Source organism: Rhinoraja longicauda, chromosome 18 (assembly GCF_053455715.1).
Source record: "Rhinoraja longicauda isolate Sanriku21f chromosome 18, sRhiLon1.1, whole genome shotgun sequence".
In the NCBI taxonomy this organism is placed as follows: domain Eukaryota; kingdom Metazoa; phylum Chordata; class Chondrichthyes; order Rajiformes; family Arhynchobatidae; genus Rhinoraja; species Rhinoraja longicauda.
The window spans coordinates 30,042,318-31,094,232 of NC_135970.1; the positions used below are offsets into that span (position 1 = coordinate 30,042,318).

At 43.0% G+C, this 1,051,915-nt stretch overlaps 2 protein-coding genes across 12 annotated transcripts; one reads left to right on the forward strand and one right to left on the reverse strand.

Moving 5' to 3' along the window:
- Nucleotides 1-402,646: 402,646 nt before the first annotated feature.
- Nucleotides 402,647-793,833, forward strand: LOC144602371 (synaptotagmin-7-like). Of its 5 annotated transcripts, none has more exons than XM_078415424.1 (13): nt 402,647-402,822; nt 600,923-601,026; nt 679,334-679,413; nt 696,954-697,085; nt 697,564-697,767; nt 710,396-710,758; nt 722,594-722,716; nt 748,004-748,139; nt 769,676-769,940; nt 776,972-777,141; nt 780,792-780,906; nt 782,652-782,851; nt 783,691-793,833. In XM_078415424.1, exons 1-13 carry the CDS (start codon nt 402,801-402,803, stop codon nt 783,793-783,795), a joined length of 2,019 nt encoding a protein of 672 aa, XP_078271550.1. In that variant the 5' UTR covers nt 402,647-402,800; the 3' UTR covers nt 783,796-793,833. The 5 variants fall into 5 exon arrangements, with proteins under 5 accessions (XP_078271550.1, XP_078271549.1, XP_078271553.1 ...); XM_078415423.1 differs by lacking the exon at nt 402,647-402,822 and adding an exon at nt 529,546-529,662; XM_078415427.1 differs by lacking the exons at nt 402,647-402,822; nt 710,396-710,758; nt 722,594-722,716 and adding an exon at nt 529,546-529,662.
- A 13,669-nt stretch (nt 793,834-807,502) lies between these two features.
- Nucleotides 807,503-974,952, reverse strand: dagla (diacylglycerol lipase, alpha). 7 transcript variants are annotated; one of them, XM_078415433.1, is made up of 23 exons: nt 974,774-974,952; nt 919,077-919,169; nt 916,983-917,038; nt 906,899-907,034; nt 875,780-875,915; nt 873,464-873,675; nt 871,019-871,120; nt 864,748-864,886; nt 862,683-862,770; nt 854,318-854,452; nt 851,736-851,813; nt 847,142-847,266; nt 845,381-845,540; nt 841,964-842,047; nt 841,368-841,445; nt 840,887-840,967; nt 838,546-838,688; nt 835,752-835,820; nt 834,781-834,853; nt 831,514-831,707; nt 830,117-830,246; nt 824,715-824,869; nt 807,503-815,393 (listed from the first exon to the last, which is right to left on the reverse strand). In XM_078415433.1, the coding sequence occupies exons 5-23, from the start codon at nt 875,872-875,874 to the stop codon at nt 814,430-814,432; spliced, it is 3,105 nt and encodes a 1,034-aa protein (XP_078271559.1). In that variant the 5' UTR covers nt 875,875-875,915; nt 906,899-907,034; nt 916,983-917,038; nt 919,077-919,169; nt 974,774-974,952; the 3' UTR covers nt 807,503-814,429. The 7 variants fall into 7 exon arrangements, with proteins under 7 accessions (XP_078271559.1, XP_078271558.1, XP_078271560.1 ...); XM_078415432.1 differs by lacking the exon at nt 916,983-917,038; XM_078415434.1 differs by lacking the exons at nt 916,983-917,038; nt 919,077-919,169.
- Between the last annotated feature and the right edge of the window lie 76,963 nt (nt 974,953-1,051,915).

The following is a 1,051,915-nucleotide window of genomic DNA, read 5'->3' on the forward strand; positions in this document are numbered from 1 at the left end:
CTGGAAAACATAATCCTGCCAGTTATGCTGGCTGGCGACAAACCAACATTGGAACAGGAGGTAGACGCAAAATGCTGGAGTAACTCAGCGGGACAGGCAGCATCTCGGGAGAGAAATGAATGGGTGACATTTCGGGTCGAGACCCTTCTTCAGACTGGAACAGGAGCTCATGTTCGACGGACTATTCCCCCCAAAACAGAGTAAAGAGTTAAGGATGCTTGATTGTCGCATGGCCCAAAATGGAACAATGAAACCCTGACTTGCAGCAGCACAACACTTATCTAAAGATAATACTCGTTAAATTGTGGCGGCGTAGTGGCACAGCGGTAGAGTTGCTGCCTCACTGCACCAGAGACCCTGGTTCGATCCTGGCCACGGCTGCTGCCTGCACGGAATCCTGTGACCGCGTGGATTTCCCCCGGTGATCCGGTTTCCTCCCACATTCCAAGGACGTGCGGGTTTGTAAGTTAATTGGCCTCTGTAAATCTCCCATTGTGTGCAGGGAGTGGATACAAAAGTAGGAGAACGTAGCACCAGTGTGAACGGGTGATCAATGGTCAGCATGGACTCTGTGGGCCAAAGGGCCTGTTTCCAAGCTGTCTCTCTGAACTAAACAAAACTAAATATCGCGTACGAAGAAACTGCAGATGCTGGTTTAAACTGAAGATAGACACAAAAAAAAGTAGAAGGGTCTCAACCCAAAATAACACCTATCCCTTTTGCCCAGAGATGCTGCCTGACCCGCTGAGTTTTCCCAGCTTTTTGTGTCTGTCTTTGGCTTGAACTGAATATCAAATGTCTCCATTCACCAAGAGTGAAATTCCAAATTGATTTGTTATTTCATCCAAGTCATTCTGTAATGGGAATGGAATCAGATCAGAATGGAATCAGATCTCACCCCTTTTTCTAAAAAACCATGCTTACGAACAGTGAGGTTAATGCCTGCTCTCTCTGGAATCCTTTCCCGCAGCTTCACGCAGTGTGTGTCTATCACAGAGAAATGTCACTTGAAACAGCACGTTCCTTATCTTTTCATCAGACTTGACAAATAAAGGTAGCATGTGTGAACTGAACAGGAAAGAGCCCACCTGTTTCCAATCAGCGGCGTGTGTCTGAAATCTGAAGGGTTTTTTTTGTTACCATAACACAGCACTGCCCTTTTATCTTAATCTCCACATCATTTTCAGATCCCTGGCTGCAAACATACCTACAGCTCTAACACATTCTGCCCACCATTTGTACAACGTGCGACGTGTGTGTTTGTTGTGTTCTGCTCAAGAGGGATATGCAGCCCGGGACACTGCTTGTGCTGTTGTTGAGTCGCGGATCCGTGCAAGAGCGGTCCCGGCGGCCGACGAGAACAGAGACCCGGTGGCCCCACCGTGAACACGTGCGGCGGCAGGGCTGGTCAGACACGAGGGGCCCGGCAGGCCGCTGCCTGCAGGGGCCAGCTCAGAACTCCCGGAGAGCGGAGGAGGAGGGGGGGGGCCGACCGGGGTATCGCCTCCAGCGTCTTCAAGGTCGGCTGAAGGAGGCGCCTCTGGGACACAGAGGCGGTCGGGCGAGGAGAGGGACATCGAGTCGTGGGTCTGCAGCAGCCTGGGGCTTACCTGGATCGGGGATGCTCCAGTACTTCCAGAATGTGGGAACGCTTAAGGACTTTGGAGTTTTTCTTTTCCTTTGTAAACAGCACCAATGTATGGTGACTGTGCCTTTGTTGGTTGTACAAAAGAATTTCCCTGTGGTTTGCATATGTGACAAGGAACCATTGAGTTGCACAAGATGAAAAGGTTTGTAATTTCCCTTACAAGTTGCAACAGTGTGCCAGATAGAGAGTCATAAAAAGCCAAACAACATGGAAACAAGACCCTTCAGCCCAACTTACCCATGCCGGCCAACATGCCCCATCTAACTAGTCCCGCATGCCTGCATTTGGCACATATCCCTCTATACCCATCCTATCCATGTACTTGTCCAAATGTTTCTTAAACATTGCAATAATACTTGCCTCAACTGCCTCCTCCAGCAGTTTGTTGCATACACCCAACACTCTTTGTGTAAAAAAAGTTCCCCTTCAAGGTTCCTATTATATCTTTCCCCCCTCACACTAAACCTCTGTCCTCTGGTTTGCAATTCCCCTACTCTAGGCAAAAGACCCTGTGCATTTACCCAATCTATTCCTCTCATGATTTTGTACACCTGTATTCCTTGGAGCGCAGAAGGAAGAGAGGTTATCTCATAGAGTCCTGGCCTCCTCAACCTCCCCCTTTAGCTCAGGCCCTCGAGTCCTGGCAACATCCTGGTAAATCTTCTCTGCATCCTTTTCAGCTTGGTCTGTTAGTCTTGATGGCGTTGGCTATTTTGATTGTTTCCAGAACTAGACTGATCCAGACTAATGGAGAATCTCCCATCACACTGCTCATGTTTCCTTTAGATGGAGAAAATATCCTGTGGAGTCAGGAGATGAGAGCCTTGCTCAAGAATTACAAGCTGTGCTCTACCTTTTGTGACAAGTCTCGTTATGTTTCTGGACTATGTTGTTGAAGATGATGGATTTGATGATGGTAGTGCTACCAAATGCCAAGGGAAAGTGTTTGCAGCTCTTGCAGATGCTCATTGCCCAGCAATTGTGCGAATGTTATATCAGTGTCTCTAATATTGGAGAAGAGGATAGCTGGCAGGTTTAACTGACGAAGCGCTTTGTTAAGCAAAAGAACAAAATAAATATTTTCTACTCTCTGTGGCTACGTCTGGCCAGGCAATGAGTTGGGCCAGTTCAATAGTCGCTCTGTTACAAGATATACACGATAAAATTCTTAAAGGGGTTCATACCTAAGGTGGCAGGGTGGCGCAGCTTTAGAGTTGCTACCTCACAGCGCCAGAGACCCGGGTTCGATCCTGACTACGGGGTCTGCACGCTCTCCCTGTGACCACATGGGTTGTCTCCGGGATTCTCCGGGGTTTCTCCCACATTCCAAAGACGTACAGGTTTGTAGGTCAATTGGCTTGGAAATTTGTAAAATTGTCACTAGTGTGTGTAGGATAGTGTTAATGTGCGGAGATTGCTGGTCGGTGCAGACTGGATGGGCCAAAGGGCCTGTTTCTGCGCTGTATCTCTAAACTAAGTTGAAACTAAACTAAGATTTCATAAATCAGCTGAGGGAGTTTGGCGGATAGGAATAAACATGCAATTTTATTTACATCCTGTACATCGGCGAGACTAAACGTAGACTCAGTGGACTGTTTCACTGAACACTTAACGCTCGTTCTGCCTTAGGCTTACGGGATCTCCCGGCTGCCAACCTTTTCAACTCCCCTTCCCATTCCCATACTGACCTTTCTGTTTGTACAGACAGCACTCGTAGTCAGGACTGAACCCGGGTCTCTGGCGCTGCAAGGCAGCAAATCTAACATTGTGCCACCGTGCTGAAGTTTAGAGATACTGCGTGGAAAAATGTCCTTCGGTACACAAGCAAAGGAAGTCACGAGCAACACACAAAGTGTTAGAGGGATTCATCGGGTCAGGCAGCATCTGTGGAGGGGGTGGACAGCCAATCTTTTGGATTTGGACCCTTCTTCAGACAAGAAAGACCCTACTTGTTTTGTTTTCTTTGATTGAACGATGCAGCATGAAAACAGGCCCTTCGACCCACCAAGTCCGCATTGCCCATCGATTGCTCATTCGCACAAGTTCTATGTTAACCCACTTTTGCATCCGCTTCCTACACATTCCTACACAATTTACACAAGCCGATTAACCTACAAACTCGCACATCTTTGGGATGTGGGAGGAAACCGGAACACCCGGAGAAAACCCACGTGGTCCCAGGGAGAATGTACAAACTGCACACAGCACCTGAGGGTAGGATCAATCCCGGGTCTCTTGTGCTGTGAGGCAGCGGCTCCACCAGTACGCCACTGTGCTGCTCCTGTTTCTGTAACATTTTCTGTGGGTTAATACAGAACTTGTATTAAATAATGAATTTGAGTATTAATAGTTGCAGATGATTCTACAAAATAAAATGCAGGCTCAAAATTAACACAAGGGCTTGCTGTCTGTGTAAAGCAGTTCACAAGACCCTGATATAAACACCATGTTTATTAAAGCTGATGAACCTGGTTCTATATAAAGTCTGCACAGTGATGTGACTAGCCTCTCAATGCGAAACAGAAGCGCAAAGCATTTCTTGTTTAATTACAAAATCAATTAATTAAATGCTTTGTAATGCGATTATTTCAACAGTTTATGCTTACCTTAATGAGAATCAAGGTCTAGATATAATTAAGGGAGAAATTACAGGATTTTGAAATATCTCTTTAATATACGGTTAATTTAAAGCCTAAATGATATGCTAATGTTGCAGATAAAGCAGTATCTCAGGACGAGTGCATCGAATGTGGCGGTGAATTCCTTTGTCGGTATCTGCCTTCAATTGTAACAATAAATTGGAAAGTCAAAACTATTCTCACAGAGTTAACACAATCTTTTACCCATGATAAACTAGAATCAAAACAAAAGAACATCAGTTGGAATGGCACGGTGGCACAACAGTAGAGTTCCTGCCTTACCCAGTCCAGAGACAGAGAACTGGTTCAATCCTGACTAAGGAGGCTGTCTGTACGGAGTTTGTACGTTCTCCCTGTGACTGCGTGGGTTTTCTCCGGGTAGTCCAGTTTCCTCCCACACTTCAAAGATGTTCAGGTTTGTAGGTTAATTGGCTTTGGTAAAAATCGTAAAATTGTCCCTCGTGTCCAGGATAGTGTTAGTGTACAGGGTGATCGATGGTTGGCGAAGTGCCTGTTTCCATGCTGTGTCTCTCAAGTCTAAAGTTTAAGGTGAGGGGCAAGATTTAATACAAGCCCGTATTTCACTAGGAGGGTGCTGGGTGTAAGGAAAGAGCTGCCAGAAGAGGTAGTTGAGAATAAAGACAATCCAATGCATATTCACTGCGTGGCTGTTGAAACTGGTGGCACCAGCGTGATTTTAGTGTACAAAATGAAGAGGGGAAATTATAGGGTGAATACACAGTGTCTTTCACTCAGGGAAGGGGAGACTTTGTCTTCTGGTTCTTGATTCCCCTACGCTGGGTAAAAGACTGTCTGCATCTACTCTTTGTATTCCCCTCATGATCTTATATCCATAGACCTTTATAAGATCACCCCTCATCCTCCTGTGCTCCAAGGATTAAAGTCTATAAACTGTCCATGGAACCGGTGCACTACAAAGCTGAGAAATGTAATTTGCGCTCTGCACTATTGGACAGCACAGTGGTGCAGCGCTAGAGTTGCTGCCTTACAGCGCCAGAGACCTGGGTTCGATCCTGGCTACGGGTGCTGCCTGTATGGAGTTTGTACATTCTCCCTTTGACCGCATGGGTTTTCTCTGGGTGCTCTGGTTTCCTCTCACTCTCAGACGTGCAGGTTTGTGGGTTAATTGGCTTTGTTCAAATTGTAAATTATCCCTAGTGTGTAAGATATTGCCAGTGTACGGTTGGTGTACCATCGATGGTTGGCGCGGGCGGACCCAGTGGGCCAAAGGGCCCGTTTCCGCACTCTATTTCAAAAGTCTAAAGTATCTTCCGTTTTGCTCTACTCTTTCGAGTTTTTCTTGATTGTACTGATTGTACAGTGTTTCTGATTTTGTTGGGTAGCATGCAAAACAAATGGCTTCACTCTGTCTCATTTCACATGAAAATAGTAAACCTAAACCTAAATCTAAACCTTGCATTTTAACAAAGAGGGAATTAACATCAAAAAAGAAATATGAATGTCTTTGCAGTATCCAAACCAACATTGTATTGTATTTCTGTTATTCAGACAATCCTTTGCTGCAATTTAATGAAGACCCTCTTCCCTTAATTAACTTGAATTGATTTATGTGGGATAATTACTTCAATGTACAATATCAAACATGACCAAACCCAATTAATTATATACAATTATGCTGCCACACGAATAATTATTTTGCAAAGACTTGATGTATTGTGAAATATGACAGTACTGATTTGAGAATCTTTCCTGTTCCCATTGTAAAAATGCACGCCATCGGTTTTGTTTCATCCCCTTCACAAAATGACAGCTATTTAAACTTTAATTTAGTTTAGAGATAGCTTCGAGGTACGGCATGGAAACAGGCCCTTGGGCCCACTAAGTTCTGTTCACACTTGTTCACATCACCTGCTCACACTTGTTCTATGTCGCCCCACTTTCTCATCCACTCCCGACACACCAGGACCTCTTGCACACACTAGGACAAATGTTACATAAACCCGCACGTCTTTGGGATGTGGGAGGAAACAGGTGCACCCAGAGAAAATCCCATCTGGTCACGGGGAGAACGTACAAACTCTGTACGGACAGCACCCGTAGTCAGGATCGAACCAGGCTCTCCGGCGCTGTTAGGCAGCAACTCTACCGTTTTGAGGAGCTGGATTCTCCACAGACTACAATGAAACAAGAAGAAGTTCTGTAATTTGAATCCATTATTTTAGATTTAGAGATACAGCGCGGAAACAGGCCCTTCGGCCCACCGAGTCCGCGCCGCCCAGCGATCCCCGCACATTAACACTATCCTACACACACTAGGGACAATTTTTACATTTACCCAGTCAATTAACCTACATACCTGTACGTCTTTGGAGTGTGGGAGGAAACCGAAGATCTCGGAGAAAACCCACGCAGGTCACGGGGAGAACGTACAAACTCCGTACAGACGGTGCCCTTAGTCAGGATCGGACCTGGCAAAGTGAATTATAGTGAGACCACACACAAACTTGAAGAACAACACCTTCTAAATTCTGCTTCAGTAGCTAACGACCCAGCAGTACGAGTGGAATTCTCCACTTTAAGGTAACACCCACACCCTTTATTCTCCACCACTCCCTGTCTTGTGGTAGGCTCCTATTTCTGTGCAAACTCCACACAGACAGCACCCAAGATCACAATCAAACCCGGGCCTCTGGCGCTGTGAGGCAGTGGCTCTACCAGCTGCACCACAGTGCATGTGAATGAATTATTTGGGGTCTTACCTTCTGTCCAGTATATTAAGCCTACTATTTTATTACTGTAATTTAAAGTAATCTGCTATTGGGTCAATAGTTCAAACTTCTGAATAAAAGTTCAGTAACCTATTCATTATCAAGCCTCACCCATGCCGTGCAAAGAACTAGGAATGATGTTCTTATTTTGAACTTGTTTTATGGCTTTTTCTGATCCAGGATTTAATGAAAAGGATTAATCTTATTTGCCATTAGCAAACTGCTCAAACAGAAGGAGTTTCTGTGCATCAATATCATTAATGCATTGTCATTTACTGACCATTATGGAAATGTCTTTGAAGTAAAATTAATTTCGATATTTACCAAAGTTTCCGTGATAAAGACCCATCAAATTCAGTTTGCACTTTAAAATTAAATTAGAGTCCAAAGAATAGTGTGGTGCTTATAGTGGTGGAGTATTGTTTTGGTCTGGAACTAGTTTATTATTATCAAGGTACAGTGAAAAGCTTTTTTGTTGCGTGTTAACCGGTCTGCACAAAGACTACACATGATTACAATCAGGTCGACCACAGTGTATAGATACAGAATAAAGGGAATGATGACGTTTAGTGAAAGATAAATAAAGTCCAGTAAAATCTGATTAAAGATAGTCCGAGGGTCTCCAGTGACGTAGAGGCATTGGTGTGCCTTCTTCGTTGCTGCATCAGTGCCATTGATCCTCCACAGATCTATTTGCCTTATCTTGTTTGTCCTTCAAAAATGTCAACTGATTGCCTCCATTATCAGTCTGTTTACGCACATCTATGTCACATCTATGTCACTGGAGACCCTCGGACTATCTTGGCCCTTGTTTTTAGATCTCATTGAAGCAGCCAGTACCTATTAAATAATCGGACTCCAACGCTTATCTGGGCTCCTGGGGATATTCACTGAACTGTGAATCCTTGCTCTATAACTGAAGGCAATAATAGCTTTTAAAATTAAATTGGAAATGTACTTAAGGGTAGCTCTGCGTAAACAGACTGATAATGGAGGCAATCAGTTGACATTTTTGAAGGACAAACAAGATAAGGCGAATGGATCTGTGGAAGTTCAATTGCACTGATGCAGCAACGAAGAAGGCACACCAATGCCTCTACCTCCTGAGGACACTGAGGAAATTTGGCATCTCTCCAATGACTCTTACAAGCTTCTACAGATGCACCATAGAAATTATACTGTCGAGTGGCATTGCAACTTGGTTTGGGAACAGCTCCACCCAAGACTGCAATAAATTGTAGAGAGTTGGAGATACGGCCAAGTCCATCACACAGATCAGACTTGATTGTTTTGGTCTGGAACTAGTTTATTAATATTAAGGTACAGTGAAAAGCACACTTGACTCTTGACTTGACTCCATTTACACTCTGCAGTACCCCGGAAAAGCAGCCAACATAATCAAAGACTTGTCTCAAGTCTGTCAAGTCTCCCCTCAACCTCCGAAGTTCCAGGGAAAAGAATCCAAGTCTGTCCAATCTCTCCGTGTAGCTGAAACCCTATAATCCAGGAAGCATCCTGGTAAACCGCCTCTGTGCCCTCTCCAAAGCCTCCAGATCCTTCCTGTAATGGGGCAACCAGAACTGCTCGCAATACTCCAAATGCAGCCTAACCATAGTCCTACAGAGCTGCTTCATGACTACCTGACTCTTATATTCAATGTCCCTTGCTATAGAGGCCAGCATACCATAAGCTGTCTTTACCACCCTATCTATTTGTGCTGCCACCCTCAGTGAGCTATGAATTTGGACTCCAAGATCCCTCTGCACATCTATGCTGTTAAGGGTCTTGCCGTTAACTGTATACTCTTCCAATGCATCCAACCTCCCAAAGTGCAACACCTCACACTTGCTCAGGTTAAATTCCATCTGCCATTTCTCTGCCCATTTCTGCAGCTGATCTATATCCCTCTGTATCTTCTGACAGCCTTCCTCACTGTCTGCAACTCCTTCAATTTTGGTGTCGTCACCAAACCTACTGACCAACCCATCTACATTTACGTCCAGATCATTTATATATATATATATATATATATATATATATTGTTAAATCGCTCCGTGGTTTAAAAAAAATGCAGTCAAGTCAATGAGAAGCTTCTGTCAAGTGAAACACTGAAAGCATTTATGAGCTAGCAATTTTTCTACCAGTGACATGACACTTCAAAAGTAAGCAAAAGTGACAGGAGGTAAATATCTTCACCTCAAAGAGGAAAAGAGAAAAATCAAGATGCTGACAGTGAACTATTTCATAGAAAGCAAGAAATCCTTCCACTAAAAAAAGACACAAAGTGCTGGAGTAACTCAGCAAGACAGGCAGCATTTCTGGAGAACATGGACATTTCGGGTCAGGACACTGATTCTTCTTCGGGTCTGACCAGAAATGTCACCATGTTCTCCAGAGATGCTGCCTGACCCGCTGAGTTACCCTCCAGCGCTTTGAGTCTTTTTTCTGCAAATCAGCCCAGTAAATCTGCAGTTCCTTATGTCTAACTCTTTCCACTTGCTTGTCTGGCACACACATCATTACCCCTTGCTCCCATCACTCACTGGCCCACACTAACTCTCTGTGCTTTATGCCTTTCTGCCTACCTGCAAAATAATTTCATGGACGATCGACTCTCAAATGAAAGTTTCCAATTATTGATTCTTCTCTCTTTAGTTTAGTTTGGAGATGCAGTGCGGAAACTGGCCTTTCAGCCCACCATGTCCATGCCGAGCAGTGACCCCCGTTGACTAGTGGAGGCAACTCTACCACTGCGCCACTGTTGTGCCCCTCTGCACTGTGTACTGACCCTTAGCATGCAGCATATTTAAACTGAACAGTCATATTCTGAAGTCCATTTAAATAAAAGTAGTTACCGAGTCCTTGGTTCACAATTTATCAGAAAAATGATTCACTTGTAATTCATTATTAATGCCCTCCGACTATCTAAAGCTTCAACTCCTTGTTTGAAGGGTCATTACAATTGAAATAGCGTTCTCCACAGTTTGCACTGAATGCCTTTCATCACTTTTGGACATCTCAATGCATGTTAGAGTCTATGAAATGATCTCAGTGTGATTCCTGCCACTATATAAAACTACTGCTCGTAGAGTCTTAGAGTTATGTTGATACACAACATGGAAACAAGCCCTTTGGCCCATCTTGTCAGTGTTATGAATGTTGGCTGGTGGATGAGACCCATTTGCCTGCATTTGGCCTCTCAACTCGCCCTTTCCTTGTACCTGTCCAAATGTCTTTTAATATCACATTTGTATCCATTTCTATAGACAATAGACAATAGACAATAGGTGCAGGAGTAGGCCATTCGTCCCTTCGAGGCAGCACCACCATTCAATGTGATCATGGCTGATCATTCTCAATCAGTACCCCGTTCTTGCCTTCTCCCCATACCCCCTGACTCTGCTATCTTTAAGAGCTCTATCTAGCTCTCTCTTGAAAGCATCCAGAGAATTGGCCTCCACCGCTTTCTGAGGCAGAGAATTCCACAGATTTACAACTTATATTTTCCCCCGTTGGTCTATTCCAGATACAGACTACTCCTCTGAGTGAAGAAGTTGCTCCTGAGATTCTTCTTAAATGTCTCCCCTCTCACCTCTAAGCCTGTGCCCTTTATTTTTAGTATTCTCTACTCTGGGTAAAAGATTGCGAGCATTCACTTCATCAATAACCTTCCTGATCTTGTACACCTCAGCCTCCTACCCTCCAAAGAAATAGGTCCTAGCTTGCCCAACCTCTCCCTGTAGCACGCCTGCAGGTGCAGCTAACACTCTGGTAAATCTCTACTGCACCCTTTCCAACTTAATGTCATCCTTCCGGTAGCTAGGCGACCAGGACTGCACAATCGTACTGCAAGTGTGGGCTTGCCAACGACTTGTGCAGCAGCTGCATCATGATGTCCCAAATTTTGTACTCAATACTGAAGAAGTGTCTTGACCTGAAACATCACCTGTCTATGTTCTCCAGAGATGCTGCCTGGCCCGCTGACTTACCCCAGCACTTTGTGTTAGTTTGTGTATTAACCCGCATCTGCAGCTCCTTGTTTCTACACATTACCAGTTGTCAGGTATGTAACCTTTAGATGACATGCTGTGCCTTTCCTAGACAATAGGTGCAGGAGGAGGCCATTTGGCCCTTCGAGCCAGCACTGCCATTCAATGTGATCATGGCTGATCATTCTCAATCAGTACCCCGTTCCTGCCTTCTCCCCATGCCCCCTGACTCCGCTATCCTTGAGCTCTATCTAGCTCTCTCTTGAATGTATTCGGAGAATTGGCCTCCACTGCCTTCTGAGGCAGAGAATTCCACATATTCACAACTCTCTGACTGAAAAGGTTTTTCCTCATCTCAGTTCTAAATGGCCTACCCCTTATTCTTAAACCATGCCCCCTTGTTCTGGACTCCCCCAACATTGGGAACATGTTTCCTGCCTCTAACGTGTCCAACCCCTTAATAATCTTATACGTTTCGACATAATCTTATATATTTCCTGTTGGAAATATACTGATTTTGTGGCTTAAAATCTCATGCTAACTAATCCAATTTAGCCCAGGTAAGTGATGACGTGACATCAGAAATTAGGAGGTTTAAGATCCTCAATTGATAGTTTATGTGATAGGAGCAGAATTGGGCCATTCAGCCCATCAAGTCTACTCCACCATTCAATTATGACTGCTCTATTTTCCCCCTCAACCTCATTCTCCCACACCGGGTCCTCCCCTGTTCCCGGTGGAGCAGCCTCTGGCTCCGTTCGACGCAGGCCCCTGCCCCGGGGCTCCGCCGCCTCCCATGCGCATTCGGCCGACTCCGTTCCCGCCCAGCCTCCAGATGGATGCAAACAGAAACTGGTGTGCAACAGGAGACCAGCTGATCTGCCCAGTGCAACATTGGTAGGGTTTCCATAAGCTCAGATGATAAGATTTCGCAGAAACTTGACTAACAGTAGAACAAGTCTTGATTACAAAGCGGAGCCCAGAAAGACTTAATTAGGTAACAAACAGAATAAAGACGATTATCCACAAGTCCAACTGGAGGCATCACAAAATGCTTCAGTCTTGATGTTTCGGGTCGAGATCCTTCTTCAGACTGAAGAAGGGTCTCAACCCGAAACGTCACCCATTCCTTCTCTCCTGAGATGCTGCCTGACCCGCTGAGTTACTCCAGCATTTTGTGATTCCTTCGATTTGAACCAGCATCTGCAGTTATTTTCCTACACAAGTCCAACTGAGTTGACAGTAGGTCCAACCTTCAGTTACAATGATGGGTGCACGCTATAATATAATCAATGGCGTTCCTGGAACTTGGGTGTCGTCACTGCTGCTTTCCACGTCTCTACTCTTAGGCTTTGTCTGAGGTTTCCAATCACCACATTAGCACTATCCACATCATTACTTACTAGTTATTAGCCCTCACTATTCTTTCCCCTACAACAGTTGGAGATTTCACTGCCATAGAAGTACAGTACATTCAGCACTTTGAGACAACTGCAGTGCTCTGCAGTAATTAGTACCACAGATTTACATGATAAATTGTATGATAAATGGACGGACCTGAATGAGAATAATGCTTTAGCAAATTAACGTCAATCCTACAGGTAATGTAGAAAACTGTGATGCAATGGATCTTTTGCAGTGAGGTTTAGGTTTAGGCTTATTACTGTCACGTCTACCAAGGTACAGTGAATAGTTTTGTTTAGCATGCTTCCCAATCTCATCAGATATACTATACATAAGTACAATCAAGCCAAACTCAAGTACAATAGATAGAGCAAAAGAGAGGACACAGAGTGCAGAATATAGTTCACAGCATTGTAGAGCATCAGTTCCACAGATAAAGTCCAATGTCCGCAATGGGGTAGAAGTGAATTGCAGTACCCTAACTTAAGGAAGGACCGTTCAGAAGCCTGATAACAGAGGGGGAGAAGCTGTTCCTGAGTCTGGTGATGTGCACTTTCAAGCATCTGTACCTTCTGCCAGACAGTTCCGGGGAGAAGAAGGAATGGCCAAGGTCAAACAAGACTTTAGGAAGGAACTGCAGATGCTGGTTTAAACCGTAGATAGACACAAAAAGCTGGAGTAACTCAGCGGGACAGGCAGCATCTTTGGAGAGAAGTAATGGGTGACGTTTCAGGTCGAGACCCTTCTTCAGGCTGACAGAAGGGTCTCGACCCGAAGATGAGTTACTCCAGCGTTTTGTGTCTGTATGCAGTTCCTTCCTAAAATCAAAGTTCTTCAGTCTGACTGAAGAAGGGTCTCGACCCGAAACGTCACCCATTCCTTCGCTCCAGCATCTCGCCGGATGCTGCCTGTCCCACTGAGTCACTTCAGCTTTTTGTGTTTACCTTTGATTATGTCGGTTGCTTTTCCGAGGTGGCGTGGAGCGTAGATGGAGTCAATGATGGGAAGTCTGGTCTGTGCGATGGACTGGGCTACATCTACAACTCTCTGCAATTCCTTGCGATCTTGTTTGTAAACCAAGCTGTGATGCAACCCGACAGTATGCTTTCTATCATGCGTCTGAAGAGGGTTGAGAGTCTTTGGTGGCATGCTGAATTTCCTCAGTCTCCTAAGGAAGTAGAGGCGTAGGTGTGCCTTCTCAGCTGGTGCATCAATGTGGTTGGTCCATGACAGACCTTTGGTAATAGTAACGCCAAACTCCACACTGTCACCACCCAAGGTCAGGATTGGACCTGGGTCTTTGGCGCGGTGAAGCAACAGAACCTGGTTGAATGTTGTGCTGCTGCCTCACAGTGTTAGAGTCCTGGGTTTGATCCTGCGTGTGGAGTTGACGTGTTCGCCCTGCGACCACATGGGTTACCTTCGGGTGCTCCGGTTTCCTCCCACATCCCAAGGACGTGTGGGTTTGTAGGTTAATTGACCCTCTGTAAACTGTAAACTGCCCCTCGTGTGTAGAGTGGGTGTGAAAGTGAGAATCAGTGTGATCGGGTGATCCAAGGTCTGCATAGACTCGGTGTTTCCATGACGTATCTATAAATTAAAATAATTTAAACTAAAGCAAAGGAACTTAGACTTCATGACTGTGAGGAGTCATTGTCATGGTAAGGAAGATTAGAAGTTCAATGAACATATTTAATGCTTTATTTTCCATTCCTTATAATATATACCAGAGTTATTCTAAAATTTGTGCATTGCTTATCAAATGAGTTATTAAGGTTGCTAATAATCTTAATCATCTTTAGGGCGGCATAGTGGTGCAGCGGTAGAGTTGCTATCCTACAGCGCCAGAGACTCGAGTTCAATCCTGACCACGAGTGCTGTCTGTGTGGAATTTGTACGTTCTCGCTATGACCGCATGGGATCTTTCCGGGTGCTCCGGTTTTCTCCCACGCTTCAAAGACGTTCAGGCTTCTAGATTTTCTGGAGGAAGGAACTACAGATGCTGTGGTAAACCAAAAATACACACAAAATGCAGGAGTAACTCAGTGGGACGGGCAGCACTGCTGGACAGAAGGAATGGGTGATGTTTCAGGTTGTGGCCCCCAGTCTGAAGAAGGATCTCGACCTGAAACGTCACCCATTCTTTCTACCCAGAAATGCTGCCTGTCCCGCTGAGTTACTCCATCATTTTGTGTCTATCTCGTGTTTCTAGATTAATTGGCTTCGGTAAACATTGTCACCTAGTGTGTAGGATGGTGCTAGTGTACGGGGCAATTGCTGGCCGGCTCTGACCCAGTGGGACAAAGGGTCTGTTTCCGCCCTGTCTCTGTAAATCCTAAAACCTAAAGTAAAGTCGAACGTTAGTCTGCACTAATGGCAAAGTGCTCTCCAGAGATACTGAGGAAGAAGAGCTAATTATTTCACTGAAGACAAATGAGTTGTTAATAAACCATCTCGCACTACCCAAAACCTGCATCAAATCCACTCAGCACAAAGCAGAAAATGCTGACAGACAGAATCTGTGGAAAAATAAAGAGTTATCATTTCAGTCCAAAACCATTGGACGACAATGGTTTAGGGCGGCACGGTGGCGCAGCGGTAGAGTTGCTGCCTTACAGCCAATGCAGCGCCAGAGACTCAGGTTCGATCCTGACTACGGGCGCCGTCTGTATGGAGTTTGTACGTTCTCCCCGTGACCTGCGTGGGTTTGCTCCGAGATCTTCGGTTTCCTCCCACAATCCAAAGACGTACAGGTATGTAGGTTAATTGACTGGGTAAATGTAAAAATTGTCCCTAGTGTGTGTAGGATAGTGTTAATGTGCGGGGATCGCTGGGCGGCGCGGACTCGGTGGGCCGAAGGTCCTGTTTCCGCACTGTATCTCTAAAAAAAAACTCAATGTCACTTGGTTTCTTTTTGCACAGATGCTGCTTTACCTGCTGAATATTTCCAGAAGTTTCTGGTTTTAATTCTGTTTTCCAGCATCTTCAGTATTTTGACAATTTTCTATCAGCATGACCTTTTGGTCATATCAATTCCAATAAACAGATTGGTTGTGCACAGCTCCTAGTCTAGCTTGCACGCCCATTTAGAGTCATAGAGTCATACAGCACGGAAACAGGCCCTTCGGCCCTACTTGCCATTGGTGACCAAGATGCCCCAGCTACACTCGTCCTATTTGCTCGTATTTGGCCCATTTCACCCTATCTGTGTATCTGTCCAAGTGTCTTTTAAATGCTGTTATAATAACATCCACAACTCTCACCTCTGGCAGCTCGTTCTATATACCTACCACCCTCTGTGGGAAAAAGGTGTGCCTCAGCTTCCAATTAATATTTTTTCTGCTCTCATCCCTCTAAAAATCCTTGAGTTCTTGATTCCCCAAATCTGGGTAAAAGACTCTGCATTCGGCCGATCAATTCCTCTCATGATTTTATATACCTCTATAGGATCACCCCTCAATCTCCTGCACTCCAAGGAATAACGTCCCAGCCTACACAACCTCTCCCTGTAGCTCAGCTCAGGCCCTCAAGTCCTGGCAACATCCTCATAAATCTTCTCTGCACCCTTTCCAGCTTGCCAACATCTATCCTCGAACATGGTGCCCAGAACTGAACACAATATTCTAAATGTGGCCTCAGCAACGAATGATATAGTTCTGAATGTCAGAGATGATGTAGTATTTAAAAAAGAAAAAGGTTCTACCTTTTACCCAGTCGTAAAGAAACAAACAGAAGCTTCATATTAATAGGTTTGTGACTGGCAGTTTAATTTCAGTTTCCCCGCCACCACCCTCGAACAAGCAAGGAGCTCGAACAATTAAGATAATAAATATCAGGCTGGTGCCTTATCTTCAAGCTAGCCTGATTAAACTTTACATGTAACATGTGGTATTCTCTTATATCAACAGTCAGTAAAAAGATGAAGATAAATTTGTTTGCTCTTCAGTAATTAAACCAGATAACAAGAAATGAACTTTACTTTAATACGAGATTACAGATAATCAAAACCTTCATTGTCTGACACTAAAATGGAGAGTTGAGCGGCAGAAAGTAGGTCATTTTGGCATCTGGACCTCCATCCTCCATGGACTGTGCCTATTCTAGTCAATTCAACACTGTAGCATTTCAGGGACATTGAGGAAGAAGACATCAAGTGACTGTATTTTTATCATTTAGGTCGAAAATATGTGAGGCTGAGCTAAATGCCAACTTTGAGTCCGAAATGAAACTGTTACTCAGGGGCAGCACAGTGGCTCAATGGTAGAGATGCTGCCTTAGAGCGCCAGAGACCCAGGTTCGTGCCTGACTACAGGTGCGGTCTATATAGGGTTTGTACATTTTCCCTTTGACTGCGTGGGTTTTCCCTGGGTGCTCTGGTTTCCTCCCGTATTCCAAAGATGTGCACGTTTGTAGGTTAATTGTGAACTGTAAATTGTCCCTGGTGTGTAGGATAGTGCGAATACCACTCTACCACTGTGCCACTCATGAGTTTCTGAGTTTCATTTAGGGGTGACCGCTGGTCTGCGCAGTTTCGGTGGGCCAAAGGCCAAGTTTCCACACTGTATCTCTAAAGTCTAAAGCCCACTGAGGGAAAAATTAACCATTCAAACTCCCAGCCCTGTAGCACGTCACTAAAGTAAACCAGTATCGGCTTAAAAAACACAGAGTGCTGGAGTAACTCAGTGTGTTTGACAGCATCTCTGGAGGACATGGATTGGTGATGCTTCAGGTCTGGGGCTTTCTTCAAAAGTCACTTATCCGTGTCCTCCAGAGATGCTTACGTTACCCACTGAGGTACTTCAGCGCCTTTTGTTTTTATTTCTATACAAACTAACATCTGCAGTTCTGTTTCTCCAGTATCTGCTTCTCCAGATGGGTTAGGTGTGAAAACATCAGGAGTTGGCAATGTGCACCCGCCAACATTCTTTATCTCAAACAAAACCACAACACAAATGATCTGGGCATTCATATCTTTGCTCTTCGTGTTTAGGTTTAGATTTAGGTTGAGCTTCCTTATTGTTATGTGTATCGAGGTGCAGAGAAATGGAAGCACAGTGGGTGGGTTGCTGCCATACAAACGCCAAAGCCCCAAGTTCGATCCTGATTATGGGGGCTATCTGTGTAGAGTTTCCACATTCTCTATGACCACATGGGTTTTCCCCGAGTGCACTGGTTTCCTCCCACACTCCAAAGTCGTGCATGTTTGTAAGTTAATTGGTTTCTGTGAATTGGAAATTGTCCCTAGTGTGTATAGGATAGAACTAGTGTACGGATGATCACTGGACTGCATGGACTCGGTGGGCCGAAGGGCCTGTTTTCCTGCTGTATCTCTAAAGTCTAAAGTCTTAAAGTCTAAAAGCTCTGTGTTGCATGCTATCCAAACAGATCAGATATACCATAAGTCAACACGATTAAGTCAAACTTAAGTACAACAGGTAGAGCGAAGGGGAAGATACAGAGTGCAGAAAACTATTCTCAGCATTGTAGCGCATCAGTTCCAGAGACAAAGTCTAATGTCTACAGTGGGGTAGAGGTGAATCGTTCAGTAACCTAGCCTATGGATGGACTGTTCCGACACATGAAAACAGAGGGGAGGAAGCAGTTGCTGAGTCTGGTGTCTTTTATACCGTAGAATATCTGCCAATTTTGCCGACAAAGTCCGCAAGCATCAAAAGAAATTAATGGTCAAAAGCATTTGAGCCATTTTGATTAAAAATAATTTTATTACGATTATTATTGCTTAAGCCATCTGCACCTGAGCAGTCCCACCATTTGCTTCACAAGTACACCAAGCTAAACCAACGTCTTATACTCTTCATCACAGGCGAGTAGATTTCCTGAGCATTCCCATGAAACCAGCAGTTCTGAAACCACAATCTTTCACCGTGATTTCTACTTATCTTCATATCAATCAATGTCATTCACAGCAAAGCCACGGCAAGCTCCTTCTCATACTTACGCATTCCCCACTTTGTAGAGGAGAGCGTTTTCCAATTATGCATTTGATTATGTTTAGTTTCAAGTCTTACAGTTCAAAGCTAATGGTTGGTTAAACAATCTCATACATTTTATCCCAGACATTGTTCTCTGCATTCTTGAAAATTTGCGTAATGTCTCGAATTATGCACACATTTGTGGCAATCTAAAATATATACAATTATTCCTGCATGGTGAATCAAATACATCTTCTGCAAAACAGTAACAGTTTCTAAGATTGGTGCTTATCTGTAAAAAAACAGTAATATGCAAAGAAATTGTCACTTTGAACTTGATGAAAACTAGACATAATGGCCTTTTATCCCTAATGTGATCTGTAATAACTCTTCGATCATCTAGGTTGCTATTCAAGCAGCTAGCTTTCAGTTTAGTTTATTGTCATGTGTACTGAGGTACAGCAAAAAGCTTTTGTGTTGCGTGCTGTTCAGTCAGTGGAAGATTACACGTGATTACAACTAAGCCGTTCACGTTGTACAGATACAGGATAAAGGGAATCAAGTTGATGCAAAATAAAGTCCAGTAAAATCCAATTAAAGATAGGCCGAGGGTCTCCAATGAGTATAAGATAAACAGAAGACGTGAAAAAAAAGTGCTGGATGAGATCTATGGGTTAAGCAGCGTGTGGAGGGAATGGACAGCCAATGTTTCAGGTCAGGACCCTTGTTCAGTCTGATGGCAGATGGGTTTCCTATCCCCACTCTCCTTATCTGCGGGAATTGGCTCCATGCCTTCAAGTTGAAGCTATTGGCTCGCTTAGGTTTCCACAGTTGAACCGTGACTTTCAATCCAATTAACCTTCCAATAATATTCCTTTATCAATGGTAATTTTGTTCAGTTCTTCCTCCAATTCGTTCTCACTTCGTTTTCTGTGTCTTCTTCCAAGAAGACCGATGCAATATATTTGTTGGCCCATTTCCAATATAACTTCTGTCTCCGTCTGTAACTGGAACACATTAACACTTTCCTTTCTCCTATCTATCGACATTTCTACAAACCAATCTCACTGGATTACACCTTTCTTCATTTTTTTGATTCTTGGTAGAAATTTGAACTGTTCCGAATGCTCAACTTTACTGCTTGATTTGGCAACATTACAAGGCTTTTGATGGTGCCCTAGTCAGCCCACTCTCTGCCTGCCAGTCCCACAAGTGGATCAGCAATCACACATTACAATCGCTCCGCTCCTTTAAAGCTTTATCTCATCAGCAGATCTTGCGTTAAAAGTTATTCCCTTTATCCTTCGGCCCTTTGACCCACCAAGTCCACGCCAACCATCGATCACCCGCTCACACCAGTTTACGTTATCCCACTTTTGCATCCACTCCATACACACTGGGGGCAATTTTACAGAAGTCCTGTTCACCTACAAACCCACACGCCTTTGGGAGATGAGAGGAAACCAGAGCATCCTGGAGGAAACACACGCAATCACAGGGAGAAAGTGCAAACTCCACACAGACAACACCAGATATCAGAATCGATATTGTGTCTCTGGTGCTGTGAGGCAGCAACTCTACCAGATGCACCAGAATTAAGGGCGCACCCGAGTGGGGCACAGGGGATGTGAGGGGTGAGAGAAGAGGATGGGGTGGGTTGTTACCTAAAGTTGGAGAATTCAATAGTCCAGTACTTACTTACCTGGGACAAATACTGAGTGCGGGTCACATGGCCTCAAATTAGACAGGAGTGTCGAGGCAGCAACTGTGTTCATGTGGCATTATGTGCTCCTGAAATGCCCTCAAAGGTCTTTGACAGAAAGCCAAGATAAGGTTTACAAAAAAAGACACAAAGCGCTGGAGTAACTCAACAGGTCAGGCAACTTCTCTGCGGTTTGGGATCATGAACCTTCTCAGATTGACGCTGCAGAACAGGAGAGTAACGGAAATGAATAAATTCAATCAATCAACCCTAATACTATCGTTAAATTAACCTGAATCACATCCTCCTAATTGGCTCAATTTTTAGCACATGGCCATAACTATTTAAACAGTTTATTTTAGCTTAGTTTAGTTTGGACTGAGGTACAGTGAAAAGCTTGTGTGCTTCACATTTTGAGTTAGTTTCCCCCAATCACCTTTTGGCACAGCCCTTCTCAGATTTGAAACCCTTAATCCATTAAAGAAGAAACGTTCACTTCTAAATTTCCCTCAGTTCATCATCTAGGGGGCGTGGCTGTGTTCTGCAGCTGCGGCTCACTGGCAGTCTCTCTGTCTTTTTTTTGTTTTTTGTCTATTGTCATCGTTTAATGTACGTTTTGTTCTATTTTTAACTCTGTGTATGTGGGGGGGGGGGTGGTGGGGGGGTGGGGGAAACCTTTTTTCTAATCTCCTCCTCAACGGAGATGCGACCTTTACCGTGTCGTATCTCCGTTCGCGCTATGGCCTAACATCGTGGAGTCGGCGGCCTCCAGCTGGGATCGACCTTGAAGACTCCGGTCGCAGGGCCTGGACTTACCATCTCGGAGGCTTCGGCCGTGGGCCCTGCAGACCGCAACATCGGGAGCTCGCAGGTCCCTGGCTGGCGACCGGTTTTTGGGAGCTCCAGCCGTAGCAACTTCGACCGCCCCGAAGCGCGAGGTACGATCGACCCGCTCGCAGGCCCTTCATCGCCCTGCGTGGCTCGGCCGCAGCACTTTCCATCGCCCGGTGGGGGCTCAGGACCTTCATCGGCCTGCTCGGCTCGGCTCGGCCCTGGGACTTTCCATCGCCCGGTGGGGGCTCAGGACCTTCATCGGCCTGCTCGGCTTGGCCCTGGGACTTTCCATCGCCCGGTGGGGGCTTCAAAAAGTTGGGAGCCTCGATCACCTCGTGGCACCATGGGAGAAGAATGAGGAGGAGATAAGACTTTTCTTTGCCTTCCATCACAGTGAGGGTGTGCCTAGAGCAATCACTGTGATGGCTGTTTGTGTAAAAATTGTATCTGTGTGTCCTGTGCTTTTTGTTGTCTACTGCCGGACCCTGACGTGAGAGGACGCTGGCGCTGTTTATTCGCCGCTTCTCCGTTAGGATAGTTTGTCTGTTTGTTTTTATGTTATGATTGTTTTTGTAAAGCGCTTTGAGCTTCTGGTAAGGCGCTATATAAAATAAATGCTTATTATTATTATATTATAATACTGACAGCACAAAATGCAAGCCCAGGAAATGTTGACCAGAGTGGATGGAAGACTAATTTCATGCATCATTACAAAGGTCCAAAGCCTCTACCTCCCCACTAACTTGTTCATTATTTTCATTTTGCTGTCACGTTAAATGCATCTGAAGACTTTCACCTGCCGCTTTGATATAGAACCTTCATTATTGTCTGGAGAAGGGTCCCGACCCGAAACATCACCTATCCATGTCCTTCAGAGATGCTGCCTGAGCTGCTGGGTTCCTCCAGCAGTGTGTGGTCTATGGAAAATGTTAGCATCTGCAGTTCCTTGCATTTCCATTGTACTATTCTACTGCAAAACATCCTCAAAGTGTAGAAACAACGACCTGCGGATACCGGTTTACAAAAAAAAAGAGACAAAATGCTGGAGTAACTCAGTGGGTTTCTGCACCTCTTTGTGTCTCCTCATTGTATGTCTACTTTGAAGAAGTTCTCATTAGGTCTGAGGAAGGGTCCCAACTCGCAACATCACCTAGACATATCCACAGTTGTTGCTTGACCCGTTAGATTTGGTTCAGTTTAGAGCAGTGCTTCTTGAACTGGTGAATGGTTCACCCAAGGGTGAATGAAATTATTTTGGGGGGAATGAAACTGGAGGGGGTCAATGACTCAAGGGTGAATGACACTGAAATAGTTTAAGAAAGCACTGGTTTAGAGATACAGCACAGAAACAGGACCTTCGGCCTACTGAGTCCATGCAAGGCAACGATTACCCCGTACACTAGGGGCAATTTATGGAGGCCAATTAACTTACAGGCCGACACATCTTTGGAATGTGGGAAGAAATCGGAGCACCCGGAGAAAACATACACGCTCGCAGGGAAAACATACAAACTCCGTCTTTCGAAGGATGAGAGGAGATCTTATCGAAACGTATAAGATTATTAAGGGATTGGACACGTTAGAGGCAGGAAACATGTTCCCAATGTTGGGGGAGTCCAGAACAAGGGGCCACAGTTTAAGAATAAGGGGTAGGCCATTTAGAACTGAGATGAGGAAAAACTTTTTCACAGAGAGTTGTGAATCTGTGGAATTCTCTGCCTCAGAAGGCAGTGGAGGCCAATTCTCTGAATGCATTCAAGAGAGAGCTGGATAGAGCTCTTAAGGATAGCGGAGTCAGGGGGTATGGGGAGAAGGCAGGAACGGGGTACTGATTGAGAATGATCAGCCATGATCACATTGAATGGCGGTGCTGGCTCGAAGGGCCGAATGGCCTCCTCCTGCACCTATTGTCTATTGTCCGTACAGTCAGGATCGAACCCGGGTCTCTGGCGCCGTAAGGCAGCAACTCTACTTTTGCGCCACTGTGCTGCCCTGAGTGCTGGAGTTACTCCAGCACTTTATATTCTGGGCAAGATCCCAGCATCTGCAGTTGCTCACACTGTCAGTATTGCCTGGGGGAGTCAGATGATAGCTGAGCGAAGGAATAGTCTGGGAAAGTGTATGTTGAAGTAGCAGAGAAAGTGCATCTTCTAACTGGTATTAGCAAAGAGTAACAATTTTGTCTGCCAGAGTTATAATTATGTAAGATATCAAACGTAACCAACGTAGGGACAAACATTTATTTCATCAACGAACCGTAGGTCCTGGCAAATTTGGTGTTGGCTCTCCACTGGTTAATACATTTTACATCTATTCTCTGGGACTCCAAAATTAATTGTGGTTTAAGTGAGCAGAGTAATGGCAGATGGAGTTTAATTGAGGTGACATGATGCAGTTTTGGAGTTCAAATGAGAGCAGAATCTTATGAAGTATTGAGGAACAGAAGTATTGGGATACAGGTCCAAGGATTACTAGAAGTGGCACGCAGGTAGATCTGGTGGTGTAGAAGGAATACATAAACCAGCTTCCATTGAGTACGGCATAGAATATAGGAGCAGGGAGACTATGATACGGCTTTATAAAACGTTGGTTAGGACTGTCTGTATGGTGAGTGCACTTCTAATCACTGCACCATTGGGAGTATGTAGTTCAGAGGACAGGGTGCAGAAGAGGTTCATCAGGACTTGGCCTGGGCTGGAATGCTTCTGTTATGAACGGAGATTGGATGGGCTGGGTTCAGTTTCCTTGTGCAGGTGAAAGTTGAGGGGAGACCTCAGAGAGGTGTACAACATTATGAAGGGGCATAGACAAAGTAGGTGTCACAGAGTCACACAGCACGGAACCTATCCCTTCAGCTCAACTCATCCATTCTGACCAACTGAGCTATCTAACTATCTGTAGGAAAACAAACTGCAGATGCTGGTTTAAATCGAAGGTAGATACAAAATGCTGGAGTAACTCAGCGGGTCAGGCAGCATCTCGGGAGAGAAGGAATGGGTGACGTTTCAGGTTGAGACCCTTCTTCAGACTGATCTATTTTGGGTCGAGACCCTTCTTCAGTCTGAAGAAGGGTCTCGACCCGAAACGTCACCCATTCCTTCTCTCCCGAGATGCTGCCTGACCCGCTGAGTTACTCCAGCATTTTGTATCTAACCATCTAAGCTATCCCATTTGCCTTTGTTTTGTCCAAATATCTATAAACCCTTTCTATCCATGTACCTGTCCAAATGTACCTGTCCAAGTGTACTTGGAAAACTTCCAAGTGTACTTAGAAATAAGGAATGTTTCCTCATAGGGAGTGTCATATACTAGAGGGCAAATGTTTAGAGGAGAAGCGATTTTTGAGGAAGAATTATTTCACCCACAGGGTATTTGCATTCGTACAACATACATCCTGAGGTGCTGGAGTTCAGAACAAGTATCCAATAAATATCTTACTGTACAATATTAATAAGTATCCGGGCTGCAGAGTGGCACATCAGAAGAGTTGATGCCTTACATCGCCAGAGACCCAGCTCGATCCCGACTATGGGTGCTGCCTGTACGGAGTTCATATACGTTCTCCCTGTGACTGCATGGGCTTTCTCCAGGTGCTCCGGTTTCCTTCCATATTCCAAAGACGCGCAGGTTTGTAGGTTAATTGTCTTTGGTAAAATTCCAAATAGTCTCTGATGTGTAAGAGCGTGCTAGTTTACAGGGTGATCACTGGTTGGCACAGACCCGTTGGGCCAAGGGGCCTGTTTCCACACTGCATATCTAGGGTCTATGCTTGCGTTGGCTAGATCCAGAAGATTTATTATAAATCTCTTATATTTTGTAATAAGAGATATGAACTAAAAAATTGGGCTCGACAAGATATTTCTTCGTAGGCGATTCAAAATAAGAGTGTTGCACAAATGCATTTTGCTTTTATAAACATTCCTATTGCAAAGACTGTGAGGACCCATCACTTTTATTGCTTTCCTTGATTTTAGTAGCATGTCCCCTGCTGACTACAGCTATGACAGTTGATTTGGTGACTGAAAGAGGTTACTGTAATGACACTGTAATGACACTGTTCTGCTGCGTACATTAGGTTATGGAGGCAAGGTAATAGGCCATTCTATTGATGCAACCACTCACACAAATGCAGGCTTTTGATTGTAAGAGTTTGACAACAATGATAATGTGGACTCAATGTCAGCCAAGTGCACTTTTATTGTGTTTCTGCACGTTTCAACTGCTGGGTTTATTAAACGCTCTGCTGGACGTTGCCATTCTAAAAATGTTGATTCCGATATCATTTTATCTGCCGTGGCAAGAGCAGCACAGTGACGCAGCTGGTAGAGCCGCTGCCTCACAGCGCCCGAGACCTCGGTTCGACCCTGACCTCCCCTGCTGTCTCTGTGGAGTTTGCGCGTTCTCCCTGTGGGTTTCCTCCAGGTGCTCACGTTTCCTCCACATACCAAAGACGTGCGGGTTTGTAGGTTAATTGGCCCTCTGTAAAGTGCCCCCAGGGTGTAGGGAGTGGATGGGAAAGCAGGATAGCAATAGAACTAGCGTGAACGGGTGAGCGATGGTCAGCGTGGGCTCGGTGGGCCGAAGGGCCTCTATCCCTGCCATATCTATAAAATAATGGGTCCTGATCTGAAACATTGCGTGTCCATTCCCAACACAGGTGCTGCCTGACATACTGAGTTCCTCCAGCACTTTGTGTTTCACTCAAGATTCCTGCATCTGCAGTTCCTTGTGTATACAATCTAACATTTACATATAACATTTCCCACCAAATCAATAGACTTAACATAAATATTTTAACAGAAATTCTCCCTCTGGTAAATTGAATATGACTTTGGGAGAGTGGCTGGAGTTTATCCCTAGCTACTTCCCCAGGCTCTAGAAACATAGAAAACAGGTGCAAGAGGAGGCCATTCGGCCCTTCGAGCCAGCACCGCCGCTCATTGTGATCATGGCTGATCATCCACAATCAGTAACCTGTGCCTGCCTTCTCCCCATATCCCTTGATTCCACTAGCCCCCAGAGCTCTATCCAACTCTCTCTTAAATTCATCCAGTGACTTGGCCTCCACTGCCCTCCGTGGCAGAGAATTTCACAAATTCACAACTTTCTGGGTGAAAAAGTTCCTTCTCACCTCAGTTTTAAATGGCCTCCCCTTTATTCTAAGACTGTGGCCCCTGGCTCTGGACTCCCCCAACATTGGGAACATTTTTCCTGCATCTAGCTTGTCCAGTCCTTTTATAATTTTATTTGTCTCTATAAGATCCCCTCTCATCCTTCTAAACTCCAGTGAATAATCAGTCGAAACAAGGAACTGCAGATGCTGCTTCATACACAAAAGGATACAAAGCGTTGGAGTAACTCAGGTCAGGCAGCATCTCTGGAGTTCATAGGTAGGTGACGTGTCGAGGCCTCTTCAGACCCGGCGTGAAACGTCACCTGTCCATATTCTCCAGCGATGCTGCCTGACCCACTGAGTTCCTCCAACACGGTGTCCTTTCTGGTTTTAAATCATTTCCCTTGGGGCACCCGTTTAAAGGAGGTTTGTGAGTGCTAACATTTGAACTCAGCCTGGAATAAATAATGTTGCGGTTTCCACAGGGGACTCAGCTGTAAACTCGCAAATAATGCGCTCTTACAGCTGCAGCATTAAATAAGCTCTCTGGAGGTGAGAGAGAGTGACTGAGATTAATGTCTTAACCAGATGCACAGCTCAGCGTTCAAACCTCAGGGATTGAAACTATCAAACACTGCCTGAAACTCGTCAGAATAATCTCAATGTGTGAAAATAAATTATTGCAAAAATCTCATGCCACTTTAATATTTGAATGTGAAGGCATCTATTTTTGTCCCTTTGCTAATTTTAGTGGGAAATCAGGACTGAATATGAAATGGTCTTCCCTAGCTTTTGTATAATCAACCACATTATTCTCCTCTACATCATCCCCACAGTCATTACATATAGAGTCGTGCATCTACATTTGAGATGTGCATCTACATTTTGACTGGAAAAATAAATGGAGAAAGAAAATCGTACCAAATGCTTGCATTTAAGCTTTTATACTCAATGAGAGTCAAGAGTTGATTCAGAGGATCCTTGAAATATAACAAAAAGGGAATGGGAAGGGATGCAGATTCTGTAATTCTGCCACATTCAGCAGCCATAGTATGGCGGCACAGTGGCACAGCCGGTTGAGCTGCTGCGTCACAGCGCCAGTGACCCGGGTTCGATCCTGACTACGTGCGGGTTTGTAGGTTAACTGGCCTCTGTAATATTACCCCAAATGTGTAAGGAGTGGATGCGAAAGTGGAATAACATAGAACCAGCGTGAACGGATGATCAATTGTCAGCATGGACTCAGTAGGCTGAAGGGCCTGTTACCATGTTTTATCTCGAAACCAAACTAAACCTGTCCTTGTTCTGCAGCATCACCTTAGATTATTCACCCTCTGGTCCAGGGTCAAACCTACCACTCTCGCAACGAGTGAGCTCTGAAATCAGTTTACAATTTGATTTATCACCAGCCGTGTGGAATAATAATAATACCCAAAAACATGCACAGTTAAGGCACAAATTGAAAGCTAGTGCTGCAGAGTACATTTACTGCTTGACTGGTGTGATGGAATTTGGGAGGAATTTATGACAATATGCATTGGATTAGATTAGTTTAGGACTAGTCTAATTGGGGGGTTAATGGGCCAAGGGCCTGTTTCCACGATGCACGACTCTATATGTAATGACTGTGGGGATGATGTAGAGGGGAATAATATGGTTGATTATACAAAACTGCAGAACCAGAAGAGGAATAATCCCCGTTTATCTGAAATCCACTTATGGTGTTAATATGAAGCACCATGTCTAGCATGGTCATTGTGGGCCGAAGGGCCTGACAAATGCTACTGCTCAACATTCCATTTTCAATCAATCTTGGAATATTGAATCAGTCAAAAATATTGAATAACATGAAACGGTCATAATGGTGATATCAACATAAACCCACAACAAACCCATATGGTCAAAGACCCACACCGCCCTGGCCACACTCTCATCTTCCCAAAACCATTTATTGTCCTTAACAAGATCCCTTTGTTACAAATTCACGGTTTACAAAATACTGCGTTAATCAAAACTGCTGTTCATGCAGTTTGCAAATATCCACCATCAGATTACAACGTTGTCAACCACATCCATGACACGCTCGAGCTCCTGCAGTGACCAGCGTTCATGGAAGGAAGACCTCCAAAGTCCCCATGGACACTGCGTGCTCCCTCTCCAGGGTCAGGCAGGCTCGGACATGGTTTCGGAAGAGGGGCAAGCAGTCGACCCAGGTAGAACCCTTGACTGCCCGCTGGCTAGATCGATGAATGCCTGACCACTACCATCAGGAAGAAACTACAGGAGCTTGGAAACAGAGACCATGTCCCTCTATTCCCTGCATGTCCATACACCAATTTAAAAGCCTTTTAAACACTACAATCGTATCTGCCTCCACCACTACCCCCAGCGACCTATTCCAGGCACCCACCACTCTCTGTGTAAAACACTTGAACCGTGCATCTCCTTTAAACTTTCCATCTCTCACTGTAAAACTACCCCCTTTCTCCTCTACATCATCCCTGCAGTTCGCCCGCCCCGGATCGGACTTATCATCGGCGGAGCCGGCCGTCTTCGGAGGCTGCGGGAGCGGCTGCGACTCGCCTTAGGCTCGGGCCGCTGCGGACCGTCCGGCGCGGCCTGCAACCACAACAACCTGGCCGCGGGAGAAGACGGCAGGAGAAGGGAAAGACATTGTGGCCTTCCATCACAGTGAGGAGAGGACTGGAGGAGACTCACTGTGATGGATGTTTCTTTGATGGATGTTTCTTTTTTGTGTGTGTTTTTGGGGTTGTGTAATTTTAATGCCTATTTAATGCTTTTATTGTTGGACTGTGGGTGACTGAATTTCGTCCAATATTGGATGACAAATAAAGCTATCTTGAATCTTGAATCTTGAATTACATATAGAGACGTACATCATGAGTCTTTGACATTTCTAGCAAAGAGGTTCTGACTGTCTATCCATGCCACAAACTGACTTGCCCCTTGCTGAATGACGACGATGGGCCTAATATTCATTGGGCAGGAAAGTATTTATTCTGAAAACACCTAAAGTTGACATGCTGTTGCCAACTGCTAGAGGTGTTGAAAGAAAAATAAAATTAAAAATATATGGTTATAGTATCCAGGACCAACACACTACACATTTCCAAAAGCAGAAACTGAATATATATTAGGCTTTAAATAGTCAATTACACATTACATTGATAGAAATTCTTCACTTCTTTAAAGTGCAAAAATTGTCCGCCTTACGTCAGTTCCAAAAAGCCATCTATAAAGATGTACAAAATCACATTGTTCTATTCACCTGTTGTAACTTTGATGGAAGATCAGTGGATTAATTGGTGAACTATATACAAGCTTTAACCAATTCTCCTTGAGTTTTGGTATTGAGCCGCAATAAACTCCCTCAGAGATTCCTGATAACATTGATTGATTGATTGATTGATTGATTGATTGATTGATTGATTGATTGATTGATTGATTGATTGATTGATTGACTGATTGAAAATGCAATGTGGAAACAGACCCTTTTGCCCACCAAGCCCAGGCCAACCATCGATCACCTTTACACACTAGTTCAATGTTATCCCACTTTCTCATCCACCTCCTACACGCTACAGGGCAATTTACACAAGCCAATTAACCCACAAATCTGCACGTCTTTGTGATGTGGGGGGAAGCCAGAGCACCCAGAGGAAACCACGTAGGCACTGGTAGAACGTGCAAACTCTATACAGACAGCATCCGAGGTTAGGATTGAACCCTGGTCTCTGGCCCTGTGAGGCAGCGGCTCTACCAGCTGTGCCACCGTGCCACCCATTACATTGGAATGATATCCAGTAGAAAGTGCATCTGAAGGCTGGTTTGTGCAATAGGTTGGTTTTCGCTTCAGACTTAAACCTTAATTTATCCTGCATTCTGGACAAGAAAATGAAACTTGGTTCCATGTGAATTAGGAAGTCTCAAGACAGACAGCTGAAAGTAGTCTATAATTTGGCACTAATTCACGAGAGAATGTCAGCCTTACTGCGAGAGCTTACCAAGATGATTGGTGTGGGCAATGGAAATATCACACTTGAGCAGTAAGGAATGACCTTCTGAGAATGGGATTGATAAATCTGAATTGTAGGTGGAATTTAATTAGCGTCTATCCTGTGTCTGCTGAATTCTGTCTGTCTGCTTCCAGGTTTGAATGCATCTGTCATTTTTTATTTTCTGGTCTTTGTTCTGATATGCAGGTATAATCTTGTCTTGTCATTTCTAGCTCTCGATCTCATATCTAGGCTTTCTCTTTTGTGGAGGTTTTAATATATACGGAGCGCAAGATTCTGTCACTTGTGCTGCCTGTGAACAGACTTTTCTTGGTCTTTTAATGATTTTTTTCAGTGTATCATGAGATCTGTGTTTGGCTGGTTTGATATCTCTGTCTGACTGTCGTGATATGCCTTTTTGTTTGTTGTGCACATCACGTTTGGTTTAGCTTAGAGATACAACATTGAAACAGGCTCTTCAGCCTGTCGAGTCCACACCGACCATCGATCACCTGTTAGCACCAGTTCTATGTTATTCCACATTCTCAACTACTCCCTACACACGAGGGGCAATTTGCAGAAGCCAGTTAACCTACCAACCCGCACGTCTTTGGGACATGGGAGGAAACCGATGCATCCAGACGAAACAAGCGATCACTTGTACACTCGTTCCATTCTACACAGTAGGGACAATTACACAGTAGGGACCTCTTAAGGATAGCGGAGTCAGGGGGTATGGGGAGAAGGCAGGAACGGGGTACTGATTGAGAATGATCAGCCATGATCACATTGAATGGCGGTGCTGGCTCGAAGGGCCGAATGGCCTCCTCCTGCACCTATTGTCTATTGTCTATTGTCTATTTACACAAGTCAATTAAACTACAAACCCACATGTCTGCAATGTGGGAGGAAACCGGAGCATCAGGTGGAAATCCTCACAGTCACAAGGAGAACATGCAAACTCCACTCAGACTGGATCAAACCCGGGTCTCTACCAGGTATACCTCTGTGCCACCCTTTGTACTAAATGTGATTCATGCACAAGTCATCCTGATTTATCTGAATAACAAAATTTACTATTTCATTTCGAAAATATTTTCTGACCACTACAGTCCTATTCCTTCTTGAGATGAACTGTATTTATCCCCATTATTCTCCACGTACCTTCTTCTCCACACCACGTACAGATCTTTGCAGATTCTTTGGATCCTCTTCAGATCATTTCTTGTTTTTTACTTACTGCTAGATCACCAGCAAACTGGCGGCGGCAAAGTTACAAAAGATCACTGAACATTTCTATCAACTGGCTGCACGTGGCAACACCAACCCCCTCCACCCCCTCCCACAACCCATCGGGTCCCCCCATTGTTCTCGACGCACCCCCCTGCCCGAACCCCCCATTGTTCTCGACGCCTCCCGCTGCCCGAACCCCCATTGTTCTTGATGCCCCCCCCCCGCTGGAACCCCCCTTTGTTCGCGACGGCCCCCCCTACTGGAACTCCCCATTGTTCGTGACACCCTTCGCTGCCCGAACCCCCCATTGTTCTCGACGCCCCCACTGCCCGAACCCCCCTTTGTTCGCGACGGTCCCCCCTACTGGAACCCCCATTGTTCTCGACGGCCCCCCCATGCCGGAACCCCCCCATTGTTCTCGACACCCCCCCTGCCCGAACCCCCCCATTGTTCTCAATGCCCCCCGCCCGAACCCCCCATTGTTCTCGACGCCCCCCCCTGCCCGAACCCCACATTGTTCTTGATGCCCCCCACGCTAGAACCCCCCATTGTTCTCGACGCCCCCTCATTCCGGAAACCCCCCATTGTTATCGACCCCCCCATCCCACTGCAACCCCCCATTGTTCTCGAGGGCCCCCCTACTGGAACCCCCCATTGTTCTCGACGCACCCCCCATGTCGGAAACCCCCCATTGTTCTCGTCCCCCCCATCCCACTGGAACCCCTCATTGTTCTCGACGGTCCACCTCACCCACAATACTCTTGACATCCACTTCGCTCTCGGTGGGGCGGGTCCCATTGACATTGGTGGCTCGGAGCCAAGTTCGGAGTCCGCGATGGGCGCGCCGGGCCTACCGGCGGGTCCTCCGTCATCGGTCTGCACGTGGCGATCCTCAGTCTCTTACCACAGTGAGCGGGTCATCTACCGTCGGGCTACGGAAGGGTGCCAGGCCTGGTTCAGCAACTCGAAAGCCCAGAGATTACGGTGAGTGGTGAACACTGCCCGGTCTATCGCAGGGACTGATCTCCCCACCATCCAAAGATGTACAGGTTTGTAGGTTAATTGGCTTTTGTCCCAAGTGTGTAAGATAGTACTAGTGCACGGGGTGATCGCTGGTCAGCGTGGACTCGGTGGGTCGAAGGGCCTGTTTCCACGCTGTATCTCTAAACTCTAAAGTCTAAAGTCAATGCTGGGAGAACAGAGACACAAGGAGCTACTGATGTCATAGGAACAGAAGACCATAAAACATAGGAGCAGAATTAGGTCATTCAGCCCATCGAGCCTACTCCGCCATTCGATCATGGCTGATCTATTGTTCCCTCTCAACCCCATTCTCATGCCTTCTCTCCTTAACCTTTGAATCCCTTACAAATCAAAATGCGGGAATCTTGAGCTAAACTCAAAATGTTGGAGAAACTCAACGGAGGGAGTGTACATACTACATTATGGGCCGGGACACTTCTTCAGACTGATCGGGTCTGAAGAAGGGTCTGGGGTCGAAACGTCACCTGCCCATTTCCCTCCACAGATGCTGCCTGGTCCACTGAATTCCACCAGCACTCTGTACTTTGCTTGTATCATAGATCTGGACTCTGTAACACAGAGACAGGTTCAAAGAGTGTGGAAATGAAAGAAGCACAAGAGCAAATTTTAATGATGTACGCAAGATGGAAAAGGGACTGGTGGGTGGTTCTAAGGAGTTCTCTGGTGGAAGGTCAACATGGGTGTAATCAATTAATGGCCTCCTGAACAGAGAACATTGAACAGTACAGTACAGGACAGGCACTTTGGTCCACAATGTTTGTACTGAACATGATGCATAGCTCAATTGATTTCAACTGCCTGCACATGATCCATTTCCCTCCATTCCCTGCAAATCCATGTGCCAATCTAAAAGTTTCTTAAATGCCTCTGTCGTAGCTGTCTCCACCACCACCCCTGGCAAAGCATTCCATGCCCCCACCACCCTCTGTGTAAAGAAAATTGACCCGCATATCTCTATTATATCTTCCCCCTCTCACCTAAAAGCAACGCCCTCCAGTGTTGGACATTTCTACACTGGGGAAAAAGGTTCTGAATGTCTATCTTATCTGTGCCTCTCATCATTTTATATATTTCTGTCACATCTTCCCTCAACCTCCGACATTCCAGAGAAAACAATTCAAGTCTATCCAATTTCTCCCTGTAACTGAAACCAGGCAGAATTCTGGTAAACCTCTTCTGCACCCTCTCCAAAGCCTCAACACCATCCCTGTAATGGGGTGACCAGAACTGCACATAATATTCCAAATGCGGCCTAATGAAAGTCCTATAGAGCTGCATTAAGACATCCTGTCTGTTACATACAATGCCCCCAAACATATCATATGCTTTCTTTACTGCCCTAGCTCCTTGCACTGCCACCTTTAGTGACCTGTACAGTAACAATTTATGATACCAAGTTTGCAGATTTTTGATAATTAAAATATTTTATATAATACAGTGAGCAATGAAAGGAAATATTGTGTCCATTAAACTAAATCTGCATTGTCTGGGAGCATGTAATAGGTAACTTCTCTGACTTCTCTAACTTCAAGTAATCCTTTCTTTCCCTCTCTCTCCATCCCTCCCCCATCCTAGTTCTCCAACCAGTCTGACTGTCCTCCTGATTACATTTTATCTTTGTATGCTTCGTTGACATCTTCCCCTAACTAACAATGATCTATTCTACATTTTCTTTGATATTCGTCCCCTTTGATGTCTCGTGTCTACACCTTAACCTTCCATATCTCTGTGTCTCCCTCTCTCCTGACTCTCGGTCTGAAGAGTCTCGACCCAAAACATCACCCATTCCTTCTCTCCGGAGATGCTGCCTGTCCTGCTGAGTTACTCCAGCATTTTGTGTCTATCTTCGGTGTAAACCAGCATCTGAAGTTCCTTCCTACACATAGGTAAGCATGTATTCTACAGGAGCTAGTACTCCCCCTGCTAACTTCTTTTATTCTTTATCGTTATTGTGCGCCACTTTTCAAAACTATCTTTTAACTAAGCTTTTGATCGCTTGTCCTAATATCTGCTTATGTTTTGTGTCAAATTTTGTTTGATCAAGTTTTCTATGAAGTATTTTAAGATATTTTCCTGCATGACTGAGTATTGCAGAACATCAAATGAATCGGGAGAAATGGCTTCCCTCTTAACTGGCTGTTCTGTATGTCATCTTCACTCGCATTGTGGATCATAAGTAAATGTCAAGAAATTCAGTCTAAAATTCTCGTTTTGCTAGAAAAGTTCATATTGTAACAACATTAAGAGTTAAGTCAAGAGCCAATAGTACTTAACAATCATACGTACTGTGAAAGGAAAAATGAGATTCTTACTTGTAACAGCTTAGCAGGTCCATAAATATGTATACACAGATAATATGTAATGTAGAAACAAGGAACTACCAATGCTGGTTAACCAAGGAAAGACACAAAGTGCTGGAGTAACTCAGTGGGCCAGGCAGAGTGGGAGGAAACCGAAGCACCCGGAGGAAACACACGTGGTCACAGGAAAAAGTTACAAACTCCGTGTAGACAGCACCCGTAGTCAGGATTGAACCTGGGTCTCTGGCGCTGTCGGGCAGCAACTCTACTGCTGCGCCACTGTGCTGCTCTCGGCTTTGGTCGCTGTCATTTAAAAGCCGCGATGTGCTCTGTGTTTGCTTTGTGCTTTTGACTGCTTTATTGGTCATTTGGGCTTGTCTGATGGTTTTTGCTTCAGAAGAGCATCTCCATGCTTTGAGACAACGCTTCCGTTATCTAAACTGACACGTCAGATGCCTCACCAATTGAGAAAGCCATGAATTCACCGTGCCTATCCATGAGTGTCTAAGCAATAGTATTTTGTGACTCCTGCATACACTCCAATGAGCTGCACCAAATGAAAGAGACGTTTTGTGGAAATGAGGTCAGTGATCGCAATGCGCAGAAGTTGGTTGATCCAAATTTCTTAACAGTCTCACAAAAATTAATCCTGTAGCCTTGGCGATAAATAGTGAATGTACAACTGCAAATCCTACATCTGCTAAAGCAATCTGTAGCTGGAACTGCCAGGTGGTTACTAAAGAGTTGTGGTTCCAACTCAATTAATTACATTCAGAAAGATTGCAAGAAGATCAAATATTAAATTAAGAGGCAACTCCAAATGTAGTTTTGATGGCTCTGTTATTAATTTGCTTCCACAGTAGTGGCACATATTTTTATTGAAAACTTTGCTGAAGGCACATGTTGCAAATCACTGGTTTGTTGTGCTGTGATTCTGGTCCAATTAATATGCTTGGCAAAATTGTTTTCATAAATTAATAAGCTATTGGAGCAGAATTAGGTCATTTGGCCCATCAAGTCTATTCTGCTATTCAATCATGGCTGATCTATCTTCCCTTCTCAACTCAATTCTCCTGGCTTCTCCCCATAACCCCTGACAACCGTACAAATCAAGAATCTGCCAATATCCGCCTTTAAAATATCCATTGGCAGCCTCCACAGCCGTCTGTGGCAATGAATTCCACTGATTCACCCCCTCTGACTAAAGAAATTCCTCCCCATCTCCTTTCTAAAGGTTTGTCCTTTTATTCTGAGGCTACGGCCTCTGGTCCTAGACTCTCCTACTAGTGGAAACATCCTCTCCACATGCACTCTATCGAGCACTTTCACTATTCGGTAAGTTTCAATGAGGTTCCCCCTCATCCTTCTAAACTCCAGTGAGTACAGGCCCAGTGCCATCAAATGCCCATCATATGTCAATCCAATCACTAAGAAATTATTAGCAGGGAGAAAACGGTTTGTCCTATTAAAGTGGGGGCGATACTGTGGCACAACAGTAGCGTTGCTACCTCACAGCGCCAGAGACCCGGGTTCGATCCAACTAACATGAATTATGTGACTGGACAAAACGGATTGAGAAAAAAAAATTACATTTGAAATATATGTTAGAGTTTTTTTTATAATGGTTGTAATAAGTAGATTAAATAAAATGGAACGTAGATTTAGTGAATTATTTAGACCATTATTAGGCAACTGAACCATTCTATCACCAACTGAGAGCGGTGATACAGATGATACAGAAGCTTGAAAGAGTGCACCACCAGACTCAGGAACAGCTTCTTTCCCTCTGTTATCAGGCTTTTGAATGATCCTTCCATAAGTTAGGGTGCTGTCCAAATCACCTCTAACCCATTGCGGACATTGGACTTTGTCTATGGAACTGGTGCGCTACAATGCTGAGAACTATATTCTGCACTCTGTATCTTCCCCTTTGCTCTACCTATTGTACTTGAGTTTGACTAGTTTGTATTTATGTACAGTATTGTCAGATCGGTTTGATTATGTATCGTTCGATCAGCCGAGAAGGTTGTTGGCTGCAACCTTCCCCCCCATTGACGAATTGTACACTGCAAGGGCCAGGAAGAGAGCGGGCAAGATCATCTCTGACCCCTCTCACCCTGGCCACAAACTCTTTGAAGCACTTCCCTCTGGAAGGCAACTCCGGACTGTCAAAGCTGCCACAGCCAGACATAAAAACAGCTTTTTTCCAACGAGCAGTAGCTCTACTTAACAACCAAAAGTCCGTAGCCTCCTTTTGCTCTGGTATTTTATTTCATTCTTCACGTGTTTAAATTGTAATGTTTTGTTTTTAATTGTCTACTGTACATCGTGCTGTTACTGGCGAGCAAAGCACCAAGGCAAATTCCTTGTATGTATACATACTTGGCCAATAAAATGTATTCAATTCAATTCAATTCAATTCAATTCAATTCAGTAACATGAAAACAAAGTGTTTAACAGTACCTAGGTACACATGACAATAATAAACCTGAACGTAACTCTAAACCTAGGAACATTTTGAAGTGCTTTCTATCCAAGAGGAGCTGGATGCAAAACTGCAATAACATAGTACTGGTGTACGGGTCCAGCACTGACTCGGTGGGCCGAAGGGCCTGTTTCCATGCTGAATCACATATCTATAAGCAAAATAAAGTGGTCCAATTAAATATTTTGTTTCTTATTTAGTTTAGACTAAACAAAATTAGATAATTATTCACTTGTAGTTTAGTTTAGTTTAGATACACAGCGTGGGAAAAGCCCTTCGGCCCATCGAGTCGGTGGTGACCAGTGATGTCCCGCACACTAGTTCCATCCTGCACACTAAAGTCAATTTACAGAAGCTGAGCATGATGCTAAATTGAACAAATCTCCCCTTCCTGCACTTGATCCATATTCCTCTATTCCCTGCATATCCATGTGCTTATATAAAAATCCTCTTAAACACCACCATCGTATCTGCCTCCACCACCACCCCAGGCAGTGTGTTCAAGGCACCCACCACTCTTAATATCCAAAAGACAGCACATCTCTTACATTTTTCTCTGATCACCTTAATGTCTTTGACATTTCCACCCTGGAAAAGCAGTTATGCCCGAGTTATCAATGTATGAAAGGTGATGAAGAAGGACTGTTACATATCTGCTTCAGTGATTCTAAATGATTGGACACATAGGAATGAAATATGTACTACTAGAGCAACAAATATATTGATTAAAGTAGCACAGTCGGGAGTGAAATAGCTCACGGACTGAGAATGAATGATAGAAAAAGAGCTAAATATAGATTGACAGTAAAAAAAAAAATCAATGGAGTGCGAAGTGTTTCTACTGCAGGTGTAAACTTTAATTTAAAAGTGTAATGCAGCCTGAATCTGCATGTGACATAACAAGTATCTTGGGTGGCACAGTGGCGTAATGCTGGAGATGCAGCGTGACTGTGCCAGAGACCCAGGTTCGATCCTGATAACGGGTGGTGTCTGTGCGGAGTTTGTACGTTCTCCCTGCGCGTTTTCTCCAGGTGCTCCGGTTTCCCCCCCCCCGCACTCCAAAGACATGCAGGTTTGTAGGTTAATTGGCTTGGATCGGTTGTAAAATTGTCCCTAGTTCGGTGTCCTGGGTGATTGCTGGTCGGCGTGGACTCGGTGGGCTGAAGGACCTGTTTCCGCACTGTATCTCTGAAGACTAAAGTCCAAGGTCTATAGATTTTCATATAATGTTCTTTTGAAAATCATATTTAAATGAAGCAGCAACAAAAAAGCTTTTCACTGAACCTTGGTACACGTGACAATAAACTAAACTAAACTAAACTAAACTGAACCTGCAAGAGGCAGCAGTTAATTGTAGGCAGCAGGTTACCAGTGCCTTGGTACTGCTAAAATTCCACTGTACTACTTGAACATTTTAAATCAGCTTAAATTCTCTTGATGATTAGCCTTTCATAAGTAAGATGTATGAGCCGCGGTCAGATGAAACCATGCCGATGTGACATGCTCGCTTGCAACAGTTAATCAATGGAAAACATCAAATACTAGCTGCATGTGGTGGCCAATTAAAACATAAAGCCACGAGCATTGGAATCATTACTTGCCTGCTCACTCTGCTGGGGATTGACAAGTTTAGACAATTGAATCTCCTCCCTGCAATCCATTCACCAACTATCATGAGGGGGATATACAGGTCCACCAACCTGATTTTCTGGCATCTGATGGTCCGGTGCCTCCTTTAATCCAGACAAAGTTACTGGAGCGCATTTGAAGTCCCGTCGAAAATGTGGCACCCTGGCCGGGTGAGGCGGCCAATCTCAACCTCACCATGATCCCTGCGGCCGATCGGTGGGTCTAATTTGCCCCCTGTGACCACCGCTCTGGAGCTCCAGCCAGGCCGGAGCTGGCAGATCTGTTTCCATAGCCGACTTCCGAGGTCGATTGTGTAGACCGGTATCTCGCTCGGCCTCTCGTCAGCCTTGGCAGACCTTACCAGTACCATTGGACTCCTCTCAGAGGCCCTGACCAAATGGGACTAGCTTAGATGGGGCATCTTGGTCAGCATGGACATGTTGGGCTGAAGGGCCTGCTTCCATGGCTCCATGACTCTATGACACAAACTGAATTGACCTCCAAGTAATACCTGGCGGTGAGTGATTCTGGCCTCCGATACATCCTCATTGTCCATCAGCTCATCGTCGTGGCTGTGCCTACAATGAAATAATTATGAAATTCCTCTCTGAATTTCTCCATTTACTTCAAATACTGCAGAACCTACTTTTCCAGCTAAGCATTTTGCAACATGTTAATAATGGATTAAGTCAAACATTGTTTGATAAAATGTTCTCAGGTTGAAAATGTCCAACATTAGAGGGCATAACTATAAGGTGAGAGGAGGAACGTTTAATAGAGATGTGCTGGGCTAGATTCGTTACACAGATGGTGGTGGGGGCTTGGAACGCATTGCCCATGGTGGTGGTGCAGGCAGATACAATATTGATGTTTAAGAGGCTTTTAGATAGGCAAGTGGAGGTGCAGGGAATAGAGGGATATGGATCATGTACAGGCAGATGAGATCAGTTTAACGGCATCATGTTCGGCACAAACAATGTGACCCAAAGGTTCGTTCTTGTGCTGTACTGTTCTATGTTCTATGTTCTTTGTTCTTTGTTCACTCTTTTCTCCCTTTTTCTTTCCCTCCTCTTTTATAACTGACATGAGGAAAGAAAATTCTTCACCTCAGGGAGCAGTGAATCTTTGGAATTCTCATCCAGAGGCAGCGAAGACTTTGTTGTTAACCGCAATCAAAACAGAGATTGCTAAACATCTGGGTATTAAAGAAATGGAGGAATAGGGTGATTGGAATGAAATATGGTTTCGAGATTTTTGGAACGTTAAAAGGATTATTTAAATGCATAGTTGTTATTTTGTGATAAAATCGGCAAAAGAGCATGTTTTTCTTAATGCTGCAGTAGAGAGATGTGTGGGCATAGGCTGTAGATAATAGCAAAGTGCAGTACAACGTAACCTACAAATCTACATTTTATCAATAGTTTATGTAGATGAATATCGATTGAAAATACATAAACCCTAGTGTTGGAAAATAGACCTGTTTCTTTTGGCTATAGACTTTAGAAATACAGCGTGGCAATAGACCCATCAGCCCACCAAAGTCCGTGCCGACCAGCGATCACCCTGTGCACTAGCGCTATCCTACACACTAGGGACAATTTACAATTTACAGAAGCCAATTGACACTCAAAAACCTCTGGGATGCCTTTGGGATGTGGGAGGAAACCAGACAAAAAAACCCACGCGCTCACAGGGAGAAAGTACAAACTCCATCCAGACAGCACCGGTGGTCAGGATCGAACCCGGGTCTCTGGCTCTCTACGGCAGCAACTCCACCACTGTGGCACCATGCCGCCCCAAGTCTTCTCGTGCACTTTGGAGAGTAACAAGGGCAACAGAGTTTGAATCACTTTGGTGTTTGTTTTCCACAAAACTCCTTCCAAGGACCCTGCTGTCTCCATCACCGATACAAACAGAAAGAAAAATATATAATTTGCACTTGTACTTGAGACCTTGATGTGTAAATTAATGCAATCTCTTCGCAAAACTAAACAGTTGAATTGTCATGGAAACAGACAAAGAGTTTAGCTCTGAACATATTGCTAACTGCTGCGATAATCAAAGTCACTGATGTCAAACCTTTCCTCTTTGTGGTTGACTAGCTAGATATGAATTAACATCAATGAATAATTCACAATAGAATTGTTGGGTAGTAACCCACTTATTTTAATTATTCTCTGCAGTGGGCGGCACAATAGCGCGGCGGTAGAGTTGTTGTCATTCAGCGCCAGAGACCTGGGTTCGACCCTGACGAAGGATGCTGTCTGAATGGAGTTTGTACTTTCTCCCCGTAACCACGTGGGTTTTCCCCGAATGCTCCGGTTTCGTCCAACACTCCAAAGGTGTACCAGTTTCTAGGTTAATTGGTTCTCTTCACACAGAGAGTGGTGAGTCTGTGGAATTCTCTGCCACAGAAGGTAGTTGAGGCCAGTTCATTGGCTATATTTGAGAGGGAGTTAAATGTGGCCCTTTTTGCTAAAGGCATCAGGGGGTATGGAGAGAAGGCAGGTACAGGTTACTGAGCTGGATGATCAGCCATGATCATATTGAATGGCGGTGCAGGCTCGAAGGGCCGAATGGCCTACTCCTGCACCTATTTTCTATGTTTCTATGTTTCTATGGTAAAATTGTAAATTGTCCCTAATGTGTAGGATAGTGCAAGTGTACCGGATGACTGCTGGTTGCAGCAGACTTGGTGGGCCAAAGGACCTATTTCTAAACTGTATTTCTAAAGTTTACAGTCTAAAGAACCAAGTCTATTTTCCAACAATAGGGTTTATGTATTTTCAATCGATATTCATCTACATAGACTATTGATAAAATGCAAAGATGTATATATTTCACAAAATGCTGGAGTAACTCAGCAGGTCAGGCAGCATCTCAGGAGAGAAGGAATGGGTGGCCTTTCGGGTCGAGACCCTTCTTCAGACTGACAGAAGAAGGGTCTCGACCCGAAACGTCACCCATTCCTTCTCTCCTGAGATGCTGCCTGACCTGCTGAGTTACTCCAGCATTTTGTGGAATAAATACCTTTGATTTGTACCAGCATCTGCTGTTATTTTCTTGCACTAAATGTAAAGATGTAGGTTATCTTGCACTGCAATTAGCTATTGTCTGAAGTCTAAAGTTTATCCTCTCCAGTACGTAACTATAGGGCTAATTAGATCATATTGAGTTCATATCATATCATATATATATACAGCCGGAAACAGGCCTTTTCGGCCCTCCAAGTCCGTGCCGCCCAGCGATCCCCGTACATTAACACTATCCTACACCCACTAGGGACAATTTTTACATTTTACCCAGCCAATTAACCTACATACCTGTACGTCTTTGGAGTGTGGGAGGAAACCGAAGATCTCGGAGAAAACCCACGCAGGTCACGGGGAGAACGTACAAACTCCTTACAGTGCAGCACCCGTAGTCAGGATCGAACCTGAGTCTCCGGCGCTGCATTCGCTGTAAAGCAGCAACTCTACCGCTGCGCTACCGTACAATTTGCTTTGCACTGGGCCAACAGGAGGCAATGGTCCGCCACCATCCATGTGTTGGGATCCAATACCTTCTTCAGCCCATTTTCCTAAATCCAAAATAATAAATAATTTCCTGGAATCACTTCTATACAAATTATGGAACCAATTGTGTAGACTGATGTTCAGGATGCACATTCACAACGTTCTGCATATATTGCATGCATTTCTGGTCGCCACATTACAGGAAGGATGTGAAGGATTTTGCAAAGAGTGCAGAGGATGTTTACCAGTACATCACCTGGATGAGTTTGTATTAGCCACAAGGAGAGGTTGACTCCAACAGTCTTTAAAGGTGAAGCAGAGGTTTAGGCACCTCCTCCAACTTCATCCAGTGCTCTCGGTGTGGGGTCCTTTGTATCCTCGAGACCAAGCGCAGACTGGGCAATCGTTTCGCTGAACCCAGTTCACTTTGGCCTACATGATCTCCCGGTTGCCAAACATTTTAATTCCCCTTCCCATTCCCACACTGACCTTTCTGGCCTGGGCCCCCTCCACTGTCAGAATCAGGCCACGTGCAAATTGAAGGAACAACACCTCATATTTTGCTTGGGCATCTTACAAACTAGCGGTATGAACGTTGATTTCTCTAAATTCCAGTAATCCCTGTATTCCCTCACTCCCCCCTCTCCCACACTCTAGTCATCCTACAAGTTCCACAGTTCCCTCCATGATCACCTCTTCCCCAGCCACCAATGGGCCATTATGGGCTCCACTCTTCCTTGGTCATCTGTGCCAGCCCTGCTTTGTTCTGTCTTTTCCTACCTCCAGTCCCCCCCCCCCCCCTACCTTCAGTCTGAAGAAGTGTTCAGACCCGAAACATAACCTATTCCTTTTTCTCCAAACTTGGTGCCTGACCTGCTGTGTTACCACAGTCTTAAGTGTCCTCACTTTGTGTCTTTGGGTTGTTTTCTCTGGAATGCTGGAGATTGAGGGGAGACTTGTTAGAAATATATAAAATTATGAGGGGCATAGATACCCTTTTTTCCATGGTAGCAATATCGAATACGAGAGGACACAGCGTTAAGGTTAGAGGGGAAAAGTTAGAAGTGTATAAAATGATGAGAAGCGTGGATAAGGTTGACTGTTAGACTCTTTTTTCGAGGATGGAAAACTTCAAATACTAGAGGGCATAGATTTACAGTGAGAGGGGAAAGTTTAGAGAGGTGCAGGGCATCTTTTTTACACAGAGTGTGGTGGGTGCCTGGAACACGTTGCCAGATGTGGTGGTGGAGGCAGATACGATAGTGCCATTTAAGATACTTTTGAATAGGCACGTGGATATGCAGGGAATGGATGGATATGGATTATGTGCAGGCAGATAAGGGATGGTCTTGGCATTATATTCAGCACAGACATTGTGGGTTGAAGGGGTCTGTTCCTGAGATGTACTGTTCTTTGTCCTGTCAGTTCGAGTAATGTATGAGGATGCATGGTCACGATGTTCAGAAAATATGTGACTTAAGACTTTAGACTTTAGAGATACATCTTCAGCCCACCAAGTCCGTGCCGACCAGCGATCGCCCTATACACCAGCATTATTCCACATTCTAGGGACAATTTTACCAAAGCCAATTAACCTACAAACATGTATGTCTTTGGAGTGTTGAAGGAAACTGGAACACCTGGAGAAAACCCATGTGGTCACAGGGAGAATGTATTAACTTTGTACAGGCAGCACCCGTATTCAGGATCGAACCCTGGTCTCTGGCGCTGTGAGGCAGCAACTTTACCGCTGCGCCACTATGCTTGAATTAATTTAAAATACAGTTCAACACTCAACCAATACCCACTCACAGCAACAGTGAAGAAACTTCTACAGCTCAACAGGAACATGCAATTCCAGCAGTGACCAGGAACATTTCCTTACAGTTAACAAGTGCCAAGAAGAAGAAGCAATCGCACTTATTTACCCAAAGGAAGAGAACAGGGTTCATTCCCTTCTATTTATCAGAAATTTAGAGAAGTTCTCCTCATTTACCAGATGTCAGGTTTCATTTGAAATCAGATGGTACATTGCCCCACTAGATTATTTGCTCAAATTCTGGAACAGAATTGAAATCTTCAAATTGTTACCTCAAAGGTACAAGCGCAATGCACAATCAGGAGAAGACACCGCAAAAGAGTCTGAAGAAGGTTCTCGACCCGAAATTTTGCCCATTCCGATTCTCCAGAGAAGCTGCCCGACCTGCTGAGTTACTCTGGCATTTTGTGTCCATCCTCCACAAAAGAGTACATTTATTTCCCCCTAATCTTCACCTACTATTAAGTAGTTTCTTGTTCTTACACAATTCCAACAAAACCTGTACATATTTCCTATGATGCCAGTCTGACATCTTTATAATGTTGCCAAATGTAACTTTATGTTATAATGCACAGTTTTAAAAGACTGATGGCATGCAACAAAAAGCATTTCACTGTCCCTCGGTACATGGGACAATAAATTAAACTAACTAACTAATTAACTAACTAACATGGGTACTGTTAGGGCTGTAAAATTAAATTAGTTTGGAGATATCACATGGAAACAGGCACCTTTGACCCACCGAGTCCATACCGACCATCGATCACCTGTTCTATGTTCCCTATCTTCTCATCCACTCCCTATACACTAGTGGGCAAGTTTACAGAGCCCCGTTAACTTAAAAACCTGCACACCTTCGGGATGTGGGAAGAAACCAGAGCACCCGGAGGAAACCCGCTTGGTCACAGGGAGCTGTTCCTAAACGTTGCTGTGTACTGAGGTACAGTGAAAAGCTCTTCGTAGTGTGCTATACAATGAGCAAAAAAAACTATACATAATTACAATCAAGCCATCCATTGTGTACAGGTACAGGCTACTGTTGTTATAAAGATTAAAGGGAGTGGAATGATTGTAATGAATGATAGCATTCATTACCGGCCCGCAAAGAGTTGCCTAGCTTACATCCATTTAACGTTTGTAGGTTAAAGCGGAAGTGGCGGCGCCTAACGGCTGCGGCTCGCTAGCAGTCTGTTCGTCTTTTTTCCTTTTTTTTTGGTTGTGTGTCGGTGTTGGGATGGTTTTTGTATTTTTTTGGTTGTGTATGTGTGGGGGGTGTGGGTGGGGGGGTGGTGGCGGGGGTGGGGGAAACTTTTCTCTTTTAGGTCTCTTCCTCACGGCGCGTGGTGCGGCTCGGCTGCGGGGCCTAACATCGCCCGGTGCGGCTCGGCCGCTGGACTTTACATTGCCCGGTGCGGCTTGGCCGCTGGACTTAACAGTGCCTGGTGCGGCTCGGCTGCGGGACTTTTCATCGCCCGGTGCGGCTTGGCCGCGGGACTTTACATCGCTGGTGCGGCTCGGCCGCTGGACTTAACAGTGCCCGGTGCAGCTCGGCTGCGGGGCCTAACATCGCCCGGTGCGGCTCGGCCGCGGGACTTTACATCGCCCGGTGCAGCTCGGCCGCGGGACTTTTCATCGCTGGTGCGGCTCGGCCGCGGGACTTAACATCGCTGGTGCGGCTCGGCCGCGGGACTTTTCATCGCTGGTGCGGCTCGGCCGCGGGACTTAACATCGCCCGGTGCGGCTCGGCCACGGGACTTAGCTGCGCAAGGCTCGGTCGCAGGGCCTTCCATCGCCCGGATCGGCCGCGAGACGTTTCAGCGCCCGGTGCGACTCGGCCGCGGGGACTTCCATCCCCTTGCGGGGACTGTGCGGGTCGGTCGGGGACGAGCTGTCTGTCCGTGGGCGTGGGGAAGAGAGTGGAAGTTTTGTTGCCTCCATCACAGTGAGGGGGTGTTTGGAGTCACTGTGATGGACGTTTGTGTTGGGGTTATGTGTCTTGTGTTCTTTTTTGTATGACTGCTATGTAGTTTCGTTCGGTACCTTGGTACCGAATTACAAATAAACCTCTGATACTGTTATACTGTTATTTGCAACTCTTTCCCCATATGTAAGTCAAAAGTGTCAAGAATCAAGATGTTTAACTGTCATATGGAGAGACAACAGAACTATTAAATTCTTACTCGCAGCAGCAGAACAGGTCTGTAAACACAATACACACAGATAATTTTAATAATAAATAAAAATTCAATAAATCCATAACCACAATATAAGTGAAAAACGGCCAAAGTACTTAGTGCAACTGAAGACAGTCCTTAGATTTTATAATTGAGGTTAGTGATGTGATGTGGTCTGAAGAAGGGTCTCGACCCGAAATGTCACCCATTTCGTCGATCCAGAGATGCTGCTTGTCCCGCTGAGTTACTCCAGCATTTTGTGTCCATCTGTAGTGTTCAAGAGCCTGATGGTTGTTGGGAAGAAGCTGTTCCTGAACCTGGAGGTCATGGCTTTCAGACTCCTGTTCCTTCTTCGTGATGGTAGGAGTGAAGTGAGAGTGTGGCCAGGGTGGTGTGGGTCTTCGATGATACTATCAGGCTTTTTGAAGCAGCGCTTCCCAATGATTCCTTTGAGATAGGGGAGGTCAATACAGGTGATGGACCGGGCAGTGTCTACCACTCTCTGTGATCTCCTTCATTTCAGGACGTTTGAGTAGACTAACCTGACCGTGATGCTGCAATGAAATTCGTACTTGCAGCAGATTAACGGCCCCATAAACAATACACGTAGATAATATATAATAAACACAAAATTAGCATTTCAATTGATTAATAACCTTTGGGCAGCACAGTTGTGCAGCAGTAGAGCTGCTGCCTTACACACCAGAGACGCAATTTTAATTACTGTCTGCAGGTGCTATCTGTACGAAGTTTGTACGTTCTCCTTGTGAACACATGGGTTTTCTCCGGGTCCTCCATTTTCCTCCTATGTTCTAAAGACGTACAGGTTTGTAGGTTAATTGGTTTCTGTAAGTTGTCCCTAGAGTGTAAGATAGAACTAGTGATTGTTGGTCGGCATGGACTCGAAGGGCCAGAGGGCCTGTTTCCAAGCTGTATCTCTAAACTAAACTGAAGTAAAACCGAATAGCAATATCTTTTATTTTGTACTCTGGTCCAACCATATTTTACACAATTTGTGACTGATATTTAGTTGTAAAATTGTCATATCAAATCAATTCGATTTCTGTGCATTCATTTTACTTTACTTCATTGTTCAATTTACTTCATTGTTTTTGGATTAGAAGGAAAGGATTAAAAAATTGCACTTTTTATTTTGGTGTTTTTTCATCCCACGGCAGAGAAAGGGATTCAATGCTCATTAATGGAAATGGGGTACGAGAAAATTTCCCAGTTTCATGAGCAACGGAGTTTTTAAAAATGCATTATTTGCACCCAGAGGAAACCCACACTGTTGTCACAGGGAGAACCTACAGATTCTGCACAGACTATCCCCGGGGGACAAGATCAAAGCCGGGTCTCTGGCTGTGAGGCAGTGGCTCTACCAGCTGTGCCACTGTGACACCTTGTCCATCGTGAAACCAATGCTTGCAGAGAAGAGGGAAAAGGTGGTGGCATGAGCTCATAGTGTCGGATGAGGAAGCAGGGAGGTGACATTTTAAGCAGCGTTATTCACATTCTGACTTGCAGTATAAATGTTGCCTGAAAGTAGGACATCAATATCTAAACCAGAAATGCGAATCATGAAATAGAGAGGGATTTCACTCAGCACTGGGATTTATCTGGAGATTATAGTCCGGGCCGGGACCAGGTCTTATGCGACAATCGTACAGTGATAAAAGGAGATTTTCTCCATCAGACTTGGGTTTATTTCGTTTTTAGGCTAGGAACTGCATATCTGAGGGTACAGGCAGCATGTTCAAAAAAGGAGAGTGCAAGAAAGCTGAGAAACGTGAGATGAAAAATAGATTAATAAGATAGAGTCACAGACGTACAGCATGGAAATAGGCCCTCTAACCCAACTTGCCCATGCGGACCAAGATACCCCATCTTCTGGACTTTATCTTGCACTAAACGTTATTCCCATTATCGTGTATCCGTACACTGTGGATGGCACAATTATAATAATGTGTTGTCTTTCCGCTGACTGGTTAGCACGCCAGAAAAGATTCTCACTGTACCTCGGACTGCACACGTGACAATAAACTAAACTCGTGTCTCCAAATTAATCCAGGCATCCTGACCAGTAGTTAACATCACTAAAGTACGGACTGTAAGATTTTCATCATCTTCTTCCTGTTGTCAGGATTTTTGTGCAATTGGCGACTGTGCTTCCTTCGAAGACCAATGATGACAATACTTCAGGATGTCCTTAGGCCAAGAAAGGTGCTATACTAATGCAGATCGTTATCGCTTTATTGATATCACCTATATTGACATGTTTTCCTTTAATGGCAAGAATGAAAAGATTCGCCAAGCGAAATGTTAACTGTTCCTCTTCCCACCGTTAAAATCTGACCTGCCGGGTATTTCTAACATTTTCAGTTATTATTTCCTTCTTTAATTCCCCGCACAATGTTCTTCCAATCACCCACTCTCAGTTCCAAATACCAAATACCAAATTTACGTTCCATAGCGTTGCATAAATGGGGAAAAAAAAAATCTTCTCAGTCGCTTAAATACTAACAAACATATCTGTCGGCTTCTTCTCTCCTCCACCTCCCCGTTACATTTCCGTGTTTTCTCTTTTTTTTTTACATCGGAAGTTTGATTTTTTTTTACCAGAATGTTTGCTGCCGAGATTAGAGGCTTTCAACCACAGGGAGAGGTTGAACACACATGGATTGTTTTCTCTGGGATGTCGGAGCTGAGGGGAGACTTTGTGGAAGTATATAAAATGATGAGAGGCATAGAGAGGGTATACAATCTGAACCTCCCTCCTTGGGTGGAAATGTCCAACACTAGAGGGCGTAGTTACAAGGTGAGAGGGGGAAAGTTCAATTGAGAAATGCAGGGCAAGTTTCTTTACACAGAGTGGTGGGGGCCTGGAATGCATGGCCAGGTGCAGTGGTGGAGGCAAATACGATAGTGATGTTCAAGAGGTCTTTAGATCGGTACATGGAAGTAAATGGGAATGGGGAGATATGGATCATGTACAGCAGATGAGATCAGTTCAACTTGGAATCATGTTCGGCACAAACATTGTGGGCTGAAGGGCCCATTCCTGTGCTGTTCTGTTCAATGTTTTATGTTCGAAGTGTAATCATGTTGAATGAAGAATCAAGGATCGTCCACTAATGATTGCCTAACACCAGAGGAAATCGGGTTGTTGGCGGTAATGACAGTAATTAACTCCAAAAAACGTGAAATACTTTGAGAAAATTCATTGATTCACAGAGGCATTGTGTACCTAATGCGTTTCATTTTTCATTAAATACCCTGTTACGCAAAAGCTAGCCTTGGGTCAGAGCAGTTACAATGCTGCAGAGTATTAAATCAATAATCAACAGTATTTCTTGTTAACTCCTTGCCCATTTAATATATTGATTTTGGACTTATGTAGATTTATGATGTATAAAATATTGATCACCATGACTCATTTTTATGTTCTTTTCCAACACATAATACATTTTCAGTCAGATGAATAAGCTTATGAAGCAAACAAACTGGCAACAAATGACGCTGTTTTTAACCTTTGATACATGATTTGATTCTACCTTTTGCTCATAAACTTTACCTAGTGGAGTTCTAACCTTTCAGAATCAGGTTTCCAAACTAACTGGCAATTATATGTTATAAAGGTAACCCGTATTATAGTTAATCCAATTCATTTGACCCATTCCCCAGTCAATAGGCTTGATATGCAGCTCAACCCGAAAGGTCGATTATCCATGTTCTCCAGAGCTACTGCCTGACCCAGCACTTTGTGTCCTTCTGTGTAAACCAGCATCTGCAGTTCCTTGTACCTACAGCAGACGTTGGCACTTCGTCTCACTGCGTTTAGTCTTGTTTGACATTGTGGGTGCATTTTTGAGGGGCAAAGTTTAAAGGAGATGCGTGGGACGAGTTTTCTTTACACAGTGAGTGTTTAATGCCTGGAACACACTGCCAGGGATGGTGGTGGATGCAGAAACAACAGTAGTGTTTGAGACTTTTGGATAGGCACATGGATATGCAGGGAATGGAGGGATATGGATCACGTGCAGGCAGAGATTAGTTTAAATTAAACATCGTGTTCGATATAGACACTGTGGTCTGAAGGCCTGTTTCTGTGCTGTTTGTTCTATGTTCTATATTCATTGTCGATCAACTCGGCGGCGCGGTGGTGCAGCGGTAGAGTTGCTGACTTACAGCGCTTGCAGCGCCAGAGACCCGGGTACAATCTCGACTACGGGTGCTGTCAGTACAGAGTTTGTACATTTTCCCCGTGACCTGCGTGGGTTTTCTCCGAGAGCTTCGGTTTCCTCCCACACTCCAAAGACGTACAGGTATATAGGTAAACTGGCTTGGTAAATGTTTTTGATAAATATTTTTATTAAGCATAAGTACATATTAATAAATTATTATATCTTATACATTTCTATACTTTTTTTTTTTTCAAAGAGGAAAAGATAGAGAAAAATAAAATAAAAATAAGAAGTCCAAATTGGAGAAATGAATGGAGTATTAAAAAAGTTATCCATCATTGGAGATATATCGATGATTTACAATTCATAATTCTTCCTCCATTCCATTATTCAGGCCGCGGTCAGGTCCTCGCATGGCTTGGTAAATGTAAACATTGGACTTATGTAGATTTATGATGTATAAAATATTGTCACCATGGCTCATTTTTATGTTCTTTAGTCCCTAGTGGGTGTAGGATAGTGTTAATATGCGGAGATCGCTGGTCGGCGTGGACCCAGTGGGCCGAAGGGCCTGTTTCCGCGCTGTATCTCTAAACTAAACTAAACTAAACTTACCAGCTAGGTGAGGCCACAGTTCTACAGTGGAAGACAATATGTTTAATAACAGAGTCAGCATGTTAAATCTTCAATATAAAATATGTGATGCCTCCATATACCGTGAACATCATAACAGAACAGTCCAGCACAGGGACAGGCCCTTTGGCCCACAATGGCCGTACCGACACATGATGCCAAGTTAAAATAATCCCTCTCCCTGCAAGTGATCCACATCCCTCCATTCCCTGCATATCCATACGTCTATCTAAAAAGCTTCTTAAATGCCCTCCAAAATAAAATGAAATTCAATTAAATATACTTTTAAGTGAAGAGCAATGTTAGTTTCTCAGTCGGAGTTGGTGCTTGTGCAAGCAAATTGCTTTGCTACATTTCTCATTGATACTGAAGGAAGTATCCAAAGAGGCAATTGATGAATTTGTGCAGGGCGGCGCGGTGGCGCAGCGGTAGAGTTGCTGCCTTACAGCACTTGCAGCGCCAGAGACCCGGGTTCGATCCCGACTACGGGTGCTGTCTGTATGGAGTTTGTACGTTCTCCCCGTGACTTGCGTGGGATTTTCTCCGAGATCTTCGGTTTCCTCCCACACTCCAAAGACGTACAGGTATGTAGGTAAATTAGCTTGGTAAATGTAAACATTGTCCCTAGTGTGTGTAGGATAGTGTTATTATGCGGGGACCCATTTCCACGCTGTAACTAAACTAAAACTAAATAAGGTCTTACTTAGTATGATGGATGGGTCTGTGTCAACCTGACAGGTTTCACTAGGAGCAATACATGTGTCTGCGTCCAAACTAATTGTGCCACCTTAGATGAGGCATGAATCTATGCCAACAGTACATATTCTGCTCTATATTTCTGACTCTTCTCCATTTTTTTTATTATCAAGGAAACTATCTGACCTTAAACTGCCAAGTTTTGCTTCCAGTTAAAGGTTGGCATTGTTCACTATAAATGTGACACCACAGGCCATGGACTCACCAATGCCTGTAATGGAAGTCGACACAAGGAACTGCAGATGCTGGAACTTTGAGCAAAACACCAAGAGCTGGGGAATTCAGCAAGTCAGGCAGCATCTGTGGAGGGAATGGACGGGTGACGTTTCAGTTGGAAGTAAGACCATTGACACCTTTTTTCTTTAAATCTTGATTTGCTGTGTACAAATTTGCTTATATAAAGCAAATGAAAATGCAAACTTTAGTCGTTAGATATAATAATAATAATAATAATGCATTACATTTATATAGCGCTTTTCAAACACTCAAAGACGCTTTACAGGGATTTCTAGAACATAGAGAATTGAATAAATAGATAAATAAGTAAACGTACAGAAAAAGGAGACAGAAGGTGAGGTGACCTTCAGTGGTTGAAGGCAGTGCTGAACAGGTGAGACTTCAGTGATGTTTTGAATGTGGTGAGTGAGGAGGAGTCTCTGACGGTTTGGGGTAGTGAGTTCCAGAGGGTGGGAGCAGTGATGGAGAAAGCCCTGTCCCCCCAGGATCTGAGTTTGGTCCGGATGGGGGGGGACAGGAGATTGGCAGCAGCAGAGCGGAGGGTGCAGGTGGGAGTGTGCCTGTGGAGGAGGTCAGTCAGGTAGGATGGGGCCAGGTTATGGAGGGCTTTGTAGGTCATGAGGAGGATTTTGTACTGGATTCTCTGGGGGATGGGGAGCCAGTGGTACCAGCGTGGTACCAGGTCCTTACAGGCCCTTCAGCCCACCGAGTCCGCGCCGACCAGTGTTGAGCACCCCGTACACGAGCACTATCCTACACACTAGGGACAATTTTTACAACTCACCAAAGCCGATTAACCTACAAACCTGTATGTCTTTGGAGCGTGGGAGGAAACCGGAGTACCCGGAGAAAACCCACGCGGTCACAGGGAGAACGTACAAACTCCATCCTGACAGCACCTGTAGTCAGGATTGAACCCGAGGCTCTGGCGCTGTAAGGCAGCAACTCTACTGCTGCGCCACTGTGCTGCCCTGCATGAATTTCCATTGTTGAGTTTTAACAGTGTGTAAAAAAATGCCAGATTTTTTCTAATTGATCATGTGCGATTTAATTTCATTTCCATTCGATCAGAGTTGGATAATTCAAACCCTATTCATGTATGTTCTCTGAAACAATTCCTCATCCTCAGCATGACAGGTATATTTTATTTTGCTTTACTCAGAACTTTCTATTTGTACCTTTGATAGAACACGAATGGAAATCTCATGTTGTTTGGTATCCACACCTTTTGAAAAAGTGACAATTTTATAATCCATTTATTTATTTGAAAATTACAATGCGGACTCATCCAAATGACAATTTCCTTTCTCATTTGAAAGCTTCTGTGATTCCCATAATTATACTGAAAGCAATGGATTTGTAAACAGCAAAGGACATTCCCCCCCCCCCCCCCCCCCTCCCACACACACAACTAAATAGTGTGGGGGGTGACAAATAGGATAGATAAGGATTGAGTTGAAGGGAAAGAGAGTATAGGAAAAGGTAAGAAAGACCCCAGAATTAATGGGACACAAAGCTCACGAAGGGATAGGAGAGTATGGCCAAGCGCAATAGGAATCGATGTGAAAGGTGAGGTGAGTAATGAATTAAAATTATTATATATGAATGCGCGAAGTATAAGAAGTAAAGTGGATGAGTTTGAGGCTCAGTTAGAGATTGGTAGATAACTTCCGTTAGAGATTAGAGATTGTGGAGATTACAGAGATGGGGCTGCAGGAGGATCGGGACTGGGAACTGAATATTCAGGGTTATACATCCAAGAGAAAGGACAGGCAGGTGGGCAGAGGAGGTGGGGTAGCTCTGTTGGTGAGGGATGAAATTCAGTCCCTTGCGAGGGGTGACATAGGGACTGACGATGTAGAGTCACTGTGGATAGAATTGAGGAATTGTAAAGGTAAGAAGACACTAATGGTAGTTATCTACAGGTCCCCAAACAGTAGCCTGGATATAGGGTGTAAGTTGCAGCAGGAGCTAAAACTGGCATGTAACAAAGGTAATGCCACTGTGGTTATGGGGATTTCAATATGCAGGTAGACTGGGAAAAACAGGTTGGTTCTGGACCCCAAGAAAGGGAGTTTGTGGAGTGCCTCCGAGATGGATTCTTAAAGCAGTTTGACCTGGAGCCTACCAGAGAGAAGGCAATTCTGGATTCAGTGTTGTCCAATTAATCAGATTTAATAAGGGAACTCAAGGTAAAGGAACCACTTGGAGGTAGAGGCCATAATATGATTAGTTTTAATCTGCAATTTGAGAGGGAGAAGGTTAAATCAGAAGTGTCAGTATTGCAGTTGAACAAAGGGGACTATGAAGGCATGAGATAGGAGCTGGCAAAGGTCGACTGGAAAAAGATCCTAGCAGGAATGACGGTGGAACAGCAATGGCAGGAATTCCTGGGCATAATCCAGAAGATGCAGGATCATTTCATTCCAAAGAAGAACTGTGGCTGACAATGGAAGTTAGGGATGGAATACAGCTAAAAGTAAAGATGTATAACATAGCAAAGAGTAGCGGGAAGCCAGAGGATTGGGTAACTTTCATAGGAGAACAGAAGGTAACAAAAAGGACAATACGGGCTGAAAAGATGAAGTACGAGGGTAAGCTGGCCAAGAATATAAAGAAGAATAGTAAAAGCTTCTTTAGGTATGTTAAGAGAAAAAGATTAGTAAAGACAAATGTAGGTCCCTTGAAGGCAGAAACGGGTGAAATTATCATTGGTAACAAGGAAATGGCAGAAGAGTTGAACAGGCACTTCGGATCTGTCTTCACTAAGGAAGACACAAACACTCTCCCAGATGTACTAGAGGACAGAGGATCTAGGGAGACAGAGGAACTGAAATAAATTTGCATTAAGCGAGAAATAGTATTGGGTAGACTGATGGGACTGAAGGCTGATAAATCCCCAGGGCCCGATGGTCTGCATCCCAGGGTACTCAGGGAGGTGGCTCTGGAAATCATGGATGCATTGATGATCATTTCCCAATGTTCTATAGATTCAGGAACAGTTCCTGTGGATTGGAGGGTAGCTAATGTTATCCCACTTTTCAAGAAAGGAGCAAGAGAAAACGGGGAATTATAGACCAGTTAGCCTGACATCGGTGGTGGGGAAGATGCTGGAGTCAATTATTAAAGAGATAATAACGGCGCATTTGGATAGCAGTAAAAGGATTGATCCAAGTCAGCACGGATTTATGAAAGGGAAATCATGCTTGACTAATCTTCGGGAATTTTTTGAGGATGTGACAAGTAAAATGGACGAAGGAGAGCCAGTGGATGTAGTGCATCTAGACTTTCAGAAAGCCTTTGGTAAGGTCCCACATGGGAGATTGGTGAGCAAAATTAGAGCACATGGTATTGGGGGGTAGGGTATTGACATGGATAGAGAATTGGTTGGCAGGCAGGAAGCAAAGAGTAGGAATGAACGGGTCCTTTTCAGAATGGCAGGCAGTGGAGAGTGGAGTGCCGCAAGGCTCGGTGCTGGAGCCGCAACTATTTACAATGATTTGGATTATTTTGTTGGCGCTGATTTTCAAACAGTGTTCTGGTAGCTTGAGTCTCCTCAGACAGCAGAAATAGTTTCGATCGACTCGAACAATTCCCTCTCATGTCCTGAAAACTTCAATTAAATCACTCTTTAATCATCTGACAGTTTAGGTATGATAAAATCACTCAGGAACTATGACAAACTTTGAAGAAGGGTCCCAACCCAGAACATCACCAATCTGTTTTCCAGAAATGTTTCCTGACCTACTGAGTTACTCCAGCACTTTGTGTTCTTTTTTGTAAACCAGCATCCAGTTCCTTGTTTCTACATTTTGACTGCTGCACTGCGAAATTTTGTTTAGTTTAGAGATACAGCATGAAAACAGGCCCTTCAGCCCATCGAGTCCATGCCAACCATCAATCCACCACATACTAGTTCTATCCTACACACTACGGACAATTTACAGAAGCCAATTTACCTAGAAACCAGCACGTCTTTTGAGTGTGCAAGGATTCTTGATCAGTACAGGTGTCAGAGGTTATGGGGAGAAGGCAGGAGAACGGGGTGAGGAGGGAGAGATAGATCAGCCATGATTTTAATGGCGTAGTAGACTTGATGGGGCAAATGGCCTAATTCTACTCCTATCCCTTATGATCTTATGGCCTTATGAAACTGGAGCACCTGGAGAAAACACACATGGTCACAGGGAAAACGTTCAAACTCTGTACAGACAGCGCCCGTAGTCAGGATTGAACCCGTGTCTTTGGCGCAGTAAGGCATCAGCTCTACCTCTGTGCCACAGTGCCCCCTCAAGGTGTGCCTAATTTGAAGAAGTTCTCCTCTCGCTGATGAAAGTTCTGCAAGACCCTATTATTTGTTCGGTCTGCAGAAGTTTCCTGGCACAAAATGTCACCTATCCATGTTCTCCATAGATGCTGCCTGACCCTCTGAGTTACTCCTGCACTTTGTGTCTATTTTTTCTATAAACTCACGTGGTTTCAGTTAATGAATAAAGACGGTTTATTTTTTGTTAATTCAACCCATGTGTCTGCGCATTAAGCATGGACAAGTAGGACATTGCTTATCCAAATTTCTTTGCAAATCCAATAAGACAGCGCCTGATAGCAACAGCAAATACATACATTTGATTTAAGTGTCAAGGTCATTGCAGAATTTCACTGGCGTATGTATTCAGCGGCAGATGATTTAACCTGCTCAATCTTCACTGCTGCTGCTGCATTGGAGTTTGGAGGATGTATAAGATCATACATCTTTTTTTTCACACAGAGAGTGGTGAATCTGTGGAATTCTCTGCCACAGAAGGTAGTTGAGGCTATATTTAAGAGGGAGTTAGATGTGGCCCTTGTGGCTAAAGGGATCAGGGGGTATGGAGAGAAGGCAGGTACGGGATACTGAGTTGGATGATCAGCCATGATCATATTGAATGGCGGTGCAGGCTCGAAGGGCCGAATGGCCTACTCCTGCACCTATTTTCTATGTTTCTATGTTTCTATGTGATCTAATGATCATAGGATCATAAGTGATAGTAGTAGAATTTCGGTCCATCAAGTCTACTCCGCCATTCAACCATAGCTGATCTATCTCTCCCTCCTAACCCCATTCTCCTGCCTTAGTTTAGTTTAGTTTAGTTTAGTTTAGTTTAGTTTAGTTTAGTTTAGTTTAGTTTAGTTTAGTTTAGTTTAGAGATAGTGTGGAAACAGGCCCTTCAGCCCACCGGGTCCCTGCCAACCAGCGATCCCCGCACATTAACACTATCCTACACCCACTGGGGACAATTTTTTTTACATTTACCAAGCCAATTAACCTACAAACCTGTATGTCTTTGGAGTGTGGGAGGAAACCGAAGATCTCAAAGAAAACCCATAAAGACAGAACCCGTAGTCGGGATCGAACCTGGGTCTCCGGCGCTGCATTCACTGTAAGGCAGCAACTCTACCGCTGCACCACCATGACCGCCCTTCTCCCCATACTAATCAACAATCTATCTATCTCTGCCTTAAATATATTCACTGACTTGGCCTCCACAGGCATCTGTGGCATAGAATTCCACAGATTCACCACCCTCTGACGAAAGAAATTCCCCCTCAGCTCCTTCCTAAAAGAACGTCCTTTAATTCTGAGGCAATGACCTCTAGTCCTAGACTCTCCCACTTGTGCAAACATCCTCTCCACATCCATTCTATCCAAGCCTTGAAGTTGGAGAGCATCAGTACTGGCCAACACTGGCCACATGATCTCTATTGCATGGTACCAACAACAGTCAACATGGCTGCCAAACTCTGGAGACACAGGAGACACAGGCACTGGAATATTGAGCAGAAAGCAAAGAGTTGGGGGAGCTCAATGGGTCAGGCACTATCTTAGCTTTTTTATTATGGAGATGCAGTGTGGAAATAGGCCCATTTGGCCCACTGAGTCCGTGCTGACTAATGATCACCAGTACACTAGTTCTATCCTACACTCGAGGAACAACTTACCGAAGCCAATTAACTGACAAACCTGCACATCTTTGGAATTTTACTCTAGTTTACTTTACAGATACTGCTGGAAATTAGCCCTTCGGCCCACCGAGTTCGTGCCGACCAGCGATCACCCCATGAACTGGTACTGTACCACACACTTGGGACCATTTACAATTTTTAATGAAGCCAATTAACCTACAAACCCGCACGTCTTTGGAGTGTTGGAGGAAAACGCAGCATCCAGGCAAAACCCACGCAGTCACGGGGAGAACGTGCACACGTAGTCAGGATCAAACCCGGCTCTCTGGCACTGTAAGGCAGCAACTCTACTGCTGCGCCACTGTGCCGCCCCGTATTTCTATATTTGTGGAGGGAAATGGATAGACGACGTTTCTTCAGCAAGAAGGTTTCTGACCCAAAATGTCGTATCTTCCTTTTCTCTACACAACCTTCCCGACCTGCTACGTTACTCCAGCATTTTGTGTTTTGGCTGTAAGTCTCTTTTGTGAGGAGTGAGAGTGAACTGTACTGAGGGAATGGCAGCTGACAGATTATCTGACTCCATCAGCCAGAGGAATAACAACTGAAGGATAAACCACACCGTTGTTCTGAACAAAACCTCCTGATTTTTAACGTCAAAATCAAACTAAACTAAACTAAACCCAACCCAACTAAACTATCTCTTGAAAACTGTCTAATCACTATCAATAAGCCAAACTCTCTTTCCTATTACCACAATCCCCTCGTTTGATGTTATTTAATCCACTGTCACAAAAGCAATTCAAGCACTCACAGAGCCTTTGAACTGAATGGATGTCATTTAACGGGTCAGAGATTTTGCTGACACTATCTTTAGAAGACGGGTGACCAAGTATGACTGCCACAAAGTGACGGCCAGGGAATGCACAAAAGGGTGGAGAAAAAAAAGCTTTTTACCAACATAACATAACTTCTGCCAGACTTTTCCTCTGCAACATTGCTGGTTTAGTTTAGTTTAGTTTAGTTTAGTTTAGTTTACAGATATGGCACAGAAGCAGGCCCTTCGGCCCACTGAGTCTGCGCCGACCAGCGATCACCAGCGAAGCCAATTCACCTACAAACCTGCACGTCATTGGAATGTGGGAAGAATCCGGAGCACCCGAAGGAAAACCCATGCGGTCACAGGGAGAACGTACAAACTCCGTACTGACAGCACCCGTGGTCAGAATCCAATCAGGATCTGTGGTGTTGCGAGGCAGTAAGTCTACCACTGCACCGCCGTAGCGCCCCTGATGTTCTCCAGGGGTAGTGCAGGAAATAAAATAGGTGGAAATCTCTCTCTAAACTGGACAGCCTTGAAAGTTCCTGGTTTCCTTATTATGCATGTGTGCAGGATCGGCCCTGAGATGGTGTTGCAACCCATGTGAGTCAGACGTAGTCCCTGGTATCTGCCTCATTCTACTGTAGATATCTTGGTTGGACATCTGGGTGATGACCAAGAGCCCGCATGTAGACTATCATCTCCAGGGAGATGAGAACCTGTGAGGTCCCACCTGTGAGTTGAAGATTTAGGAAACTCAAAATACTTTAGTGAGAACTCCCAGGACAATCTGAAGGTTCCACGGCACTTTGCCAAAGATGGACACAAAATGATGGAGTCACTCAGCAGGTCAGGCAGCATCTCTGGAGAACATGGGTGGGCTTTGGGTCTGAACCCTTCTTCATACTGATTGTAGGGGGGTGGAAATAGAAGCAAGGATCAGTCAACTTTTGGCTGGGGATGGTGTGATCTCAAGAGGGATACATCGTTGTGAACTGTGGAGCTGGTTAACCTACATTTAGTGGATGAAGGGGGGCAAGGGGGGAGAGGAGGGGAGTGTAAATAGAAGTTACCTAAAATGAGCAATTGCAATGTTCATGCCATTGGGTTGTAAGCTACCCAAGGGAAATATGAGGTGCAGTTCCTCCTATTTGCATGCAGCCTTACTCTGGCAATGGAAGAGGCTGACCTATCCATGTTCTCCAGAGATGCTGCCTGACCCACTGACCCACTTTGTGTCTATCTTTGGATAAGATGTATCTGGGGATAGTGGATCGTCACAGCAGCATCTGCTGTCAGAGTTTGATTGAGAGATTTGCCAGCACAGGAATCCACCCTTTCATATTGGAAGCCCGAAGATGACACGGGAAATAGTGGCCATACCCTTCCCGAAACCCACAGAACATTTCCTCCTTCCTCCCGGGATGGCATTCTCCCCTCACCGAAAAACCCAGGCCCCACCAAAAGTAGGCACTCACCCAGAAAGTAGAACAGATGTGAGCGAGGCTGAAACGCCTCAGTTTCACACTCATTCTCCCCAGCACACTCAAGGCAAAGTCCAATAATGACACTGAACGGGAATAGTCCAGAGCCCCAAGCTCCTCGGTGTAAATAACACCGCCAATTTGTCCTTGTCCAACTACATTGACCCAGAACCAGGGGACACAGTCTAAGAATAAAGGGGAGGCCATCTAAAACTGAAGTGAAAATAAACGTTTTCACCCAGAGAGTTGTGAATTTGTGGAATTCTCTGCCAGAGAAGGCAGTGGAGGGGCCAATTCACTGGATGAATTTGTTAGATAGAGTTCTAGGGGCTCGTGGGATCAAGGGATATGGGGAGAAGGCAGGCGCCGGTTACTGATTGTAGATGAACAGCCATGACCACAATGAATGGCAGTGCTGGCTCGAAGGACGAAATGGCCACCTTCTGCACCTATTTTCTATGTTTCTATGTTTCTAAAAATTTGCCACTCAGTTTCCCACTAAATCTTTCCCCTCTCACCTTAAACCTGTGTGGTCTGGTTTTTTTTAATTGCCCTGCCCTGGGTACCCCATTACAGGAAGGATGAGGAGGCTTTGGAAAGGGTGCAGAGGAGGTTTACCAGAATGATGCCAGAATGATGCCTCTATTAGCTACAGGGAGAGGTTGGACAGACTTAGATTGTTTTCTCAGGACTGCCAGACATTGAGGGGAGTCCTGATAGAAGGAAATGAAATTATGAGAGACATAGAATGGGTAGAGAGTCCGAATCTTCTTCCCAGGATGGAAAAATCAAATGTTAGAGGGCAGAGCTTTTAGGTGAGAGGGGCAAGCGATCTGTGCGGCAAGTTTTTTTACGCAGAGGCTGGTGAGTGCCTGGAATGCTCTGCCAGGGGAGGTGGTTGCAATAGATATGTAAGTGGCATTCAAAAAACTATTGGATAGGCATATGAATATGCAGGGGATGGAGGGATATGAGTTATGTGCAGGTGGACAAGTGATAGTCTCGGCATCATGTTCAGCGCAGACATTTAAATCTATACTTTTGTCTTATTCTATCAGCTAGTATTTATTTTAACACGCGTGTGTTTGCTTTTGTGCTGTACTGTTCTATGTTCTGTGTAGGACCCATGTGATAAGGTTCAAAAGTTCATAAGTTATAATAATAATAATAATAATAATAATGCATTTTATTTATATAGCGCTTTTCATGTACTCAAAGACGCTTTACAGAGATTTAGAGAACATAGGGAAATGAATAAATAGATAAATAAGTAAATAAGTAAACGAACAGAGAAAGGAGACAGAAGGTGAGGTGACCTTCAGTGGTTGAAGGCAGTACTGAACAGGTGAGACTTCAGCGATGTTTTGAATGTGGTGAGTGTGGAGGAGTCTCTAACGGTTTGGGGTAGTGAGTTCCATAGGGTGGGAGCAGCGATGGAGAAAGCCCTGTCTCCCCAGGATCTGAGTTTGGTCCGGATGTGGGGGGATAGGAGATTGGCAGCAGCAGAGCGGAGGGTGCAGGTGGGAGTGTGCCTGTGGAGGAGGTCGGTCAGGTAGGATGGGGCCAGGTTATGGAGGGCTTTGTAGGTTATGAGGAGGATTTTGTACTGGATTCTCTGGGGGATGGGGAGCCAGTGGAGTTTGTAAAGGACGGGGGTGATATGGTCACGGATCGGGGTGTGGGTGAGTAGACGGGCAGCGGAGTTTTGAATGTATTGAAGTTTACTGATGATTTTTGAGGGTGCGCCATAGAGGAAGCTGTTGCAGTAGTCCAGACGGGAGGTGATGAAGGCGTGGATGAGGGTTTCTGCAGCTGTGGAGGAGAGGGATGGACGGAGACGGGCAATGTTTTTGAGGTGGAAGAAGGCTGTCTTTGTGATGTGTTTATAGGAGTAAAATTAGGCAATTCGGCCCATCAAGACTACTCCGCCATTCAATCATGCCTGATCTATCTTTCCCTCTCAACCCCATTCTCCTGCCTTCGCCCCACAACCCCTGGCACCCGAACTAATCAAGAATCTGTCAATCTCTAATTTTAAAAATATCCATTGACTTGGCCTTCTGCGGCAATGAATTCTACAGATTCACTATCCTCTGACGAAAGAAATTCCTCCACATTGGACTACTTTTTGAATAGAGAACGGAAGAAACAATGTGAAGGGCTTTTAGAGGCGGTATGATCAGAAGAATCAGATTCATCTTCCTGAATACACCGGCAGAATTAAATGGGAAACCTATCCAACCATTCAAAGGACGAAAGCAAGCTCAGAAAGATTTTGCAGTACGTCAGTACAGTGTAAGGCTTCTGAAGGTTTTAAATAAAGAAAGGCACAATCTGCTCAGTGTCATCCAGTGCATCAGACAATGCACTTTTCAGAGAGAGACTGTGTGTTGGAAGACACCGTTAAATCACAGAGGTTGGTCATGTCCAGAAATGTAAACGGCAGATGGGGAACACGGCAGGGGAAGCATGACACCTCTTTGTCATCTTGCTCAGTGACCTTCAGGCAAGTGCAAGGTACTCTCTTCACATCATTGCTGAAGGAAGAGAGAGCAAACACACGCGTGTTAAAACAAATACCATGAGACAGCTGATAGAACAAGACAAAAGTATCAGTTTAAGGTGAGAGAGGGTGAAGATTTAACGGGAACCTGAGGGGTAACTTCTATACCCAAAGGGTGGTGGGTGTATGGAAAAAGGTAGTAGAGGTAGGTACTATCGCAACGTTTAAGAAACATTTAGACGGTGTGTGGATAGGGTAGATTTAGAGGGATATGGGCCAAACGCAAGCAAGTGGGACTAGTGTAGATGGGGCCTGGGCAAGTTGAGTGGGAAGGCCTGCTTCCATGCTGTATGACCCCATGACTATGATTCCATGACTTTACAGTCCACGAATGAACCTCCTGAAATTAATTAAAATTAGACCTTTAATTTTAAAGGGGTATTGGATCATGAGAGAAAGGGTGCACTCTGATTTTTAACAAATTATAAAAAAGATAATTAAATTAGTGAATTACTGAAAGACACAGCATGAAAACAGGCCCTTCGGCCCACCAAATCCACCATCGATCACCCATTCACACTGGCTCAATGCTAACCCACTTTCATATCAGTATTGATGTTGTTTTGAAAAGCATCATGTAGTTATGGGAGGCACAGTGATGCAGCTGGTAGAGCTGCTACCTCGCACCGCCAGAGTCCCAGGTTCGATCCTGACCATAGGTGCTGTCTGTGCGGAGTTAACATGTTCTCCCTGCGACCGCCGGCGTTTCCTCAGGGTGCTCCAGCTTCCTCTCACGTCCCAAAGACGTGCAGGTTTGTAGGTTAATTGGCCTCTGTAAATTGCCGCAGGTGTGTAGGGAGTGGATGAGAAAGTGGGATAGCATAGAGCTTGTGTGAATGTGCGATCGATGGCTGGTGGGGGCTTGATGGGCCAAAGGGCCTGTTTTCATATTGTATCCGTCAATCAAGTATGGTCCCAACTGCTCTCACCATAAACAAAATGTTTCCATTTTCTTGCACAAAGGAGGATTTTGTAGAAAGATAATCTTTTGATGCATTTGATGCAAGCTCTGAAGTCATTTTATTATTATTTTGCTATTTCTGGGAGCTTACAATGAACAAATAGGATGCCTTGCTTTCTGCATGGTAACAGTGCAAACTCATCAAGGACCTGGTTCTGACTGCAAACTGTTTTAGATTTGTGGAGTCCTCAAGCAGAGAAACAGGCCCTTCAGCCCACCAGCTCCGTCTAGCACCCATTTAAATCACTCATTCACACAACCAATTTTATTCTCCTCACGGAGAGACACAAGAAAGTGCAAGTGCAGGAATCTTGAGCAAAACACAAAGTGCTGGAGGAACTCAGTGTGTCAGGCAACATCTGTGGAGGTAACGGACAGGTCACATCTCGGGTCAGCACCCTTTTTCAGACTGATGAAGCAGGGGAGAGGAAAGCTGGAAAAGGAGATGGGGGGGAGTGGGACAAAGCCTGGCAAGTGATAGGTGGATACAGGTGAGGAAGGTGATTGCAGATGGGTGGAGTAGACAAAGGCTGGAGGAGAAAAGGAGACAAAAGGGTATCAGATAAGGAAAGACGAGGAGGATGGAAATGTAAGGCCAGAGGGAGGGATATGGGTGAAGGGGGACAGGGTGGGGGAGGAAAAAGGGGGAAAATAAATTGTTGTCGGGAATTCTCAGAGTTATAAGGAAGGTGAGTAGGTTACAGTTTGGTTAACCCTGAAGCTCACATGCTGGGGAGCATGATGGGAAAATGGCCAAGATAGAATGTAGTTAAAATAGCTAACGCTGAAACATTCTACTGAGATGCAGGCTTCCTTATCGGTAGGGCGGAGGATAGTCCTTCGCAGTTCTAGCTAGGTTCTTATCTGTTGCAATCTTGCATTGCAGCTGCTCTTGGTTACTATGTTTAGCAGGCAAGTCTCCCAAAGGTTAACAAATTACCTCTTTTAAGAGGGAACTCCATTTTGCGAGGAGTATCTGGACATTTGTGGTATCTACATCTCAGATATGTGGGGGGGGGAGATTTCTAAACAACAAGAAATCCTACAGTTACTGTAGGATTTTTAAGTAGTTTCAGTTTGCTCACACTGCTTTCTGATGTACATTGTTTAGGCCTTTTATTAAACCAACTTGTTCAATAGACTCACCACTGATCGATGAGCTGGTTTATTTTGTGTCTGTGCCTGTCTGAGTAAAATCAGATATGGGGAAAGTACAACATTTCCTCCTACAGACTCACACTGGGGGTTCTTGATTAGTGAGGGCATTAAAGGTCTTTGGCAGAAGGCAGGAGAGTGGGTTTGAGAGGGAAAAATAATCAAATGTTCAAATGGTAGAGCAGACTCGATGGCCTCGTTCTGCTCGTATGCCTTATGGCCTTACGATCTTTTAACATCTATTTAACCCCTCGACCAAGTAACCTAGCAACTCAGGATGAGGGAGTGTTAGAGGAAACTGGAGCACTGCGGAAAACCCACACGTGGTCGCAGGGAGAACATGCAAACTCCACACAGACAGCACTGAAGGTCAGGAATGAGGTCGGGTCTCTGGAGGTGAGGCAGCTTTATAAATGACTGATTTATTTATTAGTGACAACGTGGGCCTATTCAATATAATTGCTCACAGCTTCGAATTTCATCATTACCACTCAGTTTCAATATTGGAATAGTGAATAGCTTGATCCATTGACATTTTCAAGTCAGTATTTTCATAAGAAGGCTAGCTTTGCTCTGTGAAGTGGTAAATGATACAGGTGATATTTCTTGCAAAAAAAACTTGACTGACTCATCCGATACTGATGATGTAATAAATCATTCCAAAATAAAAACGCACGGTGGAGAAAATCTAAATAATCTAAATCATTAACAGTGCAAGTATAATTAGTCTTTTGTGCAGGGCAGTTTATTTTTGGTAAACATTGTGCGGCCATCATTATCGCTGGAAAGAATTTTCTACCACAGCAATGCCATCTGCCAAGCGACAAGGTTAGTCTGAAGTACAGATACTTGTCAAGTTATTTTCTTGGCTTCAAAAGAATTATGAAAGACAAATCTAATTAGAGCAAAACGCAAAGTGCTGGAGTAACTCAGCAGGTCGGGCAGAATCTGTGGAGGGAATGGATAGGTGACGTTTAGGGTTGGGACCCTTCTTCAGATTCTAGAAAGATAGCGATCTTCCTCAATCTGAAGAAGGGTTCAGAGTTGAAACTGCCTATTCATTACTTATGTTAGACCCAGTGGTGTTAGCAGCTGAGAACCTCCTTTTCACTTTGCACGAAACACATAATTTCAGGTAACCCTTGCGTTCCCGCACTTTCCATCCCTCCCCCACCCTAGTCATCCTACTGGTTTATCTGTCATCCTGCTTAGTTTCACTGTTCGCATCCCCTTGTCATCACCTTTTCCATAGTTAACAATGGACCATTGTGGGCTTCACCGTTTCTTGGTCATCAGTGCTGCTTAGATTTGATCTTTTATTACCTTTCATTCATTTGGTCTTTGCACCTTTTCATACCTCCTGTTTCCCACTCCCTTGACTCTCAGTCTGAAGAAGGGGTCTCGACCTGAAACGTCACCTGTTCCTTTTTTCCCCAGAGATGTTGCCTGACCCGCTGAGTTATTCCAGCATTTTGGGTCGAATACCAATGCCAAGCTTTGTCTTGCCCCCATCTCTCTTTTCCAGCTTTCTTACCCCGACTTCATCTGTCTGAAGAAGGATCCAGAACTGAAAAATCGCCTATACATTCCCTCCACAGAGGCTGGCTGACTTGCTGAGTTACTCCAGCACTTTGTGTTGTACTCAAGATTCTAGCATCTGAAGTTCCTTGTGTCTCCAATATAATGAGAGCACTAAAAATGTAGACCCAAGGAACTGCAAATGCTTGTTTACAAGAACAAGACACAAAATGCTGGAGTAGCGCAGCGGGTCAGGCAGCATCTCTGGAGGTCATGGATATGTGACGGTTTCGATCGGGACCTTTCTTCAGACTGATTCGAGCACTTGTGTGGAAAGGAACTGCAGTTGCTGGTTTATACTGAAGATGGACACAAAGTGCTGGAGTAACTCAACGGGTCAGGCAGCATCTCTGGACAAAATGGATGGGTGATGTTTCGGGTCTGGACCCTTCTTCAGACTGTGTTTCGGGTCGGGACCTTTCTTTGCACTGTACTCAGACTTCGGACTTCGGAAACAGGTGGGATGAGATGTGGGAGGAAACCAGAGCTACAGGAGAAAACCCACGCGGTCACAGGGAAAACGGGCAATCTCCACACAGACAGCACCCAAAGTCAGGATCAAATGCAAATCTCTGGCCCTGTGAGGCAGCTGTTCTACCAGCTCCATCACTATGCCGCCCAAATGTGGTCTTTAGCCTTGCCACTTGTGAACCTGGAAGATACCGACGGTGAAGAAGAAACCACCCCAAGTACTCCCTCCTGGAAAATCATGAAACAGGACTCAATGAAGGGATAGGCAACTACAAAAACACTATGGGAGACACAAGGAACTGCAGATGCTTTGATCTTGTGCAGAACACAAAGAAAGACACACACAAAGTGCTGGTGCAATGCAGCGGGTCAGGCATCATCTCTCAAGGTCATGGATAGGTGACGCTTTGGCTCGGGACTTCTGAAGAAGGGTTGCCGCAACACTTTGTACTTTGTTTTTTTGTAAACCAGCATCTGCAGTTCCTTGTGTCCTGAGAGAAGACAAAGTGCTGGAGTAACTCAGCGGGTGAGGCAGCATCTCCGGAGGACATGGATGAGCGATGTTTCGACTCGGCGCCTTTCTTCAGGAATATTATTAATGCGGTAGTGCGCCACACAGAAATAATATGTATATTTTAACCCGTGGACGTATTTCACTTGGCAATGCCTTTGCCTTGTTTTGATGTATTATGACAATATTAGCAGAGTGGTTCTCCTGAGCTTGTGCCAGGTATAATGGTTATTAGAAAATTGGCTGGATCGTCGCAACCGCTGGTACAGGGACCGATGCAATTGGCTTTACAATTTAAGCATTTCCAGCTGTAATTGACAGCATACAGATCACTGAGAGGAATACTTGGAGATGTCCCATCCAAATAATTATGATTAAAATTCAGAAGCCCATCATTTCCATTCAGACTGTCTAAGCAACGGACAATAACCAACATATCAAACATGATTAATGGACTCATTTTGCTCATCCGCATTAAATGAGGACATTTGTTCATTGTCTATACTCCAACAGGGATCTATTGGAAGAAACATGTTATCCTGCAGATCCAGTTAATAGCAGTTTGATGTATTAAGCTGCAATAGGTGTTAATCATATGCATTTGCTCATGCTTACTTTGCAACAACATAATTGCTAAGACAATGGAGAGGGTTGGTGGTGTTCAAGGTTGTGGAAGAACAGCAGATCTTGAAGGAAACAAATCAATTGTTTCAAATAAAACACAAGGTGCCGGAGTAACTGAGCAGGTAAGGCAGCATCTCTGGAAGAAATGGAGAGGTGATCAAGTTAGAACCTTCTACAGAGATGCTGTCTGACCCACTGAGTTATTCCAGCACCTTGTGCTTTACTCAAATTGAATTTACATGTATTCAAGAGAGAGTTAGATCTAGCTCTCAGGGCTAATGGAATCAGGGGATATGGGGAGAAAGCAGGAACAGGGTACTGATTTTGGATGATCAGCCATGATCATATTGAATGGCTGTGCTGGCTCAAAGGGCCGAATGGCCTACTCCTGCACCTATTTTCTATGTTCTCTTTCCTATTTTCACAGTTTAAGAATAAGGGGTAGGCCATTTAGAACTGAGATGAGGAAAAACCTTTTCAGTCAGAGAGTTGTGAATCTGTGGAATTCTCTGCCTCAGAAGGCAGTGGAGGCCAATTCTCTGAATGCATTCAAGAGAGAGCTAGATAGAGCTCTTAAGGATGGCAGAGTCAGGGAGTATGGGGAGATGGCAGGAACGGGGTACTGATTGAGAATGATCAGCCATGATCACATTGAATGGCGGTGCTGGCTCGAAGGGCTGAATGGCCTCCTCCTGCACCTATTGTCTATTGTCTATTGTTTCTATGTTTCCATTCAAGATACCAGAACTGGCCACGCTCTCATTTCACTCCTGCCAATGGGAAGAAGGTACAGGAGATCCAGGTTCAGGAGCAGCTTGTTCCCTACAACCATCAGGCTATTAAGGTCATTACCTTATGACCCACGCTACAACCTCCAAATAGGCTTTGAACTAGATGGATATGGTGCATTACTTTTGTACTATTATTATCTTTCCATTTGTTTTTTTATATATGTACTGAGCGTTCTTTTTTGGTCATTATGTGTTTTACAGAGTACTATGTTTACACATCTGCTGTGCTGGTTCAACTAAGAATGAATCCGAAGAAGGGTCTCGACCCAAAACGTCACCCATTCCTTCCCTCCAGAGATGCTGCCTGTCCCGCTGAGTTACTCCAGCATTTCGTGTCTACCTTCGATTTAAACCAGCATCTGCAGTTCCTTCCTACGCCTAAGGATATAATTGTTCCGTTTCAGGGGCATGTGACAATAAAACACTCTTCACTCTTGACCCTTGACTTAACCGAGTGTGATGTATGCCATTTCATGTGTGGAGACCCAACAATAAAATTTAGGCTGAGTATGAACTGCAGTGACAGAGGTGCCTTTTTTCAGCTGAAATATTAAAACAAAGCATTACCTGTCCTAAGCACCAAAGCTCCAAAGTCTCAAAATGCCAATACAGGTGGTGGTGTACCTGTCGAAATGTTTCTCAAACACTGCGATAGTTAATGATGTCCGAAGAAGGGTCTTGACATGTCACCTATTCCTTCTCTCCAGACATGCTGCCTTTCTCGCTGAGTTACTCCAGCATTTTGTGTTTATCTTCAGTGTAAACCAGCATCTGCAGCTCCTTCCTACATCTTCAGTCTACTGAGTCCACACTGCCCATTGATCACCCATTCACACGAGTTCTAGGGTATCCCATTTACTCAACCACACCCTGCACACTGGGGGGCTTGAGCTGAAGCCTGAGGTTGGGCAGGCTAGGACTTTATTCCTTGGAGTACAGGGGGCTGAGGGAGGTACTTAACAAAATTTGAAAGACAGTTACATGGGCAGGAAACATTTGGAGGGATATGGGCTAAACGCGGGCAATGGGACTAGCTCAGATGCGGCATCTTGGTCGACATGGATGAGTTGGGCCAAAGAGCCATTTTTCCATGTTGTATGACACCATGACTCTGCAATTTTTCCCATGGACTTTCTCATTGAATTCTTCCTGAAAATAAGAGAGTGTGCTGTGAGTGCTGACATCAAACAGAATGTATTAGGAAACCAAACAGACCTGTATTAGGAAACCAGCAAAACTAAATGAACCATAAACTCCAGCCGCTGATGATAGAAAAAAAAGCAGTGTTTTTGCAACATTCATAATGGAAATTTCTAAATATATTAGATTATTCGGCTGCATATAGATAGCTTTGTAACTGAAAAAGGAATCCAAAATATATCAACATAATTAGTCCAATACACCAGATGTAGTTTTGCTCTTGAAGCTTCTTTGCACAAAGGAATGGCTTGCTAGTTCTACTTTCTCCCAGGATCCTTCCACTGATTTGCTGCTCCATGTCCATCCTGCCTGAGGAGACTGAGGACATTTTGCATGTCCCCAGCGACTCTTATAAACCTCTGCAGATGTTTAGTTCAATTTAGTCAGAGATTCAGCGCGGAAACAGGCCCTTTCGGCCCACCGGGTCCGCACCGTCCAGCAATCCCCGCACGGTAACACTATCCTACACCGACTAGGGACAATATTTACATTTACCAAACCAATTAACCTACCTACCTGTACGTCTTTGGAATGTGGGAAGAAACCGAAGATCTCAGAGAAAACCAACGCAGGTCACGGGGAGAACGTACAAACTCCGTACAGACAGCACCCGTGGTTGGGATCGAACCTGGGTCTCCGGCGCTACATTCACTGTAAGGCAGCAACTCTACCGCTGCGCCACCGTGCCGCAGAGCTAATGCACCATAGATAGCATATTGTCGGGTTGCACCTAGCTCGGTTTGGGAATGGCTCTGCCCAAGACTGTGAGAAATTGCAGAGAGTTTGTAGATGTAGGCCAGCCCACCACACAGACCAGAATTCCCACCATTTACACCATCTACACTCCACGCTGCCTCGGAAAAGCAGCCAACATAATCTAAGATTTGTCCAAACCTTCTTCTTCCTGCTTCCTATCGACTGGCAGACAGTACATTATCTTGGAGGCAAGCACCACTAGACTCAGGAATAGCTTAGCTTCTTCCCCTCTGTTATCAGGCTTCTGAACGGTCCTTCCATAAGCTAGGGTACTGTCCAATTCAACTCTACCTCATTGCGATCATCGGACTTTGTCCTGGAACTGAAGCACTGCAGCACAGATCCAGTGCTGCCACAAGGATGTACCTACTCCGTACATGTGAAAATGAAGTATCATTAAATCGGTAGTTTTAGTTTTTCGAGATACAGTGCGGAAATAGGCACTTTGGCCCACCGAGTCCATACTGACCAGCGATCCTCACACACTAACACTATCCTCTTCACCCGTGAGACAATTTACAATTACACCAAGCCAAGTAGCCTGGAGTGTTGGAGGAAACCGGAGCTCCCAGAGAAAACCTACACAGGTCAAGGGGAGAACGTACAAACTCCATCGTCAGGATGGAACCGGGGTCTCTGGCGCTGTGAGGCATCAACTCTACCGCTGCACCACTGTGCCGGCCGATTGTATTTATGTATGGTATATCTGATATGTATAGGTAACATGCAAAATAAAGCTTTTCACTACACCTTGGTGCATTTGGCATGAATTAACCTAACCTAAACCTGTCCAGTTTTTAGTTCCTGCAAAATGGACAAATGTTGTGACAATCACATGGCTCCTGACAGATGCATTCCTGGGTGTATCTTCAAGGACATGAAGAACATCTTAATAACTCTGCCTGGCCATCTGTTCAAGTGGTGTGTGACCACAGTCAACACCCGCACAGAAAGCCTAACCGGATCACAGGAAGCAGCAGATGTCAAAAATGTTTTCAAGGAAATGCTAACAATTCTGCACTGAGATAAGCTAAATAGCACGAGAGGTCTTCTTTACATTACAGTTGCATAAATGCACAATCAATCCATGAGCCTTGTGGTCAGTGGAGGTCAGCACTATCTACGTGAGCACATTGCAAACCATCCCAAACTCAACACATTATGGCATTTTGTTTGTATTATTACTTTGTAGTATAAATTTGTTCCAATTGCATTAATGACATGTTTTAAAGAGCAATAGGTAGACATTTTAGACCATTCTAAATTTTAGTTTAGTTTAGTGAAATTTAGTTTCATTACGTTTCGAGATACAGCGTGGAAACAAGCCCTTCCCCACCACGTCCATGCCGACCAACGATCACCCCGTAAACTAGTTCTATACTACACACTCGGGACAATTTACAGAAGACAATTAACCTACAAACCTGTACCAACTTGGAATGTGGGAGGAAACCAAAGCGCCCGGAGAAAACCCATGCGGTCACATGGAGAATGGACAAACCCCTATACAGACAGCACCCATCGTCAGGATCGAACCTGGGTCTCTGGCATTATGAGGAAGCAACTCTGCCGCTGTGCCACCCTGCCACCCACAAATTCTTCCCAACAACAATCATGCTGTTGAACATTACAACAATCAACTAAACTCCGAACTATGAACTAAACGGTTGCATTTGGTACTTTGAGCTTTTGCTTTATTTTACACTAATATTGGATTAATTTTTTTAAAATTGAACTTCTTTTTGGTTTGTTTAATTATGTTGTCTATTGAGTACTGTGTTTACAGGTCTGCAATGACACATATGACAATTAAACACTGTTCACACTTCACTCGAAGAAATTTTCCCCTTGAATTTCGGAATTAACATTAGAGTGACGTTTCTGCAACGAAAATATTTTTGCTTCTTGAATTAATTGTGAGAGATCTGAAAGGCGCATACTTATTCTTAGATTATTGATGGCAACGTCAGTATGTTGGAATCTGAACCACATTCAGCATTGTCTAGTTATGCTAGGCCTATCGAGATACAAGGAACTGCAGATGTGGGTTTACAAAAAAAGAGATAAAGAGCTGGAGTAACTCAGCAGGTCAGGCAGCATCTCTGGAGAACATTGATAGGTGACGTTTCACAAAGTGCTGGAGTAACTCAGCGGGTCAGGCAGCATCTCTGGAGAACATTGATAGGTGACGTTTCACAGTGCTGGAGTAACTCAGTGGGTCAGGCAGCATCTCTGGAGAACATTGATAGGTGACGTTTCACAGAGTGCTGGAGTAACTCAGCAGGTCAGGCAGCATCTCTGGAGAACATGGATAGGTGACGTTTCGGGTCAGGACCCTGGTTCAGACTTCCAAGAAAGGGAATTGTAAAAGGGTTTTCCAAAATTCAGTTAATAACCTAAAGCAGGTGGCTAATACAGGTAAGATGATTGTTAATACACATGATTGTGCAACTCTGAATGAACAGTAAGATATGAATTATGAGCTGAAGTCGGCCAAACAGTCCCTTAAACCTGCTCATGTTCAATAAGATTTAGAATTACTTTAGAATTTACTTTAGACTTTAGACTTTAGAGATACACCACAGAAATAAGCCCTTCGGCCCATCGAGTCCGTGCCGACCTAGCACACTAGTGGTATCCTGTGGGGCCTGTTTCCGCGCTGTATCTCTAAACTAAAAAACTAAATTAATAAAGCCGAAATGTAAAGAGCAGCACAATTCTTTACACACCATGACTTGTTACTAACTGCCAGATCTTTGATGATATGCTCTGCTCCTTCAGAAAACATTACCACAGGGCCTTGATTTCTATTTCACCACACAAATCTACCTGGAATACTGTTTCATCAAGAGCTTCAATTTTCTCTATGCCCTGTCCTACTTTACTTCACCCTTCTCTGGAACTAACTTGCCCAGTAGATATCTGCCCTATTTCTGAGATTGCAATGATTTCAAAGAAAAGAAAACAAAAAGAAATATCTGCCTTTAAGATGTTTGATTTGTTCGATGTACGCATCTGAATAGTGTCAGAGAATCTTACAGAACGAAAACAGGCCCTTCGGTCCAACTTGTGCATACCAACCAATATACCCCATCTAAGCAACTAGAGTCATAAGGGCAAAGAGTCGTGGGGGGATACGTTGGCACAGCGGTAGAGTTGCTGTCTTACACTGCCAGTGACCCGAGTTCAATTCTGACTATGGATGCTGTTTGTACAGAGTTTGTACGTTATACCCCGTGACCGCGTGGGTTTTCTCCAGGTGCTCTGGTTTCCTACCATCTTTACCGAAGCCAATTAACTTACAAACCTGTACTTCTTTAAAGTTCAGATTTGTAAGTTAATTGGCTTCGGTAAAGATTGTAAAATGTCTCCAGTGTATAGGATTCTGCTTGTGTATGAGGTGATTGTTGTTTCTGCATGGACTCAGTGGCCCTATGGGCCTGTTTCCATGCTGTATCTCTAAACAAAAGTAAACTAAACTGAAAAGGTCAATACATCCACTAGCAGTGAAATTAAACACAGCTTGTGCAGAATGTAATGCACAATAGCGGCACGGTAGCGCAGCGGTAGAGTTGCTGCTTTACAGCGAATGCAGCGCCGGAGACTCAGGTTCGATCCTGACTACGGGTGCTGCACTGTAAGGAGTTTGTACGTTCTCCCCGTGACCTGCGTGGGTTTTCTCCGAGATCTTCGGTTTCCTCCCACACTCCAAAGACGTACAGGTATGTAGGTTAATTGGCTGGGTAAAATGTAAAAATTGTCCCTAGTGGGTGTAGGATAGTGTTAATGTGTGGGGATCGCTGGGCGGCACGGACTTGGTGGGCCGAAAAGGCCTGTTTCCGGCTGTATATATATGATATGATATGATATGATATGATATGATAAGACACAAAGTGCTGGAGTAACTCAGCGGGTCCGGCAGCATCTCTGGAGAACATGGATAGGTGATGTTTCGGCTCGGAACCTTTCTCTGGTCTGAACAAATGTCCAAACCCGAAAACGTCACCGATCCTTGTTTTCCAGAGATGCTGGGTACCCTGCTGAGTTACTCCAACACTTTGTGTTTTGTTTTGTAAAGTGCAGTTCTTCGTCTCCAGATGTAATACACAATTTGGAAATGAAGTCCTTCCTTAAAAGATTGAAAAACAAAGAGCCTCTTTAATAATCCAGGCAGTCAACCTGTTTAATTTCCATGGGTTCTGACAAACTCTACGCTGTCACTGAATGCCAAATAAAACATACATATGCATGTGCTTGCATATAAGGGCAATGATAGATGTTTACAAGGTCTGGGTATTAACACCATCAGAATTTCTGCAGTGAACTTGTTGCATCTAGATTAATACAAGAAGAATAGCTTCTGAATGAAAGAATACAAGATCCGTTTGTAGGAGTTGGACCAAAACATTGAATATTATTATGTCTTATCTTGTTATTTTTAATATATTCAGGAATGCAGGATTTGATGGCAAGGCTAGCTCTGAATGTCACTCCCTAATTATCCATGATAACATATTGATGAGCTGTCCTCATGAACTGTATCGTCCTTAATGTGAAGATGGTACCGTAGCGATGTTGCATCAGGAACCCCAGAAAGTGACACATTGGCAATGAAGGATTGGCTGTGTATTCCCAGGCATGCACAGTGTGTGACATGAAGGGAGATGTAGATATCAACCTGTTCCAACTGGCCCTTATGGTGACCTTGATCAGTTGTAACACAGAATGGGTGGCATGGTAGCACAGCAGTAGAGTTGCTGCCTTACAGCGCCACAGACCCGGGTTCAATCCTGATTAGGGATGCTGTCTATATGAAGTTTGTACGTTCTCCCCGTGACCGCGTAGGTTTTCTATGGGTGCACCGATTTCCTCCCACATTCCAAAGACCGACAGGGTTTGTAGGCTAATTGACTTCTGCAAATTGTAAATTGTCCCTCGTGTTTAGGACACTGCTAGTGTACGGGGTGATTGCTGGTCGGCTCAGACTCAGTGGGCCGAAGGTCCTGGTTCCACGCTGAATCTCTAAAGTCTAAAGACTAAAGTAAAATAGAGGACACTTACTCGAGTCGCAGTGTGGATGAAATGAATGTTCAGGTTTGTAAATGCTGCATTGCATATAGAAGTTGTAATGTGATGTTATCGTTGTACAAGGCATTGGTGAGGCCGCATTTTGGATTACTGCGTTTAGTTTGGTCACTCTGCTATCGACAGGATGTTGAAACAAAGAACTGCAGATATTGCTTACAAAAGGACACAAAGTGCTGGAGTAACTCAGTGAGTCAGGCAGCATCTCTGGAGAACATAGATAGGTGACATTTCGGGTCAGTTTGAAGAAGGGCTCAATTTGAAGAAGGGTCCCGACCCGAAACGTGACCTGTCCATGTTCTCCAGGGTTGCTGCCAGACCCATAGAAAGGATTTTGTTAAGCTGGAAAGAGTGCAGGGAAGATTTGCGTGCATGTTGCCAGGACTCGAGGGCCTGAGCTGCAGGGAGAGGTTGGGCAGAGGAGCACTTTACTCCTTGGAGCGCCGGAGGCTGAGGGGTGATCAGAGAGCGGTGTATAAGATCATGAGGGGGAATGAATAGTCTTTTAGCCAGGGTATCACAAAAAGCTGGAGTACCCAGGGCAGGGCAATCAAAAACCAGACCACACAGGTTTAAGGTGAGAGGGGAAAGATTTAGTGGGAAACTGAGTGGCAAATTTTTAGAAAGATAGATACATAGAAAATAGGTGCAGGAGGAGGCCATTTGGCCCTTCGAGCTAGCACCGCCATTCATTGTGATCATGGCTGATCATCTACAATCAGTAACCCGTGCCTGCCTTCTCCCCATACCCCTTGAATCCACTAGCCCCTAGAGCTCTATCTAACTCTCTTTTAAATTCATCCAGTGAATTAGCCTCCACTGCCTTCTGTGGCAGAGAATTCCACAAATTCGCAACTCTCTGGGTGAAAAGGTTTCTTCTCACCTCAGTTTTAAATGGCCTCCCCTTTTTTCTTAGACTGTGGCCCCTGGTTCTGGACTCCCCCAACATTGGGAACATTTTTTCCTACATCAAGCTTGTCTAGTCTTTTTATAATTTTATAAGATCCCCTCTCATCCTTCTAAACTCCAGTGAAGGAGGGTGGTGGGTATATGGACCGAGCTGCCAGAAGAGGAGGTTGAGGGCAGGTACTGTACAGTATTCAAAAGACACTTGGACAGTTACATGGATAGGAAAGTATCAAAGGGGCATGGGCCAAATGCAGGCAGATGGGACCGCAGGGCTCTGCCAGATGGGCCACTGTGCTGCCCACAGTAGCACATGCTCACAATGTGGATAGCCACTGCACTGATGTTGCAGCTTACTACATTGCTGTGAAGAACGAGCCGCGGAAAGCGGAGAAAAATGTCTTCTTCGATCTCTACCAATTCATCTCAAATTCTGAAAGGATTGGACAGGATAGATGCAGGCAAAATGTTCCCAATGTTGGGGGGAGTCCAGAACCAGGGGTCACAGTTTTCAGAATAAGGGGTAGGCCATTTAGGACTTGTGGTCCAAAAGCTGCTTAAGCTGTTTAAGGGCCTGAGCCCTGTCTAATTTAATTAACAAGCTTCTTTCTTAAACTTTTGGAAAATTGAATTCATACACTTTTTTAAAACTTTAGTAATCTTTTTGTAATATTAATTAAAAGTAAAAAATATATCTGGTTTGAAACATTCTAGATGAACTGTTTTAATGGTCATTTCTATGTATGTATGTTTTTAGGATAGTATTCAACAATAAATACTTATTTTTTAGAATTTTAGAAATACAATGCAGTCTGCACTGCCCAACGGATCCGTCCACTAGCATTATCCTACACGACAATTTACAATTTTACCGAAGCAAATTAACCTGTGAACCTGCATGTCTTTGGAGCGTGGGAGGAAACCGGAGCACCCAGAGAAAACCCACACAGTCACAGGGAGAACGTGCAAACTCTGTGCAGACGGCACCTGTAGTCAGGATTGAACCTGGGGTGTAAGGTTGCGACTCTACCGCTGTGCCTCTGTGCCACCCCTGAAAGACATAAGCAGCACCTACCAAATGTTTAACCCATAAGCTAAAAGGACAAAACCAGCGGGAAAATGAGAAACCATTATCTCCAAGCTCCGTGCAAATCACGTACCATCCCAACATGCCCTCCCAGTTTACGTATCTGTTGTGCTGCTGAAAGTAAGAATTTCATTGATCCATTTCAGGATATATGACAACACAACACTCTTGACTCTAGACTCTCGATTCTGTTGAAACCCCTCATTATTGAAGAAGACAGCTCGTCATTGCGTTCTCAAGTACAGTTAGGGTGAGAAAGGACAAAGACTTTGCCAGCGATGGCCATTTCCTGAGAATGAATAAAGCTGTATTACATGAAGGATGTGGAGGCTTTGGAAAGGCTGCAGAGGAGATTTACCAGAATGATGCTTGGATTAGGAGGTATTAGCTACAGGGAGATGATGGACAGGCTTGGATTGTCTTCTCTGGAACTCGGTAGTTGCAGGAACACCTGATAGAAGTGTGTAAAATTATGAGAGGCATAGATAGGGCAGACAGTCAGGATCTTTTTCCCAGGATGGTAAAATCAAACACCGGAGGGCATAACTTTAAAGTGGGAGAGGCAAAGTTGAAAGGAGATGAGCGTTTTTTTACACAGGAGGACTGGTGAATGCCTGGAACATGCTGCCGGGGTTGATGGTTGAAGCAGACACAACTGGAGCATTTAAAAGACGTTTGGAAAGATGGATGGATATGCAGGGAATGGGGGGGATATGGGTTATGTGCAAGTAGATAAGGGATGACTTTGGCATCATGTTCGACACAGATATTGAGGGCCGAAGGGCCTGTTCTTGGGCCGCACTGTTCTGCGTTCTATGTTCTATGCTCAAGACCTACATCTTCCAGTGACAATAATATGTGTAATTGTATTTATCTCAAGCCATAAATTGTACTTTTACTTTATAAAGGAAGTATACTAACACCATGACGTTTTCTCCTTGACTGTGGTCAATACCAGGGTGGTGAACCTGTGGAATTCGCCACAGAAGGTTGTGGTCAAGTCAATGGTTATTTTTTAGGGGGAGATTGACAGATTCTTAACACAGGTGTCTGGGGTTGAGGGGGAGAAGGCAGGAGCATGGCGTTGAGAGGGTAAGATGGAGAAGCCATGAATGCCCGGCGGAGTAGACTTGATGGGCCGAATGGACTAATTCTGCTCAATGACCTTATGAACTTATGAATACCCATTAGTTTTCCAAAGATAATAACACAAAGAAAGGTAAACAAAAGCATGATAAATCCTTTCCATTCGGTAATTCCAAGATTAAAATTAATATTAAACATAGCACGGTAGCGCAGCGGTAGAGTTGCTGCTTTACAGCGAATGCAGCGCCGGAGACACAGGTTCGATCCTGACTACGGGTGCTGCACTGTAAGGAGTTTGTACGTTCTCCCCGTGACCTGCGTGGGTTTTCTCCGAGATCTTCGGTTTCCTCCCACACTCCAAAGACGTACAGGTATGTAGGTTAATTGGCTGGGTAAATGTAAAAATTGTCCCTAGTGGGTGTAGGATAGTGTTAATGTACGGGGATCACTGGGCGGCACGGACTTGGAGGGCCGAAAAGGCCTGTTTCCGGCTGTAGATATATGATATGATATGATGATGATGATAGTTTTGCTAATAGCAAGTGTAACTGCCCATGGGCATTTTTCTAGAAACTTTCCTGCAACAATTGACTTCTCTTGTTGGACTGCTTCTGACTAGCTGGTTTAAAAGTACGGCACAATCTCTTATAGCCCGCTCATGACACATCGTTGATAATAAGCAGTGTGATAAAACATTACACATGCTTTCTGCACCCTAGACAATTCCTTTATCATTTTCTTGCTCTTTAGAAAAGCCTACACTTGAGAACGTTATCACCGCACACAAAATATCAATGGTTGTTTAAACGAGCTGATCTAGCAATATGCGGCAAAATCAGGGCCAAAGTGTTTGCTGCAACAGATATCTGAATGCTTCTGGGATCTACAAATGCATCAGCGAGACCAAGTGCAGACTGGGCAATCATTTTGCTGAACACCTAAGCTCAGAGCGCCTTGGCTTATGCGATCTCCCAGTTACCAAACACTTTAACTCCCCTTCCCATTCCCACACTGATCTTTCTGTCCTGGACCTCCTCCACTGTCAGAGTGAGGTCACACCCAAATTGGAGGAACAGCACCTCATATTTTGCGTGGGCTGCTTACAACCCAGCGGTATGAATATTGATTTCTCTAATTACAAGTGGCCCTTGCATTCCCCCACTCTTTGACCCTCCCACACCCTAGTCGTCTTGTTTCACTGTTTGTATCGTTTCATTAACACCTCTTCCACAGTCAACAATGGACCATTGTGGCCTCCACCTTCCCTGAGTCATCAGTACCAGCTCTGATTTGTTCTGCAACTTTTCATGCCTCTAGTTTCCCTCTCACCTGACTCTCAGTTTGAAGAAGAAGGGTCTTGACCCAAAACGTCACCTATGCATGTTCTCCAGAGATGCTGCCTGACCCGTTGAGTTACTCCAGCACTTTGTGTACATCTGGGATCTTGAAATGGTGCTTTCCAAACATCAGCGCTGAAAAAACAGTGTCAGGAAAGAAGGTTCACGTGTGCAAGCAGGCTCAAGTTTGAGGATTTTCTAAAGGATTACTTCATCCAAACGGCCGCACAGGGCCGATCTCAGTAAGATGGCCCTCTCAAGCAGAAATAATCTTGAGAAAATCAATGACTTTCATACCAATGAGATGGAAGTCTCAGATAAACTAACAACGGCTCAGAAGATAATTATCCCAACCAATGCATTTTATTTTTGAATGCTGAGAAGGACATTGGGGAGATTTCTGAGAAGCTGTCACAATGAGGCGATCAATGAAATGTCGGGAATTATCAGTAGGCTAGAAGCTGGCACATGCAGTACGCCCTTTCAAAAACAATGACAAAGCAATTGCAAGAAAAAAAAATTAAACTCATGTTTTGCATTGGGTTTAGGATTAGTTTTAGTATTGCCATGTGCACTGAGGTACGGTGAAAAGCTTTTTTTCGCATCCTATCGAATCATTTCAGATAATATTATACATAAATACAATCAAGCCAAACTCAAGTACAATAGGCAGAGCAAAGGGGAAGATACAGAGTGCAGAATATAGTTCTCAGCATTGCAGCGCACCAGTTCCATAGACAAAGTCCAATGTCCGCAATGGGGTAGAGGTGAATTGAACAGTAGCCCAGCTTATGGAAAGACCGTTCAGAAGCCTGATAACAGGGGGGAAGAAGCTGTTCCTGGCTCTGTTTTTCAAGGAAAAATATTTCTAATATCTATTATTTATGATGTTGAAATTATAAGTAAGTGAGCCTTTAGCTTTCCCACATAAAGTGGTGAAATCGAATAGCAGGAGTGGATTTGAGTTTTATCAATGGTGTGGTTAACTGTAGTTACTTTTTGTGATATTTGAATAATATCACTGAACTTGGTAGGATGGCACAGCATTACAGCTGGTAGAGCCACTGCCTCGCAACGCTGGAGACCCGGGTTTCATCCTGACCTCAGGTGCTGTCTCTGTGGAGCTGGCACGTTCTCCCTGTGACCAGGTGCATTTCGTCTGAGAGCTCCGGATTCTTCCACATCCCCTGGACGTGTGGGTTTGTAGGTTAATTGGCCTCTGTAAATTGCCCCTCGTGTGTGCGGAGTGGATGGGAAAGAGAGATAACGTAGAACTAATGTGAACGGGTGATGGATGGTTGATCAGGCCTCTGTGGGCTGAAGGGCCTGTTTCTATGCTGTATCTGTCTCAGCACAAAATGCTGGAGTCACTCAGCGGGGTCAGGCAGCATGTCTGGAGAAAAGGAATCGGTGATGTTTTGGGTCAAGGCCCTTCTTCAGACTGAGAGTCGGGGAGAGGCAAACTAGAAGTATGAAAAGGTACTGAACAAATTAGACCAGAGCCGGCACTGAAAACCCAGGACAGGTGGAGCCCACAATGGTTCTCTCTCAAATCTATATTTTAAATGGCTAGCAAAAGCCAGCATGGATTCAGAAGGGCATATTCATTCTTGACGAACCTCCTCATCACTGTGTGATTCAGACCATGTGACCATAAATGTCACAGGAGGTAACTACCACTTCTGGGAGAAGGAAGCTATATTCAAGTCTTCCAATGTTTAGCACTCTTGTCTGCAAGGCCGCTGATCACAGTGATTAAGAAACAATGCATCATAAAAGATAATTTTGTCTCAAGACTGAATTGAATTCTTCTTTTGTTGTTGCTTGATGATTCACTCAAAGGGCTATGGAAGTCCCGGTCAACAGGGTACATGCCAAGAGGGAGGTCCAGGATGTCAAGGGGATCACTAAACCAACCCAGCCCACCAAAAGGTCAGGAGAGGAGATGGCGCTAGTTGTTTCCTCTCTTTAGTTTAGTCTAGTTTAGAGATACAACGTGAAATCAGACCCTTTTGCCCACTGAGTCCAGTGATCACTCACACACCAGTTCTATCCTTCTATCCTTTTGCTTGGGCAGCTTGCAGCCCAGCGGCATGAACATTGACTTCTCCAACTTTAGATAGTTCCTCTGTCCCTCTCTTCCCCCTCCCCCTTCCCAGTTCTCCCTCTATCTTCCTGTCTCCACCTGTATCCTTCCTTTGTCCCGCCCCCTCCCCTGACATCAGTCTGAAGAAGGGTCTCGACCTGAAACGTCACCCATTCCTTCTCTCCTGAGATGCTGCCTGACCTGCTGAGTTACTCCAGCATTTTGTGAATAAATACCTTCGAGTTCTATCCTAGGTGACACACTAGGGACAATTTACAGAAGCCAATTAACCTACGAACCCGCACGTCTTTGGAACGTGGGAGGAAACCGGATCACCTGGAGAAAACCCATGCGGTCACAGGGAAAACGTCCAAACTACTTACAGACAGCACCCGCAGTCAGGATTGAACCCGGGTCTTTGATGCTGTAAGGCGGTAACTCTACCGCTGGTGCCACAGTGCCCCCCATGGTACGGGATAGTGGCTGGTGCTAATTCTCACAATGTAGAGGACATTACAGTGACCAAAGCTGGAGTAACTCAGCGGGTCAGGCAGCATCTGAAGAGGACATTACAGTGGTAGGAAGCTGAAAGCAAAGCTGCGTCCAATTTCTCCCTGAAATGTGTATAACCACAGACCAATCTCTCTGCCTTCCAAATCCTGCACCTTCACTGCAGATATCTTGCTTTAGTGAGAACAGGGGCATTGACCTGAAATGTCAATTCTTCCTTTCCCCACAGACGCTGCCCGACCTACTGTGTGATTCTGAGCTTTCAGATTTCCAGCAACTCCAATTTCTTTGGTTTGCCAAAACAAATTGCTTAGTTTAGTTTAGAGATACAGCGTGGAAACAGGCCCTTCTCATCGACAAAGACCGCAAAATAATTTACACAGCACTTGGAAATAGTAGGATTATGTTTGGGTCAAGTCATTTGGTAGTTTTCAAAGATCATAAGATCAGAAGACAAAGGAGCAGAATTAGGCCATTTGGCCCATCGAGTCTGATCCGCCATTCGATTAATTGGTACATGTGACAATAAAAGACCTTTGAAACCTTTGAAACCTTTGATCATGACTAATCTATCTTTCCCTCCCCATTCTCCTGCCTTCTCCCTGTAAACTTTTGACAACCTTACCAATCAAGAATCTGTCAATCTCCACTTTAAAAATACCCAATGACTTAGCTTCCACTGCCACCATCTTACAATAGGTACCAGTCTATCTCTAACCTGGTAAGTGGGTCTTTTTTTTTAACAATGTGGGAACATTTTGACTAAAGAGTCAAATTGAATAAAGGAAACAGATTTATGATGGATTTTTTCATCCTTCCTTTCACAGATTCTGAATTGAGTTGAATTAAGTTGAAAGATGCAGCGTGGAAAGAGGTTCTTCAGCCCATCGAGTGCAGTCCGACTGTCGATCATCCCTTCACACTGCCTCTATGTTATCCCAGTTCTCATCCATGCCCTCCCTATATGTGATGGAACAATTTATCGAGGCAAATCAACCTACAAAACCTACACATCCTTGGGATGTGAAAGGAAACCCACCTGGTCACAGGGAGAACTCCACACAGACAGCACCCTAGGTCAGGATCGAAGTCAGGTCTGTGCCGCCATGAGGCAGTGGAACTATCAGCTGTGCTACTGTGCTGCAAATTGTGCAACATTCAGAGAAAATAATATTTGATTTGAAATCACAGGATTAAATTAATAACTGTCATTTACTGAACTTTGATTATTTTGTTGTTGCTACTGAGCTATTTAAGCAATGAACTTGTTGAACTATAAATTGACTTTGCGAATTAAAGAAAATTGAAATAGACAGATGAAATATCTAACCTTGTACCGAGGATTCTCTTAGTTGAATGTTTGCCACTGAATCTGTGCCAAACGTCGAGTATTAATATTGATTGCAGAAAGCAGTGATTCTCTCTCTCACTAGAATAGGATTACAGAGAACAGGTGAAATGAGTCCTGCCAACGTTTGGAGAAAAGATCAATCATATCCGTAATTAATTTTGAAAACTTTGCACAGCATTTTCTGAAGAAAATTCATAAACTGACTTTATTAATGCTAAAGAAGTGTAAGTATTTAAGTGCTTGGGTGTTAAATATTTGATTGAGAAGAATTTCAAAGTCTTGGGGATTTCATGTACAAACTAAGATGTGCAACATTTTTAGACACAAGGAACTGCTGATGTTGAAGCCTTGTATGGAACCTGTGGTGTTTATTGCCAGAAATGACTGTGGAGGCTTAGTCATTGGGTATTTTGAAAGTGGAGAATGACAGGTTCTTGATTAGTAAGGGTGTTAAAGGTTATGGGGAAAAGGCAGGAGAATTAGGCTGAGAGGGCATGATAGACCAACCATTGAATGGCGGAATAAACTCGATGGGCCAAATGGCCTCATTCTGCTCCTGTGACTAATGAACTTATGAACTTAGAACACAAATTGCTGGAGTAACTCAGCAGGTCAGGCAGCATCTCTGGAGAACATGGATAGGTGATGTTTCGGGTCACATGGGAATGAATAGGCAATATTTCAAATCGGGGTCGTTCTTCAGATTCAGACTAGAGTGCACAGGTTTAAGGTGAAAGGGTACAGATGGATTTAAAAGGGACAAGGTGCATCCTTTACACATGAAAGGCGCTGCGTATATGGAATGAGCTGCCAGACAAAGTGGGGCAGACAGGTACAACTGTGACATTTAAAGGGAATTTCAACAGGTACCTGGATGGGAAAGATTTGAAGGGATGTTGGCCATATGCAGGCAAATGTGACTAACTCAATTATGCTACATAATTACATGAACAAGTTGGGCCAGAGAGCTTGACTATGTGCTATGTACCTCTGTGGCTTTCTGCCCTTTCCATAAAGCAACAAGGAGGTGCAAGTAATGTATCAAGATTTAAATTTCATGAAAACCTGCTATGAGCTTAGTTTAAAAACATCCCTCCTAAGTCTTCGTGTTCCAGTGAAAGGTCTTGAAATATCTTCTAGATGTGAACTCCAAAAAGGGTCTATTCCTATCCCCAGATTTGATTGCATTTATTTCCTGAAATCTGCACAGAATTCAATTTGGAAACAAAGTCAAGATCAAATGGTTCAACTTCCAAACTTGTTTCATCTCCAGCAGAGAGAAGGGTCTCATCTCCAGCAGTCCTAGTTTCAAACTTGTTTCATCTCCAGCAGATTGAAGAAGGGTCTCGACCCGAAACGTCACCCATTCCTTCTCTCCTGAGATGCTGCCTGACCTGCTGAGTTACTCCAGCATTTTGTGAAATAATCATCTCCAGCAGAGATCATTTCATGAACGTTTTAAATGTTACATCAAAGTATCTCTTGGTTCTGCAAACGTCTGCGTTGGTTCCTGTTTTCCACTTACATGAGCTTGGCGGGGGAGGCCATGAACAAAAGCAAGTTTATTTTGTTACAATCTGAATTCCTTCCGGATCGCAGTTTCAGTTCCATTATTGACTCAGCTGTTTCTGTTCAAATTTAGATGCCAAATGTGTTTGGAAAGAGCTCAAATGTGTTCCTAATGTGCTCTTCATCAAGAGTTCTGCAGGTGAATGTCTTGTAGCACTGTGGTTCTACACAATAAATTGTTGAAATTGTTGTGCCAGTGGTAGAGTTGCAGCCTGACAGCGGCAGAGACCCAGGTTCGATCGTGACTACGGTTGCTGTCTGTACGGAGTTTGTACGTTCTCCCTGTGACTGCATCGGTTTTCTCCGGGTGTTCTGGTTTCCTCCCACATTCCAAAGATGTGCAGGTCTGTAGGTTAATTGGCTTCTGTAAATTGTAAATTGTCCCTAGTGTGTAGGATAGTGCTAGTGTAGAGGGATTGCTGGTCGGTGGGGACTAGGAGCCGAAGGGCCTATTTCAGCCATGGTCATATTGAATGGCGGTGCAGGCTCGAAGGGCCGAAAGGCCTCCTCCTGCACCTATTTTCTATGTTTCTACACTGTATCACTAAAGTCGGAACTGGGCAGTGAATACTTTGAATAGCCCCGCAAAAATTGCTTCTCGAGAACAATTTAACTACTTCGAGCTTTATTACTGACATATTTGAAACTAAGTTATATGCGGGAACAAGACTAAAACAAGATTACGTTTAATCAGATGTTTGATATGTGTGAAGAAGGGTCTCCACCTAAATCGTCACCTGTCCATGTTCCCCAGAGATGCTGCCTGACGCGCTGAGTTACTCCAGCACTCTGTGAAACGTCACCTGTCCATGTTCTCCAGAGATGTTGCCTGACCTGCTGAGTTACTCCAGCACTTTGTGTCCTTTTTTTTCTCTTTGGTAGTGCATTCTGTAGTTATGCTTAGTGTTTCACTTCAATGCACTAACAGTCCCAAGAAACTATCATCTCCTTTTACCTCAGTGCTCTCAGGAAAGGTCAGGAAAGGTGAGCATGCCTGCAAAGAAGCTGTTACATGGCTTGCTTCATCAACTTTGTCAAAGATTGTTTTGCTAACCAATGACTTGAGGTTATTTTTCAAAACCAGGCCAGTAAAGCTTCTTGCAATTGCTTTCATGATGACTATCAGCGTATGCACAGTGTGAAGCTCAGCCCAACTCCTCTCTCTCAATGCACCAGACTATGGCTTTATGATCCTACCCTTACTCCAATGACAACACATGGAAAATAGTTTCAATTCCTTTTTATCTGCCCTGGAAACATTCTGCCCCTACCTTCAAATCCGATTGAATGAAACTTTTAACGTGGAGTCTTTCTGGTTTTTGTCTTTGGTTTCAGGTATAGTCTCTGGAAAATTCTTATTGACCACATCAAAATAGGTGGGCCACATTTTCACTTCCAATGTCAATGCTTATACACAGTATGCATGGACAGAAGAAAATCCACAACAGGATTCTAATTTGAATTCTGAATCAATGAGCATTGATTGATTGATTGAGTGATTGATTGAAAGAAACAGTATGGAAACAGGCCCTTCGGCCCATCGAGTCCACAATGGCCATCGATCACCCCGTTTGCACTAGTTCTATGTTACCTTATAAGGCAGTGGTGAAATGAGGACAGTTAATTTCTTGAAATCAGAAAACTTTCTTCTTCTATGGTCATGGCCTTCAGCAAATTATCCTGGTTACACAAGCAATGACCCAGTTGAGGAATCTTGAGCAATAACTTGTCTCCGTGGAATATCCTCGTGTATCAGATGAGCCCATTGTGTGCGCATTGATGGTCAGGTACAATTGACTTTCTTGACGTGAGGGCTAATGTCCAAGAACAATCCCTCCATGTCAGTCAGGGCCCTTTCACCAGCCTCTTGCTGGTTTCATTTTATTTGCTTCCTTCTCCCCTTAGCACATTGGATAACACAGGACTGGAAATAACCCTGCGATGTCAGCTTGACTGCTGTGGAACATCTTGCCATATATTTTCAACAACATGTCAGGATGTGAATCTGAATAGTTAATGCTAAAAGCTTTCTGTCATTTCAGCTTGAGTTGTACCAGCCACCCCTTGGCAAGTAAAAATTAATGTTTATTTTATAGGCACAAATAACTGCAAGTGATGGTTAACAAAAAAAGGACACAAAGTGTAGTTGGGGCGGCATGGAGGCTCAGCGGTAGTTGATGCCTTACAGCGGCAGGGACCCAGGTTCGATGCTGACTATGGGTGCTGTCTGTACGGAGTCTGTACGTTCTCCCCGTTGCATGCGTGGGTTTTCTTTGGGGGTTCCTGTTTCCCCCCCTCACTTCAAAGACGTACAGGTTTGTAGGCTAATTGGCTTGGTAAAATCACCCCTCGTGCATGTAAGATGGGACTGTTTCCACACTGTATCTCTAAACTAAACTAAACTAAACTAAAAACTCAGTACAGATGCTCCCCAACTTATGATGCTTCGACTTGCGACATTTCAACTTTACGATAGTGCAAAGGCTGGGCAACGGCAGCGAGCCGCAGCTCGCTTCCAGCCACGTGATCAGGTGCATTAAATGCATTTCGAGTTACAATATTTTCGGTTTGTGATGGGTTTCTCGGAACGGAACCCCCATCGTAAGTTGAGGAGCACCTGTAATTGAAATGGCAGGGAGCATCTCTGGAGAACATGGATTGGCAATGTTTTGGGTCAGGACCTTTCTTCAGACTGATCATAGCAGGGGGGAGAAAGCTGGAAGAGGTGTGGGTGTGCGACTGAAGGCCCTGTTCCTCGGCTGTACTCTTCTATGTTCTAGGTTCCTGGCTCTGTCATGGGAAGAGGTTGTTCGGTGGCAGTGGGAAAAAAAAAATCAAGAATATGCTGAAAGTTTCTGTAAATAAATGCAACAATCCCACTGACTCCTGGGCATCTTTGTTCGATGACCAGGCAAAGTGGAGAAGGAGAATTGAGGATAGTTTTGGGAATCTCTGGGTGCAATGAGGCCCATAGGTTTCGCAAGGTTCAAACCATCTCAAGGACAGCCCACCCACCTACCTGATCAGCTACAGGTCCACCACCGCTTGTGGGGGGCCGAGATGCCGGCCTGCAAAGTTGCCTTTGGAAGTCGCCTATGTCAACTGATCTGCCGCAGAAGTGTCGATGAGGGAGCGAATTCGACCCGCCGATCTGCCGTAGAAGTCCCGATGAGGTCAAGATCAGCTGCCTCACCCGGCCCAGGTGCCACATTTTCAGGGAAACCTCCGGGGGGAGGGGGGGGGATGGGTGTTGGGGGTCTGAGGACTTCAAGAGTGCTCTCGTAATTATGTCCAGATTGAAGGAGGTGCCAGACCACCAGTAGGCGGAAAATCAGTGGTGGACTGATGGGGCTCCTCCTATTCACGTATAAAGCCCTAAATGGACACTCCCCCCCCCTACATCAAAAATCTTCTAACCCCCCTCTCTAACTCCAGGTCCCTCAGGTCGGCCGACTTGGGGCTACTCACTATCCCGCGGTCTAGGCTTAAGCTCAGGGGTGACCGCGCTTTTGCGGTTACAGCTCCTAGACTGTGGAACAGCATCCCTCTCCCCATCAGAACTGCCCCCTCCATCGACTCCTTTAAGTCCAGGCTCAAAACCTATTTCTACTCCCTAGCGTTTGAGGCTCATTGAGGAGGCGCTGTGAACTGTTTGCGTGCTACTGTATGTTTCATTTTTTTTCCCATTGGAACCTAATCAGATGTACAGCACTTTGGTCAACGTGGGTTGTTTTTAAATGTGCTATACAAATAAAATTGACTTGACTTGACTTGACTTCTGCCCCATCTGTGGAGGAACTTGTGATTCCTTGACTGGCCCCGCTACTGACTTCAGAAACCAGTCTCTGGAACTGATGCGCTACAATGCTGAGAATTATATTTTGCACTCCATATCTACCCCTTTGGTCTACCTATTGTACTTGAGTTTGAACTAATTCTATTGATGTGCAGTATATCTGATTTGGTTTGGATAGCATGCAAAACAAAGCTTCTCACTGTGCCTTGGTGCACATTCCAATAATAAACCTGAACCTAAACCATATTATCCTCGATGCCAAAGATTAAGAAAACTTCCATTATGGTCTAATATCAATAAAACTTCAGCAGAATAGATTTTTGTTGCGATAGAGTTTTCAGTCAATAATATCATGCTGAATCTGTTACAGTAACCATCTCAAGTTACTATTGAGCAATTTGCGTGTTAATGCACCAGTTGTTAATTGTCACTCGACTTTCGACTTTAGAGCTTAGAGATATAGCGCAGAAAAGAGGGTATTTGGCCAACCGTGTCCACACCAAACAGCGATCACCAATTGTAAATTGTCCCTAGTGTATAGGATAATACCAATTTTGACAAAGCCAATTAACCTACAAACCTCTACGTCTTTGTAGTGTGGGGGGAAACCAGAGCACCTGGAGAAAACCCATGTCGTCACAGGGAGAGCCTACAAACTCTGTACAGTCAACACCGAGAGTCAGGATCGAACCGGGGTCTCTGGCGCTGGAAGGCAGCAACTCTACCACTGCGTCACTGTGCCACCCCTAAATCTTATCTTAATGTTTGTCAGTTTGCTACTGTTACTGCATGAAACAATGATACCATTGGGTGATACAGTGGAGCAGCAGGTAGAGCAGGTCAGAGACCCTGGTTCGATCCTGACCTCGGGAAGTGTATGTGTGGAGTTTGTACGTTCTCCCTGTGACGGCGTGGATTTCCTCCAGTTGCTTCAGTTTCCTCCCACATCGCAAAGATGGGTTGATTGGGTTTTCTAAATAGCCCCTAGTGTGTAGGGAGTGATAGTGTGAATGGGTGATCGATGGTCGGCGTGGACTCGGTGGGCTGAAGGGCCAATTTCCATGCTGTATCTTTAAACTAAACTAAATCCCAATCCCTTAGTCATGTTGGTGTTAGCTTATTATTGTCAGATGTACCGAGATATAATGCAAAACTTGGTTTCGCATACTGAACTCGCACACAAAGAGAATCTACTTTCAGTTCCCGTTCCAAATTGCTTTTGTTGCTCTACTAAACCTTCCTTCTGAATGCTGTTCAAATGTGACCTTTCTTTTGGCAAAAGGAAAATCAGTTTTTGTTATCCGGATTAGCTGAATGTTGCTGCACAGTTACGTATTAATATTCTTTTACAAACCTGAAAGGAAACTCACATTCTCATCACCAATCTGTAATGTCTTTATCATTCACTGATGCACAGTTCATGCCTTCATCAGTTATATTAGCAGAATTAGGCCATTTGGCCCATCTACTCTGCCATTCAATCAACCCTTCTCCTGCCTTCTCACCATAACCCTTGACACATGTACTATTCAAGAACCTATCAATCTCCACCTTAAAAATATTAATTGACACGGCCTCTACCGCTGCCTGTGGCAATGAATTCCACAGATTCACCACCCTCTGACTAAAGAAATTCCTCCTCATTTCCTTTCTAAAGTAATGTCGGAGTATGTAGGGTACGTAGGGTTATAATGTGTAAGGGTAGAGATATACAAACTATCTGCATACAAACTACCTGTATGTGCATGTTGAGATCTCTAATCCATGGTGCCAACTTAAAGTTCTTCAGAGTCAATGGTACCTGATTATTGCAGGGAGGTTACTCAGAAACAGTTTTTTTACCTACAACTACTGTTCAAGTCAAAGACAACTCTTTTTGTGCTTGTCAATTTTCAAAGTAACTTTTAAGGGCGGCACGGTGGCACACAGGGTGGCATGGTGGCACAGCAGTAGAGTTGCTGCCTTACAGCACTTGCAGCACCGGAGACCCAGGTTCGATCCCGACCAAGGGTGCTGTCAGTACGGAGTATGTACATTCTCCCCACGACTACGTAGGTTTTCTCCGAGACCTTTGGTTTCCTTCCAAACTCCAGGTTTGTAGGTTAATTGGCTTGGTATAAGTGTAAATTGTCCCCAGTGTGGTTAGTGTGGATAGGATAGTGTTAAAGTGAGGGGATCGCTGGTTGGTGCGGATTAAGGGCTTGTTTCCGTGCTGTATCTCTAAACTAAACTAGACAGTGACATCCGAGATGTCCTCATTCTTTAGGGAACGGGTTTCTCCACCGCACTGCCCAGTTTTACCTTCTCCCCAAAATCCACAAAGACCCATTGTTTCTGCCTGCTCCTGTCCCACGGAAATGATTTCCACGGACCTCAACTCTATCCTATCCCCTCCCCGGTCCAATCTCTCCCGACCTATGTCCAAGATACCTCACATGCGCTTTGTCTCTTTAATGACTTCCGCCTTCCGAGCCCCCACTCCCTCATCTTTACTATGGACGTTCAGTCACTCCACACCTCCATCCCCCACCAGGAAGGCCTTAAAGCCCTCCGTTTGTTCCTCAACCGCAGAACCATCCAATTTCCCTCTGTGAACACTCTCCTCTGCCGAGCGGAGCTGGTCCTCACCCTCAACAACTTCTCTCTTTGACTCCTCCCATTTCCTCCAAATCAAAGGGATAGCTCTGGGCATCCGCATGACCCCAGCTATGCCTGCCTCTTTGAAGGGTACATTGAACAATCCCTGTTCCAGACGTACACTAGCCCTATCCACGAACTCTATCTCCGTTACATTGATGACTGCATCGGTGCTACCTCCTGCACCCATGCAGAACTCATGGACATCATCAACTTCACCACCAATTTTCATCCTGCACTCAAATTTACTGGGACCATCTCTGACACCTCCCTCCCCTTTCTTGATCTCACAGTTTCCATCACAGGAACTAGATTAATGACTGACTCCCACAACTATCTCGACTACACTTCTTCCTATCCTGCTGCCTGCAAAGACTCTATCCCCTACTCCCAATTCCTCCATCTACGCCGCATCTGCGCCCAAGATGAGGTGCTCCATACTAGGACATCCGGGACTCATTCTTTAGGGAACGGTGTTTCCTCTCTCCCATCATAGATGAGGCCCTCACTCTTGTCTCCTCGGTACCTCACAGCTCCACCGTTGCTCCCACTCCCCTTAATCGCAACAGAGACAGAGTCCCCCTAGTCCTTGCCTTCCACCCCATCAGCCATCCATACAACACATAATCCTCCAAATTTCTGCCACATTTTCCCATCTCCACCCCTTTTTGCCTTTCGCAGAGACCGTTCCCGCCACAACTCCTTGGTTAACTCATCCCTTCCCACCCAAACCACACCCTCCCACCCCCCTAGGTACCTTGCCCTGCAACCGCAGAAGATGCAACACCTGTCGCTATGCCCCTTCCCTCAACTCTGTCCAGGGACCCCGACAGTCCTTTCAGGTTAGGCAGAGGTTCACTTGCACCTCCTCCAACCTCATCTACTGTATCCGTTGTTCAAGATGTGGACTTTATACATCGGCGAGACCAAACGTAGACTGGACAGTAGTTTCGCGGAACACCTTCGCTCAGTCCACCTGAACCAACCTGATCTCAAGGTTGCTGGACACTTTAATTCTCCCTCCCTTTCTGCCCTCGGTCTCCTCCATTGTCAGTGCGAGGCTAAACGCCAATTGGAGGAACAGCATCTCATATTTCGCTTGGTAAAACTTACAGCCCAGTGGTATGAATATTGATTTCTCTCACTTCAGGTAGCCCCAGGATTCCCTCTCTCTCTTTATCCCTCCCCCACCCAAGTTGCACTAGCTTCTCATTTTCACCCTACAAACAGCTCACAATGGCCTGTTTCCTTTATCATCGTTACTTTTTTACATATCTTCCATTCGTTGTTCTTTACCTCGCCACATCACCGTCTATATCTCTTTAGGGTTTCCCTTATCCCTAACCAGTCTGAAGAAGGGTCTCGACTCGAAACGTCACCCATTCCTTCTCTCCTGAGATGCTGCCTGTCTCGCTGAGTTACTCCAGCTTTTTGTATCCAGCTTTGATTTAAACCAGCATCTGCAGTTCCTTCTTACACACAGACAGTGACAGTGTTGAATTGTTGTAAAGCGGGCACATCACATGTCAACAACAGAAGAACATGTTCTATTGAAGATGGATGTCCAGACATTAGTGATATCAAACAGCAAGCAGCATGACAGTGAATAAAATTCTGCACCCGTTCCAAGTCACAAAACAACCTTAGAATGTAATCCTTCTCACCTGAATCCACTTCAACTAATATAAAAAACAAAGAAAAGGTTGCGCAGCGGTAGAGTTGCTGCCTTACAGCGAATGCAGCACCTGAGACCCAGGTTCGATTCCGACTACGGGTGCTGTCTGTACAGAGTTTGTACATTCTCCCCGTGACCTGCGTGGGTTTTCTCCGAGATCTTCAGTTTCCTCCCACACTCCAAAGACGTACAGGTTTGTAGGTTAATTGGCTTGGTAAATATAAAAATTGTCCTTGGTGGGTATAGGATAGTGTTAATGTGCGGGGATCACTGGTTGGCGCGGACCCAGTGGGCCGAAAGGCCCTGTTTCCGTGCTGTATCTCTAAACTAAACTAAACTAAACTAAACTGCATAAATACCTTCGATTTGTACCAGCATCTGCAGTTATTTTCTTAAACTAAGCTGCAGATAGACATAAAAAGCTGGAGTAACTCAGCGGGACAGGCAGCATCTCTGGAGAGAAGGAATGGGTAACGTTTCGGGTTAAGACCCTTCTTTAGACTCCGACGAGAGTTCTGAAACATCCTCTCTCACTGCTCCCCCTTTGTGCTCTGTTCAAACGAACTGCAGATGCTGGTTAATACCAAAGATAGGCACAAAGTGCTGGAGTAACTCAATGGGTCAGACAGCATCTCTGGGGAAAAAGAATGGGTGTTGGTTCAATCGTGGCTGATCTCTCAACCCCCTTCTCCTGCCATCTCCCCATTACGCCTGACACCCATACTAATCAAGAATCTATCAATCTCCATTGACTTGGCCTGCACAGCCACCTGTGGCGATGATTTCCACAGATTCATCACCCTCTGAGTAGACAAATTGCTCATCTCCTTTCTAAAGGTGTTATGTGTCCCGACCTATGCTGAACACTTGGAGACACCATCTTATCGCTACATAAATGCAACCCAAATCTCGCTGCATAAGCTTCATGTCCCTTCATTCTTACCAGCAGGTAAATTTTAACACTCAAGGGAACAACAAATAACCGGAGGAGTATCTCTGCCATATGTCAAAGAAGAATAATGAGGTTTCTTGATGTGCTGGACATCATCTTTTCCTCAGTCATTACCAGCTAAAATAGATTAATTGGTTCAATTAATCATCCCATCACGATAACTGGGATCCTGCTACTATCTTTGGCTATGCTACAGCAGAAATTACACTCTGAAATAATTGCCTGTGAAATGCTTTGAGAAATCTTTGAGGCATGATGAAATGATAATTAGCAGTAAACATTTGTTTAATCAAAGACATGACGTTGGACTGTGCAACTCCCGAGTTGAGGATAGCAGAATAGTTAATGAAAAGTTGTTTGGTTAATGACGCCATATTTCATTAAAGATCATGGTGCAATGATTGGCAGGCGTTCTTTTCTGTAGGGTGGCATGGTGGCACAACGGCAGAGTTGCTGCCTTACAGTGCTTGCAGCACCGGAGATCCGGGTTCGATCCCGACTACGGAGTTTGTACGTTCTCCCCGTGACCGCGTTGATTTTCTCCAAGATCTTCGGTTTCCACCCACACTCCAAAGACGTTAAAGTTTTGTAGGTTAATTGGCTTGGCATAAATGGTCCCTCGTGTATGTAGGATAGCGTTAATGTGCGGGGATTGCTGGTCAGTGCGGACTCGGAGGGCTGAAGGGCCTGTTTCTGTGCTGTATCTCCAAACTAAACTAAATTAAATTAAACTAAACTAAACTAAACTAAAAAAGGTAGTTCTGCTGTAATGTGTGTTTCCATAACTCAAATTGGATATGAGTGATGCATTAAGGAACACCATTTGCATTACACAGGCTAAATAGGTTATAACTTAATTTTGACCAGGAACTAGACAAACACTTAAAATTTTAGAGTTTAAAGTTCAGTTTATTGTTATCACATGTACCGAGGTGCAGTGTTTTTTGTAGCATTTTATCCAGTGAGCAAAATACTATACATGATTACAATCAAGTCATCCACAGTGCACAGATACAGGATAAAGGGAGTAATGTTTAGTGCAAGATAAAGTCCAGTAAAGGACTTCAGTCTGAAGAAGGGTCTTGACCCGAAACGTCACCCATTCCTTCTCTCCGGAGATGCTGCCTGACCCGCTGAGTTGCTCCAGCATTTTGGACTTTACTGGACCTTCCAAGTCCAGTAAAGTCCGATTAAAGATAGTCCGAGGGTCTCCAATGAAGTAGATGGTAGGTCAGGACCACTCCATAGTTGACGATAAGATGGTTCAGTTGCCTGATAACAGCTGGGAAGAAACTGTCCCTAAATCTGGAGGTGTACATTTTCACACTTCTAGAAATCTTGCCTGATGAGAGAGGGGAGAATTTGACAAGCATAAAAAAGCCACCATTGATTAAAACAGTATAGGGGGGGGGGGGGGGGGGGGGGGGGGGGGGGGACTTTTTCCATGTAACTTCCCCACAATAATCGGATGCTGTCATCTCTTAAGAACATTGCTGCTACTTTAAATAGGGGTGGCCATTGAAAATGACAAGCGATCACATCTATGATTATTTGTGCAACGATACTTTATCAAACAATGTGGCATAAGTATTTTTACACTGCAGTAACAAAGGTAAACATTGCTATTGAAAATAATTTAATTTATGAAAATGCTGCTGGAAATATAAATTTGTTATTGCAAGTCTGACGTTCTCTATCCCTCAACCCCCTTTCCCCCAGTGGCTCAATTGTGGTTTTTAAGTGATTCTCTATAACACGAGGTTTCTTCGGGGTGTAACTGTTGTGGATCTTACACGGTGATGATCAGCATATCTGTAATAATCTCTCTTTTTATAATCGCCTGTACTGGCAGACCAACCCATGGTAAACACATCCTTTTACAAATTAGTACATTTAGTTTGTGATGAAATCTTACGATGCCAATTGTACCGGTACTCCCCTAAAAGTTCCAAAGGCCCTGGCTGGTTGTATTTTCAACATTCCCATCTCAGCACTCGGTACTGCAATAAGGTTTCAGATCCATCTTGCGTTATAACCCATATGGGACGGCTCAGCGGTAGAGTTGCTGCCTCACAGCGCCAGAGACCAGGGTTCTATCCTGACCTCGGTTGCTCTCTGTATGGAGTTTGTACGTTCTCCCTGTGACCACGTGGGTTTTCTCCGGGTGCTCCAGTCTCCTCCCACATTCCAGAGATGTGCAGGTAGGTAGGTTAATTGTCTTCTGTAAATTGCCCCTATTGTGTAGGATAGAACTAGTGCGCGAGTGTTGGTGGTTGGCGTGGACTCGGTGGGCTGAAGGGCCTGTTTCCACGCTGTATCTCTACACTAAATAGACAATAGACAATAGACAATAGACAATAGACAATAGACAATAGACAATAGGTGCAGGAGTAGGCCATTCAGCCCTTCGAGCCAGCACCGCCATTCAATGCGATCATGGCTGATCACTCTCAATCAGTACCCCGTTCCTGCCTTCTCCCCATACCCCCTCACTCCACTATCCTTAAGAGCTCTATCCAGCTCTCTCTTGAAAGCATCCAACAAACTGGCCTCCACTGCCTTCTGAGGCAGAGAATTCCACACCTTCACCACTCTCTAACTGAAAAAGTTCTTCCTCATCTCCGTTCTAAATGGCCTACCCCTTATTCTTAAACTGTGGCCCCTTGTTCTGGACTCCCCCAACATTGGGAACATGTTTCCTGCCTCTAATGTGTCCAATCCCCTAATTATCTTATATGTTTCAATAAGATCCCCCCTCATCCTTCTAAATTCCAGTGTATACAAGCCCAATCGCTCCAGCCTTTCAACATACGGTGGGTGTGCTTGCATCTGACTTTATCACAATTAGCCAGGACAGAAATGGAAATGTATTATTTAATGCATGCACACATGAATAACTACAATTTCTTACCTGTTTTGCATTAGTTAATTACAACTGGTAGACAAATGGATGTTGAAAAGTGAGCTTCAATCAATAGGGAAGAAACTGAACAATGACAATGCTGTCATATTTAATAGGCAAGTACAGACAGAAAATCTTCAGGGCTGGCGGGGTGAGGAGGATGTATTGTAGAATGTCAGCATTGATAACTGGATGCATCATAATCATTTCTTAACTTTATGTTAAGATCAAAACCAACATCAGAAATAATGACTCAAGATCAAAGTCAATCGAAATAAAAGTATGTTAGGTTTTTTTAAAACTTTGAATCAATAGCTAACCACTGCAATTCATTGATTAAAATACATTAATGTACAGGATCATTCGACATACTTTATTATACTGTGGTTCTGCTTTCCAGAAAGTTTTTAAGTTTAAAGGTACAGAATAGAAATGGTGCTTCAGACCCTTGATCACCCATTCATTCACAGTAGTTTCTATGTTATCCCATTTTCTCATCCACTCCCTGCACACGAGGGGCAATGTAACAGAGGCCAATTAATCTGCAAAGGTGCACTTCTTTGGGACGTGGGATGAATTCAGGGCACCCGGAGGAAACCCACGCAGTTACAGGGAGAATGTGCAAACTCCACACACAGACAGCACTCGAGGTCAGGATCAAACCCAGGTCTCTGGCGCTGTGAGGCAGCAGCTCTACCCACTGCACCACTCTGCCGTCCCAAGTGATTTTACTTTTTATATTTATATTTGCTTCTCTTTACGTACAGAGACTTGAACAGCAGGTTAATCATACATCACCTTTGTAGATCAAATCATTAAATGGCAATGTGAATGGGTGTTGCCATTGTTCCAGTCGTGTTGGGTGGGTGTTGGGTGTTGCCATTGTTCCAGACGAGTTTGATTAATGCAGCCGTAATCATGCTTAGTTTAGTTTAGTTTAGTTTGGAGATACAGTGCAGAAACAGGCCCTTTGGGCCCACCGAGTCTGCACCTATTCAATCACACTTTCCTCCGCCCTAGAGACGATTTTACGAATTTTAACCTACAAACTTGTACGTCTTTGGGATGTGGGAGGAAACCGGAGCTCCGGGAGTAAACCTATATGGTCACAGGGAGAACATACAAACTCCGTACAGACAGCACTCGTAGACAGGATCAAACCCGGGTCTCTGGCACTGTAAGGCATCAATCTCCGTTGCTGCACCACTGTGCTGTTATTTCTCTCGTCCAATTTTGTGGCATCTGGTTTTGCTCCAACTTCCCTTGTTCATTATGAAACTCGGTGTACTAGATTTTCTGAGAACTTGCTGTTTCCAATAACTCCTAAAGTTGGAATAAATAAACTTTCTTAGACTTCAGGTTCAATGCTTCAACTCCCTCTTCCTGGTGAAATTGTAAACTTTTCCAATAGTCCTTGGATTACATAAAAAACACATTACATAGTGATTTCCTGAACTGATTTTCAATGTAGATTCCTGAAAACAATAATTTGTTTTTCGCAGAGCATAATGCCGCAGTAAGCGTAAATTGCCTGGGTTCTTTTAACAGAGAAATGGCCCAGACAGTTCAACAGTTGCAGAGGATTCTAACGCATGCTAAATGCTAATAGAGCTATTAAAAGAGATAATGAAAAACATTATCTCCAAAAGATTATCCAAATGCAGAATAGGTTTAGCAGGTGGAGAGAATTAGAAAACAGCTTGCAAAGATTGAGACAATAGATAATAGACAATAGGTGCAGGAGTAGGCCATTCGGCCCTTCAAGCCAGCACCACCATTCAATGTGATCATGGCTGATCATTCTCAATCAGTACCCCGTTCCTGCCTTCTCCCCATACCCCCTGACTCTACTATCCTTACGAGCTCTATCTAGCTCTCTCTTGAATGCATTCAGAGAATTGGCCTCCACTGCCTTCTGAGGCAGAGAATTCCACAGATTCACAACTCTCTGACTGAAAAAGTTTTTCCTAATCTCCGTTCTAAATGGCCTACCCCTTACTCTTAAACTGTGGCCCCTGGTTCTGAGACGACTGGATTTAGTGCAGAGAAGACGTACGAGGATGTTACCACGACTTGACAGTTACAGGGAGAGGTTGGGCAGGCTGGGACTGTGTTCCTTAGAGCGCAGGAGGCTGAGGGGTGAACTTATAGAGGTGTATATAATTATGAAGGAAATAGATAGGATCAATGCACAGAATCTCTTACCCAAAGTAGGGGAATCAAAAGCAAGAGGGCCTATGTTTAAGATGAGAGAGGCATGATTTAATATGAAACCTTTTCACTCAGAGGGTGGTAGGTACATGGAACAAGCTGTCAAAGGTGGTAGTTGAGGCAGATGCTATACCAATTTTTAAAAAGGAAAGGTTTAGAGGGACATGGACCAAATAAGGACAAGCTTAAATGGGGCATCTTGGTTGAGTTAGGCTGAAGGGCCTGATTCCCAGATGAATGATTCTATGATGACAATTTAAAATTCTGTTCCATATATTTGTATTGAGAAGTTGGTTTAATGAGGGGAGTAGAATGTTTTAGAGAAAATGTAGAGCCCGGAAAGCTGAACATAGACGGAGTAAAGGGAATAGTTAGAAACAATAACAATCTTAAATTTAACGGAGACACAAGAAACTGCAGATGCTAGTTTACAAAAAAAGACACAAATGCTGAAGTAACTTTACGGGCCAGGCAACATCTCCGGAGAAAATGAATAGGTAATGCTTCAGGTTGAGACCCTTCTTCAGACTGATTGTAGAGGGGGGGAGAGCAAGCAAAGAGAGATGGGGACAGGGGCAAAGCCTGGCAAATGATAGGTGGATACCGATGGGGGGAGTTTGTTTGGCAGGTGGTTAGACAAAGGCTAGAGATGAAAAAATAAAAGGCTATGAGATTATAGGAAAGGTTTCGAAGGCTATGGGCCAAATGCGGGCAAATAGGACTAGCTTAAGATCAGCAGGGTCAGCTTGGTCAGCATGGACAATTTGGTCCAACGGGCCTGTTTCTGTGCAGTGTGATTCTATAAGGGGATGACAGAAGAATAGGCATGAAATGTTAAGCCCGAGGAAGGGATAGAATTAGAAGAGGACGGTGGGAGGTGGAGGTGGAGGGGAGAGGGGGATGATTGTGGAAGAAACAGAAATCTGTCCATGCGAAGCAAAGGGCGGGGGGGGGGGGGGGGGGGGGGGGGTGGGGGGAAGGACCGGATGTTTCGTGGTTAGTTACTTATAATTTGAGAATACAACGTGCCTACCACATTTTAGTTTAAATGTAATAGAGTTGGAGACAGGGAGGGAGTGGAGGTTAACAGTGTTGTAAGCCAAACTTGAATGAGACTAGTATGGGACAGAATAAAACATTATTCAGAACATTTCCCTGCAAAATTCAATGGATTATGTAGAGTTTTTGATAGAGTTGATGGAAGGTTTAAATAATAGAACATAGAGCTTGGTTTCCTTAACATAACAAACCTCAGAGCCAAATAGTATGAGTAAATTTATTTAATCTCAATCAGCTGTCTTCTTAAGCGTACTATTTCCAAGATTAAAAGCTGTTATTCCAAACACAGAGTGGGGGTCTTGCCAATCCCACCTCTGCAGGAATCACAAAATGATAAGGTTGGAGGATGTTTATCAGCGTTACTCTTTTGCAAGCCAACAATGGCCCGTTTCCTATATCACCGTTACTTTTTTTTGCGTAGCTAACAATGGCCTGTGTCTTTTATCACTGTTACTTTTCATTCATTGCACTATATCTCTGCATCATCGTCTATATCTCTCGTTTCCCTTTCCCGTGACTTTCAGTCTGAAGAAGGGTCTCGACCCGAAACGTCACCCATTCCTCTCCAGAGGTGCTGCCTGTCCGTGTTGATTTGCTCCAGCTTTTTGTGTCTCTCCACCTCTGCAGAAGGTCACTTCCTGACATAGGAGCAATGCACCAGCCACGGAAATAACTGTTGATAGGGGATGTTGAGAGGCATGTATCTGTCAAAACAGCCAACGTCCCACTTGCAGGAAAATCATTTCCAGGCGACACCAAGTGAAGCATCATTATTGCTTTTCTTTGCTGAATGCAAAACCTTTTTACAGATAAATTGAGTGTTATTGAGAGCCTCTATAATTCACATATTGGAGATCTTCAGCCATTCCAGAAAAATGAAAGAACAATCTTCACAACAAAATCACAGTCACATTAAAGGCACATTCACGGACAAGTGTCGCACAATCCTGACACTGAATCTAAAAATTCTTCCACATCTGGTATTTCATTTCCTATTGATCTAATGCCCAAATTATATCAATCAAAAAACAAGCAAGTATAATCATTATCCATCTCAGCTGCCATCAGACATGGTTAATTGTTAACTATAATGACCCCAGTCTTACAGTTTTGTAGCTATTTTCACCATAAGAGTGCTGCGTTCCATTTGCTTTCCTAATTAAAACAAATTGCCCAGTTTAGTGAATGAGTTCACAATTCCACTGCACATCACTAAGGAGGGTATCAACAGTATTTTTGTCATGCAGCATATTGGTAGCAGTGTAGAAAGGAACTGCAGATGCTTGTGTATATCGAAGATAGACACAAAGAGCTATCTGGTGACATCAGGCAGCATCTCTGTGACATCAGGCAGCATCTCTGTGACATCAGGCAGCATCTCTGGATTCAAAGTCTGAAGAAGGACCCTGACCCTTCTCAGGATCAAATGCGGGTCTCTGGCTCTGTAAGGCATCAACTCTACCCCTGCGCCACTGTGCCGCCCAACTGTTGCATTGTAGCGCATCAGCTCCAGAGACAAAGTCCAATGTCCACAATGAGGTAGAGGTGAATCAGTCAGTACCCCAGTTTATGAAAGGACCATTCAGAAGCCTGATAACAGAAGCTGTTTCTGAGTCTGGTGGTGGGCGATATGAGTTACAAAGTAAGATAGCCACTGCTCTCCTCCCTGAACCTGGCCCACCCTTATCCTAATAGTCTCTGTAAAACATCAACAAATTTACTTGGAGAAACAAGGAGCTACAGAAACTGAAAAAAAAACAGTGAGCAAACACAAAGTGCTGGGGAAATTCAATAGGTCAGGCAACATCTGTGGAGGAAATGGACAGATTACATTTTGGATCGGAACCCTTCTTCACTTGCTTGGCTCACAGTACCATGACCAGATGTTTCCTCTTTGCACGAATGTTAATACCTGCCCTGCACGTTCATTTTTTTTGGCATCTATTTCCATTTTTCATTGAACATATGTAAGTGCTTGTTAACCCTCAAAAACTGGGATGATATAGTATGAGTCGGGGCTGCACAGTGGCACAGTGGTAGAGTTGCTGCCTTACAGCTTCAGAGACCCGGGTTCTACTTAACCTCCACAGCCACGTGACAATGAATTCTACAGATTCACCACCCGGTGGCTAATGAAATTCCTCCTCATCTCCGTTCTAAAGATGCGTCCTTTTATTCTGAGGCTGTGTCCACATCCATTCTATCTAGGCCTTTCATTATTTGGTCGGTTTCAATAAGATCTAAACTCCAACAAGCAGAGGCCCAGAGCCATCAAACGCTCCTCATACGTTAACCCAATCATCTCCAGTCACAGTTACTGATAATTATGAGTATAACAGGAGTAAATAATATGGTTGAACTGCGGGAGAACGGTACTGACCTGAAGACCATTCCCTCCTCAGATGCTGCCTGACCCGCTGATTTCCTCCAGCACTTTGCTTTTCACTCAAGATTCCAGCATCTGCAGTTCCTTGTATCTTGGATCTGCAGTCTCTTACATTTACAAAGAGCAAGTGTTTGACCTGCAACTTTCAATATTGCATTAAATGCTTTGTGGTTTTGAAGCCAGCCTAATGTTCTTGGACTGACTTCAAAGCTAAGGTAATTTAATTCAGCCAGGCAGATAAGGTTAGCGTTCTACTGTGAATGTAGATTGCATATCTTTAACAAGAACCTGCACCATTGATTAAAGTCTTCTTGTTGTTTTGAGTTATAGTACAACAGTTCCAGTAAAAGAAAAGTTTAATTTGGTTGCATGGAGGTAAATGTTTAACTTGATTAAATGTCCATTAATCTGATGGCGTGTGTCATCCTCTCATTCAAAAACTTGGCTGATCTTCACACTCCATTAAAGTCAGGCAGGTTCTGTAATGAGTTGGTGACCCAAGATTAATGTCCATGTGGCTGTGTCGAATAATTATCCCAGTGTCTTTACAGGTGAGCAACTAAAATAGCAAACACCTGAAAAAATATCGCACAAAACACGCCCAGTTTGTTACTTGAACCGAGAGAAACCCAGGATACCTCCGGCAATGATTAGATGATGGGATCCAGGCATTTTTGCCAAAGCCAGCATTTGGTGCCCACTGCAAAACACAGTGTTGGAGGGACTCCAGTGCAGTGGTGCAGAGGGGAGAGCTGCTGCCTCACAGCGCAAAGACCCGGGTTCAATCCTGACCTTGGGTGCCTTCTGTACGGAGTTCGTACATCCTCCCTGTGGCATTTTCAACCTCTCATTACTGAGATCTGAGGTCCCCACCCTGCTTTAAGAGGTTGTGCCTCAATGACTATCGACCAGTGGCACTAACGTTCGTGGTGATGAAGTGCCTTGAGAGGTTGGTTATGGTGCACATCAACTCCTACCTCATCAAGAACCTCGGCCCACTGCAGTTCACCTACCATCACAACGTCTATTCCCTAGCGTTTGAGGCCCCCTGAGGGGGCGCTGTAAACTGTTTATGTATGTGTTGTTAGGTTTGTGAGCTATTGTATGTTCTTTTTTAGTACCTGCACTGATGTACAGCACTTTGGTCAACGTGGGTTGTGTTTAAATGTGCTATACAAATAAAATTGACTTGACTTGACAACAGGTCAATGGAGGATGCTATCTCACTGGCTCCACTCCACTCTGGACCATATACACAGAATATAATACACACAGTACATTTTTTTCTCTCTCGTTTATTATATTGCTTACAGTGTACTATGTTTACATATTCTGTTGTGCTGCAGCAAATAAGAATTTCATTGTTCTATCTGGGACATATGACAATAAAACACTCTTGACTCTTGACCATGTGGGTTTTCTCCGGACGCTCCGGTTTCCTCCCACATTCCAATGACCGTGCAGGTTTGTAGGTTAATTGGCTTCTCTAAACTTTTCCTCGCATGAAGGATAGAACAAGTGTAAGGGGGATTGCTGGTCGGTGCGCGCGGTGGGCAGAAGGGTCTGTTTCCATGCTGTGTCTCTACACTAAACTAAAAATAAACTCAATGGGCCAAAGGCAGCATCTGTGGAGGGAATTGGTCCACTGTGAAATCTCTTCAGAGTTCAGAATGTGGAAACAAGAAACTGCAGATGCTGATTTACACAAACAAAAAGAAACAATATGCTGGAGTAACTCAGCGCATCAGTCAGCATCCCTGGAGAACATGGATGGAAGGCCCGCGGGGCCTTCCATCGCCCGGTGCGGCTCGGCCGCTGGACTTTACACCGCTGGTGCAGCTCGGCCGCGGGACCTAACATCGCCCGGTGCGGCTAAGCCGCGGGACTTTACACCGCTGGTGCGGCTCGGCCGCGGGACCTAACATCGTCCGGCGCGACCGCGGGATGGTTCAGCGCCAGGCGCGGCTCGGCCACGGGGCCTTACATCGCCCGGCGCGGCTCGGCCACGGGAACTAACATCGCCCGGTGCGGCTCGGCCGCTGGACTTAACAGTGCCCGGTGCGGCTCGGCCGCGGGGCCTTCCATCGCCCGGTGCGGCTCGGCCGCGGGACTTAGCAGCGCACGGTACGGCCGCGGGGCCTTCCATCGCCCGGCTCGGTCACGGGATGTTTCAGCACCCGGTACGGCTCGGCCGCGGGGCCTTCAATCGCCCGGCTCGGCCGCGGGACGTTTCAGCGCCCGGTGCGGCTAGGCCGCGGGGACTTCCATCCCCTTGCGGGGACTGTGTGGGTCGGTCGGGGACGAGCTGTCTGTCCGTGGGCGTGGGGAAGAGAGTGGAAGTTTTGTTGCCTCCATCACAGTGAGGGGGTGTTTGGAGTCACTGTGATGGACGTTTGTGTTGGGGTCATGTGTCTTGTGTTCTTTTTTTTTTGTTGTGTATGACTGCAATGTAAATTTCGTTCGGTACCTCGGTACCGAATGACAAATAAAGCTCTGTATTCTGTGTATTCATACTGCTCCCCCCTCTGTGATTCCTGCCCATTCCTGACTGGATTTCAGAAGGCAGCCATGAACTAATTTCATGAACTTCTACAGTTATTGTCATAGGATGAGAGAGACCTACAGGAATGAATCTGGACCTTTGGCCCACTCTATCCAAGTTGTGGGTCAAATGCCTTCCTATACTGATGCAGTTTTCAAGGATAGGAATGGTTTAGAAGGATATGGCCCAAGTGCGGACAAGTGGAAATCTTGGTTGGCATGGGCAAGTTGGGTCAAAGGCCCTTTTCCCCTGCTGTTTGACTCTAATGCTCAACGGCTTGGTCCATAGCCTGTGAGGTGAAGGTACACTCACAGTGCTGTCGTATGGGGAGTTTCAGTATTCACGACCAGCAATAAAATAAAGCAAAATATTTCCAAGTATTGGAAACAGTAGTACAGCTTGGTTTAGTTTAGAGATACAGCATGGAAGCTGTCCCTTTGGCCCACCAAGTCCACACCGACCATTGATCACCCCCGTTCACACCACCAGCTCACAAGTTCATAGGTTAGAGGAGCAGAATTAGGCAATTCAGCCCACTGAGTTTACTCCACCATTCAATCGTGGCTAATCTCAATCCCATTCTCCTGCCTTCTCCCTGTAGCCCCTGACACACGTACTAATCTGGAATCTGTCAATATCCGCCTTAATCCATTGGTTTGGTGTCCGCAGATTCTCCACCCTCTGACGAAAGAAATTCCTCATCTCCTTTCTAAAGGTACGTCATTTTATTCTGAGGCTATCTGGCCCGAGACTCTCCCACTAGCGGAAACATCCTCTCCACAATCACTTTATATTATCTATGTTCCTTTGTTATCCCACCTTCTCATCCACTCCCCACACATTAGGGACAATTTACTGATTGATCTGCAAACCTGCACGACTTTGTGATGCGGGAGGAACGGAGCACCCGGAGGAATCCCACGCGGTCACAGGGAGAGCTTGCAAACTCTGTACCAACAGCACCCAAGGTCAGGATCATCATCATCATCATCATATATATATACAGCCGGAAACAGGCCTTTTCGGCCCTCCAAGTCCGTGCCGCCCAGTGATCCCCGTACATTAACACTATCCTGCACCCACTAGGGACAATTTTTACATTTACCCAGCCAATTAACCTACATACCTGTACGTCTTTGGAGTGTGGGAGGAAACCGAAGATCTCGGAGAAAACCCACGCAGGTCACGGGGAGAACGTACAAACTCCTTACAGTGCAGCACCCGTAGTCAGGATCGAACCTGTGTCTCCGGCGCTGCATTCGCTGTAAAGCAGCAACTCTACCGCTGCGCTACCGTGTTATCTATGTTCCTTTGTTATCCCACCTTCTCATCCACTCTCCGCACATTAGGGACAATTTACTGATTGATCTGCAAACCTGCACGTCTTTGGGATGCGGGAGGAACGGAGCACCCGGAGGAATCCCACGCGGTCACAGGGAGAGCTTGCAAACTCTGTACCAACAGCACCCAAGGTCAGGATCGAACCCGGGTCTCTGGCGCTGTGAGATACGCTCTACTGTAGGGTCTCTACTGTGCCCAGCTGGTCGAGCGACTGCACCACAGCGCCGGAGACCCAGGTTCGATCCAGCATTCGTAGCTTTGCCGCTGCATATTCAATTTTTATGCCGCTATTTTGATATCTGCAAGTGTTCGTCTTCAAAAAAACCTAGATCTATCAAAAGAATATTTTACTCTTTCCAAAAGCCACTAATGATAAAAGACAATAAAGACTGTTAATTTTTTTTTTTTAAAGATTCATTTGTGACATGATAACTGGCATAAGTTAATTAAAATATCAATATTAATTTAAATGAAGTACAATATATGAAATATTTAGCTTCACTTTCCTTTTTAAGAATGTCAGCAATTAAATGACGTCAAATGAAAGGGCTCAGTGGATGCCAGATATAGCTGGTGTGAAGATGATGGATAAAATGAATCTGGTCTTTCAGCTCATATGTTGAAAGACTGGAGCGACTAGGTTTTGTATACACTGGAATTTAGAAGGATGAGAGGGGATCTTATCGAAACGTATAAGATTATTAAGGGGTTGGACACGTTAGAGGCAGGAAACATGTTCCCAATGTTGGGGGAGTCCAGAACCAGGGGCCACAGTTTAAGAATAAGGGGTAGGCCATTTAGAACAGAGATGAGGAAAAACTTTTTCAGTCAGAGAGTTGTGAATCTGTGGAATTCTCTGCCTCAGAGGGCAGTGGAGGCCAATTCTCTGAATACATTCAAGAGAGAGCTAGATAGAGCTCTTAAGGATAGCGGAGTCAGGGGGTATGGGGAGAAAGCAGGAACGGGGTACTGATTGGGAATGATCAGCCATGATCACATTGAGTGGCGGTGCTGGCTCGAAGGGCCGAATGTCCTACTCCTGCACCTATTGTCATATTGTCTATTGTCTATTGTCCCTGGTTTTCAGGGGTAGAATGTGGTCAGATGCCTTATTCACCGAGGCTGGCTGAATGTCACCACCAACCAACCTCCTACCCATCAAAGCCACTTGATGTTGCCAGGACTCAAGAGCCTGAACTGCAGGGAGAAGTTGGGCAGGCTAGAACTTTATTCCTTGGGGAGCAGGAGGCTGCAGGGTGATCTGAAAGAGGTGCATTAAGTAATGAAGGGGAATAGATAGATAGAAAGGGTGCATGCACAGAGTCTTTTTCCCAGGGTAGAGAAATCAAGAACGAGTGGGCATGGGTTTAAGGTGAGATTTAATGGGAAACCCTAGGGACATCTCTTTTGCATAGGAGATGGTAGCTATATGGAACATGCTGTCAGGGGGAAATAGGTGAGGCAGGCCTCCACTGCCTTCAGTGGCAGAGAATTCCACAGAGCCTCCCACCACCACCGGGAGCAAGTTGACATTTGGCACTTTGGATTTTAACAATACGTCCTGTGCATTTGAAAACATTGTATTAAAGACACCAAGTTACTCAGTGGGCCAGGCAGTATCTCTGGAGAACATGGAGAGGTGATGTTTTGGGTCGGGGATCCCTGAATTATTTCTGGTTCCTTGTTCCTACATCATTTAAATGTTATTATACTACCTGCCTCGTCTATTTCCCCCCGACAGCATGTTCCATATAGCTACCATCTCCTATGTAAAAGAGATGTCCTGGCAGCATCAAGTGGCATTGATGGGAGGAGGTTGGTTGGTGGTGACCTCCAGCCGGCTTCAGTGAATAAGGCATCTGACCACATTCTTGAATTCCACAGATTCACAACTTTCTGGGTGAAAATGTTTTTCCACATCTCAGACCTAAATGGCCTACCCCGTATTCTTAAACTGTGACCCCTGGTTCTGGACTCCCCCAACAGCGGGGACATTTTCCTGCATCTAGCCTGTCCCAATCCCTTAAGAATTTTAGATGTTTCGATAAGATCCTCTCTCATCCTTCTAAATTCCAGTGAATATAAGCCCAGTCGATCCATTTTTTTTAATCATATGTCAGTCCCACCATCCCGGGACTTAACCTGGTGAACCAACACTGCACTTCCTCAATAACAACAATGTCCTTCCTCAAATTAGGAGACTCGAGTTGAGACAGTGGCACAGCTGGTAGAGTTGCTGGCTCACAGCACCAGAGACCCAGGTTCGATCCTGACCATGGTTGTAGTCAGTGTGGAGTTTGCACGTTCTCCCTGTGACCGTGTGGGTTTACTCCGTGCGTTCCTGTTTCCTCCCGCATCCCAAAGACATTTCAAAACTTTGTGTCTCATTCAGTCCGAAAAAGGGTCCCGACCCGAAAAGTCACCTATCTATGTCCTCCAGAGATGCTGCCTGAGCACTTGGGTTACTCCAGAACCTTGTGTCTTTTTATGCAAGGCAGGACTGCCAACACCTCCTGTTTTGTAATGTTGTTTATTACAAACAAAATAATTGAAGGTAAAAAGAGCAAGAAACCAGCTTCGGCTCCTGTCACGAGGGACAAATAATTTCACATCTCTAGTCTCTGCTGGCAATGTGAATGGGACTTGGGCAATCTTTGATCTGTTTACCATTGACTTTTATCATATCATCATATCATATATATACAGCCGGAAACAGGCCTTTTCGGCCCACCAAGTCCGTGCCGGCCAGCGATCCCCATACATTAACACTATCCTACACCCACTAGGGACAATTTTTAAAATTTATTTATTATTATTATTATTTTTTTTAACATTTACCCAGCCAATTAACCTACATACCTGTACGTCTTTGGAGTGTGGGAGGAAACCGAAGATCTCGGAGAAAACCCACGCAGGTCACGGGGAGAACGTACAAACTCCTTACAGTGCAGCACCCGTAGTCAGGATCGAACCTGAGTCTCCGGCGCTGCATTCGCTGTAAAGCAGCAACTCTACCGCTGCGCTACCGTGCCAGCATCTGCAATATTGACTGTACTCTACAAAGGCACCGTAAAAAAACACTCCTTTTGGAATAATATATCGATACTGCCTCGAGCTGCTGCACCAATGGACTCTGAATAATGCAGGAGGTGTCATACCTCTGAGAATATTCCTTAAACACCACATCCTTCAAATGTTTTTATTCCCAATCGAATTTTGGAGGTATTGAAAGCTTGCAAACGAAAACACAATGAAGGTTTCCCTCGGTCTTCACTTGAGGCAATTGATCAGCTCAATAGCAATATCAAGCGGCTGTTGTGCAGAAGATACTAAAGTGATCTCAGTGTCTGCCAACCGCAGTGACAAATCAGCAGTCCTTTGTTGAACTCCAAATTGACTGTAATGTCCCTTCCAGTCAGAAAGCTGAAAACAATGCTGACTTCCGTTGGGAAGGAGCAATGAGATTGTCAACATGGCCCGACATTAAAAGCACGGCCCACTTTGGTTGATATTTCTCCTCAGGACTCTGTGAGGAATTTTACTCTCTATTAGAAACATAGAAACATAGAAAATAGGTGCAGGAGGAGGACATTCGGCCTTTTGAGCCAGCACCGCCATTCATTATGATCATATTCTACTGTGGATGGGATCAAATAGTTCATGTTCATAAGTTCTAGGAGCAGAATTAGGCCATTCTACTATTCAATCATGGCTAATCTATCTTTCCCTCTCAACCCCATTCTCCTGCCTTCTCTCCTTAACCCCTGCCACCCTCACTAATCAGGAATGTGTCAGCTTATATTCTGACACATATACACACAGTGATGGCTGTTTGTGTTAAAATTGTAATTGTGTGTCTTGTGTTCTTTATTGTCTACTGCCGGACCCTGACGTGAGAGGACGCTGGCGCTATTTGTTCGCCGCTTCTCCGTCAGGATAGTTTGTCTGTTTGTTTTTATGTCTTGACTGTTCTTGTAAAGTGTCTTTGAGCATTTGGAAAAGCGCTATATAAAATAAATATTTATTATTATTATTATTATATTCCTTCCTCTGCCTTCACATTTCTCACCTTTTCAATCATCACCTCTTTATCTTACACTTTGCCTTTTCATCTCTGGCCTTTGTCCAACAATCAGTGAATAAAAAATCCACCACCACCTGTATCCACCTATCACTCGTCAGACTTTGTCCCGCTTCCCCACCTCTCTTCCAGCTTCCCCCCCCCCCCCCACCCAACCGAACTGCAATCAGTCTGAAGAATGGTCCCGATCTGAATTGTCACCTATCCACATTCTCCAGAGGTGCTGCTTGGCCTGTTGAGTTACTCCAGCACTATATGCATTGTTTTTGTAAACCAGCATCTGCCGGTCCCTGTGTCGGATTATGTAGGGGGGGTGGGGGTGGGGGGGACTAGCAGTCAACTGAACACTGACTCCACATTCTCAAATTAAATCAATCAATTTTGACTGCTTGTGTTACATTTCAAAGTTACACAATGGCCCTGATGAAAAATCAGATAATGCGGTCTTTGGATTCAAAGGAGCAGACAATAAACGGACATTGTAGATGCAAAGAACTGCAGATGCTGGAGTCTCGTGCAGTGCTGGAGTAACTCAAGGGGTCAGGCAGCATCTCTGGAGGACATGGATATGGATAGGCGATGTTTCGGGTCGAGGCCCTATAGTTTGGTTTAGTGCTGTACTGTTGTATGTTCCATGTTCTATGATAGATATCATATCAGTGAGTTTGCAAGGCATTTCTGCCCTTCACCAAGTTGATCTGCAGTAGAATGGTAGACATGATATGGTGACACAAGGAACTGCAGATGCTGGAATATTGAACTAAACACAAAGTGCTGGAGGAACTGAGTGGAAACGGGCCCTTTGACCCAACTTGCCCGTGCCGACCAATATGGCCCATCTACACTAGTCCCACCTGCCCATATTTGCCCCATATCCCTTTTCATGTTTCAGGGTGAGACCCTTCTTCATTATATGGTGCTGGCCCCAGGAGAATTGGTGGCAAAATGGGAAATGAAATATCTTCATTTCGTGGTCACCATTCACCGCCCACACCACAGCCAGTATGCAATATGTTGTCCGCTAATGTTTGTTAATTCTCTCTCTGGGTCAATCTCAGCTGTGTAAGGTTGGTTGTGTTTTTTTTTAGTTTTTAGAGATACAGCGTGGAAACAGGCCCTTTTGGCCCACCGGGCCCGCGCCGACCAGTGATCCCCGCACATTATCCTATACCCACTAGGGACAATTTTCACATTTACCCAGCCAATTTACCTACAAACCTGTACGTCTTTGGAGTGTGGGAGGAAACCGAAGATCTCAGAGAAAACCCACGCAGGTCACGGGGAGAACGCACAAACTCCGTACAGACAGCGCCCGTAGTCGGGATCGAACCCGGTCTCCGGCGCTGCATTCGCTATAAGACAGCAACTCTACCGCTGCACCACCATCATCAACCATTCAGAACGCTGTTGAACCATTCCATCCTTGATGTGGCCATTATGATAAAGGGCTGTGTTCTCAGCTGCCTGCCTCCATTTCTATTGAAGCCAAGACACGATCAATCTGAGGAGTCTGCTTTAAAGCAAACCGTTTGGAAACGGCAACTGATATGACAGCTGCTTTAATCAAGTTGGACACTGGCGTTTAAATCCCATCTGAATCACGGCTAAGCTTTGCTTTCATTGATATGGCCAGCGTTTCAAGATGCACTAAACCATATTCCTCGAGTACAATTTGGATCCAAGTTAAAACGCGATTAAAAATACCTCATTAACATCTCCCAGGCAGGTTAATTGCAGCAGTAAGTATCCACCCACCAGTAATTAGGAAATCTCCATCTTCAACACGTTGGATTGCCTCTAGCATCTGAACACATCTTCGTTAAACCCAACGTCACCTCCTTAGAAAACACCCTGCACTGCCATGCTAAACATCTGGATATTTTGAGGAAAAACTTTTTCAGTCAAAGAGTTGTGAATCTGTGGAATTCTCTGCCTCAGAAGGCAGTGGGGGCCAATTCTCTGAATGCATTCAAGAGAGAGCTAGATAGAGCTCTTAAGGATAGCGGAGTCAGGGGGTATGGGGAGAAGGCAGGAACGGGGTACTGATTGAGAATGATCAGCATGATCACATTGAATGGCGGTGCTGGCTCGAAGGGCCGAATGGCCTACTCCTGCACCTATTCTCTATTGTCTATAAACCAATTCTAATTTGCCTGCGTTTGTAAGTTAAAATTCTCCTACCGTCGTGATTGCCATGTTTAAATTAAAGTGCAGATCAGTTTTTAATGTCTTTAGTCAGGAATCCTTATTATACAGTTAAATTATTCGGTTTTCTCACATTCTTGTTGCAGTTTCAAATGTCATTAAATTCACCCCATGTCCTTGGCAGTGTTGCGAGTTTTATCAAACTGCACAGGATCAGTACTGCACATGCATAGCTTGGGTGGCACAGTGGCGCAGCTGGTGGAGCTGCTGCCTCACAGTGCCAGAGATCCCTGGTTCAATCCTGACCTCTGGTGCTGTCTGTGCGGTGTTTGCATGTTCTCCCTGTGACCACGTGGGTTTCCTTAGGGTGCTCCGGTTTCCAGTCACAAGACGTGTGGGTTTGTAGGTTAGTCGGCCCTCTGTAAATTGCAACCCTCCCCCCCACAATGTGTAGGGAGTGGACAAGAAAGTAGGGACAGCATAGAACTTGCGTGAACGTGTGATCGATGGTCAGCGTGGACTCGGTGGGCAGAAGGGCCTGTTTCCATGCTGTATCTTCCAATCAATACAATTAAAAGGCTGAATCTCTGCCCTCCTGACCTGCTGCCCGGAGTTTTCTGAAAACAATGTTCTGGATTCCCCTTATGTTTTTAAGTATCCTATATAGTTCGATGAACTGCTCAGTGACAACAAGAATGGGCTGCAGTGGATGCAATGATCATTAGGGCCTCTAGCCAAATCAATTATAAATTTGTTATGAAGACAGTGTAGCGACCATAGAAAATGGTCCAGGTCGTCGAACCCTCGGATTGGCCAGCGAGGTCACGTGGGAACGCGACCATGGGGATTGGTCCAGGGAGCGACATCGCTGATTGGCCAGCGATGTCATGTGCGCGTTTGGCGCCCGATTTAGTAGTTCGGCGAAGTCTTCAAGGAAGACAGTAAGTTTGTAATGGTTGTCCTTTACCTTGTTGTTTAACTCTGTATTCGAATATTGCGGCTGCAATAAACTTCTTCTACAACCAACAAGTTTCGGACTCGCCATATTGGTGACCCCGACGTGATCTGGACGATCACCGACTGAGCAGGAACCCGACGCCTCGTTGACGATGACTGAGCCGGGCACACCGGAGTCAAGCGCCGGAAGCGTTCATCTTCCGTTGTTTTGGACGCACGCACCGCAAGCTTGGTTTATCCACACCGAGGCTCAATTTCATATAAAGAAGGTGTCGGACGAATCCACGAAGTACTACTACCTCGTCAGCGCTCTATCGCCTTACACAACCAAGCGCGTGATGCGGTTCATCGTGGATCCACCTGCGGAAAACAAGTACGAGGCCATGAAGAAAGTATTACTGCGAACCTTCGGGTTTAATAAGCATGGTGGTGCGGCAAAACTTCTGCACCTACCAGATCTTGGAGACCAACTGCCTTCCGTCCTCATGGCCGAAATGATGATGCTAGCCGGTGAGCATACGGATTGCCCTATGTTCGAACAGGCATTCCGCGAGAAACTTCCCGAGGATGTCCGACTGCTGCTCACGGATTGTTCTTTTAAGGACCCCGAAGCATATGCAGCGAAAGCGGACGCGCTCATAGCGGCAAACAACAAGGCAAGTGGTTCAATCAACAAAGTCTCGACATCAGTGACCACGCCACAGCGACGGCAAGATGGCGCCACGTCTCCCGCCAATTCTCCGAAAGCCCGCCAAAAAGATCCGCACAAGCGCGGCTGGTGCTATTATCACCTACGATGGGGTAACGAATCCCGCAACTGCCGTTTGCCTTGTACCTTCGCGGGAAATGCCTCGGCCGATCGTACATAGGGGCAGTTACGATTGGCCAGAACCGGCGCCTCTATGTCCATGATCGATTCACGGACACAGAATTTTTGGTAGACACGGGAGCCATCGTCAGCATAGTGCCGCCGAACGACCTCGAAACCAGATCGGGTAAGACAGGTCCCACCCTCATCGCGGTTAATGGCAGCCCAATTCGCACTTTCGGTACACGGAAGATGTCCCTTGTGTTAGGCCTCCGCACGTACGAATGGCCATTCATCATAGCCGACGTCAAACAAGCGATCCTGGGCGCAGATTTTCTCTGGGCTTTTTCACTGGTTCCTGATGTCCGCGGTAACGACCTCCGACCCTCCGCCGAAGATGAGCACGTCGCTCCGACAATCGCCTCCTCGCCCAGCCCTACTGTCCAGGCCGTCGTCGCGGCCCCCGACTCGTATGCTGCGATTCTGGCAGAGTTTCCGGAGCTGCTCGTCCAACGTTTTGACACGCCTTCGGCTAAGCACGGTGTGGTCCATCACATCCGCACCGAAGGCCCTCCCGTTTTCGCTCGGGCCAGGAGACTACCGCCAGACAAACTGGTGGTGGCAAGGGCGGAGTTCAGGAAAATGGAGGAAATGGGAATTGTCCGTCAGTCTGACAGCCCGTGGGCCTCGCCGTTACACATGGTCTCCAAGGCATCTGGGGGGTGGAGACCATGTGGCGATTATCGGCGTCTCAATGCTGTCACCACGGCTGATCGCTACCCCATACCGCACCTACAGGATTTTTCATCTGGGCTGGAAGGAGCGGTGGTGTTTTCCAAAATCGATTTGGTGCGAGGATACCATCAGATTCCGGTGCGACCGGAGGACATACAGAAAACTGCAACAATTACTCCGTTCGGGTTGTTTGAATGGTTGCGTATGCCTTTCGGTTTAAAGAACGCGGCACAGGCTTTCCAGCGGCTGATGGACCGCGTGGGCCGGGGATAACCGTTTGTGTTTATTTATTTAGACGACATCCTGGTCGCCAGCCCCTCCGTGCAGGAACACCAGGCCCATTTGCGGACCGTGTTCCAGCTGCTCCAAGACCACGGGCTCATAATCCAACCCTCCAAATGTCAATTCGGCCTTCCTGCTCTTGATTTTCTAGGGCACAGAATTACCCCTGCCGGCGCCACCCCTTTGCCCGAAAAGGTGGAGGCTATCCGGGCATTTCCTAGGCCCACCACAGTAAAAGGGCTACAGGAGTTCGTAGGCATGGTTAATTTCTACCATAGGTTCGTTCCGGCAGCTGCGCGAGTCATGCGCCCACTCTTCCAATGCCTTGCAGGGAATCCGGTAGAGTTGTTGTGGTCCCCGACCGCTGAGTCGGCTTTTACAGCAGCTAAGGCAGCCTTGGCAGACGCCACCATGTTGGTCCATCCGAGCCCCTCCGCCCCCACGGCCCTGACGGTTGACGCCTCTGACGTGGCGGTGGGCGGGGTTCTGGAGCAGCAGGTCGGTGGCCGTTGGCAGCCTTTAGCGTTTTTCAGCCGGCAACTAAATTCGGCCGAGCTGAAGTATAGCGCATTTGACCGAGAGCTTCTGGCTCTCTATTTAGCTGTTCGTCATTTCAGGTACTTCCTCGAGGGCCGACCATTTGTGGCATTTACGGACCACAAGCCATTAACATTTGCTTTTTTGAAATTGTCTGACCCATGGTCGGCCCGCCAGCAGCGGCATCTGACTGCTATCTCCGAATTTACCACCGATGTCCGTCATGTCGCGGGTAAGCTTAATGCCGTTGCTGACGCCCTGTCTAGACCTGCTTTTCCCCCTATTTCGGCGGTGGACTGCGAGGTGGATCCCCAGGAGCTTGCGGAGGCACAGCTCCTAGCGGATACCGTTTCGACTTACCGGTCCACCACTTCGGGATTGAAGTTGGCCCAGGTAGCTTGTGGTTCGGAGGGCACGAAAGTCTGGTGCGATGTTTCTCTTCCCCGTCCCAGGCCAGTAGTACCGCCCTCCCTTCAGCGCCGGGTTTTCGATGCCATTCATGGGCTGGCGCACCCGTCTATCCGCTCCACCTCTGCCTTAGTAGCAGCGAGGTTTGTCTGGCATGGCCTGCGGAAACAGGTAGCGGGGTGGGCACGTTTCTGCGTGCCCTGTCAGACCGCTAAAGTCCAGCGCCACGTCCAGCCCCCCGTACAGGATTTCGAGGTCCCGGCTGTTCGTTTTTTCCACATCCACGTGGATTTGGTCGGGCCTTTACCTTCCTCCCGGGGCTACACCCACCTCCTCACGGTGGTGGATCGGTTCACCCGGTGGCCAGAGGCTTTCCCATTGTTTGATATTTCGTCCGCGTCTTGTGCTAGGGCTTTGGCCCTTCATTGGGTAGCTCGTTTCGGGGTCCCGGCAGTTATTACCACTGACAGAGGGCCACAGTTCACTTCGTCCCTCTGGGCCGCGCTGGCAGAACTGTACGGGTCCAAGTTACAACCCACGACTGCTTATCACCCCCAGGCAAATGGACTCGTAGAAAGGTTCCACCGCCAACTTAAGGCGTCCCTCAGTGCAAGGCTTGAAGGCCCGGACTGAGTAGACCAACTCCCTTGGGTTCTTTTGGGCATCCGGACTGCTCCTAAGCTAGATCTCGGTGCGTCGTCCGCAGAGCTAGTATATGGCTCGACACTTCGAGTACCCGGAGATCTGTTTCCTGACCCTTCAGACCAGCTGCCTACCGTCCCATCAGTGTTAGCATCTCTCCGGGAACGGGTGGGCTCCCTGGCTCCAGTTCCGACTTCACGTCATGGGTGTCCCATGGTACATGAACCGTCTTCCCTGAAGGACTGTGAGTTTGTTTTTTTGCGTAAAGATGCCCATCGCGCCCCGTTGCAGAGGGTCTATCAAGGGCCGTTCCGGGTTTTGCGTAAGGGAACGGCTACCTTCACCTTAGACATGTGCGGCAAGAGTGAGCTCGTCTCGGTGTCCCGGCTCAAACCTGCCCATTTGGATCCGGATCAACCAGTCCTGGTCAGTCAAACCCCTAGGAGAGGCCGACCTCCGTTAGTTCCGCTCAGTCCAGGACCCCCCGTTCCGACAGTTCCTCCAGGACCCCCCGTTCCGGCAGTTCCTCCTGGACCCCCCGTTCCGGTAGTTCCTCCAGAACCTCCCGTCCCGGCTGTTCCGCCAAGTCCGGAACCTCCGGCTCCTGTGGTTCAGGCTGTCCCTCTCCGTACCCGTTATGGTCGCGAAATCCGGCTCCCTGTTAGGTTCCGCACCTCGGGTTCTGGGGGGGGGTCATGTAGCGACCATAGAAAATGGTCCAGGTCGTCGAACCCTCGGATTGGCCAGCGAGGTCACGTGGGAACGCGACCATGGGGATTGGTCCAGGGAGCGACATCGCTGATTGGCCAGCGATGTCATGTGTGCGTTTGGCACCCGATTTAGTAGTTCGGCGAAGTCTACAAGGAAGACAGTAAGTTTGTAATGGTTGTCCTTTACCTTGTTGTTTAACTCTGTATTCGAATATTGCGGCTGCAATAAACTTCTTCTACAACCAACAAGTTTCGGACTCGCCATAACAGAATCCAATCGCTAGTTGTTGTCGATTAATGGTCCATCTCACGCACTGAAAAGCTTAAACCAAATGCCTTGCTGACTTGAAGTGAAATATTTCTGGGCTCTTATCATAACGACGCTCTGTTTTATTGTTCCAGGTTCCAGCTTCTGCAGTCTATTTTGTCGTCAGAACTATGCATAGATTCAGAGCATATTTTTTTGGGAAGTCGCAGAACACAATCAGCAAGTGTTGCAAATTGTGTAGATATGAAACATGAAATATCGAACAGTACAGCACAGCAACAGGCCCTTCAGCCCACATGTCCATGCCAAACATGGTCCATATCCCTCCACTCCATGCATATCCATGTGCCTATCGAAAGCCTCTTAAACGCCACTATTGTACCTGCTTTCACCACCACCCCCGGCAGCTCATTCACCGTTCTCCGTATCAAAAACTTGGCCCACACACCTCCTTTAAACTCTGACACCTTAAAGCCATGCCCTCTAGTCTTTGACATTTTGAAACTCAAAAGGAAAACAGCTTAGAATAGATGGGGTGAATGCACAGAGTCTTTTACCCAGGGTAGGGGAATCGAAAACCCTAGAGGACATAGGTTTAAGGTGAGAATGGGCAAGATTTAATAGGAACCTAAGGGGAAACCTCAGGGTGTTTGGAAAGAGCTGCTGGAGGAGGTAGTTGAGGCAGGTACGATAACAGCTTTTTAAAGGACACTTGGACAGATACATGGATAGGAAAGGTTTAGAGCCAAACCTGGGCCAATTGCAGGGAAATGGGATGAGTTTAGATGGGGCATTTTGGTCGGCATGGACAAGTTGGCTGAAGGGCCTGTTTTTGTACGATTGTATGTCTCTAACAGCTAATAAACAAGAAAATGAAACAAAATGCTTCAAACATGAAAAGGATTTATGAATTGTCACTATTAAAGTTAAACAGTGGGGTGGGGGGGGGGGGGGGGGGGAGCTGAATGAAGTAACAGGCATAAAACCAATACAGCAGAAACTCAGCCTAGGCAAGGACTTGATCATTTTTAAAAAGGCACATGATGTAGACATAATGGTTACAAGGATTGGGAGCTCTCTTGATGGTCTCAAGCACTACAGTAAATCACAGGATAATGACTGGAAACTAGTTTAGTTTAATTTAGTTTAGTTTAGTTTAGTTTAATTTAGTTTTAGTTTAGTGCAGTGCAGTGCAGTTAAATCACTCTCACATTATGAGGCTGCAGTGACTCAATGATAGTCACAAAATGGAAAACAATGACATTTGGTTCACTTTGAACAGATGCACAATATTAGTTTTAGTCTGGCACGAGTGAACAATCTATCCCAAGGGTTATCCCAATTATCCCAAGTGTCTGAAGAAAGGTCCTAACCCAAAACGTCATCTATCCCTGTTCTCCAGGGAATGAACCTGACCCGCTGAGTTACACCAGCACTTTAGTTTAGTTTAGTTTAGTTTAGTTTAGTTTAGTTTAGTTTAGTTTAGTTTAGTTTAGTTTAGTTTAGTTTAGTTTAGTTTAGTTTAGTTTAGTTTAGTTTAGTTTAGTTTAGTTTAGTTTAGTTTAGTTTAGTTTAGTTTAGTTTAGTTTAGAAATACAGCGTGGAAACAGGCTCTTCAGCCCACCGGGCCCGTGCCGACCACTGATTACCCAAACACTAGTTCTTTCCGACACACTGGGGCCAATTTACAGAAACCAATTTACAGGAACCAATTAGAATGTGGGAGGAAACCGCAGTACCCGGAGAAAATCCATGCAGTCACAGGGAGAACGTGCAAACTCCATACAGTCAGGTCAGGATCGAACCTGGTCAGGATGGAACCCGGGACTCTGGTGCTGTGAGGCAGCAACTCTACCGCCGCGCCACAGTGCTGCCCTATGTGTCTAACCCTATTGCCATATCTACAAGGAGTTGGATGAAGTTTTCTGCTGACCATTGCCATCATTGTCACGATGATGGAAACTAGTTGCAGCTAATCATGGCAGCTAAAGATGGCACAAATTGCGCATTGGGCTTAGAGTGGAGATTTATAGCTCATCGGGTTGCAAATTGTTGATTAGTGTCACTGGAAATTCTGATGCTATTTCTGTTGGAATTAGAAGGCTCCGTGCCCATCAGTAATTCATCAGTAGCTTTAAACATCGGTCTTGAGGAGATACTGCGCGGAAACAGGCCCTTCGGCCCAGTGAGTCCACACCGACAAGTTACCACCCCGTACACTTGCACTATCCAGCACACCAGGGACAATTTACAATATTACCGAGACCAATTAAACGACAAACCTGCACGTCATTGGAATGTGGGAGGAAACCGGAGCACCCGGAGATAGCCCAAGCGGTCCCAGGGAGAACTTGCAAACTCCATACAGATAGCAGCCGAGGTCAAGATTGAACCCGGGTCTCTGACACTGTGAGGCAGCAACTCCACCATTGTGTCACTGTGCCGCCCCCAGATGTCTAACGTTATTGCCATATCTACATGGAGTTGCATGAACATTTCTGCTGACCATTGCCATCATTGGATTTATCACGATAACAACTGGAAACTAGTTGCAGCTAATCACGCAACAGATGGCACAAATTATGCATTTGGGCTTAGAGTGGAGAATTACAGTTCATTGGGTTGCAAATAGTTGATTAGTGTCACTGGAAATTCTGATGCTATTTACGTTGGAATTAGAAGGTTCTGTACCCATTAATTCATCAGTAGCTTTAGACATTAGACTTTAGAGATACAACGCGGAAACAGGCCCTTCGGCCCAGTGAGTCCACGCCGAACAGTTACACTTGCACTATCCAGCACACTAGGGACAATTTACACTTTTACCGAGATCGATTAATCTAAAAATCTGTATATCTTTGGAGTATGGGAGGAAAACGGAGAAAACCCACGTGGTCACAGAGAGAATGTATAAACTCCATAAAGACAGCACCCATAGTCAGGATCGAACCTGGGTCTGGCTCTGTGAGGCAGCAACTCTACCACTGGGCTACTGACATTGGGTGTTTTAAAAGTGGAGATTGATCAGTTCTTGATTAGTAAAGGTGTCAAAGGTTACGGGGAGAAGACAGGAGAATGGGGTTGAGAGGGAAAAACAACTCAGCCACGATAGAATGGCAGAGTAGACCCAACGGGCCGAATGGCCTAATTCTGCTCCTATGTCTCATGATCTTTTTCACTGACGAGTACCCAGAAACTGTAGAATTAATTCCAAAATATAAAGATTGTGAAAAAAATATCCCGAACTCCTGAAACATAGCCAGTTATCTCATAGTAAACCAAGAAGGACTAGCAATCAAAGGAATATTTATCCAAGCATGGTGTAAGGAATCAAGGGATTTGGAGACAATTGTTTGGCACAAGTTGAAAGCTGAGAAGAATCTGAGGAAGCTGTTCACACAAACACAACTGGATGCATTTGGAACTTGACCATCTGCACACTTCTCTAAACCCCTGTCTATTTTGCCAGATATATTTACAAGTCAACACATATTTAACAATGACAGTACAGTCCCAACAGTACAGTCCCTAGGTTTGTCCCAACAGCCTTTTGAATTTGGTAAATATCAGAACTGTCTTTGGACTTTAGACTTTAGATACAGTGCAGAAACAGGCACTTTGGCCCACCGAGTCTGAGTCGACCAGCGATAACCCCATACATTACCACTATCCTACGCCACTTGGGACAATTTACAGAAGCCAATTAATCTACGCACCTGTACATCATTAGAGCGTGGGAGGAAAGTGGAGCAACAGGAGAAAACTCACGCGGTCACAGAGATTAATGTACAAGCTCTGTACAGACAGCGCACATAGTCAGGATCGAACCGGGGTCTCTGGCGCTGTAAGGCAGCAACTCCACCACTGTGCTACCATGCCGCCACTGTCACCAGAATAAAACTAATTCATCAACCATTGAGAATGCCGATAACCCCAGACGTTCCTGATCAAAACCTTTGTGTCGTGCTAATAGTTGAACATCAAGCATTGTAAATGTTACTCGCACAGGAGAAGAAACAGCGTGTCATTTCTCTTTCATGAATTAACAATAACCAGGCAAAGATCAGGGAGGGATTCATCAATCAAATTGTCATCGATGTGATCTTTATGTTATAGGATGCAGAGATTTCAGGGCAAATGTGGACAGCTTGCAAGAAGACACAAAAGGACACCAAGTGCTGGAGTAACTCAGCGGGCCAGGAAACATCTTTGGAGAACATGGATAGATGATGTCGACTTGCAAGAACCCATGCACAGCGTTGATTCTTTCTGCACATGGGAACACCCTTCCGTGTATTTGGATCATTTGGAGTGTTGCGTGCAGTCCCGGTCGCCCCATTACAGGAAGGATATGGAAGTTTTAGAAAGGGTGCAGAGGAGGTTTACCAGAATGATGAGAACTGCAGATGGTTTCTTACAACAACCAAAAATACACAAAGTGCTGGAGTAACTCAGTGGGAAAGGGAGTACCTCTGAAGAACAGGCAAAGGCGACATTACAGGTCGGGCCTTCTTGATGGCCGGAATAAGGGTACTGGCTTCAAGGTTGGACAAACGTGGATTGTTTTCTCTGGAAAGCCGGAGGTTGCGGAGAGATCTGATAGGTATATAAAGTTATGAGAGGCCTAGATAGGCATAGATAAGATCAGAACCCTTTCCCTAGAATGGAAATATCAAATATTCAAGAACACAGCCTTAAGGTGAGATGGCAACGTTGATAGGGGGTGTGCAAAGCTAGTGTTTTACACAGAGGGTGGTGGGTGCCTGGAGCGTGCTGCAAGGGGTGGTGGTGGAGGCAGATACGATAGAGGTGTTTAAGAGACATTAGGATAGGCACATGGATATGCAGGGAATGGAGGGATATGGATTACGTGCAAGCAGATGAGAGTAGGTCTTGGCATCTTGTTCGGCACAGACATTGTGGGCCGAAGGGCCAGTTCTTGTGCTGTAACATATAACAACATATAACATATAACAACTACAGCATGGAAACAGGCCTGTCCGGCCCTACCAGTCCACGCCGACCATTCTCCCTGACCTAGTCTCATCTACCTGCACTCAGACCATAACCCTCCAATCCCCTCCTATCCATATACCTATCCAATTTACTCTTAAATAATAAAATTGAGCCTGCCTCCACCACTTCCACCGGAAGCCCATTCCATACAGCCACAACCCTCTGAGTAAAGAAGTTCCCCCTCATGTTACCCCTAAACCTTTGTCCCTCAATTCTGAAGCTATGTCCCCTTGTTGGAATCTTCCCCACTCTCAAAAGGAAAAGCCGACCCACGTCAACTCTGTCCGTCCCTCTCAAAATTTTAAAAACCTCTATCAAGTCCCCCCTCAACCTTCTACGCTCCAAAGAATAAAGACCCAACCTGTTCAACCTCTCTCTGTAGCCTAAGTGCTGAAACCCGGGCAACATTCTAGTAAATCTCCTCTGTACCCTCTCCATTTTGTCGACATCCTTCCTATAATTTGGCGACCAGAACTGCACACCATACTCCAGATTCGGCCTCACCAATGCCCTGTACAATTTCAACATTACATCCCAACTTCTATACTCGATGCTCTGATTTATAAAGGCTGTACTGTTCTTTGTTCTATGTTAACATTTGTGCTGGATTATTGAGTGTACCTGGTATTTCCCACCAATGTCGAAAGCAGAACATATTCAAGGCAGCAGTAGGGTAAAATGGTTAATGCATCAATAATGGCATTGTCATGGCAACTGATTGCTCAGTCATGGGTAAGGATATTCGTCTGTCGACGATTCAAAACGAGTACTCACAAAGAGGACAGTGAACTTGAAAACGTATCCATGTGAAGTATTGAAGAGTTAAAGGCCAGGTGAAGTGTTTACTGAATCACCATAGCAGCATATTGAAATCCCAATGTTGTAGCTGTTTACACTGATCTACCAAGATTGATGGCATTCTGACTCAGAAAACTGAACCCAGACTTAGCAGAATCTTCAAAATTACACTCAGGCATCCTACCTATAAGATTTGCAGGATTATTTAAAAAGTACATGAACAGTTACAGATTAAGATATGCGACATTGATTACCAGATTTCTCCTCGAATCTTCAACGTGCACGCCACCAGACTCAGGAACAGCTTCTTCCCGTCTGTTATCAAGCTTCCGAAAAGTCCTTCCATAAGCTGGGGTGCTGTCCGATTCACCTCTACCCCATTGAACCCTGTCTAAGGAACAGATGCACTACAATGCTGAGAACTATATTCTACACTCTGTATCTTCCCCTTTGCTCTACCTGTTGGACTTGAATGTATTCAAGTTTGACTTGAATGCATTTTGCTCAGCATTATCTGATCAGTTTGGATAGTTTAGTTTAGTTTAGTTATCGTCCCATATACCGAGTTACAGTGAAAAGCTTTTTGTTGCGTGCTAACCAGTCAGCGGAAAGACTAAACATCATTACAATTGAGCCACAGTGTACAGATACAGGATGAAAGGGAATAATCCGATAAAGGGGATAGCATGCAAAACAAAGTTTTTCTCTGTACCTCGCTCGGTACACCTCATGACAACCTAAACCTATTCCTCATCCGCAGATCTGAGACCACATTCCACAACAGGTCATATTAAACTCTGTTGACGTTACTAATAGAGTCATAGAATCATACAGTAAAGATACCTTCGGCCCTTCAGCCCAACTAGTCCACGCTGACCATCTATACTAGTCCCTCTTGCCTGCATTTAGCCCATATCCCTCTAGACATATACTGTCCATGTACCTGTCCAAATACTTCTTAAATGTTATGATAGTTCCTGCCGCAACTATCTCCTTTTGTAGCCCGTTCCATATACCCACAATTCTTTGTGCAAAAAAGTTGCCTCTTAGGTTCCTATGAAATCTTTCCCCACTTAACCTCTGGTTCTTGAATCCCCCCACTCTTGGTAAAGGACTGTGCATTTACTCTAGCTATTCCTCTAATGATCTTACACACCTCTATAAGATCATGCATCAGCCTCCAGTGCTGCAAGGAATAAAGTCCTAGACTGCCCAACCTCTTCTTGTAGCTCAGGCCCTCGAGTCCTGGCAACATCCTCTACATCCTCTCCATCTTGACAATATTTGAAGATGGCACTAACCATAGTTGGATTTTGTTAAGTAAAATTCTTAAGGGGAGAGTGAAAGAGAAGGGACTTTACCTCAGGGGAAGGAAAGAAACATTTTAAGTATCGCTAGGGAGATTTATGTTAATACCAATTGGCACTGACATTTGGAAACAGGATGCTAAAGTGTTAGTTGGAGTATACCTCTTAAACGGCGTATCTTCTGAAAATGGGCAATAGAACTGAAGGTGCTCGGGTAAATCATTTAATTCCTGCAAGACATTTACAAGGGATTATTGAAGGGTTGTGTAATCATGAGTGTGTTCCAGAAGTTGATTCTGTACAGATTATGGAAAAAAAATAACACACAGCTCTACTGAATTTGAGCCATGAACCCTTTCTCATATCAAGCGGGGGCAATAACCAAATGCACAAGTTCCTCCGAGGAGATCAAAGACCTGAAGAGATACTACATTTGCAAGTAATGTGAATATTTATTTTTGAAATGCGGAAAGCAATGTATGTAAATGAGCGATGTTTATGTATGATGTAAGCAGATATGTGTACAGTAGTTACACAGAAATGGAAAATAAAACAAGATGCTTATGTTTTTCTGTTCTCTCTCTCTTATATTCATTATATTCCTGGCATGACATACAGTTAAAGAATAATCCACAAAGCATTTCAAGAACGGCCGATCACTTGTCCCAAACCTAATTAAGTGAAGTCTTTCCCAACATAACAATTCCCTCTTGCATCAAAATTCATACCACGGCTCCGTGAATCAAAACCCTTGCTACTCTCTATTCTGTCAGCCATGTAATCAACTTTCTAATCGCTTTGACCCTTGTAGCAACCCGAATGTAACTTAACGAACAATTCCCGACACAATACCTCAGGGGTTCTGTACTTGAGCTGAGGTCCAGCTCTTCAAATCTTGCAGTGGAACCTTCTTCTCAGTCAGTTTCGTCGAAGCTGTTGATTCTTAGATTGGCAGCAGTTCTCTCGACCAGGCCCTGTTTCTTCACCAAACGCACAGAGGTGCCTTTAACCCGTGGCATTCAGAAGCCATCACTCTCTTTGGAATTTCACATCACACGCTGCACATGTGTTCTTTCTTCACCGTGCTCTCCACCCCCATTTCCATGTACTCCCATTTCTCCCACCTCTTCTACCCACCCCCAGTCCATCTCCTTTCCTCGCCTTTGTACACTCAATACTGACTTTAGACCTCAGAAATACAGCACAGAAACGGGCCCTTCGGCTCACCGAGGTCACGCCGACCAGCGATCACCCCATACATTAGCACTATCTTACACACTGGGTGGGGACAATTTACAATTTTACTGAAGCCAATTAACCTGCAAACCTGTAGGACGGAACTGCAAAGGCTGGTTTAAATTAAAACTAGAAACAAAATGTTGGAGTAACTCAGCGGGACAGGCAGCATCTCTGGAGAGAAGGATTGGGTGACGTTTCGAGTCGAGACTCTTCTTCAGACCGATCTGAATTCTGGTCTAGTCCCGAAACGTCACCCATTCTCTCCAGAGATGCTGCCTGTCCCGCTGAGTTACTCCTGCACTTTGTCTTTATTTTCAACCTACAAACCTGTACATCTTTGGAACGTGGGAAGAAACCGGAGCACCCGGAGAAAACCCACGTGGTCACAGGGAGAACGTACAAACTCCATTCAGACAGCACCCTTGGTCAGGATCGAACCCGCGTCTCTGACGCTGTAAGATAGCAGCTCTACTGCTGCGGTACTGTGGTGCACCTTCTCCTATCTCCGAGTCCTCCATTTCCCTTCTATCTCCCCTCTTTCTCTTCCCCCTGTCCCCTCCCACCTATATCCCCCCTTCCGGCTTTACCTTTCACTTTTTCCCTTTACACTTCCAGCCTTTGTCAACTACTCTACTCTACTCTACTCTACCCATCTGCCATTCACCCCTCCCCTCACATATATCCACCATCTGTCACTTGCCAGGTTTCGTCCCACCCCCACCTCTCTTTTCCAAACAGTCACCTCCAAACAGTCTGAAGAGAGGTCCGGCGGCAAGGCCACAAGCATCATGAAGGACTAGTCTCCCAGGCCACTCCTTCTTCTCCCCTCTCTCAATGGGCAAGAGGTACAGAAGCTTGCAAACGCATACCTGCAGATTGCATTCCCTTCCGATCGTCCCCCCCCCGTCCCCCCCCCTGCAGACCCTGGCCCACCGGGTCTTCCTTCATCTGACCACCAGGTCTCTTGGGGCATGTTCTGGCTTTGCAGCGCATCCCGGGACCCTTCAAGGACAACTTCCAGATTTTGCACCTCTCTCCTTTCTCGCCAGATCCTCTCCCTCGACCCACTGACCCTCAGAGAAGTGGGCCACAGGAAATGGGCTAAAGAAAGTTCCCGACCCGAAACGTCGTTTGTCCATTTCCTTCCACAGACGCTGCCTGGCCCGCTGAGTTCTTCCAGCACTTTGTTTCTCAGTTGGATAATTGGCGAGCGGGTGGGTTTTACCAGCAGGGGGCGCCGTAAGAGGCGCCTCGCCAACAGCCTGTCTCGTCCCTTTCTTCTTTTGTTGTTTTTAGTTTGTTTTACTTGTATGTTTTAGTGCATCTTTAGTTTGTATTATGTGGGGGGTGAGGTTGGGGGAAACCTTCTCTATCTCTTCCCGTGACGGAGGTGCGACTTTTTCTGTGTCGTATCTCCATCTCCACTACACCTTGACATCGTGGAGCTGGCGGTCCCTTTGTTAGGGATCGACCTCGAGAGCTCCAACCGCAGGAGCTTCGACCGCCCCAATCGCGGGAGCCGTGATCGCCCCGTCACGGGGGCTTCGATCGCCGACTGCAGGAGCTTCGATCGCCCTGACTTCGGATGCTCTGATTGCCCCGACCACGGGAGAAAAGGAGGAAGAAGGTATACGTTTTGCATTCCATTACAGTGGGGAATGTGAGGTCGCCGAAAAACAAGATGGACGTGCTGCCTGCGCTGGTGGGGACACGGAGGGAGTGCCGTGAGTGCAGTGATCTCGGTGTTTGCGGGGACATGGCGCCATGAGGACATCCCGGAGTCTGGTGCGAGTGTGGACGGCTTTCTGACTGTTCGGGCAGACAGGGACTGCAGACAGAGTGACAGCGGTCGGTACAACTCTAGTCACATCACGGTGAAGGAGCGTGTGTGTGTGGCCCAGACATTGAACTGATGGCTGTGGGTCTCTGCTTATGCTGTGTGCCCCAGGGATTCTCACACGCCGCTGTGGTGGCTGTTTATGTTTAATCTTTATGTAGTTTTGTATCTTGTTGCTTTTTTGTTTGACCGTATGGTAAATCAAATTTCACTGTACCTCGATACACATGACAATACAGGACCATTGAACCATTGATAATTGGACCACTTGGCTGTGTGACTTTCAGCGCAATATCCTTGGCAGGTTATCGCAGTTGCGTCGTTAGGGACAGCAGAATAAAAATAAACTTGAAGAAATAATCATTTTAATAGATTAAAAAATAAATGAAGAAATCAGATGTCTTACATAAATCAAGAAGTCATTATCTGAATCAATACAAGCATTTTTCTTTCCAATTGCTCTCAAAGGATCTGAAATATGACAGGCATACAATTTTGCAACGGCTTTAAAGTTAAATTTAAATCTGATATTACAAAACCTGATACATATTTCCATGGCAATTTCACTCAGCAACCCTCTAGGGTAGTGCATGTGCTATTAAATTGTCATTTATCCCACCACTGAATTACATCTTTCTCATAATTTCACTCAATGTACAAGTTTCAACTTTTCTTCAAATCAATAGAAGCTTCTGAAATTGTTGCGGGCATACGGATGACTAAATATAAGCATGGAACAGGCGCAGTGGAATGAGACCCCGGAGGTTTAAAACTACGAGAGAGGCTGTGATATTGATCGGTATATTGGTGATGACCATGATTCAATCACCTCACCCTGCAACAGCATCTTTCCGATCATGAATATGAATTTGAATGTGAATAGAAGAGTACTGCACAGGAACAGGCCCTTCGGCCTACAATGCCCATGCTGAACATGATGTCAAGATAAACTAATCTCATTTGCCTGCACGTGATCCATATCCCTCAGTTCCCTGCATGTCCATGTCCCTATCTAACATGGCCACTATCAAATCTGCTTCCACCACCACCTCTGGCAGCACATTCTAGGCACTCACCACCCTCAATGTAAAAATATTACCTCCGCACATCCCCTTTAAACTTTGCCCCCCCCCCCACCCCCCCTTAAAGGTATGCCCTCAAGTCTTTGACATTTCTCATAATTTTACATTTTACTTTGCAGGATTTTAATCTAAATTTTCTTGTAAATGCCAGTTTTTTTCTCTAGATCAATGCTTCAATGGTCCTTTATTTCACATGTGTAAGTGCACAGTGCAATTCTTTTTGAATACATTACACATGCGGGTGCTGCCATGTCTTCAGTTCAGTTCAGTTCAGTTTAATTTATTGTCACATGTACCGAGGTACAGTGAAAAGCTTTCGTCGCGTGCTAACCAGTCAACGGAAAGACAATACATGATTACAATCGATCCATTTACAGTGTATAGATACATGATAAGAGAATAACATTTAGTGCAAGGTCAAGCCAGCAAAGTCCGATTAAAGATAGTCCGAGTGTTATCAAAGAGGTAGGTATTAGTTCAGCACTGCTCTCTGGTTGTGGCAGGATGATTCAGTTGTCTGATAACAGCTGGGAAGAAACTGTCCCTGAATCTGGAGGTGTGCGTTTATACACTTCAAAACCTTTTGCCTGATGGGAGTGAGAAGATGGAGTGGTCAGGGTGCGACTCGTCCTTGATTATGCTGCTGGCCTTGCCGAGGCAGCGAGAGGCAGAAAAGGAGTCAATAGAAGGGAGGTTGTGTGATGGTCTGGGCGTCCACAATTCGCTGAAATTTCTTGCGGTCCTGGATGAAGCAGTTCCCAAACAGGTTGTGATGCATCCTGGGAAACTTGACACCATCTCCAAAGTCCAAAGTCCATTTCTGGACCACCCGCGCGCTCGGTCTATATTAACGGTTCCTGATCCAGGTAAGCCCCAGGCTCCTGCAGGGCCTCCCTCCGTCGCATTCAATGGGATCGGCCCTTGAACCTTGCCCGGCCATCTTTTACATTGGTTCACCCTCTTACCGGCCCTTACGCCTCGCGTCCGAAGTCTCCGGCGGCTCCTCCCTCCTCGGGTGTCCTGTGTTCGGGGGACGAGCAGGGCCAGGGCCCGGCGACTTCCGTCAGGCCGCAGTCCACACAGCCTTCGGGCCCTCCAGGCGGGTTCCCAGTTCAGTGGCCCCGGCACCTCGAGAAGGCTTCTGCCGGGCTGCATACTCCAACTCTGTCGGTTTGCTATAACTTACCTTCTGAAAACACTAGAAACAGTCTCCCACAAGTTGCCCTACATATCGAGAGTACTGGGGCCTGGCTGAAACGGCAGCCTCTGAATGGGGTGAGTGGGGAAAGAGAGGCTAACTCTTTGTTTCAAAGGATGAAATGTTGATTTATGGCCTATTTTAGTCTAAATCTATCATTCTACATACAGCTAAGATAAGGTTTTGGAATCAACACTGCAGACCATAACACGCTAGCCATGGACTTAATGAAAACTGTGCATAGCAAATTACAGTAAGTAAATAATTCACCATTTCATCAGCACGGGGCAAAGTGCAATCTGATGTCCTCCCCCCCCCCCCCCCCCCTCCCCATTATCCCTTCATAGCAGTCCTTCCATCTACATTCAAGGTCAACACATCCAATTCCTACCCCCGACTAATAGTCAAGAGACATACAGCATGGAAACAGGCCCTTTGGTCCAAGGTGCCCATGCCGACCAAGATGTCCCATATACACTGGTCTCACCTACCCGCATTTGGCCCATATCCCTCTAAACCTTTCTTATCCATTTACCTGTCCACATGTCTTTTAAATATTGTTATAGTACTTACCTCAATTACCTCTTCTGGCAGCTCGTCCCATTTGTCCATCACCCTCTGTGGGAAGAAGTTGCTCCTCAGGTTCCTATTAAATCTTTCCACTCCCACCTTAAACCTATGTCCTCCCGTTCTTGATTCCTCTATTCTGGATGGAGGGAGAAATGGGTGCGCATTCATCTGGGGTACAGGAAAGAAATGGGGGGGGTGGATAGAGAGGTCTCTTTATTGGCACGAGTACAGATATACAGTGCAATGCTTGTTCTCCATTCAATCATACTATACTTGAGAACATTAGATCCTCATCTGGAACAGCACGCAGAGAATCGCCACATTACCGACCTCTATTCCATTGACTCCATCTACGCTTCACACTGCCGCGACAAGGCCACTAGCATAATGAAGGACCCAGTCACCCAGGTCGCTCCTTCCTCTCCCCTCTCTCAGCGGGCAAGAGGTACAGAAGCTTGCACACGCATACCTGCAGATTCAGGGATAGTTTCCCTTCCCAGCTGCTGTTGTCGGGCAATTGAACCATTCTCTCAGCAGCAGGAGTGTGGTCCTAGGTTTGTAGGTTAATTGGCCCTCTTTAAATTGCCCTCAGTGTGTAGTGAGTGGTGCGAAAGTAGGATTACTTAGAACTTGTGTGAACATGTGGTCAATGGTTGGCATGGTGGGTTGAAGGGCCTGTTTCCATGCTGTGTCTTTCAATAAATTCAATCAAAAAAGAAAGACACGATCCAATTATTAAAAAACAATACAAGTGATGTGCATTAAAGTTAATGTTTTCTGTAGAACAACAGAATAATATTCCCCCACTGTTCCACTGTTTTTGTACAAGTCATATAATAATTCGCAATTGTGCAGTTTATCATCGTTATTATCAGCTCATAAAGAAATGGAACAATGATTGTGCCTAAAAGAATCATAACTGTGTTATTACCCTCACAGCCTCGAGAAAATGGAACTCAATTGCAGTCGAGACACCAACTCGTTTATATTGGGATAATATAAAAGCGATGATCTAGGTATTTTAAACAAGTACTCTAACTTGACCAAGGAAATATAGATACTGTAACCTTTGTAAAATAAACACTCAACGTTCTGTGAACTATGTTCTGTGTTAACATTCAGAATGAATGTCGAACTCGATGTTTGTCAGCAACTTGCTAGTTTGTGAACAGAGAACATAGAAAGGTAGAGCACAGGAACAGACCCTTCGGTCCACCGCACCTGTGCTGAACATAACGCCAAGATAATGTAAGAAAATAACTGCAGATGCTGGTACACATCGAAGGTATTTATTCACAAAATGCTGGAGTAACTCAGCAGGTCACGCAGCATCTCAGGAGAGAAGGAATGGGCCAATAATGCCAAGATAAACTAACTTCATCTGCCTACATATATATAACTCATAACCCTCCATTCTCTACATATCCATGTGCCGATCTAAAATCCCCTTAAATACCACAATTGTACCAGTTTTATCCGCTGACTGATTAGTCCGCAACAAAGCTTTTCACTGTGCCTACCGAGGCACGTAACAATAAACAAAACTAAACTGTTGTATCAGCCTCCACCATCGCAATTGGCAGTGAGTTCCAGGCCCCCACCACTCTATGTGTAAAACATTTTCCCCGCACATCCCCTTTTCATTTTGCCCCTTTCATCTAAAGCTATGCTCTCTAGTCTTTGACATCTCCATCCTTGGAAAAAGGTTCCGACTGTCCACTCTATCTCTACCTCATAATTTTATATACTTGTATTAAATCTCATCTCAACTTCCAGCGATCTAGAGAAAACAATCCAAGTTTGTCTAACCTCCTTTGTAGCTGATACCCCCTATTCCTGGCAGCGTTCTGGTAAACCTCTTCTGCACCCTCTCCAAAGCCTTCACATCCTTCCTGTAATGAGGTGATCAGAAATGCACGCAATACTCCAAATGTAGCCCCAACTAAAGTCTTGTAGAGCTGTGTTATATTCTTGACTCTTACACTAAATGCCACAAATTTCCCTGCAGATGCACATAAACTCCTGACTGAGTTTATAGCAATAAGGAAGTGCAGATGCTAGTTTACAAAAAAGACACAAAGTAACTCAGCAGGTCAGGCAGCATCTCTGGAGAACATGGATAGGTGACGTTTCACAGAGTGCTGGAGTAACTCAGCGGGTCAAGCAGCATCTCTGGAGAACATGGATAGGTGACGTTTCACAGAGTGCTGGAGTAACTCACCGGGTCAGGCAGCATCTCTGGGGAACATGGATAGGTGACGTTTCACAGAGTGCTGGAGTAACTCAGTGGGTCAGGCAGCATGTCTAGAGAACATGGATAGGTGACAATTCTGGCCACTTCCCATAAGACTGAATATAAGGCCGGGCGGTGGGGGGAGGAATAGGGAAGAAAGCTGGAAGACAGGAGAGGCAGGTAATAGGTGAACATAGGCGAAGGGGTATTTTCATAGGCAGATGGATGGACAATAGTTTGTTTATTAATCATTAGGTTGAATATGTTAAGATGGATTTGTCCAACTATCTGCCTATCAAACCCCACCTCCCTCACCTATGTTCACGCTTTGTCCTGCCTCTCCTATCTTCCAGCTTTGTTCCCCCCGCCACTTCACAATCAGTTTGAAAAGGGTCCCGACCCGAAACATCACCTATCCTTGTTCTCCAGAGATGCTGCCCGACACACTAAGGCACTCTGTGTCTTTTCTTTAGACTTTAGATTTTAGAGATGCAACGTGGAAACAGGCCCTTCGGCCCACCGAGTCCACGCCAACCAGCGATCACCCCGTACACTAACCCTATCCTGCACACTAGGGACAATCTACAATTTTAATGAAGCCAATTAGCCGACAAACCTGTACGTCATTGGAGTGTGGGAGGAAACCGGAACGCCCGGAGAAAACCCACAGGGTCACGGGAAGAACGTACAAACGCTGTATAGACAACACCAGTAGTCAGGACCGAACTTGGGTCTCTGATGCTGTAAGGCAGTGACTCTACCACTGCACCACTGTGCCGCCCTAGATCTCCTGACTGAGTATTGGCAGATTGACACAGGAAAGCTCTCCACGACACTTGGCACCAGGGCATTCTTGGTCGTGGAGGAATGTTGTGGTGAGGGGGAGGATCATTCATTGGGGCTGGGAAATTGGATGGGGCGGATCACCACTTACTTGTGCTGGTGTTAGCAAGGAAGTCCTCCTTCCCCCACCACAAAAGTCTCTTTTCAAAAGGTTACGTATAAAAAATATCCCTGCAGCACCAACCAAAGTGAGTGCAATTTAATTAACATAATTAATCTCAATTAACCATCATCAAAAGATTGGACGAAAGATTGGAAATCACTCCATTGTATAATAGGATATAGCAGAACAAAATGTCAATGATCAATTAGTTTTCATTCCACAATTTTTAAGCCATTATTTTAGAAACAACTTCACTTAGCAGATTGCAGGGATATTTGTCATGAGGAAGTATAAATATTTATATGGAAAATACATAAAGAATCTTAATTTTTGGCAGATTGCTTAATATAAATCTGGGTATTTTAGTTTTAAGTTTTAGGCTTAAAGATACAGTATGGAAACATGCCCTTTGGCTCACTGAGTGCCTGCTGATTATCGATCACCCGTTCACACTAGTTTTAAGTTATCCCACATTGTCATTCATTCCCAACATATTAGGGACAATTTTACTGAGGGCCAATTCATCGACCAACCTGCATAACTTTGGGATGTGGGAGGAAACCGGAGTACCTGGGGGTAACCCACACAGTCAGAGGGAGAACGTGCAAACTCCACATAGAGAGCACTTATGGTCAGGATTGAAATCAGGTCTGTGGTGCTGTGAGGCAGCGATTAACTCAATTAAAAGTGTTGGAAGAACTTAGTGGGTCAGGCAGCATCTGTGGAGGGAATGGACCGATGAGGTTTTCAGGTCAGGACCGTCCGAAATTCTGAATAAGGGTTCTGACCCGAAATGTCATCTGTCCATTCTCTCCACAGATGCTGCCTGACCCATTGAGTTCCTCCAGCACTTTCTTTTCGGCTCAAGATTTCACAGTTCCACAAAGAGTGGAGAGATATAGAATAATCAACCCAGAACTTTAGACCTCAGAGATACAGCGTGGAGTCCACACCGTCCAGCAGTCACCCCGTACACCAGCACTATCCTACACCCTAGGACAATTTACAATTTACAGAAGCCAATTAACCTACAAACCCGCACGACTTTGGAATGTGGGAGGAAAACGGAGCACCCAGAGAAAACCCATGCGGTCACTAGGAGAACATACAAAACTCTGCACAGACAGCACCCGTAATCAGGATCCAACCTGGGTCTCGGGCGCTGTAAGGCATCAACTCTACTGCTGCGCCACTGTGCCGCCTGAAGTTGCCAATAAAGCCCAAATAATGTTAGCAAAGCTTAAATTATGATATTGGTTCTTGCTTTCTGTAAACAAGCCTTAAGCAATGCTGGAAGATCTCGGCAATTCTTAAGAATAAATTATTTTTGTTAAATCTCTTCTCCAACCAGACAATTCTTTAACTAGGAACAGCCACCTACACAGTGTTAGCAAAAGCCAGATAATGTTAACGCATGGAGTAGAATGTTTACAAACCTTGACTAATAATGTGGAAAAGCCCTGGATAATGTTTAGAAGTCCTTAACCAAATGAAACCTTGTTAAAATAAGCATTAGTCATCTATTTAATTAAATTAATTAAGTGGACAAGAGGGGCAATAAACATCTGATTGAAGTTGTTACATTACCTGTAGTGTGAATTCAATCTCCTTCTGTAAGGCAAACATATTCAGTTCTATCTCAGTTCTAGCACCCCTTACTTCAATCAGTCTGAAGAAGGCACTCGACCCAAAACATCATCTGTCCATGTTCTCCAGAGATGCTGCCTGACCAGCTGAGATACTCTAGTACTTTATGTCTATCTTTGGTATAAACCAGCATCTGCAGTTCTTTTTTATTACCATCTCAGTTCAACTTCCTTCATCCCACACATCTTAATATAATTAGTCTCTGCAACTAACATTATGTTTTTCAAGATTCTGAGGTCTAAATATCAGGTTCTTGTGAAATTTAGTTTCATTCCATTGTTTTCCAACAGCTGCCAAGCTGTTTTCTTGAATCTCGCATTGAGTCATAGAATCATAAAACACAGGAACAAGTCCTTTGGCCAACATGTCCATGCCTTTTAAACCACCATTCACCTTACATCATTCCACCCTGTGTTCTCGATGTTCTCAATGACTCCTTTATTATCTTGGATACCAAGGTACACTGAAATTCTTTATTTGCACACAGATCAGAAAAATAATTGCCATACATAGGTTCAATCCCTGGTTCAGTACATAATGCCCACTGAGTCTGTATGCAAGAGGAGCCAGGCTTTGATGCCATTTCACAGCCCCAGTCTGTGGCCATAAAGGCCTGTTGCAGCCATCAGCTCATTCAGATCACCAGCGAGCCGTCCCCTTCCCCTCTGCGAGCTGTCAGCCTGAGCTGTCAGCCTGAGCTGTCACCCCCCCGGGGGGTGCCTCCCGCATCCGACCTTGAGGACACGGAGGTTAAGACCCCCTGCTTCTTCCTATCATCCTTGACTAGCGTCCGCTGCCGTCACCAGCTCCCTCCCCCCTCCTCTCTGGTTCCTGGTCTTCAGGGACAAGCAGGTACTGCGGCAGGCGAGCCAGCCCTGTCAACAGTGTATGTTCGTGGCTCACCGAAACCTTCTGCCTATCAACACATGACTCAATCAGTTCTCCCTCTGCACTCATTTATCTTCTCTGTGACGTAGTGAGTTTCACAGTCTCGACAGTTGTGAACTGCTAGGGCAGAGTAGTGACATAGCTGGTAAAGCCGCTGCCTCACAGCGCCAGAGACCCGGACTTGATCCTGACCTCAGGTGCTGTCCGTGTGGAGTTTGCACGTTCTCCCTGTGAGTTTCCGCCGGGTGTTCCATTTTCCTCCCACATCCCAAAGATGTGCGGGTTTGTAGGTGATTTAGCCCTTTGTAAATTGTCCCCTGGTGTATTGGGAGTGGATGAGAAAGTGGGATAATGTAGAATTGGTGTGAACGGGAGATCGCTGGCCGGCATGGACTCAGTGGGCCGAAAGGCCTGTTTCTATGCTGTATCATTCAGTTCAATTCAATTCCTTCCAGAATTCATGGAGGGGATGTGAGGAAGTTCATCATAAATCTGCTTCCATTATCCCAATTGATTCTGGACTTTAGTCAATATGCTGCCACAGGATTAAAAAATACTCACTCACTTCAGTTCGAGATAGATTGCTACCTACTGTAAGATGATCCTTGAAAACTACCAAGTGTCTTGGCCCAAACACAACGTCACTATTTCCAAATGGTGTGCAAATTATCTTGCGGTCTTTGTTAATGAGGAGGGTGACTGCATAATTTCCACTCTTCACTGAATTCCTTCCTGATTCCAGTATAATTAGGATAGATTCTAAGACAACAGGATCCTGAACGAAACCATTCATCTTGGGTTTTCATTCAAAAATAAAAGCTGGTAATGATGTCATTTATGGAAAGTCAATGACATTTGAAAAAAAAAGCTTTTGATATCATTAGCTGCTTGCTCCAAGGCCTTTCCGATCTATTACAGCCGTTTCTGTTTCCAAAACGTCCACCTGATCTTCCACTAACTTGGCCACTGGCCTGGAGTTACGGATTTATATTTTTATTTGTATAATAAGCTAGTGGTATAAAGTCAACAAAATGGACAATTGCTCAGGCAGTCCATAAATAGCACAAGAATTCTATTCCCTGCCTTTTCTCTTAAGGTCACAGAGGATGAGGGGGATCTCATTGAAGCTTACCGAATAGTGAAAGGCCTGGATGGAGTGGATAGGCCGGAAAGGATGGTTCCACAGGTGGGAGAGTCTAGGACCAGAGTCCATAGCATCAGAAGTAAAGGTTGTACCTTTAGAAAGGAGATGAGGAATATCTTTAGTCAGAGGGTGGTGAATCTGTGGAATTCATTGCCACAGACAGCTGTGGAGGCCAAAACATTGAGTATTTTTAAGGCAGAGATTGACAGATGCTTGATTGGTAAGGGTGTCAAGGGTGATGGGGAGAAGGTAGGGGAATGAGGTTGCCAGCCATGATTGAATGATGGAGTAGACTCCATGGACTGAATGGACAAATTCTGCTCCTATGACGTTTCGAGTTAAACAGCGTGGAAATAAATGTGTGACGTGAAGTGTGGAAATTTGCATGTGGCTTCACTCTGGTTGGATCTCCTGTTTTAACCTTTTTAACTCTCCTTCCCATTCCCATTCTGACCTTACAGTCCTGGGCCATCTCCATTGCCAGAGTGAGGCCACAGGCAAAATGCAGGAACAGTACCCCATATTCTGCTTGTGTAGCACACAATCCAAGAGTAGGAACACTGAATTCTCCAATTTGAAGTAACCCATTCCCTCCCCCTCCACATTCTGGGAGTGCACCCATTTCTCACACTAACCCGCTTATCTGCCCCCCCCTCATCCATGTCATTTTCCACCCATATTCCTTCCTCTGGCTTTACATTTCACTCATCTTTGCTCCTCATCAGAGATGCTGCCTGACCCGTTGAGTTACTCCAGTACTTTGTGTTTATCGTTGGTATCAATACAGCATCTACTGTTGTTTGTTTCTACATCTTGAGGAAGGATATTCTTGCTATGGAGGGCGTGCAGCGTAGGTTCACTAGGTTAATTCCCGGAATGGCGGGACTGTCGTATGTTGAAAGGCTGGAGCGATTAGGCTTGTATACACTGGAATTTAGAAGGATGAGGGGGGATCTTATTGAAACATACAAGATAATTAGGGGATCGGACACATTAGAGGCAGGAAACATGTTCCCAATGTTGGGGGAGTCCAGAACAAGGGGCCACAGTTTAAGAATAAGGGGTAGGACATTTAGAACGGAGATGAGGAAGAACTTTTTCAGTCAGAGTGGTGAAGGTGTGGAATTCTCTGCCTCAGAAGGCAGTGGAGGCCAGTTCGTTGGATGCTTTCAAGAGAGAGCTGGATAGAGCTCTTAAGGATAGTGGAGTGAGGGGGTATGGGGAGAAGGCAGGAACGGGGTACTGATTGAGAGTGATCAGCCATGATCGCATTGAATGGCGGTGCTGCCTCGAAGGGCTGAATGGCCTACTCCTGCACCTATTGTCTATTGTCTATTGTCTATTGTCTATTGTCTAACCTACAAACCTGTATGTCTTTGGAGTGTGGGGAGGAAACCAGAGCACCCTGAGAAAATTCCATGCTTTTTCCCAAAAATCTAAAACAACCTGAGGCAGCTGATGTGAGGGTCGTGGCTCTGTATCCTGACACAACTGCGTTGGTCACCAACGGCTCAGTATTCGCACAACCCACGGACACCACCCTGGTCGTATCAGTTGAAGATGACAGTGTCCTCACCAAAATCTCACATCAGCCCAGACCACCTTGCAAACTAACCTCCCTTCCATTGATTCCATCTGCACTTCACACCGCCACCAACATAAGCAAGGCCACCAGCATAATCAAGCACCAATCTCACCCCACACACTCCCTCTTCACCCATCTCCTATCAAGCAAGAGGCACAGAAGTGTGACCGCGCAGAGCTCCAGATTTAGGGACATTTCCTTCCCAGCTGTTATCCAGCAACTGAACCATCCAATCCCCAACTGCAGAGCGACCCTGACCTGCCCCCTACCTCTTTGGTGACCCTCAGACTATCTTTAATCGGACGTGACTAGAATTTATCATGCACTAAATGTTATTCCCTTTATCCTCTCTATCTGTACGTTATGAACAGCTTGATTGTAGTCATGTAAGGTCTTTCCGCTGACTGGATAGCACGCAACTAAAAGCTTTCACTGTACATCAGTACAAGTGACAATAAACTAAACTAATCTAAACTAATCTAAAACTATTCCTTTTCTCCAGAGATGCTGCCTGACCTGCTGAGTTACTCCTGCATTTTGTGTCTATCTTCAGTGTCTTGGACAGATATAGCACTCCTTCCAGTATGCCAGAGCGTGAGATCGCTCATGAGCTATCTTACAGAGGACTCCAGGGAAGTCTTTTTATGGAAGAGCTCAGAGAAGGTTGATGGGAATGATCAATGATAAATGCTCCATTCGTTCTGTTGCCAGGATGTAAGTGCATATGGTCAAAGGGCATCGGGTGGAAAGAGAGATCTCTGTTAAGCTTGAAATCACTTATTCTCCAGAGTGGAGAGAACAAAGTGCAAGACACTCACAACACTGTAAAAATAACTCGCGCCGCACACCTTCCATAAATTGTTGTCCCTCTCACTTTATTTTAGTTTGCTTTGCGTTAGAGATACAGGCCCTTCAGCCCACCAAGACCGTGCTGACTAGCAATCCCCGTGCACTAAAACTATCCTACTCACTAGGGACAAATTACGATTTTGCTGAAGCCACTTAACCTACAAATCTGCCCGTCTTTGGTGTGTGGGAGGAAGCCGGAGCACCCGGAGAAAACCCTCGCGGTCACTGCTAGGATGCACACTCTCCGCACAGTCAACACCCGTAGTCAGGATTAAACCCGGGTCTTTGGCGCTGCAAGGCAGCAACTCTACTGCTGCGCCACTGTGCTGCCCCTTAAAGCTGTTTAGTTTAGTTAGATTAGTTTAGTTTAGTTTAGTTTAATTTATTTTTGTCATGTGCATGGAGGTACAGTGAAAAACATTTGTCTGTTTTTTATATAGTGAAAGAAGACCATACATGAGTATAATCAAGCTGTCCACTGTGCACAGGTGAAGACAAAAGGGTGCAACATATAGGGCAATATAAAGTCCGATAAAGTTTGATTAAAGATGGTTCAAATGTTTTGAATAATGTAGATGGGAGTTCAGGACCACACTACAGCTGGTGACAGGATGGTTCAGTAGCCTGATAACAGCTGGGAAGAAGCTGCCCCTGAATCTGAAGGTGTGTGTTTTCAAACCTCTGTCCCTCTTGCCTGATGGGAGAGGGGAGAAGAGGGAGTGAACAGAGTGAGACTGGTCCTTGATTACGCTGGTGGCCTTGCCGAGGCAGCGTGGTGTCGATGGAGTCAATGGGAGGAGCTGGTTTACGAGATGGTCTGGGTAGGTCCACAACTCTGCAATCCTTGCGGCTTTGGATGGAGCTGCTCCCAAACCAGGCTCTGGTTTTGACATTGCCATTTCCACCCTGGGATAAAAGATTCTGAGTGGTACGGTGAAGACTGAGAGAAACCTCCTGAGAAGATTGGGGAGATTAGGCATGTCACCAAATAGTCTATCAAACCTTTATAGATGTACAGTGGAGAGCACATTGACGAGTTGCATCAGGGCAACGCCCAAGAACAAAGGAGGATGCAGAAAGTAGGGGATGTTTTCTGCTTCATCACGGGCATTGTCCTCCCCACCAACAAAGGAATCGACAGGAAACACTGCATCAAAAAGGCTGTTAATATCGGCGGCACGGTGGCGCAGCGGTAGAGTTGCTGCCTTACAGCGAATGCAGCACCGGAGACTCAGGTTCGATCCTGACTACGGGCGCCGTCTGTACGGAGTTTGTATGTTCTCTGTACGGAGTTTGTACGTTCTCCCCGTGACCTGCGTGGGTTTTCTCCGAGATCTTCGGTTTCCTCCCACACTCCAAAGACGTACAGGTATGTAGGTTAATTGACTGGGTAAATGTAAAAATTGTCCCTAGTGTGTGTAGGATAGTGTTAATGTGCGGGGATCGCTGGGTGGCGCGGACTTGGTGGGCCGAAGGGCCTGTTTCCGCGCTGTATCTCTAAAAATATCACACCACCTTGGCCCCAATCTCATTTCCCTGCTACCATTGGGAGTCAGATACAAGAGTCTGGGAACCGGGACCTCCAGGTTAAAGAGGAGCTTCTTCCCATTAACCCATTACCATCAGGGCCTACAGCAACACTGCACAACACAAGCCTACCTCAGCAACAAACTACCATGGACTTTGTTTTATTTGCACTATGGGGCGGCATGACAGAGTAGCGGCAGGGTTGCTGCCTTACAGCGCCAAAGACCCTGACTAAGGGCACTGTTTGTACAGAGTTAATTGGCTTCGGTAAGAATTGTAAATTGCCCCTAAGTTTAGGATAGCGCTAGTGTATGGGGATCACTGGCCGGCATGGACTCGGTGGGCCGAAGGGCCTGTTTCTGCGCTGTATCTCCTAACTACATACTTCAGTTTGGACTATTATGGTCTGGTATCATAGTATAGCTGTTAATTTATCGTGTTATTGATTATTGTATATTTAGCTGTTTTGTTTTTGCATTAATGTGCCTGTAAAGCTGCAGCAAATAAGAATGTAATTGTTCTGGTGCATAAGACAATTGAAACACTCTTCACTCTTGTCTCTTGGTTGGGGTGCTAGCTGGCAGCCTGTTTATCATCCCTGATCTGGCTGGGGAAAAAGATGTAAACAGCAGACCAGGAATGAAAACAGAGGGCAGAGGGGAAAATGTGGGCCAGTGAGGTACAAAATACTGCAGATGCTAGAGGGGATAGGGGTGTGTTCCTTGAAATTGAAGAATTCTATGTTCAAATCGGCAAGACCAAACATAGCCTGGGAGATTGTTTCGCTGGACACCTTCGCTCAGTCCGCCTGGGCCTAGGCGATCTCCAGGTTGCCACACACTTTAACTACCCTTCCCATTCCCATACTGACCTTTCTGGCCTGGGCCTCCTCCATTGTCAGAGTGAGGCCACACGCAACCTAGAGCACCTCATATTTCACATGGGCAGCGGTATGATTATTGATTTCTCTACCTTCGTATAACCCTTGCATCCCCTCTGTCTCCATCTCTCTCCCACCGTCGTCATTGTACTAGTCTCACTGTCACCCTGGTGAGTTTCATTGTCTGTGTAACTCGTTAACACTTAATCCACAGCCAGCAAAGGACCATTTCCTTGATCATTGTTCCTTTTTTGCATATCTTACATTCATTTGGTCAATATCTCTCGATATCACTGCCTATATCTCTCTTTCCCTGACTCTCAGTCTGAAAAAGGTTCTCGACCCGAAGCATCACCTGTTCCTTTACTCCAGGGATGCTGCCTGACCTGTTGAGTTACTCCAGATGTTTGCGTCCGTCTTCAATTTCCGTATCATTGGGTACTGACATGGATAGAAAATTGGTTGACAGACAGAAAGCAAAGAGTGGGGATAAATGGGGCCCTTTCGGAATGGCAGGCAGTGACCAGTGGGGTACCGCAAGGTTCGGTGCTGGGACCCCAGCTATTTACGATATACATTAATGACTTAGACGAAGGGATTAAAAGCACCATTAGCAAATTTGCAGATGATACTAAGCTGGGGGGCAGTGTGAATTGTGAGGAAGATGCAATAAGGCTGCAGGGTGACTTGGACAGGTTGTGTGAGTGGGCGGATACATGGCAGATGCAGTTTAATGTAGATAAGTGTGAGGTTATTCACTTTGGAAGTAAGAATAGAAAGGCAGATTATTATCTGAATGGTGTCAAGTTAGGAGGAGGGGGAGTTCAACGAGATCTGGGTGTCCTAGTGCATCAGTCAATGAAAGGAAGCATGCAGGTACAGCAGGCAGTGAAGAAAGCCAATGGAATGTTGGCCTTCATAACAAGAGGAGTTGAGTATAGGAGCAAAGAGGTCCTTCTACAGTTGTACCGGGCCCTGGTGAGACCGCACCTGGAGTACTGTGTGCAGTTTTGGTCTCCAAATTTGAGGAAGGATATTCTTGCTATGGAGGGCGTGCAGCGTAGGTTCACTAGGTTAATTCCCGGAATGGCGGGACTGTCGTATGTTGAAAGGCTGGAGCGATTGGGCTTGTATACACTGGAATTTAGAAGGATGAGGGGGGATCTTATTGAAACATATAAGATAATTAGGGGATTGGACACATTAGAGGCAGGAAACATGTTCCCAATGTTGGGGGAGTCCAGAACAAGGGGCCACAGTTTAAGAATAAGGGGTAGGCCATTTAGAACGGAGATGAGGAAGAACTTTTTCAGTCAGAGAGTGGTGAAGGTGTGGAATTCTCTGCCTCAGAAGGCAGTGGAGGCCAGTTCGTTGGATGCTTTCAAGAGAGAGCTGGATAGAGCTCTTAAGGATAGCGGAGTGAGGGGGTATGGGGAGAAGGCAGGAACGGGGTACTGATTGAGAGTGATCAGCCATGATCGCATTGAATGGCGGTGCTGGCTCGAAGGGCTGAATGGCCTATTCCTGCACCTATTGTCTATTGTCTATTGTCTATTGTCTATTGTCTATTGTAACCTACCTAATCATAAGTAGTCCCCTCCTCCTTCCCAGATCTCCCTCTATCTTCCTGTCTCCACCTATATCCTTCCTTTGTCCCGCCCCCCTGACATCAGTCTGAAGAAGGGTCTCGACCCGAAACGTCACCCATTCCTTCTCTCCCGAGATGCTGCCTGACCTGCTGAGTTATTCCAGCATTTTGTGAATAAATCTAATCATAAGTAGTCATCTTCCACCCTAATATGGACCTACAGTAACAGTAGTATTCCGTTTCTTGATAGACCTCTGCATGGGACCAGAACTGATCAGGGCTTCAGCCCACAAATGAAACAGCAACCTGAAGTAAATTTACTTGAAGCAATGACAGATTTTAACTGTGCAACGACACTTTACAAGCCATTCTCTTCAATGGTATGCAGGAGATTATATACACATATTTCATCCATTAAATGGTCAGTTAATTCCTCCCAAACCTTAAAAAATATTTATTAAAAAAATACGGCAAGTATAAATAGAAAGTTTTCATTATCAAATAAACACACTGCTTTCACAGTAAAAGTTAAAATACCCTCCTACATGTGTTTAAGATTTGATTGAAACAAATCAACGATGAAATTTCTCCCCAGTAACTACTAGCATTTTATTAAGCAGAGCAAAATCATTTAGTCCTTGCAAACTTGTCAGTGTAGTCCTGTGCTTTTCAGTGTAGTGCATAGAAATGTGCATTCTATTGCATAAATAAAGGGCATTACATAGAATATAGAACATTGAAACAGTGCAACACAGGAACAGCCCCCTTCGGCCCACAATGCCTGTGCTGAACAAATGCCTAGACCAATTCTTATCTGCCTGTACTTGAAAGAGTTGCTGCCTTACAGTTCCGGAGACCCGGGTTCAATCCTGACTACAGGTGCTGACTGCACGGAGTTTGCACGTTCTCCCTGTGACCGCGTGGGTTTTGTCCGGGTGCTCCGGTTTCCTCCCACATTCCAAAGACGTGCAGGTTTGTAGGTTAATTGGCTTCCGTAAATTGTCCCGAGTGTGTTGGACAGAACTAATGCGAATGGGTGATTGATGGACTCGGTGGGCCGAAGGGCCTGTTTCCACACTGTATCTCCCAACTAAACTAAACTAAGCATTAGAATATTAATTAACATTGAAAAATTAACTAACCACCTGCTTTAATATCGCAGAAAAATAACAAAATGGTAGATTACTGCATAGGATAAAAATAGATAAAGAAGATAAACGAAAAAGGTTGGCAGCTCTCACGATAAAACACTCACCAGATCCAGATGGAATGCATTCAAGGTTGCTGCGAAAAGGAAAGGTGGAAATTGAGAAAGTGTTAGCAATAAACCGCCTTCAAAATGGGAGTGTTGCCAGAGGATTACAGGGCTGCAAATCTTACAATAACAGGGAACAGTGTAAATACTGGTCAGCTTAATGTTAATGGGGGAATGTATTAAGGGGGGGGGGGTGTCACGGTAACGCAGCAGTAGAGTTGCTGCCTCACAGTGCCAGAGACCCGAGTTTGATCCTGACTACGGGTGCTGTCTGTACGGAATTTGTACATTCTCCCTGTGGCCTGCGTGGGTTTTGTCAGGGTGCACAGGTTTCCTCATAAAATGTGTGAGGTAAGAGTAGAAGAGGGGGGAATTGTGCAGCCAGAGGATGGAATATAGGTGGAAGGGGAGGGGGAGGGGGAAGGGTTGCCTGGTCCACTGAGTTACTCCAGCACTTTGTATCTTGTTTTGTACACCAGCTCTGCAGTTCCTTGTATCTCCTTTGTACTGTTTCCACACACTTGAACAGGTAGATACAAAATGCTGGATTAACTCCGCAGGTCAGGTAGCACCTCTGGAGAAAAAGAGTAGGTGGCGTTTCGGGTCAGAACCCTTCTTCAGACTGATTATAGGTAGGGGAGGAAGAAAGCTGTAAGAGAGGAGGGGCAGGACAAAGCCCGCCAGATAATATGCTGAATGTAATAAAAAGGAACTGCAGATACCGGTTTATGCCAAAGAAAGACGCAAAGTGCTGGAGTAACTCCGCAGGTCAGGTAGCACCTCTGGAGAACAAGAATGTGAGGTTTCAGGTCAGAACCCTTCTTCATACAGGTACATGTGTTCATAAGTTTATAACTGTTAGGAGCAGAATTAGGCCATTTGGCCCATCAAGTCTACTCCACCATTCATTCATGGGTGATCTATCTCTCTCTCCTAACCCCATTCTCTTGTTTTCTCCCCCTAACCCCTGACACCCGTGCTATTCAAATGTGTAGGAATGGTTTAGAAGCATATGGGCCAAATGTGTAGGAATGGTTCAGAAGCATATGGGCCAACTGCCAGCAAATGGAACTAGATCTGATGGGGCATCTTGGTTGGCATGGATGAGCTGGGCTGGAGGGCGTGTTTCCATGCTGCATGACTCTATGACTTTATGACTCTAAATATTGAAATTAAGCAAGCGCGAGAAGAACAGAAACAGATGAAAATAGGCAGGCAGATGGCAAATTAAATTTATGAAGAGAGTACGAACTAACCTTTAAATTGAGTTCAGAAACGGAGCTATCCAGCTATTTCCTATTGCAATAAGGCTATTGGCTTTGCCATAAGATGCATTTGCACTGCGTTAAGTATTAATATTAATATTAATATGGAAAAACGTATCATGTGGTAGACTTTCCATGAATAGATCGATGTACTAAAGTCCAGCTGAATTTGGAGCACATTATGATATCCCATTTTTTTCAACTCTCAACGTTTACCAAATGTTTGAGAAGCAATGGAGGACATTGCCATTTCCACCTTCGATTTGAATTATTTATTTTCCATTATCCACAGTTCCAATTACATACCTTCAAATCCCTCTCTGTGGTTTATTTTCAGGTGAATCATACCCTGACTGGCTCCAAGGAGAGTTGATGTTCTGAATTGAGCCGGTCGATTCGAAATCTCATAACAATGCAAAATAGTATCACCTGGTGCGGATATTTAATTGCATGTTGGCATCGTAATTGTAGCTATTTCTCCTTCCCGTCATAGGAAAGATTAGATGAAATTGTTTTATTGATATTACAATCAATATCCAGGAGTATGATAAGTGGGTTGATGTGTCATGTGTGATATAACTTTCCATTTTGCGTTTCCACATGAAATGACAAGGACATTGCAAGGACTAACTGTGGAGACACAAGGAACTGGAGATGCTGGTTTGCAAAACAAGACACAAAGCCCTGGAGTAATTCAGCAGTTCAGGCAGCATCTCTGGAGAACATGGATAGGCGACGTTTCAGGTCGGGACCCTCCTTCAGACTGATTGCAGTAGAAGTAATTTTCAAGAGAGAATTAGATCTAGCTCTTAGGGCTAAAGGAATCAAGGGATATGGGGAAAAAGCAGGAACGGGGTACTGATTTTGGATGATCAACCATGATCATATTGAATGGCGGTGCTGCTCGAAGGGCTGAATGGCCTACTCCTGCACCTATTTTTCTATGTTTTCTATGTTTCTGTGGCGCCCAAGCCAGGCGACTCTCTGTTTGCCGGTCCCAGAAGTGGATCGGCAATCACTCATTACAATCGCTCCACTCCTTTAAACCTCTCCTCCAACAGCAACATTTCTTACTTTAACTATGATATTCCCTTTATCATGTATCTGTACACTGTGGACGACTCGATTGAAATTGTGTGTAATCTTTCCGCAGACTGGTCAGCACACAACAAACAGCTTTTCACTGTACCTCGGTACAGGTGACAATAAACTAAACTAAACTGGACAAGGGGGCAGAAAGCAGGAAGAGAGGTGGGGGTGGAAAAAAGCCTGGCACGTGATAGGTTGTCAAGTCAAGTCAAGTCAAGTCAAGTCAATTTTATTTGTAAAGCACATTTAAAAACAACCCACGTTGACCAAAGTGCTGCACATCTGATTAGGAAAAAAAAGAAACATACAGTGGCAGGCAGCCAAACACAACGGCGCGGCCATCTTGAACAAAATGTTTAACTAAAACAGAATGGTGTCCCTCGGCCGCGCCGCACAGGGCGATGGAAGGCCCCGCGGCCGTTGTGGTGGGGAATGGTTTGGATTAGCAGTTGTTTGGACAAAGGCCAGAAATTAAAAGTCAAAAAGTGTGAGATAAGGAGATTAGATTAGAAGGGGCATGAAATGTAACGTCAAAGGAAGGAACATAGGTGGAAGGGGACGAAGGGGTGGGGGTAGTGGAAGGGGAAAAATGCATGTGCATCCATTTGGAGAACAGAATGGGATAAAGGTGGGATAGGTGTTTGTAGTTACCCAAACTGGAGAATTCCATGTTCATACTGTTGGTATGTAACTTATCCGAGCGGAATATGAGGTGCTGTTTCTCCAGTTTGTGTGTGACCAATTCATAGATTTACAAATTTTAGCCATTTTACATTTTTTAATTATTAGATTATTTGAAATATATCTTTTGTTGCACCCTTAAAAAGCAATTTCTGGACACGACTAATGAGAACATGATACAAAGTTTGTCCAAACGCTTCGCCAGTACATAAACCATGTTCGCATTCCAAAACAGTATGGGAGAGGTGTTATGCTCTCAGAGATTCTTTGTTTCAATTAGGCATGGTGACACTGTGGTAGAGTTGCTGCCTTACAGCGCCAGAGACGGAGACGGAGGGGGAGGGGAAGGGGGAGGGGGAGGGGGAGGGGGAGGGGGAGGGGGAGGGGGAGGGGGAGGGGAGGGGGAGGGGGAAGGGGAGGGGGAGGGGGAGGGGGAGGGGGAGGGGGAGGGGGAGGGGGAGGGGGAGGGGGAGGGGGAGGGGGAGGGGGAGGGGGAGGGGGAGGGGGAGGGGGAGGGGGAGGGGGAGGGGGAAGGGGAGGGGGAGGGGGAGGGGGAGGGGAGGGAGAGGGGCAGAGGGGGGGAGAGGGGGGGAGAGGGGGGGAGAACGAGAGGGAGAGGGAAGAGGTGGAGTGGGAGAGGTTGCCCCCCCCCGTTTGAATATCTGAAGGGGCTGCTCCTCAAGTTTTGGTTGCATTTTAGTCCCATGATCCTGGTGTTTGGCCACAGGGCAGGGAGTGGGGAGGGGGGTGATCGGGAGGGTGGGATCACATGTCCCAGCTACACTCGTCCCATCTGCCTGCACTTGGTCCATATCCCTCCAAACCTGTCCTATCCATGTACCTGTCTAACTGCTTCTTAAACGTTGGGATAGTCCCAGCCTCAACTACTTCATCTGGCAGCTTGTACCATACACCCACCACCCTTTGTGTGAAAAAGTTACCCCTCGGAATCCTATTAAGTCTTTTCCCCTTCACCTTAAACCTATGTCCTCTGGTTCTCAAATCCCCTACTCTGGGCAAGAGACTGTGCATCTACCTGATCTATTCCTCTCATGATTTTATACACCTCTATAAGATCACCCCTCATCCTCCTGCGCTCCAAGGAATAGAAACCCAGCCTACTCAACCTCCCCATAGCTCAGATCCTCTAGTCCTGGCAACATCCTCGTAAATCTTCTCAACCCTTTCCAGCTTGACAATATGGCGGGACTGTCATATGTTGAAAGACTGGAGCGGCTAGGCTTGTATACACTGGAATTTAGAAGGATGAGAGGGAATCTTATCGAAACATATAAGATTATTAAGAGGTTGGACACGTTAGAAGCAAGAAACATGTTCCCAATGTTGGGGGAGTCCAGAACCGGGGGCCACAGTTTAATAATAAGGGATAGGCCATTTAGAACGGAGATGTGGAAAAGCTTTTTCAGTCAGAGAGTTGTAAATCTGTGGAATTCACTGCCTCAGACGGCAGTGAAGGCCAATTCTCTGAATGCATTCAAGAGGGAGCTAGATAGAGCTTTTAAGGATAGCGGAGTCAGGGGGTATGGGGAGAAGGCAGGAACGGGGTACTGATTGAGAATGATCGGCCATGATCACATTGAATGGTGGTGCTGGCCCAAAGGGCCGAATGGCCTCCTCCTGCACCTATTGTCTATTGTCTAATATCTTTCCTAAAACATGGTTGGCGGAGTGGATGGAGGAGGAGTTACACACATATATATATATATATATATAGATAAAATCCATAAAATGTCCAACGAATTAAGGAAATTTCGGTCAATGACATTAAGCTTGTTTACCTCAACTACCCTTCTTGGTCTCTCCAAAAAAAAATTAGTTGTCAGGACAGCCATTTAACAAACCCATGCTGAATGTCTTTGTTTTACCTCTGCCTTAATGAATGATGATTTAAATTAGCCCTCAGAAATGTATCCAGTAAAATGTTCACTACGAACATGAGGCCTGTAATTACTACATCAATCCCTTTATACTTTGTTCGTAGTTTCTGGGAGCAGATTTAGGCCATTCGGCCCATCAAGTCTACTCTGCCATTCAATCATGGCTGATCTATCTTTACCTCTCAACCTCATTCTCCTGCCTTCTCCCCACAACCCATGACACCCGTACTAATTCTTGAACAGGAGGAACCACACCTGGTTGCTTGTCTTTTATTGAGTGAAAGATACAGCTTGGAAACATGTCTTTAGACTTTAGATCTTAGGTATACAGCAAGGAAACAGGCCCTTCGGTCCATCAAGTCCACGCTGACCAGTGATCACCCCGTACACCAGCATTATCCTACACACTAGGGACAATTTACACTTTTACAGAAGCCAATTAACCTACAAACCTGCACATCTTTGGATGTGGGAGGAAACCGGAGCACCCGGAGAAAACCCACGTGGTCACTGGGAGAACGTACAAACTCCGTACGGACAGCACCAGTACTCAGGACTGAACCCTGGGACTCTGACACTGTAAGGCAGCAGCTCTACCGCTGCACCACAGTGCTGCCCCCACAGGTCCTTCACCCCACGCGAGTCCACGCCAGCAATCAATCACCCGTCCACACTAGTTCAATGCTATCCTACATTCTCATCCACTCTCTTCCCACTAAGGCCAATTTATAGGGGTCAATTATTCTACAAACCCACATGTCTTTGGAATGTGGGAGGAAACCGGAGCAGTCACAGGGAGAACGAGCAAACTCCACACACAGACAGCACCCGAGAACAGGATCGACCCCAGGTTTCTGACGCTGTGAGGCAGCGGGTCTACCCGTTGTGTCACTGTGCCCGCTCCGTGCTTCACAGTGTAGCAGCCATTTCATCAAGCTTATCATTTAGCCTCCTTCTGTGGCCTGCCACAGCTGAGATCCCAACTACAAATCCGTGCGGTCTTACTATGGCCTCTGGCCCAAAGAAATAACGAATTGCTGCCGTTTCCTCCTACGCTTCAAAACGTACAGGTTTGTAGGTTAATTGGCTTTGATGAAATTGTAAGTGCTGGAGTTCGGACAGCACCGTGGCGCAGCGGTAGCGTTGTTGCTCACAGTGCCAGAGTTCGATCCTGATTACAGGTCCTGTCTGTACAGAGTTTGTACATTCTCGCTGTGACCGTGTGGGTTTTCTCCAATTTGCTCTGGTTTTCTCCCACACTCCAAAGACATACAGGTTTGTAGGTTAATTGGCATTGGTTAAAAAAAAAATTGTGACTTGTCCCTAGAGTGTAGGATAGTGCCAGTGTACGGGGTGATCGCCGGTGGGCGCGGACTCGGTGGGCCGAAGATCTTGTTTCCGCGCTATTTCTCTCAAGTCCAAAGCTTTCAGGTCTAAAGTAAAGTAGGTCAAATGTGCTACCAACCTGAACTTCTCTCTGGGACCAGCTTGTCATCGGCACAATGAGCTCCAGTTTCTTCATGCTGCACGATGTAGCAGGCTTTTCATCAAGCTTATCATTTTGCCTTCTTCTGTAGCCTGCTCCAACTGACATCCCAACCACAGATCCATGTAGTCACCGCGACCTCCAGCACAAAAAAAAAAGACTCAAAGTGCTGGAGTAACTCAGCAAGTCTGGAGAATGTGGTAGGTAATGTTTTGGATTGGGACCCTTCCCTGCTATCTCGCCACACACCAAAATATGCGACTTCTCATCAAAAATGTTGTGCTAATTACAATTCTAAATCACGCACAGAGTCCCCTTGTCTGAGTTAATTGCTGCCTGTAAAATTGATTGATGGAGTATATTCACCAGCATGCTCTTCCTGTTCTCACATTCCATGGCCACTGGCCACTTCTTCAGTACCTGAAGCTAAAGTGGCAGAAGCATGAGATTGTGCTTTGACTGAGAGAGTTCAATGGTTTAATGTTTCTTTGTAGTCATGCTTACACTGCACAGTGAAACTCTTGCACCCATCACCATTGAGACCAAGAACAAATGCTGTGTGGTGTGTCTCTTTGACAGATCTTGCGTTTTTTCCTGAAAATAATCCACATTCCAGCTCTGTCATTGCTCCACTGATCACCTGCACACACATCCTCACAGTCTACGTCTTAAATGGTATCTGTCCGTTGAGGAAGTATTGCAGAAACAAAGAATAGCAGGTGCTGGTTAATACACAAAAGGACAGAAAGTGCTGGAGTAACTCAACGGGTCAGGCAGCATCTCTGGAGAACATGGATAGGTGACGTTTCGGGTTGAGACCCTTCTTCAGACACTTTCTCAATCTGAAGAAGGGTCCCAACCCGAAATGTCACCTATCCATGTTCTCCAGAGATGCTGCCTGACCTGCTGAGTTACTCCAGCATTTTGTGAATAAATACCTTCGATTTGTACCAGCATCTGCAGTTATCTTCTTATACTGCTGAGGAACTGATGTATATTGAGGCACACTCTCCTGTGTGATTCAGCATGATGTACAGAGCATAAGCACGACTGACCATAAATGTAGCTAAAGTCTGCTCACTGCCAATAATAACGGTTCAAAGCTATTTTGATAAACGATCACAGGATCAACTGTATTCACATGAATCTCTGAGGGTTTCAATCAAGTTTGTTAAGCAGACTCTTTCTAACTTTTGACTGCTGGCCACAATTTAAATTGGTGATTTTGTCTGAACAGGTTTGTCAGACATTATGTTCCAATTGTGGCAGGTTATTCAATTTATTACAAGATGCCAGGGAAATGATTTATGTTAATCTCACACTTTCCCTCTCAATAGTTTTTATTTCTGTAGGCTGTGTTTTGCATCTCAACGTCGTGGCCCGGCCTTTTTATGAAAAATATTCTTCAGCAGACTTATTTTTTCCCAGATGCCAACTTTAAGCAGCTGTTCTTGCTGGAAACCCCTGAGTAAATTCATTGTCAAAAGCACTCATCTCGTTTTAAAATCAGCACAATTTCCTCATTGCAAAACCTGTGAAATTTCCCTGAGCCACATATTTTCCATATCACCCATGCTCAGAATTTGTCTAACATGTAGACTGTTGCAAGGTGAACATGGCTTATTATCAAGATCAAAATATATTTTTAACACGAGTTACTCAGTGGACTAAACATTTCACTAGTAGTACCTTCACAAAAAATGACTTCAATGGCCAAAGGAGTATCTGGAGATAGATAGTAAATGCTGCCACAAGGAACTGCAGATGCTGGAATCTTGCGTGGAACTCAAAGTGCTAGAGTAATTCAACAGGTCAGGCAGCATCTCTGGGGGGGATGGAAGGGCGAGGTTCAGGCTGTGACCCTTCAACAGACTGATTGTTGTGGGGGAGGGGGAAAGCTCTGGGGCGGGACGGTGGCGCAACAGTAGAGTTGCTACCTCACAGCGCCAGATATCCAGGCTCGATCCTGACTACGGGTATTGGCTGTACGGTTTTGATACTGTCTGTATGGTTCTTCTCGTGACCGCGTGGGTTTTCTCCGGGTGCTCCGGTTTCCTACCACACTCCAAAGACATGCAGGATTGTAGGTTAATTGGCTGTGGTATGATTGTACATCGTCCCTAGGATTAGGTGTAGGTTAGTGTACGGGGATATCACTGGTTGGAGTGGACTCAATGGGCTGAAGGACCTGTTTCAACACTGTATCTCGAAAGTAAAGTAAAAAATAAAATAAAAGGTGCAAACGGGACAATATCTGGATAGTGAGTGACAGGTGGATACGGCCGAGGCTTTTCTTGTTCTGGTTGGCAGATGAGTGGACAAAGGCTAGAGTTGAAAAGGAGAAAAAAGGGAGACAAGGAACCATAGGGGTATCAGATAACAAGAGAAGAGGAGTGAATGAGAAGTGAAATGTAATAATTGCTGGACTTACCACTTATGTCCCCCACCTGTGAACTAATAAATTCAAAATGTTTTTAATTTAACTGTAGCTAAAGGAGCTGATTATTTATTTTGATATATAAATAAGTAGTAATTGCGAATATACTGAACACTCTTCATTTATGTGGTTAGTCTGCTGTTGGTTTGTAGCCTGAAGCTTGGCTTGATGTGCACATCGAACATAGAACAGCACAGCGTACAAACATTCCCTTTGGCCCATAATATCTGTGCCAAAGATAAATAATCTCTGCCTGCACGTGCTCCATTGCCTCCATATCCTGCACATCCATGTGTGCCTATCAAAAAGCCACTTAAATGTCATTATTGTATCTGCCTCCATCATCATCCCTGGCAGTACGTTCCTGGTACCCACTACCCTCTGTGTAAAAAAACTTGCCCCGTACATCTCCTTTCAACTTTGCCCCTCTCACCTTAAAACTATGCCCTCTTTGACATTTCCACCGTGTACAAAGATTCTACCCTATTTATGCCTCGCATCATTTTATACTTCCCTCATGAGCCCTCTCAACCTCAAGCATTCCGTTAAAAAGCAATCCAAATTTGCCTAACTTCTTCTTATAGCTAATACACTCTAATCCAGGCAGCACTCCGGTAAACCTCTTCTGCACCCTCTCCAAAGCCTCCACACTCTTTACTGTAAAGGAGCGACCCAAACTGGAAGGAATACTCCAAATGCAGACTAGCCAAACTCTTATAAAGCTGCATCATGGCTTCGTGACTCTTAAACTCAATGCCCCAACCAAAGAAGGAAAGTATACCATATGCCTTCTTTACCAAGAAGGCACTTAATCAAGGACTAGTCACACTTTGTTTTCTCCCCTCTCCCATCAGGCAAAAGGTATAAAAGTGTTGAAACGCACACCTCCAGATTGAGGGATAGTTGCTTCCCAGCTGTTATCAGGCAACTGAACTATCTAGAGATCACCAACTAGAGATCGGTCCTGAGCTACCATCTACCTCATTCGAGACCCTTGGACTATCTTTGATCGGAATTTACTAGGCTTTATCTTGCACTAAACGTTATTCACGTTATTCTCTTTATCATGTATCTGCACTCCATGGATGGCACAATTGCAATCATGTATTGTCTATCCACCGCTGGACTTAACATCGCCCGGTGTGGCCGCGGGACGTTTCGGTGCCCGGGGCGGCTCGGCCGCTGGACTTAACATCGCCCGGTGTGGCCGCGGGACGTTTCAGTGCCCGGTGCGGCTCGGCCGCTGGACTTAACATCGCCCGGTGTGGCCGCGGGACGTTTCGGTGCCCGGGGCGGCTCGGCCGGGGGGCCTTCCATCCCCTTGCGGGGGCTGTGCATGTCGTTTGCCTCGGTTGGGGTCGAGCTGCCTGTCCGTGGGTGCGGGGGGAAGAGAGGGGAAGTTTTGTTGCCTCCATCACAGTGAGGGGGTGTTTGGAGTCACTGTGATGGATGTTTGTGTTGGGGTCGGGTGTCCTGTGTTCTTTTCTTTTTTGCTGTATTTTGTGTGACTGCTGAAATTTCGCTCGGTGTTGTGCCGAGTGACAATAAAGTGTTGTTATGTTATGTTATGTTATGGTTAGAACACAACAAAAACCTTTCACTGTAAGTTTCCCTGAGGTTTCTCTTCTTATTCCTCGAGCTTTGCTGAATTTATTAAGATGCAGCACAGAAAAAAGCCACTATCTGATTCACAGGGGGCCACAAGATTAATTTACAAATGCGGTCAGTGACATTGAACCTAAATGAAAACACCAAAAAGATATTAACTGTGCTATTGTACAGGAGATTACAGCCATACTCTGAAACTTTCCATTACACCGTTTCCAACCTCTCCCTTGCCCTGCTATCCAAGGTGTTTGAGAAAAGGCAAATTTAATTAATGAAACACTTCACAGGGAACCAGAGAGGAAAAAAAGTGCACAATGAAAAATCCGTCTGTGTAGCACAGTAACTGATAAGTTAAATAATTATCTCTGATACACCATTATTATGGGGTTTTTTAACTGGATGTTCCACCCTTTATCATTCCCCATTTCATATCCAGATAGTCTTAACATCCATTAAGCTGTAAGAGGAAAGGTTGTATCCTGCATAAGAAGATATTAGGTGTAATTCATTTTGCAGCTGACATATAAAACAGCTTGGCATGACGTCTGACTCTGACTACACACTGGGTCACTGTCACACAACTGACCAACCCTTCTTTATTTTCAACGAGCCTATCTTGATATCTGGAAGACATGAACATAGAACATAGAAGAGTACAGCACATGAACAGGTCCCTCCGCCCACAATGCCTGTGCTGAACATAATAGCAAGATAAATTGATCTCATCTGCCTGCACCTGATCCATTTCCCTCCATTCCCTGCTCATCCATGGAATAGAAATGCCTTCTATGTCTACTTCTTTAGAGTTTATACTTTAGACTTTAGAGATAAAGTGAGAAAACAGGCCCTTTGGCCCACCGAATCCGCGCCGACCAGCAATCCACCTGTACACTAGCACGAAGATGGAGGCTTATTGTAGATGCCAGTCACTAGTCTGTCTCCTGTGATGGAGATGGTGAGGTCCAGTAACGGGAAGAAGGGTCTCGACCCGAAACGTCGCCCATTCCTTCTCTCCTGAGATGCTGCCTGACCTGCTGAGTTACTCCAGCATTCTGTGAATGTACACTAGCACGATGTACACAGTAAGGACCATTTCAGACCTATTAACCTACAAACCTGCATGTCTTTCGAGTGTGGGTAGAAACCAGAGCACCTGGAGAAAACCCACATGGTCACAGGAAGAACGTACAAACTCCATACAGACAGCACCCATAGTTAGGATCAAACCCGGGTCTCTGGCGCTGTAAGGCAGCAACTCTGCCGCTGCGCCACTGTGCATTTTCATATTCATCAATTCCATGGATATGCAGGGAATGGAGGGATATGGATCACATGCAGGCAGAGGGGATCAGTTGATCACATCTGCCTGCGCCACTATTGTATCTGCCTGCACCAGCATTCCTGGTAGTGCGTTCCAGGCACCTACCACCGGCTGTGTAAAGAATCTTGTTCTGTACATCTCCTTGAAACTTTGTCCCTCTCACCTTAAACCTATACCCTCTATCTTTGACATTTCAACTCTGGGAAAAAGGTTCTAATGGAGGGACTAATATTTTCGAGTGCATTCAGACATGTCAGCAAGTGGGTCTATTTGGAACCTTTTAGAATGAGATTGATTAACAATGGTTCACATTTAGTGAAGGTCACATAAGATGCCAAAGACAAGAATGAAAATAGTTTTTGTCATGAATCTAATCTAATAATCATTGAGGCATTCCAAAACAGCCACCTTTGAGTATCTCAACTGTTAGTAATATTTTCAATTATGTTTAATCATCTCATGGCTGAAATGAGAGATTATCGCATCATTACATATCAAAATGTTTTGATGCATGTTGAAACGCCCACATCTAAAAAAATGTACACTTTGACTAAACAAAATCTAGCTCTTTGAAATAGTGATGGGATATGGTGTTGCGAACAACTTTGTACCCTCAGAATGCATGGATCAGATGTTTTTTAACAGGAGTTTTGGACATTTGGTTTGGCTGCCACCTGTAAAATGATGAGATTTTGGTTGGTTTTCACCCTAACTGGTTGAGTATTAATCCGGTTTAGTTCAGTTTAGTTTGGAGATACAGTGTGGAAACGGGCCCTTCAGCCCACCGCATTTGGAATGTGTTAACAAGCTTTCACTGAGAGTGTTAGTTTAGTTTAGTTTAGAGATACAGCGCAGAAACAGGCCCTTCGGCTCACTCTGGCAAAGGAGGGAGCCCAGGACAGAAATATCAGTGGGGCAATGGGAAGGGGAGTTAAAGTGGTTGAAAAGCAGGAAATCCAGTAGATATTCATTAAATTCCATTGATGTTCCAAATGGACAAATGGAGAAAACACTGCTAATCCCGAATCTCCAGTCAATTCTGAAGAAGGATCCTGAACTGAAACGTCACCTTTCCATGTTCTCCGGCAATGCTGCCTGAGTCACTGAGTTACTCCAGCACTTTATGTCTCTTACTTAAGCAATGACATTTCAGGCTTTTCAGCAACATCCATAATGAGAGCAAAGATAGCAACTCATTACCAAGTGAGAGGTGAACAAAGAATGTAATTTTGCACAGACTAGATTCAGCTTTTGCTCTTGTTATTTGAATTGAATTGAACTAAAAGATACAGCATAAAACAGGGGGAGGGAGGATCGGGGAGTTGAGGGGGATGGAGTGGGGGGAGGGGAAGGGGAAGGGGGAAGGGGGAAGGGGGAAGGGGAAGGGGGAGGGGAAGGGGATGGGGAAGGGGGGAGGGGGAGAGTGAGGGGGAGGGGGGAGAGGGGAGAGGGGAGGGGGAAGGAAAGGGTGCTGCACCAATGCAGGAGAGGTTTGGGCCCAACGGGTTCACTTGGCCTAATTTACACTGAAAGTCATTACCGAGCTGTAATTCTTATACGTATGCAATTCCTTGGAGGCCACAACATAAAATATTTAGTGAACAACATCAGTAATAATTATAGAATTAAGGAGCAATGAAATCACTTTCACGTTGTATGTTATTATTAGGGATCTGTAATTTAGTTTAAGTATGTTCAGTCCACAATTAGTTTTAGTATTTTCATGTTTTAAAGATACATTATGGAAACGGGCCCTTTGGCCTACCGAGCCCACGCCGACCATCGATCACCCATTTACATCAGTTTCTATTGTTATCCCACTTACTCATCCACTCCCTGATTGGGCCATTCAGCCCATCAAGTCTACTCCACCATTCAATGTTGGCTGATCTATCTTTCCCTCGCAATGCCATTTTCCTTCCTTCTCCCCATAACCCCTGACACCTGTACTAATCAAGAATCTATCAATCCACGCCTTAACAATATCCATTGACTTGGCCTCCACAGCCTTCTGTGGAAATGAATTCCACAGATGCACCACCCTCTGACGAAAAAGAAATTCCTCATCATTTCCTTTCTAAAGGTACGTCCATTTATTCTGAGGCTATGGCTTCTGGCTCAATTAACCTATCAACCTGCACATTCTTTGGGATAGGGGAGGATACTGGAACACTCGGAAGAAACCCAAGTGGTCCCAGGGGAGAACATGCAAACTCCACACGGACAGCACCTGAAGTCAGGATCGAACCTTGGGCTCTGGCGTTGTGAGGCAGCATCTTGCCAGCTGCACCACAGTGCCATCCTAATTATTCCAGAATGCCAGGTATAATTAAGATGAGATATTTTCATATTATTTCTCAGCCTCTGTTGCAGCCCAGCGATTTCTATCCCTCATGAAATAGACCGACACATCCAATAAATCAGACCTTCTTCTTTGGGAATATGATAAGCAAACTCAAGCAGCTGTGGAACAACAATGAGGAGCCAGCCTGTGCCGAGAACATCATCGCAAAGAGATTTCCTCTTCCCTTGAATTATCACATTGTCAAAATCACATACACCTTCCCATGTTTCTGATATGCCTATTTATAGGAACCCTATAATGCAAAGCAATAACAATAGTTCACAAGGAGGTAATATGCTCAACAGCCCAAGTGTTAGTTCATCATTAACTAACATCCCATGTGTTGCACTTCATTCAGTTTCTGCTCACAGCGGCACAGTGGTGCAGTGGTCGAGCTGCTGCCTCACAGCGCCAGAGACGCGCGTTTGATCCTGGCCATGGGTGCAGTCTGTACGGAGTTGTACGTTCTCCCTGTGGCCACGTGGGTTTTCCCCGGGTGCTCCGATCTCATCCCACATCTCAAAGACATGCAGGTTTGTAGGTTAATTGGCTTCTGCAAATTGTTCCCTAGTGTACGGGTGATCACTGGTCAGCGTGGACTTGATGGGCCAAAGGGCCTGTTTCCGACACTGTATCTCCAAACTAAACTAAACATCTGCCATGTTGAAAACGTCTTTAATTTTGCACTCTGCACAGTCCCCCTTTGCTCTACCTATTGTACTTGAATTTGACTTAATTTCATTTATGTACCTCGTTATCTGACACTATACAGTACATATCGTGTATGGTCGCAACGGCAGCTCCTTCCAACACAATTCCTAGATACAGCAAATTGAATGAATGAATGAATGAATGAATGAATGAATGAAATGTTTATTGTCACATGGGGCAAGTCACAGTGAAATTCTTTCCCTCCATACCTTGCCAAGGTTTGCAATAGTCACCAATGAAGGTTGCTTACAGTTACAAACTCAACCCCCCCCCACCCCCCAGTTCCCCCTTTTCTCTTCCACCCCGCCCCCCTCCCTCACGCCGCCCCCCACGCTGGGTCCCCATTGTCCATTCTTCTTCACAGCAGGCCCCGCACACCGTGTCCCCATTGCTCTTCCCCCTCCCTCACAACGCCCCCCCCCCCCACGCCGTGTCCCCATTGCTCTTCCCCCTCCCTCACAGCGGTCCCCACACACCGTGACCCCATTGCTCTTCCCCCTCCCTCACAAAGCCCCCCCCCATGCCGTGTCCCCATTGCTCTTCCCCCTCCTTCACAGTGGCCCACCCATGCCGTCCCCATTGCTCTTCCCCCTCCCTTACAGTAGCCCCCCATGCCGTGTCCCCATTGCTCTTCCCCCTCCCTCACAAAGCCCACCCCCCCCCCCCCCCTTACACCGGTGGTCCTCCTTCGTTCCTTCCCTCGGGAGCGACGTCCTTACTTGACATGTCCGTCTTTGCCCGTCGGTCGGCGACATCATCGGCCGCCGCACCGACCTCTCCACTACCGCTGCCGGGTCCTCTCCTCTCCTGAGGTCACCCAGCCGCGGCCCCTGCCAGCCCGACCCGGGCTCCGATGACCCAGGCTCCCACCCGCAAAGCGATGCCCCTCCGAACCACGAGGCCCCAGCCGAGCTCCAACCTGGGCTCCAACCTGGGCTTATTGCATATATATATATATATATATATATATATGTATATATCCTATGTATAACTGGATTCAAGCACATGTATTCATATATATATATATATATATATATATGAATACATGTGCTTGAATCCAGTTATACATAGGATCATGACTGATGTATTAATTTACCGCTGTAAACATTCTTGGCATGAATAAGTTGCCTGTTATTTGTTTTTGTTTTAAATGGGGGTAATAGTGTGATATAACTATAATTGTGAATCGCAGATGAGCTGTCAAATGCGAGCATTACGTTAAGATCAGTGGAGATTACCTTGAAAGACTGTGTCACATGGTTAACAGAGCAACATTTTATGTGTCTTGCTTCAGTTCACTTGAGTATTGACTGCCACAATAATTCTTCCTAGATGCTTTCAAGCACAGCGACTTATGTAATACTCCCTGGTACAAGAAAAATCCAATATCTCACACCTACTATTGTGTTTCCATATTTCTCCGAATTTTTCGGCTTATTAATATGTCGGTTCCTCTGTATGAGTTAGCAGCGTGTGTTTTATTCACCGTATTGTTTTTATTTCAGGAGGCCAATGTTGTAAGATGTCAGTACAGATTGTCTCTGGTTGAGTCTGTGCTTGTCGGGGTCCCTGTGTGTATGTCAATATTTAAAGAGATATCCTGGAGGGCAGCCAATATTGGAAAGAGCTCCTCAAATGTTTGTGCAAGAAGGAACTGCAGATGCTGGCTGTTTTACAGGGTCCCAAGAGTATATCAATGTTCGCAAGCAATGCTTGGGAGTGAATCAATGTTTACTTGGGGTAGGAAATTGCAAAGCTCGGTTGTAGCTTACAAGCCAATGGCTTGAACATTGAGATGCGAGTATCTGCGGATGCTGGTTTACAAAAATAAATTGCTGCATTTGGTTGGGGGCTGCTTCCTTAACTGAGGAGTCACAAATGGTGTTGAACACTGTAATCATCAGCAATCATCCCTGCTTCTGACCTTGCAGTGGAAGGAAGGTCATTGATGAAACAGCTGAAAATGGTTGAGACGAGGACACTACCATAAGATGGTAGAGATCGCAGAGATGTCCTGTGACTGAGATGATTGACCTACAACCGCCACAGTCACCTCCCTTGGAAGATAGACACAAAATGCTGGAGTAACACAGCAGGTCAGGCAGCATCTCTGGAGAAAAGGATAAGGTGACGTTTTGGGTTAAGAACCTTCTTCAGACTGAGAGCCAGGGGAGAGGGGAAACGAGAGGTATGAAAAGGTTCAGAACACATCAGATGACCAAGGAAAGGAGGAGTCCATAATGGCCCATTGTTGGCTGTGGAAGAGGTGATAAGGAAGGGATATATGGATGCGAACAGTGAAGCTAGCAGGACGATGAGGGTGAGGGAGGGGTGGACAAAAGGGAATGCAAGCGTTAGTTGAAATTGGAGAAATGAATATTCATATAGCTGGGTTGCCAGTTGGTGCTGGGTCTGAGACTGCCAGAAGAGATTCTCATTGATTCTCATTGATCCCTGTTTAGCCAGGGCCCCGTGATGCCACACTCCATCAGATGCTGCCATGTTGACAAGGCCAGTTACTCTTGCTACAACTCTGGAGCTCAGCTCTTTTGTCCATGTTTGGACCAAGGCTGTGAAGAGGTCAGGAGATAAGCCACCTTGAGGCCACTCATTCAATCTGCTCAGGCGACAGTGAGCAGATTATTGCTGAAGTAAAAACAGCACCATCCACTATCCTTTCCATCACTTTCTTTGCTGATGATCGAGGGTAGAGTAATACCCTATTGGCCAGGTAGGATTAGTCCAACGTCTTGTGGACAGGGTAGATAGACCTTGCCAACTTTCCACATTGTCGGGGAAATGCCACTGTGGCCTGTACTGGAACAGCTTGGCCATTGATGTGCCAAGTTATGGAGCGCATGTCTTCAGTGTTATTGCTGGTATGATGTCAGATTTCACACGATTTGCTGTTGTCATTTGTTTCCTTATTTTTCTTCCTCAAATATCAGTATTCTTTATTATTCAGTGTTCCCTTGCATTTCATCCTTACAGAAATGCATTGACACATGACCTCACAACTTGCTTTTTTAACATCCAATAGCAATTTCATTTTAAACACTGCTAGAAACAAGGAACTGCAGATGCTGGATTACACAAAAGGACACAAAGTCCTGGAGTAACTCAGTGGGTCAGACAGTATCTCTGGAGCACATGGCTTGGTGACATTTCGGGTCAGGACCCTTCTTCGGATGTTTTGGGCCAGGACCCTTCCATTAGTTTAGTTTCGAGATACAGCGCGGAAACAGGCCCTTCGGCCCACCGACTCCGCACCAACCAGCGATGCCCGCACGCTAACACTATCCCACACACACTATGGACAATTTACATTTATACCCAAGCCAATTAACCTACAAACCTGTACGTCTTTGGAGTGTGGGAGGAATCCGAGGATCTCAGAGAAAACCCACTTCTTGTCGGGACGCCACCTATCCGTGTTCTCCAGAGATGCTGCCTGACCCGCTGGGCTACTCCAGCACTTTGTGTCCATATTAAACACTGTTCATTATATTTCTATTAGCAGTTTGACTTTCAAGGAGCAATCCCACTGTGAGATCTCAGACACGTAGCAGTGACCCAGAGAGAACTGGTCTTTTAATTAACATTGAGGGTGACTTCAACCACATGATTAGGACATACTTTGTTGTCTAAAGTCTGCATCAATTGCAGCCTTATATAAGCAGTGAAATCTTGCGCAAGTGACATTAAACACATATCGCCTGTTTGATAACGCTTGCCATGGGTATGCACATAGACCTTAGCTGGATATCAGAACCGAACTGAAAATACCCAATTAAGTTTCAGAGCTTGATAAAATTCTCTCCTGCAATGTGACAGAATTACTGAGTCGAAATCTGCTCTTTATAAGGAAATTGAATCAATTCACGTTATTAAGTATAAGACAGCAGCAAAAAATGTCTGTGTTTGATACAAATAGTTTGGAATTGGCTGTTTCGTTCAAATAGGTTACAAGGCTGACTACCGAGGGTTTATAAAAACATCACACTGGTGCAGGTAGGAATAAATTTAAAACAGTTGTAAAGAACTTTCACAACATAAAAGACGATATGTTTACAGATCTATAACAACTGGTTTAGAGGTACAGTGTGGAATCAGACCCTTCTGCCCACCAAGTCCAGGCTGACCTTTTCACACCAGCTCTATGCTATCCCACTTTCTCATCCACTCCCGACAGACGAGGGGCAATTTACAGAGGCCGACGTTGTGGGTTAATTGGTCTCTGTAAATTCCCCTGAGCGTGTCGGGAGTGCTTGAGAAAGTGAGATAACATAGAATTAATGTTTAGTTTAGTTTATTGTCACGTGTACTGTGAAAAGCTTTTGTTGTGCGCTAACCAGTCTGTATTAGCTTCAGCCTCTGCTAATGAAGGTCTCGTGTGTCGGTCTACTTGCATGAGCTAATTTAATTGGAATTAAATGTTACTGTTCACATATTCTGCTGGTCTTTAAGATGCACTAACTTCAGACAGTTTGTATGGCAGTGACAAGCTCTCTGGACTTCAGCAATCGCTGCATTGGTGATAAATTAATCAGCAATTTCAAAATGAATTCCAGCGACTAATACATCAATGCCTAGAAATGGATTGCCCGCACTCTTTTTTTTTCAGCATTATACAATTGGAAATCAATGAATGTACGATACTATACGAGACAATACGATAGAACTTTATTTATCCCAGGAGGGAAATTGATCTGCCAACAGTCATAAAAACACATGAAACATGAAATTAAAGTGACAAGTGGAAAGAATTGGGGATGTGCAAAAATTAGGGGGGGTGGGGAGTCAGTCTACCCCTCGACAGAAACATAGAAACATAGAAAATAGGTGCAGGAGACCATTCGGCCCTTCGAGCCAGCACTGCTATTCATTGCGATCATGGCTGATCATCCACAGTCATTAATCTGTGCCCAACTTCTCCCCATATCCCTTGATTCCACTAGCCCCCAGAGCTCTATGTAACTCTCTCTTAAATTCATCCAGTGATTTGGCCTCCACTGCCCTCTGTGGCAGAGAATTCCACAAATTCGCAACTCTCTGTTTCACAACACCTCAGTTTTATATGGCCTCCCCTTTATTCTAAGACTGTGGCCCCTGGTTCTGGACTCCCCCAACATTGGGAACATTTTTCCTGCATCTGGCTTGTCCAGTCCTTTTATAATTTTATATGTCTCTATAAGAGCCCCTCTCATCCTTCTAAACTCCAGTGAATACAAGCCTAGTCTTTTCAATCTTTCCTCATATGACAGTCCCGCCATCCCAGGGATCAATCTCGTGAACCTATGCTGCACTGCCTTCATTACAAGGATGTCCTTCCTCAAATTAGGAGACCAAAACTGTTCACAATACTCCAGATGTGGTCTTACCAGGGCCCTATACAACTGCAGAAGAACCTCTTTACTCCTATACTGAAATCCTCTCGTTATGAAGGCCAACATGCCATTAGCTTTCTTCACTGCCTGCTGTACCTGCACACCAACTTTAAGTGACTGGTGTACAAGGACACCCAGATGTCGCTGCACTGCCCCTCTACCTAATCTGACACCATTGAGATAATAATCTGCCTCCTTGTTTTTGCCGCCAAAGTGGATAACCTCACATTTATCTAGAAGGGGGAGGAGTTGTACAGTTTGATAGCCACAGGGAAGAAGGATCTCCTGTGGTGTTCTGTCCTGTATCTTGGTGGAGGTATCTTAGTAATGTGAAGTAAATCAGATAAATGCAACTATTTCCAGGTTAAGTATTGCCATCATTGACATTGACTGAGCATATCCTACTATGTGGTACCTGTAGCGGTTAATTAGTTTGTTATTTGGAATTGGGTTTGCACCAGATCGTGTAGCATCTTCTTGCTTTACCTCATATTCCTTCTGGCCTTGTGTCCCATGAGCTTGAAATTCTCACTAGGCCAAGCAATTGACCTTTGTGTTATATTGAATATATTGAGCATTCAGAAAAAAAAAGTCTGAAGAAAGGTCCCGACCCGAAATGTTGCCTGTCCATCCCATCCAGAGATGCTGCCTAACCCACGGAGTTGCTCCAGCACTTTATCTTTTAGACTATTTACCAGATTTGTTGGTTTAAAGTGATTTACAACGCAAGCATTTGTTTGGAATTGTGGAATGTACAGCAAAGCCAACACACATCAATGATCAACATTCTGGTCAGTCGTGGTTGTACAGGCAGAGAGGCAGAGTCCATCTCCCCACCAAAGACCAGGCTCCCCACCACTGACTCCATCTACACTTCACGCTGTCTCGGAGAAGCAGCCAATATAGTCAAAGACGTCCCTAATGGGTCATTCCTTCTTCTCCCCGCTCCCATTGGGCAGAAGGTACAGAAGCTTTATAGTGCACACCACCAAACCCAGGAACTCTTTATTCCCCTCTGTTATCAGTCTACTGAACGGTCCTTCCACAAGTTAGGGTACTGTCTGATTCACCTCTACCCCATTGCGGACATTGGACTTTGTGGAACTGTTGCATTACGATGCTGAAAACTGTATTCTGCACTCTTTATCATCCCTTTTGCTCTACTCAATGCACTTGAGTTTGAATTAATTGCATTTACGCCTGGTATTATCTGATCTGTTTGGATAACATGTAATAGAAAGCTACTCACTGTACCTCGCCACACATGACAATAATAAATATAAACCTAACACTAAAGCACAATATCACACAATAGTTTCACAGTTAGCAGGCCAGTTTTACAAGTAAGGCTGGAGGTTGTAGCAACTTGCAGGCTGCTTGAAGTCAAGCTGTTACTCTGACACTGAATAGCTGCGGGAAGTCCATTAATTATCCTGGGTGTTTAATTCTTTCAATATATCTCAAAGAATTTAAGTTCTCCAAATACTAGGTGCTTGTTTGGCACAACCAAACAAGAGATCTGATTGCTTCATAACTCGTGCTGCGGTGTTCCATGCTCAAGTTTACATCACTCCCCCCGCTGTGGCACGGTGGCGCAGCGGTGGAGTTGCTGCCTTACAGCGTCAGAGACCCGAGTTCGACCCTGACCACGGGTGCTGTCTGTACGGAGTTTGCACGTTCATCCTGTGACCTGCGGGTTTCTCCAGCTGCTCCGGTTTTCTCCTACACTCCAAACTCCTGCAGCTTTGTAAGATAATTTGCTTCAGAAAATTGTAAATTGTCCCTAGTGTGTAGGATAGCGCTAGTGTACGGAGTGATCGCTGGTCGGCGCGGACTCGGTGGGCCAAGGGGCCTGAATCCACACAGTATCACTGTAAAGTCCCTCTGGTATTTAATTTGCCCTAATATGTCAATACTATAAAAGGTTACCTGCCAATTGTTCATCCTTAAATAGTAACATTTTTCATTGAACGATAAATATTTCTTTAATTACCAATTCAATACCAAATTCAGAGTCTGCAGATAGTTAAACTAATCTCACACTCCTTCTGGACAAAAGCTAACTTGATTGAATTGATTGATTGAAAGATAGGGCATGAAAAAGCCCCTTTGGCCCACCGAGTCCATTCCAAACAATCAATCACCTCTTCACACTGGTATCACAAAATGCTGGAGTAACTCAGCGGGTCAGGCAGCATCTCAGGAGAGAAGGAATGGGTGACGTTTCGGGCCGAGACCCTTCTTCAGTCTGAAGAAGGGTCCCCACCTGAAACATCACCCATTCCTTCTCTCCTGAGATGCTGCCTGACCCGCTGAGTTACTCCAGCATTTTGTGATACCTTCGATTTATACCAGCATCTGCAGTTATTTTCCTACACCTCTTCACACTGGTTCTTTATTATCCCACTTTCTCATCCACCTCCGACACACAAGAGGCACTTTACAGAAACCATTCAACCTACAAACCCGCACCTCTTTGGGATGTGGAAAGAAACTGGAGCACCCGGAAGAAGCCGACTTGGTCACAGGGAGAACGTGCAAACGAGATCAGGATCGAACCCAAGTCCGTGGTGCTGTAAGGCAGCAGCTCCACACACTGCGCCACTGTGCCGCCCATCCAATTCCTCACCCAATATCACATCGATTTGCGTACAGTTGACAGAATTGTCTCACTTACGCAATTATCTCAATAAATTAATGTCAAGTGTTGGGTATAAGCTCACTCAGATTGTTTCTAGGCAGCAAAGCTGTGTTCAGTATTGATTTTTCTTTTGGAGGATATGTTGGTGGTCAATAATTAGACATAATTATACGTCCCCTAGTTGTATGTCCCCTTTTCCTAACTTGACACCATTCAGATAATAATCTGCCTTCTTATTCTTACCACCAAAGTGGATAACCTCACACTTATCCACATTAAACTGCATCTGCCATGCATCCGCCCACTCACACAACCTGTCCAAGTCACCCTGCAACCTCATAGCATCTTCCTCACAGCTCACACTACCACCCAGCTTTGTATCATCTGCAAATTTGCGAATGGTACTTTTAATCCCTTCATCCAAGTCATTAATGTATATTGTAAATAGCTGCAGTCCTAGCACCGAGCCTTGCGGTACCCCACTAGTCACTGCCTACCATTCTGAAAGGGACCCATTTATCCCCACTCTTTGCTTTCTGTCTGTCAACCAATTTTCTATCCATGTCAGTACCCTACCCCCAATACCATGTGCTCGTTCATTAGAAGTGAGGCCGACTTGCTCTGAATTAATAAAGTGCGTTCATTCATTAACACTAGAGAAAGGGTTGGCAAGGGTGCAAGTACTGAAATCCACTTTGTGTTAATAATGCCAACTTATTCACCAAGACCTGCTAAAATGTGTTGTGTGATTTGTTTCCACCTTTTGAGATCATCAATCTTACTCGTAAAATTTCACAACGTTGACAGCTCCAACAGTGCCTGAAGGACCACTTTTATCCCTGTGATTTAAACCTCTCACCGAAAAAGAGATCATTATCTCTTCGTTTAAAAAAAAATGTAAGTGGAGTGGAGACAAAATCATAGATTGGCAGTGCCCCTTGAAGGAGTTAACTTATAATAGACTATTCTAAGCAATTAAATGGAGACACAAGGATCTGCAGAATTCTGGATTCCTTTGTGTAAACCAGCACGTGCAGTTCCTACATTTTCTACATTTTCACATTTGAGCAGGTTTTATGAAAAGTGAAAAACACCTTTGGACGGGGATAGACCTGTGAATGGGACAGCTTTAAGCTCAGTTGGATGAAATTCTGAAATGTGAATCAATGTTCTATATCTCTCTCTGATTTTTATTCTACTGACCATGCAGTTATGTGAGCGAAGGAGGAGACCTTTGAAGAATTATTATTAATTATTACCATTAATTATCTAACATTAGATGGAATGTGACATGGTGCATAACACACATGTTATGTTATCACGCTAATTACGAGCCTATGTTTGGGGATCTTCAGCATGCATCTGTAAACATTATACTTTTTCACCTGTGTCTCACGTTAGAAATTAATGGTGTAATAAGGTAGGACATCAATTCCCACAACAATTATCAATACTTCTGATTAATACCTTCTGTGACTAACACCATCACTTGTCATTTGAACAACTTAGAACGTAGAGCAGTACAGTGCAGGAACAGGCCCTTCAACCCACAATGTCCATGCTGAACATGTTGCCAAGGTAAACTAATTTCCTCTGCCTACTCGTGATCTGTATTCTGCCATTCCTTCCATTCATTGAGCTAATCTAAATGCCATTATCGTATTTGCCTCCACCATGCAAATGTGCGCTTCACATTCCACGCACCCACAACTCTCTGCCTATTAAACCTATCCAGCAAATTTCCCATTAAATTTTACCCCTCTCACTTTAAAGCTGTGACGTCTAATTCGTTGACATTTTTATAATAGACTAAACCAAGTAGACCCGTTGGGCCCAAACCTCTCCTGCATTGGTGCAGCACCCTCTCCTTCCCCACTCCCCCATCCTCTCTCCCCCCAACCCCCCTCCCCCTTCCCTCCCCCTCCCTCCCCCCCTCCCTCACGTTCTCTCCCACCCTCCTCCCCCTCCCTCCTCCTCTCCCCCCTCCTCTCCCCCCTCCCCCACCCTCCTCCCCTCCTTCTCCCCCTCCCTCCACCCCCTCCCTCTCCCCTTACCCTCCCCCTTCCCCTCCCCCCACTCCATCCCCCTCAACCCATCCTTATCCTCCCCCTACCTCCCCCCTACCTCCCCCCTTCCTCCCCCCCTCCCCCCTCCCTCCCTAGGAGATAGATTTAAACTTTAAAATGCAAATAACTTAAAAAATATAACACCGATTTCAATGAAACTTCTTCCATTAGCACTAAAGGGATGACGGTGAGTAAGGTGGGCCGAAAATTGTTGCGCTATCATGTACCGTTTTGGCTGTAGTTCAGGAACAAACAAACGAGAGTTTTAGTATATAGATATTACCAAAAACAACTTCAAGATATGTTAATACCTCTGGACGATATTACATCTATCCCAATATTTAAGAAACAGATGCTGGTTTACACCAAAGTTCGACACAAAATGCTGGAGTAACTCAGCGGGTCTGGCAGCATCTCTGGAGAGAAGGAATGGATGACGTTTCTGGTCGAGACCCTTCATCAGTATGCTGGTCGGCATGGGCAGTTTGGGCCGAAGGGTCTGTTTCCATGCTTAATGGCTCTCTATGACTATGATATTCACTTACTTAATGGGAAACAAAACTCTGCTTCATTGAAGCAGCTCCTCGGGACAGATCAGGTTGATGCAGTCAAACCATTACACGGTCGACAGCACAAAGATGTGAGAAAATTGCTGATGACAAAAAAAACATTGATTCACATTTCAGAATTATGTCAACTGGGATGAAAGCTGGTCCTTTCACAGACTACCTGCATCTAAAGATATTTTCCACATTTAAACAGGTTTGGAAGAAAACCTCGTTACATTTTGAATCACAACCAAACTAATTTAGCTACCACTGAGTCCGTGCCAACCAGCAATCATCCGGTACACTAACACTCTCCGATACACTTGAGGCAATTTTACAATTTTTACCGAAGCCAATTAACCTACAAACCTGCAGGTCTTTGGAGTGTAGGAGGAAAGCAGAGCACCCAGTGGAAACCTACATGGTCACGTTGGAGAATGTACAAATTCAGTACAGATGGCACCCATAATCAAGATCGAATCTGGGTCTCTGGCACTGTGAGGCAGCAACTGTACTGTTGCACCACTGTGCCACCCAGAACAATGGTACATTTTTGCTATTTACCAGCTTTGGTAGTTTATAACCCTATACAAGCAATGAATTCTCCAGGTTTAGGTAACACCACCCCTCTCTTTCCTCAGTCCCACCCTGGTGTGGTCCCATTTCTCCCACTATCTGCCCTCTTTCATTCTCATTCCATCCTCTTCCACCTATATCCCTCCCTCTGCCTTCACGTTTCACTCCTCTTCTCTCTTTCTCTGATAACCTTTTATTTCCTTTTCATCTCTAACCTTAATCCACCCATCTGCCAATCTAACCCACCTCCCCTCACCTGCTTCCACCTTTCACTTGCCAGGCTTTGTCCAGTCCTCATCTCTTTTCCTGCTTTCTCCCCCACCAAATATAATTAGTCTGAATAAAGGTCCTATCCTTATCTGCTCTTCCACCACCCTCCCTCCCCCCCTCACCCCACCATGTGCCCCAACTGGACTTGCACCTATTTCTTCCCTGCCCGAACCACATTCCTTCCTCTAGCTTCACAATTTGCAACTCTTTGATTATTTTCTCGCACAATTTCTGTCTTTTCATCCCTGGCCTTTGTCCAACCAATTATTAACACCCCCCCCCAACTGTATCCATCTATTCCCTGGCAGGCTTTGTCCTGCCCCTCCTCTCTTCCAGCTACCCCACCTCCACAATCTTAGTCTGAAGAAGGTTCCGACCCAAAATGTCACCTATCCATGTTCTCCAGAGATGCTGCCTGACCCGCTGAGTTACTCCAGCACTTTGTGTCTCTTACCGAGGCAACTAAATGTCTGGCTTTCCTGCCGCGTCCATAATAAGAGCAAAGATAGCAAGTCATTACTAAGTGGGAGGTAAATAAAGAATATAATTTTGCAGAGATTAGATTCAGCGTTTGCCATTCTTATTTGAATTGAATGGAACTAAAAGATACAGCATAGAAATAGGCCCACCAAGTCCATGCTGACCATCGATCACCTGTCCGTTCACACTGGTTTTATGTTATCCCACTTTTCTCATCCACTTTGCTACACACTAGGGGCAATTTACAGAGGCCAATTAACCCACAAACCCACATGTCTTTGGGATGCAGGAGGAAACTCGGACACCCATCGGAAACCCACACAGGGAGAGAGTGCAAACTCCACACAGACAGTGCCCGGGATCAGGTTGGAACCCGGGTCTCTGATGTTGCGAGGCAGCAAGTGTACCAGCTGTGCCACTGTGTCACCCTAATATTTGAAATATTAATGGTTCAATAAATATTTTACATCGAATGAAATGTATATCTTGCACCTGGCCATGCTCTCCGGTTCACTCCTGCCATCGGGAAGAAAGCACAGCAGTCAGAAAGCACTGACCTCCAGGTTGACGAACAGCTTAATTCCAACAACCATCAGGCACTACAAACACCAACTAAACCACAAACTAGGAACTATCTTGGTTGCACTAGGGACTCCGAGCCTTTTGCAATAACAATGATTTTTCTAAATGTTATTGCATTGTTTGTGTATTGTGTTATCTATGAGTACTGTGTTTACAGGCCTGTTATGCTGCAGCAAATAATAATCCCGCTGCTACATTTTCAGTACATATGACAAGTAAACACTCCTGACTTTTAAATAATTCTCCAAAAATTTACAAACGTTACTATTTTTGCAATAGAGGTAATATCTCACTTTTAATGTGAGGGTGAACACTCATCTGAGGTGTTGATTAAAATAGACTGCCAGAAATAATTTTTGAGAATGATTCTAAGACGCAGTCCACCACTGATTGTCCGGCACCCTTGGATCCAGAGCTTCTCTGGATTTTCCATTTTGCCGAACCAAGGGAGGTCACGGCCTTCGAGAGGAGCCTACTATACACTGGAATTTAGAAGGATGAGAGGAGATCTTATCGAAACGTATAAGATTATTAAGGGGTTGGACGCGTTAGAGGCAGGAAACATGTTCCCAATGTTGGGGGACTCCAGAACAAGGGGCCACAGTTTAAGAATAAGGGGTACGCCATTTAGAACTGAGATGAGGAAAAACTTTTTCAGTCAGAGAGTTGTGAATCTGTGGAATTCTCTGCCTCAGAAGGCAGTGGGGGCCAATTCTCTGAATGCATTCAAGAGAGAGGTGGATAGAGCTCTTAAGGATAGCGGAGACAGGGGGTATGGGGAGAAGGCAGGAACGGGGTACTGATTGAGAATGATCAGCCATGATCACATTGAATGGTGGTGCTGGCTCGAAGGGCCGAATGGCATTCTCCTGCACCTATTGTCTATTGTCTATTTGTCTATTGCCTACAGTCCGCCTACTCTGCCGGGAGACCGAGATACCGGCACGCAAAGTCGGCATCGGAAGTCGACAAAGGGACCTGATCTGCTGGCTCCGGCTGTGCCGGAGTTCCAGACCCTTGGCTGCTGGGGGGCAAATTCGACCCGAAGACCTGATGAGGTTGAGATTGGCCGTCTCACCCGGCCTGGGCACCACGTTTTTGGGGGGACTCCTAGGGGAGGGGGGGATTTCAAGTGCACTCTTGTAATTTTGTCCGGATTAAAGGAGGTACCGGACCACCAGTTGCCGGAAGATCGGTGGTGGACCTGTTCTATAGTGCACAAGACACAGATCGCTGGAGCATTCTAAGCACAATGAGCTCATAAGAAGTAGAGATAACTCTTTCCGGCTGCAAAATGAATGCTGCCTTCACTACCTTAGTATCAATTATCCTCTGACACCACAAGGGTGGATGAAACCATTCACTGGCAACCTCTTTCTAAAATTATCCTCATTAATTTGTCCAACTTTTATGTGAATTCAAAGAAAGGGCAATTAAATAGCATGTAGCAAGAATGATAAGTACCTTATTAAACTTAAATACAAAATAGCGATTCGAGATCATTACTTATCAAACTAACCCACTGAAAGTACAGCTGTTCACTCAGTAAAATAATATTAAAATTAGTCTTGAGTTAAAGGGATTAGAAGTTACGGCAGCACAGTGGCCCAGCGGTAGAATTGCTACCTGTAACAATTGCTGTAGAGGTTGGGCAAGATAGGAATTGATTCCTTGGAGCGCGGGAGGCTAAGGGATGATCTTTTTGAGGATGGAAACAGGCCCATCAGCCCAACTGGCCCACACTCAACAACATGTCTCATCTACACTGGTCCAACCTGCCTGTGTTTGGCCCATGTCCCTCTAAATACATCCTATCCATGTACCTGTCTATATATTTCTTAAATGTTGCGATAGTAAAGGTGTATAAGATTATGAGGGGAACAGATAACATGAATGCACAGTCTTTTATTTAGGGTAAGGGTAAGGAGATAGGTTTAACACAGCAGGACAGGCAGCATCTCTGGAGAGAAGGAATGGGTGACATTTTGGGTCGAGATCTTTCTTCACCACATCACCCATTCCTTCTCTCCAGAGATGCTGCCTGTCCCACTGTGTTACTCCAGGTTTTTGTGTCTATCTTCGGTTTAAACCAGCATCTGCAGTTCCTTCCTACACGGATATAGGGTTTAAGTTGAGTGGGGGAGAATTTAATAGGAACCTGAGGGGCAACTTTTTCACTCAGAGGGTGGTGGGTATATGGAATGAGCTGCCAGAGGAGGTAATTAAGGCAGATATTATAACAGCATTAAAAGGACACTGGACAGGTACATGGATAGGAAAGGTTTGGTGGGATATGGGACAAATGTGGGCAAATGGGACGAGCTTGGATGGGACACCTTGTTCAGATTGGATGAGTTGGGCCAAAGGGTCTGTTTCCTTGCTATACGACATCTCTGAAGTCTGGTGCATTTTAAATATGAAGGACATGTTGATTGCCATGTCATTAAATAACCAGGCAAAGTGTTAAAGTCTGAAGAAGGGTCTCGACCTGAAACATCACCCATCCTTTTTCTCCAGAGATTCTGCCTGAGTTACTCCAGCACTGTGTCTATCTTCATTAAACAAGCAGTTTGTTGAGCAGCTTCCTGGTGTAGTAAGTGTGCGATACAAATGTTTCCCACCACCAGTAAACCCAACGTTAGATCTCAGCCTTGCCGCAGGCTACCAAGGATTGCTTTACGATCTGTGAAAACGTGGACTGCGCGATCATCCTTGCTACTGACATAGTGAAGGGAAGGTTGCTGATGCTGAAGATAGTTGGGCCATCCACGAGGATAATTCTGCAAGCATGGTGGCACAGCGGTGGAGTTGCTGCCTTCCCACCCAGAGACCCGGGTTCGATCCTGACCTCGGGTTTCCTCCCACACTTCAAAGATATGCAGATTTGTCAGCTAATTGGCTTTGGTAAAATTGTGACTTGTCCCTAGTGTGTGGAGTATGGGGATCGCTGGTGGGGGCAGCCACGGTGGGCCGAAGGGCCTGTTCCCACACTGCATCTCTAAACATCTAAACTAAACTAAGTTGAACTAAATTAAATTAAATTAAACTAAACTAAACTAATATCTTTGGGTTGTGTTTGGCCTCCAATCAGAACTACGTTTTCTTTGGATTAAGACTTCAGCAAAACAGTTATGTTTTAAACAACCAAAATTGGAACAAAGACTATAATCTAATTGTGTAAAGAGTTAGTTTAGTTTAGGGACCCAGCATGCAAAAGGGCCCTAAGCCCATAGACTCCACACTGACCATCCATCACCCGTTCTCACTAGTTCCATGTTATCCCAATTTCGTATTCCTGCACATTAGAAGCAATTTACAGAGGCCAATAAACCTACTTTTTGATGTGGGAGGAAACCGGAGCACCTGGAAAAAAAACCACGCGGTTCCAGGAAAAACATTCAAACTCCACACAGACAGCACCCGAGGTCGGGATCGAACCGGGGTCCCTGGTGCTGTGAGGCAGCAGCTCCACCTGCTGTGCCACCGTGGTGCCCCTAATACTTACTCAATTATTTTAAAGTGCTGCAGGAATGCATATATTAATGCCATTGCTCAGCTGTTTCCAGAGACTATTAAACAGTTATTAAAATCAGTAAAATCTTGCATGAGGCAAGACAACAACTAAATTGTGCAATGACCTACACCGATAACCCAAAGTGTAGTTGTGTTGTGATTAATAATGAAAAAGTTAAATAAGTACACTGGGAGTTAATATACAAACAAAAATAAAACAGAAAGCAATATGCACAAATGGGTTTGCATGATTCTACTGTTCTGACAATATAGATGGAATAACATTTCCAGATATACAAATATTTACCAGCAGAAAGCAGAGAGCTAATACAGCCATTTGTCTCAAAAAGCAATTTAATCTTACACAATGCATTTACTCCAGGAGGACCATTTATATTACTAATTGTGTATTGAGACCAATGTCTAAGAGCGAAACTCATCTGCTTACGTTGCTATCAATGCACTGATTAAATATAGAACAAAGAATGCAGAATGGATGCAATGCTAAGGCTTTATAACGCACTGATCAGACCACATTTGTGAGCAGTTTATGGCCAGATATCTCAGGAAGGATGTGCAGGGGTTAGAAACATAGTAAACGTAGAAAAATAGGTGCAGGAGTAGGCCATTCGGCCCTTCCAGCCAGTACTGCCATTCAATATAATCACCCCATACCCCATGATACTTTTAGTCCTAAGAGCTAAATCCAACTCTCTCATGAAAACATCTCTCATGAATTGTCTTCCACTGCCTCCTGAATTCCACATATTCACAGCTCTCTGGGTGAAGACGTTTTTCCTCATCTCAGTTCTAAATGGCCCGCCCCTTATTCTTAAACTGTGACACCTGGTTCTGGTGTTGGAGTGGGCCCAGAGGCGATTTACGAGAATGATCCCAGGAATGATTGGGTTAACATGTGATGAGCGTTTGACAATACTGGGCCTGTACTCGCTGGAGTTTAGATGGAAGAGGGTGGACCTCATTGAAACTTACCGAATAGTGAAAGGCCTGGGATAGAGTGGATGTCCAGAGGATGTTTCCACTAGTGGGAGTCTAAGATCAGAGGCACGAGCCTCAGTATAAAAGGAGGTGCCTTTTGAAAGATGAGGAATTTCTTTAGTGAGAGGGTGGTGAGTCTATGGAATTCATTGCCACAGACGTCTGTGGAGGCCAAGTCATTGGGTATTTTTAAGGGGGAGATTGACAGATTCTTGATTAATAAGGGTACCAGGGGTTAAATGGAGAAAGGGGTTGGGAGGGAAAGATAGATCAGCCATGATTGAATGGCAGAGTAGACTCGCTGAGCTGAATGGTCTAATTCTCATCCTATAACTTATGAATTTATGAACTTATGAACAGTACAACACAGGAACAGGCCCTTCAGCCCACATTGTTTGTGCCAAACATGATAGCAAGTTGCAAATGCAAAACTGCAGTTGTAAAATTTTAAATATATCATAAGTTTGCAACAAAATTTATTAACATGCAATCAAGATTATGTATGAAGGCAATGAAAAATGTATAGGAGTAATGTCGAACAATATCCAGAACAAATGTTTCTGCTAAAAAGCCACTGGCACCAAACATTACATATTTTTTCTTTCTATTGATACTGCCTGACTTTCTGAGTGTTTCTAGCATTTTCAGTATATATTTTAGATTTCCAGTATGTACAGTATTTTCTAAAATTTTTAATTTCAGTTGTGTTTTCTCCAATGATTCTATAACCATTTTTGATGTAAACTTATATGTACAGGAGGGAAATAGTCCCTTCATCCCATCTTCTCCTTGCTGGCCCAGTTGATGTTTTGGGCTAGTCCCATTTGCCTGCATCTACCTTTGGAAGGGAGGTGAGGAGGAATTTATTTAGACAGAGGGTGGCGCATCTGCGGAATTCATTGTCACAGACGGCTGTGGAGGCCAAGGCATTGGGTATTTTTAAAGTGGAGATTGATAGGATCTTGATTAGTAAGGGTATCAATGGTTATGGGGAGAATACAGAAGAATGGGGTTGAGATGGAAAAATAGATCAGCCGTGATTAAATGGCAGAGTAGACAATAGACAATAGACAATAGACAATAGACAATAGGTGCAGGAGTAGGCCATTCAGCCCTTCGAGCCATTCAATGCGATCATGGCTGATCACTCTCAATCAATACCCCGTTCCTGCCTTCTCCCCATACCCCCTCACTCCGCTATCCTTAAGAGCTCTATCCAGCTCTCTCTTGAAAGCATCCAACGAACTGGCCTCCACTGCCTTCTGAGGCAGAGAATTCCACACCTTCACCACTCTCTGACTGAAAAAGTTCTTCCTCATCTCCGTTCTAAATGGCCTACCCCTTTTGCATGCATCTAGACTCGACGGGGCGAATGACCTAATCTTGGTCCTATGTCTTCTATGCCTTATACTCTCATGATCTGATAGATTCTTCCTATCCATATCTCAAGCAGGGACAGCCACCAGATGGTCCTTGACAGAGACAGACTCAGGCACATGGCATGATGGACTATCTTGGTCTGCATGGATGAGTTGGGCCAAAGGGCCTGTTTTTTGTGCTGCATGACTCAATGATGCCTTGTGCATTTTACAATAAGATAGTATAAAAATATTTAAAATACATTTGGATAGGTACATGGATGGTAAAGGTTTAGAGGGCTATGGGTCAAATACGGGCAGCTGGGACTAGTGTGGAAGGGGCATTTTAGTCCGTATTGGCAAGTTGGGGCGAAGGGACTATTTCCATGCTCTTTGACTCTATGGCCCTGTGACTCTATGACTGTGAGTGACTTTTCATTATCACAGACGACGATGACAGGACGTACAGAGAACAGACCAGGGACTTTGTGGACTGGTGCCAGCGGAACCGCCTCCGGGGAAACGCGGGGAAAACCAGGGAGATGGTGGTGGATTTCCGCAGGTGCAGCCACGTTTCCCCGACACCGGTGAACATCCAGGGAATGGACATCGGGAGAGTGGAGAGTGGACTCTTATAAGTACCTGGGTGTTTACCTTAACAATAAACTTGACTGGAATGAAAATACCAATGCACTGTACAAAAAGGGCCAGAGCAGACTTTACCTGCTGAGGAGACTCGGGTCCTTTGGAGTGCAGGGGGCGCTCCTAAGGACCCTCTACTTTAAGCCTTGCCATGATGTCCTCACCTTTCTCCACATCATTATGAAACTCATAGGGACGTGCCATTAAACCTGATCTTCAAACCACAAGAACTTCATCCTTTCCCCATTATGACATAATTCAAAGCACACAGTGTACAGTCAGGAGAAACATTCTGGACACTAACCTTTAATGATTCACGTCAAAGATTGCCCCTAATGTCCACGCCGCAAGATTTAACAAAGCTCTCATCTTTTTCCACTTCTATCAATTACATCCAGTTTGGTATCAATAGTCGTAACTTGCCCTGGCTTCCTAGATGTGGCTTGATCTTTAGAAATGCTGGAGTGTTTCATGTCATATCATATCATATCATATATATACAGCCGGAAACAGGCCTTTTCGGCCCTCCAAGTCCGTGCCGCCCAGTGATCCCCGTACATTAACACTATCCTACACCCACTAGGGACAATTTTTACATTTACCCAGCCAATTAACCTACATACGAAGCCATCTTGAAAGATGCATAGAATAAATTAGAAGACACAAAGTGCTGGAGTAACTCAGCGGCTCAGGCAGCATCTCGGGAGAAATAGGTGGCGTTTCAGGTCGGGATCCTTCTTCAGTGTGATTGTACGAGGGAGAGTGGGGGAAAATACTGGAAGCAAAGAAAAAACAGGACCAGTTTAACAATTGGATATAGGAATGAACTGCAGATGCTGGTTTACACCGAGGATAGCCACAAAATGCTGGAGTAACTCAACGGATCAGGCAGCATCTCTAGAGAAAAGGAATGGGTGACATTTTGGGTTGACACCCTTCTTCAGACTGAGAGTGATGGGAAAGGGAAACTGGAGGTATGAAAATGTAATGAACAAATCAGAGCTGGGCAAAGATGGAGCCTACTATGGTCCGTTGTTGGCTGTGGAAGAGGTGATAACAAAGGGATATATGGATGCAAACAGTGGTCAATCCATAACAATAGGATGTTGCACTAATATATTTCCAGACTCATACCTTCTCTCCAGAGATGCAGCCTGTCCTGCTGAGTTACTCCAGCATTTTGTGTCTATCCACAATAGAATCATTCTTGTAATTTTTGTCATGTCTTTCCTCAATTTTTCAATTAAATTGATTGAAAGCCAACACCTTTAAAACGTGTTGAAGTGACGTCCAGGAGACATATTGGAAAGTGGGTAATTCCGTGCAGAATAAGGGCTCACGGTGTGCAGGGAACATTCCACAGTGGGCTCCTCAGCCAGAGACGCAGAATGTCAAACAGTGAACACACCGAGAGCCATTCTCTGGAGCCTCGTCAAATACCCGCCTACGATGCTCATTACAGGTCAGGCTGATCTATACTTACATCAGCGGTGCTGGTTTCGGTTGTCAAGTAATTAATAATTTGGTGGATTTCTTTCTGGCTGTTTTAATGCATCATCGTGGTGGAATTGTTGACCTGTTTTACACAGTGTCAGAGGGGGAAGCGTGCTGTTATTGGCCCAGATCGCTGCTGCAAGCTTTTCTCGTCCCTAATATTATTGTTAAGAGTCTGAGCTACAATCCTCTTCAACTGCGGTTCGGTGTAGCAGGGAATTTGACAGGCAGCTTTAGGCATCTTAAAAGAAAACAAAGCAACAGTAACAATGAAGTCCCATTAGTAGTGTTCCCTTTTATATGTCACTTCCACAGCCTATAGTTTCCCCCCCGCCGCATGTCTCTCAACTCCAGCAAGGCAAATGAATGAAATTAATAGGCAGCTGCTGGCATTTCAGAAACACCAGGCTGTTGTTACGAGAAGTCTGGCAGTGCTTCCATAACCTTGTAATAATGTTAATCTGTCCAAGCCACAAGCTAGTTCAGGAAATGTACCGAATGCTTTCATTTGTACACAGTGTGATTCATGATGTACAGGACTGGCCTTGGTACATAGGTGAATAAGTTTAAGCAATAGTTTGGTGTAGTTTAGTTTATTGATACAATGCAGAAACAGGCCCTTCGACCCACTGAGTCCGTGCTGACCAACGATCGGCACACGACAATTTACAATTTTACCAAAACCAATTAATCTCCAAACTTGTACGGCTTTGGAGTGTGGGAGGAAACCGGAGCACCCGGAGAGAACCCACGCAGGTCACAGGGAGAACGTACAAACACCGTACAGACAGCACCCGTAGTCAGAATCAAACCCGTGTCTCTGGTGCAGTGAGACAGCAACTCGACCAGCTGCTGGGGGGTTAAGGGGGATAGAGTGGGGGGGGAGGGAAGGGGAAGGGGAAGGGGAGGGGGAAGGGGAGGGGGTTGGAGGGGGGAGGGGGAGGGGGAGGGGGAGGGGTGGAGGGAGAGAGGAGGAGGTAGCAAAGGGGGAGGAGGGGAGTGGGGAGAGAGGAGGGGGAAGGGGGAGGAGGGGAATGGGGGAAGGAGAGGGTGCTGCACCAATGCAGGAGAGGTTTGGGCCCAACGGGTCCACTTGGTCTAGTATCTCGCTAAACCTCTCTTGTCCATGTACCTGTCCAAATATCTCAAACATTATGATAGTACCTGCCTCAACAACCTCCTCTGGCAGCTTTGCCTATTTAATGATCATTGGCTAAGAGATTCAATTATGTGCTGTTTGTTTTTTTTAAGCACTATAAAATTATATTATAGCAAAATGTAAAGTGTGCATGGCTGGGCTTTTAATGGGCAATCTGGTTTGGCAGCTTTAGGAGTGGAAATTACACACACAGGGGATGAGGCCAACTTCATGCAACAAACTAGGGACATGTCCACTGTGAAAATGATCCAGGTATCTGTAATTTATCATCGGTCCGAACCATGCACTGGGAATCTGCCGTGGAATAGCAGGAACATAATCTGCCGCTGCATTCCCCAGAGGAATCATCAATCACAGGCAACACCTCTGGACATTTCAGACCATCCTGCGGGCAAACCCATTCATTTCCACAGCGCTGCTCCCACAGGACCTCATGCACAGCCAAGTCCAGAATAATAGTCAATGATATGACCCCCCCCCCCCCCCACTATCATGGAGGGTGGATGAAGATGGAACTCAATGGATCAATAGTTCTTTATCATCACAGTTCAGTAAAATAACTGCCACACATAAGTACAATCCCAGGTTAAGTATATAATGCAAAGAAACAGCCCACTGAGTCCATATCCAAGAGTCGCCAGGCTTTGACGCCATTTTCAAATCCCAGGTGTGGCGGCACGGTGGTGCAGCGGTAGAGTTGCTGCCTTACAGCGCCAGAGACCAGGATTCGATCCTGACTACAGGGTGCTTGCTGTCTGTACAAAGTGACCACATGGATTTCCTCCGGGTGCTCTGGTTTCCTCCCACACTCCAAAGACGTACAGGTTTGCAAGTTAATTGGCATCTGTAAATTGTCCCTAGTGTATAGGATAGAATAAGTGTAGGTGTTGATCGCTGGTCAGTGTGAACTTGGTGGGCTGAAGAGCTTGTTTCCACGCTGTATCTTCTAAACTTGGGGATCTTATCGAAACATATAAGATTATTAAAGGGTTGGACACTGTAAAAGGATGTCCCTCGTACGCAGAGTCTTTTGCTGAATAGGTTTATTAATTGCACTACACACATTATGCCCTAGCTGTCCGTGGTCATCACTGGAACTAGAGAGCGAGCTGGAGGTGGGGAAGCTACAATTATACAAGAGACCATGGGGAGTGGTTAGTAGTGGTGAGGTCACTATGTTAAAGGAACATGCACTGATCTACATCCTTCCTCTTGGAAACAAGAGCGACCACGGCTCATACGCTAGACTTAAACTATAAGCAGGGAGCAGATAGAATGCAGCACAACACAGACTACTCGTACCCACCGTACCGGACAGGCGGCTTGACCAGTCGCCCAGAGCGGGTGCGCAACCCCCCATCCCCTTCGGTCGAAGGAAGAGCAGGGACGGGTGCGGGTACCGAGGCAGGGGAACCAGGGGAAGGAGGAGAACGGGGCGGCGATACCCGCAAACGCGCAGGCGAAGGAGGGGAAGTGGGCTGGGGCGAGCCGGGCACAGACAGCCGAGACGGCGAAGGTTGGGGCATGCGAGGATGGACGGGAGCAGGAGGCACATCAGGCACCGGGGACTGGACGGGAGGTGAATACGGGACCGCGGGAGGCGGTGCAGGCTCGTTGACCAGCATCAGGTGCTGGCGGGTACGACGGTACACGGTGCCCTCGTAATTAACCAGGTACGACCGTGGAGAGTCAGCATTGCCGACGACCACGGCCAGCCGGTGGTGACCCGAGGCGGACTCCATCCGGACAACCTGGCCAGCGAACAGAGGGGGAAGGGGACGGGACGATTTGTCAAAGGAGCGCTTCTGAATGACTTGCTTTTCGATGATGCGCTCCTTGACAGCGGCAGGGCTGCGAGCCGTTGGTTTCAGGGATTGCTGGGAGACGGGGATGGGGGGTCTAGTGGTGCGGGACATGAGGCGCTGGGCAGGGGAACCGAGCGCGGGGTCCCGGGAGATGTTGCGGAGGTTGAGGAGGGCAAGGTACAAGTCAGAACTGGCAAGCCGACAACGTTCCATCAGTTCCTTCGCGCTGCGGACAGCGCGCTCTGCAAGTCCATTGCTTTGCGGGTACTCGGGGCTGCTGGTGATGTGGCGAAAGTTCCACAGGGTGGCGAAAGCGGCAAACTCCGCGCTGGTAAACTGGCTGCCGTTGTCGGACTGGAGAGATACCGGGGAACCAAAGGTAGAGAAGTGGCGGCGAAGCTTCCCGATGACGGCAGCAGACGTGAGGGACGGCAGCAGGTCCACCTCGAACCAGCTGGAGTAGGAGTCCACCAGGACCAGGTAGTGTTTGCCACGCCACTCGAAAATGTCGGCGGCAACAGCCATCCACGGCAACTCGGGAGCCGGCTGCTGCAGGAGAGGCTGGCGCTGCTGATGAGGTAGTAGGCGGTTGCAGGCAGCGCAGGCGGAGACCCTGTCCCAGATGTCCTGAACCATGCCAGGCCAGTAAAATTGTGCTTGGGCCTGGGATAAAGTGGCCTCCACCCCGGGGTGTCCGTTGTGGGCAGTCTGAAAGTAGTGATCTCGCAGCGCGGCCGGCACCACGACCTTGTGACCCTTCACCACCACGCCCGCGTGCAGCACCAGTTCATCCCGAACCAGGAAGTAGGGCACGGCACCAGCCGGCAGGGAAGACCGTCGGTCAGGCCAGCCACGGCGGATGACGCTCTCAAGCTGTTGCAGGGCAGGATCAGCGGCAGTGTGTGTGACCAGGGACTGCATCTGCCAAGATGGAACGATGTTGACGTTCAACACCATCAGGTCAGCCGATTCGTACGGATGGCGGGAAATGGAAGGTAGTGGGGCACGGGACAAAGTGTCTGCCACGAACATCTCCTTGCCCTTGCGGTACACGATATCGAAGGTAAAGCGCTGAAGCTGCAGCATCATTCGCTGCAAACGGGACGAGGCTGCGTGGATGGGCTTGTTTAAAATAGAGACCAGCGGTTGGTGGTCAGTTTCGATGGTGAAGGTGTTGCCCAGAACGTAGTCTTTGAATTTGGAGCACGCGAATACCACGGCAAGGAGCTCCTTTTCAATCTGGGCGTAGCGCTGCTCAGCAGGGGTCATTGTGCGAGAGGCATAGGAGACGGGCAGCTGCCGGTCGTCATAGAGCTGCAGGCAGGCAGCACCAAGGCCGAACCGAGATGCATCGCAGGTGAGGACGATTGGCCTGTTCAGGTCGAAAAACTGCAAAGTGGGGGTCCGTGCGAGTCTGGACTTCAGGGCCTCGAAGGTCGACTGGTGGTGCGGGAGCCAGACCCAGGCATAGTCCTTCTTGGCCAGCTCCCTCAGGGGGGCACTCAGTTCGCTGAGGTCGGGTATGAACTTGCCTAAGTAGTTGACCATGCCCAGAAAGCGCTGCAGGCCGGGCACGTCAGTGGGAGCGGGCATTTCGGTGATCGCCGCCGTCTTCTCGGGGTCTGGCTTCAGGCCCCCCGCCGTGAAAACATGGCCAACGTAGGTGACTTCCTCAACGCAGAATCGACACTTCCGTTGATTAAGTTTGAGATTGATCTCACGAGCCCTGTCCAGGACTTGGCGGAGGTGTCGGTCGTGCTCAGCGACGTCCCTCCCGTACACCAGGATGTCATCCACAATGATGGCGCACGGCAACCCGGCAAACAGCTGCTCCATTGTACGCTGGAAAACCTCGCTTGCTGAGTTGATCCCAAAAGGCATGTGGAGGAAACGGAACCTGCCAAAAGGTGTGCTGAAGGTGGTCAGGAAGGAGGAACGTGCATCCAAAGGGATCTGCCAAAAGGAGCTCTTGGCATCTAGGACCGAGAAAACTGTGGCTGGACCGACCTGTGCCGCGACGTCCTCCACCGTCCGCATGGGGTAGTGCGGGCGTTTGATAGCCAGGTTCAGGTCTTTTGGGTTGATGCAGATCCTGATCTCGCTCGCATCTTTCTTGGCAGCGACCACCATGGTGGAGACCCACTGGGTGGGGGCACTCACCTCCTTGAGGATGCCCATGTCCACCATGCCACGTAGTGTGGACTCCACGCGGCCCTTCATGGCAAAAGACACACGGTGGGCCGGTCTAACCACCGGGTTGACCCCCGGGTCAACAACGATCTTGTAGGCACAGGGCAGCTTCCCCAGGACGTCATCAAATCGGTCGGGATACTCGATCAGGGGGTCCATGGGGGCCTGCACCAGGTGGATGTCGCGGTGGAATGAAACCAAGCCAAAGTCCTGGCATGCACGGGCGCCCAGCAGGGTGACGTTGTCAGATGCTAGCAGGAGGAACGTGAGGGGCCGAGAGGTCTCCAGAACAGTACAGATAACCGTTGCCTTCCCCACGGCAACCAGAACACCTCCCCCATAGGCATGAAGGCGGGAGTCGTCAGGAGTAACCCTCTCCCCCGAGCTTATCTGCTCGAAGAGGCCAACAGACCTAACATTTGCAAAAGCACCAGTATCGACCTTCGCAGGGAAGGAGTGTCCATTGACAGTAACATGCACGGAAGGATCCGTTATCAACGCAGGTGCACCCAAAAGCGAAAACACTGTATCTGGATCGGGGAGTTCCTCGTGTTGGTACTGGGAACCGGTTGCGCTATCACTGTTCGCAAGGTTGTTTAGACTCCTTCTAGGAGCAGGGACAGGTCTCCCACGAGAACGACAAGCTGCAGAAAAGTGGTTCAGTTTCCCGCAGGAATTACAAGTTTTGCCCTGCGCTGGGCAAACGTTAAACTGGTGTGACGAGAAGTTGCAGTTTGGGCATCGGCGAGGGGTGACCGTAGTGGGCGCGGAGGGGGCGACCCTGGCCGGCGGGGCATTTAGCCGCCGGCGGCCGGTGAAATTTATGTCATGGGACGCCGGCCGAGACACTGAGGCAACAGCAGAGGCCATGCGTGCGGCATGTACGGCGTCCTTTAGCGACAGGTCAGGCTTCATCAGGAGCTCGTCACGCAGCTTGGAGTTTAGGAGACCGTTGACCAGGACGTCCCTGATCATCTCGTCGGGTGTGATCGTTGCAAGGCGGCACCGCCGAGCCATATGCCTCAAAGAAGCAATGAAGGCGTCAACGTGCTCCCCTGGAGTCTGACGACGCGTGAAAAAGTTAAAACGCTCAATAATGTTATTGGTGGGTATATCACACAGGGCAGTGAACTTGGCCATGAGACATGCCGGGTCGCTGCGGTCCTCCGGAGGGACGAAATCGAACGAAGCATAGCGTTCCATTGCCTCCGGACCAGCCAGGTTGAGGAGCAGGTGAGCCTGTACCGCAGGATTTGCATCAGGATGGGCAATCGCGATATAGTGTTCGTAGTCCCGCTGGAAGACAGTCCAGCGGTGCACTATGTCCCCATCAAAAACGAGCGTGTCCGGACGACGACACGAGTGAGCCATGGCAAAGTGGAAGGAGGGGACACAACTGGGAGGAACAAATAATAAAATAAAACCGATCAACAGGAGACGCAAGTCTACCGCTCTGACACCATGTAAAAGGATGTCCCTCGTACGCAGAGTCTTTTGCTGAATAGGTTTATTAATTGCACTACACACATTATGCCCTAGCTGTCCGTGGTCATCACTGGAACTAGAGAGCGAGCTGGAGGTGGGGAAGCTACAATTATACAAGAGACCATGGGGAGTGGTTAGTAGTGGTGAGGTCACTATGTTAAAGGAACATGCACTGATCTACAGACACGTTAGAGGCAGGAAACATGTTCCCAATGTTGGGGGACTCCAGAACAAGGGGCCACAGTTTAAGAATAAGGGGTAGGCCATTTAGAACGGAGATGAGGAAAAACCTTTTCACTCAGAGAGTTGTGAATCTGTGGAATTCTCTGCCTCAGAAGGCAGTGGAGGCCAATTCTCTGAATGCATTCAAGAGAGAGCTAGATAGAGCTCTTAAGGATAGCGGAGTCAGGGGGTATGGGGAGAAGGCAGGAACGGGGTACTGATTGAGAATGATCAGCCGTGATCACATTGAATGGTGGTGCTGGCTCGAAGGGCCAAATGGCCTACTCCTGCACCTATTGTCTATTGTCTATAAACTAAACTCAGCAGGTCAACAATCATTACTACTGCAATCTGTCTGAGGAAGGGTCCCGACCCGAAACGTCGCCGATCCATGTTCCCCACAGATGCTGCCTAACCCGCTGAGTTACTCCAGCACTTTGTGTCTCTTTTCAAGAAGTTATGTATCTGGAGGCAAAAGTGTTGAAGTGTTTAACTGGTGACAGATGTGTCATTATCTTTGGGGAGAGTTTGGAGAGTTCTGAGTTGCAGAAGGTTCATGGTGTCCTGCCATACAATTTCTTAGATGCTACTGTGCAAGTAATTAGGAAAGTGAATAGAACACTATACTTACTGCTTGGCGCATTGAAAATAAAAGTAGGCTGTTGCGTTTCAGTTACAGAAGGCAGTGGTGAGACCACCTTTGGAGAACTGTGTACACTGCTGCACTACTTATTTAAGGAAAGATCTTAATGTGTGGAAAGCAGTTCAGAGAAGGTTTACTGCACTAATCCCTGGAACAGTTGATCTGCCCAAGAAAGAAAGATTGGATAATGAAGAAAGACCAGGGTTTTTTCTGTTAAAGTTTCAAAATGTTTGAGTTGACTTTAGTTTAGTTTAGTTCAGAGATACCGCGTGGAAACAGGCCCACCGAGTCCACGCCGACCAGCAATCACCTATCCGAGTTCTATCCGAGACTGTAGGGATAAGTTACAATTTCCAGAAGCCAATTGACCTACAAGCCTGTATATCTTTGGATTGGGGGAGGAAACCGGAGCACCTGGAGAAAACCCAAGCAGTCACAGGGAGAACATACAAACTCGTTACTGACAGCACCCGTGGTCAGAATCTACTCTGGGTCTCCAGCGCTGTAAAGCAGCAACTCTACCGTTGTGCCATTGTGCTGGTTGTTTAAAGCACATGCAATCCTTCGGCTACTTGACAGGGTAGATCTGGAAAGGACATTTCCTCTTGTGGGAAAATCGCAAAGTTAAGAGCAATTATTTAAAAATAAGGGATCACTTATTTAAGCAGAGATGAAGTGCGACCTCCCCTCTTAGATGGTTATAGTGTTTGGGGAACTTTCTTCCTCAGAGGCCAGTGGATGATGAGTCTTGAAATGTGCAGGAAGGAACTGCAGATGCTGGTACATACTGAAGATGAACACAGAATGCTGGAGTGGTTCAGCAGGTCAGGCAGCATCTCTGAGAACATGTATAAGTTACGTTTTGGGTCAGAACCCTTCTTCAGACTTATCTATCTGAATCTATAAATATTTTTTAGGTCCATTGATTCTTGATAGGCGAAGGAGTAGAAGGTTCCTGAAGCAAATTCACTTTTCAATTACTTGTAGCGACCATAGAGAATGGTCCAGGTCGTCGAACCCTCGGATTGGCCAGCGAGGTCACGTGGGAACGCGACCATGGGGATTGGTCCAGGAAACGACATCGCTGATTGGCCAGCGATGTCAGGTGCGCGTTTGGCGCCCGATTTAGCCAGTTCGGCGAAGTCTTCAAGGAAGACAGTAAGTTTATATTGGTTGTCCTGTAACTTGTTGTTTTGACTCTGTATTCGTGTATTGCGGCTGCAATAAACTTCGTCTACAACTAGCAAGTTTCGGACTCGCCATATTGGTGACCCCGAACGTGATCTGGACGATCACCAACTGAGCAGGAACCCGACGCCTCGTTGACGATGACCGAGCAGGGCACACCGGAGTCAAGCGCGGCAGACGTTCATCTTCCGTTATTTTGGACGTACGCACCGCAAGCTTGGTTTATCCACGCCGAGGCCCAATTCCACATAAAGAAGGTGTCGGACGATTCCACGAAGTACTTCTACCTCGTCAGCGCTCTATCGCCGGACACAACCAAGCGCGTGATGCGGTTTATCATAAATTCACCTGCGGAAGACAAGTATGTAACCATGAAGAAGGCATTACTGCGAACCTTCGGGTTAAATAAGCATGGTGGTGCGGCAAAACTTCTGCACCTACCGGAGCTTGGAGACCAACTGCCTTCCGTCCGCATGGCCGAAATGATGGTGCTAGCCGGTGAGCATACGGATTGCCCGATGTTTGAACAGGCATTCCGCGAGAAACTTCCCGAGGATGTCCGACTGCTGCTTACGGATTGTTCTTTTAAGGACCCCGAAGCATATGCAGCGAAAGCGGACGCGCTCATAGCGGGAAAAAACAAGGCAAGTGATTCAATCAACAAAGTCTCGACATCGGTGACCACGCCACAGCGACGGCAAGATGGCGCCACGTCTCCCGCCAATTCTCCGAAAGCCCGCCAAAAAGATCCGCACAAGCGCGGCTGGTGCTATTATCACCTACGATGGGGTAACGAATCCCGCAACTGTCGTTTGCCTTGTACCTTCGCGGGAAATGCCTCGGCCGATCGTACATAGGGGCAGTTACGATTGGCCAGAACCGGCGCCTCTATGTCCATGATCGATTCACGGACACAGAATTTTTGGTAGACACGGGAGCCATCGTCAGCATAGTGCCGCCGACCGACCTCGAAACCAGATCGGGTAAGACAGGTCCCACCCTCATCGCGGTTAATGGCAGCCCAATTCGCACTTTCGGTACACGGAAGATGTCCCTTGTGTTAGGCCTCCGCACGTACGAATGGCCATTCATCATAGCCGACGTCAAACAAGCGATCCTGGGCGCAGATTTTCTCTGGGCTTTTTCACTGGTTCCTGATGTCCGCGGTAACGACCTCCGAACCGCTGCTGAAGACGAGCACGTCGCTCCGGCAATCGCCTCCTCGCCCAGCCCTACTGTCCAGGCCGTCGTCGCGGCCCCCGACTCGTATGCTGCGATTCTGGCAGAGTTCCCAGAGCTGCTCGTCCAACGTTTTGACACACCTTCAGCTAAGCACGGTGTGGTCCATCACATCCGCACCGAAGGCCCTCCCGTTTTCGCTCGGGCCAGGAGACTACCGCCAGACAAACTGATGGTGGCACGGGCGGAGTTCAGGAAGATGGAGGAAATGGGAATTGTTCGTCAGTCTGACAGCCCGTGGGCCTCGCCGTTACACATGGTCTCCAAGGCATCTGGGGGGTGGAGGCCATGTGGCGATTATCGGCGTCTCAATGCTGTCACCACGGCTGATCGCTACCCCATACCGCACCTACAGGACTTTTCATCTGGACTGGAAGGAGCGGTGGTGTTTTCCAAAATCCATTTGGTGCGAGGATACCATCAGATTCCGGTGCGACCGGAGGACATACAAAAAACTGCAACTATTACTCCGTTCGGGTTGTTTGAATGGTTGCGTATGCCTTTCGGTTTAAAGAACGCGGCACAGGCTTTCCAGCGACTGATGGACCGCTTGGGTAGGGGTTTACCCTTTGTGTTTATTTATTTAGACGACATCCTGGTAGCCAGCCCCTCAGTGCAAGAACACCAGGCCCATTTGCGGACCGTGTTCCAGCGGCTCCAAGACCACGGGCTCATTATTCAACCCTCCAAATGTCAATTCGGCCTGCCTGCTCTCGATTTTCTAGGACACAGAATTACCCCTGCCGGCGCTGTCCCTTTGCCAGAGAAGGTGGAGGCTATCCGGGCTTTCCCCAGGCCCACCACAGTAAAAGGGCTGCAGGAGTTCGTAGGCATGGTTAATTTCTACCATAGATTCGTTCCGGCAGCGGCGCGAGTCCTGCGCCCGCTTTTCCAATGCCTTGCAGGTAATCCGGTAGAGTTGTTGTGGTCCCCGACCGCAGAGTCGGCTTTTACGGCAGCCTTGGCAGACGCCACCATGTTGGTCCATCCGAGCCCCTCCACCCCCACGGCCCTGACGGTTGACGCCTCTGACGTGGCGGTGGGTGGGGTTCTGGAGCAGCAGGTTGGTGGCCGTTGGCAGCCTTTAGCGTTTTTCAGCCGGCAACAAAATTCGGCCGAGCTGAAATATAGCGCATTTGACCGAGAGCTTCTAGCTCTCCATTTAGCTGTCCGTCATTTCAGGTATTTCCTCGAGGGCCGCCCATTTGTGGCATTTACGGACCACAAGCCATTAACATTTGCTTTTTTGAAATTGTCTGACCCATGGTCGGCCCGCCAGCAGCGGCACCTGACTGATATCTCCGAATTTACCACAGATGTCCGTCATATCGCGGGTAAGCTGAATGCCGTTGCTGACGCCCTGTCTAGACCTGCTTTTCCCCCTATTTCGGCGGTGGACTGCGAGGTGGATCCCCAGGAGCTCGCGGAGGCACAGCTCCTGGCAGATACCGTTTCGACGTACCAGTCCACCACTTCGGGATTGAAGTTGGCCCAGGTAGCTTGTGGGTCGGAGGGCACGAAAGTCTGGTGCGATGTTTCTCTTCCTCGCCCCAGGCCGGTAGTACCGCCCTCCCTTCAGCGCCGGGTTTTCGATGCCATTCATGGGCTGGCGCACCCGTCCATCCGCTCCACCTCTGCCTTAGTGGCAGCGAGGTTTGTCTGGCATGGCCTGCGGAAACAGGTAGCGGGGTGGGCACGTTCCTGCGTGCCCTGTCAGACCGCTAAGGTCCAGCGCCACGTCCAGCCCCCCGTACAGGATTTCGAAGTCCCGGCTTTTCGTTTTTTCCACATCCACGTGGATTTGGTCGGGCCTTTGCCTTCCTCCCGGGGCTACACCCACCTCCTCACGGTGGTAGATCGGTTCACCCGGTGGCCAGAGGCTTTCCCATTGTTTGATATCTCGTCAGCGTCTTGTGCTAGGACTTTGGCCCTTCATTGGGTAGCTCGTTTCGGGGTCCCGGCAGTTATTACAACTGACAGAGGACCACAGTTCACTTCGTCCCTCTGGGCCGCGCTGGCGGAACTGTACGGGTCCAAATTACAACCCACAACTGCATATCACCCCCAGGCAAATGGACTCGTAGAAAGGTTCCACCGCCAACTTAAGGCGTCCCTCAGTGCAAGGCTTGAAGGCCCGGACTGGGTAGACCAACTCCCTTGGGTTCTTTTGGGCATCCGGACGGCTCCTAAGCCAGATCTCGGTGCGTCGTCCGCAGAGCTGGTATATGGCTCGACCCTTCGAGTACCTGGAGATCTGTTTCCGGACACTTCAGCCCTGCTCCCTACAGTCCCATCAGCGTTAGCAGCTCTCCGGGAACGGGTGGGCTCCCTGGCTCCAGTGCCGACTTCACGTCATGGGTGTCCCATGGTACATGAACCGTCTTCCCTGAAGGACTGTGAGTTTGTTTTTTTGCGTAAAGATGCCCATCGCGCCCCGTTGCAGAGGGTCTATCAAGGGCCGTTCCGGGTTTTACGTAAGGGAACGGCTACTTTCACCTTAGACATGGGCGGCAAGAGTGAACTCGTCTCGGTGTCCCGGCTCAAACCTGCCCATTTGGACCCGGATCAACCAGTCCTGGTCGGTCAAACCCCTAGAAGAGGCCGACCTCCGTTAGTTCCGCCCAGTCCACAAACCCCCGTTCCGACAGTTCCTCCGGGACCCCCAGTTTCGGCAGTTCCCCTAGGACCCCCCGTTTCGGCAGTTCCTCCAGGACCCCCCGTTCCGGTAGTTCCTCCAGAACCTCCCGTTCCGGCTGTTCCACCAAGTCCGGAACCTCCGGCTCCTGTGGTTCAGGCTGTCCCTCTCCGTACTCGTTATGGTCGCGAAATCCGGCTCCCTGCTAGGTTCCGCACCTCGGGTTCTGGGGGGGGTCATGTAGCGACCATAGAGAATGGTCCAGGTCGTCGAACCCTCGGATTGGCCAGCGAGGTCACGTGGGAACGCGACCATGGGGATTGGTCCAGGAAACGACATCGCTGATTGGCCAGCGATGTCAGGTGCGCGTTTGGCGCCCGATTTAGCCAGTTCGGCGAAGTCTTCAAGGAAGACAGTAAGTTTGTATTGGTTGTCCTGTAACTTGTTGTTTTGACTCTGTATTCGTGTATTGCGGCTGCAATAAACTTCGTCTACAACTAGCAAGTTTCGGACTCGCCATATACTCATCATTTACTGTTGAAAACAAACAGGTTACCAATCTCCACCAGCAGCTGCGTCAACAGAAACTAACCTTGACGAGGCCTTTAATCATCAGGTGGCAGGAGTATGTGGGAGGGTGCAGGGGCCTTCTCATTAACCCTTGCTGTCCAATCTGCAACAAAGGCACAGGAGTTTCAAAAGAAACCCGATGCAGCTTGCTTATTTACTTTTAATGACACGAAAGGAGTCCATCTAACCCAATGAGCTCAGAGCTTCTATCAGACCAATCCACCCGTACCGTCCCATACCGACCCATACCGTCCCGTACCGTTCCGTACCGTCCCGTACCGTCCCGCACCGTCCCGCCCAGTCCCGCACAGTCCCGCCCAGTCCTGTGCGATCTACTGAATCCCACGACAGAAAGCAAAGAACAAACGACACTTAGCCAGGCACCTTGTGTCACGTTTATTCCAGAAGCCCCTTTTTACTTACATTCTCACCAATTAGTTTTAGTTTTAGGAAGTCCCCTCAAAAATGTAGAGCCTGGGCCGGATGAGGCGGCCGATCTCGACCTCATCGGGATTTCCGCGGCCGACCGGTGGGTCAATTTTGCCGCCCAACACGGAAACAGGCCCTTCAGCCCAACTCATCCACGCCGACCAGGATGCCCCATTTAAGCTAGTCCCATCTTTCCGCGTTGGGCCCATATCCCTGGAGATTTTCCCTATGCATCTAAAATGGAGACACATGGAACTGCAGATGCTGGAATGTACAGCAAAACACAAAGTAGCTGGAGGAATTCAGCAAGTCAGGCAGCATGTGCGGAGGGAATGGATAGGTGTTTCAGGTGGAGCCTTTATTCATGTCCAAATGTCTCGTTGGAGTTGTTTTGCTGAGTTGGGTACCCAAACATACCTGCCGAGTGAACGACAAGCCACCCATGGCATCCACACCTGATTATTTTGTCTTTCCCTAATTCTCACTTGCTTCCTTCATTGAAGTCATCCAATTCCAGAAACAAACTAAACACCCCAGCACAAAATTTTAAATGAAAGCAGACCATATTACGGGTCGAGGAGGTGCTGGATCAAGGCAAATAAATGTCCCGGGCCTGATCAGATATACCTGAGGACACTGTGGGAAGCTAGAGAAGAAATTGCAGATGCCCTGGAGATGTACTGGAGAGGATGCTTTCTATCCCGATACGGCCTCTGTCTATCTATTTGGATAGACAGAGGCTGTATTGGGATAGTCAGCATGGTTTTGTACATGGGAGATTGTTTCTGATGAATCCGAACACGGATTGGTGACGTTTCTGGTCGGGACTCTTCTTCAGACTGAATTTGCGTTTTCCCAGATTATTTTATGGTTAGTTCCTTGCTTGTCGACAACTAGTCTTGCACGGTGAGCAAGAGATGCGTGTCTCACACATAGAAGAGTTGTGTGTATTGTTTAACTATGTTGTGCACACTGAATAACTGCTGGTCTCTGTGCACTCTCTGTGTAAAGAACCTGCTCCACACATCTCCACCAAACTTTCCCCCTCTCACCTAGCTCTGCCCTCGAGTGTTGGACATTTCCACCCTGGGAAAAAGGTTCTGACTGTCTACCCTATCAACAGAGCTTTATTTGTCATTCGGTACCAAGGTACCGAACGAAACTACATTGCAGTCACACACAAAAAAGAACACAAGACACATGACCCCAACACAAACGTCCATCACAGTGACTCCAAACACCCCCTCACTGTGATGGAGGCAACAAAACTTCCACTCTCTTCCCCACGCCCACGGACAGACAGCTCGTCCCCGACCGACCCGCACAGTCCCCGCAAGGGGATGGAAGTCCCCGCGGCCGAGTCGCACCGGGCGCTGAGACGTCTCGCGGCCGAACTGGGCGGTGGAAGGCCCCGCGACCGAGCCGTGCGCAGCTAAGTCCCGCGGCCGAGCCGCACCGGGCGATGGAAGGCCCCGCGGCCAAGCCGCACCGGGCGATGTTAATCCAGCGGCCAAGCCGCACCGGGCACTGTTAAGTCCAGCGGCCGAGCCGCACCAGCGATGAAAAGTCCCGCGGCCGAGCCGCGCCAGGCGATGTTAGGACCCGCGGCCCGGACACTGTTAAGTCCAGCAGCCGAGCCACACCGGGCGATGGAAGGCCCCGCGGCCAAGTCGCGCCGGGCACTGTTAAGTCCAGCGGCCGAGCCACGCCGGGCGATGTTAAGTCCAGCGGCCGAGCCGCACCGGGCGATGGAAGGCCCCGCGGCCGAGCCGCACCCCGCGCCATGAGGAAGAGACCTAAAAGAGAAAGGTTTCCCCCACTCCCCCCACACACCACCACCCCCCCCCCACACCACCACCCCCCACACATACACAACCAAAAAAAAACAAAAACCATCCCAACACCGACACACAACAAAAAAAAAAGGAAAAAAGACGAAAAGACTGCTAGCGAGCCGCAGCCGTTAGGCGCCGCCACTTCAAAAATTATCTACGCCTCTCATAATTTTTACATACTTCTATCAAGGCCCCCCTCAATCTCAGATGTTCCGAGAAAACAATCTAAGTCTGTCCAACTTCTCCCTGTAGCTGGAACCATCTGATCCAGGCAGCATTCTGGTAAACCTGCGTCCTCTGCAAAGCCTCCACATCTTTCCTATAATTGGGCGACCAGTTATATACCAGCATGCAATACTCCAGATATGGCCCAACCTAAGTCCTATAGAGCTGTATCATGAAATTTGAGATCTTGTGTAATGTCACTCCATCGAACACTTCATTCATGCGATAAACCTGGCCTGCAATTTCCGGTGAGGATCCAATTGTGAAATTTCACATGTTGTCTTTGTCAAGGTCAATTTTTGAATTCCTGTTGAATTAAACAGATTATGATGGATTGTAATAAAGCAGCCTAATTAAAACATAACAAGGAAATATGTTCTGCGCTTGTCATAACCCTGATGGTACCAATCATGTTCTGATTCACTGAAATTACATGGAAAACAGATTCTGGATTTAATCAAATATCGCATTACATGATTTTATAACTGAATTAATGGTTCAATGGTGCGTTATTGTCACGTGTGCACTGCATAGTGACATTCTTTTTGCATAGATCAGACATCCACGTGCACCATATGTTGGCACCATTTAAAAACGTCCTTAGTCCAGTCCATGTGCTCAATGTACTTGTGTCACCTTCCTTAAGTTTTTCGTTTTAGATTAGTTTAGAGATACAGTACAGAAACAGACCCTTTGGCTCACCGAGTCTGCGTTCACCAGCCATCACCCCGTACGCTAACACTATCCTACATATCAGGAACATTTTACAATCTTTATCAAAGCCAATTAACCCACTTTTGAGTGTAGGAAGAAACCGGAACATTCGAAGAAAACCCATGCGGTCACGGGGAGAAAGTACAAACTCCGTACAGACAGCAGTTGTGGTCGGGATCGAACCCAGGTCTCTGGCGCTGTAAGGCAGCAGCTCTACCACTGAGCCACCAGTTAATACCTGTTTTACAGCATATTTGTAGAAATTTTGGAACTGTTCCTGTTTGGGATTTCCTTTATTTTAAACCTTTACCTTCCTAAGCTAAATGAAGATTACAGGTTACAACTCATATAACCTGCCATGCACAGTCCTGCCACTCCACTCAGTAACAGGGAGAACGTGCAAACTCCACACAAATAGAACCCAAGGTCAGGATTGAACCCATATCAGTTTAGTTTAGTGTAGAGGTACAGGCCCTTTTGCCCACCGAGTCCACACCGACCAGCAATCCCTGTGCCTTAGCGCTATCCTACACACAAGGGACAATTTACAATTTTTACCAAAGCTAAATTAACCTACAAACCTGAGTGTTTAAAACCGGAGCACCTGGAAAAAACCCACATGGTCATAGGAAGAACGTACAAACTCCGTACAGGCAGCACCCGTAAGGATCAAACCCGGGTCTCTGGCGCTGTACGGCAGCAACTCTACCACTGTGCCACTGTGCCATCCTTCACTGTGGCTGTGAGGCAGTGTTTGTGATCAATTATTTTCTACGGTATAAAATAAGACTATACATGCCAAAGCCTGTTTTCTAAGTAAATAAATAGTGTGTCTTAAATTTAAACCTTCGAGGTTCTTCAGAAGATTTAATCCACCCAGTAATTATTGCAATTTGAATGAAAACCCCTACAAAGTTCATCTTTGCAAAATTAAATGGGGAGAAAAATATTATTAAATATAGAATGAGCATATTCAGGAATTGTTGGCAGCTTTAACTCACTGCTCGACATGCAATTTGCCACAGGCAGGCTTCTAATTAAATAATAATACGACACCTTCATTAAAAAAGGTATTCTATTATGAATGCAAATTATTTGCAATCTTGCGCTGACATTTAGCAAGGTAAACAACACAATTGAAGTATGCAGAATTGTGTAGTGGCAGTTTACAATATTAAATCTATAATTTTTCATCCTGCTTGTGGTAAAAGTTGATCTGTCGCTTAGCTCAGATATACAGCATGGAACAGTCCATTTGGCCCTTCGAATCCCTGACGACCATCGATCAACTGTTTACACTAGTTCTACGTAATCCCACTTTCGCATCCACTCCCTACACACTAGGGATAATTTATAGAGAGCCAATTAACCTACAAACCTGCGCGTCTTTGGGATGTGGGAGGGAGCAGAGTGCCCATACGGTCACAGAGAGATTGTGCAAACTTCACACGGACAGCACCCGAGGTCAGGATCGAACCTATGTTTCTGGTGCTGTCAGGCAGCAGCTCTACCAGCTGAGCCACTGTGCCGTCCAAAGATATATGTATTGAAAATCACCGTGTTGATATATTAGATATTGTTTCCCTTGCAAAATAGTGGTAGTTCAAGATAATCACATTCAATGAATCAATCAATAAAAATCAGGTTAAATCAGAGGTATTTATTCACAAAATGCTGGAGTAACTCAGCAGGTCAGGCAGCATCTCAGGAGAGAAGGAATGGGTGACGTTTCGGGTCGAGACCCTTCTTCAGACTGATGTCAGGGGGGTGGGACAAAGGAAGGATATAGGTGGAGACAGGAAGATAGAGGAAGATCTGGGAAGGAGGAGGGGAAGAGAGGGACAGAAGAACTATCTAAAGTTGGAAAAGTCGATGTTCGAAATCAGAAGTTAATTCTAAGTCATTGTATTAAAGTCAGTTCGATATATTTTTCAGAACAGAGCTACATTTATATTCAGTTTTAGTTTTAGTTATTAGTTTTAAAGATACAGGGTGAAAACAGGCCCTTTGCCCAATGAGTCCATGTCGATCGATGATCACCTATGCACTAGTTCCATCCTACAAACTAGGGATTATTTACAGAAGCCAATTAACCCAGAAACCTGTGCGACTTTGGAATGTGGGAGGAAACCGGTACCTGGAGAAAATGACACGGTTTCAGGGAGAACCCACAAACTCCGTACAGATGGCACCCGTAGTCAGGATCAAACCCGGGTCTCTGGCATTGTAAGGCAGCAACTCTATAAAGTGCTACAGTGTGCCACATCCAGTTTCTTTGCGTTTTGCGGGGAATCACCCATCTTATCCACCCAGTGCTCCAAGAGATGACATTGAATGCTTGTCTTAACCATTGGGAATAGATGCTGCCACGGTTCATTCTATAATAATTAATTGTCAATTATCTGACGATTAACTTAAAAGAAGACTTTCTTTCCTCTCTGCTGCTCATATTCTTACATTAGCTAAGCAAGTGGGTGGCAGCGAGAGGAAACCGGAGCACAAGGAGAAAACCCACGGGGTCACAGGGAGAACGTGCAAGGTCCATAGAGACAGCACCCATAGTCAGGATCGAACCCGGGTCTCTGGCTCTGTAAGGCAGCAAATCTACCGCTGCGCCACTAAATGGAGTGAAGGTGTCTTTGAATGTGCAAAACCTGATAGATATTTAAGATAGAGTACTAGTAACATTTCTGATCTTATTCCACTTTGTGCCCAAAGCCAGCATCACATTGCATTTGTATTATTCTCCAAGTGCAAATTTACAGCAAATTGCAGAGTAGAAATTTTTTAAAACAGAGTTTTTGATAAGAATTGTATTATGTGTCCCATTAAAAATGCATCTTTAGTGTACCCTTGCCTTGTCATTCCCCAGTCTTAAACAATAGTCAGAGAGTCTCCAGTGAGGTAGATAGTAGCTCAGGACCACTCTCAACAACTAGATAACAGTCCTGACCTACTATCTACCTCATTGGAGACTGTCAGACTATCTTTAATCGGACTTTACTGGACTTCATCTTGCACTAAACATTATACTCTTTACCTTGTGTTTGTACACTGTGGATGGCTGGAATGTAATTATGTATAGTCTTTCCGCTGACTGGTTAGCATGCAACAAAACGTTTTTACTGTACCTCGGTACACGTGAGAATAAACTAAACTAAACTAAACTAAACTAAACTAAATTAAATTAAACTAATTGGTAGTCTGACATACTTCTGTCTTTTAGACCATAAGACCATAAAGGGTCTTATGGTCTTTATGGAGACCATAAAGACTCCATATGTTTTTATGGCCCACTTAGGCGATTTTTTAAGCGACTGCCAGTGACTGTAATAGTTGTAGCAGTTGTAACAATGTCTACGACAAGCTACAACAACCTACCACCTAATGGACGTCAAGATACGACAAGCTACCGACAACCGGCGACCCAATCGTCCCGGGTAGGATGTCCACCTACGACCGCACCTACGACAACCTATGACCACACAGGCGGACGACCGAAGTCAACCTATGTCCACCCGCGACAAGCTACGACAAGCTACGACCGTGTCGGCGACAACTGAAGACAACTGAAGACAATTCACGTCATTTTGGCCTCTGGTTTTGACGCCAGTACCTGTCGCCGGTTGACGTAAGTTGAGGTAGGTAGTCGCCAATGGAATTCACCAAAGTCAGCACCGGCGACAACCTACATCACCTGGCGACAACCTACGACCGCACCTACGTCAGGAGACGTCAAGCTACGCTCATTGGCGTCAAACCCACTGTCGCCGAAAACTCTTCAACATTCTGAAAATCCAGCGGCGACCCGAAAGATGCTATGACTCTCTGGAGACGACTCACGACCATACAGGCGACACCCTGGCAACCATGTGGCGACAGCCTAGCCGCCTGTAGTCGTCTAAAAAATCACCTGTGGGACAGGGGTTTTAGGCATAGGAGCAGGATTACACCATTCGGCTCATTGAGTCTACTCTGCCATTTGATCATGGCTGATCTATTTTTTACTCTCAACCCCATTCTCCTGCCTTCTCCCCATAACCTTTGAGAATCTGTGAATCTCAGCATTAAAAATACCCAATGCCTTGGCCTTCACAGCCATTATGACAATAATTTGTGGGTTCTGCCAAATTCACTGTTCACATTTGTGCGAGTATTTTTGTCTTTAAAAAAATTGAAAACCCAATAATTCAATTTGAAAAGCTATTTTCCCACCACGATTCACTGTACATCCACAGCCTTTGACAAAGCATTTTCTTTCTGTGGAAAATAAGCTGGTTTCACAAAATGTGGATCTCAAGGCAACTGTAATAGGGAAAATAAATCTTTTGACCTTGGTGGCGGTTGGGTTACATAAAGACTTAGAGAAATTGTATTGTGTTACCTACAGACTGGTTTTACTGTACACGTTGTTATTGGAAGTTTAACATACAATGGCAAACACCAGATTCAAACTTGCACATATGTGGGATAAAGTTTCAAAAACACAACATCAGAGTGAATTCCAACATCAGGAACTTGCATAGAAAGGAGATCTTTTGCAACACGTAACACAGTAAACCCTCGTTTTCATTGACCTCTTTATAACGGTTATAGCGGACGGACCCACCCACCTCCACTGCCAGGCTGGGCTGTTGATGTCACCCCCGCCCTCACTGCCTCCCCTGGCCCTTCCAGATGAGACCTACGGCCTACACCGCCGGCACGAGGACACAGCGGTAGAGCTACAGCTTCACAGTGGTGGAGACCTGGGTTCAAAACCTGACCTCGAGGGTGTCTGCACGGAGCTTGCACGTTCTCCCTGTGACCGTGACAGAAGGGTCCCGGCATGAGCCGCGGAGCTGAAGGACTCCGATAACAAAGAGAGACCCAGCGGGCCGCACCGCCGAGAACAAAGAGAGACCCAGCAGGCTGCACCACCGAGAACAAAGAGGGACCCAGCGGGCCGCACCGCCGAGAACAAAGAGAGACCCGGCGGGCCGCACCACTGAGAACAAAGAGAGACCCAGCGGGCCACACCACTGAGAACAAAGAGAGACCCAGCGGGCCGCACCACCGAGAACAAAGAGGGACCCGGCGGGCCGCACCACCGAGAACAAAGAGGGACCCAGCGGGCCGCACCACCGAGAACAAAGAGAGACCCAGCGGGCCGCACCACTGAGAACAAAGAGAGACCCAGCGGGCCGCACCATTGAGAACAAAGAGAGACCCAGCGGGTCGCACCACCGAGAACAAAGAGGGACCCAGCGGGCCGCACCACCGAGAACAAAGAGAGACACAGCGGGCCGCACCACCGAGAACAAAGAGAGACCCAGCGGGCCACACCGCCGAGAACAAAGAGGGACCCAGCGGGCCACACCGCCGAGAACAAAGAGAGACCCAGCGGGCCACACCACCGAGAACAAAGAGGGACCCAGCGGGCCGCACCACTGAGAACAAAGAGAGACCCAGCAGGCCGCACCACCGAGAACAAAGAGAGACCCAGCGGGCCGCACCACCGAGAACAAAGAGGGACCCGGCGGGCCACACCACTGAGAACAAAGAGAGACCCTGCAGGCCGCACCACCGAGAACAAAGAGAGACCCAGCGGGCCGCACCACCGAGAACAAAGAGGGACCCGGTATGCCGCACCACTGAGAACAAAGAGAGACCCAGCGGGCCGCACCACTGAGAACAAAGAGAGACCCAGCGGGCCGCACCACCGAGAACAAAGAGGGACCCGGTATGCCGCACCACTGAGAACAAAGAGAGACCCAGCGGGCCGCACCACCGAGAACAAAGAGGGACCCAGCGGGCCGCACCACCGAGAACAAAGAGAGACCCAGCGGGCCGCACCACTGAGAACAAAGAGAGACCCAGCGGGCCGTACCACTGAGAACAAAGAGGGACCCAGCGGGCCGCACCACCGATAACAAAGAGAACCGCTGGGAGCAACCCGGCTCTTTTACCTTCATTTACGCCCCATGAGTTACGCACGTGCAGAAGTTTCAAAATCACAGTCAAAGATCAATGGGCCTGTTCCCACCCTCTGTCCCTAAACTAATCTAAACAAGTGTCCAACATTGCCTGTGCAGATCCCACGCTGTGGAAACAGATGCTGCAAGCTCACTCCACCATGGATTTCCCAAACAAAAACACTTCCCTCTCATGACTATTAACCTTCCCCCACCTCCCACCCCCACAGCCCACTTACATTGTGATTTAGACATAGCCCCTTGGGCATGTGACTGATTCCCAAATGCCTTTCCCCTCCTGGACCATCTTAAGCTCAACTTTCACCACCCCACTTCTCGTTAGGCTGACTCTTGTCAACTGCATCCCTTCACACTATCTTTACCCTGACGTTTGCCAGCCAAAAAATGATATTAGCTGCCCTTTTTGTGGCAACATCCCCTACATAGCCCTTTGGTGGTGGAGAAGTTTAGACTTTAGGCAGCGATCTTTACCATGTGTCTCTAATGTGCAAGAGAGTATTCATCAACAATCACGACAATCTTCTCAGGAAGTGGAGGAAGAGTTTTAATAATAGATTTAAACTTTTTTCCCAAGAATGAAGTTAATCAGTCAGAGATCGGCCATTCCCTGCATTCTTTTTCCCTCCTTTCTTAAATACAGTAAATTTTGAATTAATCTTTTAATTTTAGACTTGAGAGATACAGCTTGGAAACAGGCCCTTCGGCCCACCGAGCTGACCAGCGATACCTATACACTAGCACTTTCCTACATACTAGGGACAATTTACAATTTACAGAAGCCAATTAACCTACAGACCTGTACGTCTTTGGAGTGTGGGAGGAATATGAGAGGAAACCGGAGCACCCGAAGCAAACTCACGCGGTCACAGGAGGAACATACACACTCCATTACAGACAGCACCCGTAGTCAGGATCAAACCCAGGTCTCTGGTGCTATGAGGCAGCAACTCTACCGCTCTGCCACTGTGTCATGCGCAGTTCTACTTTAACTTCCTGTTGGCCAGCCAATCTTCTGTCCATGCCAATATGTTACATCCGACTTCACAAAATTATCTTCAGTAACTATCATGAATTCTGCACCTAATCAAATGTATATTTGGATCTAATCTCAGTATATCTACCGGTTCCACTTTATCCTTGGCATGCATTACTTTTGTCAAAGAATTCCATAGAATGAATAAGAAAATATTACGCAAGGAAATAAGACCTTGCCTACCAACTCTGGAGAAATGTCTCGACCTAAATCGTCATCTACCCATGTTCTCCAGAGATGCTGCCTGACTTACTGAGTTACTCCAGCACTTTCATGTCCTTTTTCTTATGTCTGCTAACCTGCAGACCCCACTTTTCCTGGGATCCTGATGCTTATCCCCACAATCCACATCTGGAAACACATTTTACTTAGTTTCCTGCATTTTGGAATAGGTACAACAGAAGCCAGTGAGTTTGTTGATGCAGCCCAGGCCATCACGCAAACCAGCATCCCTTCCATTGACTCCACCTACTCTTCACGCTGCCAGCATAATCAATGACCAGTCTCACCCCGGACACTCCCTCTTTTCCCCTCTCCCATCAGGCAAAATGTACAGAAGTAAGAAAACACACATCTCCAGATTTAGGGACAGTTTCTTCCCAGCTGTTATCAGGCAACTTAACCGTCCTATCACCAACTAGTGAGCGATCCTGACCTACCATCTAGCACGTTGGAGGTCCTCGAACAATCTTTAATCAGAACTTACTGGACTTTATCTGGCATTAAACGTTATTCCCTTTATTCTGTATCTGTATATTGTGGACGACTTGATTGTAATCATGTATAGTCTTTCTGCTGACAGGATAGCACAGAACGAAAAAACTGTTCACTGTACCTAGGTACATGTGACAATAAACGAAACTAAACACAGAGTATACAAGACCTATTCTACGGTGCCTTATAGTTCGTGTGCTACAGTCTTACAGCAGGATCGTATATACAAAACATCATTCAGTCCATTGCACATCAACATATGTGATACCTTTGATTTGTACCAGCATCTGCAGTTATTTTCCTACACAACTTGCCACTCCACTGCGATCCTAGATGCTGCCTGACCTGCTGAGTTACTCCAGCATTTTGTGATACCTTCGATTTGTGCCAGCATCTGCAGTTATTTTCCTACTCCAGGAACCACATCATTTCTGACCAACAACTTTCAAGATGCCACGAAAGCTTGGACAGGAGAGAGAAAAATACCAAAACTAACAATCTGTGACAGCAGAAATGAAATGACTGAAGAAGAGATAAACTCATTATTGAGAAAGAAAGCCGAACCACAAGATGCAACGATCCTTGAACTTGCACTATAAAAAATGTTTGAAAACACATACCTCCAGATTCAGGGACAGTTTCTTCCCAGCTGTTATCAGGCAACTGAACGGTCATGTCGTTAGCTCGAGTGCAGTCCTGCCCTCCCATCTACCTCATTGGAGACCTTTGAACTATTTTTAATCGGATTTTATCTTGCACCAAATGTTGTAGCCTTTACCCTTTATTTGTGCATTGCAGATGGCTTGATTATAATTATGTATAGTCTTTTCTTTGACTGGATAGCACGCAAACAGTTTTTCACCTTACCTCGGTACACGTGACAATAATAAACGAAACTAAACAAAACTAAACAAGCAACTGCAGATGCTGGTTTACAATAAAAAGCACAAAGTGCTAGAGAAACTCAACGGTCAATGTTGTCCAGAGAGGCTGCCTGACCCATGTGTTACTCCATCACTTTGTGTCATCGAACTTTCACTGTCTTCCACTGAAAGTGGTGAGGGAGGCTAAAAGTGGGAGTATGATGGGGAATTACAGGGACATGTAGTGGAGGTTTTTACATTTCTTCCCAGCTTTCATCAGGCAACTGAATCATCCTCTCACCAACTAGAGAGTGGTCCTGAGTTACCTTCTAGCTCATTGGAAACCCTCAGGCAATTTTTAATTGGACTTTACGGGACATTTTCTTGCACTAAACATTCTTCCCTTTATCCTGCATCTGTACACTGTGGACAGATTGATTATAATCACGAATAGTCTTTTCACTGACTGGATAGCACGAAACAAAGACTTTTACAATAGACAATAGACAATAGACAATAGATGCAGGAGTCGGCCATTCAGCCCTTCGAGCCAGCACCGCCATTCAATGCGATCATGGCTGATCACTCTCAATCAGTACCCCGTTCCTGCCTTCTCCCCATACCCCCTCACTCCGCTATCCTTAAGAGCTCTATCCAGCTCTCTCTTGAAAGCATCCAACGAACTGGCCTCCACTGCCTTCTGAGGCAGAGAATTCCACACCTTCACCACTCTCTGACTGAAAAAGTTCTTCCTCATCTCTGTTCTAAATGGCCTACCCCTTATTCTTAAACTTTTCACTGTACCTCAGTACATATGACAATAATAATAAACTTAACTAACTTCAACTCAACAAAACCTAAAATAAACTAAACGAAAACTAAAGCTAAACTAAAGCTAAACTAAAAAAAACTAAACAAAACTAAAACTAAATTAAACTTAAGCTACACTAAAGTACACTAAAGATAGACACAAAATGCTGTAGTAACTCAACGGGAAGGCAGCATCTCTGGATAGAGGTTTCGGGTCGAGACCCTTCTTCGGACTCGTAAACTGAACTAAAGTAAACTAAAGCTAAACTAAATTAATGCTGGGGGCTAACAAAAAGTATTCTGCAAAGTGATCCCCCCGGTCTCCCAATATCCAGGAGGATGCATTGAGTTCAGTGCAAATTGTGGCCTGTACACTTGAACTTCATCTTTGGGTTTGAAAGTGTTATTGAGACTGACATTCAAGGGCTGGTCAAAAGTCACGGAAATATTGCCAAATCTGATGTCCTTTGGCTGAAATGATAAATTGAGTTACTTTCAGCTCCAATGATTCCTTTCGTTGTTAAATTTCCCAAGGCACAATTTAAAGAATAGGCAGCTATCTCTTTGGCTTGGTCAATATTTCTGCCTCAACCAGCATTATAAAAAATAAGGACATTGAATTCTCCAATTACAGGTAACTAACTTACAAACAATCTCCCCTCCCCACTGCCCCCTTTTCCGTATTCCCCACCTAGATGCACGCAAATTTCTTCAACAATCCCATTCCCCCTTCCCCTTTTCATCCTCTTTCATTTATATTCTTTCCTCCGACTTCACGTTTCAAGCCTCTTATCTCCTTATCTCACTACCTTTTGTCTTTTCATCTCTGTCCTTTGTTCAACCAACTGTCATACCAACATCAACCAACCTCCCCCTTACCTGCATCCACTTCTCTTCCCTGTGACACACCTGGACTCGTATCCATTTCTCCTCTCCCCCCTCCTTCCACCTGCTATCCTTCCTCTGGCTTCTTAATTCGTACCTCTTCTATCCCTATCTCACAGCTTTTATCTTTTCATCTCTGGCCTTTGTCCAATCATCTGCCTATAAACCTCTCCCACCCCCCTTACCCGTTTCCACCTATCACTTGCCAGGCTTTGTCCCTCCCCTCAACTATTTTCCAGCTTACTTCTCCCTACTACAACCAATCTTAAGAAGGGTCCCAACCCGAAAAGTCAACCCTGTCCATGTTCTCCAGAGATGCTGCTGCCTGACCCGATGACTTATTCCAGCACTTTGTTGTCTTTTTTTGTAAACCAGCATCTGCGGTTTCTTGACTCTCCACTTATCACCTGCCAGGCGTTGTCCCACCCCACCTCTGTTCCAGCATTCTCTCAACCCCCTCACTGCAATCAGTCTGAGGAACGGTCCCGACCTGAAACGTCACCTATCCATGTTCTCCAGGGATGCTGCCTGACCCGCTGAGTTACTCCAGCACTTACAGACTTTTAAAAATCAAAACAAAAGTCCCTCGCTTCTCTGGTGTCTGTTTCTGTGCCAAATGGCTGCTTTGGTTACCAAGAGACAGATCATTACATGACATCGAATGTGAACTATTGTGATTTGCTTTTGTAAGATAAGGTGCTGCACAAATATAACTTGTCCTTTCCTTTTAATGAGTTAACCTTGGGAAGGAATTGACTGGGTGCTTCAGAATTTTGCAAATAGATATTACATAAGATATTGAAAATTAACTGTGCGGTAGCCAACTGTGGACATCTCATTTCTCAGCTGAGATACAGGCTGACAGAGGACGTGAATGGGTGGGGGAGTTCTTCAATTGCACAATTTGTATCCAAGGTTCAAACTTTAGTTTTGGTTTACTTTAGCGATACAGCATGTAGGCCCACCGGCCTACCGCTTTCACGCCAAACCATACACTAACAGTTTCCTACACACCAGGGACAATTTACAATTTTACCAAAGCCACTTCACCTACAACCCTGTACGTCTTTGGAGTGTGGGCGGAAACCAGAGCCCCCCAAGAAAACCCACGTGGTCACAGGGGGAACGTACAAGCTCTGTGCAGACAGCACCCGTAGTCAGGATCTAACCTGGGTCTCTGGCTTTTTTAGGCAGCGGCTCTACCCCTGTGCCACTATGCCGCCCTACCGATAGACTGATAGAAGAAGACACAAAGTGCTGGAGTAAAGTACAGGTACCATCACAACATTTTAGAAATATTTAGACAAGAACATGGATAAGATATATTTAGAGGGATATGGGCCAAATGTGGGCAAATGGGACTAGTGTAGTTGGGGCATGTTGGCCGTCGTGGTCCAGTTGGTCTGATGGGCCTGTTTCCACGCTGTATGACGCTATGACTCTATAACTCAGCAGGTCAGGCAGCATCTCTGGAGAACATGGATAGGTGATATTTCAAGTCTGGACCCTTCTTCAGTCTGAAGCCCGAAATCTGAAGAAAGATCCCGAACCGAAACATCTCCTGTCCATGTCCTTCAGAGATGTTGCCTGGCTCGTTGAGTTACTCCAGCACTTTGTGTCTTCATTTGTGAACAAACATATCCAGTTCCTTGTTTCTACATTTCAAGTGAATGAACTTTCAGTGAGGGATTGTGCCCACTAAGATTGAAGGTTGTTCAATTCGAGGATCAAATTGCATTTGTGTACATTCCACATATTACCTCCAGGCCATGGTTTTGTGTGCCCGTACCATCAGTTCTCAAAGGGGCCTGAGGAAGCCTGGTTTTTTTCCTCTCCTTTCTCTGAGATGTCAGGTCAACCAGCTCAGACTTGGTTCTTCGAGAGTCAAGAAAGAGTCAAGGGTGTTTAATTGTCATATGTAGTTAAAATTAACAATGAAATTCTTACTTGCAGTGGCACAACGAGTCTGTAAACGCAGTACTCATAGATAACATAATGAACAAACGAAAGTTCAATAAATTAATATAAAGCATTATCAGCGCAAAACAAAACTAAGGCCTAAAGTCCCTAATGCAACCAAGTCAGCTTGTAGTTTGTACTTTAGTTGATGTTTGTAGTGTTTAAGGAAGAAGTTGTTCCTGAACCTGGACATTACAGTTTTCAGGGTCCTGTACCTTCTTCCCGATGGCAGTGGTGAAACGAGAGCGTGGCCAAGTTGGTGTGGGTTCTTGATGCTGGCTGCCTTTCTAGAGGCAGCACCTCCTATCAATCCTCTTGATGGTGTTGAGGTCAGATTGATCCCTGGGATGGCGGAACTGTCATATGAGGAAAGATTGGAAAGACTAGGCTTGTATTCACTGGAGTTTAGAAGGATGAGAGGGGATCTTATAGAGACATATAAAATTATAAAAGGACTGGACAAGCTAGATGCAGGAAAAATGTTCCCAATGTTGGGGGAGTCCAGAACCAGGGTCCACAGTCTTAGAATAAAGGGGAGGCCATTTAAAACTGAGGTGAGAAGGAAACTTTTTCACTCGGAGTTGTAAATTTGTGGAATTCTCTGCCACAGAGGGCAGTGGAGGCCAAATCACTGGATGAATTTAAGAGAGAGTTAGATAGAGTTCTGGGGGCTAGTGGAATCAAGGGATATGGGGAGAAGTTGGGCACAGTTTACTGATTGTGGATGCTCAGCCATGATCACGATGAATGGCGGTGCTGGCTCGAAGGGCCGAATGGCTTCCTCGTGCACCTATGTTTCTATGTTTCTAGTACCTTTGATGGACTGGACAGTGCCCACCTTTTTTAATCTGAATCCAGCTCAATATTGCTTGGTGGGAACAGGTTATGTGAGCAATTTTTCAAACTGATGGTTAAACTCTTTCCAGTTACAAAACAGATAGGCAGTATGAAGCTAATTGCTTGCACTTGCACCCCTGACTTGACGTTGTACCTGCCGGGAACACAAATAGGCAATCCTACTCGATTGGTAACATTTGCGAACAGCTTGGAGATTGTGTTATCTAGGAAGCTCGAAGCTTATGGGTGTGCTTCCAGAATAATAGTTTTCCTCAATACTTTCAGGATTCTGAAGAAGGGTCTCGACCCGAAACGTCACCCATTCCTTCTCTCCTGAGATGGTGCCTGACCTGCTGAGTTACTCCAGCATTTTGTGAATAAATACCTTCGATTTGTACCAGCATCTGCAGTTATTTTCTTACAGTACAATATGGAAATTAAACACAATTGCTTGTGAGTTTTTTGATGTGACAGAGAATTATATAAATGCGTGGTGGTGATCTGATATCAAGAACACTTACCATTTTACATTTATCCAGCAATTCACAATCTCTTGACTCAATGCATAAATACAACATTTTAATCTTAACCTTAAGCTTTTGGAATTTTTCCTCCTTGCACATATTTAAAAATGTTCTCTTATCTTTTTGATATTCTGAAAACCTGAAATCTATAAATGCGGCCAGTATTACCAGCTGAATCTTCAATTTCTTCACTTAATTTAATCTATCCACGTGGCTGAACTATCTTCAAAATAAGTTTGGCACTTCACAAACAAAAGTACTGACTGATTAACGTTGACTCAAAATGTTTCAAAGGTGAAAGTTGAATGCCTGAAGTTCAAAGTGAAACGCAAGATTCTCCTTGTGACTGCGTGGGTTTCCTCCGGGTGCTCCGGTTTCTGCCCACATCCCAAAGACGTAAGGGTTTGTTGGTTAATTGGCCCTCTGTAAATTGGTCCGTCCATGGCTATCCCTGTAACTTTCATCCAATTCTCATTTAGGTAATTTTCCATCTAGTTTCGATCATTAAATAACATAAATATACTGCCTTGTTGTCATGATGGAAAGAGTGCAAAGAAGATTGATGAGGATGTTGCCAGGACTTGAGGGCCTGGGCTAAGAGAGAGGTTGGACAAGCTAGGACTATTCTTTGGAGCACAGGAGGATGAGGAGTGATCTTATAAGGGGTGTATAAAATAGGGAAATAGGTTGAATGCACAAAGTCTTTTACTCAAGGTAAGGGAATCAAGAACCGTAGAACATAGATTTAAAGAGAGAAGGGAAAGATTTAATGGGAATCTGAGGGCCAACGTTTCACATAGGGAGGTGATTATATGGAATGAGGTGCTGGAGGAGGTAGTAGAGGCAGGTAATATAACAATATTGCAGCGTAGGTTCACCAGGTTAATTCCCGGGATGGCGGGACTGACATATGATGAAAAAATGGGTCGACTGGGCTTGTATTCACTGGAATTTAGAAGGATGAGGGGATCTGATAGAAACATGTAAAATCCTGAAAGGATTGGATAGGCTAGATGCAGGAAAAAAAGCAGATCCGGCTGGCGCCATCAATGGCAGCCTTGCCAACAGCCTGTCTCATCCCTTTCTTCTTTTATTGTTTTTAGTCTGTTTTGTTTGTATGTTTTAGTGTGTCTTTAATTTTGTATTATGTGTGGGGTGGGGGGGAGGGGGGGGAGGGGGTTGGTGGAAACTTTTTTTAATCTCTTCCCTCGATGGAGATGTGACTTTTGCCATCAGCAGTAGCAGCAGCAATCAGCAGTAGCAGCAGCAATCAGCAGTAGTAGCAGCAGCAGCAGCAATCAGCAGTAGCAGCAAGCAGCAGTAGCAGCAGTAGCAAGCAGCAGCAAGCAGCAGTAGCAGTAGCAGCAGCAAGCTGTGGCAAGCTGTGGCAAGCTGTGTTGCTTGGGAAGTAGTGTGTGGGGATTGTGTGGGGATTGTGTGGGGATAGTAAGGAGTAAGACCTGTGTGATCTCCCGGACTAGTTTCGATCGCCTAGCTTGGGGTCGGAGAGGAATTTCCCGGATTTTTTCCCAAATTGGCCTGGGTTTTTTATCCGGTTTTTCGCCTCTCCCAGGAGATCACTCAGTTCTTTTGGGTGGGCGGTTGGAGCGGTTGGAGTAGCGGCCGGGCGGTAGGTTTAGTAACTGAGCGCGGGGCTTTGTTTGGAGAGTATGACTGCCAGGGCAGTTTTTTGTTCTGGGTGTCAGATGTGGGGAATCTGGGAGTCTGATAGTCTTCCAGACATCCACATCTGCGCCAGGTGTGACGAGATGGGGCTCCTAAGGGACCGTATTAGGAACCTGGAGCGGCAGATTGATGACCTCCGTCTGATCAGGGAGAGTGAGGAGGTTATAGATAGGAGTTACAGGGAGGTGGTCACTCCTAGACCACGGGAGGTAGACAAGTGGGTCACTGTTAGGGGGGGCAAGGAACAGAGGCAGGGACTAGGGAGTACCCCGGTGGCTGTACCCCTTGGAAATAAGTACTCCTGTTTAAGTACTGTTGGGGGGGACAGCCTACCTGGGGGCAACGACGGTGCCCGGGCCTCTGGCAAGGAGTCCGGCCCTGTTGCTCAAAAGGGTAGGGAAAGGAAGAGGAGAGCAGTAGTAATAGGGGACTCTATAGTGAGGGGGTCAGATAGGCGTTTCTGTGGACGCAGTCGGGAGACCCGGATGGTGGTTTGCCTCCCTGGTGCCGGTGTCCGGGATGTGTCTGAGCGTGTCCAGGATATCCTGAAAGGGGAGGGAGAGGAGCCAGAGGTCGTGGTACATATAGGTACCAACAATATAGGTAGGATAAGGGAAGAAGTCCTGAAAAGAGAATTCAGGGGGCTAGGAAGAGAGTTAAAAAAAAGGACTTCCAAAGTAATAATCTCAGGCTTACTGCCTGTGCCACGCGATAGTGAGAATAGGAATGGAGTGAGGTGGAGGATAAATACGTGGCTGAGGAACTGGTGCAGGGAGCAGGGTTTCAAGTTTCTGGATCATTGGGACCTCTTCTGGGGGAAGTATGACCTGTACAAAAAGGATGGGTTGCATCTGAACCCGAGGGGAACCAATATCCTGGCGGGGAGATTTGCTAAAATAACTGCGGAGACTTTAAACTAGTACGGTTGGGGGGAGGGACTCAAACACAGATAGCTAATAGGCAGTGTGTGAGGCAGGAGGCAGAAAAGGGAAACACTCAGACCCAATATGTAGGAGAGAAAGAAGGGAAAAGAAATAAACTGAGAATAAGAAATGATGGGTCCCTTAAATGTGTATATTTTAATGCTAGGAGCATTGTAAGAAAGGTGGATGAGCTTAGAGCCTGGATTGACATCTGGAAGTATGATGTTGTGGCGATCAGTGAAACATGGTTGCAGGAGGGTTGCGATTGGCAATTAAATATTCCAGGATTTCATTGTTTCAGATGTGATAGAATCGGAGGGGCAAGAGGTGGGGGTGTTGCATTGCTTGTCAGGGAGGATATCACAGCAGTGCTTTGGCAGGACAGACTAGAAGGCTCGATTAAGGAGGCTGTTTGGGTGGAACTCAGAAATGAGAAAGGTTTAGCAACACTTATAGGGGTGTATTATAGACCGCCAAATAGGGAACGAGAATTGGAAGAGCAAATATGTAAGGAGATAGCAGATATTAGTAGTAAGCACAGAGTGGTGATTGTGGGTGATTTCAATTTTCCGTATATAGACTGGGAATCACATTCTGTTAAAGGGCTGGATGGTTTGGAGTTTGTAAAATGTGTGCAGGATAGTTTTTTGCAGCAATACGTAGAGGTGCCTACCAGAGAAGGGGCAGTGTTGGACCTCCTGTTAGGAAATGAGATGGGTCAGGTGACGGAGGTATGTGTTGAGGAGCACTTTGGGTCTAGTGATCATAATGCCATTAGTTTCAATATCATTATGGAGAAGGTCAAATCTGGACCAAGGGTTGAGATTTTGGATTGGAGAAAGGCTAATTTTGAGGAGATGAGAAAGGATTTAAAAGGAGTGAAATGGAAATTGTTGTTTTATGAAAAGGATATAATAGAGAAATGGAGGATATTTAAAGGTGAAATTTTGAGAGTACAGAGTCTTTATGTCCCTGTTCGGTGGAAAGGAAAGAATAATAATTTGAAAGAGCCGTGGTTTTCCAGGGAAATTGGACACTTGGTTCGGAAAAAGAGGGAGATATACAATAAATATAAGCGGCAGGGAGTAAATGAGGTTCTTGAGGAATATAAAGAATGTAAAAGGAATCTTAAAAAGGAAATTAGAAAAGCGAAAAAAAGATATGAGGCTGCTTTGGCAAGTAATGTAAAAGTAAACCCCAAGGGGTTCTACAGATATGTCAATAGCAAAAGGATAGTGAGGGATAAAATTGGTCCATTAGAGAGTCAGAGTGGACAGCTATGTGCTGAGCCGGAAGAAATGGGGGAGATATTAAACAATTTCTTTTCTTCGGTATTTACCGAGGAGAAGGATATTGAATTATGTGAGGTAAGCGAAACAAGTAGAGTAGTGATGGAAATTAGGATGATTAAAGAAGAGGAGGTACGGACACTTTTGAAGAATATAAAAGTGGATAAGTCTCCAGGTCCTGATAGGATATTCCCTAGGACATTGAGGGAAGTTAGTGCAGAAATAGCAGGGGCTATGACGGAAATATTTCAAACGTCATTAGAAACAGGGATGGTGCCGGAAGATTGGCGCATTGCGCATGTTGTGCCTTTGTTTAAAAAAGGTTCTAAAAGTAAACCTAGCAATTATAGACCTATTAGTTTGACGTCTGTGGTGGGAAAATTAATGGAAAAGATACTTAGGGACAATATATATAATTATTTGGATAATCAAGGCCTGATTAGAAACAGTCAACATGGATTTGTGCCTGGAAGGTCATGTTTGACTAATCTTCTTGAATTTTTTGAAGAGGTTACCAGGGAAATTGATAAGGGCAAGGCTGTGGATGTTGTCTATATGGACTTCAGTAAGGCATTTGACAAGGTTCCACATGGAAGGTTGATTAAGAAGGTTAAATCGTTGGGTATTAATAGTGAGGTTGCAAGATGGATTCAACAATGGCTGAATGGGAGATACCAGAGGGTAACGGTTGACAATTGTATGTCAGGTTGGAGGCCAGTGTCTAGTGGAGTGCCCCAAGGATCTGTGTTGGGTCCACTGTTGTTTGTCATTTACATTAATGATCTGGATGATGGTGTGGCAAATTGGATTAGTAAATATGCAGATGATACTAAGATAGATGGAGTAGTTGATAGTGAGGTAGATTTTCAAAGTCTACAGAGAGACTTGGGCCTTTTGGAAGGGTGGGCTGAAAGATGGCAGATGGAGTTTAATGCTGATAAGTGTGAGGTGCTGCATTTTGGTAGGACAAATCAAAATAGGACGTACAGGGTAAATGGTAGGGAATTGAGGAATGCAGTGGAACAGAGGGATCTGGGAATAACTGTGCATTGTTCCCTGAAGGTGGAATCTCATGTGGATAGGGTGGTGAAGAAGGCGTTTGGTATGCTTGCCTTTATAAATCAGAGCATCGAGTATAGAAGTTGGGATGTAATGTTGAAATTGTACAGGGCATTGGTGAGGCCGAATCTGGAGTATGGTATGCAGTTCTGGTCGCCAAATTATAGGAAGGATGTCGACAAAATGGAGAGGGTACAGAGGAGATTTACTAGAATGTTGCCTGGGTTTCAGCACTTAGGCTACAGAGAGAGGTTGAACAGGTTGGGTCTTTATTCTTTGGAGCGTAGAAGGTTGAGGGGGGACTTGATGGAGGTTTTTAAAATTATGAGAGGGACGGACAGAGTTGACGTGGGTAGGCTTTTCCCTTTGAGAGTGGGGAAGATTCCAACAAGGGGACATAGCTTCAGAATTGAGGGACAAAGGTTTAGGGGTAACATGAGGGGGAACTTCTTTACTCAGAGGGTTGTGGCTGTATGGAATGGGCTTCCGGTGGAAGTGGTGGAGGCTGGCTCGATTTTATTATTTAAGAGTAAATTGGATAGGTATATGGATAGGAGGGGATTGGAGGGTTATGGTCTGAGTGCAGGTAGATGAGACTAGGTCAGGGAGAATGGTCGGCGTGGACTGGTAGGGCCGGACAGGCCTGTTTCCATGCTGTAGTTGTTATATGTTATATGTTATATCGTATCTCCATCCGCACTGCGGCCTAACATCGTGGAGCTTGCGGTCCCTTTATTAGGGATCGACTTCGGGAGCTCCAACCGCAGGAGCTTCGACCGCTCCGATTGCGGGAGCCTCGATCGCCCCGGTGCAGGGGCTTCGATCGCTGACAGCGGGAGCTTCGATCGCCCAACTGCGGATAGATCGATCGCCCCGATTGCAGGAGAAAAGGAGGAAGAAGGTAAAAGTTATTCCCTTTCCATCACAGTGGGGAATGTGAGGTCGCCGAAAAACAAGATGGACGTGCCGGCTGCGCTGGTGGGGACTCGGAGGGAGTGCCGTGAGTGCAGTGATCTCGGTGTTTGCAGGGACATCGTGCCATAAGAACATTCTGGAGTCTGGTGCGAGTGTGGACGGCTTTCCGACTGTTCGGGCGGACAGGGACTGCAGAGAGAGTGACAGCGGTCGGTACAACTCTGGTCACATCACGTTGAAGGAGCGTGTGTGTGTGGCCCAGACGTTGAACTGATGGCTGTAGGCCTCCACTTATGCTGTGACCCCTAGGGATTCTCACACGCTGCTGTGGTGGCTGTTTATGTTTAATCTTTATGTAGTTTTGTATCTTGTTCCTTTTTTCGTATGACTGTATGGTAAATCAAATTTCACTGTACCTCGGTACACGTGACAATAAAGGACCATTGAATCATTGAACCATTGAAATGTTCCCGATATAGGGGGAGTCCAGAACCAGGGGCCACAGTTTAAGAATAAGGGGTAGGCTATTTAGGACTGAGATGAGGAAAAACTTTTTCACTCAGAGAGTTGTGTATCTGTGGAATTCTCTGCCACAGAAGGCAATGGAGGCCAATTCACTGGATGTTTTCAAGAGAGAGTTAGATTTAGCTTTTTGGGCTAAAGGAATCAAGGGATATGGGGAAAAAACAGGAACGGGGTACTGATTTTAGATGATCAGTCATGATCATATTGAATGGTGGTGCTGGCTCGAAGGGCCGAATGGTCTACTCTTGCACCTATTTTTCTAAGTTTCTAATATTTTATAGGCATTTTGGCAGGTACATGGATAGGAAAGGTTTAGAGGGATATGGGCCAAACACTAGCAGGTGGGACTAGTGTTGATGGGGCATTTTGGACGTTGGGCTGAAGTGCCTGTTTCCATGCTACATGACTCTACATGCAGCCTTGTACAAAAGTAAAATACATTCAGATACTGGAAATGAAAATGTGGGACTCCATAAAGCAGAAAAATTGAGAGCTTTAAATAATGGTCAATTCAAGATAGGCGTAACTGTAGAGAGAGGGTTAACCTTAAAATTGATGATATTTGATCAGAACTGCACACTCAATCAACACCTGTCAATGACTGGTATGTGTGTGTGTGTGTTGCTTGCCGATTTGCAGTTCATGGCAAAATTCTAATGTGATTTTGGGCACCAAGGACCAATAGAAGGTACTCTCTCCAGTCCAATTTTCAACTTTGGACTGTTGTGAAAGAAATCATCTGAAATTATCCTATATACTTATCTTAACTGTTATTTCCCATCTCTCTGTGCACTCATGATGACTCACAAAACTCCAAAGCACCCTAAAACTCCACAGGCAAGGGTACTGTCTAATTCACCCCGTTGTGGACATTGGACTTTGTCTCTGGAACTGATGCACTGCAATGCTGAGAACTATATTCTGCACTCTGTATCTTCCCCTTTGCTCTACCTACTGTACTTGAGTTTGACTTGATTGTATCTATGTATGGTATCTGTGACCGTCAGTGGCATCATGTCTGAAGAACATGCAAAACAAATCTTTTGACTGTACCTTGGTACACGTGACAATAATAAACCTAAACCTAAACTTAATCAATCAGTTAACAAGAGGCTTTTATTACAAATTCACAGTTTACAAATTACTGCATTGATCAAAACTGCTACTCATGCAGTTTGCAAACATCGACCATCAGAGTACAACGTTGTCAGCCGTAGCCACGACCCTCTCGAGCCTCCATGGCGACCAAACTTGGTCAAGGCTGACTGAGTTTTAAAAAAAAGCCAGAATAGTATTTATGTAAAATCTTATCTTCCAGGATCAGATCAATGTAGTTCACATTTCATGTACAATGTTGTACTGGAAACCAGAGGAGCCATTGCACGGAGAAACAAAACCAAAAACGATGATTGAGTGGTTGTTTTGTTTTTTAATTTGAAATGCTCTTTGAGGCAAGAATAGCGGTCAAGACAGCAGCAAAACCATGCACTTGCTTTTAAGTAGTGCCTTGGGAATTTAGCTTTCTAAGGGATTACTGGAGCCATGTAATATTTAAACCAAAGTACAATAGATTCGTTTTAGTTTCTTTAGTTTTTCGTTTTAGAGATACAACGTGGAAACAAGGCCTTCGGCCTACCGAGTCAGCGGCAAACAACGATCACCCATTTACGCTAGTTCTATCCTAGGCACTCGGTGCAATTTACAGAGGCCAATTAATCTACACACCCGCACGTCTGGGATGTGGGAGGAAATCGGAGCACCCGCAAGAAACCCACGCGCTCACAGGGAGAACATACAAACTCCACACAGACAGCACCCAAGGTCAGGAACGAACCAAGGTCTCTATTGCTGTGAGGCAGCGGCTCTACTACTGTGGCACTGTGATGCCCTGCTAATACAGCACTGCCTGAGAACAGTGTCGGAATGCTTGTCTCAATGACAGGCTTCAAGAATCAAGAGTGTTTGATGTTAAAACAGAACAAATGAAATTCTTCTATGTAGGAAGGAACTGCAGATGCTGGTCAATACTGAAGAGAGATACAAAATGCTGGAGTAACTCAGCGGGTCAGGCAGCAGTCTGAAGAAGGGGTCTGACCCGAAACGTCAACTATTCTTTTTCTCCAGAGATGCTGCCTGACCCGTTGAGTTACTCCAGCACTTTGTGTCTTAACAATGAAATTCTTACTTGCTGCAGCGTAACTGGTCTGCAAACACAGTACTCATAGATAACATAATAACCAACAACAGTTCAATAAATTAAAAAGGCTCAACATTAGTACAGAAATATCCCGTGACCGCGTGGGTTTTCTCTGGGTGCTCCGGTTTCCTCCCAAACTCCAAATACATACAGGTTTGTAGGCCTATTGGCATGGTAAATTTATAAATTGTCCATAGTGTGTGTTGACTAGTGTTTGTGTGCAGGGACCGCAGGTCGGCGCGGACTCAGTGGGCCGAAAGGCCTGTTTCCGCGCTTTATTTTTCATTGTTAGTTTTTTTAGTTTCAGAGATACAGCACGGAAACAGGCCCTTCGGCCCACCGAGTCCACACCGACCAGCGATCCCCGGACATTAACACTATCCTACACACACTAGGGACAGTTTACACTTATACCAAGCCAATTAACCTACAAACCTGTACGTCTTTGGAGTGTGGGAGGAAACCGAAGATCTCGGAGAAAGCTCACGCAGGTCACGGGGAGAACTCCTTATCGACAGCACCCGTAGTCGGGATCGAACCCAGGTCTCCGGCGCTGCAAGCGCTTTAAGGCAGCAACTCTACCGCTGCACCACCCTGCCCCCCTTATCTCTAAACTAACCTAAACTAAAATTCAGTTTATCATTTGAGATGGAATTTACTATACCTTTCCAAAATATATGTTTTTTTTGAAACTCCAACAAATTAGAACTAGTGCTGGTGAACATTTGCATTACCGGGTAATTTAAACAAATGTACATCCCTTTATATAATCCACAAGGTCAACATGCAATGTCAACACAGGTTATTTTTCTTTCTGCATACAAATGGTAGATACACAGGCAAACATCAATGATTTTCCCAAAGACCCAAGTCATATAACTGAACATAAATTCAGACAAGAAAATCTCTATGTTGTTTGAAGCTCCCACAGCAATTCAATATTCTTTTCACGCTATATAAAAAATCTTTTCATTTTAAGGAAACATATGAAGGAAATTGATAAATATTTTGTTACCTTCATGACATGAAAATAAGCAGTTATCGCGTAGTGCACTTGTGTGAATTATTAGACCATACCCTGCTTGTGCAGTGTAGTCTGATTTGCTAAACATGCGAAAGATGATTTTAAAATGTCTCACAGCAAGGGCAAATCTGTGGGCAAACCTTGTGAAGTGATGTGGCAGGAGTCACTAATATTCCTTATTGGCTCATTAGAAGCCCGAAAAGTTGTGCGGTCATAAGTTCATAACTGATAGGAGCAGAATCAGGCCATTCAGCCCATCAAGTCTACCCCGCCATTCAATTATGGCTGATCTATCTCTCCCTCCAAATCCCATTCTCCTGCCATCTCCCTATAACCCCTGACACCCGTATTAATCAAGAATATATACACAGATCAGCCAAAACATTATGACCTGATGAGCCAAAACATTATGACCACCTGCCTAATATGCTGTTGGTCCTCCGTGTGCAGCCCCATATACAGCAGGGTGCGATGCACTGTGTATTGTGACACATTCCTCCTGTGACCATCATCAGTTTCTGTGACTTGTGCCACAGTAGACCATCTGTCAGTTCGGACCAGACAGGATAGCCTTCGTTGCCCTCACGCATCGATGAGCCTTGGGAGCCCAACACCCTGTCGCCGGTTTGTGGTTTGTCCCTCCTCAGACCACTGTCGATAGGTACTCACCACTGCTGACCGGGAGCACCCCACAAGCCTTGCCGTTTCAGAGATGCTCTGACTCAGTCATCTGGCCATAACAATTTGGCCCTTGTGAAAGTCGCTCAGGTCTTTACTCCTGCCTATTTCTCCTGCTTCCAACACATCAACTTCAAGAACTGACTGTTCACTTGCTGCCTAATATATCCCACCCCTTGACAGGTCCCATTGTAACAAGATAATCAATGTCATTCACTTTGCCTGTCAGTGGTCATAATGTTTTGGCTGATCGGTGTCTATCTCTGCTTTACAAATATCCATTGACTTGGCCTCCACAGCCTTCTATGGCAAAGAATTCCACAGATTCACCACCTCCTGACTAAAGAGATTCCTCCTCATCTCCTTCCTAAAGGAACATACTTTAATTCTGAGGCTATGACTTCTAGTCCTAGACTCTCCCAATAGTGGAAACATCCTCTCCACATCCACTCTATCCAAGCCTTTCACTATTCGGTACGTTTCAATTAGGCCCTCCCTTATCCTTCAGTGAGTAGTCATTCTGGAATGACTCCAGTCATTGAATGTGCAGTGATTGGTGCAGGGCGGCACAGCGACGTGGCGGTAGAGTTGCTGCCTCACAGCGCCAGACAGCTGAGTATGATCCTCACCTGACTGTATGGAGTTTGCACATTCTCCCTGTGACCACGTGGGTTTTCTCCGGGTGCTCTGGTTTCCTCCCACACTCCAAAGACATACAGGTTTGTAGCTTAATTGGCTTCAGTAAAAATTGTAAATTGCCCCCAGTGTGTTGGCTAGTGCTAGTATATGGGGGTGCTCGCTGGCTGGTGTGGATATGGTGTGCTGAAGGGCTTGTTTCCACTCTGTATCTCTAAAGGCTAAAGATTGAAAAATTGTAAATTATTACCAGATGTCTTTTTCCCAGACTTTTCCTGAGGGTGGAATTGTAAAAGTCTACAGGCCCTGGCTTTAAGGTGAGAGGGGCAGAGGTTAAAGGAGATGTGTGTGGCATGTTTTTTACACAGAGGGTGGTGGGTGCTTGGAACACACTGCCAGGGGTGTCAGTGGAGGCAGACACTCACCATCGATTTTAATCATTTGACTGAGGAGCCTAAATGTCATAATTCCAAGTTTCAACATAATGCAAAAAAACTGCATCGGAGTGTCAAAAGGGAAGAGAAATTCAAGTCGATGTAGACATCATTAAGGAATAAATAGATAAGAACATCCTTATGCAGCATAAAGTATGTCACAGTGGGTGCCTGGAACACGCTGCCAGGGGTGGTGGTGGAGGCAGGTGTAATAGTGGCGTTTAAAATAATAGGGCGGCACGGTAGCGCAGCGGTAGAGTTGCTGCTTTACAGCGAATGCAGCGCCGGAGACTCAGGTTCGATCCTGACTACGGGTGCTGCACTGTAAGGAGTTTGTACGTTCTCCCCGTGACCTGCGTGGGTTTTCTCCGAGATCTTCGGTTTCCTCCCACACTCCAAAGACGTACAGGTATGTAGGTTAATTGGCTGGGTAAATGTAAAAATTGTCCCTAGTGGGTGTAGGATAGTGTTAATGTGCGGGGATCGCTGGGCGGCACGGACTTGGTGGGCCGTAAAGGCCTGTTTCCGGCTGTATATATATGATATGATATGATGATAAAAGGCTTTTACATAGATAGGTACATAGTGCAGGGAATGTAGGCCAATGGATCACTGGCAGGCAGGGAAGATTAGTTTATCTTGGCTGACTGTTTGTTTTGGACATTGTGGGCCGAAGAGCCTATTCCTGTGCTGTTCTGTGTTCTAAGTACTAATGTAGATTTGAGAGGGGAAAAATTGAATAGGTTAAATCCCCCCCTTTCCCCTTCTCCCCATCCCCTTCCACCTTTATACCTCCCTCGGGCTTTACATTTCTCTCTTCTTCTCTCCTTTTCTGACACGCTTTTGTCTCCTTTTCATCTCTGGCCTTTGTCCAACTACCTGCCAATCAAGCCCCCTCACCTGTATCCACCTATCACTTGCCACGCTTTGTTGTTCCTCCCCATCTCTGCCCCCACCCCACCCCACCTCTCTTCCAACTTCTGCAACCACCCCCACAATAGACAATTGACAATAGACAATAGGTGTAGGAGGAGGCCATTCGGCCCTTCGAGCCAGCACCGCCATTCAATGTGATCATGGCTGATCATTCTCAATCAGTACCCCGTTCCTGCCTTCTCCCCATACCCCCTGACTCCACTATCCTTAAGAGCTCTATCCAGCTCTCTCTTGAATGCATTCAGAGAATTGGCCTCCACTGCCTTCTGAGGCAGAGAATTCCACAGATTCACAACTCTATGACTGAAAAAGTTTTTCCTCATCTCAGTTCTAAATGGTCTACCCCTTATTCTTAAACTGTGGCCCCTGGTTCTGGACTCCCCCAACATTGGGAACATGTTTCCTGCCTCTAACGTGTCCAACCCCTTAATAATCTTATATGTTTCGATAAGATCTCCTCTCATCCTTCTAAATTCCAGTGTATACAAGCCTAGTCGCTCCAGTCTTTCAACATATGATAGTCCCGTCATTCCGGGAATTAACCTAGTAAACCTACGCTGCACGCCCTCAATAGCAACAATCAGTCTGAAGAAGCCGGACCCAAAATATCACCTATCCATATTCTCCAGAGATAGTCTGAAGAAGGGTCTCGACACGAAACGTCATCCATTCCTTCTCTCCAAAGATGCTGCCTGTCCCGCTGAGTTACTCCAGCTTTTTGTGCCTATCCTCCAGAGATGCTGCCTGGCCTGCTGAGTTACTCCAGCACTTTGAGTTTTTCCTCTCTATGTAATGTCCCAGAATATATAAGGTTGTGTTCTGTTACTGTACGTGTGTCATTTAATACCTTGTCAATCCGCCACCTTTCTGCCTTACATCAAGAGGTGATTTTTGTCAGAAGCTATTTGCAATAAAAAGCATCTAGCAATTTTTACTACCTCCACTCACAGAGAATTGCCTAGGGTCACAAGGGATCGCTGTAAATACCCAAACCATTGAATTAAACCTGATTGTGAGATTTTAATCATGGCTGCACATAGGACGAAGCTTTTGTTGCTGAGAAAGGGAATTTATCTTGTGCTCTGGACAATGTTTATCCTTTTATCAGCAAAACAGATCATCTTGTCATTATCATCGTTCTGTTGTGTGGGCTGTGATTCCTTTATTCCCACAATGACTAACCTTCATGAAATACTTCACTGACAGTAAGGTCCTTTGAGACTTTGTGAGGTGCAGAAAAGTGTATATAAATGTGAGACTTTTTTCATCATTTTTTTCTTTAAACGTACTGCAAATATTAGGTTCTGTGGCCATTCTGTGGCACAAATGTGGAGCAAACTCCTTGTGAGAAACCTCCATCATAGATGGAATTGTCAAACATCAAGCACAGCTATTTTGGTGTAAAAAATGTAATTTATTTTTCTGACTTTCACTCTGAAGGTAAACAGCACCCTATGGGATTTCTTTCTCCTCTCAGACTCAAATGAAACAAACTGTTATGGTATTCAAGAGTACACATACTAACTATGACATTATGAGGGGTGGCACAGTGATGCAGTTCAATCCTGACTTCCGGTGCTGTCTGTGTGGAGTTGGCACGTTCTCCCTATGACTGCATGGGTTTTCTTCCGGTTTCCTTCTACATCACAAAGTCGTTGCGGGTTTGTAGGTTAATCTGGTATCTGTAAATTGTGTGTAGGTAGTGGATGGGAAAGTAGGATAACATTGAACTGGTGTGAACGAGTGATCGATCGGCCGAAAGGCTTCTTTCCATGCTGTATCTTTCAACCAATTCACACTGCATTCCAAGGGACCTCAAACCAACACACCAGAAAAAGACACAAAGTGCTGGAGTAACTCAACGGGTCAGGCAGCATCTCTGGAGAACATGGATAGGTGATGTTTCGTGACAGGACCTAATCCACTGAGTTACATCAGCCCCTTGTGTCTTTTTTTTTCATAAACCAGCATCTGCATTTCCTTATGTCTACCAACACACCAGCAACTAGTGCGTGTATCGTTTCAATCAATCAATCCATAAAGTCACTCAGGAAATAGTTTTTAATGTGAGGATTTTACCTTTGAACATCAACCAATAATTACCAAAGGACATTAGCACGGAAGGCATAGCTCTAATCATTGTTTGTCAACTAATCTCAGTTGGCAAGAGATTTAATTCTGTCGGAACAATGAGCACTTAACCCCCATGCCCAGTATTTAAGCACTTAATCTAGGTTATTAGCAAAGTCCAGTAAGTAAGGGCAAAAACATAATTTTATGTTTAGGTTAGTTTAGAGATACAATGTGGAAACAGACCCTTTGGCCCATCGAATTGGTGCCGACCAGCAATCAGCCATACACTAGTTCCGCCCTGCACAACAAGGACAATTTACAGAAGCCAATTAACCTACAAACCTGCACATCCTTTGAATGTGGGAGTAAACCAGAGCACCAGGGGAAAACCCATGCAGGCACAGGGAGAACGTACAAACTCCGCACAGACAGCACCTGTCTGAAGAAGTGACTCGACCTGAAAAGTCGCCCATTCCTTCTCTCCATAGATGCTGCCTGTTTTATTAGAGCATTTTGGGTCTACCTTAGATGAAATATCTAACCCTGTACTGAGGATTCTGTTAGTTAAATATTCCCCACTGAATCTGTGCCAAACGTTGAATATTAAAATTGATTGCAGAAAGCAGCGATCTTCTCTCTGACTAGAATCGAATTACATGGAACAGGTGAAATGAGTCTTGACAACTTTTGGAAAAAAGATCAATCACATCAGTAATTAATTTGGTAGCTTTGCACAACATTTTCTGCGGTCACGGGGAGAACATGCAAACTCCACACAGACAGCACCTGAGGTCGGGATCGAACCCGGGTCTCTGGTCCTGTTTGCTGGCGCAGTGGCGTAGTGGTAAAGTTGCTGCCTTCGAGAGCCAGAGACCCAGGTTCGATCCTGACCATGGATGCTGTCTGTGCAGAGTTTGTACATTTTACCTGTGACAGTGTGGGTTTTCTCTCCAGTTTTCTCTCACACTCCAAAGACATACAGGTTTGTCGGTTAATTGGCTGTGGTAAAATTGCACATTGTCCCTAGTGTGTAGAATAGTGCAAGTGTACGGGGTGGTCCCTTGTCAGCGTGGACTTGCTGGAGCGAAGGGCCTGTTTCCATGCTGTATCTCTAAAGTCTAAAGTCTCAAGTCAGTCTTGGCTGCTGCAGCCATCAGTGGCAATGAATTCCAAAGATTCACCACTCTCTTACTAAGATGTAGCAACAAGGGTCTGTAGAAGGGTCCTGACCCGAAACGTCGCCTATCCATGCTCCCCAGAGATGCCCCCTGACTTGTTGGGTCACTCCAGCACTCTATGTTCTTTATGCTAAACCAGCATCTGCAGTTCCATGTTTCTATAAAAGGATGGACTCTTTTCACAAAATCATGTTCCTGTCAGGTATTTCGCCCATCAGAGAAATTTATCAGGAATTCTGAAGACACTCTAAAAGGTGATTCAAGGGATGAAGCTCCCTGCTAGGAAGAGTGTTAATAACAAACAGGATTCACTGTCAAGTGCAGTATTTTCACCTTTATGGACAAATGCTAACTATAGACCTCCGCCATGAAGTTTAATATCGGATTCTCCACCAGTGAATAATACAGCCAAAGTAAATGTCACACTTATAAATTCTTTAACGTGTTCTAAAGAGTCCAATTATTACAAATCTGTAAGTAAATTTGATCTTATGCTGTTCCAATCACCTGCTATCGCCATCTGTAACCGCTTCAAGTAAATCCATAAAATTCATGAGAAATTATTTAGTTCCACAAAAGCCGTTATATTTTTGACTGAAATATATATCAAAAGCAGGCGGGAATGACTGAGGGCTTAAAAATGTAAAATGGCAATGTCTTGTTGTCTGTGATTGTCCCTAATCTGACAATTCGCAATTTGGAGTGAACACGCATGCAAAATATGCAGGATGCAATAGAAGAAGTGACCTGAAAGATCCATGATTTAACAGTGAAATATTTGGGTAATTATTCCACATCGTTGGCATGATAACAGAATCTTTCCCTGGTTACAATATCACTTTTTAGGTTAGAGATGCTGCACAAAAACAGGCCCTTCAGCCCACCGAGTCCGCACCGACCAGTGATCTCCGTACACTAGCACTATCCTGCACACTTTAGGGAGAATTTTACAATCTTACCAAACCAATTAGCATACAAACCTGCACGTCTTTGGAGTGTGGGAGAAAACCGGAGCTCCCGGGGAAAGCCCACACGGGTCACAGGAAGAATGTCCAAACTCCGTACAGACAGCACCCAGAGTCAGGATCGAACCCGGGTCTCAGGCACTGTAAGGCAGCAGATCTTCCACTGCGTTGCCATGCCGCCCATTGGAGAGTTCAACAGAAAATGTTCTCTTGATTTTTTTCTTTTACATTCTCTTGCCATTTCCATTGTGTTTGTTCTGACAGTGCCTGCTACATCTCCTGGTTGCTAACAATTTTAATTTCCCTTCCCATTCCCTTACTACCCCGAGCCTCTTTCATTGTCAGAGTGAGGCCACATACAAACTGGAGGAATGGTGCCTCATATTCTGCTTGCGATCCAACAGTATGAACATTGAATTCTCCAAGTTTAGGTAACTAACCAACCACAACCACTTTCCCTCTTTCTCCATCACCTTCCACCTATATCCCTTCCTCTGTCATCCCATTTCACGCCTCTTCTCTCCGTATCCCACTGCCTTTTGTCTTCTTTCCATCTTCTTTCCATCACCTATCACTCGCCAGGCATTGTTCTACCTCTACCAGCTTTCGGCCCCCTGTTACAATCAGTCTGAAGAAGGGTCCCGACTTAAAATGTCACAGATGCTACTTGACCTGCTGAGTTACTCCAGCTCTTTGTGTTTTACTTGAGATTCCATCATCTGCCAATCCTTGTTGCTCCAAGTAATGACAATGTTGATGTTGATAAAACCACATTTGGAAATCTATTCATCTATAGGGGAGAAAAATACAGTCCAAGTCAGGGAAAGGAGAATCAAAAACAAGAGGACATATGTTTAAGGCGATAGGGGCAAGATTTAGTAGGAACCTGAAGGGCAGTTTATTTTTCACAGAGGGTGGTGGGTGTATGGAATGAGCTGCCAGAGGAGGCAGGAGCCAGAGGCAGGCACTAGAACAACATTTAAAAGACCCTTGGGCAGGTACATGGATAGGAATGGGTTTAAAGAGATCTGGATCAAACACAGGCAGGTGCGATTAGCTTAGATGGGGTATCTTGGTCAGATGAACATGTTGGGCCGAAGGGACAGTTTCCACGATGTATGACTCTATGACTCTACTTCCTCTGGCGGAATGTTCCATATGTCCACCACCGTCTGTGTGAAAAAAGATGTCCCTCGGGTTCCTATTAAATTTTTCCTCCCTCATCCTAACTTTATGCCCTCTAGTTCTTGACTTTCCCCACACACTTTCCCCTCAGAGTCTCGGGGGAGTCGCTCTCCTGACCTTTGCTTTCCCAGGAACAATTTATTCAATGACGAAGGTTTTGAAGATCATCTGTGACAAAAATCTGTCTTCCTTTGCAGTCACATCTTCAGACAGACCTTTTCCTGAACTCTGCAGCCCAAGGTGAAAGTCATTGCCGACTGATAGTTCTGCATTATTCCAGATGCATCGGCTGATATATATCATAATTCACAGTTTGCAGCTCATCTTCTGCATTGCGAACATCGTTTTATCTTCATCTTGTCTGGAGACCCATCAGTCATTGCAAATACAGGAGTATTTGAGGCTTCCGACCTTCTCAAAGAATCAAGTGGATGGGGACTGCATTTAGATCAGGCTCCGTGTGAAATCTACGAATCATTGCTAATGTTAGAATTCACTGAACATCCAGTGGCTGGGTAACTTGGAGATGAGATTCCTTATGGTAGAACATAAAGTACTGGAGTAAGTCAATGGGTCAGGCAGCATCTCTGGGTCCCGACCCGAAACGTCACCTATTCATGTCCTCCAGAGATGCTGCCTGACCCACTGAGTTACTCCAGTACTTTGTATTCTATGCAAGATTCCATCATCTGCAAACCCAGGAAGCTCAGGTACTCAACCTTCTTATGGTTCCCATTATACACCAGCTACTGTTTAGAATGGAGTTCTACTTTGACTGTGAAGGTATTGCTCTCCTCCTATGACCCTTCCCCCTTGTCCAAGTTTCTGTTGTGTAGTCAATAAGGTTGACATTCCACTAATTTGAGTTCATTTTTATTAGTTTAGAGATGCAGCGCGGAAACAGGCCCTTCGGTCCACCGAGTCCGCACCGACCAGCGATCCCCGCACATTAACACTATGCTACTACTGGGGACACATACACCAAGCCAATTAAGCTACACACCTGTAACGTCTTTGGAGTGTGGGAGGAAACTGAAGATCTCGGAGAAAACCCACGCCGTCACGGGGAGAACCTACAAACTCCGCACAGAAAGCACCCATAGTCGGGATTGAACCCTGGTCTCAGGAGCTGCAAGCGCTGTAAGGCAACAATACCGCTGCACCACCGTGCCGCCCGAAGGTGTGCACTTGCATACGCTCCACAGAGAACCATGCATCATCATCATTTGATGCATGATCCATCGTGTGGCTGAGGTGATGTATAAGGTTTCTCCCCCATTCCCTACACTTTAGAGGGACATTTACAGGGCCAATTATGCTACAAACCTGTACGTCTTTTGGGATGAGCCCGACCCAAAACATCACCTATCCATGTTCTCCAGAGATGCTGTCTGACTCACTGAGTTACTTATGAAATGATGTGGAAGGAAACTGGAGGAAAGCTATGCGGTCTCAGGGAGAATGTGCATACTCTGCACAGACAGCAGCAGAGATCAGGATCAAACCTGGGTCTCTGGCACTGTGAGGCAGCAGCTCTACCAGCTGTGCTACTGGACGTCCCAAGAGAGCAACATAGTGGTCCAGAATTATGGCCAAAAACTACAAAGATAATAGGATCATCGAAGGACACAAAGTGCTGCAGTAAATCAGCAGGTTAGTCAGCATAACGTCAGGGTCAAACGGTATAGAAACAGGCCCTTCGGCCCAGCTTGCCCACACCGACCAACATGTCCCATCATTACTAGTCCCACCTGCCTGGTTTTGGCCCATACCCCTCTAAACCTATCCTATCCATGCACCTGTTGAAATGTTTCTTGAACGTTACGATTCTGGCAGCTCGTTCCATACACCCAGGTTCCCAATGAATCGGTCCACCCTTATCTTAAACCGATGTCCTCTGGTTCTCGATTCCCCTACACTGGGCAAAAGATTCTGCTTTTCGCAATGTATTCCTCTCATGATTTTGTACACCTCTATAAGATCACCCCTCATCCTTCTGCGTTCCAAGGAATAAAGCCCTAACCTGCTCAACCTCTCCCTATAGCTCAATCCCTCAAGTCCTGGCAAAATCCTGGTAAATCTTCTCTGAACCCTTTCAAGCTAACAACATATCCCCTATAATTGTTGACCAAAACTGAACACAATACTCTAAAAGTGGCCACGATAACGTCTTACCCAACTGTAACATGACCTCCCAACTTCTACACTCTAAGTCAGAGAACATGGATAGGTGACGTTTTGGATCAAGATCCTTATGACAATAGACAATAGACAATAGACACAATCCTTCTTCAGACAGAGATCATCTTTGCTTACCAGAGCAATGGTAACACTACAGCATTCTAATAACTGGCTGGGAGTATTTGCCCCTTGCGTTTCACCTAATGAAATGACCGATTTGTTTGACTCCCTGTCCAGGCACTTTGGAAGAATACTATCGCATATCAATCAGTGACATTTGTTTTCTGCAGCGGTGTAGAAAGCTTTGTCAATGCAATGCTAATGGTTCCATATTCCAAAAGCAATCATATACCTTATCCTGCAATATCAAAATCAAATTCTGCTTCCTCACCCTTGATTTCATTCTCTTATATCGCACCACTTTCAATCCTGATCATTCCGACTGCTGCATTCTCGGCCTCAATCTTACCTTATGTACTAATAAGAGTAAAAATAATTTTTAAACAATATTTTTTAATGACCGAAGAATTTCTGCAATCCGAAGAAGGGCCTAGCTTGAAACATCGCTATCCATGTTCTCCAGAGATGCTGCCTGACCTGCTGAGTTACACCTGCACTCTGTGAAACATAACTATCCATGTCCTCCAGAGATGCTGCCTGACCTGCTGAGTTACTCCAGCACTCTGTGAAACATCACTATCCATGTTCTCCAGAGATGCTGCCTGACCTGCTGAGTTACACCTGCACTCTATGAAACATAACTATCCATGTCCTCCAGAGATGCTGCCTGACCTGCTGAGTTACTCCAGCACTCTGTGAAACATCACTATCCATGTTCTCCAGAGATGCTGCCTGACCTGCTGAGTTACTCCTGCACTTTGTATTCTACATAAGACTCCAGCATCTGTCACTATACCTTTCAGCATCTTGAGACATTCCACCAAATGTATTTTACCAAATTGAAGTTTTAGAACATCTTCTTGATTTACTTAAGACTTTAGAGATACAGCACGGAAACAGGCCCTTTGGCCCACTGAGTCCACCATGACCAGCGATCTCCCCGTACACTAGCACTATCCTACACGCAAGGGACAATTCACAATTTCCAGAAACCAATGAACCTACAAGCGCTACTGCTGCGCCACCATGCTGCCCCTAATGTAGGTGCCGCCCTACGATGTAGAATCTTTAGAACAATAAAGGGCGGCACGCTGATACAGTGGTACAGTAGCTGCCATACAGCGTCAGAGACCCGGGTTCGATCCTGACTACACGTATTGTTGGTACAGAGTTTGTACATTCCCCCTGTGACCGCGTGGGTTTTCTCTGAATACTTCAGTTTCCTCCCAATCTCTGAAGCCGTGCAGGTTTGTAGATTAATTGGCTTCGGTAAAGATTGTAAATTATTTTCCCTAGTGCGTAGGATAGTGCTAGTGTACGGGGTGATCGCTATTCGGCTGGGACCCTGTTCCCGCACTGCATCTTTAAAGTAAATTAAACTAAACTGCTGGGAAAACTCTTGCGGCCAGTCTACAATCTGAATATTTCAGCAGATGTCTTCAAACCCATATCGGAACAGAGTTTGGGCTCTGTAGGTGTAAACAGACTGAAATCCCTGGTGACTATGCCTCGTTAGTCCTTCACTTCCATTTGTGTAGTTAGCAGCCTCCTTTGATATGAATCATTATGGAAATTGAATCAGATGAATTATGAATATATGGCTCAGTGTCGTTTCACTACTACTTGAAAAATATAGATTCCATAACCACTGAATGCTAAGAATAGGCCGAATATTCCACTAAAACCAGAGAGGTATATGTGTTAATTTTGTAACATGTTGATCATGGTCTTCAGTTTGATTGTTAGAGTGTATTAAACTTCAAACACTTTCTTGATTAGAAAGTGTGTCAAAGGTTACGGGGAGAAGACAAAAAAATGGGGTTGAGAGGGAAAGATAGATCAGCCACGATTGAATGGTGGAGTAGACTTGATGGGCCGAATGGCCTAATTCTGCTTCTCACCATTGACTCTAACTACACTCCATGTTGCCTTGGGAAAGCAGCCAACATAATCCTGCCCCAGTCATTCCTTCTCCTTGCTGCCATCGAGCAAAATAGACAATAGACAATAGGTGCAGGAGGAGGCCATTCGGCCCTTCGAGCCAGCACCGCCATTCAATGTGATCATGGGTGATCATTCTCAATCAGTACCCCGTTCCTGCCTTCTCCCCATACCCCCTGACTCCGCTATCCTTAAGAGCTCTATCTAGCTCTCTCTTGAACGCACAGAAGCTTGAAAGTGCACATCACCAGATTCAGGAACAGCTTCTTCCCCTCTGCTTTCAGGCTTATGAACTGGCGTACTACCATAAGCTAGTGTACCGTCTGCTTCACCTCTACCCCAATGCGGACATTGGACTTTGTCTCTGGAATTGATGCACTACAAATCTAAGAACTATATTCTACACTCTGTATCTTCCCCTTTTACTCTACCTGCTGTACGTGAGTTTGACTTGATTGTATTTATGTTTGGTATTATTGTGCCCACAATGCTGCAAAGCCCATGAGGAGTCTAGTGGCTGAAGCAAAGAAAAAGGACAGATCTCCACATTATCTGGTCTGCTGGAATAGCATGCAAAACACTGTATCTCGGTACATGACACATTTCACTGTATCTCGGTATATGTGACAATAACAAACTTTAAACTACATGTAAAATCGTTCTTTCATGCCACATGGAATGAGGTGCCAGTGATACTCACCATTCTTAGCCACCGGATAGATCACTAATGTTGAAAGGACTTTAATAATCTAATAATTAATTGGCAACATAATGGTGCAACGGTAGAGCTGCTGCCTCCCAGAGCCGGGCACCCGATGTTCAAATCTTGTCTTCAGGTACTGTCTGTGTGGAGTTTATACATTCTCCCCGTGACCATGTGGGTTTTCTCCGGGTGCTCTGGTTTTTTCCCACGTTGAAAAGACGTACAGGTTTGTAGGTTAATTGGCTTCTGTAAATCGCCCCCAGGTGTGCAGGATAGAACTAGTGGGGTGGTGCTTGGTCAGCACAGACTCGATGGGCTGAAGGGTCTGTTTCCAGGTTGCTACTCTAAACTAAAATGAGTTAGGCAAGGTCATCTAGCTGGCCACTTCCTATTTTTTTCCTTGACTTACACAATCATAGATAGCATGACGAAATAATGCACCAATAAATGAGGCACAGATGCCTGTGACGTTCGAAGAAACAGCTATTAAATTAGTTTCACACTCCTCTCTCTCCCCACACGAGAACGTTTTACCCACCAGGAAGGTGATGAAGGCAGGTAGTCACATTGGATTTTAGAAGTAATTAGATGATCACGGAGTGTCAGAGAAGGCTACGAGCTAAGCCTGGAAAATGGCATCAATGCAGACTACACTCGATGGCGGGGATGGACGCAATGAGCTGTATGACTCCATGACTCTGCTTATCAAATTCCCTTTACAAAATGAATTGAGCTGGTTTCCACTAATCCTTCGCACTCTATAGTAGAAACTTCAGGTCAGAACAATGTAGTTGCTGAATTTTTGTTTCTAGATCACCTCAGGTTCTTTTGCCATTTAGACAATAGAGAATAGACAATAGGCCATTCGGTCCTTCGAGCCAGCACCACCATTCAATGTGATCATGGCTGATTATTCTCAATCAGTACCACGTTCCTGCCTTCTCTCCATACCCCCTGACTCCGCTATCCTTAAGAGCTCTATCTAGCTCTCTCTTGAATGCATTCAGAGAATTGGCCTCCACTGCCTTTTGAGGCAGTGAATTCCACAGATTTACAACTCTCTGACTGAAAAGGTTTTTCCTTATCTCTGTTCTAAATGGCCTTCCCCTTATTCTTAAACTGTGGCCCCTGGTTCTGGACTCCCCCAACATTGGGAACATGTTTCCTGCCTCTAACGTGTCCAACCCCTTAATAATCTTATATGTTTCGATAAGATCCCCTCTCATTTACCTGTGTGTTCAAGTTAACAACGTTTCTGCCATGGAAAGTGTTTTTAAAGCTATTAAAAATACTTCCCAATTTTCAGTGGCACCAAAGAACAGTGTGAAAGTGGGATAACATAGAACCAGCGTGAACGGGTGATCGATGGTCAGCATGGGTGACCCAGCCTGTTTCCATGCTGTATCTTTGAACTAAACAATACTTGGATGGGTACGTGGATAAGAAATGCTGAGAGGAATAGAAAGATATGGGACAAATGCGGGCAGGTGGGACCAGTGTAGATGGAGCATCTTGGTCGGCATGGGAAAGCTGGGCCGAAGGGCCTGTTTTTGTGCCGTGTGACTCCATGACTCTAAACTAAAACTAACCATTTTTCAGGGTTTTTCCATCGGTTAAAAAACATGGATGTTCATTTTGCAATATTTAGCACATAACAATATTAAGTGATATATTTAATTTTCAGCATATTCCATTATTATACAATATTCTCTGCTCTGCAAACAAAGCAGTTGAACATTTTTGAATGATTGAAATCTTTCATCCTTGCTAACATTTTAATGAACCTACTCTGCATCCAAGCAAAGACCTTGAACTCTTTCTTACACCGTGAAACACAGAAATGGACACCAAACTCTAGCAGGTCCTAATCAGTATTATAAAGACATCTCAAGTCAGTCTGAAGAAGGGTGCCGATCTGAAACGTCATCCATCCATGCCCTCCAGAGATGCTGCCAGACCCACTGAGTTCCTCTCGCACTATGTGTTTTACTCAAGGCTTCCTTACTCTATTACACTCATCCCCTGATTTCAGATACCTCAATCTGTCTTCCACCAACAAAGATTGGTGCACATACAGTTACGTTTCTCTCTCTTTCGCGCTGAACCCAATATGAAATCGTACCATTTAGTTTGAATTGGCTATTTACATTTTCCTATTAGAATTAATTACTTTTATTACTCTTTCAGATGACATCTGCCAAGCCTCTTCCCTTTCATCTTCACTGCTCCTCAGTGAATTAGGTCGTTTATGAGATCTGTATCATCTGCGAGTGAAATTATTTTCCGTTATGATCGTACAACAAAGTTCCAAATTTCAGTTTGGTATAGAGATACAGTGCGGAAACTGGCCCTATGACTCACTGAGTCTGCGATGACCATCGGTCCCCATACACAAGGGACAAGTCACAAATTTTACCAAAGCCAATTAACCTATAAACGTGTACGTCTTGGGAGTGTGGCAAGAAACCAGAGCACCCAGAGAAAACCCACGCCATCACAGGGAGAACATGTAAACTCCGTACAAGACAGCACCCATAGTCAGGATCGAACCCGGATCTCTGGCGCTGTAAGGCACAACTCTACTGCTGCGCCACTCTGCCAACCTTACACAAACCAGGTCTGATTTACTTGGTGGGTGAGAAGCCGACTTTTGTTTTACGCTGTGCTTTATGATCTAGTGTGCAAGCTAACCTTTCGTGTGGTACATGGTTCACATTTCTGTCAGGAGAGGGATCTGAGAGGAAAGAAGAAGCACGAGTCCACAAACATAGGGGTTATGCTTTGGGCAAGAGTTGGCTGAGATATGAGAATATACTGCTTGGGTAAAAGGGAAGGGATTTTTATAAATGGCGAGAGTCTATCAAATATTCAAATAAATAAATTTGGGCCGGCACAGTGCTGCTGCCGTAGAGATGCTGCCTTACAGCGCCAGAGACCCGGGTTCGATCCTGACCTCGGGTTCTGCCTGTGTGGATTTTGCACATTCTCCCTGTGACAGTGTGGGTTTTCTCTGGGCGCTCTGGTTTTACTCCCATATTCCAAAGACGTGCAGGTTTGAAGGTTAATTGCCTTCTGCAAATTGCCCCTCTGTGTAGGATCGTGGTTGCATTTGGGTGGTCACTGGTGGGCATAGACATGGTGGGCCGAAGGGCCTGTTTTCTCGCTGTATCTCTAAACTAAACTAAACTATCAAATATTGATGATCAGGGGCATCTGGGATCTATTTTATAGAAAAAAACACTGAAAGCTACTGTAAGCAATTAAGAAAGCAGATGTTGTGTTGCAAGGGATTTGAGTGCATGTGTAAATTGTACTGGGCTTGGACAAGATCTCATTTGGAATGCTGTGTGAAGATTTAGTCTCCGTAGCTAAGGACGGATGTGCTTGGAACAGAATTTTATGATTCATTTCTCAATAGTTTTTTTCCTAAAAGGTAATACTGAATAATGCAATTTTGGAAGTTGGGAGAAATCACACTGTTATTGTGGAGAGGGAGAAATCAATGGGTAGCAAGAAGGAACGGTAGATGCTGGTTTACAAAACTAAGGTCACAAAATGCTGGAATAGCAATTCAGGCAGCAACCCAGTTGCAAAGGGATCCACAGACATCACATTCCTGAGCTGAGTTTAGTTTATTGTCACGTGCATTGAGGTGCAGTGAAAAGCTTTTGTTGTATGCTTACCAGCCAGCGGAAAGACAATGCATCATTACAATCGAGCCACCCACAGTGTATAGATGCAGGATAAAGGGAATGGCATGGATAACATTTCTGTCGGGGTAGAGACTTTAAAGCGTGGAGTGATTGTAATGCCTGATTGCAGATCCACTTCTGTGACCAGCACACAAAGAGTCATCTGGGCTGGGCACCATCTTGGATTCACATCTGCACACCTTGGTAACAGCTTGGTACCAGGTTTGGAGGGGGTGGTTGTGCTAGCTGGTTCTGGATGGGCTGATATTTGATGGAGGTGGATAAATTGGTTGATCTCAACATTACAGAGACCCACAGAAATCAGGTAATAATAACAAACCACCACGTACAGGAGAGTACAGCACAAGAACAGGTTTAATGAGTTAGACATGGTGAGTTGCAACCCATTCCAAGAATACATTCTGCTAAACATGTGTACCAAGCATATCACTCACCATTCTTTATCAATGCTAAATTGCTTAATGCACGTGAAACCTCACCTTGAAATGTCCTTTCACTTACAGTCTTACCTATAATTGCCCAATAAAACTGTTTCACATGGAATCTAGAATTTAGACTTTAGAGATACAGGCCCTTGATCCCACCGAGTCTGCACCGACCAGCGATTACCCTATACACTAGCAGATTCCTACGCACTAGGGACAATTCACAATTTTTATACGTAAGCCAATTGACCTATAGGCCTATATAACTTTGGAGTGTGGGAGGAAACCAGAGAACCCGTAGAAAATCCACACGGTCACAGGAAGAACGTGCAAACTCCGTACAGACAGTACCGATAGTTAGGATCAAACCCAGGTCTCTGGCGCTGTAAGGCAGCAACTCCACCGCTGCACCACAGTGATGCAAACCCGAGTCTCTGGCGCTGTAAGGCAGCAACTCTTGCGCTGCACCAGAGTGCTGCCCAATTGCTCACTGTATCATTCTGTTATATCCCAATTGAGAGCTGCTTGCACCCACTTGTATTTCATTACATTTCGTGAGAACAAGTCTGGCTAAATTCAAATGCTTTTATACTTCACAGCAACAGATTGGTTCTATTTCATTTAGAATGAGCTATGAATTTAAAAGAGAGCTAGATAGCTCTAGGGGCTGGCAGACTCAAGGGATATGGGGAGAAGGCCGGCACAGGTTGTGGATGATTGGCCATGATCACAATGAATGGCGGTAATGGTTCGAAGGGCCAAATGGCCTCCTCCTTCACCCATTTTCTATATTTCTATGTTTCTATGACATTGGAATTTTTACGAAACTAATTGAGAATAATTAGACAAATTTGTATTGCCTTCGCGTCCCATAGTACTGCTCCATTTAGTGCATCTATTTATTATTCCTTTATGTGATTTTAATAGATTCAAGTTGTGTATGATTTGGTGACTCCCCCTTTTCCCCTCTTCCATCAGGCAAGAGCTACAGAAGTTTGAAAACATATACCTCCAGATTCAGGACAGTTTCTTTTCGGACGTTGTCAGACAACTCTCATCAGCTCGAGTGTGGTCCGAACCTCTCATCTACCTCATTGAAGACCTTTAGATTAGTTTAGTTTATTGTCACGTGAACCGAGGTACAGTGAAAAGCTTTTGTTGCGTGCTAACCAGTCAGCGAAAAAGAGCATAGTTAAAGTAAGTAATGTTGCTGTAGGAGTTGAGGTTTAAAAAAGTGGAGTGATTGCTGATCCACTTCTGGGAGCAGCACGCAGGGAGTTGCCTGGCTTGGGCGCCATCTTGTCTCCTTTGAACTATCTTTAATCAGACTTTATCGGTCTTCAATGTTATTTTCGTGTTCTTGTTCTATGCCTGTATGAAACTTTGCGAGTCTTCAAGGTACAACAGAAGTCTTTATTGCAGTAACTCAATGCTGGCAGCAAGACAACTAAAATGGCTGCAACCCCACAATCTGACTACACACTCCACACTGTGTACAGCCAAGATAACTATGTACAAAACATCTCCCTTTGTCCTGTGCAGCGCCACCTGCTGCACGGGAGGAGCAAAGGATCCTCCCACCCCACACAGTCCATCAAACATCACAGTTATAGCTGTGGCTTAATGTTCTACCCTCTATCCTGTGCCTGAGCATTGCGGATTGCTTGATTGTAATCGTGTATAGTCTTTTCTTTGACTGGATAGCACACAAACAAAATGTTTTCACTGTACCTCAGTACATGTGACAATAACAAACTAAACTGAACTGAAGCTTAACTGAACTAAATATGAATTGTTTCCAGTCCCAATATGAGCATCTGGCTAATGTTAAGTCTAATAGGTTCTGTCTCTTTGCACAAAGCATTTTTTTGACAAACGGGAATGCATAAAGTGAATACTTAAATACATAAATAAAGGAACTAGATCAAGTAGACAAGGCCAGGGTCGATTAAGGAAGTTAGTTAAAAATCAAATGTCTTGGGATTGAAGTTACACTCTGGAAACTTAGTCACATAAATCTACAATATAGTCATTTATATATTGTGCATTTAGTGAGCTCCATTTGTAATAAACCAGTGATCAAATGGCATTGAGCAAATTAAGAACTGAACAAATATGAGTGGCACGGTGGCACAGCGGTAGAGTTACTGCCTTACTGCGCCAGAGAGCAACGTTCGATCCTGACTACGGGTGCTGTCTGTACAGAGTTTGTACGTTCTCCCTGTGACCAGATGGGTTTTCCCCGGGTGCTCCAGTTTCCTCCCACACTCCAAAGAAGTAACGGTTTGGAGGTTAATTGGTTTCTGGAAATGTAAATTATCCCTAGTGTGTAGGATAGTGCTATCATAAGGGATGATCACTGGCCATCGTGGACTTGGTAGGCTGAAGGGCCTGTTTCCACACTGTATCTCTAAAGTCTAATTACAAAATTGGAGAATAGACTGAGCACACAGCCTTGAAGTGCTCCTGTTATCAAGAAGATCATACCGATTGTGGTCTGTTGATGGGGAAATCTGGGATTCAATCGCATTGGGATCAAGCAATGATCCAGTTCCTTGAGTTTGATGGTGGGTTTAGAGAGGATGTTGGTGTTGAACGCTGAGCTGTGGTCAATGAACAACAACCTGACGTATTTGTCCTTATTGTCCGAGTGGTCCAGTGCAGAGTGGAGAGCCAGCGAGATCGCATCCCCTGTTGATCTACTGCCGTGGTAGGAGAATTTTATTGGATGTGAGTCCTCACCAAGGCAATAGACAATAGACAATAGACAATAGGTGCAGGAGTTGATATGCATCACAACCAAAGCAATTTAATTTAATATTGTGTGGAAGCAGGTCCTTTGACCCATTGAGTCTGCACCGACCAAAAATCACTTGGTACACTAATTCTATCCTACACACTAGGGATAATTTACGGAAGCCAATTAACCTACAACCTGTAAATTATCTTATTGAAACATATAACATTATTAAGGGATTGGACACGTTAGAGGCAGGAAATATGTTCCCAAATGTTGGGGGAGTCCAGAACCAGGGGGCACAGTTTAGGAATAAGGGATAGGCCATTTAGGAGATGAGGGAAAAACTTTTTCAGTCAGAGAGTTGTAAATCTGTGGAATTCTCTGCCTCAGAAGGCAGTGGAGGCCAATTATTTGGATGCTTTCAAGAGAGAGCTAGCTCTTAAGGATAGCGGAGTCAGGGGGTATGGAGAGAAGGCAGGAACGGGGTACTGATTGTGAATGATCAGCCATGATCACATTGAATGGTGGTGCTGGCTCGTAGGGTCGAATGGCCTACTCCTACACCTATTGGCTATTGTCTATTGTCTATTATAAATTGTCCCTAATGTGTAGGATAGTGCTAGTGCACGGGATGATCACTGGTTAGCATGGACTCGGTGGGCCGAAGGGCCCATTTCCGCAACAAAACTCTAACCTAAACTAAAACTTATACCAAGCCGGCTATTGAAATGCTTAACCTTGCTTCCAGTCTGCATTGAAGAAGGTATAAAGGATATTTCTTGTGTTACCCGCAGACAACATTCCCCTCCACAATAAAGCAGGCCAACCTGTGGAATTGAGGAGATGGATCACGTGGTACTGGGACCATGTTGTCAGCCTGCGTGATTTAAACATCATCATAATGAATCATGCAGAATGGAGAGCCTGCAGTGGTGTTCCCTTTATTAAAATCATTGCATCATTTGCAAATACTTTTTGACAGGCTCAGCCTTACAGCAGGAAATAAAGGTAGACTTTTCTACTTCACATTAAATATCTACATATTTAGTCTGAATAAAATGTACTGAATTTTACTAAATTCTACTTATCTTTTGTGCTCTAGCTTAGTTTAGAGATACAGCATGGAAACAGGCCCTTTATTTGCAGCTCAGTGCAACAATAATGTCCCTCTTGAATGTGTTTGATCGAAACTCCTGCTTTGGTACTCAACAATTTATCTTTAGCATCAGGGCTCCGATGTTAATAGAAAATATAAAGGTTTGTTTTATATATAATACTTTGTTGCAAAAGGAAAAAAAACTTGAATAAAGTGAATTTAAGAATACACTGCACGTTTTATTATGTGAATTGAACTTTATGAAGTTCCATCAGCTCCCCTCCCTGCGGTACCAGGACGCAGTTATTGAGTCGGGGGCACTTTACATCCAAAGTAATTCACTACAAACACAGGCCAACAAGCAGCATTAATTTCATTAGATTTCTACTGTGTTCCCAGCGGGAAATCAATACGGAATGATGACTTCAAAATGGCCATTTATTGAAGATTTTTTTTTTGTGGAGTGGTAAAATGAAAACTCGAAAGATTGTGAATGCTGGAATCTATAGCAAAAAAACAAACTGCTGGAGGGAACAAAAGACACAAAGTGCTAGAGCAACTCAGCAGGTCAGGCGGCATCTCCGAAGAAATTGGATAGGTGACGTTTTGGCCGAGACCCTTCTTCACACTTTTTTGATTTGAGGAGATAGCAGGGGTTAGGTTTAGGTTTAGTCTCATTATTGTCACGTGTACCAAGGAACAGTGCATTCTATCCAAACCAATCAGGTGTACTATACATAGATACAATCAGTTCAAATTAAAGATAATAGAGGAAAAAGAGGATCACCTATACCTATACTGGTGTAGTATGCAAAGGAGCCATTTTAGTAGGCAAAACTCGCCGTTCGCTATGCCTCTCGCAGTGTAATCAGTGTTTTGGGGGAACAGTATGTGTGATGATACCATATATCTCATCTATCAATTCACAGATTTTATAAAATGTTTCTGCAAGTTTCTGCCTACTAAAATGGCGTCATGACTTACTACGGTTTTTAGGGTCGAGTGGTCTATCTTGTTCCTCTAGTATCTTTGGTTCAAATACAGGTACAACAGATAGAGCAATGGGAAAGACACAGTGCAGAATATAGTTCTCCGCATTATAGCACATTGTCGTGTAATGTCACCTATACATCTTCTCAACCAATGCTGCCTGACCCGCTGAATAACTCCGGCACTTTATGTCTTTTTTTTTGTAAACCAACATCTGTAGTTCCTTGCTTCTACATTTAATCTGCTGGAGGAACTCAGCATGTCAGCAGTACCTGTGGAGATAGATGGATGTTTGGTGTATCTCTCTCTCTCTCTCTCTCTCACTGCTCCCCCTCTGTTTCCCCAGATGAAGAATTCACACCCATACTTTTCAGGTCAACTGGCTTGCAGTCAATCTTACTTCTGGAATCTAATTAAGTGAGGAACAAATTTGTCCAGAAAACCGGTCAGCAAAGTGGCGCAATGTTGGAGTTGCTGCCTTGGGGAGGAGAGGGAGTGACCGGGGTGAGACGCGTCTTTGATTACGCTGGTGGCATTGCCGAGGCAGCGTGAAATGTAGATGGAGTCAACGCAAGGGAGGTCGGTTTACATGATGGTCTCAGATGCGTCCACAATTCTCTGTAATTTCTTGCGGTCTTGGATGGAGATGTTCACAAACTATGCTGCGATGCATCCCAATAAAATGCTTTCTACGGTGTCATTTACTCCTAGAGTGGTACAGCATGGAAACAGGCCCTTCGGCCCAACTCATCCATACAAACCAAGAAGCCTCTTCTAAGCTAGTCCTATTTGCCTGCATTTGGTCCATATCCCTCTAAACCTTTCCTACCTCATCTTAGGAAGTTCGGCATGTCCACAAGAATGCTTGCCAACTTCCACAGATACGTCGTAAAAAACATTTCTACGCATCCTGTACCCGTACACTGCGGAAGGCTCAATAATAATCATGTATAGTCTTTCCGCTGACAGGATAGCTTACAATAAAAAGCTATTCACCGTACTTTGGCAGACATGACAATAAACTAAATTAAACTAGACTACCTATCCGTGTGTCTTTTAACTTAATTTACTTAAACCCTAATCCTTAAGTTCTAGGCAACTACACTTTAATGATTTTATCCAAAATATTTTAAACTTGTTTAACTCGAAATACTCGAGAGGGGAGGGATATGGACCTCCCCTTTTCCCAGCACCCCTCTTTCCCCCACCACCAAGTCATGGGCCAAAGACAGGCAGGTGGGACTGGTGCAGAAGGGACATGTTAGCCGGCGTGGACAAGATGGACCAAAGGGCCTGTTTCCACAGTATGACTCTATGACTCTATGACTTAATTTGATCCTGTCAGATTTTCTAGATCTGCAGTCAGTCTCATTTAAAATAGATATATCGACTTGGATTTTCTTTGGATGCAACAGCAGAAGTCACCAGGGAGAACATCAAACAAAGATAATGAGTTGAGTCCCAAGTTTCACTCCCTGGAATGTGTATCGGAAGAAAACTACCATGAATAAAAATAAAGACTGGAGGGATAATTGTAACATGGGATTTACAGTGGGCGGAAGATGAAAGCTGTGAAAAGTGCAAAGAATTGTATGGGGTAGCTAGCCATAACTTGTCTTGTTCTGTACTTAATTTGAGAATGTTAATATATTTGAATACACAAGGAACCGCAGATGATGTTGTACAAAAAATGACACAAAATGCTAAAGTAACTCAGCGGGTCAGGCAACATCTGTGTGAGTATGGACAGGTGACGTTTTGCGTCTTTAGTTTAGCTTAGAGCCACAGCATGGAAACAGACCCTTCGGCCCATCGAGTCCATTCCGATCCTCGATCGCTCGTTCACACTAGTTCTATGTCATCCCACTTTAGCACCCACTCCCTGCTCAGCAGCGACAATTTACAGGAGCCAAATTAACTGACAAACCTGCATGTCTTTGGAATATGGGAGGAAATCGGAGCGCCCGGAGAAAACCAACGTGGTCACAGGGAGAACGTGCAAACTCCATACAGACTGCATCTGTAGTCAGGATCGGTCTCTGGTGCTGTGAAGTCACCCAATTCTTTTTCTTTTCCCAAAATCTTGATATGGGTTACAGCCTTTATTAATTAAACTCTGATTTTTCTTTAAAGTATTAAGGCACTCACTAAATCCAATCATTGGTGTGCTGTAAAATGTTGTACTCATTGAATTGGATCCATTACTTTGGCATGCATAACCTCCCAACTAAAAATCTAAAGACCCAAATCATCTCTGGCTGACAGTAATTACTGGATAACTAATTCCAGCTAGTCACCTAATTGATTTTGCAACTGCATTGGACATGCTTAACACCAATCTGAGCAGATGTTCCCTTCAGTTGGAGTGGTTAGAGAGAGACTCATGATTTCAGCTGCTACTTCATTCTTTAAAGTGAGTGGGAGGAAATAATAGAGACAGTGGAAGAAAGTCAAGGTCCAAGATGTCTGTCTGGTTGGATGCTATGAGCTGCTGATGTAAACATTAATTATTGAGGAGCACCACATATGGACAGGTCTCTCAAACAACTTTGACTAGTGATGGGACAATGGTGCAGCTGGTAGAGCTGCTGCCTCACAGCGCCAGAGACCCATTCATATTCGATCCTGAGCTCGGGTGCTGTCTGTGTGGGCGTTTGCACATTCTCCCTGTGACCTCGTGGGTTTCCTCTGGGTGCTCTGGTTTCCTTTCACATCCCAAAGATGTGTGGGTCTGTAGGTTAATTTGGCCTCTGTAAAATTGCCCCTAGTGTTATTTTTTTAATTTTATTTTCATATTTCATATACAGCGCAGAAACAGGCCTTTTTGGCCCACCAAGTCCGCACCGCCCAGCAATCCCCGCACATTAACACTATCCTACACACACTAGGGACAATTTTTTTACATTTACCCAGTCAATTAACCTACATACCTGTACGTCTTTGGAGTGTGGGAGGAAACCGAAGATCTCGGAGAAAACCGACGCAGGTCACGGGGAGAACGTACAAACTCCTTACAGTACAGCACCCGTAGTCAGGATCGAACCTGAGTCTCCGGCGCTGCATTCGCTGTAAGGCAGCAACTCTACCGCTGCGCCACCGTGCCGCCCTGTTGGGAGTAGATGAGAAAGTGGGATAACATAGAACTGCTGTGAACGAGCGATCGATGGTCGGCGTGGACTCAGTGAGTAGCTCAGGAACAACACAAAGTGCTCCAGCCACATGTGCTTCCTCCCCATTTTATTGCTCCCGTGGTCCCAGCTACGCTTGCCTGATTGTCTTTCAAAGTCTTTCTCCCTTTGTCGTGAACAGCAGCTTCAATGACTCCCCACTGCCTCTCTCCAGTCCAGTGTGATGGGGTTATCCTGTTCATCCCTGCCACTGACCACAGGGCAGTCTCCTCCCTTCACCTCCCATGTGGCAGGTTTACGTAACGTGATTCTATTCGAAGCTCAGCGATGAATATGTCAAATGCATATTTAGACTTTAGAGGTACAGTGTGCAAGCAGGCCCCTCAGCCCACCGGGTCCGTGACAACCAACAATCACCTGGACACTGCACCATAGAGAGCATCCTAACGCATGGCATCCCTGTGTGGTACCTCAGCTGCACGGAGGCAGAGAGGAAAGCTCTTCAGCGGGTAGTCCATAGAGCTCAGAGGACCATCGGAACACAGCTACCAGACTTGGAGGGCATCTACAACACACGATGCCTCAGAAAAGCCACCAGCATCCACAAAGACTCTTCACGCCCCTGCAACAGTCTGTTCGAACTCCTTCCATCGGGCAGACGATACAAGGCCTTCTACGCCTGCACCTCCAGACTCAGGAACAGCTTCATCCCCAGGGCCATAGCTGCTATGAACCGGTCCTGCTGAGCCGGATGGTCACATCGCACAGTGATCCGGCACAGATCTACTTGCACTTTATTCTGTCTTAAAACTGTTACAATTTGTTTCGTTGGGTTGCTGTTGTTTAAATTAATTAAATTATTGCATCGTATGGGAGGCGCATTCCCAATCTCGTTGTACCCCTGTACAATAACAATAAAGATATATTGTATTGTATTGTATTGTATTGTAATATCCTACACACTGGCGACAATTTACAGAAGCCAATTAACCTGCAAACCTGTACATCTTTGGAGCGTGGGAGGAAACCTGTGCACCTGGAGAAAACCATGTGGTCATATAGGGAACATGCAAACTCCGTACAGACAGCACCATAGTCAGGCTCGAACCCAGGTCACTGGCGCTGTAAGGCAGCAACTCTACCACAGCCCCACCGGTCCAGTTTTATTTCATGACACGTCGGGGGTATTCAATCCTAGGGAAAGAAGCACAAATAGACAGAGAGTAAGAGATGCAGACTGATATTTTAACTGCACGAATCAAACATTTAATAAAATAATATAAATAGCTGAGAAGAAACAAATAAGAAGTTTTTGCTTTAAAATGTACAACTATATTAAAAAAAAGACACAAAGTGCTGGAGGAATTCAGTGAGTCAGGCAGCATCCCTTGAGAACATGGATAGGTGACGTTACGGGTTGGGACCCTGCTTCAGACTATATTAATCCTGCTTGAGGTTGCACACAGAGTTGAGATGCTGCACTCATAGAATATAGAACAAGGAACAGGCCCTTTGGCCTACAATGTTTGTGCTGAACATGATGCCAAGTTAAACTATCACCTCTGCCTGCATGTGATCCATATCCCCTCATTCCCTGCATATCCACGTGCCTATCTAGAAGCCTATTAAATGTCATGATCGTATCTGCCTCCACCATCACCCCCGGAAGTACATTCCAGGCAACTACCACCCTCTGTGTAAAAAACACTTGCCCCACACATCTGCTTTGAACTTTGCCCCTCTCACTTAAAGTTATGCCCTCTGGTCCTTGACATTTTGACTCCAGGAATAAAGGTTCCGACTGTCTACCCTAACTATGTCTCTCATCATTTTATAGACCTATCAAGAGAAAATAATCCTAGTTTGTCCAACCTTCCCTTACAGCTAATACATTCCAATCCAGGCAACATCATAAGTGATCATAAGATCATAAGTGATAGGTGTAGAATTAGGCCATTCGGCCCATCAAGTCTACTCCGCCATTCAATCATGGCTGATCTATCTCTCCCTCCTAACCCCATTCTCCTGCCTTCTCCCCATACACTCTGACACCCGTACTAATCAAGAATCTATTTATCTCTGCTTTAAATATATCCATTGACTTTGCCTCCACAGCCTTCTGTGGCAAATAATTCCAATTCTAATAAACCTCTTCTACATGCTCTCCAAAGCTTCCACAACCTTCCGGTAATGGGGCGACCAGAACTCCAATGGGGCGACCAGCTTGCAGTCTTGGGTTGAGACCGGTCGGGAGCTCCAAGCTGCACGAGGTTCGACTGGTCCCGACCCGGGGTAGATCGCTGGCGCGGGGGGAGCTGAGATCCACTCCCCCCGATGCAGGAGCTTGATCGCCCCAACGAGGAAGGCCTGCCGCCGGCCACGGGAGTCAAGATCGTCCCGTCAACGGGAGGTCAGAGGCCCCCGACCGTGGGAGAACAAAGAAGGGGGAGATTGTGGAGGAGTCACTGTGGTGGATGTTCATGTTAAAATGTACTTTGTGTGTCCTATTGCTTTTTATTGTTTTGACTGCATGGCAAATGAAGTTCCTCGTATGTTGCTACAAATATACTTGGCTAATAAAGTATTATTGTGATTGTGATTGTGCTTGTGATTGCATACAACACTCTGAATACTCATCACAAAGATATTGAGTACAGTTATTGATTGGGTTATTATAGAATCCTAGATTTACAGAGGCACACAGATTGAAAAATGGCCCTTCACCCCAACGTGTCCATGCTGACTAAGGTGGCCCATCTAAGCTAGTCCCATTTGCCCGCATTTTCCCATTTTCCCGCATTTGGTCCATATCCCTCGAAACCTAATCAATTAATTAATCATATTATATCATATTATATTTCAGCTCTTTGCACATTGTGGTTCAGATATTCGTTCCAGCTAACAATCTATACTGACGCTTCTAGTTACATTTGTTTTGAGTGGATTCGATGAGACTTGTACTTCAGAAATGCCTCCCAGTGTTCTGTCTACTCAATGTATTTCTTTTTCTGCTCTGCCGGTGGTATCACTGAATTTTTCATGGGCCTACATAGGTAACTGGAAAAAGCAACTGGGTTCAGTCAATAATGTCCATGCTAGGAGCAAAGGCACAGACGCGTCCCTTTTGAAATCTATCTGATTTGATCTGCACTATACACGTGCCTCAAGTTAATGGTATGGGTCTAAAAAATAAAACTACAAGTCCCAAAGTCTCACAGAAGATGAAATCCAAAATTTAGCTTCCAGCAAATGGACAGGTTGCCACACCAGGAGTAGATGTGTTGGAATCCCACTAAGCCAGCTAATGAATGTTGCCATGGAAACCCAGCACTGAGGCAATATGTTAGTGAGGCTGTGCAGGAGAGCTTTCTTTAAAATGTCCCTTTTTTTAAAAAGACCACTTGATATACAACAATATCAAATGGTATCGATATCACCTGACTTCAAGTCACTATCTGACTGATGTCACTCAAATATCTACTCACTGATATCACTAGATATCACTAGATATCAGTCGAAGGTATTTATTCACAAAATGCTGGAGTAACTCAGCAGGTCAGGCAGCATCACAGGAGAGAAGGAATGGGTGACGTTTCAGGTCGAGACCCTTCTTCAGACTGAAGAAGGGTCTCGACACGAGATGCTGCCTGAGATGCTGCCTGACCTGCTGAGTTACTCCAGCATTTTGTGAATAAATACCTTCGATTTGTACCAGCATCTGCAGTTATGTTCTTACACTAGATATCAGGCAGTAAGATCACTGATATTAGACTTTAGACTTTAGAGATGAAGCATGGAAACAGGCCCTTCGGCCCACCAAGTCAGTGCCAACAAGCGATCATCCCGTACACTAGCACTATCCTACACACCAGGGACAATGTACAATTATACAGAAACCAATTAACCTACAAACCTGTACCCTGTACGTCTTTGGAGTGTGGGAGAAAACTGGAACACCCGGAGAAAACTCATGTGGTCCACACGAGGAGCTCCATACAGACAGCTCCTGTAGTCAGGATCGAGCCTGGGGCTCTGGTGCTGTAAAGCAGCAACTCTACCGCAGAGCCACTGTATCTTCACAACTTAATGTCAACAAGAAACACTCCTTACAACGTGAACCACATCTAAGAGATTCCAGCTTTGCGAAGTTACTGTACATTATACTGGAGGCAAAACGTGTAGAAGTTTTGGGAAAACAGGTGAATATTCAGTAACACTGGATTCCACCAGAGAGCGCCTCCAAAAAAATTGAAAGGCATGATAGCCATTTCAGTTCAGAAGAAATTGTAAATCTTTGACGTAAGAGGGGCAGAGTATAAAGAAGATGTGCAAGGCAAGTTTTTGTTTACACAGAGAATGTTGGGTGCCTGGAACATGCTGCCAGGGTTGGTGATGGAGGCAGATACAAAATGGCATTGAAGAGGCTTTTAGATAGACACATGGATATGCAGGGCGTGGAGGGATATGGATTATGCAGGAAGATAAGAATTGGCGTCGTGATCGGCATAGACATTTTTAGTTTCGTTTAGGTAGGAGGCAGAGAATAGAAACAGGCCCTCTGGCCCACCGAGTCCATGCCGACCATCAAACACGCGTTCACACACCAGATCTACGTTATCCCACTTTCTTATATACTCCCTGCACAACAGGCGGGCAATTTACAGAGGGCAATTAACCGCAAACCCGCATGCCTTGGGGATATGGGAGGAAACCGGAGGCCCCCAGAGGAAACCCACACAGTCACAGGGAGAACGTGTAAACTCTGCACCCGAGGTCAGGCTCGAACCCGGCTCTCTGGTGCTGTGAGGCAGCGGCTCTACCAGCTGCACCACCGTGCCAACTTGTGTTTCGAAACAGACGGTATCATTTTATAGTTACAGTGAGGTGGTCACTCCTAAGGTGCAGGTAGAAAGTCGATAGGTTGTAGCAGGAACGCGAAGGAGTCCAGCCAAAAACTAATCGGACACGAGTTGCGTGCACTAGACGTGTTTATTCTCTCCAGTACAGCTCCCTACTACTCCCCCAGTCACGGGCGTTGCCCGGCCTTAAATACCAACTCAGGTACCGCCCCCGTCCCACACCAAGATGCCTCCCTCTAGAGCCGATGGTTCGTTGTGCCCTTGGGTTGCCACCAGGTGTCACCACAAGGTGATCACCAGAAAAGGGTGTAGGCAGAGAGTGTAGGAATGCCCTGCAGTCTTTCCACTCCAAAACAAATATACCCTTTTATGTACTGTTGGTGGGGGATAACTGTTCAGGGAAGAGCAGCAGCAACAGTCAGGTCTCTGGCACCAGGCCTGGCTCTGAGGCACAGCAGGGAAAAGTGAAGGTGTTTTAAGCCGTTTATCATTTCATTGTCGTTTGATGTCAACAAGACACAGTGAGCTGAGGCAGCACTATGACGTACAGATAATGTGCCATGGAGGGCTAAGAGATTGTGCAATAAATGAACAACGAAAATGGAAAATATAAGCAAGGAAAACAGGACTCTCTCTCTTCCCAAATACTGGCATGGGAATGGTACAAACTAGTCTGATTTGGCCACACACTTGATAACTTCTCTGATGAAGCTTTTTGTCCAAGAAACATAAATATGATGAACACAAAGTTGCAGCTCTTTCGGACTTTGGTCGGGCCGCATCTGGAATATTCCATGCAGCTCTGGTCACCCCATTGCAGGAAGGATGTGGAGGCTTTGGAAAGGGTGCAAAGGAGGTTGACCAGAATGCTGCCTGGATTAGAGGGTTTCAGCTACAGGGAGAGGCTGGACAGTCTTGCATTGTTTTCTCTAGAACGTCGGAGGTTGAGGGGAGACTTAAAAGAAGTATATAAAATTATGAGAAGCATAGATAGGGTAGACAAACTGAACCTTTTTTGTTCCAGGGTGTAAATATCCAACACTAGAGGGCCAGAGCTATGAGATGAGAGGGGGGAAAGTTTAAAGATGTGCAGGGGCAAGTTTTGTACACAGAGGGTGGTGGGGTCCTGGAATGCATTGCCAGGGGTGGTGGTGGAGGCAGATACGATAGTGGTGTTTAAGAGGCTTTGAGATATGCACATGGATATACAGGGAATGGAGAGATATGGGACATGTACAGGCAGATGTGATTCGTGTAATTTGTCATCATGTTCGGCACAAACATTGTGGGCCGACGAGCCCGTTCCTGAGCTGTCCTGTTCTATGTTCTATACATTTAATCATTATCTTATTTGCCATGTTTTAAAACACTATCACAATAAATGTCTCCTTGACTGACCAATCATTTTTTTGCCTTTAAATCACCGAGATCACATATTTGATGTCACAATGCCTGATAAACTCCACCAGGATTGTAATGAAACTATTACATTTGGAATCTAGAAAGGAAAGAAATTGGCCTGACTCCTGTATTTGGCTGCCAGTACCACCTCGTTAAAGTCAAAATGTGTGCCTGTTACATAAGAACAGAATGAAGCTCTGCTTGGAAAACCAAGCTACCTCCACTGTCAAGCATCACACGTTAATGATAGCTACATTGAAAAGGTAATAGTGTTTATTAGCCGTAATGATAGCTCAGACAGATAGTTAAGGAAACAATATCTTCAGGAGAGTTGTGATGGGGAATCAGGGACTGTCGAGGCTGTTAAGTATTTTCAATCTGTCTTAACAGCAGAAGGCAGAAAAACCATTTCAGATATAACAGGAAATCAAGGGACTAAAAAAAGGGAACTCAAAAGTAACTCAAAAGTCTGACCCGAAACGTCACCTATTCCTTTTCTCCAGAGATGCTGCTTGACATGCTGAGTTACTCCAGCATTTTGTGTCTATCTTCAAAATTAAGTTAAGATCGGCAAAGAAAAAAAGTAACAGAGAAATAAAGTGGCTTACAAGCTTTCATATCTCTGGACATGTTGATGCTGGTTAATACACAAAATAGGACACAAAATGCTGCAGTAACCCAGCAGCTCAGACAGCATCTCTGATAGGTGGTGTTTCGGGTTGAGACCCTTCTTCAGACTGATTGTGGGAGAGGAGAAGAAAGCTAGAAGAGAGTGGTGGCAGGACAATTCGCGGACGCAGTTGAAGGGGGAGGTTGATGGGTACAAAGTTGGACTTCATGGCTGTAGTTGGTCATGGAAATAGCAGATGCATTGCATCTGATCCACCAAAATTCACTTGTCTGAGGAACAGCATCAGTGAATTGTAAAACAGAAAATATATCACTCTATCCAAGAGAATGGAGTATAAACAGAAAACTAATGCCCAGTTGTTGGATATGTGCTAAAGTCCAATATTAACTATGTTATAAGAAGAAACTTCAAAAGTTTAAGTGGATTTTACAGTTTCGATTTAGATTATTGATCATCTTTGTTTTGTTTGCTATGCCTTCATATATGATAATCCAATACATAAATACAATCAAGTCAAATTCAAGTAGCATAGGTAGAGCAAAGGGGAAGATAAAGAGTGCAGAAGATAGTTCTCAGCATTGTAGCGCACCAGATCCAGAGACAAAGTCCAATGTCCGCGATAGGGTAGAGGTGAATCGGACAGTATCCTAGCTTATAAAAGGACAGTTCAGATGCCTGTTAACAGAGGGGAAGAAGCTGTTCCTGAGTCTTATGGTGCGCGTTTTTAAACCTCTGTACCTTCTGCCCAAGGGGAATGAGTGGATAGTTTAGTTTAAAGATACAGTATGGAAACAGGCCCTACAGTCCACTGAGTGCATGCTGACCAAAGATCACCCGGACACTAGCTCGATGTTATCCCCCTTTCGCATCCCACACACGAAGAGCGATTTACAGAAGCCAATTAACCTACAAACCTGAACGTCTTTGGGATGTGGGAGAAACCAGGGGCACCCGGAGAAAAAACACATGGCCACAGGGAGAACGTACAAACTCCACACAGACAGCACCCGCAATCAGGTTCTAACCCAGGTGTCTGACACTGTAAGGCAGCGACTCGACCGCTGTGCCACTGTGCCACCCACTATGTTGCATTTTAAGCTTCAAAAAGGTCTTTCAAAGGGGCCACATAAAGAATTGTTATACAGGATAAGAGCTAACATGGTTGGATGAAATATCCTGTGATGAACAGAAAACTGGCTAAAGAAAAGAAAGTGAAGGGTAGAAATAACCAATGAACGTTGGCGACAAATATGGGGCATCACCAGGATTAGTGCTTGAGACTCAGGTAGCTATAAACTGCAATAATGATTTAGATTAAAGATTAGTGATATCAATAGTGCCTTTATGGTTCAATGGTGCTTTTATTGTCACATATGCAAAATGCAAATTATTTTCTTAGAAACAGTCCAGTGGAGTCTTGCCATACCTAAGCTCATCCACAATTAGCAAATTGTACAGAACACAGTCTACTGATCCCACATGCGAGAGGCACCATGCTTTGGCACAATTTTCAAAGACCAGTCCACGCTCTAGGTATTATGAGTGGGGCCCGATCTAGGCGAGCTCCAGGCTGCTGCGGGCCTCCAGCTGTGACCTTCCCTTGGATGTGTATCATATCCAACTATGTTGAAGATGCAGACCTGGATGGGAAGCAACTTCCAAATGGCAGCTTGCTATTATTTTGCAAATGATGGAGGATTACACTGAGGATTGGACAGACTAATTAGTAGGATTGAACGTGTCCTGCTTTTCGTGAACAGAACGTACAGATCTGGGCACATTTCCACGTTGTCCGCCAGAAACCAGGCTGTAAATGTACTGCATTAGCTTGGCTAGACACACAATTACTTCTGGAGTGCAGGCCTTCAGATCAACATTTGGGATGTTGTTTGGTCCAATAGTTTATCTCATATTCAATAGTCCAAGCTATCTTTCTTGCCATCACATGGAAGATAGAATTGGCTAAAGTCCAACTTCTCTAATGGTGAGGATCTTAGGAGAAAGTAAAATGGTTCAGCAAACTATCCAGCCTTTTATCCTTCTGGGTAATCACTAAAATGCCATAAATAAGGAAGAGGTAAGGTAGACGGTCAGAATGTAGGAACAAAGAACCACAGATGGTGGTTTGTACTGAAGAATGGTCCCGACCCAAAAAATCACCTATCCTTTTTCTCCTGAGATACTGCCTGACCCGCTGTGTTACTCTAGCACATTGTGTCTATCTTACGTAGACAGTCAGAACCTGGTTACCAGGGTGGAAATGTCAAATACTAGAGGGCATGGCTTTAAGTTGAGAGGGGCAAAATGTAAAAATGTGCGGGGCAAGTATTTTACGCAGAGGGTGGTGGGTGCTTTGGACCGCACGGCTGGGTGGTGGTGGGGGAAGCAGAAAGGACAGGGACTTTTAATAGAGCTTTGGATAGGCACATCGATATGCAGTGAATAAAGGGATATGGATTATGTGCAGGCAGATAAGAATTGTTCTTAGCATCAAGTTCGGCACAGACATTGTGGGCCGAAGAGCCTGTTCCTATGCTGTATTGATCTATGTTCTATGTTCTACAAGGCCACTCTACAATATTCTTATTGTGTGCAGGTACAAGATATTCCTGCCCTGCCCCCTCCAGCAAGACAATCTGGATGTCTTTGTTCCAGGTTAGTTTACTTTGGATGTGCAGGAGGCAACTGCAGATGCTGGTTTACACCAAAAATAGACACAAAATGCTGGAGTAACTCAGCGGGACAGGCAGCATCTCTGGACACAAGGAATGGGTGATATTTCGGGTCGAGACCCTAGTTTACTTTCGAGATACAGCATGGATACAGCTTTAGTCAGAGGGGGAGAATCTGTGGAATTCATTGTCACAGAAGGCTGTGGAGGATGTCATGGATATTTTTAAGGTGGAGATTGGCAGATTCTTGGTTAGTACAGGCGGCAGAGGTTATGGGGAGAAGGCAGGAGAATGGAGTTGATAGATCAGCCATGATTGAGTGGCGGAGTAGACCTAATGGGCTGAATGGCCTAATTCTAGAACTTATGAACATGAAACAGACCCTTCAGCCCATCGGATCCATCCTGACTATCGACTGCTAAGCCTTCTAGTTCTGTAATTTCCCAACGAGAGGGAACATCCTCTCAATGCTTACCCTGCCACGACCCTTTACAGTCTTAATTCATAAAATTCCAGAAAGATTCATAAAATATGCTTCAGTGTGCTTTTTAGCTGCTTGCGATGATTACGGTGCATAAATTTATTATGACACTGTTGACCGAGGTCATGTCAAACCACCAGTCACTCCTGTGGAGTCTAATTTCCATGAAGATGCAGTATCGTTCCAGTTTCCAAGGAGACACTTCACTGTAACTGTGGGCATTTTGGCTGACAACCATGAAGATATGGTGGATAACCAAGATAGCACCCAAGATACGTTTGTGCATCGTTTACATGCATCCACCAACACATTATGTTTGCATGCACCCTCAACACCCTACAACCACTAAATGGGCTGTCAATGGATGAAACCCTTCCTGTGAAGATGTTCATTGCATTGTCAAATGGGCATGACCAGTAACAGAGGTGACACTGTTGATCAGTCGTGTACAGTTCTGTTCGCCGCATTGTCAGAAGGATTTGGAGTCTTTGAAGGTGGTGCAGAAGAGGTTTAATAGTATACTGCCTGGATTAGTGGCTCTAATGGCAACTTCAGTCTTTTCCAGTAAACTATTTTCTAATTGCCATTACTATACAGGGAGTGGGAGTGATCGATCTTGACGCAAACCCCAATGGAGAGATCTTCAAGACTTTTTTTTTTTCCAGCTTAATTCGTTGTTTATTGAAGTAGTTGTACAATCAAAGAGATGAACATACCAGGCTGTACTTATTTCGCATTCAAGTCATAGCTGGCTGCTCTGTTCCCCCCGTCTGCTTACAGCTCTCGTTGTAGGTCTGGTAAGAACTGTATCCTCTCCTTCCCTGTGTCTAATTTCTCCCCGTCCTTGTATACACAGATATACCCCCTTGTACTAGCTCCTCCCAGTCCATTATGCCCATATACGTATTCATCTAACGACAGCCCCCAAGTGTCCAAAATAATACGGCAAGATATATCTAGACAAAATAATATAATATGCTAACAGCAGCTAGTCCAAACACAAGTGGCTCCTACAGTGGGTCTTATGTACAAGTAGAAATTGGACAGACTTGGATTGTTTTCTCTGGAGTGCTGGAGGTTGAAGGGAGACCAGATAGAAATATATAATGGTGTGAGAGGCATAGATAGGGTAGACAGGCAGAACCTTTTATCCTTGGATGGAAATGTCAAAGACTAGAGGGCATGGCTTTAAAGTGAGAGGGGCAAAGTTTAAAGGCAGAGGAGATTAGTTGATCTCGGTATCATGATCGTCACAGACACTGAGGGCCGAACGGCCCATTGTTGTGCCAGGTTCTATGTTGGCATTTTTCACCTTGCAGTCTCCTGCCAATGATATTAGAGTCCAACAGTCTTGGTGTGATGAAGAGTGAAGATGAAAAAGTGTTTCATGCTCTTCTCTGGAGCCCACTGACCAATATAAGGAATGTTCTTAGATGCAACTTGATGTAGAATGTGGGCTACATTTTGAGAATGGTGCTCCCATTCATAAAATCTAGCTGTGGAAAGTAAGATCCCATTGAAGGTGGACACCAGATCTAGAGCAGTTATGTTGTGTAACTGTGCTACAACCACTACAGCCTCCAGAAACATTGTCCATGGTTCGGATGGAGCCAGCAGTGCCCGGCCAGAAATCATGGATGCCTACATACTTGTTGTTCCTCCTTAAATAAGTACAGCAAAGTAAAGAACTTATGCCATCTCGGATCAATGGTCAATGGTTCTTTATTACCACATGTACAAACGTACGGTGAAATTCTTTGTTTTGCATACAGTTTAGTAAGCACAATCCCCGATTATTACAAAGTGCGTAGAAATAAATGTGTGAAAGAGTCGCCAGGTTTTGGTGCTATTTTCAAAGTGGGTCAGGACTCTTCTTCATTATGCGGTGAAATATAAAAAAACAGTTGAAACTTCGAGAATCACCAGAAGTTAATCACATCAGGAGGTTATATTATCGGATAAGGAGGTGCTGGTGCCTAATATTAACGGAAACAAAGAGTAAAAAAACAGAACTGGTAAAACAGATGGCTGTGAGTGTGAGATCTCATGTTCTTTTGAGCTTCCAGAGAGGAGAGAAAGGTTAAATTGATCAAACACAAGGCAAATACTGTGGTTGTCAGAAATTCAAAATGAAAAAAGAAATGCTGAAAATAATAATGATTGATCGCGAAGATTTGACATTTCCATTTGGCGGTTATTGCCAAGTACTGGTGTGGCATGCAGTTAGTTTGCCATTGATCATTCAAAGTGTCTTGCCTGTATTCTCCATGTGAGTCTTGTGCCGAATTGGGTCCCTGTCTGAACTTCAATGATGAAAGCGAGGTCCTAACAGTGTGTACAAAGACTTCTCTTTGTTGCCATCTGCTGCAACTTTCTTCTTCCTCTCTTTCTCTTCCGGGTGCCATCACTATGGAGCATGACGCAGACCCAGAAAAAGACATGGACAGGTGGCGTTTCTGACGTGACTAGAGTCTAAAGAACAGTCCTGAACCAAAATATGACCTCTCCAAAGATAGGAACAAAATGCTGGAGTAACTCAGCGGAACAGGCAGAATCACTGGAATCAAAGGAATGGGTGGCATTTCGGGTCGAGACCCTTCTTCAGACTGAGGTCTGGCTGAAGAAGGGTCTCGACCCGAAACATCATCCATTCCTTCTATCCAGAGATGCTGCCTGTCCCGCTGAGTTATTCCAGCATTTGGTGTCTATCTTCGGTGTAAACCAGCATCTGCAGTTCCTCCCTACACATATTAGCTCTCCATGTCTTTTTTTGATAACCAGCATCTACAGTTCCTTGTTCCACCATGAAGAAGACCCAAGTGATCCAAGCAACAAAATTGCTAGAGAACGCTGATGACATTCTCCATTATACTCCCAGTAATACACTGGCCTCTTGTGTAAAAATCAGCCTGAAGAAGACAGCTTAGTCTAGTTTAGTTTAATTCAGCAATACAGCGTGAAAACAGGCCCTTTGGTCCACCGTATCCGTGCTGACCAGCAATCACCCATACACTAGTTCTAGATAGACTCCAGGTGGTGGACTAACTCAGTGCCCAGTGATGCTGCCTGACCCGCTGAGTTACTCCAGCACTTTGTGTCTTTTTTTTGTAAACGAGCATCTGCAATTCCGTGTATCTCCATTTTACTGCTGCATTGCAAAATCTTCTCAAGGCATTGTCTACTTTGAAGACATTCTCCTCCTCTCTCTTCAACCAGTCCGAAGAATGATCTCGACCCGAAACGTCACCAATCCATGTTCTCCAAAGATGCTGCTTGACCTGCTGTGTTACTCCAGCACTTTGTGTCTTTTTTTGTGAACCATCATGTAGTTTAGTTTAGTTTAGTTTAGTTTAGTGTAGTTTAGTTTAGTTTAGTTTAGTTTGGTTTGGTTTGGTTTGGTTTGGTTTGGTTTGGTTTGGTTTGGTTTGGTTTGATTTGGTTTGGTTTGGTTTGGTTTGGTTTGGTTTGGTTTGGTTTGGTTTGGTTTGGTTTGGTTTGGTTTGGTTTGGTTTGGTTTGGTTTAGTTCAGTTTAGTTTATTGTCATGTGTACTTCAGTGCAATGAAAAGCTTTTGTGTTGCATGCTTTCCAGTCAGCGGAAAGACTGTACATGATTACAATCAAGCCGTCCACAGTGTACAGATACAGGATAAAGAGAGCGTTGTTTAATGCAAGCTAAAGTCCAGAAAGGTCCAATTAGAGATAGTCAGAGGGTCTCCAATGAGGTAGATGTTTGCTTGGGTTCACTCTCTAGTAGGTTCAGTGGTCTGATAACAGCTGGGAAAAACAGGAAAGAAATCTGCAGTTCATTGTATCTCCATTTTACTGCCTCACTGCGAAATCTCCTCAAGGTATGTTTATTTTGAAGAAGTTCTCCTCCTTTCTCTGTCCAGTCTGAAGAAGGCTCCCGACCCTGAAATGTCACCTATCCGTGTTCTGCTGCTTGAGTTACTCCAGCACTTTGTGTCCCTTTTTTCTGGAAAAGTAATAGCCAGATTCACAGAGAATGATACTCCCCTGAGGGAAGTCGACTTCTGTGCCATGAAAGAGCAAAGTAAATCTCGTCTGAAGATCCGAAGAGTGTAATAGCCTGTTGTTATTCTGAAGCTGTCTTTAATTATTAGTTTCAAACCTGAGACCGAGGGATGAGGAAAGTGCAAAGAGAAATCAAGCATGTTTTTTCAGGCTGCGCAGTCAGACTGGGATTTTAGCCAAGAAAATTCATATGGAGCTCGTTATATAATCGTTCTTAATAAGAAGTCAATATTGTGTGCAAGGCGATGTGAAACTGTCACCTATCTGAACTTAGCCTGGTAGAATTGAATAGATTATTTAATTTACATGCTCACACGCTTTATCCCCCCCGACCACAATCAGCCTGAAGAAATGTCACATTTCTCTTCCCACTATGGATGCTGCCTGATCTGCTGAGTTTCTTCAGCAATTCAATGATTCAATGATCAATGGTACTTTATTGTCACGTAGTACAGTGAATTTCCCTTTGTACATACAGTTCAGTAAATGCTTACTATAGGTAGGCACAATCATACCTCAGTATAAGAGAGTAAGATTGGTAAATTACACTAAGACAGTACACAAGAGTTGCCATGTTTCTGTACCCTTCAAGTTTCAAAGTTGTTAAAAATGTCGTCTTAACTTAGCTGTAAAGGTCCGTTGCCTTGGCGACGGTACTGGATCTGAGTTCACTTTCATCAGGTTACCATTAGGTTGTAAGGTCAGAGAAGGTTTTATCATTTAGCGTTATTGACGCCTTCATCAGTCAGAGTATTGAGGAGAGAAGTTGGAAGATGTTGCAGTTATATAAGACTCTGGTGAGAGTCTACATTTAGAGTATTGTGTTCAGTTTTGGGCACCATGTTATAGGAAAGATGTTGTCAAGCTGGAAAGGGTGCAGAGAAGATTTACGAGTAAGCTACCAGGTATTGAGGGCCTAAGCTATCGGGAGAGCTAGTATTCATTCAACCTTCACATAGACTGGACAAAACAAACTTCTGTGTATAGTTATTGGATGTTGTGGAACTGTTACTACAATACTGCAAACTATATTCTACACTCTGTATCTTTCCCTTCGCTCTACCTATTGTACTTGAGTTTGGCTTGATTGTATAATCTAATTTATTTGTTTAGCATGCAGGACAAAGCTTTTCACTATCTGTCTGTACACATGACAATAATAAACCTAAACCTAAGATAGTAAATAATTGTGAACCAAGCACTGATTCCTTTCCAGTGTGAAAATGACCCATATTTTCTGATTCCATATCTTCCTTGTGGTAACTTGTATTCAATCCATTTCAAAACATTTCTCCCTATACAATGAGCTCCTATTAGTGTGGCAATTAGTGTGGCGATGCAATGATTTTGTGCACTGGCCTTGTTGAATGTTCTTCTAGGAAATCCAAACTCTGGGAAATCTATCAACTCTGCATGATATGTAGAGTCATCGAATTATACAGCATGGAAACACGTCCTTCGGCCCAACTGGCCCACACCAGCCAACATGTCCCAAGTACACTAGTCCCTCCTGTCAGCGTTTGGCCTATATCCCTCTAAACCTGTCCTGCCTCAATTACCTCCTCAGGCAGCTCGTTCCATTCTTTGTGTGAAAATGTTACCCCTCAGGTTTCCATTAAATCTCTTCCCCCCTCACCTTAAACTTATGTCTTCTTGTTCTCGATTCCACTACTCTGGGCAAAAGACTGTGCATTTAGACAATATATTCCTCTCTCATCTTGTATATCTCTAAGATCACTCATCATCTACACTCCAAGGAATAGAGACCTAGTCTGCTCATCCTCTCCCTGTAGCTCAGGCCCTTGTGTCCTGGCAATGTCCTTGCAAATCTTCTCTGCACTCTTCTGAAGAAGGGTCTCAACCCGAAACATAACCCATTCCTTCTCTCCAGAAAAGCTGCCTGTCCCACTGAGTTGCTCCCGACTCGGGAGAATTGAGTCTAAACGTACTTTTTTTAAATAATTGCGTATCGTGGGTTTAAGTTTTAACACACAATGTATGTAATCAGTAAGTCAGTCACTGTCCAAGCATATTTTCATGCCACCATTTTATATTCAGTGCACATTGTATAGAAACAATAGAAGATATGTTTCTATCTTCGATTTAAACCAGCATCTGCAGTTCCTTCCTACACATTTTCTCAGCACCCTTTCCAGCCTGACAACATCTTTCCTATAACATGGTGACCAAAACTGACCACAATACTCGAAATGTGGCCTCAACAATGTCTTGTACAACTGTAAGTACCCACCCAACTTCTATACTCGTGTTCTATAGTGGAAGTGTTTCTGTTATCAAGCAACATCATTGGTGTCCCGCGAAAAGAGCCATGCGGCCGTATTTGACAAGAGAAAGACAATGTCTTTACTAATGGTTGACCCGGAGACAAAGGAGACATTAGACAATCCTCCAGTAGTAAAAAAAACTATAGGAAAGGTCTTATCTAGTAGAGCAAAGTGAAAACCTTGAAGGGATATTTAATCTGCCACTGTCGGAGATTTGAGAGGTACAATTTGTCACCAGAGACAAGAGGAAATAGTTGGTGTATATGTTGTCAGGTCAAAGACATTGGTAAAGAGATGTAATCCTAGAATTTGGGGCAGCACAGTGGCACAGTTGCTACCTCACAGCGCCAGAGACCAGGGTTCGATCCTGACCACAGGTGCTGTCTGTGTGGTGTAGGCACTGTCTCCACGTGACCACGTGGATTTCCTCCAGGTGCTCCGGTTTCCTCCCACACACCAAAGTCATGCAGGTTTGTAATCAATTAGCCTTCTGTAAATTGTTTTTAGTATGTACGGAGTGGATGCGAATGTCAGATAACATAGAACTAGTGTGAACAGGTGATCGATGGTCGGTGGTCATGGACTCGATGTGCCAAAGGGCCTGTTTCCATGCAGTATCTTTCAATTAATTAGTCACAATTTAGGGGCATCATCTAGGGTTGCCAACTGTCTCGTATTGGCCGGGACATCCCATATTAGCCGGGACATCCCGTATTTTGGGCTAAATTGATTTATCCCATACGGTATTGATTTGTCCCTTGTCCCGTAAATGTAGGGTTGCCAACTTCCTCACTCCCAAATAAGGGTTAACGGGTAACGTCATTGCCCCGTGCCCTACGTGACCTCACCCAACCAGCAGCCACGTGCTCCCGCTCCATCAATGGCGGCCACCCGGGCCGGGAAGCAGGTTGCTAAGCAACATCCGTTAGGCGGCGCCCGGGCCTCCGGACCTAGACTGTCTGGAGTTAAAATGTCGGAAACCTAGAGTGTCGAGACCTAAACTGTCGGGACATAGAGCGTCGGGGCCTACAGTGTATTACGGTGTTAGGCCCGGGTGGCCCTGTAGGCCCGGACGCTGTAGGCCCCGACACTGTAGGCCCCGGGCGGTCGCCATTGGTGGAGCGAGAGCACGTGGCCGCTGGCTGGGTGAGGTCACATGGGGCGTGGGGCGTGGGGCGGTGACGTCACCTTGTCCCTTATTTCGGAGTGAGGAAGTTTGCAACCCTAGTATCATCTCAGCATAAAGGGCTGGCTATTAGCAACCAGGACAAAGTTTAGTTTAGTTTATTGTCATCACATGTCCGAGGTGATAGTGAAAAGCTTTTTGTTTTGCGTGCTATCCAATCATAGCATGATTACAATCAAGCCGTCCACAATGTACAGATACAGGATAAAGGGAATAACATTTAGTGCCACATAAAGTTCAGTAAAGTCCGATTAAAGGTAGACCGAGGGTCTCCAATGAGGTAGATGTTAGCTCAGGACTGCTTTTTAGTTGGTGAGAGGATGGTTCAGTTACCTGACAACAACTGGGAAGAAACTGTCCCTGAATCTGGAGGTATGTGTTTTCACACATCTGTAACTCTTGCTTGTTGGGAGATGGGAGAAGAGGGAGTGACCAGGGTGAGACTGGCCCTTGATTATGCAGGTGGCCTTGCCGAGGCAGCGTGAAGTGTCGATGGAGAAGGAAAATGCAGATGCAAAAGGAGAAGGAATAAATCATCAGAATTTTGTACCTTGGATCATCATTGTGCATGGTTATCTTACGTGCACACAACGCTAATATCAGAAGATTTCTGGGCTTCAAGGAATTCAGAAGGTATTAGGATAGGGCAGTGAAATGGACACAGTATATGATCACCATTGCACTGAGCAGCAGAGCAAGATTGAGTAGCAGCACCTTTAGAGTTATAGAGTCTTACAGCTTCCCATCTACACCAGTTCCACCTGCATGCGTTTGGCCCATATCCCTCTAAACCTGTCCTATCCATGAACCTGTTTAAATGTTTCTTAAACTTTGCTATAATACCTCAACTTCCTCCTCTGGCAGCTTATACCATACACTTACCACTCAGTATGAAAAAATTACCCCTCGGGTGCCTATTAAATATTTCCCCCCTCACATTAAACCTATGCTTCTCGATTTCCCTACTCTGGGCAAGAGATTCTGTATGCCTACCCGATCTATTCCTCTCATGATTTTGTACACCTCTATAAGATCACCCCTCATCCTCCTGCGCTCCAAGGAATAGAGTCCAATCCTTTATAAGGGAAGGCAGCAATCCTTTAAGATGGTTCCAATTTGTGATATTACAGCTTTCCACAGTTGATAAAGTCAGGACAAACTCCTTTGCAAATTCTCTGAATTTGGGAAGAGGCCACGGTTTCACTGATGATGATGTGTAATCTTTCTCTGGGCAAATCTTTCAGAAATCTCCCCCTTGGCACTTGAAGATAACTGACACCGTACAGACTACCAACACTTTCACACCCAGTGCTGAAAAGCATTTAAAAACGCTACCAGGGAGGTTCTGTCACCCATATTACCTCAAACAAACACTCAGCTATCAAAATGTGTTGGAAGGAACTACAGATGCTGGTTTAAACCGAAGAGAGACCCAAAAATGCTGGAGTAACTCAGCGGGTCTGGCAGCATCTTTGGAGAAAAGGAATAGGTGACGTTTTGGGTCATGACCCTCCTTCAGACTCTTTCGAGTCGAGCTTCGGTGTAAACCAGCATCTGCAGTTCCTTCCTACACATTTGGACTACATCGCTGCGAAATCCTCTCAAGGCATGCCTACTCTAAATCAACTATCAATTTCATTTTTGTAGTTACCAATTGTCTGAGGATAAAAGAGCCGGGACATCTATAATCACCCCAGTGAATTGTTAGTAATTTTAAGTGGATGTGGCAGGAGGAAAGACAGATAGAAGAAGGAAGTTATTTTACAAAATAACACAAGCATAATTACTTGGTATATACCAGATGGCCCTTCCATCAACTGTTCTAAAAATGCATTCATGAACTTTTAATAGAAATCGGTGCTGAGGAAAACCTTGTCACACCTTTGAAGGGTATCTTCATTCTGAATAGTTGCTAGTACATTTTGCTGATAATTATTCCTGTTTGCACCTTGTACCCAGACATCCAGCATCTGCTCTTTGACAATACCTACTCAGAGCCTCATGTCGGCACCTTCATTCAGCCCGATTATTAATAGCAATGCAGGATTTGCACTCTTTGATCTACACACTGAGGTAATGGACGCAAAAGCTAGCAGTTTTGGAAGGAGCCATGCTTGCCCAGGGGAATGACGAAGAGGGTTTGGAGGAGTCAGTCGGGGAGAGGATCAGAAAAGGTGAGTTGGGAAGTCAATGGGCAGCTGGTAGGGTCAGTTGGGTGGACAAAAGGCGCAGTGAGGAGTGGAGTGAGTAGTAGGACGATAAGACCATAAGACATAGGAGCAGAATTAGGCCATTTGGCCCAGCGAGCCTGCTCCGCCATTCGACAATGGCTGATCTATCTGTCCCTCTCAACCCCATTCTCCTGCCTTCTCCCTGTAATCTTTGGCACCCTTGGGAAAGTGAGAGGAATCACTCAAAATAGCAGAAGGGATGCACTTGGCAGTAGTAACAAGGAACTGTAGATACCGGTTAATACGCAAAAGGACAAAGTGGTGGATAACTCAGCAGGGTGAGGCAGCATCTTTGGAGAACATGGATAGGTGACGATTGGTGAATTGGCAGAACACACAAATCCAGTGTAAATGGAGTGCACCACCTCACAAACAGCCCACTCATCAATGGCATTGGGAAATGATATTCCTGCCCCATTCCCCAATGCCAACTGATATTCCTGCCCACTCCCCAAGCCATCTAATATTCCTGCCAATTCCCCAATGCCATCTCATACTCCTGCCCACTCACAAATGCCAGCTGATATTCCTTCCCCATTTCCCAATGCCAGCTGATATTCCTTCCCCATTTCCCAATGCCAGCTGATATTCCTGTCCATTCCCCAATGAGGTCTGATGTTCCTGTTCCATACCGGCCCCTCAGAACCAACAGAACTGGAGTAGAACCAATATGTAGTAACAAGGAAAGAGAAGAGAACTTCTTCAAAGTAGGCATACGTTGAAGAAATCTGGCAGTGGAGCAATCAAAATGTAATGACTGCCTCCCCCAGAAACAGTCGGAAGGGTCCAGATCCAAAACGTCACCTATCCAAGTTCTCCAGAGATGCTGCCTGACCCACTGAGTTACTTCAGCACTTTGTGTCTTTCCGGGGAGTCAAAGCAAGTTATCTCAAATGCTTAAGAGAAGAATTGTATGCAGAATATGCATGGATAGCTTTGCAGAAAGACCAAATAGTGCACTTCCAGTATACTATACATCCAATCACATTTAGCAATAGGACTTTTCAATGGATTCTAACACAAAGCGAACAAAAAAAAAAACATTGTCACAGGGACAGAATTTCCAAATCACTGTAGTGTCGTCGCTCACCTGGATATCGTAGTGTTCTTCGAGCCACTTTAGTTTACGACCGCCGAACCCTCCTGTTGATCCGACCCTCCGTCGCCGACTTCTTCAGTCCAGGTCCCGGACAAAGTTTCTTCCAGCGATCGCTCCTCGATGAACTCCCGGTAGATGTGCGGGCCCAGCCTTATATCCACCGCCGCACGCACCGCGCTAGGAGGCGGGGTAAACGCGCGGGAACTTTCGAAAATTTAAAAAACCTCGCCCGCGCTCATCCAACAGCGGCCTACCTCGCCCAGCGCTGCGAAGTCGGACCTGGTCGACCTTACAGCTCCATCCACCGGCGCTCCCTCGAGCTCAGGTATGCCGCTCTTCGACCGATCATCCCGGTCCCTGGACTGCCGGCCCGTGGGCTCCCAGCAAGGCCATCTGTGAAGCGCAGCGGCGTGGTCTCCCTGAACCTCCGCCCGCTGGCGTGGGAGCCGCTACCGGACCGAAGCTCACCTGTTGTCCCTACTGTCCCTACTAAAGTGTCCCTGATCAACGTAAGATCCCTCCAAAACAAGACTTTCATCCTCAACGAATTCTTCATCACCCGTGGATTGGACTTCCTACTGCTCACAGAATCCTGGCTTAACCCTGGTGAGCTTGCTCCACTCGTGGAACTCTGTCCTGATAACTGTCACTTCTTCACCTCGCCTAGGCTCTCCGGACGCGGTGGGGGCTTAGCCACTGTGTTTAAGAAACATTTCAACTGCCGCCTCCTGAACGCTGATCATTTCTCCAGTTTCGAGGTGCAACTAATTAAAGTAGGCCTAGCCTACCCCCTCTTAATTGTTCTTGTGTATCGCCCACCAAAAATGCATAAGGACTTCATCACCCAATTTGCTGATCTGATTTCTAGCATTTTGCCCAAATTTGACCGGATCATGATTCTTGGTGACTTTAATATTCATGTTTGCTGTCCCACTAAGCCTCTTGTGAGTGAATTTATGCACCTGGTTGAGTCCTTCAATCTGACTCTTCACACCACGGGACCCACTCACAAGTTAGGCCATACTCTCGACCTAGTGTTATCGTCCGGATTCCCAATCAACAACATTGAAACTACTGAAGCCTGTCTATCGGACCACAGCGCTATCATTTTTGACGCATCGCTGCCTTTATCTCCCGCAAAATCTCATCTCCCTGTTCGCTACTCCCGCGACATAAATTCATTGACTGCCAGTAAATTCTCCGAGGCTCTCACAGCTGCCCCCAACATCTGCACTATTGAGGCCTCTCCCCCCCATCTCAGCACTGAGGATCTCGCCTCTTTATTTAATATCACTTGCTCTTCCATCCTGGATTCTATCGCTCCCCTTAAAATGAAAAAGCCTAAGCCCAAAGGTCGGCCGTGGCTCAATGACACCACCAAAGCCCTAAGAAGGGAGTGCAGAAAATCAGAAAGGAGATGGAAATGTGACAAGCTTCAAATTTCCTTCGAAATTCTGAGAAACAATCTTCTCAAATACCAGGAAGCAGTAAAGTCTGCTAGAGCACAATACTTCTCCGACCTTATTTCCAAAAACTCTCATAACTCCAAGGTCCTATTTAGAACAATTACCTCTGTCATATGTCCCGCCCCCAGTACCAGCTTAGTTGGGTCCCCTGCTAAGTGCGAAGAATTCGCTAAATTTTTCACCAACAAAGTTGAGAATATTAGAATGAACATTTCCCCTCCCACCCGTGACCTAGCTGTCTCACTAGTCTGTTCATCTAAATTGGACTGCTTCCAACCCGTCACTCTATCCTCCCTTGCAAAGCTTATCTCCGCTATGAAACCTGCAACCTGCCCCCTTGATCCTGCCCCCACTGCCCTTCTGAAGGATGTCATTGCAATAGCTGGTCCCAGCATCCTCTCTATTATCAACAGTTCTCTGGCCACTGGCACTGTTCCAACCAGTTTCAAGCACGCGGTGGTCCAGCCCCTACTGAAAAAACCTAACCTAGACCCCACCTTGCCTAGCAACTACAGACCCATTTCCAAACTGCCATTCCTGTCAAAAGTCCTTGAAAAGGCAATCCTTAACCAATTAGTGCCCTACCTGCACCAAAACACCATCCTGGAAAGTTTCCAGTCAGGTTTCAGAGCCCACCACAGCACAGAGTCTGCCTTGTTGAAGGTACACAACGACCTGCTTCTCGCCATCGACACCGGCGACTGTGCAATCCTGCTCCTTCTCGACCTCAGCGCAGCATTCGATACAGTGGACCACACCATCCTTATTGACCGTCTCCGGTACGCGGTTGGCATTGATGGCACTGCCCTGAGCTGGTTCGCTTCGTACCTCAAAGATAGGAGTTTCGCCATCAACATAGGCAGTTATTCCTCTGCTCCAGCTAGCCTCTCCTGCGGAGTTCCACAAGGCTCAATCCTAGGCCCCATTCTCTTTTCTCTATACATGCTCCCCCTTGGCCAAATCATTCAAAGGCACGGCATTTCTTTCCACTGCTATGCCGATGACACTCAGCTTTACCTCCCCCTGAAACCCAACAACCAGTCAAATTTAAACAGCCTCTCACACTGCCTTGAGGACATAAAATGTTGGATGGCACAGAACTTCCTCCAATTAAATGAGAGCAAGTCTGAGGTCATCCTATTCGGCCCCCCCGACTCCATCAAATTGATAACAGGCAGTCTTGGAAGCCTATCCTGCCTAGTCAAACCGCATGTCAAAAACCTCGGCATGATATTTGACTCTGCATTAAAATTTGATAAGCAAGTCAACGCTGTGGTAAAAGCCAGCTTCTTCCAACTTCGAACCATAGCTAAAATCAAACCTTTCCTCAAATTCGACGACACAGAAAAAATCATTCACGCTTTCATTTCCTCCCGCCTAGACTACTGCAACTCCCTATACACTGGGATCAGCCAATCTTCCCTGTCCCGCCTGCAACTGGTCCAAAACGCCGCAGCGAGACTCCTGACGGGTACCCGTAAAAGGGACCACATCACCCCGATTCTGGCCTCTCTCCACTGGCTCCCTGTACGGTACAGAATCAACTTCAAGCTCCTCCTATTCACGTATAAAGCCATAAATGGACACTCCCCCCCCTACATCAAAAATCTTCTAACCCCCCTCTCTAACTCCAGGTCCCTCAGATCGGCCGACTTGGGGCTATTCACTATCCCACGGTCTAGGCTTAAACTCAGGGGTGACCACGCTTTTGCGGTTGCAGCTCCTAGACTGTGGAACAGCATCCCTCTCCCGATCAGAACTGCCCCCTCCATCGACTCCTTTAAGTCCAGGCTCAAAACATATTTCTACTCCCTAGCGTTTGAGGCTCATTGAGGAGGCGCTGTGAACTGTTTGCGTGCTACTGTATGTTTTCATTTTTTTTTTCTATTGGAACCTAATCAAATGTACAGCACTTTGGTCAACGTGGGTTGTTTTTAAATGTGCTATACAAATAAAATTGACTTGACTTGACTTGACTGTGTCCTTCAGTTGTTCTTTTCCCTTTGTATCTACTCCGAACAACACTTGCTTTAGACTTCAGAGATACAGTGTGGAAACAGGCTCTTTGGCCCACTGAGTCCACGCCGTCCAGTAATCACCCCGTACACAAGCATTATCCTACACAAGAGGGAGAATTTACAATTCACAGAGGCCAATTAACCAACAAACCTGTACGTCTTTGGAGTGTGGGAGGAGACAGGAGCGCCCAGAGGAAACCTATGCGGTCACAGGGAGAACACGCAAACTCCGTACATACAACAGGGTCGAACCCGAGCCTCCGGCACTGCGAGGAAGCAATTCTACTGCTGCACCACAGTGCCGCCCACTTGCGATCCCTGCAAGCTCGAGAAAGACTACTGCCAGCTTTGTGATTCGAGTCAGCCCACAAGGTGTCACGACTCAGTTTCATTTGAATACACAGAGTAAGAATTAATCGGCATGTAACATATATATATATAGAATATCATCCTCAATCCGTGTGCGGAATTCAGTGTTGCAGTGCTAATTGTTTAGGTGCCGGAGCGGCTGTTGTTCAATTCCCCGCTGTTTATTTTGGCTTTTGTTTACAGAGGTGCCTGAGCTGTTCTCCAGTGAGTTCCGGCAGCTCTGCATCCCTGGTGGAATTGGATTCCCAGAAGAGTTACGATTATTTTGAGTTTTGTAATATTCAGCTATTGCTATTGGATACGTGTTCCACACGCAATGATAGCTGTGCTACATTAAATTGACTTAATTTATGCCCCAAGAGTGCTCTAGCCTATCAAATTAAAATAGGCAATGGACAATATCTGAGCCTTTCATTATTTTAAAGAACTCTTCACATCCAAAGCCACATTTTGGTTTGTGATTTATTCTCCTTCTCTCCATATAATGATTCCTCCCACCTACTTTTCCATACGAGTGCTTATTACGAGTATCTAGTTATTGCACAGAACTTGTTGGCCATGAGTTTTATTTCACTATTTGTCCTCATGCTTTTATCTGAATATCAATACAGAGATCAATATTCATTCAAGTGGAGTTTCGGTGCAAAGGGAATACTACAGAGACCTGGATGTATGAATCACTGAGTCAGAGTTGTACAGCATAGAAATAAAACACAACATATTTGGCCCAAACATCCATGCCAGTCCTTTTGCCCATCCTCACTAATCCCATTTGGCAACCTGAGGCCCATAGCTTTGCCAAAAAACAAAGAATTGGGGGAACTCGGTGGGTCAGTCAGCATCCATGGAGGGAAACGGGCAGATGAACCTCAAATCCTCTTTAATACTCTCTCCTCCCCACTTAATGTTATGCCCTCAGGTTTTTGATACGCTTAGACAGGGGAAAAAAAATATCTAAATATCCACCCTATCTATGCCAGGATGTTCGGCATGGACAAGTTGGACTGAATGGCCTGTTTCCATGACTCAATGACTCTATGATTCTCTGTGTATAAAATTGTGTCAAGGAGTTATGCAGAATGGAAACAGGCCCTTCCAATTTGTCCTTGCCGAACAATTTGTCCATGCCAAACAACTTGCCTCCATTTGGCCCATATCTCTCAATACAATACAATACAATACAATATATCTTTATTGTCATTGTACAGGGGTACAACGAGATTGGGAATGCGCCTCCCATACGATGCAATAAATCGATTAGCTAATCAGTATTAATTTAAACAACCCAATGAAACAAATTAGAACAGTTTTAAAACAGAATAAAGTGCAAGTAGGTCTGTGCCGGTTCACTGTGCGATGTGACCATCCGGCTCAGCAGGACCGGTTCATAGCAGCTATGGCCCTGGGGATGAAGCTGTTCCTGAGTCTGGAGGTGCGGGCGTAGAAGGCCTTGTATCGTCTGCCCGATGGTAGAAGTTCGAACAGACTGTTGCAGGGGTGTGAAGAGTCTTTGTGGATGCTGGTGGCTTTTCTGAGGCATCGTGTGTTGTAGATGCCCTCCAAGGCTGGTAGCTGTATTCCGATGGTCCTCTGAGCTCTATGGACTACCCGCTGAAGAGCTTTCCTCTCTGCCTCCGTGCAGCTGAGATACCACACAGGGATGCCATGCGTTAGGATGCTCTCTATGGTGCAGCGGTAGAAGGTCGTCAGCAGCTGTTCGGGTAGACCAGACTTTTTCAGTGTTCTTAGGTAGAACAGTCGTTGCTGTGCCTTCTTGACCAGCGCAGCAGTGTTATTGGACCATGTTAGGTCCTCCGAAATGTGAGTGCCCAGAAACTTGAAGCTGGACACTCTCTCCACACTGACCCCATTGATAAAGATCGGGGCATAATCCCCGTTGTGTGACCTACGGAAGTTGATGATCAGCTCCTTGGTCTTGGTGGTATTTAGGGACAGGTTGTTATCAGAGCACCAATCCGCCAGATTCTTCACCTCCGCTCTGTAGTTTCATCACCGTTGGTGATCAGCCCGATCACTGTTGTGTCGTCTGCAAACTTGATAATGGTGTTGGTGTCGAATGCAGGAACACAGTCATGTGTGAATAGGGAGTAGAGCAGAGGGCTCAGAACACAGCCCTGTGGTGTGCCGGTACTGAGGGTGATAGTGGAGGACAGGTGCGGGCCCATTCTCACTGCCTGCTGTCACTCCAGCAAGAAGTCCAGGATCCAGTCGCATAACGACGAGCTGAGGCCTAGCTGGTGGAGTTTGATGATGAGCTTGGTGGGGATGACCGTGTTGAAGGCAGAGCTATAGTCAATGAATAGCATCCTCACGTATGTGCCCTGTCTCTCCAGGTGAGTCAGGACAGTGTGAAGAGCCAGAGAGATGGCGTCCTCTGTGGATCTATTTGCCCTGTATGCAAATTGATGCGGGTCCAGTGAGTCAGGGATGCTGGATTTGATGTGTGAGAGGACCAGCCTTTCAAAGCACTTCATGACTATCGGAGTTAGGGCAACCGGACGGTAGTCGTTCTGGTTGGTGATCTTTGCTTTTCTCGGCACCAGCACTATGGTAGCCAACTTCAGGCACTTGGGGACCATAGCCAGAGATAACGACAGGTTAAAGATCCTGGTGAATACCTCAGCCAACTGTTCAGCACAGTTCCTAAGTACCCTTCCTTGAACTCCATCCGGGCCTGCAGCCTTGCGTGGGTTGACCCTTTGCAGAGCGCGTTGTGTGCTCAGTTGCAAGACCAGTCCCTCCGCCTCGGCTGGGGTTCTTCCACTCATGGTGGTGTTGCCAGTTTCGAAGCGGGCAAAGAAGGTGTTTAGCACGTTGGTTAGTGTGACATCACTGTGGGGGCAGGCTCTTGTAGCCAGTGATGTCCCTGCCACCCTGCCACATGCTTCTGGTGTCCGTGGTATTGAAGTGGTCTTCCACCCGTTGCCTGTGGGTGTCTTTGGCCCTTTTTATACCTTTGTTCAGGTTTGACCTAGCAACACTGTACGCTGAAGTGTCACCAGATTTAAAGGCATTGTTGCGTGCCCTCAACCGATTCTGTACCTCCTTATTCATCCAGGGTTTCCGGTTTGGGAACATCTTTGTTTCCTTGTCCACTGTGACATTCTCCACACAGCAGTTGATGTAGGAGAGCACAGTAGATGTGTACTCCTCCAAGTCTACCTCAGAACCGTAGGTGGCCTGTTGTGCAAACAGGTCCCAGTCGGTGCGATCAAAGCAGTCCTGGAGTTGTAGGGTGGCATCCTCGGGCCATATTTTGACCGTCTTAATTGTAGGTTTGGTCTTGCGGATGAGGGGTTTGTATGCGGGCAGTAGAAACAGTGAGAGGTGATCGGATTGTCCCAAGGGTGGGCACGGGAGAGCTCTGTAGGCGCCCTTTACGTTGGTGTACACTTTATCCAGCGTGTTTGAGTCCCTGGTAGGGCACTGCACATGCTGGTGGGATTTGCGGAGCGCAGCTCGTAGGTCGACCTGATTAAAGTCCCCGGCAACAATGAAGGCACCGTCGGGGTGGGCATCCTGCTGCTTGCTGATGGCCGAATGCAGCGGTGCTAGCACTAGGTTAGCATTAGCCTGTGGGGGAATGTATGCGGCCATGATGATGACCACAGTAAACTCCCGAGGCAGATAAAACGGCCTACATTTAAGCAGTAGGTACTCTCAAAATCTTTCCTATCCATGTACCTGTCTAAATGCCTTTTAAATATTATAATTGTACTTGTCTCTATCACATCCTCCAGTGACTCATTCCACACACCCATGTGTCAAAACGTTGCCCTTCAGTTCCTCTTTTAATCTTTTCTTTCTCACCTTAAATCTATGCCCTCTAGTTTTTGACCACTCTATCCTGGGGGGGAAAGTCTGTGACCATTCACCTTCTCTGTGTCCCTCATGATTCTATATACCTCTGTAGGGTCACCCCTCAGCATTCTATGCTCCAGGAAAAAAAAACCTCAGCCCATCTTCATAGCTCAAGCCCTCCATTCCTGCTGTCATCCTCGTGAATCTATTCTGTACTCCATCCATTTTAATGACATCCTTCCTATAACTGGGCAACCAGAATTGCACTCAAGACTCCAAGTGTGGCCTCACCAATGTCTTGTACATTTGTAATGTGACGTTCCAACTCTTGTACATAGTGCCTGACTGAAGAAGGAAAGAGTGCCAAAACCTTCAACACCCCCCTGTCTGCCTGTGTCATCACTTTCATTAAATTATGTCCTTATACCCCTCGGTCTCCCGCTTCTCCAGTTCCTTACCATTTTCTGTGCGTCCATTCTGGTTTAACTTACCTCATTTCAAGACTTTAACTTGAGGACCAACCTTACCCCCTTACCATAACTACCTTGAAACCTAGAGAATCGATTGACTGAATTGATTGAAAGATACAACATGGATACAGCATGGATAAAGCAAGCCCTTCAGCCCACTGAATCCATGGTGACCATCGATCACCGGTTCACACTAGTTCTAAGCTATTCCACTTTCACACACCCTACACACCAGAGTCAATTTACAAAGGCCAATTAACTTACAAAACAGCAGGTCTTAGGAATGTCGGAGGAAACAGGAGGACCTGGAAAAAACCCAGGCGGTCACAGGAAAGGTGTGCAGACTCGACACAGACAGTACTCGAGGTAAGGGTTTCTGGTGCTGTGAGGCAGTGGCTCTGCCAGCTTTACCATTGAGCGCAGCTGGTAGAGCTTCTTCTCTACCAGCGCCAGAGACACAGATTTGGGAATTATGGCCACTATTCCCACAGTGCTTCCCCACTGACACTTGTAAACTCCTGTCCAGTTTCATGTCTTAAGATAGGATCTTGTAATGCCCCTCTCTCATAGTTCTCTATGCATATTGTCCCAAATGACTTTCTTGGATGCATTTAATAAATTCTGCTCTATATGAGTACTTTGCACCAAAACAAACATAGTTGATATCAGGGAAGTTAATACCCTCCACTATTACAGCATAACCCTATTTCCCTCACACCCTTCTGCAATGTACTTGCAATCTGATCCAAACATTTTCACTAATTATTGGGAAGCTTAAAGTGTAATCCTGCCAAGAATCGCCCTTCCTTATTCCTAAATTGTACACATTTGGGTTCCCAAACCAAATGCTTTTTTAAAATTTATAGTCCGAGGCTAAGCTGTTTGCTAGATTTCACAGGCTGGCAGGCAGGAAGGTTTTCCAGAAAATGTTACCTTTTTTTAAAATCCTAATAGAAGGTTACCACTTGCCCTGTTAAAACATTACTAAACAGCTACTCTTATTCTGGGAAATGGCATCTGCAAGCCTTCTGCTTCTGTTGCTAAATCTGGTTCCATGAAGCAAGCAGCAGTTTATAGATTTTTATTTTCATGGGTTTATGAGCCATCACTTGAATGGGCAGGCAGCATTTAGCAGTGGAAATCCTACCAGCTTACGTGAAGATACTGCTTGTTTCAGAGTTGATCGGGGTAAAGATTGCAGAGAACCGAGCACGTAGTTTGTGGGTACAGCATTTTAGGTTGGATGGGAATCAAAGAGAAATTGCAGATGATATTAAATGAAAAGAAGGGGCTGATAAAAAATGAAGATAGACACGGAGTGCTGGATAGCTCTGCGGCTCACCTGTTCTTAGCTTGGAGGAGCAGTACCCTCCACTCCTCTACTGACAGAAAGAGAAACAATTATAATAGGGATCAAGCAAGTGGCACAGAATAAAACAAAAATAACTTGCAGCTACCTTCATGGAAGAAGGCACAACTTCAAGCTCTTCCTATTCAAATACAAAGCCCTAAACAGGCTTGCCCCCCCCCCCCATATCAAAAATCTTCTAACCCACCACTCTATCTCCAGGTCCCTCAGGTCGGCCGACTTGGGGCTACTGACTATCCCGCGGTCTAGGCTTAAGCTCAGGGGTGACCACGCTTTTGCGGTTGCAGCCCCTAGACTGTGGAACAGCATCCCTCTCCCCATCAGAACTGCCCCCTCCATCGACTCCTTTAAGTCCAGGCTCAAAAACTATTTCTACTCCCTAGCCTTTGAGGCCCTCTGAGGGGGCGCTGTGAACTGTTTATGTATGTGCTGTTATGTTCGTTCTTAGTACCCGAACTGATGTACAGCACTTTGGTCAACGTGGGTTGTTTTTAAATGTGCTATACAAAAAAAATTGACGTGACTTGACTTGACTTGATTATAGCTGCCAGACACATGACAGAACCAAAGGTCAAATGAGAATAAGGAAGTAAAGGAAATAAGTATGAGTCAAAAATAATGAGAATTTGACGAGCTGAGGACAATTAATCTGATCAGGAAGTAGTGACTTTTTATTGTGCTCATTTGTTAGTCAAATGGGCGAATAGTTTTTTTAAATAACAGGAAACATGAGGGTTCAAGATAACTCTGGGGAAAGACGAGAATGAATGGCTACAGAGCACGGCGGTACAGTGGCGCAGCGGTAGAGTTGGTGCCTTACAGCACCAGAGACCCGGTTTCGATTCTGACTACGGGCGCTGTCGGTATGGAGTTTGCACGTTCTCCCCGTGACCTGCGTGGGTTTTCTCCGGGAGCTCCAGTTTCTTCCCACACTCCAAAGACGTACAAGTTTGTGGGCTAATTGGATTGGTAAATTTGTAAGTTGTCCCTAGTGTGTGGGATAGTGTTCGTGCGCAAGGATTGCTGGTCGGCGCTGCCTCAATGCGCCGAAGGGCCTGCTTCCATGCTGTATCTCCAAACCAGACTAAACTAAAAAGTAGACATTTACCAATGATGAATGAGTTAAAAAAATGTAAAATCCACAAGCAACCATCTCTCAGAAACAAACCTAAGAGAATAAATGCCCTCGGATAAACGGACTTGTTTGAGAAAATTACCACTGCTTTACGAGATGCTCTTTGTCTATGCTCCCATCTGAGCCGTAATTAATAGGGCAACTGGGCCCGAACGTCATGGCCAGATTCAGGGTACACAAGATTCCCTCCAACACAGAGTGTTTATTAAACGATGGAAAATTTGATAGTGCTGATGTTTAAGGGGACCTGATGTACTTGTACACAAGTCACTGAAGGTGAACATGCACATATAGTTTTGATTAGGAGGATAATTGCTAAATTAGCATTTACAATGGGAAGACACAAAGTGCTGGAGTCGCTCAGCAAGACTGGCAGCATCTTTGGAGCACATGGATAGGTGACGTTTCGAGTCAGGATCCTTCTTCAGCCCAAGATGTTCCGGTCTTCAGGTCCTCATTGCTGTTACTCCAGCACTTTTTTTTTGTTAACCAGCATCTGCAGTTCACTGTTTTTGCAATGAGAGGATTTGATTGGTTGTATGCATCCCTGGTGAGACCTGGAATATTGTGGAAACGAGGAACTGCAGACAGTTTAAGACACAAAATGCGAAAGGAAAGAACGGGGAGGAGGGATGGGGGTTTATGTCCCTAAAGAAGTAAGTAATTGCTTAAGAAGGATGAGAGGGGATCTTATCGAAACATATAAGATTATTAAGGGGTTGGACACGTTAGAGGCAGGAAACATGTTCCCAATGTTGGGGGAGTCCAGAACCAGGGGCCACAGTTTAAGAATAAGGGGTAGGCCATTTAGAACGGAGATGAGGAAAAACTTTTTCAGTCAGAGAGTTGTGAATCTGTGGAATTCTCTGCCTTAGAAGGCAGTGGAGGCCAATTCTCTGAATGCATTCAAGAGAGAGCTGGATAGAGCTCTTAAGGATAGCGGAGTCAGGGGGTATGGGGAGAAGGCAGGAATGGGGTACTGATTGAGAATGATCAGCCTTGATCACATTGAATGGCGGTGCTGGCTCGAAAGGCCGAATGGCCTCCTCCTGCACCTATTGTCTATTGTCTAGAAAGAGTGCAGCAAAGATTCACTCTTTGGTTCCATGAATATTGGCTTTGCCATCTGAGGAGAGAGTGAGTAGTCAGGGACTATGTTCTCCAAATATTTGAAGAATAAGAGAAGATCTTGTCAAAACTAACACAATTACTAAATGACCTGATTGACTATTAGTTAGGAGATGTTTCTGCTCACTGATGAATCTAGGACATGGAGAAATGTAGAGACAAAGAACTGCAGGTGCTGGTTTATACCAAAGAAAGACACAAAGTTCTGGAGTACCACAGCGGGTCAGGTAGCATCTCTGGAGAAAAAGGATGGGTGAATTTTCAACTTGGGACATCGTCTGAAGAAGGGTCCCAACCCGAAACGTCACCTTTTTCGCCAGTGATGCTGCCTGACAAGCTGAGTTACTCCAGCACTTTGTGTCTATCTTAGGACAAGGGGACACAGTTTGAGAAAAAGGGCATCAGAAGGAACTGCAGACGCTAATTTACACCAAAAATGCTGGAGTAACTCAGTGGGTCAGGCAGCATCTCTGGAGAAAAGGAATAGGTTTTGTGTCGGGTTGAGACCCTTCTTCAGACTGAGCAGGCTTGAGAAAAAGGCTCGGGTATTTAGGACTGAGATGAGGAAATATTTCTTCACTCAGAATACACTGGAATTTAGAAGGATGAAAGGGGATGTTATTGAAACATATAAGATTATTAAGGGATTGGACACGCTGGAGGCAGGAAATATGTTCCCAATGTTGGGGGAGTGGTTGGGGGAGAAAGCGAATGGTATGTTGGCATTCATAGCAAGAGGATTTGAGTTTAGGAGCAGGGAGGTTCTACTGCAGTTGTACAGGGCTTTGGTGAGACCGCACCTGGAGTATTGTGTGCAGTTTTGGTCTATTAATCTGAGGAAAGACGTTCTTGCCTTAGAGGGAGTACAGAGAAGGTTCACCAGATTGATCCCTGGGATGGCGGGACTTTCATATGAAGAAAGACTGGATAGACTAGGCTTGTACTCGCTGGAATTTAGAAGACTGAGGGGGGATCTTATAGAAACATATAAAATTCTTAAGGGGTTGGAGAGGCTAGATGCGGGAAGATTGTTCCCGATGTTGGGGGAGTCCAGAACCAGGGGTCACAGCTTAAGGATAAGGGGGAAGTCTTTTAGGACCGAGATGAGAAAACATTTCTTCACACAGAGAGTGGTGAGTCTGTGGAATTCTCTGCCACAGAAGGTAGTTGAGGCCAGTTCATTGGCTATATTTAAGAGGGAGTTAGATGTGGACCTTGTGGCTAAAGGGATCAGGGGGTATGGAGAGAAGGCAGGTACAGGCCACTGAGCTGGATGATCAGCCATGATCACATTGAATGGCGGTGCAGGCTCGAAGGGCCGAATGGCCTACTCCTGCACCTATTTTCTATGTTTCTATGTTTCTATGTTTCTATGTTTCTATGTTTCTATGTAAGTCCAGAACCAGGAGCCACAGTTTAAGAATAAGGGGTAGGTCATTTAAAACGGAGATGAGGTAAAACCTTTTCACCCAGAGAGTTGTAAATCTGTGGAATTCTCTCCCTCAGAAGGCAGTGGAGGCCAATTCTCTGGATGCTTTCAAAAGAGAGTTAGATAGAGCTCTTAAGGATAGCGGAGTCACGGGGTATGGGGAGAGGGCAGGAACGGGGTACTGATTGTGTATGTTCAGCCATGATCACATTGAATGGCGGTGCTGGCTCACAGGGCCGAATGGCCTACTCCTGCACCTATTGTCTATTGTCTATTGTCTATTGTCAGAAGTTGGAATACCCGTTAACATGTCTGTGGATGTTTTGAACTTTGTGGCATGTTAATGTACAGTTTGGTGGTCATTGTTTACAATAGTAATAATAATAATAATAATGCATTACATTTATATAGCGCTTTTCAAACACTCAAAGACGCTTTACAGGGATTACTAGAACATAGAGAAGAAAATAAATAGATAAATAAGTAAACGAACAGAAAAAGGAGACAGAAGGTGAGGTGACGGTCAGTGGTTGAAGGCAGTGCTGAACAGGTGAGACTTCAGTGATGTTTTGAATGTGGTGAGTGAGGAGGAGTCTCTGACGGTTTGGGGTAGTGAGTTCCATAGGGTGGGAGCAGCGATGGAGAAAGCCCTGTCCCCCCAGGATCTGAGTTTGGTCCGGATGGGGGGGGACAGGAGGTTGGCAGCAGCAGAGCAGAGGGTGGAGGTGGGAGTGCATCTGTGGAGGAGGTCAGTCAGGTAGGATGGGGCCAGGTTATGGAGGGCTTTGTAGGTCATGAGGAGGATTTTGTACTGGATTCTCTGGGGGATGGGGAGCCAGTGGAGCTTGTAAAGGACAGGGGTGATATGGTCACGGATTGGGGAGTGTGTGAGTAGACGGGCAGTGGAGTTTTGAATGTATTGAAGTTTACTGATGATTTTTGAGGGTGAGCCATAGAGGAGGCACATCTGTCCTCTCATTCATTTCCACATTGATGTAAAGGTTCCATCATCTGCCCTTAAGACATAAGCCAGAGCTTTGCTGAATATGTCTGCAGAGCACTGTTTAAATATCCTCATGAAGGAATGAACAGGAGGGAGTGTGTGCTTCTCCCATTGTGCCGGGATCATCAAGTGTTTGTTTCATCAAGATGTTTGCTTCACACATGGCTCTAGCTCGCACAGCTATGCCAGAGGCAAGAGAAGCTAACATATCACTTTCTTCGATGTTCCAAGTCACAAGCCAGCTAGTTCATGTCTTGGATTATCACAAAAATACTCCCACGTATTTGAAGGATGTATTCCAATTCTGACCCGCATAAATATTTCAAGCCTTCTTATTTTTCACACCACAAACCCAAACAAAACACAGGCCGTTAATCTACAAGGCTTCACCGAGCTGATGAACATAACAACGACCTGATATGAACGGAAATAACTGCAGGAGATTTGTAAATTGAGCTGTATGAATTGCAATGTGAGGAAACAAACAACAGAAATATGGTTCAATGGTTCTTTATTGTCACATGTGCAAATATGCACAGTGAAATTATTTTCTGACTTATAGTCCAGTAGAGTATTGCCATACCTAAGCAGAATCCCCGATTAACAAAGTGTAGAGAAATGGTCCACTGTGTCCGCATGCAAGAGGAAACCAGGATTTGGCGCCATTTTCAAAGTCCAGTCTACGCTCTAGGTCGAAGGAGCCTGATCCAGGCGAGCCCAGGCTGCTGCAGGGCCTCTAGCCATCACCTTCCTAAAGTATCAAAGTTTTGGGGGAGAATTGCACTTCTGAAGAACTTTAATATCAAAAATGATGTCCTTAGATTCATTTAAGCACTGTTATTGTTTGCAGTATACAATTCATCTTGCCCTAATAACAGATTAGACAATAGACAATAGACAATAGGTGCAGGAGTAGGCCATTCAGCCCTTCGAGCCAGCACCGCCATTCAATGCGATCATGGCTGATCACTATCAATCAGTACCCCGTTCCTGCCTTCTCCCCATACCCCCTCACTCCGCTATCCTTAAGAGCTCTATCCAGCTCTCTCTTGAAAGCATCCAACGAACTGGCCTCCACTGCCTTCTGAGGCAGAGAATTCCACACCTTCACCACCCTCTGACTGACCCTCTTGCTTTAACATTAAATTCTCCCATTTTAGATAACTAACCTACAAACAAACATCCCTCTACATTGTCCCCCCTCCCCCCCTCTCTTGTCACTGTGCCCCACCTGGACTTGCAACTATTTCTCCTCTTCTCCCTCCTCTTTCCCCCTTTCCCCTGCATTTCTACTTCTGGTTTCGCAATTCACACCTCTTCTATCCTTATCTCACAACTTTTGCCTTTTCAACTCAAGCCTTTGTCCAAACATCTGCCTCTCAACCCTTCCCTTCACCTGCATCCACCTATCACTCGCCAGGGTTTGTTCTGACCCTCCTTTCTCCACCACCCACCACCCCCTCCCACCACAATTAGTCTGAAGAAGGGTCATGATCTGCAATGTCACCTATCCATGTTCTCCAGAGATGCTGCCTAACTCCATCTCTATTGGTGGCATGGTGGCGCAGCGGTAGAATTGTTGCCTTACTGTGTCAGAGACCCGTATTCGATCCTGACCATGGGTGCTGTCTGTTTGGAGTTTGTACATTCTCCCCGTGACTGTGTGGGTTTTCTCCAGGTGCTCCAGTTTCCTCCCACACTCCAAAGAGGTAAAGGTTTGTAAGTGAATTGGCTTTGGTAAAGTGGTGAATTGTCCCCAGTGTGTGTAGGATAGTGTTGGTGTGCAGGGATCGCTGGTCGGTGTGGACCTGGTGGGCCGAAGGACCTGTTTCTGGGCTGTATCTCTAAACTAAACTAAATCTCCTCTAAATCTCATTGCTAATTATAGTCCCCTTTTAATGCTATTTACTGGAAACACATTTGGCACAGCATATGTACTGATGGTGCAGATCTGTTCTGTAGGTTTTGAATGGTGGAACAGCTTTGAGAGGTTAAAGGGCTTCCTTCGGTTTCTTGGTTTCAACGATTCCAACAACTCACATCTGAAAAGACAGCGTTGCTATCTTTTTCTCAAACACAATGTAACTCTATTGGGAGTGTATGTTAATTCAAAAAGAAATGCCATCTCTGTTTAGTAATATGTTCAACAAATGTGGAGGTCCAAGGGTAGAACATTAACAACGATGATCAAAACTGAACAATTGGCATTGTTACAGAATCAAGGGAATGAGATCCATCTTTGCAGCACATGAGAACGTTTGGAACATAGAACAGTACAGCACAGGAACAGGCCCTTCAGCCCACAATGTCCATGCTGAACATTGTTCCAAGTTAAATTAATCTCCTTTGCCTGCACGCAAGCCATATCCCTCCATTCCCTGCATATCCATGTGCCTTCTCAAAGCTTTTTAAACACCACTGTCACCACATCTGCCTTCATCACCACACCGAGCCATGTGTTCCAGGCACTCGCGGAACTTTGAACATTGCCCCCTCACCTTAAAGCTCTACCCTCGAGTTTACTTCCGCAGACATATGTTTGGAGTTTTAAATTTTTTTAAATTATTTTGATTTACACAAATCACCGTGATTTATTACTTATAACTCGTTTGTTTTTTAACTAATATGATTCCCTTACTTCCAATTTCCTGGGCTTGTCACAGGGAGAACGTGCAAACTCCAAAAGGCTAGCACCTGAGGTCAGGATCAAACTCGGATCGCTGGCATTGTGAAGCAGCAGCTGTTTGTTTAGTCTGGTTTAGTCTAGTTAAGAGATACAGGCCGGAAACAGGCCCTTTGGCCCAGCGAGTCCGCACCGACCAGCGATCCCCGCACGTTAACACTATCCTGCACGAGGAACAATTCTAACATTCATACCAAGCCAATTAACCTACAAACCTGTACGTCTTTGGAGTGTGGGAGGAAACCGAATTTCTCGGAGAAAACCCATGTGGTCACGGAGAGAACGTACAAACTCCGTACAGACAAGCACCGTAGCCAGGATCGAGCCCGGGTTTCTGGCGCTGGACGACATCAGCTCTACCGCCGCGCCACCGTTTGTATTTGTGTTTGTATTTTGACAATAAAGATACACTATCAAAACATCACCTTCAGAAGCAAATGTAATAAAATACAGTTGATTAAATCCATACAAAATAAATAATGATATTGTAGCGACCATAGAGAATGGTCCAGGTCGTCGAACCCTCAGATTGGCCAGCAAGGTCACGTGTGAACGCGACCATGGGGATTGGTCCAGGGAGCGACATCGCTGATTGGCCAGCGTGGTCATGTGCGCTTTTGGCGCCCGAAATGTTGAGTTCGGCGAAGTCTTCGAAGAAGACAGTAAGTTTTTGATGGTTGTCCTTTACCTTGTTGTTTAACTCTGTATTCGAATATTGCGGCAGCAATAAACTTCTTCTACAACCAACAAGTTTTCGGACTCGCCATAATATTATCGATGGACAAACTAAAACTTTGAAGGAAATGGCCAGTAAAGATAAAAGAAAGGAACCATCTATCACCAACTAGGCAGCAGTCCTGAGCTACTATCTACCTCATTGGACGATCTGAGAACAGACTTTACTGGACTATCTTGCACTAAACGTTAATCCCTTTATCATGTATCTGTACACTGTGGATGATCAATTGTATTCATGTATAAACTTTCCGCTGACATGTTGGCACACAACAAAAGCATTTCACTGTACCTCAGTACACATGACAATAAGCTAAACTAAATTAAAATAAAATAAATATTAAACCTATAAGCCCCAGACAAATGTATAGATGACTAGAATTCTTTATATCAATCACTAAGCATTAGATATACCCAAAAGAGTGTGGACAGTGTAAAATGATTGTTATTTTAAAAATTCCAATCAATTTTCCAGCAATTGTCCCATTGTTTTGCAAACAGAATATATGCCAGGAGCTAGCACTAACATTCTTCACCTTGAAATGAAAATGGAAAGACAAAAGACACATTGATGATGAAATCTTGACACATAATGTATTTGCCATGATATTTTAATCACCTCACTTACACCTTTTTGCCCACTGCATGAAATAAATTGTCTTGCAATATCCAATTTGATCACTTTAAGACTGATCAATAAAATCCAGAGCTGGAGTGGAAATAATTAGGCACAAGATATGAGTATGCTCCAAATCAAGACACATACACAAATTGAAGCACACACCATCTCCAATTCTTCTCAGACTTCATCTTAAATTATAAATCTCGGAAAAAACATCTTTTAACGCCAGCAAAAGAAATTACTACTAATACTGTAATCATCTTTATGACAAATCTATTAATTATTCTTCAATAAATGACTCCCTTTGAGCCAATCAATAATTGCTGCTGTTTTAACTCTAAATTAATTTGCCCCATTTGGCTATTTCATTCAGTCACCACACTACACTCAATGGTCTCAAAAATTTCATTTCTAACCTATTGCTTTGAACTCCACGTTGAACTATCTGCTAGTTTTTATTTTTTCTCTGAATCCCAAAGGCTTTTGTTTACTTAATTTATCATCCTTCCTTCAATTCTCTTCTTCTTTTGTGTCCATCATTCAAATGTTACATCACTGTCATCGTCCGTCCTGAAAAGGGTGCAAGCTTCCGGCAACAATCAGTGGGAGCCTCACTCGTACAGTAGATGATGGTGGTAGCAGAATTAGCTCAGGACACTTCCAGTTTCCAGCCCCGCGACATGGACGCTTCTGCTATGGGGCCTCCTTCAATACTAATAGATGATCACGTTCCTCATTATCTTGCTATCTCCCCAGTCCGAAGAAGGGTCTCGACCCAAAATGTCACCTATTCCTTTTCTCCAGAGATGCTGCCTGACCCGCTGAGTTACTCCAGCATTTTGTGTCTATCTTCCACAATATCTTGCTTTTCCTTTGATTATTTATTCACGGAGCATGCACGCCACAGGAAAATCCAGCGTTTATTGTCCAGTTCGAATACCTTTACGACTTAAGAGTGTTATTGGTCTCCTGCCATTTTAATGGGCAGTTTAGAGTCGATCAGATTGTTCTGTATCTGGAGTAATATGCGGTTCACACCAATAGGTCATCTTGCTATAGGAAGGAAGTCATTAAGCTGGAAAGAGAGCAGTGATGATTTACGATGACTTTGCCAGGACTTGAGGGCCTGAGCCATCGGGAGAGATTGGGCAAACTGGGACTGAGGCTGAGGGGTGAACGGGCAGCATCACTGAGCAACATGGATAGGTGATGTTTTGGGGTAGGATTCATAGATGGATTCACTAGCCGGACTTTGTACAACCCCTCCACTTCCAGCTTTCTCCCTTCCCTCAACACAATCAGTCTGAAGAAGGGTCCCGACCCAAAACATCGCCGATTCATATTTGTCAGAGATGCTGCCTGACCCGCTGAGTTACCCCATCACTTTGCAGACTGAGACATTGAAGACCGCATTAATGTATGATTCCTTTGTCAAAATTGTAGACTCTTTCTCCAAGGACTTTAATAGAGCTCCAAAAGATCCATGTGCAGAGACAAGACTTACTGGAAAGTCAATGAAAAGTTCAGGAAGGTTCATGTAGATCATTTGTCATCTGTGCACCGTTTCCCGAGAAGCATGAATTGATGACAAATTGAGTTAAAATTCACAACGTGTGCTCGAGAGAGAGTGTCCCTTGAGAATTCTGCCGAGTAGGTAGCGAGACAGTGCTTGCGAGAGAGATTATTGAATCCTGAAATGAACAATAAGTCAGAATTCAGAGTGGGGACAAGAGGAATATGTCACACTGCAAATGCTAACATTCCTGAGAATGAGAAAACATTTAGTGCAAACTAAAATTTTTATACCTATATATGTCAGAATGTGCAACTTTTCTTTTAAGTTACAGGGAAGCACTGTGGTAAAAGACGTTGTAAAAGGTTCAGTATAAAGAAACAGTGCAGAAACAGGCCCTTCGGCCCACCGAGTCTGCACCTACCAGTGATTTCCATTACACTGACCCGCACTACACCCCCGTTTTCCCCGTGACCTGTGTAGGTTTTCTCCGGATGCTCCGGTTTCCTCCCACACACCAAAGACATACAGGTTTATAGGTTAATTGGCTTTGGTAAAACTGTAAATTGTCCCTAGTGTGTGCAGGTTAGTGTTAGTGTGCCCACCGAGTCCACGCGAACCACAATCATTCATACGCTAGCACTATCCTACACACAAGGGACAATTTACAGAAACCAATTAACCTACAAACATGAACTTTCTTGGAATATGGGAGGAAACCAGAGCACCCGGTGAAAACTCAAGCAGTCAAATGGAGAACGTGCAAACTCCGTGCAGACAGCACCTGTAGTCAGGTTCGAATCCGGGTCTCTGGCGCTGTGAGGCAGCAACTCTACCGCTGTGCCACTGTGGACTGCTGACTGTGCACCAAACTTTGTATAATGTATTTAGTAAACAGTTGTTCGAACAAATTGTCTGGCTTCTTCTTTGGCCTCTGGAGATCAGCCCTTTTGGCTAACTTTGTACAAGACCTTATCTGTAAGAAGGTTTAGAGCAGAGCGATACTGGCCAGAGCCAGCAAGACTATCAGCAAGCAGCTTTGTGGTGAGCTGGTGCTACATAACAGCACTGCTTGCAGACACTTTCAATAACCGCTGGCAACTGAACGCACCCTGACTAGATAGTTATTAGCTGAAGTTGCATGAAGTGCTTAGCCTAAGGTAACGTCTTGGACTCTGATTAGACAACAGGTGATGTCCCAAAGGACTGAGCATGATTAATCTTCTACCATCACCTATCTGCCTCTTTGTGACTTGGTTACTTTCCCACTTTCCACTCTAGATGATGAAATTCTAATGGTCACTTCCAGGGTCATCATCTTCCAATTACCAGTAGACTCGTTCCTTTTAGTTCAACAAAGGTAGGCCTCCAGTCTCTTAATTGACCCTGAAGCAGCTTCACAACCGATTTTAGCATTCACTTTCCTTAACTCCAGCCCTTGCGACAAATCTTCTAAGACTTTGTTGAGCTCTGCATCTGCATGCATTTCTCTATTTGCCCTTTCTTTATGCCCCTTGTAAATAGTTCAGCATTATGATCTGCAATGCGTGGAGCCCTCTGACATCAGATAAATTAGCCGATGAGAAACATGGTTTTATAACATTTTTAATAACCTCATGATTTCTAGAACCACTTTTGGGTCAATTAGGTATTATGTGATTGCCAGAAACAAGGAACTGCAGATGTTGGTTTATACAAAAGGACACAAAGTGCTGGAGTAACATGGATAGTCTGAAGAAGGGTCTTATCCTGAAACATTACCTATCTATGTTTTCCAGAGATGCTGTCTGACCCGCTGAGTTACCCCAGCACTTTATGTCCTTTTATAATTGCTTTTGCACTGAATGGAAACATTTCGGTTCACAGATACAGCATGAAGCCACACTGACTATCGATGTTATCCCACTTTCTCATCCACTCCTTATGCCCTAAGCGGCAATTTACAGAGAGTCAATTAACCTACGAACCTGCACGTCCTTAGAATGTGGCAGGAAACCAGAAAACCCTTAGGAAACCCACATGATCACAGGGAGAATATGCAAGCTCCACACACACACAGAGCACCCGAGATCAGGATCAAACCTGGGTCTCTGGCGCCGTGAGGCAGCAGCTCTACCTGTTGAGCCACCGTGCCGCTCTAAGTTGGAGTGCTTGCTGGAGGCTATTCTACCTGGATCTTAATATCTATATGTTCAGCTGTGGTCCAAGTTAGTTGATCAAGAAGGCTCCAAGAAATTGTTTGTAACCTAATAAACAAATCTCTTCTGGCACCTGCCTTTTAATAGATGCTACATTGTCCCATAACGGTGGAAACATCGTGGGGAGAAGGCAGGAGAATGGGGTTGAGAGCGAAAGATAGATCAGCCACGATTGAATGGCAGAGTAGACTCAATTGGCCCAATGGCCTAATTCAGCTCCAGTGACTTATAAACTTATGAACATTGTGATATGAGGCACACAATAAATAAAGTTTATTCCAAGAGAGTTTGCTATTTTAAGTTCAGATAGTTTAATTGCTTAATTAAGTATTGGCAGCGGCATCTCAGAGTTTAATTTAATCCATATAGTTTTGAAAATGTAAATTAACTTGATTTGCGTTTCCACTAAATAACAGTCAGCGTTTTTAAATTGTTTTGTATCAATAGTCTGTGGATAGTTTTTGGAATTTGATTTTAAGTGAATGCTGGTGTATTACTTTAATTATCTCATGGTGAGTTAGGGAATGTTTATTGTGAAATACAAGGTATTTTATCAGGATTAGTGAGTAAATATGTTTATAATAACGTGCATTGGTCATATTTTCAAAAGCATAATTTTCTGATTGTGTGGATCCTTACAGGCAAATTATATCCTGGGTGACTATTAAATGTTTATTTAACCATCTGTTTACTGTGATCAGCAGTCGGAGATGATGGCAGAAATGTTCCTGATCATTTAAAACAAAACTGCAAATGTTTTATTTGTCAGATGTTGTCAAGCTGGAAAGGGTGCAGAGAAGATTTACGAGGATGTTGCCAGGACTTGAGGGTCTGGGCTATCGGGAGAGGTTGAGCAGGTTAGGACTCTATTCCTTGGCGTGCAGGAGGGTGGGTGATCTTATAGAGGTGTACAAAATCATGAGAGGAATAGATGGGGTGACTTGCACAGAGTAGGGGAACCAAGAACCAGACGGCATACGTTTAAGGTGAGGGGGGAAAGATTTAATGGGAATCTGAGGGGTAACTTTTTCACACAAATGGTGGTAGGTGCATGGAGCGAGTTTCCATAGGAGGTAGTTGAGGCAGGGACTATCACAATGGCGGGACTGTCGTATGTTGAAAGGCTGGAGCAATTAGGCTTGTATACACTGGAATTTAGAAGGATGAGGGGGGATCTTATTGAAACATATAAGATAATTAGGGGATTGGACACATTCGAGGCAGGAAACATGTTCCCAATGTTGGGGGAGTCCAGAACAAGGGGCCACAGTTTAAGAATAAGGGGTAGGCCATTTAGAACGGAGATGAGGAAGAACTTTTTCAGTCAGAGAGTGGTGAAGGTGTGGAATTCTCTGCCTCAGAAGGCAGTGGAGGCCAGTTCGTTGGATGCTTTCAAGAGAGAGCTGGATAGAGCTCTTAAGGATAGCGGAGTGAGGGGGTATGGGGAGAAGGCAGGAACGGGGTAATGATTGAGAGTGATCAGCCATGATCGCATTGAATGGCGGTGCTGGCTCGAAGGGCTGAATGGCCTACTCCTGCACCTATTGTCTATTGTCTATTGTCTAAACATTTAGACTGGTATGTGGATTGGCCAGGTTTAGAGGGATATGGGCCAAACGCAGGCAGGTGGGACTAGTGTCTATGACTATGACTCTGTGACTCTATGTGGTAAATCTAAAATGAAAAAATAGAAAAATACTGGAAATAGGTCAGGCCAATTCTGTGGGAAGAGAAACATCGAGTTAATGTTTCACATTGAAGATTCTTCATCAGATCTAGGAAGAAGACAAAAGAGGCTAGACACAAAATGCTGGAGTAACTCAGCGGGACAAGCAGCATCTTTCGATAGAAGGAATGGGTGATGTTTTGGGTTGAGACCCTTCTTCAGACAAAAAGAAGCGGTTGAGCTGTAGAAAGGGTGGGGAAAGGGATTGTCTCAATAGGGTGACCATGGAGACAGGTGAAAGTCAGGTTATTTGGTTATTGAGGGAATGGAAGCAGTTTGAGTGTGAGAACAAGGCAGCACAGTGGCGCAGCAAGTAGAGCTGCTCCCTCACAGTGCCAGAGACCCGGGTTCGATCCCGACCTCGGGTGCTGTCTGTGTGTGGGGTTTGCATCTTCTTCCTGGGACCGTGCGGGTTTGTAGGTTGATTGACCACTGTAAATTGCCCTGAGTGTGTAGGGGAGTGGATGAGAAACCGACCCAGTGTGCAAAAGGACTCAACGAGTTAGGCAGCATCTCTGAAAAACATGCATAGGTGTCGTTTTGGGGCGGTACCCTTCTTTGCACATAGACGTAATATGAACAGGTGATCGATGGTCGGCGTGGACTCCACGGTCTGAAGGGCCTGTTCCCACGCTGTGCCTCAAACTAAACGAAACATGTAACAGGACACCATTGTCAAGATTTTAGGATGAATGCCTTATGGATAAAATTTGGGAAGAATTATGTGCATTTTACCCTACGGTGCAAAAGGATTGTGTGGTAAGCATTCAGTGTGATCTAAAGCAACATGAGGGAGAGTGATAGATGGTGACATGCAAACCTTGGCTGGCCATTTAACATAGGCAGAGTGAAGTCTCTGAGCTTTTTGTTTCATTTATGGCAACTTCTGGTAGGCAGATGAAGCATATGTTATATCAGCCCTGTCTCCTGCCTGAGTTTTGCTTGGTTTATTGTTACACATGGGACCCTTGGGAGCTGGGCCTGACCAGCCCTCCATTTGCTACATTTGCTCTCACAGTGCAGATATATCTAATGCTAACAAGAATATCTATTATTTGTACAAATCCATTTACTTCATCAACGTTTACTGCCATTTATTGGCAAAAAGAATGACTTTATGCCAACGTGAGACATCTTTTTCATTAATGTGCAGGGTCATTTAAATTAAATGTCTGACAACCACATTTTTTTCTCCACCATTCCTGAGGGTAGTTTGGGACACAAAGTGGGGGAGTAACTCTGTGGGCCAGGCAGCAACTCTGGAGAACATGGAAAGGTGATTTGTACGGGTCAGGACCACCTGGCTTGTCTGTAGAAGGGTCCCCAACCCACAACTTCACCTCTCCGTGTTCTCCAGGGATGGATGCCTGACCTGCTAAGTTAATCTAGCACTTTATGTCTTTTTTTTGTTGTAAACCAGCATCTGCAGTTCATTTTTCCTACTAATCTGAAGAGGTTGAGGATATATCACAGTCCGAAGAAGGGTCCCAACCAGAAATGTTGTCTGGCCGTTTCCCTCCATAGATGTTACCTGACCCACTGAGTTCCTTCAGCACTTTGTGTTTTGCTTAAGATTTCAGCAACTGCTATTCCATCATTTTACGGTGATAGTCATACAACACCGAAAAAGTCCTTTGGGCCCAACCAGTCCATGTTGACCAAGATGCTACATCTAAGGTAGTCCCATTTGCCCCACTTTGGTCCCTCCAAACTTTTCCTATCCATTTACCTGTCCAAGTGACTCTTAAATGCTGTTATTGTACTTGCTTCAGCTACCTCCTTTGACAACCCGTTCCATACACCTACCATCATCTGAGTGAAAAGGCCGCCCAACAGGTTTCCATTAAATCTCACATTAAACACAGGTTCTCCTGTTTTTTTCCCCCTACCCAGGATAAAAGACTCGGTGCATTCACTGTATGTATTCCCCTCATTTGCTATTTTTAGATTTCCAGCATCTGCATATTTTTGATTTAAAGTTTTCATTTTTCTCTGAATGCCAACATCAATGTGCATAATAATTTGACCACAACGGCATCTTCTCTCCAGTTCATTTGAAAAGACATCTTTTCAGCCTGTGTTTGACAAGAGATGTGTTGAACAGTTTAATGTTTAGTTTAGTTAATTGACATTCGTACCGAGGTACAGTGAAAAGCTTTTGTTGCGTGCTAATCAGTCAGCGGAAAGACTATACATAATTACAATCGAGCCAGTTGTTGATAGAATGGTTCAGCTGCCTGATAATTGCTGGGAAGAAACTGTCCCTGAATCTGAAAGTGTGCGTTTTCACACTTCTGTTCTTCTTGCCTGATTGGAGAGGGGAGATGAGGGAGTGACGGGGTAGGACTGGTCCTTGATTATGCTGGTGGCCTTGCCGAGGCAGCATGAGGTGTAAATGGAGTCAATGGAAGGGAGGTTGGTTTACGTGATGGCCTGGGCTGCGTCCACAATTCTCTGCAATTTCTGGCTCTTCCCAAACCAGGCTGTGATGCATCCTGATAAAGTTAGATAGAGCTCTAGGGGCTAGTGGAATCAAGGGATATGGGGAGAAGGCAGGCACAGGTTACTGATTGTGGAGGATCAGCCATGATCACAATGAATGGCGGCGCTGCCTCGAAGGGCCAAATGCCTCCTCCTGCACCTAGTTTCTATGTTTCTATGTTTCCAAAATGCTTTCTACGCATCTACACTAATGTGATTCCACATCTTGTGAATTAATAAAAGACAACGAACAAGACCTGACCTTCCAAATTTTCAATAAAGTGACGAAGGAGGTTAATGAGTAAGATAGAGCTTCTTTGAGATATTTATGTTAAGTGCAAATATATCACTTTTATTTTCCTTGTTCTTATCCTGCAGGTTCTTCTATCCGTTTTTTTAAACGAATGCACTATTTTCAAGAAATCTGATTTGTGTCTTCTGTAGCCACCAATTGAACCTGGGTTCCTGGCACTTTAAGGCAGCAACTCTACTGTTGTGCACTATGCCACCCTTATCTGATGTACCAATTGCACCCAACCCAGTCCGAATTGATTTACCACCTTTTGACCAATCTGTAGGTGAAATACATATCCTTCTCCCTCCCTTTGATCTTAGCAGGCATTCACACCACCACAGATGCCTCTCCATGAGATATGGCTTCCTTGGCTATATTTTATTTACTGTTCTGCCATTCAGAAGCAAGGCTCCCTCTAAGATTCATAAAGTCATTTAGTATTTAAGGCACGTCATTATATTATAGATTTGTTGCCAGGGCTCATGTCATTCAAGTCTCCAATCTATATGCTTAATAAATCCTGACAACATAATAGTTACACCGTGAGCTTCAAATACAACTGCCAGAGGTCAAATTTATTTCAAAGCATGTTTGCTACAATTTACTTTACATGTGAATGAGGATGACAACAGGATATTGCAATAGTACTCTTTATACCAGCAACATTACTCATTGTGATCAGAAATCAAGTACATAATTTTTCTGTGGAAAGGTAGCAGAACGAACATTTCTTCCCCCACACTCATAAATTTCCATTGGCAGACAATAATTTTCCATTTTGGATATTGCAGTGGTCTCCAGGAGTCACTGACTCAAAACGTCAGCCAATATCATCTTGGACCTGCACCACCCTGGCCACGCTCTCATTTTACTCCTGCCATCGGGAAGAAGATACAGGAGTCTGAAAACTGTGACCAACAGGCTCAAGAATGGCTTCTACCCAACAACAATCAGGCTCTTGAACATTACATAACACTAACTAACCTCAACCATGAACATGGTCGCACTAAGGACTTTGGGTTTTGTGCACTAGTTTATCACTAACTTCTTGTTTGTTAGATTTTATCTTTGAGTATTGCGTATACAGGTCAGATAGGCTGCTGCAAGAGAGAATGTCATTGTATCATTGCTGGTACAAATGACAATGAAACATTCTTGACTCTTGAAGATAGACACAAAATGCTGGAGTAATTCAGCGGGATAGGCAGCATCTCTGGAGAGAAGGAATGGGTGATGCTTCCTTCTCTCCAGAGACACTGCCTGTCCCACTGAGTTACTCCAGCATTTTGTGTCTACCTTCGATTTAAACCAGCATTTGCAGTTCTTTCCTACACTTCTTGACTCTTGCCCCGTGTGACTTCCCAGGGAGAAGAATGGAAATAAGTTATCTTCCGGTACTTTTGTAAGCGCAGAGTGAATTGTGGCAAATTACGCATCTAGTGCCTGCTGCCAATGCCAACCACGCTTGCAGTCTCCTCTTTTAGGTGCAGCATGATAAGGAGATGTTTTACATTCAAATCAACATCAGCTGGCAACAGGTCAGCACTGTGGTGCAGCAGGAGTGTTGTTGCCTCACATCGCCAGAGACCCGGGTTCGATCCTGACCATGGGTGCTGTCTGTACGGAGTTTGTACATTCTCTCTGAAACCTCATGGGTTTCCTCCGGGTGCTCCGGTTTCCACCCACGTTCCATAGACATGTGGGTTTGTACATTGATTGGCTTTGGTAAAAATTGTAATTTGTCCCTAGTGTGTAGGATAACGCTAGTGAATGGGGGTGATCATTGTTCAGCGTGGACTCGATGGGCCGATGGACCTGTTTCCATGCTGTTTCTCTTAAGTCTAAAGTCGCAAGCTGGTCTGGAAAGAGATGTTTTCTATTACCTTGCGTTCAGGGACAAAATGGCATGAAAAAATTATTGTTTGATTGAAAGATCCATCAGCCCTGGCCCACCGAGTCAATGTCAACCATTGATCACCTGTTCACACTAGTTCTATGTTACACTTTCTCATCCACTCCCTACACTCTAGGGGGCGATTTACAGAAGCTAATTAGCCTGCAAACCTGCTCATCTTTGGGATGTGGGTGGAAACTGGAGCACCCTGAGGAAACACAAGCAGTTACAGGGAGAACATAGAAACATAGAAAAATAGGTGCAGGAGTAGGCCATTCGGCCCTTCAAGCCAGCACCGCCATTCAATATGATCATAGCTGATCATCTAAAATCAGTACCCAGTTCCTGTTTTTTCCCCATATCCCTTGATTCCTTTAGCCCTAAGAGCTCTATCTAACTCTCTCTTGAAAACATCCAGCGAATTGGCCTCCACTGCCTTCTGTGGCAGAGAATTCCACAGATTCACAACTCTCCTAAATGGCCTACCCCTTATTCTTAAACAGTGACCCCTGGTTCTGGATTTGGAACGTGCAAACTCCACACAGATAGCACTTATGGTGAGGATCATACCTGGGTCTCTGATGCTGTGAGGCAGCAGCTCTACCAGCTGTGCCACTGATCCAACCCAAATATGATCTGTAACACAGTTCCATCATTATAGATTGTGTTTTAAATTAATTGAAAAATTGGACAACACTCTTACAAAGGAGACAGGCAGATATTGACAACAAAAGTGGAGGTATCATGTTGTTAAATATATACATACATTTTCTTTGATCTGCAGTATTCATAGAATTGAAAGGATCTGTTTTTATTCACTGGATATGAAAGCAGTAAAGTTGAAGACTAATAATAATCTGTGTTTAGTATGAAATTGGCTCCAAGTTAGAATGACATGTTACAATAAGGAAGGCCAGTGTGGTGTGACATGAAATGGCTCCAGGGAAAATTACCCTATTTGTTCTTCTCCCCAAGAGGTATGTAATAAGTGGGAAATGGCAGCCAAGCTTAATTCCTGGTTAACGTGTGGTGAACAGATGCAAACAAAGACTGTGTTTATAAAGGAACCTGGAAAAATATGGCTATCTAGTCAAATCTTGAACCATTTTAATGAAAACACAAGGAACTACAGATGCTGGCTTACTTCAAAGTCTGAAGAAGGATCCTGACCAAAAAACGTCACCTATCCACATTGTCCACTGATGCTGCCTGACCCACTGTTGGTCCAGTACTTCACCTCTTTTTTCACCTTCTTAATTACCTTACTTTGCATGCCACTAAGTGTTGGGTGTCAGCTTGGTTTAATTCTACTGCTCAATCGTGGCAAATGCTCACAATTGTTTCAATAGACAACAGACAATAGGTGCAGGAGTAGGTCATTCGGCCCTTCGAGCCAGCACCGCCATTCAATGTGATCATGGCTGATCATTCTCAATCAGTACCCCGTTCCTGCCTTCACCCCGTACCCCCTGACTCCGCTATCCTTAAGAGCTCTATCTAGCTGTCTCTTGAATGCATTCAGAGAATTGGCCTCCACTGTCTTCTGAGGCAGAGAATTCCACAGATTCGCAACTCTCTGACTGAAAAAGTTTTTCCTCATCTCCATTCTAAATGGTCTACCCAGGGCAGTCTTAACGCATGGGCCTGATGGGCACTTGCCCGGGGGCCCACGAGCATAGGGGCCCCATGCTGATCTGTGCATGTTAAGTGACTTGCAATAAATAAATACTACTTTAAAAATGTAGGTTCAATAAGTGCTTTTTTCGCAACATTTTCGGTCACTAAGTGCTTCTCACAGCGATCTGTAAGTGCTTTTCGCAACAATGTAGCACCCTAAGTCCATCGCTAAGTGCTTTTCGGTAAGTGCTTTTCGCCGGCACGACAGGGGGGGGGCTGGTAGGGAAAGGGGGGTGGGGGAGAGTAACGGTAGGGGCCTCAGTACATTGCTTTGCCCGGGGGCCCATAATGCTGTAAAAACGGCCCTGGGTCTACCCCTTATTCTTAAACTGTGGCCCTGGTCCTGTTTTATGGCATCTCATTCCTTGCTTTTTTCTACCAAGCACCCCATCAAACAAAAACGTGCAAATGAAAGTCAAGGCCTGGTGACATGTTCCAAAGGCTTCACAAATCAAATCATTGTAAGTCTATCTTTTAACAGAATGCATGATCACTTGCTAGCAAGAAGATTTATTGCTTGCCAAATTTGGCTTCAAGCTGTTGCAAGATAAAAGTTCTTTGTTCTTTTATCTTACGATATCATCAATGTTTCTGAGCTAGCAGGACAAGACAGTCCAAGGCCTGCTGGATTTCCCAGTTGCCAAACATTTCAACTCCCCTTTCCATTCCCATACTGGCCTTTCTGGCCTGGGCCTCCTCCATTGTCAGAGTGTGGCACCACACAAATTAGAGGAACAACACCTACTATTTCTCCAAATTTAAGTAACTTCTACTTCCACTACCTAATGACCTATTTTTGCGCTGTATCTCTAAACTAAACTAAACTCTTCCATTGTAACTCACATGTAACCACGATTAGAGACCTTGAGCTATTGGTATGCCGGGGTCAAGGAAAGAGCATTCACGTTGCGGCCCTGTGCCACCAATCTTTCCACCACCATGCACAAGAAGCACAAGAAGCACAATTGTACGCAGATGCCGAGAAGTGTGTTCAGCTCTGGCTGATCAATATCTAATTTTGTGATGTGGACACGATAAGAAGATTGGTACGCCTTCCAACCCTTACTCCACACACTACTTGGATGAGATGTTTGATAATGCTATGAGATGTCCATCTTGGCCAGTTTGGTTGCATCAGAATAGGATGAGAGTTTGGCCATGTTCTCAGCAACAGTAAAATGAAGTGGATTTTTTATCACTGCTCACAGGCAAAATTTGTCAAAGCCAATTTTATATCATTTATCTGTGTCTATCTTCCAGCTGTAAGCTCAATTTATTTTGAAGTGTGATATATGAAGCAGATATATCATATTTAAACAGAGATTCCTCTTGTTAATTTCAATAGTGAATGTTCAATTACTCAAATACCAAAGGTGTTTTATTATTTAGATATTGCCATGAGCAGCGACATGCCAGCAATTTTTTAAAAAGTGTGCATCATCTTTTCAGACATTGAGGCCCTGAATTTTCTTGGATGTTTTGTTGCTGTGATACTTATGCCTTGTTGGACAGTTTTTCCAGAAAATCCAGAAGTTGAAAAGGATACGTAAACTTAATTCTCAGGGAGAACATACAAACTTCGTACAGACGGCACCTGTAGTCAGGATTGAAGCCCGGGTCTCTGGTGCTGTGAGGCAGCAACTACTGCTATGCCACTGAGCTACCCTGGTTAAACTAAATTAAATTAAACTAAACTACGCTATCTACATTCTGTATTATTTGCTATCCTTCAGCAGATCAGCACAAGTGGAAGTATTAGTCACAGTAGAGTGCGTGTAGGAAGTTCTGTGGGTGAGGGGAAATTAATGCATCATCACCAGCTGCCTATCCACTGAGACATAACTCTTAGCAAAGGCTTGTGTGAACCAAATGGAGGGACTAATCAGGTTGGCTTTATCTGTTCAAACTTTGATACTCGATATAGATATACCTCTGACACAATGCTACAGGATGAGTTATAGATGCAGTGTCTTTGTGGAGACCAATTTCTGCCCTTATACTGTAGTCACTCGCATGGGGACCTGCGAGACGACCAATGTTAAAAATGATCCGTCATTTTAAAAGAAAACATCAATGAGGTGTCGCAAGTCATCTGTAGCAGCAGAATTGTGCAGCACAATACCCGACCACGTGGCCCGACATTGCTCACTCCTCTGCCACCAGCAAGCTATGTGACCAAGGCCAGTTTAATAAGAGTACACTGCCCGGGTACTGGCCTCCCCACCATGGAAAGGATTTACAGGAGGTGCTGCCTCAGAAAGGCAGCCAGCATCATCAGAGACCCTCACCACCTTGGCCATTTTACTCCTGCCATCAAGAAGAAGTTACAGGAATCTGAAAACGGGTAATATGCAGGTTCAGGAACAGCTTCTTCCCAACAACCATCAGGCTCTTGAGAACACCTCAACCACCAACTAAACTCCAAACGGCGTTTGTGTACTCTTATCCCATCCCCGAGTCCATTTTCATTTTAGTTCCCCTCTTTCCCCTGACCTTTCCACTCATATACCTCCCTCTGGCTTTACATTTCATACCTCTCCTCTCCCTGACAACCTCTTGTTTCCTTTCCATCTCTAGCCTTTGTCACTCCACCATTTGCCAATCAACCCCCCTCACTGTATCCACTTCTCACTTGCCTGGTCTTTGTCCAACCCCCACCTCTCTTTTCCAGCTCCCCCCCCCCCCTTACTCCACCCAATCAGTCTGAGGTAGGGTCCCGACCCGAACGTCGTCTATTCATTCCCTCCCTAGAAGCTGCCTGACCTGCTGAGTTCCTCCAGCACTCTGTGTTTTGCTCAAGATTCCAGCATCTGCAGTTTCTTGAGTCTCTATAGGCAAAGGATGTTGTTCAATGTTCATATCTCAAGAATGAAGAATATAAAAGAAAAACACAATTTGAGTTCCAGGGTGAGCTTTCAGAATCAAAATATTCGAAAAATTAGACCAACAAAGAAACTTGGAATACAATCATTCACAAGTCTATAAAAAGATGAACTTTGGAAAGTAGCCAATGGGTCAATTTTGAATTAATCATGAAAAGAAATCATTTAAAAATCAAGCAGGTTATCTAAATGGCCTTCTGCATTTTTAATGTGTTATTTTGGAAAGTGCAGTTACAATGAAATGTGGTCAAAGTGCCTTAAATGTGTAAACAGGCAAAGATATAAATTTTTAGAGTGATGCCCTAATTTTTTATTTCTTAAAGCAAACAGGTAGCTTCCCCTTAAATCATTACTTCAATTGAATTTGTCTAATATTTCCACTCATGTCTTGGGTTTTAGATAATACATAATGACCGGAGTGCATATATTTTCAGAAGTTAATTTGCCAGAGTAACACACCTCCTATGTTTCTGTTCAGCCCATGTCTTCAGTGAATTGGGGAATGAATATTTTAGTTTTATTGATACACGAGGAACGGCAGACGCTGGAATCTTGCAAGGAACACAAAGTGCTGCCGTAACTCAGCGGATCTCTATTTCAGTTTTATTTTTGCCTCTCTCTTGGAGTTTACGAATTACTTTGCCTTTCTGTCTTCCTTCCTTGTTTCAAAAATCACATACAAGTAGTTAATCCAGGTCAACTGAAACTCAACAGGAGTGAAAAGGGTGAAGGCAGCCGGACACTAAAATTTGGACACAAAGTGCTGGAGTAACTCAGCGGGTCAGGCAGCATCCCTGGAGAACATGGATAGGCGTAGTTTCGGGTCAGAACCCTTCTTCAGACCAGAAATGTCGCCTATCCATGTTCTCCAGGGATGCTGCCTGATCCACTGAGTTACTCCAGCACTTTGGGTCCTTTTGTGTAACCCAGCATTTGCAATTCCTTGGTTCTACGTTTTGACTGTTCCACCAGCAATTGGGTTATTTGCTCCATAATTACAGTAGAACTCCAGCATTTTGTGTCTATCTTTGATGTAAACCAGCATCTGCCAACCCTTATTATTACCTTCCTAGAACGTGTTCTCCAGTGAAGAGCATTTATAGCACGTCTGCTTTTAATGTTCCATGAAGATATTTAGATGTCAGGCCTTCCTGTTTTATCACTGTATTGCATGTGGTGATAACATTCAAATCTCGGCACTGTGTCGAAAAATCTAGGACACAGACGCAACAATGCTCAAGGAACAACCATGAATATTTCATGCTGGTTGGTGCATGATTTAAATGAGAACGTGAAGGAAATCCATCCCCTCGACATTTGGAATCCACAAGAATATTAAGAAATGTAGTCGGTATCCAGTTAGATCATTCATGTTCATCTATGTAACTCATTCATGTCACTGCCTTTGCTGTTTTCCTTGATTACCTTTGAATCTTAACTTCTATTGATCTCTTTTGAGAATTATTAACCATGATCATCTGCACCACTCTGTTTGAGACAATTCTTAAGATTTGCAACTCTTTGGCTGATAAAATGTCTCTTAAATCTCAGTCTTCAATGGCTAGCTGTCATCCTTAGTCTCCAATCCTCGGGTCCGAGACGCACTGAGCAAAAAAAATCATTCGTTCAACACCTCCGTATTAAATGGTTTCGCAATTTTATATCTTTCAATAAAATTGTCCACCTTGTCCGAAATGGAGGCCTACTTAATCTGATTGGGCAAAGCTCCCGTCAAAGGGCTAAATCCTAAGATTTATCTTTTCTTTCAGAAGAGTATGTACCTTCCTTAATTATGGACTTCAAACCTGTACTCGATATTCTATCTGCAGTCCCAGCAAGTTCTTAACAAATTGCAGAGACTTAACTTCTGCACTCGTATTCAATAATTCTGCTATAATAAAAATTGATAAAGAAAAACCAGCAGGTTTTAGACATGGTATTCAAGAGAGGCAAAGAACAGAAATAAGCTCGGTCCTGACCCATCTACCCCATCGGAGACCCTCGAACTATCTTTAATCGGACTTTACTGAATTTTATCTTGCACTAAATGGTATTCTCTTAATCCTGTAACTGTACTCTGTGGACAGCTGGATTGTAATCATATATAATAGTCTTTCCGCTGACTGGATAGCGCGCAACAAAAAGCTTTTCACTTTTCACTTCACTGCACCTCGGTATACATGACAATAAACTAAATTAAACCAAGCTCCTTGGTGCAGAGTCCACACAAACCATCAAGCACCCATTTTTACACTAATTTACTTTATTCTCCCCACATTCCAATCAACTCCCCCACACCCGTAGATTCTACCACTCAGTACACGCTTGGGACAATTTACAGAGGATAATTAATATACCAACCTGCACCTCTTTGGGATATGGGAGAAAATCAGAGCAACCAGGATGAGACCCATGTGGTCACAAGGAGTGAATGCAAGTTCCACATGGACACCCACAGTATTGAGTGCATCTGGCCTTCTGATTCAATATGATCACTATCACACTGAGTCTAAGTCTCATAGAATCACAAAGTTCTAGAGCTGTTCAGCATGGAAGCAAGCCCTTTATGCCGACCAAGTTGGCAAACTGTGTTAGTCCCACATGCCTGCAGAAACAAGGAACTGCGGATGCTGGTTTATACTAAAGATAGACACAAAGTGCTGGAGTAACTCAGGGGTTCAGGCAGCATCTCTGGAGAAAAAAGATGCGTGACGTTTCAGGTTGGGACCCTTCTTCAGACTGCAGATAGAATCATAGAGTCATACGGCGTGGAAATAGGCCTTTTGGCCCAACTTGCCCACACTGATCAACATGTCCCATCTACACCAGTCCCATCTGCCCATGTCCCTCCAAACCTGTCCTCTCCAAGTACCTGTCTAAATGTTATGCCGGCATGTATTTGGCTGCATACATCTGCATTTGGCTTATTGTCCTCTAAACAGCTCCTGTCCATATACCTGTCGAAATGTCTTTTAAAAATCATAATTGTATCCACTTCTGTAGCTTCCACTGGCAATTTATTCCAGATGGACTAACCTCTGAGTGAAAAGGTTGGCGCTGAGGTCCCTCTTAAATGCCTATCCTCTCACCTTAAGCCTCTGCCCTCTGGTTTTAGATTCCTCTACCCTGGAGAAAGGATGTGAACGTTTAGGTTATCCACGCCTCTCATGATCTTCTAAGCCTCCAATTCCAAACTGTGCATGTCCTGCCCAGCTTACAAAAGCCCGACATGCACAGTCTGTACATATGACCACGCATTCGGGAGATAGTTGGGATGGATTTTCTAGCCGCTACAGGCATCTTCTGCCATGTTGGTTCCCGGCGAGCTATGTGGGTTATGAATAATCCTCAGGATTGATCCCTGGGATTGATCCAGATTGATCCCTGGGATGGCGGGACTTTCATATGAGGAAAGACTGGATAGACTGGGCTTGTACTCGCTGGAATTTAGAAGACTGAGGGGGGATCTTATAGAAACATATAAAATTCTTAAGGGGTTGGAGAGGCTAGATGCGGGAAGATTGTTCCCGATGTTGGGGGAGTCCAGAACCAGGGGTCACAGCTTAAGGATAAGGGGGAAGTCTTTTAGGACCGAGATGAGAAAACATTTCTTCACACAGAGAGTGGTGAGTCTGTGGAATTCTCTGCCACAGAAGGTAGTTGAGGCCAGTTCATTGGCTATATTTAAGAGGGAGTTAGATGTGGCCCTTTTTGCTAAAGGGATCAGGGGGTATGGCGAGAAGGCAGGTACAGGCTACTGAGCTGGATGATCAGCCATGATCATATTGAATGGCGGTGCAGGCTCGAAGGGCCGAATGGCCTACTCCTGCACCTATTTTCTATGTTTCTATGTTTCTATGAACTGTTATAACCTGGGGAGGACTTGTCATCTTAATTTTGGTCTGGTGTGGAAACATATTGAATATGTTTTAATAGGGTGGCACAGTGGCGTAGTTGGCAGAGCTGCTGCCTCACAATGCCAAAGACCCGGGTTTGATCCTGAGCTTTGGTGCTGCCTGTGTGGACTTTACATATTCTCCCTATAACCATGTGATTTCCCCCGGGTTCTCCGATTCATTGGTTCAATGGTTCAATGATTCAATGGTCCTTTATTGTCATGTGTACCGAGGTACACTGAAATTTGATTTACCATACAGTCATACCAAAAGAGCAACAAGTTCCAAAACTACATAAAGATTAAACATAGCCACCACAGCGGCGTGTGAGAATCCCTGGGGCACACAGCATAAGCAGAGACCCACAGCCATCAGTTCAATGTCTGGGCCACACACACACGCTCCTTCACCGTGATGTGACCACCAGAGTTGTACCGACCGCTGTCACTCTCTCTGCAGTCCCTGTCCGCCCGAACAGTCAGAAAGCCGTCCACACTCGCACCAGACTCCAGGGGTAGGCCATTTAGAACTGAGATGAGGAAAAACCTTTTCAGTCAGAGAGTTGTGAATCTGTGGAATTCTCTGCCTCAGAAGGCAGTGGAGGCCAATTCTCTGAATATGTTCAAGAGAGAGCTAGATAGAGCTCTTAAGGATAGCGGAGTCAGGGGGTATGGGGAGTAGGCAGGAACGGGGTACTGATTGAGAATGATCAGCCATGATCACATTGAATGGCGGTGCTGGCTCGAAGGGCCGAATGGCCTCCTCCTGCACCTATTGTCTATTTTCTATTGTCCTCATGGCGCCATGTCCCCGCAAACACCGAGATCACTGCACTCACGGCACTCCCTCCGAGTCCTCACCAGTGCAGGCAGCATGTCCATTGTGTTTATCGGCGACCTCACATTCCCCACTGTGATGGAAGGCAAAACATATACCTTCTTCCTCCTTTTCTCCCGCGGTCGGGGAGATTGAAACATCCGCAATCGGGGCGATCGAAGCTCCCGCTGTCAGAGATCGAAGCCCCTGCGACGGGGCGATCGAGGCTCCCGCGATCGGGGCAGTTGAAGCTCCTGTGGTTGGAGCTCCTGAAGTCGATCCCTAACAAAGGGACTGCCAGCTCCACGATGTTAGGCCACAGTGTGGACGGAGATACGATACGGAAAAAGTTGCTTCTCTGTCGAGGGAAGAGATAAAAAAGGTTTCCCCCACATCCTAAAGATGTGTGGGTTTTGTAGGTTAATTGTCCTCTGTAAAATTGCCCCTCATATGCGGGGCGTGGATGAGGGGGTGGGATAACATAGACCTAATGTGAACGGGTGATCGATGGTCGGCCTGGACTTGGTGGGCCAAAGGGCTTGATTCCTTGCTGTTTCTTTCAATCAATACGAATGTTTTTTGAGATTAAACACTAAATGGGTTTCTGGTAAGAACAACTAAAGAGAACGTAGTGTTAAAGTGCTAAATAATGTTCAACAATGAAGCCACAAAGCAGTTTTCATATACAGTAGATGTCAGTAGAATTCCAGAAATCTCTCAGTTCTTTTATAATTGAGATGGTAGCTCTACTGTATGCAAAAAGGTGGTTAAATGGTCTTATGAGGGATAAAAAATATACGCCGGGATCAGTTCCTAGTTTTACATTTATTTTTTGTATCGAAAAAAGCAATTTCAAAGTAAGTTATTCAAAAAAATGTTTTCCAGTAGGTATTATTGTCTTATTTCAATGGTCAACAGAAGGGGAGAGACATACAGTGCATTCAGAAAGTATTCAGACCCCTTCACTTTTTCCTCATTTTGTTACGTTACAGCCTTATTTAAAAATGGATTAAATTATTTTTTTCATCATCAATCTACACACAATACCCCAGAATGAAGAAGCAAAAACGCGTGTTTAGAAATTTTTGCAAAGTAATTAAAAAGAAATAACTGAAATATCACATTTACATAAGTATTCAGACCCTTCGCTATGACACTAAAAAATTGAGCGTAGATTCATCCTGTTTCCATTGATTATCCTTGAGATGTTACTACAACTTGATTGGAGTCCACCAGTGGTAAATTAAATTATTGGACATGATTTTGAAAGGCACACACCTGTCTATATAAGGTCCCACAGTTGACAGTGCATGTCAGAGCAAAAACCAAGCCATGAAGACGAAGATATTGTCCGTAGACCTCCGAGACAGGATTGTGTCAAGACACAGATCTGGGGAAGGGTATAAAACAATTTCTGCAACATTGCAGGTCCCGAAGAGCACAGTGGCCTCCATCATTCTTAAATGGAAGAACCTTGGAACCACCAGGACTCTTCATCGAGCTGGCCGCCCGGCCAAACTGAGCAATCGGGGGAGAAGGGCCTTGGTCAGGGAGGTGACCAAGAACCCAATGGTCACTATGACAGAGCTCCAGAGTTCCTCTGTGAAGATGGGAGCACCTTCCAGAAGGACAACTATATCTGCAGCACTCTATGGTATAGTGGCCAGATGGAAGCCACTCCTCAGTAAAAGGCACATGTCACCCTGCTTAGAGTTTGCCAAAAGGTACCTGGCCAGTGAAGCATGGTGGTGGCAGCATCATGCTGTGGGGATGTTTTTCAGCGGCAGGAACGGGGAGACTAGTCAGGATCGAGGGAAAGAAGAATGGAGCAAAGTACAGAGAGATCCTTGATGAAAACCTGCACCAGAGCGTTCTGGACCTCAGACTGGGGTGGAGTTCACCTTCCAACAGGACAACGACCCTAAGCCAAGGCAACACAGGAGTGGCTTTGTGACAAGTCTGTGAATGTCCTTGAGTGGCCCAGCCAGAGCCCGGACTTGAACCCAATCGAACATCCCTGGAGGGACCTGAAAATAGCTGTGCATCGATGCTCCCCATCCAACCTGACAGAGCGTGAGAGGATCTGCAGAGAAAAATGGGAGAAATTACCCAAATGCAGGTGTGCAAAGCTTGTAGCATCATACCCAAGAAGACTTGAGGCTGTAATCACTGCCAAAGTTGCCTCAACAAAGTGCTGAGTAAAGGGTCTGAATACTTATGTAAATGTGATATTTCAGTTATTTCTTTTTAATTACTTTGCAAAAATTTCTAAACACCTGTTTTCACTTTTTTATTATGGGGTATTGTGTGTAGATTGATGATAAAAAAAAGTGAATTTGATCCATTTAAAAATAAGGCTGTAACATAACAAAATGTGGAAAATGTGAAGGGGTCTGAATACTTTTTGAATGCACTGCAGCTGTTTCAATCTCTATATCTTTCCCGTATTCATACAGGATAAATGTTGGGAAGCAGCCAACCAGGATGCATCATCCATGGTCAGCCATGACCGAGGGGGGCCTAAGAAAGACAGGATAAATTCTAATCCTCCCTCTAACTCTTCACACCTCAGGTCAACCATTTCAAAGACTTTTGATGTCTTTCCTCATCAGTGTACTGTCTGGTAATAACTTTTTTTTCATTTCTAGGCATGTTGCAATGTAATACAATGCAACAAAAACATTCTCTCGACTTCTTTTCACCACTTTATGGTGTGATGCAATCAGCTTCCCTTTTCATATCATATCATATCATATATATACAGCCGGAAACAGGCCTTTTCGGCCCACCAAGTCCGTGCCGCCCAGCGATCCCCGTACATTAACACTATCCTACACCCACTAGGGACAATTTTTTACATTTACCCAGCCAATTAACCTACAAACCTGTACGTCTTTGGAGTGTGGGAGGAAACCGAAGATCTCGGAGAAAACCCACGCAGGTCACGGGGAGAACGTACAAACTCCTTACAGTACAGCACCCGTAGTCAGGATCGAACCTGAGTCTCCGGCGCTGCATTCGCTGTAAAGCAGCAACTCTACCGCTGCGCTGACCTATTGAGGTAGAATAACATGTGAATGTTCTTAACTGCACAAACAAGCTCCAGGTTAAATATAAATTCTTCCTTCCATTGTCTCTGTTATATTAACTATTTACTTGCCTGCAACTTCAGTGGTACACGTGACCTTATTTGTTCCATTAAGCACTATCGCGCAGTTCACTGTTTTATAAATCATTTCCATGCGTTATCGCAATTAGGAAGGAACCTATCCAACTTTTCCATTTCAAGCACGGAACATGATTAACTCATACACATGCACACTTAGCTTATTGGCAAGGGCAAGTGAAAATCAAATCAAAACTGTTGAGGTTGGATATCTGAACTAAAAAAATCACAAAATACTGGAGACACTCACCAGGTCAAGTAGCATCTGTGCAAAGAAAGAAAGAATTAATATTTCAGATCGGAGACGCTTCATCGCAACATTCATTGACCCATCTTCATCATGAGAAAAGGTCTCAGATCTGAAACACTTACGCTGTTTCTCTTTCCACAGATGGTGTGGTGCCTGATCTGCATTTTTAATATTTTCCATGCGTATCTCTATTAAATTAATGGTTAGAAAATGTTTAAACTATTTTTTTTTAAAGGTTCCCAGTGCTACATTATATTCGGATTTTATCTATTTAGGCAAAGTATAATTATTGCTATCATCAGAGGAATAACAATTTTCAAGGTGTAACTTGTACTGATGATAAATTTCATAAATGCTATGAGTTCTCCACTATGCATGTGCGACCTTCGAGATACAGCGCGGAAACAGGCCTTTCAGCCCAGCGAGTCCGCGCCGACCAGCAATCACTCCTTACACTAACATTATGCTACACACTAGGGACAATTTACAACTTAACTGAAGCAGATTAACCTGCAAACGTGTACGTCTTTGGGATGTAGGAGGAAACCAGAGCACCCGGAGAAAACCCATGCAGTTGCATGGAGAACATACAAACTCCGTACAGACAGCACCCGTAGTCAGGATCGAACCCGGGTCTCTGGCACTGAATGCCAGCAACTCTACTGCTGTCTCACTATGCCGCCCTTTGGTATGCCGTAACTCTAGGTAGCAGAGTTAGTTTAATTCAGAATACAGCCTGGAAACTGGTCCTTCAACCCACTGAATCCAAGCCGATCATCGATCACCCATTTACACTAGTTTGTTGCTATCCATTTTCTCATCCACTCCTTGCACACTCGGGACAATTTTACAGAGGGCAATTAACCTACAAACCCGTACCTCTTTGGAATGTGAGGAGAGATCAGAGTAACTGGAAGAAATCCACACGGTCACAGGAAGAGCGTGCAAATTCCACACAGACCGCACTCGAGGTCAGAATCGAACCCTGGTCTCTGACTCTGCGAGGAAGCGGCTCGACCAGCTGCGCCACTGTGCTGCCCTGGGCTGAACATCTAGGTTTTCCTTTCAGTTATCAAGAACATAAGGGCAGCACAGTGGCACGGCTGGTAGAGCTGCTGTCTCACAGCACCAGAGACCCGGGTTCGATCCAGAGCACGGGTGCTGTCTGCGTGGAGTTTTCACGTTCTCCCCCGTGATTGCATGGGCTTTCTCCTGGTGCTCCGTTTTCCTCTCACATCTCAAAGACGTGCAGGTTTGTAGGTCAATTGGCCTCTGTAAATGAAATTGTCCCTGGTGTATATGGAGTGGATGCAAGTGTGTGATAACATAGAACTAGTGTGAATGGGCAATCATTAGTCGGCATGGACACGGTGGGCTGGGCTTCCACGCTAGATCTCTACAACTACAAAGTAAACATTCACTTTGCAACTAAGAAAACCAAGCTATAATGATTCACTGGGTACTTAGACTGCCAATAAAAACACTAATGGACTCACAAAGGTGCAATTCAGTGAGTGTGTATAATATTGTGAAAAATCTAATGATGCAAGAGATCATTTGCAGAAATATATATATTTAGTTGTTACTAAGGAAACAAAAATAGCAGCTGAAATCTCTACATAGATAATTGGCATGAAGAAGTTTTAATATCAGCCAATCATCAACAACCACAACAAAAATGTGTCCAAGATTTTACTTACAGTTAAGGGTGATGCAAGTGTGGAATAATCAGTAGAAATTGAAGAGAATGAGCCATTTCCCTGCATTACTAATGTATCGCTTTGTAGTATTACTCATAGTGAAACGTTTTGTGTTTGGGTAACGAAAGTAGCCATTTACAAAGAGCCATCCTTCTAAGACTCAAATGGGATTACATTTAGATTTTAGACTGGTTCTGGAGGAAATAGTTTCCAATACAATTTTTATGCTGATCTTTATAAAGTGGCATAGGATCAGCAGCACACACTTTGAGCTGAGCCCAATCATCGTTACTTAGTTTGACACCTCATCCAAAGGAAAGAACCTCCTTTGGCTCTCTGATGCTGCAAAACGGGCTTGAAGCAGTCACCGATATCATGTTTTGTAGACAATGTTGGTATGAGTGAAATGAAGAAGTTAGAGATGAGGCAATGAACATTGAGAATAAAATAGAAATGGTTCAATGGTTCCATTATTATCATGCGCTCTAAGGTACAGTGAGATTCCTGTAGAAACAAAAAACTGTAGATGCTGGTTTGGCCAAAGATAGACACAAAGTGCTGGAGTAACTCATTGGGTCAGGTAGCATCCATAAAGAACATGGATAGGTGACGTTTTGGGTCGGGACCCTTCTTCAGACTAATTGTGGGGGGGGGGGGGGAGAAAGCTGGAAGAGAGGAGGGCCAGGACAAAGCCTGAGTGGTGATAGGTTGAGTTGATGCAGGTGAGAGAGGGGAGTTGGGAGGGTGCAGGTGGGGGGGTTGATATGTGGTGGACAAAGGCCAGAGATGAAAAGACAGAAGGTGTGAGACAAAACGATTGAAGAGTTGCGAATTGTGAAGTTAGAGGAAAGAATGTAGGTGGAGGTGGATCGTGAGGGGAGAAACAGGGTGCAAGTCCAGGTGGGCCGCAGAGGATGGGGGGGGGGGGGGTAAGGGGGATGGAGAGGAAGAAGAGGGGGAGATTTGTGTAGTTAAAAAATAAAATTATGTTCTGTCTAAATTGCTCACTTAATCAACATAATCACCAACAACTTATGAGGTAATGAGTCATAGAGTCATAGAGTGATACAGCGTGGAAACAGGCCCTTCAGCCCAACTTGCCCACATGTCCCAGCTACACTAGTCCCACTTGCCCACATTTGGCCCTTAAACCTCCAAACCTGTCCTATCCATGTACCTGTCTAAATATTTCTTAAACGTTGGGATAGTCCCAGCCTCAACTACCTCCTCTGGCAGCTTGTTCCATACCCCCACCATCCTTTGTGTGAAAAAGCTACCCCTCAAGATTCCTATTAAATCTTTTCCCCTTGTTTTCGGTTTGTGCACGAACAAATAGACAGGAGGCACAAGGAACTGCAGATGCTGGAATTCCCCTTCTCTCCCCTATTTGTTTTCCACCCACATCCCTCCCTCTGGCTTACATTTCACTCCTCCTCTCTTTATCTGACAGCCCGTGATCTCCTTTTCAGGTCTAGCCTTTGTCACTTGTCCTGTCTGCCAATCAACCCCCCTCACCTGTATCCACCTATCACTTGCCTTGCTTCATCCTGCCCCCAGCTCTCTTTTCCAGCGATCCCCCCCTCTTCCACAATCCGTCTGAAGAAGGGTCCTGACCCGAAACGTCGCCTGTCGATTCCCTCCATTGATGCTGTCTGACCTGCTGAGTTCCTCCGGCACTTTATGTGTTGCTCAATGCGCAAATAGAATCTGTGTTAGCCAAATTAACAGCAGGACCATGTTTCAATGTGTATACTGTTGTCTGAGCAGTACTTTGAGTGTGGTGAGTTATATAATGGTTTCCCTTTTCCAAATAATGTCATGAAATCTTTATCATTCACCTGTTCCACCAGAGCAGGCAGATATGGTCTAATACAACACATCAATTTATGATGTGACGGCGCCTAACGGCTGCGGCTCGCTGGCAGTCTGTTTGTCCTTTGTCCTTTTTTTGTTTGTGTGTTGGTGTTGGGGTGTTTTGTTTTTGGTTGTGTATGTGTGGGGAGGGGGGGTGTATGTGGGTGGGGGAAATCTTTCTTTTTTTAGGTCTCTTCCTCGAGGCGAGACTTGGCCGCGGAGCTTTCCATCGCCCGGCACGGCTCGGCCACGGGACTGAACAGTGCCCGGTGCGGCTCGGCTGCGGGGCCTACCATCGCCCGGTGCGGCTCGACCGCGGGGCCTTCCATCGCCCGGTGCGGCTCGGCCACGGGGCCTTCCATCGCCTGGTGCGGCGCAGCCGCGAGACTGAACAGTGCCTAGTGCGGCTCGGCCGCGGGGCCTTCCATCGCCCGGTGCGGCGCGGCCACGGGACTGAACAGCGCCCGGTGCGGCTCGGCCGCGGGACCTTCCATCGCCTGGTGCGGCGCGGCCATGGGACTGAACAGCGCCCGGCGCGGCCGCGGGACTTTTCAGCGCCCGGTGCGGCTCGGCCGCGTGGACTTTCCATCTCCTTGCGGGGGCTGTGCGTGTCGGTCGCCTCGGTAGGGGTCGAGTTGTCTGTACGTGGGAGGGGCATGGGGGAAGAGAGAGGGGAAGTTTTTGGCCTCCATCACAGTGAGGGGGTGTTTGGAGTCACTGTGATGGATGTTTGTGTTGGGGTTGTGTCGTGTTTTTTGTACTGCTGGCTGAGTAATCTCGTTCGGAACGAATGACAAATAAAGCTATTTTGGATTTTGGATTTTTTTGGAATGGCAAAGACCTCTGAAAATGCAGTGCTCCCTTGGTACTGCATTAGAATACCAGCCTTAGATTAAACCCATCAACTTGTGATCTGTATCCGATTGCTGTCATCTAGGAAGTAACCTACATAGATATCTGTGTTGATAAAATTTTAATAACGCTGTTTATTACAGCAAGGCAATGGTTTAAGAATGACAATGGAAAGAAGCAGCGGAGGGTCAAAAACTATATTTAAATTGAACAAAATAATGCCTTACATGAAACATGAAACTGTGAACTGGGCAGTACTCAACATACAAAATGAGACAGAAAAGGCCAGTGCTTGAAATATACAGCCTGGGTTGGTATTTTGAAAAGTTCTGTGTTTCAACCTAACACCACTTTCCTGCACTTGTCCACAGTGGCCCTGGTGTTCTCAGCCGCCGAGTACTGTGCCCCGGTCTGGTGCTGTAGCCCTCACGCTAAGAATCTGGATGCTGCCCTCAACAGCGCCCTACGGACTGTCTTTAGATGCCTACGAGCTACTGGGCCCGTCCTTGCCGGCATCGCCCCGGCCAACATCAGGCGAGAAGCAGCCACGCTGGTCCTTTCTCGAAAGGCACAGACCAGTGATTTCCACCTTCTCCATCAGATCGTCACGGAGACACCACGACACGCGCGCCTCAAGTCACGGCGCCCCTTTGCCGTGCAAGCCCACGAGCTGCTCTGTACAACACTGGCTGACACTTCCAAGGCCACCAGGGTCAAGACGAGATGGAGAGACCAGTGGAAGTCAGCGGAACCATCTAGGCTGCACCGCTTCATCGGTGAACCCATGGACGTCCCTGGCCAGGACCTGCCCCGAAAGCAGTGGATAACCCTCAATCGCTTGAGGACAGGCGTGGGATGCTATGGAGTAGCGATGAAGAGGTGGGGTTTCGTGGACAGTGCCTCCTGCGAGTGTGGACCCAACACAGACAGTGGAGCCTGACCCACTGAGTTCCTCCAGCACTTTATCTTTGTCTTTTCCGAGGCAGTGTGATGTGTAGATGGGGTCATTGGCTGCTCAGTGTGATGGACTGGACTGCATCTACAACTCTGCAATTTCTTGTGGTCTGGGGCAGAGCTATTCCCAAGCCAGTCTTTATGGCTGCCCTCCATATGGAACCCAAGGTTTCGAGTACAGTATGATTTAAAAAAAGGAATGTAAAAATGTACACAAAATTCTTGGATGATAATGCAAAACAGGATGATCATAGTTTGGAGGCCACAGAGACTTGGACAACAGTTGAAAGAAGCCCAGGGTACAACAGGTTGGTATGGATGAATGCAATATATATAGTGAGGTCAGACCTTCAATCAGAACATTGAACATAAAACATGGTACAGCTGAGGAACAGGTCCTTCGGTCCACAATATCTGTGCTGTACATGGCCAACCATGAACTAATCTCCTCTACCTGCACCAATGATCCCATACACTTCTGTAAGATCACCCCTCAGCTTCCCGCACTCCAAAGAATGAAGTCCTATCCTGCCCAGCCTCTCCCAGGAGCTCAGCCCCTCAAGTCCTGACAACATACTCATAAATCTTCTCTGCACGCTTTCCGGCTTAACACCATCCTTCCTGTAGCAGGGCGACCAAAACTGTACACAATATTCTAAATGCGGCCTTGTCAATGTCTTGGAGGTCCCTGATCAAATTGAGTGACCCTCAATTTTGAGTAAATTGAATTTTGCAACCTCTGTATTCACTTCACTTGCCAATTGCTGAACTTATAATGAAAGTAGTTAGAGTCATAGAGTCATAGATTAATACAGGCCCTTCGACCCAGTTCGCCCACACCGGCCAACAGTGTCCCAGCTATCCTAGTCCCACTTGCCTGTGCTTAGTCCATAACCCTCCAAACCTGTCCTATCCATGTACCTGTCCAACTGTTTCTTAACCGATGGGATAGTCCCAGCCTCAACTACCTCCTCTGGCAGCTTGTTCCATACACCCACCACCCTCAGTGTGAAAAAGTTACCCCTCGGATTCCTATTAAATCTTTTCCCCTTCACCTTGAACCTATGTCCTCTGATCTTCGATTCTCCTACTCTGGGTAAAAGACTCAGTGCATCTACCCGATCTATTCCACTCATGATTTTGTACACCTCTATAAGATCTCCCCTCGTCCTCCTCCATTCCATGTAATAGAGACCCAGCCTACTTAACCTCTTCCTATAGCTCACACCCTCTAGTCCTGGCAACATCCTCGTAAAAAATCATTGTATTTAAAATGTTTCGGATTGATCTGAATGAGAAGCAAATTCTTCCATCTGAGTTGCATAATCCTCCATGATCTGGTAATCCTTCATGAAGCTGTAGGAGCCTCCTAGCACTCATGTATTTAAAATATATATTTTTCATTTGAGAAGAATCCTTCTTGGGAAGATTTACTGTTTTTTGGTACCAATTTTACTCACAAATCCTGCGATTTATCTTGCACTCCAAATATCCTTAAGTGTACCGGTAATAGATGCAGTTGGTCCCAACTAATAGAGTCAGCGGCCTTGAGGAATTATCTCAGACAATATAAAATTGGATATAGTACACAAATGAAATGAATAATTAGAGAGTCATGAATGGCAATAGATGCCATTCTATTCTTGCAGTCTGGGCTATTCAGGTCCCAGTCCTGCACCTTTACTCCATAAAGGGCTGAGAGACAGAACCTATGGCATAGCATGAAAATGTCAAAGACTAGAGGTCATGGCTTTAAGGTGAAAGCTTATCCTATCTTTTTAAAATTAATAAATGGTATTATCTTCTCCTTATTCAGCCAGAGCCTTTAAAATACAAACAAGTGGGCAGTACAATGGCACAGTGTTAGAGTTGCTGCCTTATTGCATCAGTGACCCGGGTTCGATTCTGACCATGGGTGCTGTCTGGACGATGTTTGTAGGTTCTCCCTGTGATCACATGAGTTTTCTCCAGGTGCTCCGGTTTCCTCCCACACTCCAAAGACGTACAGGTTTGTAGGTTAATTGACTTTGATAAAAAATTGTAAATTGCCCCTACTGTGTAGGATAGTGCGAGTGAACGGGGTGATCATTGATCGGCACAGATTCTGTGGGCCGAAGGACCTGTTTCCGCACTATATCTCTAAAGTCTAAAGTGTAAAGTGAACAAAAAATATCCTGAACACTCCTCTGGAATCTTGGACACTGTTCGTAACTCCCTGGTCATTGAATCATAATCTAGAGGAAATAGTTTGCCTTCATCACCTTGAAAACTTGTGTCAGGTCACCTTTTAAACTCCTCTGTGCCTTTGATCAAACACAATGACGGATGTAATTCAGCACCGATACTGAGTAAACACAAGCACCACACAGCTACATTTTGTGCAGGCGACCAACTGCGTTATGACAGGGAGTGCGGGATGTTCCTAGAAAAGGGTTCAAAATAAATGTTTGAATGCAAAGCTGCATCATCGGGGCATGAATCAATAAATTCGAGTTGGGAGGAAACTGAAACAACCTGCGGAAATCCACATGGTCAATGGGGGTACGTGCAAACTCCACACAGACAGCACCCATGGACAGAACTGAAACCAGGTCTCTGGTGCTGTGAGGCAATAGCTCTACAAACTACAAAAACAAAGAACTGCCATTGTTTGTTAATACATAAATGGACACAATGTGCTGGAGTAACTCAGCGGGTCAGGCAGCATCCCTGGAGAACATGGATAGGTGATGGTTCAGATTGGGGCCCTTCTTCGAAGTTGAAACGTCACCTATGCATGTTTCCAGGGATGCTGCCTGACCCACTGAGTTACTCCAGCACTTTGTGGGTTTTTTTGGTAAACCTTCATCTGTGGCCCTCTGTGTTGACAGTTTGTGTTTGTTTATTTACTTTTTATTCCGTATCTCAAATGTTTGGTCAGGATTGAACTAAGGTCTCCGGCACTGTGAGGCAGCAGTTCTAACGCTGCACCACTGATATCCTAACTGGAAGTTCAGTCCACAAACAATAATATAGTTGCTGCATGTAGCATATTTCAGAATAGAACACCTTTGTGTGTTCCCCTCTTCGAAAATGTTAGCTAAGTCTACATCCCAATCTTCTCCTTTGTGATACTACTTTCTCCTTTGTCACACTACTTTCTAAGAGCAATAGTTCCTCAAGTGTATGTGTCTGGAAGCAACTAAACTAATACAAAACCCTTAAAATCCTCCTTGATCTGGTATAACACTCCCGAAAGAACTAAACAAATACTTTTCTCCAGACCAAAACTCTGGAGAAGTTGGTCAACAACCTGTAAATAATTAAAAACCCTTTAAATAGCCTTGGAGTTAAGTCTTTTTTTGCCACTGGAGTTCTTCATTGTATTGTTGGGGTCTACTTTGGCATTATTGATGTTGAATAAACATTGTTCAATTATTCATCCAGTCTATCTTTCTGCAAACTCTGGTGAATGTCAGTTGGCCTGGGAGAATGCCCTTCACAACATGGTCTCCAGCACAATTCACACCACAAATGTGCCTTTGCTTTTGACCCAACTAATTCAGCACCACCATTGCACAAGCATGAGCAAATGCTATACTTATATATTTTTAATGTTTGAGAATTCATTTTAGCATTGCATGTAGCCTCATAGTTATAAGGTGCGAGGGGGGAAAAGGTTAATAGAGATGAACACAGAGTGTAGTGGCAGCCTAGAATACATTTCCAGCGGCAGTGGTGGAGGTAGACACAATAGTGGCATTGAAGAGGCTTTTAGATAAGTACATCTATGTGCCCTATTTCTGAAAAGTTCGTTCCAAATCGATAGGTACATTGAAGTGCAGGGAATAGAGGGATATGAAGAAGGGTCTCGACCCGAAACGTCACCCATTCCTTCTCTCCGGAGATGCTGCCTGTCCCGCTTAGTTAGTCCAGCATTTTGTGTTTACCTTCGATTTAAACCAGCATCTGCAGTTCTTTCCTACACAGAGGGATATGGATCATGTATAGGCAGATGAGATTAGTTTAATGGCAACATGTTTGGCACAAATATTATGGGCCACAGTACTGCACTGATTTTAGTTTTTATTTTTAGTTTGAGTTTTAGAGATATAGTGTGGAAACAAGCCCTTCAGCACACCAAGTCCACGCCAACCATTGATCACCTGTACACGAGTTCTATGTTATCCCAGTTTCACGTCCTACAATTTTCAGAGGCCAATTAATCCACAAACCCGCATGTCTTTCGAATGTTGGAGGAAACCGGAGCACCCGGATAAAACCCACACAGTCACAGGGAGAACGTACAAACACCACACGGACATCACCCGCAGTCATTATCGAACCAGGGTCGCTGGTGCTGTAAGGCAGCAGCTCTACCGTTGCACCATTGTGCCGCACAATGGTTCCAGGTTCTATGTTTATTATTCTCTTTTCATTTCTTCCATTAGTTTCACAACTCCTTCCAATTCGTCACTAAATCTTTTCTTGAACATTTGTCATTAGACTTCTTTCTCTGTTTGACATGGAGCCACTATGCACAGAAGTACTTTACCTTCCTCTGCATTAGACAACGCTGAGTGGAATTAAATTATGCCTTTCTTGAATGCCTTCCATAGTTCCATTAATGCCTTAATCCACCATGGTATTTTCCAATTCATCTGTGCCAGGTTCATTCCTAAATCACTGAAATTAGCTCTTCGGCCATTAAGCATTCTCACTTTTGATGGAGTAGCATTGAATAGGTCAGCTAGCTATTAATTTATTTTGTTGGATATCCATTTTCATCAACTGAAGGATCACTTGTTCGACTGTCTGGTGTGGAAAGATAAATTTGGGTTCTCATTCGGTTTCTATTCCCAAGAGACTAATCTATGATTGCTTCTCTTCATAAACCCTTCAAAATCGATGCTAATGTTATAGCCATGTTTTTCTTGATTGTGCTTGGCTTATGTCTCAAGCTTTAAGCTTCACAAAATTCATTAATTGAATTTAAGTGCATTGTTTGTCTGATTCCACATTTGACTCCATCTGCACTTCTTGCTGCCTCGGGAAAGCAGTCAACATAATTAAAGATCTTACCCACCCCGGTCATTCCTTCTTCTCCCTGCTCTCATTAGGCAGGAGACACTGAAGATTGAAAGCATGCACCACCAGATTCAGGAACAGCTTCTGCTCTTCTGTTATCCATGCTTATGGTCCTTCCATAAGCTAGGGTACAATTCCGATTCTCCAACCTACGTCATTGCAGACATTGGACTTTGTCTCTGGGGCTTTTGCACAACAATTCTGCATTCTGTATCTTCCCATTTGCTCCACCTATTGTACTTGAGTATGGCTTGATTGTATCGAAGTATAGAATTATCTGATTTGATTGGATGGCATGCAAAACAAAGCTTTTCACAATACCTTGGTACACATGACAATAGTAAACCTGAACCTTATTACATGGAGTCAAGGAGAAGATACAAAAGGATGCGAAAAAATAATTTGAGAACACTTAATTGGAGAATAATAATTGGAGGTTCCTTTTATATGGACAGGACCAGTTTGGAGGGATATGGACCAAACGCAGGCAGGTGGGACTAATATAATAATAATAATAATAATATTGTAGTGGGTCTGGACGCAGCAGGAATCAGGCAAGACGCCAGGTAAGGATTAACAATAACTTTAATGCAGCATCAGAACATCCACTCTCTTCAGTCTCCCGCACGAGTAACTCTAGCCCCTGCAGGTAAACCCCGTAGCCCCAGACCCCTTACGGCCCTGTCCACTCAGTGCCGAGGGGGATGACCCAGGGAGCGGCCTAATCCCCCCTGCCCACTCAGTGCCGAGGGGAACGACCCAGGGAGTGGCCTAACCCCCGGGCACCGCCACAATATATTCCTTTATTCGTCCCACACCGGGGAAATTTACAAAGAGAAAACCGCTCACCAGTGAGCAGGAGCTGCTGCAACGGCCGCCGCACAGGGAGGCGCCATCTTGGACTAGTGTAGCTGGGACATGTTGGCCGCTGTGGGCAAGTTGGACCGAAGGGCCTGTTTCCACACTGTATCACTCTATGACTCTATAACACAGTTAAGGTTATGGAGATGTGGTCGTAGAAATCTTCAGTGAGGCAAAATCACCTGGTTATTTGTATAAGACCTTTGGATGTTAATTTTTCAAGTCATTTTTCATTATCATCTTTCAAAAACAATGCTCCAGTCTCAATTAAGATGAAATTGAAAATGGAAAGAGAGAACAAATCAACCTAGTGGAATTATGTTCTCTGGACATATCCATTTTCATTCTAAAAGGATACAATAGTAATAATCAGTCAAGCATTGATATCAATCTCTCTTACAGTTTGTTTATTGGTCTCATGGAGTAACGTCTAAATAATGCAATTGTTGTTTTTTAATCATTATTCAGTCATCTCAAAATTGGATCATGACACACTGGTTTTTTACCACTGCTCAAATGAGTCTTGTTGTTTTTAGGCATGAAATGAAAAAACATGGTCATTGCATAAGAAACATAATATTCAAATGAGCAATGCCAATCATTTATATATATACATATGTGCATATAGGATGCATGTTTATTAATGACCACATTTCAATGTTCATCTGGAGCGTTTACTGGCAATATTTGTCATGTTATAGACAAATTTATTGGGCACTCAGGTCAAAACCAAATTATTACTTATCTGCATGAGCACTTTTATGAGAAATGCATATAACAAAATATGATATCGCAACAGGAGTAGGCCATTTATCAAGAGAATGGATGATCTTCAAAACCATATTCCCTCTCCATCCCCAGCATTGCCCAAATATCCAAAGGTCTATTGATCTCCATTTTGAATGCAATTAGCGAGAGTGTCTAATTTCCATTGCAGCAGGGGTGAGTAAGCAAAAGCTGTTACTTTTGTCATCAAGTTGTAATCTTAGGTGAGAGTGAGAGAACAAAGGAAAAAAACTTTCTCTGTTCTAAATGGCCTACCCCTTATTCTTAAACTGTGGCCCCTGGTTCTGGACTCCCCCAACATTGGGAACATGTTTCCTGCCTCTAACATGTCCAACCCCTTAATAATCTTATACGTTTCAATAAGATCCCCTCTCATCCTTCTAAATTCCAGTGTATACAAACCTAGTCGCTCCAGTCTTTCAATAATACAAAGGAACTGCAAATGCAGGGTGCTGAATCTCTGGAATTCATTGCCACACATAGCTGCGGAGGCCAAGTCATGGTGTATTTTTAAAGCACAAATTGACAGATTCTTGTCAGAGGTTACAGGGAGAAAGCAGGAGAATGGGGTTGAGGGGGGAAGACAGATCAGCCATGATTGAATGGCAGAGTAAAAGATGGGCCAAATGGCCTAAATCTGCTCTTATAACTTATGAACATAAATGTATACCAAAGATAGACACAAAATGCTGAAGTAACTCAGCGGGTCAGGAAGCATCTCTGGGGAAAGTGAACAGGACCCTTCCCAAAACATCACATATCCATTTTCTCCAGAGATGCTCCTTGGCCCGTTGAGTTACTCTGGCATGTTGTGTCTATTCTTGGAATAGAGGTTGTTGTCATGTGAAGCGCTGGATAGAAGTAGAGAAATGTTTCGCTCTTCAAGGGATATTTGGAAAAGGAAAAAAAACAATGTAGAGAGAGCCTTGCAAGGCAGACAGTGTGGTTAGCTTTGAGCTTCTGCAGAAAGCCAGCTTGGAAGTGAAAAGTTGATTTCATCAGCTTTCTTCTGAGCCGTGAAGACTCACCTGGCTTGAGGTTTGTTTCATCAATAACGTATTTTGGCTAAACTACACTCTTCACAGAAGTCTGCTTTTCCTTCTAAATGAGGGGAACTAATATGACAAATACTGATTCAATTACTGTTAAAAAAAACCAGAATTATTTCCAGCAGCTAGTTACTAGTCTACCATGAAAAGGACTCATCAAAGAGCAATTAGTGATTAATACTTTTCATTGATCTGATTGAACGGTAATAACTTCTGAACATTTTCTAATCTTGTCACTGAACAATGCTTCCATTCTTGATCATTTTAAAATGCTAATGTTTATTTTGTTAACATCTAGACTTAGCACAAAAAAAAATTTATTATGATATAAAGAAAATTAACAATAAATGGCTTGAGGTTTGTTGTGAAAGGATGGATGGTTTTTGTAATTATCTTGTTGGCAATATTGGACTAGCTTCATTTATTTAGCAATTAATGGGAATGATTATTTATCCTTTATTTGAAGTTCTTCAAATGCCATCAAGGTAACAAAGGCCATAATTTTATACTTGGACATAATTAAGATGAAATATCATTGATGCAAGATACAAAACAATATCACCATCCATTAAGAAGGTAATCCCTGAACTACCAGGATGAAATTGAGATCATTTTTAAATAGGGTAGATGCTCTTTTTAAATGAACCCCTAGAATGAAAAGAAAATCATCCAAAAAAAATGGAATATCATAGTACGTAGACCGTGAGCTACTTAGGTATACTATTTTAAATTCAACGCCCTGTCATGTTTTGATGAAGAATGTGGTATGCATTCTCTGCAAAATAATTCGGGAGACAGAAAGAATGTTTGCAGAACATGAAATGACAAAGCAAGAACCCTAACTCAAAGTAGAAAAAGGCAGATTCGAGATATGTGTCAGCATATTCCTCATGCTAGAAGTCACCAATGTGTGGCACAGACTTTCGAAAGAGTAGAAACAACCAGGCAGTGAAATAGGAATGGAAATGAATGTTCTTTCCAAATAAAAGGCTCGACTGTATCAAAACTTTCAAACAACCATAGACGGTGGAGTAAATCGAAAAAATTCACTCAATGACCGTTAGATATAAATATTTAATAGTCTAGTGGTATGTAGCTGCATTATCTTTTTTTAATGCAGCAAATAATAAGAATAAAATGAATAACAATATACATATTAATATATTATGATATTATTGTATATAATTTAGACTTTAGACTCTACATTACTATAGACTCTTCAGAACTAACCAACAACCCCCCCCCCCCCCCCCCCCCCACCTCCACCACCACCTTCCCCCTCCCCCTTTTTTCCCCGCTACTCCCAGTCCCCTTCTACCTATATTCCATCCTCTGGCTTCTCATTTTGCACTTATCCTTATCTCCTTATCTCACGCCTTTTGTCTTTTCATCTCTAGCCTTTGGCCAACCATCTGCCAATCAAAAGCCCCTCTTAACTGTATCCACCTATCACTTGCTACACAACTGAATCTGGTGTTATGTAACATGTCAGGTATTATCTGATGTGTTTGGACATCATACAGAATAAAGTTTTTCACCGTACCTCGGCACAAAGTGACAATAATAAGCCTAAACCTAAGCCTTTGCAGCACAGTGGCGCAGCGGTAGAGTTGCTACCTTACAGCGCCAGAGACCCAGATTTAGCAAGTAATAAGGAAGGAATAGGAATACTTTATTGTCACATGTGAGTAGGCATAGTGAGATTTTTTTTGTTTAATTTAGTTTAGAGATACAGCGCGGAAACAGGCCCTTCGGTCCACAGGGGCCAAGCCGACCAGCGATCCCCGCACATCCTTCACCCAAGAGGGACAATTTGTACATTTACACCAAGCCAATTAACCAACAAACCTGTACGTCTTTGGAGTGTGGGAGGAAACCGAAGATCTATGAGAAAATCCACGCAGGTCACGGGGAGAATGTACAAACTCCGTACAGACAGATCCCATAGTCGGGATCGAACCCGGGTCTCCGGCCCTGCATTCGCTGTAATGCACCAACTCTACCGCCACCGTAACCGACCAAGATTCTTTGCTTGCATACACAATGTATACAAATAGCAGCCACCTACGGCGCTGAGAGTTACAAAGCACGTCGGCTCCCCCTTTTGTTCCCTCCCCTCCCTCCCCAGCGGTCCCCCCATGCTAGGTCCTCCATTGTTCTTCCGCTCCCCCCCTCACAGTGGTCCCCCACACTCTCATCGAACATCGACCGCGGGTCGACCCGTGAGGCACCACTGCCGAGGACCCATCGTCGCGAGGCTTCACCACTGACGCCGCCGAGGCCTCACCACTGTCGACGCCCCACTTCACACCTCCGTGGTGCCGACCCGGGCCCCAGCCGCGGGCTCCGTCGGCCGCTTCACCCGACCCGGGCTTCTACCCCCTGAAAAACAAACTTCCGTGCTCCTTCCATGCCCTGGTATTTTCACTGTTGTTATTTTTTCCCATTGTAAAATGCCTTCAACACATTGAGTTATTGTACATCATAATGTGCATTCACTGGTAGCCTGAATAGATTTTGAACTGAAGCCAAACATGAGTTGAACGTCAACAATGCCAGGCAAATCACTGTTTTTTACCGACACATCAAAAGCTGTTTCCTAACATTACAATGATCCTTTTTAAGGAATGTCATACGAATGCATCTATGTGTTCCCTGTTTTACACATTTTTTTTAAGAAACAGCAGCAATCAATCCATGTTTTTGGTTCCGACATAGAATTCGAGCAGTCATTTCGAATGTTTCAGAAGCTTTCCCTTTATAATTAATGGGGGACTTATTTATTTATCCGTGTCATCACACAACTGTTTGCCAATAGCGAGCAAATTCTAGTGCCACGTTGTTGGCCTCTGCATGATCCTTTACAGTGCATGTGTCATGCAGCACGTCACAGCTCAGGAGATGTTCCATAGTCTGGGAGCCTCGTCCACACTCGCAGTCTGCCGCATCTTCAGTATATCCCCACTTCAGCACGTTCAATTTGCTCCTCCCCATGCCTGTCGCAGTCTGTTGAGACTGCGCCAGGTTATCCACGGTTGGTCGGAACCTAGTGGGAGTTTCTCAGAGGGATCAATTGCCATGCGAATGTCTTCCGGAGATTTCTCTAGCCTCTCTTCCCAGAGTTTGAGCCTTCTGGACGATGCACTGCAGTCCAGGGGATTGGCAGAAGAGAGGAACCTTCTGCGTGATTTCAAACGCTGAGGTAGCAAAAGGTGGTCATGTAGGGGGTGTCTTTCATCCTCTGATTGTCTGAGGCGTTCTTTTTGACTGGCTACAGCTCTTCTGATTTCAGGAGGTGCAATGCCAGAGAATAGGTAGATGTTGTCAGTCTTGGTAGGTTTCATGCATCCATTAATGCAGGGCAATAGCAGGGGCATTCTCGTCGTGGTCCCTGTCAGATTCTACAATTATCTGCGAATCCTGTTACCACACCATACACTGTATAACATCGCTACCAACTACTATTAATGGAGGAGTAATTATCGTATGGCTGTTCGGAAGATTGTTTCATGTTTTACGGAGAAACAGTTCCCCATAAAGTTCCATGCAAGCCAACCATATCTTGTCATGTTGCTATGAAATTCTTCATCATCGTCACTTTATCATTGAACAACAATTTCCCTTGGTATTAGAAACAAGCAACTGTCCGAGTTGCATATTACAAGGTGTCGGAAACAAAAACATGGATTGATTTCAGCTGCTTCTTAAAAACAGATCGGTAAAACAGGAAAGAAATAGATTATTGGATCCTATAAGCCTTCACTTCTTTGAGCAGGCTGTCATTTGGGTCCTTGCTAAAACAGACCATGCATCAAACATACAACAGTCATTGGAGAGACCAGGAACTACAGATGCTGGAACCGGTCTGAAGAAGGGTCCCGACCCAAAACGTCCCCTATCCATGTTCTCCAGAGATGCTGCCTGATCCGCTGAGTTACCCCAACACTATGTGCCTTCTTTGTAAACCAGAATTTACAGCACTTGTGACTACATCACAGCTTTGGGCAGCACAGTGGCACAGCTGCCTTACACATCCAGAGACCCAGGTTTGATCCTGACCTTTGGTGCTGTCTGCACAGAGTTTGTACCTTCACCCGATGACTGTGTGGGTTTACTTTGGGCGCTCTGGTTTCCTCCCACATTCCATAGATGTACACGTTTCTAGGTTAATTTATTTCGGTAAAAATATTGTAAATTATCCTGATTGTTTAAGTGTGGAGTCAGTTGGCCGAAGGGCCTGTTTCCACGCAGTAACTTTAAAGTGAAACTAAAGATTTTAGATTAGTTTAGTTTTGAGATACAGAGCAGAAACCGGCCCTTCGGTCCACCCAGATCCCACATATTAACACTATCCTACACACACACACGGGATAATTTTTACATTTACCAAGCCAATTTAACTACATACCTGTACGTCAATAGTCAATAGTCAATAGTCAATTTATTTGTCACATACACATAAATGTGCAGTGAAATGAAAAATTACCCGCAGTTCAACAATAAGACCAATAAGAATAGTCTTTGGAGTTTGGGAGGAAACCGAAGATCTCGGTGAAAATCCACGCAGGTCACAAGGAGAACGTACAAACTCCGTGGAGATAGCACCCATAGTCGGGATAGAACCTGGGTCTCCGGCGCTGCAAGCGCTGTAAGGCAGCATCTCTACCACTGCACCACTGTGCTGCCGTGCCTTACCTAAAGTAAAATAAAACTTTGTGTGGCAGCCGCACTGCCCAAGACTGCAAAGCATTCTGTGAGATATGGTGAACATATAGCATGTGAGTAATAATGGCACGAAATACAAATTCAATATTCTGTTTGAATATTGCTTTACTCATTCTTAAGGAACCCAGTGAAAAACATTTCTACTGTATTTTGGGAAAAACATTTGTCCTTGGACGAATTAAGTTTTCTATACAAAATACCATGGATTATGTACCTCCGTCATATTCCCATTAGGATTGGCTCCAATATTCAATTGATTTATTATAAGTATTTCACATTGTTAAATTTGACGGTTTTAGACATGCTCATGATTTCGTTGCCCCCAAACAAATCATAGTTTATTTCTCTCAATCGAAATTTAGTCTTTAGATTTTAGAGATATAGTGTGGAAATAGGCCTTTCGGCCCACTGAATCGACACCGATCAGTGATCATCCTGCATACTAATACTATCCTGCACACTGCACACTAGGTAATTTACAATTTTACCAAGTCAATTAGCCTATAAAACTGTGCATCTTTGGAATGGGAGAGGAAACCAGAGACCCCGTGAAAACCCACGCAGTCCCGGCGAGAATGTACAAACTCTGTACAGACAGCACCCTTAGTCAGGATCGAACCCTGGTCTCTGGCGCTGTAAGCCAATATATCTACTGCTACACCACTGAGGCGCCCCTTAATTTCTGCGCTTTTCTACGATTAAATCTTTGTATCCTTCTTGTAGGATATGTAACACAAAAGCTGCGTATAAAAAAGCAAGTCGGTTCAAGCCTTAATGGTGATCCAAGAATAGGAATAGGGTATAGGATAGTGTTAGTGTGCGGGGATCACTGGGCGGTGCGGACTTGGTGGGCCAAAAGGCCTGTTTCAGCACTGTATCTGAAATATGAAAAAAATATATATATATATATGAAAAAGAAACTTTATTTTATTAAACTTTATTTTATTAAACTTAAGTTAAACTTTCTTGCAGACTTGAGATCTAAGTCAAAATATCAATTCATTTTTCTATGTTTACTCCATAGACACCAACTGATCTTTGTGTGCCTTTCCATGTTTCATTTGCTTAGAGATATATCGTGGAAACAGGCTCTGGCCCATCGAGTCCACCGATCTTTGATCACCCATTCACACTAGTTCCATGTTATCTCACTCTCTCATCTGACTCCCCACACAAAAGGGAGGGGGAGGAGGGAGGATGAGGGGTTGAGGTGGATGGAGTGGGGGGAGGAGAAGGGGGAGGGGAGGGGGGTAGGGGAGGGGGAATGGGGAGGGGAGGGGGAGGGGAGGGGGAGGGGGGAGGGGAGGGGGAGGGGGGGAGAGGGGAGGGGGACAGGGGATAGGAGAGGGTGCTGCACCAATGCAGGAGAGGTTTGGGCCCAATGGGTCCACTTGGTCTAGTATCCCTCTAAACTTTTCCAATCATTCCTTCTCTCACTGCTCCCGTCCGGCAGAAGGTACAGAAGCTTGAAAGCATGCACAACCAGACTCAGGAACAGCTTCCTCCCCTCAGTTATCAGGATGCTGAAGAGAACTTTAATACATTATGGTACTGTCCGATTCACCAGTGGACCGAAGTTCGAGGTGAGAAGGGAAAGACTTAATAGGAACTTGAGGGGCGATATTCACACTCAGAGGGTTGGTGGTGGGTATAAGGAATGATCTACCGGAGGAGGTAGCTAAGCCAGGTACAAAAACAACATAAAAAAGAAATTTGGACAGGTACAGGGATCAGAAAGGTTTAGAGGGATATGGACCTAATGCAGGCAAAAGGATCTAGATTAGATGGTGCATTTTGGTCGGCATGGACAAGGAGTGCTGAAGGGCCAGTTTCGGTGCTGTATGACTCCCTGACTCTTTATCCTCTAGCCCATTGTGAAGACATAAAAAAGGCTACTTAATGGTTTATTGGCTCATTACAGGAGATTATAAGGAGATAACTCTCCCAACTCTCAAGTGGAAGTTCCAGGACAGAAAAGTGACTTTAGACTTTAGAGATACAGCGTGCAAACAGCCCTTTGGCCCCCCTAGACACGCCGACCAGCGATCACCCCGTACACTAGCACCATCCTACACACTAGGAACAATTCACAATTTCACCAAAGCCAATTAACCTTCAAACCTGTACAACTTTGGAGTGCGGGAGGACACCGAAGAAAACCCATGCGCTCACAGGGAGAATGTACAAACTTTATACAGACATCCCCCGTAGTCTGGATCGAACCCGGGTCCCTGGTGCTGTAAGGCGGCAATTCTGCTGCTAGGCCACTGTGCCGCCCCACAGTGACTTGTGGACATGCTTGGAGATTGCCAATTGAGGGAGAAATAAGTGTGCAAGGTCCTGCGCTGGATTCAATGTCACAAAAGAAATAATGGCTTCCATCAATAACTGAGGGCAGCACAGTGGTACAGCTGGTAAAACTTCAGCCTCGCAGCGCCAGAGACCCGGCTTCGATCCTGACCTCAGGTGGTATCTACGTGAAGTTTGCATGTTCTCCCTGACACCACACGAGTTTTTTTCCAGGTGCTCTGGTTTCCTCCCACATTCCAAAGACGTGTGGGTTTGTAGGTGAATTGCCCTCTAGTGGGTAGGCAATGGTTGCGAAAGTGGGATAATACATTAGTTTAAATGGGTGGTGTGGACCTGGTGGGCCGAGGAGCCTGTTTCCATGCTGTATTGCTAAATTAAACTAAATTGAACTATAATCACATATATTTATATATAACATACACAAGGAACTGCAGATTCAGAAATTTTGCAAAACACACAAAGTGCTGAAGGAACTCAATGGGTCAGGCAGCATCCATGGAGGCAAGGGACAGCTGATATTTCGGGTTGGGACAATTCTTCAGGCCATAAGTGTTCTAGAACACATCCAACCTGAGTCAGGTATATTAAGTTTAGTGGACTTTCCGTGATAACCAAATGTATTACCTCAGCCATTTAAAGTTCACTCTGGATTATTATAACTTCTAATAAACTCAACCAAACACACATATATTACTTTCAATCTTTGAGCTTTTTGCGTCTAAGATTATGAAGGTGGAGGCACTGATCGTAGAAGGTTCACCTTTCACCCTTTACTATTCTACCATTCAGGTTCCCACACTTCCTCATGTACAGATACATGGATGGAAGCTGGAGGGTCATGGGGATGAAGGGACCAGAGTGTAGAGTGGGTCAGCCTTATCTTCTCCAAAAGTCCTGAGTCATTAGTGGTAGAAACATCTCAGCAGTTAGAGCTCGAATCAGCACGGTCCGTTTGTGCATTTAATGGTATCCTACATCTGTGGGTGGATTGTCACAGCCAGATGTACTGCACCAATACACTCTGACCGGTCTCAGCTTCATGGAAGTCCATATCATTGCCAGCATTAGCAAATGGTTTGTCAGGCCCTTGCATAATGCAGTTACGCACCACTGACTGTGAGATCTTGTAAATATTTCATTGAGACATGCAAGGTTCTGAGAGGAATTGGCAGGCTGCCAAAAGGCTCCTTTCTCCAGCTGAATATCCAGGGTTCAGTAAACAGCCCTAGGATTTGGAATTGACCAGTGAGGACTGAAGGTGGAGACATCTTTGGACTTCTCTACTGCAGAGGGCTACAGATTCTTGTTCATTGAGTTTATTCAAGGTTTGGAGAGCATGCTTGGAGAGTATGGGAATAATGACAAAGAATGGAGGAAGGAACTGCAGATGCTGGTTTACACTGAAGATAGTCACAAAATACTAGAGCAACTCAGCAAGTCAGGCAACATCTCTGGAGAGAAGGAGTAGGTGACTTTTTTGGGACGAGACCCTTTTCCAGACTCTAAAAGGTGATTTTTCGGGTCGAGACCCTTCATCAGACCGATGAAGGAACTTGACTTAAAACTCCACGTGTTCCTATCCCATCCCAATGACGAGGGTTTGTAGCTTAATTACTATTGTAGAGAATTCTGTATTTAACCTGTACCCTGAGCCTAGCTTTCACGTGGGGGCACAGTTGCCCTCTTAATTATGGCTCAGTCAGGAACAGAAAGTCATAGAGTGATACAATGTGGAAACAGGCCCTTCGGCCCAACTTACCCACACCGGCCAACATGTCCCAGCTACACTAGTCCCTGCGCATGGTCCATATCCCCTCCAAACCTGTCCTATCCATGTACCTGTCTAACTGTTCCTTAAACGTTGGGATAGTCACAGCCTCAACTACCCTTTGTGTGAAAAAGTCAGATTCCTATTGAATCTTTTCCCCTTCACCTTGATCGTATGTCCTCTGGTCCTCGATTCCCCTACTCTGGGCAAGAGACTCTTTGTGACTACCAGATCTATCCTTCTCATGATTTTATACACCTCTATAAGATCCCCCCCTCTCATCCTCCTGCGCTCCAAGGAATACGGCATTTTATATTCCCATGATGCAATGCTTACATGTGGATCTTACATCTTTCCAACAATTCGCCATTGATCAACTTTTAATCTCCTGTTGCTTGTCATTGGAAAGCAAGTCCTCCATTTACCTGACAAATGGCTGCAATAAAAGGCACACCTCCTGCACCCATTTCACCATGGACCACATTCAGCCTTCTGTCTCCTGTCATTTGGAAGCCTATCCGTTTACCTAATAAATGGGTGCAATTAAAAACAACTTATATTCTCCATTATATAAGCTCTTGGGTTAAAGATATTACAAACTAATGAAGGGTCTGAAGAAGGGTCTAGCCTATGCTGTATCTTTTAATCAAACTATTAATCAATCAAAAAAGGTCAGTTGATGGCAACTTTCCAAATGCTAATCTTCCCTGGCGATAGACCAGCCATCCACTCCACCTTTCCAAATCCACACACTTACAGAAGTTAAAATACTTTCTAGACATTCAACAAGTGTTGTAATAGAGATTGGCAGACCCATAACTACATCTCTAAAAACCAATTAATTAAGTTTTAATCTACCAGGATAAAGGAGCAAAAATAAAGCTTGATTAATGGATTAATCACAGACTGAACTTTCTGATTTTGAGTTTTTGTGCAAATTCTCTTTTGGTCTTGTATGAATTGATGAAAAGTTTGCATGGATCATTTTATGAAATTTCTACAAAAAAAGACTGAAGCAGTTTTGATTGTTCTATCAATCAAACTAATAATATCCTATTCCAACACTTAGCATTAAAAAAAACCTGAAGTCTGAAGAAGGATCCTAACCTAATACCTCCTCTATCTACTCACTCCACTGATGATGTCTAACCCATGGATTGTCTGAAGAAGGGTCTCGACCCAAAGTGTCACCTACTCCTTTTCTCCAGAGATGCTGCCTGACCCGTTGAGTTACTCCAGCTTTTCGTGTCTATCTTAGATTTACTTCATGTTTTTCACTACATTTGTTGTTCCTTGCATCTCCAAAAGTCTTATTTCAGAGATTCTAAGAAGGAATCGGGACCTTCAGCCCACCAAGACCACGCCAACAGTCAATCACCTATGTTATCCCACTATCCTATCCCTACACAGTAGGGGCAATTTACAGAGGACAATTAATCTACAAATGCATACCTCACTGGAGATGTGGGAGGAAACCAAAGCACCCAAAGGAAACCCACACGGTCACAGGGAGATTGTACAAACTCCACACAGACTGCACCTGAGGTCAGAATCGAACCCGTGTCCCTGGCGCTGTGAGGCAGGAGCTCTACTGGCTATTCCATTGTGCTGACCTGTTGATACTATTGCAATGTTCTTCAAATCTATGAAACTTAAAAATAAATTTCCATGTCAGCACAAGCAGTTTCAATAACAAATGCCCATCAAGCATCTCAAACTATTCTTTGACTCTCTGTTCTAACTGGAACTGTTCCTTCATTTACCATTTTGGAGGAATTTCTATTGCATGAATGAAAATAATTTAGTTGGCTGAGTCATATCATGCTAACCATCTGCTCTTTGAAGGAAAATCAAACTTTATCTTCCGCTGTGTTCACTGTTTGGGGTTTATGAACTGGCTGAGATACCACATTATCCTGTGGAGTTCACTATTCTTATGCATCCACGCCTCAGCAGATTTGCATGGGAGGAGATGGAGGACACAAACTTTAAGCCTTTCATCAAGTCCATGACAGTCTTAAATGGAGTTAACCAGGTTACACCCACTTCTGTAAGTAATTATTCATCAGGTGCTCATTATGGTACTTTTTAAAAATGAAATGAAAGTCTCTCTCTATCATTTTCACAGGCAGTGAGTTCCAGATCACAGCTAATTTTTGGCTGAAGAAAACTTTCCTCAATTCTCTTCCAATCATTTTATCAATTAGCTTATTCTATATTTCCTAGTTAGAGTCATAGAGACAAACAAAATGGAAATAGGCTCTTTGGCCCAACTTGCCCACACCGACCAAGATGTCCTCCTGTATACATTTGGCCCGCCTGCCTACTTTTCATATCCATGTACCTGTCCAAATGCCTTTCAAATGTTGTTATAGTACGCCTCAACTACACCTCTGGCAATAAACCCACCACCATCTGTGTGAAAATGTCCCACTTCAGGTACCCATTAAATCTTTCTCCTCTCACCTTATGAGGCAACCTATGCCCACTGGTTTTAGATTCCCCTACTCATGGTAAAAGACTGTGCATTTACCCTATCTAGTCCTCTCATGGTTTTATATACCTCTCTAAGATCACCCCTCAGCCTCCTGTGCTCCAAGGAATAAAATACTAGCCTACTCAACCTCTCACTATTGCTCAGCCCTGGCAATATCTTCGTAAAGCAGGAACGGGGTACTGATTTTGGATGATCAGCCATGATTATATTGAATGGTGGTGCTGGCTCGAAGGGCTGAGTAGCCTAATCCTGCATCTATTTTCTATGTTTCTATGTAAATCTTCTCTGCACTCTTTCCAGCTTAACAACATCCTTCCTATAGCAAGGCGACCAAAACCGAACACAATATTCCAAATCGGGCCTCTTGTACAACTGGCCTCTTGTACAACAATAGGGCCTCTTGTAAAACTGGCCTCCTTGCCTAAATTCTCATCTAGTGCTTTCAAGGGCACGGTGACAGAATTGTTTGTGCTGATCTGGGGTGGCACAGTGGCGCAGTGGCGCAGTGGTAGAGTTGCTGCCTTATAGCTACAGAGACCCAAGTTTAATCCTGACTACAGGTGCTGCCTGTCCAGAGTTTGCACGTTTTTCCCTTACTTATCAAACTAACCCACTGAAAGTACAGCTGGTCACACAGTAAAATCATATTAAAATTAGTCTTGAGTTAAAGGGATTAGAAGTTAGGGCAGCACAGTGGCCCAGCAGTAGAGTTGCTGCCTTACAGCGCCAGAGTCCTGGGTTTGATCTTGACTACGGGTGCCGTCTGTACAGAGTTTGTACGTTCTCCCTGTGACCATGTGGGTTTTCTCCGGGTGCTCCGGTTTCCTCCCACACTTGCAAAGACATACAGGTTTGTAGGTTAAGTTGCTTCTGTAAATTGTCCCTAGTGTGTACGATAGCGCTAGTGTACACGGTGATCGCTGGTCAGCACTGACTTGGTGGGCATAAGGGCATGTTTCTGCGCTGTGTCTCTAAAGTCTAGAGTTTAATGTGGCGTAGAACGTATATTCTTAGCATAACCTTCCTGCTCTTACATTCGATGCTGTAGCCAATAAAGACACCTTTCTTGTATAATTTCTAGATATTTTATATGTCATATTGCAATATCCATGCATTAAAGGATCATAGGAATAGACCGGGCGGCACGGTGGCGCAGCGGTCGAGTTGCTGCCTTACAGCGAATGCAGCGCCGGAGACTCAGGTTCGATCCTGACTACGGGTGCTGTACTGTACGGAGTTTGTACGTTCTCCCCGTGACCTGCGTGGGTTTTCTCCGAGATCTTCGGTTTCCTCCCACACTCCAAAGACGTACAGGTATGTAGGTTAATTGACTGGGTAAAATGTAAAAAATTGTCCCTAGTGTGTGTAGGATAGTGTTAATGTGCGGGGATCGCTGGGCGGTGCGAACTTGGTGGGCCGAAAAGGCCTGTTTCCGCGCTGTATCTGAAATATGAAAAATAAAATTAAAATAATATGAAAAGATTCCTCACAGTTTCAAAGACAGAGGAAGATTCTCATTGAGCAAAGGCTTCTGTTGAATTTGCATTCCTCATTTTCTGAAGTGTTTAAGATTTTGCTGAGTGTTAAAACAGCATTTTTTGGCAAGCAGGAATGACATAATGATTAGTTAGATATTGTAATATTCATTGTAGCATTAAGACAGTGAATACAAAAAACTCTGATCCAATTAACAAAAGTCACCTAGAGTTAGGGAAAAGAAATTATGTTTACAGCCAAGGTATGCTTCCTCTAATCTACTGTAAGTCTTTCACCTACTTTGATTCCACAAATGTCTACCTGTTGGCTGATTTTTTAGAGCAATTTCCATTATTTTGTTCTCTTGCTACTCATATATCTTGATACCTGGATTTTTCCCTGCTTGTTGTCTTGCTACAGAACCTTTCATCTCCTGTCTCTTCTGTGAAGATGGTCTCGTTCAATAGCTGCCATCAGCAATGGGCTGGCATCAATCTCTCCTGCTCCTTTCTAAGATTCATATACTGCATGATAAATGCAGAGTTATCTTCAGTTCACCTCTTTGTATTCTCCAAAACAGTAATCCTTTTGCTAATCACAAAGTGCTGGAGTAACTTAGCGGGTCAGGCAGCATCCCTGGGGAACATGGATCGATAACGTTTCGGGTCAGGAACCTTCTGCAGACTGGCCGCTTCTATCTCCTAATTGCCCAGCTCCACGCTGCCCCCTTCTATCTCCTATCTGATCTCATCACCTCCGGCGATCTCTCCTCCACAGCCTCCAACCTTATCGTTCCCCGGCCCCACACTGCCCGCTTGTAACTCCTCAGACTGAAGAAGACTCCCGACCCAAAGCGTCACCTATTCATGTTTTCCAGGGATGCAGACTGACACGGAGATGCAGACTGTGCGTGCCCCTTTGTTATAAACCAGTGTCTGTAGTTCCTTATTTTTACCACGTGCGAACCCACCCAGCCAGGGCTTCTGCTGGTAATACATTCACTCATACTTGCCACTATTTCCTCCTGGAAGTGATCGATGATCCATGCGTGCAGATCTGAACGTCAGCTTGGCTTCTGAGATTGGTGCAGAGATCCGTCGGTTGCCAAAAAAGTTGAGATTGAGTTGAGTGTAGCTTATTGTCACGTGTACCAAGGTACAGTAAAATGGTTTTGTTGCGTGCTAACCAGTCAGCAGAAAGACTATACATGATTGTGTTTGAGCCTTCCAGAGTGTACAGATACAGGATAAAGGACACAGCGTGAATAAAGTTTAGTGCAAGATAAAGTCCGGTAAAGTCTGATTAAAGATAGTCTGAGCATATTCAACCAGGTAGATACTGTAGTAGTTCAGGACTGCTCTCTAGTTGTTGGGATAGTTTGGTTGCCTGATAACAGCCGGGAAGAAACTGTCCCTGAATCTGGAAGCGTTTTCACACTTCTATGAGAGGGGAGAATAGGGAGTGGCCGGGGTGCGACTCATTCTTGATTATGCTGGCGGCCTTGCCGAGGCAGCATGAGGTGTATGTGGCGTCAGTGGAAGGAAGGTTGGTTTGTGTGATGATCTGGGCTGTGTCCACAATTCTCTGCAATTTCTTGTGGTCTTGGGTGGTGCGATTCCCAAACCAAGTTGTGATGCATCCCGATAAAAAGTTTGTGAAACAGAGAATCTGTCAGCATGCAGCTAGCCCTTGAAAATAGCTAAGAAATTAAAACCTGGCAATGAACCAGATAGTTGTCCCTGTTCTGTCAGATGCTCTCAGATGCTCTCAGATGTTAGTAATGTGGAGCAATGATCTGGTAACCCAGCCCAAAGACCAAGAAGAGTCAAGTGCAAAAATCCATGGGGGTCTGAAGGTTAAATCCAGGGAATTCATGTCGGTAATAGATCTGCTTGAAAAAATTCGAGTGAGTTCAGCTTTGATCAGTTTAGAGTTACAGTTTAGAGTTACAGGCCCTTCAGCCCACCGAGTCCGTGCCGACCACTGCTCACCCGTTCACATGGATTCTCTGTTATCCTACTTTCTCATCCACTCCCTACACACTAGGGGCAATTTGCAGAGGCCAATTAACCTGCAAACATGCATGTCTTTAGGACGTTGGAGCACTCGGGAAAAACCCACAGTCACAGGGAAAAAAGTGTAAACACTGTATATATATATATATATATATACATTGAACCTTTTTTTCTCGTTTATTATATTGTTTATAGAGTACTATGTTTACATATTTTGTTGTGCTGCTACATGTAAGAATTTCATTGTTCTGTCTGGAACATATGACAATAAAACACTCTTGACTCTTGACTATAATTTCACTGGCCGAGAGGTGAGAATTGTAATAAAACACAATCAACAAGGCACAATCACCAAACTCTTCCCCATGCTACCGCTTTGCCACTATTGCATATTTTAGAGACACAAGGAACTGCAGATGCTGGAATAACTCAGCGGGTCGGGCAGCATCTGTGGAGGGAATTGATAGGCGATCTTGCAGGTTGAGACGGTCTTCCTCGGATGAATTGGTGTACATTATCTATCTTCTCTTTTGCCATTTCCTCCCCCCACCAACCTCCCCCATCAATTGGTCTGAAGAAGGGTCCCGACCCGAAACATCACTTGTCCATGTTCACCGGAGATGCTGGCTGACCCGCTGAGTTACTCCAGCACTTTTTGTGTTCTTTTCGTAAACCTACATCCGCAGTTCCTTATTTCTACATTTTGTCTGGTATATTTTACCCACTGGTGCATATAACACATGGCAAATGGATCGCAGCACTTGTGCCAAAGGTTTGTTTTGCTGTTACATCTTTTGATAGAGAATATTTAATTACAAAAATAAGTTCTTGATGCACACCATCCTGATTTAGAAATATATCACCACTCCTGCATTTCTGGCCGGTTAGGACGTTGGACCTGCAAAGTTAGCAGAAGGGTGGGAGAACCTTCAACACAATGAACAGAAAATACTGAAAACATTCAGCGGTTCAGGCTTTTTCTGCGGTAAGAGAAACGTCATGGACCAACCACATTGATGTACCAGCCAACAGGTCACAACCATGCCTCTACTTCCTAAAGAGAGTGACAAAAGATTGCAACACTTGCAACATGCAGAACAAGAAGTTCTGCATGAACACCTGCGTTCGGTCCACATTAACCAAACTGATCTCCCGGTGGCCGAGCACTTCAACTCCCCCTCCCATTCCCAGTCTGACATTTCTGTCATGGGCCTCCTCCAGTGCCATAGTGAGGCCCACCAGAAATTGGAGGAACAGCACCTCATATTTCGCCTGGGCAGTTTGCAGCCCAGCGGTATGAACATCGACTTCTCCAACTTTAGATAGTTCCTCTGTCCCTCCCTTCCCCTCCTCCTTCCCAGATCTACCTCTATCTTCCTGTCTCCACCTATATCCTTCCTTTGTCCCGCCCCCCTGACATCAGTCTGAAGGAGGGTCTCGACCCGAAATGTCACCCATTCCTTCTCTCCCGAGATGCTGCCTGACCTGCTGAGTTACTCCAGCATTTTGTGAATAAATCGATTTGTACCAGCATCTGCAGTTATTTTCTTATACAAGAAGTTAAGTCTGGCAGCTTGTGTTTATTCTCCGCTTCCAAAGGAAGAAAAAGAAAAAAAAGGATACAAAGACAAACAAACTGACCCAATATAACAGATACACAACTCATGGAGACAGAGAAATCACATACTGCAGGATGGATAATGAGTCCAGGCTGAATCTTCTGCAGCCGTGTCTAGTCTGAAGATAAGGTGGTGGTCCTCAAGCTTGCTTTGGGTCTCATTGTAATAGTGCAGGAAGCCCCACCAATAGTTGGAGCGGGGGTAGAGTGGAGAATCAAAGTGCAGGAAGCAGGAAGGTGAGAGTTGCCACAGAGTCCCGATACAGATGCTCCACAAAATGGTCATTGACGGCCGAGTTGGGCCGAAGGGCCTGTTTCCCTGTTGTATAATTCAATAGCTCTACAACTCATCTGTGTTTGCGTTTTGCCTTTGAAGAGGGGAGGGCATCGTGAACAGCAAATGCAGTTCACTGGGTTGGAAAAAGTGCAAATGAATCCTTGCTTCCCTTAGCAAGACTCTTGTGGTGCAAAAAGAAGAGGTGAACGGGCAAGTGTTGCAAGGGGAAGTGGTTGGCGGGAAAGGAAGAATGGATCAGGGAGGCGCCGAAGGAAGGTTCCCGGCAAAAATGCCGAATGGGGGGGAGGAAAGGGGGGAGGAATGTGTCCTGTGATGGAATCTCCTGCAAGCTGGTGGAGAATGATCTGATGAACGCAGAAGCTGGTGGGATGGAAGGTGGGGGTCAGTGGAAGTTAGGGAAGTTAGATTTGTCCTGAAGGAAAGCAGGGGAGAGCATAATGAAATGAATCACCTATCCATTGAGATATGATCACCTATGCATTCGCTTCAGTCGCTTCATTACATAATGCAATTACAACTCAGTAGAGAATCCTGGGCTCAAAGGTAGATAAATGGAAGGAAAAATATGTTGAGCAGGGATTATGTGGTATATTACACGTCATCATTCCTGCATCCATATTTTATATATTGTCACTCCTATTATACCCTTTTGTCTCCTTTATGTCTGTGGCATTTATCCACCCATCTACCCCCTCTTCCCCTCACCTGTATCCACCTATCACTTGTCAGGCTTTGCTCCACTACCACCTCTTTTCCAGCTTTCACACCCATACTATAATCACCCCTACTATAATCAGTCTAAAGAAGGCTCATAGAAACATAGAAACATAGAAAATAGGTGCAGGAGTAGGCCATTCGGCCCTCCCGACCAGAAACATTACCTATCCATGTCCTCCACCGATGCAGCCTGACCCACCAAGTTAACCCAACACTTGTTGAGTTATTATTTTGTAAAATGGCATCTGCAGTTTTTTGTCTCTCTTTTTTAACTTTGTTTTACACTTTTAAAGATACAGTGTGGAAACAGGCCCTTCGGACCACGCAGTCAGGATCGAATTCGGGTCTCTGGCGCTGCAATACCCACCGCTGCGCCACCGTGCCGCCTCCTTATCACTCTCTTGCCTGCTTACCACTTGTACTTTCTTTTATTCCTTGGATGGCTCCCTGCGGCTGATTCCTGGCAGATTATTTCCATTTTTCTCTTTAGTTTGATGCTTTCCTCCATCATTAAATCAATGAGTGGGTGTAAAATGCCGTGCTTAACGACACAAAGAGCAAGATCTCAATTTCATGCAAAAATATTTACATTTCTTCAAAACCTAATGAAAGGCAGGCAAATTAATTTAGCTCATCACATGATCATTATAACATTAAAAAGAGCATTTATATAATATTTCTTATAACTTCATGATGCCCAAAGCCTGTTGCAGTAAGAGAATCACCTATGATTCCCAACTCCCCCAACATCGGGAACATTTTTCCTGCATCTAGCCTGTCCAATCCTTTAAGAACTTTATGTGTTTCTATAAGATCCCCTTTCATCCTTCGAAATTCCAGTGAATACAAGCCCAGTCGACCCATTCTTTCATCATGTGTCAGTCCCGCCATCCTGGGAATTAACCTGGTGAACCTACGCTGCACTCCCTCAATAGCAATAATGTCCTTCCGCAAATCAGGAGACCAAAATTGCACACAATACTCCAGATGGGGTCTCACTAGGGCCCTGTACAACTGCAGTAGGACCACCCTGCTATACGCACAAGTATGGTACAACGATAATCTTGCTTGCAGCAGCATCACCGATACATAGATTCAGACAAACACACAAGATGTAAATTGGGCATAAATCCTGCCTAATATCCTGCAGGACGGTAAAAGTAAAACAGACAAAAGGAAACTAGACATTCCTGCAAAATACAAAAAAAAACATATTCAAGAGGTACTCCAAGAGGTAGCCCATGGTGTTCCACTGTCGAGGTAGAATTAGGGTTGTGCCAGCTGCTTCAAGAAGCTGACAGACGTAGGAAAGCAGGGAGTGTGTAGGGAGGAACTGCAGATCCTAGTTTATACCAAAGATAGACACAAAGTGCTGAAGTAACTCAGCGGGTCAGGCAGCAACTCTGGAGAAAAAGAATAGGTGATATTTTGGGTCGGAAGTTGCGGATTCAACCCAGCCCATCATGGGCATAGCCCTCACCTCCACTGAAAGCATCTACATGGGGAGTTCTGCCTAAAGAAAACAGCATCTTTCATCAAGGATCCCCACCATCTGGGCCATGCCCTTTCATATTGCTACCTTCCAGTCGTGGGAAAGCAGACACAAAATGCTGGAGTAACTCAGCAGGTTAGGCAGCATCGCGGGAGAAAAGGAATAGGTGATGTTTGGCTACCTTCCATCATCAAGCTCAGAAGCATGAAGTCTCACAACCACCAGTTGAAATAGAAATCACTCATTCCTGCTCTCCAGAGATGCTGCCAGATCCCTGATCCAGCATTTTGTGTCTATCTTCAATATAAACCAGGATCTGCAGTTCCTTCTGACACTCTCCCTGCAACGTCTTGCATTCCCGTGGTCGGAATTTCCATCCCAGGCCACAATGGGCAACTAGTTAGGATGCTTTCTAGATTTAATTTATGGAATATTCAGCGACATACCGAATCTCTTTAAAGTTCTCACTTCCACACCTTCTCTGTAATCATATCCCTGTGCTGAGCCCAGGACAGGTCATCTGAATTGTTAATACCCAGGAATTTGAAGCTGCTAAACCTCTCCAACGCCAACCCACCAATGAAAACTGTCATTCTTCAGTCTGAAAAAGGTGTTCCAACCCATAAAGTCACCTGTTCCTTTTCTTCAGAGATGCTGCCTGACCCACTGAGTTACTCCAGCATTTTGTGTCCATCTTCATTGCGTGGTTTCCCAACTTACACTTCCTAAAGTTACCAATGGCTTCCTTGGTCTTATTGACGTTGAGCACGAGATTGTTAGACGTGGCCCCGCTCAACCAGGAGTTCTAACTCGCTCATGTGCGCTGACTCTTCACCACTCATGATTCAGCCAGCAACAGCAGTATCATTGGGGAATGTATGGATGGCATTGGAGCTGTGTTGAGCCACACAGTCATGGGTGCAAAGAGAGTAGAGCAGGGGGCGAAGCATGCAGTGTTGAGTGTTCCCTCTACGATTGGCACGAAAGGAAAAGTGGGCTTGTTATTTAACCATATTATGTCTATTTATAGAGCATTGATGTTCACTGTTCTGACAGCAGGCAGAATTCAATCATTTAGTATTAGTTTAGTTTAGTTTGGTTTAGAGATACACTGTGGAAACTGGCCCTTCAGCCCACCGGATCCACGCAGACCAGCAATCACCCCATACACCAGTTCTATCTTACACGACAGGGTCAATTTACAGAAGCCAATTAACCTACAAACCTGCACGTCTTTAGAATGTTGGAGGAAACAGGAGCACCCGGGGAAAACCCACGCGGTCACAGGGAGAACGTACAAACTGCGTACACAGCACTGATAGTCAGGATCAAAACTGGGTCACTGGCGCTGTAAATCAGCAACTCTACCGCTGGGCGACTGTGTGGCAGTCCAATGAAAGTAATCACCCCTATTAGGGAAATATCTGGAGGGATCTTAATAACCGTGTCCGTAGTTTATATGCTCCTGTACAGAGTTTGTATGGGGTGGTGGTGGAGGCAGTTATGATAGCGGCGAATAAGAAGCTTTAGATAGGCTCATGGATGTGCAAGAGAATGCTGGGATGTGGATCATGTGCAGGCAGACGAGATTAAGTTATCTTCGCATTATGTTCGGCGTGGATATTGTGGGCCTGAAGGACAGTTCCACCGCTGTACTGCTCTGTTATATGTTGCAGTGAAAGTGACCCTTCCTTGCTGGGACTTGGCCAGTGATTTATTTGGCACGAACAGTGGACATGTAAGTGACAGTCAAGATTTTGGAAATAATTCAGATATCAGATCGACAGATATATAGACAATAGGTGCAGGAGTAGGCCAATCGGCCCTTCGAGCCAGCACCGCCATTCAATGTGATTATGGCTGATCATCTAAAATCAGTACCCCGTTCCTGTCTTCTCTCCATACCCCTTAATTCCGCTAGCCCTAAGAGCTCTATCTAACTCTCTTTTGAATGCATCCAGTGAATCGGCCTCCACTGCCTTCTGAGGCAGAGAATTCCACAAATTCACAACTCTCTGAGCGAAAAAGTTTCTCCTCATCTCCGTTCTAAATGGCCTACCCCTTATTCTTAAACTGTGGCCCCTGGTTCTGGACTCTCCCAACATCGGGAACATGTTTCCTGCATCTAGCGTGTCCAATCCCTTAATAATTTTATATGTTTCTATAAGATCCCCTCTCATCCTTCTAAATTCCAGTGAACTCTGGCCCAGTCGCTCCATTCTTTCATCAGCAGTAGACTACTCTCACTGCCCTCGTTCCTCGTAGTGGACTTCCCTATTCACCATAGTTCCTTATAGTGGGCTGCTCTCATGGCTCTTGTTCTTTGTGGTGGGCTGCTCTCAACATCTTTGTTCCTAGTGGTGTGAGAAACCCTTGCTACTCGGATTGGGCTGCCTTCATTGCCCTTGTTCCCAGTGGTGGGATGCTCTCAATACACTTGTTCCCAGTGGTAGACTACCCTCACTGCCCGTGTTCCTCATGGTGGACTTCCCTCTTCACGCTAGTTCCTTGTGGTGGGGTGCTCTCAACACCCTAGTTCCAGGTGGTGGGCTGCTCTCAGGTGGGGGGGGGGGGGTGTGGTGGTGGGCTGCTCTCAGGTGTCCAGGATGCTCCACAGTTTGAGGACTCCCCTCCAAGACCACCTCCCATGAATCCAACTCCGCCCTTAGGACGGAGCCAGCCTTCCTGATGAGTTTTTTGATCTTATTGGCGTCCACAGCCTTCACCCTGCTGCCCCAGCACACGACAGCGAAGAAGATGGCACTGGCTACCACCGATTGGTAGAAAAACATCTGCAGCATCTTACTGCAGACATTGAAGGAGGGGAGTCTTCCCAAAAAGTATAGCCGGCTCTGTCCCTTCTTGTGCAGGGCCTCAGCGTTCCTGGACCAGTCTAGTTTATTGTCCAGCTACACTGGTATTCGTACTCCCTGGTAAACTGTACGTCCACACCATTGATGGAGACAGGGGACAGAGGTGTTCCTCTCCTCCTAAACTCCACCACCATCTCCTTAGTCTTGTCTGTGTTGAGCTGCAGGTGATTCAGTCCACACCACTCAACAAAGTCATTGAATACACCTCTGTATTCAGCTGCCCTCTTCTCACTGATGCAGCTCACAGTTGCAGAGTCATCCGAAAATTTGTAAGCAGCATCAAAATATGACGACTGAGCATTTGTGGGCTCTGCAAAAGAATTTCACTCTGCTGTGCATAGGTGACAATAACGAGCCATTGGAATGCCTTTTGACAATCCAAATTCAGCCTTGACACCACTCTCTGGATCAGGAGTCACGTGGATCAGTAGCAGGGTTACTTTTTCATTTCATTAAGTCTGAACTGAGATGTAAAATAGGCTTGAGACAAGCTCTCATCATTTTATAATATTGAATAAGATCAAGACCTACCATAATATTTCTAAACTGGCAGCTTTACTGAGAAATAATTTAATTCTGCATCCAATCTCTGTCACACCAGACCAAAGGGTGTAGCAAAGATACTGACATTAGGCTATCAAAATATTAATGCATTCCAGTTCACAGAACCAAGATTCTTCACATTTTCATAAGGTTTCAGTTTATTTTGCATATAACATATCAATGTAAAATGCTAATCTATATTAATCAGAACCAAAGAATCAAACGTTGAAAACTGATCTGAAACACTAATTTAGACAGTTTAAACAGTAAGGTATGTGTCAGTGTGGAACATATATAGAACCTATGGAGTGCAAGCAAACATAACGGAAAAAATGTTCATTGGTTTCCAGCTGTTTTCTCTGCCAGATTGTGAGGATTGTGAGTTTTGTGGATTAATTACAATAATTTTTAATTTTACAGTTAATAGTCTCCATATGCTAAATCTGTATATGAAAACTGTTAAGGAAATGTAAGTAAGGAATTATATACAGTTTGTAGCATTTTTAAAATCACATGGATTGGAAAGATTTAAAGGGATATGGGCTATGTGCAGGCACATTTGACTGGCGTAGCTGAGGCATCTTGGTCAATAGACAATAGACAATAGACAATAGGTGCAGGAGGAGGCCATTCGGCCCTTCGAGCCAGCACCGCCATTCAATGTGATCATGGCTGATCATTCTCAATCAGTACCCCGTTCCTGCCTTCTCCTCATACCCCCTGACTCCGCTATCCTTAAGAGCTCTATCTAGTTCTCTCTTGAATGCATTCAGAGAATTGGCCTCCACTGCCTTCTGAGGCAGAGAATTCCACAGATTCACAACTCTCTGACTGAAAAAGTTTTTCCTCATCTCAGTTCTAAATGGCCTACCCCTTATTCTTAAACTGTGGCCCCTTGTTCTGGACTCCCCCAACATTGGGAACATGTTTCCTGCCTCTAACGTGTCCAACCCCTTAATAATCTTATACGTTTCGATAAGATCTCCTCTCATCCGTCTAAATTCCAGTGTATACAAGCCTAGTCGCTCCAGTCTTTCAACATATGATAGTCCCGCCATTCCGGGAATTAACCTAGTAAACCTACGCTGCACGCCCTCAATAGCCAGCATGGATGAGTTGGGCCCAAGGCCTTGTTTCCATGCTGTATGCCTCTATGGCTCTATATTGCAATGTCATAGAGTTATACAATGTGGAAACAGACCTTTCGGCTCAACTTGTCCATGTCAACCAAGTGGCCGAGCTGAGCTAGTTCCACTTGTCTGCATCTTTAGAATTTAGACTTTAGAGATACAGCGCGGAAACAGCCCCATTGGCCCACCGCGTTGACCAGTGATCACCCCGTACACTAGCACTATCCAAAGCACTAGGGACAATTTACAATTTTACCGAAGCCAATTCACCTACAAACCCGCACGTCTTTGGAGTGTAGGAGGAAACTAGAGTACTTGGAGAAAACCCACTCGGTCATAGGGAAAACATACAAACTCCATAAAGACTCCATATGGTCATTTTACAAGTTATAGGAGCAGAATTAGGCCATTCAGCCCACCAAGTTATCTCCGCCATTCAATCATGGGTTGATCTATCTTTCCCTCTCAACCCCATTCTCCTGCCTTCTCCCTCGTAAGTCCTGACACCCGTACTGATCAAAGGATTGAACCCGGGTCTCTGGCACTGAATGAATGAATGAATGAATGAATGAATGAATGAATGAATGAATGAATGTTTATTGGCCAAGTATGTGCATATACAAGGAATGTGCCTTGGTGCTCTGCTCACAAATGACAACACACATACAGTTAACAATTAAGAATAAAGCATAAACACATCAAAACAATAAGGATACAACATTACGGTCTAAACATGTGGGTGAAAGTAAACCAGAGCAAAAAAGAAACTACAGACTTTGGTTATTGAGTAGAACTACCACTCGTGGAAAAAAGCTATTTTTATGTCTGGCTGTGGCTGCTTTGGCAGTCTGGAGTCGTCTTCCAGAGGGAAGTGCTTCAAAGAGTTTGTGGCCAGGGTGAGAGGGGTCAGAGATGATCTTGCCCGCTCACTTCCTGGCCCTGCAAGGCAGCAACTCTACTGGTGCGCCACTGTGTCTCATCCGGCCCATATCTCTCCAATCCTTCCTTTTCCATTCACCTGTCTTTTAAACGACGTAGTTGTACCCACCTCAACTACGTTACCCGGCAACTCATTTGGTTTGTCTATGCTTCTTTGGTGCTGTGTGGCTCCTTCAGTATCTTACTGAGGTGGATGTGTAAAATATGCAATATATATTTTAACATTGGATAAATAATCAGGTTCAGCTTGGTTTGGACATTAAAATGTTTATTTTAATAATTTTTTAATGAATCCATCATTTTCATTGTGGGTTCCATTGCAAGAGAAAGGCTTTTCATGGAACTGTAAAGTGCTGTTACACTGCTTCACAAATTAATTTCATAATTAGGAAAGTTAAAGCATATGAGACCTATGAGTAGAAACAAGTTGGGAGTTCACATGAAAATCTACCTATCCATTACTTACTGGGCAGCATGGTGGCGCAGAGGTAGGATTGCTACCTTACAGTGCCAGAGACCTGGGTTCGATCCGAACTACAGGTGTTGCCTGTATGGAGTTGATACGTTCTCCCCGTGATCTGCGTGGCTTTTCTCTGGGAGCTCAGGTTTTCTCCCTCACTCCAAAACGTATCACTGAGATATGCTAGTCTGTGTAAATCAAATGCAATAAAAACAAATTGAAAAAATTTGGCATGTTTATTTGTCAAGAGCAGAGTCAAGAATATTTTATTGCTATATGAAGCCAAACTGAACAATGAAATGCTTACTTGCAACTTCACAACGGTTTTTTCAAACACAATACTCAATAGATAATACGAAAAACAAACGAAAAAAATTCAATAAATAAATAGACAATAGACAATAGGTGCAGGAGGAGGCCATTCGGCCCTTCGAGCCAGCACCGCCATTCAATGTGATCATGGCTGATCATTCTCAATCAGTACCCCGTTCCTGCCTTCTCCCCATACCCCCTGACTCCGCTATCCTTAAGAGCTCTATAGCTCTTAAGCTATAAGCCTAAAAAACCTCATATAGTACAAAAAAACTAAACCAAGCCCAAAGCTCCTAGTGCAACCAAGGAATTTTGTAGTTCAGAGTTTTGTTGCAGTTCATAGTGTTCACTAGCCAGATGGTTGTTTGGAAAAAGCTGTTCCCGAACCTAGACGTTACACTTTTTTAAAATAAATGATGAACATGGACAATATGTGGTTAAAGAAGTAACAATCAATAGATCTAACAAAGTCTGGTGACTGACAGCCATTTTTTTACTATGCCACTGTGCAGGCAAATCTACATGATAGGGTGCATAATGTTAACCCAAAGTTTGCTTGAGCACCAGGTAGCAACATTCACCTCACATACAGGTGCTCAAATACCACTTCCTGCTTCTGTTTCTTACAGTGCCCTCCATAATGTTTGGGACAAAGACCCATCATTTATTTATTTGCCTCTGTACTCCACAATTTGAGATTTATAATAGAAAAAATCACATGTGGTTAAAGTGCACATTGTCAGATTTTATTAAAGGGTATTTTTATACATTTTGGTTTCACCATGTAGAAATTACAGCAGTGTTTATACATAGTTCCCCATTTCAGGGCACCATAATGTTTGGGACACAGCAATGCCATGTAAATGAAAGTAGTCATGTTTAGTATTTTGTTGCATATCCTTTGCATGCAATGACTGCTTGAAGTCTGCGATTCGTGGACATCACCAGTTGCTGGGTGTCTTCTCTGGTGATGCTCTGCCAGGCCTGTATTGCAGCCATCTTTAGCTTATGCTTGTTTTGGGGGCTGGTCCCCTTCAGTTTTCTCTTCAGCATATAAATGGCATGCTCAATTGGGTTCAGATCGGGTGATTGACTTGGCCACTCAAGAATTGACCATGTTTTAGCTTTGAAAAATTCCTTTCTGCTTTGGTTTCCTCCCACATTCCAAAGACGTGCAGGCTTGTCGGTCAATTGGCTTCGGTAAAATTGTGTTTTAATGTCTAGAATTAAAGTGGTGAATGTTGGTCAGCACAGACTCGGTGGCCTGCTTCCACCCTGTATCTCCAAACTAAAAACTAAGCTAAATATTGGCAGTGTGAGACAACTGCAATTGCATTTTAAGGTATTCATTACATTTCACAAGTGTATCTTTTGTGCACTTGGGTACTTTTGGGGTTTACATCAAATTAGTTAATTGGTTGTGACACGAATCATTGCTTTTGATGTCAATTTTAAATAACCCAAAGTTATTTAAAGATGTTTGCATTAATTCAGATGTTTGCAGTCTGAAGGAGGGTCCTGACCTGCATTGTCACCTGTCCATATTCTACATTGATGATGCCTGACCCACTGGGTTACAGCAGCACTTTGTGTCCTTTTGTTTTGAATTAATTCTTTGCTTGTTTATCTGACTAAACAAAATTATCAGGAAACCCTTTAGAACCCTTCACCACTAGTTCATATCTTAATTCATCTCCAAACATTTCCTCATCCTAATGTTGTGGTGGCCAATGATCACGTATGTATGGTGAATAACACAGACAAGGCAAAGGATGTAAGCTATTGGTGTGTGTGTGTGCATGTGAGAGTGTTTGTGAGAGTGTGTGTGAGTGTGTATATGTATGTGTGCACATGTGTGTCTGTCTCTGTGTATGTCAGTGTGTGTGTGTGTGTGTGTGCGTGTGTGTGGTGTGTGTGTGTGTGTGGTGTGTGTGTGGTGTGCGTGTGTGCGTGTGTATCTATGTGTGTGTAGGTGTATGTGCGTGTTTCTGTGTGTGTGTGTGTGTGTGTGTGAGAGTGTGTGTGTGTATGTCTATATGCGTATGTAAGTGTGTGTGTATGTGTATGTGCGTGTGTGTCTCTCTCTCTCTATGTGTGTCGTGTGTGCACACCTCTGTGTGCGTATGTCAGCGTGTGTGTCTGTGTTTGTGTATGTCTGTGTCTGTATGTGTGTGAGTGCACGCGCGCACTTCTAGGTCTAAAGATTTATGTCAATCTTTTTTTAAACACACTTTTTAATAGATTCTGTTCTGCTTAGAACTGCTGTTTGAGTCATTCAACTATTCAACTGGTGTGCATCGTGGAATGAGCCCACCTAATAGCTTTGGTAACTAAAAAGAACTTGCCCATTTATCATCCGTTGGACAAATTCCAATAAATGCTTTGTAGTGCGGCCTAGGCAGCTCGCAGGCAGAGCCGTCAGTTGCAGGGCTGTGTCTGCAGTGACATTTCAGGATTTTGCAAGCACAAACCAGATTTCAAACCAATGTAAATCTATGAAGCAATTTTGACAGAGAACTTAGGGTTTTCCCCTCGGTCAGCTTGTGGATCGATGTATCCGTGTTTGACGATGATTACTTGTATCATAGAAACATAGAAAAATAGATGCAGGAGTAGGTCATTCGGCCCTTCGAGCCAGCACCGTCATTCAATATGATCATGGCTGATCATCTAAAATCAGTACCCCGTTCCTGCTTTTTCCCTATATCCCTTAATTCCTTTAGCCTTAAGAGCTAAATCTAACTTTCTTGAAAACATCCAGTGAATTGGCCTCCACTGCCTTCTGTGGCAGAGAATTCCACAGATTCACAACTCTCTGGGTGAAAAAAAAATTCCTCATCTCAGTCCTAAATGGCCTACCACTTATTCTTAAACTGTGACCCCTGCTTCTGGACTCCCCCTGTTAAAGTTCGTTTCTTAAAACAGACACCAACATAAACGGTTAAAGGTAAACTAAGCAAAGCTTTAATTATCGTCAGACGGGAGTGGGGGGCCAGTGCTAAGGGTGTATGACCACACTCAGCACTCCCCTTGTTTCCACTCAAAGATACAGCATTTTCACAGCATTTTTATACAGAATTTGCAGCAAGAATTTTTAACACAACATTTCCTTCAAATCAATCACATTGTATTAGAACACAATATACTTGTCACCCCAAAGTCATAAACTATTTTACACAATAAGTCATTAGTCGAAGGTAAGAACCCTTATCATACCACAGAAGGTCCTGTTTTCACACTCCCACAAATAGTCAACAGTTAACCACATCCTAATCTTAACGAGAGCATTGTCCATCGTCTTTCCCGGACATCTTTCCCAGGGATAACAGGATGTACCACTCTATAGGCTTTAAGAATTGCATAGTCTTATCCTGCCTGGTGCAACTTTGCAAACATCAACTATTCAGGACCCAAAGTTCAGGCTCATCCTGTTCATTCATTCTACCATTTTATTATTTCTGTGGTTTCCAGGGATTGTAAGTTTCAGCTACCAGACGTATCCTTATGAGCAATTAGCGTTCCTTCACTTACAACAATATAGAAGCTTCACAAGCATACAAACAGGTTTGCAGACAATGGCCAAACATCCCATCATGCAAAGTAAATAGCCATTAACTCTTTCACCCCAACATCGGGAACATTTTTCCTGCATCTTGTCTGTCCAATCTTTTAAGAATTTTATATCTTTCTGTAAGTTCCCCTCTCATCCTAAATTCCAGCGAATACAAGCCCAGTCGACCCATTCTTTCATCATATGTCAGTCCCGCCATCTCAGGAATTAACCTGGTGAACCTACGCTGCAATCCCTCAACAGCAATAATGTCCTTCCTCAAATTAGGAGACCAAAATTGCACAATATTCTCAGTGCGGTCTCACCAGGGCCCTGTACAACTGCAGTAGGACCTCCCTGCTCCTAAACTCAAATCCTCTCCCAACATGCCATTAGCTCTCTTCATTACCTGCTGTACCTGCATGCTTACTTTCAGTGACTGATGTACAAGCACACCCAGGTCTCGTTGCACCTCCCCTTCTCCTAATCTGACACCTACTACAGATAGTAATTGTTGCCACCAAAGTGGATAACCTCACATTTATCCACATTATACTGCATCTGCCATGCTTCTGCCCACTCACCCAACCTATCCAAATCACCCTGCAGTCTCATAGTATCCACCTCGCAGCTCACACTGCCACCCAGCTTTGTGTCATCCGCAAACTTAGAGATATTACATTTAATTCCCTCGTCTAAATCGTTACTATATATTGTAAACTGGGGTCCCAGCGCCGAGCCTTGCAGCACCCCACTAGTCACTGCCTGCTATTCTGAAAAGGACCCGTTAATTCCTACTCTTTGCTTCCTGTCTGCCAACCAGTTCACTATCCATGTCAATACCCTACCCCCAATACCATGTGCTCTAATTTTGCACACTAATCTCTTGTGTAGGACCTTGTCAAAGGCTTTTTGAAAGTCTAGATACACCACATCCACTGGCTCTCTCTTATCCATTCTATTTGTTACATCCTCAAAAAATTCCAAAAGTTTAGTCAAGCATGATTTCCCCTTCATAAATCCATGCTGACTTTGTCACTGCTTTCCAAATGTGCTGCTATAACATCTTTAATAATTGACTCCAGCATCTTTCCCACTACCGATGTAAAGCTAACTGATCTATAATTCCCTGTTTTCTCTCTCCCTCCTTTCTTAAAAAGTGGAGTTACATTGGCTACCCTCCAGTCCACAGGAACTGATCCAGAGTCAAGAGAACATTGGAAAATGATCACCAATGCATTCACGATTTTTAGGGCTACCTCCTTGAGTACTCTGGGATGCAGCCCATCAGGCCCTGGGGATTTATCTGCCTTCAGTCCCAACAATTTACCTAACACCATTTTCTGACTGATGCGGATTCCCTTCAGTTCCTCCCTCCCACTGGATCCTTGGTTCCCTGGTATTTCCGGGAGATTGTTTGTCATCCACAGCAGATGATGGGAAAGACAGAGGAAATTAATAACAGCAGTGTTTTTGTTTTGGGAGCAGGCAGAAGATTGCACAAATTCTACTGAAATTACTTTGATTTTTCAAATTGATTAATTGTTTTGCCATGTGCCTATTTGCAAATGTAAGCCTTCCACGAATCAGCATAAGCAAACAATATTTCATGGCACATTACATTTTCTTCACATTCAAAAATATTGATAGCTTGATTCAAGAGTGATGAACTATTGTAGCTTTCATGATGGAGATGAAAATAAGTTTTCTATCAAAAATTTAACTTATTAATGTGTAAAATGTTATGTAGTAATCACTGTAAAAGGTTTGGGTTTAGGTTTATCACTGTCGCGTGCACCATGGTACAGCAAAAAGCTTTGTTTTGCATGCGATCCTAACAGATTAGATATTCAATACATAAATGCAATCGTCAAGCTCAAGCACAATAGGTAGAGCAAAGCAGAAGATACTGAGTGCAGAATATAGTTCGTAGCATTGCAGTGCACCAGTTCCAGAGACAACGTCCAATGTCCACCATGGACAGTACACTAGCTTATGGAAGGACCATTGAGAAGGCTTATAACAGAGTGGAAGAAGCAGTTCCTGAGTCTGGTGGTGTGCAGTTTCAAACTTCTGTATCTTCAGCTGGAGCAGATGGAATGACCGGTGTGGGACAAGTCTGATTATGTTGGCTGCTTTTCCAAGTTACTAATTTCTAAACTCAATCATTTTTAAACATATTGAAAAGATGGGATGGAAGTACTGACTTTAATGTAAATCCACCAAAGGTGTTCAATAAAATTTAAAGTGGGCATTTTTGTACCACCGGTCTATGTATGGTGCAGGTGCACCTATATAGTTGTTGTTGGAATTGAAGTTCCAACAAATAGATGCTGAGATGCTTAAACAATATACTTAATATAATAAAATTCTTCAATTTTAAGTAACCTCTAATTAATTCCCTTCGCCTCCCTACCCCCCCCCCCCCCCCCCCCCCCACCCTTTTCTCCCCCTACACGCCCCCCTCTCTTCTCCCCTTTCCTTCCCTGGGCCCCCACATGAACTCCCACCTATTTCTCCCACCACCACCATCACCCCCCCCCCCGCCCCTCTCCTCCCCCATACCCTGCTACTTCCCTCCCCCTGACTTCACTGCAACTTCTCAAACCTGTCTCACACCTATTGTTCTTATTTCAGGCCTTTTCGGAACCCTTATTTCGGGACCCTTCTTCAGTCTAAAGAAGGGTCCTGACCCAAAACGTCATCTATCCTTTTTCTCCAGAGATGCTGCCTGATCCACTGAGATGCTCCAGCATTTTGTGTCTTAGAATCGCTTATGAGTTCAGAGCTCAGTTATTAAATTCTAGGGTCATAAATAAACCAGACCAACTCAGGAGGCTTATTTTCTTTGGTATACTAGAGGGTCCCTAGGTATTTTATTTAACCACGTGCAACATTTCATGGTCACCAGTACTGATACAATTTTGCTGTTCTTGTCAACTTAATTGAGTGCATTTAAATTCCCCATATGACACATGGGAATAAAAGCCATTCTCTGGATCATTAGTTCCGGCTTTGGGATTACTTGGCCTGTACCATAACCATAACACTACCCTTCCCTGAAGACAAATATAGCTTGCTGCACATAGGAAGAAATGTTAAAGGTGATATGTGATGTTGAAATAAGTAATGGTAAAAGCATCTAAGGTGCTCAATAGGTTAATTCTAAACATGACAAACCACTGCAGAACAGAGATCAACACGGACTATCACTGAACTGCATAGCCAAAAGAGTAGTGTACCACATCATTATGAAAAAAGGTCTGAAGAAGGGTCTCGACCCGAATCGTCACCTGTTTCTTTTCTCCAGAGATGCTGCCTGACCTGCTGAGTTACTCTAGTACTTTATTTCCTTTTGCACAAAATAAAAACTGATTTAGAATAGGCGTGAATTGAAGAAACAAATTTCTGCCTTATTCCTCTCCAGTCCTCCAAAGAAGTCATTGTTCTTTTTACTCCAGCATTTTGTGTCTATCTTCAGTTTAGACCAGTATTTACAGTTCCTTCCTATTATGACAAGATGTCTCGTTCACATCAGATCGCACCTTAAATACTGCTTCAAATTCTTATCATCAAGAAACGTGCATGAGGAAGCCAGTACACTGATCACCAGTTCCAAGAAAATGATATATGAGAAAAGACTAGAGAAATTTAAACTTGGAAGGCTGGTGATAATTAGATGATCTTTTAGAAGTAGATAAGTTTAATGTGAATATACTAAGTGTCGTTGCTAAATATAATTCCAAATCAATCTCAGGATTTCGAACTAGTGAACTTCATTTCATAACGGAAAAGTACTCTTTTTGGATGCAAATAAGGTGGTAATAGATGAATGAATCATTATCAAGGGTAATGAATTCGTCTTTTAAAGCTGATTTTAATTTCCTTGCTTAGATTTTTAATAAATAAAGAGTAAAAGAATGTACTTTCGGGAAGTTAACAGCTGTTCACAGTGGAGAGCCAAGATTAGATGGGATTAGATCATTATAATGCCTTGTCACCAACAGAAAGTAGTAAAGGTTAGAGAAATGTTGGGGAGTATAAGTGAAGATTGATGTCAGAAATTTTGAGAATTATAAGGAAGCTGAGTAGTTTGTAATGCCTTACACACAATGGGGAAGTATGATGGGGGGAAATGGCCAACATAGAAAACATAAGGATCTTAATGAGGCAATGAATAGATTTACCATGTGTTTAAGTTCCACAGCACAGCTAGTTTAGTTAAACTAAACACTGAAGGTTGTAAACGGAGAGTAATAAAACTGAGCAGGGGGTACGCACATTTATATTGCCTATCTGTTATACAAATGGGAGAGTGGTTTTGTAAGTAACAGGGTGTATAAGGTTAAATATAACTCTGGGGAAATACAAAGATGAAAGGTTACAGAGACATTGATCAATGATGACTTAGTTCAAAATTTAGGATCCATAAGTAACCATTGTGTCATCTATATATTAAAACTCTCGTTTGTTTGTTTGTTTGTTCCTGAACTACAGCCAAAACGGTACACGATAGCGTGACAATTTTAGGCCCACCTTACACACCATTGGTGATACTGGAGGAAGTTTCATTGAAATCTGTGTTATATATTTGAAGTTATTCACATTTTAAATTTTAAATCTATCACCTGGGGAGGGAGGGGGGAAGAGGGAGGGAGGGAGGGAGGGAAGGTGTGGGGGAGGATAAAGGGTTCAGGGGAGGGAGTGGGGGGAGGGGAGAGGGGAGGGGAAGGGACGAGGGGGGAGGGGAGGGGGTGAGAGGGGGAGGAGAGGGGGGGAGTGGATGGGGAGGGGATGGGGAGGGGGATACAGGGAGGGGGATGGGGGGAGAGGGATGGGGGAGAGGGGAGAGGGGAGGAGAGGGTGCTGCACCAATGCAGGAGAGGTTTCGGCCCAACGTGTCCACTTGCTCTAGTGAGAATATGAAATGCTGTGGGTGCTGTGAATCTTTCAAGCACCTAGGGTTTCTCTCAGAATGTTTTCTCACTGTTAAGGCCTTCAACAAACCAACTTGTTCGAGAAACTCACTACTGATCTACAAGATGTTTTATTTTGTGTCTGTTCCGATCTGAGCTGGGCTCCAAGTAAACGCAGATGCAGGATACAGGTATAACACAAAATTACCTCCTACTGCCTTCCGGACTGCAAAAATAGAAGTTTTTCTAGATTTAGTCAAATTCCTTTTGGGAGCACAACAGCAGTCCCATAAACAGTTCTGTTCAGCACACCATAGGAAGGTCTTGATAGGGATGCAGAATAGATTTGCCAGAATGATACCTGGACTCTAAAGGTTACACAAACTGGATGTAAATTCCCTAAAATTTTAGCCAATTGAATTTGACAATTCCTCTCCTTGTTCAGGTTATTTGATAACTTAACAATATTCAGAGATCAAGTGTAATTAATAAACAGTTTTGCTATGAACATCATAAACTGGATACTTTGTGATATGTACAATCAAATGGTGGGCAATTGGGAGTTTCATTCCATGTTAGTATTTATAAATTTTCAACACAGGGAGAACTATATTGGATGTTTGGAGGAGTGGGAGATGATTGATGAGTGATTGCAAATCTTCGCCAAATGGCAATTGATGGCAGATTGATTGTTGATTTTAAATCTGAAATCATTAAAATTTTGGGAACTGAGTTGAGGTTTATTTGCTGAAGACAGGTAGATAGAAATCAGATCAGCCACAATCTCTTTGAATGACTGACTAGCTGCCTCAAGAGGGAGAACAACTGCTTTGAGTTCCTGGTTGTTTAAAAGCAGACACGTTCCAAGTCTGTTACTTTAATATTTTCCAAAATGGATACATTATTTTCCAAAATGTATATCCCGTTAACTTTATATATTCTATGATGCATTGTTCTGAACACTAATAATGCCTATTTGAATTGAATCTTTGAGCAAATTACATATAATGAATACATTATAATGTAGATTATTTTATTAGCTTGCTACAAAAGGACATTAGTGGATATTACATTTCATCAATGTGTATTGATAACTTAACTGGAAAATAGACAAGCCATTGCAATGAACATGACCTGAAATAAACAAACAGGGAAGTCTAGCAAATTATACGCTAAATTATCAGATCTCTTCAAGACACTTTCAGAAGAAGTTACTTTTGAAACGTAGGGGAGCTATTGTTTTATAGCAAAACAGTGGGATTATTTCTATGGAGGAAACATCATACAGAATGCAATGAGATGATTAGCCAGTTAATCCCGGTCAACCGTATCGGTTGAGGAAGAAATGCTGGAACAGTAAATGTAAGCTCAAATCAATGGAAAATGGAACGGAGTTTACAATATTTTCATTGACAATAGGTACAGAGATAATCCGCTTTGAGAAGACACGCAGGCAGAGGTTCCATTACAGTATTTTAATCCTCCAAATACTCTCTCAGGCACAAACAACTGTGCCTTAAATAAAACATCCACTTGGGCCGTTCATTACTAGGAACCACATGCGAAGCACTGTCTTGCTGCTGGGCAAAGAACTGGCACTAAAATGTGACCTCAAGTAACTTGGTGTGGAGAGGTAACCTATAAGCCATGGCAGTGGTTAAACATAGTCATGGAGTTGCATAGCACGGAAACAGTCTCTTTGGCTCAACTTGCCCATGCCAACCAAGATGCCCCATCTACCTGCCTCATACCTGGCCCATATCCCTCAAAACCTATCCTATCCATGTACCTGTCCAAATGTCTCTTAAATGTTATGATAGTATCTACCTCAACTACCTCCTCTGGCAGCTCGTTCCATATATCCACCAGCTTCTGTGTGAAAAAGTTGCCCTTTAGTTTCCTATTAAATCTTTCTCCACTCACCTTAAACTTATGTTCTTTGGTTCTTGATTTCCTGAGTCTTGGTAAAAGACTGTGTATTCACCCTTTGTACCCTCAGTTAGGTCCTTCAAAGAGCTGTTTGATAATGACCAGATAATCTATTTTGGAAATGTTGTTTGTAGTATAGATTTTGCTTGGAGGCACAGGGAATGCATACACGTTCTTCTTCAAAATATTTTCCGAGCATCTCCTATTTCCACCATGGAGATTAAATATGGACTTGATTTTATTGGATCATTGTGGGTGCCTGGAATTTGCTGCCAGGGGTGGTGGTGAAGGCAGTTACAGGTAGTATCTCTGGAGAGAAGGAAGGGGTGATGTTTCGGGTCGAGACCCTTCTTCAGACCCGACCCGAAATGTCACCCATTCTTTCTCTCCAGAGATACTGCCTGTCCCACTGAGTTACTCCAGCATTTTGTGTCTACCTTCGATTTAAATCAGCATCTGCAGTTCTTTCCTAAACCGTAAACAGGAATAGGTCATACACCCACTTGAGTCTGTTCCGCATTCAAACATCATGGGTGATCTGTACCCCATCTCAAATCCTGCTTGCTCCCCATATATCTCAATTGCTTAAGCATTCAAAGTTCTAACAACCTCTGTTGCGAATATACTGAAAGATGGTACCTCCAACAGTGAGATATTCTCTCAAAATGCCACTGGATTCTCAACTTAAACTTTTCAGCTGAATTCTCTGGAGTGCTATTTGGACCTACAAAACCAGAATCTTATCAATGGAATCTATTGGCTTTCAACTCATTGCTGATTTTTATAGACCAGAAAGCACCAGTTGATTTCAAACTTGTAATGGTAAAAGTCAAGGCATACAATTGGCTTTATCTGTATGTGGAAACAGGACTGCAGATGCTGATTTACACAAAGTGCTGGGGTAACTCAGCGGGTCAGGAAGCATCTCTGCGGAAGATGGATAGATTAGGCAGCTCAGTATCCCTGGTTTAGAAGTCCTGATTTGGGAATCCATGTTGCAATATACTTGTATGTGTGCATGTACACACAAAATATTAATGGAATGTTTGATTTAGGAAAAATGGAATAGAAGATCTTGGAGGAGGAATAATGTTGTTCAGTGAAATCATAAAAGAAAAACAAATGGCAGAGAAGACATAACGGGCCAAATGGCCGAATTCTGCTCCTATCGTTTGTGAACATGAAAATAAGATTGATTGCCACAAAAATATCAAAATATTTGAAATCCAGGTAGCATTTTCTTGACACTTTGGAAATGACTGGTTAAAACTAATCCCCCACTCTCCAGATTCCACATGGTCAGATATCCAAACGATTAAAATATTGGAGGTTATGTTCTGTATTAAAACATTTATAATAAACATACTTGCAATCAATAAAACAAAGAAGGAGGCAACTATGAAAAAAAACAATCACATTTTATTCTCCTTTCGCAGACACGTAAATGTCATTGAAATACTGGTCTTAGTTAAATTAAAGATATTCATTATGAACATATCATTATAGCCAGCAATATATGTTTAAAATATGCATAAAGTTTTATGGAAAGTTAGACCAAAAATTAAACATGAAATTAAGCAATCAGTAAAGCATATGGTGAATTGACATTTCTTCATCTATATCATTATTGCTTCCCATTACTGTATAATGAGCTGGAATCTGAGTAGAACAGGAGATGTAATCATTCACTCTTCATTAACTATTAATGTGCACATATCGGACTAGTACTAGATTATTTAACATAAACTGAGCTCATAGAGCAAAGTTGGAGAATAAGTTCAAAACCCATTAACATCATGCATGGTGCAATGATCCCTTATTCTTCCTGGAACAGTGGATACATAAATGTAACTCCCACATAACATAAATGTTATTAGGCAACTCTTCTTGTGTCCTTGAGGACATTGGACTTTGTCTATGGGACCCAAGCTCTGCAACGTGTGGAACCATACTATGCACTCTGTATCTTCCCCTTTGCTCTGTCTGTTGTATTTGAGTTTGACTTGATTGTACTTATGTTTGGTATATCTGGTCTGTTTGGATGGCATGCAAAACAGAGCTTTCTACTGTACCTCGGTACGTGACAATAATAAGCCTAAACCTAAAGCTAAATCGAAAAATAAACTACTCCTCCCTTTGTAGGTAATGATTAAACTATACGATATTTGGTGGAATATCAAAGACATTCCCCCTAGAATTCATCCATTTTTGGACGATCCTGGACAATTAAGAGAGTGGAATATCACGCAGGAACACCAAAAGCAACAATAACTTACACTTAAGGACACAAATTGCTGGAGTAACTCAGCAGCACCGGGTCAGGCAGCATCTCTGAAGAAAATGGATAGGTGACGTTTTGGGTTGGGACCTTTCTTCAGCCTGATTAAAGTGGTGGGGGGGCGAGGGAGGGAAGAAAGCTGGAAGAGAAGTGGGGGTGAGACAAAACCTGGCAAGTGATGGGTGGATACAGGTGAGAGGGATTTTTGATAGGCAGATAAATGGACAAAGGCCAGGGATTAAAAGACAGAAGGTGTGAGGTTAAGAGTGTTTACTTGTCATATGTACTGAAACAGATTATATTCAGTAATAAAATTCTTACTTGCAGCAGCACAACAAGCCTGTAAACACAGTACTCAATAGATAACGTAATAAGCAAACAGAAACAGGTCCAACAGATAAAAAATCCAATATTTGAAGATTAGAAAAGAAGAGGTGAAATGTGAGGCCAGAGGAAGGAATATAGGTGGAAGAGGTCAAGGGGGAAGAGGGAAGGTAGAAACAGGTGGGGCACAGGGAAGAGAGGGACTGGAGAGTGTGGGAGAGACTTACACTTACAATTACTTACACTTGCAATAACTTACACATGGAGTACTTGCAACCTCCATGTACTGCGGCAGTACATTGGCGGCACGGTGGCGCAGCGGTAGAGTTGCTGCCTTACAGCGAATGCAGCGCCGGAGACTCAGGTTCGATCCTGACTGACGCAGGTTCGATCCTGACTACGGGCGCCGTCTGTACGGAGCTTGTACGTTCTCCCCGTGACCTGCGTGGGTTTTCTCCGAGATCTTAGGTTTCCTCCCACACTCCAAAGTAGGTTAATTGGCTGGGCAAATGTTTTTTAAAAATTGTCCCTAGTGTGTGTTGGATAGTGTTAATGTGCGGGGATCATTGGGCGGCGCGGACCCGGTGGGCCGAAGGGCCTGTTTCTGCGCTGTATCTCTAAATCTAAATCTAAACCTGCTAGTTAGGTTTAAGAGGTTTTTGGGTAGACACATGGATATGCAGGGAAAGGAGGATTCAAGAACAGTTTCTTTCCCTGGGCAATAAGAACAGTGAACGGAAGCACATGATTCGGCTACTATCATTTTCAAAAAAGAAACTTTCTTTTAAGAATTTTTAAGTGTTTAACCCACTCATTATTTATTAGGATTTTAAATCGGTTTTTATATGATACTGGCATTTGTTGTGTTGGTTCGTATGTCTGTGCAATTGTCTCTGCACTGTCGCACTGTTATCAGTTGTAGCATTTCTAATTTCGTTGTACCTTGTGTACAATGACAATAAAGGCATATTATTATTATTATTATTGTTATTATAGATCATGTGCAGGCAGAGGAGATTTGTTTATCTTGGTGTCATATTGGACACAAATGTTGTGGGCCAAAGGGGATTTTCCTGTGCTGTATTTTTCTATGTTCTGTTCTATTTTCTATGCTAAAATAGGAAGACTTCAGTAACTCTAAAGTAAATTATAGGACGGCAAGAGGTTCCATGAAGACCGACTGTTGAATCCCCACCACAGGACAAACATAGCAAGGGATAAGGTTTGCTCAAAGGAACTAGATGAAACCAAAGACAGACACAAAGTAATGGAGTAACTCAGCGGGCCTTGCAACATCTCTGGAGAAAAGGAGGAATAGACGACGTTTTGGGTCGAGACCCTTCTTCAGTGGAGAGGGAAGCTAGAGGTATGAAAAGGTACAGGTTTAGGGAAAGGTACCTTTTCATACCTATGGTTCCCCACTCCCCCGACTCTCAGTCTAAAGAAGGGTCTTGACCCGAAACATCACCTATTCCTTTTATCCAGAGATGCTGCCTGATCCGCTGAGAAACTCCAGCATTTTGTGTCTATCTTTGGTGTAAACCAGCATCTGCGGCTCCTTCCTACACACTTAGATGAATCCAGTCCAACTTGGTAATGGGGGAGGAGGTGATACTTTCCTGCTGGATCTAGTTCCTTGGTTTCATTTAGCTGGCAAGGCTTTTGAAGGACAGGCAACACAACCTACAATGCTTAAATATGAAAGGCTGTAAAAATTTGTCATGTTTAGTTTTGCTGGCTTATTTAAGTAATTGAGGTTTTGTTTCCAGAGCAGAAGTTGCCAATGGGAATAGTGGCTTAATTGACACTGCCGCCAAGAATGATTTCAAATTAAACTTTACCTGCTACTCATAAACGAGGCACGTCAGAGCTCCTCAAACCAGCATGCCGTGTGGGAATTCCAGGACACCTTCCATGCCCTGATCAATCACCAATGTAGAAAGAACCAACAGGTGGAGGAGCTTCAGGGGCTGTGGAGCTGGAGATGGTGATATGGCAGTTAACCTGAGGCTGGGTGTCTCGTGCGTACTGTGTTTCATGAGGTGGTTCAGTTCATAACTCAATTGACTGCAGGCACCGAGGAACTGGGTGAGTGCCAAAGTGACAACAATGAGAGGCAGGAAATTCAGAGGATATCTGAGAGTATCCGAATACTGAACCGGACAGGATATGGACCAAACGCAGACAAATAGGACTAGCTTAGGTAGGGTATCTTGGTCGGCATGGGTAAATTGAGCCGAAGGACCTGTCTCTGCTCTCCATGACGCAATGACTCCGTGACCAAATTCAAGAAGCTTTAATAGAAAACCAACATACTGTATGCAGTTCCTTGTTTCTACAGAAACCGAATGTTCTTTGATTCAATAACAAAATTTGTAAGAAGATCATGAAGGCTCCAAAAACTAGCTACCAGTCCAGATATGTGCCTGTTGTTCAAAGGAGAGAAAAGCAGTTACAAATACGTTAAGAGTGTATATCTGATGTTATGTGTACTTTGTTGTTTAAAGTGTAAAAGGGATACAGATAAAAATTAGTTGCTTTTCAGAAAAAGAGTGGAGCAGTGCTGCATTTTAAATGCACGGACATGTTGTACTCTGCCGATGTGTGTATGTGCGTTGAGCATATCATGATCCTGTTGAACAAGAGAGCGATGTGTTGTGCCTGATTTGTAACAGAGACACTGACTGGGACGCTCAGTTCGTAGCAGGAGCTTGACGACCTGGTATTTGCTTATTGATATTGCTTAATTGCAAATAAACCATAACAGTCATAGAATCATAGTCATACCACTTGGAAACAACCCCTTCAGCCCAGCTTGCCTATGCTGACCAACATGTCCCACCACTCACCACATCTTCCCATCTCCACCCCTTTCAACTTTCCGTAGAGACCGTTCCCTCCGCAACTCCCTGGTTAACTCAGCCCTTCCCACCCAAACCACCCCCTCCCCAGGTACTTTCCCCTGCAGCTGCAGGAGATGCAACACCTGTCCCTATACTTCCTCCCTCGACTCCGTCCAAGGACCCCGACAGTTCTTTCAGGTGAGGCAGAGGTTCAATTGTACCTCCTCCAACCTCATCTACTGTATCTGCTGTTCTAGGAGTGGAGTTCCATGTATCAGTCTTCTGGAGACCAAGCACATACTGGGTGATCGTTTCGCTGAACACCTCCACTCAGTCCGCCTGGACCTACGCAATCACTCAGTTGCTAAACACTTTAACTCCCCCCATTCCCATACTGACCCTTCTGACCTGGGCCTCCCTCGTTCACTACCAGAAGCCAAGCGCAAATTGGAGGAGCAGCATCTCATATTTCGCTTGGGCAGCTTACAACCCAGCGGTATGAAAATTAATTTCTCCAACTTCACGTCACCCTTGCTTTCCCTCTCTCTCCATCCCTCGCCCACCCTAGTTCTCCTACTATCTTCCTGATTACACTGCCTTCCTGATTAGTTTTGTTTATATGCCTCGTTGTCACCTTCCCCACATCCAACAATGAACCATTGTACATTTCCTTGATCACCTTCTGCTTTGATCTGTTCTTTTCACACCTAATATGTTCTTTGTACCCTTCCATATCTAGTTTCCCACTCCCCTGATTCTTAGTCTGAAGAAGGGGCTTGAACCGAAATATCAACCATTCCTTCTCTCCAGCGATGCTGCCTGTCCCGCTGAGTTACTCAAGCGTTTTGTGTCTATCTTCGGCAACTGCAGTTTCTTCCCACACCTGACCGCACTTGACCAATATCCTTCTAAATCTATCCTATCCATGTACCTGTCTAAATATCTCTTAAATGTTGTGATAGTGCCTGCCTCAACTACCTCCTCTGGCAGCTCGTTCATTAGACCCACCACCCTTTGGTTCCTACTAAATCTTCCCCCCCCCCCCTCACCTTAAACCTATGTTCTCTGGTTCCCCATTTCCCCTACTCAGGGAAAAAGACTGTCCAATCTATTGTCCTATCTGAAGAAGGGTCTCGACCCGAAACGTCGCCCATTCCTTCTCTCCTGAGATGCTGCCTGACCTGCTGAATTACTCCAGCATTTTGTGAATAAATACCTTCGATTTGTACCAGCACCTGCAGTTATTTTCTTATACTGTCCAATCTATTTCTCTCATGATATTGTAAACCTATAATTGTCCTCTGCTTTCTCCTTGCAAGATATCAAGGTAGACTACGTGCCCTTCATAATGTTTGGGACAAAGACTCCCATTTATTTATTTGCCTCTGTACTCCACAATTTGAGATTTGTCATAGAAAAAATCACATGGGGTTTAAGTGCACTTTGTCAGATTTTATTAAAGGCCATTTTTACACATTTTGGTTTCACCGTGTAGAAATTACAGCTGTGTTTATACATAGTCCCCCCATTTCAGGGCACCACAATGTTTGGGAGTCATGGCTTCACAGGTGTTTGTAATTGCTCAGGTGTGTTTAAATGCCTCCTTAATGCAGGTATAAGAGAGCTCTCAGCATCTAGTCTTTCCTCCAGTCTTTCCATCACCTTTGGAAACTTTTATTGCTGTTTATCAACATGAGGACCAAAGTTGTGCCAGTGAAAGTCAAAGAAGTCATTATGAGACTGAGAAACAACAATAAAACTGTTAGAGACATCAGCCAAACCCTAGGCTTACCAAAATCAACTGTTTGGAACATCATTAAGAAGAAAGAGCACTGGTGAGCTTACTAATCACAAAGGGACTGGCAGACCAAGGAAGACCTCCACAGCTGATGACAGAAGAATTCTCTCTACAATAAAGAAAAATCCCCAAACACCTGTCCGACAGATCAGAAACACTCTTCAAGAATCAGGTGTGGATTTGTCAATGACCACTGACCGCAGAAGACTTCATGGACAGAAATACAGAGGCTACACTGCAAGATGCAAACCACCGGTTAGCCGCAGAAATAGGATGGCCGGGTTAGTTTGCCAAGAAGTACTTAAAAGTGCAACCACATTTCTGAAAAAAGGTCTTGTGGACAGATGAGACGAAGATTAACTTATATCAGAGTGATGGCAAGAGCAAAGTATGGAGGAGAGAAGGAACTACCAAGATCCAAAGCATACCACCTCATCTGTGAAACACGGTGGTGGGGGTGTTATGGCCTGGGCATGTATGGCTGCTGAAGGTATTGGCTCACTTATCATCAACTGCTGATGGTAGTAGCATAATGAATTCTGAAGTGTATAGACACATCCTATCAAGTTCAAACAAATGCCTCAAAACTCATTGGTCGGCGGTTCATTCTACAGCAAGGCAATGATCCCAAACATACTGCTAAAGCAACAAAGGAGTTTTTCAAAGCTAAAAATTGGTCAATCCTTGAGTGTCCAAGTCAATCATCCGATCTGAACCTGTGAGCATGCCTTTTATATACTGAAGAGAAAACTGAAGGGGACTAGCCCCCAAAACAAGCATAAGCTAAAGATGGCTGCAATACAGGCCTGGCAGAGCGTCACCAGAGAAGACACCCAGCAACTGGTGATGTCCATGAATCGCAGACTTCAAACAGTCATTGCATTCAAAGGATATGCAACAAAATACTAAAATTAACTACTTTTATTTACATGACATTGCTGTGTCCCAAACATTATGGTGCCCTGAAATGGGGGGACTATGTATAAACACTGCTGTAATTTCCTCATCAAGCATCACATTCTTTGCATCCATTACATTGAAACTGTTGTGTTACTCAGGTAAAATACCTTCCATTATCTCAATAGGGTATTGGTTCCTCTTCAACGTTCCATTAAAAAAACAGGACAATTTCTCAGGTAGACTCTTGGTTTTCTCAACACACATGAGCTAGATACCCATGGGTCAGCCTTGTCTACTGGAGTTATTGTCTACTGGCAGTCAGTTTCTCTAACTCAGCTTTTTGTCAATGATGACTGACGACTCTTGCATTTCGACTCGATGGGCTGTTTCTATGCATTCAGAACTTAATCAGGGATTGTCCTTATGTATGGCAATAATCTTACCGATCTGTGCACAAAAAAAAATGAATTTCACTGTACCTCGGTACAGGTGATAATAAAATAACCATTATTTCTCTTTGAGAAACATAAACATTCAGCTTACTGGACTTATTGCCATCTAATTTCTTACATTCAAGTCTGGATAGTGTTTTTCTATTTCCCCAATTCCAGAACAAAATACCTCCAGAAACGTTTTAGGTTGCATAGCTGAAATGATTTCTTGTGTTAAAGCAAGCTTTTTCATCCTGGCATGGCTTTATCAGTCCCATCTGCTCTGCTGTGCTACTTCCAAGAAAAGGTGTGATATCCTTCTGGTCTACTACAGTTAAATCCATATCATGATGTTTCTTTTAGTTTATCATCTTCAGAGAGAATTGACAAGTGTCTTTCAGTATAACTGATTTGCATCTGCAAGCCATGACCTGTCACTTGCACCTTCAGTGATGACATGCTTCAGAAGAACATTACATGCTACTCCAGAGGTGATTTAGATTTTGGTTTTGGTTTTAGAGATAGAGTGCGGAAACAAGCCCTTCAGCTCACCGAGTCCGCACTGACAAACGATCATCCCGTACACTAGCACCATCCTACACTCCAGGGACAATTTACAATCTTTACCAAAGTCAATTAACCTACAAACCTGGATGTCTTTGGAGTGTGGGAAGAAACCATAGTACCCGGAGAAAACCCACGCGGTCACGGGGAGAACGTACAAACTCTGCACAGACAGCACCTGTAGTCACGATCGGACCCGGGTCTCTGGTGTTTTAAGGCAACAACTCTACTCCTGCGCCACCGTGCCGCACCTAATGCAATTTGTAGTGTCACTGGTGGCATTAATGCATTAATGTTGATGTTCCATTTCTATAAAGAATGGCTTTTTTTCCCTCGTCTCTCATATTTTTTTTTGCAATGGGTTGTGAACTTTTCGAGGTTCGCATTATAGGAAAAAGGTGAAATTTATAAAGAAAGCCTCATAATCTTTCCAGTTACCACACTTTTATTTTACTGGCACATTTTTACAGTGTTCTTGTTTATAGCATCAATCACCTGAACATTGTAAATGTTATCAGGAAGCACTAGTTGCATGCACTGACTGCAGAAGTGCACAGAATACTGATGCAATGTGTACACCATGGCCAAGCCTACAGTACGATCTTTAACAATGGACCAAGTTCTATGTCCTCTGGCATTAAAATGACTGGACTTGACAGAATAATGTTGCACTATGTACACTATGTTGAGCCTTGGTTTCCGATAACTCCCCAGCTTCTTTACCTTACCTGCATTTTTTTAGTATTATCCCTGTCTTAGGCTGATTCTCTCACCCTGCCTGGACTCTCAGATTCCATAAATTAATTCAATCTCTGGGTCCTGCAAATCTGTTATTATCTGTTCATCACTTCCAGAAAAGAACTGATTGGTTGTGTAATTGTGTTGTGATTTTGCAAAGCATCTCTGGAATTTGAGAAATTTATTGTACAGTACACGGTAGCGCAGCGGTAGAGTTGCTGCTTTACAGCGACTGCAGCGCCGGAGACTCGGGTTCGATCCTGACTACGGGTGCTGCACTGTAAGGAGTTTGTACGTTCTCCCCGTGACCTGCGTGGGTTTTCTCCGAGATCTTCGGTTTCCTCCCACACTCCAAAGATGTACAGGTATGTAGGTTAATTGGCTGGGTAGATGTAAAAATTGTCCCTAGTGGGTGTAGGATAGTGTTAATGTGCGGGGATCACTGGGCGGCACGGACTTGGAGGGCCGAAAAGGCCTGTTTCCGGCTGTATATATATATATATATATATGATGATATATATATATATATATATATATGAATGCTCTGCCCTTGAGGATGAAGGCATACTAAGGTATGAAAGAAAGGCACAGAGTGCTGGAGTAATTCAGCGGGTCAGGCAGCATCTCTGGAGAACATGGATTGGTGACTTTTCAAGTCGGGACCCTTCTTCGGACTCGTTGAAAAGTAGGAAAGCAGCAGAACTCCCGTTGGAGAGAGGAGGAGAACTTCTTAAAAGTGGGCATATCTTGAGGAGATTTTGCAGTGGAGCAGTCAAAATGGTGATGCAAGGAACTGCAGATGCTGGTTTACAAAAAAAAACCACTAAGTGCTGGAGCAACTCAGTGCGTCAGGCAGTATCACAGGGGAACACAGATAGGTGACGTTTTGGGTCGGGACCTTTCTTCATGCTATGGTATCTTTACTTTCAACTGTTCCGGTTTACTTTGCATAGCCAACTGCAAAATCTTCACTCCATTGTCTCCATTCTCAAGACAGATTACTTGCCTGAAAATCTGGTGTCTTAGGTGTCTTTATTTCTTCTGTGATTTACTATCTCACATGAACAACACAGCTCTCTGTCTCCCAGTGCATGCCAACATGTCATCTTAATTTTCAAGTGTGATGTCTAAACTTCACCCACACTTCTGACACCATATATCAGAATCACTTTATAAGATACTGGAGGGTAGGCAGTAGATTAAACAAAGTTGGATCAAAGCTAACATCCTTCAAAGAATACACACCAGAGACCACAGTGGTGCAACTGGTAGAGGTTCTGCCTCACAGCGCCAGAGACCCGGGTTCGATGCAGACCTCTGGTGCTGTCTGTGTGGAGTATGCATGTTCTCCCTTCGGCCACATGGGTTTTCTCCTGGTGCTCCAGTTTCCTCCCACATAAGTTCATTAGTAGATCAGGGGATCAGGCAGCATCTCTGGAAAACATGGATAGGTGACGTTTTGGGACCGTCCTTCCGACTATCCCCTTAAGACGTGCGGGTCTGTAGGGTAATTGGCTTTCCGTAAATTGCCCCTATATGGAGTGTATGAGAAAGTGGAATAACATAGAACTAGTATGAACAGGTGATTGTTGGTCGGCATAGACTTGGTGGACCTAGTGGGCCATTTCCGTGCTGTATTTCTAAATCTAAATTAAACTGAAACCAAGCACACATGTTACAGCAGCTACTGGGAAAATGCAGATGATACCCACATGGTGTTGCTGCTCTGGTGTACGATCATCACACTGTAGCTGGAAGTCTGGTCTCTGACAATCTGTGGCAGCTCTTTAGGAATACCACCATGCCATCAGGCAGCAGCTGGATCTCCTCATCCAGGAGTAAGATGACACCCGGGATGCAACTCACAGTTCTCCAGGAGGGAGGAGGTGTTGAAATGCTAGACAGACTGTCAAACAGGGGGAATGCAACTTAGGCACTTAGATGTTGGTCGCACTGTAGACAGTAACGAGTGAATGATTAAAAAAACACTCAAAGCACAAGAATGGACATTGTACGTGTTAGAAACATACTTCTACAAATAACATATGATGGAGGGGTTCTCGGGAATCTATGTAGTGGATGACAAATAAAGTCAATTCAGCGGACAACAAATGAAATTTTAACTTGATTCTGATGCAATCGTAATAAAAGCCATCAAGTGTAAGCTGGTGAAGTCGAAACTAATGATTCATATTTTATTGATATAGGGTAGGACTACACTGAAATCTGCTGCTTGTGAACCCAAGGAATCAAGAGGTATTTAATGTGGATTATGTCATTGTAGACAAAAGAGGTGTCACACCTCCACTTGTAAATAGTAGATTGTAATTGATAGCCTGATAAATTAACACCTTGACTAGATCATGAATGTTGATTTAACGCATGCTATAATTTCAGCCACATGATTTTCAGCTGAAAATGCAAATATTTTTCTTGGACCAGGATATATAGAATATAAATACCATCTTGACTTAAATGAGAAGAAATAAGTGAAGTACAGCCACATGGGCACATCTATTGCTAACAATTAATTCATCCCAAAATGTTCTAGTTATCATTAATTACAAAAACCCAACAAGGAAATCAGAAGTAGCTTATGGCAAAACATGTAACCATGGCGCAAAAGAACATCGCATACAATATTTTGTAAATATTTGTAAGTGGATCAACTGTGCCAAAAATGAATCCTGAAGACAATACATTCCGAAGAAGTATCCCTACCCAAAATGTCACCTATTCAAGTTCTCCACAGATGCTGCCTAACCTGTTGAGTTACTCCAGCGCTCTGTGTTAGCAACTGCAGTTTTTTTATTGCTCCACTGTGAAATCTCCACAAGGTATGCCTACTTTGAAGAGGTTCTCCTCCTCTCTCTGGCAATAGTTCTGTAAGACCATCTCTCACTGCTCCCCCTCCCCTTCTCCATGGAGGTTTAAGAAGGGTCCTGACCCAATACGTCACCTATCCATGTTCTCCAGAGATGGCGCCTGACCAGCTGAGTTATTCCAGCACGTTGAGAATTTTTTGGAAATCAGAATCTGCAGTTCCTTGTTTCTATAATCAAGGGTGATGTGTGAGGCAACAGGTTTCTCCACATGCAGTAATGATTATAGTAGGCCGAGCACACCAACGTTCTCCAGGTTCACTGGATATGTTGCTGGGCAAGAAGTATTTGCAAGGATGCAGCCATTTATAAATGCTATGAACCATAGGCAGGGTCTTTATAATGAGATGTTAAAAATTTGATTGGACACTTTAATTCAGTCTTCAGATTTTTGTGATTTACATAATGGATACATGCATCCAGAGACCAAAGGAAATGTTCAGCCAATGTGTGATCAGACCAAAGGTCATTGATAAAGTGGTGTAATTTCAAAACATTTTAGAGTGGGTGCCGTAGCATTGGATGGTGTACGGACTGAATTCAGATGGAGCTCTTTGAAACAGTGGACTTAACACTTCACAAGTGTATAGAATGGTGTCCACCATGGAAACTACATTGAAAAATGTAACGTGTAGGAAGGAACAGCAGATGCTGGTTTACCCCAATGATAGACACAAAAGTGCTGGAGTAACTCCGGCAGCATCTCTGGAGAAAAGGGTTAGGCTGTGGTCGATTAGGTCAAGACTCTTCTTCAGACTGAGGGTCAGAGGATAGGGAAACTAGAGATAGGAAAAGTACAAAGAACAAATGAATGAAAGGTAGGCAAAAGGACAAATCAAAGCCAGCAACGATAATCAAGGAAAGGCGGAGAACACAATGGTCCATTGTTGGTTGTGGAGAAAGCGATAATGGGTGGATACGAACAGTGAAACTAAGCAGGACGATAGTAAAAGCAGTAGAATGCCTACAATGGGGGAGTGATAGAGAGAGAGGGAATGCAAGTGTTACTTGAAGTTAGAGAAATCATTATTCATACCACTGGGTTATAAGCTGCCCAAGCGAAATATGTGTGCTGTTCCTCCAATTTGTGTGAGACCTCGTTCTGACAATGGGGGAGGCAAGACAGATCAGTGTAAGATCTGTTTCTGAAATACAGGCTTTAGATACATGGACAGTTTTGGTCCCACCAACAAAAGGCTAAGAAATAATTCAAATGGGACACAAAGTGCTGGAGCAACTCAGCAGGTCAGGCAGCATCTCCAGAGAACGTGGATAGGTGACATTTTGGGTCCGGACCCTTCTTAGTATTTTTTTTAGATTTAGAGATACAGCGCGGAAACAGGCCCTTCGGCCCATCGGGTCCATGCCACCCAGCGATCCCTGCACATTAACACTATCCTACGCACACTAGGGACAATTTTTACATTTGCCCAGCCAATTAACCTACATACCTGTACATCTTTGGAGTGTGGGAGGAAACCGAAGATCTCGGAGAAAACCTACGCAGGTCACGGGGAGAACGTACAAACTCCGTACAGACGGCGCCCGTAGTCAGGATCGAATCTGAGTCTCCGGCGCTGCATACGCTGTAAGGCAGCAACTCTACCGCTGCGCCACCGTGCATTCTGCCTGGTCTGAAGAAGGGTCCTGACCCGAAACATCACCTATCTAGGTTCTCCAAAGATACTGACTTATCTGCCCCAGCACCGAGAAACATAGAAACATAGAAAATAGGTGCAGGAGTAGGCCATTCGGCCCTTCGAGCCTGCACCGCCATTCAATATGATCATGGCTGATCATCCAGCTCAGTAGCCTGTACCTGCCTTCTCTCCATACCGCCTGATCCCTTTAGCAAAAAGGGCCACATCTAATTCCCTCTTAAATATAGCCAATGAACTGGCCTCAACTACCTTCTGTGGCAGAGAATTCCACAGACTCACCACTCTCTGTGTGAAGAAATGTTTTCTCATCTCGGTCCTAAAAGACTTCCCCCTTATCCTTAAGCTGTGACCCCTGGTTCTGGACTCCCCCAACATCGGGAACAATCTTCCCGCATCTAGCCTCTCCAACCCCTTAAGAATTTTATATGTTTCTATAAGATCCCCCCTCAGTCTTCTAAATTCCAGCGAGTACAAGCCCAGTCTATCCAGTCTTTCCTCATATGCAAGTCCCGCCATCCCAGGGATTAATCTGGTGAACCTTCTCTGTACTCCCTCTAAGGCAAGAACGTCTTTCCTCAGGTTCGGAGACCAAAACTGCACACAATACTCCAGGTGCGGTCTCACCAAGGCCCTGTATAACTGCAGCAGAACCTCCCTGCTCCTAAACTCAAATCCTCTTGCTATGAATGCCAACATACCATTCGCTTTCTTCATTGCCTGCTGCACCTGCATGCTTGCTTTCAATGACTGGTGCACCATGACACCCAGGCCACGTTGCATCTCCCCTTCTCCCAATCGGTCACCATTCAGGTAATACTCTGCTTTCCTGTTCTTGCCGCCAAAGTGGATAACCTCACATTTATCCACATTATATGGCATCTGCCATGCATTTGCCCACTCACCTAATCTATCCAAGTCACTCTGCAGCCTCCTAGCATCCTCCTCGCAGCTAACACTGCCACCCAGCTTCGTGTCATCCGCAAACTTAGAGATGTTGCATTCAATTCCCTCGCCCAAATCATTAATATAAACTGTAAATAATTGGGGTCCCAGCACTGAGCCTTGCGGTACCCCACTAGTCACTGCCTGCCATTCCGAAAAGGACCCGTTTATTCCTACTCTTTGCTTCCTGTCCGCCAACCAATTTTCTATCCACCTCAAAACTGAACCCTCAATACCGTGTGCTTTAAGTTTGTACACCAATCTCCTATGTGGGACCTTGTCGAAGGCCTTGTGAACTTTTGTGTGAACCAGCATCTGCAGTTCCTTGTTTCTACAAAGGATTCAATGAGATCATTTACTCAGAACTAAAGATGCTAGTTTCTCATTTCTTCTGAAAGTGAAAGACAGCATTTCTAACAATATCACATCAAAAACTAAACTGAACCAGTCACAGAATGCAGTGGCTGCAAAATAAGAAACTGGGTGCTCAGCAATATCTCACCTCTTGAGAACTCAAGCATTCCTACCATCTACAGGCCATGAGATGTGATGGAATACTCCACACTACACTTGAGTTCACTTCCAAACTTAAGAAGCTCGACAAATTCCAGACAAAAGCAGCCTTCTTGACTGGCAACCCATCCATCATCCTCCCTTGTGATTACAGTCAATATGGTCGACAGAATGGACTGGGTTTACCCTCCATGAACAGAGGCATAAAGTTATATAGCATTGAATCAGCCCTTCGGCCCAACTTGCCCCTACCATCAAGATGCCCCATTTACGCTAGATCCACATTCCTGCATTTGGCCCCTTATCCCTCTCAACCTATCCTATCCATGTACCTGCCCGAATGACTTTTAAATGTTGTGATAGACCCTTCAGTTATAGTTTTAGAGATACAGCTTGGAAACAGGCCCTTTAGCCCACCGAGTCCACCCTAACCATTGATCACCTATCCAAACTAGTTCTGTTATCCCACTTTCTCATCCACTCCCTACACACTAGGGGCATTTCACAGAATCCAATCAACCTACAAACCCACAAGTTTTTGAGATGTGGGAGGAAACCCAAGCACTCAGAAGAAATCCACATGGTCACCGAGAGAACATCCAAACTCCACACAGACAGCACCCAAGGTCAGGATCGAACCTTGGCCTTTTGCACTGCCAGGCAGTAGCTCTATCAGCTGTGCTACCTGTTTCGAATGCAACATGATGGAGAAACTAAGAAATTGGAACAGAGTCCTTTCAGAAGGCCAGGTGGGATGAAGTGCAGTCATGGAGTCATACAGCACAGAAATAGGCCCATCTGCCCAACTTGTCCATGGCCACCAAGATGCCGCATCTAAGCAAGTCCAATTTTCCCACATTTTGGCCATATCCCTCTAAATCTTCCTATCCATGTACTGTCCAAGTGTCTTTTAAATGCTGATATAGTACCTGCTCAACTATCTCCTCTGGCAGCTCGTTCTATATACCCACCACCCTCTGTGTGAAAAGGTTGCCCCTCAAGTCCCCTATTAAATCTTGCCCCTCTCACCTTAAACCTATGTCCCCTAGTTCTTAGTTCCCCAACTCTGGGTAAAAGACTGTGCATTTCCTCTGATAGCATCTCCCAGTCTTCAATCCCTTCCTCAAAGAAGGACGTTGGCCACAGGTATGGGGGAATACCACCACCTGCAGGCTCCCGACCATGTCACACACTTGTCCTGACGTGGAAATATATGACCATCCCTTCATCAGCAATGGAACCCTAGCCATTAATTGTGGAGTCTTTATCCAGCTGCACCATATGGTCCCTTCACACTGTAGTTGGAAAAGATGGCTCATAAAATGCTGTCCTAGTCAGTGATGTTCACCATATCCAAAGGAATAAATTAAAAAATTAAGAGAGACACAAGGAACTGCAAATGCTCATTTACAAAAGAATGCGTCTGAAGAAGGGTTCACAAGTTCATTAGTTACAGGAGTAGAATTATTCCATCCAGCCTATCAAGTCCTCTCTGTCATTCAATCATGGCTGATCTATCTATTGGATTCCAACCCAAAAAGTCACTTATCCATGTCCTCCACAGATACTGCCTGACCCATTGAATTACTCCAGCACTTTGTGTTTTACACATAACAAACTCAGTATAATTATGAAGTGCCAAGTTACCTGCTTGGATATCAGGTCTAGGTTTGAGCAGATAATTTCTTGATTCAAAGGTAAAAATGTCACTCTTTTACCAGTACAGGAGTGATTTAAAAAAAACTTAAGGAGGTAGACTTGTGACTCATTTTACATTGTGTTGATGGAGGCAAAAGTTTCAAGTGTTCTTGAGCGTGGCACAGTGGCGTAGTGATAGAGCTGCTGCCTTACCATGCCAGAGACCCGGGTTCGATCCTGACTAAGGATGCTGTCTGTATCGAGTTTGGACGTTCCCCCTGTGACCGCAAGGATTTTCTCCGTGTGCTCCGGTTTCCTCCCACACTCCAAAAACGTACTAAGTTTGTAGGTTAATTGGCTATTACTATTGAAATACTAATTTGTCCCTAGTGTGCGAGTAGGATAGTGTTAGTGATCACTGGTCGGTGCGGACTTGGTGGGCTGAAGTGCCTGTTTCCGCGCTGTATCTCTAAAGACTAAAGTCTAAAGATCCTTACATGATTTTTCAGAAAGTGAAATTGTTTCACTCTTGAATTGTACACCGTAGAATGTCTCTGAAATCTTCATAAGCCATCAGAAGTACACCAAAAGCCAATACAAAATGGATCAAAGGAATTGAAGATCGCCATGTACGCTCCAGATGGATGTGTTGGCAATTTGAAGAAAACAACTGTCTGCCAGGGGTTGGGAAAATGTCAATAAACTCCGAGTTTTTTTTGCTTTCTATCTTCAGTAAATAAAAAATGTTTTTTGTTGTTGTTGTGTATAACAGATGGCAGATTCCACAGCAGTAACTCCACCGAGCAACAGTGGAGAAGTGAGAAACTGAATTTATATAATCCCTAGATTTTGTTATTGGGTTGTCAATTACAAAAAAAAACAGTTTATCATTTTCCATTAAAAATAGTTCAATCTTGTATTAAACCAACATATCTCAGTATCACACTTGTTCTCTCGTGAAGATACTGGGAACAGTCACTAATTTTATTCATGTACAGGCATACACGGCCAGCTGGCATCCTTACACTTCAAACAACCTCCTTCGGAAGCTTCAAATACCATTGCAAAAACCAAAACAGTTGGAAACAATCTTTAAGTGGTGCCAATGCCTATCTGTATCCTCCACAGATGCTGCCTGACCTGCTGGGTTCTTCCAGGACTTTGTGGGGGGTTTTCAAGATTCTGGCATCTGCACTTCCTTACGTTTCCATTAAAGTTAATTCTGCCCCATAGACTTATATTACATCTAACCCCATTGCTCTGCACAGTCCAACTTAATCTCTGCAACATAAAATTGATGAAAAATAGCATTGAAAATAACATTGAAAGTGTATTAATCTGTGACTGGTTTCTTTTTAAATTATAGCCATGTACAGATTCAGATTCAGAATCTGTCCTCTCCCTGACCAACAGGCCCAGCATCCCTGCGATGCTCAAGTAGAAACGTCGCCAGTGGCTTGGACATGTTCACAGGCTGGAAGATGGACGTATCCCCAATGCAAGAGGAAGACTAAAGCTTTGCTACAAGGATACGATTAAAAGAGATATGACAAATTTTTAACATTTGCACTGACAACTTGGAAGTGGTTGCTGAGGACCGGGGAGGTGGAGAAAGTACTTCCAGGCAGGTATGAAGCACCAGGACAGGATGTAGTTCAAGACCCTGGTGGTCAGGCACGGACACTACACAATGGTCAATGGCAACAGCAACACACTCCCCAATCAAGCGGCCAGAAACAACCTGTGGAAGCTGTGGGAGGCTCTGCCTATCAAGGACAGGCCTAGACAACTGCAGCAGGAGATGCAACGTCATCTCTCGCAGATGGACGGATGCCAACGACGGTCACTACAGCCATGTAAGATTTCTCGCAGTTTTGAATTAGTACAAATAATGTTCAGCTAGCATAGATCCAAACTCCAAAGCCTTCATGTGAAAACAACAGATTTACTTATGGAAGCCTTGTATTTACTGTTATTCCTCTACCTTCTGTGTAATGGATGGATTTTTTTTTTTTAGCTACCTGAAAGTGAGAATGTCAAGCATAATATTTCACCACATAACTACAGTTCTTTGAACTGTCCTAAAATAAACTGAATTGAGTTCAACCTCCATTCTAACATTGAAAAACACTGACTAGACACTCACAATAAATTCTTAAGCTTAAATGTATTCTATATACTTAAACTCTCGTTTGTTTGTTTGTTTGTTCCTGAACTACAGCCAAAACGGTATATGATAGCGCGACAATTTTAGGCCCACCTTACTCACCGTTGTCCTTTTAGTGCTACTGGAAGAGGTTTCATTGAAATTGGTGTTATATTTTTTAAGTTATTCTCATTTTAACGTTTAAATATATCTCCTAGGAAGGGAGGGGGGGGAGGGGGGGTGAAGGGAGGGGGTGGAGGGGGAGAGGGGAGGAGGGGGGTGGGTGGGGGAGGGGGGGGGAGGGGGAGTGGGGTGGGGAGAGGAGATGGTGCTGCACCAATGCAGGAGAGGTTTGGGCCCAACGGGTCCACTTGGTCTGGTGTTCTATTATTTACCAAGTCCACAAACTAAATGAATAGAATTGAGGGTTAAAAGAAAGTCTACAATTTATTCCAGAAACTTCACAATCTAACTATTTGCTTTCATTTCTCCCTTCCCTTCCTTCATTACTAGATCTGATTTGAGAGAATGAAAAGGCTCTAGAGCACCAAGTTTCGGTCGGAAGACATTTCAGAAATATAATCAAAATAACAAAAATGTTAGGTTATCGACACAAAAGGAGAACTAAAAATAACCTCTTAAAGAGGTTTATAAAATATCTTATAGAGGTTTATAAAATATCTTATAGAGGTATATAAAATCACGAGAAGAATAGATTGGGTAGACGCAGAGTCTCTTGCCCAGGCTGGGGGAATCAAGAACCAGAGGACATAGGTTTAAGGGAAGGGGGAAAAAATTAATAGAAATTTGAGGGGTAAAGGGCCTGTCCCACTTAGGCGATCTTTTAGGCGACTGCCAGTGACTGTCGTAGTGGTAGCAGGTCGCCGAGAAACCGGAGACTGGACCCCCCCACTACGACAATGCCTACGACAAGCTACAACAACCTACCACCTAGTCGATGTCAAGCTACGGCAAGCTATCGACAACCGGCGACCCAATCGACCCAAGCTACAACAAGGTTATGACGCCGGTACCTGTCGCTGGTTGACGTAGGTTGACGTAGGTAGTTGCCAATGGAATTCACCGAAGTCAGCACCGGGGACAACCTACGTCACCTGGCCACAAGCTGGCGAGAACCTACGACAGCACCTACGTCAGGAGACGTTAAGCAACGATCAACGTCAAACCAACAGTCGCCGAAATTTTTTTAACATTTCAAAATCCAGTGGCGACCAGAAAAACGCTATGACTCTTTGGAGATTGCTCACGACCATGCAGGCGACACCCCGGCGACCGTGTGGCAACAGCCTAGTTGCCTTTAGTCGCCTAAAGGTTGCCTCTAGTCAGGGCCAAAGGTCCTGTTTCTACACTATATGACTCTATTGATTTTTCTTAGCCCCCCCTCGGTCATGGCTGACCATGGGTGATGCATCATAGTTGGCTGCTTGCTCCACACCTCGGCTAAAGCAGCGTCACTTGTGGCTGAAGAGACCAATGCGGGACTGACAGTCTCTGTCGCAAAGGTCACATTTGTGTGTGGACTCTGGTCTGATGAAGTTGCTGCGCTCCTTACTGCGTGCCCGCTTTTCTGCCGCTGCGTTCATCAGTTTCTCTTACCCCGTTTTGAGATGTTGGTTCAGGGTACCTCTCCACCTTGTACGGTCAGCTGCAAGGCTCTCCCAGGACTCCACATCGATGTCGAGCACCTTCAAATCTCTCTTGTAGACATCCTTGTAACGCAGCTGGGGGCGGCCGACGGTTCTCCTCCCAGATGTTAGCTCTCCATAGAGGATGTCTTTTGGAATATGGCCATCCTCCATGCGGTGGACACTCTATTGATTATTGTATATTTAAATTATCGTGTACCAGGTTAATGGGCCAGTCAAGGTGCATAGAACATTGAACAGCGCAGTGTGTAGGAAAGAACTGCAGATGCTGGTTTATACCAAAGATAGAAACAAAAAGCTGGAGTAACTTAGTGGGTCAGGAGAAGGTGACGTTTCGGGTCAGAACCCTTCTTCAGACTCCAGTTCCGGCCCGAAAAGTCACCACGGTGGCGCAGTGGTAGAGTTGCTGCCTTACAGCGAATGCAGCGCCGGAGACTCAGGTTCGATCCTGACTACGGGCGCCGTTTGTATGGAGTTTGTACGTTCTCCCCGTGACCTGCGTGGGTTTTCTCCGAGATCTTCGGTTTCCTCCCACACTCCAAAGACGTACAGGTATGTAGGTTAATTGACTGGGTAAATGTAAAAAATTGTCCCTAGTGTGTGTAGGATAGTGTTAATGTGCGGGGATCGCTGGGCGGCGCTGACTCGGTGGGCCGAAGGGCCTGTTTCCGCGCTGTATCTCTAAATCTAAAAAAAATCTAAAATCTATTTCTTTTCTTCAGAGATTGTGCCTGGCCTGCTGAGTTACTCCAGCTTTTACTGTTTATCTTGGTTATATAACCGTACAGCACAGGAACAGTGTTCAACGCACGGTCCATGCAGAATGTGACTTCAAGTTAAACTAATCTCCTCTGCCTACACATGATCCATATCCCTCTATTCCCTGCAACAAGTAATCGTTTTATTTTTCCATTCCTGGTACATATGACAATTAAACACTCTTGACTCTTGTATCGGGTAGGTAGCAAAAACTAAAACAAGAAAGCCAAAACGAGAATAGATTAGCTACTAAGATAAATGGGAATTTAAAGCGTGATACATGCACGTAAATAATAAAAAAGTAATGCTTTGAGAAAGAGGACTTAAGGATAAAAAAATCCTTAAAGATTTTGAGGGCAATGTTAAGTTACTAAATGTGTACTTTGTGTCTGTTCACCAGGTAAGAGGGTGCTCCAACACCGAAAGGAGGAGACAGCTGAGTCATTACATATATTAATAGTTAATAGCAGAGCGGTCTTGGAAATGTTGGCTGGACTTCAAGTAGGTAAATCACCAGTATTGACGTTATGTATGTTAGGATTTTCAAAGAAGCACAGTGGGAAATTGCAGTGGCACTAACCATAATCTGTCAGTGTTCTTGGGTATACCAGTAGACTGGAGAGTGGCAAATGTTACCACCTCATTCAAAAAAGGGAGTAGAGATAAGCCCAGCAATTTCAGGCTAGTCAATTTATCGTCAGGGGACACGAGAGGTGCAAGCAACCATAGAAATAGTGTGAGGGACACATCACAAGGCACCAGCTGAATGTCAATTTGAATTGATATTCATTTTACTTTGTCGGCAGTGTCTGCATTTGACTGTTCACTTTGCTTTTCCGGTATTGTAAAAAATATGATAAATACGTCTGCAGTAACTTATTAAAAGATGATCTTTGATACAATTACATTGGAGAAATTATGGTTGCATTTATTGTCACATGTGCAAAGTGCAAATGCACAGTGAAGTTCATTTCTTACTAAACAGTCCAGTAGAGTTTGTCGGGTATTGCCATACCCAAGTACATCCACGATTAGTATGTGTTCAGAAATAGTCTACTGATCCTGCCTGCAAGAGGCGCCATACTATTGCACCATTTTCCAAGTCCAGTCCACGCTCCAGTTGTTACGTGCGGTGCCCGTTCCAGGAAAGCCCCAGGCTGCTGCAGGCCCCCCAGCTCTGCCTTCCTTAGACGTGAAGATTGTCCAGCGAACCCACGTCCCTTATTATTCTCAAAGAATGTGTGAATTACCAAGGCTTCACTAACAGCAACATGGTGAGTTAATCTACCTTTGTAATGCTGAGTCAAAGAATATATTTAACCAAGATAATGGGGAAACCATCCTCAACCTTCTGCAAAATACTGTCATGAACCAAATTGTGATATCGCCAAGAGAGACAGACAGTCGAATCCACTGAGAAATAAATTGCATTAACGCTGTGCATAATCGCTGTGACAAATTTACAAGTTGATGGCCAGAATTCTAGTGAGCTTACAGCATAAATAGGAAATTACCAAGAGCAAAGTGAGAAGAGGGATAGCAATTTCAAATGACTCATTTTCAGGTACATAAATCATGGCACTGCCTTTGTCAAACCTGAAATAGGAGGCATGTGGATCAACTCAGTCTCCAAAACTTCACTTTAATAAATGCTACAAGATTCTGGCACAAACAACATGATATAACTGACAAGTCATCTTTCTTCACTTCCAATTTTTGGTAAGTTCACGAAAGAATAACAAAACTTAGGTTGACACAAGGAACTGCAGATGCTGGAATCTTGTGCAAACACAAAATGTTGGAGTAATTTAGTGAGTCAAGCAGCATCATGAAGGAATGAATTGGCAACTTTTGGGATCGGGACCCTTCTTCAGACTGAAAACTTATGATGGTTGGTGAGGGAAGGTGGGGAAAGGATAACGGCATGCCGATGCTTCCTTCAGCATTTTTGCAAAATTAATGGAAAAGATACTTAGGGACAATATATATAATCACATGGATAAACAGGGCCTGATTAGAAACAGTCAACATGGATTTGTGCCTGGAAGGTCATGTTTGACTAATCTTCTTGAATTTTTTGAAGAGGTTACCAGGGAAATTGATGAGGGCAAGGCTGTGGATGTTGTCTATATGGACTTTAGTAAGGCATTTGACAAGGTTCCACATGGAAGGTTGATTAAGAAGGTTAAATCGTTGGGTATTAATAGTGAGGTTGCAAGATGGATTCAACAATGGCTGAATGGGAGATACTAGAGGGTAATGGTTGACAACTGTATGTCAGGTTGGAGGCCAGTGTCTAGTGGAGTACCCCAAGGATCTGTGTTGGGTCCACTGTTGTTTGTCATTTACATTAATGATCTGGATGATGGTGTGGCAAATTGGATTAGTAAGTATGCAGATGATACTAAGATAGGTGGTGTAGTTAATAATGAAGTAGATTTTCAAAGTCTACAGAGAGACTTGGGCCTTTTGGAAGGGTGGGCTGAAAGATGGCAGATGGAGTTTAATGCTGATAAGTGTGAGGTGCTGCATTTTGGTAGGACAAATCAAAATAGGACGTACAGGGTAAATGGTAGGGAATTGAGGAATGCAGTGGAACAGAAGGATCTGGGAATAACTGTGCATTGTTCCCTGAAGGTGGAATCTCATGTGGATAGGGTGGTGAAGAAGGCGTTTGGTATGCTTGCCTTTATAAATCAGAGCATCGAATATAGAAGTTGGGATGTAATGTTAAAATTGTACAGGGCATTGGTGAAGCCGAATCTGGAGTATGGTGTGCAGTTCTGGTCGCCAAATTATAGGAAGGATGTCGACAAAATGGAGAGGGTACAGAGGAGATTTACTAGAATGTTGCCTGGGTTTCAGCACTTAAGCTACAGAGAGAGGTTGAACAGGTTGGGTCTTTATTCTTTGGAGCGTAGAAGGTTGAGGGGGGACTTGATAGAGGTTTTCAAAATTTTAAGAGGGACGGACAGAGTTGATGTGGGTAGGCTTTTCCCTTTGAGAGTGGGGAAGATTCCAACAAGGGGACATAACTTCAGAATTAAGGGACAAAAGTTTAGGGGTAACATGAGGGGTAACTTCTTTACTCAGAGGGTGGTGGCTGTGTGGAATGAGCTTCCGGCGGAAGTGGTGGAGGCAGGCTCGATTTTATTATTTAAGAGTAAATTGGATAGGCATATGGATAAGAGGGGATTAGAGGGTTATGGTCTGAGAGCAGGTAGATGAGACTAGGTCAGAGAAAGTGGTCGGCGTGGACTGGTAGGGCCGAACGGGCCTGTTTCCATGCTGTAATTGTTATATGGTTATATGGTTATATGGTTAAAATTGGGGTGGGAATACAAAATATAGAAAAGTTTATGGACAATTAAATTACAACAAACAGCAACGATTCAGCAGAAGAAGGGTCAATGGTTGATCTATTGATCCAGTTGATCGTAAAGTTTGAAATAACTGACTTTCAAGTATTAGACAATAGACAATAGGTGCAAGAGTAGGCCATTCAGCCCTTCGAGCCAGCACCGCCATTCAATGCGATCATGGCTGATCACTCTCAATCAGTACCCCGTTCCTGCCTTCTCCCCATACCCCCTCACTCCGCTATCCTTAAAAGCTCTATCCAGCTCTCTCTTGAAAGCATCCAACGAACTGGCCTCCACTGCCTTCTGAGGCAGAGAATTCCACACCTTCACCACTCTCTGACTGAAAAAGTTCTTCCTCATCTCCGTTCTAAATGGCCTACCCCTTATTCTTAAACTGTGGCCCCTTGTTCTGGACTCCCCCAACATTGGGAACATGTTTCCTGCCTCTAATGTGTCCAATCCCCTAATTATCTTATATGTTTCAATAAGATCCCCCCTCATCCTTCTAAATTCCAGTGTATACAAGCCCAATCGCTCCAGCCTTTCAACATACGACAGTCCCGCCATTCCGGGAATTAACCTAGTGAACCTACGCTGCACGCCCTCCATAGCAAGAATATCCTTCCTCAAATTTGGAGACCAAAACTGCACACAGTACTCCAGGTGCGGTCTCACCAGGGCCCGGTACAACTGTAGAAGGAACTCATAGATTTGATTCATGCATATGTAGTAAGGATGCTCACTCCTGGTCGACACAAGAAACTGCAGATGTTGGAATCTTGAGTAAAACATAAAGTGCTGGAGTAACTCAGCAGGTCCGACAGCATATGTGGAGCAATGGACAGGCAACGTTTCTAAAGAATCTGAAGAAGGGGCCTGGCCAGAAACGTTGCCTATCAATTCCTTCCACAGATGCTGCCTAATCCGCTAAGTTACTCCAGTACTGTGCTCACAACCTTGTAGTTTTGTAATAGCAAATTCTCTCTCTGATTGGAAAAATCTGCGGCAATCATTTTCAAGACTTGCTTACTTTTCCAGGTGACAACATGATAATGCGATTTATAATAAATCAATTTGAACTTTAATGTGTAATTAACAGGTTTCAGCACAGTTCAATATCAGGCTTTCTAAATGGAATTGAGTGGATACGAGAGAACCTTTTGTAATGTTATTACTTTACCACCAATTGAGCACTTTAAAAAAAAATGTAATCAGTTGAAATAAACCAAAAGAGCAAAGAATGTGCAAAATACCACAGCCTTACTAACAATAACATAATTGTAGTAGCCAATCTACATTTGTAATGCCGAGTTGAAGACTATATTTGGCCAAGATAATGGGGAATATTTCCCCAATCCTCCTCAAAATACTGTCATGAAATGTTTACAACATCTGAGAAGCTTGATGTGACCTTGATCTAACATCTCATTTCAAAGACATCACAATACCCTCAGTACTGCACTCTATATGAGTTAACATTATTCTCAATCCCAACTACAATTGGTCTGGTATTATTCAAATATACCTTGGCAAAGGTAGTTTACGAGTTGATTCACTGCTTACAAACCACATTAACCCTTACTATTCACATACAAAAATACACAGCAAACGATAGGAACGTATTGGTATACAGCAGACCCATTTGAACAAATTGATCGGTGTGAATCAAGTTACTTATGTGACTTCTTTGTTAAGGTGGTTTCACTGAAGTGTTAAATTTAACAGCAATCAAATAACCAAAAATAATAGAAGACATAAAGTGTTGGAGTAACAACTTTAAGGGCGGCACGATGGCGTAGCAGTAGAGCTACAGCCTTACGGCGCCAGAGACCCAGGTTCAATCCTGACTATGGGTGCTTGTCTGTACAGAATTTGTACATTCTCCTCGTGACCGGGTGGGTTTTCTCCGAGATCTTCGGTTTCCTGCCTCACTCCAAAGATGTACAGGTTTGTAGGTTAATTGGCTTGGTATAAATATATATTTTTAATTGTCCCTAGTGTGTGTGGGGTAGTGTGCGGGAATCGCTGATTGGTGCGGACTCGGTGGGCCGAAGGGCCTGTGTCCGCGCTGTATCTCTAAACTAAACTAAACTCAGTCAGTCAGGCAGCATCTTTGGAGAACATGGATAGGTGACCTTTTCGGGTTGGGACCCTGAACCATCCAAAACCGAAAGCATCCTTTTTTTTGTTTAGTTTTAGTTTAGTTCATTGCCACGTGTACCGAGATACAGTGAAAAGCTTTTGTTACGTGCTAATCAGCCAGCGGAAAGACAATACATAATTACAGGTATCACAAAATGCTGGAGTAACTCAGCAGGTCAGGCAGCATCTCGTAGAGAAGGAATGGGTGACGTTTCGGGTCGAGACCCTTCTTCACTTTGTGCCTTCGATTTGTACCAGCATCTGCAGTTATTTTCCTATACATGATTACAGAAATGATTACGTAAAAGTGGCATTTTAGAGGCACGTGGATATGCAGGTAATGGAGGGACATGAATCACTTGCTGGCAGAGGAGATTAGTTTAACTTGACATCATGTTCAGCATGGACACTGTGGGCCAAAGGGCCTGTTCACGTGCCGTACCGTTCTAAGCCTTTCATCCCAGCAGCATTAAGCATATTGCAATGGGAATGGTTAAGCTGCTAAATTATATGTCTCAATCAGTGTTTAGAAAATTACTTCTACAAATAAAAGTGGAATCCGTGATTCCATTTCTGGTAATGAGTCAGACGATCCTCTTTGAATTGATCTTGTGTGCACAAAGTGGAAAATGAGGCACCCGAAGCAGTAGACATCCCCACTCTAATCATCCTCATTATGCATATAAATCACGCTGCTGCTGTCTTTATAGCCATGATTTTTTCAGTCTGCACCATTGCAGCATGAATGAACATGATATATTTAGATGTTAGCAACGACCATGCATGGCATAATTTCCTGGCATTTCTCGAGACTAGATTGGCATTTTCAAAGTTACTTTTATTCATTTCTGGTCTGCAGACATCATAGGCAAGGGCAACAGTGTGACATCCCCCATTGCCCTTCAGAAGTTGGTGGGGAGGCACTTTCTTGAATCACTTCAATTCTTCTCGTGATAGTACAGTTGTAGGGTTCCTCGGTATGAATATGGGAGCATGTGGTAGTCACTTCCATTGTCGTCGGTGGAGAAAGGTGCTCCAGGCGGGTGTGAAGCACCACAACAGCATATGGTTCAAGACCTTGGAGGCCAGGCACCAACACCACAAAATGGTCAACGGCAACACACTCCCCAATCCAACGGCCAAAGCCAACTTCACCTGCAGAAGCCGTGGGAGAGTCTGCCTGTCAAGGACAGGCTTAGTCAGCCACAGCAGGAAATGCAACCACAGATGAAACATTCCCCTCTCCAAGCCGGACAACATCAAAGTTGCACCATCATCTCTCACAGATGGACGGATGCATCCATGAGTTGCATCCTTAACTGGGAATTTAATTTTTAGAGATACATTAATAATGAAGAGGGCAAGTATGTTTACCCTTCATGCTGGTACACTTATCATCCATCACGGCTGTGGTCTTCAGAACTCTATTAGCTCAGTCAAAGGCGATGCTACAATGCTTCTATTGACGATGATGACATCATAAGGTTTCATGCGAGTCAGAATCAATGATGGTAAGTCCTAAGGTGATTGTATCAGTATTTCTGGATATATCCAGTTATTCTGATGGGGAGACACAAAGTGCTGGAGCAACTCAGCGGGTCAGCCAGCATCTCTGGAGAAAAGGAAAAGGTGATGCTTTAGGTTGGAACCCTTCTTCAGACTATTCTGATGGAGAGGTCTGGCATCTTGCCTCTATGCTGAGAGTTCAACTCTATCTGTGCAATTGAGACTAGTCTGAGGAACTGCTCTCCAAATTTAAACACCAGTCCTGGACATTCATAAGAGGGACTTTGCAAAATTGAGACGCATGGAACTGCAGATGCTGGTTTACAAAAAAAGACACAAAGTGCCCAGAGTAACTCAGCGGGTCAGGCAGCATCTCTGGAGAGCATGGATAGATGACATTTTGAATCGGGTCCCTTCCACAGACGGCAAGGTCGTTCCCAACCCAAACGTCATCTATCCATGTTATCCAGAGATGCTGCTTGACCTGCTGAGTTACTCCAGCACTTTGTGTCTTACTCTTCATGATAGACTTTGTGTCGTACTCTTCATGATAGACTAGGCTTGGCATTATTTTGTGCGTATGTCAATGCTGGTAATCATTCGGGTGTTTTTCTTGTAATATTTTGGTGGAATGGTTTTTATACAACTGAGTAGGCCATTTCACACAGTAATTGAGAATCAACCACATTGCTGTGAATCTGGATAGATTAAATCCAGATTTAATGAATTTAAACAACTCGATTGTTGTTCAATAAATTAAACTAGATAAGGCAGCATATTTCCTTCCCTGAAGAACTTCAGTGAATCAGACAGGTTTTAATCATTCTGAAGAAAGGTCCTGTCCAGAAACATTGTCTGTCCACTCTCTTCACAGAGTCTGCCTGACCTGCTGAGTTCTTCCAACATACACAAGGAATAGTACCTGCTACAATTTTGAGCAATATGCCACAAAGTGCTGGACTAACTCAAAGCGTCAGGCAGCATCTCTGGAGAACATGGAGACAGCAGGCTGGAGGAATTGGCTTTGGCCTGCCAATTCCCCCCCAATCATTTCTAACATATTTCATTGTGAACCATTACTTCCAAAGCCTCAAAAAAACAAAGGTCTTGAGCCTGGAAGAGTAATTTTTGTTTTTCTTTCTCCATACATATTGTCTGATCTCCTGAAAATCCTCTAGCATTCTTCTTTTTCAATTACAGAAATAATTATGCATTCTACTTTCAAACTTATGTAATTGCTTATGTAATTAAAGGTTGCGTCTAAGGAACCCATGCAACTGAAAAAGTAAATCCCATCGGTGGACCACTGTCATTGATTTATATTTGAGAGAAGTCTTCGTCAAATTCAATAACAAAAATGGCTGTTGTGCAGTGTTCCATGATAGATTGGCTAGAATTCGAAAATAAATCAATTTTCTAATTAAAAAAGCTGCAAAGTGCTGGAGTAACTCAGCAGGTCAGACAGCATCTCTGAAGAAGATGAATAGGTGATGTTTCGGGTCAGGCTGAAGAAGGGTCCCAACCCGAAACGTCACCTATCCATCTTCTCCACAGATGCTGCTTGACCTATTGAGTTACTCCTATTGGGTTACTTTGCATCTTTTTCTATTTACTTGCATCTGCAGTTACTTGTATCTCCATTTTCTCATTCTGTGTTTCTTTAACGTTTGCCCTCACAATTGTTTCTTCCATCCCAAATGACATTCGTAAACTCTGCATGTTGCTTTTGTGCATAATGACATGAAGCCTTGTACTTATTTTCCAACTCATTCCCTTCCTTATTTAATCTCTTTCATTTGTTGTGTCGAAGTACACTTATGCTTCAGAACTAACTTCTGACTGATGCAAATAAGTTTCTGATTTGATGGCTTATTATGTTTCCTTTTTTATCAATGAAAATATTTCTTAATGATATAAAGACGTGTTCAACATGTAACATCTAATGAAATTCAATCATTATTTATTTATACTATTCATTCTACATTATGTGTATTAATGATAGGCATACTGAACATCACAACTTCATGACTTCACCACTGTAAGTCGCTACAAAAATATTTCAATTCAAACTTCCATTTCGTAATCATTGGATAACACTTCCAAAAGAGATGGTTGATAATAACCATCGCTATTCCCAAACGTTTCAAGCCAAGATGAGTACAAAAGGCATTAGGCAGCAAACTAGTGGATTAGTACCATTAAAAATGATGCGAATACACATCGCTATGCAATATGTCAGTACTTGCCAGCTACACATCTCACGTTAAAAATGCAAGTAAATGTTTATTGTTATAATCCCATCTAGGCAATTCTGACCCACAATTTGGATCTGAACGAGAAAGTAAACGATGAGAAATTGTATCAGTAAATTTGCCTAAATATTCAGAGAAAGATAAGAGTTTTGATGGATTTTTTTAACACCGGTTGATCTTTCATGACATGGCGTACTGTGGAGAGGTGGCTGTTTGAGAGCACGTGTAGGTTAACAATAAATCATTACTAAAGCCTGCAAAATTATTGTACCCCAAGCCCAAGTGTAATTAAGTCCCACAATCTGTCTTTCTTTTTATATATTTCCATTAGACATTGCCATATTCATATGTTAAATATTAATCACCATGTAAAATTGATATTCTATAATTATATCTTCCTGACAGTTCTGTTACTGTAGTGTCTCCACAATGAGAAGTGTGCAATTACAAGTTCACATCCAGAGATCCCTGTACGCGACAAAGATACGAATATCTTCAATGGAAATGAAATTCACGCAAACACAATATGTATTATGGTAAAAAATAGACACAAATTGCTGGAGCAATTCAGTGGGTCAGGGCGCTTCTCAGGAGAACTTGGATAGGCGACGTTTCAGGTCAGGACCCATCTTCAGAATTGGACTCATGGTCATTCAGATCAATCTGATGATGGGGTCGACCCAAAACATTGCTCGTCTGAAGAAGGGTCCCTATCGAAAATGTCATCCATCTTCTCCAGAGCTGCTTTCTGGCCTGCTCAGTTGCTCTCGCACTTTGTGTCTTTTTTTGTAAAACAGCATCTGCAGTTCCCTATATCTCCATAACAAAGCGATGGGGTGATCCATTGTGAAATCATCTGAGATTCTTTGTCTTTCTTTGCAAACCATAGTTTGCAGTTCCTGGTGTCTATTTGTCTAGTCGGTTTTATTAAAATCTGACAATGTGCACTTTAAGCACATGTGATTTTTGTTCTATTACAAATCTCAAATTGTGGAGTACAGAGGCAAATAAACAAAATGATGGGTCTTTGTCCCAAACATTATGGAGGGCACTGTATGTAAATGAACCACTTGTACATGAATTTGTAAGAAGGAACTGCAGATGCTGGTTTAAACCGAAGATAGACACAAAAAGCTGGAGTGACTCAGTGGGACAGGCAGCATCTCTGGAGAGAAGCGACCCTTCTTCAGACTGGTTAAGGATAAGGGAAACGAGAGATATAGATGGTGATGTGGAGAGATAAAGAACAATGAATGAAAGATATGCAAAAATGTAACGATGATAAAGGAAACAGGCCATTGTAAGCTGTTTATAGGGTTAAAATGAGAAGCTAGTGTGACCTGGGTGGGGGAGGGATAGAGAGAGAGAGAGAGAGAGAGAGAGAGAGAGAGAGAGAGAATGCTGGGGCTACCTGAAGTGAGAGAGATCAATATTCACACCACTGGGCCATAAGCTGCCCAAGTGAAATATGAGATGCTGTACCTCCAATTTGCGTTTAGCCTCACTCTGCCACTCTAGTTCTGTGTTATCCCATTTTCTCATCTACTCCCCACCCCACTAAGGACAATTTATAGAGGCCCATTAACCCATAAATCCGCACAACTTTGGAACGTGGGAGGAAACCAGAGCACCCAGAAGAAACCTTCACGGTCACAGGAAGAATGTGCAAACTCCACACAGACAGCACCTGAGGTCAGGATCAAACGCATGTCTCTGGGGCGATGAGGCAGCAGCTCTACCTGCTTTAATCAGTTAAATAAGTTCACACCGAAGATCTAAAACTCCAGGTGGCTCCTGGAAACTATTGTAAATAGCGTGGACCATCTCCATAAGATTGGCTCAGAAACTCTCACTTCTTTCTTAATTAGTGACATAATCCAATTAAGAACAAATTAAGAGGAAGGAGTGGGAAAGATGAGGGGATGGGAGGAGGAAATAGGGGAAGAACAAAAGTAGATAGAAAAAGAACAGAGTGGAGAAAGAGATGGAGAGAGAGTAAACAGAGAAGAGATTAAGAGGCACGATCACTGGAAGGGTGATTGAGGAGAAGAAGGAATTGAAGGGCAGAGTAAGAGAGGAATAGGAAGAATTTAAAATGAGGGATATGGGCCAAACGCAGGAAATGCAACTAGCTTGATGGGGCATCTTAGTCGGCATGGATAAGTTAGGCCAAAGGGCCTGTTTCTGTGCTGTATGACTCTATGACTCAATCTAACCAATGGTTCGGATTACTATCTCAACATCAATCACGGAATTCAGAGACCTCTTTAAAAACAATGGAATTATTAATACCTTCCTAATATTTGACTCTTAAAATGGTTAGGAATATTAGTTTAGGGTGTATATTTGACTGACTCAAGATCGAAATATATCTGATTGTTAGCGACAGAGCTTTGTTGCAAAATGTTCAAAGAGACATCGTACAAGGTCGATTCTGATTCATTCTTAAAACATATTTAAAACTCATACATAAATAACAGCCATTTCAGAAAATGGTAGGAGAGGGACTAGGATATTGCCTCCAGCATCTTCGAAATTGGCTGCAGGAGGCGCCCCTGGACACAGAGGTGGTCAGGTGAGGAGAGGGGCATTGAGTTTGTGGGCTGAGCCGGTCGAGGGTGACTGAGGTCGCCCTGCAGCAGCCTGGGGCTTACCTGGATCGGGAGCCACTCCAGTACATCGAGAGTGTGGACCGGACTTTGGACTTCAAACTCTTTCTTTTTTAAATGGCACCAATCTATGGCGACTTGTGCGTGTGTGAGCTATGCAAAAAGAATTTAACTGCGCAGTGCACACGTGACAAAAAAGAAAGTCCCCAGAAAAACAACTCTATGAATTGCAGGTTAATGGTACCAAATAATTGCTGTGTTTAAACAGTGCCAAAGTGCCACAGGCTTTCCCCAAGCAATTATCCGAATGGTACAAATAACTATTGCCCAAATCCATCTCGAACATGAGATCTCCTGTCCTTATTAATCCTTAGTACTCTGCAGGTGAAAACTGACAAAACACAGATATGTCACCATCACAGACCCTGTTGACTGGAACTGTTGGAGCATGAAACTCAGGAAATGTCATTGTAATTTTTTTTTCAAAACACGTTCATTGGTCCCCAGGCTCCACTGCACAGAATGACAGTTCAAGAGTGGTTGAAAATGTTGTGCGGCAACAATAAAAATAACCACCTGCCTGGGCTGAACAGCATCACATTATTGTCACCTGTCCGATTACTCACTTTTCAGACATTCCTTAAATAGCACGGCGAGGAAGATGAGATGCTAAATTTGTTGTTTCATGATTATTTGCATTCCATGAAAATCCCATAATGTTCATCAAATATGAATGGCACTTACTACGTTAGAAAACCTGTTGTGAGAGATCTGGAGTACCTCAGTCTGAACATAGACACAGACACAGGCACACACACAAATACACACAGACACACAAATATATGCACACACACACACACACACAAATGCAAACACAGACACACCGTGCACACTTATACAAACACAAACACACAAACATACGCACACTCAAACATAGACTCATACATACACACACACATACACACACAAACAAACAATATGCAGCCATTAAAGGCTGATAATGTCAACCATGTCTCAGTGATAGCTCTTCCACGACTGAGTCTGAAGGTTGCAGGTTCAAGTTTAAGTAAAAGAACTTGAGCAAATTATTAAGCCTGACATGAACAGCATTAAAGGAGTTATGCACTGCAGGGGTGCTGCCTTTTGGACGAGATGTTAAATCAAGATCCTGTATATCCTTTCAATTGTATACAGAAAATCTCATACAAACAAAACATAAATGGTTTTCCTGTCATGCTGGACAATATTTATAAATGAATCAAGACTTAAAATAGATTATAGAATTACAGAAAGCTTTGAGTATAAAAACAGGACTTTTTGTCTATCAAATCAACATAATGTCAGAGTGGAAAAGACACAAAATGCTGGAGTAACCCAGCGGGTCAGGCAGCATCTCTTGAGAACATAGATAGGTGATGTTTTAGGTCGGGACCCTTCCTCACACATGACTCGCTGAGTTACTCCAGCACTTTGTATCTTTTTTTTGTAAATCAGCATTTGCAGTTCCTTGTGTCTCTATGTATGATAAATCATGTTATTCTCACTCCCCACCCTCCCCCAGAGTACTGCAATTTATTTTTTTCTTTCTAGTATTATTCCAGTTCTATTGAACATCGTAATTGAATCTACCCCACCAGTCTTCATGATCAAGCAAAATATTTCATTTATTGCTCTTTTCTCAGTGCTTGTTGTGACTGCCATGATTCCTACATTGTGACACAGTCCAAACACTCTTCGTGGCTTCAAAGTGCTCAGGAACACGCTGAAGTTGTGAACTGTCCTTTTTTAATAAGTCCTTTCTTTGTAGGCATTGTCAAGCTTAAAAAAAGAAAGCGTAACTTTCAATTTAAGTTAGGCTTATAAAAAACCTTATTGACGTTTCACAGATGCTTCAAGGATTTAAAAAAATTAGATTTGAAGGAAAGGAAAGTTTTAGAGGGATATATGGGCGAAACATGGATAGGTAATTCTAGTTTAGTTTAGTTTAGTTTATTATGGTCACATTTAGCAAGGTACAGCAAAAAACTTTTGTTTGTGTGCTATCCAGTCAAAGAATTGATACAATCAAGTCATCCTCTGTGCACAGATAAAGAGTATGACATTTAGTGCAAGATAAAGTCTGATAAAGTCCGATAGTCTGATTAAAAATAGTTCAAAGGTCTCCAATGAGGTAGATGAGTGGTCAGATCTGCACTCTAGCTGATGAGAGAGAGGACTGTTCAGTTGCCTGATAAAAGCTGGGAAGAAACCGTCCCTGAATCTGAAGTCTCGGTGGGGCAGAAGATAGGTGCAAAATGCTGGAGTAATTCAGCTAGTCAGGCAGCATCTCTGGAGAAAATGAATAGGTGACATTTCGGGTCAAAACCCTTCTTCAGACTGAGAGTCAGGGGAGAGGGAAACTAGAGGTATGGAAAGGTACAGAACCCCAGATGGAGCATCTTTGTTGGCCTCCGCAAGTTGGGCCAAAGGGCCTGTTTCCATGCTGAATGACTCTATGATTGTCTTCTCAACTTTTCTTGCTCCCCGGGTGCAATCAGTCCTCTCATTCCTCATCCTAGGTGTTATTGTTCATGTGGCCAGACTAAAGCCAATTTTTAGTGGTTGTGTAGAGGCAGAAGGTTAATTCAGCCATAAATCTCACTCAGAGAGGGCCACATAGCTGATGTGGAAATAGAAATATTATGATGGTTTGGCAGAGAGTCCTCCACAAATCTTCAGAGCAGGGCTTGTTCCCCAAGCAAATGGAAGTTCTTTTGACCCATCTCGCAAGCAGAATTATATTCAAACATACCAATAAGGATGATCAAGCATAAGGTACTACAATTACAGTTTGGATTATTCACACCTAGAATTTATAGTAAAACATAACGACGTACCTAAATCTTATTAAAATCGTATGTCTGTGTACACCGTCAGACTTTTTTTCGCAGGTTGGAAATGTTGGAAATGTTGGAAATGTCAGAGAATGATCAGCCATGATCGCATTGAATAATAATAATAATAATAAGCATTTATTTTATATAGCGCCTTATCGGGTGCTCAAAGCGCTTTACAAAAACAATCAACAGAAAAACAAACAGACAAACTATCCTAACGGAAAAGCGGCGAATAAACAACGCCAGCGTCCTCTCACGTCAGGGTCCGGCAGACAACAAAAAGCACAGGACACACAGATACAATTTTTACACAAACAGCCATCACAGCGATTGCTCCAGGCATACCCTCACTGTGATGGAAGGCAAAGTCTTATCTCCTCCTCATTCTTCTCCCGTGGTGCCACGAGGTGATCGAGGCTCCCAACTTTTTGAAGCCCCCACCGGGCGATGGAAAGTCCCAGGGCCGAGCCGAGCAGGCCGATGAAAGTCCTGAGCCCCCACCGGGCGATGGAAAGTCCCAGGGCCGAGCCGAGCAGGCCGATGAAAGTCCTGAGCCCCCACCGGGCGATGGAAAGTGCTGCGGCCGAGCCACGCAGGGTGATGAAGGGCCTGCGAGCGGGTCGATCGTACCTCGCGCTTCGGGGCGGTCGAAGCTGCTACGGCTGGAGCTCCCAAAAACCGGTCGCCAGCCAGGGACCTGCGAACTCCCGATGTTGCGGTCTGCAGGGCCCACGGCCGAAGCCTCCGAGATGGTAAGTCCAGGCCCTGCGACCGGAGTCTTCAAGGTCGATCCCAGCTGGAGGCCGCCGACTCCACGATGTTAGGCCGTAGCGCGAACGGAGACACGACACGGTAAAGGTCGCATCTCCGTTGAGGAAGAGATTAGAAAAAAGGTTTCCCCCAACCCCCCCACCACCCCCCCCCACATACACAGAGTTAAAAATAGAACAAAACGTACATTAAACGATGACAATAGACAAAAAACAAAAAAAAGACAGAGAGACTGCCGGTGAGCCGCAGCTGCAGAACACAGCCACGCCACCGTAACAATGGTGGTGCTGGCTCGAAGGGCCGAATGGCCTACTCCTGCACCTATTGTCTATTGTCACAGCATAGAGGGCATAGCTTTACGATGGGAGGGGAAGTGTACCGCCAGGGATGGTGGTGGAGGCAGATATGATAGCGGAGATGAAGTGGCTTTTAGATAGCTTCATGGATATGCAGGGAAAGGGAGGGGATATGAATCACGTGCAGCCAGATAGGAGTTGTTTATCTTGGCATCATGTTTGGCACAGACTTTGTGGGCTGAAAGGCCAATGCTCCTCTACTATACTTTTCCATGTTTGGATGTGCTATTATAGCTATATGTTTATCTGACAGACCTTAATAATTTTTGCATTAGTAATTTCAACGCACATATTTATTACATGCACATTCTAATAATGAAATATGGAAATTAAGCTCTCAAAAACTACTTTAAATGCTTTACTATTCTTTTTTGATGTATTTTTCTACAATTAAAATTTCTCATACAACACAAGTCTTTTTCAAATGATGTATTTCAAATAGCATGATTCTGTTTGTTAACTCAGTCATCATTCATGGCTACATTGGATTTTACATGAAACCTTGTTAGAAATTCTATGGCTGAACTTATATTGGTGTCCAAAGCCGTGTTTTTACAATTAAATTTATATTGTGTCCCCGAACTTAGTCAGTTACCTTATTTCTAAGCATCTGGTCTTGTCATACCACTAAAATATTATTTTCCAGTTTCTGGTCATCTCTGATGAAAAAAAATAATTATGTGAGGAAAAGAAAATTTGTGTTCAATTCGAACTTATACTGTTACTATAACAACATTTAAAATACATTTGGAAAGGTATATGGATAGGAAAAGTTTAGAGGCCAAACGCAGGCAGTTGGGACTAGAATAGATGGGGCATTTTTGTCGGCATGGGCAAGTTGGGCCGAAGGGCCTGTTTCCATGCTCTATGATTCTGCAAACTTTTTATTTTGCCATTTCCGAACAGGGGGTAAGTGTGTGTCACTTCGTTTGAACAAGTAAACTGTATGGTTATCGATGGAAGAAAAGGGAATTGAAAATACATGAGTTCAGAGACATTATAAACTTTTAGAATATATTGTTCTTTATGACTGTGAAATTTATCCTTGAATATGCGCTGTAGTCACTTTAGTGCTCTGCACTCTGGCTCCGAAAATCATGCCATTTGGCAGAAGAGACCAAATGTATTGTCATAGCTGTATAATGCATTTATCTAATGACCGGGAATGAATTTAAAGGCTACAAGGTTAAACTCTTGAAGCTGGAGTTGTCCTCCATTTACCAAGGAGTGCTATAAGAGACTAGTGCAATGTTATGTTAGATGGTATTTAGAAAGGATAGAGGGAAGCTGACCCCTCTATTGGACAGTAGAAACAAGGAACTGCAGATGCCAGTTTACAAAGGGACACAAAGTGTTGGAGTAGCTCAATGGGTCAGGCAGCGTCTCTGGAGTTTAGTTTAGAGATATAGTATAGAAACAGACCCTCTGGCCAACTATGCCACCGTCGAGCACCTGTTCACACTAGTTCTGTGTCATCCTACTTTCTCATCCACTTCCTATACACTAGGGGCAATTTAACCTACAATCCCATATGTCTTTGGGATATGGGAGGAAATTGAACACCCAGAGGAAACACAAGCAGTCACAAATAGAACGTTCAAATTCTGCACAGAGTGCCCGAGCTCAGGATCGAACCTGAGTCTCTGGCGTTGTGAGGCAGCGGCTCTACTAGCTGCAACACTGTACAGAACATGGAGTATATCTGGGCAACCCTCTCTATTGGATGGTTGATGGGCCAAGGGATGCAGATTGAAAACTCTGAGTAAAGGAACTAGTTAGGATATAAACAAAATCATTTTTTTTAACGTTGAGATCGGTTATATCTCACTGCCTCTAAAAATGATGGAATCAGAACCTATCAGGGCTTTCAAAAACAATTTGGCACTTGAGAGGAAATAATCTGTAGGTTTATGGGAAAAAGTGGGAGATTGGGATTGAAGAGCTCATTGTTCTAGGGATCATCGTAGAGCAGATTGGCTGAATGTTCTCTTCCAGTGCTTCAGTAATTTCATGACTCTATGAGTTGGTAATATCACGCATCAGCACCGGAGATAATGCAAATACACAAAGACCAAAGGACAGGAATGAAAACATTTAACTTTGTGTTCTCTTCAGCCTGCGTTGAGCTAAAGTGAACAAAACACAAAGTGCTGAAGTAACTCAGCGGGTCAGGCCGCTTCTGTGGAGAGAATGGATAGGCGACATTTTGGGTCGGGACCCTTCTTCACATTTGAAAAAAAGAGTCCTGACCAGAAGCGACATTTGGACAGCAAAATGGATAGAAAAGATTTAGAGAGACATGGGCAAAATGGGAATAAATGGGACAAGCTTAGATGCGGCATCTTGGTCGGCATGAACCGAAGGGCCTGTTTCCGTGTTGTTTGACTCTATGACTCTATCAGCTTAAGTTCCGAAAATGAGCATTTAGCTGACTGGTGACAATTTACTCAGAAATCTGAATAATGGGCCAAACGGGGGCAGATGGCACTAGTGTAGATTGGGCACCTTGGTTGGCAAGGGCAAAGATGGGCCAAAGAGCCTGTTTCCTCTATATAACTCCAATGTACAACACAAAGCTTTGAACAATGGGGGAATGGTACAATGCTTAAAAAAGGAGAAATATACATATATATCTGAAATTTTTTACATTTTAAAAGTAGTTTAGGATTGAACCCAGAGACTCGCGGTGGTAGAGCAGGTAAGAAAATCACTGGTGGCAGAAATTATAGTTAAATTATAGTTAATAAGAGCCTAATCACCACACACAAACAATATTTCATGTTTATGAAGCTTTAGTCATAGAGCACACAAACAGGCTCTTTGTCTCAATTCATTCATGCTGACCAAGATGCTCTATCTAAGCTAGTTCCATTTGCCTGCATTGGACCCATTTCACTCCATGACACACTATTCAACCTGAGGAACACCTTCAGCAAGACTAGTTCCATCAAGATGCAGGACAGAACACCACAGGAGATCCTTCTTCCCTGTGGTTATCAAACTTTACAACTCCTCCCCCTTCTGTCGTGTCATGGCTAGACTGAGACTGACCCCCCCCCCCCCCCCCCCCCCCCCCCCCCACCTCCCCAAGCCTTTCCACTCATCACTTTAATTTCATGTTTCATGTATTTTGTGTTTTTATGACTGTTGGCAGATCAATTTGCCTCCTGGGATAAATGAAGTTCTATCATATCGTATTGTATAGTAAACCTTTCCCATGCATGACCAAATGTCTTTCAAATGTGGTTAGACATTAGACTTTAGAGACACAGCATGGAAACAGGCCCTTTGCCCACTGCGTCCGCACTGACCAGTGATCATCCCATACACCAGCACTTTCCCGATTAATCTACAAACCTGTATATCTTTGGTGTGTGGGAGGAAACCGAAGCACCTGGAGAAAAGGTCACAGGAAGAATGTACAAACTGTCAGGATCTAACACGGGTCTCTGGCACTATAAGGCAACAAATCTATCGCAACGCCACTATGCGCTCTAAATTGGAGCTACGGCAACCATTTTCTCTGGCAGCTCATTCCATACACCGCACAGGTTGCTAATACACCTTTCCACTTTCTTCTTAAACCTATGCCCTCTCGTTCTTGATTCCCCAATCTTTGGAAAAGACTCTGCACTTACCCCATCCATTCCCCTTATGACTTTATACATGTCTATGAGATCACCCCTCAGCCTCCAAGCCTACGCAACCTCTCCCTACAATTCAGGCCCTCATGTTCTGGCTACATCCTTGTAAATCTTTGTTTCTGCACCCTTTGAGAGCGGTATGGTGGTACAGCGGTAGAGTTGCTCCCATACAGTGCTTGCAGCGCCGGAGACCCGGGTTCGAACCCGACTACGGGTGCTGTCTATACGGAGTTTGTAAGTTCTCCCCGTGACCGCGTGGGTTTTCTCCAAGATCTTCAGTTTCCTCCCACACTCCAAAGACGCACGGGTATGTAGGTTAATTGGCTTGGTGTATGTGTAAATTGTCCCTAGTGTTTGTAGGATAGTGTTAATGTGCGGGGATCACTGGTCGGTGTAGACCGGAGGGACTGTTTGCGCACTGTATCTTTAAACTGAACTAATCTAAACTAAACTTTCCAGATTAATGGCCTCTTTCATATAACAGTGTGACCAAAACTGAGCACAATACTCCAAGTGCGGCCTCACCAATGTGTGTACAAATGGAACATAATGTACCAACTTCTGCACACAATTCCCTTAATGATGAAAGCCACCATGTCTAAAGCCTGCTTCACCACCCTATCCAGCTGTGACCCTATATACATTGAGTACAAGGAGATTTATGTACACGAATAAAGATGTCATACTGCCTTGGTGGGACCACACCCAGAATATTGCACACAGTTTTGGTTTCCTTATGTTTAAAGGATAGATATCATCGAGGAAGTGCGGGGAAAAAAAATATTACATTGGCTGCTGGGGTGGCTTGTTTGCCACATGGAAAGAGATTTAGATCAGGCCTACATTCTCCAGAGTTCTTCCTGAAAGGACAAGGAAGCAGACCTTTGAATATTTCTTAAAACAGAAGGATCCAGATAAGTGATCAACAAAGTAGTCAAAGTTCGCCTCCAGTAGAGAAAGTAGAGTTAAGTTTACAATCAGATTAGCCGTAATATTTTCACACTAAAACTCTGATAACCTAGCATGCTCAAGACTTTCCTGGAGTCAGACAGGCAGATTTTCCAAACTTTTGGATGTCACTCCTATTGACATCCCAAAACACTTTAAAATATGTTACACAGTATTATGGTGCCTGAGGAAGGGCCTCGACCCGAAACGTCACCCATTCCTTCTCTCCTGAGATGCTGCCTGACCTGCTGAGTTACTCCAGCATTTTGTGAATAAATACCTTCGATTTGAACCAGCATCTGCAGTTATTTTCTTACAATATTATGATTAATTCTCCAGTGAACAATGACTTTTATGGCTGCACAGGAATCAAGGCTCTGTTGAGTCTTGGGGAAAATCACAAGAACTGGAATCCCTGTGATTTTCCCAGGAGGTCAAACACTGGGTAAATTTTGGGAGGGTAGCGAGGACCAGTGAATTTTGTGGATGGAGAGGCCAAAGGTTCCTCATTAACTTCAGGATAATCCTAGAACCAGGATTCCAGTTTTGGGTGATCACCAGGACCAGGTCCCTGGTGAGTTCAGGGAAGGGACTTGGGCCCCAGTGAGTTTTGTGGGAGCATGATACCAAACCCTATTGAGTTTGGGGGAAAGACTAGTAACATCAGCTGGTGATCCATTTCTGAACGATTGGTCTTTCTTCATGGTGAGATATCAGATGATTGGAGTTTTACTGAGAATTACCAGAGCATATCCTGCTTCTGAGCTTCTAATTCGTGGAACTGCTTTCAAAATCTCTACAGCATTTGACACTGAACACAAGGTGGATGCGCCTAGATTTAAACAGCACAGAAGCAGGGGCACAGTGTCCTATTGGGGCCAAGCTGGTTAGGGCCGAGATAAGGAGACATTTCTTCTCTTGTGGTGAACCTTTGAAGGGCAGAGATTCAGTTGCCCAGTTCATTCACAGAGGTCAGGATTTCAGGATATTAGTAATGAATGGAAATGGAAATAGTGCAGGGAAATGGGATTCAGCGGAAGATCAGGCATTAATGCCAGCATAATGGTGCAGCTTGTAGAGCCGCTGCCTCACAGTGTCATAGACCCTGGTTCAATCCTATCCTCAGTTGCTGCCTGTGTAGAGTTTACACGTTCTCCCTGTGACCGTGGGAGTTTTCTCCAGGCACCAGTTTCCTCCCATATCCTGAAGATATGCAGGTTTGTAGGTCAATTGGCTTCTATGGAATTGCCCCTAGTGCGTCAGGATTGGATGAGAAAATGGGATAAAATAGAACTGGTGTGAACCAGTGATTGATGGTCGGTGTGGGACTCGGTGGGCTGAAGGGCCTGTTTCCATGCTATATCTTTCAATCTTGATGAACTGCAATGCAGGCTAGAAGGGCCAAATAACTTTCTCCTAACTCTCTTGGAGCTACAGTCATACAGTGTGGAAACAGGCCCTTTGGCCCAACTTGCCCATGCTAACCAACATGCCCCATCCACACACCCTGTGTAAAAAAGTTACCGCTCAGGTTTCCATTAAATCTTTCGCCCCTCACCTTCAACCTATGTCCTCTAGTTCTTGATTACCCTCCACTGATCAAAGGACTGTGTGCCTACCTAATCTATTCCTGTCATGATTTTGTGCACCTCAAAACGATCACCCCTCATCCTCCTGCGCTACAAGGAATAAAGCCCTAGCTTGTTCAACCTTTCCCTATACCTCAGTCCCTCAAGTAGTGGCAACATCCTGGTAAATCTCCTCTGAACCCTTTCAAGTTTGAAAACATCATTCCAAAACTGTATGACCAAAACGGAACACAATACTCTAAATATGGCCTCACCAATAGACGGTAGCATGATATAACTGTAGCATGACCTCCCAACTTCTATACTCAATAGACACAAAAAGCTGGAGTAACTCAGCGGGTCAGACAGCATCTCTGGAGAAAAAGGAATAGGTGGGAATACTCTGACTGATGAAGGCCAACAAGCTGAAAGCCTTTTTTGACCACCCTAGCCACCTGCAACACAATAGACAATAGACAACCTGCACTCCTAGATCCATCTGATCTGATCTGTTCTGCTCAGCTCTGATCTGCTCTGATCTGATCTACTCTGATCTGATCTGATCTGATCTGATCTGCTCTGCTTTGATCTGATTTGATCTACTCTGATCTGATCTGTTCTGCTCTGATCTGACCTGATCTGCTCTGATCTGCTCTGCTCTGATCTGCTCTGATCTGATCTGCTCTGATCTGATCTGCTCTGGTCTTGTCTGCTCTGCTCTGCTCTGATCTGATCTGTTCTGCTGTGATCTGATCTGTTCTGATCTGCTCTACTCTGATCTGATCTGATCTGCTCTGATCTACTCTGATCTGCTCTGATCTGATCTGATCTGATCTGATCTACTCTGATCTGATCTGCTCTGTTCAGTTCTGTTCTGCAACTCCCCCAGATCCCGACCATTCACTGGTCCTACCCATGTGAGACTAGGTCCTACCCATGTGAGACCTCCCAAAAATGCAACACCTCCGATCATGTCCATCGACCAAATTAATTCTCAGCCCCCTTCTCTTTCCCTCCCCAATACCCGCTTTACACATATATTGGCATATGTTTGGTCTTGGAAAGACACGTGGAGTGAATCAAAAGCAGAACGTGAGAGGAATCCTTACAAACGCGCCCTCGAGAGGCGGGCACTCGCACACTTGCCTGGGATCGGGAGCCGGAGTCAGTGTGAGTGTCGGCGGACGCTCCACCGAGCACCTCCCTCCCTCCCTCCCTCCCTCTCTCACCATCTCACCCTCCCTCCCTCTCTCACCCACCCACCAGCCAGCCAGCCAGCCAGCAAGCTCCCGCCCGCCGCGTCTCCACAAAAATGCAACACTCTGCTTACTGACTCCCAGACAGAACTGGGAAAGGAAAACAATATATATATATATATATATAACATCCACGGACACTTACTCCTCTCAGCGAAATAAAAATGTTCACGGACACTTCGAAAGGTAAGAGAGAGAGAGAGAAAGAGAGAAAGAGGAGGAAATGTGCTGAAGCTTTGCTTTGTATTTTGGTGAACAACGAGACTGGGGTTTTTGTGTGTTCTTCGTTATGATTTTGCAGTTATCTCCTGGCTCAGTCAACCTGTCGTTCTCCGAAGTCTGCCTGGTCCTCCGCGCTTGCAGAGATGATATTCTGTTGGGTGTTGTTTTTTTGTCCAGGCTCTGGGGAAGAATCTCCCCGCTGCGTGCGCTCCAATTGAGGAAGTTTAATGATTGAAAAATAAAGACAAAAACCTAGCTCGGAGCGTGTCTGAACGGGTGCGGTCTGGGCATCTATCTGTCTATCTAGGCTAGGACAGAGACAGTTAGTGTTTGGCGATGCCGATGGAGAGGAGAGAGGAGGGGAGGGCTGAGAGGGGTTAATACAATGCCTGGGCTTGTTCTATGTTGCTCGGTGTGTGTGTCTGTCTGTGGACTTTTGAGTGTTTGCACATTGGTGTCAAGTGCCCCTTGTTGCTCTTGGGCTTGTTCGGCGTGGATGTGTGGGGCATTTCGCAGTGTAATCTTTGAGGCTGTTTTTCAATTATGTGTGTGTGTACATTTCTTGATGGTTATATCCTTTACAGGTTGGGTGGGTTTTTTGTTGTTGTTGTTTTGGTTTGTTTTTGCAAGCGTCTTTAGAATTTATAAATCGACACTCAACACCCCCCTAACCGGCTCCGTGCCCTCCACATACACAGTTTCAGGTGGAAGGTCGGGCAATATTTTCCCCTGTTACTTCGGGGTTGTGACCTACCAGCGTGGGTTCAGGTTTGATCATGTTTTTGACTTGGTCTGCGGTGGAGCAGTGCAGAGAAGTTCATGTTTTTGAGAGAGTTCCCGCTATCAACAATGATTATTATTTTTGGTTTTGTGCAGTAAAAGATGTATGGGGATCTGTATTAGCCGGAGCCAGGGAGTGTGGTCTTTAACACTGAGACACATCTAATTCGTGTAGCTATTCCGAGGTGACTCTTTTAATATAAAGGCTGCTTGTAAATTAGAAAACGGATCCTAGCAAAGATAGTGGGCGAACATATGTATTCTTGAGGTGTAGAGAGCAAGGTAAGACTGTGTACCACAGCCTCGGGCGTGTTGCCACGGGGGTAGAATCGAAAATGCCTCCAATACAATGAATACTCTCTAATGAAACATCTCTCGGCAATGCCATTAAGTTAGCATTAACAATAAACAATGCAACGTTTCTCTCAGACACTGGTTGTGTTTAGCACAGCGTTTGTTATTTTAGCAGTTTTAAGTGGGTTGATAAGACTGTCAAGATGGATTAGTGGAATCAGTCGGTAGGAGCGGGGCGCATACACGCGTGTCTCTGAGAGTGATCTACAAACCGCGCCTCTCTCTCTCTCATCCAACGTGTGCTTCCGGCAGCTCTCTGTCCGGCAGGTTGGCTGCCTTCAATTTCAACCGTAGCAAGGATTTCAGAGGGATAGGATAGGAGCCCTAGGCAGTGCGGTGCTCCATTTCAAGCGACAGCTCCCACACCCCTTGTTGCTTCGAGCCTGGATTAAAACTTGTTGATTATTATTATTATTTTTTTAACTAATTGTGCTTTTGAGAGGTGACTTAAGGTCTTGAGTCCTCGGGCACCTGTTTCTTTGTTTGATCACCTGTTCAGTCCCCGAATCCCTCGTCGTGTGCCAGGAGCCGCTTGTGTGTGTGTGTGTATAATGAGTCCGATAGAGAATGAATCTGTTCTCCATGTTCTGTGTGCGTGTGCTTCTCCCACGAGGGGCCAATGGCAGGGATTGAGTTTACAATCTACCCTTTCAAAGTAGTGATCGCCATTTGAGTTTTAAGTTGAAATGACAAACAGAAAACACGGAGAGGTCTCCTTTAGGCTCGTTTAGATTTCTATTCGGCACACGTCTTTCAAGGGCAGAGAACAGGTAGCCAGAGGGTTTGTACACTTTACTGCCGTAGATTAGCATTCAGCCCTGTTTGACAGGCGATGAGGGTTTAAAAAAAACCAACACACACGGTTGTCAACCGGTTGACATTCCCCTTTTGCAGGGAATGAGTAGTGACGAGAGACTGGCTTAACATTGCATGCGTTGACCTTCAACCGTGAAGGCTAATTCGCCAACAAGCGCAATTTCAATACACAATACTGAACCAATTATTTATATATATATATATATTATACCGAGGCACACGCGGAGACAAGTCTGCCGTAATATTGCCAGCTGAAAGGTACAGGGGACGCCTGCCTGCCTCGGACTGGAGATGGGTGGATGGATGGATGGAGGGAATGGGGAAATTAATACTTTCCAGCAAGAGCTAAACCAAAGACTATTCGCTGTAAATACACATCGCTTTCTTTGAGCGTTTCAGACAAGTTAAAATAACGACTTTTACGGAGGACTGGAGACGAATGAGGCCACGTTTGTCTCTTCAATTCACATCTATTCTAAATCAGTTTGGATGTTTTTTTGTGCAAAAGGACACGAAGGCGGAGATGCTGCCTGACCCGTTAAGACCCGACCTAACAACATCTCTGGAGAACATGGATAGGTGACGTTTCAGGTCGAGACCCTTAGATTTTTGTTTTGTTTGTGTGACCTTGTGTCCAACACTGAGTCTATTACCTGCCCAAAGGTAGCATGGAACGATGGCTGGAAGAGAGGAGGAGGAGGGAGGAGGGAGGGGGGAGGGGGGGGGGGGGAGTGAATACTTTCTGGTGAGAGCTTAGAGTCCCGACCCTGTTCTTCGCTTATCCACGTCCTCCAGAGATGCTGCCTGGCCCGCTGAGTTACTCCGGCACTTTGTGTTATCTTTTTGTTGTTGTTGCTTGAGCCTGTCCAAGTTGTTTCCTTAACACCTTGCCCAGGTGGCCCAATTGTCCACGTACGTTATTTTTTTCGCGAAAGAAAAGAGAGTTTCCTGATTCCACCTGATGTGTGAATGTCACTCCTGACCCGCCACCTGTCGAATCAGGGCAAGAATGCCAGGTATTTTCTCTGCGGGCTGTTTTGCCCTTGGCTTTGATTTGTAATTCAACGTCACCTGTTTGCGAGTTGACTGCATTTTGGCGGCGTCTGTATCTTGGAGAATGCACTCGCAGGGGCGTTCACGCTCACCTGTCCGCCCTTGGTTCAATTATAACCCAGTTTTGTCATAAATAGAATGGAAGCGGGCAGTTGCACCTCCGTGTTGACACGGAAAGCGAATGATATCGAACGCGATTTCGATGCAACAAAAGACTTGCGTGTGATGTTCACGACCAAGTCGTTTAACCGCACCGGCTATAATTGACCTTAATTGTCTTCCCTCCCTTCCAATAAAAGCCAGGGGCAACAACACACGTTGATTTTGGCAGTAAACACTTTAAAAATAAAATGCGTCCGTCAATCATTTATTGGAAGTGATTTTTTTTAATAAAAGGTTGAGGGTAGTCGAGAAGAAAAATGTGGACTGTCTAAATTTAGATTTATGCTACACGCGAGTCTTAATTGTTGTGTTTTGCGTCGAACAATACATCGTGGGAAAGGCCCTTCGGCCCACAATGTCTGCACGTTCTGCACTTCCCTAAGATTCCGCGTGCATACCTAAAATAGCCCCAAACAGCCAACGATCTCAGACTGCCTGTCAATGCAGTGAGATCTTGTGACAGGACGAAGTCAACATGTGGCATAAAAGGACACAAAGTGTTGGAGTAACTTTGCGGGTCCGGCAGCATCTGCGGAGAACATGGACAGGTGACGTTTGGGTCGAGACCTTTCACTTCAGTAAACATTTGACATTGTATGGACTGCTGGACTTTGTTGACCCGACAAAGTGGGTAACATCGCAATGGAATAAATTGGCATTATTGGTCATAGTTTACGTTCACCTGTTCTATTTCAGATAATGCATAATACTAATTACTGTTCCATTACACAAACGAGAAAAGCCCCAACCCATTTGGGGGTCCGTGTTGATCTTGTTTCTCGCTGAGAAAAGTATTTTCCAACTTTTTTTTAATCCTGTAGCCACAATGGAAGCATTTGCACGGATATCTGAACAGAGTAAAGTCTATGATGACCCTATAATCTTGCTGTCTGCACACTGTGATCTGTGAGAGGGGAAATGATAGCATGTCTTAGATCAACAGAGCAACAAGTCTGTAAAGGAATTCTTGATAGTAATTTCAGTCCATTATCGCCCACCCCTTGGTGTTCTAGTTTTGGAAAGTTTCACATCCTTGACAGTGATGGTTTGTAAACAACCATTAGAAGTCAAATGTGAGTGATCTGGACAAACTGGTGTATTTGCTCTCCAATTTTATACCAATGCTTCGAGTTATAATTAAAATGCAAATTCTACATGATCAGTGTTGTCGATAGTCGGCACACTCGGTCAGTCCTTCAGCACAGAAACATCCCCGTCAGCCCAATTTTCCCATGCTAACTAAAGTGTCCCATGTACACCAGTCCCACCTGCCCACGTTTGGCCCATACCCCTTTCAAACCTTGCCTATCCATGTACCTGTCCGAATAATGTGGCATTTATTTACCTTTTGAATTTTAGTTTCATCTTTCGGATCTAATTTGCACTTTAATGTTAGCATAGTGCGAAACTGCCTTGAAATAATATAAAACTAACAGAATACATTCAGTCACTTTTTTTAACAAGTTGCTCTGTGATCAAGTGTTTACTATTAGATAACTCCTTTCTACACCTTAACTCGTTGTGAAGTTGATGTCTTGGAACTTAAGAGTCTAAACATTTGTGTAGGAAGGAATTGCAGATGCTGGTTTAAACCGAAGATAGACACAAAAAGCTGGAGTAACTCAGCAGGTCAGGCAGCATCTCTGGAGAAAAAGAATAGGTGACGTTTCGAGACCCTTTAGACCCGTTTGTTGTTTGCGTTTGTTGTCCTATCTAAACAAATAGGGTGTTGGGAATAACGTGGCATTATTTTGTCCGGTCCAAATATTTACCCCTCATTTATCTTTTTAATTTAGTTTAATCTTTAGCATCTAATTTGCACTATAACGTTAGCATACTGTAAAACTACTTTGGAATAATGTAAAACTGACAGAATACATACACTCTAATTTGCACTTGTCTTTGTAAAACTCCACTTGTCTTTGCTATCCACTGTACTCTATACAAATACATCAATGTAGAGGCATGGCAATTTTAGTGGACTTTGGTTGTGAATGAGGCTTGTCTATTTCAAGTGCAAGATTTGATCAGTGAGGAAACCATGCAGTACTGTTGTGCTACCACTAGATGCCGCGAATGGGCTGTTCCATTTTACACGCTGGAGCCACCTAGTGATTATAAACACACATTGCAAATCCCAAAATAAATATGGAACTTGTGGGCATAATTTATTTTAAGACATGGTGCATGTCTGATGAGTTATTTTTCAATCTCCACTTCCAATTGTCACCATTGTAGGTCCTTTACAGGGAGCCGCAGCTTGGTTTGGGAACAACCTTGCCCAAGACCTCAAAAAATTACAGAGTTGTGGATGTAGCCCAGTCCATCACACAGGCCAGACCTCTCACCATGGACTCCATCTACATTTCACACCACCTTGGAAAAGCAACCAACATAATCAAAGACTTGTCCCATCCTTCCCCCTCTTCCCCACTCCTGTCGGGCAGAAGACACAGAAGCTTGAAAGTGTGCACCATCAGACTTGGGAACAGTTTCTTCCCCTCTGTTATCAGGCCTCTGAACGATCCTTCCATAAGCTGGGGTACTGTCTGATTCTGCTGTACGTTATTTGTCTCTGGAACTGTTGCGCTATAATGCTGAGAACTATATTCTGCACTCTATCTTTGCCCTTGCTCTACCTATTGTACTTGCGTTTGGCTTGATTGTATTTATGCATAGTATTATCTGATTGGATGGCATGCAAAATAAAGCTTTTCACTGTACCTCTGTCTTCGTGACAATAATAAACCTGCATGAGCGATCAAACATTCTTTCACCTCCTGAAAAGGCGAAGAGTTGTTAGTTAGACACAAGACGATAGGTGAGCCCATCAAAGCTACATTCCATAATCCAGTTGATCTTCCTGTGGGTGCACAATAAAAACATGCCATTTCTCAAGAACACATGTTTCAGCAACATTGTGTCTTCATCTCGTTGCTGTGTTGGAAAGATGAATGCTACTTCCCATGGCCGGGGTATCTAAACCAAATGTCGGAGTCATCTAATACAATGTAAGGCATTTACGAATAAGATAAGATGAAAGTTCTTCACTCAGGTGATTATCCTTTTGGAATTCTTTAGCTCAAGATTTTGAAGACCATGTTGCTGAATATTTAAGAAAGTGAGCAAAACAAAGAATGTTGGAGTAACTCTGTGGGTCAGGCAGCGTCCGTGGAGAGCATATATAGGCGGTGTTTCCGAACGCCACTTTTCTTAAACTTCTTCAGAATCTGAAGAGTCTCGACCTGAAACGTCACCTATTCATTTCCTCCACAAATACTGTCTGACCCACTGAGTTTCTCCAGGACTTTGTGCTTTGCTCAAGATTCCAGCATCTGCTGTTCCTTGTGTCACCATACTTAAGAAAGCGATTGCTTTCTAGATATGAAAGGATTTTATAGACATCCCACTCCTCAAATGGGGTATGGGGAGAGAGAGTGCCAATACGTTACAGAGATGAAGGATGTCATGATGGCTTTGAATGGCAGTACTGGTTTTGAAGGGCTGCGTGGCCTCATCTTCCAAAATATCAAACTTGCCATGGAGGTTTTATCACTAAAAGCTGATGACAAAGCATCAATGGATACATCTTGGGGTGCAAAATGTTCAAAGAAAGCACATGAGATAGTGGATTTTTGTGGAAAATGAAATCTTGTTGCATGATACATAATAGGTTGAAGAACTGCACTGGATGGACCTTTTGAGGAGTGGGATGTTGGGAGTGAAATAAATCTGAGCTACAAACATCTAGATTTGATTCATTAAATGATGCAGCATAGAAACAGTCTCTTCGGCCCACTGAGTCCATACCAACCATTGATCGCCCTTTGACATTAGTTCTATATTATCCCACTTTTGCATTCACTCCCTTTACATCAGGGGCAATTTACAGAGGCCGATTAATCTACAAACTGAGGATGTGGGCAAAAACCCACACAGTCAGAGGGAGAGTGTGCAAACTCCACACAGAACAGCACTTGAGGACAGGATTGAAGCTGGGTCTCTGGCATCGTGAGGCAGTTCTACCAGTTGTGCCACGGTGCTGCCCAATATTGAGACTCGTTTTCTGGTACCTTTGGTTTTAATGCATTAGTTCAAAGGGGTGTTCTGAGATCAAGTGGGAACCAATTCATGAAAAGCAGTAGCGGTTGTCATTATCTGAGGAAAATAAATGAAAGCTTCTTTGGAATGTGACCTCCAGTGTGAGGAAAAAACGCTGTAAACATTCGGATGCTATTTCTATCATTTTCTAGTTTTGATTTTAGATATCCATGTTTTTTTTCGCTTTTCCATTCATCTCTTGAATGTTGTTGTGAAAACAATTAAAACAAGATTGAGATACAATATCTTCAAGCAGTAGTGGGAAATTACGTTTTTCACACATGGTTGGCAGCCACTAATTGCCACAGTTTGAAAGATGTGGATATTGAAAGCAACAATAAAAATTTGATTGGTTTCAGAAAAACATATTTTTATCAGAAATAACCACAGCAGATATAACACACATGATGTATATGCTTTGGTTGTGGTGGGTTCCGTGCAAGACCTTGAGGTATTGGATGTTTCACATTCAGTAACGAGCAAAAGCAAATCGCAAAATAAGTATGTCTGTTAAAGTCTAACAAGGCTTTGTTGGGAAAGGCCCACAGTTCAATGAAAGGAGCTTAAAGGGCCTGTCCCACTTTAGGCAATTTTAAGGCGACTGTCGGCAACTAGGCTGTCGCCGGCAGTTCGCCGGGTGTCGCGGGCATGATCATGAGGAGTCTTCCAAGAATCGTAGTGGATCTCAGCGCGTCGCTGAGAAATCAACCGGAGTGAAATTTCTCGGCAACAGCTGGCTTGTCGCCAGTTATTGTTGCTTATGGCGGGCGCTGTCGCCTGCTGTCCCCAGGTTTGACAGGTTCTCTTAGATGCATTTAGAAGCACATAATATTAAAATAAGTAAAGTCATTTCAAAATACCATAAAATGCTTGTGTTTAACCAACTTATTTACCATCAGGACATTTGACAGGTAGATTGGAGGCGACAGTTTGACGGTCAGGTAAGCGTGGGAATTTTGCGATGTTTATGGCCATCAGCCATTACATTTAAAGTGGGCTCCCAGCCCAGATATGCAACCCAGAAACCAGATATGGATCACCCGTACATTTTCAAAGAATGCCCACACACCTTTCGCAAAAATCCACTTAACGATTTAAAATATATATTTTTTTAAATCAGCTATTAGTAAACTGGAAGTAAATCCAGTTTATGCCTTGTTACAGTGAAGCTTGGTTTTTAAGTAACCCATACAAGATGTTATAGTTCAAAACTCTCAAGGACTTACCGACTTGACAGTGATTTCAGCGAAAATGAGGATGCCGGAGAAGCATTGACAGCGTGGGAATTTTGCGATGTTTCCGAAGATGCTGTAATCTCGACCTGACTTGGCATTGTCGTGGTCATTGTCGTCGGGTAAAAGAAAATTTTGGCGATTGGCTACAACTTTGATAGTCGCCGGCAGTCGCCTAAAAAATTGCCTGTGGGACAGGCCCTAACATCTCAGCTGTTTAAATAAAGAAAAGCATAGGTCTCCATGTCTTCCAGAGGTAATGCTTTAGTAGATGAGAAATGAAGTGTTTTTAATAACATGATAATGATTGGTACTCTGATATCAATAAAATATTTAGCTACGTTCTTTGTTTTAAGGCAAGTGACTGTACCAAAAAAGAGGTTCTCCCTCTACCAAGGACTACTGGATCATCCAGTTGCTAAGGGCTTTAACTCCTCTTCCCATTCCCACACTGACCTTCCTGTCCTGGGACCCCTCCATTGTCAGGGTGAGGTCACACGCAAACTGGAGGAACAACGCCACCTATTGTAAATGTTGAATTCCCCAATTTTAAGCATCTACTGACCTTTTCCTCACCCCTATGCCCCTTATGTACTGATACCTATTTCTCCCCTCTTCCCTCCCACCCACTTTCCTTTTTCTTGCTTCACATATGTTACTTTTCAATCTTTTTGTCTCACACTTTCTGGCTTTTCATCTCTAGCCTTTGTCCCATCATCTGCCTATCAAACACCCCCCCCCCCCCCACCTCTATCCACCAATCACTTGCCAAGCTTTCTCCTGCACCCACCCCCCTCCCCCCACCCCCCCCCCCCCCCCCCACCCCCCACCCTCTCTTCCAGCTCTCTTTTTTTGAACCTGTATTGGTCATTATTCCATCTCTTCAAACTGATGGTGTAAAATGCTTCATAACCATGACATTATTAACATCTTACAATGTTTGATAAAATAGCAAACTGCATTTGGTTCTCTAAGAGATAAAGGTGCATTGTGCAGTAAATAAATTCTCTGTCGTACTGCCCCTCCGAGGTGAGGAATTCAGATTCTTCATGGTTCACTGATCAGAAGACAGACAGCAACAGTACGGGCAATCCCCATTCACAGGTGATTTGAATCCCCAGATTTTTTCAGTGTTTTAAAAGGTCAGTGTCCCCATGAACTATGTTAGCTTCATTAATTCAGGCAATGACACACCTGTGGTGATTTCCTATGTATTCTATTTAATTTCTGGCTTTGTGAATTTCCACAGAGTATTAGAGATTTCTGAAAGATGTCTACATGCAAATGAAATGCGGCACAGTGGCACAGCAGTAGAGTTGCTGCCTCACAACGCCAGACACCCGGGTTTGATCCTTTCTACGGGTGCTGTCTGTCCGGAGTTTGTACCTTCAGCTTGTGACCATGTGGGTTTTCTCCGGGTGTTCCAGCTTCCTCCCACTTCCCAAAAATGTGCAGGTTTTTGGGTTAACTAGCTTCGGTTAAATTGTTCCCAGTGTGTAGGATAGTGCTTGTGTATGGGGTTGATCATTGATCGGTGTGAACACGATGGGCCAAAGGGCCTGTTTCCACGCTGTATGTATAAAGTCTAAAGAAAAGTGTGAGAGTTGGCTTTGGTGAACTTTATTTATGTTTAAGGGATGCTTTCATTGCTTGTCATCTGAACAATGGAAATGTACTTTTGTGGAACTATTCACATTGAGATGGTATTTGTAAGTCTAAGCTGCTCTGCAAGTAAACTTTGAAAACAAAACCGGCACCATCCCACAGGTAGGCTAGCCTTTGTTTATCTTCAGGGATAGAGCATAGAAGCAGGCCCTTTGGCCCACTGAGTCTGTGCCATCCATCCACCAATCACCTATTCACACTAGTTTTGTTCTCCCACTTTCATATCCACTCTCTGCACAATAGGGGCCTACAGAGGCCAATTAACTTGCAATCCCACATGTCTTTGAGATGTGCGAGGAAACCAGAGCACCGGAAGTGAGGATTGAACCCGGGTCTCTGGTGTTGTGAGGCAGTGGCTTTACCAGCAGCACCACTGGGATAAGCATTGTTGGGTTTCCCTGCGGACCTGTGTCGATTTTAAGGTGGTGCTAAGGGTTGTCACTCAAGATCTGCAAGGCAAAGGTCTCCATCTCCACTATTAGACAGGCACATGGATGTGGATCACGTGCAGGCAGAGGAGATTAGTTTTCCCTTGGCATTATGTTCAGCACTGACATTGTGGGCTAAAGGTAGATCAAAGTGCTGAAGTAACTCAACAGGTCAGGCAGCCTCTCCGGAGATCATGGATAGGTGATGTTTCATCTTTTTCTCCAGAGACCTGACCTGCCAAGTTGCACCAGCATTTTGTGCCTACCTTCAGTATGAACCAGCATCTGCACATTTTGTGGGCTGAAGGGCATCTTTCTGTGCTGTGCTGTGTTCTATTAGCTGTGACCATTCCAATTGGCACTTAAAAGGGTACGCTACAATCCAATCGAAAGCTGCCCACCTGCCGATTGATTATAGAATGTTTACTGCAAAGTCCCTGGGATTCTCGCAGGATGTCAGAGGACCTGAACAGGCCGATGAAGAAGAGCACCAATAGGAAATGTGTTATTTGTGCAAGGGGCCATGGAAAATAACACACCAGAGGAGTCTATGGTTACCTGCTGCCTGGTGGGAGCCCTGGAACTTCAGCGGCTACTCTGGTGGGCCAAAGGAAACGTATAAGATGATTAGGGGATTGGACACATTAGAGGCAGGAAACATGTTCCCAATGTTGGGGGAGTCCAGAACAAGGGGCCACAGTTTAAGAATAAGGGGTAGGCCATTTAGAACGGAGATGAGGAAGAACTTTTTCAGTCAGAGAGTGGTGAAGGTGTGGAATTCTCTGCCTCAGAAGGCAGTGGAGGCCAGTTCGTTGGATGCTTTGAAGAGAGAGCTGGATAGAGCTCTTAAGGATAGCGGAGTGAGGGGGTATGGGGAGAAGGCAGGAACGGGGTACTGATTGAGAGTGATCAGCCATGATCGCATTGAATGGCGGTGCTGGCTCGAAGGGCTGAATGGCCTACTCCTGCACCTATTGTCTATTGTCTATCAATGAAGTTCAGTCTAGATAGTTTAATTTGGAGATACAGTGTGGAAACAGCCCCTTTAGCCCAGAGAGTCCTTGCTGACCGATAATCGCCTGTACTCTAGTTCTATATTATACCAGTTTCACACCCTACATAATAGTCCAGCGACAGACACCATTTGCTGTCCGTCACAAAACAAAGTCCTAATAATTTGACTGTTTCTATTTTCTGTTGCTCTGTTGCTTTGATTCAACCATCTCCTCTCTCAGCTTAAACGCTTTACAGGCTCTTCCATTTCCTTTATGGTTTTTTTAATATAAAGTGCCACTCTCTTTTTAATGAGCCTACAAATCAATCACATAAATCAATTATGTCTTGCAGAGGAGATATTCATGTAACATCCTCTCCTTTCTTTCCTGATTCTCCCCCACCCCCTCTCCCATGTGCACACATTTATCCCACCATCTCCCAATTCCCAGTCACCCTGCTTCTTTCTTCTAATTTGCATGCTGATCTACCATCCCCAGTCTCCCAATTCAATCCCCCCCTCCCCCTCCACCTACAGTACATCATTCCATCTGGCTTTACATTTCACTCCTTTTCTCCTTCCTGACCTGACCCCCTTTAGTCCCCATTTTCATCTCTAGCCTTTGTCACTTACTCCATCCAACTTTCAGTGAAACCTCTCACCTGTATCTACCTGTCTCTTCTGAGGGAAGGAACTGCAGATGCTGGTTTCTACTGCAGATGGACACAAAACACTGGAGTAATTCAAGGGATCAGGCAGCATCTCTGGAGAAAAAGGATGGGTGACATTTCGGGGCGGGACTTGAAGAAGGGTCCCAACCCGAAACATCGCCCGTCCTTTTTCTCCAGAGATGCTGTCTGACCGCTGAGTTACTCCAGCACTTTGTGCCCTTTTTGTTTGTAAACCAGCATCTGCAGCTCCTCGTTCTACATTGTGCAAGGACAGTGTTGATTTGACTCCCCTGGTTATGCAGTCCCTTCTAGTCCACCTATCCACTCATCACTTGCCAGCCTTTGTCCCACCCGCACATTTTTTTTACAGTTTTCTCTCTCCGACTGCAATTAGTTTGAAGAAGGGTCCCAAAAACTAAATGTTCCCTGTCCATTCCCCCCACAGATCCTGTTGTTACTCCAGCACTGTGTTTATGTGATTTGCTAACTTGATTCCAAGTCCCATTCACAAATCACCTGTGTATTTCAACATGCATTTACTCAAAATGGAAATTTAAAACAATTGTATTAAAACATCATCCTCTGCTCTTTGCATTTCTACAATCTCAGATCTCACAGATGGGGAGACACAAGGAACTGCAGATGCTGGTTTACAAAAAAGGCACAATGTGCTGGAGTAACTCAGCTGGTCAGGCAGCATCTCTGGAGAACATGGATAGGTAGTGTTTTAGGTTTTCTGATTGTATAAGGAGAGAGAAACCTGAAGGTGAGGTAGGGTGGGGCAAAGCTCATCTCTCTTCTGAAGAAAGGTTCCGACCTGAAACGTCACCTATCCATGTTCTCCAGAGATGCTGCCTGACCCGCTGTGTTACTCCAGCACTTTACACTCTTTTTATCCAGGATCTCTAGTTTGGATTGTGGGACTGTAAATTTGAAAACAATTCTGACTTCCATGAACATCGCCATGGAATTAGCCCACCATTGTTGCCACATCTTCAGCTACTTGTGGCCCTCTGAAATTCTAGATTAGTTTAGTTTAAGAGATACAGTGTGGAAACGGGGCCTTCGGCCTCTCGAGTCCGCACCGACCAGCGAACCCCACACATTAACACTATCCCACACACACGAGGGACAATTTACACATGCACCAAGCCAATTAACCTACATACCTGTATGTCTTTGGAGTGTGGGAGGAAACCGAAGATTTCGGAGAAAACCCACGCGGTCAAGGGAAGAATGTTCGAACTCTGTACAGACAGCACACATAATGGGAATCAAACTGGAGTCTCTGGCGCTGCAAGCGCTGTAAGACAGCAACTCCACCGCTGTGCCACCATGAACGCTTGCTAACGTTTTTTAACTGTACCTCCCCCATTGTAAAAAACTGCCTCTTTTGTCAGCATGTTAGTCGTCAGCACCCGTCTATCTACTAATTTTCTTGTGTTACTTTCAGTTAATGCTGTTAAGTACTTGAAGATTTTACGCATTTTGGGCACAATAGAAATGCATGAGAACAGCGGATTTTTGGCAACCACCTGGAAGTCAATTTCAAAATTCCAGTGTCTATTGGAAACAATGTGTTCCTCTTGATCATGAACTAATCAGTAACGTGAAGCGCTGGACCATTTATGTTATGGGATAAAATAACAGGAATGGGATTAAGAAGAGATTTATCATGCTAATATATTGGCTTGGAAGGTGTGAGTCAAATGAGTTTGGGATATGCAATGCTGGGGTTTTGCTCTTGTTCTGGGTTGCAATCTGCCCCGAGAGAGTAGGCTGCAAGATTATGACTTGAGCAATACCGTATGGAATACTGAGCTATCTTTAACTTAGTTTTAGTTTAGAGATACAGCACAGAAACAGGCCCTTTGGCCCACCGTGTCTGCACCGACCAGCAAACATTAACACTATCCTACATGGTAGGGACAATTTATACAATTTTAGCAAGCCAATTAACCTCCAAACCAGTACGTCTTTCATACGATCATAAGTAATAGGAGTAGATTTGAGCTATTCAGCCCATCAAGTCTACTCTGCCATTCAATCACAGCTGATCGATCTCTCCCTCCTAACCCTGTTCTCCTGCCTTCTCCCCATAACCTCTGACACCCGTACAAATCATGGATCTTTGGAGTGCGGGAGGAAACTGGAGCACCCGGAGAATGTAGAAACTACGGACAGACAGCACCCGTAGTCAGGATCGAACCTGGGACTCTGTCGCTGTAAGGCAGCAACTCTACTGCTGCACCACTGTGCCACTCGACCATGCCTTTCTCTGGTCAGTCACTGCAGGAGAGGTTCCTGGAAGAATAGTGTCGCACCTCAGCAATGCAAAATAATGACCTAACCACATGATGTCATCAATAGACAAATAATGACATATGCTGTCTTTGAGGGGCATACAGTAATTGTTTAACTGTAAATGTCACACTTGGTACCAAATTACTGGATACTCAACTAAGTCTATGCCATTATTGGAAAATGTATTACAGGTTTCTGAGCCTCATTATAATTTTTTATTTAATTGAAGTTTTCTGAACACCATGGCTGAATTTATTTTTGTTCCTGTTCTGAATAAAGTACCAAAATGAGGTTGGTCAAGAAAAATAATTTATGGAGAGATTTTGTAACAAAAAAAAATTCTCCTTGTGAGCATATGGGTTTCCTCTGGGTGCTTCAGTTTCATCCTATGTCCTAATGATCTGGTGGTTTTGTCGGGTAATTGGTCTCTGTAATCTGCCTCTGGTGGATAAGAAAGTGGGATAAGATGGAACTCATATGAACGGGTGATTGACTCAGTGGTCCATGCTGTATCTCTAATTCAAACTAAACTAAAAAGTAACCAATAACCAGTTTGAAATAATCAAGGGTAGTTGGGGGACCTCTGAAACCTACCGAATGGTGAAAGAGACTAGTGGGAGAGTCCAGGACTAGGGGCCATGACCTCAGAATAAAAGGACGTACCTTTTAGAGATGAGATGAGGAGGAATTTCTTTCACCAGCGGGTGGTGAATCTGTGCAATTCTTTGCCACAGGCAGCTGTGGAGGCCAAGTCATTGTTTTTTTTTTAAAGTGGAGATTGACTGCGGGTACTGTCCGTAGGGAGTTTGCCAGTTCTTCCTGTGACCACATGGGTACAGGGGTACAGGTTTTTTAGGTTAATTGGCTTCTGTAAATTGTAAATTCTCCTTAGTGTAGGATAGTCTATAGTATTCAGAGTGATCGCTGTTCGGCATGGTTTCAGTGGGTCGAAGGGCCTGTTTCCATGCTGTATCAATAAAGTCTAAAGTTTAATTTCAATGATATGTTGTGCTAATTTACTTCCTATCAAACTTTCTGTTGGTGTAAATTAATAATTACAAGTTACAAATATGGAATCTCATAGCCTTTGGTTTTAATTGGTGGAGATTTCAAAATATTAATGTTCCTGCCTTCTCTCTCAATTTAACCAGAGGTCATACTACCTTTTTAATTTGATACTTTTTCTGTACCTAATTTGGCATTTAATTTTCCATTCTAGGTTGTATATTTTAGTGTTAAAACGTGCGGCAACAATTTCAGAAACCCTTAATTTGTAAGGTTAGATATTTAGTAGTAACCTTTGGTGTACTGTTTCAAAATTGTATCCAAAAAGAATTCTCCTAAAATAGAAACTAATTAAAACCTGTTAGAAACACCTGCTAGAGTCCTGGAGTTCATAAACCAAATAAATTACTCTGTGAGAAAGCAAGAATGTATTTATACAAAAGGAGGTACAAGGGACTGCTGGCTTACAAAAAAAAAGACACTATGTGTTGGAGTAACTCAGCGAGTCAGACAGCATCCCTGGAAAACATGGATAGGTGACATTTAGGGTCGGGACCCTTCTTCAGACTGTAATGTATTACAGAATGTATTTGTACATTGCATTTTAAAATGCTTTAAAATTCTTTAGAATAAAATGTTGGAGCAGGTTTGATGTGTAATTAAGTTTGGAACATGTGAATCCCAATTTGCACAAAGCATAAACAACAGCGAATGGTATGTTGGCATTCATAGCAAGAGGATTTGAGTTTAGGAGCAGGGAGGTTCTGCTGCAGTTGTACAGGGCCTTGGTGAGACCGCACCTGGAGTATTGTGTGCAGTTTTGGTCTCCTAACCTGAGGAAAGACGTTCTTGCCTTAGAGGGAGTACAGAGAAGGTTCACCAGATTAATCCCTGGGATGGCGGGACTTGCATATGAGGAAAGACTGGATAGACTGGGCTTGTACTCGCTGGAATTTAGAAGACTGAGGGGGGATCTTATAGAAACATATAAAATTCTTAAGGGGTTGGAGAGGCTAGATGCGGGAAGATTGTTCCCGATGTTGGGGGAGTCCAGAACCAGGGGTCACAGCTTAAGGATAAGGGGGAAGTCTTTTAGGACCGAGATGAGAAAACATTTCTTCACACAGAGAGTGGTGAGTCTGTGGAATTCTCTGCCACAGAAGGTAGTTGAGGCCAGTTCATTGGTTATATTTAAGAGGGAGTTAGATGTGGCCCTTTTTGCTAAAGGGATCAGGGGGTATGGAGAGAAGGCAGGTACAGGCTACTGAGCTGGATGATCAGCCATGATCATATTGAATGGCGGTGCAGGCTCGAAGGGCCGAATGGCCTACTCCTGCACCTATTTTCTATGTTTCTATGTTTCTAATTGGAGAAATTTAGTTTTCCATGATCTTGGTTGAAGGATAAGCATCAGCTAAGATAAGGGACCTCAATATCCATCTAAAGGCAAGTTGGAATCTCAGTCTACTATCTGTTCTGAGAGATGGTGCCATCAATATTGTACGACAAAGTCAGCTGGGATTATGTGCTTTTACTTGGAGGGCAGACTGAGAATACACAGCATTCTGATTCTGTACCCTTGAGAGAGAGAGAGCCTGCATTACCAGAATGTGCCAACATCCAACCTTCCTGTACAACACAGCCCAAACCTGGCACTGGACAGAAATGAACAAATGCCAAACAAGCCACATGCCGTGAAATATGGTTTTACATTGTTTTATTGTCAGTTTGGACAAAATTTTGCAATGAAGCAAAATTAAAGTTGCCTTTGATCCTGTGATATATGTAATATAGAAAATGACTTTACTTCATTCAAGGGAAATTCAGATGACCTTCAGAAAAATCAGTTTTACTGTGTTCTAATATGAATGTACCTGCCTTTATTGAGTTCAAACGATAGGTACCTTACCTTTTATTCTGTTAAATATCAGTGAATGGTGTAACAGCTCTGAATAACTTCAATAAATTATTCATATAAATATCCTTTCAGCATGTGATACCTGCAAGCTTCCAAGAGAATAATGTTTGGCATTTTATCTTTTGCCGTTTTTTTTTAAAGATAGCTTCATGACAGTGGTATAAGTGGTGTGGAGCACATTGGAACAGATGTCAGATTTAATTAGCTGGAGCTTTGGGGCATAATTATTTTAGAAAATGAATGCAGTTCTTAAATTCATCCATGTAATTTTTTTCCATTTAAAAATCGTATGGATTTTAAAAATTCCTACTGTATCTCTGGTAAATTAAAACATTATTGGCTGCTGTGATGCTTTTGAATTATCTTTACTGGTTCATTATTTAATGCCTTTTAAGCAACACCTAAATATGGCAGTAACTTTTATTTGAAGTAACTAAAACCGCATTATACCACCCATAGCCTTGACTGTTCTAAGTTTACTTGTTTCTTGGTTGATAGAAATGTGCATTATCTGATTAAGGTCAACGATATGGTGGCTTGGCATTATAGATAGATGTTTTTGTCCTTCTTTGTTGTTTTTAAAATCTCACTATTTGTGACTTAAGTATGTCTTTTTCTTTTGGATGGGATAGACTTTAGACCTGAGAGATACAGCACGGAAACAGGCCCTTCAGCCCACCAAGTCCATGCCGACTAGTGCTCTCCATACACTAGCACTATCCTACACAAGAGGGACAACTTTGGTGGTAAGAATAGGAAGGCAGATTATTATCTGAATGGTGTCAAGTTAGGAAAAGGGGACGTACAACGAGATCTGGGTGTCCTAGTGCATCAGTCACTGAAAGGAAGCATGCAGGTCCAGCAGGCAGTGAAGAAAGCCAATGGAATGTTGGCCTTCATAACAAGAGGAGTTGAGTATAGGAGCAAAGAGGTCCTTCTGCAGTTGTACAGGGCCCTAGTGAGACCGCACCTGGAGTACTGTGTGCAGTTTTGGTCTCCAAATTTGAGGGAGGGTATTCTTGCTATTGAGGGCGTGCAGCGTAGGTTTACTAGGTTAATTCCCGGAATGGCGGGACTGTCATATGTTGAAAGACTGGAGCAACTAGGCTTGTATACACTGGAATTTAGACGGACGAGAGGGGATCTTATCGAAACATATAAGATTATTAAGGGGTTGGACACGTTAGAGGCAGGAAACATGTTCCCAATGTTGGGGGAGTCCAGAACCAGGGGCCACAGTTTAAGAATAAGGGGTAGGCCATTTAGAACGGAGATGAGGAAAAACATTCAGTCAGACAGTTGTAAATCTGTGGAATTCTCTGCCTCAGAAGGCAGTGGAGGCCAATTCTCTGAATGCATTCAAGAAAGAGCTAGATAGAGCTCTTAAGCATAGTGGAGTCAAGGGGTATGGGGAGTAGGCAGGAATGGGTTACTGATTGAGAATGATCAGCCATGATCACATTGAATGGTGGTGCTGGGTCAAAGGGCTGAATGGCCTACTCCTGCACCTATTGTCTATTGACAATTTACAATTTTTACCAAAGCCAGTTAACCTACAAACCTGTACATCTTTAGAGTGTGGGAGGAAACCGGAGCACTCGGAGAAAACCCATGCGGTCACAGGGAGAACGTAATTCAGTGATATCAGAAACCCTCTCTCTAGTTTGTGCATCTTGAGGGGCCCATTTCCATCATGAAAGTGGTCACCAAATCAGAACTCAAGACTGTCGGTGTTCTATATTTGGGCAGTTTGCCATTTTCGGGACCTTGTTTAGTTCCCCTTGGCTACGGATTGGTACATCTCATCCCAGCCCTTCCTTTGTGGCAATGTCTGGTTGATTTGTGCCCCACATTCACGTTCTCCTTTAACCAGTGAAATAAAATGCATTGGCCTTTTCAAGCAAGGGTTGAAGTTGATTCTGAGTTATCCACATTGCTCAGTTTACACAAGATTACAGCTTGCTGTTCATGCAAAGCTTTATATGTTTTCATATATCTAATTTTCCAAAGTACAACAGGTAAGAAACATAATCTACACTAAGAACATACAAGGTTATAAAAGGCCAAGTATTTTTTTACCGCTTCAGTACTGGAAAATATACAATGAGAAAACTACATTTGATTGCTTGTGACTTCCACAAGCCAACAGATGAGTATCCTGAGTGGGGTTTTTTGATTTTTCCCCCATTTTGCCTTCCTTCCTCCACTAAAAGTCGGTTAACCAGTTCCACAGTTCACACCAGTGTTTCCCTGTTGGGATCACACTGAGCCAAGCCAGCAATTGGCCCATCGGGGAAACTCCCTGCCTGAGGCAATGTGTTGCTGGCTGTTATTTGTCCTGGCCTTTTCCTGCTTCCACCCCCACTACAATCAGTCTGAAGAAGGGTCCTGACCCAAAACGACACTTATACATTTTCTCCAGAGATGCTGCTCGACTCAGTGAATTACTCCAGCATTTTGTGTCTACCTCTGTTTGATTTGGTTGATCTGAAGGTGGTGTTTACAAAACAGGTGGCGAATCTGCCTGAATTTATGCGTGCATCAAATCCCTTTTCAAAAATAGCAAATGAGGTATCCTAAAGTGTCTCAGCTAGTTAGTAATCCCAAATTAAATACACTTTCTAAACACCATGGCTTGGGTGTGAATGATATCGACGTCAGTCCAACTAATGGATTAGCATGTGAGTTGATGTGACCTTTGAATAAAATCTTTAAATTTGTTCACACCCGTGCAGCAACGCTGCAGCATCTAGTGCAGGAAGGAACTGCAGATGCTGGTTTAAACCAAAGATAGACACAAACTGGAATAACTTTAGCGGGTCAGGCAGCATCTCTGGAGAAAAGGAACAGGTGATATTTTGGGTTGAGATCTTCAGACTGAGAGTCAGGGGAATGTGAAACAAGAGATTTAAAACGTGGTCGGAGAGCAGGTGGATTCACAGAGGGGGTGCAGCGAGAGGGTGTTGCAGAACTCTCGTCAGAGAGAGGAGGAGAATTTCTTCGAAGTAGGTATGCTTTGAGGAAATTTTACAGTGAAGCAGACAAAATGTGTAGGACGGAACTGCCGATGCTGGTTTAAACTGAAGATAGACACAAAAAGCCGGAATAATTCAGCAGGTCAGGCAGCTTCTCTGGAGAAAAGGAATAGATGCCATTTCAGGTCGAGACCCTTCTTCAGAAGAAGTCTGAAGGGTCTTGACCTAAAACATCACCTACTGTTTTTCTCCAGAGATGCTGCATAACCTGCTAAGTTACTCCAGCTTGTGTTTAACTGCAGCATCTCGGTGTTTCTGCTTGGTTTTAGTCACCTCGCCTCACAGGCATCTTATCTCCTGCTTTTATTTTCTGCCCCAAGCTTTTAATTCTTTTCATCCACATATATTTTGGACCTGCCTTGTCAGGAAGGGTTCTGTCTTCTTGGATATTTTTTTTGCATCTTTCAACAGAGGATGAATGTGTGAATCTTGTGGCCCTGTGGGTCCGGCAGCATCTCTGGAGAAAAAGGATAGGTGCCGTTTAGGGTTGTGTACAGTTGGTCTCCTAATCTGAGGAAAGACATTCTAGCCTTAGAGGGAGTACAGAGAAGGTTCACCAGATTGATCTCCGGGATGGCAGGACTTTCATATGAAGAAAGACTGGATAGACTGGGCTTGTACTCGCTGGAATTTAGAAGACTGAGGGGGGATCTTATTGAAACATATAAAAATTTTAAGGGGTTGGAGAGGCTAGATGCGGAAAGATTGTTCCCGATGTTGGGGAAGTCCAGAACCAGGGGTCACAGCTTAAGGATAAGGGGGAAGTCTTTTAGGACCGAGATGAGAAAACATTTCTTCACACAGAGAGTGGTGAGCCTGTGGAATTCTCTGCCACAGAAGGTAGTTGAGGCCAGTTCATTGGCTATATTTAAGAGGGAGTTAGATGTGGCCCTTGTGGCTAAAGGGATCAGGGGGTATGGAGAGAAGGCAGGTACAGGTTACTGAGCTGGATGATCAGCCATGATCATATTGAATGGTGGTGCAGGCTCGAAGGGCCGAATGGCCTACTCCTGCACCTATTTTCTATGTTTCTATGACCCTTCTTCAGAGTTGCTACCAGACCCGCTGAGTTACTCCAGCACTTTGCATCTTATCTTTGGTATAATCCAGCGTCTGCAGTTCTTTGTTTCTAAATCTTGTGGCTCTGTTGCTTTGGGATTGGCTGTTTGAAGTTATGCAAGGGCAATGTCTGAAGAAGGGTCCCGAGACCCTGTAAATGTTCGCCAGAGATGCTGCCTGATCCACTGAGTTACTCCAGCACTTTGTGCCCTTTTCGTTTGTAAGCCAGCATCTGCAGTCCCTCGTTCTACATTGTGCAAGGACAATAGTGATTTGGCTCTTCTGGTTACGCAGTTATTTACTGCCCCCTTGTTGGTGCTTCCCAATTGCAAAGTTGAAATGAGCAATTTGAACATGAAACTTGTTTGCATTATCCTGCAGCACATTGTATTGGTGCTGTAATGTTACAAATCTGCACTCCAGTTCTCCAAGATGCACAGGTCCAAGTTTGCGTTCTATTTTAAAGCACTCTTTATCAAAATATTTTTATTTAATGGTCTATTCAGCTGTGCAGCCAAGTGATCAGGGTGATTAAGACAAAACTGTGACTGTAGGAAGTGTGAAATTGAAATAAATAAATGCTTGAAATGTTCAGAAATGGAGAGGGCAGCACCAAGGTTGTTGGGAACTTTGAACTAGCAGTTATGACGTTCAACAGTTTACAAGGATGTGCTGAGCCAATAGAGGACAAAATCGTGAGGAGATGAGAGGCAAAGAGGGAGTGAAACACATTGGTAATTATGTGACAAAAGGAATGATGGTGCAAGGTGTAGGAGGTGATCATAGAACAAGGCATAGGAGGATATCATAGAACAAAGCATAGGAGGTGATCATAGAACAAGTAAATAATGGGTCTTGGAGGAGCTATAAATTGTAGCAGCATACCCCTTAGGATTTTTTTTAAAAAGGCGACGTGTTGCTTATGGAATGCTATTAGATTGAGTTATATGCTCTCAATATATGACCATTACTCACCATGTATTAAGGTAGGCGTTACCAAAACCAAGTATTAATGAATGGATTGTATCCCATATCCTATTTATATATTAGAAAGGGAAAGGTTTGTGCTTAATGTTTAATTTTTTTTAATTTAAAAAGCTGTCATCTGACCTTGTTGCAAACCTGTAGTGGGAACTCGAGCAAACTGAAACACTCAATAAGCCATGAAAGACCAGTGGGGATAGTGGGAGTGCAAGGCAAGCAATTAATGGTTCTGTTCAATGATCTTTCATCAGAGGTGGAAGATTGCACTGATGTAATTAACGTGCATTGTCAATAATTGCCTTCCTCGCATGAGGTTATATTGTTTTGGGGGCTTAGGGGCTTTTTTTTCCCCCATTGACATGCATCATTTTGAATGATCTCTGTAAGGGATTGTGTTTTAAAAAATAATAATAAATCAGATGCTTGAAATCGGAAATAAAACAGAATACCGAAACACTTGGCAGTTTGGGCAGCACCTTGGGAAAGAAAAACAGAGTTAATATTTCAGTTTAGTTTAGCGATGCAGCATGGAAAACAGACCCTTCGGCCCACCGAGCCCATGCCTACTATCAATCACCTGTTCACACTAGTTCTATGTTATCCCACTTTCGCATCCACTCCCTAAACAAGAGAGGCAATTTTACTGATGCCAATGAAGTTACAAACCCGCACATCTTTGGGAGGTGGGAGGAAATCTGTGCACTCGGAGCAAACTGATGGAGTCACAGGGAGAACGTGCAAGCTCCACACAGACAGCACCTGAGGTCAGGTTTGAGCCTTGGTCTCTGGCGCAGTGAGGCAGCAGCTCTACCCGCTGCACCACTGCAGCATCCCTCAAAGACCTTTCTTCAGAACAGGAAAATGGAGAAAACAAACCAGTTTAAAATGCAGCAGATATGTGGGAGGGATGGATCGCATGTAGATAATATATCCAATGGGGTGAAGGCAACGTTGCTCTGGTGACAAGTTGTGCTGAAGCGATCAAGTTGAGCTGAAGCGATCAGCTTGCGAGGTTAATGAGAATGATTAGCAAGACAGAATATTAAGAGAAGGAAGATAAAGTGCTGAAGTAACCTCTGGAGATGCTGCCTGACCCGTTGAGTTACTCCTGCACTTTGTGTCTATCTTTGGTATAAACCAGCATCTGCCATTCTTTGTTTCTACATAAAGTGACACTTTCCAATTATATATTCGTCCTTGGGGATGTGTGAGCTCTCTGACATCAAGTACAATCTCCCATGTCTTCCTGAATACTCTGTCCACGGAGGCCAGGGTCAAGGTCACCCTTGGCTTCCTAACATCACGTTCAGTTCAGAGTTCCACTGCTTTATCTATCGCCCATCTCCTTGTTTCGCCTGATCTCTGCAGCATTAGGAACATCAATTAAACTCGCATGCTCAAGGGGAGAGAACTTCAATGACTTTTCTTTCAGCCTACATGTGTAGGCAGAGTATCCAGACGGAATTACCATGCTGTAACATTAGTCATTTCAGAGCAGAGACTGCCCTCAACCTCTTGCCAGGAGTTGCTGGCTAAAGATGTGGAGGGTCTCCATGCTCCCCATGTACAAGAAACATGTCTTCTCCAGGCACTTAATAGATTGACAGATACCGTATGGAAGTAGGTCCATCGGCCCACCGAGTCCACACTGACCAACACCTGTCCGCACTAAAGATATACACTGAATGCCGCAGCAACTCAGTGGGTCATGCAGCACGCTGCCAGAGATGCTGCCTGACACGCTGGGTTGCTCCAACACTTTGCATCTATCTTTGGTATGAACCAACATCTGGAGTTCTTTGTTTCTACCTGTTCACACTAGTTCTATGTCATGGAGGGCGTGCAGCGTAGGTTCACTAGGTTAATTCCCGGAATGACGGGACTGTCGTATGTTGAAAGGCTGGAGCGATTGGGCTTGTATACACTGGAATTTAGAAGGATGAGGGGGGATCTTATTGAAACATATAAGATAATTAGGGACACATTAGAGGCAGGAAACATGTTCCCAATGTTGGGGGAGTCCAGAACAAGGGGCCACAGTTTAAGAATAAGGGGTAGGCCATTTAGAACGGAGATGAGGAAGAACTTTTTCAGTCAGAGAGTGGTGAACGTGTGGAATTCTCTGCCTCAGAAGGCAGTGGAGGCCAGTTCGTTGGATGCTTTCAAGAGAGAGCTGGATAGAGCTCTTAAGGATAGCGGAGTGAGGGGGTATGGGGAGAAGGCAGGAACGGGGTACTGATTGAGAGTGATCAGCCATGATCGCATTGAATGGCGGTGCTGGCTCGAAGGGCTGAATGGCCTACTCCTGCACCTATTGTCTATTGTCTATTATCCCATTTTGCATCTACTCCCTACACATTGGGAGGCAATTTCCAGAGGCTAATTAACCTACAAACCCGCACGCCTTCGGGTTGTGTGAGGAAACCAAAGCACCCCGAGAAAATCCACGTGGCTACGGGGCAAATGTGCAAACTCAGCAGAGGCAGCGGCCGCTGTGCCAATGTGCCGCTGTGCCACTGTGCTGCTGTGCCGCTGTGCCACTGTGCCACTGTGCTGCTGTGATTTAGTATGGCATCCATCTGCATTGTTTATGAAGCTAACAGTTTCAAGTTCTCTATTTTCATTTGGCTTTTACAAAGAATGTTAACGTTACGCCCACCCACTGTCTTAATAGTCGAGTTATGCTAACATCTCAATACTGTGGTGGAGATAAAGACTGTCCTGTTATTATGAAAGAGTAGGAGAGGCCACAATTGGTGCTGGAATCATGAGAAAACTTTACATTTTGGATGTGATCAAGATCCATCGGAAAATTAAGAATGTAACTCTGAGGAATGAGGTGGCTAATCTATTATGGACTTCCATCTTGGTTAGGATGGCACAGTCGTGCAGCGGTAGAGTTGATGCCGCGCAGTGCCGGAGGCTCGGGTTCGATCCTGAGTACAGCTGCTGTCAGTACAGAGTTTGCACATTCACACTGTGACCGCATGGGTTTTCTCCATTGCTCCGATTTCCTTCCACATTGCAGAATCATGCAGGTTTGTTGATTAATTGTCCTCTGAAAATTGTCTCTAGTGTGCAGGCTAGAACTAGTGTTCGGGGGGCCTGATCCCATCTGTACCTCTCAACAAAGGTAAGATTGGAGGCAGTAATGGTTTGATTGGGAGCACAAGAATCTCCAAATATTCTTACAAGCTGTATTTTGTGCATTTTTAGCAACTGCGGTGCGTATTGATTTCTTGCAGTATAGGAAATAAAATCTCTTGAAGGTCAAAGGAATAAGGTGAGCTTGGAATTACCATAGCTGAGAAGGATCGGGTGCACGTTTGATTTGTTCATACATTATTCCTCTTTCCCCTGTTGTGACAGGGATGAGGAAGCACTGATTTTAAATGGATTTGTGCTTCTATTGACACCCAGACCACGAATTGACAAATGGACGTTTGAAAAATGCCTGGCCATTGCAATCCACAGTATTTTAACATGGTGCTTGAAATATAGACATAATACGATGATCTGTTATAAAAGGAAATGTTGGGTTGATGTGACCCTTCATCAGAATGTAATTTGATATTTGTTTTCAAAATCAATATGCGCTCAATTCATGCATTCTGCCCGCCTTTGGAGCTAGACTGGGATTGACGTGAAAGTGAGTTTCACTGATTAATGTAAGAAAATAACTGCAGATGCTGATACAAATCGAAGGTATTTATTCACAAAATGCTGGAGTAACTCAGCAGGTCAGGCAGCATCTCGGGAGAGAAGGAATGGGTGACATTTCGGGTCGAGGCCCTTCTTCAGACTGACATCAGGGGGGCGGGACAAAGGAAGGATATAGGTGGAGATAGGAAGATAGAGGGAGAACTGGGAAGAGGGAGGGGAGGAGAGGGACAGAGGAACTATCTAAAGTTGAAAGTTCACTGATTAATGTATCGCTACTTAAAATGTTAGGGCTTCAGTTCCCTTTTATTATGTGCCTGGAACTAACAAGTCAGATCTGGCAAATTTACATTGAAGTTTACATTGAAATGTACAACCTCTTTCTATTGTTTGAATTTAAAATATTCTCATTTCATTCTGCACATTTGATTTGGTCAACAATGCTGCTGGACCCGATCCAAGATTGCACAAAACACTCCATATATTGAGAGGATGGGACTTATTTTACTGTTTTCTAAAACGCCTAAAATGCCTACCTTCTATGAATATCACTTTGCTTTTCTAAGTTTGACAATTTCCTTCCAGTGTTTCATTTTTACAGACCCATCCAGTCATCTAATAATTGTTTCTGTGCCTTTCTAGTTTTCATTATTTGCAGCAAAAGTGATACTGTACTACATTGAAAATTGAATTGTGCGTTTCTTGTCTGAATTCCTTGGGTCATGAGCCATAATATCGGTCTTTAGACTGTTGATTATTTTTGAAGCTGTTCTTTGTTTTTGTGTCTGTAACAAGGTTGGCATTTATTAGGAAAAAAAATGATAATTTTAGTTTATTAAGGGTAGAATTATCTGAATTGGTGCATTGGACAGCAGGGACGTTTGGGTTACATACATCTTCAATATTCAGTTTAGAGATACAGTGGAGAAACAAGCCCTTTGGCCCACTGATTCCATCCCAACCAGCAACCATCTGTACACTAGCTCAATCCTACACACTAGGGACAATTTACATAAAACAGATTAACCTATCAACGTCTTTGGATTGTGGGAGAAAACCGGAGAACCTGGAGAAAACCCACGTGGTCACAGGGAGTATGTGCCACTCCATACAGACAACACCCATCGTCAGGAACGAACCCGGGTCTCTGGCGCCATGAGGCAGCAACTCTGTCGCTACGCCACCCCATTCTGGCGTATGTACTTTGTGCAATTTGATCTTTCAACCAGGAAAACCATATCCAATCAGACTAGAACTTGTGCTGCCAATACCACAGGAACATTATCTTACGACGACAGAGTAGTATTGTGTCACTGCTGTCTGGAAGTATTTCCATATTATCTCAAAACAATGTTCCATTCTGATCTTTCTTTGGAATGGATGCCAGCATAGATGATCACATGGACTAGCTTGTCAGGCTTGAGGGGCCTCTCCTGCTCCTGTCCTTTTGTGTTATTGCGTGAGATAGTTACCTGTGGTTAGGCTGCTCCCTGACAAAAGATAATAAGCATGAAGGACCTGCTATACCATCGATGCATAGACGAGATACAGTATCCTTCAGTAGGTATGTACTATTGTGTGCCACAAATAGAACATTATGTTGCTACTCAACTGGTGAGGCAGCATCTGTGATGGAAACAAGAAAATAAAACTATTGTGTTGCATTAGGCTTATCATCTTGTAAACGTTACCACCCGTGCTGATTAGGGAAATGTATTTAGGCAAATTACCTTTCAATGCAATATTCCAACATAATGTACACTATTCTTTATGTGTGCACTGCGATCAGGTGATTGTATTCATGTATAATCTTTGATTGGATGGCACGCAAACAAAAGACTTTCATTGTACCTCTCTGTACACGTGAAAATAATAAACAAAATCACACTAAAGCAAAACTACCTTAGTTTAGTTTTTAGTTTAGTTTACAGATACAATGCGGAACCAAGCCCGTTGGCCTACTGAGTCCATGCCACCCACTATCCCCGTACACTAGCACTATCCTACACACTGACGACAATTTACAATTTTTACCAAAGCCAAATTAACATGCACGTCTTTGGATTGTGGGAGCAAACCGGAGCACCCAATTAAAACCCATGCGGTCACAGGTAGAATGTACAAATTCTGTACAGACTGGATCGAACCCAGGTCTCTGGTGCTGTAAGGCAGCAATTCTACCACTGCACCACTGTGCTGCCCTGCTGTGCTCTGGTATTTGTGTTGTGTTTTTATGTGGTATTTGGTCTTTAAAAACTCCCAAAGAAATGATAGAAGAAATGTGATAAAAATGGCAAATTCCACCATTTAACTGGAGGATTTAACCTTTCTCCAGGTGAGTTCCGCCAAACGATTAGGAGAATGAGGGTGAAGACCAAGGGAACTGTTTTCAACCGACTTGTCCATTGACAAACTGAATAACCCTTTCTATTTGGCATTGTAGAATATACTTCCAAAAAGAGACTGCATTGGTTATCATAAGTGATAGGAGGAGAATTAGGCCATTTGGCCCATCAAGTTTAGTCCACCATTCAATCACGGCTGATCCATCTCTCCTTCCTAACCCCGTTCTCCTGCTTTCTCCCCATAACCTCTGACACCCACACTAATCAAGAATCTATCTATCTCTGCCTTAAAAATATCCAATGACTTCGCCTCCAGAGCCTTCCGTGGCAAAGAATTCCACGGATTCACTGCCCTCTGACTAAAGAAATTCCTCCTCGTCTCCTTCCTAGAAGAATGTCCTTTAATTCTGAGGCTATGACCTCTAGTCCTGGACTCTCCCACAAATCAGAACAGTGCAATACAACCCAGTATGTCCAAAAAACTGCAGCAAACTGTGGTTAAGCACTTTGATAGAGCATTAGTTAAATCAGGCGGCATTTATCACTTTGGTAGAGTTTCTGCTTCACAGCGCCAGAGACCCTGGTTTGATCCTGACCTTGGGTGCTGTCTGTGTGGAGTTTGACTGCGGGGGTTTCCTCCCACATCCCCAAAAACATGTGGGTTTGTGGGTTAATTCGCCTCTGTAAATTGTCCCTGGTGTGTATGGGAGTAGATGAGAAAGTGGGATAACATGGAACTAATATGAACAGGTAATTAATGGTCGTTATGGACTCGATGGGCCGAAGGATGTTTTTCTGTCTCTAAACTAAACTTAAATTTCTCATCTTTACTTATCCTGACCCAATACTTATCCCGTGGATCAGGTAAACCCTGAACGTTTAGGTTATTCTGATTGTTTTGATTACCAATCCATTGTTTTATATCCATTTCTGATATCTTTAACTGATACAAAATTGTTCCAAGAATTAGGAAAGAACACAAGCGGGCGATAAAAGGGGCCACAAAATGTCTTTGGCAAGTTGGATTTAATGTTCCCAAGGCTCTTTAGACTTAGATACAGTGCGGAAACAGGCCTTCCGGCTCATCGAGTCTGCGCCGATCAGCAATCACCCCATACACTAGCACTATCCTACACACGAGGGACAATTTTCCCGATGCCAATTAACCTACCGATCTGTACATCTTGGAGTGTGGGAGGAGACTGGAGCACCCAGAAGAAACCCACGCGGTCACAAGGAGAATGAATAACTTTCGTACAGACAGCACCCATAGTCAGGATCTAACCCATAGTCTCTGGAGCTGTCAGGCAGCACCTCGACTGCTTTGTCACTGTACCACCTCAAGACGTATATTTAAAATGAGGGCAGCACAATGATGCAGCTGGTGGATCTACTGCCTCACAGTGACAGATGCCAGAGTTTGATCCTGACGATGCAGAGTTTGCACATTCTTCCTGTGACCACGTGGGTTTCCTCCTGATGCTCCGCTTTCCTGCCATGTCGCAAGGTTGTTCTAACATAGAAACATAGAAAATAGGTGCTGGAGGAGGCCATTCGGCCCTTCGAACCAGCACCGCCATTCATTGTGATCATGGCTGATCGTCCACAATCAATAACCTGTGCCTGCCTTCTCCCCATATCCTTTGATTCCTCTAGTCCCTAGAGCTCTATCTAACTCTCTCTTAAATCCATCCAGTGAATTGGCCTCCACTGCCCTTTGTGGCAGAGAATTCCACAAATTCACAACTCTGGGTGAAAAAGTTCCTTCTCACCTCAGTTTTAAATGGCCTCCCCTTTATTCTAAGACTGTGGCCCCTGGTTCTGGACTCGCCCAACATTGGGAACATTTTTCCTGCATCTAGCTTGTCCAGTCCTTTTATCATTTTATGTTTCTATAAGATCCCCTCTCATCCTGCTAAACTCCAGTGAATACAAGCCTAGTCTTTTTAATCTTTCCTCATATGACAGTCCCACCACCCCAGGGATCAATCTCGTGAACCTACACTGCACTGCCTCAATTACAAGGATGTCCTTCCTCAAATTAGGATACCAAAGCTGTACACAATACTCCAGATGTGGTCTGACCAGGGCCTTATACAACTGCAGAAGAACCTCTTTACTCCTATACTGAAATTCTCTCGTTATGAAGGCCAACATGCCATTAGCTTTCCTCACTGCCTGCTGTACCTGCACGCCAACTTTCAGTGACTGGTATATAAGGACACCCAGGTCTCGCTGCACTTCCCCCTTACCTAACCTAACACCATTGAGATAATAATCTGCCTCCTTGCTTTTGCCGCCAACGTGGATAACCTCACATTTATCTATATTATACTGCATCTGCCACGCAGATGCCTAAGAAAGATCACCGATTATGGTTTCTCAGAGTAATGCTGTCTAATTTGGCACGGATACAAAAGTTAATCTGTGGGGAATAATGTCAAATGATGCACATCTTTTGTTGGACCCACCAGGTCAAATCTCTCAAGTGATACAGAATCTTTTGTAAATAGAGGCTAATACGTTTCATTCTTGAAAAAGTGGGACTTACAATCATGTATTGTTGTAATAAACAGTACCATATGATGGAACTCCCCAGCCACGACTGTTTTTTATCAGACACCCAGTCCTGATGCAGGATTTTGACTCAAACGTTGACAAATCCTTTATCCCCACAGATGCTGCTCGGGTCATTGAGTATTTCCAGCAAATTGCTGGTTGATTCGGAATTATGTTGTGTGCAAAGAAATCTTCAAATAATATAAATGTGAAATAACGCTTCAAACTGAACATTTCGCTAACAAAGCGTTCATTAAAAGGAATAAAACATTTCATCTGAAATGTTTGGGATTGAAATTTTGCTTCGAAAAGAAAACTTACTATGGATTTTAGAATAAGACAATCACCAGAGACCATCTAAGCAGGATTGACGATCGTGTTCTGTAAAGTGGCTTGATCTCCAGTTTCTCTTATTTGCTTTTTTCCCCCTTTTGCTTAAAAAAAATTGATGGGTCTCCTGCTGACTACACTGAAATTTGTCATTATGATCTAATAGGATCTATTTCAATTTAAGATAAAGCTTTATTTTAGATTAGATCGTGTATAAATATTATTCATGTCTTTGGAAAGGATGGCATTTATTATCTGTCCCCCATGTCCTTGAGAAGGTGGTATTGAACTAGTGTCTGGGATTGTTGTACTCTGTATGGTGAATAATCAAAAGCAAGGAGGCAGAAATGGGCAGGCAGGTGGCAAATGGCATTTAATACAGATCTAAGTGTTGTGTTTTGGCAGAGTTTAGTTTGGGCATATAGAGCGGAAACAGGCCCTTCGGCTGACTGAGTCCACGCTGACCAGTGACTACCCTATACACCAGCCTTATCCTACATCTCTGTATCCTCCCTAATTAAGCCATTTTTAATTTAAGGGTGAGAATTACAGAATAAACTATCTGCCACTCCCCATAAGGACATAGGCCACCTCTTATTCAAAAGTGGTTTTCAATCCTCTCTATCATATCATATCATATCATATATATACAGCGCGGAAACAGGCCTTTTCGGCCCACCAAGTCCGCACCGCCCAGCGATCCCCGCACACTAACACTATTAACACTATCCTACACACACTAGGGACAATTTTTTAAAAAAAAACATTTACCCAGCCAATTAACCTACATACCTGTACGTCTTTGGAGTGTGGGAGGAAACCGAAGATCTCGGAGAAAACCCACGCAGGTCACGGGGAGAACGTACAAACGCCTTACAGTGCAGCACCCGTAGTCAGGATCGAACCTGAGTCTCCGGCGCTGCATTCGCTGTAAAGCAGCAACTCTACCGCTGCGATACCGTGCCGCCCTTTTAGCTCTCTACTGTGCTATATAGATTATCTTTGGAACTAGGCAACATTTTTCACAACTAAAAGAACTGGAGGGTAGCGGGTATGTGGAACAAGCTGTCGGAGGAGATAGTTGAGGCAGATGCAATAACCACATGGATTGGAAAGGTTTGGAGGGATACGAGTCAAATGCAGGCAAATGGAACTTCAGACTTTAAACTTTAGAGATGCAGTGCAGAAACAGGCCCTTCAGCCAACTGAGTCCACGACAACCAGTGAAGATCCCGTACTCTAGCACTATCCTCCACATTAGGAACAGTTTACAATATTACCAACGCCAATTAATTGATAAACCTGTATGTCTTTGGAGTATGGGGGGAAACCGGAGCACCCGGTGTAAACCCCATACGGTCACGGGGAAAACGTACAAACTCCATACAGACAGCACCTGTAGCCAGGGTCAAACCCGGGTCTCTGGTGCTGTCAGGCAGCAACTCTGCGATGCGCCATTGTGCCGCGGAACTAGCTTAGATGGGGCTTCATGTTTGGCATGGAGGAACTGGGCTGAAGGGCTTGTTTCCATGCTTTATGACTCTATAAACAAAGTTGTTGAATGGAACTTGCAGTTGGATCACTTTGGGTGAAAGATTAGAACATGACTCCTCGTACAAATAGTGCACACACCATGGGATTTCGTAAATGAAACCTCGTGACATCTTTGTTACTTCCCTAACTATATATTGTGTAGACCAGGATGATCAAAATATGGATCATTTCGCGAGGGTTTCCCGGCGAGCCAAGGCCAAGCCCTCCAGTAGGCCCGGCTCATCTGCCGCGGAAAGAGGACGGAGGTAGGCTCGGCTCGCACACCGTGGACACCGAACCTGGCCCGGAGCCACCGGCATTGACGGGACCAGCGCTGCCAAGTGCGAGGAGGAACCCGCGAGCAACTGCCGAGAGAGTGGCGGCCCGTCGAGAGTGAGGAGGGCCGCCAAGGACTACCTGATGGGGAGCCACCAAGAGTGAATGGGAGACAAAGCATTTCACGGTTCCTCGGTACATGTGACAATAAAGTATCATTGAGATGTCATGTTACATCTTAATGCACTCTGCAAGATTTAGAAACATCACCACCAGGATTGATGAACTGTCCACAAATTATAGAAAACTTGAATTGAAGACATGAGAACGTCTTTGCTGTGGTCTTGCATATTCCCCACAATTCTATATTGGAGGACATCAGTTGAGGACTGTTTTTGTTTCTACCACAGCCCATTAGATTAGTATTTGATTTGAGAGAAAATTAGCATCAGCTACCTACTGAGTAATTAGTAGCCTTAGCAAGTGCCAATTTAATTTTGTGGGATTCCTTCATGTGTGAGTTCAGTACTGTGTTGTGCATCTAAGCAGGGAATGATTGTATTATAACAAAGATGCTTATTGCACCACGTCAACACTCAAATTTCAAGCTTGGAAAATTAGGCATTAGATTAGAATTGTAGATTTCCATAAGATATTTATCACCCAGAATGACCTCTGCTGTACAGGATTTTATGAAGTTGTCAAATAAAGACCAGAGAATATTTGCACATAGAAACAAAAATTAGGGAAATGAGGAATTAGGCCTCACTGTTCTTGCACTGGATGAAACAATGCACCTGCAGGTAGAAAATGACAAGTAGATTGAATGAGAATTTGCAGACAAACCATGTGGAGTAACTTAAGTTACGGGAGCAGAATTAAGCTTTTAAATCTACTCTGCCATTCAATCATGGCTGATCTTTCTTTCCCTCTCAACCCCATTCTCCTGCCTTCTGCCCATAACCCCTGACACCCATACTAATCAAGAATCTATCAATCTTTGCCGTAAAAATATCTATTAACTTGGCCTCCACTGCCTTCTGTGACAATGAATTCTACAGATTTACCACCTTCTGACTAAAGAAATTCCTCTTCAACTCCTTTCTAAAGATTATTCTGAGGCTATTGCCTCTGGTCCTAGTCTCTCCCACTAGTGGAAACATCCTCTCCACATCTACTCTATCGAGACCTTTCACTATTCGGTAAGTTTCAATGAGGTTTGTCCCCCCCCCCCCCCCCTCCAGTAGGTCAGACAACATCTCTGGAGAACATGGATAGGTGATGTTTCAGGTTGGAATCCTTCTTCAGAAGGAGAATTTGTTCTGGGAAAAAAAAGTTGACTATGAGGATAAATACTGGCAGGAGGAACCAGCCCAAATAAAAGGGTCTGTGTCATGTAACTATAAATAATGGATTCATTGTTGGGAAAGGGAACCACAGATTAACATGCTTTTCCCAATATCAAAACAATTGGGTTAATTTGACCAGCTCATCCTCTATTCTCCGTTATCTTTTCTCTCTGCATCTGTTTTAAAATTATATTTGTTCAACTTTTGATAGATTTAATTTTATGTTCTCTGTCTATTCTTTTCTGGCTGTGTGACAAATGGAAAGGTTACAGAAGACACAGAAGTGTTCCCTGTATGCTGCTATTCAAATCAAAGTAAACTGCATGTTGCAATTTGATTTTCTCCTTTAATAATTTGTTGCGCGTTTCAAACAGCAGAAAACAAGTAGACTGGTCACAGGGAGCCCTGATGCAGCCTGGTTTTGTGGAATATGTAGGAAGGAACTGCAGATGCCGGTTTATACCGAAGGTAGACACAAAGTGCTGGAGTAACTCAGCGGGTCAGGCAGCATCTCTGGAGAAAAGGAATAGGTGATGTTTCGGGACTCTCTCTCAGACACAGATAAAGACAGGATTCTGTACAAATAGGTTCGAGTCTTGACAAGATTTGTTACTCAACAGGATCAGCAGTTTTGAGCTCAGACAAAGGCAATTAATTTAATCTCTCAGGATGTGTGATATTGTAATGTGCATGAATGTCACATATTTGGTGGGTGGTCGTGCTTGTTTAGTTCAAACCTGAAGTTGGAAATTTTGAGCAAGGCAAAAAAAAAATTGCCGTAAAACATAATGTGAAATTATGCTAACAATGTATGATTAGCTGTTTCTCAATCTTAGAAAAACATTTTTAATCTTTGGAGCTGGAAGCGTTCCAATTAGTGTTTGACCATTTTGTGTCTGTCGTATTGTAAACATTTATTGTGCGTATGTATTTCCTTTCTTTAAACTTTAAATGTCATGAGAATTTTTGTTGGACTAAAAAAAACTTTGCATATGTCTTGGGTAATTGTCCACACTGCACACTGCATATATACAGCAGAATGCCCTTCAAATGACAACATTAGTTTGAAGAAACATTAACCCTTGCATTACTGAATTTAAGAATTATTGTTAAAATGGATATATCCATGTCCAAGCGAGTGGATATTTACAGTGTACATCGGTTAATGTGTGGCAAATTGCGGATAAACATTTAGCATTTCTTGATCCATCGCCCACGCTAGTCATCCTACCAGTTCCACTGTTTGCATCCAGGTATCCCTTTGTCACCACTTCCCACTTTGATGAAGCCTGACTATCTGACATTCAGGAAGTCACCATTCACCAATTAAATAAATGCTGCAAGAAGGAACTGCAGATGATGTTTTACACCAAAGATAGACACAAAATGCTGGAGTAACTCTGGGTCAGGCAGCTCCCAGTCTGAAGAAGGGTCTCGATCTGAAACATCACCGATTCCTTTTCTCCAGAGATGCTGCCTGACCCGCTGAGTTACTCCAGCACTTTGTGTCTATCTTCAGTATAAACCAGCATCTGCCATTCCTTCCCACACATCCTGGTTTGTAAATATATCAACAATATTTTATCACACTGGGTCTTAATCTTGACACTTCTTGCTCAACAGCGCCATGGAATACTATTGCCTGAAGGACTACAGCGGTTGCTGCTCCTACAACGATTCAATAATACTTTATTGTCACGCACCTAAGTACAATGAAATGCTTTGCTTCCCCCACAGCTTTGTGGAAATACCTTCTCCAGGAGGCCTGTGATGGTTCAGGATACTGGTCCACCATCATCTTCTCAAGGGCCATTAGGGACGGGCAATAAGTGCTTGCCTCTCCATTTATGCACAAGTCTTAAGAAAATAAATACAGCAAGAGAAAAGTATTTTAAGGAAATGTCTTGGCAAATGAGTCAGTTCCATGGTGGTTTATTTTCCATAATAGGTGTGGCATTTAGAAGGAAATTGGTGTAATTTGAAAGGAATGTATTGAAACCTGTTTAAAATGTCACCACCTGACGTGCCTGGTTTCGCTATGATTTTTGTTAGGTCACGAATGTCAGCTGCAGTGGCAGTCAGGGTTGCTAACAATAGATTTTCTTTTCTGGCGCACCCAGTGTTTTTACTCCTAATATCTTTTTGCCCTGCTGCAAGGTACGGCAGATTGAATGTTAACTGATCAGTTGATGTGTCACCAAGTCAAACAGCTTGCTGTATCGATTGTCCTCCACACCTCGGGCAAGGTACTTCATAACAGACTGTGCAGAAGGTTTATGTCTCAACAGTCAACAAGATGAAGATATGGTAGTTAAGTTACTGGATCAGTATCCAGAGGCCTGGACTATTGATCTGAAAACGTCAGGTAACGTTCCTACACGGCAGCTGGGGAATTTAAATTCAAGCAATAAACTTGCTGGATCTTGCTTTGATAATGGAAATTATTGGATTGCTATAAAATCCCATCAGCTCCACTAATGACCTCCAGTAAAGAAAACCTGCAATTATTACCTGGTCTCCAATAGGTCGAATGTAGTTAACTGTAACTCCCTTTTGCAATGGCCCACTAATTCGCTCAGTCCAGAGCCTAGTTTTGGGAGGAAATGGAAGTTGCCTTTGCTCGTGGCATCCACATCCCATTGTTAAATGTATATTAATACACATTGTACAGCTGTATTGATTGCCCTTCACACAGGCGGCACCAAAGATAATAGAGCAGAGCAAGATAGACCACTTGACCCGAAAAACCGTAGTATGTCATGGCGCCATTTTAGTAGGCAGAAACTTGCAGAAACATTTTAAAGAGAAAAATAACAAAAATTTGTGAATTGATAGATGAGATATATTCTGCATTTTAATAGTATCATCACACATACCGTTCCCCTAAAACACTGATTATGTTTCGGGTCTGAAGAAGGGTCTGTCCCGAAACGTCACCCATTCCTTCTCTCCTGAGATGCTGCCTGACCTGCTGAGTTACTCCAGCATTTTGTGAAATAAATACCTTCGATTTGTACCAGCATCTGCAGTTTTTTTCTTACACTGCGAGAGGTGGGTTTTGCTTACTAAAATGGCAGCGTTATGCTCCTTTGTGTACTACACATCCGTACAGGCGATTTCAAAGGAATGGTCCATCTTGTTCCTCTAGTATCTTTGAGCAGCACAGTGGTAGGGTTGCTGCCTTACAGGGCCAGAGACCCGGGTTCGATCCTGACTACGGATGTTATCTGTGCGGAGTTTGTACGTTCTCCAGGTGACTAGGTGGGTTTTCTCCGGGTGCTTCGGTTTCCTCCCACATTCCAAAGACATGTAGGTTAATTGGCTTCTGTAAAAATTGCTCCCAAGTGTGTAGGATAGAACTAATATACGGGTGATCAATAGCTGGTGTGGACTATGGGGTCCGAAGGGCCTGTTTTTCCACACTGTTTCTCTAAATTAAACTAATGTAACAGAAAAGTATTTTGAAATGGTCAAGAGATAAACAGAATTGTTCTACTTTCCTTCATGCAGAGATACATAGGGGCATATTTTAACTTTTTGAATAGCAATTCCGTGAAAGTAACTATTATCAGTAATTGTTAGTACAGGAGGGATATTTCAGGTAGCATTTGATAATTCGGGTAGCATAAGGATGTAGAAACAAGAAACTGCAGATGCTGGTTTACACAAATGGAACAAAGTACTGGTATAACTCAGCGAGTCAGGTAGCCTCTCAGCAGTAACATTGTCAGGTGATGATTCATGTTGAGACCCTTTCTCAGTCTGTGTGTTTCTTAAATGCACTCTCTAATGTATCTAATTTAGTAGCAACTTATCTAATTTAGTAACAAAACATTTAGATTGTCAGTATTACATTCAATGTGCTGTGCTGCAAAACTAACTCCCAGTAGCTGTTATTACAAGTGAGATAAAGATGGCACATGCATTGCTTTTTGTCTGAGTTATACATTTCACTCGTATTGCACTCTATCATTCGGCTACATAATCAGTTTGAATCCATTATCCATTTTCCACTGAGAATCTGCAAGATTTGAAAGAAGCACTACTTACCAAAAGGTAATGGGTGTTAAGAGAAAACATTTCAAGGCCAGCGAGATATGACATGTTGCACAAGTGTCTTGTATCACAATAGATCCAAGACTTCAAGAAATTGCAAAGAATTGTAGATGCAGCTCAGACCATCACACAAACCAACATCCCTTCCATTGACTATATATACCTCGTGCTACCTCAGCAAGGCAACTAGCAAAATCGAGGACAAGTCACACCCTGGCCACTCACTTTTCTCACATCTCTCCGCTCTCCCATCAGGCAAGAGGTGTGGAAGCGTGAAAACGCATGCGTCCAGATTCAGGGACAGTTCCCAGCTATTATCAGGCAACTGAACCAATCTACCAACAACTAGAGAGCAGTCCTGAGCTACTATCCACCTCATTGGAGACACTCGGACTATCTTTGATCAGACTTTACTGGACTTTATCTTGCACTAAATATTATTCACGTAATTCCCTTTATCATGTATTTGTACACTGGATGGCTCGATTGTCATGTATTGTCTTACCGCTGACTGGTTAGCATGCAACAAAAGCTTTTTAATGTACGTCGGTACACGTGACAATAAACTGAACTCAAACTCCAGCTATTCTTTCCTCAGTCAATCTGTTATTTCCTGCCCATTGTTTTGCTTATACCTCTGCCTTACCCCATGAGCTTTCTTGGGATAAGGCAGAGGTATAAGCAATGTAAAACCACCCATCCCAGCTGGCCTCCACGTGCTTTTGTCCACTGCCCAGCCCCTTCACTAAGGGCGGCACGGCCGCGCAGCGGTAGAGTTGCTGCTTTACAGCGAATGCAGCGCCGGAGACTCAGGTTCGATCCTGACTACGGGTGCTGCACTGTAAGGAGTTTGTACGTTCTCCCCGTGACCAGCGTGGGTTTTCTCCGAGATCTTCGGTTTCCTCCCACACTCCAAAGACGTACAGGTATGTAGGTTAATTGGCTGGGTAAAATATTAAAAAAATTGTCCCTAGTGGGTGTAGGATAGTGTTAATGTACGGGGATCGCTGGGCGGCACGGACTTGGTGGGCCGAAAAGGCCTGTTTCCGGCTGTATATATATATGATATGATATATGATTTTATGCCATCCCTGCCTGTATCCCTTTGTGTGTGTGTGTGTGTCCCCCCCCCCCCCCAACCCCCTTCTGTATCATTCTCTGTTGTGGGTTTCACTCATTTACTTTCTGCACAAAATTACAAGATTTAGCCAATGAACGCGTATCTGTGGATGAGAGTATTTTTATTCTTGCGTTGTGTTGTCAATTAATTTTAATCATGTTACCTCTCCTTTGGCAATTTGCTTCATGGTCCCGTGGCTGAATTTTCCATGTTCTCATTTTCTACTCTGCTGCCACAGTGCAGCTCTTCCTGAACGTAAATAGGCCATCCTTTCCCTTGTGACCCACATCATCCACTCTACATTTCTTGATGTTGGTATAAGTTTAGCAGCAGCCGTTCAGATTTGTCTGTTTTTGATTTATATATTTGCAATTTGAATCGTGTGATGCTCCCCCTGCCACACACACACACGCACACACGCACACACGCACACGCACACGCACACACACACACACACACACACACACACACACACACGCTAACACACACACACACACACACACACACACACGCTAACACACACACACACACACACACACACACACACTACAGTAAACCAGCCTCGCTCTTTCTGTAATTCTGTGGAGGATTTATGAACAGCGTGAGATTGATGAGCCTCTAATTTCCCTTTCTTACAGTAAAATACAGTGTGCCATGTCGTCTCCTGTTATGCTGTCAGTAACCTCCTGCAGTGATGAAAATTGTCTCTCCACCTCATACAGGTTGCTTATGTTGTAAAGAAGCACGTCTCCTCCATCTTTGAGTTGCTGGCTGTTTTACGAATTTACAGCATTTTTGATTTCACGTGCCCATGCTTGAAGTGAATAATAGTTGAATGAAAGCAAATCTAAGTGAAGTGTTCAGAATTGAGAATCCTATTGAGCAGGCAAGAGAAGCAATTTTTAGGGTCAAATTTCTTCATTAAAACGGCATACAAAAATGCTTATGACTGACAGATGATTGCCAATTTACATTCAAATGTCATGTACATCATTTGCTGTAATTTAATTGTGTTTTGATCAAAATAATTTAATTGAATCTACTAATAATCAGAATAAAGTGGTTAAAGTGGTTGGAATGAATTGCTTGAAATAACAACGTACTTGGCTTTATTAAAAAGTCAAATGACTTGCATTTATATTCTGTCTTTCATGATTTTCATACGCTTTGGAGTGCTTTGCAAGCAATGAAGTATCTTTGAAACATAGTCATTGTTCTGTATAAGAAAATACTGCAACTAATTTGCACTCATCCAAGTTCCATAAAGCAGCAAGTTAAATGACTAGCTATGATCTAATTTATAAAAATATGTAGAGATCAATACTGGCCAGGACACAGAGAGCCTCTTGCTTCCTTTGAATCATTCAGTCTAGTTTAGAAACATAGCATGGGAACAAGCCCTTCACCCCACCAAGTCCATATCGACCATCGATCACCTGTTCACACTAGTTTTACGTTATCCCACTTTATCATCCATTCCCTACACATTAGGGCCAATTAACTTACAAACTTGCACATCTTTGGAATGTGGAAGGAAACCGGAGCACCCGGGGATCACGGGTAGAATGTGCAAACTTCACGCAGACAGCACCTGAGGTCAGGATCAAACCCGGGTCTCCGGCGCTACAAGGCAGCTGCTCTACCAGTTGCACTACTGTGCCACCTCTCATTCCTTTCTTGACATCTACTGAAAGTGAGGATGTGGCCACACCATAATGTTTTCACCCCAAAGGGCATCAGCTCCATTCACCTCTCCCTGCACTCGAGTGCTACTTTGACTCGTATCTTTGAGTGTAGTTCACACCAATGGCATCCTGATGTGAGCTGGAAAGCTGCTGCTGAGAAGAGATTCAAACTCAATAATGCAATTGTGTTATGTAGCATTTGACCATGATTGAACAAGACTGAAAATTAAGTTCAGTCCAAAATCTACTTGCTATTTTTATCTTGTTGTAAATCAGGCATATTTTATTAACCTGATGCTCAAAGGGTGAAGAAGGGTCTCGAACTGAAACGTCACCCATTCCTTCTCTCCTGAGATGCTGCCTGACCTGCTGAGTTACTCCAGCATTTTGTGAATAAATACCTTCGATTTGTACCAGCATCTGCAGTTATTTTCTTACACTCAAAGGGTGAATGTGCAGAGTCTTTTATCCAGTGTAGGGGAATCAAAAACTGGAAGATATGGGTTTAAGGTGAGAGGGGAAAGATTTAATAGGAACCTGAGAGACAGTATTTTCACTCAAAGGGTGGTGGATATATGGAACGAGTTGCCAGAGGAGATAGTTGAGACAAGTACAATAACAACATTCCAAAGACACTTCGGATAGGTATGTGAATAGGAAAGCTTTAGAGGGATATGGAACAAATGAGGGCAAATGGGACTAACTTCAATGGGGTGTTAGTCCCATTTTAGTCGGCAAAAGATGAATTGGGTCAAAGGGCACTTTAAGACTCTGGCTCTGACTCTATTGTAGGAATCCATACTGGGACAGAGTATTACAGCAATTACACAAGACTTAAAATACATACATGATATCGTATGTGCTAGCGATTAGTCAAATTTATGAATTGGGTGCAAAAAAAATGTTTAGGGTGTATACTTTTTTCATTATCAACATTAAAATTAAATACAGATTTATGAATTTATCCTAAAAGTTTGGTCCTTCGGAGGATGCTCATATTTCATTGTAAATTAAAGCGCAGTTACAAATACACCATTTTGCTGTCAAGTTAGAGTTTTCTTTCATCAACTCTCACTGGAGCAAAATCGATTAATTTTAATTGGGTTTTAATCTAATTTAGTTGGGTAGTTGTTAGAAAAGGAGGAATGTTAGATGATCTGTATAGCAAGCAGGAGATAATTGGATTGGTTCTCTCACTCTGCTTAACGTGAATGGGGAAGTTGAGTTTAACATGTTGATTCTATTATTAATAAAGAGATGGAGACACATCATTGCTGTTGTTAGGACCACAAAATCTGAACAGTTGACTGGCCATTCACTTACATTTGTTATCACAACTGCAGACACATGGCTGGAAATTGGATATCTTAGCCCCCGTTTTTCATGTGCAAATTGTACACAAACAATGGTCAATGGTTTATTGTCACATGTACATGCGAAAAAGGTCATACAGCGTGGAAACAAGCCTTTTGGCCCAATTTGCCCACACTGACCAAATTGTTTTTTTTTGTTTGTTTATTATATTATCTACAGAGTACAGTGATTACAAACCTGTTATGATGTTGCTGCTAGTGAGAATTTCATTGTTCTGTTTTGGGACATGGGGCAATAAAACACTCTCTGCACGTCTGTCGAGGAAGGAATATAGACGGAAACATTATCTCTCAATTCCTTCCCCACAGATGATGACTGACCTTCTGACCATTTTCAACATCTTGTTATATTTCCAGTGTTTGCAAGGTTTCGCTTTGGTTTTAAGGTCATTAATTACTTATTAGAGTTTGCACGATATGCATCAAATGATGCACTTACCATTATAGATATCTCTTTTATAGAAGAGTTCTAAAGTACTACCAGTCAATATCTATTAACTAGGTACTGTAAATTAAAATGAAACTTCAAAGGAAATAATCTTTCTGCCTTTGAGAACATGATAAGTATGATATGATGCACAATAAGATCTCTAATTTCTCTAAACGTAAAGCTGACAAGATAATTAACATTCCTCATTTAATGCTTACAAAACATAGATGTCGAGGTCGACAACCTGGAATTTTATGTGCAGGAATTCATGAAAATGAATTAGTCATACAGCATGGAAAGAGACTCTTCGGCCCAACTCGTACATGCCAACCATGATGTTTCATCTGAGCTGGTCCAATTCACCCACGTTTAGCCCATATCTCTCTAAACCCTTCCCAACCATGTATCTGTCCAAGTGTCTATTAAATGCTGTTATAGTACTTGCCTCAATTACCTCCTCTGGCAGCTTGTCCCACTACTTTCTGAGTGAAATAGTTGTCCTTCGGGAACCTATTACATTTTTCCCTTCTAACTTTAAACCTATGTCCTCAGGTTCCTGATTACCCATGCCTAGGGCAAAAGACCGTGTATTCACCCTATCTATCACATTAGGAATGATATCTAAGAACATGAATATGATCAAGGTTTGTTTCACCTACCTAATTAATGTTGACACAAGCACTCTCATTATTTACTAAATGTTACTTTAAGTTCACAACAGCCATTGCAGCACTTTGACTTCAGTTTTTAAGTCTTATTGCTGACATTTGCAAAGTTCTGTGAAATTTATTCATGGATACTTTATTGAATTCGCATACATCTTTCAAGAGCTTTGAAACATCTTAATCCATCAAGAGAGATGAAGTGGTGCACAACAGCATCATCAATATAGCCGGTAAAAATAACATTTATAAATCTCTGCAGTTATTGTAAATTATTCAAACTTCTATGATGATGCAGTACAACATGACTGGTTCTGCTCCAGTGGAAAGAACTCCATTAATCTATCACACACCTGTGGATTTGAATAAAACTTGGGTACATTTCCTCATCTGAATATGCAGGCAATGGACGGATGCGGATTGTTTACAGTTCAAGTATCACTATACATAATCACTTAGATACGTCTTAGATAAGCATCTCGAATATAGTGCAAGTGTATAGCAGTCGTACACTAAGGCAGTTTACAGAGGTGCCAATTTGACACCATTATCAAGTCCCACTTTGTAAGTGCAGGGTTCTTGGCCTGCCCATGAAGGCCTGTTGTCCTGGCAGCGTTGCATGGTCAGCCTGGCCAAGCCTAGCCATGGTGCCCTCCGCCACTGCTCCGCCCCGGTTCCATTATCTAAAGGGGCTGCTCCTTGCCTTCTGGCTGAACTTCACACCCACCAACCTCATCTTTGGCCACTCTGTGCGTTGGGGAGAGGGTAGGACCGAAGATGTCCTGGTTGGGTTGCTCCTAGCCTGGCCAAGCTGGCCATCCATGAGTCACGGTGCCAGTCAGAAGAGAGCTCTGCCCGAGCCGGCAGCCTGCCCCTTTTCCCGGGTTACGTCTGCGCCCGGGTGGTACTTGAGTGGGACTGACCACGTGTTGTCCACGGGCGCCCTGGGGGATTTCCATGACCGCTGGGCACAGCGGGGGGTGGAATGTATCCTCAATAAGGATGGGGAAATAGGTATCTAATATTTAAGAATATTTGTTTGGTTTTGTATTATGGTGGTGGGTTTGTTTGTACTTTTGTATGTATTTTTGTAAATAGTTGATTAAAATTGGTTTTGTTTAACTTTTTTAAAAAGGCGCCGGTTTGCTTACCGGCCCTCCGTCCAACTCCTTCCCCTCTGGGTGGGCGAGCTGTGCCTTCCATGTGGGTTCCCGGTGCGCAGCGCATATCCTCTGTCCTCGGCGGGAGAGCTGGGCCTACCAGGAGATCCTCTGTCTGCAGTGGCCTGCTGGTGGGCTTGGCTGCACTTTTGTTTACTTTGGGGGGGGGAATTCTACATGAAGCAATTTGACAAAGCCTCTCAGCTGATGTATATCAGGTGAGAACACCTCATCCTACTGATCGTGTAGGAAGGAGCTGCAGATGCTGGTTTTTACTGGCGTATCTGTACATTGTGGATGGCTTGGTTGTATTGTCTCTGTCATTGTATTGTCTTTCTGCTGACTGGTTAGCACGCAACAAAAGCTTTTCACTGCACCTCGGTACACGTGACAATAAACTAAACTCAAATACCGAAGATAGACACAAAATGCTGGAGTAACTCAGTGGGCCAGGCAGCATCTCTGGAGAAAAGGAATGAGTAACGTTTTGAGTCGAGACCCTTTTTCAGACTAAAGGTGGGGGGGTGGGGGAAGTAACTGGAGGTGAGAAAAGGCCAGAACAAACAGGGCCTACTGATTTATTCAGTTCAAAGGTATCAACTCCAAACCAAGCCTCCACTCCCAACTGAGCTTTACTGAGATTTATTCATCTGCTCAGTCTGAAGAAAATGGCAAGAGAGCAATGATGTTGTATGTGCCCCATTGAAAGAATATTAGCACAGCAACAGAAAATGGCAAAACCAGTCACAACATTAATATTAACATTAGCAGTACAAGGATTGATAACAGCTGGGTAGTGATGCTTCATACAATGAGAAAGATGATTAATGTTATGAATTTCAAACATTGATCGATATGTCTCATGAAAATAAATCCCTGTACCAGAATATGAAAATTAAAATTTTAGTTGAGTATATTCAGTTAATAATATTCATTTATTGTCATTGCAACGAGTACAACGAAATTAAAAAAATAGCCAATCCTGACGGTGCGTACAAACATATATGCAATAAATGCAAAAACAAATAAATACATAAATACAATTAAATACAATTATATTAAGTACAAGATTTTTTAACGGTGTTGCCTAGTGCAAAGGTAGTGTTCAGTTCTCGTATGGCCCTGGGGTAAAAACTGTTCTTAAGTCTGTTTGTTCGGGATTTGATCGACCTGAAATGTCGACCAGAGGGCAGATGAACAAACAGACGGTGGCCGGGGTGGGATGGATCTTTTATTATTTTGCCTGCTCTACTGAGGCAGCGTAGGCTGAACAGGTGCTCCAGGGAGGGCAGTGAGCAGCCGATGATCTTCTGGGCCGTCGTGATGACCCTCTGAAGGGCCTTCCTGTCCTTTTCTGAGCAGCTGGCATACCATGTGGTTATACAGTATGCCAGCACACTCTCGATGGAGCAGCGATAGAAGGACAACATGAGCTTCTCCTGCAGGTTGGTTTTCCTGAGGATCCTCAGGAAGTGGAGTCTCTGCTGTGCCTTCTTTACTGTGGTGATGGTGTTGGTAGACCAGGTAAGATCCTCTGCGATGTGCGTACCCAGGAACCTGAAAGCTGGTACCCTTTCCACACGGACCCCATTGATGTAGAGTGGGTCGTAATCTCCACTGGTTTTTCTAAAGTCAATTATAAGTTCCTTTGTTTTGGAGGAGTTCAGGACCAGATTGTTCACTGAACACCATGCTGCCAGCCTTTGGATTTCATCCCTATAGGCTGTCTCATCTCCTTCTGAGATGAGTCCAACCACAGTCGTGTCATCCGCGAACTTGATGATGGTGTTGGTAGGATGGGTGGGGGCGCAGTCGTGAGTGTAGAGGGAGTAAAGGATGGGGCTCAACACACAGCCCTGTGGTGAGCCGGTGCTCAGTGTAATGGTGGAGGAGAGGTGAGGGCCTATTTTGTCGGTCTGGGGGCGGTTGGTCAGGAAGTCCTTGATCCATTGGCAGATGGTTTGGGAAAATCCAAGGTCGGAAAGTTTGGTGACCAGTTCTTGACCTTCTGGAATGTCAGCTATTAAAATAAAATATTACAGAGGTTTGAAATCTGAAATTAAAATATAAAATGCTACTTATACTCAACAGGTCACAAAGCCTCAGTGGAGAGAGAAACTAAGTTGATATACTAGGTTAGCAACCTTCATTTCTGCCCCACAGATAACATTCGATCCGACGGGCTGCTCCAGCATTTTCTGCTCTTGTGCCTACAGTTAAGATTGATTAAACAAATGATTTTGTTATTAGCAATGAGTGCTGTGTTGACATGAATGTTGATGTGCTTAAAAGTAATGAGACTTATACAGAACAAACCAGGCAGCCAGCTGCTCAACATGTACGCTCTCTGGGGAGAGTGGCAATTGCACCTTTTATAATGCAGGTTGGAGCAGGACATTTAGATCATAGAACTGAGCAAATTCGACACGATGGTGAAGTCAAGCATTCAATGAAAAGGAAAATCATTTTCAATTAGAAACAAAGCATTCGAAGGGAAATGTAATAACAAGGATCTGCAGATGCTGGTTTGCCAAAGATAGACACATCATAAAGCTGGAATAACTCAGCATCTCTGGAAAATATGGGTAGATCACATTTCGGATCTGATCCAAAACGTCACCTACTCTTGTTCTCCAGAGATGCTGCCTCACCTGCTGAGTTGCTCCAGCGTTTTGTGTCTACCATTCGGAGAGGAATATTTTTTTAGTGTACATCCTTCACAAAGTAATGTATCTATTATATGGTAAAATCAGGTGAAGCAAATAGAATGAGACAGAATCATTAAAGTTGTACACACCTTGTAGTCATGTAGTCTGGTGCATGTTCGCAAGAACATCCTTTGAAATCAGTAATGTTACTTAAGTAACAGTGCTTAATGTTCTGGGATGCCAAATGTCAGAAATGGATTACTATGATCCTGAGTGGAGGTAGACAGTGGCAAAGGGTAGAAAAAATATTCTGCAAATAAACAATGCAGTTATGACAACAAATGCAAAGAGTCCAAAGTGCAAAGTAGATGTTTTGCCCCAGAAATGCTTGGAATCAACCACATCGGGGAAAACAAGCTTTTAAAGAAAAACAACAGCTGGTTTCTTGAGATGGAAATCTTTCTGCTTGATTTATCAATGTCACAATGCTGTTGCAAAAACCTCTTGCAAAAGCCACAGCAAACGCTGGGCTGATGAACATAATGAGGGTTTCCAAAGGTTACAACACAATTTTGGTTTACTTCAGAAATACAACAGGAAATGACAGGCGACTAGTCGGAAGACATGTTATCTGTCTGCAGAAGGGTTCTGACGCAAACCATTGCCTGTCCGTTCCCTCCACAGGACCCGCTGAGTTCATCCAGCACTTAGTTTAGCTATATGGGTATTGATTCCTGGTTTTTAATGCACAAGGGAAGGTTAATGGTAACAGGGACTGATAAAGGAAAAAGGTTATGGGTTGACCTTTGATCCTGTGAAGGAGATCTACATATCATCATATCATCATATCATATATATACAGCCAGAAACAGGCCTTTTAGGCCCTCCAAGTCCGTGCCGCCCAGCGATCCCCGTACATTAACACTATCCTACACCCGCTAGGGACAATTTTTACATTTACCCAGCCAATTAACCTACAAACCTGTACGTCTTTGGAGTGAAGAATAAATAGCTGGTTCTAATGGGCATTGCTGGAAATGGTATGATTACTGCAGGCCTAACTCACTGTCAGAACTTAAAGTTTAGCAAATTGCCAAAAAATCCCCTGAGATCCCCTCTAATCTTTTCCCCCTTACCCAAATCTATGTCCCCTACCTTTTACTCACTTCTGATAGAGAAGAGTGCAGGGATTTTTTCTCCTTATCTACAGCACTCATCAGTTTGCACATCTCGATCACATCCTCTCTTAACCTCCTCCATTCTGGAGGAAATAGATCTGCCCTGTTAAGTCTCCTCTCATAAAGCATTCCATCCCAAGGAATATCCTGGTAAATCTCTGCATCCTCTCTATCCCTATCATATCCTTCCAATGGGCTGGTGACCAGAAGTGCCTGCATACACCAGCTGAGGTCTGAAGTCTTATAAAGTTGGAGTATATCATTCATGCTCTTGCATTAAGTGCCTTGACTATTGAAGATCATCATTCTATATGTTTCCTAAACCCTGTTTTCTCTTTCCTATTACCTTCAAGATCTTTGAATTTGTAAACCGACATCTCCCTGTTGCTTAACAGTGCGAAGGCCCCTGCCCTTCATGGTATGGCCCAGCCTCATTAGTGTTAACCTCAAAATTAATCCCCCCATCTCCCATTTTGCAGTCCATTTGCCCAACTTTAATACACCACTCTCACCCCAAGACCAGCCTCCACACTGTCCTGTACCGAGGTACAGTGAAAATAATCTCATTCTTATCTGCAAACTTGCTGCTCATCCCTTCTACATCACGTACAAATCACTCTCATTGGTTGCAAACAGCAAGGGTCCCAGGACTGATCTGTGTGGAACACCACTGATCACAAGAATCCAATCACTGAAGCAACCCTCTATCATCACCCTCTCCTGTTTCCAACCTAATTTTGGATCCAATTTGTCAACTGACCTATCCCTTTAATGTATCTATTAATGGGGAAAATGAATTGATAAAATTCAGAGTATATGCGAGTAATGGCTGATTAAATCAGTCTTCCTCAATGAAACAAAATGGTTCTGGAGTGATTGATTGAAGCATCGAAGAACTAACACAAAGAATTAAATGTGAGAATGATAAAGGTGTACTGAAATGAAAATGCAAATAAATAAAGTTTGAAACTTGCGCCAGGTTAAACTTCGTGTAGGAAAATAACTGCAGATGCTGGTACAAATCGAAGGTATCACAAATGCTGGAGTAACTCAGCGGGTCAGGCAGCATCTGAAGCAGTCTGAAGAAGGGTCTCGACCCGAAACGTCACCCATTCCTTCTCTCCTGAGATGCTGCCTGACCCGCTGAGTTACTCCAGCACTTTGTGATACCAGGTCAAACGTCAATAGATTAACATTTTAAAATGTGGTATACCTTGTTTGCAGATTGGATTTATTTGATTTGACTTCGAAGGTAGTTTACCAGAAGGAAGGGTAAGGGTAAAAATGTAATTGAACAGTGTTAGGCTACACAGCTCACCAAACCTGTTTGCCATTTAATTAGACGATGACTTTGCTCAAACATTTTTTATATCCTTATCTAACAAAAATCTGTCTTGAGAACTTCAATTGACCTTGTATGCATCCAAAATGTTATGTCTTTGCACTAAATATTGTTCTCTTTATCCTTTATCTGTACACTGTAGATGGCTTGATATCACTCAAACTAAAGCTTTTCGCTGTAGCTCAGTACACATGACAAGCTAATTTCCCACTACCACTGATGCAGGGGGGGGGAAGTGTTTGCTGATATCACTTCTGCACAGTATGTTTCCGATAGTGTATCTACTTATTCTTCAATCCGACACCAGCAGCACCAATTTCCCCTTATCAAAACTTTATCAAGCATTCTAAATAGCTTTTTATCAGAACATCAATCATGTATATTCATAGTAATATGTTCAATTTAATATTTTGTGATACACTGCTGATCATTCATTGCACTTTCCAAAAGCCTGTACATTTTTCTCGATCAAGCTTTGTAATTTTGAAGCATAGTGTTACTTTGTATTCTAGCCCATTGATTATTTCCTGACTTGGCTACAAATTGGGTGCTTGAGCTCCGATATCCATCTAGGAGCTCCACAGCTCCTCAAATTGTGAAATGTTCTGATTTCTCTTCCTTGAGTCAAAAGTGGTAACCACACACTTCTGGAAGAACTCAGCGGGTGAGGCAGCATGTGGTGAGGGAATGAACAGGTGATGTTCCGGGTTGGGACCTGAAATGTCACCATTCCATTCCCTCCAGAGATGCTGCCTCACCTGCTGAGTTCCTCCAGCATTTTGTGTTTTGTTCAAGATTCCAGTTGCATCTGCAGTTCTTAGTGTCTCCAGCCTCAACTTCTCAGTTAACTCTATTCTCCACATTTTGCCCAGATATTTACTCTGTTGTGGCGGTCCCTGGGGATCAGGCCACTCCTTGGGTCAGCCCCCTCGTCACTTGACGGACAGGCGTAAGGGGTTAAAAGCCAGCCCGTTGGGAGGTGTGGTTCATCCCTAGGTGGACTACGCTATGAGCAGGAGCTCACAGCCTAATAAAGACCGTTATCTAAACCTGCCTGGCGTCCTGCCTTTTCTCTGGCCTCCGCCAGGCCACTACACTGTGTCCCATTGCATCTCTCTGTTCCCAGCTGTACATTTATTAACTCTGATGACCGAGTGCTTGTTCCAATTTACATTTACAGATTTTCTGGCACTGTTGGTTCCAGAGCCTTGCTGGATTATTTGTTCTGCCGGACCAACAGCCTCAGTTGGGGGGGGAGGGGGGGGGGGGGGGGGGGGGGGAGGGGGCTGAGACACCAGCCCGCAAAGGCGTCCTCCGAAGTCGGCTGTGGGAACGAATCTGTTGGCCCCGGCTGGGTTGGAGTTCCAGACTCCAGGCCACAGAGGGCAAATCCGACCCGCCGATTGGCCACAGAAGTCCCGATGAGGTTAAGATCGGCCGCCTCACCCACATTTTCGGGGTGACATCCGGGAGGTGGGGGGGATTTCAAGTGCACTCTCGTAATTTTGTCCAGATTAAAGGAGGTGCCTGTCCACCAGTTGCTGGAAAATCTGTGGTGGACCTGTATATCGCTTTGTACTTTCACCAAAGTCACTACCAAGTATTAACAAATATACAGTCTCGGTTCAGATCACTGTGGATTTGTCACAACCCGCACCACATCATTTTGCACCATCTAGTGGTCAGAGGCAAGAGGTGTGAGCTTGACTCTTCGACATTTAAGATGTCCTGATAACAAGATTTGGAAAAGAAACCGCTGCACACTATCGTCCAACAATGATGCAGTTTTAACTTTATAAAAGAAAGAAAGATGTCCCTCCTTTCAGACCATCTTGACATTGCCAGGTTGTTGTATTAATCAATGAAGCAGTAAAATGGAGAAGCAAGAAGTTGCAGATGTTGGAATCTTGAGCAAAACCTTTTTCCCCTCTCGCCACCATCTTCCTCCCATATTCCTTCCTTGGCTTTTTTCTCCTTATCTGACCCTTTTGCCTCCTTTGCCCTTCTCTACCCTTTGTCACTTCCTCCACATATCTGCCAATCGTCCCCTCTCCGCCTGTGTCCACCTATCAATTGTCAGTCATTTCACCGCACCTGCCTCTCTTTTTCTGAAGGGTCTCGACCCGAAATGCCATCAGTCCTTCCTCCACAGATGCTGCCCAACCTGCATATTTACTCCAGCCTTTTATTTTGTTGTAATAATCGACCTGATGGAGATCATTGCGAAGGAATCGTCAATGTATGAAATTCTCAGTCCAGTAATTTGATGAAAATTAAAAGTCAATAATATTCAAGTGTTACATTATAATCCTTCAATGTAAGTTGCAACTGACATAGAATGTCAACAGGTAGACACAAAATGCTGGAGTAACTCAGCGGGACAGGCAGTATCTCTGGAGAGAACGAATGGGTGACGTTTCGGGACGAGACCCTTCTACTTTCCTACACATGGGATGTCAACATTTTGACAAACCTCTCTGGAATGCATTAGATGACATCGAATTTGAAATAAGTTCAAAATGCATCGCTATGTGTACAACAGAAATGCATCAAACCAATGTCAATTTCTCAAGATTCAGGCGATAATTTTGGTTGTGTTTTCCATCCATTCTCTTTTGACAGATTGAGAGCCGTATTTGATTGAAAGGTTTTACATGTTAGAATTGCCAGCCAAGTAGTTTCAAGCACCTTACCTCATAACAATTTGAAATATTGCATTGTAAATGGGGTTTTATTGCAGAGAGAAGGCAGGAGTTGCTGGGGAGCACATCAGGAAATAGAACTGGGAGTAATGTCGGTAAGCTGAGGACTGGGAGATGATCACTGGAGCAGTGAAGGACTTCCAGACAACTGACCATGGAGAAGTGGTTGTGGCCACAGGACTCCGTTTGGAGAAATTGGAACCCGTCTTACTTAGTACGAAAGACGCAAAAGTACTGGGGTAACTCAGCGAGTCAGACAGCATCTCAGAAGAACATGGAAAGGTGACATTTCGGGTCAGGACCCTTCTTCAGACCGATTGAGGATGAATGTGTGAATCTTGTGGCCCTGTTGCATTGGGATCGGCTGTTTGAAGATGTGCATGGGCAATGTCTAAAGAAGGGTCCCGACCCGAAACGTCACCTATCCATGTTCTCCAGAGATGCTGCTTGACCCACTTGAGTTACTCCATCACTTTGTGCCCTTGGAAACCAGCATCTGCAGTTCCTTGTTTCTACTTATTTAGAATGACCCGTCTTTAGAAATAGTGTCAGTACTTTTCTCAACATTGTTATTTTGCTTGTGTTCATTTTTATTTAAGGTGAGAGGGGAAATATTTAAAAGGGGCGTGAGGGCAACTTTTTCACACAGAGGGTGGTGCGTACATGGAACCAGTTGCCAAAAAAGCTGGTTGTGCCTAGAGACATATCGTGGCCTACTCAATTGGCACTCGGGTAGCATTCAACCACCTTGTCAAGCATTCCTTCTCTCCAATGCGGTACAGAGTGCTGTAGGGCATACCATTTACAAAGTGCATGGAATAATTTGCCAGGGCTTCTTTGACATTACCTCCCAAATCTGCAATACCACCAGCAAATACAATAAGGCCAGCAAACATGTCATAAGATAGAAGGAACGGCAGATGCTTGATTACCAAAGAAGAGGCAAAGTGCGGGAGCAACTCAACTGATCAGGCAGCATTTCTGGAGAACATGGATAGATGAACTTTTTGGTTGTAACCCTTCTACAGACGGACTGTGGTGATGGAGTGGAGGGGGAGGGTGTAAGAATCAGAAGAGAGCAGGGGGCAGGACCAAACCTGGTGAATGATAGGTGGATACAGGTGAGGATTTTTATTTTACATTGGCAGATGGTTAGACCCAAGGGCAGAGATGAAAAGATAAGTTTGTGGTCTCCACCAAGTTTTCCACTTGCATTACAAATCATCCCAATTTTGATGTCTTATCATTCCTTTATCGTGGGATTAATGTTATCAGACTTCCGAATGGTCAAATGTCTAAATGACATTTGGACAGGTAAATGGAGAAGAAAGGTTTAGAGGGATACAGACTATACGCATGCAGATGGAACTAGAGTGCATGGGGCATCTTGGTTGGCATGGGCAAGTTGGGTGCTGTTTTACTAATGGTCCTTCCACAGATAGGTTACAGTCCTGATTTGCCCACTTAAACCATTGCATTGGACCCTTTTCTCTAGAACTGTTATGCTACAATGCTGAAAACGATATTCTGTAATCTGGCATCTTTCCCTCCACTCTACCCGTAGTACTTGTGTATGGTTTGATTGTATTCGCGCATCGTATTAACTGATTTGATTGGATAGCACACAAACAAAAGCTTTTCACTGTATCTCGCTACACCTGACAATAATGTGCCAATACCATAAGCTTGGAACATGGTATGAGGAAAAACTTTTTCAGTCAGAGAGTTGTGAATCTGTGGAATTCTCTGCCTCAGAAGGCAGTGGAGGCCAATTCTCTGAATGCATTCAAGAGAGAGCTGGATAGAGCTCTTAAGGATAGCGGAGTCAGGGGGTATGGGGAGAAGGCAGGAACGGGGTACTGATTGAGAATGATCAGCCATGATCACATTGAATGGCGGTGCTGGCTCGAAGGACCGAATGGCCTACCCCTGCACCTATTGTCTATGAAATAGCTATTTGGAAGTACCTTCAATACATTGACTTCAACAGTTATAGAAAGCAACTTGCTTCTTCCCAGCGGACAGCAAATAATGGGCAATAAATGGTGGGATTACCAATGCTGCTCACTTCCTCTCACTTTTGTTGTAATGGTTTTTTAAAAATGTAATTCGAGTCTGACAATCTATCTTTAATTAGGCGTGCGTTCAAAATGTACTTCACAGCTGCAATCACTGAGTTTCCATTAGGTGCCTAAACCCCAGTGGATTTTTTTAACTTCATCCCGAGTCCAAGAGGACTGAATAAATTGCCATACTAAAATGCAAGAGCACTATTTTGAGCATGCAAAGATATGGAATGTATTCAAAACAAAACCTCTTAACGATATGTGACTTGCAATTTGGTATCATCATGTCAGAACAGATTCATCTCTGCATTTAAGCAGAAATTATTCTCGAATGTTCACCAGAGATTTTTCATCTTCCTGAAGTGAATCTGGGGCAGCAGCAATTATTCATGAACCTGCCAGTAAACTGGTTCACTCCAGCAATGTTTCACCGAGAGTTTATTTTGAAGTTGTCAACTTAAACCATAGAATATTTGGATTGCATATCTTCAATATTGTTTCTCTAGAAGAACCTGCACTATTCCATCCAAACAATTTTATCATACAAGCAACAGGGACTGAATCAAAATAGCCGTGCTGCCTCGTGAGATATCTTGGGCTGGAACTTGAAGATTGCCAGAGTTCAAATAACTTCCAGTTAAAATAATTGATTCAAAGCACAGGAACTTTAAACAAGGCTGCTGATCTTATTCAATATCTGGACAGAGGACCATCTTGAGCATCAACTCTTCTGCCTAATCAAGTTCCAGTCTTTTGGAATCTGGAGCCTGAAGATGGGCCCCGATCCGGAACATCATCCATCCTTTTTCCCCAGAGATGCTGCCTGACCTGCTGAGTTACTCCAGCACTTTGTGTCTATATCCAATTTTTTTTTTTTAACCATTCTTCTTTATTGTTGCTCCAGCACTTTAAGTCTTTTCTTCATTTTCGTTAGCTCAATATATTTTTTTGCACCTCCGGATAACTTGAGACGCCATTCAAGTACGGTCCACTTCAAACCATTGTCATGAATGAGTCTTGAGATAAGCGGTCCTGTCTAATTTTAGTTTAGAGATATAGAGTGGAAACAAGCTCTTCGGCCCACTGAGTCCATGCCGACCAGCGATCATCTGTACACCAGCACTTTCTTACACATTAGGGACATTTTAAAATCTTTACCAAAGCCAATTAACCTACAAACCTGTATGTCCTTGAAGTGTGGGAGGAAACAAAAACACCGGGGTAAACCCAAGTGGTCACGAGGAGAATGTACAAACTCCCTACAGACAACACCCGTAGTCAGGATTGAACCCAGGTCCCTGGTGCTGTAAGGCAGCAGTTCTACCGCTGCACCAACGTGGTAAGGCTTGGTAAGTCGCTGTAAGGCAGCAGTTCTACCGCTGCGCCACCATGGTCCACAGGATAAGTGGCTGGACTGCCTGTCCTGTCTGCATTTTGCCTAATGGCACAGTCTGCAGTGGTGTTGATCTGCATCTCTAATGACTTTCAGTCAGTCAGGATCCAAAGACGTACAGGTATGTAGGTTAATTGGCTGGGTAAATGTAAAAAAAAATTGTCCCTAGTGGGTGTAGGATAGTGTTAATGTGCGGGGATCACTGGGCGGCACGGACTTGGAGGGCCGAAAAGGCCTGTTTCCGGCTGTAGATATATGATATGATATGATATGATGTTGATTGACTCACACTGCAGATGAAGGTACCCTCAATGCTGTACGATGTAAATCACGTGCCCACTGCAACAGAAACAATATTGTGTAGTTTATTTTTTTTAACTTATGAGAAACCAAGCCTCTCTGTGCTGATTCTGCAAATGAGCTTTCACCATAGGAAAGGCACAAAATGGTGGAGCAACTCAATGGGTCAGGCAGCATCTCTGGAGAACATTGGTGGGTTTCTATTCAGGGACCCTTCTGAATCAATATAAATATATAATCATGAGGGGTGTAGATAATGTGGGTGAACAATCATTTTCTCAGGATTGGGGAGTCTAAAACCAGAGGGCTTAGATTTAAGATGAGGATGTAAATGTTTAAAAGAGACAGGGAGGATGGTGGGTGTATGGAACGAGCTGGCAGAGGAAGCTGCAGAAGTAGGTACAATTGTAATGTTTGGACAGGAACATGGATAGGAAAAGATTAGCAGGATATATACCAAAATGGATCTAGCTCAAAGGCATCTTTGTTGTCATGAATGAGTTGGGCCGAAGGGCCTGTTTTCATGCTGCATAACTATGACTCCAATTTGTGCTAACCGAGTTTGCACAAAATTCATTAGGTAGGAATTCTGTACTTAAAGGCATGACGCTAATTATACTTTAAATTTTTTTTCTTCTTTTAAGTTTTCCTATCCTCGTCAATTATAACACATCCAAGGAGCTGCTGCATTTCCTACTAGTTCTACTTCCAATAAGTTGCCATACAGAAGTTTCAAAAAAGGTTGCATACTTAATTTTAATTTCTTAACCACAAAGAACTCACTCCATAAGATGTTCATATATAATATTCGTACAAGTGTTATTATGTCAAAACTGTGCAGCTTTGACAATATGACATTTACATAAATGCTCCATAAGTCTTAATATTGTAGTTTTCATATTATTTTATTATATTGGTCATTTCAGTGGACCATAAAACAGTGTAACAATTCTTTTAAGAACCATTGATGTTTTATTTAAGGTGAAATGATGTCTTAATTTATGAAGCATATATTTTTCGTGGAGATGTACAGAATATAAACCGCTCCAAAGAAAGGTCCTGACCCAAAATATCACCTCCCTGTGTTTTCCAGAGATGCTGCCTGATGCACTCAGTTACTCCAGCATTTTGTGTCTTTCCTTGGTGAACCGCTATCTGCAGTTCTTTGTGTCTACATAGATACTGTCCCACATCTTTGCATACCTTATTGCCTGTCTATAGTAATCTACTTAACAACATTACTTCCATCTCCTACACATTCATATACCTGTTCAAATGCCTCTTCATCTGGTCATGGATAAGAAAAATATAGGAAGAAATATGCTGACTCTTTGCCTCTCATCTGGTAATAAAGTCAGAGTTTTACAGCATGGAAGCAGGTCCTTCGGCCCAACTTGCCCACACTGGCCAACATGTCCCATCCGCACTAGTCCCACCTACCTGCATTTGGCCGATATCCCTCTAAACCTGTCCTATCCATATACCAGTTCTCAATGTTTCTTAAATATTGCGATATTACCATCCTTAACTATCTCCCCTGACAGCTTGTTCCATACACCTACCACCCTTTGCGTGAAAAAGTTACCCCTCAGATTCCCATTAAATCGTTCCCCCTCACCTTAAACCTGTGAGTATTGTCATCTGCATTTGTACTTTGCTGAGCCAGATGTGAAGACCCTCACAGCTCCAGATGTCGAGAGTCTCTTGCTGGCCCGGGCACCCCAAAGACAAGATGTTGTGGCATTTCAACGGCAACAAGCCCTCGGTCATCACAGTGGATATCATCCGTGTGTACCACCTTGAACGTTAGACTTTTAGACTTGGAGCCCTTCGGCCCACCGAGTCCACACTGACCACTGATCACCCCCTACACTAGTTCTATCCCACATGCTAGTTCTATCCCACCCACTAGGGACAATTTTAAAGCAGCCAATTAACATACAAACCTGAATGTCTTTGGATTGTGGGAGGAAACCAGAGCACCTGGACAAAACCCACGCGGTCACAGGGAGAACGTACAAACTCCCTACAGACAGCCCCCCCCCCCCGTAGTCAGGATGGAACCCGGGTCTCTGGCACAACTCTATCATTATGCCACCCTCGAAGATGCAACAAAACTGGGGAGGGAGTTTTCCCAACTGTAAAAGTTATTGATTGCAATCTGACTTTTGAGAAATCTAAAAACTACCACAATTATAGTAAATAATTAAAAAATAAACTCTCAAACTAAAATTACAGTTTTTAATTATTTATATTTAATGTTAAAGTAAGGCAAAATAACAAAAAAAAGACACAGAGTGCTGGAGTATCTGTGGGTCAGGCAAGGCTTTCACCCGAAGATTGACGCAAAAAGCTGGAGTATCTCAGTGTCTCTGGAGAGAAGGAATGGGTGACGTTTTGGGTCGAGACCCTTCTTCACACCCGAATCGTCACCCATTCCGTCTCTCCAGAGATGCTGTCTGTTCCGCTGAGTTACTCCAGCGTTTTGTGTCTATCTTCGGTTTAAACCAGCATCTACGGTTCTTTCTTACACAGGTTTTCTCCCTCTCTTCTCTGTGCCCCAACAGGACACACACCCTTTCTTCCCTTTCCCCTCCCTCCGTCCCCTTCCATCCATATTCTTTCCTCTGGCTTCACAATTTAATAGACAATAGGTGCAGGAGTAGGCCATTCGGCCCTTCGAGCCAGCACTACCATTCAATGTGATCATGGCTGATCATTCTCAATCAGTACCCCATTCCTGCCTTCTCCCCATACCCCCTGACTCCGCTATCCTTCAGAGCTCTATCTAGCTCTCTCTTGAATGCGTTCAGAGAATTGGCCTTCACTGCCTTCTGAGGCAGAGAATCCGCAACCCTTCTCTCTTCTTCTCACACCTTTGGCCTTTTCATCTCTAGCCGTTCCTCTGGCAGCTCATTCCATATCCCCACTGTCCTCTATGTGATAAAGTTGCTCACCTGGTTTCAATACATTTGTTTACTTTAATCTTTTGCATCGAGGAGACAAGTGTATGGATAAATGTAAAGTGAATGAGAACATAATGTGGATAACAGTATTCAGTAATATTCTGAAATATTGACATCTATCAATATTGTTACACTGTAGAAATAGGAGATCTGCAGATGCTGGTTTATACCAAATATAGACACAAAATGCTGGAGTAATTCAGCGAGTCAGGTAACATCTCAGGAGAAAATGGATGGGTGACATTTCAGGTCAGGACCCTTCTTCAGACCGATCTTCAGACCTTTGTCCAGAGATGCTGCCTGAACCGTTGAGTTACTCCCACACTTTGTGTCTATCATCGACATTGTTAAGGAGTGCAGAAAGGAACTGCAGATGCTAGTTTGCACCGAAGATGGACACAAAATGCTGGAGTAACTCAGCGGGACAGGCAGCATCTCTGGGGAGAAGGAATGGGTGAAGATTTGGATCGAGACACTTCTTCAGACTGAGAGTCAGGGGAGAGGGAGTCTAGAGATATGGAGGGGTGAGGTGTGAAAAACATAGATCAAAGCAGACGATGTAAGGAAATGTAGAATGGCTCATTGTTAGCTGAGGGGAAGGTGACAAGGAGACATACGATCAGCAAAATTAATCAGAAAGTGGAACTGGTCAGAGAATTAGGGTGGGAGAGGGACAGAGAGAGGGAAAACAAGGGTTACTTGAAGTTAGAGAAATCAATAATCATACTGTTGGGTTGTAAGCTGCCCAATATTGTTAACATGAGTTCTGAAGCAACCAGATTAAACAGTAAAATAGAGTATGGCAACAATTCGAAGAAAATACCAAATGTTTACTTCAGGTCATAGAGTGATACAGTATGGAAACAGGGCCAACTTGCCCACATTGGCCAACAGTTCCCTGCTACACTAGTCCATATCCCTCCACCTGCCCGTATTTGGTCCATATCCCCCCAAACCTGTCCTATCCATGTACCTGTCTAACTGTTTCTTAAAAGTCAGGATAGTTCCAGCCTCAACTACCTCCTCTGGCAGTTTGTTCCATGCACCCACCACCCTTTGTGTAGAAAAAGTTACCCCTCAGGTTGATCCATAAGAAAAATATATTTTTTATTGAGCTGTTTAAAGTATTTATCTGACAATTGCTGGTTGTGCATTGCGGAGCTACACTGACGATGATTCACTTTACATCAGGAATCCACTCGCAGTTGCAGCTGATGAGTCATTGGGGAAACCACTTTGTCAGATAAATGGCAAACTACTGAGCTTCCACATCCAGCTTACGTTGATGACTCACAGGGTATCAGGCTCATCATTCAGGCAATGTCACTGAGCAATTGGTATTCATTTCACCATGTTAGCACCAGCATCTCTTCTGCGTGATCCAGAAGTCGAGCTTTTGGAACATCGTCACCTTAACGGAGAACCGCAGAAAGAACTAACAACTATCTTGCAACATGCATAGAACATGGAACAGTACAGGAGCAGGCCCTTCTGCCCACAATGTCGAGCTTTTATAACTACGTCACCTTAACAGAGAACCGCAGATAGGACCAACAACTAGTATAAGAAAATAACTGCAGATGCTGGTACAAATCGATTTATTCACAAAGTGCTGGAGTAACTCAGCAGGTCAGGCAGCATCTCGGGAGAGAAGGAATGGGTGACGTTTCGGGTCGAGACGAAGGGTCCAGCACTTTGTGAATGAAAGGACCAACAACTATCTTGGACTGAACATGGAACATAAAACGTAGAACAGTACAGCACAGGAATAGGCCTTTTGACCTACAATGTCAAGCTTTTGTAACATCGTCAACTTAATAGAGAACCGCAGTAGGAATGAACAACTATCTTGGAGCATGCATAAAACATAGAATGTAGAACAGTGCAGCACAGGAACAGGCCTTTCAGCCCATATTGTTTGTACCAAACATGATGGCAAGTTAAACTGGTCGCATCTGCCTGTACATGATCCATAACACTCTCTCCCCTGCACTTCCTTGTGCCTATTTTAAACGCCACTATCCTATCTGCCTCCACCACCACCCTTGGCGATGCCTACGAGGCACCCACCATCCTCTGTGTACGAATAAACTTGTCCTGCACATCTACGTTAAAATTTCATGTTGGACATTTCCACCTGAGGAAAAAAGTTCTGACTGTCCACTTCTAACATCTCCTTCAATCTCCGATGTTCCAGAGAAAATATTTGATATATTGTTTATATGAAGTGACAATAGACAATAGGTGCAGGAGTAGGCCATTCGGCCCTTCAAGCCAGCACCACCATTCAATGTGATCATGGCTGATCATTCTCAATCAGTACCCCGTTCCTGCCTTCTCCCCATACCCCCTGACTCCGCTATCCTTAAGAGCTCTATCTAGCGCTCTCTTGAATGCATTCAGAGAATTGGCCTCCACTGCCTTCTGAGGCAGAGAATTCCACAAGTGTTGGCATGGGTCAGTGCAGACTGAAAACTGGAACTGATTCCTATTTGCCAATGACAATTACCAGTTTTCTATTATCTTGCAGATTTTCCTGTTCTTTTTTTTACTACTTATTGTTTAATGGGGAAAAATTTAAATACATTTTAACTCAACAGCCAGCTGGATACAAATGCAACTTTCTGCAAAGCATAAAAATGAGTTACCAGCACCTTAAGCATTTGGCGATCTTGCTCTGCTAAATTTAGAAAGTAATTTAACTCTGTTTTTTTCCCTTCTGCTCAACACAGAAATTGAGCATAGGAATTATGGAAAAATATTTTTAATATTTGGGCACATTAAGATAGAAATGCTGGAAGCTTTGGTAGAGGCAACAACATTTTACATTTCAAAATGAAATACAATAATTTGAAAAGGGAAAATTTGGAACTATTGATTAAATAAAAATGTAGATGTAAAGCTGAAAATACTGCAATTGCTGGGAATATTAAATCAGAAAGAGCCAAAAAGTATGTCAGCATTTGTAAAGAGACGATGGATTTTTTTGCTGAAAACTTCAACAATTTTGTCTTCAATTTTCTCTGGCAAGGACGACGTTTATAACTCTTCCTAATTGACCTTGGGAAGGTTGTATTGAGCTGCAATGAATTCTGGTCGGTTGTATGTCAGAGGAATCCCAAGACACTGTCAGGATTTCAACCGACTGACAACAATGAATCAGCAACTACGTGTCAGATCCTTTATGATTCCCGTCCAAAGTTCAAAGGTTATTTAATGTCACATGTACCAAAGTACTGTGAAATTCAATTTTGCATACAGTTCAGGATAAGTATCACTATACATAATCACTTAGATACATCTTAGATAAGGATCTCAGATACAGTACAATTGTACAGTATTAGTACTCTGAGACGGTTATACAGTAGATAGTTTTCCGTGCCATTTGCAAGTCCCAGTTGTTGTAAGTGCAGGGTTCTTGACCTGACCATGAAGGTGCTTGTCCTGGCGATGTTGCAGGGTCAGCCTGGCCCAGCGTAGCTATGGCGTCCTCCGCCACTGCTCCACCATTGCAGGGAAAAGATTTAATAGGAATCTGATGGGTAACCTTTTCACACTAAGGGGGGTGAGTGTATGGACAAGCTGCCAGATTGTACCAAGATCCCAACATTTAAGAAACAGTTAGACAGGCACATGGATAGGACTGGTTTGGAGGGATTTGGACCAAGCACAGGCAGGTAGAACTAGTGTAGCTGGGACATTGTTGGCCGGTGTGCGCAATTTGGGCCGAAGCGCCTGTTTCTATGTTGTATCACTCTCTGACTCTATGTAAGAATTTTGTTGTTCCATTTTAGGACCCAAACCTCTCCTGCATTGGTGCAGCACCCTGTCCTCCCCCCCCCCCCCCCCCTCTCTCCTCAACCCCCCCCTCTCCCTTCTCGCCCACTTCCCCCTTCCCCCTTCCCCCTCCCTCCTTCCTCCCCTCCCCCTCCCCTCCCCCTCCCCTCCTTTTAAGCTTTAAAAAGTGAATAACTTTAAAAATATAAGACCGATTTCAATAAAACTACTTGCATTATCACTAAAGTGACAATGGTGAGTAAGGTGGGCCTAAAATTGGCGCGCTATCGTGTACCGTTTTGGCTGAAGCTCAGTCACAAACAAGATAACAAACGAGAGTTGTAGTATATAGATGACAATAAAACACTCTTGACACGAAAACACTCCTGAAATCTTTGATAGGCAACAAACCTGGGTACTGGATCCCAAAATTGTGACAGCCTTTAATGCATTTGGGATTTTTTTTTAGCATTTTCATTTGGGACTCTTTTTAAAAGACTCGTAACAATGAAATAAAGCAAATTATCTGGCCTTTTTTATTACTTTTTTAAAATAGTAACAAAAGCACTAACAACACAACATTTGAAATATTAAAGAAAAATCAAATAAGTGATTGGGATTGTATGCTTAGTTTATAAGACGTCTGTTCAGCAATTGGATAACAGCAGGGGGAAAACCCCATTCCTGAATCTGGTGACGTGTGCTTTAAATGACCAGGGTGTAAATAGTCCTTGATTATCTCAGCTGCTTTCACAAGGCAACATGAAGTGTAGATGGAGCCAATGGATTTTTTTATTCTGTCTGAAAACATAACAGGATCAAAGATGACCATAAAGAACCAGCTATGAAAGTCACCTGTTTGTTTTATCAGGATTATAATTGGTGTGTTGAGTTCACTAATCCTTTGATGTATTTGAGTTAGAGGCACTCTTAATGAAGTCACCTTCATTTAATGTCAATGTAATGAGATTTTAAAAAGGTGATTCTTTTTCTTTTTGTCTCAGGACAGTAGCACTTGAACCTATGCGTAGGATGAAGAAGATGTTTCACATCGACTGCATTTGCAATGCTTTTGTGTGGCATTGTGTGGTATTAAAAAGATGCATTAGGTTAGCACCTTTGGTTAGTACCTGCACAAATCTGTAAATGTCAACTATTCCTGACAATATAATTCTATATCATGATAGCACACGTCTAAAAAGGTAGAATCTTTCACTATCTTTTTCTTTTTTCTTTTTTCTCCCCCCTATAATCGTGTATTTACTGCCAACATTTTTGCGATGCCGACTGAAATCCTTTTGGTATCTCTTCTGGTTAATGATGAGACTTGGTTAACAAACACAAATTTGAAGAGGGGTTTAGTTTAGAGATACAGCGCGGAAACAGGCCCTTTCAGCCCACCGGGTCCGCGCCGACCAGCGATCCCCACACACTAACACTATCCTACACCCACTAGGGATAATTTTTACATTTACCAAGCCAATTAACTTACAAACCTGTACGTCTTTGGAGTGTGGTAGGAAACCGAAGATCTCGGAGAAAACCAACTCTGGTCACGAGGAGAACGTACAAACTCCGTACAGACAGCACCTGTAGTCGGGATTGAACCCGGGTCTCTGGCGCTGTAAGGCAGCAACTCTACCGCTGTGCCACCTGGGTCTGACCCCCACAAAATGGGTCCTGACCTGAAACCTATCCATGTTCTTCAGAGATGCTGCCTGACATGCTGAGTTACTCCAGTATTTTATATCGAAGGTAGACACAAAAAGCTGGAGTAACTCAGCGGGTCAGGCAGCATCTCAGGAGAGAAGGAATGGGAGACGTTTCGGGTCAAGACCATTCTTCAGACTGATGTCAGGGGAGGGGGCGGGACAAAGATAGGATGTGGTCGGAGACAGGAGGACTAGTAAGAGAACTGGGAAGGGGGAGGGGATAGAGAGGGGAAGCAAGGACTACCTGAAGTGGGAGAAGTCAATGTTCAAACTATTTGGGGTGTAAGCTGCCCAAGCGAAATATGAGGTGCTGTTCCTACACTTTTTTCCTACCAGTATTTTATATCCTTTTTTTTTTACACAAATCTAGTCTTTTGCTGCAGTCATAGTTCTAATGGTTATGGTCTGTGATGCAATATATTGCTCTGCATAGGGATGTCTCCAGATTGAAATCTTTATGGACACAAGGATCTGCAGATGCTGGGGGTTTTTTAAAGGCACAAAGTGCTGGAGTAACTCAGGGATCATCTCTGAAGGTTATGGAGAGGCAACATTTTGGGTCGGGACCTTTTAGTTGTGTCTCTTTAATAGGAAAAATATATATATTTTAAGCCTTGAATTCCGCTGGTGAGACATGTATGTTAATCAATTTGCCGGAAAATTTAGACACCCAGAATCGGGTTCAGTTTTGACCTGATGATAACTTTGTGAATGTTAGTTGCTAGTTGCTATCAACGAGACATTTTGAATCCCATTAAAAAGAGGTATGTATTGTGTAGGAAATAATATTTCAAAACACATTTTCCTGTATCTATTTCACCTCTCTACACATCTGTACATAACTCTTCATATATTTGTACTAGTAGTGCAGAGTAGTTACTCGGTATTTATGCCTCAAAATCTTTTGCCAGAACTTTGAGATTGAAAGATTAGCTATTCAGCAACAAACCATTATCTTTTATGATACTGCTATTATTACATATTATCTTGGTGGGTTTAGAATTCATAAACATGAAATGGATACTTCCAGGTGGTAGAGACTGGTCGGTGTAATGTTTTGGTTCAGTCTTCACAATTAAAGTCACATCTAGACAATAGACAATAGGTGCAGGAGTAGGCTATTCGGCCCTTCGAGCCAGCACCACCATTCAATGTGATCATGGCTGATCATTCTCAATCAGTACCCCGTTCCTGCCTTCTGATGATAGTGTTCCCAATAATTCAAAAAACAATTGCATTTTAATCATGCCTTTTAACAATATCACATGGCATTTGTTTACCAGTACCATGCCTGCTCACAAAGCTTGTAAACTGACTTGCTCGGGTCAAAATTAAATTGATTAAATTATAGTGTCACTGCATTTTGTATATAATTTCAAAAGTTCTGGTGACAAACAAGTCTATCAAAATGATATAATCTCACAAATTGACTTTGGATATCTATTGAGAGGTCTGAAGTCTTTTTTGCTCAAGGAATGCCTCACATGCGAGTATGGAATGAATATGATGCCAAGTTGAATATCATGCAAAGGACAAGACGTGGAATTTCTTTAGTCAGAGGGTGGTGAATCTGTGGAATCAATTGCCACAGACGGCTGTGGAGGCCAAGTCAGTGGATATTTTTAAGGACAGATTCTTGATTAGTAAGGGTGTTAGGGGTTATGGGGAGAAGGCAGGGGAATGGGGTTGAGAGGGAAAGATGGATCAGCCATGATTGAATGGCGTTAACTTGACTTGATGGGCTGAATGGCCTAATTCTGCTCCTATAACTTATGAAGTTCAATCTTTTCCTCTTCATTTGATTAACTTTATTTTGTTCGCCTTTGTGTTTGTGTGTATAAAAATATCTTAAGAACCTTTAATGGTTTAGATTTCACAACGTATCTGAATGTCACCACTGACAGAGGAAATGAGAATGTAATTTACAAGTTGCAAGATGAGCTAATATTATCAAGAATAGATCATTCCAAAATAGACCTACTACTCATTGCAGTTTTGAAATTCATCAAGTTAAGGTGAAATAATGATTAGATCACTAAGTGCTGGAGTAACTCAGCGGGTCAGGCACCATCCCTGGAGAACAAGGATAGATGACATTTCAGGTCGGGACCCTTCTTGCGTCACCTATCCATGTTCTCCGAGATGCTGCCTGACCCGCTGTGTTACTCCAGTACTTTGTGTCCTTTATGTAAGCCAGCATCTGCAGTTCCTTGTTTCTATATATAACGATTGGTTTGGTTAGTGTACTTTTCACTCTCTAGTTCTGGATTGGTTGGTTTAAATGCACTATTTATCTCTCATGGGTTTGGACATCAATGATTTAATAGTCTAAAAATAAATTTTCGGAGCTATCTTATCAAAAAGTGCAGTTATCATTACCTTAACCTTGATCTTGACCCCACTTATATATACTAGGCTACTGTCTCATGGATCAGAACAGATCTAATCGCTTCACGGGTTCTCCAGGTTGATATTGGTCAGCCCCTCACTGCCTGTTTTGATTTAGCAGATAAGCTCCACAAATCATCATCTACTTCCCTGGTAGACCCATTGTTTCTGCCTGCTCTTTCCTAATCAATCTTCTCTTCATACCTTCACTCTACCCTGTCTATCCTTATCCACTCCCTTCCCATCTCCATCCAGGGCACCTCTCATGCCCACTATCATCTTGACAACTTGCCTCATCTTTACAGTATGGTGACGGGTCTTGATCCAAAACATCACCTATTCCCTTTCTCCAGCGATGCTGCCTGACCCACTGAGATACTCCAGCATTTTGTGTCTCTCTTTGGTGTAAACCATCATCTGCATTTCCTTCCGACACATGCCTCCTCTTTACCAAGGATGTCCATTTTCTCTACACTTCCATCTCCCATCAGGAAAGTCTTTGGTCCCCCCAATTCTCGCTGGAACAAAGTCCCAACCAGTTCTCTTCCACTAAAGCTCTCATCCACCTGGCTATCTTTGTTCTCGCTCCCAACAATTTCTGTCTCTGCAAATCGTAGGTGTAACCATGGACATTTGCATATCCTCAGCAACACCTGTTTTTCTGTGGGCTACATGGAATAGTCTCAGAAGATAAACTATCCACTGATATATATATATTAGAAACTGACCTTGATTATATGTTCCACCCAGTCACTTTTTCTTGATTTCTCATTTCTCCTCAAGATGAGGCTTTCTGCTCTCCTGCTTTCTGCTGAAATGTCCTCCTCCTTTAGGAAACGTGGCTTCCCTTCTGCTGTGGTTCATGGTCCTTAAAAACACTTCCTCTATTTCCCATACATCTGTTATCATCTGGCTATCCCCACCAGCACTCTTGGCCCCTGGCAGAGCAGAGAATTTGCTAGTCCTCACATATTACCTCGCTGCCCTCCGTGTACAAAAATCAGTCTGATGAAGGGTCCCAATCCAGAACATCATCTGTTCACTTCACTCTACAGATGCTGTCTGTAGAGTTCCTGCAGCATTTTGCTTTTTGTTCAAGGAAGTAGTTTAGAGGTACAGCACAGAAACAGTCCCTTTGGCCAACCAAGTCCTCGCCGACCAGTGATCCCCGTACACCAACACTATCCAACTCATTAAAGGAACAACTTGCAAATTAGCCTACAAACTTGTACGTCTTTGGAGTGTGGGAGGAAATCGGAAATTCCGGAGAAAATCCACACAGGTCATGGGGACAAACTCGAACTTCAAACCCGGACCTCTGGTGCTGTAAGGTAGCAATTCTACAGCTGCACCACCGTGCCGCTCAAACCAGTCTTTGTCGGGGTGAGATATAATGCAGGAAGCTCAGTTTGTGATTAGCCAGAGTGCCAAGAGCCTTGAAAATGTCACCTTAAGACTGAAGGCAACATGTCAAAGAAAAATAATTAGGAACGCAGGCTTGATTTAATTTTGAAAGCAAGAATTAAAATATGCACAACTGTGTTCTCTAGAGAATGGACAGTCTTTTGCGGATTGTATTGTGAATGGCCCATGAAAAGACATCTTTGAATAATTGTTTTTTTAACAAGATACTGTTGATTAACTGAAGCATGTTAACAAAGAGTGGCTGTTTGATAAATCCTGGAAATTATCTCTATTAATGGCTTGCCAAATGTGGTTTATGTGAAATATGGAGATAAGAAGGCTGTAATGTAAATTAGTTATATTGGTATTAAGGAAGCAACAATTGAGCACATTGCTGCAGACTTATGAAGGAAAACCATCCAAATTTACTGCATTGTCGATTTGTAGGCCTCTATTGTGTAACTGAATATTCATCCAGCTGTGCAGATCTGACTTCGTCTCAACTTATTTTGCACACTTAGTTTTCTAGAGTGCAGAGAAGACTTATGAGGATGTTGCCAGGACTTGAGGACTTGAGGGCCTAAACTATAGAGAGAAGTTGGGCAAGCTAGGACTTTATTCCTTGGAGTGCAGATGTTTGAGGGATAATCATAGAAGTGTAGAGCTACTGGAGCTATATCAAGAGGTTGGGCAGGTTTGGACGTTATTCCTTGGAGCACAGGAGGATGAGAAGCGATATTATGGAGGTGTGTACAATCATGAGGGGAATAGATAAGGTAAATGCACAGAGTCTTTTACACAGAGTATGCAATCAAGAATCAGGCAACATCGGTTTAAGGTGAGAGGAGAAAGATTTAATCGAAGCCTGAGGGCAACTTCTTCCACACAGAGGGTGGTGGGTGTATGAAACAAGCTGCCAGAGGAATGAGTTGTGGCGGGTACTACCATAGCATTTTTTAAAAAGCATTTGGACAGGTACATCGATAGGAAAGGTTTAGAGGGATATGGGCCAAACATGGGCAGGTGGTAGAAGTGTAGATGGGGCAACTTGGTCAGCACGGACGAGTTGGACTGAAGGGGCTCTCTGACTCTATGTATTGATGTTAACTGGCTCTATGGAGAATGGGCAATGAGGATGGTACTGGGTGGCAGCTGGTGTCAATTGCATTGTACCTCATATACAATGAATTAAAGGAGGAATGAAGGAAATCGGTTTGTCGACAGATGGATTTGTATGTTAATTACTAATGAGATTTGATCTCTAATTTGTTTCAAGCTTTGAAAAGGAAAGATTAATAAAATTTATGCAAATAGCATTGAGTAATGGTTATTTGGTAAATTAGATTGTCTGAAAGGTCATTTGTTGAATAATATTCAAAGCTACTAATTTGTTTTTTCTAATTGAGAAACTAAATTGAATAATGCATGCAGCAGAACACATTCATAATTTGCCTTACTTCAGAAAAAAACATTTACAAAATGATTAATTGATGTAAAATTAAAAGACAACGATTCGATGATTCGATAATAGTTATTGTCACATGTTATTGTCACTCGGTCTTCTTCTTTCGTGTCTATGATCTATGTTTCAAATGTTACATCACTGTCATCATCAGTCCTGAAAAGGGGGCAAGATTCCGGTGACAATCAGTGGGAGCCATCACTTGTACATTAGACGATGGTGGTAGCAGAATTAGCTCAGGACACTTCCAGTTTCCAGCCCCACAACGTGGACGCTTCTGCTTTTGGGCCATTTACCTCGTTACAGTGATATGCTTCATTTTGTGTGCAACATGATAAAATCATGCAGCAGACCTCTCCTTGGCAGCACACAAGTGTCATCACATTTTGGCGCTGACAAAGTTACAAAAGTTCACCGAACATTCCTACCTACTGCCTGCCACAATGATCCCCAGCCAAAGACGTAACTGCTCGGAAGAATGACCGCAAGCGTGGTTGAAGGGGTGAGTCTTAAGATGAAGTAGTTATTTGGAGAAGCAGATGGGGTTTGGGGGAAGGGATTCGAAAGCAATGAAACCTTCCATGCAAATGTTGTGGTTTTGTTCATCTATCTATCCACAACCGCCTCTTTGAACATCTTACACTTGTCCAAATTCTAGCTCCCTTCCTCTGACACTGCAATACTGTATCAGAGGAAAGGGAGCGGGAGATTGGACAAGTGCAAGATGATCAAAGAGATAGTTGTTGATAGGCAGATATACAAAAATAAAGTTTTACATGGAGGATAATTATTTGTATTTGAGGCCATGGAAGAGATATACGTTATTAAAAATTGGCAACTAGAATTTATTCAGTCCCAGAAGTACAGTAAGGAAAACTCCAATGCCTGGATTAGGTGGTATCGGCTGCAGGGAAAGGTTGGACAAACTTGGATTGTTTTCTCTGGAATGTCAGAGGTTGCAGAGAGATCTGAAAGAAATATCCAAAATTATGAGAGACAGACAAGGTAGGCAGTCATATAAGAAAATAACTGCAGATGCTGGTACAAATCGATTTATTCACAAAATGCTGGAGTAACTCAGCAGGTCAGGCAGCATCTCGGGAGAGAAGGAATGGGTGACGTTTCGGGTCGAGACCCTTCTTCAGACTGATGTCGGGGGTGGGACAAAGGAAGGATATAGGTGGAGACAGGAAGATAGAGGGAGTTCTGGGAAGGAGGAGGGGAAGGGAGGGACAGAGGAGCTATCTGAAGTTGGAGAAGTCGACGTTCATACCACCGGGCCGCAAACTGCCCAGGCGAAATATGAGGTGCTGCTCCTCCAATTTCCGGCGGGCCTCACTATGGCACTGGAGGAGGCCCATGACAGAGAGGTCAGACTGGGAATGGGAGGGGGAGTTAAAGTGCTGGGCCACCGGGAGATCAGTTGCGTTAATGCGGACCAAGCGCAGGTGTTCAGCGAAGCGATCGCCGAGCCTGCGCTTGGTTTCGCCGATATAAATAAGTTGACATCTAGAGCAGCGGATGCAATAGATGAGGTTGGAGGAGGTGCAGGTGAACCTCTGTCTCACCTGGAAAGACTGTTTGGGTCCTTTGATGGAGTTGAGGGGGGAGGTAAAGGGACAGGTGTTGCATCTCGTGCGGTTGCAAGGGAAAGTGCCCGGGGTTAGGGTGGTTTGGGTAGGAAGGGACGAGTGGACCAGGGAGTTGCGGAGGGAACGGTCTCTGCGGAACGCAGAGAGGGGAGGGGATGGGAAGATATGGCCAGTGGTGGGGTCCTGTTGTAGGTGACGGAAATGCTGGTGGATGATATGTTGGATCCGCTGGCTGGTGGGGTGGAAGGTGAGAACGAGGGGGATCCTGTCCTTGTTGCGAGTGGGGGGAGGGGGAGCAAGAGCGGAGCTGCGGGATGTAGAAGAGACCCTAGTGAGAGCCTCATCTATAATGGAGGAGGGGAAGCCCCGTTTTCTGAAAAACGAGGTAGGCAGTCAGACCTCTTTCGTAGGGTGGGAATGTCAGAGATTAGAGAGCATCGTTTTAGAGTGAGAGGGGCAAAGTTTTTTCCAAAGAGATATGCGGAGCAGGTTTTCTTTTACACAGATTGATAGGCGTCTGGAACATTCTACCAGGGGTGGTGATGGAAGCAGATACGATAGTGGTGTTTAACAGGCCTTTAAACAGGCACACAGATGTGCAGGGAATGGAGTGATATGGATCGTGTGCAGGCAGATGAGATTAGTTTAACTTGACATTATGTTCAGCATGGACATTGCAGGCTGAAGGGCCTGTCCTGTGTTGTACTTGTCTATGTTCTGTTTTCTCCGAAAATGGATGTTAGTTTATCCAGTTACTTTATATTAGTGATTATCAAAAAATACATCATTGCAAGTTGCAATTACTCTGCTCTGTATCTTAAATATACTAAATTATTTTAAAAGGATAATGTTTGGATTCATTCAGCATTCCAGCAATCATGCTGTGTTATACTGAATGGTGAAACCCAACTGAGTGCTATAAATGGAAAGAGTTCAGTGAACAAAATCCCACTGGAAGAGATGATGTCTTACAACGGCAGCTGATTTTTCTGCCTGTGTTTCTGCAAGCAGGGTGCATCTTTTATTGAGAGTGGTAGTAACTGTGAAAATGTGCTCACATTCACTTTGGAATCCAAATTATCAATATTACCATGCAGTTCCTGCCTATTTAATTCTGAATTGATGCCAAATACAACAGAACGTAATTTAAACTTTCAATTAGGCCATGTGATGAGACCTGCTCAATTACCTTATTGATTCACCCCTTGAACTAAGACCATCCTGCAACATTATTTTTACGTTAGTGCTTGATACAAGTAGCTAACTAACTTTGATATTGGTCCACCAGAGGCGCAGGATTCATGCAGATTAATCCAGATCATAGAACAAGTTTGCCGCCAAACTTGTTGGAGGTAATTTTGTGTTTAACTTGTATACTGAATCTGGCTTTCATGTGGGGGCCAGTTGTCCTCTTCATTACTGCTCCAATAGGAACAGACACAAATATCATCTCGTAGAGCAGTGGTGGGTTTCTCAAACAAGCCGGTTTACTCAAGGCCTTAACAGTACACACTGGGAAACACACTGAGAGAACCCAAAGTGTTTCAAAGATTCGCAGCACCCACAGCAATTTATATTCCCACTTTACAATGGTTACATGTAGATTTTACAGATTTGAAATAATTCACTATTGATCAATGTTTAACCTCCTGGTTCTGGGTTTCACCCCATAGGAAAGGTGCAATGGTCTTGGAAGAATAATATAATAATAATAATATATTCCTTTATTCGTCGCACACCGGGGAAATTTATAGTGTTACAGCAGCAAAGTGGATAGCAAGAGAGCAAGAGATCATTCATTATAAATAAAAGTAAAGACATGGATAAATTGTCATCAGTTTTTTGTGTGTTCTTAGCTGTTATTGGTGACTCCTCTGCTGGGAGCAGTGCTGGTTGTGCAGTCTCACAGCAGCGGGAAGGAAGGATCTCCTATATCTCTCCTTCACGCACTTGGGGTGAAGGAGTCTGTCGTTGAAGGAGCTACTCAGTGCAGTGACAGTGTCCTGCATGGGGTGGGAGTCGTTGTCCAGCAGCGATGTTAACTTTGCCATCATCCTCCTCTCTCCCACCATCTGCACTGAGTCGAGGGGGCAACCCAGGACAGACCTGGCCTTCCTGACCAGCTTGTCGAGTCTTGTCGAGAAGATCATTTCCACTTATCGTGCTACCTGGACTCCAGGAATTAAATTAAGAATGGTGATTGAGTAAACTATGATTATATTCAACTTAAAAGGCTAAGCTTTTTGCACTGTGGTTTGACAACACTACAAGGGCAGCATATATTATTGGACTCCATTATCCTTGAGGAGGTGATCATAATCTATATAGTAACCATTGTGTGATTCGCTGGACCTTTACGGAGTGCAAGTGAGGGTCAGACTCCATATTGCACACCTAGAGTTGTGATTGAATAAGAATAAGAGCCAGTCAGGATGGAGACTGTTTCCTTGAAAGGTCTTTGTGAAGAAGATGATAGCCCTTTCTTCATGCCCAATGTCAATCGTACTCAACTGCCGGGATTTGAATTTATGTTTCTGGAGCAATGATCCAAGTTTCTGTAGCATGAGTTCTCAAACATCATTGTTTATGTTACAAATAAAGTCTAGTCTAGTGAGAGCAAGCTGACAGGTTACATAACTGTAGGCTAATTTGGCCTTTGTCCAACAATCTGTCTATCGGGGAACCCCCCCTCGTCTGAGGTCATCTGTTGCTGGCTGTGATTTGTCCTGCCTCTTTTAGATTCAGTCTGAAGAAGGTTCCGGACCTGAAATGTCACCCATCTATTTTCTCCAGAGATGCTGCCTGACCTCAAGTTACTCCAGCATTTTGTGTACGTCTTTGGTATAAATTAGCACCAGCGATTATTGTTATTATGGTAAGCTAATTTTGCTGGTTGGGGAAACTATAATTTGAGGGTTAACATGGGAACGTAGCATTTTGAGAGAGAAGTTTGGAAATAAATGCAAAAGGTGATGGAAGATTGGAAGTTATTCAGTTATTTTCAAGTCTGCGACCAGCAGATATTGTTTTAACCAATGATAATGAGGGCAAAGGGACACATATTCATGGGTCAACCAGGGTTGTTAATGGTGCAACATACTCAGGGATGTTAAACGATCCAGTGTTCCTGTGTTTCAAACTGATGACAATTCAAGAAGAGCATTTCCACACCGTTCCATTTCTCCTGTTTCGGGCCAGCACTGTGGCACGGCAGTAGAGTTCTTGGCTTGCAGCACCAGAGACCAGGTTCGATCCTGACTACGATCCTGTCTACAGAGTTTGTACATCCCATGAAAGCGTGGGTTTTCTCCAGGTGCTACCCTTTCCTTCCACACTCCAAAGACATAAAGGTTTGTAGGTTAATTGTAAAATTGTAAATTATCCCCAGTGTGTAGGATAGTGTTGTGAACGGGGATCACAGGCTGGCACAGACTCGTTGGACCGAAGGGCTTGTTTCCACGCTGTATCTCTAAATTAAACTAAACTTTAAAAAAAACTTCTGCATGATCTTTGACTTGAAACTCAGTACAATGTTCTGTCCAGCTGCATTGTAAAGCACAGCATGATGTAGAATACTTGTGTGATGTTGCAATTTTCATTTACTTCACATAGAAACTGTGTGAAGAAACTGATTGTTTTAGTCATGGTGACTTACTTTGTCCATTTATATCATAAATACCTCCCAATCGAAACAACATCACTCTTATAAAATTTTATATTGCAACAACTGATGTAATTTTCATGCGTTTTAAATGTGCTGATATTGTTCCAGTGGGTGTTGACTGATTTTCTGTTTCCTCCATCTCTATTTCCATAAGTTCCCAGAAGTAATGGCATTAAACATGAGCACAATTATATTTCTTGATTTGTTCTTGGATCTTTAGTTATCTCCCTGTTTAAAATAGTAATTTTTTGCAGCAATGTTTCTGTGCAGACTATTTGCCACGAGGCGTCCAAATTGGCACTTTTCATTGCACCCAATGGTGGAGGGTTGAGGGGAGAAGGCTGGGGTGGGTTATCCACTTATGAAATTATGAGAGGCTTTGGTAAGGTGGATAGAAAGAAATATTTCTATTTGGCAAAAATGTCTTAGACCAGAGGACCAGGTGAGGAATATGAGGGCTTAAGGGGAATACTTCAGCGAGTAGTCCATAATGCTCAGAGGACCATCGGAACACAGCTACCAGCCTTGGAGGGCATCTACAACACACGATGCCTCAGAAAAGTCACCAGCATCCACAAAGACTCTTCACACTCCTGCAACAGTCTGTTCGAACTTCTACCATCGGGCAGACGATACAAGGCCTTCTACGCCCGCACCTCCAAACTCAGGAACAGCTTCATCCCCAGGGCCATAGCTGCTATGAACCGGTCCTGCTGAGCCAGATGGTCACATCGCACAGTGAACCGGCACAGATCTACTTGCACTTTATTCTGTTTTAAAACTGTTCCAATTTGTTTCATTGGGTTGTTTAAATTAATACTGACTAGCTAATTAATTTATTGCATCGTATGGGAGGCGCATTCCCAATCTCGTTGTACCCCTGTACAATGACAATAAAGATATATTGTATTGTATTGTATTGTAGGAAGAATTCTTTTCACCAAGCAATCTGAAATGCACAGCCTGGGATATGTTGGAAGCACTTGAATCACAAGTTACACTCGGCTATGGACCATGTTGTAGTAAATAGGATTAATATAGGTAGATACTTAGTAGTCAGCATGCTCACGAAGGATAAAGGGCCAATTTCATAACTCTGCAAGGCTCTACAAGATTCGTCACTCCTGTAAGTTAATATTCAATCTCGACAAACTAATGTTTAATTGACTAACTACAATACCTGGCAAAGAAGAATTGGCCAAAGGATCAAAGCAGGAAACCACAACGTACTCATTTGCACGCCTGCCCTTGGCAACATCAGAAGTGATCAACCTCAACAAGTCTGCCAAAGGCACATGGCTTGACTTTTCTGCCGTCACCACTCTCAATGCATTAATGTCAGATCTGTCCCAAATAAACTGTAACTTCCTCCTGATAGAAATTTGTATTACAAACTTCTAGTGTTGGCAACTGTTACAGACTGATCAGGCTGTTTAGAACTTATGTTTGATCTTGAACTGGCCTTAGTTCCTTTCCATTGGAAATGTTTCCATCACCACTCTGTGAAGTACATAGCTCACCTCCATTCTGGTGCAGTCTGCCTTTGGAATGCTTATGCATGCAGTTCAAGCCTCCAGATCTGATCCATTACTTCCATTCAGTTCATGAGCTATCTGCAATTCTAACCCCCAATGCAAAGACTGGCCCTCCCCCCCCCCCCCCCCCCCCCACCCCACCCCTCTGCAATCACCAATTTGCACATCCTCACAGAATGACTCCAGTCTAACAATAGAAATTTCAGAGGTGGAGAGGCTATTCAGAAAACAGAAAAAACGGAAATCTCCAGGACCAGACAGTGTTTCCCCCTCCACCCTCAAGCTCTGTGCCGAACAACTGGCACCAATCTACACAGACATTTTTAACCAGGCCCCGCAAACCTGCACTGTCCCTGCCTGCTTCAAGGTCTCCACTCTTGTCCCTGTACCCAAAAAGACAAGGATCACTGGTCTTAATGATTACAGGCCTGTCGCACTTACCTCTGTAGTCATGAAGACCTTTGAAAGACGTGCTGGCCCAGCTGAAAAACATCACAAACCCCCTGCTGGACCCCCTGCAGTTTGCATATAGGGCCAATAGATCGGTGGACGACGCAGTCAATCTAGGCCTGCACTTCATCCTCCAGCACCTAGACCGCAAGGGGACCTATGCCAGGATTCTGTTTGTGGACTTTAGCTCTGCTTTTAACGCCATTGTGCCAAAGCTACTACACTACAAACTCTCCCAGCTGACTGTGCCTGAACCCCTCTGTCAATGGATCATCAACTTCCTGACGGACAGGAAGCAGCATGTGAGGCTGGGAAAGCACATCTCGGACCCGCAGACCCTCAGCATAGGAGCTCCGCAAGGCTGCGTACTCTCCCCTCTCCTTTACTCTCTCTACACCAACGATTGCACCTCCACAGACTCCTCTGTCAAGCTCCCCAAGTTTGCGGATGACACTACCCTGATTGGACTGATCCAGGATGGGGAGGAATCTGCCTACAGAGGGGAAGTGACACAGCTGGCGTCCTGGTGCCAGCGCAACAACCTGGAGCTCAATGCTCTCAATACAGTGGAACTAATTGTAGTCTTTCGAAGAGACCCCCCTCCCCTCCTCCCACTCACCATCAACAACACCATAGTCACATCTGTGGAGTCATTTAAGTTCCTTGGAACCATCATCTCCAGTGATCTTAAATGGGGGGCCTCCATCAACTCCACAGTCAAAAAGGCCCAACAGAGGATGTACTTCCTGCGGCAACTAAAGAAACACAATCTGCCACAGGCAATGATAGTCCAATTCTATACTGCTATCATTGAGTCCGCCCTCACCTTCTCCATCATGGTCTGGTTTGGCTCAGCCACCAAGCACGACATCCGGAGGCTGCAACGGATCGTTCGCACAGCTGAGAAGGTTGTTGGCTGCAACCTTCCCCCCATTGACAAACTGTACACTGCAAGGGCCAGGAAGCGAGCGGGCAAGATCATCTCTGACCCCTCTCACCCTGGCCACAAACTCTTCGAAGCACTTCCCTCTGGAAGGCACTCCGGACTGTCAAAGCAGCCACAGCCGGACATAAAAACAGCTTTTTTCCACGAGTGGTAGTTCTACTCAATAACCAAAGTCTGTAGTCTCTTTTTTGCTCTGGTTTCTTTTCACCCACATGTTTAGACTGTAATGTTGTATCCTTATTGTTTTGATGTGGTTATGCTTTATTCTTAATTGTTAACTGTATGTTTGTGTTGTCATTTGTGAGCGGAGCACCAAGGCACATTCCTTGTATTTGCATACTTGGCCAATAAACTTATTCATTCATTCATTCAATTTTTTTTCTCCTTGCCCTTTTGCTTTCAGTGATATTTTCTAACATTGTGATATTTTCTCCAATGCATGCAAGAACAAGTTTGAATTTGACGCCTTTCCTCACTAAAATAAGAGAGAGATTTACAATGTGAATTGCGAAAGAAAATCTATTCACAAGGGGGTCAGCATCTTGCAAGAAATCAACTACTACCAAAGTACTGTGTGAGTTATATGCCCAAGCAAGGCGTGAGTAATAAATTATGTGTTTAAAAAGAAAACCTGCTCATGACAATTGTACTGATGTCTGGGGAAATGCAAATCCACATCTGTGGTGTTTTGTTATACAGGGAGTAAAATTGCATAAATCCCGTAAATTAATTAGGACAAGGCTTTTGCTTCTCTTTCCTTACTGTCTTTGCCCACTCCCCCCCCTCCCCCCCCTCCCCCCCATCAATGCACTTTCTACATGGAGTTGCGATTTTCATTCCTGATTTGCCAAATGATGTTTGACAAAGTGCGTTGAATAATAAATGTTCAGTAGAAGGTCATCCAAAGTACTGATGTAAACGTAGACTCAACGAGTTTGGCTAGTCGTGCGTTGGAAAGGAGCCTGACATGTGAGTGATAAACCTTGCTTACTTGCCATGTGGAGGCTGGAGCGCACTCTGCTTCCTAACTTACTTTAATCTGGGCTCTCAGCTGGCTTACCCTGCATCTCTACCAGCCTTGATCAAGGTTGCTTGGACAGAGCAAGTGAAAGGCAGGTTTTCCTCATCTCAGCCCAACATAGAACATAGAACTGTACAGCACAGGAATGGGCCTGTCTCTGCCCAACATGATGCCAAGATAAACTCTTATCTGCCTGCACATGATACATAGCCCTCCATTCCCTTCCTATCCATGTGCCTGGCAGAAAGCCACTTCCAGGCACCCAATATTATGTGTTTGTAAAAACAAAATTGCACAGTACAACTGCGTAAAACCTTTAAATTGGTGGCACAGTGGCAGAGTTGCTGCTTTTCAGCGCCAGAGACACAAGTTCAATCCTGACTACGTGTGCGATCTGTACGGAATTCATACATTTTCCTTGTGACCACGTGGGTTTTCTCTGGGTGCTCTGGTTTCCACTTGCATTCCAAAGACGTGCAGGTTTGTAGGTTAATTAGCTTCTGTAAATTGTCTCTAATGTGTCGGATAGTTCAAGTGTACTGATGATTGATTGTCAGTGCGGATTCAATGAGATTAAGGTCTTGTCCGCCCCCCACCCCCCCCCCCCCCCCCCCACCCTCTGTATCTCTAAACTAAATACACATCTCGTTTAAAATTTGCCCCTTTCACCTTAAAGTTATGCCCTCCAGCCTCTACCACCAAATGTTGAATTTCTTGAATTTTCCATTGCAATACCAGTACGGTGCACTTCCACTTTATTGAGGATAATTTAAGAGTTGAGGATAGAACACAGGCCTCTACAGACTCTCCTGAGTCACATGCACCATACAAACCAGCCAATGAAACCTGCCCATGTTCAGCGTACTTTGAGTGCACACCAGGCTTTTTCTCAACGGTCTCATCGTTGGTGGTCTATTGACACAACAAAAAAATTGGCACGGGAGCTCCAGGGCAAAAACGTGAATGCAAAGCTGTTTGTCCATTGGTTTGGTTTTCCAGACACAAGGGTAGATTTGCCAAAGATGAAAGAAGCTGATTGTTGCTTTAAGTTGTCTGTCGAGATGGTGCGACCTGAGAGAGTTGATCTGAGATGAAAGTGATGCACTTGGCCCAGAACTTCATTATTGAAGAAGGTCTGGGATGGGATGTTGGTCCTTGGTGACATGAGAGTTATTTTACAGCTGACTGCCATTCTGTACTGTGTACATGCAATGGGATGTGCTCCCACCTGGTCTGCAATTGATCAAGTGAGTCGGGAGTGAATGCCACCCTACCTGCGAAGAACAGATCCCAAACTGTGAACTGGGTGACATGTTTTTTGCTCTGAAATTGTCTGATGGTGAAGGAGCTGCCATCCATTCTCAATTTAATTAGGGAACCTGAGTGATACTTACAAAAGGTATTCTGGAGAAGCTCAGAGCAAATGACGCAAAAGCGTTCCGTTATATCAGCAACAAAGCTGAACTTAGATACACCACCAATTTGTTAAATGCGTGGAATTGAAAACAGTGTTTTACTTTAAAACAAATCCTAGTGTGATTCAAGATTTCGAGAGGGATTCTGTCCATTGGCGTTGCATTAAAAATGCACCTAAAACGCATTATAACAATAGCAACAAACTAGTAAAATGCTTTTAACATAGTTAGATGTTCTAAGACACTTCACAAGAATTTGCAGCTCAAAATCAAGGCATATAAGTAGATATTAGGCCAAATGACCAAAGACTTGATTGGGATGGTGTGCCTATCTTAAATTTAAAAAGACAGAAAGAAGGAGAATTTGGGGAATGAAGCGACGGCTGCTGAAAGTGGAGAGATTAAATTTGAGGGCTCATGCTAGAATTAGAGGATACGCATACCCTGGAGAATCGTAGGGAAGGAGGGGGTTTGTAAACATTGATTGTAAAGCCATGGAGGGACATGAAAATGACAACAATGAAAATGGTTAAACTGAGCCATGACTTAACTGTGAATCAGCAATCATGGTGGGGGATGTATGAAGGGGATTTGGTATAAATTAGGATATGATGGGCGATTTTCAGAAGTCAACACATTGCTCTGAAGTAACTCAGCCGGTCAAGCAACTCAGCCGGTGTCTGGAGGATGTAGATTGGTAAATTTGGAGTCAGGACTGTTCTTCAGACTGAAGTCCTTGTTTAGAGAGTTGTTTTTAGTTTCACAAGTCCTTTCTTACAAAGAGAAGGGATAGCAGGAAGCCAGTGAGGTGTGCAATGGAGTGACAAGATCAACAAGTCACAATGACTTGCAGGAGGTTTTCAGCTACAGGTTGGGTAAGGCCACCAATGTTTCGAACACCTTTTATGGAGGCTATAGCAACGAAATAAGTCTAATTTCCTCTGGCATTTACAAAGAAAGCATTTCAGCATGATATTGCAATGCTATTTCCCCATTTGCCATGCCTCATTGAGTTTCTGTGCTTTCCTAATGAGGTCATTATGTCGCTGGCAATTTGGATGATGGAAGTGACATGATGTTTCCAGGTAGTGTATTGCCTGGTAGTGTATTGCCATGCACCCATTTCCTGTCAAACCTCTGTTCCTTTATGATTAACTTGTCAGTAATTCAACATCTTTTCTTTATAATGTGAATTAAATGGTGATTGTGGTAATGTAAATGATTTTTTTCAGAAGTTATCCCAGAGGTTAAGTATCAAAGTCATCATATTGATAGGCCTTGTCTTACAGTGTGGACCTACCAAAAAGCCCTGCTATTAAGTCAATGAGGCGTGGTAGTCAACACCCCCAACTGACTTTACTCTTCCCTAATGTAGAACCATTCCATCAACCATCAGGCAACACGAACACCAACTCAACTGCAGACTGTAATAAGAAGGAACTGCAGATGCAGGAGTAACTCTGGGGTAACCCCTGCAGGGTAAGGTGCATGTCTGGAGAGAATGGTGAGGTGACTTTTTTGGTTGGGCCTGAGGAAGGATCACAACCTGAAATGTCACCTATCCATGTTCTCCAGAAATGCTGCCTGACCCACTAAGTTACTCCAGCACTTTGTGTCTATCTAAACTGCAAACTGCCTTGGTTGTATTTGGGCCTTGATGCTTTGTTTTTATTTTTGCACTATATTGGGTTTTTTATTTATTGGATGTCATTTTTATGTTTGTTTATTATCTATTGGGTACTGTGTTTACCATCCCCTAATGCTGCTGCAAGATTTTCATTATTCCGTTTGTACAGATGGCAATAAAAATCTCTTGACTCTCTTGAACCCACATACCAAATTTAATGAGCAAAATACACAGCGCTGGGAGGACTCAGTAGGTCGGGAAGTATCTGTGGAGGGAATGGACCGATGGTGTTTCAGGTCGGGACCCTCATTCAGACTCGTAGTAGTGGGTGAGAAACTGGAGAGGAGAGGTGGGGGTGGAACAAAGCCTGGCAAGTGATAGGTAGGTACAGGTGAGGGAGGTGGGGTTGACTGGTAGATGGATGGAGTGAGCAACAAAGGTTTGAGGTGAAAAGGAGACAAAGGCATGTCAGATAAGGACAGAAGAGGAGGAGTGAACTGTAAAGCCGGAGGGAGGGATATAGGTGGAAGGAAACACAGAGGGAGGTGAAAAAGGAGGGACAAAGGGGAGATGAGTGTATTTCATCCCGAGATGCGTCCTGGGGAGCCGCGAGGGCCCGATCCACCCGCCGAACAACCGCGCCACTGCCGCCGACCAGAATGACGACCGAAGACCGGAACGAGCTCCGGTAGGCCCGACTCCTCTCACAGGCCTCCCAGGGGACTGCGGTGAAGCCGGGCAGAGAGGCGTATCTGGGCCGAAGGAGCCTCAGCGGTGGCAACGATGGGAGCCTCGGCGGAGTCAGCGGGAGCCTCGGCGGCAGCGGGAGCCTCAGCATCAGCGGGAGCCTCGGCAGCGGCAGGGCCTCGGCAGCGGCAACGTGGACCTCGGTGGCAACGGGAGCCTCGGTGGCGATGGGGCCTCGCGGTCGATGAGCGGGGAGGGGAAGACAATGGGGACCCGGCATGGGGGGACTGCCGTGAAGAACAATGGAGGACCCGGCGTGGGGGAACCGCTGTGAGGGACGGTAGGAGAATATAGGGGGATTCGGTGTGGAGGAGGGGGGGACTCTAGTGTTGAATCCTCTGTCCAGGGGATATCTGTGTGTTGTTTGTTTGTTCATTTGTTCCGGTGAAGGCCCTGTGCACACGACGGCCAGCCAACAGTCGCTTGTCTTTTTCACTTTTGTTTTCACTTTTAATTTCAAGTTTTTGTGTACCTTGGGTGTTGTGACTGTCGGCAGACTAATTTCCCTCTGGGGGTGAATAAACTTTTATCGTATCGTGTGAAGGAAGGGAAAGGGACAATGTGACTGGGGTGGCATATTGGGAGAAATGGGGTGCACCGGGGTGAAAGCAAGGTATCACAAAATGCTGGAGTAACTCAGCGGGTCAGGCAGCATCTCTGGAGAGAAGGAATGGGTGACGTTTTGGGTCGAGACCCTTCTTCAGACGGTGAAAGCAAGACGCATAAGAAAGAGAGGGGTGTGTTTTTATAATTAATATTTATGTACCAGTTTTAATGATTGACCACTCAGCCAGAAATAAAGAACAGATATAGCCTTATGTTTATAGGTGTAACGTGCACCAACCTACACTGAAAAGTTTTATTTTGCATGCTATCAGATCAGATATACCATACATAGATACAATCAAGTCAATCTCATGTACAATTGGCAGAGCAAAGGGGAAGATACAAAGTGCAGAAGATAGTTCTCAGTATAGTAACGCATCAGTTCCATAGACACCTGATACTTTTTTTTTCTCTCCAGTAACATTTGCTTCCAGGTTCGGAACTTAAAAAACATTGAGTAAATGACCTGCAAATGGATCCAAAGCATGGTTTGCAGGTCCTCTGAAATGAATAGGCAAATTGCAGATTACAGTGAGATTACAGTGGCCCTGCTATTTTGAAACATGTATTGCCCCAAGCAAAGTTTCACATGCTTTGGAAAAGCTTATGAAATGAACCCCTTGCTTCCTGTGAAGTGCAACAAAAAAATTCTTAAATGATCATAATGTCGATGAAAATAATGACTAGATTATTCTGTGAGTTATCTTGCAAACTGTTTATCTGATAGTAATAGACCTGTCAAGGTTTAATGAGTCAAATCCCCTGGCTCAACACCTACATGGCAGGAACCAAACACTTCAATTTACCTCTGCAGTTTGTGCACCCAGAGGGAGTGCATGGCTGTGGGGGTGTGCGTGCACATGTGCCCAGAGGAAATAAAAAACAACGCTCTCAATTTAATATCACGATCATCAATTTCATCCAAACTATCTGTGGAGCAAAGCTGACTGAGCGGCAATTCTATTTGACCGCAATACACATAGTAATTGGATTGATTGGGTCATACAGTTTTTTTGTTAGCTGAAGCTTTTCAAGTATTCCGTTGCACATGAAGGAAATGATAGGCCTGATGAGTAGCAAAGAATTGAACTTGTTAAAGCTTCAAAAGGTTTGCCACTATCGGTCTTTAAAAAGAGCTAGTTAAGCTGCAGAATGTATATCCAAAAGCTTGTGTGGATTTGAGATGAAAGACACACCATCACATTCCCTTACAAATGTCTGTGGTGATATCTCTAATTATATCATGCACAAATGTGAATGGTTGTTGGAGATGTAAATTCCTTTCACAATGGGACAATGTTTGCTTAAGCCTTCTCTATACAGCCTTTTATGATATTGCTCTAAGACATCACAATCATTGACAGACTGGAATGGTGCACTGGAGTTGATAATGGATGCATACTGAGTAGCAGGGAAATGCAGTTTCTGAATTTTTATTAATGCAAATCGTGTATGAGATGGTCAGATAATACTTGCATCACTGCAATCATTTTGCATCTTAATCCGTGCATCTCTGGCAATACATTGCTGGGCTGTGGAGATCACAGAGTGGTGGTGGGGGGGGGGGAGTGGTTCCAGGTGGATACAGATTGGCTAAGTATATAGGAAAGTACATGGTAGATGGAATAAATTAATACCTCATAGAACATAGAAAAGTGCAGTGGAAAAATGTGAGGTTATGTGGGGCCACAGTTTAAGAATAAGGGGTAGGCCATTTAGAACTGAGATGAGGAAAAAAAAATTCAGTCAGAGAGTTGTGAATCTGGAATTCTCTGCCTCAGAAGGCAGTGGAGGCCAATTCTCTGAATGCATTCAAGAGAGAGCTAGATAGAGCTCTTAAGGACAGCGGAGTCAGTGGGTATGGGGAGAAGGCAGGAACGGGGTACTGATTGAGAATGATCAGCCATGATCACATTGAATGGTGGTGCTGGCTTGAAGGGCCGAATGGCCTTCCCCTGCACCTATTGTCTATTGTCTATTGAATTCTTAACTGTGGCAAAGACTCGGCCTTCGTCTTTTTGGCAAGATTATAATCTTTATCCTTGGTTCCAATACTACCTTTAACTTATTTTATTGTGACTTGACAATTAAATCCAGTAGCTTCATATTGGTGATGACTTAATCCGTAGTTGCAAAGTTCTACATACTCCAGTTGACGTGTAGCATTGACGATACAACTTATCACACAACTGTTCTCTGGAAAGTTTTCAACTTTCAGCAGGTGTAATTCTCCTTTCTAATTTTACCTTCCTACATGGTAGATATTTTCCAAGGCCAGGTTCCCTCAGGTCAGTTAGAGCAGCTGATACATTGTCTACTCCAGAGAAATGTTTCAACAGCATGCCAAAACTGTTGTTGCTTGTGACCGTTGTGAACTATGCCAAATTGTGCATTAAAAGAAAGGAACGAGAAGTGTGTCATGGCCTTTCTGTCAGTATGTATTTAGCCTTTCGTTATGTGTCTTCCCCTGTCCATTACTCTTGCTTCCTAACCACACACACTTCACTTCTCGTTGTGGTTTTGATCTACCCCCTTCTACCGCCAATATGTCCCTCCCTCTGGCTTTACATTTCACTCTTCTTCTCCCTTTATTGACACCCTTTGCCACTTTGCCACTTATTCCACCTAACTGTCTTTCAAACCCATCTCCCGCTCACCTGTATCCACCTACAACTTGACAGGCTCCCTGCCCAACCACAACCTCTCTTATCCAGCTTTCAATGCTCGCCCTCCCACAGCAATCAGTCCCAAGAAAGGTCCTGAGCCGAAGTTTCGCCTTTTCCTTTCCCTCCACAGATGCTACCTGACCCACTGAGTTTCTCCAACACGTTGTCCTTTGCTAAGTAACAGTTTCCTTTATTTCTAGTTTTGTCCTTTTTAATTATTTTTTTTGTAGTACTTTCACATACTGATAACAACATTCTTTCTCTCAATCTCAATTAACGAAAGTAATAATATTATTTGGAATTGCTAAAACATTTAGCTTTACAATTGTAATTTCATTTCAAGCCATTCGTAACAAAAATGTATGCATTAGATCCCTGCCGTGAGTCTGAGATTATCTCCTGTCAAAGTAGTGCTGCAATTGCATGAGGATAATAAAATCATATATATTATCTTTTATTACGTGACTTGGACAGTGTCTATAGTGGCATAAGTGTGCTCCAGTTTTTTCCCACATCCTAAAGACGGGTGGATTTGTAGATAAATTGGCCCTCTGTAAATTGCCTCTAGTGTGTCGGGAGTGGTAAGAAAGTGGGAAAACATGGAACTAGTGTGACGATGATCGATGTGGACTCAGTGGACCGATGTGCCTGTTTCCAAGCTGAACCTACACTCGATTCAGTTAGTAAATATTTCTAATAGGTTTGTAGGGAGGAATTTCAGTTGCTGGTTTACACTGAAGATAGACATAAATTGCTGGAGTAACTCAGGAGTTCAGGCAGCATCTCTGGAGAAAAGGAATAGGTGACGTTTCAGGTCAAGACCCTTCTTGAGACTGAGAGTCAGAGCAGAGGGGAACTAGAGGTATGAAAAGATACGGAAAAAATCTGAGCCGGCACCGATGACCCACCTGGGAAGGGTGGAGCCCACAATGGTCGATTGTGGGCTGTGGAAGAGGTGATAACAAAGGGAAGTGAACAGTAAAACCAGCAGGATGTGTAGGAAAATAACTGCAGATGTTGGTACAAATCGAAGGTATCACAAAATGCTGGAGTAACTCAGCAGGTCAGGCAGCATCTCTGGAGAGAAATAATGTGTGACGTTTCGGGTCGAGACCCTTCTTCAGACTGAGAGAAGGAATTCTTCAAACTGATGAAGGACTTCTTCAAACTGATGGATAGAGCTCTTAAGGATAGCGGAGTGAGGGGGTATGGGGAGAAGGCAGGAACGGGGTACTGATTATCATATATATACAGCCGGAAACAGGCCTTTTTTTCGGCCCTCCAAGTCCGTGCCGCCCAGTGATCCCCGTACATTAACACTATCCTACACCCACTAGGGACAATTTTTTACATCTACCCAGCCAATTAACCTACATACCATGATCGCATTGAATGGCGGTGCTGGCTCGAAGGGCTGAATGGCCTACTCCTGCACCTATTGTCTATTGTCTATTGTCTATTGACCCTTCAGTCTGGAGAGAAGGAAGGTGTGACTTTTCGGGTCGAGACCCTTCATCAGACTGAAGAAGGGTCTCGACCCGAAACGTCACACATTCCTTCTCTCCAGAGATGCTGCCTGACCCGCTGAGTTACTCCAGCATTTTGTGATACCATCGAGTAAATTGAGCAGGATGACTAGGTTTGTCAGTCACTGGTCTTTCACATAGTTCTGCTCGCTGCTCACCTATGTTAGTTAGCAGCAGCTGGCAGGTGCAACTTTCCTATCTAATAGCTCTTTCCCACCAGGAATGTTCCCAGATGCCACTCTAATGTTTCCAGTCCATTGGTCCCGGAGTTAGTTTGGAATTGATCAATCTATCTCTCTAACTGGAGCACCTATGGACTGCAGCCAGCTCTGGTCTTTTGCAGCAATGCTTTAAAGCTATTCCACCTGCAATGGTAGTATTTAGTCAAAATCACAATTTCTTTGGAATATGCAGCATGGAAATGGGCCGAACAGCACGCCTCATCTGCACTAGTCCTATCTACCCGTGTTTGGCCCATATCCCTCTAAACCTATCTTATCCATGTACCCGTCTAAATGTTTCTCAAACATTCAGAGATGTCCTCATTCTTCAGGAAACGGGGCTTCCCTTCTTCCATTATAGATGAGGCTCTCACTGGGGTCTCTTCTACATCCGCTCTTGCTCCCCCTCCCCCCACTCGCAACAAGGACAGAATCCCCCTCATTCTCACCTTCCACCCCACCAGCCAGTGGATCCAACAAATCATCCGCCAACATTTCCGTCACCTACAAAGGGACCCCACTACTGGCCACATCTTCCCATCCCCTCCCCTCTCTGCGTTCTGCAGAGACCGTTCGCTCCGTAACTCCCTGGTCCAGTCGTCCCTTCCTACCCATACCACCACATCCCCGGGCACTTTCCCCTGCAACCGCACGAGATGCAACACCTGTCCCTTTACCTCCCCCCTCAACTCCATCCAAGGACCCAAACAGTCTTTCCAGGTGAGACAGAGGTTCACCTGCACCTCCTCCAACCTCATCTATTGCATCCGCTGCTCCAGATGTCAACTTATTTACATCGGCGAAACCAAGCGCAGGCTCGGCGATCACTTCACTCAACAGCGCTCGGTCCATGTTGGCCAAACCTGCGCTCGATCCACGTTGGCCAAACTGGTCTCCCAGTGGCCGAGCACTTCAACTCCCCCTCCCATTCCCAGTCTGACCTTTCTGTCATGGGCCTCCTCCAGTACCATAGTGAGGCCCACCGGAAATTGGAGGAACAGCACCTCATAATTCGCCTGGGCAGCTTGCAGCCCAGTGGTATAAACATCGACTTCTCCCACTTTAGATAGTTCCTCTGTCCCTCTCTTCCCCTCCCACTTCCCAGATCTCCCTCTATCTTCCTGTCTCCACCTATATCCTTCCTTTGTCCAGCCCCCCTGACATCAGTCTGAAGAAGGGTCTCGACCCGAAACGTCACCCATTCCTTCTCTCCTGAGATGCTGCCTGACCTGCTGAGTTACTCCAGCATATTGTGAATAAATACCTTCGATTTGTACCAGCATCTGCAGTTATTGTCTTATATTATATCAAACATTGCAATATTACCTGCCTTAACTACCTCCTCCGGCAGCTCGTTCCATACACCCACCGCCCTTTGTGTTAAAATAAATCCTTTATCTTAAATATCCTTTAAAACAGTATCTTAGTAATAAAAGGCATTTTCTTGATTACATTTTATTAATACCCTGTGAAAAATTGTTTGTTGATTTTTAATAATGAGCTATTTTATACAGTAATTGGTTTGTGATTGCTCTTCTCCATCTCATTTGACCACTCCAACCCCACAGCATAATCTCTTCAAAATAAACTCCTTGGAGTAAGCTGGCATTTAGAAGGTTCCAGATTGACTGCATTGACTTAACTAGTTCTGCAATGCAGCATTTAGTTTAGATTTAGAGATACAGCGCGGAAACAAGCCCTTCGGCCCAAGTCCGCGCCTAGCAACAATCCACACAGACTAACACTATCCTACACACACTAGGGACAATTTACAATTTTACCAAAGCCAATTGACCTACAAACCTGTACGTCTTTGGTGTGTCGGAGCACCCACCCGGAGAAAACTCACACGATCACGGGGGGAACATACGAACTCCATACAGACAGAAACATAGAAACATAGAAAATAGGTGCAGGAGTAGGCCATTCGGCCCTTCGAGCCTGCACCGCCATTCAATATGATCATGGCTGATCATCCAGCTCAGTAACCTGTACCTGCCTTCTCTCCATAACTCCTGATCCCTTTAGCCACAAGGGCCACATCTAACTCCCTCTTAAATATAGCCAATTAACTGGCCTCAACTACCTTCTGTGGCAGAGAATTCCACAGACTCACCACTCTCTGTGTGAAGAAATGTTTTCTCATCTCGAACCCGTAGTCAGGATCGAACCCGGGTCTCTGGTGCAATAAAGCAGCAACTCTACCGCCATGCCGCCCCATTTGGAAGGCAACAACCTGAGTCGATGTGGCTGAGCTGGCAAAGAGTTGAAACATAAGTGTAAGGCGATGGTTCTCCCTGGGGTGTGGTATCATATCTTGTGCAGTGGTGCTTAAAATAGGCGCGTGGACATGATCAGCCATGATCACATTGAATGGTGGTGCTGGCCCGAGGGGCCGAATGGCCTACTCCTGCACCTATTGTCTATTGACATGTAGGGAATGGAGGGATTTGGATCATGTGGAGGCAGATAAGATTAGTTTATCTTGCAATCATGTTCAGCACAGACATTGTGGGCTGAAGGGCCTGTGCTATACTATTCTGCTCTTCTGTTCGAAGTGCAGAACCAGTTAAATCAATGCAGACAAGGCAATCATATCTGAAACCTTTTATATTCTGATCTGCACCATGAAGGTTATCTTTAAGAGATTGTGCTGTGGATTGGAGTGGTCTAATAAGATGGAGAGAACAATCACAGAACAATTACTGTACAAAAAGTTGATTAATAAAAATCAGCAAACAAATCTTCGCACTGTATTAGGTAAAACGTTATCAAGAGAACGCCTTAGAACAAGCGGAAGGTGCTGCAGTGAAGACAATCAAGCATCTGTGACCTTGGTGAACTGTGGGGCCAACAATGCACACCTAATTAATGAGATTTATGGCTGTGAATGGAACAAGCAAACCCGGAGATGCAAACATGAGGGGATGGAGCCAAGTCAGGTACTGCAAGAGGCATTAAGAAAGGAAAAGTTGGCAGAATCTGCCTCGGCCTGCGATCACCTCCGCGCACGAGCACAATCTTACACACTGGGGACAATTTATAATCTTTACCGAAGCCAATTCAATAATAAACTTATACGTCATTGGAATGTGGGGGGAAACCGGAGCCCTGGAGAAAACCCATGTGGTCACATGGAGAACATACCAACTCAGAAGAACATGGAGGAACTCAGCAAGTCAGGCAGCATCTGAGGAGGGAATGGACAGTCAAAGTTTCAGCTTTGGACCTTTCCTCAGACAGGTTGACTTGAAGTTTTAGCAATGCTCTTATCTCCCGAATATACTGGTATGCATGTGCAATAATGTTAACTCTTTAACGGCACAATCCAGCCTACCCTGCCTTCCCAATAATGTCTGACTGATGTTGGAAAGTGTATCTTGAACAGACCTGGGCACCAGCTGTGATGATCAATGAAGTTAAACGGATGGAAATACAAAGCAGATCAAGTGCCAGATGATATTCCGTTGCTCAGATTGAAACAATTGTGCCGGCTTAAATTAAGCCCAAACCCAATGTTTTCCTTGCTGCAGAAATACAAATTGCCTTTCATGCTTTTTACTTCCTGGTCTGCTGTCCATAAAAAAATATATTTCATTTAATTGGTTAACCAGTCAACCAGCTGCCTCCTGTTGCTAGTGTCAAATTGAAAGTGGAGAAAAGAGGAGTTAAAAATCAGTCCCTGCATCATCAGCTTTTCTCGGGCCGAGTGATGAGTGCTGCACTTTGAGTTGATCAGAACATTGCAGCCACTGTAAATGGCAACAGCATGACATTTAACTTTTCCCTGTGCCAGCAATGTTTTGTATCATTAATACACTTAGTTATAAGTGGCCCAATGTCACCTTGTAATAAAATCGATAATTGCAAGCTTGAGTGGAAAAGGCTTGTATTTTTAATTTAGTGCCGTTGAAGTGGTTTAGATTATTGTCACGTGTACCAAGGTACAGTGAGAAGCTGTTTTTTTTGTTGCGGGCGATCCAGTCAGCGGAACGTCTATACATGATTAACAATCAAGCTGTCCACAGTGTATAGCTACAGGTTAAAGGGAATAACATTTAAATTTTTAGATTTTTGTTTAAATTTTAGATTTAGAGATGCAGCGCGGAAACAGGCCCTTCGGCCCACCAGGTCCGCGCCGCCCAGCGATCCCCGCACATTAACACTATCCTACACACAAAAGGGACAATTTAAAAAAACACATTTTCCCAGCCAATTAACCTACATACCTGTACGTCTTTGGAGTGTGGGAGGAAACCGAAGATCACGGAGAAAACCCACGCAGGTCACGGGGAGAACGTACAAACTCCGTACAGACGGCGCCCTTAGTCAGGATCGAACCCGAGTCTCCGGCGCTGCATTCGCTGTAAGATAGCAACTCTACCGCTGTGCCACCGTGCCGCACTAATTTAATGCAAGATAAACAGGATGTGCAAGGTGCAGGGCACGGTGGCGCAGCGGTAGAGTTGCTGCCTTACAGAGCCAGAGACTCGGATCTGATCCTGACTACGGGTGCTGTCTGTACGGAGTTTGCATGTTCTCCCTGTCACCTGCGTAGTTTCCTCCCACAAAGACGTACAGGTTTCCTCCAAAGACATACAGGTTTGTAGGCTAATTGGCTTGGCAAAATTGTAAATTGTCCCGAGTGTGTGTAGGACAGTGCTCGTGAACGGGGTGATTGCTGGTCTATGAAGTCTACTAGTGCTTGAGAGTAGAAAGGTTTGTAATGTTGATGGCAAATCAAGCACTCCCATGAAAGGCACAGCAGAATGCAGTTTCTTGCTCTTTCCCAAGGTTGCACTTCAATTGCAAATTGAGAAGGTAATAGGTGTTATACTGCTGGGGGTTTTTTTCTAGTCCTGCCATTGAGTGGCATTTCTGAGTGAGATTTACAACCAAGTGTCAAATTAGAGACAGCGTGCACATCGACCCCTTGTCCACTGGGAACTAGATTGTGACTTCTGTGTAAACTGCTTTCATTTTACTATTCCATAAAATAGACTGGAGCCAGAGTTATAAATAACATCCTATCAATATGTTGTCTAAGTACAGCAACCACTTTGAGCCTCCAGATGCTCTCTAAATAGATTGTGCTTTGAAGGTGGAAAGGCTGGTTTTATGAGCCTGTAAATTTAAAATGGAAGTTGATTTTTCTGCTTTCACTATGCAAACTAATTTTGGATGCCTACTGGGTTATTTATAAGATTTTAGCATGGACGTTTTAGATTGTGGATTGTAAGGCAAGATAATGATTAATATCTGAGGCTGTGAATGGAATTGTTAGTGTAGGGAGGAACTGCAGATGTTGGTTTAAACCGAAGATAAACACAAAAAGCCGGAGTAACTCAGCAGGATAGGCAGCATCTCTGGAGGAAAGAATAGGGGACGTTTCGGGTCGAGACCCTACCTCAAGCTGAGAGTCAGAGGAGAGGGAAAGAAGAGATACAGAACGTACATAGAACAAATGAATGAAAGAAATGTAAAAAGCAACACTGATCAACAAAGGTGGAGCCCACAATAGTGCATGTTGGTTGTGGGATGGGCGATAATGAGTTATATACAGAGGGTGAAACTCAATAGGACGACTGTGAAACTAGTACAGTGACAACGGTAGGGGAGGGAGGGGGTTGTGCAAGTGTTGCTTGAAGTTGGAGAATATTCTCTAATATTCAATATTCATACCACTGAAATTGTTAGCGTTTGGCTGGAGAAGCATGGTGAGTCCAGGATTGTTGCACATGAACTGTGAAACACAGGAGTCCCAGACATACAAATATGGGAAGACAAAACTCAGCTACTCACTTTACCACTTCGAATGTCAAAGAGATTTAAGTCCAATTAAAATTAGGGCGGTATGGTGTCGCAGTGGTAGAGTTGCTGCCTTACAGCGCCAGAGACCGGGGTTCGATCCAGACTAAGGGCTTGTCTGTCCGGAGATTGTATGTTCTCCCTGTGACCGCTTGGGTTTTCTCCGAGTGCTCCAATATCCTCCTACACTCCAAAGACGTGCAGGTTTGTAGATTAATTGGCTTTGGTAGAGATTGTAAATTGTCCCTACTGTGTAGGATAGTGCTAATGTATGAGGATCGCTGGTCAGCGTGTACTCGGTGGGCAAAATGGCCTGTTTCCGTGCTGTATCTCTAAACTCTAATCTCTCTGCAGCTGGAAAACCCCTGCAGCTGGAAAAGCAGAGGGGAGGGCTTTTGGGTTGTCATATTCATGGGGGGGGGGGCAAGATAGAGCTTCCTCAATACTTCGCTGAAAGCCTTATTGTTAATTGGACAATTGTGGGGTCCTGATTCCTTGAGAACAGTGGTGTTGTGTCCCTCATCAACCACAATGGAAAATACGTCGGCAATGAAGCCAGCAAGATCTGATGCCTAGTTTTGTATTGTGTACTTTATTCTGATAATTTATATCCCAGTGGCACAAGGGGCTGCAAATGTTGAAATCTTGTGCAAAACACAAAGGAACTCGAGAGAAACTCACAGGGTCAGGCAGCATCTGTGAAGGGAATGAACAGACATTCTTACAGGTCAGGAGTCTGAAGAAAGGTCCCAAACCACAAACATCATCTATCCGTTCCCTTTACAGATGCTGCCTGACCTGCTGAGTTCCTCCAGCACTTTATGTTTTGCATCAATATCCTAGATCCAGTTTATATTCAGGATCCAGTTTTCATTGCTCATTGTGTCATACGTGATAGAAACAAGCTATTGTGTCAATGCCAGCCTTCAGTTGCACTATGGTGTTTCAAATGCTCACCTAAATGCAGTGCAGTGTGTTCCACTCTACGACCACCCTCCCGACAGTGTTGTGCATTTGCCCCGGGTTTATTTCTCAGATGAAAAATGACCCTCCCCTTCCCTCCCCTTTGAACTCCAACATGAAAAATAGTTCTGGACTGCTTGCGTAAAAAAAAAACTTGCTCCCCTCATCTCCTTTAAATTTGCCCCACTTACCTTAAAATGATGCCACCTTGTCATTGACATTTCCACCCTGGGAAAAAAGTTCTGACTGTCTACCCTATCTACGCCTCCCATATTTTTATATACTTCCTTTGGGTCTTCCATCAATCTCCTGCGTTCTAAAGAAATCAATTCAAGAATCCACCTCTCCTTGTAGCTAATACCCCCTAATCCAGGCAGCATTCTGGTATAACTCTTTTGCACCCTCTCAAAAGTGCCCCAACCCTTCCTGTAATGCGGTGACCAGAGCTGAACGCAATATTCCAAATGAGCATTCTACTTTATAAGATGAAAGTCCACTGACACCAAATGAGAATTCCCTTAACTGTTCGGGTTATGCTATTATCATGTAGAACTGTAGATGGTAAATTAGAAAAGGCTAATTAGTCCAAACTGTTCTTTGCAAAATGCATTGATCTTTCCACGGCTTCTCGGGCATTGCAGTTGCTTGCTTGGCAAACAAGCACTGAGGCACCTGATGAGATATCAGTTTGTATTTAATCACTGACCTGTCTGATATATATGGGAAGAGTTGCTTTGAGATAATTATGTTTTCTACCTTCGTCTGGATCACAGGCAGGAGACTGCAAAATACAGGAAAGTAAAATAAATATCATTTGTTTGACAGGTAATAGACCATTGGAATCGAAGCTCGTGGACTGCTGTTCAACATTCGGTCACTGCTATCTCATGAATTGTATTAAATGAACACGTTAAAACTATTAGTATTGGTGTAGTTAAATGCAGATTGGTATTTTGGTTATTATCATTACTTTTAGACTTTTAAAGATACAACATGAAAACAGGTCCTTCTGCCCACCGAGTCCATGCCCACCAGCGATTGCCCCGTACACTAGCACGAACTTACACACTAGGGACAATTTACAATTTCCAGAAGCCAATTAACCTACAAACCTGTACATCTTTGGAGTGTGGGAGGAAACCGGAGCACCCGATGAAAACCCATTTGGTCACAGGGTGAACGTACAAACTCCATACAGACAGCAGCTGTAGTCAGGACTAACACAAGTCTCTGGCACTGTAAGGCAGCACGGCACCTCTACTACTGAGCCACTGTGTCGCCCTATTAAAGGTATGTAGGAAGGGAGATGTGATTATGGAAGATATCAATCAATCTGTATAATGATTGGACTCATCAAATTGGCACGGGTAACATGGAAGAAGAATTTGTGGGGCACATTATAGATAGAAATTGTTTCTCAGAACAAGATGTTACTGAACTATCTGGAACAGATTGGATAAATGCACTGAGTCTTTTGCTCAGAGTAAGGGAATCGGGAAACAGAGGACATATTTTTAAGATGTGGGGGGGGGGGATAAAGTTTCAATGAGAACCCGAAAGGTAACTTTTTTACACAAAGGGTGGTGGGTGTATGGAATGAGCTGCCGGAGGAGATAGTTGAGGCAATTACTATCGCAACGTTTAAGAAACATTTAGACAGGTATATGGATAGGGTAGGTTTAAAGGGATATGGCCCAAAAGCAGGCAGGTAGGACAAGTGTAGACAGGTCATATTGGTTGGCGTGGGCAAGTTGGGCCAAAGGGACATTTCGATGATGTATGACTCTATGGCCTGAGAATGCTATTTTAGATTTAGTCATGCGTAATGAGGTGGGATTAATAAGAAACTTTGCATTGTTTTGGGAGTAGTGATCACAACTTGGTAGATGTCCATATGCAGTTTGAGGGGAAAATCGCAAGCATTGTCCTTAACTTAAATAAGTTCAATTACAAAGACATGAAGGCAGAGTTGTCCAGAATGGTCAGGCAACACAGGCCAAAGGCAATATCCATAGCTGAGGATTGATTTTGTTTAACCAATTATTTTCTGACACTCAGCGTAAATATATCCCAAAGTGAATGTGGGACTCGTTGAGAACAATGAACCCTCCGTGGTTGGCAAAGTAGATTGAGGAAAATATCACAGCAAAAGCTGGAGAGTGGCAGGAGCTCGTGATGGACAAGTAGTCTAGGAAACTAAAACACAAACGTGGAGGGAGAAAATTGATTGAGAGTAAACTGACAAGTCAAACAAGCAAAACAAACAGCAGCATCTTTGGCAGATATGCAAAAAGAAAGAGCGTCGCGAGAGGAGGTCTGGTAATTCTGGCGAGCGAGGTGCAATAAATGGGTCAAATTTGCAGATGATACTAAGCTGGGGGGTAGTGTGAATTGTGAGGAAGATGCAATAAGGCTGCAGGGTGACTTGGACAGGTTGTGTGAGTGGGCGGATACATGGCAGATGCAGTTTAATGTAGATAAGTGTGAGGTTATTCACTTTGGAAGTAAGAATAGAAAGGCAGATTATTATCTGAATGGTGTCAAGTTAGGAGGAGGGGGAGTTCAACGAGATCTGGGTGTCCTAGTGCATCAGTCAATGAAAGGAAGCATGCAGGTACAGCAGGCAGTGAAGAAAGCCAATGGAATGTTGGCCTTCGTAACAAGAGGAGTTGAGTATAGGAGCAAAGAGGTCCTTCTACAGTTGTACCGGGCCCTGGTGAGACCGCACCTGGAGTACTGTGTGCAGTTTTGGCCTCCAAATTTGAGGAAGGATATTCTTGCTATGGAGGGCGTGCAGCGTAGGTTCACTAGGTTAATTCCCGGAATGGCGGGACTGTCGTATGTTGAAAGGCTGGAGCGATTGGGCTTGAATACACTGGAATTTAGAAGGATGAGGGGGGATCTTATTGAAACATATAAGATAATTAGGAGATTGGACACATTAGAGGCAGGAAACATGTTCCCAATGTTGGGGGAGTCCAGAACAAGGGGCCACAGTTTAAGAATAAGGGGTAGGCCATTTAGAACGGAGATGAGGAAGAACTTTTTCAGTCAGTGGACTTGAAGAAGGGTCCTGACTCAAAACCTCACCTGTCCATTCCCTCCACAGATGCTGCCCGGCCCGCTGAGTCCCTCCAGCAGTGTTTAGCTCTGATGAACTAGTGGAACATTTCCACTCAAGGTTTTCTTAGAGTAAATCTTATGTTATTAATAAGAGCTCAATGTAATAGATGTTCACCATAGGGAAATCATTCACCTATTTACCAGTCTCTGCACTAGCAATGTTTCCAGAAGTAATACACTGGACTTATTTAATATTTGTGAACATCGATGCTGCAGCAATTATTAAGGATGTAATTAAACTAATTGAAGAAGAATATGTTGCTCTCCAATTAGTCTAATGGCCATTCTAACAATAGTTCTTGGTGACATTTTATTTTGTTCTGCAATGGGTGATTAGGCTTGACGATATAACAATTGTGCAATAAACGAGTTCATTGTATTTGAAAATTTTCAAGACATTTTGGTGACAAATGACAATTTTACTGCAATATTTTTCTGTCATTGGTGTATCGGATTAGATTTGTACTGTTCGAAATATGCAACCGAATTGCTTGCAGAAGAATACAGTTTTCAGTTTGGAATTTTCAGCATAAAATCAGACACAAGGGTTAAATCAAAGATTACACATCAGTGTTGTCCAAGGTAAAGCTTGGTTGAAAGATACAGTTGATGACAGCTGTAATGGATGTCAGGAACCTGTGCTTTACTCACACTTGTGATAAAAGATGGTGTATGTTGCCAGGAAGCCACTGTGTGGAAGACCTTCAAGGAGAAAAGTACAAAGAACAAATTGAATTGTATAGGAAGGAAGTGCAGATGCTGGTTTACACCAAAGATGGGCACAAAAAGCTGGAGTACGTCAGCGGGTCAGGCAGCATCTCTGGAGAAAAGGAATAAATGTCATCTATTCCCTTTCTCCAGAGAGGCGGCCTGACCCGTTGTGTTACTCCAGCATTTTGTTTCTTAATTGAATTATAGATATATATATTGATTGATATGTCACAAGGTTGGGAGAAACACTTTCAGAAGAATCAAGATTTGGGTAAAATTGAGCATATTTTTATATTTTAATATAAGGTGATTAATTTCCCCCTCATACGTCAAACCCTTGCTTTCCTGTCTGCCTCCCTCCCTTCAGTCTTTTCTATCTTGCCCCATCTGCCTTCCCATGACACCCTTGTCTCCAGCAAGCACCTGACCAGGGTGGCTCTGACAATGTCCTTCCATCCATTGCTGCAGGAGGTTGCAGTCTGTGAAGGCACTGTCGCAAAAGCATGTGCAATTTGTACATAGAAACAATCTATGCAACCATTGCACTTGGGCCTGTCCAGTTTAGTGCTTGGAAGTCACCTCTATTAAGTGTTTGATCCTTAAAATAGCCTGCTCGGTCAGCAACAGTGAGCTTGTTTAATTGACAAAGATCACATACAGATTCAGACTCTGGAGTTAAAATTCCAGTAACCCAATTAATTGAAGTTCAAGGTTATGCTGCTGGTTAATACAGCAGAGGTGGCTTCCATCAGATCAAGGGGGATAGGGACAGAGCTAGTGTGATCGAGCAACTTTAACAGCCCACTGTTATTAGAGTGTATGACTGAGCCATACACAGACTGCTAAAATCCTTAGATAGACACAACATGCTGGAGTAGCTCAGCGGGTCAGGCAGCATCTCTCGAGAAAAAGAATAGGTGACATATCGGATCGGATCAGAACCCTTCTTCAAACTGAAAATAGAGATCGCGCGGGGGGAGGAGGAGGAGGTTAATACACTGGAGGTGAGAAACCCCTGCCACCCCAGCAACGGACTGTTCCAGATGCTACGGTCAGGCAAGCGCCTCCGCTGTCACGCTGTGAAAACGGAGAGGATGAGACGGAGTTTCTTCCCACAGGCCATCAGGACTGTCAACTTTTATATCTCCAGGGACTAAATTTTGTCTTCTCTATATTAACTTTATTAACTTTATTTATATGCTGTAACTGTAATTCTTTTTTGTGCACAATCCGCAGGCATTGCCACTTTCATTTCACTGCACATCGTGTATGTGTATGTGACAAATAAACTTGACTTGACTTGAAAAGGCCAGAATAAGTTAGGGCCGGCAACAGATGACCTCAGGAAGGGTGGAGTCCACAATGGCCCTTTGTTGGCTGGGGAAGGTGTGAAACAAGAGGGGTACAAGGATGCGAAAAGTGGAACATTCCTTTCCAAGTTAGTCCCAAAGTAATCAGCCATGAAATTCTATCAATAGTTACAGTTAAAATAATCTATTTTATTTTTAAGAAAGATAGCATGAAAACAGGCCCTTCAGCCTACCGAATCCATGCTGACAATCGATCACCCGTTCACGCTGATTCTTCGTTATCCCCCTTTCTCATCCACTCCTGACACACTCGGGGCCATTTACAGAGGCCAATTAACCTACAAACCCGCACATCTTTTGGATGTGGGAAGAAACCGGAGCACCCGGAGGAAACCCTCAGGGAGAATGTGCAAACTCCACACAGGCAGTTCCTGGAGTCAAAATTGAAAATGGGTCTCTGATGTTGTGAGGCAGCAAATTTACCAGCTGCTCCACAGTGCTGCCCTACTTTCCATTCAAAGATCTATGTTCTTTATTATTGTTTCACATCCCAGTCCTTAATTGCTGCAGCTTAACAGGCCCATTACCAATGCACACACAAAAATAGATAATAATCAATAACACAATGAACCGCTAACAGTAATACTAGGTAATTATAATAGTACCAAACCGAAATCCATCTTTTACTAAAGCTCTCGTTTGTTTGTTTGTTTGTTCCTGAACTATAGCCAAAACGGTACACGATAGCGTGACAATTTTAGGCCCACTTTACTCATCGTCGTCCCTTTGGTGCTAATGGAAGAGGTTTCATTGAAATCGGCGTTATATTTTTTAAGTTATTCACATTTTAAAGTTTAAATCTATCTCCCAGGGAGGGAGGCAAAGTTGAAAGGAGATGCGCGGGGTAAGTTTCGGCACAGAGGGTGGTGGGTGCCTGGAATATGCTGGTGGGAGAGGCAGATACAAGAAATGAAGAAGGCTGTACTATTCTGTGTTCTTGTTCTATGCCTCTTTGGCTTCATATCTATCTCACATCCATAATCAGTTCATTTACCTATATATGCAGCTCATTCTTCATTCTACCATGTGCTTTACTTATTAATTCCAAATAATTTTAGTGGAAAGGTTTTTTGGAAAAGATTGAAGACTTCTTGTTTTGCGCACTTCATCAATTAAAATTTCCATGTGCTCATTTGAATGTACAGTATTGCATTAAGTCTGCTGGTACCGATTATCTCATTGTGTTTGTGTGAGAGGAGCCATGGGTGGTGGAGATTACTAGGTTTGGTGGACTCCTTTGAAAGATGTTAAACTATTTCAATATATTGCGCTCTTGCTGACAGGTGAGCAGCACATTTGGGGTGATAGACAGTCCATAAAATTAAATGTGAATTGGCTTTGCCTCTGCCAACCATCAGTTGAGTGGAAAACAAAATTGGATTTTAAGTATTGCAATTTTCCTTCAATAATAATGCCTACTCACAAGGAAAAATTACAAACATTTAATTTCATTCACGGGTCTGAAATAGATTTTAGCCACGTCATTTAGATCATTGGTATTTCAGTGTTTGCTTTGCTTCTACCGGCCAGTGTGTTTCTTTCTCTGAGGTGTTTGGACCTCAAAATCAAAATCTCATCAAGGCACACTGCTACCCATGCTGAAAGGAAATGGTACATTGTCATTGTCGTGAAAGATTTTCTGGCTTGAAAGATTTCAAGAATTAAATGAGGCTAATGGCCCTCTTTACTCACAGTAATCGAGTCGTAGAGTGTGGAAACAGGCCTCACAGCCCAACTTGCCCACGCTAACCAATGTGCCCCATCCACCCGAGTGCCGCCTGCCATAGAATAAATCCGAGCCGACACCGATGACCAAGGAAAGGTTGAGAGTAACTCTTGCATTCCCTCTCTCTGTCCCGACCCCACCCTCGGCGTCCTCCTAATTTTACGGATTGTCACCTGTTGTCACCTTTTCCACAGCCAATAATAGACCATTGTGGGCTCCACCTTTCCTGGGTCATTGGCGTCAGCTCTGGTTTGTTCTGTACCTTTTCATACCTCTCATCTCCTTCTCCACGGACTCTCAGCCTGAAGAAGGGTCTCAATCCGAAATGTCACCTATTCTTTCTCTCCAGGGATGCTGCCTGACCTGCTGAGTTGCTCCAGTATTTTGTGTCTATCTTTAGAGTTTTCAAGGGACAGGTTGGCGTGTCTGGCAGTGATATTGACATGTCCTAGCTTGTCAGTAGCAGTTTCTCAGCCAGTGTCTTTTGTCTTCATTTTGGCAGCGACCTTCTGTGAGTCATGCTGGAATGTAAACTTGCAAGCCAGCCAAATCTGAGTAATTGTGAAAAATGAATAAAATTTAATATCAGATGAAAAGAATTGAAACACCCTTATTCAAAAGGGTAGACGTGATTTTTCACATACCCGATTTCCTTCAAAGCATAATTGTTAATAAACGTGGAGAAAATAGAATAAACGTACGTAGGCCAGATCGGAATTTAATTAGAAAACTACTACATATGTGGTTAAATGTAAAATGGAAAAATGTTTCGGGAGGAACTGCAGATGCTGGTTGAAAACCATATGAACATATTTGACAGGGTGAATGTCTAGGACTTGGAACTACAGAGTGCAAACTCCACATATTTTGTCAACATAGGATAAACCTGCCTATTATCCTTACCTAACTCAGAAATTATGAGTGAAATTATTTTGGCTTTGATGCTGCTTTGTTTGAGATTGCTTAATGAAGCAACAAATGAACCTGCTCAGTGCCACAGTCTTGCTTCTTACCATGCTCTCTGCTTCCTTTCATTTCCATTATTTTTGGATTACAATTGGAGCGCTCCTTATGCAAGTCATGCCACCCATTTGAGACGTCATTCATCGACATTCTTTGGAACTTTATGATAACAGGATCAGACAGTGCATGTATGAAAATGCGTGTCAGGGTGAATTATGACGGATTTAAGACTAGATATCGTAAATTGCAAATGTTTATTCCCATAAGGAAAATGAGACCTTCCTGCTCAAACCTCTCCCTGCCTTTCATTCTCTCTACTGCTTTCAGCAGAAGATTTATTTTGGTGTTGTAATAAAACTCACTTTTATTTTCTTTCTTGGCTAAAAATGCTTTTTGTCATAAAGATTTCCCTTGTTTTTAAGACCACAGAGCTGGTGAAAGTTAACCGGCCCTTCGGTAAGCAATACCTGTCAATGTACAAAGATGAATATCAAGTTCATGTTCAAAACTCATATGAGCAGAAGTCGGCCATTCGCCCCATCGAGTCTATCATGGCTGATCTACCTTTCCATCTCAACCCCATTCTCCTGCCTTCTCCCCATAACCCTGTGACACCCTTACGAATCAAGTATCAATATGAAATCTATCATGCCACTGCGTGAATGGATCTTACTTTAGTTTAATGTAGAGCAAAGATACTAGAGGAACAAGGTAGACCACTCGACCCAAAAAAACGTAGTATGTCATGATGCCATTTTAGTAGGCAGAAACTTGCAGAAACATTTAACGAAAAATAACAAATATCTGTGAATTGATGGATGAGATATATTCTGTATTTTTATGGTATCATCACACATACTGTTCCCCCAAAGCACTGATTACACTGCGAGAGGTGTAACGAACGGCGGGTTTTACCTACTAAAATGGCTCCTTTGCGCACTACACCAGTGTAGGCGATTTCAACGGAGTGGTGTATCTTGTTCCTCTAGTATCTTCGGTGCAGAGATCTGAGCCAAACTTGAAGTCTTGGTTTAGTCCATGCACCGATAATAGTGGTGTTAGTGTTTAAAAGGCTGCAACCCTCTTTTAATGGTTTAGGTTAGCAATTTTAGAATTATCATCTTTTATTACAATGGATTATGCGTGACTGATTGCTTAAATTGTTTTTCGTGTGCACAAACCTGGTGTGCGAAGTTAACATTTGGCTCGCCTATTAAGTATAATGATTAACTGAAGAAGCATAGTACCTGCTGGAACAACTTAACAAACAGAAAAAGAGCAGCGGAAATCCCTGGAGCATTTACAAATCCAATTATTGATTTTACTTTCAGCACATGGATCTTAACTTGTGGTTCTGGACTGTTGAATCCTTCACCTAAGTATTAAAATTCCTTGGAGAACCAGAGGCAATGGCATGCAAAATGAGGTGGGAACAATGGCATTGTACTTGAATGAGATCTATGCCACTGTCAACCTTCTTTGTGCGGTTGGGGAAAGAAGCCCAGAGTTTACAATCAATAATACTCAATCCTGACATTTTATAAATTTGCACATTAGTTTAAACTGGTTTAGTTTTGATGCAGTTTATTATACATTGAAGAAAAGTACAAATTACCTCATAAATAAATGATGAAATTGCAAACGCTTTTTAGAACCCTATTGTAATATCAGCCAGTGGCAGATTAGTTATTTGGCCCCATTCAAAAGATTTATGTTGTAAATATATTTCAAAGGTCTTGAGCTCATAATGTAGCTTGGTGAACAAGTATGCTTTATTAACTGAAGAACATGAATCGGTGACGTTTCAGGTTGATTCATTTTGGTCTGAAGCAGGGACCTGACCCGAAACGTCACCTATCCATGTTCTCCAGAGATATCCGACGTGCTGAGTTGCTCCAGTACTTTGTGTCCTTTTTCGTAAATCAGCATCTGCAGTTCCTTGCATCGACCTGGTGCTTTATTAACCAGTATCTGCCCGTCACTTCCTCTTCACTCAACACCATCAACACACAAACTAATTAGAGACATAAATGGACACAGTGTGGGACCATGATTTTATAGAGGTGCATAAAATTCACCTCTTATAAACCCCACCATGGTTTATGGCTTATTGAGTCCACCATGATTTTATTGAGGTGCATAAAATCATGAGGGTAGTAGACAGGGTAAATGATTTTTTTTTTTCCCCCCAGCGTGGGGAAATCAAGATCCAGAGGACTTAAGTTTAATGTGAGAGGGGAAAGGTTTAATAGCAACCTGAGAGGCAACTCATAAATCTTTTGATCAGGGCCAAAGAACTGTACTCTGTAGCTGGCTGATATTACAAAAGGCTTCTAAAAAGCATTAGCAAAGTCATCATTTATTTATGAGATTATTTGTACTTTTCTTCAATGTATAATAAACTGCATGAAAATTAAACTAGTTTGAAACTAATGTGCTAATTCATAATTAGTGGTGTGTACATGGAACAAGCTGCCAGAGGAAGTAATTGAGTCAAGTACCATAACATTTGGAGCTATGAGCCACCCATTATCCTAATGATCTTATAAGTATAAAGACATTTAGACAAGTACAGGGATAGAATAGGTTTAAAGGGAGAAGGGCCAAATACAGGCAAATTGAACTAGCTTAAGTGAGGCAATTTGATTGGCGTGGATGAGTTGGGCCAAAGGGCCTGTTTCCGTGCTGTATGACTCTATTTGCGGCCATGGTGGCGCAGTGGCAGAGTTGCTGCCTTACAGCGAATGCAGCGCCGGAGACCCGGGTTCGATCCCGACTACGGGTCCTGTCTGTACGGAGTTTGTCCGTTCTCCCCGTGACCTGCGTGGGTTTTCTCTGAGATCTTCGGTTTCCTCCCACACTCCAAAGACTTACAGGTTTGTAGGTTAATTGGCTTGGTAAATGTAAAAATTGTCCCTAGTGCGTGTAGGATAGTGTTAATGTGCGGGGATCGCTGGTTGGCGCGAACCTGGTGGGCCAAAAGGGCCTGTTTCTGCGCTGTGTCTCTAAACTAAAATTTCGCAACCATCGGAAACCATTTACACATTTATCTTACCCATTTTATTCTCCCCACATTCCTATAAACTTGTTCCTAGATTCTGCCACTATCGACACACTTGGAGCAACCATCGTGCACATTTTGGGATATAAGAGCAAACCCACATGACAAAAGAGAGGATATGTGAAGTCATAGAGTGATACAGTGTGGAAACAGGCCCTTCGGCCCAACTTGCCCACACCGGCCAACAATGTCCCAGCTACGCTAGTCCCACTTGCCTGCGCTTGGTCCATATCCCTCCAAACCTGCCCTATCCATGTATCTGTCTAACTGTTTCTTAAACGATGGAATAGTCCCAGCCTCAACTACCTCCACTGGCAGCTTGTTCCATACACCCACCACCCTTTGTGGGGAAAAGTTACCCCTTGGATTCCTATTAAATCTTTTCCCCTTCACCTTGAACCTATGTCCTCTGGTCCTCGATTCCTCTATGGGCAAAAAGACTCTGTGCATCTACCCAATCTATTCCTCTCATGATCTTATACGCCTCTATAAGATCCCCCCTTATCCACCTGCGCTCCATGGAATAGAGACCCTGCTTACCCAACCTCTGCCTATAGCTCACATCCTCTAGTCCTGACAACATCCTCGTAAATCTTTTCTAAATCTTTTCAAGCTTGACAATATCTTTCCTATAACATGGTGCCCAGAACTGAACACAATATTCTAAATGCAGTCTAATCAACGTCTTATACAACTGCAACGTGACCTCCCAACTTCTATACTCAATACAGACAATAGTGAACCTGGTACTCTGGAACTGCAAGGCTATTATATCTCCCTTAAAATTGATCTAATCATTTATTCATTTTGTCCTGTGGGCAATGTTAGTATTTTCAGAATACAGATACAGATTCATAAAATGGAAAAAAATAACACACTGTGCAGGAGTAATTCAAGGGGTCAGGGAGCATCTATGGAGAACATGGATAGGTGACGTTTTGGGTCGGGACCCTTCTTCAGACTGTAAAATGGAATGCAACATAAGGCATTTTATCTGGATACAGTGCAGCCCCACCAGAACTATTTATTCCACACAAACTATTAGATACAATGCAACCAATGGGTCACTTACAACTTTTCACCCTCCACTACACACAGATATGACAAACAAAAGTGAAATCATCTACTCACAATTTTTTTTTGTTGAAAATGACTTATTTGGGAAAATTATGAGCATTACAAATCTGGTATAAAATAAATTTGCAGATCATAATCATCGGTGATCACTCGAAGTAGCGTATGATTGTCCTTGTGGATCCTTATTGTGGGTCTTGAGATGGCTGAGGTGGTCAGTTCTGGAGCCATGGCCTTTATTGCAGTGTTGGCATTGATGAGATTTTAGATTTTAGAGATACAATTCGGGAACAGGCCATTCGGCCCACCGAGTCTGCACAGGCCAGCGATCAACCCGTACACTAGCACTATCTTACACACTAGAGACAATTTCCAATTTTACAGAACCCAATTAACCTACAAACCTGTACATCTTTGGAACATGGGAGGAAACTGGAGCACCCGGAGAAAACCCTTACAGTCACACGGAGAACATACAAACTCTGAACAGACCGCTCCCATGGTCGGGATCAAACCCAGGTCTCTGACGCTGTAAGGCAGCAGCTCCACCTCTGTACCACCATGCCGCCCTTTGACAATGGGATGTGGCTGGGTCTTATTTCATTGCTGTCCCCTTACACTTTACTGCCTGTGTGAGGTCTTGTTGGAGTGTGGCTCCGTTGTGAACGGTGATTTCCCCTAAACCTTTTTCATAAATATGCCCCATTCTTCCAAAATATGGATGTGATCGCCTTGTAGTTGTTGATCAACCAACAGTTTCGCCAGCTTTCCCTTTAAACTTGTGATACAACAATAGCTAGACACAAAAAGCTGGAGTAACTTAGCGGGACAGGCAGCATCTCTGGAGAGAAGGAATGGGCGCAGTTTCTGGTCGAGACCCTTCTTCAGAAGAACCTTCTGACCCAAAATGTCACCCATTCCTTCTCTCCAGAGATGCTGCCTGTCCCGCTCAGTTACTCCAACTTTTTGTGTCTATCTTCGGTTTAAACCAGCATCTGCAATTCCTTCTTACATACAAAATTAACTTACATTTTCACTGTTACATAGAAACATAGAAAATATGTGCAGGAGGAGGCCATTTGGCCCTTCGAGCCAGCACCACCATTCATTGCGATCATGGCTGATCATCCACAATCAGTAACCCGTGCCTGCCTTCTCCCCTTATCCCTTGATTCCACTAGCCCCCAGAGCTTTATCTAACTCTCTCTTAAATCCATCCAGTGATTTGGCCTCCACTGCCCTCCGTGGCAGAGAATTCCACAAATTCACAACTCTCTGGATGAAAAAGTTCCTTCTCACCTCAGTTTTAAATTGCCTCCCTAAGACTGTGGCCCCCAGTTCTGGACTCCCTCAACATTGAGAACATTTTTCCTGCATCTAGCTTGTCCAGTCCTTTTATAATTTTATATGTCTCTATAAGATCCCCTCTCATCCTTCTAAACTCCAGTGAAGGACACAGCCAAACTCCAGTAAACTCCATTCTCACTATGATTCTAGGCCCAGCAATGTATGGGTGAATTCTGTGCTTGGGTTCTCCCGAAGGAGAAGGATGTGTGAAGATCAGGTTACAGAATTTGAACCAATTCCCTGTTCTTGCCTAGCCAATGACCCATGCTTGCTCCAATCATTGCTGCTGCTGAGACTATGGGAGTACTCACTTTATTCTTTGGAGCTGAACTACTCGTTTTGAAACTGGAGTTCACCGATCAGAAGCTAGCATGAGACAGCCAAAATTAATTTTATTCCAAATTCTCATGGGGAGTAGGGAGTACAATTTAACAATCTCGCAGGTCAAGTACCAATGCACAGTAGCACTCAGTGTCTTAAAAGCAGAATGCTCTTGACTATTTGTAGTATGCAAGTCATCTGAAATACTTGCTTCTTGGTGTTTGACAGCTATGAAACTGCTTGGAGTCGTAGAGTCATGCAGCATGGAAACAGGCCCTTTGGCACAATTTGTCCATGCCGACAAAGATGCCCCATCTATGCTAGTACCACCTTCCTGCTTTTGGCCTATATCCCTCGAGACCTTTTCTATCCCTGTACCTGTCCAAATGTCTTTTTACTTACAGAAACGTCTTTAGGAAAATGGGTGGCTCATAGCTCCAGTGTGCAATGTTCAAACCTGACCTTTGGTACTGTCCCTGTGGAGTTAGTACTTTCTCCCTGCAACAGGGTAGGTTTCTTCTAAATGCCCTTGTTGTGTAGGTCATTTGGTTCCTAGTATGTAATATGCGGTAGAATCAGTTTAGGGATAGGATGGCTTGCAGTGAAGAGTGGGAAGTTAATGGGGATGTGGGGAGAATAAAATTGACTAGTCTGGATTAGTATTAAATTTGTTGGTTTGTTTGAATATCTGTTGTGCTGCTGCAAGTAAGCATTTCATTGTTCCGTTTCAAGACATATGACAATGAAACACACATGACTCTTGACTTGATGGTCAATGTGGACTCAATGAGCCATATTCAATCTTCCTATGACTTGATAGATACCACAAACGCATACTTTTTCAGAAACATGAATATAGTGGCAAATTATTTCACCCTTGCTCCACTATGCCAGTCATCTGTTCATGCAATATTTGTTAAACACCTGCAGGGTACAGCTGGTGTGTGTGTGTGTATATATATATAAAATATAAATCCAATTTGTGCTTTCTTTCCTGTTTCCAGCCACATCTTTCCAAGTTGTTAATGTTGAAAACTTTTAAAAGAGGATCGTATGAAATGAAAGAAATATTTTGATGACTCAACCACATAAATCAAATAGTCGGCTAACTGACATGAAGTTAAAAACAAATCATAATTTCTCTCGAACCGTGAATTTGGGACCTTGGTGAAGAGCTCCAAACAAACCAAAAAGGAGGAAGAAATACTTGTTCCAGAAAATTATATTTTACATTTTAAAACAAAAAAGGAGGTTGGAAACCAATTTTTATCAATCTTGGAGCATTTGAATAGTTGGTATTGTCATGAGGGGAAAATGAAATCACAGCAAAGTTAATGGGTCAGATTTTCTTGGACCTGGCATGTTACATGAAGTTATTGCCCCTTGTACTAATTGCCAGCACACAGTTTGATCAGGTGAGGAGGGGCTGATATTCCTAGTCCACTGACGTCAACTGGGCATCGAGTGGGGTAGTGCAGAACCTTTCCCTGCAGTTATCGTGACGATCATTGACGGCTAGCAGTGGAATTTTACCTTCTGTTAAACCCCATAATTGACTAGAGTCAATACATAAGGTCGCAGTTCAGAAACTAAATTCCCGTTATAACTTCTCCATTTTATGCACCTTTGTTATGGTTGTTTATTAAACTGCAACACTTTTGCTCATGGATACATTCATAAGACATAGGAACAGAATCAGGCCACTTGGCCCGCCTTTCGATCACTTGGCCCGCCTTTCGATTTTTCTCCTTCAACCCCATTCTCTCACCTTCCCCCTGTAATATTTGACACCATTACTAATGAAGAACCCATCAATTGCTTATAAAATACCCAATGACGTCCTCCACAAACGTCTGTAACAATTAATTCCACAGATTCATCACCCTGTGGCTGAAGACATGCCTCCTCTTCTCCATTCTAAAGATATGTCCTTTTATTCGGAGGCTGTGTCCTCTGGTCATAGACTCTCCCACGAGTAGAAATATCCCCTCCACATCCACTATCCAGGCCTTTCATTATTCCTTAAGTGGACATCACCGATCATCCATCAGTTGGTGCTGTTTTAAATGTAGTGATTATTGATTTGATGTGAATAATCATATGCTTTTCAATTCATACATAACTAGAACATAACATCTTGATATCCTGCTGATCCAAATTCATGGATATTAATAGGTAATTTTCAACAATTAACTGTTAAGAATTTGTTGTTTTTTTGATCAGCCCGTAGAACGTGAATAGTGGGCGAAACAGTGGTGCAGCCGGTCGAGCTGCCACCTCGTAACACCCGAATCCCTGGTTTAATCTGACTTTGGGTGCTGTCTGTGTGGAGTTTGCACATTTTCGCTGTGATCCCTAAGTGCTCCGGTTTCCTCCCACATCCCTCGGGCGTGAATGTTGGTCGGTTAATAAGCTTCTAAATTGCACCGAATGTGTAAATGTGTATTAGAATCTGAGCTATTGGTGATAACGTGAGGAGATTAGAAAATGGGCTTAATGTACAATTAGTGTAAATGGTGGTGTGGACTCAGTGGGCTGAAGGGAATGTTTCCATGTTGTATCTCCATGACGACGATAACTATTGTGAAGTCACTGTCATAATATATCAAAATGATGGGATAAATTACCAATCTGTGGGATGAATAGTCTTTTGGACAAAAATAAGAATTCTATATTTGTACTTTATTATTGTCGTGGGCTCATTTGATTGTCCTCCACCACCATCTGTGGTAATGATTTCCATAGATTCATTGTGATCACTACATCTGATGTGAAATATTAGTCTTTCCAAGGAGAGACGGTGGTCCCATTGCAATTGCCTTCTGGTATTGTCAGCTTGAAAAGTTTGCTTCAGGCATGAGTGGGTCCTGAAGTCATGACCTGAAATAAAGCAAGAATATCCTGACATGGCTTCAGGCAAATTGAGACATCTTCTTCATCACTGCAGTGGACAGTCAGAACCTCTTCCCCTGGGTGGAAATCTTAAAGACTGGAGGGAATAGCTTTAGAGGCGAGAGGAGGAAAGTTTAAAGGAGATGTGTGCAGCAATTTATTTGCACAAGATGATGGGTGCCTGGAAAATGCTACCAGAGTTAGAAGCGGAAGCAGATACGATTGTGGTATTTAAGAGGCTATTTGATGATTTTAAAAAAACCATTTGGACAGGTACATGGATAGGATAGGTTTAGAGGGATATATGGGTCAAATGCAGGCAAGTGGGACTACTGTAGATGGGACATGTTGGTCGGTGTTGACAGGTTGGGCCAAAGGGCCTGTTTCCACGCTGAATGACTCTATAAACTCTATGACACATGGATATGAAGGGAATGAGGAAAGTTACAACGAGCAGTAGATGTCGGTTAACCAAAAAAAGCACACAAAATACTGGAGTAACACAGTGGGTCAAGCAGCATCTCTGGAGTACATGAATGGGTGCCGTTTCAGGTCAGGACTCTTTTTTTTAGATGTGTTGTCCAGAGATACTGACTGACCCACTGAGTTACTCCAAGGAATGGAGGGATATGGATCTCATGCAGGCAGAGGAGATGAGTTTAACTTAGCATCATGTTCAGCACGGACATTGTAGATAGACGCAAAATGCTGGAGTAACTCAGCGGGACAGGCAGCATCTCTGGACAGAAGGAATCGATGACGTTTCAGGTCGAGACCCTTCTTCAGACATTGTGGGCTGAAGGGCCTGTACCTGTAACTGTTCTGTGTATGAAGTGTTTAATATCGGGATGATGCACCTGACCGCGACCATTTCTCTGAAAGCTTGGAGCATGTCGTAAAGGTACTCGGACTCTAAACTACTTCTGTCACTTATTTGCTGTCAGAGTGATTCTGTGTCTCATTTGAAATAGGATGATGCTGCTGGCTCATTGATTAGCTCCCTGCAGCGCACAAACAGTGACTTCTCCACTGTCTGCGGTGCTCCAGAAATTCAGTGTGCATGCCTTATCTGTCATTATCCCACACCTAAGTTAGTACAAGAATCCACCAGCTGCCCTCCACAATGGAAGTTAACCATGGTCCAAATGAAAACTTTGCACGTGTTAGAATGGGAGCAGAATGATACATGATACATGCAGAGACAGCCCGGGCAGTTCTGGCAAATACTGATGTGGTCAAAGTAGAGGGGACCAATCTTTGTTAGAAAATAAAGTGGCACAGTGGCAGAGTTGCTGCCTTACAGTGCCGGCGACCTAGGTTCGATTCTGACCACGGGCACTGTCTGTATGGAGGTTGTGCCTTTTTGTGACTGTGTAGGTTTTCTTCTGTTTCCTCCCACATTCCAAAGATGTGCATGTTCATACTAAACACTTTGGGCTTTTATTTGCACTAGTATTGAGGTTATTAATATATTGATTTGTGTTTATTATATATGTTATCTATGTGTAATGTGTATACAGATCTGTCGTGCTGCTACGTATAAGAATTTCATTGTTTTTGGTGTTGGTACATATGACAATTAAACACTCCTTTTAATTCTTGACTTGAAATGTTGTGATACAAGATTTGCTCCTGGTTTATCTGAACAAATATGTTGGGATACGGCCATAGCCTTAGTCAAAAAGTCTGCACTGCTAAAGAAGTGCAGAGAGGTAGAGAACCGGAGATAAATTTGTGGTTTGCTCCAAAGGCTGAGTTACATTTTAGGGAGCGATTTGTAATGTTTCCAAAGTTGGCTTTGTAAAGCAATCAAAATGCAAATGTGAGACTGAGCTTATTGATTTAATAAAGCACCTTCTCACCAAATATTAGTTTTAACAACAAGCACTCTGTAATGGATAAATGCACAGTTTTGCTGTAAATTGTACAGCTTCAGATGTATGACATTTCTTGTACCGCCAGTATTCATTGCCATTCTGTTAGAATGGTGGGTTCGCGTTTCTGCCAAATTATAATCTGTTCATGTACTGAATTTTCTCGTGTGCATCCAGCCTCAGATTGAAAAGGTTAGTCAACCGTGAACTTGTGGGTCTGTTTCCAGGACGTTCACAATGTGATTTAGATCTCCAGGTACCACACCAACATTTGTATTTTAATTATTTTGTTATATGAGTGCCTTTATTTCAATATTTGATGATTGTGTCTTTGTAGCAACCATAGCCACTCAGTACTGAGTTAAACAAATCAAATAACACTTGCCTTACATTTGCATTTCCCAGCGCTAAGCAGTTTTCCTTTCTAACAGTTATGCAAAGGGTATGTTTGTTCTGCATGTTGCTGCATAGTGGAAATGTGCCTCGATACTATTGGGAACTTTAATAAGCATTTTAACCGGGAACATGCATAGCCTTTATTTAACCTGGCCCTTTTCCAATGTAATTCCCCTATTCATGAGCTATTCACACCAATTGTATTAAAAAGACCTGCAATTTTCATCAAAAGTAACAGATGACAATAATAACAAAATACATATTTTATTGTATGGGTGATTACTGAAACTGCTGAATCCTTTGCATTATGTGGAACACGACTCCACATTATGCACCCTTGAATGCCAATCAATAGACAATGGGTGCAGGAGTGTAAGAAAATAACTGCAGATGCTGGGACAAATCAAAGGTATTTATTCACAAAATGCTGGAGTAACTCAGCAGGTCAGGCAGCATCTCAGGAGAGAAGGAATGGGCGACTTTTCGGGTCGAGACACTTCTTCAAGTCTGAAGAAGGGTCTCGACCAGAAACGTCGCCCATTCCTTCTCTCCTGAGATGCTGCCTGACCTGCTGAGTTACTCCAGCATTTTGTGAATAAATACCTTCGATAGGTGCAGGAGTAGGCCATTTGGCCCTTCGAGCCAGCACCACCTGGCTGATCATTCTCAATCAGTACCCCGTTCCTGCCTTCTCCCCATACCCCCTGAGTCCGCTATCCTTAAGAGCTCTATCTAGCTCTCTCTTGAATGCATTCAGAGAATTGGCCTCCACTGCCTTCTGAGGCAGTGAATTCCACAGATTTACAACTCTCTGACTGAAAAAGTTTTTCCTCATCTCCGTTCTAAATGGCCTACCCTTTATTCTTAAACTGTGGCCCCTGGTTCTGGACTCCCCCAACATTGGGAACATGTTTCCTGCCTCTAACGTGTCCAACCCCTTAATAATCTTATATGTTTCGATAAGATCCCCTCTCATCCTTCTAAATTCCAGTGTAGACAAGTCTAGCCGCTCCAGTCTTTCAACATATGACAGTCCCGCCATTCCGGGCAACTTTGGATTCCATTGCTATTTAATCCTAATGGCAAACTTGGAGCAAACTTTCTTTGCTCAATTCATATGCAGTAATTACTGGGAAAATGTCGCTATCTTGAAGGGCTTTGTACAGGAAGCATCATTCCTTATTGATATCATTTTGCCCTGTTCAATTTATGTTGACAGCTCAACTGAATAGTAAGAAAACACTCCAATCGTAGAAATGTGTTTTTGATAGTTTCTTTGTTAAAGTGCCAATTAAAGTGGATAGGAGGGGATTGGAGGGTTATGGTCTGAGTGCAGGTAGATGAGACTAGGTCAGGGAGAATGGTCGGCGTGGACTGGTAGGGCCGGACAGGCCTGTTTCCATGCTGTAGTTGTTATATGTTATATGTTATATGTTAGGCAGGACATCTTGATGGTGAACAAAGATGACTCACTGATAGATTTTGATAACAATGTCAGAAAATATATTTTTTACAATTTTACTCAGTATCAAAAAGGAGAAAATTGTCCTTGGCCATTGTTCACTTAAACACTGTGATTTTTTTAAATGTTTCTCAATACCTTTCAAAACCACATGCAATATTAATATTAGTGTTAATTCACTTAAACAGTGGGCTTTGATGACCAAGATAAGACATTAATAGCTCTAACCTTGAAGGGTACAAAACGGCATCGATAATATGGTGACCCTTGTGTATTGTCCCAGTGTGATCTACAGTTCTTAAACTCTTGTACTTAAGTGTAATTGTGCATGTGTATAGTAAGATTTTTACTGAACTGTATGCAAAAGGGAATTTCACTGTACTTAAGCACATGTGACATTAAAGTACCATTGAAAGGAATAAGAAATCTCAAATAAGGTGTTATCACCCTCTGTTATCTGGCTTCTGAACTGTCCTTCCTTAATATCGGGTACTGTCCAAATTCACCTAACCCCCCCATTGCAGACATTGGACTTTGTCTGTGGAACTGAAGAGTTATAATGCAGGGAACTATATTCTGCACTCTGTATCTTCCCCTTTGTTCTATCTATGAGTTTGAGCTAATTGTATTTATATATGGTATATCTGATCTGGTTTGACGGCATACAAAACAAAGCTTTTCACTGGACCTCAGTACACTTGATAATAATAAACCTAAGCTTAACTATAGAAAATAAATTAATTCAAATCAAGGTGATAAATGAGTGGTGAATCTGTGGAGACCTTTGCCACAGAAGGCTGCAGAGGCAAAGTCAGTGGATATATTCAAGGCAGCGATAGATAGATTCCTGATTAGCACGGGTGTCAGAGGTTATGGGGAGAAGGCAGGAGAATGGGGTTAGGAGGGAGAGATAGATCAGCCATTTATTCACAAAATGCTGGAGTAACTCAGCAGGTCAGGCAGCCTCTCAGGAGAGAAGGAATGGATGACGTTTCGGATCGAGACACTTCTTCAGTCTGAAGAAGGGTCTCGACCTGAAATGTCACCCATTCCTTCTCTCCCGAGATGCTGCTTGACCTGCTGAGTTACTCCAGCATTTTGTGAATAAATCGATTTGTACCAGCATCTGCAGTTATTTTCTTATGATAGATCAGCCATGATTGAATGGCGGAGTAGACTTGATGGGCTGAATGGCCTAATTCTGCTCCTATCACTTATGATCTTATGATGAATGTTGTCTTCACCCCTCTGCTTTTATTTTGCTGTAAAACTTTTGATGTCTTGCGATTGTCTCGCTCGGTTGTAACACAACGTGATGGACGACAAGTCTTGCGATTAGGCATGGATGTAGGACTGGAAGAATCGGGAAGACATGAACTGCACAGAAACCTGTCACTGAAATCAATACCGTCAACACGTGTGTCAACATTGATGTAGCTGAGATACAATGAGAAGCTGCAGGGCAGGCTCTGGGTGTGCTTTGTGTCATGGACTGTCAGCTGTCCTCAGATTTAAAGCTGTGTAAGGAAGTGCAGAAGTCTCTGGAATTTCACGCAGGATATTTTGAAATTCTGCACCATGGGCCTCATAAAAAAAAAAAACACTGCAGCTTGCCAAAGGAAAATGAATTTTGACTGACAGTGCATTTCGAAAGCTATAAATACGCAGCCTTCCATGTACATCCTTGCTGAAATGGGAAATTATTGCTCTGTAACTTGTATCTTTTTTTCGTTTATTTTATTTTCACATGCATTTTCATTTTGACAGTGAAAAGCTTTTTGGGTGCGTGCCATCCAGTTAGAGGAAAGGCTATACCTGATTACAATCAAGCCGTCCACAGTGTACAGTTACAAGTTGAAGGGTATAATGTTTAGCTATTTAATTATTAGTAAGCGTGGGACTATTTTCCGGGGTTATTTGTGGAAAACAATGCATGTCTTTTTTTTTCCCCAACTTGAAGGCAATTTATCTGTTTGTTTGACTCCAATCCCGCACACTTTGGAAGGACCAACATGCATTGCATTCACAGAGAGAGAATCTTTTCCCTGCACTTATGTCAATAGAGGACGTTGCTAGTTGCTTGCATAGCAGCAGTGCTAATCAGGAAACATCCTGCTTTTTCTTTTCATTAATTTACTTTAAATTAGTTACAATGTGTAAACCGAGCCGTGTAGACCAGCGATCACCCCAAAGAGACAATTTTCAATTATACCGGAGCCAATTAACCTACAAGCCTGCACGTCTTTGGAGTGCGGGAGGAAGCATGAGTACCCAGAGAAAACCTGTACTCGGGTCTCTGGTGCTGTAAGGCAGCACGTGTACCGCTGTACCATCACGCCGCCTCCATCATGAAGAATCTTGTTTCTACATCTTCCATACCTTTATAGATGGTCTTGCGTCCATTCACATTCAAGATATTCTCCCAAGAGATACCAATAAATTTGACAGTGGAAAGTGTGGATGCAGTTGAAAGATGGGATGAAAGCATTAGGGACAATTGATGGGAATGCTAAAGAAAAAAGAAAAGACATGAAGTGATGGAGTAACTCAGCAGGGCAGGCAGCCTCTCTGGAGAACAGGGACAGGCAAAAGTTTGGGTTGGGGCTGCCTGAACTGCTTCGTTACTCCAGCACTTTGTTCCGTTAATAAACCAGCACCTGCAATTGCTTGTGTCTCCATACATATTAAAGATCATGGATTACTGGGAAACAAGTGGGGAAAGGGTCAAAGAGTTAATCTCCTGGACCTGGCATGGACCCGATGATTCGATGAATATTGCTTATACATGGCATGTATAAGTTATGTTTCTGTGAAGAAAGCATAACAACCGACAATGAGCAACACCTCATAATTAGCTTGGGTAGCTTACAACCCAATGGTATTAATATTGAACTCTCTCATTTTAGGAAACTTCTGCATGCATTGAGGGATTATTAATCCTAAGAAGTTGAATATTTAATCTTTTAAGTATCAAATAACGGCATCGAACACTCCAGCATAAAACAGGACATGAAGTTGATGCAGCACAATGTTCCATGTGTTACTGTGATCACACCACAGATAAGCAAGTCTATTGAACAGGAATGAAATTCTCCACGCACTTCTTGGTTTTCCATAACTTAGCAAGAGTTTGCATCCACTCCAAAATAAGTAAGCATACCAAGCATTTCATGTGAGAGATTTATAAGCAGGGAAGTGAGAATTCCCAACATTCACTACGAGCTGTATTCAAATCCCATGCCGAAAAGTGTTAATTCAAAATCCAAAGACTGCTCCATACCACCTGTTCTTCTGTATTTAAAACCTATTCCCTGCAGCTTTCTAAAGTGCACCTTTACAGAGCAGAATACCAGAAGAACTGGCAAGATACAAGTCCACCGGAATTTGCCGGCAACTGGTGGTTCAGCACCTCCTTTAATTCGGGCAAAATTATGAGAGTGCACTTAAAATGCACCCCTCCCATCTCCCCCCCGGAAGTCCTTCCGAAAAAGTGGCATCTAGGCTGGGTGAGGCGGCCAATTTCGACCTCATCGAGCCGATCTGGAACTCCGGCCCGGCCTAAGCTGGCAAATCCGATCCCATTGCTGACTTCCGAGGCCAACATTGCGGACCAGTATCTTGGCTCCCTGGTGGCCTAGGCAGACCGTTCTGGTACGGCCGCACCCCTTTCAGAGGCCATGACCTCTGTAGGTCCGACAAACTGGATAATGGAGAATGGCCCTGGAACCAAGGGTGCTGGAAAATCAGTGGTGGACCAGTATAATCATTCACCATCTTTGTAAAGCTTTATGCTTGAAAAAGTTGAAAGGTATCAAATTTTGATGCATCTCACCTGAAATATTATTAAATTAAGTCAAATGCGTGTGCTTCCTTATGTCTAATGAGGACGATGAGGTTGACTTATGGAGATTTGCTTGAAAAAGTATCTTTAGATCAAGTTATTGAAGTTGAATTCCTTGCAGGTGACAACATGCAGACAAGCTGTAAAATCCTATAGGAAAGATGAACATCTATTCTGATTGACCCAAGTTCCATGCCATAGCATCAAATCTTCTGTATAATGACATAAAGAAAAATCATTTTAAAGCCCTGAAGACCAAATGAATATGAATGAATCTTGGTTTGCACAAAGTTGCATTAAGATTACATTTTTCTCTATTGTTATATTAATGGACATTAGAGAATCTCTAATTCTTAAGAAGAGCAATAGAACTCTTCTCTATAATTCTCAAAAATATTCCTTTACCGCAGATTGAACCCAAGTATGATCTAGGTTCATTGGAAAAGGGGTTGGGTGCAGATTGAATTGAAAGACAGAGCATGGAAATATGCCCTCCAGCCGACCAAGTCCATGCCGACTATTAACATTTCATTTACACTAGTTCTATGTTATTCCACTTTTTTATCCACTACCTACGAGGGGCAATTTACAGGGGCCTAATTATTTTACAACCTTGCATGTTGGGATTTGGGAGGAAACAGCGGCATCTGTAGAAACCCATGCATTCATAGGGAACATGCAAACTCCACACAGACAGCAGATAAGGTCAGAATCCAACCCGGGTCTCTGGAGCTGTGAGGCAGCTGCTCCACTATCTGCGCAACTGTGGAGAAATGCTTTTTTACATTGACAAGAGTAGTAGAGATAAGAATACCATTTCTTTAGAATATTTGTTTCATCATGGATTTTTCCTCTATAGTTTGAGTATCTCACTGTTAAACATGTAATAATTGCGACAATTTAACTGAACTAGAATGTGTCCTGGACCAGATGTATTGAAGCTATGACCAAGAAAGCACACCAATGTCTTTTAGATTTAGCTCTTAGGACTAACAGAATCAAAGAATATGGGGAAAAATCAGGAATGGGGTACTGATTTTGGATGTTCAGCCATGATCATATTGAATGGCGGTGCTGGTTCAAAGAGCCGAATGGCCTATTCCTATTTTCTATGTTTACTTCCTCAGAAGTCTTAAGAAGTTCAACATGTCCCCAACAACTCTAACAAACTGCATAGTAGAAGGCATTTTATCAGGATGCAATACAGCAATATAACATCTCCATCCAAGACCACTAGAAATTGCAGAGTTGTGGACGTAGCCCAGACCATCACACAAACTAACTTCCCTTCCGTTGACACCATCTACACTTCTTGCTGCCTTGACAAGGCCACCAGCATAATCAAGGACCAATTTCACCCCAGTCACTCCCTCTTTCCCCTCTACCATCAGTCAGGAGGGACAGAAGTTTGAAAACGCATACCTTCAGATTCAGAGACAGTTACTTCCCAGCCGTTATCGTGCAACTGAATGGTCCTCTCATCAGCTAGAGTATGGTCCTCGCCATCTACCTCAGTGGAGACCTTTGAACTATCTTTTATTGGACTTTATCTTGCACTAAATATTGTACCCTTTCTCTATTATCTGTGGACCGTGGCATAATGACATAAAGATAAATCATTTTAAAGCCCTGAAGACCAAATGAATATGAATGAATCTTGGTTTGCATGTATCCATGTATAGTCTTTGACTGGATAGCACGCAAACAACGCCTTTCCACTACCTCAGTGCACATGACAATAATAAACTAAACTAAACTAAGCTAAAAGAACAGTAACTTGAATTCATCTATAGATGTGGTTGCCTTGAATTGAACACTATTTTTCAATTTTTATTGTTTTATTTGTTTTAGCTTTAAAAAAAAGTTTGAATGGAAAATGTTGTTTGCTGATTCAAGAATCTTTGCCTGAAAGGAATAGATGTCTGAATACAAAATAGATTTCTTCAATTAGAAACAGGGCAGACAAATAAAGAAAGCAATTTTATTTTTTTTAAGCGAGCTGTAACGGTCCATTTATTATTTGATTTGCTTGCTCGGCATTATTGAACAACTATTTTACGTGAGGCAAATGCACTTTGACTTTCATTAGCAACCCTAGGTGACTTTTGGAAGCACAGTGGAATTTATAATGCTGGCCTGCAATGCAGAGCAATAACACATACCTTTTATTACTGAGAAAGGGTTGTAATACCTTTATCAACTGTCTGCAATAACCTGCATCATCAATAAACTAGGACACTGGACAATCGGCAGTGATAACAGATTTAGCTGAGGTTCAAATTCTGGATGAATGAAAGATGGATCTTACGACATTATCAAAGTAACAACAAAATATATGCATGATTCAAAAAATTTCACCACAATAAATGCAGATTAAAACATACCCTTACTCTGATTTTGGCCAATTGTGGAAAGATTGCAGTAATGAATGGTAATTAACTAGCACAATGTTTTGCAGTAAGTATTGGGAGTTGTTAGGATTAATTGATGAAAGTGAATAGGAATAATTTCCAATTTTATACCGAAGCCAATTAACCTACAAACCTGTGCATCTTTGGAGCATGGAAAGAGACCGGGGCACCCGGAGAAAACCCACAGGGAGAACATACAAACTCCGTACTGACAACACCCGTAGTTGGGATCGAACACGGGTCTCTGGCACTGTAAGGCAGCAGCTCTACCACTGTGCTGGCCCAATAACTCTAAAGAAGTTAGGATTAGAAAAAAGTGTTCCTTAACCAAGTTGACAGATGCAGTTGGCAACAATGAGACTTTGCTCATCCATGAGGGGTTGAAAAAGAGGTTGAAATAGAGTGGTTAGGCAACATTAAAGAGAGTAAAATAAAGATTGAGAGAAACAAAATGTGACACAGGACAATTATCTTTTTAAATATGGGCACTTTAAAATCTTCAATAAGTTACAACATTTGAAGATTTGAAATTGCACAGTTTTAATTGTTCACTTTCTGAGCAGGAATTTGATTGGCAGTCGTTAACAAGGTCCACATCATTAAAAGAGAACCTATACAATTAATTTCTTAATGTTATGTGATGAGTTTAATGGGCAATTAATGTGCAAATACAAACAACTTCAAGAAAATAAAGGAACAGTTAAGAGAAGTTTATAATTTTCTTGTTGATAGTAGATCATGTAAATCTGCTAGAAATTTGCCAATTCGCAATCTATGGAATTTTTGTTCTTCCTCACAAGCAACTGGCTGCTTTGTCCTAGGTAATAAAATGGTTCATTGGCACATCATTGTTTTCCAAACGAATCTGAGGCCAGGGAAGAAAAGTGACCATCTGGATGATGCAAATGGTGTAAAAAGTTATCCATTTGCATTTTTTGCATCAGGATGGGAGGTGGAAAGGTAGAATGTTTTCCATTTGGCTTTTTAATTTCCCATAAAGTAGATGTGTCTAATAATTTTTTCTCCAAATTAATTTTCACTGAGACCAGATTAAATGAGACGAGCTTACATGGGGCATTGTGGCCGGCATGGACAGGTTGGGCCGAAGGGCCTGGCTCTGTAGTGTATGACCCTATAGGCATTATTTTGTTGCACTAATATTATGGTGTTTACAGAGTACTATGTTTACATATCTGTTGTGCTACTGCAAGTAAGAATTTGATTGTTCTATTTCGAGGCATATGACGATGGAACACCCCTGACTCTTGGCTCTTACTGAACCTCCCTTAAAAATATTTAATATGTTGTTGCCTCCAATGTTGTGCATGGTCTCTTCCAACCCATACCTCAGCATGTTACCACAGTGTAACGCTTGTTGCAAGGATTTACGATTGTGGAGTGGCCACCCCATGACTTGCTCTAAGGCCTTTATTCATGGTGTGCCTGCCTTGTGCATGCTAACGAGCAGGATTTTAATATCACAGTCAGCATTTCAAATTGTTTCAACATATCAATATTCCACTATTAAGTATCCCAATCATTTGGATAGTGTGGTTGTCGGAAGCAATAAGATCACTGAAAGGTGGAGCAGTAGCCAGTCAAAACCAGTCCAATCTCTTGGATAGTGAAATGGGAATTGACAAGAATCGGACAGGTTAGATGGCAGATTGGAACAAAACCAACTGTAAAAGTCAGTTGATTTCTGAGAATTAACTCTGTGGTGATGTATATGTATTCATGCTTCGCTTTTGACGTCAATGTGCTCATCAAATTATCAACCAGAGGTTGGTCAATTACTGACTACCACTTTAAAAGAGGTTCACTTTGATCAAAGAAACATGGATAGGAATGGTACAGAGGGACATGGGCAAGCATGACTGGTTTAGATGGGCATCTTGGTTGGCATGAATGAGGTGGGCTGAAGGGCCCAGTTCTGGGTTCTATGATTCTGTGAATTTATGAATCTGATTCTAAACATTCTGGCAAATGGTTAACATATTTTACTTTGCGTCTAAGACTGTGCAGCAACTTTATAACTTGATAGTTCTCTGGTTACCTGCATTTTAACTGTGTTTGAGTCTTCATGCTGACAGCTTCTCTTCACAAATCCATCATTCCTTTCAGTAATTAATTTATAATTGTTCAAATATTTATTCATTGCATTTCCTATGAAGGGTTCTAGTCGTTTTTCCACACTTGATCGTCAACTACTGGCTAAATAATTCCTGACTTTTTTCCCCATAAATAATAATCACATTTATATTTCATAAGCCCAGAGACACTTTTTTTAAACAGCAGTGTAATCTTCCTGTTTTAATACCGCAGTGGAAACTGTTAAGACTTGAAGATGCCTTCTTCAGGGATGTTACTCCCTCAAGTATCTTCCTGGTATTTGCAGTCAATCCAATTTAATTCCTTCCCCGTCATTATCCCACCTCTTCTATAATACTTTTATGCTACTTTGAACATTTTGATTTTCTTTGTAGCTCTTCCTCCGCTGTGAAAATAGATTGAGAAGATGAATTTGACAGATTGCAAAATGTTATGTCTGCATTTTGAAGGGTTGTCTGAATGGCTAAAAAGAGTGGGACAAACAGGAAGCGACAGCATCTCAAAGGACCAAATAGCCTTATTTTGCTCTGTTATCATTCCATATTTTGCTAGTTCTTTACTTACAGACAGCTTGAAGAGCCTCCATTGTCGAGAGTGGAAACTGTATTGAAGCTGCTGTACGATTGATTGATGTGCGCCTGCAAAATTAGCATTTAATTTAGGCACATGGGCACAAAGTGTTGGAATAATTCAGCAGGCCAGGCAGTATCTCTGGAGAAATATCAATAACCAAACATCACACAATCAAATGAAAGTAAATACTAATTTGTAGAAACAAAGATCTGCTGATGCTGGTTTATACCAAAGATAGACACAAAGTGTTGGAGTAACTCAACGGGCCAAGCAGCATCTCTCGAGAAACAGGATAGGTGACATTTCAGGTCAGAACTCTTCTAACGAGTAGGGTCCTGACCTGAAACGTCACCTATCTTTTTTCTCCAGCAATGCTGCCTGCAACTCGACCGCTCTGCCTCTGTGTCATTGGGGTAACTCATACTACACACACTTGAAATTATCCAGTGACTAAAACACAAGGCTAATTAATGTAATTCCACCATTCTATCCCTACACTTCCAGATATCCAAAAAAACTATTTGAGCTTTTTATTTGTGCTTGTTCACTATTTTAAAAAGATTATAATTAATTACATTAATTGTTTAGTAGCCAAATATTTTTCTGAAGATATGAGTACTGAAATATTCAGTTGGTTGGGCAGCATCTGTGGAAAATGGAAAGCATTTAATGTTTCAAGATGAAAATTAATCGACTTGAGGCATTAATGTTTTTTTCTATCTCCATGGAAGCTGACTTCCAATTTTCTCTTATTTAAATACAGTGGCAATTAAGCAAATATGTTTGACCTTGAGGAATAACTATTTCCTTTCTGCAAAATGCATCTCATAATTATGACATCCATTGAACTATGTTGAAAAGTATTTCTTCATCTCCTATCACCTGTAAGGTCCAGATAATTCTGATTATTGAATCTGGTCTATGGAATTATTCTTGTAATATTCAATTTAATAAGAATACATGATAAGTTTCTTTTAAAAAAGCCACTGCCATTGTCAATTTTGCCTCTGATGTACTTTCAGGCACAATAACACTCTTCACTGAGTCTAGACCAAATATATCACTGCGCCAGGAAAAGAATATTTTTATACGATAATATTGTTCAGGTTCAAATATTCAATATAATTTAACAGAACGTTATGTGGCTTCACACTCCTTAATTTAACTCAAGTCAGAGAAAGTGCCCATTTCATAGTTTGTGACTCCAGTGCATTTGCTGTGAATTTATCTTTTTCATTACAAATTGTATCACCAGCAATGTCCTTCTGTCATGTGTGTGTGTGTGTGTGTGTGTGTGCGCGCCTTTTAGATATATTATCTAGTTAATACATCCACAGAGGGCAGTAGTTGTTAATAGCAGAAATTTGGATGTCCCATTTCCAAGAATATTCCCAAAACTAGTGCCCGTTCACATCTTCAAACTATTAGGTTTTCTTATCAGTCATGCTATAAAGCTACAACAATTATTATATTGGGTTTAAATTGAAAGAACAGATCCTTATCCTTTTAAATTTGATTTGCATATTTTATGAATCCATAAATTTTCCAGCACAAATGATCTTTCGATTAAAAGGAAATATGTTGCTCATGCCCCCTTTTAAAAAAATGTAGGAGACTGCACCAGTCCAGCCTGCACTTTCCAGTATTTGTTATATTTTCTGAGACTGAAATGATGTATGATATAATATTTAGAGCAGAGAAATGGGCCATTTCATCTAATTGGTCTCTGACGATATTTGTGCTCCACATTTGTGCTTATTATCATAATAACTTCAAATGGTGTCATTCTTGTTACCTGTCAAACAACTCTCCTTTCAGTCTGAAGTAGGGTCTCGACCCGAAACATCACCCATCCCTTCTCTCCAGAGATGCTACCTGACCCGCTGAGTTACTCCAGCATTTTGTGTCTACCTTCGATTTAAACCAGCATCTGCAGGTTTTTTTTCCTACTCTCCTTTTAGTGCACATTGTTTTGAATTTAAGGTGTACGCGTTGAATTTTTAGGTCAGCCCTTGGAAAATGTATGCTCACATTCAGATTAATATTTGCACAGAACTTATTGACTGCCATTGCTAAAATTCCAATACAATTAATAATTAGATTTTAAATTTATTTACTATAGATCTTATTCCTCTTTTTTAATTGTGTAATACTATAGGGCGCCATGGTAACACAACAGTAGAGTTGCTGCCTTACATCGCCAGAGTCCCGGGTTCAATCCTGAGTATGGATGCTGTTTGTACGGAGTTTGTACGTTCTCCTTGTGACCGTGTAGGATTCCTCCAGGTGCTCCGGTTTCCTCCCACACTTCAAAGACGTACAGGTTTGTAGGTTGAATTGGCTTTGGTAACATTGTAAATTGTCCCTAGTGTGTGTGTGTGGCCAGGGCCGTCTTAACGCATGGGCCTGATGGGCACTTGCCTGGGGGCCCACGAACATAGGGCCCCATGCTGATCTGTGTATGTTAAGTGACGCAATAAATAAATACTACTTTAAAAATGTAGGTTCAATAAGTGCTTTTTTCGCAACATTTTCGGTCACTAAGTGCTTCTCACAGCGATCTGTAAGTGCTTTTCGCAACAATGTAGCACCCTAAGTCCATCGCTAAGTGCTTTTCGGTAAGTGCTTTTCGCCGGCACGACAGGGGGGGCTGGTAGGGAAAGGGGGGTGGGGGAGAGTAACGGTAGGGGCCCCAGTACACTGCTTTGCCCGGGGGCCCATAATGCTGTAAAAACGGTCCTGTGTGTGGGAGAGTGTTGGTTTGCAGGGATCGCTGGTCGTCATGGACTCGGTGGTCCGAAGGACCTGTGTCCCTGTTGTATCTCTAAACTAAACTAAAAAAGCAAACTATAAAGGCATTTAAGAGGCTTTTGGAAAGGCACACGGATATGCAGGAAATGGAAGGATGTGAATCTTGTGCAGGCAGAGGAGATTAATTTAACCTGGCATTATGTTGGGCATGGACATTGTGGAGATTGGTGCCCAGGAAGCTCTCGACCATCTCACCATCACCATTCCTGACTGGTGCTTGGACACCATCTTGCTTTCTTAACTCAATGATAGCTCCTTCTTCTTGCTGACATTGAGGTAGAGGTTGTAGATTACAAGTGGCCATAATATATCGGTATTTTCAAAATTTCAGCTGATATTTTGTACCAACAGTGCTATCTGCAAAATCACAAGGTAATTGCATTTTAGTGTGCAGCTTTCTCCTTGTTGGACCACCATAATGAACCATATGTCTTCAAGAATATCTTCCAATCTTGATTCTGTTCCGGTTTTTTTAAATACAGTTTTTATCAATGTTTGGCTAGAATTTTTAGAGTAAAGAAAACTGAAGTGCCAAAGACCTACCTTTGTGAGTTCAATGTGCCTTGGGCAATGGTGAATCAATGAAGATGGCATCAAACTTGCAGAATGAGAAATAATGCAGAAAATATTTACTAGGATGATGACCATGATGAGAGACTTCATCTACAAAGTTAGGCCAAAGAAGTTGGGTTATTCATCTTGGAACAAGAAGCTGAGAGCGATTTAACAAGATGGGTCTAGATCACATAAATAGAGAGAACCTTTTCCAGTTAGTAACCTGGCAACCCTTGGGTACTGCCCAGGTGAGGTCTGCTGTATGATTTTACCGCGTTGTATGCAAAACAAAGCATTTCTCTGTACCTAGGTACATGTGACAATAAAGTATCATTGAATCATTTGGGCAATACACAACCTTTGACCAAATCAATGAATGTTTTACAATGTCTTCTAGCTACAAAGGCCAAATTATCTTTTTGAAACATTATCAGCTAGATGTCCAGCAGATGAGGATAACACTGCGACAAAATAAAAGATAGTGAGTTTGTAATAAATGCAATCATTTACTCAGACTTAAAAATGTGCTTTTATGATCAGGTAAAATGTGCTCTTGTTAAGTGCTAATGACTCAGATATGAGGACAAAATGGAACAAGAAACAAATAGCGCTGAACATTTGTCTCTAAATCTTCTTGTGCAGTTTCCTTCAGATAGAAATAAAAGGGAAATATTTTGATCCAGTTGAGTCCAGTGAAGCTGCAGATTATGAACTATTGCTTGTTGCCGGTTGCCACACTATTGAGTAATGGCATTTTGCACATCACCTTATGTCATCCTAAATTTACAGGGCATTTATCTAGTCCCTTGAGTTGGCCGGTAATGTGTTTGGCACCATATCATTCAGTCTCTGTTTTCCCTTTTAATACGCGTATCAGGCAAAGCTGAATTGAGTGTCCCCATTTTGCCTGTCAAAACCATTATTCATGTCGGGGTGGTTTGGATCGGGCAGCAGGTGTGGGACAGAGAGACACCATCAGGAACCAAGCTGCCTTGTGCAAGAGTAAGCAGGGGATTCAAAGGAGAATACGTTTGTCATCGCTTGATTAAGCAAGATGACAATTCTAGCTTGAAAGCTTTGCATTAATTCTTACTGTGAAACAATTTAATGCCCTTTTAGAATCTGTTTCAAGGACATGTGGCGAACGGTACATTATCTTGCCACGTCTGATACTGATCTGCAAGAATCACTTAGAAAATGTAACGCTGAGACATCAATCTATCAGTCAGTATGTCGACATTTACGCAGTGGACTGACATTGGGATGATATTGGAATACATAAATGCAACTGAAGATGTTACATTGTTTATGAAGCATCAAGCAGTGGTGTAAGACATTCTTGGAGTTCACAGATCTTCGAATTCATTACATGAATGAAAAAAATTGCACATTTTTATGACTCAAGTAAATTTAAAGCAGTTCTCTGTACATTTTGGTGATAATGTTCAGACTATTGCTACTTCTGCGCTAAAATAATTTCGTTTAGTTTCTTGTCACAAATGCCGAGGTACAATGAGAAGCTTTCGTTGCATGCTAACCAGTCAGCGGAAAGACAATATATGATTACAACCGGGCCATCCACAGTGTACACATACAGGACAAAGGGAATATCATTTTGTGCAAGGCAAAATCCGATTAAAGATAACACAAGGGTCTCCAATGAGATTGATAGTAGCTCAAAACTGCTCTCCAATTGTTGATAGGATGGTTCAGTTGCCTGATGTCAGTTGAGAAGAAACAGTCTTTGAATCTGGAGGTGTGTGTTTTCACACTTGTGTACCTCTAGCCTGATGGGAGAGGGGAGAACAGCGAGTGTCCGGGGTGAATCACATCCTTGATTATGTTGGTGGCCAATTTAAAACCAATGAGCATGGTTTAAGATACTGCAATGTCACATGATGATGTAAAACTAAAGTACAAACCACACTGAGGTTTGCCTTGCTGAGTAAAATTGAAAACACTTGTATAAAAAAAAGGACATAATTAGCTATTCACAATTATTGAAGCAGCTTCTGCCTCTACCAAGACTTTTCAGGAAATTATTGTGTATATTTAGAAGTGTTATACGCAAGTGTTAGACACATTTACCACCTCTATTGATTTTTGTTTTTGCAGCTAAAATTTATGAGGCACCTTATTCAAAGTCTGTGGCAAGAGCCTAAGCCAAGTGTACATGATCCTCAATCTTTGTTTTTCTGCTTGAAGCTACCAGGATAGTAGTGTTAGAATGCAAATTGTTCTGCTGCTTCTAAAGACTATTGAAGACAAACATTTTGTTGTTATTGTCTTTATACAAGAGGAAGGGAGTCATGATTTCAAGTCCCTCTCCAAGGCCATTGTCTGTTACTGAAAGACACAAAATGCTGGAGTAACTCAAAGTGGGTCAGTCAGCATCCCTGGAAAACATGACACGGTGACATTTCAGATCGGGTTCCTTCTTCAGACTGATTGCAGAAGTGGGGAAATAAAACTAGAAGAAACTTTAGGGCGGCACGGTGGCGCAGCGCTAGAGTTGCTGCCTTACTGCGAATGCAGCGCCGGAGACTCAGGTTCGATCCTGACTACGGGTGCTGTACTGTACGTAGTTTGTAAGTTCAACCCGTGACCTGCGTGGGTTTTCTCCGAGATCTTCGGTTTCCTCCCACACTCCAAAGACATACAGGTTTGTAGGTTAATTGGCTGGGCAAATGTAAAAAAATATCGTCCCTAGTGGGTGTAGGATAGTGTTAATGTGCGGGGAATGCTGGGCGGTGTGGATCCGGTGGGCCGAAGGGCCTGTTTCTGCACTGTATCTCTAAAAATCTAAGAGTGGAGGGGCAGGACAAAGCATAGCAGGTCAATTAATGTTCTGCTCTGCCTTGCTAAAGTCACTAAAGCACTCGGGGTAGAGATTTCCAGTTGTGTCACACTTTCCCTTCTCTAAATCATTTTTCTACCTTATGTGATTAAAAATCTTGATTGAAGAATTGATGCCCTTTGTAGAAATGACTTGCATTGAGATCGATTGTGTCAAAATCAGAGCAGAAATATGGTTTGTTTTGATGAGATTCAAAGAACTGCAGATGCTGGTTTATACAAAAAAAAGACACGCAGTGCTGGAGTACCTCAGCTGATCAGGCAGCGTCTCTGGAGAACATGGATTGGTGACGTTTCAGGTCGGGAACCTCTTTCAGACTGATATTGGGAAGGCAGGGAAGGCTCCTTCTACAATCAGTCTGAAGTAGGGTCACAACTCGAAACACCAGGTATCCACGTCCTCCATAGATGCTGCCTGACCCGCTGAGGTAGTGTCTTGTGTCTTTTCTTGGTTTGTTTTGATGTTAGGTTATCCAAAGATTTAAAATATTGTGAGCTAACCACCAAGAATAAAAGTGTGAGGTAATGTTGCCATCCGCCTACTTTAATGTTTCGCAAACTCTACCCTGCCACAATTTCTTACTCATCCAGGACACACTGGACTATTCTTTTCCAGTCCTATTTACCACAGTGTCAGACACCATTCTAGCCCTAAGATAGACACAAAATGCTGGGGTAACTTAGTGGGTCAGGCAGCATCTCTGGAAAACATGGATATGGAAATGCTGCCTGACGTGCTGAGTTAGTCCAGCATTTTGTGTCTATCTGTGGTATAAACCAACATCTGCAGTTCACATTTATTACTGTTCCAGCCCTATTTTGGTTCAGTCTGTACTCATTGACCAATGATCTTCCTGGTCTTTGAAACTCCTTCTTATTGCATATCCCACATGCTTTCAGAACTACTCCAACCATTCCGTTTATTATCATTTGAAAATGCTGTCACATCCGACAAATCTGAGTTAAGCTTAGTTTAGTTTAGAGATACAGCATGGAAACAGGCCCCTCGGCCCACCGAGTCCATGCTGACCATTGATCACCCCTTCACACCAGTTCTATGTTATCCCACTTTCTCATCCACTCCCAACACACTAAAGGCAAGTTACAGAAGCCAATTAACCTACAAACCTTTGGGATGTGGGTGGAAACCAGAGCACCTGGAGGAAAGCCACCTGGTCATAGGGAGAATGGGCAAACTCCACACAGACAGCACCGGTAGTCAGGATCGAACCCGGATCTCTGGTTCTGTGAGGCAGCGACTCTACTAGTGTACCACTGTGCTGCCCTAGACCTTCAAATATCTAATCTTTCAAATATCCATTCCTTTGGAACACCAGCATTGATTCAGCCATATCCTCTCTATATATTGTGCAGTACCCCTTTCGTATCTCTTTGCTTTATCAAGGAGATTGTCCAAAAAATCCTTCTTAACTTGCAGTCTTTAGTTTAACTGCTATCAGCAGTTCCTCCAGCACTTTTTATTTGCTCAAGATTCCTCATCTAGTTTCTCATGTTTCCTTTATGTTTCTCTTTCATATGAAGGAATTCAATTAAGTGCCTCCCATTCCCGAAAGGATCTCTGACGATTATACACAGTAAACATTGTTTCTATCCCCAAATTAGCCTGCAACTAGTCTTTAGAGTGAATGCGGGAGATAAGGAGTCTGGCATCACTGTCCTTTTTAAGTAACAGGGACCACAATCAATAAGTGGGTTTTATTTTAGATTTTAACTAAATAACCTTCACACAGAGTTTTTTGGCACCAAAAGGCTCCACAGCACAACTAATGGACCTCAGTAGTTCAGAGTCTGGGATAAAACAAAAACAAAAAAGCATCATTGCATATACCTTCTAATAACCATACAGAAGATATGAGGCATGGTGTGTTATGCTTGCGGCATGACCAGTTAATGGCAGCCAAGTCATTCAAGGGACGTTTCAGGTAACATTCCTGCACACAAAATGGTAGCAAAAACCATTGAGCACCTACCCAAACACAAAGTCATTTCTGTTCCAATTGAAACTTGGAAAAAGCTGAAGGGTTGTTTTTAACTGGTATCAGTGATCAGATGGAGATCGGTGACGAGGTCCTGCTCCTTTACTTAATGCATTTTCATTTGATACACTTTTAAAGTGGCTTTCTCATTTTCCTTAAACTTCCCCTTCATTTACCAGAATGATGCCTCGATTAAGTGGTGTTAGCTACAGGGAGAGGTTGGACAGACTCGGAATGGTTTCTCTGGAATGCTGGTGGTTGAGTGGAGACCTGATAGAAATATGTAAAATTATGAGAGGCACAGATAGGGTGGACGGCCAGAATCTTTTTTCATCAGAGTGGAAATATCAAATACTAGTTTTAAGGTGAGATGGTCAAAGTTTAACGGAGATGTGTGGGGTAAGTTTCTTTTAACACCAAGGGTGGCGAGTGCCTAGAATGCACTGTTGGGGATGGCGGTTGAAGTAAATATGTCAGTGGCATTTAAGACGCTTGTGGATAGGCACATGGGTATGCGGCAATAGAGGGGATATGGGTTATGTGCGGGTGGATATGTGATGGTCTTGTTCGGCGCAGATCTTGTGGGCCATAGGGCCTGTTCTTGTGGTGTACTGCCCTGTGTTCTACGTTCTAATTTAATACTAATCCTGGTAATGTCAGCAGAAATAAATGTCCTCATGTATTTGATTACTTCCCTCATTTTAATTTCTCTGAGCGTCACCACTTATCTGTTCAATGCCAGCATGGCTCTCAGCTAATGGAGTATCGCTGATTGTACTGCAATAAAAAAAAAATGATCCAAGGAGATACTCTTTTGATCCGGTTCAAGACAATGTTGAACCGTGCAAATGTCAACAGATTTGAAAGGCATACGTGATAAAGCATTAATGTAGCTACAGTTTTGGAATTAGTTATGCAGATGAATGTTCCAGAAACTGCTTTTTATTAGTTTTATATCGGTTCACTTTTTATTAACTTCTCCAGAAGTAGCAAAGCAGTAAATATTTTAGTGTTGCCTTATGTGCCAGAGGGAAAGATAATATCTCCCAAGCCCATTTGGCTGTCTAGTAACATGTTGAATAATTTGTGATAAGCGGCAATGCTTCTATTTTTAGACTGATATTCAGATAAATATTGGACAGCCTACTTCGAATATTTTGTTTTCAATCACTATTTGGTACCATTAAATAGACAATACTTTAATGAAAAATGTCTCAAAGTGTTGGAGTAACTTTGCGCTCAGTTGCACCAGCAGTTTGTGTCGTGTTTTGTAAACTAGCATCTGCAGTTCCTTGTTTCTACAATACCCTCATATGTTCATAAATTATAGGAGCAGAATTAGGCCTTATGGTCCATCAAGTCTACTCCGTCATTCAATCATGGCTGATCTATCTTTCCCCCCTCAACCCCATTCTCCTGCCTTCTCCCCATAGCCCCTGACATCCTTACTAATCAAGAATCTGTCAATCTCCGCCTTAATAATATCCATTCACTTGGCCTCCACAGCTGTATGTGGCAATGAATTCCACATATTCACCACCCTCTGACTAAAGAAATGAAACAATTCAGTATCAGAAATAATTTTGTGAACATAGTTTGTGATTAATATTACGTTAGCTGCCCTGTTGCATGTCAGCTTGGCTCTGCAGTAAGAACTCAGGTTGTTGAGTCCAATTCCAGGAGAAAGCACCTAACTGAGGCTGACACTGAATGTTATTTTGTCAGTCCTGACACTCTTCAATAGAAAGCTTTCTGTGCTTCTTCCATTGAACCTAACTTTCCAATTGTGTTTGGCCTTGTTGCTTTAACAGTCTGCTTTGGATTGGTTCTGCATACAGTGGTGGTGCAGTAGTAGAGTTGCTGCCTCACAGCACCAGAGACCCAGGTTTGATCCTGATTACGGCGGCTGTCTCTACGGAGTTTATACATTCTCCCTGTGACCTGCATGGGTTTTCTCCGGGTGCTCCAGTTTCCTTCCACATTCTAAAGACGTGCAGGTTTGTAGGTTGATTGACTTCGATAAAATTGTAAATTGTCTCTAGTTTGTAGGATAGCGCTAGTGTACAGGTGATTGTTGGTCGGTGTGGACTCGGATGGTCCGGAGAACCTGTATCACACTGTATCTTTAAACTATGCAAAAATATTTATGTCTAGTGAATAGAAAATAGTTTAAAATTTTACAAGATAGTACTTCATGCTGATCCTTTTCTTGCGTTAAAGTACATTTTACTTGGGAAGTCCTACCCAATTCGGATGATGCTTTGTCACTGGCAATGCCTGAATATGTTGAGCTTGATGGCGGTGGTGAGCTCTCATTTGAATGTAATCCATGCAATGGTGATGCAGTGTTGGAGTGGGCTTAAGCTGGTGTGCATTTGTCCTTTTTGCAGACAGTGCATTCGTGAGTACATTTCTGCCTTATTGACCCTCAGTGAAACAGCTAAAGAAGGCTTCTGATCCGAAACGTCACCTATCCACGTCCTCCAGAGATGCTGCTTGACCTGCCGAGTTACTCCAGCGCTTCATGTTCCACGCAAGATTCCACCACCTGCACTTCCTTGTCTCCCTTGCTTGAAGATGAGACTAGCTCTGAAGCATGTCTTCAGTGTCACAGGCCGGATGTTATGTGATCCCTTTGCTTTTGCACTGTACCCACTCTTACTGATAGCATGAAGTGAATTGAATTGACCAAAGAATGGTGGCTGTGTGGACCACGGGAGGATGATTTGGAAATGAAGATGTCACAAAGTTAAAAATCTTGTGGTCGGGAACTACAGTATATTTATTGAACACAATCAGCGAAAAGTAATGAGTGTTACTTTTACAATGGAGGAGGACCAGGACAGAAAGCTCAGATTTTTTCAGAAGCAAAGACTGTTTTCAGCAAAGGATATTCTGTCACATTCTGTGGAGTAAAAAATGCAATAATGTGCCTGATCTCCCTGGGAAATGCAGTAGGTCCATGTCAAAATGGCCCTCCCATGCCAAAGCCATGCCCGCCAGTCCCCAACAGTCTCTAACTCCAATTAATCATCAGACTGTAATGACCAAGGTTGTGGAGGATTATAAAGTTTCTAAGTTCTTGCATACTATCCAGTCAGCGAAAAGTCTATAGATGAGGCTCTCACTAGTGTCTCCTCGATGCTCCACTCTTGCTCCCCTTCCCCCCATTCGTAACAAGGACAGAGTCCCCCCTTGTCCTCACCTTCCACCCCATCAGCCGTCGCATACAGCATATAATCCTCTAACATTTTCGACACCTCCAAAGGGATTCCACTACTGGCCACATCTTCCCATCTCCACCCCTTTCTGCTTTCCGCAGAGAGGGTTCAATCCGAAACTCCTTGGTCAACTCATCCCTTCCCACCCATGCCACCACCCCCCTCCTCCCCACTTCCCCCCTGCAGCCGCAACACCTGTCCCTTTACCTCCCCCCTCGACTCCATCCAAGGACCCAAACAGTCTTTCCAGGTGAGGCAGAGGTTCACTTGCACCTCCCCCAACCTCATCTACTGTATCCACTGTTCCAGGTGTCAACTTCTATAGATCGGCGAGACCATGTGCAGGCTCGGCGATCGTTTCGCTGAACACCTCCGCTCAGTCCGTCTTAACCTACCTGATCTCCCGGTGTTTGAGCACTTCAACTCCCCCTCCCATTCCCAATCTGACCTTTCTGTCCTGGTCCTCCTCCATTGTAAGACTGAGGCCCAGCACAAATTGGAGGAACAGCAGGTCATATTTCGCTTGGGCACTTTACACCCCAGCGGTATGAACATTGACTTCTCTAACTTCAAAGAGCCCTTGCTTTCCCTCTCTATCCCCTCCCCCTTCCCAGTTCTCCCACAAGTCTTACTGTCTCCGACTGCATTCTATCTCTGTCCCGCCCCCTCCTCAGGCATCAGTCTGAAGAAGTCTCGACCCGAAACGTCACCCATTCCTTCTCTCCAGAGATGCTGCCTGACCCGCTGAGTTACTCCAGCATTTTGTGTCTACCAAAAAACTATACATGTTTACAATCAAGCCTTCCTCTGGTTTCACTATATATGCCTCTTCTCGCTTTATCTCGCATCTTTTGTCTTTTTTCTATCTCTGGCTGTTGTCCATCCATCTGCCTATCAACCCCCCCCCCCTCCCCCCCCCTCGCCTGTATCCACCCATCATCTGCCAGGCTTTGTCTCACCCTCACCTCTCTCACAGCATTCTTCCCCCAGTAATCAGTCTGAAGATGGGTTCTAACATGAAACATTACCTGTCTATGTCCTCCAGAGATGCTGCCTGACCCGCTGAGTTACTCCAGCAATTTAAGTCTTCATTCTAAACTAATCTCCTCTTCCTACACGTGATCCATATCCCTCCATTCCCTGCATATCCACATGCCTGTCCAAAAGCCTCTTAAATGCCACTATCAAATCTGCTTCCACTACCACCTGTGGCAACGTATTCCAGGCACCCACCACCCTCTGACAAGCATCAGCTTGATACCATCATGAGAAAGTGAGGACTTTGTTTAAATTGCCTTGTCAACCTTGATTGTTTTTAGTCATCCGTGTGTGATACATCTTTGTACCTGGAATAGATGAAGACCTGCATCTTAAACAAATGTTAATGATTTATATTTTGAATTTGTGACAACAATCTGTTGTTGCACTGCCGATTTGCTGCGTGGTCATTGATGTGATTGGAATGATAGCTCCTGTGGAGTCAATATCTCTACATTTTCTAAGAGCTATGCAACTTAATGGTTCCACTGTGCTTTTATCGTCATGTGCAAATGCACAGTGAAATTATTTTCTTACATACGGTCCAGTGCAGTATTGCCAAACCTGAGCACATCCTCAATTAGCAAGTGTACGGAAATAGTCCACTGAGTCCATGAGGCGCCATGTTTTGGCGCCATTTTCAATGTCCTATCCGCGCTCGAGTTCTTATGAGAGGTGCCCCTTCTCGGCGAGCCCCAGGCTTCAGCCATTGCCCTCCTTGGACGCGTCGTCCCTCCTCGCCCGTCCACCTTTGTGCCCCGGGGGTGTCATCCACAGCCGAACTTGATGGTGCGGAAGGCCAGACCCAGATTCCCTCTCGTCTCCCACCGTCCTCGCCCGTCGCGTCCATCAACGTCAGCGGCTCCACCCCTCAGAGTTTATGGTCTTCAGGGGACGAGCAGGGGCCGGCTCGGCGACCTCCCCACTTTGATTATGTTGGCTGCTTTCCCGAGGCAGTGTGAATTGGCAGTGGTGACTCTGGTTTGTGTGATGCATCCACAACATGAAGATAGACACAAAGTGCTGGAGTAACTCAGCAGGTCAGGCAGCATCCCTGGAGAAAATGGATGGGTGATGTTTTGGATCAGAACCCTTCTACATCCCCCCCTGTGATTTCTTGGGGTCTTGGGCAGAGCTGTTCCCTATCTAAGCTGTCTCGCACACAGACCAGACTCCCCGCCATTGACTCCATCTATACCATGCTGCCTCAGGAAAGCAGCCAACATAATGAAAGACTTGACCCACTTCAGCCATTCCTTCTCCCCCCCCCCCGGAGCGATTGAGCTACAATGCTGAAAACTAAATTCTGTTCTGTATCTTTCCCTTCAGTCTACCTAGTGTACTTGCATTTAGTTTGATTGTATTTATGTATAATATTATTTGATTGGATAGCATGCAAAACAAAGCTTTTCACTGTACCTCGGTACATATGACAATAATAAGCCATATTATTCAACCTAATAAATGCTTCTAGTTTAGAAGCTGTCCCTTTTGACAACATTTGTAAACCTATCTTTTTCTTACATAAGATGAATAATAAGATCAAATTTTCCACTCAGGGGATACTGCCTGTAAAACAATTTTGTATCCTGGAATCATTTTCAGTGATGTGGGGTTTAGTGAGATTTCAAAGGACAATGGCCTTGTCCAACCAGTGCATAGCATGTTTGCAGCCCAACAGCACAGGTGTTTTGTGCACTGTTTGTGAATCCCAATGTGTCTAGTTATTCAATTGCCACTTTGGAAAAGCTCCAGCTGTAGAATTAAAGTGACAACTGAATTTTTAGCATCTCAGCTCTGAACTGTTTTCTCGCACTGTTATTGGCAGTCTGAAATCTTGTGTGTGGCACGAACTTTCGATTTGACAGGTATTGTCATTGTTCTGCGTAGCATTTAAGTTTGTTTTACTCCCTGTAATTTTCCAACATTATGGACTAATATGCACTTTTTTAAACAATGTTTTTTTTTGTGATAACTTCTGTTTGTTTCAGCAATTGAGTTTTTGTTTTTGGCAAACTTGAGACATTGCAATTAAAGTCAAAGCTTCTGTACGAAAAGCCCACTGCCTACATCTTTCCTGCAGTCATTGTAAAATGTTGAAGCACAGATCAGATGGACGTATATAACGTGATGAGAGGTATAGATAGGGTAGGGAGTCAGAACCTTTTTTCCAAAGTTGCAAATGACAAGGAATAGAGGGCATAGCTTTGAGGTGAGAGGAACAAAGTTAAAAGAGATGTAGGTGGTACGTTTTTTTACACAGAGGTTGGTGGTGACTGGAACGCACTGTCAGTGATGGTGGGGGAGGCAGATATGATAGTGGCATTGAAGAGAACGGAGTATGGATCACATTCAGGCAGTTGAGATTAGTTTAACTTGGCATTATGTTTGCATGAACTTTGAGCCGAAGGGCCTGTTCCTGGGCTGCACTGTTCTATCTTCCACATTCGGAGCTCAAATCTTTCAATGGAGATTATATTCTTCTCCTCATGTCACATTTATATTGCAGGACAAGCTCTTCCAATGATGGCCCTAGGCTCCAAAGGTTCTGGAATCCAGCAGTTCACATCATCAGCCAGATTTGAAAGCACTTTCAAACCTTCACAAACTGCACAGAATTGGATATTGAAAATACAGCTGTGATTTTAATGGTGTGTCACGAGGTGTTCTCAATTGACAGTGGATGGTTCAGAGATACATCAATGTAAAATAATGCAATGGGTAGCATAGTGGCACAGCTGCTGCCTCACAGCGCCAGAGACCCGGGTTCAATTCTGACCTTGGATGATGTGCCTGTGTGGAGTTTGTACGCTCTCCCTGTGACTGCGTAGGTTTCCCCTAGGTGCTCCAGTTTCCTACTACATCCCAAGGACGTGTACGCTAATCGACCTCTATAAATTGCCCCTAGTGTGTAGGGAGTGGATGAGAAAGTGGGATGACATAGAACTCGTGTAAACAGTTGATGGATGGTTCTCATGGGCCCAGTGGGCCTGCTTCCATGCTGTTTCTTTCAACCAATCAATCAATTGTCCATACAGTTGAGGTGGGACACTTGAATTGCTGTGGGTTAAAGCAGGAAATCATTTAAAGTCTCACCAAACCCCATTCAAGCCAAGTGAAAAATTATTGAAGGAGATATTGCTCCATGCAGAGCAATTCTCATTCATTGGAAAATTGCATGTACGTCTTATAAACAGTGAAGGAATCAAGCCTGACTAATCGAACAAGGAATGGTGCCTTCATTAGGAATTTAAAAAGAACAGTGAAAGGTGAAGATATTTTTAGTGAGCTTGTGACAGCACAAGAGCAAAGCAGCTCAACATAAATATCCATGAAATAGTCACATCAGGTCCCTGCCAGAGGGGACTGCCTTTGCATGTGTCCTATTTAATTCAATTGACTTTCACTGCTGTCATATTGGTTATTATCCATTCCTTGTTGTGTTTACTTGGGTATTGTTCAGGACCACTTCACCTGTTAACCACAAAAGCTTGAAACCAGGTCTCACCAAATTCGGGAATAGCTTAATAAAATGATTGTTCATGGATTAGATAAACCATATTGAAACCATTATTGAAACATTTAAGAGTATTAAGGGACTGGACATGCTAGAGGCAGGAAACATGTTCCCAATGTTGGGGGAGTCCAGAACCAGGGGCCACAGTTTAAGAATAAGGGGTAGGCCACTTAGAATGGAGATGAGGAAAAACGTTTTCACCCAGAAAGTTGTAAATCTGTGGAATTCGCAGCCTCAGAAGGCAACGGAGGCCAATTTTCTGGATGCTTTCAAGAGAGAGTTAGATAGAGCTCTTAATGATAGCAAAGTCAGGGGGTATGGGGAGAGGGCAGGAATGGGAGAACAGGAATCAGCCATTATCACATTGAATGGCGGTGCTGGCTCGAAGGGCCGATTGGCCTACTCCTGCACCTATTGTCTATTGTCTATAAACGTCAAATGGATGAAATATTAGCCCATGGACTCAGTGTTGTGGTAAATGCTTGTGGAAGATGGCAGACAATGGTTTCCTAAACAGTATTTCATTATATGTAATTTTAGATATCGGAACACTAAAATGTTAATATTTGCTGTTGCCACAAGATTTGGAGGTGTGGCGGAAACGTAGAAACATGCAGGACATAGGCTTATAGACAGACAATTGGCAGATACAATTAAATAGAGAGAAAAGTGAGATGATGCACTTCATCATATGGCAATCTATTGTCAATGGGAACGTTCTAAAGAATGCAAGAGAAGGAATCAGGAAGTCGCCTGCCTCGATCTTTGATATTAAAAATACTAGAGACCTGCCGAACTTCCTTAGTCATAATTACCCCTTCCCTTTCTCATGTTGTCAGGAAAGAATGAAATGATTTACTTTATGGTGCCAGCAATTCAACACAACAAAGCTTAATCTTAAATGATTTGCCGTGCCCCTAAAGAGACCAGGTTTGAAATTTGAGAGCAAAGCATATTGAGAGAGCAATTAGCAAAACTCTGGGTTTCATTCATAGGGGTTTGATTACAAAACCAGGTGTGTAATGTAGAATCTTTCCAAAGCGGAAGCTGGGTTACAAATGCCCCGTAGAAGATGACGATTTGAAAAGGTCCTTTCTCTAATTCTGTTCTGCTCTTTAACGGGTGTTAGCAGGGTGAATGGCAAGCGTTGCTCCTTTGCATCTGTGAAGTCCTGACCTTTTATGCCAAGAGCCCTTTCCTCAAAGTCCCTGTACTCTCTGGCGAGTAACCATGTAATGGACTAAGTGCAATATCTGCAGCAGCACAAATTATTATAGCCAGTTGGCATTTATGAATTAAATGGAACTCATATTTTCCAACCACATCCAAGATTAATAATGCAGTATTCTGTTGTGTTACCAACAAACTAATTGTTGATTTATGTTCACAGATTCATAAAAATGAAGGAGCAATCAGTTTGAGTATGAAAATCTCCAAGTGTAGAATTTACTGCCAAGAAGATATTTTTTTCTCTTGATGGATCCCCCACAATATAGTTCATGGTGCACTTGGTACACACTTGGGCGGTCACGGTGGCGCAGCGGTAGAGTTGCTGCCTTACAGCGAATGCAGCGCCGGAGACTCAGGTTCGATCCTGACTACGGGCGCCGTCTGTACGGAGTTTGTATGTTCTCCCCGTGACCTGCGTGGGTTTTCTCCGAGATCTTCGGTTTCCTCCCACACTCCAAAGACGTACAGGTATGTAGGTTAATTGGCTGGGCAAATGTAAAAATTGTCCCTAGTGTGTGTAGGATAGTGTTAATGTGCGGGGATCGCTGGGCGGCACGCTCGGTGGGCCGAAGGGCCTGTTTCCGCGCTGTATCTCTAAATCTAAAAAAAAAATCTAAATCAGTCTGAAGAACGGTCTCGACCCAAAACATCACCCATTCCTTCTCTCCAGAGATGCTGCCTGTCCCGCTGAGTTACTCCAGCATTTTGTGACTACCTTTGATTTAAACCAGTATCTGCAGTTCTTTCCTACACACTTTCTATCTCCTCGGTTGGCAATTTGTCACACAGAGAGTGCTAATCAAACAATCAAACATTAACTGAAGAAGTGTGTAGGAAGGAACTACAGGTGTTGGTTTAAACCGAAGATAGACACAAAAAGCTGAAGTAACACAGCAGGGCAGGCAGCATCTGTGGAAAGAAAGTCGGAGTGACATTTTGGTGCAAAGGGTCCTAGGCCAAAATGTTTGCCATGTTTGCCAGAGATGCGACCTGATCTGTGATTTACTCCAGCATTTTGTCTTTTATTGTAAACCAGCATCTGCAGATCCTTGTATCTACCATGTTATAGGAAAGATATTGTCAAGCTTAAAAGGGTTCAGAAAGGTTTTATGAGGACTAGGACAGCAGGACTAGAGGGTGTGAGCTGTTGGGTGAGGTTGATTAGGCTGGGTGCCTATTCCTTGGAGTGCAGGAGGGTGAGGGGTGATCTTATAGAGGTGCACAAAATCATGAGAGGAATAGATCGGGTAGATGCAGAATCTCTTGCCCAGAGTAGGGGAATCTGAGGGGTTAGCTTTTTTTACACAAAGGGTGGTGGGTGTATGGAACAAGCTGCCAGAAGAGGTAGTTTAGGCTGGGACTATCCCATCGTTTCAGAAATAGTTAGACAAGTACATGGATGGGACAGGTTTGGAGGAAAATGGACCAAGCGCAGGTGGGACTAGTGTAGCTGGGACATGTTGGCCAGTGTGGGCAAGAAGGGCCTGTTTCTACACTCTTTCACTCTATGACTCTATGACTACAATCAAACATCGAGAGCAATGCAGCCAAGAAAGCAACTGGTTCTTTCAAACGCCACACACGCTTGCACCCAGCATTTTGTTCTGAATAGCAATTTTTAAAGACTGCAATTTTATTGCGCATTCCTGCAGAGATGTTAGTGCAGTGGTCATTGTATACACACACTTAGAGATCATGATTATAAACCTTGACACTAATAATACAGTGCCAGCCTAGATTATGTGCTTGTCCCGATGACCTTCATGATGCAGAGATAATGACACCATGAATTAAAGTAAATTGGATGAGTTCTCATTTGTTTTAGAATAAGTAATCTCGAACAGGAACTCTGATTAGTTCAATCTGCATTGATTGTGATAGAATTGAATGGAAAATGTTTAAATCCTAAATTGAGTTTAAATATCTCAGCAAACGAACTCTAAGATGTATTATGTGATGTACCTTGCCTGTCGCAGTCTCCATGTATTTTTTAAAAAATACATAAACTGCTGGAGTAATTCAGCTGGTCAGTTAACATTCCTGAAGAAGAAGGGTCCCAACCCAAAACGTCATCCATTCTTTTTCTCCAGAGATGCTGCCTGACCCGCTGAGTTACTCCAGCACTTCATGTCTATCCCTGGGGAATATGGATAGGCAATGTTTTGGGTCGGAACCCTGAATAAAGACCCTCTCAGCATCCAGTCTGAAGAAGGGTCCTGACCTGAAAAGTCACCTATTCATGTTCTCCAGAGATGCTGCCTGACCCGCTGAGTTACTCTAGCACTGTCTTTTTTTTGTAAACTAGCAACTGCAGTTCCTTGTTCCCCCATGCATTTTATCATACTGTGCTTCTAGCAGATCGCACTGTTTAAGTTATTGTTAAGGTTTCATACTATTTTTGGAAATCATATCAGTTTGGCATAAAATATTTATTCACAAAATGCTGGAGTAACTCAGCAGGTCAGGCAGCATCTCGGGAGAGAAGGAATGGGTGACGTTTCGGGTCGAGATCCTTCTTCAGACTGATGTCAGGGGGGCTGGACAAAGGAAGGATAAGGGTGGAGACAGGAAGATAGAGGGAGATATGGGAAGGAGGAGGGGAAGGGAGGGACAGAGGAGCCAACTGAAGTTGGAGAAGTCGACATTCATACCACCGGGCTGCAAACTGCCCAGGCGAAATATGAGGTGCTGCTCCTCCAATTTCCGGCGGGCCTCACTATGGCACTGGAGGAGGCCCATGACAGAGAGGTCAGACTGGGAATGGGAGGGGGAGTTAAATTGCTGGGCCACCGGGAGATCAGTTTTGTTAATGCGGACCGAGCGCAGGTGTTCAGCGAAGCGATCGCCGAGCCTGCGCTTGGTTTCGCCGATATCAATAAGTTGACATCCGGTGAGGCCTGCCGGAAATTGGAGGAGCAGCACCTCATATTTCGCCTGGGCAGTTTGCAGCCCGGTGGTATGAACGTCGACTTCTCCAACTTCAGATAGCTCCTCTGTCCCTCCCTTCCCCTCCTCCTTCCCATATCTCCCTCTATCTTCCTGTCTCCACCCTTATCCTTCCTTTGTCCAGCCCCCCTGACATCAGTCTGAAGAAGGGTCTCGACCCGAAACGTCACCCATTCCTTCTCTCCCGAGATGCTGCCTGACCTGCTGAGTTACTCCAGCATTTTGTGAATAAATCGATTTGTACCAGCATCTGCAGTTATTTTCTTATACTACTGGCATAAAATATTTGTTCTCCAGGCACCAAGAGAAAGTGTTTTTTTTAAATGCTAATGTTCTGCGCCTTGCAGGAAAAAAAATGCATAATTCCAATAAAAAGGTAATTATCCTACAACAAAGATACATCGTACACCAGAGAGTTGCACTCTTGGATGGCAGAATTAAAATTCTGCATAAACAAGGCTGACCTATAAGCTTTTATTTTTGTAATCACATGCATGTTGCTGATCGAGCCATAATTTACACTGCTACCTCAGTTGTAGAAAACAGCTGAATTTACTTGCAAGGCATATTCCTGTAAATTCATATAGGTCCTTTTACAGAATTAAAAATCAGAGCTCTGCACTTTGTGACCAAAGTTAAATAGTGCTCGGATGCACGTTTACGAGGGCGGCATGATAGCGCAGTGTTAGAGTTGCTGCCATCACAGAGCCAGAGACCCCGGTTCGATCCTGACCATGGGTGCAGTCTGTACGGAGTTTGTGCGTTCTACCAATGGTTTTCTCCGGGAGCTCCGGTTTCCTCTCGCACTCCAAGGACGTAGGTTAATTGGCTTTGGAAAAAGTGTGAATTGTCCCCAGTGTTTTGGATACTGTTAGTGTATGGGGATCGCAGGTCAGTGCTGACTTGGTGAGCCAAAAGGCCTGTCTCCACTCTGTACCTCTAAGCTAAACTAAACTAAATAAGATGTTGTAATGTCTTGAGAGGTCAGGCGCTTTTCTCTTGAAGGTTGGGAGGTGTGGGTGCCGGAAATGAAGACAGAAAAGTTCTTGTTTTCAAACTTAAATTCCATATATTTAGTCTTTTCCAAAAACAGGTAAACTTAATTGTTTGCAGACAGGTACACAAAACCAAAACAGGTAGTTAAATCAAAACTGTAGCTTGCTGCCTTCTTACAAAATATAACTCAAACACTGCTTCTCTCCCTGTCTGCTCCCGTCGTTGTCTCTCTTTTTAAATACACTGCTTCCCTTCCCTTTTAGCTCTCTCACTGAGGCAATCAGCTCACCTGGTTCAGCTGGGCAGCAATCAGTGTCAGCAGCAATCAGTATCAGCAGCAATCAGTGTCAGCAGCAATCAGTGTCAGCAGCAACCAGTGTCAGCAGCAATCAGTGTCAGCAGCAATCAGTGTCAGCAGCAATCAGTGTCAGCAGGGCAGGCAGCCCTGCTGACTATGGGTTTTGTAGTCTTTCACTAGCAGCCATGATGGTTTGTAGTCCTTGTTGCATCCACCGGGAGGAAATGTATCTCCCCTCTATGACTCTACCTCTCATGATATCACATGTGTAAATTCCTGGTCAAGATCACTTCATAGTGGCTTCTGTGCAGACGGATTTTGTTGGCACCTGATATAGAAATGACAGACCTCAGGCCATGATCTAGTTACATGAACTCATAATATGCGAATTAAATAACTGGAAAGAATTTGAAAAATAAATCACATTTTACTTGCTACTCTCTGTGATGCTAACATATAACAGACAGAAATGGATCACAAATTATACTGGGATTAAGTACAAGCATCACGTTTTCAGGTGATACTGTAAATTTCAAGATTTTGCTAGATAAAGCACAAGTGGTTAAGGATAACTTTGGAAAGCCGAACCAAATATATAAAGTGAGTCGGCACAGCTATGCAACATGTAGAGCTGCTGACTCACAGCACCAGAGAAATTGATTCCATCTTGACCTTGGGTGCTGTGCCTGTGGAGTTTGCATGTTCTCCCTGTTCGATGTTATCACACCTTTTCTTCCAGTCCCTACACATTCGGATGAATTTACAAAAGCCAATTAACCTACAAACCCACACATCTTTAGTATGTGGGGGGAAACCGTAGCACCCGGATCAAACCCGGATCTCTGGTGCTGTGAGGCAGCAGCAGCTCTACTAGCTGCGTTAATGTGCAGCCCTTGGAATGAAATCTGATCTAACCCACTCTACCTTCCATTGAGAAGCCTGCTTAAAATCAGTCTCTTCAATATGATAATGGTCATCTGGCCCAACTCTTCTTGCCATCGCAGATTCCTGTTGGAGATGCTTTTATAAGGTGTGTTTCAGTGATCCGGTCTGACCTTGATCATCAAGATTAGTTTAGTTTAGAGATACAATGCGGAAACAGGCCCTTCAGTCCCCTGAATCCATGCCGTCCAGCGATCACCCCGCTCACTAGCACTATCCTACACAATAGGCTCAATTACAATTTTTACTGAAACCAATTAGCCTACAAACCTGTACATCTTTAGAGTGTGAGAGGAAACCGGAGCACTCAGAGAATACCCACGCAGTCACAGGGAGAACGTACAAACTCTGTACAGACAGCACCTGTAGTTAGGATCGATCCCGGTTCTCTGGTGCTGCAAGGCAGCAACTCTACTGCTGCGCCACCGTGCCGCCACTGTTAAATCCAGTAGTTTATCCTGTAGATGGATCTTGCAGCCATCATGTGATTCACAATCAGCAGGGATAGATGGAGTGGTTGGGGATGAGTGATGGGCAAGCAGGAATAGAACCCTGATCCAGCAGTAACAACTGTGCATGTTAAAGGAGATGTACACATGCACATACCGAAAAATGCAAGTTCTTTAAATGTGAAATAAAAGCAAAAAAAACACAGATTTGGGAAGACCGCAAGAAATTCGGGGCGGCACAGTGGCACAGCTACTGCCTTACAGCGGGTGAGGCCCGCGTTCAATCCTGACTACGGGTGCTGTCTGTATGGAGTTTGTACATTCTGCCTGTGACCTGGATTTTCTACAGGTGCTCCAATTAACTCACACACTCCAAGGATGTACAGGTTTGTAGATTAATTGGTTTCTGTAAATTGTCCCCAATGTATAGGATAGCGTTAGTGTATCGTATTACGTTATGGTGTTCGGCACGGTCTTGGTGGGATGAAGGGCCTGTTTCCATGCTGTCTGCAGAGAGTTGTGGATGTAGCCCAGTCCATCACACAGTCCGGGCTCCCCATCTACACTTGAAGCAGCCAACATAATCAAGGAGCATTTTCACCCCAATCATTCCCTCTTGTCCCTTCTATCATTGGAGACGAGAGATTCAATAGCTGGAAAGAACCTACCACCAGGCTCAGGAATAACATCTTCCCTGTTAGCGGACTACTGAATGGTCTGTGCATAAGTTATCAGCTAACCTACCTCATTGCGGATGGTTGACTGTTTCCTCTGCAACTATAATGCTGCAAAGCTGTAAAACTATATTCTATACTCGGGTATTTTTCTCTTTGCCCTACATGTCGTACCTGTGTATGGTTTGATTGTACTCAGTACAGTATAATCTGATTTAATTTCATAACACACAACACAAACTTTTCACTGTACCTTGATACACATGACAATAATAAATTAAAACCCATAGCTATACATTTGGCCAACTTTTTTTGGCCAACTTTTTACCCACTCAACCTATCTATCAACATCCATGGAGTCATACAACAGGCCCTCCAGCCCACCTTGCCCATGCTGACCAAGAAGCCCCACTAGTCCTACCTGTCTGCTTTTGGCCCTTATCCCTCTAAACCTTTCCTATCCATGTACCTGTCCAGATGTCTTTTAAATGTTGTTATAGTACCTGCATCAACTGCCCCCTCTGGCAGATTATTCCGTCTACCCACCATTCAGGTTCCTATTAAATCGTTCCCCTCTCACCGTATCTCCTCTGATTCTTAATTCCTCTACTCTGGGTAAAAGATTCTGAGCATTCGCCCTATCTATTCCCCTCATAATCTTATGCACCTTTCCATGATCACCCCTCATTCTCCTGCACTCCAAGGAATAAAGTCCGAGCCTGCCCAACCTCTCTCCATCGCTCAGGCCCTCATGTCCTTGCATCATCCTTGTAAATCTTCCCTGTACTCTTTCCTGCTGAGCAACATTTTTCCTATAGCAGTGTGACCAAAAATGAGCATAGTACTCCAAATGCGACCTCACCAACATCTTGTGCCACTGTAACATAACATCCCAACTTCTACATCTAGTTGCACTTGATTTTATAAATTTCCACTGACAGCCCATATGTAAAGAACCTGACCTATCAGCCATTGGCCAGCAATCGCTTAACTTTACTGTTGATTTTAAATACATGTTAAGTTAAATTTAAGTTAAGCAAGTCATCAGATGACGTGAAATGCAGCAGGTCTATTAGAATTCATTAAAGGTGACTTGTAAACATAATGCTATTATTAGATAGTATCATTACTTGCGTAAGGAAGGAGAACGGAGCCAGTTGCCTGTAGAGTTTAAACTATTCAAGTAAATTATTATGCTTAAACAATGTCCTTAAGGCATTCTAATATATTTTATGGACCATGGATTCTTGTTATCTTGCAATTTGTATGCTAGAAGCTCTACAAAGTGCAGAGGAGATAAATGCCCAAGTAATCTGTCATCAAAAGTATTAGATAAAACACAAATGGTTGCCAAGACAAAAAACTCCTCAGTCCCTTTACAAAGCTTCCCAATGGATCTTTTAAGTCAGTTGGAAAAAGCAGCTGGCAGATTTGCCTCGAAGCTCAACTGCATCTTTTATGTTAGCGCGTGCATTTGAAATTGCATTTTTTTCAGAGTAGTTAAAAGCACGACAAAGGCAGAGCGCACATTGGTTCACTGGTTGATCCACCCATCTGAGGAAGCCAAAGCTGGAGGCCCAGCAGCAGCCTGGGGTTCTCCTGGATCAGGCACTGCTCATCAGAACTAGAACGCGGTCTGTGTTTAGTTTAGTTTAGTCTGTGCTTTGGAAATGGCGCAAAAACCTAGCGTGTTTTACATGCGGTCTCAGTGGACTATTTCTGTACACTTCGCTAAACTGTATGTAAACAAACAATTTCACTCTGCATTTGTCTGTGCGACAATGAAGTACCACTGAACATTAGAGGCCTTGATTTCCAATCCATCATCCAAGTCTTGCCCCTAAATCACATATTCCTAATAATTTCTCCATCGGGGATGGGTAAAGAGAGTGTGCTGTTATCAACTGCGAAATACATTACTGTGGCTACTGTGAGCCCATTCCTGCATATGATGAATAAGATGATATTATGATCCTTCTTGGTAATCTTTATTTGTGGCCTTGACGTCCATTATATAATCACGTTCGATCCTGTTCAGCCTATAAAATCCAAAGCATTTTCATTCCCCACTCTCCAGTGCTTTCATTATCCCACTATCCCAATTCCCTTTATTGTTGCTTTTTTAACTTTTTATTAAATCAGTAAATATGGGATTTGCTAGCTTAGATGTTTATTGTCATCTTCTCTTTGTTGTGGCAAACTGGCAAGCTGCCTGGACAGATACATGATGTCCAGTGTTTTTGGAGGGATGGTTCATAATCACTTAAATTGTCTGGGGTTGGAGCCTGCATAAACCACACAGGGTAACAGTGAAGACACAAAATGCTGGAGTAACTCAGCGGGTCAGGCAGCATTCCTGGAGAACATGGATATGTGATGTTTCGGGTTGGGATCCTTCCTCAGACTGAAACATCAGAAGATTTCCTTCCTCAAACTGGATGGGTACGTTCAACAACCTTGTGGTTTGCAATCGCCATTACTGATGCTCACTTTTTGTTCCAGGTTTAAATCCCACAACTGGCTTGGTAGAATTTAACTCGGCCCTCTATCGTACCAGTCCAGTAATACAACCACTTTTTCGAGCTGGAATGAAACCTTTTAAAAATTTATGGATTCCATTTCAATTATTATTTATAGCCTCAAATTCCACATTTCAGTCATGTTCCACATAAGATTTTTTAAAGCTCTACTTTAATTCTTTTCATGACCATCATCATTTGTACACTTTGATCACAGTCTTGTTGACCTTGATGACCAAAGGTGATCTATCATAAATAGCTTGTTATAAAATGTCATTATCTCACCAGCTAACCTTGGTTGTCTCGGCGCAATTGAAAAATGCTCTGACATTTTTCAAACCCCGCACTTCCAACATCGTTGTTGAACTAGTTGCAAATCTGCATTAAGTCCTTCCATTGCTATTAAAACCTATTAAACTGAAACGGGTGCAGAGAAGATCTACATGGAAGTTTCCATGACTTGGGGGTCTGAGCTATAGGGAGAGGTTGAGCAGGCTGGGACTCTATTACTTGGAGCACAGGAGGATGAGGAGTGATCTTATAGAGGTGTACAAAATCATGAGAGGAATTGATCGGGTGGACGCACAGAATCTCTTGCCCAGAGTAGGGGAATTGAGAACCAGAGGACACGGGTTTAATGTGAGGTGGGAATGATTTAATAGGAATCTGAGGGGTAATTTTTTCATACAAAGGCTGATGTGTGTATGGGCAGGTACTGTCGAAACATTTAGATAGTTACATTGACAGGATAGGTTCAGAGGGATATGAGCCAAACGCAGGCAGGTGGAACTAGTGTAGATGGGACATATTGGTCAGTATGGGCATGTTGGGCCACAGGGCCTGTTCCCACGCTGCATGACTTTATGACTGTTGTTTAATAATTTGAGTCTCTAAAAGTTGCATATTTTACTCTCATCACTGTAGTTGTCCTTTTGTGATTTAATCTTGTTCATAAATTGTCCTGGCCCCCAATACACCTCACCACAACCACCTCACCACTATCACCTCACCTCATCACTACCACTTCACCGCCACCACCTCACCACCACCACCTCACCACTACCACCTCACCACCACCTCACCACTACCACCTCACCACCACCATTTCACCACCAACAACCACCTCACCACTCCCACATCGCCTCTTAGAAACATTGCTAAAATGATGCTTACAAGAGATTCTGGCACTGAAAATCATTTGTGCTTAGAATGAATGAATCAATATGGAAACACTGCATTTACTCACACCTGCACTGCGATAGTCAGCAACAATGCTCTGTGTGAAGACTTCAGCGGAGGTTCGATACAGCACCACTGTAATTCGCTACGTTAGTATTGGTCTACTAATCTACCTCCGCTAGTTGTGTCTATGTAAGAGAGCACTGGTAGAGTGTCTGTAACCGAACAATAACCTATCCACACTGCAAGAGCACCACAACCCATCATGTTTTGGACTCCACAACATTGCTGAATGGGATAGACTCCGAACACACTTGGCAGTCTGGATAGGTCCCAACTGAAAACCTCATCTGTCCATTTCCCTCCACAGATTCTGCCTGACATATTGAGCTCCTCCAGTAGTTTTCTTTTCTGTTTTGCTCATGATTCTCGCATCGGAAATCTCTTGTGTCTCTGTATCTCTTTGACAATTCAAATATAGTTGCTATGAGGTACTATCTGCAGAAATGTACAACTCCCCAACTTGTAATTGCATTGTCTCACCATGCCTTTCCAGGGCATTGTACACCCTACACCAACTGCTGGAAAATGGGATCGACACAAAGTGCTGGAATGACTCAGTGGCTCAGGCAGCAGCTCTGGAGAAATTTGGTATAAACAACAAACTTAGATTTATTTTAGTTCCTTGGTTCTGCTATGGTTATAAATAAAAGATCACGGCTAACATTGACCTCTGAAGAACATCACTCGCTTATCTTTCACCATAAATAAACGTTGATTTGCTTCAACCCTTGGCTTTTTCCTTCAACTGTTCTTTTATCCATGCATCGTTATGCTTTGTGCAAAGACAGTTGTGTTCAAAAGGCTCCAGAATAATTTGCTACAAGAGATACATTGAAACCAACAGAGAGCCACCCTATACTTAAACATTCTAATTAATTTCATGAATCAATTCGATGCATTTGGTAATCCGTTCGAAAAAAATTTTGTAACTTTGTCAGTGCCAGAAATGCTTGTGTACTCCTAGATGAGGTCTGCTGGGTGATTTTACCAAGTTGTATACAAAACAAAACATTTCACTGTACTGAGGTGCATGTGCCAATAAAGTATCATTGAATCAATGAATCATAGAAGCAATTATCACCACAATCACCGGTTTTCTTTCTAATCATTTTTGGGATTGATAGAATTCTCCAACTTCTGTTCCAAGTTGAATAGAAGTAAGGGATCTACTTATCAAGAAGGTGTATGCATGTCCTAAATGCCCACCAGACTTTAAATGGTCAGTAACCTTTGGCATGGACTGATGGAAGTTTACCGCTGGTAAACGTGTTTAGCAAAGAGCAACCTCACCCAGCCTGATTTGATGTACTGGTTCTTCGTCTTTGTTGATCACTAATCCATGGTCAGCTACCAACAACAGCCCACCCCCTTTACTCGCCCCCCCCCCCCCACCTCTCTTCTCTGTGCCTCACCTAGATGCACACGCATTTTACCCACTACCCTGCCCCCATCTCCTCCCACGTACATCCCTTCCTCTGAATTCACGTTTCATGCCACTTCTAGCTGTTTGTGACAGCCTTTCGCCATCTTCCCATCTCTGGCCTTTATCCACCCATCTGTCTATCAAACTCCTCCTCACCTGCATCCACCTATCACTCACCAGGCTTTGTCCCACCCACCAACTCTCTTCCAACTTTCTCCCTCCTACTGCAATCGGTCTGAAGAAGGATCCTGGCCCGAAAAGTCACTTAATCATGTTCTTCAGAGATGCTGACTGACCTCCTGAGTTATACAAGCAATTTTGTAGTCATGTTTACGTTAATCACGGATGTTGCCTTATGCACTCCAGTCATATCGTCAGTCTTTTGAATAATACCCATGTTTTTACTTTTCTTCATTTGTGCAAATGAACACATATACAAAGGAAAGATTTTGTGTCTTTCAGAGTAAAGTAAGTTCAATAAAAAGTTTAGGTTTAGATTTATTGTTGTCACTTGTACCAAGGTACAGTGAAAAGCCTTTGTTTGCCGAGGTACCGAGTGAGGTGGAGGACATTTGTCAATGGCCTATGCTCCCTAGAGGAACCAAGGGCTTAAGAAGAAGACGATGTAGGATCAGATGAAACGAAACCATACATGGATGCAATCAAGCCAAAACAAGTACAAAAGGTAGAGCGGAGAGAGAGATACCAGAGTGAGGATCATTAGTATGGTTTTCACTGTGGTCTCTCTCACAGAAATCATACACAAGACCTGTATTTCCTCTCAAGTCATTGCATCTTTCCATAAATAACTGTACCATGGCCTGCTTCACAATGCCCAAAGGGTTCGTCATGCACTGAGAAGATATCTGCTGTGTATGCCGTTTGCTGAGGGAAAGAAACGGAAGAGAGGCTTGGGATTAAACGGTAAACCGATACAGTGGCAGATGCAAAAGGGAAAAAGATCTGCCATTTGGAAAGAATTTAATGTCAGAATTAAATAGTGTAAATACACAGGAGGAGGTCACCCCCAGAATATTGCAAATATTGGTAAATGATTTGAATGTAAATGTCACCAGGCCACAAATGGTCCATAAAAATTTGGAAATAAAGAAAATAATGGCTTGTTCCCCACTGATCAAATGGTATATGTTGCTTGGTATACTCATATATATATATATATTGGTGTATTAGTATATTCATGGTTTTAGCATTGATAGGGTAGACAGTCAGAAATATTAGAAGGCACAGCTTTAAGGTGAGAGAGGCAGAGTTGAAAGGAGATATGCGGGTAAGTTTTTTACACAGAGGGTGGTGGTAAAGGGAGATATGATAGTGGCATTTGAGAGGCTTTTGGATAGGCATATGGATATGCAGGGAATGGAGTTAGGTGCAGACAGATAGGTGCGTGGCATCGTATTTGGCACAGATATTGTCGGCCAAAGGGCCTGTTCTTGTGCTGTACTGCTTTATGTTCTTTGTTCTGTTAAGTTAAGCAGAAGGCTAAATGACATAAATGAACCAAGTGAACCCTTTGAAGTGATCATCTCAAGAGTATTTGGAGGAACAGCACCTCATATTTCACTTGGGCAGCTTGCAGCCCAGTGGTATGAACATTGACTTCTCCAACTTTAGATAGTTCCTCTGTCCCTCTCTTCCCCTCCCCCTTCCCAGTTCTCCCTCTATCTTCCTGTCTCCACCTATATCCTTCCTTTGTCCCGCCCATCTGACATCAGTCTGAAGAAGGGTCTCGACCCGAAACGTCACCCATTCCTTCTCTCCTGAGATGCTGCCTGACCTGCTGAGTTACTCCAGCATTTTGTGAAATAAATACCTTCGATTTGTACCAGCATCTGCAGTTATTTTCTTACATCTCAAGAGTAACACTGTGGCACAGCTGACAGAACAGCTACCCCACAGCACCAGAGATCTGAGTTCGATCCTGACCTTGGGTGCTGTCTGTATGGTTTGCTTGTTCTTTCTGTGACTGCGTGGATTTCCCCCGGGTGATCCAGTTTCCTCTCGCATCCCAAAGATGTGCAGGGTTTTTAGGTTAATTGGCCTTCTGTAATGTGCCCGTAATATGTATAAAGTGGATGAAAAAGTGAGATAATGTAGAACTAGTGTGAATGGGCGATCGATCGATGGTCGGCGTGGAGCCAAAGGGTCTGTTTCTATGATGTATGTTTTGAATCAATCAAGCCACTGTGGCAAACCAGCTAATATTTGACAGCCCAAATCACATGGGGTGTTAATTGGTATGAGGAACATGCCTACAACTCCCTCATTAATGGCAAAAGAGGGAGCTGTATTTAAAAAAAAAGATATGATCTGAGTTAGACACAAAATGCTGGAATAACTCAGCAGGTCAGGCAGCATCTCTGGAGAAAAGGAATAGGCGACATTTCAGGTCGGGACCCACCTTCAGACTGAGAGTCAGGGGAGAGGGAAACTAGCGGTATGGGAAGGTTCAGAAGGTGGTGAAGTTCTGGGCTGATCTGAGGTTTCTTGAGTGAAAACAACATCCATGTCGATCAGTGCTGTCTGCTAGGGCGTTGAAAACTGGTTTACACTATCACAAACCAAATAGGCTGAGTCAACTCCTGCAAAACCTTTCATTTTATTCTTCTAATGTTACCTATTTTTGCATTAAGAAGTATACTTTTCCATAAACCAAATTAATGGGTGCTCAGCAAATGGACTCCACCTCATTTCCAGCTGCATTACACTGGTGTTCGGAATTCCATTATGTTCCCATACTTCTACGACTCATATTACATCTGTTGGACTGATCATTCGTAAATGTATTAAAGCACTGCTTGGGTAAGATATCAGTAATTTACCCTCGGATACAATTTATGACCATCTTGTAATGTAGTTCCATTTAATCAACTTGAAGTTGCATTGAAAAACACAGTTTTAATCTTATTATCATATCAACAATCTTTTCTGCAACACAGCAGGTGTATGTGCCTTTTACTTTAATGTAAGACATTGAGATTGTAAGCAACACAGGCACTTAACAGCGCAGCAAAATGCTTGCTCAGATCAGCTGATTAAAATCCATTAGTGAGAGAGGATGAATAAAGAAAATCAAATTCAAACAAGGGAAGTAAAATGTTGGGTCTGCAGAAGGGTCCCGACCTGAAAGTTCGCCTATCCATTTCCTCCAGAGATGTTGCCTGATCCCCTGAGTTATTCCAGCACTTTGTGTTCTATGTTAGCTTCCAGAATCTGCAGTTCCTTGTAAAAAGAGTAGTGTTTTGTTAGATTCAGTTATGATATGAGCAGGAGGATTTTTGTAATGTTGTGATTTATTTTTAATTGCAACCTTAGTTGAAACAATTGAGCATTTGGAGAACCTACCAGGATTAATAATGCTTGAATGCTATTCCTAATTTATGAGAATGCCAGTTTCAGATTGTTTCTGGAAACAAACAATAAACTGTAGAGCATGATATCTAACAGCAGTGTTGTGGGCGTTAGGAATCCAAGACACCACTGCATACAAACCATTCAGGAATTATTACTCTGGGGAAACTTTGAGATATTTTTCTGCTGTAAATTTCTCATATTTTCTAACAACACACTAGTCCATTCAGCCCATCATGTCTTTGCCAGCACTCTGTGCATTCCCATGAGACACAAACTCCCATTTATTTTTGCTTTGACTGGAGATCAAAGCATTTAATTGAACACAAAACGATCACAGGAGATACCATGCAAACTCCAAACAGAAAGCACCCATTGTGCTTGCTGGGGCAGTGCAGCAGCACTGATGGCCTGTCCTATTGTGCCACCCGTGGTAGAGATCGACAGCTATGAATATAGACAGCAACAAATCTTTTGATGGTGTCATAACACTAACAGGATGATGGAAGGGTCAAGTAGGTTCTTCCCAGCTGTCAGCAGTCAACTAAACCATCCTATCAACAACTAGAGCGGTCCTGAGCTACCTTCTACCTCATTGGAGACCCTCAGACTATCTTTAATCGGACGTTGCTGAACTTTATCTTGCACTAAACGTTATTCCCTTAATCCTCTATCTGTACATTGTGGGCGGCTCGATTGTAATCATATATACTTTCCGTTGACTGGATAGCACATGACAAATAGCTTTTCACTGTAATTCAGTACATGCAACAATGAATTAAACTAATTTTTTTTAAACTAATTGAAAATAAAAGGAAGTGTTTTTTTTCTTCTTTTTATAATTACATTTTCCACATTTTCCTAATTTTTAAAATTATTTAATAGTAAGTTTATTTTCATTTTTTTCTGAACTGTTTGAGCTTGAATCTCGGTCGGTGGCAGTCATAAACATTGAAGTTCCTTGACAGCTTGTTTGTCCTGGTGGGCAAGGCTACACCAGTTGTCAAAGCGCGACGAGGGGACTTAAGATCACTGAGGCCCTGCAGTCCCGGAACTCCCATGAGAAGGCAGTCACCAGTGTACAGACTCGTATCCAAAGGCTTGCTCAAGGTAACAGCTGATTCAACAGGCAGGCAAGCAGTGAATGTGAGAAGAGAACATCTTTATGGAAATTTTGGCCCAATGTGTTTAAGGAATGTACTTTTGAATCTACATCACTATCCAAATAACACGAGGCAGGAAAAATACCGCCACCTGGAACTGCAGATGCTGGTTTACAATAAAATAAAGGTACTAGAGTAACTCAGGCAGCATCTCTAGAGAACATGAATGTGTCGTTTCAGGTCGTTTCATTCTTCCATCATGCATTCTTTTTCTCCAGAGATGCTGCCTGATCCACTGAGTTACTCCAGCACTTTGTGTCTATCTTTGGTATAAACCAGCGTCTGCTGTTATTTGTTTCTTCAATTGATCTATATGTAACTTCTGATTCCCGAGTACCAGTAAAATCTGTGCAAAATATAAAACAAGGATGAGCAACCTGCGCAATGGTAAATTAACACTTTTATAACAATGTTATTGTATTTTCCCCTCTCTGTGACTCTAAGTTCCTCAGAAACATTTATCATTAACAAAAAAGTACATGACCCTAATCATGCGTGTGTGTTTAATATTTATTTCCTACTCGGTGAAATGTTTGAAAAGTTAGTTGAAAATTATGCTTTATAGTCCCTGTCTGTGAGAACTCTCCAATGTGATTTTCCGCTCGGTTAGTTTGACAACATTGTATTTCCACCAGACACCAGGGATCCACTAAAACTGATACTTAACAGTAACCAGTGTTAGAGAAGAGAAGATGCACACCGCAGAGATCATTAAACTCCATGGACAGCTATTTTTGAGATGGCTGTTAAATTTTGAATTGAACAATTAGTAAAGGTATTAAAAAAAAATGCTTGAATATTTATGCCAAAACCCAAGAATTATTATGTCTCCAATCAATGGGGGCACAGTGGCGCAGTGGTAGAGTTGCTGCCTTACAGTGCCAGAAAATCGGGTTTGATCCTGACTATGGATGCTGTTTGTATGGAGTTTTGCACATTCTCCCCGTGACCGCGTGGGTTTTTCCCGGGTGCTCCAATTTCCTCCCACTCTCCAAAGATGAATAGGTTTGTAGGTTAATTGTCTTCGGTGAAATTGTAAATTGTCCCTAGGGTGTAGGATAGTGGTAGTGGGTGATCGCTGGTCAGCGTGGTCTCGGTGGGCCAAAAGCCTTGTCTCCGTACTCTATCTCTATAAGTCTGGAGTCCAAATTCATAGAATTATTTTTTTGTCTGCTTGCGGTTTCCGGAAAATGACCAGGCTGATGTTGCCTCGTTTCCCCCCCCCCCCCCCCCCCCCCCCAGTTTCAGTTTAGTTTAAAGACACGACATGGAAACAGGACCTTCGGCCCACCAAGTCCATGCCGACCATTGTTCACCCTGTACACTAGTTCTATCTTACACACTAGGAACAATTTACAGATGCCAATTAACCTACAAACCCGCAAGTCTTTGGAATGTGGGAGGAAACCGGAGCACCTGGAAGAAACACGCACAGTCACCGGGAGAACGTGCAAACTCCAGATGGACAGCACCTGTAGTCAGGATTGAATCTGAATCTCCAGCACTGTGAGGCAGCAGCTTTACTGCTGCTCCACTGTGTTGATTTGAATTTATGTAGTGGTCCCATTGAGAAAGCATCCCAAGATGCTTTAAATGAACTATCTGTAACCAAGCAAGTAATTAGATTATTCTTGCCTCTAGGTGAGAATCCATATAACGTTGAGCCAATACTTTGCAAAAACCAGAATTGCAACGCCTACATTAGTTTCTTATGACCCATGCTTCAAAAACATCTTAAAAAGACACAAAAGGCTGGAGTAACTCAGCGGGTCAGGCAGCAACCTTGGAGAACATGGATAGGTGACGTTTCAGTTGGGACACTACTTGAGGAGGGTCAAGATGGGTCCCGACACAAACCATCACCTATCCATGTTCTCCAAGTTGCTGCCTGACCGACTGAGTTACTCCAGCAGGTTATGTCTTTTTTTTGTACAGCAGCATCTGCAGTTCCATGTTTCTTCACAAACACCTTTTTGGCTTTAGAGTATGGTGCATACTCGAGAAGCTGAATAAGGGTCCCTCTCAGTGCAAATTGAATTGTCTTTCTTTTGGTAGGGGCAAAGATGTTTATCTTTATAGAGATAATGCAAATATGAAGAAGAAGCTCATTTGGTACCTAAATGAAGAGTCTTTGTGAGAATCAGATGCAAAAAGCCTGCAACATAATAATGATGTTACAAAATAATGTGTTACAGTGTTAGTAATCATCTGTTTAACTCTGCTTTAATGAGCTAGTAATAGAGCAATTTGAACAATTATTCTTCCCAACGAAAACAGTTTGATCAAACGTGGAAATCATTTTTTTTCATCTGTACATATTAAAGGCATTAAGTGAAGAAATAATTACTTAAAATTGGTGTCATTTTTTTCTTTGCACAAAAAAGGCGGCCTCAGTACCAGAGACCCGGGTTCAACCTTGATTACAGGTGTTTTCTGTGCAGAGTTTGCATGTGACTGTGTGGGTTTTCTCCAGGTGCTCCAGTTTCCTCCCACATCTCAAAGATGGGCGTATTTGTAGGTTAAATGGCTTCTGTAAATTCCCCTCGAGTGTGTGGAGAGTGGATGTGAAAGTGGGATAACATAGAACTAGTGTGAATGGGTGATCGATGGTCGGCGTGGACTCGGTGGGCTACAGGGCCTGTTCCCCTCCCGCAACTCTAAACTAAACTAAAATTTGGTGTGTAGGTTAATTGGCCTCTGCAAATTACCCATAGTGTGCAGGGAGTGGATGCAAAAATAGGATAACATAGAACTAGTGTGAAGGAGGATGGGCTGAAGGGTCTGTTTCCCTGCTGTATCTCCAAACTAGTCTAAAATTAATGATTTGTAAAGATAAACAGGTTAGGTTGGAGATGTACTCATAAACTTAAGCTTACATTTGGAAAAAGTTGAGTAGTTTGATGCTGGTCTCCTCCCTCCTCTCTTCACTTCAAACTCCTCAAGTCTGCATCGCTGAAAATTGAAAATACACAGATTTGTATTAAAATCCTTAACAAATGCCTTTGGCTAATTCTAAAAATATTTTTGTGGCAATCTCTTAGTCAAATATGACTGGCCAGACCAAACCCAGTGGGTATCGGCTTAAAGTGAGAAACCATGCCTCCATTCAGGTCGTCATCTGTCACTTTGATTCGTGCGTTCAGCTCCATTTCAGACTGTGAACATATAAATGACATTGACATTTCTGCTCTGCGTAGATGCAGAAGATCCCATGGCACTATTTGCAGAGGGGATTGCAAGAGCACCGAATGTTTTAGGCAAAAAACTATCCTTCAATGAACATTATTAAAGCAATTTATCTAATCATTTGTCTCCTTGCTGTCAGTTCAACTTTGATATGTCTTCACTGATAACAATAACTGTTATGCCAAGGATTAATATGTTTTGATCAGAGAATATGCCACACAGATAGTTTCTGCCTATACTTTAGAAACAACCAGCAATTTTATTTTTCATCTGCAATGAAATCTAATAACTGCATCTTCAAAAGCACCCACATAAGTAACGTGTTGATTACAATAGTTCAAATGTTATTGCCCAGGTCCTCAGCTTACCCATCAATATTTTCTAGGTGTTAATGATCAGAAACACCAAGAAAACACTGCCTCAATTCAACAACCAGCATTTGGTGAAGTGAGGCAGATTTAAAGAGTGAGAGAGCCAGTTACGGACATGTCGAAGGGATCTAGTATATCTTAAGCCACTAACAACATTAACCATCATCTTTTAGACTTTAGAGACACACTGCTGAAACGGGTCCTTCGGCCCACTGAGTCCCTGCCAACCAGAGATCACCCCATACACTAGCACGATCCTACACACGGGACAATTTAACATTTTACCAAAACCAATTAATGTACAAATCTGTACATCTTTGGAGTACGGGAGGAAGCCAGAGCACCTGGAGAAAACTCACGTGGTCACAGGAAGAACGTACAAACTCCATACTGACAGCACCCATAGTCAAGAACAAACCCAGGACTCTAGCGCTGTAAGGTAGCAACTCTACCGCTGTGTCACTTTGATGCCCTCGCGCAGTGACTGCCAGCTATTTTAATGGGTTGACTGATGCTTCCTGTGATGGAGCCAAGCTGGCCTGAAGCATGGAATGGCTGATAGCCCGAAGCTCTCTTGCAAATCATTGGCTTTCAGTCATATTCTATAACAGAAGACTCTAAACCAGGAGCCATAATGGAACTGTACACTACGCTACACTTATACTTAGACTCTTACATTTATTATGATTGTGCCTTATGTATAGTAGGATTATCACTGAAATGTATGCAAAAAAAGAATTTCACTATACTTAGATACATGTGACAAGAAAGTACCATTGAGTCGGTGATTACAAGTCAGTAATGCATTCAGTTTTGGTCACTGTGAAACTAAGGAGAAATTTCAACACATCTTTGATTGAATTGATTGAAAAATGCAGCATGGAAACAGGCCCTTCGGCCCACTGAATCCTTACCAACCATTGATCACCCATTCACACTAGTTCTATGTTATCCCACTTTTGCATTCTTGCATTCTGAATTAAGATTGTAGCAAACAAGCTAATGCAAAATATGTATTGGGGAAGATCACATTCTATGTCATTGAATTGATATTCATGTTGTGATGAGTTCGATCCAGTAGATCTTTGGTCTCTGGTCTTTGATCCTTGATCTAGGAACGGATGTTAAATTGGTCAAGGTCAAGGATTAGTCAGACGTCTAGCTGATGCTGTGGGAGTGAAGGCTATATTGTCTACACCAGCCCCTATTGCCCACACCATCACAGGTCAGGACAGCCTCTCATGTAATCCTGCACCCGGTCATAATGTTTAAGGCTGACACTGCTGCTCTGAAGTGGTGTTTTCAAGACATTCAGTGACATCAAACTTAGGGAATCTAGCGATGGGCAATTAATGCCTGTCTTTTAAACATCCGTTCCTGGGGAACAAATGTAAAATAGTTACAAAATAATGAGGTCTTTTCGATTCCTACAGATTTTAATTGAATGCATTCTTTCCTGTGAAAGTATTCATTCCTGGAACACAGACATAGCTTCATCTTCTCCACAGCTGAGATTGATAGTTGCCTGGAATAGGGGACATTACAATAAGTCTCAGTTCCAGTTTGCCTGGGTGCAAAATATATAACCAGTCTTTGGTAACTGGCACCGTGCCCAGAATACGGAGAAGGAAACAAAACATTGCCAGCTTTATAATAGATTGTATTTACTGATAAAGGAACTGTTTTATTTTTTGTGGATTGTTTACTCAGGCTACTTTTACCTTGTACAGAATAAGTGTTGGCACAGGACAGAGTTGGTTGATAAACTGATTAAAAAGCCTGGTGAGAGATAAGGTGGATACAGGTGAGGGGGCGGATTGGATTAGCAAATGGTTAGACAAAGGACAGAGGTGAACAGACAAAGGGCATGAGATAAGGATAGAGGAGTTGAGAATTGTGAAGTTGGAGGAAGGAATGTAGGTGAAAGGGGAGGGGGAGTCAGGGAATGGGTGCATGTCCTGGTGGGGTGCAGGGAAGAAAAGGGAGGTTGGATTGGCTGGATTACGGACACACGCAAACTGGAGGAACAGCACTTCATATTCCGCTTGGGTAGCTTACAACGCAACAATACGAATAATGAATTTGCCAATTTTAGGTAACTAACCATCTCCCCTCCTTCATTCCCTCCCCCTTCTTTCCCGTTTGTTGTTCTCTTCTGACCTGCATTCTTGAAACTTCCTTTGACCGTCACCTGTTTCCATTTGCTGAACCTTAGACATTTCATTTTTGCTGTGGACATCTGTCCCTTTTCCAGAATCCCCTTTCAAAATGGATGGGAATCCTTTGCTTCGTCCTTGACCATAAGCCAACATTGTCCATCACCATCCTCCCAATCTCAGATGAAAGCATACACACATTGAACAACTTCTACTTTGACTCCAAGTGATAGCAAGAAACTTAAAAAACCATAGCTGGGTCTACCATGGATCCCATGAACTTCTACTGTTTCAACCAACCTGCCAAACAGAACCTCATCTTAACCCATGTGGAAATCCATGTAAACTACATCAAACAATATTCCATTTACACTTTCTCTAGAGCTCTTTTTTTTTTTTAAAGCATTTTTTAAAAATCTTTACAAAGCAAGATATTGGACATGCTAGAAATATTGGAATATGACTGGTCCGGAAGCATCCGCCATGATCACAATGAATGGCGGTGCTGACTCGAAGGGCCGAATGGCCTCCTCCTGCACCTATTTTCCATCTTTCTGTGTTTCTATCTATGGAAAAAGTCGATGATCTTTAATCAGAAGGGTAGAAGCAAGGAACTGCAGATGCTGCTTTATGCACAAAGACACAAAGTGCTGGAGTAAGTCAACCGGTCAAGCAGCGCCTATGGAGAACATGGATTGGTGACTTTCGGGTTGGGACTCTTTTTCAGACAGTCTGAAGAAGTGTCCTGAAACATCACCTATCCATGTTCATCAAAGATGCTGCTTGACCCATATTCCAGTGCTTTGCGTCCTTTTATCATCAGAAGAATGTTGTTATTTTTGCACGTCAGAAAATGGCTTACATCTCTCTGTGCTTGTTTGGAATTGATGTTATATTCCTGATTTTTTTCATTGTTCCTCATTAAATCTGCGTGTTATTATGTTAGCAAATCATTCCTTCTCACATTTGTATTTATTACTTTAATAAAAACCATTGTCCCCATCCCCATCCCACCTGGAAATCCTGCAGCAAGGAACATTAAGCTTCCATTGAAGATAGATAGAAAAGGAATATGTGACATTTCAGGTATCTAATGAGGGGTCTCAACTCAAAATGTCACCTATTCCTTTTCTCCAGAGATGCTGCCTAACCCGCTGAGTTACTCCAGCATTTTGTATCTATCTTCAGTGTAAACAGCATCTGCAGTTCCTTCATACACATTAAGCTTCCATTTCTCACCTTTAAGTACGGTTACAGTAAAAGCTGTGATATTATACTCCAGTGTGTCTCTAGTGCAATTTGCCTTCTCGTTCCTTTGAAGTATCTGCCATCATACACTGCCCAGTTCATTTGTTCAATTTTTTCCCCAGCCCAAGATTTGAAGACTTGGCTCATTAATTTCCTGCCCGACTTTTCCAACTTTACCTTTCTTCTGGAACAATTCCCACCTCTCTCTTTCCCTGGCAATCTAGCTTGAACTCTTCCCAACAACACCAGCATTCCTTCCCACCATGTTACTAATCCAAAGTACTGAATCCAAGTACTGAACGGCAGCCGGAAGACTACTGCAGTTCCATCTCTGCCCTTAGGTCTCCATTCCCTTTCCCTTCCTATACCATTTATAAATTTGTGGATCACAACCAATGGTACGTCGAAAGAAAAGTCCCAACTCAAAGCATCGCCAGTTCATGTCCTCCAGAGATGCTGCCATGACCACCTAAATCACTCCAGCGTGCTGTGTTTCATTTTTGGTAAAGAGGCATCTGAAGTACCTTGCATTCCTTCCTGGCTGTTCTTCTCTTCATGTCTGCAAGCTTCCCTGATATCCCCCTGGCATGCGGAGGCATAATATCATCACAACTACAGAAGTCCCTTCTGAATGCCTTGGACTGGACTCATTGCAGCTGGAGTTATCATAGAGTCATACAGCATGGAATCAGGCCCTTCAGCCCAACTTGCCCACGCCGACCAATAAATTGAACAAATTAGGGCAATTTAATGTGTAGGAAGGAACGACAGATGCTGGTTTACACCGAAGATAGACACATAATGTTGGAGAAAATGCTTGGACACACAAGGGTCTTGACCCGAAACATTACCCATTCCTACTCTCCCGAGATGCTGCCTGTCCTGCTGAGTCACCCCAGCTTTTTGTGTCCATCTTAGTTCAATTTAACATAAATTATAAAGTTAATTGAATCAAAGTCACTTTTTTTTCATCTGGTGTACTTGGACTGATGCATGATAAATAAAACAGAGATGGTGTGGGCGTAGTTTGGTGTTTGGCCGAAAGTTTGACGAAGAATTTACCTAATGCAGTCAGACAACCCTAGATACGTATTTAACTATCCATTTTGATATTGCACATATTTCACCAAATGTCATTGATAATCTTAATGAATTTGATTAAATTAAATTATAAAATCAGCAGTTCCAGCCAAGATTCTTACAACATTCAATGAAACATTTTCTCGTTGACCTTAGCAAGCATTCATTCCTTCCAGCCTGTCCGCCAGCATTTATAACTGGCTGCATTTTACCTTAAACCATCAGATTGTCAGCTAAAGTAGGAGACTTTCACATAAAACTTGGCAAATTTTTTAGGAAGACCAGGTATATTAAAAATTGTTGATGTTTCCCCTCTACATTGATGTTAATGGTCTAGTTTGCTTATTTATTATTTGATCATTGGCATAAATGCCATTATTTTTCTAACACTGATATAAAATTAATGAATCTGCTCTCCTGGCAAATTAATATTGGGTCATCATAGATTTACTTGAAGATTAATTCAGTGGATCCATGATGTCAAGTTAATAAAAACAATGTCTAATTGAACAATGAAGAGATAGTTCCAAGTTTGATTCTTGGTCTTTATTAAATTAGCCAATCTTAATCAGGGCAGCAATAAAAACAAGCATTAACTGGTTTACTGTTGACGAGCTGGGAAAGATGCAAATAAAAATAGCTGAACGAAAGATGCATGCGTGGCAGGCAGCTGCTCTCGATGGGTGCCAGTGGCATCTAGTGGTCTACACTGCCTGGCGATAGCAACTAGCTTTGACATTTGCAACACTTTGTAGCTTCCGGATTCATCAATTGATTACACATTGTGCCTCATTAACTGCTCCTCAAACTCTGTGATTACAGCTGCCAGTCAGAATTAGCAAATGTGACTGGAGGAGGTAAAGTGTCACTGCATTCATTGTCATTCACGGTGGGTAGAAAGTCATTTTTCAGCAATCATTCAAATTCCCATTGTGCCCTGCCCAATGGCATGCAATAGATGATGAGACTCCTTGCTAATATAGCGTTCCTTGCCTGCAGGCAAAGGCATCAGAAACGCACAGCGCGGCTCTTGAATTTTAATTGGATGTCCTCAGTCTGGTTAAGAGAAATATATCATGTTCACTGCTCTCGACCATTCCCTGAGAAAAAGGGTAGGGTGAGGGGCAGCAAAGACCATAAGCCATAGGAACAGAATTAAGCCATTCAGCCCATCAAGTCTACTCTGCCATTCAATCATCGTTCACTGATCTATTTTTCCCTCTCAAATCCATTCTCCAGTCTTTTTCCCCCGTAACCTTTGACACCGTTCGTAATCAAGAACCACCTTAAAAATTAGTCTCCACCTTACAAATACTCAATGACATGTCTGTGGCAATGAATTCCACAGGTTCACCACATTCTGGCTAAAGAAATTCATCCTCGTCTCCATTTTGAAGGTACGTCCTTTTATTCTGAGGCTGTGCCCTTTGGTTCTAGACTCTCCCACTATAGACAATAGACAATAGGTGCAGGAGTAGGCCATTCGGCCCTTCGAGCCAGCAGCGCCATTCAATGAGATCATGGTTGATCATTCACAATCACTACTGGGAACATCCTCTCCACATCCACTTTCGTCATTTTTGGCACAGACATAAACCTTTCATTATCTGGTAGGTTTCAATGAGATCCACCCTCATCCTTTCAAACTCCAGCGAATACAGGCCCAGAGCCTTCAAATAGTACACATTCATTAACCCAATGCTCCCCAGGATCATCCTCGTAAACCTCTGGATTGAAGGTGGAAGCAACAATAAGTGAAGTTTAAAGGCAAAGGGAGGAGGGGAGGATGAGAGGCAGAGACGAATGGATGAGGAGAGGGTGGGAAGGTAAAATGAGTGAGAGGTCTGTGTGAAAAGTGAGAGGACGATGGGGAGAATGAGGATGGAATTGAAGTGAAGATGAAGAATGGCAGGAAGCAACGAGAAGGTTGAGAAGAGGAGAACACTGAGGCCAAGATGCTGAACCTTATGAGCTTTTATATTTATGGAGGTTACCAGAGACGTGTTCTGGTGCGGTTGATAGGATTGATGATTATTACACATCCTAATGGTGTCAGGATTGACATCCCCATCATCTCTGGGGCTCCAATCCTTGTTACCTTGAGTCATTTTTTGTAGAACTGCCAGCATTCAATACCATTAATTCATGAAATTGGCACCATCATCTGCTGTCTGTACTTGCACTGTTAAACTTGGAAATCTGGACTGTATCTAATTCCCTGCACCAAGTATGCACTGGTGCAGCTCCATTGAGGCATGCAACACAACGACCGATTTGCCAAGGGCAACCTAGAACACAGAAAAGTACACCACAGAAACAGACACTTTGGCCCACTATGTCTGTGCCAAAAATGATGCCGAAATGAACTACTCTTAGCAGCTTGTGTTGGATCCATGCCTCTCCATTCCCTGCATATCCATGTGCTTATCCAAAAGCCTCTTAAACTTCATTATTGTATCTCCTTCCACCATGATCGCTGGCAGCAAGTTACAGTCACCCACCACCCTCTGTGAAAAAACACATTGAACAGAATAAATAGCCAGATTTTTAAATAACAGCACTAACCATTAATACCACTGAACAATCTCTGTGGTCCTAAAAAAAATGTGTAGAGGCATATTGTTGTAGAAACAATTTTAAAATGTCAAAGATTATAAATAACTAATATACTTTTAATCTGAACCTTCAGACCCTTCAGTCTGAAGAAGGGTCTTGACCCGAAACATCACCCATTCCTTCTTTCCTGAGATGCTGCCTGACCCGCTGAGTTACTCCAGCATTTTGTGTCTACCTACTTTTAAAAGAAGTTAATATTTCAGCATTTGTATGAACAAGGTGTAAATCACATTTTATTTTGCTCTCTGTAAAATGTGTTAAAAATTAATTAATATGCAATTTGTTTGCTTCTTGGAATTCTCCAAACCAGCTGGCCACCCAGCTAATGACATCTCTATGGCTGCAGGTTATAAGAGTCATACAGCATGGAAATAGGCCCTTCGGCCCAACTTGCCCACGCCAACCAACCCGCCTGTGTTTGGCCAATATCTCTCCAATGTCTAGATCTAGATCTCTAGATCGTGTCCATCTGTCTGTCCAAATGTGTTTTAAACGTTGTGATAGTACCTGCCTCAACTACCTCCTCCGGCAGCAGAAGTAACCTTGTAGAAAATGCTTCACAGCCACTCATACCAGGAAAGGCAACATGTACACAACGAAGCCCATTGATGGATAGACTTATTCTGACGTTGGTGGCAGGCGCTGCTACTTTTGTCATTAACAGAAAGATCCAGGCCAATGTATGTAATTAATCTTTTATTTTCGCTTCAGTGTTCCCTAGGCTTAAACCCTGGCTGAAAGAAACGTCATTATTATTTGTGAGTTCATGTGACAAAATGGGAATACTGGCAAGTTCCTTCTCACTCCAGATGAATGGATCTTGAATTCAGATGTTGTTGTTATGCATAATTATTTGATGTGTTAATTCTTGGGAGAAGATAGTCGGAATCTACAGATAAGGATGGCACATTGGTGCAGTGCTAGAGCTGTTGCTTCACAGCGCCAGAGACCCGGGTTCGATCCTGTGTGGAGTTTGTACGTTCTCCCTTGGGTTTTCTCCGGGTGCTCCAGTTTCTTCCCACATTCCAAAGACGTGCAGGTTTGCAGGTAAATTGGTTGGGATGTGTGTGGGATGCGAAAGTGGGGATGACATAGAATGGGTGATCGATGGTCGGCATTGACTCAGTGGGCAGAAGGGCCTGTTTCTACACTGTATCTCAAAACTCTCTCAAACCATGCCTTTGGTTCATGAGGCGATTTGCAGCTCATGTTGTATTGCCAAGTGATGTCCTATGCTCCCTGTGGAGGATGTAAAATTATGCACACACCATCAGATTTAAATACAATATATTTAGAACCACGAGACCCCTTGATAATTTTATTATTTCGTGGATATAGATCAATTTAATTTCCCATTAGTTCTTGCCAGAAAATTACAGAGGAATATATTCTAAATGCAAACCAACAAGCCCTTTGAATGGAGCTCAGCTTGCAATTTACTCATGGGTATCTATTATTCTAAGTATGCTGCCATACCCATTGATTAGGTTAACATCTGTAAGTGCAAGCATGTAATTTTGGCACTGGGGAAATAAATACACAACCATCTGCAATCAATTATCTTCTATTTGAGTCCCTTACAATAGTGTCCAGATTTGACCCTGTGAAATCTTAGGAACAATCATTGCGGATTTTGATTTAACTGCAAAAGGTATCAGCAGTGTAAAGTTAATCCCCCCAAAATCCAATGCATCCGTGCGATTGGACGTAGATTACTGCATTCAATGTTCTGCAGCTAGGGCGGCACGGTGGCGCAGCGGTATGGTTGCTGCCATACAGAGCCAGAGACCCGGTCCGATCCTGACCCCAGGTGCTGTCTGCGGAGATTGCAAGTTCTCCCTGTGACCGCATGTGTTGCCTCCGGGTGCCCCGGTTTCCCCCACCTTCCAGAGTTGTGCAGATTTGTAGATTAATTTGCTTCTTTAAATTGTCCCCAGAGTGCAGGATAGAACTAATATGAAGGGATTAAAAATACCATTAGCAAATTTGCAGATGATACAAAGCTGGGTGGTAGTGTGAACTGTGAGGAAGATGCTATGAGGTTGCAGGGTGACTTGGACAGGTTGTGTGAGTGGGCGGATGCATGGCAGATGCAGTTTAATGTGGATAAGTGTGAGGTTATCCACTTTGGTGGTAAGAATAAGAAGGCAGAGTATTATCTGAATGGTGTCAAGTTAGGAAAAGGGGACGTACAACGAGATCTGGGTGTCCTAGTGCATCAGTCACTGAAAGGAAGCATGCAGGCACAGCAGGCAGTGAAGAAAGCCAATGGAATGTTGGCCTTCATAACAAGAGGAGTTGAGTATAGGAGCAAAGAGGTCCTTCTGCAGTTGTACAGGACCCTAGTGAGACTGCACCTGGAGTACTGTGTGCAGTTTTGGTCTCCAAATTTGAGGAAGGATATTCTTGCTATTGAGGGCGTGCAGCGTAGGTTTACTAGGTTAATTCCCGGAATGGCGGGACTGTCATATGTTGAAAGACTGGAGCGACTAGGCTTGTATACACTGGAATTTAGAAGGATGAGAGGGGATCTTATCGAAACGTATAAGATTATTAAGGGGTTGGACACGTTAGAGGCAGGAAACATGTTCCCAATGTTGGGGGAGTCCAGTACAAGGGGCCACAGTTTAAGAATAAGGGGTAGGCCATTTAGAACTGAGATGAGGAAAAACTTTTTCAGTCAGAGAGTTGTGAATCTGTGGAATTCTCTGCCTCAGAAGGCAGTGGAGGCCAATTCTCTGAATGCATTCAAGAGAGAGCTAGATAGAGCTCTTAAGTATAGCGGAGTCAGGGGGTATGGGGAGAAGGCAGGAACGGGGTACTGATTGAGAATGATCAGCCATGATCACATTGAATGGCGGTGTTGGCTCATAGGGCCGAATGGCCTCCTGCACCTATTGTCTATTGTCTATTGTCTACCATCGGTCGGTGTGGACTCGATGGGCCGAACGGCCTGTTTTCATGCTGTATCTCTAAACTTAACTAAACTAAGCTAAGCTTGAATCTGGGTTAGATTGTTGATAACAGAGTATGGTTACTATGAATAGTAGAGCTCAATGTGCCGTTCCAAAGAAAAGCATTCCTTACCTACCTTATCCTTCTTCACGGCAACACAAGAAAAACCTGCACATGCTAAATGTCATGTTTCCAGGAAACATAAATGCATATAAAGCGAAATCACAGTTGGAAATGCTATTTAACAGATTGCTGTTGAATATTCACAGTGACTGGCATCAATCTTGTTCAGGGACCCTGGACGGGAGTCTACCCTCTGTCCTCCTGGTTACTCTCTCCAATTCATACTCTGATCATTGTAGTAGCACATATATATTCAGTAAAATCACTGTTGGAAATGCTATTTAAAATGAGAGCTCGTAGCCCAAATCAGCATTAATCGCTCTGCGTTGTCGATGGCATATTATCGAAGAGCGCAGGAGGGTGACGGGCCTGTTTCCAGTCCACGCTGTATGGCTCAATGTTGCACGTTGCACAGCCTACCCAAGCAAGGCCAGCAGCTAGAGCTGGAGGAAGAGCAACAGGCAAACCTGGAAGCCTGAATGACATGTGGCACAGCCTGGAGTGCAGCTGGGGAACTAAGAAAGCAGCCAGAGGGAAATGCTAGTTAAATAGTAATAGCTTTATTTCCCATTAGAGTGGAGGAAATATTAAGGCCACAAGGGAGCCCTCACAATGAAACACTGCCAAAAGGAGCCTACAAAATAGGAAGCTTCAATACAGACCACGTTCTTCTGTCCACACTACAATCTTTAATAATGCAATCAATAATGGAGAGCCCAGATGGTTCATAAATAAACCCCTTTGAAAGACTAGTTTTAGTTTCTAGTTTTAGTTTTAGTTTTAGTTTTAGAGATACAGGGTGGAAAAAGGCCTTTCAGCCCTTAGAGTCCACGTCGACCAGCGATCACCCGCACACTAGTTCTACCTTGCACACGAGGGACCCTTACAGAAGCCAATTAACTTGCAAACCCGCACATCTTTGGAGTTTGCAAGGAAACCACAGCACCCGGAGAAAACCCACGCGGTCACGGAGAAAACATACAAACTCCACACAGACAGCACCCGTAGTCAGGATCGAACCCTGATTGAACCCGAAGGAGCTGATTGTAGACTTTAGAAGGGCTCAACATCCGAGGACGTACACGCCACTGGAGATAAATGGGATTACTGTGGATAGGGTGAGCAGCTTTAAATACCTGGGAGTCCACATCATAGAGGATCTGACATGGACAACACACATTGCCGCACTGGTGAGTAAGGCAAGGCAGCGCCTTTACCACCTCAGACAGTTGAGGAAATTCAGAGTCTCTCTGGGGATCCTTCAGTGCTTCTACTCTGGGGCTGTAGAAAGCATCTTGTCCAGAAACATCACAATCTGGTTTGGGAATAGCTCTGCCCAGGACAGGAAGGCTCTGCGGAGAATAGTGTAGTTCGGCTGATGGGCGGCACGGTAGCGCAGCGGTAGAGTTGCTGCTTTACAGCGAATGCAACGCCGGAGACTCAGGTTCGATCCTGACTACGGGTGCTGTACTGTAAGGAGTTTGTACGTTCTCCCCGTGACCTGCGTGGGTTTTCTCCGAGATCTTCGGTTTCCTCCCACACTCCAAAGACGTACAGGTATGTAGGTTAATTTGACTGGGTAAATGTAAAAAATTGTCCCTAGTGTGTGTAGGATAGTGTTAGTGTGCGGGGATCGCTGGGCGGCGCGGACTTGGTGGGCCGGAAAGGCCTGTTTCCGCGCTGTATATATATGATATGATATGATAACGCACTATGGGAACTACACTCGCCCTCCCTGCAGGACCTATACATCAGGGGGTGCAGATCCAGAGCCAGCAACATTATGGGGGACCCCTACCACCCCAGCAAAAGACTGTTCCAGCTGCTACGGTTAGGCAAACGCCTCCGCTGTCACGCTGTGAAAACAAAGAGGATGAGACGGAGTTTCTTCCCACAGGCCATCAGGACTGTTAACTCTCATATCACCAGGGACTAATTTAATTTACTGTATTAATTTATTTTTTGTGTTAAATTTTTTTTTCTATTCTGTTTTGTAGTTTAGCACAATCCGCAGGCATTGCCACTTTCATTTCACTGCACATCTTGTATATGTATGTGACAAATAAAGTTGACTTGACTTGACCCTGGTCTCTGACGCTGTAAGGCAGCAATTCTACTGCTGAACCACCATGCTCCCCCGAATATGAAGGACGATTCTCACTATTTATGCTCCATCCATGAATGGTTTCCCTGTCCTTCAGCTTAAAATCTCTATTCTCCCCACTGTGTTGCACCAAGTTTAAAGAATACTGACTTAAGCAGAAAATACATTCTATTCGGGTCAGCTGCAATCTGAAGCCATAAACTTTGAAATTTTTACCTCTTTCGATTGCAACTCCACTTCAGTGGTGAAGAGCCTACTATGAAGTAGACTTGATGGGCCAAATAGCGTAATTCTACTCCTATGTCTTATGGTCTTCAGAATTGTAACCACCACAGATTGATCAGATTGCCACTCAGATGATGAGGAGATGCCATACTGGCAGCAGACCAACTGATATGTAAACATAGTACTCTGTAAAACCCATAATAAACAACAAAATAGTTCAGGAAACAAATAATAATAGTGCAAAGACAAAAGTACTGCCCCCATGTCTAGGTAGTTCGGAGCTTATTTGGAGGTTGTAGTGTTCAACAGCCCGATGTAGGTGGGAAGAAGCTGCTCATGAACCTGGACATTACAGTTTTCAGGCTCCTGTACCATCTTCCCGATGGCAGGAGTGAAACGGGAGCGTGGCCAGGGAGGTGTGGGTCTCTGATGACGCTGCCTGCCTTTTTGAGGCGGCGACACCTGCTGATCCCTTCCATGGGGGGGAGGGAGGTCCGATGGGGCGAGCGAGCATTGCAAGGTTGATGAAGTTCACGTTCGTTCAGCAATGAGAAATCCCTCAAACGATGGCAGCACGGTGGCTCAGCAGTATAGTTGCTGCATTACAGCACCAGAGGCCCAGGTTTGATCCTGACTACGGGTGCAGTCTTCATGTAGACTGCACTCTCTCCCAGTGACCACATGGGCTTTGCCCGGGTGCTCTGGTTTCCTCCCACACTCCAAAGACTTGCAGGTTTGCAGGTTAATTGGCTTTCGTTTAAAAAAAAAGAAAATGTTGCTCGCGTGTAAGATAGCGCTAGTATACGGGGATTGCTGGTCGGTGGGCCAAAGGGCCTCTTTCCGCACTGTTTCTCTAAACTAAACTGAATTAAAGACTCCCATTGAGGGTTCCGAACATCACACCAGTTAATGAGCACTTGTGAGTTTTCTTTTGAAGTCAGGATAATCTACTGTGTAGATTCTCCAACGACTGAGAATGGAGCACTGATTATTTTTCCGTCACTAGCCCAGACTGCTGGTATCACTGGGAGTTGGGCCATCCAAATGAGATCCATGCAGAGAGAAGCCATCTGCTGACCATGGCACTGAGCTGTAGTTTGGCAACCAGGCCATCAAAGAGGTTGCCCAGATTGATGCAAAGAATTTTTTTAAATAAGTTAATACTCAATGCCTTTGTTCCAATGTTGCATTAAGATTCAGAAGTCTTAATTTTGCTACCACCGGAGACCATTGGCTCCGTCTAATTCCCTTCCTTTGTGGCGGAGAGTTCATAAATAACGCAAGAAGATCACTGCACATAATCGACAAGTGTAAAATTTTAATTAAGGAACAGATGCCAGTGGAAATTGTGAGACAAAAGTGCCATCTTTGTGTAGTGTGAAAAGAATGACGAAATGCCGTTGCCTTAATTTAGAACAAGCTCTGAATTTCAGCATTTGAAGAAGTCCAAGGAAGTTGCAGTTATATTTTAGTACATATGCCGAACTTCGTTATTTAAAATGAGTTTTATTTATAGACCGGGATTCCCACTGGGATTAAAAATCAATTCTCACATACTGAACATGGTTATAAGTAATTAGAGAAATCCTTACCAGCGTTGCACACAATAAACAACTTGCATTTTATCAGACTTCCATGCACATCTTGCTGTGTAAGAGAAAGTCATATGCTGTGATTGTGAAAGGTGAGAAGACAGGAACTAAAGTGGAAGAGAATGTAATTTATGGCCAGGATATTCTGAGCTTGATTTCCTGATCTTTGCGGGTTAATTTGTGCTAACCAAGGCAGGTGAGGAGATGCCCACTGTGAACTAGATGTTCGCTGCATCTAATTTAATTTAGTTTAACGGTACAATGTAGAAACAGGCCCTTTGGCCCACCGAGCCGGCGCCAACCATTGATTCCCGCACACTAACACCATCCTACACACACTAGGGACAATGTACAGTTTTACCAAGCCAATTAGCCAACAAACCTGTACGTCTTTGGAGTGTGGGAAGAAACTGGAGCACCCGGAGAAAACCCATGCGGTCAAAGGGGAGACCATACAAACTCCATACAGACAGCACCTGTAGTCAGGATCGAACACGAGTCTCTGGCGCTGTAAAGGCAGCATCTCTACTGCTTCGCCACCGTGCAGCCCTAGTTTAGGAAAGGGCGTAAATTGAGTCGAAGATCTGACTTCATGATGTTATCCTGCAGATTTCCCCCCAAAATATGCTTGTGTTCGTAAAGGATGAAGCTAGATGAGGGACATAACTTGGTTCAGTTGTTGTGATTGTCCCCTTTGAAGCCCTGCAAATGGTTAGCATATCTAAATCGTATCCCTAAAGTCTAAATCTAAAGCAAGACCAGTTATTTGTGCAAGTGGTCAACCAACCTTTCAACACAAATTGATGCCCTACGAAAAGAAACTGAGTGTAAGTTATAAAAGAGATTTGTCTCTCCGAATAATTGCAAAAAAAATCTGAATTTCACAATTTACTTATTATTGCTAGAACATATTTCCAGAAAACTAATGTTCTTCGAGCAACCGAGTTCTTTTGGTATCAACAATTTCTTAGTTCTAACTTCCTTTTTCCCTGTCTTATCAAGTCCTTCCATAAGTCAAGCTTTCGCATTTTGGGTCCTTTTTTTGTAAACCAGCATCTGCAGTTCCTTGTTCTTGCATTGTATTCATATTCAAGATTAGATTTAATAGTTTATGGGATTTAAAATGCCATAGAAGTGTAGCAGGAGAAGACAGGCAAATTCTCATGAGTACAATGCTGTTTCAACCATCTGTTGCTGATTTGCACATTGTCACAACCTTTGGTCGTAGAGTCATAGAGGAAACAGGCCCTTTGGCACAACTTGCCCATGTTGTCCAAACTGTCCCATCTGCACCCACCTGCATTTGGCCCATATCCCTCTCAATCTTTCCTGTAATGTACCTGTTCAAATGTCTTTTAAATGTTATTTTTGCATCTGCCTTAACTACCTCCTCTGGCAGCTCGTTCCATATACTCACCACATTTTTGTGTAAAAATACTTCTACCCTTTGGTGCCCCACACAATGATACTGAATTCTGTTTGCATCCTTTACCCTTTTCTATTCTTTATGCATTTTGTTTAGTCTTCCAAATGCAAACTGCCTTTTTATTTATTTTAATCTTTGACGGAGTTTTTGTCAGGCTTATCTAAACACTGACATGCAGAGATCTAACATAGCCATGGTGACACAGTGGTAGAGTTGCTGCCTTACAGCGCCAGGGACCCGGGTTTGATCCTGACTATAGGTGCTGTCTGTATGGAGTTTGTACATTTTTCCCATGGACGTGTGGATTTTCTCCAGGTGCTCCGGTTTCCCCCCACACTCCTCAGACGTACATGTTTTTAGGTTAATTAACTTCGGTAAAAATTGTCCCTAGTGCGTAGGATTGTGTTGGTGTCTGGATATCGCTAGACGGCGCGGACTTAGTGGGCCGAAGGGCCTATTTGCACGCTGTATCTCTAAACTAAACTAAACTAAGTAATGAAGCATGTGAACCACAAGTAAAAAGAAATCTGGAATAAAAATGCCAATATTTAGTTGGGCAGGCAACATCTGTGGAGAAAGCATTGGCTTTTTACTATCAGCATGGATGATCTGAAATGCAGACTGTTTCTCTCTTTACCGATTTACACTGGTGAATCACCTTTCATGTTCCTTTGCCAAGGTAGCAATCTGTAGCCCCATTGATTTTGATGTGGATGAAAGCTTGTCGACTAATCAGCAGAGCTAAAAACAATTTGAAACTCTTTTGTATTAAATTTCATGGCAGTTAACTGAACATCCACAGTTGGTGAATATGGGTCTTTTATTCATGATGGAATTAGCATATGTCTAGAGAAAGTGATAAAGACAGATCTAACGATCATTGTTGATGCACTCCATGGAATTATTGGAACAGGTTAGAAAAAATGCCACAGATGAGCAAATGCATAGACGTGATGGAAAGGACAAGAAGACTTTGATGAGCACTATGCAAAAGACTATAAATACGCAACTTACACAGTGCAAAATTTCACACAGGTTTCATCACAGCAGTTACCAACAAGAACCAAGCTATACTTTCCTTTGGCAATGTTTTCATTCAGTTGTAGCATTTATTAGCAGCAAGCCACAGGAATCAAGAACCAGAGGGCATAGGTGTAAGGTGAAGGGAGAAAGATTTTATAGGAATCTGAGAGGTAACTTTTTCACACAAAGGGTGGTGGGTGTACAGAACAAGCTGCCAGAGGTGGTAGTTGAGGCAAGTACTATTGCAACGTTTAAGAAGCAATTAGACAGGTACATGGGTAGGACAAGTTTAGAGGTATATGGGTCAAACACGGGCAAGTGGGACTGCTGTAGACGGGACACGTTGGTCGGTGTGGACACCAGTGTTGAGAATTATTGTGGAGGAGGCGTCAATCCTGACTGATTGAGGCCTGTGGGCCAGAAGGTCAAGGATTCAGTGGCAGAAGGGGGAGCTGATTCCTCGGACCCAGAGTTTGGAGATGAATTTGGATCGTAGTAGTATGATGCATTGTAAAATATTTTGTTGGATTGCAAGCATTGTCAGCAAGGCAATTAATAGCCTATCTCAAGTTGTCTCTGCGAAGGCTGGAGTAAGCTTCTTTGAACCATTGCTGTGGAGAAATATGTTGGAAAAAGCTGTGTGGATTGCAGGCTGAATGACTTGTACTCATTCCTGACCCGTTGCCCCATCACACACCAGAACTGTATTAGTGCATTTGACTTTGTTCACTGTGTAATCGCTGAGTTTACACTGCTTGTTGACACGAAGTTCCAGGTTATTGATTCAGTGACAACAAAGGAACTATAAAATATATATGTAGGTCAAGGTGTGTGTGATTGGAAATGGAAACTGGAGGCTCAGCTAATTCTGCGAGGGTGTCCTCTTGGTGCCATTGTTTTTGAGCTCTCTTTAATCAGACTTTATCAGACTTCAATGTCATATCTTGCACCTACTATCCTTTATTACCCCTTGTGCTGTGGACGGCTGGATTGCCATCATGTATAGTCTTTTCCCTGACTGGATAGTATTCAAACAAAAGCTTTTTCACTGTGCCTTGGTACACATGACAATAATAAACTAATTTATTTTAAAAGAGGCTGCTGAAGTTCATGCCAATTCGCTGCGATTTCTTGTGGTCTTGGATGGAGCTGTTCCCAAACCAATCCGTGATGCATCCCGATAAAATGCTTTCTATGGTACATCTGCAGAAGTTAGTGAGAGTTGCAGCGGAAATGCCAAACTTCCTAAACCTTCTAAAGAAGTGCAGGCGTTAGTGTGCATTCTTCGTCGTTGCTTCAATATGGGTGGGCCAGGGGAAGTTGTTGGTGAGTGCTGTACCTTTCTATGTTCTGCTGCCAACAGCTGTAGACAGGTGTATGTATTGGAAGCTGCAGATGCCACCATGAATTTGTAAAATTAACATTGAAAAGTCTGAAAACCTTAGCAAACTCAAAAGGTTGTGCTTCTCAGATTTACTTTGGACTTTAGAGATACAGTGCGGAAACAAGCCCTTCGACCGACCATCGATCACCGCATACGCTAACACTATCCCACACACTGGGGACAATTTACAATTTTAACTAAGCCAATTAATCTACAAACCTGCACGTCTTTCGAGTGTGGGAAGAAATCAGAGCACCCAGAGGAAACCCACACAGTCACTGGGAGGATGTCCAAACTCTGTGTAAACAGCAGCTGTAGTCTGGATCAAACACGGGTCTCTGGTGCTGTAAGGCAGCAACTCTAACACTGCACCACTGTGCTGCCCCAAAGGCTCAAAGATACAAAGGCCTTTGACAAAAAAACACAATTAACATGCATCTTGTGCACACAAAATTTTTTGTTTTGCTGATATATACACCAATGAGCCAAAACATTATGACCACCTGCCTAATATGCTGTTGGTGCTCTGTGTGCCGCCAAAACAGCGCCGACCCGCCGAGGCATGGACTCTACAAGACCCCTGAAGGTGTCCTGTGGTATCTGGCATCAAAACATTAGCAGCAGATCATTCAAGACCTGTAAGTTGCGAGGTGGAGCCGCCGTGGATCGGACTTGTTAATCCAGCACATCCCACAGATGCTCAATCAGATTGAGATCTGGAGAATTTGAAGGCCAGGGCAACACCGTGAACACTTCATCATGTTCCTCAAACCATTCCCGAACAATGTGTACAGTGTGACAGGGCACATTATCCTGCTGAAAGAGGCCACTGCTATCAGGGAATACCATTGCCATGAAGGGGTGTACGATGTTTAGATAGGACGTGTCAAATTGACGTCCACGTGAATGGCCGGACTCAGGGTTTCCCAGCAGAACATTGTCCAGAGCATCACACTCCCTCCACTGGCTTGTCGTCTTCCCACAGTGCATCCTGGTGCCATCACTTCCCCAGGTAAACGGCGCCCACGTACATGGCCATCCACGTGATCTAAAAGAAAGCGGGACTCATCGGACCAGGCGACCTTCTTCCACTGCTCCAAGGTCCAGTTCCGATGCTCACGTGCCCAATGTAGGTGCTTTCAAGGGTGGACAGGGGTCATCACTGGTACTCTGAATGGTCTGCGGCTACGCAGCCCCATACGCAGCAGGGTGTGATGCACTGTGTATTGTGACACATTCCTCCCGTGACCACCATTACAATTATCTGTGACTTGGGCCACAGTAGACCTTTTGTCGGTTTGGACCAGATGGGATATCCTTCATTATCCTCGCGCATCGATGAGCCTTTGGCGCCCAACACCCTGTCGCCGGTTTGTGGTTTGTCCCTCCTCGGACCACTGTCGGTAGGTACTCACCACTGCTGACCGGGAGCACCCCACAAGCCTTGCCGTTTCAGAGATGCTTTGACCCAATCGTCTGGCCATAACAATTTGGCCCTTGTCAAAGTCACTCAGGTCTTTACTCCTGTCCATTTCTCAGGGCATCCAACACATCAACTTCAAGAACTGACTGTTCACTTGCTGCCTAATATATCCCACCCCTTGACAGGTGCCATTGTAACAAGATAATCAATGTTATTCACTTCACTTCTCAGTGGTCATAATGTTTTGGCACATCAGTGTATATCTTGGATCTTTTAATGTCAGTACTTATGTCAGGAGCATTGTTTCCAACAATTACATTTAGTCAAGCAATCAATATGGTGGCTAAATGGGGGGTTTTTTAAAAGCTAAAACTTTACATTTATTTTGCTGTCCTTCAACCTTTCCAGGTTGTTTGTTTACTTGTCGGGTTTGGTTCATTTTTGCATACTCTCCTGATACATTCCTTGATAATTTATGACTATGACATGTCAACATTTATTTTGAACTAGTTTCAAGAAATTAGCATATGTAAAGATGAGATAACTGATCTGATTGCATGATATGTAAAGCATTGGGCAGTGCTGATTCCAGAAGCAAGTTTAATACATTTAGTTTCAGCTGTGGGCCATTTTTTGAAAGATACTATTGATTTGTGATATACTTCTGAAGATGAAGCATATCTGGAAGTATATCATACGGGAATGATATGAAATTTTTCCAAATACACAGGACGTGATGTTAAAAATCCAAAGTGCCAAATGTCAACTTGCTCCCGTTGGTGATGGAAGGCTTATGCATTCACCTATGCTCCTCCGATGTTGAGAAAGGCTGGGCAGACACGTCATTGGGGTTATCAAGTGGGCACCTACTTTCATCGACGTTTCGCTGATTGGGCCCACAACGTCTCCAGTAGGCTCAGCGGTGCGTTCGGGCGTCCCAGAACCACCCCCCTCTGCATCTGCCTCGCCAGCTTATTTGGGAGACCAAATGGGGTCTTTCCTCTTCAGCCAGAGCCACTGGGTACTCCGCTCTGCCACCCCTGATGTTTCCTTGATGGCCTGGCGTAGGGCTTGTCCGCTGATCCCCAGGTGCTTCATCAGTTTTACGGTAGATGTTGCCACGAAGCCCCGACATCCAACTTCAACCGAAAAACATTTTGTGTCTCACATATTGATGGGATTGCTTAAAATGTTGTGGGATTTTTGCATTCCTGTCCATCAGATGCTTAAGTTATAAAAATGTTTAGTTTGAAGAAAATTTTTGCAGGGGACAAGGAAAAATCTTTTTTTATCCTTTGCATGGTTTTGCTGCTGTCTCTTTATAAAAACACCGAGCCAGATTTGACGTCACCTATGGCATTTCCAGCCTTATTCAATGAAAGCCTATCTATAGTAACACAAGTAGATCGAATGGTAATGCAGGCATATGGTATGCTTGCTTTCACAGGTCGGGGCATTGAGTATGAATCACAGAATCATGATGCAACTTTCTACGAGTTTGGTTAGGCCACATTTGGAATATTACATGCAGTTCTGGTCACTCCATTGCAGGAAAGATGCAGAGGCTTTAGAAAGGGTGCAGAGGAGGTTTACCAGAATGATGACTGGATTAGGGGGGTATTAACTACATGGAGAGGTTGGACAGACTTGGATTGTTTTCTCTGGAATGCTGGAGGATGCAGGGAGACCTAATAGAAGGATATAAACAATTGAGAGGCATAGATAGGGAGGACAGCCAGAACCTTTTACAAAAGATAGAAAAATCAAATACCAGAGGGCATAGCTTTCAGGTGAGAGGAGCAAAGAGGAGCAAAGTTTAAACGAGATCTTATTGAAACATATAAGATAATTAGGGGATTGGACACATTAGAGGCAGATAACATGTTCCCAATGTTGGGGGAGTCCAGAACAAGGGGCCACAGTTTGAGAATAAGGGGTAGGCCATTTAGAACGGAGATGAGGAAGAACTTTTGCAGTCAGAGGGTGGTGAAGGTGTGCAATTCTCTGCCTCAGAAGGCAGTGGAGGCCAGTTCGTTGGATGCTTTCAAGAGAGAGCTGGATAGAGCTCTTAAGGATAGCGGAGTGAGGGGGTATGGGGAGAAGGCAGGAACGGGGTACTGATTGATAGTGATCAGCCATGATCGCATTGAATGGCGGTGCTGGCTCGAAGGGCTGAATGGCCTACTCCTGCACCTATTGTCTATTGTCTATTGTCTATTGAGATGTGCAGGGTAACCTTTTTACACAGGGTGGCGAGTGACTGAAACACGCTGCCGGGGAGGTGGTTGAGCAAATGTGATAATGGCATTTAAGAGACTTTTTGGGTAGGCATATGGATATGCAGGGAATAGAGGGATATGGTTTATATGCGTGCAGGTAAAAGTTGGTCTTGGCCAGATGAAGGAACTAATTATTGGCATGAGGGAGCACAGTGGAGTCTATGCCCCATCAGACTGATTCCCGAAGAAATACATCTGCAAACACAAGCTGCCTGTCGTAATATGACACAAAGTGCTGGAGTAACTCAGCATCTCTGGAGAACAAGGATGTGACTTTTGGGACTTCAGACCCTTACCTATCTACGTTCTCCATAAGGCAGCTCAGTGGCCCCGAGGGAGAGTTGCTACCTTACAGTGCCAGAGACCTGGGTTTGATCCTGACTATATGTCTGTACAGTGTTTTTTACGTTCCCCCTGTGAGCATGTGGGTTTTCTCTAGGTGCTCCCGTTTCTTCCCACACTCCAAAGACGTACAGGTTAGTAGTTTCTTTGGCTTGTGTAAATTGTAAATTGTCCCTAGAGTTTAGGATAGTACTAGAGTACAGGGTGATCACTGGTCAGCATGGACTCGACCGCCCTGTATCTCTAATGTCTAAAGTCTAATGATGCTGCCAGACCCGCTGAGTGAATCCAGCACTCTGTGTCTTTTGCTGTAAACCAGCATCAGCACCTCCTTGCATCTCTACCTGTCCTAACGTCAGTTTCCTGGCACTTTTGCTGGCTCTTACATTGTCATTCTGAGTTACAATACTGAGTGCTGCCTTGGATGCTTCCAGCTCCCCTGTGTGTATGCCCTTCTGTCAAAAGAGATCGTCGCGAAATGCCAGCAAATGCTGTATTCAGCTTATTAATGGGAGAGCTTATCGTTTGGAAGTAGTGAAAGTAAGCATTACTATGCATCGAGGTGGCCTGAATTCGTGAGCTGTCTCTCATAATGAGGAGAGAAGGTAGAATGTCTCATTAAATTAAATGTGAAGATCAGCAGGGATGCATGTGGCAGGCTGTTTTGTGGAGAACAGTAACAAGATACACTGACCTAAATCTGCTTCTCAGACACTCCTTCGAGGTTGAGGAAGGCTTGCTTCCACTTGAATCCAGTGGGCTCTGAAATAGGTGTTGAGACCTGAGTGGAACAAGCAGGCACTGCCACAAACCAAGAGGAGCTACTGGTGTGTAGGAAGGAACTGCAGATGCTGGTTTAAACCGAAGATAGACACAAAAAGCTGGAGTAACTCAGCGGGACAGGCTGAGTTCTCTTCATCTCTGGAGAGAATGAATGGGTGACTTTTCGGGTCAAGACCCTTCTTCAGACGGAATGTTACTACTGGAAAGGAGCTGCTGCTGTGGCGGGCAGGTGGGCGGTTTAGGAGGGAGAGCACACTTTACTTTAGACCTTAGCGATACAGCGTGGAAACAGGCCCTTCGGCCCATCAAGTCCATGCCGACTAACGCACACCCCGTACACGAGCACTGTCCCGCACACTAGGGACAGTTTTGCTAAATTATATACATATACCGACATGTTGCTCTTCGGTCTTTCATTGACTGTATGGAAGCACATTACACCTCCAGCAAAGTGAGCACCCATCTATAGTTTCCAAGTTCCATCTCATTTGAAGTATTCCCGGGAATGTCCTACCCCTATGGTAGTAATGGACGCCTTGATTAATATTGCAGTACCAACTCCTCTTTTACCTTCCCATCCCATGCCTGAAGGTTCTAAACACTGGAACGCCAGGTCACCAGTCCTACCTACCTTTCAACCATGTCCCTGTGTTGGCACCAAGATGCAATGGTCAGCACTCTCAGTCTATCTACCTTACCTGTTAGACTCTTTAGTCATTAGAGAAACAGCACGGAAACAGGCTCTTTGGCCCACCTAGTCTGTGTCGACCAGTGAGCACACTAGCACTATCCTACACACTAAGGACAATTTTTATTACAATTACTATTTAAGTCGATACAAAGGCTGAACCAACTACTGGGCAGAAGAGAGATTAATTGGCCGACAGCGAGCTAGTTTAACGTCATATTGGAATTACCTGATGCATTCATATATTGAAAGACATTGTGCAAAGCCTAGTTGAGGCACATTTGGAGTATTGTATTTGGTTTTGGTCACCATGCTACAAGAAGAATTTCACTAAACTCGAAAGAGTGCAGAGAAGATTTGCAAACATACTGCCAGGTCTCACAGGCCTGAGCAAAAGGGAAACGTTGGACAGGCTAAGACTTTATTCCTTGGAGCACAGGTGGCTGAGGGGAGATCTGATAGAGGTGCATAAAATCATTAGGGGAATAGATAGGGTGAAAGCATAGAAGCAAAAGCATAAAGTCCTTTACTCAGATTAAGGGATTCAAGAATCAGAGGACATAAGTTAAAGGCGAGAGGGGAAAGATTTAAAAGAAAAGTGAGGAGCAACTTTTTCACTCAGAGGGTGGTGGGTATATGGAACAAGCAGCCAGAGGAAGTGGTTGAGGCAGGTACAATAATAATATTTAAAAGATTCTTGGACTGGTACATGGATAGGAAAGATTTAGAGGGATCTGAGCCTAATGGGGGCAATTAGGACCCGGGGCATCTTGGTCAGCATGGATGAGTTGGGCCAAGGGGCCTGGTTCTGTACTGTATGACTCTATGGTTCTCTGAACTAGTCTAAAATAATGAAGTTCCATCATTTGAAAAATATGCATATGTAGTAACTGAGCCTTAAAATAGAGAAGCACAGGACTGCAGATGCTGGAATCTTGAGCAAATAACAAAATGTTAGAGGAACTCAGCGGGACAGTTACCATCTCTAGAGGGAAATGGATAGACAATGTCTCAGGTTGCGAAGGAGGTTAATTATCCTAATACTGCTGGAAATGAGGGTTTTTTTTCTGCCAATGGAAACACTGAAAGGACATTGGAGCTGCAAATGTTTCGGTAGAACTACATCATTATGGCAGGTTAACATTTCACAAAATCTTGTTCAGATTGTCCAGGTACAGTCAAGACTACCTGCATAAATGTTTATGTGTTTAGCGATTGAAGCATTGTTGCTGCAAAGTCACTAAAAATTCAAACGGCCACAAAATATTCTCATTTAATTCACCAGTGTTTAATGTTAAAGCAAGATCTGAATTTTATACATGCCCACATGCTGGCAAAGATCAATGCACTCCCTCAGTGCTTGTTTTTCTAGTTAGCTCAAGAGAGCAGCCCAGCATATTTAGCCTTCTTTCCTCTTCATTGTTGTGTGTAGATGTTGGGGTATAAGTGTCCCTGGCAGCTATCCAAAATCTTCCCTCGAGCTTTGAATGACTCAGTAGTGCCATTTTTCCTATTGGGCTCAAATTGGCTAAATTGTGCCTCACTCCACTTCCTTTCAACAAAATATTTATAGCAAACCCTGGTATTGATCTATTTTATCCTTCCTTTTATGTGAAGCAATTGGCAAACATTGAATTCACCATGCTGAAAATATATCTTCACCTCCCCTGAGTTAACAGTGTTCTTCCTGTTTGCTTTCACAGGCTTCATCGATTCTCTGATAACATAGACACGCTCCCACGTGGAGCAGGATAGGGAACATCAGCAAAGACTTTGATGGGGGTTGGGGAAGAGTCAACATAATTAAACCTTGTCCTAATGCTCTTCACATACACGATTCGTGATTAATTAACGTTTGAATCCTGGACGATATCTTTCTCCACTTTAATCTGCAAATCCTAAATAATTAGTAATAGTGTAATGGTGGACCAATGCCTAGTGCTGTGTAATAGTAGGAGACTAAACTGCACTTAGAGTTATACAGTTACACAGCGTGGAAACAAGACCTTCGACCCAACTTTCCCACACCGACCAACATGCCCCATCTACATTAGTCCCACCTGCCCGCGCTTGGCCCATATCTCTCCAAACCTTTCCTATCCATGTACCTGTCCAACTATCTCTGAAATGTAATGGTAATACCTACCTCAACTCTCAACTACCTCCTCTGGCAGCTCATCCCATATACTCACCACCCTTTGTGTAAAAGATGTAACCCCCAGGTTCCTATGAAATCAATCCCCCTCATCTTAAACCTCTGTCCTGTGGTTCTCTCCCACTCCTTTGGGCAAAAGACTCCGTGCGTTTAGAGCACGGGAGCACCTGGTGAAAACCCACGTGGTCACAGGGAGAACGTTCACACTCCATGCAGGCAGCACCTGTAGTCAGGTTAGAACTTGTAATATTTGGGAACATAATGCAAAGAGACGGTGGAAACTATGGCAATTGCACAATTTAATCTTTCTTATCCCCAAGCCGCTTCATTTGTCAGGAGGACATCCGACTTTGTCTTGAATTTATTGATGCAATAACTGAGTTCTACATTGTAAACTTAAGTCCCTTGATCAAAGGGACATGATTCATCATGGTGAAACAATATTCATATTGCCTGCTGTGATAATAGCTAAAGGATAATTTTAGCAAAAGGTCAAGAAGAGGTCAATGTCATGCATGTCACACCATCCTTCAGGATGTTATTAATCCGTTAGCCAACTCTGGATTTGATGGCCGTTCGACAGTTAGGTTACAGTACAAAGATATGCATTGTACCAGTGGGTGCATGCAGGATTAGGACAAGGAGATGGACTCAGATTTAGCTGATATCATTTAGTTTAAAGATACAGTGTGGAAACAGGCCCTTCGGCCCATTGAGTCTGCGCCGGCAAGAGATCCCCCTGTACACTAGCGCTATCCTATAATCGAGGGACAATTTGCAATCTTTACCAAAGCCAATTAACCTACAAGCCTGGAGAAAACCCACATGGTCACAGGGAGAACATACTTTTTTTCTTTTCTTTGCTGCTTCCTGCTGCACAACCGGCAACAGCTGGGCTACCTCGTGCAGGTTTCGCTCGCGTGGGTACTGGTTGCAAATGGGTTCTTTAAATTTTTATGTGGGCAGGTTTGGTGAAATAATCCATGTAAAAGTTGTCGAGCTGTGACTTGAAGAGTGACAAGGTTGGTGCACATCTGGTGGTGTCAGGAAGGATGTTCCACTCTGGGATAGTCCATGGACATAGTGACTGTAGGTAGCTATTTTTGATTGCTCTAATTCTAGTATAAATGAAGTGACCTGAGGAGTGTCTTGTAAATTTCTGGGTATTGGATTGAATAAAGTGAGATATGTTACTGGGGATGATGCCATGAATCTCTTTGTAGACAGTACATAAGTGGGCTTTGGTGCGTCTTGACTCCAGCAACTCCCAGCCAAGGCGAATTAACAGACGCTTGACTGTCCTGAGTAGTCGTCACAAACAAACTGTGCTGCACGCCTCTGAACCTTGTCAAGGGTGTCAATGTTATTTTTCTGGTGAGGGTCCCATATTGTCTGGCAATATTCCAACAGTGGGCGGACAAGTGTTTTGTACGCTACCTCCTTTGTTGGTTTGTCACAACCAGATAAATTTCTCCGGAGAAGGCCCAACGTTCTGTTTGCTTTTGTGGCAATCTGGTTTATGTGTCTGTTCCAGGCTCGGCCAGATGTGTCTGTTCCAGGTTAGGCCAGATGTGAGTTTCACTCCCAGGTATGGGTGGCGATCAACTTCTTTAAGCAGGTTGTCTCTCATCTTGTACCGGTTTATGATCGGCGTGACTTTGTGAGTAACTCTCATGGAAAAGCATTTGGTGTCATTGAAATTTGCCAAATGGTTTCCCAATTGCAAAGATAGTTTATGTCATTTTGAAGAACCTTGACACCTTTAGCAGCTTTGATCTCTCGACACACAATACAGTCGTCTGCGAAGAGTCTCACTCTCGAAGACAGGTTGTCAGGCAGATCGTTGAGGTAGATCAAAAACAAACTCCACACAGACAGCACTTGTAGTCAGGATCGAACACGTCTTTGGCGCTGTAAGGTAGCAACTCTACAGCTGCGCCACCGTATCGCCCAGTCTCCCAGTCTGGTTTATTGATTTATTGTTATGTGTACCGAGATACATTGAAAAAGCTATGATTTGTGTGCTAACCAGATAAACAGAAAATTGGAAAAGAGGTGGAGGCAAGGCAAAGCTTGGCAAGTGATAGGTGGATATAGGAGATGAATGAATGAATGAATGAATGAATGAATGAATGAATGAATGAATAAGTTTATTGGCCAAGTATGCATATACAAGGAATGTGCCCTGGTGCTCCGCTCACAAATGACAACACAAACATACAGTTAACAATTAAGAATATATAGCATAAACACATCAAAACAATAAGGATACACCATTATGGTCTAAACGTGGGTGAAAATAAACCAGAGCAAAAAAGAGACTACAGACTTTGGTTATTGTGTAGAACTATCACTTGTGGAAAAGATGGGGGGTGGGGGGGTTATTTGGCAGATGGGTCCACTCCTTTTCTGGCTTCCTCCCTCTTCTACAATCAGTCTGAAGAAGGGTCCTGACCCGTAAAGTCGCCTATCCATGTTGTCCAGAGATGCCGCTTGAGTCGCTGAGTTACTCCAGCAACTGTGTTCTATGTAATGAATGCTGGGTATGCCTTTGTCCCTTTGATGAGCTTTTAATTAGAAAGTGAAAGTAATTAGCTAAAGGCATGTGTAAAAGCATGAAGGTTTAAGGATTTGTTTGAATGGAAGAGTCGGGAAAGGACATTCAAGACTACAGGTCGGCAAGGAATGGTAGAGTTTAGGGGTATTACAAGTGGTAGCTACAGGTAAACTAGCTTGTGCTGGTTGTTTCCTCACCTACATTCATAATTATATACACAATCTAAACTAATAATTACCACGCTGTTGGGGAAATGACTGTGAAGCACTGAAAAAAATTACGTAAATAAATGTGGGAAGGTTGTTGGACTGCTCCTTGTATGACCTTGTATATTTACATTATCAGCTGCAAGCAGGTCTTTGTTCTTCACCCCAGCAATGTTTAGTGCAAGTCTTGGAGAAATTCAAAGAAAATTATGTTTTACCCAAAGCACATCGCCAAATGTATACTCTTCAATTGATTGATTGATTGATTGAATGATACAGCATGGAAACATATGGTCCACGCTGACCATCGATCACCCATTCAGACTAGTTCTATATTATCCCACCTTCCCATCCACTCCTTATGCACTGGGGACAATTTTGCAGGGGCCACTTAACCTACAAACCCGTACCTGTCTTTGGGATTTGGGAGGAAACCAAAGCACACTGATGAAACCCACGCGATCACAGGGAGAGTGTACCAACTCCATACAGACAGCACCCGTAGTCAGGTTCGAATCTGGGTCTCTGGAGTTCTAACCACTCAAGTCATAGTATCCAGTAATAAAAGTGAGCAGAATTATTTTACAGGTTCAGGTAATTCCATTGGTAAGATAATTTGCAATGACAATTCACTTATCCTAATTATTGGCAATTTCAGTCTCTTTCTCTCTCTCTCTCTCTCTCTTGTGATTAGATTGAATTCATCATCAAAATCCATCAATTAATTGTACAGAGCACTGTACAACGCCAGAGACTCGGGTTTGATCCTGACCATTGTTGCTGTCTGTGTGGAGTTTGCACGTTCTCCATGCAACCATATAGGTTGCCTCTGTGTGCTCCGGTTTCCTCCAACATCCCAAAGACGTGTGGGTTTGTAGGTTAATTGACCCTCTGTAAATTACCCCTAGTGTGTAGGGAGTGGATGTGAAAGTGGGATAACATAGAACTAGTGTGAATAGGTGATCGACGGTTGGCATGGACTCAGTGGGCCGAAGGGCCTGTTTTCGTGCTGTATGTTTCAATCAAACATTATTGTGCATCTTCACCAGAGGAAGAAGAGCTAATTGAGTGGGCTACAAGACAGCTGTTACATGCTGCATAACTTACACCTCCAACACTTCAGGGATGCAAACTCCAGCAAAAATGTCACAGACAAAAAGGTTAATTTCCATTTCTGAACTCTTAGTACTTTTTCATACGACACAATGTCCTCAAGCAGTAGTTTTAAGACTTCTTTAAATTTTCCACGTAATGCATGATTTAACTGTTAGTTTCCAAAGCAGTTCATGAAAGTTTCAGAAATGATTATGAATTTATAGACTCTCTAATGTTTGAAAAACTTTGCTAGGCTGAGGATCCCCTGCTCAAAAAACATTTTTCATCTCCTCCGCATAAAGAGAGACAAAAATATCACTAATTAAGACTATTATCCATAACGTTCTTATGCTTCTGGTTGAGGAAATGGCTTTCTGTGAAGTAAGGTTAAACAGGAAGTGGATATGTTAACAAGAGGCACTGGGAACTGCAGTAGCTGGTATCTTAAGCAAAGCACAAAGTGCTGGATGAACTCAGCTGGTCAGGCAGCATCTGCAGATGGAATGGATAAGTGACATTTCAGATTGGGACACTTGTTCAAACCGAGAGATGACTTTTAGAACCTTTAAGAGGAGTTTGGACAGGTACATGTATAGGATAGGTTTAGAGGGTTATGGGCCGTGTGTGGGCAGATGGGACCAGTGTAGATGGGGCATGTTGGCTGATGGGGGATAGTTGGGCCGAAAAGCCTGTTTCCACACTGTATGACTATATTCAAACATAAGCCAACACACACACTCACACACACACATACACACACACACACACACACACACACACACACACACACACACACACAGAGCTGGGAAGATTTTTGCTATTGGCTAATTATATTGAGCGCTTAACCTCCATCGCATTCCGATCAACCGTCAAAATGTCGAGATGCTCAGCATTAATTAACCAAATGTGCTATTCATTCAGAAGTAACACAATCATATAAAACTAGTTAGAAGTTCAAGAAGTATCAAATCTTTCCATGCATACAAAGAAGATGAAAAGTCTGGGCATTCACCATTAGTTTAATTTATTTTGTATATTAATTGGAGAAATTAATTTTTGTGCAGTACTTTGTTGTGTAACATCTGTCTGATTTGCTTCAGAGTAATTGAGTAGATTAAACTATGTTATTCCATTAGCAATTCTCCAACCCCCTGGTACAACTTCCATTTCTGATGCTGCACCGACCTTTACAGCCCCACTTCTTTTTATGTGGTTACCCTTTCTAATGACTCATTGCATTTTTTTCTTCTCCTTTTTTAGATTGCAGGATAATTACTGTATGGTTCAGGAAGACCTTTTTACATCAGCAAATATCCACAACTCTAAACTTTACAAGGATCCCATCCTTTATTGAATAACTAGACCAAGTGGACCCGTTGGGCCCAAACCTCTCCTGCATTGGTGCAGCACCCTCTCCTCCCCCCACTCCCCCTCCCTCCTTCCTTCCCCCACTCCATCCCCCTCAACCCCCCTTATCCTCCCTCCTCCCCCTCCCTCTCCCCCCTCCCTCCACCCCCTCCCTCCCCTCTCCCTCCCTAGGAGATAGATTTAAACTTTAAAATGTGAATAACTTTAAAAATATAACACCAATTTCAATGAAACTTCTTCCATTAGCACCAAAGGGGCGATGGTGAGTAAGGTGGGGCTAAAATTGTTGCATTATCGTGCACCGTTTTGGCTGTAGTTCAGGAACAAACAAACAAACAACCAAACAAACAAACAAAGGAGAGTTTTAGTACATAGATACTGCACAGAAGGAGGTTATTTGTCTCACTGCAATTGTCTTGGTTCTTTCAAAGAAAAATAGCTAGCCGTGCTTCCAAAATCCTTCCTGATGTCCCTGAAATTTTTATCCCTTTTGAAGGTTAATATGAATAGGCATCCACAACACTATACTAATAGGCGGCCTACGTCCCAGGGAGAACGTGCAAACTCCACACTGACAGCACCCAAGGTCAGGATGGATCCTGGGTCTCTGGTGCTGTGTGGGAGCAGCTCTACCAGCTGCACCACTGGGCTGCCCAGTTTAATCATAGTTTTGTGGGAACACCGCCACCTGCAGGTTCCTCTCAAGGTCATACACCATCCCGACTTGGAATTACATCTTTGGTGCTTTGTATGTGCTGGGGTTAAATCTTGGAAATACTCAATGGCACTTTGGGGGCCCACCGCCCACCATCAAGCCCACCACCATCTTCTCCAGGACACTGGGAAGAGCAGTAAGTCCTGACTTTGCCAGCAGTGCCATATCTGAAAACTGAATGGGATTTGAATTCTAATATCCTTTCAACCCATGTAAATTGCTTAGTATTCAATTTAGTATTTCCACTAATCTTTTACTTGCCATATAAATTGTTTATCATTTCTGATTTGTACCCAGTACTCAGATTCTCAGGTAGCATCGGGGGTATATAGTCTTTTACTTATACCATTATTTCTTCAAAGTCTTTTATTTTCTTATTTTCTCTCACCTTTCTCACCCCCCACCCGCCATCACTAATCTATTTTGCTTGACCTCTGCTTCTTTACTCAATTTGTTTTATAACATGAATCCAAGATCCTCAACTTATCCCTTTTAATTTCTACGAAAGAACTGCAGATGCTGGTTTAAATCGAAGGTGGACACAAAATGTTAGAGTACCTCAGCGGGACAACAGTACCTCAGCCTGGAGAGAAGGAACGGGTGACATTTCGGGTCGAGACCTTTCTTCGGTCTGAAGAAGGGTCTCAAACCGAAATGTCACCCATTCCTTCTCTCCAGCGATGCTGCCTATCCCGCAGAGGTACTCCAGCATTTTGTGTCTACCTTCCTAAAAATATCTAGGTTTAGTTGCCATTGTAATCCAATGGGGTCATTTTTTTCCCGCACTTATACCTAATTAACTGCTGTGTAATTGCTTCCCATAGTTGCCCCACAGATGTATCAGCTTAACAACTAGGAAGGTTCTTTTTCATTTAATTGAAGATTTTGAAGATAATTAAAGTCATCTATCATTTTCAAAATGTACTTAATTTTGCTCTTTCCATTGTTTGTGAGTCCAGAAACCTTAACCAAATTGATTTAGATTCTGCACCATCTGCTCTGCGTCACGACATTCTAAAGATACACACTGGCAATCATGATTTTTTTTCTCTCACTCTTTTCGGCTTAGGGTATATGGCACTTAACTGTTTAGCATCTATCCCTATTCTGGTTTATGTTAGATCTCTGTTAACTCATATGCAACCAACTCTTTTTATTCCTTTTTTTCCCTAGTTTCTTTCCCCAAATTTTTATTCCTGGCTTACAATTTCAGGTGTTTACATAAAGACCTTAAATGTGGCACAATCTGCCTTGCAGGCAGGATGTTCCTAATGGGGGTGATGTTCAGACCAAGGGTAACATGCTGAGGAGACAGGCATCCTCGGATTATTTTTATAAGAAAATAACTGCAGATGCTGGTACAAATCGAAGGTATTTATTCACAAAATGCTGGAGTAACAGCAGGTCAGGCAGCATTTCGGGAGAGACGGAATGGGTGACGTTTCGGGTCGTGACCTTTCTTCAGTCTGAAGAAGGGTCTCGACCCGAAACGTCACCCATTCCTTCTCTCCCGAGATGCTGCCTGACCTGCTGTTACTCCAGACTGAAGAAGGGTCACGACCCGAAACGTCACCCATTCCTTCTCTCCTGAGATGCTGCCTGACCTGCTGAGTTACTCCAGCATTTTGTGAATAAATACCTCGGATTATTTTTAATCATTCAGACTTTTATTTTTCTATATTCCTGATATTTATCTTACAAATGTCATTTATCTGGGTCTGAAGAAGGGTCTTGACCCGTAACATCCCCTATCCATGTCCTCCAGGGACGCTGCCTGACCCGCTGAGTTACTCCAGCACTTTGCATCTTTTTTTGTAAACCAGCATCTGCAGTTCCTTGTTTTTTTCCATTTATCTCATTCTCCTCTCTGACTCCCACATTACTTTTAAACTGGTTTTCACTCCACAAGTACTAGCAAGCAGTACTTACTCTGAAGACCACATAGATTTGCAATTATAGAGTCAGAAAGCAAATTTTTCCTCTCTCAATTTTTCTGACATCAGTCCAATCATCTGATTTCCTTCGTACATCAGACCTACCACACTGCTGAATCTTCACTGCACTTTTTCCATTGCAAACTTCCTCAAAAAGATCAGACAATACTCACGATGGATGGGAAGGTGTGAGAGGGCAGTGGGCCAAATGCAGGCAAATAGCACTAACCCAAGGTGGGCCTGTGGGCCTGTTTCCCTGCTGTACATCAATGATGCTCTATGACTATGACTCAATGAGGTCTTATCATGTCCGTCTACATTTGTAGTAATACATTCCTGCCCATGTACTCAAATCCTCTCACTTTGAAAGTCAACGCACCATTTGCCACCTTCTCTGTCTGCTGCAGATGCATACTTATTGATATAGACTGGTGCATAAATCACCCAGATCTCATTTGACCTTTTCCTAATCTATCACTGTTCAGGTAGTAATCTGCCTCAACTGTGGAGTTTGCACGTTCTCCCTGTGACCACTTGGGTTCCCTCAGGTTGCTCCGGTTTCCTCCCACATACCAAAGATGTGCCAGTTTGTAGGCTAATTAGCCTCCGTAAATTGCCCTTAATGTTTTCAGTTTTAGTTCAGCAATACAGGGTGGAAACAGGCTCTTCGGCCTACCAAGTCCACGCCAACCAACGATCTCCCATACACGGGTTCTATCCTACACATTAAGGACCATTTACAGAGGCCAATTAACCTACAAACCTGCATGTATTTGGAACGTGGGGGGAAACCGGAGCACCCAGAGAAAATCTATGCAGTCACAGGGAGAAGGTAGAAACTCCAGACAGACAGCACCCTCAATCAGGATCGAACCTGGGTCTCTGGCGCTGTAAGGCAGCAACTCTATCCGCTGAGCCACTGTGTGCCCTTGATGTGTAGGGAGTGGGTGAGAAAGTAGTGGGAATGGGTATGGGAATGGGAACTAGTGGGAATGGCAATGGTCAGCATGGACTTAGTGGTCCTGTTTCTATGCTGTATCTCTAAAACTAAACCATCAGCTGCAGTTTTCCCTCTAAGCTGAACACCTTGCTCATTTGGAACCACCAGCAAAGCTGGATGCTTTATTCCCCGTCCTTTCAACAATTCAATATTCATTGCCTGATATATTATTTTAATTGCTAATTGCTGGTGGGCCAGGGGTATGATTAATATAAATGGGCACAAATGTTTAATTGGTGCATTGGGTCTGTTCTGGTAATTGGTGAGCTCGAGCTCTTGAATCATGTTATGTTTCATCATATATGTCACTTCTTGCAAAGGGTTGGCTACAGCTCTTTTCATTCACATTTGCCCGTGACAAAATAACAGCAATAAAAATGAAATGCTGTTATTACCTGTCACCAGGCTGAAAGGAATTGTTACCAAATCACCTGAATATCTCAGATCTTCAAGAACTATTTGCTCTAATTGGAATTGCAATTTCAAAAAGCACAAGACCACAGATGCTGGGAATCTGAAATGTAAAGCACGAGAAATACTCTGCAGGTAGGGCAGCATGTAACTTGACTTTCAACTTTTAACAGCATGGAAACAGACCCTTCTGCCCACCTAGTCAACACCGACCAGCGATCGCTCAATACACTTGCACTATCCTACACACCAGGCCCAATTTATCCACACGGTCATGGGGAGAACGTACAAACTCTGTACAGACAACACCCATAGACAGGGTCGAACCCAGATTGAATCCTGGTCTCTAGCACTGTAAGACATCAACACTACCACTGAGCCATCATGTGTGGAACAGAGGTCTGAATTGATGACATTTTTTTTCAATCTGAAGTTAAAACCAGTTTTCAGATGCTGAGAAATGGGGGCAGGGGAAGAGAGAGGACAAAGATATCTGCATTGCCTGGAAAATTAAATGACAATGTGGAAATAGTGCACAGTAAGAGTTGGGTTTATTGCCATGTGTACCGTGGTATAATGAAAAGCTAATATTGCATGCTAACCAGTCAATGAAAAGACAGTACTTGATTACAATCGAGCCATCCACAGTGTACAGATACATGATTAAGGGAATAACATATAGTGCAAGATAGACCAAAGGTATCTAATGAGGTGGATAGTAGCTCAGGACCGACCTCTAGTTGGTGAAAGGATGATTCAGTTGCCTGCTAACAGCTGGGAAGAAACAGTCCCTGAATCTGAGGGTGTGCGTTTACACACTTCTGTACCGCTTGCCTGATGAGAGAGGGAAGAAGAGGGATTGTCTGGGGTGAAACTCGTCCGTGATTATGTTGGTGGCCTTGACGAGGCAGCGTGAAGTGTATATGGAGTCAATGGAAGGGTGGTTGCTTTGTGTGATAGTCTGGGCTGCGTCCACAATTCTCAACACTCTAAAAGACATGAAAGATATGTTCAATCGTTGTTTATCATCATATGTACAGTGAAAATCGTTTTTTGTGGTGTACAGTTCAGTAAATTATCACTATACATAAGCACAGTCCCAGATTAAGTATAAAGTGTATAGAAATAGTCCACTGACACCATATACAAGAGTCGCCAGGTTTTGGCGCCTTTTTCATAGTCCAAGTTGTTTTAAGTGCAGCTGGCCATAAAGGCCCGTTGTCCTGGCAACATAGGTTTCCTCCACTGCTCTGTGCCACTGCAGGCCGCGTCCGGTCCACGCGCTGTCTCCTGGGGCGGACATTTTTATTTTCTATTTTATTATACTCTGATTATTATTTTATTTATATGATATTATTTTATTCTATTCGGGTCTGACGAAGGGTCCCGACCCAAAATGTCACCCATCCTTTTTGTCCAGAGATGCTGCCTGACCCGCTGAGTTACTGAAGCACTTTGTGTATATCGTTATTCTATTCAATGTTCTACTTTGGTAAAAGATTGTTGTATTCGCTACCCGTGCGGCCAGCAATGGTTCCTGTTTAGATGTAATTAGTTTAAATAGTATTTTTAGTTTAAGTTGAGTGTTATAATAACCAGTACTGCCATTCTTTCCTATGTTGGGTAATTACAAAGGATTAATTCTGCATTATATTTATCATAATTAAATGCCATCTAGCCTGGAAAAAAAATTGCTAATGACTAATGTAAAGGAAGAGGACAGAAGTGGATTTCTTATAACATTTAAACCATAACCATTGTAATTAACCGGAGTGTCCAATTCAAATTGTGAATGCCGCATAGAGGCGGTATGCCAAGCATTGATGCACATGTGCACTGCATATTTTGGACATGTTTCTTCACCTTGGCGCTTCTTCCCTTTTCTCCTGCAGATTCATTTGCCCTGGATGTGGCTCTAATTTCGGCAGCTGTGTTCATTTGTCTCGCTGCCATGGTCGCCATGTGTGGGATCTGCAAATGGTGTCAACACAGGCTGGTAAGTTCACCTTCTGCATTGTTCATATGGTTGATTGAACACAAACGTGCATGCACGTGATGTATTTCTCTGGGTCACGTGGAGGCAAATACCAGCTCCGTTACTTCACATTCCCACACTTTCATGTAGGATGCAAAGTCAGGAATACAATTTATTTTTGTTCATCATCGCTGAATAGACAACTGTTGGTTGGAAATATATCGACTTCCTGATGATTGTTCTCAAATGACAATCATGGAAGCTATTTGGTGCAGGCATGAAATAATATTTGCAAAGCTGTGAGAAGAATATCAGGTACTTAAGTGAAAGGGATTATTAACATAATGGAGTTGCAGAAATTATCAGCAAGGCAAATAAAGGGTATTCTCTTGAGACTCTCTTGTCCCGTCCTCTAACATGTTGACAAGAAGGTGAGGTATTTAAATGGAAGGGATTATTGATGCAAAGGAGTTGCAGAAAGAAGCAAGGCCTCGTAATCAACAATACAAATCAAGGATGGTCACAATTGTACAATATTAGAATCCAGGTACACCACTGATTTTCTGACATCTGATGGTCCGGCACCTTTAATCCACACAAAATTACACGAGCCATGGTTCATTGGACAGCCATAGATTTAATTTACATTTAATATTTGTTTTATTTAGGTTTCCAACACCCCATGGTGCTTTAAAGATGTGTGTGGGGGGGGGGGGGGGTATTGTTGAATCACCAGAAAGGTATTGTTGAATCATTATTGCTTAACCTCTGTTGGTCTGGCAAAATGGATAATCTGGCAACGCTCTGGAATCAAGGTTGCCTGATAATCGGTGGTGGCCCTGTACTGGCATGTCGACAGGAACAGATACAGGATTCAGTCAAGCAAATGCCAGAGTGGGTCATCTTTATTTTTTTAAAGTACACTGCGCATACTTACACACACATATTCACGAGACTGATAAGGTATGAATACATCGTATGACTCAAATTCGTATGACTCCATTTCATACACTACAACAATCAAAGACATCAGGTTCAGTTGAAATTACAAGCAGAAGTAGTTAAAGAGTTGGAATATTGGCCTCCAGAGGAACATCCTGATGTATCCAGATGCACATTGCCACCTTCGTATTATGGAAACTACTGAAACACATTGTGAGACTGGAAGGAGAATTCTAACCTTATGACCCATGTCTCAGGCAAGAATAATTTCACCGAGCTGGTACTTCGGCTACAAAATAATGAAAATGTGTGTGTGTACATCAAACTGAGATTATCTCCGCAAATGCTTGCACCCATCAGTCAAAACTATAATTAACGTGGGAAAAGAACATGATATTATCCTGGAACATAGAACAGAACAGCACAAGAACAGGTCCTTCGGCCCACAATGTCTGTGCTGAACATGATGCCAAGACCAACACTTATCTGCCTGCACATAATCTATATCCCTCCATTCCCAGCATATCTTGTCATGGAACCTGCTTTCAAAATTATATATTATGGAAATCACTTTGTTTCTTCTGCATCCTCCAATATCATATCATATCATATCATATATATACAGCCGGAAACAGGCCTTTTCGGCCCACCAAGTCCGTGCCGCCCAGCGATCCCCGTACATTAACACTATTCTACACCCACTACGGACAATTTTTACATTTACCCAGCCAATTAACCTACATACCTGTACGTCTTTGGAGTGTGGGAGGAAACCGAAGATCTCGGAGAAAACCCACGCAGGTCACGGGGAGAACGTACAAACTCCCTTACAGTGCAGCACCCGTAGTCAGGATCGAACCTGAGTCTCCGGCGCTGCATTCGCTGTAAAGCAGCAACTCTACCGCTGCGCTACCGTGCCGCCTCACGTTTTGTGACTCACACTCACCCCTCCCCAGAATCTCCATATGCCTGTATCTTTCGTTCAATGCTTCTCAGTTTCCAACTCCCAGGCCAAGCTTTTAGTCCCTTGTTTGTATGTCACCTTTGCCTAAAAGCTCATTTTTGTATCCTTTGGTGATGTAAGGCATATTAATGTAGTACCAATGAAAATTGTTAATGAACAAGGGGAACTGCTAGAAACAAAGAACTGCAGTTGCTGGTTCATACCAAAGATAGACACAAAGTGCTGGAGTAACTCAGCGGGTCAGGCAGCATCTCTGGAAAAAAAGGATGGGTAACATTTCAGGTCGGGACCCGAGTCTGAAGAATTGTTCTAATCCAAAATATCACCCATCCTTTCTCTCCAGACATGTTGCCTGACCCGCTGAGTTTCTCCAGCAGTTTGTGTCTATCTAAGGAGAACTACTATTTTGGCAAGTTTCCTCTTTCCTGTTGATAAATGTAAGGGCCCTATTACCCCTTCATTTTACCTTAACCCTCTCTAGTTCACATATCCCCTTTACCTCAAGCCATGCCGGTATCTATCTATCTATCTATCTATCTATCTATCTATCTATCTATATACTACTAAAACTCAGATCTTGTGTTATATATATATGTATGCGCGTAACAGCGGTTTCTCTGATTTCGTCAAAACGGTGAACCGTAGCGCCACGATTTTTGCACCGCCTTAATCACCACGCGGTTATCTGCTGCAAAATTGTTTTTTATTTAATTCGGTCGCATGTTTTTTAAGTTACAGAGGTTTTAAAGCACTCCCCCCCCCCCCCTAAATTATAGGGGGCGCTGCGGTGCAGATTTAGTCTTCAGCTTGTGACGGCTACATTGTTTCGAACATTGTTTCGAAAAGTTTTCAAGTTCTGTTTTTTGTTATTGCAAGTCAAGTCAAGTCAAGTCAAGTCAATTATATTTGTATAGCACATTTAAAAACAACCCACGTTGACCAAAGTGCTGCACATCTGATTAGGAAAAAAAAAAGAAGGAAGTTATAGTGATACACAGATCAGGAGGACGGGCCCAACGGGTAAGAGTGGGGCTGGGGGAGGAGAGAATGGGGGGTGTGGGGACGGGCCCAACGGGCCCGCTTTGAACGGGCACACTTGTTCTAGTATATTACTAAAAATCTCATCCTGTATATATTATTGTATGTTCCCAAACGGTACACAATAGCACAACCATTTTAGGGGCACCTTACTCACCGTTCGCCTGCGGTGTGCAGTATCAAGTTTTGTTCAAATTGTTGTGCTATCATGTACCGTTTTGGCTTCATTTTGGGAACATACATATGTATATATATACAAGATAAGATCGCCATTTTGACCTAATACTTCTGAGTTCATCTAACTATCTATATATTACTAAAAATTTCATCTTGTATACTCATTTATACTGTCTGCTGTAGCTTGACGAAGCGATTGAGCCAAGACTACAAAATTTTGACAGATTAGTGCAAGCTGAAATTCCAGACCCGCAAGTAGACCCTGAAGTGCATGAATTGGTACTGAAGCACATGATTCATGGACCGTACTGCAACAACACCTCTCCATTTTGGAAGAATGGAAGTTGCAGAAAGAGATTCCCAAAGCCATTTATCGAGAGGACAAGGTGTGGAGATGATTCATATCTGTAACAGGAGAAGATCTCAAGATATGGGAGGATTGCAGGGACAGTAAGAAGGACGCCAGAATCGACCTATTACTTCTGATTGGGTAGGAAAATAATTGCAGATGCTGGTTCAAATTGAAGGTAGACACACAATGTTGGAGTAACTCAGCGGGTAAGGCAGCATCTCAGGAGAGAAGGAATGGGTGACATTTCGGGTCGAGACCCTTCTTCAGACTGATTGGGTGGTGCCCTATAATGCTCAACTATTGAAGTTGTTCAAATGTCACATCAACGTTGAAAAATGCTCCTCTGGAAAGTCCATCAAATACGTGATCAAGTGCACCTTGAAGGGGAGTGATCAAGCAGTTTTTGAAGTTAACAGAGATGACAAAATTACACAGTACTTGACTGGCATCACAACAGGAACCAACGGGTCCACGGGTTGTCTAGTATTATCTATTTATTACAATTCTTTAAATTATTTCTTTTAATTAGCGTGTGTATGAGTGATTTTGTGGTTTATGTGTGAACGAATCAAATATTTCATTCAATCTTATGTGACAGAGGCAAGATGAATGCAGAGGGGCACAAAATAGCTCTGGCATTCCAAGAAACACGTTCCCTTGCACTGAACATGCATTGAGTTACCCTTCCTTTGTACATTTTCCTCAGATCAGCAACTACCATAAGTCACAGGGGCAGAATTAGACCATTTGAACCAATGAGTCAACTCCACCATTCAATCACGGCTGCTCTCTCAACCCGATTTTGCAGCCTTCTCCCCATGACCATTGACACCTTTACCAGTTTTGCAAAACAACTTAATTGTCCAGTCAACACCATGCCATTGCCTGCTTGACCTTTGTTGCTTAAACTCCTTGTTTGACCGCTGAATGAGAAGGTGATCAACAGTTCATGACAGCTCTTGCCACCATTTGCCCTGTACGTCGTTCTTTTATGCCAAGACCAAACTTGGCTTTGTGGGTTTCCAACTCATTGTACAATAGACACACCAAAATAATTTTCATCGGGAAATATGGACCAAGTCCCCTAGAATAAATAAGGGTTTGTTTTAGAAAATAAAATCAAGAATGATTTCGACAATAAAAATCTAGTGTTCCCCAAATGGCTCTTAAAGCTGGGTCACATTAAAGATGGGAGGTCAGTGCATTTTAATTCAATGAGGCTCACAAAGGATATGGAGCAAGGGCAAGCAAATAATGTAGAAAGGCATGCCAGTCATGATTGAATTTAATAGCAGAACATGCCTGCCTAATTGGATGACCTACTGGTGTTCCAATTACGTAATCCTATTCTATCTTGATATTTTAATAGAATTAGAGATTTGACTGTATAAAGCAATTAAAAACCAGGAGTTGATTTGGGATGACTTCTATACATTTGAGGTTTACAATCTGTGGGTTAGATTTGCCGATGATCTCGGTTTGAAGTTTATTGGGAAAATATATGATTTTAATATTGCAGTATGTACTCTAAACCACTGGAGGACACTACAAGCTTTACGGAATGCATTAGCTACATCAAAGAGTATGATAATCTAGAGGTATTATCTCCAATGTATCTGTGAATATTCACCATATCTAAAACATTGTACTTTTGGGAAACTGCAAAATTGTAGTGTTAAAGAAGTTAATCCTCTCATCACCTCGATTAAAGCTAGATGATTAAAGCAACCATTGAGACGATAATGCATTTATTTTATGTAGCTTTCTACAAAGTGAACATTTTACCACGTTTCTATAAGGGAAAGACAATAGACAATAGACAATAGACAATAGACAATAGGTGCAGGAGTAGGCCATTCAGCTCTTCGAGCCAGCACCGCCATTCAATGCGATCATGGCTGATCACTCTCAATCAGTACCCCGTTCCTGCCTTCTCCCCATACCCCCTCACTCCGCTATCCTTGAGCTCTATCCAGCTCTCTCTTGAAAGCATCCAACGAACTGGCCTCCACTGCCTTCTGAGGCAGAGAATTCCACACCTTCACCACTCTCTGACTGAAAAAGTTCTTCCTCATCTCCGTTCTAAATGGCCTACCCCTTATTCTTAAACTGTGGCCCCTTGTTCTGGACTCCCCCAACATTGGGAACATGTTTCCTGCCTCTAATGTGTCCAATCCCCTAATTATCTTATATGTTTCAATAAGATCCCCCCTCATCCTTCTAAATTCCAATGTATACAAGCCCAATCGCTCCAGCCTTTCAACATACGACAGATGCAGCCTGGAAACAGGCCCTTTAGCTCACCAAGTGTGCGCTGACCATTTTACCAAAGCCGATTAACCAACAAACTCTTGCGCCTTTGGAGTGTAGGAAGAAACCGGAGCACCCTGAGATCTCCCTGCGGTCACAGGGAGAACATATAAACTCCACATATACAGCACCCGCAATCAGGATCGAACCCGGGACTCTGGCTTATTATCATTTAACTTGCTGTAAATGTTTAGCATAGACTTAATGTTTCAGTAAATGTTATCATTTCCATAACAACTTCACAAGCCCACAATGCAAATGATCTTGTTGGACTTGGATGCTGCAGGTCCTTTAGAATTGATGTTAAGGTTTTCAGTTAATGTTTTGAGCATAACCTGGTGAATAATGTATTAATCATACATTATGTTGTTTAATGCTGCAAAGAGCAGTGTTTATGTACAGTATAAACTAAATGACACTTTTGATTTGTGTGTTCAAAATAATAATAGTTATACCTGATCAAGAAAAGAAAACTGTCTTTCTTTTGAGTTGAGAATTGAGTTTACCTTGCAGGTTTCAATCCTTTTATCCATAGAAAGATTTTTCCATGTGACACCATTGGTGCAGTTGTTTTAAGTATTATTTTTTTAAATAGATAAGAGTCAAAGAGAATCATAGAGTCATTCAACACACAAACAGTCCCTTCAGCACAACTTGTCTATGCCAACCAAGATTCACCATCCACATGAGTCCCATTTGCCTGCATTTGGCCCATATCCTTCTAACCCATGTTCTTGACCAAGTGTTTTTTAAATGCTGTTATAGTACCTGCCTCAACTACCTCCTCTGGCAGCTCCTTCCATATAACCACCACCCTCTGAGTGAAAACATTATCCCTCAGGTTCCTATTACATCTTTTCCCTCTCACCTTAAACCTATGTCCTCTGTTTTTTTTAATCCCCTAGCCTGGGTAAAAGTGCGTTCACCCCATCTATTCCCCTCATGATTTTATACACCTCTATAAGATCACTGCTCAGCCCCCTGTGCTCCAAGGAGTAGAGTCCTGGCCTGTTTAATTTCTTCCTATAGCTCAGGCCCTCAAGTCCTGGTAACATCTTCTTAAATCTTCCCTGCACTTTTTCCAACTTAATGACATACAATAAGATATAGGAAAAAAATAGCATAGGTTTGATTACCTGAGGTAGTTGTGAATGATCACTTGAATATTCACATACTCCATTTTTTTTTTCTTTCTTACTTTTTATTTTTTGTCTGCCTTATTCTTTGTAAAGATTTCTTGTTTCATACCTCAGCTGCTCTGCAGGAGTGCATTAGGCAAGAGGAATGAATTAAATGACTAGCCGTGTCATGCTCTGCTGTAATCCAAGGATGCAATGCTAAAGCTCGATAAGGCAGACGGTCACGCCACCTTTGCGGAGGATGTGCTGGCATTGGAGAGAGTGCAGAGGAGGTTTACGGGAATAATCCCGGGGATGATTGGGTTATCCTATGAAGAGAGTTTGATGCCTCTGGGCCTGTACCTGCTGGAGTTTAGAAGGATGAAGTGTGAAGTCATTGAAACTTACTGACTATTGAAAGGCTTAGACAGAGTGAACGTGGAGAGGATAATTCCAGTAATGGGAAAGGACGTACTTTTTAAATGGTGATGTAGAGGAATTTCTTTAACCATAGGGTGGTGAAACTGTGGAATTCTTGGCCACAGACTTCTGTGGAGGCCAAGTCATCGGGTATTTTTAAAGTGGAAATTGATGGGTGCTTATTTAGTAAGGAGATCAAAGGCTACGAGGAGTAGGCAGGGAATGGGGTTGAGAGGGAAAAATAGATCAGCCACGATCAATGGGCCGAATAGCCTTATTCTGCTCCTATGTCTTATGGACATTACGATTAGCGAGCGAGGCACGTTGAATTATTCTGATGCCAACTGAACTGAATTCACCTTTCTAAGTTAGTTCCCTGCTTTAATAAGCTGTCCTATTCAACCATAATTAAATAGATACAGAAGCCTTTTGGATAATAAAGACTTTGAATTTCAAATTGAATTCCTGGATATAATCGATGAAAACAAAAATGATGTGCTCATGAGAACCTACCAGAATTTGAAATATTTTGGTAAGTGACCATTCATCCAATTGAAGAGTGTATCAGCGACATTTTTGCACGAAAGATAAACTAGGTAGGTGAGTTCATTTTGGGAATCCCTGTGCAGGAAGGAACTGCAGATGCTGGTTATACATCGAAAATAGACACAAAATGCTGGAGTAACTCAAGCATAACTCCACTTATTTTTCTCATTCTTTTATATCCTGTACCATGCTAGGTTTCATTTCTACCTTTTTTCTCGAGAAAGCTTTGCGCAAAAGATTAGATATCTGGAAGTGACAATCATACCGACCAAAAGAAGAATCTAACCCACCCCCCCCCCTATCAGCATCTATGGAGAGAAGGAATGGGTGAACTTTTAGGTCGAGATCCTTCTTCCCTATCTTCTTGAGATACATCACTGGGAAAGGCAACCGTAGATTAGTTTTCATGAGGAATTATTGCAAGGAAGGCAAAATTGGAAGACACTAATGGCAAGTAAATAATTAAAAATCAGTAAATGATTTTGATATTAACTCCATGTCATTATGAGTGAAGATGCGGGACCTTTGAAATAGTAGATGAAGGGAGTAATTCTGGGAAAGATAATACAGATAATAAATAGGAACAGGTTTCCTGACCATAATCAATTGTAATACAATGATGATTACATCAGCTTTGGATTTCTTTTTAATCATATTATATTGGTGCATTTGCTTCAACTGGATGATAAATAGATTGAGTAATGGAATATCTTGATTTATAAGTAATTAACACAAGGTCAAGGAAAATAAAAGTTCTACCTTTCAGGTGGAACTATCAAAACCTTGAGTTCTTAATGCATACAAGGCATCTGGTGCAAGATATTTTGGTAGGTATGTAGGCACAAATAACTGCAGATGCTGGTTTACAAAAAGGATACAAAGTGCTGGAGTAACTCAGCAGAAAGGATAAGTGACGTTTCATGTCGGAACCTTTCTTCGGACTGATTATAGTGTGGGGTGGGGGGAGAAAGCTGAAAGAGAGGTGGGGTGGGACAAACTCTGGCAAATGATAGGTGGATAGAGGTAAGGGGGGGTGGTTAGATTCTTCTTTTGGTCGGTATGATTGTTACTTCCAGATATCTAGTCTTTTGAGAAAAGCTTTCTCGAGAAAAAGGTAGAAATGAAACCTAGCATGTGGTACAGGATATAAAAGAATGAGAAAAATAAGTGGAACAAATCTAACAACAATTGATTATAAATTGGTGATTTAAGAAAGAGAAAAATATTGTGAAAGTGATTTCAGAAGGGAAAGCAGATGCCACAACTGAAAATCATAATAAAACAAAGACAACTAAATGATCGCAGCACAGGACAAAAAGCTTTGAAGCCTCTGATAATTGAGGAAGAAATGTAATATTCACGTAATTGGAAACAAAAACTGGAAGTTACAGCTGAATCCCAGCTTTGTTGCACAGATGGGATTATGCTGAAATCCTGACAGATGGAATGTATAAATGAGGTTGAGGACTGAGGTTTTGAACAGAAATTGGATAACTTATGTTCATGAGTGTGAGGTTAATTTTTACTTTTTTTAAAAAGCTGCATTTGCAAGGCAGGCAGGTGTCCAGGCAGAAATGTCTGGGAGTGAGCTAAACTGGGGAGATCTCGAACGAACCGCCAACCACCGAGTGAGGTGGAGGACATTTGTCAATGGCCTATGCTCCCTAGAGCACCCAAGGCCTTAAGAAGAAGAAGAAAACTTGCAAGGTTCAAGACCACACTGTTTATGAAACTGCCCAAAGAGGCAACAGATTCAGATGAAAACTAAATCATGGCGTCTATAATGATGCTTCCAGGCAGTAATGTATTTCCAGAAAAATAAGTTGAGTTCAACTGAAATCAGCTCCAACTGTACAAACACTGAAGATATAAAGAACTGCAAAGATGCTGGTTAATATACAAAAGGAGACACGATGTGCTGGAGTAACTCAGCGGGTCAGGCAGCAACCCTGGAGAACATGGAGAGGGTTGGGATCCTTGTGACCAATGGTTTGGAGAAAGGCTTCTCTGAGAAGCACGCTGATGACTAATGTCAAATGTACGGTTCTATTTAGAGAGTGTTTAATTGTGAAAAAGTTACAATGGTAAGGTCATCATATATTTGAAGAAGAAAGGTTAATTAGACATTTAAATTGGTTGTACATTTAGATTGGACTAGTTGGGATATAAGTTGTTCAGAATTCTCTGATTCTAGCAGCCAATCTTTTGAAGGCAAATCAAAGACTGGAACAATAAATACAGATAGCGCTTGTTATAACAGACCGTAGGGTGGGGGATGGTGTTTGTTATTGCTGATTGTCCACTATAACCGAGTAAAAGATTTGCTCCAATCATTCAGCGATCACTCCGTGAAACAATAAGTTATTTTCAATTGGAAAGTTCTTTTTAACATCTAAAAATGATTTTTTGTTACTGCAAGCTAAAAATACTAAAGGCTGATACATTGTTTCATAAGTCATAGGAGCAGAAGTGGGCCATTCAATCGTGGCTGATCTCTCTTTCCTTCTCAACCCCATTCTCCTGTTTTCTCCTCCATAACCCTTGACACTCTTACTAATCAAGTGCCTGTCAATCTCCACCTTAAAAATGTCCATTTGGCTTGGCCTCCACAACTGACAGTTTAATAGAGTATCATTGCACAAGTGTCGATGGAACCAATTGCTTGAATTAACTAGCAGCCAGTGTTCTTAAAGAGACAGTGGTGTCTGATTGCTGAGGGCCTTTCCGACCACAAGAACCGGAATCCTTAATAAAGAGGTCCGTAATAACGAGGTTGACTGTATAGATATATGAATAATTAAGAGTCCTTCCTCGGCCAAGTCAAAGCAAATGAAGCTGGTCACCTTTGTGAACACCACATACTAATAATCTCTTGATTCTTGTATGAGTATCGTATAGATAGAAGTAAAAACCCTGTTCTTCAGGTTAGAAGGTTACAAAATTAATAGTAATTCAAAGTACTCTAGCCGCAGAAATATCACCTCTTGTAGACACAGAGGCTATAGGACTCACGTTGTAAGTATCTTGAGTGACATCTGTACAGTGGAAGTACAGAAGATTATTCATTGAATAATGTTTGCCTTAAGATCATAAGGCAAATTTGATTTCAAAGAGGTGAGGAAACCAGAAACACAGTCCAATTATTATGCTAATAGTGAAGAAAAATCAGTGGTCCCAATACCAATTCCTATTCATTCCTATTCTTTACAAGGGTAAGTAGCTACTTTTCATCTTTACCCGGCAACTTTCTATTTTGTGGTAAAGTTCATAACATTTTGCTACCTGCTCCCTACATCAATACGTTGTGACTTAAGGCATGAGGCCACTTTGATGTATCTTCTAATCTTTGAGCTCCAACCACAGTACATTCATGTTCATAAGTTCTAGGAGCAGAATCACTCCGCCATTCAGTCATGGCTGATCTGTCTTTCCCTCTCACCCCCATTCTCCTGCCTTTTCCCCGTAACCCCTGACACCTGCAATAGTAAAATAATCCGTCAATCTCCGCCTTAGAAATATCCATTGATGGCCTCCACAGCCTTCTGTGGCAATGAATTCCACAGATTCACCAATCTCTGACTAAAGAAATCCCTCCTCATCTCCATTTTTAAAGTTATGTCCTTTTATTCTGCGGCTAAGGCCTGTAGTCCCAGACCCTCCCACTAGTGGAAATATTATTAGTATTAACCTGGTCAACCCCCTTAGTTCCTCAAGTAAGTCTTTACTTAAACAGAATCTTCACTTTTGAAATCTACTCTGACATTTTTTTATTATATATATATATATATTTTTTTTTAATCCTTTTGAATAAGAATTCCATTATTTTAAACCTGGAATTATTCAAGCTCTTTTTTAAAAGAAAATAGAATATGAATAATGTTCGCAATTTGCCAGACCTCTGGCACTTATCCCCTGTCTAATATATGTATAAATTTAACATGTATGCTACCAGGTCTGAATAAGTTTCCAACCCGAAATGTCACGTATTCTTTTTCTCCAGAGATGTTGCCTGACCCACTGACTTACTCCATCATTTTGTGTCTACCTTTGGTATAAACCAGTATCTGCAGTTCCTTCCTACACCACATAGTTTTGTAATATAATTTCTGCCTTCTGTGCCTGAACTTTGGTTTTGAAGTGTGGCTGCAATCCCTCTCAACTCAGGCTTTTATTCTCTCACATCTGATTGATTTACCAATAAATTCTCACCTTTCTATCTTTAATACATTTTATCTGTTTTGATCACCTGTAACGTTATCCTCAGCATATTATTGCTCCCAGTGAATACAGAGGCAAAACAATTTCTTTAAGATTTCTTTGGCATCATTTGCAATTTTGTAATATATATCTCTTTTATGCCCTGTTTTGATATTTATGTCTGGGCAATATTTTTATAGTGCTTAGTAACTTAATTGTATTGTTTAAATGGTGCATCCTTATTGTTTTGATGTGTTTATGCTTTATTCTTAATTGTTAACTGTATGTTTGTGTTGTCATTTGTGAGCGGAGCACCAAGGCACATTCCTTGTATATGTATACTTGGCCAATAAACCTATTCATTCATTCATTCATTCATTCGTTCATTCATGCATTCATTCATTCATTTACAAATGTTACAAATGAAGACCCAAAGTGCTGGAGTAGCTCAGCTGGTCAGGCAGCATCCCTGGAAACATGGATAGGTGATGTGTCGGGTTGAGACCCTTCTTCAGACTGATTATGGTGGGGAGCTGGAAGGGGTTGGGGCAGGACTAAGCCTGTTAAGTGATAGATGGATACAGGGGCATCCTTGAAGAAACCCATCCGGTCAAAGGGAGAAAGTGCAAACTCCACACAGATAGCGCCTGAGGTCAGGATCGAACCCGGATCTCGTAACTGTGAGGCTGCAACTCAAGCAGCTGTGCGATGTGCCGCCTCTTTTCTTTATGTTAACATCTTTCTTGGCAATGCTTTATAGCCTTATGCAATTATAAATAATGCAATTATTTATACTTTAAGATTATTTCTGTGCAAATTGTTATAAGTTATTGGATCAGCATTGCCTAGTTTTAGTTTTAGAGATACAGCGCGAAAACAGGCCCTTCGGCCCACCGGGTCCGCGCTGACCAGTGATCCCCGCACACTAACACTATCCTACCACTAGGGACAATTTTTACATTTACCAAGCCAATTAACCTACAAACCTGTGCGTCTTTGGAATGTGGGCGGAAACCGAAGATTTCAGAGAAAACCAATGCAGGTCACAGGGAGAACGTACAAACTCTGTACAGACAGTACCTGTAGTCAGGATTGAACCCGAGTCTCTGGCGCTGCAAGCGCTGTAAGGCAGCAACTCTACCCCTGCGCCACTGTGCTGCTCAACATTCTGTGGAACACTACAGATGAAAATATGTCTTTTTTGTTTATCTGTTTACTAGATAGAGCTCTTAAGGATAGTGGAGTCACGGGGTATGGGGAGAAGGCAGGAACGGGGTACTAATTGAATATGATCAGCCATGATCACATTGAATGGCGGTGCTGGCTCGAAGGGCCGAATGGCCTCCTCCTGCACCTATTACAATAGACAATAAACAATAGACAATAGGTGCAGGAGTAGGCCATTCAGCCCTTCGAGCCAGCACCGCCATTCAATGCGATCATGGCTGATCACTCTCAATCAGTACCCCGTTCCTGCCTTCTCCCCATACCCCCTCACTCCGCTATCCTTAAGAGCTCTATCCAGCTCTCTCTTGAAAGCATCCAACGACTGGCCTCCACTGCCTTCTGAGGCAGAGAATTCCACACCTTCACCACTCTCTGACTGAAAAAGTTCTTCCTCATCTCCGTTCTAAATGGCCTACCCCTTATTCTTAAACTGTGGCCCCTTGTTCTGGACTCCCCCAACATTGGGAACATGTTTCCTGCCTCTAATGTGTCCAATCCCCTAATTATCTTATATGTTTCAATAAGATCCCCCCTCATCCTTCTAAATTCCAGTGTATACAAGCCCAATCGCTCCAGCCTTTCAACATACGACAGTCCCGCCATTCCGGGAATTAACCTAGTGAACCTACGCTGCACGCCCTCCATAGCAAGAATATCCTTCCTCAAATTTGGAGACCAAAACTGCACACAGTACTCCAGGTGCGGTCTCACCAGGGCCCGGTACAACTGTAGAAGGACCTCTTTGCTCCTATACTCAACTCCTCTTGTTATGAAGGCCAACATTCCATTGGCTTTCTTCACTGCCTGCTGTACCTGCATGCTTCCTTTCATTGACTGATGCACTAGGACACCCAGATCTCGTTGAACTCCCCCTCCTCCTAACTTGACACCATTCAGATAATAATCTGCCTTTCTATTCTTACTTCCAAAGTGAATAACCTCACACTTATCTACATTAAACTGCATCTGCCATGTATCCGCCCACTCACACAACCTGTCCAAGTCACCCTGCAGCCTTATTGCATCTTCCTCACAATTCACACTACCCCCCAGCTTAGTATCATCTGCAAATTTGCTAATGGTACTTTTAATCCCTTCGTCTAAGTCATTAATGTATATCGTAAATAGCTGGGGTCCCAGCACCGAACCTTGCGGTACCCCACTGGTCACTGCCTGCCATTCCGAAAGGGACCCATTTATCCCCACTCTTTGCTTTCTGTCTGTCAACCAATTTTCTATCCATGTCAGTACCCTACCCCCAATACCATGTGCCCTAATTTTGCCCACTAATCTCCTATGTGGGACCTTGTCGAAGGCTTTCTGAAAGTCGAGGTACACCACATCCACTGACTCTCCCCTGTCAATTTTCCTAGTTACATCCTCAAAAAATTCCAGTAGATTTGTCAAGCATGATTTCCCCTTCGTAAATCCATGCTGACTCGGAATGATCCTGTTACTGCTATCAAAATGCTCAGCAATTTCGTCTTTTATAATTGACTCCAGCATCTTCCCCACCACTGATGTCAGACTAACTGGTCTATAATTACCCGTTTTCTCTCTCCCTCCTTTCTTAAAAAGTGGGATAACATTTGCTATCCTCCAATCCACAGGAACTGATCCTGAATCTATAGAATATTGAAAAATGATCTCCAATGCTTCCACTATTTCTAGAGCCACCTCCTTAAGTACCCTGGGATGCAGACCATCAGGCCCTGGGGATTTATCAGCCTTCAGTCCCATCAGTCTACCCAAAACCATTTCCTGCCGAATGTGGATTTCCTTCAGTTCCTCCATCACCCTAGGTTCTCCGGCCCCTAGAACATTTGGGAGATTGTGTGTATCTTCCTCAGTGAAGACAGATCCAAAGTAACGATTTAACTCGTCTGCCATTTCTTTGTTCCCCATAATAAATTCCCCTGCTTCTGTCTTCAAGGGACCCACATTTGCCTTGACTATTTTTTTCCTCTTCACGTACCTAAAAAACTTTTGCTATCCTCCTTTATATTATTGTCTATTGTCTATAGTAAATAGCACTCTGTAGCACATCAGTGAAATATTGGGATATCTTTCAATGTCATCATCTGCAATCTGAAACCACAGATCCAATTCCCTGAAAGTGGTCGTAATTTTTCTCCCTCTCAGTAACATGGTTTGACTTCAATATCAGAACTCTGAGAGGCAAATAAATACAGAAAAATCTGTAGTAATTCAGACAAAGGTATTTACAAAATGTAGAAACAAGGAACTGCAAATGATGGTTCACCAGCATCTGAAAAAGGGTCCCGACCCGAAACATCAACTATCCTTTTCCCCCGGATACTACCGGATCCGCTGAATTTCTCCAGCATTTTGTGTCTTTCCTTTACAAAATGTAGCATAATTTTGATTCAAGACCTCCCTTGGATCCCTTTTGCAAACACAAAGTGGGCAGAATATTGTTCAATTTGACCAGCAGGAAATTTCCAGATCTTAAGATCTCCAAATGATATAGCTTCTTTGGTTCATCAAGTCCGTGGTGAATGGTTGGACTTGTACGTTGTACCTGAACGTACAAGACCTCAACGGCGGACCAGGCGGACAAAGTTATCTTGAACTCAACGGCTTTGAAGGCGATGAAGGCTGCAACAAATCTATCAGCTCCAATCATCTTGGTTCCCTTGCCATTGGAATTAGTTGATTGATTTGTGAAGGATCGTGTGCTTCTTGGAGTGCAACTTCAAGTACACGTTAAACAAACACACGCACGGGCGTCTTCATTCTGACATCGGAACATAGACCATCATCCTCGACCTCGAGGGATAGCCATGAGGGAGAATGGTGCACATAGCAGGAGTCTTCAAATGTGAGACATTTGACTTTTAAGAAGAGACATTGGCAATGTAGCTTCATGTAAATCCAAGGTTCATTCAAACTCTGCCTGATAATGTCCTTCTACTTTTTGCTTTCTGTGAAATTGTTGCGTGGACCTCTTCACCCTTTGAGTGCATGTTGCCCTAGCTCAATATAGAACCCAGTGATGCAGCTCGTACAACAGCAACATCACAGCTCCAACAATCTGGTTCATTCTTGACCTTGGATGCTGTCAGTGTGGAATGTGTACATCTGCCCTGTGACTGTGTGGGTTTGCTTCAGGTGCTCCTGTTTCCTCCCCCATCTTAAAGACACATTGGTAGGTAGATGATCTGGTCCCCCATAGTGTAGCTAGATTTTAGACTTTACAGATACAGCATGGAAACAAGTCCTTCAGCCGTCAGAGGCCGTGCCGACCAACGGTCACCCCGTACACTAGCACTATCCAACACACTAGGGACAATTTACCATTTCCAGAAGCCAGTTAACCTACAAGCCTGCACGTCTTTGGAATGTGGGAGGAAACTGGAGCACTCAGAGAAAAGCCACGGGGAGAACATACAAACTCCGTACAGACAGCACCCGCAGCCAGGATCGAACCCAGGTCGCTGTAAGGCAACAACTGTGCCACTGTGCCACTGTGCTGCCCTAGATGGTGAAAGTAATTGGGAGAAAAAGGTAGAGGAGAGACATGGAAAATGGGATTGGTCTGGGAGTCAGCAATGACTCAATTGGATAAATATTCTTCATCTATGTCACAAGGAAATACGGGAATGTTGGGAACAAACCTTTTATATAAATCAATGAACTTGCTTGCTGCAGTTGCCACAATATTTCTGTTTCAAAACCATTGCACCGTCCGAAGATGTAAGACAGTTCTATTGATGTAAGTGTCTTGATTGAACTGTTCAAACCAGGGTCAGTGACCTCCTTTGATTTTTCACGTCCACCTACTTCAGTCCTGCTGTCCTTAACAAAAGGTACAGTAAAGGCCAGCGTCCCACGATCCCCAAAGCTCAGGGAAAGGGCTTCAGTGCCAAGAATTGATTGTTCTCGTTGAGACCTTTTGACAGCTTCAATGTTTCAAACAAAAAATGTTGGAATATCAAGTCTGCAGTGGAGAGTCCTCAATGTGACATTTTAAGTCACATCCACTCAAAGGCCCCCTGTCAAGTTCTTCTTACGTGCCACTTTCACTCCCACATGAGGTCAACTTTAAAGACACTAAAGCTGGCTGAGTCTCAAATGCTCAATCCAGTTGGAATTTTAAAAACATAAATTCAGTCTATTCTTTCTAAAGAGAAAAACTCAAACCTTTTGCAACCAATTTCAATTTTTCTGGTTGCTCTAATCTCTCTGTTCTTGTATCCTCCTTGTAAATCTTTCATTGCATCTCTCCAGTGTCTCCATGTCCTTTTTATAGAAAGCCCAATGGAACTGAGCACATTAAGTGTTATTAAAAATGTAATGTCATTTCATTTCACATTAATCTTTAGTACAATCAGAAATCCTGCCAACATTCACCATCTGTACCCATGAGTAGAAGATAGGACAATACAACCCAGGAACAGGCCCTTTAGCCCACAATGTCTGTGCTGAGTTAAACTAATCTCCTCTGCCTGCATATGATCCATATCCTTCCATTCTCTGCATACCCATGTGCCTATCTACTTGTGTTGCCATTTTCAGCAAGTCATAGACTTGGATCCCAAAATCCCTCTGTACATCAATACTGTTAAGGGTCATTGCCATTAACTCTATACTTTCCTCTTACTTTCAATCTTCCACAGTGCAACACCTCGCACTTGCTTGGATTAAACTCCATCTGTCATTTCTTCACCCATATCTGGAACTAATCTATATCCCGCCAAATCCTTCCTCACTGTCCACAACTCAACACACTTGGGACAATTTACAGAAGCCAATTAACCTACAAAACTGTACATCTTTCGAATGTGGGAGAAAACCGGAGCATCCAGAGAAAACGCATGCGGTCACAGGGAGAACGTACAAACTCCATACAAACAGCACCCACAGTCATGATCCAATCCAGGTCTGAGTTACTCCAGCATCTGCAGTTCCTTTCCACACATTTTGTCTAATTCTTTATCATATTAATTCCTTTTCCAGACTGCAGTCCTCTAAATGAGACCCAAGGAGAAATCTTCTAGCGTCAAACAAAAAAAGCCGCCTTGAACTTTTATTTGGTATACAGTTGCAAACTTGTGAATGTATCACATAATTGTAAATTTGGCCAAGAAAGTTTATTAACCCTGTACAAGAATATTTAAACCTTTCTCCTGCTGCTCTTTTATATTCTTTACAGGTGCCACATTATTACATCCCCTTTGTACTCCATCTCTTTTGGCACGATGATCGATATTCTATTAGTCTTATTAATTTTTTTTATCTGTCAAGTATCATTAAGTGATGTCTCAGATTCCTAAATCTACTGCTTATCCACAGTTCCAAGCTTCACAGCACTTAAAGAATCTCCCATCTATCATTCTTGCATACAAATTGAATGACCTTTCCAACTTTCTATACCTACTTACTCTTTTTTATTGTGCCATCTAATTTATTGTTACACCAAACTGCTCTCTGCTCTTTGTATCTAGTCTAGCATTGTGAGTGGCTGAAACAATGCAGAGGCTTTTGGGGATTCCAAATGTTATTCCTAAGCTATCTGAATACCAGCCCCCCCCCCCCCCCCCCCTGAACCCCCACCCCTTCACTCTAAACAAGGCTACACTCAATAAAATTTTATTCTCCCATGTTAGGTAACCTCTAATAACCTGCTGCCGAACCCGGGTCTCTGGCACAGTAAGGCAGCAACTCTACCACTGCACCACCGTGCAGCCCCTCAGCACAGCACAAAGTACGATTCTGGTCAATGGTATTTTATTGCCACATGAATGAATGAATAAATGAATGAATGAATACGTTTATTGGCCAAGTATGTGCATACACAAGGAATATGCTTTGGTGCTCCGCTCACAAATGACAACACAAACATACAGTTAACAGTTAAGAATAAAACATAAACACATCAAAACAATAAGGGTACAACATTACGGTCTAAACATGTGGGTGAAAATAAACCAGAGCAGAAAAGAGACTACAGACTTTGGTTATTGAGTAGAACTACTACTCGTGGAAAAAAGCTGTTTTTATGTCTGGCTGTGGCTGCTTTGACAGTCCGGAGTCGCCTTCCAGAGGGAAGTGCTTCAAAGATTTTGTGGCCAGGGTGAGAGGGGTCAGAGATGATCTTGCCTGCTCACTTCCTGGCCCTTGCAGTGTACAAATGCACAGTGAAATTCTTATTTGCATACAGTTCAGTAAAGTATTGCCATACCTAAGCACAATTCCCGATTAGCAAAGTGCACAGAAATCGTCCAACTGAGGCCACATTCAAGAGTTGCCACATTTTGTCACCATTTCGAAAGTCCAGTCCGGTCCGTGCGATCAGTCTCCTGGAGTGGTGCCCGATTCAGGCGTGCCCCACGCTGCTGCTGTTCCTACAATCCTTCCCTCTCAAACCCATTCTCCTGCCTTCTCCCCATAATCCCTGACACCTGTACTAATCAACAGTTAAACACGTACAGTTAAATAATTGAAAGCAGTCAGAGTGATACCTGGCAGAAGGGAAGATAGTGTGGTGTTGAAGGCCATCCATCTTAGTCCCAGGATGTAGAACATGGAACAGTACAGCACAGGAATGGATCCTTCAGCCCACAATGTTTGTGGCAAACATGTTGTCGAGTTAAACTGATCTCATCTGCCTGCACATGCTCTCTATCCCTCTATTCCCTGCACTTCCATGTGCCTACCTAAAAGCCTCCTGAAATACACATGTTGGTGCAGAGAATAGAGGGACATGGAGAGTATGCAAGTTCTACAGGGTATAGACCTAAGTCTGGGTCAAAGATAATAGAGCAGAGCAAGATAGACTACTCGAGCCTAAAAACCGTAGTATGTCATGGCACCATTTCAGTAGGCAGAAACTTGCAGAAACATTTAAAAAGAAAAATAACAAAAATCTGTGAATTGATAGATGAGATATATTCTGCATTTTTATGGCATCATCACACACACTGTTCCCCCAAAACACTGATTACACTGCGAGACGCATAGCGAACGGCGGGTTTGCCTCCTAAAATGGCGGATATTCCATTCCTTTGCGTACTACACTTCAGTATAGGCGATTTCAACGGAGTGGTTCATCTTGCTCCTCTAGTATCTTTGGACTGGGTCTCGTCCTAGGTTTTCAGTGTAGACTTAGGTCCATTCGTCTTTTGCTCCTTCATCTGTGTTCTTCCTTCCGTAGCAATATTGGAAGACCGGATATCTTTCTGTTGCTGTGTATAAAATTACTATGTATCTGTGTCTATTTTAATTAATAAAATAAGCTAAAAATGTCAAGTGGAAAACTCATCACCAACAGTGTAATCTGTATTAGGTAATATACGAATGGCACCAAATGTGTCATAATTTACTTTAAACACATTAACTTGACAAAAATGGCTCCTCTCACTAATTTTCTCCCTCTGCTTGAATGGGAGAATCATTTTCATATCGGTCACTCCATTATTTATTACCTCTCTGACCTCCATAATTTTTTTTTGTAGTTAAATCTAAACTGACTAATGAGTTCATTAATGGCATAAAGTGCCCTGTAAAGTGTCACGGGACTAATGTCTTTCTGGTCTCGAGGTACTAATAAAACATTGTGGCTGAGATTCATATTATATCATTCCAACCCTACATGGCATGATATAAGAAATAATGAACTAATAGTTGAGATTAAACTTGCCTTTAAGTCAATTATTCTGTCCATGCACCATTTTGAATCTGTGGAATTCTCTGCCTCAGAAGGCAGTGGAGGCCAATTCTCTGAATGCATTCAAGAGAGAGCTAGATAGAGCTCTTAAGGATAGCGGAGTCAGGGGGTATGGGGAGAAGGCAGGAACGGGGTACAGATTGAGAATGATCAGCCATGATCACATTGAATGGCGGTGCTGGCTCGAAGGGCCGAATGGCCTCCTCCTGCACCTATTGTCTATTGTCTATTGATCTGATCCTTCAGTCTACCTGCAACTGTTCACTTTTCAAAGTTTCTTGTTATCACGCCACCTTCAATCAGTCTAATTTTACAATGAAATTCAAAACTGCTGGAAGATGCTGGATATTCACAATAAAGCAAAAAATACTGGAAATACTCAGAAGGTCAGGCATTGTCTGTGGAAAGTGAAACAGTGTTAATATTTCAGTTTGGAGACTATTCATCAGCCCTCTCATCATAGAAGACGGCAAAGAAAAAAAAACATTTAAAGAACGTGTATTTCATTGGTAGAAAATAAACGGTAAAAATGTCTCCTTAAATCATTGACCAAAATATCTGTCATCGAAGGACATCTGGATGGGACATAGTTACTGCATATTTTTTTAATATGCAATGAGAATGAAGGGCCCACACCACCCTGGCCATGCTCTCATTTTGCTTCTACCGTCAGGGAGAAGGTTCAGGAGCATGTGAACCGAACCATGATCTCCAGGTTCAAGAGCAGCTTCTTCCCAACAACCCCCAGGGTCGTGAACATGACACAACACTAACCCCAGCAACTATGAACTATGAGTGACTGTGTCTTTGATTGCACTACAGACTTTGAGGTTTTGTTTGCATTTATGACCTGCGAATCGACATCCCTCTCCTCGCGCATCCACCTTTGTACCTTGAGGGAGCCTGCCGCAGCCAGACACTAGAGCATGGTTGGAAAAAAAAGGCTATTTTTCATGTACGCCGTAAGTTTAAAATAAGGTGCTCATAGCAACATCTCATATTTACTCTTCTGATGCTTTCATTTTATTCTTCGGTCTTCTTCACATCTTCATCTTCACTCTGAACAGCGTCCAAACGACCCGAGCGGCACAAATGCGTCGACGTTGCAGTTGAGTCAAAGGTCAAGAGTGTTTAATTGTCATATCTACCACCAACAGAACAATGACATTCTTACTTGTTCCACTTTTCAGGCTCACAAATGCAATAACACACAATTAAATATACAATAATCAATAATGCAATGCATTAATAAACAGTAATACCAGGAATACCAGATCATAAAGTTCATATTCATAAGAGATAGGAGTAGAATTAACCCATTTGTCCCATCAAGTCTACTCTATTCTATTGAAACATGGCTGATCTATCTCTCCCTCCTAACCCCATTATCCTGCCTTCTCTCCATAACCCCTGACACCCGTACTAATCAAACATCTATCTATCTCTGCCTTAAAAGTATCCAGTGACTTGACCTCCATGGCCTTCTGTGGCAATAAATTCCACAGATTCACCACACTCTGACTCAAGAAATTCCTCCTCATCTCCTTCCTTAAGGAACGTCCTTTAATTCTGAGGCTATGACCTCTGGTCCTAGACTCTCCCACTAGTGGAAACATCCACACTTCACATCCACTCTTCGCATCCACTCTTCACATCCACTCTTCACATCCATTCTTCACATCCATTCCATCCAGGCCTAGTGCAAAACCAAAGTACATAATGCAATCAAAATGAGGTCCAAACAAGATCATAGTGGCTGAGGTTGAGGTTAGTGTTGTGCAGTGTTCAAGAGCCTGGTGGTAGTTGAGGGGAAGCTATTCCTGAACCTGAAGGTCACAGTTCTCAGGCTTTTGTACCTTCTTCCCGATGGTAGCAGTGAGATGAGAGCTTGGCCAGGGTCTTTGTAGAAATTAGCTGCCTTATTGAGGTGGTGTCTCATGTAGATGATTTTGATGGTGGGGAGGTCAATACCTGCGATGGACCGGACAGTGTCCACCACTTTCTGTAGCCTCCTTCATATGCTTAAAATTGTGTTTTGCAACTTATAGGGCCTTGGTTAGTTAAATGCAACAGATTTGTTTCAAAAATATATTATATTCATAATAAAAAATATATACAAAGCAAAAACCCGTAAAAAAAACCCCATATATTCTCAGTGTCTATACATTGGATAGTGTCATACTCAGTAGTGTTCGCACCTGAATTTAAACAAAACCCCCTTGTCACTGATGTGGCCTCCTGGGGCAATATCCCTTCCTTTGTTTGAGGAGTGTCCCCACCGGACTCTGCCCCTCAATGTCCAGCAATGGAAGGACCCTAGACGGTGGTCCTCCCCCACAGAGCCTTGCCGATGGTTGCACCGAGCTTCAGTGTGTCCCTCAGCACGTAGTCCTGCAGTCTGCAATAGGCCAGGCGGCAACATTCCCAATGGGACATCACGCTCTGCTGGGAGATCAACAGGCCACAGTTCCTGATGTTAATCCACATTACAGGGGCCAGTGTGACACCCAAGGTCTACAGAGTGGACCTAGTTTAGCCAGAAGCCCTTTCCACTCTCAGCATTCACACACCAAAGTGCAGATAATCACTCTCTGGAATCCAGTATAAAATAAAACACCTTCAGTCTCAACAGAATAAGGTCATTATCATCTTCAGCTGCTGCAATGTCCTCACCTAATTCTATTTTCTTACCCACCTGCACGTCTTTGTTCTAAAATATGTTTGGTAATAAAGGTTTGGTGTGCATGAGCAGGATGCTTATCACTTCATAAACAACCTGTGAAAGTGAAGTGTCAGGTCAATTCATCTGTGGAGTGTAACCATGGCAACACTTCTCAGCCTCCCTCGTCCCACCATAGTGCTTCAGTGAGTTTTAGAAAGGAGAAATAAACTCACCTTGCCGAAGGTGAGAATGCAATCTAATTGTGCCTAATGACGGAGAATTGTCGCCATATGCCAACCATCTCTTTTGCATTCAGTCAGAGAGCTCTCACTGGGCCCATGTGTGCAACGTGAACAAAGACAGATTGTTGAACCTGGTTAAACAAAAGTTGAGAAATAACCCTCAATGTACGTACATGAGATTTTTCCTAAATCAGATACAAGGATCTATAGACCAGGTTCAACAATAAGATGCTACATCACGAGAAATTATTTATAAATGATGTGTTGCATGATATCTGTCATCTGCATTTCTATAATATTTTTCGCTTGAACAAATCAATATCCACCTTGCCATCCTTTCATATATTATTTTACTGGAGTGCACTAAGTTGGTCACCCACTGGGAAAGAGGGGGATAATAAGATTCTAAATCACAAGAAATAAATCTAAATTTGCATCAGTTGAGTGTTATCCCTCAGTTGGGAGGAAATACCCACCTCGAGGGTAGTGAATGTTTGGAATTTGCTACCTCTGGAGGCTGTGGGGGCTCTATCACTGAGTGAATCCAAGACACAGGTCAATAGATTGGTAGATACAAATAGCTGGAGTAACTCAGTGGGACAGGCAGCATCTCCGGAGAGTCGCAATCCGAAGAAGGGTCCTGACCCGAAACGTCACCTATCCTCTTTCTCCAGAAATGCTGCCTGACCCGCTGAGTTATTGCACATTTTGATTACATTATGTGCTATCTTTGGTATAAACCAGCCACTGCAGTTCTTTGCTTCTACTCAATAGATTGTTCAATGTTTTGGGTATCCAGAGACAGGGAGTTAGTGCAAGAAAGCAGCTTTGCGGTAAAGTATCAGCCATGATCTTATTCATTGGCAGAGTAGACTTGGGGAGTCAGATGTTCTTTACCTGCTTCTAATGGTCTTAAATGTTTAATATCCTCATACCAAACTCTTGGCTGTACTAAGTAAACACTGTTGTTAGCCCTTCCATGTGAACCTTGAGCCTCTCGACATGTATACCTCATCCGGCTGAGATATTAACACACCCTGCGCTCTACAAACATTCCCAATGTTACAGCTGAACAAAGGTTCAAAGGTCTGTTTATTGTCACATGTACCAATTAAGGTACAGTGAAACTTTAATTTTTCTCCCTCAGTCGGGGCAGTCGAACCATCCGCAGTCGGGGCGATTGAAGCTCCCACAGCCTGTGGTCGAAGCTCCAGCGTCGGGGCGATCGAAACTCCCACATTGGGGCAGTTGAAGCTCCTGCGGCACAGAGCTCCCGAAGTCGGTCTCTAACCAGGGACCACGAGCACCACGATGTTAAAGTCCGCAGGTTCCCGTGGTTGGAGCTCCAAGGTCGATCCTCAACAGGGATCGCCAGCTCCGCGATGTTAGGTCCCACAGGCTCCCGTGGTTGGAGCTCCCGAAGTCGATCTCCAGCAGAGGCCGCCAGCTCCTCGATGTTAGGCCGCAGTGCGGACGGAGATACAATACGGAAAAAAATCGCATCTCCGTCGAAGTAAGTTTCCCCTAACACCCACCGCCCCACATAATACAAGCTAAAGAACACTAAAATATACATTTAACACATACTAAAAAACAACAAAGAAGGAAGGAACGAGACAGACTGCTGGTGAGGCAGCCTTTGCGGGCGCCACCCGGTGGTCTTCTAATATGCAATAGTACATCTTGCAATCTAAAGGGTCCAATGGAGTTACTCCAATGGAGCGCATCTTAAAAGGTTGGGAATTGGTCATGAAACATTCCAAGTGCACATTATGTTAAGATTTCACCCAGAGAGACACAAGAGGCTGCAGATGCTGGAATCTTAAGGAAAACTGGAGTAACTCATTGGGTCAGGCAGCATCTTTGGAAGGAATGGACAGGTGACGTTTTTGGTTGGGACTCTTCTTCAAACTTCAGATTATAAGGATAGTGGTTTCCACTAAGGCCTACAGGATCTCCCGGTTGCTTTTAACTATTTTAACTCCACTTCTCATTCCCACACTGACCTTTCTGTCCTGTGCCTCCTCCATTGCCTGAGTGAGGCCACAAAACAAATTGGAGGAACAGCACCTCATATTGCACTTGGATAGCTTACAGCCCAACAGTATGAACATTAGATTCTCCTATTTTAAGCAACTACCAAAACCTTCCCCTCACTCTTCTTCCCCCTTCCCCTTCTTTCCCTCCTCCATGTCCCACCTGCAGTTGCACCTATTTCCCTTCTCCCCCTTCCCTTCCACCTACATTCCTTCCTCTAGCTTAAAAATTCACAATTTTTCTATCTTAATTCTCGCATCTTCTCTATTTTCATCTCTGGCCTTTGTCCAAACGTCTGCCTATCAAAACGCCCTCTTGTCTGTGTTCACCTATCACATATTGGTGCTGCACAGTGGCGCAGCGGTAGAGTTTCAATCCTGATTACGGGTGCTGTCTGTAGGAAGGTTTGTACATTTTCCCTTGACTGCTTCAGTTTTCTCCGGGTGCTCCGGTTCCCTCCCATACTCCAAAGACGTACAGGTTTGTGGGTTAATGGCTTTGGTAATAATTGTACATTATCCCTAGGGTGTAGGGTAATGCTGATGTACAGGGTGATCACTGGTCGGTACGGACTTAATGGGCCGAAGAGCTTGTTTCTGCTCTGTATCTCTAAAGTTTAAAGTAAAGACCTGCCAGGCTTTGTCCTCTCTTCCAACATCCTCCCCCCACCCTGCTCCTCCACCCCACAAATCCCTGAAGAAGGATCCGAGCCAAAACATCACCTATCCATCACCTATGTTCTCTGGAAATGTTGCCTGACCCGCTCAGTTACTCCAGCACTTTGTGTATTTTGTAGTAAACCAGCATCCTTGTTTCTCCTGGTTTCTCCATGGTCAGATCACTTTCAATGCAGAGAGCAGCCAGTAGAGGGAGATTCCCATTTCATTTTCCTCCAAATCTGTTACAAGCCTAAAGATGTTGAGAACTGGGGGGGGGGGGGGAGAAAGAGTTGAGAAATTAAAACCTGCTGCTCTGTGGTGAATAAATGAGCACAACTCCTTTTGATCGGCCACTTTTAGGATATACCCAAATTTTGGGATTACAGAGTGAGATTTTGCATTTGGAAATATTGGTTTTGTTTAGTTTTACTGTAGAGATTCAGCCCAAACAGGCCCTTTGGCCCAGCCACGTCCACGCCGCCCAGCGATCCCCGTACACTAGCACTATTCTACATACTAGTGACCATTTTGTTAAACAATTTTTACCGAAGCCAATTAACCTACAACCCTGCATGTCTTTTGGAGTGTGGGAGGACCTAGCCAGCGCTGCCGTTGCAGCTGCGGCTTGCCTGCAGTCCGTCTGTCTTTTGTGTTTTTTGTTGTTTTTGTATGAATTGTAGTTTTAATATGGTGTAGTGTTTTTATGTTATGTTTGGGGGGGGGGAGGGAACGGGAACTGTAAAATTCTCTCTCCCGAACGGAGACGCGACCTTTGTTCTGTGTCGTGTCTCCGTTCCCGTTGTGGCCTACCACCGGCCATGCACCTGGGACCACCTGGGGCTCTGGTTTGCAGAGCCCGCGACCCGGACTCACCACCTGCGGCGCTGGCTGCCTGCGGATGCTGCGGGAGCGGCTGCGATTCGTCTCCGGAGGCTCCGGCGCGGGCCGCATGGATGTCGGAAGCCCGCAGGCCCCTGGGTGGGGGCCGACATCGGGAGCTCCGGCAGCGGCAGAGGCAGCGTGTTCGCCTGCCCCGAATCGCTGGGCTTGGGTCGGCCCGCCGCGGACCTTTCACCGTCCGGCGCGGCCTGAAATAGGCCGTGGACCATTCACCGTCCATCGGGGGCTTCAATATCGGGAGCCCCGACCGCCCCGACGTGGCAACTCCAACAGCCTGACCGCAGGAGAAGACGGCAGGGAAGAGAAAAAGACATTTTTGGCTTTCCATCACAGTGAGAAGGGACTGGAGGAGACTCACTGTGATGGATGTTTCTTTTTGTTTGGTGTTAGTTGTGATTGTATGTGTTATTGCATTTTTATTGATTATTCTTATTGGTCTTATTGTTTAACTGCGGGTAATGTTTCATTTCACTACACATTTATGTGTATGTGACAAATAAACGACTATTGACTATTGACTATTGAAACCGGAGCACCCGGAGAAAACCCAAGCGGGCACAGGGAGTATGTACAAACTCCATACATACAGCACCCATAGTCAGGGTCGAACCTAAGCCTTTGGCACTGTAAGGCTGCAACTCTACCGCTGCACCACTGTGCCGCCAATTGATCTGATGACAGCATATGTAACAGTCACAGTGACACCAAGTTAATGTTTGATTGGCAGGCATGTTAAACTTTGTCAATTCTAGTTTGGAGGTGGGGTAGATAGTATTTTAGAGTTTTATATAGGAATTTATTTGGAGTGAAGAGCTCTGATGATCAAACTGAGTTAATGATAGAATTGTCTCTCTCCCCTTCACCCCGTCCTCCCTCCGGTTCCCCACTTTATGGAAACTGGGGTTTGCATCATTTTGGTGCAATTCAACATTGTGAAGTGCATTGAGATGAATGTTTAGTCTGTCAAAGTGGGAGAAACTCAAGTAGACACTCAAGTAGACACAAAGAACTGCAGGTTCTGGTTTACGAAAGACATATACAAGGTGCTGGAGTAACTCAACAGGACAGGCAGCATCCCTGGAGAATATTGATAGACGACAATTTGGACTGGGACCCTTCTTCAGACTCACCTATCCATGTTGAGTCAGAAGAAGGGTCCCGACCCGAAACATCAGCTATCCTTAGTCTCCAGAGATGCTGCCTGACCCGCAGAGTTACTCCAGCACTTTGAGTTTCTTCCAAAAGAAAGACACAATCTACTTCATACCTCAAATTCTCTCTTGAAGTCTGAGTCCCTTATATTCCAATCCTAGCCTTGAATAATATACTTACAGTTGGTATTTGTCCTTGCCTGACAGCTAGTTTTCTGTGCCTCTTCACTTTTGCTTAGATGATTATAATGAGGAGCATAAATCGTTGCAGTCTAAACTTTATTAGTTAAGTTCTTGCATTACAGGTTATGAAGTTTATTTGGATACATGGCAGATAAACATTGACCAGAAAAAAAATCCTGTGCAATTTACAGAGAAATTCAAGGGCTTCATAAATACATTTCAAGGAAAGAAGGGAATTCAGCGGAAATCATCTGAAGTGACCTACAAAAAGTTTCTGTGGTATTCTTGGGGACAAACATGCTATGAAACGCAGTCTGAAGAAGAGTCCCGACCCGAAATGTCACCTCTCCATATTCTCCAGAGATGCTGCCTGACTGACCCACTGAGTTACTCCAGCACTTTGTTGCTTTTTTCCTATGAAACGCAGCTTGTACTTTGACAACTGGCAATAAAAAATAAAACACGCCTGTTTATTATCAGACGCTGCACTGCAAATTATGACACTCCTGTTGCCAAGAATGAGCAAATGCTCTCGGTTACCATAAGGGACACAGAAATGTGCCTGGATCATTTATTCACAGGGAGAAGAGCTGAGAACTGTTAAACACACCTTGAGTTCAGCAAGGAAATGAATCAAGAATTTGCGATCCAGTGATTCTAAGCTAAAGTTTTAAAAGTATTTTAGACTGACAGAAGAAAGGATAACTAAAGGATAACTGGGCGGCATGGTAACGCAGCGGTAGAGTTGCTGCCTCACAGCGCCAGAGACCCAGGTTTGATCCTGACTGCGGGTGCTGTCTGTATGGAGTTTGTACGTTCTCCCTGTGACCATGTGGGTTTTCTCCGGGTGCTCCGGTTTCCTTCCACATTCCAAAGAGGTACAGGTTTGTAGGTTAGTTGGCTTCTGCAAATTGTCCCTAGTATGTGGTATAGTGCTAGTATATGCGGGTTATCGCTGGTCGGCACGACTCGGTGGGCCGAAGTGCCTGTTTCCGCGCTGCATCTCTAAACTAAACTAAACTACATACGAAATGTGATATCTTGAAAAGAACAAATTGATGTCATGGTTTTATCCCAGTGATGATGATCTCAGGAGTCAAAGGCTGAGTTAATTGGTGCACTTTAAGCTGAATTAATAACTGATACCTTTACATGAAATGGATATACTTAATTAATTTTGATAGTTTTTAATAGTTCAATTAAAATAACTGTTTTATAGAAACATAGAAAATAGGTGCAGGAGTAGGCCATTCGGCCCTTCGAGCCTGCACCGCCATTCAATACGATCATGGCTGATCATCCAACTCAGTATCCCGTACCTGCCTTCTCTCCATACCCTGTGATCCCTTTAGCCACAAGGGCCACATCTAACTCCCTCTTAAATATAGCCAATGAACTGGCCTCAACTACCTTCTGTGGCAGAGAATTTGTAACATAAGATGGAATATAATTTTCCATTTCCTTTCCCTTATATTTCAACATTCTGCAGATAGGCATGATCAGTAAATTTCCATCTGCCATTGAGGATAGTTTTGGAGAATTAGTTTAGTTTAGAGATTTAGTTTAGAGATACGGCACGGAAACAGGCCCTTCGGCCCACTGAGCCCATGCTGACCAGCGATCCCCCTGTACACTAATGCCCTCCGACACACTAGGGACAATTTACAACTTTTTACCAAAGCTAACTAACTTACAAACCTGCACTTCACTGATAATTGTTGCACAGTGCTTACGTACCAGATGATACGTCAGAATAACACTACACATCTGTAGAATTAATTACTCCCTGTTTTCGGCTCCGCGGAGCATCCCGGGAGCGTTCAGTATGTTTTTGCCCGTGATGTTACATTAAAGAGTTTAATATATATGTCTTCTGCAGATTTGTATAATAGCAAGATACAGCATGGAAACAGGCCCTCCGACCCACCGAGTCCATGCCAACCATCGATCATTTGTCCACACTAGTTCTATGTTATCCCACTTTCTCGCCCACTCCCTGCACATTAGAGGCAAACTACAGAGGGCCAATTACCCGACAAACACGCACGTTTTGGGGATGTGGGAAGAAACTGGATCACACGGAGGAAACACATGTGGTCACAGGGAGAACGTGCAAACTCCACGCACAGACTGCACTCGAGGTCAGGGTCGAACCCGGGACTCTGGCGCTGTGAGGCAGCAGCTGTACCAGCTGTGCAGCTGTGCATTTAATGTTGCGGCCACTCAGCCAGACACATGATGTGCTCTTCTATGCCCAGCAAATCCACATGGTCACAGGGATAATGAATCTCAAACAAATCCATAAACATATAGGATGTTTAAACATGATAGTGCCAAAGCGTTGATTTCACTGGCGGGAAAGAGAAAGGCCAAGGAAAGTATATTTTGCAATCATGTTGGGCTGGTTTTGCTGAGCGGCAATATTGAAGCGAGCTTATTCTGTATCAGGATGGAAAAGCAGCTGATAAGACTGATTCCTTCTCCCAGGGGAAACGATGTCACCACAGTCCGATTGCACTGTGCACAAATACATATACAAGCACAGAAATCTCAAGCTGTCGCATCTACAGTCAGACTCTTAATGTATTTCTTTCTCAGAGGATTGTGCTGGTAATTTGGTTGTAATGGGGAGCGCCGCAATGTGGGAGGGGCGGTATTGAGGGAGCACTGCACTGCAGGAGGGGCAGTACTGAGGGAGCACCGTACTGTGGGAGGGGTAGTTCTGAGGAAGCATTGCACTGTGATAAGTGATCTATATTTTAACAAAAATTATCATCAAAAGATTATATTTCTTCTTCAAAAATAAATTTGATGTGCATTCGCAGTTTTTCCAACTTCGTTGAAGCACATATATTTCTGAACCTTCCTAAGGACTAAAAGTCATCATTGATTTATAATGACATTAGTAGCTGGGATAATACTATAATACAACTTCCAAATGCCAACTTGAGATTTCTTACCTTCTATTTTACAGCTGAAAGCTTTTAATTCACCAGAGTACAGATAAATCTGTGATTATTCTTTCACCTCTTATTCACTGTACTTATCTCACAACTATAATTCTTTATATTGCTTATTAATTTGGCTCAAGTAATACCACATGGTTCTCCTGTACAGAAAGAGCATGCTAGAGTTCTCATTATCTGTGGCTAAAGTAAAACTAAGCCTTCACTTAATACCTATTGATGAAGTGGTTTCGTCTAAGTACAGATTGCTTTTGAAAAAATATTTTTCATTATACTGTACTCCATATATTGCTAAACTAAGGAAGGCACTGTATGAACAGCTGAAGCTGCCTCTGGTCAGATTCAACTGATACAATTCAGAAAGATCATAGGTGGGGGGGGTTCTGCTTAGTCAGCATTAATTATCGCCAGGTCAGGTTTACCAGTAATTTTATTCAAAGTAAACCTACGATCCATTGTTTCGAAAGTTGAAGCACGAGAGTTTGTGCAAAGCGTATTTCACAAGCATGCACTGTTGTTTCCCCAAATTACTGCTTCACCAATATTGTCGACTGCTGTCCAACCAGACACACATTTCTTGTCTTCAATCGGCATTTGCAATGGCGGTGCAGCGGTAGAGCTGCTGCCTAACAGCGCAGAGACCCAGTTTTGATCCTGACTACGGGATGGGATGGCAGGACTTACATATGAGGAAAGACTAGATAGACTGGGCTTGTACTCGCTGGAATTTAGAAGACTGAGGGGGGATCTTATAGAAACATATAAAATTCTTAAGGGGTTGGAGAGGCTAGATGCGGGAAGATTGTTCCCGATGTTGGGGGAGTCCAGAACCAGGGGTCACAGCTTAAGGATAAGGGGGAAGTCTTTTAGGACCGAGATGAGAAAACATTTCTTCACACAGAGAGTGGTGAGTCTGTGGAATTCTCTGCCACAGAAGGTAGTTGAGGCCAGTTCATTGGCTATATTTAAGAGGGAGTTAGATGTGGCCCTTTTTGCTAAAGGGATCAGGGGGTATGGAGAGAAGGCAGGTACAGGTTACTGAGCTGAATGATCAGCCATGATCATATTGAATGGCGGTGCAGGCTCGAAGGGCCAAATGGCCTACTCCTGCACCTATTTTCTATGTCTATGTCTACGGGTGCTGGCGGTACAGAGTTTGTACATTCTCCTAGTGACCGCATGGGTTTTCTCCAGGAGCTCCGGATTCCTCCCATACTCCAAAGATGCACAGGTTTGTAGATCAATTGGCTTGGTAAAATTGTAAAATTATTCTTAGTGTGTGTGCGGTAGGGCAGGTGTTCGAGGATCTCTGTTCTGTGTGTACCTGGTGGACAAAGAGGCTGTTTGTGTGCTGTATTTCTAAACTACACTAAACTAAACTAAAAGTGGGATAATGTTGCTGAACTTCATTTCTGAAAGGGACAGACAGGATTCAGTGGAGTTTATTATAATAATAATAATAATAATAATAATAATAATAATGCATTACATTTATATAGTGCTTTTTAAACACTCAAAGACGCTTTACAGGGATTACTAGAACATAGAGAAGTGAATAAATAGATAAATAAGTAAACAAACAGAAAAAGGAGACAGAAGGTGAGGTGACGGTCAGTGGTTGAAGGCAGTACTGAACAGGTGAGACTTCAGTGATGTTTTGAATGTGGTGAGTGAGGAGGAGTCTCTGACGGTTTGGGGTAGTGAGTTCCATAGGGTGGGAGCAGCGATGGAGAAAGCCCTGTCCCCCCAGGATCTGAGTTTGGTTCGGATGGGGGGGGACAGGAGATTGGCAGCAGCAGAGCGGAGGGTGCAGGTGGGAGTGTGCCTGTGGAGGAGGTCAGTCAGGTAGGATGGGGCCAGGTTATGGAGGGCTTTGTAGGTCATGAGGAGGATTTTGTACTGGATTCTCTGGGGGATGGGGAGCCAGTGGAGTTTGTAAAGGACGGGGGTGATATGGTCACGGATCGGGAAGTGGGTGAGTAGACGGGCAGCGGAGTTTTGAATGTATTGAAGTTTACTGATGATTTTTGAGGGTGAGCCATAGAGGAGGCTGTTGCAGTAGTCCAGACGGGAGGTGATGAAGGCGTGGATGAGGGTTTCTGCAGCTGTGGAGGAGAGGGATGGACGGAGACGGGCAATGTTTTTGAGGTGGAAGAAGGCTGTCTTTGTGATGTGTTTGATGTGTTTGTCGAAGGAGAGGGTTTGATCAAAGATGATTCCAAGTTGATTATGTCATCCACATAGTCTGATTAAGAAACCGGAATAAAATACTTATGAATTTGTTGCACCATCTGCTCCCTAGTTTTAGTCGTTTGGACATTCTATCCTTTAATGGCTTTACAGACATTTAGGCTACAGGCTTCTGATATCTGGGATACCGAGCATTGAAACAACAATTGAGTTGGGCCATTTGTTCATTCCAGAAGTTAACCTAAATGATGAGTAGTTAACCACCCACCTAGCTGTTTTTCTCTGGAGCACCAGAAGATGTGAAGAGACCTGAGAGAAATATATAAAATTGTGAGAGGCATAGATAGGGTAGACAGTCAGAACCTTATTCCCAGGATGGAAATAATCTATATACTAAAACTCTCATTTGTTTGTTTGTTTGTTCCTGAACTACAGCCAAAACGGTACACGGTAGCACGACAATTTTAGGCCCACCTTACTCACTGTCGTCCATTTGGTGCTAATGGAAGGTTTCATTGAAATCGGTGTTATATTTTTTAAGTTATTCACATTTTTAAGTTTAAATCTATCTCCTAGGGAGGGAGGGAGGCAGGGAGGGAGGGGGAGGGGGGAGGAGGGAGGATAAGGGGTTTGAGGCAGATGGAGTGGAGGGAGGGGAAGGGAGGGATGGGAAGGGGGAGGAGGGAGGATAAGGGGGGTTGAGGGGGGTGGAATGGGGGGGAGGGGGAGGGGAGAAGGGAGGGGGGAGGAAGGGCGAGGGGGGGAGAAGGTGCTGCATCAATGTCAGAGAGATTTGGGCCCAATGGGTCAATTTGGTCCAGTAAGTACCAGAAAGCACAGCTTTAAGGTGAGAGGGACAAAGTCTAAAGGAGATTGCAGGGCCAGTTTTTTACACAGGGGGTTGTGAGTACCTGGAATGTGCTGCCGGGGGTGGTGGTTGATGCAGATATGTTAGTGGTGTTTAAGAGACTTTTGGATAGGCACATGGATATGCAGGGAATGGAGGGATATGGGTTATGTGCAGGCACTTGGCAGGATGGTCTTGGCATCAGCTCCGGTTTTTCCTCCAACATTCCAAAGACGTGTCGGTCAATCAGCTTCTGTAAATTGTCCCCAGTGTGTAGGGTGCGAAAGTGGGATAACGTAGAACTAGTGTGAATGGGTGATCGATGGTCGGCGTGGGCTCGATGGGCCGAAGGGCCTGTTTCCACACTGCATCTCTTCACTAAACTCAACTAAACTAAGATTCTGCCTGACCTGCTGAGTTACTGCAGCACTTTGGGGTTTTTTGTAAACCAACATCTGCAATAAACCAAAGCAGGAATCACTTGGATATGTATTCTCATTCAATTAGTTTAGGTTAGTTATACAACAAAAAAGTCTGTTGGTTTAAAAGAAGAATAAGTATCCAAATTCCTATCTGTCACAAAAGCCTGGTGTAGGAACTTGTGAAGGTGTCAGGTATGCTGAAATAGTGTTCTTGCAAGACTTTCTGAGAGCGTTGTGCCTCCTCACCACCTCCACCAACTCACTTCACGCCCACGTTCAAGCAGTTACAATGATTTAAATGGGGAAAAAAAAATTGGACATGAAACAGTTGAAAAGAAGCAGAAAAGAACAATGTCTTTTCTCAAGTTAAAAAAAGCAAACTACTGGAGGAACTTTGAGAGTCAGGCAGCGTCTGAGGAGGGTATGGACAGGTGACGTTTCGGCTTGGGATCCTTCTTGAGGCAGATTGAAATTGGAGGGGAGAATAATAATAAAAAAGAGGTGGGGTGGGACAAAGCCTGGCAAGTGATAGGTGGAGACATGGGTGGGGAAGGGGGTAGGGTGGTGATTGAAAGAAGGGTGGAGTAAGTGACAAAGGCTAGAGGTGAAAAAGGACACAAAGTGTATCAGATAAGGATAGTCATGTAGGAGTGAAATGTGAAGCCGGTGAGGGGGATATGGATGGAAAGTTTCAGATGGGAGGGGAAAGGAGGGGGGGATAAAAGAGAAATGGGGGTCTCCAGGATAGGAGGAGAGTGTACAAAGGAGAGGAGAGGAGCAGGATGACTGGGGGGTGGGTGATAGTGGAAGAAATATGTGGGCAAAGGATGAGGGATTAGGGGTAAGAGGGGAGTAGAGGGGGTATTACCTGAAATTTATGAATTTAATGTTTATACTGTTGGGTTGTGAGTTAACTAAACAGAATATGAAGTGCTGCTCCTTCAATTTACATGCAGTCTCACTCTGGCACTGGAAGAGAGAGTAACCATGGCCAATTTCTTCCCATTCCCATGCGCACCAAGGCTATTTTATGTGCTCCACCATTGACTCCATCTACATTTCAGGCTGCCTTGGAAAAGCAACCGACATAATCAAAGACCTTTCTCATCCCGGTCATTCATTCTGCTCCTTGTTCCCATCAGGCAGAAGGTACAGAAACTTGAAAGCATGCACTACCAGACTCAATAACAGCTTGATTTATTCACAAAATGCTGGAGTAACTCAGCAGGTCAGGCAGCATCTCGGGAGAGAAGGAATGGGTGACGTTTCGGGTCGAGACCCTTCTTCAGACTGAGGTCGGGGGGCGGGACAAAGGAAGGATATAGGTGGAGACAGGAAGATAGAGGGAGATCTGCCCAGGCAAACTGCCCAGGCGAAATATGAGGTGCTGTTCCTCCAATTTCGAAATATGAGGTGCTATTCCTCCAATTTCGAAATATGAGGTGCTATATCAATAACAGCTTCTTCCCCTCGGTTATCAGGCTTCTGTAAGCTAGGGTACTGTCCGATTCACCTCTACACCATTGTGGACAATGGACTTTGTTGTCTATGGAACTGATGCGCTACAATGCTGACAACTATATTCTGCACTCTGTATATGCCATATACCTATGGCATATCTGATCTGACTGGAAAGCATATAAAACAAAGCTTTTCACTGTACCTCGGTACACGTGACAATAATGATAAACCCAAATTCGAAATCTTCCTGTTCTTGAATTCAGTGTCGATTGGCGACCATCCGAATCCAAGTTTCTTTCCCTAAAGCAGAACATTGTCCCTTTACAACATTTTTATGCGCTCGAAGTACACCGTGAAATGATCTCAGCAAAATGCTTTTTTTTCTGACATTGTACCTATTTCAGTCTGCTTGTGCTTTTTATGATTTACTGTTTGGCAGTTTCATTTTTGCACCTGTTAAAGTAGCACCCATGCCTGCTTTCCACACTTCATTGTGTTCTCTGGAGACACGTTTGGAGTGCTGAAACCCGTGACGTTCTCATGAGTTATGTTAATAAAGGACAGCAAGAGGCTTGCAGAAGCACAGGGAAGGCTGTAGCCCCAGTTCTGTCACTCGCTGCCGTGCTGCTTTTACAAGGTAGGATTTGCACACAATTTTGTTGCTGAAATTTGTGCCACAGAATGTTGGGTTGAAGTACCAGTGAATATTCAAATCCTGCAAATTTTAATATTGACATATATAAAAACAGATTATCTCCACTGTAAAGAACATGTGTATTTACATTTTATTTATATTAGTTCTCTAGTACAGTACAGAAAAGAGAAAAGGGACTTTGATTGTGTGCAAAAGATGCAATGCTAACAAAATTAAAGTTAGATTAGCGTAGGAAGGAACTGCAGGTGCTTGTTTACACCAAAGATAGACACAAAATGTTGGAGTGACTCAACGGGTTAGGCAGCATCTCTGGAGAAAAGGAATAGGTGACGTTTTGGGTTGAGACCCTTCTTTTGCCAATTCAAAGTTAACAAGAAAATTTTTGGCATGATAACAGTAACTACCAGTGAACTATTTTTCAGTCAGTGATTTGTGACATAAAAGTGGTAGCCTTTATTTGGAACTGATGTCCCACTATACTGGGATAAACAAAAGATAATTTGGTTTTAGCCGTGATGTTTCAGGGAGAGATTTTAGTCAGGAAAATGCCTGGTAAACTCCTTTAAATAAAGCTTGGAATTTTAAATATTCATCTCAACTGCAAGGAACGATAGGTAGGACTGTGATTTTATATTGCATCTAAACTTAACATTTCATACTATTTAACTGTGTTTTAGTGCTGAATTGGCAAAAGAAGGGTCTCAACCCAAAACGTCACCTATTCCTTTTCTCCAGAGATGCTGCCTGACCCGTTGAGTTACTCCAACATTTTGTGTCTATCTTCGGTGTAAACAAGTTCCTTCCAACGCTAATCTAACTTTAATTTTGTTAGCATTGTATCTTTTGCACACTATCAAAGTTATTTTCCTCTTTTCTGTAATGTACTAAAGAACTAATATTAATAAAATGTAAATACACAAGTTCTTTACAGTGGAGATAATGTGTTTTTACTGTATATATGTCAATATTAAAATTTGCAGGATTTGAATATTTTCCCGATGTAAAATCTGCCAGCTTTGTGTCAGAAATGGAGGATGTGTCCATACTTTCGTTTCAAACATGTAATTTACAAATTACATCTTTAGACTGAAGTACCATAGAGTCTTAGTGTGCGGAAACAGGATCTTCAACCCAACTCATTAATAGCAAACAAGATAGGGAAGGATAGGAATTTCGAGGGAAATCAGCCAAACGCAAGCAGGTGGAACTAGTGTAGATGGGGCATCTTGGTCAGTATGGGCAAGTTGGGCCGAAGAGCCTGTTTCCATGCTGTGTGATTCAATTATTCTATATTGCCCATCTAAAGGGCCTGTCCCACTTAGGCGATTTTAAGGCGACTGCCGGCGACAGTTTGCCGGGGTGTCGCGGGCATGATCGTGAGGAGTCTTCCAAAAATCGTAGTGGATCTCAGCGCGTCGCTGAGAAATCATCCAGTTTGAAATTTCTCGGCGACAGCTGGCTTGTCAGCAGGTATCGTTGCTTATTGCGGGCGCTGTCGCATGCTGTCCCCAGGTTTGCTAGGTTCTCTTAGATGCAGTTAGAAGCACATAATATTAAAATTAGTAAAGTCATTTCCAAATACCATAAAATGCTTGTGTTTAACCAATTTATTTACCGTCAGGACATTTGACAGGTAGATTGGAGGCGACAGTTTGACGGTCAGGTAAGAGTGGGAATTTTCGCGATGTTTATGGCCATCAGCCATTACATTTAAAGTGGGCTCCCAACCCAGATATGCAACCCAGACAGCGTGGGAATTTTGCGATGTTACCGATGACGGTGTAATCTCAATCTGACTCAGTATTGTCGTGGTCATTGTCGTCGGGAAAATAAAATTTCGACGATCTGCTACGACTTTGACAGTCGCCGGCAGTCGCCAAAGTGGGACAGGCCCTTCAGCTAGCTCCTTTTACCAGTGATTAGTCCATATCTCTCTAAACCTTTCCTATCGATGTACCTGTCCAAATGTTTGTTAAATGTTATTTTAAATGCCTCAACTACTTCCTCTGGCTCCTGATACCATTTATGTACCACACACTGTGTGGAAATAGTTAGCTCTCAAGTTCCTATTTAACCATCGCTCTCGCACCTTAACCTTTGCTCTCTCACCTTAACCTTTGCTCTCTCACCTTTGGGGTGGCACAGTGGCGCAATGATAGTTGCTGCCTTACAACGCCAGAAATCACGTTCAATCCTGAGTACAACTGCTGTCTGTCCGGAGTTTGTACGTTCACGCTGTGGCCACATGGGCTTCCTTGGGGGTGCTCTGGTTTCCTCCCACATTCCAAAGATGTACAGGTTTGTAGGTTAATTGGCCAGTAAGTTTTAAAATTTGCCCTAGTGTCTGTAGGTTCATGTATGGGGTGATCGCTGGTCGACGGAAACTCAGTGGGCCGAAGGGACTGTTTCCACACTACCTCTAAAGTCTAAAGTCTAACACATTTAGGTGCTGAGTTTGCAGTGAGAATATCGCTGAGAATATCTGCGCTCAACATTGTGGAGAAAGAAATCCTGGAGCAAAATCGGAAGTGCACACATGTAGTTAAATGAACACATCCACATGTTACTATAGATGATTATCTACTCCCAATGGGTGAAGCTTCTGTGTAGTTTTCTCCAGTGTACTCTGCAAAAATCAGTAATATCTACATGAAACATACAAAGCATCTCCACAGGAATTAAGTTGCTGCATTGAAATGTTGTTTGATTTGATTTTTTAGTTCATCACAGACAATGAGAAGAACAAAAGTACAATTTTAACACAATTGATATTAGATTGGAATCGGTAATCCAGTTGTAGAAACAAGGAACTTCAGATGCTGGTTTATAAGGAAAGACACAAAGTGCTGGAGTAACTCAGCAGATCAGGCAGCATCTGGTGAACATGACCAGGTGACGTTTCAGGTCGGGACCATTCTTCAGACTGATTGTAGGAGGGGTTAAGGCAAGCTGGAAGAGATAAGAGGCAGGACAAGGTATGGCAGGTAATAGGTGAAAACAGGCACAGAATCTGAAGAAGGATCCCAACCTGAAACTATCCATGTTCTACAGGGATTCTACCTGACCTGACTTGGTGATCCTATTGTCAGTTCAGTAAAAGAAAATGTCACAATTTCTTTTGCACTCCTTGCTGGCCATAGATCACAAACCCGTGTTCAGAAACCTGTTCCAGACCTCAGTTTTCCATTTCCCAACCACAACCCTTTTCAACAGCCCTGTTGCTGACTCTCAGTCCAGGCACAGTGCACGAACCAAAGGCTTTCCAGAGCCTGGTTCAGTCATGTCGTGGCCTGGAGATCTAGGTGGTCTGAAGTTTCCCGATGCCAAGCCCAGGGCCACAATCAGTTCCACAGCAATTCATTCAAATACTATAATAGGTGCTGATGAATTTGTAAGATCATATATTCCTGAGAACTGATGTCTGATGTGGAATTCTCTGCCTCAGAAGGCAGTGGAGGCCAATTCTCTGAATGCATTCAAGAGAGAGCTGGATAGAGCTCTTAAGGATAGCGGAGTCAGGGGGTATGGGGAGAAGGCAGGAACGGGGTACTGATTAAGAATGATCAGCCATGATTACATTGAATGGCGGTGCTGGCTCGAAGGGCCGAATGGCCTCCTCCTGCACCTATTGTCTATTGTCTTAATAGGAACCTGAGGGATAACTTTTCCTACAAAGGGTGGTGGGTGTATGGGACGTGCTGCCGGAGGAGGTAGTTGAGGCAGGTACTTATCCAGGAGTGTGCCTGTGTTCACCTATTACCTGCCATCCGTTGTCCTGCCTCTTATCCTCTTCACTCCTACAATCAGTCTGAAGAAGGGTCCCAACCTGAAACGTAGCCTATCCTTGTTCAACAGATGCGGCCTCAAGCCCATTGTGTGTTTCCTTATAAAACCAGCATCTGAAGTTCCTTGTTTCTACAACTGGATTACCGATCCAATCTACTGTCACAACTTTTAAGAAACATTTAGACAGGTACATGGATAGGGTAGGTTTAGAGGGAGATGGACCAAATGCAGACAGGTGGGACTAGTGTAGATGGGGCATGTTGGTCAGTGTAGGCAAGTTTGTGCGGACGGGCCTGTGTGACTCTATGACAAAGTGGGAAAAGGTGTACTTTTCTTGTAAGGCAGTGAGGACTGTGATTATCTTGCTCTAACCGCAAAATGTGGACATAAAATAAATTATTTATCAGTGGTATTCTTTTTGTTGACATTTGGGTGCCTCCTGGCATTTACACTGAGCTTCCTTCCTTCTAATTTATTATATATCATTCATGTATATTCTGTCTAATCCCTGTAATGTTGCTGCGCGTAAGGATTTCATTATTCCGTTGTCAGTACACATGACAATTAAACAGCCTTGAGTTGGGATTGTCAATTCCATCCGAGATATCCCTTCTCCATTTTGAATGGTGAGAACGTGACTTTTTCAAGGAAGGTTTAAGAAAATCTTCAATCATGTCACGTGTCCACCTGGTAATCAGTTGCTGGGAAAGAGATTGGAATAGAGTGTCTGTTTCAGGAATTTGGTTTTGGACAAGAGAATGACGTGGCCTCACCCCTACTTGGTATAGTTTCCGCTTTAATGCTGGGGATGTTGGCCTGGGTGAGAGCTCTGACAAGTTGCTTATTCTGGCAGTATATGTGGAAGATTTTGCAGAGAGGCATTGATGGGGCATCTCCAGTGCTTTGAGGTGTCTGCTGTAAATGTAAAGGTCATGAAGATTGACCTTCACAGTTAGAGCTACTGTGTGGAAATAGGCCCTTCGGCCCACCGAGTCCGTGCCGACTAGCAATCACCCCATACACTGGCACTATCCTGCGCACTGGGGACAATTTACAATTTTTACTGAAGCCAATTAACCGACAAACCCGCACATCTTTGGAATGTTGGAGGAAACTGGAGCACCTGGAGAAAACCCATGCGGTCACGTGCAAACTCCATGCAGACAGCATCTATAGTCAAATTGAACCGAGGTTTCTTGCGCTGTAAATTTGTAATTTTCAAATTTAAACACCTTAACCCTGCAGAAAGGTATGTACGTGTGGTTGGATGGGATTAAGCGTGTCAGAGGGGACATCTGTAGTAGAAGACTGCAAACACGCTCTGACAAGGCACTCAATCTAAAGAAGGGTCTCGACCAAAAACGTCGTCCATTCCTCTCCAGAGATGCTGCCTGTCCCGCTGAGTGATTATTGCCAGTGCCTGTGAAGGCATAATGGAGCTCAAGAAACCACAGGGTCCCGACCAGAATCATCGCCTGCCCATGTTCTCCAGATATACTGCCTGACCCGTTGAGTTACTCCAGCACTTTTTCCCTTTTTATGTAAGCCATCACATGCATTTCCTTGTTTCTACTGAAATGAGTGTTGCTCTCCTCCAAGTCCGTCTGAATTTTATTTAATTGGTTGAGGTGTGGAGAGATTCTCCAAATAATTGAGTCACCGCAGCAGATGTTGTTTCAATCAATGGCATCATGACTAAACGGGCTTAGCCACTGGATACCAGCTGATGGTTAATGGGGGGGGGCGGCAATTATTGCTCAATTAATTATAGCTAGGTGCATTGTTTCTTTCATGCTATTGTTTACACTCAAATTGCAGAAGCATACATAGTTGCACCATTACAGTTGGCATACTGTTCAAAGCTTCCTTGATCATGTATTCACAAGTAGCTGTAGGCAGTGTATAAATCAAGAAAAATGATGCTGCATTACTTAGGTTAATGCATCAGCGGTAATGCTAATTTGGCCTGAAGTTTCAACTGAAAACTAATAATGCTGAAATTTGCCACACACATTCTGGGTTATGGTGGAGAATGTACAATAAGCACTGATGTTAATGCAGCAAATTGACCCAGTAAATAAACACTGCACTCAATGTTTTGGTGAAAGATTAGATAAGGGGCACGAAGATGAAGCCAAGCAATAGATACTGCATAAGCTCTTAAAGATCATCTTTGAAAAAAGGCTGAAGATTTTTGCCAAATACCCATGAATGTATAAAGTCATCTTACAAATATGCAGCGACTGATAAATCACCTCACTTTCCCAAGAAGTACTAAAATGATTGCAGCTACTCTGTGCGAATCTTCCAAGGGCATCTTGCAGGTTGAAGGTGATTCATTCATTGGCAATGAGGTTCTGTTGCACATAAATCCTGTTAATTCCTTTGGAAGAAAGCTTCAGGGATTCAGAATAAAAAAACACCCAGCTTTAAGTCAATTAATGGTTTAGAAACTGAAATAATGTTTATTTAGATGATATCATAAAACATGTTTTTTAATCCTAAAATCTCACACTATGAACAATCTAAAAGGGTAAACTCCTCACAGTCTCCAACTTTCCCAGAGTGTGCACACATTGACACATACGTGCATATGCACATACATGCACGCGTGACCAGAGACAACTTAATCAATTGCTAAGTACTGATCAATCTTCAGAACTACCACTCAAGTATTAGTCTTCATTGGTGTAAGCGGTTGAACCAAAATCGACTCCACATGATTGAATTGCTTGGAGAATCTCTGCACACCGCAACCAACCAAAATAAAGTTGGGATGCAGAAACAAGAAACTGCAGGTGCTGCTTTACAAAAAAAATGGCCCAAAGTTCTGGAGTAACTCAGTGGATCAGGCAGCATCTGTGGAGAACATGGATAAGTGGCGTTTAGATACAACAGTGGCATCTAAGAGGCTTTTAGGTAGGCACAAGGATGGATATGCAGGGAATGCAGAGATATGGTGCATGCTAAAGAGATTATTTTAACTCAACGTCATGTTCGGCACAAACATTGTGGGCCGAAGGGCCTGTCCCTGTGCTATGTTGTTCTGTGTTTTAAGTTTAGATGCCAATTAAATAAATCCAACTGAGATGGAGGAAGGGAACAGCCATGTATATCAAGATTAAATCAAGCAAATTTAATGCAGAAACATTAAGCTAATAAAATTAAATCAAATCAAAGCCATTAGAACACTAAGTGCAATGCAGTTCCGCTACTTATTACTGTGCCAGGGGATAACATAGTAGGCGAGAACTCTTAATCCAACACAATCTGATTCTGATAGGCTATCTCTTTCAAATGACATATGATTGTGTCTTTCAATGCTCCCAGTGAAAAAGTGTCAGTCAAAAGGATGTTATGGAAAAGCTATATAAGAAAATAACTGCAGATACTGGTACAAATCGATTTATTCACAAAATGCTGGAGTAACTCAGCAGGTCAGGCAGCATCTCGGGAGAGAATGAATGGGTGACGTTTCGGGTCGAGACCCTTCTTCAGGAAAAGCTATGCTGAGTCCCTTGGTTTTAACTATACTCTCATTACCTGAGTTAGGAATCAACAATAATTGTTTAATAAAGATTTCTAAAGATGGTTGGGGTAGGTAGAGCCCAGCAGGACATCTGTGTGGACAAGGCTAAATTATATAAAATTCAAAAAAAAAAATTCAACTGGAAGGAACCATCAAGTGCTCTGGTTATAGTACCACGATCTGGTGAAAGGCTGCAGAGAATTTAACTAAATCCTTCCTGTAAATAATGTATAAACACTCGGTCCCCAACTAGGCATTGAGCTGATTCATTAACTTGCATATCACAAAATGCTGGAGTAACTATCAGGCTGCATCTAGCAGCACCCATTCCCTCTCTCCTAGATGCTGCTTGACCCGCTGAGTTACTCCAGCATTTTGTGATACCTTCGATTTGTACTAGCATCTGCAGTTATTTTCCTACATTAACTTGCATACGTGTTCTGAAGCCATGCATGCATATCTAATCGATGAAATAATACAAAATGTTTTCACGGGTGTGCGGTTAAGGTAAGAAAACAAGCTATTGCATCAATAAACAAAACGCTGGAAGAACTCTGCACGCCAGGCAGCATCTGTGGAGGGAATGGACAGATGGCGTTTCAGGTCGGGACTGATGGAGTGGGGGGGGAGGGAGGTGAAAGCTGGAAAAGGTAGGTGAAAGTGGGGCAAAGCTTGGCAAAGTATAGATCGGATTCAGGTAAGGCTGAAGAAAGGTTTCAACCTGAAACATCATCTATCCATGTTCTTCAGCGATGCTGCCTGACCCGCTGAGTTACTCCAGCACTTTGTGTCCTTAAGTGATAGGTCGATACAAGTGAGGGAGATGATTGGCAGAGTGGAGTAATTAACAAAAGCTAGAGGTGAAAAAGGAGACCAAATTGTGTCAGGTAAGGAGAGGAGGAATGAAACGTAGAGCCGGAGGGAGTGATATGGGAGGAAGAGGAGCGGAAAGAGAGGAAAAACCCCGTTAAATGAGACTCAGGGATGGGAAATGAGCAGACAGAGGAAGGGAAAGGTATAGAGGGACGAGTCTGATGGGAGAAATGTGTGCACACTGAGGTGCGGGGAACCAAGGGATAGAGATGGGGGTTAATGAGAGTTGTTACTTGAGATTGGAGAATTCAATATCCATATACTTGGGTGACACCACTGGTAAATAGTGACTATTGAAAGACCTTTAAGTTCCATTCAACAAATATAATAACAATAATAATAATAATAATAATAATAATAATAATAATAATAATAATAATAATAATAATAATAATAATAATAATAATAATATTCATTTATTGTCATTGCAACGAGTACAACAAAATTAAAAAATAGCCAATCCTGACGGTGCGTAAAAACATATATGCAATAAATGCAAAAACAAATAAATACAATTATATTAAGTACAAAAGTTTTAACAGTGTTGCCTAGTGCAGAAGGTAGTGTTCAAGCCTTATCCAGGATCACAAAGCACCAGCTTTCTAATTACTATCCATTCTTTAAGTAGAAAACAGAGGATTTATCATTGATACAATTTAATTGAGTAACAGATATTGAATAGAAAGAAAATATTTGGTTCAACTGCCATCATAAAGGGAAATCAGATTCTGGAAGTCAGGCTGCAGTCTCTTTATCAGAAACAGGGAAAGTTAGAAAATAAGCAGATTTTAAGTTGGGTCGGCATGGGAAGAATGAAGCAAAGTGCAGGGGTGGATAGAACACGGAATATCTCAGATAGGGTGAGACCAAATGACTTAATATGACAGTATGCTTCTTTGTTTAAATCTCTGCCAGTTCCAACAACTGGTGTTCACAACTTGCTCTCCTCGGCACTGAAAAAAATCAAATACAAATCGGGTGACTAATTTGCAGAACTTTTTTTTCAGTTCAGGCTTTACAATTGAGCCTGAGATCATGTCATTTGATGCTTGTCACTTCAATACTCCACCAGCTTGACCTCCCTGACCTGTTCCACGTAAGCCCTAGGGTATATTAAGGGAAACCTTCCATTGTGGCACACAACAGCCCAACAAACTCAACAATGAATTCAACTATTTCAAATCACCAGTTTTTCTAGTTTTTGTCAGAACTGACTACTGATGTACAGTCATAAACCTACAACACTAAATTAATATTACTCATTCTGTGGATGCTGCCTGACCTACTGGGTATTTCCGACATTCTCCTATTTCAAATGCCTAACAATTATGTGTACGAAGGAACTGCAGGTGATGGTTTAAAATGAAGACAGACACAAAATGCTGGAGAAACTCAGCGGGACTGGCAGCATCTCTGGAGAGAAGGAATATATTACCTTTTTGGGTCGAGACCCTCCTTCAATTACTGTCATCTACGGCACACATTCTGACATTCTTTTCTTTATCGTTCCTCTTTTTATATCTGTCTCTTTCTCTGTGTACCTTCTCCAGACAGAAGTGCTTTTTATCGTGCCGGTACATGATTCTCCGGCATACCGGCACCCCCTAAAAAGTTCAAAGCTAGATTTTCAACGTTTCTTTGCATTTTTTATATTACAAAAAGATTATTAAAGTTCAAAAAAGAAAACATATCAGCTAAATTAAGCAGGATGGCCCTTAAACAGCTTAAGCAGCATAATGGACGATGATCCACCATAGACACCTACGTGAGGAACAATATGCGTACTGGCACCATTGTCCACATAAAGCACTGGTAGCGAACCTATAGGACATACAGGAACCTGTGTGAACAAAAAGAGTATAATTGTGTTTCTCTCGGTCTCCACCATATCACACACCTTCCCCCTTCCCCAACCAACACACCTTGTTTTCTAAGTTTTCCAAGTTCTAATGAAAGATCATTACCTGAAGCGTTAATTCTTTTTCTGCTTCCACAAAGTATTGTGTTTCCTGCTGAGTATTTCCTGCATTATCTGTTTTTATTTGATATTTGATTCAATTGTCCGGGTGGTTTTATTTTTACACAGAGAGTAAACACACTGCTAGGGGTAATGAGGGATAAAGCAGATACGATAGCAGTATTTAAGAGGCTTTTAAAGAAATGCAGGGAATAGAGGGATATGGATCATGTATAGACAAATGAGATCCGTTTCACTTAGCATCATGTTTGCCATAAACATTGTAGACCAAAGGGCCTTTTCCTCTGCTGTACTCTTCCATGTTCTAAATCCACAGAGGTGCTTATTTTCTCCTGATGAACACAGTTGCGTTTTGAGTCTTCTAACTCTCTAGAGAATGATCAACGGAGAAACAAGTATTTCATCTCTTCAGATCTCACCCATTGCTTCCTGCTTCCATTTTAATGGGTTTATAAGCCCATTGTTATATGAAGGTGAAGAATAGTTGGATATTTGGAGCACCAAGCAAGTGAATGAAAGGGTTAGAGAAGAATATATCTGCAGATTCCCACAAGTAGTACATTGAGTTGAATTATTACCTTTCTTTGAAATGATCACAGACTAGATTGAAAGTAGATTAATTTACTATGTGGAAAAAATAGACTTCAGTGATATAACATGAAAGCAATTATTTATCTGCCAACAGTATGTTATTTAGCCATGAATAATGAAGCCAGTTTTGCCAGAGGTAAAATATAAAATCAGGTTCTAATTAAATGGAATAACAATACATGTATTAATATAACAGTTGTAATATTATAAAATGTTCCTACAAACCTCACAAACCATTTCAACCACAGCTCGACAGTAAGCTACGTAAGAAGCTATTAACAGTTGAGATGTCCAAAGATTAGTCAGAGAGATTACTTTTCAGAAGGATCTGAAGGAAAGGAATGGGGTGGTCGAGGGTTATGGAGAAATTCCCAACCTGGCGGTAGATTGGTGAATGGGCAACTAATGGTGGAGTTGAGAATATAACCTGCACGTCTATGGAATGTGGGAAAGAACCGGAGCACCCGGAGAAAACCCATGCGGTCACAGGGAGAATGTACAAACTCTGTACAGACAGCACCCGTAGTCAGGATCAAACGTAGGTCTCTAGCGCTGTAAGGCAGCAACTCTGCCACTGCCCCATTGTGCCGCCCCCTCTTCCTCTTCCCACAGATGCGGCCAGGTTTGCTGAGTGTCTCCAGTATTTTCTGTTTGAAAAATAAATGACACTATTGGTGGCTCTTCTAACTCTGAACCAGGAAGTCCAAAATCTAAGAACTTTTCCACAATCCTGAGCAAATGGTTAACATAGAAAACAGGTGCAGGAGGAGGCCATTTGGCCCTTCGAGCCGGCACCACAGGGGCTGAACATTTAGTGGAGATCTTTGAAATGCAAATACAAATTGCATTTATGTCCTAGTAATCTAACTATATACTAAAACTCTCGTTTGTTTGTCCCTGAACAACAGCCAAAACGGTACACGTAGCGCTACAATTGTAGGCCCACCTTACTCACCGTCGTCCCTTTGGTGCTAATGGAAGAAGTTTCATTGAAATCAGGGTTATATTTTTAAAGTTATTCACATTTTAAAGTTTAAATCTATCTCCTAGGGAGGGAGGGGGAGGGAGGGAGGGGATGGAGGGAGAGGGAGGGGGAGGAGGGAGAATATTGCGTTCAGTTCTGGGCACGATGTTATAGGAAAGGGTTCAGAAAAGGTTTATGAGGATGTTGCCAGGATTAGAGTGTGTGAGCTATAGGGAGAGGTTGAGTAGGCTGGGTCTCTATTCCATGGAGCACAGGAGGATGAGGGGGGATCTTATAGAGGTGCACAAATTGGGTAGATGCACAGAGTTGCCCAGAGTAGGGGAATCGAGGACCAGAGGACATAGGTTCAAGGTGAAGGGGAAAAGATTTAATAGGAATCCGAGGGGTAACTTTTTCACACAAAGGGTGGTGGGTGTATGGAACAAGCAGGCCAGAGGAGGTAGTTGAGGCTGGGACTTCCCATCGTTTAAGAGACAGGTACATGGATAGGACAGGTTTGGAGGGATATGGACCAAGTGCAGGCAAGTTGGACAAGTGTAACTGGGACATTGTTGGCTGGTGTGGGCAAGTTGGGCCGAAGGGCCTGTTTCCCCACTGTATTACTCTATGACTCTATGACACACCTGGTCTGGCAGTACTTGTGAAGACAGTGTTTTAGTCTATGACTGGCAAGAGGTTTGCTAGGTAAGTGATATATGTCAGTGAAGGGTGAAATAGGGAAGTTGAGAAGGTGTTATATGGGACGAGAGGGGGGAAAGTGGTTGAAATGATGGAAAAGCATTGGGGAAGATTTGAGGTTGGGTGAAAGATCAACAGGCTAAAATGACAAAGGAGATGACGATGCAGTATAAATGTGGTTGGTAATAGAAAATAAAAGTCCAAATGCTAGGTCTAATGGAGCAGTAAATTAATACAACGGGTCCATTAACCAATGTCTGCTGCCTGAAGTGAGAGAGGAGCCATGGTTACGGTCTGATGGACTGAATTCATAACAGAGTCGGTAAGATTATCATGTGGCTGATTGTAAAATGGCCGTTCCTTCAAGCTGGTACAGAATCACAGAAGGCCAAGGTCAGAGTCCCAATCAGGCAGCACGTTAACAAGGCAAATGACTGAAAGCCCATGGTTGTGCTGTGAAGCGAGTGGAGGTTTTAAGCCAAGTCCACATTACATACATTCAAGTCTTCAGTAAAGTGGGAGTGCAACCATGTAGAAATAAGGAACTGCAGATGCTGGTTTACAAAAAAAAGACACAAAGTGCTGGAATAGCTCAGCAGGTCAGACAACATCTCAGGAAAATATGGAAAAGTCACCTCTCCATTATCTCCATACCTGACTCGCCATACTTTGTAATTTGTTAGGAATACAACCATGTTCTTTCATCCCATCGCATCCTATTGATCACCCGACCCTAAACCATTTACCCAGATGAACAGTAATTTATTTCTCCTTACAGCTTATTGTGATGTATGGTGTGTTCACAATGTGGTCTCCTGTTAAATGGGGAAAGCAAATACTAATTACTGTCTACCCATCTAGAGATCTAATGGCTACTTATCAATAGGGGTTAAAAATAGGTGGCCTGGGTAGAGTAGAAATGGAGAGGATGTTTCCACGAGAGTCTAGGACCAGAGGGCACAGCCTCAGACTGAAAGGACGTACCTTTAGAAAGATCAGGAGTAATTTCTTTAGTCAGAGGATGGCGAATCTGTGGAATTCCTTGCCACAGAAGGTTACGGAGGCCAAGTTATTAGGTATTTTTAAAGCGAGATTGACAAATTCTTGATTGGTAAGGTTGGCAAAGGTTATGGGGAGAAGGCAGGAGAATGGGGTTGAGAGGGAAAGATAGACCAGCCATGATTGAATGGCAGAGTAGATTCGATGGGCTGAATTGCCTAATTCTGCTCCTGTGACTTATGAAAAAAATGGCTAGCAGCATAAATCCTACCTGCAGTTTTGAATCACCTTTGTCAGCCATGGCAGTCTTGTTTCGAGTTTGGAGATTGAATTGAAATTGAGCCAAAGATTGTCTCATTTACAACACCCAAATAGAACAACCTTTCCTACTAATCAAAAAGTAATCAGGTTCCTTTCTGCTACTCATGTCGAAGATTAGTTTGAAATGTATTTGAAAATGCCTATTTCCAGATTCAGGGGCAGTTTCTTCACAACTGTTATCAGACAACTGAACAGTCCTCTCATCAACTAGAGAGCAGTCATGAACTCCCATCTACCTCATTGGACTCATTCAAACTAACTTTAATCAGACTTTACTGCACTTTATCTTCTATTAAACGTTATACCCTTTATCCTGTATTTGTACCACTGCAGACGGCCTGATTGTAATCACGTATTGTCGTTTCACTGACTGGATAGCACGCCACGAATAAGCTTTTCACTGCACCTTGGTACACATGACAATGATAAATGAAACTAAAGTAGTTTACAAAAAAAGTTGTAAACCATCATTAAAAATGAATTCACAATGGTAAAACAGACTAAACTAGTGATGTGAAGATAAGTGGGTTGAATAGACCTAAAGAATGACAGAGCACGCCATAATCGATTGGTGAATTTCTACCTCTGAAACATAAGAACTGTTCCACAATCCTGAACAAATAGTTTGGGCTGAAACATTAGTAGAGATTAGTGGAGCGGCACAATGGCGTGCTGGTAGAGTTGCTGCCATACAGCACCAGAGACCCAGGTTCAATCCTGACTACAGGTGCTGTCTGTAAGGAGTTTGTACGATCTCCCTGTGACCGTGTGGATTTTCTCTGGTGCTCCAGTTTCCTCCCACATTCCAAAGACGTGCATGTTTGTGGGTTAATTGGCTTCTGTAAATTATCCGTAGTGTGTAGGATGAAACTAGTGTATGGGTGATCGCTGATCGGCGTGGACTCGGTGGGCCGAAGGTCCTGTTTCCACTCTGTATCTCTAAAACTAAATCTAAAACCATTCAGATATTTCTCTGATCAATATCTCAGACATTCCTGAGCAAAACTATATTTCTTTTATTTGTAACATGGGGTTCCTGTAGTGCAGTTTCAGAACTAACTGCTGCCCTATCCACAGTCTGGAGGGATCTGGTTCATGTCCCTCGATACTCTGAACCATCTTTGCAAATATTTTAATTAATGTCACCATCGAGTTTTCTTTAAGCAAAATCTTTTAGTGCTGAGAAGCTCTCTGATCAGTCCCTATTGTCATTTTGGTCAAATTATGCTGACACTCAAGCTAACATTTTAGCATTTTATGCTGCTTCTCTGAATGTTGCTCCTGTACATTAACAGCTGGTGAGTGGGAGAAGGAACCTAAAAATATAATGGAAACTTCTCAAAACAGAGTGAATGTGATTTCTCGTTTAAAAAAGGCGATGACTTATGTTGCAAATATACACATCCTCTCAGGGCTATTTTTACAAAGACCAACAATAAGATTTAATTTGCAAAATTACTTTGCAGAAATATATTGACTTAAGTTTTTTCACTTCAGTGAGCAGAGATTTGTGTTTTCACCAGTTGCTGATTTCGAAGGGAGACATTAAATATGGAGAAACAAGATGGAATTTTGTTGAGTAATTGGGTAAACGGTGTCTGTGAATCAGAACTCTGATATTATCTACTTTAATTTTTGATATAACCCTTTTGTAATTTAACAGAGAAATTACAAGTGTTTAAAGCAAAATGGAAAAACAACATTCACATCCCGGTTGATGTGATTCTGTGCTGATATATCAGCAAGTTCAGCAATTATAAGCATTAAAATTTTAGATGACTAAATAACTGGGTGGCACCATGGTGCAACTGATAGAACTGCTGCGTCACAGTGCCAAAGACCTGGGTTCGATCCTGACCTCAGGTGCTGTCTGTGTGGAGTTTGCACATTCTACCTGTGACCGCATGGGTTTCCTCCGGGTGCTCCAGCTTCCTCCCACATCCCAAAGGCGTGCAGGTTTGTAGGTTAATTGACCTCTGTAGATTGCCCCGAGTGTGTGGGGAGTGGATGAGAAAGTGGGATAATGTAGAACTCGTGTGAACGGGTGATCATAGGTCGGCATGGGCTCAGTAGGCTGAAGGGGATGTTTCCACACTGTATCACTAAACTAAACGAAATAACTATTAAGACTGAACTGTAATGGCTATAGAACTACATATTAGAACAGCCATATTAAATGGGGAACTGCACAATAATCTGTAAATAAACTGAGTCACATTCCATGGAGGACAAAGTAACATGCTGGATAGTTTTGATATTCAGCAGTACTTTAGCTAGTAAAAGGAAATCTAAAGCTATATCATTTGTGCAACATGATGCTACCTCATTTCTCAATTACTCGGAGTACAATTGCACAGGTAGCACGTCTTAATGCATAAGCTAATATAGAGTGTCATAAAATTATAATCTCTTCAAAACTTATGCATGAAAGTGGACTGTTCTGCCACCATAAAAATGCCAACCAATAAAAGCTATTTAAATTTTCTCATCCACAAAAGTTAATGTCCATAAGACAATGGAGCAGAATTAGACCACATGACTCATCGAGACTGCTCCGCCATTCAATCATGGCTGATCTATCTTTGCCTCTCCTTTCCCCAATCTAATGTCTTCTCCCCATAACCGTTGACACCCTTACTAATCACGTACCTGTCAATCTCTGCTTTAAAAATAGCTAATGACCTGACTTCCACAGCTGTCTGTGGCAATGAACTTCACAAATTCACCAGCCTCTCGCTAAAGAAATTCCCCCTCATCTCCTTTCTAAACAGTATGTCCTTTTATTAGGCTGTGCCCTCTGGTCCTAGACTCTCCCATGAGTGGAAACATCCTCTCCATATCCACTCTACCCAGGGCTGTCATTATATTCCTCCCATCCTCTAAGACTGTAAGATTAATTGCAGCTTGCCCAGGAATCATAGATTGATCAACATAACAGAAGCCGAGAAGATATTCAGGGCAATTAGACCGTGCACCAGGTAGAGATTAGCTTATTGCTGACCCGGTTGTTATAGATTTCTTACCAAATCACTCAAGTGAAATGTTTATAATGCAAATTACAACACCAACCATTTGCAAATAAGCATATACTTATTTTTAGTGTGAATGAGAATCTATGCTATTAGTTGATATAGTTAATTAGAGATATTGATATTTTGTTGTAGTAAAGATGGTTTCTTTTGTTGTTTTAGCTAATATAAAATGAATGCTTCCTTGTAATAGATGTGTAATTGGTCCTTGATTTCTTTTTGTCACACCTCTCTTTTTCTGTATAAAAAGTAAACAATCGTGGAGAAGTTGTTCTTCCCCTCCCCTGACAATAGACAATAGACAATAGACAATAGGTGCAGGAGTAGGCCATTCAGCCCTTCGAGCCAGCACTGCCATTCAATGCGATCATGGCTGATCACTCTCAATCAGTACCCCATTCCTGCCTTCTCCCCATACCCCCTCACTCCGCTATCCTTAAGAGCTCTATCCAGCTCTCTCTTGAAAGCATCCAACGAACTGGCCTCCACTGCCTTCTGAGGCAGAGAATTCCACACCTTCACCACCCTCTGACTGAAAAAGTTCTTCCTCATCTCCGTTCTAAATGGCCTACCCCTTATTCTTAAAATGTGGCCCCTTGTTCGGGACTCCCCCAACATTGGGAACATGTTATCTGCCTCTAATGTGTCCAATCCCCTAATTATCTTATATGTTTCAATAAGATCCCCCCTCATCCTTCTAAATTCCAGTGTATACAAGCCCAATCGCTCCAGCCTTTCAACATACGACAGTCCCGCCATTCCGGGAATTAACCTAGTGAACCTACGCTGCACGCCCTCCATAGCAAGAATATCCTTCCTCAAATTTGGAGACCAAAACTGCACACAGTACTCCAGGTGCGGTCTCACCAGGGCCCGGTACAACTGTAGAAGGACCTCTTTGCTCCTATACTCAACTCCTCTTGTTACGAAGGCCAACATTCCATTGGCTTTCTTCACTGCCTGCTGTACCTGCATGCTTCCTTTCATTGACTGATGCACTAGGACACCCAGATCTCGTTGAACTCCCCCTCCTCCTAACTTGACACCATTCAGATAATAATCTGCCTTTCTATTCTTACTTCCAAAGTGAATAACCTCACACTTATCTACATTAAACTGCATCTGCCATGTATCCGCCCACTCACACAACCTGTCCAAGTCACCCTGCAGCCTTATTGCATCTTCCTCACAATTCACACTACCCCCCAACTTAGTATCATCTGCAAATTTGCTAATGGTACTTTTGTTGAGTTGAGATCTTTTCAGACACTAGTATTGAGTCTGGAGATCCTCTTGGGGAAGAACCCCATGGTTAAAATAAGCATTCATTTTATATTATGTTAGCTAAAACAACAAAAGAAACCATCTTTACTACAACAAAATATCAATATCTCTAATTAACTATATCAACTAATAGCATAGATTCTCATGAATATGTTAATTTAAACCTATTTCCTGTCAGACATGAGATCAGAGAGCCCAGTGATAGGAATAACAGTCTGGTAGTCTGGAGTATGCTGGTGTAAGTGAGATAGCTTTTTGTCCCCATTGTATTTCAATCGCATAGTTTAAAATGTCAGTAAAATTTTAGTTATTAACTGTTGATTTCTTATGACTGGACAGAAATGAGATGAAACATCATGACGAGATGAGTAGGGTTGCAAACTGCGATTTGTTTGGGAAGAGCATCCAATTTAAATTTGGTTTCCGCATTGGTGCTGTGGTGTAAAGATGGGAGGTATATAATGATAGGCCTGGGTAGAGTGGATGTGGAGAGGATGTTTCCACTAGTCTAGGACCAGAGGGCACAGCCTAATAAAAGGACGTACCTTTTAGAAAGGAGACGAGGGGGAATCTCTTTAGCCGGAGGGTGGTGAATTTGTGGAGTTCATTGCCACAGACAGATGTGGAGGCCAGGTCATTAGGTATTTTTGAAACAGAGATTGACAGGTACACGATGAGAGCTGCTGCCTCACAGCAGCAGAGTCGTCCTAGGTTTGATCCTGCCTACAGGTACTGGCTGTACAGAGTTTGTACTTTCTCCCCGTGCCTTCGTGGGTTTTCTCCTGGTGCACATGGTTCCTCCCACATTCCAAAGACATACAGATAGGACCGAGATGAGAAAACATTTCTTCACACAGAGAGTGGTGAGTCTGTGGAATTCTCTGCCACAGAAGGTAGTTGAGGCCAGTTCATTGGCTATATTTAAGAGGGAGTTAGATGTGGCCCTTTTTGCTAAAGGGATCAGGGGGTATGGAGAGAAGGCAGGTACAGGCTACTGAGCTGGATGATCAGCCATGATCATATTGAATGGCGGTGCAGGCTCGAAGGGCCGAATGGCCTACTCCTGCACCTATTTTCTATGTTTCTATGTTTCTATGTTTGCAAGTCTCGCTCAGCACAGACAGACATTGCAGGCTGAAGGGCCTGGTCCTGTGCTGTACTGCTCTATGTTCTATGAATACATGAGAGGGAGGGGAACAAGAAAGGGAAAGGAGAGGGTGACACGGCAAGATGCAGAAGTAGAAAGTTGGGTGAGAGAAAAAAATGATAACATCGGGAGCAAAGGAAAGAATGGCAATGTTCAAATTGCCCAGGAGAAGGAGGGGTTAAAAAGAAATGGAAGATGCGTCTGGGGGTTAATTCTAGGAATTAATGGGAGAGAAAAAGAGTAGGTGTTTCCATCTAACGTCTGAAATTAGAAATGCCTCAGTAAAAATTAAGTTCTTCTTAATACAGCAAAGATATTTAGGCCTTGCTCTGGATCAGCCTGTTGTGCCTGCTGTGACCTTTTGATCTCTCTGGGCTCTATGCTCCTTCGCTCCTGCCTGGCATGGCACTGAAGTACTTTGCTGCGAGGCTGCTCCAGCTCAACAACCACTCCACTCCGACATGCATCTCTGCCATCATCAACCACGGACTTCTACGACGACCCAAATACATCCACAGAGGCTCCGGTCACAAGTTTGTCTACTCCCAGACCGGTCACTCCATCCCTGCACTCTGGTCAGCTGATCGGACTTCCACTCGTCCATTACATCATCACAACAACGCACACGAGCGTGCCCCCTGTCTACAAGCCCTGGCTAAATCACCCGTGTCCATCCACACCATACAAAGCAACATGAAGCTCACTCTGCTCAACATCCGGTCCCTCAACAATAAAAGCCTCATTCTAAATGACTTCATCCTGGAAAATAAACTGGACTTCCTCTGTCTGACAGAAACCTGGCAACAACCTCTGGATTACCTCTCACTCAACCTCACTACACCCAACGGATACTCCTACATCAATAAACCACGCTCGGAAGGCCGAGGTGGTGGGATTGCCGTAATTCACCGACAGGACCTCAAGATCAACCTCATCTCCATCTCATCTGCTCCGTCATTTGAACACCTGGCTTTCAAACTCTCTGGCCACACAAAATTAGTCATGGCAGTTGTCTACCGCCCTCCCAAACCACACCCATCATTCCTTTCTGACTTCTCTGACTTTCTGACCCAGTTCTGTTCTCTCTCCCCCTCAATCCTCCTCCTCGGTGATTTCAACATCCACATGGACTCCACTGACTCCACAATAACCGCTGACTTCACTGAAATACTCAACTGCTTTAACCTCACTCAACATGTAAATTTTCCCACCCATAACCGTGGGCACATTCTGGACCTTGTCTGCTCCACTGGACTAAATCTACATCACCTCTCTGGCTCCGACCCCACCCTCTCTGATCACTTAGCCATCACCATGTCCGTCAACATTCCCACCCCAGCTCCAAAGCAAAAACGCAAAATAAACTTCCGCAAGCTGAACTCTGTTTCACCTACCTCGCTCTCATCCTCCCTCTCTGAAATAATGTCCGCCTCTCCCTTCGTTGACCTCCACAGCCCCTCTGACCTCACTGACTACTACAACCGCACTCTCTCCTCCTGCCTCGACCAGCTTGCACCTATAAAAACCAAAATAGTTTCCTTCACCCACTCTGCTCCCTGGTTTACCCCTGAACTCCGCGTGATGAAAACTCATGCCCGCCAACTTGAAAGACTCCGCAACAAAACAGATCTCACAATTCACTCCCAAGCCTACAAAGACCACATACAGCACTATAAAGATGCCCTCTCCCATGCCCACTCCACCTACTACTCTCAAATAATTCACTCTGGCTCCGGAAACCCAAAAACACTCTTCTCTACAATAAACAAACTCCTCAGCCCCCTGGACACCATCTCCCAATCATTCACAGTTGACAAATGCACCACTTTCCTTTCATTCTTCCAAAGCAAAATAGACAACATCTACAGCACCTTAACCACCAACGCACCTGCTCCCCCTCAAACCACCTGCCCCCCCTTATCCTGTCAGCCCCTGCCTCAGTTCTCCCCAATCTCCACCACCGACCTCTCTGACCTCTTCACAGGAATAAAAACTGCCACCTGTTCTCTGGACCCCATCCCCTCCAGCTTTGTCAAGGCCTGCCTTCCTGCTCTCTCTCCACTTATCACTGCAACAATAAACTCCTCCCTGTCCACTGGCATCGTCCCGCCATCCCTCAAAATCGCTGCTGTCACCCCCATTCTGAAAAAACCTGGTCTAAACCCTGACACCCCAAACAACTTCAGACCAATCTCCAACCTACCCTTTCTGTCCAAAGTTTTGGAACGTGCTGTAGCTTCCCAACTAAAATACCACCTCTCTACCAATAACCTGTATGAAACTTTCCAATCTGGATTCCGCTCAAACCACTGTACTGAAACTGCGCTCCTCAAAATCACAAACGACATTCTCCTCTCCTCCGACGCTGGCAACCTCAACATCCTCATCCTACTTGACCTCAGCGCCGCCTTTGACACCATAAATCACTCCATTCTCCTCACCCGACTTGAAACCTCCCTTAACATCACCGGCACAGCCCTATCCTGGTTTAAATCTTACCTCTCTGACAGACACCAGTTCATCTCCATTAACAACTGTAAATCCCCCACCGCTCCCCTCCCCCAAGGTGTCCCCCAAGGCTCAGTCCTTGGCCCCCTCCTCTTCATCCTCTACCTGTTCCCCCTTGGTCAATTAATCCGCCGTCATGGTCTCAACTTCCACTGCTTCGCCGATGATATCCAGCTCCTCATCTCCACCAAGTCAATCTCCTCCACCACACACTCTACACTGACAAACTGCATTACTGAAATAAAATCTTGGCTTCAATCAAACTTCCTCAAACTCAATTGCAACAAATCTGAAATCATCATCATTGGTCCAAAAATGCTCACCAAATCCACCCAAAACTTCATCCTCAACATTGATGGTCTCCCAATATCCACCTCACCTCACATCCGGAATCTTGGAATCATCCTTGATCAAACCCTCTCCTTCGACAAACACATCAAACACATCACAAAGACAGCCTTCTTCCACCTCAAAAACATTGCCCGTCTCCGTCCATCCCTCTCCTCCACAGCTGCAGAAACCCTCATCCACGCCTTCATCACCTCCCGTCTGAACTACTGCAACAGCCTCCTCTATGGCGCACCCTCAAAAATCATCAATAAACTTCAATACATTCAAAACTCCGCTGCCCGTCTACTCACACACACCTCGATCCGTGACCATATCACCCCCGTCCTTTATAAACTCCACTGGCTCCCCATCCCCCAGAGAATCCAGTACAAAATCCTCCTCATAACCTACAAAGCCCTCCATAACCTGGCCCCATCCTACCTGACCGACCTACTCCACAGGCACACTCCCACCTGCACCCTCCGCTCTGCCGCTGCCAATCTCCTATCCCCCCACATCCGGACTAAACTCAGATCCTGGGGGGACAGGGCTTTCTCCATCGCTGCTCCCACCCTATGGAATTCACTACCCCAAACCGTTAGAGACTCCCCCACACTCACCACATTCAAAACATCACTGAAGTCTCACCTGTTCAGTACTGCCTTCAACCACTGAAGGTCACCTCACCTTCTGTCTCCTTTCTCTGTTCATTTATTTATTTACTTATTTATCTATTTATTAATTTCCCTATGTTCCCAAAATCTCTGTAAAGCGTCTTTGAGTATATGAAAAGCGCTATATAAATAAAATGTATTATTATTATTATTATTATATTTGAAAAGGCATTTAAAAAATAGATGCCCAGGCAAAAATTATCATTGTACATGAATAGAATAGGCAATAATGCAGTGACATTTAGGGACAATTTCATTAAAAAAATTATGTTTAGAAGCTGGAGGCCCAATCATCAAAGTCAGAGGAAAGTCAGAAGAGGTCACAGTCAGAGAAACAATATGTTCAGGGCTGGAAATGTGTAAAGTTGGAGAAAGTTAGAAAAGGGACAGATAAAGCCAAGAAATGATTTAAGCATAATGGGAATCTTTGGCATGGAACAGATATTGATCAGAAAGTGTGAAGTGTGAATTTTGGTTCAAGTAGGCAGTAGATTTTTTGAGGGGATGATGATGGATGAGGATAAAAGCGTGGTAGCTGTGCAGGGGTGGATTTGTTTACGAGTCAGAAATTGATAGTGACTTAATTGAGTATTACAGGCTGAATAAGGTAGGAATGAACACAAGCTAATGTCCTGGAGAAAATGGGAAATGGGATTGGGACCTCAATTCAAATTGAGAAGAATGCTGAGGTTACAAAGGATGTGGTTCAGGACTCAAGTCAATCATTTTGTCGCATTTGGAAATGCCTTCACTCTTTCTATCGTTTAAGGGGAGGAAATTTGGCTCCTCTGGTGCAGTTGTTAATCAAGTAGCCCAACATACAGAAGCAACAGGCACTGCAAGCTTAGGTGTCCGAACCACCTGATGTCACATTGGCTGCTGGGGTTTGACAAAGATCACTAAGTAGATGAGAAAAGGAAGCCAAAGATAATTCCTTGAAGAGACTGGAAATAATGCTTCAGGGAACCAAGGCCATCACTAGAGATCATATAACTATGATGGCAGAGTCGTCACGTTCTAGCACTCGCTTGTAAGGCACATGCATGTCACCAATGTGGATGTGATTGCATTTTTAAGGCAAAAACATATTTTCCTTTTGTTTCTATTCAAATGTGATCATCAAGTGAATTTAAACATCCTCATAAAACACGCTCACCCCATTGTACTTTAGAACATATTCCTTTATCTTGCATTAAAAAAGGATTGTTGGGTGTGGGCAATTATATTAAGAAAGTGAAAGTCTAAATACTGCAGTGGCTGGAAATCTGAAATAAAATTAGAACATGTTAGAAATATTCAGCTGATTAGATTTGACATTAATGCTAGAAACACGCAACAAGTCCGAGTTAACATTTCTTGCAACAGAGACTCTTCTTCGACCTGAAACATTGACCCTATTTCTCTTTTTTGCCCCGCACATCCTCTTTAAACACCATCCCCCTCAACCTGAAGCTGTGCCCTCTTTGACATTTCTATCCTGAGAAAAAGATTCAGACTGTCTACATTTTATACATTTCTATCAGGTTTCCTCAGTCTCTGACATTCCAGAGAAATCAATCCAAGTTTGTCCAACCTCTCCTTTTTGGCAAAATCCTTATAGGGGTAAAAATCTGGTCATGGTTACTTGTGTTAAAAAAGTACACACATAAGACAGGCTATGCATCATTCTCCAGTCCCAAATTTAGTTCTGTGGACATTCTTCTTCTTTTGTGTCCATCCTTCAAATGTTACATCACTGTCATCGTCCGTCCTGAAAAGGGTGCAAGCTTCCGACGACTATCAGTGGGAGCCTCACTTGTACAGACGATGGTGGTAGCAGAATTAGCTCAGGCCACTTCCAGTTTCCAGCCCCGCAATATGGATGCTTCTGCTATTGGACCTGTGGACGTTGATGGAGCAAAACCTCAGAACTAGAGTAAATATGGCAGCCTCGATTACATCCAGCTAATGACCAATTTTATACCTCAAGTGTAGTGAATTTCATTATCAGGATCATGTGCAGGATGAAAAGTGAGAATTTTTTTAAATGCCCCACCGTGCAAGTCCAGAGTGTGATTATTTATTGGTGAAAATGAAACAGGAATGTATCAGTGGTGTTGCTGCTGCTTAAAGTGATTGCTTCAAAGACAATAACCAAACTGTGACCTTGCGGCAAAATGTTAGGTGTGTGTGCATGCATGCAGATATATCAATAACTCATTATGAATTGTTTACCTAGCATCCATATGTTTAATCTGTAACTGTAAACCAGGGGTTCCCACACTTTTTTCTCCCATTTACCCCTGGCAACTTTTCAAAAGTAAATTTACCCCACCCTGTTTTGTTCAGTAATTTGAGTTTACCCTTCTACCATAATAAAGCAACCAACAAAGGGGAAATTGTAAAATACTGTTTTTAACATTATTATTTTAAGTTCAAATAACAATAATGGAAAGCAAAATTTATCCCTTGCGGATAAATTTACCCCAGGTTGGGAACCCTTGCTGTAAACAATGCTTCATATACATTAACAACTGCTATTTAACAGCATTTCCTGGGAATTGTGGCAAAAATCTTCCTCTCATTGTGGAGCAGCAGTAGAGTTGCTGCCTTACAGCTCCAGAGACCCGGGTTTGATCCCGACTACGGGTGATGTCTGTACGTTGTTTGTACATTCTCCTTATGACTGCGTGGGTTTTCTCCAGGTGCTAGATTTCTACCGCACTCCAAAGACGTATCGATTTGTTGATTAATTGGCTTTGGTAAGATTGTAAATGGTCCCTAATGTGTATGATAATGCTAGTGTATGGTATGATGTTGGGGAATCCAGAACAATGGGGCACAGTTTAAGAATAAGGGGTAGGCCATTTAGAACTGAGATGAGGAAAAACTTTTTCAGTCAGAGAGTTGTGAATCTGTGGAATTCTCTGCCTCAGAAGGCAGTGGAGGCCAATTCTCTGAATGCATTCAAGAGAGAGCTAGATACTCTTAAGGATAGCGGAGTCAGGGGGTATGGGGAGAAGGTAGGAACGGGGTACTGATTGAGAATGATCAGCCATGATCACATTGAATGATGGTGCTGGCTCGTAAGGCCGAACGGCCTCCTCCTGCACCTATTGTCTATTGTCTATTGTCTATTGTCTATGATCACTGGTCGGCATGGATCGGTAGGCCAAAGGGCCTGTTTCCAAACTGTATCTCTGAAGTCTAAATAACTGTTCGTCTTGTATCATCTTGCAACTGCTGTTATGGCATCTTGTACTGAACAATTGGTGTGCTGAATTTTCTGCTCCATCAACAGTACCTGCTCTTCGAAAGCGACTAATTTGCAATGCAAAGCACATTGGAGGGTGTTACGTGCGCTCCAATTAAGTGAAGGTTGTTGACCTTTGATACACAATTGTTTCCATTGAAGTGATCAATTAGAAATGATGAGAAAACCATAATCATTAGTGTGAATAATGGGGAGCATGATCCATTATTTCTAAGTTATGCCCAGAAAGACTAATTCCATAAAAGCGAAGGGCCTTTGTTATAGTTTGACATGTACACAGTTAAGAAACTCCCATTCTGTTCCTCATCAAATATTCAGTACTGATGCTGTCTCCTTATCACTGACAGTAAATTAATTATTTTCAGGCAAAGACTGTCTTATAAACTGCATCTTTAATGCAACATGAATGATATGATTGAAGATTGATGGTCTGATGGATTGCTGGTGTAGCAGGTAGTTAGTAAATTATGTTTAGGAAGGAACTGCAGATGCTGGTTTAAACCGAAGAACGACACAAAAAGCTGGAGTAAGAAGATTGACACAAAAAGCTGCCCCAGTGGGGCAGGCAGCATCTCTGGAGAGAAGGAATGGGTGATGTTTCAGGTCGAGACCCTTCTTCAGATTAGTTAGGGAAAAGGGAATTGAGAGATAGTGACGATATCGTAGAGAGATAAAGAACAATGAATGAAAGATATGCAAAAAAGTAACAATCATCAAGGAAACAGGCCACTGTTAGCTGTTTGTTGGGTGACAACGAGAAGCTGGTGTGACTTGGGTGGGGGAGGGATAGAGAGAGAGGGAATGTCGGGGTTACTTGAAGTTAGATAAGTCAATATTCATACCACTGGGCTGTAAGCTGCCCAAGTGAAATATGAGATGCTGTTCCTTCAATTTGCGTTTTGCCTCACTCTGATTAGTAAATTATTTTGTGTTCATTTAGTCGCTCAGTGACTAACAGTACTAAAACTGTGGAAGGTTTTATTGATGCAAAATTAAAACTGCAATGAATGTTTTAGTTTTAGAAGATACAGTGTGGAAACAGACCCTTCGCCACCGAGTCCATGCTGATCGTTGATCACCCGTTCACACTAGTTCCATGTTATCCCAGTTTCACATTCTACACACTAGGGGCAATTGTACACAAGCCAATTAACCTACAAACCTGTAATATCCAGGTTCAGGAGCAGCCTCTTCCCTACAACCATCAGGCTATTAAACAATACAAACTCCAAATAGGCTCCGAACTATATTAACTTGGGGACATTATTTTTTACTTTGCATTACTGTTGTCTATTTATTTGTCTGTTTTGTTTCATATTTTCTGACCTTTTTATTTGTTCTTTATTATGGGTTTTACAGAGTAATATGTTTACATCTCTGTTCTGTTACTACAAGTCCGAATCTCATTGTTCCATGTTGGGATATGTGACAATAAAACATATTCTTGACTCTTGATGTCAAGGATATCAGCCAAGGTAAGAGAAACCAAATGTGCCAAAGCTGAATATATTAGGCAGGTAGTATTCTCACATATGTTTCCTGCAGAGGCCCAGATGGGGAATGTTTCTCTCTGTGGTCAGCTTGATAATCATGAGCTGACCTTTGCAAATGTCCAGTTGGAAAGCAATGCCTGTGAGAAAGCTTAATTCTGTGATGACCTTCACATATCATATCATATCATATCATATCATATACATACAGCCGGAAACAGGCCTTTTGGGCCCTCCAAGTCCGTGCCGCCCAGTGATCCCCGTACATTAACACTATCCTACATCTAATGGAGGAATTGTTCATATTCAAGGCATGAATGCAGATCTATTTTGAACAGATGGCACAGCTTCGTCTCATCCTCTTGTGAAACAAGGTGGCAAAAACGGTTTATTTTCTAATCTGGCCAGTTTTGTGCAGTAATCTGTGAACGTAGATTACCAAATGGTGCAAAAACATCGGGTGTCAGTGCAGTCTAGTATCTTTGCCTTCTTGTGAATTTGATGTTATTTTATTAGCAAAAATAATGTTTCTATATATAAATACCACAAAAAGTAATAACTGAACAACTGTCTCATGAGAGGAATAGATCGGGTATCCGCATCGGGTAGTCTCTCAGTCTCTTGTCCAGAGTGGGGGAATCGAGAATCAGAGGGCATAGGTTTAAGGTGAAGGGCAAAAGATTTTTTAGGAATCTGAAGGATTACTTTTTCACACAAAGGGTGGTGGGTGTAAGGAATGAGCTAATGGTTGAGGTAGTTGTGACTGGGACTATTGCAACATTTAAGAAGCACTTAGACAGGTACATGGATAGGTTTATAGATATACTAGAACTGGGTGGACCCATTGGGCTCAAAGCTCCCCTGCATTGGTGTAGCACCCTCCCCTGCCCCACTCCCCCTTCCCCTTCCCCCCACTCACCCACTCCATCACCCCTCAAATCCCCTTCCCCCCATCCTCCCTCTCACCCACTCCATCTCCCCTCAACCCCCCTTATACCCCCCTCTTCCCGCATTACAATGGTTTTTCCGCTCACTGGTTAGCATGCAACAAAAGCTTTTCACTGTATCTCGGTACACTTGACAATAAACTAAACTCAGTCTTCACTCATTCTTGTCCATCAATGCTATGCTCATATTTGTGATTTCCATGCAGCCCTTTGGTTATATACTCCTCACTTGCAAGGTCAGCAACCTTATGCTGTGAGTCACAATCTCCTCCATAAAAGTGTCCAAGAAAATAAAAGTCATCAATTTTCAGTAGCAGCAAGAAATTCAAGGCTTGCTACCAATTGACGTTTCCTCACTGCCCACTCGCCCAAAGCAAATGCAATCATGCACATCATCAGCACTGCATTCAACTTTCATCTCCAATTTAAACTTGCATTATCTCAACAGCAGCCAATTTGTACGTGCTTTGGCACTTTTAATGCAGAAAAATGTGCCCTTTGGTTTCACCAAAGCATAACAAAAATAATGATGCTGAACCAAAGAATGGGATAATAGAAAAGATGATATGGTGTTGAAGAGATTCAAGGAGAGGAGAGGTTGCTGTACCAGTGGACTCATACTGATGTGGGGATGACCTCATTGAAACTTACCGAATCGTGAAAGGCATGGATCGAGTGGATGCGGAGAAGATGTTTCCACTAGTGGGAGAGTCTAGAGCCAGAGGGCAAGGTCTCAGAATAAAAAGCTCAGCCTCAGCCAGGGGGTGGCGAATCTGTGGAATTCATTGGGTATTTTTAATGCAGAGTTTGACGGATACTTGATCAGTTAGGGGGATCACGGGTTACGGGGAGAAGGCAGGAGAATGGGGTTGCGAGGGACAGGGCCGTTTTTACAGCATTATGAGCCCCCGGGCAAAGCAGTGTACGGGGGCCCCTACCGTTACTCTCCCCCACCCCCCTTTTCCTACCAGGCCCCCCCTGTCGTGCCGGCGAAAAGCACTTACCGAAAAGCACTTAGCGATGGACTTAGGGTGCTACATTGTTGCGAAAAGCACTTACAGATCGCTGTGAGAAGCACTTAGTGACCGAAAATGTTGCGAAAAAAGCACTTATTGAACCTACATTTTTAAAGTAATATTTATTTATTGCAAGTCACTTAACATACACAGATCAGCATGGGGCCCCTATGCTCGTGGGGCCCCAGGCAAGTGCCCATCAGGCCCATGCGTTAAGACGGCCCTGGCGAGGGATAGATAGATCAGCCATGATTGATTGGTGGAGTAGACTTGATGGACTGAATTGCCCACTTCTGCTTCAATGACATGGCTTTGGAGTCTGGAAAGGTTCTTGAATAGTTTCTTCCCAACAACCATCAGGCTCTTGAATGCTACACTAAACTCAACTATGAGCTTCAGTGGACTGTCTTTGGTTGTTTCTTACCAAAGAATTTGAGTTGTTTTGCACTAGTATTGGGGTTATTAATTAATTGATTTTTTAAACATATATTATTTATGAGGTTTGGGTTTATAGGACTGTTATGTTGCTGCAAGTAGGAATTTTACTGCTCTGTTGGTGGAACAAATTAAACACTCTTGACGCGTGCGACTTCAGGGAGGTAATTCCAAAGCCAAGTTCAAGATTGAAGGGAAATTTCACCTTCAAAATTGAAGGGAAATTTTCTGTCTTACATTACATCCAATTTGCCTGTTGTTCCTTCCTTCCTAACTTACACGAGATTTCAGACAGAAACTAATTACTAATTCCCACCAAAACATTTCATTGTTTTGATTTTTTTTTTAGTGCTACAAAATCCACCAGTCTAGCAACTCTCCCCATATTGTTCACTCTTCTCATTGTAGGCCCTGTGAATCCCACTTTGGGCCAGGGCTTGCAACAGTTACAGCTTTGTTCTAAGGAGCTGTTCTTACCAATTTCTCCTGCATCCCTTGTAAAGCCCCTCAAATCTTTCGAATCTTTCTTCTTGAATATTTCTTGCTACTTTTGCATCAAAGTACTTGTCATGCTACTTTTGCATGACAGGAATGCAAATCTTTGCCTTCATCTTAGCTGATGATTCCTATAGCTCCCACTTCTGCTTCCTCAACATCAGATATTATTTGATTGTGTTACCCCGTTTAAGAGAATAAGGACAGCACAGTGGCGCAGCGGTAGAGTTGTTGCCTTACAGTGTTAGAGACCTGGGTTACTCCAACACTTTTTGTCTTTCTTCGCGTTAGAATTTCTTTTAGGTTATATTGATGACATCTCAATGCTCTGGATCATATATATATCAGGAACTGCCAATTCGTGTTTACAAAAAAAGACACAGAGGGATAGAGTAACTCAGCAGGTGAGGTAACATCTCTGGAGGACAAGGATAGGTGATGTTTTAGTCCAGGGCCCTTCTTCAAGCTCGTACAATGGGAGTACACCTTAAAAACAAAGCTCCCTTCAAAACGTGCTGAGACTGGAAAATGTGCAATCCCTAGCATCCTGGGTGGTCTGAGAAGATGCTGTCGATTGGTCTTTATCTTCAATCATCACAAACCTGATACTAATAATGTTCCTACAATAGCATCCGAGTAATGTGTGCTGGACAGAAATGGATCACATAAATCACACTCCACTGGGGTTAATTACAAGCAAGTAGTTTCTTCACATTTTCAGGTGGTGCTGTCAATTTCAAGATTTACAGTATGCTAGATAAAGCATGAGTGGCTAAAGATAACAGTGCAAAGAAGAACCAAATATATCAAGTGAGGCAGCGCAGTGGTACAGCTGGTAGAGTCACTGGCTCACAGTGCCAGAGACCCTGGTTCGATCCTGACCTTGCACGTCCCTCTGTGGACTTTGCACGATCTCCCTGAGGATTGTTGTGATGAGATTTGGGATGTGGGATGGCCACTATAGAGTCGTACAACATGGAAATTGGCCCTCCAGCCCAATGTGACCACACCAATAAATATGTCCCATCTAAGCTAGACCCTCGGACTACATTTATTTGGAATTTACTGGACTTTACCTTGCACTATACGTTATTGCCTTTATCCTGTGTCTTTACACTGTGGAAGGCTCAATTGTAATCCTGTACAGTATTTTAGCTGACTGGATAACATAGAAACATAGAAAACATAGAAAATTAGGTGCAGGGGTAGGCCATTCGGCCCTTCGAGCAAGCACCGCCATTCAATATGATCATGGCCGATCATCTAAAATCAGTACCCCGTTCCTGCTTTTTCCCCATATCTCTTGATTCCTTCAGCCCTAAGAGCTAAACTAACTCTCTCTTGAAAACATCCAGTGAATTAGCCTCCACTGCCTTCTGTGGCAGAGAATTCCACAGATTCACAACTCTTTGGGTGAACATTTTTTTCCTCATCTCAGTCCTAAATGGCCTACCCCTTATTCCTAAACTGTGACCCCTGGTCCTGGACACCCCAACATCAGGAACATTTATCCTGCATCTAGCCTGTCCAAACCTTTAAGAATGTTATATGTTTCTATAAGATCCCCTCTCATCCTTCCAAATTCCAGTGAATGCAAGCTAGTCGACCCATTCTTTCATAATATGTCAGTCCCGCCATTCTGGGAATTAACCTGGTGAACCGATGCTGCACTTCCTTGATTGAGAATGATCAGCCATGATCACATTGAATGGCGGTGCTGGCTCGAAGGGCCGAATGGCCTCCTCCTGCACCTATTGTCTATTGTCTATTGTCCTCAAAAGCAATAATGTCCTTCCTCAAGTTAGGAGATCAAAACTACACACAATACTCCAGGTGCGGTCTAACCAGGGCCCTGCACAACTGCAGTAGGACCTCCTTGCTCCTAAACTCAAATCCTCTTGCAATGAAGGCCAACATGCCATTAGCTTTCTTCTCTGCCTGCTGTACCTGCATGCTTACTTTCAATGGTTGATGTACAAGTGCTCCCAGAACTCGTTGCACCTCCCCTTTTCCTAATCTGACACCATTCAGATAATAATCTGCCTTCCTGGTCTTGCCACCAAAGTGGATAACCTCACATTTATCCACATTATACTGCATCTGCCATGCATCTGCCCACTCATCCAAACTATCCAAGTCACCCTGCAGCCTCATAGCATCTTCCTCGCAGCTCACACTGCCACCCAGCTTTGTGTCATCTGCAAACTTGGAGATGTTACATTTAATTCCCTTGTCTAAATCGTTAATTTATATTGTAAATAACTGGGGTCCCAGCACTGAGCCTTGCACTAGTCACTGCCTGCCATTCTGAAACGGACCCATTAATTCCTACTCTTTGCTTCCTGTCTGCCAACCAGTTCTCTATTCATGTCAATACCCTACCCCCAATACCATGTGCTCTAATTTTGCACACCAATCTCTTGTGCGAGACCTTGACAGAGGCTTTTTGAAAGTCCAGATACACCACATCCACTGGCTCTCCCTTATCCATTCTACTAGTTACATCCTCAAAATATTCCAGAAGATTAGTCAAGCATGATTTCCCCTTCATAAATCCATCCTTGACCGATCCTGTCACTGCTTTCCAAATGCGCTGCTATTACATCTTTAATAATCGACTCAAGCATCTTCCCCACTACCGATGTAAGGCTAACTGGTCGATAATTCCTTGTTTTCTCTCTCCCTCCTTTCTTAAAAAATGGAGTTACATAGAACGCAACAAAAAGCTGTTCACTGTACCTTGATACACAGAGCTTCTTTCTACTTCACTGGAGACAGTCGGTCTATCTTTTGTCGTTCTTTACTGAACGTTATCTTGCGCTAAATGTTATTCCTGTTCTGATGTATCTGTGCACAGGGGAGGGCTCGATTGGAATCATGTATAGTCTTTCTGCTGACTGGTTAGCACACAATAAAAGCTTTTCACAGTCCCTTGGTACATGAGACAATATAATAAACTAAACTAATAAACTAAACTAAACTAAATTATTGAAGTAATTTATTGAGTTGCTATTGTTCATTCTAAAGTCAATGTATTTTGCATGTACAGACCCTGGTTTTGAAAATACTCCTAATTATCAATTTCAAATTACATTCTATGTAGCCTCAGACGGTAAGGTGCAATACTTTCCATCATTCTGCTTATTGATAGTTTTAACGTAGTAAATATTTTGACAGGAATAATTAATGTCAAAATTGACCAAGAACATGGAATGAGTTTCAGGAGTTTAATCCAAATTCCTGGACCATTGGACTCCAGTATCAAGTCACCCACAGGTCCCCATGAAAAGAGGATTCTGCTGATTTATTACATTCATTAATTTTTAACTGGGCTGTTGCTTCTTTTCGACAAACAGTCAGTTTAAAGACCCTGTAATGATGCAGCTCTCGGCCATCCATTGCACTTCATTATTTTCAGTAATAAATTACCAATCTCAATGCAGTGGTATGTGAAATATATTTTTCAAAGAGCACGACTAAATTTTTTTTTTTCTTGTCATTTAACAGCAGAGTTTTGAATTGGTAATTTGCCATTTACTTCTAAGGCATCAAGATGTAAAAGTGGTTTGTTTTTGATCTGTCTCGTTATATTCAATCCAAATTGTTTTAAAGGTTACTCATACCCATGAGAGCCACAACTTCAAGTAAGTACAAGATTGAATGTGACACTCCTACTCAAGTGGCAGAAGAATTTGAGGATCAATGTGCAATTATTAGCAGTCAATTAGAGTCGTAGAGTCATACTGCATGGAAACTGGCCCTCCTGCCCAACTCGTCCATGCCCACAAAGATGCCGCCTGTAAACGAGTCCCATTTGCCCGCATTTAGCCCATATCCCTCGAATTAAACCCCTATCCCATTTAGGCGATTTTTTAGGCAACTACAGGCGACTAGGCTGTCACTACATGGTCGCCGGGGTGTCGCCTGTATGGTCCTGGGTAGTCTTCTCAGTCGCCCAAAGAGTCGTAGCCTCTTTCTGGTCGCCGCTGGATTTTCAGAATGTTGAAAACTTTTCGGCGACAATGGGTTTGACGCCAATGGCGTAGTTTGACGTCTCCTGACGTAGGTGCTGTCGTAGGTTGTCGCCAGATGACGTAGGTTGTCGCCGGTGCTGACTTCGGTGAACTCCATTGGCGACAACCTACGTCAACCGGCGACAGGTACCGGCATCCAAACCGGAGGCCAAAATGACGTGAAGAAGGGTCTCGACCCGAAACGTCACCCATTCCTTCTCTACCGAGATGCTGCCTGACCTGCTGAGTTACTCCAGCATTTTGTGAATAAATCGATTTGTACCAGCATCTGCAGTTATTTTCTTATATGACGTGAATTATATTCAGTCGTCGCCGACAGGGTAGTAGCTTGTCGCGGGTGGACATAGGTTGACTTCAGTTGTCATAGGTTGTTGCCTGTGTGGTCGTAGGTTGTCGTAGGTGTCGTCGTAGGTGCGGTCGTAGGTGGATGTCCTACTCGCAGCAATTGAGTCGCCGGTTGTCGGTCCTTGCCTTAGCTTGACGTCGACTAGGTGGTAGGTTGTTGTAGCTAGTGTAGACATTGTCGTAGGGGGGCCCAGTCACCGTTTCTTTGGCGACCTGCTACGACAATGACAGTCGCTGAAAGTCGCCTAAACAATTGCCAAAGTGGGACAGGCCCTTTACAGTGCAACTAATCCTTATAATTTAACAGACTTAAATCTGAGCATTGAAAATCACAGCAATTGCACAGTGTTTTAGGTGCACTTGGGCATGTTATTTCATAATTTATTTTACAAGTAGCTGTTATTCCAGCAATTGACAATAATAGCAACCAAGAATCTTCAGGAAGAGCAGGTTCTGTGGGGGGAAATGGACAGTCAGTGTTTCAGGTCCAGACCCCTTATCTGCGCTCAATTTTATTCCACAGATGCTTCTCGACTTGATGAGTTAGTTCCTCCAGCAGTTTGTTTCAATGGTGCTTTTATTGTCACGTGTGCGAAGTGTTAACAGTAAAATTCTTTTTTTTACGCACAGTCCAATAGAGTATTGCCGATCCTCGATTATCACGTGTACAGAAATAGTCTACTCAGCTTGCATGCAAGAGGCTCCATGTGTTTAGCGCCATTTTCATAGTCCATGCTCCAGTTCTTATGAGCGGTGCCTGTTCCAGGCGAATCCCAGGCTGTTGCCGGCCTCCAGCTATCGCTTTCCTTGGCCGCCACGTCCCTCTCCCGTCCACCTTTGTTCCCCAAGATGCCTCCCGCAGCCGACCACGAGGGCGCGCCAGGCCAAACCCTAGGTCCCTCTCCTCTCCTACCGGCCACGACCCTCGCCCGTCATCATCATCGCCGGCGACCTCCTCCCAGCCTCTGGTCTTTGGGAATGAGCAGGGGCCGGTTGGGTGGTCACCCCCTTCCAGGCCGGTGGTCCACCTGGTGCAAGGAGCAGCGTGCCGGCTCCCCCTGCAGCCACGACCTGGAATTTGGCCGCTTAAGGGTCGTGGCCTCTTACTCCAGATTCATTCATGTTTCCAAGTGTCATTAATAGGTATTTTGCAATGGTAATTGTGTCGCTCCATCACCCCTGCAACTCAGCAGGGGAATTTTTAGAGTTCAAAAAGGCTGTGATCAATGCTTTTGCACTGCATTATGTTACATAGTCTAGTTTGCAGAGTTCTAAACCTTGTTCTAAACCTTGCCTCTTTCCAATAATCAAAAAGCACAGTTTAATACATGAGCCAAGAAACTTAATTATGCCCATTTTGAAATTGCTACAAGGGTGCTATATTTTTCTAAAAAGCGAAATCGGATGTTGGTATTGATAATAGTTTATTATTGTCACCAAATAACGTGAGCTGCAAAAGACACAGTGAAAAGCTTTTGTTTGCATGCTGTTCAATCAAATCATATCACATCGTACATGAATAAAATTAAGCCAAACTCAAAAAACAGTAGAAAGAGTGAAGAGAAAAATACCAGAGGGCAGAATATAGTTTTCCAGCATTGTAGTGTAAAAGTTCAAGAGAAAATGTCCAATGTCCGCATTGAGGTTGATTGGAGAATCGGGACAGTACCCTAGCTTATGTGAGTCTGATAACTGAGGGGAAGAAGCTGTTCTTTGCTGGTGTGCGCTTTCAAGCTTCTGTATCTTCGTCCGACCGGAACAGCAGGGAGAAGGTGGAATGACCAAAATGGAAAAGATCCTTGATTAGGCTGGCTGTTTTCCTGTAGATGGAGTCAACGGTGGGGAGTCTGGTTTGGAATCATCAATAAAAACACTGTTAAACTGATAGAACCTCACTTGAAGAAATCTTTATTATACCTTTCATCCAATTAAAAATGTGAGAGGCACTGGCTGCTTAGGGAAATTAGGAAAAACAAGAGAAACATGTAGGTGGGAAGGAAGGAAATGAGAGGCAGGGAGAGTAAGCATGGGACTGGAAGGGGTTAAATGGTGCAGTGTCAGGTTATGGAGTCTCTCAGACTATGGAGTACCCATTAGGCCACTGTCACACAGATCACTGAAGCCACAGATCACAGCAAAAAGCTGCAGTTATCATCAGAATCCCCTGCCTGCAAAAGAGCAGCACTTATAAATCAATATAGAAGAGTCAGTGAAAATAAAATTGATGTTCCTGCAGAAATCTTTCAGTTCACTTGCGCTTCTTGAGCCCTGCGCACTTTGCTTTTCATTTATTGTGAGCGACCTGTGAAGGTCATGGAGTCCTACTGTATGGAAACAGGACCTTTGGCCAAACTTGCCCACGCCGACCAACATGACCTATCTACACTCGGCCCACCTGCCTGCGTTTGGCCCACATCCCTCTAAACTCTTTCCCATCCATGTACCTATACAAATGTTTTTTTAAACGATGTGATAGTACCTGCCTCAACTACCTCCTCTGGCAGCTCGTTCCATATACCTACCACCTTTTGTGCAAAAAAAAGTTAACATTCTGGCTCCTATTAAATCTTTCCACCCTCACCTTAAACCTATCATATCATCATATCATATCATATCATATCATATATATACAGCCGGAAACAGGCCTTTTCGGCCTTCCAAGTCCGTGCCGCCCAGCGATCCCCGTACATTAACACTATCCTACACCCACTAGGGACAATTTTTTTATATTTTTTTACATTTACCCAGCCAATTAACCTACATACCTGTACGTCTTTGGAGTGTGGGAGGAAACCGATCTCGGAGAAAACCCACGCAGGTCACGGGGAGAACGTACAAACTCCTTACAGTGCAGCACCCGTAGTCAGGATCGAACCTGAGTCTCCGGCGCTGCATTCGCTGTAAAGCAGCAACTCTACCGCTGCGCTGCCGTGCCGCCCTATGGCCTCTGGTTCTTGATTCTCCTCCTCAGGGTAAAAGACTCGGTGCATAAAGCCCATCTGTTCCTTCCATCATCTTATACACCTCTGTAAGATCGCCCATCGTCCTCCTGTACTCCAAGGTATAAAGTCCTAGCCTGCTCAACCTCTCCCTATAGCTCAGATCCTCGAGTCCTGCAACATCCTTGTAAATCTTCTCTGCCCCCTTTCCAGCTTAACAGCATCTTTCCTATAACAGGTGACCAAAACGGAACACAATACTCTAAATGTGGCTTTACCAAAGTCTTGTACTGATGCAACATGACCTCCCAACTTCTATACTCAATGACTGATGAAGACCAATGTGCCAAAGCCTTCTTGACCACCAAATCTACCTTTCTCAATTTCCCCTCTTCAAAAGCACTCTAAAGTTGTTTGCAAGCACCACCTTTCTCTGGCCTTACACTTGGTTGATAAGTGTGTGGCCCAGGATTAGTCTCTGATACCCACTACCCCTCTGTCTGATTCCCTCTCTGTAGGCACTAAATTGTGGCTCAAATTAAATCTGGCACCTCCACTGATCAGCAAGCATTGTCAAAGAGGGAGCAGGTGTCTGGAGATGACCAGTCTGAGGAAGGGTCCCAACCCAAAATGTTAATTATCCATTTTTTCCAAAGATGCTGCCTGACCAGCTGAGTTACTCCAGCACTTTATGTCTATCTAAGGTGCACTTCATATGGAAACCTCACGAGAATTGCTACATTTTTGTGAATCAGCAGATGATTTGTGCAAAAGGACACAAAGTGCTGGAATAACTCAGCGGGCCAGGCTGCATCTCTGGAGAACATGGATAGGTGACGTTTCTCAGAGTGCTGGAGTAACTCAGCGGGCCAGGCTGCATCTCTGGAGTACATGGATAGGTGACATTTTGGGTCAGGACCCTTCTTAAGTCTGACAGATAACTTGTTTACGTTACGTTTGTATTTTTATGCAGCTTTCTTTTAACTTGATAAGGTGGGAAGAACTGTAGATTATGTTGCTAAATATAAGAAAGACTGTAAAGATAGCTTTGGTCTGGTAAATTGGTTAGTTTACCGTGGGAGTTTTATTTAGCTTGACAATTTCCAATTAGAAAATTATATTTTGATTCTAAAGATATGATTGCATAAAGATTGTGCAATCAAATTAAAATGTTACAACATTTCTATGTTATAGGAATTACTCAGCAGTGTTAATGTGCTAATATGTTGTCAGAACAGTTGCTCGATTAATGTCCCAGGTTACAAAAAGCTGGAGATGTGCATTCTGTTCACACAGAACTTCGCGAATCAACATGCTTATCGTGAAGCAGTGTAAAACTCTCCAAAGAATTGTCCTTTCAGAAGGGAATTTACAGAATTAATCCAAGCAAATAGTGCATTGTTACAAGGATTTCAAAACAAAGCATAAGGAGAAATATCAGGAGTTTAAATGAAATTGAACCAAAATGTATCCTAATCAGGAGTAAGGACAGTGAGTCAAGCAGTGTAAATGATTTAAGAGCTGATGATTGCATGCACGGGCACAGAATGAGATTGAGGGGCATGATTGCTAGCCAGACATGTGGGGAGGGGAACAATCAGGAAGGTTTATTGGGCCAACCAACTTTTCACCCTCTGCCACATGACCTCCTTGTCCCTTTACAATAGGTTGCATTCAATACCAATCTTTGGCAAAGGAGTTGTGGAATATTGATTAACTAGTCTTATTGAAACATATAAAATTCTTAAGGGGTTGGAGAGGCTAGATGCGGGAAGATTGTTCCCGATGTTGGGGAAGTCCAGAACCAGGGGTCACAGCTTAAGGATAAGGGGGAAGTCTTTTAGGACCGAGATGAGAAAACATTTCTTTACACAGAGAGTGGTGAGTCTGTGGAATTCTCCGCCACAGAAGGTAGTTGAGGCCAGTTCATTGGCTATATTTAAGAGGGAGTTAGATGTGGCCCTTATGGCTAGAGGGATCAGGGGGTATGGAGAGAAGGCAGGTACAGGTTACTGAGCTGGATGATCAGCCATGATCATATTGAATGGCGGTGCAGGCTCGAAGGGCCGAATGGCCTACTCCTGCACCTATTTTCTATGTTTCTATATTTCTAGTCATTTCACACTTGCAAATCACCTGGGCAATAGAGATGCCAGTTTGTGATGAATGCTTCACACAAATCTTCAAGCAAAAATATTTCTAAAAGATTTCCTAGAGCACATACTGTAGTAAGACCTAAGGTGATCTCTGAAACACTAATACTACCCTGGATTTCTTAACATCAATTTGCACATAGTTAATCGTTAATATTGAAAAAAGATTAAAATAAAGTGATCCTGTGATCAGGTAGGAACTGGAATTAGGAAAGAGTGGCTTTGTGCCATTTCTGTGAATGCTTACAAAGCAGCATAACTTTTACAATCAATACCAATATGCCACTGTTGTTTTGCATACTTTCACATCCCTTAATGTCCTTCTTACTCAATATAGAAATTAAGACAAAGAGAAATCCATCATCCTATGACCTGATAGTTTGAACAGCTGATGTTCTTTTTATTATTTTTTTAATTGATATTCTTTTATTATCGTGAAAATGTAAAAACACAAGCCACATCTACTGACAATGTATGCATGGTTCTTGTATTTAGTTGTACAGGTATAGATGTTCTTTGTATTTTGCACAAACGCAATAGTATCTGGTCACATGTACCAATGTGAATACCAGGAGAACTAAACGTTTATCCATGTATGGACAGGCAACATTTCAGGTCGGGATCTTTCTCCAGAGATGCTGCCTGACCCACTGAGTTACTCCAGCAATTTGTGGGGGGTTTTTTTGTCAATCAGCATCTGTAGTTTCTTGTGTCAACATTTATCCATTTATCTGTGATTTGGGTTCTAAGCCTACCATGACCATAATTTAGAGAGAAGCACACTGTGAAAATAGATTCTTCGGCCCACCGAGTCCACACCGACCATCAATTATCCATTTACTCTCGTTCTATGTTATCCCACTTTCACATCCTGCACATTGGGGGCAATTTACTGAGACAATTAACCTACAAACCCGCACATGTTTGGAATGTGGGAGGAAACCGGAGCACCCGGAGGAAATCCACGTGGTTTCACAGGGAGAACCTAATTACTCACAGAATCGATAACTCCAAGAAATTAGGAACTATATCTTAATTATCACATTTGTTACAATTTATCCACTCAATTTTGGACCATCAAAACAATTGTGAAGCAGCTAATATATTTCTCTGTAATAATTTTATGTCTCCCATTTTCCCGTCTATTTTACAGGGGAAACGACACAAAAGTTCTTTGGAGGCAGTCACCACACCAGACTCCAATCGAGGCCGCATCGAGAAGAAAGCCATCAAGTAGGTGCCATGGTCAGGAAATGAGAGGGGTTTGGAAAGGTTAAGACTTGAAGCCACCACCTTTTCTCAAAGTAAAGCTGTTGCATTGACTTCTCTCTGACAAAAGTGGTAAAGCAATAACTGATTAGTACTCCTGAGTTTGGTGTAAATATTTAATCTCTGTAAGCTGCCACACATGTCCATCATTGTTGTATGAAATCACTTGGTATAGCGGCAAAATTATCTTGACAGCTTCCCTTTCCTTACAAAGGCTTAGTCTGATCAGATATGTTGGAAGATCCACTACACAATCTTTATATCGCCCTGGAAAATATTAATTTGGTCTTTTTTAATGAACTGAGTATATATTTCTATTTGACAACAAAGGTCAGCACTATGTTCGTCTGCAGAAATAATGGTGACTATTTTCTTCTGCAGCCTGTTTTAAAGGGAGAATTTACAGAAGAAATATGAGAATAAAGCATATTGTTTGATATCCTTGTAGCAGCAGGAATTTTCTGCACTATTGCTGTTGTCTGAAATTATGATTTTGTTCTTTCAGATTTAAAGCATTTACCACAGCGTTAAGCGTATAATGTTAATGTACCTTATTTCCCCTTTCAGCAAGCAACAAAATCTGAAAGTGCTGCCAACAATTTTGATGAAGTGATCAATATTACTCAAACCTGTTAGAAATGTTAAGGTTCTTTTCATTGTGTTTCTCATGAAAGTTATTCTACCTGAGGTCATGACACAACCTAGAGTCAATTCCTTCACTTGTATCTTGCTGTTGAATGTCTATAAATCGCACTGAATGGTTTCATTTGATTTCAGCTTAAGAGTATGTGCAAGTTTTACTATGATCTAGCCATGCGGGTTGTAAATTGAGATATTTTAATGTGTTAAATCTCTTTCTCTTTTTCCTTTTCCTCCAGTTTAACACCGTTTCATTCTTTGTCATCTCAGAGGTGGAAGTAGCAACCTGTCCAATCAACTTGTGAATAGATTTTATGTAATACCACCATGATATTGGACCCCATAATTGATTGGAGCAATGTGGTTTACTTTAGTAGCAATTATACAGAATTCTCGCTGTGTTAGTTCATATTTAAATTACAATGGCATGGAGCAGTCCAGCAGAAATCTCTCTCTCCCTCTCCCTCTCTCTCTCTCTCTCTCTCTCTCTCTCTCTGGCTTAGCATTACAATAGTTTCCATCCAGCCCTATATCAATGGGCTACAGTTTCTCCCATTCATACATTGTACAATATCTGCTGCATGACCACTAGAAATATTCCCAGTGACTATTACAGTCTCCAGTTTGTGTTTGATTGATTCAGAAAGTTGATGATTATCTGGTGTCATTTAGGACGTGGCCATTTGATACTTGATCAACTGTAAACAAATTGCTTCCGTCTGATATTCATTAACTTTATTAAATCACGTTTGTCAAGTTGGAAAGGGTGCACAGAAGATTTACAAGGATGTTGCCAGGACTCGAGGGTTAAGCTATAGGGTGAGGTTGAACAGGCTGGGTCTCTATTCCCTGGAGCGTAGGAGGATGAGGGGTGATCTTATAGAGGTGCCTAATAGATCAGGCTGACACACAGAGTCTCTTGCCCAAAGTACGGGAATCGAGAACCAGAGGACATAGGTTTAAGGTGAAGGGGGAATAATTCTATAGGAATCAGAAGAGTAACTTTATCACACAAGTGGGTGTGTGGAACGAGCTGCCAGAGGAAGTAATTGAGACAAGAACTATCGCAATATTTAAGAAGCAATTAGACAGGTACATGGATAAGACAGATTTACAGGGATATGGGCCAACTGGCATGTGGGACAAGTGTAAATGGGACATGTTGGTCAGTGTGGTTAAGTTGGGCCAAAGGGCCTGTTTCCACACTGTATGACTCTGTGCCGTGATTATAATCACATTTTCGAACCATATATGAGGATTTCCGTCTTCAAAATTTCAGCAGGATATTATGTAAAGAATTACTTAAACTTGTGAATAATATTATCTGTTTCATTCCTCTCTGTACCACAGTTCACTGTTGGTGATGTAGGTGTGTGAGTTCTAGCTTGTGACATAGCTAATGACACAAATGGGCAGCACAGTGGTGCAGCGGGTAGCGATGCAGCCTCACAGCGGTAGAGACCCGGGTTCGATCCTGACCTCAGGTGCTGGCCGTGTGGAGTTTACAAACTGGAAGAGGAATGGGATTTTCATAGGCGTGAGCTTTGCCATCAAAAATGACCAAATCCAACATCTCAGCCACTCTGCCTGTGGGATGAGTGAATGTCATGGCCCTTTGGCTCGCTCTGACAGGAAGCCTTCTCACTCCAGCTTCACCAGTGCACTCACCCCGATCCCTGGAAACAGTGCATGGGGGATTCACCTGGGCAACTCCAATGCTAGATTTGGAAAGCACTAACATGACACAAGACATAGTTGGCATGAAGGGGGAAGAGAAAGCCAAATACAATGGATTCCTTCTCCTGGCAAAATGTGAAGAGCACGGTCTAGACATGACTCAGAGAGACAAACACAAGACCTCTTATAGAAACATATAAAATTATAAGAGGACTGGACAAGCTAGATGCAGGAAAAATGTTCCCAATGTTGGGGGAGTCCAGAACCAGGGCCCACAGCCTTAGAATAAAGGGGAGGCCATTTAAAACTGAGTTGAGAAGGAACTTTTTCACCCAGAGAGTTGTGAATTTGTGGAATTCTCTGCCACAGAGGGCAGTGGAGGCCAAATCATTGGATGAATTTAAGAGAGAGTTAGATAGAGCTCTGGAGGCTAGTTGAATCAAGGGAGATGGGGAGAAGTTGGGCACAGGTTACTGATTGTGGATGATCAGCCATGATCACATTGAATGGCGGTGCTGGCTCGAAGGGCCGAATGGCCTCCTCCTGCACCTATTTTCTGTATTTTTATCTATGTTTCTAATAACCATTATCCAGCCACTGGCATCTGCTATCTTATTGAGTATGGGACCTTAAGGATCTGTTTGTCACCAGTGCCATGAAGGTTAGTAATGACTGGGTTTGGCCACCACCTCATCCACCATCCAGCAGCCTTGCCCAAAACAACAATGGCTGTTGCAAGAAAATAATGATTGGAAGTCACGAGTCTTTTGCAAAGTAAGGTCTTTCCAGACAAAGTTTCTCAGACCAGTTCAATAGACAATAGATGCAGGAGGAGGCCATTCAGCCCTTCAAGCCAGCACCGCAATTCAATGTGATCATGGCTGATCATTCTCAATCAGTTCCACGTGGAGGCTAAATCATTGGATGAATTTCCCCATACCCCCTTAAGAGCTCTATCCAGCTCTCTCTTGAATGCATTCAGAGAATTGGCCTCCACTGCCTTCTGAAGCAGAGAATTCCACAGATTCACAACTCTCTGACTGAAAAAGTTTTTCCTCATCTCAGTTCTAAATGGCCTACCCCTTATTCTTAAACTGTGGCCCCTTGTTCTGGACTCCCCCAACATTGGGAACATGTTTCCTGCCTCTAACGTGTCCAACCCCTTAATAATCTTATACGTTTCGATAAGATCCCCTCTCATCCTTCTAAAGCCCAGCCAAAGAAGCCACAGAATTTGCACGATGCTTCATATGCCCTGAAGTCTCCCAAAATTAGCACGCATGAAGAACCTCATTGCTTCTCTATCAGAAAACACCAGGGCAGGTATGATGAGGATGGCCAGGAGATCAAGGTGCTAATTAAATTCAAATGCAAGGCATTCACATCTGGAAGATCCATCGTGTCTCACGAGAAAGAAGCAGTGAGACATCTAAAGGCATCTAAAGGCAGAGGTCCAAATTAAAACCAGAGGAACAGATGGATAGAGCACCAGAGCTGCAACAAGCTGCTGAGAATAACGTGCAGATTCCTCAGCATTGTCAAGACCGCCTATGGCCCAATCATCTAAACCTGTACCTTTCTCTGAGAGCCAAGAGGAGAGATGACTTTCTCAAGGTGAGAGAGGTAATCAGCACCCTGATGGTTTAAAAAAAACTCTTCAACCATAACTCTGAACTTGACCAAAGGACTTTTGACCCAAATGCACAAATTTTGACCCAATTGCAGAAAATTATCCAGTTCAGCATCATCATCACCGCTGGTCAACAAAGAAGTTGAAAAGGTCACATGCAGAATACAAAATAACAAAGTCTTGGGAGCATACATCATTCCTGCACCAGTTCAAAAACTTGACAGAGGAGAATTTCAGGCAAATTCACAACCTCATCTCCTACATGGAGGGAGATCATGTCAGAGGCTCATAGAGTGATGGTGACCATCCACACAAAAGGAGATAAGAGTGACTACAATATCTACAGAGCTGTCTTCTTGGTGTAATTGCCAGGGTCATCCTGATAGCACCAAGCACCATTTTAACCTCAAAATACTCTTTGGCTCCGTCAATCAAGAGGGGCTGTGGAGCATCCATGTCAGTATTGAGAGCCCACAAAAACCTTTCTCCGTCGTATCTTTGCCTCATGATGCTGTGCACGTGTTGACCTTGGCCATTGGATCCATACCAGACCTAATCTCAGTGTATACACAAGGAACTGAGGTTGCTGCTTTGCAAAAAAAAAGACACAATGTGCTGGTTTAACTCAGCGACAACATCTCTGGTGAACGCAAATAGGCAATGTTTCGGGTTGGAACCTTTTGGATCTGAAGAAGGGTCCCAACCCAATATGTCTCCACTCCTTGTTCTCCAAAGATGCTGCCTGACCTGTTGAGTTACTCAGCACTTTGTGTCTAACCTCAGTGCTGGCTGGGTGTGACATTACCCTTTCCTGCCACAATGGGTCATCTTTTCTCCTATAAACTTCTACCGGATTGTTAAGCTGCAGAGGAAAATGGAAACTGTTCAAATTATGTCACCTCCATGCCTTATCAAGACCATCTCAACTACAATTATTGAGCTGTGGTAACCAAATTACATCTGTGTAGGTCCATGCTAAAGGCCATCAAAGAATCCAGAAGTACGGGCCTCACAATTAACATTGGTAAAACAAAGCTCCACTACCAATCTGACACCTAATAAATAATGTTAAACTATATTGTGCACCCTGATATTATTCTCTTTGAACTATCTGTTGTACTTTATGGATTGATGGTATTGGTACATAGTATGATCTGATTCAATTGGATAGCATGCAAACAAAAGTATGACAATAATTAACCAGTGCCGATCCCAATACCCACTTGCCCCACTGCAAAGTACAGGCCTCCAACAATGAAAGCTAATGACAGGACCCTGACAAACGGGTCGCATCTCTGGAACCATTCCTCAATGAAAGGAGACATCAGTGCTGAAACTCACCATCATCTTCAGAGTGCCAACAGGACCTTTTGTCGTTTGAGGAGGAAGGTGTTTGAAGATCAAGGGCACACACTCAAGTTTCAAGCTCATTGCCTACTACCCAACGGGGATTCCTGCATCTTCCTGGGACATGAGATACATACAGCAGGCATCTCGAAACAGTGTAGATATACACCCAATGTTGTCTTTGAAAAATCAACTGATTGGATAAGCAATGCATCAGTTTCTCCTCCCAGGCCATGATTCGCACACCAGTGAGGGCTGAATTACAATCATTGATCTCCTTTGCGCAGGCCACATTGCTTATTTGCTCAATCCCAGCCTCCCAAAACAGCCACGCTATTCCAAGCACCATCATTGCAAGGTGGAAGAAGGAAACATTTAAGGATATTCTCGAAGACCACTGGAGAACATGTAATGTTCCTACCGACTCATGAGACTCGCTCGAGATGGCATTGTGAACAAATCAACAGCAGACCACAGAAGCCCAGGGTAAAGAGTGGAAGGAGTGCACCACCTCACAAACTCCCTAACATGACCTCCACCAAAGGGTTCATCTCAGGTAGAGCCTCATCAGCCACCTAAGAAACCCCAAATATAGAGTCATCCTCAATTCTAAGGGCCATCCCACAAGAGAAGAAAATAGATCTAGATGGGAAAGCAGTAACAATGTCACAAGTATCTAAAGATGTTTCCACAGCATCGAAGAGTTTCTGAACATTTGACTATTCAAAGCCCTCTTACCTGCCACGTGATTTTATTTGGAGACTCAAAGAACTGCAGATGCGAGAATCTTGAGTAAAACCCAAAGTGCTGGAGTAACTCAGCAGGTCAGGCAGCATCCGTGGAGGACACAGATAAGCAATCCAAAATGTTGCCTGTCCATTCCAACTACAGACGCTGCCTGACACGTTGAGTTACTCCAGGACTTTGTGTTTAATTCGATTTCAAATCCTTATTTTAATCAAACGTCTTATTTTTCTGCTCCACCTCTTCCATTCCCAATTATTTTTCCTCAAATTGATTAAAATCATAATTCCTTTTCTACCCAAAAGGGGAGGCCATTTGAAACTGAGGTGAGAAGGAACTTTTTCACCCAGAGAGTTATGAATTTGTGGAATTTCTGCCACAGAGGGCAGTGGAGGCCAAATCACTGGATGAATTTAAGAGAGAGTTAGATAGAGTTCTGGGGGCTAGTGGAATCAAGGGATATGGGGAGAAGTTGGGCACAGGTTACTGATTGTGGATGATCAGCCATGATCACAATGAATGGCTGTGCTGGCTCGAAGGGCCGAATAACCACCTCCTGCACCTATTTTCTATGTTTCTACGTTTCAAATAGAAGTTAAAACAATTAGCAAAAACCATCCAGACCTAATGTAGATCTTTGAAATTCCTTATATATTTTTATTTTGGGTCACACCCCTCAACTTTATCATTTCTTATTCTGGAGTGTTCGTTTGCTGTCATCAAGCTGATGGATGTTTATGCTGAGGAATAGACTGCTTTTCATTTCAGGCAGTACCGTGAAGATGAACACAGCCGGTGAAGGGTGTAGGGATCTCCATCAGAGTACCTCTACTTAAGCCTCAGTAGAACGCTAACATCACCACAACAACTGTGATGGTTTCCTAATCTGCTGCCAGGTCTGTCTCGCATTAAATTCAACTGTATGAAGAGAAGCTCGGTGCTTAGTCATTAACAAACTAAAATGAGTTTACTAGATTCATACGGAAATAACGCGGAGATTATAATACAAATCATTCATGCATTGCAACGCCAACTTAAGATCTAAAAGAGTCTGGGAATTAATTTAATGCCATCAATAAATCACAATAATAGAGCCACATCCTGCATTTCAGTCTATTTAGCCACCTGTTCTAAATCTGTATGTCACTGACGTTTTTAGCTGTTTGAAGTCACAGCAGCACCAGGAGGTTGCCAAGTATTTCTCTCTGCAGGCAAGGACAGCACTTCAATCCAGTGTTCATTTTCGAGGAAAGCTGTTCATCTTGGAAATAATGAGTTGGGGGCAAAAAAAGTATTTAGATTTCAAAATTATAATACCTTATTTACGTAACACCTCTTGCACAAAACTGGATGGTAAAGACAAAAACGTATGATACCAAAGTATAATTTTCTAAAAGTGTGGGGTTAGAAGATTTATTTGCTGGTCATCATTGTAAAATAATACTTAAAATTAATCTCCAGAGTGCCTTTTTATGGCAATGCCTTATTTTGTATGTAATGAAATCAGTCCAAATATTTGAACTAAAGATGAGTGTCAGTGTTAGAGAATAAAAAGCTTATTGCATTTTCTGTGCAGTGTTAAAAGACAGCTCCATGTCTTTCATGACAAGAGTTACTACAGTCTGAAGCTCCCCCTTGCCTTGCCATTATGGTCCAAATGAAGATTCCATCAATCCCAGGACAAGTTTGTACAATTAAATATAAGTTAAAACTGCAGGGCATTTTTTATGCATGATCATCAGACTCATTCCAGTCAAGTACAGGCTTGGGAGGTTGCAGAGTAATTCAGTGTAGCAGTATGGCAGGAGAATGGGGGTTGAGGGGGAAAGATAGATCAACCATGCATGAATGGCAGGGTAGACTCGATGGGCCGATTGGCCTAGTTCTGCTCCTATAACTGATGAATTTATATCATACTCCTGGATTTACTGGAACTACTTTTTTTGGGGGGAGGGTGGGGGGGGGGGGGGGGGGGTGGGGGTGGGGACAGGGTGGAGTGGAAAAATGCCTGAGGCTTTAAATGAAAAGGAAGGACAGCACAGCAGGGACAATAAAGTCACACCAGGCCTAGTTATTGGGCATTCTGTCCGAATTTCAGGAGGAGTCTACCAGAATGGGTTTACATTTTGTGAGCTGAAATTACACTTTTAATCTGTGTCCTGGGATGCATTCAGAAACAGTTGCACATAGTGTCAGGGCTCTTCCCAGCCAGAGAAGAAATGATTGTGTAATCCCCGTATCAATCTGGTGACCACACTTCTGTAAGTGACTTAGATGCACATAACCTTCTGTTTATTGCCCTTACCTGGAAAATCACACATTGGAAGAAATTGCTGTAGTTTCTGGTCACTCACACTTGCTCCATTCTGAGCAAATGAACTGCCTGCTCTAATATAGATTGTCTGGACACAATGGCCCCGTCACGAACTCATTGTTTAACACTACTGTCAATGGACACACATCCTAGCGAGGGAAGGCGATCAACCGGAAGTAGTTGTGCACGTGGGCACGAACGACGTCGGGAGGAAGAGGAAGGAGATACTGCAACGTGAGTTTAGACAGTTAGGAAGAAGACTGAGAAGTAGGACGTCGAAGGTGATTGTCTCTGGACTGCTACCTGTACCTCGTGCTGGTGAGGGCAGGAACAGAGAGATCGGGGATATGAATGTATGGCTGAGGGGCTGGTGCAGGGAGCAGGGATTTTGATTTCTAGACCACTGGAATCTCTTCTGGGGTAGGGGTGACCTGTACAAAAGGGACGGGTTACACCTTAACAGCAAGGGGGCCAACATTCTGGCAGGTAGGTTTGCTAGTGCTACAAGTGTGGCTTTAAACTAAGTAGTGGGGGGGGAGGGGTTGACAAATTGGAAATATGAAGATGGAGTTAAAGGGGAAGCGAATACAGGAGAAATTGCAAAGGACTCTCGAATAAATGGGAAGGGAGGTTCTAGAAGGGATAAGAGAGTAAGGTCAGTAAGACCAATTGTGACCGGTGTGAGAGGGGAGGTGAATACCGAAGTTAAAGTGTTGTACTTAAATGCGCGAAGTATAAAAAATAAAGTGGATGAGCTTGAGGCTCAGTTAGACATTGGCAAGTATGATGTTGTGGGAATGACAACATCATAATCCCTACTTTTAATCCCTTCATCCAAGTCATTAATGTATATTGTAAATAGCTGCGGTCCCAGCACCGAGCCTTGCGGTACCCCACTAGTTACTGCCTGCCATTCTGAAAGGGACCCATTTATCCCCACTCTTTGCTTTCTGTCTGTCAACCAATTTTCTATCCATGTCAGTACCCTACCTCCAATACCATGTGCTCTAATTTTGCCCACTAATCTCCCATGTGGAACCTTGTCAAAGGCTTTCTGAAAGTCAAGGTACACCACATCCACCGGCTCTCCCCTATCAATTTTCCTAGTTACATCCTCAAAGAATTCCAGAAGATTAGTCAAGCATGATTTCTCCTTCGTAAATTAGTCAGAAAGTTGTAAATCTGTGGAGTTCACTGCCTCAGAAGGCAGTGGAGGCCAATTCTTTGAATGCATTCAAGAGAGAGCTAGATAGAGCTCTTAAGGATAGCGGAGTCAGGGGGTGTGGGGAGAAGGCAGGAACGGGGTACTGATTGAGAATGATCAGCCATGATCACATTGAATGGTGGTGCTGGCTCAAAGGGCCAAATGGTCTACTCCTGCACCTATTGTCTATTGTCTATTGTCATAAAACAAAGAATAGCCACAGTTAATGCACTAACCTTCAGTCGATGCTCAATTGTTGTTCATTGTCTCTTCAATATAATTGTGATGGCATTTGATGCTTTCCATAGTACAGTTGTTCGTTACTATGGAGGAGAACAGGGTATGAGGGGCAGTAATACGGGGTATCAATTGCACCAGAGGGGATTAGATATCTGGGATACCAGCGATAGAAGAAGACACTATGAAAAATGTTCAGCAGTGAAGGAGAGGTTGCAGATAAAATTAAATGGTGGTATTTTGTTTCAGAAAATAGTTTTATTGGATAACTGGACAATTTATTTGTTTGGAGACATGATCTGTTTGTTTATTTGAAGGATGTGGATGTTGCTGGTGAGAACAACATTTAATACCTTTGATAAAGGGCTGATGGGCACTTTCTTGAACCTCTGCCATTTGTCTGAAAGTGCTCCCGCAATGTTGTTAGTTAGGAAGTTTTAAGATTTAAATCAGGTGATGGTGAAAGAATAGTAATATGTTTCCTAAATTAGTGTGGTGCATGACAAGAAAGGGCTAAAGAAATGGGGGCCTACTTCCCTTGGCCCAATTGTATTGTTGATTGAAACCTTGGCTTTGGGTAGTGCAGCCAAAGTAGCCTTAGCTAGCAACTGCTTTATTGATACATAACTGTGTGATGATTGATGGAGTGAACACTAAAGTAGATGGAGTCGATGTTTTGGGTGGTAGATAGGTGCTATATATTTGGTGCGTTCATTATTGCTAATTATCTAAAAAAAGAAGGCACTAATTTTGCTGAAACAAAATGGATTCAGTGAGACAGCAGCAGGGAAGCCCAAACCAAAAAGGTTTAAGTAAAAGACACAAAGTGTTAAGTAACTCAGAGGGTCAGGCAGCATGCCTGCAGAATATGGATAGGAGATAGAAACAAGGAACTGCAGATACTGGTTTACAAAAATTGCAACTCTCAGTTCTTTTAAATCGAGGCTGAAGACTTTTCTGTTTGACGCTGCCTTTTATTAAATCAAATAATTATTCATTTTTTACACTGCACTTTAACTTTTATTTTTGTATTTTATACCTGTCTTATTCTATTTTAGCTTGTTTTTATTTTCTATTCCCTTTGACTGTTTTTAATTGCTTTTAGTTGCTCTTTAATGTTTTATGTAAAGCATTTTGAATTGCCTTGTTGCTGAAATGTGCTATATAAATAAACGCCTTGCCTTGCCTCGCCTTATAGATAGGGTATCTTTCAGGTCAGGTCCCTTCTTCAGACTATGAGGAAGGGTCCTAACCTAAAACATTGCTTATCCATGTACTCCAAACATGCTGCCTGACCTGCGCTACTCCAGCGCACTATGACTATTTTTTGATAAACCGGCACCTGCAGTTCCTTTTGTCTAATGTTTAACGACGTGTGCTTATTCCATTATGGCCAGATCTCCAAAGCAACACAGACAGATTGTTCAAGCAAAGATCATTGTGATGAAGTTGCTAATATGAAGAAGTAATTCAATTTGAGGCTGTGCTGCAATGGGTGATTGCTGAAGGACACATTGACTACAGCACTGTTTAGAAAATACATCCAGACATTACCCCTTCATTAAATCTCACCTAATCTAAGCTGAAGCTTTAGGTTGTGATTTAGTGAAGGGTAGCGTGGAGCTCTTGGACACAACTACTGAGGATGTTTGGTGAAGAAATTCTGTGATTCAATGAGGGAAAACAAAGAGAAGGATTGGTTAGGTGAGGAGAGTGGGCAGAGAAGTGGCAGATGGAATATAGTGTAGCAAAGCGTGAAGTCTTGCATTTTGGTAATCGGAATAAAGGTGTAGATTATTTTCTAAATGGGGAGAGAATACAGTAATCGGATGTGCAAAGGGACTTGAGAGTGCTGGTGCAGGATTCCCAAAAGGTTAATCTGCGAGTTGAATCAGTAATCAAGAATGCAAACGCAATGCTAGCCTTTATTTCGAAAGGGCTTATATACAAAAACAGGGATATAATGCTGAGGCTCTATAAGGCACTGGTCTGGCCGCATTTGGAATATTGTGAGCAATTTTGGGCACCATATCTGAGGAAGAATGTGTTGGCTCTGGAAAGGTCCAGAAGAGGTTTACAAGAATGATCCTAAGAAAAAGTAGGTTAACATATGATGAGCGTTTGACAGCACTGTGCCTATATTTGCTGGAGTTTAGAAGAGTGAGGGGGGGGCCTCATTGAAACATACAGAATAGTGAAAGGCTTGGATAGAGTGGATGTGGAGAGGATGTTTCCACTAGTGGGAGCGTCTAGGACTAGAGGTTATAGCCTCAGACTTAAAGGACGTTCTTTTGGGAAGGAGATGAGGAGGAATTTCTTTAGTCAGAAGTTGGCGAATCTGTAGAATTGTTTTGCCACAAAAGGCTGTGGAGGCAAAGTCTGTAGGTATATTTAAGGTAGATGGATTCTTGATTAGTACGGGTGTCAGAGGTTATGGGGAGAAGGCAGGAGAATGGGGTAGGAAGGAGAGGTAGATCAGCTTGATGGGCCGAATGGCCTGAATCTACTATCTCTTGATCTTATGATCTTATGATAAAGAAAATGGTTCCAATATTCTGTTTACAGCAGTTTAACTGTGCATTGAACTCAGGATTTAGTCCCTCTCACACCCCACCACCACACTATGTTGCTCTCTAGGAAGGAAAAATACCCTGTAATCATAGTAATAATTCCCCCATAAAAGTTTCTCCTCAAAATAGAATGTCCAGAGGTTTGGAGCAATGAAAAACATACTTTCCCAAGGAAACCTTCCAGGCATGAATCTGCAAACTCACACGAGTTCCACACAGTAAATCTTCACAATCAATCTAATACAACGAGCAGAATACGCTGATTTTTTTAAGAAAGGAGATCGAGTCTATTAATTTAGTCTTGAAGGATTTAGTTTTTCAATTCTGCATTCATTCTGTCATGTGTGTTTCATCCCCTATCATGCCTCTTCATATTCCTTCATGTCACCTTCTCCTCTGCACCAATGTTTGACCAGTCTGTACGTTCTGGGCTTTTTATGTACTGATCACGTCACACATTTTAGTTTTAAGAACTGAGCGTACATGTTTTAAGAGTGAAGATTGTCCCAGGCCTCTGCTTCGTGCCTTTTTCAAATGTTTTGATTCAATCACATTCTTAAAAAAAGGTGAAACATTTAATGGCGTGCGTGTTCTAGGATCTGACTCATGAGTATTAAGTGACTAGAGGAGAATCGAAATCTGTCCCATGGAGACTGTGAAGATTCTAAACGCTAAGTCTCAACTTGGCACTCAATAAATCCAGAAGGTCATCAAATGATATAATACATAAGTCATAAGTCATTTCTGCACAATCAATTTAGTGGCCATCCCCTCAGCCTTCCCCTTTTTCCCTATAAAAAAAAATCCTTTACCAGTTTTATGCGTTCTCTGTGTGGTATGATACTGGTGTTTAAGATTTTAGATAGGCGCATGGATATGCAGGGAATGAAGGGATATGGATCACATGCAAGCAGAGGAGATTAGTTTAACTTGTTCGGCATGGACATTGTGGGCTGAAGGGCCTGTTCCTGACCTGTATTGTTCCACAGAAACAAAATGCTGGAGTAACTCAGTGGTCAGGCAGCAGCTCGAGAAAAAGAATAGGTGATGTTGTGGGTCGGAACTCTTCTTAAGACTAAAGAAGTGTTCCGTTCCGAAACGTCACCTATTCTTTTTTCTCCAAGGATGCTGCCTGACCCGCCGAGTTACACCAGTGGTTTGTGTCCATCTGTCGTATAAACCAGTATCTGTAATTTCTTCCTACACACTGTACTGCACTATGTTCTATTCTCTTTTGAAAGTTACTGTTTTAATAGATATTTCATCGTCCTGTCAGACAATGCATTCTTAAACTTAATTATATTTTTAAAGGAAAATGAAAGACCTCCCTTTGCTGGAAACCTAAAATGGAAACAGAAGATGCTGCAAACATTTGATAAAGGCTGTTTCGTAACTCAGCTGGTCAGACAACATCTGTAGAAACAAAAACAACTTACATCTCAGGCCCAAGACCTTTGTCAGAACTGGGAAAGAGGAAAGAAGCCTCCAACATTTTCTGTTTTCATTATTAATTTTTTTAATAAGTTTGCTCAATGTACACAGACATAGAATATACCGACATAAAAAGTACAGCTCAGGAATAGGCCCTTCTATGCCGAACATGTTGCCAAGATAAACTAATTGTCTATTGTCTATAATCCCATCTACCTGCACGTGATGCATGTAACTATATAAAAACCTTTCAAATGCCATTATAATATCTGCCTGCAGTACCACCCCGACAGAACGTTCCAGACACCCACTACTCTCTGTAAAAAAACTTCCTCACATTTCCTTGAAACTTTACCATTCTCACCTTTAACCTATGTCCTCTCTTCCTTAACCCTAGGAAAAAAAGTTCATTCTTTTTCAATGATTTTCAAGATGTATCCTTTAACTATCAATCCTTCTGTCATTGCAAACAATATTTTCTGACTGTACAAAAGCTTTCAGCTGCTTTAACATGAACTATCTCATCCCCTGTAAATCTCTTGTGCATGCACGTCCCCAATCTCCCAACAGCCTTTATCAAATGTGATGCCCCAAATAGCAGAGGCTGGCACAAAGTGTGCTGTCATTTTTCGGAGGTCATCGGGCTGGTGGGAATGAAAATTTAGATTGCACAGTTGCTGCAGTAAGGGACATTTTTCCAGTAAGAATGGAAAGTTAACTTTGGTGAGAATTTCAAGCATTGGGAAGAATTGGAATAGAAAGCACTCCTGGTGAGATAAGGATCTCCTCGCGACATGAGTTGCAACAGTTGATTTAAAATCCTTCAAAGCTCTCATATGCTCCACATTAATAAACCACTTGCATAAACTGTTCCAAATCTGCTCTCTACATATTCACTCTACTCAGCCACAGTTTATTGTATTCCTCATATTTGTTTTCAAAATTGTGCCTGGTATCAAACTTTGATATCGATCCACTTGCATTCATCGCCAAGCCATTCATAAAAAAATAAATCAGTAAAGTTTCTTTGAGCCCATCTTACCATCTTGTCAAAAAACTTCCATTCTTGCAGATGCTTTCTAAGACTAGCCATCCCCATAAATTTCTTGCCAAGTTTTCCTTATGATCTAATGTCTCATTCACATGAGACATTCATCTGAGGACAACTAGCTTCTCATTTTCTCTGCATCATGATCTTTTCAAATAGGGCAATTAAATTGCTCGAGTAATCACCTTGACTACTTTGATTAACCTAAATCATACTGTGTTTTTTTATCTCAATTTTATTATTTATGCCGTTAGCTTTAGATCTGATCACACCAGCATTTGAGTCAGGAGGTATTAGTCCAGAGAGGCAAGAGAGTCAAGGGCGTTGTATTGCCATATGTCTTGAAACAGAACAATGAAACTCTTACTTGTAGCAGCACAACAGGTTTGTAAACACAGTACTCCATAGATAATATAATAAACAAACAATCAAGTTTAATTAAAAAAATTAAAGTATCAGTTTATTATCCCTTTTCTGTTTCTGAAGTAGACACAAAATATATAATTCATGAAGAAGTGTCTCGACCCGAAACATCACCTATTCCTTTTTTCCAGAGATACTGCCTGACCCACTGAGTTACTCCAGCATTTTGTGTCTATCTTCGGTGTAAACCAGCATCTGCCTTCCTACACAATTTGTCTGTTTCTGAAGTACTTCATTTATAGAACATAGAACAGTACAGATCAGGAACAGGCCCTGCGGCCCACAATGTCTGGTGCATTTCTGTGATATGTTTTTGAATATCCTTAAGGTTGGGAAGGTACTATATAAATTGAAGGTGTTTGTGACTCCAGGTGGATCGGAAGAAGGAAAAGTTGTATTCCTCAAAATGTGCCATGGGCAAATTCAGGAACCACTCTGTGCATTACAAGTGTGCTAGTTTTGCTAGTGCTATACCTTGCCACTGACAGGCACAAGGCAGGTTTAAATTTCAGAGTTTGCCCTCAACTCAGCTAGGACTGGCTGTTCTCTAATTTCCCTACTTACCCCCTTCTTCCTTCTATAGGAAACAGGGAGCAACATTCATCCCTTTACCATAATTATCCTTCCATGTATTTTGGGAAAATTATGAATTGCACATTTACTGCCCACCTCCTGCCTTGTGTTATGTGATTTATGTGATTTGTTAACCTCTCCATGCTTTATTTTGCAATTATTTCTAATAGTTATTTTATCTTGAACAGTTGTCTTTCCTGACGCTCGTCCACAACATCAGATGTGTTGTCAAATCATTAAAAACTCCAGTACAGATTCAGGTTCTTTGCCCATCAGATCAGCACTGACCATTAATCATCTCGGGTTTCATTTTCTAAAATCTCATTTTCAATTTCATCTCCAAAGAAATGGGAATAAAATAAGAATCCCACTCATTCCACTCTCAAGAATAAAATGACTTTCTCTGTTTCTAAGTGATCCTACCTGCCATAGAGTTACACAGCACAGAAAGAGGCCCTTCGGTCCACTGTGTCCATTCCAACCATCAAGTGCCCATTATACTAATTCCATTTACCAAGAGATAGTCTGTGCTGTCTAATGTCTCTCCTAAGGTACAGCAGAGGGACAGCATGATGGCATAGCAGTAGAGCTGCTGCCTTACAGCACCAGAGATCCAGGTTCGATCCAGACAAAAGGAGCTGTCTGTACAGAGTTTGTACTTTCTCCCTGTGACCTGCATGGGTTTTCTACGGGTGCTCCAGTTTCCTCCCACACTCCAAAGGCGTACAACATTGTAGGCTTTGGTTAAATTGTAAATTGTCCCTAGTGTGTGTAGGATAGAGTTAGTATGTGGTGATCGCTGGTCGGCGCGGACTCGGTGAGCCGAAGGGCCTGCTTCCGCGCTGTATGTCTAAACTATGCCTTGTTCTTTAGCTACATTCTGTTCACATACTTAAGAGGTTCTTAGGCCAAGTATTTCTATCACAAGGTGCAGCATTGTAGGCCAGAAAATTTGCCTGTGAAGTGCAGTGCAGGACTCACCATGAAAGTCCCAAGTATTCCTTCTGATGTTGAATTGAAGTGGTGGTAGGTTTCTCAATTAAATCAGAAGAAAGATCGGCAGAAGTGGTGTTAATAGGCACAGTAGCATAAATATACTGAACAAGCAGAACGTTAACATGCTTTAGGTAAAACTCATTTGGGTGATTGTTTCCTGCATGCTTAAAGAAGTAGAGATGTGATGCATTGGGACTTAAGGCCCTTAATGTATTCAAAGTACCGCAGACTTATCATGACTTCCATCAGGTATTGCTTTTACTTAATTCTGCGGAAGTTTGTGAAAGAATACTTGGAGGAAGTTGTTCCCAATTGTTCCTGACTAACAATTCCACTGCTTTGCTCCCTGCAGTACATCGATCGCTGAGAAAAATGTTCTTCTCCTGAGGTCCTACGACTAACAAACTTGGTTTCCTTTTAAGACAAACCTTGCGGGGGGGGGAATTATTTTAACTTTCCCAAAGATTTGGGCATTGACACTTAACACTTAATTAAACTGTTGCTTCCTGTCAATCTCAGTTGTTGCATGTTGTTTCCTTTGCCAGGGGATTGTGATCATCACCTGACCTGTTATTCATCCACAGTGATAAACTCCAGCTTTAACAAACATATTTTTTCATATTTCAGCTTCTGTTGTCTTTTCCCTCTTTTCTCTCTCTCTGCTATTCTAGTGATCTTGACAAAGACTTTTGGAATAACAATGACAGCACAGTACAAAAGAAATGGAGTTCCTACCCTCCAAAGGAGTTCATTCTAAACATTTCGCCTTATGCACCTTATGGTGACCCTCGTCTTTCACTCAAGTGAGTTGCTTTCAATGGTTTGGTTGTCTATCGTATGTAAAGCTTCCTTCCCCTGTCTTTTACCTATCCACCCAATCTCCCACTCACGCCCACTCCCAAACCCCTTTGCAAACCCCATGGGTCAGCTGATCCCATGGGAACGAACAACCCTCCTGTCCCTGCGCCTTGCTTGAAGTTCGCAACTGCAAACCTTTCCCCACCTGATCCATCTTCCCAGTGTGGGAGAGCAGAGCATTGCTCGTTGAGGCCTGCACCCACATCCTCTCCGTTACACTGTGTAGTTTAAAAAAAATGCTGCTTATGAAAATGGCTGTCTGGTGGAATTTCTTTGGCTGCTTAATCCCCTTTTTGCTGTTTTTTTTTTGAGCTTTGGAAGAAAGGTGTGCACTGATGTGCTTTAGTGGCAGATCTGCTTTACTCCGATCTTCTACCCGGGGCTGACTCATTCTCTGTCCACTCTGCTTCCTGTCCATACTAGTGGCTCTCTCATGTCCGGTAACAAAGCTCCAGTAGCTGAAAAAGAAACACGCACGAACGAGAAGCAAACCCGCAGCAACAGCATGAAGAGCAGTGGATCTGCCAACAGTAATCGGGGTGAAGCTGCCAATGGGAAGGTTGGGAAAGGTGGGCGATGGTACACAGTGCAGAGTCTCCTAGCGTCGGGCAAGCTCAACCAAGCTAAGTGAGTTTAAACGAGTAGTTATGTACTTACCGACACAGCCAAAGAAATCAGTCTTTCAATAATGATTAATGATATTTGCAGGAAATTGAAACGTGTCTTCACCACATGACTCCCTCCCCCCAGCAGCATGGGACCCCATCATTTGTCCATTACACGTACACGTGCATGGGTTTTAATGAGTGTTTTATACTTTCTAATTGTATCCATTCACTTGCCATCACGATAGTTTGCTTTATCATGCCCACAATACCATTGAAAGTCTCACTAACACTTTACTTAGCATGCTGTGGATCTAATAAATGATGGATGTTCATTGCAGCTGTCTGGGCCTGTTTTCTCCCTGTAACTGACTGGAAGTGCTTTGGTGGGAGGTAAATTGATTTTTTTCCCCCAGTAGCAGCATGCTGAGAAGGGCAGCCCAAATGACCTGTCCAACTTTGCGACCAGATTGTTAATACATTGACAAATATGAAGTTTGACATCGAGCAGGCAGGGAAACAGTACTTTTTCTGATAATATTGTTTTACTGGCTTTAGTATCCATAGACGCAATGTGTATTATCAACAAAACTATTCCACGTACAATGTTGTTCATAAAAAAAGTCTATTCCCCACATTTATTGCCTTATTCCAATCAGGTCCTTGATTTTGTAAATGATCCTCCAGAAGAAATAAAAAATAATCATCAAACCAAGTTAGGAGATGGACATTTTTAAAATAGCAAGATGTATTTTCTGTGAGATAATTATGAAAATTAAATGGATCTTGTCTGATCTTGTGCCAAGCAAAAAGCATAGCTTGGACAAACTTGGGGCAAGTCTAGGATCAGATATTTTCTAAAAATAAAAGTAGGTTATGTATTTAGAGCGAACCATATCCTTTTACATGTGGGTGAGGTCTTTGCAATCACCACGGAACTTTATTGCCACATCATATTCTCTCAATAGCTTGCCAAACGCTACATCATTAGTGGTCTGCGACTAAATGCACTACAACAAACATTTTTAAATCACTCGTGAAGATGGTCACTCACGCATATTTGCTTCTCGTGTCCTGTTCTTCTCTGGTGGAAAAAATAGTGAGAATATGCCCAATTTTCGTTTTCTTCTGTGGTAACTTGAGGGACAATTGTGTATAAAGCAGAACTTGTAGTATATATCGTATGATGTTTCATGATTAAAATCTTTTGTGTCAGAGAATTTACACAAAGATTAACTTCTCAGCAAAATACTCCCTTGGTATTAAGTCTAAATCTTTATACTGCACATATAATGCTATCTTAGAATTTTACCATTTTTCTTACTTGTAGTTAATTATGTACAAGAGCAAGAGTATGAGTCCGCTTGTCCATGTTATTATTAATGATAATGGCATGGCCCTGCTGGACTCGTTATGGGGATGTCTTTAAACCGACGCTGCATTTTTTAGATAGGGAGTAGATATAAGGAACTGCAAATGCTGGTTTACAAAAAAAAGACATAAAGTGCTGGAGTAAAAGCGTTATTCAGCATCAGGCAGTGTCTACAGAGAATATGGATTTGACCCCTAGATTATTTTTGCCAGTCTTGTAGGTGCAGAGTTAATATATTGGTGAATTGTTAAATCTGAATCAGTTTTAAAATGCAAGAATGTGATTTAGAACAGCGGGTGGGTGTGTATGCATCTTGAAAGCACAACTCATAGTGCATCTGCATAAGGTGCCAAGAAGGATTGGGGACACAGGTTAGGTGAAGGGTCATGGCAGGTCCGTAGGTTTACAGATTGGCAGTGTAACTAGGTACAAGATTGTTTTAACAGAACTCGGAGGAATAACTCTAATTCTCTGGGCCACACAAGTAACAGTGACATTTTATGCTCTGGGGTCTTGCTTCATAAGACCACAAGCTAACATTAGGGAGAGCATGCATACCCTTTAATAATATCATTTTAAATAGCGTGTATTATCATGCATGCGTCCTTGATTTTCACTTTAAGAGGTGTTCTAACACTATTTAAGATGATATTATTAAAGGGTATGCATGCTCTCCCTAACATTAGCTTGTGGTCTTATCTTGGATTAGATGCAAGCTTTGTACATGCAACAGGTGGCTACGATTGACGAATCATTCCCCCCACCCCCTCCCCATTTCAGGACAACTAGTTATGCCCAGACATCCTTAAAACCATGCCTCTTTACACAAGCTAATTGCTCATTACCATGAGCCAGCAGCTCACTAAACATTGTTGCAATGCATGAATTAGCAAGAAGGAATCATACAACGTGAGTTATTTATGAAACAAAACCACCCAGAGTGTGCTTAGCTTGACAGGGACACTTTGCCACTGTACACACTGCCAGGCTCTTCCTTGGACCTAGGGTTTCCAAGTACCTTTTGATTTCCTTGCCTCCTTTTACTGCAAGCTGTATAATTAACATCTGAAGTGACTCGCAAACCTCCAACATTTTGTCAAATTATTATTCCTTCCCCTTGGGTGATAATCCATTTCTGAGTTGAACTCAGATGGGTGGAGGAACTGGGTGGAGGAACTTCAGTATCCATCACTAAGTGTGTCTCAGCAACACCATCACTGATCGAGCTGGTCAAGTCCTGAAGGACACAGCAGCCAGATCGAGCCTACAGCACTTGGTAAGAGAACCAACCCCAGGGGGAAAATCTACTCAACCATGCCCTCATCATTGTATCAGTCACAGCTGTCCTTGACAGCAACGATAAGAGTAAACACTCAAACAATTACACTCTGCCCTTTACTAGACACGTGGCTAACATGATGGAATTTGTTGCACCTGACTAAATGAGTGTGCCTGCAAAGGGCATTGGAAAGTGCAAAGCCATCCTAATCGAAACAATTCAAGTCAAAGTTGGCCAACCTAAATTCACAGTCTCTTCCACGGGGAATGGTGGCTTCAGTCAAGGCATGCTATTGTAAAATGTACTGCAGCAAATTTCCCTCCCAACCGCTGTCACCCAGAGGGTCAAGAGTGAGAGCAACATGAGAGCTTATCAAATTCATGTCCAGCTATTACAATCATAATGGTTGCTTTGGGCAAAAAACATGCTGCAAAAGCGAGTGTAAAAATTGAAGGTTCTTGGGATATAGTTATCATTATCAGATTGCTGAGAGTACTTATCTAGTTGATTTGTTTTACCATCATAACTTGAAAACACATTGGGAACTTAAGTGAATTAAAATTTTAATACACCGTCTGAGCTGCTCACCAAGTGTATCTTCATCACAAAATATGCATGACTTTGAGTAGGTAGCTTACTAGAACATTCTCAAAAGTAATAGAGGCAATTTGTCGGTCAAAGTATTGGGTATTGAAGTTGGAATATGGGCCAAACACAGGCAGGTGGATCTAGTGTAGATTGGTCATGTTGGTCGCTGTGGGCAAGTTGTGCTTGTTTCCACACTGTATGACTCTATAATTACAGAATGGCATTAAATACTGCCTGTTTAAGCTTTAACGCAATCAGGGAGCCTTAAGATATTAATAAGAATAGTTATTAGATTCATATCAAATGTTTCACATGACACATCTGCTGGATTTGAGCAAAGTGTTTTGTTGAATGAATACACATTTTGAGTTTCGCTGCTCTTTCACAGGTTATGTCTTTAAAACTGTCCAAAGAAGATTCAATGAGTGATGTTGAGTCCATGATAGAACCAATTAAATGAGAACATTGTAAAGGGTGCTGAAGCCAAATGACCTCCTGCTTTCTGTGTTCTTAGTGAAGCAAATATGGTTGGGAAGAGTTTGGAGCAACCTCAAAGTTGAGTCAAATGATAGTTAAAACTATTATCAGTGGTTTTGCTTTTTTTAAATCGGATTAGAAATTTAATTTGACATGTTTCATAATGTCACTTGAAATGTTGTTAAATACTGTTGGAATGTTCCTTGCTTTAATGAAGAGAAATTTTACGAAACTTAACTTTCCAGAAGCATATTGCAGTGTGACAAGAAGATATATGATGGAGCAGAATGTGCATGTTTAACAGAAATACACAGTGACTCATATTCACATTTTGTTCAAGATTAACGTACTAGAATTGGGTGATGTATTGGAGTACCGACACTTTAAGCAAATCTATTCTCATAATTCAGTCGTTTGCATTTTGCACACATTTTTATTGAAATTATCTCGTAATAGTAAAAAGATGAATCATTTCTTTGGGCAATTGAGGGGATATTGTAATTATAAGAGTTGCTTAGGGCATAAACATCCTGCAAAAGCATGAAGGATGAAGTTTCTTGCTGTAGTTCTCATTATCAGTTAACTCAAATGACTTATCGAGTTGATTAGTTTTAAATTATGGCCTGATTCTACAAAAAAAAAGTAATTTATGGGTATTTAAATTCGCTCACTTTTTTGAGGGCATGACTGTGAATGCTTAATAGTATGGGGTGAGCATATTTTGCAGATCAGATACCACAATATAGCTATTTTGTTGATAATGAATGCGAGCCTTTAACCCAGTTTAAATTCCCACTTCAATTGTGCTTCACTCCTTCTACAATGAGTATTGTTTGTTGGGAACTAAAACATTTTTATATTTGTACTGTCTAAGGTATTGCATTTAGTCATCTGAGGCTCTTGGCATTTAGATTTAATTATGCAGTACTTTAGCCATTGTAAAACTTCCCAATTTCACTTTAATTGAAAGGAAAGGCTAATGGAGTTCAATTTCATAGTCTAAAGATGAAACTGTGAGTCCAGGGTGAACCACAGCTTAATTAATTATATTTTATAGGAATAAAGGTTAGCTTCACTATATAAAAAAGAAGCAGTTGAACTATTTGCTGCATAAGGCTGATTTTACAGAAGTCGGTTTTATGAAAAATGAGGGGTGATCATCATCTCTTTATTGGGCCAGGTTATGTTAGATCTGGTTGGTCACATTCTATCCCTGCAAGCTCACCCTCCTGTGGTCCTGATAGGAAATTCAATCAAAATAACACAGGAAAGTCAGAGCAGGAATAGACTACCAGTCACCTCAACTGGGCGGCGCAGTGGCACGGCGGTAGAGTCGCTGCCTTAGGTCACCAGAGACCCAGTTTCGGTCCTGACTACAGGTGCTGTCTATATGGAGTTTGTACGTTCTCCCTGTGACCGCATTGGTTTTCTCCGGGTACTCCGATTTTCTCCCGCACTCCAAAGACGTAGTTTGTGGTTTAATTGACTGTGGTAAAATTGTAAATTGTCCTTATTTTGTGTAGGATTGTTCTTGTGTACTGGGTAATCACTGGTCTGTACATACTCGGAGGGGCCGAAGGGACTGTTTCCGCACTGTACGTCTAAAGTCAAATCTGCCCCACCAATAAATATCACCACGGCTGATCTATGCTGGCCTCAGCTCCTCTTCTGTGCCTTTTCAACAAATCCTCAACATTTCAAATATTTATCTACATATCCAATGAAAGTTCCAACGTTCACTACCCACTGAGAGAAACAAATTCCTACACACCTCCGTTTCAACTGACAGGCCCCGTTGCACCTTTTTCCTCTTGTTCTTGACTCTCACACTGGTGAAAACATCTCAATATCTACCCCATCAAGCCTCGTTCGGATATTAAATGTCTGAATATAGTTTCCTCGTTCTTCCAAACTCCAAAAAACATAGACACACACTGTCTAGCCTCTTTTGTTAAAACAATCCTCTCATCCAAGGAATGTTTCAATGTTACTATGTCGCATTTCTTGGGTAGCAGGAACAAAACAGTGCACAGTGCAAAATCAGTACCCCGTCTCTGCTTTCTCCCCATATCCCTTGATTCCTTTAGCCCTAAGAGCCCAAAGATGAAGTTGGTAACAGTGCTTTGACTCCTGTCAAAGATGTCGAGCAAGATGTCGAGCAAGATGTCGAGCAGTTGAACTATTTGCTGCATAAGGCTGATTTACTACTGAGAAGTAATTAAATCAATAATGTTTGTGAACCGACTCTAGTCTGACCAGGTCTGGGGCATGATATTGGGCTCCACCATTGGGATCCATGTGAAGCCTTAGAGTGTGCTGGCATTCACAGTGTTGTTCATCGGTCTAGCATTCAGACTCCCATGTGACAATGCATGCATGTACATCCAAGATGTAGGAGTGAACGGCTGTAGGTCAGTGGTTCCAATTGGTCCAGTAAGTTCCCATTCCATTATTTTTCCCAAACTTATTAGAAACAGGTTTTTTTGCATTCATTGTTGTCGAGCCAAATTAAGATGATGAATGTGCTGTCAGGAACAATCACTTGGTTGCCAGTATGTTTGTAGTTTCACAGAGTTGTAGTTGCTCTTACAATAGACAATAGACAATAGACAATAGGTGCAGGAGTAGGCCATTCGGCCCTTCGAGCCAGCACCGCCATTCAATGTGATCATGGCTGATCATTCTCAATCAGTACCCCGTTCCTGCTTTCTCCCCATACCCCCTGACTCCGCTATCCTTAAGAGCTCTATCTAGCTCTCTCTTGAATGTATTCAGAGAATTGGCCTCCATTGCCCTCTGAGGCAGAGAATTCCACAGATTCACAACTCTCTGACTGAAAAAGTTTTTCCTCATCTCTGTTCTAAATGGCCTACCCCTTATTCTTAAACTACCCCTTACACTCGCGAATCGTAGAAAGTTCAGAGCCTGACTTGGTTATCATTGTCCTCCCAGGAACTAATGGGTAGAAAGAAACCAAATGATTATGATAGAACTTTATATATCTCAGGAGGGATTCTTTTATTTTATTATAGGCACTAAAGACAGCTGATGTCACTTCCTGACAGCACAAAGCACCATTGGCTGATGTCTGTTAAGTTCCTTTAATAGTTCCTGTTCCTTTTACACCCTAACACAGAACAGTACAGCACAGGAACAGGCTCTTTGGCCCACAATGTCTGTCCCGATCATGATGTTAAGTTAAACTAATCACCTCTGCCTGCACATGATCGATGGTTCTCCATATTCATGCCATAGCAAAGGTAATGAGCTAAAACACTCAACACCCTTCCAGTGGCAGCTCAATGAGTGAGCTATGGGGGGGGGGGGGCAAAAAAATTAAAAGCTGTTATACAATGCATTCATACTAAAATATAGGACTATCTTTAATCAAACTTTATTGGACTTTATCTTGAACTAAATGTCATGCTCTTCATCCTGTATCTGTACACTGTGGACGCTACGAATCTAAGATGTAAATTAACTAAAAACATTACATTTAGGGGAGCATAGTGATGCACCGATAGAGCCACAGCCTTACAGTTCCAGAGACTCAGTTTCAATCCTGACTTCAGGTGCTGTCTGCATGGAGTTTGCACACTCTCCTTAAGACCACATGGGTTTTTTCCAGGTGCTCCGGTTTCCTCCCACATTCCAAAGACGTGCAGGTTCAAGGGTTAATTGGTTTCTGTAAATTTCCCCTAGTGTGTAGGATGAGAAAGTGGGATAAGATAGAGCCAGCGATCGATGGTCAGCAGGACTCAGTGGGCCGGAGGGCCTGTTTCCAGGCTGTATCCCTAAACTATTACTCTCCATTAAAATAAAGTTACAAAAAGAAAGACTGTCCTCTTTATCAGTGAAGGTTAGCAAACTCGTTCAGGTGAATGGGGTTATGCTAATGATTTGTGTATCCAAATTGTAACCGACATGTGGCTCAGTATGTGATTGAATGCAGGACCGGGTTGAGCAAGATATTAGAGGACTTCTAGCATCTTTTGTATGTATGCACTGCATTGTTTTGGGCACCAAGGTCTGGAGGATCCTGATGCTCATGGTGAAGCCAGAGGTGGTTGTACAGGGAATTGCTGTTTGACTGTGCAGATGAATCCAGAGTAAAAATTATTTTTAAAGAGGATACTGCCTTGTATATTAATCATCATTTCCAGTTGTCAATTAAATTGATACTTCCAGTTTTTCATCTAGTTTGTAAATTTGCTTTATCTTTTTTAAGAATCTCGGTGCTTATCTACGGGAACTCATTGCTGTGTTTGTGCTAGCATTTTCTGCCAATCTGTGACGTGTTTGTTGTCTATATTTGATATTTGATACAATCCTTTCTCTTAGAATGTTTGCATCCACAGACTCATGTTCTCCTGTGGTCATCTTAGAATTCTTTTCTGAACTCTGCTTCCTCATTTGCAAATATTTCCTTTAACAACATTATCAATAATAAGTGTGGCAAGCTTCCTTAGGTTCGTTGATAGATCTCTCTATGTCTGCCACTGCAGTAGTTTCAGGTTGGTCACCTGCAGTCGAGTTAAGTTAGGAAGGAATTAGAATATGTAGGAAGGAACTGCAGATGCTGGTTTACACCGAAGATAGACACAAAAAGCTGGAGTAACTCAGCGGGTCAGACAGCATCTCTGGAGAGAAGGAATGGGTGACATTTCCGAAACGTCACCTATTCCTTTTCTCCAGAGATGCTGTCTGACCCTCTGAGTTACTCCAGCTTATTGTGTCTATCTAAGGAATTAGAATTCTTTTCAGCTGAACATGTGGCTAAGGTAAAGGTACATTTGACTTCTAAAACACCTGTAGTTTTATTCTAACTCCATTGTCCTGTTGTTACCTGCTTTCTAACACCTGAGTTCAACCATAAGCTGAGCTTCAAGCCTAACATTCGGTCAAGATTGCTTTCATCTAGCTCAGTTAGTTGAGGAACATCCAATCTTGGTTGTACCATACCTCAGCTATTGATGTGGACTCTTTGTTATCTTAAGCTTCTTAATACTCTTTTGCCTCAAGCTGTTTCCTTTATAAACTCTTTGTTTCTGTCATGGACAGTACAGTGCTATTCACTTCTTATCTTCCAACCCACCTAACTCCAAGTCCATTTTGTTGTTTATCAATACTTCCTCATCTTCAACAGATCCTTTCTCTTCACTCTTCTCCAGCCTTGCATCCCATCGGCTCTGGTTGACTCTTCATCTTGTCACTATGTAATATAGTGGCCTCGGGCTGCCCTGACATTAGTCCCAGGAAGATTTTCTTTGAATCTCTCTCTTGCTACTTTCTTCCACCTTATACTGCTTATTGCTAAAATATGTTTTTGCAATCATCTCTTTCATTTTTTCTATTGCTTCTCAACATCTTGTAGTGTTTTGTTATATTGGCACAAAATAACTTTGAGCTTATTACATATTAGAGCAAAACATCAGTGCAAAGGTAGATTGAGAGTCAAATTTGAGTGATGGCTTTCTGCACAGGTTTTTTAAAATTATAATGGTTGCACTCTTAAAAACTACTAAGTGCAATCCCAAAGGAAGTGAGAATCTTGGGCAGCCTATCAGTGCGGATGGCTTGTTCTGAAGCTTGTGCCCGCAGTAAGATGGCTTTCTTTAGATAATGATTTTAGAAACAAGAATTAATCTCTAAGGAATTGTGGAGCTCTTTAGCCTATTTTTAGTGTATTTATTTCAGACACTCTTGTGTCTTGTTGCTCAGTTGGGATGACATTTTCTACACCTCTAACAATCTTTAAACTTATAGACTCAGGCTTATATCCCCTTTGTTATTTTCTTGTGTGTTCAAGTGACTTCTGATATTTAAAAAAGGCAGTTTACAGTTGTGGTGGGATCTTAAACATTTAAACATACCATTGCAACCTTAAGATCTGCTCCTGATAAATCTTGCACTCCAGAAATTGATGTCCAATGTATAACTGGAAGGAAAAAACAAACTGCTGGGGGAACTCAGCAGGTCAGGTGGCATTTGTGGAGGGAAATTGACAGATGATGCTTGGGGGCAGGATCCTTCTTCAGACAGCTGGAGTGGAGAGGAGGTAGCTGGTAGGAAAGGGGGACTGGCAGAAGTTGGCAAGTGATAGGTGGATCCAGGAAAGGGTGGATTGGCACATGAGTCAAGTTGTGGAACGAAGGGTTGAGATGGTAACGAAGGTGGAGGTGATAAGTGGAGAAGACAAAAGGGTGCAAGTAATGGAATCTGATAAGTTATGAAGGTGGGGAATGAAAAATAGAACCAGAGGGAGGGATGGTGGGAAGAAGGGAACAGGGGGAGGGGCTCAGTGTTCAGGTGTGTGTGGTTCCAGTTTGCGTGTTGCTTCACTCTGGCAGTAGAGGAGGACAAGAGCAGTCTCTTACCCCTGAATGACTGGGAGGATTTGTGTAAATAAATGTGGTCCTGGCAGCACAGGGCTTTCTGTTAGCAATTTCACACATTTATTACTGCATTTACATAAAAGGTCCAGAATGTAACGTATGTGTCCTCCATTTTGATATTAACCGCTATACATTCTATCCATCCCATGTGTATAATTGCCATTTGGTGCCACATTGATCTCCCATCAAACTTAGTGCTGTGTTGTGAGTTGTTTTAATATATCTGTGCTGTTTTAAGTAGTAGAGGCAACCAAGAACATGCCTGATGAATGTCGCTCTATTTCACTACCAGAATTTAAAGTGTGTGCATACTTTAGCTGAAAAGTTGTTTTGGGACCGGGTCACCAATGTTTACTTTGCCTTAAGCTTTGGAAATTATAAAGAGCTTTGTGAACACAAAATTCAAATTTGATAATCAATATTTGGCACCCTAAAATACAGAAACGGTACATTGTTCCAGCGGTAACCAAAATCTGACTTTACAGTTCCGTCAGTTTTATAACATTTCAGAGCTGAAATGAGCTTCACATTGAACTCAGTAGGCCAATTGCAATGTACTCCTCAAACTCGAACTCCTTGAGCAAGTAATCTTTGTTGCGCGCTCTGGCTTTGTGGACTCTGCTTACTGCCGATCTCCATGAAAATTGATATTAAAAGTGTCCATGTGTGATCTTGCAAACATTTTGAGTGTCTTCTAACACTTTTGCAGATGCTTTCAGACAGTTGAGAAGCTGTGTGGGAAATGAAAGGAAAGGATTTCCAACAATGGTGTGTCCAATTTAAGAAATATTCATTCAAATTCAGAATTTATGTTTGAGCCAATTTTATAAACAAGTTCATGTATGGGAAGTAGACATTACAGCATTAGATAATCATCGTCCATAATCGATAAAAGATTCTGCAGTTCTTACTGAATCAAATGGTGGGTTGTTTCTTGTTGAACATAGTAATGATGTAACAATACTTTTGACCATTTTAGTTTAAATATTTAATTCTATTACATTAACATATTCATACTGTTGCACTGTTTGTCCTATCCTGCACTGATAAGCCCGTACAAACACAAAAACAAATCTTAAATAGAGGGTGGGATAGGGTTTAAGTCATACGATGGATGGTAGAACGATTTCTGCTCTGCCTTCCTGCTGTGAGACTTTTTATGATATTTACTGTAAAGACTTGTTGCAACAGAGATGCATTTGAGCAATTGGGTTTTATTGACTTTCACTTTGGAATGTAACAAAGTCCCACCTGATCATGTACAATGCTTGAAATGGAAGGTGTTTCATTCCTTATCACCTTGACCACTGGGAGTAGAATGTGTTGGCTGGAACTTTCTGTATCCTTTTATTTATATATAAAATTCCAACGGTTATTCCTAAAATTTATATATGAGTCATTCTCATCTTCTCAAGTAAACTGGAATTTTACATGCATCTCTCACCACTCTGAGTAGCCAAAGTAATGCGGTGTTAAAATATGACAATCAGCATTATTCAGTTATGAATAACAGTGGAATGTTTCTGAGCTCACTTGTGAAAACAACCAAGCGGAAGAGAATATATGCAATTGAAGCTCATTGCATTAGTTATAACAAGGCATGCTTTACAGGGTGATCGCTTCCCTTGAGCGAATATAGGTCCTTCTCTAATAAATACTTTAGTGGGTCAAAGAGTCTTCAAGATCAAACACTGACTTTCTTTTTAAACTTTATATCTTCCACAGGTATTAAAAGACCTTTGAAAAATAAGGTATTAACACTCATTTTCAAATACTATTTCCATTAATAGGGAAACCAAAGGTCAAACATCCTCTGAAAAACAGCATTGTTAACTGTCTACATATATCTTTCTTTCTCTCTCTCTCTCTCTCTCTCTAATTTATATTCTATTGTCATTGATCTCTTTGTACAGCCACATTAAGGATATTAAGACTATGTTTCAATCTTGCCCTAATTTCACGGGTTTTCTCCCTACATGTAACATTTACACAGATGCCAGAAAAGCCACATGCTTGAGACGTTTAATAGTAAGACTCTGGAGACGCATTGATTTCCATTTACGTTACCTGTGTGCAAATATGCTCATAGCAAGTCATTTCTGTAAATACATGTTTGTGACTCCTAGGTTTAGCTGTCTAACGTCCTAACTATTTTAATCCTAATGCTGATCTCCTGCCTTCCTGAAACAGGAACCCTGAGCTCCATATACCTCAAGGTACTTTTTTTGTGGAACCTTGCTGTGCTCTAATAACCAGTGAAAAAATAATGCATTGTGATGAGGCAGGAGCGAGAATAAGTATAATTGAAATCAGAGTTGCTAATGCTGTGTTGTAATTGTGTGGTGATAAGGAAAAGATGCTTACTTGTCAGTCAGTAACTATGTGTTAATGATCTATGAGTCCAAAACCAGGCGTCCCACACACTCGAGACGCATAGATGGACTTCACTGCAGGTTGGCTAACTCTGCTTTGCTTTGTGTTTTTCTCCCTTTACTCTATCTTTCCGCTCTTTCCTTCTGGTCCCCCGCTGTTCTGTTAGCTTGGATGAACCGTCTTTGTCAGCAGCCTCCACGCTAGAACACATATCCACTCCGCCAGAGGACCAGCCGTCGGAATGCCCGCGACCTCGGACGCTGCAGAGGCAGCAGAGCCTCCAGCAGCCGTTGCAGCAGCATAGACCTACCTACCACCAGCCTGCCACCAGCCAGAGCCTCGGGCAGCTTCAGTTCCAGCAGCAGTCAACCTCGGGCAGCCGGTCTCCCTACAGAGCCCAGCAAAGGGCGGGCTGCACAGCGGGCACACGCAGTCGCACGGCAGGCGGGCGCAGCCGTTCCAACCCCGGGAGCTGGGACTACGTCATGGGACAGCTCCGTAACCGAGGGTTAGATATGAAGTCTTTCCTGTAAGTCTCTCTTCTTTCTTCTTTCCAACTCAAAGCAGAATTCTTCCCCCTTCTAATGAACTTTTTTTAACCTGGTCGGGACCCGTGAAACCCCTTTCAATTCCCTGCCAGGTTCTGCACACCTTGCCCACCGGACATGTTTTGTGCAAAATTCATGGAACGTGGGTTTGTGCAAGAGACAATCGGGAGAAATAAGTTTTATGTTCTGAATTGCAGGACCTGTTGGATCAATCATCGAGTCTCGTGAAGAGAACCGCACTGTAATGTAAATATGTTAAAATGAAGGGGAACTTCAGTTCAAGTCTAATGGTTCAATGATACTTTATAATCACATGCACCGAGGTACAGTGAAATTCTTTGTTTTTTACATGCAACACACAAAGTACACAAAAGGAGGCGCCACATTTCAGGCGCCAACAAAGCTACTAAAACTACTCATTTGAGTCATATTGGTCCCTCTTCCTTTTCTCGGGTATAAAAAGCTGGTATTGCTTTTGCCAATATCCAAACATAGAACAGTACAGCAGTACAGCATAGGAACAGGCCCTTCAGCCTGCAATGTCTGTGCCAAACACGATGCCACGATCTTTTCGGCCTGTACACAATCCATCTATCTCCATTGCCTGTATATCCATGTGTCAGTCCAAATCACTTGAAAGCCACTATAGCATCTGCCTACACCACCACCTCCAGCAACACATTCCACACAACTCACCACCCACTATGTAAAAAACATGCCCTGCACATTTCCTTTAAACTTTGCCCCTCTCACTTTAATGCTATGCCTTCTAGTCTTTGATATTTCCACCCTGGAGGAAAAAGATTCTGACTGTCTACCCTATCGACAGGGTGCTCCTCAACGTACGATGGGGTTACGTTCTGAGAAACCCATCAGAAACCGAAATATTGTAAGTTGAAATGCATTTAATACACCTGATCACGTGGCCGGAAGCGAGCTGCGGCTCGCTACGGGTCGCTGCCGTTTGCACCATCGCAAAGTCAAAAAAATCATAAATCGAAGCATCGTAAGTCGGGGAGCATCTGTATACCTCTCAAAATTTGATATACTTGTATCAGGTTTTCCCTCAATACAATACAATACAATATATCTTTATTGTCATTGTACCCAGGGGTACAACGAGATTGGGAATGCGCCTCCCATACGATGCAATAATTTAATTAATTTAGACAACAGCAACCCAACGAAACAATTGTAGCAGTTTTAGACAGGATAAAGTGCAAGTTGATCTATGCGTTGTGACCATCCGGCTCAGCAGGACCGGTTCATAGCAGCTATGGCCCTGGGGATGAAGCTGTTCCTGAGTCTGGAGGTGCGGGCGTAGAAGGCCTTGTATCGTCTGCCCGATGGAAGGGGTTCGAACAGACTGTTGCAGGGGTGTGAAGAGTCCGGTGTTCTAGAGAAAACCATCTAAGTCTGTCCAACCTCCCCGTATAGCTCAGACCCTCTAATCCAGGCATCATTCTGTCCTTCTGCACCCTCTCCAAAGCCTCCATGTCATTCCTGTACCGCGATCAGAACTGCATGTAATACTCCAAAAGAGGTCCAATCAGAGTCCTATAAAGCTGCATCAGGACTTCTTAACTCTGATACTCAATGCCCCAACCAATTCAAGCATTCCATACGCCTTCTTTATCATTCTATCTACTTGTGACTGAGTTGAGTTGAATTCAGAGGTGCTACATTTATAGATGTCATTATTCAATTGGTAGAAGAGTGGTGGTGCTCAATCCACATGGTGAATCTATCACAACCATCATCTGTAGATCACGTGGTATCCTGTTTTAAAATGCTTATATTAAATTGAATGTGATAGGAAGCACGTTTTGTGGGCATACGCCACAGTCACAAATGCAGCCCAGTATAGCAAACAAATTTCAATCACTCAGACAGACATTGCGTGCATGCCCGAACAATTTCCAGGAACCCATGGACTGTGAACGTTCTCCAGTTCATTTCCCTAATTATTTGCCCTTAAAAAGAACGTTGTGTACAAACAGAATTTTGAATCTTTGGTGCTTTGACATTTCTGAAGCACACGTTTGAACCTAAGACTTGTAACTGCTGGAGTTTCTTAAATCATTTAAAAACACTTACTGTTTTTTTTTAATTTACTATGTAAATCATCTTTTGTTCGGCAGAAGAAAAAAAGCACCTTTTGCAATGATCCAAGTGTTTTAACTATTGTTGTGTCAAATGCATCCCGTTAAAAATGTTATTTTGGCAAAGATGAGAAATGGAAAAATTATTGCTAATGTATGCACAACTCATTGAAGTGTGTGCGCGCATCAGTCATGATCCCACTATCACGCTGTTGTTGCACTGACTACCTGCCATATCTGTGCAGATGTGCACACCTGGAGCAGTTCAACTGGCTTCTCCAATACAACCACCTCAATCAAATATGGAAAGACTGGAAGTTATTTGAGCTGTTTTTAAGTTTTCAAAAGTTGAAAGGGAAGCACGTATTTGACACAATTCTAGTAGTAACATTATAACCAGACGATTTGTTTACCATCAGTGATGCAACGTGTGATGTGTATGTGTTTCAGTGAAATAATTAAAGGTGGTCTTAACTGTGGTGTTGCCATCTGCTGAGCTGATATTGCCAAAATATTCCATTTGCCCTAACAGTGTTACATTGACAAATTCAGTGATTGTCTTGCTTTTGCAAATTTGTCATTTATACGTATAAAAACCAGCACCGTCTCATTAAGATCAAAAATACTATGTGTGGCTTCTTCAGGATAATATTAAAGAACAAAAGAATAAACCCCCCAATTTGCCTGGGATTGATTGGAAGTGGACTTTATTAGATAGACATTGTGCCCAAAAAGTTCAGAGTATGTACAAATTAGGAGAGGTGTTCTTGAATGATTAACATGGATACTTAAAGAATGGAAAAATGTGTTTTAACCAGCTGATATTTTTTAAGAATATTACTTAACAAACATCACCTATTCTCCATATACCTGAAATACTTGGACTCCACTGGACTTTATCTTGCACTGAATATTATTCCCTTTATCATGTATCTGTACACCGTGGACGGCTTGATTGTCATCGTGTATAGTTTGTTTCCGCTGACTGGTTAGCATGCAACAAAAAGCTTTTAGAAACATAGAAACATAGAAACATAGAAAATAGGTGCAGGAGTAGGCCATTCGGCCCTTCGAACCTGCACCGCCATTCAATATGATCATGGCTGATCATCCAGCTCAGTAGCCTGTACCTGCCTTCTCTCCATACCCCCTGATCCCTTTAGCAAAAAGGGCCACATCTAACTCCCTCTTAAATATAGCCAATGAACTGGCCTCAACTACCTTCTGTGGCAGAGAATTCCACAGACTCACCACTCTCTGTGTGAAGAAATGTTTTCTCATCTCGGTCCTAAAAGACTTCCCCCTTATCCTTAAGCTGTGAGCCCTGGTTCTGGACTCCCCCAACATCGGGAACAATCTTCCCGCATCTAGCCTCTCCAACCCCTTAAGAATTTTATATGTTTCTATAAGATCCCCCCTCAGTCTTCTAAATTTCACTGTGCCTCGGTACACGTGACAATGAACTAAACTAAAACTGATAGTATTATACATGGTCTGGTAATGGCAATGCACTTCAGTTTTGGACTTTTGACCCGCAACTTGTGGTAAAGTCCTAACCCATCTAAACTTCAGAAACCATCTTGATCTGTGATTTTCAACAAATACCCTGGATTTAAACAGTGTTGGTCAAACATCATGCTAAATCGCTGAATATTCTGCACATTTGCTGTGAACATTTTCCCTTGTAACTATTGGAGGATTCTGAATGGAAGAAGGTCATTTAATGAAGGACCTGGATAGAGTGGATGTGGAGAGAATGTTTCCAGTAGTGGGGGAACCTAGGACCAGAGGGAACAACCTCGGAATAAAAGGACGTATCTTTAGAAAGTAGATGAGAAGGAATTTCTTCAGTGAGAGGATGGTGAATCTGTGGAACGCTACAGACGGCTGTGGAGGCCAAGTCATTGGGCATTTTTAATGCAGAGATTGACAGAAACTTGATTAGTGAGGGTATCAAGGGTTGCAAGGAGGGCATTGAGAGGGAAAGATGGGTCATACCATGATTGAGTGGCGGAGTAAACGCGATGGGCCAAATGTCCTACTTCTGCTACTATGAGCTATGAACCTATGATTTGCCAAGTGTTACTTACGAGTTAATTCTCATCAAACTCTAAATGAAGGTTAGCAATGAAACCTAATACAACACTTTAGAAAGACAATTTGATCTCTTTCAAATTACATATTTAAAAAGTTTTAAGGATTACAAAGCAGGAAAGCAATGAAACCTCTAATGATGATAGTGCTAGCGTACAGGGTGATCGCTGGTCGCCACTGGCTCGGCCAGAGGGTCTGTTTCCCTGCTGTATCTCTAAAAGTTTAAATTCTGAAGACTCCACGTTGTGATAATTATGCAGTGTCCTTTGCCATTGGCAAGTTTGGGGTAATCTGGAGCAACGTTACCTTTCTAATAGTTGTATGAAGAATTAGAGGGTTTGACTTTACATAGAAACATAGAAAATAGGTGCAGGAGGAGGCCATTCGGCCCTTCGAGCCAGCACCGCCATTCATTGTGATCGTTGCTGATCATCCACAATCAGTAACCTGTGCCCAACTTCTCCCCATACCCCTTGATTCCACTAGCCCCCAGAGCTCTATCTAACTCTCTCTTAAATTCATCCAGTGATTTGGCCTCCACTGCTCTCTGTGGCAGAGAATTCCACAGATTCACAACTCTTTGGGTGAAAAAGTTCCTTCTCACCTCAGTTTTACATGGCCTCCCCTTTATTCTAAGACTGTGGCCCCTGGTTCTGGACTCCCCCAACATCGGGAACATTTTTTCCTGCATCTAGCTTGTCCAGTCCTTTTATAATTTTATATGTCTCTATAAGTTCCCCTCTCATCCTTCTAAACTCCAGTGAATACAAGCCTAGTCTTTTCAATCTTTCCTCATATGACAGTCCCACCATCCCAGGGATCAATCTCGTGAACCTACGCTGTACTGCCTCAATTACAAGGATGTCCTTCCTCAAATTAGGAGACCAAAACTGTACACAATAAGAAGACTTTGAAGAACAAAGAAACATAGTCCACAAATCCAGTTGCCTGCCTTGCCAATGTCACCATAGCGGGTATAAAGATTGATTTCCTGGCAATGTGACAATGTTAATTTCTAGATCCAGTTGTCCAAGAACTTGTCCAGGCATTCTCTGACATGAGTAGGAAGGAACAGCAGATCCTGGTTTAAAACGAAGATAGACACAGAAAGCTGGAGTAACTCAGCGGGTCAGACAGCATCTCTGGAGAAAAGAAATAGATGACATCTTGGGTCGAGACACTTCTTCAGACTGAGAGTCGGGGGAAAGGGAAACATTTCCCTTTCCCCTGACTCTCAGTCTAAAGAAGGGTCTCGACCCGAAACGTCACCTATTCCTTTTCGCCAGAGATGCTGTCTGACCCGCCGAGTTCCTCCAGCTTTTTGTGTCTATTCTCTAACATGACTTGTACTTGCCCAGGTAAAAAAATCATCTCTCAAGCATAGACAGGACACGTGCTTTCCTTGGTCAGACCATCGCTGGGAGAAATCATAGGTAATAATGGTATGCCACTGAACAGCTGGTGTAGGCATTCACAATTGTGAATCGCACAGTATGTGATGGAATTATTCAGTGGAATAGACTGTCAGATTAAATCAACCACCTCTGATCCGAAGTTAATTCTTTCCCCTGAAGAGACCGTTTGAGGTTTAATTTTAACCACTACCCAAGCTCATGATGAGACTGTGCTGGAAGCAATTCATGACTCAACGAGTATGTTTCATATCTGCATTACTGTTATACTGTAAATAAACCTGACAATTTGTTTGATTTCATCCAGTTATGTCTGCAGAATGATGCACTACATCCTAGTTAGCAAACCCTGACTGCGTTGACAGGTAAAAAGGAATATTGGATTACAAAGCAATTGAAAGAGGCTTGCACGGCCAAATTCCTATTGGTTTTGAATGTATGAACTCAGATGAAGACAAGTAAAAAAAGTCAGAATTTAAGTTTTGAGCAATCATAAATTATAATCAGACCATCTACATTCTGGTACCCTGATATTCTGTTCCCGATGGCAGTACCGAATTTCCAGCACCTTTGGTTCCAGAGGATTTCTGGATTATCCATTTACAAAACATCGAAACATAGCAAAATAGGTGCAGGGGTAGGCCATTCGGCCCTTCGAGCCAGCACCACCATTCAATATGATCATGGCTGATCATCTAAAATCAGTACCCAGTTCCTGCTTTTTTCCCATATCCCTTAATTCCTTTAGCCCTAAGAGCTAAATCTAACTCTCTCTTGAAAACATCCAGTGAATTGGCCTCTACTGCCTTCTGTGGCAAAGAATTCTACAGATTCACTACTCTCTGGGTGAAGAAGTTTTCCCTCATCTCAGTCCTAAATGGCCTACCCCTTATTTCTGGTTCTGGACTCGCCCAACATCGGGAACGTTTTTCCTGCATCTAGCCTGTCTAACCCTTTAAGAAATTTATATGTCTCTATAAGATCCCCTCTCATCCTTCTAAATTCCAGTGAATACAAGCCCAGTCGACCCATTCTTTCATCATATGTCAGTCCCGTCATCCAGGGAATTAACCTGGTGAACCTACGCAAAACTCCCTCGATAGCAATAATGTCCTTCCTCAAATTAGAAGACCAGAATTGCACATAATACTCCAGAACATAAGACTCCAGGTGTGGTCTCAACAGGGCCCTGTACAACTGCAGTAGGACCTCTTTGCTCCCAAATTCAAATCCTCTCGCAATGACATTAACTATCTTCATTGCCTGTTGTACCTGCATGCTTACTTTCAGTGACTGATGTACAAGCACACCCAGGTCTCGTTGCTCTTCGCCTTTTCCTAATCTGACACCATTTAGATAATAATCTGCCTTCCTGTTCTTGCCACCAAAGTGGATAACCTCATGTTTAGCCGGACGAACAGGTCACGGCCTCCGAGAGGAGTGCAACGGTAGTCGAACGGTCCGCCTAGGCCACCAAGGGACCGAGATACCGGGCCGGATTGTCAGCTGCGGAAGTTGGCTACGGCAGCGGTTTTGCCAGCTCCGACCAGGCCGGAGTTCCAAAGCCCTGGCCACAGGGGGCAAATACGACCCACCGGTCGGCCGCTGAAGCCCCGATGATGTTGAGATCCGCCTCTCCCGGCCAAGGTGCTACATTGTCGGGGGGACATCTGGGGCGGGATTTTAAGTGCACTCTCATAATTTGGTCCATATTAAAGGAGGTGTCGGACCAGTTGCCAGAGAATCGATGGTGGACCTGTAATTTGTATTGTGATTAGAAAAATGCCATCCACAAGCTCTCACAGACTTGCACCCTTTACACTACCCTCAATAGCTTAAAATCTTTCCTAAGTGTTGAAATTTTTTGTTTAATTGTGTCCGCTATCTACATTTTCTATGAGCACCAAATACAGGCTGATGGCATTCGAGTAGCCAGGGCACCTTGGTCAGATTGGACAACTTAGGTCGAAGAGTCTGTTTCCGTGCTGTATAATTTATGGCTATAGTTGACCATCAAGTTCGATGATGAATTTGTTGATGAGGCTGAGCGAGGCTGCCAAGACCATCTCTGGAGGTGTAGGCTCAGGGGCAGAGGGAAGATTCTGAGGCAGGCGCAAATGCTGACAACTTCCTTTGTTCTCTGGCTGTGGATGCTGTTGACTGCCTTGAAAGTTGATAGACCCTTTTGATCAAAGCACACTTGCCTGCCCTGTCCTGGGTACGGGACTCCAGCTCTCTTGTGGGAACGCCACTGTGTTTAAACCTACCTTTGATAAAAATCGCTTTTTCGGATGTCCCTGGTACCAGAGCTCTGGGCTGGAAACTGGTGTGGTGTAGGGGAGCTGTTCATATGGATTACACATTCTGTCCAGCACAACTGTGCCCTCAAGGTCATGTCCCTGTTTCTGATCAGGCCAGCTATGTCCGTGCCTGCACTTGTCCTGTACTGTTCTATGTTCTTCAGAAGGAGGGTCCCAGCCGAAAACATCACCCATCCTTTTTCTCCAGAGATGCTTCCTGACCCTCTGGGTTACTCCAGCACTTCAAGGATTTCAGTATAATGGTGCCTGTGCATATCTGGTCATGAGTTATTCCTTCTGTTCCTTTTTAAAAATAACTAGCTTCATTATCACCTTAACATATTTTTAGAGGAAAACTACATGCTTGTCAGGCATTTCATGGAATGCTTTATTGCGAAGGATCTTGAAGTCTTGCGTCACATTTGTGAGTTTGCATCCTTCACGTTGCCTGCTGTGTAGTTAAGTCACAGATCCTTTTGCCTTGCTGTGAAACTGAACTGAGGAAATGTCAAGCTTACTTCAAGATTCGCCCTTCATTAAAGACATTTGCAATTCCTAGTCCAGCAGCCAAGTTCCTCCCTCGCAATATCCTTCTCTGCTTCAAGCAATGCTACTTCTAATGACTTCATGTAGCACCTTGCCAATTGTGGTATCATTGCTATGATTCAGTGGTATTGTACATGTTCCACTATCTTTCCTGGTGCCAATACAATTGCCAGCTTTCTCCATTCATCTGGCTTTTTTTCCTGTGCTAAATATTTTGTAAAGATCTCAATGATTCGAATTCCTGGAATATAAAACATAGAACATCACAGCAGAAGAGCAGGCCCTTCGGCCCACAATGTCTGTGCCAAACATGATGCCAAGACCATCTCTTATCTACCTGCACGTAACACATATCTCTTCATTCCCTGCATATCTATATCCATTTTCTTCTTGAAATATGAACATTTATCTGTTTCATCACTGAACTAAAAGCTCATAGGCTTCACTCTCATTGTGAATTAGTTGGGGAATTTGGCAAAAGACATGTGGAGCTTTTCCCCCATGGTGATCAGACTCTAAACCTATCACCTATTTCTGACTCCCTTCCCAAGCCTTGAACTCTTAACTCTACCACATTTGATAATCCCATCATTAAAACGTTAGTATATTTTTTTACACTTTTTTAACATTTAATTCAGATTGCTCTGCAATCTTTGCAACATTTTGCATCCATAGTTGTATTTATTATTGTATCTATCATAATCATATACTGTTTGCTCTACGAGCTTCATGCAAACAAGAAATTTCATTGCACCCTGGTGTATATGACAATAAACTAATCTAAATCTACTCTGTTGTGAGCATTATCCAGCAGTATATCTTCACTGGGCTATTTAAAGACAAAACAATGGACACCAGCCAGGTTCCAGATAAAAGAAAAATGAGGGAGAGACCAAAAACTGAATGAAATAATCCTAATTTTGCCTAATTTGGTGTGTCATGTACTCCTAATATCCTAATATTAATATCCTGATTGCATGTTAATCTCTGAGCTGGGGATATAAGAGATTCTCATTTGGTTAAGTATTCCACTAAGGGATAAGAGAATATAATTACATTACATTGCACTTGCCTCAAAGCCTTGGGGTTAATAATGATGTTTTACTAATCCAAGATTGGTAACCAATTACTTCTCCTCTTTCTAACACATAAATCAAAATGTACTGCCTTGCAGAATGGCCTAAATAATTGTCCATAAGAGTCCCGTACCTATCAATCAAGTCAGGGTTTATATTTGTTCCATGGCGTCTAAGTCTATCATTCAGTCTTTGTTAAGGTGTTTGGAAATGAATAAAGTTTTATGTTATGTTTGAGAACTCAACCATTTTTTCTCCCGGTCTGTAATTCCATCGCTTAGTAAACCCAGAAATTCAATGCGCATAATATGCGGTCAGCCTGGCCTCTGTGTTATATCAACCTTTACTGTTGCGGAATGTTATTTTGGTGAGAGCATTGTTATCTGTTTGCAATTTAAGGCACTGTATTCATAACTCAGTGCTATTACCTTAAAGACCATCTGGCCCTCCAAATCTTCAGGTTTTGTCGTTCCTGATTGTAAATTAAATTTTTGTTTTGCATGGGAGGAGTGCATTTTGATGTGTTAAATACAGCACATCGGGTTAATGGGGGGAAAAAATCACTTTATTAGCAGAATAAGAATGCTCAGAAGTGAAAGAATAACAATGAACTAATGATCGTTCGAAAACCCAGAGGCATGGATATTTCGTGCAGAAAATGTGATCATGCCTGATTGTGGGGTTATTATGATACTGATGTGCAGAAGTAATGTTTAACACATAGTTTCTCACCTATTTTCAGCAACCTTTCGTGCTATTTCCTCACACTCAAAAAATATTTTGTATGTACCTTAATAATTTCATTTTAAAGTTGAGAGAGTTGCTAACCCAGTCTGATTGTGAATCTTTTTCATGATTGTTGTGAAAGCTGCATCTCTTTCAGCGGTGCCTGGCGAGACAGTCTGCTATAATTTATAACATTTCTCTCCTGTGCTCTCAAGTGTGCTAACAAATTTGTACAACCAGTGAACATAATGAACCGTGAATGAGTGTGCAAAAACAGTTTGTTGAATCCTTTGCCACATCAAATTTTGGTGTCTGATTTTTACCAAGATTAACTTCCCATGTAATAGTTCTTTGACCCGATTTCCATCTGGGCTTGGATTTTTTTTTAACTGAAGTTCCCTAGTAAATAAATTGACTTAAGATGGGCATCCCTGATAACTCAGTTAAAAAGACTACTACCGAGTTTTAAACGAAATCATACAGATCAGGAGGGTCCCCCATTCATTCCCCCAGCTGATCTCAGCTTTTGATCTCCAATTTGCCTCAGCACTTAGGCTACCAAAAGGAAAATTAATCTTGGGTTCATGCTTATGAACTCTAACATGCTGTAACGTGTGTGTGTGCGTGTGCAGGGACAGGATCAGACTTAACTGCAGTGCACCCCACATCTCTAGCATTTGCCATCCACGATCACACTTGGACACTTGGATGAGGTGTATGGCAGACACCTGTGGGACGGGATGTTAAGTCAGCACCTGGAAGGGGGAAAGAAAGATAAAATTAAGAGACTTTAAGATCTGAAACTGAAGAGTGGTCCACCTTATGCAGCCTGGTGACTTTAATCAGAGGTCAAACATCAAGGTTTTTGGGAGTTGGAATTCAATACGTTTTATTATCGATTCTGTGCATTCCAAATGTTTTATACATTGTCTTTATTTTTTAGTTGCAATCTATCTCTAACATGCAATTTATTCTTTTGCAACTTAAACAAACAAGATATTTGAGACAGACAGACTTTTCGACTGTGTGGAGCATCACAGCTGAGTCCAATCCTGTCCTCGACTCACCTTGACCCATTCACACTTTCCAGCAGGAGTTATTGGATAACAACCAAGCAGGAACCCTCCTTAGCTCAAGGTACTGAGGCCTATTGTAGTGTCCTTACTACCATCTCAGCTGAGACCAGAACCCTTTTTGTTTCAAATTTGAGAGAACCTTCGTTTGCAGTCTCAGAACAAATCCATTTGAAATAACAATGAATGAGCTTTTAATTTTGTCACGTCATGCATCTGAAAATGCACTGTTCCTTTTTTTTTGTAACTGAATCTAAAAGGGACCTACACATTCCTTCAAACTCTTATTTTCATGGCATGCACACTTATCTCCAACTTTCCTCTTTCCCATATCGTCCATCTGCATTGTTACCCTAATTCCAAACAAATCCCCTTTGGTACAGTTATGTCCAAACCAGAGTTTTAGCTCTGCCTGTTGTATATTGGAATCTTTCTGTCTGACCTACCTTTCTCTCCCTGCCCTATTCCTCTGAACGGGTTTCCTCAGTGAAGGCCGGATGGTGGTCCTGTCCCTGGTTATGGGTCTGACAGAACAGGATGACTTTGCAAATATCCCTGATCTACACAACAGCAACAGCCAACAAATCCAAGGCATGCAGTCAGACAAAAGGTATGAATCTGACAAAAAAGAAGAAAGACTGATCGCAGTCTAAATTGAGATGAGCAGGAGAATTAAGTGTATGTTGTAGGACACAGTGTGTTGTAGTAATAGTAAATGGGTGTGAGAGCAAGCATTGGTTCAAGTAATGTGTGTATAACATGCGAGTGCCTTAAGAATGTGGAACCATTTCTGTGTGTATGTATTTTCTAATGTGTGTCAATGTTGTAGGAGAACAAAAAAAATATATCACAACCCGTATGGTAATTCCCAAATGTGATTACTTTGGGCTTGAATGGGTATCAAATTCCTCGTATGTTCCAAAACATACTTGGCTAATAAATTACTATTATGATTATTATTATTATTATTATTATAACTTGCCATTACAAAAGGCATGAGGTAAAAGCTAATACTCAGTGCAGAATGATGAAATTGGTAGTCAAACTATGAAATACTCATTAGTCAACCAAATTTCCAATCCTGTAATTTTTTAATTCCCAATGTCTGTGAAGTTCAAATCTGCTATACTTTAAATGTTGTGGAAGCTGATGTGTGTTTTTATTTTTTAATTTAAAATGATTTTGAAATCCAGATTTTTCTTTCACTTTCTCTCTGTTCCTCTTCTGACCCATGACTTCATCACAGAATTGTGCTGGGATTACCTGTGCTGATTACTGCCATTGCTGGACTCTTTTCTTATCAGATATATTGTATCCTCACTTCTCACAACAATTTATCCCAACAGCTATCAGTATCTTTCCCATTTCCCATCTAACAGTTACAAGCATTTTCTTTTGCCATCATTGACTCCTCCTGCCTCAATTATCCGCTCACAATGATTCTCTCTTTCTTCTGCCCCATGACACCACTAATTTATATCGCTCCCTTGAGCAATATTGGTCTCTTTAGGTCTTCTCAATCAACGCCTAATAGATCCACCGCATTGATCCATCATTTTTACATTGTCCATCTGGGTAATTCCTCTTGGCTGACATCTCATTAATAACAATTCTTTCCTCATGCATGGCTTAGCAACTTGTCACAGTTCTCTAGAAAACAGTTAAACCAGGACGATGTTGTTCCATTTTTTTTAAGTAGTAACAGGATCTTATGTTCCCTTCTGAGTTATCAGTTTGGCCTCCTGCTTTTGATTTTCACTGAATAGCGGGCAAAATCTGCTGCAGAATAAATCAGTGATTTTTTTCAATGCATGCTGCTCAGTGGGGTCTTTTCAATTTATAGTGTACCTTACCTATTAACTTGACCATTTCTGTTTGCAAAGCGCACTGATAGGTATTTCTTTTCGATCCGTGTAATTCACCATCAGGTCTGAAGTATCTGCCAAGATGATAGATTGTTCGGGTTGCTGGAGGTTTTTGTATGTCCAGTTTAGTCACATGTGGAAAATACATCCAACCGTACACTCAAGCTCAGCCACATCAAAATGACAAAATGAATTCTACGATGAGTCGGAATGAATAAGAGGAAGAAAAGGAAATTGGGGTTATAAGAGAAAAGAAGCAGAGACTTGGCTCATTTGAAGTATTGAACTGATAAATAGGAATCAGCACCAATGACAACAATGAAAAAGAACAAATGTGCTGACAACAACTAGTAGTATTCATGTAATCTATTCAATATATTAACACATCCCATACCATTTGCAAGAATAATACCTAAAAAACTGAATAGCAAGCCAAATTAGCAAAACAGAGTGCTGGAGTAACTCAACAGGTCAGGCAGCAGCTACGGAGGGAAAGAACAGGCGATCTTTTGGGTCAGGACTCTTCTTCAAGAATTATTAGGATGGACTTTCTGTATGAATAAAATATGAATTTATAAGAAGTGTCTTAAGTTATCCCAGTCAACATCAGGATAATTGAAGTTGCACAGAGTGGCCTGTATATGTTCGGATTGTTGTCATAGCAAATACAGTCCGTGTATCTACGGGAATTAGGGTGGCACAGCTGGTAAGGTCACTGCCTCACAGCACCAGAGACCCGGGTTCAATCCTGACCTCAGGTGCTGTCTGTGTGGAGTTCGCTCATTCTCCCTGTGACCATATGGGTTTCCTCCGGGTGCTTTGGTTTCCTCCCACATCCCAAAGATGTGCGGGTTTGTAAGTTAATTGGCTTCTGTAATATCGCCCCTAGTGTGCAGGGAGTGAAAGCAAAAATATGTGGGTTAACATAGAATTAGTGTGAACAAGCTATTGGTGGGCAGGATGGACTCGGTGGGCCAAAGAGCCTGTATCCATGCCGTATCTCTAAATTAAACAAAAAACAATATTTTTTTACTCGGGTGAGATCAGGAAATTTACAACAAGCAAATTTTCATTGTTGAAGCAAGAATCAAAATGAAGAGAGGGGAATGTGAGGGCCATTGTGCAGCTTTCCAAACTAGTCAGGATAGAGAGATCAAAATGATTGCAAAATGAAACACAATTTGTGCAATGTGTACCATAAGCCTGTTGTTATTTTAACTGCCCAAGTGCGATGAACAATATCTTCCAACGTCACTGTGAAGAGGGAGGATCAGACGTTTTCTACGAATACCACCTATTTTCGATTGTCTTGTCTTTTAATGCCAATTTCCCATGATTTCAGCAAGCAGCACTTTGACAGAACAAGAGTCAGGGATGCTAACAGCCACTAGCTGAAACATTGCATTGCCACAAATTCTTTAAGAGACAATATTGCTTGCATGAGCCTGAGTACCTCAAGTCATTGCCAATTGTTCCTGTGTGACCCATCAATTTTTTTTCTGTTAAATAATCTCCCTTTTATCAGCAATAAAACGCTGACAATGCTCCATAAAATTGTACTGTAATTTTAATGCATATTTTACATTACAGATCACAAATAGGAAAGTTATTGCTGTTACTCTGTGAAATACCGATTCTCGTACAGAAATGAGTTAAAGACCTGTATCTAAATAGTAATCAAAGGGACCCAGCCTGTGGAAATAAAAATCATAATTACTCATTAATTGCAGAGCCATATAAATATTATACACCACTTCACAATCTTCATAAAATTATATATTTTTAATGAGATCTATAATTTTATGATTGCAAACTGCATACCTTCTGGACATCAAGCAGTGAACCAAGCTGGCTCTCATTTTTCACAGCTACCCCCACTAAAAGTAACATTAAGCATTTAAAAGAGAGTGAATAAGAAATATAAATTTTCTTTGAAGCTTCTCAATACCATCGTCAAATTTTTGATCAATCAACAACCTCCACTGAATTTCCTTGCGCAGCAAACATAAAAGTTACTTAAATCTCATTCCTAAACATTGTACATTGAAGATAGGGATATTATCATCAGGACTCACCTTTTTAAAAATACGTTGTTATCGGAAATTATGTTGTACAAATAAGGAGTATCGCCAATTCCGTTAAATTGTGCAGCCTGTCCATTCCCTCCGCAGATGCTGCCTGACTTGCTGAGTTCCTCCAGCACTTTGTGTTACACCCATTGCCCACGCTATCAGCAGCCAAAACGTAGTCGACTCAAACACATTGAAACCATCAATTCTTCAGTCTGAAGAAGGGTCTCGACCCGAAACGTCACCCATTCCTTCTCTCCCGAGATGCTGCCTGACCTGCTGAGTTACTCCAGCATTTTGTGAATAAATACCTTCGACTCAAACACATTCCCTGTCAAATGTTACAAAGAGCCCATTGCATTTTCCTATTAAATTTAAACGCTTATTTTTTAAAGATAAAATAATCCAACTCAGCCCTCTAGCATAACAACTGAATGAGGCTTGAAACATTCACCACACTTGGCCGCATCTTGTTGGTGTCATTTTGGGCTCACACAAACATTACCCATTTCCATACACCAACCCATTTTTCACCATAATTCTCCTATTGCTGCCTTTTCAAATAAGAAAAATCCTCGCTTATTTTTATATAATTAATTCGACTTGTGTTACTTTCTTCATTAATAAACAAACCCTTTAACGTTGCTTTTTGTTGCACCAAGGCATTGTTTCTTCTTTTACTCCAAACTGTTTTTTATAGTCTCAGCAGGGTTGGCATTTTAGTACCTGATTGTTCTTGCATTTTGATAAATTGCCCTGCTGTGCTTCCATTTTCCTTAATGGAATAGCACGGAAGTCATTTTAATGTGTTCTTTAAAAAATCGCCCCTGCCACTCATCTTCCCCATAACAATTTTGTTTTCTTTTTCAAAAATATCACGATAACTGCTGTGTGGGATCAGCGAGAGATATGCAAAGACTATGTCTGTTCATCCCCCTTGCTGTCAAAGATTTCCTTTATTTATTCTCCATTAATATTTATAATGTGAAAATGCTTCAGTAAGCATCTCCCAAAGTAAATACAACCCCCTGCCAGCAGAGTTATTGTGGTACCCACCCTGTTGAGTGCATATAATTGTAGTATGGCAAGCATGTACTGTAAATACAAATCCAATTTATAAAAGAAATTCAAATGAAACCAATATAGGAATCAAATCATGCTCACACAATCTGGTCCATCCATCAATTATTTAGTGGGTAGACATGTTAAAAATGGTGTATGTTGAAGCTAATATTTGACTATACCGTAGAAACAAGGAACTGCAGATGCTGGTTTGCAAAGCAAGACACAAAGTGTTGGAATAATTCAGCAGGTCAGGCAGCATCACTGGGGAACATGGATAGGTGACGTTTCGGGCCGGGAGACTTTTATAACTATACTATTTGTTTTCTGTAACTTTTTACTTCATGTTCCCTTCAATCCACAGCCTATTGCATCTTTCCATTATATTTGATTTGATTTTTTTTTTTTAATAATCCAACTCCAGCCAACTCAGCCCAAGTTTCTGAATGAGCCTTGAAACATTCATGACTTGGCCACAACTTGCTGGTGTCATTCTGTGCTCCCTCGAACATTAGCTATTTCCATACAGTGACCCATCATTTCCTTGCATCTTGACGCCTTGACTCAATTTCCTTTGCTTTACCAACCTTCGAAAAGTGTGTTCAGTATTTCGGGGGGGGGGGGGGTGGGGTGGGGGACTTTCTCTGGTGTCCGCAAAGGTCCTTCACATGCTGAGCTGAAGGCAATTATTAATCATTTATGTTGCATGACGTACCTACATCGTAACTGCCAGCATACAAGTAATAATTTCAGCTAAATTCATAGTCTTGGGTAATAAAAATAACGAGAGTATTGCACTTTTGCAAAACCTATGGAGCCAAACAAACTTCATTCCATTTCACTCCATTTACCCCCAAGGTATCAAGATTTGTGCACTCACACTCCGGCCAATTCTTTTTCTAATTTTGCTCCTGTTCCTCTCATTCCCTACAGACATCAAGATCAATGACCCTGGATCAATATTGTCCCTATTGCTTTCATGCACACTGGAAACGGTCCACAGCTCCGCTTGTCTCTTATCAAGGTTTACACTTGTAGTACATTTTGCATGATAGACTCTCCTCCATGTTTCTAGTCTTGAACATTATATTATCTTTGACTTATAAATGCACGGAATTATTAAGTACCAGGAGTGTTTCATTGTTAATGGGCCTGCAAAGCTGCAGCAAGAGCAGAACAATGAAATAATCACGCTGCAGCTTTGCAGGCCCATTAACACAATAACGCACAATATATATATACAATAATCAATATTGCTGGAAACAAAGTCCTAAAATTCAAGACATTTGAATTTGACAGATTCAGCATGGAAACAGGCCCCTCAGTCCGCTGACTGCACCGACCATTGATCACCCGTTCACCTTAATTCTATGTTATTCCACTTTCTCATCCACTTCCTACACACTAGGAGCAATTTACAGAAGCCAATTAACCTACAAACCCACACTTCTTTCGGATGTGGGAGGAAACCAGAGCACCCAGAGAAAACCCACACTCGCAGGGAGAACGAGCAAACTCCACACACACAGCGCACGAGGTCAGGATTGAACCCGAGTCTCTGGCTCTGTGAGGCAGAGGCTCTACCAGCTGCGCCACTCTGCTGTCACCGTACACATTTGTTCACATAATTACACAGAAAGATCTTGAAAAGGCCTGCGATCAAATTCTAGGGTTTAGACACTAGTTTGCCTCTGCAAATACTGTAAGGTTGCAGGTATTCAAAACACTTAGGGTAAATATTTTCTCTGTGATGAATTGGGAACAAGGGGACATGATTTTTAAACTTTTAAACTGGATCATTATGGAAACCAAATCAGGAAATACAATTTTACCCTACAACATTGATAATCAATATCAGAATCATTTTAATCTGACCCTTTCCCCTAAAATATAATTTTAACCCTAATGTAGATAGTTTATTGCAAGTTGAGAGTATTAAGGAACTTGAAATAACGATATGTCAGCCATATCACACCTTCTTTTCTTATCTCTGGCCTTTGTTCCAAACATCTCCCTATCATTAAAAAAAACTTGTCCATGTTAATCTCAGCCTGCCATATTTTGTCCTGCCTCTCCCCTTTTCCAGCTTTCCTCTCCCCCTACAATTCTTTTTCTCCAGAGATGCTGCCTGACCTGCTGAGTTACTCCAGCTTTTTGTGTCTATCTTCGGTTTAAACCAGCATCAACAGCCTATCCATGTTCACCAGAGATGCTGCTTGAGCAGAGTTACTCCAGCACTTTGTGTCATTTTGTGTTAAGCAGCATCTGCAGATCCTTGTTTCCACAAGTCAACAGTTGTTTGAATATGAAATAGGTTTAAGAGTCTCTGTGGAAGTGTACCAGGTGTATGGACAGAGATACCTCTCACACAGAGCATGTCATCTGCCCTTCCTCCTTTGATGTTCATTCCAAGTGATATTCAGAACGGAGGATTACTGACAGGTTTATCATTACGAACTCCAAAGACGTACAGGTATGTACGTTAATTTGACTGGGTAAAATGTAAAAATTGTCCCTAGTGTGTGTAGGATAGTGTTAATGTGCGGGGATCGCTGGGCGGTGCGGACTTGGTGGGCCGAAAAGGCCTGTTTCCGCGCTGTATCTGAAATATGAAAAATAAAATATGAAAATAAATATGAACTGAAATGCTTTGAAATATCTATTCCTTGTTTGAGAACGAATCAAAACTAAACCATTCTTGAACAAGAAAGGGAATGAGATCAGGATCTGAATCTTCTGGAAGGAAAATGCTTTTTCATTTGTGGAATATGTTCAAGTGTCTGAATTGCCGACTCCAATAATTAATCCTCCTTTCCTCATGGTTTAACTTCTGAAACACATTGTGGTATACCCAGTGTCTATTTTGAATTTCTCCCCAACCTGATGTGCATCTAATTCTTCCACTATCTAGTCCCTCTTAACCCCACATCCACCCCTCCATTCCCTTTCCACCTATACCCTTTCCTTTGGCTTTATACTTCACTCCTCTCCTTATCTGACACGCGTTTGACTCATTTTCCCCTCTAATCTTTGTCACTTCACCCATCTGTCAATCATCCCCCCTCACCTATATCCACCTATCACTTGTTTGATATTGTCCCACCCCCACCTCTTTTTCAGCTTTCGTCCCCCTACTATTATCAGTCTGAAGGATGGTTCCAACCCAAAACATCACCTAGCCGTGTTCTCCGGGGATGCTGCCTGACCCGCTGAGTTACTCCAGCACTTTGTGTTTCGTCCAGTTTGAATTGTCCTGTTTTGGTGGACAGGCTATGTGCAGACTAAATCACCAGGTAGATGTGTGTCATTATTTTACCTGAATGAGAACAGATTGGCTATTGGTGCAAGCAGTTCTGTACCACAGAGGATTACATCTCATCAGTAATATTGTCAGCAACAGACTGAAGAAGGGTCCTGATCTGAAACATTACCTATCCATGATCTCCAGTGTTGCTGCCTGACCCGCTGAATTACTCCAGCACTTTATGTCCAACAATGGTTTTAGCTGTGTATATGCACTCTGCCATATCTGAATGTCAGATATATGGATCAAATTGGCCGATTCCAAAATCTGTGATGGTAGTGACTTGGAAAAGAGCATGGAATGAATCATCTTTACAGTGCTCCTGGCTGAAAATTGTAACAAACATTGCAACCTTGTCTTTTGAATCACAAGGACACTGCTGTCTTTGAAATTGGTGAGATCCATTGTCGCCTCTTCTTGCTGGTTGCTTAATTATCCACCATCTGTGGAATTCTCTGCCTCAGAAGGCAGTGGAGGCCATTTCTCTGAATGCATTCAAGAGAGAGCTAGATAAAGCTCTTAAGGATAGCGGAGTCAGGGGGTATGGGGAGAAGGCAGGAACGGGGTACTGATTGAGAATGATCAGCCATGATCACATTAAATGGTGGTGCTGGCTCGAAGGGCCGAATGGCCTACTCCTGCACCTATTGTCTATTGCCTATTGTCATTGAAGTCCCGATGTGGCGACCTGTTGTTTTGTCGATGACATTACTTGGCGCTATCTATTGCATTATGATGAAGCTATTTTCCATGCACGGCACCCTGGATTATTTGCAGCCAGACTTGGTGCTTCTCCTGACATGCTCTTCCACAACTCGTACTGAACCCGAGTAGATGTTGTTGGAGAATACTTTCGGCCTGCAATCTTAAAGCAAGAGAGCAGGGAAGTCAACCCTTCATGCCTCTGTTAGCTCCTCAGAAGATCATTCCAGTTAGTGCCAGATCGTGGTATTTCCATATTGGTATGATTTATTTTCTTCCCTCCTTCTGGTACTTCTTTTGAAAGTTGCTGTTGAATCAGCTTCCACCACTTTAAAACATTGTGTAATAACTTGCTAAGTCTTTGATCTTACTTGCCGCTGAGATGCTTAGCCATGTATTGCTGACAGAAGTGCTATGCAATTTTGTTGTGGTTAATGGTCCACAGCTGGTTGTGGATGCTGGATATATTCTTAATCCCAGCTACTTGGCACAGCAGCTCCATTGTAGGTCATCAAATGCATCAAACTCGAGGAAAAATCATTGTTTACGCAAGGTTGTGAGTTAGTCAAATGCTGGCTTACACAGATCTTTTGTGTAAACCACTATCAGCAGTTCTTTGGTGGCTGTCATCAGGCAACTGAACAATCCCATCAACAACTTGAGAGCGGTCCTGAACTACTAACTACCCTCGTTAGAGACCCTCGGATTATCTTTAATCTGACTTTACTGGATTTTTTTTTGCACTCAATGTTATTCCCTTTATCCTGTATCAGTACACTGTGGACGGCTCGATTGTAATCAAGGATAGTCTATCCACTGACTGGTTAGCACGCAACAAAAAGCTTTTCACTATACCTCGGTACACGTGACAATAAACAAAACAATACTACATTTTGACCGCTCCACTGTGAAATCTCTTCAAGGTATGCCTACTTTGAAGTTATTTTTCTCTCTCCAACAGTCTGAAGAGTCCCGAACCGAAACGTCACCTATCCATGTTAGTCCCTCCCACATGTGCCCTACATGACAAATGGATGTACACCAGGTGCTTGGACACTGATACCTCACACGGCAATAACTGTTCTAAAGAGATTAGCAGCATCCATACTCTATATTCTCAGCTAAAACATGCTTTGGTCATTTTTGTTTTCAGAATAATAATACAGTTGGCAATAGACATTCCTTCCTTGCAGAACCTTGGCATTATGATTAAATTTTCTCCTCGTGCAGCTGAGGACTGCAAATATGTCTTGCTTCACCCGAACTCATCTCTGATGATTTTCTATTTTAAAAATAAGATTTATTACGTTATTTCTTGCTCTGCCTGGATTTTTCCAAGGACCTCAAATCTCTAGGGCACCCGACTCAAATTCATCTATATTTCCTTTTCATTCTGTAATCTTCTGATATCCATGTTAACTTTCTACTAGCCATTGGATCGCCTGACTTTTTAAAAAGCATTTTGTAAATGATTTTGTAAAATTGGGGTGTCTGGTTACAGAAGGTAGTGAGGATCGTGTCCATATGCATTGTCTGATGTAGGAATGCATTACATCTGTGCTCTTTCCCCAATTAATTTATTTTTTCTCCATGATAATGCAAGAATAAACTCCACGGACACCAAAGGACCTATTTCTGCGCTGCATCTCTAAACTAAACTATACTAAAACCTCTGCTTCTCTGGTCAAATCGAGAGGGCATAGCTTTAAGATGAGAGGGACAAAGCTTAAAGAAGATGTGTGAGGAAAGGTTTTTACACAGAGGGTGCTAGGTGCCTGGAACACGGCCTGGGTTGGTGGTGGACACAGATACGATAAGAGGTTTTTGGATAGGCACATGGATATGCAGGAGATGGACGGATGTGTTTCATGTACAGGCAGAGGGAATTAGTGTATCATGGCACCATGTTCAGCACACCCATTTCAGGCCAAAAGGCCTGTTTCTGTGCTGTTCTGTGATCAACCAGGCCTGACAAATGAAGAAGAGAAGATGTAAAAACAAGGAACTGCAGTTGCTAGTTAACACACAACAGGACACAAGGTGCTGGAGCAACTCAGTGGGTCAGGCAGCATATCTGGAGAACATAGATAGGTGATGTTTTGGGACGAGTCTGTAAATGGGTCCCGACCCAAAATGTCACTTATTTATGTTCTCCAGAGATGCTGCCTGACCCGCTGAGTTACTCCAGCACTTTATGTTCTTTTGATGAAGAGAGGAACACATCATTTGAAGGTTCAACTAGCCATTGCTTCACAGACCAGTGTTGGGTTTCTCATTTGGCCTCATTATGAAATTTTGCTTCTGGCAAACTTACAAATAATAAGAGCAGTAATGGACGGTGGACTACGTATGTGAGTGGTCAACTCAAGAACCGCACTTCCTGAACATTTATTTTTGGAATGCTTTTGAACGTTTGAGGTTGTAAGAATGCACAGTACAAATATACATTTTTCTTCTCACTAATTTTGCAAGACTGAGAAGAAAACCCGAGAGAGACCCAATACCAAGTTTTCATTGTGACTACAAAGAGTAACGTAAAATATATCAGATCAGCTTTCCCCTGTGCTGTAGGTTCTCTGTATGTACAAAATATCCACGCATCCTTTATGTAGGACATGCTGGTTACTTCCCTGGAACATCTCAATTCCTTGCACTGCTTTGGAGTTTAAGACACCTTTAAGAAAGAGAATCACGTGTTTTATTGTCGTATGTACCGACAATGGACGAATGAAATTCCGAACAAGCCCATACCAGCGGTACACAGACAAATAAATATAACAATCCTAAACATTAAATAAACTACTAAACATAATACTAGTACGAATAAAACAAAGTTTGTAGTACAACCAAGGACACAGTCCACAGTCCGGCATGGTTGCGGAGATTAGTATGGAGTAGTGTTCAAGAACCAAGAACCATCATTAAATGTACAGTGCGCTCCATAATGTTTGGGACAAAGACCCATCATTTCTTTATTTGCCTCTGTACTCCATAATTTGAGATTTGTAATAGAAAAATCACATGTGGTTAAAGTGCACATTGTCAGATTTTAATAAAGGCCATTTTTATACATTTTGGTTCCACCATGTAGAAATTACAGCAGTGTTTATACATGGTCCCCCCATTTCAGGGCACCATAATGTTTGGGACTCAGCAATGTCACATAAATGAAAGTTGTCATGTTTAGTATTTTGTTGCATATCCTTTGCATGCAATGACTGCTTGAAGTCTGCGATTCATGGACATCACCAGTTGCTGGGTGTCTTCTCTGGTGATGCTCTGCCAGGCCTGTGTTGCAGCCATCTTTAGCTTATGCTTGTTTTGGGGGCTAGTCCCCTTCAGTTTTCTCTTCAGCAAATAAAAGGCATGCTCACAGGTTCAGATCGGATGATTGACTTGGACACTCAAGGATTGACCAATTTTTAGCTTTGAAAAACTCCTTTCTTGCTTTAGCAGTATGTTTGGGATCATTGTCATGCTGTAGAATGAACCACTGGCCAATGAGTTTTGAGTCATTTGTTTGAACTTGAGAGGATGTGTCTATACACCTCAGAATTCATTATGCTGCTACCATCAGCAGTTGTATCATCAATGAAGATAAGTGAGCCAGTACCTTCAGCAGCCATATATGCCCAGGCCATAACACCCCCACCACCGTGTTTCACAGATGAGTTGGTATGCTTTGGATCTTGGGCAGTTCCTTCTCTCCTCCATACTTTGCTCTTGCCATCACTCTGATATAAATTAATCTTCGTCTCATCTGTCCACAAGACCTTTTTCCAGAACTGTGGTTGCTCTTTTAAGTACTTCTTGGCAAACTGTAACCTAGCCATCCTATTTTTGCGGCTAACCGGTGGTTTGCATCTTGCAGTGTAACCTCTGTATTTCTGTTCGTGAAGTCTTCTGCAAACAGTGGTCATTGACAAATCCACACCTGACTCCTGAAGAGTGTTTCTGATCTGTCGGACAGATGTTTGAGGATTTTTGTTTGGGGATTCTTCTATCAGCTGTGGAGGTCTTCCTTGGCCTGCCAGTCCCTTTGCAATTAGTAAACTCACCGGTGCTCTCTTTCTTGTCAATGATGTTCCAAACAGTTGATTTTGGTAAGTCAAAGGTTTGGCTGATGTCTCTAACAGTTTTATTCTTGTTTCACAGTCTCATAATGGCTTCTTTGACTTTCGTTGGCACAACTTTGGTCCTAATGTTGATAAACAGCAATAAAAGTTTCCAAAGGTGATGGAAAGACTGGAGGAAAGACTAGGTGCTGAGAACTCTCTTATACCTGCATTAAGGAGGTGCTGGGAGCTCTCTAATACCTGTATTAAGGAGGCAATTAAACACACCTGAGCAATTACAAACGCCATAAGTGTCACAAACATTATGGTGCCCTGAAATGGGGGGATTATGTATAAACACAGCTGTAATTTCTACATTGTGAAACCAAAATGTATAAAAATACCCTTTAATAAAATCTGACAATGTGCACTTTAACCACATGTGATTTTTTTTCTATTACAAATCTCAAATTGTGGAGTACAGAGGCAAATAAATAAATGATGGGTCTTTGTCCCAAACATTATGGAGGGCACTGTAAGTACTATTGCAACATTTCAAACAGGTACATGGAAAGGATAGGTTTAGAGGGATATGGGCTGATCACAGAGGGGTGGGACTAATGTGGATAGGACATGTTAGTCTGCGTAGGGAAGTTGAGCCGATGGGCCTGTTTCCATGCTCTATGAGTCTGAATTGCATTAGTCAATACCCATCTTGAAATGATACCAATGGATCTTGGAGTTCTCTCAACAAATTGAAAGTATAGCTTTCAGAGCCCATCAAAACCAAAGAAAGCAAAACAGCCAATACATGCAAATAAAATGCAATTGCCCAGGTTTTGTGGACCAGACCACTGGGGTTCCTTAACCAAGGATTAGATATCCCTGCCTGGTGCCATACATTTTCATAGAAGTCAGGGAGAGTACAATTTGCGGTATGGTAGAGTTGCACTTCACAGATATACAGTCCCACTGCTTCTTTCCTTTATGGCAGACTCCCACAAAATCCATGAATCTTGGTGCATGGAATTTACAAAATAGCACGTACATAGAATGGAGTAGGTGTCAAACATTTTATGGTTTAAGGCATCTTAACATCTTGTGCTATTGCCTTGTAATATTTTTAACCATTTATATATTTCTTGAATTGTGTCCCAAGTATTTGAGCTATAAATACATATTGTTTTGTATATATTTCATATCAGAATTTTAACTAATATTATGTAAGAGTTTTTGCTTCAGAGTATAATGCAAGAGTAATTGTGTGTGCCTTTGTTAGAACCAAATACACTGATGATGCAGACATTTAGTGACTCTTAGGAGGTATTGTCTCTTTCCGTGTTGATGATACAGTTGTAAATGCAGCCCGTTCTTCACTTACACTGCAATTTGATTGTCAAATATTCAGGGAGCATAGGCAGGAGAGCAAGGATTTAACTCCAATATAATTTGGGCTGCTCTGATATAAGAATACTGATTATAAATTGAGACTGATTTTACTGCTGATTCTATCTACACTTAGAGATTAACAAGAAATGATTTTTTTTCCCTCTCTCATTATGAGGTGACACTGCACAGTGGCTTTATGATGAAGCTTAAATGATACAATCTGCAAATACTACATGAAATTTGCTCTTGACCATCCTCACTGTTTGCTCCCTACAGATTTCTGTGGTGATTTAAAAATGAGTTAAGGGACAAAGTATCCTCTGATTAAAAATTTCTGCTCTGCTAATTATATAGCTTGCAAGCATTTATTTATTATTGAATGATTTCTTTCTTATAGGCTGAGTGATGCTATTAGAATTTTAAATCCTTTGAATAGCTACAAAAATGCAGAGGTAATGTGTATTCTGTCTCCAACCTGTATCTAAATGCAACATTTCCTCCAGGTGTCCTAGGTCAAGGATTATGGTATCTGTTCATCCCTTAAGCTGTCTGTAAACCTATATGTTTAATTGTTTTTCAAATCCTGCAAGCAAAATCTTTCTCTCAATCCTGCCTTTTTCCTTTATTTGTAGCTTCCTCTTCCAGCTGTCCATGTTAATTGTGGTTAAACGTCAGCTGTTCCAGTACTTGCTGCTCCACCTGTCTGTGACTTCTCACTGTCTGAAACTCTGCAATGTTGTTTCTCGCTCCAGCCTGTTTCTATTTTTGTACCTTTCTTCCACCCACTCTACCTCCCCCCAACACTGTTTTTTTTTAAAACACTCTGCTTTGCTTATTCAGACCCAGATACTTCATCACCGTAACAGAAGCTGTATGGACCAACATTAAATCCCTTTTACAACACTAGCCGTGAATATTTGCAAATGATTTGATGCTAACGCCTCCATTCAGTTGCTCTTTAGCTTGACTCTCTTGCCTTGTTTTTCCACTCTTCATTGTGTCTCATCATCATCCTCTCAATCATCAAACGTTGATGAATCCTAATACCGACTAACTTCTGCCTGCCTCCTGTGTTCCCTGCTCTTGCTGCATAACAGAAGCCTGTATGTGTACCTGTGTGTGTGTGTGTGTGTGTGTGTGTGTGTGTGTGTGTGTGTGGTGTGTGTGTGCGCGTACCTATGTGTGTCTGTCTGTGTTAATGCCAGAACTTGAGAACCATTATGCTGACAAAGGATGTCTTAAATCCTCCGAAGCACGTAGCATGATAGCAACATAAAGGTTCCTAGTAGAACTGCTTCTGAAATATTGGCTGCTTTCTCTCGGAAGGGAATCTGCTAGGAATTTAGCCAAAACAGTAGAAGGTCGAGAACATTAAAAGGTCTGAAAACGACATTTCATTGAGCAATTATGACATAAATTATCTTTTTAATTCAAGAAATGTTTTAAAAATATTAAATATAATTTCAAAGAACCCGTCAATCAACTTGCATTAACCTGCAGAACCAGTTCAGAGTTATTAAAAAGGCACAAAGTGCTGGAGTAACTCAGCGGCTCAGGCAGCATCTCTGGCGACCATGGATAAGTGATGTTTCAGGTCGGGACCCTTCATCAGATTTCTTAAGAATTCAGAATTATTTATTCTGTTGAAGCATCACAAAACCCTTCATGTGATCTCACTGAAGTTTTATACTGGTATTGAGGATGTATTCAACACAGCGTGACGTGTGTGAGAAATGAACCCAATCATGTTATTTTGTGATCATTTCTGGGCCTCTTAAAATCCTGTGGGAAATTTGACCCCAGACTTTCTGCAACGGCTTTTGTTACCAAAAATAATATAGTTCCACCATTAAACTCCTGTCAATTGCGTGAACAAGAGAGGAATTCAAATATTAATATCCAGTATGATTTTCAAACTCAATGGCCTAATGAAAATCAGCTGTTCTTGTTTATTGACAGTTCAACTAGCTTTGAGCAACCTTGTCGCTGAAACACTCCTTTTTAAAGAACCAAAATTCCACATGCACAAACCGTCAGGGTGGTCAGCGGGCTCCTTGCTCATACTTGTTATGGAGCTGTGGATAATTCACACAGAGTCCGGAGTTCACCTTGAGAACAAACTCTTTTTTATTAGACGTTGGCCAACTTAGGGGACTTCTATCCTTGGGCAGATGTTCCCCCATCCAAAGGTGACATTATTTATGTACTATTTTTATCTACTTTCCCCAACCCCGTTACCTCTATCCCATTTGAACTGTGAGAACATAGGATGAGGTAAGTTATTTTTGCCACTCTATCCTCTATCACGCTGTGTGCTACATAAGCCGCATGCAGTTCCACTTTATACGTGTACGTACGTGTATGTACGTGTATGTACAATGATAAGTTCCGATCTTGGAGAACATGTACTGGTCATTGCGCAGTATCCAGGCACAGTTTCACTCTAGTTCAAAGACACAATGTGCTGGGGTAACTCAGTGGGTCAGGCAGCACTGACCGCCTGATGGATAGGTGAATTTGGATAGGTGAAGATGGATAGGTGAATTTTTAGGTCACGCCCTTCCTCAGACCATTTCGTTCACTTTAAGCTCGAAGAGGGGAGCTGAGGGGGATATTGTCCATTTACGATCAGCTTTCCAACAAGCCCTATCACCCAGCATCATGAATCATCCCACTGTCTTCTTTTACAGGAACTTTCCTTGTTTCCTCAAAGATTTGTCTACAGTCTGGGCTGACTTTCTGTTTGGATCATGGCACAGTCATCACTTGCTCACTGGATGGTGCAGAGGTGAACTTGGGTTCAGAAGCATTACAGGCAACCAAGGGACCATGTGAGAACTGACCTTGCCACCCAAGACCTTATCCATGCAGAATTTAGAAGGACCCATGCTGATGGCTTCAGTTCTCTCAATTCACTTCAAATAAATTATCTTACATGAGTGCCTGAACTGCTAGATGAAGGTCTAGATTGCTCGCACTATCCTATCGTTTGGAATGTACCAGCAGAGTGATCTCGGCCAAGTTAGTTTAGTGAAGCAGCATGGAAACAGGCTCTTCGGCCCACCGAGCCCACGCTAACCATCAGTCACCCCACACTAGTTCCATGTTATCCCATTTTCACATCTACTCCCTGCACACTCAGGGGCAATTTATAGAGGGCCAATAAACCTATAAACCTGCACACCTTTGGGATGTGGGAAGATATCGGTGAACCCAGAGGAAATCCACGCAGTCACAGGGAGAATGTGCAATCTCCCCACTGGCTCGGAAGCGGCTCTACCAGCGAGATTGCCCAAGATCTGTACCTACGGAGACAGTTTGTATCTATTTTGGACCAGAGCAGCCGATAGAGTCCCAGGGAAGGTCTTGCCAAAGAGCAGCCATTCATCCATCACTCTCATGCAGAATTTCTCCTTCTCAGGATTTTGCTGCCAGACGTTCTGTTCATTGTTCTAGTGCACCCCCATCGACCTATTACACAAAGAACATGGCCCCTGTAGTCTCCGACCTCCACATGGCAGTCCAGGCTAGCCTGTGCCTTGCATAGATTCTGCTACCCCATTTCTCAATACTGCCGCATTCAATTATGAAGCAATGTGATGGAGTGTTGTCCAAAAATATGTCATGTTTACCTTCTGCGAGGATTGGATTGCAAGTTTTAAATCAGCCGTAACAGGAATCTGTTGTGGCAGGTGAAGTAGGTTCATATTTTTAAGATAAGGAGAAGACTCCAAGTGGTTGTTGCAACTTAATTCAGGTATGTCCATCTATTCATATTCTGAAGATAGACACAAAGTGTGGGAGTAACTTAGTGGGTCAGGCAACATCTCTGGAGAAAAAGGATGGGCGATGATGGAGGAGGAATGGGGCAAGGAGGGAGAGGGGAGGGGATGAAGTTACTGAAAATTAGAGAATTCAATGTTCATACGGCTGGGTGGTAAGCTACCCAAGCGAAACACGAGGTGCTGTTCCTTCAATTTGCGTGTAGCTTCACTCTGACAAATAGAGTAGGCCCAGGACAGAAAGGTCAGTATGGGAATGGGAAGGGGATCCCATAGGCTTAGGCAGACCGAGCGTAAGTGTTCAGCGAAACGGTTGCCGATGTATGGTACCCCACATCAGGAACACCGAATGCAGTAGATGAGGTTAGAGGAGGTATAGGTGAACCTCTGTCTGACCTGAAAGGACTGTCGTGGTCCCTGGATGGAGTTGAGTGAGGAGGTATAAAGACAGGTGTTGTCCTTATTCTGAATTTGATACGATACGATACGACAGAACTTTATTTATCCCAGGAGGGAAATTGATCTGCCAACAGTCATAAAAACACAAAATACATGAAACATGAAGTTAGTGCACAGGCACTGTTTTTGCATTTCCGTATTCCTATCACATTTTCCTGGTTCCTTCACACAAGACTGAAGAAATCTCACATGTCCAGGCACCTCGTGATTTACGCGTGTTTGATTGATGCGTTTTTCGAATAACGCACTTGTTTAATTAATACCAAAACTTAATTTTTGTGCTCATATTATTGAAATAGTTCGTTCAAATTAATGCCTGGCATATACTTGATTTACGTGCTTTTGAGATAAGCGTTGCTTTTCAAGAACTCCCCCGTAAAATGAGAGTCGCCTGTATGTGGAAGATATGTTACATCACATTGTCCGAATCACCGATCTTACACAAATCTATAAAGGAAATTCAGGCGGCAGACATTTCCTGCAAGACTAAAGGGCATGGAATCTACATATCGTTACAAATAACCTCTAAGGTCAAGGAAGATATCAATCTACATATTACTAAAACTCTCATCTTGTTTGTTCCCCCGTTTGTTTGTCCCATTTATTTGTGCCATTTGTTTGTGTCCGTTGACACGATAGCGTGACAATTTTAGGCCCACCTTACACACCATTGTCTTGGGGTGTGCCGGAGGAAGTTTCGTTCAAATAGGTGTTATATTTTTTAAGTTATTGGCATTTTAAAGTTTAAAAATTAACTTTTCCATTTGCCCTGCACGTCAGCCGTGTTCTACGTCACAATGGGACCCGCCCGAGTGACGGGAGTGGAGGCCAATGAGGGGGGGTGCCCGAGATGGCTGCCAGGGGGGGGGACCCGCCCGAGTGACAGGAGTGGAGGCCAATGAGGTGTGGTGCCCGAGATGGCTGCCGGGGGTGTGACCCGCCCGAGTGACAGGAGTGGAGGCCAATGAGGGGGGGTGCCCGAGATGGCCGCGGGGGGTGGGACCCGCCCGAGTGACGGGAGTGGCAGTCAATCGGGGGGGGGGTGCTGAGCCGTCCAGCTGAAACTTTAATAAATGCGCTTCCCCCCTTCACAATATTCTACCTATCTCAGTGAATTTATTGAAGATTAACGAATGTGGAATATCTGATACAACTGGAACAGGATAATTGAGGATAAAAGCAGTGGAACCCCAAATAAAGTAATTATATCGTTATTCATCTTGAATTTACCGCCAGCAAAACGGGACCAGCTTTGCAAAGTACGCCAGCAGACATTAAATGCAAAGGTGGGGAATATATGTATTTTAAAAAGACACATTAGGGCTGGAGAAACTCATCGGGTCAGGCAGCGGTTCTGGGGAACATGCATCGGTGACGATACGGGTCTGGAGCTTGTAGGCACATATATTTGTCGGCGTCTTAACGCCTGCTTGTGAAGATGCCTGGCGGTGACGCGTTGCGGCGGCTGAGTCCAGACGCGGCCTGCGCGGCGAGTGACGGGAGTGGCAGACAATGGGGGGGGAGAGGAGAACTCTCCTGCGTTCAGTGCCGGGGTGAATGGCTCCCTCTCCCCTTTCACCTCCCCCCTCGCCCGCCCCCGGCCACGGGGGAGTTTTAAGGAGGGTTGAGGGGGGATGGAGTGGGTGAGTGTGGTCTGTTGGGGGAGTGTTGCCGGGCCTGCAGGAGAGGTTTGGGCCCAACGGGGGTCCATACCCGGCTAGTAGTATATTAAATATGTGGTCACTGCTGTCAGCTAAATGGTGAGAAAAACAATCTAAAAGTGTTAAAAAAAACTGTACGTGAAATGTTAAATGAACCAGTCGGTTGAAGTTATGCAGTTGGGGTGGGCGAAGAAGCTAATTTCAGCTAATGTTGGGTGTTTTGTTTGAGAGATTTTCACCTAGGACCCGCCCCAAAGACACCATTATGTCTGATAAAGAATGAGATTGCACGAAGAATAGGAGGGACATGAATGTGAGTCACAGCCACTCCAGTCTGCTAGGTGCGGTTGCGTTCACCAGACCGACCTTATCTGAAATATATAAGTACAAAGAGAAGAAATTCAGAATGGTTTTCCCAGAGCTGAAGAGAAGTGTTACTGCGTTTGAGGGGGTTTGATTGAAGTTGCTAAAAGTAAGGCACAGGTTTCTGTCAGTAGTTTCATATAATTTGGTCAGCACGGTGGCGCAGCTGTAGAGTTGCTGCCTTACAATGCTTGCAGCGACGGAGACCCAGGTTCGATCCCCACGGCGGGTGCTATCTGTATGGAGGAGTTTGTACATTCTCCCCGTGACCTGCGTGGGATTTCTCCGAGATCTTCGGTTGCCTCCCACACACCAAAGACGTACAGGTATGTAGGTTAACTGACTTGGTGTATCTGTAAATTGTCCCTCGTGTGTGTAGAATAGTATTAATGTGCTGGGATCGCTGGTCGATGCGGACTCGGTGGGCTGAAGGGCCTGCTTCCGCCCTGTATCTCTAAACTAAACTAAACAAAAATTTAATTTGTATAATCCACACTACCGATGTACAGCAATTAAACTCAGTGAGATGGTTTCTACAGCCTCATGATTTCAGGGGAGATGTTGGGAGATTACACACCCCACATAATTAGAGGGGTAAACCATGCTGTCACCTGGGCAAGGCATTGCACAGCTTTAAGGTGAGAGGGGCAATGTTTAAAGGAGATGCGCAGGGCAAGTTTTTTTACACAGAGAATGGCGGGTGCCTGGAAAGCACTGCCAGGATGAGAAGGTGGAGGCGGATAAAACAATAACGTTTAAGAGGCTTTTAGGTAGGCACATGGAAGTGCAGGGAATAGAAGGACATGGATCGTGTGCAGGTAGATGAGATTAGTTTAACTTGGCATCACGGTTGGCACGGATATTGTGGGCTGAGGGCCTGTTCCAGTGCCTGACAGTGGGTGCTGTCTGTCCGGAGTTTGTACGTTCTCCCTGTGACTGAGTGGGTTTTCTCCAGGTTTTCCAGTTTCCTCCCACACTCCAAAGATGGATGGGATTGTAGGTTAATTGTCTTCTGTAAATTGAAAATCGTCCCTAGTGTGGAGGATAGTGCTGGTGTACGGTGTGATCACTGGTTGGCATGGACTCGTTGGGCCGAAGGGCCCAATTCCGCGCTGCGTCTCTAAAGTAAAGTCTGACGTTTTGATGCCTTGTGTGATTCTTAGACAGAGGGAATTCTGTCAACCAAATGGCTTGGTAAAGGTCAAGCTGTTCAATGTTGATGCCCAGCTTTAGGTGACACATGGTCAGTAAGGGCAAGTAGAGGGTGAATCCTGAATAGCACTAACTGCCATCTTCAGTTAAAATAGTCTCCGGAAAGTTGCCTAGCGATTGATTGTACGGCACGGTGGCGCAGTGGTAGACTTGCTGCCTTACAGCGCCAGAGACCTGGGTTCAATCCTGACTGCGGGCGCTGTCTGTTTGGAGACTCCTAAGACCCCCCAGGTTTGATTAATTGACTTGGTAAAAATGCAAATTGTCCCTAGTGTGCGTAGGACAGTTTTATTGTGCGTGGATCATTGGTCAGCGCAGACTCGGTGGGCCGAAGGGCCTGTTTCTGCACCGTATTTCTAAACTAAATTAAACAGAAAATTACACAGAAAATTATGCTGTCTTTCTGTTTCTTGTGATCATAAAACTGTTGCACAAGAATGATGAATAAATGCAGATTTCCCAACCAGCTATGGAATTTTGAACTCCAGGAAGGTCGGAGGTTGTACGAGTTTATTATTTCATGTTTAAAGAGACAATTTAACATTCTTACCTTTTTTTTTATTGCTGTACAGTTTGGGAATAACCGAATCTTCTCAATCTGTATAAATGCACCCAAAGCTATCATTTGTTTGCTGTGGGGAGGGACTGCAGATGCTGGTTTATACCGTAGACATAAAATGATGGAGTTGCTCAGTGGGACAGGTAGCATCTCTGGAGAACATGGATAGGTGACACTGAGTCTGAAGAAGGGTCTCGACCCGAAACGTCACCCATTCCTTCTCTCCAGAGATGCTGCCTGTCCCACTGAGTTTCTCCAGCACTTTGTGTCTATCTTCGATGTAAACCAGCATCTGCATTTCCTTCCTACACATCCCACGGACTGGACTGATTCAATGAATTCAATTCAATGACACTTTATTTTCACCTGTACCTAGGTACAGTGAAATTCTTTGTTTTGCACACCATCTGGTAAAATCATACTACAGATTAGCAAAATCATAGACAAGTGCAAAAGAGCAACGATTGTAGTGTAAGAATAGGAGACTTCACTGAGGCAGTACACAAAGAATCGCCACGTGTCTGGACCTAACTTGTGCCCTTTGAGTTTCAGATTCTGAATTCTTATCTTAGCATTAAAGGCCTGTTGCCCAGGCGGCCATCTGATTATTTACAGAGAATGATATCTGAAAGTGTTTATTCACAAAGTGCTGGAGTAACTCAGCAGGTCAGGCAGCATCTCAGGAGAGAAGGAATGGGTGACGTTTCGGGTCAAGACCCTCCTTCAGACTGATGTCATGGGGCCAGGACAAAGGAAGTATATAGGTGGAGACAGGATGTTAGAGGGAGAACTGGGAAGAGGGAGGGGGGGGGGGGGGAAGAGAGGGACAGAGGAACTATCTAAAGTTGGAGAAGTCAATGTTCATACCGCTGGGCTGCAAGCTGCCCAAGCGAAATATGAGGTGCTGTTCCTCCAATTTCCGGTGGGCCTCACTATGGCACTGGAGGAGGCCCATGACAGAAAGGTCAGACTGGGAGTGGGAGTTGAAGTGCTCAGCCACCGGGAGATCAGGTTGGTTAAGGCGGACTGAGCAAAGGTGTTGAGCGAAACGATCGCCGAGCCTACGTTTGGTTTCGCCGATGTAAAGAAGTTGACATCTAGAGCAGCGGATCCAATAGATGAGGTTGGAGGAGGTGCAGGTGAACCTCTGCCTCACCTGGAAAGACTGTTTGGGTCCTTGGGTGGAGTTGAGGGGGGAGGTAAAGGGACAGGTGTTGCATCTCCTGCGTTTGCAGGTGAAAGTGCCCGGGGATGGGGTGGTTTGGGTAGGAAGGGACGAGTGGACCAGGGAGTTACGGAGGGAATGGTCTCTGCGGAACGCAGAAAGGGGAGGGGATGGGAAGATGTGGCCAGTGGTGGGGTCCCATTGTAGGTGACGGAAATGTTGGAGGATGATTTGTTGGATACGCTGGCTGATGGGGTGGAAGGTCAGAACTAGGGGGATTCTGTTCTTGTTACGAATGGGGGGAGGGGGAGCAAGAGCGGAGCTGCGGGATGTAGAAGAGACCCTAGTGAGAGCCTCATCTATAATGGAAGAGGGGAAGCCCCGTTTCCTGAAGAATGAGGACATCTCTGATGCCCTAGTGTGAAACACCTCATCCTGGGCGCAGATGCTGCGTAGACAGAGGAATTGTGGGTAGGGGATAGTCTTTTTGCAGGAGACAAGGTGGGAAGAAGTATAGTCCAGATAGTGTGTTTGTATTATATCCATTCTCTTCAAGATCATCGATCACCCCTTCACAACTCGTTCTATGTTATCCCGCTCTCACATCCTTTATTCTAATTTTCTAAAATAACCACATTCAGCATGTGAAGCATGCCTCGTACATAAATCAAGCAGCAACAACTTAAAGTCAGAATTTACTAGGTTGTAAAGTTGACTGTAAATCTCCTGATGTACTTTGTCTCGCAAGCAACAATTATCCACTACCTGTATAAAGTATTTGATATTCTCTCCTCTACACATTTTTAAATTAAGGCGCAAATTTTTATTTGTCATTGATGCTAAAAAGTGCATATTGTCCATGGCCCAAATACTTAACGTTAGTATTAAGACAATTTTATCTGCCAATTACTGGCACAACCTTACTTAAACATTTATTCTAAACTTCTATGACACACAAATGTAAAAGTTCTGCTTTATTTCCTGCAATGTTTCATTCTTTCCATGTGGTATAGTTTATCATTTAATATCTGTTGTCCCCGACATCAGTTTCTGAGAATAAAATATAGATTAATGTAAGATTAAAGTAAGTGGATGATTAATGGTCAACTCAGACTTGATGGGCTTAAAATGCCCGTTTCCGTGTTTTAAGATTCCACTTTGAAAGATGAAGGATTAAAATAATTCCAGCATCATCTGCCACTACTTATTGAAGGCTGGTAAGATTAAGAATAATACGTTGTAATTGGCCAGATGTTGAAAGTAGGATTTTAACGTTAGCGAGTTTTAAATCAAACATTTGTCACAAATGCCATTGAATTATCTGGTGCTTTTATTAGCTGTATTTATGCTGTACTTGGCTTGAGAAGGTGTGGTGTTGATCATAACCATTTACCATTAATGATGCAAATTCTTCCATGGTTGTTTACCAAAGTGCAGATGGCTACAGGTAAGTTGGAATGCAGCTTATTATGTGCTCCAGAGAGTCCTAAAGACCAGACATCCCAAATCTGACGCTACAAATAAAGCACAAAAGCAAATTTTAAAACTAGGAAATACACCAGGAATACATGGATAGGACAAGTTTAGAAGGGTATGGGCCAAATGCGGGCAGGTGGGAATCGTGTAGATGGGACATTGGTCAGTGTGGGCCAATTGCGCCAAAGGGCCTGTTTTCATGCTGTTTGACTGTAAGCATGAACAATGCAATTTTTTTAAGTGGCCTAATATTCTAAATAATGGTGTGGGGTATAAGGCTGAAGGGTCAAGGGTGAACAATTAAGTATATGTCACGTTCTTGAATGTGTAATTATCCATCTCAAGATTATTATCAATGGGTGAAACCCCAATTCTATCATTACTATCGTTGGAGATTATAGATGTAGTTTACCCATATGCACAATGTAAAATAAATCCTCCATCAGTCTGTTTTCCATCTTCCTTTCTGGTCTTTATATTTCCCAGTTATTTGCAAAATAATACACCAGATCTCACTATTATTTGTGTTAAAAGCTTTGATTTAATTTGTATTAAATGCTTAACATATAAAAATGAATGTTCAGTTCTATGAACGACATGGACTATTTGAGAAATTTGAACTGTCTCGGCCTAGGATTGTTGTGATCATTTGCAGCCGTCAAAGCCAAGTTAGGCAATGAGATCCAATCTCCTTTACTAATGGAGCAGGCCAAACTATCATCCTAGCTCTCCGAGGCTCGTTGTCAGATTGTTGACTACTGTCTCCATTTGCAGGTTTCCCACTGGAAATAAGCCAGTGAACACCAATCCTGTGCAAGGGCAGGTTCCTCATGATGACTTGGACAGAAGAACAGAACCTCGCTCCTCAGTCTCAGACTTGGTCAACTCCCTTACAAGTGAAATGCTCATGGTGAGTGGCCTCCACGTATATAAACCCGATTTTTATTAAGTATAAATGACATGGTGCAAGGTCATTGTACGACTAAGATGCAACAAGTACCAGAATTTGGCTTGTCATATTTTTTAATCTTTGTCATGTTAAAAAAAATCACATACACAGCATAAGCTATCTACAGCATTATACAGTATCTGCAATATCTACAGTATTTTACACTATACTGCATTATACAGTATCGACAGTATTTTATACCTACAGCATGATACAGTATCTGCAGTATTTTACACTATCTGCACTATTTTTACAGGCTGCATTTTCAGTGATAATTATAACTTTAGTCACAACACATCGCAAGTTAAGTATATTCTGATTTGCCTTGACCAAAACTATAATGAAGTCATAATGAGTCCATAACAATTCAAGTTCTATCCGATCTCGAAACATTATTCAGCATATTCATTTTAGACCTTTTGATTAGTTATGGTTACAAGTTGATTTTTCCATTCTCTCTTTTCCACAAACGGCAATCCCTTTTGTGTACTTTTGTGTTCCACAGAGAAAGGAAAACTCATTTACACTTTGATATTTCCCCAGGATTTCTGGAGCTTTCTTGGAGAACCAGGCCTGCTTCCAGAGTTAGTGATGGCATCTGCAAAGGATGGGAGGTCATTGGTGAACTCCTACCAGTCATAGGAATCCAGATTTGGGGAAATCCAAAGTTGTTAGGTTTAGAGGTTTAAGGGAATTCTTCAGTGAACTGAAGAACAGTCCCAGTGTAAGTTACCTCGACGACTGAACCCTCAACAACTTCTCCTTTGACTCCTCCCACTTCCTCCAAACCAGAGGCGTAGCTATGGGCACTCGCATGGGCCCTAGCTACGCCTGCCTCTTTGTCGGGTACGTCGAACAATCCCTGTTCCAGACGTACACTGGCCCCATCCCCGAACTCTACCTCCGCTACATCGACGACTGCATTGGTGCTACCTCTTGCACCCATGCAGAACTCACTGACTTTATACACTTCACCTCCAATTTCCATCCTGCCCTTAAATATACCTGGACTATCTCTGACATCTCCCTCCCGTTTCTGGACCTCACCATCTCCATCGCAGGAGAAAAACTAGTGACTGACATTTATTACAAGCCCACCGACTCGCACAGCTATCTGGACTACACTTCTTCCCACCCGGTCCCCTGCAAAAAGTCTATCCCCTACTCCCAATTCCTCCGTCTACACCGCATCTGCGCCCGGGATGAGGTGTTTCAGACTAGGGCTTCCGAGATGTCCTCGTTTTTCAGAAAACGGGGCTTCCCCTCCTCCATTATAGATGAGGCTCTCACTAGGGTCTCTTCTACATCCCGCAGCTCCGCTCTTGCTCCCCATCCCCCCACTCGCAACAAGGACAGGATCCCCCTCGTTCTCACCTTCCACCCCACCAGCCAGCGGATCCAACATATCATCCACCAACATTTCCGTCACCTACAACAGGACCCCACCACTGGCCATATCTTCCCATCCCCTCCCCTCTCTGCATTCCGCAGAGACCGTTCCCTCCGCAACTCCCTGGTCCACTCGTCCCTTCCTACCCAAACCACCCTAACCCCGGGCACTTTCCCTTGCAACCGCACGAGATGCAACACCTGTCCTTTTACCTCCCCCCTCAACTCCATCAAAGGACCCAAACATTCTTTCCAGGTGAGACAGAGGTTCACCTGCACCTCCTCCAACCTCATCTATTGCATCCGCTGCTCTAGATGTCAACTCATCTATATCGGCGAAACCAAGCGCAGGCTCGGCGATCACTTCGCTGAACACCTGCGCTCGGTCCGCATTAACGCAACTGATCTCCCGGTGGCCCAGCACTTTAACTCCCCCTCCCATTCCCAGTCTGACCTCTCTGTCATGGGCCTCCTCCAGTGCCATAGTGAGGCCCGCCGGAAATTGGAGGAGCAGCACCTCATATTTCGCCTGGGCAGTTTGCGGCCCGGTGGTATGAACGTCGACTTCTCCAACTTCAGATAGCTCCTCTGTCCCTCCCTTCCCCTCCTCCTTCCCAGATCTCCCTCTATCTTCCTGTCTCCACCTATGTCCTTCCTTTGTCCCACCCCGACATCAGTCTGAAGAAGGGTCTCGACCCGAAACGTCACCCATTCCTTCTCTCCCGAGATGCTGCCTGACCTGCTGAGTTACTCCAGCATTTTGTGAATAAATCCCAGTGTAAGTTTGTCAGTTTCATTTGACTAACACAAGTTCTATACAGGCTTTAGAAGTCCTCTCAAGGTGAGTAATTGGGAAAGCAGATGCCGTTTTTTGATGCTTCTAACCTCTCGTAGAAGATAGACGATAGAACAGAACGGCACAGGAACTGGCCCGAAGATTGACACAGAGTGCCTGAGTAATTCAGCAGGTCAGGCAGCATCTCTGGAGAAAAAGGAACAGGCCCTGTGGTCCACAATGTCCTGTCAAATAAACTTGAAATAAGCAGAAGGTGAAACACTTTGAGCTGAGGGGAGGGGAAAGGAAAAAACAAAGTCCTCTTTCTCCACTGTCACAGGAATTCAGTGTTTGTACATCGTTTTCTTTGGTCTTTTACGTAGTTGAGTATCTTTGAGAACTAGTGACACTCGGTGAGGGGGTTTAGTAGATTGGATCGGGATCCGGTTGTGGTGATGAAGGATTAGTGACTGCTACCAAATGACAATTTGAGAATTTGAAGTATTTAATTGAAAGTGTGATTTTGTGTGAGCCTGACTATATTCTGCGAGAGAGAAACATTGACAAAGAATAGCTGAAATTGATTATTATAGGAAAAATATTACATCATATTCCATTCTTAAACTCAGTACATTTTTAGCAAATAAACCCCAAATAATTGGACCATTTTTATTCTTAAATGAATCCTAATTATTGCCTTAATTATGCTAACCTATGCTAATTCTATCAGTCTCACACAAATGTATTTGTCACATTTCATTTCCCAAAACCAAAAGAATGAAGCTTTCATTTTATTAGACGAGGATCTGTTCTGCTTGCTTTCAGTTTTGGCAATCTGCTTTGCCTTTTGCACAGCGGTGCAGCAGTAGAGTTGCTGCGTGCTAATCTGTACGTGAAATGTTAAATGAACCAGTAGGTTGAAGTTGTGCAATTGGGATGGGCGAGGAAGCTAATTTCAGCTAATGTAGGGTGTTTTGTTTGAGAGATTTGCAGCTAGAAACCCCTGCCACCCCCTCCCTAAAGACATCACCATTAAGACTGATAAAGAATGAGATTGGAAGAAGAATAGAACAGGCATGAATGTGAGTCACATAGAAACATAGAAACATAGAAAATAGGTGCAGGAGTAGGCCATTCGGCCCTTCGAGCCTGCACCGCCATTCAATATGATCATGGCTGATCATCCAACTCAGTATCCCGTACCTGCCTTCTCTCCATACCCCATGATCCCTTTAGCCACAAGGGCCACATATAACTCCCTCTTAAATATAGCCAATGAACTGGCCTCAACTACCTTCTGTGGCAGAGAATTCCACAGATTCACCACTCTGAGTGAAAAAAAACTTTCTCATCTCGGTCCTAAAAGACTTCCCCCTTATCCTTAAACTGTGACCCCTTGTTCTGGACTTCCCCAACATCGGGAACAATCTTCCTGCATCTAGCCTGTCCAACCCCTTAAGAATTTTGTACGTTTCTATAAGATCCCCCCTCAATCTTCTAAATTCCAGCGAGTCACAGCCACTCCGGTCTGCTACGTGGGGTTGTGTGCACCAGATCTACCTTATCTGAAATATATAAGTACAAAGAAAAGAAATTCAGAATGGTTTACCCAGTGCTGAAGAGAAGTGTTACTGCGTTTGAGGGGGTTTGATTGATGTTGTTAGTAGTAAGGCACAGGTTTCTGTCAGTAACTTCATATAATTTGGGCAGCACAGAGACCCGGGTTCGATCGTGCCGATGGGTGCTGTCTGTATGGAGTTTGTACGTTCTCCTTGTGACCGCGTGGGTTTCGTCAGGGTTCTCCGGTTTCCTCCCACACTTCAAAAACGTGGGGGTTTGTAGGTTAATTGCCTTCTCTAAATTTTCCCTAGTGCGTAGGATAGAACTAGTGTTCGGGTGATCGCTGATCGGCGCAGACTCGGTGGGGCTTCTATTCTGTATCTCTAAAACTTTACTCTAAATTAGATTAATTGGAACCACCTAATCCTTTTGCTTTTACCTACTTTTCAGAACTGTATACTGTAAATCGCTATTACTCTAAAGAGAACAGGTGTCTTGCTGGTTATGTTGCTGAACTAGCATTCAAGAAACCTGGATTAATTAACCTAAAACATTTGTTCAAATCCATGTGAAACGGAGGGACTTAAATTTGATTCATTAAATACATTTTTATTAAGTTGCACCAAATAAAAGTAGTTACATGAAGCTACTGGATTGTCTTCTGAACTGGATTGGCTACTGAATTTAGCTGGTTCTCAACACTGGGAAATGTTCGTTATGGGGATAAACTTGAAAGTATTTAAAGTAAACTAGACCATAATCGTGCAAAAAGCAAAGTACTTCGAAATAATCACAGCAGTGCAAAGTCCATGATAGCTCGTGCTGAGGTAAGATTGTGCAGCGTTATTCAAGAACTTGCTGCTCGATGGAATGAGTCTGTTTCTGAACCTGGAGGTAACAGTTGACAGGCTCCTGTAACTCCCTCCCGATGGAAGCAGCAAGAAGAGAGTGTGGCCACGACATGATGATAATGTGATGATATTAGCTGCTATTTTGAGCCTATGCTTCTTGTAGATCCATTCGTTGGAGGGGGATTCAGTACCCGTGATAGACCAGGCAACGTCCACCACTTTCTGCAGCCTTCTACATTCTTGACCATTCGAACTTCCAAACCAGGCCATGTTTGAAGGCCCCTCCATGAAGGCCCCTCCAATGAATGGATCTACAAGAAGCATAGGCTCAAAATAGCAGCTAATATCATCTAATATCATCACATTAACCATGAAGGCCCCTCCAATGAGGCCATAGGGGTGGAGGTTAAAAAAAACGGGTTGCCACTTTGCTGGCGGTGTATTACAGACCACCTGAAACTCAACAGGTGACAGATGAACAGATATGGAGGTGAATAGCAGAAAGATGTATAGTAAACCCTAGCAATAGTGGACCTTGATATAGTGGATTTTAATTGTAGCAAATCAAGGTTCCCATTCCACCAGTTATGCAGTGAGTTGGTGCCACGTGGCGGAAGCTTCTGGTTGTGGGAGTGGGGTGAGCGAACAGCATGAAGGCAGCATGGGTACTGGGCCCATCCCCAGTACACCAGCTGTGATGCTGAGGGCTCAACGACCCCCCACCCCCACCCCCCCCCCCCCACCCCCACCCCCCCCACCCCCTTCTCGGCCTGTGAATTCCCACTTATTTCAGAGATAATGACCATAACTCTATTTATTTAAAAACGATTATTGAAACACAGGATTAAAATGGATGGGTACCCACTGATCGATCGGTATGAACGTGATTGGCTGAATGGCCTGTTTCTCTGCTGTATGATGCTTTGACCATAGAGAAGGGAATGGGAATAAGCAGAGTTTCTTTGTTTGTTGACACGATATTTCAAAGTACTTGTTAACATGGTGAAACATTATGATGCTCGAGTAATGTATCCGTGGCCGACAAACCCTCTCCAAATACCAAGTGTTTTGCAGCTGGTGTCATGTTTTTTTAAAAATTGTGGTCACTTGTAATATAGAAAATCAATGTTTATTCAATTTACACAGGGAGTGAGATAATGGCCAGATAATGTGATATAAATGTTAATTGAGGATGAAATGTTAGGAAAGAGTCACGGTGGCACAGCGGTAGAGTTGCTGCCTTACAGCGAATGCAGCCCCGGAGATCCGGGTTCGATCCTGACTACGGGTGCTGCCTGTACGGACGTTCTCCCCGTGATCTGCGTGGGTTTTCTCTGAGATCTTCGGTTTCCTCCCACACTCCAAAGACGTACAGGTTTGTAGGTTAATTGGCTTGGTAAATGTAAAATTGTCCCGAGCGGGTGTAGGACGGTGTTAAAAAATTGTCCCTAGTGGGTATAGATTACTTCCAGTATAGTCCCTGGTGGACTCTTCGGAAGTGCTGACCACCAGATACAAGATACACCTATTGTTTGAAACAATGACTACTTTTTACTTGGTTTCTTGTAGCAGTTTGGAAATTGCAGCTGCTCCTTTTATTAGCCTCTGTGGAAGACAACTATTTTGATCAGAGCTATGCCTCTTACCCTTTCATAGATGGACCACTAATTCTAAATATTAACAAGTATGCAAGGAAATCCATTTAGACAATGTGGATGTTGATGTGGACAATTAAATGTATTGTGCAGAAAATTAGAATGTACCAGATAATCATGAGATTGTGAACTTGATATTCCTTAGTTGTTCCATTTAATTTATCAATCTCATGACAAGATTGCCCAAGTTATCCCAATTAAATACTCCTCAAAAACAGATTGTTTCAATGTCAGTTTCTCAATGGAAAAGATTCCTTGGAATACATTGTCTTGCCTGCCTGGGTTATCTTATTCCTGTTGTCAACCTGCTGTATAATTACAGTGCCCTCCATAATGTTTGAGGCAAAGACCCATTATTTATTTGCCTCTATACTCCACAATTTGAGATTTGTAATAGAAAAAATCACATGTGGTTAAAGTGCACATTGTCAGATTTTAATAAAGGCCATTTTTATACATTTTGGTTTCACCATGTAGAAATTACTTAGTGTCCCCCCCCCCCCCCCCCCCCCCCCCCCCCCAATTCAGGGCACCATAATGTTTGGGACACAGCAATGTCATGTAAATGAAAGTAGTCATGTTTAGTATTTTGTTGCATATCCTTTGCATGCAATGACTGCTTGAAGTCTGCGATTCATGGACATCACCAGTCGCTGGGTGTCTTCTCTGGATGCTCTGCCAGGCTTGTATTGCAGCCATCTTTAGCTTATGCTTGTCAGTTTTCTCTTCAGCATATAAAAGGCATGGTCAATTGGGTTCGGATTGGGTGATTGACTTGGCCACTCAAGAAATAACCATTATTTAGCTTTGAAAAACTTCTTTGTTGCTTTAGCAGTATGTTTGGGATCATTGTCTTGCTGTAGAATGAACAGCCAGCCAATGAGTTTTGAGGCATTTGTTAGAATTTGAGCAGATAGAATGTGTCTATACATTTCAGAATTCATTATGGTACTACCATCAGCAGTTGTATCATCAATGAAGATAAGTGAGCCAGTACCTTCAACCATACATGCCCAGGCCATAACACCCCCACCACCGTGTTTCACAGATGAGGTGGTATGCTTTGGATCTTGGGCAGTTCCTTCTCTCCTCCATACTTTGCTCTTGCCATCACTCTGATTTAAGTTAATCTTTGTTTCCTCGGTCCACAAGTCCATTTCCAGAACTGTGGTTGCTCTTTCAAGTATTTCATGGCAAACTGTAACCTGGCCATCCTATTTTTGCGGCTAACCAGTGGTTTGCATCTTACAGTGTAGCCTCTGTATTTCTGTTCATGAAGTCTTCTGTGGACAGTGGTCATTGACAAATCCACACCTGACTCCTGAAGAGTGTTTCTGATATGTCGTACAGGTGTTTGGGGATTTTTCTTTATTATAGAGAGAATTCTTCTGTCATCAGCTGTGGAGGTCTTCCTTGGCCTGCCAGTCCCTTTGTGATTAGTAAGCTCACCGGTGCTCTCTTTCTTCTTAATGATGTTCCAAACGGTTGATTTTTGTAAGCCTAAGGTTTGGCTGATGTCTCTATAACAGTTTTATTCTTGTTTCTCAGTCTCATAATGGCTTCTTTGACTTTCATTGGCACAACTTTGGTCCTCATGTTGATAAACAGCAACAAAAGTTGGCAAAGGTGATGGAAAGATAGGAAGAAAGATGAGGTGCTGAGAGCTCTCTTATACCTGCATTAAGGAGGCATTTAAACACACCTGAGCAATTACAAACACCTGTGAAGCCATGTGTCCCAAACATTATGGTGCTCTGAAATGGGGGGACTATGTATAAACACAGCTGTAATTTCTACATGGTGAAACCAAAATGTATAAAAATACCCTTTAATATAATCTGACAATGTACACGTTAACCACGTGTGATTTTTATCTATTACAAATCTAAAATTGTGGAGTACAGAGGTAAATAAATAATTGATGGGTCTTTGTCCCAAACATTATGGAGGGCACTGTATAAGACTCTTTCATCAAGTACCAATCTAAACACCCATACACATAGTTTTCCTGTTCTTATATCCGTGGGGCTAGTAAATTAATTTGAAGGACACCTTATTTCTCGGAAGTAACTCAATATATTGTGCTTAACTCTATTCTATAATTTCAAAGAAATCCAAATCTAGATCCTTCCTCAATTTAATGTCCATTTGGTCAATGAAGAAGCTAGACTTTTTCAGGAAGTGTTATGGCTGATAACAGATCCCAGCATATATAATGAATATCACTATTATCTATTATTTTACTCCATTTAGAAACATAGAAACATAGAAAATAGGTGCAGGAGTAGGCCATTCAGCCCTTCGAGCCTGCACCGCCATTCAATATGATCATGGCTGATCTTCCAGCTCAGTAGCCTCTACCTGCCTTCTCTCCATACCCCCTGATCCCTTTAGCCACAAGGGCCACATCTAACTCCTTCTTAAATATAGTCAATGAACTGGCCTCAACTACCTTCTGTGGCAGAGAATTCCACAGATTCACCACTCTCTGTGTGAAGAAAAACGTTCTCATCTTGGTCCTAAAAGACTTCCCCCTCATCCTTAAAGTGAGACCCTTGTTCTGGACTTCCCCAACATCGGGAACAATCTTCCTGCATCTAGCCTGTCCAACCCCTTAAGAATTTTATATGTTTCTATAAGATCCCCCCTCAGTCTTCTAAATTCCAGCGAGTACAAGCCCAGTCTATCCAGTTTAACTAATTTTCAATGATGGCAGACTGAATTAATTTGAGTTGGTGTAATGCTCAGTAGTAAAAGAGATTTTTGTTCAATATATTTCAAGCCTCTGAAGTTGATTGTTTTCACTGTCTCATAACTAATGTTAACCACTTCCCAGAGATTACAAAGAATCAAAATAGCTCTGAGAAGTATTGTAGGCTTTCTGCCATCCCTGTGTTCAATATCCACTTCTAGGGGCACACCAGGTGGAACCAGAAATGTTCTTATTTAAGAACGTTTGGACCTTGCAATTATGATGTGAATGACATTGGGGAGAATGGTCCTGAGCTACTATCTACCTCATTGGTGACCCTTGAACTATCTTTAATAGGACTTTACTCGACTTTATCTTGCACTCAACATTATTCCCTTTATCGTACATCTGTACACCGTGGATTGCTCGATTGTAATCACGTACAGTCTTTCCACTGACATGGTTAACGTGCAAGAAAAGTTTTTCACTGTACCTCAGTACCTGTGATAATAAACTAAACTAAACTAAAAAAAAGATATCCTGTATCTTCCAGGTAATATTCTTGCATTTGGTCAGCTAGCCAACCTGGCCAGTTAAGCTTGCCGGCCCATTCCTTGCGATTGGATGATCTACAAAGAAGCAGTCAGCGACTTGGATCAGAGAGGTCCATGAGTTAATATCTACAAGGCAGCGAAGTGGTAGTTTCCGTGGTTGCTGGATAAAACTAGCACATCATGAACTGTAGTTTCACCTTTGCTCTTCAGCACATCATTTACTCGTGGACAGAAGCGTGAAGTTATAGAAGCTTGAAAACGCATACCTCGTCTTGTTGAATCTCATTGTCGGTAACTCGTTTTCACCTCGGCCACAGCTAACAAAGGCCTGTTTCCTTTATCATTGTTACTTTTTTGCATATCTTTCATTCATTTGTTATATATCTCTCTACTTCACCGTGTATACCTCTCATTTCCCTTTCCCCTGACTCTCAGTCTGAAGAAGGGTCTCGACCCGAAACATCATCTATTCCTTTTCTCCAGAGATGCTGTCTGACCCGCTCAGTTGCTCCAGTTTTTTGTGTCTACCTCCAGATTCGGGGACAGTTTGTTCCCAGTTATTTTCAGGCAACTGAACCATCCTATCGTCAACTGGAGAGCGGTCCTGATCTACCATATACCTCATTGGGGATCCTTGGACTATCTTTAAATAGGACTATACTAGACTTTGTCTTGCACTAAACATTATTTCCATTATCCTGTATCTGTACACTGTAGATGGCTTGATTGTAATAATGTATAGTCTTTCTGCTGACTGGTTAGCACACAACAAAAAAGCTTTTCATTGTACCTCAGTACCTCAGTACACATGACAATAGTAAACTAAACTAAACTCTAAACTCTGAAGTTGTATCTTTGCTTTGCCTTCTCCCAGTATTGGATATTAGCTAATTCAAGAAAACTAGTTGGTGCTGTTGAGGTTATCAGATTTGTAGTAAAATTTGATAGAAGAGAGGAAACTATAGCCCCTTAAGATTGCAGTGAAGATATCAGAGGTTGTCATCTGTTTTTTTGGGAGCAGATGCTGAAAGTCGCATCACACGCTGGAGGTTATTTGGAGTTGTGATTTCCTTCAGTTATCTTGGATGAATCGAGACATGGTTGGTCATGGACAGTGAAGAATTGCTTAGATCTAATCAACCACAGGCAAACTGAACCTGATCTGAACTCGAGAACTTTCATTTTTAAGGACAAGTTTAACAATCTTGTGGGCTGATCCAAAGTACTTTAAGAGAAAGAGCAGTACTTTGGAAGTGTTGTTGTAATATAAGGAATATGGTGGTCATAACACAAGATGGTGGAGGAACTCAGTGGGTCAAGCAGCATCCTTGGAGGGAATGGACAGGTAAAGCTTTGGGTCGAAGCCCTTCGTAAGACTGGGTGGAAGGGGAATGAGAGCAGAACTGCAGCAAACAGAGAGGACAGGGGTGAGGGCTCCATCCACAACAACAGTGGTCTGTAAAAGGGTTCCAATCCGAAACATTATTCATTCCCTCCACAGATGCTGCCTGACCTTATGAGTTCCTCCAGCACTTTGTGCTTTGCTCAAGGTCCGACATCTGCAGTTCCTTGGGTCCTCATTCTAACTCACTTGAATTTGATGGCATTAAAAATGCTGCCTGATAAATCGGCTGCCATTTCCCTTTGACCGACTGTAAATGTATATTACATTGTACAGCTGAGCGAGATGAATGGAGTTGATATCAGCAGCAATCGCATTTAGATTTCTCGTCGCTGAGCAGAATATATTCTAGCGGCATGTTCGGTTAATTACATAATTTCTAATTAAACCCTAATCGTGGTGATGCAGAGGCTGTTCAGTGTTTTGCCTCATTAAAATAAAAAAAGGGGACTTGGAATCACTCGATTGGGAATGAAACTATTGTGTATATGTTTGAAAAAGCAAGCACTATATTAGGAAAGCCATTGATATTCTGTGTGAGAGCAAGTAAATTGATCCCAGTATAATTCTCAGGTCACGTTCTATATTGGATTGGTCAAGGTTGACTAATCAGAAACAGTTTGTCCTTGCCCAGAGCTGTGTGAATTATGCAACACGTTAGGTCAATGAGTTACATAAACGGATGCATTACCAAGTAGGAATAAAATATCATTACAGTAATGTGGTTTGTTCTGATGCCAAATTCAATGGGCTTTATAAATTCATTACACATTTTTGTTTAATCTGCAAAAGCAAGTACACATTTTTTCTGCAATCTTAGCGTTCAAATTTACAGAGTGGGCAGAATAATGTGAGTTGTTTAGACCCACCGAGTCCACGCTGACCATCGATCACCCATTCACACTTGTCCTATATAACTCAGCTTTCGCATGTACTCCCTACACACTCGGCAATTTTAATTTTAGAGGCCAATTAACCTACAAACTCGCACGTCTTTGGGATGTGGGAGGAAACCAGAGCAGTCGGAGGAAACCCACAATATTTGTCACAATATTGCACATCAACAGTTCTGTAATTAGACAACTGCCCATGAGACAGATTCTCATGATTTCACTTTGAAGATGAAAATGTTGAGCTACCTCTCTCTGCACACGTTTGCATTTGAGGCTGGATTGTTGGAACTATTGCAAATATGTTACGCAGAGTAAGACTCCAGCAGCAGGAATGAGATGGATAAATACTGGCCAGGACACCGAATACTGTGCTTCCCTAATATAGTTTCAAGGAGTAGCCTACTGAGTATCCTTCAGGCAGAGAGTGAAGGGGAAGGGAAGTGAGAGATATAGACGGTGATAGAGAGAGATATGGAACAAATGAATGAATGAAAGATATGCAACAAAAGTAATGGCGATAAAGGAAACTAGCCATTGTTAGTTGTGGGCTAGGTGAAAACGTGTTGCAGACATTGAGACTCAACAAGCCAATTTTGAAACTGATACAATGACTTGGGTGCGGGAGGGACGGAGAGAGATAGTTAGAAAAATCAATAGGATGTAAGCTGTCCAAGCGAAATATGAGGTGCTGTTCCTCCAATTTGCGTTTGGCCTCACTCTGACAATGGAGGAGGCCTAGGACAGAAAAGTCAGTGTGGAAATGGGAGAAGGGAATTAAAGTCTTTGGCAACCAGGGTACTTTTGTCAAACTTTTTATCCATTCTCATCCATGTTAGAAAGTTGATAATCTCATAAATAATATTCTGCTCTAAGTCTTAATGAATCGTAACCCAATTTTATTTACTCTGGGAATTTGGAAGATAAGCCATTACCCAATGAATGATGAGAATGTAGAACCTGCTACAATTGAAACTTAAGGACTAAAGTCCAAAGGAGAGTCCCGATCCAACTTGTCACCTGTCCCTTCCTTCCACAGATGTTGCCTGACCTGCTGAGTTCCTCCAGCATTTTGTGCTTTGCTTAGGATTCTAACATCTGGGTCTATAATTGACACTTACTCATTTCAATCCATTTAAACTGAAGCTGAACAAACAAACAAAGGAGATATCTGGAACTGCAGACTTGGAATCTTGAGCAAAACACAAAGAGTTTTGGAGAAACTCAGGGGGTCAGGCAGCACTTGTGGAGGGTATGAACAGACAACATTTGGATCTGGACCCTTCCTCAGTCTGAACTGCTGAAGTCTGAAAAAGGGGCCTGCCCTGAAACATTGCCTGTCCATTCCCTCCACTGCTATCTCAAAACTATGTTGAGAATGTAAAACCTTTAAATATCCAGCATGTATCAGAATAGACAGTATTATTACATGTGGACTGAGAGGCTAAACAAATGAAGGAGTAGGGAATAGAGGATTACACTGATAGATTTAGATGGGAATAGACTTGAGTAGATCATAAACACCATTGTGGCATCTTTCTGTGTCGTTTATCTCATGTAATCACAGAGTTTACAATTGGGCTTATCTAAAGTCACCCTTTGAGAAACTAACAAGGAAATATCTACTTCAGATCAAGTAGTGTAATTAGACAAGGTTAATTAGTAATCTTATTGCAAATATACTCTGGGGAAATGATCACAATATAATAGAATATCATATTGATTTACTGGGAAATTAAATTTCATTGCACAATAGAGCCTGCGGTATAGATATATATGTTGGCCAAAGAAAAATCACCAACAATATACCACTCGTGAATAAAATCATGAGAATTGATAGGTTGAGTCTTTTACCCAGATTAGGAGAATCAGGAACCAAAGGTTTAAGGTGATGGGAAAGATTTATTAGGAACCTGAGGGACAACTTTTTCATACTAGGGGTGGTGGGCATATTTAATGAGCTGCCGGAGGAGGCAGTTGAGGCAAGTACAATGGTGCAGCTGCAGAGTTGCTGCCTTACTGCCAGTAACAGGACCGGTTTGATCCTGACTACGGGTGTTGTCTGTATAGAGTTTATATGGTTTCCCTGTGACCTTATGGGTATTCTACCGGTGCTCCGGTTTCCTCCCACACTACAATAACATACAGGATTGTAGGTTATTTGGCTTTGGTAAAAAGTGTAAATTGTCCCAAGTGTGTAAGATAGTGCCAGCGTATCCTGGTCAGCGTGAACTCAGTGGGCCATACTGTATGTCTAAAGCCTACTATAACAACATTTGGAAGACACTTGGACAGGTACATGGATAAGAAAGGCTGAGAGGGATATGGCCCAAATGTGGTCAGGTGGGAACAAGATGAGGCCTCTTGGTTGGCACGGACGAGTTAGGCCGAAGGGTCTTTTTCCGTGTTGTGTGACTCTATGTATGACAAACTGTGCCACACCTGGATTGTGTCGTCTTTTCAGACGGAAACATCTCGTACCGTCTCCCTCAAAAAGATATTTCCTTGTTTCACAATAATCACCCCAATTCAACCAAGTTACAATTGAAACCATTTGAAGTTTTAGCATTCCTGTTCAAAATGGAAAAATAAAAGCTTTTAATTTTCTTTTTATGCAAAAAAATTTTTAATGAGTTAAAGCGGCAAAGTAGGTTCTAAAACCACAGGCATGTCAGTAGCAAATAGTTAGGGCCCGATGTTTGTCTTTAAGTAGGGGGTCTTGATTGTTTTAACTCTTCTGGTATAATACCAATTCAGGATCACATACCAGATTTTCAAGCATTGTTTGTGTTCATTGTCCTCATGGACAAAGATGCCATTGTTGGGTGGGTGATAATCAGGCCATTTGGCCCATTGAGTCTGCACCGCCATTCAATCATGGCTGATTTATTTTTTCCTCTCAACCCCATTTTCTGCCTTCTTCCCATAACCATTGACACCTTTAATAATTAATCTCCATTTTAAAAATTACCCCAATGACTTGGCCTCCAATGCCGTCTGTGGCACTGAATTCCACAGATTTACCACCCTCTGGCTAAAGAAATTCCTCCACATCTCCATTCTAAGTCCTTTATTTCCAAGAATATGTTCCCAGCAAGAAGTGAAGGAACAAGAGTTAATCTCAAGTTTGCTCCTTGTCATCATCTACCTTCGACGAGACAGCACAATGTTGTCTGAGCTCCATTTATTTTTGAATGTCATTCGAGAGCTTTGTATTAAATCAAATGAGAATTACTGAAGGCAACATTCTGGTCACAATTCATTTTTACAAACCTGGTAGGACGTGTGTCACAGCTGAGGGCATATTGCTGCATATCTCATATTTAATAGGGTTCCATTTATAAATCAATTCCTTGCAGTGGCTTTTAAACTTGAAATTCCACTTAAGTGCTCCACTGCTCTTTATATAATGAACCAAGGTTCCAGATCATGGTCCTACATTGAACAAAAGGAAGATGGAAAATAGGCTACAATGTGTAATAAATCTATTTCTCTGATTAGACGGCTTTTAAAATGTTTACCTAAAGTGCACATATTTCCTCAATCTTTCGGGGTGAATTGGGTTCCACTCGTTACAATTGAATTGATGTAAAGTCTTCCAATATATTAAGTAATGAAAGTTATGATCGGGTTAATACAATGGTGAGAGTGTGGTACATTGTTATTGAAACTGGTGTCAAAGGCAAAAGCAATAATTGTAAGTTCAAGACTTCCAAGCTAAGCAGCTTTTAATGTTTGCTAATTTGCATATCTGTAATTTAGAGATTTTAGTAATCATTTTCCTAACAGAAGGTGGCGCAACGGTAGAGTTGTTGCCTCACAGCACCAGGTACCCAGGTTCATTCCTAACTACAGGTGTGGTCTGTACAGAGTTTGTACGTTCACCCTGTGACCACGTAGGTTTTCTCCGGGTGCTCCAGTTTCCTCCCACACTCCAAAGAAATGTTCGGCACAGGCATTGTGGGCCAAAGGGCTTGTTCCTGTGATGCACTGTTCTGTATTCTCATCTCTGTATCTCTAAACTGTTGCAATGCTGCAAAGAAAATAAATGTTTGGAATCCATCTATATGTTTTAGGAGTCAGGAATATAAACTATATGAAAAAAAATGTATTCGATAAATTTTACTCATGGCATCTGGACTAACAGCAGGATTAACACTGGTTATTTTGAATGTGTGGATAGGTTATAAAGTTGCATATCCTGATTCTTACTCTTTAATATCAAATGACAAGGGCAATGTCGTCTTTATGTTTAGTGATACACACATTGGGTATTTTCAGGTTTTATTGACCCCTATTAATACTTAATATTAAAATCTGCACATTGTTGCAGTAAATGTTAATATTATCTTTCTTCATGTAACAATGATTGAAATTCAAAACAGTCCTGTATTTTTCCAGAAAAGTGTTTAACGTGCTTTAAGAATGCAAGAGTGACTTTTCTTAAAGATTCAGAATTGCTTCCAATAGAATTCATAAGTACGTACTTTATTTCCACCAAGATGGAGGTTCAACAACTCTGCTGTCTTTACTGTCATTACACTAGAACATTAACAGATGACAATCACATTCATAAAATAGACACAAAGTGCTGGAGTAACTGCGGGTCAGACAGCATCTCTGGAGAAAAAGGATGGGTGATGTTTCGGGTTGGGAGCCTTATTCTGACTGAAACTAGAGGGGAGGGAACTGGAGGTAAGAAAAGGCCAGAACTAACCAGGACCGGCACAGATGACCAAGGAAGGGCAGAGTCCATAATGGCCCATTGTTGGCTGAGGAAGAGATGGTAACGAAGGGGTACAATACAATACAATACAATACAATACAATATATCTTTATTGTCATTGTACCCAGGGGTACAACGAGATTGGGAATGCGCCTCCCATACGATGCAATAATTTAGGTAATTTAGACAGCAGCAACCCAACGAAACGAAACAGTTGTAACAGTTTTGGACAGGGTAAAGTGCAAGTTGATCTATGCGTTGTGGCCATCCGGCTCAGCAGGACCGGTTCATAGCAGCTATGGCCCTGGGGATGAAGCTGTTCCTGAGTCTGGAGGTGCGGGCATAGAAGGCCTTGTATCGTCTGCCCGATGGAAGGAGTTCGAACAGACTGTTGCAGGGGTGTGAAGAGTCTTTGTGGATGCTGGTGGCTTTTCTGAGGCATCGTGTGTTGTAGATGCCCTCCAAGTCTGGTAGCTGTGTTCCAATGGCCCTCTGAGCTCTATGGACTACCCGCTGTAGAGCTTTCCTTTCTGCCTCCGTGCAGCTGAGGTACCACACAGGGATGCCATGCGTTAGGATGCTCTCTATGGTGCAGCGGTAGAAGGTCGTCAGCAGCTGTTGGGGTAGACCAGACTTTTTCAGTGTTCTTAAGTAGAACAGACTTTGTTGTGCCTTCTTGACCAGCGCAACAGTGTTATTGGACCATGTTAGGTCCTCCGAAATGTGAGTGCCCAGAAACTTGAAGCTGGACACTCTCTCCACACTGTCCCCGTTGATAGAGATCGGGGCATATTCCCCGTTATGTGACCTACGGAAGTTGATGATCAGCTCCTTGGTCTTGGTGGTATTTAGGGACTGGTTGTTATCCGAGCACCAGTCCGCCAGGTTCTGCACCTCTGCTCTATAGTTTGTTTCATCCCCGTTGGTGATCAGCCCGATCACCGTTGTGTCATCTGCAAACTTGACAATGGTGTTGGTGTCGAATGCAGGAACACAGTCGTGTGTGAAGAGGGAGTAGAGCATGGGGCTCAGAACACAGCCCTGTGGTGTGCCGGTACTCAGGGTGATAGTGGAGGACAGGTGCGAGCCCATTCTCACTGCCTGCGGTCGTTCCAGCAGGAAGTCCAGGATCCAGTAACATAATGACGAGCTGAGGCCTAGCTGGTGGAGTTTGGTGATGAGCTTGGTGGGGATGACCGTGTTGAAGGCAGAGCTATAGTCTATGAATAGCATCCTCACGTACGTGCCCTGTCTCTCTAGGTGAGTCAGGACAGTGTGAAGAGCCAGAGAGATGGCGTCCTCTGTGGATCTATTTGCCCTGTATGCAAATTGATGTGGGTCCAGTGAGTCAGGGATGCTGGATTTGATGTGTGAGAGGACCAGCCTCTCAAAGCACTTCATGACTATCGGCGTTAGGGCAACCGGGCGGTAGTCGTTCAGGTTGGAGATCTTTGCTTTTTTCGGCACCGGAACTATGATAGCCGACTTCAGGCACTTGGGGACCGTAGCCAGAGATAATGACAGGTTAAAGATCCTGGTGAATACCTCAGCCAGCTGTTCAGCACAGTCCTTCAGTACCCTTCCTTGAACTCCATCCGGTCCTGCAGCCTTGCGTGGGTTGACCCTTTGCAGAGCGCGTTGTACCTCCTGTGTGCTCAGTTGCAAGACCTGTCCCACCGCCTCGGCTGGGGTTCTTTCACTCAAGGTGGTTTTGCCAGTTTCAAAGCGGGCAAAGAAGGTGTTAAGCTCGTTGGTCAGTGCCATATCGCTGTGGGGGCAGGCAGGGCTGCTCTTGTAGCCAGTGATGTCCCTGACACCCTGCCACATGCTTCTGGTGTCCGTGGTGTTGAAGTGGTCTTCCACCCGTTGCCTATGGGTGTCTTTGGCCCTTTTAATACCTTTGCTCAGGTGTGATCTGGCAACACTGTATGCTGAAGTGTCACCAGATTTAAAGACATTGTTGCGTGCCCTCAGCAGGTTCTGTACCTCCTTGTTCATCCAGGGTTTCCGGTTTGGGAACATCTTTATCTCCTTGTCCTCCGTGACATTCTCCACACAGCAGTTGATGTAGGAGAGCACAGTGGATGCGTATTCCTCCAAGTCTACCTCTGAACCGTAGGTGGCCTGTTGTGCAAACAGGTCCCAGTCGGTGCAATCAAAGCAGTCCTGGAGTTGTAGGGTGGCATCCTCGGGCCATATTTTGACCGTCTTTATTGTGGGTTTGGTCTTGCGGATGAGGGGTTTGTATGCGGGCAGTAGAAACAGTGAGAGGTGATCGGATTGTCCCAGGGGTGGGCAGAGGAGAGCGAACAGTGAAACTAGTAGGAATACTAAGGTGGGGAGGGGGGTGGGAGGGAATGTAAGGATTACTTGAAATTAGGGGAAATCAATGTACATACTGCTGGTATGCACTCATCATTATTATTTCTTGTGATAAGCATTTATTTCTTTCTCAGCCTTTGTTTTTGGGATACCCTAATTCATGGAATGAGATCTGCCCGCATTGGTGATTTTTTTCTTCAGTATGTTTCTGAAGTATGTTTGGAGGACGATGTTGAATATTGCAGAGATAAAAATGTTTGAACTATTGACTTGGCCATCACGAAACACTTGTCATTTCCATTTTGTAGACCTTGTACAAAGGCGGGCGACGTCACGTTGAACATTCATGGTACTCAAAAGTGTCCTTTGCACATATTCAGGCACAGTGATTTATGGATTCTAACTAAAGGAGCAATCTGCTTGTGTTGAAGCATAAAATGACAGCATTGATGATGGTAGTTGGATCAAGGTTGAAGTATGATCGTAAACTTGGAAGTGTCATTGGGAATGCAAAATATTGCAGAATTAATTGTTTTTTTTACATTCAAGATCCAGTAGTCAGGATCAAACCTGGGTCTCTGGCGCTGTAAGGCACCAATTCGACTACTCTGTGCCACCGTGGCACCTCTTAGGTCGACTATATGGATCTTTCTCCCAATACTTTCTCTGGAGATTTTTGATGAGAAATGTAACCACACCAGGAGAGCAGAAGACTTAAATGTGTTACATCCAGAGTATTGTTGGGGAAGATAAGATTTAGTATAAAATCATTGCAATTCAAAATTGATTACTCGTTAATTATCTCTTAATTATCCACATTCTCAAGAGCTCCTCTTTCAGGTTTATTGAGGAAGCTTTCAAATTATATGGAGGATCGAGAGCATGTCTTAATAGGTATCTTGTAATTTGTACACTTGATTATTTCATTTAGACTTTACTTTAGACTTTAGAGATACAGTGTGGAAACAAGCCCTTCGGCCCACCAAGTTCACGCCAATCAGCGATCACCACGTACACTAGCACTATCCTACACAGTAGGGACAATTTATAATTTTTACCGAAGCCAATTAACCTACAAACCTTTGAAGTGTGGGAGGAAACCAAAGCACCCGGAGAAAACCCATGAGGTCACAGGGAGAGCGTACAAACTCTGCACAGAGAGCACCCATAGTCAGGATCGATCCCGGGTCTCAGGCACTGTATAGCAGCAATTCTACTGCTGCGCCACCATGCCGCACTTTCTCCCATCTACTTTTCCTCTCTCCAAGGGTCCATCCTCAGGTTTAAATCCAGAGGCTGTAGCTGCTCCCAAGTGCATAAACTTCTGGACAGGTGAACTTGAGAATTATAATCAACAAATAATCATGTCAAGAGTGTTTAATTGTCATGTGTACCGAAAATGGAACAATTAAATTCCTACTTGCGGCAGTAAAATAGGTTTGTGAACACAGCATTCATAGATAACATAATAAACAAAATAATTCAATAAATTTAAAAAAAACAATATTATTGCAAACAGCCCAGAGTCCCAGTGCAATCAAGGCAGTTCAATGTTTAGTAAGTATTTGTAATGTTCAAGAAACTGATGGTTGTTGGGAAGAAGCTTTTTCTTTAACCTGGAGGTCACGGTTTTTAAACTCCAGTACCTTCTTCCCAATGCAGGAATGAAATTAGAGCATGGTCTGGTTCTCACGTGTGGCCAACATGATATTTGTCTTAAATGCTCTGTTTTACTGTCATAGTTTGGGCTTTAAGAGTGCTTGCAATAGTTTTTCCATATTTTCGCAGATAAGAATGAACATAGATTTTAGCTGAAACATTTCCAACTTCAAGGCCTCCTTTTGTTCAATTACAGTTTTGTTTTCAAGGTTTGATTCAAGATTACCTTAGCCAAATCTGTAACCATCTCACTGAAGTTGGCCCTTCTCCAATTGAATCTTTGTACTGTAGATTGGGGTCTATGTTTTTATCCAATAAGGTCAAGATTGAATGTGCCAAAATTGACTTCAGGTTTATTCCTGTATTTTTTGTGCGTTTCTATCTCAACAAAAACATGGTCAGACAAAAATGATAGCCCTTGGGTACAATGATCAGCAATCTAAAGGATGGATCAGGAGATAAGGCTTCAAATGCAGCCAGACAGTGTCCATGAAACTACTAGATTCGTATCAAACTTGATTGATGGGTTGGGACAAAAGTCTGCCATTCTCACCTCATCTGATCCATGTACGACACTAGATGCACTTTAATGAGATCAACTCTTAACTGCCCTCTAAAATTATTAAGAAAGTCATTGGGGCAGCACTGTGGCGCAGCAGTAGAGTTGCTGTCTTGCAGTGCCAGAGACCCGGGTTTGATCCTGATGTTTAACATTTAAAATACATTTGGACAGGTTCATGAATAGGAAAAGTTTAGAGCGATATGGGCAAAATGCATGCAGGTGGGACTAGTATCGATGGGGCATCTTGGTTGGCCTGGGCATGTTGGGCTGAAAGGCCTGTTTCCATGCTGTATGACTCTATGATTATATTTAAATAGATACTTTCAGTATCATATTCAGATTCACATGAATACCTTTTAAGACCATACCAGGAATATAAAACCTAACATGATTCTATAAATGAAAAAGGAATTTATTAAACCATTAGCTTTGAGGACCATGGGTGTTTTCTCTTTTCTAGTTGTCGCCTTGTTCTGAAGATGACCACGAGGGAAGTTCACGCGAGAACCTTGGTCGGATTCAGTTCAGTGTCGGCTACAATTTCCAAGAATCCACCTTCACCGTGAAAATAATGAAAGCTGTGGAACTGCCAGCAAAGGACTTCAGTGGTACCAGTGATCCATTTGTTAAAATCTACCTGCTCCCTGACAAAAAACACAAATTGGAAACGAAAGTGAAAAGAAAGAATTTAAATCCATATTGGAACGAGACATTTCTTTTTGAAGGTGAGATTAACTGCTGGATATGTGTTGCTGTTATGTCTCAATTCATTGTTGTGTAGAAAGGAACTGCAGATGCTGGTATGTACCGAAGATAGACACAAAGTGCTGGAGTAACTCAGTTGGTCAAGCAGCATCTCTGGAGAAAAAGGATAGGTGACGTTTAGGGTCAGGACCCTTTTTCAGAAAGGTCACCAATCCTTTTTCTCCAGAGATGCTGCCTGACTCGCTGAGTTACTCCAGTACTTTGTGTCTATCTTCAAATCAATGCTGTAGGGAAAAAAACTGTAGATGCTGGTTTAAATCGAAGGTAGACACAAAATGCTGGACTAACTCAGCGGGTCAGGCAGCATCTCAGGAGAGAAGGAATGGGTGACGGTTCGGATCGAGACCCTTCTTCAGACTGATGTCAGGAGAGGGGGTGGGACAAAGATAGGATGTAGCCGGAGACAGGAAGACTAGTGGGAGAAGTGGGAGTCACACATTCCTTCTCTCCTGAGATGCTGCCTGACCCGCTGAGTTACTCCAGCATTTTGTGTCTACCTCCAAATCATTGCTGTTTGTTTATAACCATTTATAAGGCAGAATGATAAAGAGCTGGGTGGAACTTGGAATTAATATATATTCATCTTGGTCCAATGTATCTGGACTGAGTTTCCAATGTGAGATGAGTGCAAGTTGTACACCATCAGTTAATCCTACCCAAAGCATTACCTATGAGCAAATAAGGATGTACAACATGATCAGAGGGCTCGTGCACAATATGGAGTTATAATCAATATGCAGGAAGATTTATGACTAGTGACTTAACACTGTGAGATTTACATTTGCATTTGAACATCTCAGCAAAGTTATATCTCATGTAAACAACGTAGTGTGAAATCTTCCCCACGTGGTTATTGTAGTGTTGGTCCTGCCCCATGTTTTAACATTTCTCAAGGTTTTGAGTGGAATGGTAAAGCTATGCAAGGCAAGTTAGAAGTGGAGTATGCGTGTAGCTCCAGGCACTAAATCATCAGATTATTACATTAAGAAAGGATACAGGCACAGGAAGGCAGCAAGACACGGTTATTTGTGAATCCCATTTTGGAGAAAGTAATGAAAGAACTGGTCCTATTTTCGTTGGAAAATAACATAAGGTAATTGAATTTAAGCTCAGCTGAAAGCTAAGAAGCTTGAAAATGTTGATTATTAACAGTGATGAGAGGTTTCAATACTCATTGGACAAAGGATGATATTCAAAGGGCAATTGGCTGGGATGGAGTAGTTCAGTTATGAGGGGAGATGGGAGAGATTTGGTTTGTTTACTGTGGGACAGTGGAGATCAAGAGGGGACATGATTGTGGGTATAGATAGGGTGGAGTGCAATAGACCTTTCCTCATATTAGATAAAACAAAGACAGCTTTAGTGTAAGGAGAAAATGATGAAAGTCAAGTCAGGTTTATTATCATATACACAATAAGGTACAGGTACAATGAAAATCTTGTTGCAGCAACATCCTAGGCACATTGACTCGGTTGACACGCAAAACATAAATTATACATAAATTGTACAAGACAGTGGAAAGGGAAAGATCATCTAAAAACCAAGATATTAATGCTAACATACTCAATTAGAAAACAAATCCATTGTTGTGCAAGAGGTGGTCCATAGTATTGCATTACCCAGAGTAGAATCAGGGCTGTGCAAGTTGGTTCAAGAATTTAATTGTGGTAGGCATGTTTCTGTTCATAAACCTGATGGTGTGGTATTCAGGCTTTTATACCTCCTGCTCGATGGTAGCAGTGAAAAAATTGCCTTACATGGATGGAGGGGATCCTTAATAATAGATGCTGCCTTCTTAAAACAGTGCCTCATGTAGATTTTTGATTTGGGGAGAGCTGTACCTGTGATACACCAGGCTGAGCCCACCACGCTCTGCAGCCTCTTGTAATCTTCTGCATTGGAATTGCCGTACCAAGCCATGATACAATTAGTCAGACTACTTTTGACAGAGCATTTGTAAGTTTGTTGGAGTAGTCAGTGACATGCTGAATCTCTTTAAACTTCTGAGAAAGTAGAGACGATGGCGTGCTTTCTTCATGATTAGATCTATGTGGTGGACCCAGGACAGGTCATTGATTTATATTGAGAGGGAGTGCGAGGAGAACCTTCTTCACCCAGAGAATGGTATGTGTTGGAATGCACTGAACGAGAGAGTGGCTGAAACTGGGTCAATGAGATTATTTAAGAAGTGTTTAAAGGAACACTTGAATTGCCGCGGCATTGAAAGCCATGGACAAGTGCTGGAGATAGGATTAGTACAGAAGAGCAACAAGCGGTCCATGTGGAAAGTGGGCCGAATGGCCTGTTTCCATGCTGTAGGCATCTTTGATTCAATTAATTTGTGACAAAAAGTAAACAATTACATTTTGAATTGAATATTGTTGGCTGTCATTGTCTTTTGTGGGTCAATACGAACCAGGAACTTGTGGGAATGTAGGCGTTTTAAAATGGCAGTAAATGGAGCAGCGGGTTGGATGATATGTAACTGAGTTAGACAGGGGGCTCAGGAACTGGATTTCCACTTTCAAAACTGAGTGTAGATTTGAGAAGCTTCCAGCTCTTATTCCATCTCCAGAAGACCTCCAAATCTAACGCGGCAGTGACATCCAATGGCAAAACATGACTACTGCACTAGGATTTAGCTGCACCAAGTTCTCAGGCTCCAATCAACAGAAATAGTATTTTGTAATATTGTACCTCGGCAATCACAAAATATAAAAAAAGATGTCACTCTTAGTTTAGAGATACGGCACGGAAACAGGACCTTCGGCCCACTGAGTCTGGCCACCCAGCAATCACCCCATACACTAACACTATCCTACACACTAGGGACAATTTACAATTTTTACCGAAGCTAATTAACCTGTAAACCTGTACGACTTGGGAATGTGGGAGGAAACCGGAGCACTGGGAAAACCCATGCGGTCACAGGGAGAACTTACAAACTCCGCACAGACAGCACACGTAGTCAGGATCGAACCCGAATCTCTGGCGCTGTAAGGCAGCAACTCTACTGCTGACCCCTAGCTTGCCCACTCTTGCCCACTAATGCCAGGCAGATTATTTCCCAGGCATTCATCTTTTCTGATATAACATCATCTGAAAAGTTCTATGTCGATTCTCTCCACAGATGCTGTCTGACCAACTGAGTTCCTCCAGAACCCCTCACTAAAGTAATGATGAGGAGCAGCCAATTCCTAAAAAACGAGCATTAATTAACCACCTCCCCACCATAACATCTCCAACACACATTTATTTATCTTTTTCCTTTCTAGAACATGTAACTACTGATTAACCAAGAACGAATCACTTATCCAGCTCAATGTTCGCAATGTTTACACAAGAGACTGTAGATACTGGAACCTTGAACATAATGCTAAATGCAGGAGGAACTCAGTAGGTCAGACAGCATCTGTGGAGGGAATTGACAGATGACGTTTCAGGTCGGGACCATTCTTCAGATCTCACATCTGAAGAAGGGTCCTGACCCGAAACAGATCCCATTCCCATTGCATTTCCTTCCACAGATGCTGCCTGACCTATTGAGTTCCTCGAGCACTTCGTGTTAGTTCGATATGTTTAAGTGTGCGTGAGACAGTTGGCCTGTCACTGGGGAAAATCTCAGATGAGTCCAAACTTGCCACCTGATCCCATTTTCCAACAAGGAATGCTGGACACTGAACAGAATTGGATCTTTCCCCCCTTATCCCAAAGCAACTGAAAACGTCTAATTTTTTTTTGCTACATGTCCACCTGATCCTAGTTGGTGAGAAACATCCAACACCCATGAAGCTTAAATGCACTCTTCCCCCAAGCATCAGCTCCTCCAGTACCCTAATGATTTTAATATGGTTCATGCAATAAAAGTAAATGGCATTCCTTTTCCTGCTTCTCACCTTTCAGCAATTCAATAATTAGTGTTGAATAGAAACATTAACCCATTCATTTCAAACAGTCCACTGCTTCCATTAACATGTCTATCAAAACAGTCAATTGTTTCCATGCCCTGCAGTCTGCTCTCACTCCGCCTCCCACTCTTCCTTCCCAACAGATATAACAAGGATAGAGTTCCTTTCGTCTTCCTCTTTCACCTCACCATTCTTCTCGTCCAACAGATCATTCTCCAATATTTCCACCTCCTGCAGAGTGATCCTACCACATCACATCTTCCTCTGCTCTACCCCATCAGTTGAAGAAGGGTCCCGACCCAATCTGTCCATTCCATCCAAAGATGCTGCCTGACCCGCTGAGTTCATCCAACCCTTTTTGCTCAAAACTCCTTCAGTGTTTGACAGTGTAGACGTTGAGATGAGGTTTCCCAGCTGGGGTGTTCAGAACCAGGAGTCACAGTCTCAAAATAGTTGCTCAGCCACCCATTGCAAAATTCAGGTGACATTTATTTGACCAGAATCTTAGAAGTTCTCAGCCCATGAGTGTTGTCACTGCCTGGTTTCAAGGCTGAGATTGACAGATTTTTTTCCATTAAGTGACTCGAGGGATAAGAAATTAGTTGGTGAATGTGGCGCTGAGGTAAAAGATCTTATTGAATGGCAGAGAAGGCACAAGGAGCAACTGGCATCCTGCTTATAGTCTTCTATTTCTTTCTCTATGGATGTTTTCACGCCTGCTTGGAACTTCTGTCTGTTTTCTACTTCTTCAGCATAGGAGTAATAGTGGGTCAATTAGCTCCTCACGCCTGTTATGTCATTCAGTGGGATCATGCGACCTAACTCAACTTCTTTCCTGTATCTCATCATAGTCATGTCGCTCTGGAATGGGCCTCTTGGTCCACTATGTCTATGACTGCCAGTAAGTACCCATCTATATTTATCCCATTTACCAATACTTAGTCCATAACCTACACTTTCTATCCAAGAGTTGACTTTGAATGATTGCATTGATATCACACTTAGACAGAGTCCCGGTTAATGAGAGATGGTTCCTTATTCCTGAAGAATTCTTTCTTCTCAGCTGCACCTCCCTCCACTATCCCCACCCACGCTCACGTCACTCAATCAGTCTGCCTCCAATTCCTCTGGCATTTTCTTCTCTTTGAGCATCTCCCTTTGTCCTATTTTTACCTCAATTCCTCTTGCCTCTCATTACAAATCGTTCATCCCTTATCCATGTCCATTGTGGCCAAATACCTTCTCACCAAGTTGCCCGACCTTCTTTAACTTCTGCGTGGTGACTTCCTAGCATCAGATCTTCAACCACCTCTTCGACTCCTCATTCCTCCTGAGTTCACTGTCCACCTATCTTCCCTCAATCTCGCTCTCCATATATAAACACCAAAGCCCACGCATGTGACCGCCCCCTTGACATTGCCATCTCATGTGGCCATGCATCTCCAACCTTCTCAATGGTTATTTCTCATTCTCTACTCACCTGTCCCTCTCCAAAACCAAGGCAGTGCTCTTCAAATGCACTTTTACATTATCCTTAATTTAGTAACCTTAGCAAAATGCCAGTGGGCTGAAAATACGGGTCAACCCGTTTCCTGTGGTGAACATCTGAAACTATTGCCCATTTTTTCCAGACCGCCATCTATAGAGATGAAATATAAACAAAAGGGTATGTAGAAAATCAACAAAGTTCTTTGGCCATCGTAATTATTTCTCAAAATCGTAGAGTAACTCAGCAGGTCATTTAACCCAGCATCTCAAGAAGATGTGAATAGGTGATGTTTCAGACTGAAGAAGAGACCCAACCCGAAGCGTTGCCTATCTAGAACTTAGAACAGGACAGCACAGGAATGGGCCACTTGACACACAAAGTCTGTGCTGAACTGATGCCAAGCTGAACTGGTCTCATCTGCTCCATGATCCATATCACTCCATTCCCTGCATATCCATGTGTCCATCTAAAAGCTTTTTAAACGCCACTGTTGTATCTTCCTCCACCACCACCCCAGGCAATGCGTTCCACTCCCCCACCACCTTCTATGTTAAAAAAAACTTGCCCAGCACATCCCCATTAAACTTATTTCCTCTCTGGGAACAAGGGTCTGACTGTAACGTGTGGGAAGGAACTGCAGATACTGGTTTAAAGCGAAGATAGACACAAAAAGCTGGAGTAACTCAGCGGGACAGGCAGCATCTCTGGAGAGAAGGAATGGGTGACGTTTCAGGTCGAGACCCTTCTTTGACCCGAAATGTTGCCCATTCCATCTCTCCAGAGATGCTCCCTGGCCCACTGAGTTACTCCAGCTTTTTGCGTCTATCTTCGGTCTGACTGGAACCAATGACTGTCCTCCAGAGATGCTGTCTGACGCTCTGAGTTACTCCAGCACATTGTGTTCTATGCAAGATTCCAATCTCTGCAGTTCCTTGCGTGTCCATAACTATTTCATAGTTACAAATACTTTTTCCAGCAACAGGAAGGGTATGTCTGAAATCTATTTATAAAAGCAGCTGTGACAAAATGCTTCCAAAGTGTGAAAACACACACCTCGAGATTCAGGGACATTTTCTTCCCAGTTGTTGTCAGGCAACTGAACCATCCTATTACCAACGAGAGAGCGGTCCTGAGCTACTATCTACCTCATTGGAGACCCTCGGACTATCTTTAATCAGACTTTATTGAACTTTATCTTGCCCTAAATGTTATACCCTTTATCATGTATCTGCACACTGTGGATGGTTTGATAGGAATTATGTATAGTTTTTCCGCTGACTGGTTAGCACGCAACAAAAGCTTTTCACTGAGAGTATTAACTGTCTCAGTCTGAGGCACTTTCTACAGCATGCTGCCCTCTGGGTAAGTAATGCCACCATTGCGGGCTTGTTTCCGATGTAATCTTGAGTGATCGTACCATGTTGTGGAAGTTATAAACTGCCTTGATTACACTGAATACAGAAGTGTATACATAACTGCGGGTTTCATTGTCGTTCATTGCGTAAGTCTGCATTCCTGAATTGTCGACGCCAGCCGCGATGTGTTTCTGTATCTCACTCTGGTGGTACAACTGTCCTACGTTTCTCACCCTCAGGCTTCCCCTATGAGAAAGTGGTGCAGCGAGTGCTCTACCTCCAAGTCCTCGACTACGACCGTTTCAGTCGGAACGATCCGATCGGAGAGGTTTCGTTACCGCTGAACAAGATAGATTTGACACAGACACAGACGTTCTGGAAAGAACTAAAGCCATGCAGTGATGGAAGTGTAAGTGGCCACTCCATGTTCCTCTTTGCTGGCCCTTGCTGTACAGTGGTTACATGACTGGAGGACGGTTGTAATGAAGGTGCCGCTGAGAGTTCTTGGTCTGTGGTGACGTCTCGTGCAGAGCAATTACCTGAGGCGTGGAGATCTGGAACATTTAGCGTCTGGTTTATTTGAGCTTCTTCTCAGAACGAGCATATTTTCACACACACACACACACACACACACACACACACACACACACACACACACACACACACACACACACACACACACACACACACACACACACACACACACACACACACACACATTTCCAAATGCATCGTACACAATCGAGACAACTATTCACATATCCTATACTGTTTCCCAATGTAAACGAAAAGAATGAAACTGGTATAATAATATTTATACATTTGTATGTTTAACTTTTTATCTAGGCTTTGAGTTACCTTCTATCTTTGTAATTGTACAGGATTTACTTCCTTGATTGCATAGATTCAACAGACTCTGTTGGTGTTGCAGCGATTCCTAAGCTCTGGAGGTTTCATTGGGAATCTCTTCTGTCACATGAAATCTTCCACAGAGATTGTAGGTCTTCCGCCCAGTCCTCTTGGGCATCTTGCTCTGATATCAAGTAGTTTATATAAATCACTGCAGAGTGTGGATGCAGCCCAGACCATCATGCAGTCCATTGAGTCCATCTATACTCAGCAAGGCCACCAGCATAATCAAGGTCGAGCCTCATTCCTCTTCCCCCCTCTCCCATCAGGCAAGAGATATGTTGTACTTCGTGGTCCGGTACTTGTTGTACCTTTGTTGTGACTCTGGAAGGACCACGAGTACACATGTTTAAGATGTTATCACGGTGGAGCTTAACTCCAGGCTGTTTATTCCAAGGCCGCCTGGATCCAGAGTGACTGCCTAATCACACCCATCACTTATATACACAGCCATACAAAGTAGTTCTTGGATACACAAAATAGTCCCAGCAATATCACAACATCCCTCTTGTCTTATATATTACAACATCCCCCATTGGCCCCTTACCGAGCGGGAAACTTTTTTCGTTCTTCAGGGCTCTATCTTATCTTCCTGTTAACTTTTTTGCTGGGTTCCTTTTTGTTAACCTTTTTTTTTCTTTCTTACGCACTTGTTAACTTTTTTTCTTGGGTTTTTTGTTGTTTTCCTTTTCTAGGCTAAACACCCAAACCGCTGCCACCATGTTGTTCTTCGTGGTCCGGTACCTGTTGTACCTTTGTTGTGACTCTGGACGGACCACGAGTGCACATGTTTATGATGTTATCATGGTGCAGCTTGTACTCCAGGCTGTTTATTCCAAGGCCACCTGGATCCAGAGTGACCGCCTAATCACACCCATCACTTATATACACAGCCATACAAAGTAGTTCTTGGATACACAAAGTAGTCCCAGCAATATCACAACAAGATACACCAGTTGTTATCAGGCAACTGAACCATCCTATCATCAACTAGAAAGCGTTCCAGACCTCACACCTACTTCATTGGAGGCCTTCAGACTATCTTTAATCAGACTTTACTGGACTTTATCTTGCACTAAACATTATTCTCTTTATCAATGCTATTTGGTTTGTGCTTGTAAGTAAAGCAAAGACAAGCTAGAGGATCTTTGTGTCACAATAATCTATTGATTGCAACATTGTGAGTGCCTTATATTTTTTAACAATCTATCCATGCTTTTGACTTTAAGTGCATTCACCGTTCAATCAAAAATATGAATAAAAAAGTTAGATAATTAAGGAGTTGCATATTTAAATTACATTTGATTTATTGTGTGACATAGTGAATGGACAGTTTTTTTGTAGAAATTGCTTTATTTGACATGAAGAGTCACACCCATTCATCCTTAATTGCCTCCGAAAACTCGCTGTCTAAGTGACAAGTATTTCCCATTACAATTCAAACGACCTGCACACATTATTAATACGCAGATTCTTGACTGGGTTAGGCAGGAAGCATAAAAGATCTTCATCTTACTGCATGCTTAATAACATTCTGTCAAAGTTTTGGGTTTAGGAAAGTAAAATGCATGGACTGTGAAATTTAACTGCTCTTTGGATTGCCAAGAAAAATATTTTCCGTGGGCATTCTCTGAACTTGTCTTCACATTGATGCTCAGCACCTGTCATGAACTCAATGCAAAGTTGTCAGCAGGAAGAATCCTGTTCAAGTTTCAAAGGGCAGAATGGAGATAATGTGCAATTATTTTTAGCTGAAAGATGACATTACCCATGTCTGCCTCTCAAACCTCTATTTACCTTTGCAATAGATGAGATGTGCATTAATCCTGGCTCACAGAAAACAAATTAAATGACCTTTCATAACATTATCAAACATTATTTACCCGAGTTTTGCATTACTAACCACACCTTGGGCAACATGTCCAGTCTTATTTAAAGAAGACAATCCAACATCCTTTCCACAGACTATGCATTATTTGAACTTTATACATCTGAACACTCCCCAATTAATGTAAGCATGTAGGTTGAGGCTGGGAACAGAGTTAGGTTGGAAGAGGGAGGACAATGAACAAAAGTAACATATCCTGGAGAAAACTAGTTCCTCTAATTGATGACTGATAAACAATAATTAAGCATTATATTATTGAATCCTTGATGACTTGCAAATGTTTTACCAATTCTAAGAGTACTAAAACTAAAACAAGATAATTATTTAGAAACAAGGAACTGCAGATACTAGTTTACAAGAAAAAAGGCATAATGAGATAGAGAGTAGCTCAGGACCGTTCTTTAGTTGTTGATAGGATGGTTCAGTTGGCTGACAACAGATGGGAAGAAACTGTCCCTGAATCTGGAGGGATATGTTATCAAATTTTTAGTTTGATATAACAAGGTACAGTGGAAAGCTTTTGTTGCGTGTTACTCAGTCAGCGGAAAGGCTATACATGAAGGGATGGCAGGACTTTCATATGAAGAAAGACTGGATAGACTGGGCTTATACTCGCTGGAATTTAGAAGACTGAGGGGGGATCTTATTGAAACATATAAAATTCTTAAGGGGTTGGAGAGGCTAGATGCGGGAAGATTGTTCCTGATGTTGGGGAAGTCCAGAACCAGGGGTCACAGCTTAGGACCGAGATGAGAAAACATTTCTTCACACAGAGAGTGGTGAGTCTGTGGAATTCTGTGGAAAGTCTGTGGAATTCTCTGCCGCAGAAGGTAGTTGAGGCCAGTTCATTGGCTATATTTAAGAGGGAGTTAGATGTGGCCCTTATGGCTAAAGGGATCAGGGGGTATGGAGAGAAGGCAGGTACAGGTTACTGAGTTGGATGATCAGCCATGATCATATTGAATGGCGGTGCAGGCTCGAAGGGCTGAATGGCCTACTCCTGCACCTATTTTCTATGTTTCTATGCTTCTATGAATACAATTGAGCTATCCACAATGTACAGATATATGATAGAATAACATTTAATGCAAGATAAAGTCCAGTAAAGTCCGATTAAAGAAAGTCCAAGGGCCACCAATGAACTCCAATTTGCTATAGCCTGGATAAGCATTTCTAATCACTTTCTTGTAGCTTTTGTCTCACAATTATTTTGAAGCATGAGTATAAATGTGAATAATTTGGCTCTTCTATTTTTATTACAGGGAAGTCGAGGGGAACTTCTCTTGTCATTGTGTTATAACCCCACTGCCAACACTATCACTGTGAACATAATTAAGGCAAGGAATCTGAAAGCCATGGACATAGGGGGTACATCAGGTAGGTACAGAAATATTCCTGTTGATTGTCATGTACTGAGTTTGAAGAGAGAATAATTATCTTTGCATTGTCACCAGGTGTTCCCTCTTTTGTAGTCAGTTAAAATGTAATCAAGTTGCATTGGTTACGCAAAATGCACCAACGAGGTTTCAGAAGGCACACTTTCCAATAGGATATTGTGGTATGTCACGGTACAGAGGCTTGAAAACGCACACCACCCTGATCTGGAACAAATTCCCCTCTGTTATCAAGCTTCTGAATGATCCTTCAATAAGCTGGGTTACTGGCCAATTCACCGCCACCCCATTTGTGGAGGGAATGAACAGGACCATATTTTGGATTGGGATGATGAATCTAATTCTCTCTGGAAAGAGTACAGAGATATTTCAAAATAATTAAGTTGGAAGTCTGTCACTTGTCTTTGAATTGACTGTGGACTATATTGCTTTTTTTTCCTTTGTCAAATGCCTGCAGCAAAATTTAACTTCTACTCCAATGTGTCTGGGCACAAATTCAATTGAGCTCACTCTTTTGTATCTTAAGCACTACTCCTGACCTGTTCTTCTTTAAGAAGACTGAGACCAGATATACTGATGCAGGAGGCTGTCAAAAGAACTCCAGGAAGCCAATCCTTTCTCAGAGAAAATGAGGTTTGCTGACCTCGAAAAATATAATTGGTTTAGAGATACAGCATGGAAACAGGCCCTTTGGCCCATTGATTCCATACCATTCATCAAGCAGTCATTCACACTAGCTCATATGTTATAGGAGTAGAATTAGACCATTTGGCCCATCAAGTCTTTTCTGCAATTCAATCGTGGCTGATCTATATTTCCCTCTCTACCCTATTCTCCTACCTTCTCCCCATAACCCCTTGCACCCATACTAATCAAGAATCTATCAATCTCCACCGTTAAAATATCCATTGACTTGGCCTCCACAGCCTTCTGTGGCAATGAACTCCACAGATTCACCACCCTTTGACTAAAGAAATTCCTCCTCGTCTCCTTTCTAAAGGTGCACCCTTTTTGTTCTACTCCTATGGCAATGTTCAGAAGCCATTTAACCCACACACCCACACGTCTTTGGGATGTGGGAGGAAACCAGAGCATCCGGAGGAAAACCATGAGCGTCACAGCGAGAACGTTCCTACTCCACAAACACAGCACCCGAAGTCAGGATCACAGGGCCTGTTTCCACACTGTATCTCTAAACTAGACTAAAAACTAAACTAAATGGGGCATCTTGGGCAGCATGGACGAATCGGGCCGAATGACATTGGATGAGCCACTGAAGGAAGTTTGCATTTCACTCGGCCATAAAAGTTAAGCTTTTGTCGTTCATAGTTTTTTATTGGGAACAAAATTGCTGAATTCCGAGCAATTGCATGTTGGTTGTGGTTATTTAAATCTGGCAATAGTCCAAACATACTGCTGCTAAACTGTTGAAATGTTAATGGCGGCAGATCATGTTCTCATTAATCTTAGCTAGATTTAAGCAGAGGTGCAAATGTCTATGAAATATACCCTTTGTCTTCTCCAGTGACGTTGGATGCTGCCATTACTTTTTATGTGTTAACAGGCTGTTCCTGTTTGCAAAAGTTTTCTCAGCAACATTTTCGTGTCTATTGGATTTTTCACCATAACAAGAAGGAATGTTTGTACTCAATGCAGCTATCATGTTATTGATCATAGCTGTAAAAAAATAATTTGAATGAATTGCTCTGTGGTCTTCCTTATGCACAGATCCGTACGTTAAAGTTTGGCTCATGTACAAAGACAAGAAGGTGGAAAAGAAGAAAACAGCTGTGTTGAAGAGATGCTTAAACCCCATCTTTAATGAGTCTTTCATGTTCGACGTACCAACAGAAATATTGAGGGAGACAACTATTATAATCACTGTGATGGATAAAGACAGGCTGAGCAGAAATGATGTTATTGGAAAGGTATGGAGTCAAACCAATGTTAAACATAGAGTTCCTCACTCAATGATCCAAGACTTGTATCTCAGGCTAACCTCCTCATTCTTATGAAATAATAACTGCAGTCCTCTTAATATCTCCTCAAATAGCTATACCCCTGTCCAGAATCAATCTGGGGAACCTTTATCTCACGCCCTCTATAATATAATTCTGTAATGGATATTCTACTTGAGGCATGGAGTGAATGATATTTGAGATACAGTCTGCACGGAGGCCTCTACATGCACCCCTAACCTGTCCAACCCATGTACCTGTCTAAATGTTTCTTAAACGTTGTGATAGTACCTGCCTCAACTACCTCATCCGGCAGCTTGTTCCATGCACCCACCATGCTTTATGCACAAAAGGTTACCCCTCAAGTTCCTATTAAATCCTTTTCTCCTCACCTTAAATTTATCTCCTCTGGTACTTATTTCCCCAACTCTGGGTAAAAGACTCTGCATTTACCCCATCTATTCCTCTCATGATCTTATACACCTCTACAAGGTCACCCTTCATCCTCCTGCACTCCAAGGAATAAAGTCCTAGCCTACTCAACCTCACCCTATAGTTCAGGCCCTGGAGTCCTGGTAACATCCTCGTAAATCTTTTCTGCACCCTTTCCAGCTCAACAACATCTTTCCCATAAAAGGGTGACCAAAAATGAACACCCATATGGCCTCACCAATGTCTTGCACATGTACAATGCATGTGGGAACAGAAAGGGAGGAAAATTCTGAAAATAAAATGGATCAAATTCGAAACAAACATGGCTGCGATCTTGCACGTTGTGTAATTGTCTGGTTGGTTTTTATCTCGCGCAGATTTACTTATCTTGGAAGAGCGGTCCCGGCGAGGTCAAGCATTGGAAGGACATGATCGGGAGACCACGACACGCAGTGGCTCAGTGGCACCAACTCAAGACATGATTTTTCACCAAATCAAAGAAGTTTGGAAAACAGCAGACGCGGAAGAGAAAGCATGGGCTTAGCCTTGACATTTTAAGTATGCACAATGAAGCACCTGGACTAAAGTCATGGATTACTCAGCCATCAATCTGGGAGTCCAGCAGCCAATCCATACACCATGGACTTTACAGCATTGAGCTGCCAGGGACATTTTTTAAGTCGCGAGGTCATAACCACCTTGTGCTTCAACGATCATCTCCCACCCAGCACACTGCACCGTCCTCCCCAACCACCTCCCTCGACAAAAGAAATTTGCATTTTTTGGTCGCGATACAACTCATCCTGCATCCACGGCGAGGAGTCACGTGGCTTAGACTTTTAGTTTCAATTTTTCCGGTGACAAAAAAAAAGCAAATTGTTCTTCCAGTAGTGAGGGAGTTTATAGCTTTGGAAAAAAAATTATGTGTCATTTTTTTCCAAAATAAGATGGTATTTTAATTTTCTGGTGCAGACGTTGATGCTTATGGTTCTAAAGACTACTTTTTTATTTATCTTGATTAACCTAGAGGGGGAGGAAACGTGAGAAAACAGGAATTTAAAATCTGTGTATGTCTCTGTGTGTGTGTGTTGTGTGTCAGTTACTGTATAAAGTGTGTTTTGGTGCACACAAAAGAATATTCAGCCACGCCCTTAATGCGTGGGTTATTTTCTCTGCACTTTTTTAAATGAACAGATTTGGTTATGAAAAAAAAATGCAATGGATGGGTTTGGGGTTTCTAGAGGTGGTTTTTAAGTGGGCAATGTCTGGTTTACACAGTATTTCAACTTGCTTCTCCTTTGTCCAGGGCTTGTAGAGCTACTATACTGGAAAACAAAAATCCCAAAGGATTACCATGCAGAAAATCAATAATGTTGCACACAGTATTTGTCTGCCAATCCAAAGGCGAATTATAGCAATTGTAAAATATTGTATTGATATTCCTGTAAAAGTCCTGTCAAGTATCATTGTAGATCACCATGCATTTTCTGGGTACTTCGGTAGTATCAGGTGCATGAAAAACAACATTATTTGGTGGTGAGTAAAATTCCTTCATTTGGGTTATTTGGATGAATTTATGAAGGCTAAAGGCTGGGGTTGGGGCAGTGAGCACAGATCCAGAGTTCTTAACAACAACACCAACAACAAAATCCCTGTCCTATCCCCCTCTTGATTTACATGCCTCTATCACAGTCAGACTGAGAAGTTGATTGGAGATCTAGTTTTCCAATCAGAGAATCGGGTATTGCATCTTGTTCTGGGCCAATGAGTAGTTAACTACAACTCAAGACACAGTAGAAACAATGTAGGTATTTCTGTACAGTACAGAGTATTATTTGAAGTGGCACAGAAAGGGTGGTGCAGGTGTATGGAACGAGCTGCCAGAGAAGGTATTTGAAGCTGATACTATAACAGCATTTAAAAGAGATTTGGACAGGTGCATGGATAGAAAGGTGTAGAGAGATATGGATCCAATGTGGACAGGTGGCACTCGAATAGATGAGCATCTTGGTTGGCATAGGAGAGTTGGGCCAAATGGCCTGTTTCCATGTTGTATGACTCTATGATGGGGTCTGGAATTCACCTTTAGTTGCCATGTTTTTGAAAAGAGATGACAGGCTCCAATTGGTTTTGAGCTACTCTTATAGATCTACTAATAAAGCAATGTACCCGACAGGCAGGGATCTGAGATAAAGATCATGATTATTTCACATCCTGTTCCCACTCTACAATGTGGGCTCTACAGTGTAGAATTTCAGGCAGAGAAACAGAATTCAAGAATCCTTAGCAAAGTACAAAATGCTGGAGTAACTCTTCTTCCTGGCCCAAAACATCACCTGTCCATTCTCTCTCCACATGCTGCCTGAGTTATTGCAACAATTTGTGTTGCTAAGGTTCCAACATCTGTAGTTCCTTGTGTCTCATTCCCAAAATCTATTTTTGCTTTGGGGATACATTGGGCCAACAAAGAGAGCGATCATGTACAGTTAGTTGTCAAGTAAATCTCTTGCAATATCAGTCAACGCTAAACCAAGTCTGTTCTGAACTGTACGCTGATAACATCTGCCAGAAGTGGCCATCATCTGTGGAAATATACAGACACATTCACTCAGAGTATTTTTTGTGATGGTGCCAGGGTGATGTCCCATATTATGGCACCTTTTACGCCGTGATCCCATGTTAATTAGAACAGGAATAGTTCTACCCGGAGTCACTTCTTGTTAAGTGAGTGATAGCATCTTCCCATCAGTCCAGGCTTTATATGAATCGCGAGATGACGAGTCAGCATTTAACTCTGAGCCATATGTTCCAATATCTTGCACCTATATTGATCCCATTAAATGACTCTGTATAAGCTGTGGTTTTACTAAGTTTGGTAGGAAAGAGTATGTTTTACGATTGTACATTTAGCTTTATTTATCAGAGAGAACATCAGGCATGAAGAACGTGATTGTGCCTTCATTGATTCTTGATCTTATGTTGCTAATCAGCTCCACTCGAGTGAAGTTCTTCACGTGCTTCGAGGTTTGGTTTTATAATGCTAGTCCTCCCTTTAGTGTGGGAGAGTGTAAACTGTTGGTGTTTCTGATCCCATTCCTTTAAACCCTTTATTCAAAGTACCCCAATTATTTCTGAATGCTCCTCAGAACAGCCTTCACTTGCAAAATTCAAGTAGGAAATGCCATATCCCCAATGGAGAGGTATTAATTCTATACTTAGCAGAAGTCCACAGTAACAGGTGAACCAGTGCATACATTCTGATTTTCACCCCACAAGCTAAGATGCACCCGTCAGATGAAAATCAGCATTTTGGTTTTAGTCCTCCACACAACCGAAAGGGGGATACTGCTCGAGATTGGCTTGCCTTTGCAATAACACATCCCCTGTCTGAGATATTCTAATAGTTTTGTTCTTCCTCTTTTCTAGGCAGATTAGACTCAGGGGAACCGTGAGAAGGGACTCTTAAAACGTTGATAAATATTACCAAAGGTCTGGGTTAAATTAAGAAAACGAATCAAGAAGATTCACAACAAAGTGAGCAATGGCAGAGGGCTACACAGTAAGCAAAAACCATTGTTACAGTTGGGACGGCCGTGCTACAACTGGGCCTCCTCTCTGCTCACCCCAATTCCTAAGTGACAATAAATTCCCTGTGCAAAGTACCAAGAGTCATGGAAGGACACAAAGTGCTGGGGTAACTCAGTGGGTCTGGCAGCATCTCTGGAGGACATGGGTAGGGACTCAAAAGAAGGGTCCCGACCCGAGTCGCCACCAATCCATGTTCTCCAGAGATGCTGCCTGGCCCATTGAGTTCTCCAGCACTTTGTGTCCTTTTATGTATTAACTTGCATCTGCAGTTCTCTGTTCTACATGAGTCATTTCTACAAAAGCTTAAGGGAAGTGCAATGGTGAAAGTACAAGACATCCCATCTCCTCAGCATGGATAAAAATGAAGTGGGAACATTATTGAAATGTATAATGTATCAATTTGACTAGTGTAGCTTCCCATCCAGGTAAACAAATTGACATTTTACCTGCAAGAGTAACATCTCTAATATTGTTGTCCAGTCGATTTTTCCAACATTTTATTACCCTTTTGTGTGTGAGGGTACTAAGTTTAAACAGATGTTCGCTTTCAGGATCTAAGACATTCACTAATCTAACTTATATTTCAAGTAATTAAAATATTCCTTAATTAAAATCCTTTTCAATAATGGACTTTCCTGGCACTGGATGCTGAGTTTATCAAACCTTCCCTTATCAGCCGCTCTTCACAACCTTTCCCTCTGATCCAACACTAAGGGAAAAAAATAATGATTTTTACTGCTTTTAATTATTTTGTTTTGACAATGTGGTGAAAAAACCCTAAAATCGCCATCAATAACAAACGCACTGTAATAAGCCATTTGGAAAAATAATCATGTGAGAATTATAATATCTTCCATTTTTTAGGTAGCATTACAAAGAGTATATTTTCAGTAGTAAATTTTCACCAAACATTCACTGTCTGCCATGCTAGCTTTAAAGATTACAAGGAGATGCAAGAAATCCTCAGAGGCATTACCATTTTAATTGCTTACATTTTCTTAATCAATATTTTCAGATTCCTCAGTTGTCATATTAAATATTTTTTGATGCTGTTAAACAGAATTATTTTAGCTAATAAGTTCCTTTTATTTATTACAGTGCCTGGTCCCCATTTAGCATGTAGTTAATCCGTATTTGGTAAACATGGTATGACTTGCACACAAAACAAAGCCCTTCACTGTATCTCAGTACACTTGGCAATAATGATAAACCAAACCATTTGGCTGCATTAAATTGTAAAGATGATTTTAAATTCCTGCGCTAAGATTAAGGAACACAATTTAAGCAGCAGGCTGCCACTGGAGCTGGTGTCACTTTCTCTTAGCTCCAGAGATCCAAATGTGATTTTGACCTTGGTTGCTGCCTGTGTGGAGTTTGGATATTTCATGGAACCGTACAGCACAGGAACAGGCCCTTCAGCCCACAATGTCTTTAGACTTTAGAGATATAGCATAGCATTAAGGTGAAAAGAGCAACGTTTAAAAGAGTTGTGCGGGGCAACTTTTTTTACACAGAGAGTGGTGGGTGCCTGGAACACGCTGCCTGGGGTGGTGGTGGAGGCAGATACGATAGTGGCATTTAAGGGAGTTTTGGATCGGCACATGGATATGCAGGGAATAGAGGGATATGAATTATGTGCAGGTACATGAGAGTCAGTCTTGACATCATGTTCGGCACAGACATTGTGGGCCGAATGGCCTGTTCTTGTGCTGTATTGTTCTATCTTTATAATACAGTTAAATGTGGGTGTTCCTGCAAGCAGTTCTGTAGTTTGTATTACATTCACCTCCTCTCCACTTTACTCCTTTCAAAGAATGCACCTCTTTACTCCTTTCAAAGCACAAAGTGCTGGAGGAACTCAGCGGGTCAGGCAGCACCTGTGGAGGGAATGGACAAACATCCTTTGAACGGTGCCAACCCGAAACGACAATGACCAGAAAGCGGATCCATTCCCTTCGCCTGATCCGCTGAGTTCCTCGAGCGCTTTGCTCAAGGTTTCAGCATCTGCAGTCTCTGGATCTCCTCTTCCCTCCTTTTATGGGAGTCACCGTCCTTATAGAGAGAAACTTCTCTCCCCATGTTACAAGAGTCCCATTCAGGCTTTTTCATTTGCAAGTTATTTTTAAATCTTTTACCAGGTTTGATCTTTTGTTTTCGTGACTACATCTAATTGTGTCATCGTTTTGAATCACTTTTCTTGCTCCCTTTAAACCCCTCACATTTCGTATGTCGTAGGAGCAGAAATATGCCATTCGGCCCTTCGAGTCTCCTCCGCATCAAGTCTATTTCACGAGCATCTCGAAGAAATTATTCTATGTAATTAGTTCTCCTAAAATTATGTCTCAATGACACACAAAACATGTTTAAGAAAACTTGCTTTGATTCTACCAAATTGTACCTTTGCTAAGATCCAGTAAGCGGCTTTAAATTATCCAGATTTATTTAGTGGAGGGTTAATCATATTTAAATAATTTTATTTTTCCTCAGTAGCCAATAGAACCTTCCATTTTTATTTGTAGGATTAATGCCGCCATGACTTTCAGGCACTTAAATGACAAGGTTTGTTGGTATCTGCTTGGTTAGCTGGTCCCATGAGATGGTGTTCACATAAAGAATGAGTCACTGGATGGAATTGATTTGGTGTGAATTACCTCAGTAACAGGACTCATGGGGGAGTGGGGACTGAATACATCCTGTGGCCCCTTCTCCTTGCCCTCTTCATTTCCTCTTCTTTGTCCTTCATTTTTATAAACCCCCTGCAATTCTAAATGGTTCCGTTGTGCATGTAGTAGAGTATAGATGTGGCTCTGCTGATCCAAGCAGCTTTTAACTAAGCAATAATTACTGTGGGCAGGGCTGCTCTACGGCAACATCTCTTTTTGGTTTGAACTTATGAAGATTAGTGCAATTTTGTGAGTAGAAGTATCATCTTTCTCACTAGCTGATACCAGCAATTTTGTTTTGTCATTTTAGCAAACCATTGGGCATTTAATTGCAACGTATTTTGATCAGTTGGATAGTTGAAAGTGTAACACCTAGGATTATTTCCAATAGATTTCAATACCTTAGCCAAGGTTGTGTTTCCTAAGCACCATATGCACAAAATGCAATTGAGAGAAAACCTCACATATACTCGGGATGAAGGAGTAGAAGGAGGTGCTGTGGAGATGGATAATGTAAGGTAGATAATGCCTATGTGGAACATAAATGGGAGCTTGGATCATCTGTGTAGAATGGTCTGTCCCTGCACTGCACATCCAATGTGAATCCAGATAATCACCTGCAAGCAGGAATGCCATCCAAGTAACTCAGACAACAGCAACACCTCCCACAGCCCACTGTGTGTTGGCTGACAATGTCGCTCAGACAAAAAAGCAGAAAGGCTTGTATTTATATAAGCTTCTTTCTTGACCTCAGGATCCCCAAAGTGCTTTACTGCTACTGAAGTACTTTAACAATGCAGTGGCTGTTGTAATCTTGGAAACGTTGGAGGCTGATTGTGGACAGCAAGCTGTGGATAAAATGGATGACTTGGCTGCATCATTGACTGTGGGATAAACAGAATGTTTGGTTGAGTTAATAAAATTGCTCTTCTAATAATGCCATAGGATATTTTACATCCCATTGATAGGACATCAAAAGTCCTGTTTAGTGCTTCATCTGAAAGAACAGTCCAGCACTCCTCCTGTGATGGTGATTAGTGGCTGACGCTTTACCCAGAATGAAGGATCACACGGTAAATATCTTGGTCTACCCCAGGTGTACACCGACCAATGCCTCTACAAACAGGGTCACTGTAATTCTATCAGGGAATGATCTCACCACTCCTGAATAATTGATTTAGATTCAGATTTAGAGATATTTGTGTCTCTTGCAGTTAGTTAAAGCACACTCAAGCGGTGAGGAGGATAAGGTTTGGAAGATGTTCTGCCTTGGGCTGGTTATTTTGACGTTGTCAGACAGGAGTTGATCATAAAGTGATCATTCTTTGCCATTTTGTACAACCCATTTCACAACACATCTCTTGGAATTCCACCCAATATAAAATGGCAGATTTCAAGGGACATTGTCTTTTTAAATAATGTGCGGCCCTTTTCTTATTCCCAAATGAGGAGACAGTTTGGCTACTGTTTATAGAGAGAAAAGACCCCTTTAATAGGGATAAGAGACCCCAATGCTAATGCAAAAGTCAAATGCCAACTGACTAGTCTCAGGTGTGTTTCTCTAGCTGTTTGTTCCCTGCAAAATTGTTTCATAGTATGTGCTAGACACATGTCCAGTAAACCTTTTAAAGGCAGATGTTTAGCGAGAACCTTCAACATCAATGGAGTGATATGGTGCTAATTGATTTTCAGCATACTAATGAATTGCTACATTTGCATGAAATTTCCCAGGCCACTATTTTAACAAAGAGGCGTAGTGTGATTTTTACATTGCAAGTCAATTCTACTCCTCATTCTTCATCACCAGTTTGACAAGTGACTCTCTGTCCCCATGTAAGGACAGATCTTTGATTCCGTTGACATTCGCTGTATAAACCAGATATTGCTTTTTTTTTGCAGGTTAACGTTCCTTTTTGTTTTGCCTAGTCTTACTTTCAAAGCTACTGAAAATCAAAGCTGTTGTGTGACCTGCTACACACCTTGAAGTTTAAAGGAAAGTCAGAAATTCATTTATTGTAGTTGGCTGAATCCCATTTTGGTCAGACCAGCCAGTGGAATGCTGTTGAATTATTCTGGCTCAGGAGATGTTGCTTCGACTCCTCACTTTAATAGGTCTCTTTGATTGACAAATAGTGGAGCAAATAGATTGACCAACTCTAAACTCCTCCAAAGCACCTTTCTTCCCCCTGCTATAAATTGATCGGAACAAGTATCTAGTGAATTCACAAATGTGACAATACTCAAAGATCTAAAAGGTGGGATTACTCCCCAAAGTATGTTTCGGACCTGTTGTGCTGCTATAGGACATAGGAATTAAGCATCAATTAAAGAAAACACAGGCTACTGAGGCTTCATACCCAACTTTTTCACCCCACCTGATCAGATATCCAAATAAAGACAGACACAAAGTACTGGAGTAACTCAGCAGGTCCGGCAGCATCCCTGAAGAACATGGCTAGGTGACGGTTTGGGTTAAGACCCTTTCTCAGTCTGAAGAAGGGTCCTGACCTGAAACCTCCAGGGATGCTGCCTGACCCACTGAGTTACTCCAGCACTTGTGTCTGTCTCTTATTGTAAACCTGCATCTGCAATTCCTTGTTTCTATACTGATCAGATATCCAACTTCGTTGAGCTTCAAACAAAATTCTAGCAGCCTAAAATTATAAAGCGAATAGAATGGGGAAATTGATCTAAAATGTGATTTTGTAAAATAAAAGTCTATGTCTGTCGGGGGTCACACTTATTAAGTTTAGTTGACTCAAGTGATCACCACATCACCTCCTGACTCCAACAACAGTCAGGGTCAGATGTACTATTCTGTAGAGCTGGTCCAGGTTTAGTTAATGACAAAAAGCAGCTTGCAAAAAAAAATCTCAATTTAAAAGCAAAAACCAAACCAAAGCGTATATCCAATGTTTGGAAATACTTGGGAGAAAAGGAATTCTGATTTGTAAAGTAAACGCCAAGAGTAATAATTACAATAACAAGCAATGAATACTGCAGCAAGTCAACTCGCGACAGAGTGCCATCTCCCAAACTGGGACTAATCCCTGGTGTGGACCACATCCCCTTTGCCACTTTCAAACCATGTACAGAAAACCAGGAAGAAGTAGAAAGAATACTTCTACTTTCTTTGTGAAACTGTTGGTGCGGAAAGAATGTGTCTACTGTACTTCTGCCAGTAAATATGGGAAGCAAACAGAAAGATGTTGCCTGACCAAGGCTTGGTGGGTCTTCAAAAGGTTTGAGTTTGCTCCCCTTGTGTCTGTATGTTTTGGGGAGGAGGAGAGGGGTGGGGAAGAAAGTGGTGTGCAATACAATTTGTGGTAGATTTGAAACTAGGCTCTAAAGGTTAACAAAAAAAAAGGATCTCAGCTTTAAACATAAGCCTTAGTTTTTGTGGATAAATAATCTTGGCAAGTATCCTATCCCTGGTGATCAGGGTATGGATAGCATAAACAGATGTATTTTATGTTTACATTGAATGCTAGTTTGGCTGCAGTCAAAGTTTCATATAAATGAATATATGGTTAGGTTTTTACAAATCTGTGTACAGACTGTTTAATCTTCATGCAAGGTGATGCAGTCCTGAATTTATTGCTTTTTTTGGTCCTTTCTTTAAAAAAGGACTGGGCATCTTTACGCTCTTGGGAAAGATGAATTAAAGAGACTGCAATGGCTTCTTTGTCACAAATTGCGATGTAACATTTGCCAACTTTGTACAGGATATTCATGATGCATAGGTTTAGCTGCCAAGTGGTATATTGATAGAAAAAAAACAGTTCGGACTGGCTGAAGCCAGATGTACTTTATCGGGATAATGACAGAGCTTTATTCTGTCAGTTGACTTCTGATTCAAGTTTTTAAGAAGTTCTATAGCATAATAAAAATTAAAAAATACTTGTTCATAGTTTGAGCAATATTTGAATACAGAAGCACATCTATCTGTTAGTATTGATATAGTATCTGTCTCCAGCCAGCCTTTGTAGATGATGTCTTTGAACTTCAGTCCTCATCCGGTCTCCTTGTACTGTTCTTTATCTTCCCCCCCCCCCCAGTAATCTGACCCATTTCAGATTAACCGTGCAGATGGTACCTCAACAAACAACACTGATAGATAAAGATTGTAATTTTTATTGTGTTTGGTAGCTAATGTACTTCATGAAGGTAAATTATTTTGTATGAGATGACTTCATCTATATTATGTATATGGTAGAGTATTTCTTTCTGAGATTATATATTTTGAAATTTTACTCTTTTTTGTGGAAAAAGTCCTAGTTATGATTAATAAACAGTAGGAAACCATCCATTCGATTTCTGTGCCTTTTTTCAATGTGGAAAATCACCTAGAAAACAACATTATGGTATTGATGCTGGGTACCATGTAGATTATTCAGAGCAATGACTGCCAAGGTTTAATCTATCGTTAATGAAAATTTGATTTAAAAATACACTCAACAATGTTAAGTAAAGCACATGTAAATAAAAATGTAAAATCATTTGGCCATTAAAAATCAGCTATGTTTTCCATTCTAAAAATCCAAGGCAACTTGTCAACCCACAAGATCCTACTGGGATGAAAATCTTTATGATAACCTTGAAGCTTGAAAACATTGCACAGGGTCACGAAGCATAGAAACATAGTTCCCTGAAGAGTAAGTCATTTACAATAAGCAACCAAATTAATTTGAGAGAAGTACAAATTAAGCATTCAAACCCAGATGCAGGTGAGTAATGCATTTATTTTTATTATTCCTTTTTATTATTCATTTTCTCCAGAGATGTCGTCTGACCCTCTGTTGCAATGACAAATAAAGCTCTGTATTCTGTATTCTCTGTTACTCCAGCATTGTGTGCCTTTCCACAGTATGAAGTAGCATCTGTGATTCTTCCTACACATTTCTTTTTATTTGGTAATGGGAACAGCAGCTTATATCTAAAGCACCATCGATGATCTCCAGACAATAAAAAAATAGGTTCAGTCACCATTTCTAGCTAGCCTTAGAATTAGCTGTAAATGCCACTGAATGATGACATGGAATGGGATAGGCAATAAGAAAACAATAATTTGGTAAATCCCCACAAATATGTCTGCAAGGATTCTCGAATTAGTGATTATCATTGCTCAATTAAAAACACTGAAATAAGTTCTGAAAAGATTGAAATGTTTTTTGACTTTGATTGTTGTCCTCATTGAGGACAGTGAGACGTTGTACAAAGCAGCACCATTCAGACTGAGGAGGTGGTAATATTCTGGCTTCATATCCTCAGCTCCAAAGGTTAAGTGTTATGATTTCAGAACAATTAGCTGCCTCACAAAAGCACATTGATTTTAATAACTTTACTAGCAGCACTGCAAGGAGAAGAAAAAACAAACAGGGCACCGGACATTGGTTTCACCATTTCCACCCTCTGTAGGTGGAAATGTTTAGGCATCATCTCGTGATCTAAAATGTCACAAATGGAGATGGAACAAAGCACAAAAGTTGCACTTGTGATTGCCATGAAGCAGTCTGTTTAACATAATTTCAGGGAGTAACACACAGTAACTGCTGGAGTTTGACTATGGAAATCCATCACTTTCTATAAGTGTTGCGTGCTACAAGTTCACAAATGATGATGCACATTCTTCATTGCTATTAATTACTAATTTGAGATTAACTTTGTTGTTTATACATCATTCTTACCATAAAAAAACAGTGAAAATATTACATTCTGAGTTTTAACAGCACCTGATAAATGTACTCTGACAGACTAATTCTATTTGTGAAAAATAAATATTTTTAAATTCCTTAGATTTTATCGTTTTATAATTGATAATTCCGCTATTCAGCAAATACTTTTTTTAAAATTTCATTCTGTGCAGATTTCAGAGACTGAGGTAAACACTTCAAATTCTAACTTTATCTTCATGTAGTTTCTGATCGGCTCTCCATCAGCTTATTAACATCAGTCATTCTGGACGTCAAAGACTCCTTGCAAAAGATACTTACAGTGAATCCCATTTGGAAAATACTACTCTGAGCCACAGAGCCTGCTCTCATTGAATGGACAGTGATCATGTGAGTGGGGAGCACTGTTCCCCTATCACTGACTGGGAAATGCTGGCCATATGATTCTGGCTCGTGTGTGGAATACTAGTGTCCAGAAGGAAGCGTTGATCCGAGTGTGAGCATTATACCACCACCATTAGGATGGTGAATCTGTGGAACTCTTTTCCACAGTAGGCCAAGTAAGTGGTTATTTCTAAGGCAGAGATAGAAACATTTTTGGATTAGTACAGGTTTCAGAGGTTATGGGGAGACGGCAGGGTTAGGAGGGAGAGATAGATCAGCCATGATTGAATGGCAGAGTAGACTTGATGGGCCGAATGGCCTAATTCTACTCCTGTCACTTATAACACCAAGCTTACCATCCAACTGGTTTCTGTCGAGAACAGAAAGCTTTATTAGTTACTGGAAATGTAGTTTGTCTGTCGCTATCTGTCATTGCTATAAAGTGAGCAGGGCAAAGTTGAAAGGAAATTTGCGGCGTAATTTTTTTTACACAGAGGATGGTGGGTGGCTGGAATGTGCAGCCAGGCGTGGTAGATACGATAGTGTTTTTTAAGAAACCTTTGGATAGGCATATGCATATGCAGGGAATGGAGGGACGTTTGTGTTGGGGTTATGTGTCTTGTGTTCTTTTTTTGTATGACTGCTATGTGGTTTCGTTCGGTACCTCGGTACCGAATGACAAATAAAGCTCTGTTATACTGTTATACTGTTATACATGGGTTATGTACAGGCAGATAAGTGATGGCACAATATTTGGAGCAGACACTGTCGGCCGAAGAACCTGTTCTTGTGCTGTACTGTTCGATGTTCTATTAGTAAATGCTGAAAACAATCAGCTGTACTTATGGAGAATGAACTGATTAATAAATTGAACAGCTTTGAATCTGTGGGGAATGGAGGGATATGGATCATAGGCGGGTGAGAGGTGGTCTAAGCACAGACATTGTGGGCTTATGCGCCTGGCCTTGTGTTCTACTTTCTGTGCAAGTTTAGTACAGTGGTTACATTTTCTAATTATCAACAAAATAGAGACGACAAGTTAAGGCTTTGCATTCAAATTTCAATATATTCCTGTTTTTTCTGAAAGAAACATAGAAAAATAGATGCAGGAGTGGGCCATTCGGCCCTTCGAGCCAGCACCGCCATTCAATATGATCACGGCTGATCATCTAAAATCAGTACCCCGTTCCTGCTTTTTTCCCCGTATCCCTTGATCCCTTGAACAAAATTGAGGAAACATTGTTGAAGGCAAGCATGTGCCACCGCTTCCTTTGCCACTCTGTTCACTTGTGTTGGCACTTTCAGGGAGTTGTGCAGTTGCACAGATCACACACATTGAATCAATTGACTTAAATTAGCCCATGGCTTAAACTACTTTGCTACCTAATTACCTGTCAAACCACTTATTTATCCCTGCAAGGAAGCGGCTGATTGCACTTTACAATATCTATGGAGTGAGGAGATTGAGTAGGAGGTTTTAGGAAGGATGACCCAGCTTTGTATATTACTTGTTTAATTTACTTTGACTATTAGATTTCCTTAACCTTGCAGTTTCCATTTGCAGCGATGAACATGTGGTATGAAACGATAAACAAGCAAGTCAGGCAGAAAATTAGATAACGAGCTAGAACTAGTTTATTCAAGTCAGCTGACATGATGTGTGAGATCAGGGAATCAAGTGGAAAGGTTCTGCAAAGACAGTTTGTTTTGGCACAGTAAATTGTGTCCACAGCTCAGTCCAGAGATGTGGATTGTGATGAGTCAGGGACATTGGGAAGGTAAGGCAATGGTGTATTTTGTAATTGTTATAAAAATATTTTATACATTAAACAATGTAATCTAATTACAAGACTGAAGAGGGCAGGTGAAGCGATGTGTTGTAGCTGTGTAATGTGGGAGAGGACAGGTGATGTGATGTAGTTGTGTAATGTGGGAGAGGGCAGGTGAGGTGATGTAGTTGTGTAATGTGGGAGAGGGCAGGTGATGTGTTGTAGCTGTGTAATGTGGGAGCTGATGGAAACCATATTGACCATGGTAATCACATCTCCATTGTCTACATGTCAAGATACTTTGGCTCAGTTGATGATCTGGCGGTTGAGATTGGGACACTGTAATGGAGCCTGTGGCTGGTACGTTTTACCCTAGGATACTGTTGCACTGCTTAAAGAAATGCTGAATTGTATCAAGAATACACAAGTCCTGAGGATGGCCTGTCAAGATGGACAAATGGGTTGACTTTAAGCTAGGCAGCATGGGATCCAGAAGATAGGGTTGAAATAGAAGAGGGGCAACCCTAATAACAACAGATAGAAAAAGTCTGCTGTGAGAAAGAATTGTAGCTCAAGTCACAAAGTAGAATTAATTTGGATGGAGTTAAGAAATAGGAAAGGGCAGAAATCATTGGTGGAATTTATCCATAGATCTAAAAACAATAATAGTAATATACTGTAGATCATGGTGCACATTGGGGCGACATGCTTATGCGGGAACCCAAATTTGCGGTTATAGTGTGGAGGGAAAATTCATTTTGAGGTGCCATTGAGTTGTCAAACTAGCAATGTGTAATGAGAAAGAGTTAATTAATAATCAGACATTTAAAGGGATATTAAGGGAGGGTGGTCATTATGTGATGCAAGATTGAAAACGATTTAAATTAAATCTGAAGCTAGGGTCTTGACGTCATAGTTTGCTCTGTTTAGATTTGAGACCTGATCTCACATTGTAAATTGAGGAAACTATATCAATTAATATGACTGTAAATGAACATCAATATTAACATTTACAACATCAATACATAATCTTATACATTTTTAAGGCATAAATACGAATGGCAAAAGTAAATAAATTTGAATGGCAAAACCTGTAGCTTCCGTGAGAAGTTTAAAGTGGCATCAAATCAGAGGGAATGGGTATATGTTCACATGGAGTAGTAAACTTGATGAATGGGAACATTTTAGAGAAGTTGATTGAAGAAAAGTAGAATACAGAAGTAAACTAGCACGAAACACGAGGACAGACTTTAAAAGCTTCTGTAGATAGGTAACAAAGAAAGCAATAGGACAACAGTAAAGGTTACTTTCATTAGTTACAGATTGAAGCAGGAGAAATGAGGAAACAGCAGAAAAGTTAAACGGAGGCTCTGACCTGACACTAAAGTTCATGCAGCATGATTTGGCTTGGGAATTGCTGGGGAGAGGTGTGAAGTCTGTAAACTGAATGGGAACCTAGGATCGTGAGTTCTATCACCTGAAAGTTAGTTGCTGGACATATCAGCAAGTACTAGGAGTTTAGTTTATAGTCGCGTGTACTGAGGTACAGTGAAAAGCTGTAACAGGAATGAGGCAAGCAGAGCAAGGGGTAAACTAGATGGTGGTCAGGTAAAAACTGAGCGTCGCCAATTGAGTGATGGGAACTGAGGTGTCAGGCAGCACGTAGATGAGAAGTAGATCAAGGGTAGATCTTTTATTGATAGGGGACAAAAATGTAATAGTAGAGAACCAATGCCTTGGGTCGTGTTGTGAAACAAACAAGGCAAGCAACAAAATGTATGTATGAATTTGGCTAAACCTTGCTAAATGAAAGAATGAACTGAAAGAAAGCATGAGTGAAATTGTGTCAGTCATTGGAAGTTTGCAAATATGTGCCTCTTGTTCCAAATTAAATCTGGTGCCATTTTAATAAATATACAAAATGTAATCTCTGACATCAATAATAGGTTAGAAACATAGAAACATAGAAACTAGGTGCAGGAGTATGCCATTCGGCCCTTCGAGCCTGCACCGCCATTCAATATGATCATGGCTGATCATTCAGCTCAGTAGCCTGTACCTGCCTTCTCTCCATACCCCCTGATCCCTCTAGCAAAAAGGGCCACATCTAACTCCCTCTTAAATATAGCCAATGAACTGGCATCAACTACCTTCTGTGGCAGAGAATTCCACAGACTCACCACTCTCTGTTTTAAATCACAAACAGGAATTGCAAAAGCTATTAATTGAAAATGGAAGCTCAAAAGGCAGATATTCTGCTGTGATGGTTATTTTGGATGAGGTAAAATGAGTATTTAATCAATGGTGTACCTACTGTTTTAGTTGTTTGATTCTATGACATTTAAACACATTTTTAAAAGATCACAATAACTTGGTCAGAATATGGCGCATACTGAAACATGTTGCAAATGAACAATTCGTTGGTGAGACCGTAATGTACACAGTTCTGGCCGCGTACCTACAGGAAGGATGTTATCAGTCGAAAGGATGCAGAGAAGATTCTGAAGATTAGGGGGTTTGAGTTACAAGGATAGGCTGTTGTTTTAAATTATTATGATACATGGATAGTAGAGGGTCAAATGTGACAAGTTCAGATAGACATCTTGAGTGGCTTGGACAACTTGAGCCAATGGGCCTGTATCTGTGCTATGTAACTCTGACTCAAGGTAATTATTGCTTTGACATGAGTGGGGTTTTTGTTCACCATTTGGAATATCATTTGAAGAAAATCAAAATGGTTTATCAAGTATTCATTGTGGGGTTTTTTTTGGTCGACGATCAATTATCACTTTATCTTTAATACATTTAAATATTTGTAACTCTACAATGCAAGGGGCTATTTTTATGCCCTGTAGTTTTAATAGTTAATGGCGCTGTATTAATTGAATGTGTTCTTTCAATTCCCATTGGGAAATGAAAAGACTGTTAACACATCTATAAATTAGCCCATTTGCCAGCAAGACTTAGACTTGCAAACACTTTTAAATTTAGTGGTTCAAGTTTATTCTTTGAGTAAAGCACATAGTCATACTTTCTTACATAAGAGCAAATTAACCCTTTTTTTTAACTTGTAGATGCTGTACACAATTTATGGTGAATACTTTTTTATCTTTTGAGGCGAGAACAATAAATTCAGATAGGAATCAAAAAGATGTTACACTTAATTTTATTAAGTAGTTGACAATATAATTTGCCTTTTATTTCCAAATATAAATATGATCTTTAATTCAGCAAGTGTAAATAGATTTGTTGACTCGTTATTTCCACTGAAATTTCAGGCATTGCAACATTTCAATCCGGAAAGATAGTTTATCATCTGAAATCAGATGCTAGGTGGAAATCAATGTTATTTAAAATTTGTCAGAAGCAGCACATTGTATTAAAGGACTCCCTTGCCTATGTGATGCACATTGTTGGAAGAGATGGCATGGAGGCCATTTTGAACTATAACATTCCAATAGGTGGTCAAACATGGGATCATAGTTGATGGTTCTGCAGTGTGCAGATCCATTTTCCACTCTGATACTCCAGCAGTCCACGGTAGGCAATGGCAGAACCCGCCTTCCATCAATGTCCTGCATTTGGTCAACAAGACAGTTACAAACCCTGATGATTGATACAGAAAGCCCTTTCTCAACTTGCAATATCCTAGAAAATGTGGGGTTTCCCATCCAAAGAGCTGTCATTGGCAAGAGGTTGAACGGGGTACAAAAGCTCGGGGTAGGCAGAATATGTTGATTCATGACTGATTGATTAATTCATGATCCAATCTATGGTGGAACACTTCATTTTTTCTGGATCATTTGAGGTTCAAAGAAAAATTAATTCAGATAATGTCCCAAGGAAATGTTGCACTTAATTTTATTGACAGATGACCAATATACTTTGCCTTTTATTTCCAAATATAAATATGATCTTTTTAATTTAGCAACTAAAAGTCGATTCATGACTTTGGTTCCTGGCCCTTCAGATGCTTGCTTGTTTCAATTACATTTTGTTAAATGTGTAATAGGATGATAACTGCAGCAACACTCATAGTCTACTCAATTTATAAAGCTTAAATTGCTTTCCCTTCCACGGGTACTATTACCCTCTTCCCAACATCTCCAGCAGATTGTTACAACAGCAAATCGAAAACAACTGAGAATTGGTTGCTTCAGAGGATGCTGTTAAGATCTCTTCAGATCAATAAGTCAAAGGTTACCTTGTATATTTCTTATTACTGTATTAAGATAGACAAACATGCAGATGATTGAATATGTTTCCTCATTCAAATGCTGCTGCTCAACAAACATAACTTAAACATTCACGTATTGCTTATCTTTCAATGGAATGATTTCACTGCCAACTTGTTAATAAATGATGTTGGCCCAGTGAACATTGCAAAGAAAATCCAATTATCGCCTGCCAGCAATTACAGAGAACACATTGGTCCTGGTAATTGGATGCACCCTTCTAATTTAACGTGGGTCAGGGCCGCCATCATCTGTTTCTACTTATACACCCAATGCACTTCCCATTTTCTTCACAAACCTTAGTTTTATTAACCCTGTTTTGCATGGCCTGCATATTATAATCTATTTTTTTGATGCACCATAGATCAATCCATCTTCAAACAATTGTAAGAATAGAAATTCTGTGTGGGGTGGGGAGAGGGGGTAGTGAGATCCAAAGTAAGGGACTCAGAAGTGACATGGGTGTGGGATCCATTTATAAAAGCAGGGGGAAAACCATGATTACTAAAGAACAAGGACATCTCAGATGCCCTCGAGTGGAAAGCCTCCTCTTGGGAGCCGAAGCGGCAGAGGTGGTGAACTTGAGAGTAGGGGATGTCGTCTTTGCAAGAGATAGCGTGGGAGGAGGTCTAGATAAGAGTCAGTCAGTTTACAGTTTATTTTTATATCTTCATTAGCCAGAGGGAGATGCAGGAAGAATGGAGAGTGGCTAATGCTACAGTATGTCTTTATTTAAGGTCTGCAAGATCTAGCTAAAGACCAGTGTAAAGAATAGTGGGAATGTTACTGGAGGGGCTTTGGGTCTATCTGCTTTGGAAAGGCAAGGACAAATTAGGGATGACATGGCTATATGTGGAGAGATTGTCTCAGTAATTTGATAGTTTTGAAAAAGCAAATTGAAGGGATTGACTAAGAGGGTAGTTGACATTGTTCTGGTCTGGAAGGGTAGTTCTCATGGGATCCAGGGTGAGCTAGCCAAATGGATGCAAAATTGGCTTGATAGATTCATCTATGTGGCGGTGGAGGGTTGTTTTTTAGGTTGGCAGCTGGCAGTGTGTCGCAGGAATCTATGTTATGTCTCCAGTTGTTTGTCATCTAGATTAACAATGTGGATGAAATATAAGTAACATGGTTAAGTTTCCAGATGACACCATAACTAGTAGAGTAACAGACCCTACTGATGCACTTCCCTGCTTTTCGCTGAACACTAATGCTACAGGATCTCCCAGTTGCCAACCCTTTCAACTCCCCTTCCCATTCCCACATAGACCTTTCTGTCCTGGGCCTCCTCCATTGCCAGAGTGAGGACGCACAGAAATTGGAGGAACAACACATATTTTGCTTGAGTAGCTTGCAACCCAGAGATATGAAGTAACTTCTACTAACTCTCCCCTCCCATCCCTCCACCCTAGTTGTTTAACCAGTTCCACAGTTCACCACCTTGTATCCCTTTTGAGATCACATTTTCCCTTGCCAACAATGGACCTACCAGGGCACCGCCCTGCCTGAGGTCATCTGTTACCTGATTGGTCCTGGTCTTTTCTCGCCTCCAGCTCTATCTTAACTCTGATCCTTTGTGAATCATTCCAGGAAAATGGGTGGCATTTCCTAAAATGGATGTCCCTCTAAGTGCATTTGGCTTGTCTTCGTTCAATTTCTGGATTGCTGAGCACGGCCAAATCCAACATCTATTGCCCATATCTAATTCTCCTTGGAAAAAATGGCAGTGAAGTACCTCCTTGAACAATAAATACTTGTGAAGGCCTTCTCAATTCTATCAGGTAGAAAGCTCCTTGAATTGGGTCAGGTGATGACTAGGGAATAGCAATATTGTGTTCAATATTAAATTCAATTATGACTTTGTCAGGATAATGTATGACTTGTAGGAATCTGTAAAGGCAATGCTCCATGTGTCTGCAACGTCTTCTTGGTCGTAAGTGTTCCTGTTTTGGGATATGCTGCTGAAGTAACCCTGGTGAATACAATGGATGTTGTAGATGACACATACTGCACACAGTAAAACAATGGTGGTGAAGCGAATTAATATTTGAGTGAGTGATGCATGCCAATCAAGCAGACTGCTTTGTCTTCTATGTTGAGCTTCTCGAGTTCTGTTGGAGTTCCACTCATCGAGCAAAGTGGAGAGTATTGTACCATGTTGCTGATTTTCTTTTCCCCTTGCAAGTGTTGGGAAGAGACTGGAGGCTCCAGACGTGGGACATATGTTTAGCATACCATCTTCTGACCTTTTTACAGTATTAATTTTCATGGTTCAGTTGACTTCTGATTTAATAGTGAGAGTCCGAGCATTGGTGGAGACTGTGTTGGGACTGCCGGTGAATATAATTTATGGTCATTTGCACTTTCACTTGTCACTTCTTGCCTTTCAGCCCATATTTCAATATTGTCTGATTTGTTGCATGCAAGCATTGACACTCGAGAAGGGTTTGAACATTGTACATTTATCAGAGTGCATACCAATTCTGACCTTGTGCAAGGAAAGTCATGATGAAGCAGTTACGTTTAGAGATAGTGTCGAGACAGGCCCATTAGTCCACGCTGACCAGAAATCACCCGTACCCTGGTTCTATCCTACACCCCGGTTCTATCCTACACCCCAAGGTCAATTTCCAGAAGCCAATTAACGTACAAACCTGTACATCTTTGGAATATGGGAGGATACCCGGACAAAACCTCCAGTCACGGGGAAACATACAAACTCCGTACAGACAGCACCCATAGGCAGGATCAAACTTGGGTCTCCACCGCTGTGCTAATATGCTGCGAGGTTAAAGATGGTTGGGCTTGGGACACTACTCTGAGGAACTCTTATCGTTCTCACAATACTGGATTGGGATGTTTGACCTCCAACAATCCGATATGCCTTTGCTCTTTCAAAGGTACGATGCCGACCATTGGAGATTTTTCCTGAAGCCTGGTGCTTTCAGTTTTGCCATGGCTTCTTGATGTCACACTTGTTCAAATGCTGCTGTCATCAAGCACAAGCACACTCTGCCCACCTTCAGAATTCCGTTCTTTGATCTGGTTAGGACTGCAATGAGGTCAATGGAAATAAATGACCGTGCCAAAAATCTAAACTGGGAATCAGTGCATGGGTTATTGGTAAGTCAATTACACCCTTCATCATTTTGATTGTGAATAGACTGATTTAGCAGGTTGAATTTGTCCTGCTTTGAGTGGGCAGGATATGGCTGGGCAATTTGCTGCATTGTCAGATAAAAGTAAGTGTTTTATCTGCACTGGCTAAAGGAACAGTTAATTTTCGATTCTTCAAGTTGAAGTAAATTTTCAAGTTGTTATTTTGTCACCCAACTTTTGCTTTTTCCAAGATATAGATGCAAAATGCTGGAGTACCTCAGCAGGACAGGCAGAATCTCTGGAGAGAAGGAATGGCCGATGTTTCGGGTCGAAACCCTCCTTCAGAATTTTGCTTTTTCCAATTGTCTACCTTATTCCTATATCACACTGAGTAAATGACATTGGCTTCTGTGATGTAGGGGATCTCAGGAGGAGATTGATCATCCACCTGGCAATTCTGGCTGATGAACATGATTGCAGATGCTTTGGCCATGCTGTGCTTGTGATCACTGATGATAGAGCTTGGATCCTCTTCCTTCCGTTAGTTAATCTCTTCAGATACCTGTGGTCTAAATCAAAACTTGGAACACGCATCTTTAGTCCTTTAACTTAAAACTCTAAAAGCATTTTTTTTTTAACATACTCGGTTTGAACATCTCATGTCAATACCAGGTTCCTACTTAAGTCAAATCAAAGCTGAGGATTTGAGATGCATTTAACCACATACTTAAAAAGAGATTAACAAATTAAAACTAATGACCTAAATGTAACAGCAGACGAAATTATGATTTTTTGGAAGACTCAAATTATGCATGTAGACTGAGGAAATGATTGAGGGTATAAAGCAGAAAATAACTACACTGCCAACGAGGTTTTAATGTCTGAGGACTGCTCAGGACGTTTGGAAAGCTCCCATAATGAGTCACATCTCCTGACAGTTATGTGAGAAATCTGATTGTTGGATGCTGAACTGGCATAATTTCCTGTCTCTGTCCCATGTGTAAAATTAAACAGATGAAGCACAAGTTACTTTAAGGAATAGCAGAATTTTGGATGTGATATTAACAAGGTTGTATGACCAGACCCAAGATTCCCTTTTGACACAAAAGTGTGTAATTCAATTAGGAACATGAGCTACTGTATTAAACAATAGTTTATATTCATGTTCGGACACTTTTGTTAAATAAATACTCTTTGCTGAACATTATAGACTCCTGCAACACTAAAATATAATGGAAGGCCATGTCGCTATGACATAAAAGTTCCTCTTTAGTTGTTTAAAAAAAAAAAACTGAAGTAAGGAGGTTGTGGAAGCCCTGCAGGTTGATACTCATTTGATCAGACTCTGACTGGGAACATCAATCCCCGTGGACTCTATGTGGGGAATATTTTTTTGGCATGGGGACAGTGGTTCCAAATTGCTTTTGCCATCCCCTCTTCTGTGGAAAAGTGTCACGTAAACAAATTGACTCAACGGTGATATGAGAGCATTTCAAAAATGTATTGATTTTTAAGTGAACCTTACATAGCCCAGTGGCAAGATTTCTCTAATTAGTTGGACAGGTGCAGGGATAGGGAAGGTTCAGAAGATATGGGTCAAACGTTGGCAAATGGGACTAGCTTAGATGGGGCAGCTTGGTTGACATGGATAAGTTGGGCCAAAGGGTCTGTTTCTGTGCTGTATTACTCCAAAGCTGTTCAAAGGCTCACTTGCTGTACTATATATATATTTAATGTGTACATGTGCAAATAAACACGATCAATTGTGTTCTGATAATTTGGCTTTTTTTTCTGATACTGGAGTGATCCATACAAGCCTTAAACAGGAAGGACTTAATATTTAAGTTAACTTGGGTTGGGTTAACTTGCAGCAGCTAACATTCACAGCTCAATAAGCTCCAGTCAATAACAGTTCCACACAAGAGCAAGTTAAACCATATCCTCATGGGGGAAAAAAAGAAAATGTGCTGGAGTAACTCAGCAGGTCAGGCAGCATGCCTGGAGAACATGGATAGGACCCTTGGATCCCGACCTGAAACGGCACCTATCCATGTTTTCCAGGGATGCGGCCTGATCTGCTGAGTCACGCCAACACTTTTTTTTTTGTAGAACAGCATCTTCAGGTCCTTGATTCTCCATATCCTTATGATCTTCAATGGCAGCACAAAATCTACTATCAACATACTGATGTTACATTAATCAGAAGCTGAAGACCATCTAAATCACAGACTTCAATTATCAGAAAATAATTGGATAATTACGATTTTGCATTTGAAAAAAATATTGACACATTTTTAAATGTGAGCTAAACATTTCAGGTTCTTTCAGTTATATGATGAGGTGTTGTATAACTGGTTTAGTTTGTTAGACCTCAAGGGACCCAGACAAGTTCCTCCCAAGAGATTAAAGTATTAAAAGGCAGGACAAATTCCCTTTATGATACTAGTAATTGGAGTTTCTTGGCACTTGTTTCATCGTCTTTGTGGGGTGGTAGAGTGACTCCCCCAATCTTTTGAAACTATTGTGCTTTAAACAGAAATAGGTGTTTCAAGTAGGTGGTTCAAATATATTTCCTTCCTACTGTTAAAGTAACTCTTCTGCTCATGACTGGAACAGTTCCTGATCCTATACCTCTGCCAGTACAATACCACATAATACTGGGAGCATTGGATCGGTGAATTTAACTTTAAAATGCTTGATAATCTATTTATCAAAAACCAGGACACTCCAAAAAGTCTAATCTCATGAATGGTTAATTGCTTCAACAAGAAACGAGAGTCAGAGTTTATTTTTCATTTTACTGAGGTAAATATCTACACAGGATAAAGTTGTTATTACAAAGTGCTAAAAACTGTGTACTATTAAACATTATTACTTGGTCAGTTTATCTGCAATATTTTGCACTAGGTTTTTAAAAGCCTTGTTAATTAAGTTATATTCATCTGGATTTTACCTTATAGGAATATTAATAGAGTATTCATTATGCATTTATGACATTAACATATTACATACATCAAAAATACACGCAATTACACAATCAGTAGTTCTTGCAGGTACAATGGTGCAGTTTATCTGGATTCACGAACACAGACCCCAAAATAACCAGATTCAACAAAACAGCACTACACTGAAGCACATATAATCTAGTCCAACAGGGCTTTTACACATTTCCTGATTGTAATATCAAATATTTTCTTCCAATTAAGTTAAATAATTCCCTTTTCTCAACTGTAAACAAACAGGTTTTTTTTTAAATGGACACTCTCTTGCTTGATGCACCTCATTGCACCTATAAACATCAAGGTGTTTATAAATTTTGCTATTCAGTACAATAATTGAATATGGTGGTAACACAATCTATAAAATCCTTAATTCAATTTTTAGTTACTTCATCAACAGGGACACTGTACATTGCATTATACTGTTCTGTAAATATGCACCTTGACTATATGGATGTCAAAATTCTTCTTCCTATCATGGTAACAAATGATATCATGGAGATTGCACAGCATAGGAAAGAGGATAACCACACTGAAATCACAATGTAGGCATGTGTTCCAGATGGTGACAACAAACAAAAAACCTGCATTTTGAAATAAGCAAATAGTATTAGTATTATTACTAATAGTAATATTACCTGTAACAATATATTTAGCATTCTTATATTTAAAAACAAATCACTTTAAAGAACTCTAATACTCAAATTGCTTGCAGGTTCTTATACAATTTAATACTTTAAATTCAATTTCATAGTTTTGAAAATGTGATTTGGATCTTGCAAACTGCACATGAAAATAGCGACCATGTAAGCCTGTGACCAAATGAACCCAACTAACATTGTTTGGGAATGTTTTATATTTGAGATCAACGTATCTTCAAGAGAAATGACTGGAATTAGTGAGTTGTCATTCCGAACAACCACTTTCACTATGAATAGGATGATTTTTACAAGACTCTGGCATTTGTGTGGGCAATTTCTCTTAACTCCAGCAGGTATTTTGTTTTAGAGTATCACACTGTGGACAACCAGTGATCTTAATCTTGTCACCAAGCAGAATGTTGTGTGTGGAAATGTCACTGAGCTGTTGATGCTCAGAGCAACTACTAGGTTCCAGAAACTAAAAATGAACTATTCAAGTATACTTGCTAGAAATTAACAATATATTTTATGTCATTAACACTATGTTTCTGATGTCCACTTTGAAACAGAGGGCCATAATTTTTCATCTAAGAAACAACGAGATTAATATGTGCAAATCCTGCAAATTCAATGCAGAAATCCAAATAAGTGTCTGAAAAATGCTTTTCTGTCATTAGATGTATTAATACGCCCTGAAGCTGCAAAAGATGCCTATAAATACAAACTAATTTCATGGCATATTGTTCCTGTCCTTCATCATCCCCACTTTTTTCCTGTTTGCTATTCTAACTTCTTAATCCTTCAATCTAATTGGTTACAGTGAAAGTTTCCTTTACGCTCACTTTCCAGAACTTCATGATCATAATCAGATTATGTTTTCAGAAACTGACTAACCGAAATGTTAAAAACCTAGCATGCAAGCGCAAGACTGACTAATTCAGATGACATGCCAGAGCAAATTTATAGCTGCATATTTCACCATTTGACATCTTTCTCCGTGTTGCGGCAATTATTGTGGATGCTGGAACCCAATACATTTAACCACCAAATCGCTGAGCTACACAGCAGACTAGAAAACACGGCTATTGCTATTTTATGAATATTTTTTAAAAGGCCATTTTTTATTAAATCCTGTCAATTGATGAGTACCTGGCTTTAAAATTTTAAAAGAACAGTATCTTGGCAACTACAAAAAGGCCTCTCTCTCAATTAGTTAATTATAAGCTATGATAATTTGTACTCGTTTACTTTATTGATAGATTTTCTTTTTACTGATCTTTGCTTGCATAACTGATGAATTCAGTTATAGAACCTTGTTTAAGTGTAATAATAATAATTATAAAATCTTGATAATTGAACAATATAATCTTAATGTACTTCAGTCAATTTTCTCATACTGCTTGGCTGATTCCTCATGAAATTAGGAAAAGGCCGTAGGGTGGGGGGGGAACAGGCAAAACATTATGTTAACATTGTGCAGCCTTGGCAAAGGACCACTCCACCCGTGGGTCTTGAGTGTGATGTCTCAAGACCTGAAGAGATGTATTGAGCCATCACTGAGGCAAATTCAACTTTGAACCATTGTTTTCATGATGCAACTCCTCTGAAACTTACTCCTACAGGGTAACAATCAGAAGTGATATCACTGAGCGATTGCTACCTCTTCCTCCTCCATCACCCACCCCGCAAAGCCACATGTGGTGCCATGTAAAAGAATTGTGAAAATTAAGGCACATAGCATTAAACATAATGTACTCATAACTTAAATTTGATATTCTGTTGGAAAAAATAATCATAAATGCAGACGATAAACACGACCACAATGAAGGGTCAAGTCAGCAACCTCGGTCACCGATTTGTAAGCAGTCTTTGGCTGAATCCTTGATGATTGTCTTGAACATATACATTAAGTAAAACAACTCGTACAGGCTCACAACCAAATCACTACTAGACTTCATAAATACAAGTCCATGCTGCAAAAGAATACTGTTGTGTTCTCTTTGCTACCTCCAATCTTAAGGCCATAACATTCTCCAGCTAATGGGACAGTTGCTTAAAATTGCTCCAGTGATTTCTGCTGATGTTGTCAGGGAAGCCAAAGAAAACAAGTTCATGTGAACTAATCGCCAATTCACTAGAAAATCCTCTGCTTCAGTTCAGTGCCTTTCATAGCCAAGCTGAGCCCAATTTTTGTGACTGAGCCTTTTCTCAACTCTGCCAAGTTCTTGCACCTCATCCGCTATCACTTGTAGGAACGTTAACACAAAACGACACTGATTAACGATATTTCCTTTTCAAACATAAAATGGTAAGCTAACTTCTTTTTGCCTCGCAACAATACTCCAATCTGAAAGGTATTAAACAATAATATAAATGAGTTAAGTGGATTATTTAATCTTGTGACTTGTTTATGTAACCTATGAAGGTAGAATGTATTTGAACTTGAATTAGTGCAACATTCTCAAATAGTTATTTCTAATAAAATTTCCCCATGGATATAAATTGAAGTTACTTATCTGAAAACCATTTTTGTTGAAAATTAGATGGCCTAAATGTGTATTTAGTCGACATCCTTTTAGAGTTGCTTACAGTATTGTATTTAATAATACCAGTACCATTGACTTTAGACCTTTTTTCTCCCATATTTCCTATTATAAATTGATTGTGCTGCTCGGCAGTTTTCTAATGCAGCGAAACTGCCAGGTTACACCACAGTATGAGCTCAGATTTATCATGAAATAGAGCGCAGGACTACAAGGCAGTTCAAATGCAGAAGTAGAAGGTGTTCCATACAATTCTCTAAGGAGTACAACTTTGGAAAAAAATATTTTTGTGAGCTAAATTCACAAATTTTGAACTACATACAATAGAAAATTTGTACTTTAAATTTGCTGCCTATAATCAAGCAACTCCATGAATATCCATGCGGGATCATGGAATTTTACTTTTGATCAGTAAATTCACTAGGACATCAAAAGCAACCTATGCACCATTAGAACATGTTTTTACTACGTGCATATAGCCAAAATAATCAATGCACTTTTGCTTCTACACGATATTACACAATAACTATACAATCCTATCCATGTGTACAATAGAGCAATAAAAAACATGTATTTTTTGCATGCTGTGTTTTCCTATAATCATTTCCTATCTTAAGTGAGGTGATAAACTCCAGAGGTGTCCATTAGATTATCTGAATCAGTAAACTTCATTGTGTTAATTCATCATGTTGCTGAGACTGTGCAGTATTCCTTTAGATTTATTCAAATAGATTAGTGCAGGTGATTCTTTAGTTACTTTTGATGTAGATTGTGCTCTATGAACCGCAACATAGGCTTTATACTTATGGTAAACTATATTCTTGAAAGGCATTACTGATTCATCAAATACTCAACATGGAATTAATTAACTACCAAGTAGATGTAGATAATAAACAATTATTCTCCATTTAATGATAATGTTATTTCTACTGGTCCCACTTTTGCTGTCAAACATGTATTAAAATGAAAGAAAAAAAAACACAGCTTGTCGTAATGCACAACTCATTCTTTGCCTCAAATATTATGCTCTTCCAGGTAATGGACATTAATCACATGAATAAAGCATTTTTGATTTCAGGCATCTCGATAGGTACAGCAGGGTTAGATGAAAAACTTCATGTAAAAATGCCAACAATATGCCAGAGCACCTACAGGAAAGCATTAATAGTGTCCCTGTGCACTGATTTTTCATTTATGCAAGAGTAATTTCATGATTTCAAGTAGGAATGTTAATTTAAATTAGTTCAGCATTGTGATTGTGTTATTTGATTTGTGTCAAAATTGTCCATTTTGTCATGCTATTACTGTATATTTTTTCAATGCTCTTAAAGTAGTCTTACTCTTTTAGTGAAACATTTGGTGATAGCATTGCTCAAATGTGCAAAGATTTTGGCAACACTAATTGCCATAAAATGTTTGAAAACTAGATACAATAACTATACAGGGCAACGGTTAAAGAGCCAAAGGGAACTGCTATTAAAAAGAGTAAGCCTTTGCTTATTTTTTTAAGAAATCGCCAACATATATTTTTCAACATTCCTTGAATATAAAGCTTCCAAATCTAAAGTATGCAGGCACATGAAATTTAATTCTGCCATCAGCACATAATACCCATCCTTTCAAAGCAACTATGATGCATGTGTCGAAACGGGTGGTAGAAATATAATGGCGCATTATAGCAATTATTGGCATGTTTATTACAGCCATAAATTAGAGCATGGAAAGATTTATAGAATTGCTAGGCCACTCGGAGAAATGACAGGATGTTTACAGCCGAACATCCTATTCTTCAACTATCATATTCTACTGCCACCAACACCATTGCAAAGTGTGCACACAGCCCAGCATCTCCACATTCCAAAAGTCAGTACCTATCCTCCCTTGTATCGGCCTGTACATCTGCCAATCTTATAATTAATAACCTTGGTGGTGGGTGGGGGTGGGGGGGAAGAATAGTAATTTTCTGTCAGTATGAAGCCAAATTTGTTTTCCATATTAAGATTATCTTCTCAGAGGTTATTAATAGCTCATACAATGCAACATGGATTAAAATATTTACTACAAAATAGCTTAATCTAATAAAAATTAATTAATTTTGTTAAAGAGTAAAATGTTAACAACTTCTCTACATTTTTTGTACTAAAAAAATTGTTAATGATGGGAATTAATAAGTTGATCATAACCAGAATGAGAAGTGATGAGTTAAATCCTGATATTGAAACAATGCAATCACGAAATGGCAGATGCTGGAAATCTGAAATTAAGAAGAGTACATTGGAAATACTGGAAACACTCAATAGAGTTAATTATCCTCTTTCCACAGATGCTGCCTGACCACCTGAATGTTTGCAGCATTTTCTGTCTTATTTGAAACTCACTGAGACTAGGTACCAAAATATTAACTAGCTCCTTTTTATTTTCTGTTTTTAACTAAACTGCTTTGACTTTCCATTTTTATTTTGGATTTCTACCATTCAGTGTCCTATTTATATCCAACCTGTATTTACAAACAATGACGAGTGTGCTGCTGGTAACAGCAACACTGATGCCAGATATTGGAACGTGGTTCATTTGAGTTGCAGAGTCCTTGAATAGTACCTGTACCTGATAGACTTTGAAGCCCCAGTATCAACCTGTTATGTTTTTTTAATTTTTTGAATTTGACAAATATCCTTTGGGGAAATTATTTTAAAATACTGGAGGGCACCATGGATCAGAAACGTAACCTGATCGACCACATTGATGGATGTTATAACTGGGTGTAGTATGGTAAATAGCTTGTCTCGTGATTCCCTCACCAATCGAGAAGCTCTACAGTGATTACGTGCATGGCACCTTATCTACCACCCGTGTACCATGGCAGTGCTTGGTACTATTCTTTAAAATGCACTACCGCATCTTGCCAAACCTGCAATTTCTATCACATAAAAAAGGGTAACAGTCCTGTGGCAATGTTACCACTGACAAGTTTCTCTCAACATCGTGCAACGTTTTGGATTGGGCAAATGCACCACCAATCTTAGCCAACAAAATCTAGGAACTTTTTACCCCACAATCTCGTGATGTTCATCACAAGAAATCCAATGATTCAAGGCAGTGGTTCCACCAGCACTTGACTTGTTCCTGGGCAATTAGATACAGACCATGAATGGAGATCTTGCCTGTGACTTCCACATCACAAAATTTAATTTAAAAAAGATATTCTCCTTTGTATAATAATTAAACATCAACATTAGTTTCATGATCTTTTTTGTATTTCTTAATCCTATATGATACCAAGAGATTAAAAATAAATTGGATGGGAAAGTGCAGGTTAACTACATTTTAACATCCTTCAGCATGATAATTGCCAGTAAGATCAGGTCTTTTTTCTTGAGTCTTTTATACTGGTTTAGTACCATAATTTTGCCAGTTTGGTCTTAAGTCGTTTACTTTTACTTAAAATTTCACAGTCCTACTCTTTAAGGAAAACACCATTTATAATTCGCATGCTTATGTGCTCAGTCAGTACTTGACCGGGGTTCTATAGAGCTGAGATGATAAGTTCTGCAGCCTTATTAGATTTGGATTGATTGTCTGCTGGAGTTGAAGTTCTCAACTTTGTATCCATAGTCAGGCACTCCTGGCTGCTAATGCAGGTTGGAGTAATGTCCATCAGTTCTCCTGATGAACTGAATGGAAAGGAAGGAGATACTGAAATCCCAGAGGAGGTCCCAGCATCTGCCGATCCGACAAACAAACGGGGTGGTTTTGGCACCAAATTGGGTTCAAACTGTGCCCGCTTCAGAATCTCGTGCTCACTTACTGACTTGGGAATTTCATTATATTCTTCTAAGTTGTCTTCAAGTACCAAATGATAAATGTCTTGGAAGGAGCTGCTCTTCCCATCCAAATTGAAAAGGTTGTCTATAAATTCGGCAAATTCAAGCACTTGTGGACTCGGCACCTCTCGCAGGCTCCCCGTCCATTCTTTGTTCTCGTCTTCCATTAGCAAATTGTCTGAGAAGCTATCATCTTCCACTTCTGCACTTTGTTTGTATTCCCGCTCACCAAAATCTGCTTGCAGGGGGCTGGGCAGAGTGTAACAGCTGTTCTGCAGTGGCTCGAATGGTTGTACCTCCTGAGAATGTTTAGATAAACTATCTGCAGCAAGTAACTCCGTTCGGGAACTAAGGGAGGGGTTTTCCTCTGGAATTGCTGGATCAATGTAGAAACAATGTGACTCATCTTTCTCCATTACGACGTGCAGACTTGGAGAGCCCCTGATGCTGCGAAATCCCGAGGATCGGCGAGAATCAAAACTGTAGATGGACTCGTTGTCAGAAAGACTCTCCATGGTGGCGAGTGGAGCCCTCCGCTCCTCTGTTTCGGTCACCAGCCTATCCTTGGTGTCCATTAGTAGCAACTCAACGGGATCACTTTGGCACTGAACATTCTGTTTTGTTCGATAGAGGTCGTCAAAGCTTAGTTCAGCTTTTGACTTACTCCTGAAAAACATAAAGTACAGTTACCCCACAAATTTCGTACCAGTAAGTTAATATTGCCACTAAAGTGTTTATCATGCTAACACTTGATTGGCTAGGTGTAATGGATTGCATTTTATTTAGCATAAAGCAAAATAGAAACAGCTTCTGCATTTATTATGTTCCAAGGTGAACACACCCCGTTACAATGCACGGGGTGAAACTCATGCCACCAAAAACAGCATGAAATTGACAATTTGTTGGTCTCAACATCTTAATTAGATGCCTCTTTAAAAAAAAAAAAACCCTTTCTGCAAATATCTTGTACACTGCTACCTAAGAGAGAATGCAGTCATTAGAATTTATTATTGCTGACAACAAAGAAATCGCAGTATATGAAACACAAGACGGCTACCATCTACTAGATCAAGGAATGCATGAACAAGGTGAAGCAAATGTCTTGAGGCGCTCACTCCAACAATTACAAACTTGGGGCGAGTGGGGAAAGTGCATCAAACCCTGAAGAGGCAGCTTTGTCTTTAGTGCCAGCAGATAGATGAGTGTGAAGCAGTTTCGTAGGAGCCAGAAATGATAAAAGGCACGGTAGCATAAATTTTCATGGCACTGAAAAAGATTTTTACCTTGCAGCTAATGTGGAATCCACATTCCTTGTTTGATAGCATTAGGGCTAATATTTAGGATAAGCGGAAGAGTAATGCTTCATTGTGCCACGTGGTACATTTAAGTTCAGTTCTACATAGTATTATATTTGAATGTTGTGCAACCTATATATGTATACTGTAAATGTGGACAAGTGTTAGCAAAAATTGCAACAAACTTGAAGTTATAAATATGAAGAATGCATTCCTTAAGTTTAAAAACATACTGTGCAGATCACATCCCTTTAAACAGTTAAATGTAACAAAACAAGTTGGATATAGCCTGGCAAAAACCAGTTCGATATAGCCTGGCAAATACAGCTCTTCTATATCCCGCAGCTCCGCTCTTGCTCCCTCCCCCCCCCCCCCATTCGTAACAAGGACAGAATCCCCCTTGTCCTCACCCACCCCATCAGCCAGCGTATCCAACAAATTATCCTCCCACATGTCCGTCACCTCCAACGGGATCCGACTACTGGCCACATCTTCCCATCTCCTCTCCTTTCTGCGTTCCGCAGAGACCGTTCCCTCCATAACTGCCTGGTCCACTCGTCCCTTCCTATACAAACCACCCCCTCCCCAGGCACTTTCCCCTGCAACCGCAGGAGATGCAACACCTGTCCCTTTACCTTCCCCCTCGACTCCACCCAAGGACCCAAACAGTTTTTCCAGGTGAGACAGAGGTTCACCTGCACCTCCTCCAACCGTATCTATTGTATCCGCTGTTCCAGATGTCAACTTCTCTACATCGGTGAGACCAAACGCAGGCTCGGCGATCGTTTTGCTCAACACCTTCGCTCAGTCCGCCTTAACCAACCTGATCTCCCAGTGGCTGAGCACTTCAACTCCCCCTCCCACTCCCAGTCTGACCTTTCTGTCATGGGCCTCCTCCAGTGTCATAGTGAGGCCCACCAGAAATTGGAGGAACAGCACCTCATATTTCGCTTGGGCAGCTTACAGCCCAGCGGTATGAACATTGACTTCTCTAACTTTAGATAGTTCCTCTGTCCCTCTTCCCCTTCCTCTTTCCAGTTCTCCCACTGTCTTCCTGTCTCCATCTATATCCTTTCTTTGTCCCGCCACCCCCCTGACATCAGTCTGAAGAAGGTCTCCACCCGAAACGTCACCCATTCCTTCTCTCCAAGATGCTGCCTGACCCGCTGAGTTACTCCAGCATTTTGTGATACCTCCAAAAATACAGATAAATAAGTAGACAAATCTCATTTAACAGCTGGGGGAAACTGTGTATAGCATGATTTGACCATCAAAGTTCTACAATCTATCATGGGAAAATATCTTAAAGCCACAATTTATTCAGCTAGGAATACATCACTATATGTGATGTAGGACTGTTAGTATCTTCACAGCTCTAATTCCTTGTTAACATTTTTTTGAAACTTGTACCATAATATGTATTGATTAGACTTAATATTTTTACTTCTGCAACACGATGTTATTAATATTGTTATTATAGTTACTCTCAACAAATTTTAGAAAAGAACAGATCAATCACTCAATTTAAACTTTTTTTTCCAAATTACTTTCTAAAAATTAATCATTGATTACAGATCTCTTCCTTGTTATGGAAAATTATACCTCCATATTTTTCCTCAGTAACTCTTCATTTCTCCACCCATGTGCCACAATTTGACGAGCATCAGTTTATTCCCCATGATTTGGTTGATCTAGATCAGCATTATTTATTAAACATAGACATTCAACTCCTGCACAATGAATTGAACATAAGTTTCAGTTCATAAGAGAATTAGGCTGCCATGGAAATTGCAGTCAAGTCATGACTGTGCAGTTGGTGGGTGGGGAGCTCAAAGTATGATAGATGCTTCCTGCAAGATTCTTAGATTACATGTAATCCAGTTTTAACTACTGTAGTTTAGGCAAAAATCCAATCAGATTGTGATTCAATTAGTTCATGGTAGACTGCAAAAAAAGCTCTCTGTGCAACAGATGTCCTCTTTATGTCCGTTGATTACATTCATCAGTCTTGAGGTTGATGAATGCATGTTCCAAGTAATGCTAATGGTTTTTTGCTAACATCTGTGAAGTGACCAGTTGTGCAGCTTGTTTTTCTCTCTCTAGCACCAACAGTCCTTCAATGGCAAACTCGATCAGGAACATAAATCAAACAAAAAAACTGCAGATGTTTAAAATCTGAAATAAAGAGAATGCTGGAAATGCTCAGCAACAACTGCGGGGAGAGAAAAAAAATTAATGCTTTGGCTTCATGACCTTTCGTTCTCATGGCCTTTCGTTCTCACAAAAGGCTTTCGAGCCAAGTGTAAACTATGTTCTTGTTACCCTTTTGTAGTTTCCTTCAGTGGATATTCTTCCAAATCAACTTTGACAATGGCAAACCAACAGATTAATTGATAGTGGAAACAACACAATGGAGCCCAACAATATACTCTTTTAACAAGGCAGTAGAAAGTGCATGTTATTAACAGTAGGACCAACAGCTAGCTACACAATTCGTAATCCTAAAGCACCAAATATAAATTTCACTTTTCTATTGATTCCTGCAGAGATACTCTGTTAATCTACATTTTTTGTCAACGTGGCTCAGTAGTTATCAACCTTAATAACAGTATGGCAAGAGGAAAGAAACTCCATTAGGAAAAACTTACTATATTTGTCATAATTTAAGGAGCCACCCAAATGTTTTTAGATCAGCTGTAGAATTAAACCTGATAGGTTAAAAATGTTTTGCAAGCAAATGATCTAAAACAACAAATTAGCCTTTAAAATAATTTATATATGGGAAGAATAAATAATTTTTGTAGCTAGCAAAGATAAAAGGCACATGTTTGAATAAGCAAAGAATTGGGATTGGGATCTGTTAAGATCCCTAGGAACAATTGGAAATTGAATCCGACAAGAACCGATTACCCTTTTAAAAAAATGACAGGATTCTTTTTTCAGCAAAGACTCCAACCAGAATGAAAATCAGAATATTACCTATGTCGCAAAGAAACCACCAAGACCTCGAGTATTTGCAACATTTGGCATTGGAAATATTCTGCTGTGTATAAATGTCCTAACAATATTTATCCAAACCCCATAGCTGTTCGAGGAGAAAAGCTTACATTTGTATATTGCTAGTTATCCAATATGGTTCAGCACAGTGTTTCAGGTGATTATGAATAACAGATCCACCTCAAGCTTGCGGAGGGGAAGGGAGAAGATAAGCATATGCTGAGCTAGTCTAGGAACAAGGGTGGAAATGATGGATAGTTTTGAATGCAGGATGGGAGATGCTGAGCTGCTGGACTCAATTTAGGTGTCAAGATGATCTTGGTGAAAATTGTAAGAAAGCTAAAATCAAATATGAGTAACATAGAAACAAGGTGCAGGAGAAGGCCACTCATGGCTGATCATCCAAAATCAGTACCCCGTTCCTGCTTTTTCCCCATATCCCTTGATTCCGTTAGCCCTAAGAGCTAAATCTAACTCTAACAACCATGATTGTTCAGCTTTGAGCCAAATCTGAGATGAAAACCATGAAAGATTTATTCAAGGCCAGAAATGCAAAGTATTTGATGAATCTAAGACAATGGTTTCGTTGCTAGAAACATTTATAAAAACAAGTGATGGCAACTGAAGGAAGCGAGATGCAATGCTCCAGCTAATGGGGGAAAAAACTACACATGAAATATGAAGGCGTGGTCAAAGGGAGACCAAGCCATTGAGCTGGGTAAAAAACACCATCAGCCAGAAGCATGTTCAAATCTAAGAGTTAGTTTCCCAGAGTTTTGATATTTTTGAAGTAAAAGACCACCCTCTCATGTGACCAACCATGGGTCTTTTTTTTCTCGTGTGCAATTCTCCCTTTAGTCCAGTAAAACTACTACAAATGTCTGCTGTATCTCTTTAATCATCATTACTTCCATTGGCCAACATTATCCAAAACATTTTTGACTTTGAGGTAATGACATGGAAGCGAGACTTGGACATCACACAAACTTTATAGTGTTCATCTTGCCTTATCCTCAAAAGGAAATGATTTTAGGTTGCCTGGATTGATAAAAACAGGCCCAAGTTGTCCAAGCCGACCAATATGACCCATCCAATCTAGTCCCAATTGTCTACCCCGGCCCATATATAATCTAAACATTTGCTACCCATGTTCTTATCCAAATATCTATTAAATGTTATTGTTATTGTATCTGACTCGACTACTTCCTCTGGCAACTACATCAATATATCCACCTCCCCCTCCGTGGGGAAAAAAATGCCCCTTCAGTTCCTATTAAATCTTTCCCCTCTCATTTTCAACCTATGCCCTCTATCTTGATTCCCCCACCTTAAAGAAAAACGACTCTCTGCAATCAACCTATCTAATCCCCTCATCATTTCATACACCTCTAAAATCAACCCTCAGCCTCTTGTGCTCCAAGGAATAAAGGTCTAGCCTGTCCAACCTCTCCCTATAGCTCCGACCTTTTGAGTCCTGACAACAACTTCTCTGTAGTCTTTCCAGCTTAATGGCATCTTTCCTGGAGCAAGGTGACCTAAACTGAACACGATACTCCAAGTGTGGCCTCAGTATCATCTTTTGTAGCTGTTGCATAACTTCTCTACTCCATTCCCTGATTGATGAAGGCTAACGTGCCAATTAACTGTTCCATGTGATCTCTCTTGGATAAACATAATTACTTGCCTTTTACATTGCAAGTAGCAAAGTGATTTTCCATGATCTAAATAACACATGATTTTGCTTTTCAAATTTCATTTGAGCATTGATAATTACCTTCACATTAATATTTGCACTTTTTTTTATAAATATTTTTTTGGGGATAAGAGAGACCAATATCTTTCAGTAGCACTGGAAGGTGATTCTTCCCAATGCTATCAGGTTCTTAAATCAATCACCTCTTTCAAATTCCCTTCCCGGAGATGCTGCGATATACTCCACTACGCACCCCAATAAATGTTGGAATAACACCTTTACTGGCAGTGAACATTATGTTAAATCTACATCACAAAAATCAAGAGAAGTTTAAGATACAATTAGGCTAATAATGTAGCCAAAAATAGTAGTAAGCCAGGGAACTGGAGAGGCATGAATTGCTGATTGTCCTATGCATGTTTCTATTTCATGTTGTTATGCAAATCACACTGTTTGCAGTCTAACATTGTTGTTATATATGTCAAATCTATTTTCATACAAAGCTGTCAATTGTTTCAAACCTATATCCTGTTTTTTCTAGTCATTATTAGTCCCTTTTGCAGGTTTTTAAGCAGGCTTTTGCGTGTTTCTTTAGCATTCACTGACCACTCTCGTAAAATGAGAGTTGTTGCTGAAATAGATACTGAAAATAAAAGGCTTCACTTGCTTGTTAGAATTTCCTTGCCTTGTTCGCAGTTTCCATCGTTATCCTCCAATGTAAGGAGCAAAGATAAGCACTGATCACTTTTGGGGTGGACCTTCCCTTGGGCACCTTCATCTTTTAGTTATGATTCTCCTTGGTCTGCATTTTTATACGATGCAAACATTCCTCTCCTCACCACTGGTGAGATCCAATAATAGATGAATGGAGACCTGGCTCCATAAGCTTCTGGTTCTCTTTCTCCTTTGCCCCTGGTACACATAGCCTAGTTAGAAATTACTCCAAATCAATGTCCATTGGTGACTCCTTTCTCCTCTGGTCTCACAGCTCTGACAGAAAAATTTGAATAGAGCTAAATGCAAAGCTCCAAGAATTGCAAAGCTTAATTACCATTAATTCAGTACGAGTGTATAGCAATGAGACAGTGATACTGAAGAAACTGGACTGAATCAAAAATACTTTCTTTTTAGATTTGAAACAAGGATCTTTCCTCTACACTTCTTTAAACTACTGTCAGTAGTTGGGTAACTGTTCTTGTATACTGTATACCAATATAACTGTCAATATATAGATAGCATTCCATATAAAATCATTGCTTACTAACTTTATTGGATGGATAAGAAATTATATAAATTTGAGAATGGTATGGGGAAGAGGCTTGGGGTTGGTCTTTAGGTGGATTTTGAAAACAGGAATAGATAGCAATGTGAGAGAAATTAAGCAGGAAATTCCGATGGGGGGGGGGGAGAAATAATTTTGGCCAACATTTGTCAATTTCCAACACAGTGCAAGAAGTTGGGCACAAGAATTTGTAGGACAAAAAATAGATTGTATGATCTTGCACATATGATGGATTTGCTCAGATAAGAGAGTGATAATCTGCATACAAATTTGAATGGGAAAGAGGATTTGAACAGTAACATTTTAGTTTGGCTATTGAAAAAGGAAAAGGTGAGAGATTGATTTTGGGGGAAGATTGATTTTGGGGCCACAAAGATAGTTAGTAGAAGTAGATGTATTTATGGTTAACACACCGAGGTGGAAGCTACTGAAATCAACAGGCTCAGACTGAGTATTACCTTGGTTCACAAATGCCAAAAGTGAGAGGAAAACAACCTCTACATATGCTGCAGGAAGAATGAGAAGGAATTCCTGAGGATGAATAAAAGAAAATGCCTGAACATTTTAAAAGACAGTTAATAGACACAAAGAAAATATGACCACATCAGATTAACTACTTTGTAAAGATTTAAAATGGAATAAGAGTTGTAAGATTAAATAGTGGCAGTTATTATGTATTTAAGTTTTTTAATCAATAATTCCTCAAATTACAAAGAAATGGTGCCTGATTTGAAGTACAGTAACAAGCTCCTATGTACAAACAGGAACCTTTAATCTCATGGAAATAACCACCAATCTGTACTTGCACATAAACTGGAGAATATTCCTCTCGGGTTAACTTACAATCTAACTGTTTTTCCTCTGTCTCCTTTCGCCTATATTCCTTCTTCTAACTTCTCAACTTGCATCACTTCTATCTTTCTTACTCACTTTTTGTCTTTTCACCTCTGCCCTTTGTCCACCTGCCTATCAAACTCCTCCCTCCTCATTTGTAAACATAGAAACATAGAAAATAGGTGCAGGAGGAGGCCATTTGGCCCTTTGAGCCATTCATTGTGATCATGGCTGATCATCCACAATCAGTAACCCGTGCCTGCCTTCTCCCCATATCCCTTGATTCCGCCAGCCCCTAGAGCTCTAACTTGTATCCACCTACTTGCCAGGTTTTGTCCTATCCCGACCTCTCTTCCAGCTTCCACCCCCATCAGTCTGAAGAAGGGTCCCAACCCAAAACATCACCTATCCATGTTCTCCAGTGATGCCGCCTGACCTGCTGAGTTACTCCAACATGTTGGGGTTTTTTCTAGCTTTCTTGAAGATATTTGGTGGATTGGCGAACAAGTAATCTGATAATTGGTCCAAACATATACTAGTTTCTGGAAAATAAAAACAAAATACACACACCTAATCTATTTGTGCTTTTGTTTAATTTCTATGTGGTCTTGGCTGATTTATTAAATTAAAAATATTAGCATCAATGACATTCACTCTTTCTTCTCCGACCACACTCAACATTTTATAAACCTCCATTAAAGTGACAGAAACGAGGCTCTTTTCTACTATTTAAACCCAGATCTTCAAACTCATCTAGTACCTAATATTTTTTTAATCTGAAATATCTCTGGTGTAGATTGATTCTATTCCAAATTCTCTATCAAGTAGAGAAAATGGATCAGAAGCATTTGAGTGATAAATGGTTCAACTGTTGCCAAATTGGTATTCAACATTAATTATGTTTTAAGAAATCATTATTGTGGTTTGCTGATTAAGTGTATAAACCTGGCCTGCTATCAAAATCAATCATGGGCAAGCTGCCAGAGGGTTGAGAGAAGATGATGGGGTTAACAATGCATGGGTCTTTCTTGGCAACCGAGCAAGCACAAAGGCTTGGCCCTAGCCAGTCATCATTTGTACAGATCATGAGGCCTGTGATCTACATGTATCACTTCATAGAAGTCTTGATCTTTACAGAACCTGCTGAAGTTATATATTTTTTACCTTAATAGAAACATTGTCAGAGGGTACTATAAATGTTATGATATCCTGGAGTGCACAATTCATTACTGATGTATCCCTTATTTTATTGAGTTAATTGAGAAGGTCATGGATTGTGATCTTGGTCTGATTTCTGATGTTAAATAATTAAAATGGCTGCACAGATTAATGTCATCAAGTATGATAAAACATGCGTTGGGATGAACTGAGCCTGGTCCAACTTGCTGGTGCTCTAGACCTGCCAGAAATCGACAAAAATAGGTAAATGTTGCTTTTTGTGTGAGATTTACGCACGAGGAACAGGTGTACTTGGTCTTTTTCTGAGGAAGGATGCTAATTTTTAAAGAAATAATTTAAAATGATTTAATAAAATTATTATAATTGAAAAGGCTTTGTAGATATTCCTGATACAGGAAGGAGTCTGTTTCACCAAGTCTGACATCCTGTAACTCAAGTCCTAGCAGTTTTATCTATATTACTCACCCATCTTGTTTTTGGAGTAATCTGCCTTTTGAATGGGCTCTTGAATGAACAACTGAACAAGAAAAGTACCACTTTTCACCTTTCTCCACCTGCTTTTTAAACCTCTACGTGGCAAAGATTAGTCACTGAAGTTCTGAATTTTTAACCTCTAAAGACTTGAATAGTTATTTATTATACAGTCTATCCAGTTTTTAAGCTTGTGAAGTAGCTTTATCACTGCATAGACTAAAGCATGCTCTTACTTTATACTGCTGTTCCTCCTTTGATCTCCATGTTCCGATAGTTGGGGCTGTTGCTGCACAATCATATCAGGATTCAAATCCACCTCTGTTGGGCTGACCATTACCTTTGCTGCTCCAAGTAAAGCTGTCTTCCCCTTGTTGTAATTCTCTAGAACCTGGATAGACAATGAAACAATTGATTTTAAAGGACTATGGTTAATTGAGTAGATTATTAGATTAATTCACCCTTTCTACACCAATTCAGTGAAAACAAATGAATGATTAGAGGTTTAAGACTTTAAATTCAGCTGAGGATGAATGGGTTGAAAATGGCATCTGCCTGTTCGCCAAGTACCACACAATTTAGTATGATAATGAATGGCTGCACAAAATAAGGTTAGTGATCTCTCGAGTATGGCTGATATGGGAGAGTGAGAACACCAAGAATCTACACTGGTGTGATATGTTAGGCCTTGAATTTATACAACATCAAATTCTATTGTATTTTCAACACAATTAAATAATTGCTAATAGGTACAGATATTACTTCAGGAAAGCAAAGATCTGATTTATGTCAATCAGCATCAACTATAATGTACATTCATTGATGTACCTGGTACACGTCGTTGTTCTTACATTCATTTTAATAACTGTCTTGGAAACTGTATGTGAATTTTCTAGTATTTGATCTGTCCACTATTTTGAGCACCTTCTACTTTCATAGAATTTTTTACTTTGAATTGGCATCCTACCTCTTCTATTCACTTTGATGGAACATGAATAGTTATTGCTTTATTATTTTCACATGTATCGAGATACAGTAAAAAGCTTTAGTGTCCTTTTAAACTAATCAGATAATACTATACATGATTACAATGAAGCCGCACAGGTACCACAGGTTCACTCTTCAAAAATATTCCATACCCAGTCTCTACATGGACACCAAATGTAATGCATTTTATACATCCTCTGTACTCTTAGACTTGTCACTACTCTCATGTAAGATGACATTTTTATTTTGTAAAATTAAGATTTTGAATAATAAAATAATCTGGCCTTATTTCCCTTCAGAACACAGCATGTAAATATGAAGAACAAGCAGTGCATTTGTATGCAAGGTTGCTTAGAGTATTCTTGCAGCTTACTTCCTTACTACCTGCTGCTTCTGACAGAGTTCCTACTGTGAATGCCTTTGGTAGCATAGACATAACTTGTTCAGTTGGACGAGATTCAGGACAGAACATCCCATTTTTGCTTATTAGCAAGGAAGGAATATGATTTCTTCAAACAAGGCTGGTGGAGACTAAATACTTCCTGGCTTACATTCAACATTTGCACCAGTAGTGTTCACAAATTACATTGACACAAGGAAATAGATTCAATATGTGACTGATATCAGTCCAAGTCTAATGTAATATAGAGATAGAAAAAGGGACTGGATGTCTATTTATTTTAGACCTGCTTGTGAATGTCTAAATGCTGATAGAAATGCTCTTCAGGAGTGTGGGCCAACAATTTAACTTAACCCACAGGCATTTCAAGAGTTTAAAATCAAATTGTAGTATCAGTTTGATTTGCTTACTAGCCATTTTCTCCAAGTCCAAGGTTTATAAGTTTACAAACCATTCCATCACTGGAGCACAAAATCCAAGCTATCAGCAAGTCCAACAACAGGCTGCAGTCTTTAGGATGAGACTCTAAACGATGACATGTTCTGCTTATTAAGATTGACATTAAAGATCACTGTACATTATTTGAATAGAACATAGAATGGTTATATTTAGAAGTAGTCTTGGTTTCTAAAGAGTAAAAGCAGGATTTGGTGCACAGTTGTGAGTATATTGGGAATATGGTAAGAAAGCATCCTTGCAGGGCACGGGTGTGAAGAATTATTGTGAAGGAAGTTTTGTCACCTATACTCGATGATTGTGGCATATGTCAGAAAGGTGAATAGGTCCTTGATTATATGGCTACTTTTTCAAGGGGTGTAAAGAAGAGATGAAGTCAATGGTGGGGAGGCTGGTCTGTGGGATGGATGGGGTTACCTCCATAATTCTCTGCAATTTCTTGCAGTCTGGGTAGAGCTGTTCCCAAACCGAGCTATGATGTAACCCAATAGAATGTTTTTCTAAGATACTTCTGAAGAAGTTGGTGAGAGTTGTTGGGGTACATAATAATAATAATAATAATGCATTTTATTTATATAGCGCTTTTCATATACTCAAAGACGCTTTACAGAGATTTAGAGAACATAGGGAAATGAATAAATAGATAAATAAGTAAATAAGTAAACGAACAGAGAAAGGAGACAGAAGGTGAGGTGACCTTCAGTGGTTGAAGGTAGTACTGAACAGGTGAGACTTCAGCGATGTTTTGAATGTGGTGAGTGTGGAGGAGTCTCTAACGGTTTGGGGTAGTGAGTTCCATAGGGTGGGAGCAGCCCAACTTCCTTGGTCTTCTGAGGAAATAGAGGTGTTGGTATGCTTTTTTTGCCTGTAACTTCAAAGTGGTTGGTCCAGGACAGATTGGTGAAATTTACATCTAGGAACTAGAAGTTCTGGGCCACCTCCACTTTGGGAACATTTTTTTGCAGATTGGGGCATGTACTCCACCTTGCTTCCTGAAGTCAATAATTAACTCTTGTTTAGCTGTCATTGAGGGAAACATCTTGACACCACAATACTAAGCTCTCTATCTCCTACCTGTACCTCGTCTTGTCATTATTCGAGATTTTACCATCTATGATGGTGTCATTTGCAAACTTGTAAATGGCGATAAAGCAGAATTTGACCTCATTGTCATGTGTATGAGCCTAGCAAAGAGCTGAGTATAGTGCAAAGGAAGTATAGCAAGACCTTCCTTGTGCAGTACCTGTGATGAGAATTATTGTGAAGGATATTTTGATGCCTATCCTCAATGATTGTGATCCATTGGTTAGAAAACCAAGGATCCAGTTACAGAGGACAGTGCCAACTCATAGGACCATGAGTTTGGAGATAAATTTGGTTGGGATTATAGTATTGAAATTCCTATTGTGAATTCTAAGATTGTCCTGATCCTCTGATTTACTCTTTCTGGCATTATAATGAACATTTTCCTGTGATCTAATACTACTTTTTCCTGTTGGGTTTCTAGTCTTCGAGGAAATACATTTCTTGTAAATGATTATATTAATTCTTTAGAGTCATACAGCACAGAAACAGGTCCTTCAGCCCAACTTCCCAATGTCAAACAAGATGCCCCATCTACACAAGTCGTACCTTTCTAAAACTTCCTTTTCCTTTCTTATCCATGTAAAATAATGTTAGTTATTGGGTATTTGCCATAATTTAATTGAATACAAGGAATTTGCCATGGTGCTTTGCTCGCAAGTAACAACACAATATACAGTAGACAATTAAAAATAAAACATTATAATTTAAACATGTGAAGAATGAAATAAAATACCCGAGCAAAAGGAGGTTACAGACTCTTGGCTGTTGATTAGAGCTACTGCTTCTGAAAAAATGCTGTTTTTATGTCTGGCTGTGGCGGCTTTGACAGTCCGGAGTCGCCTTCCAGAGGGAAGCGCTTCAAAGAGTTTGTGGCCGGGGTGAGAGGGGTCAGAGATGATTTTGCCCGCTCGCTTCCTGGCCCTTGCAGTGTACAGCTTGTCGATGGGGGGAAGGTTGCAGCCAACAACCTTTCGGCTGATCGAACGATCCGCTGCAGCCTCCGGATGTCATGCTTGGTGGCTGAGCCAAACCAGACCATGATGGAGAAGGTGAGGACAGACTCTATGATGGCAGTATAAAACTGGACCATCATTGCCTGTAGCAGATTGTGTTTTCTCAGCTGCCGCAGGAAGCATACCCTCTGTTGGGCCTTTTTGGCTGTGGAGTCGATGATGGCCTCCCATTTAAGGTCCCTGGAGATGATGGTTCCAAGGAACTTAAATGACTCCACAGATGTGACTGTGGTGTTGATGGTGAGTGGGGGGAGGGGAAGGGGAGCTCTCCTAAAGTCTACAATCAATTCCACTGTCTTAAGAGCATTGAGCTCCAGGTTGTTGCGATGGCACCAGGAAGCCAGCTGTGTCACTTCCTGTCTGTAGTCAAGTTCCTCTCCATCCTGGATCAGTCCAATCAGGGTTGTGTCGTCCGCAAACTTGAGAAGCTTGACAGAGGAATCTGTGGAGGTGCAGTCGTTGGTGTAGAGAGTAAAGGCAAGGGGAGAGCACGCAGTCTTGCGGTGCTCCTATGCTGAGGGTCAGTGGGTCCGAAATGTGCTTTCCCAGCCTCGCATGCTGTTTCCTGTCTGTCAGGAAATTGGTGATTCACTGACAGAAGGGTTCAAGCACAGTCAACTGGGAGAATTTGGAGTGTAGTAGTTCTGGCACAATGGTGTGGAATGCAGAGCTAAAATTCACAAACAAAATTCTTGCACAGGTCCCCTGGTGGTCTAGGTGCTGGAGGATGAAGTGCAGGCCTAGGATGACTGCATCGTCCACTGATCTATTGACCCAGTATGCAAACTGCAATTGGTCCAGCAGGGGGGTTTATGTTATTTTTCAGGTGGGCCAGCACGTCTTTCAAGGATCTTCATGATTACAGAGGTCACTGTGCAGGCTTGTAGTCATTAAGACCAGTAATCCTTGGCTTTTTGGGTACAGGAATAATAGTGGAGACTTTGAAGCAGGCAGGGACAGTGCAGGTTTGCAGGGACCAATTGAAAATGTCTGTGTAGACTGGTGCCAGTTGTTCGGCGCAGAGCTTGAGGATAGAGGGGGAAACATTGTCCGGTCCTGGAGATTTCCGGCTTTTCTGTCTCCTGAAAAGCTTTTCCACCTCCACAATTGCTATTGTTAGTGATGGAGAAGTGGCCAGATTGATGTTGTGCAGCAAGTGGACGAGGGCCCAGTCTTTACAGACTGGAAGTAGGTGTGAAGTGGTGATTGGGGAGGGGGTACCGGGGGTTATGTTTCTGTCTATCGAACCTGCAGTAGAACTCGTTCAGGTCGTTGGTCAGCTGACGATTGTCCAAGGAGCAGTGGGTTTTCCTCTTGTTGCTAGTGATTTCTTGCAAGCCCTTCCACACTGAAGAGTCATTAGCTGAGAACTTGCTCCTCAACTTCTCAGAGTACCTTTCCTTGGCAGCTCTGATCCCTCTTCTCAGCTTGTACTTGGCCAGCCTGTAGACATCTGCATCCCTGCTCCTATAGGCCTCATCTTTAGACTGGCGGAACTGTCTGAGTTCTGCTGTAAACCATAGTTATTTACCATTATACCTTTCAATGTAATTTCAGTCTATGCTAGGCAGCTTCTGTCTCCACCTTCATGATTTATTTTAGTAAGATTTAAGATGGATGCCAAAAGTACTAAGTTCATTAGCTCTAATCATAGACATTTTGCAGTCGGTTGGGTCAAAATTAGTCCAGCAAATACCTTGTGAAGTCCATCCATGACGATATGAGGCATGTGCTCGTTCAGCATGGCAGCAGAAATGATGACCTCATCCAATGTCTTGTTGTCACTCCATATCGCATAATAAGTCGATTCTTCCTGTCCACAACAACTGAACAAATGTTGATTAGTGAGAGGCAGCAAATTACATCAGAACACTTCAGGACTCTTCCTGCCACCGCATCACATGCCGTCCCACCACCACCACCACCCACAAAACACCACATAATTATTTCAATATATAGCATAAAGGTAGTACATAATGGTTGGTGTTTTGGTCTATATGCCCTCAAGTGATAACTTTGTTTCTCTCCACTGCTCCTTGCTGTTCTATTTCCATCTTATTTGTTTTTAAATTGATGGGAATAAACACCACAGCAGAGCTGCTGCCTCAAAGCTCTAGACCCTGACCTCGGGTGCTATCTGTGTGGAGGTGCTCCAGTTTTCTCCCACATCCAAAAGGTTAATTGGCCACTGTAAATTGTCCCTAATGTGTAGGGAGTGGATGAAAAAGTTGGATAACATAGAATGACGGTGGGCATGGACTTGGTGGGCCAAATGGCCTATTTATATGCTGTATCTTTTAATCAATCAATTCAATTTTTTCCATCTATAAATTTCTCTCTAAAGCTTTTTGTTCCTACCTGCACTACTTACTGTTGTCTCCTCTGCTCAACAGCCTCAACCCTCACCAAGCCTCGTCACCTGGCACGGTGGCACAGCAGTAGAGTTGCTGCCTTACAGTGCTTCCTGAGCCAGAGACGGGAGTTCGATCCCGACTACGGGTGCTGTCTGTATGGAGTTTGTACGTTCTCCCCGTGACCGCGTGGGTTTTCTCCGAGATCTTTGGTTTCCTTGAACACCCCAAAGGCGTACAGGTTTGTAGGTTAATTGACTTGGGTTTGTATACTTGGTATAAGTGTAAAGTGTCCCTAGTGTGTGTAGGCTTGTTCTAATGTGAGGGGATCGCTGGTCAGCATGGACTTGGTGGGCCGAAAGGCCTGTTTCCACACCGTATCTCTAAACTAAACTAAAAGCCATACCTCCTTGGATACACAACTTAAAATCCCTTCACGAGTCACTCATAACAGGAAAAAACATTGTCAACTGGTAGACCTGCTGCTTCCCCTCAGAAGGAAGGACAAAAGAGAAATTCAGAAACAAAATGATCTGCTGGATCCTCTTAGAAATGCAGGTGTCCAAAGTGAACATAGATTAGTGATACAGGAGCAGAAAATTGAATTGGAAAAAATGAATCTAGTTCATTAAAAAAAATATATAAACAATGTGAAGTAATGTAATATGCATTTTCATAGAAACATGGTAGTGCAGCTACTCTTGCATAGAAAACTGTAAAATATGTTTTAGTGTATGCTTACCACTGTTCCTCAGGATGGTTGTGAACCACATGAATGATCCGGCCTGGAGGGTAGAGTGGAACACTGGCAGAAAGTGCAATACTAAGGTCACTGGGATAGGCCCACTGTCTGTTACCCTGATTGGTAGTTATATCTTCATCCTCTGGCAGTTCTGATTTTGGAATACACTTGGTGCCGCCCATGATAATTCTCCACTGCAGGAAGAGATTTAAAAAGGCACTGAGCACTCCGTAGTTATGATATGAATCAACCACACCAGACTACACCAAGGAGCAGAATGCTCATCTGTGTCACCAACTGTCCCATCTTGGAAACTCACTTTTGTTTAAAAAGGTCTGTAAAATTTCATAAAACATATGAATAGTTCTTGGGGCTTTTGATTTTATCCAAAATTCTCAATCCTGATCTTCTCTGTACAATCCTACAGAGTCCAACTTAGATTTTGGTAAAAACAGTTGTTTCAATGGAAAAGGGGGGTTTGGAGAGTTTCAGACTCGCTGTAACAGTTATTTTTCCTGTAGGATTTTTAAAGTTGTTTTAATAGTTCAAAAGTTATTTTTGTTACTACAATCTAAAAATATTAAAGGCTACATGTGTAGGAAAATAGCTGCAGATACTGGTACAAATCGAAGGTATTTATTCACAAAATGCTGGAGTAACTCAGCAGGTTAGGCAGCATCTCAGGAGAGAAGGAATGGGTGACGTTTCGGGTTGAGATCCTTCTTCAGACTGATGTCAGAGGGCGGGACAAAGGAAGGATATAGGTGGAGACAGGAAGATAGAGGGAGAACTGGGAAGGGGGGGGGGGGGGGGAAGAGAGGGACAGAGGAACTATCTAAAGTTGGAGAAGTCAATGTTCAAACCGCTGGGCTGTAAGCTGCCCAAGCGAAATATGAGGTGCTGTTCCTCCAATTTCCGGTGGGCCTCACTATGGCACTGGAGGAGGCCCTTGACAGAAAGGTCAGACTGGGAGTGGGAGGGGGAGTTGAAGTGCTCAGCCACCGGGAGATCAGGTTGGTTAAGGCAGACTGAGCTAAAGTGTTGAGCGAAACGATTGCCGAGCCTGCGTTTGGTTTCACCGATGTATAGAAGTTGACATCTAGAGCAGCGGATACAATAGATGCAACACCTGTCCCTTTACCTCCCCCCTCAACTCCATCCAAGGACCCAAACAGTCTTTCCAGGTGAGACAGAGGTTCACCTGCACCTCCTTTAACCTCATCTATTGTATCCGCTGCTCTAGATGTCAACTTCTTTACATCGGCGAAACCAAACGCAGGCTCGGCAATCGTTTCGCACAACACCTTCGCTCAGTCCGCCTTAACCAACCTGATCTCCCGGTGGCTGAGCACTTCAACTCCCCCTCCCACTCCCAGTCTGACCTTTCTGTTGTGGGCCTCCTCCAGTGCCATAGTGAGGCCCACCGGAAATTGGAGGAACAGCACCTCATATTTCGCTTGGGAAGCTTACAGCCCAGCGGTATGAACATTGACTTCTCCAACTTTAGATAGTTCCTCTGTCCCTATCTTCCCCCCCCCCCCCCTTCCCAGTTCTCCCTCTATCTTCCTGTCTCCACCTATATCCTTCCCCCCCTGACATCAGTCTGAAGTAGGGTCTCGACCCAAAACCTCACCCATTCCTTCTCTCCTGAGATGCTGCCTGACCTGCTGAGTTACTCCAGCATTTTGTGAATAAAAGGCTACATGTTACATTGTTTAATAGAGTATTGTTGTACGTCTCAATAGAAGTAAATTTCAATGGCCTCTCGCAGCTGCATTCTTAAACAATAGTGTTTGATTTCTGCAGGGAAATTACATGTAAAGAGGTTTTCCTTCCAACACTTTTTTCCATGACAGCCTTTTCTCTGTACAACAATATCTAAAGGTGAGAGCGTTTTATATGTTCAGTATTTAATTAGGTCTGGAGATATTTTAATGTTTTGCTCTGATACCGTATAACCATTGTGCCTGAATAAAAAGTTTTAAACACTACTACTGGACTCAGTAAATCATTGAGAATTCAGTGATCCTATAGTTGCATTATATCCAAATTGCATAATGGAAACTCACATTATAGCAGAACTATCTGTTTTGAATTCAAAATCTTTACACCAATTTACAAGTCTCTTCTTTGTTCCTTCCTCAGCTTATACACTGGTATGTATAAGGGCAAGTCTTTCCAAACTGTGGGCGGCTGGATTTGATGCACAGCCTCAATTGTTGGATGCTCTAACCAACTGCCGTGCAGTGCCTTCCCCACAGTCACTGTCGGACTGTGCTGCACTTGCAGCAACCTTTCCATTTCTGCTCTCAAAATGGTTTCCACTTCCACTTTTGGACTGGCTGTTCCACCTCTGCTGCCACCACACTGATGGACCTGCTACCAAAACCTCTGTGTAGGAAGGAACTGCAGATGTTGGTTTAAACCAAAGATAGACACAAAATGCTGAAGTAACTCAGCGGGACAGGCAGCATCTCCGGAGAGAAAGGATGGGTGACGTTTAACTATATAACCATATAACAATTACAGCACGGAAACAGGCCAGTTTGGCCCTTCTAGTCCATGCCGAACACTTTCTCCGACCTAGTCCCATCTACCTGCTCTCAGACCATAACCCTCCAATCCCTTCCCATCCATATACCTATCTAATTTACTCTTAAATAATAAAATCGAGCCTGCCTCCACCACTTCCACCGGAAGCTCATTCCATACAGCCACCACCCTCTGAGTAAAAAGGTTACCCCTCATGTTACCCCTAAACTTTTGTCCCTTAATTCTGAAGTTATGTCCCCTTGTTTGAATCTTCCCCACTCTCAAAGGGAAAGGCTTACCCACGTCAACTCTGTTCGTCCCTCTTAAAATTTTAAAAACCTCTATCAAGTCCCCCCTTAACCTTCTGCGCTTCAAAGAATAAAGACCCAACCTGTTCAATCTCTCTCTGTAGCTTAAGTGCTGAAACCCAGGCAACATTCTAGTAAATCTCCTCTGTACTCTCTCTATTTGGATAGTCTGAAGAAGGGTCTCGACCTGAAAAGGCACCTGCTGCATTACTCCAGCATTTTGTGTCTAACAAAACCCCTGATGTGTGCAGACAAGGCTGCATGTCACATCTTGCTTTACAATCTCTCCAAACCAACAAGTTTTCCCAAACTATATAACACTTGCAAAGCGAGCACATGAAGATCCAAAAAGAGGAATCGATTAAAATTTTGTTTAATGGAGAGATTAAAAATAGTTGAATGTGCAAGCAAGAATAGAAAAACCAACCTTGGGTTTATTGCTCTTCTGTAGCACATCCAGCAGGTGTCTCCGAAAGACTTCTAGCTGAGACAACCCAAGTCTACAGGGACAAATAATTTGTTACATTCTGTTAACTAATTAATAGAGTTATATAATAACAGCTAATATTACATGGAAGTAGGTTAACTGTGCTTCTGTGAATTGTAAACCAACTCGCATTAATAAAATATCAAGCTGTCTAATGAGACCAACAAGTTCAGCTGCACAAACAATCATCATTCATTATAAATTCGTGACTGGAGTCTGATGGGTCCTGACCCAAATTAACATCTGTCCATCTCCCTACAAATGCTACATGAGCTTCTCCAGCACTGTGTTTTGCTCAAGATGCAAGCATCTGCAGTTTCTTTTGGCTCCAAAATCTATACTGTGCACAAAGTCATGAGAGGTTTCAGAGTTTGGTAGCAACATGATTAAATCTTAATTAATTATCTCAAATATACTGAAACATCTCATGTTTTATCAGGTGGCACCATCCTGCAGCTGGTTTATTTAAATATCTCAAAAAACATCATATGCTTTCATTATAAAAATGAATGTTATTCACACCACAGACTTGCCAGATTTTGTTTGGTTTCTATCCAAGGCAACTATCTAAATAATTATGTAGAAACAAGAAACTGCAGATGCTAGTTTAGGGAAAAAAGGCACAAAGTGCTGTTGTAACTCAGCAGCTCAGGCAGCATCCCTAGAAAACATGGATAGGTGACGTTTCAGGTCAGGATAATTATGCTAGGTACTGTACATACAGATTACATGACAAATTATAAAACCATTTAATATTAATTGAATACAGCTGGTTCATGCAAAATCAGCCATTCAAAACCTTTTAAGTGTATAAATATTTTGGTGGAGAATAAATTTTAAATAACAGTGTATTGCAGAATATATTAATAGATTCATCAATTAGCAAAGTTAAAGAAGATATTTTAACTTGCCTTGGCACCAGATCCTTCCCCAAGATAACAGATGTCACAAACTCCTTGGAATATTCCATTGCATCGCCGCTAGAGGATTATATTGTGGGAATTATTAGGAAATAACAATTACAGTGGTTAAACAATATACAAAAACTCTTGTTTTTTGTTCCTGAACTACAGCCAAAACGGTACACGATAACACGACAATTTTAGTCCCACCTTACTGGCATCCCTTTGGTCCTAATGGAAGAAGTTTCATTGAAATCGGTGTTATATTTTTAAAGTTATTCACATTTTAAAGTTTAAATCTATCTCCTAGCGAGGGGGGAGGGGAGGGGGTGAGAATCGGCAAACCATTTTATCTTGAGAAATCACAGCATACCTCATCATTGTCTTCAGGCTAATATCCAGCTGCAATAGTGGATCAGAACTAAAATGAAGCTTTACTGATCTAAATAAACTGATGTCAAATTACAATGTTTGAGAAACTAACCAAAACATGGTACAAGAGCCAGAAATGGAACAGTCATCTACGATGCTCAATATGGAATCTAATGTACTGAGAGCAGCTTCACCACAAGAACTGTTGTTCACCACGTTATGAATGTAACATATAACATATAACAACTACAGCATGGAAACAGGCCTGTCCGGCCCTACCAGTCCACGCCGACCATTCTCCCTGACCTAGTCTCATCTACCTGCACTCAGACCATAACCCTCCAATCCCCTCCTATCCATATACCTATCCAATTTACTCTTAAATAATAAAATCGAGCCAGCCTCCACCACTTCCACCGGAAGCCCATTCCATACAGCCACAACCCTCTGAGTAAAGAAGTTCCCCCTCATGTTACCCCTAAACCTTTGTCCCTCAATTCTGAAGCTATGTCCCCTTGTTGGAATCTTCCCCACTCTCAAAGGGAAAAGCCTACCCACGTCAACTCTGTCCGTCCCTCTCAAAATTTTAAAAACCTCTATCAAGTCCCCCCTCAACCTTCTACGCTCCAAAGAATAAAGACCCAACCTGTTCAACCTCTCTCTGTAGCCTAAGTGCTGAAACCCAGGCAACATTCTAGTAAATCTCCTCTGTACCCTCTCCATTTTGTCGACATCCTTCCTATAATTTGGCGACCAGAACTGCACACCATACTCCAGATTCGGCCTCACCAATGCCCTGTACAATTTCAACATTACATCCCAACTTCTATACTCGATGCTCTGATTTATAAAGGCAAGCATACCAAACGCCTTCTTCACCACCCTATCCACATGAGATTCCACCTTCAGGGAACAATGCACAGTTATTCCCAGATCCCTCTGTTCCACTGCATTCCTCAATTCCCTACCATTTACCCTGTACGTCCTATTTTGATTTGTCCTACCAAAATGCAGCACCTCACACTTATCAGCATTAAACTCCATCTGCCATCTTTCAGCCCACCCTTCCAAAAGGCCCAAGTCTCTCTGTAGACTTTGAAAATCTACCTCACTATCAACTACTCCACCTATCTTAGTATCATCTGCATATTTACTAATCCAATTTGCCACACCATCATCCAGATCATTAATGTAAATGACAAACAACAGTGGACCCAACACAGATCCTTGGGGCACTCCACTAGACACTGGCCTCCAACCTGACATACAATTGTCAACCGTTACCCTCTGGTATCTCCCATTCAGCCATTGATGAATCCATCTTGCAACCTCACTATTAATACCCAACGATTTAACCTTCTTAATCAACCTTCCATGTGGAACCTTGTCAAATGCCTTACTGAAGTCCATATAGACAACATCCACAGCCTTGCCTTTATCAATTTCCCTGGTAACCTCTTCAAAAAATTCAAGAAGATTAGTCAAACATGACCTTCCAGGCACAAATCCATGTTGACTGTTTCTAATCAGGCCTTGATTATCCAAATAATTATATATATTGTCCCTAAGTATCTTTTCCATTAATTTTCCCACCACAGACGTCAAACTAATAGGTCTATAATTGCTAGGTTTACTTTTAGAACCTTTTTTAAACAAAGGCACAACATGCGCAATGCGCCAATCTTCCGGCACCATCCCTGTTTCTAATGACGTTTGAAATATTTCCGTCATAGCCCCTGCTATTTCTGCACTAACTTCCCTCAATGTCCTAGGGAATATCCTATCAGGACCTGGAGACTTATCCACTTTTATATTCTTCAAAAGTGTCCGTACCTCCTCTTCTTTAATCCTCCTAATTTCCATCACTACTCTACTTGTTTCGCGTACCTCACATAATTCAATATCCTTCTCCTCGGTAAATACCGAAGAAAAGAAATTGTTTAATATCTCCCCCATTTCTTCCTGTTGATTAGGAATATACAATACTAACCCTGATTAAAAACACTGATCAAAATTTTAAAACAGCCACACGCAGATGCATGAAATCATGCAAACTGGAAATCCCTCCCGTAAAGAAAAGCAGAGCGTCTCGAGGAAACGCAGCAGCCACATGGAGAACCTGCAAACTACACACAGACAGCACAAGAAATCAAGATTGGACCTGGGTCGCTGGAGCTGAGAGACACTACTTGCTCTACCACTTTTCTGCCCAGGTAACAATGCGCAGTAATGTGCTATCAAAGTAAGGCCGTGTGTCTTTAAAACTAAAATTATTTTGTAAATAGTAGTTTTACTTATTCAAAGTGCTATAGCTTAGCGGGTGATATATTCCTTTAGTTACTATTTTTGGTGCAATTGAAACACATGATTCTATAACTCTAAACTGGGCATGGATGATATGCAACACAACATTAGCCTTGTATGGACTTACCTAAGTAGACCCCCAGGTGGAGAGTAAGCATAACAGCATAGAGTAGGATACTGTGGTCTGAGCAGGAAGGAAAGAATAGCTGCTGTTCCAGCTCCTAAGGAATGTCCAACCACAACTAATCCATAATGTTTGGTCCCTTTCCCCTGTTGATGGATAAGAGAAGCACAAAGGTTGGTAAAATAAATTTATTTTGTCTTTACTTCTCTTATCACCTTGTGGACATGAAAGGCCGGTAACCAAATGGTAAACTTTTTGTTTTAAGAAAATGATTATTAATTTCATTCAAATTGCTTGATAATATAGTTGTATTTTACTTATAACGGTCTATTTTGACCACAGATGGAACAAGTGTAAAGAATATTAAAACCATGCCTTTGGATTCCAGTATCCAAAGTATTCCATTTATGATTTAGCTTTCCCAAATTTGTTAGAAAGAAATGGAAGCTCAATGCTTATGGAATTTAAATGGGCGAATGTTGAGCTGGCCCAATGTTTCCAAAACAGAAAATACTCAGCAGTCCAGGTGAATCTGTTCCCAGGTGAATTTTGGTCTCGACCCAAAACGTCACCCATTTCTTCTCTCCAGAGATGCTACCTGTCCCGCTGAGTTACTCCAGCATTCTGTGTCTACCGGGTGATATTATAGGGAGGGTTTGATCAGACAAACCACTCTGCTGGATGCTGACCTCTGCAGCTGTCTAATTGCTGCATGAACAGCAGCTTCAAGTTTACAGTGGTCATCCATTGACATTCCAAACTGTAGCCACCGCCTGCACAAAGCAGCACTTCATTCACTCAAATTCACTCTGTTTTTCTTTTGCATCGCCGACAATCCGGAAAACCAAGAATAACTCATGGTTTGGGAAGTGTGACATATTTCCGCTTGAGGAGCAGCTCCGGTACAAGTTACAATGCAAAAGAAAATCTTAATGATCTCGCTCACTCACCGAAGCATAAAGCAATAAAGCCTACAAAATCATCGTAGTCTTGTACAAATTAACCATAAATTCACCTAATTAATATTTTTTAAAGCAGTATTTTCTTACCTCTACGAAGCAAAACTGGAAAATACGGATGAAACGCAGGTCTGTATACATGCAGCAGATCACCCGGTAAGAATGTTTACCTATGACCAGCGCATGTTCATACCGAACTCGCTTATTTGCTTACATCTGTGCCTTAAATGCCATTGACATTTGGGAGGCCGATAGTATAATCTTAACAAAGTGATCAACTCTTATTCCTAAATTCTACCCATTTGGGGTCATGTTTTAAACAACGTGTCCCCCATGAATTATGACAGTAGAAATACAATGGACTGAATTTTGCTGGAAAATGGAAGTAGTTTCATTCAATCTACCAACATTTGTGCAGATGAGTGACAGCAAGTCAGGGACCTCCATGCATGTGTATTCAGGTGCAGTCAGAAACACACCAAAAGTTGATCTCTTATTATGGTCCGTTGCTGGACTCAAGATTCCCCAGCATCCCGCTGATGCAGGATTCCCCACTGCTGTCAGAATTGACATTGGGTTTCAAGGACAATATATTTCCCTTAGGATCACAACCAGAGAGCAGTGCTGAACTACTATCTACCTTTTTGGTGACCCTTGTACTATCCTTGATCGGACTTTGCTGGCTTTACCTTGCACTAAACGTTATTCCTTTATCATGCATCTATATATTGTAAATGGCTCAATTGTATTGTCATGTATTGTCTTTCTGCTGACTGGATAGCACACAACAAAAACTTTTAACTGCATGCGTGATAATAAACTAAACTGAACTGGGCTGTAAGCAAGTTTAGTAGAGCGAGGATAAGTTCCTTTTAATTATTTTGCATTTAGTTTAAAAACATTTCTAAATCATGATTGAGGAACATCATGGTTTCTCCATTGTATTGCTTGGGTCTGTGCCACTGCTGAGAGTTAAGTTGCTGAATTCCAGGATATGGTAAAAAGATTCCTCAGCAATTAACTACATGTCAACAAGAGGTGGTGAATCATGCCAATGTACATGGAACTCATCATCCAGGCCAATGTACATGGAACTCACAAAATAAGTTAACAAGTTATTATCTCAGTATAGGCAGCAGGCCTTGCCTGAAAAGACATTGGACTTGCATATCTGGGAATTCATCATCCAATTATGGGAAAACGAGTGAAGGACATTTCAAGTTGATGCCCTTCATTCAATACTGAACACATCTGATATTTAACCAAGACGTATTGTGATCCTTCCCTTCACTCTGCTGTAAGATAAGACATGTTGATTTTAATTCAGAATCACCGTACATTTAATTTGTTTCTATCTATACTTTACAACCTAAGTTGTTCCATACCAGGTCACGGCCAAAAGCTTGAGAGAGAATCATCTCCTGTTCCAGTTTCTTTTTAATATATTCAGCAGATAGAACCATCCCCTGTAAACGAAACAAAATTCTTAGTAAAAATAAATTGTAAAATAACAGCAAGCTTTTAATTTGATTAATAATGTGGTAAGGAGTAGAAAGTACAATAAAAGGACAACTAAAATCTACCTTCAACCTCAAAGACATGACTCATACTTCCTGATCACTTGATCACTTGCCTCCCCACTTGTGTTCACCTCTTACTGGGCTTTGTCCTGACCTTACTTCTCTTTTCCAGTTGCCTCACCTCACTCCATCAGTGGGACCCGACCCAAAATATAGCCTGTACATTCGCTCAACAGATGCTGCCTGATCAGCTGAGATCCTCAAGCATCTCCAGTTTCTAGTGTCTCCAGTAGTTATTTTGTTTATGGCTATTTCAAATAAAAGATAAGGCAAATATTCTACTCACCTTATGACCAAGCCAAGTTCCATGATGTCCCTCTACTGGCAATCGTTCAGCATCCCCAGTCAAATCAGTCAGAGCATCCTGTCAGCAGAAACAGAATACGTCAAAGCATACAGAAATGTATATAAGTATGTTCCTGGTGTCTTTGGTTTCCAGTCAGTAGTTTTTACTCTCCATTTTTTTTCCATTTCCTTGACTACAGAATGATTACTTTGTTTACCTACACAAACATGTATCTGTTTATAAACCATATAAATTACTACTGCTGTTAAGGTTATGCAAAAGTGTACTTGTTTCTCTGCCTTCCAATGTAGTTTTAGTTAAGTATCGCAATGGATTTGTGTTTATCTCTAAGGAGCCTTTATGCACTTATCAACTGTCCACTTGTGTCCGGACACAGTAAAAATGTGTAATTGAAATATTCTGTGGCTTTTATATAACAATAAAATTATTGAAGTATTGAAAGTTGGAAGACCGACCATTCTCCTGATGCCAAAGGCATCTTAATTTGAAGCCTTGTCACAATGGATACCTGGCTCACGGAGTGAGCCAGAATTTCTGTCATCAACTACAATCTTAGAATATTTATAAATCCTCACCTTTGGTGAAAGCGTCCCCCGAATACTGATCACCACCTTTTTCTTCGTGTGATCTACGGCAACATAAAATGGTGTCTCAAATACCTAAAGAGAGTAAAATTAATATAATACGAATGAACACAATTTTATCATAGTGAAATTGGAAGAAACTAAGAGATTCATCCAAAAAGTCCTTAGATTAATTATAATGAATGAATTAGAACAAGTAGTTAATATTTTGCCTATATCATGGCTTTTAATTTCAATGATTTAGGTACTGCTTCACTCCATAATTAAAAAATTGAGTCTGCATGAAAAACAGGAGTGACAGTAAAATTACTTCAATTAAAAGATCCTCAAAATGTACTATTGTTTCCTTTCTAAGCTGCAAATAATTAATCCAGCACATTTTTCCAATATTAAATTCATGCAGACTCCTGCTATTGATTCCGACTTTCAATTTGCCACCACAGTAATGACTTTGTCGAGTCACAGGTTCATCGATTTAAGCACAACTACAAAGCCGAGAGCATATAATTCAGGTTGACACTGCTGTGCAATATTGAAGAAGTCTGCATTGTAATAATGGATCAGATATTAAAATATTTCTCTGTGATGTATATGTTAAAGATCACATGGCATTACTTGAAGAGCAATACAGAGTTCCTCTTATATTATGGCCCACATTTCTGCCTTACACCACCAAAAATAAGCTTACATGATTTACTTGATTGCTGTTTGTTTGACTACATTATATTAAAAATTTACGTGAAAACAGTAAATAAACTATTCTTTTGCACTCTCAATTCTTGACACCAAAGCAGATGGCGTGCCTTCACATTATGGAAATCGCAACATGGACCGCTTCTAGGAACACAAGTATTCCACTCCCCCAACCGATAAATGTGCAAATGCCAGTAGTCGGTGAATGTACTAGTGGAGGTTTACTGTGTATGGAAGGTCTACAATAACAAGAGGCTAAAGGATCATGTATTTCAATATTCACCTTGCTATTACTTGGCAGGAACTTGTACTTTATTAATGTCTATTGGTTTTGTGGGTTATGGCTACCAATTTATTTTATAAATTGCCCGGCATGGTCAGCAGTACCAAGCAAGGAGGAAATAAGAACTGAATCGGAAAAATATTTTAGCTAGTGTGCCTGCCATTTTATATGACAGTAAAACTGACCCCATCCGAGACAGATAAGATTTCTGTGTAAATTTTAATTGAATAATAGATGGAGTTTGGTGGGTGAAAATCTTCCCTGCTGAAGATGTGTTACCATAGTGACAAAGGTTTCTTGTGTTGTATAATATCTGCTGATTATTTCTTTTAAGGGCAGTTACTGATGACGATCTTCAGAATGTGCTCACGTGCTGCTTGCAAGATTCTTGTGATCATTTAATCAGCGTCCTGAGCCACGGTGGCATCAGTATATACAAGCATATGACATTAATGGTCAATTTTCAGCAGGTCACTAGAATATATGTGGAAACTGATATCTGTTTATTTTATATTAACAAGAATTCATTTTTTTAACAAGATTGGGGATGTGCAAAGATTGGGGAGGGGGGTCTACAACTCCCCCTTCTGTTGTGGGGTAGACTGATACTGAGACTGATCCCCCCCCCTCCACCCCCAATTTTTCCACATCCCCAATCTTTTCCACATGTCACTGTAATTTCATGTTTCATGTATTTTGTGTTTTGTATTTTTATGACTGTTGGCAGATCAATTTCTCTCCTGGGATAAATAAAGTTGTATCGTATTGTAATTACAAAAAAAACGGAAATAGAACATAGAAGAGTATGGCCCAGGAACAGGCCCTTTGGCACATGATGCCAAGTCAAACTGATCTCATCTGCCTGTACATGATCCATATCCCTCTTTTACCTGCACTTCCATGTGCCTCTCTTAAACACCACTATCATATCTGCCTCCACCACCACCCCTGGCAGCGCAATCCGGGTCCCCACCACTCTCTATGTAAAAAAAAACATGCTCGAAAAACATATGCAAAACTATTGTCTGTAATAATGACGATTAAACAATCGGATGGTTGTAAAATCGTATCTGATTCACTAATGTCCTTTCAGGCAGGAAATGTATCTTTCATAACCAGTCCTTTATTTATTTGTTCAGGATTTGCAATGTTGCTGGTGCACTGACACTCACAGCTTATCTGTAATTGCCTTTGAACTACTGATGAGGCAGTTAGGAATTCAGACCTAGTACGGATGGCAGATTTCATTCCTGAAGGACATACATGGAGCAGATGGGTCTTGATGACGATCTGTTTGTCTTGTGGGTTATAATTATTGAGGCTGTTTTTTTGCTTTCAATTCTAAATTTGATTTAATTATTAGAATTTAAATTCCACAGTGGCTGTGGAAGGATTCAAATGCACATTTAGTCATGTCATCAGAGAAGAATTAGGCCACTTGGTCCATCGAGTCTACTCCGCCATTCAATCACGGCTGATCTATCTTTCTCTCTCAAACCCATTCTCCTTCTTTCTCCCTGTATTCTTTAACAGCCTTACTAATTAAGAACCTGCCAATCTTTGCTTTAAAAATAACTAACGTCTTGGCCTCCACAACCATCTGTGGCAATGAATTCCACAGAATCACCACCCTTTGGCAAAATAATTTCCTTGTCATCTCCTTTTCTAAAGGTACGTCTAAAGGTATTTCTGAATCAGTGGTCCAGAACTTCAGCTGCTTGTCCAGTAACTTAAAAATTACAATACCCCATTACTGTCATGTTTGCACATCGCTCGAAAGCAATTTAACTTTGCAAACCACTCAACTTAAGGAAAATTTGGGATGGCCAATTAAAGTTGGTCTTGTCAGATACACTGAAATCAAACAAATGTAAAAAAAATGTCTGTCTAATATAATTTATAATCTCACAAGAACAAATTACCAATCACTCAAAGGAAGATATTCATAAAATTGGAACTTGTTGAAGGTTCGGAAAGAAATAACAGATACCCAAGCTCAAAGAAAGAATTACTAGGTTAGGTCAGGTGGTTGCATTTTCACTCCCTGTAAAAAACCATGAGGTCAAATCTCTCTCCAGAGTCTTGAAGGCATAATCTTTCGGATCTCTTGAATTCAGTGCTAGAGTCAAAGTCATAGACTAATACAACACGGAAACAGGCCCCTTCGGCCCAATTTGCCCATGCTGACCAAGAGGCCCCAACTCTCCTAGTCCTACCTGTCCATATTTGACCCACATCTCTCTAAACCTTTCCCATCTACGATAAAGACAAGATGCACTTTGAAGGTGGCATGTTTTGGATGCGATGTTGAATCAAGATCCCCTTTTTCTCTGTGGAAGTGATAATAGATCCATCAGTACTATTAGAGCTGGAGAGCAGTGAGATTTTCCCGTTTCCTGGCCGAACCTAATAATTACCATTCATTAACGTACCGCATCGTGGCAAGAAGTATATACGATGTCTACTGATGCAAAATTCTCATCCAGAAAGTGACGTTTGATGGCAATGATATTGCAATTGCAACAGTTGTCTTCCTCAACTGTCACACTTGGCACATACCTGGGTCGCAAAGGATGACAAAAAGAGCAACACCTGGCAAATGGAAGAAAATTATGTAATTACAAATGAATGAATCGTGATTCATCTACTTTCCAGTTGCACAGGCCTTAGTGAACTTCTGGAACAACCTGTTAATCTGCACCCACTCAACAGTGTATGTGTACTGTTGATCATTGAGTAATGTTCAAGTACAAGGGTGTGTACTATGATTATACTCTGGTTCATAGCATGTCTTAAGTTATGTTTAGTTTACATATACCAACTATCGATCACCTGGTCGCACAAGCTCAATGTTATCCCACTTTCTCATCCATTCCTCACACATTAGGGACAATTTTTCAGAGGCCAATTAACTTACAAACTCCACATTAACAGTGGGGTCACTACCTATTTCAGATCGAACAGTTTAGTTTTATAGTGTCTCTCCTGTAGATTAATAATTTAAAATAATCTTTTAAAAAGTAATAGTTCAAAACATACAGTAAATGATTTCTAACTACATGTGCAAGTATTTCATAGTTTTCTCTTTAAAACACAATAAAATAATCTTATAGAGACACAGCTTTTTAATTAAAAGGCACATTCACATGGGTTGATATTCAAACTAGGTGGATAATGTTTGTGCATTCGTTTGCAACGCTTTATGTTCGTATTCAAATAATTAAATGTAAATATTCAGATATTGCCCATGTATTATACAATTATCTTTAAACTTTCATTAGTTGTCCTTCACATGGCAATAAAGTGTTAAACTTAAAGTGCAAATTAACCTGCTTATTATTAAAATACAAAATCTATGGGATATATGGGATATGGTTTATACTGATGCTTATCATTCTGGAGTATCATCTTAAATATAGCTGATCTTACATCCTAGTTCCTTGACAGCTGTTTAAAATCATATTATGCTTCTTAAACTGCAAAATATTTGTTGACTGATTGAAAGGAAAACTACATATTAAAAATGTTAGTGGCAGCAGTCGAAATCTACCATGGAGTTAAGAGAAAGCAGCAGGAGTACTTGACACCAAAAAAGAGAACTGTAAGCAGAGGGAGAAAATTAGCAGCTGCAGGAAACATAGGAGGAAAACACAAAGGCCTAGAGTAACCCAGTGGGCTAGGCAGCATCAGTGGAGTGAATGAATAGTCAACGTTTCATGTTGGAACTCTTCCTCAGACCAATTTAATAATGATCCCGACACAAAACGTCACCTTTCTTTCCCCTCCACAGATGCTGCCCGACCCCCTCCAGCACTTTGTGTTTTGCTCAAGAACATTGGCATTTCCTTGTGTCTCCAGTAGGAGATGGAAACTGGCTTGGCAAAGAAAGAAAAAAGTAAATGGAATAACAAACATGGGAGGATAATTAGGACAAATTAAAGAAAAGAGGAAGACAACAGCAACATTGAGAATGGAACATAAAAAGCACAGAATCAGAACAAGATAAGCCATATTTTTAAGATTTATACCTCACCCAAAGTCTGGTAAATGATGAAAGCTAACATGCTTCAACATAGCTTAAGCATATTTTTGCACACTATTTGCATAATAATTGAACAGTATGATAATTCGAAACTGGTATTTTGTATTTAGTAAAATGATTTCATCACATTTATAAAATGAGTGCTACTCACGAGCATGAGCTGGCCAGTTTGCAGATTCCACAGGTTGGGTTTCGCATTAAGTACAAGGGCCAGCCATAGGCAGCCAGTGCAAAGTGCATATAGTAGCACACTTCCTTATACATGTGCATTTCTTGCTAAAAAAAAAAAAGATACTTTCTCAAAGACTAAAAATGTATTTTGTTTTTTCAACAATATATTTACATGGTACAGATAATATAGTAAATTATCGCAAAGTTCTTCACTGGAGCATCGTCAAACAAAATTCGCCACAGGCCCACTTAAGGGGATTAGTATATGAGGGCAAATGACCAACACTTGGTCAAAGAAACAAGTTTTGTGCAAGAAGGAAAGGGACACATGTGTTTCTAGATCAAAGGACCTATACAATTGAAGGCATATCCATAATTTGGTTGCAGAAATGTTGGCTGGCTGGAAGGATGGAGAAGGTTCTAGTGGAAATGAGAAACATGGCCAGGAAGACTGAGAACATTAAAACCAAGTCTGGACAGTGAGGACAAAGGGTTAAATAACTCCAAATTATGAACATAATTTGGAGTTATTTGAATTTTAGACAACTTTATTATTACAGATGATAGAGCAAAGTAGACTTGTCATAAGTCACACGTCATCGAATTCTACAAATTTGTAGCATTAAAAGAGACCATACATCCCATATACTCTGTCTTGCCACTTCTTTGGAAGCACGTATCTGCACTCCCTAGTCTTTGTTCTCCTAAACCGTTTTCCCTGTCAAAAGGGTTGATAACTTAAGGACACATTTGAGTTAGCAATGAGAAAATAATTAATTTATGATATAACTACAATGATTTGAAATGCACTACTTTGAAGGGATCAGATTCAGCTATCATTTAAAATGTGATGGTACACGCTTATAAAGGAAAGAAAAGTACATGATTACAGTGAAAGGGAGTGGAACTGATTAAGTTGTTCCTTCAACATGTTGGTTCAGGCACCTCAGACCAAAGGCACTTGTCTAAACCATAGGATTCAATGTCAACAAAAACTTTATGATTCAAATAGATAGCTTTCAGCACTTGGTTTTCGCTCCCAGTAGAGGGCACTGCTTTGCCTCAATTTTCATTCCAGTTCAATGTCTGGTCTACAATTCAAAACATTTCCACCTTGATGGATATATGGGGTCCACCATTTTCTCAATGCAACAAAACAGCACAATGAAATTGATTCTGTCAACACCAAACAGCTTATTAAAACAAAGTATTCCTTTAAGGAGGAACCAAAATAAAGCTTCCTTTCATTACACGTACATGTTTTTGGCAGGTTTGTCAACTTTTACAATTTTTCCATTGGGACAGAAAACAGATCATTTGAGCATATTTCATCACAGGTTTTCCATCTGTAAATAAATGAGGACTGCCAGGGATCCATCAATGGATTATAATTCTATATCAATTTACTGCAATATAACATTCACGGTAGAATGACAAATACTGTCAACAACAGTCAAGAACATGTTTGAATGAAACAAATGATCACAAAAGTCAGAAAAATCAACCTTCATAATGTAAATGCTCACATGAAGCTTGTTATTAGAACATCATATTGGGATGCATCACAGCATGGTTTGGAAACAGCTCCATCCAAGACCACAAGAAATTGCAGAGAGTTGTGGATATAGCCCAGACCATCACACAAACCAGCCAGACTAACATTGACTCCATCTACACTTCACGCTGCCTCAGCAAGGCCGCCAGCATAATCAAAGGCCAGTTTCACCCTGGTCACTCCCTTTAATCTCTTCTCTCATCTGGCAAGAGGTACACAAATTTGAAAACGCACACATCCAGATTCAGCAAGAGTTTCTTCCCAGCAGTTATCAGGCAACTAAATGGTTGTCTCATGCACTAAATGTTGTACCCTTTATCTATTCACCGTGGACGGTTTGATTGAATTCATGTATAGTCTATTCTTTGACTGGATAGCACGCAAACAAAAATTATTCACTGTACCTCAGTACACGTAACAATAATAAACTAAACTATTCAGTTATAACACCAGAAAATTGCTGATTTCTGATGGAAAATGCAATCTAAAGTGTGTTTTCAGAAGAATGAAGAAGAGGGCGCTGGGGTAGGCAGAAGAAAAGTTTAAACCCTGGTACGTTCTAGTCAGTGGCTAATATTCTTGGTAAGAGGCAAATTATTTAAAAATTCTCAGTTTCTGTTGGGAACATCCTTTCAACTGGCTGCTATAAATTATCCTGTGGGGGGCGGCATGGTGGAGCAGCGGTAGAGTTACTGCCTTACAGCGCCAGAGACCTGGGTTCGATCCTGACTATGGGTGCTGTCTGTACGGAGTTTGTACGTTCTCCCCATGACCACGTGGATTTTCTCCGAGATCTTCGGTTTCCTCCCACACTCCAAAGACGTACAGGTTTGTAGGTTAATTGGCTTGGTATAATTGGAAATAGTCCATAGTGTGTGTAAGGTAGTGTTAATATGTGGGGATTGTTGGTCGGCGCGGACTCAGATGGCCGAAGGGCCTGTTTCTGTGCTGTACCTCAAACTAAACTAAACTAATGGCAGAAAGTATCGTTAGGGGAGTTGATGGATATTTGTGAAAAAAGAATGAGTTGCAGGGTTACTGGGAGGTAATGAGAAGGGGGAGGAACTAATGGGATTGCTTCCCTGAGAGCCCATATTCCCTGATGAGATGAAAATAGGAGCACGGGCAGTTCATTCAATTCTTCATGCCTGCTCCTCCATTCCATACAATCATGGCTGAACCTCTATATCAATGCATTAGAAAATAGAACCATATAGCACAGGAACAGGCCCTTCGGCCAATGTGTTTGTGCCAAACATTATGCCAAATAAAGCTAATTCCTTCTGTCGGCAGATGATCCATATTAATATTCCCTTCATATCCACGTGCCCATCTAAAATCCTCTTGCACATCACCATCTCATCTGCTTCCACCTTCAACTCTGGCAACTAATCCCGGCACTAACCACTCTACTTAAGAAACTTGCCTGGACATCACTTTTTAAATTTCCCTCTCCCATCTTAAAGCTATGCCTTCAGTATTTGATATTTTCCCCCCGGGGAATAGGTTCTGACTAGATATCTATGCCTCTCATAATTTTACATACTTCAATCAGGTCTCCCTTGTGCCTCTGATGCTCCAGAGAAAACCATTTGTTTGTACAATCTTCTTATAGTTGTTACACTGCAATTCAGGTAGCATTCTGGTAAATCCCTTCTGCACTCTATCAAAACAATTCTGCAAAGGGGTGACCAGAACTGCACTCAATAATCCAAATTTCGTCTAAACAAGGTCTATAAAGGTGCAACATAATTTCCTGACCCTTTTACTCAATGACTCACCCGATGAAGAAAGCATATCAAATATCTTCTTTACCATTCTATGCACAAGGTTTAGATACTTTCAGGAAGCTATGGACTAGGACCCCAATATCCCCACCCTTACGTGTAACTGATTTATATCCTGCTGTACGGCTTTCTTCGCTCTCTGCCAATTTTTGTGTGCAAACATACTAACTATCCCATCTCCATTTTCACCCAAATCATTCATATACATCATAAAGAACAGAGGTTCCACCAATGACCCTTGCAGAATGCCATTGGTCAGAGACCTCCAGCCATAACGATCCCTTTCCACTGCTTCCCTTTGTTTTCTCTGGTTAAGCGAATTCTGAATCCAATCTACCAAGACAATGTGGATCCCATGCATCTTATTTTACTCGATCATTATTTTTACTCTCTCCTTAAAGCCTCTATCTTCATCCTTCCTAAAGCAGAGAATTCCACAGATTGACCACCATCTAGGTGATCAAACTTTTTTTCATCTCAGTCCTCAATATATAACTTTATAATCCAGACTCTGAGCTTACTCTTGACATCCCAAACAGGCAAAACGTCTGCCCTGCATCCAGTCTGTGTAGTTTGTCAGATTTCCCATGAGATCTCCTCTCATTTGACTAAACTCCAGTGAATATAGGTCTAGCCGACCCAGACCTTCCTCATTTGACAGGCTCAGGAATCAATCTGGTAAACCTGTACAACACTCCATTCATGGAAGGCTTATTGTTCTTTTACCCAAATGAAGATACAATGAGGGGACCTGGCGGTGGACCGCTGAGAATGAAGGGTGACCGGGGGGGGGCACCAAGAACGAAGGAGAGCCCGGAGGAGGGGGGGGGGGGGCTGTGGTCACATGTGGCGGGCAGGCAGAAGATAGGACTGCTCGGTGAATTTAAGTAACTTTGTCAACGGCAGAAACATGGCAAAACTTGTGTATTGCCTAGGTAAGGTCTGCTATATGATTTTACAGGGTTGGTTGCAAAACAAACCATTTCACTATACCCAGGTACATGTGACAATAAAATATCTTTGAATTATTGAATGTGATTGGAACTATTTTTGCGGATCTATTTTGTTCTCAGAATATAGGAATTCATTATAATAGCTGGTTGACAAGAAAAATGGTTTTCAAAATAAATAATTTATTCAGATTTCATTGTCCTTTAGCTCAGGATACATTACATATCAGCATTACACCAAAATCTTCCACAATGACCAAATATGTTAAAAAGAAAACTCACGGCATTTTTCAAGTCAAGGTACTTTGTATTTCTGGTAACTGGAATTCCCGATAGATAGGCCAAAATGTCATTATTTGCCTAGATGAGAGATAAAGAAATAAAATCCTGTTACCTTGCTACCGCAGAGTATTCCAACATCATGGGCTTTTCCATGATCATCATGTCTTTTCATCCCTGTTCTATAGAAGGGCTAGACAGAAAATATCATCTAATTTACATTTTCAGATGATTTATTTGCAGTTCTCGAGATATATTTTGAAATCTCCAGCCTCATAATTTTCTATGACATATAACATCCAACATATCAATTTGTTCATATTTTATGCAGTTTTATAATTGGTTTGAATAAAGGTGTATTGATTAATTTTTAATAATTAGTTTTAATCACACTGTTAAGTTCAAAACTAAATTCTTGAATGGTTCAATGGACAAGCCTTTGCTTTAATAACCTCAAATAATTGAATAAACATTCTCATGATATTCAAATGCATTTTGTTGATTCACAAGGAGGGACACAGGGACTTCGAGGTGGAGCTGCTGCCTTACAGTACCAAAGAACCTTTGGTTCTGACTATGTGTGCAGTCTGTACGGAGTCTGTATGTTCTCCCTGTGACCACGTGGGTTGTTTTCCGGGTGCTCCGGTTTCCTCCCATAATCCAAAGACATACGGGTTTATAGGTTAATTGGCTTAGATAAAATTGTAAATTGGCCCTACTGTGTAGGATAGTGTTAGTGTACGGTGTGGTCATTGGTCGTGCGGATTCAGTGGGCCGAAGGGCCTGTTTCGTCGCTATATATCTAAAGTAAAGTCTAAAGTCACTCCTTGTTATCTACATAATCTCCTTGAATCTTACAGCATTCATATCTCAATACTATCCCAAATGTTTCTTCTTCATTTGAGCACTCTTAGACCAAAAGGTCCGAGATGTTAGTGGAGATGTGCACTTCCTCAAGGAAGCTTTGAACACATTCATGTAACCTCCGTACCCTCCAGAACAGACTGAGTCTAATTAGGACCTCAGTGTTTGGGTTGTGAGCCTAGGAGAGGATGCTATTACTCATTACCTTATTCTTCCAAAGAATTTGGAGAATTGTATGGAAGAAGCATTGGTGATCTTTTCCAGTGCATTAGGTTTCAAAGCATATAGAAAGCTGGGATTATTACTGTATTGTAGACCATGAATTTTGTGCCAAGCCTGAGGTCTTGAACCTCACATAGCCTTTCCATCAATCGACCAAAAGCTGTAAAGGTGGTGGTATTTCCTCATCAATGCCTGCCTTCAAGAGACGGCTCTCAGGCTATGGAAAGAGATAAAGTTTTCCAGAGACTTGCTGTGCACCCTTTTGTCGAAAGGCAGCATGGAAAGATTGGTAGAGGACCGTAGTCATGTAAATATGGAGCATAAGGCCCAGTTGTATGCTTTGGTCCAACTTCTCCATTGTTTTGGAGCTTGAGCAAACACAAATGCAAGCATTGCTTGCAAACTGCAGTTTGATACTGAAGTGTGATTGACCGTGGGTTTCGAATGCAGTGACTGTAGGTCGAATGGTTTCCCATTACTTCTCAAGATTAACTCCACACCCACAGAAAATTTGTTGGAGAAGTGGTGCAATATCAGGGCAAGAAAGATTCAGAAAAACGTTGAAGTAATGCTCATGCTTTCTGAACAGCCTGGTTGTTGAGTAAGTTGTACTGTGAACCCAAATATTAATTAAATCTAATAACTTGGTTTCAATTGTGAATACTGATAAATCTGGTTACCTTTACCTTTATTCTTTTCTTGGCCTGATTTTGGTACAACTGATTTTCGTGTCTGGGATCTAGCTCCTGAGGCATAAGCATTCTTTCTCTCAGACTCCCAACATTACAGAGCTTTTTGCGAGTTTACCCAATACAGTCTAATGGACATATATCAATGATATTGCACACTCCCCTTATAAACTCAGGTCTTTGCTTTACCGAAATCCTCCTCTTATTCCTAAACAGAAAAGGTCTATAGATTACACCAAAACTATATGATTTCTTAAACACAAAGTGCTGGAGAAACTCAGCGGGTCAGGCAACATCTGTGGAGGGAATGGACAGGTGACATTTCAGGTCAGGATCCTTCGTCAGACTGATTTGAATGGGGGGGGGGGGGGGGTGGGGGAGAAAGCTGGAAAAAGGAGGTGTGGGTAGGACAAAACTTGGCAAGTGATTGGTGAATTCAGATGAGGGGGGTTTAATTGGCAGATGGATGGAGTAAGCGGCAAAAGCTTGAGGAGAAAATGAGATAAATGGGTGTCACAGAATGAGAGGAATGAAATGTAAAGGCAGGGGAGGGATATAGGTGGAATGGGGCAGGGGAGGAGAGAGGGGAATAAGAGGGAAATGAAGGATCCAGGGATGAGAGACGTGTATAAAGGGGGGAAAGGAACACAGTGACTGGTTAAAATGGGTGCACAACAGGTTAGGGGGCACAAAAAAGAGAGAAGGGATAGGGAGGTATTATTTGAAATGTTTAATTATATTGATTAAAACACTGTCCATGTGTTCCATTGAGAAGATGACTCAAAGCCTATATTAAAGCACATTGCCTACCTCATCTAAGACAGCAAATCGTTTAGCCCTCTGTCTTTGTCGCAACATTACAAGACCAGCAATGATGTCAGAGGGCACAATGTCCAAATCTCGGAAGAACTCAGCAAAAAGAAAAGCAACTTCAGAATAGGCATCCTGGAAATTAGAAAGGATCAATATTAGAAACTTTATCATAAATGAAATTGTATTTAAGTTAAAAAAGTACTGTTGTCATGTAAAACTATAAATAGTGCCTTATTTATTCTAGGAAAAGAGAAATAATCTGACTAATAATAATTTCCAGCGCTAAAACTTATTGTTTCATTATTGAATTTGTGAATAAAAGAACATAACACAATTTACTAAACATCTTCTACATATAGACAGTGCCAACCAAGACCACCCTTCATAAGTTTCCAGCTACCATTAGTCTTCAAACGAACATCTACATGCAAATATCCTCAGGTAGAAAATTCTGTTTTAGCCCTTCATGAGTCAAGTGAATCTCAGTAAGACTTTCAATAATCAAGTATGTTACCATTGAAGCAAGTCTGGCACCTTCTCTTGCATTCAAACAAAAAAAAACAATAACATTCTCAGTCAATAACCATAAAGAAATACAAAGAAATATAGTAAAGTTGACATTAAATAAGAAGGGAACAATAAGTGAAAGACTAGTTTAAAAACATACAAGAAATGGAAAGACCCATTAACAGTTTTTGATTTAAATCAGCTCAATCCAATGTATCAATTTTAAATATATTTATACATCCCTGTGGAAGTCATTAGATTACAAAGTATGCATTGCAGTGTGTGACATTTCAACATAACAGAACCACATGGTTTAAAAGTAATCATGCTGTGCATTAGTAGAAAGTAAGAGAACAACAGATTAGCATTACTCTCAAGAGAAACATGAGATAATGGACCAGATTATATTCAATCCAATCCACCAGCTGGTTAACATGGCAACACAGCTGGCAATTACATCAAGATCTCTCTTTAGCAGCTGTCCTGTGAACACTATCAATCACGAGTGGTGACCAAGCCTCTGAACAATGTACACCAGGACCTCACTCCCAGTACTCCTATGATAGCTTGTACAGTCAAATAGCTGCTTCACTGATTTTATGTGAGTTTGAAGGATCCTGACCTGAAACATATCCCCATATCCTCCAGAGATGCTGTGTAATCCACTTGGTTACTCCAGCATGATTTCCACATATGCAGTTTCTTGTGTTTCCATTATTAGTCAGGTTTTTGCTGCTCTACTCATTGCAATCCCCACTGTACCCTCACTTTTCTAGTCACTGATTCCATTAACATATAACATATAACATATAACAACTACAGCATGGAAACAGGCCTGTCCGGCCCTACCAGTCCACGCCGACCATTCTCCCTGACCTAGTCTCATCTACCTGCACTCAGACCATAACCCTCCAATCCCCTCCTATCCATATACCTATCCAATTTACTCTTAAATAATAAAATCGAGCCAGCCTCCACCACTTCCACCGGAAGCCCATTCCATACAGCCACAACCCTCTGAGTAAAGAAGTTCCCCCTCATGTTACCCCTAAACCTTTGTCCCTCAATTCTGAAGCTATGTCCCCTTGTTGGAATCTTCCCCACTCTCAAAGGGAAAAGCCTACCCACGTCAACTCTGTCCGTCCCTCTCAAAATTTTAAAAACCTCTATCAAGTCCCCCCTCAACCTTCTACGCTCCAAAGAATAAAGACCCAACCTGTTCAACCTCTCTCTGTAGCCTAAGTGCTGAAACCCAGGCAACATTCTAGTAAATCTCCTCTGTACCCTCTCCATTTTGTCGACATCCTTCCTATAATTTGGCGACCAGAACTGCACACCATACTCCAGATTCGGCCTCACCAATGCCCTGTACAATTTCAACATTACATCCCAACTTCTATACTCGATGCTCTGATTTATAAAGGCAAGCATACCAAACGCCTTCTTCACCACCCTATCCACATGAGATTCCACCTTCAGGGAACAATGCACAGTTATTCCCAGATCCCTCTGTTCCACTGCATTCCTCAATTCCCTACCATTTACCCTGTACGTCCTATTTTGACATTGTTAGTCCCCATGTCCAATGGGACATTTTCACCCTGCTAGACTTGTGCCCACCAGTACTGTACGTTCGTGTAATACAGTCACAGCCGTGTGCCCACCAATACTGTATTTATTTTACAGTGGTAAAGTTCTGGAATACAGTTAGGTCTACAGCTGGATATGAATTAAGGCTATTAAGTTCCGAAAAAGGCTTTACATGGTCCAAGGAATGCTGATTCCTAGCCAAGAAGGGTATGGTGCTCACCACTGGGTGATACAGAGGGGTATTAACATGGGGTGGGGAAAGGAGGTATTGAATAATAAAAATCCGATCAAATATTGGGTCTTCAGCCACAAACTCCTGGTCCCTACACACAAGTTGCTCTTTTTAAATAGTTGAGTCAGTCCTGCAAAATCCAAAATCATGTTGACAAGCCAACAGCTGGAATAATTAGCATGGCGAGAGGCTAGGTGAGCAAACACAAACCTAAGTGGCCTTTACTTTAGACTTTAGAGATACAGCATGGAAACAAGCCCATCAGCCCACCGAGTCCACACCGACTGGCGATCATCTCATACATTAACACAATCCGACGCACTAGAGAAAAATGTTTACAACTTAGCAAACCCTATTAGCCAACTAACTTGGATGTCTTTGGAATGTGGGAGGAAACAGGATCAACAAGAGAAAACCCACGAGTTTGCAGGAGGAACATACAGACTCTGTACAGACAGCACCCCAGTCAGGATCAATTCTACCGCCGCACCACCGTGCCGCAAAAATCATCCCAATCTGAATCATCCCACAACCAGATGTTGTGCACCACAACTGCAATATTTGAGTAATCTCAAAGCTAATAGGACATTAGTCATCTTTTGCACAAAGTTCCAGTAAAGTCCACTGTCATTAATATGACGCAGTGTATCACAGATATAAATTTATTTACAATGTTCTTTATTGGAAAAATAAAGTGAAACTCGTGAAACTATAATCACAAATGATGCTGCCAGAAATTATGCTAATCACTACCTATCCAGTAGCTTGCACCTAATTGGCTGTCTACTTTATCAGTGATGAACCCACACTGACAGCTCCATATTATTGTACTCACAACAAATGCTATTTTGGGATTTTAATTGTAGGAATAGAAATAACTCAGAACACAGCATACCTGTTCTGAGGACATCTAAACAGAAAGTATTCAACATATTCCAATCAAATTTTACCTGCCTTCATTTCAGTCATGAAATTGTTCCAAAAAAATTGTCACAGTGCAAATGTATGCAATTTAGTTCCTATTTTGCCCTCCAGCACATCTAATACTACAAATACCAGAAACTGAAAGTGATGGAAATACTTCAGCCTTCACTTTCCCAATGATTTTCTTCCTTTTGTTCTTTATCTTCTCTAGTCTGTTTAAAATCCCTCCAGCTTGGTGACCCGAGATGTTAACAAACTCCTTCTTTTCGCAAATGCTACCTGACCACCTAAATAGTTCCAGCATTTTTACTTTTGAAATTTTTTTAAACTGTGGAAATTCTGCAGTAGTACTGTTTTTAATTTAATTGTGCTCACGTAAGAGAGAAAGAGAAATGCAAGAATTGGAGGGCGTAGTTCTAACTAGTAACTACTGATAATGGTTTAAAATCACTAGACCTACTGTAAAGTTATGAAAATATAAATTGGTAATGCTCTGGAAAGTGATACCTTTCCACTTGGTGTCTCAAGATATTGGCTTGAGTAATTGCAAGTTCTCTTGTGAATATATCTCATTCCACTGGAGTCAGGCCAAATTCAAAATTGATGAAACTATAGATGACACACTTTGTAGAAAATGAACTTGAAATGCTGGCAGTGGCAAATTGCCCATGTTCATCTAGGCAGTGAACTCATCTTATACTTTGCAGCTCCACCATGTTAGATGTCTCCAGTTTCTATGTCGTCGCAATTTTTCCTTGACTGCATTAATCCATTTGAATCTACTTAATGTTGACCTATTAGTGTAATCAGCTCAACCATTGATCGGAGTATTTGCTGACTTCCATGACTTACGAAATATTTCACCTGTCCTAAACTCTTCAATATAGTACAGTAAAAGACACAAAGTGTTGGAGTAGCTCAGCGTGTCAGGCAGCATTTCTGGAGAACATGGAACGGAAGACTGTGGAGGCCAAGTCAGTGGATATTTTTAAGGCAGAGATAGATAGATTCTTGATTAGTACGGGTGTCAGACATTATGGGGAAGGAGAAAGGGGTTAGGAGGGAGAGATAGATCAGCCATGATTGAATGGCAAAGTAGACTTGACGGGGCCGAATGGCCTAATTCTGCACCTGTCACTTATGATAGGTGACATTTCAGGTTGGGACCCTTCTTTAGACTGATTGTAGTGGTGGACAGGGAAGAGAAGCTGGAGGAAAGGATTGGTAGGACAAAGCCTGGTAAGGGATAAGTGGGTACAGGCAAAGGTCTTTTTTGAGAGCTGGTTGGGCAAAGGCCAGAAATGAAAAGACAAAAGGTGTGAGATAACGATAGAAGAATTGTAAATTGTGAAGCCAGATAGAGGGGAAGGGGGAATTGGGTGAGTGTCTAGGTGGACACAGAGAAAAGAGGGATTCAAGATCATTGCACTGTGTTGCTTGGCTGAACTTGCTGAGATATGTATCTTCACCCACGATGCAGCAATCTGCTGCTTGCTTGATACTTCCAACATTGCAACTGGTGGGGAAAATGCCAAATGAGCCTGACTCATCATCATTCTCAGTATCAGCACTCGTTAAATTTTCCCTGCTGTAACTTTTTTTCGTTGATTCTTAGTTCCATTCAATAGCTTTCCACAACTTTTGAGAGTTTAAGATTAAAGTGATCTTGCAACTGTCGTACCACTAAGCCAAAATTTGTGCACCTGATCATGTTCTCCAGAACTGCCAACGTAACCAGCTGTGTCTGAGTAGCGGTTGTCTTCTAATGCTGCTCCTAACAAGATGCATAACCTTACAGTGGAATGCAGAACGTTCTGTGCCCTTTCACAGATCATTTTGTTGAACGCCTGCTCCCTCTGACTCATTAAGTTGGCTGTTAGCTCGAGGCACCTGAAGTCACTCTGCTTACCTTTATAACCTCTGCAGGAATAGTGCTGATTTTGGACAAAGTACTCAGTCAGGAGCATCCCAATTCATGGTCTTTCTTTTCTCAGGCATTTCCTGTGCTTATAATCCAGTATTCAGGGTTGGGTCCTACAATTCTCAGCGACGCTACCACAGCTTCAGAATTCCAATCTGATCACCGATGCTGCTGATTTACAAGTCTTCCTGCCAGACTTAAAGCGCCTCTTTTGCTTCACGTGAGGTCCATTCCACACATCTGCATCGCCAGTTTGTAACACATTTATTCATATAAAACTCTTATTCTCATCGCATAAAGTGCCAGAAATACAAAGAATCTCAACTCTCTCCAATTTCAAGCATATGATTATATAGAAACATAGAAAAATAGGTGCAGGAGTAGGCTATTCGGCCCTTCAAGCCAGCACCACCATTCAATATGATCATGGCTGGTCATCTAAAATCAGTAACATAGACGATGATGTGGAGAGATAAAGAACAATGAATGAAAGATATGCAGAAAGGTAACAATAATAAAGGAACAGGCCATTGTAAGCTGTTTGTAGGGTGAAAGAGAGAAGCTAGTGCGACTTGGGTGGGGGAGGGATAGAGAGAGAGGGAATGCTGGGGCTAACTGAAGTGAGAGAAATCAATACTCATACCATCAGGTAGCACCTGCATTCCCTCTCTCTCTATCCTTCCCCCAACCAAGTTGAACTAGCTTCTCATTTTCGCCCTACAAACAGCCTGTTTCCTTTATCATCGTTACTTTTTTGCATATCTTTCATTCATTGTTCTTTATCTCTCCACATCACCGTCTATATCTCTCATTTCCCTTATCCCAAGCCAGTCTGAAGAAGGGTCTCGACCCGAAACGTCACCCATTCCTTCTCTCCAGAAATGCTGCCACTCCCGCTGAGTAACCCCAGCTAAAACTCTTGTTTGTTTGTTTGTTTGTTCCTGAACTACAGCCCAAAGGGTACACAATAGCGCGACAATTTTAGGCCCACCTTACTCCCTTTGGTGCTAATGGAAGAAGTTTCATTGAAATCAGTGTTAGATTTTTAAAGTTATTCACATTTTAAAGTTTAGATCTATCCCCTAGGGAGGGAGGGGGGAGGAGGGAGGGGGGGCAGGAGGAAGGATAAGGGGGGTTGAGGGGGATGGAGTTGGAGGGAGGGAAGGGGGGAGGGGGAGGAGGGATGAAAGGGGGAGGGGGAGGAGAGTGAGGAGAAGGGGGACAGAGGGAGAGGGGGATGGAGGACGGAAGGGAAGGAGATGGGAGGGAGGGGGGAGAGGGAGGGAGGGGGAGAGGGAGGGAGGGGGGAGAGGGAGGGAGGGGGGAGAGGGAGGGAGGGGGGAGAGGGAAGGAGGGGGGAGAGGGAGGGAGGGGGGAGAGGGAGGGAGGGTGGAGAGGGAAGGAGGAGGGAGGGAGGGGGAGAGGGAAGGAGGAGGGAGGGAGGGGGAGAGGGAAGGGGGGATGGAGGGAAGGGGGAGGGGAGGAGGATGGACATGGGAAGGGGAGGGGGGAGGAGACAGTGCTGCACCAATGCAGGAGAGGTTTGGGCCTAACGGGTCCACTTGGTCTAGTATGAGCTAAATCTAACACTCCCTTGAAAATATCCAGTGAATTGGCCTGCACTGCCTTCTGTGGCAGAGAATTCCACAGATTCACAACTCCCTGGGTGAAAAAGTTTTTCCTCATCTCAGTCCCAGCAGGATTGGATCAGATTGGAATTCTGAAGCTGTGGTAGTGTTGCTGAGAATTGTAGGACCCAATCCTGAATATATAATAATATCATACATACATAAGATACTCTATTGTGATGATCAGTATTATCCACCACTCCTCATATGGTCAATATTATAGGCCCTCTCAATTGGTTCCACTCATCGATAACATTCTCAAGACTGAAGCATGAAAAAGGCTCTTTTGGCTTATCGATGCAGTCAAGGCAACCTCCATTAAAATCAATCATCTGGTGACAGAATAAATTGAGGTGCAACCAGATTAAATTATATTATAACTTCTTTTTTCAAATACATGTATGAACTCATAGTACGCGATGGTACCTACATTATAAATTTGATTATACATTTAAATTCGATTATACCTGTATTGTTCTGTATTATCTCCCCACCCACAACCCCCCTCCCCCACCCCCCAGTTAGAAAAAAGAGGAAAAAGGAGAAGAAGAAAGATAAAGAAATAAAAAAAATTAAAAAGGAAAGAAAGAAAGAAAGAAGAAACTTCTATAAAGGGATATAGGTATACACATGCAAAAGGGAAAGTTAATCGGGCATTGGAGAAAAGCAGTTTTATCGTGGACCAACAAGATTATTCTTTCAAAGAGCCAGTATCGATAGATTTTTTTTTAACATAACATGGCATTCTTCTTGGAACAATTAAGTTTCAGGAGGTGATGGAAGTGTAAAGGGTCATCACTAGTTCCAACGTGAAATATAACAAGCTGCCCCTTTAACGTGTAGTAAAAGGACCAGATATACAGATTTAAGTGATGTGCCAGATACAGGCAAAACATTTTGCATGCAGAGTGGTTATGAACCCACTGCCGGCGAGGTTGATGGAAACCGAATCAATTTAGAATTTAGTTTTAGCGATACAGCGTAAAAACAGACCATTTGGCCCAGAGTCCATGCCGACCATCGATCACATCAGTTTTATCCACTTACACATCCACTCCCTACACACCAGGGGCAATTTACAGAGGCCAAATAACCAGCCTTTGAGATGTGGGAGGAAACAGGGCCACGCAGAGGAAACCCGCGTGATCAGAGGGAGAATGCGCAAACTTCACACATACAGCATCCGAGGTCAGGATCAAATCCAGGTTTCTGGCCTTGTGAGGCAGCAGCTCTACCATCTGTGTCACCCAATTCCTTAAAAAAGAAATTTAGACAGGCATTTCATTGAAAATAATTTGGAGGGTAAAGAAAGAACATCAAAGTGCTTCCCCAATACCAACTAGTGCTGCAACCTTGATTTATGCGCTTAAGACTTTGCAGTGGGATTTGAATTCCAAATTGTCACAAAATTATGAAAATAACTTTGTTACAAACAAAGCCTAATATCAGACAGACTTCAACTATAAGTATCTGCTGAATCTTAATGTAGTTATCACAGATAGAGTTAATTTATCAACACAGAGAATGAAGGTCCCAAATGAGAATATCAATGATACTTACACTCTGGGTGTCCTGCGTCCTGGTGCAGCAAAGGAAGAATTTCAGTCGTCGACTCCAGCTGCTAGCTTGTTCCTCCTCCAACCGATGACTGTATTTATAAACATATATTTAGTCTTCAAGTTTAACACACTACGCAGATAGTTCAGTTTTGAAAATGTCTTCCTTACTATACAGTATTTCTTTGCAACAAAGGAAGCCATTTGGCCCACTGAGTCTTTGCCAGGTCTCAAAGCAATCTCATTTGTCCCATTCCACTTATTCCCCTGTAACATATTTTCTCACACATGACCATTAACACCCTCCATCTCCCCCGCCCCATGCAATTCTCCTACCACCCTCCTACACAAAGAACAATTCACTTAACCATCAATGTTTTTGAAATGTGGAAGGAAACAGGTGCACCTGAGAGAACACACAAAGTCTTAGGGAGAATCTACAAACTCCACCAGATAACTCCAATGGTCAGAATGGATCACTGGAGCAGTGAGACAGTTACACACTACATTGCCACCCTCATTTCAAACTCTGAACAAACTAAATATATCACAAGGAGAGCAGCTAGACCAAGTGGGCCCATTGGGGCATAAATTTGAAGTGAAATTCTCGCAAACTAAAAATTGCTCCAAATGATATCGGCTGGAGACCAACATTGGAGGTGGGATGGGGATTTTAGATAGAATGCCTCAGAATACCTCCTGATAAACTCCATTAGTTGTCAATGAAGCCATTTCTTGAAGAGTATTAACCTCCAAATTAAATATATCTGTAGATGCCTAATTCTGCATGTTAGCTTTTGCTTTTCACTTCACTAAATTGCAAATTGCTATTTTGTGAATTTTTTGCTTGTGAAATCAAAATAAAATATTCTGGGAAGTCCCAGATATTAAATTACAACACACTCCTGTGCAGAGCATGTAGATTCCCTCACCTTCAAAGGTCAGGTGGCTATTTTTAGTTTGTTTCAATGGGTGTCAGCTGAATATGGGTGCAAGCTCCACTCAAGGCATAGGTGCATTGTTTGAACTGGTGCCACTGCAAGTTTGAGAGGCCGTTGCTAAATGAAAGATGTTGACCTTAAGCAAGATCCTGTGAGATTGATCAAATGAATATCCATGATCCCATTGCCAATTTCAAAACCTGGGAGAACTAGCAGTGTTCATTAATCATCAAGAAACCAAAAAAATGATTTCTCTCATTTGCTGTTTTTCACCATTATCTACTCTGAAAAATAGCTACAAGTAGCTCTTGTGAAAAATCTAACATGTTGCTTACATACTAGTGAATGTAAGCATAAGCATGTTTCTAATTAAAGTGTGTCACAGTGGCACAGCGGCAGAGCTGTTGCCTCAAAGCGCCAGAGATCCAGGTTCAATCCTGACTTTGGGTGCTGTCTGTGCAGTTTGAATATTCTCCCTGTGACCACATGGCTTTTCTCCAGGTGCTCCAGTATCCTCCCACATTCCAAAGACATGCAGGTTTGTTGGTTAATTGGGTTCTGTAAATTGCCCCTCGTGTGTAGGATGCAAAAGTGGGATAGAAGTAGTGTACGGGTGATCCATGGTCGACTTGGACTCAGTGGGCCAAAAGGCCTGTATCCATGCTGTATCTCTACATAAATTCAGAAATTAATTACTCCATGCATATTATATGGGTATATAGAAGTATATGTCAACCCATTAAAACAATTTTCCAGCACAAATACTCTGCTTGTATTACATAGCATTATGCTGTACAACACTCAGTCACAGCAGTGACATTTGGGGTAAATATCTAAGTTACAGAGTTCCCAGAAAACAATACATTTTATTTGGAAACCCCTCTCTCTCTCAAGTTGGTCATAAAGTGCTCATGTGCAATAATTTACTGTGAAATGCAGTGACTGGTTCGTAGGAAAGTTTCCAAAACAAAAGTTAAATGGATTTACAACTTTAGAAGAGAGTAGATCAGCAGCATCGAACCTCATGCGTATACTTAGACGCGGTATAATATAATTAACTTACATCATAACTGCCTAATTGTTGCATCACAAAATAATGTCAGAGGTTTATAAACGAGTGCACCTTACCGTAAATTATATGTTCTGAGATTTCGTTGACGCCGTTTGGTGGCGCGAAGTTTCACAAATGTTCTTCCCGTTCGGTCAAAGACACACATTGCAGTGATGCAGACGCTCAGAATAACAACCCAATTACAGGCTACAATTCCTAGAAGCAAAAGGAAGTCAGAACAGAAATGTAAGTACGTTAGCAAGTAATCCTGAATTGTTCAAGATGAAATGTTACAATTTCACCTGCGTACATATTGTATATATAAATTTAAGAGCTAGGGCATTTATATATATATATAACATGTTTGTAAACTTCTTTAACAATACATTATACATTGTTTTGGCTTGACATCTCTTCATTTTGTTTTATTTTGTTTTGCTCAGCCTTGGTGTTGTGTTCAATTGCACTGTTTAATTTATTCAGTGCGCTAGCAATGAATAGTATAATGGGGTAGCAACATTTTACTGCCAAGAATAAAATAGCTGTTTCCTCTGTAACTAGCCCCAAGTTTCTATATCAATTCGTGACAAGGAGGAAGCCACCTTTTTTTCCTGATTAATTCTGCTTGTGGTAAGTGCTGAATGATCACTTGATAAATATTATTCACTGGCCAAGTTCTCATCAAAGAAAACCACTGATACTCGGTCTCAGACAGGTGGAGACTGAGTGAAGCCTTTTGCTTATCTAAGTAACCAGGTGATACTTAAAAGCTAATTGCTGATATTTCTGCCCACATTGGTCATCTTTATGTGTTCTGACAAAATCATCATTTTCTGCGAAAAAACAGTGGGTCAGACAGATTCTATGGTGGGATTTGATAGACAATGTTCAAGGTCAGGACCCTTCTTCAGACTGAAGGGTCCCGACTACTATGGTACAACTTGAACTCAGGCCTCCCCATCATCATCATATGGTTCTGAATTGCCAGCCCAAGAATTACAGTTCCTTTTTATTACATTTTATTCCCAATAATTTAACCACCATGCTATTATATAAATCTGTGGGAGATGCTGAATTTGTGAAATGGTTACTGCACAGTGCTTGCACCGTCTTCAAATGAAGAATACCATCAGTCATGTTAGATGGTGCTGCCAATGAGTTAAATGGAACAGACTCACATCAGACAAATTAGCACTAAATTGGATGGACTTGAGGTGCATCACTTGCTCTTGACTCTACCTGGTCGGTTATTCTGTTAATGAACTTTAATATACTTTTTGCACTTTTGCACAGATTTTACACTGCAATCGTGCATCATTCTGCTGCTTTGCACCTATCATTGCACACAATGTTGTATTTATCATTATTGCATATCGTTTCACTCTGTAGTATTATTGAGATATCGCAACTTGTGTGGTGTTGGTAATCTGTAGCAGCTATTTTGTGTGCAACGAAATCCTTCAAAAAACATGATGAAATGGTTGGATGATTATTTTTTATGTGCTCCCCGTTACACTTGGAGAACCGCAGACAGAGGGAGCTCCAGTTTATTGATTTGTGCGGAATGTGTCTCTTATAACACTCTCCGTACTACACTGAAAAATCAATTTAGATTACAAGCTCAAGTCTCTACAACAAAGCTTGAACTTTCTGAGGAGCAAAGAGTTCTAATAATAAGTTAAACAATATTGTTATTTGTTTTTTTATTCAAAAGCTTCTATCAAAAGAGTATCACTGAATTTCGTCCAATATTGGATGACAAATAAAGCTATCTTGAATCTTGAAACTTGAATATAAAGGCGGACTGAAACAAAGATTGGACTCCTCAGTGCTATGCCTAATGTCAAAACAGCCTCATGCCATTTAAATTATTTACCCATGTGTAACGAATATGAAGTACAAAGATAATTGCTGGCTCCCAAGATAAAGAAGAAATGAGCAGTAAATGTTAATGAAATAAGGCAAGCATTTTGGGAATCCTTCTCTTCTCATTACAAACAAAAGGATGAAAATGCTTACAAGTAAAAAACATAAACTGAGTCATTTTCCTTCTTTGAAATACTCTGAAAATTGAATCTTTTTTCAGTAACACGCATAACTGGCAAATATATAGTATATTGCTTACACACTAAAATCTGAAAAGTTAACAGATCAATATGCTAAATCATTATTAAAGGTGATTGATACCCAAAAGGTTTACAAGATACTTGGGTTAATCAAAGTACATGAAAGTATACAGTCCATGTCCTATTCCTTTTCTCCAGAGATGCTGCCAGACCCACTGAGTTACTGCAGCATTTTATGTCTATCTTCGGTTTAAACTAGCATCCGCAGTTCCTTCCTACACAGTCCATGTTACTGGCTATGTTTCCACTTGTGGGCACAAAAGGCAAGAAAGATGCAAAACCTTGAGGATAATAAGCTAAAAGGGTTATAGACAATAGACAATAGGTGCAGGAGTAGGCCATTCGGCCCTTCGAGCCAGCACCGCCATTCAATGTGATCATGGCTGATCATTCTCAATCAGTACCCCGTTCCTGCCTTCTCCCCGTACCCCCTGACTCCGCTATCCTTAAGAGCTCTATCTAGCTCTCTCTTGAATGCATTCAGAGAATTGGCCTCCACTGCCTTCTGAGGCAGAGAATTCCACAGATTCACAACTCTCAGACTGAAAAAGTTTTTCCTCATCTCCGTTCTAAATGGCCTACCCCTTATTCTTAAACTGTGGCCCCTTGTTCTGGACTCCCCCAACATTGGGAACATGTTTCCTGCCTCTAACGTGTCCAACCCCTTAATAATCTTATACGTTTCGATAAGATCCCCCCTCATCCTTCTAAATTCCAGTGTATACAAGCCCAGTCGCTCCAGTCTTTCAACATGTGACAGTCCCGCCATTCCGGGAATTAACCTAGTAAACCTACCCTGCACGCCCTCAATAGCAAGAAGCAAGGATAGCGATCTAAGCACAACTGCTCTTTTGAAAAAGGCATCACAGATAGGCCAGGAGAATGCCCTCCTTCTGTGATATGTCTTTATGATAATACATTCTATGCCTGTTTTTTTCCACGCCTTTGGTTGCACTGCAGACCGTGTTTTATTGCACTAGTATTACAACTATTCATTTATTGAATTTTGATTAATATTTATCTGTGCGTATTGTATTTATGGGCCTGGTGATCTGCTGTATCTAAGAGTTTCTTGTTCCATTGTTGGTACGTGACAATTAAACACGTTTGACTGAACTTTTTTGTTTTGTTTATTATATTGTTTACAGTGTACTATGTTCACAAATTCTGCTGTGCTGCTGCAAGTAAGAATTTCTTGACACTTGACTATGAGTTAATTTGCTGTATATTCCATTGACCATTTCGGGCTAATGGCTGCGTTATTTTTACTTTCTGGTTTCTTGCTGTTTACTCTAGTCTAGAGTCATAGAAATGGGCTCAGAACACCGAAGTTGGGCTCTTTGGCCCAACTTGTCCATGCTGACCATTTCCCCTCTCACCTTAAACCTGCGCCCTCCAGCTCTAGGTTTTCCTGCCCTGAGGTAAAAGATCCTAACTATCTACTTATCTATGCCCTTCATAAATTCATTATCTCTATAAGGTCACTTCTCAGTCTCCTGTGTTCCAGTGAGGATAAATCCCACCTATCCAATCTATCCTTATATCATACAGCTATGAAGATAATACATTCCACGAGCTACCAACATAATGCATTCCTCCACAGGTTAAAAAAGAAGGAAAACAAATCAAATGCTCAAAGACAAATATTTGTGCATCATGCAGCCAAGATGCTGACTGTATTAGTTGCTTCATACAGAATTGAAAGTGAAACAATATTTAAGAAAAGCTCAAAAGTACAATGGACAAAAAACAAAATAATGAATCTATATTTTTGTGATTCTGTTAACCCTGAGAACTGACCATCAAAACTATTCAGATACATTCTATGAGCTACAGTTTCCAGTCAGGTTTCAGAGCCCACCACAGCACAGTCTGCCTTGTTGAAGGCACACAACGACCTGCTTCTCGCCATCGACACCGGCGACTGTGCAATCCTGCTCCTTCTCGATCTCAGCGCAGCGTTCGATACAGTGGACCACACCATCCTTATTGACCGTCTCCGGTACGCGGTTGGCATTGATGGCACTGCCCTGAGCTGGTTCGTTTCCTACCTCAAAGATAGGAGTTTCGCCATCAACATAGGCAGTTATTCCTCTTCTCCAGCTAGCCTCTCCTGCGGAGTTCCACAAGGCTCCATCCTAGGCCCCATTCTCTTCTCTCTATACATGCTCCCCCTTGGCCAAATCATTCAAAGGCACGGCATTTCTTTCCACTGCTATGCCGATGACACTCAGCTTTACCTCCCCCTGAAACCCAACAACCAGTCAAATTTAAACAGCCTCTTACACTGCCTTGAGGACATAAAATGTTGGATGGCACAGAACTTCCTCCAATTAAACGAGAGCAAGTCTGAGGTCATCCTATTCGGCCCCCCCGACTCCATCAAATCGATAACAGGCAGTCTTGGAAGCCTATCCTGCCTAGACAAACCGCATGTCAAAAACCTCGGCGTGATATTTGACTCTGCATTAAAGTTTGACAAGCAAGTCAACGCTGTGGTAAAAGCCAGCTTCTTCCAACTTCGTACCATAGCTAAAATCAATTCCTCCAATTCGACGACACTGAAAAAATCATTACCCTCTCCTCTTCTTTACTCTCTCTCTATACCAATGACTGCACCTCCACAGACTCCTCTGTCAAGCTCCTCAAGATTGCGGATGACACAACCCTGATTGGACTGATCCAGGATGGGGAGGAATCTGCCTACAGACGGGAAGTGATACAGCTGGCTTCTTGGTGCCATCGCAACAACCTGGAGCTCCATGATCTTAAGACAATCTAACCAATTGTAGAGCTCCCCCTCCCCCCACTCACCATCAACAACACCAGTCACATCTGTGGAATCATTTAAGTTCCTTGGAACCATCATCTCCAGGGACCTTAAATGGGGGGCCACCAACGACTCCACAGTCAAAAAGGCCCAACAGAGGATGTACTTCCTGCGGCAGCTGAGGAAACACAATCTGCCACAGGCAATGATGGTCCAATTCTATACTGCTATCATTGAGTCCGTCCTCACCTTCTCCATCATGGTCTAGTTTGGCTCATCCACAAAGCACGACATCCGGAGGCTGCAACGAATCGTTCGATCGGCTGAGAAGGTTGTTGACTGCAACCTTCCCCCCATTGACAAACTGTACACTGCAAGGGCTAGGAAGCGAGCGGGCAAGATCATCTCTGACCCCTCTCACCGTGGCCACAAACTCTTTGAAGCACTTCCCTCTGGAAGACAACTCCGGACTGTCAAAGCAGCCACAGCCAGACATAAAAATAGCTTTTTTCCACGAGTGGTAGTTCTACTCAATAACCAAAGTCTGTAGTTTCTTTTTTGCTCTGGTTTATTTTCACCCACATATTTAGACCGTAATGTTGTATCCTTATTGTTTTGATATGTTTATGCTTTATTCTTAATTGTTACTGTATGTTTGTGTTGTCATTTGTGAGCGGAGCACCAAGGCACATTCCTTGTATATGCACATATTTAGCATACTTAGACCTTTCCTCCAATTCGACGACACTGAAAAAATCATTCACGCTTTCATTTCCTCCCGCCTAGACTACTGCAACTCCCTATACACTGGGATCAGCCAATCATCCCTGTCCCGCCTGCAACTGGTCCAAAACGCCGCAGCGAGACTCCTGACGGGTACCCGTAAAAGGGACCACATCACGCCGATTCTAGCCTCTCTCCACTGGCTCCCTGTACGGTACAGAATCAACTTCAAGCTCCTCCTATTCACATACAAAGCCCTAAATGGACATTCCCCCCCTACATCAAAAATCTTCTAACCCACCTCTCTAACTCCAGGTCCCTCAGGTCGGCCGACTTGGGGCTACTCACTATCCCACGGTCTAGGCTTAAGCTCAGGGGTGACCGCGCTTTTGCGGTTGCAGCTCCTAGACTGTGGAACAGCATCCCTCTCCCCATCAGAACTGCCCCCTCCATCGACTCCTTTAAGTCCAAGCTCAAAACCTATTTCTACTCCCTAGCGTTTGAGGCCCATTGAGGAGGCGCTGTGAACTGTTTTGTATGTGCTGTTATGTTTGTGTGCTACTGTATGTTTCCTTTTTTTTCCTTAGTACCTAATCAGATGTACAGCACTTTGGTCAACGTGGGTTGTTTTTAAATGTGCTATACAAATAAAATTGACTTGACTTGACTTGACTTGACATATATTATAATATTAATAACTTGAGTGCACACTTAGCTCGGTGTACTTACCCAGGGTGACATTCTTTGCAGTGGTGTCATTGCAAGAGTGATAGTACTGTGCTAACCAGACAATTCCTATGATTGCATATGCAAATTCTATTAGCACTATTGCTGTAAGAAAAAAGCCAGGTACATAGATTATATTTCATGCTCAAAAGATATCAACTTAAAATTTAAGAAGACATATGTAGAAAGCGTTGTTGATCGACAGACAAATTAGGATTGAATTAAGTAAAAGACCTAGTAAAGTTTAATCAGTGGCCAAGTTGTCACAGTATCCCATGCAATTACCAAATATTAAAATAAACTGCAAAATAAGTTACCAATCACCGGTAACTTGCTTTTATATATTTTCCACTGTCATTCCAATTCTCTTTTGTGACAAATTGTTCACTTATTCTCCTTACTTCTTTGTCCATAATGTAAATCCAGTGTTTTTAAAACATAAATAATAACAGAAAATGCTGGAAATACTCAGTAGGTCAGGCAGCATCTGTGAGACGAAAAACAGAATTAACATTTCAGGTCAAAGACTGTAAATCTGCTTTTTCTGATTTTATTTTAGATTTTCAGCTTGTGCAGTTTAAAAAAAAATTCCCATACTTATGACTTGCATTGAATTAAAAATGGAAAAACGCATATTGCTTGCAAAACAAACATTTACAGAGTTACTTTACAAGGTAGATACAGAGAAAGATAAAGAAAAATTAGCATTATATTCTTCACACTTTCATACTGCTGGCAACACCACTGATACTAACTGGGTCAGTCATATCAATACTGTGGGTGTAGGAGTCGTACAGAGGATTTACTATCCAATAAACAACACACCTCTAGATCCCACATTGCCTTTCTATTCCCTACCCCAGCCTCCCAACACTGTCAGTCTGTTTGATAACAACCCATCTGCCTAACACAGCCACCAGAGGCATACACACTACCAACAGCCAAACATCAAGGTCATTGTGACAGCCCAATATCTTCCTTTCAAATGGAATACATCACCAACAATGTGAACACCTTCACCTCTAGTCCTGCACCAGGCGACCCTAGACATTTACTGCTGTTTGTTTTTCACCAGGAGTGCATCAAGGTAATACTTTAGAGAATGCAAGAACACCCTCACCACAATCTACAAAGACTCAGTGAGAAGTCCATTATCTTCTAAAGGATGTTCGCATAGACAATTTATGGCTTTGCCAATGTCATCCACATCTTGAAAAATGTTTAAAATCAGTTTTGCAATATAATAAAATTATAGCATTAACTTGAGCCCATAGTGTTGTTAAGAATTAGAGGGTACAGTTTTAAAGTGAGAGGGGATAATTTAAATGAGATCTAAGGAGCTAAATAATAGTGGGTTTTTTTAAAGTTGAGGCATTATCAATAAAGATTTGTCAAATGATGTTTTAAAATGTTCTATCAGTTAAATTTCAGTACTGATACTAGCTTACTATTCATCTTTTGATATTTTCCCCATGGACTTGTGTGAATCCCTGTCCCATGACCATCCAAAATCAGAAGGGACATTAGCAATGGCAACAGACCCCTCCTGTACAATCAATGATACACAGAAGTCCAGACTAAAAGGGTGAGAGGAGTGCACTATCTCCCAATCTATCCATCCTCTCTGCCAAACATATTCTGCCACATCTGTGGCAGAGTCTAAGAGACTCACGTTAACCTTATCAGTCCCCTCAAAACGCATAGAACTGAAGTGGGAGCAAGTCATCTGTGACCCTTAAGGACTGTCTAAGAAGATAATGCATATCATAGTGAAAACAAACAGATCCAAAAAATGAGACAAAACCAATTGTACACACTGCACGTTTCAGTAGATGGACAACAATCGCTGACCTCTACCAATGATACAACCAGCCACTGGGTATTAGGGAAGCTTGCTTCAAAATAAATGTTTCTTTGATCTTTCCTCACAATGAGACCAGCAAATTATGGGCATCATCCATAAATGATTACTTTATAGGAGCGCATGCTGGAGCTTTAAATCCCTCAAAGCCATCCAATATTCCAAATGTACATTATTATTTCATGCTCTCGTGCCTTTCGTTCCCAGCTATTATTTGAAAAATTGGCAAATTCAGATTAAATGTCAGCAGTACAGAAATAAGAGAATGTAACAAATTCAATAGATTAATATGAGCAAGTGTCCCATGATTAACGCAAAACTGAAGGCTCAGTTCCAAGCTTTAATCAAATCAGCCTAATCCACTTTTACTGTTTATTGGTGACAATATGCACCTCAAACATAATTTGCGTTTTTAGCATTAAAGTACATACATTGAGCAATAAGTATTAAAAAAATAGCAAATTCAATTTGGGAGCCTTACTAATACTAAGGTAGGACTAAGATATCAATCTAGCTATTGTCACAATGAATTATTGTTATTGATGTCCTAGAACAACCACTTTCAACGGACTATAAAAACATCTTACCCATTCGGATGTACAGAATGTACTGCATTGAATCTCGTGGCTCTGTGTAAAGAATGCTGCCTCGCATACTCAGCCAGATTATTGCTCCCTCAGATATCATACAAGCGATGAGAATGCCTAAATAACCTCTACCGTGATCTACTAAGTTGAGTGAACATGGCTCTTGGGGGCTGAAGGTCAAGCCAAATAGCACTACAGCAAGCACCACAAACCTGCAAACATAAAACAGATGCCATAAGAAAACGTATGGGAGGGAGGGATTTAGAGTTTGAGGGGTTGGTAGTGGGGTAGATCAGAGGAGAAATGGGGGAGAGGAGAGGGAGAGGCAAGGGAATGGCAGGGGAGAGGTGAGAAGGTTTACTTAACAACATGATTAGAACCTTGCAACTCTTCTAGAAGGAGTCATAGTCATACAGCGTGGAAACAGGCGCTTCGGTCCAACTTGCCCACGCCGACCAACAAGCCCCATCTACACGTCCCAACTGTTCACGTTCTAAACCTATCATATCCATGTACCTGTCTAAGTGTTTCTTAAATGTGACTGTACCTGCCTCAAATATCTTCTCCGGCAGCTCGTTTCATACACCCACCACCCTTGGTGTAAAAAGGTTGTCCCTGAACCCCTATTAAATCTTTCTCCTCTTATCTCACTCTTGTTCTCAATTCCCTTACTCTGGGAAAAAGATTCTATGCATTTACCCTAACTATTCCTCTAATGATCTTGTACACCTCTATAAGATCACCACTCATCCTCCTGCACTTCAAGGAATGAAATCTGAGCCTGCTCAATCGCTCCCTATAGCTCAGGCCCTTGAGTCCTGGCAACATCCTCATAAATCTTTTCTGCACCCTTTTCAGCTTAACAAAATCTTTCCTATAACAGCGTGACCAAAACTGAACACATTACTTTAAGTGTTGCCTCACCAATGTCTGCGGAAGTGGCGGCGCCTAACGGCTGCGGCTCGCTAGCAGTCTGTTCGTCTTTTTCCTTTTTTTTTGTTGTGTGTCGGTGTTGGGATGGTTTTTGGTTTTTTTTTGGTTGTGTATGTGTGGGGGGTGGTGGTGTGGGTGGGGGGGTGGGGGAAACCTTTCTCTTTTAGGTCTCTTCCTCACGGCGCGGGGTGCGGCTCGGCCGCGGGGCCTAACATCGCCCGGTGCGGCTCGGCCGCTGGACTTAACAGTGCCCGGTGTGGCTTGGCCGCGGGGCCTTCCATCGCCCGGTGCGGCTCGGCCGCGGGACTTTTCATCGCTGGTGCGGCTCGGCCGCTGGACTTAACATCGCCCGGTGCGGCTTGGCCGCGGGGCCTTCCATCGCCCGGTGCGGCTCGGCCATGGGGCCTAACATCGCCCGGTGCGGCTTGGCCGCGGGACCTTCCATCGCCCGGAGCGGCTCGGCCGTGGGGCCTAACATCGCCCGGTGCGGCTCGGCCGCGGGACTTAGCTGCGCACGGCTCGGCTGCGGGGCCTTCCACCGCCCGGTTCGGCCGCGAGACGTCTCAGCGCCCGGTGCGACTCGGCCGCGGGGACTTCCATCCCCTTGCGGGGACTGTGCGGGTCGGTCAGGGACGAGCTGTCTGTCCGTGGGCGTGGGGAAGAGAGTGGAAGTTTTGTTGCCTCCATCACAGTGAGGGGGTGTTTGGAGTCGCTGTGATGGACGTTTGTGTTGGGGTCATGTGTCTTGTGTTCTTTTTTGTGTGTGACTGCTATGTAGTTTCGTTCGGTACCTTGGTACCGAATGACAAATAAAGCTCTGTTGAACTGTTGAATGTAATATAACCTCCCAACTTCTATACTCAATACTTTAACTGATGAAGGCTAATGTCAACAGTTGCTTGCCTTTTACTTTTTTATTTTCACTTTTAATTTCAAGTTTTTCGTGTACCTTGTGTGTTGTGACTGTTGGCAGATCAATTTCTCTCCAAGGATGAATAAAGTTTTATCGTATCGTATAACTTTAAGGTGAGATGGGAAAAATGTAAAGGAGAGTGGTCGGTGCCTGGAACACACTTGCCAGGATGGGGGCAGAAGCAGATATGATAGTGGTGTTTAAGAAGCTTTTACATAGGCACATGCAGGGAATTAAGGGATATAGATTTTGTGCAAACAAAGGGGATTGGCTTGATTTGGAATTAGGTTCAGTACCAACATCGTGGGCCGAAAGACGTTCCTGTGCTGCACTACACTATGTTCTATGTTTAGATAATTGTGACAGATTTCATATGTATGTTTTAATTATCAAGTCAATTCCGCCTCTATTGTCAGTTCACAAAATATTCCATTTAGAAGAGGAGCAACAATGAAAAGAACAGTCATTACCAGGTAGTGTGAATGAGGAAGAGGAAGATTCCCGGCAGCACCAAGTCATCACTCCCCACTGACCAGCGCCGCCTAAAGATCACAATCCCCGGCATGGTCTCGGCTACCAGTTAATTTGTTCATTAATGCCGGAATCCTGTAGGAAATAAAATGGTATCAATCAAACAAAAGAAAGACACCTAGATCCATGATTTTGCAAACAATGCACGTGACATGTTTACGTGCAATTAAAAATATCCAACTGGAACTGCAGAATCACCTCATGGTGCCATTCATTAGCTGGATCAATACATCCAAACAATCTTAATTAATACAGACAAGGAACTGCTTATGTTAGAATCTTGAGGAAAACACAGTGCTGGAGTAACTCAGTGGATCACGCAGCATCTGTGGAATAAATGGACAGACAATATTTCGGGTCAGTCTGAAGAAGAGTCCTCAAAACATCATCCTTTCATTTCCTCCACATCATCCTTTCATTTCCTGCTGTGTTCCTCCAGCTGTTTGTGTTTTGCTTAATTTTATTTAATACTTTTACCATGCAGTGTATCTACATATTGGAGATGTTCTATTATAAAATTCAAATCATTGAAGCTATAATAATTTTGCTACAAAGCAGATGTAAAAACATAAGCGGAGAAAGCGAAAGAAAATAAGGTACGAACAAAAGTGATTTGGTTCATATAGATACTGTATATATAATCATCCCAATTACTAGAGATTTGGTTATTGGCGTTATTTGCTTGAGAAGATTCCCAACAACTGGACATTGTGAGATGGATATTGTGTGATTTGCAGAACTCTCTGGTTTTGAAGTGATTACAATGGAATTACTCAATACCAAGCAGCACCCTGAAATAAAACCAATTGCGACAAAAACAGTAGCTCCAATTGTTTGTCAACAGTTTTGTTGACCTGATAAGAATAAACTTTCAGTGGCCTTCAATATTTTAGCAGTAAACCAGCAATTGGGTGACAGTGAGAAGGAAAACCATAATCATCATAAAAATTTTAATGATCCAGTTGGGCAAAAATTTGATGAAGTATATTTCCTTTGGAGAACAGAGAGGTGATGTATTTAGAAATACACAATTAATGGCAGGTGTTGAAGACGAGATGGAGCATGTATGTTCACATTTCCTCAAATGTACTAGAAAAGTTTAATAAAGTGACCAAATGGCAACACGATACTTTCCTTTATTAGCCAAGGCATAGAACACCAGAGAGTGAGGTTATACCCTAATAATGTTCCATACTTGTTTGACCATGGTTTGAGTGTTGTGCTTAGTTCTGGTCAAAAAATTGCACAAGAGCAAAGATGTGATTGTACTGGAGAGGGTGCAGGAAGTAACTGAAAATTTGTGGCTATAAGCTAAGTTGATATCTTTTTTAGGTTTTTTTAAAGTTTAGTTTATTATTGTTAAGCTTATTGGTATGTGCTATCCAGTGAACAAAAAGACTAGATATCAAATAATATAGCTCAAAGACGATAGATCAAAGCTGATTGTATACTTAAGCTGCATTAAATTGTAGAGAGGCTATAACAAAAACAGAACACTGGAAATACTCAGCATGCCAGGCAGCATTTGTGGAAAGACGAAACAGAGAAAAAAAATCAGCTCCATTACTCTTTGCCAGAACTGAAGGAAAGAAAAGTAATTTTGTCTCAGAAGTTGATGAAAAAATGGAAACAGCAAAGGTATCACTGTGGGAGAGAAAACCTAAATGAGTTAGAAGCATATTAAGCTTCCTTGTAATCAGAAGGAAGGTGCGCCAATGCCTCTACTTTAATAAAAGTTGCACGTTACCAAATACTCTCACAACCCTCTACAGATGCATAGTAAAAAGTATCCAGATAAGTTGCATCAAGGCCTGCTATGATAATTCCAATGTTCAAATTGCAAGAAGCTGCAGAGAGTGGCGGGCAGCACAGTCCATCACGGCCTCTGTCCCTCCCCAAACTGCCTCGAGAAGCGGGCATTTATCATCAAGGATCCACACAATCCAAGCCATGACCTCTTCTCGCTGCTACCATTAGGCAGGAAGTGCAGAGGCCTGATGTTCAACACCACCAGATTCAGGAACAGCTGCTTTTCTACAACCATAATGTTCTTGAAACAGCCTGCACAACCCACATCCCACCTCAGCAGGTAAGCACTATGGATCGCTTCTTGTACCACCATGGATTTGTTTCTATTGTGTTTTTGCACTAATGTCTTCTTTTTGCACACTTTTTCTTTTCAGCATCTTGTTGAATTTATGTATAATTATGTTGTGTGTGTTTTTCTGAATCAACATGCCTGTGGAGCTGCTGCAAGCAAGCTTTTCATTGTACGTGCGCCTCACCATACTTGTGCATAATGATAATTAACTCAACAGACTATTTGTCTGTTGCTAATCAGGGCCAAGTCATGACTAGCAAGCCAGGCTATACCAATGCAGAGAGAAAAGCTAAGCCAGAAATCACAGATGGATGACTGGCAGAATTAGCCAATTCTGATGCAGACAGAATGAAAGAGAAAGCCATATAAAGCTGGAGAATTCAGTATTGGTCGTCTTCTTCAGATGCTGCCTGATCTGTTGAGTATTTTCCAGCATTTCTTTTTATTTCAGATTTCCAGCATTGCAACTTTTTTTGATTTTCATTTACCAAAGAAGCTAAATGGAGTAAAATCGGAAGAATACTTCCCTTAACAGAAAGATAAGGGAATAGTGAGATGAGAAAAAAACAGTATTGAGAAGGTCATAGTGATAGAGTCATACAGCTTGGTAACCGGCCCTTCAGCCCAACTTGACCACGCCGACCAACATGCCCCATCTACACTAGTCCCACCTGCATGCTTTTGGCACATATGCCTCTAAACCTATCCTATCCATGCGCTCGTCTATTTGTTTCTTAAACAATGCGATAATACCTGCCTCAACCTCCTCCTCCGGCAGCTTGTTCCATACACCCACCACCCTTTGTGTAAAAAAGTTACCCCTCAGGATCCTATTAAATCTTTCCCCTCACCTGAATCCAATGTCCTCTAGTTCTCGATTTCCCTACTCTGCGTTTACCAAATCTATTCCTTTCATGATTTTGATAAGTCTGAAGTTTTTAAGTGTGCGGATTGTTCTGCTTGATAAAGAGGCAGAGGCAGGAATCCTCACTGTATTTAAAAAGTACTGGAAGTGCACATGAAGGGCTGTGATCAGCAGGGCTGGAAGGTGGGATCTGACAGAGGAGCAATTTTTCAGCTGGCACAGTCACAATTGGTCTAATGGCCTGTGTTGTAAATTTCCTGATTCTTTCACATCATCATTATGTAGCATCTGCCAAAAGTAGTTAAATATGAAAATTAAGAAGCTTGTGTCCAAATTCCCATGTTAATTTGCACGCTTCACTCTCATAGTACCTCCCTGAAAGGTTCAGCATACAAAACGTGATGGTGTAAAGTTGCAGCACTGAACATGCCAGAGAATGTCACGGCTGTCATTCAACACATGCTTTTCACACCATGATAAAACGTGGCTGTTACCAAACCACCTCTTTGGTACTGACAACATACATACTCGCATAGGGATCCTTTAGATTGTAATTGCTATTGAAGTTTGTTCAGGTTTATAGATTCTGAGAATCTGTTTAGTATCTTGGTAAAAAATTGGTGGAAAGAGTACATGATATGCATATCCTGTTCAAACAGTCCCACGTTTTCCTAAAGACGGTGACATTCTTAAAATCATAACATATATTTTGCATATAGTTAATCTACAAAATCTTTAATGTGGGAGTATTTTTCCAAAATATATTTACCAATCAAAATTAACTGCATTGCTGCATACAGGTAGTTCTTCTATAACATGTGATTTCATAATGCAAATTGAATATAACGTGATTGATGAATTAGTACACTATTTGTATTATTTAGGCCAAATTAGTTTTGACAGGATTTGGGTCAAGAACTGGAGAACCACTTAAAAATTACTTTGAAAAGTTACAGACAGAAAAAAAGTTGGCTTGCAAAGAAAACAGTTGAGGAAAAACACAGTTTTCATGTAACTTCCCCTCAGTAATCATACACTACTATTGGCTCTTAACAACACAGTCTGTCAGTTTCACACAGGAGGCCATGCAAATTGACAAGCAATTACTTCTATTGATACTTGTGCAATGATACTCTATTTTTAGTTTGCAGAAACAAAAATAAACTTACAGCCACTAAAACAATCTTTATTTTGGAAAATCCTAGAGGGGAAAGAAATTTGGTTTCATGAGTCTGAAACACTCTAGCCCCCATTGCAATGATGTTTTCATAACACAATTATAACGCTTCCATCGTGTCATTGTAAAACTACTTGTTGTTCACTTGTACCACTTATGACCACGCTGTTAAGATAACTAGCAAATAATTTGGTACATTTACAAGAAATATGGGCTATTTCACACACACAAACATCCTATAGAACACACTACCATTCAGAAACATAATTAATATTTTACTTCAATAAAAATAATCACACATTTCCAAAGTAACCATCAATGGATGCATAATTTTGTTTAAAAAAATTGCCTCTTCAACATTTTACCACGGTCATAATAAAATTACTACAGTCCCATTTTTTACTGTTTCCTCTATTAATAAATGTTCAGAAATTAATTTGTACTATTCGGAAAATGCAAAAGGTACATTTACTGAACATAGTGGTAACAAAGTCCAGGGAGATACCAACTTTAATCGTAGATCTGTGTAACATAAGCTCATTCAAGATATGCATTATTGAGCTCAGGATAATGGTAAACTTACCTTGGGTTTACACACATTTGCCACCTATACATTCTGTTCAAAATGTAGGCAGATGCCAACAGCAAACCAATTCTGTCTCAACCTTGTTAGAGGGGCAGCTGGCAAGGAGAGTGAATATACAGGCATTCAGAGGGAGGGAAGAAGGGGTGCAGGTTAAATAACCTGATGGACTGCACATGAAAAATCACTTAGTATGCAAGAGATCTGACAAAAATTGAATGATCATTTTCAAGAAAGGGAAACATGGTGGCAGTAAAGTAAGTGCTAATCACAGTTCAACAGGCAGTTTAAAAAGAGCGCCAAAAGGAAGTAGTAGTCAATTTGAAAAGTCCGGGAGCAGAGCAAGGACGCCCGTTGGCTGAGCAGTAAAGTAAGTGCTAATCACAGTTGAACAGGCAGTTTAAAAAGAGCGCCAAAAGGAAGTAGTAGTCAATTTGAAAAGTCCGGGAGCAGAGCAAGGACGCCCGTTGGCTGAGCAGTAAAGTAAGTGCTAATCACAGTTCAACAGGCAGTTTAAAAAGAGCGCCAAAAGGAAGTAGTAGTCAATTTGAAAAGTCCGGGAGCAGAGCAAGGACGCCCGTTGGCTGAGCAGTAAAGTAAGTGCTAATCACAGTTCAACAGGCAGTTTAAGTGAGAAGTCAGGTAAATTGGACAATCAGGCAATTTAAATTGGTGATATAAGCAAGGCTCACAAAAGGGTGCAGCCCTGTTCAGGTGCAGCCCAGTGAGAAAAGTGCGAGTCTTTGGCTGCGAGTCTTCGGCGAGGAGGCTGAGGTGAGGAGGATACCATTGTTTTAAGCCAGAGCTGGTTATAGGCACAAGGTGATGGCGGAAAAGTTGGTGCGGTGTGTTTCCTGCAGGATGTGGGAAGACAGGGACGTCGCGGGAGCTTCTGGGAGCTACACCTGCAAGAACTGTGTCCAGGTGCAGCTCCTGAAGGGACGTGTGGTGGAGTTGGAGAGGCAGTTGGATGACCTCAGGGCCATCCGGGAATGCGAGAGTTTCCTCGACAGGACCTATTGTGAGGCTGTCACGCCAAGGGTCCAGGTCGAGCGAAGGTGGGAGACTGTTTCAGGGAGGAGTGGACGTGGACTACAGGAGACCCCGGTGGCTGTGCCTATTGCAAATAGGTATACCCTCTTGGGAACTGTCGGGGCAGAAGACGTTTCCAGTCCGAGTGGCGGACCTGTTGGCAAGGATACACGACAGGGGAGACCGAAGTCTGGAAGAGCCGTAGTGGTCGGTGACTCCATAGTCCGAGGGACGGATAGAAGATTCTGTGGCAGCAGGAGGGACTTGAGGATGGTCTGTTGCCTCCCTGGTGCCAGGGTTCAACACATCACAGACCGGCTTCAGAAAATCCTAGCGAGGGAAGGCGATCAACCTGAAGTCGTTGTGCACGTGGGCACGAATGACGTCGGGCGGAAGAGGAAGGAGGTGCTACAGCGGGAGTTTAGAGAGTTGGGAAAAACGCTGAGAAGTAGGACGTCGAAGGTAGTTATCTCTGGACTGCTACCGGTACCTCGTGCTGGTGAGGCCAGGAACAGAGAGATAGAGGGTATGAATTTATGGCTGAGGGACTGGTGCAGAGAGCAGGGATTTAGATTTCTGGACCACTGGGATCTCTTCTGGGCTAGGGGTGACTTGTACAAAAGGGACGGGTTGCATCTTAACAGCAGGGGGACAAACATTCTGGCAGGCAGGTTTGCTAGTATGACACCTGTGGCTTTAAACTAAGTAGTGGGGGGGAGGGGTTAACAAATTGTGAATATGAAGATGAGGTAAAAGGGAATACAGGAGATATTGCAAAAGACTTTCGGAAGAATGGGAACAGAAGTTCTAGAGCGGAAAAGAAATTAAGGGCAGGGCCAATTGTGAACGATGTGAGAGGGGAGGTAAATACAGAAGTTAAAGTGTTGTACTTAAATGCGCGTAGTATAAAAAATAAAGTGGATGAGCTTGAGGCTCAGTTAGTCATGGGCAAGTATGATGTTGTAGGGATCACTGAGACATGGCTACAAGAGGACCAGGGCTGGGAACTGAATATTCAGGGGTACACAACGTATAGAAAAGACAGACAGGTGGGCAGAGGGGGTGGGGTTGCTCTGATGGTAAGGAATGATATTCATTCCCTTGCAAGGGGTGACATAGAATCAGGAGATGTTGAATCAGTATGGATAGAAATGAGAAATTGTAAGGGTAAAAAGACCCTAATGGGAGTTATCTATAGGCCCCCAAACAGTAGCCTCGACTTAGGGTGCAAGTTAAATCAGGAGATAAAATTGGCGTGTCAAAAATGTAATGCTACGGTGGTTATGGGAGATTTCAACATGCAGGTAGACTGGGAAAATCAGGTTGGAAATGGACCCCAGGAAAGAGAGTTTGTAGAGTGCCTTCGAGATGGATTCTTAGAACAGCTTGTACTGGAGCCTACCAGGGAGAAGGCAATTCTGGATTTAGTGTTGTGTAATGATCCTGATCTGATAAGGGGACTAGAGGTAAAAGAGCCATTAGGAGGCAGTGATCACAACATGATAAGTTTTACTCTGCAAATGGAAAGGCAGAAGGGAAAATCGGAAGTGTCGGTATTACAGTATAGCAAAGGGGATTACAGAGGCATGAGGCGGGAGCTGGCCAAAATTGATTGGAAGGAGGCCCTAGCAGGGAAGACGGTAGAACAGCAATGGCAGGTATTCCTGGGAATAATGCAGAGGTTGCAGGATCAATTTATTCCAAAGAGGTGGAAAGACTCTAAGGGGAGTAAGAGACACCTGTGGCTGACAAGGGAAGTCAGGGACAGCATAAAAATTAAGGAGAGGAAGTATAACATAGCAAAGAAGAGTGGGAAGACAGAGGATTGGGACTCTTTTAAAGAGCAACAAAAGTTAACTAAAAAGGCAATACGAGGAGAAAAGATGAGGTACGAGGGTAAACTAGCCAATAATATAAAGGAGGATAGCAAAAGTTTTTTTAGGTACGTGAAGAGGAAAAAAATAGTCAAGGCAAATGTGGGTCCCTTGAAGACAGAAGCAGGGGAATTTATTATGGGGAACAAAGAAATGGCAGACGAGTTAAACCGTTACTTTGGATCTGTCTTCACTGAGGAAGATACACACAATCTCCCAAATGTTCTAGGGGCTGGAGAACCTAGGGTGATGGAGGAACTGAAGGAAATCCACATTAGGCAGGAAATGGTTTTGGGTAGACTGATGGGACTGAAGGCTGATAAATCCCCAGGGCCTGATGGTCTGCATCCCAGAGTACTTAAGGAGGTGGCTCTAGAAATAGTGGAAGCATTGGAGATCATTTTTCAATGTTCTATAGATTCAGGATCAGTTCCTGTGGATTGGAGGATAGCAAATGTTATCCCACTTTTTAAGAAAGGAGGGAGAGAGAAAACGGGTAATTATAGACCAGTTAGTCTGACATCAGTGGTGGGGAAAATGCTGGAGTCAATTATAAAAGACGAAATTGCTGAGCATTTGGATAGCAGTAACGGGATCGTTCCGAGTCAGCATGGATTTACGAAGGGGAAATCATGCTTGACAAATCTACTGGAATTTTTTGAGGATGTAACTAGGAAAATTGACAAGGGAGAGTCAGTGGATGTGGTGTACCTCGACTTTCAGAAAGCCTTCGACAAGGTCCCACATAGGAGATTAGTGGGCAAAATTAGGGCACATGGTATTGGGGGTAGGGTACTGACATGGATAGAAAATTGGTTAACAGACAGAAAGCAAAGAGTGGGGATAAATGGGTCCCTTTCGGAATGGCAGGTAGTGACCAGTGGGGTACCGCAAGGTTCGGTGCTGGGACCCCAGCTATTTACGATATACATTAATGACTTAGACGGAGGGATTAAAAGTACCATTAGCAAATTTGCAGATGATACTAAGTTGGGGGGTAGTGTGAATTGTGAGGAAGATGCAATAAGGCTGCAGGGTGACCTGGACAGGTTGTGTGAGTGGGCGGATACATGGCAGATGCAGTTTAATGTAGATAAGTGTGAGGTTATTCACTTTGGAAGTAAGAATAGAAAGGCAGATTATTATCTGAATGGTGTCAAGTTAGGAGGAGGGGGAGTTCAACGAGATCTGGGTGTCCTAGTGCATCAGTCAATGAAAGGAAGCATGCAGGTTCAGCAGGCAGTGAAGAAAGCCAATGGAATGTTGGCCTTCGTAACAAGAGGAGTTGAGTATAGGAGCAAAGAGGTCCTTCTACAGTTGTACCGGGCCCTGGTGAGACCGCACCTGGAGTACTGTGTGCAGTTTTGGTCTCCAAATTTGAGGAAGGATATTCTTGCTATGGAGGGCGTGCAGCGTAGGTTCACTAGATTAATTCCCGGAATGGCGGGACTGTCGTATGTTGAAAGGCTGGAGCGATTGGGCTTGTATACACTGGAATTTAGAAGGATGAGGGGGGATCTTATTGAAACATATAAGATAATTAGGGGATTGGACACATTAGAGGCAGATAACATGTTCCCAATGTTGGGGGAGTCCAGAACAAGGGGCCACAGTTTGAGAATAAGGGGTAGGCCATTTAGAACGGAGATGAGGAAGAACTTTTTCAGTCAGAGGGTGGTGAAGGTGTGGAATTATCTGCCTCAGAAGGCAGTGGAGGCCAGTTCGTTGGATGCTTTCAAGAGAGAGCTGGATAGAGCTCTTAAGGATAGCGGAGTGAGGGGGTATGGGGAGAAGGCAGGAACGGGGTACTGATTGATAGTGATCAGCCATGATCGCATTGAATGGCGGTGCTGGCTCGAAGGGCTGAATGGCCTACTCCTGCACCTATTGTCTATTGTCTATTGTCTATGGTAGCAGATTTTCATTGATCACGGCATCTAAAAACTGCATATATCAGAAATCTAGTTAGTTTGAGTGCAAACCTGAAAACCAATCTATATTTATTTCCATATATTTAAATTAATGGGAGTTTCTTTACAGCAATGTGATTCAATTTCCTGATACTGAACTCTGCAACTGAGTACAAAGCCTGAAACATTTTACACACCCTTAAAATAATCAAAATTTCTCCAAGAAGCCGCCTCTTTTGAGAGCAACTCCAAATTAACATTAAAGACATGGATATAATGTTATTAATGATTAGTCTGAATAAAAATCTGTAAACTTCTATTTTAATATTATATACACAGTCTTAGACATTTGCTTAGACAGTCCTAAATCTTTGAAAAGTTAAATTACCATTTAACTTATGCTCTTAAAAAAAAGTCTGGAAGCTGCTTATATGAAATACCTTAAATCTACAATCCCAAGCCTGTGACGTGTTCTGCTTTTGAATGGCTTCATTTCAATCCAGTTATCCACACCTCTCAGGCCAACTCAATTCTGCCGAGAATCAATGTCTAAAGCTGAAACATTTTAAGAGAGTGACTGTGCATATGGTGAAGCGATTTGTCAAATTCTACTGGAACAGTAAACGTCTGAATATTGTTGCATTTTTTCCTCGGGACCATGTTCAAACTTTGCAGCAAACAGAACTGCAACTTGGAAAGGAAATGACGTCCGAACAAATTCAAAAGCAATGAGAACTTGGAAGTCCCTCTGTTGAAACCTGCTGCTGTTTGCTCCAGTGGATAGCAGCTATTACTAAAGAGGAAAATCAAACACCCAAAAATAGAACAAAAGAGAGTATTTTTTAATTAAAGCAAAAATTATGTTGTCGTTTTCCTTAAGGATTTTAAGCTACATTTTTTGCTTAAATTTTAGTGAAATTTTTTGACCTCAACATTTCATAATGAATTTCAACACAGGGGGTCCATTCAACAAGCAGAGCGACTGCCGATGAACAGCTTCATTGTCTGAATTTTCAGACACCAATTATCCATAATACACTTGAATAACGTCTATTACATCTCCCCACATTGAAAAGTCATCAAATTAAAGATGCTGTTTCATTAGCTAAGCCACTCTTTTATTGCAAAGGATTTTTATATTAGTTAATAGAAACAGACAGATAGGTATGAGTCATGCTAGTGATTCACTGCTTGTAGCAACAATTTCGTAGCCTTAGGAAAATGCATTCCTGAATTTTGTATATTTTACAACCACCTTCTGATGCCTTTCATAGGATTTAGATCAACCACCAAGCCGAAACATTTGGCACTGAATCCATCCTGTCAAGCTAGGAGGGGCTGTGCAGAAGTGACAGTGTAAGAGAGTGTGTGTGTGTGACCATGTGTGTGTATTAGAGTGTGTGCATGTTTGTATGAGAGTGATTGAGTGAGTGGGTATATGAGAGTGTGCGACTGTGCACGTGTGAAAAAAATCATGGGAAACAGGGGCAGAAAAAGGACAGCATGAAAAAGGGAGAGCTAGTGAGAGGGAGAAGCCATATAGACATTCACAAGAATGGAGGTAACCAGAGAGGGGCATGGGAGGCAGTCAGACAGAGAAGTTGGTGCTGGGGAGATGGGAAAATAACACAATATATGCAGTATCATATATAAAAAGGCTGAACACCCAGGTGGATATTTAGTCAGGTTGCAGTAGCATTTCCCAATACCTTTTGCTCAGGTTCATGGTTTGGAGTGAGAGCCTGCTTGCCCGTCCTCAGGACTGTAGCATTTGGGGGAAATAAAATAGCAAGATGAATTTCCAAACAACTGATGAAATTACGGACCTAGCAATAGATTAGAGATATTTGTTGTGAGATGGGAGAAATAGGGGAGAAACCTTTAAGCTATCATGAGAAGCAACCCAAGGTGCAAGGAAAATGAAACAAAAGTAAAATTGAGAAAGGTAGCCATCTACTTGATTGTCGTTCAGTGTACGTTTGACATTCTTGATTTTACCAGGGAAATGAATATTCCTACTGTTTGTGGGATTATATCCCAGTGTAAACTTCAACACAATTTCTTAGAACTACTCTTCACTCCACATCTAATTGTCAGTCAACCAAGGAGATATGAATACCTCGTACCATCTGCTCAGAATAGTTTTGTTCAGATGTTCAAACCTGGTGCAAGCCAATAACAAATACCAGACAGATTTAAATAATGCTTTTGTGTGATCCTGACAGTTATTTATCAATATAAGCATTTTTCCACACTCCCAACAGAGTGGGGTAGAGTGAAAACTTCAAATGGATCTCTTGACTACACCATGGAAGGGAATATTCCAAGTGTGCAGAAAATAAGAAAATGTCCCCGTTAAATATCCATTATGGTCCAGAAATCACTATTGAACTCCTTCAACTGTTCAAAGGTGATGTTGCTGAATTCTGCTCAACCTGTAGCTTTAACACCACATAGAAGTAAGAGGAAAATCTGTCATCTCTTTCCACTGCTGACAGAACTACAGCTAGACTGACATCTCCTTCCCTTTTAATAATCGAGAGCTAATAATTCATAAATTATAAAGCAATGTTTACACATTTTCTCATTAAATAATAAACATTCACCTCAGCCATATTATTAAAGCATGTATTTGATAATATTATTAGGAACACAAAAACACCTTCAACAAGAATTCTGCTAACCACTCCCAAGCATTTGCCAAATTATGTGACTAATTGTAAATATTCTGCACCTATTTTCACAAATGGGCATGGTACAAATGTTAAAGCATTAAAGGAGGACATGAAACACCGTGTTTTCCTTTAACTGCAGAAAAGGATTAACATCTGAAAAAATTAGCAGGTAAGTTTCCAAATCCTGATTGCCAAAATGCTTCCAGCAAAAGAAAATCTCAAAATTGTGTAACAGCCAGTATTCATGGAGTTCTGAGAAGCAAAGTTTTACTTGGCACACTTATGATTAGTGTTTCCAAAATAAATCTATTTACTTTGATTTAGCAGATCAATGCAAAATACCACGAAACATTGTCATGAACAGATGTGATGATGCCTTAAGTTAATGATCAATTATACATCGGCCATTTGAAATTTTAGCAGTCTCAGCTCCTGTCAGACATCTGCTGCACCATAATTTAGATGCCAGTAACAGTGACATTTTAAGAAATCCCCCCCAAAAATTTAATTGCTTAAATAGCTGTGTAGGTCAGAGACTGGTCTTTTACTTCTTCATTTTCTATTCTAATCCAGCTGATTAGTGAGTTGTTGAGATCTCTCACAACAAACTTCCATCCAAAAAAAGCCAAAGGAAAGAAACCTTTTTTGTGGTTTACATTTTTCTCCACTCAAAAACTAATAATTCAAATGTCCTAAATAAAGTTTCAGATGAAACTGTAAAAATCAAATAATTATGGAATTCAGAATAGCATTAGTGCATTTACACAGAGAATTGCCTTTTGTATCTTTTTACAGCCTTCATTATGTCATGAGTCCTCCTGACTATGAAAGAGTAGAGGAGCAGGACAAATTGAATAGGCCTTTCAAAGACTAAGCACAAACATGAAGAATGAAATGGTTTTGTTCCCTCTCAAAAGCCTGAGCTGGAGCTTGATATGTTTGTTCATAGCTGTGAATATGCAGTAGACACAATTCCAATGATGCATCAACATAGCAGTTGCTAAGATACCACATTGTAAGGCTTCTAGCAGTAAATGCTCGGTCTTCTTTAAAGCATTTCAATGGTTCATGAAAAGTGTAAGCTGGGGGGGGGGGGGGGGAGAGAGGGGTGTGGGGGAGAGGGGGAGAGATTGATTTGTAACATTGTGAAAGTGGAATGACATAGAACTAGTGTGATCAATGGGGCGAAGGACCTGTTTCTGTGCTGCATCTCTAAACTAACATGAGCCAGATCCTGGGTAATATGCATCTTAATTTTATGTTCGCATCTGGGTTCAATAATCTTTACCTCTTGAGCACAATATTAAAAAATTATTCTCACTAAATTTTCAATTCACGTAGCCATAACAGCTTGCGTTTTTGGAGGATTGGGTAAGGTAGTACCAGAATTAACATTGTATAGAATCCCATTCCTTTAGAAGTCAATTAATGTTGAGGATTCAAAATATATGAAATATATATTTTTTTTAAGTTGATTTTTCATTCTCTATCCCATCCCTCTCATCATTTTGTACATAATTTGGCATCGAATTCACTATTCTATTTCAAATTTCCTGGCTCAAAATGCAATTAGTTAAGATATTCAATAGTTTGTCCTATCCTACTGACATTAATATCTAATCCCTGTACATTTCAGAGTATTTAAGAACAAGTGCAGTTTACAAGCTGCGGCTTCTACTCATCACTAATCACAAAATCCCTTTAGTGAATAATTATGTGGTATTTTGAAAGAAAGCAAAATTTCTGAAGGGAGCAAACAGCACAGACAAATTATGAAAGTGGACCAATACCCTTTAACCACCACACCTGGAGTGATTGAGTGGCCAAATGGAACGAGGAGTTTACCAGGTAACAGTGATCCCTGCTCTCATGTACGCCTCAGTGTTACAGGTTGTGAGAGACCAGGAGAGGTAGAAATTGAGATGGAGAGTTCCTGGGAAAAGAATCGATGCACATAATGGGTATAAAGCAAAGAAAGGCCTGTACTAATGATCACGATAGAAACTTGAAAACTGCCATTGCAGTTGATCTAATTACATTTGATTACATAAATTAACCAAAACAATATTGAAGATTGTGGTTCAATGGTGGCTAAATGTTGATGGGGAACAGATTAACCACAAACCAATTATTTATTTTTATTTAGTTATGGGAATGCTTTTAACACAACTACCACTTATTGTCCCTTATAATGAGATAGTGAACCATTTTTTGAATAATAGCAATCCATAAGGAGAATATTCTCACTGCTGTTAGACAGGGAACTCAGTGATTTTACCTCCTGTGATAATGAAGAATTATCATATATTTCCAGGATGACATTTGACATGGAGGGAACTTGTGCCTGCTGCCCATCATATAAGCTAGCGGAAGTTGCAGATTTCAGGAGAACTGTTGAAGATGCCTTGGCAAACTGTGCAAACGTACCTGATCAGGTACATACTGCAACCAAACTAATGGCTGTGGAAATGGATGTTTAATTTTGAGTAAGGGAAAAGAGCTGGATGTGGAGAAAATACATATTGTATGACTACACCGCTATCATAACCTACAAGAAACCAAACATAAATCCCCATGGATCAAATGGAAACAGTATTAACAGAGAGAGATCCTTGGAAATAAAACAATGACACAGTGAAGGGATTTTAAAATTCACAACATGATCCTGTATATTCACATTCATCTATAATATGTAACTAATTGTCATACATCTGTAATATTGCACGAAAATAGTTTCCTAATATTGTATGAACCACAATAGACATTTCAGACCAAAAGTAGACACAAATGTATAATAGTTGCTGTTGCCATCTCCAAAAAGGTAAAACAAAAGACCTGTGGCTTGTATGGAAGTACCTATTTTTCAAATATATGTTGATAGAGTTTCTAACAGTTTAAAATCCAGTCTTTTCCCACGTAATAGATAAAAATATTGGGGGGAAAAACACATGCAAAATCAATATCATTCTAGTTATATTGTCCCTCTTGCTCAATGTTAACAAAATAGCAAATCAATTCTAGTACAAAATATGTAAAGGAGAAGAATCAGGGTCCAAGATTCTTCCTGTTTATCTAATAGCAGTGCTTTCACTACAGTGAATTTGTAGTGTCATAACCAAATTCCTAAAAATAAATTATATCCAGTTGGCCCCATATTTACACCGAAATTGAAACTGTTAGAGATGATTTTTAAAATCTTACCATTTGACCTCTGATGATGCATCGCACAGCATTGCAGTGAAAATAACAGGAAGGTTCCTTTCAGGAGAAATATTTCAACCAATCAAATTTCTAATTCCTTAGGAAAGCTTTGGCATTTACAGGAAACACAGTCTAATTAATTATATCAGATTAGCAGTGATCTTCAAACTGCTGGATATTACAATTAAAAAGCATCTTGCCCCATGGAAATTATAAGTATGCTTCAGATAAATGCTAAAACAAATGTTTCACTAACAGCACTTCACTGTGATTAGTTTTTAAACAGTATTGAAGTGCAAGCTCCAGCAGTGAGGAATTATTTCTACAAACAGTATTTCAAGTCTCCACAAGGGTTGCATCCTTTGCCGAGCATTGATTCAGGCTAACTCCGAATCTGTAATGTACATTAAAGAAGAACTGTCACCATGACAACCTACCTCGCAAGATACTAAGGAATGTTTGTTTATAATAAATGATGCAACAGGAACTTTGACTACATGATGACAACACATTGCCGTTTTACCTGGTTCACTAAATCTATATAGAATTTAAATAATTTATTTAAATCACAAATTTAAACTTGTTTCCAAGCAACTGTACTGTTACCCAGGAATCATTCATTAAGTCACCAAATCTGCAAATGATCGTTTAAATAGACTATGACTTGAATTGAAATTGCCAACATGACCCCAAAAGAACATTACCACCTCTTTTGCCAGATGTTAGTATTGTAAAATAAACAATGCATTCCAGGAAGTTGCCGTCAACATTAGCACGCACAGGGATAAATCGTATATGAAGATTAAACCCAATCACAATAAATTCCTAGTGATTTCGTTATTCCATTGTATGTTCTCATCCAGACCTTTCTGCATGAGATTGGTAATTAGTATTATATTAGAGTAGTTTTATATTGTGGATTTGATGGAAGAAGCCTCCATTCCCTCCTCTTCTCAAGACAGAGACTAAATGGGAGACGTAGAAACAAGGAACTGGTTTACAAAAGAAGACACAAAGTGCTGGAGTAACACAGCAGGTCAGGCAGTATCTCTGGAGAACATGGATAGGTGGCATTTATTTGAATGCAATTCAATCAGTAACCCCAAAATTCAACTAAGCAGGTTGAAACAGCAAAGGGAAATGGCCACTAAAATAATCCAGTTATAGGCCTGAATATCTCTGCTCTGGACCTTCAATTAGATCACAGCTATTCAACATCTTAACTCCATTTACCTTTCTTTTTTTTTAGATTTAGATTTTAGAACCTGCTTTGTTTCAGCAATCCTTGTTTAATGTAAACCACTAATCCTAATTTTGAAATTTTCAGTTAGGCTCATTTCAACAGCATATGTAAATAGTGAGATTGTGAGAGAGAGGAGGATAGTATGGAGAACAGTAAAGCATAGGAACAGGTCATTCAATCCACAATATCTGTGCCAAATATGATGCCAAGACAACCCCTAGCTGCTCACACTATAATCCATTTGCCTCCATTCCTTGCATATCCATATGCCTAACCTAAAGTCTCTTCATTGCCACTATTGTATCTGCCTCAACCACCACCCCCAGCAGCGCTGTTGCAGGCTCTCACACCATCTGTGTAAAAAAAAACACCCCACACATCTCATTTAAATTTTGCCCCTCTCACCTTAAAGCTATGCCCTTTAGTATATGATTTTCCCACCTTGGGAAAAGGGTTCTTACTGCATACCCTATCCATGCCTCTCATAATTCTATATACTTCTATGATATGATATGATACGATAGAACTTTATTTATCCCAGGAGGGAAATTGAAGTTTTATTACGTCTCCCTGCAAACTCCAGCATTCCAAATAAAACAATCCAAGTCTGTTCAATTTATCTCGGTAGCTAATACCCTCTAATTCAGGCATCATTGTGGTAAACCTCCTCTGCACTCTTTCCAAAGTCTCCACATACTTCTTGTATTGGGGCGACAAGAACTGCATGCGATACTTCAAATGTAGCCCAAACAAAGCCCTATAAAGATGTATCATGACTTCCTGACTTTTATATTCAATGCCCCAACATGTGCAGGCAAGCATATCATGTGGTTTTATTACCAATCTGGCTAGTTGTGGTATCACATTCAGGGAGTCATGGACTCGGACCACAAGATCCCTCTGTCACAGTCAGCCTTTTTGCATCCTGACCAAAGTTTACTTTCAAAACAATGGAAAACCTTGATGGACCTCAGATGGAGTGTGTTGCCAGTGAGAAAATACAAAGGCACAAATTACTGATTCGTACAAAAAACAAATAACATGGAAAGGTACAGAAAGAGGCAGGCAGCTTGGCATTTATGAAATATTCAAATTTAGAAAAGCAGTATTGAATGAAAATGAACATTTCCTTAAGAAAAGTGTGAATTCAAAGCAACACAGTAAAATTAACTGAGATCCAGACTGGCTTCTATGGCAACAATGAAAAGGTATTTGTTCCAAAAAAAAATCTGTGGCTGCTGGAAATTGTGAAACAAAATCAGAAAATGCTTGAAATGCTCAGAAAGCCAATGGAAAGAAAACAAGAGGTAACATGACATTTCATCAGCACTAGGAGAAATTAGAGGTCAAAGCAGGCTCGATGATACAGAGAGAGTACTGCAGTTCCAGAGTAAATAAGGACCCTGAAAGGCATTGAAACTCCAGGAGCTGACAATCTGCATCCAAAACATTTTGAAGAAGCAGGCTATAGTGATGGTGGATTCACTGGTGGGCTTCCAAGAATACCGAACAGTACAACACAGGAATAGACCCTTTGGCCCACAATGTCCATACTGATCATGAAACTAAGTTACAATCGTCTCTGTCTGCACATGTCCTTGACACTCATTCTCTGCATGTCCATGTGCATATTTAAAAGCCTTCTAAATGTCCAAATCTTCAAATTTTCCAAAAAATTTAAATCACTTTCCATAGATGGAATGGAACAAATATAACCCCAATATTCCCAGAGTGAGAAAGCGAATAGGGAACTATGAACCAGTTAGCCTGACATCAGTAGTAAGAAAAATGGTGGAACCTGGTTTAAAAGAAGTTGCAACGGGCTAATTGGAAAATAATTCAGTAAAAGCATGCTTATCTATCATTTCACTAACATACCCCAGTAACTGGGCACTTCAAAGAGAATGCTGGGGCCAGAATAGAGGTTATGACAGGACTGGCACACTGAAGGAATGCATACTTATCATAGAGAAAGTGCAGGAAAGGTTCACCAGATTGATTCATGTAATAGTGGATTTACCTTGCAAGGGGAGGTTAAACAAACTAGGCCTATACTTTCACCTCATTAGAAATAGCAGAAATGGGCTATCCACTTTTTGAGGCTCGCTGCTATTCAATAAGACCGTGCCGGGTCTAATCATGGACTCAACGTCATTTCCCCCGCTCCTTTCTCATACCCATTAACGCTTCATACTTCAAATGCTGGTTAATGTATATATTCAGTCACGCCATCTTCACAGCTCCATGCTGCAGAAAATTCCAAGGAGCCCTGACCCTCAAAAGTAATTTCTCCTCATCTACTTTATTTGAAATTCTTTATTCTGTAAATAAGGTTCATTCACCCAGTCAATCCCTTTCAGAATTTTTCTATGATTCAATACAATCACCTTTCATTCTAACTGCCTTTGAGCGGGGGTTCAATCTTGTCTCATGTATTAACCTACTGACCTTTCTTGCACTATGTCCAAGATACAAAGACCAAAAGTGCATTCATTACTTTCATCTACTTGATCTACTTGAGATGTGTTCATACCAACATTCTGTGAAATTGCATCAAACGTTCCCTTCTTTTTCACTCCATACCTTTTACAATAAAGTCCAATATTCCATCAGACTTCCTAAATACTTGCTGCAACTGTATGAAAACTTTCTGGTTCCTTTCATGCATTAGAACCGCAATTTCCTTGTAATGATAAATATTTTGTTATTTCATTTCACTTAAGTAATAATTTGTTTTTAACATTCTTCCTTCCAAAGTGGATAGCCTCATATTTTCCCATATAACATTAAGCCTGCCACTTTGTGCCCATTCACTTATCTATATCCATTTACGGGTTGATGTCCTTCTCATTACTTACAAACCCATGTGCTTTGTAGCATCGGCCCAATTTAGCTGCAGTACACTCAGCCCCTTCAATATCTTTAACATAGATTGTAACTAATTGAGGCATCAGCACCAATCCCCGTGGCACTCCACTAGTTATAGATTGCCCATCCACAACTTATCTATTCATCCCAACCCAGTTTTATGTTAGTTAGCCAATTCCCTTATCTGTCAATTTGTGCGGTTTTATCTTGCACAACAACTTACTTATTCCATATTTGATAAAATGCTTTCTGGAAATCCAAAATCCCTACACCTCTGGATTCTGAGGATGTCACTGGTTCCCCTTCATTCATCCTATTTATTGCATCCTCAATGAACTTTGGGAAATTTGCCAAACACAATTTCCCTTTCATTAAAACCACTTTATTATAATATAGCGATGGCCGTTAGTTGTAGAGAACCCCACTGGGGGAAACATCCACCAATGTCCATCCTTTTAATTCCTTTCGGAGGGGAATGTTCCTACTTCATGAATCAAAATTTTACTATTTTTTAAATCTAACACTTCCTTAACAATGGATGCTCATATTTTCTCAAAGCTAGATGTTTGGCTAACTGACCTATAGTTTTCTGCTTTCTGTTTCTTTCATTACTTTGAATAATGTCCTCCATTTGCAGCTTTCCAAGCCTTTGTAACCTCTCCAAATTTCTAGCAATTTGGCAGATTACAATCAATATATCCACTTCAGCTACTTTGTTTTAAAACAGGTCACCAGGTCCAGAGGAATTGGTGGTCTTTAGCCTTCAGATTCTCGAATAATTAATTTCAATTATAAAATTCGTTAAGTTTCTCCCTTTCTATAGTCCATGATTATCTATTGTTATTGGCAATTTTTTAGTGTATTCTACCTTGCAGACCAAATGAAAATAATTAAAATCTTTGCCATTTTTCTATTTCCAAATAGTAATTTCAATCTCATCGTCCAAGGGAGCAGCATTTACTTTAGCTACTCTTCCTTTTTGTGCATCTATGTACAAAATCATTATCCTGGAGGGATAGGCCCATGGATTGCCTATGGATAACAAGAAAGGCACATGTAACTAAAGTCCACTAAACCTAATACATACCCCAAATAATCAAAACATTCTTGGGGCATTCTGAAAGTATTAACATGCATTAATAAACACATTGAAGTGTTTATATAACTAAGAAATGATATTGGCTAATAAATACTTCCAATTAATCTATTGGTATTTACAAGCAACTATTCGTTTTGAAGTGCAAAGTCCACCTGTGCAAAGGAAAATTGCTCTCCATCAGCAGGGAGCCACTTGGTACAAGAAGTCTGAAACCTAATCACAATTTTTATGCAGAAATCGATTGGTTCCTCAACATATATGTGGAGGCAGGTATAATTAAAGTTTAAAAGACATTTAGACAAGTACGTGGATAGGAAATGTTTCAAGGGATTTGGTCCAAAATAGGCAAATGAGACAAGCTCAGATAGACAACTTAGTCGGCATGGATGAGTTGGGCCATAAGGCCTGTTTCCATGCTGTACAACTCTATACGTGTAAAAAACTGAGATAGGCTCCGTTTTTTTTACAAAAACATAATATCAAGAACAATTTTCCAGCTATTTCTATGCACATTACAGATAATCTAGTTAAGACTAATTCAATAATCATATCCTAGTGAGATTTCTGGGCCTGCCATGTTAATACGAGCTTTCCGAGACAGTGACAAATGTTGAACAGCATGTTGGCACAGCCGTTCATCGGCCTATGAGGCCTAAATCTAGGCCTCATAGTTCCAGAGACCTAGATTTAATCCTAACATTGGTTCTATTGGTGATAAATTTGCACATTCTTCCTGCAATTGTAAATGTTTCTATATTTACTATATGGATTTATTGTCAAAAATCAGATTTTCTTTTTATACCACCGAAGAAATTAAACCTTAATGAACTGCTGCTGTATTATTAGTATAAATTATTCAAATGCAGTTTCAGTTCCCTCAGTCATTTGATTTTCTGAAATAAAATTCTGTTTCGTTACCCCTTGGGTGAAAGAGGCCATTTCACTATTTATGCACTGACTTTGTTCTCTCTTCCCCCAAAGACACTGGCTGCTTGCTGGGCAGAACTGCATGAATGCATCAGCCAAAAAGGTAGTCTCGAATTCTGAAGATCTACGGACTATTGACCAAATGCTCCTCGTTGGTGCATATCTTCCTGTTTCTCTACTCTCTACTTAGGTATAATGTTTGGCTTTTCATCTTTTTCCAGAAATAATAAAGTTAACCATAGACTGCAGTCCAAGTGAAATCAGTTTATTATCAAGTCAAGATCTTTCCATCGGTATGGCTCACTCAGCAACTATCTTTAATATGTGCCCACTGCACTATCAATGTGGCGGCGCCTAACGGCAGCGGCTGACTAGCAGTCTGTCCGTCTTTTTTTTGTTGTGTGTCGGTGTTGGGATGGTTTTTATATATATTTTTTTGGTTGTGTATGTGTGGGAGGGGGTGGTGGTGTGGGTGGGTGGGGGTGGGTGTGGGGGGGGGTGGGGGGGGGGGGGAACTTTTCTCTTCCTCACGGCGCGGGGTGCGGCTCGGCTGCGGGGCCTAACATCGCCCGCTGCGGCTTGGCCGCTGGACTTTACATCCCGGTGCGGCTTGGCCGCTGGACTTTACATCCCGGTGCGGCTTGGCCGCTGGACTTTACATCCCGGTGCGGCTTGGCCGCTGGACTTAACAGTGCCCGGTGCAGCTCGGCTGCGGGGCTTAACATCGCCCGGTGCAGCTCGGCTGCGGGGCTTAACATCGCCCGGTGCAGCTCGACTGCGGGACTTAACATCGCCCGGTGCAGCTCGACTGCGGGGTTTTTCATCGCTGGTGCGGCTCGACTGCGGACTTGACATCGCCCGGTGCGGCTCGACCACGGGACTTAGCTGCGCAAGGCTTGGTCGCGGGCCTTTCATCGCCCGGTTCGGCCGCGGGGACTGTGCGGGTCGGTCGGGGACGAGCTGTCTGTCCATGGGCGTGGGGAAGAGAGTGGAAGTTTTGTTGCCTCCATCACAGTGAGGGGGTGTTTGGAGTCACTGTGATGGACGTTTGTGTTGGGGTTATGTGTCTTGTGTTCTTTTTTTTTCTATGACTGCTATGTAGTTTCGTTCGGTACTTCGGTACCGAACGACAAATAAAGCTCTGTTATACCTGTTATACCTGTTATAATAATAATAATAATAATAATAATAATAATAATAATAATAATAAGCATTTATTTTATATAGCGCCTTATCGGGTGCTCAAAGCGCTTTACAAAAACAATCAACATAAAAACAAACAGACAAACTATCCTAACGGAAAAGCGGCGAATAAACAACGCACAAAACAGATGTGGTTAAATATTGTTTTCGGTAGAACAAGCCAATATATACCAACCTTTATTGCAGTAAAACGATGTGGCAATGTGTCCACAAGCATTTTGAAATGATGACATAATTGCATATTACCAAATTTAATTGAATCGTCCACAGGGGATTAAGAATCAGAAAGTAATTCTCAATGAAGTTTTCTCTTATATAGCACCTCCATCATTAAATTAAATGATATTGCAAATCAGTAAATACATTATTCCAATTATATATATTTTAAATTAAGAAACAGATTTATCTTCCAATTCAAGCCAGCAGTTAAGATCTAATGTAGTTAGGTTTTATTCATGCAAGAATTGTCGTGCTTGAATTTTTAATTTAGCAACTTAATTGATTGGACAGGGTTCACAATGAACCATTCAACAAGGTTAACAGAGACAAATCAAATTTAGAAATCTAGATTGTATTTTTAAAACTTTAAGCCTGTGGGAAATGGAAAGACTTAGAAGGATTGAGCATTCCAGTTATGAAGTCCAAAATGCAAAGTTAAACAGGAAACGGCGCTACGTCAGGGATTAAAGAAAGAAGAAAAGCACAAGAGGCACACAAAACTACAGATGCTGGAATCTAGAGCAAAACACAGAGTGCTGGAGGAAATCAACGGGTCAAGCAGCATTTCTGGAGGCAAAGGTCAGATGGTATTTTAGGTCGTGGCCCTTCAGACTCTGCTTCAAAATGCTGTCTGTCCATTCCGTCCACACAAGTTGCCTTACCAGCTGAATTCCTCCAGCACTTTATGAGCATAAGAGGGACTAATGGCAATGAAGTAGTCACAGCAACAAATAACATAAAAATGTCTTGCCATCTCCAACACATTAGATTTTTAGTCTGGTTAAAAACTCCTCCAGTATCCAAAGAAAGCTCAAGGGAAATTTGTTTTGCCAGATAAATAATTTTTCCATAGAAATAATGGGCAGACGTCACTACCATTATCTCAAATTATATGACAGGAATCTAAAAAATAGATTTAAAAATAGAATATAAATTGACATATGTTTCTTATAACAAATATCCAGAATTTTCCATTTACATAAATGAAACAATAAAAAATTGTGTTTGATCTAGAAACTTAGTATTGTCAAAGAGTTTATCTGAGAGGTAATATTTCTAATATTCAGACAGTAATTCTCCTGTTACACTTGTGCAGTAGCCAGAATTTAGTGGGCTTTAATGTAGTCTAACAAGAATTGATTTGTCTGTAATTTTAACCTCGCAAGCTAGTTATGGTACGTGGCGTGCTTGTAAAGGAACACAAAAGGTCAAAGGCACATTGCAAAGTTGTTCAGCGTTGATTTGATTGCCCTGTACAGTGCAGGCAAGGAAGTCTATTTTCTGATTTTTATCTAGATTGAGTTTGCTGATTTTGGCTGATTGGATGGTGGCATCCAATAAATAGCCTCACTTCACTTCACCTATCAAATGAAAAGCTAAGACGATATGGATTTCCAATAAACCCTGCCAGAAATGCGCACAAATGGCATGAGCCGGATTAGTCCCCTACAAGCAATAGATTACATTTTTGTCCATTTCTATGTGATGTGGTAGGAACAGCTGATGTGTCTGTGCAAAGTTTGGAAATTCCCTCATGTACTCTGTTTTCCTCACACATCCCAAAGATGTTATAGATTAGTTTGCTATTACAAATGAGTGAAAATCAATGGCATGTGGCAGAGAATGGGTTAGAGGAAATAAATAGGATTAACAGGATTGTTCTGAGAACCAGAAGAGTAGGTTGGCTGAATGGGCTTTTTCTACATTATAAGAAAGTATGAATAATCATGGTTTACAAAAACAAGTTGTTTACAACTGAAATGAACAAATCTTATTCTCTATGTATTTTGTCTTTGTGGAAGTCAGTAAGGAATCTTATTTCTACAAATAGGATAGTTCTAATTGATTATATTTAATCAACTAATTAAGATCCCCACTTACAGATCAACAAAAGATTAAAGTAATTCACACTTGACATTCTGCCAAGTCTTGATGGGAGGTACACTAACTTAATCTGATTAATCAGATTATATGTAATAATATCCTGTCGGTGTATCTGACGAAGGTTCTCGACCTGAAATGTCACCCATTCTTTCTCTCCAGAGATGCTGCCTGTCCTGCTGAGTTACTCCAGCTTTTTGTGTCTTCCCCCTGTTGGTGTTCTTTGAGAGTAAATGAGAACCGAAAAGCTAATAAGAATCTCAAAGCAGTAAGATTAGAATTAGATTAATTCACACATTGTAAATAAATGGCCTTGTTATTGTGCCTCAGATGGATAAATGATCCATTTTCATGAAATCGCTTCCACTGGTTCCTCTTGAGCAACACCGCAGGAGTTCTGCTAGAAATATATTTATAGGCAATGGTTAAACAAAAGTAAATTGCCATCCACGCTTTGTACATTGGTTATGTCACAATTTTTTTGTCATTTTTTAACCAATTTTCAATAATAAGTCTCATCCTGTGTTAACATTTGCTTGTCAAAGAACAACCGATCTGCTCCATAAATTCGCTAGCACTGTTGCAGTTCAGTCATCCCCTATATTTAGTATTGTAACAAATGACATTAAATTCACATAAGACTGATAACAATTACAAAAGTGGAGAGAGAAATGAACTATGCATGCTTATATGAATTTTGAATTTAAGAATATTGTGAGAAATCAGGTGTTGTGGACGACCTGTAATTGTATACAATTACAATCAGACTCTACCTTAAAGAACAATACCAACCCTACTCAAATTTATACATAACAAAAAAACTTCATGTGAGCACAATTCTTGCTGCAATATCTTTTAGAAGTATGGTCGCAGTTATTGGAGGCGCATCGTAACTGTCCCAGGATTATATTCCAAGAGCTCCTCTGGCCTTTATCCATGGCTCAACTGTTTTCCATTTCTTCATTAACAATCTTCTCTCCCTGAGAAGGTCAGATGTAAAAACATCTGCAGTTCAATCTCCTCAGATAACAATAAATGTTTTGCCAGCATAATATTGCCATTAATGAATAATTGGCATATATTAAAAAACTTAAGACTGCTGAAAGTTGGCAAAGACGTGTAAAAAGCAGGGGATAGAGCAATTCCTAGAATCAGGGTCATACAACACTGAAATAGTTACAAAGAGCTGGAGTAACTCAGCTGGAGAAAAAGAATGGGTGACGTTTCAGGGCGACTTGAAATGTCACCCATCCTTTTTCTCCAGAGGTGCTGCCTGACTCGATGAGTTACTCCAGCACTTTGTGTCTATCTTTGGTATAAACCAGCATTTGCAGTTCTTTCTTTCTACTTTCTAACACAGAAATAGTGTTTGATATTCATGACAGCCATTAGATATCCAGTTACTAAACCAACATTTGTTCAATAGCTTTCTATACACTGGAAATTCAAATGCTTATCAAGATACGTCATGAAAGTATCCTTAGAGCTAAAGTTTCAACCAACACTGAGATCCATAATTCAAATGTGCACACTACAAGTCGTTGGCATCAGATTTAAATGTAACGGTGATTACAAGCTTGTTCTGTGAAACACATGATATTGCACTGTCAAGATAACAACTTCGACTTGACAGATTAAAAAATGTAGACAAATAAATGCAAACCATGCAGCAAAAAGCTCAGCTATGAAATTGCCAAATACGGTAATTGTAATGAGCTCATGAGTAAGTGTAAATTACCCTCTCAAGAACGTGAGCTATCTAAATTTAGTAATATAATGTCCTCTTTCATCTTTATTTTTAATCTGTCAACTGCTAGCACAGAACCCACAGGACCATCAGTTATGAAACTTTATCAGAAATTCAGATATCGGTGCACAAGTACATTTCTGAAAGGTTTCTCTTTGCTGGCTAAAGGATTCATTCCGTAATTGTTACAGTTGAAAAAGATGTAATGCTGGGATTAAAATGTCCACTGCACAAAATATGGGCTGTGATTCATAACAGAAGCAATCACTTACAATTTTCTATAATTTTTTACACACCAAATTCTTCCTGGGTTTCCTGATCCAGGACATTGATGAAAACCTTATCTACCAACACTCATAGGTAGCCCAGTGTCGTGCAAGGAAACGAATGTCACCGACTGCTCGAAAACAGAATCTGCATTCTACTTCACTTGTTATCCATGATTCACCATTCTTGGTGGAATCAAAAGCAGAAAACTTAACAACTATCTGAAGTGGTTGGGTCTGAAGAAGGATCCCAACCGGAAACGTCGACTATCCATTCCCTCCTCAGATGCTGCCTGACCTACTGAATTACTGCAGCACTGTTTTGCATAACCATCAACCGAGTTAAAAGCCGGGACCTACAACAAGGTAACGATATATTCACATGTTACTGTATCCTTGACAACTCAGTGTTACACTCTCATTCCTTAAAATAATCAGAAAAGTACACTGCACAGGATCCCTTGGATCAAAGGCATTGCATTCCTAGCATACAACTCTTATTTTACGCTCTTCCTGAGTTCAGATGAATGATCATCAACCTGATATGTTAACCAGGTCTCCTTTTACACAGATGGTGTCTGACCCACTAAGCATTTCCGGCATCTGCAGAATTCTGGTTTGAGACTCCTCCAAATTTCCTCTTGCTCTCGTTCTCCAAACTTGTCCTTTCTCCAGAACTAGCCGTTTAAATGGATTTGGTGGCTCCCCACAACTATGTCATCCTGTGGGGATTATTCATGCACCAAACCTCAAATATGAGTGCTGATGTGCTACTAGATTATATTACAAATACTTGCAACTTAACATGAAAAATGGCTACCTAAATTTAATATTTTTCCAATAACCTGCACTTTATTAAGTAAAACTACACACATGTTGTTAAAATAGATGTCTAACATCAATAATTATCTCCAAATAGACAATAGGGGCAGGAGTAGGCCATTCGGCCCTTCAAGCCAGCACCATCATTCAATGTGATCATGGCTGATCATTCACAATCAGTACCCCGTTCCTGCCTTCTCCCCATACCCCCTGACTCCACTATCTTTAAGAGCTCTATCTAGCTCTCTCTTAAAAGCATCCAGAGAATTGGCCTCCACTGCCTTCTGAGGCAGAGAATTCCACAGATTTACACCTCTCTGACTGAAAAGATTTTTCCTCATCTCCGTTCTAAATGGCCTACCCCTTATTCTTAAACTGTGGCCCCTGGTTCTGGACTCCCCCAACATTGGGAACACGTTTCCTGCCTCTAATGTGTCCAATCCCTTAATAATCTTATATGTTTCAATAGGATCCCCTCTCATCTTTCTAGATTCCAGCATATACAAGCCTAGTCGCTCCAGTCTTTCAACATACGACAGTCCCGCCATTCCAGGAATTAACCTAGTGAACCTACGCTGCACACCCTCAATAGCAAGAATATCCTTCCTCTTTGCTCCTATACTCAACTAAATAGCTGTAGAAACAAATACAAATGGCAACACCTCTTATGTTTCAATATGAACATAAAAAAGGCAACATTGTGCAAGCACAAGACACTTTCACGCTATTCACTAGTTTATCAAACTGATTATTGGTATTGGTTAATTAATGTCATGCGTACCAAGATACAATGAAAATCTGTCTTTTGTGTTTTTGGGCAAATCATACCATACATAATACAATCACACCATACATGAGTACAACAGGTAGTACATAAAGATAAAGAAAACAGAGTGAATAATTGTGTTACAGATATAGAGCAAGTACAGGGAAAAAGATGTAGAAAGGTTGCAAAAAGGTAAATTGGGAGATTGGGAATACATCCTTAGCATATAACAGAAAACATTCTTAGCATATAAGAGAATATAGCATATAAGACCATTCAAGAGTCTGATAACAGCAGGGAGAAAGCAGTTTCTGCCCATTCAAGTGGAGATAAGAGTGCTCATAAAATTTATCTGCTTAAATAAAACAATTTATCTCTGTATCTTCTGCAATATTCACCTCACACCTAATTCTACCAAAGACAAATTAATTGGACATTTAAAATCACAAGCTGATTGTAGATCTAATGTATGTAAATTCAAAGCTCTGTTTGTTTAGAGTTAATTACAATGCAGAACTTTTTCTCTTTTTTATTTAAAAAAATCATTTTTGCATTTGGAACAAGATTTCAAAATCAATTGGCCTTGATGCAGTAGGCAGTACCATAATAATAAGAAAAACAAACTTATCCATCTAAAATTTATAATTCTAATCTTATCTTCAAAATACTATTGATTCAGAGCTGTACAAAAAAACTTGTGCAATCGCAAGCCATGACTGGTTAGGATTAATTATTGCTAGATATTCATTTTTATTGCCAAGGACATTTCCTGTAAATATTTTGGCAGCTATCTGCACTAGACGTGACCAAAATGACAATTTTGCAGGAAAAATGGATAATTTTACCATCACACACCATTTTAGTAGATATGGCTTCTAACAATGCTAATCAAATTGAATGAACTGATTTATGAAACAAAACGCTCTTGAAATACAGGTCTAGTTATTTGCTTCTGATGGAGCTTTTAGTCCGACTATGCAGTCATAATGTTCTGCTCTTATTTCTGATCTCCATAAAGTTTTTTTTAATTTCTACCTTGTGTTTAAGTTTATGGAGGTTCTTAATTCTGCTACCAGTTTGAAAATATTGTCTTTGATGTCATCTTCTTGACCTATTCATCAAATTGTTACTTTATGAAATGATAGCATCTTTGGATTTCAAGTGGCACCAAGAGTAGATTTTCTCACATCATCTATAACTAAACCCAGAAGAAAAATATGGATGAATATTTTTAAAAATCAGATGGTGGAAATCTGAAAGAAGGAAAGAATGCTGGAACTGCTCAGCAGGTCAAGCAATTGTGGAGAAAGAAACAGAGTTACATTTCAGGTCAAAGACTTTCAATAGAAAAGGGAAAGAGATTGCTTTCTGTTTCCCTCCTGGTCTTCAATAAAATGTTGACCAAAACTTACTTCATTGGCCACATTTCTTTCCTTAGCAGATTTCTCTACCTCCATCTCATTTCACATGAATTTCAACTGAAATTCCACTCTTTATAATTAGAATCACCCAGGATCAGGTGTATAGTAAACCCTTGTTTTTACGAACCACTTCAAAACAGAATTCGATAACAGGGATGGACCTATTGAACTTCACTGCCAGGCCAGACTGCCGAGTTATCCCCGGGCCACACCGCTTCCCCGCCGGCTTCCAGGTCATGCTGTCAATGCCACTCCCGGCCTCGCCTGCTGATGCCACCTATGGCTGCATCCTCAACAGCATCTGCCAACGCCACCGCCGGCCCACGCAGCTTCCTCGGCCGTTCCTGCCAACGTCACCACTTGAATTGCCGTATTGAGACCTTGGAGCTTTGTAGCTTAGGGCAAGTAAGGCTTTGGTTTAAAGTTTCAGCTGAAAAAAAGCATCTCTGTCAGTGAGTTCTTGCTCAGCCTACATGCTTTTGGAGGCCGTATGGGCCGGCAGTGGTGTCGGCAGGTGTGGCCGAGATAGCAGCTAGGGGTGGCGTCAGTAGGCCTAACCGAGGAAGCGGCCAGGGGTGGCATTGGCAGGCCTAACCGAGGTAACAGCCAGGGGTGGCATTGGCAGGCCTAACCGAGGTAGCAGCCAGGGGTGGCATTGGCAGGCCTCACCGAGGTAGCAGCCAGGGGTGGCATTGGCAGGCCTAACCGAGGTAACAGCCAGGGGTGGCATTGGCAGGCCTAACCGAGGTAGCAGCCAGGGGTGGCACAGCAGGCCTAACCGAGGAAGCATCGGGGCAAGCGGTGTAGGCCGTGGGTGACTTCGGCAGTCCAGCCTGGCAGTGGTTCATCGGTCCATCCGCTATCACCAATATCCGTTATAAAGAGATCCGTAAAAACAAGGGTTTACTGTATGATAATTTTGACATAGTTACACATCCTCCTCAGAGAAGACACAATTTTTAAACATTTTAGTTCTTGTAGCTTCCGTCCAACATATATTTTCTGATGAATGAAGCCTCTTATTAAACAAACATACGGTCATATAAGATGTGAGTAACATTTAAAAATATGACTGCACTACCTTTCTCCTGTGCATTCTTCTGTACATAGTCAGTCAAGTTGTCACACCCATTTCTGAAATCTTAAACATACCAAAAATTAAATTAGAATCTACTTACGTGATTTAGATTTGATCAAAACACGATTTGTTCCAATTTCTCTCCCAATCCAATGCCAAACAGAGTCGATCAGGCACATTTTATAAATTGCACACTTTGGTGTGTTGCTTAAAATGATGTGTGCTCAAAGATCATTCTGAAATGAATAACAAGATTTTGAAAACAGGTTAATAATTACAGGATGTTTTATTCTTTACACGTTTTTTTAATTTCATATTTCTTCATGTAATACCTCAACTTCTGAATTTATTATTTCATCCAGTGTTCTCTTCTTTCTACAGTTTAAAGTCTTTTAAAATTTGTAATAACGGATAGAAGAGCAACAATTTGCCAATGCTGGACTATTACTGTAAATATTCAAACTTTAGCTGTCAGATAGCGTCCTGCTGCCAACATGCTAATAACAGATATCGTTTTATCCTTCTGCCAAATTCTCTCTGCCAAATTCATTCTGTTCCCCTATTGAATAGTTACTTGAGAAAAAAATCCACAGACATGACCTAGGCAAACTTCCATCATCATCGCAAAATCTGGAAATTGTTATGGCTTGACAAACAACTCAAATAAATGTCTTCAAATTTCTAAAGTTTGTTTTTATACTCTCACTGAATACATGCGAGTTAATTTTCAATTTAACAATGTCATGGTGTCAATTCATGTCTATGAAATCACTGCAAAAATAGTTCAGCATTCCTTATGTTAATGAGTTCATTGGGAAAATTAAAACTACATATCCAAAAAAGCAAACGTCCTGCATTTAGTGGGATAAAACAAATGATGTAATTGTTAATTTTCAGTGCCTTTCTGAAAATGTGGTATCACAACTTGAGAACAGAAGAGTTTCAAATTGGTGCACAACAATAATTGTCATTGCCTAAACACAAGCATCTTCTATTCTGTCAGACAGAAAGGTTTACACTTCCAGTCCGAGAAATTTCAGTACTCTGAAATAATACTTTCCCCACTTCTGAAACTGTAATCAGATCTCTGTTAAACCACATTCTTTAGAAAGGTTAGGTCCGCCATCTCATGCAATGACTAATTTCCTGCCACTAACTAATGAGGAACGTGCAGAGACAAAGAACTGCAAATGCTGGAATCTTGAGCAAAACTTGAGGAACTCAGCAGGTCAGACAGCATCTGTCGATGGAATGGACAAACAATATTTCTGATTCAGTCCAAAGAAGGGTCCCGAACCAAAACATCATCTGTGTATTCCCTTTACAGATGCTGCCTGACCCAGAGTTCCTACAGGACTTTGTGTTTTGCAACTATTAGGCAATATATTCTCTCTCCCTTCCTGGACCTGCCCAGAATACAATCTCGACAATGAAAAAGCAGTGCTTTAACCTTTTGCACAACTCAGTCCCAAACAGGAATTTAGCACTATTATAATAACGTTTAGTAAATTGCTTGGGTACATGATATACTAAATATTGACTGAATAATTATACAATACAAGTTTCTGCTGGGGACATACATTCACCAATAGTCCAGTGGCCACATAACTATCACAGCTAGGAATTAAAGATTCCTTTGCTGCAGCTTTCCTGATGTATATTGAACAATGGGTATTAGGTTTAGGTTTATTATTGTCACATGTACTGAGGTGCAGTGAAAAGCTTGATCTGAATATTTCTTATTACATCTTGTTTGAAATGTTTTTGAATAGAGTATATTTTGAAATTTTTAAAAGCTTGAGCTATGCCAAGTTTGCTTCGCTTGGTCACAGGACACCTGGTATGGCGAGAGGGAATAAAAAATGAGTCAAGATTTCAAACTCCAATTGCTAACCTTCTCTTTCAGGCGAAGCTGGATATCTAATTTGTCTCAACCTTTTAAAGGCTGCTGATACTGCTAGCAGCATTCACAAGCTTGCCAGTGAAACCAGTCAATCCAATTATCAACTGTCTATGGGTTAGGGACAAAAATAATGGTAGAGAAAAGGTTATTCAGAAAAACATTTTTACATAGTTACTGCATCCAAAATGGCAGAGACAGTATAAATTGCAAGTAAATTAAAATTGCAGCAGAGGATCTGCCATCTGGCCCATTTAATCTCTATTGTGACCTGATCAGTATTATCCGCTTCACTACTCATATGGTCAATATTATAGGCCCTCTCAATTGGTTCCACTCATCGCTAAACATTCTCAAGACTGAAGTATGATCAAGGCACTTTGGGCTTATCGATGCAGTCGAGGCAACCTCCATTAAAATCAATCAACCGGTGACAAAATAAATTGAGATGCAACCAGATTAAATTATATTATAACTTCTATAAAGGGATATAGGTATACACATGCAAGGGAGAAAGTTAATAGGGCATTGGAGAAAAACAGTTTTATCGTGGACCAACAGGATTATTCTTTCAACGAGCCAGTAGTAATAGATTTTTTTTAACATAACATGGCATTCTTCTTGGAACAATTAAGTTTCTGGAGGTAATGGAAGTGTAAAGGATCATCACTGGTTCCAACGTGATGTTGCACCTGTAACGTGTAGTAAAAGGACCAGATATACAGATTTAAGTGATGTGCCAGATACAGGCAAAACATTTTGCATGCAGAGTGGTTATGAACCCACTGCTGGCGAGGTTGATGGAAACCGAATCAATTTAGAATTTAGTTTAGTTTAAAGATACAGCATGAAAACAGGCCATTCGGCCCACAGTCCATGCCGACCATCAATCACATCAGTTCTATGTTATCCCACTTACACATCCACTCCATACACACCAGGGGCAATTTACAGAGGCCAAATAACCAGCCTTTGAGATGTGAGAGGAAACGGGCACGCAGAGGAAACCCATGCAATCATAGTGAGAACGCGCAAACTACACACATACAGCATCCGAGGTCAGGATCAAACCCAGGTTTCTGGCCCTATGAGGCAGCAGCTCTACCATCTGTGTCATCCCATTCCTTTAAAAAAAAATTTGGACGGGCACTTCAGTGAAAATAGTTTGGAGGGTAAAGAAAGAACATTCAGAAAGAACAGTTGGTGCTTCCCCAGTACCAATTAGTGCTGCAACCTTGATTTATGCGCTTATGACTTTGCAGTGGGATTTGAATTCCAAATTGTCTCAAAATTATGAAAAGAACTTTGTTACAGACAAAGCCTAATATCAGACAGACATCAACTGTAGCGGCCAGCTTTATGCTTCCTTATAAAGCCCCAAAGCTTACCATTTGACGAAGGTGGTTCTTGACTCAAATAACAACAACAAAGAGATCTTCACGATGTGCCGTTAGTTAGTTGTTTATTGAAGCAAAATACAAAACAGATTAGTATATATCCCGTCGTTTACTTGTTTGTTTGCAGTAAGAACTTAGTTTCTCACCGACACTCCTTCGTATCCTGTTATATAACTAAAACCTTATGTTGGTTTTAGTAATTGGGAGTGTCTAAAGGGGAGGAGGCTAGTGTGTCGACAGAGGTTGTGGGTCAGTTTAGACTCGGAGGATGGTGAGCATACAGTTCTTTACCACGCGCTCGTACCATGCGCTCGTACCATGCGCTCGCACCAGCTATATTTGTAAGAACCATACGGTAATAACTGCAAGAATTTCTAGATATTGTTTGAAGAAGAAACAGTTGATAAAGTACGGAAACTGATTTATTACTCTATGATTTGTGCTACTTTAATAAAACCAATTAATGAAGAAAAGGAGTTTGGAAGATTCGTTTTGTCATATCAGGGTGCGATGTGTGCGTAAGCTATAACTACATTTCATCCCCGAGAAGTAATGGCTATCGAAGTGGGATTTCGAGATGGTATAGAAACTGCCATTACACATGGCAATAATGTATCAAAAGTCAAACCACACCATACATAGATTTTGTTTTTGCAATTTTTATCAAAAGCGTTCACAAGAAACATGTTTAATTGATTGTGGCTGATCAGCTATGATCACATTGAACGGCGGTGCTGGCTCGAAGGGCCAAATGGCCTACTCCTGCACCTATTGTTTATGTATCTATGTATTACTTTATAATGACAGAACTTACAGGTGGGACTTTAATCTATTAATTCCTTTTATTTTCAAAGCATAACGTTGACCAGCTTAGCCCACCACAAATATTTAAAACAAAATATTACTCAATGGACTCTGCTCACAAGTGTTTTCATTTTACTGTGTCAACAGTGTTTCTGGCAAGCTTGTATCATCCTGTCCTTCTTGATATTCCAGCAATTTCTGTAAACATCAGACTTTGAAACATGTTTTAAAAATTATAAAGATTATTTAAGATTGACTTAATTTGTTGTACATAATGTTGCTAAGCAGAGTGCAAAAAAATCAAAGTTTTCATATTGTATTCGAAGTGTAAATGTCGCATGAAATGCTTTGACGAGGTATGTGAGATTGAAACAACAATGCCGTAGGGTCATTAGTGGCTGTCCTGTAGTCATGAACTAAGATAGCTGATGATAGACACAAAAAGCTGGAGTAACTCAGCGGGTCAGGCAGCATCTCTGGAGAAAAGGAACAGGTGACATTTCAAGTCGAGACCCTTTTTCAGATTGGATGGCTGATGATGGATGGACTGAGGCATATTCTGGTTGCATAAACTGCATTACCACATATTTTACACATAAGCATTATCTATTATAATTGGATGTTATGAAATAAATATTAATAGAATTAAATTTCTCTGAGGATATTTGTGGTATTTTTGTACCATTTTGAATGGTGAAACTGGCCCTTTAAGATACTGACTGAATAAATATCTGTGAAACTAAGCAAATACCCCATTTGTTGAGCTCAGTATTACCTTGCTAAAGGAAAGTAATGTATTGCAAATTGCAATCAAATTTAGAAAAACTTCAAAAACAATTATCACATCTGATATCAATACCATAGAAATAACTTTTTGTCACAGACACTAATGTTTTAACTAAAATAAAACCCTATCATCCTGAACAAGGGAGGGAAGATAACAAAGTGTATAAAACATTATTGCAGTCACATGAATGTTGACCTCTTCATTCCAATGAAAATTGAGGAAAGAAATGCAACTTTCATTTTGGCTCAAACATAAATGAGCATTGTTCTCAGCAAACGTTCCAAGTGGAAATTTCAACAATAGAAAGCCAAATTTGTATGGCCACCACTTTGCCAGTCAGTATGCAACCACCTGATTTTCTTCTTCATCAACTTTGGGCAGAGGATTTTATAGAATAACTAATTTACACCAGTGGTAAAGTTAAATGTTCCATAAGGGCGGTCACGGTGGCGCAGCGGTAGAGTTGCTGCCTTACAGCGAATGCAGCGCCCCGGAGATCTGGGTTCGATCCCGACTACGGGTGCTGTCTGTACAGAGCTTGTACGTTCCCCCCGTGACCTGCGTGGGTTTTCTCCGAGATCTTTGGTTTCCTCCCACACTCCAAAGACGTACAAGTGTGTAGGTTAATTGGCTTGGTAAATGTAAAAGATTTCCCTAGTGTGCGTAGGATAGTGGGGATCGCTGGTCGGCACGGACCCGGTGGGCCGAAGGGCCTGTATCCACGCTGTCTCTCTAAACATAACATTTTTATTAAAAATGGTACACAAGTCTCTGTAGGTTTGGAACTTGTACCTCATGAGGCCCAGAACAAAGTTAGAGCATTAAGCATCACAAGAGGGTAGCATTCTGGTTGGCGTCTTTTGTCTACTGGTTACACAGTTAAATGAACACTTCGAAGAGGATGCCCACATTGGGTAATGATAAATTGAGACTCATTTATATCACCTACCCAAGATTCCACTCAGGACAATGTACTAGGCTCCATTTTATTTTTTATATGCTCTGATGATCTGGCTGATGCAATTAAATTAGCGTTATGCCATTGCAGTTCCATCCAAAAGCAAGATCATATTGATACAAGGCAATATTGATAATTCCTTAAAAGATGAACAAATAATCTGCTAACTTTAGTGGAGAAATCTAATTCAATGTCTCTAATTGCTACTGATAGTTTAATTTCTTAATGCAAAACTGATATCTGCCCCTTGATGGGAAAAATATATAATAAAATACCCCGAAATAAAAGCAAAAAAGTGGACATCAACCTCAGGAAAGTACAAAATTGCCATCAGCTTTACTTTCTATAAACCTTATGAAGATGCTGTTACAATACTCTGGGATCGTGCTTGACAGATTAGGAAGGAAATCCCATCACTTGTTACTGCCTCACACTCCAATGACATAGTCTTAGATTTAATTAATCAGTGCCCGTAGTCAAAACGTTTCATTTTATGTTGAAAAGAATTGATCAGATTGCGAATGACTTCCAGGAGATTACAAGATCTATCAGTATTTATATTTTTTCATTAAAGTGAATTGAAATTGCACTCTCTCCTCCAATATAAATAGTCCAAACCTTGGAATTATGCAATTTTGGGGTTTGGAGCAGTTTATAGGTTTCATATGCAGTGACATTTTCTGCTATGAATTAGAAATAATGTATCAAAAAAGCTGCCAACACTGACACCATGGTAACAACGAGGTTATGAAATTATAATAATAATAATAATAATAATACATTTTATTTATATAGCGCTTTTCATATACTCAAAGACGCTTTACAGAGATTTTGAGAACATAGGGAAATTAATAAATAGATAAATAAGTAAATAAATAAATGAACAGAGAAAGGAGACAGTAGGTGAGGTGACCTTCAGTGGTTGAAGGCAGTACTGAACAGGTGAGACTTCAGCGATGTTTTGAATGTGGTGAGTGTGGGGGAGTCTCTAACGGTTTGGGGTAGTGAGTTCCATAGGGTGGGAGCAGCGATGGAGAAAGCCCTGTCCCCCCAGGATCTGAGTTTAGTCCGGATGTGGGGGGATAGGAGATTGGCAGCGGCAGAGCGGAGGGTGCAGGTGGGAGTGTGCCTGTGGAGGAGGTCGGTCAGGTAGGATGGGGCCAGGTTATGGAGGGCTTTGTAGGTTATGAGGAGGATTTTGTACTGGATTCTCTGGGGGATGGGGAGCCAGTGGAGTTTATAAAGGACGGGGGTGATATGGTCACGGATCGAGGTGTGTGTGAGTAGACGGGCAGCGGAGTTTTGAATGTATTGAAGTTTATTGATGATTTTTGAGGGTGCGCCATAAAGGAGGCTGTTGCAGTAGTCCAGACGGGAGGTGATGAAGGCGTGGATGAGGGTTTCTGCAGCTGTGGAGGAGAGGGATGGACGGAGACGGGCAATGTTTTTGAGGTGGAAGAAGGCTGTCTTTGTGATGTGTTTGATGTGTTTGTCGAAGGAGAGGGTTTGATCAAGGATGATTCCAAGATTCCGGATGTGAGGTGAGGTGGATACTGGGAGACCATCAATGTTGAGGATGAAGTTTTGGGTGGATTTGGTGAGCATTTTTGGACCAATGATGACGATTTCAGATTTGTTGCAATTGAGTTTGCAATTATCATGTTAGTTTGGCTCTGTATCATTACCAGCTCCTCTCTAACCTCAGCCCATTCTCCGTTTGCTCATATCAACATGAACGGACTGAGTTTGTGCGTTAATAATGACCCAACCTCAAACCTCAGGGCATTGAAAGCAGCCAAAAACACATCTTTAATGATGCAGCTTCCACAAGTATGCATTATCCTGATCAAAGCCTGTGAAAATGCCAAGAAAGCTACATATTACATTGTAGACCATTTTGCAGAGTTCATATACAAAGCAGATATGATCGACAAGCAAAACAGGACCACAATTTTACTAAAAACATAAGGATGTCCACTGGAAATTAATTTTTGTACAGCATGAATGGATCAAACTGTGTGATTCAGTAATTTCAGCTCTTCTGCTAATATTTTAAATGTTATTGTACATTATGGAAATAAAATGGCATTTCCACCTTGCATTTCACTCTTGGCATGAAAGACTATTATATGTGTCATTAGCAATTGGGATCAATATTGTAAACCTTGTACCACGGCAAAAAATTATTGACTAATAAATTAAGGATGAACAATGAATGTTTAAAAAGAGTTGCAAAAAATCAGAATTGATTCAACACATCAAACCACAGAGAGCAACAATCAGAAAGCATTCAAATGACATGTTGCACAACCAGAACAGTAGAGCACAAGTCAGGAGCTATTCATACTCAACCGTACACTGGTTACACTGCATCCAGTTTAAGAAATGGATCAAATATTTAAGCATTGAGGCAGTACCCAAAATATAACCTCCAGGCTGGTTGTAGTGTTAGGGGTTTGTGATATAACATTTTGGCATTGCAATGCGACAAGAGGTGATTGTAATAAGAGTTGGAACATTAGTAATAGAAAAACAGGTATTGGTATATTATTGTCACATGTACAACAATACAGTCTTGTTTGCATGCCCTGCAGTCAAATTATACAATACACAAGTATAATCATGCCATACACAAGTACAACAGGAAGTGCAAAGGAAAAATTACAAGAGTGCAGAATATAGTTACAGAATATAGAGTGCAGAATATAGTTACAAGGCCCACAATGAATTAGGTTGGAAGATTGGGGCTACACCCTAGCAAATCGGTAGTATGAAGTGTAGATTGAATCAGTGGTGGGGAGGCTAATCTGTGTGATGGACTGGGCTATATCCACAACTCCCTGCAATTTCTTGCGGTCTTTGGCACAGCTGTAACCAAACCAAGCTGTGAGGCAAACAGGATGTTTTCTATTTATTCACAAAATGCTGGAGTAACTCAGCAGGTCAGGCAGCATCTTGGGAGAGAAGGATGTTTTCTATGGTGCATCTGTTGAAGTTGGTAAGAGCTGCAGGAGACAGGGCAACATTCTTTAATCTTCAGAGGAAGTAGAGGTATTGATGTGCTTTATTAGCCATAGCTTCAATGTGGATGGTCCCGAACAAACTATTGGTGATATTTATGCCTAGGAATTTGAGGCTATCAACCATCTCCACTTCGGCACCATGATGCCGATTGAGGCATGTATTCCACTGTGTACCCTTTCAAGCCTGTTCTACCTTTCAATATGACCATAACTGATTCTTTGCCTCTTCCACTTTCCCACCTGATCCCCATATCCTCTGATTATTTTATTATCTGAAAATAAATTGAATTCAGTCTTTAATACTTACAAAAAAACCTTCCATAGGCCTTTGAAGTAGGGAAGACCAAAGATTTACAAGAATATGTAAACACATTTATTTTCATCTCAGTCCCAAATGACCAACCATGAAACTGCAGAGTAGAAATCTTAGCTGCTCCACCAACAACAATTGGATTCCTGACATGTTGATTCATTTCATGCATACATACATCAACATTTTAACTAAGCCCACTACCTTTCTCTCACATGGCCTCAAATAACCTGCTGGAGTAACTCAGTGGGTCAAGCAACATCAATGGGGTCGGGGGGAGGGGGGGAATTGTCAATGTTTCAGGTCAAAATCCTGCATCCGGACTAAGAATAGAGAGGGAAGATGGCCAGTATAAAAGTGGAGATGGAGCGGTAAGCCAGTGGATGATTGGTGGACAGTTGAAAGATGAAGAATAACGAATAGATGGAGGCAGAGAGTAGAATACTAAAAAATATTTTTATAGTGTTACCTACCCAACACACTGCAATGGAGATGATTGTGAAAACCTCAGTTTCGTGGGGAAATTACAATAGAATAAGTAACCCCTATTAAGATTTTTTTGATCTTTTAAACATCCTTACTTGTTGATCATGTTGTTAGGTAAGTAGAGATTAGCTATTCCACAGTAATTTATTTGTTAAAAACTCAGGGTTTCCAAATCATCTGGACAATTGACATATTTTAAACATGTGCAAATTTATAACTGTGTTACTTGTGCACGGTAGTTGCACTCAATTGATTTCACTAATAAAAACCAATGTTTCCACCCTTCCCCAAGTCGTACATAACTCTTTAATAATAAACACAAGAATGGAAACATACTAGGCCTGTCAGCATCAATGGCAAGAAACTACTCATTAGCATTTTGGCTGGGGTCCTGTCATTTCTAGTCTTGCTTTTCATGTAAAACTTCAACTCACATATTTCATTTATTACATGTTCTATATACAGGTTACTTAATGATTTCCAGGGAACATATGCGATGCTTTGATAGGAAACACTTACTTCTAAATGATAAGATTCTGCTTTACTGCATTCCATGGGATGCTCCCTCAAGAGGTCTGATATTTCAGGAGAGAGTATAACAGTGGTTTTAAACTAAGGTAATTATCACAATTACAACTTATTTCAAGTTTACAATCTAGCTTTGGATATCATTTTCTATTAAATAATTAAAATACAATTGATGGTGTATTTTGGCCAAACCATTATTTTTGTGCAAAATGCAGTCTCAAAAATTGTCACAGTATTTTTTGCTTTTGCTTAGGGTTTTCACTTTAAAAAATACCTATAAACAAAATGCCAAATGCTTTCAAGTCTCAGATGAAGTTGCCTCAGCTTGGCATCAACGCTAGTCTTGCTTTGTCATTCAGCATTCTTGGCAAACTGACTAAATATTCTCACCCTATTGCTTCCAGTGCCAGGTCAGTTCTCACTACATCTTCTGGCCACATTTACACTCAAACAGGTTCACATTTGTGACAACAGTATGTGACATTAAAATCCTTAGAGTCATAGCGTGATACAGTGTGGAAACAGGCCCTTCGGCCCAACTTGCCCACACCGGCCAAGATGTCCCAGCTACACTAGTCCTACCTGCCTCCTTTTGGTCCATATCCCTCCAAACTTGTCCTATCCATGTATCTGTCCAACTGTTTCTTAAACGTTGGGATAGTCCCAGTCTCAACTACCTTCACTGGCAGCTTGCTCCAAACACCCCCCACCCTTTGTATGAAAAAGTTAGCCCTCAGATTCCTATTAAATCTTTTTTTACCCTTCACCTTGAACCTATGTCCTCTGGTCCTCGATTCTCCAACTATGGGCAAGAGACTCTGTGCATCTACTCGATCTATTCCTCTCATGATTTTATACACCTCTATAAGGTCACCCCTCATCCGCCTGCGCTCCAAGAATAGAGACCCAGTCTATTCAACCTCTCCCTATAGCTCAGACCCATGTCCTGGCAACATCCTTGTAAATCTTCTCTGAACCCTTTCGAGCTTGACAACATCTTTCCTATAACATGGTACCCAGAACTGAACACAATACTCCAAATGAGGTGTCACCAACACCAACATGGCCTCCCAACTACGATCCTTGTAACACTGGGAAGTTTAACCACTTAACTGTGTGATATAACAGAAAGAGTAAGGCAAATAATTCATGTGTGACTAAACATTTAACAGCAAATTCAGTCAGAAGTACTCTGGTACAAGAGAAAAATTAAATAATTTTCAAAATGTAATCGAGCGGCAAGGTGGTACAGTGGTAGAATTGCTGCCTTATAGCGCTGGCAGAGTTTGATCCTGAATATGGGTGCTTGTCTGTATGGAGTTTGTAAGTTCTCCCCATGACCGCATGAGTTTTCTCCGAGATCTTCGGTTTCCTCCAATACTCCAAAGATGTACAGGTATGTGGGTTAATTGGCTTGGTGTATGTGTAAATTGTCCTTGGTATGTGGGATAGTGTTAATGTGCGGGGATCGCTGGTCGGTGCAGACTCGGTGAGCCGAAGGGTCTGTTTCCACGCTGTATCTCTAAACTAAACTAATCAATATTGACAATTTTTTTAATATAAATATTTTTCTATCCATTTCAATCTTATCCATTATTTCTAATCCAATAGTGTAGACTACTTAATCTGTAGAAGAGTCCCTATCTGCAACATCATCTGTCCATGTCCACCAAAGATGCAACCTGACACGCTAATTTATTCCAGCAGTTTGTGTTTTGCTCAAGATTCTAATATCTGGAGTTCCTTATGTCTATTTAATCTGTTGGTTGAAGAACTTTGTCATTACTTGTACTGCTCACACACTACAGGTCCCTTGTAGCAAGTCCACACTGGATTAAATGCTTGATTATACAGAATATGTTCATAAGTCTCTTAAAAACTCTTGTCAATGTCCAATATAGTCACATTAGACATTGTGACATGTATAATGTTACAACACAGGCATTTATTCCTCATTTCAAATTGCCTTTGAGAAGATGAAAGCCAGTTTCTTAAACTGCTACAGTCTACATTGAAGGTACTCCTACAGTGTTAATAGAAAAGAATTTCATTACTTTGAACAGGTATTGAAAGATTGACACTTACCCCAAATCAAAATGACAACAATCTTGATTGAAGAATTTGAAAGGATGGCTTTTGCATCCACTTGCTAGCCGTGTATTTCTAAGAGCTCAGGGGCTGTTAAAGAAACACGGATGAATTATTGCACTGCACCACTTAGATGGTAATCTTAACAAAACTATAATATTAGTATTAGAGAGCGTTAATATTTAAGCCAGTGTTTATGGCGCAAATAAAATAGGCTACATGATGCAGCTGATTGATGTTAAAACTGTTGTTAAAACTGTATTCAATTAGACCTGCTCTTTTCACAGTATTCAAGTGGCTGATGTGGCTGATGTAAGCATGCTTCTCACCAAAATGTGATGGTGGTGGTATTCAATAATGGTAATGTCATTGGATATTATGGGAAGGATATATTATTTCTTGTTAGAGCAGTCATGGTATAACTATCCATACAAGTGCTATCAGTTCAAACATGGATACTACCAATGTCTGGCTACATGTAGACAAGAGCAAAAAAACAAAGTGCTGGACAAATTCAGCAGGCCAGACAGCATCTGCTGAGGGAAATGAACAGTATGAAAAGGGGTCCCACCAGTAATGTTGCTAATTTTCCTCTACTGATGCGGCCTGGCCTTTTGAGTTCCTCCAGCCATTTGTTTTTTGCTCAAGATTCCATCATCTGGATTATCTAATGTCCCAATGTAGGCAATGGCTGTTTAATTGCCTGACAGGCTGTAAAGAGAACTAACGATTGCACAATTTGTCATCATCACCACTTATCCTATGATGAAGAGATATTCATTGTTGAAGAAGCTGAAAGATGTATCTGAAAGATGAAAGACGCATCATGTGCACTGTCCCAAGGAAATAATGCAACTATATATTAAGGCCCAGATAATAGACTTCTGTGGGGATTACAGAGATGTGGCTGCAGAAGGAACAGGACTGGGAACTGAACACTCAGGGTTACACATCCTATAGAAAGGACAGGCAGGTGGGCAGAAGAGGTGGGGTAGCTCTGTGGTGAGGGATGGAATTCAGTCCCTTGCGAGGGGTGACATAGGGACTGACGACATAGTCACTGTGGATAGAGTTGAGGAATTGTAAAGGTAAGAAGACACTAATGGTAGTTATCTACAGACCCCCAAACAGTAGCCTGTATATAGGGTGTAAGTTGCAGCAGGAGTTAAAATTGACATGTAACAAAGGTAATGCCACTATAGTTATGGGGGATTTCAATATGCAGGTAGACTGGGAAAATCAGGTTGGTTCTGGACCCCAAGAAAGGGAGTTTGTAGAGTGCCTCCGAGATGGATTCTTAGAGCAGCTTGTTCTAGAGCCTACCAGAGAGAAGGCAAATCTGGAATTAGTGTTGTCCAATGAACCAGATTTAATAATCGAACTTAAGGTAAAGGAACCACTTGGAGGTAGTGACCATAATATTAGTTTTAATCTGCAATTTGAGAGGGAGAAGGTTAAACCAGGAATGTCAGTGTTGCAGTTGAACAAAGGGGACTTTGAAGGCATGAGAGAGGAGCTGGCCAAAGTCGAATGGAAAAGGATCGTAGCAGGAATGACGGTGGAACAGCAATGGCAGGAATTTCTGGGCATAATCCAGAAGATGCAGGATCATTTCATTCCAAAGAGGAAGAAAGATTCTAAGGGGAGTAACAGGCAACCTTGGCTGACAAGGGAAGTTAGAGATGGGATAAAACTAAAAGAAAAGATGTATAAGATAGCAAAGAGTCGCAGGAAGCCAGAGGAGTGGGTAACTTTCAACGGACAACAGAAGATAGCAAAAAGGGCAATACAGGCTGAAAAGATGAGGTACGAAGCTAAGCTGGTCAAGAATATAAAGAAGGACAGTAAAAGCTTCTTTAGGTATGTAAAGAGAAAAAGATTAGTAAAGACAAATGTGGGTCCGTTGAACGCAGAAACGGTTGAAATTATTATGGGTAACAAGGAAACGGCGGAAGATTTGAACAGGTACTTCGGATCTGTCTTCACTAAGGAAGAGACAAACAATCTCCCAGATGTACTAGTGGACAGAGGAACTAAAATAAATTTGCATTAGGCGAGAAATAGTATTGGGTGGACTGATGGGACTGAAGGTTGATAAATCCCCAGGGCCTAATGGTCTGCATCCCAGGGTACTCAAGGAGGTGGCTCAAGAAATCGTGGACACATTGGTGATCATTTTTCAATGTTCAATAGATTCAGGATCAGTTCCTGTGGATTGGAGGGTAGCTAATGTTACCCCACTTTTCAAGAAAGAAGCGAGAGAGAAAACAGGGAATTACAGACCAGTTAGCCTGACATCGGTGGTGGGGAAGATGCTGGAGTCAATTATTAAAGAGGTAATAACGGTGCATTTAGACAGCGGTAAAAGGATTGGTCGAAGTCAGCATGGATTTATGAAGGAGAAATCCTGCTTGACTAATCTTCTGGAATTTTTTGAGGATGTGACAATTAAAATGGATGAAGGAGAGCCAGTGGATGTAGTGTATCTAGACTTCTAGAAAGCCTCTGATAAGGTACCACACGAGAGGTTGGTGAGCAAAATTAGAGCCCATGGTATTGGGGGTAGGGTATTGACATGGATAGAGAATTGGTTGGCAGACAGGGACCAAAGAGTAGGAATAAACGGGTCGTTTTCAGAATGGCAGGCAATAGAGAGTGGAGTGCCACAAGGCTCGGTGCTGGGGCCACAACTATTTACAATATATATTAATGATTTGGATGATGGAATTAGAAGTAACACTAGCAAGTTTGCGGATGAAACATAGGTGGGTGGCAGTGTGAACTGCGAAGAGGATGTTAGGAGGTTGTAGGGTAATTGGACAGGTTGAGTGAGTGGGCAGATGCATGGCAGATGCAGTATTATGTAGATAAATGTGAGGTTATCCACTTTGGCGGCAAAAATAAAGAGGCAGATTATTATCTCAATGGTGTCAGATTAGGTAAGGGGGAAGTGCAACGAGACCTTGGTGTCCTCGTACACCAGTCACAAAAGTTAGCGTGCAGGACCAGCAGGCAGTGAAGAAAGCTAATGGCATGTTGGCCTTCATAACGAGAGGATTTGAGTACAGGAGCAAAGAAGTCCTTCTGCAGTTGTATAGGGCCATGGTGAGACCACATCTGGAGTATTGTGTGCATTTTTGGTCTCCTAATTTGAGAAAGGACGTCCTTGCTATTGAGGTAGTGCAGCGTAGGTTCACGAGGTTAATCCCTGGGATGGAGGGACTGTCATATGAGGAAAGTTTGGAAAGACTAGGCTTGAATTCACTGGAGTTTAGAAGGATGAGAGGGGATCTTATAGAGATGTATAAAATCATAGGACTAGACAAGCTAGATGCAGGAAAAATGTTCCCAATGTTGGGGAGTCCAGAACCAGGGGACACAGTCTAAGAATAAATGGGAGGCCATTTAAAACTGAGGTGAGAAGAAACTTTTTCACCCAGAGAGTTGTGAATTTGTGGAATTCTGCCACAGAAGACAGTGGTGGCCAATTCACTGGATGAATTTAAAAGAGAGTTAGATAGAGCTCTAGGGGCTAGTGGAATCAAGGGATATGGGGAGAAGGCAGGCACAGGTTACTGATTGTAGATGATCAGCCATGATCACAATAGATGACGGTGCTGGCTCGAAGGGCCAAATGGCTTCCTCCTGCACCTATTTTCTATGTTTCTATGTAAGATATGACTGCTGACAGTGAAAGAGCTTCCCCTTTTATTTCAATTTTATTCGGGCTCCTTGATAGCACAAAACCCCCTCAACATTAATGGCAGTCACTTTCACCTCAATGCTATTACTTATCCATATTCACATTTGAACCAAGGCTGTAATGAGATCTAGTGGAATATATTCAACCATTCGATGAACAGATTTTTGCCAAGTGCTGCTTGATAGAACTGTCAACACCTCCATTCTTTTGCTGATGTTTGGCAGTAGATTAATTAGCCAAAATAAATGGTTCTGCTTTACAATAGAGTATAACGAGACAACATTCCACACTGCAGCGTAGATGTTACAATTGGAATTGCTTGGCTTGAGGACCTGGCTAGTGTAGCAGAACATATCTATAACAGAGGCCATGACAGTAACAGTCTCTGTCATGGCCCAGAGTTATTACGATGCAGAATTGATCAAATTAGCTGAACATTAGGTTCTATAATTGTAGAGAACCTGAAAAAGAGGATGTGATGCATTATCTTCTAGATACTTCTGGTTAATAAAGACAACAAACACTTCAGTCTTGTTTTTTGCCTGTTTCTGCTGGCTCTGCCTTCGTTCGAAATAGCAGTTGTTACAGGTACATTGTTAACAAGAAGATCCAATAGGAGTTTTGGCTCTCATGTCACTTCATTTACCTATTGCTGCCGGTACATTTTTGGCAACTAGGTCTTCATGATTCTGTCAGCTCAGTCAGTAGTGGTACTGATAAATCACACACAGTGATGAATTTTGAGCAGGAATATATTTTGTACGGAGTGTCAGGACAGAGGGTAACGAGATATGGAAGTGTACAAAGAACATGTAAGGTGTGAAAAGAGCAGATCAAAGTAGACGATGATCAAGGAAATGTACAACGTTTCACTGTTGGATGAGGGGAAGGTGATAACAAGGCATACAAACAGTAAAATTAATCAGAAGGACAGTGAAACTAATATGAGAACTTGGATGGGGGGGGGAGGAGAGAGAGGGAAAGTAAGGGTTACTTAAAGTTAGAGAAATCAAAGTTTATACCGCTGGGTTGTAAGCTGCCCAAGTGAAATACGAGTTGTTCCTCTAATTTGCATTTGGTCTCACTCTGACAGTGGAGGAGGCCCAGGACAGAAAGATTAGTATGGGAATGGGAGGGGGAGTTAAAGTGTTTAGCAACCGGGAGATCGTGTAGGCTCAAACGGACTGAGCTAAGGTGTTCACCCAGTCAGCACTTAGTTTCACCAATATATTCGCTGTTACTCCAGCATTTTGTGACTATCTTTGGTGTAAACCAGCACCTGCAGTTCCTCCCCACACAATATATTTTGTACACTTGCTTTCTAATGTTTCTTCCAAATGTTGTTCAACACATGAATACTATTTCATTATTTGGCATAGCTGGTGCTCAGATCAATATCTGAGCTCAGTGATCCATTTTATTTTATTGTCACTTTTATTTTTTTATAGCTGTTTGATACCGCTGAATGAATTGCTGAGTCATTACAGTTAAGAGTCATCCACATTACCATGAGTGTGTAACCACAAAGACTAGCCCAAAGAGCAGCAAATTTCTATAATGAATCAGGCAATCCAGTAGTTATTTAGTTCTTATGTGCTTCCGATTATTGTTAAACTTTATGTAAATTTTTCTCATGTTAAAGTTCACTCAGCTATTTTCTCTGCAGTAGGGACTATACGTCTGTATACTAATCAAAATTGCAATCCAGCTCACATATCAAGTAATGCCCTTCTCCAAATTAAATTGTGTTCCCTGATTTGCACCAAAACACTTATCAAAGTACAACAAAAATACTTTGAAATTCTATTATATTTTATTCATAGGGATCATGATGTATAAGCCATTTCTTAACAGATTTATTGAAATGCACCAGTAAGAGAATTGAAGTCAATTGAATTATAATAACATTTAGCAACAGAATAGCAGAAGCTCTGTTCAAAATAATGCACAAATCAGATTATCACAGCCCAAAGTTATTACATTTACAAATAAAAATAGAAAATACTGTAAATACTCAAGTCGGTCAGCCAGCATTTGCTTCATGTCATAGGGTGAGACTGGAAATTTTTAGTTCAATGTCACGATCCACATCCACTCAGAGATGAGCAGAGAGCCTTACATCCAGCAAATTTAAATCACATTATCTGAGCAATATTCCAATAACAGAACATAAATCTATCATACCAGAGATTTATAACTTATAGCAAGATGTTAACTGCACTATACGCTTGTGTAAGTTATCAAACCACAAAAGAAGAAAGGAGAAATGTTTCATCTGTATTTTCAGCCTTAAACTTTGAATGAAATGCAACAGTTTTCAGTCAGATCACCATTATTTTTCTTTATTGATGGAGCAAGATGATGCTCAATAGTACTTATGAAAATTGGCCTCGGAAGTAAAGATGGAATGCAATGGCTGGTGGTTAGATTACAGGACTAACATGCAGAGGCCTAGAATTTGGAATGAAAAGTTACTACCAATAATGGTGACCATGAAATTATCTGATTGTCATTAAACATCACTGGAAGTCTCATCCTTCTCGAAGTGGGAGCTTCAATCGCCCCGACCGCGGGAGAATAAAGAGGGAAGAAGATTGGACTTTATTGCCTTCCATCACAGTGGGGCTGTGGTGGATGTTTATGTTAACTTTTATGTAGTTGTGTCTTGTTTTTTTTTTGGTATGGCTGTATGGTAAATCGAATATCACTGTACCTTAATTGATACACATGACAATAAAAGACCTTGAAACTTGAACCTTGGGAAACACTTTAATTCTCCTTCCCATTCATACACAGACCTTTCTGTCCTCAGTCTCCTCCATTGTCAGAGTGAGGCTAAATGCAAATTGGAGGAATAGCATCTCATACTTCGCTTGGGCAGCTTACAGCCCAGTGGTATGAATTATGATTTCTCTCACTTCAGGTAGCCCTGGCATTCCCTCTCTCTCTATCCCTCCCCCACCCATCGCACTAGCTTCTCATTTTGATCCTACAAACAGCTTACAATGGCCTGTTTCCTTTATCATCGTTACTTTTTTGCATATCTTTCATTCATTGTTCTTTGTCTCTCCACTTCACCATCTATATCTCTCGTTTCCCTTATCCCTAACCAGTCTGAAGAAGGATCTCGACCAGAAACGTCACCCATTCCTTCTCACCAGAGATGCTGCCTGTCCCGCTGAGTTATTCCAGCTTTTTGTGTCTATCTATTGTTTATTGATATGCTTCAGGGTAAGAAATTTGCATTCTTACTGTATATGGCATGTTTGACTGGACTCACTAACATGACTGCATTTAACTGTAATGGAAATTATTCAGAAAACCACTCTCCTCAGGGGCAATTGGAAAGAATACATTTTAGACAAAAGTTTCAGGATGTCGACAGCCCCTTCACAATTCACACTGATGTACCTTTTACCTCTCAGCTCAGTGGAGGCCAAGTCATTGGGTATTTTAAAAGCAGAGATTAATAGGTTCTTAATAAGTAATGGTGTCAAAGGTTACAGAGAGAAGGCAAGAGAATGGGGTGAAGTGGGAAAAATAGATCAGCCATGATTGAACGGCAGCGCAGACTCTTTGGGCCAAAGAGCCTAATTCTGCATCTATGTCTTATGAATATAAATAACTATGCACTCATTATATTAAAGACTTAGTCACACTTTAAATAGAAAATCAGTTTGGTGCCCTACATACATAATAGACATACTGACCTTGAAAGGTGCAACTCAGATCAATAACAAAGCTAAAAGAGAGCGACATTGTGCAGATAGGTTATTTATGCATTTGTTAAAATGAGCAAACTGCCTGGATGAGCCTAATCCCCAATCTCAAAAGAATTTACAATGAAACATTTTACATTCCAATTCGAGCACACACCTCTCAATTTTCATAATAGCAAGAAAAATCAGGAAGTGCTCTTGATTGATTTACCATACCAATGTGGATCTACTTAACTTCAAACATGGGTAATTTAATTCATGTAAAATGAAAATAAAATTATCCATGTCCATTCCTTCATCGGTACTGGTTCTAAATCCCAGAACTCCTTTCCATACAGCAGCGTCCCCTCACCAAAAGGATTTAAGCATTTCATTACCAAGTGTTCATGAGCTATTAGGGATGGACAATAAATGCTTCCTCAGTCAGCGATGCCATGACAAGACAAAAATATATTTTTAAATCTATTGAATTTGGAATCAGAATTACACAAATGAACTGCAATTCAACCTAAGACACAGTACACAGCATACAAAATCTGAAAAAAACTTAATATGGAATTTCCAAAAACTAATCTGGTTTTGAATTAATGTAACAAAATTGTTTCATTTCCCAAGATACTGTATCTTACAGTGCAGAAGTATCAATAGTACTTGTCTCCGTCCATTTGGAATCTTCAGACTTACGTAACTCATGAGAATCCTGGATATTGCTTCTTTCAATATTCAAGCAGAATATTCAAGTATATTTCAGAGTCAAATATAAAATGGCAACATTATATTTGCTGTTGCACTTGCAAAACTACATTCGGACAACAGTAGCACATCTGCATCACTGACATCAGTATCCTCCTGCTCTTGTGAAACAGGAAATTGCAGTAGTAATGCTGCATTACTCAGATTCTTTCCCTGATGGGAAAGGCCCATAACTCATCCCAATGGCATTTATGAGTTCTTAAGTTATTGTGGGTGAACGCCTAACAGCGGAGAACTCATTATTTCTCAGAGCAATTCAATTTCATGGTGGAAGCAGACTTAATATTTGTTGCAGAGATACGCTGGTCAATGTGAGCTGTCAATCAATAAAATTCAGGATAGGAGGTCAAATATTGCCTACAACATAGTAGACGTGTTGGAGTCTGCAACAATAAAAGAAAATTTGTGGAATATCAAAATACAAATTCAAAAATTTTCTTGCTTCATTCTGTTCTAAAAATGGGTCCATATTTAACAATAAATTATAAAGACCATAATACTTACTGCTTCCCAGTTAAGAACCTCCTCCATGGCAGTTATTCTGCTCAATAACTGTGACCAACATCATACACTCTACATTAAATTCCTTGCCTTCCAACTTCAGTAAGACCTTTAATTCTGATGGTACTGACCCCATCATCTCTTAATGAAATGGGCCAGGATCATTTGGGTGAAACGTTATCTGATTCTCTCTCCATAGATGCCGCTTGATCTGCTGAGTGTTTCCAACATTTTCTGTTTATGCTGATTTACCGTCCTTATGGATTGGAGCTTGTACTTGGCTTGATAGTAGTGCTTCAATGAGGCATATGCCAAGACCTGAGGTTACAGATTAAGCAGTAATGTACTGCTGCTGAAGTTGGACCATTAAGCAAATATTTTGAGAATTGTTATGAGTTTATCCCATTTAGCATGTTGGTGGTGCAGCACAAAGAAATGGAGAATGTTTCCTAGTGTAGGTGCGACTTTGTCGGTTCAAATTAGATCTGCAATAGGTAGATTTGTGAGGATGGACTCAAAGAGATTTAATCGGATTAGTTCATTCATTACTACCACAGATCAATAGTGACAGCTGAGCCTGGCAGCTGAGCCTGATCAGCCATGATCAATATGATCATGGCTGATCATCTAAAATCAGTACCCCGTTTTTGCTTTTTACCCATATCCCTTGATTCCTTTAGCCCTAAGAGCTAAATCCAACTAACGCTGAAAACATCCAGTGAATTGGCATCCACTGTCTTCTATGGCAGAGAATTCCACAGATTCGCAACTCTCTGTGTGAAAAACAAAAATCCTCATCTCAGTCCTAAATGGCCTACCCCTTATTCTTTGACTGTGACCCCTGGTTCTGGACTCCCCCAACATCGGGAACATTTTTCCTGCATCTAGCCTGTCCAATCCCTTAAGAATGTTATATGTTTCTACAAGATACCCTCTCATCCTTCTAAATTCCAGGATAAACAAGCCCAGTCGACGCATTCTTTCATCATGTCAGACCCGCCATCCTGGGAATTAACCAGATAAACCTACTCCCTCAATAGCAAAACTGTCCTTCCTCAAATTAGGAGATCAAAATTGCACACAATACTCCCGGTGCGGTCTCCCACTGCAGTAGGACCTCCTTCTTCTAAACTCAAATCCTCTCGCAATGAAGGCCAAAATGCCATTTGCTTTCTTCACTGCCTGCTGTACCTGCATTCTTACTTTTAGTGACTAATGTACAAGCACACCCAGGTCTCGTTGCACCTCCTCATTTCCTAATCTGACACCAATCAGATAATCTGCCTTCCTGTACATGCCACCAAAGTGAATAACCTCACATTTATCCACGTTATACTGCATCTGCCATCTCACTCAACCTATCCAAGTCACCCTGCAGCCTCATAGCATCCTCATCACAGCCCACACTGCCACCCAGCTTTGTGTCATCCGCAAACTTAGAGATGTCACATTTAATTCCCTCGTCTAAATCGTTAATATATATTGTAAATAACTGGGGTCCCAGCACCGAGCCTTGTGGCACCCCACTAGTCACTGCCTGCCATTCTGAAAAGGACCCGCTAATTCCTAATCTTTGCTTCCTGTCTGCCAACCAGTTCTCTATCCATGTCAATATCCTACCCCCAATACCATGTGCTCTAATTTTGCACACTAATCTCTTGTGTGGGACCCTGTCAAAGGATTTTTGAAAGTCCAGATACACCACATCCACTGGCTCTCCCTTATCCATTCTACTTGTTACATCCTCAAACAATTCCAGAAGATTAGTTAAGCATGATTTGCCCTTCATAAATCCATGCTGACTTTGACTGATCCTGTCACTGCTTTCCAAATGCACTGCAATAACATCTTTAACAATCAACTCAAGCATCTTCCCCACTACCGACGTAAGGCTAACTGGTCTATAATTCCCCGTTTTCTCTCTCCCTACCTTTTTAAAAAGTGGAGTTACATTGGCTACCCTCCAGTCCACAGGAACTGATCCAGAGTCAAGAGAACATTGGAAAATGATCACCAATGCATCCATGATTTCTAGGGCCACCTCCTTGAGAACTCTGAGATGCAGACCAGGTCCTGGAGATTTATCTGCCTTCAGTCCCAACAGTTTACCTAACACCATTTCCTGACTAATGTGGATTCCCTTCAGTTCCTCCCCCTTATTAGATCCTTGGTCCTCTAGTATTTCTGAGAGATTGGTTCTGTCTTTAATAAGGAAGACACAAACAAAGAACTCGTTTAACTGTTCTGCCATTTCCTTGTTTCCCATTATACATTCATCTGTCTCTAATTGTAAGGGACCTACATTTGTCTTCACTAATCTTTTCCTTTTTACATATCTAAAGAAGCTTTTCGAGTCAGTTTTTATATGCCCCACAAGCTTTCTTTCATGCTCTTTTTTTCCCCTATCTCTGCTCTCAGGCCCCTTACAGCACCACAGCTCAGCTCTTCATGAGTTTGTGGAGTGGTGCAACAATTAACAATGAACTTAATTAACTCCTGTGTCTTCCTCTGTTGAATTCTAAATTTCTCCCAGTCCTCTGGTTTGCTGCTTCCTCTGGCCAATTTTGTATGCTTTTTCCTTGGATTGAACACTATCCTTGATTTCCCTCGTTAGCCACGGTTGAGCCGCCTTCCCCTTTTTATTTTTTCGCCAGACAGGGATGAACAATTTTTGGAGTTTATCCATGCAGTCTTTAAATCTTTGCCATTACATCTCCACTGTCAACCCTTTAAGTATAATTTGCCAGTCTATCCTATCCAATTCTCGTCTCATACCTTCAAAGTCTAATTTCTTTGAGTTTAGGACCCTCGTCTCTGAATTAACCGTGTCACTCACCTTCCTAATGTAGAATTCCACCATATTATGGTGACTGTTGCCCAAGGGGCTCTGCATTACAAGATCACTAACTAATCCTTCCTCATTACACAATACCCAGTCTAGGATGGCCTGCCCTCTAGTCGGTTCCTCTACATATTGGTTTAAAAAAACATCTTGTATACATTCCAGCAAATCCTCCTCCTCAGCGCTGCTATCAATTTGGTTGGCCCAATCTATATGTGGATTAAGGTCACCCATGATAACTGCTATACGTTTGCTCCATGCATCCCTAATTTCTTGCTTGATGCTATCCCCAACCTCCCTACTGCTGTTTGGTGGTTTGTATACAACTCCCACAAGCATTTTCTGCTATTTCGCAGTTCTACACATATCAATTCTACAGCAACAAGCTAATGTCTCTCTCCTTGCTATTGCATGAATCTCCTCTTTAACCAGCAAAGCCACTTCACCTCCCCTTCCTTTCTCTCTATCCTTCCTGAATAATGAATACCCTTGCATGTTTAGCTCCCAGTCTTGGTTACTCTGGAGTCATGTCCCCATAATTCCTTAACAGAACTACTAACTGCACATTCAATTTATCCACCTTATTACGAATGCTCCTCGCATTAAGGCACAAAGCTTTCAGGTTTGTTTTTCTTATCTCTCTTCTACATTTGCTTCTGTCCTCTTTTTATGGCCCTCTGTCTCCTTGCATTGGTTCCCATCCCCCTGCCCTGCTAGTTTAAACGTGACCTTTCCTACACTCTCTTTCCGTTAACTGCATGCATACGCTTCCACGTTGTTGACTTTACCCCCCCACTGTTTAGTTTAAACCCACCCATGTAGCACTAGCAAACCTGCTGCCAGAATGTCAGTCCCCTTCCAATTAAGGTGCAACCCGTCCCTTTTGTACAGGTCACCCCTGCCCCAGAAAAGATTTGTCATCTAGAAATCTAAATCCCAGCCCCCTGCACCATCTCCTCAGCCACACATTCAGATCCCCTATCTCCCTGTTCCTACCCTCACAAGCACGAGGTACTGGAAGCAACACGGAGATAACCACCCAAGATGTCCTGCTTTTCAGCCTCCTACATTGTTTTCAATAGTCATGTTGCAGAGCCACTTTCCTCTTCTTACCCACGTCATCTGTGCCTACATGCACAACTACTCCCGGCTGCTCACCTTTCCTCTCGAAGATGTTCTGAAGTCGGTCTGCGACGTCTTGGACCCGGCACCAGGGAGGCAACACACCATCCTCGAGTCTCGCCTTTCACCACAGAATCTCCTGTCTGCACTTCTGACAATGCAGTCACCTATCACTATGGCTCTGCCTGACGTCGGTCTCGCCGGTCGAGCCTCAGCGCCAGGATTCGAGTCACAGACCTGTCCATCGCTCGGACTCGAAGAGTCATCTGCCCCAACAGCTACCAAGAGGGTGTACCTCTTTTCAAGACCTCCACAGAGGTCTCCTGCACTTGTTTCATCTCCTTCCTTTCCGTCTCCGACCTTCGCACCTCCTGTACTCTTGGAGTGACGACCTCACTGTAGTTCTTGTCCAGGAAGCTTTTGTCTTCCCGAATGGACTGCAGGCCATCCAGTTGCTGCTCCAGTTCCCGAACTCGGTCCCTGAGGAGCTGCATCTGGACACAGTTCCCACAGGTGTAGTGGTCAGAGACACCAACGGTGCCCCTGACTTCCTACATTCTGCAACAAATGCACTACAATAACATTCCTGCCATCACAAGTTTAAATATTTCAATTAAATTAAACACACAACCAATTAAATGTAGCCTCCTCGCCGAAGACTCGTGAGCCAAAGACTTACACTTTACCTCTCCAAGGCACTTCACCTCAACAAGGCCGCTCCGAACAAGCCGCTCCGATACACCTGAACTTAATTTTGTTTAATCAAGCCTTCCTTCAGCCAATCCAGTCACTCGCTGATCCGGCTACTGCTCCTCTGCGACCTTCAAGGTAATTCAAGATAATGCAGTGCCCTTCATGTTTGGGACAAAGACCCATCATTTATTTATTTGCCTCTGTACTCCACAACACTGTTGTAATTTCTACATGGTGAAACCAAAATGTATAAAAATGGCCTTTAATAAAATCTGACAGTGTGCACTTTAACCACATGTGATTTTTTTCTATTACAAATCTCAAATTGTGGAGTACGGAGGCAAATAAATAATTGATGGGTCTTTGGACATTATGGAGTGCATTGTATGATATTGCTATTCCCAGAGCTTCTTCAAAATTATCATTTTGATTTAAAATGCAAATCTACTCTGGGCAGAGAAATATTTTAAACTTTTCCATGCTCTTGTTCAATAGTTGTGATTCCATAGATTACGTGTTTGTTGGCAAACACATAACCTATGGAACAGCCAAGCATCAGATCCCAATCTGTCAATGCTAGAACACAGTAGCCAAAGCTGGATATGTGCAGAAAATACAAAACCAATGTGCAACTGGCAGAGCTCACTGAACCCACAAAAAGTGTAAACCTCTGCAGTCCTGCCACATTCAGTCATGAATAAGATTCATCCATTTTTAGATTTTTTTTAGATTTAGAGATACAGCGCGGAAACAGGCCCTTCGGCCCACCGAGTCCGCGCCGCCCAGCGATCCCCGCACATTAACACTATCCTACACACACTAGGAACAATTTTTACATTTACCCAGTCAATTAACCTACATACCTGTACGTCTTTGGAGTGTGGGAGGAAACCGAAGATCTCGGAGAAAACCCACGCAGGTCACGGGGAGAACGTACAAACTCCGTACAGACAGCACCCATAGTCAGGATCCAACCTGATTCTCCGGCGCTGCATTCGCTGTAAGGCAGCAACTCTACCGCTGCGCCACCGCGTCTTTACTTTACATTTAAGTTGCTGCCCATTGGATGTTGATGTAGGGTGATTCAGTAATGTAGTTGAATGGCAAGCACAATGGCGATAAATGTTGGCTTTGCCGCAATATACACATCCCTTGAGAATAAATTTAAAATGATCAGAACAGGAATTTAGGAGGAAATCTTTTGCATGCTTTGAAGCAATTAAACAGAATGATTAATTTTAATGTTGATCCGTATACTTGGCTTTAAAAGAAAAGCAGATGTTTTATTGTTACTCTGACTGCAACAGGTCGGAGGTAAAACAGCAACAGGGAGGTGTTACCATTTTATAATATGATATCATCTTTGGTCTGCAAATTTGCTGGATGGTTCATTTAAAAATATGCACCAATCATAGAATCATGTTTGGAACAGGCAGTTTATTAAAAATTTGTTTAGAATTCTTTCATATTAAGATAAAAAATAAAATATCAGAAACACATTTCTAAACAACTGCTCACTCAAACATAAATCTTTCAGCTGGTGATTACCTCCACTATTTTTAATTTATATTACACATTTTGATTGATGAATACGGAGTGGACACTAGCCAGAGGAGAAAGATGGGGTGGGGCCAAGTCAGGGTTACCAGAGAGTAAAAGACAGGCAGAGGGAAAAGTACAGGAAATATTTTGCTGCTTAAAGATATTCTGTACATTCAGATCTGGTCTCAAACACACAACAAAGCATGTATTGACAACGGTACAACAGCCAATTAACTGGAGGCAAGGCAGCAAAGGGTGCATGTCAAGGGTCAGATCAGGCTATTGATTGTCTAATAAAATGCCTTTTAAAAGCAAGACAAACAGAATTATGACAAGAATTTAACAGTTTCTGCCAATAAAAGGCAGAGTGTAGCGACCATAGAGAATGGTCCGGGTCGTCGAACCCTCAGATTGGCCAGCAAGGTCACGTGTGAGCGCGACCGAAGGGATTGGTCCAGAGAGCGACATCGCTGATTGGCCAGCGTGGTCATGTGCGCTTTTGGCGCCCGAAATGTTCAGTTCGGAGAAGTCTTCGCAGAAGACAGTAAGTTTTTGATGGTTGTCCTTTACCTTGTTGTTTAACCTTTGTATTCGAGTATTGCTCCCGCAATAAACTTCTTCTACAACCAACAAGTTTACGGACTCGCCATATTGGTGACCCCGACGTGATCTGGATGATCACCGACTATGCAGGAACACGACGCCTCGTTGTTGGATGCCGCGCCTGGCACACCGGAGTTAAGCGCAGTAAGCGTTCACCTTCCGTTGTTTTGGACACATTCACCGCAATCTTGGTTTGTCCACACCGAAGCCCAATTCCATATAAAGAACATATCGGCCGACTCGACGAAGTATTACTATCTCGTCAACGCTCTATCACCGGAGACGACCACACGCGTGATGCGGTTCATCGTTAATCCGCCTGCGGAAAGCAAGTACGAGGCAATGAAGAAATTGTTACTGCGAACCTTCGGGTTTAATAGGCATGATTGCGCTGAAAAACTTCTGCATCTACCGGACCTCGGAGATCGACGGCCGTCCGTTCTCATGGCCGAGATGATGATGCTAGCCGGTGAGCATACGGATTGCCTCATGTTCGAACAGGCATTCCGAGAGAAGCTTCCCGAGGATGTCCGACTGCTGCTCACGGATTGTTCTTTTAAGGACCCCGAAGCATATGCAGAGAAAGCGGACGCGCTCATAGCGGCTAAATCGAAGGCAGGCGTTTCGATCAACAAGGTCTCGACATCGGTGACCACGCCACAGCGACATCAAGATGGCGCCGCGTCTCCCGCCAGTTCTCCGAAAGCCCGCCAAAAAGATCCGCACAAGCGCGGCTGGTGCTATTATCACCTACGATGGGGTAGAGAATCCCGCAACTGCCGCTCACCTTGTACCTTCGCGGGAAATGCCTCGGCCGATCGTACATAGGGGCAGTTGCGATTGGCCAGAACCGACGCCTCTACGTCCACGATCGATTCACGGACACAGAATTTTTGGTGGACACAGGAGCCATCGTCAGTATATCATATCATATCATATATACACAGCCGGAAATAGGCCTTTTCGGCCCTCCAAGTCCGTGCCGCCCAGCGATCCCCGTACATTAACACTATCCTACACCCACTAGGGACAATTTTTTACATTTTACCCAGCCAATTAACCTACATACCTGTACGTCTTTGGAGTGTGGGAGGAAACCGAAGATCTCGGAGAAAACCCACGCAGGTCACGGGGAGAACGTACAAACTCCTTACAGTGCAGCACCCGTAGTCAGGATCGAACCTGAGTCTCCGGCGCTGCATTCGCTGTAAAGCAGCAACTCTACCGCTGTGCTACCGTGCCGCCCGTATAGTGCTGCCGACCGACCTCGAAACCAGAACGGGTAAGACAGGTCCCACCCTCATCGCGGTTAATGGAAGCCCCATTCGCACTTTCGGTATACGGAAGATGTCCCTTGTGTTAGGCCTCCGCACGTACGAATGGCCATTCATCATAGCAGACGTCAGACAAGCGATCCTAGGCGCAGATTTTCTCTGGGCTTTTTCACTGGTCCCTGATGTCCGCGGTAACGACCTCCGACCCTCCGCCAGCGAGGAGCCCGTCGCTCCGACAATCGCCTCCCCGCCCAGCCCTACTGTCCAGGCCGTCGTCGCGGCCCCTGACTCGTATGCTGAGATCCTGGCGGAGTTTCCAGAGCTGCTCATCCAACGGTTTGACACGCCTTCGGCCAAGCACGGCGTGGTCCATCACATCCGCACCGAGGGCCCTCCCGTTTTCGCTCGGGCCAGGAGACTACCGCCAGACAAACTGGTGGTGGCACGGGCGGAATTTAGGAAGATGGAGGAAATGGGCATTGTCCGTCAGTCCGACAGCCCGTGGGCCTCGCCGTTGCATATGGTCTCCAAGGCATCTGGGGGGTGGAGACCATGTGGCGATTATCGGCGTCTCAATGCTGTCACCACGGCTGATCGCTACCCCATACCGCACCTACAGGACTTTTCGTCTGGGCTGGAAGGAGCGGTGGTGTTCTCCAAAATCGATTTGGTGCGAGGATACCACCAGATTCCGGTGCGGCCGGAGGACATACAGAAAACTGCCACGATTACTCCGTTCGGGTTGTTTGAATGGTTGCGTATGCCTTTCGGTTTAAAGAACGCGGCACAGGCTTTCCAACGACTGATGGACCGTGTGGGTCGGGGTTTACCCTTTTAGTTTATTTATTTAGACGACATCCTGGTCGCTAGCCCCTCAGTGCAGGAACACCAGGTCACACTTGCGAACTGTGTTCCAGCGGCTCCAAGACCACGGGCTCATTATCCAACCCTCCAAGTGTCAATTCGGCCTCCCTTCTCTTGATTTTCTAGGGCACAGAATCACCCCTGCCGGCGCCACCCCTTTGCCCAAGAAGGTGGAGGCTATCCGGGCTTTTCCCAGGCCCACCACAGTGAAAGGGCTGCAGGAGTTCGTAGGTATGGTTAACTTCTACCATAGGTTCGTTCCGGCAGCTGCGCGGGTTATGCGCCCGCTCTTCCAGTGCCTTGCGGGAAAACCGGTAGAGTTGATATGGTCCCCGGCCGCAGAGTCGGCTTTTACAGCCGCTAAGGCAGCTTTGGCAGACGCCACCATGTTGGTCCACCCGAGCCCCTCCGCCCCCACTGCCCTGACGGTTGACGCCTCTGACGTGGCGGTGGGTGGGGTCTTGGAGCAGCAGGTCGGTGGCCGTTGGCAGCCCTTGGCGTTTTTCAGCCGGCAACTAAATTCGGCTGAGCTGAAGTATAGCGCATTTGACCGAGAGCTTCTGGCCCTCTATTTAGCTGTTCGTCATTTCAGGTATTTCCTTGAGGGCCGCCCATTTGTGGCCTTTACGGACCACAAACCATTAACATTTGCATTTTTCAAATTGTCTGACCCATGGTCGGCCCGCCAGCAGCGGCACCTGACTGCTATCTCCGAATTTACCACCGATGTCCGTCATGTCGCGGGTAAGCTTAATGCCGTTGCTGACGCCCTGTCTAGACCTGCTTTTTCCCCTATTTCGGCGGTGGACTGCGAGGTGGATCCCCAGGAGCTTGCGGAGGCACAGCTTCTAGCGGATACCGCCTCGGCATACCAGTCCGCCACTTCGGGATTGAAGTTGGCTCAGGTAGCCTGCGGGTCGGAAGGCACAAAAGTCTGGTGTGATGTTTCCCTTCCCCGTCCCAGGCCGGTAGTACCGCCCTCCCTTCAGCGCCGGGTTTTTGATGCCATTCACGGGCTGGCGCACCCGTCCATCCGCTCCACCTCTGCTTTAGTAGCAGCTCGGTTTGTCTGGCATGGCCTACGGAAACAGGTAGCGGGTTGGGCGCGTTCCTGCGTTCCCTGTCAGACCGCTAAAGTCCAGCGCCATGTCCAGCCCCCCGTACAGGAGTTCGAGGTCCCAGCAGTTCGTTTTTTCCACATCCACGTGGATTTAGTCGGGCCTTTGCCTTCCTCCCGGGGCTACACCCACCTCCTCACGGTGGTGGATCGGTTCACCCGGTGGCCAGAGGCTTTCCCATTGTCTGATATCTCGGCAGCCTCTTGTGCCAGGACTTTGGCCCTCCATTGGGTAGCACGTTTCGGGGTCCCGGCAGTTATTACCACTGACAGGGGGCCGCAGTTCACTTCGTCCCTCTGGGCCGCGCTCGCAGAACTGTACGGTTCCAAGTTACAACCCACTACTGCATACCACCCCCAGGCAAATGGACTTGAAGAAAGGTTCCACCGTCAACTTAAGGCGTCCCTCAGTGCAAGGCTTGAAGGCCCGGACTGGGTAGACCAACTCCCCTGGGTTCTTCAGGGCATCCGGACTGCTCCTAAGCAAGATCTCGGTGCGTCGTCCGCGGAGCTAGTATATGGCTCGCCACTTCGAGTACCCGGGGATTTGTTTCCGGACCCCTCAGACCAGCTGCCTCCAGTCCCATCAGTCTTAGCATCTCTCCGGGCGCGGGTGGGTTCCCTGGCTCCAGTTCCGACTTCACGTCATGGGTGTCCCATGGTACATGAACCGCCTTCCCTGAAGGACTGTGAGTTTGTGTTTCTGCGAAAAGATTCCCATCGTGCCCCATTGCAGAGGGTCTATCAAGGGCCGTTCCGGGTTTTGCGTAAGGGAACGGCTACCTTCACCTTAGACATGTGCGGCAGGAGTGAGCTCGTCTCGGTGTCCCGGCTTAAACCTGCACACTTGGATCCGGATCAACCAGTCCTGGTCGGCCAAACCCCTAGGAGAGGCCGGCCTCCGTCAGTTCCGCTCAGTCCAGGACCCCCCGTTCCGGCAGTTCCTCCAAGTCCGGAATCCCCTGCTCCTGTGGTTCAGGCTGCCCCTCTCCTTACTCGTTATGGTCGCGAAATCCGGCTCCCTGCTAGGTTCCGTACCTCGGGTTCTGGGGGGGGTCATGTAGCGACCATAGAGAATGGTCCGGGTCGTCGAACCCTCAGATTGGCCAGCAAGGTCACGTGTGAGCGTGACCGAAGGGATTGGTCCAGAGAGCGACATCGCTGATTGGCCAGCGTGGTCATGTGCGCTTTTGGCGCCCGAAATGTTCAGTTCGGAGAAGTCTTCGCAGAAGACAGTAAGTTTTTGATGGTTGTCCTTTACCTTGTTGTTTAACCTTTGTATTCGAGTATTGCTCCCGCAATAAACTTCTTCTACAACCAACAAGTTTACGGACTCGCCATAAGAGCAATATTTTTACAGAAAATGGCAGTGGATAGAAGATGCAAATATCATTCTCGTTTTCAGCAATGTGGAAACATGCTTGATTGTGCAGAAATTACCCCAAATCCCATTCTTCCTCAGAACAGCGATCTCATTACATGCAACAAACAAGAAAAAGTTCAAACTATTTTCTGGGGTTCAAATGTAAATAGTCTTACAACAAATCTATGACTCTAATCTAATGACTCTAATCAAATCTAATGACTCTAAATCTATTGGCTGTCTATTGATTCCATTAACCGCCACTCATGAAATTCATTAACACTTTTCAATATATAAATCCAGGTTTTGTTCCTCCTTTCATTATTGTAAAATATGTATATTGGTGTGAAGTATCATGGTTGCTTTAAGATTGGTGAGGTCACTATTATCTTAAAGAAACTGAGTTGTGTGGTTAACTACTGCCACATTTTATAAACCATTCAGTTGACAAATGACTGCCACGATAACCAGAGGTGTATCCCTTGTTTCTTGGGCTGCAAACTATGTAACAGTCAAATGCACAAAACTAGACAGCATAACAGCAACAAGGATAGATATCGAATGTGAGAGTCTGTATTGCTCGAGTGAGACTGGTAGAACCTGCATCTTGGTATTTTAATACCATTGATGTAATGGAATGCAACATTTATTAACCCTTATTAAAATACTGTCATGTCAAGCACCATATTTTCATTCATTTCATTTTTATTTCATGACATAATAGGCGGTCATTCAGCCTCTTGAGTTCTTCATTGCCTCTCAGATCAGTCTTATCAGTCCCATTCCCCAAACTATTTCTCTGTAACCTATTCTTTTTCACACATCATCACTCCCTTTCCTAATTCTCCTGCCACCTACCTATAATAACAGATAATTATCAGGGGCAAATTAACTTACCACATCCTTGCGATTTGAGAAGCAACCAGAGCACCCATGGGAAATCCACGCAGCCAGAGGGTAAATATGCAAACTCTCCACAGGAGCGAGGAACACTAACTGCTGTGCCGCCCAATTGATGGTGAAAAATAATACTAAATGAAATTTACTGCAGCAAAATTATATTAATACTTACAGAAAGCAAAAGTCATTTATCGTCGTTATTTGAGGCAGATAGTTATCTTTTGGGGAGAACAAGTACATTAAATATACCAGTAACATGCTAACAAAATATAGTACTTGAAAAAAGCCAGATTAAAAATATCGATTGAGAGGGAAAAACAAAGGAAAGGTTCACAACTTGCCATGGTGTTAACGCAACTGATATTTGTGATTGAATTCTGGGCGGTCAGAATGAAGGTACCAAGTCAAGGAATAGCTCAGTGTGCAAGGGAGTAACCATGAATAATAAGAAACAGTTCAATCTGCAAAAGACATAATAAAGGAAAGATGTGATGTATTTTTTAAATGAATAGGGTAAGATAGCTGGAAATTAGTTAGATAAATTTAAAGAGAAAATGTGCATACAATTTTGGATTAGAACAGAGAACAAGCGTGACTAGAGGGAAGAAAGCCTGCAGTCAACAAGACATCATGAGCACAAAGTGCTGGATTAACTCAGTGGATCAGGCAGCATCTCTGAAGAACATGGATAGGTGACATTTTGGGTCAGGATTTAACTTGAATGATTAAATAGCTCTCAAAACAATTAACTCTGTAAAAGCAACAAGTGAAAATGCGGGACAAGAAAATGCAGCAATCAGAATTAACAAAATAAAACACACCATTAATTACAGCAGACGGATTCTTTCACAATACCAACTAAAAGTGGGCATCAGCTAGAACAGTTGATGTTCAGTTTAATATCCTGGTTCGGACAGCAAAGAATCATTTTGGCCAGCGCATCGAAAATATTTCAAAGTTAAAAATTTAGTAAACTTAAACATATGCCAACTGAGGCAATCACTGAATATGTTGTGAATTTATCAACCAAATAACACAGTGCAGTTATATAACTGTCACTTTCACCAAAGCGAGTTGGAAGAGAACATGCAATGGAATTCAAAAGCATTCAGTCAGCAAGGGTTTCAGAATAGGATCACAGATACTCTAATGGGATCTTCTTCAATGGAACCTGGTTTTGAATAGAAACCAGCAGGTCACACTGAAAGCCTACCACACTATTGGAGCAGTCCCACAGGAGTGTTCCAAATATTACAGTGACGCATGTAGACCAGGTGGTGTAAATGATTAACAGCATTTATGCAACAACCAGCTGGCAAGTGGAACCACTGCAACAATTTAAAAAAATTGACTCAAATTTTAAATGAGCACTGACACAGATGCAGATTCTTCAGTGAGGAGACAACACTCTCTAGTTCCATTTGCTCCTTTGCAAATTTCCAAAAGTACAGGCAAATATTTTTCAGTCCCTTCTCACAGGCCAACACATTTATCCAAGAATCTTGATTACGCAAACCATTTGCAATAAATATTAATATAGCACCATCCAAAATGCTTGTTATAATTCCATGTTTACTTTGTATTTCATGAACCACCAATATTTACCAGTTTCTCAATGTTTACTATGGAGGGCGTGCAGCGTAGGTTCACTAAGTTAATTCCCGGAATGGTGGGACTGTCGTATGTTGAAAGGCTGGAGCGATTGGGCTTGAATACACTGGAATTTAGAAGGAGGAGGGGGGATCTTATTGAAACATATAAGATAATTAGGGGATTGGACACATTAGAGGCAGGAAACATGTTCCCAATGTTGGGGGAGTCCAGAACAAGGGGCCACAGTTTAAGAATAAGGGGTAGGCCATTTAGAACGGAGATGAGGAAGAACTTTTTCAGTCAGAGAGTGGTGAAGGTGTGGAATTCTCTGCCTCAGAAGGCAGTGGAGGCCAGTTCGTTGGATGCTTTCAAGAGAGAGCTGGATAGAGCTCTTAAGGATAGCGGAGTGAGGGGGTATGGGGAGAAGGCAGGAACGGGGTACTGATTGAGAGTGATCAGCCATGATCGCATTGAATGGCGGTGCTGGCTCGAAGGGCTGAATGGCCTACTCCTGCACCTATTGTCTATTGTCTATTGTCTATTGTTTACCAAGTAGTCAACATTTCTATTCTTCCCATCAACAACCAGATTCCTGAACTGCTGAGTATTTCCATAATTTTCTATTTTTTTCAGATTTCCAGCATCTGCATTTTATTTACATTTTTCAAGCCTCGATCCCTCTTGCCACTTTATCATCACTTTTCTCTAGAATAATTATGACAAATCTCAATTTGGGCCCCATCCACATATTATTCGCCTGAGAACATGCAAGTACTTTGCAACCAAGCTCCTGACTATGTCACAAATACACACAATTCCAATCAAATAACTGTTGTCCCTATTGCCTGCCTTTCTACAATCAAGGCACTTAGTCAAGTTGTTCTTACAGATCCTTCAAGCAACACTTTCTTGCAACCCAAGTCATCCCAAATCCCAATTGCTTTTCAGAGATATAAAGGTATCTGTTTTGAATATGAAGAATGCAAACAGTGCAACTATGACACATTAACCACTTTGATTCATTCACAGGCTGCTTATTATGTCTTTACGTGAAGGGGCTTCAGCAAAGATATTAGCCCACCATGAGTCCGACTCATTCTCCAGAATAGTCAGCAATAGATTCTGCAATTATCTGTCTTTCCTTGTGACAAATTTAGCTTTGCTTTTAATTAGCCAGAGGTATTATCCCATTTCATATCAAAGAACACATGTGACAAGAATAACTAACTTTCAAAGGTACCATTGAGCTATAAAATGTTTTGGGACAAAGTGTAGCTCCGGACCTCATTAGAGCTTGAATTCAAACAGGTATAAAAGAAATCTAAGCAAGGCCAGATCAACTGCCTTTTATAACACGGAAGATTTAACCAAAGTGCTGCATCAAGGAATGCTGGCTCTAAAAGAAAGCCAATAAGAATCAATCATCCCTTGGATAAAGACCTGTTACAAGAAGGGAATATATTGTGCTTGGTGGAGCTCAATAACTTAATCCCCAGAGCATAACCACCGGGAGTTTCTCAGGGCAATATCCTGGCTCCATCTTCAGCTGCTTGATCAATGACATGCCTCAGCTACCGCAAAGACTTTGCGGGGAAGGACCACCATTGCACACAGAGTGGCTGGGCCCTGTATAACAGCCTCTCAAACATCTTGGATGCATTGTTTTAAGGAGGAAACTTGAGTAGTTTTGATGCATTGTAAGAGAAAGTCTCAATTTGATGATGCAATTAATGTACAGGAAGACATGCAAAGTTACAGGTTGCATTTCCTGTACATATTATGTTGAAAGTATCTTTCTATTAAAAGCGAAAACATTCACTGGAATTCCATTTGCAACTTCACAGAGTACAAAGGACCCATATCTGTGAGAGGTTGACTCCTTATCCAGGTTGCTCAGCAACTGATTTTGCAACTGCATGTAGTTTTCGCACATTCACTGCTGTTTTTAATGTAGCCACAACCAAAGGAATATTTCCATTTCATACCCGGAATTTTGAACAATAAAGAACGCATTAAGCAACAGTCCCTGAAGTTTACGGGTACCGAATTGTTTGTAAAATTGATCGAAGTCCTGGGAACGTCCATTTAACAGAAACTTAACAGGACCACACCCATTGGTGTTGCAGCTAAAAACAGACCACAGATTGTGTATAAGTGACCACCCTCCCAACTCTCCTGTCTTCCTGCATGTAAAAGATAGAAGCCCAATGCATTAAGCAAAACCCTTCATTCTGATCATAGAATTTCATATTTAAAGAGTGTAAGTAATTGAATTCAGTTTGAAACCAGGGTCTTAAACATGAACAAAACAAACTACACAGGCATGAGGCGTGACTTGGTAATAACAAGTTTGAATAGTACTCAAAAACAGATAACTGGAGGAGCACTTCAAACACTTCAAATTTCTGGGCCATCATAAAGAAAACCCATCAGTGCGTCTACTTTCTCAGAAGATTGAGGAGATTCGGCATGTCGATGAATACTCTCTTGAACTTCTACAGGTGTAGAGAGCTTGTTGACTGGTTGCTACATTGTTTGGTTCGGCAACTTGTACACCCAGGAACGAAGAAGATTGCAAAAAGTGGTGAACGCCTCCCAGTCCATCATGGTTACCGACATCCCCACCATCAAAGGGATCTACTGCTGTCGCTATCTGAAAAAGGCAACCAATATCATCAGGAACCCACACAACCCTGACCTCTCTATCATCAGGAACCCATACAACCCTCTCATTTCACTCCCGCCATTGGGAATGTGGTATAGGAGCCTGAAAATTGAAACATCTAGGTTCAGGAGCAGCTTGGCCATCAGGCTAGTAAACACTACTCCAGCTAAGCACCACACTATATGGATGGGGAGGGGGGGGGGGGGGGGCATTGTTTTTGTCTTTGCACTATTATTGTTGTTTTTTTATATACATAAATTTGAGTCTCTTACGCAAACTCCTACAACAATACAATATTTCCTTTTCAATGAACGTGATTAACCATTTCTTTTTCATTTGCTTCTCTGCCTCTATTTCCTACATTTCTGACTACATTAACCCAGTTTCACTTTTCGATGATGTTGTCTAACTTGCTAAATGGTAATCCATTTTTTTATTTCAGATTTCCATTATGTGTAGAGTTTTTCTCTTTAGCCTTTAGAGATAATGCGGAAACAGGGCCTTCGGCCACAGAGTCCGCGCTGACTAGTTGCACTATCCTACACATCTCGGACAATTTTACAATTTTACGGAAGGCAATTAACCCGCAAACCTGTATGCCTTTGGAGTGTGGGAGGAAACTGAAGCACCCGGAGAAAACCCACATGGCCACAGGAAGAACGAACAACTCTGTACAGATAGCACCCTTAGTCAGGATCCAACCCTGGCCTCTGGCACTGTAAGGCAGCAACAATACCGCAGCGCCACTGTGCCGCCCTCTTGATCAATGGATAAAATTGTTTCCATCTTTATCATTGCAAATTCTATCATGTTTTCTCAGGGCAAAGCTATAACGAATTAATTTTATTATTATTCAGCATCTAATGGTTATTAATTTAATTTTTAAAAATATCTTGCAAGACAATAACAAAAGAATCGGCATACCATTTAAATGCTCGATTCTTTCACTCTGCAGGCATCTGCTACATCTAACCAGATCGTTAATATGATTCAGATCGCTGCAGCTGTAAAACAATCAATTCTCCAGTGGAAGATCAGGCACAGAAAAGTTAATTGTCTTAAACTGAATGTGTTACCCAGGCAACGGGACAACTGCTGATGTTCAGCATTCATTTCCTGTCAACAGATTGGCAAAAAAAGCAAATCTGATAAAGATTTGGCTGTCCTCATAAGTGCTATTGTGTAAATATCATACTAAATTGCAGTGTATCATCAATACTTTTGTAATAAAGCAATGTGTTCCTTTTAAAAAGGAATTTTAGCAGCAGATTGAAGATTGTCCATTGTTATCTACTCAAAACATGGTTAGTATTTTCTCCAGTTAATCTCAATTAATATATTTTTTCCCATTTTCTCCCCTAACTTCTTCCTTGGAGTTCAATGACTATTGAGTGCCACACTTAGTTAGACTATTCTGTACAAAAGCCTAGAAAGTTGGCAGTTGAATCACAGTGTAATTCCCCAACTTGTTCATGAGACATGAACTTCACAACTTTTCAACACATTGGAGGCTTTATAAGCATCCTCATTATGGCTTGCAAGCACAACCATCAATATGGAAACCATGACATTCCACTCTGCCATCAAATGCTGTGTAAATCTGATTGCCTAAATTTCCTTTATAAACCACATCGCCATCTTAGATTTTTATGGTATGGTAAACATTGACAGACCATGCCCAGAGGTTATCTAAGCCATATATCTTTCACAACTACAAGAATACTACTTCCACTGCAACCAACTGTTTGCAACTTATTCAGTAGTCCTCGAAATTGAGGATGACTAGCCTCCACCCTGAAGTAGTAGGTTATATGTTGCTAAGGCGGGGATTGCAGGGATAGTCTTTCACAGATGGGGTAGGGAGTTCCCAGTGAAGCAGGTGGGCTGTAGGTTGAAGTGAGGCACACATGCAGCCACTTACATAGGATATATGTGTAGTCCTGATACATGGACTCATGGTTCTCAATACATCATGATTGCCCCTTCTCCACTGAACCACCTTGGAGCCAACTTTCCCATGAATCAGTGAGGGCAGGAGGCTTTGAGTATCACCTTGAATCTTTTCCTCTACGATCCTGGTGATCTTGCCCCATGGTAGAGCTCAAAACAAAATGTCTGTTTTGGGAGTCTGCTGTCAATCATTAGAACAATGTGACCTGCTTAATGTAACCAGTTGAATATAACTACAATGATTGTTCTCACTAACATTACTAGTTCTGATGCAATCCGAGCACCTTAATTACAGAGTCAGAAAGGAGAAGCTAGGACACACACCAGTTTTCATCGGTTCAGTGTTGGAAAAAGTTAGTAGCTTCAAATTCCTGGGCATTAATATCTCAGAAGACCTATCCTGGGCTCACCGCAAAGACATAATCACATAGTTGGCTCGCCAACACCTCTAATTTCTTAGAAGTTTAAAGGGATTCAGTATGTCTCTGAATACTCCAACAAACTTCTTCAGATGCACTGCAGCAAGTATACTGACTGGTTATATCATGGCCTGGTTTGGCATTTCCAATGCACAAAAAAGCACGAAGCTGCAGATAGTAGTGGACTTAGCCCGATCTCTCATGGACATCATCAATAGCATCTACACGAGGCATTGCCTCATGAAGGCAGCATCTATCATAAAGGATCCGCACCTTCTGGCCCTTACCCTCTTCTCACTGCTACCATTGCTTAGGAGGTACGGAAGCCTGACGTCCCACACCACCATGTTTAAGAGCATCACGACTATCGGGTTCTTGAACCAATTTGCACAATCCTAATCTCGCCTTGACAACGGAACACTGCAGTCCACCTCTTGTATACCCATGGACTTTTTAAAAATCTAATTATGTACTTTTCTGGAATTATGTGTGTAATTTATGTATAAATTGTTTATTGTGTGTTTGATCTGAGTCTATGTCCCTGTGATGCTGCTTGATGCCAGATTCTTCATTGTACCTGTATCTCACTGTACTTGAAGTATAAGAAAATAACTGCAGATGCTGGTACAAATCGAAGGTATTTATTCACAAAATGCTGGAGTAACTCAGCAGGTCAGGCAGCATCTCAGGAGAGAAGGAATGGGTGACGTTTTGGGTCGAGACCCTTCTTCAGACCCTGTCTCCAGACCCTGTCTCCAGACCCTACTCCAGCATTTTGTGAATAAATCACTGTACTTGAATATGTTAATAAACTCACCAATAATAACCTCAACTTGACTTGATTCATCAAAACATGCCCTCCCATCTATTTTGGCATCACAGGCAAATCTAGATACCTTAATCTTTTCCCTCCATCCTTGCTTCCAGTCTATATTAATAGAAATAGTAAATAATCTATGATTAAGAACTGATCCTTGGCACATCCCACTTGCTCATCCTTCCCGTCTGTGAAACGCTATTTATTCCAACTGTGACTTCCATGTGATGAAGCATATAGGTTGCTCATGAAAATTTTGAAAACTTCTCTTTTAGGTTTCTTACAACCTCAAAAGCATATAATGTGTACATTTTTTTAAAGCTTGAACTCTGCAGTCTGATTGAGTTGATAATGTCAACATTTGAAACCCATCACTAAATGCCCTGGAGAAGGGGAAGATAAACCATCTTCATAAATGACCAGATGTTGTGAGGAACCTTCTCTCAACATGCTGTTTCGGAGTTTATTGATTTGGACCCAGTGACAATGAATAATGCTATACTTCCATTTAAGGATGGCATTCAATTCGGTGAAGAGCTGGATGGTGGTAGAATTATCATGCCCCAATTGACATGGTCCTTCTCAGTGGAAGAAACTGAAAGTGTAATAGTTCAAATTTTCAACAGCTCCTAACACATTGCATTTGGTAAACAGTTGCATTGGAGACCCATGGATCAGATGAATATTTCTGGCGCCAACCTAATTGACTATTTTGTCCCATCTGATAATAGTTTTGGTGTTACTTGAGCTACACTGATCAGGTAAGTGCAGAATGTTTCATCATACTTGTGGTTTGTAAATTGTAAATAGAATTTTTGAAGTCACAAACTGAGTCACAGGTTGCAAGAAATCAGGCCTTGACTAGCACGCCAGTCTTATCCATTTCCTGTATTCAGTTTTGATTTCCTCACCACCAAATGCATTGGCTCGTACTTAATTCCTCAAATATTTTGGTCCTAAATGTCAACTGTTAGCCACCTGACTTCCCATGGTTCTCTATTAACTAATCATCTTGCTCTGTTCCCCTAGCTGATCACTTCATCTCTTTCAAGCGCAGCTAGAATTCTATAAGCAGTTTGATGTCATGTTTCAAGCCAAAATGTGCTTACATCCACTTGAATAATCCTAAATTTCACTGTTACATTAGTGGCAGTTCATCTGAGTAACATCACCTGTCATAACTACAACCTATCTCTTAAGCTTAATATTATATTTGGGGATTATATACACATTTTATTGCATTAGAATATCCATATACCACTTTTTCTATCCACCATGGATAGCCAACCAATAAGGATTTACAAAAGATCTCAATACTATGCTAATTCAACATCCAGATGTATTTAGGGTGGTGGTTAACAAACATAACATAACCAATATAGATCTCTGGCCAAGTTTCTCCTTCAACCAAACATCCTGAAAGTAACTCCAGTCTTCCAAACTTCTGTTGAAATAACTCAGTTAGCCAAAGAAGGAATCAAATCCAGGGTCCACCATCCTGCCTGGATAGTTTAGAAAGATTATCTATTAAATAACTGGCCATCAGGAAAGATAACAGTAAAAGGGATTTCAAAACACAAAGAGGGATTATTCAAACTAAATCCATTAATCCATATGGATTAGTGGCAAAAGGAGCATTTTAAGGTGCTTATCTCTTTCTGTAGATCTGCCAGAACCAATTTTCAAATCAAACATCAATATAATTTCATTATTTTAGGGTTGATTTGCCAATTTTCCAAGAAAATGTACCTTTAATGTTATCATTATGATATCAGTGAAGATTGACATGTGAAATTACCACTCGGTGGATTTAAACAATAATAAAAGTACAACTGCAGTGAAATTACGCTGCCAGTAATGGAACTGGGAAAATTAGGATTGTTCAAGTAGATGCAAGCACATTTTGGCATTAAACATGACATCCAACTGCCAAAAGCATGGCACAGATTCGTAATTGCAGTAGAAAGATGGATTCGGTGACTCGGGCAACAGAGCCTCTGCCTTTGCAAGATTGGCCAACAATTAGAGGATTTTCAAAGAATTGTATTGAAGGTAATGAAAGTAATAGAAGGAACATCCATGAATCGACAAACTACTTTTTCCTCACCTCTGTATAAGCACAGAAGATGACGTTGCTACCTTGATTTACACCCTGCAAAATGTGTTCAACTTGTGTATCTTATGTTATCGAGGCATTCATCAGAATGCAAGTTCTGTGCAAGTTAAATGGAGAAGCAAACTATAGTCCTCAGTCACAACTTGTAGTATGCATTTGCTCGCAGGCAGATGTTTCCTAGTCTACATGAAGTACTGCTAATACTGAGAGTCATAAAATTTCATCTTAACCAACTACACAAAACAAAATACTGCAATTGTTGCAGAATGGTATATAGAAGCAGTAAGATGTCAGCATATAACAACATTAAGAGCATAGAAGACAGGATTCTGAAGCTACTCCAACGCCTGTGAATTCCTCCCACTGACCTCAGTTTGAAAATCTACAGTAAATAGCATAAGTGAATACCAGTCTTATTTTTTTGTTAAATCTTTTAGATTCATAGTAATTATGAAAAATAAGTATATTTGTGTTCCATACATCATTTCTAAGATTTTTTGTATAAAAAAATATTTAATTTCTGTATTCTGTATTCATTAAAAAATAAAACTATTAATTTCATGTATTTTTGTGAATCTTAGCTGTGCAGGCATTTATTCTTGTGTTTACCAATTTAATAGCAGTAAGTGCATATTAAAGGGGTCACTAGTTGCAAGATACAATGTAGATTTGTGTACTTTCTCATAATTACAGATTAGCCTCGCAATCATTCCCTTCATTCCACTTTTGCCGGATCTGAATTGAATTGAGCAAAGCAAATATCTGAACCTGGCATTTAGCTCAAACACCTTGAAGCATTGGGTGGTCTTGGAGGGGAGGATACTCCTCAAATCTTGGACAATACAGCTCACCCTCGCCATGATGACACACTGGTCAACCGAACGAGCACCTTCAGCAACAGACTGGTTCCACCAAGATGCAGTACAGAACGCCACAGGGGATTCTTCTTCCCTGTGACTATCAAACTGTACAGCTCCTTCTCCTTCTTCGTGGGGTAGACTGACTCCCCTCCCAATATATGCACATCCCCAATCCTTTAATTTCATATTTCATGTATCTTGTGGTTTACGACTGTTGGCAGATCAATTTCCCTCCTGGGATAAATAAAGTTCTATCGTATCAAATAAACAATGAAAAATATCCACTGTATTTTAATCAAGGAACCAGTAATGCTTCAGAAAGAGATGTCAGAAAATAAATTGAAAGGAAGGAGAAATTATGTTAGGAAGTGGTTAGATTCTTTGTATCATAATGTTATGCCCCAAGGATCCATATCCACATGCCTTCTCATAATGGAGTCACCAGATACAACAACCTATTTATGGGAAATATTGGGCCACTCTTCACCTTATCGTAACTTCAGCAAGAAAAACAAACTGCTGGAGGAATTCAGTGGGTCAGGCAACAATGTGGAGGAATGGGGAGATGACATTTTGTTCAAGACCTAGCTTCAGACTGATTGAAGGGGAAAAAGCCAGGAAAGAGAAGTGTGGGTGGAATATAACCTGACAGGTGACAGGTGGATTCAGGTATTGGTCGATGGGGGGAGTAAGTGACAAAGGCGAGAGGTGAAACAGAGAAATTAAATAAAGGGGACAGGAAGGGCGGGAAAGAGAGGGGATAAATTTGCTCAAGATCTTTTTAATATAACGTCAGGTGGGCCAGAAATTGAGTGAGGTATCATGGTTAAAACCATGAATCAGGGTCAGGGGAGAACTCAAGTAGCAGATAATTTCTGCTTCTCATTTATTCCATTTTGTTGCAATATCTGAAATACTGATTTCTCTGTGCCTTGGAGAGGAAGACATTTTACAGAAAGATCTGAAAAAATGGTGAAAATTTGTGTGTATGTATAGGCCTTGAACTTGTTTCAGACAGAGGGAAGAGTCATTGTCTGTCCTTAAGCAACATGCCAGCAAGACCCTCGCAATAAAAAAATGTTCAGTCTTGCTACCTCCCATATTGATGCCTTAAATATCTGACACTTGAAAAATAGGTTTGATTCCTTCCAATTTCTGCATTATAACAATTGTTAAAATATGAAAAGCACACAGCGCTGAATTAATACCAAGTGTAATAGTGATTAGATTTAAATGCCGCACACATCATGATAAATATGATTAATTTAAATACTCAGATATATTTAATGAATACTTAATTTAAATGCAACATTAAATACGAGCGCAACTAATATTTACAAAAAATACATTAAATGAATGACCTTTTTTGTTTGCATTAGTGAAATGATGTTTTAATTCAAAACATTCATTGAAATTATTTATGGAAGTAGGTTTATCCTTGACCCCGCAAAGTTCATATGGTTTGGTTCATATGGTCATATGAGGGAGGGTTGTGATTAGAGTTTCGTAGGGTAGTCCAGAAGTGCAGGTTCATAGTTCCCTGAAAGTGGCATCACAGGTACATAGGGTGATTAAGAAGGCTTTCAGCACATTGGTCTTCATCAGTGAGGGTATTGGAGTATAGAAGTTGATATGTTATTTTACAGTTATACAAGACATTGGCGAGGCCACATTTGTAGTAGTATGTTCAGTTTTGGTCACCCTGCTGTAGGAAGCATGCTGTTAAGCTGGAAAGAGTACAGAGAAGTTTTACAAGGATGTTGCTAGGACTCAAAGGCCTGAGCTATAGGTTGAACAGGCTAGAGCTTTATTCCTTAGAGCACAGGAGGCTGAGGGGTGATCTAATAGAGGTGTATAACATCACAAAAGAAATAGATAATGTAAATGCATAGTCTCTTACCCAGAGTAGGGGAATCAAGAGGCAGGAACTATAATAACATTCAGACAGGTACATGGTTAGGAAAGGTTTAAATATGGTCCCAACGTGTGCAGGTGGGACTAGCATAGATGGGGCATCTTAGTCACCGTGAGCAAGTTGGGATGTAGGGCCTGCTTCCATGCTGTATGACTCTTTTAAATTGTGCCCTCCAATTTATCTTGCCATATCTTCCAAACATGTCTTTTTTCTGAACTGCAAGGAAAGTAGTTTCAACTTCTAAGGTGTTTTAAATAGCTATCTAATTAAATAAGCTTGCTAAAAGAGGTCATAAGAGAATACACTTAATAGCTCTATTTTAAGAAAATGTACAACGTGATAATGCACCAGCTGATGAACATTATAGCTACCCTAGTTACTCTTTAGTGAAATTTCATCGACATTTATTAAATTAAAGCATTTGTGCCTTTCTAATCAGATACCTGATCATCCAATTAAAGCAAAACATCAGCATGGGAAATTACAACCACTCATTTAGGAAGACTGAACAATAATTTTGTCTTTAATGTTATTTTTGTTTCAAATATGACATTGGGATATACAAGACATAGGATTGAGGGCGGCACGGTAGCGCAGTGGTAGAGTTGCTGCTTTACAGCGAATGCAGCGCCGGAGACTCAGGTTCGATCCTGACTACGGGTGCTGCACTGTAAGGAGTTTGTACGTTCTCCCCGTGGCCTGCGTGGGTTTTCTCCGAGATCTTCGGTTTCCTCCCACACTCCAAAGACGTACAGGTATGTAGGTTAATTTGCTGGGTAAATGTAAAAATTGTCCCTAGTGGGTGTAGGATAGTGTTAATGTACGGGGATCGCTGGGCGGCACGGACTTGGTGGGCCGAAAAGGCCTGTTTCCGGCTGTATATATATGATGATGATATGATGATTCAGGGATCATTTTACCCAAATTTTCTTTCAAATATTGAATTAGTCATTTGTGAAATTGTATCCCCAACAAATCTGCTTGCAATTGTACAATAATGTTTGTAAGGAAGAAAATACATTTCAAATACCTTGCATTAGCTTCTATAATTTATCAACATAACTCATTACAACAACCGTACACATGCTTTCTGCTTCCACGATGTAACCCCATTGTAATATTTTTTTACTAATTTTATTCTGCTTTAAATTCCTACATCCACACAAAATTGCCAATAGAAATTTATCTTCCTAATTGCACGAATAGCTTGCAACTCTCTAAAAAAATCTATCAGGACAGCACTCAATCACTACTTTGATTTTTTTTTATTGAACCACTCAGCACAAAGGAGGTGTAGTAGCAACTTCGGTCCTTCCCACTGAAGTCCTCTCCGCTTGCCACCACTTCACAGATGGTGGAGTGATCGATCTTGATGCAAACCAACAACAGAGAGATCTTAAAGACGTTTCAGTTTAATTAGTCATTTATTGAAGTAGTAATACAAACAGATCTGTTTCTCTCCAAGCTTTTCTCTCGTCATAGGTCTGATAAGAACTATATCTCACCATGGTCCCTCCGTGTCTGACGCATCCCGCCTCTGCATTCCCAGATGGTACCTAGTTCTGACTCCTCCCAGTATGTTATGCCCATATATGTATTCATCTCACGACAACCCCCAAGTGTCCATAAATAATACAGCAAGATACAAAATAATACAATATGCTAAAACAGCTAGTACAAACACAAATGGCTCCTACAGGAGGTCTATTCTTTTGCTTATATTTTCTCACTGATGTTCCTAGAAAATACCTTTTCTTTCACTACCCAAGATTAAAGTTATGGAAGATGATCGAGCAATACTAAAAACTGTAAATTTTTATATATCTTAGATTATGCCAATGCAGTACTTAAACCTAATTGGCCAAAAGAACATATATATGATAAAAAGTCAACAACTCAAGAGATAGAAAATGCAAACCTTAAACAAGCGGTGTCTTGTAAAACCAGTAGTAAGGTATGAAAATGCCAAATCATGAATAAAATTTACTAACATGAATTTCCTGAAAAATGTTTTTAACCATTATCTCACTATACAAAACACGGCGAGCTTTTAAAAAAAATCATAGGATGTAGACATCTGGACTGCCAGTAGTGAAAATGTGGCTCAGAATCAAGACCATAGATGGGTCTGGAGTCACAAAGTCCCCACAAGGATGTTACAATTACTTCCTGAAAAACATACGAATTGGATGGGTTTATAATGGACATCATGCTCACCACACCATCGTTTTATTTCCATGTTTATTTTAAGTCCTTGAATTTAATTCCCCAGTTACCATAATGGAAATAAAACTCTGGACTCCTGATTAATAAGTTCAGTATCTCACAACGCTCTTGTATCCATCTCCAAGAAAGATGATTAAAAAAATGTAGAATATACAAGTGCATAATTTTTCTTCCACTCATTTCCAACAGTTCTTCATTTTTTCGCCTACAATTTGGAAGCTGACCCAATTTCATGGATTGCCTTTTTCATCGTGCATAATCAAAAGAATGTTCTTCTATATCACAATAATATGCACAATTTATTATGTTTATACTCAAAATTGACAATAAGTCAAACACAGATCATTGTAATTATATATTAGATATTTTATTATAGCATTCAATAATTAAGAATATAACACTACTGCAAAAACTAATGAGCAAAAGTGAAAAAAACAATGGCTTCTAAAGCACAATAAAACTTATTTCTGATTAGTAGTTTCCTTGTGCCTCTCTTGATCAGGATGGTGGATAATGTGCAAGGTTGAGTGCTTCTTCAGTCATTTACACAAGACTTCTAAGTTCTCTCAATACATGGATTCCAGGCTCTCAGTGCCATCCAAAAGGCTCCTTCGTCACTTTGAGATATCACAAGCCAGGAATTACCATGAGTTCATGTTGTTGGATTTTCTCATAGAACTCTTTTCATGCACCTGCTAAATTCTTCATTGTAGAGCTTGAAATGGAGTGCCCATTCCAAGACTCTGGAATCCTCCTGAGTGTAATCAGGCCCTCAGGTACATTGGCTACAGAGAGGATGCTGATGTTGGTTCTCTCATACTGCCAATGGCTTTGTAGGATTTATAAAGATAACATTTGTGGCAAATCTCTAGTGCCTCCCTTGTGTGTCGACTGTATGTACTCCAAGTCTGAGAAACTACAAGGTAACAAGGATTTCAAGATTGGCATAAATAAAACCACGCTTTATGCTTTTCCTCAGTCGAGAGTTGGAACATGGGATGACTGTTGCTGACTGATCAGTCAGCTTAACTTGTTGAAATATGTGTTTATTAATGGTAGTTGGTTCTGATACTTAATTGAGGGTGCTTTTAAGGACCAAATTAATAGATTGCACATGCTTCTTATATAAGATAATCTTCTATTCCAGCATAAAGTATAGCCTCTGCCCCTTTGAAGAAAGGTAACATAAAATTAAAGATGAGGATAAAGATTCTGAATCAACAAGATTCCGAAAGCATTTCAAATTTATTTGCTTGCGAAAGAATTGCCAGGAAGTACTCCAGGAATAGGTATGTAGGTTAATTGACTGGGCAGTTTAAAAAGAGCGCCAAAAGGAAGTAGTAGTCAATTTGAAAAGTCCGGGAGCAGAGCAAGGACGCCCGTTGGCTGAGCAGTAAAGTAAGTGCTAATCACAGTTCAACAGGCAGTTTAAAAAGAGCGCCAAAAGGAAGTAGTAGTCAATTTGAAAAGTCCGGGAGCAGAGCAAGGACGCCCGTTGGCTGAGCAGTAAAGTAAGTGCTAATCACAGTTCAACAGGCAGTTTAAGTGAGAAGTCAGGTAAATTGGACAATCAGGCAATTTAAATTGGTGATATAAGCAAGGCTCACAAAAGGGTGCAGCCCTGTTCAGGTGCAGCCCAGTGAGAAAAGTGCGAGTCTTTGGCTGCGAGTCTTCGGCGAGGAGGCTGACGTGAGGAGGATACCATTGTTTTAAGCCAGAGCTGGTTATAGGCACAAGGTGATGGCGGAAAAGTTGGTGCGGTGTGTTTCCTGCAGGATGTGGGAAGACAGGGACGTCGCGGGAGCTTCTGGGAGCTACACCTGCAAGAACTGTGTCCAGGTGCAGCTCCTGAAGGGACGTGTGGTGGAGTTGGAGAGGCAGTTGGATGACCTCAGGGCCATCCGGGAATGCGAGAGTTTCCTCGACAGGACCTATTGTGAGGCTGTCACGCCAAGGGTCCAGGTCGAGCGAAGGTGGGAGACTGTTTCAGGGAGGAGTGGACGTGGACTACAGGAGACCCCAGTGGCTGTGCCTATTGCAAATAGGTATACCCTCTTGGGAACTATCGGGGCAGAAGACGTTTCCAGTCCGAGTGGCGGACCTGTTGGCAAGGATACACGACAGGGGAGACCGAAGTCTGGAAGAGCCGTAGTGGTCGGTGACTCCATAGTCCGAGGGACGGATAGAAGATTCTGTGGCAGCAGGAGGGACTTGAGGATGGTCTGTTGCCTCCCTGGTGCCAGGGTTCAACACATCACAGACCGGCTTCAGAAAATCCTGGCGAGGGAAGGCGATCAACCTGAAGTCGTTGTGCACGTGGGCACGAATGACGTCGGGCGGAAGAGGAAGGAGGTGCTACAGCGGGAGTTTAGAGAGTTGGGAAAAACGCTGAGAAGTAGGACGTCGAAGGCAGTTATCTCTGGACTGCTACCGGTACCTCGTGCTGGTGAGGCCAGGAACAGAGAGATAGAGGGTATGAATTTATGGCTGAGGGACTGGTGCAGAGAGCAGGGATTTAGATTTCTGGACCACTGGGATCTCTTCTGGGCTAGGGGTGACTTGTACAAAAGGGACGGGTTGCATCTTAACAGCAGGGGGACAAACATTCTGGCAGGCAGGTTTGCTAGTGTGACACCTGTGGCTTTAAACTAAGTAGTGGGGGGGAGGGGTTAACAAATTGTGAATATGAAGATGAGGTAAAAGGGAATACAGGAGATATTGCAAGAGACTCTCGGAAGAATGGGAACAGAAGTTCTAGAGCGGAAAAGAAATTAAGGGCAGGGCCAATTGTGAACGATGTGAGAGGGGAGGTAAATACAGAAGTTAAAGTGTTGTACTTAAATGCGCGTAGTATAAAAAATAAAGTGGATGAGCTTGAGGCTCAGTTAGTCATGGGCAGGTATGATGTTGTAGGGATCACTGAGACATGGCTACAAGAGGACCAGGGCTGGGAACTGAATATTCAGGGGTACACAACGTATAGAAAAGACAGACAGGTGGGCAGAGGGGGTGGGGTTGCTCTGATGGTAAGGAATGATATTCATTCCCTTGCAAGGGGTGACATAGAATCAGGAGATGTTGAATCAGTATGGATAGAAATGAGAAATTGTAAGGGTAAAAAGACCCTAATGGGAGTTATCTATAGGCCCCCAAACAGTAGCCTCGACTTAGGGTGCAAGTTAAATCAGGAGATAAAATTGGCGTGTCAAAAATGTAATGCTACGGTGGTTATGGGAGATTTCAACATGCAGGTAGACTGGGAAAATCAGGTTGGAAATGGACCCCAGGAAAGAGAGTTTGTAGAGTGCCTTCGAGATGGATTCTTAGAACAGCTTGTACTGGAGCCTACCAGGGAGAAGGCAATTCTGGATTTAGTGTTGTGTAATGATCCTGATCTGATAAGGGGACTAGAGGTAAAAGAGCCATTAGGAGGCAGTGATCACAACATGATAAGTTTTACTCTGCAAATGGAAAGGCAGAAGGGAAAATCGGAAGTGTCGGTATTACAGTATAGCAAAGGGGATTACAGAGGCATGAGGCGGGAGCTGGCCAAAATTGATTGGAAGGAGGCCCTAGCAGGGAAGACGGTAGAACAGCAATGGCAGGTATTCCTGGGAATAATGCAGAGGTTGCAGGATCAATTTATTCCAAAGAGGTGGAAAGACTCTAAGGGGAGTAAGAGACACCTGTGGCTGACAAGGGAAGTCAGGGACAGCATAAAAATTAAGGAGAGGAAGTATAACATAGCAAAGAAGAGTGGGAAGACAGAGGATTGGGACTCTTTTAAAGAGCAACAAAAGTTAACTAAAAAGGCAATACGAGGAGAAAAGATGAGGTACGAGGGTAAACTAGCCAATAATATAAAGGAGGATAGCAAAAGTTTTTTTAGGTACGTGAAGAGGAAAAAAATAGTCAAGGCAAATGTGGGTCCCTTGAAGACAGAAGCAGGGGAATTTATTATGGGGAACAAAGAAATGGCAGACGAGTTAAACCGTTACTTTGGATCTGTCTTCACTGAGGAAGATACACACAATCTCCCAAATGTTCTAGGGGCTGGAGAACCTAGGGTGATGGAGGAACTGAAGGAAATCCACATTAGGCAGGAAATGGTTTTGGGTAGACTGATGGGACTGAAGGCTGATAAATCCCCAGGGCCTGATGGTCTGCATCCCAGAGTACTTAAGGAGGTGGCTCTAGAAATAGTGGAAGCATTGGAGATCATTTTTCAATGTTCTATAGATTCAGGATCAGTTCCTGTGGATTGGAGAATAGCAAATGTTATCCCACTTTTTAAGAAAGGAGGGAGAGAGAAAACGGGTAATTATAGACCAGTTAGTCTGACATCAGTGGTGGGGAAAATGCTGGAGTCAATTATAAAAGACGAAATTGCTGAGCATTTGGATAGCAGTAACGGGATCGTTCCGAGTCAGCATGGATTTACGAAGGGGAAATCATGCTTGACAAATCTACTGGAATTTTTTGAGGATGTAACTAGGAAAATTGACAAGGGAGAGTCAGTGGATGTGGTGTACCTCGACTTTCAGAAAGCCTTCGACAAGGTCCCACATAGGAGATTAGTGGGCAAAATTAGGGCACATGGTATTGGGGGTAGGGTACTGACATGGATAGAAAATTGGTTAACAGACAGAAAGCAAAGAGTGGGGATAAATGGGTCCCTTTCGGAATGGCAGGCAGTGACCAGTGGGGTACCGCAAGGTTCGGTGCTGGGACCCCAGCTATTTACGATATACATTAATGACTTAGACGAAGGGATTAAAAGTACCATTAGCAAATTTGCAGATGATACTAAGTTGGGGGGTAGTGTGAATTGTGAGGAAGATGCAATAAGGCTGCAGGGTGACCTGGACAGGTTGTGTGAGTGGGCGGATACATGGCAGATGCAGTTTAATGTAGATAAGTGCGAGGTTATTCACTTTGGAAGTAAGAATAGAAAGGCAGATTATTATCTGAATGGTGTCAAGTTAGGAGGAGGGGGAGTTCAACGAGATCTGGGTGTCCTAGTGCATCAGTCAATGAAAGGAAGCATGCAGGTTCAGCAGGCAGTGAAGAAAGCCAATGGAATGTTGGCCTTCGTAACAAGAGGAGTTGAGTATAGGAGCAAAGAGGTCCTTCTACAGTTGTACCGGGCCCTGGTGAGACCGCACCTGGAGTACTGTGTGCAGTTTTGGTCTCCAAATTTGAGGAAGGATATTCTTGCTATGGAGGGCGTGCAGCGTAGGTTCACTAGATTAATTCCCGGAATGGCGGGACTGTCGTATGTTGAAAGGCTGGAGCGATTGGGCTTGTATACACTGGAATTTAGAAGGATGAGGGGGGATCTTATTGAAACATATAAGATAATTAGGGGATTGGACACATTAGAGGCAGATAACATGTTCCCAATGTTGGGGGAGTCCAGAACAAGGGGCCACAGTTTGAGAATAAGGGGTAGGCCATTTAGAACGGAGATGAGGAAGAACTTTTTCAGTCAGAGGGTGGTGAAGGTGTGGAATTCTCTGCCTCAGAAGGCAGTGGAGGCCAGTTCGTTGGATGCTTTCAAGAGAGAGCTGGATAGAGCTCTTAAGGATAGCGGAGTGAGGGGGTATGGGGAGAAGGCAGGAACGGGGTACTGATTGATAGTGATCAGCCATGATCGCATTGAATGGCGGTGCTGGCTCGAAGGGCTGAATGGCCTACTCCTGCACCTATTGTCTATTGTCTATTGTCTATTGTAAATGTAAAAATTGTCCCTAGTGGGTGTAGGATAGTGTTAGTGTGCGGGGATCGCTGGGCGGCGCGGACTTGGTGGGCCGAAAAGGCCTGTTTCCGTGCTGTATCTGAAATATGAAAATATGAAAAAAGACTGAATGGAAAGCGGTTGCAGATCGATGGGAAAATCATGATAAACCAACATGATTTAAGAGGAATCTCAGAAAAAAATGAGTAATGTACCATCAAGGTGTTAAATCTATGTGAATTTCTTCAAGACAAAAGCAACCACAGGCACAGCTCTGCAGTAATGACATTGTTGCAATAGATCCTAGGTGGCAAAGAATCTGATGCACCAACATTTTACACTTTAGACTTTAGAGATATAGCGCGGAAACAGGCCCTTCAGCCCACCGAGCCAGCGGCGACCAGCGTACAGTAAAACTACCTTACACACTAGGAACAATTTATAATTTTACCAAAGCCAATTAACCTACAAACCTATACGTCTTTGAAGTGTGAGAGGAAACCATAGCACCTGGAGCAAACCCACGCGGTCACAGGGAGAAAGTACAAATTCCGTACAGTCAGCACCCATAGACAGGATTGAACCCGGGTCTCTGGCGCTGTAAGACAGCAGTTCTACCAGTGCACCACCTATATGATAGATTGGAAACAGAAAAAAATAACTATGGAGTAAAGTTTATGAAAAGGGGCATTTTGCTATATTGTTGATCTGAGGCGATGGAGTGTAAAGTGGTCTTACTGTAATGAGTAAAGACAATCAAGGAAGATTGTGGAGAGGAGTAATGGGTATGAGTAGGATGGAGAGATCACTACAAGATTCTTCACCAAAAGTAGCAAAATCATCAACATCAGCACTTCAATTTGAGATGACTATACATTATACTGGAAAAAAATTGTCGTCTTTTGACAACAAATCTTTGTATTTTCAATAAATAATTATGAGTAATAAAGTGACATTTTGGTTAAAATTCAGCCATGATCTTACTGAGCTGCAAATAAGGGGGACAAATATCCTACTCCAATTTTGTATGTCTTTTAAAGCATGCAAAAATAAGCAAAGATAATAACAAATGATCATTTCCAATTAATGTGCCAAAACCATCCCAACAATTTACATAAATGAGAACTCCAGAAATAGATTAATCTGAATCAAATTAATCTTTTCATGACATTAATTTGAACAATCCACATTTTAGAGATGGAACCTTCAGTCATTATTAAATAAACAATAAAATTCTAGAGACTCAATTGGCTTGAAGAACATACATTTCCATATTGTAATAATTCTAGTTAGATCCAGACCAACATCTTATGAAGTGACTTAATCGCACCTCTGGGTCATGCATTTTAATTTGCATATTGCTGGGATGAATAGATAAAGCAACCCTTTAGCTTAATCCAGTGCACCACCTTGAAAAATATTAATTTATTAATACACAACAACGCCAAGCATGTCTATATTCATTCTCTCATTATTTTATTTTTGGCTATCTGAAAGCAGCAACTTATGTAATTAATCTTTAATTTATACTTTTCCGATAAAATAAATGAGAAAAACAAGCAGCATTACTTCTCGGGTGATAAGAGTTATTTAAAAAAATACAAAACCTGAAGTCAATGTATGAAGCCTTGAATTTAACATCCCAATATTTATTTTGTACCAGCCCTGTGTGCATTCCGGATGCTAGACAAATAGCACAACAAATCTAAGTGGCTTTATTGAGAGAAATGATGGTGAAGAATTAGGGTTTGTAGTGCACATGGATTCGAGATATATGGCACAGAATGTCCAAGCCAATTTTGTTTGCTCATCTATTCTAATGCATTTGCCAGCAATAGATCCATATCCTTCCAAGTCCATTTAAATGTGTGTTAAATGTAAAGATTTTATCTGACTCCACCACCTCCTCTGCCAGCGAGGTCCAGATATCGACCACTTTTTGTAAATGAAAACATTCCCCTCAAACCTCCTTTAAAACACTTGCTGCCGTTAAATCTATGCCTTAATGGGAGGGCACATGTGCCACTGGTAGAGCTGCTCCCTCACAGCCCCAGTGCCCTAGATTTGATCCTGACCTCAGGTGCTGTATGTGTGATGTTTGCATGTACTCCCTGTGACTGTGTGTATCCTCCCACATCCCAAAGACAAGCGAGTTTATAGATTAACTGGTGTGCAAGGAGTCAATGAAAAAGTGTGTTAACATTGAATTTGTGCGATGTGATCAATGGGCGGCATGCACTCGGTGGGCTGAAAACCCTTTTCCATGCTATCTTTAAACCTCTTGTTTTTGATCCCCTCTACCATGGCATGTGGAACCTAATCAATCTATTGATTATTCAATTGGTTCCTAGTTTTGGCCACCAACCTTCCCAGCAAAAGCAGGTTGCAGCCTCAATGAGTAAATTAAAATGAAATGCTGCAGCAGCATTTTCATCGCATTATTATCACTCATTTTTCATTCCAGCCAGAAATGCGGGTGTGGCCATTTATAGCAACAGCTGCTCCTAGAAATGTTAAAAACAGATATACACTCAGCTTTTCTGCAATTTTTAAAGCTTCTAACATTTCAGCTCCTTGCTGCTGTGGGTTTTAGACTTTCCTGGTGAATACTTCACAACTTTGTACATATTTACTGCTACTTCACCACAGAGTCATACGGCATAGAAACAACATCTTCAGCCCATCTGGTCCTTGCCAATCATCAAACACTCATCCACACTAATCCATGTTATCTTCTTGTTTCCTCAATTCCCCCTACATTATACAACTCACCCACACACTGGGAACAATTTCCAATGGTCAGTTAATGTACCAACCTGCACATTTTTGGTATGTGGGAGGAAGCCGGACCTCACAGAGGAAACACACATTCACAGGGAAAATGTTGAACCTCCACACAGGTAGCATCCGAGGTCAGGACTTAACCCGGGTCCTGGAGCTCTAAGGGACCTGCTCCACTTACTGCAATTGTGCCGTCTGTATCAGCTTCTAGGTCATGATTTTCCCTTCTAATTTTCATAGTTAATGAAAAGTTAATGAAGAGATTACATGGTAGAAATAAAAGCTTATTCCCGCTAGCCCACAATGCATTCATTTTATGCTGGGTTTAGAATATATTATGTAAAAATGTTCTTGTATTTCAATAGTCAACACCAAAGCAATAGACTCAATTTGCCTTGTATCAATTAGAGGATAAGAAAGCTCACATCAAAATACCTGCAGATAAACAGCATCAAGCAGCCAGTTTCTACTCAGTACATGGCATGTTATTTTTGATTTGATAATGCCCGACATACACTGATCAGCCAAAACATTATTTCACAAAATGCTGGAGTAACTCAGCAGGTCAGGCAGCATCTCAGGAGAGAAGGAATGGGTAACGTTTTGGGTCGAGATCCTTCCTCAGCCAAAACATTATGATCACTGACAGGTGAAGTGAATAACATTGGTTATCTTCTTACAATGGCACCTGTCAAGGGGTGGGATATATTAAGCAGCAAGTGAACCGTCAGTTCTTGAAGTTGATGTGTTGGATGCAGGAGAAATGGGCAGGAGTAAATATCTGAGTGACATTGACAAGGGCCAAATTGTTATGGCCAGACGACTGGGTCAGAGCATCTCTGAAACGGCAAGGCTTGTGGGGTGCTCCCGGTCAGCAGTGGTGAGTACCTACCGACAGTGGTCCGAGGAGGGACAAACCACAAACCCTCAGCATAGGAGCACCGCAAGGCTGCGTACCCTCTCCTCTTCTTTACTCTCTCTATACCAATGACTGCACCTCCACAGACTCCTCTGTCAAGCTCCTCAAGTTTGCGGATGACACAACCCTGATTGGACTGATCCAGGATGGGGAGGAATCTGCCTACAGACGGGAAGTGATACAGCTGGCTTCTTGGTGCCATCGCAACAACCTGGAGCTCCATGATCTTAAGACAATCTAACCAATTGTAGACTTTCGAAGAGCTCCCCCTCCCCCCACTCACCATCAACAACACCAGTCACATCTGTGGAATCATTTAAGTTCCTTGGAACCATCATCTCCAGGGACCTTAAATGGGGGGCCACCAACGACTCCACAGTCAAAAAGGCCCAACAGAGGATGTACTTCCTGCGGCAGCTGAGGAAACACAATCTGCCACAGGCAATGATGGTCCAATTCTATACTGCTATCATTGAGTCCGTCCTCACCTTCTCCATCATGGTCTAGTTTGGCTCATCCACAAAGCACGACATCCGGAGGCTGCAACGAATCGTTCGATCGGCTGAGAAGGTTGTTGACTGCAACCTTCCCCCCATTGACAAACTGTACACTGCAAGGGCTAGGAAGCGAGCGGGCAAGATCATCTCTGACCCCTCTCACCGTGGCCACAAACTCTTTGAAGCACTTCCCTCTGGAAGACAACTCCGGACTGTCAAAGCAGCCACAGCCAGACATAAAAATAGCTTTTTTCCACGAGTGGTAGTTCTACTCAATAACCAAAGTCTGTAGTTTCTTTTTTGCTCTGGTTTATTTTCACCCACATATTTAGACCGTAATGTTGTATCCTTATTGTTTTGATATGTTTATGCTTTATTCTTAATTGTTACTGTATGTTTGTGTTGTCATTTGTGAGCGGAGCACCAAGGCACATTCCTTGTATATGCACATATTTAGCATACTTAGACCTTTCCTCCAATTCGACGACACTGAAAAAATCATTCACGCTTTCATTTCCTCCCGCCTAGACTACTGCAACTCCCTATACACTGGGATCAGCCAATCATCCCTGTCCCGCCTGCAACTGGTCCAAAACGCCGCAGCGAGACTCCTGACGGGTACCCGTAAAAGGGACCACATCACGCCGATTCTGGCCTCTCTCCACTGGCTCCCTGTACGGTACAGAATCAACTTCAAGCTCCTCCTATTCACATACAAAGCCCTAAATGGACATTCCCCCCCCTACATCAAAAATCTTCTAACCCACCTCTCTAACTCCAGGTCCCTCAGGTCGGCCGACTTGGGGCTACTCACTATCCCGCGGTCTAGGCTTAAGCTCAGGGGTGACCGCGCTTTTGCGGTTGCAGCTCCTAGACTGTGGAACAGCATCCCCATCAGAACTGCCCCCTCCATCAACTCCTTTAAGTCCAGGCTCAAAACCTATTTCTACTCCCTAGCGTTTGAGACTCATTGAAGAGGCGCTGTGAACTGTTTTGTATGTGCTGTTGTGTTTGTATGCTACTGTATGTTTCATTTTTTTCCTTAGTACCTAATCAGATGTACAGCACTTTGGTCAACGTGGGTTGTTTTTAAATGTGCCATACAAATAAAATTGACTTGACTAGCCAATAAACGTATTTATTCATTCATTCATACCGGCAGGGTGTTGGGCGCCCGCGGCTCATCGATGCTCGAGGGCAACGAAGGCTATACTGTCTGGTCCAAACCGACAGAAGGTCTACAGTGGCACAAGTCTCAGAAAATGTTAATGCTGGTCACGGGACGAATGTGTCACAATACAAAGTGCATCGCATCCTGCTACGTATGGGGCTGCACACATAGGACCAACAGCATATTATGCAGGTGGTCATAATGGTTTGGCTCATCAGGTCATAATGTTTTGGCTGATTGGTGTAAGAATGCTATACTAGAGAACAGTACTTTTTTACTGATTTGTTCAAGATATCTAACGCAAGAAAAAAATATTAGATACCAAAGATCTCCAATTGAGCTGTACCACTTTATGATGCAAGGATATTATGTAATGTAGGGAACATGCTTTATTGTGCTATTTCCTTCTTTTTAAATCTAATTACTATAATTAAACATATCTTGAAATCGCTCAAGTGTTTAATTGCCACGTAGATTGGAAGGTGCTTGTATCTATGGGACCACTGCTCAAACAAAGAGCATTACAACACAATCCATTTTCTTTTTCCTACTTTTAACAACTGCAAATTTGGATTCTCAAAACTTAAGCTGATATCAAACAAAGTTGATGAATAAAATCAAAATGGCACAGCTTATTTAACACTTTGCACTGTCCATGTGAAAATAAGAGCTGCCAATTTAAGAATGAGATAAAGGAATTATTTTCTCCCCTTGGGTCACATGTCTGTGGAACTCTTCAACATTGAGTGAAAGCAGAATATAAGTTGAATATTTTTGAAGCAGAAGTATAGATTTTTGATATGCAAAGAGGATGAAAAGTTACGAGGGCACGGCCCGAATGCAAAGTTGAGGTTGCAATATGATCAGCCACTTTTTTATTCATTGATAGAGAAGTTAAGGGGCTTCTCCTGCTCCTAGATGTTTGTAAACGATTAATTTCTCCGCTAGTAATATTAAACTTCAACTCTTTTACTTGACTGATAGAAGTCCAGAGCAGCACTACACTTTTCATTTAAAGATGTCTAATAATTTTCCAAGTAAAAATGGCTATTAAGGACTACACGGCATCTGAATTTGGCTTTAAAGCAACTAGGAACTCCAATAAAAGACGTGGGCCACAACATCAATAATATTTTTTTATTTTACGAAATACCTGATAACATTACCGCCATCAGAAACAAAGTGGTTAATTAAAGTTTCAGGTCTATGATCCCACAGGCTCTCAACAGCATGAGTTTGCTTCTTGGCAAAGGACAATGGAACTTACTTTGTGTAAGAAGGAACTGCAGATGCTGGTTTAAACTAAAGATAAACTCAAAAAGCTGGTGTAACTCAGCAGGACAGGCAGCATCGCTGGAGAGAAGGAATGTGTAACATTTTGGGTCGAGACCCTTCTTCAGGATTTACTTTGCAAGACACCTGTGCTTTAAAGGAAACTAATGAGTCCCTTAATATTTTATAACCATTCCATCACATCAAAATGTAATTATGAAAAAAGGAATTAAATTAATTTAAATTATTTGTACTGAGTTATTTCGCAAATTATAGCAAAAGTGCAAGTCACTTTCACTGTGACTTTTGCTTTTTTTGCATTGTTTTGTCCAATAAATGCAAAAAGATGATAAAAGTCATCATCATATTCTATTTATGAAATTAAAAGCTATAAAGGATACCTAGGGCTCAATTTCCTTTCAGTCATACTTGAAATTTTACTTATATCAGTACCAGTGATAATTGTCTATTACAAAATGTAAATTTCAAAAGAATCAATAAGGGCACAGAACCGCTTCTAAATATGTACAGCAAAACTGAATACAAGAATGAAAAAAATAAATTATGTTAAATATATCTAATTCAACTTTTAATTCAGGGATAGCGATCTTTCATTCATCGGATGTGGACAATTTGGAAACGTCAACATCGCTGCCGAGCCATAATGCCCTTGAGAAAGCAGGGTCCAATCTGCGCAGTGTGTGAAGTAAAATAACTCATTGCATGGTGTTTAGTAAAAGGAGGTTTTTGACACAAACATGCAGAGCTGGCAATTCATTTCCATGTCACGATACCACTCCGACAGGGACACAGATGGTTTCCCCCTGTATTTGTTGGCATTGTCCTTTTAGGAGGTGGACCTCCTGGGTTTGAGAGAAGCCTTGCTGAGTTACTGTAGTGCATCTTGCTGATTGTGCAAAGCACAGCCATAGTGTGCCAGTGATGGGGGGGTTACTGCCCTAGGTTTAAAGGCTGCCATATCAAGTAGGGGATTTTGAATTCAATAAGGGCAAGTTTGTTGAATATTAATGGAGTTGCACATGTCCACACAGGTGGATAAAATGGCAACACATTCCTGACATATCTTGTAGATATGGAAAGGATTCGGTTCATTAGAATGGGAGTCATGCACCAGAGAATACGGCGCTTCTGGCTTGCTCTGGTAGCTGTTGTATTTACATGGCTAATCCAATCAAGTTTCTGTATAGGGGCAATTCCTGGAATGCTGATGGTCAATGATTCAGCAACGTTCTCTTTTGTGTCAATTGTACAAGCCAGATGTAACTGTGGCTTCATTAAAACCAATTGGCTACTCAGGTACCATAGGCTACTTATTATCAATTAATTCCTGAATGGTGTCCAGATCTTGCTGCTTGTAGTCACAACCTGCTTCATTATCAAGAATTGTCAATGGAATTGACTATACTTACCCTAGCAAATAGTTTTACTTCTGATCAGATGGTGCAACTGAAGATGTTTGACTTGGAAAGGAAAATGGTTTCATTGTCCACAATCAACTTTAATTTGTGCTAGGTAATGACTCCCAGAGATTTCATAGTTTCCCACTGGATTCAACTTTACTTGGGCTCATTAATGCAAATGCAACTCAAATATCAAGGATTGTCTTTGCCAGAATGGAGATCTTATGTTCGTGTGGACCATAGATGTTTGGTGATTTGCAGCTCAATGGTTTCAATGCAAATTGGCAACTCAGTTATTGAACAGTGTGCTAATCAATAATGCTGTTATTGATAAATTCCATTGTTTTGCTGATGACTGAGAGTGGGTGATAATTGGCCAGATTGAAATTTCCCTGCTTTTTCCAGACAGGACATACCTGGGCAATGTTCCACATGTTGCAGCTGCACTGTAAGAATTTGGCAAGGAGTGCAGTTAGCTTAAGCCATACGCCTTCAGGAAACGTCTTGGAGGCTGTCAGAGCCTTTGCTGAATCCCATGTGTTGTTGATATTATATGGATTCCATAATTGTGGAAAGTCAGGAGGTTAAGGTAATTCAATTCCTTTGATTTTTGGCTGATGATGGTTGTAAATACCTGAATTTCACCTCTTGCACTCACTCGTATGCTGGACCTCACCATCACTGAGAATAGGAACCCATTTATATTCAACAGTCCATCATTATTTATGATCTCAAAGTTTTATCAAATGAAAGCAATACAAAATTGAAAGCTAGCAATTTGTTTGCTTCCTCATCCATTAAAAACAAAAATGCTTAAAAACAAAAAAGTATCCTTCCCTTTCATACTCTATCTGAGACTTTCCACCATTACATTACACATCAAATTCACTCTCATTGATGATCGGCCCCCAGATTAATTTTCCCTCAACTATTAAGTGCAGCTATAAAATGCAACATAAATATTATTTTAATAGTACTTATAATATTCATAAATACATTTTATATAATTATGAATTTCATAAGAAAGAATATTTTTTTAAGAAAATTGCTTCAAAACTAGAAAGTATTTTCCCTTGCATGCTCTCCCCATGACTATCCACCATTACACTGTATATTAAATTTGTTCTTATTTAACTCCCAGGTTAATTTTCCCTGGATTATTAAGTACAGAAATAAAATGAAAAATAACATGTAAAACTAATGAGCTTTGAAGATATCAAATGTTACCTTTTCTGAAATTTCATAATAAAAATGGAATTCCTGTAACATTTGAAAAACATATTATGTCCAAGGGAGTAAAATAAGTTGGGTTTAATGAAGCCACCACAGTTGCTTCAAGCTTGATGCAATGAAAAATATTTTTTTCTGTCACTGACATATTTAAAGCACTGAATCCTAGTAAGCACTTTCCATTACTCAGTTCAATATTATTTCCCTCCTGAAACAAATATTAGACATATTGGAAAAATAAGGCGATTCTACACTGGTCCTCTCCAACTGCACAATTTGTAAGCTTTATTTCTTCACAAACAATTGAACACCTGCTCCCATTTTGCATTTGAGCACTATTGGTAGTAAGCTGCTCCACCTTACAACCCTTTCCTATAAGTAAATATTTATTATTTTTCACCCATTTGGATCAGATATTCGCCCACATACCCTTTGTCCATATAACTAGCAATTCTGCTCTTTTCGACCTGCTTGTGTCATAATTGCTTTTCAGTTATTATTGGCCAGCTCACTAAATAATTAATATATATTTAAGAAACGCTGAAGCATTTCAGAATCTATAGAAGATAAATTCAGCCCCAAATAAAAGGATTTAATTCAGTGCTACTTTTCACAAATATCGGTCATTGTTTATTTCCCACAAGTTCAGATTTCCAAAGATTTTCCAGCCCGTTTTTCTTTCAGATTTCTTGCATCAGTAGATTGGTGTGTTTTACTTGAATCTATCACACATAACAACTTTGACAACCAAAAGTCATGAAATCATCACATTAAAATTATGATCCATTAAAAAGGATATATAGTGTCTAATTCTCACACAGCTGGTTAACTTCAGAAATTAGCAAGCACTTCTCACAGAAACCACCAGTCATCATTCTGACTGGTAATTACATGGGTATTAAATCTGGAAAAATTAGGACTGAAACACACGTTCTAAGCATTCATCAAATTAAATCCCAATGAACCACTTGGATATCAGAAATTTGTCATTATTGGAAGGAATAAACAATATATACACGTGTTTCGTTTTCAGAAACGTTCTATTTTCATCCAGTCAACTTTCTTTGTACTTTTTGTTTGAAAGCACTCCTATTCTGACAGTCTGATTTCTTGTAACGGAAGGAGACCATTGGTATTGTTTTCCTACTGGTAGTACTTCCAAATGCTTTTGGTTTATTCATAAGAACATACGATGAATTGAGAAATAGTCGTTCTCATCTAGCCATGGAACAAGCGAGTTCCAATCTAGCTCCTTGACATCTAGCTGACCTCCCAGGTGAATATTTCACAATCTAAAACGTTTTTCTGATTTGGCCAATATTTGACTTTCAACTAATACCAAAACAGATTACCTGATAATTTATGCACTTTATTTTCATGGGATATTGTACTCACAGTAGTGCTTTATTTGCCTACGGCGCAGCAATAACTAAAGAAAAGCACTGTGCTCACATTAAACATTTGTGTACCTCTAGGATGTATAAAGGTGCTGTAGAAATACAAATTTATTTTAATACTACATGTCTCTGAAATCAAATATAGGGCTTCCATATAGTTCTGTTATTTCCTCAATAGTTCTATAATTCTGTCTAAAATTGAATACATTTTGATAAATTTAAATTATGTTTCAAAGTGTAACTAATAATAAAACCAAATCTTAATCAATAAAATGCAAGTTGACCCAATTTATAGCCTTCTCCGGCTCAAACAGATAAGAATTTAAGAAATTTCATTAAAGAATTTACAAATTGTTCTTATTGTAATTTTAAAATACTACCTGTTGTTTGAAGTTTGTTTTAATGATGTGCAAACTTTAAAGCTCAGCAACTTCTGAAAAAAAATATTTTAAATACTTTTACGCAGTTCAAAATATAATATTTTTAGGAAAATTCTCAAAATATTTATTCTACTTCAGTTTCTACTTTTAATCGTGTACATTCTAATCTTGATTACATGGCATTTGTTTGATCCATGTTATATTTCTGCTTTTTAACTTCCTAATTTTGTTGTGAATTCATTCTTCAACTACGCCACATCAGCGCCCAAGATGAGGTGTTCCATACTCAAACATCCGAGATGTCCTCATTCTTTAGGGAACGAGGATTCCCCTCTCATAGATGAGGCCCTCACTCGTGTCTCCTCGAGTACCCCGCAGCTCCGCCCTTGCCCCCCCTCGTCGCAATAGAGCCAGAGTTCCCCTAGTCCTTACCTTCCACAACATCAGCCGTCGCATACAACACATAATCCTCCAAGATATCCGCCTCCTCCAACGGGATCCCACCATTAGCCATATTTTCCCATCTCAATCCCTTTCTGCCTTCCGCAGACACCGTTCCTTCCGCAACTCCCTGGTCAACTCATCCCTTTCCATCCAAACCACCCCCTCCCCAGGTACCTTCATCTGCATCCGCAGAAGATGCAACACCTGTCACTATACCTCCTCCCTTGACTCTGTCCTGACAGTCCTTTCAGGTAAGGCAGAGGTTCACTTGCACCTGCTCCAACCTCATCTACTGTATGCGTTGTTCAAGATGTGTACATCGGCGAGACCAAGCGATCGTTTCGTGGAACATCTTCGCTCAGCCCGCCTGAACCAACCTGATCTCCCGGTTGCTGAACACTTTAATTCTCCTTCCCATTCCGAAACAGACATTTCCATCCTCGGTCTCCTCCATTGTCAGAGTGAGGCTAAACGCAAATTGGAGAAACAGCATCTCATATTTCGCTTGGGCAGCTTACAGCCCAGTGGTATGAATATTGATTTCTCTCACTTCAGGTAGCCCCGGCATTCCCTCTCTCTCTATCCCTCCCCCACCCAAGTCACACTAGCTTCTCATTTTCACCCTACAAACAGCTTACAATGGCCTATTTCCTTTATCATCGTTACCTTTATGCATATCCTTCATTCTTTGTTCTATATCTCTCCACATCACTGTCTATATCTCTCGTTTCCCTTATCCCTAACCAGTCTGAAGAAGGGTCTCGACCCAAAACGTCACCCGTTCCTTCTTTCCAGCGATGCTGCCTGTCCCACTGAGTTTCTCCAGCTTTTTGTGTCTATCTTCATTGTGGTTAGATTGTTCGTCAGTTTGATGACATTATTTTGCTGGAGACCAGCTGTATAAGATTGATTCCCAACTTCAGCTAACATCAGAAAATGGGGGAGTTCACAACACAGAGACTAGTAGATATTTGGAGGCATCTTTCCCAAACATCAGAATATCACTTCATGTCATTACAAACTCAAAATCCTGGCCAAAAACAAAGTGTTGGAGAAACACAGTTGGCATTATCTATGGAAGGAAATAGACAAATTATATTTTGGTTTGGGAACCTTTCTCAGACTCTGAGAAGAGTCTGTCCATTTCCCTCCACTGATGCTGCATAGCTTGCCGAGTACCTCCATCAGTTTGTGTTTGCTCAAGATTCCAGTATCTGCAGTCTCTTGTCTCAAAACCCTGTCTATTTGCTTAACCTGTGCATGGACTTCATTAATGCATCGTTTACATCACCGTTAATCTTTCGAGCACATATATGGCGACACTCAGATATGTCCCTTGTTTTCAACAGTAACCTCATCAATTGCTTTGTCTACATCGGAAATAGGTATTCAGTACAAACCCTTTCACTTCATTCTTTGAAGGCATAATCTTTCAGGTTAATCTGGTTTCTGGTATATTAGTTTCTAGAATGCTGCCACACACAACCACCTCAGTCTAGTATTATGTCCACTCCTCGATCAAATAACCATTACAAGTGAGGCATTTACTGGTTCCTCCCAATGAGCTCAATATTGCATGTATTTCACTTGTACAACCCTTCAGGCACACATCTTCTTCTTTGGTTGTTGTCTCAGGTAGATCTTTTCTCACTCAAGCTAAGGAACAGCACTTCATATTCCACTTGTAGCTGACAACCCAATGTTATGAGCATTGAATTATCCAATTTCAAGCAAGACATGCCCCCACTCCCCTCTTTCCCTTGCCCTCTATCCCAGTGCACACGTTTCCTCCACCAGCTCCCATCCCCTCTTCCCTGCCACCCTGCTTATTTCCCCTCCTTTGAACACTTAACTCCCATTTCCTTTATCCCACCTCTTTCCCCTCCCCTTCCAGTCATATCCCTCCCTCTGACTTTACATTTTACACCTCTCCTAATCTGGCACCCTTCTGTATCCTTTTCAACTCTAGCCTGTATCACTTACTTCACCCATCAGCCAAACAAGCCCCCATCACATGTATCCACCTATCACTTGCCAGGCGTTTATCATACCCCAGCTTTCTCACTCTACTCCAATCAGTCTGAAATGGCACATCGCCATTCCCTCCCACACGTGCTGTCTGATCCAGAGTTCCTCCAACACTTTGTGTTTTGCTCAAGGTTCCAGTATCTGCAGTTTCTTGTGTCTATTTTCGCTGACATGTCCATAAACAAAATGTATTTCTACTATCAACAAATACATTTCATCATACTTTTGCTTATGGGTTTCTCCTGAGATATCTACCTCACCCCACATAGACCCTATTCTATTCACAGAAGCCAAGGTATTCAATCATATCCAGTATCTGTTCCTTCTTACACAAATCTCCCTTTCGCATTTCTACTCTATGCCATTGCAACTCTCCCACAAAACCATCTTTCCTACCTTTTTTATAGCCTCGGGGAGATCACGCCTTGCGCCAAGTCCCTGAGAATCCCTCAGGCAAAGCACCTCCATTCCTTTCCTCGGTTGTCATCTCCTCAGCCTGACCTCCCCAACCCACTTCGCCACCTTTCCAGCCGACCCAACCCCTTCCCCTTTGCAACACCGTGGACTGACCACCGCTCCTCTCCACCACCCCTGCCTCTTGCAACCTTCCACTGTCTTTGCTCCATTGCCCCCGCATGACAGACCCAGACCTTTGCTCCACGGTGATGTTGACAGGTGATTCTGGTTGCATTTTCCCGATTAATCGGTTGCATTTGCCCGATTATTCGGTTGTGTTTGCCCGATTCATCGGTTGCACGGGCACGAGCCGAGGTGTCAGTCCCACGCTCCATCCTCCAGGAGGGCTGGGTCACTCCCCCGAGGTGTCTATTCCCGCAGACATGCACTAGGCTCTCCCTTACCTGGGTTCGGGAGTGCGTTCAGCCGCAGCCCTGCAGGCTCCGCCGTTGTCTCCATCTTTCCCCCCTCCCTCGCCCTGTCGCCAGTCGCCCGCTCTCTGCATCCAGCTCCGAGGGAACGACCGGAGCGGCGGCGAACGACCAAGCATCGCGAGAACGAGGGAAGGGTGCGCGCGGCCCGCGGGGCGAGAGCTGCCGCCCAACGGCAGCGAGCGAAGGGCGCGGGCACGAGTGCTTCGAAGGGTGGAGTACAGCGCGCGCTTCGAAGGATGGAGTATAGTGCGCCCGCCATCCAGGAGCTCGTGCTAACTAACGGTCGTTGCTCGCGCCGTCGACTCGCGCCCACGGTCGGGAGTGTTCGCGCCGCGCGTTCCCGGGGAAACGAAGCAACGCCCGGGGATTTCTGCAGCTCGCATCCAAAGAGCATCTGTATCAAGGAAGTAGTGGCCGCAACCAACAGAAAGGGAAAAGGTATCCAGGAGGTTTAACACCTTCTGTACATTAACGGCACTTGCGCATCAAGGATGGTCATTGTGCTCAACACCAAATGCTGCCGAACTTAATGGGTTTTTTGCTGCAGCAGCCGCAAACATCTGAGTTTACAAGTTTCACAATTGTGCATTTGAGAAAACTCAAAGCAGTGAACGTGTTCAGATTTCTGTCAAATACAATTTTTTAGATGATGCTTTTACTTTAAAGGCAACATAACAAAAATACGGTACTACATTAAGTTCAAGCCAGGCTTGGTTTAGGAATGTTATATTTCCAGTGAATTTGATCCTTGGCTCAAACATTATTGTCATGGAGACGCAATGAACTGCAGATGCTGCATTCGTGAGTAAAGTGTTGGAGTCAAGATACAATACAATACAATACCCTTTATTGTCATTGTACAAGTACAACGAGATTGTTGAATGTCGCTTCCATATCGATGCTATCAAATCAAATATATAAATAAATCACGGCGACAATGAAAACAACAAAAAAAGGGGAACAAGGATGTTTGAGTTGCTAAAACAGACCGTGATGTATAATTGCCTTGTGTACTGAAAACAAAACAATGAAATTCTTACTTGTGGCAATATAACAGGTCTATAAACACAGTACTCATGGATAACAAAAATAAAAGAAAGTTGAATAAATTACAAAATATCCAATATTAGTGTCATACAAAAATCCAGAGTCCCAAGTGAGACCAAGGCAGTTTGCGGTTTAGTTGGTGCTTGTAGTGTTCAAGAGCCCAATGGTTGTCGGGAAGAAGCTGTTCCTGAACCTGGACGTCACAGTATTCAGACTCCTATATCTGCTTCCCGATGGCAGGAGTGAAATGAGAGCATAGTCAGGGTGGTGTGGGTCTATGATTATACTGGTTGCCTTTCTGAGGCAACACCTCCTATAGATCCTTTCCATGGTGGGGTAGTCAGTACCCATGATGGACCAGGTGGTGTCTACCATTCTCTGTAATCTCCTTCACTCCTGGATGCTTGAGTTGCTAAAACAGACCATGATGCAACCAGTCAATATGCCCTCTAGCGTGCATCTGTAGAGGTTCAAGATAGTATCTGTTGACATACCGGAATCTTGGAATCATCCTTGATCAAACCCTCTCCTTCGACAAACACATCAAACACATCACAAAGACAGCCTTCTTCCACCTCAAAAACATTGCCCGTCTCCGTCCATCCCTCTCCTCCACAGCTGCAGAAACCCTCATCCACGCCTTCATCACCTCCCGTCTGGACTACTGCAACAGCCTCCTCTATGGTGCACCCTCAAAAATCATCAATAAACTTCAATACATTCAAAATTCCGCTGCCCGTCTACTCACACACACCTCGATCCGTGACCATATCACCCCCGTCCTTTATAAACTCCACTGGCTCCCCATCCCCCAGAGAATCCAGTACAAAATCCTCCTCATAACCTACAAAGCCCTCCATAACCTGGCCCCATCCTACCTGACCGACCTCCTCCACAGGCACACTCCCACCTGCACCCTCCACTCTGCCGCTGCCAATCTCCTATCCCCCCACATCCGGACTAAACTCAGATCCTGGGGGGACAGGGCTTTCTCCATCGCTGCTCCCACCCTATGGAACTCACTACCCCAAACCGTTAGAGACTCCCCCACACTCACCACATTCAAAACATCGCTGAAGTCTCACCTGTTCAGTACTGCCTTCAACCACTGAAGGTCACCTCACCTTCTGTCTCCTTTCTCTGTTCATTTATTTATTTACTTATTTATCTATTTATTCATTTCCCCTATGTTCTCAAAATCTCTGTAAAGCGTCTTTGAGTATATGAAAAGCGCTATATAAATAAAATGTATTATTATTATTATTATACCAAATCTCCTCAATCTTCCAAGGAACGAGAGGTGTTGATGAGCTTTCTTTATGATTGCATCAATATGCTGGACACATGCTGGATACTCAGAGATATGAACGCCTGAGAACTTGAAGTTGTTGACTCCATCGCCAACCCTTTATTGAAGATAGGTTCATGGATCTTCAACTTTCCCCTTCACAGTATTTCATTACTGTTCAATCTATTCTGTACAGAATAAGTAAAAGTTATTGGAGACTAAAAACTGAGTTGAAAATATGAGTGTAAGGCAGTACTTTCAAATAGTCCATTGCTGATGGTGTAGTCTCCTTTACAGAAACCAAATGCAAATGAAGTAACTTCTAATCAGAACATCTGTGCTCCTCAAACATTTGTTTGCTGAGCAATGTAATTTGCCGTCCTGTTCAGGGGGCCATTCTACTCTTGACCTAAAACACGTTTCTAAGTCTTAACTTAGTATTGAGCAACAGCACCTCATCTTTCAAACCGACCCATTCCTTCTCTCCAGAGATGCTGCCTGTCCTGCTGACTTACTCCAGCATTTTGTGTCTACCTTTGTTTCAAACAGACCTCCTGGATTCAACACTGTTTCAACGATTTCATGCAAGTCTTAAAATGTACATACATAGATAAATCTGAGTATCTTGGAGATTGTGGAAAGCTACGGAAGAAATTGTGGGATCCCTGACAAAGATATTTATATCATTGATAGCCACAGTTGAGGTGCTAGAAGACTTGAGCATGGCTAATCCCCGCCGTGCCTCTTAAATAAAGAAAGGCTGCACGGAAAGGCCAAGGAAATGCAGACTGGTGAGCCTAACAGTAGTGGTAGGTAAATTATTGGACGGGATTCTGACAGATAGGATCTACATGCATTTGGACTGTTTAGGGATAGTCAGCATGGCTATGTCATGCAACATCGAATGCAGTAGATGAGATTAGAGAAGGTGCATGTGAACCCCTCTTACCTGAAAGGACTGTTGGGATCCGTGGATGAATGTGAGAGAGACAGTATTGGGACAGGAACACCTACTCTAAAATCATATACTGTATTTGATGCTCCCAATATAGCTTAATTTACATCAGCAAGACCAAGAGTAAACAAGGCAACCATTTTGCTGAATACGCACAGTCTGCCAAAGCTTGCTAGATCTCCCAGTTGCTCACCATTTTAACTCCCTTCTATTCTCATGTGGACCTTTTTGTCCTGGGCCTCCTCCACTGCCAGAGTGAGGCCACATAAACTGGAGAAATAGCACAATATAAGTAAATATTGTGTACTTATAATTCAAGGTATGATAATTGAATTCTTAAATTTTAGGAAACTAACCTATAAGCATCCCCCCCTATGTCACCGCCCTTTATCCCCCCTCTCTTCCCTGTGCACCACCTGGATACACACCCATGCCCCCATCCCCTTCCACCTTTCATCAATATACCTTCCCATTTCGAGGGGTGACCTTTTAGAGATTTATAAAAGCATGAGGGTCATGGATAAGTCACAGTATTTTTTCCCAGGGTAGTGGAATCTAAATCTAAAGAGCATAGGTTTAAAAGGGACCTCATGCACATTTTTCACAAAGCAGGTGGTGTGTATATGGAATGACCTGCAGAGGATATGACAGGGGCAGGTACATTACGACATTTGAAAAAAAAAATTGGTAGCACAGGTATGTGAAATAAAATTAAATCAATACTAGCTTTAAACTTGAGGCTGACCCATTGTTGATTTAAAGTAGATTTCAATTAATCCACAGTGGGAACAGGGTCAGCATCATAAATATGCTTAAACATAGAAAATAGGTGCAGGAGTAGGCCATTCGGCCCTTCGAGCCTGCACCGCCATTCAATATGATCATGGCTGATCATCCAGCTTAGTAACCTGTACCTGCCTTCTCTCCATACCCCCTGATCCCTTTAGCCACAAGGGCCACATCTAACTCTCTCTTAAATATAGCCAATGAACTGGCCTCAACTACCTTCTGTGGCAGAGAATTCCACAGACTCACCACTCTCTGTGTGAAGAGATGTTTTCTCATCTCGGTCCTAAAAGACTTCCCCCTTATCCTTAAGCTGTGACCCCTGGTTCTGGACTTCCCCAACATCGGGAACAATCTTCCCGCATCTAGCCTCTCCAACCCCTTAAGAATTTTATATGTTTCAATAAGATCCCCCCTCAGTCTTCTAAATTCCAGCGCGTATAAGCCTAGTCTATCCAGTCTTTCTTCATATGAAAGTCCTGCCATCCCAGGGATCAATCTGGTGAACCTTCTCTGTACTCCCTCTAAGGCTAGAATGTCTTTCAAGTATTACAATACTTCAGATATGTCACACAATAGTCCACAAAGTCAGCTATTGGCATTTTAAACAGTTTGAAAACAAAATGAGTCAAACATCATCTTGCACGCACTTTCCATTCTGCCTCGAGAAGCACTAAAAAAATAAGTCATGGAAAGCAGATCAAATATTACTAAGAATCATTAATTCAAAAATTCTAGCTTCATGCCTTCCTTCTATACAGGATACACGACTGCAGAAATACTGGTATTAGGGCAGCTTAGAATGCATCTGAACCTGGGTCAGCTGATTCTGGAAGGGAAGGTAGAAATAAAGTAGTTGGCGCAGAACAAACATTGGAGCATTTCAACAAGGTTCAGACTACACAGAAGGTTTGTATGCTGATATCTCCAGCCAGGTTGGAAGTGAAAATTTGGTACATTGGAGGGATTATTAAATAAATGGTTCTAAGAATTATTTGTTAAGAGTTGGTAAGAAATAAAGGAAGGTTCATGCAGATTACTTGATCTCAGTAAAGGATATTCAAGAAAATAGCAATGAAGATTGACAGTTTTATTACTCTTGGAATAAGTCCTACAGTTGGTACAATTAAACTGATGCAGAACCTCACTAAAGATTGTCAAACATGACACCTTGAATACGTGACACCTTGAATACGTGACACCTGACTTAATGATTTCAGAAGTGGATAAATATCAACACAAACGACACTGATGCAATTACAAACATCAAAGAGATTTTGAAGATCACTTGAACTGCTAGACTTTTAAAATTGTAGGTCTTGACACAGCCTGACAAATAGACATTTCATTTCCATCATTATGAATGTTATAAATGTAATGCTGATTAATTTTGAATTAGAGATTGGATATGAATGAATTAATAAGTCTCTGAGTAGGTGTAAATTGCTGCTTGGGGAGGAGTGGGTGGGGACGGATCCAGTTTTGCAAACTGGGAGTCAGTCTTTGAGTATGTGTGAAGTGGTGATTGGGGGTGGGGGGAGGGGGTCCCAGGGTTATATTTCTGTTTCTCGAACCTGCAGTAAAACTCGTTCAGGTCGTTGGTCAGTTGACGATTGTCCAAGGAGCGTGGGGTTTTCCTCTTGTACCTGGTGATTTCTTGCAAGCCCTTCCAAACTGAAGAAGCGTCATTAGCTGAGAACTTGCTTCTCAGAGTACCTTTCCTTGGCAGCTCTGATTCCTCTTCTCAGCTTGTACTTGGCCTGCCTGTAAAGGTCTGTATCCCCGCTCCTGTAGGCCTCATCTTTTGACTGGCGGAGCTGTCTGAGTTCTGCTGTGAACCAGGGCTTCGTGTTGTTGAACCAGATCCGGGTCTTCGTGGGAATGCAACTGTCCTCGCAAAAGCTGACATAGGATGTCACAGTGTCTGTGTACTCATCGAGGCTTTTGGTTGCTTCCCTGAACACATTCCAATCAGTGCAGTCAAGGCAGGACTGTAGTTTTTCAATGCCCTCGCTTGTCCACCTATTCGTTGTTCTGACCACAGGTTTAGCAGATTTTAGTTTCTGCCTGTAGGTCGGAATAAGGTGAACTAAACAATGATCGGAGAGACCCAGAGTCGCCCGAGGAACAGAGCGATATGCATTCTTGATTGAATAGTAGCAGTGATCAAGTGTGTCCTCTCTCCTCTGGTGGGGCAGGTAACATGAAGTCTGTACTTTGAGAGCTCACGACTGAGGTTGGCCTTGTTAAAGTCCCCCAAAACAATGACCATGGAGTCCGGGAAGTCACTCTCTACCCTCAACACCTGGTCAGCGAGTTGCGTTTGCGCTTCACGTACGCAGGCTTGGGGGGGGGGTGTAAACTCCAGCGAGAATAAAAGAGGTAAATTCCCTCGGAGAGTAAAAGGGTTTGCAGTTTATAAAGAACGATTCTAGATTGGGGGAACAGAAGTTGCACAGTACCGTGATGTCGCTGCACCAGTCCTGGTTAGTGTAGAAGCATATTCCACCTCCTCTTAATTTTCCCGCTGCCTCTGCATCGCGGTCCACTCTGTGTAGTTGAAAGCCAGCGAGTTGCAGCGCGCTGTCCGGGGTCGACTCACACAGCCAGGTCTCGGTGAAGCACAGGGCAGCGGCTCGAGAGAAGTCCTTGTTAGTGTAGCACAGGAGTTGCAGTTCGTCCACTTTCTTGTTGGTACACCTATAGGTACACCTATAATAACGTATTCTTTCTTGGCAATACTTATAAAGTGCATCCACGTCAGTGAAGTTAACAAATATGGAATATTGTCTACATTATTCAAGCAAAAAAGTGTAGATGTTGGGAATCTGAATTAAATCTGAAAATGCTGGAAGCACTCAGCAGGTCAGGCAGTGTCTATTGGGAAATAAACAGATAATATTTCAGGTCAAAAATCATTCATCAGAACAGAAAAATTGAGAAAACAAGCAGGCTTGAGTTGCAGAGAAGCAGAGAGACAGACAAAATTGAGGCAGACCAAGTTGCCAACATAACAATTAATTGAAAAAATGCAGTTGTAGAGGTAGAAGGAGAATACAAAAGATTTATGAAACGCACAGTGCTTCTATATTGATAAATATCGAGGCAGTTATACTCCTGTTTCCAAATTTTGGACTGTAGCATTGTAGGCAAAGTGTTCCCCCAGGTATTGAAGGTTTCTGCCTCCACCACTCTTTCAGATGGTGTGAAATAGGAAATTCTTGTAAAACAGATTGAGGGCAATACATCTGGTCATGAGATAAGAGGAATCCTTTATGACAACCATTTGTCAGACAAATATGAGAATGATTTTATAAACAATAGGAAACAGCAATTAGAGCTATCTCTAGCACAGAGGATGACAGACTACAAAGAAACATTGACCACTGATGAATTATTTGAAAAATGTAAAATCATGTAACCTTTGAAGTCAAGTCAAGTCAAGTTTATTTGTCACATACATATACAAGATGTGCAGTGAAATGAAAGTGGCAACGCCTGCGGATTGTGCTAAACTACAAAACAGAATAGAAACAAACAAATAATAATTTTAACACAAAAAATAAATTAATACAGTAAATTAAATTAGTCCCTGGTGATATGAGAGTTAACAGTCCTGATGGCCTGTGGGAAGAAACTCCGTCTCATCCTCTCTGTTTTCACAGCATGACAGCGGAGGCGTTTGCCTGACCGTAGCAGCTGGAACAGTCTGTTGCTGGGGTGGTAGGGGTCCCCCATAATGTTGCTGGCTCTGGATCTGCACCTCCTGATGTATAGGTCCTGCAGGGGGGCGAATGTAGTTTCCATAGTGCGTTCAGTCGAACGCACTACTCTCCGCAGAGCCTTCCTGTCCTGGGCAGAGCTGTTCCCAAACCAGATTTTGATGTTCCCAGACAAGATGCTTTCTACAGCCCCAGAGGAGAAGCACTGAAGGATCCTCAGAGAGACTCTACATTTCCTCAACTGTCTGAGGTGGTAAAGGCGCTGCCTTGCCTTACTCACCAGTACTGCAATGTGTGTTGTCCATGTCAGATCCTCTGTGATGTGGACTCCCAGGTATTAAAAGCTGCTCACCCTATCCACAGTAATCCCATTTAACTCCAGTGGCGTATACGTCCTCGGATGTTGAGCCCTTCTGAAGTCTACAATCAGCTCATTAGTTTTTGTGACATTCAAGAGGAGGCTGTTGTCCTGACACCAGAGTGCCAGATCAACCACCTCCTCCCGGAAGGCCTTCTCATCGTTATCGGAGATCAGGCCCACCACCACAGTGTCATCATCAAACTTGACGATGGAGTTGGAGCTGAACTTGGCCACAGACTGTGGACTCTGGGAGTACAGTAGGGGGCTAAGGACGCAACCCTGGGGAGATCCTGTGTTCAGGGTGAGGGGGTTAGAAGTATGTCTCCCCATCTTGACCACTTGGGGCCTGGCAGTGAGAAAGTCCAGGACCCAGGCACACAGGGGAGTGTTAAGCCCCAGTTTCAGCAGCTTCTCAGCCAGTCTGGTGGGGACTATTGTGTTGAAAGCTGAACTAAAATCAATGAACAGCATCCTCACATAGCCCCCCTTCTGGCTGTCCAGATGTGAGAGAGCGGTGTGCAGAACCTGCGAGACCGCATCATCCGTGGATCTGTTCGGACGGTATGCAGACTGCAGCGGGTCCAATATTGCAAGAGAGGAAGGCACAGATGTGATTCTTGATCAGCCTCTCAAAGCATTTCATGACCACCGACGTGAGGGCCACCGGTCGATAGTCATTCAAACAAGCTGGAGAGGCATTCTTTGGCACTGGTACAATGATGGATCTTTTGAAGCATGCAGGGACCACGGAATTGGCCAAGGAGAGGTTGAATAATGTGGTGAGCACTGGAGCAAGCCGAGTGGCACAAGACTTTAGTACTCGCCCAGATATGCCATCTGGGCCTCCAGCGTTCCTCGTGTTCACACGTGTCAGAGCCCTCCTCACGTCGTGCTCGGACACCGAGAATGTGTGCACATCCCCCGCGGTGGATCCCCCTCCAGCCTCGCTAGCCAGCGCGCTGGCGGTGTTGTTTTTAGACGGTGTTGTTTTTAGACAGCCTATAAAAAGCTATGTATTAGTGAAACACTTTGGATCCTCTCAGAGTGCTTTCCAGTATATACTATTGAGGCCTTGAATAAACCGACTTGTTTGAGAAACTCACCGCTGCTCTACAAGATTTTCTTTGTATATTGAGCCGATCTAAGCCGTAATTAGAGGGCGACTGAGCCCCGCGCGAAAGCCAGATTCATGGTACAGGTCAAAAACATAATTCCCTCCAACAATGAGGTCCAGGTACTCAGTAATGTTTGACTTTTTGTTTTGTTTCTTCAGCTCCACTCTTATTATACATTCTAATTTAGATCTCCCCTCAGTTTGCTTTGTTTCAAGAAAATAATCCCAGCCCCTTCAGCTTCTCATAACTATAATTTATTAGTCCTGGCAACATCCCAGTGAATATCATCCACGATATATTCATTATCCTTCCTGTAGCAGGCACAACCAGAACTGTGTATGGCCTGACTGGTGTTTCATACAATTGTATGACCTCTCTGCCCTTATTTTCTGCATCACAATTGATAAAGGCATATGTTCCACTTTGTTTATCTGTCCTGTCTTCAGGGATATGTGGGCATGCATTTGAAGATCCATCTGCTCTTCTTAGTATCTTGCCATTTATTGTAGCTTTCTTGATCTCCCCAAATGTAGTACCTCATTCGTCCCCATATTAAATTTGATTTGTTACTGTTGTATCTGTAAGGTTGGCAGTTATTAACCTTCTGTTTTGCTTGACAGTTTATAGTCCGGAGCTGAGGAGGAGACAATTTAGTCAAAGATTTTTAGAATAAATCTTCTTAAATTGAAACTCAGTAAGAAATTATACATGTCACTTCAAAAGGAACAACCTGTAGCATTGTTGCACATTCTGTTACACCCAGATTACCAATAGGGATACATAAATTGATAGCTTGTATGAGCTAGCATTAGTAAATAGTTATCTAGGTGGTAGTGGACATGGATTTCTATGGACAGCTGTCCAAGCTGTTTTCTTCCCAGCCACTGCCTCTGTAATGCCCAATATGTAACAATTTTTCAATGTTACGCTTTGAGTTTACTAGCCATAGCTATTTTTTCCGTTTCAGTCGATCATACGAAAATTGTTGGAATTGTGGTTAGCAAGGAATGTTGTCAAAAGCTACAGAAGAATAAAGATCACTTAGAAATCTGAGGGGAGCAATGACAGATGGAGTTGATGGAGTTGATTCCAAGGCCCCTCTGTAAATCAAGTGTACGGTGATACATTTTGTCTGGTCAAATGCCAAATGAAACTATACAGTAAATGGCTGGATCCTGTGGTGTATAGAGAGGTGTGTATACCTACATGTGTATTCCTCCATTTTCCTGATCAAACCCTTGATTTTGTTTGTGTATCAAGATTCCTCGTCTTATCATCTTTGCTTCTTACACTAACAAGAACATGCAGACTCTGAACTCTTACTATTTTGCTTTTAAATGCTTCCTATTTTTCAGATCCCTCTAGCAACTATTCGCAATCTACTTACACCTGGTCCTGTCTTTTGCTATTGAAGTCAGCCTTTCCTCAATAAGACCTTAGTGTACAATGTATCCTTTTCTACATTTAAGCTTACTAAGTTGTGGTCACATTGCAAAGGATACCTCCACAGACATTTCTGACACTTGTCTATCCTCCCATCCAGAGAGAGGGTTAGGTAATCTTTGGTTTCACCTTACACCTCACAAGCCTCCATATTTAACAGGCAATCCTCTTTCTGCCACCTTCAATGAGATTTCATTGCCATTCACATCCTCCTCTTATCTCCCTTTTTGGTATGCAAATGGACTATTTCTTTAGATTCCTGGTCTAGGATCTTCACAATCTTTCAATCTTCACAAACCACGTTCCTCTGCACAGGAAGAACCTTTCCCTGAAATGTCCTTGAAAGGTGTGATTTTCACAAATAAGGGGCTAGTGTTTGATCCCATAACTCCATGGCTGAAGACTAGATCAACCTAACCTCTCCCTGCTCAACTGCAAACCACTTGCTCTTAACCCCTGCCCCTTCAAACACTTGATTTCCCTTTCATCTGACCCTCCCACCTTTCTGACAGATCCTGGCCTGACCTCCAGAGTAGCAGCAATCAGCAGCAGTAGCAGCAATCAGTAGCAGCAATCAGCAGCAGCAGCAATCAGCAGCAGCCAGCAGCAATCAGCAGCACCAAGCTGTGTTGCTTGGGAAGTATTGTGTGGGGATAGTAAGGAGTAAGACCTGTGTGATCTCCCGGACAAGTTTCGATCGCCTAGCTTGGGGTCGGAGAGGAATTTCCCGGATTTTTTTTTCCCAAATTGGCCTGGGTTTTTTATCCGGTTTTTCGCCTCTCCCAGGAGATCACTCAGTTCTTTTGGGTGGGCGGTTGGAGCGGTTGGAGCAGCAGCCGGGCGGTAGGTTTAGTAACCGAGCACGGGGCTTTGTTTGGGGAGTATGAGTGCCAGGGCAGTTTATTGTTCTGGGTGTCGGATGTGGGGAATCTGGGAGTCTGATAGTCTTCCAGACATCCACATCTGCGCCAGGTGCGATGAGATGGGGCTCCTAAGGGACCGTATTAGGAACCTGGAGCGGCAGATTGATGACCTCCGTTTGGTCAGGGAGAGTGAGGAGGTTATAGATAGGAGTTACAGAGAGGTGGTCACTCCAAGACCACGGGAGGTAGACAAGTGGGTCACGGTTAGGGGGGACAAGGAGCAGGGACTAGGGAGTACCCCGGTGGCTGTACCCCTTGGAAATAAGTACTCCTGTTTAAGTACTGTTGGGGGGAACAGCCTACCTGGGGGCAGCGACGGTGCCCGGGCCTCTGGCAAGGAGTCCGGCCCTGTTGCTCAGAAGGGTAGGGAAAGGAAGAGGAGAGCGATAGTAATAGGGGACTCTATAGTGAGGGGGTCAGATAGGCGATTCTGTGGACGCAGTCGGGAGACCCGGATGGTGATTTGCCTCCCTGGTGCCGGTGTCCGGGATGTGTCTGAGCGTGTCCAGGATATCCTGAAAGGGGAGGGAGATGAGCCAGAGGTCGTGGTACATATAGGTACCAACAATATAGGTAGGATAAGGGAAGAGGTCCTGAAAGGAGAATTTAGGGGGCTAGGAAGAGAGTTAAAAAAAAGGACTTCCAAAGCAATAATCTCAGGCTTACTGCCTGTGCCACGCGATAGTGAGAATAGGAATGGAGTGAGGTGGAGGATAAATACGTGGCTGAGGAACTGGTGCAAGGAGCAGGGATTCAAGTTTCTGGATCATTGGGACCTCTTCTGGGGGAAGTATGACCTGTACAAAAAGGCCGGGTTGCATCTGAACCTGAGGGGAACCAATATCCTGGCGGGGAGATTTGCTAAGGTAATTGCGGAGACTTTAAACTAGTACGGTTGGGGGGAGGGACTCAAACACAGATAGCTAATAGGCAGTGTGTGAGGCAGGAGGCAGAAAAGGGAAACACTCAGACCCAATATGTAGGAGAGAAAGAAGGGAAAAGAAATAAACTGAGAATAAGAAATGATGGGTCCCTTAAATGTGTATATTTTAATGCTAGGAGCATTGTAAGAAAGGTGGATGAGCTTAGAGCCTGGATTGACATCTGGAAGTATGATGTTGTGGCGATCAGTGAAACATGGTTGCAGGAGGGTTGCGATTGGCAATTAAATATTCCAGGATTTCATTGTTTCAGATGTGATAGAATCGGAGGGGCAAGAGGTGGGGGTGTTGCATTGCTTGTCAGGGAGGATATCACAGCAGTGCTTTGGCAGGACAGACTAGAAGGCTCGATTAGGGATGCTGTTTGGGTGGAACTCAGAAATGAGAAAGGTTTAGCAACACTTATAGGGGTGTATTATAGACCGCCTAATAGGGAACGAGAATTGGAAGAGCAAATATGTAAGGAGATAGCAGATATTAGTAGTAAGCACAGAGTAGTGATTGTGGGTGATTTCAATTTTCCGTATATAGACTGGGAATCACATTCTGTTAAAGGGCTGGATGGTTTGGAGTTTGTAAAATGTGTGCAGGATAGTTTTTTGCAGCAATACGTAGAGGTGCCTACCAGAGAAGGGGCAGTGTTGGACCTCCTGTTAGGAAATGAGACGGGTCAGGTGACGGAGGTATGTGTTGAGGAGCACTTTGGGTCTAGTGATCACAATGCCATTAGTTTCAATATCATTATGGAGAAGGTCAAATCTGGACCAAGGGTTGAGATTTTGGATTGGAGAAAGGTTAATTTTGAGGAGATGAGAAAGGATTTAAAATGAGTGAAATGGAACTTTTTGTTTTATGAAAAGGATATAATAGAGAAATGGAGGATATTTAAAGGTGAAATTTTGAGAGTACAGAGTCTTTATGTCCCTGTTCGGTGGAAAGGAAAGAATAATAATTTGAAAGAGCCGTGGTTTTCCAGGGAAATTGGACACTTGGTTCGGAAAAAGAGGGAGATATACAATAAATATAAGCGGCAGGGAGTAAATAAGGTTCTTGAGGAATATAAAGAATGTAAAAGGAATCTTAAGAAGGAAATTAGAAAAGCGAAAAAAAGATATGAGGCTGCTTTGGCAAGTAATGTAAAAGTAAACCCCAAGGGGTTCTACAGATATGTCAATAGCAAAAGGATAGTGAGGGATAAAATTGGTCCATTAGAGAGTCAGAGTGGACAGCTATGTGCTGAGCCGGAAGAAATGGGGGAGATATTAAACAATTTCTTTTCTTCGGTATTCACCGAGGAGAAGGATATTGAATTATGTGAGGTAAGCGAAACAAGTAGAGTAGTGATGGAAATTATGAGGATTAAAGAAGAGGAGGTACGGACACTTTTGAAAAATATAAAAGTGGATAAGTCTCCAGGTCCTGATAGGATATTCCCTAGGACATTGAGGGAAGTTAGTGCAGAAATAGCAGGGGCTATGACGGAAATATTTCAAACGTCATTAGAAACGGGGATGGTGCCGGAAGATTGGCGCATTGCGCATGTTGTGCCTTTGTTTAAAAAAGGTTCTAAAAGTAAACCTAGCAATTATAGACCTATTAGTTTGACGTCTGTGGTGGGAAAATTAATGGAAAAGATACTTAGGGACAATATATATAATTATTTGGACAAACAAGGCCTGATTAGAAACAGTCAACATGGATTTGTGCCTGGAAGGTCATGTTTGACTAATCTTCTTGAATTTTTTGAAGAGGTTACCAGGGAAATTGATAAGGGCAAGGCTGTGGATGTTGTCTATATGGACTTCAGTAAGGCATTTGACAAGGTTCCACATGGAAGGTTGATTAAGAAGGTTAAATCGTTGGGTATTAATAGTGAGGTTGCAAGATGGATTCAACAATGGCTGAATGGGAGATACCAGAGGGTAATGGTTGACAATTGTATGTCAGGTTGGAGGTCAGTGTCTAGTGGAGTGCCCCAGGGATCTGTGTTGGGTCCACTGTTGTTTGTCATTTACATTAATGATCTGGATGATGGTGTGGCAAATTGGATTAGTAAATATGCAGATGATACTAAGATAGGTGGTGTAGTTAGTAATGAAGTAGAGTTTCAAAGTCTACAGAGAGACTTGGGCCTTTTGGAAGGGTGGGCTGAAAGATGGCAGATGGAGTTTAATGCTGATAAGTGTGAGGTGCTGCATTTTGGTAGGACAAATCAAAATAGGACGTACAGGGTAAATGGTAGAGAATTGAGGAATGCAGTGGAACAGAGGGATCTGGGAATAACTGTGCATTGTTCCCTGAAGGTGGAATCTCATGTGGATAGGGTGGTGAAGAAGGCATTTGGTATGCTTGCCTTTATAAATCAGAGCATCGAGTATAGAAGTTGGGATGTAATGTTAAAATTGTACAGGGCATTGGTGAGGCCGAATCTGGAGTATGGTGTGCAGTTCTGGTCGCCAAATTATTGGAAAGATGTCGACAAAATGGAGAGGGTACAGAGGAGATTTACTAGAATGTTGCCTGGGTTTCAGCACTTAAGCTACAGAGAGAGGTTGAACAGGTTGGGTCTTTATTCTTTGGAGCGTAGAAGGTTGAGGGGGGACTTGATAGAGGTTTTTAAAATTTTGAGAGGGACGGACAGAGTTGACGTGGGTAGGCTTTTCCCTTTGAGAGTGGGGAAGATTCCAACAAGGGGACATAGCTTCAGAATTGAGGGACAAAGGTTTAGGGGTAACATGAGGGGTAACTTCTTTACTCAGAGGGTGGTGGCTGTATGGAATGGGTTTCCGGTGGAAGTGGTGGAGGCTGGCTCGATTTTATTATTTAAGAGTAAATTGGATAGGTATATGGATAAGAGGGGATTAGAGGGTTATGGTCTGAGTGCAGGTAGATGAGACTAGGTCAGGGAGAGTGGTCGGCGTGGACTGGAAGGGCCGAACGGGCCTGTTTCCGTGCTGTAGTTGTTATATGGTTATATGGTTATATGGTAAAAGATACCCTTCACTCTGGCCCACTCCTCCTCACCCTCAAGCCTCTTTCTGCCCTTTCCAGTCTTCAAACCAAATAGTGTAGGACACAATTTCATTGCTGAGGCCTTCATGCAAAATCAATAGTGTCCTCCACCTAGGGCCATAATAATGCTGCGTGCTGAGTAACTTTAAATTCTTAGCTTGTGTCTTTCCATTGCGTATCAACCTACAAATAAGAGATACCACATGGAAGAGACAAGTACATCTTTCTTAGATGAATAGGAGGTAAACATTGTCTTGAGGAGAGGATACAATGTTCACATGAGTGCAGGAAAGAAGTGGAAAACAAATAGGAAAATGATTATATTTTCCACCCTGTCAATAATAGTAGGAGAATTACTAGGAATCACTAGGAATTCACATTCAAAAATCAGAATTTATGTGTTAAAGTTCTGCAGTGGAACTTCAACATATGACGGATCCAAAGACAAAAGTTCTTATAACTAAACCAAGGGAATTATAGAAAAAATATATATACTAGAGGTGGGAGAAACATACTTTTCTCCATTGTAAAGACTGCAGAAGATAAATAATACATGAATCTAGTATGTGAATTACATAATACAGCAATCCTGACAAGATGTCAAGTCAATGAAAAGTGCAGCTGCAAAGCAGAGGCAGGAATTGGTGAGCAAAAACATTTCAGTTTGCTCTTGCACAGCATAAAGCAGTTGGTCAAGGAATAGTACCAGACGAGTCTATGTGCAGCAGTTGAGAAGTTTAACATTGCTTCCTCAAAGTGAAATTCATAAAGGGAAGTTAAAAATCTCAAAATTTGTGACAAACAATATTTTACAATTATTCACTAAAATATATTGTGGACTGTTTGAAATAGTACATGTGTATGTATTAAACAAGTTGAAAAAAATGAGAAAATAACTAGATTATTGACAGGTTACAGAAGTGAGAGCTCAGCTTGCCAAATGCCAGCGGAGATTGATGTGATAAATGTAAGACAGAGAAGCTTCCTCATGCTAATGTATTGACATTTTCAAATTAGAGCTAGGCCCTTTAGGGCTGAAATCAGGAAGCAGGTTTTCAAACTGAGGAATTCTCTCTCCCAAGTGGCTATTAAAGTTCTGTCAATTGAAATTTTCAGTACTTAGACTGATAGACATTTATTGGATCTAGACATCAAAATACATGGATCAATGGGAGCCTCAACAGAACTGAAGAACAGATGAACCAGGAAATCAATAACTGAAAAAGCTCTGGGGTTAAATCACAGATTGACCTCATTAACACGCCACCCATCGACTTTGTAACTGCTTGGCCACCTGCCAACATTCCAATAAGTGTGATGGCCAAGGTTCTGAGGGTGCTTCCTGTCATTGGGAAAGGAGGAACTTAGGATAAAAGAGGCCTGAACATCCCTTATGGCCTTGCAGAGCAGCTCCGCTCCCCGCTCCTTGACCAATGATGTTAAAATGTATGTTGAGTAACATCTTCCCCTGTCTAGAATGCACCTTTAGTCAGGCTCAATGAGGGTTAGAAATGGGAGATATACGTAGGGCAAAGCACCAAACATATAACAACCAAAGATGATTGGGCCAAAGACATTGCTTCATGGAACTCCTGCAGGTATGTGGTAGGACGGGAGAGAAATGGCCTGAATGGGGAAAGAGGGATTATCATAGATATGCATCGCAGTTGGCAGAGACAGTTTCTATGTTGCACCATTCTGTGACCTATAACGTTTTAACGTTGTGGTTATGGTACTATGGAAACAACATGCTATGATATTGCCACATTGCTGTAGATATTTAGTTATGTATAATGTGTAAGGATGGCAGATTTACTTTCCTAACCATCAATTTGGATGATGGGGTTCTTTTCTGCTCTGATTTTTAAAAATACTGAGTCAGAAGTATATAGGTTGGGAGCATAGAAGTCTGAGTATCGAGGTTAAGAGGTCATGTTGCAGTTGTATAAGTTGTATTGGTGAGACCGCATTTAGAGTATTGTGTTTAGTTCTGGGCACCATGTTATAGGAAAGATATTGTCAAGCTTGAAAGGGTTCAGAGAAGATTTACGATGATGTTGCCAGGACTAGAGGGTCTGAGCTATAGGGAGACGTTGAGTAGGCTGGGTCTCTATTCCTTGGAGCGCAGGAGGATGAACAGTATCTTAGAGAGGTGTATAAAATCATGAGAGGAATAAATCGGGTAGATGCACAAAATCTCTTGCCCAGAGTAGGATAACCGAGGACCAGAGGACATAGATCAAGGTGAAGGGGAAAAGATTTAATAGGAATCTGAGGGTTGACTTTTTCACACAAGGGGTGTATGGAACAAGCTGCCAGAGGAGGTAGTTGAGGTAGTTGAGGCTGGGACAATCCCAACGTTTAAGAAACAGTTAGACAGGTACATGGATAGGACAAGTTTGGAGGGAAATGGACCAAACACAGCAGGTGAGACTAGTGTAGCTGGGACATGTTGGCTGGTGTGGGCAAGTTGGGCCAAAGTACCTGTTTCCACACTGTATCATTCTATGACTCTAAAATTGGAATTCCAGTTTTTTGAAATCAAATACCCCAGAAGCTGTGGTGAGATTTGAATAAAGGTCTATAGACTGCTCGACCTCTGAACAACTAGTCTGGCAATTTAATAGCTGCTCAATCATTAAATGCTGGCAGTAATAGTTCATTCAGATTTATAAATCCTCCTTAATGTACTTTTCCAATGAAGTCAGTGAAGAGGAACATCAGACTGGGAACAATTGATTTTGACGCACCTTCTCTTTCCATCCCCTCTACATCCCTATCTTGCCTGTGTGAAAACTGAAAAATAATCCTACTGTCTTAGGTCCAGTTCTTGCTGCCTCTTATGCACACAAGTCTTCTTTCTAAAAAGAAAATACGATTTTTTAACTGAAATAAACTGTGATCCAATTCATCCTCTAGGTCATTTTCAAATATATCTGGAAAACGGCAAAACGGAAACACCTTATATTGTGTTTATCCAGCTGATAGGAAGGTTTGTACTATCAAAGGACCCAAACATTCTTTCCAGGTGAGACAGAGGTTCACCTGCACCTCCTCCAACCTCATCTATTGCATCCGCTGCTCTAGATGTCAACTCATCTATATCGGCGAAACCAAGCGCAGGCTCGGCGATCGCTTCGCTGAACACCTGCGCTCGGTCCGCATTAACGCCACTGATCTCCCGGTGGCCCAGCACTTCAACTCCCCCTCCCATTCCCAGTCTGACCTCTCTGTCATGGGCCTCCTCCAGTGCCATAGTGAGGCCCGCCGGAAATTGGAGGAGCAGCACCTCATATTTCGCCTGGGCAGTTTGCGGCCCGGTGGTATGAACGTTGACTTCTCCAACTTCAGATAGCTCCTCTGTCCCTCCCTTCCCCTCCTCCTTCCCAGATCTCCCTCTATCTTCCTGTCTCCACCTATATCCTTCCTTTGTCCCACCCCCGACATCAGTCTGAAGAAGGGTCTCGACCCGAAACGTCACCCATTCCTTCTCTCCCGAGATGCTGCCTGACCTGCTGAGTTACTCCAGCATTTTGTGAATAAATCGATTTGTACCAGCATCTGCAGTTATTTTCTTATAATACGGAAGGTTTGTACTTTATCTTAAAGATAGATACAAAGTGTTGGAGTAACTCAGGGGTCAGGCAGCATTCTGGACAAAAAGGATAAGTGATGTTTTGGTCAAGATTCTTCTTCAGACTGGATTTTATCTTGTTGTTTTCAAAATTAGTTGAGTTAAAGCAACCAGACTGCACTGATGCACAGAGCAAGACTGATGCATCCTTAGAAATTAGAGTGTATCGTCCAAATTTAGCACAGAGCGATACAGCTCTGGGCAAAAATAGCAAACAAAACACAGTCATCTGGAAAGAGCGTTGAACGATACAGATAATTTAATGTGCACTTTCAATTATATTAAAAAATAGTATTTTTCAGAAGGCATTTTGAGCTGTGAGGAAAAGATATTCAGAACACAATGGAGAAATTGCACGTGGTAAATTGACATGGGTGATGATGTAGCTGCGGAATATACAAGGCAGAATATGTGGCAGCGAAGCGTGTCGGAAAAGGCTTTTTATGTGGATTTTTTCTCGTAGCTCAGTGCATCAATTAAAGAACCACATGGCAAATCATTTTTAATTTCTGAAGACTTTAAGCATTGACTTTTGCCATTTGCGATTCAAGATTATTTATATTGTTAAGTGTGGTTATTAGTATTTAAACCATTTAATTTACAACAAATTTGAAAAGTACCTTCCATTCTCTGTCTAATGTATGAGAAGAATTAACCACAAAGAATGTCTAAAATATGCATGGGAGAAAATGTCTTTCTGATAAATGAAGTTAGAAACACCTAATAAGGTTAAGGGTGATCATCGGATTATAACATTTAAATGAGTAATTGAGAAGAGCTAAGAGCTGAGAAGAGAGGAAGAATCTAAAGCAGAATTTCAAAATTGGAAGATGCTGACTTCAAAGGAGTGAGAAGGAATTTGGTCTGGGTAAAATGGAAGCAAGAAAAATGCTGGAGTGCTGGAGTAACATCGGCTCAGGCAGCATCTCTGGAGAGGTGACATTTCAGGTGGGAACCCTTCTTCAGAGAGGTGGAGCAGAACAAAGCCTGGCAGGTGATGGGTGGATACAGGTGAAGGGGGGGTTGATTGGCAGATTATTGAACAAAGGTCAGAAATGAAAAGACAAAATGTATGAGGCAATGAAACAATGGACTGAATTGTGCGTGACCTGCCCTCGACCTCATTCATCTCCCATGGGATACCCACACTAACGACACTAACTCATTCTGTTGCATATCTCCTAATTGGAGGGCACAGTGGCACAACTAGTGGAGCTGCTACCTCCTTGTTCCACCAACTTGGGTTTTATCTTCTTCTGCTGTATGTGTGGATTTTGCATGTGCTCCCTGTAACTGTTGGGTTTCCTCTGCATGCTCCCGTTTCCTCTGCCTGCGTTGGTTTCCTCCCACATCTCAAAGATGTGTAGGTTGGTAGGTTAATTGGCAACTGTAAGTTGTCCTTTATCTAGTTAGATCATAGAGTTGTGGAGAGTGATACATCACAAAAACAAATGTCTGGATAGTGGAAAGGAAGTGGGGGCGGCACAGTGATGCATCAGTAGAGTTGTTGCCTTACAGTGCTAGAGACCAAACTTTGATCCTGGCTGTGGGTGCTGCCTGTACCGAGTTTGTACATTCTCCCTGTGACCACGTGGGCTTCCTCTGGGTGCTCCAGTTTCCTCCCACATTCCAAAGACATGCTGGTTTGCAGGTTAATTGGTCTGCAAATTGCCCCGAGTTGATAGGATAGAATGAGTGTATTGGTGATCACTGCTCAGCGCAGACTTGGTGTGCCGAAGGGCCTCCGTCTCTAAACTAAATTAAACTAAAGAGACACTGATGGGAAACAATATCTTAAAGCTGAGGCTTGCCTAGATAGTCCTTAAAAACTGAAGAGGATTTTTCATGTGGTAAATAAAAAGTCTAGAAGCCATAGTTGGAGTGTTAAAGTGGTACCTGTCAACAGCTCCCTCCTTGCTTTCTTTCCCTCCCCAACATTATGTGCAGAACCTCTGCTCATGGACAACAGAGTGTGGCGTAGAATCTGTGGAGAGATGATGGTAATGTGAAAATAAAACAGTATTAGTATAAATATTTAATGGTCAGCTGGAAGGGCATGTTTCTACGCTGTGTGACTCGAATGTCCTTGAATATCACTGCAACAGCCTTCCTGCGATAATGTTCCATGAGCTGAAAACTGATCTTGAGACCCTGCAACTGGATCGCCCTGTTGATTTCCATTCCACCATTCCTACATGTTTCGAATGATTAGAAATACTTAGCAATAGTTGAAATATATACAATTAATCAAAAAGAAAATTAGAATATGAAAACTAAAATTATTATTTTTTTAAACAATTATGTTTAGCTTAGTGAGCTGAAGGGCCTATTTCCATGCTGTATCTCTGGGTCCACGCCAACCATCGATCACCTGTTCACCTAAGTTCTACGTTATCCCATCTATGCATCCATTCCCTACACTCTAGGGGCAATGTTTTACAGAGGTCGATTAATCTACAAACCTGCATGTCTTTGGAATGTGGGAGGAAACTGGAGCACCTGGAAGAAACCCACACGGTCACAAGGAGCTTTTACATAGTCCACACTTACGGCACCCAAGGTCAGGATCAAACTCGTGTCTCTGGTGCCATGATGCAGCGGCTCTACCAATTATGCCACTCTGGCGCCTATAATTAGCTTGTGTAAATTAATTAAATTATTAATATTAATCAACATAAAGGAATGAATTAGCTTGACATTCATTTTTAATAAAGGTCCGTAACACCATTTAGATGAGCAGGGCTACACATGACGATAGTTATGGCTGACATCAACCAGAATGACCAAATATGAAGTCTATCCAGCCTCTCAGTCCCCAAATGTTTGGGTCTACAGCTGTGGGTTCAGGAACTTTGGATTTGGTTTAAGGCCAAAGTTCAGGTGGATGAGGAAAGCTAATTTCTTTTTGTGAATTATGTCCTTTAGGAGACATATCTTCCTTAATTATTCAAATGTAGTTTCTTTCAAATGTCTTTCCATGCTATTTTTAGTAATATGTTGAACAAAAGTAGTTCATATCCCCAGCAAAATCAAAGTGATGATAATTGAAGCTGGAGGAAATGACTTTCATTATAATGAAACTGACTTTTTCTTGGAAACAGGCCCTTTGGTCCACCTTGACTATGCCAACCAATTTGTGTTCTGGGCTAATCCTATTTGGGCCATCAACCTCTAAACCTTTTCTATCTACATATATATGGATTGAAAATGTTTAGAGTTTGATGGGCCAAATGGGATTAGCCCAGAACAAAAGACGTAATTGTCTCCACTCCTATAGCTTCCTCTGGTTGTTCATTCCAGATATGGACTACCCTCTGAGTGATAAGGGTGCTCCTAAGCTCCCTATTAAATCTCTCCCCTCTCAACAGCACAGTGGTGCAGGGGTACAGTTGCTGTCTTGCAGCGCCAGTGACCCAATTTCAATCCTGATTCTGGGTACAATCAGTCGGAGTTTGTTCGTTTTCCCTGTGACCTTGTGGGTTCTCTCCAGGTTCTCCAGTTTTCCACATTCCTTTTTTTAAAATTGAGAAATACATCTCTTGATGCTCCTGAACACATCATCAGTGATGTAAAAAGATGTGCAGGTTTGTAGGTTAATCAGCTTCTGTACATTGCCCCTTGTGTGTAGGATGCAAAAAGGGTAATTGGCACAGACTCGGTGGACCAAAGGGTAAACACTAAGTTAATTAAATTATTAATATTAATCAACATAAAGGAATGAATTAGCTTGACATTCATTTTAATAAAGGTCCGTAACACCATTTAGATGAGTTCTCATCTCTAAACACTAGACAACTTCTAGTGTTTAGTCTCTAAACACTAAACAACTTCAGCCTGTGCCCCCTCAATTTAGAAACCTCTATGGCAGGAAAAAGACTGTGAGCATTCCCTTTATCACCCCTCAGCCTCCTGCGCTTTAAACAAAAGGATCCCAACCTATCCAACTCTCTCTATGACTCAAGCCCCAAGTCCAGCTAACATTCTGATGAATATTTTCTGCACCCTTTCCAACAGTGACATCCTTCCCATTGTTGAGTAATCAGAATTGCACACAGTACTCCAAGTGTGGTCTCACCAACCTTTGTATTCAACAACTTTTCCAATGAAGGTAAACGTGACAAATGCCTTCTTCACGATGTTCAGGTGACCATTTATCTGTACTCCCAGATCTCTCTATTCTATAACACTCTCCAGTACTCTACTATTTACTATGTAAGTCTCATTTTTATTTTAGTTTAGGGATACAGTGCCAAAACAGGCTCTTCGGCCCACCGAGTCTACACCAACCAGCAATCCCCGCACATTAACACTATCCTAGGGACACTAGGGACAATTTACATTTTATAGCAAGCCAAGAGGTTAATCCCTGGGATGGAGGGACAGTCATATGAGGAAAAATTGGAAAGACTAAGCTGTATTCACTGGAGTTTAGAAGGATGAGAGGGGAACTTATAGACGTATAAAATCATAAAAGGTCTAGACAAGCTAGATGCAGGAAAAAGGGACACTGTCTAAGAATAAAGGGGAGGCCGTTTAAAACTGAGGTGGGAAGAAACTTGTTCACCCAGGGAGTTGTGAATTTGTGGAATTCTCTGCCACAGAAGGTACTGGAGACCAATTCACTGGACAAATTTAAAAGAGACTTAGATAGGGCTCTAGGGGCTAGTGGAATCAAGGGATATGGGGAGAAGTTGGGCACAGGTTACCGATTGTGGATGATCAGCCATGATCACAATGAATGGCGGTGCTGGTCTCAAATGGCCAAATGGTCTCCTCCTGCACCTATTTTTTTTCTATTAACCTACAAACCTGTACGTCTTTGGAGTGTGGGAGGAAACTGAAGATCTCGGAGAAAACCCATGCAGGTCACAGGGAGAACGTACAAACTCGGTACAGACAGCACCCATAGTCAGGGTCGAACCTGGGTCTCAGGCGTTGTAAGGCAGCGGCTCTACCGCAGTGCCACTGTGCCGCCCACTTGCCCTAGTTTGATGTCCCAATGTGCAACATATCATACTTGTCAGAGTTAAATTCCATTTGCCATTCCATGGCACACCCTCCCAACTGATCTAGATCTTGTTATAAACTTAGATATACTTCTTCACTGACCACTATACCACCAAATCTGTTACTGTCGGCAAATTTACTGACAATGTTAATTACATCGTCATCCAAATTGTTATTGTTGATAACAAAGAACAATGGACCCAGCACCGAGCCCTGTGGCACACCACCGATCACAGGCCTCCAATCAGAAAACAACCCTCCACAAATATTGAGAAGCATTGAGAATCCCTGTAGAAAAAGGAGTGGCGACGCCTTGTTTCAGAACCCCTACCCAGATTTGCACACCATAAATGGAGGGTATTACCTCCAGTAAATACTCTTTGACTCCTTCCTCCAAGCCAATTTTGAATCCAACTGCCCAGTTCCCCTTGGATTCCATGTGATCTAACCTCTCATACTCACCTAGCAATGACAACGGCTAAAGTCCGTACTTTCAAGGTCCACAGCCCTGCCCTTATCAATCCTCTTGGTGACCTCGTCAAAAAAAGTGACATGATTTACCATACACAATACCGTGTACCATACACATTTACCATGTTGACTATTCTTAATCAGTCCTGGCCTATCCAAATGCTGGTAGATCCTGTCCCTGAGAATCCCCTCCAACAGCTTTCCCACCACTGAAGTCAGGCTCACTGGTCTGTAGATCCCAGGCTTGTACTTGCTGCCTTTCTTAATAATGGTACAATATTAGCCACCCTCCAGTCTTCTGGGATCTCACCTGTGGCGAAAGATGATGCAAGTGCCTTCACAATTTATTCTCTCGCTTCCCACAAGGACCAAGGATGCTGTGTACTGATGTTTTATCAGAAGATTGTGGAATCAATGATAATGTATATTTATACCATTCATATATGTCCGCAATGTAACCTAAAGTACCTACACAGTAGGGCGCAGGGTGGCGCAGCAGTAGAGTTGCTGCCTTACAGCGGCAGAGACCTGAGTTTGATCCTGACTACGGGTGCTGTATGTATGGAGTTTGTACGTTCTTCCCATGACTGCATGGGTTTTCTCCGGGTGCTGCACTTTCCCACCACACACCAAAGACGTACAGGTTTGTAGGTTAATTGGCTTTGGTAAAATTGTAAATTGTTCCCAGTGTGCAGGATAGTGCCAGTGTACGGGGATTGCTGGTTGACACGGACTTGGTCGACCAAAGGGACCGTTTCTGCGCTGTATCTCTAAATGACACTAAACTAATAATACCTGTCCATAGGCATGTGCTCATTACAAATGGTATGGTTGAGAAGGACGTGGAGTCTAGTGTGCTTTTTAATTAATGTATATCGCAAATTAAACACCTATCTGTATTTGCTTTGTTTTACTCAATTTCCTAAAGTGGTGGAAGATAAAATGATTCTTATCCTCCTGGGCTGTTCTGCAAAACGGGAGAATGACAATGCATATTCTGTTGCAATCTATTGAAAATAATGAGGATGTGATCCTGCAGATAGACAGCCTAGAGATATAACTTTAGAAAACATACCACTTTCCTTCTGACATACTATTATAATAACTTCCCTTTTACTGACACAAGTTTCCTACTTGGTATAACGGTCTGGCGTGTGTATGCTTTTTGTAACAATGCAGTAATGCACATGGTGCCTTGAATAATGCAAGTGGTAGGGATCAACGCTATACATCCCATGTTGGCATGAAAAGGTGTCATTGAAGAACAGCGGACGATTGGAGCAACGTGATGTGAAGCCAAAAAGCTTATGGAAGATGATTATCTTAAATGGACTGTAGAGGATGACCTTCTGAATGTGGAGACTGATTTCAAAGGAAAGATTATAGTGTTTCTGGAGCAAGGGGTCAAAACATGCACATTAAATGTGATCATGTGGGAGAGGAATGTTAAACAGGTTCTGCTTATACCAATGTATACAAGCATCTCTAACACGTTTAATGAATATTGGCGGCCTTATCCCCAATGTTCTCTCCTGCACTAATCTTGGGTTGAAATTAAGACGTAAGTGTGCAAATAAGACAGACACCAGATAAAGTATAGAAACAAGCTTGGACATCCATGGTATGTCCCTCCTGTTTCCCACTTCCAGAACCACTGGAGGAGTTACAAACACAGCTGTGAAGGTACAAGAAAAAGGAGAAAAGGTAGTTGCAATGGAAGATATAATTGGCTATCACCTCAACAGGTTGCATACAACCTTGAGAGTTTAACACTGATGCAAGATAAAGCACGTCTAGTCACCTAATTTGTTCAATTGGGCCAATTTTTCTTCGAGTGAAAGATAGTTTCAGTGAGACTGTTTCCTAGGAAGTTGAATTAATTCTCAGCAATCCAACCAGGTCCAGCCACATGTTGCTCATAACTCTGAATGAATCTGTCCTCCACATTATGAAATATGAGTAATCTAAAAAATTATAAATGGGTCATAGAAACATAAAAAATAGGTTCAGGAGGCCATTCGGCCCTTCGAGCCAGCACTGCCATTCATTGTGATCATGGATGAACATCCACAATCAGTAACCTGTGCCCAACTTCTCCCCATATCCCTTGATTCCACTAGCCCCCAGATCTTTCTAACTTTCTCTTAAATTCATCCAGTGATTTGGCCTCCACTGCCCTCTGTGGCAGAGAATTCCACAAATTCACAACTCTCTGGGTGAAAAAGTTCCTTCTCACCTCAGTTTTAAATGGCCTCCCCTTTATTCTAAGACTGTGGCCCCTGGTTCTGGACTCGCCCAACATTGGGAACATTTTTCCTGCATCTAGCTTGTCCAGTCCTTTTATAATTTTATATGTCTCTATAAGATCCCCTCTCATCCTTCTAAACTCCAGTGAATACAAGCCTACTCTTTTCAATCTTTCCTCATATGACAGTCCCGCCATCCCAGGGATCAATCTCGTGAAACTACACTGCACTGCCTCAATTACAAGGATGTCCTTCCTCAAATTAGGAGACCAAAACTGTACACAATACTCCAGATGTGGTCTTACCAGGGCCCTATACAACTGCAGAAGAACCTCTTTACTCCTATACTGAAATCCTCTTGTTATGAAGGCCAACATGCCATTAGCTTTCTTCACTGCCTGCTGTACCTGCATGCCAACTTTCAGTGACTGGTGTACAAGGACACCCAGATCTCGTTGCACTTCCCCCTTACCTAACCTGACACCATTGAGATAATAATCTGCCTCCTTGATTTTGCCGCCAAAGTGGATAACCTCACATTTATCTACATTATACTGCATCTGCCATGCATTTGCCCACTCACTCAACCTGCCCAGGTCACCCTGCAACCTCCTAACATCCTCTTCGCAGTTCACACTGCCACCCAGCTTTGTGTCATCTGCAAACTTGCTAGTGTTACTTCTAATTCCTTCATCCAAATCATTAATATATATGGTAAATAGTTGCGGCCCCAACACCGAGCCTTGCGGCACTCCACTCACTACTGCCTGCCATTCTGAAAACGACCCGTTTACTCCTACTATTAGTTATCTGGAATGACTACTACAATCAATTAGCTAAATCAATTTAGCGACTTGGTTTGTCACAAATTTGAAGATGCTTTCATCCAATCTGGTTGAATCCACATGGAAAAGTTGAAAGAAATTTGTAGAAGCAAACTGCAGATGCTGGTTTATACCAAAGATAGGCACAAAATAACTCAGCGGCTCAAGCAGCATCTCTGAAAGCACCTTGAAGAAGGGTACCGACCCAGAACAGGATCTTTTTTCTTATCCTTTTTCTCCAGAGATGCTGCCTGGCCCGCTGAGATACCCCAGCACTTTGTGTCTATCTTTGAAAGAAATTTGTTCATCGTGTTCTTCCTGAATGGAAATGATTAATGATGTATTGTTAACAGACTAAAAAGATACTGGCAATGGTATTTATCTTCTGCTGTTCCAAACTCATTAACATACAATTGGGCATTATGCTCAGATGGAAGCAAATAATCAAACATTGTACACTTGAGAGTGCTTTCTGGCATGTGGTAATAAACAAAATGTAAATGGATAATTAAAATGATTTTATTCAGTTCACCGCTGATAATAGATCCGATCCTACACAGTGATTTTCAACTACAAAGTGGAACAAGAACACAGTGATTTACTGATCTACGACATAGACAATGCACTCAGTTACCTTGAAATTGCTATTTTGGAAATGGGCAAAAAAGGATCTTATTTGTAAAAGATTTGTGGACCAGTTATCATTCACAATACTAAGTGTCAATTCATACCTGTGAATTCCATGGGGACCGATGTGTTCAGGTCAGGTTAACATTACTGACATTATCATCTAATTTCTTCTGAAGTTATTTTGGGCACATATACATATTCATGTAATTGAAGCAAGAGTTATCCACTGCTCTTATGATGTTGGTATCAAGTATTTCTGTATTGCAGTTAGCCATAGACTGAAGCATATTCTGCAGCCTCAGGGAAGTGCTTTGATCTCATATTTACTGTAGAATCCATTAATAAATCAATAACATTTTTCATTTCCTTTGCTAAGAGTTCATCGGGTTATACTAACAAAATAGTTGAAGTAGATTTGAAACGTTATTTCAACTTCTTAGAAGCGTTCTAAATCCAAGAAAAACTACAGATGCTAAAATAAAATAAAAAATTAAAATAATAAAATGTTGAATCTACTCAGCAGGTCAAGCAGCATCTGTGGAAGTTGGCTAATTCTCCTGTAGGTTATCTGTCTTCAATATTAATTCAGTTTTTCTCCCTTCACAAACACACCTGATCTATTGGGCATTCCCTGCAGCTCTAACATCAAACTGCACAGGAACAGGCCCTTCAGCCCACTCATGTCTGTCTGTTTTCTCCCTCTCTCACTTCCCTGAATAACCAACTGACTAGACAACTGACTAGACAACTGGATCAGCAGCTTATCATCATGATCACCCTGGCCACAAACCATCTAAAACATTGCTCTACCAGTTGCACCACTGTGTCGCCCAAGTTGTAGAGGTTAGAGAAGGGACAGACAGGATAACGGGAATCCCTCCTGAGGGTGAGGCCAGGTGATTCCAATGTTTATGCAGCCATCTGATGGATAGATTAATGATGACAGTTGGAGAAAAAAATGTTAAAGGTGTAAATGCAGGTTCGAGCTGTTGCTGAAGCCTTAAACCAAGAGGATAATGTTGGAAAAGCACTGGGGGTCGGCGTGTTTGGGGAGCAAGAAAGAAAGTTAGTATTGCAGATAGATAGTGTTACAGCACAACTAGGTCAGTCCTGTAACAAAGAGGGAAAACAAGTTACATACAATTGTTGAGCTTGTTATTGAGGTCCAAAGGCAGCAATATGCATGGATGGAAGATGAAAAAATCTCTTCACCAAATATCTCTGTAAACATAAGGATTATCTCTAATTGCCCTGTCAGAAATATTCCTTTTGTTCTATCCATGCTTCTCCATGCCTTCTCTGCAATTTAAAACTAACTTGCTTCCTCACTTTCCCAGTTGTGATGCAGGGCCTTTGACCGGAAACATTAACAGATGCTGGTAGACACAAAATGCTGGAGTAACTCAGCGGGACAGGCAGCGTCTCTGGAGAGAAGGAATGGTGGCGTTTCGGGTCGAGACCCTTCTTCAGACTGGTGCCAGGGGAGTGGTGGGACATGGAAGGTAGTCGGAGATAGTAAGACTGGAGGGAGAACTGGGAAGGGGGAGGGGATGGAGAGAGAGGGAAAGCAAGGGCTATTTGAAGTTAGAGAAGTCAATGTTCATACCGCTGGGCTGTAAGCTACCCAAGCGAAATATGAGGTGCTGTTCCTCCAATTTGCACTGGGCCTCACTCTGACAATGGAGGAGGCTCAGGACAGAAAGGTCAGATTGGGAATGGTAGGGGGAGTTAAGTGCTGAGCAACCGGGAGATCAGGTAGGTTAAGGCGGACTGAGTGGAGGTGTTCAGCGAAACGATCGTCGAGCCTGCTCTTGGTCTCGCTGATGTACAGAAGTTGATACCTGGAACAGCGGATACAGTAGGTGAGGTTGGAGGAGGTGCAAGTGAACCTCTGCCTCACCTGAAAAGATTGTCGGGGTCCTTGGATGGAGTCGAGGGGGGAGGTAAAGGGACAGGTGTTGCATCTCCTGCGGTTGCAGGGGAAAGTACCTGGGGAGGGGGGTGGTTTGGGTGAGAAGCGACGAGTTGACCAGGGAATTGCAGATGGAACGGTCTCTGTGGAAAGCAGAAAGGGGTAGAGACGAGAAGATGTGGCCAGTATTGGGATCCCATTGGAGGTGGCAAAAGTGTTGGAGGATTATATGCTGGTCTGAACATTTTCAAGTGTTTCCAGTGTTCTCTGTTATGTTCTCATCTTTATAGACCTCAGAACACTTACAAATAAATATACATTAACCCAAGTACCAGTGCCTTCTCGGGTAGATAACATAGCACTATTTCAAAGGAAAAGAGGAGTTATTTCTGTTGACAGCCAATATTTGTCTCCCAAACAATATTGCTAACGTTAAACCATTGTTATTTGTGGAATCATGATGCATGGAAACCAACCATTGCACTTTCCACATTCTAACAGACATTTTGCAGTACTCCAATAGGCTTTATACTTAAAAACTTTATACTTTATGGCTTTAAAACATTCCATGGTCGTAAAACCGACTACACAAATCTTTCTTGGATTTTATATCAACCTCTGCAACTGTGAAAAAATGCTAGAGCCATTCAGAACCCAGTATATCCTGTGTGCGTGTACAGCTGTTAAACTACTGTCTCTCATCAAAAACATAATACGATCCCCTGTAGAATATTATTTCCCCACACTAGCAATAATTATCTCCACAGCCTAATTAAATCAGTCTTGTTATGTATATTTCAACATTGTAGATGGCCCTGAATCTACTAACACAGAAATAAATTGAAAAATTATTCTGTCAAACCAGTTGAACCTGTTATGGAATTAAGGCCAATTTGAACAGGGTCACAGCGGAGGAACAGGACCATCAATTTATGGTGTCATAATAAATAGAGGTTAAGCTTGATCATGCAGCTGTTGCATTTTCAGTCGGTCAAGTAGCTTCCACAGCTGGAGGAGGGAGCATTGGAAAGCAGACGTTCTGCTTGCATCAGCAGCATCCAAAAGGCCTTTAGGTTAAAGAAAAAAGAACACAAAGTGCTGGGGTAACTCAGCAGGCAAGGCAGCATCCTTGGAGAACATGATTAGGTGATGTTTCGGATCGGGACCCTTCTTCAGACTGATTGGTCAGAACAAGGTTCCCGATCCGAAACATCATACATCACTTATCCATGTTTTCCAAAGGTGCTGCCTGACCTGCTAAGTTACTCCAGCATTTTGTGTCCTTTTTTTGGTAAATCAGCATCTGCAGTTCCTTGTTTCCACATCTAGACCGTTACTGCATTAATGAGATGATCTGAAAAGATGCACAGGACTTTATAATCAGAATTTTTTTTAAGTTAAATATGGCAGATAAATACTTGACTGTACTTTCATAGTCTATTGATATTGTTCAAAGCTTTATTTTTATGAAATCAACCATGAAAATTAAAAAATTTAAATCTTCATATTCCCGGAACAGTTATTGCTGTAAAAAGATCTCAGGATTAAGTGGCCATTTATTGTTCTTTTATCTCCAGAAAAAAATACTAGTGAGAAGAAACTTTTCTACCCAGAGAGTTGTGAATTTGTGGAATTCTCTGCCACAGAAGGCAGTGGAGGCCAATTCGCTGGATGAATATAAAAGAGAGTTAGGTAGAGCTCTAGGGGCTAGTGGAATCAAGGGATATGGGGAGAAGGCAGGCACAAGTTACTGATTGTGGATGATCAGCCATGATCACACTGAATGGCGGTGCAGGCTCGAAGGTCCAAATGGCCTCCTCCTGCACCTATTTTCTATGTTTCTATGTTTTTATGAGTTGAAATAAAAATGTGAGCTTTTTTCACAGAATAAATAAATTACAGTTAGATGGCTGTTATTCTCATTACTAAAATAAAAAATGTAGAATGGAATATATGATGGCTATGGCCTGAGGCAGATTGCTTCTCTGGAAATTAGAATGCAGAAGATTTATTGAAGATGCCGAAATGTTGTAAGATGTTAGTAATTATGTGAAAACTTGTTTATTATGATATTCAAAATTGCTTAAAAAATTGATATTAATTGATGATTATTATCAAACCTGACAAAAAAAATCAATGTTTTGAGACCATCGATGAAGAATGTCAAAGAAGTTTAAATTGTATTCATGGCCTGGCCTTAACAAAGCTTTACTACCAGAAGCAAAATGGGTTTAAAAATGCTATTAGGTCACATACCAAACAGACTGCCTTGTTATATCAATAAGTTCTTGTAATATGTACATCAGTGTCGTTGGACAATACTTGAAATCTTAACTGCAAATTTATGAGGCACATGGCAGAAATGTGGGCATGACAAATGTTACAATTCCTTCCACTGGTGATTTCAGAAAATTTTATAGGTATGTTGAAGATACAGAACTTGCTCCTCTGGGCCCCAGGAGAATGCAGTGGATCACTGCCATCCTGAGGTCTCTTCGACCTCAGTGACCGCTCCCTCATCAGCAGACACACCAACCAGCTACTTGGCTTGATATGGAGTCAGCTGAAATTCCTACACTGGCCAAATGCCAAATCTCAGCAACATAGTAATCTAACAACTGTGGTTTGCCAGATATATAGTAATTAAGCCTGATATTCAAAATACTCTGGACCTCTCTCTATTGACCCATAAAACAAATATACTTCAGAACTCAGCATGTCGACACTGAAGGATGTTTCTGCGCAGAATTATAATTGTATATTATATAATTCTATATATTGCAGAATTATGATTCTATATATTAGATCATGAAGATTCACAAAAATGATTTTTTTAAATCCATTATTTTTGTACAATATATTAAAGGGTTGATTTAACACCCTAACGTCAAATTCTAATTTTATAAATTTGAGAACTCTACTCCTATCTTACTATCAGTGTGTCACAATTGTATTCAATTTATTTCTTTTTTTTTCTTTGAAATAATCTGAGGCAAGTGTGTGAGGTACTAAAATCTGTAAGGTATAAAGTGAAAGGGTGGTGTTATAAAATACAACAGTTTTAAAAAGCATTCAAAATAAGCAATTGAAGAAGAAGCACATGCAAAGCCAAGGATAAAGGGCAAGATTGCTATTAATTTAATATTAATAAAAAGGTTTAAGTTTATTATTGTGATGTATATAAAAGGAAGTGGAGCTAAAAAGACATGCGATCCAAAGATCAAGTTGGCCATTGTGGACACAGAACAGGTCGCCTACTCCATGTTTGATCTTGCCTATGTAGAGGAGGACACTCCAAAGACGTACAGGTATGTAGGTTAATTGGCTGGGTAAAATGTAAAAATTGTCCCTAGTGGGTGTAGGATAGTGTTAATGTACGGGGATCACTGGGCGGCACGGACTTGGAGGGCCGAAAAGGCCTGTTTCCGGCTGTATGTATATGATATGATATGATATGATGACACATCACCAGCACTGAATGCCCAGATTGGAGGAGGTGCATGTGAATATCTGCCTCACCTGGAAGGTTAGGTACTTGGATGGTGGAAGAACGAGTGTCGCACTTCCTACGATCGCAGGGGAAATTGTCAGGGGTGGGTAGCAAGGGGTGAGCCGGCCAGGGAGGGAGTGGACCATGCGGGAAGCAGAAAGGGAATGAGAGGGGATGATTTGGATGGTGGTTAGGCTGAAGGTATGGAGGCTCACTGCTGAGCACTGATGGGGTGGGGTGTGGTGGGAGGGAAGAGGAGGGGGTGGGAAGGAGAGATTGGGGAGGGAGGGAAGGAAAAGAGGGTGGGGTATGGGAGGGGTGTAGGGTAGGGAAACAGGAGAAGGGGAAGGAAAGAGGAGAAGGGGCAGGAGGAGAGGTGGTGAGCGGCAAATGGAAGGAAGGAGAGAGGGAGGGAAGGAGAGAGAGGGAGGGAGAAGAGGATGGAATTGGGAAGGGGAGGTCGTGGAGGGGTAGAGGGAAGGGTAGTGAGGGAGGGGAAGAGGTGGGGGGAAAGGAGGTGGGGGGAAGGGAGGTGGGGGGAGGAGAGTGAGGGAGAGGAAGAGGAGGTGGGGGGAAGGGGAGGTGGGGGGAAGGGGAGGTGGGGGGAAGGGGAGGTGGGGGGAAGGGGAGGTGGGGGGAAGGGGAGGTGGGGGGAAGGGGAGGTGGGGGGAAAGGGAGGTTGGGGTAAGGGGAATGGAGCGGCTGGGTGATGAGGTCGAGGAAGGAGAGAGGGATAAGGTGTGAGGAAATGGGGTGGGCAAAGGGGTTGAGGAGAAAGATTGAGGGGGAAGTGTGGGTAATAGGAGTGGCGGTGAGAGGGGAGGGGGAAGTGGAGGTGGGGTGAGCAGGAAGGGGGAAAGTGGAGGTGGGGTGAGCCTGGAGGGGGGAAATGGAGTCGGGGTGGGGGAAGTGGAGGTGGGGGGAAGTGGAGGTGGGGTGAGGAGGGAAGTGGAGGTGGAGGTGGGGTGAGGGGGAAAGTGTTGGGGTGAGCAGGGAGGAGGTGGGTGGGGTAAGCGGAGAAGTGGAGTTGCGGTGAGCAGGGAGGGGGGATTTGGAGGGATGGGGAGGTGGGGTAAGCGTGGAGGGAGGGGGAGGTGAGGTGAGCGTGGAGGGAGGGGAGAGGTGGGGTGAGCGGGGAGGGAGGGGGAGGTGAGCGGGGAGGGAGGGGGAGGTGAGCGGGGAGGGAGGGGGAGGTGAGCGGGGAGGGAGGGGGAAGTGGGGTGAGTGGGGGGAGTTGGGGTGAGCGGGAGGTGGGGGGAGTTGGGTTCAGCAGTGAGTGGGGAGGTGGAGTGATTTGGGAGGTGAGGTGAGCAGAGAGGTGGGGGAGTTGGGGTGAGCAGGGAGAGGAGAGGTGAGGGTGAAGGAGTTGGGGTGAGGGGGAGTGAGCGGGGAAGGGGAGTTGGGGTGAGGGGGAAGGGGAGTTGGGGTGAGGGGGAAGTGGAGATAGGGTGAGGGGGAAGTGGAGATGGGGTGAGACTCACCGTGAGAGGGAAGTTGAGGTGGGGAGAGGGGGAAGTGGAGTTGGGGTGAGGGGGAGTTGGGGTAAGGGGGAGATGGGGTGAGGAGGAAGTGGAGTTGGGGTGAGGGGGAAGTGGAGTTGGGGTGAGGGGGAAGTGGAGTTGGGGTGAGGGGGAAGTGGAGTTGAGGGGGAAGTGGAGTTGAGGGGGAAGTGGGTGAGGGGGAAGTGGGGTGAGGGGGAAGTGGAGTTGGGGTGAGGGGGAAGTGGAGTTGAGGTGAGGGGGAAGTGAGGTGAGGGGGAAGTGAGGTGAGGGGGAAGTGGGGTGAGTGGGGTGAGGGGGAAGTGGGGTCGGGGGGAGGACGAGTTGGGGGTGAGGGGGAAGGCGAGTTGGGGGTGAGGGGGAAGGGGAGTTGAGGTGAGGGGGAAGTGGGGTGAGGGGGAAGAGGGGGAAGTGGAGGTGGGGTGAGAGGGAAGTGGAGATGGGGTGAGACTCACCGTGAGAGGGAAGTTGAGGTGGGGTGAGGGGGAAATGGAGTTGGGGGTGAGGGGGAAGTGGAGTCGGGGGGAGGTGGGGGTGAGGGGGAAGTTGAGTTGGGGGGGAAGGGGAAGTCGGGGGGAGGGGAGGTGGAGTTGGGGGAGAGGGAGTCGGGGGATTTGGGGGGGGGGGGGGAGAGCTGCGTGTCACGTGACGCCCCTACCCTACCTGGGTGAAACTGACCGGGGGGGCGACGGCGTGAGGTGAGTTTCAGGCGGGCCGGGGGATTACACGTGAATTACGGAAAGACACCTCGCCTGTAACGCAATGATTCCTTCAGATAGCGGGCCCGTGGGTGTAAAGCTCACAATGTTTAGTTTACCTTTCCTCCACGACGGCCGTCGTGGGGCAGGTGCGGCCCTCCCTGCCCTGTCCCCTCCCGGCCTGACAGGGAGGGTCGTTGTTACCGGTCGGAGAGCGGAGTGTCCGCCGCTTTCTGTCCTGCGACCCTCCACTCCAGCGTCGGCTGGCGGGAATCCCGAGCCGAGGCCCCAGTTTAAGACCAAGACCAGTGAACCCTGGGCCATGGCCCGGCCCGGCTCGGCTCGGATCCCCACAGCATCGAGGGGATGACGACGGGTTACAGAGGCTCCAACGTCGACATCGACACGAAATCATCTTTAATGCCATCGAATACAATCGCGGGTTGTAATCCCTCAAAATAAAATATTTTGTGGGGAAAAATACAGTGGAAATTTGGGACTAATCTTTGCGGCCGAAACCATTCAAAAGAATTAAGATTGAGACACAAAAACTGCAGAGGCTGGAATATTGAACACAACACAGAGTGCTGGAAGAACTGAACTCAGCGGGCCAGGCAGCATCGATGGAGGGAATGGACAGGCATGGTTTCAGTTCGGAGCCCTTTAGACTGATTGAAGTCTGAAGAAGGTCCCCACCTGAAACATCGTCCGTCCATTCCCTCCAAAGATATATTCACAAAATGCTGGGAGTAACTCAGCAGGTCAGGCAGCATCTCGGGAGAGAAGGAATGGGTGACGTTTCGGGTCGAGACCCTTCTTCAGATGCTGCCTGACCGCTGAGTGCAGTTCCTCCAGCACTCTGTGTTGTGTTCAATATTCCAGCCTCTGCCGTTTCTTGTGTCTCAATCTTAATTATTTTGAATGGTTTCGACTGCAAAGATTAGTCCCAAATTTCCACTGTATTTTTCCCCACAAAATATTTTATTTTATTATCAAAATTCAGGTAATGTTTTGCTAAATACATATATGCAGCTTAAATGTAGCAAAACTTTACCTGAACATATAATAGTTGTGCTTGATTTCCAGTCAATGAGCCGAGATCCTGAGTTATATGCTCTTCTAAAAGCCAGTTGAAGTATGCTGATTATTTTTAAGCTTTTTGAAATCAAGTTTGAAATTATGTACTAAACTCTTATCGTTTTCTCTGTAGGATGATTGGCACCATGAAAAATATAAAATCAACTTAACTTCCATTTTGCAAGAGTACAGAAGCACTCTGGAGTCATAGTGACCAGATTTCCTATAATCAGAGTATCGGGATGACTACCAGAACAGTGGAAGACATCGAACCTACCTGTGAGGAAATGCAGTTGCCAGATTTGGTATTACTTAGTAGCAGTCAGAATTCACAGCCCTTTGATGCAATGTCCAGTCAGGACACTCAGTTTACATCAGATACAGTAGACTTGACGGATGTGGAAGCTATGGAGATCGATTGTGGACAAGATTATAGAAATGAGGTACACATAGTGCTTCAATCTGTGACTAGAAGAGTAAATAGATAGGTCTCAGGGCAGCATTTGAATGATGTTTGCACTGAGTTACGTGAGTCTGGTGAGGATGAAAGGATGGGTAAAAGGGAGAAATCACAGCCTTTTTCTCAACAACAACCCCTTTACAGCTTCATTCTCACTATGCTCACTTTCTGAGTTTAGTCACAAGAAACCATGAAAATGCTTGCATGATCCCTCTAACTCCCATGGTTAACTGAACTCGGGATTATCAATAGAAAATTATGCTGTTTGTAAATCAAGTGAGAATGATACTGTTTGGAAATCATCCTCCAACATAACTCAGTAGTCAATAATACTTTATTTGTCACATATGCAACTGCACAGTGAAATTCTTATTGCATATATTACACATGCTTGGGGCTGCCATTTTTGGCCCCATTATTCAAAGTCTGGTCAGCCCGTCTGGCCTGCTTTGTATCCTGAGGGTACCTCCTGCAGCCAACCTTGAAGACGCTACAGGCATTACTCGGATCACCCCTAACTTTTTCAAAAGGCAGTGTGGAGACAACGTGCTTTCGCCCAAAATTTCTGGCTGTGAAATGTTGGGCAAAAGCACGTTGTCTCCACACTGCCTTTTGAAGGGGTGAAAGAGATAGTTGTGGAAGGGGTGAAAGAGGTGGGAAAGAGACAGAGACACCAGTTTAAATCTTTTTCAGTTTATGGTTAAATTCTTCCAGCTCTGCAAATATCACAGTTTCAACTAGAATTATTGTGATGGTATTATTGAAAGGAAATCCAGCCAGTTTTTATTTCATTTTCTCCCCATGATATTAATTGTGTCTACATGATATGGGTGACTTTGGAGTAAAATGAAATTGACAAAAGGAGTTTTACTATAGTTTAGAAATACAGCAAGGAAACAGGCTCTTCAGCTCACCAAGTCCATGCCGCCCAAGTCCATGCCGACCATGCCGACCAAGTCCATGCCGATCATGCCGACCAAGTCCATGCAGACCAAATCCATGCCGACCATCGATCACCCGTTCATGCTAGATCTATGTCATCCCACTTTTTCATCCACTCCTTAGGAACGAGGGGCAATTTTAGATAGGCCAATTAACCTACATATTCGCACGTCTTTGCGATGTGGGAGGAAACTGGAGTACTCGTAGGAAACCCATGTGGTCACAGGGAGAATGTGCAAACTCCACACAGACAGCACCCAAGGTTAGGATCGAACCTGGGTCTCTAGTATTGTGAGGCAGCAGTTCCACCAACAGCGCCACTGTGCCCCCCTCCTTGTGTCCACGATAATTTCATGCAATGGTTCTATCACATTTGGAAAGCAACGGGTTTTCATTTTTAAACTCTTTGATGTTTCTGCCTGTGTTAAGGATAGCCAGCCTCATTGATGCTGTGATGTATTTTGCTACATAGCTATTGACCCAGAGACAAGTGCCTCAGTGAAACCACTGCCCTTGCAACTGAGGAACTTGTAACAGGGCATGCATTTCAGTAGATTGATGAGTGCAAGTCTTGAATTACATTGATGAATTTAGTGACAGGAAATCCAGATCTGTGTCATGGTGGCATAGCGGTGGAGTTGCTGCCTTACAGCAGCAGAGAAACAGGATTGATTTTGATTACTTGTGCTGTCTGTTTGGAGTTTGTATGTTCGCTCTAAATTGCCCCAATTTTTACAATGTGAAAGTAGGATAATCAAGAACTAGTGCATGGGTGATCGTTGTTCAGCATGGACTCTGTGGGCTGAAGGGCCTCTTTCCACGCTGCGTCTCTAAACTAAATTAAACTAAATCAAACTAAAGTATTCTGTATTGCATCATTTAATGGCACAAAACTCGATTTAACAATATTTACATGTTAAAAAAAGTAAGATCACAGGGACAGAAGTGGGTCATTTGACTGCTTCACCCTTTCAGAACATGACTGGTCCATCAATGTATCCTTTCACTGTATTCTTTAACATCCGTGCCTCAAAATATCAATCTGTGTTATCTTGTGAGCTCTGTGCTTACACACCTGTTATGCTGCTGCAAGTAAGAATTTAATTGTTCTTTTTGGGTACATAAGACAATTAAACACTCTTGACTCTTGACTCTATTTTGCAATTTATTAATTGACCTGTGTTCAACAGTTTTATAACGCAGAAACTGTATTTTGCCACTTATGTGGAGAGATGTGCTGCTTGTAACATGGTTTACAAGTTAACTCTTAATTTTAACTCTTTAATTCTAGCTAATCATCAGAGGAAATAGTTTTTCACTGCTTACTCAATGAAATCCTTTTTCACTGCTTACTCAATGAAATCCTTTAAGATTAACCATTCATTTAGAATAACCTTTTAATCTTCTCTGTCAGTGAGTACATACCCAGTAAATGTCACTGCAGCTGGAATGCGGTAGAGGGAATTTTGACTTGTTGGGAAAAAGAGGAGGGAGTTCCAGATTTCACAGCCAAATGGCTTAAAGGGCAATTACTATTTCCGGGTGAAATGTGATGCACAAAAAACCAAAGTGAGCGTGTGAAGAGTCCTGGACCAGGGTTTGTTGGGATGAGGGACATCCTAGAGAAAGATTATCAAAGAAACTTAAACACAAAGATTTAACTTTAAATTGGAGATATTGGGAGGATAGAACAGTGTAAGCCAGCAGGTACAAGCTTCATGGCTCTGCTGGACTTTTTGATGGAAAGGAAATGGTTTTGAGAGTGCCAGATGGAATTAAGTTTATAAAATGTACATATTAAAGGCGAGTAAACATAAATATATCTGGAGATAATGGAGGCGTAGATAAAGATATCAGCAGCTGATTGCCTGAGGGTTTGAGTTAGGCAAAGATAGGGTCTAGAAATGGACTGCCATGGCAACATTTAATAAGTGATGCTAAAGCTTGTAATGAAGACAAAAATGTGCAAAATTGTTAATAGGTTATTTTCCTATAACCTCTTCTCTTTCATATACTCATCAAATCCCAATCCTCCCACCCACCCACCCACACTCAGTAATTTACTGTAGCCAATTAACCTGCCAGCATGGGGCGGCATGGTAGCGCAGCGGTAGAGTTGCTGCTTTACAGCTAATGCAGCGCCGGAGACTCAGGTTCGATCCTGACTACGGGTGCTGCACTGTAAGGAGTTTGTACGTTCTCCCCGTGACCTGCGTGGGTTTACTCCGAGATCTTCGGTTTCCTCCCACACTCCAAAGACGTACAGGTATGTAGGTTAATTGGCTGGGTAAATGTAAAAATTGTCCCTAGTGGGTGTGGGATAGTGGTAATGTACGGGGATCACTGGGCGGCACGGACTTGGAGGGCCGAAAAGGCCTGTTTCCGGCTGTATGTATATGATATGATATGTCTTTGGAATGTGGGAGGAAACCCGACTATCTCAGGGAAATCCATGTCGTCACAGAACAAATTTGCAAACTACACAGTCAGCACTGGAGATCAGCGTGGGACGCAGGGCGCTGAAGTTGTGAGGCCGCAGCTCTAACTGCTGCATCACTGCCTCAAGTAGTCTGCAAAGAGTAATTGGTAAGGGCAGTACAGTAGCGCAGCTGGTAGAGCTGCTGCCTCACAGCATGAGAGACCTGGGTTCAACCCCGACCTCAGACACTGTCCATGTGCTGTTTGCACGTTCTCCCTGTGACTGCACGGGTTTTCTCCAGGAGCTCCAGTTTCCCACCACATCCTAGAGATGTGTGGATTTGTTGGCCACTGTAATATTACCCTTAATGTGTAGGGAGCGATGGTCGGCGAGGACTTTATGGGCTAAAGGGCCTGTTTTCATGCTATATCTCTAAACAAGAACAGTAGGTTTGCAGACGGTACTAAAGTGGGTGGTATCATAGATAGCGAAGGTTATCAAAAATGCAGCAGGATCTTGATCAGCTGGGCAAGTGGACTTACCAGCTTAACATGTGCAAGATGTTGCACTATGGGAAGTTATACCAGGGAAGTGAATGAAAGGGCCCTGGGGAGTGTTGTAGAGCAAAGGCATCTTGGTGAACAGTACATAGTTCCTTGAAAGTGGCGTTACAGATAAGAGTGGTGAAAAAGACTTTTGCTACATTGCCTTCATCTGTTTGGTTTTGCGTACAGATGTTGGGCTGTGGTTACATTGGTACAAGAATTGGTGAGGCCACATTTAGAGTAATGTGTTCAGTTTTGGTCACTCTGCTACAGGAAGAATGTTGTTATGCTGGAAAGAGTGCAGATTAGATTTACGAGGATGTTGCCAGGACATGAGTGCCTGAGCTATAGGGAGAGTTTAGTCAGGTTTGGACTTTATTCCTTGGAGTGCAGGAGGCTGAGGGGTGATCTTCTACAGGAATAGAGGGATATGGCCTAAGAGCGTGCAAGTGGGACCAGCGTAGATGGGGCATCTTGGTCAGCATGGGAAAGTTGGGCTGAAGGGCCTGTTTCCATGCTTTATGAATCTGAGTCTCATCATTCTGACTCTGAGGCAGAAGAACATTGAAAAGAGAGAGAACTCAAGTGTTTCTTATTTAACATTGATCCATTGATAGCAAATGATGCAATTGTAGGTAAGGTGTGGATAAGGTGATAAAGAGCTAACTATCCAGGAACTCCAAGGTTGACAGGAAAAGGGCATTGTTGGTAATATTTTAACTGCCAACATGTCCACAAGTAGTAATCCCCATGACCCACAAATGGAGGAAAGGCATTCGAGACACATACCATGGTGACCACATATCATGGTGACTGTTTCAGATACTTGCTAATAGAAATACCAACATGTTGTAAGATTAGTCTTGGATTTTGCTGACAACAAAATGAAACTTGAAAATGTACAAGGACAGAATAGTTAGGTGTTATGATACAGTTCTAAAAGTAATGACATTTCCAATATCATTTAGTTTTGGAGACCAGGAACTGAAATGTCAGCCATAAAAATGGAGAAACAAAGAAATGCAGATGCTGGAATCTTGCTTAAAGTACAAAGTGATGGAGTACCTTCGCGGATCAGGCAGCATCTGGGGAAGGAATGGATTGGTGACATTTCAGGTCGGGACCCTTCTTCAGACTGATTGTGGTAGGGGAGAGAAAGCTTGAAAAGTGGTGGTGGGGGAAACAAAGCCTGCCAGGTGATAGGTGGATACTGGTTGGGGGGGGGGGGGGGGGGGGGTAGGTTGATTGGCAAATGGGTGGACAAAGAACTGGTAACAGCCAGAAGTTTAATAAGAACAAAAGTCATGCTGTCAAGCTGAACTTGGAGAGTGTGTGTTGGGTTATTAGAGAAAAAATGGATAAAGCGACAGATTGAGAGTTAGACAGTGGTGATGCAGTTTGCCTTATGATCATAAGGCACAAATCAAGTAACTGCGACTAAAGGAATTAATCTTGGTGAAGAAGTACTTATCACCTTGGTGGTAGCATGGGAAGTGAATGACTCAAGCAGAAATTTATGACTCTACAACTCTAAGGCTTCAAGGGAAAGAAGACATAGGTTATTTCTATGGCTATGTTAGGTTATTTCTATAGGCTATGTTAGACATAGGAATGACTCAAGCAGAAATTTATGACTCTACAACTCTAAGGCTTCAAGGGAAAGAAGACCTAGGCTTGTATACACTGGAATTTAGAAGGATGAGAGGGGATCTTATCAAAACGTATAAGATTATTAAGGGGTTGGACACTTTAGAGGCAGGAAACATGTTCCCAATGTTGGGGGAGTCCAGAACAAGGGGCCACAGTTTAAGAATAAGTGATAGGCCATTTAGAACAGAGATGAGGAAAAACGTTTTCAGTCAGAGAGTTGTGAATCTGTGGAATTCTCTGCCTCAGAAGGCAGTGGAGGCCAATTCTCTGAATGCATTCAAGAGAGAGCTAGATAGAGCTCTTAAGGATAGCGGAGTCAGGGGGTATGGGGAGAAGGCAGGAACGGGGTACTGATTGAGAATGATCAGCCATGATCACATTGAATGGCGGTGCTGGATCGAAGGGCCGAATGGCCTCCTCCTGCACCTATTGTCTGTCTAATTTTGCGCACCAAGCTGCTGTGGCTGTTACAGATTGACACTGTGGGGCGGCACAGTAGCGCTGCGGTAGAATTGCTGCCTTACAGCACTAGAGGCCCGGGTTCGATCTGGATTACAGCTGCTGTCTGTACAGAGTTTGTATGTTCTCCCTGTGACTGCATGCATTTTTTCCGGGTGCTCCGGTTTCCTCCCACACTCCAAAGACGTACAGGTTTGTAGATTAATTGGCTTCGGTATAATTATAAATTGTCTCTAGTTTGTAGGATAGTGCTTGTGTATGGGGATCGCTGGCCGGCGCAGACTCGGTGGGCCGAAGGATTTTTTTTCCATCCTGTATCTCTAAAGTCTAAAGATTCTGCTGTTCTAATGCGTAATGTTTAATGATAGCAAAGTATTGAAATTGATCTCTTAAACTGTGAAATCTACATAAATGTCAGCCATGTCAAATCACTATTTAATATTGTAAAGTTTAATGTATGGCTCCAGCATTTAAACTTGTTTGATCTTAACTTTTACTACCTCACTGTAATGATTGCTACCTCACTGTAATGTGTAATGAAGGGCTTTCCAACCCATATCTGGGCTGCTGCCTCCAAAAATATAATTATCTGGTAAAATCAAGAGTCAAGTGTGCTTCAGTGCTGTATGTACTGAAACCGAACAACAGAATTCTCAATGTCACTGTCACAAGCTGCATTTGAGGCAAATAGCACATACAATTTAAGGCAATGCTGGTTTACCTTGAAGGGGAAAGGAACATGATATATTGTGATACATGAAGAAAGTTGGAAGGAAATTTGTATGGAACATAATACATTGACATGATCAGTTGGCCACACGGTTGTTTTCTGTCTTGGTGTAACTTGATGCAAGGAGTCCATTTGACCCATCATGCGTATTCTGGCTCTGATAAAGTATTCCACTTGGTTCTACCCTTTTTAATCTTTTGCTGAGCCCTATAAATGTTTTCCCTCAAATCTTTATCTAATTTCATTTTAATATTGGATTCCTGTACATCAGCCTTCAAACAATGGTTTAGTTTAGTTTTAGTTTAGTTTATTATTGTCACGTGCACCGAGGTACAGTGAAAAACTTTTTTATTGCGTGCTATCCAGTCAGCGGAAGGCTACACATGATTGCAATCAAGCCACCCACAGGGTACAGACTATGAAATTCTGCTGTTGGAGTAGAGATTTAAAAGAGTGGAGCAGTTGTAATGAATGATCACAGATCCACTTCCGCGACCAGCATGCAGAGCGTCGTCTGGCTTTGGCACCTTTTCTACTTAACAACTTCCCATTCAATTTGTCATTCATATTACCAATAAATTCAGATCTGGCATTTGATTTTTATTCCTTTTAACAATCTGAAACGGTTCTTCCTTATTCACTGATTTCAAAACTGCCACTGAAACCTATTTTCTGTGGCGTTTCTATGTAGCTGGAGTATTTTATCATTCTAACGTACACACTCTTGAAAGCTTCAGTAATGCCGAGATTCAGACAATATTGCAACTGAACTTTTATAAAGCCTCAACAGTATTTGATTGGATCTGTGCTTTATGCCTTGTTTATCTTGTGTAAAAGCCCACATGCCATTTTGAGTAGCCTTCAAAAAGTTATAAATGGCATATTTGGAGTATTCTATCTCCTCTTCCAACCAAAGGGTCATCGAGTCAGACAACGTGGAAACAAGCCCTTCAACCCAACGTCCACGCTGATCAACATGCCCCATTTGCCTGTGTGTGGCACATTTCCCTCTAAAGCTATCATATCCATGTACCTGTCCAAGTGTTTCTTAAACATTGCAATAGTACCTGCCTCAACTACCTCCTCCAGCAGCTAGTTCCATACACCCACCTTTTGTGTAAAAAATCTTTCCCCCCTCACCTTAAACTCGTGTCCTCTGTTCTCGATTCCCTGACTCTGGGCAAAAGACTCTGCACATTTATCCGATTTAGTATCCTCTATAAGATTGTCCCTCATCCTCCTGCACTCCAAGGAATAAAGTCCTAGCTTGCTCAACTTCTCCCTAAAGCTCAGGCCCTCGAGTCCTGACAACAGCCTCTTAAGTCTTCTCTGGACCCTACCAAGACTGAACCAATTCACCTCAGTCTCAACATTGGATGAACAGAAGTTTAATATAACTCAGACTTTCACTGAGTTACAGAGCTGCTACTTCACCTAAAACTGCAAATTTTATAAATATGAGAAGTTGCAGCTGAAAAATGGTAATTTATCAAACATGGTGAAATCCTTTTAGGATTTACATGGAATTATAAATAGCAGCTTACTTGCCAGGGGCCAATTGATTTCATTGATCTATTCTCCTTAAATTTGTTCCAAATCTAAATATTTACCATGTCTCCAAGATTTATGCCTTCTGTAAACTTTGTAGTTATCCATGCTTACGCAAGTTCATTTCCTTAATATATATCAAAAAGCAATGGTTCAACATGAACCAATGAGAAATATTTCTCCCTGGTGTGAAAAACATCTTTCATCACAACTTTGTATTTTTGTCACTTAATCAGTTTCTTATCCATGAAGCCACTACCTCTTTAATATAATAGACGTTAATTTTGCAAACAAGTCTGTTATGCAGTGCCTGATAAAACATTTGTTTAGAGATTACAAACTATCCTCATCCGGGCTCCTCTACGGTTTTGTTGAAATACACAAATGAGGAAGTCAACTGTGATTGCAAAAGAGCATTCTAGCTTCCTTTTATCAACTCATATTTGTCCAAAGTGCCAGTTGATCTATTCCAGATTAATGTCTCCAAATGGAGATACAAAGGAACAGCAGATTCCTGAATTGTGAGCAAAACACAAAGTGCTGGAGGAACTCAGCTGGTCAGGCTGCATCTGGGGAGGAAATGGACAGGTGGCATTTCGGGTCGGGACCCTTGTTCAGACACGTCATGTGTTCAATTTTTTCTTTATTACCAACATTAGGCTGATAGACCAGCAGTTGTGAAATGATCCTTTCCTTTGAATGGGTGTAAAATGTGCAATCTTCCAGCGTTCTGCTACCAATGCAGTACTATGAAGAACTGCATATAGATGGAACCACCTCCCCCCCTCCTCCCCACACCCCACTAACATCCACACCCTCCCTCATCACACACACACACACACACACCACCCCCCCCCCCCCTGAACCTACACACCCCCACCCCACCCCAAACTGCACAGATCGCCCAGCTGTTGGCGGTTGTGCAGTAGAAAACAGAAACAGAACCTCCACACATGTCACTCTTGTTTCCATGAATCACCTTGGCCACATCCTTTGGGAAATGCAATAATCTGCAACTCATGCTTGCTTTGACAAGGCAGTCTGTACTGTAACATTTCTTTAGATAAATAAAGTGGTAATTTTTCCTTCTGACCCATACACACTTGGGACAATTTACAGGAGCCAATTAACCTACAAACCTGCACGTCTTTGAGATGTGGGAGGAAACCGGAGCACCCGGTGAAAACCCACGCAGTCACAGGGAGAACATACAAACTCCTTACAGGTAGCACCCATAGCCAGGATGGAGCCCGAGTCTCTGGCACTGTAAGGCAGCAATTGTACCTCTGCACCACCATGCCACCCTTTTCTTTTACCACTATCCTGCTTTTACCCGCTGCCTTGCTTCCTGGGTAAAGATACCACCAGGGCCCTAAAACGTTTTGTCGCAAGCATGCATTAATCATGGAAGCTTTGACTTTCAGCAAGATGCAGTAATGTTAAGTTTAAGGAACTTAAAGGCACTCAGGAAACACAGTGACAAAGGGAGAATTACAAATGAATCGCAACTTTTCACAATAACACTTGCTTTTGCATTGGGTCTTTACCTTTGACCTTATTAACGTGTATAAGGTCCATCACAAGTAATTGGGAATGATAATAAAAAGGAACTACAGGTGCTAGTTTATACCAAAAATAGACACAAAATGCTGGAGTAACTCAGTAGGTCAGGCAGTATTTCGGGAGAAAATGGACAGGTGATGTTTCAGGTCAGGAAATCTGAAGAAGGGTCCTGACCCAAAATGTCACCTGTTCATTCTCTCCACGGATGCTGCCTGACCCGCTGAGTTACTCCAGCATTTTGTGTCTATAAATGGTAATGATGTTTGGTGAGAAATATATTTTCAGTAAAGAAAGTAGGTGTGCTGTTCTTCAACAGCTGAGGTTCAGCAGACTAAAATACACAAGAATGCAAAGTTTAAAGGAGATTTGTGGGGTAAGTTTTTTTACACAGGGTGGTGAGCTCCTGGAACATTCTGCCAGGGGTAGTGGTGGAGGCAGCTACGATTGTGGCATTTAAGAGGCTTATGGATCATGTCAGGCAGATAAGAGTTGAAATTGGCATTATGTTCAGCACAGACCTTGTGGGTCGAAGGGCATGTTCCTGTGCTGTATTATTCTACAGTTTGTATTAATGATAGTGTATTATACAAAATATGAGGAAAGTGAATGAAGGATTGACATCTAGAGGGCAGCACAGTGACACAGCTGGTAGAGCTGCTGCTTCACAGCTCCAGTGGCCCAGGTTCAAACCTGACATCAGATGCAGTCAGCGTGGAATTTGTCTGTTCTCCCTGTGTTTGTATGGGCTTCTCCAAATTTCTCCCACATCACAAATGAACATTGGCAGGTTAATTGGCCACTGGTATTTCCCCTACTATGTTGACAAGTGGAAGGATCTGGGGGATGTTGTTGGGAATGTGGAGAGTTTAAAACAGGTTTAATGTAGATCTGTATAAATGGGTGCTTGATGGAAGTTGTGGATTTGCTGGGCTGATTTTCATGTTGTACGACTATGGTTTATTTACCTCACTATCATGTAGACTTCAATTTATCAATGAAACTATAATTAGTGAGGCGATTTAATCCCATAGATTAAATCCCAAGTATTATTGGTCATTGGTCCCCAGGTTTTCCTGTTCAGTTTAATTTAGAGATACAGCATGGAAACAGACCCTTCGGCCCACGCAGTCCATACTGACCATTGATCACCCGTACAGACCAGTTCTATGTTATCCCACTTTCTCATCCACTCCCTACGCATTAGAGGCAATTATTTTACAGAAGTAAAACAATCCGCACATCTTTGGGATGTGGGAGGAAACCAGAGCACCCGGAGGAAACCCACCCAGTCACAGGGGGAATGAGCAAACTCCACACAGACAACACCTGAGGTCAGGGTCGAACCACGATCACTGGTGCTGTGAGGCAGCAGCTCTGCCATCCTGGAGACATTATTTGTTACAGTCACCTGTCAGACACAATGCCTCAGGGATTCACGGTCAACAGCGAGCATTGTTGACTCACCTGGAGCTCCACCACAAATGCAAATACATGTCAAGAGCAATCCTGTGCATATTTTTTGTGGTACAGCCAAGTTTCCTACATATTAGGTTTCCTGTGCAATCCAAGTGCATTGTAACCTTCTACCAGCTTGTTCAGACCTGCTGCAGCTTCAATGTATTTCACTTTCAGACAAGGCAAGCTACATGCCAGTCTGAAAACAACCCCTTGCTGGGGAATGAAGGCAGTGAACAGTGTGACGAAGACGAGTTACATGCTGAGATTACAATGAACCTTTTTGCCAATTCAGCATGCTCTTGTCTCGAGTTGAAAAGACACAGTGTAATCACTTGCCTATTTTCAGAGCTTAAACAATTTTGTTCCGCGTGATGTTCCTTAGTTTCCCCTCCTGGAACCTTTGTCCTTCAACTCCTGTTCACCTTTACTTAATATGACTTTATACTTTGTTGGGAATAAAGAGGGTGGCATAGCGGTGCAGCTGGTAGAGCCGCTGCCTCACGGTGCCAGAGACTCGGGTTCAATTCTGACCTCATGCTGTCTACGGAGTTTGCACGCTCTCCCTGTGACCATGTGGGTTTCCTCCAGGTGCTCCGGTTTCCTCCCACATCCCAAAGACGTGCGTGTTTGTACGTTAATTGGCCCTCTGTAACATTGCCCCTAGTGTGTAGTGAGTGAATGAGATAGTGGGATGACATAGGACTAGTGTGAACGGGTGATTGTTGGTCGGCGTGGACTCGGTGGGCCGTAGGGCCTGTTTCTACGCTGTATCTCTTAACTAAACTAAACTAAGAAATTAATATAATGCAAATTTGATGTGGATTGTTAGGTTGCTGTGCAGCATAGGTATATTAAAAAAAAGCCTTCAAAAGGCTGCTTTTGTTTCCCTTGTCTATTTGAAGTAAGCTAATGTGAATTTTCAATGAAGACACATTAATTAACAAATTAGATCTTTGTATAAATTAACTGTATTACTGAACAGAATAAGCTTTCACACAATGTAGGTTGGACGCACATTGCAGACCTTAACCATCCTAAAGCACTTTGGTCGGGATTGTAGAGACTTACAACCAAGATTGGTTTATTTTGGAGTCACAATTAGTTGGCTGTCCTGCACAGACTGATCTTGCATTATATAAAGACAAAGTAGTTTAGTTTAATTTAATTTAGTTTAGTTTAGTTAGTACAGGCAAGAAATCACCACACTCATTGTGTGCAGGGGATATCTATTTCACCCTGCAGTTTGGATCTAAACTCTTCAACTAAGTTTCCTTAATTTACTGTGTTTTCGTTTTCACACAGGTCTTTGTTTATCATACTATACTTAAAGAATTCTAAAGTTTGGGGAGTAGTAAAGGAGCTGGTGTAACAGGCAACAGCATGCTTGAGCAGACTATCTTATAACACACGTTGCTTTTTGTCCCAGGGTTTTTATTTGTGAGATCAGTGATTATTCATACTTTTCTGAATTCATGTCTTTTTTTCTGATCCTAACACTGCTTTTCCTAAAAATGTCAGTGGATTCTTCTGGGTTTTGATATAGTTCCAGTGAGTCCTATGTGTAGGAAGGAACTGCAGATGCTGGTTTAAACCAAAGATAGACGCAGAAGCTGGAGTAACTCAACGGGACAGGCAGCATCTCTGGAGATAAGGAATGAGTGACGTTTTGGGTCGAGACCCTCCTTCAGACCCTGAAGAAGGGTCTCAACCCAAAACGTCACCTATTCCTTCTCTCCAGAGATGCTGTCTGTCCTGCTGAGTTACTCCAGCTTTTCGCGTCTATCTCCAGTGAGTTCTAGTTCTGACTGATGTCTGGAAGATACACAGCTGGTAAAGTTGCTGCCTCACAGCACCAGACACCTGGGTTCGATCTTGACTTCAGGTGCTGCCTGTGCGGAGTTTACACTTTCTCCCTGTGACTACGTGGGTTGCCTCCGGGCGATCCGGTTTCCTCCCCCATCCCAAAGACGTGTGGGTTTGTAGGTTAATTGGCTTCTGTAAACTGCCCCTAGTGTGTGGGGAGTACATGCGAAAGTGGGATAACATAAAACTGTTGTGAATGGGTGATCGATGGTCGGTGTGGACTCGGCAGGCTGAAGGACCTGTTCCCACACTGTACCTCTAAACTAAACTAAACTAACCAGGTTTTGTTGCCTAGTTTGAGAACAAGGAGTAGGCTGGTTCAGACTGAGATAAGATGCAATAGACATTTCAAAACGCCACCAATTGCAGCAGGAACTCCAAGGGATCGATGAAGGAATCTCTTTTGTCCTCAGAAATAGCAGAAAGACAACTTCCTTTAAAGGAGCCCAAGAATCAATCTCTCAGGGACTCAGTATTTAAAATTTGGATTTATAAATTTCATGCAACAACATTAACATTTATAACAACATTATAATTTATATATTATATATTAAATATGTCCAGATATTTAATATATTGAGTTAGACTGGTGGACTAGAATGAGTGCCACCTGCACAATTACATGAGCAATGTGTAAGTATAGAATTACATGAGCAATGTGTAAGTATATCTCGCAGTGATGGAGGGGCCCTTGTTCACTGTGGGAGATAGTTCATCCACCACGCCACAAGGCACAATTTCACATTAAATGTGAATAATTAGGGCTTTACTCGTATTCCGACCAACTATCTACTCAAACCGTATTGTAAAACTGAAATTTAAAAAACACTCCAAAACTAATGGATAAGCTAACATCTATAACGAGAGCAAAAGACCAGACTATTAGTCAAAACGGATTGTCTGGTAATAAGTGATTTTTCCTAATTCACATTATTTTCAGAATATTTTTCTGCATTGTAAAAAAAATAAAAGCAGGTGAGTTTTATTTCATGTTTAATATACCAATTGAGTGGAAAACCCAAGTGTTATTACTGTGGAATTTTAATCAGGATAAATCTGGAGAAGAAAATCTAATTTTAATGAGCAGTTCAAAACAAACAGTGGAAAACAATTTTCGCAGCGCCAGAAAACGGAATCTTGAATTCTAATTTTAGCTCGGATTTACTCATTTCCTATTGTACAGAAATGCATCAGTTAATTCAAAAAAACAAAATCTCTGAACATCCTTTGGTGTCTACTCATGCCAAAAGATTGAATAATAACAGTAGCAAAAGTTTTTGGTCACGCTCCATCTGCAGTACCACATTCAGCGGTGGGACCTGCTGGTTTGGTCTTGGAAGACCAGAATAATGTTAGTGTATCAGTCAGTATCCCCCCCCCCCCGAGGCAAGTCATTGTGTTTTACCTGTGGTGATGGTGTCTGGGAATCACTTTCTATTTGATTGCAGAAGATGAGTGAGAAGGGTAGTATGTCAGCCTGATGCTTTGCGTCTTCACTAATCATTTATTTATTTATTTTTTATTTTTATTTTTTTTGTTTTGTTTTTTTGGAAGTAAGCACATTACATTTTAATGGTTCCTTTTTACAGGTGCCAAGAATTATTAAAACATTATTTGTACAACTTCCTTTTTAAAAAGAAATGAGAAAGAAGGAAGTAGTGAAGAGTAAAGAATAAATTAGTGAGTATCGAGTGAAAAAAAAAAAAAATGTGCGAAAGTAAAGCAGAGAGGAGATTCTCCCACGCAACCAATCGATGTTTTCTTAATCAATTTTCAGTCAAACCCCGAATTTTAATTTTATGCTGATATTACACCGCATGATTCCACAAGGTCAATAAATGGAGACCAACTCGATAAGAATTGGTCTTTTTTTTCTATTAGGAGGAGTCTCATTTCTTCCAAATGTGCTGTTTCCAACATATTACCAATCCACATTTTAAGTGTTGGTGGAATAGACTTTTTCCACAATTTAAGTATGAGTTTTTTCGCTATTATTAAACCATAATTAAAAAATGAGATTTGGGATATATTTAATTTATTTACATCTCCAAAGATAATCATTTCCATGCTAGGTTCCATTTTTGTCTTAAATAAACTTCACTAATCATTTATAAACTACCACACACCATCTTTTATTGGGCTTGACAATAATATCCAGTCTGGTCTGAAGATCCTTGTGATACAAGGAACTGCAGATGCTGTTTTCAAAGAAGGACACAAAGTGACAAGCAGAGATATTTGCCAGGCACTTAAGGGTCGGTGATGTGAATCACAAATCACAAATCTAGAATCACAAGGAGGACAGATATTCTTCCCCAAGTGGTGACAATGAACCATTTTCACAGATACAGATCTTTTTTCTGATTTAGCATTTTCAGTGGAAAACAGCCCAAATTCTGAAACATCACGGATTCTTAATTAAGCCTCCTGTATTACTGTAGAGTTGAGACTTTAGAGATACAGCATGGAAACATGCCCACCGAGCCCATGCCGACCAGCGATGCTCATATTCTAACACTATCCACACACTAGGGACAATTTACAATTTTACCAAGTCAATTAACCTGTGCGTCTTTGGAGTGTGGGAGAAACCGGAGCACCCGGAGAAAACCCACACGGTCACAGGGAGAACGTACAAACTCTGCACAGCCAGCGCCTGTAGTCCGGATCAAATTGGGTCTCTGGCGCTGTAAGGCAGCAACTCGACCGCTGCGCCTCTGTGACACCCAATTACTATTACAGAAATTGGCTCTTTGTACCATTTTATATGTCTTTCAAACGATATGAAAAAGTTTTGTTTAAAAACATTTTTAAAAGCTCTTAATGTGCCATCAAAATGAGAAGCATTTTTATAGGACAATGAAACACTTTTCTTTTCAGAAGCTCATTGTTGATGCCAAATCTTAGTGTTTCGAAGATTTGGTTTTAGAGTAGGATCAGCAGAACAATGTTCTTCTGCTCAAAAGACTTGCTTTTGCTGTATGGCCTTGATTGTTTTCCATTCCCTGTGCCACTTCTCATGTGGTCTCCTTCACGGGATTGTAATTAAAATGGAAGTGATAATGTGAGAGAGTCTGAAGAAGGGTCCCGATCCAAAATGTTCACCCATCCTTTTCTCCAGAGATGCTGCCTGACCCGCTGAGTTACTTCAGCACTTTGTGTCTATCTTTAGTAATGTGTTAGACTGGGCGGAGAGCTGGGAGTGAAAATCTATTGGGGATTAGATAGAAACCACTCAAACTTTACTCTTTTGTAAAAAGTCCTTGCTTTGGAAATGCAAAATGAATGTGTTAATGACGTTGAGATGTTAAATTAATGGTAACTGATCACTGATTTTAGGCAGAAATCAGAAAGGCTGTAGCAAGCATCGCAACTGAATCTAAGGAGGACAGTCCAATGTCTGATGCCTTGACAGATGAAATCAACAGGCATATCTCACCGTCTCATCATCTTCCAGCGGAGCAGAGCTCTCCTCTCAGAAACAGCGCAAGTCCCTTGGTAATTAAATCACACACATGCAATTTTATGAATTTTATTAGTTATTTTATTGTAAGATATTCTGTTTCTTTTATATGGTTAATCACTGCAGCCTTAAAGAGCTTGTTTACTCAAGCTTATTTATTTTGCACCAGAGAAAACATACAAAATATAAATACAGTATTCACATGTACCAAGAGAGGCTGGACCCCAATAGTAGCTCTACACACCAATTAATAGAATATCCACAAGTTTGTTATAAAGGGTGGAGGTGAGGAAGAAGGGAGAAACAGAAAGTATCAGAAACGCTTTCAACTCAGAACGATTAGCTGGAAGTAGAAGAAATGGAAATCTTTAATTTTTGTTGTTCAGATCTTGGTGAGCACAAGAGCGTTTACTGACCACATTATCAGGAGTATTCAGCGACTGAACTCATCACAGCTTTAGTTCAAAAATAAAACTAAATTCAAGAGTTATAGTGAACATGATTACCCTCTCCATTAAAACTGCATTTAACCGAGTGTAGGATCAAGCCTGATAAAACTCCACAGGAAAATACTCCACTGTGTTCATGAGAAAAAAAAGCTAGGTTATTGTCCTTGCTGGTAGGCATGGTAAAAGAAAATCCTAAGAGATTCTACAGGTTTATCAAGAGTTAAAGGGTGGCCAGGGAAAGAATGTAGTTCCCTTACAGGTGAGCAAGGCCGTCTTTGTGAAGAACCACAAGAAGGGGGGAAGAGTTTAAAAGAATGAATTAAATTAACGTTTCTCATCCATTTCAACCTGAGAAGATCATGGAAGGTATGGAAATGGCACATAGGAGTTATGATATCTTAGAACATATACAAGTTAGCAAAGAGAAGGTAAAGTGCATTATGGTGGATAAATCTCCAGAGCCTGCCTTGCATAACCACCATTGTTCGAAGAATCTCACTGTGTGCAGTTAGCGGTAAGACCAGGCACAGAGAAAGGGGTAAGTATTGAATGATGGGGGAGGCACATTGAAAGGAGTGACAATAAGAATGAGACAGGGAGAGGCACACCAAGAGTGGGAGAGAACCTGAAAGATGGAAAGGGAGGGAGTGAGAAGGGCGGTAGAGAGGCAGAGAAATGCCCAAAGATTATGAGAGTAGAGGAGCAGAGACATGCAAAAGGAGGGAGGTAGAGGAGAGGGAGAGGTGCAGAAAGAGCGAGGGGGGAGAGGACAAGTGTAGCAGAGACATGGAAAGAGAGAGAACAAAGAGGGAGGAGACACAATAGAAGTATATAAAATTATGAGAGGCATAGATAGGGTAGACAGTAAAAACTTTTCCTCAGGGTGGAAATGTCCAACACTATAGGGTATAGCAATAAGGTGAGGGGGAAAGTTCAATGGAGATGTGCGGGGCAAGTTTTTTTTACACAGAGAGTAGTGGGGGCCTGGAACACATTGCTATGGGTGGTGGTGGAGGCAGATACGATAGTGGTGTTTAAGAAGCTTTTCGATAGACATGTGGAAGTGAACAGAAGGATATGGATCATGTACAGGTAGATGAGATCAGTTTAACTGGGCATCTTGTTCGGCACAAACATCGTGTGCTGTACTGTTTTATGTTCTATGTCATTTGATGAGCAGAAGGGAAATGGAGAGAGGCAAGGCAAAGGAAAGCTGAGGTGAAAGGAGGCAGAGTGTATGACAGAGTGATGATGTTGCGAAGAAAGATGCCAGTGTCACTGCAGGCGAGGAGAAGAGTTGGAAGTAATGTATAATGATCTCAGATTTAACCCTGTCAAATCGTACAAGATCATGATACGTTTTGTTCTTCATGTCTGCACTGCAGGTTATGTCACTCGAAATAGAGCCCTCCATGGCAAGTTCCTGCCAGTATTGCCAGCTTGTCAACCTGGAACATCTGTGTGGCCCTCTCGCATGTAATATTTCCCTCCTGTGGGGAATAGTTTCCACCTGCTGCTGCAGGTCTCTCACTGAATGGGGGAGTGTTCTTCCTCCCCTCAGAAAGAGCTGGTGCAGCAATCTCTGATTGATCAGCACACTCCCGTGGTGATGCAGCCTCAGCAGCCCGGCTAGGTACCATGGTTCCAAGAAGTTCTAATGGTCTCTCAGTAACAGCCGCTGAAACAGCATCCGGTACACTGGGGAACACAACAGTGCTGTTACTTAAACCCTGCTAATGGATATTGCCGTTTTCTTCTAACTTTTCAAAACACTGAGACATGCAAAAAAAAAAGCACTGAGAAATTTCTAACCCATTAGAGTCTAAATACAAACAACTGGATGGATAAGTAGCAAAGTATAGTGTAGGCGATTGTGAGGTTACTCCTATTACAGTGATAGGAAACAGTAGTTTCCAAATGGCGAGGTATTACTCATTATTGATGGTCAGAGAGAGCTCGGCTACACAGATCTGATACACAAAAAAGTAAACGTAAGGAGAGGAAGAAAGGCAAATTGAAGGTAGCCTATGCCATGAAGTGTTGAGAAGCCGAGGGATCTGTGCATGCAGGTACATAGATCCCTGAAATTGGTATCACAGGTGATCAAGAAGGCTTTCAGCACATTGGCCTTCATCAGTCAGGGTATCGAGTATAGAAATTGGGAGGTCCTGTTACAGTTGTACAAGACATAGTACAGGCCGTATTTGGAGTATTGTGCTCAGTTTTGGTCAACCTGCTATAGGAAGTATGTTGTTAAGCTGGAAAGCTTGAAGAGAAGATTTACAATTTTGTTGCCAGGACTTGAGGGGTTGAGCTATAGAGAGAGGTTGGACAGGCGAGGACGTTATTCCTCGGAGCACAGGAGGCTGAGGGGTAATCTTATAGCGGTGTATAGAATCATGAGAGGAATATATAGGGTGAATGTGCAGTCTTCTATTCAGAGTTGGGGAATTAAGAACAAGAAGACATAGATTTAAGTTCAGATGGGAAAGATTTAATGGGACCCTGGCTGCATTTGTACAGAACTGGTGAAAATTCTCTGGAATACCCTGTTTAGTTTTGGGCAATTTACCTAATGAACAATATACTTGCTTTGAGACATTGCAGTATTGGTTCACTACATTGCTTTCTGCAAAGAGAAGGTTACTGTACATGGTGGGAATCGGATAGTCCTACTGCTGGAGTTCAAATGGATGAGAAGACATCTCATTGAAACCAAGACCGAGAGAGATTAATAGGGTAGAAGTTGTTTCCCCTGATTGCAGTTTAGAGATACAGCCTGGAAATAGGTCCTTCGGCCCATTCAGTCCTCACCAACCACTGATCACCCGTTCCCACTAGTTCTGTTATTTCACTTTCTCATCCGCTCCCTCCACACTGGGGGCAATTTATAGAGGCCAACTAACCTATAAAATTGGACTTCTTTGGGATATGGGAGGAAACCAGAGCACCAGGGGAAACCCATACACTCACTGAGAGCACGTGCAAACTCCACGCAGACAGCACCCGAGGTCAGGACAGAACCAGCGTCTCTGGCGCTTTGAGGCAGCAGCTCTACCAGCTGCACCACCGTGCCTCCTTGTGTTTCAAAACAGATGGTATTTTAGGAGAAGGGGAAGGCAAAATACGACTCGGATTTCTTCAGTCAGTGGATTGAAGATCTTTAGAAAACTACCCCTGGGGGTATGAGCGTTCAGTTTCTGAGTACATTCAAAGCGATGGCTTCTTGGATTTAAAAGGATATCAAGCAATGTGGGAGTCTGGCAGGAAGATGAATTTGAGGTGAAGAATCTGTTTGCAGTGCTGGGGGATGGATAAATTAAAAGCTGGGAATTTAGGTGACCTTAAGCACTTGATCACGTGGGATAAACTTACATTTGGGTGACATTTGAATTATTTCAGTAATTATGTTCTAGTTACTATTAATGGAATTTTATACGTTTCTAATTTTCTTAGCAAACCTTAAGACCGTTAACTGCTGTTCTTCAGCCCTTCCATCCACCCGGCTGTGAATTCCCTATTTCCAGTCATAACCTCTGCCAGGTGAGTGTATGTGTGAGTGGATAAGTGATTATAATTGCATTTGTAAGAGTTAGATTGTACAGCATGCTCTCAAATCGATATTTGCGATCTTCATTGTAGAAATGATATTCTACTGAAATGTGTAGTATTTATAGTTTCTCCCCCATAATCAAATCTTGTTATAAATTATTTTATAATATTTGCCTAGGTTACAAATTGGCAGAGATTTCCTGCCTGTTAGTATTTTGAACATTTCAAAGTGCAAATTTGACATCCAAAGTGATACAGAACTACATGAACTGAAATGCTCTTAGTTCTGGGGCATTGCAATTGCTTTTGTGCCTTTAGATAGGGGAAATAAATTGGAGTGACGATCACTAAACAGTTATTTGAACTAGAAAGTAGGTAGGCTGATAGTGAGGGGGAGAAGAAGATTAACTTCAACTGTGAAGTATTACACAAGCAATAGTGAATTAAAATCTACCTCAATCGATGGAGTATCACCAATTGGGATGAAGTACCAGAGAGAGATTTATCAGCAATCTGTGAAGAAAAAGGGAAATAGTTTAGTTTATTATTGTCACCTGTACCGAGGTACAATGAAAAGTTTTTTGATGGTGCTATCCAGTCTACAGTGTACATACACTGGATAAAGGGTATAACGTTTAGTGCAAAATAAAGTCCAGTAAATTCCGATTAAAGATAGTTTGATGGTCTCCAATGAGGTAGATGGCAGGTCAGGACCGCTCTCTAGTTGGTGATAGGAGGATTCAGTTGCCTGATAACAGCTGGGAAGAAACTGTCCGCGAATCTCGACGTGTGCATTTTCACACTTCGGTACCTGTTGCCAGGTGGAAAAGGGGAGAAGAGGGAGTGACCAGGATAAGACTGGTCCTTGATTACGCTGGTAGCCTTGCCGAGGCAGCGTGAAATGTAGATGGAGTCAAAGGAAGGAAGCACGGTTTGGCCGATGGTCTGGGCTATGTCTACATCTCTGCAATTTCTTGTGGTCTTGGATGGAGCTGTTCCCAATCCATGCTGTGATGCATCATGATAAAATGCTTTCTACAGCACACCTGTAGAAGGTGGTGAGAGTTGTTGGGAACATGTCAAACTTCCTAAGCCTTCTGAGGAAGTGGAGGCGTTGGTGTGCTTTCTTGGAGATATTTTGATGTGGCTGGTCCAGGACAAATTGAGTGTGATATTTATTCCTAAGAACTTGAAGCTTTCATCTCTACTTTGGTGCCATCAATGTATCACCAACAGGAAATAGGTGCATTTAAATTACATTTTGATAAGCCACCATTATAAATGCATGAGGGCCTGAATTTCCTCAACCAACTAATGTTTATTATGCAAAATGTTTAGCGGTAATCTAGTCTCAAATATCACAATCTGATTAGCAAGCACTGGAAAATAAAAAAGCGTAAAACCATCAGTTAAACAGAGACCCAGGAATGCATAGAACATATTCCATCTGGTGTAATACATCTTTTTCTTATGCTTTGAACACTAAAGTTTGAAAGCATCATATTATTTCGTACACATGTTTTAACAAATTTTGGTGAATTTCCCTCATGTGAATAGGCACAAAAATGTTTTTTCTTGTGTAAAATATCCATTGATTTTACTACCATTAATTGCTGTTCTTTAGCCTTGAAAATGTCTTCCAATTTTCTATCAAAGCCTGTGTAACCATGGTGTCACAATGGCAGAGCTGGTAGAGCTACTGCCTCACACCACTGGAGACCCAGTTTCGATCCTGACCTCATGTACTTGTCTGTGTGGAGTTTGCACGTTCTCCCTGTGACTGCTTGGGGCTCCTCCACGTGCTCTGGTTTCCTCCCCATAGCGTAAGACGTTAATTGGCCTCTGTAAATTGCCCCTAATGTGCAGGGAATGCTTTAAAAAGTGGGATTACAGAACTAGTGTGAATAGGTGATGGATGGTCGGCATGGACTTGGTGGGCCGAAGGCCCGTTTCCATGCTGCATCCCTATACTAAACTAATGTAATGCGGCATGCATCCACTGGAAGTAATGCTGCATGTACCCTTTGCTGTTCTTAGTTCCAAATAACAACCTTCTTTTCAGGAATGCACAGTGCAGCAAGCTTTCTAAAGCAACATCTTAAAGGACAAAAGGGACACAGAGTGCTGGAGTAACTCAGTGGGTCAGGTGGCATCTCTGGAGAAAATGGATAGCTGACGCTTCAGGTTGTTTCGGGTTCCTCAGCCTGAAGACTGTACTTCAGACCCGAAACGTCACCTATCCATGTTCTCTGGCAGAAGGTCTCCTAGTGAGCCATGGCCACACCCCGGCAGCAGGCCTGGCTCGCCCACCGCGGAATCAGGAGACAGAAGCTGCCTCCGCTCACCCCGAAGACCGGCAACTGGAGATGGAGAGAGTCGGGGGAGGCGGCGAATGCTGGAAAAGGAACCGAAGGAAGAACCAGGCAGTCTTACCTTCCACACCTTCAAGGTCACCTGCAGGAGATGACCCCCGGGCATGAAGGTTTTAGAAGGATGAGAGGGGATCTTATCGAAACGTCTAAGATTATTAAGGGGTTGGACACGTTAGAGGCAGGAAACATGTTCCCAATGTTGGGGGAGTCCAGAACAAGGGGCCAGTTTAAGAATAAGGGGTAGGCCATTTAGAACTGAGATGAGGAAAAACTTTTTCAGTCAGAGAGTTGTGAATCTGTGGAATTCTCTGCCTCAGAAGGCAGTGGAGGCCAATTCTGTGAATGCATTCAAGAGAGAGCTAGATAGAGCTCTTAAGGATAGCGGAGTCAGGGGAGAAGGCAGGAACGGGGTACTGATTGAGAATGATCAGCCATGATCACATTGAATGGCGGTGCTGGCTCGAAGGGTCAAATGGCCTCCTCCTGCACCTATTGTCTATTGGCCAGGCAAGGAAAAGGAGAAGGACGACGGTTTGCAGGATGATTGTACAGAGGTGATGGCTGCAACGTACTTGATGGCCAGCTGCAGCTGGCAATGAAACGGCGCCAAAACCTGGCGACTCCTGAATATAGACTCAGTGGGCTGTCCGTTTGCATTGCGTGCTAACTGGGTATTGTACTTATGTATGGCAATAATCTCACTGATCTGTATGCAAAAAAAGAATCTCATTGTACCTTGGTACATGTGATAATAAAGAAACTATTGATTCTCCAGAGATGCTGCCTGACCTGCTGTGTTACTCCAGCAATAAGAGCAATAACACCTACTGTGTTACTCCAGCAATGGAGAAAATACTCCAGCATTTTCTGTCCTCTTGTGTGTTAACCAGCATCTGTAGTTCCTTGTTTCTACATCTTAAAAGACAAATAATCTTGTCCCATTCTTGCTGATGCAAGCACTAATTGCTGACTCATCAAATCCTAAAGCAGATTTAATGCAGCAATTAGCATTTCCTAAATGGCAGGGCTAAGTTTCTATCTGTTGCATTCTTAAATTGCAATATACACAAAGGTTATTGTTTAAATGTTCAGTATGGCTGAGCATGGGCCAAGAAAATTGCCATGAGACCAAATATTAAACCTTACCATCACTTTATTTCTGTCTAATCCCTCACAAAATTTAAAATTTTATATGCATTTCTTTTCAATTTAACATCAATATTTTTGTAAGAAATATTTTAATAAATTGTCCACTTAAATAATTTATATTCAACCCTAAATTTAGACAAAATGACAATGTTTAATTGACAAGACAAAATTTTAAGAACATAATCAGGTGGTTTTCATTATATGAAAGGAATAGACTTCTCTCTAAGATAGAAAAGAGAGATTTGAAGTTCCTTTAAATGAAAGTGGGTTAGAGGACTTTAGATTAGATTATAGATACAGTTTGGAAAGAGGCCCATCGGCCCATCGAGCCCACACCAACCAACGATCACCTGTTCATATTAGTTCTATGTTATCCCATTTTATCTTCCACTCCTTACACACGGGGAGCAATTTATAAAGGCTAATAAACACAAAAACGAGACCCCGAAAAGTCACCTATTCATTTTCTCCAGACATGCTGTCTGGTCCGCTGAGTTACTCCAGCTTTTTAGGTCTGAAGAAGGGTCTCGACCCGAAACGTCACATATTCCTTTTCTCAAGAGATGCTGTCTTCAGTTTAAACCAGCATCTGCAGTTCCTTCCTACATAACCCAGAAAGCCACACATCTTTGGGATGAGGGAGGAAATTGGAGCTCCCGGAGAAAGACCACGTGGTTACAGGAAGTATGTGCAAACTTCACACAAATTGCACCAGTTGTCAGGACCGAACCTGGGTCTCTGGCGCCGTGCGGATTTAAATTTTGACATGAAGTTCATGATTGCTTACACTTAGTTGTTATTAGAACTATTAACTATTTTTATCTTTCTTTTATTGAGCAGGTTTTATATCAACTGAAAGGTAATACTCAAATGTTGGTGATAAATAGTACAAACCCTGGACAACTGAAAGCAGTCCATGTCCTTCCTCAGGGTCAGCTGATGGATAACAAGGGCCAGTGCATTCACTTTAATTCACTGGCAGGTTCAATGGAAAACACCACGATACATCCAGGTGAAGGTACAGTACACGATGAAGAGAAAAGACCTGAGACCTAAAACATAATTTGCATTTTAGAGTCATACAGTCATACAATGCATGGAAACAGGCCTTTTGGCCCAACTCGTCCATGCCGACCAAGATGCCTCATCTATGCTAGTCCCATTTACCGGCCATTGGCCCTCATCCCTCTAAACCTTTCCAATCCATCTAACTGTTCAAGTACTTTTTAAATGCTGTTATAGCACCTGCCTCATCTACTTCCTCTAGCAGCTTTGTGTACTCATTAGTCTAGCAAGAAAAAGAAGCAGAGTCTGAATATAGTGTAATAGCTACAGAGAAGGAGCATATACAAATTAACGCCAGGGCCACAATGAGGTAGATTGAGATAATGTAATAAAAAGGAACTGCAGATGCTGGTTTATACCAAAGATAGACACGATATGCTGGAGTAATCTAGCGGGTCAGGCAGCATCTCGTGAGAAAATGGATAGATGACGTTTTGGGTTGAGAACCCTTTTCAGAGGTAGATTGGGAGACCAAGTCCAAAGTCTGGTCCTTCCCCGCGCTTGGTCTACTGGAGTAGTTCCCGATCCAGGTAAGCCCCAGGCTTCTGCAGGGCTTTCTTCCGTCTTCAGCTGGATCATCCCACGAATTAGTCAGGATTAATGGCCCGCGCATTAGTCAGGATTGATGGGTTAGGCACAATATCAAGTCTGACTTTCTCATAGTTTGCCAAGAATCACAATCCAGGCTCACAAATGAAAATGAGCCCTACATACTGGAAACTGCTCAGGATTGTTACCCTTGCAAGCAGAATACAGGAATACAGAGAAGGCAAGGGAAATTAAGAACCAACGTTTAATTGCTGTTCTACTATAAAATGTTTTAATTTAGAAGAACTGCAGAAATACTAGAAACGTTAGTAAAAAGAAAGTCAGTGAACAAGATTTCCCATGTGGCTTCAATACATCTTGGATAGGTAGTTTCTATTTCTATGATTTTTAAAGCTCTATTGAATTGCACAAATTTATTGTTAACTGGATTTTTTTTAATCAAGTGACGGGTTTCCTGGGGAAAGTGTTACCCATGTCAACATCTCAAACAACAAGCCTCAACATGCAACAGGTAAGACAGAATTTATTTACCTAGGCAGTTATTTTCTAGTCTTTTTTGTTTGCTTAATTTATTCATGTAGCAGGGCAGAACGGGCTAAACCATTTACCATCCTCTGTACCACTGGACCTATCCATGTTCTCCAGAGGTGCAGTCTGACCCGCTGAGTTCTCCAGCACTTTGTGTCTTTTATTTATTTACCATGCACCACTAATTTCTCTTGCACTGAATGGTTTGATCAGCTCTTTCGTTCAGCAGTTAATATGGAATGGAAAACTGAATAATTGCAGAACCCAATGGGTCACACAGCATCTGTGGAGGCATAAAGTACAGGTCCACCATCGATTTTCCGGCACCCTTGGTTCCAGAGCCTCTCTGGATTATCTGTTTTGCCGGATCAAGAGAGGCCATGGCCTTCAAGAGGAATAGAAGGGTCCATCTAGGCCACCCAGGGACCGAGCAATGTTGGCTCAGAAGTCCCAGATCTGCCGGCTCCAGTGAGGTCGGAGCTCCATAGCCCTGGCTACAGGGGGCAAATATGGAGGCCGGTTGGTGAGAAAGGACACAAATTGCTGGAGTAACTCAGCAGGTCAGGTAGCATCTCTGGAGAACATGGTTAGGTGACCTTTCGGGCAAACTAGATGAGAGGTGGAACTGGTTGACAAAGGAATAATGGGCTAATGGAACCAGGTGAGGGGGTGGAGGTTGAGTTAGAGGGTGGTAGGTGAGAGGTGAAGCCAGATGGTGAGGGGGAGATGGACAGATAGAACCAGGTTCGGGGAGGGGGATTGGACAGGTGAGCAAAGAGAGAACGAAAAACAGGTGGAGATACAAGAAACTGCAGATGCAAGCATAAATGATATTGAACGTCACACATCATAGGGCAATTTTCTGACAGTAATATTCACTGATAGCCTTGAACTGCAAAAATCCTATTAGAAATTCAGGCATCTAGCTTTCCCAGCTTAAATGTTGCAAAAGCGAGCATGGTGAAGGGACCCGGTGGCAATGAAAGGTTGAAAAACTCTCATGCCGTCACGTTCAAAAATCAGAGGGGAAAAAAGACTGAAAGACAAACTATTCACGACAAATCGCTGTGTGGTTTGATATTTTGTCAGGTTAGTTGAATGCTTCGTCGGCCCATTTAGAGGTTGATTTGTTTTGTTGTTTTCCAGAAAACTGATGCATTCATTTGTCCTTATTATATTCACTGTACAAACATTGTACTGAAGCCAGCAATCACGTGCCAAGAGCCAACCAAACCAAGCTGAGTGCAGCAGGCATGCAATTATACTGGCAGCAAAGCTTTGACTGCCTTTCTCTTTACAATTTTCCTGACATCGCAAGAGATCCCTCTGTGTGTATCCAGATGGTGGGGCACAGAAGGATAGTTTAGTTTAATTGAGTTTAGTTTTGTTTATTTTATTGTCACGTGTACCGAGGTAGAGTGAAAAGCTTTTGTTTGCATGCTATCCAGTCAAAGAAAAGACTGTACAAATCCAATCAAGTGTGATTGTGCAATCAATACAATCACTGTGCCATCCCATTATCTATGAAGTGCATCTATGCAGTGCATAGATAAGGGGATGGCACAGTGGCGCAGTGTTGGAGTTAATGCCTTACAGCGCCAGAGACCCGGGTTCGATCCTTACTACGGGTGTTGTCTATACGGAGTGTGCACAGTACACGTTTTATCTTTATGTAACATGAATGAAACAAACCCGTCCTTTATTCTGTACAGAGCAGTGATATAATTGAGTGTGGATGATAGTTTCTCTGCAACAACAATATCGCTGCATCTTGCAGAGAAATCTGAATGGGCCTCAGCAAGAGAACCCTAGACTTGTACTATGACAGTGGGAGCAGGGATACCAGCGTTTGTAGCCAAATTCTGCAGTTTCCTCAGCCCTCAGACTTAGTTTTTTGGCAATATTATAAGCCTCTTCCTTTAATGCAGGGATAAAGGGCTTGGCTTATGAGGAAATATTGGACAGGTTAGACTTTTACTCATTGATGTTTGGAGAAATCAGAAGTCATTTATTTGAAACATAAAAGAATTTGAGAAGGTTTGATGTGATGGAAGCCAATAAGGTGTTTCCCCTCACTGGAGATCCTAAAACCAAGAGCTCATAGTTTCAGAATAATTCATCACCTTTTTTAAGATGGAGATAAGATAGTGGCATATAAAATGCTTTTATACAGGCAAATAGATATGCAGGGATTGGAGGGATATGGATCATATGCAGGCAGAGGAGATTAAATTGGCATCATATTCGACACAGACATTGTGGGCTGAATGGTCTGTTCCTGTTATGTACTGTTCTATAAGGTAGAATTTTATTTTCTAAAGGGTGATAAATCTTTGGAATGTAGACTGAATCATTCAATATATTCAAAGCTGAGATGGACAGATTTTAGATTTGTTGGTAAATCAAGAGTTATGAGAAATAAGCAAGACAATGGAGTGGAGACCAAGATCAAATCACCATAATTTTACTGGATTGCAGAACTGGATTGCAGAACAGGCTTGACAGGCCATTTGGCCAACATTGTTCCTATTTTTTATATTCTTATCTCTGTAATCAGTCAATGGAATTGGCTACCACAAGATATGGCAGATCATATTCTCAAACCATGCTTATCTTATTTTCCTCTGCGAAAAGCTTTTGTTGTATGCTAACCAGTAAGCAGAAAGACTTCACATGATTATAATTGAGCTATTCACAGTGTACAGATACATGATAAAGGGAATAACATTTGGTGGAAGATAAAGTCCAATTAAAGATAGCTGAGGGTCACTAATGAGGTAGATAGTAGCTCAGGACCGCTCTCAAGTTGGTGATAGGATGGTTCACTTGCAGATCAGAGACCAAGACACTGGAAACAGATAGTACGATAAACTGAGATTTTCAGTTATGAACTTTAATAGAACTTTATAACTCTGGCTTGTTGATGGAAACTTTGAAAATCACTGTAATGGATAAAAACCTACATTAACAAATTTATGCCCAGGAAGCGAGCTAAAAATCTGAAGCTAATATATAATTTATGCTTCAGTAGATCTATATCACTTAGATTGGAGTTCCACAGACACAAGTTTTAATATAACCCATTATAGTCAAGCAATGCAAGCCTGCAAGAAACACCGTGGCTAAAATAACATTATTTAAATGTACTTCGTATCTTCCATTAGCCTTCTCAAGCAAGTTGCAAAGTTCTGGTACCTTTTCATGTTTCAACCTAACATTATCATATTTTCCTTTCTTGAACAAAGCAGACAAGATGAACCTTGTAAAAGTACGTTCTACTGTACCTCAGACACCTCCTCCTACTTATCCTTGGACCATGACCCCACTGACGAGCACCAGACCTTAATCACTAACACTATCACTGATCTCCCCAATTCCGGTGCTCTGCCCTCTAATACCTCCAACCTTATCGTTCCCCAGCCCCGCACAGCCCGATTTTACCTTCTCCCTAAAATCCACAAATAGAACTGTCCTGGCAGACCCATTGTTTCTGCTTTAAAATCGGACCCACCCCTTCTACTGTACAAGGTGAGCTCAGTCTGCATGGACAGTGTACTTGCAATGCTTCGGTTTTGCTGGCAAAGCAGCTTAATAGCAGCCTTTCCTCTTCTCTGATGATGAGGGAACAAATGATAAAATTCCCCACCTTGTGAAATTTTTCTATCACAAAAGATAAGATCTGAAGATATAAGAGCAGGATTCGGCCATTCGGCCCATCAATTCTACCATTCAATCATGGCTGATCTGTTTTTCCCTCTCAACCCCATTCTCCTGCCTTCTCCACGTAATCTTGCCTTCCAAATCAAGAAACTATCAATCACCCAATTTAAAAATACCCAATGACTTTATGCACCTCAAGCCTCCTTAACTAACTCCAACTTCTGTTTTCTTCTCTTTTACATGCTTATTTTTCTTATTATTTGGCTTATTCTCCCTAAATGCATCCACATACTCCACTCAACCAACTTCCTGAGGTAGTGTTTCACCTACAAACCCACTCTTTTGAATTCCCTATCTGACTTGGTGATGCCTGTGTTTGCCCTTCCCTTTATTGCAAACCCACTCGATCTCCACTATCTCAAGTCTTCATAATTTTAAAGACTTATCTGACCACCCCTCAACCTTTTCTTTCATGAAAATAATTCATCCTACTTAACTTTTCCCATAAGGACACAAACACGCACGTTTAAGACTATTCTTGTGGATATTTTTTCACCCTCTTATTGACATATTTGTAGTATAGCAGGATGGAATTGTAGACGGAATCAGAGCTATAAAATAACTTTTTAACTTTTATTGCTAATTTTATCCCCTTAGAAATAATTTCTTGTGCTTATTAACCTACATTGTCGATTTGTACTCTGAGATCCCAGTTGTTTCTACTTCTTAATGAGATTCTTATTTTCCAATGTATGACCTCCTTATTCTTGGCACATTTAAATAAAATTCAGTTGCCAACAATAAGGCCAATTAACCTACAAACCCGTACGTCTTTGGGATGAGGGAGGAAACCAGAGCCCACGGAAGAAACCCATGTGGTCACGTGAAGAACGTCCAAACTCCACACAGACAGCACCCCGTCAGGATCTAACCCAGGTTTTTGGCGCTGTGAGGCAGCGGCTCTACTGCTTTGCCACCCATAACTGTTTCCAGTTATTTTAATTTTTTTTAAAATATTAACTTTTATTTTTAAAAGCTTTAAAATGTCCCTGAAAATTAGAAACATTCTGTAGAAAAATGTGCAAGTTTTTTAACGTCGTCTTGTAATTTTTCACACAATTGTCCTTATCCCACCCAATTTGATGCCATCCGCGAATACAAAAGTCTAAATCAAAGTTCAGACCTTGGTGGAACAGACGCACTATCACTCCATACGGTCACCCCATTTCCATTACCATTGACACCCTTACTAATGAAGAACCTGTCAATCTCCACTTTAAAAGCAGCGAATGACTTGGCCTCCACAGCCGTTTGTGGCAATAAATTCCACAGATTCACCACCCTCTGACAGCCAGCAGAGCACAATCTGGCTGTTAGTGCTGGAAGCAACTTTGAATATTGCAGAATGTCTCTGTCTCAAGTTCCAGAGAAAAGGTGATGAGGTTGGAAGATCAGGACTGTTCACTTGCTTATAGAAGGACCATTCAGAAGTCTGATAACAGAGGGGAAGAAGCTGAGGGGAAGTTCCTGAGCCTGGTGGTACATACTTTTAACTGTTTGTACCTTCTGCTCCACGGTGGTGGGGAGAAGCAGAACTAACCGTGGTGAATAAATTCAAAGAATAAGTGGTTCAGTGTATGGTCTCATGATTATTTTAGTTACAAACACCAATAAAAACTTCATTAGAGTTTTATTTTAGAGATTCTTATCCTAAATGTGGAACCCGGTCTTAAATTGGAGATGCAAGGAACAATAGATGCTCTAATCTTGAGCAAAACACAAAGTGCTGGAGTAACTCAATTGGTCAGGCAAGCATCGAGGGTGGAAATGGATAGGTGACAATTTGGGTCAGGACCTGCTTTTAGAATGGAGGTGAGGAGGAATTTCTTTAGCCAGAGGGTTGTGAATCTGTGGAATTCTGTCACAGATGGCAGTGGAGGTCAAAACATTGGGTATTTTTAAAGCAGAGATTAATAGGTTCTGGCCAGGAAATTGAGTTGAGAGGGATAGATAGAACAGCCACAGCAGAGTAAACTAGATAGGCCGAATGGCCTAATTCTGCTCCTATGTCTTATGGTCTTCTTCAGCTTGAAGAGAGGTCCTGACACTAAATGTCGCCTATTCATTCCCACCACAGATGCTGCCTGACCCACAGATGATGCCTGACCCGCTGAGTTACTCCAGCACTTTGTATTTTGCCCTGGCCTCAACTTGTTGACCAGTATAAGATTGCACTAAAGTCAGCACACCCAGGCAAAAATATATTATGTGAAATATATGGAATAATGATAGAATTAAAGCAATGTTGGAACTGTATTTTCAATCGTGTCATTTTGTTTTGAGCAGCTACAACAAACACCTGGTGGACCAATCACAGAAAATGGCAACCTTAGCTCCGAGCCAAGTGTCCATATCCCTTCCACTATATCTCTAACAAGGTAAAGTCCTGCACGGTTACTTTAAATTACTAATATTGTGAATCAATACTTAGAAATTAATGGTAAACATAGAAAGGCCTTCATATGCCTTCATTTAAGAACTTTAAAAGAGAATCAAATGCAGTGTGCAATGTGTTACCTGTATAAGCTGAGCTAAGTAGCCATAATGGAAAGTTCTAGATGGGTAAAAACAAACAAGATATTGGAATTTTTAACTTGCACATCCTGGATAAGTTCAATTTAAGGAAACCCAGTCCACGTCCTCGTAAACTTGACTCCGAAAAATCACTGGTCAAAGAAGGGCGGCCCGGTGGTGCAGCGGTAGAGTTGCTGCCTTACAGCGCCAGGGACCCGGGTTCAATCCTAACTACGGGTGCTGCTGTGGGTTTTCTCCAGGTGCTCCTGTTTCTTCTCACATCCCAAAGACGTGCAGGTTTGTAGGTTAATTGGCTTCTGAAAAATTGCCTCTAGTGTGTAGGATAGAACTAGTGTACGGCTGATTATTGGTTGGATGTTCCAGATTGGTCCCTTTTAGAGTTATAGAGTGAAACAGTGTGGAAACAGGCCCTTTGGCCCAACTTGCCCACACCGACCAACAATGTCCCAGCTACACTAGTCCCACCTGTCTGCGCTTGGTCCATATCCCTCCAAACCTGTCCTATCCATGTACCTGTCTAATTGTTTCTTAAACATTGGAATAGTCCCAGCCTAACTACCTCCTCTGGCAGCTTGTTCCATACACCCACTGGTCCATGCACCCACCATCCTTTGTGTGAAAAAGTTACTCCTCGGATTCCTGTTAAATCTTTTCCCCTTCACCTTGAACCTATGTCCTCTGGTCCTCGATTCCCCTACTCTGGGCAAAAGATTCTGTGCATCTACCGGACCTTCCACATACAAAACCAATGACTATCCCTAATCAGCCCTAGCCCATCCAGAGTATAATCTATCTCTCAGAATACTCTCTAGTAACTTTCCAACTACATGTGAAGCTCACTGGCCTATAGTTCCCAGCATTTTCCCTGCTGCCCTTCTTGAAAAGAGGAACAACATTTGCCACCCTCCAATCTCCGGCACCTCTCCTCTATTTAAGGACAACTCGTAAATTTCAACCAGGGCTCCCGCAATTTCCCCTCTAATTTCCCGCGATGTTTCTCTTCCATATCTCTCCCAAAGATGTGGATAGTTGAATTGTCAAATGTAAATTATTCCACAGTGAGGGATAAGGGACACAAATAATCAAAGCAGAGTTGATGGGCATGTAAAAGAAAATAAGTTGCAGGGGAGATACAAGGAACTGCAGATGCTGGAACCTTCAGAAAAACACAAAGTGCTGGAGGAACTCAGCGGGTCAGGCAGCATCTGAGGAGGGAATGTATCTTAAGGTTTCATGAGACTGATGGAATTGCACTGTTGGGAGCTAGCATGGATCCCTTGGGATGCATGGCCTCCTCTGGGTCATTACAATAGCAGTGCTAATGGCAATGGTGGGATTTATTGCCAGAATCACCTGCTGAATCTTCACAGAGAGACTTATGCTTGCTAACGTTCATCAGAGGAAAAAGGTACATAGCTTTCCTAATTGAATATTCTACCAACAGTTCAGTTGTACAGTAATTCACAAGTGCTTTGTGAGAATTATGTTTGTTTTGTTTAGATTGCCCATAATGACGACAGATTCAAGGTCTAAAAAGCCATGTAATTGCACCAAGTCCCTCTGCCTCAAACTGTAAGTATGTGAGGAAAATGTTACCCTGTCATTTTATAAAAGCAATAAGGAGTGGGGGAAAAATAAGTTGTCTTTTATTGATTCAAATGGCCGTGCATTTATATGGCTCGTGACCCTCACTGAATATGCCAGAACAGCCTCACAAAATGATTTTGTTTTTGCACATTCTGGAACAAGAGATGCAAGGAAGAGGCAAGTCAGCCCGTATCGTGGGGATAAAATATTGTGTGATCACCGTTTTGTGTGTCAAGTTGCTGCAAGTTGTGCAAATATTGGTAAAAAATATCAATGGCAACATATATGCACCTTTGATGATTAGTAGCATACCCACCTTTCAAAATTTGCCCTTAAACACAACAAATTTGGCCCATGCATTAATGCCAAATTAATCGCCTCTACCTGCATATGATCCATATCCCTTCATACCCTGTTTATCCATATGCCTATCTAAAAGCCTCATAAATGCCACTATCGTAGCTACCTCCACCATCACCCCTGGCAACACAGTTTAGGCATGCACAACCTCTGCAAAAAAATAATTGGCCCGTGTGTCTTTAAACTTTCCCCCTCACCTCTCGTCTTTGACATTTCCATCCTAGAATAAAGGTTCTAACTGTTTACCCCCATCTATGCATCTCATAATTTTATATATTTCTATTTGGTCTCCCCTCAACCTCTGATGTTCCAGAGGAAGCATTCCAGGTTTGTCCCATCTCTCCTTATAGCTAATCCCCTCTAATCCAGGCAACATTCTGGTAAACCTCGTATGCAACCTCTGCAAAGCTTTCCCATCCTTCCTGTAATAGGGTGACCACAACTGCAAGAAATTCTCTAAATACGGGCTAACATTTGGGGTGGCACAGTGGTACAGTTGGTAGACCTGCTGCCTCAGTGCCAGAGACCCAGATTCGATCCTGATCTCGAGATGCTATCTGTGTGGAGTTTGCACATTCTCCGTGACCGTTTGTTTGTGTTTCCTCTGGTTTCCTCCCATATCCCGAAGACACGCGGGCTTGAGAATTGGCCACTGTAAAACAAATACGTCCCTAATGTGTAGGGAATTGGATAATGTAGAACTTGTGTGAATGGGTGATCGATGGGTCAGAGTGGACATGATGGGCCGATGGGCCTGTTTCCATGCTGTATCTCTAAACTAAACTAAACTAACCAAAATCTCAATAGAGTTGCATCATGATTGCTTACTCTTGTAATCAATGCATAATCCCTGTTCTCTGGACTGCTCTTGCATTTATATGGTGGGCCCATTTGACTTTCTGCTTGATAGTCATCACCAGTGTTTATTTTGTACACAAAAAGTACCAGAATACACGATTTATGAACACACATGTCACATGGCAGGAAAACAAAATGATGACATTAATAAAGAGCACCCCTCATCATTAAGATCTTCATGGTGCGATTCTTGACAATGGTATTCGTATTAGTTAGTTACTGTAAACTGAGATACTGTGAAAAGCTTTTGTTTGCATGCTGTTCAATCAAATCAGGTAATATTATACATGAGTACAATCAAGTCATACACAAGTATAAGACCTGGAGCAAAGAGGAAAAAGATTGCTGAATATAGTTTGTTAGCAACGCGGCATGACAGTTCTTGAGAAAAAGTCCAATGTCCACAATGAGGTAGGTTGGAAGATCGTAACCAAACCCTAGCTTATTGTAAGGCCATCAAATATCGAAGATGGCTGGTTTGACTTTCTTTTCTCAGTGCTCATTGCCGGCATTTGTATGGCAGTCATATTCTTTGCCACTTATCAGCCCTTCTTTTAATCTTATCAATGTCTTGGTGTATGCAGTTTCAGACTGCTTCATATAGTTATACAGCACAGAATCAGACTCTTCAACCCAGTTCGTTCATGCCAAACAAACTGTTCCATCTAAGCTTGTCCCATTTGCCTTCATTTGCCCCAAACCCCTCCTATCCATGTACCTGTCCAAGTGCCTTTTAAATGCTGCCATAGTACCCGCCTCCTCTGGAAGATCGTTCAATATACCCACCACCCTCTGAGTGAAAAAGATGCCCCTCTTGTCTTAAACCTATGTCCCCTACTCTGGGTAGAAGACTCACAGGGCAGCACAGCGCAGTGATAGATTTGCTGCCTTCCAGTACCAGAGTGTCAGGTTTGATCCTGACGATGGGCATTTTCTGTGCGAAGTTTGTACGTTCTCTCTGTGACCGCGTGGGTTTCCATTAGGGACTTCGGTTTCCTCCCACATTCCAAAAACGTGCAAGTTTGTAGGTTAATTGGCTTCTGTAACTTGCCCTGTGTGTAGCATAGAACAAGCCATCGTTGGTGGGCGTGGACTCGATGGGCTGATTGGCCTGTTTCCACACTGTATCTCTAAACTAAACTCCCTATCTAAGGAGGGAAGGAATGTCACAGAGATTGGGTGCGGAGTACCCTTGAATGAGTAACATCTTATTTAGTCTGCACGGTTCATAGCCAATGGAAACAGCTTGAAGGAAAGTACATGGAAGAGAACCTTCATGAAAAATGTTGACATGTTGTTATTTACTGCCTCAAATTATGTGGTGACGTTTTCATTTTCACTTTTCTCTTATTATCAGCTAAACAACCTGTATGGGTTATCTTAATTGCAGAGTGCAATTGGCAGGAGTACCATAAAATCAGACCAGAAGTAGTTTATGTACATGGTAAATTATGTTGCCAAATAGCCAAAGGGAAGAAAGTTTAACAAAGCAAGATACCAATGAAGAGTTGTAAAGAGTTTACTAGAATGCCTCCTCATAGTTTAAAAATCATTTAAAAAGATTTTACGTTATTTTTAAAACTTAGTTCAGTATTCCCCAGTTTGAGGGGAGGCCGATAGAAGTATATAAAATTATCATATCATATCATCATATCATATCATATATATACAGCCGGAAACAGGCCTTTTCGGCCCTCCAAGTCCGTGCCGCCCAGTGATCCCCGTACATTAACACTATCCTACACCCACTAGGGACAATTTTTACATTTACCCAGCCAATTAACCTACATACCATTATGGGAGGCATAGATAAGGTAGAGTCAGAATTTTTTCCCCAGAGTGGAAATGTCAAACATTAGAGGTCATAGGCTTAAGGTGAGATGGGAAAACTTTAAAGGAGATGTGTAGGACAAGGTTTTTTTTCACACAGAGTGGTGAGTGCCTGGATCATGCTGCCAGGGATGGTGGTGGAGACAGATAGGATATTAGCTTTTAAGACGCTTTTAGATAGGCAGATGTATATGCAAGGAATGGAGAGCTATGGATCACGTACAAGCAGAGGAGGTTAATGTATATTGTGGGCCAAAGGGCCTGTTCCTGTGCTGTGTGGTGCTATGTTCCACAGATGTCCCTGTATGTTTTATCTTTTCCTTACCTATTTTGTGATAGATTTGTTTTTGATTCTGCTTTCTGTGGCAGGTACTGCGATTGCTTTGCCAATGGAGAATTTTGCAGTAATTGCAATTGCACTAATTGCTTTAACAACTTTGAGCACGAAGCAGAAAGGTTCAAAGCTATTAAGGTAAGAATGTGGCTGCTGTAAATGCCATTAACTGCAGTATCATGGCTTCGATAAGAAATATTTTTGTTAACCTTTTCTAACTCAATCACCCTGGAATTGTGATTTGCATGATAGATTTTTATCTCAGAAACGTTTCATAGAAGTTGTCGCTGTTCCATGCGTTATGCATTTGGGAAAGAGAGTGCATTCTATATAAATGTTCTACAATCTGCAGTATTATAGAAAGCGTCTCCAATACATTTACCGCCATGTCTTAATCCCTACTTTATAAGATGTGCTATATTTTGAAAGTGGTGGGCAGGGCTGACACAACTGTATAGATTTATATAGTCATTCTATTTCCATGGTCAGAGAACAAAGAACATTACAGCCCAAGAGCAGACCCTTCAGCCCATGATGTCTGTGCTAACCATGATGCCAATTAATCCCATCTCCCTGCACAAGGCCCAAATCCCTCTATCCCCTCCCTGCATATTCATGTGTCTGTCTAAATGCCTCTCTAATGTTACTATCAGATTTGCTTCCACCACTGAGGGAAGGCACGGTGGCACAGCGGTAGAGTTGTTGCCTTATAGCTCCAGCGACCCAGTTTCGATCCTGACCACGGGTGCTGTCTGCATAGAATTTCTACGTTCTCACTGTGACTGCATGGGTTTCCTCCGGGTGCTCCGGTTTCCTCCCACACTCAAAAGACGTACAGGTTTGTAGGTTAATTCGCTTTGGTAAAATTGTAAATTGTCCCTGGTGCGTAGGTTAGTGTTAGTGTTCGGGGTGATTGCTGGTCGGCGCGGACTTGGTGGGCTGATGGCCTGTTTCTGCACGGTATGTCTAAAGTCTAAAGATTGCTATATATTTATCAATGCTCTCAAGGGCCCTACCATTATTGTTTACTCTGTTCTTACATCTCACAGGTAAAACTCCATCTGCCATTTCTCCACCCACATTTCCAATGGATCTAGATCCCATTGTTCCCGTTGACCACATTCTTCACTATTCACAACTCAGCTGAATTCCAACAAGGCCAATAAATAGAAACTCTTCTCTCTCTAGAGAGAGAGAGAGAAGAGTTTTCTTCTCTCTCGACCTTTTTATTTGACCAATAAAAAGGTCGAGAGAGAAGAAAACAGTTTCAGTCAAACTGACTCTTCAAATCAGAAAACAAAATTAATATTCTCTGCCCTTATTTGTCTCATCCACCGAAAAATGTCAAGATATAGACCCCTGGAATGCTATGACTAGTCTAGAGCCATATATTTTTCAGCCCTATACAGGCATCCCATGGCATCACAGTGGGGACTGTTAATTTTTAGGTCGAGATTGGGGAAATGCAGCTGCAATTAGAAAACCGGGAAATACCTACCATATGAGAATCCCCACTCCAATCTGCAAAGTCTACTCCGCTCAGTGCAGGGAATGGCAATAATTATTGACCCTAGAATCCCAACTCAAATCTGTAAAGTCTACTCCGCTCAGTGCAGGGAATGGCAATAATTATTGACCCTAGAATCCCAACTCCCAGTCGAATTCTTAAATGTTTTCAGAGAGAACAACAGCAGAGCATCTACAGTACATAGAATTATGGATAAAAATCAGTAAAATGTCTTTCCTCCGCAATCCTTTGTTAGTTCAAGTATGTATGTATGAAAATCTGTTTTTAAAGTTACTATTTGTGGAAGTATTAATAACAACTACGTATCCATGGTGACTGCCACCTAGAGGACACAGAAGATGCTTTCACTGCACTTAAATACGTGACAATAAAAGGTCCTTGGATTCACACCTGTTTCTCTCTCTTCACCCACATTCCTTCCTCTGGCTTCACAATTTGCAAGTCTCTAATCCTTTTGTCTCATACCTTCTGATTTAATCTCTGTCCCTTATCCAACCATCTGCCTATCAAAAAAC

Coding starts and splice junctions, on each gene's coding strand:
- LOC144602371 (XM_078415423.1), top strand. CDS start 529,566: ATGGATGCTGTTTGTACGGAGTTTGTACGTTCTCCTTGTGACCGTGTA. Junction 697,768..710,395: donor GGCAAGCTCAACCAAGCTAA/GTGAGTTTAAAC, acceptor CTGTTCTGTTAG/CTTGGATGAACCGTCTTTGT. Junction 769,941..776,971: donor CGAGACATTTCTTTTTGAAG/GTGAGATTAACT, acceptor TCTCACCCTCAG/GCTTCCCCTATGAGAAAGTG.
- dagla (XM_078415439.1), bottom strand. CDS start 875,874: ATGCCGGGGATTGTGATCTTTAGGCGGCGCTGGTCAGTGGGGAGTGAT. Junction 830,247..831,513: donor AACCATCCTGAGGAACAGTG/GTAAGCATACAC, acceptor ACATTTGTTCAG/TTGTTGTGGACAGGAAGAAT. Junction 815,394..824,714: donor AGGAGGAACAGCAGTATAAA/GTAAGAGCATGC, acceptor TATGTTTTTCAG/GAGTAAGTCAAAAGCTGAAC.